Source organism: Lepus europaeus, chromosome 20 (assembly GCF_033115175.1).
Source record: "Lepus europaeus isolate LE1 chromosome 20, mLepTim1.pri, whole genome shotgun sequence".
NCBI lineage: Eukaryota > Metazoa > Chordata > Mammalia > Lagomorpha > Leporidae > Lepus > Lepus europaeus.
Window position 1 is genome coordinate 40,478,752 of NC_084846.1, and position 1,026,478 is coordinate 41,505,229.

At 41.6% G+C, this 1,026,478-nt stretch overlaps 5 protein-coding genes and 3 pseudogenes across 8 annotated transcripts in view; 3 read left to right on the forward strand and 5 right to left on the reverse strand.

Annotated features, from left to right (window-relative positions):
• The window catches only part of AMPH (amphiphysin), a 219,687-nt gene extending 125,694 nt beyond the window's left edge, over positions 1-93,993 (reverse strand). For all 4 annotated transcript variants that reach the window (XM_062178101.1, XM_062178099.1, XM_062178100.1 and 1 more), the window contains exon 1: positions 93,873-93,993. In XM_062178101.1, the coding sequence (XP_062034085.1) occupies positions 93,873-93,941 (69 nt within the window). In that variant the 5' untranslated portion in view covers positions 93,942-93,993. The remainder of the gene's footprint in view (positions 1-93,872) is intronic.
• Positions 93,994-152,456: 58,463 nt separating this feature from the next.
• VPS41 (VPS41 subunit of HOPS complex) lies at positions 152,457-343,584 on the reverse strand. Its single transcript, XM_062178061.1, is given in 30 exon segments — positions 152,457-154,253; positions 154,848-154,927; positions 157,187-157,231; positions 157,340-157,439; positions 171,808-171,944; positions 173,125-173,265; positions 175,059-175,113; positions 182,496-182,633; positions 185,136-185,186; positions 185,587-185,628; positions 187,779-187,923; positions 189,266-189,393; positions 189,960-190,052; positions 191,842-191,923; positions 194,025-194,086; positions 197,026-197,082; positions 198,352-198,467; positions 199,899-199,977; positions 199,979-200,029; positions 203,350-203,447; positions 211,078-211,144; positions 216,671-216,817; positions 218,451-218,570; positions 238,950-239,015; positions 243,106-243,168; positions 253,907-253,981; positions 294,266-294,343; positions 302,055-302,162; positions 331,891-331,929; positions 343,540-343,584. Coding segments are annotated over 30 exon segments (2,562 nt in total). The 5' UTR covers positions 343,561-343,584; the 3' UTR covers positions 152,457-154,175.
• An 11,806-nt stretch (positions 343,585-355,390) lies between these two features.
• Positions 355,391-355,954, reverse strand: LOC133749527 (cytochrome b-c1 complex subunit 6, mitochondrial-like). The gene has a single exon (XM_062178709.1). The coding sequence runs from the start codon at positions 355,854-355,856 to the stop codon at positions 355,581-355,583; it is 276 nt and encodes a 91-aa protein (XP_062034693.1). The 5' UTR covers positions 355,857-355,954; the 3' UTR covers positions 355,391-355,580.
• Positions 355,955-396,828: 40,874 nt separating this feature from the next.
• On the forward strand, positions 396,829-882,768 carry POU6F2 (POU class 6 homeobox 2). Its single transcript, XM_062179142.1, has 10 exons — positions 396,829-396,933; positions 486,896-487,067; positions 605,770-605,861; positions 610,098-610,326; positions 752,538-752,929; positions 822,429-822,569; positions 854,620-854,826; positions 868,395-868,563; positions 878,721-878,889; positions 882,264-882,768. The coding sequence occupies exons 1-10, from the start codon at positions 396,829-396,831 to the stop codon at positions 882,766-882,768; spliced, it is 2,181 nt and encodes a 726-aa protein (XP_062035126.1).
• On the forward strand, positions 425,142-425,301 carry LOC133750140 (U2 spliceosomal RNA; annotated as a pseudogene).
• LOC133749907 (mitochondrial import inner membrane translocase subunit Tim23-like) lies at positions 664,644-665,244 on the reverse strand (annotated as a pseudogene).
• Positions 882,769-980,350: 97,582 nt separating the features above from the next.
• LOC133749394 (tripartite motif-containing protein 59-like) lies at positions 980,351-1,014,375 on the reverse strand (annotated as a pseudogene).
• A 982-nt stretch (positions 1,014,376-1,015,357) lies between these two features.
• Positions 1,015,358-1,023,871, forward strand: YAE1 (YAE1 maturation factor of ABCE1). Its single transcript, XM_062178786.1, has 3 exons — positions 1,015,358-1,015,526; positions 1,017,560-1,017,681; positions 1,020,691-1,023,871. Exons 1-3 carry the CDS (start codon positions 1,015,398-1,015,400, stop codon positions 1,021,118-1,021,120), a joined length of 681 nt encoding a protein of 226 aa, XP_062034770.1. The 5' UTR covers positions 1,015,358-1,015,397; the 3' UTR covers positions 1,021,121-1,023,871.
• The last annotated feature ends 2,607 nt before the right edge of the window (positions 1,023,872-1,026,478 follow it).

Here is a 1,026,478-nt window from a genome sequence, read left to right on the forward strand (position 1 = left end):
AGACATTTAAAGAAGAACTAACTCCAATCCTTCTCAAACTATTCAGAACAACTGAAAGAGAGGGAATCCTCCCAAATTCTTTCTACGAAGCCAGCATCACCTTAATACCTAAACCTGAAGAAGATGCAGCAAAGAGAATTACAGACCAATTTCCCTGATGAACATAGATGCAAAAATCCTCAATAAAATTTTGGCCAATAGAATGCAACTACACATCAGAAAGATCATCTACCTAGATTGAAAGTGAAAGGTTGGAAAAAGATATTCCATGCCAACATAATCCCAAAAAGGGCTCGCATAGCCATCCTAATATCAGACAAAATCAACTTTAACACAAAAACTGATAAGATAGACAAAGAGGGGCACCATATGATGATTAAGGAATTTATCCCTTGTATGCAGGGATGGTTCAACATTCGCAAATCAATCAATGTGATACACCATATTAACAAACTGCAGAAGAAAAACCATATGATTATCTCAATAGATGCAGAGGAAGCATTTGATAAAATACAACACCCTTTCATGATGAAAACTCTAAGCAAACTGGGTATAGAAGGAACACTCCTCAATATAATCCAAGCAATTTATGAAAAACCCACTGCCAGCATCCTATTGAATGGGGAAAAGTTGGAAGCATTTCTACTGAGATCTGGAACCAGACAGGGTTGCCCACTCTCACCACTACTATTCAATATAGTACTGGAAGTTTTAGCCAGAGCCATTAGCAAGAAAAAGAAATTAAAGGGATACAAATCGGGAAGGAAGAACTCAAACTATCCCTCTTTGCAGATGATATGATTCTTTATTTGGGGATCCAAAGAACTCTACTAAGAGACTATTGGAACTCAGAGTTTGGCAAAGTAGCAGGATATAAAATCAATGCACAAAAATCAACAGCCTTTGTATACACAGGAAATGCCATGGCTGAGAAAGAACTTCTAAGATCAATCCCATTCACAATAGCTATAAAAACAATCAAATACCTTCGTCATTTGCAACAAAATGGAGGAATCCGGAAAACATCATGCTGACTGAAATAAGCCAGTCCCAAACGGGCAAATATCATATGTTCTCCCTGATCGGTGACAACTAACTGAGCACCTAAAAGGAAACCTGTTAAAGTGAAATGAACACTATGAGAAACAATGACTTGATAAGCCCTTGTCCTGACTGTCGAGGATCAACTTACTATTTTATTCTTTTTAGTATTTTTTTGTTCTACTTAATACTATTGGTTGAACTCTTTAATTAACATACAATTATTTTTAGGCATTTAAAATTAACTGAAAAGCGATCCCTGTTAAATAAAAGAGTGGGAATAAGAGAGGGAGGAGATGTACAGTTTGGCACATGCTCACTCGGACTTACCCGTAATGGTAGAGTTAGAAATGTGCCAGGGCATTCCAAATCAATCCCATCAAGGTGGCATGTACCAATGCCATCTTACTAGTCAAAGTGATCACGTTTAAGTTCATAATTGATCATAATGATAGGATTAAGTGTCAAAGGGATCACACAAACAAGACTAGTGTCTGCTAATCATAACTGATAGAATTAAAAAGGAGAGAACAATTCAACATGGGAAGTGGGATACACAGCAGACTCATAGAATAGCACATGTCCTAAACAGCACTCTGGCCTCAGAATCAGCCCTTAAAGCATTCAGATCTGGCTAAAAAGCCCATGAGAGTTTCACAGGCATGGAAAGCCAAGACGCTGTGGCAAAAAAAAAAAAAAAAAAAAAAAAACAACCCTAAATGAAAGATCTCTGTGAGTGAGATCCCAGTGCAAAGAATGGGCCATCAAAGAAGGATGTACTTTTCTCTGAAGGGAGGAGAGAACTTCCACTTTGATTATGGCCTTGTCTAATTAAGGTCAGAGTTTGTGAATTCAAGAGGCATCCATAGCCTTGGCAGCTCAGGACAGAAGCCTCAGGTAATTACTGACATCATAAATAAGAGTGTCAGTTGTTAAATCAACAACAGGAGTCACTGTGCACTTACTCCCCATGTAGGACCTCTGTCCTTAACGTGTTGTACCATACAAATTAACGGTAAAACTACTACTCAAACAGTACTCTATACTTTGTGTGTCTGTGTGGGTGCTAAATGTTGAAATCTTTACTTAGTATATACTAAGTTGATCTTCTGGATATAAAGATAATTAAAAATGAACCTTGATGGAGAATGGAATGGGAGACGGAGTGGGAGATGGGAAGGTTGTGGGTGGGAGGGAGGTTATGGAAAAAGCTGCTATAATCCAAAAATTGTACTTTGGAAATTTATAATTATTAAATGAAAGTTGAAAAAAAAAGACCTCTCTCTTTGCCTCTCCTCTCTCTGTGTAACTCTAACTTTTGAATATATCTTTTAAAATGTTAAAAATATAAATGTACAATAATTAGACTTATGTATTTGACTTTCAACCAAAATGCAACAGCATGGAAGTCAGGGGTGTGTGGTTTCTACCCTTAACTAGAAATAAGGAATGACTTTAGCAGAGAGTATGTGTTACTAAAGCAATACTGACAAATCAACAAAGCATCTAATGTAATCTCAGGTTGCACCAATAGAGCTTAATAACAACCAAGAAAGCAGTCTTTGATGCTTTCAGATATGGGAAAGTTGGGAAATACAACAACCTGGAGCCAACTCAAGGTACTCCCGAGTTGGTACTCCCAAAGGCACAGAGAGTTGATACCACATGGTAAGAAGAAGATTTGAGGTAAGTTGGAATATTGCCAGGGAGAAGGCAAGACACAGGGAAGAGAGTTCAGCTGTCTGAAAAGTAAATATTAAAGAACAACCAGACTTGTTCTGTCAGAAACCACGATCAAGAACCAGCTTCAGGGGGCAGCACTGTGACATAGTGGGTAAAGCCACCGCCTGCAGTGCCGTAACCCATATGGGCACCAGCTGCTCCACTTCCCATCCAGCTCTCTGCTATGGCCTGGGAAAGCAATAGAAGGTGGCCCAAGTCCTTGGACCCTTGCACCTACATGGGAGACCTGGAAGAAGCTCCTGGCTCCTGGGTTCAGATCAGCACAGCTCTGGCCATTGCGGCCAATTGCGGAGTAAACCAGTGGATGGAAGACATTTCTCTCTCTCTCTCTCTCTCTCTCTCTGCCTTTCCTCTCTCTGTATAACTCTGACTTTCAAATAAATACATAAATCCTAAAGGAAAAAAAGAAAAGAAAAGAACTAGCTTCAGGGATGCACGTTTGCGCCAGGGCTTAAAACACAAGTTGGGACATCCACACCCAACATCACAGTGCCTGGGTTCGAGTCCCAGCTCTGCTTCAATTCTAAATTCCTGCTAATGCAGACCATGGAAGGCAGTGGATGATGCATTGGGTTCCTGCCAACCACATGGGTGACCTGGATTGAGTTCTTAGCTTCTGGATTCAGCCTGGCCTACCCCTGGTTGCTGTAGGCATTTGAGGAGTGAATAAGCAGACGGGAGCCATGTCTGTCTCGGTCTCTGTCTCTGAAATAGAAATAAATATCTTAAAAATAAGAACTAGCATATGCCTGTAAAACCTATACAAAGAAAAACTTTTGCACAAAAGAAATTGCCATCATGGTTTTCTGGAAGTAAGTTTGTTGGTAGAAGGAATGAGCTCACTGTCCTAGAAGTTATTTGATCTAAACCAATAGTGAGAGTGCGGAAGAAGAGATTTACTCATCAAACAGATGAGTGGAATAAATTTTATCTCAAGTACTTTCAAATTCTGGGGCTCTATAATAAATTTATCATATTAGACATTTTCCCTGGAGAGGAATGCAAATCACAGTGGATAGTAAGCTAAGAAGGTCTCTTTATATTTACTAAAATAAAAACTTCATTCTACTCTGTGAAGAGACTAGAGGAAAAGCATGCTACATTCTAGGGTCTGTGAGCAAGGTTCTGAGAGAATATCCTTAGCCCCAGATACTCATGGGAACTTACCAGAAGACAGCAGCAGTGAAGCTACTGCAGTGGATGAGAAAGATCAGAGAAAACAGGGTGGGAAGAAAGATGTGAATCAAAGACAAAAATCCAGGAAAATCATTCTTTGAAGAATAGGCCTAAGAGGATCCTTGACAGGAAACAGGGGACCAAGCGCTATGATCAAACCAGGAGTAAATTCATAAAATCCAAAGAAGATTGCTTCTAATGCCACAGAGAATTCAAGGAAGATAAAGACTAAAAGACACAAAGTGTCCACTGGATTCAGTAACCCTTTGGACTTGCCAAGGGCTACTTAGTGGGGTGGGCAGAATCAGAAAAGTGATCCTAGGACGCTGAGAAAATATCGAGGTGGAGTCAGAGGGAAGGAGCAGGTACTCTTGCCAGAACCTGAGGCAAGGAAAGCCAAAGGAGGACTTTCTAAAACGGGTACAGCTTGACCCTGTTTCTATACCAGGAGGAACAGGCCACAGAAAGTGAGAGTCAGAGCTCTGAGAAAGAGGATCGCACAGTAGGACAAACAGGGGTGGGGTGTGAATCAGGAATGGAAGGGTTCACCTTGCTCAGGAAGAGGCTCAACTGGTTCCCAGAAACACGAGGAAGGGTGACTTGGAAGGCTGAGAAGTCTGCCTGTGCAGAGGCCAGGTCTGAAGGGACACACATGGCGGATCCATCTTTCCAACAAGGTGAGAGACCAAGAGGCAGGGACGAGTTGGTCAGGGTAAAGACTCCAGGGAGGGGCCAGCGCTGTGGCTCAGTGGGTTAAAGCCCTGGTCTGAAGTGCCTGCATCCCATATGGGCACCAGTTCAAGTCCCGGCTGCTCCACTTCCCATCCAGCTCTCTCCTATGGCCTGGGATAGCAGTAGAAGATGGCCCAAGTCCTTGGGACCCTGCCTCCATGTGGGAGACCCAGAAGAAGCTCCTGCCTCCTGGCTTCAGATCGGTGCAGAGCTGGATCGGAAGTAGAGCAGCCGGGTCTCGAACCGGTGCCCATATGGGATGCCGGCGCTTTAAGCCAGGGCATTAACCCACTAAGCCACAGCACCGGCCCCAATATTCAGATTTTTGACAACAATGTGACACATTTTCCACCCACAGGCAAAATGAAAAAAGCTTTATGCTTATGATGTTTGGTTCAGTACTAAGATCTTTATTTCAAAGATAACTGCATCTTTATTGAAACACTACTACTGTGAAAAAATAGGATTTTTGTTGTTGCTTTTGTTGCTGCTGTTTTCAAATGGGAAATAATACAAGAGTACTTCAAAACAGTCATGAAAAAATAGAACTAAAACATAAGTACTTTGATAAGAAGAAGTTTGGAGGGGAGGCTGTTGTGTCACACTGGGTTAAGCCTCTGAATGAGATGCTGCATCCCATACTGCAGTGCTGATTTGAGTCCCAGCTACCCTGCTTCCGGTCCAGGTCCCTGTTAACTTGTCTGGGGAGGCAGTGGATGATGGCTGACATACTGAGCTCCTGCCACCCACATAGGAGATTCTGATGTAGGCTCCTGGCTTTGGCCTGGTCTGGCCCAGCCTTGACTGTTGGGAGCATTTAGGAAGTAATCCAGCAGATGGAACATTCTCTCTCTCCTTCTACTCCTCTCAATATCTCTCTGTGTATTTCACTTTGCCTTTCAAATAAATAAATAAATAAATACATCTTTTTTTAAAATTTGAAACATATGCACAATTTTTTAATATTCATATTCATCTCATTCATTTTGCATGAATATTTAGAAGACCCCATGTATACTAAGTTCAATACTCTTTTCAAATTGCACTTCCTTTAGATAATGAGATTCTGAAGTATACTCTCAGCGTGGTGTGCTTATGCTTTCACCTTCACCCCAAGCTTAGTAGTTCTGATCTAATCCCAAAAGATATCATGCGACAGGCACACAGAAAAAGTTAGGAGGAAGGAAAATCACAATACAGGAACCGGAACTATTCCATCTTAAATTCTGTTAGTATCTCCTAAACAAGTCAGTTCCTCAGCCAGACTGGTTGAGGACCACCCTAATGATAGGGGTCTCATATACTATTCTACAGCAATTGCCTAGATGATGACTCTAATAATGTACATCTCTGACTTTGGCAGCTTCCTCACGCTGTAAAGCCAATTCTGATGGATTTTCAAATTTGCAAAGTTAGTGTAAACTACATACTGACTATTGCAGTAGTAAGAGAACAATTGCCCACTCTATGTTTTAAGTTAAGAATGGAATACTATGCAGCTTTCAAAGAAAAACGGAAGTTGGCACTTTATTTTTATGTATTTGAAAGGCAGAAAGAGAAAGGGTGGGAAATAGAGGAAGAGGAAGCCTCTCATCCACTGGTTTACCTCTCAAAAGCCCACTGTGTCAGGCAGGAGACGGAAACTCACCCCAGGTCTCCCACACGGGAGACAGGAGCACAGCTATTTGAGTTACATTCTGCTGCCTCCCGAGGTGTGCATTAGCAGTGAATCCAAGTCTGGAAGCAGAGCTGGAACTCAAACTCAGGGACTTTGATACGGAATGTGGGCATCCCAATCAATGTATTAACCTCTGTGCTAAACACCCATCCCAGTAGTTGGTATTCTGAGTCAAGTTTTAAAAATTACATGCTTCCGTTTCACAGAGAAATGACTTTTGTTAATTAGGGAGAAGATGAAAGCAAGGTCAAGCCATGTCGAGGTGTGACATCAAGAATGAAAGTAGTTCTATGATTAGAAGCAGGGAAGTCAGTGAGAAGAGAAGACACGGACTACAAAGTGGTTCAAGATCAAGGAATACCGGGGTGTAGGAAGGAGGCTTTTATGCTCAGCTTCCTACTGCAGCAAAAGTAATGGCTAAAGGAATATCGGCAGGATTGGCTCCTAGGATGCCTTGGAGAGAATTCCCGCAATGGACAAGGACTTCCAACTCTGTATGACTCATGCTTCCTCGTGCCAGGCTGACAGTCAAGGAGAGAATCACAGAATTTAATTAGTCTTCTGTGAATAAGGACACTCTCTTCTCTTCATACTTTATGTGGTTTCCAAAATAAGGCACATAGAATTATGCACACGTTTCTCACCAACTCCATGAGTAATCTGCACAGGATGGCCATGGCCTCTTCTGGACAGAACACAGAGGTGTGACCATCCACCCTCATTCATTCCTCCGTCCATAAACACACCAGCCTTTCTGTTCATTCAGAGAGAATGGATCCAGGGCTAACTCTGACACACAAAGTCCCAGAATCTCAGACTGGAAGGAGGTCATCAGAAGAGGGCCAGCGCAGTGTCACTACTTGTCCTGAAGCATCCTACTGGGCATGTACTGAACTGTTTCCCAAACTTCAGGTTCCAAGTCCTTGGACCTCCTTCTGGATGTATCTCAGGGTTTAAAGAAGCTTTGGCCGGCGCTGCGGCTCACTAGGCTAATCCCCCACCTGTGGCGCTGGCACCCCGGGTTCTAGTACCGGTTGGGGCGCCGGATTCTGTCCCGGTTGCTCCTCTTCCAGTCCAGCTCTCTGCTGTGGCCTGGGAGTGCAGTGGAGGATGGCCCAAGTGCTTGGGCCCTGCACCCCATGGGAGACCAGGAGGAAGCGCCTGGCTCCTGGCTTCGGATCAGCTCAGCATGCCGGCTGTAGCGGCCACTCGGGGGGTGAACCAACAGAAAAGGAAGACCTTTCTCTCTGTCTCTCTCTCTCTCTCACACTGTCTTACTCTGCCCGTAAAAAAAAACAAAAACAAAAAACAAACAAAAAAAGGCGGCTTTAATTTAGCCAAATTTGAGAGGAATGAGATGAGTCACTAGAATATCATCTTTCAGTGTGGTTCATATGCCCTTCAGGGTCCTCCATTGTCCTCGGGCTTGTCTTCTGAGGGATTTACTTCTGTGCCATTATGGCATCCTCTCCTTGTACTGGCAGATGTCAACAGCACATTGGCCATCATGTCATCAAAGCCTCTCTTGCTGGCATTAGCCTTCCTGCTGATTCTGGGAACCATTTTGGAGAGGATAAGGAAGAACAGATAAGAGAACTTCCTACTCTCCAGCCCCGTGTGAGCATCCTATTGACTTTATATTTTTTTTTATTCTATTTTATTTTTTTTGACAGGCAGAGTTAGACAGTGAGAGAGAGAGAGAGAGATAGAGAGAAAGGTCTTCCTTTTGCCGTTGGTTCACCCTCTGAGTGGCCGCTACGGCCTGTGCATTGCGGCCGGCATGCTGCACTAATCCGAAGCCAGGAGCCAAGTGCTTCCTCCTGCTCTCCCATGCGTGTGCAGGGCCCAAGCACTTGGGCCATCCTCCACTGCATTCCTGGGCCACAGCAGAGAGTTGGACTGGAAAAGGAGCAACCAGGACAGAGTCTGGCACCCCGACTGGGACTAGAACCTGGGGTGCCGGCGCCGCAGGCGGAGGATTAGCCTAGTGAGCCATGGCGCCGGCCGCATCCTATAGACTTTAAAAGTCTGAGAATAGCATAGGATAGGGAGTGTACATGTTTAAACAATGAATAGATTTATCTTAAGTATGATGGAGGCAACTAGGAGCTAGAAAGCTATGGAACAAAGACAATTCAGGGGTGTAGAAAGGGAACGGAGGTGAGAAACACCCCTAAAATCCAGTGAGAGTAGCACCAGCCAATCATGCAGAGACCTGGCAAGGTATCATGTCCCAGAATTCTGCTGTCTTCTCTCCTAGCAGTCTTTGAACAATAAGGACATCTAGTCTTCTGAGGGGAGGGAAGGGAAGTGAAGCGAAGGTGAAGGGAGGGGAGGGGAGGGGAGGGGTGGGGAGGGGAAGGAGGGGAGGGAAAGAGAAAAAAGATCACCTTGGTGGGAAAACTTCACCTGACACTGATTTAGAAAAAGATCAGTGATCTTGAACTCTAGCACTTGGGGCCTTCCTCTTCTCCAGGAGCCAGACTGCTGCTCTCCTGTTGGGTAGGTAGGGTAGGTCACCTTGTCTCAGAACCACTCTTCCATGAGACCTCCTACTTCTAGTATCCAACCTAGAGTACCACGTGCAGATCAAAATTTAGTGGAAGCCTGAGAAATCCAGGGATAGTCCCCTGAGGCTTTGAGAGGGATCAGAGTTTCCTTCTCCATCAGCTTTCTTTAAGGAGGACAAACCGATTGCCTTACAGTGATAGTACAAGAGTAATCCCATGACCTCCAAACTCACTGGCTCGCTCAAACTAATCTTCCTGCTCTTTGGCTAGCAAAAGAGATTCCTCCGTCTACTGGTCTACTGTGGGCCAAATGCTTGAGAGAAAATGCACATCTGCCAGACGGGTTGCCATCTCCTCCCCACGGAGGAGCTGTTACACACACAGAAGCCAGGAAGGTTCTATCTAGCAACCCCCACAGAACAGCTCCACTCCTGGCTGCCACACACAGATTCTCTGGGTGGGCTTTATGCACCAAGAGAAGATGGACCAGCCGCCTGAAAACACTGACCTACAGCAGAACGTTTTAGATGCTGACTCAGCACAAAAGCCCACAAAACCCCACCCAGGACTTCAACTGAGCCATGCTTGTTGCCTAAGGTTAGAGAGGGATGTTTGTGCTGATGAGAAGGAAGCAGATGAAAAGGGGGTACGCCAGGGAAGAGAGAATGTGTTCTTGCTTGTCTTCTTGTTAAAATACCCACTTTAATGATGCTATAATTTTCTCATTTATTAGCTCTCATCCATGGAAATTTAAAATATATCAAGCACAGTTCCAAATGCTTTATAAAGAAAGTCTGCAGAGTGGTGAGCATTGGGCCCAGTGATTTAGACACCAGTTGGGATGCCCTCAATCCCATAACAGAGTACTTGGGGTTTGAGGCCCAGCTCTGCTCCAGATCCAAGCTTCCTGCCAGTGTGCACCAGGGCAGGCAGCAGGTGATGCCTTGTCCTTGGGTCCTTACCACTCGGGGGGGGGAGACTTGGACTGAGATCTGTCTCCTGGCTGCAGCCTGGACCAACCCCAACATCTGAGTAGTGAGCTAGTAGATAAAGGCTCGCTCTCTCTCTCTCTCTCTCTCTCTCTCTGAAAAGCAAGAGTTTATGAAAAGGAATTAAAAGATGAGCTTATTTTGGTGCAAAAGTGTTGAAATCCACATATAAGAGAGATATTCAAAAATTTCATGGAAAATGCCTACTATGAAAAAAAAAAAAAAAAAAAACTTTGCACCAAAATAAGCTTAGCTTTTAATTTTGTTTTCCACAAACTTTTCAGGGTGTCCTCCAATAATTTTCTGAGTTAGGTTATTATGATTATTTTCACTTCACCTGAAAATGCAGAGCACTAGAGAAGGGACGTAACTGGCCACTGTCACACAGCTGGTGTGCAATGTAACTGGGCCCAGATTTAAAGCACATGGTCTGATGTTGGTTAGTTTCTAACCACTGGGCTATAATGTCCTAAAGATAGCAACACAGAAAAGAACAGTCTATTGACGGTTCACAGTTAAGTCCTTTGCTACCATTTTATAGTGTATTCCACTCTGATTGACTATCTCATATAGTCAGGAATGCTGACATGGTAACTGCTTGATCCATGCTATTGATAACTGTAAGCCCTTGGAGATCATCTCTATGCCAAACAAGTTACTGCATTAATCCAAACATCCTGGGAGTGGGGGAGCAAGTTACAGGAAATATGTGTTTCCCTCAACTCTACCCTCACTTCAGAGAAACCTCCTAACAAGTAGGTGAACTGCAAACAGCTCAAGACTTGGACACCGTGCATAGAGGGTTAAGCAGCTGCCTACAACCCTGGCTTCCCATATGGGCACCAGTTCGAGACCCAGCTGCTTCACTTCCAATCCAGCTCCCTGGTAATGTTCCTGGGAAAACAGCAAAAGATGGCTCAAGTGCTTGGTACCCTGCACCCAGGTGGGAGACCTGGAAGAAGCTCCTGGCTCCTGGCTTCAGATTGGCCCAGTCCCAGCTGTTGAAGTCATCTGGGGAGTAAACCAGCAACTGAAAGATCTCTCTGTTTGTCTCTCCCTCTCTCTAACTCTTTCAAAATAGATAAAATAAATCTTTTTTTAAAAATCGGGGTCAGTACATTTGAAAAATAGCAAATACTCTGTCATTTTATATTATAAATTTTCAAATATTGCTAAAGAATAAAAAAGTAAAGCCACAATGCTCATAAAACATAAAGCAAGCATGTATCAATTTTTTTTAACACATTAGTTACTAAAGGAACTGGTGAGATGTTAGAACAGGTTACAAGAAGAATTCAAGGAATCCACAAAGACAGATGTATTTATTATATGCAAAGTTTTTGAGGGCCTGGGATAGTTGTTTTACAATATGTATTGTCCCTGTGGCAAAAAAAATGACCTAAATGAAAGATCTCTGTGAGTGAGATCCCAATGGAAAGAACAGGCCAGCAAAGAAGGAGGTACCTTTCTCTGAAGGGAGGAGAGACCTTCCACTTTGATTATGGCCTTGTCTAAATAAGGTCAGAGTTTGTTAACTCAAGAGGCTTCCATAGCCTTGGCAGCTCATGACAAGAGCCTCCGGTGATTACTGACGTCATAAATGAGAGTGTCAATTGTTAAATCAACAACAGGAGTCACTGTGTACTTACTCCCCATGTAAGACCTCTGTCCTTAATGCGTTGTACTATGAGAATTAATGGTAAAAATAGTCTTCAAAAAGTACTTTATACTTTGCGTGTCTGTGTGGGTGCAAACTGTTGAAATCTTTACTTAGTATATACTAAGTTGACAATCTGTATATAAAGATAATTAAAAATGAATCCTAATGAAGAATGGGATGGGAGAGGAAGTAGGAGATGGGATGGTTTGCAGGTGGGAGGGTGGTTATGTGGGGAAGAACATCTATAATCCAAAAGTTGTACTTTTGAAATTTATATTTATTAAATAAAAGTTTTCTAAAAAATATAAAACAATGTGTATTGTCCATGAACTTCTGAAGACTACATGCAATTAAAAATGCTGAAGCGAATTCACAGAGATAGAAAGTATACGAAACAATAGTTAACTGCACCCTACCTTACACAGCTCAGAAGCATACATGATTCTGTCAGCATAAACATAGTAAAAGCTCCAGAGAGTCCTACATCAAAGAAGCAAGTGAAACATGAATTGATTCTCCCACACATCCTTACTCAGGTGAAATTCATAAATAATAATAAAATAATAAAAATTCAAGGATGAGAAGAATTCAGATGGAAGCAGATACATAATTCTTGATGATCAGCTCAGATACACATGTAAGTACCACAGGCATGTGAGTTCTAATTTCAGATAAGTTTTTAAAGAAAATGAGTTTTTAGAGAGAACTGAAATGGTGACTGCTCACCACTCAGGAAGGAAGTGACAAGCAACAGCCTATGAGAGTGACAAAGAGGGCATGGTTTCCAGCTCCACAGACACATCCTAGATGTGATCCTTACAGTCTGACCTGAACAAGTATGAATCTGTAAACTAAGGATGGTACTAGTATCTGCCTCTTGTGCAGTCTGATGGTTACATGATAAAATGCATGGAAAATTTTTATCTCCATGCCTGGTAATACATGTTCAAAATATCAGTAATTAGAATTGTTGATGTCCTAACGATCTATCACTTGATATATCTTTAAGCACTTGAAGATAGTGGTTTGTAGATGATTCCTAAGGTATACACCTATCCTCAGATTCAGTGATTCTATAGCTACTCCCTAGAGGTTTGATGAAGCTAGACTTATAGGAAGCATCACACCAATGCAGTGCCTCTCTAGTTGAATACTAAAGAATGAAAAGCATGCAGGCTGACTGGCTGTCTTCTTTGAGAAAAACAAAAATGCCCATGGCCTATCTCTAGACAAGGGGCTCTACATCTGCAGGCCATGGAAAGATCCCAAAGTATCCAGGAATGATCTGAAATTACATAGCTAATAATATGGTTTATTTGGAATGAGTTCTTGGCTTCCATAAGATGAAGAACCAGGGCTATGGGACTGTGAATGATAACAGCCATTATTAGTACTGAAGAAAAATAAATAAATGGTGAAGAAAAGCAAAATTGGGCTCTGTGCCATCACTTTTGAGAACTGTATAACCTTTACAAAACCTTTTACTTAGTTAAGACCTCGTTTCCACATCTGTGAAGATTACACAAGACCACAGCATCCAGCTTGAACCAAAAAGAGTTTAGTTCATTCTCTTCTCCTTGGCTCAACTGCAATATGAAAGGGCTGACAAGAAGCTTAGATTTTATACAGTCCTGCTCATCAATCCAATGGAAACATAAGTGCATTGTCAAGGTCACGTCTGTAACATTCTTGAAACAGACAGATCTTTTAGGACCAGTGGGACATTGTAAAGATTACAAATTCACCTTTATTTTGGCATGACATGCTGGCAATCATCTTCCTGCAGCTTTATAAATATCTCATGAGCAAGACCTCTCTTATTCCAAGAATCATACATATGCCAGCAACATGATGAACACAACCAAGAAAGCCCAGAGTGGTTATCTACGTTCCTAGAAACCATCAATACTAGGGAATACTTCACATTACCCGAAGCATCTAGGGAGAGTTTTGCAGCAACAAGAAATGGAATCCTTTTGCATGATCCTTCCTCAAACAGGAAGAACAAATTCTGCCATCAGATCTACTAATACATGTCCTCCTGAATCAAGAAAAGTTGGGCCTGGGGACTGAGAATAGAATTTGGCTTCACATTAAGAATAGCCTGCTTTTTTCCTGCTGAAGTTTTATTTTCCAGATTAAAAGTGTACTGGGGGCCGTTGCCATGGCTCAATAGGCTAATCCTCCACCTGTGGCGCCAGCACACCGGGTTCTAGTCCCGGTTGGGGCACCAGATTCTGTCCTGGTTGCCCCTCTTCCAGGCCAGCTCTCTGCTATGGCCCGGGAAGGCAGTGGAGGATGGCCCAAGTGCTTGGGCCCTGCACCCCATGGGAGACCAGGAGAAGCACCTGGCTCCTGGCTTCAGATAAGTGCAATGCGCCAGCTGCAGGGCACTGGCCGCAGCGGCCATTGGAGGGTGAACCCACGGCAAAAAGGAAGACCTTTCTCTCTGTCTCTCTCTCACTATCCACTCTGCCTGTCAAAAAAAAAAAAAAAGTGTACTGGAAGCCAAACATTTGAAATATCAGTTAAGACACAGCATAAGATGCCTGCCAGATCAGAATGCCTGGATTCAAGTTTCAACCTACTTTTGATTCCAGTTTCTTGCTAATGCACATCCTGGAAAGTAGTGGTGATGGCTCCAGCACTTGGACACCTGTCATCCATGTGGGAGATTACTGGATAGCTGCCTTTCCCCTCCCCTCCCCTCCCCTCCTCTCTCCTCCTCTCCATGAACCAACGGAAGAAAGACCTTTCTCTCTGTCTCTCTCTTTCTCACTGTCTAACTCTGCCTTAAAGGGACAACTTAACTAAAAAAAAAAAAAAAAAAAAAAAAAAAAAAAAAAAAAAAAAAAAAAAGAAAGAAAGAAAGAAAAAGAAATTGGAGGGGCTGGTGGTGTGGCACAGCAGGTTAATGCCCTGGCCTTTAGCTCCAGCATCCTAATGGGCACCAGTTCGAGACCCAACTGCCCCACTTCCAATCCAGCTCTCTGCTATGGCCTAGGAAAGCAGTAAAGGATATCCCAAGTCCTTGGGCCCCTGCACCCACGTAGGAGACCTGGACAAAGCTCCTGGCTCCTGGCTTCGGATCACCACAGCTCCAGCCGTTGCAGGCAATTGAGGAGTGAATCATTGGATGGAAGACCTCTCTCTCTCTCTCTCTGCCTCTCCTCTCTCTCTCTCTCTCTCTCTCTGTGTGTGTAACTCTTTCAAGTAAAATAAATAAATCTTTAAAAAAAATTGGAAAGGCACAAAATAAATAAGCTATCATTGCATTTCAAGGATCTAGAAAAACAATAACAAACCAAACCCAAAACTAGTAGGAGAAAAGAAATAATTAAAATCAGCGAAGAAATCAATAAAATAAAAACCAATAAAACAATACAAAAGATCAACAAAATGAAGAGCTGGATTTTTGAAAAAATAAAATTAACACACCATTGGCCCAACAAACCAAAAAAAAGGGAGAGAAACCCAAATTAACAAAATTAGAGATGAAACAGGAAATATAACAACAGACACCACAGAAATAAAAAGAATCATCAGAAATTATTAGAGCCGCACCGCGCTGATCTGAAGGCAGGAGCCAGGTGCTTATCCTGGTCTCCCATGGGGTGCAAGGCCCAAGCACTTGAGCCATCCTCCACTGCACTCCCGGGCCACAGCAGAGGGCTAGACCGGAAGAGGAGCAACCAGGACTAGAACCCAGAGTCCCGGCGCTGCAGGCAGAGGATTAGCCAAGTGAGCCACGGCACCGGCCTGCTTCTAAAACATTTACATATATCTACACAAACTGCAAGTTGGAGAAGAGTTTAAGAAAAAAGTCAAAGATTGCTAATAGACTGAAAAGCTAAAGCACACTTTCTCCTGAAACAACTCCTAATTCAGGGCTGTACACGGTATTTCCTGTTCAGTTTGTTCATGTGCCTGTATTCATAAAATAATAATAATAAAAAAATAAACAAAAGATCTGGGCTCAGGAAGGAGCCCTGAGTGCCTTCACAACCTTCTCAGGCCCTTGAACACAGGAGCTACAGAAGGCCCCAGAGAGATGTTGCTCCTCTGGCTGAGGGCCCTGAGTCCCCACCCATCCTCCTTCCCCAGTGGACTCAGAGCTGGAAATTCACTGCTCAGCCGTGGGCTACTGGCACAAATCAGTGAATGGATGGATGAATGATCTGATTCATGAACAGGGAAATCAAGAAGCACTGATTATTTTTTGACACATTTCTGTACTTTGATTTATGCCTTGATTTTCAGTTGTCTTCAGCTATTTTACATCTGATCAGCATGAAGTGAATTACTGAAGAACAGATCTATTAAATCCAGTTTTGTAGGGGACCCACTCTTCGGACTACATCATCATACTGTATCATTTGCTATTTGCAAATACTTTAGGGAGATGTTTTAGCATTTTGCCTAGTGGTTAAGCCACAGGTTAGGATGCCCGGGTTCCACATTGGATAACTGAGTTAGATTCCTGGCTCCACTTGTGACTCCAGTAGTCTACTAATGCAGACCCTGGGAGGCAGTGGTGATGATTCGAGTGGCCGGATTTGATATCGGAAATGATCCCCTAAAATATATACGAAAATGTGGCCCCTTAAAGTTCCCCAGAAGTGCTATCTGGGTGCCACATATGTTATGAAATTTGGGGTGACATATGATATCACCATATGCTTATTAATAAATCCCAAATATTAATAAGCCTGAGAGGGTTCTTGCCTAATATTTAGAGAAGAATTCTAAATACCAGCATAAATAAACAAGGCAGCATGGTACATTTTAAGTTTTTATTCAGCGAAAGAAATCATAGGAGAGTGAGAGCTTTACTTATAGGAGAGAGGTAAATCTGAGTTCATACCGAGTACCAGAAACCAGCCATGTGGAAGAGCATCTAGGCTAGGAAGCCTAGGGTGGGTAGCCAGAAGGCCACGCACCCTGGGGGCACAGGGCTGCAGCCAGCCCCCTATTGGCTAGTGGCCAGGGAAAAGAAAGAGGAGGACACACCATGTCCCAGGCTTTTAACTTACTTCCAAAGGGGAGTGGTTAATTAACCTGATTGGCCAGAGAGCACTCAGGTGTGGCCAGGTAGGGGCATGAGGTCACACAGGGGCGTGGTGAAGGTATTAGGTAGGGCGTGAGGTCACACAGAGGCGTGGCAAAGGCGTGGTCTTCCAGCTCACAAACCTAATCGATTTTAACCTGTATGCCTGCCTACTTAGATTCATGTCACTCACACGGGAAACCTGCTTGAGTTCCCAGCTCCTGGCTTCAGTCTGGCCTAACCCGAGTCATTGTGGTCACTGGAGGAATGATGAGGGTTCTGTTTCTCTCTTTCTCTGTGTCTGTCTCAAAAAAAAAAAAAAAAGAAAAGAAAAATTTTAGAAACAGAACTGCCACAAGATAGAAGGGTAGGAAGAAGGTAACTATTCTGCAGATGCTGAGTGATACTCCTATAGTGCACATGCGCAAGTAGACAGAGCTTCCAGAAGAGCATTTCACTAGTTTTCACTAGTTACTCACACCATCTGTAAACACAGGCAGACACTTCTTGGTGCGATCTCCCCATTTGCCCATCCAGATCCATGCCCTACTCCGCTAAGTGCTACAGGAAGCTGATCCCTACAGACTGCACCTGCCATGGTCCTGTAGCACCAGCAGGAGATGACGGGGAAGAGGAGCCAGAGGGAGGGGGCATGGTCCCCTGGCTCTTTCTCAGTCAACACCACGAGTAGCAGCCTCATTCCCAGCACTGTTAGGTGGCCTAACAATAGTTATGCCTCCTCTTTCTGATGCTTTGAGACCAGCTCCTTCCCTTCCTCTTCAGACCTGGGGGTAAAACATCCCCATTCTTCCTCACTGTTGCCAGCTTCACCATCCCTCCCTAGTCTCCTACTCACAGGGCATCCTGGAATAGAATCTGGGTCTCAAAATTCCCAGCTCAAACACCACTACTGTGTTTTACGTCTAAACTATGAGAAATAATGAATGAAAGCCTTTCCACTTCTAAGAGTGCTACAGCTGTGGCCCAGGGTAGACATGGTCTAAAACCAAAGCTGTACAATCCAGCTTGCTGGAAACAATTTGTGTGATCAGCAAGTCTGGGTATACTAATCCCCCAACAATGGGTTTTTTTTTGCCAACTAAGACACTCTGCAGAAGCCTAAGCCCTGCAACTGTCAAAGGATAATTATCATTCAAAAGTGGTTAATAGTTTGCTTGGGGCCTCCCATTGAATGCATTTGAAAGAGCAGAAGTTGTTTTTCCTTTTTAATGATTGCAAGAATTTTATCCCAAGAGTTCATGCACAACAGCTTCATCACTATGGTTAAGATGCTGAATCTCCACCTTTGAGATTTCAAGGCAATCACAACCAAACTTCCAGTAGGCTCCCTTGAAGAAACTGACATGCTAATTCTAAAATTTATATGGAAATGTAAAATATGTCAAAAAAACCACAATTTTTGGAAAAGAATACATAAAAGCTACTACACTACATTCCAGAGCTGTATTTATAAATAAGAAGTCAAATTTTTTATAAAACTAAGAATGTGTAGAGTTACCTCTAACATTTTGAGATTTAATGATTGCTTACAGCCTTTGTCTCTACTGTTCAGGAACAGTGTTTTTCCTTCCCCTTCATACTATTTGTTGAACTCTTTACTTACTACAGGGTTAATCTTATGAGTATAAAGTAAACTGAAAATAGATCTTTGTAAAAGTTATGAGTAGGAACAGGAGAGAGAGAAAGAAGGGTGGGAGCAGATTTAGGAACATAGGGAGGGGAGGGCAGGAAGAATCACTATGTTCCTAAATCTGTATATATGAAATTAATGAAATTTGTATACCCTAAATAAAATTTAAAAAAAGGAAAACCTTGACCTTAACACCTAGTAAATCCCGAGTTTAGTAAAAGGAAACAAGAAACAACTAACTCAGCCTCACCCTATGTCCATGAGGAAACCTAGTCCCCTGTGGGGTCTTGGTGTTAAGCATGGAGGCTGTAAGACAGAAACCAGGGAGAAAACACCATGTACTGACCATATTTTAGGACAAAAACTATCTCCACAGACTGCATTCTCCTGAAGTAATGACTTCAGGTTCACTAGACACCAGCTGCTTACCTGCTGATATGAAATAACATGTAAGTATTCCTCTGTCTTCTATTTAAAAGACTCAAACCTGCTTGCTTTATAAAATGTTGGTTCTTTCCATTCTACTGTTAGTCATGTTTGATGGTATCAAATATTTGATTAGCCAAAATGATAAAAGAGCACAGGGTAGTCAAACCAATAAAATGTCCAGGTTACCTGAACAAAGAAAACATTTTCAAATTTTGTTCCTGTATATATCCAAGAATGAATTGGTCATCTTGATGAACATATTATTGTATAAGTACATATAACTATAATTGATCCGTTATTTGATGAAGGTCTATGATCCTCTTTACAATCCCCCCTCTAATCCCTGTCACTCAAAGTGGGTCTTCACAATGGCGGCAGCATCAGCCTCACCAGGGGCTTGCAAGAAATGCAGAATCCTGAGGCCTATCCCACAGCAGAACCTGCACTTTAACAAGATTCCAGGCAATTCACAGTGTGTTAAAGTTTAGGAATCTTGTGCTGAATTACAAACTCAGTGTTGAGTTCCACAGGGAAATGAAAGAACAGAAGCCATGATCCTGGACATGTGATGTAGACAAAGCCCGGGATGATCAGTTTGAAGCTGTTCTGATCACAGGATATACTCTGAATGCTGGTTATGAAAAATGAATGTGTGACTTGGTATAGTGTTGCTCTCATTCCCTTAAAGCAGGGGATGAAAATTTTCCAAATGGTTACGTGTTCTGGATGATGGACTGGGTTCTAGTTACGTGTAGTTTAATTTACATTTTAATGAAGCTATCATTAAAAAATCATTACAAAAAAGACAATGCTGCAGACTACTCCACAGGAAGTGGAATCATTGTGATTAGTCACATTATTTTTGTCCAAAATATGTGAATTAAGCTCAAATTTTTAGTTCAATGGCATTCTACAATTTCAAATAAATGACGCAGTAGCACCCATGAAATGTTCCTGTCCATGACCCAAAAAGATAAATATCCTGAAGAACTATCCTGCCCTTTCACGTGGAACAACTGAAACCAGATAAGCTGCATCAGGTTTTGAATTTCAGAACCAATGTTTCAATTGCACGCCACTCAGATTGCAAGCAAGAGGTTCCAACATGGAGTAATCATACTTGTAAATAAGAGCAAATCTCTATGTCAAATGTACTGTGATGAACATTTACATAAAATCTGAAAAAAGGCTTTAACCCCAAAGTCTGCATGTCATAGCACAGTATCATTAACATGAACCCATCCTTGCTTCTTCTGCCAAAACCTAATGAGCAATCAGCAAGCAAGGTCCACTCAGCACTTGGCCAGGAGCAAGGCACCACATCTGCTCCATGCTGAGCATCTGCAAATACAAAAAGCTATTGCTTTCTTTCAACTTGTGATCGTGAAAACTGAAGGTTTGCTCTCCTAGTCATCTTCTTTCCCTTTGCCTTTCCGTCCTCACCATTTATTCCAAATTCCAAATTCCACCACTGACTTTGATAGCATAAAATACACTTAAATTATGCTGTAAAAAATGTGCAATATTAGCAGGAGAAAGTTTCATTTTGTAGAAGTCTCTGAAGAATCAGAAAGGGTGAGGAGGTTCTTTGGCACAGGGGTTAAGATGCCAGCCCCCCACATGGGAGTGCCTGGGTTTGAGTCCTGCCTGTACGTTAAAGTCCTGCTTCCTGCCAATGTACACTCTGAGAGTCAGCACGTGATGATTTAAGTAGTTTAGACCCTGCTACCACCTGGGAGACCCAAATTGAGTTTCTGGCTCCTGGCTTTGGCTTGGCCAGCCCCAGCTGTTGTCAGCACTTAGGGAGTAAACCATCAGAGAAGTGATAAATGCTGTGTGTGTGTGTGAGTGTGTGTGTGTGTTTCAAATATAATTAACTAATTAATTGATTTTAAAGAAAAGAACCTGAACAGCTGAAGCATCAAGGGATGTCCAGCATCTCAAAAGCTCAAATCTCTCCCTGCACTGTCCACAGATCTGACCCTGGGGAAAAAACTAAGGAAGGTAAGATCATGTGGGAGGCATGGATGTGTGTGTGTGTGTGTGTGAGAGAGAGAGAGAGAGGAAGGGAGAGGGATGGCTACACATCCCAGAGAGACTGCTTGTGAAGTGTTAAGGACCAACCATTAGGCAATGAAGAGAGTGCTGCCTGCATTGTGCCTGAAGATCCCCACGTGTGCATGCGCAACAGAAAGAAAGCCCTTTCTCTCTGAACGTGGCCTGGACATGCATTCTATTGGGTGTTAAGGGTAAAACCAAAGGGTTACATCACTAGTTGGCAAGATAAAAGATAAATGCAAATTTAAGTAATTCACTCTAAAAACAAAAATTATCCAGGAAAACCAGATGATTTCATTCAGCCATAACACGCCAAGTACATTTCTCCACAGGGGAGAATACAGAATACATTGTTTTCTAATTTATTTTTGGCCATGGAACCCTTTTGTCAAAGGAGTATCTTGTAAGAGTGATCTGTATCAAATGCACTTTGGGGAGCAGTACGGAGCTCTGGACCTAGGGAGCCCTTGCACTTCTGACCCAGAGCTCCTCAGCTGGCTGGCAAGGGGTCACACAGTAAGCCCCTGAGGCATCAGGTTTGCACAGATCATTCTGACAGCAGCAGAACTGGCTCAGATGCAGGCAAATCCTTAGGTTTCTTCCCAAGAAGTCATTATCTTCATTTGATACCCATCTTCCCAACACTCATAAGTGAGCCATGTCTTAGCAACATAAAGTGACAATCAGATGTTTTGGTCTGGCCAAGCACAAGCGGTGCCACTGGAACAAATCCCCAGGGCTCTGTGAGTCTCCTTTCCTTATCTGGTTAGGGACCCATGGCTCACATGGGGTCCTGGAGACCACCTCTTCCCAAAGAGAATCCCTCCATCGTAACTCCTGTCGGGTGAGTGGGATACACATATCAGCATCACTGATTTCCCCATGTGAACAATTCAATAGAAACCTGACTCCAATAAGAGGAAGAAGGGCTTCAGAGAAGGTTCTGGAACCAGCTCTGACTTGGGTAAGCTAAAGCTTTCCTCCCTGTCTTCTCCTCCATCACTCTCTGATCACGTGGCAACTATTTAAATGAAACCACCTGTGTAGCACACTGACACCGAGAGCATCTAGAACGAACACTGAACGTTCTGCCACCCTAACACCTCTGCTCTTCCCTGTGCCTGGCAGGACTCACCCCTTGTCCTGCTTCCCCAGGCTCCCTGAGCTCCTAACTTCCAGGGGACCTGTGGAGGCACCAGCAGGAGAGGAAAGCCAGGCCCTGCTCCATCCCTGATTTAATCTGTTTCTGAGTGCCCAGGTCCCGTAACTCTGCTTGGGGAACCCTCCTTTATGACTCCAGCTCTCACGGGTCCAGCTGTACCATCTTCTCCCCTTGCCTTCTCAGGCCCCGGAGTACTTTCAGCTTCTTGCGTTGTTGCTGGCCTCAACATACTGCTGATTCTCCCTTCTGCCAACAGTCCAACCACTAAAAGTCCGACCACTAAAAAGTTCAACCACTGAAGCCTCTGAGACATCTGCTTCCTGATAGGTCCTGGCTCATGTGTAGGGCACCAGGCCCTGGTGGCCACTGTTCCAATGTGCCCATCCTGAAGCTAAGGTGGTGCAGGTAACCTATCTGCAGTTGTAAAGCACATATGAAAACATACATAAGTCACAGAACAAAATCTGTATCTTAAAGCAGGTTGCTGAGGGTCCACACATGTCATCTTATTGGACTCCAACAGGTGTGGATTGAAATATATAAACTGTGAGGCTGGCATCTATATAAAACAATCAATTTAAAAATTAGCCTGCTATCGATTTATTGAATTTTGAATCCCACCTGCAATTGCCTGGGCAGGGCCAGACCAAATGATTTTGCAGGCCTTATATAGCCCACAGGCCAGATGTTCCCCACCCCTAGTTTAATAGGTTTCAGTTGAGTTGTTAAAAGAGTATTGAGGCCGGCACCGCGGCTCACTAGGCTAATCCTCCGCCTTGTGGCGCCGGCACACCGGGTTCTAGTCCCGGTCGGGGCTCCGGATTCTGTCCCGGTTGCCCCTCTTCCAGGCCAGCTCTCTGCTGTGGCCAGGGAGTGCAGTGGAGGATGGTCCAAGTGCTTGGGCCCTGCACCCCATGGGAGACCAGGATAAGTACCTGGCTCCTGCCATCGGATCAGCGTGGTGCGCTGGACGCAGCGCGCTACCGCGGCGGCCATTGGAGGGGGAACCAACGGCAAAAGGAAGACCTTTCTCTCTGTCTCTCTCTCTCTCACTGGCCACTCTGCCTGTCAAAAAAAAAAAAAAAAAAGAGTATTGAGCTCATCAGTAAAGTTACAACCAGAGTCAGGTTCTCCAAGCAGCACTAGGTTCTCCTCCCAAAGCAGCACTTCTCATAAGGCACTGGAGCTGGTGGTAACCAGTGGGCCAGGCTGGGTCCTTTCTGCTGCATCGCAATCCACTGCCCACGCACCTGCCTGGGACTGGCTTCCGACACAAGGAAGACGCACGGATCCTCATTCTGGGAACTGTCATCAGGGCCATCCAAGCCTTTTTCCCTTTGAAGCCAAGAGGGAGCTTGGATTTGTGTCATTGATGATGGCTGGTGGACTCCAGGGTTTGGCAGATAACTAAATACATCTGATACCTAAATAATTCCACGGGCAACCCCACAAGTCTCAGAAGAATTCACAGTCAAGTTCTCTAGAGGCCTCAAATGAATAAATGAGCATCATAGGGGGAGGTAATCTGATTCAGTCTGTCTAGAGTATAGTTTGGCAGCCTCTATCAAAATCCTTTAAAATGTCTATACTCATTGACCCAGAAATTCTCCTCCTATGAATACTCTAAGGAACTCATCAGAGAGATGGCCCAAGGATGTCTCTCCAAGGATGCCCATGAGGACTTTACTCATGATAGAAAATAGTAGAGATACATAGTCAGGAAGAGGAAATTAGCTAAATACATACTGGCAAATTTTCATATTTCACACCAAAATATAAACCATTCCTCCCACTCCAGTTTTCTAGACAAAATAAAACAAGCATTGCTTTCAATGTATTGATACACTGGCAAAAAGGTAAGGGGCTCCAAAGGGTCAGAAAGAATGGTCTGGGATGCGTTAGCCTGAGGGCCTCTGCCTGTGTTCTGACAGCTGCATTAGTTACACCCACCAAACATGAAGCCTCAGCAAGGCTAATTCAGGGTGGGGAGCTTGCCCAGAGACCCATGCCCCTCATCTTCCCTGCACAAGGCTGGGATCCCAAAGGGGTACATTACTAGCGTCAGTGAATTAGAACTCTACCTGTCGCCAGCAGGTGTTCGTAAGAAAAATGACCTGTGTTGACCTTGTAAATGGAAGGAAACACATTCCTTGCAGTGGTGAGCACAGTACAGCCCACAGTCCTAGTATTTTGGTGTCATCAAATGAAACTTCAAGTGGACATTTAATGTAAAGGAGTGTCAAGTTGACAGATCAATAGTTCCCCTGGCTGATGGTGTCTCCAAGGGCCTGGCCTTGACAAACACGAATCCCTTCTGGAGGAACTTAACTGCAGCCCTATGCTCAAAGAATTCCCATGAATTAAGTTTTCAAGAACATTCTAATAAAGGATGCCACACCTCATAGTAATAAATTCACATCCAGAATCTTCAAAAACAGAAGAAAATGTTCACATTATTTGATTTATGGGAAAAATATATAAGACAACAAGAAAATTATCATGGCAAATAGATGATTGACAGAGATCAGACAGAGGGATACATGATAGAAATAGATTTAGATACAGATGTCAGAGACATTGATAGATACAGAGATATGGCCTGGTAAGTAGATGATGCAGTCAGATTTAGACGGATATAGACGGACAACCAGATAAACAGAGATGGCAGAGACCGATAGGTCAGACAAAAAGATGGGGGCTGTGCAACCACAGCCAACAGGGATAGAACTGTGGTGCTAGCACTTTTTTGGTCACAATGTTAGCATTTTCCAAATCTTGTACAAGGCACATATACTTTGGAAATTAGGGACAAAAGTTGTTGAATGAAACTTAAATTTGAAACGGACCTCTCAATATTTAAGAAAACATTTGATCTAATTCCTCCTATCTTTTGGTCCACACAATGGTGGGGAATGTCCAGCCCATGGACAACATAAGACCTGCGAAATCATTTGATCTGGCTCTGCCAAGGAAGCTGGAGGCGGGACTTGAAATTCAATACATCTATAACAGGATAATTTTTAAGCTGATAATTTATATGGTCAGTGAATGTTACAAATATCCAAATGGTTCTAGGTAGAAAAAAGGTTCCCCACCCCTTAGCACTAACAGAAGCACTGACGTGCACATTATATACCTTTCACTGCCATTAGACAACCTGCTTTGTGCCACATTCTGATAGGGGTAAGAGAATGAAACACAAATGAGACCCAGTTCTAGCCTTCAGAGCTCATGGCTTTGACTGGGATTCAGAAATGTAACAGGTGTATACCCACATGTGTCTCACGGGCTCCCATACCAGGTATCAGGAGGGTGCCTCACTCAACCTGAGCCAGGAGTCAGGGAAGATGTTCTGCTGTGAATCAGCCCTGCCCTTCATCTGCAGGATGACCTGGAGAGAGTCGCAGGTGGAAGGGGAAGGAGAGGGGGATGGGTAAAGGAGAAAGCGTGTTGTCCTCACCTCCCTCCCTCCCTTCACTCTGTTCCCTTGCTCCACTTTATTTTTCTTCATGGCAAATATCACTTGTCACCACTATATTACATATTTAGTTGTTTCCTCGTTAAGTCCCACCACTCCCTTGGAAGTTCCTCAAAGGTGAAAGCTTTGTCATGTGAATTGCTGTATCATTAGAACCTAGAACAGAAACATAATCTCCATAGAAATTAACAGAAGTTCAAACTGCACATATTAAGTGTCACACTTCGTAAAAAAGTTTTCTTTATTATTTGAAAGGCAGAACTACAAAGAGAGGTAGAAACAGAGAGATCTTCTGCCAGCTGGTTCACTCCCCAAATAACTGCAATGACCAGGACTGGGCCAGGCCGGAGCCAGGAGCTTCATGTGGGTCTCCCATTACCAGGGAACTAGATCAGAAGTGGAACAGCAGAGACATGAACCAGCACCCATAGGGGATACCAGCATTGCAGGCCACGGCTTAACTCACTACACCACAACACTGACTGCAAGTGTGAACTATTTATTGACTAGGCCATCTCTTACGTGCTCCTGTTTGCACTGCCTTTCTCTTGAATCCTTGCTGAGGACATTTCAAGAAGATACAACTTTTTTATTTTATTTTATTTTACTTTTTAAAAAAGATTTATTTATTTTTTTGAAAGGCAGAGTTACAGAGAGGCAGAGGCAGAGGCAGAGAGAGAGAGAGAGAGAGAGAGAGTCTTCCACCTGCCAGTTCACTCCCTACATGGCTGCAATGGTGAGAGCTGAACTGATCCGAACCCAGGAGCCAGAAGTCAGGAGCTTCCTCTGGACCTCCCATGTGGGTGCAGGGGCCCAAGGACTTGGGTCATCCTCCACTGTTTTCCCAGGCCATAGTAGAGAGCTGGATAGGAACAGCTGGGACGCGAACCAGCTGACAGCTGTGTGCACGGGTGGTTTGAGGCTACCTGGGATGTGAGGACCTTTGCATTACTCACATCTGATAAACACAGGTAGGGTACACCTGGCCAAAAACTGCTGCCTGGGATCTCCAGGACAGAGACTGGTTTTCAGCAGTTTAGTTCTGCAGTGAGGAGCCTAGCTTGAAGCTGCACGTTGGCTTCCTCACAGAGCTGAAACCTATCTGGACAGGAGTTACCCCCAATGCCACTTTCCTGCCACTGAATCTGAAGAAACATTTTAAACTCTTTGGTTAATGCTATTTTTAGTTGGTGGGGCGGTGGGAAGAGAGGAATGATGGGAAGGAGGCAGGAGGTTGTTAGTAAGCATCTGGTTGAGAAAGACATGAGTGGGTTCTTTTAAAGGAACGGTTGTAGATTAAGAGATGCAAAACAACATGTTATGTAACAATTTTCACATCTTCAATAAAGTTGCCTTAAAAAGGCCCTGGTGCGTGTCGGCGTCAGTGCTGTGACACACCCTGCAGGCACACTGGAGTCCAGCGAGTCCAGCCAGTCCACCTGGGGAAAAGGTATCTCGTGTAATGAAAGAAAATAACAGTGCTGTGTTCAGAATTGGCACCCGTGTGTGATACAGACCAGCTTATTTCACATGTTTCCCTCTGTAGTCATTCTCCTTAATTTATCCTGCCAGCCGCACTCCAAGCAGGAAACAGGGAGATGTAAAGAAATTACACAGATCCTGAATCCACCCACACTTTGTTTAATGGAAAACGAATGCTGCACAGGACATGCCCTTTCTATGTTCACGTTGGCAAAATGCACGCTGCATGTGTTTCCCAGCCTCCTTGGGTTCCTAGTGGGCATAAGGTATGCGGCTTGCCAGCTGCCAGCGTTTTGTCATGTGGCCCGTGGGCAAACCCAGCAGGCATCCTACTAAAATCATGATCAGGTGCCCAGCCAAACGTATTTCTCCAGCTCAGCTCTCGATTATGACACAGTAAACGACAGATAGTCAAGGGCCTGCCCAATGTACGGCTCACTCATGCAAGGTGAATACAGACAAAGACAAGGAGGTACAAGTATCATTTTTAGGGTGGGGAATTTGCTTCTACCAAATGTTCTGGAAGAAAAGCCAGACTTGTGGTTTCGGCTGCACTGGATTTGCTCATGGAATGGGAGGCCCTGGATCCCAGCAACACGCTAAGTTGGCCAACACGGACAATAGGATCAGATGCTCTGCAGAGTCCTTGAGTCGTATTAAATAAAAGAAATGGAAGTTCCACCTCCTGTGACTGACAAATGGGAACATCTCATTTAACTGTACCAAGAACATATTACATGCTTTATTTCACTTCAACCTCACCAATATCCTATAGAGTAGGGATCGTTATTAGTCCATTTTACAGAAAAGAAAATTGAGGCATATAGATATGAGTAAATGGCCCAATGTCACACTTGAATGTGACAGAGCGGGGATAAGAAATGCAGGCCTGTGCTCTTAATAATCTTGGTTCCCATGCTGAGTTTCTTGATTATCTCTAGTCCAGAGACTGCATGGATGGCTTCTTGTACAGGGCTGTTGCTGGCTGGGATCATTTAGCAAGGACTTGCTTAGGTTATCACAAGCCCATTCAAAATACAAAAGCAATTTGATAACATATATGTCCACACACTTCTGTTTCATTTGGAATTTTATTAATTAGAATATTCTGACTACAAAAATGCCCACAAAAATCTTTCCTCTCCTATATGCACTCTGCTTAGCAATGTGACTGTGTGCTTTCTCCCATGAAGAGGTGAAAACTATTTCTCCATCCTGAACTTGAACTTGTGATTTGCTGTAGTCAATGAGAATTTAGTGAGCTATATATAAGTTGAGCCTTGAAACGTCCCTGCTCAATCCCATCATACTTCTTTTCCTTGAGAACTGTGGACCCACCTTCCCATGGACAAACCGAGGCTAGTTCACTCGGTGATGGAACACACTGTCGAGTCATCCCCACTGCCCCAGCCAATAACAAATCAGCCACAAATCAACTGAGCGAGGCCATTCTAGAATACCAGTGCCAGGGTACCCTCAGCAGCAAGACAGCCCAGACCACCAGAACTCCCCATATGACCCATGGATTGTTGAAGAATAATAAAGGATTTGTTATTTTCAGCCACTAAGTTTTGGAGTGGTGTGTTACACAGTCCAAGTATTCAGAAAGTAAAGCTCTGACTTCATAGTGTATGTGACAGTCCAGGAAGGAGCAAAACATAAGTTTATCATGAGTTAGTCATTGACTCTGTCATGCTATAGTAAGGAGTAAGATATAGTAAGAAATGTAGGGAATAGTAATTCTGGCAAGCATTCTGCTAGCAAGAGAAACAGAGTGAGAGCAAGAGAGAGAAAGGGAGAAGGAAAAACACAGGTATCACTGAGCTAATTACATGTATAGGGAAACGCAGCAGATAAATCCACAGAACTGTGTGATAGCATATGAGCAGGCCTTAAAGGAGGAAATAAGGGTTACTACTTTTGGCTCAGACAAAGCGAAGTGCAAAAGCTGATATTTGTGTCTCCTTAATCACTAGTGTTCATAGTTGGAGCCTTGCAAAATTGGGTTTTGATGAGTTCATAAGGGTGCAGGCCTATGATGGGATTAGCACCCTTCTAAGAAGAGGAAAAGATAGGGAGCTTGCTCTGCCATGAGAGGACACAGCAAGAAGGCAACTGTCTACAACCAGGTACAGGGCTCGCATCAGACTCAGAATTTACAGACATCTTGATCTTGGATTTGTGATAAATAAATCTCAGTTGCTATGGTATTTTATGATAGCAGCCCAAGTTACCAAGGCAAAAGCCTTTGCTAGACAGGAAATACTTTGGCTGAGAAACTTGAGTAGAAAATAAGGTCGGCAAGAGAAATGGGTGGAAACTAAGTTGAGAAAGGAAAAGAAAGTCATTCCATGGATGGAAAACTAATGCTAAAAGAGCAAGATGAAAGAAGTCAGCCAGATGGGGGCCGGCGCCGTGGCTCACTTGGTTAATCCTCCACCTGCAGCACCGGTACCCCATATGGGCACTGGGTTCTAGTCCCAGTTGCTCCTCTTTCATCCCAGCTCTCTGCTGTGGCCCAGGAAGGCAGTGGAGGATGGCCCAAGTGCTTGGGCCCCTGTGCTCACATGGGAGACCAGGAGGAAGCCCCTGGCTCCTGGCTTTGAATTGGCGCAGCACGCAGGCCATGGCAGCCATTTGGGGGATGAACCAACGGAAGGAAGACCTTTCTCTTTGTCTCTCTCTCACTGTCTAACTCTGTCAAATAAAAAAATAAAAATAAAAAAAAAGAAGTCAGCAAGATAAGCACAGAACAACCTCTCTAAATAGAAGGGAAAATATCTTCCTGTCTAATCCTAAGCAAAAGTCTTTCAATTTCTTTCCAATACACCTTGACATTCAAGCAAAAAAGCCATCACTGAGAGTCTGGCAATGTTAGAAAGTTGTCTGATACAGTGAGACCAAGCTGACTGCTCTGCGGTTTCCTTTCCTAACTAAATCAATTAATTTTCATGCATATGGCTGATGTCATATAATACTATGACAGCATCAAACTGGAACTGCTAATTCATAAATATGTATTGTCTCTTACTGGCAAAGTAGAGAAGGGGAAATGCAAAGGAAGACCTGAAGGTCTCACACTCCATTTAAGTGGCAGATCCATGGCAAATAAAAAGGCTTCTTAAGTAATGAAGAGGTGTCAAGACTCACGATGGACTTCAGGGGTAATACTGTGCTTGGAAAAAATACTCAAAGTAATCATGATTTGATTATGAAAAGGAGAAAAAGATAGGAAGGGGTTGTGGAGATGAACAGGAATTGAGGGTAAGAGAGAAAGAAGAGGAAACAAAGCAGCATAGATTTGTTTTGTGCCATTGTAAGAATCCTGCAGCAAAGGGAATAAACAAACAAAACAATGCAAGAAAAATAAGCAAAGAACAGCTACTCTTCTCCTTTCTTTTAAGGGTAAAACCTTCACTCTTGAAACAGAATTTAAAGCCATAATTAATCTCAGATTCAGACAACTTGAATGTCTAAATTCTTACTAAGTATAATCAATATCTGGATTTAGTGGCAGCACCCTGGAGTCAACTACGGTGGCATCCAATTGAGGAACCAATTGTTAAGCATGCTATGTCCTCCTATTTGAATTAAAATATACTTTCTGTTTCAAGGGGATTAGAAAGAGATTTTGCCAGGACTATCACCATACATATTAGATACCTGTTAAGTACTGAATTATGAATGAAAGAGTGAGAGCATGGATGGCTTACCCAGTGCAGCTGGTTAACATCACATATCAATGCCCCAAAGAACACCCAATCTCTACTCTAGGGCGTAAGACCTTTTCAATCAACTCCTTTTCATTTGTTTATTATCAAATACTAATTGAGAACTTTCTAGACCAGACACCAATGATTTTGACCAAAGTATTTCATTTCATGGCACTGGTAAGTGCTCATACCATACTTTTCCCAGGAAGCTATGAACTCCACAAAATCTGAGGTAAGTAACTTCCCCAAAGTCATGCAACCAGGGTGTGCATTTGGCACGGTGGTAAAGACGCCACTTAGGATACCCTCATTCCATAACAGTGTCCTTGGACTCGAGCCCTGGCTTCTCTTCTGAGTTCAGCTTCCTGCTGATGCACACCCTAGGAGGCAGCAGAAGATGGCTCAAGTACTTGAGTCCCTGCCACTCACATGGGAGACCTGGACTGAGTCCTCGGCTCCCAGACTCAGCTCGGCCAACTCTGGCTTTTGTAGGCCTTTGGGGAATAAACCAATGGATAAGAGGTATGTGGTGTGTGTGTGTGTTAAATAAATGAAAATAAATACATAAATTTTTTTCAAAAAGGAGGACATATAATGGAAAAAACTATACAGTTGGGATTTGAATCTAGGGGCCTGAAATTATAAAACAATGAGCACCATGTTCTTTTTCTTAGAGGGGTTTGGTCAATAATTTGAGTGAAAGATTTATAGAACAGCTATGACTTTAAAACATCTTGGAAGGAGAAATAATATAGATATTTTTAATATATCATTATTTAAAAATAATAAAACAATCTCAAATTATTAGGAACAATTCTGGTTTGGATGTAAAAATCTCAATTACAGAAAACAAAGTCTACAGAAAACAAAAGCCTCTTTTAAGGTCAACAACCAGCAACAAAACCACTACTAGCATTTTTCCCTGTTTTCTTAAATGCAATCACTGATTTGTTGATCAGTTTACATTACAGAATCATATCTTCCTTAAGATTAGATCATACAAATTCTATACTCAGCACACGGTTGAGCATCTAAGTTTTAATCATTACATAATATTTGCTACATGAATAGACCCCAATTGATAGGATCATACCTCTATTGACAAACACTGAGGTTGCTTCCAACCTCCTACAGTATTAAGACAATGTTTTAGCAATTTTCTTAATAGTTCTTTGGCAGTTCCTCTAGCATATTAAAATAAATCCCAATCACAACAGGGTAGGTAACAATAACATACATATATATGCATGTGTACATATTTACATAGAATCTTAAATTTTCTAATAGCTACATAAAAACTGAAAAGCTAAGATTACTTTTAGTAATATATTTTATTTAACATATTTACAAAATAATATCACTTTAATGTGTCAGCAATATAGAAATCATTATGAGATGTTTATATCATTTTTTGGCACTCAGTTTTCTGAGTCAACTACAAATTAGCACTGAACAGCACATCTCAATTTGACTAGTCATACGTCTTTTTAATATATTATATATTTATTTATTTGAGAAGCAATTACAGAGAGACAAAGACAAAATATTCCATCTACTTGTTAGCTCCCCGACTGGCCACAATGGTCAGGGCTGGCCAAACTGAAGTCAGGAGCCTAGAGCTCCATCTGGGTCTCCCACATGGGTGGCAGGGGCCCAAGCCTGTAGGCAATCTTTCACTGCCTTCCCAAACGCATAGGGAGCTGGATCAGAAGTGGAGTAGCCAGGACACAAACCAGCACTCCAATAGGGATTCCAGCATCCTAGGCAGCAGCTCAACCCACTGTTACCACAATGCCAGCCCCACAGCCATACCTTAAGTGATCACACGTAGCTAGTAGGTATCATACTGGACAGCACAGCTCTAAACAAAGGGTAAAACAGATATTATTAGTGAACTATGCAGAAACTAATGCTTAGAAAGAACCAAGGTTGGGGCCAGCGCTGTGGTGCAGTGGGTTAACGTCCTGGCCTGAAATGCTGCCATCCCATATGGGCACTGGTTCTAGTCCCGGCTGCTCCACTTTCGATCCAGCTCTCTGCTATGGCCTGGGAAAACAGTAGAGGATGGCCCAAGTCCTTGGGCCCCTGCACTCTCATGGGAGACAGGAGGAAGCTTCTGGCTCCTTGCTTCAGATCGGCGCAACTCCAGCCGTTGTGGCCAACTGGGGAGTGAACCAGAGGATGGAAGACCTCTCTCTCTCTCTCTTTCTCTCTCTCTCCCTCTCTCCCTCTCTCCCTCTTCTCTCTCTGTGTAACTCTGACTTTCAAATAAAATAAATAAATCTAAAAAAAGAAAGAAAGAAAGAAAGAAAGAACCAAGGTTACACACCTGGCTTGAGATGAAATTCAAATTCAGGCCTGACAACAACAAAGTCCCTGCTCTTAGCTGGTAACTATATTGATACTGGGAGTTCTTTGTTACACTTTAAAATGGTAATACACTTAATAATACGATCTTCATTTATATTTGATAGTAAATATAATCTGCATAGTACAAACACTGAGAAATCATCTATGTTCCTAAGGCAACAGTCTAAAACTCAGCAATGACTATACGTATAAAAACTCTCATGACAATGTTTTATACAAAAAAAAAATGCTCTGAATTGGTAAACAAATAAATATGATGTTTCATTATGCATTTAATAATCATAAAAGTAATTTTTAAAAATTACCATAAATTAAGCAATTTCTAGTGTGAACTAATATTTTAATATATGTAGCTTAAGTTTTTACATTCGTTTGTATCTATTGATATGAGTATTTTATGTGTGTCATGTATTTGTAACTAAAGAAAATAAATAGTTTTCATTATATGAGCAACAGAACTGCCTGAATGAAGTACTTGTCATCAGCATAAAGCATTATACAACCAGAACAGATTTTTTTAAAAAAGTATTTAAAAGAATAATAATGGCCATGATAGGGCTGCTTCCATATTCTAATGAATTGGTAGAACCCACATATAAAAATATGTAAGTGATTTTTAAAGACATTTGCAGGGAGGCTAGCATTCATAAGTCTTGAGACAAAAAGCAAAGCCTGGCTCAGGGGCTTGGCAGGTGGGGAAATAGGAGCAGAATACTTATTGCAAGAGGTTGCTTATGAAAACTGTTCTGAGCAGGCTGGCCACAGCATGAAAGGGGTTCGCAAAGTGACATTTATATGTCTTTTGAGGTATTATTTATATGCTTATTTTTATTAATATAGAGATGGAAGCAATTTTTATAAAACAGAGAACCAAAATGTTCCAATTATGTTACATCTCTCAGGTCATAAGTTTCTCAAAAATAAATTACTGAAACAAATGAATTACATTTCTTCAATCTAAATGGTAATTCTCCATGACAGGGAAGTTTTACATAACTGTGCTCAGTGCAAATGGATGTTCCAGAGATTCTAACTCTGCAGTCTCCCTGGAAATTGCTTTGATGAGTTCTGGAATGTAGAGGCCCAGGACCACAGGTTTGTTGGCAAGGCTCAGTCTCACAAAGGCAGCCTTTTGGAGAAGATGCAACAAGTCACAAGAGAGAACAACTTTAAAATGAATAATGTGGCCAGCACCGTGATTCACTTGGCTAATCCTCCACCTGCGGCGCTGGCACCCCGGGTTCTAGTCCCGGATGGGGTGCCGGGTACTAGTCCTGGTTGCTCCTCTTCCAGTCCAGCTCTCTGCTGTGGCCTGGGAAGGCAGAGGAGGATGGCCCAAGTGCTTGGGTCCCTGCACCCGCATGGGAGACTGGGAGGAAGCACCCGGCTCCTGGCTTCGGATCAGCACAGCGCTGGCCGTAGCAGCCGTTAGGAGAGTGAACCAACGGAAGGAAGACCTTTCTTTCTGTCTCTCTCTCACTGTCTATAAGTCTACCTGTCAAATAAAAATAAATAAAAAATAAAAAATAAAATGAATAATGCACCTTCCATGAGCAAAGACTTGACGGTGAAGCCAGTCTTCAAGCTTCTCATTCGTTTTTTTTTTTCTCACAGATGAGTAAGTGAGACGCTGTACTAGCACCCAGAATCCAGCAAGATCAGCTGAACTCAGATGTGTCAACCACAAAGACATAAAGCACTTCAAGTAATGACAACATGGGGGACAGAGGAGTGGAGAAGCCCAAAGGGAACACTGAGGCATCCAAAGATTAGACAACGTTGGGGAGTTGCTCCCATACCTGAGCTGCAAAGGAAGGAGGTGATCAATTTAATAATCAATTTATTAATTATTAATACATGAGTCCAGGAGCCAAGGTCACCTGGCAGAAGCTGGCCCTCCAGTAGACCCGATCATGGGAAGTGGCCGTTAAAGCAGTGCCCCAAGGTGAGGTGGTTTATTTCTTGCATTCACCCTCCAGCCTCCCATTGGTTGGTCCCAGCTGGATGCCAACTGGCACAGGGCCTGGGATCTGTGACCTAGAGAGCCACCACATAGAGGGCACCGGAAGGCTGGGGAAGCATCCAAGGACAAGAGGCCCGTGCCCCACATGCCTGTGAGTGGTGTCACAGGGTCAGCGTCCTCAGCTCTGAGGCAGCACCTTACTGCCCCCTGCCTAGACCAAGACTTCGAAATGCACCATCATCATCGGCAAAATACTGTCAAGATTGCTATTCACGACACAGTACCCCTTCTCCAGACTCCGAGGAGAAAGGTGTTTTTTTCTGTTCTCAGTACCAAAGATGCTTGTACTTCCCTTAAGTAATTATCATCACTGGGGCTGACGACACTAGGTTATGTAACTGCACTGGCTTTCCAAGTCACACCTTCAAACACAGCTGGGTCAGGACTCAGCCAGTCCTCTCAGTACTGTTCCCAGGTTTCCTTATTTTTTCTTGGTTTTAACATTTTCTATTTTGTATTTTTTGCAATACTGTAAGCTTACTTAAATAGTTCATGGCATAATCCAGGAAAAATACCCATAAATACACATACTTCCATAATTATGCAGATGCATCATTTTGAACATGAACTAATGACAACTGTAATAATTCCAAAGCAAGTCTTCGATATCACACCAATCTGAGTTTCAAGCATACTAACTTTTCATCTGTCAGACATGTGACAGCTATTTATTGTGACTTTTATTTTTAACAGTGTAACTATTGATGCTTTGCTTTGTTAACCTACATAACATAGGTTTTAGTGTGTAGATAACCAAATATGTCAATCCCTCAAAGAGGGATTAATGGCATGCTTACAGAGCCCTGCCCAATCTTAAGATCACCTGAATATTAGCTTACAATCCCTCCTGGTTGTTTTATGGTCTCTTTAAATAAAAATGTTGAATGTATTTAATCTTTTCTTCCTTTAAAGATTTATTTATTTATTTATTTAAATGCAAAGTTATAGAGAGGCAGAGGCAGAGAGACAGAGAGAGAGAGAGGTCCTCCAACCACTGGTTCACTCCCCAGATGGCTTCCAAGGCCATTTTCCAGGTCTCCCACATGGGTTAGGGGCCTAAGGACTTGGACCATCTTCTACTGCTTTCACAGACCATAGCAGAGAGCTGGATCAGAAGTGGAGCAGCTGGGACTCAAACTGGCTCCCATATGGGATGCTGGCACTACAGGCAGCAGCTTTACCCCCTATGCCATAGTACCGGCTCCTAATGTTTTTAATATTTTAAAGCATAATGATAATTTAAACAAGCATAAGGAACTTGGTTTGTGCCAGGTAAAATCATTTTTTTAAGTTATTTTTCTGGGCCTGGCACCGTGGCACAATAGGTTAATCCTCTGCCTGCAGTGCCTGCATCCCATATGGGCACTGGTTCTAGTGCCGGCTGCTCCTCTTCCAATCTAGCTCTCTGCTGTGGCCCAAAAGATGGCCTTAGTGCTTGGGACCCTGCACCAGCGTGGGAGACCCAGAAGAAGCTCCTGGCTCCTGGCATAGCTGCGGTTGTTGAGAGAGGAAGATTCTCTCTCTCCCTCTCTCTCTCTCTCTCTCTATCTCTCCCTCTCACTGTCTGTAACGCTACCTCTCAAATAAATAAAATGTGTTTTTTTTTAAAGAAAGATTTATTTATCTGAAAGGCAGAGTTACAGAGAGAGATAGGGAGATAGAGACAGATCTTCCATCTGCTGGTTCACTCCTCAAATGGACACAATGGCCAGAGTTGGCCCAGTCCAAAACCAGGAGCCAAGAGCTTCCTCTAGGTCTCCCTTGCGGAAGCAGGGGCCCAAGGACTTGGGCGATCCTCTGCTGCTTTCCCAGGCACACCAGCAGGGAGCTGGATTGGAAGCAGAGCAGCCGAGACTCGAACCGGCGCCCAAATGAGATGCCAGGGTCGGAGGCAGTAGCCCAACCCACTACACCACATTGCTGGCCCCCAGATAAAATTATAAACAGAAACTAATACAGTAGCACACTTAAATTTTACAACTACACTGTGACAGTAGCTACTGTTCACTCCCTTTTTACAGATGAGAAAACAGAGGCATATAAAAGTGAAGTGATTTGACTAAAGTCCCACAGTAGGATATGGCGGAGCCAGGATCTGAATGCAGGTTCCAACACAATGCCCTGGCCTCTGGACTGGATCTTGATGCTAAGTATAAGATGAACACCTTAAGCTCTGTATTTTTCTTTCCTAAGTAGTCAGCTAGCAACTCTGTCAAGACTAAAATATATCCTGCCCCATCTTTATTTCCCTCAATGAGTGAAGTCAAGCTTATCAGATACATTCTTATTTTCCTTGATAGCACTTTTGTGCCAGATGGCAGACACAGTGCAATGCCTCGCTATTCCCACCACACGCTTACAGATTCAGCACCTCAGAGCTCTGAGAAGGTGATTTGTCAAACACCCACACTTGGCACCCTCTGCTCCCCATGGCATCTGGCTGCCAGTCCATCAGGGTCCCTGGTGGCCCCACTCCAAAGACAGGCTCCTCAAGACACAAACGAGTGCTCCTAACAACACTGAAAATTAGAATCTCAGCCAAACGATGGCTTTCTCATTAGGAGTTCCTCTAATTACAAGACTTAGAGAACTGAAATGGGGTTCGCAGCTGCAGCTGGTGCTCACACAGCCTTTGCCACTTAGAATGGAGAGCAAATGGCTGCTCTGACAAGAGGGACAAACAAACACTTTTGATAAGAATATTTATGGGACAAATAAAAGAATAACAGGAGTGGTAACCAACGTTATGCTCCTGCAGTAGGATGATGGATGAGAGTTTTACCCTATTTTCTTCTAGGCTTTCCCAATCATTATTATTACCTGAATGAAGCATTCTGAAGACACTGCATAATGACTGAACAATGTAAGCAAACCCAGGTCCCATGTTTCCAGCTGCATCGTGCATCTGTGAACAAACTTGCTTCTCTGTGCAGACCTTGCCCTGGGCAACACAGACCCAAACAGAACAGGCTTAGCCTCATCTATAAAAGTTGCATGATTTTAAACCCATGAATGTGGTTATGAATATTTGTGTAATTAAATATTAATTTTAAAATTTTATTTAAGTTATACAAGTTTCATGTATTTCATATATATAGATTTAGGAACATAGTGACACTGCTCCCCCTACCCTCCCTCCCACCCAAGCTCCAACCTTTCCTCCTCCTCCCTCTCATTACCACTTTTAATTTTCACAAAGACCTATTTTCTGCTTACTTAATGATCATATAATTAACCCTACACTAAAAGAGTTCAACAAATAGTATGAAGAAAAAAACACTACTTCTCAATGGAAGAGTCAAAGAGCTGTAAACAATTATTAAATCTCAAAATGTGTATTTCACTCCATTACATCTCAGGTTTATGGATGTACAAAATGGAGTGAACACGAACGTCAAAGCCAGGACTCTAATGGAAGTCTCCAAAGCCTGCTTCAGTGCTTCTCCACCTTGCCTGCCCCACCTCTCCCCCACTTCCCAGGCTCTGCTACCTTCCTTCTGTTTCCATAGCACATCAGAGCCAGAGGATGTGACTGCCCACCTGTCCTTTCCTAACTCGGTAGGGAGCTACCGTCGAAGGCACCTGCTCTTGGTTGCCTACTCATCGCTGTGGCTCTTATGCCCCTTGCCCGATTAGCTCTCTTCAAAGGAACCTTGCAAACTGGCAAACGTTTTGGAAGTCTGTGTGCTAGGCTGCCACCACAGTATCCAGACAGCTGTGGAGATGCAGCACTGCTGTCAGATACACATCCTGAAGGGCACAACCAACCAAAACACCTGCAAGCATGCCTTTGAGTGACCATCAACGCTGGGGAAACCACATCTCCTGAAGATCCCCTTTAACCTTGGAAGAGTCTAACTGAGAGATGGGGGTAGGGGACAAAATAAAACAACGCGGTTTCCTAACTGAGTTCCACGGCTCATGCTTGTAACTTCTCTTTATTGGTTCTTCTCTTAGTTCATCTCCCCAGGACAGAACTAATCCCTTCCCCACATGACAGCCCTTCAAATGTTTGATTTAATATCCTCAGAGATTAGATCATGGCAATTTTCCTTATAATGTGTTGCTGTTCTGTCTTTGTTATTTTTTTTTTCTTACTTTCATGCTTATCCACCTGAGAACACCCAGAATGAACCATCTGGGGCCTTTCAGGAAATCATTTGGAGTGTGAATTAGATGCCCACACAATCACGACCTTTGTTTTATTTTTCAATTTAAGGTATATACGACAAAAGTAAGAAGGCATGAAGCCTTGCCTGTTGTTCTTTTCCATTTTTACTTTTAAAGAGCTAGCTAAAGAAATAGGACAGAATCCCCAGATGCATACCTGAGAGACCTCCACACATCCCTTCATGGTGTCTATCAGAAAGAAAATGGGCTGAGCATTTGGCTGTAAATCTGGACTCCACCCTGCATGGTTGTGTGACCTTGGGGAACTCACTTAGCCTTTCCAGAATTAGTTTTCTCCTGGACAAAGTGGGAAGGATGGCATCCACCTGTCAGGGTTGTCTTGGGAAACCAAGTGGAATAATACATATAAAGTTCATGATATGCTCTCAGTAATTGGTAATAATTATTATTTCTTAAAGGAGATCTGTTTGGGGTTCTGGAGATCTACCTTCTTCTAGTCCACATACAACTTAGCTTTATCAGAGTGTGAAGAAATTCAGGAAGAATAGGCACAGGTGGATGAACATGCCACCCAGGTATAACACATTTTCAGACCGCATGAAGTGGAGGGAAACTGCCTCCTAGGTCTTTCCTCTTTTATCAGCCTTGGCCCTGTCAGTTCTTGGTATTCATGTGTCTTTTCTTTGCCATATGCAGATTCTGGAATCCACTGGAAAGACTCACCCTCCACCGTAAACTAAGACATTTACATTCGGGTCTATAGGCACCGTTCATTTCCTTGTGAGTTTGATCAGCACATGTGGATTGCTACTGACCAAGCTTCCTGAGGGTAACAGTATCACTCTTTGCTTTTCTCCCAACATGGCAGGGGGTTACAGAGTGAAAGAGAGAAAGGAACAAGGGAAGAAGGAAGAAGGTGACAGGAAAAAAGAGAAAGAGGCAAGAAAGAGAGGAAGGGAGAAAAAAGAGGGGATGGAGAACTGGATGAATGAGTCAAGGTAACGCCTGGAGCCTCCTGGGAGTCAGCCCAACAGCCCTCTCTTGGAAAATACCAAGGGCTTAACATTGGGAAAAAACATAATAACTACAGAACCTGTGCTGGCCCTATGAGTGGTCACAGACACAATCACGCTGTATTTAGTAATAAACGACAGAGATTAGGCTGGGATCAGCTGCTGACACTGCTGTGCAGAACCAAGAAGTCTCGCACCATGTATCACTTATAGGTGATGACTTCAAGTGACCCTTAGCTCTTTCCAGGAGAAAATCCCAGCTGCCACTGCAAAGCTGGACAGACACCAAGAATAACCCAATGTGCCCTGACTCATGAAACCTGGTTCCACTGGCTACTGAGTTGGTAGTGAATAAGCAGGCAAGAAGAGCTTTGGTTTCTCCACCGTCGCCCCAAAGACGAGGTACTAAAGCAAGTCCTTCCTGCAGATGTAACGGACAAGCAGGTAAGACTGCCACAATTAGCAAATCAAGATATATACAGTATCTGGGGAAAACTTAGATCAAAAAAGAAAAAAAAATCCCAAAGAAATATTCTATCAAAATTTACCATATTAAACTTTAATAATTTAAATATGCAGTCATTTAAAATAGCAATAGCTTTTGTTATTTTAAATACAGTTTTGTAAAGCTTTGTTTTATAACTTTGTCAAACCAATGGTTAAGAATGAATTTACAAGGCCTAAAGCCCACCAGATTATTATCAAGCCCCTTCTATCAGGTTCTATTTGCCTCTCAATCAGAAAAATTACTTGTAGCTTAGACAGCACCTTTCTTAGCTCCTCTAATAATGACTCTGTCCTTTGTTCTAGGCCCTGTCTAGTGCACTTGGGCCTCATTCCTTTGTAATCATAACCTCTACTCTACCACCAATGGCTCTACTCCCAACCTGTGTGTACTGATGGTCCTCTTCCCAACTTCTTGCTGTATAATTGTTCAAACCCGGTAAATGCCACTCTTAGGATCATTGGTTACTATCCTCACTCTGTCTTTTATGACCTTGTCTAAATATGATCAGAGTCGGTAAACTTGGAAGGCTTCCATAGCCTTGGCAACTCATGACGACAGCCTAGGATGGTTACTGGCGCCATAAACTAGAGTGTCAATTTGTTGGGTCAACAACAGGAGCCACTGTGCAGTTGCTCCTCATGTGGGATCTCTGTCCTTAATGTGCTGTACATTGTGATTTAATGCTATAACTAGTACTCAAACAGTATGTTTCACTTTGTGTTTCTATGTGGGTGCAAACTGTTGAAATCTTTATACTAAATTGATCTTCTGTATATAAAGAGAATTGAAAATGAATCTTGATGCAAATGGAAGGGGAGAGGGAGCGGGAGAGGGGAGGGTTGCGGGTGGGAGGGAAGTTATGGGAGGGGGAAGCCATTGTAATCCATAAGCTGTACACTGGAAATTTATATTCATTAAATAAAAGTTAAAAAAAATAACATTTTGAATTATAAGAAATATGAAAAAAAAGAATATTATCTTATGATAGTTTTAATGATCTGTAATTACTTTAAAATTTACTATGAAATGGTCATTTTTTCCATTCAATTATAGTTTATGGTCATTGTCTACACATTGTCTACACTTTTTACTAGTTAAACTTCTAATCTGGTGAAGTATTAAGCCTTTTTGCTGAAATGTAAATTTAAAACATGTTATCTCAAAAACTATAAAAAGGAAAGGGAGAAGGATGGGGAATCAGAGGGAGAAAGGGGAAAGAGGAAGAGAGGAAGGGAATATCATTATTAGAATTGTGTCTACAAATCACATTGAATTTGTTAAAAACTAATTTAAAATTAAAATTAAAGAAAGAATAAAAATAACAATGGGGCAGGTGTTTGGGATACACATGTCTTGTATAAGGGAGTGGCTGCATTCAATGCCTAGCACCACTCCTGACTCCAGCTTCCTGCTAACCAAGACTCTGGGAGGCAGAGTGATAGCTCAAGTAACTCAGCTCCTGCCCTCCATACTGAATACCGGGATTGGATTCCTGGGTCTTAGCTCTGGACCCAGCCCAGGTCTGTGTTGAATCTGGGGAGTGAGCTGGCAGATGGGAGCTCTCTCTCAAAAAAAAATAAAAATAAAAATAAAAATTTTAAATATATATTGAAATAACAATGAACCAGTACCTATCAATAAGAAATAAGATTTTATGTTTTTGTCTCATTTTTTTACATTTTTTAAATCTCTTTACTATCTGGCAGATGGGTCCTCATATCTACTTCTGTGTTCAAGCTGCTGAGACAGCACATGTCATGTACCCTCTGGAAGACTCCATGGGACAACTTGCAAGAGAATGAGAGTGATAAAAGCAAACAACATCTTAGCATTAATAGGGAAGTAATACTGGCCTCACAATGCCTCTGTAGGAGCCTTGGGCTCCCCCAGGAGTCCCAGGACCCAATTCTGAGAATTATCACTCAAAACCAACTAGGGGTAACAGAAAGACCATGAAGCACCCAGCTGAGGTTTCCAGACCTGCTTTGCTGACTTCCAGTTGTTCTAGAGAGTGCAGTGCCTATAACTGTGGGAGAGACAGAAAGTTCCATTCCTGGCCCCAACTCAGGGCTTTCTCCAATGGTCATTCTCCACTGGAACACTGGAGACTCCATTTGAGTCTCCCTACCATCTGTTGGCTTTGTTTCTCTGCCAATAATATCATCCAAAGAGTGATATTCTTAAGCCTCAACATAGGTATGAAATTAATTTGGCTTCACTTCTAAATCAACAACTTTTGAGTTATTTCATAATAGAAAACACATCAAGCATAGGCTACCTTCTGAGTTATGGCTACAACTGATGCGGTACATTATCCTGACTCACGTTTAGTGATCAGTTTTTGTGCACCAAGATATTAGAGATAATTTACTGTGCAAAGGCTTAAGAAATGCCTTGCCCAGGACTCTTCTCACAAAAGAGCATTAATTGTGTCATAAGTGCAAGGACATTAATGTTAATGACTGTGCCCCAAGAATAATTCCTTAGGGGAGAAAGGAATAGTCACAACTGACAATGGGAAGACATCTTTTATAGCTGTAGCCAAATCTGAATTACTGACATTAATCTCTATGCCTAAATTTAATACTGAGCTCCTCTCTTATGAAAACTTTTATGTAACTTATAGAGAGGGAAAAAAGCACAAAGGAGCAATAAAGTGCACACAACCTAACACAGGTCCCTGAGTTACAAAGAAACATTTATGCAAAAAAGCTCACTTTGAGTGAATCTCCAAAATGTCCAGTCAACTCTGATGCTCGTACTCATCCAGAGAGTCTCATCAGAGCCCTGCTCAGCTCTGTGTAAATAAAACACCCTCCCAGGTTTTGATCCCATTCTGGAAAATACATTGAAATACATGACCCTTCTTTGGTTGTTTATGGTACTCTCTTATTAGTGTTAGAGGCCAGAGAAAAGATGACAATATTTAGCATTTATAAATAAGAAAGGCTCATTACTGCATTCCTGACTTCCCCCAGTGAGATGCTCCAAGAACAAAAAATTATATATTCCAATAAGTATGTGAAACCCTCTACCTCCTCCTTAGGGGTTTACAACATACAACAGGAAAATAAAAGCCCTGAGAAAGAAGGGCTTTAGCTGATTATTTCCCACATCATTTTTTTCTTGAACCTCATCTGTTTTTTGCATAACACTTGTCAATATTGCAAAATGCCACAGCTCATGTCTTGGATTGTATATCCTCCAGTATCAAACCTGGGTTACCAAACCCCAGAGGCATGAGACGTGAGGCCTGTACATATGAACTGGATCTATAGTTGGGTCTATTTACTCTCAATGTCCTAAGGAGCCTAGGATAATCACCCTCCAAATCAGGGGTTTCACCTGAGTAAGAGAAGTGACAAGACATGAGATGATGAAGATGATGTGATGGTAATGATAATTATGGCTAGGCTCTGAGAAGCCCAGAATAGATGCACTTATTCTCAGAGGCCTACTCTGAAGCTCCTCTACTACAAAATCAATTTATATTCAAGGCACCTAACCATGTAGATATGAAACCATACTTAGACTTCAACATAAAATTAGAGCCTTGCTCAAGTCATATATTATTCTAAAAGACATTTTTCTAATTTGTTTATTTGAAAGATACAGAGTAGAAATATTTTTTAAATCATGCGTCAAATACTCTGCAAAATTTGGAGTTTAGAATTGGCTAATCTTTCTTTAGCATGTTCAATAAATTCTTTCTCAACATGAAGAGATTAAATAGTTTACTTTCCATTCATTCATACATTTAACAAATATTTACTAAGAGTCTAGGACATGTCAGGCACACTCTGAGCACTTAACTGCAGTAGAAGGAACAGACAAAATGAACCACCGCCTTATTAGATTTTTCACCTGTGGTTAAAGACCATCATGTTCTTTAAATAACAAGGACAGAATCTAGTATATTTAGAGGTTAAAAAAAATACCATGGGGCAATACTGAGCAGGAAGGGAGCAGAGAGTAATGAGGGAATTGTCACAGTAAAGGGAATTGCAAGTGAGGGACTGCCTCACTTAAGAAAGTGATATTTGAATAATAGTCTAAGGCTGATAACAGAGTGAATCTACAGGTGAATGGGACAAGCAAAATAGGAGAACGACATGGTGAGGGCAAAAGCCCAGAGGTACCTCAAGGATGTCAGTGTGGATGGACAGGAAATACCCAGAGGAAGAATTATAAAAACTAATGGAAGTGGGGGACGGTCGGATAGGATTTCGTGAGTCTTTTTAAGGGCTTGCCTTCTAAAGGACATGAAAGCTGATGGAGCTTCAGACCACGGGGAGATTGGCGCTCAACGGGAACAACCTGCTGTGTGAAGGAGAGGTTTATGCTGGGGCAAGAGAGGGACAGGGGGAGGTGAAGTCTCTGCAGTAACTCAGCCATAATGCTGTGGTGGAAGTAGCAGTTGAATGGTGGAAAGCAGTGAGATTCTAGATCTATTCTGGAATTTGAGCCAGACAATCCTGGCTGATCGACAGCATGAGAAGTGTGAAGGAGGAGTCTAGAATGACTCCAAGTTTTTGGACTGAGCACTGGAAAAAATGGGTACTTGCTGAGGTGAAGACGACTCTGAGAGAAGTCTTGCAGAAGAGGGAGATGGGGAGCTCAGCTGTTAGGCATTAAGTCTGAGACGCTATCAGACATTCAAGGAGCGATGTCAAGTAGGCAGCTGCATATACAGATACAGAATTCAGGACAGACGTCAAGGCTAGAAATTCATGCTTGTTAGTCCTGCTACAGATGGTATTTAGAAAGCTGGATGGTGTCCACAACAAATGAATAACATAGAAAAAAAATAAAAGAGGCCCAAGGACGGAGTCATGGGGAACTGCAACATTAAGAGGTCAAGGAGATAAGGAGAAACCAGCCAAAAAGGGGGGTCGGGAGGAGAAGGAGAGGGAGGAAGAGGAGGAGGAGGAGGAAGAGAAGGAGAAGAATAAAGAGAAGGAGTAGAAGTGGGTGGTGGTGGTGAGCGTGGGGCACTCTGGAAGCCAAATGAAGAAAATCTGTCAAGGATGATTGATATAGTGTGTCAAGTGGTTCTGAGATTAAGGTATAGAATAAGAACTGATCTCTGAATTAAATAATGTGTAGGTCACTAATAACCTTGACAAAAGCATTTTACATGGAATATTAGAAAGCCTGATGAAAGTGGGCTCAAGAGAAAAGAGGCGAAATAAAACCATATACATCAACAATTTAATCAAAGTATGGTCTAGACATCCTCGGTGGCCCCGAGAGTTCTCACAATGTTCACAGCATCAAAGCTATTTTTTTAAAGATTTATTTATTTATTTGAAAGTCTGAGTTACACACAGAAAGGAGAGGCAGAAAGAGAGAGAGGGAGAGAGAAAGAGGGAGAGAGAGGCCTTCCATTTGCTAGTTCACTCCCCATTGGCTTCAATGGCTGGAGCTGCACCGATCCAAAGCCAGGAGCCAGGAGCTTCCTCCAGGTCTCCCACATGGGTGCAGGGGCCCAAGAACTTGGGCCATCTTCTACTGCTTTCCCAGTAGAATTAGCAGGGAGCTAGATTGGAAGTGGAGCAGCCAGGACTTGAACTGGTACCCATATGGGATGCTGGCACCACAGGCAGCAGCTTTACCCACTATGCCATGGTGCCAGCCCCATTCATATGCATTTCTTAAACTACTAACCAACCATGAGCTTGAGATAGCACAGCGGCCCCATGAATTGGCATCCTGCAAAGCTTTAGAACACACGGGGCCCTAGCCAAAAGCAGATTCTATTCAGTGTGTAATCTATCTGACAGGATCTACCCTGCAAGAATGTATATGAACACCCCGCATTCAAGAACAATTTGGTTCATAGATTCAAATTCTCTGTTGTCCTTAGATTTTTGTCTAAAGGGAAATTTAGCTTAGAACGCCTCACCAGGCTTTATAGTAGAACAACTTCCTGACAATCTTGTGCTTATTACTTATGGGAATAGAGAATTCTCTTAATAAAAATGCCAAAGATTGTTTTTTTAAAAAAGTTGACACTTCTCTGTTAATTAATTCCCAGAGATTTTCATCAGAGCCCCCTTTCACCCAAAACACCTGAAGAGTTAAAGGTTACATTTCTGTATACCAGTGTAGAATGAAGAATATAGATCTAGGGGCCAGCACTGTGGTGCAGTGGGTTAAAGCCCTGGCCTGAAGTGCCGGCATCCCATATGGGCACCGGTTCTAATCCTGGCTGCTCCTCTTCCCATCCAGCTCTCTGCTATGGCCTGGAAAAGCAGTAGAAGATGGCCCAAGTCCTTGGGCCCCTACACCCATGTAGGAGATGCGGAAGAAGCTCCTGGCTTCTGGCTTCGGATCGGCTCAGCTCCAGCCATTGTGGCCATCTGGGGAGTGAACCAGCAGATGGAAGACCTCTCTCTGTGTCTCTACTCTCTGTAACTCTTTCAAATAAAATAAATCTTTAAAAAGAAAAAAAAAAGAATACATACTTGGAGCTCTACAGACCTGGACTTGACCATTCCTTAGCTGAAAGACTTTGGTATGTTACTTAACATCTCCAATACCTAATTCCCAAATCTGTAAAGTAGGGATTTCATAGATTCATGAGGATCAAATGAAGAAAACCATATAAACAACCATAAACATGAAATAATATTGAAACAAACTCATAATAAGCAAAGAAACATATGATAAACGATCTATGAGGACAGTACTTACATGTAGATATTCATAGTGAAATTCCTGCCTTCAGCTTGAGGATTAATCCGTCTTAAAGAATAGACACATTCTCTCAATCAGGTTCTTACTCGTTCATTACACAGTTGCTGAGTGCCACCGTGTGCCAGTCACTGTGGCTGGTGAGCCCCCACCTCCCAGCAAGTTCACAGTCTAATAGAGAAGCAGATCCTAAACCATGCACTACTATACAGATGGATGAAGCTTGGAGGGCGATGCACTGGGAGATGTAGAAGAAGAGCGAGGGAGTCCAGGAGCCACTGCATAGCTTGCTACCCATGAAGGCAGCTTCTTCTAAATGAGCAACAACTCTTAAAAGTTGTCCCCAAAGAACCCTTTCCTACCACCAAGGCTGACATATCTTCAGCTCTCTGAGGTTTGCTCTATAATGACAGAATTAGAGGGAAGTGGGACTCTGCGTTTTCAGAGTTTAGGACTTGATCCCTATCTACATAATTCCACAAAAAGATTTGGTTGCAGAAAGTTTATTTTTATATGTACAACTTTTTTTTATTTTAAAAATCATTTGGAGTCCACGGGTTTTTGTATGTTTGATGTGCCTCAATCCATTTTAGTCACTGCACTTGTTTATTTGAAAGTCAGAGTTACACAGAGAAAGAAGGAGAGGCAGAGAGAGAGAGGTCTTCTATCCTCTGGTTCACTCCCCAGTTGGCCACAATGGCTGGAGCTGCACTGATCTGAAGCCAGGAGCCAGGAGCTTCCTCCAGGTCTTCCAACATGAGTGCAGGGGCCCAAGGACTTGGACCATCTTCCACTGCCTTTCCCAGGCCATCGCAGAGAGCTGGATCAGAAGTGGAGCAGCCGGGACTAGAACAGGCACCCATATGGGATGCCGGCACTGGAGGCGACAGCTTTCCCCACTATGCCACAGCATAACCCCATAGTCATTGTACTTTTGATGCTCTTATTGTGACATCTTAGTTCCCTAGGGACTCCTTCAAGTTGGCATTTGTATCTTTTTTAAGTGACCCCAGGTAGTCTTTGATACCTTCCCTGCTTTAGAAGATAACAAGATATTCCCAATTCATCTTATATACTACCTGCATGTATGGCTATCTCTCCAAGAAGTACTGGTGGTAGAAAATTTGAGGAGGAAATGGTTCCTTTTAGTAGGAAGTGGGGTGCAATTGCATGGCTATCACTGTTTCTGGTCCTCTTCAAAACCAACCAGGTCATTCCAGATACAGCGATACCCATGGAGTGTCTCTGCAGGCAGTTCAGTCATCTATTACTACCTAGTCCCCTTCTTTTCCAACAATGTCATCCACAAGAGAACATTCCTGAAGAAAGTCATTTTGCCAACAATTAAAGTCCACATAGGAATATGCCGGTCCCTTCCTGTGGGTAATTCTTGCATTGAATCATGAATCACGCCACGAAAAGGGTAGGGACCTTCTAGAGATTTAGAAGGCTGGCTTCCGATGAGAGAACTGGGAAATCAGTATCCACAGGCAGCACGCTTCCTGGAAATTTTCCCTCTGTACTGCTGTCAGTTCGCGACCTGATTCCGTCACTGCCTTAGCAGAGACATGAGCAGACGGAGCTGCATCCTCACGACTTCTACCGAAATAAAAAGGCCATTATGTAAAGATCTGGGCTTGAATCCAATGGACAAGGGCATACTTTTATTTTGGCCAAACAGCCACGAGGTATGGATTTTCCCTACCAGCTTCGAGTTTTAGGCTGACTCCCTGTCCCCTCTAAGTAAGAATTACAAAAGACGGGTCTCTGAATTTCCCATAGCAACCAAGAAAGATGTCGATTTCCAACTTTGGAAAGCAGAAAACAACATATTGAAACACTCAGACTTCTGAGTCAGTGATTCATACTCACAATCATAACAACAATAATTCACACAATTATGTATTGGGTGTCAATGAAGTGAAGAACACAATCTCATGTCCCCTCACAAAAACTCCATGGAGTAAATGCCACCGTTCTTTCCATTTTATGATGAGGATTCTGAATTTGTGATGTTGTTTGTCACACAGCTATTAAGAGGTAGTGCCAGACTCAGGTGTGTCTGTCTCGAAGGCTTGTGCACTAACTGATTACACTTCCAAAAGGAAGTGAACAAACATCCTGTATCCAGTTGGCATTACAGAAGTCAGGAGATAGAACTTGGCTTCCAGCTTCCCTCCAGGGAGTGTGGAGGCAGGGGTGCACAAAGCCTGTTAATTTAAGAAAGCATTCACTAGCACTCTTGTAAAGTAAGAAGTTGTTCTTGATGGTGACCGCAAGCTCTGACCTCATCTGTGGCACATCCACCTGCCTTAAGAAAATCACATTCTCTTTACACATGGATCTTTGAGGAAACAATGCAGCAAAAGTGTTTTATGCTAGCGTCTGCTGTTACTTTACACATCGCAGACCCAAATTTAGCCTAAGCTTTTAATTCATGGATCTATTATAATAGCCTCACAGTCCACTGTGCCAGTGGAATTTTCCTGTCTACTCTAATAGGCTATTTAAATGCAGCAAGGGCTATTTTTGAAACATCTTTCATCATTTAAGTGCAGTATACGGTAGAATTTCTAAATCTCAATAATGCTCAGCAGTGATTACTTCTCCTGATGGGAACATCAAATATAAATGTATGCATAGCCATAGATACTTACAGGATTTTCATTTACATAATCCTGAAACCAGAGGACACTGGGGCTGTAGCTATACCAATTTTTTTTCTAGGCTTCATCTTTTTACACTGAGAATTTTCTTATATTTCTTTCAAATTTAGTTTTCATCTTTTTTATTCTTTTAAATAATCTCATCCTGCAAAGGCATGTTACATTAAATTATGCCTAAAGATGTTGCATTAAGTCCAGACATGGAACTAAAACATGCTTATTACACTCAATATTTCAACAGGAAAGTAAATGCCCCAGAATTTCTTTGATACAGAAATTTGTTATGTTGGAAATTGCTCTATTTACACATGACTAACCAGTACAGCACAATGATCGCCATACACCCATCACTCCATTTCCATAATGATCAATATTTTGTCATTCTTGTGTGAGGCATCTCCCACTTTCAGCAGAACTTTTTAAAAGGGCATTTTTCTGAGCACAACAAATTTTACTTTAGAATTCCAGTGGTGTCTGACATTTCGTTTTGTGTAACAGCATGATGTGAAGTGGCAGTAATGCCTTCAGATTCTTCTATCTCGTGGTGCCAATCACAGAATATCTCAAATCAAGAGCATCTGCTCAATTCTGAAACTACTCTAAATAGTAACTCATGCTTGTAACAAATCAAGATATGAAAGTGCTAACTGCTAGTGAGTCAGCGCTAAGCAACATGGAGTGTTCTTTCCTCACATGAAAATACAAGGTTAGAGACAACAGGAGTGGCTGGAGCTAAAGCAGTAGACAAGATGGAAGCGGGTACCTCCAGCAGGAACACAAAGGTCCATGCAGCCTATGTTCTGCCACGTCAGGGAGTCGCCATCCCAGGTCCAAGTTCTGCTTCTCATCATCACTCTCCCCATCATTACCACTCTCTGATGGCCTTCCCTATCCTGCACCCTGTGCTAAGTATTTCACACATCTCTTTAATCTCCAACAAGATAGACTTTTATCCTCAATTTCAGGATGGAGACATGGAGGCTTAGGGAGATTAGGTGGCTTCTGAGCAGAGTCTAGATTAGAAACCAGGCCCCCTGACTTCAAAGTCAGCTTCCTTTTCCTTATCACACTCTTTGGTGCCAGGTAGTAACACGGATCCTAATGTGAGGAACTGTATAAATATCCACTCACATGAATAAAGCCCATACCTAGTCTGAATCGCTAGAGTGCTAACGAATGGAATAACCAAGTACCTGCTGGTGAAAATCTGAGACTCTGGGGTCCCTTACTAACTTGATAATTTTACTGATTCCTTAAAAAGAAATGCAAATCAAGGAGCAGAGAGCCTGCCAGTCTATGTGAAAGCATCACTCAGTTTACTGCACGTGAGAACGCCTCTGATACCAGGGAGCAGCTCTGCCGTGAATGCTTCCTAGGGCAGCTGGGACAGGACGTTTGGCAACCGTGAACATCTGGTGCCATCAATGGACAACCTTGAGACATCCTTCGCCCAGTGGCCACGGTTTCCTGCCTCAGTAGCGTCTGGACGGGAACCAGCACTGAGCGCCAGTTCTGACAGAGCTCAGAGCCAGCCCTTTGCCTTGTCACTTCCTCACAGCATCTCAGACTGCCCCAGGGTCCTGGCGCTGTGCAGCAGGTGCCTCTACCTGGCCGCCCACCCACCGTGACGGCCACGCCCCCTCACTTGTACACTGGAAGTAGCCCCACAGGGCAGCCCTCCACTACCACTACGTTGATATTCTGCGGCAGTTCTGGAGAACTCTGCCACCTATTTCCTTCACCAGTCTGGTGAGGAGAGGGAAGGAGCTCAGAAACTAAGAGGCGAAGCTTCCTTTGGGATCTGAGTCAGCACGTGAGGTCTGGGATACCAGGCAGAATGCCCCAGCGTGGGCTGCATGCCTTCCACTTGGGGAAAGAGCGTGAATCGGTCACCGTGAACTTCACAAATGCCCACTGGCCTCCATGATGCCTGCGTGGCTGACTGCACACTGCCTATTGAGCAGGGAAAATCCATCAAACCAGGTATCCTTGTAACCAACTGGGCGCCAGGCACCCCCATCTGTGGCGGCAGGGAGTTATCCGTGTCTTTTCTGTAAGTTGTACAAGTCTGCTCCATTCCTGCAAATAAAGAAATGCACTAGCCCCAAATTAAAAATAAATAAATAAATACAAACAAACAAACTAGGGGGCTGCGGGTTGGCTAGCAGTTAAGAAACCCACCTCCCACATCAGAGTGCCTGGGCCGAATCCTGGCTTCCACCCCGACTCCATCTTCCTGCTCATACCGGTTCTGGGCGGCAGCAGTGATGGCTCAAGTACTGGGTTCCTGCAACCCATGTGGGAGACCTGGATGGCTTTCTTGCCTTCTGGCTTTGGCCTCAGCTGTTGTGGGCATTTGGAGAGTGAACTAGCTGTCGCTCTCTGTCTCTCTAATCAATGCACTCTGCATATTGTAAAAAATAAAGAAAATAAAACCAAAGACCAATGATGACATCTAAGTGAAAGTGATTTGGAAGACGTGCTTCCAAGGAAAATTGTCAGCTTAAATTCCCTGAGGTATAATGGTGTTCAAGTCCAGGTAATAAGACCTAAATACTGATATTTAAATAACATTTCCTATTGAAATCAGCTGAAAGGGGATATGGAGAGATTCTGACAGCTAGCTAATAAAAGCTTGCAAAGGAGAAAGCACTGGGTTAAAACCTGAGATTATTCACTGGGGACTGTGAAATGTATATAAAAATCCTCTGAACTTAATTCTTTGAAGAAAACATTTAATTAGCCAATTTCTTAATTAAAGGAAGAAACCTTCAAATAACATAAAAAGGTAGTGCAGGAATGACCCTGTTTTGATATACTAAAACATCACACCATATATTTTCCAATTCCTTTGACCCATTGCAAAAGTAAACCTTCAAAATTATCAAGACAGCCAACTGAACTCATTCTGTAAGCCCTGAATTATAAAATGTACTATAATATAATAATATTAAGCCCCTCTATAGTCTTGCGTAATCAGCTAGCCTTCTCAGCTTCAAAATTCTAAACTTCGAAACAGTTTATTAATTATTGTTAATTATCTTTTTCTAAAATATCTTCCATCTTATCCCAAATAGTTTCTTTCTTCCTACTTCGGTTCAGAATCAATGTGTCAATCACCCATACACGGTGGGGTTTTCTATTATCCTGAATCTTTTCCATTGAGTTTAGGTTTCCTAGATATTAAAAAAAAAGAAGAAGAAGAAGAAGAAGAAGAAGAAGGCAAAGGAACAGAAGGTACTCTAGGCCTATGAATAATCATTAGTCTGCTTTTCCTGTTGATGGACTGACCTGGGTTAGCAAAGGGTACCATGATTTCTCAATGTCTTCTATATGTGCCAGACGTGTTAACAGAACCACATCAAAATGAACCTGTTAAGCTTAACACTTTTTTTTTAACAATATCCCTTACTCATATCCCTGACTCTATTCTATGCCCAACCAATTCTCCAATTATTGGGGGAGGGGGATATATTATATTAATTCATGGATGTTTATCAGGGAGGAAAATAACATTTTCAACAGACCTTTTAGAACTGGTTTCAATTCTAAAGGCTACTTTTTAACTACAAAGTCTTCATTATAAAGGACTCTTATGATAGTTACTTTACTGAAATTGTTAAAATTGAAGATATGTTAGATACATGGAATTCAAACACCCTTCTTCATACTCCCTCCTGTCCCCCAAACTACTAATCACTACATAAATAAGACAATCAAAAAGATAAATAATAACTTATAATAAATTATAATAAAGTCTACCAAAATAGGTGGTTCCATTCTTTGGAAACTATAATCATATTATTAACCAAATCTCAATTTCAATTTATTGATACCAAAGTCTATCAATGACTATCAAGCATTATGGTAGAAATTGGATCATCTGACAGTCACAGTTATTCAAGTGTGGGCAGATGTTTCTCAAAGAATGATTGGAGTCCCTACTGGAATAAATAAGTATGATCACAGCACAATTTTTTGTTTGGTGTAGTCCAATGCCAGCTCTTATCTAATTCTCACATCATCACTGACCCAGTATCTCGATCTCACTGAATTCTCCTTACCATCTCGCATTTTCACTTTTCCCCTAATTCTCATCTCAGTGTTGACAGGAATAGAAAGATTTGCACAGGATGAGGATGACTTTTTAAATATCAGAATGTTTAATGGCTTGGTTTCTAGATTGCATCAAAGTAACCCAGCACTAAAACAGCTGCACAGAGACCAAAACAGTCACGTTTTCTCACCATTACTGGAGTTATTTCATTTCAACAATCTCGTAGAATATTGTGTCTGTTGAAACTGAAGCTCAAGATTGATGAAACAAAATTATCCTTTGAAGAATACAGGCCTTGTGTTTGATCACTTACACAGTCTTTCATATTACACAGCTCTCAATTTATTGAAAATGACAATCTTCAATATGGGAAAGACACACCAACCTGACAACCTGAGTCAATGCCAGCATTGTATGCCCAAAGAAGACCCTTGTGAACATCCACTTTTAAATGTGGGATCCTGTCATAGGCAAGATTTTAATGACCACTTAAAACAATTCATTGGGTGGAAATCACAGTCAAGATGAGAAAAATTAAAAAACTATCCTCATGGATTCTTGTTTCTTGGGGATAAAATTTCCAAGAACAGCATCATACAGGACTTCAAAGAGCACTTTATCTCAAGCAACACAGGGCATTGAAGTGTTCTGGGAAACTGAGCTGGATAACTCAAAAGGTGCTTCTACTGAGAACAAAGACACTCAGATCAAACATGCATGGGAATGGCTAAAAAAGTTTCATAAAATGGCACACTAGAAAAGCTGTATCTGTAAAGTAAGATCTGTTTTCATATGGGATTTTAAAACATGTCACTAAATTAGTATATTAATATTATAATGTGCCATTGAACTCAACTATAGCCTTAAAAGTTCATAATAGGGTGGGCATTGTAGTACAGTAGGATAACCCACTGCTAGGAGCACATAAATCTGCTATTGGAGTGCCTGGGATAGTTCTGCCTCTGCTTCTGATCCAGTTTCTTACTAATGCACACCCTGGGAGGCAGCAGCTGATGGCTTCAGTACTTGTGTCCCTGCCACCACGTGGCCAGATTCTGGCTTTGGCCTGGCTTAGCTCTAGATATTACAGGCATTTGGAGAATAAACAGTGGATAGAAGATCATTCTCTCTATATCACTATCTCTCTCTCTCTCTGTATCTCTCTCTCTCCCTCCCTCTCCCTTCCTCCCTCCCTCCCTCCTCCATCACTCTGCCTTTCAAAATAAACAGCTATACACACACACATACATATAGTCCAGGGAGAAAATTTTAGAGTAAATTTTATTTACTTATATTCAGGAGAAGGAGGCAATTACAACTATCTCCTTACATAAAATATATCACATAGCTACTTAAAGAAGGAATCAGAATCCAGGTTTACATATGTCCAAAGCCACTTCTTCCAAGTTGAAGTCAAATATACTCACTCCTGCTCCAAACTCTCCAATTCCTGAAGCTAAGGCAATTTCCAAGTAGAAATTATTCCAAGCAGAACTTATCCTTCTGAACCAAGGGAGGATAAACAACAAATTTTATGATCCCAAGTCCTCCTTTCTCTAAGTCCTGCTTCAAAGGGTTTCAAAGGTTTCTAAGGGTCTCCAAGCTAGGAAGATTCTGCAAAGTTTCCCACATCTTCATAATTCCCCAGCACTACCAACAGTAAACTTGTAACCAAACTGCTAACACACCCACAGTTGTACTCAGCATGACCCTTTACCACCTCTGCTCTTCTGTCTGCTACCCTGATATTTGTTCCTTGAGACCAGCTATTGAGATCCTTCAAAAGCCAGTCTCTCTGCTTTCTTTGAGGTCTCCTACCACAGATATGATCTTTCACTCCACATACCATGACACTCCTCTGCAACGTTTGAGAGGAAAGAAAATTGATCTTGGATTCTAAAGAGATTGAGTTCTGATGATGGGGGGAGGGGACAAATGGCCTTGGGATCTAATGACATTGAGGGCCAAATGATCTCAATCAAAATTCAGTTTCTCACACTCTGGGACCCTACCTGTGTGATCCTGAACTCATTGCTCAGGATCTCTGCATCTATCTTCACTAATTCATAGAGTGGAAGTAGCAATATCTGCCTCATACTGAATATATAAGGGCACTGCTTTCATTAGCTGAGAGAGCAGTGTCTGGCATATTCTAATCCCCCAATGACTATTAATGCTGGATATCTTTTATTACACTAACACACTGTCTCTCACGGTTCTCTCTCCTACTAAAGTGAAACTTATTCAACTACAAGCCTTATTTTATCACTTCTATTTCTTACAAAGCACTTAGCACACAGTAGGAGCATGATAAATATGTTGTCTAAATGATACAAATAAAAGGCTTTCTAAAGGAAAGAAACTATAAAGTATTTTTTTTTTTGACAGGCAGAGTGGACAGTGAGAGAGAGACAGAGAGAAAGGTCTTCCTTTTGCCGTTGGTTCACCCTCCAATGGCCGCCGCGGTAGGCGCGCTGTGGCCGGCGCACCGCGTTGATCCGATGGCAGGAGCCAGGTGCTTCTCCTGGTCTCCCATGGGGTGCAGGGCCCAAGCACTTGGGCCATCCTCCACTGCACTCCCTGGCCACAGCAGAGAGCTGGCCTGGAAGAGGGGCAACCGGGACAGGATCGGTGCCCCGACCGGGACTAGAACCTGGTGTGCCGGCGCCGCAAGGCGGAGGATTAGCCTAGTGAGCCGCGGCGCCGGCTAGAAACTATAAAGTATTTTAACAATGGGTCAAACTTTTTTTTAATCTATAAAAGCCTCTACTTCATTCTAGTGTAACAAACTATTCTTTCAGTGTAGGAACATTTACACTAATTTGCTTTGATATTCTAAAAGAAAGGAAGGAAGGAAGGAAGGAAGGAAGGAAGGAAGGAAGGAAGGAAGGAAGGAAGGAAGGAAAAAGGAATGAAGGAAAGTAAAGGAAAAGAAAAAACAAAAGCTCCAGGGGCCCCCAGTGCACCCTGACAAATGTGTGTTGTAAGGGAGCAGGCACTGCTCAATTAACCAAGCTTATATCCACACACCAAAGGATAACAAGCTGTGTTCTTAGGTGACTTCACATTTAATCAAATAAAAATATTAAAGGACCTATAATTTTCTCTCTATTCATCTCAGTTCAGCACAGAATCTAACTGCCTCTGTAAAAATAGCAAGTATCAATTTGTGGCATTTGATAGCTTCGCTTTGGAAAGAAGAATGTCACCTTAGGTCCCGCTTGGTAACAAGCTTTGATTAACATTCACTCCTTCATCAACAAACATCTACGGGGCACCCACTGAAGTGACACAGATTGTTCTGGGCTCTGGTAATATGGTAGTGAACACACAGTAACAAATCCCTGCCCAGAGCCTGCATACAACAAGGGAGAGACATAATAGTAATATGAGTAAATATGTAATGTGTTCGACAGCAGTAATACTCAAGATGGACTGAGGGACCTGGAAGGGAAAGACATGGAGCAGAGAGTTGGGGTAAGGGTGGCAGGAAATGGAGTAGGAGAAGGGGTAAGGGCCAGATGATGAGGACCAACAGGACATGAAGAGAATGGTGGCTCTGGCAGCAATGGAGGGATGTGAGAAGAGACTTGACATGCTCTGGCTTGAGCCCCCCGGTAGCTATGTGGATAGCAGACTGTGAGGGGTCAAGGGCACAAGCAGGAAGCCAAGTTGGGAAACTAGCTCCATAAGCAGCTGAGAGATGTTGATCTGCATCAGAGAGGTGGGAAGCAGTCAAATTCCAGGGGTGCTCTGAAAGTAGAGCTTCCATGATTTATTGATGGACTGGATGTGGAGCAAGAAGAAAGGGGTATAGGGTGACCAGGTTTCTGCTATGTCTGTAGAAAGGACACACATGGGATTCAGGTGACTCCCAAATTTCTTCCAAGTATGTCTTCTGATGTTCCAGAACACATGCTCCCTCTGAACCCTGAACACTAGCTTTTGGGGACACAGCAACACACATTTACTCCTTGTGTGTCCATATCACATCATGCTAGGTATTCTAACTGCACATGTTGCACACTAAAAACTTGTGATGCTGTGATTATTGTTCTATTTTATAGTTAAAAGGTTTGAGACTAAGTAAATGCATGTGATGAGCCAAGAGGAGAAGCCAAACCAGTATTGCTACATCTTCAGATTTCTCGAAAAAATTAGAAATCTAGATTATTATGTGGATTTTCATGGTATTTCATATGCAGTTTTTAAAAATTATACCACGTGGGCCAAACATAAAAACCTATCTTACCAGTTTTACAAAAGGACAGCCCATCGGTGACAACTAACTGAGCACCAAAGGGGAAACTTGTGAAATGGACACTATAAGAAACAATGACCTGATCAGCTCTTGTCCTGACTCTAGATGTACAATGTAATACTTTATCATTTTAGTATTTGTTGTTGTTGTTGTTCTAGTACTAGTGGTTGAACTCTGTAATTAACACACAATTATTCTTAGGTGTTTAAATTTTAACTGAAAAGTGATCCCTGTTAAATATAAGAGTGGGAAAAAGAGAGGGAGGAGATGTACAATTTGGGACATGCTCAATCGGACTTGCCCCAAATGGTAGAGTTAGAAATGTGCCAGGGGATTACAATACAATCCCATCAAGGTGGCATGTACCAATGCCATCTCACTAGTCCAAGTGATCAATCTCAGTTCACAATTGATGACTCTGATAGGTCTAAGAGTCAAAGGGATCACACAAAGAAGACTAGTGTCTGCTAATACTAACTGATAGAATCAAAAAGGGAGAGAACGATCCAACATGGAAAGTGGGAGACACAGCAGACTCATAGAATGGCAGATGTCCTAAATAGCACTCTGGCCTCAGAATCAGCCCTTAAGGCATTCGGATCTGGCTGAAGAGCCCATGAGAGTATTGTAGGCATGGAAAGCCAAGACACCCTGGAAAAAAAAAAAGAAGAAGAAGAAGAAGAAGACCTAAATGAAAGATCTCTGCGAGTGAGATCCCAGTGGAAAGAATGGGGCCAGCAAAGAAGGAGGTACCTTTCTCTGAAGGGAGGAGAGAACTTCCACTTTGACTATGACCCTATCTGAATAAGATCAAAGTCGGCGAACCCTAAAGGCTTCCATAGCCTTGGCAACTCATGACTAGAGCCTAGGGGAGATTACTGACGCCATAAACAAGAGTGTCAAATTGTTAAGCCAACAACAGGAGTCACTGTGTACTTACATCTCACGTGGGATCTGTCCTTAATGTGTTGTCTAATGTGAGGTGATGCTATAACTAGTACTAAAACAGTATTTTTACACTTTGTGTTTCTGTGTGGGTGCAAACTGATGAAATATTTACTTAGTATATACTGAATTGATCTTCTGTATATAAAGATAATTGAAAATGAAAAAAAAAACCTGGTGTTAAATTGGAAATTGCATAGAAAATTAATTAGTTTTTTAAAAATATCATGTAGGATCTCTGTCTTTAATGTGCTGTACACTGTTATTTAATGCTATAACTAGTACTCCAACAGTATTTTTCACTTTGTGTTGCTGTGTGGGGGCAAACTGTTGAAATCTTTGCTTAATATATACTGAACTGATCTTCTGTATATAAAGAGAATTGAAAATGAATCTTGATGTGAATGGAAGGGGAGAAGGAGCGGGAAAGGGGAGGGTTGTGGGTGGGAGGGAAGTTATGGGAGGGGGGAAGCCATTGTAATCCATAAGCTGTACTTTGGAAATTTATATTCATTAAATAAAAGTTGATAAAATAATAATAATAACATGCAAAAAAAAAAAGGACAGCCCATTCCAACAAGATAGAGACATCAATACTGCTAACACTAAATTATTTCTAATTTTTAAAAAGCAGTGTTTTTTCAAATGACAATCTTGGTGATACAGAAGCAGGCAAAGAATTTACAAAATCCTAAAGAAAGATAACCCAGGATCAGAACTAATTCTCAAAAGACTAAGAATTTTTTTTCTTTTTTCTTTTTTTTTTTTTTTTTTTGACAGGCAGAGTGGACAGTGAGAGAGAGAGAGACAGAGAGAAAGGTCTTCCTTTGCCGTTGGTTCACTCTCCAATGGCCGCCGCGGTTGGCGCGCTGCGGCCGGCGCACCGCGCTGATCCGATGGCAGGAGCCAGGTGCTTCTCCTGGTCTCCCATGGGGTGCAGGACCCAAGGACTTGGGCCATCCTCCACTGCACTCCCTGGCCACAGCAGAGAGCTGGCCTGGAAGAGGGGCAACCGAAAAGACTAAGAATTTTAGGACTGACATCCGTGCCACTGTAGCACAGAGTATGTGTTACATACTAAATGTACCAGGAAGAAGACACACAAATAGCCTTTGCCCTCTAGGAGAGAAACTTGCCATGGAAGCCAGGGCAGGAAGGACTCTGACTGGGGAAGGACAGGGAGAGCAACGCTCCAGTCATCCTCTGGAACACTGGTTCTGCCTCAGACACCCTTGTTGTCCCCTGGGCTCCATCCTGCATCGTTCCTCTCCCCAGTGGGCAGAGTAGCGCATACAGGCACACCGTCTGGGAGGTACTGGAAAAGACAACGTTCATGCTAACAAAAGGAATATATGAAAAGGTAGTGTTCAGAACCTGGGCTGGGGGACTCCACAGCCAATAGGAAAGTTCCAGACGTGGTCCTCATGCAAACGGGAAGGAAAGCAGAATGGCCAGTGAAGCCCAAAGGTAGGCTACAGACAGGAACAAGAGTCCTCCCACAGAAATTCAGATCATAAATCAGGGTGTCCAGAAACGTCCAACTTTAGCTCAGACATGAACAGCTATGAGAGAGAAGCTGCTGATGTGTGAGATTTGGAAGTGTCTAGGAAACAGGAAGGGCTAAGGCTATAGATGGGCAGAGCTGTTCACAAGTGCCCTGTGCCCAGGAGCCATCAGTGGGGGCCTCCTTGGCCTCTTGCTCAGCTTTAGCTTTAGAAGGAAACAAACAGAACTTGTTCTTTAGACAGAAGTCAGGAGACCAGGGAATTCTTAAATCTCTCAGAAGAAAATGTTCCAGGAAGAAATATGGGCAACAAGAGGTAAAAGCTCTATACACTGGAGCTGGCACTGTGGCACAGTGAGCGAAGCACCCACCTGAAACACTGGCATCCCATACTGGAGCACTGGTTTGAATACTAGTTGCTTTGCTTCCAATCAAGCTTCCTGCTAATGTGCCTGGGAAGGCAGTAGATGATGTTCCAAGTACTTGGGCCCCTGCTACCCATGCAGAAGAACCAGACAGAGTTCCTAGCTCCTGGTTTTGGCCTGGCCCAGCCCTGGTTGTTGTAGTCATTTGGGGAGTGAAATAGCAGATGGAGGGTCTCTCTCTCCTTCTGTTCTATCACTCTGACTCTCAAACACATAATAAAATCTTTAAAAACTTTTCTGCATTATGACACTATGGAGAGGTGAGGGGGATCCGATAACGGGAGTAAGAATGCATGATTTATACCCCAAGTCTTAAATGCGTACCCTACATCATAAACGTGCTCCAAGTTGTGCTTTTATGTTCTAGTTCTGGAGTATCATGTTTCCATGACGTGGTTGAGCATGGCCAAGTGAAACAAACTTATAACGCGAAGGTCAAGACTAGGAAGGATAAATCTCTAACCTTCTTCCTTTGGTATTTACTTTTCTCAAATCCAAATCTAAATCTGTCTTTACAATCATTCTCATTCACTTCCACATACCAAATCCTGTCAATAATGCCTCCCAAAGACCCTTGGATTCCGTTCACTTCCCATCAGCCTACTTCCAGTAGCCCTGAGCAGATGGCCTCCATCCTCTCTATCTTTACCCATGCAGTCATCTCTTGGCTTCAAGTCCTAGTTATCCCTCCCACCATTGTCTACACCACAGTCCAAATGACCCTTCAAACCCTCAGGTCTGATCACACCTCTTTTCTGTTTCCCTAGCTTCTCATTAACACTGGGACAGGGGCCCGGCGCCATGGCTCACTTGGTTAATCTTCCGCCTGTGGCGCCTGCATCCCATATAGGCACTGGGTTCTAGTCCCAGCTGCTCCTCTTCCAGTCCAGCTCTCTGCTGTGGCCCGGGAGTGCAGTGGAGGATGGCCCAAGTCCTTGGGCCCTGCACCCGCATGGGAGACCAGGAGGAGGCACCTGGCTTCAAGTCGGCGCAGCGCTGGCCGTGGCGGCCATTTGGAGGGTGAACCAACAGAAGGAAGACCTTTCTCTCTGTCTCTCTATCTGTAACTCTACCTGTCAAATAAATAAATCTTAAAAAAAAAAAAAAATTGGAACAAAGTCCAAGGCTGCCTGGCCCTCAGTAAGAATGCAACAAATGCTCACTAAATAGATGAAAATGTCTACTTAGATAATTTCTGTGTGTGCTACTCCACTTAAAGCCTTATCATATACCTCTGAAGTATCAAAAAACATACATAGTTCCTATCAGTGAATAAAGTAAACTGGAAAGGCAGAAAAAATAACATCCATCCATTTCAGCCTGCAGCTTTGATACAGTAGATATTAATAAATATTCCATTTCATGGTCATCCATTTTGCTTGGCTTTGAGGCTGTACATGACAATGATACATACAGTCACAGGAATTCATGCAGATTTGTATATGTGAGGACATTTTCATTCAATAGGAGCTCATCATCAGGAAAGCTATTTTATGTTCAGTAATGGCTCTTTGGTGAGTATCCCTCCCAGAAGGGGTTTACGAAACAGTGAATCACTAACTTCAGCAGACCTAGACAGCTCTGAATCAGCTCTATAACTACAAGTTCAAGGAAATACATCCAAAGGTACTCAAAAGTTCATGGAAAGTGGAATGAATAAAGTTTATTTTTGGTGCAAATATTTTTTGAAATTCATGCATAGTTTTCCAGTGTATGCATTTTCCATGAACTTTTTGAAGACTCCTGGTTTTAATTCAAGAGAATATGCTCTTAAGTAATTCGTCACCTGGGATTTCCTAAGCACAATTAAATTCACGTTTCCTAAACTGAGGTGAATTATCTTCTATTTCTTGCCACAATTAAAGTCGATTTTTATCCTGTCTCACAAGCTGAGAATACTGTAAAGACTCCCAGACAGTTGAACTAGTCTTAAAGACACCCACTCACCAAGTCAACAGAACATAATGATACCATATGCTGCAAGTTGTCTCACGCCTTGAAAATATCTTCGTCTTTTTAATCTTGTTTATGGTAAATTTTATTCTTGTTTTTATGAAGTGTGATCTGTCAGTCTTTTCAAATATAGTGTTTACTTCGGTACCTGGCTCAGAAATATTTCCCTACCCACAGTTCTCATCAGAAGACTGTTCAAAATGCTTGTGGAAAATGTGTGTCATGAAAAAAACTATGCATGGACTTCCAAATCTTTTTGCACAGAATAAACTTTTTCTTTAAATGTTGTCTATATATCTAGTTAGAGAGGGGGGCAGACAGAAAGACCATTTGCTGGTTCAGTCTCTAAACCTGTACAATGGTCAGGGTTAAGCCAAGGCTGAAGCCAGGAGCTGGGAACTCATCTAGCTTTCCCAAGTGTACGGCTAAGAACACAATTACTCGCGCCGTCACCACTGTCCGCTGGAGTCTGCACTGGCAGGAAGCAGGAGGCAGCAGCTAGAGCTGAGCCGAACCCAGGCATTCTGATGTGGGAGGCAAGCACTTTATACGCTAGGCAGACATCCACTTCCAGAATAAACTTTTAATTTCATTGGCCATGAAATTTTTGAAGTACTCGCATATGCACTGAACTTTATTCTCCTAGAATACTTGTCATCCATCCTATTGTCCATGTATTAATCCTCATTCTGTTGTGAATTTATTTTTGCAGACAGTATCCAGAATAAAGCTGATATAATTTTTTCCTAAATTATGATTTGTTGGCCTAAATAGATTTTCTAAATAATCACTATATATTATTGACTTTAAATTTCAACTTTGTATATGTTCCCAGATTTTCAATTTATGCTTATAATAATGTAATACCTGAGATGACAGGGCTACTTCCTTTCACTAAAATTGTCAGTGCAGGTTATCCTCTGGGTCTGCAATGTTTTAATATCTGATAAGACAAGGCTTACTTCCTTTCACTTAAGTTTTCCAATTTACAGAGTGTATTTTGCATTTTAGCAGCCCTTTTTATTAATTATCCTGAATCTTTATTCCTGATTTTGTTCTGAGCTCATAATTATGCCTCTTTGAAAAACTGCCCTACAATATCAATTTTATATCTTATATCATCCTATTCCTTGACTCCTGCTTTTAACCTCATGATTTCTCCTTCTACCCTCAGACTGTACTTTTCTAGCATCTTCATTAGAAATCCTCTTCATTAATTTCATCTGTTCCTGTATAATATAAAAGCATTTATATTGACTTTTTCTTCTGTCAGTGTGCTATTAAATGAATCTCATGGCTTCTAGTGTGTAATCTCCTCACTCTCAGGACTTCTAAATGGAGTTTTCGTTTCCTCCCTTTGAGCTAAGTTACTTAACAGAACTCTGCAGTATTTCAAATAGTTAAATTCAACAAATTTTGAGTTCTTTTCAATTCTTTGAGTTGTGGAAAGAATGTGGAAAGAGATGATCTTTATATGAAGCATAATATATTATTGCTTCTGCAAATATTCTTGAAGCACTGAGAAATGACATGCATTCTGAGTTTATGGGACATAATAAATCGCCCATGTCCTCCAGTTTATAAGGATATATTACATTCTTGGTTTAGAAGGCACATGGTCCCATTTTACATGAATATGTAGCTGGATATACATATATATAGTAGTTGATATGCTTATATACAAAAAGTTACATATTCAGTCTATATCAAAGACTTGTATGTTATATTTCATTTATGTGCTTGTACATATATTATATGTTATATATTAAGGCTGTACCATGCACATGTATATTTTATCACTAATATTAAATAATTAAATAAAGTCCTTTAAAAGTATTTGACTTAAAATTCAACGAAAATATTTGTATTTTAGCAGGAAATTAGAACAATGATTGGTCTAGATAGTTTTTAAAACAGGCAATTAAAAATAATTTAGAGGGGCCGGCGCCGCGGCTCACTAGGCTAATCCTCCGCCTTGCGGCGCCAGCACACCGGGTTCTAGTCCCGGTCGGGGCACCAATCCTGTCCCGGTTGCCCCTCTTCCAGGCCAGCTCTCTGCTGTGGCCAGGGAGTGCAGTGGAGGATGGCCCAAGGTGCTTGGGCCCTGCACCCCATGGGAGACCAGGATAAGCACCTGGCTCCTGCCATTGGATCAGCGCAGTGTGCCGGCCGCAGCGTGCCAGCTGCGGCAGCCATTGGAGGGTGAACCAACGGCAAAGGAAGACCTTTCTCTCTGTCTCTCTCTCACTGTCCACAAAAACAAAAACAAAAAAAAAATAATAAAAATAAATAAATAAATAAATAAATAATTTAAAGGGGTTGCTGCTCTGGTGTAGCGGGTAAAGCTGCAGCCTGCAGAACGGGCATCCCATATTGGGGTACTTATTGTCATTTAAAGTGACAGGGGAGGAGAGGACAGGACAGGACAGGACAGGAGAGGAGAGACCTTCCATCTGCTGGTTCATTTCCCAAATGGCCACAACAGCCAGGGCTGGGCCAGGCTGAAGCAGGAACTAGGGGCTTCATCTGGGTCTCCAACATTGGGTAGCAGGGGTCTAAGTACTTGGGCCGTCTTTCACTGATTTCCCAGGTGCGATAGCAAGGAGCTGGGTTGGAACTGGAGCAGCTGGGACATGAGCCGGCACCCTTATGGGATGCCAGGTGTTGCAAGAAGCTGTTCTACCTGCTGTACCACAACACTGGCTCCACCCTATGACCAGGTAGTGATGAGTATTCCTCCCATATTTTCCTGGATGGCTTCCCTCTGTCATTCTGATGCTTTCATTGTGCTTCTGCCTCTTTCTGGGGTTTATATGCTACTCTAACCTGTCTGTGGATTCCTGAACATGAAATCCATTGTTTTAATTATTTTACCTGTATAATATAATATACAGAGTTCCTCAGGTAGCACAAAGGAATCTAAACTATTATTCTGTATTTTCATCTAATTATCTTCTGCTAGGATTTTTTAAAATTTAGATTAATCAGGAAGTACTTTAAAATATTCATCCTTTCTGGAATAATACAGTACTTCTCTCTGTGCATTCAGATATCTTTATAACATCAGCTGACTTATAGTTAGAGCTCTCAGTATATAATTTTCTTTATATAACTCATATGCATGGAGTAATAGGGTTACAGAGAGTCTATATTACAATTATTCTAGATAGCATCTGTTTTAAAGATTTACTTATTTTATTTGAAAGGTGGAGTCAAAGAAGGAGAGACAGAGAGAGAGAGATTGTTTATCTGCTAGTTCTCTCCCCAAATGGCCACAATGGCCAGGGCTGGGTCAGATCAAAGCCAGGAGCCGGGAGCTTTATCTGTGTTTCCCATGTGAGTGTAGGAACCCAAGCATTTGGGCCATCTTCTGCTGCTTTCCCAGGTACATTATCAGGAAGCTGGATTGGAAGTGAAGCAGTTGGGACTTGAACTGGCATCCATATGGGATATGGTGTCACAGGCAGCAGCTGTACCCACTACGCCACAACACTGGCCCCACGACAGAAAATGGTAAAAAATCATTGTAAGTACTGATGATGTTTAAGAAAATAATTTTGTTTATTTGTATTATACATACTAATGCATTAAATGTTTTATTAAAGTATTTAATCAAGTGAGCTTTAGCTGAACATTTACATTTTTCTCTATATCTGTTTAACAAGCTACATGCCCTATTATTTTCATTTCATGCCTCTTGGAGTTAGGCAGAAATTCTGGATGAACATTAAATAATAGTGTTCATCGTAGGGATCCTTTTCACACTGCTACTTTTTATGTAAAATGACAAGTGCCATTATTTTCTGATATTCATCATAAGGTTAATATTATTATCATGGAAAAGAAGGTTTTAACTTTAAATCTGGAATGGAATCATATACTCAATATGTCTATTGAAATTATTACCTACTGGTGAATTTTTTAGTTTAAACTATATGAAATGCTCATTTTTGACCATTTTTTACTTAGGAAATATGGCAATTTTCCATTGCTCAATCCAACATATTAAACCATTCCTACAATGATGAAACAAATCCTACCTAGTCATGGAGATGTCCTCTAACACCCTTCTCACTTCTGTCCGTCAATGTTTCTGTATGGGTCTTCTACACCTGCAGATATTAGTGTGGGCTCAGTGCTCCTTGTTCAATCCTTGTAATAAGGCAGTTCCCATAAACCCTTCAGACACTGTTACAAAGTGACAGGTACCACTATGAACAAACACTGCCCCTGCTGGCTCTAAGCCCAGGATTGTCTTCCCTCAAACGGCACCAGGTTCAAAGCCCATTACAAACGACTGCTCATTACAGTGATTCTCCACTTCTCCTTGAAGTTCGTTAGTGCTGAGGCTCCAGACTCCCTTGAGGCTTCCTGTCGTTCAGTGGTGTTCCTTCCTCCAAGACTCCAAAGCAGACTGCCCCACTGTCAGCACAGGGTGTTGATGGCCTCTCATGCCCAGCCAACAGATGCCCACTGTCAGCACAGGGTGTTGATGGCCTCTCATGCCCAGCCAACAGACGCCCCACTGTCAGCACAGGGTGTTGATGGCCTCTCATGCCCAGCCAACAGACGCCCTGCTGTGAGGGAAATCGAGAATGTCCAGGCATCCAAACTGCAAGGCATCATCCACAGCTCCACCACCGGCCCTTCTCCCTCACTACGGCAACAGCTGTCCCCACAGTTTACCTGACACTAATTGGAAGCACTCTTCCCCAAGAAGCAGGTGTGTGACTGCACTTCTTTCTCCATATCAGTTAAAATAACCACATTAAATGCAACTTCCAGTGGGAGATGAGGTCAAAGACCTCTGCCTTAGCTGGCAATTAAATGCATCCTTTTCCTTCTCAACCCTACTTAGGAGCCTTTTAAAAATCTGAGTGTGGTTTTCCATGGCTCAGAAAACTATATGGTAAGTTCTAAGCATAAAATTTGTAAGATACTTGAAAATTCAAGTTGGGCCACATTCATTCTTTTTTTTTTTTTTTTTTCGACAGGCAGAGTTAGACAGTGAGAGAGAGAGAAACAGAGAGAAAGGTCTTCCTTTTTCGATTGGTTCACCCCCCAAGTGGCCGCTATGGCTGGTGCGTTGCAGCTGGCACGCTGTGCAGATCTGAAGCCAGGAGCTAGGTGCTTCCTCCTGGTCTCCCAGGCCCATGCAGGGCCCAAGGACCTGGGCCATCCTCCACTGAACTCCCGGGCCACAACAGAGAGCTGGCCTGGAAGAGGAGCAACTGGGACAGAATCCAGCGGAACCCGGGGTGTTGGCGCCGCAGGCAGAGGATTAGCCTAATGAGCCGCGGCACCAGCCCATGGCCACATTCATTCTTATTCTTTCAAATCTTACAGTGCCTTTGGCCAGCTGTGTTTATTAAATGCTTGCTATATTAAAAAGATTAGCATATTCTTCCCTAGAGGTAAGATAAGATAATACAAAGATCAGGACCTCAGAATCCTACAGACCTGCCTGGAAATCTCGGCTCCATCGTGACTCTGTGTAAGTGACTCAAGTTTTCTGAATCTCTGCTTCTACTTCTGCAATATTGGCTAGTTACAGCTACCTCTTCAGATTGCTGACAGCTCTCAAAAAGAAAGCAACATAATGGGGTGGGCATTGGGTGCAGTGGTTAAGATGCTACTTGGGATCCCATACAGGAGTGCCTGGGTTCCAGTCCCAGCTCCATTCCCAATTCCAGTCTCTTGCTAATGTGGGTCTGGAAGTAGCAGGTGATGGATCAAGATCTTTGGTCTGTGCTACCCATGTTGGAAACTCCTAAATCAAGTTCCTGGCTCCTGAGTTCAGCCTGGCCCAGTCCCAGCTATTGCAGGCATCTGGAAAATGAACCAGTGATGATCCAAACATCTCTACACATCCATCCATCCATGTCAGCCTTTCAGTAAATAAAACAAACCAAGTATTTGAAAACAAGAAAGCAAACACAAAAATTATATTTCCTAACTAAAAGCAAGAATTCTCCCCATCATCTTAACTCCTCATCTAGCCTGACATTTGACAAAGAGCCCCAGAAAACTATATAGAACATACGTAAAGGCAAAGCATCCTGTTCCCAATACTGTTGGGAAAATTAACTTAGATAAACAAGCAACCGCTTGGAAAACACACCTTTCCTCTCCTGCGCTGTTCCTGTCTTCTCTTCACTGAGTAGCTTCCCGCCTTCCTAACATAAGGGATCCTCAGAAAGTTTGTGGAAAATGAGTATTATGAAAAAGAAAAAAACTATACATGGATGGCAAAATTATTTTGCATTGAAATAAACTTACCTTTTAGTTTCATTTTCCATGGAATTTTTGAAATATCCTGTATATCACTTTGACCACTGCCTAGATATTTTGGGTTCTGTAGCACACATATTACCCTGATCTATCCCTGTAGACAATCCCAAGCTTGATACAAAAAAGGCTGAGAGTTTGCCTTCCCCCCCTCAAGAGTAACTGTCACATATGTCACTACCAACACCAATTATGAATAATGACACCAAACAGGAGAGACAGCCTAGAGTCTCATACAGAGATAATTGGAGGAGGATGGGCTGCTAGATGATGTCATCTGAGAGATGCAAATATGCTGAAAAAAAAAATCTTCTGCCTGCCTCTCTCATATGCACAATGAAAATATCACAGCATCTCATCCACAGGTCCAGCTTCCATCAGGCATCACAATCACACAATAATCATTTTCCTTCAACCTATCCATTCCTCCTTGGTAAGCCTACATCAAGGATGTTCCTACAGAAGAGGTGATGAAAAAGATAGATGCTTTCTGAGCAACATAATAGGCAGTTTCAATGTATTTTCATCTTCCTGTTATTGCATTAAGTGAGCTTTATGTAGTTGGTGATAAATCAGCACAAAGAAGAGATATTTCAAGCCAAAGCAGAGCTTTGGTGAAAGATCAGTAGGCTCTTGGACCAGATCCCTTTCATTAGAAAGGCAAGATGATGGGTGAGAAGAGGCTGATCATCAAATTACAAGGCTGAGTGGGAGACAAGTGGCTGACATCAGCTCTCAGTTTTCAGGCTCCATTCAGATCAATAGGAACTATTTTCAGTCCCAGTAACAGTATCAAAGTCATTGTAAGCAGAAATATGTTGCAGGGCACAGGAGCACCAAAGCATAGCTCTTTTTGGATGAACAGGGCGCTGGTCTTCAATGGAGGTTTCCTTTTATTTCTATTTGACTAGGGTGCCAGTAAAGCCCTTCAAAGTTAAATTAAGAGAAAGTTATAATCAAAACAGCCTGGTACTGGTAAAAAAAACAGATGGAAAGATCAATGGAACAGAACAGAAATGCCAGAAATCAATCCAAGCATCTTCAACCAACTTATATTTGACAAAGGAGCTAAAACCAATCCTTGGATCAAGGACAATCTCTTCAATAAATGGTGCTAGAAAAACTGGATTTCCACCTGCAAGACATTGCACTGGCAAGGAGTTCTTGGAAAAGACGCCTGAGGCACGGGCAGTCAGAGCCAAAATTGACAACTGGGACTACATCAAATTGAGAAGCTTCTGTACTGCAAAAGAAACAGTCAGGAAAGTAAAGAGGCAACCGACAGAATGGGAGAAATTTGCAAACAATGCAACTGATAAAGGATTAATAACCAGAATATTTAGAAAGATCAAGAGCCGGCACCACGGCTCAACAGGCTAATCCTCCGCCTTGCGGCGCCGGCACACTGGGTTCTTGTCCCGGTTGGGGCGCCGGATTCTATCCCGGTTGCCCCTCTTCCAGGCCAGCTCTCTGCTATGGCCCGGGAATGCAGTGGAGGATGGCCCAAGTCCTCGGGCCCTACACCTTCATGGGAGACCAGGAGAAGCACCTGGCTCTTGGCTTCAGATCAGCGCAATGCGCTGGCCACAGCGGCCATTGGAGGGTGAACCAACGGCAAAAAGGAAGACCTTTCTCTCTCTCTCTCTCTCTCACTATCCACTCTGACTGTCAAAAAAAAAAAAAAAAAAAAAGACTGACTTTGCCCACACCCAATCTCTCTGCTTCCTGCTGTGCCGTGTGATCCTTCTTATCCATTCTCCTGCACCATCTGCCATGAGCCCCTCACTGATGCCAAGCTTTACACAGGGATGTTTGAACTTTGAATCTCCAAAACTAGGAGCTAAATAAGCCTTTTCTCTATAAGCTGGCTGCCTTGAGTATTTTTATTATAGTAACAAAAATCTGACTAGTACATAGTACCCAATGCTTTTCTTTAACAGGAGTTGGCTTCCCAACTCACGAAGCTGTTGAAGTCCTGAAGTCATAGAATGATGGCACCTATAGGGTGGAGGCTGGATCCAGTGATGGACGGTGTCTGAAGTGGGGTCTTTGGAATGTGATTAGCTTGGATTAGGCTGCTAGGTGAAGCCCCTGTGATCCAATCATGGTGCCTTTTAAGGAGGCAGCTTCTCCCTGTCTCTCTCTGTACTTCCTGGCTCACCATGTGATCCTTCTTCCACACGTGCTCTGCCACCTGCCACCTTCTCTAATAGGTCTGCCTGATCTGGGACTATGAATCCCCAAAACCATGGGCAAAGTAATACCTTCTTCCTTCCTAAGTGGCTCCTCTCAGGTATTTCAGCTGCTATTACAAAAATCTGACTGATACACCTGCCATGGATGGAGAATTTAGTATAGCCAAGGCACTGTGTTAGACATGTGATTTGTATTACCTACTAATCTCTTCAATACCCTAAGTTGAATATTTTACAAATGAAAAAAGTCACTGAGGGAGGCCAAATGATTTCTCCATAGCCTAACAACAAATAATTTGAAAGACATTTGTAACATGAATCTGTAAATCTTTAGCTGTCTGACAAATAAACAAAAAGGAATAAAAACTATTCAGTAACATTACAAGTAAAACATATTTAATTTCAAGGTATGAACTTATATAGAAAAAAGTCAAAGGAATATGACAGAACAGCAGAATGAGAGAACAGAAGGAAGAAAGAAGTGAGGTGGGGAGTATCTAACACTAGGTCCATTGTCAGGTTTAAGGATCCCTCTTCTGGATGTGTGTCCAAAAGAATTGAAAACCTGTGGGCATTCCCATGTCCACTGCACCACTAGTCACAGTAGCCCAGATGAAGAAATAAGGAAACGTGGTACTTACTGTATGTATATGTATGCATATCCCATTGTATATGGGATGTGATTCACCCTTTAAAAAGAAGGAAATTCAGCAAAATGCAGGAACATGGATGACCTTCATGGATGTTTATGCTCAGTGAAATAAGTGAGTCAGAGAAGGACCAACAAACACAGCATGAGTCCACTCACAAGAGGCATGGAAAATAATCAAGTTCATAGACTCAAGAGTACAACAGTAGTTACTGGGAGCTGAGGGAAGGGGAACTGAGAACTGCTAATCTCTGGGCATAAAGTATTAGTTGAAAGTTCTAGAGAGCGGCTACACACATTATACTTATAGATAACAATACTGTATCATATACTTAAAAATCAAAGAGAATGGATTTCATGTAAAGTATTTGTAACACAATAAAATATTTTTTAAAAGATAAAATGTTCTTATCTGGGTGGTAGGATCCTTTTTGTTCTACAAAATTACAATTATCTTACCAGTCCCTGTGGACAGCTCCAATTTCCAATCTTTTAGTTTCCGTGGGAGGCGCGGCCACAGTAGGAAACACCCTTTCGACTTCTGTACCCTGGGTGGAACATCTGTTACTTGCCACATCTGTTACTTGCAGCAGCCCACAAGAAGTTAAACCAAGAGCTGCATCCTCCCCACTGGCCACAGGTGGCCTCACCCAAGTTTGCCTGCCTAGACTAGCTGATCTTGTCTCAAAGATTTTCCCTGTGCATTAGGAAATGCCCTACTTCCAAATAATAAATAATAGTACTAACAGTAGTTGGTTATCAAAACTTTGATTTTACTGAAAAGAGAGCAAAATCACAGGAAGATGAGCCTCTGTGCCATAAACAGAAGAGATCACAGAGTCTGTCCACACAACATCATAACGTGGGTTAAGTAAATGACCTGGGACTGAAGATTCCTTTCTGATTTCTCACCTTCCTCCCAGCTCTAAAATTCTAACTTCAATAAACACTCTAGCAAGACTGATTTTCTTTTTTATGAGTATCATGGAGAAAACGCTACTAGACTTTTAAAGAGGGCTTTGGAGCTGGGATAGAGGCAAACCTGGAGCCTTTCAAATCTTACCCACATGATCAAGGCCTTTTCAACAGCCTGAACAGTTTTCTCAAAGAGCCTCAGAAGCACTGATATATCGAGAACTTTGAGAGAAGAGAGAAAAGATATCTTTCTGTCTTAGCCCTACCTAATGCTGATTCTCAAGATTCCATGGGTCAGTTTCCCCAGGGCTGAGGATGAGGCTAACACCCACTGCCTGGGAGGCACCTGACAGCAGGCAGATGATGTCAAATGGCCTACCTGCACCTAGGGTTCTGGGGCACCTCATTAGCACACTGCAGTGTGACCACAGGAAGAAAGTGTGATGTACCAAGTTCCTCAGCTTGAACAAGGTGCTTCCCCATTTGGCCCAAATAGATGCGTTGAATATATACTTAGAGCCTCTTTTTTGCCAGATATTTTAAAAGAAGATTTAAAACATATAAATATAGCACCTTGAGAAAGACGCTGAAATCCAAAGCAAATAAAAATACCTATGTATATACGGTGCCAACAGAAATATTAGCACTTTTTCTAACTGGAGACTGAAAAAAACAATCCACAGTATTTTCTGTATCCTACTAAAGTGGAAGCACAGGATCAGAGAGATGCACTCGAGACCACACAAGTGGGAGGTGAACCAGTTAAGACTGAAATTCATGACTCATTCCAAAGCTCTTCCTACCATCCTGAATGAAGTCCAAACTGCAGCAGAACCTTCCTGCCACCCCTGCACCACAGTTTATCTTTTATCAAAGACACCCTCTCTAAAGCGACATGGCCAGCTCCTAACAGTCCCCTGATAGAAGCATCAGCAGCTAACACTGGCACACTACCTGATAAGTGGACCATTCACCTCACAATCTAAGTGGAAATGCCACCCAGGATCAAATCTCAAGGCTACCCACTGATACACCCTCCTGAGGAAGTGGCGGCCTTCCAACTGATTTGAACAAAAATACCTTGCAATGCTTCCAAAGAGGTCTTGGCTGCAGAGATCAATCTTTTCAACAGATAATCTGGGCAGCATCTAAGTAACCAAGCACCTGCTCATTATTCCCTACTCCGTACTGAGAGTTTTTCCCCATATCTGGGTCATCTTTGTACCTTCCACAAAATGCCATCTACTTCTAGTCTACATCCCCAGACAGTAGGTTCAAAATTCAATGAAAAAAAATGAAGCAATGAAAAAAAAGACAAAGAAATCAAAGAGGATTCTTAAGTTGAACTGTATGAAATTTATACATTTGCTCATTGTGTTACATAAAAAAAATGTAAATTCCAACTCGTTAATTCTTTTTTATTTGAGAGAGAGGGATGGAGAGGGAGAGAGAGAGAGAGAGAGCGAGCGAGCTCCCATCTGCTGGTCACTCCCCAAATGATTACAACACCAAGGGCTGGGCCAGGCTGAAGTCAGGAGCTGGGAACTCGATCCAGGTTTTCCATGTGGATGACAGGAACCCAACTACTGGAGCCATCACTACTGCCTCTGCCTTAGCAGGAAGCTGGAGTCAAGAGCTGGAGGCATGACTTAAACTCAGGCACCTAAATATGGAATGTCAAAGTCTTAACTGTTAGACAAAGTGCCTCCCCTTAGGACCTTAGGACACAGGTTGAGCTGCAGGAATAAAGGCAATAAATAAATAAATAAATACAAACAAACAAACAGAAAACAATAGCTTCTACAGAGATGGAAATCTCTTGCTCTCTCATGCATCCATCTTAGTCAAGTAGCTCAGGATGCCACAGGGCATGAAGACCCAGATTTCCCCATCTCATTTTCCTGCTGTATTTAACACATGAACTGGGATGAAGCTATCTCAAGGAATGATGTGGCAGCTCCCTTTGCCACCACAGAATCCACATTCAGATAGCGGGGAAAGGAGAAGACTGAGACAGAGACGTTTTACCCCTGCTCATCTCCCACATCTAGCTACACATGAAGCTCAAAAATGCTTCCTTTAGCTACATAGCCACATCCCAGCAAAGATGTGAGTTCTGTTACTAAATAAAATGGAAAGAACTGATATTAGGGGGCAACCTACACTCAGCCACATAACAGGGTCAAGAATTGCAATTGTTTTACAGTGCTACAGAGCTTCTATATAGATCACATGAAATTGCTTGGATTGGAAAGCTCTGGAAGAGCACCTAGAAAGATAAAAATTGAATTACTGAAATGAGCACATGCATGTTACTAAGAAGCAGATCTAGAACAGACTCAAGTTTAATGATGGCTTAGGAAACAGCTACCCTTCGTAGAAATTGACACTTTGCCAATCTCACAGAGCTCTCTTCCCCAGTCTGCAGTCATATTGGGTACTGCATCTTTCTCTTATTTTTCCCAGTGCTCAATTTAGGATGAGCTGTAACAATTGTATAAGATATTCATCTTGCAAGAAATGAAAGAACTCATATACTCAAGCAGTCTTAGAATTTTTCCAAAGTATCATCAGAGACTCCAAGACCCCAGGGCACCATTACCTCCTTTCTAGCTTCCACAAGACTTGAAGCACTGTATTTAGCACAGTAGTTTAAGCTGCTGGGATAACACTTAGCAAACAAAACCAAATGACTGTTACATCTGTTTTGCCCCACTTTTAGAAAATATATTTTACAAAAACTACCCTCTTAAGACAGGATAACTGAGAGGTCCCAGGAACATAAACGAGATGACACATAAAGTAGCTAACTGCCTAATCTTTTCCTTTCTATGCATCAGTCTCCTTGCCTGTAAAATGGGTATAATAATAGCACCCACTTCATAAGTTTACTCTGAGGGTGAAATGAGTTAACACACATAAAATGCTTATAACAGTGCCTAGCATTTTAAAAATGCACTTCATAATGCAAACTAGACTGAGCAAAAGAATTAAGTTGCCTCGACTTGAACACAAATTTTCTATAATCATTCATTTATTTTGTTGGTATGGAAGGCTCTTGAAAGAAAGCCCTTACTCACAGAATCTCTTCTCCCTCCCATAGTGTAATGAAGTTGATCCTTTTATCCTTGACAGCCTGGTCAGTTCTGTGGCAAGAGGACAGAACAGAGATCAAAGCCCTCCCCTCTACAGCAAACACAAAGAGGTGGAGAAAAACGTATTTCAGTTATTCCCATCCAAGTCAGAGGGGAGCTGCGGCCCCTATGCTCCACTGAACCTTCTGAAAAGATCATTTCTTGGGCTGCTCCACTCACCGACTCAAGGCACAGCACACTGCTGTGTAACCAGGAAGAGAAGACCTGAAGTTCAGATTCCCCTGCTCTCCTGGATAGTCACGCAGTGAACACACAGGTACATGGAGTCAGGCTGGGAAACCTGCCAGACTGAAGGGGGGGTCAGCAGCTGTCACAATGGCCATGCAGCTCTGCAGCAAGGGCTGGGGATCAGAATCCAACGTCAGTCCCGCCAGATGGCAGGGAAATACACAGCCCAGGAGACACTGAGGTGAGGCTGAGCCAGCCAGAGCACGCCATGTCACTGGGCCTGGCCCAAGCTCAGAAATGCAAATGAACCTCATATCCCTACAGGGGAAATCATCCACAGGACTGCTCCCGGAGCAGCAACCAAGAGTCCCTGCCACCATGTGACTACTGTACCCAACCCCCCACCCCTGCTTTCTCATTTAGATGTCCGGCAGCCACACATTTCCTCTGTACTTGTAAGATCAAGTCTAAGCCTTTGGTGAACACTCCCTCACCATGTAAGCTAAACACAAAATGTTGACAGGTTCTTGAGAGAGAAGTGTTCCTATGATTACGTGTAAAATATATGACAAAATCATTCATTCACCAAAAATGAGTCCTATCACGTTACAGTAGTCAATAAATACAAGTCAGTTCACAACACCAAACATAACTTGGAGATGCAGGCTTCCTGATCTCTCACAATTGCAGACAGGAGCGTAAATCAGGTGCAGCACCCTGGAAAACTGTTTGACACTACCAAGGCAACACCCATTTTAACGAATCCCTTATATTCCCAGGTATTAACCCAAGAGAAATGAGTGCTTTTGTCCACCAAAAGATGTGTATAAAAATGTAGACAGAAACTTTATTCTAGCTAAACACTGGAAACAAACTAAATGCCTATTAACTGGAGAATAGAGCAATAAACGTAGCTCAGTGTACACTGTAACTCTATTGATCACCAGAAAAAAATGAACTGTGCCCACATGCAGCTCCATGGATGAATCTCACATACATTATACAGGGTGAAGAAAACTCTAGGTGTACAAACTGGGGGATTCCATGCCAAAGTTCAAGAACAAGTGAAAGCAACCTATGGAGTTACAATCAGAATAGTGACCACCTGGTAGTAGGAAATGAGCAGATGAAAGGAAATAGAAGCATTCTTCTTTTAAATTTCATGAAAAAATGGAAGTAAAAGATCAGTTTAAGTCTGGTTGCCTGCTACGGTCAGTTTATGCTGTGTTATGTGCATATACCACTTAAACAAGCAAGGAGAGCATGTTAATGCAAAGTTTAAAATATATTTTTGAAAATATAAGTTCTATTTTGGTTCAAAAAAATTTTTTTATTTGACAGGTAGAGTTACAGACACTGAGAGAAAGAGAGACAGAGAGAAAGGTCTTCCTTTTACCGTTGGTTCACTCCCCAAATGGCTGCTACGGCCGGCACTGCGCTGATCTGAAGCCAGGAGCCAGGTTCTTCTTCCTGGTCTCCCAGCCCTCTGCTATGGCCTGGGAAAGCAGTAGAAGATGGCCCAAGTCCTTGGGCCCCTCCCCCAACATGGGAGACCTAGAAGAAGCTCCTGGCTCGTGGCTTCAGATTGGCAAAGCTCCGGCTATTGCAGCCAACTGGGGAGTGAACCAGCAATGGAAGACCTCTGTCTCTCTCTCTGCCTCTCCTTCTCTCTCTGTGTAACTGTGACTTTCAAATAAATAAATAAACATTTAAAAAATGATTCAAAAAGAAATAGAAAATCTAAATTGATTTAAAATTAGGAAATATATTTTATTAGCAATCAAAAATTTTTCCACAAAATAATAAATCAGGCCTGCACACCAGGGTAACTACAGATAATGACAATGTACCAAATAATAAAAAAAAATCTAGAAGAAAGGATTTTGAACACTTTTACCCCAAGGAGATGATATTGAAGGAGATAGATGTTTACTCTGATTTGAACATTACACAATGTACACACGTATATCAGATCACAGGTGATGGTACAAATAGACACTACTTTTGCATGTCAATTTTGAAAACCACGCCTATATTGCTTCATTGATGAATTCTACCAACAGTTAGAGAAGAATTAACACCAATCCTTCACAACTTTTAAAAAATGGAAGAGGGATCACTTCTCTATTTGTTCTGTGAGTTCATTATTACCAGATACCACACAAAGACATCACAAGAAAGCTATAAGGCAGTCTCCATTGCACATATACACATATAAATCCTCAGGAAATACTAAATAAAAAGAAATAAAAATCACACTTGGAACCTAACAGTCCTGTTCCTAGACAACGAGGTCTCTTCCATCCACAGTAGGCCAAAATCCTCCTGCATCCTGACCACTGTCCCAGTGGCACTTATGCAATCTGATAACTATTCACTCCATAATAAAACAGACAGGATCAATGCAGTTATAAATAAACCCATCAACGTCATCCCATCTTCTGTCACCTACCAGGAATACACAGCAGTGTTTTAAGGCAAGTGTTTCCTCTTACTGCACTTCTTGTGCCTGCTGCATGGGCCAGCCCAACTTTAAACTCATAATGGCTTATGCAGAATCAGATTACACAAATCCAACCTCCCATGCTATACAATGTTTCTAATAAGGAAGCCATTTGGCCCCTGATGAAACATTTCCCATTTGGCTAGCAGAAAACTGATTGATTTCTTTGAAATTTATGTTAGCTTTTTAAGCACAAGGGTATTTTAAGCATCCCATAAGACACCGTTTTTCACCGTTTTGTCTCTATTACGTAGGGGGTAAATCTACAGTCACTGGATGGTAAACAAACTCACTGTCCATACTATAACCGTGAAGTAGACGCATTTCATAACCATCACAAAAACTCAACAAAGCAGTGTGCATCCCAAATGTCATTATGACTCAGAATTACCAAAGAAACTTACTGAAAATGTAGATTCTCAAGTCTTATTTAAGATATTATGATTTGATAAGTGGGTAACCAGGCCCAGGAATCTGCATCTTTAATTTGCCCTCCTACCCAAGTGTCCTCAAGTATCCCTGACCACAATGCCCTGAAAGTAGTTGATTCATTCTTTATGGCCAACAGGAGTGCTCACAGGCCAATGTGAATCCCCAGGAGAAACCCACATTTCCCAACCCAGAGTTCTGCAATGTTAAAGGACCCCATGGTCAGAAGCATTTTCTAAAAAGATGGGAAGAGAAATCTAGACATCATTTTCATAGAGAGTCTAAGAGAGGAACCGATGGAACAGGCAGGAAGCAGACACCATGCTACATAAATCTGTAGGCAGTGTGGGAAGTATCATTATGCTCTTAAATCCGTATATATTAAATACGTGATATTTGCCCATCTTACATAAATAAAAAAATTAAAAAGAAAAAAGAAATCTGTAGGTCCTAGAGTCAGGATGTTTTACATAGAGTTCTCAAATACTGAAGAACCATAAAGTACATGAAAGGTATTACACTGCTCTTCAACCTCCCATGAACTGGGATAGCCTTCCAAGGTAGGACCATCTGTGTTGTGTTAGGGCTTGTAGCCATTCTCAGGTAGAGAATAAGACTGTTACGAAAGGTTCTCTTCCCAACTCTAAGAGTCTGTACAAGCTGTAAATTACCTGAAGCTGATTAATCCCAATTCAAGATGTTGCCTGCAAAATAATCAAACCAATGCCCATAATTAAGTTGATGTCAGTTTCTCCCTTTTTCTCTCACTCTGTGTGTCTCCTTATATAATTAATTACATACAATTATATGATTATATACAAACCAATTAATTGTTAAGAATCCAAACGTGGGGCCAGTGTTGTGGCATGGTGGGTTAAGCAACCATCTGCAGTGCCAGCATCCCACATGGGTGCCAGTTCAAGTCCAGGTTGCTTTAATTCTGATCCTGCTCCCTGCTCATGTGCTTGGGAAAAAAGTGGGAAATGGCCCAGGTGCTTGAGCCCCTGCACCCTTATGGGAGATTTTGAGGAAGCTCCTGGCTCCTGGCTTCGACTTGGCCCAACCCTGGCCATTTTAGCCATCTGGGGTGTTAACTAGCAGATGGAAAATCTCTCTCTCCCTCTCTTTCTCTCTTTCTCTCTCTTTTTCTCTCTCTGTCCCTCCTCTCTCTCCCCGTGTGTGTGTGTATGTCCCTTTCTCTGTAATTCTTTCAAATAAATAAATCTTTTAAAAAATTAAAAAAAAAAAACCCAATGTAATCAAGTCTTTAACCTTTCTAGATACGTGCCCTGTAACAGAGGCAAGCGTGTGGTGCAGCCATCAAGACATTGCTCAGGATGCCACATTCCCTCTCAGAGTGCCTGTGTTCAAGTTCTGGCTTGCAGTGCTGAGGTCCCTGCCGCTGACTTGGGAAACCCAGGTTGAGTTCTCAGCTCCTGGCTCTCCCTGGCCCAGCCTTGGCTACTGTGGGCATTTGGAGAATGAACTGGCAGACGGGAGGTTCATCTTTCTTTCTCTCTCAAATAAATAAAATAAGCAAATAAATAAAAAGAATCATATAAAAGCTTTCATTTTTATTTTGAACTTCTCTTGGCTTAAGATAAGGGACTCCGCTCTTAACAAACCCATGCAAACAGGCTGGGCTGGAGATTTCTGCTGAAGAACAAGGGTCAGCTCTGCACCAGGGTCCTGGCTCCTGGCCCTGTGTGAGTGACAACAGCCCCAGAAGGACCCGTTCACCTATGAAGGTAAACACAGGATCACAGAGATCACACAATCCCTCTTCTTGTGAAAATGTTTAAATTCAAAGGTGGAAACCATAAGAAAGATTTTGTAGAATTTCTGTTGAAAGTCAGCCACGGATGCGTTTTCAGGAAATCGTGGCTACTTGAACTCCATGACCACAGCATTTTCCTTACACAAAAGCCGACGGCCACTGAGAACGCCTAGGAAACACATCTGCAACAGGAGGAAGCTTCACATGTCCATTTCTGTCACAGAAGCCAGCCACCCACGTCTTTCCCCAGGAGTCTACTCGGATGGCCCCGAGTGCAAACGCCTAGAAAATTCCAGGAATTGTGTTCGAACAGTAAGGTGGAAATTTCCAGGGTTTAAAATGTCAGAACCATGTATCTCTCTTTAAAAAAGTCTTTCCTTTCTCTACTTAGTGCTTCACAATATCCCCTTGTTTTAAACATGATCAAGATCACATTTAGATATGCATATGTATATGTAAATAATATCTATATGGACAGAAGTGGCCCAAAGCTAAATCAATCTACAGCAAAGGGTATCAAAGGTCTCTAGCATAGTCTTTTTCAAATTGCAGGCTTGAAAGCAATTTAGTATTTCCCAAGAAGAATATTGTCAAAAGTGAAGGAACATGGGCCAGCGCTGTGGCTCACTAGGCTAATCCTCCACCTTGCAGTGCCAGCACACCGGGTTCTAGTCCCGGTCAGGGCTCCGGATTCTGTCCTGGTTGTTCCTCTTCCAGGCCAGCTCTCTGCTGTGGCCCGGGAGTGCAGTGGAGGATGGCCCAAGTGCTTGGGCCCTGCACCCGCATGGGAGACCAGGATAAGCACCTGGCTCCCGGCTTCAGATCAGCGCAGTGTGCCGGCTGCAGCGCGCCAGCCGCAGCGGCCATTGGAGGGTGAACCAATGGCAAAGGAAGACCTTTCTCTCTGTCTCTCTCTCTCACTGTCCACTCTGCCTGTCCAAAAAAAAAAAAAAAAAGTGAAGGAACAGAGTGGAATGGAATGGGTAACTTCAGGCACAGTGTGTGTTGATGCTACATCTTCATGAACTTAGCAACCCCCGGGTCAAAGGCAAATCGTGGGTGAAGGGGAAGCTTTGTGTACATGTACAAGGCAATATGAAACTGCCAGGACCATTTGGCCGGCGCCGCAGCTCACTAGGCTAATCCTCCGCCTGTGGCGCTGGTACCCCGAGTTCTAGTCCCAGTTGCTCCTATTCCAGTCCAGCTCTCTGCTGTGGCCCAGGAGTGCAGTGGAGGATGGCCCAAGTGATTGGGCCCTGCACCCGCATGGGAGACCAGGAGGAAGCACCTGGCTCCTGGCTTCAGATTGGCGCAGTGTGCCAGCCATTGCGGCCATTTGGGGGGTGAATCAATGGAAAAGGAAGACCTTTCTCTGTCTCTCTCTCTTTTTTTTTTTTTTTTTTTTTTTTTTTTTTTGACAGGCAGAGTTAGACAAAGAAAGAAAGAAAGAAACTGCCAGGACCATTTATCAATAAAGCATTCACAATGGGAGCTCAGGCATACTGAACTGAGTACAACCTCCAGTGAGTGACCTCTGGCCCCGACTCTCACCCTGAGACCTTCATTTTGTGATCCCTCTTCATTGCAGGGCTCAGCCAGGGACAAGGGTGACATCTGAACGCCAGACACCCTTTGGGGACCCTTTTCCATGAGGCCACAGCAGAAACCACTGATTCCTATAAAGAGGGGAAAATCTCCACGGGCTTCTGAGTTCCTCACAAGAGATAGGGAAGACAAGAACTCACGAGGCAGGCAATGTAGCACAGTGAGTTAAGCCACCACCACCTGACAGACATCCCATGTGAGCGCTGGAGAGTTCCAGCTGCTCTATTTCCAATTTAGCTTCCAGCTATGTGCCTGGGAAGGCAGCAAAAGATGATCCAAGTGCTTGGCCCTTTGCCACCTACATGGAAAACCTGGAGGGAGTTCCTGACTTTGTCCTGACCCCACCCCAGCCACTGCAGGCATTTGGAGGGTGAACCAGTGGATGAGTGATCTTTCTGTCTCTTACTTTCTAACTCTGCCTTTCAAATAAATAAATAAATATTTTTTAAAAAGTTCTCTTGAGTCCGCGCTGTGGCATAGTGGGCTGGGCCTGCGCCCATGGCAATAGCATCCAATAGGGGCGCCAGTTCTAGTCCCAGCTGCTTCTCTTTGATCCAACTCTCTGTTTATAGCCTGGGAAAGCAGTGGAAGATGGTCCAAGTGCCTGGGCCCCTGCACCCACAAGGCAGACCTGGAAGAAGCTCCTAGCTTCGGATTGGCTCAGCTACAGCCATTGAAGCCTTTTGGTGAGTGAACCAGTGAATGAAGGACCTTTCTCTCTGTCTCTCCCTGTCTCATTCTGTAACTTTGCCTCTCAAATAAATAAATAAATCTTCAAAAAAATGTTCTCATGATAATTGATAAGGTAGAGAAACCATTTAATTTGAATATTCAAAAAAGTGGAATCAAATTCATATCCCAAAGTAGATATATTGTTTATACAAGTATTTCGGTTATTACAAAGTATATTGGTCCAACAGTAAAGCTAATTTATTTATTTTTTTAAAGACAGTGACAGAAACAGAGATATATCATCCAGTGGTTTACTCCTCAAATGCCTACAATAGCCAGGGCTAAACAGATCAAAGCCAGGCGCCAGGACATCCATCTAGGTCTCATATGTGCATGGCAGTTCCTTGGGCTAACACCTGCTGCGTCCCTGAGTGTGCACTAGCAGTAAGCTGGATCAGAAGCAGAGGCGGTGGCCAGCGCCGCGGCTCACTAGGCTAATCCTCCGCCTTGCAGCGCCGGCATACCGGGTTCTAGTCCCGGTCGGGGCTCCGGATTCTGTCCCGGTTGCCCCTCTTCCAGGCCAGCTCTCTGCTGTGGCCAGGGAGTGCAGTGGAGGATGGCCCAAGTGCTTGGGCCCTGCACCCCATGGGAGACCAGGAGAAGCACCTGGCTCCTGCCATCGGATCAGCACGGTGCGCTGGCCGCAGCGCGCCAACCGCGGCGGCCATTGGAGGGTGAACCAACGGCAAAAAGGAAGACCTTTCTCTCTGTCTCTCTCTCTCTCACTGTCCACTCTGCCTGTCCAAAAAAAAAAAAAAAAAAAAAAAAAAAGAAGAAGAAGCAGAGGCGGAACCTGATGCCAAGTATTCCAATACACTATCCTGGCATGCCAAGCTGTGGCTTAACCTACTGCATCACAATGCCCACCCGGAAAGGCTGGCTTTTAAAATGCACATACACACCACATACATTATCTTGCAAAGGAGAAAGGTAACTTTTACTAATGCTAAAATCTGAGTTATTACAGTTTTGATTCCCTATCGTACACAAGGGTACTTCAAGAGTCATGGAAAATGAATTCAGAGATAAGTTTAGTTTGGTGCAAAACCTTCAAAAATCTATGCATATGAAGCATCATCAAAAAGTTCATGAAAAATACATATTCTGAAAAAACTATGCAAAGATTTCTTTTAAACTGCACCAAAATAAACTTGTCTTTTAAATCCATTTTTCACAAACTGTAAAGTAACCTCATATGTCTGTGTGAGGGGAAAAAAATGAAGATGAAACCCTTACTCGGTGATGAATGTACTTATAATTATTATTTTAATTTCGGCAGTTTCTAACATAGCCAGATAAAAAAGATGTTAGTGGAAGAGAAGGTATCCCAGTTCAATTTGTGCTGCTGTACCAGAATAACTGAAACTGGATAATTTATTTTTAAAAAAGGTTTATTTCTTAACATTCTAAAGATCCGGAAGTCTAAAACCAGGGGAGCCACATTTGATGCGGGTCTTCGTGTTGCATCTTCCCATGGCAGAAGGTAGAAGAGCAAGAGAGCCACAGATCAAACTTGCAGCTTCAAGCACTTCTGTGATCCTCTTCAATCCATTCAAGACAGCGGAGTCCTCAAGACCTAACACTTCTCCATACTGTCACACTGCGATTACATTTCCAGCACTTCTTTTGGGGAGAACTTCAAGCCACAGCAGAAGGCAAAAGCTTTGTAAAATATAGAAGCAGGTAACAAAGAAAACTGAGGAGCAGGCATTGTGTGTCAGTGGGTTAGGCAGCCACTAAGGGTGCCCACATCCCATACTGAAGTATGTGATTTGAGGTCCAGCTATTCCACACTTCCAATCCAGCTGCCTGCTGGTGCACCTGGGAGGCAGCAGATGATGACCCAGGCACCTGGGTTCCTGCCACCCACACGGGAGACCTGGATGGAGTTCCTGGCTCCAAGCTTTGGCCCGCCTACCTCTGGTTGTTGTGGTTTTTTGCAAAGTGAACCAGAGATGGAAGATCTCTCTTTCTCATTTTCTGTGTCTCTGTCTCCCTCTGTGTGTGTGTTTCATTGCCTTTCAAATAAATAATCTTTATAATAAAAATATTTTTTAAAGCTCTCTGATAGTCTCAAATGGGGAAACCCTGATGTGTCTCAGAGACCCTCAGACAGAAACATCGTCACACTAGCTTCTCTTACACAAGCAGAACTCCTGGGAATCCCTGGGACAGTAAAGGGTCTTCCGTTTTCCCATTCTATTTACACACACAAATACGTACCATCCATTGGTTTCTCTTTGAGAACAAACCTAAATGCCAGCATCCGCAAGGCAATAATTCAAAAAAAAAAAAAAAAAAAAAAGCCAAGAATCACGTAGCTAGGCATGCAGAAGGGCATGACATTGCTTTTCTTAGTGAATCACTCAACCAGTACTTTGGGTTGAACCACATGACTCAGCCAATATTTATTTGACTTACAAAAAAGGACAATTCTACACAGTTCAATTTAATATTCACAAAGTTCCCACCATGTACAGAATCTATAAAAATAAGTGTATTTGATGTGCTACCTTCACAAAATAACATAGCAAATGATAGTTAAAGTCTTATGATAAATCCACAGAAGTCAGAGAAAGAATAATGTTGGAGTCTTAAGACAATCTTTTCGTAGGTGTGGAGAATTACCAAGCAATAACATAGGAAGTCAAACCAATTCATGACCTCTGACTACATATGAGGGCCCTTCAGTAAGTCTGTGGAAAAACAGAATTAAAAGATAAATTTATTTTGATATAAAAATATTCTGGAAGTACATGTATGGTTTTTTCACAACATGTGCTTTCCATGAACATCTTGAAGATACAGCATACAATTAACAAGACATTGGTCCCTGTCCTCAAGTACCTACAATTTAGTCAGAAAGACATAACATAGAAAAAAAAAAAATGGACCTAAGATTATTACATAATTACCTGTTGAGACACATAAACTGGACAGATCCTTGGAGTACAGTCTAACATTTTATGTCAAAGGAAGCGCAGTGCTTACAGAAGTTAGAATTATAACATAGCAAAGGTTACCCTGCTCACTTGAGTCATGTTAAAAAATGATTAACAACAACACTTTACTGATGTAAATATTGCATCAAGATCAAGGCGTGCTGAGACCAAATAAATGTCACTGGATTTCACACATGGATGGTCGGGAGGAAAACCCCAGAGGTGTCAAATATTTAAAAGAAAGGCTTCTGGGTAAATATGAGAGACTGACTGTGTGTGCTTATTTCCATCTCTTCTCAATGACCCGAAAAGGAACAGAAAGCAATGAACAGGCCAGGAGCAGAGCAGGAAACCAGCAGCAGTGGATGAGAGTCTAACGCATTTTATAGAAGCTGAAAAGAGGACAGAAAAATGAAAACAAATGAGCAGCAGAGAGGAATCTACAAAAACAACGTGCCTGTACTGGAGCAACCAACGAAAGACAGCCAATTCCCACGGCACAGCCTCCCATACACAGGTGCACTCCAGCTGCGGACCTGACCCCTGGCCCAGGGGCTACAGGAGGCGAGGAGGAAGCACAGCATTGACACAACAAGCTGTCTGCAGGCCCAGGATTATGGGGGAGTTGAGAAAGTAGGTCCCTTCCAGTACCCTGACACTGGCAAGAGAACACGCAGCCTGTGAGGGTGCTCCAAGAAAGGTCAAGGAGCTAAAACATAAGCTTATTTTGGTGCAAAAAATGTTGAAATACACACATGGTTTTAAAATAAACACATTTTCCATGAGCTTTTTAAAGACCTTCCCATAGAAAAAAAATCACCCCAGATTACAGCAAATGGCAGAAACTCCAAAAAGGACGTCTCCAAGGTCAGAAAACAGAACAATCGCATTATGCGACATATTGAACCTTGGGCAGGCGTTCAGGACCTAGTATTTAAGATGCCAGTTAGGCTGTCCACGTTCCACACCAGAGTACATGGATTTGATGCACGGCTCCAGCTCCTGATTCCAGCTTCCTGCTAACATAGACCCTGGACGACAGCAGTGATGGCTCAACTGGTTGGATCTCTGCCACCCACGAGCCAAATCTGGATTGGATCTCTGCCCTTGGCTTTGACCCTCCCACTGTGAACATTTGGGGAATGCGTTTATGGATGGTAGTTTGCTCACTTGGTCACTTTCCCTCACTATCTCTGCTACTACTTCTCAAATATATATTATATATATATACATATATAATTTTGATATATATGTAATATTGATAAGCATTTCACAGCTCTGATAAATTGAAAAGAAACAATTCCATAATTGTTTTTTATAGAAAAGCAAGTCCAAAATACATGGCAATTACTATTTATAGTGAAAATGTGCATGCAAAACTTAATCCTTGGATATAATTTCATAAATTTAAAACTGCTACTCATCAAAGGGCATCAATAAGAAAGTAAAAAGCAAGCTTCTGTTTGGGAGAAAATACAAACTGTGAGAAAGGACTCATATCCTAACTATACACAGAGCTTCTACAAATCAACAAGAAAAAGATAAGTGCTACCATTTGGATATGATTTGAGTGTGTCCCTTCATGCACTGGAGGCTTGGTCATCAGTGTGGTAATGTTGGGAAAATAATGTGGAACCCTAGCAGGTGGGGCTTAGTAGGGAGTCCTTAGGACTCTGAAGGGTATTCTCCCAGCAAGAGTTTGTGGGATCCCAGTCTAAGATGTCCTGCTTGGTAACGTGACCTCTTGCTCTCACATGTGCTGCTGCTGTTCTAACACCATTCACTAGAGGCAAACCACTGGGGCCCACCCAGTCTTGGACATTGAATCTCCAGAGCTGTGAGCTAAATAAACCTCTTTTCATTGGAAAGTTAGTCAGCTAGCCTCAGTAATAGAAAATAGATTAATGCAACTGGAAACCCAAATAGAAAACAGAGGCTAAAGACTTTGGCGTCAATGCCGTGGCTCACTAGGTTAATCCTCCGCCTGCAGCGCCAGCATCCCATATGGGCACCGGGTTCTAGTCCCAGTTGCTCCTCTTCCACTCCAGCTCTCTGCTGTGGCCTGGGAAGGCAGTGGAGGATGGCCCAGGTGCTTGGGCCCCTGCACCCGCATGGGAGACCAGGAGGAAACACCTGGCTCCCAGCTTCGGATCAGTGTAGTTCTGGCCGTAGCGGCCACTTGGGGGGTGAACCAACTGAAGGAAGATCCTTCTCTCTGTCTCTCTCTCTCACTGTCTAACTCTATCTGTCAAAATAAATTAAAAAAAAAAAAAGACTAACAGACATTTCACTAAATAAGACGTGAAAATTATCAAAAAGTACATGAAAAGAAGATTATCAGAGAATTGACAGTAATGGAATTTTAAAAGGCATGAATGTAAAGAGACAAAGAGTAGGAGAAGCAAGGGGAATGAGAGCGATCTGGGATAACAGAAATGTTCTGCAACTTGATCTGGGTGGTAGCGATGCAGATGGCCAATACAAAGAAATTCATCACGCTTAAGATTTGCACCCTTACTCAAGAAAAACTGTGCTTCACTCTTTAGAATACAATCTTCAGCAATCAACCTATTAATAAGGTAGGAATGGGAGAAGAGGCGGTAGAGAGATGAATATAAGGAAGCTTACTCTTCACCCATCTTCACTAAACATGAGCGGATAGATGAACTAGCCCTACCCGCACATCCGTGGGCCGTCTTGACGCTGGCAGTCACCTGCAGGAGCAAGGCTGGAGGTGGTGGAGGGGGACACAGAGGACGGCTCTGTTTCATAAGAAGCCTTTTACTAACATTTGAGTTTGTAAACTGCACATACATCAATTTCATGAGACAGTTTTCATATTAAATTATTAAATTTGTCATTATTTATATAAAAATGGGATGGCCAAGATTTCAAGGGGTGTGGTGGTAACGACTTCTATTTTGTCATCTGGAGTCCACACCCCCTTCTGTTTGGTTTTCCTTCCCTTCTCCTAGGAGTCTCTTTTCATTCGGAGGAATCTCCCCATCGCGGGCTTTAGCAGTGACCTCCCAGGAACAAGTACACGGTCTGATTTGGGACGATGAGAGGTCTACCAAACAGTGTGAAAACGTTGTAGGAAGGACATGCACTTGCCTGGAGCTGCTGGCAGCCATCTTGCCACCAAATGAGAACAATGTGCCCAAGAGTGGGGTGCACAGGATGCACGGCACAGATGAGAGATAGAGAAAAGGCATCTGTGGCTGAGCCCCAACTCTAGGCAGGCCTGAAGCTTGTCCCGCCTTTTCATAATTATAAGAGGCAATATCATGTAACGGGAAAGCACAGGACTGTTTGGGTCCAAACTCTGGCTTTACTGCCCACTAACTGTGTGACCTGGAGCATGTCATTTAATCTCTTCCTCATCCAAAAAACAAGGGCAGTAACAGGACCTGTCCAATAGAACCCAATAAATTAAAACATTAAAAACATACATACATGCATACATTTATAAATATAACAAAACATGAGAATATAATTTAATATATATTCATGTTAGCTATTTTTGCTAACAGCAAATAAATTCCTTTTCCTTTAAGCTCATTTGAGTCAAGTTTTCTACCCAAAAGAGAAATCACACAAAACTAACCAATACATTTAAGCAGCTATACATAATAAAACATAAATATTCTCGGGGCTGGCACCATGGCTCACTAGGTTAATCCTCTGCCTGCAGCGCTGGCATCCCATATGCACGCCGGGTTCTAGTCCCGGTTGCTCCTCTTCCACTCCAGCTCTCTGCTGTGGCCCGGGAAGGCAGTGGAGGATGGCCCAAGTGCTAGGGCCCTGCACTCGCATGGGAGACCAGGAGGAAGCACTTGGTTCTGGCTTCAGATCGGCGTAGCTCCGGCCGTAGCAGCCATTTGGCGGGGGGGGGGGGGGGGGGGGGACCAATGGAAGGAAGAACTTTCTCTCTGTCTCTCTCTCTTACTGTCTAACTCTATCTGTCAAATAAATTTTAAAAAATTAAAAATAGGTTGGCACCGCGGCTCAAAAGGCTAATCTTCCACCTGTGGCACCGGCACCCCAGGTTCTAATCCCGGTTGGGGCGCCGGATTCTGTCCCGGTTTCTCCTTTTCCAGTCCAGCTCTCTGCTGTGGCCCGGGAAGGCAGTGGAGGATGGCCCAAGTGCTTGGGCCCTGCACCCGCATGGGAGACCAGGAGAAGCACCTGGCTCCTGGCTTCGGATCAACGCGGTGCGCCGGCCACAGTGGCCATTTGGGGGAGTGAACCAATGGAAAAAGGAAGACCTTTCTCTCTGTCTCTCTCTCTCTCGCTGTCCACTCTGCCTGTCAAAAAAATAAATAAATTTTAAAATATTAAAAATAAATATTCTCTATATGAAAAAATCATCAAAGAATTAAAAACCCAATAAAAAAGAGTGTCTGTAATAGTTACAATTGATTTTTACCACTACAAATTAACAAGATGTATGTTACAGAAAATCAGCAAAAACATAAATGCAAAATCCATGATTTAAAAAATAGAAGTTCAGTCTTTAAAACTCAAATGAAATAATCAAGAATTTTTTCCAATAATATAGATAAAACTATTCTAAATTTTATTATCCAGACTTGGCAAGTATGTACATGGACTGTCGGTGAGAACATAAATCAGTGTAACCTTTCTGGAAGGCCATCTAGCTGTAGTAAAAAAATAAGCATACCTCTGACATAATAATTCTTCTAGGAATTGATCTAAGGAGATAATACAGAGTATTTGTAAACAGGCTCCTTACAACTCTGCTTACTGACTTCTGCTTATATATAGAAATAGTGAGAAATGAAAATCCAAAACCAAGATTCATTAAAATTCACACATTTCAATAGTGTTCAGTCATTTAAAATGTTGATGCAAAATATATACATGAATAGAATGAAATGAAATAAACAGGTTACCAAACGATGTAATATCAGCCATTGAACTGTAAAAATATTTGCATATGCATATAGAAAATGATCTACTAGGGAACATATCAAATGAAATGAAATATCCACAAGGCTGAACTAGGACTTGCCTAATTGATGGGATTTATTTCCTGCGTATGTATATATGTATATATTTCTTTCTTCAATGAACCTTGACTGGTTTTCAATAAGAAAAAAATGTATTTTAAATTCAGAAAAGCAGTCAGTCCCCTCCAGGAGTCACTTTAGCCTGCATTTGGAGCAAAAGGCATACAAGCTGTGATGGAGCAGACGATAAGAATTTCAAGGGAAGGGACTCTGTAAGAAAATGTGGTTGTGAAACCAAACACACAGTCTCGGGAAGGTAAGTGTGGCATGGACTTACGGGGACGAGGTCGGTAGGGGAGCAGAGGTGACGGCCGAGGGTGCAGAAAGAGGGGACGGCTGGGGAAGGCGGCTAAGGAACCCTGACAGCCCCGGGTTCACCTCCCATTCTCCAGCAGTGTTTGCTCAGGCTTGGCTGAGCTGCTTCGCCTGGATCCCTGCCCCAACTTTTCCCTCCGTGCCAAGCATACCCCAATGGCCGCCAGAGCCAGACACCCTGCTCTCAGCCTCCCGGTGTCACTCCCGGCACTAGGTGCAGGAGGCACTCCTCACCAGCGACTCTGCCCAGGGAAGGAGAAATGGAGACCCCGCAGGACCGAGCAGGCTCTCACAGCCCACCCGTGGCTCCGGAGAGCGGATACCAGCCACACCTGCCGTCATAATACACACTTGACCTTAATCAGGGAAAAATTGAGTTTCTGACAATTCACACAGGCTTGACTGCTCTGTCAGAGAGATTACGCTTTCTTTTAGTTTATTTTGGGCATGTTAACAGCTGGTGACCTAGATTAAAAAATCATTTCATATGTGAAAAGGCAGACCGTTACCATTAAATGCCTTCACAGATGGGAAGGGGATTCGGTGAAAAGCTTTAGGCAAAGATACGACTTGAGGAGTGGAAGTTACCTAACAAGTGGGCAAAACGAAGGGTGGAAAAATGATGACAAAATCCAGCCCAAACCCCAGTGCCAGCCCCGCTCTGACTACTTTCTGGACAAGTACCCAGGGCAGGAAGGGGGTGGGTGGAAGCCTTGCTAATTCACGGCTGAGGGAGCTGCAGCACGAGGCTCCTGTGAGTGCAGGATGAGCTTGGGCAGATATTAAAAGAAATACAATCCTCTTACTACATGGAGAGCTTGCCTGTGTGCAAGGAGGGACCACAGGCAGCCACTGAGCTCTGGGCCTGGAACTGGCCAAGGGACGGCGCCTCCTTCTGCCCAGCGCCTCATTCCAGAGCCCCCAGGGCAGGGGTGAGGGGCGCTTGGGTGCAGCCGGAGCAGGGGTCTCCACAGGGAAATTTGCTGTCACAGTGAGAACGCGGCAAATCTGACTTCCAGTAAAACAAGAATACACAGCCACATGAAACAGAACACAGTTCAGCTGATACCCGTCATGGGCTCACTGGCTGGGGTTCATTTTCAAGCACAATGCTCAAACTGCATTATAAACGCCCTCTGCTCTGGACACAACTGAAGACCTTAGAGCTGTCAGGGACAGCAGCCACCAGGAAAGCCAGCAAGCCCAGTGCCTGGTACAAAGCCCCTGCGACTCTTCCCAGCTGTGCTAGCGATGAACCTGGCCTTGATCTGTGTACATCTCTGCAGAAGAGAAACAATTTACTGAGAGGCTGACAAAACAACAGGGAGCCCAACAATTCGGAGTTGTTTTTTTGTTTTTTGTGTTTTTTTTATTTTTCCCCCAATGCCATAGAGCATCCTCCTTGGTGCAGAAACGCGTGGAGAACTGCTGGGTCAGGTCACACTTTGTTGACCTTCCAAAAAAGGACACTGGCATCAAAAGGGCCATAAACACCAACAGGAAAAAAAGAGAAAAAAAAAAAATTGTGCATGGAGATCTCTGTTTTCAACTCCAAGACGCACTCCCCGGCACGGTGTGAAATCGTTCGCTCTACACGATGCCGCCTCATTGGTCCAGATTTTTCTGGGTGACTTTTCTGCGAAATCAGTCATTTCTACCGCACGAAATCCGCCCCCCACCCCCCTCCCCGGGGAAGGTCGGCTGCCGCAATCCCCGGGCCGGGTCTGCGAGCGGGCGGGCGCCGGGAGACTCGCTCCGCGCGGGGCGCCGCGGGCGAGCCGCCGCACCTGTCACCGCAGCGCCCGCCGCCGGGCCCGGGGACTCTCGGGCAGCGGACAGCGGCCGCCCCTGGCGCGCTCCGGGCGCCGCGTCCACCGGTCCAGGCGCGCTCGCCGCCGGGCCCGGGTCCCCGCTCGCCGCAGTCGCCGCACGTTGGGCAGGGCGTCCCCGCAGCCCCGGCTCCAGCCAGGCTCCGCAGCGCGCCGCACTCCGAGGCTCGGGCCCCGCACCGCGGGCGCCGGCGGCCGGCGGACAGCGTGGCCGCCTCCCGCCGCCCTCTGCTGACCTTTTCCTGCGCGCGGTTGAGTCGCTTCTGGACGTTCTTGGCGAAGATGCCCGTCTTGATGTCGGCCATGGCTGCGGGTCCGGGAGCTGCTGCGAGCGGAGCGCGCCGCGGGCCCGGCTGAGGGGAGCCAGGAGGAGGAGGAGGAGAAGAGGAGGAGCGGGAGGGCGGCGGGGAGGGAGGGCGCGGCGGCGCGCCCGGCTTAAAGCGACCGCGCGGCGGCGGGAAGCGCGAGGCGGGCGGTGCAGGCGGGGCGGGGCCCGGGAGAGAGGGAGGGAGGGAGCCAGAAGCCCAGGTATGCAGGTAGCCTCCACCGTGGAGGGAGGGGAGGTCGGAGGAGAAGGCGTGGAAGCGGAGCTCGGAGGATCTGTGGGGTCTTTGGACTGGCATCGCATAGTTGTAGTTATATACGGGGCGTGGAATTATAATCCCATGCTTCAGGAAGTTCATGGAAAATGGTATGAAAAGGTAAACTCACTTTGGTGGAAAAAATTTTGAAATCCATGCAGAGCTTTTCATAAGCATCCCCTCCCCCCACCCCGCACCCCTCCCCCCCCCCAATCCCGGAACTTTTTAAAGATCTCGCATAAGCATGGATTTCAAGATTTGTTGGCACCGAATAAACACCCCTTAATTCCATTTTCCAGGATTTTTTGGAAGTCTGGAGACTCCTATACAGTGTGCAGTAATCAAATCAAATTTCTGTCTCCTCAGATATCATCAAACGTTTAAACTCCCCTCTGGTGGTTTTGTTCTTTTTCCAGGGAGTTTACACTGGAGTAATGTGAGGGGCCCGGATGTTTCAGGCGGGAGGCAGAAGCAAGGGGAACACCATGATGTGCAAGCCGAAGGGATGGCTGCTGCTCCTCACCTCGGGCTCCCAGGAATCCCTGGGAGCTGGCCACCCTGGAAGAGGTCACTTCCTGACCTCCGGAGCAGGAGCCAGGCTTCTGTGGCCCTCAGGAGCTCCACCCCTGGGACGAGGCCTTGCTGGGAAGCACCAAGAGGCGGGGTAGGGGGTGGGGCCATGAAGGAGCAGCTCCCACAGGACAGATGCTGTGCCTTTGTCCTCAGCACTCCAGAGACACCTGGCAGGTACAGGGCATGTGCAGCAGTCAGTCCCCATGGGCTCAAGTCCACAGGAAAGGACTTCGGAACTTCCTGCCTTCCTGCAAATCTTCTGGAAACCTTAGAAATTCACAATCCCTTCCACTTGACAGAAGTAGTAGGAATAACAGAGTTGTCCAACGCTTACCTGGAGCTCAGGACAGCTCCAAACAATGGGCAAACTATTTGCTGTCTGTTCTCACCGTAAGCGTGAGAGGAAGGTGGGTAGCACCCAGTAAATGGAGGTGACAAGTGGATTAGACACCAGTTTCCTGTGAGTCCCAGTGAGCACCCCACTGTCCCTCTGGGGGACACTGTTGCATTGGTAGTCTCAGGGAACTGTCCCCCAGTGTTTGTTCCTGTGTAGTCCTGCAGCCCCATGACCTTGATTCTAGAATGAGTGCTGTGACTGTCTTTAATCAATAAGATGGGGTGGATGGGACAATGTGCAAGTTAAAAACCTGGAGAAGCCAAGCAGGTTTGCATGAAGGAAATTCAGCTACCCTGATATTTAAATAAGGCCCTGAGGTTACTTGGAGAGGGCAGGCAGCCCATATGTTCCAGCCTCTACACCACTCACTGGCTGAATACAGCTGCACAAACATACCAGCAAGACCAGCAGAAGAACTGCCCTGCTGACCTCAGCCCTAAGTACAGAATGGTGAGTAAACCAGCTAGTAGTTGTGGTTAAGTCTGTAACGGTTTGTTATAAAACAGTAGGTAACTTGAACAACCAGCCTGTTTGCTTGGCCCTTATTTCCTTAGGACGGTTGCTTGGTCCTTATTTCCTTAGGACGGCTGTCTGTCCTAATTTTCCCAGGGCACAGGACTTTTGGTACTAAAATTGGGAAAGTCCTGAGGCATGCTGAGTGGGTCACCTTCCTTCCAAGTCCCCAAGTAAGCAGAAGTTTACTTCACAGAGAAGTCCTGAAAAACTTGATTCCTTACCTTAACCAACATTCAGCGGAAAAGGTGCTGTTGGGAAATCAGAAAATTGAGTCAACTACCTTCCAACGAGGGGCTTCAAAACTTTAGCTATGCCTTGGGATTTTGACCATGAGGATATAAGCCTCAGTGTGTTCTGAAACTTATCAGTCCATTGGCCCCCTAATATTGTGTTTCAGCACTGGCCTGGCTTCACAGGTCTTTCCACAGGCATTATGGCCCCTTCTCCAGCAAACAAGTGACGGAAGTTCCAAGTAGCAGATTTACTTTTCCTCTGCTTCCATTGAGTCTAAGCTGTCACTCCCCACAGTCTCAGGCTATGTTCTCCCACAGTTATCCACCCCACCATATTTTTGGAAACTTAGCAAGTCTCTCTTGACAAACAATTGCAAATGGCTAACTTTTCTTGTTATTCAGATGCCAAAACCAATTTCTATAATCAGGTGGGAGAGGGAGGCTTGTCATTTCTTGATAATTCTCTTTGCAGTACACGCTGAGCATAATAAATAAGTTGTTATGTACAAAGTGTTAGCAAATCATTGCATTGCACATGAGCAGTAAGACAGTGTTCATTTTCAGGTAGCCATGTGGCTCATGCTAGCCACCATGGAACAGGGACTTTCCCCTTTAGCTGGCATTTTGTGGGTGGCTTGTGAATATTTGGTGAGAAATGCATGCACATATGATACTAGCTCATGAATATCCATCACATCTGTTGTGGTGCTAGGAGTCAGAGACACCCAATCCTTAAAGAAGTCTGAGCAGGGATTCATGAATTCTTGCCCAGTACCTCTTTAAAACCCTGAACCTTACATGTTGGAGCTGCTCTGCATAGATGCTAATAGAATGGATGAATCTAGCTTGCCAAACATGAAAATACAGGTAAAGGCACATTTGAAGTAGCATGTACCAAAGTGTAGCTTGGCAGATCTTTATTGCTTCTCCTAATTCTGCAACATTCTGGAACATTCTGGAACCGGGGTAGGGAGTAGGGGATCCCAAACACAATGACTTAAATGTTCTTTACCCATACAGGGGGGTGTTTTTCCACACAAAATCTTGTATAGGAACCAAATATTCATATAGTAATTAGCTGGGTGACTCTGATTTCAAAAAGTGCCAGGTGATTACAGCCATTCATTGGATGATTCCTTACTCCCCTGGTTGTCTCTAAGGAACTCTTTGGAACCACAGTGCCCCTGTTACCAGGTGGAGGCCCTCAGGACAAAAGACCTGGGCAGCATTGCCCGGCTCCAAAGTGGCAGAATCCTTCATTCCCAGCATCACTGGCCACAGCCACCACCATTTCTTAATGGCTTCTACCTCTTCTTCACATTGGCTACCCATTTTACCCTCACTCAAGCAAAAATGTGACCCATTCAGCCCACATAGACTTTATTATTGATGAAGAGTAACCACAATCCTCTCCAACTTCTGTGACAGGCTTAGAAATCAGATTATATTTAGCATTTATTCAAGTAGAGTTCACAAAATGCATCAGAATTCCAACCAAGATCTTCTTCCATGCAAGGCAGAATTCCGGAATCAATTTTCACTTCTGAGTCGCCTTTCTTCCTCCCAAATTACATTTCAAACTGATAGATAAATCAAAATGTGAGTTATGACAAGTTTTGATAATGACTGTAAGAAGTCCAGAATAACTACCATGTTATCACAGAACTCAACTCCACATGCTGTAATAGCACAGGATTTATCCTTTTCTATCTCTGTACCTCGTCAGTCCAATTTAGACTTAGGAAAGAAGATGTTTAGATTCATTTTTTAATGTATCTAGTTCTTTGCTAGCATTCATAAGGGTTATAACACCAAATATAATGAGACTGCATTCTAATTAGCTACAACTTCTTCCTAATTATTGGGTCCTCTGTGCCATTGTATAGATAACCAAAAAAGCATTCCATTTAAACATTCAAGTGAACCTAAATGGAATTTTGATCCCAACCAAAATTTGACTCAATGTTGTACTGATCTCTTTATTTGAAGACTCAAATGTTAAATGAAAATGGTAGCACAAGCAGGATACTGGGTAAAAAGATATTTTAGGGGCCGAAACTGTGGTGCAGCAATTAAAGCCCCAGCCTACAGCACCAGCATGCCATATGGACTATAGTTTGAGTCCCGGCTGCTCCATTTCCGACTAGCTCCCTGTTAATGCACCTTGGAAAGCAGACAGGTTAGACCAAGTGCTTGAGCACCGGAAACAACATGGGAGACCTGGAAGAAGCTCCTGGCTCCTGGCTTCAGATTGGCCTAGCTCCAGCTGTTGCGGCCATTTGGGGAATGAACTAGTGGATAGAATACTTCTCTTTCTGGCTCTACCTCGCTCTGTAACTTTGCCTTTCAAATAAATAAAATAAAGCATTAAAAAAAAAGATGTTTTGGGGGCTGGCTCCATGGCATACTAGGTTAATCCTCCACCTGCAGCGCCGGCATCCTATATGGGCACTGGTTCTAGTCCCGGCTGCTCCACTTCCAATCCAGCTCTCTGCTGTGGCCTGGGAGGGCAGTGGAGGATGGCCCAAGTGCTTGGGCCCCTGCACCCGCATGAGAGACTGACTGGGAGGAAACACCTGGCTCCTGGCTTCGGATCAGCATAGCTCTGGCCTTTACAGCCATTTGGGGAGTGAGCCAGCAGAGGGAAGACCTTTTTCTCTGTCTCTCTCTCTCTCACTGTCTGTAAATCTACCTGTCAAATAAATAAATAAAATCTTAAAAAAAAAAAAATGTTTTGACCAGGTATCTTGTACACCTCAGGTGAAAATAATCAAGTATAGATTTGCAGTTAATTGTTCAAATTAGCCAGCTCTCCACATATTCGTTCCACAAACATTATGACTAAATTTTGCCTACATGACTACACTTTTCCTTTCCTGGTTTAACCAAGTCTAAAAATAACAACTACCTAAATACATTAATAATGCATCACTAATATACCTCAAAATGCTGAATAGGAGGCAAGGGCTTTGTTTTACACAGATAGAGCCATTGGCCACTAAAGAAAACAATGACAGTATTACATTGCCCAATAATAATAATGTATTTCAATATCATGTTTGATGCTTTTATGCAAAAGAGATGCAAAACAACTCCTCTACCCCAAACAACTGGCTTGAATATAATTTAATAGCTTACAAACCCATTGAGAGGTCACAGAGCCAAACAAAATGAAATTCTAATTAGCCACAGCTCTTTTTGAAAAAAGAAACAAGTTCCTGTTAATTTTTATGCTACTTTCAATCCACAAATAAGCCATAAAAATTCCATGTGCAGTGCAGGAATCAGCACGTTTGTGCTACCGTGTGCAACTTCTTAATTGCTTTTATAACTTCACTATTTTATCAGAACTTCCCAGCTTGGACAAACCCCAGCTTTGCCACAGTGTTCTATTTCAAAACCTCTTACCAAATTCTTAATTTTATCATGTGCAGATGCCCTTGACTTATGATGGTTTCGTCCAGATAAACCCATGTTAAGTTGGAAGTGAATTTAATATTCACCTAACCTCCTGAACACAGTAGCTTAGCCACCCAGCACACTGCAGACTGTCTGTGGTTCCCCCTGAGGACAACCGGGCTAATTGAGAGCTGTGCTTGTTGCTACCTCCCAACATTGGAGGGAGAATCCAACCACACAGTGCTAGAAGGAAAAGATCCAAATTAAAAATTCTAAATACATTAAAGAGCAATGTACAGCACATTAAAGACAGAGATCCTACATAATTTTTTTTTCAAAATAATTAATTTTCTATGCCATTTCCATTTTAACACCAGGTTGTTTTTTTTTTTTTTCATTTCCAATTCTCTTTATATACAGAAGATCACTTCAGTATATAATTAGCAAAGACCTCATCAGTCTGCGCCCACACAGAAACGCAAAGTATAAAAATACTGTTTCAGTACCAGTCATAGCATCACTTGGCTTTAGATGACACATTAGGGACAGATCCCGCATGGGGAGTAAGTACACAGTGACTCCTGTTGCTGACTTAACAATTTGACACTCCTGTTCATGGCGTCAGTAATCTCCCTGGGCTCTAGTCATGAGTTGCCAGGGCTATGGAAGCCTTTAGAGTTCGCTGACTTTGATCTTATTCCGACAGGGTCATAGTCAAAGTGGAAGTTCTCTCCTCCCTTCGGAGAAGGGTACCTCCTTCTTTGATGGCCCCGTTCTTTCCACTGGGATCTCTCTCACAGAGATCTTTACCTAATATATACTAAACTGATCTTCTGTATACAAAGAGAATTGAAAATGAATCTTTACATGAATGGAAGGGGAAAGGGAGCGGGAGGGGGGAGGGTTGCGGGCGGGAGGGAAGTTATGGGAGGGGGGAAGCCATTGTAACCCATAAGCTATACTTTGGAAATTTATATTCATTAAATAAAAGTTTAATAAAAAAAAAAAAAGAAAACATGCTGCTAGCATACAAGTATATTTTAGAAAGTTCATGGAAAACTGAATTAAATGTTATTTGTTTATATATACATATGTATACATATATATAGACAATAAAGTATGGTAATGGCAAAAAAAAATTCTAAATACAGTTTTCATAAATGCTTATCACTTTTATAGCATGATAAAGTAAAAAAAAAAGGGATTAGTTGAATCTTCAGTCTGGGTCCATTTTTATTGGCAAAGACCTCTCTGGCTCAGTGAAATTTTTTTGGTTAAATCTGTCCACATTTGTAATTTTGTATGAATGTAGTTGTCCAGATGTGTCTACCTTTGCACAAATTTGAATACTGCACCTGCTCCCCAAGCCACTGTCTTCTGCTTCCTAGCCTCCTCTAACATGAGGACTCTTCCAAAGGGCTTCTGGAGTGTGGCCGTTGCCATAGTCGAGAGATTGCCTTGCACCTTGGGACCCCACTGCATGTCCTCCGCACAGAGCCCTCACTTCAGCCCTGGCTAACAAGATCAACTCCTCTGCCCTCCACAGGGGTATATGGTATGATTCTACAGTCAGGAAGTCTAGGCCCGCGCCGCGGCTCACTAGGCTAATCCTCCACCTGTGGCACCGGCACCCCGGGTTCTAGTTCTGGTTGGGGTGCCAGATTCTGTCCCGGTTGCTCCTCTTCCAGTCCAGCTCTCTGCTATGGCCCGGGAAGGCAGTGGAGGATGGCCCAGGTCCTTGGGCCCTGCACCCGCATGGAAGACCAGGAGGAGGCACGCCTCCAGGCTTCGGATCGGCATAGCGCGCTGGCCGCAAAGCACCGGCCATAGCCGCCACTTGGGGGTGAACCAACGGAAAAGGAAGACCTTTCTCTCTGTCTCTCTCTCTCTCTCTCTCACTGTCTAATTCTGCCTGTCAAAAAAAAAAAAAAAAAAAAAAAGGAAGTCTAAACTATCATGCTGCATACATAGGCCCACAGTAGAGCCACACCCTTTCGTTCTCATGTCTAAACTCCTTTCACTTCCCTACCTTCTCTTCTTTTTAGGCCTCCAACATAGTTCTGCTTGGAGTCAACTCCAAAGGAGTTGGCTTTAGAGTTCAAGCTCCAAGAGGTGTCAGTGGGCTCGTTTAGTATGGAATCTGAGGTGGACTTGTTCGTGTATCCTGAAAAGATAGATTGAAGTCCCAACTCCTGCTACTTGGGAATGTGACTTCATTTGGAAGTAGGCTCTGATACAAGCTATGACAAGATCAAACTGGAGTAGAGCAGGGACTTCATCCAAAATGATTGATGCCTTTATGCATACAAAAAGAAGAGAAGGAATGTTGAGACAGATACACACAGAGGAGCAAGCCATGTGAAGACAGACACAGGGAAGATGGCAACATGATAGCAGCAGTAGACACTGGAGTTATGAAATTGCTTGCCGAGGAACACCAATAACTGCCTGAAAAGCTGAGAGCCTGAGCGTAACCCTAGGGACACCTTGATCTTGCCTCTAGAACTGTGGGAGAATTAGTTTCTGTTGGTTTAAGTCATCCAGTTTGAGGTCCTTGGTGATAGCAGGCCTAGGAAACCAATAAAAGATCCAATCTGTGTCTTCTCAAACCAGTTCATCTTGGAAAATTTGTCCCCCAATCCAAATAACTGACAGATTTCCAAACACAAGACCTTCATTAGCTGAACAGCTTGTGTTCATCTGTTGCTTTCTTTTGAAACCATGTATTTTTGTAAGTGTTAGATGTGTCCTTATTTTCCTTCTTAACTGAGGGAGGCTATCAGGAGCTTCCCAGTGAGTTGGTTGTGTTGGTTTCTGTGGCGGCAGCGGCTGAGAGGAAATTTGGGAACAAGTTGTTTAAAGACCAATGAGCCTGTGAGGAAAAGGGGAGGAGCAGGTTGGGCAGAAGAAATTCAACTGCAAGGCAAGTCTTACAAAAGCTTAGCCCGTCTGGCAGGACTCTGTCCTGAGCAGTGCCTGTAGAGTGACACCAGCCAGCTGACATGGCTGGACCAAGCACCAGAGAATATGGTCTAAGGAATGGTGTGAACTCGGCCAGGAAGCTCCCTGGTGCCGTGGGTCTGTCCCCTGTTCTCTGTAGTTCTGACGTGGAGCTCCTAGGCTGTGATAGCCATGTGTTCCTGAGTCCTTCTCCCCAAACCATCATCATACCCCTTGTTTGGGTATGATACGGCTCCGGAACTCAAGTTGGAACTTAAATCCCAAAGTCATAAATTAATCCAATTATGGTGTTTAGGAGGTGGGCCTGGTTGGGGGTCTTAAGGTCACTGGGGACATGCCTTCAGAAGGTAGTTCTCATGAGAGCATTGTTACGCAAACATGAGTTGCAAACTTTACTTCCTGGCTCACTACAGATCTCTCCTCTGCATAGGCTCTGCCATCCACCATGAGGCCTTTGCCAGAGCCTACATCAAACCATTCGCACTTTCAGTCAAACAAACTGTCAGCTAAACAAACTTCTCTTTCCTAGGTAGTTAGTTTCAAGTGCTTTGTTTTGACAATGAAAAGCTGCTAACGAACTGTCCCATATTTCCATGCCTCCTACCCACACTGAGACATTTCTGAAGGTATCTTAATGTTGATTTAACCATACCCCCAATAGCAGACTTTTTTTTATTTTTGACAGGCAGAGTGGACAGTGAGAGAGAGAGACAGAGAGAAAGGTCTTCCTTTTGCCCTTGGTTCACCCTCCAATGGCCGTTGCGCTGCGGCCGCCGCACCGTGCTGATCTGAAGGCAGGAGCCAGGTGCTTCTCCTAGTCTCCCATGGGGTGTAGGGCCCAAGCACTTGGGCCATCCTCCACTACACTCCCTGGCCACAGCAGAGAGCTGGCCTGGAAGAGGGGCAACTGAGACAGAACCCGGTGTGCTGGCGCCGCAAGGCAGAGTATTAGCCTATTGAGCCACGGCGCTGGCCAGACTTTTCTATTTGAGTTTGGTCCATTTGCTTTCACCTGATGAAATTGTTTATAGTCACCTGTCTTGTCAGGTTTCTCCACTGTATGGCTACCATTTTCCCACAGTTATAATGAATTTTAAAAACTTCGATCCTTTTTTCTATCATTTTATTTTTTATTCATAGAGAGACACTTTGTAACTATGTAAATACTCTGTGTCTGTCAAACTCTCCCTCTCCCAGTTAAGCATTCATAATGATTCTTGCCTAAATCTATTTTTACTCTATGGTTTTTAAGTTCTCAATTCTTCAGTGCTGCTTATTGGTTAGTCAGCATTCTGCTACAAGGAAGAGCCCTTTCTCTCATTTGTTTACTGGTTTATTATCTAATTTATTTATTTATTTATTTATTTTTTGACAGGCAGAGTGGACAGTGAGAGAGAGAGACAGAGAGAAAGGTCTTCCTTTGCCATTGGTTCACCCTCCAATGGCTGCCGCGGCCGGTGCACTGCAGCGGGCGCACCGCGCTGACCCGAAGGCAGGAGCCAGGTACTTCTCCTGGTCTCCCATGGGGTGCAGGGCCCAAGGACTTGGGCCATCCTCCACTGCACTCCCTGGCCACAGCAGAGAGCTGGCCTGGAAGAGGAGCAACCGGGACAGAATCCGGCGCCCCAACCGGGACTAGAACCCGGTGTGCCGGCACCGCAAGGCGGAGGATTAGCCTATTGAGCCACGGCGCCGGCCAGTTTATTATCTATTATCACTATGAATTCACAGATTCCTATTATTTATTTATTTATTTGTTTTTTACTTATTTGACAGGTAGAATTAGACAGTGAGAGAGAGACAGAGAGAAAGGTCTTCCTTCCATTGGTTCACCTCCCAAATGATCACTACGGCCAGCACACTGCACCGATCTGAAGCCAGGAGCCAGGTGCTTCCTCCTGGTCTTCCACGAAGGTGCAGGTGCCCAATCACCTGGGTCTTCCTCCATTGCCTTCCCTGGACACAGCAGAGAGCTGGACTGGAAGAGGAGCAGCCGGGACTGGAACCTGGTGCCCCTATGGGATGCCGGCACTGCAGGTAGAGGATTAGCCAAGTGAGCCACGGTGCCAGCCCCTCAGATTCTTATTTTATCTATTATTTACCTTGAAGATCAAATTATCCCACATTTGGCCAGTAGAATTCCTTCAACTTTTTATATATCCTTATCGTTCTTTCAACACTTCCATATTTCCCAGCACTTAAGAGTTTACAGGTTTATCTTTTATTTTCCTGTCCCATCCCTTGAACAAGCCATTTCTCCATGGACACTTACTTGGCTTGTTTTAGTGGAGCATTTAGAAACCAAGATCTGGGCTCTAGATTTTCCATTGCTACTGAATGCTCTCTAAATCCCTGGGTTAGGCAGCCATGGAGTCAACCAACTATGTATTGAAAATATTTGAAAAAAAAATGTACCTACATTAAACATACAGACTTTTTTCTTCTCATTATTCCCTAAGCAATATATTATAACAAACGTTTACACATTATTTATATTGCATTAATTATTCTGAGTTGAGATGATTTAAAGTGTAAGGGACGGCTGGCGCCGCGGCTCACTAGGCTAATCCTCCGCCTTGCAGCGCCAGCACACCAGGTTCTAGTCCCGGTCGGGGCACCGATCCTGTCCCAGTTGCCCCTCTTCCAGGCCAGCTCTCTGCTGTGGCCAGGGAGTGCAGTGGAGGATGGCCCAAGTGCTTGGGCCCTGCACCCCATGGGAGACCAGGATAAGCACCTGGCTCCTGCCATCGGATCAGCGTGGTGCACCAGCCGCAGCGCGCCTACTGCGGCAGCCATTGGAGGGTGAACCAACAGCAAAAAGGAAGACCTTTCTCTCTGTCTCTCTCTCACTGTCCGCTCTGCCTGTCAAAAATAAAAATAAATAAATAAATAAATAAAGTGTAAGGGACAATGATCATAGATTATATGAAAATACTGTGCCATTTTATAGAAGGGATTTAAGCATCTGCAGATTTTGGTATCCAAGGTGAGAAGGATATCTCTGGAAAAAATCCCTGCAGATACCAAGAGCTTACTGTATGGTAAATAATAAATTTATACTGGTACCCTACTTGGAATCTATCTAGGTGTTTACTTGACTTCCTATTCCATATTTGTATCTCCAATCTTCCATTTTTAATCTGATTCTCAACAACCTCACTATATTCAATCATCTGTTCAGTTTTATAACACTTACAACATAGTTTTTTTTTTTTTTTTATGTTTTTGACAGGCAGAGTGGACAGTGAGAGAGAGACAGAGAGAAAGGTCTTCCTTTTGCCGTTGGTTCACCCTCCAATGGCCGCCGCGGTAACGCGCTGCGGCCGGCGCACCGCGCTGATCCGATGGCAGGAGCCAGGTGCTTACAACATAGTTTTAAGATCTGCATACCACTACCACAAACAAACCTATTAAGATTTGTTTACAGGGATTTTTTATTTTTGCTATAGACTGTTGTCAAACTACTATGTTCAAAACTTCTTTAGAATACTGGCACAAATATATACAAATAAGCCAGTAGAATAGAATAAAAAGCATAGAAATAAACTCTCACATATGTGCTCAGTTGATTGTAAGAAAGAATACCAAATTCATTCAATGGAGAAAAGAAGTCTTTTCAACAAATGGTCTAGGGAAAACTGGATAACCATCTGCAAATAAATGAAGTTGGATTCGTACTTTACAACACATACAAAAGTCAAGCCAAAATGTATCAAATACTTAAACATAAAACCTAAAATTATAAAACTCTTAGAAAGAAATCATAGCATTGTATTTGGCAATGATTTCTTGAATGACACTAAAAGCACAGACAAAAAAACAGAAAAATTGTAAAACATTAAATTTAAGTGATTTAATGGAAAAGGATACTATCATATCAACAGGATGAAAAGGCAAACTGTGGAATCAGAGAAAATATTTACTTATCATACATCTGGCAAAGAATAAATGCCCATAATCTATGCATTAATTGAACATGTATTTTGTATATATTTTGTATATATTATCTTACAACTCAACAACAATAAGGCAAACAAGATAATTTAAAAATAGGGAAAGCACTTGAATAAACATTGCTCCATCAAAGACATATAAACGACCATTTGTGTTTTCAAATCAATGAAGTAGTCCCAAGGAAAAGTTGCTCTTTTTATTATGATAAAAAATAGATATAACATGTACTTTACCATTTTTACATTCATTTACCATTCATTAAAAAGTACATGAAAAGAAAGTCAATATCATAATTTCTAGGGCAATCAGATCAAAAGTACAATGAGACTCTGCCTCACATCCGTTAGGTTGGGTACTTTAAAAAAAAAAGACAACAAAGGCTAAGACATGTTGGTAAAGGTAATTGGAACCCTTGAACATGGCTGGTGAGAATGTTAAGTGGTGCAGTTGATGTAGAGAATGAGAGGCAGGTCCTCAAATATTAAAAACAGAATTACAATATGATTCAGTACGTAATCTGAGTACATACCCCCTAAATTTACAGCATGTTCTCAAATCATCATCTGTACATCCATGTCCATTGCAGTATTATTTCCAAGAGCCAGAAAGTGGAAGCCATTCTAGTGTCTACCATCTGATGAACAGATAAAGAATACGTCACTTGTATATACAATGGATTGTTACTCAGCTTTAAAGTGGAAAAAAATGCTGATACATGCTATAACCTGGAGAACCTTGAAGACATTAGACTAAGTGAAATAAACCAACTATAAAAGCGCAGATGTTATATGATTCCACTCACATGGGATTTCTAGAGTGGTCAAATTCATTAAAACAGAAAGTAAAACAGGGGTTGCCTGAGACTGGGAACAGTAGGAGGTGTTTCATGGGTACAGAGTTTCAGTTTTGCAAAATGGGAAGAGTTCTGGAGATGCATGGTAGTGATGGCTTGGCAACGCAAATGGACTTACTGCCACTGAACTAGAAAATAGTGAAAATGGTAAATTACACATTATGTCTATTTTACCACAATAAGAAGAGCAACTCTTCCTTGGGAAAACTACTTCCCTCACTTGAAAAAGTTTCATTTGTTACCATATGCAGTTAGTTTGGGGTTTTATAATTTTATTTTATTTTACTGGCTATACAGAGCATTAACATGAATCTAAAAGTCACGTTACCCAGTAAAATATCCTCAGAGAAGTGTTGTTCTCTCCTTTGCCCTTTCAACTTTACCCTCTCACTTTCATCCCTGCGGGTAATCCATTTCATTAGTTGCTGTACTATCATTCCATTTTCCCTTTTGCAAACACACAGATCCGAACATGTTTTCTTATTTTCTCTTCCTTCACAAATGACAGTGAATTTACATATATTATTTTTCACTGAAAATTAAATTCTGGAAATCTCTCCCTGTCAGTTAATACAGATTTTTTAACACTAGCTTACCATTCTCTATAATGTGTGCGTACCATAGTTTATCCAAAAAACTATTATTTTTCTTATTTACCTCGATTCTTAAATTAGCCTCAACTTGAACTGTAAATGCAGTCTTTTATTTGAGCACTTAAGTGGGTTACAATATTTTAGTTACAAATAGTGCAGCAGGGGGCGGGCGCTGTGGCACAGCTGTGGCACATCCTGGCCTGAAGCATCCCATATGGGCGCCAGTTCTAGTCCCAGCTGCTCCACTTCCGATCCAGCTCTCTGCTGTGGCCTGGGAAAGCAGTAGAAGATAGCCCAAGTCCTTGGGCCCCTGCACCTGTGTAGGAGACCTGGAAGAAGCTCCTGGCTCCTGGCTTTAGATCAGCTCAGCTCCGGCCACTGCGGCCAACTGGGGAGTGAACCATCAGATGGAAAACTGCTCTCTCTCTCTGTAACTCTGACTTTCAAATAAATAAATAAATCTTTAAAAAAAAGTGCAGCAATAAATAAACTTTCATATATGCATTTTCATGTTGCAAAAGTTGTATTCTTGATGAAAATTCTCAGAAGAGAAATTCATAAAGATGATATGCATTGTCCTCCCTGAGAAAATAGCATTCTATATGCCAACCAGCAAAGTATGAAAGTGCCTGTTTCCTGCAGTATTGTCACCTACATGCCAATCTTGTCAAGATTTTGGACTTGTGTCAGTCTAATAGACGAGAGAAAAGCTGAAGAAATCATAAACTTCAAATAAATTAGACATTATTTCCTAAATATCTCTAATTTTTAAAAAAGATTTATTTATTTATTTGAAAGAGTTACAGAGAGAGAAGGATAGGCAGAGAGAGAGAGAGTTCTTCCATCCACTGGTTCACTTCCCAGTTGGCCGCAATGGCCAGAGCTGCACCGACACAAAACCAAGAGCCAGGAGCTTGTTCCGCGTTTCCCATGTGGGTGCAAGGGCCCAAGCACTTGGGCCATGTTCTACTGCTTTTCCAGGCCATAGCAGAGGGCTGGATCAAACATGGAGCAGCCGGGACTTGAACCGGTGCCCATATGGGATGCCGGCGCTGCCGGTGGCAGCTTGGCAGCTTTACTTGCTACGCCATAGCGCCGTCCCCAGTCTCTCTCTAATCTTAAGAGATTATCAAAGTCATTTCTCTAATTCCAAAATTTGAGTCCTCAGCGTCTACAGATCTGCTTCTATGGATTTTGTTTTATTTGAAAGGCAGAGAAAGAGCGCGCTAGAGAAACAGAGATCTCTCAGAGGCTGGCTCATTTACCAAATGCCCACACTATCTGGGGCTGGGACCATGTGAGGGTCTCCCATGTGAGTGACCGGAACTCAACTACCAGACTCATTATACACTGCATCCAGGGTATGTATTAGAAGGAAGCTGGAATCAGAAGTGGATCCGTGACTTGAATCCAGGCACTTAAATGCAGATGATCCAAGCAATGTCTTAGCCATTAGACCAAGTATTCATTCCGTGAATGTCTTAAAACCAGATTACAGAAAATATTTTCTTGCAGATTATAGATAACATTTTCTTGCTTCTTTATGGTCTTACAGTGTTTTAAGTTTTGTGACAGAAGTGTATAAAAAAAGTAGAGACTAAATAAAATAATACTTTTCCTCAAAATGGAACACACTTTTCCACCAGGCAGCTTAGATGCAGGGATGATCTCCTTGATTTTACTAGGTCCCTTTGGCTGCCTTCCGTTTACATCCTGTCCTCTGGCTAGTGAGGTCAGGCCCCTATGGCCAGCGGGACTGCTGGGGACGCACCAGCCTATTACAAGGCCGTGACTCCGCTCTCTCCTTCCCAGCCTCTCAGATCACTGAGGAGCGGATCTCTGATCTTGTCAGGAGTCGAGCTGAGTGGCAGCTGGGCCTGAGTTAGTCAAATAATTGATCATCTAGTTTCAAGCGCCTGGGAGGGGATATCAGGCCCCTCGGGGCAGTGCTAATGACACAAACAGAGCATGAGCAAGAGACAAAAGTGTCTCCGACCACCACTAATTCAGAAAAAGCAGCTGACAATAGTTGAATCTTGAGGGGTTGGCTTAGTATTTGGGGCTTGTGTTACCTTTCCTGGGCTGCTATAACACATGGTGGCTTAACCCCACGCACATTTATTACCTTACATTTCTGTTATCAGAAGGGTCACACAGACGTCAGGGAGCTAACATCAGGGGTTCAGCAGGCCGCACTCCTTTCAGGAGGTTCTGAAGGAGCATTGGGGTCCTTGCCTTGTTTCAGCTTCTAGGCCAATACTCCTCGGTGATGGCCCCCTTGCTCCACCCTGAGAGCCAGCAACGTCCACCTCCATTCTCACAATGCCGACTTCTCTCTTCATTTCCCTCTTCTGCTTTTAAGGACCACTGTGATTACCCAGAACCAACCAGAATAATAGCCCCATCTTCAGGCCGGCCGAGCAGCCCTCTCCCTTCCATCAGTAGCCTCAATTTCCCTTAGCCGCACCCTGACATCTTCATAGGTCTCATGGACTCGGGCACTGAGGGCCGCATTGTTCTGCCCACCTCAGGTCCTTTCCAGTCTCTTCTTATCTCCCATCTGGGTGATGAGGACTCAAGCGATATGGTGTAACCAGACAGTTGAAGTTGAGGCAACCTGGATCTCTGCATTCCTGGAAAGTGATGCTATTTAACTGTCGCCATGATACGCCCACCTTCCCAGGATGCACTGCTGCCACGCAAGATCAGAGCATGCGCAGATCCTAACTCTGCTACGTAGCACTTTGCCGGCACCGCCCGTTTCTTATAAACAGAGGTGGAAGGCTGGGAAGGGAACGCGTTCCACGACGGAGTGCGCTGAGGGGCATACGGCTCTCTTATTTTCTCTTTCCGTTGCTGACCCATGTGGAATGGCCCTCTCCAGTCCTCGCGTGGAGGTACCATTTTCTGTTTTTCTTTCTCTCATGTAAGGGTAACTCTTTGGTCCACTCAAGTTGGGAATTTCTCAGCCCGGGGAGGCACACACGGAGCGCGAGTGTGTGCCGAGTCCCTCACTATTAAACAGCCCCTGTCCTTAGCCCCTCTCTGTTAAATAACTTGTGTTTGCACAGAAGGAGGCACGCCTTTGGGCATGCTGGCTCTCCGCAGCTGAAGCGATCCCTGAAGGGGTTAACAGCCAACACCTGACTCCGGAAAGATCCCCAGCCTCTGAGCCAGCGGGTCCCCCCAGACAGGGCAGCTGCTCCCACCTCTGAAACGGCTGCGGGTCAGCCCTGCCCAGGCCGCAGGTCATTTAGACCTCACTCTGTGTCCGCAGCCCCTCAATGTAATCAAAGAAAAGGCATTTCTTTTTAGTTTGTCCCTTTTGTGTTGTTTGGACAGGAAACGAGGATGTTTCGCAACTTGAAAAGCCTAATCAGTACTGAAACCTCACCAGCCTTGGAGTTCTTAATTTCAGTTCTGGAATTTCCATTGGATTCTCCTTTAGAGCTTCCAGCCTGTGCTGGAATTCATCACCGTGTCACTTAGTGTCCCGAGTGAATTAATCACAGCTATTTTAACTCTCATCTGAGAAATCTAGATTTCCTAGCCGAATATTTCTTGTCTTTTTTTAAATCATTTTTTCTTCTTTTCTCTTCCCTTTGACTTTCCTCCCTTGCTTTCTTCACATTTTTTTGCATGATGGATTAGTTCTGATTCAGTATCAGATACTGGATGTGACATACTGTCAAGGTCAATTGAAACTTTCTTTTTTTTTTTTTTATTAAACTTTTATTTAATGAATATAAATTTCCAAAGTATAGCTTATGGGTTACAATGGTTTCCCCCTCCCAAAACTTTCCTCCCACCCACAACCCTCCCCCCTCCCGCTCCCTCTCCCCTTCCTATCACATCATGATTCATTTTCAATTCTCTTTGTATACAAAAGATCAGTTTAGTATATATTAGGTAACGGTTTCAACAGTTTGCCCCCCATATAGTAACACAAAGTGAAAAGAAAAGAAAAAAAATACTGTTGGAGTACTAGTTATAGCATTAAATAAGGGTGTACAGCACATTAAAGACAGAGATCCTACATAATATATATTTTTTTAAAATTAATTAATTTTCTATGCCATTTCCAATTTAACACCAGGTTTGTTTTTTTTTTTTTTTCATTTCCAATTATCTTTATATACAGAAGATCGATTCAGTATGTAATTAGTAAAGATCTCATCAGTTTGTACCCACGCAGAAACACAAAGTGTAAAGATACTGTTTCAGTACTAGTTATAGCATCACTGCACATTAGACAATACATTAAGGACAGATCCCACAGGGGATGTAAGTACACAGTGACTCCTGTTGCTGACTTAACAATTTGACACTCCTGTTCATGGCGTCAGTAATCTCCCTAGGCTCTAGTCATGAGTTGCCAGGGCTATGGAAGCCTTTAGAGTTCGCTGACTTTGATATTGTTCCGATAGGGTCACAGTCAAAGTGGAAGTTCTCTCCTCCCTTCAGAGAAAGGTACCTCCTTCTTTGATGGCCCCGTTCTTTCCACTGGGATCTCACTCACAGAGATCTTTCATTTAGGTCTTCTTCTTTTTTTCTTTTCCATGGTATCTTGGCTTTCCATGCCTACAATACTTTCATGGGCTCTTCAGCCAGATCCGAATGCCTTAAGGGCTGATTCTGAGGCCGGAGTGTTGTTTAGGACATCTGAATGAGTCTGCTGTGTATCCCACTTCCCATGTTGGATCTTTCTCTCCTTTTTTGATTCTATCAGTTAGTATTAGCAGACACTTGTCTTGTTTGTGTGATCTCTTTGATTTTTAGACCTGTCTAAGCCATCGAATGTGAACTGAAATTGATCAGTTGGACTAGCGAGGTGGCATTGGTACATGCCACCTTGATGGGATTGTATTGGAATCCCCTGGCACATTTCTAACTCCTTCATTTGGGGCAAGACTGATTGTGCATGTCCCAAACTGTGCATCTCCTCCCTCTCTTTTTCCACTCTTAAATTTAGCAGGGATCACTTTTCAGTTAAAATTTAAACACCTAAGAATAATTGTGTGTTATTTACAGAGTTTAACCACTAGTACTAGAACAACTACTACAACAACAAATACTAAAAAGGATAAAGTATTACATTGTACATCTAGAGTCAGGACAAAAGCTGATCAGGTCATTGTTTCTTATAGTGTCCATTTCACTTCAGCAGGTTTCCCCTTTGGTGCTCAGTTAGTTGTCGCCGATCAGGGAAAACAAATGATATTTGTCTCTTTGGGACTGGCTTAATTCACTCAGCATGATGTTTTCCAGATTCCTCCATCTTGTTGCAAATGACTGGGTTTCATTGTTCCTTACTGCTGTATAGTATTCTATGGAGTACATGTCCCATAATTTCTTTATCCAGTCTGCTGTTGATGGGCATTTGGGTTGGTTCCAGGTCTTAGCTATTGTGAATTGAGCTGCAATACACATTAATGTGCAGATGGCTTTTTTGTTTGCCAATTTAATTTCCTTTGGGTAAATTCCAAGGAGTGGGATGGCTGGGTTGTATGGTAGGGTTATGTTCAAGTTTCTGAGGAATCTCCAGACTGACTTCCATAGTGGCTTAACCAGTTTGCATTCCCACCAACAGTGGGTTAGTGTCCCTTTTTCCCCACATCCTCTCCAGCATCTATTGTTGGTAGATTTCTGGATGTGAGCCATTCTCACCGGGGTGAGGTGAAACCTCATTGTGGTTTTGATTTGCATTTCCCTGATTGCTAGTGATCTTGAACATTTTTTCATGTGTCTGTTGGCCATTTGGATTTCCTCTTTTGTAAAATGTCTATTGAGGTCCTTGGCCCATCTCTTCAGTGGGTTGTTTGTTCTGTTGTTGTGGATTTTCTTGATTTCTTTGTAGATTCTGGTTATCAACCCTTTATCTGTAGTATAGTTTGCAAATATTTTCTCCCATTCTGTCGGTTGCCTCTTCACTTTCCTGACTGTTTCTTTCGAAGTACAGAAACTTCTCAATTTGATGCAATCCCAAATGTTAATTTTGGTTTTGACTGCCTGTGCTCCTGGGGTCTTTTCCAAGAAGTCTTTGCCTGTACCTATATCTTGCAGGGTTTCTCCAATGTTCTCTAATAATTTGATGGTTTCGGGCCGTAGATTTAAGTCTTTAATCCACGTTGAGTGAATTTTTGTGTAAGGTGAAAGGTATGGGTCTTGCTTCAAGCTTCTGCACATGGAAATCCAATTTTCCCAGCACCATTTATTGAAACTTTCAATGATGATATTTTCCTGAATATAGGATTTATTTTTGCTTTTGGAGAACAGAGTAATGAAAACCACCTTAATTCCAAGAGATGGAGCACAGTCGAACCATTTTGTGGATGAAGGGTAGCAGTGGATGGTTATCCCATATTTGGGGTGTCTATTGTTTTAGTGACCCCAACTGAATGCTCAGGTCCTCCTCCTCCTCTGGCTCTTTACTCCTATTGATATCTCCTAGCATACGAGGTTCCTAGAAGTTCTGCTCAGCTTCGTTCTCACTAAGCTTCAATTTTATCCGTAACTTTATAGCTTTGCCCGCCTGCCCTTCCTCCCTCCCTCCCTCCCTCCCTTCCTCCCTTCCTTCCTTCCTTATTTATTTATTTGAAAGAGATCTTCCCTCTGCTCTCCAAATGGCCACAGCAGCCGATGCTGGGCCATTCCGAAGCCAGAAGCTTCCTCCAGGTCTCCTACATGAGTGCAGGGGCCCAAACCCTTGGGCTACCTTCCACTGCTTTCCCAGGCACACTAGCAGGGAAGTAGGTTCAAAGAGGAGCAGCTGGGGCTCGAATCAATGTCCCTGTGTGATGCCGGCTTCATAGGTGGCAGCTTTACCCACTATACCACAATGCCAGCCCCTTGCCATTGTTTTTTAATCAGTAAAAGCCTGGAGGGAAAGTAATGGTGCCAAATAACAGTGTGTACTACCTCTCTATAAAATGTTGCTCCTCAAGTACTCATTGCCTTGATAGCTCTCTAATCCATTCAGATATTGTGTGTGTATGCACACACACATATGTATGCATGTTAAAAATCTCAGTTTTTCTACATGTTCTCAGGAATGTTGATCCAATACAAAATAGTCTGTCATTGGCAGAAACTCAATTCTAAACTCTTATTCATGTTTTTCAGTATCTTGTTTTACAGCACAAGGAAGGTCTGAGAAATTCCTTCTGTTCTTTGAATTAAAATTTTATCTATGTTGCGCTTTGTCTGTCTTTTGCATGGAAGATTTTCCTGTAGTTCCCAGGTTACTGTTCTCTTTCATTTCATCTTTTTTTTTTTTTTTTTTTTTTTAATATCTAACGTGGGAGGCTGGCATTCTCAGAATCCCAGCTGCTCCACTTTCTTTTTTTTTTTTTTTATTAAACTTTTATTTAATGAATATAAATTTCCAAAGTATAGCTTATGGGTTACAATGGCTTCCCCCCTCCCATAACTTCCCTCCCGCCCGCAACCCTCCCCCCTCCCGCTCCCTTTCCCCTTCCATTCGTGTAAAGATTCACTGCTTCTCTGGCCCTTCTCTGACATTGTCTTTACTCTGACATAATGTGAGTAATTTCTTCTTGTTACATCTGGCTCACCTTGCTTTCTTTCCTCAGAATCCAATATAAGTGTTGAGGCTGCAACTTGGGAAATACCTTGTGATTCCCAGGCAGAATGTAGAGCACAGTGGGGTTTAATTGGCGCAATCCAGGGGGAGAATAGAAGGAGAGGAAAGAAAAATGGAACAAGGAACAGATCAAATAGGGCTTGTAGGCCATGGTGAGAACTGTGACTTAGAATGCATGAAATGGAAAACCAGCCTGCCTTTTATTTTGCTTGCTTGCGTTATATACTGAGGAATAGCATCCATAAAGTCCATAGATCTTCAGTGCGAAGTTCAGTGGATTTGTGCCTACCACACAAAGTTACAAATACCTGTCATATCCCAGAATCACCCCCCCCCCCCCCCGCATTGTGCCCTCCTGGTCAGTGTCATCCCAATGGAAACTATCCTTCTGACTCTTATGTTTTTTGTCCTGATTTTGAACTTAACAAATGAAGCCATTTGTTAAAAATGCTTTGGGCTTGGCTTCTGCCCAGCGTTTTGTCTGAGAAATGTATCCATGTTGTATGCATCAATGGTTCATTCATTTTCATTGCTATATGAATATTGTATGAATATATGATCATTTCTCAGATTGGTGAACTTAACAAGGTTGTTTTCAAATGGGGCTATTCTGAATGAAAGCTACCCTTAACACTTTCTTTTCATTATTAAAGACAATCTTATAATTCCATTTTCAACAAACTAAGGGTTTATTTAATTATTTGAAAGGCAGAGTTACAGAGAGAGAAGTAGACACACAAATCTTTCATCTACTGGTTCACTCTGCAAAGGGCCACAATGGCCAGGGATGAGTCAGACTGAAGCCAGACGCCTCTTCTGGGTCTTCCATGGGAGTAGCAGGGGCCCAAGATTTGGGCTATTTTCAGCTCCTTTCCCTGGCTGCATTAGTAGAGAGCTGGATTGGAAGTGGAGCAGCTGGGACACAAACTAGCACCTACGTTAGGTTACTAGCATCACAAGTGACAGCTTAACCGACTACACCACAATGCTGGTCCTACTTAACACTCTTGAAGACTTTCTGGCACGATGCGAAATCACTTATGCTGGTTATCTACCGAGGAGCAGATCAGAGTTCTCTCTGAGCAGAGTAGGGCTATTATATGATTTAATTTTAGAACTATCTTTCAGGACTTTTGTTGAGTGCAGACACTAGGTATCTAGATTGTATTCCTAAAGTCATTGTGGTGTTCTGGAAATTGTTGAGGGCAGCTTGGGCCAAGAGAGGTCTTGGGGCTGGCGCTGTGCTGCAGCGGGTAAAGCCGTCACCTTCAGTGCCGGCATCCCATATGGTCACTGGTTCGAGTCCTGGCTGCTCCACTTCCGATCCAGCTCTCTGCTATGGCCTGGGAAAGCAGTGGAGGATTATCCAAGTGCTTGGACCCCTGCACTTATGTGGGAGACCCGGAGGAGGCTCCTGGCTTCTGGCTTCAGATCGGCATCGGCGCAACTCTGGCTGTTGCAGCCATCTGGGGAGTGAACAAGTGAATGGAAGACCTCTCTCCCTCCCTCTGCCTCTGCCTCTGCCTCTCTGTAACTCTGCCTTTCAAATAAACAAATCTTTAAAAAAAAAAAAAAAAAAGAGAGAGAGAGAGAGAGAGAGGTCTTCAAAGAGTGAAGAGAAAGAAAAAGCAAGGGTATGTCCAATCCGGTGGCTCCTTTCCAGGGTAGAGAACATTCATTAAACGTCACAGGGTATTGTTGAATTTCCAGTATGAATTCTGTGGGAGTCCAGCATAAAGTACTACAAAATTTTTCTTTATTTCTTTGGGCACTGGTTTTTGAAGTTCATTTAGTTTATGATCCATTCCTTGTCTAATTAAAGTAGACCTTATTTTCTGATTTTAACTATGTTTGCTCATTCTGCTATATATTGGAAGGGGATAAAATAGCATGTTTTTTAAATTTTTTTATTCATATAAAGAGAACAGATTTCATGTATTTCATAGATACAGTTGTAAGAACATAACCATATTCACTTCCATCCTTCTTTCCCTCCCTCAATCCCCCTTTTTCCTTCCTTCCTTTTTTCTTTAATTTTTGCAAAAGCATACTTTCAGTCTACTCTGTAATCACAGGGTTATTGCACCACTAACTGTAATATTCAACAAGTAAAAAGTAGGAAGGCCACAGTTCCATAAGAGTATAAACAAAGGCTAAAGACAACAATCAAATCACAGGATGTCTCTTTCACTCCTATACTTTTTTTATATTCTGTATTAACTACTATATATCTGAGAAAACATATTGGTTTTTTGGAGACTGGCTTATTTCGCTAAGCATATGGCTTCCAGTTGTATCCATTTTGTTGCAAAAGAAAGGGTTTCATTATTTTTATGTCTGAGTAGTATTTCACAGTGTATATATACCACATTTTCTTTTTTTCTTAATTTTAATTAATTTTTAATAAATTCAATATGATTTTTAAATACAGGTCTAAGAATATAATGATATTTCCTCCTCTCCAGCTCACTCTTGTTCCTGTTCTTCTACAGTTTTTTTTAGTTTTTGAGATACCATTTTTAAAATATACATTTCAGTAAAAGACTTAATAATTCACCAAATAAAAAAATTTAACAAGTAAAAAAGTAAAAAGAACCCAGTTGAGTGGGACTATAGTAAACAACAGCTATAAAATACAATTGAATGGAAAAATGATCATTTTACCCAGTTTTTTTTTTTTTACAATTAGTCATTAATAATTTCTTTCAATGAAATAGAACCAATGGCAATGTAACATCCAAATATTTTCTGTGTGGTTACAATAATTAAGTTCATTTAGACTCTAAGCCATTTCCTCTCAACAGTTTATGGATAGGAATAATTTTATGTAGATTGCAATACAGATAATTACAAATTACATTGTATTCTTACTACAGATCAGGGAAAATATGATATTTGTCTTTTTTGGGGTTGACTTATTTCAGTAAGTATAATGGTTTTCAGTTGCATCTGTTTTGTTGTGAAAAATGGGATTTCATCTTTTTTTATGGCTGAGTAATATTCCATAGTGTATTTATACCACATTGTCTTTATCCAGTCATCAACTGATGGACATCTGTTGATTCCATATCTTAGTTATTGTGAATTGAGCTGCAGTAAACATGGGGGTACAGGTCACACTTTCATAAGCTGATTTCATTTTGTTTGGGTAAATTCACAGGAGTGTGATGGCTGGGTCATATGGTAGATCTATTTTCTGCTTTGTGAGCAGTCTCCATACTATCCTCTATAATGGGTGTACTAGTTTGCTTTCCCACCAGCAGTGTTTTAGGGGACCTTTTTCACCAGGTTCTCCACAGCATTTATTGCTTGTTGATTTCTGTATGAGAACCATTCTGACTAGGGTGAGGTGAAATCTCATTGTGGTATTTATTTATTTATTTATTTTACATTTCTCTGATGGCTAATGATCCTGAGCATTTTTTCATTTGTCTCTTAGCCATTTGAATTTCATGTTTTTGAAAAATACCTGTTGAAATTGTTTGCCCAATTCTTGACTGGATTATTTTGTTATTGTTGAGTTTCTTCAGCTCTTTATAGATCCTGTATATTAATCTTTTATCAGTTTCATATTTTGCAAATGTTTTCTCCCCTCTGTCAGTTGCTTGTTCACTTTAAATGTTTCCTTTGCAGTGCAAAAGCTTCTTAGCTTGGTGTAATCCCATTTGTCTATTTCTGCTTTGGTTTCCTGTGCACCTGAGGTCTTTTCTAATAAGTCTTTGCCAATGTCTTGCAGAGTTCTCCCAATGTTCTACTTTAGTAATTCAATGTATCAGGTTATAGATTTAGAACCTTGATCCATTTTGAGTTGATTTTTGCATAAAGTATAAGTTCCGGGTCTTGTTTCATATTTCTGCATGCAGAGATCCTATTCTCTTAACACCATTTGTTGAAGAGACTGTTCTTTATCTAGGAACTGATTTTAGTGCCTTTGTCAAAGTTGGTTGTAGATGTTTTAATTGAGTTCTGGGGATTTTATTCTGTTCCATTGGTCTACATTTTTTTGCCAGTACCAGGTTGTTTTGATTTTAACTGCCATGTTTTTGTTAGATTAAGATTGCTTTAGCTATCTGGGGTCTCTTGTGTTTCCAAATGAATTTTAGCATAATTTTTTTCTAGATCTGAGAAGAATGTCACTAGGTATTTTGATTGGGATCACATTGAATCTGTAAATTATTTTGAAAGTATGGACTCTGATATTTTTTCAATCCAAAACATGGAGATTTTTCCATATATTTGTGTCTTCTGTTTCTTTCTTTAATGGTTTATAATTTTTATCACACAGATTTTTCACCTGCTTGGTTATTGTGAATGGGACTGATCTTGCAAATTCTCTCAATCATAGCATTGTCTGTGCATACAAAGGTTATTGATTTTTGTGTGTTAATTTTATATCCTACAACTTTACCAAACTTGTAGGCATCATGATATAGCACAAAGCATTACTCGTGTGTTTGAGTGATTCTAGCATAAACAAATCTACTCTGCTGCTATTCATGTGAAAGTGTAGCACAGTTATACACAGTACATAATGTTTGATAATGATAAATGATTCTTGTTTATGTATTCAGTATGCTCTGTTTTATTGTGAGAGTGTACTTTTTTTTTTTTAACTTTTATTTAATGAATGTAAATTTCCAGTATACAGCTTATGGATTACAATGGCTTCCCCTTCCCATAACTTCCCTCCTACCCGCAACCCTCCCCTCTCCCGCTCCCTCTCCCCTTCCATTCACATCAAGATTCATTTTCAATTCTATTTATATACAGAAGATCAATTTAGTATAAAATACTTCAACAGTTTGCACCCACATAGAAACACAAAGTGAAACATACTGTTTGAGTACTAGTTATAGCATTAAATCAAAATGTACAGTACATCAAGGACAGAGATCCCACATCAGGAGCAAGCGCACAGTGGCTCCTGTTGTTGACCCAACAAATTGACACTCTAGTTTATGGCGCCAGTAACCACCCTAGGCTGTCGTCATGAGTTGCCAAGGCTATGGAACAGTTGCCCTGTTATGCCAGCAGCAGCCCGATACATTCTGTATTTACTGGATCTTGTAATTGCTTCATTTTCTCTTGTGCTTGATTTCATCCCATGTTGTATTGGTCATCATAGCCTGAGGATCAATAGGCTATATTTTAACATACATATATATGTGTGTGTGTGTGTGTGTATGTGTATCAGAGCATAAGTATGTAGTAGGGAATCCTGTTTAGATTTGTGTTAAGTATGCTCTATGATGTTCACACAGTAATTAAATTGCCCAACTATGCATCTTCTTGAACATATCCCGTCATTAAGTGATGTATAACTGTATAAGTAAAAATAGGCAGATACACAACACACATACACATGTATAAAATCAAGGTGATTTTTGGTCATTGATTTTTAACAAAAATGAAATATAGATAATTTCTCTGCATTTGAATTTCTAGTTTAACAGCATCACAGGATTCCTCCAGGTTAATAAGTGTAGCTCTAGCTGATTCTTTGAAACTACAAGAGGGACTGGCAATAGGTTAAGCTGCTGCTTGCAGTGCCAGCGTCTCATATTGGAGTACTGGTTCAAGTCTTGATGCTCTGTTTTCAACCCAACTTCCTGCTAACGTGACTGGGAAGGCAGGAGAAAATGGCCCAATTGCCTGGGCCTCTGCCACCCATGTAGTAGAGTAGGATGGAGATCCTGTCTTCTGCCTGGCCCAGACATGGCTGTTGCTCTGCCTTTGGAATACAATAATATGTAAATTTTTAACAAAATAAAAATACAAGATAGTCCTTGGCCAGCTATACTTTAGTCTGACTGTTTCCTTGCCAAAGTGTATTCACCTTGTTTCTAGGTTTTTTGAAACATCGTAGTACACAATTCTTTTTTGCACTGGTACATTTATGTCTAGGGATTAGATTCCCAAGTGTTAGTTTGCCCTTTTTTGTTCTCATAACAGAATTTGCCAGTTGTTTTCACAAAAGAACAAATCATGTGTTCTTTGGCAATAAATGAGTCTCCCGTTTTCTGGACAGCCTCACCAGCAGTGGATGAAATTTCTCTTTAATTTTGCCAATATCGTTGTTACTTTCATTTGTTTTTCCCTGACTACAAGGAAGATTAATGATGTTTTGTTATTCTCCTAGACCATTTGAACTTGCTCTGCTGTGATTTTCCTGTTTTTATAACTCTACTAATTTTTCCATTGGTAGTCTTTATTATAATTTATTATAGTTCTGTTAGCTGTTATATCCATTATTAGCTGTTATGTCCATTGTGGATTTTTCCCTTATCTATACTTGATATTATATTTTATCTTTTAAAATATTGTAACTATAAAATCACATGTAACAAATCTTGAAATTTGCTTATAGCCTCCCTGCCTCACCAACCTCCAAGTCCTATATATGGGCTCTTTTATCCTACAATTTTATACTTTTATTCTTACCTTTAAGATTTTAATCCATCTGGAATTTGTGTATGAGAAGCAGGAACGGAATTTATGCTCTCCCTGTGCATAGTCAATTTTGCCAGTATTATTTATTAAATAAACCAGTCTTCTCTTCTGAAGTAAAATGTATTTCTCATATATTAAATTTCCACAGGCAGCAGAATCTTTTTAGGGTACCACCTGTTCCACTCATCTTTTTGTCTATTCCTATGATAATATTATGCTGCTCTTGTTATACTTTCTCTATTTTAATATCTTATAAGGTCCTCTTCTCACAAGTTTATCATTATTTCATAGGAGCTTTAAATCATTTAATGCGATTTAAGCATACCCACCAGGGTTCTAATTTGGGTTGCACTTAATTTCTATATGAGTGGGAAAAGTCATGTATTTTCATGATATTACATTTTTCATTCAAGAATGTGAGACATCTTCCTGTTTGTCCATGTCTGGTTTTATGCCTTCCTATATAACTGCCGTATGCTGTCATGTGGAGCTGTTGAGGGAACTCATTCACCTAAGTGGACCCTGCAGTAGGAAGAAATCTCACAGTGCTTATTCCATCTGCCACATGATGTCCCCAGCGGTGACTTTAGCTGATTTTGTTAAATACACCTTTATCCATTCTCATCTTCTGTCTCCTGCAGCGTGTTTCCTTCTCTGGTACCTGCTCCTATTCCTTAGACCTCAGATCTCCGCTGTTCCTGACTGGAGGATCACCACCCTCTTCTGCTCCACAGCTCCACCTAGTGTGTACTCTGGGACTTGCAGTTGCTTGCACATGCAGCTCTCCTTGGAAAGAGAACTCACAGCCTAAGTAACCATCTCAGTGAGCTGCTTGGGCTGTGGTGACTCTGACCCTGCAGACTTCCAAAGGAACCCTTTCCCTTCCACTATCCCTGCTCTGTCCCCCAGTACTCTCAAAGGACGTTCTTATCTGGGTTCTGAACCACCACAGGAGCCTTACAGCTGCCGTTCACTGATTCCAGTGACTTGAACATCTGTCCTCCCACTTCCCTGACACTAATGCACATTACCAGTGTGTTTATGTTGTCATGAGTGTTCACAAGTTTGCCTCTTGTTAGACAGCTCTAAGTTGGGTGTGTCATCATTTGAGAAGTGAATAAGCTAAGAGTGCCCACACTTTTTCATGGTGCTCTTTCTCTCATTGCCAAGAGGAAAATGGTCTTGCACAGCAGCATGGTTTCTGATAACCTAAATAGTCCTGGTATCCAAGAAAGATGGTAAGGATCGTGTGTGGATGGGGCAAAGACCTATTCTCATAGTCTCTCCCTTGTCCCAGATTCCTCCCTAACTCTGTGTTTGAAAATAAAATTTCAGTCCCAGAAGATCTCTTAAGCTCATTCTATAGAACAGCAAAGATTTTCTTTAGAGTAACATGTTGAAGAGTCTGCAGAATTTTTTTTAAAGGTTTATTTACTTGAAAGAGAGAGGGAGAGACAGATATTCCATCTGCTGCTGGTTCTATGCCCAATGGTCACACCGGCCAGGGCTGGGCCAAGCCGAAGCCAGGAACTTCTTCTGGGTCTCCTACATGGTTGCAGGGACCCAAGCACCTGGGCTATCTTCCACACTTTCCCAAGTGCATTAGCAGGGAGGTGAATCAGAAGTGGAGCAGCTGGGACTCAAACTGGCAACCATATGGGATACCAGTTTCACAGGCAATGGCTTTACCAGCTACACTACAATGCCAGCCCCTGCAAAATTTTAAGCCGTAGATAGATTTGTATATTCACCCACAAAATAAGCAAATCTTCAGAGGAGGCAAATTTGCAAAGAAATAACTGTGGCCCTGCCAGTTTGAATTCAACAACCACCCCATTAAAAGTCTTTCTTAAGTCTGGAACTGTTAGCAGTTCCTTCCCACCTGCTACCATATGTTCATCTTATGGAGTACAGTAACCACTCTGCCAGCCACAGATTGAAGATATTATTAAAAATAATTTCATAATCCTTGCAAACTATGTATTTCTGGTGGGGAAGGAAGTAAATTTGGAACTGGGACTTTTTGTAGCCAATAACATCTGCAGAAACTAAAACTTTGCATTCTTTGGGTTTCTATGAAGAGTGAGGCTACGACTTCACTAGCGATGTGCCAAGTGTGGTTAGGTTTGCTCACAGGTGGAGACCTAATGGGCTTCTTTGTCTCCTGCCCCCAAAGCAGCCCCTCTTCATCAGGCTGGCTGCTACCGCGGATTCCAGCATTGGAAGCACTTTCTTTTGGTGTTTAGTCTTTGTTTATTGTGAAAATTCAAATTGAAGGAGGCCGACAAGGCCTCATGGGAACATGTATCTTGTGTGCGTGCATCTGCTAACCCCTGTCTAGTGAGGACAGAGTCTCCAATTTGCCAAAGGAACAATAATCCATCCCTTAGCCACGGAGTGATGATAGGGTCTGGGATTCCTCATACCAAAATCGCTTCTGTGTCCCCAGACAGACCTCGGTTCTGTTCATGGTGGAAATTGCTTTGGAGAAGAATCGCTTTTTCTTGAAATCCACTATGGTTAATGGTAATGCACAAAACATTTTGGGCTCCTGCGTTTCATAATTTAGTTTCTGAAAAAAGGTCATTATTTTTAGTTGTTAGCTTAGGAGAGTATTTGTGTTTTATTTTTTTTGTTTCATTTATTTTTTGACAGGCAGAGTGGACGGTGAGAGAGAGAGACAGAGACAAAGGTCTTCCTTTGCCGTTGGTTCACCCTCCATTGGCTGCCGCGGCCGGCGCACCGCGCTGATCCGAAGGCAGGAGACAGCAGGTGCTTCTCCTGGTCTCCCATGGGGTGCAGGGACCAAGCACCTGGGCCATCCTCCACTGCACTCCCAGGCCACAGCAGAGAGCTGGCCTGGAAGAGGGGCAACCGGAACAGAATCTGGCACCCCGACCGGAACTAGAACCTGGTGTGCCAGCGCCACAAGGCAGAGGATTAGCCTAGTGAGCCGCGGCACAGACCGAGAGTATTTGTTTTTAAAAAGTCTTTCTAAAAGCCTCTGAAGGATAGAAACATTTTCTCTGATTCTTTCCCAGGCATGCCACTATACACTGAGGATTATTCTGTATACAGAATGAATTAAAACATAAAAGGAAAAATTTATCTGTACAGAAAATGTTTTCTTTAAATTCATGTTCTTTGGAAAAAGTCATTGTGATAGAATGTTAATCTTGGGCTAGTTACTTAGCTCCTTTCTGCCTCTGTTTCCTTATCTCAAAAATAATGATTACAAATAGTACTACTTTTGTAAGATTGAATTGGAGATTTAAATAGTTAAACTATGTCAAACCCTTGGGATGGTGCCTGGGTCATTGTCAAAGCTTTATAAATGTTTGTTATCATCCTGCTTTTCACCGAGTTCTGCCCCTATTCTTTCTTCTCCATGTAGAATCTGTTACTTGGTCAGAACACTCAGGCTGATTTCAATTACCCTCTGTTGTTGCCCAGATTCCTCTGTGTGTGTGTGTACGTGTACGTGTGTGTTTAACCCCATGGGGATGTACAGAAAAGAAGGATCCTCTACTTTGAGATCCTGAGCACATTCTCATGGTCCTTATGAGGCTCTTCCATTCAGAAGAGCAGACACAGCCACACTGAAAACCCATCTTGAAGGTAGAGACTTTCATGCAGAGTTTACATGGACTAAGCCCCTGTCCATGTATAACGTCTTCCTCTCGGTCATCTTCCTGTCTTCATGTTCCCACAATAATCTACATCTCCTAATAAACTTTAGCGTTTAGTAAGATATGCTTTTAAGCAGGAAAGGAAGACACTAAGATGTTTTTGATGTTCTTCTTTAGGAGTAGTTTTCTTAATCTTCCTGTGGGCTCCTGACCTTCATTCTACAGCCTTGCCTTTATGTGTTACGACAATACCAGGTGCACTAGAGTGTCCAATTTGCCACTGAAATCTATATTTCCCTTGATTTTAGCCAGACACCAAAATCAAGAAGCTCAAAAAGAAAAAAAGAAATTTATACTCCAAAATAGAAAAGGCATCCAAACTACATTGAGCTCTCTAGATCTGAAGTTTTCTCATCTGTGGATTCAACCAACCACAGATCAAAATACTGGGAAAAAAAGTTAGATCTGCATAGAACGTGTGCATACCTCTTTTCTTGTCATTATTCGCTAAACAATAAGGTTTAACAGATATTTACATAGTATTGACAATGTCTTAGGTATTATAAGTCACGTAGAGATGATTTAGCGTTTATGGGATAATGTACATAAGCTATATGCAAAATCTGAGCTATTTTGTATAAGGGACTGGAGCATATGGGGATTTAGTATCCTCGGAGGTCTAGGAACCAATCCCCTGGGTATTGAGAGATGACAATATTTAAATAGTATATAGATAATTTGTGTCACACTGTGTGCTAATCACGAATTCATGTATGACCACATATGCATGATTTAAACAGATACTGAGTGCCTGTTGCATGTGTCTTAGACATTACACAGGGCACTGGCAGCATCAGGAGCAGCAGCAGGGGTGGTCTTGTGGGATAGGCAGTGAAGACAGACTAGGCACTGGCAGTCAGAGTTGTTGAATAATCATGCTTATTAATAAATACAAATATTCAAATTCAAGATAAGTGATCCAGGGACATGGATCGTAATATGGAAAGCTGATCTGAGCTTGCAGGACAGGGACAATTTCTCTGAGGAAGAGGTACTTGACATGTAATGTCTGGAGTAACCTAAGAGACGAGAACAGGCCAGAACATGCAGCCTGAAATATGAGGAAAGACTCAGAATTAAGAAAGCAGAACAGAAAGTAGAGATCTCTCTTTTAAGAAGCTTGGTTTGCGGCTCTTGTGTTGTGATGTAGCAGGTAAAGCTGCTGCCTATGATGCTGGCATTCCAGATGGGCGCCAGTTCATGTCCCAGCTGCTCTACTTCTGATTCAGCTCTCTAATGGATGGAAAAGCAGCAGGTGATAGCCCAAGTGTTTGGAACCCTGCTTTCCATATGGGAGACCTGGATGAAGCACCTGGCTTAGCTCCAGCCATTGCAGCCATCTGGTAAGTGAACCAGCAGATAAAAGATCTCTCTCTCTCTCTCTCTCTCTCTCTCTCTGATTTTCAAATAAATAAAAAAAAAAAAACAAAAAAACATAGTTTGGTTGTGAAGGAAAGGAGCGATACATTGTAGAAGAATAAAAAGTGAATTGAGGGCTGGATGTTTGGCTGAGAGTTAAGCCACCACTTGGAATTCCTATAACCCCTTTCACAGTGCCAGGGTTTGAGATTTGGCTCTGCTCCCTATTCCAGATTCCTGCTAATGAATACCCTAGGAGACTTCAGGGGATGGCTCAAGTGATTGGGTTCATGCAACCCATCTTGGAGATCTCGATAAAGTTTTGGGCTCCTGGCTTTGGCCTGGCCTTTTCCTGACTATTGCAGGCATTTGGGGGAGTAAACCAGTAGGTGAGAGCCTCCCTCCATTTTTCTGTGTCTGTCTCAAATAAATTAAAAATTTAAATGACTTGTCATATTTCCTGTTTACTTTCACTAATCACCTGGGAGATGTGCACTATTTACCTATAAACATGGGTCGAGAAACACCCCACTAGTATGTCAGGAGGCCAGTAGGGGTGGCATCAAATACATCCCTAGCATGCTAGAGAGAAGAAGGTGTGAGCTTTGTCTGTCTGCTTTTAGCTAGAGACATTTTGTTTTATGGGTGAAAGCCGTACTTGTTGTCATTACAAAGGAGATGTAGATGATGCTGTGTCTATATACATATTAGGAGAGAGTGATAGATTATCTCTTTTGACTTTAACTTATCAACATGTAAAATATGCTTGTTGCATAAGAAAATCACCCATTACTAGATGAGATCATGGCAGCAACTGAAAGTACCATATGTCTACCAAATCTATCCCAGTTTTTTTTAAAGATGTATTTATTTATTTTGAAAGAGTTAGAGAGGGGGAGAGACAGAGAGAGGTCTTAAATTTCCTAGTTCACTCTCCATATGGCCAGCACAGGGCCAGTCTGAGGCCAAGAGCTTCTTCCAGGTCTCCCCTGTGGGTAGCAGGGGACCAAACTCTTGGATCATCTGCTGCTGCTTTTCCCAGGACATTATCAGGGAGCTGGATCAGAAGTAGAGCAACTGGGACTCAAACTGGCACCCATATGGGATACCAGTGTCACAGGCAGTGGCTTTATCCATTAGGCTACAATACCTCTCAGTTTCTGTTAATGTTGGCCTTTCACATCCATGGGTTCTCCATCTGTGGATTCAACCAACTGCAAATGGAAAACGATATTTTAAAAGTAGCACTTTTTCTGAATGTAGGTGACTTCCTGTCCTTATTCCCTAAACAATGCAGTATAACAGCTATTTGCACAGTGTTTACATTGTGTTAGGTATTGTAACATTGTGTTAGGTCAATAATCTAGAGATGATTTGAAGTATATGGGAGGTTGTATGTAGTTTATATGCAAATATTATACCATTTTTTTTAGGGACCTGAGAATATGTAGAGTTTGGCATCTGAAGAGTCCTGGAACCAATTTCCCACAGATAGAGGGACAACTGTATTTAGGACAATGGATAAGTTGTTATCAGCAGGATTTTATCATACTAACATGATTAGTTATCCTGATTCTATGCTTCCAATGCTATAAAACTGAATTAGAGTCCATGGCTTGACCAGGATAACCAAGCAGGACCTCTTCCACAGATATAGAAGGAGATTTCCCATCTGCTGGCTCAGTCCCCACATTAGCACAACAGCCAGGACTAGGCCAGTGAAATCCAGTGGCCAGGAAATCAATCTGGGTCTTTCATGTGGGCAGAGACCCAGTTTCTTGAGCCATCATCTACTATCTCTCAGGGTAGGCAGGCAGCCGCCATGGAGAGAAACTGAGACTTGACCCCAGGCACTCCCAAGTGGGATGTACCCCTGGAGTAGTCTTTAAAAAAGAGTGATCTCAGGCATGCTGAATCCTTGGGAGTGGGATTCAGGAATCTGCATAGTGCTGTTCACACAAGGCCCTAATGCCACTTTGCCTTCCTGCCACTCCCTCTACCCTGCTGGCACATAGACTATTTTATGTTTTCTACCATGACACAACTTTCATGCAGAGTGACTTTTTATATTTTTTCTAGAGTAGCCTTACCTTCCCCCTTTGCCTTAATTCTTCCCAGTACTTTAACATATAACCCCAATAACGTCTGCTCTGTGAGATCCACACGTATCCACTGTGAAGAGGTGGTCTCTCCTCATCACTGGTCCTGTTTATCTTGGAAATCTAAGGGATACAGTAAGTACTAGGTCTTTGCTAGTTTTACACAGAAAGTATCAGATGAAAATAGCAACTCTATTCCTGAGTGGCTGCACCTTGGATGGTGAGTGTGGTCACATGGGCTGCTTACCATACTTGTTTGGTTAAACAACCTCCATATGGGCAATATCTACCTTATGTCACTTCCTGTAAGTAGGTGGCAGAGAGCTCAAGTGCACGAGGCGAGAGGGAGAGGCCAAGAAGCATGTCTAGTTTCTCTTCCCAACTCTTCATCAGGTAACCCACTCAGCCTGGTTACCCAGAAGGACAGAGAGGAATTGGGGAGAAGAGCTTGGGGTTGACTGATAGAAGTTCCATATGGGCAGGCGCCGCAGCTCAATAGGCTAATCCTCTGCCTGCAGCTCCGGCACCCTGGGTTCTAGTCCCGGTCAGGGTGCCAGAGTCTGTCCTTGTTGCTCCTCTTCCAGTCCAGCTCTCTGCTGTGGCCTGGGAGTGCAGTGGAGGATGGCCCAAGTGCTTGGGCCCTGCACCCGCATGGGAGACCAGGAGAAGCACCTGGCTCTTGGCTTCAGGTCAGCGCGGTGTGCTGGCCACAGCGGCCATTGAGGGGGTGAACCAACGGCAAAGGAAGACCTTTGTCTCTGTCTGTCTCTCTCACTGTCCACTCTGCCTGTCAAAAAAAAAAAATTTAAAAAAAAGTTCCATATGGACACATTGGGATTTTGGGGGAAAATGTTCCTAACAGTGCTACGATTATTCTATCATCTCTCCTGCTCTCTGGGCTCTTAGAATCCTATGGGTGCTTCTGTTTATTTTTGCATTTCCTCTGCCTCATTAAATATTTAAGTAAATATTTAATATTGAAGCATTACTTCACAATATGAATTGTAAAGATAGTTATAGCTCAAATTTCTAAACCAAAGAGTTCTTGGTAGCTTCTACTTCACAACAGTCTGATATAATTCCGTGCTTTATTATGTGAATAAATTGTCTACAAGTGTTATTTGTCAAACATTTTTGTCCCCTAAATAGCCAAGGTTTCCATCTATTTTTAGCTGCTTTCTTAACTTAAAGTCAAATAGGACGAAAGCCAGCATCCAGTTTCATGCTGCTGTGTACACGGTTTAAGAACAATTTCTAAATATTTGCTGGCTCCTGTGAGGAAAAAAAGGCCTTGTGGAGTTTCACGTATCTCGGTTGATTAGAACCAAACGAGCAGCATATGATCCTTATCTCAGTAACCCTTCTTCACATGGAAAAGGAGATGACAGGTGACAGCTGAAAACTGTCCTCAATGAGATGATAGAGGGAAACTGTCTGCCGAGCCATGTTGTAAACTGATTTGGAAATCGGTAAACATGAGGAGAGATGTAAACAGTCCTCAGGCATTGGAGATTGAATTGGAAAGATTAAAGACTTTCAAGCCAGAGACCCTTGTCTTGGAATCTGGGCTAGTCTTGCCTTAGAACCAGTTTATTCATCTCTTTTTTTTTTTTGAAAGGCAGAGTGGACAGTGAGAGAGAGACACAGAGAGAAAGGTCTTCCTTTGCTGTTGGTTCACTCTCCAATGGCCGCCGCGGCCGGTGCGCTGTGCTGATCCGAAGGCAGGAGCCAGGTGCTTATCCTGGTCTCCCATGCGGGTGCAGGGCCCAAGCACTTGGGCCATCCTCCACTGCACTCCCGGGCCACAGCAGAGAGCTGGCCTGGAAGAGGGGCAACCGGGACAGAATCCAGCGCCCCGACTGGGACTAGAACCCGGTGTGCCAGCACCGCAAGGCGGAGGATTAGCCTATTGAGCCACGGCGCCGGCCTCTTCATCTCTGAAGAGGAGTTAATATCATTTCAGCAGAGCTGTTTCCAATTCCTGAGTAAGGCTAGGCATAGCACCTGGGGGAGCAGGTACCAGTCAGTGTCATCAGTACCTCAAGTTCACCGCATACCAGTGGTGCGGAGTGCAAGAGCTGTTCTGTCAGATCTTGGAGAGAGATGGCTGAAAGTTTTTTTTTTTTTTCTAAGCAAATTTATTTTTCAAAACCTCCTTATGAGGCATTGCTCATATGTTCCAAGGTTTATATAGTTTTTTTGGTGAAAATGTAAACACACGATTGGGCACTTTCGCCACATTACCAGTGCTGTACTGTTTACCTTTTTTACTTGAGCACAAGCTGTGAGTTTCAGTTCTCATCTGGTCTACTTGGCTGAGAGGGTGACATTTATGCCACTTAGGAGTGGCTGACATTTAAATCTTAGCAGTAACTATTGGAATATTTCCAGGATAATCTTGAAAAATTGACTTAAATCCAATTATTTTTTTTTTCTCCGAAATGGAGTTGTGAGAAACTATTGTCAGTTACTTTTGGGTTAGAGTGGCACCAGGCAGAGAGGTATGGCAGGGGACTCTTCTGTGACTCACTTTTATTGACTTGCCAATAGAATTAAGCCAAAATGACTATGTCACTTTCAAGATTAGGCTATAGAAACACTGGCTGCAATCCTGGATGGTTTCTCTTGCTTTGTCATCTGCTCACTTGGAAGGAAGCTGGTGGCCATATTGTAAGCTGTACTATGCACAAGCCCATGTGACAAGGGGCTGAGGAAGACCTACAGGCAACAGTCTGTGAGGAAATCGGGTCCTCTTCCCATTGCCTCTGAGGGACTAAATCGTGCCAACAACCAAGGATGACCATCCCCATGTTAGTGTACAGAGACTGAAATCCTAGCCCACAGCTTGGCTGCAACCTCATGGCCGATCTGTATCCAGAGACCACAAGCTGAGTAGTGCCTAGAGTTCAAATCACAGACACTGTGACATAAATCATAGTTTGTTACGCTAAGCTGCTAAGTTTTGGGGGTGACTTATTCCATAGCAGTAGAAAACTAATACAGGAAGAGTGGATGAAAAGGGGTTATAAGAAGCAGCTTTTACCATTTATTCCTTCTAAATTGTGTGAATTTCTAATTTTATTTTTATATTATGTTTACGCGCTAAAATACTGCTAACAGGTGTTATTTAGGCTGATAAATTATGGCAAGCACTGCACATTGGCTCAGTCAATACAACAAGAGCGTCTATTGCCTTCTTTACCATAGTAGCTAGAAAGCATTTAAAAAAAAACAAAACAAAACTACATTTCCCAGACTCATATAGCTGGGAACTCATATATGACCTAGTTTTTGCCATGTAGATACACTGCTGGGGTAAAATGTCGAAGAAGGATATTAGCAATTTAGAATGGTGGCATGTTCTGGAAAATCTGCTAAGAGATGTCTGCTGGACATATTTACTGACAATCCCCACCTTCTTGGTTCTTTTGGCCATGTTGCTGCCACCTAGGTCTGAGTCTAGAGAGCTAAACACCTTTGCTTATTTTTATTTGTTAATTGGTGAAAGTGATAAATCCAGTTAAAATAATTTAAACAACCATATTCAATCTTTGTTATTCATTCTTTTTAAAGATTTATTTTATTTATATTATTTATTTGAACATTTGAGTTAGAGCGAAAAGGAGGGGCAGAGAAAGAAAGGTCTTCCACCAGCTGGTTCACTTCCCAGTGGGCCGCAATGGCCGGAGCTACAGTGATCTGAAGCCAGGAGCTTCTTCCGGGTCTCCCGTATGGGTGCAGGGGCCCAACGACTTGGGCCATCTTCTGCTTTCCCAAGCCATAGCAGAGAGCTGGATTGGAAGTGAAGCAGCCAGGACTCGAACTGGTGCCCATATGGGATGCTGGCATTGCAGGTGGTGGCTTTATCCAATATACCACAGCACTGGCTCCTGTTCATTCTTTTTTCTTTTTTAAAAATATTTTATTTATTTGAAAGGCAGAGTTACACAGAGAGAGGAGAGTCAGAGAAAGAGAGGTCTTCCATCTGCTGGTTTACTTCCCAATTGGCTGAAACAGCCAGAGCTGCGCCAGGAGCCTCCTCTGGGTCTCCCACATGGGTGCAGGGGACCAAGGACTTGTACCATCTTCCACTCTTTCCCAGGCCATAGCAGAGAGCTGGATCGTAAGTGGAGCAGCTGGGTCTTGAACCAGTGTCCATATTTTAAGTGTCCATTGTTTAAGATGCAAAGGTATCTTAAAGTTGGGCATTAGGGAAGTTTATGCTTCACATGAATCTATTCTATTCTATTCTATTCTATTCTATTCTATTCTATTCTATTCTATTCTATTCACTTATTTATTTGAGAGGTAGAGTTAAAGACAGTGAGAGGGAGAGACAGAGAGGTCTACCGGCCGCTGGTTCAGTCCCCAGATGGCCGCTACAGCCAGAGTTGCACTGATCTGAAGCCAGGAGCTAGGAGCTTCTTCTGGGTCTCCCATGTGGGAGCAGGGACCCAAGGACTTGGGCCATTCTCCACTGCCTTTCTGGGCCACAGCAGAGAGCTGGATTGGAAGAGGAGCAGCTGGGACCAGAACCAGTGCCCATATGGGATGCAGGCGCCGCAGGCAGAGGATTAACCTACTGCGCCACAGTGCCAGCCCCGAATTTATTCTTCTTTAGTAATGAAAATATTTTGTCTACTTGCCTTGATTTTTGCCTTGTCCTTTAAATTCTTTTGCTAATTCATATTTTTGATTATTTCTAATTTCCCTTTGTAATATTCTAATACAACATTCATATCTTTGTTGCATTTTTTTGTTAAAATGTTTATGAAGAATATGGCCTATAGCATATATTCAAACACTGTCCAGATAACATTTAGATTTCTTGGCAAGGTTGACACTGTTATATAGAATCGAGTTTTTCAAAATTTAAAGACTATTCTGCATAAAAAATGTTATTTTTCAGTATCCTACTCAAAGAATTTATAAGAAGCACACTAGTGTATAAGTTAGTATTTAGTAGCTTTGCCAGAATGGCCCATTGGCCACAGCAGACTAGACCACAAGCTCACCTTTATAAAATGGAAAACACAGCCAGCAAGTCTGCCTGATAATATGATGACTTCTCCCTCCACTTTCTCCCTGTCCTCACTCCAGAAAATGTTGATACTAACCTTTTATTTGACTCCACACAGAGATTGGAGGTGCTGATGGTTGCACACAGTATTAATGTAATTAGGGTGACAGCACTGAATACTTAAAAAGAGTTAAAGTGGTAAATTTTATGTCATGTATTTTTTTAACCACGCTCTCACAAAAGAATCAGAGCAAACTGTTTCCTTGACCAGGGTCATGACCCATTGGCAAGGCACACACTATGGCTACGTTGATGCTGAGTGATGAACAGGAATTTAATAACTCTGCTTCTGTGCCCAGTCCAACGATTTCTTAGAGTGTCAGAGGGAAAGTGAAGCATCAGGAGCAGGATCTTGTCCAGGTCTGTCATGTGGCTAGGAAGGTTTGTCAAGTGCCCTTCCTACACTGACCTCATCATTCTCTTCTTATGGTATTCTTTGGTTCCCCCAGGGCTCACCTTGTACCCCTCCCTGGGTTGCTATCAGGAGGGGAGAAGGTCTGGCCCAAGATTCATCTGGATTTGAACCCCAGTCCCTGGGAATCACTTACATATTTGATGGTGGATGTTGGTATTTTCTGAACCAGTATCCAGAGCCTTTTGGAACACATGGCCTGGGCTTCCTCAGATCGTGGTGTGTGGCTCCTAGAAGTGAAGATCTTGGTAGAACAAGATGGAAACCCAGGGGACTTTTATGACCAAGCCTCCATACGTTTGCCACTCTTGTGGTTGAGGCACTTAGATTGTAAGAAACTGTATGAGATATGCTATGATGCACATTTAATCATAAATCTTTTCTCCTTTCTATTGTGTTTAAGTTCTGTTACTTGTGAAGTATTTGAAGAAATGCCCCAATCTTACACTGGAGATCACTGCTACTTTGGCTATATTTCAGTGTGTCTGTTTTTTTTTTAAGTAGCTATCAGTGGTAGTGATAAATATATAAGTGTTACAGACAGCAAAAAGGGCAAAGAAACTGAGAATTTCCATAGTTGTAACAGACAGAAGACCTTTGGTACATCCATGTCTTTCCATGTACAGAGAGCAAAGAACTCCATTTTCCTAAAGACTGATGCAAAATGCTCTGTCCACCAACACTCATGCCTGTGATCAGCATTCTAGAATGGATATTCTCTCTTGTTATCAGGTTATCATTCTGTTCTTCAGTAGACTTCTTTTTTTAAAAAAAGATTAATTGTATTTATTTGAAAGGCAGAGTTAGAGAGATATATGTATCTTTGATCTGCTGGTTCACTTTCCATATGACTGCAACAACTGAAGCTAGGCATAGCTGGAGCCAGGAGCTTCATCTAGGTCTCCAGTGTAGGTGTAGGAGCCCAAGGACTTGGGCCATCCTCCGCTGCTTTCCCAGGTGCACTAGCAGGGAGCTGGTTTGGAAGTAAAGCAGTCAGGACTTGAACCAGCACCCATAAGGGATGCCAGTGCTGCAGACAGCAGCTTAACCCACTACACCACAACACCAACCCCTTCAGTAGATTCTTTCAGGAAAATTTGACCACTGTATCATGATCTTGCCTGGCAGGTGAAATTTTTAGATTATATTTTTAAAAGAATATAGAAACACAATTTTCCTTCTCTTTTCTCTTAAAATAGTTGATTTTTTAAAGAACCATTGATCCTAGCTACTTCCCCCAACATCCCAACACCAATCATAAGATGCACATATTGAGAAAATGAAATCACGTCTTTCAAGAGAAACCAAGCCAAGTTTTTGCCGCCTTCTGTAAAAAAGTACATCACCCACGAGCCTGATGATATGGCACACGCACAGCTTGAGCTGGCTCTGAGAAAATGCCTTGGAAGATTCGTCCTGAAAGTGTATGTTCATCTTAATAAGCAAGACTACAAAGACAGAGTGGTACCCAAAAACAGCCAGAAAGAAGCTACGAATATTTTACTTTGGTGTCATTAAGAAATACACCAACCAGTGCCACTCAACACAGAGTTCTTTCCAGGTCAGGATGAACTTGGAATTGAACTGCTACTGGAAGAACTGGCAAGACAGTCCCATTTCTTAGTCATAAATTGTGGGAACAACTGTAAATTATAACACATAAAACCATAATGAATATTTTCTTTCACAGGGGTGAGAATCGAGGGCTAAAACTTCCTTACTCATAGAAGGAAATTGATAGCTATAATTCTGCTGGTGATCTTTTAACATTTTTGTTAGTTATTCCAGTAATATGTATATGTATCTTATAAAACAATATACTGAAACAGTATAGACAAAGCCATAAAAACTTCCCCTCTTTCCCAGTTCTTTCCCTAATGCGTTTCCCCACCTAATAGGTAAATTTCTCCTGGTTTTATTCATACCTATGCCTTTCTATAGGTTGTATCAATCTGATTGCTTTGTTATAGTGTGTGTAAGTGGCATCATTTTGTATGTGTTATTTTGTAACATCACTATTTACATGTCTTGATCACTTGAGTACTTGGGTTCTCTAGAATTTCTGTAGCATAACCATGTAAGCTTTCACTGATTGACATTCACAGTGACTACCATCGGCCATGGTATGTGTGCACACAGGTGAGAACTTCTTTAGGATAGAATCTACAAGTTGAATTACAGGAATGAGGCCATGTGTATTTTTAATTTTAATTATGTTGCCAAATTACCATCTAAGAAACTGTGAACAATTTGCACCTCCAACCTACAGTATAGAAATGTATCTGTTGTCTGTCTCCCTGCCAACAGCCTTGGCATATTTTATTGCAGTTCCCTAACTGTTAGTGATGGTGAGCTTTTTCTTTGTGTTGTTTTGCCATTTGTGTTTGGTTTTCAGTGAATTTATTTTCCTTTTTCCCTGTTTCTTGCTTGGATTGTCTCTTCCTTGCCCTCTTCCTGACCCTCTCTCCCTCCTTTCCATCCCTCTATCACCCTCTCTCTTCCCCTTTCTCCCTCCCTCCTTCTCTTCTTTAAAATTGCTCTTAGTGGTTTGTATGCTCTAGATATTTGGAGGAATTTCTAAACATCTGGAAGGCAGGAATCATGCCTTAATCTCTTTTTGTATTCCTTTGAACTTAACATTGTGCTAGCTTGTTCTTGTGGCATTTACAAATTTAAAGACTACTTTGGTTAAGTGACACATACACAAAATAGACATAATTACTAGACTAAAAGTTGATATCCTGGAAAGGATTAAGAATGTGTCAAAATATCTGGTTAGGATATTAAAAAAAAGACTTAGAGACATTATGAAATCGGTGAATCCTTTTTAAATTATTATTTATTAGAAATCCAGGAAAGAAGAAGGAAAAAAAGAAAGCAGTGTTCAAGGACAGACTTGCAGATTGATTTACACCATCAGGAAGGCTCCTGGATGGATGGACTCGAGCTCCTGGAGGGGCATTAATTCTTGGTTGTCAAGACAACTCTGTTCCGAGGGACTGTGTCAGCAGAATTCTTCAGTAATCCTTACCCTCCCGCTGCTGGACTGTTCATATCTCCGTATTCAACTGAGCAGGCTTTCACATTGCTGTCTGATTCAGATGCTAGTTTAAGACTCCACCCCCGAGGTGGCACACCCCTCTTGTTGACCACATGAAGTATTATGCTAAATATTACTGAGATGGAGATAGAGCTTTTGTGATGTTACATAGGTAACGATGAGTCTTACGTACTTTTGGAAATGCTTGAAAACAGTATTTTCATAGGGCCAAAGGAATTACTTTAATCTAATATGAACATTTGGTTATTTTTTGTAAAGTAATTCAGTCTGTTTTCTCCTTGCATTAAATATTAGAAATGAGCTGTAAAAATTCTTCCTTGGAAGAGGCTTTCTATCTGGCCTCCCTGCCTATACATTTTCATTCCAGACTCTCCTAGAATCATCTTCCTGCTCTCCTGGAGGTACCTGTCACACTTTGCCTACCTTTTGGCCCATGTGTCCCAGTGCTGCGGTCCTTCCTCTCTCGCTGGGATCTCTACCTTCCAGAAGACTACTGTGACCTTTCCAACCCCATCAATTTTCTATTTCAGCCCCACCAATCATGGAAGATCAAGTTCATGCTCTCAGTCCCTGCTGATGGGAGTACAAACGGGTAGAGTACTTCTGGAGGTTACTCCCTCTTTGGGAGGTAATTGGGCAATAAGTTTCAGAAATCTTAAAAGTCGGCATATCGGGGTGAGCATTGTGGCATAGGAGGCAGAGCCATCGTCTGTGACACGGGCATCCCATATTAGTGCTGTTTGTGTCTCAGGTGCTCCAGTTCCATCCAGCTCCCTGCTAATGGCCTACGGAAAGCAGTGCAAGATAGCCCAAGAGTTTGGGCCCTTGTCACCCACGTGAGAGATCTTTACAAAGCTCCTGGCTTCAACCTGCCCAGCCCTGGCTGTGGCAGTCATTTGAGAATGAACCAATGAGTGAATGGAAGATCTCTCTTTCCTTCTCCTCTCTCTCTAACACTGACAATAACTAAATAATAAAATATTTTTAAAAACCTAAATAGGTTTGTCATTTGAGCCCTAACGTTATTTTAAGGACATGAAACAACAAAGATACATAGAAAAGAAAGAGTGTGGGAAAAGGAGATAGGGCAGGATGGCAACGACTCCACATGAGGGTATTCTTAATTTATCTTTTTGAGTAGTTTTTCACTTAGTAGGAATGAAATGATTTGGATATTGGGATCTGGCGTGATTTACAAAGCATTTGTACTGTGCATTTTAGCATTTTCTAAATTTTCTTCAATGAAAACAAAATAAATTATTAAAAATGATCAACAAATACTTTGTAGGGAGAAAAAGGGGGAGGGAGGGAGAGGGAAGGAGAAATCTTATGGATTTCTTATTATGGATTAAAAGAGTTAAAAATACTGACAAAATCATTATGTCAGTATGACTCAAATTTGCCTTTTGATATGAACATGAGCAAGGGGCCAGTGCCGTGGTGCAGTGGGTTAAAGCCCCAGCCTGCAGTGCCGGCATTCCATATGGATGCCAGTTCTAGTCCCGGCTGCTCCACTTCTGATTCAGCTCTCTACTAATGCACCTAGGAAAGCAGTGGCCTGGATGAAGCTCCTAGCTCCTGCCTTCAGATTGGCTCAGCTCCAGCCATTGTGGCCATTTGGGGAGTGAACCAGAGGATGGAAGATTTCTCGCTCTCTTCCTCCTCACCCCTCCCCCCCCTTCTCCTCCTCTTCCTCTCTCTCTCTCTCTCTCTCTCTCTCTCTCTCTGTAGCCCTGCCTTTCAAATAAATAAATAAATCTTTAAAAAAAAGATTAAGATTTTGGGGGAGATCATTGTCATGGCTCAGGGGGTTAAGCTGCCACCTGCAACCTTAGCATCCAGTATGACCCCTGATTTAAGTCCCAGCTGCTCTACTTCTGATCAGCTCCCTGTTAATGCCTCTGGGAAGCCAGTGGAAGATGGCCCAAGTGCTTGGATCCCTGTCACCCACATGGGAGACCTAGATGAAGGTTCAGGCTTCTGGTTTTGATCTGGCCTAGCCTTGACTATTTCAGCTATGATATATATTATGTTATATTTATATTATATTATAGTTTTTAAACAAATTCTTTGAATGATATATACTTAAATACAGATGAGATAATATGTGTAACATTTGCTTTAAAATTATCTGATGGTATTGGGGAGGAATGTGAAGGTATAGAAGAAACAAGATTGACTATTGGAGTTGAGTGAAAAGTATATGAAGGTTTATTATATATATTCTAATTTAATTTGTGTTTGAACGATTCCATGATAAAAAGCTGTTAAAAGAATGAATAGCCTATTTAAAGCCCTGTGAAATATAGGAGGAATACATATCATTGAGGCGGGGGGGGGGGGCTGCACTTTGGAATTACACCTCCCCCCAACCCCAATCCAGTCGTCCTCCATCTCTCTCCTAGTCTCTGGACTCTAGCTGTCACAGTTCATCCTTTGTACCACTCTGTTATGGAACAAGATGGTAATTGTACCATCCCTGTCACTATCATGCCTTGTGCCTCAAATCTGAAGCAATCTAATCTGAAAATCTCACCCTTCTTGCTTCTGGACTTAAGAATGATTTCTCTGTCTTGGCAAGGAGTCCACTGACAAAATAACTTGTAGAAATATTCCTCTGACAGGATGTTGGGGTCCCTCCTCATCTGCTTCCCTAACCTCCGGGACAATCCTATCCAGGCACAAACCAGGCCCATGGGGCTGTTCTCCTATCTCTGAAAGATTGAAATCAACACCTCTCATCCAGGAATTCTAGTAATAGATGGTTTGCATTAGTTGTTTCTCAGTCTTCTTGCTCTGTTGGTGTTATTGTTAATGTATGTTTGTGTTACCATCCAAAGGATAATGCCACTCTTTGAAAGGTAAACATTAGTTTTTTGAATATAAGTATTGTTTCTTAGAGTTATTGGGCTTGCCCAAGGGTCTTAGTACAAGTATGGTCATATGTTGTCCCATCATCTGTCCTGAAAGATTCCAGGAATTCTCACATTAACTTGGCAATAGATGTAAGAAATTCATGTTTTCCTTATACATTTTTTGGTATTTTAATCCTTCATTGCAAATCGGAGTAGTTGTGGAGCTATAGGGATGGGAGTGTTGTTTATATCTCATTTCCTAGGCTTTGAGAAATATGGTATGTCCCCAGCAATGCCAGTCTTGAAGACTTTCAGATGTTCATAAGGACTCTTGTTTCTTGCTAAATATATAGAATTGTCTATTTATAAGTATCCTGAAGTATAACACCCTGAAGATACATGCACTGTTAAATTGAGTTGGACTGTAGTTTCTCCAAGTAGAGCCAACCTCATGTAGGGTGGGTACCCTCCTACTACTATAGGTGCTCTGGTGAAGGCCCATGTCTTGCCTGTATGGTTACCAGGTAGTGATCCCTCCTGGTCTAATCTTTCTCCAAATCCTTTCTCCCCAAGTAGCCAAAGTGATCTCTCCAGAACATGGCTTAGTCTGGTCATGTCACTCCTGTGTCTTCTTCGAGTAACCCTTCTCTCCCACTCTGCTTTTCTAATGACTGAAGACCAACCTGTTAGGTCCTTCACAGCTCAATGACCCATTCTATTCTTACACTTCCCTAATATGACATCTTTCACACTTACATAAGCTACTCCCTCTATTTGGTCTTTTCCTTCTGTCTGGTATATAATAGGCAGTTGAACACTTGCTGACTGAAGGAATGGCTAGATGGCTGGCTTATATGTATCTTTTCAGAAGTGGCTCAGGAAGTTTCCCTCAGCCCCTGTCTGGTTCAGTGATTAACTTATGTGCACCTATGGAATTTGATGCATTGCCTGTTTTGGAATGATCTGATGCACTATGCTGCTAACTTTTTACCTATTTTTCTCTCAGTCCACAGTTGCTCTCCTGTACTCCATTCTGTGGGGGCTTCCAGTCTGCAAACTCATTTCCTAGCTTCCCTTATCAGCCATATTCTTATTAACCCTGCCAATTAAGAACCACTCCTGGGGCTAGCGTTGTGGCTTAGTAGATTTGAGTCCTAATTTTTCGACTTTCTACCTTGCTCCCTGCTAATGTGCCTGGGAAAGCCCCAGAAGATTGCCCTAGTATTTAGACCCCTGCATCCATGTGGGAGACCAGATGGCGTTCCAGGATACTGGTTTCAGCCTGTCCCAGCCCTAGCCATTGTTGCAATCTGGGGAATGAATCAGCTGATGGAAGATTGATCTTTCTCATGCTGCCTTTCAGATAAAATAATTAAAAAAAAAAAAAAAACTCTTAGGAGATCAGAAGAAAGGCAGACAGAATCTTCCCCTGTTGGCTCCAGCAGTTGCTAGCAGCTGCTTCAGTAATAGCAGTTGGGGGTGACTGCAAACCCCAGCAGCTCTGTTGTTGGCAGGACAGATCACATCACAACAAGAAGAGGAGTGCAGACAGCTTACAGTACAAAGGCAGATCCTGCCTATTTCATGGGCGCAGTGCAGAGCAGCATTGGCAATTTCTCATCTTTGTATATCAGCTCATCTTTGGATTTCCCTCCCCAATCTCCTTCATTCTTCTGCTTTTTTTCTTAGCATTTGCAACTTCGTTGTCACTACTTCCATGTGTGAAATTTCCTGTTTAAAGTCCATTATGGGAGTATTCTCTTAACCTGACCAGTTCCTTTTTGAAACTCTAATTAGCTCCCTTGGAATAGAAGCTATTTTATTTTTCTTCTAACCCTACTGTCCACCACAGTATGAGTACATGGAACACATATATGATTATATAGAGATTATATAATAATTCTTGGGATTTTTTGGTAAATAGGCCTTTATGGGTTAAGTGTATTAAAAAATATATTTACCTTAACTCTCCCTCTAATCCCCAGCCTCTTCCTCAGTCTTCATCTGTGCTATCTCGGTGACACTGACTGCCATAGAGTGGCTCAGATTGTGTGCATGTGAACCAAGCTGGCCAATCACGGTTAATATAGGACATTTTCTGGAACCACTGGGAAAGGGACTCCTTTTCCTCAGAGTGGTGCCTCAGATGGATTGCAAATGCATTTCTGGGGGAAAAAAAAAAACTTAGCTCAACTCTCTTGAGGCCAACATGTCTTTTCTACTCAGAAACTTCACGATTTGTTACCAAAAAGTGAAGTTTCCATTATTTTTTGTGGCCACAAAGAAAAATTATATTCATAAAATTGTAGCCGTGGATACTGCCAGTGACCAGACTGCCAAAGTTATTAAAGTCATTTTTCTGCATTAAATGGATACAAGAAATTGTAGGCACTTTGGGAGGAAAACTACAATCTAATATGTTTCCAATGATTTTGAAGGACTTTCCTAACTATGTATTAGGGTGCAGCCTTGAATATAGGGTCACCCAAAGGTTATGTGGCAGGAAATCACAGATATTTCAGACAGGACTAAGGCTGTTGTGAGGTATATGGAAAAAAGCAAGCTGAAAACCAAGTAATAATTTAGTTCCTCTGTGGGTCTTCGATGCTGTGCACTCACCAAAATGGCAGCCCTCAGAAAACTGCCAATTTCATGAACACATTTTGAATGACCACATGCTCAAATCATTCCTCCACTGTCTGACTCTGCTTCTGGATTTATTTAGCAAAATGGGAGGATTAGAAAGGGCCAGTCCTTAGCACATTTGTGTCCGCTCCCTTTGGGAGTGTGTAAATCAAGAAATACATACTGAGAACATATTGTGTGCAGAGTGTGTGAGTGGGTGTAGCACAGAACACTCCAAGTTTCTGTTCTTCTGTTTTGGTCCTATAGAATGGCCATTATAAAAATGTATAGTATGTAGTACTTGGAAGAGTAGAAGTTTGCACAGATCTGCTTTGCAACTCTTGATTTTTACCATTTCTAACTTGGGCAAATCATTTTATCTAGTTGGGTCTTAGTCTCCATCTTTGTAAAATGAGGGTAGTATTTCTTATCTCATGGGATTATTGTAATGATTACATGAGGAGATACAAGGTGACTTCAAAATGTTCATGGCAAATGGAAATAAAAGGATAAACATTTTAAAGTTGATACCTATGAGAAATCCTCAGAAAGGTAATTAAAATACATACTATGGACAAATTATACATGGATTTCAAAATATTTTGCATCCAAATAAACATGTTTAATTTCTTCTTTCTCACATATTTTTTGATGTACTTTCATATATGCACCCTGAAGATAGAAACGTCTGTGAAGGAGTGTCCTAAGTATGTGTTGCAAGTACAGCCTTGTATTAATCATGTAACGGAAGACAGAATATAACCCACTATCTTTGGTACCATCATCATCTTCACAGTTGTTCTCATGCTTCCATAATGTACCAATTAAACACTTAGCCTTGAGATGTGGCGAATGCTTACAATGGGCTCTGAAGGATAAATATCTGGAACTGTGGTGAGGTCAGGATTCTCCCTATCTGAAAAGGAGACCCTCACATAGCCGTAACTGTCAAGATAGACACCTCGGAGATGTCAGCACAGTTGACTTCACATGTACAATCTAGAGACACAACTGTTGTGCCTAAGAGAACCCATGGCTGTTCTGTGGGTAACAGAGCCTTCATTATGAGCCTAACAGAGCAGATAAACATCTTGTGAGAAACTACATCAGAGAAACATACAAGATGATAGGGGAGCCCAAGCAGGGGAGAGGCAGATTCTGAATTCTTATGGGCCTAAGAGAGCCTGAAAAACAGCTGTCACAAGGAAAGTGATCATCTTAATAGAACCGCCCAGTCACCCAAGGGTCACAACTCACCAGAAAGTGCTGTTTTCATGTGCATGTGAAATTCCTTGACCTCCTGATTCTAATACCAAAGTCAATTTCTTCCATTGTTTTCCTTTTTCATCCTTATTACTTTTCTTCCTAGTTCTCCATGTCTTTTATCTTTTTAATCATCCCCTTAGCACAGAAAGGATCATGCCTGGTTCCTCAGACTACCTCAAAACACAACAGTGAATAATGCTATGCCAGGCATTTATAGAGTAAAGGGAGCCTGAACCAAGGTGGTCCCAGGATTAGTTTCCTACAGGGAACAGCATCTACTTCTCTGTTTTGCCTTCAGCTACTTGATTTGTCAGGGCTCACTGGACTGATACACATTTAACTCCACTGTTATCCTAATGGTCAGTGAACACATATTTGGGCGTCTTTTACATACATCTCCAGGTAATTAGTTAGGTACTAGGGCTACACACAGAATAAATAAGATACTCTCTGCTTTCTGGGAATCAATTCTACTTGGAATTAAATAAATAATTAGTCTATGGGTTCAGAAGTCTTTGGAAAAGTCTAGTTTGCTTTGAAGGCTCTTAACAAGGCAGTACCTTACCTGGGAAGCCATGTCTAAGTGAAAGGATATGTAGGAATTAGCTAGAAGGCATCACAGGACATATCTCCCCTTTTCTACTTGTCATCACTTCTTCCACCAGTATGAATAGGTTCAGCCTAGACCCTGCCCCTACTCAATGGAGGAGAATTCAGTCAGCCTCCACCTCCCACCCCTGTCCCACTTCAGCCTATACTACTCATATAAGTGAGATGCATATAAGAGCACAACTTAAAGTCCTAGATCAAATACTGGTGAACTGCCTGTCTTTATGGCAGGACTCTCCCTGGAGGCCACACACTCTTGCACTCTCTGGTTTGTTTCTCTGGATTGTTCGTGGAAGTCAGCTGTAAGAGACAATTCTTGCATGATGTCAATCTTGTCTTCGAGGATGCACGAGGGTCTCCTTTCCATATAGACTGAGTCCTGGCCTCAGCAGAGTTCCGGAGACTGAGGCACAACTCCATTATTCATGGGAATTGTATTATGACCAAGCTTAGTGTGAGTTGTATCTCTGCCACTTGCAACTAAGAATCCTGATTGATAGTCATGTAACTTGATGTTGGCATGGGCACGTGTTTTTGTATAGTACGTATTTTGAACCTAAGTAGTAACATTGTGTTTTCAAAATTGGAGTGAAAGAGTCTTGAAGATATCTATGTTAAAATGAACTTCAAGTTAGGGTAACATTGTCTATTTAAGTATTTTACTAAGCTTCTAGGAATACTTTGTTTTTGGATGTTTGGAATTAAAAATTTATGTCCTTAAGCCCTTTAGCATTGTTTAGACAATTCCTGCTATACTTTCAAATATACTTTTTGGTGATACAAAATCAGAACACGTTATTATACCTGAAGGAACAACAAAGACAGTGCATTTTGGAAAGAGATATAACATGTGAAGGGCTCAGGAGGCACCCTGGTTGTTGTCACAAGCTCAGAAAGTTGTCTTCGAGACAAGAAACGATGGCTCATTCCTGTTGGATAGACAGCATCCATTGACAGAATAAGTAATGACCACCTTGTCGTAGCTTGTGGGGGCTGCCATAACAGAACTGGGTAGTCAGCAGACATGTAGATTCTCCTGGTTCTGGAGGCTGAAAGGCACGATGAAGGTGTTGATGGATTTGGTTTCTTCTACGGCCTTCCTGGGTTTGCAGATGGCTACCTCTTTGTGTCCTCACATGGTCCTCCCACTGTGTACATGCATGCCTGTATCCACATTTCCTCTTCCTTAAAAAAAATCTTTAAGAGGCAGAGAGCCATCCCCCTAGCCCCAAACACACATCAGAAGAGAGGAACAGATGTATAGTAGATAGATCCCATTTGCTGGTTCACTCCCAGGACCTACAAGAGCTGGGGCTGGAAGCGGGAACTGGGAACTTGATCCAGGTCTCTCATGTGTGTGGCAAGGACCCAATTACTTGAGCTACCACCTGCTGTCTCCCAGGGTCTGTATTGGTAGGAAGCTGGAATTGGGTGTCAGAAGAGCTGGATATCAAACCCAGGTACTACAGTATGGGACGTGGGCATCTTAACCACTAGGCAAAATGTCCACCCTAAATTTCATCTTATTAGAATACCAGTTATATTGAGTTAGGACCCACACATTTTACTTCATTTTTATCTTAACTACCTCTTTAAAGACTTTATCTCTACATTTAGTAACATTCCTAGGTACCAGAGTTAAGACTTCAATAAATTAATTTTGGGGAACAAAATTCACTCAGCCAATACCATGCATGCACACATATTCACACTTATTTTCCTTTCAGAAAAGCAACATCTAATTTTTCTTTTAGAAACTAATGGACTGGCATTGTGATACAGCGGGTTAAGTCACTGCCTGCAGTGCCCAGCATCCCACAGGGGCACCAGTTTGAGTCCCAGCTGCTTCACTTGTGATCCAGCTCCCTGAAAATGGCCTGGAAAAGCAGCACAGATGACCCAAGTGCTTGTGCCTCTGCCCACCCATGTTGGAGACCGGGATGGAGTTCCAGGCTCCTGGCCTAGCCATGGCCATCAGGGGATGAAAAATTGATCTCTCTCTCTCTCTCTCCCCCTCTTTTCCTGTCTCTGTAACTGCCTTTCATAAAAATAAATAACTTTTTATAAAAATAACAGAAAGGTTGGCAACTCTATAGGAAGTAGCATTATCATAAGTGTGAGGACATATGTTATTTTATTTTGACAGGCAGAGTGGACAGTGAGAGAGAGAGACAGAGAGAAAGGTCTTCCTTTTTGCCGTTGGTTCACCCTCCAATGGCTGCTGCGGCCGGCGTGCTGCGGCCAGCGCACTGCGCTGATCCGATGGCAGGAGCCAGGTGCTGGTCTCCCATGGGGTGCAAAGCCCAAGCACTTGGGCCATCCTCGGCTGCACTCCTGGGCCACAGCAGAGAGCTGGCCTGGAAGAGGGACAACCGGGACAGAATCCGGTGCCCCGACCGGGACTAGAACCCGGTGTGCTGGCGCCGCAGGCGGAGGATTAGCCTATTGAGCCGCAGCGCAGGCCAGGACATATGTTAATCTAACAACATAGAGAAGGAAGCTGCAAAATAGTCAGCTGTGAAAGACAAGATGCTCTTGCCTGGGGGAGGATGGGCAGAAGGACCCTGTAGTGACGCTGAATTACAAAGCTGGCCAAAGATGTGGGTATTTAGAAACATGGCCGCTGGGCATAGGATCTGAGCATAAAAATAACAGTGTGAGAGTAACTGAATCATTTTGCTGTTCCTGATGAAATATGCTGTTTGTAGTAGCATTTACATATGAAAAGAGTAGAAGGGGGCCTTAGGAGACCACCCAGCATTAGTCACCAACCTCGACTGCAACAAGCCCCTTTCTCTCCAGGGCTCACACCCTACAAGGACACCCTTAATTCTAGCTGGACATCTCCGGATGTTAGAAAGTTCTCTGTTGAGCTCCCACCTTGCTGTAACTGATTGATTAACTAGATTTCTGAAGCAACATGAAAAGAAAGCTATCTTCCTACTTCGTGTGTGCTGTAACTGATGTCTTTGAAATCATGTATTATCCAGTTCCTCCACTTGTTTCTTAAATAGTATAATTTAAAATTCTATCACTCTCTTAGCTATTCCTCTTTATTTGGTCAAAATTCCTGTTGCAAAAATGTCCCAAAGTGCTTTTACCCAATGAAAAATCCTACTTTATGTGACTAGGGCAGTCTATTAAGATGCTGCAATTTTTTTTTTTAAGCAATTACTGATGGTTCACATTTGTGGTCAAGTAACAGTAAACCAGGCTTCTGATTGCAAAGCACTTGCTGTGTAGTTTTCTACTGATGCATAACAAATTACCCCCAAAATTTAGCAGCTTAAAACATTTATTACTTCACAGATTCTGAGGCGTGGCTTTGATGGATGGTTCCAGCTCAGTCTTTCATAAGTTTGCAGACAAGTCGTTGGCTGGATTGCGAACCTGAAGAATTGACTGGAAATGGAGGATCACTTCCAAGCTCGCGCACACAGCTGTTGGCAGGGAATTTTGCTCCTTACCAAGTGGTCCTCTCCACACAGGACGTTACCTCCTACAGGGTGAGTGATATCCAGCTCCTGTTTTCTATTACCTAAGCTTGGAAGTTATACACCATCAATTCTGCCATGTCCTATTGGCAGATCAACCCCTGTAGGGTGGGGATCGGGGGGTGACCATCGCAGACACAGACATTTATTAAGCATCTGCTATGTGGTAGTTACTCTTCCTGTGCCAGTGCTGGGTAAGCATTTTCCATGCATCATCTCACTTCATGCTGTCAACAACCTCCCAAGTAGGAGCTATCATCATCACTCCACTCTACATGTGAAGCAAGTTACCCTTAGAAATGTTACCAGAATTGTTGCTTAGTAAGTGATATAGCAGAGATTAAAACTTAGTTCTAACTTCAGAGCAGAATGCTCCTGTTTTCTTGTCCGGGACCTCTCTTTTCATGTGCGGTATTAAGCAAGTCTCCTTTAACCCATACCCATACAAATGTTTTTTGGGAACATAATTGCAGAATTTTGTATTTTGTCCCAGTTACATTGTGCCAAACTCATTAAACATTACAAGGTAATTTCATCTTTTGATTGTATCATTTGTGATATCCTTTCACCCATATTTGTGCCATTTACAGATCCTACTTCTTTTTTTTTTGGCAGGCAGAGTGGACAGTGAGAGAGAGAGAGAGAGAAAGGTCTTCCTTTGCCATTGGTTCACCCTCCAATGGCCGCTGCGGTCAGCGCACTGCAGCTGGTGTACCACGCTGACCCGAAGGCAGGAGCCAGGTTCTTCTCCTGGTCTCCCATGTGGGTGCAGGGCCCAAGCACTTGGGCCATCTTCCACTGCACTCCTTGGCCACATCAGAGAGCTGGACTGGAAGAGGAGCAACCGGGATAGAATCCGGCGCCTCGACCGGGACTAGAACTCGGTGTGCCAGCGCCGCAGGCAGAGGATTAGCCTATTGAGCCGCGGCACCGGCCACAGATCCTACTTGCACACAGAACATGATAAAACTAGTCTTGAAGAAACGAGGGGATGCACACGTGTCTATAAAGTAGGATGTGCAATATGCTTTTAAGAACATGTACTCCATGGCCACATGGTGTCAGTATGGATATGAGTGTGTAATTTGATGAAGCCGAGGTCGCCCACCCCTTTGATGTTCACATAAAATTGGCCAAGATCTTTATCCATTGTTCTTTGGGAAGCCCAGCTGCTGAACATTTCTGAAAATTCCAGGGTTCCTGTATCCTAGCTGTGGCCAGTGCTCTGAGCTCCTGTCCTATTCAACTCCAGCTCTGGCCTGCTGCTGCTGTTCACTTCTTTCTGCTCTTCAGGGCATCCATGTTGAACACAGCGCCCCGGTTTTCCATCAGAACTCCTTACAGATATTATTTTTACACCTACTTTACTGAACATTGGTGGGGGAAAGCATTTGGGAGTGAACCGGAGTACAGGAGCTCTCTCTTCCTCTCTACCTCTTAAGAAAAATAAATAGATAAAACATTAAAAAAAATTAGTCAATAGCTTGCTAGAGCCTCCGCTTTTGAGTGCCCCGAAGCAAAGTTTACACCAACTAACAAATGTAAGAGCCAGTTTCACTGGGCTCTTTCAACGGGATTCGGCATAGTGAGGAAGTAATTAAGACTAACTTGGATGACAAAACTCTAAATATTTCAGCACCAGAATCATGGGGTACTTCTTCCAAAAATTTCACACAGGCAGAGGCGTGGCAGGTGCTTGGCAGTCAGAAGCAGCAGGGTTAGTGCAAGGAATTAGGACCCAAGACAGAGTTGCAGACGTCTAAGATGTAGATGCTGGCAGGCTGGCGGAGATGTCACTACAGCCCATGCTGGCACAGACATAAGTCAGTTGACGATCACACACTATACCCGTTGACCCTGGGGCTCATACCACAACCTCACATCCAAGAGGAGGTGAGTGGGTGGATGGGGCCTAAACCCACCCAGAAAAGCTGGATTTATCCAAGTTTACTGTGAACTTTATGCCCTTAGGTAGAATTTGGAATCTTTTGTAGTCCTGGGTTGATGGATCAAGATTATACTTGCTGCACGCATACCTGCCATGCAGTGTGATAAGGGGAGGTGGATCTCTGGGTGATACGAGGACAAGTGAGAGGTCTCATAGCCAGTCTGAGACGGTCAAGGTCAGTGAGGAGTCACATCTGAGCAGAGTCGTGATGGATAAAGAACAGCAGTGGTTCAAAGGTAAAAGGAACCACAAGTAAACTCCCTGTGTTGTTCAGGGAGGGATGACTGAGGCTTTGAAGTCAAATGCAATAGGCTGCACAGGTCAAGCCAGAGAGCAGGGCTCTTCACACACGGGGCCTGGGGATTCCTGAAAGGACCAGTGCGATGACCCGAATAGGCTCATTTCAGAATCACCATTCTGGGTGGATGTGAAGGAAAGCTAGGGGAGTGCTCCTCCCGGAGACCCACTTCTTCTTACTGAGAATATCACATTGGTCATAACCATCCTGAAACCTGCGCTGCATGAAAAAAGTGGAAGGCTATTTTTTTCTTTGAAATTATATATTAGCATAGCAAAAATTCCAGGAAGGGGAAGTTGAAGTTAATTAGCAAAACTGTCAGATTATTAGCCTGAGTCACAATAGCAAAAACTACAAGTGATAGAATTTTTAGCATAGAGATGTCTCCCACACATATGTGTACAGAGTATGTCTTACATGATGTTCCTGAGAACGTGCTTTAAAAGAAATAAATTACATTTTAATGCACACAGCATTCATTAATATGAGGATCAGCAGAGCTTTGTGGTATAGGTTAAGCCACTGTATCCTTAATCAAAGTGCCAGTTTCAGTCCTGGCTGTTCCGCTTCTGAGCCAGCTCCCTGCTAATGAAACCTGGGAGGCAGCAGATGGTGGCACAAGTACTTGGGCCCCTGACACTCATGTGGGAAGCTCAGATGTAGCTCTGGGCTCCTGGCTTCAGCCTGGCTCACTCCATAGCTATTGCAGGCATTTGTGGAGTGAGCCAACAGAGGCAAGATCATCTTTCTCTCGCTCTACCTTTCACACAGTTGAAAATGATAAACAGAAAAATTAAAACAAACAAGGACTGGCAAGGCGAGGTGGGTGCAGCTGAGGCTGTGATGGGAGTGTCCTGTGGGGCGGCTTTGTAGGTGTTCTCGGAGGCTCTCCCTTTGCTTCTTCAGCCTCATCAATGGGCCTGTGAGCCATTTACTCCTTTAAAATACATCCCTTTCTCTTCAAAGAATGGATTTTGCTTTCTAGATATTACTCGAAAAAGGTCGTGTAAGTACTTAATACAAAAAAGGACCAAGTATGCAGTGGGTAAGACCTGATAGCGTGCAGGCCGTCTGCCTGGGCGAGTTCTGGCTCTAGCACTGACCAAGTGTCAGCCTTGGGCTTAACTTCACATGCAGCAGTGACCTCTCAGTGGAAATGGTGGCATTCACCATATGCAAGAGAGGATATATGCAAGGTGCTCCTCCCAGTGCCTGAGGCACAGGAACTGCTCAAGAGATTTTTTATGATGTTAAAATGTGTGCTTTAACAGTAGCACAACCAAATTAAACAGTCATTGAGAACATCTTAAAAATCCTCAAGGATGAATATTTAGCAGTATATTTTTGGCTGAAAACAAAAGCAAAAGAACTACTATGACAAAATAACTTTGAAATGGGTTGTTTCACAGAGAACAGCTTTCTTTAAAAACAGTGCAAAACATACACCTTGCAACTATGTTTCCTCTTTTCCAACACAAGTGAACTAGGTTGGTTTTTTAACCAGTGTTTTGAAATTAGTCAAACATGAAAAAAGTTAACTAAATTTGCCATATTTAAACAAAGAGCAAGAAAAAAATTTAAAAGGATTGTTCTTTAATAGAATTGTCTGATATGGTTAATTAAAAAAAATTCCAAGGAGAGCAAGCCAGTGTTCATAAACAATGAAATCTGTATTGTTCAGGAATTTTCCAGTGTGTTATTTCTGAAACAGTGAAAGAATATATTTTATTAAGTTTTTTAAATGAAGAAATGGTGATTATCATCTCTGTTTCTGTACTCAGAATTTTCTTCATGCCTGGAGATAATAATTAGGGTAATTTACCTTTGAATCAAAATGACTTATGGAAATTAGTAAATCCTATTAGTGGCTTTATAATCATTTTGGAAATAAACTTGCTCAAATCATATGAAGTAATGATATAAGTTTTATAATTTAAGCTGAATAATTACATTAAATTGGTAATGTTGAAAACAAAATAGGCTTACTTGTAACATATTTTTGTGAGGCAAGGGTTTCATGTTTTTCAAAACATGTAAATTAGCAATGTAGCAGAAAGAATACCAGACTTGGAAAAAGAAAATGTAAGAAGGTGGAGGAGTACATTCAGTAACAGCAAAGATTCTTCCAATGCTAAATATTTATGACTAACAAACCTGTTGCTTGCTAGAGAATTTTAACCCCAAGCTGAAGAGATGTATCTGTTGTATGTTTGCTTTGAACTTAGTCCAATGATTTTTTTTTAAGATCTTACTTTTATTTATCTGAAGCTTAGAGTTATGGAGAGGGAGAGCCAGGACTTGAACTCGAGCCTTTATGGGATGCTGGCATCACAGGCAGCAGCTTTACCCTCTGTGCCACAGTGCCTGCTTCAGTCCTGTGATTTCTGAAAGGGAGAGGGAGCCCTAATCTGAAACAGGCAGTCATCTCTGTGCCATGACAACATTTCTACATATTGGGTTCTTCACCTGTGAACCAAGGATGTAGTATCTTCTTCCTGGGGAGGTCAGGATCAAATGGATGTTAATGGGAGTGGCTGGTGGTCTACAGGTGCTCAGTAATCAGGAGCATCCTGTCCTCCCTAAAAAGAAGGCACAGAAAGTTGCACTCCCTCCTGCTGACGGGAGTAGGAGGACAGGAATAAGTGTATGTGTTTTTTCATACTTTTATGCAGGGATATCCCAAGACAGATGAGGCCAGTGACTGTTACAGTCACAAGTCTGAGTTCTCTCTGCAGTACCTTTTGTTCTATGGAGAGGCCCCATAGAGGGCAAAAGGAACCAGGATCAGACCCAGGTGTTAGTATCAGACAGTTTCATTTTTTCCTGAGAATCCCCCTCAGTTTGGATGGGGTTGATTCTTTCCTTCCTACCAGAAAACCCAACTATAACCACTCCGCCACCAAAGGGTTGAAGCCCTGTTCTATTCCATGTAAGGTGTTAGGCTTCTTGATTGCAGTTGTTCAACCCAGTAGAAGTGAGTCCTTCACAATGAGAAGAGCCTACATTTATCCCATCAACAGACACTGAGTGCCTGCCCGGGCCAGTTACTCTGCCAGCTGTCAGGACACACAACACGTGGCTGGTAAACAGAAAGCCACAGGACACCAGCCTGTTAATGCTACTCCCAGATGTCACCGAATGAATGACAGTGTCATGGTGATGCTTCATTAGATGCTTCTTAAGATGTGAACCACAGCTGATGACAAAGAAAGTCAAACTTGAAAGAGAGAATGCGGCCAGCAGAGTACATGGAGGCGAGGTCCGAGCTGTGGGAAGGAGCTTGCGGGAGAACTGCAGCTGGAGATGTTTTCACATGGCCAGGACAGTGATCTGTAGACCACTTGGTGGTTGAACAGCTTTATTTAGGTCGAAAAAATCTGCTTCTGACTCCTAGGCTTATGTATTGATTACTCAGTAATAAGCCAAACAGATAAATGACCACAGATCCAAGTGCTTCAGGGTGTGGAAAAAGCCCTAACTTCTACAAGACAGGCAAAGATGAGGAAACCGTATTTGAGCATAACATAAACATGAACAAAGCTCTCCACTACTGGTATCAACAAATAATTCTGTTTTTGCAAAAACAGTCTTAAAGAGAGTCATGAGGAGGGGACTGACAAGCAGAATTGGGCTACTTTTTCATCTCTAAAATTGCACTTCCTGGTCCACGGTTCTTAGCGCTGCAGATGTTGCAGTACTGTGCAGAATTCTAAAAATGAAATTAAAAAAAGAACAGGTTAAGAAAAAATCTCTTCTCTCGAATAGAAATATTATTGCAGTGTTAGTAGGGGAAGGTGATACAATGACATGTCACTCCTTTTTCTGGAGACTACTTCTGGTTCATGTAGGAACAGTCTAGACCAGATGTTATTCTGTGAGTCAAAGCACACCTTGGTATATGTGGGGGATTTGTTCTAGAACCTTCTAACAAAATCCTAGGCTACTCAAGTCTCCTATATAAAATGGTGGTGTATTTCCATATAACCTACCCACAGCTTCCTATATACTTTAAATCATTATTAATAGAATACTTAGTCCATAATGTAATTTTCATGTAAACAGTTGTTAATACAGTATTGTTTAGGCAATAACAACAAAAAAGTCTGCACATGTTCAGTACAGATGTAATTTTCTTCCGAATTGTTTTGAGTGGTGGTTGAATCCATGGACACAGATAGATGGTTGTCTGTGTACTAGTTTTAAAAACCTGTGGAGCCGTAAGGATGACGGTTATAGTTTTGAGTATACTCCTCTGATTGTTTCAGTTTTTCTTGAGTTGTCATTTGCCAAGCTGTCAACTCACCATGCTAGGCACAGGCAGGCACTCCTTGTGGAACATGTGCCGGCAATGGAAGACTACCACGCTGAAGGGCTTCGCTGCATCTGGGGGCAGGGACGGGGGAGGAGGAGAAAGGAGAACTCAGTGCCATCGGCAGGTCAGGTATAATCATGACACTGTGTGACTCACAGCTTTCTTACTTGGTATCTCCTATCTGAGCAATGATTTGAGTCCTGACTGCTCAGCTTCCAGTCTAGCTTCCTGCTAGTGCACTTGGGAAAGCAGCGGAGAGTGAGTGATTCAAGTGCTTAGGCCCCTGCCACCCATGTGAGAGACTTGTCTAGATTTCCAGGCTCCTGGCTTCAGTCTGGCCCAGCCCTTGCTGTTGTGGGCATTTGGGGAGTGAATCAGCAGATCGGAGATCACCTTCTTTGTCTCCTCTTCTCTGCAATAAGTAAAACAAATCTTTAAAAAAAAAAAAAAAAAGAAAAAAAAAAAAAGCCTTTCTACATTTGCCAAGACCATGCATTGAAAAAAAATGTATACACACACATTTTTTTCATTTAAGAGACACAGCTGGAGTTTCCATCTTCTGGTTCACACCCCAAATGCCCACAACAGCCAGGGCTGGGCCAGGCCAAAACCAGGAACCAGGAACTCAATCGCAGTCTCCAGTGTGGGTGAGAGGACCCAAGCACTTGAGCCATTACCTGCTGCCACCTGGGGTGTGTTTGTAGGGAACTAGAATTGGGCACAGACCCTATTAATGGCCTGGGAAAAGCAGTGGAAGATGGCCCAAGTGTTTGGGCCCCTGCTACCATGTGGGAGACCTAGAAGAAGCTCCTAGCTTCTGGTTTTGTCCTGGCTCACTGCTGGCCATTGTGGGCATCTGGAGAGTGAACCAAAAGATGGAAGGTCTGTTTCTATCTCTCTTTGTAACTCTTTCAAATAAATAAGTACATTTTAAAGAATTGGGAGCAGTCAGGGCTTAAACCCAGGCAGTTTGATGTGGGATATGGTATCCCAACTGGTTTCCTTAGCACTAGCCAAATGTTTACCCCATGACCTTGTATTTAATTCATTCCTGCTTGGGCATGTCCCACCATTGGTTTCTGCTGTATGTGGGCAGCTTATTTCTGGGAAGAGCCAGTGCCCTTAGCAGATGAAATTGGTCATTTGATTTAACTGTGCAGTGGGGTACATGTGGTCACTTTCTATTAAAACACTGTGAAAGCTCACTTGCTGGGTGAACATTGTGACACAGTGGTTAAGACGCTGCTTTGGATGCCTGCATCCCATACTGGAGTGCCTGAATGCCTGAGATCAAGTGCCATGTCCACTTCCAGTCCAACTTCCTGCTTATGCATACCCCGAGAGGCAGCAGGGAATAATTCAATAACCTGGTTCCCTGCCACACATGTGTGACACCTGGAGAGAGCTCCTGGCTCCTGGCTTTGGTCTGGCCCAGCCCTGCCTGTCATGGGCATTTGGGGTATGAACCTCTCTGTCTCTTTGTCTTTCAAATAAATAAAAAAGGGAAACTCACTTCTTTCCCTGAACCACTGCAGTTTTTAACAGAAAGTCTTAAAAATCCAAACCCATTTCCTGTAGACAAAAGCCTAAGTGGAAGCACTTCCCCTGCTCTACCATACAACCTGTTCATATGATGCATATGCACGCCACCATTTTGGGACGTCTCTATGCTGAACGTATGTGAATTTCCTTTTCTCATGTCATAATGATCCCTAAGTAAAAGGACACATGTATCTACTAAGAATCATAAGTAAACAAATGCTCACGTCTTGTAAAAGGTTACGGAGTTTCAATTTAGATGGCAACTGTTAGGCTTTTGGTGAGATGTGAGATGATTTGGATGTCCAGAACCATGCCGCAGAGGAGAAGGTTAAAGCACCTACACAGTGCTTCCCAACATACATGTGTGCTTACCCACTGTGCAGTTTAAACGTGCTGCGGCTAAGTTTTTGTTTGGTTTTCTTTTATGTGAGAACTGTAGTTTCCAAAGAATGACCCCTAAACCAGGAGCGTCACCATCCCCTGGGAAATGGTTAGAAATGCAGGTCAGCAGGCCCCATCCTGGATCTTTGCCATCAGAAACCCAGGGTGAGGCCTGTAATCTGGGTCTTAAGGAGCTTGCCAGGTGATGCTGACTTGCCCTAGGCCTTGAAAACCACAGATCTCAAGAATGGCAGCACCAGCATTTACCGAGGAAGGGACGTAGGACTACGCTAGATGATTCTGAAAGCTGTAGCAGTCCACAAATAGTAATTAGCTACTCCAAAATCCCAATTCCATCCATCAGTGATGTATGTCTGAGACTATTTTTCCCTTCCCGGCCGTCTTACCTGATGGCAGAATAGGGGAAAGGCACGATTCGCAGATATTCTCCTCTGTAAGACAAACGCACACATTTCCCATTATGCACTGCTTCCATCTGCTCTGCCCGTTCTGAAAGCAGGGCATACCAGAGTTCGTGTGATTATTTCAGCTTTACCCACCATCAACCAGAACACCTTTCATTTGAGTCCGGTGCATTTTCTTCAGCAAGGACAAAGAGTCAGCTACGAGAATCTTCTTGCAGCCTTCTCGAAGCAGAATCTAGTGCACACATTTAAAAAGAAAGGCCATCTTAAGTAGACTCAGATGCTGGGCATGGACCATGGGGTGCGTTAAATTGGAGATTCAGAAAAGTGGTGTGAAATACTGCACCTACTGGTTCTCCTGCCCGCACTACCCTCTTCCCCCCAACCACTGCCAGACTGACCTTTGCAGTCATGATGCAGTCATCATGCCCTGTGGTTTTTTTCTTGCAACCCCCACAGTGCCTCCTGTAGCACTGTAAAATCAACCACAAGTTCCAGAGTCTGACAAAGAAGCCCCTCCATTAACTAACCCTGTTGCTGCTATCTAGGGAGGATTTCCTCATGTAGACTCTCTCGCAGGTTGGTCACATCACATCCTCTTCATTCCAATCTTCAGATCTTTGCTGAGGATGCAAAACCTGCTATTCAAATCATTCATTTGTTCCATAAACCCACTGACTTCACAAATGCATCCTGGGTCGCTGTGATGTATAAGGTAAAACCAAGCAGATGTGATGTCCATTCGATGTCTCCTCTCGGCTGCAACTTGCTTTGCATTCTCTTCTAAACCCAACCCAAACCACTTAGCGTAGTGCTGTGAATGTGGTATGTGCATGTGTGCAGTGGTAAATAACCACCTTAGCCCTCCAGTATGGGGACCTGGGTAGCTGACAAGTGAAAAATGACCATAAACAGCAACATTCTGTCACAAGGTTCATGCTCCCATTCCTTATCCCAGTAATGCACCCTTTGTTGCTTTATGCATTTTTCTTGTTGCTCTGTGGGCTTTCTATTATTTGCTCCTCCCTGCCTGGAGGATGCTGAGAGGAGCACAGCACTTCAGCAGCCCGGGAACATGCGGCCAAGGATGAGGCCATTTCGGGTGGTACCAGACTCATGTTTATTTCAGCACCAGGGCTACGACAATCCAAACTGCCCACCTGCTTTTATGCAGGAGGCACAGAAGGGAGAGGCGATATCTTCACCTGATAGACACTCTGGGCCACAGAATGAGCTTCTACCCTTTGTTGGGTTTTCTTAGGTAGTACTGGTGTAGTGGTTGAGTATGCCTTACCTCTTCAGGCTTTGAAACATCTGCATGTACACAATGAGTTATCTCAAGTCTAAAGCAGAATGTGTGTCCACTTTACCTACATCACACACACGTGGCCTGAAGATCTGTAGTGCACCTCCATTCTGACTGTGCCTCATCGCAGGAGGTCAGGTGTGGAATTTTCTATTTGTCGTGTCATCTTAGTGCTCAAAAGATTTTGGATTTCAGATTTTGAGATTAGGGATGTTCCATCCATATAGGAAACTGGGAGGGAGGACATGCGAGGTGTGCTTAAGTCAGAACTCATGGAACTCAAGGCCTAAAGGACTGAGACACCTTGGAGCTGTGCCAGTGGCTTTCCTCTTCAGGAGCAGTGTGTCACATCACATGTAGCAATGTGCAATTTTATGTCCCTCACATGGTCCCGGCTGCCTCACCACGGTGCAGCCCTGTGGTTGTGCAGCACATGTCTTCCAGTGGCTCTGGGGCATGGCAGGTGATTCTATTGGGGTGCACCTTGACTACTCTCAACTCTAAAGCGACAGGGGCACTTTGGTCTCACAGGTTCCCAATTCCTATCATCAGGGAAGGGGAGTAGGGAGCAGCCAACAATGGTGTCTCATGCCCAGTCTCCTACAGCAGCACCCGTTCCTCTCAGATCCCAGGCAGCACGGGCTCTGAGTCAGCCAGCTGCCTTTCCCTGGTAATGGTACACAGGCAGACGTGTAGGAAAACAGCTCTGATGTCCAGTATATACCTATCACTTCTACTAATGAATGGAAAATCAAATGATTTTAGTGTCCCTACGCAGAGAAACTGCCAGTGAAGTTTTTTATCCTTTAAACATGGAGTTTTAAATTCATTTTAAAAAGACATTAAACTTGGCTGGCACCGTGGCTCAACAGGCTAAATCCTCCGCCTTGCGGCGCCGGCACACCGGGTTCTAGTCCCGGTCGGGGCACCGGATTCTATCCCGGTTGCCCCTCTTCCAGGCCAGCTCTCTGCTATGGCCCGGGAAGGCAGTGGAGGATGGCCCAAGTGCTTGGGCCCTGCACCCGCATGGGAGACCAGGAGAAGCACCTGGCTCCTGGCTTCGGATCAGCGCGATGCGCTGGCCGCAGCGGCCATTGGAGGGTGAACCAATGGCAAAAAGGATGACCTTTCTCTCTGTCTCTCTCTCTCACTATCCACTCTGCCTGTCAAAAAAAAAAAAAAAAAAAAAGACATTAAACTTGTAGCAGGCACCATTAAGGCATACAAGAAGAGGTGAAAAATAACAAGGAAGACATCTAAGAAATACTGATGTCAGAAAACTAAGAAAATGTATAAGCAAACATATAAAGCTGCTTAGCCTGCAAAACAAGGGAACAAAGAAACCTTAAGAAAAATGGAGTCAGTCACACCACCACAGGTAAAACATTTCAAAAAGGACTGGCTCTGACCCTTAGTGGGTGTTTGATGCCCACTGCATGAATAATCCAGGAGGGAGGGCAGAGCCAGCAGTCTAGACAGAGGCCGCTATGTCTGCAAACTAAAAAGGATAAAAGCAAACCCTGCAAACCAAGATGGAACTATCTCCACTGTAGGGTTGCGTTTTTCTAAATAGGTGCCATCCATCTGCCTGCGCAAAGTATGTTCTAGGAAAATTGTGAGCAAGCAGAGGCAGCCGGCCAGGCGGAGAGAAAGCATACGCTGCTCACTATGTCACTTTCTACTTTAGCTGACCAAAATCCAAGCTCCAAATCAGAAAAACAGGAAAACGGCGTGAGTTGCCTTTGCATGATGCAAGGCAGGTCTTTCGAAAAGTGAGACTGCTATCTGTAGAAAGCAGTTGTTTATCCTGTAGCATCTCTAATAATCTGAAGACAAGGTGTGAAACAAGCGTGTGCAAGATTATCCTGTGATGTCACAGAGGCACTGTTTTCAGTAGCAGACATGACAAGGTATCAGGTAACTATGATTTCCCAGGAGCAACATCAGTGACCCATGAGAAACGTGCTGTTGATGACACTAATTTCACCCTCAGAAGTTCATATTCGGTACTTCCCACAGACGCCTTTATTAGACACAGATGGTTCAAAGTCAGACACTGTAGGATATGGCGTAAGTAGGTCATCTTCACACTCATGATTTCTGTCTACTTTCGTCTTCCAAGGTGAGCTTCCCAGCTGGGGACTGTCACCTTCCGCCCGTCTCCTCTCCATAATTGCAGATTTGATGTTCTTTTACCCTCAAGGCACACACACACTATTCTCGTAGCCAGGTTTTCAAAGACCAGAATGGTATCAAATCCACTGCTGCTCTCATTCAGTACTCTAATTACTTTATGCCATATTTGCTTTCTAAAATATGAATTTTTAAAAAATGAAAGAATAAAATAAATTTCTAAGTCCCTATCTAGATACAACAAATCTATTAATACTTAGCCATGTGAATCAGCTCTTATTCCAGAACATGAAAGTATTTCACAGGTGACGCTTGCACACCCCACTTCCTCCTACGTCCTTACAAGTACAACCCCAACCCTGTTTAGTGTGTGCCCACCTCAGATCTACCGTTGGCTGCTGTAACATGGATCCTGGGAAACTGTCCCTTCCAAATCAAAAAGAAAACTTCATTAGGAAAAGTCCCTTTGCTCTCCCACATCTTCCTGCTTGAAATGTAGATGTGAAGCCTAGACAGAGAGCATCTACTCTGTGACCAAGAGGTAGCAACTTGGGTACATTCTCCTGTTGATGGACATTTATGGCTGTTTCCAGGTTAAGCTATTAAGGATGTAGTTAAGGGTCGGCTCACTTGGCTAATCCTTCGCCTGCAGCGCCGGCACCCCTGGTTCTAGTCCCGGTTGTTCCTCTTCCAGTCTAGCTCTCTGCTTTGGTCTGGGAGGGCAGTGGAGGATGGCCCAAATACTTGCGCCCCTGCACCCGCATGAGAGACCGGGAGGAAGTACCCAGCTCCTGGCTTTGGATCGGCGCAGTGCCGGCCGTAGCAGCCATTAGGGGAGTGAACCAACGGAAGGAAGACTTTTCTTTCTCTCTCACTGTCTAACTCTGCCTGGCAAAAAAAAAAAAAAAAAAAAAAGGATGTAGTTAAAAATGACATTCTTGAACAGATCTTTGGATGGACCTGCTTTTCATCTCTTACATAAACATACCTGGAGGTGAAAATTCCAGGTCAGGGAGTAAGTATATGGTTCATTTCCTAAGTAACTGTCAAAGAGTTCTCTAAACTGGTTTATTCCATTTTAATCTATCCTTATTCTGCTTCGACAAGTCTTAGTCTTTCATATTTTATATAGACCCTGGGACCAATTTATGAATTTCCATGACAGACTGGGCATTTTGATTAGAATTTTATTCAACATATAGCTTATTTTAGAGAGAAGAGAAAACATATGATATTAATGTACTTTTGACAAATAAATGGCCAAATTCAATTTATTGATTTTCTGCTAAAAAATAAAGGTGCAATCATACTTTCCTCATCCTGCTTTTTGCATAATGCTGGTGTTACGGTTGTCCCAGCACCCAAGGAGGAGTTCAGGATTGTTTCCATTCTTTTTTCTGGCAAACCCATGTAACACAGAGATGTGTACTTCTTAAAGACTTGATAAACTTGTCTTGAAATGTGTCTATGGAATAGTGCTTCTGTTGTGGTAATATGCTCTGACTACTGAGTGAGCTTCTTTGAGTGAATGTTGGTAATTTGTATTTTCCTAAACAACTTTGAGTTTTCAAAAATTGATATAAACTCATATCCTTTACTTATTTTAGGTGCTGAAAACTTAAATCTGTCTGCACGGTCTGTCTTTTCTGTGTTTATTCTGGTTGTGTTTCCGTATCTTTTTCTCAGAATTGATGGAATTTGCAAACACATTCTGTGATATTTTCAGAGTATTTGTCGACTACAGAAGCTTATATGTACGCAGTTTTAAGAAACGCATCTTTCTCCCCTACAAAACTGTTTCTTGTTGAGCAAAGTATGCCTACTGACCTTTCTCAGGTGAACTCATTTTTTTTTTACCCAGCAAAAAAAGAAATCTCTTGTCGGTTTCCTCCTCTTTCACTATTCTTTATGGTGGACAGCCTTGGATACCACTTTCAGAAATTAAAATCAGTTCGAAGCATCTTGTTATCCATGAAATGTCTCCACATAATACATAAGAAAGTACTACTATTCTTTGCTTTGTAATCTATATTTCTTATTAGAATTTCATGGGGATAAGCCACAATCATTTCCTCAGTTTCATAACATTAATTTTCATCTGAAAAATATCTGTAGGCATTGCTTAGACAGCACAATATTATCTTTCAGAGATTCATTTTTATTATGGGACTCTCCTGGTTTTTTTTTTTTTTTTTCAAAATTACACAAATCTGTGGGGCTAACTTCTTCCCACATCCTCTTCAACCATTCTTCTTTTCTTAAAATTACATTGCTTCCTTCTGTAGTTCTGTTTGTCTGAATTTTACAATTTATTAGTATGATTTTATTCTTTCCTCTTCATTTTTAAGACAACCAGTTACAGCTTCTATAATCAATTTGTTACATGCACAGTTTGTGCTATTGTAAATTTAAATAGGGACATGCTGGAAACCAACTTGACTTTAGATCTACACTGTAGTTTCCCTCTTATTTCTCTGCAGTTCGTCACCATTGATAATAAAACCTCAACCACAAGCAAAACGCCAGACTCAGAGACATTTTATAAAGCAGTAAAAGAACTGTACGTCAGCAAAGTTATTACGGTTCATTAGAAACAGCTGCCGTGGGAAAAATATCATCAAAAATTGCCGAGTTTCTGGAATTTTTATTTTAAGATTCCTTGAACATTGAACTTTTTGCTGACATCATCTTGTTCATGCTTAAGTGCTTAGCATTAGAATTGCAAATGACAAACGGCTACCTGGTTTTATAAGCCCCACTAGGATACAAGGCTAGACCAAGAAATGTTCCCCTCGTGTAATCCTTCCTTCAAGCCACGGTGCTATGGGACTTGATTCTATTTAAAAAAGCTTTGCTTTTGATGGAGTTACTGTCAAAGATGATGCGCTGCAGAGAAATAAGAAGGAAAAGACAGGAAGATTCCCGGGTCTTGTGCTGAGTTCAAACAGTCTTACAAACACAATGGTATGTAATGTTATAAAGTTTCTATATACCAATTAAAAAGAAGCTACAGCTGTCTGTCATAGGCACCTGTCATCTAAAGGCTGTCATGAGACTACTCTGAAAGAATCTGAAAGGAAAAAAAAAATCTAATGTGGTCTTAAAAGTTTATTTCATGGATTTATAAATTTAAAAGTCATCTCTTACAAGAAAATTAAGAGCTTATATATCATGAGTCAAAAAGAAACTCATGTGGGCTCAAAAAAGGCAAATGAGAAAGAAGTCACTATCTTGTCTTAATTCATTTGTTCCTAGATATCAAAGTACAGAAATACAGCAAACAACGAAGTGCAGATGCAAATAATGCGGAAATGACTTTGGAAGGCAAGCAGTTGTCTGGAGTCAGTTTGTGTGTGTGGAGATTAACGAGGACAGTGTTACAGCTGTTTCTTTACCCCAGAAACACTCATTCAGGTCAGGAGCTGCTTGGGAAGGGGCTGCACGCGTGTTGTTCATCTGCAGCTCCGTGAGACCAGATGTGAGGGCCTGTTACACTGAACACGCTGTCTGATACCCGAGACACTCAGGCAAATAAACGTGTTTGTAAGCCGTCAAACACGTGGTATTTTAAAGACAACTGCACCTGGAGAGATCAAGACCGTCTACAGAAGCTCCATCGAGGAGGTGGCCGTCAGGGTCTGAGTGGGGTGGTCCTGGTGCCCAGCCCCAGCCAGGGTTAAATCTCAGAAGCTGCGGAGGAAGAGGACTAGAAGCAGAAGGGAGCCAAAGGATGAACTTCTTGTCACTTTACTCGTCTCTGTGTGCAGATCATTTTTTTTTTTTTTTTTTTTTTAAATTTAAGAGGCAGAAGGCAGAGCAAGCCATTCGAGAGAGAAATGAGAGAAATGTCTGCGGCCGCCAGGGCTGGGCCAGGCCAAAGCCAGGGGCTGCGAACTCAATCCAGGCCTCCCATGTAAGTAGCAAGAAGCCAGTTCCTTGAGCCATTACCCCTGGAGTCCGGAGCTGGAGCTGGGAATCAATCCCAGTCCTTCAATATGAAATGTAGCTATAAATGTCATTTAGAAGAAAAAATTTTGTTTAAAAGGCAGAGAAGACAGAGTGAGATCGTCCATCCACTGGTTCACTCCCCAAATGGCTGCAACAGCTAGGGCTGGGTTAGACTGAAGCCAGAAGCCTAGAGCTCCATCCAGGTCCCCTACCTGGGTGGCAGAGGCCTGAGTACTTGGGCCAACTTCTGCTTTCCCAGGCATATTAGCAGGGAGCTAGATGGGAAGTATAGCCAGCTGGGACTTGAACTGGCGCTATGCTATGGGATGCTGGCACTGTAAGGGGTGGTTTAACTTACCCCTAAATGTCACTTTTTCAGGCAAAAGAAGGAACTACGCGAAAAAAAAATCTTAACAACTTATCCCCAGAAATCTAGGCAACTTTTTTATAAATTCTAGAATCAGTATTGTGGTTTACATTAAAATATTAACAGTAAATATGTAGCTATATTAAACATATAAAAATGACTCTAATAGGAACTCTGAGACAAGATACCTTAGAACTGACATTCCTGGATGTCAGTTCATAGGCTAATGCCAGACAGATGTGTAAGATGTATCAGGTGATTTAAGGACCTGTTCCTCCCCAAGAGGTCCTCATCCAGCACATCTGGGCTGGTCCCTGAAACTGTCATTTAAAAAGGAATTCAGATAATTCTTGTGTGTCACTAGGCTTGGCAAACAGCAACTGAATTTAATGGAAGAACTGAGATCCAGAAAGTGGAATTACCTTCCCAGAGACCTCATGGGCTTGTTAAAAACAGAGCCAGGGCTGGAGTCCAGGCTGCAGCATCGTGTCTGCTGCTCCTTAAAGCACAACAGGCTGATTGTTTGGCGTGCGAGCCCTGCAGGTTTCCCTGGTGGAAACAGTGAAGGCATCCGCAGACACCAGTGGGACATCTGGAGCAGCACTATACACACAGTTCATTTTCCCCGGAAAACATAACATAAAAGAAGCACCGCAAAGCACACACAAAGCACTAAACCGGCCTGACTAGACTTAGAAAGGGGGATGAGTACCATGACCATGACCCTGGAAGCATGAGCACCAAAGTCTTATAAAGAGAGGTTTAAAAATAAAAACACAGTCAAACTGCTATATTTAACTACAAAGAATGGCAAATCTCTTCCAGCCAAGCTTCCATCCCAAGAAAAAGGAGAGAACAGAGCGAATGCTCCTTTCCTTGTTAGGTGGTGGCGACTTTTTTTCCCCCTGAGCAGGGATTCCACATTTGCACCATTTTTGAAGGCTGGAGGAAAAGAGAATGTTGGGCAATACCTCTCTCAGGCTGGCAGCTGGGTAGAGAATTATCTATCCATGAAAAAGTTTCACAACCCTCTTCTTGGTTATACATGCAGGCAGAATAAAACATAAAACAGTAATGAAAAGCATAAACTATGAAAGAAAAAATAAAACCTCCAAATCATGGAGACAGAGCAGCACAGTCGGAGCGGCAGGATCTGCATTCCTGGCTCCACTGCACTGACTTGGGCTGATGGTTTAGGATCTCAGTGTCAGCTTTCTCATCTGCAGTGCGGGCTTGTGGTGAGGACACACTAGAACACATGGAACGACTGTCAGGTATAAATGGAGGCACCCATTTGGCCTGGTGGCTAGGACTGGTTGGGATGCCAAGCACCCCGTGTCAGAGTGCCTGGATTTGGTATCTGAGGCTTTTCCTGATTCCAGGTGCCTTCTAATGCAGACCCTGGGAGGTGGCAGTGACAGCTCAGATACCTGGGTGACTGCCACTTACAGGGGACACCCAGCTGGAGTTCTCAGCTCCAGGTTTCCGTCTCAGCAGGGGGCCATTGTGGCCATTTCAAGCGTGGACCAGAGGATGGAAGTATGTGCTTTCTGTCTGCCTCGCAAATAAATAAATAAAAATGTAAAAGGATAAGTAGATCCAAATGCAATGGTCAATCTCCAAAACAGAACAAGTCTGGAGGAGCTGCCATCTTATCTGCAGGAGCTCAACGCTGTGTCCATCTGTTAAGGGTCAAGCCTCAGTTTCCACAGTGATTCCTGAAATCCTGTAAGCAGGAGACCCAAAGCAAGGCACCAGAGCCCTGTTTGTCTTCCAAATCTTGCACTAGACAGAAATGCAGAGAATCCTAGTAAGGCAGGTGCTGGCCTAAAGGCAGTTCAGCTTGGCATCACTGCTTCACCTGCAGCTAACCTTATGAATTTCTGTAGCTCCTGCAGCACCTAAACTGACGGTTTACTCTAGCTGCAGCCTTTCCTTGTCATTCTTCTGGGGGAAAACAGAGGTTCAAAGATCTGCAATGACTTGTTCAGGATCATATGCTCATTTACAGGGGGCTCAGGCTCACCTCAGGGACCTGGGGGCTTAGCCTGTGCTGCCTCTTCAGGAGCGAGTGAAACATGCTTATTTTCTCCAGAGTTATTACCAACAATGAAAAAGTGAGAATCTCTCTTAATTAGCATCCTTCTAGGGTGTACTGTGGTTGTAAGAGCTAATGTAGCGGTGGGTGTGAGGAAGAGTGGTTGAAGATGGTGCTTGGGATGCCTGCATCTCCTATCCGAGTACCCAGATTCCAGTCTCAGCTTCCCTTGCAATTCCAGTAAAGCACAGCCTGGGAGGTAGCAGCGAGGGCTCACGTAGTTGGGTCCCTGCCACCCATGTGGGAGATCTGAATTGCGTTCCAGGCTTCTGGTTTGGGCATGGCCCAGCCCCAGCTGTCACAGCACTTGGGATGTGAACCAGTGGATGGAAGGTTGCTGTCTGCATTTCAAATAAATAAAAATCCCTTAAAGTATATATTTATGGAGAGGGAAACAGATACACACACACTGAGACTGCAAGTGTACGAAAGTAGCTGTGGGTGAAAAGGTAGATTTAGTCAAGAGAACCTGGCTGGGTTCAAACCCAAGTCACCACCTGCCCAAACTGGCAAAAATCATTTGATCTATTTGAGAATCAGACTTCTCATCTATAAAATGGGGATGACAGTTCCTACTGAACTGCTGTAAAGATGCATTATTTATGAAGTGAGACAATCAAAAGAAAAGTGTTTTAAGAGCAAAGATGCTAAAATTCTTAAGGAAAAAATAACAATGAAAATGGTAAATGATGCTAAGTGCAACAATAAAATGTTTAACAAATAGAATGTGTAAGTATTAAAAATATAAATAAATTATAGCATTACATAATTTGGAAATTGGTCAGTTTATACTAAGGACTGAAAAATTAACACTATCTTATTTTGGAAGCAATTTATGTCAAAACAAATGGTATCTGTCCTTGAAATCGGGCCTAGAGACACTTTACGTTTCTAAAGATACAGGATACTTTTATCTTATTGATTCCAAGAACCTTTAAACTTTGTTGAGTAATTAAGCTATGGTTTGAATATTTGGGGCCCATGTGTTACTGTTCTGCCCCCTAAAGTCTTAGGTTAATGATACCAAGAGAGTGGGAACCTAATCCAATTATGTGCTTGGAGATAGGGCCTTTGAGAGATGATTAGTTTGACAGGGTCAAGCCCCCATGATTAAATTCTGGAGGCTTTACAGGACACCACATGACACAGGTAGAAACATGCATGCTCCTGCCATGCGATGCCCTGTGCTGTCAGCACAGGCTGGATCCATGGGCCCCCCTGATCTTGGGCCTGTGGTTCTCCAGAACCAGCAGCCAAATTAAACTTCTTTCCTTTATAAAGTTAGTCACCACATGTATTCTGTTGCAATGAAAAGTTGACAAATTTTAACAAGCTCTAAAACCATTAATAAAACAAACATTGATAGTATAGTTCATACATCAATTTTTTAACTTCAGTTATGTCATAGGCATCATGCCAAATAATGCTAAACTTCAGTGAGAGGTTACATTTTAGAAAACATAACTATAAAGCTGAGTTCATGTTTTTTCCCACAGCCTTACTCTCTCTCTTTCCAGTTAACAATTGGCTAATAAATGACCTTCCAAAACATTTTCAGCGCCCAAAGAAGTTTTAAAACTGTATTATAAATAGACTGCTCTATTGTAAACTCCCCTTAGAGATTTCTAATGTACACTAGTAAAAAGTATAGGTGCCCAGAAGCCCTGGGACAACATTTCTCTAACATCTGACCATGGATTTTTTTGTTTAACAAATGGTTCTTAAAATCCACTGGACTCAATATGCCACCCCACACAGGGTAGGCTTCAAATTCTTGGATATTCATGGACTCGCAAAATTTCTCCCAAATTTTGAGGATTACTGGAGTTGTAAATCTTTTATTTCACTAAATAAGACCATATGAAAATCAACTACAGTTTTACGATCCAAGTAAAACTAAAAATAATCAAAACCATGGATGCGAATCTCTTCCAGAAACTGCAAAGGGCTCTATAGATAGGTTTATTTTCATAGCAATCCCTAATAGGTTGCCTAGAGAAACAAAATAAATGGCTATTAATGAAAAAGAACTGTCTTTCCCACAGAACAGAAATCTAAACTCTCCATCGGTTAGGTAGGAAGTACCCCAGAGACTCTCTGAGTAACCTGTCCCAGTAGGCTGTCTTCTCTTGGACTCTTCCAACAAGAGAACTGTGCTTCAGCGAGGCCTACAGGTGTGGCAGCTTCCATGCTGCTGCACTGCCCTCTGGGCACCACCCTCTCCTGGGAGAAGCCAGTCCTTGGCAACCACAGCTCTCAGGGCTCACTGACAAACAATTCTGAGCCTCCTTAACATATCACCCAGCTGCACACTTCCATGTTGTAAGGAAAAGCTCTCCGTGTATCTTAAAATACAATTAAGATGATAAAAATATTGATTTAGCAGCTGTTTTGGTGGGTGGTTTCTATGTTAGGCATTCATTTTGCATCTAATAATAATTATTTTTATTTCCAGTTGACTCAGAACTATGCAAATGTATTCATTAAAAATGAATGGGCAGTGAGACCACAGTGGTGCCCATAAGCCTGGTTCTCTGGAATAAGAGCCTAGTACGGGGATTCATTAGGTGATTCTGGAAGCATGTGGAGCCTGGGAGAAAAGGCAGGCAGTTTTCATCCCAGAGGCCGAACCTCTGCACTGGGGCTGAAGGACAGAGGGATACGTATTTCATTGCTTCTCTTGAGGAAGAGTTGTTCAGAGACAGCTAAATGACTTATTTGCAAATTTGGATCTGAAGCTTCAAGCACATCCTGGCTTACCCAAGGGTAGTCAGGGCCAATGAAGTATAGGTCATTATCAAGCTCATTTGGAGGTTTACAAAAGAGACTATTTTCTCCCAAGCCCAAATGTAAGTATGGGAGTTGTCAATTTTCCTACCTGAATTACCTTTCTGCGTTTCTAGGGCACTGCACAAAATGCAAGCTCCTAACATCAGTGTTCCTCATCTATCAACCCATTCCCATATTTTTACTTCCTTCTGGCCTTTCTCATTCTCACTCCTGTAACCATTCCGCTGAGTCACCTACAATCTTCCAAGCCCAAGTGGAAGTGAAGACCTGCAATATCGTTAGGATTTTAGCAGAATAGGGCCTCTACTTCTGTGGCTTAACTGAATACCAGTTTCTCTCCTAGGAAGCCAATTACCCACATGCTCTCCTAAGTGAAGGCTCTTTGAACTCTCATATATGCACCTGTAGGAAAAATCGCTTTCTTTAAAGTTGTGTTACCCACTCACGCCATAGTCTCAGAGGACTGCAAAGTTAACAGTCTGCTCAGTGACAATGGTGGAGCCTGGCTTGTGGGGCCCCCATCTTCCTCCCATTCCTCAAAGTCTATTTGGATGAATCAGCAAAGGCTGTGGCCTCAGCTCCTTAGCTAATTTGACTCCAGTGACCTTTACCTTCATCCTGCTTTTTGAAAATGGTCACACTGCTGCACTTGTGAAATGTTCATGGCACTGTAACCCATTCCTGGCCAAACCTTCCTCTGCATCTCCTGCATCAGTTCTGGATGCCAGGGAGCATCTCTCGACTTCTCTGTCTCACTCTGCCTCTGACGGAAAGCTGTCACCCTGACAGCCAGCAGCCCTCTCCTTTGTCCATTCACAGTGTCCTGTGCATTCTTATCACACTGCTCCTTTTCTTACAACCTGACCTTTTGCCTTTACTTATAAAACCTTTATAGGAAAGCAATTTCACTCATTGTAACAAAACTCATTTTCATGTGCATTAAAGACAAAGTTAAGAGTCTGAATTTTTAAAGAAGTATGTTTTCAAAATTTTCAAGTTCTAAAGAAGCTGCTAGCAGCAAAAATAATTGTTAGTCTTTTTAAGGAGAATATAGGATGTTTTAGTGTTTTCATATTAATTATTTACATGAAAATAATGGGTTCTATATTTCTATTAACAGATTCCATATTAACAGAGATAATGAGGTTATAACATTTTAGAAAACAAAGACCAAATAGAATACTATATTTTAACATGTTTCAGGCCATGGATTACCAACTGACTTCAAGGAAAATTATTAAACTGTTTAAAAACCTTTCTTTTTAATTTTCCCAAATGAACACAATATTTTTTCACCCTAAAACTATCAGAGCAGCTGATTTAGCAGCCAGCTCTACTCTTTTTTTTTTTTTTTTTTCTTTTTTGACAGGCAGAGTGGATAGTGAGAGACAGAGAGAAAGGTCTTCCTTTTTGCTGTTGGTTCACCCTCCAATGGCCGCTGCGGCCGGCACACTGCGCTGATCCGAAGCCAGGAGCCAGGTGCTTCTCCTGGTCTCCCATGGGGTGCAGGGCCCAAGGACTTGGGCCATCCTCCACTGCACTCCCTGGCCATAGCAGAGAGCTGGCCTGGAAGAGGGGCAACCAGGATAGAATCCGGCGCCCCAACCGGGACTAGAACCCTGTGTGCCGGCGCCGCAAGGCATAGGATTAGCCTGTTGAGCCACGGCACTGGCCGCCAGCTCTACTTACACCCTCCAGGATGCCATGCTGCTACCTTTCCCACACACACGTCACAATGCCTCCTCACCTCCAGGGGACAATCCAGGGATGGTAGGGCTTTCTTCACGGCTGAGGTTGCTAGTCTCTCTTACCTGAACAGTGTCCCAAATATCTGGGCCTAAATAAAATGTAACTATCACATTCAAAGGCTTTGATTGACTTCCAACACAATCCCTAGAGATGTTCATTCAGCAGTCGGTCAACTAGCTGAGCATGCTGCTCTGTCCAGAAAGGATACCTACTTGCAAATTGTAGTCCTGGAGAATTTTAACCAAGGAATCTCTCAAATTGGGAATCTCCATTCCTTCTTTAATACGGTGAATCAGCAAAATTGGGTCAACGTGCGTGCCAATGTTGTTTAACAAGCCGGTAATAAATGCTACAAGACACCACATAAAACAGCATGTAAAGCAAATGCACTTGATTTGTACATAAAGTAATTTTAGATAAAAAATAACAAACTCTTTCCTTCATAGTGTTAATATAACTATTTGTATTTCTAAACTCTTCAGAACTAATCTTCCTTTAAGCTCACTCTGCTAAATTCTAAAGAACTAACTTCCTTTGAAATATTAAGGAGAAACTAAATGAGTTTTAAAAGCAGCTGAACAAATGACCTGGACTTAGTTTTCAAAATGGAGTTTGTAATGCTGAAGGGGGGAAGCAACTATATTTACTGAGGACTTAAATGGATCCACTGTTACCCACTTTTCTCCAAAACTCTGCAAGGTAGTAAGGTCATGTATCCCCATTCTACAGACAAGAGAAATGAGGCCTCATGTATCACAGGGCCTGCAAGTGAGGAGACAGGACTCAACTTCAGGATGTGTTCTCTGTAGTCTCCCTTATCTATGCAGATCCTCAAACCACCACTTAGTTATGCTAAATTTGATTCTTTACATTTTCAAGAGAACACAGAGTAAATTTCAGAGTAATGTAGTTCCATAAATAAAAAAGCCTTTCTACCTGTTAAACACAAAAAAGGAAGAAGGGAGATTATAAATCACTATTGCTAGTTTCTGAGTCATTTGTATCTTCAAAGGAAGACTTGGGTAACTGTTTGGTGACTGCTTTTATTTGTTTCTTTCCAAAATGGGAGACACAACACAAACGGTCAAGCTGAGAGTCAACGAATGTGAACTCCTAGTGCTACATTGATAAAATGGGGTAGGAAAGGAAAAGACTAAATACTACAATGCAGGCATCCAACTATGGTCAAAGCCCAGAAGCAACATGTTTCCATAAAGAGAGATTGGTAAGGGCAGAACATCTCTCAATAAAGGTCTCATAGAAGCAAAAACAAAACTAAGCCAGAGCAACTCGGGCCATGGTTGAGAAGCTGTGTGGCCACTTGTTGATCACACTCAGGTAGTGCAGAGTGACGAGGCTCCAGGTTTCCCTGCACAGGAGTATCAGCTATCAATACAACATACCTGGACTTCTTTTACTGTAGATATTTTGCCATATTTTTAAATGAATGTATCGAGATAATTCTTACTCTAGACATAACTGGCTGTAGAAGAGAAAAAGTGACAATCGCAGGTAGTTTTTCTGCTTACGTGGTTTGTCAATGGAATATAATATCAAATCTTCCCAGAGTTCTCCATCATCTTGCTCCTTGGCAAATTCGATTGCTTTATCAACATCATGTAACTCCTCCATAATCATCTTCAGGGCGCTTCGGCTATTTCCCATTCGGCCTAGGAGGTGTGAGAAAGTGAAAAAGACTTCATTATTTTTAAAAAAATATTTATTTATTTATTTGAAAGGTAAAGTTATGGGGGTGTGGGGGGTGAGATATTGATCTTTTGTACACTGGCCCACTCTCAAATGGCTGCAGGGGCCCAAGGACTTGGGCCATCTTCTGCTTTCCCCAGGCCATTAAGCAGGGACCTGGATTGGAAGTGGAGCAACTGGGGCAGGAATCAGTGCCCATTGTGGTGGTGTCGGAACCTACTATGCCACAATGCCAGCCCTAGGTTATTTTAAAAATAAGAAATAGAGTATATCTTAACACAGTTTGAAAGCCAAAAGTATATTTTCTTATGTGAAATTAGATTACTGTCCATAACACAGTGAAATAAATAGTTCCTATTTTTGGTGCTAAGTACTCATTTAAGTGCTTTATATGGCTGTAATCATTTAAATCATCAGTAAAATCCTATGAGGTATGTTCTACAATATTCTTATTTTACAGAGAGGAAACAGAAATGGTCAAGATCACACAGCTACTAAATGATTGAGCTGGAATTTGAACCTTGGTCTGATTCTGACTTCCTTTCAGTAGGGGTGTATTTCTTTGGAATGCTGATACCTTCACACTCAGATTCATTATCAACTGACAACAGGGGGCTTCTGAATAAAATGATATCTCATTTGATATCCCCTCTATTGCTTTTCCTGCAAATATTCTTTCCAGTTTATGTCTCTAAAAAGTTAACATTTTAAAATGTGTAAGATTTTACAATTTTTATGAAATGAGCCTAAGTCTGCCTTTAAAAGTTTTCTACTGCTTCTAAGACAATATGATATTGTGACAAAATTTTATTCCAGCAGATTATTTTGGAAGTGCACATGGTTTGGAAGAACAGTTCTAGGTCTGTGCTGAGTACCCATGAATCTACAAATGCCGAAACAGTAAGAGGAGATTTGGATAAATTTTTCAACAGAGGCTAAAGAAGCCAATGAAGGTGAGTGCTGTATGAGGGAAGGGAAAGAGGAAAAACCCTACTGGGGTGGGCCGCATCCCACGGGGCTCCATGTTGTATGCCAGTGACACCTGCACAGAGATTCCTTTTGAAATCTGTGATAAAACCACATTGCTCTTACATGTGTGGCTCCTGTGGAGACGTGTGAACAGGTAAGCGTTCTGGGCTTTGGGATGCATGGTACAGGGCTATGACACATGCAGGACTGAGAAGCAAAGATCAGTGACAAATACAGCTACAGAGCATTAAAAAGTTTTCCTCTTTCAAGAGCTCCATCGTCAACTGCATTTCCTTATTTAGGGTGTGAATTCTGAAAATGAATTTTATTTGTATTCTACTAATGTGATGATAACCTAAGCTGTCAACCCATCTACAGTTTATTTCCATATATGTGGTGAGGTATATAGGACAGTTTTACTGTTCCTTTTGTTTATCACACATCACTAATACATTATTTCAACAGTATTTATTCAACAACTTTTCCTGCTGTACTGTGAAGTCTCCCTTTTCATGTGTTCAGTTCTCATGCAAAATAGATTTGAACTTCTGTGATCCTCTGCACTAAACTCTAGGTTCATTATTAAGTGAGGAAGTCTTCAAAGAGCTTGTGGGAAATTGTATTATGGAAAAAAAAAATGCATAGATTTCAGAATTTTTCCCCACCCTCCAAAATAAATTTATCCTTTGATTCCATTTTTTTCCACAACTTTTTGAAATTTCCACAACTTTGACAATTCATGGCATACTCTTACCCTTTTTGAGCAAAATGAATAAAAGTTACTTACTCAGAAGATAAACTGTCTCTTCTACAAAGTTCCTCTGTTGACAGATCTCAAGAGCCTACAATTAAAGCAGGGTAAAAATGTTACCATGGCATATGAACCAAGAATAAATGTCAGTAGAATCAGAAAAACTTCAAAGTTTGAAAACATTTTGCCATTGCCTTTCTTTAAAAGTTCACAAACAAAAATGAAAATCCCTGCGTCTTCCTGGAGGCTGTACTCATGCACCTCTCCGAGAGGTCCTGGGGTCTGTCTATACAGACAACATTTTTGAAGCAACTCTGAACACTCTATGAGCATTTTCCCAGTATTTAACACATGCTATACTCAATGGTATAAATGAACGAATGAATGAATTTACTGGGAATATTTCTATTGCTAGCTCACAGGGTTTAAAAAACTCTGCACAAGGATCTGCCAAAAATGAAGGAAAAAACATATATGCTGGGAAAGAAGAATCAAACAGGTGGAAATCAAGTGAAATTCGGGGCCAAACAGGTGACAGCATTTCCAAGGGTATAAAAACAGACATACTGTATATGGGGAAATAATTTTACATGAACTGGCCACATTTACCATATGCTCTGTCTTGGGCACTAAGAGGTCAGATTTGCTAGAGATGCACAAGTGACCGTGATAAAGATGGCAATGATAATGATGCCTAGGAGGTGAAAAAGAGCAGCAGGAGGAGAAGTTAGTAGAGGCAGAACCACCATGAGTTCACTCAAGGGAGCTCAGGGTCCAGGAGGGGTGAAAGAGTTGGGACCTCACTCCCCTGCTATACTGTGAAGTCTCCCTTTTCATGTATAAGCAAGGGAGGGCCATGTGCACAGGCAGGGTTGTGTGCATAGGAAGGGACACTAAACTCATGAGGTTCTTTTCTGAAAGGTTCCACAGGAGAGGTGGGATCTAAACCAGGTACAGTTCAGAGGGAAACCTGTGTAACCCTCTTTCCTAACCTTTCTCAGTGCTTGGACTTAAAGCCAATATCTTCACCATGCTCTGCAGATATGCAGGCCATCCAGAGTCAGACTGTGCCTTCTGAGTGTTGTTCCTCTCTCCACTGTATCCCTCCACCGGAAGAGCTGCCCTCACTCCCTGTACCCTCCACCTGGCAAGGACTTCAGACAAGCATTCCCAAGGACCCCACTGCAGAGCAGGTTCCAGGCGCCCCATCCTGTTGCACCCTGTACACGGCCCCACAGCACTTCACCGCTGGAGCGACCAACTACTTGCCTGATCAGTCGTTTCGTTTGCCTCCGCTGGGACCATGCACATGTTGAGTCCTGTGGGTTGCACAATGCCTGGCCCACTCAAGGTACATAGCACATAATTTTAAAATAAATGACCAGGAAGAAAAAGGTTCAGGAGGAAGCTACTGGCTTGCAGTTAACAGTTAAGGTTGTTTTAAAAACAAGAATCAGATAAAAAGAACAGCTCAAGTTAATTAGCTCTTTTGGCTCAATAATCTATCTTGGGAAGTAACAGCAGGAGCTGGTTTTGATATTTTGAGTTTTGACTGAAAATGTTTCTGTAGGCTATATGTTTTAAATCAGTAAAGGGCGGAAAAAAGGGCTGATTACAGAGAACAATGCAGCAAAAAAGGAAAAATAAAAGCCACATATGTCAGTTATATAATGGAAAGTCACAATGAGGAAGAAACAATTGTATGACACAAGATTTAAAAATTAAGTAGCAGAGCAACTAGCTGTCCCCAATATCCTCTTCCCATTCCTGTCATAGTAGTAAGACACTGAGTGGATATGTGGCCAAAATTAAAGAGCAACAAAATCTCCCAGTCTTCCCGGGGTGGGGGAGCCACTTGTCTAATGCCTGCCTCCAACTGAGCAGCAGAATAAAGGTGGGAGGGCAGCTTCCAGAATCTTCCTTTAAAGCATTGTGTGTGAACCCTAGGGCTTCCTTCCTTGTAGTCATTTCATCCAGTCTGCTTCGGGAAACTTGGATGTAAAAGATGTGCAAGATACAGGGTCAGGAGCAAAGAGCCCTGGTCTCTGACTTGTGGCAGGGTCACTCTACCAAGACACCCATCGACAGAGAATTAATCTGCTACTCTCTTCAAGCCCCCATTATTTGGGGATTTTCATCATTCCTGGTTCAACCTAACCCTAGCCAATGCCTAGAAAATACTTATTTGGTTTTTTAAAATATGGTTTACGGATTCCTGTACTGCTTCACCTGTCAATCACCATTATACACAATGGCACATGTCATAGTTTCTAGCAGTAGCCTCAATTATCCTCTTCTCACAAATGAGGAAGTAGAGACTCTAGAGATCTCCAGAAATTCTGAATAAAGTATAAAGTATTTCTAGTACATCTAATTTTTCTACTATTGACAGTGTTTGAAAAACCATGTTTCCTCATTTTAGATTTTTGAATGTTTCTGGACCATGGTGCTCCCTCTAGAGGGAAAAGTAGGGAACCTTAAGATTTTAATAGACACTGTCTCCTCTCGTCTGTCTCTCTCTCACAGACATACACAGTCAAAACTAAAAAAAGATAGACTCATGAAATATTGAGTATAGCACTATGCAAAAATGATTTTTAATGCTTCTTTTCTTGATTTACTACAAAGGTCAGAAATAAAGCTAGGTATCTGGGGTAAAAGGCCAGTGTTTCCAGGCCAGTGTTGTGGCACAGTGATTAAGCTGCCACTTATGATACCTGCACCCCACGTGTGAGTCCCATAGACTTTATAAAACAAAGAGTAAATTTGGGGTAACCATCAGGAACTTCAACTGTAGATTAAATGATGATTTCTACCAAGTCTTATTCCTATCATTTTTTTTACAGTCTTCTCTTTAAATTTCTTTAATGAAAATCTATGAACTCTGTATCTTTCAATTTTATTCCTCTGAATTCATTAATACTGCCACCTTGTGAATGCTGGTAGATATGAGAGATCATTAATTCAAGTATAAATTAGCTATTTAAAAAAAAAGCTAAAAAGTGGACACTCCGCTTTTAACCACTCTAGGCATAATCAAATCAGATGTATAAAATGAGCACTAGTGTCTGATGACTGCATTTGAAAATCATAGGACAGATTAGCAGATTAAATATCTCTTTCATGATACTAGCAATATTTTAAAAAAACTTAGTTATTAATCATCTTTTTAACCTAAAAAATGATTACTCATAATAATAGAATATTGGGGCCTGATATTAAAGAGATCCACGGTCCAAGTGTTCCTCAACTTCTTAGCTCTAGACTGTTTTAACTCCCAAAGATTTTGCTTATCATGTATAAAATCACACTATCCACCAAACTGCAATACTTTAGAGACTGAATGAAAGAATGTGAAAGCACAGCACATATTCTAAAGCAAAATAGCAACATAAAGGATTTTTTATTCTTTTAAAATTACTGTAGATATTAGAAATTTCTATGAATTCTGTTTCTCCTATAGAGTGAACAACTTCATAAAAACCTGAATTTAAGGGTTGTTGTGATTTTGAATCCTGAAACTCTGGCCTTTATTTTTTCTAAGATTGATTTATTGGAAAGTAAAATTAGAGAGAAGACGAGAGGTGGCAGTGGGGGGAGAGGAATCTCTTCAGTTTACTGGTTCACTCCCTAAATGGCCACAATGACTGTGGCTGGTCCAAGCTGAAGCCAGAAGCCTGGAACTCCATCCGGGCCTCCCACAAGGATAGTAGGAGCCTACATACTTGGACCATTATCTGCTGCCATCCCAGGAACAGCAGCAGGAAACTGGAACAGAAGCAGAGCAGCTGGAACTTGTATATGGGACACAGGTGTCATAAGCGGCAGCTTACACTGTGCTACAACATTGGCCTGGAAACTGTGGCCTTAAATAATGAGGTCCCTAAATGGCTTCTGATGTGATGTCAGGGTCTCTACAAAGTTTCTGGACAAATACTAATGACCCTGGGAATTTCAGTTCATTAAAGTTGGGAGCCAGTGTTGTGGCATGGTGGGTTAAGTCACCACTTGCAGTGCTGGCCTCCCATATCAGATTGCTGCTTTAAGTCCTGGCTACTCTGCTTGAATTTCAGCTCCCTGACAGTGTACCTGGGAAAGTAGCAGATAATGGCTCAAGTACTGGGCCCCTGCTGCCCATGTTTGAGACCCAGATGGAGTTCCAGGATCCTGGCTCCGACCTGGCTCAGCCCTAGCTGTGTGGCCATGTGGGGAGTGAATCAGAACCAGTGCATGGAAGAGTCTCTACTTGTCTTTCTCTCTCATTCTCTCCCCTCTCCCCTATCACTCTGACTTTCCAATAACAAAATAAATGGTAAAAACAAAACAAAAAAAAATCTAGAACCTTAAAAATTTCAACCAGTTTCCAGTTTGAAACCACCACTCCTTTCAACAGTTACCAACCCCAGAAAAGGCAGACAATCAGAAACAAAGATGCAACTATTCTGCCACAGTGAATTATAAACAATAGTGGATCAACACACTCTGAATAAAAGCCTTTTAAACTTAAAACACTTCTCATTTAAAATAAAAACACAAAAACCCATTAAGTACCTATAGGGCTAACTCATCTATAAACTCTTCTAAGTAGAGATTTCTTTGGGAAGAGGAGGCATTAGAATTTTAAGTTCTTAATTTTTTTAAAAAAGATTTTTATTTGAAAAGCAGAGTTCAAAGGGGAGGGGGAGAGGGAGTGTCTAGACATTGGTTCACTCCCCAGATGGCCCCAAAGGTTAGGGCTGAGCCAGGCAGAAGCCAGGAGCTTTTCCTAGGTCTCCCACGTGGTTGCAGGGGCCAAGCACTTGCGCCACCTTCCATTGCTTTCCCAGACACATTAGGAGGGAGCTGGACTGGAAGTGGAACCCGTGACTTGAATCAGTGCCCATATGGTATGCCAGTATTCCAGGCAGTGGCTTTACAGGCTACGCCACAATGCTGGCCCCAAGTTCTTAAGTTTTTTAAAAAGAAATTTTATTTATATGAAAGCCAGGAGCCTAGAACGCCACCCAAGTCTCCCATATGGGTGGTAGGAATCCAACTACTTGAGTCAGGATGTCCCCCTTTCCCCAGGAGTGTATCAGAAGGAAGCTGGCATCAGCAGAGCAGGGACTCAAATCCAGACACCGCAGTGTGAGATGCGGGTATCCCTACTGGTGTCCTAACTGCCGCACCAAACACCTGTCTCTAATTCTACATCGAAGATTCAAGAGAAAAGGAGACCATGTATCCTATGAATCTTTCTTGAGACAAGGAAAGTCAAGCTGTAGCCCATGACCTTCACTTCACAACTAGCATGCTTGGGATACATTAACTGGGCAATCTACCTTGTCATTCATGGTTTGGTATATACGGTAGCCTTTTCACCTTACAAATAAATATAAAAGGATTTCATTTTTAGAATGATTAAGTGCATATAGAATTTTAATTTCTAAGGAAAAAAGTAAGATAAGAATGCAACAGCTTTGGGTACCTAAACAAAGGTAGAATAACATGTTTTTTGCAGATACACAGGTTTCCCACAGTGGGTCCTGACAAAGAATACTCTCTGATGAAGAAATCCCAGTAAAAGCCAATTTAGGGAGCTCTAAAAGTGTGGATTAGTAACTTGATTATTTTACAATGGCCCATTTTGTTCTTTAATTTTAATTTAATTTTTTTTATTTTTAAACTTTTATTTAATAAATATAAATTTCCAAAGTACAACTTTTGGATTATAGAAGCTTTTTCCACCCCATAACCTCTCTCCCACCTGCAACCATCCCATCTCCTACTCCTTCTTCCATCCCATTCTTCATCAAGATTCGTTTTCAATTATCTTTATATACAGAAGATCGACTTAGTATTTACTAAGTAAAGATTTCAACAGGTTGCACCCACACAGACACATAAAGTATAGAGTACTGTTTTAGTAGAAGACTTACCATTAATTCACATAGTACTACACATTAAGGACAGAGATCTTACATGGGGAGTAAGTGCACAGTGACTCCTGTTGTTAACAACTGAGACTCTCCTATTTAATTATTTTAATTTTATTTTATTATTATTTTTTTTGACAGGCAGAGTTAGACAGTGAGAGAGAGAGACAGAGAGAAAGGTCTTCCTTTTTGCCGTTGGTTCACCCTCCAATGGCCGCCGCGGCCAGTGTGCTGCAGCCGGCGCACCGCGTTGATCCAAAGCCAGGAGCCAGGTGCTTCTCCTGGTCTCCCATGGGGTGCAGGGCCCAAGCACTTGGGCCATCCTCCACTGCACTCCTGGGCCACAGCAGAGAGCTGGTCTGGAAGAGGGGCAACCGGGACAGAATCCGGCGCCCCTACCGGGACTAGAACCCGGTGTGCCGGCGCCACAAGGTGGAGGATTAGCCTATTGAGCTGTGGCGCTGGCCGTCCACATGTATTCTTAGAAAATGTTTTAGGGCCCTAAGTATAAAATGGTAAAGCTTTTCATAGTTTTAGCATATTGGCCAGGCATCTTTTCCCCACTGACTACAGAATTTAAAAATCCACTGAGTTGAATTTGGTTCAAAGTAAATCTAATACATTTAATCATCATAGGCTAAATATACAACTGTAAGCATTCTAGCATAAACTGCAGGTTAGCTACCTACTTCATTCTACTTATCTCTCACGGGTCACATATGTTCTCATTTTGTTCATACAAAGAGCCCACTAAAAAGCATTTGTTGTCTGGCTAGCTAAATGCAGTAAGATATTTGTAGATGTCCAACAGCACTGGATGGGATCAAGAACCATGGCAAACAATACTTTCAGCCTTAAGATTGCCCAGTTACTAATACATACAATAAAGTATTATAGCTTATTTTGAAACAACAGCCTCATAATACTAGCTCTTAATTAGTCTAAATAAAACTTGTATGTATTTAATTCACTCATTCATCTACTCACTCATGAAGCCACAGACCATTTAGTAAATGTGTTTGTAACATATACTGTGTACTAGGTTTACCAGAATGACTAAGATAAACCCTTTGTCACTGAGGAGTTTATAGGCAGTGGAAAAGGGAGACAAATAACACGATGAGTTGAATGGAATGGAGTGCGGGAGACACAGAAAGACAGGAGGAGGGCATTTAAAGTAGACAGGCCCATCACCCTTGACTTAGAAAAACTTGGTTCCTGACTGAAGCAGCTGCTTCTGTCTTGCACCATCTGAGCTTCTCCCGGCTCTGAAGTGCTACTCTAATCCTGGAAACAGACTTAGGATCCTGGTATTGTTTTTTGCTTGGTGGCTAACAGTCTTGGGCTCCTCCTGTCTCAGAAATGCCTGACTGCCTCAGCAACATCAAATCCCACAGGGCCTCTTCTCATCGGAATGACCCAGCCAAACCTAGTGCTTCAAGAGAGAGGAGCAGTTTACAACAGGTGGACAGAGGAAGGCAGATGAGGGTGCCACCCAGCCCAGGAACAGGGATAGCTTCCTCACCTGAAGCATCCAGACGGGGAGCCTGGGCCTTACCTTTTCCAGTGGGCAGTGGGTACTGTCTCGGAGGAAGGGCAGTAAGTTTGGTCGATCATATTCAGCATAAAGGCTGATCTGTTTCTCGTGGTAACGCTGCCCCTTATGATGGTCCCTCTTGAAAAGCTTATGCAAATACTAAAAGGAACAAAGGATAAGCCATGAATATTACAATAAGAAAGCAATACCTGGTCAACAGTGCCATTTTTATGTCAGTTCCCATGGAGAGGCTGGAGAGAGAGTTTTCAGGAAAAATCCTAAATGATGAAGTAGAAAGAATCCCTCTTGGAGAGCAAGGGAATTCTGACATCTTCCAGAAGGGCCCTGAATGGCTTGTCTGTGTCCCTTACCAACGATGTGGCCTTGGACGAGTCATGATCCTCTCTGTGACTCAGTGACTTCACCTATGAAAAAATCTCATTGGGTTGTTGTGAGGTTTAAATGAATTACTATTTGTAACACATTCAGAACCAGACACACTTGACATGTACTAAATACACCTGAAATGTTAAAGTGGTTAATATCCTCATCCTCATCATCTCCACCTCAGAAATAAAATGCTTGAGCTTGACTAATGTGTTTCTTAGATCATAAAAATTCTTTTACGTGAAAGGGGGCAAAGTCACAGGACAGGTGTATATTCTTGAACACTCAAGTGGCAGGCACTAAATTAGCTCTCATATTTTGCAGCTTTTCTTTATTAAAGTATTATTGAGAACTGTGTTTACAATGAAATGCTGCTTGTGTTGGTGACATTTGCAACAAAAATGAAAAGTGAAAAGCTAGTGTTCAAAACGGATTCCTTGCCCTAGCTGACAAAGCTGATGAACTTGGTCAAAGGAAGTGGGTAATTCACTCGGTTTTACTCTCAGGTAAGGTGGAGGCTATTAACAGAGACTCAGAAGTTGGAAATCTATGTCCAAGGTTTAAACTTGCCTGTAAACAAAACCCTCACAGTCCACTGGAGCTGGAAGACTTAATCACACAAAGGACAGTCATGACATGAGGGGGAGTTTCCAGTGGACAAACCACTGACCATTCACACAACCAACCACAGAGCATCAACTTGCCCCCTGAAGCTGCAATGGTAGATAAGCTGATGTTGACGTTTGTGGCTGTACAGTCACATACAAGCCTAACCATGACACATGTAATCACCTTAAGAATCACTGCTTGGGCTTACTGCTCCTCCCTATGGCAAGATGGAGAGCTAGTAGCATTGAGACCAAACCCATCAACTGGGCCAAGGTCTGACAAGGAGCACTGCTGGTAGACTGGCACTGGGATCAGTGCTGGAGCTGGGATGTATGGTGCCATCTCTCAGAAGTGCCAACAGGATGGGAGACTCTATCACACTGGCTAAGCCAAATTTATAGAGATGTGTCTGGCAGGGGAGAAGAGCCATTCCAATGTGGGCTTTCCAACTGTTGTTCCACTGCACTAATTGATTACATTGTCACACAGAGCTGCTACCCCTAATCCTGTCTATGGCTTAAATAAGCAAGAAACCACTACTTATAAACAAATCCCTACAGTGGTCAGCAGCATGGTGACTTGCTTGGGTAAGCAGTAACGTTGAGATTTCCGATCATGAATGATATAGCCAGAGCAACTACACAACCCCTCAGTGCAAAACAAAACAAAAATCACAACAAAAAATACCAGAGACCAGGAATCATCTCACATGCCTACCTGCAGTCTTCAAGGGTTTCATATATAAAGCTGACTTACAAATAAAATGCTCCCAGGTCCTGCTCCTGGGATGCAAGGAGATGGGCAGAGATGTAAGTGTGTTCTTTGTATCTGATGCCCTCAGTTCAACTCCATAATCGCTATCACTTCTGAAGCCTTTTCTTACACTTCTTTTCTTTGAAATTCAATTATATTTATTTTTGTTATATAGAATCAGAGAAGCAAAAACCAGTACCAAACTCTAATAAAACTGATCAATTTGGCTGAATACTTTTGCATGCATTAACATTCTAAATTAAAAATAAACACACATGTCATGAAATATAGAAGTCAGTTTTTTTAAAATGTTAAAGTACTAGCACATAAATGATACAGTGGTTTCCTCATACAGTTTTTAAAGGACATCACTCTTGCTCTACTCTCATGATGATGCAGTACACAGAATCCAAGTAGCACTCCCCCAGGAAATCTAGAACAACAGGTCTTAACAGCACAACCGCCCAGACCACACGAGAGAAGGGGGATTAGCTATTATCAAAGTGAAAGAAAGCTGAGGCTGTGCTCTGTGATTGCTCTGTGGTCCTGGACACAGCGAGGCTGCGTGCTATTTCCCCGGCAGAAGAAGGCAGCACGTGCAGTACTCCTCAGAGTGTGCAGTCGTTTCTGCCATGACTCCAGTCAATGGCGACTAGAGTGGGAAGGTGCTTACTCCTAGGCATAGTAACAGAGTGACACAAAAATGAATTGACGTCTACATCACAATTCAACTCTAAGTCAAAGGTCAAGTGTCTCATCTGCATTTAACCTTTAGCCTTGGATTCAGAGCATATGCCCCATTTTAGGAATTAAAAAACCTCCATAAAGAGTTCACTCCAGCATGTTTGCTCCAGTATTGAAAGGTGATCGGCCCACCACTAAGTTAAGAAGGCAAGAGACTGTCATGCTTACCACATGCTGCAGTTCTGGTCGGTCTTCCAGTTCTTCTACTACCTTTTTAATCTATAGAGAAAAGAACATTTTGAACAGAGTTATGAGGACATAAGCACAACTGATAAATTATCTGATAAACATCTCTCCTCTTTATAGCTAAAGTGGTTCCGGACAGTCAACTGGTAACCGGTAACACATTGCTATGGTTTGATAGTTACAGAAGTGCAACTCCTGCTCCCCTGCTTCCTCTCTTGGGATGTCACTTCTTTCTTCTGCATGCATGTTGCTTGCCTCTCACACAAGCTTCCTGTCACCATGTAATGCCCTGTGTTGCTTTGGGATTCTGCCTGCAAGAAGGCCGTCATCAGATGCAGCCCCCAACCTCAAGAACTATCAGCCAAAATAAACTTCTCTTCTTTATAACTCTCCCAGTTTATGGTATTATTAGCAGCAAAAACTAGACACTTACTGAAATTTTGTCTTCATTGTCCAAAAGCATGTCAACAGCTTTCTGAAACAGAAATAGTCATGGTCATTGAAATCTGCTGTACAACATGGGAATACTAAACTGAATATAAGGCATATGCCATCTCAGTTAAAGGTTAGATATTATTTTCTGTATTTCAGGAGGCCCTTAGCTTTTCAATGGCCCTTATTTAAAATGACATTTGTAAAAAAATGCATTTTCAAGAAGTCTCAATCTGACGCCTGTGTGCTTTGCCTACTATTGGGAAGGTGTCTTGCTATAACTCACCAAATATAAAAAATCTCAGCTACACATATTTTAGCCCTCTTCATGTCACAGTCATCACTATAAGTTCTTATGCAGCTCTTGGTAGTTATGGAAAACATCTCATTCCAGAACCACAAAGATGAGCGTTACTTGTGACTACTGGAACCTTGACCAAGTCTCCCTGTGAGTGCCTACAGACATAATAAGGAACTGGTCTTAGGCAGAAAATATTTGAAAGAGCCAGAAAAACAATAATACATCTTTAGTGTCACAAAGATACAAGGTTATTGACTTTTAGAATTTATGTTGGCCACCCTTAACATTAATGAAACGCAAATTAGAAAGCTTACGACAAGAAGTAGCAGGAAGATAGCCCACCAGCTTGAGGCTTATACAGAGTTGCTGAATCCTATTCTTTTTTCTAAATTTATTTCACTTGTGTGAGAGGCAGACACAGACAAAGCCTCCATCCGCTGGTAATGTCCATAAGAACTGCGACAAGGGCACGCTAATGCCAGGGGCGAGGAACTCAATTCAGGTCTCCCCTGTGGGTCAAGGATCAAAGTACTTGAGCCATCACTGCTGCTTCCCAGGGTGTACATTAGCAGGAAGCTGGAATTGGAAGTAGAGCTGGGACTTGAATCTATTGGCTTCTCAATTGTTAAGCCAAATAGCCATCTTGGGTACTGTCCTTGACTTTGCTACTACTTAGCTGGCTTCTCCAAACCTTATTTTCATTCTCTGAAATATAAGGATGCTGGGATAGATCATCGCTAAGTTCTCTTCCAATTAGAAATCTCTATGATTCCTTAGTGTTTGGTCAATTCATTGTTTTTCTACAGCTACGTGTGCAAAACTAGGCTCTCAAGACACATGAGGGAAAGGGAATGGGCATGAGGACAACCTGGATGTGGGGAAAATGCAATTAATTTTTATTTAGGCATCTCATTTTCTTAATTATTCTCTGTCAGAGAAGCAGAGCCTTTCTACCTGAGCTTCCTTGGAACCCCATGCTGCTTGGTGGATCTGAGCCTCTACGGACTTGACTCATTAGAAAAAAGGAGGCTACCGCATCTTTTAGAGAAAGGTAGATCTGGCTCCTATCTAAAAAGTTTGTAGAGATTAATATAACACATAATATCTCTAATGCAGTAAAACATAATTAAAAATGCATGCAGCCCTAAGGGCTCTACTTTTTGATTTACCTAAAATTTTCAATTTTCTGAATAAAGAACTCTGGGTTTTCTTTTTTTTGAGTCTTGTTATTTCTGTCACGAATACTTATAATTAGATTCCTTTTTATAAACTGGTGAGTGTGCACGTGTGCATACACAGTGTGTGTCGTTTACAAAGCCACTATGAGCTGTGGAGGCTGAATCCCCTCATTAGTCAAGTGACTCACTACTTAAATCTGCCCAACAATAAAATAACACATTCTGCACGTCCTAGACCTGAGTCTCAGCTGAAACCAGTGGAAGCTGCTCCTGTGAGATCCGGGAGAGCTAAAGAATCAAACAGCAATAAGTGGATCAAAATAGAAGTGCATTTACAATTTTAATTTCTGAACCTAGATTAAGAAGGTTAAATGAGCCAGAGCATATGCCTGGTTTCTTTGTTTCTATGAATTACATGAGTTGTTTTACCAAAAAAAAAAAAAACAAAACAAAACAAAACAAAACAAAACACTCACCCCTTTCAGTTTCTTATCAAATTACATTTTCTTTTGTAGAATAACCACATCAAGGAAAGGATTTATGAATGCCAGCTATTAAAATAACATCTACACCTGGTAGAGTGCTTCCAGCATGATCAGCAGATGGCAAGGCTACCTGACTCTTTTACCAATCCAGCATTTGGACAGATATCTGACTATTACAAATTTACAATAATACAGCTAGTTTATCCAGCACAAATAAGAAACATATTACCTCTGAATCAAAATCCATTAATAAAACAATTTTATCCTTGATAGAACTGAAAAGATTATGCTTGTGGATCAACTGGAAGACATCTTTATGCCTTAATGTAAGGTATATTTCCAGAGCATTGCCATAGTTTTTGTCATAGGTGTACCTGGTAATGCAAAAGTTTCAAAATTAATAGTCTTCAATAGCTCTAATTAAAACATACATATGCAGATCATGCTGCATAATATTAAAAATTAAAACACTTATTCAGAGAGGAAAAGTTTATTGCAAAAAAAAATTCCTTGGGAATTAACTACACATGATCAATAAGTATTCCATTCTCAGAATCTTGTCTTTCATTTCACCACAATCTCAGAAAATTTGTAATATTCAAGTAATAAATTTTTTTATGGGGGGGGGTGCTCAATCTCAAAAGTTTTATAGAAATCTGTATACCAGAGAAATAAATTATGAACCAGTATGAAAAATTCTCAATTAAGTAAGAGAAAAATCAACAAAATTCCTAAGTGTTGGGCTGAAAAATGGGTTATCTTCCAAAAGCCTATGTGTAAGTGGGTTCTACAGAATTGAAATGCGTTCTTTCCCTTTAGACTTTTTCATGTTAAGTTCCTAAGTCAGCTTCCAAATGCCAGCTAAACAGGAACTGTATTGCTAGTTCTTTATTAACAGTAGTGCCAAATCTAAGGGACATCTAGAACAAGCTTTCCAAAGGAAGATGATGGGTGTTCTGAGTGAGAATGCGGGAAACACACCCCCTCTGCTGAAAACCTGAGGCAGTCCTGAATTCTAGGCCATTCTGGTCAACATGTCTTAGTTTTGGGCTAAAGCAGTAAGAAGATGGGGCCCCTGAGAGGGGTGGGGTGCTGGGGAAGAGCCAACAGGACTTCTTCTGGGATGGACTCGCAGTGTCCCTCTTCCTGCCCCAGCCTGAGGCTCCCTGAGGGCATGAGTGTGTGTCATCTATCTCTGTCTCCCAGGCATCTGGCACCAGAAGTGCACAACAGATATGGAAAATACCAACCAAGCTTCCATTCTGAGGCCAGAAAGTCAGGTACCACACTTGGTGCTCTAGTACAACATTTCATTTAATGCTTAAAACGATCTCATGAAAAAACCTGTAATGTACAGATACGAGCTGATGCTCGAGAGGCTAACTGACTAAGTTCTAAGGATAACAGAATCCAGAGCCTTGCTCACTGGTAGATGGTTTTCTTGCCTGATCTAAAACCCAGCAGCCCTTCTGTTGCCCAGTATTGCCTCTTCCCAGTGCTGCGGGCTGGGGTACTCATTCCTCTGACAACACAACTGCAGAGTTGCACACACTGTCCTTGCCTTCTAACTGTTATTTGAGATTTATGAAAAGTTCTTAGTAAAGGTAGAAAAATAATATAAGTGGCATCTTCCTCATTCAGAGTTTGCCCAATCTCCTGAATACAAAAGTTTTCAATGAAGACCGATTTAGAGAAAGAAGTCTAAAATATACTCACAGTTCGGCCAGGGTTTTAAGTAAAGTCTTGTTCTGACTATCTTTCTTCAGGTGGTCCCGGACTGCTTGAACTATTACCGAATTGTTATACAGATCTCCAGGCCATTCTCGGATCAATGTGGCAAAACCCTATGCAAAGGGAGAAAGCAGAGAAAGAAAGACGCTCTTCATATAAGACTTTATGAAATAAACATTGGCTCCTCCCTGCACACACAACTTTTATAATCCCTGGAGTTTCCACAGTGACTTGTGCAGGCAGTTGGCTGGATGGGGGCTGGGGTTCTGGAAGATCAAAGCAGGATTAGGTGGGTAGGATTTTTCACCCCTCAACCTCTGGGGAAGGGACAGGGGCTAAAGGCTGAACAGATCCCCCAGTGGCTAATAGTTCAATCATGCCTAAGTAATCAAGCTAACATACAAATCAAAGGACAGGTTTTGTAGCAAGAACATGGAAGCCCTGAGCCCCTTCCCATATGTCTTGCCCTACACATCTCTCCATCTGTATCACCTGTAACATTCTTTACCAAACAACCAGCAATGAAAGCGTTTCCCAGAGTTCTGTCAACGCTGAGGCCGGGGTTGTGGGCGGCCTAACTGGCATTTTAACCGTGAGGCGAACTGCCTGCCTCTGCTCTCTACATGTCCTAAACTTCCCATTGAGAACAAGTCAATGTGCCCACAGCAGAATGCCACACCTCATAATCACTTTCCAGGAATTCGTGTAAGATCATTTCGTAAATGAGTGGCTTCAGAACTGGATCCCCTCTTGGCAAATAAGGACTGATAGCCTAAGGGAAAGGGAGAAAAAAGAAAAAAACCCTCAAAAAGCAGTGAAATGAACCTGTACCATAATTATGCAGAAGATATAAATGTACATTTCTAATTTAAAAATTATCAAAGTGAACCTTTATTTCTCTGGTCTTACTGATGAATTAATGAAAATCTAAATAATAACAGAGAGAATGTCACAGAGATTATAAAAGTCAACTTCTTAGGTAATCAAGGAGTATAGGTCATCTGGTCACCTTTCTTCAGAAACTGAAATATATTCACCTTTAAAACTCACAGTCATCTTTTGAATTTAGGAAAAATATCTCTTGTATTCCTAGTACAGTATTTTTCCATGTTGTGTTAGAAGTTAAATATTTCAGTACTAATCAGTTACCCTAGAGTGCCCCTACACACCATGGTCATGCTTTGGGCTTGGGTCATGAGCGAGGGTCGTTATCGCCCACAAGCTCAGAACTCCACAGGCAGACATCTGCACAGGTAACTGTGCCATTCTGTGCTGAGTGCTGCATGAGAGGCGGTAACAGGACTGTGGCAGCAGGGGGGAACCGTGCCCACTGAGGCTGGGGTCTGTGAGGCAAAGCAAGAGAAGGACATCTGGCAGGGCAAAAAACAGTAGCAAAGGAGTGCAGCCAAGGATGTGCATCTGTGCTATGGAGGCCCGACAGATGTGAGACGGGGGTCACTGAAGGGAGATGAGGCTGGACAGGAAAGAGATGCGGGGCCATGCAAGCAATCCCAATTTTATTCTATGGGAAGAGGGAAGCCATAGGTACTAGGGAAGTCACAGATCTTTCTGAAGGCCCTTCCAACAGCTCAGGCTGATACTGGAGTGGAAGGGAAGAGACCCAATGGGGCTGACATGGCAACAAGGTGGAATATGAAATAGAACCAAGAGGTAAGATGTTCTCAAGAACAGTGGCTTTGAGCTGTTGAGCATGGGGGAATGGGTTTATTGTGTGTGATAAACAGAATGAAAGGAGGGCAAATTTTGGAAGCAAGTAGAGTTAACATTCATTTGGCTGTCATTATCAGCACTATAAACAAAGAGAAGTACCCATCACACACAATTCCAAAGAGAGATCTGGGTTATGTAGTCATCAGGGTAAAGAGGGCCATAGGACCGAGAAAATCCTTGGGGAACAGCCCAGTAAACGCCGTTAAGAAGTTTGTTGAGGGCCTCTTGGAGAAGAATAAATTTATGGGACTAGCACAGCACAAGTCAGAGGGTTGAGGAACTAAATAACCATGATTTTAAAAAATTATACCATAATTCCAAGAGAGCATTCAGAAGGCCCACAAATACTGAAAAAAATTAAAAACATTTTAAACACAGGAATAACTGATGATTGATCTGGATGTTGCATATTGCTGAAAGATTTAAAAACAAATATAAAAATTTTATTAGTGCTACATTGTCAAATTTTTCCATTTGATTTCCAACAGGTAAAATGTTAATTAAAAATATATTACTTCTGCAGTAAATTCAAAAAAGTCTTATGTTTTACAATGTACTGAGATTATACCTATTTTCCAAAATCATTAAAAAGAACATGAAAATTCCATCTAAACACAAAGAAAACTGCAAATAAAGTAAACCTATCATATGCATAATATGTTTTATACACATAAAATATTATTTTTATATTTTAAAGTTTCTACAAGTTTGATTTTTCTTTCTTTCCAGCTGGGATAATACTTCTCAACAAAGAACTATTATTTTCAGCTTATTTCCATCTCAATATTAATAAGCTGTGTGTAAAAATAAGGAGTTAAAGGTTTGCTTACCTTAAGCTGTCCAATTTCTTTAAATTTATAAACTTCATATTCCCAAAGTGTTGCATTTTTTCCAAGAATCTTCTGGCATTTGCTGGTAATAAAAACATCCCAGAGAGGAAGAAAGTATAAATAAAACAATAAACAGAGATGAAATAAGTGGACATTTTCCTCTGTGGTTTAGATAAATCTTTCTTCCCAGAGTTTAGACAGATTTCTATCTCAAGTGCCAATGGACATAAGGGAATTACTGTTACTCACTTGGTTGCATAACAAATTGACAAGTACTGTAAATACTTGCAAGTAAAGACGAACATCTTTTAGAAGATGACTGGGGGCTTCCCCCTAGCCTGAGTTTCCTATTTACCCAGGTAAGCACTGCTGGTTTTGAGATTTTTCTTGCTCTGAAGAAACTAACAGACCCAAAAGTGCTGGATCCTTCCTGTGTGGTTTTAAACAAGGACTTAAAATCAGCCTTCAGAAAATTACAATGCTCTCACAGTGCAGAATCTGGATGTGTTACTTTATACACCAAAGGCACGCATTTTCTTCAATGATCTTAAGATAGTGAAAGCAGACCTGCGGTGATCTTCCAGGGCTGCCACATGCTCATGCAGGTGGGTACCAGCCAGAGCCCTCACTCACCCACAGGCCCACTACAGAACACTTATGCTTTCACTTGGGACCCTGGGGTCTGACCACTTCCATTTGGTCTGACCCTCTTGTTTGGAAACAATTCTGCTTGAACTGTGAGCAGAGGCACAGAATCATGGACTACCTCCCAAGGATGCTTATAAAGCAAACAGCCCTCAAAATGAGAGGATCCAGGTAGGGCCTCCCTCGGGAGCAAAGGGCAGGTTTGACTACTGGCTAGCACAAGAAAAGAGATGTCTGCTTCTCAGGCAGCCCTCCAGAGCAGACACCCTAAACTCGGGATTTCTCTCCTGTAACACAACCCACAGCACAGGCAGAGTCATCTACGTTACTGTGTTGTGTTACGGGAATTAGGGAAAATACCAATATTACAGTTAACACAACTGGTATAATAGTACTTTGGCCACTACTACTGGTGTACTTGCACTCTGGTTAAGATTACTGTTGAGAGAATCCTTTAGCTCCAATCCAGGCAACTCCTGTCTTCTGCTGGCACCCATGAAACGGGCAGGTTAACTTGTTAGTTTATAAGTAAGGTAAATCTCACATACTTCATGGTTCTTCTCACTTCTCATTAACTAGTGAGAAAAATAATTTTCCTTTGCTGAAAATATGATAGTAATTGGAGGGATAATACATGTTAATCCATTCTGTGGTTGAAACCATTAATATTCAAAAATTACCCTTGCTAGAAATACATGAAAAAAAATGTTTGCTAATTAGAATTGTCGACATTGGCCAATTCCATGTATCTTTTATTTTTTCCCCCAAAGATTTAGTTATTTATTTGAAAGGCAGAGTTAGAGAGAGAGAGAGAGAGACAGTGACAGAGAGAGAGAGAGAGAGAGAGAGAGGCAGGCATAGAGAGAGATCTTCCATTCATTGGTTCATTCCCCAAATGGTTGCCGATCTGATGCCAGAAGCTAGAAGCTTTCTCTGGGTCTCCCATGTTGGGTGCTAGGCCCAAGGACTTGGGCCATCCTCTGCTGCTTTCCCAGGTGCCTTAGCAGGGAGCTGGATCAGAAGTGAAGCAGTCAGGACTTGAACCTGTGCCCATATGGGATGCTGGCACTGTACGTTGTGGCTTTACCTGCTATGCCACAGCGCTGGACCCAATTCCATGTATTTTGTTTTTTTAAAGATAAGTTTATTTATGTGCTATATATATATACATATATTTTTTTTTTTGACAGGCAGAGTGGACAGTGAGAGAGAGAGACAAAGAGAAAGGTCTTCCTTTTCTGTTGGTTTACCCTCCAATGGCCGCTGTGCTGCGCTGATCTGAAGCCAGGAGCCAGGTGCTTCCTCCTGGTCTCCCATATGGGTGCAGGGCCCAAGCACTTGGGCCATCCTCCACTGCATTCCCTGGCCACAGCAGAGAGCTGGCCTGGAAGAGGGGCAACCTGGACAGAATCCAGTGCCCCGACCGGGACTAGAACCCAGGGTGCTGGCGCTGCAGGCGGAGGATTAGCCTATTGAGCTGCGGCGCAGGCCGTAATTCCGTGTATCTTAACAAATAATTGGGAACATGTCACTACTACCGTGCTGCTGTGTCATATTCTCCTTTCTCCACCAGGTGATTTATATAGGCCAAGCCAATATCCTAGGGAAAAATGAAATGAAGGAATTTTTAAAATTCAGCTGGAACAACTGAAAGTAAGTCCCAATTTCTGAGCAGAACATGACATTAGGGTTCTGTGAGCACTGTTTATTGCCACCTGTTTACATGTCATGTAAATTTGCTTTATGTAATTATGGTTGCTTCTTTCTTATGCATATTATAAAATTCTTAAGTTTTCAAAAATAAATGTGACTATTTCAAAGGTTCCTAATCTACTCCCCTCTAAGAGATCTGCTACACAGGAAATCTCTGATACTAGAAACTTGACCCAATAATCCCATGTTGTCCTTGAATATAAAATTCTGGTTCTTAGGCTTTTATCAGGAAAGTGTGAACCACCTAACTCCATCCCAAGGCTAAAGCAGTGCTGTAAGAAATGATACAATAAAATGCTGTAATAAAATGATAGACTTGTAAAATTTCTTCTCAGAAGGCAGAAACAGCAGTAATTCATTTCTTCTTTGGATGTCTGGTATAAAATCATATCATGCTTAGAGAAAAAATTCTGTGCACAGTTAATAAACAGGGCACAACCATTTCAAGAGTGACAGGAAACTCCCATAGTTTTTATTAGCTTACGGATTCTTTAATGAGTACTAAGTGGAAGATGCTATTTTTTTTTTTTTTTGACAGGCAGAGTGGACAGTGAAAGAGAGAGAGAAAGGTCTTCCTTTTTCCGTTGGTTCACCCTCCAATGGCCGCTGCGGCCGGTGTGCTGCGGCTGGCGCACTGCGCTGATCCGAAGCCAGGAGCCAGGTGCTTCTCCTGGTCTCCCATGTGGGTGCAGGGCCCAAGCACTTGGGCCATCCTCCACGGCACTCCCGGGCCACAGCAGAGAGCTGGACTGGAAGAGGGGCAACCGGGACAGAATCTGGTGCCCCAACCGGGACTAGAACCCGGTGTGCCGGTGCCGCAAGGCGGAGGATTAGCCTACTGAGCCACAGCGCAAGCCAGATGCTATTTCAAATGTACACGAGCTCAAACAAAGAAAGGGTGCCTACTTTATTTCTCTGAAAGCAGCTCACAGCTCCCAGTGTTTTCTGAGGGTCTGTCCTGTGTCAGAGAAGACAGTGTCTCCCTGCAGAGCCAGTCCCTGCAGCCCTTCCCCTCACATCCACGCCTCCTCACCGCGGCGTGCTCAGCACCCCTCTCTCAGTATGTTCTTAATGCCAACGCTATTTGAGCTTTTTTCATTTGGCGTCAGCATGTTTAAATGTCTCTCTTACAGAAAATACCAAACCCCAACAGTCACCACCACCATGCCATGATGTCACAGCCTTGCTAACACTTCACAGCTAACCTGAAAATCTAGCTTCTACTCTACTTGATTGTCTCCTATTCACTTCTCACTCTCTGTAACGTGGAAAATAAGTAATGTACTAGTTACTTTAAGGTTAACCAAAGCAGTTAACAACTGACCAGCTGAGCTTGTCTTATCTTTTTGACCCAGTAACCTCAACTACTTAAGCATGGAACCCTCTTTAACCCCAAAGCTCCCATGACCCAGTCTTCTGGCCAATCCAAATCTGTTTTGTATGTATTATCCCCTGAATGATGGTTCCATTTACAGCTCGCTCTGTTCCCTGATGCCATACACCAGGGCTGTGTGGGCTGATCCAAAATCACACATCCCACAGACACTTGTTGCTGGTAATTCTCTCGTCTATTTTTGAATCCAGATAGGATGTCCTGTCGATGCGTAAAACTCAATGTGGTGAAAAGAGAATTCGGTTCCACCAGTCCTCCCACAAAGCCCAACTCTGTTAGTGAATGGCAGCACAGTCCAGGCAGAAGCCTGAGATCCACCCTGGCTTCCACTCACTCTCTCGTTCACAGTGTCTGACACCCCATGCCAAAGACTCGGAGTCACTGGATCTCCCATGAGCCTTCATTTTGCCATTTCACTCCCCATTTAGATAACCAACTAGCCTCCCTCTGGGCCACGGTCTCCATCAGAGAATCTTTCTAACAGGGAAATCTGAGGTAGGACTGAAGGCTCAAACTGCAATCTGCAGCTCCAAGATAGACCCCCGTTCTTCAGGGCCTACCTTTGGTCCCTCAGCTACGCCACGTAACCAAGCAGACCAAACCCCATCTCGTTTCTTTGCCCCTTCACCTGTACTAAGGGCTGGAATGCTTGTCCTTTCGTTTTTACAGAATCCTTGCTTATTCTCCACAATTTTGACTGAAAAATAAAGATGCTATGATATTCTTTGCTCCTACTATTCCCAAATCACCTTGCCTACAGCCAGTAGAATGAAGGCTTTTATGTGGAATTTTACAGAAGAGCTTCAGGTGAGGAAAGTGCAGGAGAAGGGATTTGTCCTGAAACCCACGCAGCCATAAAAGACTGACTTTCCCGTTTTCATCCTTAAAGCCAGGGCGCTGGGCTGGATGCTGTCTAAGGACCCTTCACACCCAAAGGACATGATTCTGCTCTCCCGGCGCGCGTTCACTGTCACTGTTAGCAAAGAAATAGGCTTTCAGACACTCGATTTTTCTGGAGCCCGAAATGTAATAAAATATATTTGATGTCCTAGATTAGTCTCCATAACACAATCAACTGAGTCTGTTATTATGGAGACATTGAAGCAATCTAGTTTTAAGAAACCATTCTTTTGATAAATTTTGTGGTAATGTGATTTTTACCTACGATTTAAAGAAACTTCCACAAATATAACTGGAAAGCTATGGATTTAAAGTGTATTTCACAAATATGGTTTCCAGATTATCTACAACGACCTCCTAGCAGGTGTTAAGTCTCTTGTTTACAAGCAGAAGCTGATTCATGACCTCACAGGCTAGAGAATTAGTTTGAAGTAAATTCTCCAAAGGACCTGTTCTTTTCAAATTATTTTCAGTCTTGTTATGACTTACGGAAACATAAACTTATATTTCAAATAATAAGATTGCGCACTTACCAGAATCTTATGTCTTTTAATGTTCTTTTGGCTAATTTCAGCTGCCATCAAGGCTTCCTTTGTTTACAGAAGCCCGATAAAAGCAGCAGAAAAGGAGAGAGGGAAAAAGAGAGAGACTGAGGTTATAAACACTACATTTATTATGTTTTAACATTCTGGACTACATAAATAAAGCCCCATTTTCCCTATGGCTTTTGCTTGAAGCACTGGAATTTTTCAATGCTATGGTTGAATGAGCCTCACTAAATTCAACCTCAAACACAAAGGCAGTCAACCAAAATGAAGACTTCTCTCATTTCCATTTGAATTCCACATTATGATATTGGAAACACATTTTAGACACAAATAAAAAAAAACACAACAAAGCTTCCAAGGCTCCAAACAAAAAAAAAAGGTGCCTATCATTCTAAATATGTATGAAATACACAGACAAAGAGACACTTCTCATGTGTGTTTCATATAAAAAAATAAACTATATGCTTGTGTTTATGTCCATCTACAATGAAGCTTTTGAAAATCTGATTTTACTTTGGAGGTTTTCCTAGTAATTCTCCAACATAAATGTTTGATTCATATAATTATGTCTTTAAGAAACTATTGCATCTAAAGCAATATGGTTGAAATGACTGAGTTAGGGAACTGGATAGTAATCTAAAGAGTTCATGAATTGAAAAAAATTGTTTTCCCAAGTCTTTCCAGGTAGTTACAAACTGAGAGCAGCAAATAGTGGACATTTCATTGTTGTTTTTAATTGATTAGTATATAGGCCTACTTATAGAGCTTCTCTAACTAAACCAACATCATAATGCCTTTGCAGCTACTGAACTAGAAAAAGGTTTTCTTTTTGAGAAAACACCATGCATTATTTACTCAAGTCCATTTAAACCAAGACCTAGTGAAGTTGAAGACATCATTCTATGCAAACCACCCTGAGTATTAGCAGTTCGATAGCTTTACTTTTACATAAGAACTAAGCATAGAGTGATGGATTTCACTAAACTATAACGGGGACCACTCTGAAATACTAGCTCCATTTAATTTCCTTGGGGAGGAAAAAGTCACAAAATATAAACTCCAAGAGGCTGGGTCTAATCTACTCCCTCCATCCTTCTGCATCCCCCCCCCCCCCCCATTTATTAGTAAAGCAAGTGAATCTTGCTACAGTCTGCTTGTCCCCCAATTTCTGCAGAGGGTATTGGAAACCTACTAGCCTTGCACAGATTTTTGGCTTGGGCAAATTAATTGAAAGATTTACTACAAAAATCTTTTATTCTTTCTATGTTTCAGTGCAGGTCAATACTTTGAAGAAAATAAAACCCAAACTACTTCATATTTCTTCTTTTCAAGGAGCCAGTCGATGTGGTCATCTTGGTCTCGTTCCTTGGCCACAACGACATCTCTCGGACTCACGATGTAAAAGAGTGATTCCCCTTCCGAGGATTCTACAGGTAAAAGCACAGGGAAGACTCAGGTAATTCAACAGCAGCAAACGTGGCCAGGGCTGCAGGAACCTGGCTACTCAATTTAAGACTGAATAGAAGCTTGTCTATTCCTGTAGCAAGTGTGTCAGCTCTGCTGAAAGGGAAGAGAAGTGAAGCCAGGATAGAGGATGACAGAATATATACCAGTGTTTGCAAAGAATGTGGTACTATTGAAAGGGAAGAGATGCAGGCTGGGGAAGAGGAAGGGAGGGAGAGGCAGAAGAGGAGAGAGGGGAAGAAAGGAGTGAGGAAAGGAAGGAGGAAGGAGGCAAAAAGGAAATATCAAAATTTTTTTTTAAAAGGTGAGTTTAAGATTCTGCATTTAATACATTAACATTCTGACTTCAGCTGAAAACAGGGTTCAAAATTCTCCATGTCTACTGCATGTTAGAATCCATCTACTGTATATAAACTTTCTTTACGGCCATTTATAGCACAGTTCTATTTTTACAGAACAATTACACCCTACAGTCGGCAATAAATGTTTCCTCCTCATCAAGGTCAAGGCCATCTAAAGCATAAATGACGGACGCCCAAGCCCTGGGGACATAATCTATCATTTCAGCATGCTGTGCACAATGCCGATCGCAAGGGTTTCCTGCAGAATTCAATTATAAGAACCTGTTCTGAGGGGTTTCCAAGTGTGCGGCAGAGTTGGCTCTGAGCGAAATGCCCAGACTGGATGCTTGCGCTCTGGAGTCACAGCTGCTTTAGCCACGTCCAGAATCCACGTTTGCAGCTGCTCAGGAATCACAGGAGAAAGTTCAAACGTGCGTGGACTAGTTCTTCATTTCCTTTGACCAAAATGACAACTGCAAACGTTCTCAAAAGCTGTCCATTGTTTTTAAAGCAGAAAAGGATTTCTAAAAAGTTTCACTCTTCTGTTCTCATTAACGTATTTTACAGGGGTATGATGCAGTGATTCCCCTTTGTTTCTCAGCAGTGATTGGTATATTCATTTATTCACACAACAAATGTTCACCAAATGCCCAATGTGGGCTCTGAGCACTTGGTCACAGAGAACTTTTCCACCGTCCCTGTGCAAACCTCCCAGGGACACAAAGCTGGGAGTGATACGACAACCAGAGTCACACTGTATGACATCAGGTTGAATGGCGCTGAAGCTGTTAGCACAGTAACTGAAAAAGTAAAGCATCAACTCCTCACTTCAGTCCTGGCCCGTGTCTAGTCTTCCCTTGTTGCTGTAACTCAGGCAGGTTCCGTGGTCCAGATACTCTGGGCCCAGATACCGTCATTTTCAACATAAGAGGCCCGCCAGATACTAAGATGTTTTCTACACCTGGATTGGAATTCCCTTTTGTATGAGTAAAGTAGAAGGGAGGTAAGCAAAAGTACAGAAACCAAGTGAGCCAGATCTTTACCAAGTCTCACCTAAATGATAATCTCTGCACTCATTCTCTTGAAAGCCTCGGACCGTCAGCGCATCCGAAGAGATCTCCTCGCACGTCTCGGGAAAGTGGCTGGATGATGTCCAGTCTAGGCCGGGCACAGTATTCTCTTTCCTGGAGACAAAGCAGAAGGGAGAGGCTTATTTAACTACATTTTTGTAAGTTACACAAATTCATACTCGCCGGAGTTTAAACATCTCGGGACACAGATGGCCCTGTAACAGCCCGCCACGGACACCCTCCAATCACTCTTACTTCCTGCCCTTTTGCATGAGATAAACAGGACAAGTATCACTGTGTCAACTCCCAGGGTACAGGTAGCACAAAGACAGTGGCCTTGTACTTAGCCAACTTTATTACCACTCTTCCACATGAATGGGAGAAAAGACAGTATCACAAACTGTGGCATTAGCCAAATCACTGCCAGTACCGTAAATTCCCTCATCAGGGTGAAAAGCCAAAGATTCAGGCTGCAGTCTAAATTGGAACTTCCTGGAATGCTGGGAGTGTTCTGACCTGCACTGCCTAACATGGCAGACAGTAGTCACAGGTGTCCCATGAACACATGAAACATGGCTGATGTAACGGAGAGGGGTGAATTTTACATTTTGTTTCATTCTACTTAAATGGCCACATTTAGCTAGTGACTATAGCTTTGGACAACATGGCTCTAGAGCAATATGGAAGGGGCAGTGGGGGGCTGGCATTCACTGAGAACCTGTGACCAGTCAGCTCGCCTAGTAGATGATCGCACACAGATTCCTCTGACAGATTTCCCAAGCTAACCCCACCAAGTATTATTGTTCCTAATTTAACAGATGAAGGAGCTGAGGATCAAAAAGTAAGCTAAGATTAAAGTTATGTAAGCAAAGGGAAAGATCAGGATATATGGCAAAACTGAAACTTAGGGTGAGTCTTGGATTTTAAATCAATTTTACTATAAAGTGCATGCTTCTTGGGTATTCTGCATACAGACATAAAATGCACACTTGAATCATTTTCTAAAACAGTATGATGCTGGTATGGAGAAGAAACAGATGAGTAAAACCAAATGCAAAAAATCTAGAATTACACTCAGATCTCGAGGTTTCCTAAATAAAACAGTACATCTAGATTTTCCTGACCAATTTCGTTAGGTTAACTGAGTAGCTTTGTATCTCATATTGGAAATATTCCAAAAGTAAAATAGCAATTATTATTATCAGAAGAATGAAAAACTTCTCAGTTTTTAGACAACAGAAACAAAATGGAGAGGGAAATTCAGTGATTTGACATTTTAACAAGTGACTGCTTTTAATTATAACAAACATACATAAAAATCAGAACAGTAATGTAGGAAAAAATTAAACAAAATAAAGTTGAAACTGCCTCACCATATCACATAAAAAGCTGCTTTATAAGAAAAGCATCAGTCATGCAATTCACCTTTTGTTCCCTGACCAAACAGCTCCACTTATCTGTTAACTTCCTAAGAGCAGGGACTTCCTTTTGTTGATCTTTGATCCCCAGTGCTTACTGCAATTTTTCACACTCCTGCGCTTTATTAACGAGTAAAAGAAAAGTAAACATGGGGAGAACAGCTTAATAAATTAGAGTATGTCAATCAGAAGGAATAGTACACAACTACTAAGCGTGATAATGATGGAGACTGCACATAAATATGGAAAAACAATGGAATAATATTCATAAAAATAGGGCAATACAGAATAGCATGTGGCTAGGACTACAAGATGTGACAACATACATGAATGGAAAAAGCATCACATGAAGACTATCGGGGGGATAATAACGCATGATATAAAAATGGATTTTATTTAATGGAGTTAAACCAGCTTTTGGATATCAGAAAACAAAAGGGGGCAGGATGCTACAAAGCTTCTGTCTCTATTCCTTTTATCTTAATAGTTTATTCTGTATTTATGGATTTAAGATGCACTTACTTGGTGTTCTATAAAATGAATATCTAGACTTGGCACACTTTTTTTTCTTTTCCTGATTTAAAAAAATTTTCAACTTAATATTTATTAACTTATTTTTTAATTTGCATTATAGTGAAATGCTTAATGTCACTTCCAAGACCTTCATTTTCTTCTCTGAAAAAATTCCATTTTCTAACTTGCTTTTGTGATTGGCCTTTGCTTTTTATTCCTTTTCAGTACTGTCTTTTATTAACAAAGGTTTTCTCTTTCTTCCTTTCTTTCTTTGGTCAATTGTTTATTAGGCTTTCCTTTTTCATTTTACTGCTTCTGTCTTTACTTCTTTTCAATCACATTCTCAAGTCTCCCCACATTCCTCATCAAAAAGCATTGTATTTACTCCCTCAGGAGCCACTGCTTTTCTTTATTTTCAAAAAATAAATAAAATAATAATAAACTGATGTCCTGCAATAGGCCTAGAAGCCAACCCTATTGATTTTAGTGGGTTTGAGTGTTCACTTAAGTCTACAGCGTTGCATTGCCTAGCAACATGGGCACCCAGAGCTTCAGGTTACTATAGTGATGGCTTCCTAATGCAAGTGTTCTCTCAGAGAAACACTCAGGAGCAAACTACCACTTCAAAAAAGGGCTCCCAGGTTTTTCTCCCCATTTTATTCCTTACCATTTGAAGAGCGGGGTGGGGTGGAGGAAGAGGAGACAAACAAGAGAACCCACTTACTTACTTACTGCAAATCCAAAAGAAAATCCTCTACAGTGAGCTCTCCTGGTTTATGTATTGAAACCTCCCCTAACGCCTTCCTAGCTGGACCCCTGGACTCTAACAATAGGGACAAGCTGGGAATGGGGCCTGCCCTGAGTTTTCAAGGGAGACCAGTACATGCCCCATGCACAGGCCAAAGACAGAGGCTTCATTCCAAAGTCACACACAGTGAAATTTAGATCATCTGTTACTTGCCATCAGCCACACATTTCCAGGTACTGTCATCTGCATTAATACCTGGGAGACAGCAACAATCCTTTTCGAAGCAGGAATCGAGCTGCTCAGAAGCACTAGGCCACTGGGAAGTAAACAAATATGTCTGGACCAGAGGAAATAATGAAGCGCCCTTTCTGTAATTCCCTCTGACCACAGGACCCCGCTGTACAGCCGATCAACTCCACTGCTGTCATTTCGCTAATGCACACTGTCAGCTCACATTCCTCGCCTTTCAGCAAGAGGAATCCTTCATTCCGTTTGGCGCAAGTACCAAGAGAGATGGAAAAAAGGGGAAAAATGATTCTTCTTGCGCAGCAGAAGGAACAAAGGCAGGCGAGGGAGTGCAAGCTTTTGAGAGGCAAATACGTTAGGTCTACAGGGCAATCTCTGCTGACCTGATTTTATAGGTCACAAAGTCGCGCTTGGCATAGAGCTGATGCTCTGACTTCATCTGGGTATAATGCTGACAATGAGCACCCCCTCCCCCACCACCCCCTTTGTACAGGGGAGAAAACAGTTACCGATTTTTCTGAAACCTCCTTTACGTAGGAAAGTACGACAAGCTGATCACAGAGAGGTGCCAGTCCGCTGATGTAGAACTCTGTTTCAAACTGAGACACTGCAGACAAAAGGGAAATAGGAGCCACCATTAACAGGAGCCAAAGGCAGCGACAATCAGAGGGACACGTTGAATTTGAATGCTAGATGGACTCACTTTAATCAAAGCTAACATAAAGGGGGAGTGGATGAACATATTTTCCCCACTCAGCACTAAAGGTGTTTCACAATCACCAGTACTGGAGGAGCAGGAAGGAACCCAGCCCTAAAAATTCCCATCCCAAACAAGACTGGACCCAGCAGTGACAGCAACACGAATGGTAACCCGGTGCTCAGGTAGCTTAACAATGACACGGGTAAACCACGTGAACCTACTCTGTTAATAACACGCATGGCTGCGTTCAGGTTTTTCTCGGTTGGAGCATTACTGTGGTACATATGTCAACAGAGATGCTATTTGCATGAGGGGTCTTCACAAGGTTCATGTCAAATGTGTCTTAGGAAAAAACTACCCTTGGATTTCAAAATTTCCTCTAAGTAAACTTACCTTCTAATTCCATTTTCCATGAACTTTCTGAAGTATCCTCATTGTTATGAAATGCTGGTTTTGTATTAAATATTCTATTTAAAGATCTTGAGTTAGAAAAAATTCATGTAAATACAGATATTATGATGAGATACCAGGATTTCTTAAGTAAAATAAATGTCAGAAAAAAATAATAAACTTTTCTTTATAAAAATAGCTGATTTAAAATTTAGAGGATGGGCAGGCTTTTGGCACAGTGGTTAAGATGCTGCTCATGATACCACTATCTCATATGGATTCAGTATCTGGCCCTGACTGCTGCCTCCAACTTCCTGATAATGCACACCCTGCAAGGCAGCAGGGGATGGCTCAAAAACTTGGGTCCCTATCACCCATATGGGAAACCAGACTGGGTCCCTGGCTCCTGGCTTCAGCTTGGCCAACCCCTGGCCAAGTGGCATTTGGGGAGTGAACCAGAAAATGGGATATCTGTCTCAATGCATTATTTTTAAAAATTTATAAGAAATATTGTATGAAGAATACAATACAGATACAATTGTACTAGACCCAAAAGATCTAGTAGAGAACTCTTGTGGGGAAGTACAAATATTACTATGTATGACTGTAATGATTACCTGCTGTGAAAGAGAAATGATTGCTACCTTCAGATTAACAGACTGAATTCTGAGTGGCCTGTTACCTGTTACACAGCAAAATCCACCTGATACAGCAGAGGTACAGGCTGACATTCTTCCAGGAATCACATGCTGTACTTCATGGATTCATCTGGAAGTAAACTTTTATTTGGACTTGCAACATTTTCTAAGAGTTTCTTGATTCAGATCTTCTCCACAGTTCTGGGTATTAGCTACAGATTTAGTTAGTTTCTATGATGAAATTACTTTTCTTTTCCCATGTAGGGGAACTCACTGTATCATGTTGGAAACAATATTGAACGTCAGGTCAAGAAATTTGGGTTATAACTTCCACTAAATTGATCTTGGACAAGTCACTTTAACTTCTATGGGTATAACTTTTCCCATCCACAAGATAAAGGAATGGGAGCAGAACTAAATCCATAATATAGATGAAATGAGGGGCTAATGAAATTTTTCTTCTTTCTCCACTCTCTTTCCTTTGCAGATCACTTAGTGTTTTTTGTTTTGCCAGTCTTCAATGCTTGTCCATAGACAACTGTTTACATAATTTTCACACCAAAATAAGACTGAAGATGACCAAAAAACTTGTGAAATAGCAGTATAAACTTCTAAAGGGTCATATTTTTTCACACTTTGGCCTTAGTTAGACTGCATAGGTGGTTATCTTGGGAAGAACCAGAGATGAGTTCAAGGACAGGTGCTCTTGTCAAAGTTTTGCCACTTAACACGTTTTTTCTTTTCCTCTGTGGGCCTGAATTGAATATTTTTATCTATGCACCAAAAAATCATTCTGGTAAAGCAGTAATGTCATAAATGTTCACCATGGAGACCCAGCTCCAACGCAGTCCAACTCTAACACAGCTGTACGTGCAGAGACAAGTACCCCCAGCAGAGCTGGGCTGAGGAAGGTTCTAGAGAAGCTCAAGGTGCTGGGGCAAGGGTTGGGGGACGCCCATGAATGGGAACACCTGGAAGTATGAGATGCTACTGAACACTATGAGGCCACACAGCATCTAGCGATGGAAGAAGTAGCATTTTCACCTTCTAAAAGACATATGGGCACATTAACGAGAGCTTTCAGCTACTCCTGAGGTTGTTAATTCTGATTGGTAGAAGTGAACTTGAGTTCTGTTCTACAACAGCATACTGCATTGTTGAAATGCTACACATACTAGTCCCTCACCAGCAACCTGGGTGAAGAATAGAGAATCAGAGATACCTCAGACACTGTCCTTGTGGGACCCAGAAGGAGGCTTTGCTGGGCTTGCCTTCCATAGACACCCATGAGAAAACACCACCTAATGGCAAAGCAGCAGTGGGTGCCAAGGGACTCTTCCCACTGGGGGAGCCAAGTGGGCCACCTGAACTCACTGACAGGCAGCAGCACACAGCTCTCCTGCAGGTGGTAACTGTGCCTGAAGGCTGCTGCAAGACATAGAACAGAGAAGCCAGAAGGAATCCTATCCAGATCTTTCCTCCTCAGTATCCTGATGCTTCGCTCCAAAGCAGCTTGACGAGGAACACAGCAAATTTCCTGTTTTCTAATTAAGGACATGACAGAATTTCTAATATGCTTAAACGAAAGATTAAAGAAGTACATATCTATTTCACCTCTCAGTTCCACATACTATAATGAATATTTATTAAACAATAAATCTTACAGGTCTTTAGTCACTGATAATTAGTAATAATTTAGAAAAAGACTATATGCAGTGGATAAATTATAAAGTGACCCCAAAAATTTATGAAGAAAAATTTTTGCAGTATACAAAAATAATACTGTCAAAATTTTCAGAGGCTCGGTTAATCAAATTACTAATGTGTATAAAATTGGAACGAAATCATTCTTTTATTTTTGTTAGAGTAATTTCTCAATAAAAATTTTCTTACAGAAAACAAAATTATAATAACACCCAGTATGATCCACACATAAAGAGTTCCAAATTAATAGCTTTATCACTCAGCAATTCATCTCCATTATGACCACTAGAAAGCATACCATGTGAGATAGAACTCACTTCTGTATCTGAGTTGCTGATTTAGGAAAATGTCTGTAGCTGTTCTTAAAATAAGACATTTGAGAATGAACACTGGCATCTTATTTTTCCATAACTCTACTAATGTAACAAAACATGACTGCTTTTAGATGTAATATGATTCAATGTATTCTTTATATTAATGCTGAATCCAGGAAGGGTTAGCCAGAACCAGTGTTGTCAGAATAAACAAGATGGTATAAAGAATACTACTATGATTTAGAGAAAGAAATGTTGAATGGCAACATTTTTCTTCCAAAGAGCATACATAAAATATGCAAAAGTTTATGGGCTTTGTGAAGTATCTCCAAGTAATTACTAGCTTTATACTTCAAACTCAGAGTGGACCAATAGACAGTTCACTTTGTTTTTCCAGAAATTACATACCAATGACAAATCATTTTGATAAAAATCTTTCTCTTTTGTCCTAAAGGTAACCCAGTTTGAATATAGGTGGCTTAGTGGTCAGGAAGCATAAAAACTCATCTTTAAGGCAATCATTTGGAAAAGATAAATCACAAAGAAAACAAACACAAATTCTATTATATTTACAGAATATAAGAAACAGAAAGCAAAAGCTGCTGGGTGGGGACTCCGTTTCCAGAGGGACCCACAAGACCACAGCTGTACTTCAGACCCAGGAATGTTCCAGAGCCTTGCAGCGCATGTGCTGTGTTCGCACACACAGTGTTCTGATGAAGACCAGCATAGGGGGCGCTACAACTGCCATGCAGCCTTCCGCATCCCGATGCGCGTGGCAGCACTCTGCACTCTGGCATTCCTAGACACACTACAGAAGCCAACTGGTGCTCGAGACCAGCAAAACGGCTGCACCTGCTCAGTCTTCATCCCTTCACAAAAACATCAAAGAGTTTCTGCACCAAAATAAACACAATTCCATTTTCCCCTGACCTTTTAAAGGGCTCTTATACCTTGAGTCTGAAAGCTCGGAGGGTTACCAGCAACTCAGTTCAGTAAAGAGCGTCTGGGCACCCAATTATGCACGAGGTTCTCTTCCAGAAGCATCAGGATGCCGAAGATCTTGGCCCTGATGTATGGAAGAGTTTAAGCCTGTGTATTTACAGAAATATGAAAAACACCTCATGCGATCTGCAAAAATGGGAATAGGTATAAAGTAATAAAGGGTGCAAGGCAGGAAAAGGTAATTCCTGGAGAGGTGTGGACAAGGGTGGAATTGGTGTCAATACTCACAACTATCAGCCTGTTAGCGGCACTGACAACATGAGACAAAACCACTTCTGTATTTCACTTAAAAGAAACTGTAATGTGTATTAGATTGCAAATGCTAAAAATCAAGGTTTTATTTAAATAAAAAGATCATCCCCAAATAACTTGCAAATAAGATTATCTCACTTAATACTGTATGTTCAGACTTGTATGAGATGACACTTAAGTCAATATCCTTATTACTTATAACTCAGTCATATTTAGGCTTGTAGATATACTTTATTGAGAAACAAAGTTGTGAAATGTATTAATCACTTCAGAATATTTTAGTAAACTCTTGTTTATATCTTCCCCAGATTCTTTTTCAATTACTTTTATTAAACACAATAGTTTAAATAAAAAACCACTTTTTTTATTAATAAACGTCATGATATACAGAACAATGCTGTGTTGAGAGGCAGTGTGTTGAGTATTTTACATAAAATATTTCCTTTCACCATGACAACCTCGTCCTTACATTAGAGGGCCAGAGAGAGAAGTTAAGTGACGTCACTAATGTCACTTAAGGAGAATTTAGCAGACATAGGACTCTGAAGCCTTTTTCCCAGACACAAGTCACTCTAGAAAATGGTGTACGGCGGGGTGCCGAAGTGCTCTGATGAAAAGTGTGCAAGTGCTGGCCAGAGCAGAGTTTAAGAACTTGACCTCTCTGCGGATCGCATTGCATGTGGCCAGGGTGCCCCAGCCCTCTCTGCACTTGAATTTGCAAAAGCACAGCAGAACACAGAACTTGTACTTCCGCTTTTTACTTATTTTAACCCTTCTGATTTCACTACGGGTCCCCAAATGCCCATCAGGTAAACGCGAGCCCCATCACCTCACTCCCCACCATGTTCAGTGAATCTCTCCATAGGTTATAACGGTTCAATAAGCTTAACCGTTATCATTACTACTTTTTACTTACAAGAACAAATTGATAGCTTCTTGACAAGATTAACTTCTGTGTTGTTTCTGAGATTTTGACTTCTAAGAAGAGTTGCAAACGTTTTGGCTTCTAAGAAATGTATGGTCATAGATATTTTTCTTTTTTTTTTGACAGGCAGAGTGGACAGTGAGAGAGAGACAGAGAGAAAGGTCTTCCTTTGCCATTGGTTCACCCTCCAATGGCTGCCGCAGCTGGTGTGCTGCAGCCGGCGCACCGTGCCGATCCGAAGCCAGAAGCCAGGTGCTTCTCCTGGTCTCCCATGGGGTGCAGGGCCCAAGCACCTGGGCCATCCTCCACTGCACTCCCTGGCCACAGCAGAGAGCTGGCCTGGAAGAGGGGCAACCGGGACAGAATCCGGTGCCCCGACCGGGACTAGAACCCAGTGTGCCGGCGCCGCAGGCGGAGGATTAGCCTATTGAGCTGCGGCGCCAGCCCCATAGATATTTCTTTAAAACCAATGCCATTTTTACCTCGTTTCCGAAAGAACAGAGGATCACACTGTTCAGGATTAAAGCAAGTTGTAATCCAGACCTCCCAATATTTCCCCTTTCCTTTACCCTACTCAAGGACTCTTATACAAACCGCTTTGCCTCCTGCTGTGGAAATGGTTTATATTTTTTAAAGGTTTGCTCTCAAGAAGGGAAAAAAAATGGTCCACCACCACGGACTCTAGTAGTAAAATGTCAATAATGCAGTGCTGTTAGGAACCATGCACAGTCTTTGTCATGCAAATTATATTATAAATAACTGCACTTTAATAATGTGAGGCCAGGGCTCTAGGCTATTGCAGCCACTATCTACACTTGGGGCAGTTGTTAGCAGTCTTAGCGTTGAGACAGAAGTGTGCATGGTGATGATACCCACCATGATTTAGTGAGCACCTACTGTGTGCCAAGTGCTTTGTTAGGCATGTTATCCACGTCCTGTCTAATTCTCACAACCGCCCTAAAAGGGAGGTATTAGCGCCCTCTCTTGACAGGTGAGAAAAGTCTGGGTGAGGAACATTAAGCAACCTTATCAAGATCTTACATGGGCAAATGATTTATTTCAGCTTCCCCTTATTATAAAGATGCATCAAATTTATATTCCTCATCCACCACAGAAATAGGCAAATGAGCTTGTTACCTGGCATACAAAATGCAAAACTGCCTTTTTCTCAGAACAGTTTTTCTAAAGTTAGTTACAAAACTAAGTAATAAAATTCAGTCTGCCATCCGTGGCTCATTTCTCCTGAATGGTCATTTCTGAGTTACTGATTAATTCAACACAGGATTACCTAGTGCCTACGGGCCATGCACTGCACCAGATGGTTAGGATCCACACAGCAACAGAAACCACACTGGGCGTGTGCTCTCAGGTATGTGATGGCCTGGTGGGAGAGGAAAGCAGCAAGGACACACACGGCCACTGCAACTGAGCCCAATGCTGGAGAGGGGAATTACAGAGTTATCCATGCCCACACAGGAGGCCTTGACCTGGTTAGGAAGCTGTGGGCTCTCCCAGGAGAGCCACACTGAGTGAAGGATGAGTAGAGAGGATGCAGTCAAGGAAGCTGAAGCGGGGAGAACATTCTACACAGGACAAGGAGGAACGAGGCTGGCTGGCAGGAGGCCTGTGTGCTAAGAGCACAAGAACCCAAGGACGGACGAGCTGCCGCTGGAGAGGCAGTGAGAGCTGTGATCCACGCCGGCGAGTTTCCCCTGTATCCTGAAACCAGGAAGGACCTGAAGGAAGACGGCCTGAGCGGCTCTGTATTTTGACTGCACTAAGACTGGCTTAGACGCGGTCACAGTGGAAGGAGATAAAGCGCTAAGGAGGCTGCTGCAGCTATCCAAATAAAAGAGCCACAGCAGTTGGGGACAGACTTGTGAGGAGGAGAATGAGTATTTAGGAAGTGTGCATGGACAGGACCAGGTGTCAGTGTGCTAGTCGCACGTGTGCATTAACTTAAAATTCTCACAGCCAACCTGTGGAACACGTGCTCCTTCCCGCACTTTACAGGTGAGCATGTGGGAGCTTGCAGAAAACTGTCCGAAGTCCAGGTCATAAGTAACAAAACCAGAACCAGACCCATGGTTATTTGACATTAGAGACACCTACAAAATCACTGTGTGGAAATTAGACTATATAAAGGGTCTCCAGAGCCAAGCTTCAAAACTCAAAGGTTTCTTGAACAATATATTTCATTAAGGTTTCAAGGAAGGAGCCTTGACAAATGTGGCCTTAGATTTCCCCTTAATCAAATGGGAGCTCTTTTGAAGTTTGACACTCATGGAAGGCAAGCAGTGGAGCCATACCTATTTCAACATAGCGGCTTGGCAAATCCCTCATTTCACTGGCATGTCGTTCCTTCACTGAGCATATCTGGAAAATAAATTCACAGGTTACTTTATTCACCCGATAGAATATTCTTCATACTGTTTTATTCAATGTGCTATTTTTGTTAAATTAACCATGTAGCACTGAAGATGGAGTGCACACGAATTGAGCCTATGACTTAAATGATAGAAACTAATTTGACTGACATACAGCAGCCACTGCTTATATCCTCCACCATTGTTCTTCAGTAGTCTTAGTCAAAGGAAAAAAAGAAAAAAGAGGAGGGAACTATGATATCCTTTGAACATATTTCTAATGATCCATTCTCTAGAACTCTACTACAAATGTTACAATCAATATCATATATGATGATGGTCCCATGAGACTCTACTGCCTAGTGACATTGTGGCCAGGTTAGTTTGTGCATATATATTTTATGATGTTTACATGATGATAAAAATCACCTAACTCTGCACTTCTCCGAACATATTCCTGTTGTTAAATGACACATGGCTGTATTTCCATCACTATCCTTATAAAGCTATGGTGGGAGCCATAGCCAACAGCGCCCCATGGTTAGTGTGACTAGTGTTCCCATTAGGCCTTGGGTTTCTGATTACATATTAATAAATATGTTGGTAAATATACTTTGCAAAAGTAGCACATACTTTCTCATCTCAGTCTAATATGATCAGTATGTAACATGATTTACATCATAGCCTGGCCCTTAGCCTGATTTTGTTATTGCCTAAAAGAATAATTTTCACATTTTTAAAGGGTTCTAACAACCAAAGAAAGAAGGAAAGGAATGACAGGGGGCAGGAAGAAAAAAGGAAAGAAAGGAAAACAACAAGAAACAGTAGAGATAGTGTGTGGCCTGCAACGCCAAGAACATGTACCAGAGCTGTTTTTAGGAAAAGTTCGTCAATCCTTATTTTAAATAATGTACACAGTTTGGGTTGAAACATATCTATGAGGGGACTTCAAAAAGCTCATGGCAAATGGAATTAAGTTTATTTTGGTGCAAAACATTTTGAAGTCCATGCATACAAGTGTCTTCACAGTTTATGGAAAATACTTATTACAAAAACTAACCATAGATTTCAAAAAAATATTTGCATCAAAATAAACTTGTCTTTTAGGCTGATTTTTCCAAAAATTTTTTGAAATGCCATTGTGTGACCACACTCATCTGTCGAGTATATCTCAATCTATCTGTATCTGTCTAGCCCTCTCACACACACACCAGGCAACAAGCGTGTATGTTGATCTTGTTTCCGTGGGGGAGGGAGGTGATATTCTGGCAGTAGTTTCTGTTTTCTTTGTTGTGTTTTCTGAAGTAAATATATTCTCCTCTGTAATAAGAAATGAAAAACGAACATAGATTCAGCTATCCAGATAAGACCAAACCTAAAGTCAGGCTCTAACCCTACATGTTTCTTAGTGGTCAGGTTGTTTTCCTTTCTCTTCAGACGGTGTTCCTGTAGAGCTGCTCTCCTCAACACAGCTACACACGGAGATTGTAGGAATACTCCAAGGGGAAAATCAACGCTACTTCTTGCTCCAGCACGAAGAGAGCATCATTAACAATCATCACTTCTATAGAAGTTCCTTTTACTAACCTAACAATTTACTACAAATCATTTATTATTTAAATATTCTGCCATAACACAATTCTTAGTTGTCTTTATACTATTTTAAGAATGCATTATAACTCATTTAATCAATCCCCCTATCATTAGTTATTTGTTTGTTTCTATCTCTAGTGTAAACAATAGTGCAACTGACATATTTGTATAGAAAAAGGCTAAGATTTTTGTTTCCTTAGGATAAATTTCTAGAAGTGCAATTGACAAATCAATGAGTATGTTCACTCTTAGAAGGCTTTTTGTTTGTTTAATACACGTGACCACATTGCTGTCCTGCAACACCTCAGCAGGCCTGAGACTGCACAAAATGACTCTGGTTCCTTACACAGGACTTGAACCCACGGCTGTGGGAGCAGAAGCTTCTACTTAGACGTGCCCAGTTATCTTTTTCCTTGATTCTTTTTTGTCATTTCTCTCCTGTCCATCTCATACAATTTTCTGTCCATTCTCCCAATCTTCCTCAATTTCCTTCTCCTTTTGAACTTACAAGGTATCTCCTCTCCTCCCCTCTCCACACTTACCAGGAAAACCACAAAATCATCAAACAGTCCATAGTGCCAAATGGACAACTGTTTTAACTTGATGATAAAAATGAAGAGGAATATTTCAAATGTTTTGAACTATAATAAAAATGCAAATATAAGAGCAAAATTAAGTAGCCCTTTTTGAGCAACTACTTGGCAACAGTCCCAAGGATTTTGTGAATCACAGTTATTAAGATTACAGTGCAGTCAGAAAGACACACAAATAAGGCACTTTACTAAAGTGTGATGGGGAGGCAAGGGTACCACGAGCAGGGCAGGGAGGCTCCTTGGAAGAAGCTGCATGTAAGTTGAAGCAGGAGAGACGGATCAGGTGCACAAGACAGCATGATGATCAGACAAAGTGGACAGCACAAGCGAAGCAGAGTTGAGGAGGTCAGGTCACACAGAACCCTGCACGTCATTGTTAGAAATCAGTCTTCAATGGGCAGTGAAAATCCTCTGAGGGCTTGGAATAGGGCACTTTCATCATCTGATTTGCAGGCTAGAAAGACCATTCTAGGCTTCCACAGCCTGGGAGGTACACATCAAGAGCCTCTGTTGATCACTGAGATCATACATAAGAGTGTTAATGGTTAAATTAACAACACGAGTCACTGTGCACTTACTCCCTATGCAGGACCTCTGTCCTCACTGAGTTGTACTAGGAGAATTAACTGTAAAACTTGTTCTCAGTTTTTTATATTTTTTGTGTGTTTTGTGTGTGCAAACTGTTGAAATCTTTACTTAGTACAGAATTGGTCTTCTGTGTATAAAGTTAATTGAAAATGAATCTTAATGGAGAATGGGATTGGGAATGGGAGAGGGGAGAGGAGGTGGAGTGGGGGTGGGAGGGTGGGTGTGGTGGGAAGAATCACTATATTCCTAAAGTTGTACTTATGAAATCTGTACTCTAAATAAAACATTTCTTTGGGGAAAAGAAAAAAAGAAAGGCTATTCTAGCTGCTCTGTTTAGGGCAAAATTAAGGGGCAGTGTGGAGTGGGGAGGCCTGGCAGGAAGACTGACAGCAGAAACTTGAGAGATGTTGACAGAAACTGAGAACTGACTGGGTTTCCTCCAGGCCTCAGACATCCTGGAGGGGGACATTATCAAGTCTAACCTAGAGATGAGAACATGGAGGTTCCAAGACTTCCCCGAGACCACATGGCCATGGTTAGGACTCACACCAAGGCCACATCGCCATCTCTCTGCACTACCAGCAAAGTAGTCATTAATTTGCCCGTATATGTATCTGGAATGCTAGAACACATGGTAGGTTCTTGGTGAATGTTTGCTGGGCAAATGGCCGAATTAATTAAATGGCTAGCTCCACTGGCACACTTTATCATCCTGGTTCTTGTTGTTCCTTCCCAGTGTGACTGCCTTCTGAGAGAAGCCGACATCCTTACGTTCTCTTTGCTCCATGGAACTAAGATTCTGAACTAAGAGGTGCTCAGCATACTCATAAAGCAGAAGAGAACGAAGCGCCAATAAAATGAACCGTGCGACATGAACATCTTCTCGGAACTGGATCCTAATTTGGGTATGGTGAAAGCACATTCATTTCTCTGGCTGCTGTAACAGATTACCATGAACCTAGAAGGTTCAAACACCAGAAACTTATCCTCCCACAGTTCTGCAGGCCAGGAGTCTAAGGTCAGTTTCACTGGGCTGAAACCAGGCTCTGCAGGGCTGCACTTCCTCCACAGGCCTAGCAGAGTCTGTTCTTCACTTTTCCATCTGCTGGTGGCTGCCATGTGTCCAGCTGCACCACTTCCATCTCTGCCCCCATGGGGGAGTGGCTTCTCTTGTGCAGGAACACTGACCTTGACCCCCCTCCCAGAAGTACACATGAGCCTGTATTTAGAGCCCACCCAGATAAGGTAGCATACCTCCCCATCTCACAACCCTTAAATTAATCACATCTTCTGTCCTGTGCAGTAATATTCACTTTTCTTCCCATACATAGGCTCCAGGAAACAAGACCTGCTGTCTTTGTGGCCATTATCCATCCCACTAGAGACAGCACACTGGTAGCAATCAGCAAACCTCTACACGTCCCTACAGGCTCATTTTCCTTGTCTTCTATCCTAAGAAAGTGAGAGTTGAAAAAAAAGAAAAGAAAAGCAGGGAAAAGTCACCTGGTCCATTTCAAAATTTTTTTAAATATCCAGAGTGTAAGATTATTGGCCGAGTAACTAGACATATGGGCTAGGGAGATGAGGGGACCACTTGTTTTACCTTAGACTACTCTTAGCAGCACTTTTCTTCCAGTTACTCTAAATATGAATCTGGCTGTCTTCATCTAATACATGAAAAAGATTACCCATGTTCAATTCAAAGGAAAGGAAAGAGAACAGAAAGGCATTATGGTAAGGGCCTGGAGCACAATGCAAGTTTTTAATAACAATCATAGCATTAGTAATTGGTATGCTTTCCTCTTCTCCAAGGAAGAGTTCACTCTAAATGGCCATGTGTTTTCCCGACTGTTCTAGAATTCTAGGACACAATGCTGACAGCGAATGTGTACTGAGTAATTGCTGTGTGTTGGCATTTATGCTCAGCTCTTTATAAGAACCACAGTTTTGCAGGTGAAGACGGTGCAGCTTGGCGAGGGCACAAGAAGTAACTGAAGATGTTGGAGCTCATCCCAGGTCTGTCTGATTCCAAAGCTTTGAGTTTTGCTGGGATACCTCCTCATACCATTTTTACCAAAGCTAATTTTGTTTCAATTCAGCTATTGCTTTTTAAAGGGAAGCAACCCAACTTCTGGCTCTGAATGATCTAACCTAACGGAAGCACTGGGAGGCAGAAATGAACGTGAAGGAGCTCAGGGGCCCTTCCGTAGATCAGCTGAGTTTCACCCAGGTCCATAAAGGTCAGGTATCACATGCCAGGAAATACTCCCCAATGTTATTACTGATAATAAGTCTGGGTCGCTACCCTGTGAAATTTACCCTGCAAGCGCGATGATTTAGTTTTAACCTTCTTTCCTCACCATCAGTAACCCTAATAAAGAAGCCAAAGGCCAAAGCCTAGGGAAACGGAAAGAAGAATAAAGAGAAGAAGACCTAATCAGCCAGTGAAACTAACCACAAATTCTATAAATAGCCAAGGCTGCCAGGGTTGTGGGAAATTAAAAAAAGTCAAGAAAAGAAAAAAAAAGGCAGCACCAAGCTGGACATGGAGAAGTTCCAGAGCGACTTGCAGAGCATGGAGAGGCACCTCCTCCCACTCAATGTGCGCGACAGCATTCGAGCATGAAGTGGTTACCCCACACAACATCACTCAAGTGCAAAACACTTGGGTTCTAGAGGCCATGCAAGAGCTCACAGTCGTCTGGACCACTCCCAGGGGACCTTTAACCACAGGGACTCAGGATAAGACCAAGCGACAGCACCTTGACGGAAGTGCCCCAGCCGATAATCAGGGTCACGCTGTCCTTCCAGCACAGGCTGCAGGGGTACATGTCTGGCCGGAGACTTATGTCATCCCGGGGCACGTTGGTGATTCTTTGCTTTGAGCTGATGTCAAAAATCTTCACACCCTGGAAGATAAAACAGCATAAAGGGAACTTTACTCGGAGCCCCAGCCGCACAACACTGATAATCCCCACCGTAAACTTTCGTTTACTGAGCACAAAGCCATGTGAAGGCAAGATGGCCCTGCTCCACGCAAACCTTATTGGAATGAAAAATACAGGAAAACCTGCCCCCTTCTATCTGGACAAAGAGATGTTAATACCGGCTGCACAGGTGACTCCAATCCAACCCAAGTGTGAAACGTGTACGTATCAACAGCCGCATTTCCAGAGTGACAGACGAATAACATTTCTAATTGCATTGTTCCACCGCAAAAAAAATGAGGGTTGTTTTCCAAGAAGGCTTTGAATCTGAAAAGGCACCTATACAAAGAAAACTGCACCTGACATTTTAAAGTTCTCAAATCGAAACAGCAAGCAAGCTGCAAACTAAAAAGGAACCTAGAGGCCACAGGTTTGTTTTCTTTCACTGTGACCTAGGAGAAGTAAGAAAAGTTATGAATAGCAATGTAGATTCTGGGGAGATTTCTACCATTTGAAGCTGGACTGAACTGATTTATTAAACTATACTTTGAAATAACAAAAGATAGGCCACATGCCAGAAAGGTCACTTTCAAAATTGTCTACTAGCTCCAGTTCATACCAAGTAAACTTTAAGTATTGCACTTAAAATTACTATTCACTTTCCTAAAGGCAGATCTAGGGACCAGTGCTGTGGCATAGAATGTAAGCCTCTGCCTGCAGTGCCAGCATCCCATTTGGGCATTGGTTCAGGTTCCGGCTGTTCCACTTGTGATCCAGCTCTTTGCTAATGTGCCTGGGAGAGCAGTGGAGGATGGCCAAGTCCTTAGGCCCCTGTACCCACGTTGGGAGACTTGGAGGAAGCTCCTGGCTCTTGGCATTGGCATGGCCCACCCCCAGCCATCGTGACCATTTAGGGAGTGAACTAGCAAATGGAAGATCTATCTGTCTCTATCTTTCTCTCCATTTCTACCCCATTTCTGCCTTTTAAATAAATAAATATATTTTTAAAAGGCAGGTTTATGTTTTTGCTTGTAATTATAAAGGACATAAAAGGGAAACAGCAATAATACTTGTTTCATATCAACTGTTACTTGCCCTTGGCAAATAGGCAAATAGTATTTTCAAGACCACATGTCTAATGCAGCCCCTTATCTATTATGCTGGCTTTTCATTTTCTTGGCTACTCTCCACACTGCAGGTTCAGACTCTACCCAGAATATGCTGGGAATTATGCTATTATAAAAGCCAAGAGCAATCTGATTACTTCAACCTTGGAGGTATATCAATTGCCATGTCATCTTTTATAAATGACTCCACAGTGAGTGTTGTCTCTACCCTGTGTTACAGTCCTATCATTCCAGCCCACTGGTACCACTGAACAAGAGGGAGCAGCTGGCACTGTGGTGCACTGGGTTAAGCCAACGCACTGGAGACACCTGAATGGAGTTTCAGGCTCCTGGTTTCGGCCTGGCCCAACTCCGACTGTTACAGCCATGTGCAGAGTAAACCAGTGGACACAAGATATCTCTCGCTGTCTCTCTGTAACTCTGACTTTCAAATAGATAAAATAAATGATGAGAGACAGCGAGGGACTTAGAAGGAAATGTGGTTTTACCATGTTATTGGCCCAAGCAATGAGATGGCCTCTCCACTTCACGTTCCTTATGTTCCCTTCCCCTTCGTGCAGAACGGAAGACTTCCATCTGTTCATCCATGACCGTTCAAATAGCAGCAGCTAGGGACAACGAGCATAAACACAGATTTTAGAAACTGACAGCCATACAAGTGCACTCGAATCCTTACTATTTTGGCCTGCCTATGGGGCTAAGTAACAAACAAGTCATTCCTGACGTTCTCTAATGTAGACTTATAGTAGTAGATGGTTCACATTTTGGGAAAAATTCCCAGCATATCTTATCCTCCCCGAGACAGTTTTTAAAATAGATTTGTGTAATGAAGTCACTGCAGAGACAAGCCACAAGATGGCACCAAAATACCAAGATTCATGGAAAGCAGCACACTGCAGTTAATTCCAGCGACTTGTATCACAGAAGTTTCTTCAAATGTCACCAATAGACTACTTTACTTTGTAAATTGGAAAATACAAACCATCTATGATTTTCACTGCAAATAAGGTATCAGTCACGTATGAAAATGCAATAGTTAGAAACAAAAGCTCACATTTTTCATTCAACCCAGGAAAAGTAGTAATTTCTGAGCAGTAACTCTTACCACAAAATAGGAAAAGCTGCTTCAGAATTAAGCTTATTTTAAAAGTTTATACTAACTATGGTCTTTTATTTTTAAGGGAAGAATCTATAGTTTAAAACATTTGCTGAATAAGTTTTAATGCAAAACATAACTGGCCAAAGACATAGACTTTGATGAAGACATAGTTCTGGTAATTCATGCATCATTGGAGTAAAACAAAAATATTTTTCTTGATATCAAATTTAAATCCTTTAAGGAAAGACACTAATACAATGCATAACTGAAAGCATACAATCCTGAAACACATTGACCCTTTAAGAGCAAACGCTGCTAATGGATTCCTTAACAGTGTTTTCAAAATTCCTATCACTAGAGGTAATTTCAGTTCACCTTAGTATATTTTGTGTCCTCTCCCAACCCGCAGAGATGGAAAAAAAATCACATTAACAGCAGAAAGAGAATACATTCACATCTGACTTGTGTTTCCTATGTATCTTTCTCAACAGGTCCTATCACCAGAAGGAATATAAAACAAAAAAGCCTAAAATAAAGTAAGTAGCATCTGCATGAGGAAGCTAAGTATAGTCACTTTAAAATGCTATCAAAATTTGAAATTCTCATTACCCATGGAAAAGCAACACAGTCCCACAATTTCCACAGTGGAGACTGGAAGCAGGGATTTTTATGGAACACATTTGGCTCAGTCTTTCCGCTGAGCTAGGTCCTATACACTCATGACCTTTAACACATCGTGCCCTCTCCTATCTCAGGTTCAAATGTAAAAATCACTATTTGTGGAGCTGGTGCTCTGGCGTAGCGGGCTAAGCCTCCGCTTGCAGTGCCGGCATCCCATGTGGGTGCTGGTTCATGTCCCAGCTGCTCCTCTTTTGATCCAGCTTCCTGCTTATGGTCTCGGAAAGCAGAAGATGGTCCAAGTGCTTGGGCCCCTGCACCGATGTGGGAGACCCGGAAGAACTCTGGCAGTTGCAGCCATCTGGGGAGTGAGCCAGCAGATGAAGACCTCTCTCTCTGTCTACAACATTACCTCTCAAATAAAAGAAGAACAAAATCTTAAAAAAAAAATCACCAGTTGATAGGCAGTGTTGTGGTGCCGTGGGTTAAGCTGCTGCTCGCGAGGAAGACAGCCCATATTGTTGTACAGGTTCGAGTTCTGGCTTCTCCACTTCCAAACCAGCTTCCTGCTAATGCATCTGGGAAGGAATCAGATGATGTCCCAAGTACTTGTGTTCCTGCCACCCATATGGGAGAATAGGATGGATTTCCTGGCTCCCGGCTTGGGTGTTGTGGCCAAATGGGAGTGAACAGGCAACTGGCAGATTTTCTTTCTCTCTCTGGCTTTTTAAAATAAATACATAAATAAAAATCTTTTTAAAAAAATCACCACCACCTTGTTTCCCTGCTCCCTTAGTGAGAGAGCTCAGCATGTGTTCTCTGTCTGTGATTCATTTTCCCTATGCCATCTCACAGAGAACACAGCCCAGGTGTTGGGCCAGTATTTTGTCAGAGGACAGATTTGAAATTTAGGAAAGGAGCAGAGAGAATTTGGATATACATTCCAGTTAGAGAGAAGAACACTATGAAAACTACACAGCTGGAACTAGTGTTGTGGTGTAGCGAGAAAAGCTGGCGTCTGTGATGCCAGCATACCATATGGTGGCTGGTTCATGCCCAGGCTGCCTCACTTCTGACCCAACTTCCTGCTAATGGCCTAGGAGAAGCAACAGAAGGCGGCGCAAGCATCTGACCCCCTGCCATCCACATGGGAGACCTGGATGAAGCTCCTGGCTTCAGTCTGGCCCAACCGTGGATACTGTATCCATTTGGGAAGTGAACCAGCAGATGGAAGAGTGCTCTCTGTCTCTCCTTCTCTCTATATATATAACTGTTTCAAAATAAACAAACAAACAGATTAAAAAAAAAAAAATAAGGGTCCGGTGCTGTGGTGTAGTAGGCTAAACCTTCGCCTGTGGTGCTAGCATCCCAAATGGGCACCAGTTCTTCTCCCAGCTGCTCTTCTTCCGAGCCAGCTCTCTGCAAATGGCCTGGGAAAGCAGTGGAGGATAGCCCATCTTCTCCATCCTCATGGGGAACCAGGAAGAAGCTCCTGGCTCCTGACTTTGGATTGGCCTAGCTCTGGCTGTTGTGGTCATTTGAAGAATGAACCAGCGGATGGAAGACCTTACTCTGTCTCTCTTCCTCTCTCTGTAACTCTACTTCACAAATAAATAAATAAAAATTTTAAAAATAAAATAAGTAAACACCCACAGCTAATAACAATTCTTTTAAACATGAGAAATGCACGAGACCCAAGTGCTGATCCTAAACTGCAGCCTGGGTCTGCTGGAGAGGCTGCTGAGCAGGGGCCGGGCACAGTGAGCACAGTACCACCTGCTGGAAAGAATGCTTGGCTGGACGGCCAGGAGAGAAGTGTGGTGGAACGCTGCATCCAGTCTCCCCTCCCTCACCGATCCCCACCTCAAAACGACCAATGCAGAATTAAGAGAAGAAAAGTGTGTGTGTTAGAAAAATTAAATACACTTGAAGTTAAAAATACTGCAGAAGATGCAAAAAATAAGATCTCAGGGAAGGCTGCTGATTTCACTCATTTCCAGAAAAAGCCTGCCTGGGAAGGAGTTGGTGGAGTGGGTACCAGAACGGGCAGCATGATGTGGGCTGGAAGTGAGAGGAGTGACGGGGCAAATTTCATCCCTGTACACAAAGGCTTGGGTCAACTCAGGTAGTTACTAGTGTACCAGTGTGGCCTGGCAAGCACGGCTGGGGAAAAATGCAATTTATGACAAGAACAGGAATTCCCTGGAAGAGAAATCTTCAGCTCCTGGCTCACATGCAAATAAGACATTTAAAAACCCAGAACTTAAAAAAATGTAATTCTTCTTACCATTCTAAGGTAACAATAAAATTCAGGAAGAAATTAGTACTGGAAGACAAGAAAAATAAAACAGGTCTTAAAGAAATACTCTCAGTCCTCAGGCAAAAGGAGAAATTGTATTACAAGCAGAATACTTGGAAAATGAGAATATAAACACGACAAACTTAAACTTTAGGGATGCAATCAAAGTTGTACACAGGGAAACATCTAGAGATCTGAAAGTGAGTAGGGAACAAAAACAGCTGTGCCCACACTCACTACACGAGGAAAACACTTGAGGGATATAAAACCGGATCTGAATCCATGGAAAGCTACATTGTGTTCATGGAAAAGGCCCCAAATCCTAACTGAAGAGCTAAAGTCACTAAATTACCTGTGATTTTAATGCAAGCCCCCAGAAAATCTCCAAGTATTATGTCTAGAACTCTTAAAACGGTAAACATTCATTTGGGGCAAGGGGGAGGGGAGGAAATGTTTTTTAAAAAACTAAGCAATTTGGGGGGAATAGGACGGGTTTGCCCGGTGAGATAGCAAATCATTTTATAAATTTAATGAGCAAAACAGCAGAGCAATGGTCCTAGAATTGGTAGATGAAAGAAAAAGAAAAGACGTGACAAAGATGGATCAGAGTGATATTGTCAGGCCTGGAGGTGGGGAGGGGAGCTGTGCGGGAAAGAGCTGCCCGCAAACTACTGAGCAGGAGGATCTGTGAGCATTGTGGACTCGCAGCTTTAAAAACGATCCTGTGGGTCCACACCTGCGTGTTTATGCTAAGAACAGATCTGTGCTAAGACAAGTAAAGATGTATGCAAAGCTATTTATGGCAGTGAGGAACAGACTAACAACCAAGGCGTGATCAAGCTAAGCATGGTAAGGCAAGGCAACTATAGAGCATGTGTCTATTTTTAATCAACTTTCTCCGTGTAGATGCATGAACATAAGTAGGTGCTCAGGGCATATGCAATTAAAAAACAGATTACTAACAGTACAAAATATAATATCCTTTAAACAAAATATGAATGTATATCCACATATAAATATTATGGGAAAATATGAACATTGTATCACAAAGATATCATAACTACCGAAACGGATTCCAGGAGATTTAATATTGATTATTTATATTGTATAGGTATTCTACACTGAATATTGTGAATTACAGTATAATGCTAACACATTAATGGAGATGAAAATCCATCCTCTTCTTTTCATAATCGGGATAATTTAGGGTTATACTTGAAACAATAAACAGTAACAAAAAATTCCCTGTTACTTGAGGAAGGAATGTTTGAAGAATATTGAAAATGCGTTGGAACTAATTTATGTAAACCATACCTACTTTTTAAATAAAATATTAACTTCTTTAGAAATTTTTAATAAAATCTTGTTGCAATTCTGACCACAATTCAAACTCGCAGCTGTAAGTCTGCTTGCAGTCGTGCAGGGAGCTGCAGCTGGCTGGACTCCAGCCTCCCTTTGTCTCCTGTTCTGGCTCCTAGGACATTTTCCAGCAGAGGGCAGGAAGACAAGGAAGAATTCTGCATTCAGTTCATCTCAAGGCTGACTCCAATAAACCTTGTGGATCCCACTCTGACACGGAATCGGAATAGCAAAAAAGCTTCTCTATGTTATTTTTATAGTACAGACAGGTCCATGCCATTCTATGCAACTGCTCAAACAAACAAAAAGGGAATATACTAACTTCTGTGAATGAAACCAATCTTAACTAATTAACATTATAATTGGAGACAGGATTCCTGTTATTTTTGGATGCTTCTCAAACAGCAGGATAGCTTGAGTATATGAAATGTTTGAAACCACAAGAGTTTCAGATTTCAGAGTTTTTGTGGATTTTGGAATAATAATTGCATATATTGTACCAGCTGAGCATCCTTAATCTGAAAATCCAAAATCTGAAATGCTCCACATGGTTCTTTTCAAAGTTCTGGATTTTGGATTTCAGATTTTTGGATTAGGGATGCTAATCTTATAATTCCTAATCACTTTACCTTTAGGCCTTATGTTTGAAAAATAAGAAATTATCTGCCAAGGAAGAGTCTTAAATATTTTAAGGAAAATCACCATTTAAGGGAATTCTTTTGTAAGTCAAACAACTTCCTCTGAATTCTTTGGTTCAATATGCCTTTTATGATCATGCTGGTTTCAGCACAGCACAATGAGTATGGTGCTTTATCTTGGTGTTAAATCATGAAGATTTGTGTGTCACTTGTGTTAACTTGTACTCCCTTTCCAACAGACTGTCCACGCACGGCAGAAAGGGACCATATCTTGCGCTCATATTTTCCCAGACACATCAGGCATAATAAATATTAGACAGTAAGCAGTCTTTCCTAGGCCTACTAATCCTAATTGCTAACTTCTCTGCCCACACACAGGAGGAGCTGTGGAATTGCCTAGCACTCCAGTAAGCTACTCAGTCCACCATTAGTTAGTAATGCCTCTGAACTCTTTTGAACAACTGGAGTCTGCCCTAATCTCAAATATTTAAGGAAAGAATCCTGTGATCAATTTATACAATTAATACATTTTCACTTTTACAAAGGACTCACTCACTTACACTGATCCTATGTCCAATTCCCATCGTGTTGGTTTATTTTCCTTTGCTCAAGGCCAGGGGATATAACTTGTCAAAACTTTCAACATTATTTTTAAGGTCAGTCTTCCTCTACTCACTTTCAGCAACTGCGGTTCCTTTACTTCAGGGACAAATTACTGACCATGAATTTGGCCCGAACAGTGATTTCTTCATGTGCCCTTCGGAAGGCTGTCTTCACTGACCTGGTATCCACTTCTTCCAGCTCTTGCACCTGCCCTCATGATACAGGCCTAGCCCCTTGGAGCATTTGTTTCCGTCTTTCCTCTCCATCCCTTTTTTATTCTTTGCTCATGAGCTTAACTTTCCAATCCACGTGAAACCCTAAGTTTCAGCTAGTAATCTTGAAGTCATTCTCATTTTTGTTCTCTGCAACTCTTGTGTGGAAATTTATTTATAATATTTACTCCATAGGATACAGAGTATCCTACAAGAGGGAGAAGAAATGATCCACTCTCCATTTGCTTTTAAAAAAAAAAAAAATCCCAATCTATGGGAATTTCAAGCAGAAACACATTTTCTGGCAGCAGTGCCAAGGAAAGTTCTGCTTTAGTGATTTAAGAAAAGATAAACTACTTTTCTTAAAAACATTCTACACTAATTTAACTACCACAATGCTATCTGCCTGTATTTCACTGACATTTAATAAAATCCATTCCTTTTTTCTAGTCATAAAACTGCCTAGAGACCTACTGAGCACGAATGTTCTACAAAGCATTTTAGGGAGTGAGCCATTGAGCGAGCTACCCTTAAAAGCAGCTGGTTAATTTATTTGGTTCATCTTCCGCATCCTGTAATATTGAATTGTCATTATCACAATACTGAGAGCAATTTAAGCTCAATGGGAGCTAAGTACAGAGAGAGGAAAAGCTGTTTCCAAGAGGTATATTTTTTTGTTGTTGTTGGAGAAAGTATTTTAGGGCTTTATTTCCCATAAATCCACATTCTGGCAGTCAGCACTCTCAGTACTTATATTTCAATAGGAGTGCTCACATCCTCAGCAATATACTTTATTCTCCTATGTTTTGTGCTGATAAATCTATCTAATGCTTCGCTACACTATAGAGTGGCGTAAGGATGCACAGCTCACAATCTCCCACACGTGTATGGCGAGATTCCTATCACGATGTAATAAAGCCACAGCCTAATGCCCGTCATTACCCATCACTCACTCCTCCCTGATGGAGGAAAGGGGCATGATTGGCCTTGTTTTAATCACCCTGTGATCTTTCACGTTTATGAATCGCTTGGCTCCTTCAGGCTTCTCCAGCGCCAGTAACACTGCCTGCTTCGGAGGCAAGCGGGAAAGTGAGGCGTTGGTAGGGAAAGTCAGACGCTGAGAGTCTGAGAAGAGTCTTCCAGACCATGGGGAAGTCTTGGGTACCAACTGGGTTCCTACTGGAAGGCTCAAGGGGCTTAAAGGGAACAAGGATTTCAAAAAGATCACTTCTCTTAGGTCAGAGAAGGTGCTGGGATGCTCGAGGTAGAGAAAGAACCCAGGAGAAATTACAGCACACCAAGCACGACAGGTTCAGTAAGAGCAGACACCGGGCACAATGCGGGGTGGGGGTGGGGGTTTGTCACAGGAGGATTTGAAAAGCTGAGATTAAGAAAGATCGTGAAGGAAACTTAAAAAGTCAAGAAGGCGAGTGAGAAAAAACATAGGGAGGGAAAACATTAGTAAGTGTGGAGAAGGCCTGGGGCCATGACTGGCTACTGACAGCAGGCAGGAGACTTGAATCTTAATGGAGGCAGAAAGACAGACAGAAAACCAGAGAGCACAAGTGCCTCCATTTTGCCTCCTGCTTTAGCTCAGGACCAACATTTAAAACACACAGCTTTTCTAAACACCAGCAACAGGTTCACAGTCTGCATCAAGAGAGAACTCAACACATGGAAAAACAAAGATGGAAATTCTCCAATAGAATATTGTTTTAAATGTGGTGGCTATTTTCTGGACGAGCAATGATCCTCCAATCTCCTTTCCCTACAGGTAGTCTAACATGTCTAAAGAAGTTAACACAGACCAAATAGTGCTACCACAGAAAGTCTCCACACTCAGGGATGCCCAGAGCCCATTCCGACAGGCAGCACTGGAGTAAACACCATGCCCCTGCAACACAGACTTGGGGCAAGTCTCTGAAGTTAACTGATCTTGTGAAAACTACGAAAACAGAACAATGCTTTGAAACTTAAAAAATACCATATCAGGATGAGGTCACAATCAATTTACCAACCAAGAAATCTAAGCTTCAGGTTCCATGGGAACAAGGGAAGCTAAACATTAGAGGCGCCATTAGGAGCAGTTTCCTTTTTATTAAAAAACTAGGGATGACACATAAAGATCTATGTATCCACCTACTCACTCATACTGCTTAGCAATCAAGCCAGTGCATGAAGGGTCCTATTTAAACTAGCAATTGCAGTGTCTGCACATGCAAATTTATAACTGTGAATATCCTTTCAGAAATGATTAGGGACACTTACTAAAAATTTTACCACTAAAATAAAATCTTGTACATGAATCCTGTGAACTTAATAGAGCTGGTTAATGCCAAATACACTGTGTTTCTTTTCTAGTTTGCTGCTATGTGAGGATCCATTTCTGAGGCTGGGCTCAAAGTTGGACCCCTGCATCAGCAGGGCAGAATCAACACAAAAGTCATTCAGTGGGTGATTAAACTTAAATTAACGTTGTGTACAATGAACAAATATTCCTAATTTTAACTAAACATCTCAACGATAGATGAATGCAGAGACAGATTCCCTCATGTAAGTACATGAAAGAGAAAGACACAAGTGGCAAGTCTTGAGTAAGACAAAAAGTTACCTGAATGTACAGGTCTATGATTTGAATAAGCCCTGAAACCAATTCAAAGTGAAAAGGAAAAAAAAAAAAGAGAGAGAGAGAGAGATCAGGACACCACCCACAAAAGAAACCAAATGACATGAACCTGCCTTCATGCTTTATAATCTACCTTCTTACCACCTTCATGAAAACCTAGGGTTAATGGGGCACATGGGCCAGTCACTGATAGTGTCCACCGAAGTGGCAGAACTGATGGCTGTTGGGTAGACTCACATCCACCTGGCAACAGATATTCATCCTCTCTGTACGTACTTCAGTGTCTACTCCAAAGTCTCACTTAGCCTCCTACATAATGTCTCTCTGGGCACACGAATAATTATTCCAGATTTAGCCAAAATTGGAGAAAAGGCTGCAGGCTATTCAGTAAGCTGCAATAATTTGTGCTGAAACTGACAATAAATATCAAGTAGACAGTCTTCACTGTCCTACCTTCTACAGTAAATATTAAAAACTGCCTTGAGCAAAAATATAATCAAACAAATCACAAAGGAAGATCTAAAAGTGCCTAACATAGATGCTCAAAATCTCTTAATAATTCAAACATATTACAAAACAGAACAATTGAATACTTTATATATCAGATTGGCAAAGATGTGGTGAAAAAAGGTACTCACACATGTCTGGTATAAATTGATGTAAGTTTTCTGGAATGTACTTGCACTTGATAAGTATTATCAAATGCCTAAAAAATAATCATGGGCCAGCGTCGCAGCTCACTAGGCTAATCCTCCGCCTTGCGGCGCAGGCACACCGGGCTCTAGTCCCGGTCGGGGCACTGGATTCTGTCCCGGTTGCCCCTCTTCCGGGCCAGCTCTCTGCTGTGGCCAGGGAGTGCAGTGGAGGATGGCCCAAGTGCTTGGGCCCTGCACCCCATGGGAGACCAGGAGAAGCACCTGGCTCCTGCCATCGGATCAGTGCGGTGCGCCGGCCGCAGCGCGCCAACCGCGGCGGCCATTGGAGGCTGAACCAACGGCAAAGGAAGACCTTTCTCTCTGTCTCTCTTTCTCACTGTCCACTCTGCCTGTCAAAAATTAAAAAATAATAAAATAAAAAAAAATCATGAATTTGACTCAATCTTCCAATACTAGGAAAACAGTCAGAAGAACAGATCAACGTTCATACCCAAATGTTTTGAGAGTCATTGCAGCATGCTTTATGACAAACAATAGGTACAACCTAAAGGCTCAATGGAGAATAGTCAGGAAAATTATATAGACCTGCAAGATGGAATATTACTCCACTATTAAACAGCTAGAAGAATAGACTTCAATAATGTAGGGAGTTTCATATGATGGGGCATTAAGTTAAAACAAGATCTGAAATAGCTGAGGAGAGGGTGTTCAGCCTAGTGGTTACAATGCCCACATTTCACATCAGAGTGCCAACGTTTGATTCCCAACTCCGGCTCCTGATTCCAGCTTCCTGCCAATGCAGACTCTGGGAGGGAGTGGTGAAGTCTCAAGTAATTGGGTTCCTGCCGCCCATGTGGGAGACCTGGACTCTATTCCTGGCTCTCAGGTTCAGCCTCAGTCCAGCCTCAACTGCTGCAGGCAGTGAACCAGTGAAGTGGAGCATTCCATCTACCTTCCTGCCCCCAAATAAATAAATAATCTAAAACAATAAATAAAACTTTAAAATAGTCAAGACTACTTTATACATTCTCATTAATTTTTATTATACTAAAAGTAATGTATGCTTACAACAAAAAAGAAAAAGAAATACTAATGAAGGACAAAGAGAATATTTACAATCCTGTCATAAACTAACACTGGGGCCGGCACTGTGGTGTAGTGGGTGGGGCCACCACCTGCAGTACTGGCATCTCATGTGGGTGCCAGTCCTGGCTGCTCCACTTCCCATCCAGTTCTCTGCTATGGCCTGGGAAAGCAGTAGAAGATGGCCCAGGTCCTTGGGTCCCTGCATCCCCGTGGGAGAACCAGAAGAAGCTCCTGGCTCCTGGCTTCAGCTCAGCACAGCTCTGGCTGTTGCGGCCAATTGGGGAGTGAACCAACAGATGGAAGACCTCTCTTTCTGTAACTTTGACTTTCAAATAAATAAATAAATAAACAAATCTTTAAAAAAATAAACTAATACAAATACTATTAATTAATGATTTGTTGTACAGCCCTCTATGAATATCTCTATATAATTATATTTCTATAAAAATTACACACAGATAGCATACATTTTGGTAAAATACCTTAAGCAGAGCCATCTACCAAAAGATAGACATTTTTACTTCTTCTTCCAACTGAGAAAAGAAAAGCTGACATCCTGAAGCTGGCCTGGCACTCACAGCCAGGCCTTGGTGCTCTCTGGGTGAATATCAACAACTGCACAGGATACCGAGAGCAGACAAGGCCACTTCATGACCATGAAGGAGCAGGACAAAAACAAGATCACTCCATAATCACGTCTGAATGCAGTAAGTTTATACGACACAGAAATGAGCAAACATTCTGTCCTGGATAAAATGAGAGGCTGCTGCTTCTTAAGCAGTCATGACTTCAGCCCCGGTTTAGTCTTTCCTCCTTTTAGATAAGATTTCTTAAAATATCCACCTGTGGAATTGCCCTGACAGCATCCAATGTGGAGCCATGCCCTGCTTGGTTGAACTTCCCTCCAGTCACCTCACACCAGCCCCAGTCCTACGGTATCTCCTCCCAACACCTCTTCCCAACCTCCTGGTTGACCTTGGCAGCAGGGCAGGACAACTAGTTCACTAGTGTTACACATTTAACTCATTCCATTCTTCACTGTTGGGAACATCTAAGAATACTGGCTGAAAAGAAAAAGGCAAATGAGGGCAAGGGAAATCCGAAATGCTTAGAAAAAAACACAGGGTTGTGGCCGGCACCACGGCTCACTAGGCTAATCCTCCGCCTGCGGCGCTGGCACCCCGGGTTCTAGACCCAGTTGGGGTGCTGGATTCTGTCCTGGTTGCTCCCTTCCAGTCCAGCTCTCTGCTGTGGCCCAGGAGTGCAGTGGAGGATGGCCCAGGTCCTTGGGCCCTGCACCCGAATGGGAGACCAGGAAGAAGCACCTGGCTCCTGGCTTTGGATCGGCGCAGCGCGCCAGCTGCAACACACCAGCCATAGTGGCCATTTGAGGGTGAACCAACGGAAAAAGGAAGACCTTTCTCTCTGTCTCTCTCTAATTCTGGCTGTCAAAAAAAAAAAAAAAAAAAAAAGAAAAAAAAGAAAAAGAAAAAGAAAAAGAAACAAATGCAGGGTTGTAAAATTACCCCAGGGTGACATGTACCTAAGCACATTTATGTATACAAATACACATGTGTGCATTTTCCCTTCTCATAAGGCCTGGAATATTCATTTTCTTACCAAGTCACCACTCAGATTAACAGCTTTTTAAACTGCATTTCACCAACACTGTGCCACTCATGTGTTTCTGAAAACCTGCTGTCGTCCTGAAACCAGGACACTACATTTGCACAGCACCTACCATGAACCCTGACGCAAAGCCCTGTTCAAGAAGCAGATTCAAGGCAAATACACCTGTGGGAGGACTGGTTTTAGTTTGTACTGATGCTGCTAGTTAACAATGACTGCAATCAAAACCTCTGGCTTTAGACAGCCAAAGAACAAAAAATTTTCGAAGCAATGAAGATTTCTTTTTGGGAATAAAAAGGATTTCTATCTTAAGAATTAGGTTTCTATTTTTAGCCTCTACCACTCCAGCATAAACAGAAAAACCCATCCAAATAAACTTCAACAATAACGCTATTTTACAACTTGGTTGCCTAAAAAAGAAATGTCTACAAAGGTAACACTGATGTTTTACTTCCTATAAGTTGATTTTTTTTTTTTGTTAATTCTGGTATTTGACAGCATGAAATGAAGTTCCAGGAGTAGAACCACAATTTATTACATAGTACCCAGAAGAAATAAAGGTATTTATTCATTGTAGTTTACATGTAATTATTAGAACAAAAATTAGCACTTGCTGATGGTTGAACACTGGATTGACTAAGAAGTCTTAAGCATCTACAAGCATGTATGATTTAAGAAAATTTTGGGGGGCCGGCGCTGTGGCACAGTGGGTTAAAGCCCCAGCCTGCAGCACCAGCATACCATGTGGGCACCGGTTTGAGTCCCGGCTGCTCCTCTTCCAGTCCAGCTCTCTGCCGTGGCCTGGGAAAGCAGTAGAAGATAGCCCAAGTCCTTGAGCCCCTGCATCCACATGGGAGACCCGGAGGAAGCTCCTGGCTCCTGGCTTCAGATCAGCTCAGCTCTGGCCATTGTGGTCATTTGGGGAGAGAACCAGCAGAATGGAAGACCTCTGTCTGTCTCTCTGTTTCTACCTCTCTCTGTAACTGTCTTTCAAATCAAATCAAATAAATCTTTAAAAAAAAAAAAAAGGAAATTTTTGAACCAAAACAAACTTATTTCAATTCCATTTTTCACTAGCCTTCTGAAGTACCCTCCTATTTTTAATTCTGAATATGTTCAGAGGAGGCATGAAAGCTACAATGGAAAGTAGCGCATGAGAAAAGTTCCCACCTAGAAGGCTGCTCATGATCATTCAGCTCCCAGCCACTGCACAGCAGACAGAGAGGGGTAACCCACAGCAAGCCCCTTCCAGCCCTAGAACTCCGGCTGCCGTCTGACCCGAAGATACACAAATCCATCAGGAAGATCACTCAGCATTTCACATCCAGTGATCAGAGAGAGAGAAAGGCCCCCTGGACGGCAGTCAGGAGTGGAGGGAACAGAGATCCTGCAAAGGCGTTCGGTGTGAAGATGAGTGACGTCTGGCAATCTCTGTACAGCATGGTGACGGCAGTCACTGATATATATCTGAGACGTGAAATTCGCTAAGAAAATGCGTCTTTAGTGTTATCACACAACACACACACACTATAACTGCACTAGGCAATGGATACCATAATTAGTTTGATTGTGGCAACCATTTCACAATGTACACATGTATCAAATCGACACCTTGAACAGCTTAAGCATACACAATCTTTATTTGTCAGTTATGGCTCGGTAAAGCAGGAAACAATAATCTTGGAAAAATGTGAAGATTTTCATTTTTATACAAAACTGCTCTATCGAATCCTCTTTCCAAAAGGACTCAAGATGCAGTCTGCTTTTTTGCAGATCCACAGCAGAAGCTGACTGCAGCTGGTTGATGCTACCTGCTCTGTCCTTCCAGAAAAATCTGCCACATGCCTTCAGCCCGGCGCAGCGAAGCGCTTTTCTTCATTTCATTCACGAAGTCCTCTATGTGTGCTGACTGACACTTTCCAGCTTACAAAGTAACCTGTCCCTGCGGTGAGGTCTCCTCCTTCCATCCCAGAACAATGCCAAACAGCTGACGATCTCATTTCTAAAAATGAACTCCACTGCAAATAGCACTGCGACAATTTAATAATTTGTCAAAGGAGGAGCACCAGTCATTATGAAGTATATTTCCAAGTTCAAAGGTCAAGGTCATATGAAGCTAAGGTTTATCTTGCTGACAGAGCGGGCTGGACAATAAAAAAGAAAAAACCACTCAGACCAGATCCACTTGGCAGATTCACTTCTAAGTAAGAAACTTCATTTGCTATGCTCATACATTAGAAGTCTTGCTACACTAAAAGGTTACACTTAAAAAGCATTTTACTGGTTCATGTGTTTGGAAGCTCTCTCCAATGGTACTTTTAAGAGATTTGCTTTTCTGTTCCATCTTTCTTTTTTCAACACAGAAACAAAACAGAATTTAGAATAAGCTTTTTATGCTCATGTGTCAAGCAGAGCAGTCCATAAATCCAGCTATGGCATTCAACTACTAAAGAAGCTGCCTTGGAAATCTAAAATAAAAGTTTATGCCAGACAGAACTATAGGCTCCTCTTCCTGGTCCCCGGTGGGCAAGGAGCTATCTCTAAAGACTGAAGAAGCCAGAACTTTAAAAAGGAAAGACTAACAAATGTGTCAAACTACAGTTGCAGGATTTCGCCTGCTGCACTGCTACGCTTTGTAGCACTGCTTTGAGATGTAGGTTGCAATTAAAGATTTCTTAAAGGAACCGAAAATGCCAACTACATTAAAAAAATTCAAATACCGACTTAGACATCTCTCAACTTTTCAGATGAGCATCATCAACATCTTAGCGCAGGACAGCAGTTGCCCTGTTCTTTGTGCCACTTTAACTTCTTGCTCATGGGAGTTGGCCCATCGTTCTGAGGATTTCACAGCTGTCAGTCTGCAGATCATTGTTCATAAGGGTTAAGAATCGTTATTCCACATTACACTGTCATTTGGCAGTCTTAGCCCTAATTTTCTTGCTGAAGTTAATTTTAAAGGCAGAAGGTCACAACCTCTCAGGTGACATCTGTCTTTACTCTCTTTCCCTTCATATGATCTGCAATCTGCTTTAAACAGACAGGTTTTGATACCCACAACAGATGACGGTTGCAAGGTTATCACCATTTGCTAAATGTTGGGCTCTTCAAAGTTGTTCTATTTATTTCTGTTACTAGTTTCAAATTGCAGTTGAAATGATTAGAGTTGTGATTGGGCCAATACAGTCTTTGTTTTCCTCACTTTTCAAAGGTATAAATTTCCAGGACTCAGTTACAAAAAGAGCAGCCCCTCCTAGAAATTAGCTTACAGGTTCAAAATGAAAGTAATCAGTTCACAATCATCCTCCTTTCTTAATGCCGCCTTATAAAAGCTTTTGTCTTAGTTTTTGAAATAAAAGATTAGAAAATTAAATTAGAAAAACACTTCTGAAATATCCTCAACAAAATAAATCTGCTTCAAAACAAAATACACTGATGGGAAAGTCGTGTAGCTTAAGTGCACATCTTACACATACAGAAGGAAGAGACTCTCGGGAGATTTCTGCCAGCCAAGACAAGCTGGTGCACATTTTTATAATCTCTACTTAACCAGATCATTATAGTCTATCAAATAAATGCTACTTTTTACTATTTACTAAATACTCATGCATATTTATACAATAAACCTTAATGGATCCAAAGAAATCAGCTAATAGATTGTATGACAGAAGTCTTTAAACAGAGGACACACTGAATGTTTCTAAAGCTTCTAATTTAAGTAGGAGAAATCAGAATGGCTTTTTAAAGGGAAAGAACCCCAAATGAAATATATAGTAGCTATTTTATTATCTCTTATGTAATAATAGAAAAATAAATGACTCAAAAGACCAAAAGAGGTACTGGCACAAATAGATACATAGATCTAATAGAATAAAGTGCAACATTATAGTTAACTGATTTTCAACAAATAAGCCAAGACAATGGGGAAGGAATAATTATTTCGAACACATGGTGCTGGGACAACTGAATATCAACATGTAAAACAATGAATTTGGACACCCCCAGTCCTGCCACCTAACAGTATATACAAAACTGAACCCAAAGTAGTTCCTAGATCTAATTTAAGAATTAAAACTACAAAAGTCTTAATAGAAAACATAAGTATTGCCGGCGCCGTGGCTCACCAGGCTAATCCTCCACCTGCGGCGCCGGCACCCCGGGTTCTAGTCCCAGTTGGGCCGCCAGATTCTGTCCCAGTTGCTCCTCTTCCAGTCCAGCTCTCTGCTGTGGCCCAGGAAGGCAGTGGAGGATGGCCCAAGTGCTTGGGCCCTGCACCTGGAAGGAAGCACCTGGCTCCTGGCTTCGGATCGGTGCAGCGTGCCTGCTGTAACAGCCACTTGGGGGGTGAACCAACGAAAGGAAGACCTTTCTCTCTCTCTCTCTCTCTCTCTCTCTCTCTCTCTAACTCTGCCTGTCAAAAACAAAAATAAAATAAAACATAGGTATTAATAATCAGGACCCTGGATTACATAATGATTTCTTAGAAACAATTCCATTGCCACTGCACAAGTATCGAAAAAAAAAAAGAAAGATAAATAGGACCCTATCAAAGCTAAAAAAAAAAAAAAAAAAAAAAAATTCTGTGCTTCAAAGAATACATTTTATAAAAATAAAAAGAGAAAAGACAATTGATAGGCTGGGGAGAATATCTGTAAATCCTGCATCTGATAAGGAATGTGTACCCAAAATAAAGTGTACAACTGTAGAATAAAAATGGGCAAAGAATCTGAATAGATACTTTACCAAAGAAGAGTTATTCCTTTTTGGTCATGAAGTGCTGAGATACATTACACATGGATGTACCTAGAAAACTAATGAAAAACGCCAGATACAAAGGCTACCTATTGTTCAATTTACATGAAATGCCGACAATTTATAAAGAAACAAAGTAGATTAGCAGTTGTCCAGGGATAGGGGGAGAGAAGAAAGTAAGATGGGTGTGACTGCTGATGGGCACAAGATTTCTCTCTGGAGTGATGAAAATGCTCTAAAATATGATTATACTGATGGTTGCGCAGTACTATATACTAAAAACCATTGAGCAGTACATTTCAATAAACTGAACTCTATACAGTGCAAACTATATAACAATAAAGCTATTAAAAATTCCATTGAAATAATCACATGACTCTTCAAAATATCACACATATAATTTTATCAAGCCCAGCATAAAGCTTTGTATATAATATACTAAGTCCTTTAGTCTGTATGGTTTTTATTTAAAGATTTATTTTATTTATTTGACAGAGTTACACAGAGAGGTAGAGACAGAGAGAGGGGTCTTCCATCTGCTGGTTCTCTCCCCAACTGGCCGCAATGGCTGCAGCTGCGCCGATCTGAAGCCAGGAGCCAGGAGGTTCTTCTGGGTCTCCCACATGGGTGCAAGGGCCCAAGGACTTGGGCCATCTTCTACTGCTATCCCAGCCCATAGCAGAGAGCTGGATCGGAAGAGGAGCAGCTGGGACTAGAACTGGCACCCATATGGGATGCCGGTTCTTCAGGCCAGGGTGTTAACTCGCTGTGCCACAGCGCCGGCCCCTAGTCTGTATATTTTTTTAAAATAATTTTAATCTAGAAACTCTAACTTAATAATAGCATCACTTTTCTATTCAATTTTTTCACCAGATGATCTGAAATGTTTATATTTTACTCTTATTTCATATGTATGTAAGTATCTTTTTGTGTTGGAAAGAAATGTGTTCAAAAGTATTTCTAAATGGGAAAAATGAGAAACTGGAATTCTTTTTCTTAGAAGACAAACTGCCAAGTAGTCAGTAATAACTAAAGAGAAGTACCAAACCCTGATTTCTCAATTGTCCAGCATTTGGTGAACCTGACTTATTTTATTGCTTATCACAATGTCCATCTTTCTACAAGTTCTACCCACATTGCCTCACCAACACAAGAGTGACAGATTTCTCTGATGTTCCTACAATGTTCATGTGTCTACTCAACAAACTCTGATCTGAACTGCTCCATTCACATTGTCCTTCCTACACACGTTTGCAAATGGTGTCCAGGGCTAAGAAGAAGGGCAAAGATATTATGGCAGTTAGCCAAGGCACCCTGCAGATAGACAAGACATTGATATAGTAACATTGATGTAGCAAACTTGATGAGACTACAAGTATCTCTCCCAGTAAAAACAAGTAATAAATTTCACTTATCATTAAGAACAGAAAGCAACACAGGAAAATCTCACCTTCCGAATTTGAGACATCAAATTCATAATATCTGGGACATCAACATTCTTACTATCTTTGGTATCTTCCTTTATTCTAATACTTTCAAGGAACAGGGGACAACTGTGAAGTCCCCAATTCCTGAAATTGGAAGCTATAACTCACAACTACATCACACACTTGTGATTTATCAGTTGAGTACATGGCGGATTATTATTAAGAAGGGAGAAGACGACTTAAAAGCAGACTGCCAGCCCTAGTCAAGCCTTCAATGACCACAGCCATAGTCCATTTCTTTACTGTAGCCCTTATGAAAGATCCTGAAGCCAGAACCTAACAGCTGAGATACACTCTAATTTTCAAATCAGGACATAATAACTATTTGCTTTATTATTTTTTTTAAAAAAGCAGTGACTTACCATCCTTCATCCTTGCTGAATTAAAAAAAAAAAAAAACACACACACAGCTGAGAGTTAAATCACAGCTTTGTCAATTTATACTACAGTACATGCTGTTTCCTAACCAAAAAAGTCTTTACTAAAGAAATACAAGAGGGATTTTAGTTACTCCTTCCTGGGGCTGACAGAGATAAGCAAGGTAGTCACTTCTACGGGAGCGGAGCAGCTGCAGCTCTAAGCTAGAGGCTGTGAGGCAGTCAGTAATTCCCACTGAATAGCCCCACGGATGTTGGACACGAGGTGGACAGAGCGAGAGTCTGTGGTCAACAAAGGGCTGAGAGGTGGGAGGGCGGGCCTAGCTCTTAAACAGAAATCTGAGCTGGTGGTGCAGCACTGGCTTCATGCTGGGGAGCGCAATGAGGATCCCCGGACCAACCAAGACAGCCACAACAAGGAGCGAGGGATGACCAGGACACTTTCCCACACCATCATTCCGTGAACTTCCAGACCAAGGGAGAAGAACCCATACCTATTATAAGACATTAGAGACCCTTTGGTATCTGGGGCTCAAAGTAGTCATCCCATGGCTTTGCGCTCCTGCAGAAATAGCCTCCTTGTCACTGGCTCCAAACAGTATGAATCAGACTGTTTCACCATGGTGATGATGTTTTGATGTAAAAATGGTTTTAAAATACCTCCAGTTAGTAAAAATAGAAAAAGACTGACTTTTATATATATATAAAAAATCCATTAATTTGAGAATTTATCATACCTATAAACAGAAATATATTAATATAAAGAGTTTCACTCTTTTATTTTTAAAATAGCACCGAGACAGTAACATGTGCCAGGAAGATGTCAATAATAAGTAAAGATAATTGTACTATGAGTTTATCAAGGCCTATAAGAGATCTTCCACAATGGGGAAAATGTCACTAATTATTTTTGGTATTACTATTATTATTGAGAGGGAGAACAGGTGAGGGAGAGAGCGAGGGAGAGGGAGGTAGGAGAGAGAGATGGAGAGGGAAAGGGGAGAGAGGGAGATACTGCTACCAGACACTGGGTCACTTCCCAAATGTCTGCAATGGCCAGGACTGTTCCAAGCCAAAAGCAGGAGCCAGTGTTTCAATCTGGGTCCCCCACACAGGTGGCAGGCAGCCAACTACTCAGCCATCACTCACTGCCTCCCAGGGTCTGCACTAGTGGGAAGCTGGAATCAGGAGTCAGAATTGAGAATCGAACCCAAGTACTCTGACATGAGTGCTGGCATCCCAACCACCAGGCTAAGTGCCCACTCTACTCTTTTGGTATTCTAAATGTAGCCTCTTTCCTGTAGAATGAAGAATGTTTCAAATTTCTAGATGGTAGTTCAATTACCCTATATCTACTTCACAGGAATACTGTAAGAAACATTGAGGCCAAAACTTTCCCAAGACATGATGGTCTAATGATTTCATTACATTTTTCTTTCTCAAAATTTCTTCTATAGTCAGATGTTAATAATATTAAGGATAAATTATAGGTCAGACAGAATACCTACAAAAGGTACATGTCACGATAGACACACACAGAATTTACCTTTTTCCCTCCGGTTACAAACTGCTTGCAACTGGATCGCACAAAATGTGGGTGCACAGCAATGATCTATAAGAGAAAGTTAGGAGTGATGGTTAAAGCACGGAATGAAAACCCTTTATGCATTCCAAACAGTGTGACCTAGGCACTATCCTTATGTCTTGGTAGGAAGTATTATATTCAGATAATATTCTACAGCGACTGATGACATCTGAGTCTTGCTTTTATGAGAAAAGATTTCAAATCTTCTAAGAAGCCAGGCCAAAACTCAAAAACTAGAATGAACTTGTTCTAGTGACTGGGGGCCTCTCTGAGTGAATGTCCCCTCTATAGAGGTAGCAAGAAACCGCAACTGTATGTAACTGAATACAAAGCATAGAAGAAAACTCAAGAAAGGACCTGATGACCTCTTTATCCAAGGTGCTGCCCAATGGATGGCGCCAAGCAGAACAGCACAGCAACACCAAACCCCACTGGTGAGAGACACAACAGAACCACTGGACCCAAGAGCTGCAGAGCAAACCATTCAGGAGTTTCCCTTCTACTACATCCCAACCTCCTACCCCTGTGGTTGCTATGTGCTTTCCACTGTCAATCCCTTCCCTACCCATTTTTTGCACAGCTTTCCCCCAAGGCTGCCCCAACACCAGGTTACTATTTCTGTCACTTGCCAGTGGTTTCATGATTACATGACATTATTAACTTGGAGGAGGGCTGCACAGTGAAGGCAACAGTGAAGTTCTAGTGGCTTTACTCAGAGCAACTTGCATCTGGGCTCATGTGTTACGGCTGTAGTTCTGCATACACCCTGCTTCCTCATTGCTTCATCCTCCCACCACCCATGAAATCAACAACTTAACAAATTTTATTTCTAAACCCACTCAAGGAATATTCTTAGGAATAAAAAAAATGCACAGGATTATACTTTTATAAGCCTTCAATTAAATATGCTTTTTAGAACAGCAACATAGCACAGTGGGTTATACTGCCATCTGTGATGCCAGCATCCCAAATGAGCACCTGTTGGAGTCCTGGCTGCTCCACTTCCAATCAAGCTGCCTGCTAATGTGCCTGGGAAAGCAGAGAAAGGCGGCTCAACGGCTTGGATCCCTGCACCCATGTGGGAGACCTGGAAGGAGTTCCATGATCTTTTTTTTTTTTTTTTTTTTGGACAGGCAGAGTTAGACAATGAGAGAGAGAGACAGAGAGAAAGGTCTTCCTTCCGTTGGTTCACCCCCCAAGTGGCTGTTACAGCAGGCACGCTGCACCGATCTGAAGCCAGGAGCCAGGTGCTTCCTTCCAGGTGCAAGGCCCAAGCACTTGGGCCATCCTCCACTGCCTTCCTGGGCCACAGCAGAGAGCTGGACTGGAAGAGGAGCAACTGGGACAGAATCTGGCGGCCCAACTGGGACTAGAATCCGGGGTGCCGGCGCCACAAGCGGAGGATTAACCAAGTGAGCCACGGCGCTGGCTGGAGTTCCATGCTCTTGATTTCCACCTGGCCTGGCCATGGCCATTATGGCTATTTGGGGAGTAAACCAATGGATAGAAGATATCCCTTTCTTTCTCCTCTCTCCTTCCCTTCCCACACCGTAACTCTGCCATTCAAATAAATAAATCTTTAAAATTATATTTTACATTCTTATTAATGAACTAATACATTTCCCTGCTCCACTGGAATGGACTAATAGATTCTTCTTCCTATGCTGTCTTACCACCCTTCATTTCTCTAACCATTCCTTCCCCTCAGGTTAGCCTTTCTTCCCCTCAACACTTGCCTAATCCATCCTAAATACCAATATTGAAACACTTATATATGCTGTTGTTCTACATTCTTAAACATCTCCCAGTCTTTTTAGCTCTCTCATAATGGGTAACTCCAGATAGGTGACAGTTATTCAGCCATCTCTTCTGTTCCTTAATTACCCTACAAGTAGCCAGTGGAACAAAATGTAATGAAAATATGGGGTAGGTATTTTCCATAGCTTTTAAGACACTGTCTGGGACATGGGCATTCCAATGTCACATGCCTGGGTTCACCTTCTGGCTCTACTCCCAATTCCAGCTTCCTATTAATGTTCACCCTAGAAGGCAGCATATGATGGCTAAGTAGATGGGTCCCCACCACCCATGCTGGAGACTGGGATTGAGTTCCAGCTCCCAGCTTCAGCCTAGCTCAGCCCAGGTCACTACAGGGATCTGGGGAGTGAATCAGCAGATGAGAATTTCTTTCTCTATTTCTGGTATAAAGAAAAATTTTTAAAAAGTGTTTTTTAAAATAAACGCTTGTTTTCTGTAAACTTTATGAAGACCTTACCCCCTCCCCCCTTCCTTTCCTGTCCTTCAGGCTTAAGGAAATAAAGCCATCGATGCTGCTGATCTTCACTGCCTGATTCTGCAGCCGCTGGGCTCAGCCTGACCGCCTTCACGCCTAGCTTGCAGGCAGAGGGTCTTGTTCTCTTTTCCCAGATTCTACACTCTGCCTAAGCTCTGGTCTCATTGCTTAGCACTGCTCCATTAAGTACCCCCTGTCTTCTCTACTTTACCTTTCCCCCTCTGTTGATTTTTACCATGGACCAGAACTGAGCTGTACAAATTTTCCCTGGATCCTGCCCCTCAACCTCTCAGATGACCTTTTTCTTTACCACCAAATGTCTTGAAAGTAGAGCCTTTACTGGTGGTTCCAGCTTCCTTGCCTCCAGCTTCCTTCTGGATACATGTGAGTCTCCTGCGCTTGAAACTACCCCCATCACAGAGGCTGCCAGACAATCATAATTACAAAATAAAATGCCCTTGTTCCAGCCCTCCCCCCACCCATTCTCCACACTGCCTGCAACACCACCACACACCTCTTTCTCATGGAAACCCACTCTCCTAGGGCTCCCCCAACACACCGCTGCTCTGCTGCCTTTCCTCCAGCCCCTCTAAGTGCTGCTCCTTTTCCTTACGCCCCTGAGTCTTTGGAGTGCTCCAGGAATCCACCGTCAGTCGTCTCCTCTTCTCCCTCTACAGCTTTAAACTGGATGATGTAGTTTTTAAAAAGGCTTCATCTCACTCAACTGTGGGTAGTAACTTTGTGTTTAAGAAACAATCCCTGGGCCAGCGCTGTGGCTCACTTGATTAGTCCTCCGCCTGTGGCGCCGGCATCCCATATGGGTGCTGGGTTCTAGTCTCCGTTGCTCCTCTGCTGTGGCCCGGGAGGGCAGTGGAGGATGGCCCAAGTGCTTGGGCCCCTGCAACTGCATGGGAGACCAGGAGGAAGCACCTGGCTCCTGGCTTCGGATTGGCGCAGTGACGGCTATAGTGGCCATTTAGGGGGTGAACCAGCAGAAGAAGACCTTTCTCTCTGTCTCTCTCTCCCTCTCTAACTCTATCTGTTTAAATAAGTTTATCTCCTAAAAGCTATCCAAATTCATGTCCTCCATTCTGTTTTGAATACTTGCAATCATTTTTTTTTAATTGAGATCCTGTAATAACTTGCCTGGAGTGTCAAATTAGCCTTTTTTTTTTTTAAAAGATCTATTTATTTATTCAAAAGGCAGAGTTACAGAGAGGCAGAGGCGGAGAGAGAGGGAGAGAGAGGGAGGGGGGAGAGAGAGAGAGAGGGAGAGAGGGGGAGAGAAGGGCAGAGAAGGGGAGAGAGAGGGAGGGGGAGAGAGAGAGAAGGAGAGAGGAGGGGAGAGGGAGGGAGAGAGGGGAGAGGGAGGGAGGGGAGTAGAGAGGGAGAGGGGGGAGAGAGGGGGGGGAGAGGAGGGGAGAGGGAGGGAGACAGGGGGAGAGGAGAGGAGGGGGGGAGAGGGGGGGAGAGGAGGGGAGAGGGAGGGAGAGAGGGAGGGAGAGGGGGAGGGGGGGCAGGGGAGAGGGAAAGGGAGGGAGGGGGGAGAAGGGGGAGGGGGGAGAGGGAGGGAGAGAGAGGGAGGATGTGTGTGTATGAGAAATCTCACCCACCATACCAAAAGCTCCCTGAGGACTGAGGTCACAGTCACTCAATATACATCCTGGACTCCCTCATAGTACCCCAATGGTATCTAGCACATGGTTAATTTTTGAATTCTTATTGAAAATATTAGCATAGAACTAGTACTGCTCACATTATTATCATCTTTATTGCTTTAATTGAGAAAATCCTTAGGAAAACTAAAACTTGCAGAATACTTACTTTAATGGGACAGTCAAAAGTCTCATGAAATTCTTCTCCCGAATACAGCCCAAATACCTGCACCTGCAAAGTAAATGGATTGTGTCAGTTCCCCACGAAAGCAATGGAGAAGGCTGCTAAGTCAATAAGAACATGTGTAATCAATAACAATCATAAGGCATTCAAATAATTCTAAGGTCCTCTGACCTCTGTTTAATATCCAATGGAGGGGCTGGGCCTGTGGCACAGCGGGTGGGGCTGTCACTGGCAATGCCAGCATCCCATGTGGGAACTGGTTTGAGTCCCAGCTGCTCCACTTCTGATCCAGCTCTCTGCTGTGGCCTAGGAAAGCAGTGGAGGATGGCCCAATGCTTGGGCCCCTACACTCGTATGAGGACCCAGAGGAGTCTCCTGGCTCCTGGCTTTAGATCAGAGCAGCTCCATCCACTGCAGCCAGCAGGGGAGTGAGCCAGCGGATGGAAGATCTATTTTTCTCTCTCTGCCTCTGCCTCTCTGTGGCTCTGCCTTCCAAATAAATGGATAGATCTTTAAAAAAAAAAAAAATCCAATGGACACAACTCCATTGTACTTCATAGCAACCAAGCTGTGAGAAGCATCTTGTGAATACAGTTCCCACTAGTCACCACACTTCTATTTCATTAATGGACGCCAATTTATTTTTTAAGATTTATTTATTTATTTGAAAGACAAAGTTACAGAGAGGCAGAGGCAGAAAGAGATATTCACCCACTGGTTCACTCCTCAAATGGCTGCAACGGCTGGAGCTGGGCTAGTCTGAAGCCAGGAGCTTCTTCTGGGTCTCCCGTGCAGGTGCAGGGGCCCAAACACTTGAGCCATCTTCCACAGCTTTCCCAGGCCATAGCAGAGAGCTGGGTTGGAAGTGGAGCAGCCAGGTCTCAAATCAGCACCCATATGGGATGCAGGCACTGAAGGAGGCAGATACACCACAAAATCCATGAAGAAACTATCTTTCATTCCTGAAAGGAAAAGGAAGCTTCTTTTTAGATCTCTCTCTCTCTCTCTCTCTCTCTCTCTCTCACACACACACACACACACACACACACACACTCACGTAGCTATCAACCACACAAACCAATGTGGGGAAGATTAGGAGATCTGTACTTCATTCATATATGCTGAATCTGCGCAGAGTGTAAAACTGAAATATTTCAGTTCCTTCTTACCACTGCTCCCCATTTAAAGTTCTTTAAAGCTATTTTACTAATTTTTTTTCTGAGTACTTAACAACAACAGAACCAAAAGAGAGCTGGAAGGATATACTCAGATGCACACACATATAAATAAAACGTGAAGGACATAGATCATCCATTTACAGATTGACAAATTCTTTTACATGAACATACCCCATATGCCTATGCAGCCAACACTATCAAGAATAGAACCCCAGATGGTCCTTCCTCCTTTTCCAGTCAGTAACAGCCTCAAATCAACCACTACACTGAAATCTACCACCATGAATAACTTTTGGTATCTAGATTTTATACAAATGTGTAAGATCTGTCTTCTTCTATCAATATTCAATATATTCTTCATGTGATTTATTCATACCGTTGTATAAAGCAATACTTAGTTCTTTGTCATTGGCATGTAGTTTTTTAAAAATTTTTTATTTATTTAAAAAGCAGAGAGACAGTGAGAGAGTTGGAGCACAAGAAGTCAAGAAAACAAGTGTGAGCAAACAAGACTGCTAATACTAACTGATAGAATCAAAAAGGGAGAGAACGATCCAACATGGGAAGCGGGATACACAGCAGACTCATAGATTGGCAGATGTCCTTAATAGCACTCTGGCCTCAGAATCAGCCCTTAAGGCATTCGGATATGGCTGAAGAGCCCATGAGAGTATTGTAGGCATGGAAAGCCAAGACACTCTGGAAAAAAAAAAAAAAAGAAGAAGAAGAAGACCTAAATGAAAGATCTCTGCGAGTGATATCCCAGTGGAAAGAACGGGGCCATCAAAGAAGGAGGTACCTTTCTCTGAAGGGAGGAGAGAACTTCCACTTTGACTATGACCCTATCAGAATAAGATCAAAGTCGGCGAACCCTAAAGGCTTCCATAGTCTTGGCAATTCATGACTAGAGCCTAGGGAGATTACTGATGCCATAAACAAGAGTGTCAACTTGTTAAGTCAACAACAGTACACAGTCACTGTGTACTTACATCTCATGTGGGATCTGTCCTTAATGTGTTGTCTAATGTGAAGTGATGCTATAACTAGTACTAAAACAGTATTTTACACTTTGTGTTTCTGTGTGGGTGCAAACTGATGAAATCTTTACTTAGTATATACTGAATCGATCTTCTGTATATAAAGATAATTGGAAATGAAAAAAAAAAAAAAACCTGGTGTTAAATTGGAAATTGCATAGAAAATTAATTAATTAAAAAAAATCACGTAGGATCTCTGTCTTTAATGTGCTGTACACTGTTATTTAATGCTGTAACTAGTACTCCAACAGTATTTTTTCACTTTGTGTTGCTATGTGAGGGCAAACTATTGAAATCTTTACTTAATATATACTAAACAAATCTTCTGTATATAAAGAGAATTGAAAATGAATCTTGATGTGAATGGAAGGGGAGAGGGAGCGGGAAAGGGGAGGGTTGCGGGTGGGAGGGAAGTTATGGGGGTGGGAAGCCATTGTAATCCATAAGCTGTACTTTGGAAATTTATATTCATTAAATAAAAGTTAAAAAAAAAAAAAGAAAAAGAAAACAAGTGTGAGAGCAACACACACACAGAAACAAACAGGCAGACAAGCCAGACAGAGACCTTCCATTTGCTTGTTCACTTCCCAAATTCTGCAATGTCCCCTGGCCAGAGCCAAGGCCAGGAGCCAGGAACTCAATCCAAGTACTTGAGGCATCACTGCTGCTCTGGGAGGTCTGTACCGGCAGGAAGCTGGAATCAGCAGCTAGAACCGGGTATCAAACGTAAGCATGTAACGTGCAACACAGGCATCTTAATGGGCACCTTAACTGCTGGCCAAATGCCCACCTTGGTGTAGCAGTTCAGTGGGTGCATCTACCACAACGGATGCATTCCTTCCACTTGTGCTGTTTCCAGATTGGGGCAATTATAAATAATGCTGCTGCAAACACTGTTTATAAATAATTGGTGCACTTACATACACATTTATAAAGACTATATAAGCAGGAGCAGTACTGCTGAATTGCAGGTTATGCATATGTTCACATTTAGTAGACAGCCAAACCATCTCACAAAGGGGTTTAAACTAATTTGCACTCTCACCAGCAGCACATGGAAATTCCAGGGGCTCTCAAAGACGTGGAGCTAGCGAGCAATTTGAGGCCAATGGGAATCATGTCCCAAGACTTCAGATGTGTTCCTTTCCTAGTCTCTTGGGCAGTGCTATGATTTCTTCTTTCAATTCTTAAAGAAATTCACTTAGTGAAGCCATCTGGGTCTAATGTCTGCTATAATCTGGATGTACGTGCTTGTCCCAAATTCAAATGTTGAAACTTAATTCTCAATGTAATGGTATTAGGAGGTTATTAAGTGATGAGAATAGAGCCTTACTGAATGGGATTAGTGCAGTAAAAAGAGGGCTCAAGGGAATGAGGCAGAACATGTAAGAACACAGTATTTGTCCCCTCCATCAGGTGAGGACACGGTGACCAGGCACTATCCTGGAAGCAGAGAGGGCAGCCCGCTCCAGCCAGCCAATGCAAGCACTGTGATATGACAGCGGCCTTCCTAGGCTGTAGGACAGGGAAAAATAAATTTTTGTTGTTGACAAATTATCTGGTACAGGGTAGCAATACAAATGGACTAGGATGGGTTTCATTGTAAGCAGGTTTTTATTTACAAATTCAGATTTTTAAATAAAGAACTATCTAAACTTGCAATTTCTTATTGTTGTAATCGTGGCAAGTTAATGAGTGGTTCATTCCTTCTGCAGAACATTGACTTGTGTTATAATTTTCGGAGACAGATTTGTCCACTACAAGAGAAAATCTTTAAGATATTCTACTCACTTTCTGACTACTCAGTCATTTGTGCCAGGTATATTATCTGGGTTCCAAGAACAGCACATGATAGAACACAGAAGGAATCTGATTTACCCTGAGGTTGTCACTTCCTACATATTCTTGACAAGGCACATACATGTGTGCCCCATCACCTCCTTGCTTCTCCTCGTTCAAAGGGTACAAAGCCAGTACTTTTACAAAAATGTATAAGCATAGGATGTTCTTCTAATACAATGGAGGTTAAAATGAAGCATCCATAGGGGAGAGCTGGTTGAAGCTGCTGGCTTTGACCTGGCCCTGTCCTGGCTATTGTGCCCATTTAGGGAGTGAACAAGTAAGTGGAAGATCTCTTTCTATATATCTCTTCTCTAACTCTGCCTTTCAAATAAACAAATAAATCTTTTATTTAAAAAAAAAAACCCACATAATTAAAAGTTACAATAGAGGGCTCCTTTTGAAATTGGTATCCCCTGCAGACCTAACAACTTCCTTGAATTTGCCACAACAACACTTAATGAGCAAAAGAATTCAAAATCGTGGGCCTCACAGTTTATCTGCTGCCATGCCTCAGAGGTGTTCTCCGTGAAAAATAAACCCAGAGTCATGTGAGCACCATAGACAGTACGTGATGTATTTTAGAACCTGAAATACAGAGACACTTTCCCCATGAGAAAGTGAGGAAAGTGTGTAATCCTGCTCCCTTTGGCATGGAGTCTACAAATTCATCACTCAGAACACGGGGCAACGGCCCCCGTGATGCAGAGGAATCAGGACTGAGGTGGCCAGAACGTGATCCAAGCCCCCAGTTAGTGTTTTCCTTATAACAGCCCCTCTCAAACATCCGATCAAAAAATAACAAGTCAAGAATTAGGATGGGGACAGACACATGAATTGTCATTACATGTCAAGTGGCAGTAAAAAGGACCCAAGGGGTTGGTGTTGTGGTGTAGAATGGTAAGCCAATTTGCAATGCCAACAATCCCATAACAGAGAGCTGGTTTGAGTCCTGACTGCTCTGCTTCCAATCCAGCTTCCTACTAATGCACCTGGGAAGGCAGGAGAAGATCACCTAAAATCTTGGGCCCCTGCCATCCATGTGAGAGATCCAGATGGAGTTCCTGACTCCTGGCTTCAGCCTGGCCCATCCTGAGCTGCTGCCAATTAAGGAGTAAGCCAGCAGATGGAAGATCTCTTTCTTTCTCTGGCTCTCTACAGTATCAGCAAAAAGGGGTGATGACAAGAGAGTCTTCTACTTCCCCCAATTTTTCTCATTCTAAGGTCTTGAAGAGGATGATTTTGCCATACCCAACATTATAATAACTAGGGCCACACTGCATCTGTGTGATTACTCAGGTTCAAAAAGAACTCCTCACCCTGTTCTGGAGTGAATAAAAAAATTTTAAAAATTAAAATTAAAATTTTTTTAAAAAGCAAGCAAAATTATATACAAGGACTGTTTAAAATACTGGAGTTGGCCAGCGCCATGGCTCACTAGGCTAATCCTCCACCTGCGGCGCCAGCACCCCGGGTTCTAGTCCCGGTTGGGGCACCGGATTCTGTCCTGGTTGCTCCTCTTCCAGGCCAGCTCTCTGCTGTGGCCCGTGAATGCAGTGGAGGATGGCCCAAGTGCTTGGGTCCCGCACCCGCATGGGAGACCAGGAGAAGCACCTGGCTCCTGGCTTTGGTTCGGCACAGCACGCCAGCCGTAGCAGCCATTTGGGGGGTGAACCAATAGAAGGAAGACCTTTCTCTCTGTCTCTCTCTCTCTCTCATTGTCTAGTTCTGCATGTCAAAAAAGGAAAAAAGAAAAAAAGAAAATACTGGAGTGGACACTGTGGTGCAGTGACTTGTGACTGCCACACCTCATTTCACCACAGGTTGGAGTTCCAGGTCTGCTTCCAACAGAGTTTCTTGCTAACATGCACCCTGAGAGGCAGCAGGTGATGGCTCAAGCACTTGTGTCCCTGCCACCTATGTGGGAGACTTCAGTGGAGTTCCAGCCTCCTGGCCTCATCCTGGCCCAGCATCCGCTCCTGCAGGCACTTGAGGGGTGGACCAGAAGATGGATGATCTTTCTTTCTCTGTTGCTCTGCCTTTCAAATAAATAAATAAACTTTAAAAATTACTGCACACCACCATTCCAAACATTCAGAGCAGGGAGGAAAAACAAGCATGCTTTTAAAACTGTGTTAATAATAACCAAAGAAAAACTATAAAAATATTTGGCAACCTCCTAAGAAGACAAAGACTTCTAGAAACCTGGAACAGAAAAATAGGATGAGGGTGATAATGATTACAGAAATAACAACTAGTAAGTGTTTTTCTCTTCTAGGTACTATTCCAAACAATTTACATGTACTAACTCATTTAATCCCCTTCATAATCAATGAAGCTGCTGCTGGTTTCGATCCCCATGTTACAGAGAAGGAAACAGACTGAGGCACAGAGAGGCACACAGGAAAGGGTGGCAGGGTAACTTCACTCCTCATCACCAGGCCATACTGCCTGAGACTTCAGAGGCATGGCATGAGGTTATACATTTTTTAAAAATTAAGTATTTATCAGGCTGATATGAAAATAGAGAGGAAAGAAAGATTGCAGGAAAATCAGAAACGCCAAACGGAATAAAAATCTACCCCCAAACTAAAAAGGGATGATATGGGTGTTGGAAGAAAAGCACATTGGCAAAGCAAATAAATAAGTACAGAAACTGCCCCTGACTGCAGAGAAGGGAGAAGACAGACAGAACGAGAAAGCAAAGAATGCATGTGGAGCAACACGCAACGTGACCACTTGTCTACAGAAGGAGAAAGCAGATACTGTTTGTCCACTCTCCCTCTTACCTTGAACAATAATGGAGGAGGGGAAGAGCCAAATTGCAAAGGATTAGAAATGAATGGTTTCAACAGAAACAGTCAATATGTAACACAACATCTCCATACAGGCGTCCCACTGTGCCCACCACCCAGCTGAGCCACTGGGAGGCCAGGCAACAAGCCACCTCCACAAAGCTGAATGCCAGCCCCAGCAGCTAGAATGCACAGCTATGCTCACGGCTTCTAAAGCAATACTGCCTCCAGCCTTAAACTACTGCTGGAATTCTTTGAAGAAATGAAAAATGGAGCTGAAGCAATAATCAAAATTATAAGTGCAGTCAACTTTCCTGAAATAAAAATAATATTTCAGCATACAGATCAAAAGGACCTACTACACTCTAGACAAGACTAATGAGAAGAGGCCAACTCTTTGCTATGGCCCGGGAGTGCAGTGGAGGATGGCCCAAGTGCTTGGGCCCTGCACCCCATGGGAGACCAGCAGAAGCACCTGGCTCCTGCCTTCAGATCAGTAAGGTGCGCTGGCCGCAATGCGCCAGCTGCGGCGGCCATTGGAAGGTGAACCAACGGCAAAGGAAGACCTTTCTCTCTGTTTCTCTCTCTCTCACTGTCCACTCTGCCTCTCTGCCTGTCAACAACAACAACAAAAAAAAGACTAATGAGAAGAGATCAGAACCAGACACAACCTAACACACAAAATTATAAGAATATCATTATTATTTTCATGTTCTAATTATTCTAAGTCCAAACTTCAGTGCAGGATGAAAAAAATATATAATGTTTTATAAAAGAACAGAATTAGGCTGTCCTTGGACATGTCTTAAAAGGTAAGAAACAAGAAAATGACATTTCCAAAATTTTGGACATAAAAATATTTTAACCCAAGAATTTATACTAAATTGGAGTCCAGTTTATATACAAAGGCAACATATGCAAGAGGTCAGAAAATAAACTTGGTATGTATTTATTCTGAAAGTTAAGTGAAAATACAAGCTAACAAAATGAAACTGCATGCACAAATGATATTCTTGTGTATTTCTCAAAAATTTAGAACTCAAGCCTAGAGAGGTCATAGGGAAAAAGAGTGGCATTGAGTTACAGAATTATGACTTGAAAAGTGAGTGCAGGGGCCAGCAATGTGGCATGGGAGGTAAAGCTGCCACCTGCAGTGCCACATCCCATACGGCTGCTGGTTTGAGACCCAGCTGCTCCACTTCTGATCCAGCTCTCTGCTGTGTCCTGGGAAAGCAGTGGAGGATGGCCCAAGTGTTTGGGCCCCTGCACCCACGTGGAGGACCCAGAGGAGGTTCCTGGATCCTGGCTTCAGATCAGTGCAGCTCTGGACATTGTAGCCATCTGGGGAGTGAATCAGTGCATGGAAGACCTCGCTCTCTGTCTCTGCCTCTCTGTAGCTTTGTCTTTCAAATAAATAAACAAATCTTAAAAAAAAAAAAAGTGAATGCAGGAGCTAGTGTTGTGGCACAATGGGTTGAGCTGCTACCTACAATGCCAGCATCCCATTTGGGCACAATTTGGAGTCCTGGCTGTCTCACTTCCGACCCAACTTCCTGTTGATGTGTCTGGAAAAGCAGCAGAGCATGGCCCAAATACTTGGACTCCTGCACCCATGTGAGAGAAGGAGAAGGAGCTCCCGGCTCCCAGCTTTGGCCTGGCCCAGTCCTGGCTGTTGTGGCCACCTGGGGAGTGAAACAGTGGATGGAAGCTCTCTTTCTAACTCTGCCTTTCAAATAAATAAATCTGTAAAAAATAAAAATAAAAAAACCCAACTGAATGCAAATACCAAAAATATCCTTTTCTTTAATACCTTAAAGAAAGAAAAATAAATCACAATCGCCATTTAAAGATTCATTAATCTGGATATCTGGAGTTTATCCTTGTAGACAACTTTATGTTTTTATCTTCACTAACCACTATACCACATCATTCTAGACTAGCATCTCAATGTTCACAAATGGTAAGGTGTACTGCAAGATTTATTTTCAAATCTATTATTGCTAATAGAATATATGAGAAAGCCATTTTTCAAAATATATAATGATTCTGCACCAAAATAGAGCATTTATAAATTTTACCAAAATAGGAAAACAGATGTGTCTGCCAAGAAGTATACCATGAGATATTTCAGGGTCTTCTCATGACCCGCCAGAGCTAGCAGTTAAAATATTTTGCCCCGATACATTAAATAATAATTCTTCAACACTGAAAGCTTTAAAAATTTCTAGACAAATTCTTAGTAAAAATTCATTCCCAATTCAATAAATGAGTATTCTCTGTGGCCAAATGGTTTAATTAACTTGATATCAGCCCAAAAAGAATCCTTTGCTTTTAAAAAAATGAAATCATCTTTTTTTTATAAATACAGGAACACAAAAATGTTTCAATAGTGAGGCTAATTCTTCTCAATTTCTGCACAAACCAACTCCTCCCTCATCTCTCACAACTGCTCATCTCAGAATTTTAGAAAGCACTGCAAAATTTGATGGTGCTTTCTGGAAAGCATGAGCGTTCCAATTACTGTTTTAAAAGACTCTTTGGACAACATTAGCCTTAGATGTATGAAATGCATTCTTGTATGTCAAGAGGACTCCATATTGCTTTTGTTAACAGATTACTGGGTCTAACATTGTTAGCAGAAATAAACGGGCATATCTCTTTCACACTTAGTATTGTTTTTAATTTACTCATCCTAACGATCCATTGAATTTAGAGCACATTAAAATACAAAATTGGTTGGGGCCGGCACTGTGGCGTAGCAGGTAAAGCCATCACCTGCAGTACTGGCATCTCATATCAGCGCCAGTTTGAGACCCGGCTGCTCCACTTCCTATCCAGCTCTCTGCTATGGCCTGGGAAAGCAGCAGAAGATGGTCCATGTCCCTGCACCCACGTGGGAGACCTGAAAGAAGCTCCTGGCTCCTGGCTTCAGACCAGTGCAGCTCCGGCTGTTGCAGACATCTAGGGAGTGAACCAGCGGATGGAAGACCTCTCTCTCTCTCTCTGCCTCTCCTCTCTCTGTGTAACTCTGACTTTAAAAAAAAAAAAAAAAAAACCTTTAAAAAAAATACAAAATTAGATTAGGAAATTGCTATTCAGTAAGGAATATGTAGGTTTTAACAATTCTTAATACACTCTCTTCTTAAAACTGCTACCTTAGAAAAGAGGCTTAAATACACTGAGTGTTAGAATTTTATCATCACAAACCAACAGTTAGAAAAAGACTTCCATCGACTTAAAAACAAAAAAGACATTCTTATAAGTGGAAAATCAATCACCACAACCACTAAATGTCGCAGCTCAACATCAGCAAGAAGCACTGATAATTGTTAGTTATACACTGCACAAGTGATGTATGTCCTCGGTCGAGGAAGTAGGTGCCAGATTTTTAGAAAACTGTACATATATTGATTTTACATTTATTTAATGTGGCCATTGTAAGACACTTTATTTTTCTGATAAACTATGATTGCTTATCAAAAGATTCTATAATTCAAGAGAAACATTCATAACTTGTGTGTGAAAATGAAAACCACCAGCCCACAGAAATCATGCCCACAAAATCCAATTTTGTGGATTTATGGCACGGAGGCCTTAAACTACTGTCTTGCAAGAACTGCAGACTAGTCAGCGCAGTAGAAGTGGCACAGCAGTAATGACTGAGCTGACACATCACCAGACCACAGCTGTTAGTCAGCTTCATACCAGTTTCATTATTGACATTCTTGTAATTACTTTTCCTAAGGCACATTTGTGCAAAAATATATTTTACTTTAATTATGAGCAATCGGAAGTCCAATACTCAAAAAGAATAATCAAGGTCTCCCTAATGCAGGTATGTCATAAGCAGAGTGCTTTTCCAATCACCTGAGGTCAGGTCAAACTGTAGCCCTCAAACTCAGAGTGCCACCTTCATGTGACCACGCTGTCGCCTTACCTTGCCATCCTCTGAACACACACCCATGTGTTCTCCACTTTCATCCAGGCTAATCTGATTTATCTTCACAGGACTCTATAAAACACAAAAAGAGGACACAGAACTTCAGAAAAATGTCTACCAATAAACAAATGTCTGCTCATGTGAAACTGACGTGGTAAGGCCAGAAACCCAGAATCTCCGCCCCTCAGCCACCTCTGCCCTTGGAAATCTATTTCATCTACCTGATGTCCCCGCTGAAATATTAGCTGTTATGTTTATATGCCTTTTTAATCTGTTCTGTTGCATTTACTCCACATTTCTAAATTTCTTTCCCAACCAAAATTCCTTAAAAGAATAAGACAAATAAAAGCCAAAATAACAACCAAAATGTAAATAAATAAAAGTTTTAGTTTGGCACATCAACCAACATATTTTCTTCTAGTTATTTTTTATTTATGCTCAGTATTTTCTGGGGGGAACCTAAGGAAGGGCTACCTGACATTAACTTTGTCGGCCCCATTCTTTTGGGTAATCTCAAATTTAAAAATCTGCAAGGATAGGAATCAGGCTTCCTACTTTGCATGTGTTTTCCAAAGAGTAATCACACAACTGTATTTTAAATATTTTTACACTTGTTATGTATACTTACTAAAATATTCATACAGATGAATTTTCTAACAGAAGAAAAAAATCAGTGAATACTAACATTAAAAAATAGCAAGCTTCTTAAATAATGACAGTTCTCAACTACTTTATACAAAGCACTACAGGAACAAACTAACCATGAAAAAAAAAACATACACCAGGCCGGCGCCGCGGCTCACTAGGCTAATCCTCCGCCTTGCGGCGCCAGCACACAGGGTTCTAGTCCCGGTTGGGGCGCCGGATTCTGTCCCGGTTGCCCCTCTTCCAGGCCAGCTCTCTGCTGTGGCCAGGGAGTACAGTGGAGGATGGCCCAAGTGCTTGGGCCCTGCACCCCATGGGAGACCAGGAGAAGCACCTGGCTCCTGCCATCAGATCAGCGCGGTGCGCCGGTCGCAGTGTGCCAGCCGCGGCGGCCATTGGAGGGTGAACCAACGGCAAAAGGAAGACCTTTCTCTCTGTCTCTCTCTCTCACTGTCCACTCTGCCTGTCAAAAAAAAAAAAAAAAAAAAAAAAAAAAAAAAAAAAAAAAACCAAAAAAAACCAGGGAACAGCGCTGTGGCACAGCAGGCAAAGCTGCCACCTGGGGCACCAGCATCCCATATGGGTGCTGATTTGAGTCCCGGCTGCTCCACTTCCAATCCAGCTCCCTGATAACACGCCTGGGAAAGCAGCAGAAGATGGCCCAAGCTCTTGGCTCCCTGCATCTACATGGGAGACCTGGAAGAAGCTCCTGACTCCTGGCTTTCAATAGGCCCAGGCCCAGCATTGTGGCCATTTGGTGAGTGAATCAGCAGATGGAAAATTCTCTCCCTCCCTCCCTCATTCCCTCCGTCCCTCCTTCTCTCCTTCCCTCCCTCTCCCTCTCCTTCTCTAACTCTGCCGTTCAAGTAAATAAATAAATCTCAAAAAAACAAACAAACAAACAAAAAACAACGAAGTGGAACTGGGAAGGTACAAAGCAGATTACAGCTGACTGCTGGCTAAAGTCTGTGTGTCCACCTTCTAAAATCTTTTTCAGATAAAAGCTATCCTCAAATTGAACATCTCCTGTTAACAGTTTCCTTATTATTCTTTTGTTTAAACAAAATTTCAATATCCATTTTAGTAGGAACAAAAAGAAGTCTTCAAGCACATAATGAAAAAATGATGCTTGGATTCCAAAATTTTTATACCAAAATAGACTTACCTTTTAATTGCATTTTCCGTGAACTTTTTGAAGTTCCCTCATATAAACCACATATACCTCTAATTATAACTTAATTGGAACCTGGTTATAATCAGCCTCAAATTAAAGTTTAATGGATGCATGCAGCCTAAGTTTCCTATCCTGTCCAACACTGTACAATCCACACGTGACAATTTAAAAAAATTAAAAGGAAATAAAATTAAAAATATAGTTCGTCAGGTACACTAACACAAGGCAGGTACTCAACATCTGCCATGTTGAGAGGCTATTGTACTGGGAAGCAGACAGGTCACAGGACATTTTCATTGGTGAGGAATATTCGAGTGGACAGCACTGTTCCTACACACACAGAACCGAGACCCAATGTTGAGTGCAATCAGGAAGCTAAGCCTTCTATTAAGGCCCTTCTTGACCACAATTTACATTTAGAAGTATATTTCCTTTCATATATATGTCAAAATTTGTCTGACTAGCTCTTGGACTTTGGTACTGTCCTAACAGTCAATCACCCTGTACCATTTCTGATGGCCTCCTGCACACACATGATCTGGAAATCTACCACAGTATAAAGCAGTCTGCTAATAGTGGTTACCTCCACCTCAGAAAGAGGAAAAGAACTCAAGAGTTTATGTGAGTCAACTAAAGCCAGGGTACCACTTAGGGGCTAGGCTGCACAATGTATCCCAAGCACAGATAAACCAAACTTTTGATTTCAATGTGTTTCTCCCTGAACAGAAATTGTGTGTATCATCACATTAGTAACATCACAGGGGGGAAAATCAGACCTAAAAATTATGAGAATCCTCTTTCTTTCATAACTCTGCTAACAATAAAAGTGTTTTTTTGGTTTCTATCTGCCAATAATCAATATTCATTGACTCACTTCCCTAATAAACTTAAACATTTTTCTTAAATCTCTTAGCAAGCTAACTTGCATTTCTGTAAACTGCTTGTTCACATCTCTGACTCATTTTCTCTACTAAAATGTCTACTGCCTTGGTAACTTATAAGAGCTTTTTTATTACATTTAGGGGATGAGGCATAATATTCACTCAGACATTGCATAAGTGGCATATTTCTTTTAAAGGATAGTCATTGCTTTAGTTCTTTAGTTAAGTCTTTATTTTTTTCAGGATTCATTTTATTTCTTCCAAATGAATACCCAATTGGGCTACCACTATTAAGTAATTCATATTCTGCTCTTAAAGGAACTATGCTTATTGCTAATGAATATTTATATACACTGTGCTGACCTTCTGAGTTTTCAGTTATGGCCTCCTTCATTCCTGTATCAAGTCAACTTTGATTTAATTATGAGGAGTGTACAGAACACTCTAACTGCCATGACAGGTCCCAGTTACAGGTGTTCATATTTCCCTTGGCTTTTCTCAAATATTTGTTCTTCCCTGTGAGTTTTAAGACAAAATGACTTGGGGCCAGTGCTGTGGCATAGAGGGTCAATGCTATGGCCTGCAGCACAGGCATCCCATATGGGCACAGCTTTGAGTTTCAGCTGTTCCACTTCCAATCCAGCTCCCTGTGAATGTGCTTAGGAAAGCAGGGGAGGCTGGCCCAAGTGCTTGGAGCCCTGCACACACATGGGAGACCAAGAGGAAGCTCCTAGCTCCTGGCTTCGGCCTGGCCCAGCCCAGTCATTGCAGCCATTTTGGAGGTGAACCAGCAGATGGAGGATCTCTTTCTCTGTAACACTGCCTTTCAAATAAATTAATCTTAAACAAAAAGACATAAAATGACTCTCCTGTTGCCAACCCTAATGGTCCTAATTTACCCAGAGACTGCAACACTGCTAATAACCCCTTCTCTTTGCTCCTGGCACATCACACTTCTCGGGTCTTTCTTTTAGACTTCTGGCAGCTCCTTCTCAGTCTCTGCTGTGCCGACACATCATCCCCTGTCTCCAGACACCAGAGTTCGGTCCTCATACCTCCTCTCTTTTACATTTATGCTCTCAATATTGGTATTCTTTCCCAGGTCATGGAATGACTCCCAAATTCTATAACCCTACTCTGGACAGTTCCCTATTCCCAAACAACATAAATACTATTTTATATAGACTCACACGCCTGGTAGCATCTCAATAAAAACGGATCCAAAGCCAAGGTCCTGACTTTCCCTTCTGAAGGGCCTCCTCCTTTTCAACTACTGATGCCTACATTCTTCCAGCTGCACAAGGAAAAACCTTGCACCCACACTGGCTCCTGCCTTTCTCAGTCTACAGGGGACCGGTCAGCAATTCCCATCACCTGGTAAGACAGAATCTATTTGTACTTGGACCACATGTCACCACACCTACAGCTGGCATAATGACCCAAGCCATCACCATTTTTATGTTGTTTTTCTTAATAGACTCTTAACTACTTATTCCCCTACTGCCCTAACTCTCAGAAATCTGTTCTCAGCAAGTCAACAGAGTGATGCTGTTGGCAGATTTTTAAGATGTTGCTCCTTTGTTTAAAACCTTCCAATGGCCTCTCTTCTCAGGATAAAAGCCAAGTTTCTATTATGGCCTCAATCCAGCTCCAGCCCTTCGTCTAACATATGAGCTCATCTCTTCTCCCCCTGGTTCTCTCTACTCTATTCCTGATGACCTCTTGAAGGTTCTTGAGCCATTTAGCCTTTTTTCTTTTGTTCGCCTGGTACCAGGAATGCTTGTCCACCTGCTCTTCCCTGGAAATCATGACTCACTGGCCCACCTATCTAAAATTTTAACATTCTACCAAAACATTTATAACTCCTCACTGTTTTTCTTCTTTCCTCAGCCCTGATCACTATCTACCTTACTGTGTATTCTATTTATAATCAAGCTCAGTCACTAGAATATTAACTTCATGAGAAAAAATTCAAAGAATAACAAATTCCAATCATACACTAATTCTTCCAGGGAACAGAATTAAAATGAAATGCTTCAAACTCATTTTACCAAGTCAGTACACTCTTATAACAAAATTCAGTAAGGATGAAAAAGAAGATATAAGCAAACTGCATTTATTAACATAAATGCATAAATCCTAAAGAAGCTATTAACAAAGTCAACATATAGAGAAAAGCCAAAAGTTGATTACAAAAACACAAGGCTGGCTTAACACAGAGGAATTAATCAATATAATTTTCTATATTAATGAAATTGATAGGATCATCTCAAAGATGCAGAAAGTTTTGTTGCTGTTGTTGTTTTATGAAACTCAACACTCATTCTTAGCAAAAACTCTCAGCATGCTAGGAGATAAATTCCTCAATATCATAAAAGGTATCTGGTTAACAAATGTAATGGGTAGCAAATGCACCTGCCTGCACTTAATGGCAAAATGTTGACAACTTTCCTTTTGTTATCTTGACAATATTGATACCTCTAATACATAAACATGGATCATTCTTCCATTTATTTGGGTCTTCTTCAATGTCTCCAAACAAAGTGCTATACTTTTCCCCTTAGGGGTCTTATCCTTGTTTGACAGTTTTACTCTAGGAGTAAATGACTTGGAGTTGCAATGACAGTAAGCATGTTTGCCTCATTCCTGACATATAATTTGAAAAGTTCATGGAAAATGGCATTAAAAAGTGTTTCTTTTTGGTGTAAAAAACTTTGAAGTCCATAATTTTCTCATAGTATGTATTTTCCACAAACTTTTAAGAATATATACACATATATATTAATGATTATTAATATATATTAATATGATTTTAAAACTCTTGAAGATTTATTTTGAAAGTCAGTTACAGAGAGAGGGGAGGAAACAGCGATCTTCCACCCGCTGGTTCACCTCCTCAATGGCCACAACAGCAAGCACTGGGTCAGGCCAAAGCTAGGAGCCAGGGGCTTCTTTCAGGTCTCCCATGTGGATGGCAGATATCCAAACACTTGGGCCATGAGCAGGGAGCCGGACTGGAAATAGAGCAGATGAGACATGAACTGGCACCCATATGGGATGCTAGTGTCACAGGCGGCAGCTCTACCCACAAAGCCATAATGCTGGCCTTGGGTTTCAACACTTCTAGCATGAAAATAAACATGTTTTAATCCCATTTTTTAAATGGGATTTAAAATGAATTTGAAAAAATGTATGTATTTATTTATTTGAAAAGCCAAGAGAAAGAAAGAGTCCTTGCATTCACTGGATCACTCTCCAAATACCTTCAACAGCCAGGACTGGACCAGGATGTAACAAGGAGCTGGAAGCTCAATCCAGGTCTCCAACAGGGTTCCAGGAACCAAATTAGTTGGGCCATAACCACTGCCTCACAGGCTGGGTATTGGCAGGAAGATAGAATCAAGGGCCAAAGCTAAGGACCAAACTCAGGCACCCCAGTGTGGGGTAGAGGTATCTTAACAGACTAAATGCCTGCAGCTCCCTGAACTTTTGGAATTATATACAACATGATCTCACACAACAGACAAACATAGGCTAAACTATATCACAAATACAAGCAGTTTTGTTCTTTTCTTCTTGAATTTAAAATGAATTTTTGACTTGGATATTAGATCCCATATAATTTGACATTTCAAAGGGTATAACTGCTATTTTTTCCTGTTAGCTTGTAAATGTAAATACAGCATTATATGTTCTCTGCTGATTAATGTTCTTATTGCCTTAATCTTCATCACATATCAATCACCATCACACTGTTTTCATTTATAATGTATTTTTTTCTCGCCTCTTATTTTTTGCTTCTATCATTTTGTGGAATGTATGTCCTTCAAAGCTAGACATCTTTTAAGTAACAGTATCTGAAACATCAAGCCTTCCCTTAGTTGCTACATTATAGTTTTTCAAATTATATTTCCTCATTTCATATATATATATATTTTTTTTTGCAACACTGCTCAAATTCTTTTCTCTTTTCTATCCAGGATTAGATGCTGTTCAATCTACTCTTATTTTATTAGTGATTATCTTTAAATTATTATAAATTATACTTGAATTATATCTTCCCCCAAGTCAATGCAATCGCAGAGACTGACTCATTTAGAAAATGAAGTAGGCAGTACATGATTATTTACTACCTCCTTTCCTTCTTTGTCTTAAAGTGAGAGTACAAATATTTTCTATCTCTTGGATCAAATTAAATACAACTGAAGAGCAAAGCTAGTTAGTACATCAGTATAAACCCTAATCTTAAAACTGTAAGTTCTATGCATGAATCCTGAGATAGAGAGTTTCACTGCTGGGAGACACATAATTTTTAAATTGATTCAGAAGAAGTCATTAAAAATGAAGGATATTTACTCTTTGTTATGTAAAACACCAATGGCTTTGGAGCTTATTGCACTTCTTAGTTTTCTTTTCTTTCTTTCTTTTTTTTTTTTTTTTTTTTTTTTGACAGGCAGAGTGGACAGTGAGAGAGAGAGACAGAGAGAAAGGTCTTCCTTTGCCGTTGGTTCACCCTCCAATGGCCGCTGCGGTAGGCGCGCTGCAGCCAGTGCACCGCGCTGATCCGATGGCAGGAGCCAGGTGCTTCTCCTGGTCTCCCATGGGGTGCAGGGCCCAAGGACTTGGGCCATCCTCCACTGCACTCCCTGGCCACAGCAGAGAGCTGGCCTGGAAGAGGGGCAACCGGGACAGGATCGGCGCCCCAACCGGGACTAGAACCCGGTGTGCCGGCGCCACAAGGTGGAGGATTAGCCTAGTGAGCCGCGGCGCCGGCTCATGCACATCTTAGTTTTCTTAAGAGTAGTTTATGGCCGGCGCCGCGGCTCACTAGGCTAATCCTTCACCTTGCGGCGCCGGCACACTGGGTTCTAGTCCCGGTCGGGGCGCCGGATTCTGTCCCAGTTACCCCTCTTCCAGGCCAGCTCTCTGCTGTGGCCCGGGAGTGCAGTGGAGGATGGCCCAAGTGCTTGGGCCCTGCACCCGCATGGGAGACCAGGAGAAGCACCTGGCTCCTGGCTTCGGATCAGCGCGATGCGCTGGCTGCAGCAGCCATTGGACGGGAACCAATGGCAAAAGGGAAGACCTTTCTCTCTCTCACTGTCCACTCTCACTGTCAAAAAAAAAAAAAAAAAGTAGTTTATGAAGAAATTTGAATTTTTTACTCACCAAAATCAAACCAACAGTCAACTCACAAAAGAAAGAGTAAAAATTAGAGGTAAACAAGAACAAGAGTCTGGGGTAGGCATTTGGCCCAACAGCTAAATCTCTGCTTGGAACATCTGCATCTCCTATCAGAATTTCTAGCTCAGATCCAGCTTCCCACTAATGCACATCCTGGGAGGCAGCTGGTGATGACGCGAACACTTGGGTAGCTGTCACCTACACAGGAGACACAGATGAAGTTCCTGGCTCCTGGCTTCAGCCTCGCCCACTCCTGGCTGTTGTTGGCATTTGGAGAGTGAACCAATAGATTATCTATGTTTTTCTGTCCTTCTGCCTATCTCTCTATCAAATAAAATGGAAATAAATATATTTTTCAAAACAAAAGAACGAGAGTCAATCTCACTGACAACAAATACATGTAAACTAAAGCACTGAGGTATTTGGTCTATGGAATCAGTGAAGGTTTTTTTAGCACCTAGTTTTAGCCAGGATGCACAAAAATGGACATTGTTCTTATACTGCTGCAAATTTGAAAAATGTTTCTGAAGGGTTTCTTTATTTTCAGTGATAATATCACTATGCATATTCTGATTCTATAACAGCTCTCCACAATGTTTAACAGAAAACAAAAATGTAAGAGGTTTTCTATTACAAGTATTGATGGTGCATGCAACTGGCCTGGCATCCACAGTTCCCCTGCTCATAAATATGAAGTGGCTACATATACCTACCATTTCTTTTTTCCTACCCTTCTATTTCATTCTTTAGAAAAATTTGACACATAGTAATTACAGATATTTATGGATTACAGTGTAATAATCTGATTTATGTATACAACATGTAATGATCCGATCAAATTAACATTTCCATCTCCTTAAACATTTATCATTTCTTGGGGCTGAAACCTTCGATCTCTCTTCCAGTTCTTTACAGAATACATAGTGAATTCTCATGCACTATAGTGACTGCACTGTGCTATAGGACATGAGAACTCACTCCTGCTATCTAACTGTATTTTTTAAAGGTTTCTTTATTTATTTGAAAGTCAGAGTTACACAGAGAGAAAAGGAGAGGCAGAGAGAGAGGCAGAGAGAGAGAGAGATACCTTCCATCCGCCGGTTCACTCCCCAAATGGTCGCAACAGTCAGAGCTGGGCTGATCCGAAGCCAGGAGCCAGGAGCTTCCTCCCAGTCTCCCACGTGGGTGCAGGGGTCCAAGGACTTGGACCATCTTCCACTGCTTTCCCAGGCCATGGCAGAGAGCTGGATCAGAAGAGGAGCAGCCGGGACTTGAACCGGCGCCCATATGGGATGCCAGCACTGCGGGCCGGGGCTTTAATCCACTGTGCCACAGCATGGGCCCCTCTAACTGTATTTTGTTTCCTATCTATTACCCACTTCCCTTTACACCTGCTTCCCCTGCCCCTACTTTCTTGTGACCACTCTTAGTCTTTACTTCCATGTGATCAGCGTCTCTGCTTTCTGCAGATGAGTGTGAACATGTGGCAACTGTCTTTCTGGGCCTTTTCTACTCCATTTCTATATACTAGAAACCAAGATACAAAAACAGCAAAATAAATAGGAAAAAGAGAAGGGGGTGGTAAGATGTCCTCAAACTTGGGAAGGAAATGAGGAAGTAGGACTCTGGATTTCCCACTGACTGATTTTTCTTTACCTTTTCCCAGAACAGGTGACGAGTAGAAGATGCCCCATCTAAAGACCTGCTGGCAAGTGTGCCTGCAGAGACACTGGATACTGGAGTAAACGTGGGAAAGAGAAGGGCACAGGGAAAAGAAGACCAGAGGAAAATGGTCTCAGATGCATTTTCCATTAGCTACAATTTTATTCCTAATGGAGGCATGTTTGGAATTCTGGACAATATAAGTGAATTTGTTCAAAAATCAATAATGTCAAGCTGACACTATAGAACATACAAAAATGTTTCCTTAATGGAAAAAAAAAAAAAGTCTGAGTACACAGCAGGGGGCAAGGACCAGCACACACCTTCTAAATCCAAGTTCACTACAGGAAGCCTCATGTTCTTAAATTTAAAGAAAAAGCAAAATTAACCAACACGTACACCTCATGTGATAATCAATGACCTAATGTAAGATGCTTGAAATAAATACACTTAGTATGGATTATGTCAGCACTTCAATTAGGAATAAATTCATGGTCATTTGGAAAGCCGCTTTTAATGGTGTTCTTTTGTGGCAACTTCTTTTCCCCTGACACTCCTCGTCATCCCACCTTAAGCTATCGGTCCCCCAACAGTGAATCTAAGAAATCAATCTGCTAATGTAGAATTTGTAAGGCTCCTCTGACTAACAAATGGATAATTGATTCCTTCACAAATGCTGCATCCCCATGGACACGGAGTGAAGTGAATAAGAAACACAAGACGGGATTTTCCTTTCGGTCTCTCGGAGAGCCACTGGTTAGCAATCCCAGCCTCGGCTCGGCTGCCGACGTGGCTTTATGCTCTTTAGTCACACTTAGCGAGCAAGCCACACTTACAGTCCATGTGTGAAAAGCAAAGGTCTGTTCTTGCCTCCGTGGGGAAAGCTCATCTTGTTGCTATTTTTTACTCTCCACTGATACCACACTCTGGAGGTAAGCAAGAGCCCCATCTGGATTTAAGCACACACCCCTAAATGGCAGGTGTTCTACTAATTTCAAAAACCAGCATAGAACAAACCCAGAACCAAACATTTATGTTCTCACTGACTTACTTCAAAGTCAAAAATGGCCTAACCTTGATCCATAAACTCTCAAATCTTATCAGCTGTTTAAGATTTCATCCTTAGTATTAAATCCTTTGGTTCAAGACAGAGAATACAACTATCAACAATCTTGAAGTTGGAGAAATTCTGCGAAGCTTTCTTCCAAGTCCCAAAATATAGGTTCCAGAAGAACAGAAGAGAAGATAGAAGGGTTCCAGCCAAGTCCTCAGGAGAGCCACCCAGTCAACGCTCCCTGGCCTCATCTCTCTGCCACTGCCGACTGTCAGAGGAATTGGATGCAGCCCACTCTCTGACCCCTGCTGCCGGCTGCTCTGCCCAACATTACCAAGAACTTCCTGAGGCTGAAGCAAGGTCTTCCAGCCTAATATTACTTGACTGCTTTGGGACAACTGACCCTGTAGACCACGGCTTCCCTCCAACTCTCTTCCCTCTGCAGTGACAAGGGTACTTTCTATAACTGAACTTAGCACAGTGAGCTAAACAAACACTGCTGGGGGCCAGCATTGTGGCACAGGGAGTAAAGCCACCACCTGCGACGCCAGCATCCCATGTGGGCACTGGTTCAAGTCCCGGCTGCTCCACTTCCAATCCGGTTCCCTGCTAACGCACCCAGGAAAAGAAGCGGGAGATGGCCCAAGTGTTTGAGTCCCTGTAACCTATATGGGAGACCCACAAGAAGCTCCTGGCTTCAATCTGGCCCAACCCCAGCCATTGTTGCCATTTGGGGAATGAACCTGAAGATGGAAGATCTCTCTGTGTGTGTGTGTGTGTGTGTATGTAATGCTGCCTTTCAAATAAATAAATAATTGTTGTTAAAAAAAAAATACTGCTGGGGCTGGTGCTGTGACACAGTGGGCTGACTGCAGCACTACCATCCCATATGGGCACCGGTTCGTGTTCTGGCTGCTCCTCTTCCATTCCACCTCTCTGCTTATGGCCTGGGTAAGCAGTGGAAGATGGCTAAAGTCCTTGGATTCTGCACCCACATGGGAGACCCGGAAGAAGCTCCTGGTTCCTGGCTTCGGATCTGCTCAGCTCCAGCTGTTGCATCCATTTGGGGAGTGAACCATTGATGGAAGACCTTTCTATCTGTCTGTGTCTGTGTCTTTGTCTCTCTCTTTCTCTCTCTGTAACTCTGCCTCTCAAATAAGTAAATAAAATCTTAAAAATAAAATACTGATGGGCCGGCGCCACGGCTCATTAGGCTAATCCTCTGCCTGCGGCGCCGGCACCCCAGGTTCTAGTCCTGGTCAGGGGGCCGGATTCTGTCCCAGTTGCTCCTCTTCCAGTCCAGCTCTCTGCTGTGGCCCGGGAGTGTAGTGTAGGATGGCCCAGGTGCTTGGGCCCTGCACCCACATGGGAGACCAGGAGGAAGCACCTGGCTCCTGGCTTTGGATCGGCACAGCACGCCGGCCGTAGCAGCCATTTGGGGGGTGAACCAACAGAAGGAAGACCTTTCTCTCTGTCTCTCTCTCTCACTGTCCACTCTGCCTGTCAAAAAAATAAATAAATACAAATAAAATACTGATGAATAAGATAATAAATAAAGATTTGCTCTTGATGGCCCCAACAGCATTCCTCCCTAGCACATTAGGTCCCCTCCATTCCCAAACAGACTACAGAAACAGGGACCTACTGCATATTGTCATGGGTGACATTACAGAGTGACAGTTACTACAATACGCTTCCCTTAAGCCAAATGAGAGGAAACTTTAAGTCTCAAAAGAGCAAGGATGACAAACAGCTGGAGAGGGAGATTTGAAAAATTTCTCTAAGAAAATGAGAGATACCCTCCTCATCTGGCTTCAAGCAGCATTAAATTCTAAATATTATACATTCGAAATACAGCAAGATAAAAAAATCTTTAACAACACAAGGCCCCAGTCATGCAAGGCAGCCAAAGGACAGGCTCTCCAGCTCCTTTCATTCCTTGGGTCCATTCACGAACACAAGCCGTCTCTGCCTGACACCACCAACGCTGCCCAGGGGAAGGTCACCAATCCCTCCCCCACTTCACGCCCTTCGGTCCTCAAACCGTCCCGGTATCTGAATTCTCCTCCACTGCTTCCAGCATAGCCACTTCTCATTTCCTGTCTTCCCCGTTGCAGTCAGCGCCACGTCCCTCCAGCTCCGGCCTCACTACAGAGCTGAACACTCACATTCAACTGCTACATCGCAGCTGCGCGTCCACCAGGCCTTTCCAGAAACAGTGTCTTCCCCGGATTCTGATTCACCGAATGACCCTCCGTCTGCTTAGACGTCACTAAGCCACAGCGATGAGAGGCATCCAGGACCATTTTTCTCCTGCACTATTTCCCTCACACCCTCCACAAGCAACCAAAGGTCACGCAAGTTCCATCCCATTCATTAGCTCTCAGATCTACCCCATTCCCACTGCCAGAGCGGACACCACTTTCCCAAACTAGCCCCGCATTCGTGGGTCCTGCCACACTATAACTAGTGCCCTATTCACCACACTATCGCAAGGTCATCCTTCCAGAAGCAAAGTGTACACATTGCTATCCTATTTAAAGCACAAATCCCTGAACATGGCTTTCAACTAGAGTGATCAGAATCCCAGTTCACCCTCATCAGTGTGTCATGATTGCTGTCCAGGGTTAACTGCTCGTAGTTCTCCTTTCACTTCCAAGTCCTGGTTTGGATAAGAAAATATGTAAGGCCAGTGTTGTGGCAAAGCAGGTAAAACAGGTGCCTGCAATGCTGGCATCCTATATGCACGCTGGTCCTTGTCCTAGCTGCTCCAGCTCCCTGTCAATGGCCTGGGAAAGCAGAAGATGGTCCGAGTTCTTGGGCACCTGTACCCTGAAGGAGACCGGGCAGGAGCTCCTGGCTTCCATCTGGCCCGGCCTTGGCCATTGCAGCCATCTGGGGAGTAAACCAGTGAGTGGAAGCTCTCTCTTTCTCTCCTTCTCACTCTTTCAAACAAATAAATAAATCTCAAGAAAGAGGAAAGGAGGAAGGGAGGGAGGGAGGCAATCCTACTGAAAAGGCTGTTCTTTATTACCTTGTTCCACTTACCGTTCTAGGGTCATTTCCAGCCAGACTCAAAACTTCCAGAAGATTCTAGTCATCTGATTTTAAATGTTCTGTTTAACTGTTTCTTTATCCCAGAATAGGCCATACACAATTCCCCTCCCTGACTTTCCCTCTCAAGCCAATTCCTGCTGTTTCTTTAAGAGTCAATGCAAATACCTACTCCTCTGTGGTGCACAGAACAACCCTTTGCTGTGCCCCCACATCTCTCGCTCTCTGAGCTACTTCAATACAATAACTCATTTTGTGGCTGTCTCTGGTGCTTCACTGTGAGCTCCAGGAGAGCAGACACTGACTTTAAAGTCAGCAGCTGGCTCAGAAAAGCTCAAGGAAGCTGCTGAAAGGACGAGAGCCACAGTCGTTCATAGTCTGAGGCACATCTCACCGAACCAGGGTACAGGTAAATACAGAGAGAAGCAAAAGCTCTACAAAAGACAACAAAAATGCAGAATGGGCAAATACGGAAACACAATCTTGTTAATGTCATTTCCTTTAAAATAAGAAAGGGTAAGGTGGACAAATCCTTGCTCTTTGCGGACCTAGCATTTTTTCTTTTTTAAATAAAATATGCTTTTAATTCTTTTGTTGTCAAATTCATCTTTTTTCAAAATTCTGTTTAAGTTATAAAACTTTCACATATTTCATTTATACAGAACATAGTGCTACTTCCCACCCTACACTGCCTCCCACCCATGCTCCAACTCTTCTTCCTTCTCCCTCTAGGATCTTCAATGAGGAGACACAGGCTGGTAGCACACGCCATATCAAACCTGTCTCCATGATGCTAACTGTAGTTCACAGTTAAAACGAACATGCAAGAAATGTGTCTTCTTAGGAGGTTTTAAAAGCTATTCTGTCTCTCTGAGATTAAGTAGCTACATTGATTTGAGGCTCCTGAAGGCATGAACCAACTTTGAACACAAGCTGCTATTTCTACAGATGGGGATAAAATGTTTTTTCAGTAACAATCCATTCTTCCTTGGGAAATAATTAGGAAATTTCAAGAGCTACAAAGTCATTTCTTTTCTACTTTGAACAAACAGGAGGAGTTAGTGGTGGAATGTACCATAGCTAACTATATGACATATGAAAAATTCTGCACTGGGACCAGTGTTGTGTACAGCAGGTTAAACTGTATGTTGTAACATCAGCATCCTATACTGGAGCATGGGTTCCAGCCCCCAATGCTCCACTTCCAATCCAGTTCTCTGCTAATGAGTCTGGAAAAGCAGCTGAAAATGAGCCAAGTACTTAGGGCCCTTCTACTCACGTGGGAGACCTGGATGGAGTTCCGGGTTCCTGGCTTCGACCTGTCTCAGCCTTAGCTATTGCAGCCTTCTGGCCAGTGAACCAGCAGATAACAGGTGAAACACCTCTTTTTCATTGTGCCTCTCCCTCCCTCTCGGTCACTCTATTTTCCAAATAAATAAAATAAATCTTAGCAAAATTTTTTTGCATGATAAGGTAACTGAAAAGTCCTTTTATTCCACAATTAGCTATTGGATCTCCACTATAAATGTATGCTTTCAAAAGGTTACTGTTTACAGAAGCAAAGCTTATTTCTATATATAAATTACTTTTTAACATTTTATTTCAGAAAACTTTAAGTTACCAAACAGAAACAGGAAAGTGGTAATTTAAAGAGTTCCCAAATGCCCCTCACTTCATTTTCCCTATTAATATCTCATATTAGTGTCTTTGTCACAATTAATGAACCACATCCAGCTTCCCCTAATTTTTTTACACATAAACCTTGTATCCTACCCACACCTGCCTAAGTGAAAAGAATTTAAGTTATATTATAGTTAAAATCTTGAGCATATCAATACTGCATTTCAATAATATGAAAGAATGGCATGTCTATTACTTAAGGCTATGACTTTTGCTCTCCTAACACAGAAGCTCCAAAATGCTCCCCAAATATCACAATCCACTGAGCTGCAGGTGACTTTGACCCAGGGACTACAAACTGCTGTGGTACTTCATGGAGCTTTGTGGTTCATCAGAGCTGGCCCCTGATGCTACAATACTGATGTGAATAATATGGCTATTTTGAGGAACATAAAGTGCACTCTTCATATGTATCTCCAGGTGGTCCCAATAAATATTCTCTAGCTTCCTCAAGAAGACTTCTTGCCTTTGATAGGAAAAAATAAATGGGTTAGCTATTTTTAAGTAGCCACTTGAGCTTATCTTCTATTCCAATGATCTAAATATCAAAGTAATCTATCAGCAAATAAATGCCCTTGATTTAAACTCTAGTATCCTGAAAACAACCTAAAAACAAAACCAACAAAACAAAACACATATGAGAGGAAATGAAAAAAGGTTTTGCAGAAGAGTCATCTTATTTGAAGAGTAATTTTGCCTATTCATTGAGTCATCACTGTTTTTAAGTTAACAATGGAACCTTCTTCGGCATTATGAGAAAGCTATGAATCCGTTTTTGCTGGTCATTAAAACATTCCTAAGTACCCTTTTTTTTTTTTTAACCTAGCTTTTAAAGTACCCTCTAATCAAGGATTTTTAATCACCCCCCACAAGAGCAGATGCAACTTGGATGCTGCCAACTCACAGGACCACAGGCAATGACCATGAGCAAGCTCTTCTGACCCCTTAAATCCTAGGCTGCTGTCCCTACCCAGGGCTTGAGACCAACTGCCCTGCGTGCATGGCTGCCTGCTAAAAGGCCCAGACTTCACCCACTGCCGTGCCCAGCCAGGGCGGCACAACCTCAGCAGAGGCAGGGGCACGGAATGGCCTTTCTGCCGACAGAAGACTTATTAGACAGATGCTCGTTTTTTAAATCCTAACAACCTTTAAAAGCACAGGGAGGATTTGGAAGGGATTGCCTTCTAAGAAGCTGGCATACTGCTGATTCCTAGAGCTGTTTTCCTTTTGTTAAACTTCATCTTCTGCCAGTGCCTGCCTCCTCCCCATGAACAATGGCAGGAGACTGGCTTGCACACAACACCAGACAGCAGCCGTGTACTCCAGGCAGTTATTCACAGCCGAGGCCCTGATTAAAAGCATTGCTCAATAGGAGGGAAAAGAACGGGCTTTTGGTGCACATTCCCCCTTTCACTTGCACGTCAGAGACTGGGCTGGACACCAGGTATACAGTGGTGAACCAAGTAAATGTGGCCCTTACCCTTGTTAAGCTTGCAAATTACTGAATACTGCTCAAGTTTAAGAGGGTCACCTTGTGGGCTGCAACACACCCTGCAGTTGTCCTCTGCAGTGAGACAGATCAATAGTAAATCTAGACTCATGGCTCATTTGCCACAGAACTTACAGTGCCTACATTCTATTGCTATTATAAGAAAGTCAAATTTCCTTAATAGTTTAGATGAACATCTTGGATAAGTTGCATTGTGGCCTTCCCACAGTCTTGAATGGTTGTCTATCCTGCAAAATTTGGCACAAAAGACAGGAAAACTAACAGGGCCTCATACTTAACTCAGAATCAGTGTGAGGGCTGCTGCTGTGAAACCAGCGGTTAGCCACTGCTGACTCGTGATGCAGGCATCCCTTTTGGGAGCACTGCTTTGAGTCCCAGATGATCAGCTTCCTGTTGGGATTCCTGGCCCGAGTGCTTGGGCCCCTGTCACTCAGGTGGCAGATTCAGATGGAGTCCTAGGCTCCTGGTTCAGCCTGGCCCAGCACCAGATCTGTTAGTCATTTGGGTAGTGAATCAACAGATGGAAGATTTTTCTTTCTCTTCCTCTGTCTCTGTCACTCTTTCAAATAAGTAAAAATAAATCTTAAAATAATGTGTGGACCAGTGCTGTTTCGTAGCAGATAAAAAAAAGTTTCCACCTGCAATGCCAGCATTATATATACATGCTGGTTTGTGTCCCAGCTGCTCCACTTCTGATCCAGCTCCCTGCTAATGGACTGGTAAAAGCAGCAGAAGATGGCCCCAGTATTTGGGCTTCTGCCACCCACATGGGAGACACAGATGAAGCTCCTGGCTCTTGGCTCTCAGCCTGGCTCAGCCCTGACCATTGTGGCCATCTGGGGAGTGAACTAATGGATGAAAGATCCCTCTATTTCTGCCTCTCCCTCTGCAACTCTGACTTTGAAATAAATAAATCTTAAAAAAATCAGTGTGAACACCAGCATGAGGAGACAACCAATTTTCTCTTTCTAGTTACATACTTTCAATGAAACATTACTAAGTACCTGCTGTAGAGCAACCAATGCACTTGATTCTGAAGCCATTAGTGAAACAATCCATTTCACTGAACACCACTGTCAAAAGCATAAAAATTTGTTTCCATATATAAATAACCTGAAATAAAATATAAGTAATGTTTTCAAGATGGTGACATATATTTGATATTATATTTAATGTGCATTTAATAATGTATTATTAAAATTATTTGTTAAGGGGCCATAGTTAGGATCACTTGTAACACTGGCATCCTACAGAAAAGTGCTGGTTTTGAGTCTCAGCTGCTCCATTTATAATCCAGCTTCCCTTTAAAGTGCCTGGGAAGTCAGTGGCAGATGGCCCAAGTTCTTGTGTCCCTGACACCCATGTAGGAAAGTAGCATGATGGAGTTCCTGGATCCTGGCTCTGGCCTGGCCCAGCCCTGGCTCTTGCGACCTTTTGGGGAGTGAACCTACAGAAGGAAGAACTCTCTCTCCCCCTTTCAAATAAATGAGCATTTTTAAAAAAGCTTGCTCTTAGACTGAGTAAATGTTTTTACTTGTGTGATTGCTTACACATGTATCCACCAGACACCAAAGAGAGAGTAAGAGAAAGCACAGTTATCACATTACCACAGGGAATACTGAAGGAGAACAATTCACTACTAATTGCACTTAACAAAGAACAGCTAATATTACCAAATACCCCAGGTGATACAAAGAGAATTTAACAAAAAAAGTGCACAACCAAGGCCTGCCTTCAAGTCTGAGATCCTGGCACCCTGAATACCCCTCTACTTTATAATTCAGCACAGAACCTTCCAGATCATGGTTTAAATGCCGAACTCCATGACCAATTCAACCTGAGAACAGAGGCTCTGTTTTATTAATCTTTTATCCCTTCCATATCCTTTGAGAGCATTTGTTGAAGGAATGACAAGTAATTACTGAGAGCATCAAACAAGCACTCTTGTGCGTGTGTCAGCCAGGACAGGGTCACAAAGATGGAACGCTAGAGTATTTCCATTGGCAAACACAGTAAAGCGAATTCCATGCAGGGCCAAATGACAAAGTCTGAACACAGTGTGTGCCAAGACATGGAGACACCGTCAAGGGTGAGCAGTGCACGTGCCAGGTGCAGCGCTGAAGAGCCGTTCCATTCACCCAGTGTCAAGAGTCACTTGAGTGTTTTCAGGGAGGGGAGTAACAAAATCCCAGCAATACTTTGGGAAGATTACTGGGGCAGCTTTGTGAAGGATGGATTAGGAGAGACACGAGGCAGGGAGATCAGTTGGGCTTTACTGCAATAACCCAGGCGAGATTCAATAAAGACTTGAACAAGGGTGGTGGCAATATAAAGAACGAGTGAAGGGAAGCCTGAGCTAAAAGCAGCATCAAGAGGATATACAGGGAATAAGAGGCCGAGGAGGGAGGATAAAGCGTCTTGGAGATGGAGGTAAACACGGAGGAGCAGAGGAGAGGAGGGCCTCCTGGAGCGGCGATAATCACCAGTGGCCTGGAAAAGCCTGGTCTTTGCAGCCAGGCACAGTAACGTTTTCTTGGCTGCAGTATTTAGATCTAGAAACGGTGGGAGAGTTTACCTTGTCTGGCCCACTAAACCTCACCAAACAAGAAACCAGGACTTTAAGAAGATACGCTGTCTGCTTAGGAGGCCTGACCCCTGGCAGGGGAGCAGTTTAGTGCAGTCAGCCAGAACTCAGCAAGTGAGGTACGGTGTTGTCCCTTTGGCCCCAGCAGTAATTCGTACAAGATGCAACCCAAGTAATCTCAACTACTGAAAATACTCATTGTGCACAGAAACAAACTCTCATGTTTTAACATGCAAACAGGTTTGGTGACAGGTGGATATGGCAATTACAGTGCCCTCTGCAGCTGGTCAGGCCCCCAGTCCCAGTCTGCAGGGAGTCTATCACCATAGCTCCACCAAACAAAATTCTCATATTTCCAGCAAACAGTCCAAGAGAGTACAGTAAGCTTTTTTAGAAGAGTAATGCAAGAGAAATAAGGTTGGCACTCTGAGACCGTAGAATTGGAAAAATAAAAATAAGCATATTACTATTCTGTAAAATTAAGTCTTACAGAGTGATCCCTTAGGCTGTCCAAACCCTACAGATCTGCTATGACACATCTCTGAGGACAGACCTCATTAACAAATGCAACTCAGGAAAGCTAAATGCAAATCCATGATGATTGCAAAGGTATTTGAAAATCCCACTAGGGCCCACAGATATCTAATTTCTCAATTACAAGTTAGCAATACTATCAGTGATACAAGAAAATGGTAAGGAATAAAATGTTCTTATTTATTTTCTTATTTTTATTATTGCCTTAAGGAGCAGCAGCAGTAATATTCATGTACTGTTATTTATCTAAAAATCAACATTTGAAAAATAAAGTTCTGGTTTTTCACAGATTAGTAAAAATTTACTATCTAAAAAATGGCAGGAAGTACAAATAGTGTAAGTAATTGAAATCAAGTTGCTAACCAAAAAGGAAATGCCTAATTCACTTTCCCTTACATAAGATAAAGACAGACAGCTTTAACACTTCACAAATTCACCTGTACTTTCATCACAGGAATTATTGTTATAATGTTCTCCAGTGTACAAACACCTCTTGATCCATTTCCCATTAAGTTCTCTCCCAAGTAGACTGTCTTCTCCCAAGGCTATCAAAAGCAGCACCTTGTAAACCAAGTTGCAATGTCTCTTTACATTAAAAAGAAATTTCTGGGGCCAGTGCCATGGCTCACTTGGTTAATCCTCTGCCTACAGCGCCGGCATCCCATATGGACGCCGGGTTCTAGTCCCGGTTGCTCCTCTTCCAGTCCAGCTCTCTGCTGTGGCCCAGGAGTGCAGTGGAGGAAGGCATGGGAGACCAGGAAGAAGCACCTGGCTCCTGGCTTCCAGCCATAGCGGCCATTTGGGGGGTGAACGAACAGAAGAAAGACCTTTCTCTCTGTCTCTCCCACTGTCTAGCTCTGCCTGTCAAAAACGGAAAAAAAAAAAAAAAAAAAAGAAAAAGAGATTTCTGAAGTCACCTCACCAAGTTTAACACTGGGACCCATAGGGGTTGGCACTGCAACATAGTGGGTTAAGCTGTCACCTACAATGCCAGCATCCCTTTTGGGTACCAGTTCAAGTCCCAGCTGCTTCACTTCAGATCCAGCTCCTTGTTAATGTACCTGGGAAAGCAGTGGAAAAAGGCCCAAGTACTTGGACCCCTGAACCTATGTGGGAGAACTGGTAAAGATTCCTAGCTCCTGGCTTCGTCCTGGCCCAGCTCCAGCCATGTGGCCACTTGGAGAGTGAACTAGCAGATGGAAAACCTCTCTGTCTCTCCCTCTTCTTCTCCCTTTCTTTCTCTCTCTCTCTAGCTCTGCCTTTCAAATACACACATAAATCTTAAAAAAAAAAAAAAAAAAGATAAAAAACACTATCTGTGCCAAGGGATAAAAGATACACATCTCTCCTACAAGAACATAGGATGTGATAGAACAAGCAGAAAAAATGGGTATAAGGATGGGTGTGTCATGGAAGCTGTTTTTCTCTTTTGTCCTTCATTCTCCCTTGAAGTTTGCCTGTCCTATATACAATGAATATTCTTTTTTTCTTTTTTTTAATTTATTTGACAGATAGAGTTAGTGAGAGAGAGAGACAGAGAGAAATGTCTTTCCTCCGCTGGTTCACCCCCCAAATGGCCGCTACGGCCGGAGCTACGCCGATCTGAAGCCAGAAGCCAGGTGCTTCTTCCTGGTCTCCCACGAGGGTACAGGGCCCAAGCACTTGGGCCATCCTCCAATGCCCTCCCAGGCCACAGCAGAGAGCTGGACTGGAAGAAGAGAAACCAGGACTAGAACCCGGCGCCCATATGGGATGCCGGTGCTGCAGTCGGAGGATTAACCAAGTGAACCACGGTGCCAGCCCCTACAATGAATATTCTAAGGCTGATCATATGAAAGAAATAAAAATAATAGTCCTCCTTTGGGAAGTGTGAGAGCTCCTGCAATCAGATGAATTGGCTTGATTCACCTTCTAATAAAAGTTAACATTTACTGAGACTTGCACTAGCTATTTTACATGTATTAGTTCATGTAACCTCAAAATCAGGTGTGATTATGACCCACATTTTACAGAGGAGGACACTGAAATAGAAATGACCAAGCTAAGGACCGTGGGTCAAAGACAGGAAGCAGGAGTCTGACCCACAGCCTGACCTGTGCCCAGTGTGAGACTAATTCAGTCCTGTCTCAGTACCACACTCGCCACCTACCAAACCTGCCAAGCATCCTCCCACCCTAACAGTACTCCCTCTCTAATCACTCCATCAACAGTTCTCTCTACATCCATTCTGCTCACTAAAAGTTACAGTAAGCTATCTTGTTTTGGACTAAGCTCCTGTACTACCCCTAGAGATCAGACTAAAAATCAAACTGGAGTCACTCATGATAAAGTTCACAGTTACCAAACTGAAACCTTCCAAGAAATCCTGAGAGATAAAACAAGGAAATTTGCCAAACAAGCTAGTTTTAACTGGCATAATAACATAGTTCCCTCTGACTTAATCCTTAGCAAAAAAAGTAATGGCAGTAATAAATATTACCCAATCAGAATCCCATATAAAGCCAATTAAGATCTTTAAACTGAATTCACTATAATTTTATCTTTTAACATACGATATTGGATTTCCAGTAATGCGACAAAGTCGGGGGCTGAACTGGGGCTAAGAAAAGCAAACAGGAAAACAGCAGATTCAGGAGGTTCCAAAATTCTGAGTATTTTTTTTTTCCATCAAGGCAAGAACTTATGTCTCTACCATAATATCAAGGAACAATTCCTTTTCCTCAAGGCAGAGCGAGAATTTTGTCTTGAGGAAGTTTAATGTAAAAGACAATAATTTAAAACTTTTAGAAGAAATTACAATGTATCTCTCCAACATTATAGGAGCTAAAAACAATTTCCTGGGGCCGGTGTCTGGTGCAGAGTTAAGCCACTGCTTGAGATCTCTGCATCCCATATCAGAGCACCTGGGTTCAGTCTTGGCTCCACTGTTTTCCAGCTTCCTGCTAATGGGCACCTTGTGGGGCAGCAGGTGATGGCTCAGGCATTCCAGTCCTTCCTACCCATCTGGGAGCCTGAACACTGTTCCTGGCTCCTGGCTTCAGCCCGCTCCAGCCCCAGCTGTCACCAGAGTCTGGAGAGTGAGTCAGCAGATGGAAGCTCGCTCACTCGCTCGCTCTCCACTTTTCAAATAAATCCAATAAATTAAAGTTAAAGATTTTTCCTACAGAAGACACACACACAAAAACACACCAGTTTATAAATGAGAACACTGATATTTACTGAGTTAAAATCAATCATTTCTGAGCTGAAAAGACCATAAACGGGGAACTATAAACCAGAGGTGGGAAGACATTTGCCATTCTGGAAACAATGAGCTGCGTTCTGACTGTGAGTGTCCCTGGCCTGGAGGAGGGCTCCTAGCTCCCAGGCCCCGCACTGGAGGAGGGCTCCTAACTCCCAGGCCTGGCACTAGAATCTGGTACTGAGGAGATGTTCTGCTGTACCGACGGCTTAGACAGGCACCTTGTCCTGTTTTACTTCACGCCTCCCTGACGCAATTCCTGCAGCAAAGGAGCACCCTTTCACGTGGCTCCTGGGCATCCTTGCTCCTTTTTGGAGAACTACCTGCTGATAGTGTTTGCCCAATTCATTCTCGGTTGTGTGGGTTTTCCTTAGAGATCTCTAAGAGTACATTACATAATAACATCTTAACAAAAATACAGAAATCCCAAAAGCTTAGGACAATTACCTTATGACTGCAGTTTTTACAACACTTAGAAAGAATGCAAGTGCACAAGAATTCAATTGCACATGGAAGCAACTATACAGTTCAGGTTTTAAATATTAATTTACGTAAAACTGGGTGTTTACCTAGAAGTGAATCATTAGTGTTGTATTTAATAGTAGAAAAACCAACAAATATAAAATTTGATTTGCTGGTGACTTAATTCTTCTGATTTTTGCTCCAACATGAGCTACCCTGAATAATGTTACTATTGCAGGGTCATTTCTATGTGTAAACAATAAACTTTTAAGTTAAAAATCAATTCAGAGCCGGCGCCGTGGCTCAACAGGCTAATCCTCCGCCTTGCGGCGCCGGCACACCGGGTTCTAGTCCCGGTCAGGGCACCGATCCTGTCCCGGTTGCCCCTCTTCCTGGCCAGCTCTCTGCTGTGGCCAGGGAGTGCAGTGGAGGACAGTCCAAGTGTTTGGGCTCTGCACCCCATGGGAGACCAGGAGAAGCACCTGGCTCCTGCCATCGGAACAGCGCGGTGCGCCGGCCGCAACGCGCTACCGCGGCGGCCATTGGAGGGTAAACCAACGGCAAAAAAGGAAGACCTTTCTCTCTGTCTCTCTCTCACTGTCCACTCTGCCTGTCAAAAAAAAAAAAAAAAAATCAATTCAGAACTTTTTACACATAGGTCGACAAAACGTATAAACAGCTCTCTAGAGTAAACAGCCTCATTAATAACAAAAAAATATTACAAGCTAAATAAACTCCCATTTTCTAGAAATCTAAGTGGCAATGGATTTTTCAATGATAGCATCCATGGCTGATGATGTGCTGGTGATACACTCTCAAACAGTGCTGGTGGGAACGTAATTCAGTATAACCTAACTACAAGGACACGTGGCTATCTGCAGTAGAATCTGGACAGTGTATACAGCATCCGATCTAGTGATTCCCTCACAGAATTTATTTAAAGGAAAAAATAAGTGAGTCACAAGATTCCTCACTCTAACCAAAGATAGCCATCCCAGTGTCATTCTTGCATTTGGCATGAATCATTTGTGTTCGGGCATTGCAAAGTTGGCATGGACAACTCCAAGCAGTACAGATGCAATTTTTTCTCAGGGAAACTTCTACACGATCAGTGTGGAACTCACACATATTTCTGTCATTGAGCAATCGAAAGCACACAGATAAATATATTTTTTTCCATTACAGTAAAATGGAATATGATTGTTGGACTACTTCACAGAGCATTTAATTCTCTTCCTCTGGAATGAAACTCTAGGCAACTACTAATATTTGTGTCACTACAGATTTCTTCATATTTTCCTAGAATTTAATATAAGTGCAATCTACAATGCATAACCTTTTGGGTCTGGGCTTCTTTCACTTGACATGATAGCACTGAGATGCATCCATGTTGTATCATTTTTAAACTCCGAGTATATCAACATTTTGTTTATCTACTCACCTGCAGATGCATATGTAAATTGCTTCCAGTCTGTGACAATAACCAACAAAATCAACCTGACCATTCATATACAAGTCTTTGTATGAACATATGTTTTCATTTCCTATTGTTGGAAAGGCTGTAGCATATGGTAGGTGTACATTTAACATTTTATAAATGTGCCAAACTGCTTTCCAAAGTGGTTACACTATTTTACAATTCTACCAGCAGTGCAGGAGATTTCCAGTTCCTCTATATCTTTACCAACATTTAGTATGGTCAGCCTGTAACTTCAGCTCATTCGAATAGGAATATTGAGTGACATGTGTTATGATATTTTATTTACTTTTAATATGATATCCCCCCTTGCTGTCAATTAAAATTTAAAAAGCTAGTGTGTTAGGATAGTTGCCCCTGAAAGTTCTGAGTTTCTTCTTACAGGAAGTATAAAACAGGGCAATCAAATGAAAAAAATGTTATGCAAGAATTTCTTCTTGATTGAAGTGATGAAAAGTACTCTTTAAGGGGCTGACCCTGTGCCACAGCAGGTTAAGCCCCAACTTGGGATACCAGCATCCTGTATCAGAGTGCCAGTTCAAGTCCTGATTGTTCCACTTCCTATCTAGCTCCCCGATAATTCACCTGTGAAAGCAGTGGATGATGGTCCAAGTTCTTGGGCGCCTTCTACCCCCATGGGCGACCTGGATGGAGTTCCTGGCTCCTGACTTCAGCCTGGCCCTACCCTAGTCATTGCAGACATTTGGGAGTAAACCAACAGATAGAAGCTTTCTCCCTTCTTCTCTTTCTCTCTCTCTCCCTCCCTGTAACTCCGCCTTTCAAATAAATAAATCTTTTTTTAAAAAAACATTTTAAGTATTCATATATCCTAATATATCATGATTCTATTAAACAAAGAATAATTGATATAATTATAGCCAAAGAAAGAATTTACAGGGATAGCTAATAAAACAAAGCTATTCAAACAGAAAAACAGTTTGCTTAAGAAAGAAGTATACACTATGGGAAAAGTCTGACACACTCTAACAAGGTTCTCAGAGACTAAATAGTTTGTTATTAACAAAACCAAGGTATAAGTTACCTGCTATTGAAATACACACAAGACACTCGTACTTTATCCTTCCTTAAAGCCCCTTGCCTCCATGGCATCTGACTTACCTTCTGGTTTCACTTAGTTCCCTAAACACTTTGAACTCCAAAGACAGTCATCACAAAGACAATTCCCTGAAAACATTCCACTGTTTTCCCTCTGGTCCTGTGGCCAAGCTTACCAAATAGGTCTCTGCATTGCACCATCCATTCTTCCCTCTCCACCCCCTAGTCACAAGCTCCCGGAGAATAAACATAGCGTCTATGCAGGTTCAAAGTCTGCGATAAATGCTCCTCACTCTTCGGTAACTCCCCATTTCAAAGAATAATGGATCACCCTGTGTCATGCCCAATCTTAAAAACAAACAAGTAAATAAATAAATAAATAAAATTTGCTTTATTTGAAAGGCACAGTAACAGAGAGAAAGAGATCTTCCATTGGCTGGCTCACTTCCCAAATGGCAGCAGCAGCCAGAGCGGAGGCTGAGCCAGAGCCAGCCAGGAGCCTGGAACTCCATCTGGGTCTGCAAGTAGATGGCAGGAACTCAACTTACTTGAGCCATCATCCTTGGCTTCCCAGGCACATAAGCAAGGAGCTGGAACAGAAGTTAAGTAACTGGAACTGGAACTGGCACTCCCATTCGGGATGTGGGTGTCCCAAGCAGGGCCCAACCTGCTGCACCACAATACCAGCCCTTAGCCCCACTTTTAACAACCTAAAACAATGCATTCTTTCTTTCAGGATTCATCTTGAAATTCACTTTCTATGGGTTCCCCATCTCCATTTGTAAAGGTAAACCCTCCTCCTGAGTCTTCACCTCATGTATAATCCTTTTAATGCACTTACTTTGAGATAATTGTCTCAGTCCCAAAGAGAGAACCGTGCACACTGAAGGTACGCTCCACTAACAAAATGAAACCCACAGGCTTCAGGCAACTAAACCCAGTCTACTACCCAGTTCACATGTTCCAAAAAGTTACAATAATTCAACCCTGACTTTGAAGTATGTTCAATGCCAGTATAATTTCCTTCAGTGAATAAATATTTTAAATTTTAGCCATTTAAAGATACTTCCCCAAATGCAGTTAGCACTAACAGGTCAGATATCGCAACATTCTGTAAAATATGACATTAAAGTGAGAAAGGCATCCTTAAGTCTGAATATATTTTCTTAGCCACTTTGGTACCTAGATGCCACCAAAGTTATCAAGCTACCTATAAATACTTAATCCACAAACTTGAGATTATTTCTTAATGCAGAAAATTGGAAATATGACTTTCCTTGGCATCATTTATCAGAAGTTAGAATGATTTCCATTTAAGTAATTCTCAACTCATTTGACACATCTCTTATCACTCAAAATACTAAGTCCAAAAATAGAAAATGGGTTCTTTAAACATACAAGAATCTGAGACCTGTCAATCAGTCTTAGACAAGAATTACAGGCACTGGCACATTTGAGCCAACAATGTACCACTCTGATCATATCAAAAGATACATGCCCTGCTTCCCAATTAACGGCGCTGCATCTGGAATAGCACACTACAGATGGCATTTGCTTCAAGCCGATAAGCAAGGACCGTTAGACCAAGAATAAAGTAGGGTTTCTCTGCTCAAGAAAAGATTGCTTAAGTTTTTAGATCTGCTCCAAAGATTCTTTCACTAAAATCACCCCAATATCATACCTCAAAATAGCTGGGCTATTCAGGAGGATCATGAAGGTATGGTATCTGTATTAGCACTCAGATAGACAGCCATGTCCATATGATTTCCCTTAATTTACAACATAATAATCCTAATATGGGAAAGGAAAGTAAAAAACTTTGATTATCTGGAGAGCAGTCCAGACATAGGGAACTTTTCTGATTTGGAACTCTTAGTTCAGCCGACCTCCACTAATGTCTCCCTTCTATCAGTTCACCAGCTTTTCTGCCAAGCACTGAGCATGCAGAGATAAACTTTCCTCAGATGCACTCCATGGGGAAAAGGACCCCAAGGCACAGAACCTCAACGGCTGTAAACCAGATGCTTAACAAGCAAAGAGAAGGAGATGATTAAGCCACTTAAGATAAAAGAGGTGCTATTGAATATTAAAAATGCAATTGAAAAAGCTAAAGGAACTCTAAATTGTCAGGATTATATTGGGAAAGAGAGAGAAGAGAGGGAAGCTAGGCATCTCTTTTACTGAAACATGAAAGGAGAGATGGGCAATCCCCAAACAACATTTATATGTCAATACAAAGGGAAGAGAAAAGAGGAGCTGATTTATTTTAGTGATAAATTCTTCTAAGCCAAAGAAAGCAACAAAAGGTCAGGGGTACCGTCTAAAAGATGGCCAAGTCCTGAAATTCAGGGAGAGAAATGAAACTATCATTCACAGACAGGAGCCAGTCACAAAAACATCCTTTTTAAACCTGGGTTAGGGAAGCGACCTAAGAAGAACGGCCTCATATGTGAAGAAGGTCTTGAATGTATCAGGAAAGAAGTGTAGAAGAGTAAGCAGGCATGGAACCCATTTCCCGGAACATTTCAAGCCAAATGTCCTTTACACTTCCCTAAGTGGCACCTTTTACATTTGGCACGATTGTGTCGTCTCCTCAGCTTCTAAGCTGGATGACTTCCGGAATTCCCTGGAGCAGCTAGGAGAAGTCTGAGTATTTATTGAAAACATGGCAGTTTGCTGAATAAAAGGGTTACTTCCTACAAGCAGCATTTAAGGTTCAGATTTTTTTTATTAATCAGCTTGCGATGCCATACAAAATCCCATAGACTGAGTGGCTTAAGTGACAGCATTTTTTGTTTGCTGATAGTCTTGGAGGCTGGCAGTTCTGCTGGATGTTCAGGTTCTGGTGAGAACTCTTCCTGGCTTGCAAACTGCAGCCCCCCTCACTGTGTCTTCACATGACTCGGGTTGGGAATGTGTGGGGGGACAAACTCCACAGTATCCCTTCTTATAAGGGCACTAAATCTACAAGGAATTCCCTATCCTCATGACCTCACAAAAACAGAATTAATTTTCAAAGGCCCTCTCTCCAAACACCAGAACAGAGAATACCTATGATTGGGGAAGGAGAGAAGATACAAATCACCCTACAGCAGATCTCAAGATAAAAATTCCCAATTAAAATCCAACAGGGGGGTGAGGGGACTGACGCTGTGGCACAGTGGGTTAATCCTCTGCCGGCAGCACCGGCATCCCATACGGGCGCTGGTTCTAGTCCCAGCTGCTCCTCTTCCAGTCCAGCTCTCTGTTGTGGCCTGGGAAAGCAATGGAAGATGGCCCAAGTGCTTGGGTTCTGCACCCGCATGGGAGACCAGGAGGAAGCACCTGGCTCCTGGATTCGGATCAGCGCAGCTCCAGCCATTGTGGCCATTCGGGGAGTGAAACAACAGAAGACCTTTCTCTCTGTCTCTCTCTCTCTCACTGTCTGTAACTCTACCTCTCAAATAAATAAATCTTTAAAAATAAAAGTCCAATGGGGAGGCACTGGCACTGTAGTTACCTGAAGCACCAGCTCCCCATATGGGCGCAAATTCGAGACCCAGTTGTTCCACTTCCGATCCAGCTCTCTGCTAATGGCCTGGGAAAGCAATGGAAGATGGCTCAAGTGCTTGGGCCCCTAGACCCACAGGGGAGACCCAGAAGATGCTCATAACTCCTGGCTTCAGACTGGCCGAGCTCCAGCTGTTGCGACCATTTAGGAGTGAGCCTTTGGATGGAAGACCTCTCCCTCTGCTCTCCCTCTTTTTGTCTATCACTCTGCTTCTCAAATAAATAAAGTCTTAAAAAAAAAAAAATCCAATGGGGAACTGAGGGATGAATAATAAACAGGAGAGCAGAAATCTGGTTCCCAAAGAACCTCCTACAAGGGGAAGTAATGACAGAAAAATAAGCAGCTTCATGAATAGGTCTCAAATATATGCTTACTAGCAACCAAATGGCCAACAAAAAAAGACAGAGGGGGACTCAGAGGGGAGGGGTACAGTAGGAAACCTGGCTCCTGTCCTCCAAAACCTAAAATCTGAAAATGAAGCTGCAACTGACACCACAAGGAGCCACATTACAAGTCAAATGATTCTGATGATGAGTTCAGAGAAAGCAAATAACCATCAGAACAACAATCCAGGGGAAGAATATCTCAGAAAGAATGGAACTCAGTGGAAGAAGAGCACTACAGAGAGAAAAGACATGATGGCAAGTTTAATAGACATGAACGCCCTATGCAATTTAAGATAGTGAGTGGACCGAAAGGATTAGATGTGGAGCTAACAAACTGATTTGGAAAGGTTTTTGGAAATACGGCTACAGCCTGGAATGTTTATCTAAAGAGTTGTATATGGGGCTGGCATTGTGACTCACTTGGTTAATCCTCTGCCTTCAGCACCAGCATCCCATATGGGCACCAGATTCTAATCCTAGTTGCTCCTCTTCCACTCCAGCTCTCTGCTGTGGCCCGGGAGGGCAGTGGAGGATGGCCCAGGTGCTTGGGCCCCTGCACACGCATGGGAGACCAGGAGGAAGCACCTGGTTTCTGGCTTCTGATAGGCATAGCTCCGGCCGTAGCAGCCATTTAGGGAGTGAACCAGTGGAGGGAAGACCTTTCTCTCTGTCTCTCTCACTGTCTAACTCTATCTGTCAAATAAATTTAAAAAAAAAAAAAAAAAAAAGAGTTAGGGCTTTATCTGGAATATAATGATTAGACTGAAGGGTGAGGAGGGTGACCAGAAATAAGAGTATATTTGGAGTGTGTTAAAATACTACAGTATAAGCAAGTTAAGTCTAATAGTGATCTGGGTTTTTCATAGGACATGAACATAAGAAGTGAAGATCAGCAATTTAGTAAAAAAATCTATGAGTTTAATCCCAAATCAAAAGCAAGAACAGAAATACTAGACTCTGGTACCTGCAGTTCAAGAAAAATCCTCAACACATCTCTTTCTCAAGAGATTAATTCCAAAACTTTTCTTTTATCTTAACATAAAACGCCCAGTAAATCCTTATTTTGTCTTATTTTGTTTTCTTATCCCTTTTTATAAGCATCCATTTTATTTCCCTAATGTCTTTTGCCATTTACTATTCTAACAAAGAAAGAAAAACATATAAAAGTAAACAGCAGCAATTTGAGTTTGATCAGTGGCATTTTTTGGTCTTCCACTCACACACTTAAAAGAGTGCTTAAAACATATGGCATATTGCTTCAAACTAGTCAGCAAAAGAAATGGTCCAATAATTTGCCTGCTGCTTCAAAGTAAGTACTGTTAATTAGTAAGTTTTATTAAATTTTGTTTAAGGAATACAACTTCATGCATATAATATATACATATTTGAGAACGTGATGATTCCCCCCGCCCCAACTTCCCTCCCGCCCATACTCCTGCCTCTCTTCCTCCTCCCTCTTCCTTTCCCATCCTTATTTTTTACAGAGATCAATTTTAAGTTTTAAATTCATCTGCTAAAAGCACAAGCTCCTGAAGAGAAAGTAGTGATTTATAGGCATAAAAATCATGTGGGAATTTACAGGGAATTTAAGATCGTCTATGAATTTTGAAGTCATATATTACACCCTATATAAGCAATTAAGACAGTCATTATTCAGAGGTGTATGGCCCTGATCTGTATTAAAGAAGGAAATTTTCTTAGCAACTTGGATCATTTTATATGACAAGCTAGGCATATTTTAATTTTAATTTTACTCTGTTAAGTAAACTTTATAAACGAAGTGGGAGTTAACATAAAATCTAAAATTTATCTAAAAATCTCAAAAAAGACAATTTGTAGCTGAAGCATTTTAATTCACAAGTACACTGAGTATTCACATATACTAAAATCTACATATCAACATGCACAAGGAAAGCATCATTCTAGCAGCTGTCATTCTTGATCAACAGAATAACAGTCACAGACAGCTATAGAACATACAATTCTATCAACCACAATTCAGTTTCGCCTATATGGACATCATATAGAGGTCTTCAGTATCTTGATTGGTATTGCACTGAATCTTTAAATTGCTTTTGAGAGAATGGACATTTTGATGATATTGATTCTTCCAATCCATGACCATAGAAGATTTTTCCATTTTTTGGTATCCTTTTCTATTTCTTTCTTTAAGGTTTTGTAATTTTCATCGTAGAGATCTTTAATGTCCTTGATTAAGTTTATTCCAAGGTATTTCATTGTTTTTGTAGCTATTGTGAATGGGATTGATCTTAGAAGTTCTTCCTCAGCCGTGGCATTTCCTGTGTATACAAAGGCTGTTGATTTTTGTGCATTGATTTTATATCCTGCTACTTTGCCAAACTCTTCTATGAGTTCCAACAGTCTCTTAGTAGAGTTCTTTGGATCCCCTAAATAAAGAATTATATCATCTGCAAAGAGGCGTAGTTTGAGTTCTTCCTTCCCAATTTGTATCCCTTTAATTTCTTTTTCTTGCCTAATAGCTCTGGCTAAAACTTCCAGTACTATATTGAATAGCAGTGGTGAGAGTGGGCATCCCTACCTGGTACCAGATCTCAGTGGAAATGCTTCCAACTTTTCCCCATTCAATAGGATGCTGGCCGTGGGTTTTTCATAATTTGCTTTGACTGTATTGAGGAATGTTCCTTCCATACCCAGTTTGCTTAGAGTTTTCATCATGAAAGGGTGTTGTATTTTATCAAATGCTTTCTCTGCGTCTATTGAGATGATCATATGGTTTTTCTTCTGCAGTCTGTTAATGTGGTGTATCACGTTGATTGTTTTGCAAACATTGAACCATCCCTGCATACCAGGGATAAATCCCACTTGGTCTGGGTGGATGATCTGATATGTTGCTGCATTCTATTGGCCAGAATTTTATTGAGGATTTTTGCATCTATGTTCATCAGGGATATTGGTTTGTAATTCTCTTTCAATGCTGCATCTTTTTCCGGCTTAGGAATTAAGGTGATGCTGGCTTCATAGAAAGAATTTGGGAGGATTCCCTCTTTTTTGATTGTTCTGAATAGTTTGAGAAGAATTGGAGTTAGTTCTTCTTTAAATATCTGGTAGAATTCAGCAGTGAATCCATCTGGTCCTGGGCTGATTTTTTGTAATTTTTTTTTTTATTCAATCCTGTTGATTTCTTCTCTGATTTTAATTATTTCTCTTCTCCTACTAGATCTGGGTCTGGTTTGCTGCAGATTTTCTAGATCCTTGAGATGAATTGAAAGCTCATTTATTTGGTGCCTTTCCAATTTCTTGATGTAGGCACCTATTGATATAAACTTTCCTCTTAACACTGCTTTTGCTGTATCCCATAAGTTTTGGTTTCTTGTACTGTTATCTTCATTTACTTCCAGAAAGTTTTTGATTTCTCTTTTGATTTCTTCTATGACCCATTGTTCATTCAGGAGCATGTTGTTCAACTCCATGTGTTTCCATATGCTCCAGGGATTCCTGAGTTGCTAATTTCCAACTTCATTCCTTCACGGTCTGAGAAGCTGCATCGTATGATTCTAATTCTTCTGAATTTGCTGAGACTTGCTTTATGGCCTAGTATGTAGTCAATCCTAAGAAGGTTCCATGTACTGCTGAGAAGAATGTAAATGCTTTATGTGTAGGATGAAAAGTTCTGTAAATATCTGTTAGATCCATTTGGGCTATAGTGTCGTTTAAATCTACTGTCTCCTTGTTGATCTTCTATCCTGTTTATCTATTTCTGAGAGTGGAGTATTGAAGTCCCCCAGTACTACTGTATTGGAGTCTAAATCTCCCTTTAAGTCCCTTAACAAATCTTTTAAATAAACTGGTGCCCTGTAATTAGGTACATATACATTGATAATCGTTATATATTCCTGTTGAATGGATCCCTTAATCATTATATAGTGCCCCTCTTTGTCTCTCTCAACAGTTTATGTTGTCCGATATTAAGATGGCTACGCACGCTCTTTTTTTTTCATTTCAGTTGGCATGGTATATCTTTTTCCAGCCTTTCACTTTCAGTCTGTATGCATCTTTCTTGGAAAGATGTGTTTCTTGTAAGCAGCAAATAGATGGGTTTTGTTCCTTAACCCAATCAGCCAATCTATGTCTTTTTTTTTGGACAGGCAGAGTGGACAGTAGAGGGAGACAGAGAGAAAGGTCTTCCTTTTTGCCGTTGGTTCACCCTCCAATGGCCGCCGCGGTAGGCGCGCTGCGGCTGGCACACCGCGCTGTTCCGATGGCAGGAGCCAGGTGCTTATCCTGGTCTCCCATGGGGTGCAGGGCCCAAGAACTTGGGCCATCCTCCACTGCACTCCCTGGCCACAGCAGAGAGCTGGCCTGGAAGAGGGGCAACCGGGACAAGATCGGTGCCCTGACCGGGACTAGAACCCGGTGTGCCGGCGCCGCAAGGCGGAGGATTAGCCTGTTAAGCCACGGCGCCGGCCCAATCTATGTCTTTTAACTGGACAGTTCAGGCCATTAACGATCAATGTGACTACTGATAAGTAGTAAATTTGCCCTGCCATTTGCCAAAGATATTTTCTAATATATGCTTTGAATTCCCTGTGATCTTTTGCTGTGAGGTTTCCTTCCTTTACCTTCTTTCATATTGGTGACCATGTTTCTGTGTTTCTGTGTGTAACACATCTTTAAGCATCTTTTGCAGGGCTGGACGAGTAGCGACAAATTCTTTCAATTTCTGTTTGCTATGAGAGGTCTTTATTTCACCTTCATTCACAAGTGAGAGCTTTGCAGGATATAGTATTCTGGGCTGGCAGTTTTTGTCTCTTAGTACCTGGGCTATGTCTCGCCATTCCCTTCTAGCTTGTAGAGTTTCTGATGAGAAGTCTGCTGTGAGTCTAATTGGAGATCCTCTGAGAGTAATCTGACGTTTCTCTCTTGCACATTTTAGAATCTTTTCTTTCTGTTTCACTGTGGTGAGTTTGATTACTACGTGTCGTGGTGAGGCTCTCTTTTGGTCATGTTTACTAGGGGTTCTATGAGCTTCCTGTACTAGGATGTCTCTGTCCTTCTCCGGACCCGGGAAGTTCTCTGCAAGTATCTCTCTAAAAAGGCCTTCTAATCCTTTCTCTCTCTCCATGCCTTCAGGATCTCCTAGAACCCTAATGTTCAGTTTTTTAATAGTATCCTGTAGATTCCCAACAATATTTTTTAGATTTCTAATTTCTTCTTCTTTTCTTTGGTTTGACTGTACTTTCCTGTGCTCTGTCTTCTAAGCCCGATATTCTCTCTTCTGTTCCACTGACTCTGTTTTTAAGGCTCTCTAATGTGTTTGTCATTTGATCTATTGAGTTCTTCATTTCATTTTGATTTCTCTTCACTATCACACTTTCCTGTTCTACTAGTTTCTGCATTTCATTTTGATTCCTCCTTAAGATTTCATTTTCTCGAAGGAGATTTACTATCCTGTCCAGTAAGGAATTCCGTAGCTCAAGCATTTGTTTTTGAAAACTTCTAATTGTTCTTATCATAAATTTTTGAAATCCGTATTTTGCATTTCTTCCATCTCATCATCTTCATAATCTTGGCTTGGGGTGTCTTGTTCATTTGGGGGTGTCATAATGTCATCCTTGTTCTTGTTTTCTTGGTTTTTGCGTTTGTTGCTTGGCATTGTAGAGAGATTTGGATTCTCCTTCCCTCGCTGTGGTGTTTTTTCTTGTTATACTATGACTGTATTAAGTGGACTGTCTGCTTTTGATGGAGACTTAGAGGCTTGAGATGGGTGTGGCCTAAGAGTTCTGTTTGGTTAGTCAGGGTTAAGGGTGTGCCAAAGGTGACACTCCCAGGTTAGGCGTGGTAAATCTCTCTCTCTTTCTTTCTTTTTTTTGATTCAGAAGGGAAGTAATTCCGCACAGCTCACGTTCCAGCACTGGTGTGTTGATTCTGCCCCTGGTGTCCCGAACTGTGGGCTCCCATGCTCTCCACACAGGTCCAGTGTGAATCACTAGTTCTGGAAGAGTTTCCTCTGCTATTTCTTCCCCTACTCTTCCTTGAACCTGCAGTATCTCTACTTTTATTAAACTGTCTCTTCCTGGACTATCAGTGTGCTTCCTTCCTATTCCACCATCTTTGTCTAAATTATTTTCATCTAGATATAAAACTAAAGTCAGGACTATTTGTTGATTAATTTTTGTAATGCTTGTTTCTCTGTTATTATGTTTCTAATGAAGAGAAAAATTCTTGTTTAACATGGCAACCAACCATTACATTCAAAGATAAGTAACAAATTTTGATTGTAATGGTATTTTTAGAATTGAAAGAATTTGGAGCTTGCACTGTAGCATACAGCGTAAAATCGCCGCCTGTGACACTGGCATCCCATATGAGTGCCGGTTCTGGTCCCAGCTGCTCCATTTCCCATCCAGCCCCGTTAATGAGCATGGGAAAGCAATAGAGGATGGCCGCAGTGCTTGGATCCCTGAATCCACATGGGAGACCCTGAGGAAACTTCTGGCTCCTGGCTTTGCACTTGATCTTAGCCAAAAGGCCAAGAAGCGATGGCTCCTGGCTTTGGATCAGCTCAGCTCCAGGTGTTGTAGACAATTGGGGAGTGAATCAGGGCATGGAAGATCTCTCTCGATCTCTATCGATCTCTCTTTCTCTCTCTCTATATATAGAAGCAATATGCCATATGATATATATATATATATATATCAATATATCAACGCATTTATTGCATGTATAGTTTTCCTTCTGATAATAAAAGTCATGTAGCAGTAGCTCCTAACCTTGACTGATCAATAGGGTTTTTGTTGGGCAGAGAGTGGGACCATATATATATATAGAGAGAGATATAGATATAGATATATAGATATATATATGAATATATATATAGATATATCCATCCTCTCCTTCTCTCTGTAACTTTGCCTTTCAAATAAATAAATAGATAAATCTTTTTAAAATAAAAAATTGAAAAATTCCTTTTTAGAGGAATGATGTAGAGCCAGCATTGTGGCATAGCAGCTAAGGTAACCACGTGAGATGCCAGCACGCTATATGGGTGCAGATTCGAGACCCAGTTGTTCCACTTCTGATCTAGCTCCCTGTTAATGTGCCTGGAAAAACAGTGGAAGATGGCCAAAGTGCTTGGGTTTCTGCACCCACATGTGGGACTCAGAAGAAACTGCTGGCTTCAGCCTGACCCAGCCCCAGCCACTGCAGCCATTTGGGGAGTGAATCAGCAGATGGAAGATCTCCCCTGCCCCCAGCATGCCTCTTCCTCTGTTTAACTCTTTCAAATAAATAAATAAATCTAAAAAAAAAAAAAAAACAAGGCAAATGATACTAAGTCCCACAAAGTAACTACATCATCAGAAACAGGAAAGTAATACAATAAAGGAAAAAAAAAACATCTCCCCAGAGATGAGGACCTGAGGCAAGGATCCTTTCAGAAGGCAGTAACAACCTGAAAGTTGTCACTTGAAAATCATTTACCGGGCCGGCACTGTGGCACAGTGGGTTAACGCCCTGGCCTGAAGCGCCAGCATCCCATATGGGCGCCAGTTCTAGTCCCAGCTGCTCCTCTTCCGATCCAGCTCTCTGCTATGGCCTGGGAAAGCAGTAGAAGATGGCCCAAGTCCTTGGGCCCCTGCACCCACGTGGGAGACCCGGAGGAGGCTCCTGGCTCCTGGCTTCAGATCGGCGCAGTTCCAGCCGTTCCGGCCAATTGGGGAGTGAACCATTGGATGGAAGACCTCTCTCTCTGCCTCTCAATGTTCAACTCTGCCTTTCAAATAATAAATAAATCTTTAAAAAAGAAAGAAAAGAAAATCATTTACCTAACACACTAATGATCATGAAGAGGTCATGGCCTTATACCACAGCAGACTATCAACTTCTTGGAGAAGGTAAATAAACCAATAAAAAGTGGCACCAAGAAATCTTCCTCCCCTGACAAAGAAAGGTGCAAAGCTACATATAGAGTTTAACGTTCAAAGATATCATACAGGCAAGGACTGAAAGAAAAAATGAGTAAAAGTTTGGGCAAATGTATGGATGAAGTTATAAATTACCTCAAGGAGGAAGGATGTAGTATCTATCTGACATAAAAACAACATCAGAGGGGCCAACGTTGTGGCATAGCAGGTAAAGTGGCCTCTTGCAATGCCCACATGGGTACCAGTTCCTGTACTGGCTGATCCACCTCCAACCCAGTTCCCTGCCAATGGCCTGGGAAAACAGTGGAAGATGGCCCAAGTGCTCAGGCCCCTGCTGCCCACATGGGAGACCTGGAAGACTCCTGGCTTCGGCCTGGCCCAGCCCTGGCCATTGCAGCTATCTGGGGAGGGAATCAGTACACAGAAGATCTCTCTCTCTCGATATATCTCTCTCTCTCCCCCTCAATCTCTCTCTCTCCTCCTTTCTCTCTGTAACTCTTTCAAATAAAAAATAAATCTTTAAAAAAAAAAAGAGAGAGAGGACACAGCTGAAGGCTTATACTGAGTAGAAACAGAGACTGCTTTTGGCAATGGAACAAACAGCATATGCCCATAAATCTTACACAGCAAGCAAACACTGAAATTGTTATATAATATTAAACAGACTGCCTTAGAACTAGAGTGTCAGAGAATCATTAAACTAGAGCAAGAGTTGTCAGAGGCCACGCAGGCAAGCTCTTTCTTGAAGGTGAGGAGGTATACATAAAGAGGGCAACAGCCCAGCATCAGCTACCCATTGCAATGGAAAGCAATTCAAAGACCAAACACATGGGTCATCAAGATGCATATCCCAGGCTGGCTGTATAGCCTAGCAGTTAAGACACAGTTATACATGCATGTCCCACCCACATTGATATGCCCGCTTTCAACTCTCAACATAGGTTTCTGACTCCAGCTTCCTGCAAGTACAGACCCTGGGAGGCAGTGGTGATGACTCAAGTAGTTGGGTTCCTACTAACTACATGGGAGGCTTGGATGGAGTTCCTGGCTCCCAGCTTTACCCTGTAAACCATTTGGGGCATTTGGCGAGTGAAATAGGAGTTGAGAGCTCTCTGTCTTGTTAAAAAGATTCATGGTCAGTGGCCAGGAGGGTGAAGAATGGTCAACAGTACATTCTTCTTGCCTGGAGAGGATGCTAAAGCAAAACAAGAGCCTGTAATTCGCCTGAACTATCAGTGTGATAAGAGCTCATACTTCCCATTTCCAGCTTCTCCAGAGCTCATTCTGTAGTCCCATTTCTTATAAGCAAATCAAAGCATCACTTCTCCTTTCACACCCAATGTGTCAGTTTTAGAAACTGCAGCCTCCTTCATAAACAACATCATTATTTTATGGGATGGAAGTGCTGATGCCTTCTTCAAACTGTAGTATCTGCCTCCCAAAATCATCTTTCCAACCTTATGTGTTCATCTTCACACAAATACACAAGTTCTCAATACTTTCAAGGTACACTGAAAACACCAAAATCAAATTTCAAATTTAATATTTCCTTCATTCTCAATGATTCCAAATAGCAATTAAAACCATTAAAAGCCTGGTTCTTTGCTTTCAATCAATATAATCTGACAAGAGCCTAAGTATCAAAACAGTCACATAAAATATGTTAGCTGTATATTTAGAAGAGATAAACGGATCCAGCAAGGCTATCAATCAATTTTCAATTACATTTGGCATCTCAATAAAGATGACAGGGCACATACTTACAACTCACATTAGTTACCAAATGAGGGTTTCATAGTTTAAGGATTAACACAAACTCCCAGAGTACACAGCACTTGCAACATTAATCACTAATAAAAGCAGTATTTTTCCTCTAATAACAATTCATCCAAATATCCTATACTGTTACAATTTAAAAAAAACACACAAAGGAGTATTCTAGATCTTCCATTTAAGGTCAAATGGATAACTACAATTAACTAAAGAATTGCAAGTACACAAATTTATTAAAAAGATTTTTACATGGTGTTTGGGTACCAAAGATACCTAGTCCAAAATGGATAATTTTTATATATATTCATATATACACACACACACATATATATATACACACATACATACATATACATATAGATCTTTTTCCTAAAATTTAAAATTGTACCATATACTATTAAACCAAGATCTATATTCTTAGCACTCTGATTTAGTTTATAAAGATCCCTTCTTTACATTATTCAAGCAAATTGCTAAAACGAACATTCTAAAGTACAAATTCTTAGCATGGAGTTCAGCTCATGCATTATTTTATACCATATACTTACTACATCAAACTTCTGAGTGATGTTTCCTTGGACGTCAAGTAAGTAAACCTTGCCATAATGTGTGCCCAGTGCCAGAAACTGTAAGAACAACAGAGGGGCAGTTAATTAATGTACTATTAATACATCACTAACAGAGCCACTTTCAAAGTCAAGTTGCTTAATGCATAAATGATCTGCAATGTCTGAGAAGATGTGCACTCCTCGGAGAAGCCTTGTTTCCAGCTTCAGGGAAATAAAGAACAGGGCCTATTTTATTGTGATAGTGCAAGCGAGCTGTCAAAATGACTCATGAGGTCCCTCATCTACTGACAACTAATGGTGTGTGTGCAGTCTGTACACAATGCCTGATGGACTGAGGCCGTAAATTAAAAATGCAGCTGGGAGAGCACAACCAACCTATAGCTGAACTCAAAGTCAGAAGGGAATGATTAAGAAACTCCTCCTAATTTATGGCAAATGTGTAAATCTGTGCTGATATTTAACTTCAATGCACACAAGCAACAAAATACTGTATTTTAAAACAGAGAATATATGCCATATTGAGGGATGAAAAAAAAAAAAACCTCAGATGAACATAACCATCAGTTAGCTCTGGGATGTATCTATAACAGTTAATGTATAACACTGAACGTAAGTATTTATATTCAAAGGCAAAAATGTCCTTTTCTGTCACCAAAGAACCATTGAACTACATATTCATTTTATGACATAGAACTAGTTCATAACTCTGTTTCTTGACTTCTTTGAACTAACTCTAAACAACCAGAAGAAACTTTAAGACTACCTAAATCTCACATGAGATTCTTCTTCCTTTTTATTTCTTTAAGCATTACTCAAACAGTCCAGGACTCTCTGCATCTCATTCCAGGTGATCATGCTTCATTGCAACCTGTAATGAAATGCTCAAATTTACAGGCGCTACTAAGCATTTCAGTCAAGCAGCACAATCTTTAAAAAATAACCTTACAGAAAGTCAAGATTCAAAAGGATTTATCAAAATGGAATTGCTTAAGATGAAATTTCAGCTCAGGCACTTAAAATATGAAGCTACATTAAAGAGGAGTCACAAAGAGGGAAAGAAGGGGTTCGTTAGAAATTCATCCCCTGCAATGCCTTTCACTCCTGCAAGGTTGCCTTTTTTCAGGAAGAAAAAAGTCCCCCGGGTAAAAAAATCAATACTGGTTAATAAAACATCAGGTGTGCAGACATAACTAGGTATGACGACTCCGCTGCACAGGCCTGCCTGGATGCACCAGGTGCCATGCCGATTAGTCACCCAGGGCAGACAGCAAGCCCGCTGCAAACAGGATGCTTGGGTGCTGCCTGGGTAAGGGGGAAGAGGTAATTCTGGGGGGAAATTAGCCTGAATATTTAAACCCAACAGGAATGTTTCCTCCCAAGTTAAAGAACATTCCAACAGAAATACAGGGCTCAAGTGGTTGTAATTTTATCTCTACAGTGACACTTCGACAATATTTGAAAAGAAAAACACCACTTAAAATACTCACTAAAACAAACGATACTCCATTCTGAGGCCATCTGTGGTGAAGGAATGGCTCTTAAAAGCTCACTGCAACCCAAGTATCTCACAGTATTGATTCCCCTCATAAATAGTGTATTTTGTTTGTTAGGAAACTAAGGGAGCCAGGATCCTTAAAATGCTTTAGTACTGTGTCATTCTCTGACACCTAGTCAGGGCCATTTTTGAACTTCTAATTATATTCTATCTCATGGAAGTTTTAGAGGTTCTAGGCAGGACACTTCAACCAAACATTAATTCCTCCTCTGCCTTTGTTTTCTAAAACTAGTATTATTTGTTCAATACTTAGGGGGAAAGAAATCATAAAATAATTAATTTTTTTTTTATTTTACAGATTCAGCTTATAACTACAATTGCATTAGAACATTTTTGGAAAAAATGTTATTTTTGTGACAAGGCAACTTGTTTAGGAAAATATTTCATCATTTAGATTAAATTACTGCTACTACAGTTTAGAAATAACTATGCATTCTTCAAAAACAGTGTAATAAACCGATCATATGTGTTTAACTATGAAAATTACAGATAAGTCACATTTTCATTTGTGAATGCTTTCAACTATTTCAATACAACAAAAAAAATGTAAAATTAGCCACAAATATGACAGAACATAAATGTAAATCCTTCACATTTTACTCTCCTTCCATTCAATGTCTTGAGTTTTTATAACCACTGAATTTTGGGGGGTTTTTTTTTGCCTGAAAGTACTTGAAATCTATAAGAAAAGAAAAAAATACATTTTTGCTAGCCCTTTCAAGTTTAATTATAAACTTAATTTTTTTTTTTTTTGACAGGCAGAGTTAGACAGTGAGAGAGAGAGAGAAAGAGAGAAAGGTCTTTCTTTTTCCATTGGCTCACCCTCCAAGTGGCCACCATGGCCAGCGTGTTGCAGCCGGCACGCAGCGCCGATCCGAAGTCAGGAGCCAGGTGCTTCCTCCTGGTCTCCCATGCGGGTGCAGGGCCCAAGGACCTGGGCCATCCTCCACTGCACTCCTGGGCCACAGCAGAGAGCTGGCCTGGAAGAGGAGCAACCAGGACAGAAACAGCACCCCAACCAGGACTAGAACGTGGGGGGCTGGCACCACAGGCGGAGGATTAGCCTAGTGAGCTGTGGCGCCGGCCCAAACTTAATTCATTTTAAAAGATATCAGATTAGGGATCTCAGTCTTTGACTCCACTAAGCATATTTGCCTTTACTTTGAGTAGACTGGACTTCCTGTAAGTAAGCAAACAGAAGAGGTAGTGATCAGTCCTTAAAAATCAAAAAAAGAGAGACCAGCGCTGCAGCATAGTAGGTTAGGCCTCCACCTGAAGCACCAGCATCCCATATGGGCACCGGTTTGAGTCCTGGCTGCTTGGCCTCTGATCCAGCTCCCTGCTAATGGCCTGGGAAAGCAGCAGAGGATGGCCCAAGTGTTTGGGCCCCTGTACCTATGTGGAAAACCTGGAAGAAGCTCCTGGCTTAGGATCAGCCCAGCTCCGGCCCTTGCAACCATTTGGGATTAAATCAGCAGATGTCTGAAAATCTGACCTGCTCTCTGTAACTCTACCTCTCAAATAAAAAAAAATAAAAAAATAAAATAAAATAAAATAAAAGGGTTGGTGTTGTGGCGTAGTGGGTAAAACCATTGCCTGCAGTGCCGGTATCCCATATGGACGCCGGTTCAAATCCCAGCTGCTCCATTTCCAATCTAGCACTCTGCTATGGCCTGGGAAAGCAGTGGAAGATGGCCCAACCGCTTGGGCCCCTGCACCCACATGGGAGACCTAGATGAAACTCCTGGCTCCTGGCTCTGGATATGGCCAGCTCCAGCCATGACACGCATTTGAGGAGTGAACCAACAGATGGAAAATCTCTCTCTGCCTCTGCCTCTCTGAAACTTTGCCTTCCAAATAAATAAATAAATCTTTTTAAAAAAAATCACAAAAGAAACAAGACAGAGGATATTTAAAATTTGGTCAGCTGTGCAGTAGAATCTACCTTTCACATAGTGCTTCACAGTATCCAAAGCATTAGAGCAGGAAGTGCATTCAATTTACATGACAAAGTAAGTTCCAGAAGGTGATGAGACCTCTCTGGAAACAGTCAATGACTGGCAGAGCTAGGACCAGAATTAAGAACTAACGTACTTTCTACTTGTCAGAATCCTTTTACTAGAAACAGGAGCCCCAAAAGTTGGCACTGATTACTATTCTCAACTATTAGGTTCTTTGGCCAAGTGAGTTTATCATGGTATTAATACAGTTTGAGCTCTGGGCAAGCAAACTCTTCTCCAGTTCATTAATTTACTGGTTCATCAACAAATAAACATAAAGCACTACAATACACTTAGATAATAAGTGTGATTTAAAAGGGTTATGGTATAATGACAGAAGTAGATTATAAAAAGTTACCCACAATTAAACAAAAAGAGCATGCTGAAAATGGAAGTTTCTCTAAGATCCTATGTAACACAGGAAGTAGCACCATAAACTTTGAAGGAGAAACTAAAAAAATAAAAATAAAAAAGGCAGATTGAGTAGGCTTGTGGTAAAGACCACTTTAGGCAGAATGGATACAACTTGCTCAAAGGCACAAAGTCAAGAAATTAAAAGCAGCTTTATTTTAGAAGGATGAAGCATCTAATTCATGCCCACGGGAAGAGACAGGTGATGAGGTTGGAAAGGTTGGCTAATAAGAAGTGTTCAAATATTTATGGAGAGATGAAAGGTAGAAAAGCAGAGGAAAGAGGAGTGGGTAGGTCCAAATCATTAAGGCATCAGGAAGCCAATTAAGGAACCTAAAGAGGAGGATTATGATCAGATTGGAATTTCCACAAGAGTACTTTAGCAGAGGTGACATGAACAGGCTGAAGTGAAAGCAAATCTGAAGGAAAATACACAATACGAGAAACAGTTCATACTGTGTGTATTAACTACACACAGAAATGATGAATGCCTGAACTAGCAGATGAAAAGGGCTCAGGATGGGAGTGGATTCAAGCAGAGGAGATGGGGCTAACATTCAGATAGAAGGCAAGTGTCTCTGCCAAAGCACCATTTTTGGCAGAAAGTGGTAACAAGGCTAATTATTCATAGGAGACAAGACCTCTGAGGGCCTTACATACCACATTGGACATCTGAGAGTTTACTGATAAGCTGATGAAAATTACATAAGGGTTATAAAATTTGTACATTTCATCGATCAATCTGGCAACCAAGTGGTAGATGGATTTAAAGTGGAGATATTAAGGGACACAAGAGATTCCTCTATTTACAACTATAGGCAAAAGAAGATGAGGCCTACATTAGAACAAGTGTAGTAAGAAAATCACCAGCACATACAAGGAGTTGCCTTTGGCTTAGGTAATAAAGATGATGATGATGATGTCATTAAATGGGATAAGAATGAAAAACAGAAGCAAGTTTCCAGGAAAAAGATGAACTCATTATGGACATGCTGAAGTTCAGGTAAAACAGAACAAAATAGAGATTTTTAGGAGGTACCTACACAAATAAGCATACTATTCTAGTGAGGGTTAGTGCGTAGATGGTTACAGAAATCATGGTATCTAAAGCTAAGCAGTACAAATGAACAAACATGGATGATGGACCAAATTCTGGGGAAACCAACACAAAATAGAAACATGTAATTAAAGCAAAATGAAAGAAACAGAAAGGAATATCAGAAATGATAACAAGGCCGGTGCCATGGCTCAACAGGCTAATCCTTCACCTAGCGGCGCCGGCACACAGGGTTCTAGTCCCGGTCGGGGCGCCGGATTCTATCCCGGTTGCCCCTCTTCCAGGCCAGCTCTCTGCTATGGCCCAGGAGTGCAGTGGAGGATGGCCCAAGTGCTTGGGCCCTGCACCCGCATGGAAGACCAGGAGAAGCACCTGGCTCCTGCCTTCGGATTAGCATGGTGCACCGGCCACAGCACACCGGCTGCGGCAGCCATTGGAGGGTGAACCAACGGTAAAGGAAGACCTTTCTCTCTGTCTCTCTCACTGTCCACTCTGCCTGTCAAATAAATAAATAAATTAATTAATTAATTAAAAAAAAGAAGTTTATATTAAAAAAAAAAAGAAAAGAAATGATAACAAAATTAGTAAGAAAGCTTTGAGAAGCAAGGTGAAACCCACAATTTAAATCAGTGAAGGATCTACCAGCTGGTGAATGCAGACAAAATGCAGTGTGGTCATGCAATAAATATGATTCAGCAGTAGAAAAGAATGAAGGCCTGATTCCTGCCATGTCAGGGGAGCTCAACAACATCACATTAAGTCAAAGAGTCCACATACAAGTGATGAAATTATGCATGATTGCACTTACCCGAAACATCCACAATGGGCAAACCTACAGGCTGGAGGGCTGATTAGTGGTTACCTGTGTTCCATGATGGAACACGTATCTCTTGGGGAGAGGGAGGAAACACGATGAAGAGCACAAGTGGACAACCAAAGTCCTGAACTGGTGGAAGGAAATGCCCTTTGGGTAAGGATGGGTATGAACTCAGACGAACTGGGAAAGAAGTCAGGAACTGAGTCTAATCATGCCTCATGGCTTCAATTTTCTTTAAAAAAATATTTTATTTATTTATTTGAGAGGTAGAGTTACAGTGAGAGGCAGAACCATCCACTGGTTCACTCCCCAGATGGCCACAACAGCCAGAGCTGGGCCTATCCGAAGCCAGGAGCTTCTTCCATGTCTCCCATGTGGGTGCAGGAGCCCAAGAACTTGGGCCACCTTCTACTGCTTCCCCAGGCCATAGCAGAGAGCTAGATGGGAAGAGGAGCAGCTAGGCCTAGAATCGGCATCCATATGGGATGCCAGTGCTGCAGGTAGAGGATGAACCTACTGTGCCACAGCACCAGCCCCTTGGTTTAAGTTTTCTTTAACAATATAACATCATCCTCTGAGAGTGAGGGGACAGGAGTGAGGAAGGGATATTCAGGACTAAGAAACTGATGAAGGACAAACAAATAATAGCAACTGTTCATGGTATATTTACTGAGGCACACGAGTGTGTACGAAAAGGTGGCTGCCTGGGTCATTAGAGCGCTGAATCAGGGTGGAGAGTATGGCTGAGGAGCACAACGCAAAGACAGGAACAGAAGATAGCTGAAGATCCCAGGAGAGTTAGGATAATTACCCATTTCATAGACACAAAAAGTAAAAGAGAAGAAAGGACAGATTACAATCTGGGACTCCATCAAGTCATAGAATAAGGTCTGCGGGAAAATGACATGAAAGTTTACAGAAAAAAGAGGTCAACAAAGTGGTGGAGGCTAAAGATCTTCAAGTCCCAGGTGCTGACACCACCCACAGTGCAGCCTGAATACAGCGATGAGATGAGACAGGGAAAGGGTGGAAGCCCTTGGAATTGAATTAGGTTGAAGATCTGCAAGCCCAGTCTTCAGTAAGTGCAGGAAATGACAGACAGTTGGGCGATGACAGCAGTGGGGATAGGTCAGTGGTGTTGCAGCCAAATGGAAGAAAATCCAAACAGGAGGCTTTCTGGTAAAAATGGGAGAGCATGCATTCCATTAGTGCTGAGTGAGTACAGAAACGTGTTTACAATAGAATGAAATGTGAAATAAAAAGGTGTACAGGTGGGAGGCAAGGGATGGATGAGAAGTAGGGAGTTTGTCTTTTGTGAAAGGACTAAGACTCATAGTCTCCTGGGGAAAAAGAGAGCAATGATTCAAATTCCCCCTACTCCAGTATGCCAGAGAGAACACCTGCTCTTGTGGTCCAAGAAAAGGTTAAGGGCGTTATCCAGTACTTAGTCTGAGCTCAAAAAGTTGGTGGGGGCTTTGTCATAACAATGAACTGATGTTGAATATAGTCAATCATCCATATAATATATACATAATCATTTGGGGTACTTCTATCTATTCCTAACATTTCCAATGTCATTTCTTCTACCCTTAGAAAAGCACTGAGCTCCACACTGTTCTAATCAAACAGGTTTCTAATCTCATCAATATGGCCTGAGGAACTAAGTGATAAGGTTTCCAAAATTGCTTCACAGACAACTTTCACTTTGACCATTGGGCAAGTTCTATTTGATATACCCTTGGTGGGTGTTGCACGTGTGAGTGGGAGAATGTGTGACTATATACATAAAATATTTTGGGTCATCAGTTTTGTTTGCTTGTTTTTCTGGTGAGGAATAATGGCAGGGAGACACAATCTCTATTAAAAAAAAAAAAAGCCACCACTGAGAGCAGCAGGACGCTGACATTAGAAATTATGTAACCCCTTACCTTGTCATGGACTGTCATGCAGCTCGCTGCACCCTTCTGAAGAATTTCAGTGACTCCATTGGAAAGCCTTTCATACTTCAGTTTGGGCTCCTCTTCACTCTCTTCTTCCTGCATGAAAACAGAGAAAAATGACAGCCATCACAGATTTGATTTGGAAAACACAAAACACACCTCTTAAGAGGGAACCATAGACAATTTATTCAAGGATTGTCAACAACTATAACCATAGATAAAGGTTGTTTTTATATAAAAAATTTATTTTATTTATTTGAAAGAGTTACAGAGAGAGGTGGAGACAGAGAGAGGGGTCTTCCATCTGTTGGTTCACTGCTCAAATGGTTGCAACAAAAGAGCTGAGCTGATCTGAAGTCAGGAGCTAGGAGCTTCTTCCAGGTCTCCCACACAGGTGCAGGGGACCAAGGACTTAGGTCATCTTCTACAGCATTCCCAGGCACATCAGCAGGGAGCTGGATCAGAAGAGGAACGGCTGGGACTCAAACCAAAACTCATATGGGATATTGGCACTGCAGGCCGGGGCTTTAACCACGGCACCTGAAGTACTTGCCCAATAGCTAAAGGTTTAGATCTGAAGTGACACCCTGACAGTAGGAACTCCATTTTAAAGCACCAAGACTCCATCTTGAAAAAGCACCCCCGCTATAAGACCATAATCAAAACTAAGACAATAACCATACACATTCTGCTTGACAGAACCCACAAATCCAATAGCATGATCGCTCAAGCTTAAAACAGGTTGACACCTGGACTAACTGGTATTGTCAAGATTGTAACTGATATTAGTTTCCTATATGCTTTAGGTCAGCTTGACCTTAGTAACCATGTATTGCACCTCCCCTCCCTGTGGTTTTTACCTTTATAAAATCTGTTGCTTTGAGCTTTGGGGTCAAGAGTTCTTTAGGGCATGAGCCAACTGGCTAAAATAAAGGACTCATTCCAAATTCTCATTGTGTGGCGTTTCTCTGACTTGCTTCCAGTACAACAGATCTTCACATTTCATTTTGCCAATTGGGAGTACCAAAGGCTATACCTCCACCAGAACAGGCTGAGAAGTTGAAAACAGGAGTACTCTACTTGTGCTGTATCATCACTAACTTTATTATGCTCAACCTAACATTGTAGCCCAGCATCATAAGACATTCTTAATCCTCTCTGATAAGGAATAAAGTGTGAAAAACAAAACTATTGGGACTGCTACAATTTTCTCTACTTATATCACTGGGGATTCAATAAAAAATCACCAGGTGCCACAAGACAGGACCAGATGATGAAAAATCAAGGGAGAAGATCATAAAAAAAAAAAAAAAAAAAAACCAGATTTTGAAGTTACCAGAAAATGACTTTAAAAAACTATGTTGAAAATGAATGAAAAAAGAAATTCTCAACAAAGAATTGTAATCTGTAAAAAAGAATCAAATGAACACTTTAGGACTCAATAATCATTGAAATTAAGAAGTCAATACATAATTTAATCGAAGAGTAGTAAAGCAAAATACAAGATTAGTGAAATTTTACCAAAAGATTTTTTTAAAAAAAATCTAAAGGTAAGTCCAAAGGAGAAAATACAAATACAGAAAGCAATGTACGACACATGTGAAACAAACTGAAAAAGTCTAACCTAATGTTAGTTTTCCTTTTTTATTAAGTTTAAATTTATAAATAAAAATTGTGAGGCAGAACAATGAGTTCCCATGTACTCCTAACTCCATTTCCTCTAGTAACATCTCATGTTAGCATATTTATCACAATAAATGAACCACACCCAGCATCCCCTATGTTTTTAAATCCAAACTCTTGGGGGCCCTGGTGCTGTGGCACAGCAGGCTAAAGCCCTGGCCTGAAGCGCCGGCATCCCATATGGGCATGGGTTCTAATCCCGGCTGCTCCTCTTCCGATCCAGCTCTCTGTTATAGCCTGGGATAGCAGTAGAAGATGGCCCAAGTCCTTGGGGCCCTTCACCCATGTGGGAGATCTGGAAGAAGCTCCTGGCTCCTGATCAGCGCAGCTCTGGCCATTGTGGCCACCTGGGGAATGAACCAGCAGATGGAAGACCTCCCTCTCTGTCTCTGCCTCTCTCTGTGACCCTTTCAAATAAATAAAATAAATCTTAAAAAAAAAAAAATCCAAACTCTTTTTATCCCTTCCACCTACCCCTAGCCTCTAGTAATCAACATTCTGTGTTCAAATTGAGCTTTTTGTTTGTTTGTTTGTTTAATTTTAGTTCCCACATACATGGGAGAACATGTATTATTTATGTGTCTGGCTTATTTCACTCAACAAGATGTCCTCCAATGCCAACCATTTTACTGCAAATGATAGGATTTCATTCTTTCTTATAGCTGAACAATATTCCTCTGTGTGTGTGCATGTATGTGTATGTGTGTGTCTGTGTATCACATCAGGCATTCATCTGATGACACCTTTATTAATTCCATGTTTTGGCTATTGTAAACAGTGCCGCTCTGAACATGGTGATGCAGATATCTCTTTCATGTAATGTCTTTGGGGTAGATATCGAGTAGTAGGACCACTGGATCATATGACAAGTCTAATTTTAGTCTTTTTTTGTTTTTAAGAAATCCCCATACTATTTTCCACAGTGGCTGCACTAACATACATTCCCTCCAACAGTGTGTAAGAGTTTCCCTTTTTGTGTATCCCCTCCATCAACTGTTATTGTCTTTTGGATAACAGCCATTGTGATGGGGTAAGGTGATAGCTCATTGTGGTTTGGATTTGCACTTCCCTGATGTTGAGCACTTTTTCATACATTTATTGACCATTTGTTCTTTGGAGAACAGTCTATTGAGATCCTTTGTCCATTTCTTCACTGGATTTTTTTTATTGTGGATTTTTTTTTTTGAGTTGCTGATATAGTCTGGATATTAATCCTTTGTGGATTAAGTAGCTTGCGAATATTTTTCCCATTCTGTCAGCCATTTCATCACTCTATTGAGTGTTCCCTTTGATGTGCAGAAGCTTCTGAATCTGATATAATCCCATTTCTGTTGCTTTTACTGCCTGTGCTTTGGGTATCTTACCCAAGCAATTACTACCTACACAAATGTCTTGAAGTGTTTCCCCTATAATTTTTTAAAAATATTTATTTATTTGAAAGGCATAGTTACATGAGAGAGAGGAAGAGACAGAGAGAGAGAGACCTTCCATTTCCTGGTTCACCCCCCAAAATGGCTGCAACAGTTGGAGTTTTAAAATCCAAACTCTTGGGGGCCCCGGCGCTAAGGTAGGAGCTCCTAAGGTAGGAGCCAGAAGCTTTTCCCTGATCTCCCACATGGTACAGAGCCTGAAGCACTTAGGCCATCTTCCACTGCTTTCCCAGGTGCTTCAGCAGGGAGCTGGATTGGAAGTAGAGCAATCAGCACCTGAACCAGTGCCCATATGGGATGCCGGCACCATATGTGACAGCTTTATCCGCTACACCACAGTGCCGGCCCCATTCCCCTACAATTTCTTCCAGCAACTTCATATTCTCAAGTCTTATATTTAGGTCTTTGATCTGAGTTGGCTTTTTTACATGGTGAGAGGTAAAGAATTAACTTCATTCTTGTACATATATACACGTCAGCACCATTTATTGAAGAGATTATATTTTCTCCAATGTATTATCTGGGAACTTTTGTCAAAAATCAGTTGGCTATATGTGCTTGGATTAATTTCTGGGCTCTCTATTCTGCTCCACTGTTGTATCTATCAGTTTTTTATGCCCATGCCATGCTATTTTAATTACTATAGTTTTGCAGTATGCTTTTAAGTTAAGTATTGTGATGCCTCCAGCTTGCTTGTTTGCTTACTTGTTTGATTTTTTACTCAGGATCACTTCAGCTATTCAGATCCTTTTGTGATTCCACATGAACTTTGGGATAAGGAAAGATAGAAAGGAACAGGAACAACATCCAGAGAGATAAAAACTGGGAATTTTACAAAACTGATACAGACATCAACTCACAGATTCAAGAAGCCCTGCAATCACAGCAGGATTAAATATGAAGAAAATCACACTAAGGAAACTCACAGTAAAAAGTAAGTTAGTGGAAGAAAACTGTCTCTTGCAGAGCAGTAAGTGCTCACCTCCTAGAGATTATGAGAGAGCCAGGATAGACTAGGCAGAGACTACCAGTTCAAATGCCTATAAAAGTCTTACCTCTGGGACAAAGACCTACATCTTCACATGCAAAGAGGCTAATCTGTGGATAAATGGAGACAACGGGATATATCTAGGATCATACTAGTCACTGAACTCTACAAACCACAGAGGCCTCTGCAATTTCTATGCCTACAAGTAACTACAAACTATGCGATAAATGGAAAAAGTTTTGAAATATGTTTACTTAGGGGTGTTAGTTATCTTTTGCTGAATAATTAATTATGCTAGAATTTACTGCAATACATTTGCAGCAATATATCTGTGTTACTTCACACAGTTTCTGTGGGTAAGCAATGGTTTGGTGGGTGGTTCCCTCAGGACCTCTCAAGGGTTACAGGCAGGATGTCAACTGGTTCTGCAACCTCGGAAAGCCTTCACTGCAGTTAAAGCAGCTGCTTCCAAGATGGCTCACTCAAGTGACGGGCAAGTTGGAGCTGGCTGCTGGCTGTTGGCAGGAGGCTGCAGTTGCTCGCTCATGGATTGCTTGACTGTCCTTCCGAATATGGCAGATGGCTTCTTTCAGACTTAGTGATCCATGACATCGGAAGGGAGATGGCCCAGGTTTTATCTGACCTAGTCTCAAAGGCTGTATACTGGCTTTTCTACAATAGTCTGCTGATTAGACAGGTCAGCCTGACTTGGTGTGGGAAAGAGGGACACAGGGAATGGGTGACAGGAGGTGACGATCATTGGAGGCCACCCTGTTGGCTAGCTGCAAGGACAGTAATCAGTCTTTAAGAGCAACAAACCCAGTTTTAAAAGATGAGTATTCCATACCAACTGATAAGCAGCTTAAATTTAATCCCTCTACCATAATTAACTGTTCATTTAGAAAGAGACTATTAATATCAAAGGTGGTGTACCTACTATTAACTTTCCAAGAATAACTTTAAGAAAAGCAACAAAAGGTAGTACAAGAAGCAGAGTAATCCTAAAGACCTACACATTTCTATAAAAAGGTATCTAATGATAATCAGCTCAATCCAAGGAGCTGTTACACTCCAAACTGATCTATTTTCAATATAAAATATGAAAGAGCTAATTAACGAAGTCTAAATAAACTTGAAAGAGGAAAACTACAGAAAGCAATAATCCTTCTTATGTATCTACAAGCAAGAAACAGAAATCATTACAAAATTAACATTTAAGTGTAGCACAGATGATGTGTGAATTTTGAAGTAAATGTGTTAAATAAAAATTGAATCCTGAGTGTTGGTCTTTATAATAAGATGCCACATGTTGCTCAAGTCTGGACATCAAATGTGCATCCAATGTGAAAAGTTAATTCTAGCCTCTCAACTGTTTTGCATAAAAGCACTCATCCACGGACCATTAGATAAAGTTACTGTAAATAAGGTTTGCCAGTCTTATTTAAGTGAAAACCAAATAATTTCTCTTACATAAATATACAAAAATAAATACTTTCACAACACAGTTCACTGAAGCATTCGTGCTAGGTTTCAAAAACCATAAATAAAATGAAAACTCCAATATTAGGCACTTGATGTACCATTTCACGCTTTTCTGACAGGTATCTTTTATGTTAAGTTAAAAGCAGACTAAAGGTGAATTTTTAAGTTTTTTTTTTTCCTTCTGTCATAAACAAAGAAAACAGAATGTGATTCAAAACTATAATTCACAGAGATTATACTGCTGTTGCAGATTCCATGATATATTTTAAATAAAAAAAATTTTAAAAAATCAAGGAGATTTAATATAGAGCTGCACTTTAATTTTTTAAAAATTTAAACAGAAAAAAAGGCTTCCAAGTGCTGGAACTACCATGGTAAACAATCCAGTGTTAATAAAAGGCAAATCAATAATTTTTGTTAAATTTTAATAATCCTACAAACCTACAAATAAAACCATCAACAGTGTGAGGTGAGATGACAGTTAACTGCGTTTCTATGACAACCTAGTGGAATAGTACAAGTCCTGACTTGCAGCTAAGCGAAGATATGAACAGTGACATTTACCCATACACGACAAATTTGCAGCTTTCCTTTAAGAAGAATCAATTCTTCAACTAACATGGCTTTTTACTAACTGTATAGTACTTTTAATTAAAACTAGTCCTTTAAGCCACCTATAGAACTCTAGAACACTATCTGAAAATAAAGATCCTATCATGCTCATTTTCACAGAGTTTTGTTAAAAGGGGAAAAAAATTACTTTGAGGGGACAACAAATTACAGCCAAGATTTTTGACTGAAACACTGTTGAGTCATTTATTCCTGTATTTTTCCTGTGTTTCCCATCTGTATTATTTCTTAGCACCACACATGAACCTACAATTATCTCTAAGTAAAATGTTTTTTAAATGTGTTAGGTGGTCATTTGGCCTAGTGGTTAGGATTCTGGCTAAGATAACTGCATCCCATATGAAAATGTTAGGGTTGAATTCCCGGCTCCTGCTTCGGAGTCTACCTTCCCAACAGTGTGCATCCCAGGAGGCAACAAGTGATAACTCAGGTAGCAGGCTATGTACCACTGATATGGATGACATGGGCTGTCTTCCTATCTCTGACTATGGCCTGGCCAGGCCCAGGCCATCTGGGCATCTAAGGAATGGACCAGCAGATGGGAGTGCTCTCTCCCTGTCTCTCTGCCTCTCAAATAAATACATAAAATTTAAAAGGAAAACTAATGTGTCACATGAATTCTAGGGGTTAATAAAAAGATCACTACATTTTTTATTTTTAGTATTTATATGAAACTTAAAATTTTATTTTTGGATACTAATTGTTTATTAAAACCCAGTTCCATTTTGTTTCCACAAAATAAAATGATACTAGAAAACCACAGAGGAGAGGGAAAATATTTTATAAAGTCCAAATTAAGAGAGTGGAAAATACCACCAGTTGAGCACCCTTAGACCATTCTGCACCTCACTCTGTGGAGATGGGCTTTATCCCAGCCAGCTCCAGCTTTGAGAACGACCTCAGCTGAACTGCCAGGAATTTTAATCAGATGAATGCTTTACTCAGTTTCATCTCATCAACTACATCTGACTAGGGGCAAAGCCTTTTAATAAATATCCAATGTTTTCAAGCCAGATACAATAGAGAAACACTAACATCCTCAAAAGAAATCTTCACAGTTTAAAAAAAAAAAAAGAAAAAGAAAAAGCAGCTTTTATACAGTTTGAACTTCCACAGTAAAGACCAGGTGTTAATAAAAGCAAATCAATAATCAACAGTGGGTATGAAGGTATGAAATAAAGCTTTCTTCTTCTAGAACACTCTGTCTAGAACTCTCAATTACCTTTAGGAGAATGGAAATGTCCAAAATTGGCAGTCAACATTTCAAGCTTAATATATAAAAATAGCTATTAAAATCCAACATTATAACATTTGAAGTTCAGAAAATATACATTTAAAAATTACCTCTTTCATAGAAGCCCTGCAATGTATTAAAATATTTCTTTTCTATTACTATTGATACAGGAAGAACAGGGAAAAAAAGGTTCCACACACAAATAAAAGTTTAAAAGAAAAACTGAAATACTATAAATCAATCAAAACATATCTTAAGTCTCAAAAACATAATATTTTAAGGTAAAAAGCAAGTCATTACCACATGGTACTATCAAAAATGCAACATACATAGATAAGAGCTGTATGTTACCACACATCTTTATTTGAAACTATAATGGTATCACTAAATGTACAAGCAAAATATAGGACATCTCCAAAAGCATCCATGGCTCTTTAATTTTTTCCAGAGAAGGTAGGAGAGATACATGATGGGGTGGGGTGGGGTAGTGGAGAATATTAAAAACCTCTGAAGACCAAAATCAATCCATGACTAATGACATTAATTAGTTTGCATTGCCAAACTAGCCCCAATCACACACAAAACAATGAATACTACTTCGTTAAAAGGGCAACTGCTACCACTAGTTATTGTATGCTACAGCTCTATTACAGAATGATCATTGTATTTATACAAAAAGATGACTGTGTGGTAGGAAAAAAGGCTTTCAAGTGTCAAAACATATCAAGAAAACTACATAAACAGGCAGAAAGAGTAACTTTTGGTTTCCATTAATAACACAAGGTATTATAGCTGCCTCAATGACCAAACTTTTTAAGAAAGTGACATGGAGATAATGGAATTCACCTACAATAAAACAACAGTGGTCAAAACGCCTGGGATGCTTTTCATCACACACCTCTGACAGATAAGCAATTACATTCTTATATCTATGCAAACAATGTTGTTGAATTTTCAACTTTCAAGCAATATTGCTATTATGAAAAAATACATTAATAAAAACATAACTAAAATTAGGAGTTAGTAAGTGTAATCCGGATGGCATCAAATAGAAAATTAAATTCTAGGCATATGCATAAATCATTTTTTAAAGCATGAAATACATACGGTTAAATAAATGGTTTGCAATTGGAGATTATGTTTGGCAATGTGTGGAGTCATTTCTGCAGTCACAGTTGGATGGGGTGGGGGGAGGTACTATCTGCACCAAGCTGGTAGAGTCCGGAATGATGCTAAAGAAACTGCAATGCACAAAACACTTCCATAGGAAAGATCATCTGGCCCCAAACGCCAACAGGGCCAAAGCTGAGAAATTTCAGGCAAAATCGATCTCACAAGACAAACTAATACACAGTGAACTGTTTCCAAAGATACCTGAATAATAAAAGGACATGTCACAGTGTCTTGCTAGGTGAGAAAGTCAATCACAAAACTGATAATCCAGGTTTGATTTAAGAAACTGATATGCACAAGTAGGGGGAAATTAGAAGCAGCAGCAGCAGCAACAGAGTAACACCTCTTCAGCCTTAATGTCTTCATCTGTAGAACGGGAGGAAGGGCTAGCAAGAGCCACATCCCAGTGTTGCTGTGACTGCTAAAGATTACAAACAAAAGTCACTATTGTGGGACACACACATACACACACACTGTATTTTCCTAAATTTTCTAAAAACAAGCCTGTGTTATGCTTACTGTAAAAATCAATGCTATTTTTAAAGCCAGCGTTCAACATCTTCTTCACAAATTTCTAACTACTGAACTAGATTCGTATCTCTTAAAGCTGTTTTCCTTACCGTAACACTCTGACCAGGAAAGTGAGAAAAAGTTGAGCCTCTAATAATTGAAGAGCTCTACTTAAGATTCACAAGATATGCAGTCTTCATAAACCCTGGTCTCTCCTTTGCCCTGTAGTATCAGAATTTCATGTCCAATTCAAGGAAGAAAAAAATAAGGTGAAGGTTCCCATGCCCTAAGCCACATCCCATAAACAGGATCAACTCTCATCATTTATTTTATATTGGGAAAGCGATAAGAATATATAGAGGAGGGGAAAAAATGAGAAAAGCAAATAAGCTTTTCATTTCCTTCCAGCCATATGGAATAACCTCACCAATCTCCAAGATATGCCATTCAGGTGGACAATTTCCGCCACTAAAGCCAACATAACCCTCTTTTCCTTTCTTCCCAATATCCTTAGGTGATCACAAGATCCTTCGAAGCAGGGTTTATGCCTTTTCATTGTTCTGAACTTCACCTAACAAAACTGTAGGGGCCTAATAAAGACCAGGGAAAACGAACATCCCTAGGAACAAGGGACCGAGTTTAGTAAGCAGCTTTCCTAAGACATTCTCATTTAGATTTCTACACAGGAAAATCCAAATCATAGCCTATCAATCAAAAGGACCCTCAGAGATCTTCTAAACCACATGTTATTGTATTGACACAGAGGGGGAACACCAGGGAGGCAGAGAGGTGACCATACAGAAGGAAGGAGATGGCTATTTGAACACATGTAAATTGCAATTACAGACGAATCTACAGAAACGAAGCTCTATCATCTTCTAGCTGCAAAAGCAAACAGAAGCCATGCAAACTTAATTTTCAGAAAACCTTACATTTACTTCTAGTACATACATCGTTACATAAAAAAAGAAAACGTTCAAGGTTTGAAATGATTTTGTTTGAGTTCAAAGTACCTCCCAAGCATTTGTAATTGCACATTCCATAGTTCAAGTACACAGGAGTACCTTGCTAGACACCTTTACCAAAGCCTCTTCTAACCTCTCGATAATTCCAATAATTTCCATAAAGGAATGGTAAAAGCAAAGATGAATTAATAAGCCAGAAAACAAAACCAAAATGAGTCCAGGCATTAGTACTTCTTAAACACAGATAGAATTAAGACAACCACAGAATAAACTGAGAAAACAAAAGTCATCCAAGTAATACCTGGTCCTGCAGAAAGGCACCCAGTTCAGGCCATTTTAGCAGCAAGTTCTGTTAGAAACCTCCGAAGAACCGAAGAACAGAAAATCCTTTATTTAGACTGTCCTATTGTAGGAAAACATAAAAACCTCTTGATTTTTTTTTTAAAGATTTATTTATTGATTTGAAAGGCAGAGTTAGAGAGACAGGCAGAGGCAGGGAGAGAGAGAGAGAGAGGGAGCAGGAAAAGCAGAGAGAGAAGGAAGGTTAGAGATCTATCTTCCATCTGCTGATTCACTCCCCAAATGGCCGCAACATCTGGGACTGGGCCAGACCAAAACCAGGAGCCAGGAGATCCATCAGTGTCTCCCATGTAGGTACAGGGGCCCCAGGACTTGGTTCATCTTCCTCTGCTTTCAGGCACATTATCAGGGAGGTGGATTAGAAGTGCAACAACCAGGACACAAAATGGTGTCTGTATGGGATGCTTGCACTGCAGATGGCAGCTTTACCTGCTATGCCACAATGCTGGCTGCCTCCACACCCCCAACTCATTTTAAAAGGTAGCATTATCAGCAGCCGGCATTGTGGCATGGCAGGTAAAGCCGCTGTTTGCAGTGCCGGCATCCTATATGGGTGCCAGCTGCAGTCCTGGCTGCTCCACTTCCAATCTAGCTCTCTGATATGGCCTGGGAAAGCAGTAGAAGATGGCCCGAATCCTTGGGCCCCTGTGCCCGCATGGGAGACTCGGAGGAGGCTCCAAAGGATGACTTTGGATCGGCACAGCTCCAGCGGTTGCAGCCAACTGAGAAGTGAGACAGTGGATGGAAAACCTCTCTCTCCCTCTGCGTCTGGTTCTCTGTGTACTCTTTCAAATAAATAAATAAATAAATCTTTTTTTTAAAAAAGTAGCATTATGATATCTAAACACCTTCAAAGTCTGTCATTCTGTCTTTCAAATAAAATAAATCTTAAAAAAAAAAAAAACACCCAAAGAGTACAGCAAAGGAAAGCATCTCTACATGGTTCAGTCACCTCATATAAAAACTGCAAATGCAATGTCAGAAGTCAAACTCTGCATACATAAACAGAAAACATTTCAGATCAAGTATTGCAGAAATGCAGACTGGACATTAAGAAATCTGACTTCATCACTTGATAGAGAAAAACCATAGGACCATCCTGACAGACACTGAGACAGCATTTATAAAGCTCAACACCCCTTTCTGATTAAAAAGAAAAAACTCATGTAAATGAGATTTCTCTCCAGGACAGCTGAGAATCAATAGCCAGAGATGAGTACTAGAAGTCAGAAGCCAACATGATACTGACCAACCAAATATGAGAAGCATCCCCATCATCAATGGGAAGCAACCTTACAGGTGCCAACTATCACTTCTGTTTTCTTAGAAAGCAATTCACAAGTTTTAGCCAAGGCAAAAGACAAGAAAACGGACAAGGTCACAAATACATCATTGCTGGGATGGTAAACACAGCTTCTGGCGAGACAGAGCTTACCTGGGCTGCTGATGCTCTACCCCCAAATCAGCCTGAGAGATGTGGTAAAAATGAGAGGAGAGAAGGATTCCAGAAGTTAACATTCCCAAGTAAGAAACACTGGAGGTGACTGGAACCACCCAGAAGGTGGGGAGAGACCCTTGCAGCTGGGCAGAAGCAGCAAGAGGAAAGCTGTTTCTATCTCGCACAGTGGCTTCAGGAGGCTTTGTTGCCCATTCACTACAGAAGCGGTGGCAGCAGGCCAGCCCTGGCCAGGGGTGAGGACTGACCAGCTGCGCTCACTCCTTCCATCTTGTACCTTCCCTGCCAAGTGGAGATGGCCTCATCCCAAGGATGCTGTCCTCCATGGACTTACCTAGAGGGTACTTCACAAAACTCACAAGAGTCATCCCCAAATGCCCACACTGAAACACAGCTTTCAAGAAAGTATCTAAAATAATACAAGAAAAAAGTAGGAGATGCTGTAAAAAAATATGAGAATCTAGAAGCCAGTGCTGTGGCATAGTGGGTTAAGCTGCCACTTGAAGTGCTGACATCCCAGATGGCCCACTTCCAATCCAGCTCTCTGCTAATGTGCCTAGGAAAGCAGCAGCAGATGCCCCAAGTGCTCAGGGCCCAGCAATCACGCAGGAGACCGAAGAAGCTCCTGGCTTCAGCCTGGCCAAGCCCTGGCTTTTGCAGCCATGAGGGAAGTGAACAAGTGGATAGAAGATCTCTCTCAGCCTCTGCCTCTCCTTCTCTGTAACTCCGCCTTTCAAATAAACAAACAAATCTGAAAAACAGAAGAAAAGAAATATGAGGATCTTAAAGATCATCAAATATCTTGAAAAGGTTCACTAATGTTATTCATTTGAACAAGGATAAGAGGACAGAGAAGGGAAGGGAGAATTATCTAAAATCCTCCTGGGATTCAAGCTGCCAATCACAAAATGAAGTTTTTTTATACCAGCTCTACCATTCACAGCCTTTATACACTGGGCAAGTTACTTAAAACCTCAGTTATCTTGTCTTTTGCAAAAAGGGGATGGTAATACATAGCTCAGAGGACTTCTATAAGAAGTCTGTAACAGATGCAGCAAAAGCACAAAGCCCAGTATCTGGTAATATCCACAGGACCCCAGTGACTAAAAATATTACCGTTACGTGTATTACCGCCTCAAGTTTAAACTGCAGGATGCATATCCTCCCCTGTGAATTTACTTCCTCTCACATTCCCAGAGTATAAAACCCAGCAATCACTAACATTTCTAATCTAATTACCTCTTTACATTCCTTTTGGAAAAGAAAAAAAAAAGACATTACTTTGCTTTACCATCATTTAAAAATGTTTTCCCATATCTAAGTGTGAATCTTGTTATTAGGGAAAATACTACCATCTCCTACTTATTAAGCCAGCAGTCTCTTCCAGATGTGTTTCACGAGCAAAGACAGCCCAAGACAGGCTCACTGCCTGAAAACTGCCCAATCACTGGCAATGAAAATGATGACAACCCACTAAAACCTTGGGTTTTATCAGGGGGTTCCTCATTCCCATCCCTCGGTTATTCTATTCTGAGAGATTTATTTAATCCATAAAAATCTCTGGAGAAAACAGGCTTATTCTAAAGAAAAGAACCAGGATGACATGGTTGCCTGTGAATCTCAATATTTACAATCAGGTGCACTAAAAGTAAAATAGTCCATGGGTAAAAAGAAACCTACCCACCATTTATATTTACTAGAGTATTTCTTGAGCCTACAGAGAAAGGAATGCCTTAAAGTCTTGACAGTGGAAAATCAGGCCCTCAAGTCCCAGTCATCTAACTAAATTATTGACTGCATTAGTGTCCTGTTGCTGCTGTAAAACACACCGCAAACAGAGCGGCTTGAAACAACAACACAAACTCGTTTTCTCATGATTCTGTAGTTTAGAAGATCAACCCAGATTGCTGGGCTAAAATCAAGACACTGGCAGTGTCGCCTCCCTCTGGAGGCATTCAGGGGTACTCCCTCTCCTTGACCCCTTCTTCCACCTTCAAAGCCAGTGAAGCAGACTGAGCCCTCCCCACCTCACATCCCTGACCTTTTCTCCCTACTCCTGTTCCTCTTATGATTACACCAGCTCTGCCCAGATAACCAGGACAACCTCCCCATCTTCAAGCCAATGGATTAGCAATCTTCATTCTCCCTTGCCCTGTGACATGACATATATTCTCAAATTCTGGGGGTTAGCAGGCAGCCATCTTTGGGGACCATTTTTCTGCCTGCTACTAAGAATTGCACAAGGATCACAGGGGAAGAAAATTATGGTGGACTATGGAGTGGGAGGCCCCCAGCACACCCAATGCTAAAGGACAGCTCCTTGGTGCTTGTCCCTTAATTAAATCATGATTCCTCCGAGGACACAGCTTGAGATAAAACAGTTTGAGTCAGGAGGCCAGGGGGGGTCCTTGATCCTGTGTACTAACGGGCCCTCTCAAAGCCCTTTCCCACCAATTCAAAACAAGGACACAATGGTAGCCTCACATAATCGTGACAATTAGTTAAATCAATCAAATTCACTCACTCATTCATAAGCAGCTCTACTAGGTACTGCGGACAGAGTCTGTGCCTTCATGAGCATGCCTGGCACAGACATGAACAACAACAAAATAATACAACAGCAGCAGTGGCAGCACACTTCCTAAATTCCTTTTAATGGCACACAAAGGGCAAGACACAGGTTCTTTACCAGTCACTTGATAAATGCACTCCTCATCTCATCCCATATTGCATATTTTGTAATACACAGGTACAACAACTTCTGAGGACATCAAAGAGCTTTTGTCAACTCAAACTCTCTTAAGTGCATTCCACCCAGGTCCCACCAGGAATTGCCATAAGAGTTGTCAGATCCAAGGGTGAACCCCTAGACCGCACATATTCCTCCTCCCGCAGTGACGTAGCCACCATGCCCTTCCAGTCCACCACACTCCACTGGCTTTCCTCTTACCTCACTGCTACTCGTGCTCAGTCTCCTCTGGTGATCCACCCGCACCCACCTGACCTCTAAAATGTTGTCACAGCCCTGGGGGCCCAGGCATCAGGCATCATCTCCATTCCTCTTCAGGCCCTGAACAATCTCACTCAAGTTCATGATTTTAACCACCACCTGAATGCTGCCTCACAAAGTTTTACCTCCAGCCCAGACCTGAAGTAGAGTTTTTTTTTGTTTTGTTTTTGACAGGCAGAGTGGACAGTGAGAGAGAGACAGAAAGGTCTTCCTTTACCGTTGGTTCACCCTCCAATGGCCGCTTGCGGCTGGCGCACCGCGCTGAACCAAAGCCAGGAGCCAGGTGCTTCTCCTGGTCTCCCATGCGGGTGCAGGGCCCAAGCACTTGGGCAATCCTCCACTGCACTCCCGGGCCACAGCAGAGAGCTGGCCTGGAAGAGGGGCAACTGGGACAGAATCCAGCGCCCTAGGGTTTTTTTTTCTTTCTTTCTTTCTTTTTTTTTTTTTTTTTTTTGACAGGCAGAGTTAATGAGAGAGAGAGAGAGAGAGAAAGGTCTTCCTTCCGTTGGTTCACTCCCCTAATGACCGCCACGGCCAGCGCTGCACCGATCCAAAGCCAGGAGCAGGGTGCTTCCTCCTGGTCTCCCATGCGGGTACAGGGACCCAAGCACTCCCAGGCCACAGCAGAGAGCTGGACTGGAAGAGGAGCAACTGGGGCAGAACCCGGCACCCCAACCAGGACTAGAACCGGGGATGCCGGTGCCACAGGCGGAGGACTAGCCAAGTAAGCCATGGCGCCGGCCTGAAGTAGATTTCTTTATCCAGCTACCTACTAGACAATTCCACTGGGGTGTCTAAGTGACATTTGTAACTTAAAATATTCAAAATGGAATTTCTGATCTACCACCCAGCACCGCCACCTCACCCTCAGCTCCATACTCAGCTCTTGCCAGTGTCTTTCCCTCTCTTGGTTAACAGCAACTACTTCTTCCTAACCAGTCAGCCCACATTCCTTTTTTTCACTGACACCTCTACATCCCAGTCAGGAAATTTGTTGGCTGAAAAATAAAAAAGCATCTTAAATCCTTCACCACCTGACCTGTGGCCAGGGTTCAACCAAAGCCTCCTAATCCATCCCAGCCTCCTGTTTATCCCTTTCAGACTTCTTTCAAAACAGCATCCCTTGTAAGCTTACCAGAACAAAGCTCCTCCAATAGGTTTCCATCTTACATTAAAATCAAAGTCCACACACTGCCTACAGTCTCCTCTTCCTTAGCTTCCCATGATTTCTCCGACATCAGTTTCTGTCATTCTGCTCCAACCATGCTCTCTTCCTCAAAGCCATCAAGGATGATCCCACTCCAAGCACTAGATTTGCTCTTCCTTTTACCTTGGAGACATTCTCCTCAGATGCTGGCTCACATGTCATCAGGAAAGACGTGCGTTCTCTACCATCCAGGATACAATAGCAACTCCTTGGCCCACTCCAGTTTTCTCTTTACCCAATGTTATTTTTTCATTCCACAATACTTATTATCAGCTGAAATATTATATATTAAAGTGTGTTTGTTTACTGCCTACCTTTCTTCGTAAATACTGGTATACCCTAGCATCTGGCTCACAATAGTATTCAATAAATATGTGTTGAATGGATGGAATGATCAACAATCTTGGACTGCATAAAGCAATTTTTCTCCTTGGTAGTGAAATTATAAATGCTGGTCAAAAATATATCAGGAGTCATGTTCATGTTTTCAATTTCTAGCAAATGGCAGAAATATACCTCTAAAAATATTGTATCCAGCAAGTTTTATTGTTTCTAAACATATAATTTTTATAATATATGCTTCAAAGGAATGTTTATCCATTCCTGGATGATGCAATAATCAGCAGAACTTCTTAATATTAATAGCTTATTAAATGAAAGAGCAAGTTTTTAATCCAAGGACTGTCTGGAAGGATATAACATTATAACCTCATGCTCCTTTTTTTTATAGCCATCAATCTTAAAAAGGGCTACATTACCATTTTAGTTACTAGTTGCTTTAAATTTGTTTATTAAAATTAATATATTTAAATAATTAATTTAAAGTTCAATAAAAGATTCATTATGCTCTATCTACTAGGTAAAATAGATAAATTATTTTTGTGGGATACACTTCTGATTTAAAAAGCCACCTCCTGATTTCTCTCAATGACAGCTTTCATTTTAAGAAGAATGAAAAAGAACTTGCCTTGTTGCTGGGGCACCCAGAAGTTGCATTTTATTTTACAAAAATGTCTCATTCAAGTAGCATACAGGTTTATTTTAAGTAGCTTCAGCTATTTGTCCATTTGTTTTATTAAAATTTACATATCTAGCATATTCAAGGCCTCCTAATTGTGGTACTTGGAGCAACTAAACCAGATCTAAAAGCACTTCTATTTAGGAAGCATGTTTATTAGTAATGGTAACAAATACAAAGTCAAAAAGGTAACACTAACTGCTCTGTTGTTACACGCCTTGGCCTAGATGCTGAGTAATGCAATGTGCCTGCAACCCTTGCCTCAGTGGAACACACTGAAGGCAGTGGAACACATCTCACTTTAGTTGTTCAGTTGCATTTACAAATCGCCAAGGGTCACTGGAACCCTTATCCAATACAAAGCAGACACCAATACATTTCAGTTTCCATTTGGTGCTCTTCTCTTACCTTGCCAACCCTCTTTAGTCTGATGCTTTTCCCCTTCTTACTCATCTCTTTGCTTTTCAAGAGTAGTTTTTAAAATGTTGGAGAGACAATTTGATGCTTCTACTGTAAAATTCTTTGTACAACCCACTAAGCTCTTTTGAGAAAGTAAGATATACTTCTAGGTACATAATGCACCAAGAACCCATTCAAAGTAAACTGGATTTGAGAAAAAGAAAAACCTATCTCTGTCAAGCAGAGCTTCTTTTGTTTCCAACATGCTGTTCATATTCCAGAAACACAAAAGAACCCAAGGAAAATGAAGTCATTTCTCTAGTGTTGATGCATTTGTTTCCTCTCCCTGCATCACTGCTTCTACCCACATCTGTGACATGTTAAAGCAACACAATTTTGAAACTTGTTACATCAGCATAACTAGCCCTTCTGCCTAATACATACTTCCTGGTAGGATTGTGGGTGCAGAGTAAATGAGATAATCCACGTAAAGCACTCAGTACAACATATAGCACATAGTAAATGGTCCTCAATACTTCAGTTTATACATAGGCAGGACTTCCAAGGAAGATTTTTTTTTTTTTTTTTACTATTTATTTATTTGACAGGTAGAGTTATAGACAGAGAGAGAGAGAGAGAGACAGAGAGAAAGGTCTTTCTTCCGTTGGTTCACTCCCCAAATGGCTGCCACGGCCAGCGCTGCACTGATCTGAAGCCAGGAGCCAGGTGCCTCTTCCTGGTCTCCCATGCGGGTGCAGGGCCCAAGCACTTGGGCCATCCTCCACTGCCCTCCCGGGCCACAGCAGGGAACTGGACTGGAAGAGGGGCAATCGGGACTAGAACCTGGCACCCATATGGGATGCCGGCACTGCAGGTGGAAGACTAACCAAGTGAGCCACAGCGCCGGCTCAAGATTTTCTTTTTTTAATCCTTTCCAGTTCTGCAAAGGTACACAGGAAGAGTCTGACATAACTAGCTAATCATGGTGAAGCTAGAGTCGGTGTAATCACAGGTTAGGAGCTGGCTACTGGATTCAAATCCATGACAGTCAGGCAACCTTGTGCAAGTGAACACTCGGAGTCCTGTGTCTTAGTCCATTCTGTGATACCACAGCAGAATAGCATGGACTAGGTAATCTGTAAACAACAGAAGCTTATTTGGCTCACAGTTCTGGAGGCTGGGAAGTCCATTATAGAGGGGCTGCATCTGCTCAGTGCCTTCCTGCCGCACCATAACATGGCAGAAGGCATTTCATGGCGACAGAGCACATGTGAGAGGGGGCTGAACTTGATTTTTAACAAATATACTCTCTCATTAACAGCATGAATCCACTTGTGCTGACAGAGCCCTCATGACCCAGTTACCTTTCAACACTGTTGCACTGGGGATTCAGTTGCCAATAGGTGAACTCTGGGGGACATGTTCAAACCATAAAAATTTGAAAACTGGAAGCAATCATTACAACCAAGTCAGAGGGGCAATGGATATACCAAGAGAGCTTAGCAAGTACAGAGCTCTTTCTACACTTAGAATAATCATCATCATCAGAATAAACCTCAACATAGTGCTTGTCCCACTACACCATCTCTGCCAAAGGGGGCTCACAACTCACCTCAAGAGCAGTGACTTGTAGGATTTTTAACAGTAAAATAAAATCCTAGAAATTAGTTTTCTCACCTGCTTTTGTTTGGAAATGTATTTCATATGGAAACATATTATTTGTTTCAATCTATTGAAAAACTATTATATAAAAACTATTATAAAACTATTAAAAAGGGACTTTATAGGAAAAGAATGACAGACTATAGGGAAATCAATCTTTAGGTTTAGAATTTAGGCTTAGAACATTATTTTAAGTCCTGATACTGGACTGTTTCCCACAACACAGCTGAGCTAATTGCTCTGGAAACATCTTGCTTCCCCCACATAGCTCATCTCTCACACTTGATCCTACACTTCCTCCTGAACGAACTGCGAAATGATCACCTTGATAGTGGGATCCTCTTTACCTTCTGCTATTGTCTGGCTGACACTCCTGCATGAGGACATACAAAATAACCACTCAAATGCTCTTCCAGGGTCTCCTTCTAGTTCATTTGTCATCAAACCTCACAATCAAGCCTTTGGTAGTTCTCTCACAGCCACAAAATCAAGTCCATGATGCCTGCTTTGCTATATCAGATGTTTTACAATCTCATCCAAATTTCCTTCACCAGCCTCACTTCCCACCTCCCTCCTACATCCAGCCTCACTGAATGTCTCAAGGCTAGCTGAGTTTAAGTGCACTTGCACGGCCCAATCCGTGCATGTACACTGCCTTCCTCCCAAGAATGCTCAGCTTCTCTGCTCGGTCTGACCTTCTAAGGCTCTAGACATACTCACTTTTAAAGATTCCAAATGAAGCCCTTCCTGACTCCTCATCCACCACACTGTGCTCCCACCTAACTCAGCTACCACTTATATCCCAACAATCAGTCCTTAATATTGAAAAAATCTTAGTGCTTTAAAGGTGGAAATGAAATCTTTTTCTATGATAATGGACTTCTTTGTCACACCTTTCATAAGTAAAATACCATCTAAGAAATTGTCCGGTTCATCATCTCAAGCTGAGATGAACAGTATACTGCATATTTAAAAAAAACTCCGATTTTTGCAGCAAGATGGCGGAATAGGCAGGAAGCACACTTAGTCCGGGGGGAGAGAAAGTTTAATATAAGTGGAGATACTGCAGGGTCAAGGAAGAGTAGGGGAAGAAACAGCAGAGGAAACTCTTCCGGAACTAGTGATTCACAGTGGACCTGCGTGGAGAGCGTGGGAGCCCAAGTTCGGGACACCAGCGGCAGACTCAACGCACCAGCGCTGGAACGCGAGGTGAGCCGAACCTCCATAGCCCGAGATACCAGCAGGCAAGCGGAAAGAGGAGGCTAGAGGGAACGAGGCTTGAAACTCCGTGGGGAAAAGTTCACCAGGCTAACTAGAAGAGAGAGAAAAAAATAAAAAAAGTGACTGATACGGACACAAGTTTCTCTCTCTCCGCTCACCTCTCAAAGGCGAGCAAGACAGAGCAGGCGCCATTTTGGACATACGTCATAAGCAGGGCGACCTCAGGTCTGCACCAGCCCTGAGCCTAGCAGAAAAACCTGACTCTGGGGGGAGGGGTGAAATAACAGGAGATTAGCATCTAACTTGGCAACCCAGTGGGAGACTGCAGGAGAATTGGAGCTCACACTGAGGGCAGCAGAGATTCCCTGTGTGGTCCTTGGGAAAGAGCTTCCGATCTCTGGCTCCTGTGGGTATATCATTTGCCTGCTAACTACCTCCAATTACGTTCAGCTATGCGGAATTACTTCCCTTTTAAATCAAAAAAAGAAAGAGAGATTTACCACACCTAACCTGGGAGTGTCATCCTTGACACACCCTCAACCCTGAGGAACCAAACACAGCTCTCAGTCCACACTCATCTCAAGCCTCTAAGGCTCCACTGAAAGCAGACAGTCCACTTAATATAGAGCCATAGTGTAACAAGAAAAAACACCACAGTGAAGAAACCAAATATCTCCAACATGCCAAACAACAAACGCAAAAACCAAGCTAACAAGAACAAGGAAGACACTATGACACCCCCAAATGAAAAAGACACCCCAATTCAAGACTATGAAGATGATGAGATCGAAGAAATGCAAGAAGCGGATCTCAAAAAATTGATAAGAACATTAAGAAGTTCTCAAAAACAAATTCTTGAACTACAGAAATCCTTCATGGACAAGATAGAAAATCTCTCTCGTGAAAGTGAAATATTAAGGAGGAATCAAAATGAAATGAAACAACTAGTGGAACAAGAAACTCTGATAGTGACTAGAAATCATAATGAAATGAAGAGTTCAATAGATCAAATGACAAACACATTAGAGAGCCTTAAAAACAGAATGGGCGAAGCAGAAGAGAGAATATCAGACTTAGAAGACAGAGAACAGGAAAGGAAACAGGCAAACCAAAGAAAAGAAGAAGTAATTAGAAATCTAAAAAATATTGTCGGGAATCTACAGGATACTATTAAAAAACCCAACATTCGGGTTCTAGGAGTTCCTGAAGGCATGGAGAGGGAGAAAGGATTAGAAGGCATTTTCAGTGAGATACTAGCAGAAAATTTCCCAGGTTTGGAGAAGGACAGAGGCATCTTAGTACAGGAAGCTTATAGAACCCCTAATAAACATGACCAAAAGAGATCCTCACCACGACATGTTGTAATCAAACTCACCACAGTGAAACAGAAAGAAAAGATCCTAAAAGGTGCAAGAGAGAAACGTCAGATCACTCTTAGAGGATCTCCAATTAGACTCACAGCAGACTTCTCATCAGAAACCCTACAAGCTAGAAGGGAATGGCGAGACATAGCCCAGGTACTAAGAGAGAAAAACTGCCAGCCCAGAATACTATATCCTGCAAAGCTCTCATTTGTGAATGAAGGTGAAATTAAGACTTTTCATAGCAAACAGAAACTGAAAGAATTTGTTGGCACTCATCCTGCCCTGCAAAAGATGCTTAAAGATGTCTTACACACAGAAACATGGTCACCAGTATGAAAGAAGGTAAAGGAAGGAAACCTCACAGCAAAAGATCACAGGAAGCTCAATTTCTCTTTGACATAGAATTAAACTCTGATGCTCTGTTAAAGCAATGTGTTAAAGTAATCTATTATGTTCTCTTGATGTCTGTTAAATTCTAATTGTTCAAAAACAGCTGAATTTTTATTAAGAGCTATGGGTTATTTAAATATGTGCTTTTTTCAAAAATTTGAATAATCACCTTGTAACAATGATCAAATTTGGTCTATGTTATGTCATGATTTTAAGAAATCTTATTTCAACCAGATATTTTGGAGACATGATAGTTATCTTAATGAGAAAGCCCCAGAGGCTTAAAGGGTTAAATACTTGTAAAATCCTACAGGTGCTTTCAAAAATACTGTGAAGTAAGCAAGTGCCTCTTGTTGGTTGATGAGTTTATAATTTTAAATTGTCAGCAAGCGATCTAGGACTTGCTCCCTCATTTCTCTATTCTAAGCCCAACTTGTTCTTTCATTTCTCTATTCTCTTCAAGGTAGGAAACTAACTCTATTATGAAGGAATCTGTAGGATGCACAATTTAATCTTTAGACCTTATAAAAGAGATGGCTAACATTTTTCTGCAATAGCATAGCCAAAATAAGAACTCAAATAATAATCTCATAGCTAGATTCACTTTGCCATCAGCGAAGTATACAGTAAGTAGAAAAAAACCTCCCTTTCAGACCAAAGGGAAAGAAAGTTTTAAAGTGAGAATATAATTTTCCTCATGGGCATTGTCTACCTTAGAAAAACTACTACAGAACATGCCTGTGACTATAGACTTGTAGTTCAGGCCACCGAAGATTAGAGATGGGAAACGGGCACTCCCTTGACTTGCATCCTCTGGTCTGCTTTAACACAAACCAGGAGGAAAAGAAAGCTCGGCATCAGAAGCAATGGGTGGCAGGCCTATTAATGGCTGATCTGTACAGTGATCTGCCCTCAAGGAGACCCAACAGGCCAGTCCACTGCAGTGGCTTTCAAAGTGGTAAGCCTGGGCTTCAGCAGAAGTCAGCTTGTGAAGAGCCCTGGCAGCTCTGCCAAGAGTTGGATCACTGGAAATGGACCTGCCCTGGAGTCGAAGGATGCCCAGGTCAGAGCCACAGATCTTATTGGCTCTAAGCTGAAAAGCCCTTCACTCAGCCCAACTTCCAAAGTGACCACTGCAGCTGAGGGGATGGTCAAGTAGGGTCAGCAACATTGCAGGCAGAACTGTAAATTTCTTGTTAGAGATGCCACCTGCCTTTACCTGGCCAGCTCTCCTCCCAGGCCAGCCAAGTAATGAAAGTCAACAGAGTGCCTTCCCCTAGGAGGTTCACACCTCCCTTAGGATATACCCCATGTGAAGAGATAGATAGGTCTTGGCCTCTGAATTTACAAGGCCTGAAGCCCACCAGATTATTATCAAGCCCCTTCTATCAGGTTCTATTTGCCTCTCAATCAGAAAACGTAATTGTAGCTTAGACAGCACCTTTCTTAGCTCCTCTAATAATGACTCTGTCCTTTGTTCTAGGCCCTGTCTAGTGCACTTGGGCCTCATTCCTTTGTAATCATAACCTCTACCACCAATGGCTCTACTCCCAACCTGTGTGTACTGATGGTCCTCTTCCCCACTTAATGCTGTATAATTGTTCAAACCTGGTAAATGCCACTCTTAGGATCATTGATTACTATCCTCACTCTGTCTTTTATGACCTTGTCTAAATATGATCAGAGTCGGCAAACTTGGAAGGCTTCCATAGCCTTGGCAACTCATGACGACAGCCTAGGATGGTTACTGGCGCCATAAACTAGAGTGTCAATTTGTTGGGTCAACAACAGGAGCCACTGTGCACTTGCTCCTCATGTGGGATCTCTGTCCTTAATGTGCTGTACATTGTGATTTAATGCTATAACTAGTACTCAAACAGTATGTTTCACTTTGTGTTTCTATGTGGGTGCAAACTGTTGAAATCTTTATACTAAATTGATCTTCTGTATATAAAGAGAATTGAAAATGAATCTTGATGCAAATGGAAGGGGAGAGGGAGCGGGAGAGGGGAGGGTTGCGGGTGGGAGGGAAGTTATGGGGGGGGGGAAGCCATTGTAATCCATAAGCTGTACACTGGAAATTTATATTCATTAAATAAAAGTTAAAAAAAAAAAAGAAAAAAAACTCCTAGACAGGAGGACCAGATTAGTTAACTTACAAAATTTGCCAAAACAAATTAAGTATTAACATAAGTGCTAGTTCCTTAACTATGTAAATGACACACTTACTTATCTTGGTTACACTATGGTTTTGGATTTCTACTTTAACTGCAAAGTACGAGTTATAATTGTGGAAGTTTTTCATAATGACATATACATCCTTTCAATTACACTACACTCAACAATTTCATTTCAGTTGCAGTTGTCAAGATCAGGGAAAATAAGTGGGCAAGTTTTTGGCAGGCAATATCCTTTTGTCAAACATAAATAAAAACTTCAGATAAACCACAATGGAATACAATTTGGAGATACCTCAGAAATCTGAATATAGTCCTACCATACAATCCAGCCATCCCATTCCTGGGAATTTACCCAAGGGAAATGAAATTAACAAATAAAAGAGTTATCTGCACCCCCATGTTTATTGCAGCTCAATTCCATGGAATCAACCTAAATGCCCGTCAATTAAAGACTGGATAAAGAAATTATGGGATATATGTACTCTGTGGAATACTACACAGTGGTTAAAAAAAATGAAATCTGTTCATTTGCAACAAAATGGATGAGTCTGGAAAACATCATACTTAGTGAAATAAGCCAGTCCCAAAGGGGCAAATACCATATGTTCTCCCTGATTTGTGATAACTAATACAGCACCTAAAAGAAAATCTATAGAAGTGAAATTGACACGTTGAGAAGCAATGACTTGAATAGCCCTTGTCTTGACTGTCAAGGAATAGTTTTTTCTTCTTTCTTCTCAATACCATTGGTTGAACTCTTTACTTAGCATGGAATTAATTATATGTGTATAAAGTCAGTTGAAAATAGATCCCATTAAGAAATAAGAGTGGGAATAACAGAGCGAAGAGGAAGTTCTTAACTGTAAAGCTGTATAGTTCTGCATACATTTCTCCAGACTTACTTCTAAGGGTACAGCTAAAAACTTCCCATAGGATTGCAAATCCCATTAGTTGGGTGGTAATAATGATATCTTAAGTGTTAACGTGATCATATTAAGTGTTAAATTGATCATATAGATAGGAATAAGTATTAAAAAGATCATATAAATCAGATCAAGTACCTGGTAATAACAATAGATAGAATTAAAAAGGGGTTCGAACATGAGAAACAGTCCACACAGCAGACTCATAGAATGAATGACAATCGCTCTAAATAGCATTCTGACCCCAGAATCAGCCCTTAAGACATTCTGGTCTGGAGAGCATTTCAGGCATGTAAAGCCAAGACACTGTAGCAAAAAAAAAAAAAAAAAAAAAGTCCTACATGCAGGATATCTGTGAGTAAGACCCCAGTGGAAAGAAGGAGTCATCAAAGGATACACTTCTCTAAAGGAGGAAGGAACTTCCACTTTGCTTATGGCCTTATCTAAATACTGACAGAGTTTGTGGACTCAAAAGGCTTCCATAGCCTTGGCAGCTCATGTCAAGAGCCTCGGGTGATCACTGACATCATACATAAGAGTATTAATTGTTAAACCAACAACAGGAGTCACTGTGCACTTACTCCCCATGCAAGACACCTCTGTCCTTAATGAGCTGTATTATGAGAATTAACTGTAAAACTTTTCTCAAACAGTATTTTATATTTTGTGTGTGCAGTGTGTGTGTGCAAATTGTTGAAATCTTTACTTAGTATAGAATTGGTCTTCTGTGTATAAAGCTAATTGAAAATGAATGTTAATGGAAAATGGGACTGGAAATGGGAGAGGGAGGAGGAGGTGGGGTGAGAGTGGTGGTGGAAGAGTGGGTATGGTGGGAAGAATGACTATATTCCTAAAGTTGTACTTATGAAATTTGTACTCATTAAATAAAAGGTTTCTTTGGGGGAAAAAAAAATAAGAACTTCAGATAAACCTAACACAATGCTTCTCCTGGGATAATGCAAAAGCCCACTTTATTTGAAATGCATCAATTCATAAAATGATAAATGGTTATGATACATGTTTGAAAACACTCCACATTATTGTTTATTGAAATGAAATTGAGTAGCTGAATAAAGAGGTATAACGTATATATGAAACATGGTTATATAATAACTTGACAGGAATAAACATAATGGAATGAAGGAACAGAAGAAGAAGGGGAAAGGATAAAGAAGAATTCTTTGGCCAATTGAGTGGTGTCTCAAACCAGGAGGGGGCTTCAAAAAGTACAAGGAAAATTCTCATTTTCAATTCATTCTATTTTTCCACGTACCTTTTGAAACCCTTGTATATCACTTCTGGAAGGAAAAAGCTATTCCAAATGAGTAAAGGAACTCAGAGAAAACTCCTCCAACGGCTGGAGTGTAAACAGACTTAGTCTATTTACCAAGTATTACAAAGTCTGAACTTATCAGCAGTCTGCCTACATGGTCCATATACTCAATAGAATCAAAAGTATCTGGAAGAATAACTCATTCACAGAGCTACTGGGGAGTTTCTCCAAGCACAAAGGTTGAAGCACCAAGCTAGACAATGAAGTGCCACCCCCACCCCCAGTTAAATACCAGCTGAAGAGCACCAATATTTACAGAGGGATTTCTATGTGCTAGGGACTGCAGCACTTACTTGACAAACATTAATCTTTTCCAGTCCTCACAGTAATCATATAAGGCAAACAACAGTACCCATTTTCCACATAAGGACACTAAGGAACAGAACTGTATGAGGGAGAGCAGATGCATGGACCCCAGGGTCCAACGCCAGTCCTTCAGCTCTATCCCAAGCAGAAGGCACCTAAGCTAGATGGTGAAAATGATGGAAACAGCTGGTGGCTATCATTTCAGGCTGGGACATTAGATGGCCTACCTTGTGGGTCTGTTTCCTCAGCTTGAAAATACCTACCTTCTATATACTGAATTGATCTTCTGTATATAAAGATAATTGGAAATGAAAAAAAACAACCTGGTGTTAAATTGGAAATGGCATAGAAAATTAATATTAAAAAAATATTATGTAGGATCTCTGTCGTTAATGTGCTGTACACTGTTATTTAATGCTATAACTAGTACTCCAATGGTAGTTTTTTCACTTTGTGTTGCTATATGGGGCAAACTGTTGAAATCTTTACCTAATATATACTAAACTGATCTTCTGTATATAAAGAGAATTGAAAATGAATCTTGATGTGAATGGAAGGGGAGAGGGAGCGGGAAAGGGGAGGGTTGCAGGCGGGAGGGAAGTTATGGGAGGGGGGAAGCCATTGTAACCCATAAGCTGTACTTTGGAAATTTATATTCATTAAAAGTTTAATAAATGAAAAAAAAAAAAAGAAAAGAAAAGAAAATACCTACCTTCGGCCGGCGCAGTGGCTCAATAGGCTAATCCTCCGTCTGTGGCACTGGCACCCCGGGTTCTAGTCCCGGTTGGGGCACTGGATTCTGTCCTGGTTGCTCCTCTTCCTGTCCAGCTCTCTGCTATGGCCCAGGAGTACAGTGGAGGATGGCCCAAGTCCTTGGGCCCTGTACCCGCATGGGAGACCAGGAGAAGCACCTGGCTCCTGGCTTCAGATCAGTGTGGTGTGCCAGCCGCAGCGGCTATTGGGGGGTGAACCAATGGAAAAGGAAGACCTTTCTCTCTGTCTCTCTCTCACTGCCCACTCTGCCTGTCCAAAAAAAAAAAAAAAGAAAATACCTACCTTCTTCCATTTCTTTTCTTAATTTGATTGACTCTCATTTCCTAACTTCCTAGGCTTTTTTGTTTATTGAGTTTTTGAATTTCCAAAGTAAGGTCATTTGTCATATCAGCAAATATTTGTTTAAAGATTTTCAACTCATGATTAGTACAAATTTCTACTGCTGAAAAATTTTTCGCTTTTTTTAAAATTTGAGAGGCAGAGAGAGACAGGGAGAGACAGACAGCTCTCCCAGAAGCAGTCCCATCCAACACCATCACCTCTGGTCCCAGGTACATTCAAACACCTCCCTTAAATTCCCCAAATCCACCAGGTCTCACATCTGCTCTCACACTTCTGTACTCTGTGGAGCCATCCTCTAAGAATGATTTTTCTTAATGTATTATTTTTATTTATTTGAAAAGCAGAGAAACAGATACAGAGATTTTTCTATTCACTGATTCACTCCCCAAATACCCCCAATAGCAGGGCTGTACCAGGCCAAAGCCAAGAGCTAAGAACTCAACCCAGTGTTTCCATGCGGGTGGCTTGGACTCAACTATATGAGCCATCACCTGCTGCCTCTTCCAATGCATATTAGCAGGAAGCTGGATGGGAAGCAGAGACAGGTCTCGAACCCAAGCACTCTGATATTGGACTGATATGGAGCCTCCCTGGGGCTCAGCCACATTCTCTTCACTTCTCCCCAGCCTCCATCTGACGCTCAACTCCAGAGTCAACTCTGCTGGCTTCAGATGTTTATTTCGCTACTCATACTGAAGTCGTAGTTCTCCCTGCCTCCTAATTATACTGGAGGCCTGGATTATGTATGCTTTCACTTGTTCTCCTTGTTGATCTGTTTAATATCGGCACGATATGTAGAAAGATTGAGATTTAGGTAGCTGCCAAAATCCCCCTTCACTATGAAATGAAATTCCTGGACAGACGTCGAATACCCTAACTTGACTAACATGACCTCTACCACCCAGCATGGCTCTGCACCAGTGATTCCATGAACATGGGGATCTCAGTGAACTTAAGATCTCCAAAAATAAGAATGGTGATCTTAAATGGTTTGCAATACTTTATGAGAAATTTAACATATATTACACTAACTATAAGTATCTCAGAAATGCCTCACCAGTAATGGAGATGCTGAGTAGTGAAAATGTTAAGAAGCAACTGCGAAACAGAAAATGCTTTCTAGCAGAATATGAATAAGCCCATTTTTTCCCTGAAAAAAGCAAACAAAATCAAACCATACAAATTTAATAGGCTATCGTGACTACAGTCATAAAAATAAAGCGTGATACAGTTTATCAATTTTATTCACAGATTAAGAAGAAACACAGTTTTTGTTCATTTTCCTATGTTTATTTTGAAAGTCAAAGTTACAGAAAGCATGGGAGAGACAGAGAAAACAGGATCTTTCATCAACTGGTTCACTCCCCAGATGGCCACAACAGCCAGGAGCCACGAGCTTCATCAGGACTTCATCAGAACTCCCACAAGGTTGGTAGGAAACCAAACACTTGAGCCACCTTCCAACACTTTTTCCAGGACATTAGCAGGGGCTGGATCAAAAATGGAGCATCTGGGACACTCACCAGCACCCATATGGGATGCCAGTGGTGCAAGTAGGGGCTTTAACAGCTATATCACACACAGGCTCCTGTGTTTATTTTGTAAGCTAATCCATTTACTATTGTTAAAGGCAACTGCCATGGCTCAATCACGTATGGCCCTACTTTATCACCCCGTCACCTCCCGCCACTAGGGATAATGCTGCACTGAACAAAGCAGAGCAAGTCCAAGACAAACTAACATGGTTACCTACAAATTCCAAGGCTCCCAAATCACCACCTTACCTCAGACTCATCTGTAGATTCCTCAAGAGACCCAGATTCCTACAAAGCACAGAGAGGGAAAAGGTCAGAAGAGATGACAAAACAAAAAACATTTGCGAGAGGAAATGGTCCTCGAGTCCCCACCACCAACACCCACGTGCCACTTGTTGGAAGGACTGCACAGGCCCTGACTCCCACATGCTCTAAGCGATCCAATATGAGGACTCTTACGTCATGGGATCCACGCTTCGGTTGACCTCCCACAAGCAGTCGGCCAGTGAACAAATTACCACAGCAACTAGTCAGCTGATCACCTGGAAGAGTCTCCCTGGCTAATAAGGAAACCCATCTGGCAATGCGGCCTCCTTGAGGCCTTTGTTTTTCATCCTTGAGGAAACTTCCACTCGAGGTATCGGCAAGCCAATTTTTATACTGAAAAGCTCTTGTGCTGTTAACTGTGATGCTATTAATCTCACTGAGTCAAAACGATTGTCTTCCAAAAAAAAAGAATCCTCCAGAAGCGGTCCCCAGCCCACCCTGTGCAAACAAGTTGTGTGATTTACATGCAGTCTTTAAACCATTAACCCTATGACAAATTCTGCCGTTTAACATGGTTTCCCGCTTGCTAGACAATGAATCTCACTGCCCTGGGTGAAGCCAGGCAAAAAGAGAAAAATACACTAGATCCTGCTAATCTCTCATCTGTCCACGGACAGACAGAATCTGCTGATGCCATGCATCCTCAAGGAGGTCAGCAAAATGAAGATTTACTTAACGTACTTATAGATATCAATAGCAATAAAAGCTTACCACTAATATGCTGACACTGAATGTAAGCATTTCACAGCAATCCACGAGGTAAACAAAGAAAGAACAACAACAAATGGGGCAAGGACAGTTTAGATATGATAGTTTTCCATGAGAAAATGAACATGTTAAAGACAGTCAGATGCATATACTTGTATTACTCAAGCCAAGTTGACTACCAGGAAGAATGGAAATTTGGTGTTTAGAAACACTTTTACTTCAGGCACTGAAAATCAGTAAGAGCCTGTTAAATGACAGGCCACTCCTGGACAAAAGCCATCTTTAAACGGAATAAATGTTACCTATAATTGAGAATTTTACTGTAGTTACCTAATTAACCATGATAAATATTACAATCCGCTCTACATCCCAATACAGCTGGCTGAATTCAACATTAATCTTTAGTGTCAGAAAGCTCTCATTAGTTTGCAGCTACAATCCTCTACAGTAACTTTCTGTTCTTTGTACCATTAAGACACTTAAAAAATCCAAATCTACTACTTGACAGTTTTTCTAGGTAGTTAATGACATGGAGCATACTAACGTTCTAAACCATTTCTGCTCTGCACTAACCATCCCAGTTCCTGGTTTTATTCTTGTGACCATCTCAATCCTTCTCTTATGGGCATGTTCCACTTCTAATATTAATATTCACTAGCTCAATGAAACAGAGGATCCAAACACAAATCCAAACTTATATGGTCAACTGATTTTTGACAAGGGTATGGAGAAGACACAGTGGGAAAAGCATAGTCTCTTCAATAAATGGTACTAGGAAACTGATCTCCACACATGCAAGAATGAAGCCTGGCCGGCGCTGCGGCTCACTAGGCTAATCCTCCACCTTGCGGCGCCAGCACACCAGCTTCTAGTCCCGGTCGGGGCACCGGATTCTGTCCCGGTTGCCCCTCTTCCAGGCCAGCTCTCTGCTGTGGCCCGGGAGTGCAGTGGAGGATGGCCCAAGTGCTTGGGCCCTGCACCTGCATGGGAGACCAGGAGAAGCACCTGGCTCCTGCCTTCGGATCAGCACGGTGCACTGGCTGCAGCGTGCCAGCCACGGTGGCCATTGGGGGGTGAACCAATGGTAAAAGGAAGATCTTTCTCTCTCTCTCTCTCTCTCTCTCTCTCTCTCTCTCTCTCTCACTGTCCACTCTGCCTGTCACTAAAAAAAAAAAAGAATGAAGCTGGATCCTTATCATACGTCACATATAAAAAGTGACTCAAAATGGAAAAAAGACCTAAACAAAAGACCTGAAACTGTAGCACTCATAGAAGGAAAAATCAAGGGAAAAGTTCCCTGATACCATCTGTGATAGTGATTTCCTGGAGATCAGACCAAAAGCTCAGGCTACAAAAGCAAACATAAATAAATGGAACTATATCAAACTAAAAGGCTTCTGCACAGCAAAGAAAACAATCAGCAAAATGAAAAGGCCACCTATAGACTGGGAAAAAATATTTGCAAACCACCTATCCATTATGAGGTTAGTATCAAAAATTTATAAAGAATACAATTCAATAACAAGAACACACACAACCCAACTTCTTGACTTTTCTCCAAAAGAGACATAAAAACAGCCAATAGGTACATGAAAAGTGCCCAACACTGTTAATCAATCAAGAAAATACAAATCAAAACCACTATAAGATACCACTTCATACCCACTAGGATAACTATGATCAAAATGACAAAGGAATGGGCAGGTGCTATGGTAAAGTGGGTTAGGCTACCACTTGGTACACCCATGTCCCATGTGTGAGTGTCTCAGATCAAGTCCTGCCTCTACTTCTAATACAGCTTTCTGTTAATGAAACTTGTAGACAGCAAATGATGGCCCAAGTGTTTGGGTTCAAGTCACCCATGTGGAAGACAAGACTGAGTTCCTGGACCCGTGCTTTGGCCTAGCCCAGCCCCATCTCTGCTGCATGCATTCTCCCTCCCCATCTCTTTCTGCCCCTCCCTCTCCCTCTCCCTGTCACTTTTCCTTTCAAATAAATAAATAAAACTTTAAAAAATGCAGATGTAAGTATTAGCTTGGTGAGAGTGTGGAGCAAAGCGAACTCTTGTTCAGTATTGGTAGGAATAGACATATACAGTCATCACAGAAAACATTCAAAGATTCCAGGGGCTAGCGCTACGGCATAGCAGGTAAAGCTGCGGCCTGCAATGCCAGCATCCCATTGTGGGCACCGGTTCGAGTCCTAGCTGCTCCACTTCTGATCTAGCTCCCTGTTAGTGCACCTGGAAAAGCAGCAGAAGATGACAAGTGCTTCAGTCCCTACCTGGCCCAACCCTGGACATTGCAGCCATTTGGAGAGTGAGACAACTGATGGAAGATCTCGAGCTCGAGCTCGATCTCAATCTCTCTCTCTCTCTCTGTAACTCTGCCTTTCAAATAAATAAATTTTTAAAAGAAAAAAAAGTCCTACAAAAATTAAAACTATTGACCTAAACTCTATCTTCTAGGGATATAACCAAGGAAATAAAAACAAATCACTACCATGTTAAAATATCTGCACTCCCATGTTCAATGAAGCATCACTCACAATCGCAAGATGCAAAAACTACCTCAGTGTCCATCCACGAGTAAAGAAACTGTGAGAAATACTTGCATGTATGAATTTCAAATGTTTTTGCACCAAAGTAGACTTGTCTTTTAATTTTTTTCCACGAAATTCCTGAAGTACTCGTGTGTGTGTAAACATATATACATATACATGTACACATATACCTGAAAGCACATTTAAAATCTAGTTTTCTTAAAATATGCATCTTCCATGAACTTGTAGAAGACCATTTACTTGTACAATTTCAAAATTGTTGGCAGCAAAATAAATTAATCTTTTAATTCTATTTTCCACAAATTTTGTAGCCATCTCATACAATGGGATATCATTCAACCTCAAAAAGGAGGAGTGTCTGCCATTTGCTACAACATGGATGGCCTGTGGGACATTATGCTAAGTGAAATAAGCTGAACACAGAAATAAAAGTATTGCACAATCTCACTTATTTGTGAAAAACTTAAAAAAAGTCAAACAAATACAGAGAAAATAAAACACGGTTACTAGTGGCAAGGCTTGAAGAAGAAATGGGGAGATACAGGTTAAAGGATGCAAAGTAGCAGAGATGTGGAATGAATGGATCTAAAGAATTAATGACCACCCTAAGTACTATAGTTAATAAAAGGGTACCTTAATGCAGGATTTTTGCTGAATGAGTAGATTATAACTTGTTGGTTTCAATCTGGAGCTTTAAAATCCACGGTTATTTCTAAATCCAAGTCCTCTTTCAGAGCCCATGCTAGATCTCACTTGCTTCATAGAATTGTCTCCAGTGAGCCCAGGTCAAAAGGTCCATATCTGGCCTCCTGAGGCCTTTGTTTTTCCCATATCCTCAGCTACCCCTACAGAAACTGCCTTGTTCTAACAGCTACCATTTTAAATACATTGTGGATAAACCCAAAGGCTGTGGCCTTTTTGTCTCCAGTATTCTATCCAAAGTAACAGCTCAAAAACAGATTTGCTGGTGAAAATAAGAAATCAGCAGTTGATTTGACACAGGAGAATCCTGCCCCCTCCACACTTCCCCGGTCCATTCCCTTTCCATTCAGGAGCAATACCAACTGCATTTTCTCCAGGCAGGCGCTTCAACTACCTGCTCATGCTACAGGACAGTTACAGAACAGGCTCTGGGACAAGGTAGCTGCACATGATGACACAGCAATTCAAAGAGGACATCAGCAAACTAGCAGATCTCTCAGGAGACCTCTCTAGCACAGGCTTGCAAGCAACCCCAGCCATAATCCTACCATCAGCATGGGCCCCATGACAGTGGTCTGGGAGAAGACAGCATAGCTGGCCTCAGAGGCCACAGAAGGGTTAGCTAAGGAGATAGAGAAGCCAGGACCATCCTCAAGTTCTCAGAATTTTCCAAAGGGCACACATTGTTTGCTGGGAAAGAAAAACAGGATTTAAGGGAGAAATGGGAGGCTGCAGTATTACGACTGCACCCTAAGCTTCGCAGGAGTGCTGATCTGGGTCCATGCTTTAAGAAGGCTGGCATTGTAGCACAGCGATTTGAGCCGCCACTTGTGACACTGGCATCCCATATCAGAATGCCTGTTTGAATCTCGGCTGCTCTGCTTCCAATCCAGCTCCCTGTTAATGTGCCTGGGAAAGCAACAGATGATAGCCCAAATACTTGGGTCCCTGTCACCCATGTGGGAGACCTGGGTGGAGTTCTGGCCCTGGCTTCAAGCATGCCCAGCCCCAGCTGTTGTGGCCATTTGGAGAGTGAAACAGTGGATAAAAGATGTCTCTCTTCCTCCCTCCTTCTCTCTCTGCCTTTCAAATATATGTCTTTTAAAACAGAAGCAGCAGACCCAGGCCCTGAGAAATCAATCTGCACCTGCAGAAGAAGGTGAAGCACTCATCACCGTCGTGCAACGTTCTCTCCCTTCCCAACACACCACGAGCCAGCAGACTCAATGGGAAGGAGGGTTGGGCAGGGCCCACAGTGTGGTGTGGGCATGGGAAGACATATTTCACGATATGTATTTGATATCTCTGTGTCACAGGGCCACCATTTCATTACTGTTATTGTATTTACTTGAGAGAGAGATGGAAGACAAAGAGAACTCCCATCCACTGGTTCACTCACCACATGCCCACAACGGGCAGAGAAGAGCTACAGCCAAATGCCAGAAGCTGGGACCTCAATTCAGGTATTGCATATGCATGGCAGAAACTCAATTACAAGAGCTATCACTGCTGTCACCCAGGGTCTGCATTATCAAGAAGCTAGAATCAGGAGTGGAGCTGTGATCTGAATCCAGGTACTCTGACATGGAATGTGGGTACCCCACCTAGCATCTATTTTGTTTGCTTTAAACTTTATCTTCATTTATATTTCAAAGGCAGAGAGACAGAGAGAGAGAGAGGGACCATCCATGTTCAGGGCCACTCCCCAAATGCTTTTAAGAGTCAAGACTGGAACAGGCTGAGGTCGTAAGCCCAGAATCAATCCAGAGCTCCCAAATGGGTCGCAAGGGACCCAAGTACTTGAGCCATCACCTGCTGCCTCCTGGAGTCTCATCAGCAAAAAGCTAGATGTGAAAAGGCATAGCCAGTACTTGAATCAGGATGCTGGCATCCCAAGTGGCAACTTAACTGCATCATACACCTGTCCCTTAACTGATATCTTAACTTCTAAGCTAAATGTCTGTCCCCAGACCTTCAGTAGCAAAAAGCTTAAAAGAGCTCTGGCCAGTTTCATGCGTCCAGGGACTGAGATGGTTGGTAGGAAAGGATACCCGAGGATCTGGCAGGGGCATGGGGACTCAGCTTACCAAGCCCATTCAATCCACTGGGCTCAGCTACTACCCTCATGCTGCAAATGAGACAAAGTTTGATGTCTGCCCCAGAGTGGGAAAAAGGGACAAGCTCAGTGACCCAGTCCGCAGTCCGACTATGCACGGGAATCACCCATTCTCAGTCCAGGGGACTGACTAATAATCACTATTATACTCCATCCTCACAGACGTTGATTCAACATCTAAAACAAGAGCCTGGAATCACAACGTTGTTAACAAATTCCAGCGGGGAGGGTAGGTATCAAGAAGCAACAAAAGCATCTGTGATTCAGCAGTCAGGAACGGGGAGCTGCGTGAGGCACAGGCCCTGGTATATGCCCCTCTCCAAGGTGGTCATGTGGCACTAGAGAGACTTCTAGTAGGGCACAGCAGTGAAGACACTGTTTAGGATGCCCACATTCCATCCTGGAGTGCCTGAGCTCACATCCCCGCTACGTTTCTGATCCAGTTTCCTACTGTCCTGCACCCTGGGGGGCAGCAGATGACAGCTGAAGTACTAGGGTCCCTGACACCTGCATGGGACAAACAGATGGAGTTCTGGGCTCCTGGCTTTGGCCTGACCCAGCCCCTGCTGTTGCAGGCATTTGGGGAATAAACCAGCAGATGGAATACATTTCTCAATCTCTCTCCCTCTGGGTCAATCTGCTTTTTAGATAAATATAAAATTTAAAAGATTAAAATGAAAATAGCAAGATTGCTAATAATCGGCTAGTGACATCAGCCTCCAAGCCAGACAAACCCTAGTGGAAACAACAATGACAAAGCAATAAGCGACTGTCACTAAGTTAATTTGTGAGTGCACTTTACTTACATGATAATAAAGAATGAGCCCTCTAAAAATTCATATAATGCTATGCTTTTGTGACTTCTTGCTTGGGCTTTGTTTTTCTTTTAGTTATTGGTAACACTGTTTTTAAAAATCTTAGCCACACTGTAAGAAAAGAGGATGGGGAACACCAAACCCAAGACCAGGTTTAGATGATTAACGTTTGTCCTATTAACAAGACAATCATTTCGACCTACCCACTTAACCATACTTTATTTCACTGCATGCTCACAGGGATCTCAGGAAGTAAAGTTCCCAATTTACAGGGAAGAAAATGGAGGCATTCAAATATGTTAACTCAACTTTTATTTTATGCGTAACACACGGGGTAAACACAATGCATATACGATCCATAATAAAAACAGAATTTTCCTGATATCTAAAATGTACAAGGGAATTCAAAGCAGAAACCTTTCTACCAGTTCAAGGGATAATTTGATTGCTCAAACATTTTCTCACTTTATTTATTTATTTAGATAGATAGAGTTAGACAGTGAGAGAGAGAGACAGAAAGGTCTTCCTTCCGCTGGTTCACCCCCCAAATGGCTGCTACAGCCGCACTGATCCGAAGCCAGGAACCAGGCGCTTCCTCCTGGTCTGTGCGGGTGCAGCGGCCCAAGCACTTGGGCCATCCTCCACTGCCCTCCCAGGCCACAGCAGAGAGTTGGACTGGAAGAGGAGCAAACCGGGACTAGAACCCGGCGTCCATATGGGATGCCAGAGCCACAAGTGTAGGATTAACCAAGTGAGCCAGGGCGCTGGCCCCTGATTGCTCAAACATTTTAATGGACCAGGCCTGGGGCTGTCGAGTGGGAGAGATGAAAGGGTACCAGGAGAGCAGACAGGACTAAAAAATGTAGTTTTACATTTGAATTGCTAACTTTTAAAAATTTCAAGAAGGTCAAATAATTGAAGTTCTACTGAACCTAAGGATAATCTGACAATCCAGAAGACTGTGCCTCCCTAGTAAGTGCATTTAAGTCTTTTATTACTAAACACCTGCTACCTGTGAAGCAGCAGCCCTGTGGGAGATACAGACAAGAGGAAGCTCTTGTCCTTACTCTTGAAGACTCAACAATCTGTACAAGAGATAAGACAAATACACCAACAAGCAGACTTCAGCAGAATGCTATTGCTAAGACAGGCATGGACAAATACTGTTGGGCATCTGTGATTATGAAGGGCAACTCTTTATTATTTTGAAGCTAAATAAAACTGCTGGTTAGAAGATTTCTGGAAAGAATGGAGTTTTAGTTCCTTTGGTGAACTGTAAAATATATACAGAGTAGTTTTACAAAATTTACCATATTCAGCCAAAGTAAGTCTTTCTAAGTCCCAATAACTTAAGATTTCTTTTTTGTTAGATCCAAAAAGTGATTTTTAGCTTTATTCAGTAAACTGTTTCACATTAACTTACTCACTGCAAAGGTCACCAGTTTGGTTCTCACCCCAAATTGAGGAGGAACAAGCAATCAAAAAGATATACGAAGCTTAGGAAAGTTTTAGTTTTGTGTTGGCCATCTTGGAGGGCTGTTTTCATTTACAGTACATGGTAACCTGTGATTTCTCATGGTGCTGTATTTAATACACATCTCAATGGCTAACACATTCAGGAGGAAAAGATTATATCATGATTGTCTAAAAAGCTCAAGGTAGCAGAATAATACAATTAGTAAATTTATTTACTTTTGTGTACTTTTAACCTTCAAGAAATTGTACCATAAAGGCCTTATACTTCATCCAATTTTAACAGCTTCCTACAATGAAACACAAATGCACCAGTCAAGCAGAGTGAGAAAAGTCTAACACTTTTCATCAACAAAGGACATTATTAGTGCAATTATTAAAAAAAAAAAAAAAAAAAAAGGCCTGTTATCAGTGTTTGCTTCCTTCTGCCACTGACCATAGACAACCAGTCTTTTTAGGGAAGACACTGACACCACTGGGAAGGCAAACGCCCACTCCAATTGTACAGTGGCTGTTAAAACATCAGAGGGGGAATAAAGGGTGGAAGGAAAATCCTCAAGGTGATAAGGGCTAACTCTGCTTCATGGAGTAAAAAATGACTCAGATTTGCATTCTTACATATATTTTAAAGGGTAAAGTGTTTTAGTGAAAGATCGGGAATTCAGAGACCTAAAACTAAAGATTTATTACAGATACAAGCTTCAAATTATTCAAGTTGTCTGAATTTCAATTTGATTATGTGTACAATTCATTTAATGTTTATTTATTAAGTACCAATTATTATTCTGGGTGCTGGACATATATACAGCAGTGAACAAATCCTTGTTATGATGGAGCTAAACATACTTAGGGTGACAGTATACAGAAATACACACAAAAAACTAAACAGAAATATTAAAATATAGCATATCCTATGGTAATGAGCAGCATTATATAGAAAAATAGTGCAGGAGGAGGTTTCACAGAATGGTCAGTGGGGCCAGAGCTGTGGCACAGCAGGTAAAGCTGCTGCCTGTGGCACCAGCATCCCAAATTTTGGGATGGGCAGCGGTTTGAGTCCCACTTGCTTCACTTCCGATCCAGCTCCCTGTCAATCCACCTTGAAAAGCACTGGAGGATGGCCCCTGTACCCACACAGGAGATCTGGAGGAAACTCTTGGCTCTGTTTCAGCCCAGCTCTGGCCACTGTGGTTATTTGGGTAGTGAAGCAGAAGCTGGAAGCTTGCTCTCTCTTGCTCGCTTGCTCTCTGCAACTCTACCTTTCAAATAAATACATACATCTTGGAGAAAATAAAATTAAATAAAAAAGAATGGTCAGAGGAAGTCTCACTCAAAAAGAACACCTGGCCAGAGACCTAAAAGAAGTGCAGGGAAAGACCACAAAGAAGAGAGATCATAAAAGGGAGCAGCACGAGTAAAGGCCCTGAGGTAGGAACAATAAGAAAACCAGGGTAGTTGATGCAGACTGCCAGAAAGGGAGGTTGACGGTAGGGGAAAATGAGGTCAGAGGAAGGTAGCGAGGGTTGGCTGGGACACGGTCCTGCAGGGAAACAAAGTTATTGGAAAGGCTTTGACTTTTCCTCAGAGTGGGATGGGAAGCCAAGGGAAGATCTGGAAAGTGGGTGGTATTTGACCTGACTTCTATGACGAGTCTATAGGAAGTGAAATTAAAAGATGTTTACATGGGTGCAAAAATGTTAGAAATCCGTGCACACATGAACTTCACAGAATGCTTTCGCAAGGACCAAATGCAATGGGAAAAGGTGCTTTACACTGAAATGTGTGGCACAAATGTGATGCATTCTAATTACATCCCTAACTTTCTATGCTTCTTCCTACACCAGACAGCTTTGCCCAACACTTCCTCAGCATAAAACAGCAAGTACTAACAGCAATTCCTTGCACTGTATTACAGTATATCTAACAAGATGAGGAATTTGGATATTTGCTTTAAAACCAAACCACAAAACAATATTTCAACCTGAAATGAAAATAAACAACGCAAAAAACATTCTCACTGCTAATCAAATGACACGTCCTTAATGAGCATCTTCTTTGAACTGCCCAGAAAGGAAAAGAGAAGCCCTCATGTTCAACAGGAGATTCTCTTGTTATCACAATAACCAAGGAAACTCAATTTCCACCTGGTCAAATGTCTTAATTATTGGCCTAGCTACAATATATTCAAGGCAGATTTCCATTACGAAGTGAAAAATAAAGTATCTTACAAATGGTTAAAACAAAAATAGCGAACCAGGTAAATGTCTCTTAGGACAGTCAATAGCTCATCATCAACCCACTTTTAATAGGACACATGGCAACCGAAGGCCCAGCTACTGTGTGAAGAAAAGCTGGGTCAGAAAAAAACAGAAAGGACACTGGAAACAGAAACTTCAGTGATCCGTCCCCAAGTTCTAGCCCTGATCTGCTTCCTTCCCTTGTGGTGGTTGTGTCGACTCTGTCATTTCACCTCCTGGGTGGCTTGCACTCTTGCCATGTGAAAATAATTCAGATTCCCACCATTAATTTCCACCCCACCGCCAGTAGCCAGCCACAGATAATCTCACTTAACTTTTACTGAGCCCAACAGTTCTAAACACCAATTTTGTGCCTTAACTCACTGCATCTTAGCAACGCGTTTGAAAGTTAAAGGAGTAGCCCAAAGTCACACATCTAGTGGAAAGGGGAACCACACTGGAGCGAAAGCATTCTGGCTCCGGAACCAGAGCCTTGAATCTCCGCAGCGCAGCAAGTGTTCGCCTCACCCAAGTTCCCCATCTGCTACCCCTCCCCTCTCGCACAGCACTTCCCACTGTCCATCCAGCGGAAAACAACTTGAACTCCAAGCACCTGAACTCAAAACTCGGGTCACCTCTTTCGGCCCTCACAGGCAGTTCTGGCGGCAGCTCCATCAGTCCCCACGCCAACAGCTCACCACGGAGCACAGGCCACAGCACCCGACCCACGAAAAGGCCGACTCCAGTACGGCGGTGTGTCGGGCGCTCGGCCCCAGGCACTCCCAGCAGCAGGCAGCCATCCCACCCCAGCCCTCTGCGGCCCGACAGCAGCGTTCACCGCCACGCCCCGCGGCGGATCTGCCTGAGCCTCCAACAGCTCCGCACCTCCACGTACCTCCCACCACGCCCCGATCGTCTTCCCTTCCCTTAAGCCCTGCACCAGCGTCGCAGCACTCACCTGCTCCTCTGCTTCCGCCATGGTGCGGCCGTCGAGTCACATGACATACCCGGAAGTGAGGAAACCCAGGGCTGTGTCCGGGCCATGCTGGGAATTGTAGTTTCAGCTGCATCTGGGCCTGGCCATCTCGAATAGATGGTGAACTTAATGGGACTCATTTGGGCTGTCAGCAACCCAAATGCAAGGGAGTTCTACTTTGGAGAATCTGAACATAACCACTGTTAATGCTGTAATTTTCTGAGATTATTGCAGTGTCTATTAAATGCTTACTGTATTCCAGAATCTGGGTCTATATTGTGCATGCATTATCTCGTCTAATCCTCCCAGCAACAGCCACTATAACTCCCAACAGTGAAGAACATTGTAACTCAGAAGTGACCCACCTAGTAGGAGACACAACTAGGGTTAGAATTTAGCCCTGTCTGCTGTGATTATCGAATGCTGCTTAGCCTACACACTTCTTGCTATGTTTTTAAGTATATTAAGTGAATATAAAACATATTAGCAGTGGAGAACCAGAGAACAATTTATACTCCAACAAATATTATCTAGCTCCTACTACTTACTACTTTATTTTGACATCTGGCATGTAAACATTGACTTTTTAAAAAAAAATTGTCATTTAATTAACTCACTGGTTAAGATTTTATTGAGTGTGTTCTACAGGTAAATATTTATGGCTGAGTATACATCTGTCAGATCCAGCCTTGTGGCTCAATGGTTAAGCCACTGCCTGCAATGCTGGCATCCCATATGAGCTTTTGTGCAAGTCCCAGCTGCCCCACCTCTAATCCAACCCCCTGCTACTATACCCTGGGAAGCAGCAGCAGATAGCCCAAGTACTTGGGAATCCAGGCTCCAGGCTTCAGTCTGGCTCAGCTGAAATGAATAAATAAATCAGGAAGGGAGGAAGGAAGAATATACATGTGTGGTTAGTAAAATCTGTGAAACTACTAAATTCCTCCCAGCTTTAGAGTGAGTGACTAACCCCCTTGCCATATTTCTGAGCCATGATGAACTGACCTCCCTAATCTCTAGGACTCTGTCTTTTCCAAAGACAGGCATCTTCTTCCTTCTATCCACGTGGGTAGCTGGTAACGGGCCAAGGGCAGTGTGTGCTGGATGCCAGGTGCTCCTCTTGGCTCGCTCTGCTGCACTGACTCACACCTACCAGGAGGTCGTGGGCTCAGCTCTCTGTGCATCCCCCAAACTCCAACTGGAACTTACTTAGCCTCTGGGTGGTGGCATCTCTGAGACCCTTGTGTTCTCCCCAATGCCTAAGTCTCCAACATTTGCTGGGGGCCCTCTTCCACTATATTAGTCACTCGGCCACAAAATAAAAATAGATCAAACTCAAAACATTTTGGGGTCCTTAGACAAGCCCCCAGGGCTCTAAGTATCAACCTGTCCGATTCAGTTGTTTCTAAGATCTCTTGCAAAGCAGTCCAGGACCAGACCTGTTTGTGATGGATTCCGTGTCCCAGAAAGACCTTGGACCAGAGAGGCTGTTGAAGCCCTGAGTTAAGCTTCCGCAGCAGACAGAAATAAACCTAACCTTCTAGTTTTCTGACTTTCCTCACACACTGTAATTTTCCCTTTTTCTATTATGAGCCAGACCCACAGCCTCTCCAAATTGGCAATCTCTTCTGCTTTGGCGAAACACAGATGTGATTGGGATGAGGAAGGAAAATGGAGGATTATTACCACTGTCTTCTCCCCCAGGGTGTTTTTGTTTTATTGTTCAATTTTATTCTGGTGAGAAGGCAGACAGCACCTCCAGAGAAACAGTGATTAAAAACTGGGAAAATCACAGCTGAAATCTGGAACAAAATCTTGTTCTTGTTCTATCCAAATTCTGTTTTACTTTCCCAATAGTGTGTAGGCCTTATTTATTTATTTATTTATTTACGTGAAAGGCAGAGTGATGAGCCCTTGACTCTCTGAGACCTTTACAACCCAGGGAGGTCACAGCTTCTCTGTTTCTTCCGGGCTGGCAGTCTTTCTCTTAACGCCTCCCAGCATGGAGGCCAGTTGTGCAGTGTCCTTTTCCATGCCACAGTAACTTGGCCCTGTATTGATGTTAGAATCATATGTGGAGGCTGGTGGAAAGCCTTTATTCAAGGGACCCTCTGAGAATCCCAATAAGCCCCTTACCATGGTTGCTCCCTAGTTTCATTGCTGATTTTACTACTTTCTCAATTCTTGGCAGCTGGGACTCCCTAGGTTTATATGCTGCTTAAGTTCTTCACAAATTCTCCAAGGGCCACGACCATTTCACCTAACACATTGATTCTTCTCTGGGAGACCTCTTGGTAGGAAACACACAATGGCAGACCAGCCATCCACTCTGGCCCTTCCAGGTCCCTCTAGTTTCTAGGATGAAGAATATTCAGCCTCTCCTCTTTCCCCTTTTCAAAAAGCATGTTTTCAACTATCACCATTTTAGTCATAATAATAACTTTAGGCCATTGATAAATGACACAGTTGCCTTCAATATTTTCCATTGTAAAATAGCATTTATAGATTTAGGAAACTTGAAAAAATCAACGATGTGGAAAGATGAAGTTAAAATATATTCTGGGGTGGGCATTTGGCTCAGCAGTGAAGACACTCCTTGGGATGCCCACATCGTATATTGGAGTGCCAGGATTCGACTGTGCCTACTTTGAGTCCCGGCTGCTCTTCAGATTTCAGCTTCCTGCTAATGAATACCCTGGGAGGCAGCAAGTGATGGCACAAGCACTTCGATCCCTGCCACCAACATGGACGGAGTTCCAGGCTCCTGGCTTCAGCCTCATCTGTTGCAGGCATTTGTGTATATGTGTGTGTGTCTGTCTCTCCAAATAAAAATAGAAAAATTTAAAAAATTCATCCTCACAGCCCTTCTAGTTAGGTATAGCTTTATAGACTCCTTTCCCAATCTGTAGCTCTCATTCCTCCTTAGATTTCTACTTTTTTCAGTCTAAAGGTCTTTGTTGACAGCCAATGACAAGCAAAATTAAACCACATTATACTACAGACTCCAAACCCTAATCTTAGCCTTGCTTTAATTAACTTTATCTCCAAATAGGTAAAATAATATTGATATTACCTTTAGCATTGCTGTCAAGGTGCAACTTACTTCGCAGGTTAGTTTTTCAAAAACTGTACCTGGTGAAACCTGTTACCATCTAATATTAAAAATGTCATAAGAGATGGCTTATTGGAGAGTTACCTGAGCAACTACACTAGACTTTTTAAAGACTGTTCTCCTGATCACAAAAATAATGCAAGTACATGATAATTGGAAAAATACAAAAATTACCAAATAAAATCCAAAAGTCACTCAAAATTCCTCCATCTAGATCATCAATGTTGCTTGCATCAGGCAGAGACCAAGGGAGGCAGAGTGGGAAAAAGGAATGACTTCAGGTGTATCCTGATTGGAAGGTGTTGTTTAGGGCTATATATTTAGGTTTCTCTGGTATGTTCGAAGTTGGGAGAAGGTACAACAGCTAGAGAACTTGTTCATCAGTTATTAGTGAAGTCCTAGTCATCTGGGGCAAATTATTACAGAAGTTAAACTTCCTGCATCACTACTAGAAATAGAGTCTGACTTCTCGCAATTTATTTAGAGCAGATTGGCCTCCTGGGCAGTGTATTGTAGATAAAGGGATGGTTTCCTGGGCAGGGGATTGCAGGTTGTGGGCAGGGCAACCAGGGCTGGGCTGAGTCTGAAGCTAGAAATCAGGAAGTTGTTGGCCTGGGCTGCATTATGGGTGACAGGGACCCTATTATTTGGGCTGGCATCACTGTCTCTCAGAGTCTGCATTAGCAGGAAGCTGGAGCCAGAATTGGGAGCCAGGAATCAAACCAATTTAGGACATGGGCATCTTACCCAGCAACTTACCCACTAGGCTAACTACCTGCCCCTATCTTTTTTTTTTATTTTAATTTTTTTAGTTTCATCAATTCAGTTGGAGAAAATACTATTTTGCTTCTAGTTTTAATTTACATTTCTCTGATATCTGATGAGTCAATACATTTCATAAATTTACTAACCATTTTCAGTTCTTGTCTATGTTGCTGCTCTTTACCCATTTTTGGCTGGGAAATTGATTTTCTTCCTTATGAACTTAAATAAGAAATATCCAGCAGCTAGCAGGTTATTTGGTTTTGAAGCTAAACTGAATCTGGTGCTGGAGACAAATAGTCTGATATTTTCAGAAAGTAACAGATATTTGAAGTATAGTATAGTCATATGCATAATTTTATAATCTACAGAAAATCTTTGGGAATATATAAATTTCAGGGCATATTGAAGGGCTAGAGTTTAGATTTACTCTGATGGTTCTCTTGCTATGTTCCTGTGAAATCAGTGTGTCTTGACTTGCACAACACAGTTATTGATAAAATGGAACAGTCATTGCCTTTTTTTAATTCACAGAAATTAATTAAAGGGGAAAATATTCTATTTAGGGTTTTTTTCCATATGTGTTTTCTTGGAATCTTTTATTTTCCCTCTTGCTTAACCACAAACAAGCACTGATACATAAAAACCCCTGTTAGTAATTAATTATTGTATTGAATTAATATACTTATTATTTACATTTACTATAAAATAAAGTAATAAGTTTTATTAGATATTAATTGTCCAATGTTATTAAATAACAATAATTTAGCCAAACACAAATTCAGAAAGGATCTCTCATACTTGCTATGAGAGCCTCTTAATTTTAAATGAACATGGGTCAGATCCACCTATAACAGTGCCTGAAGTACATTAGGAGCTTAATAGCATATTTTTAAAAATTTATGAGAATAGAATTAAAAGATAAATTTAGTGCCCAATTTTTGAAATCCATGCAGTTTTTTATAATGTACATTTCCCATGAGCTCTTTGAAAATTCCTCATATGCATAGATTTCAAAAATTTTTATACCAAAATAAATTTATCTTTTAATTCAGTTTCCACAAGTTTTTTAAATAGCCTCACTTTTGTTGACTGAATCAGCCAACTAATTTAATATAGTTAACATATCTCCATTCCATCATGTTTGCCCAAGAACTATCCTATTTGGTGCCCTACCACCTAAATAAGTTTCCTTTCTGTTCTATGAGAAAATAAGACATGGAAGATTTAGAGCAGTGGAATGACTTGACCAAGGTGACATTTGAGAAGTTTAAGCCAGTAGTCACGTGAAGGCTCAGAAGTGGAAGTGATCAAATCAGATGGAAAGATCAGAAATGACTTCATGGAAGAAGGCATGTGAGGGTGAGCAAAAAGCTGATGGCAAGCCGAAGAAAAAGGAAAATACAAGTAGTCCATGTAGAGGCAACAGTATGAGAAGAGACATAAAGATGCAAATAGCTTCCAAAAAGTCAGATGTTAAGAGATGATGTAGGATGATGCTAGAAATAAATTTGTGATAATTTCACGGGCAGTTTTAGCAGAGATTGATAAGTGCCTGCCTTGTATCCATAAACCACTACTTCATTAGTAAAAAAAACACTCCTATAACATTGGGGCAGCAAGTTGTTTAAATAAAAGACTGCTTTCCTGGGCTCCATGACAGATGAGACTATGTGGTTTAGTTCTAGTAAATAATATATGAACGAAGTGTTATGTGGCTTTCCAGAATTTTTAAGGAGGACAGACAAGCTGAAGGTATCTCTTTTACTCTCCCTATTATGATAAACCTGATGAAGGAAACCCAATTCCAAGGGATGAAGCAGAAAGATAAAAGGCGCCTGTGTTCTGATGATATTTTGGAGCTACCAGGCCCCTCTTCACTTCCTACCTCCAAGCTCTTTTTGAATGAAAGAATAGGGGCCAACACTGTGGCATAGTGGGTTAACGCCCTGGCCTGAAGCTCCGGCATCCCACATGGGCACTGATTTGAGACCCGGCTGCTCCACTTCTGACCCAGCTCTCTGCTGTGGCCTGAGAAAGCAGTGGAAGATGGCCCAAGTCCTTGGGCCCCTGCACCCACGTGGGAGTCACGGGAGAAGCTCCTGGCTCCTGGCTTCGGATCATTGCAGCTCCTGCCATTGCGGCCAATTGAGGAGTGAACCATCAGATGGAAGATCAACCTCTCACTCTCTCTCTCTCTCTGCCTCTCCTCTCTCTGTGTAACTGACTTTCAAATAAATAAATACATCTTAAAAAAAAAAAAAAGAATGAAAGAGTAAACCCTGGTGTTACTGTGGTTTGCCTAACAGCAGTTGACAGACTGAATCCTAACTGATACCCTGGTGGGAAACCATTTGAGAATAGGAATGACATGATCAGGAAGCCATTATGAACTGCCCATGAGTGGAGGGATCACTTTTCTACTTGAACACTTGAAAGCCAAAGAAGCAATCCCCTGCTCATGTGTGCAAGAACAAGCTTTTCCATTTGGGGAGCAAATTTGCCTTTGTCCCTTTTGTTTTCATTAAGAGCTTGGGGATCTGATCAGGATTCAAATCCATTCTGGATTCCATATGAATATAGAGCTTTATATGTTAATAAAATTTTCCATTGAATTGATTACCATAATTTATGTTACCATTCACTTACTTTTGAATATTTAAGTGATTTTAATTTTTCACTAATATAAACCATATTGTGATGATCATTGTATCTTGTGCACTTGTCCAATTTATAATTATTTCTTTAGAAAAATGTGTAAAAGTGGAATAGCTGGGTCATTGAATCAGCCTTAGAGGTCTTTGGAAATAGGAAATGCAACAAAATGAACAAAAATAAAACCCCTTCAATACTCTATTTTGAATAATTTCAAAAAATCTTTTATTCATTCTTTGGGTTCCTATTATATGTCTTCCTAACGAATAGTTCAGAGACCATCTGTTCAAGTTTTCCCCAGGCATGGACTACTCATGTGTGATCCACTTACTGAGCTTCTTTCAGATTCTTGACAGAAAAAGCACAAAACTAATTTTTTCAAACTTAAAGCATGAATTCAATCTGTTCAGAATCCAGGTGTTTAGCTGTGTCAAGAAAATGTATTATTTCATACAGGCTCTTTCATTTTCAATCAAAATTTTGAAACAAAATTCTTAAACACATCCTACCATTGGATCCAAATATCATCTGTGAAACATCCATTTTTCAGCAAGAGTCCAATTTCAAGGTGTGTTTGGAGAGGAAGAGCCTTTTCTTTCCATAGATCTTGAGTTCATAAAGACATGAAACATTGAAAACAAAGCGGGAGGAGAGACTAGAAAAGAGGAGGAAGAGGAAGGGTTTGCTGTATAAGTGTAGTCAATGGCAGTTCCCGTCATGTTCCAAAATACAGCATAACTAGTATGTTAATTGGTTGAACCTTATTATTTACTTTTTTACACAAAAGGTAATATAAATGTCTTTTTAGGGAGCAATCTCTTTTGTCTATGATACAAGTAAGTACATACATGGTATTACTTCTGCAGTTATCGGTCATTAAATTAAATAAGAAACACCATGATGTTGGCTTCATAATTTTTTAAATTTTATTTAGTTATTTTCATCTAATTGAAAGATAGAGAGAGAATATCAGTCTTCCATTCACTGCTCACTCCTCCAAACGCCTGCAACAGCCTAGGCTAGGTCAGACCAAAGCCGATATTCGAGAACTTCCTCTGGGTGTTCAGTGAGACTGACAGGGAGCCAAACACTTGAGCCATTATCTGCTGCCTCCTGGGCGACATTAGCAGGAAACCAGATCAGAAGCTGAGAATCTGCATTTTGCTATGAGACACAGGTATCCCAAGTGGCAGCTTAACCTGCTGCACCACAAGGGCTGCCCTGGTTTATAGTTTTGTACTTACCTCAAACATTAGTTCACAAACAAAACCAAACCTCATCAGCACAGGGTTTTGCTTCTCAGTGTATTGTGTTTCTGCTGTACTTCAGTCTTTTATTAGAGTAACTAGGATGAAGTGTGATAGCTGGGACCTTATCCATTGTTTATGGCACTGTTATCATAGGAAAACACAACCTTTGTTGCAAGCCTTTGTTTCAGAAATGAGATTCAGGGTTTCTTGATGGTTGCTTTAAGGAATAATTCTAACCACTACTAGCCCTGTCCCCTCAAAAGGGAACATACAAGTACACCGCAAGAATGGAGACAGTACACAAATTGAACTAGGGAAGTTAACATTGTACATGAAAATAAAGTCAGGCACAGGTTTTCAGATAATCTTTTTTTTTTTTTTTTAAATTTTTGACAGGCAGAGTGGATAGTGAGAGAGAGACAGAGAGAAAGGTCTTCCTTTTGCCGTTGGTTCACCCTCCAATGGCCGCCGCGGTAGCGCGCTGCGGCCGGCGCACCGCGCTGATCCGATGGCAGGAGCCAGGTGCTTATCCTGGTCTCCCGTGGGGTGCAGGGCCCAAGCACCTGGGCCATCCTCCACTGCACTCCTCTTTGTTACATAGTCGTAGTTTGACAACTATTGAGAGAGAGAAAAAAAAAAAAAACATATTCTCATGGAAACCAGAACCCAAAACCTCACATCTCCAGCTGAAATAGCATGAACTTTTCTCTGACATTTAAATGGCCAGAAAGTACTGGAGAAATTCCTCCTTCCTCCATAATCTCCCAAGCCCACCAGAAACACTTTTCCTTTCAAGCCTTTCCCCCATTCTGGTTCCTGCAGATTCTGCTTCCAACTGGAAAGTTCTGGCCTTGCTGTGCCCACAAGCCAGCTCCTACTTCTTGTCCCTTACTCTGTTCTAGAAACATTGCCCTTATTTTCATTGTACTTCAAGGCCTGTCATTGGTGGAGATGAGTGGAAAGAGGGAGGAGGAAAGGCCTGGCCACGGAGAAGGAAACCTACCTGTTGATGCAGATGGCTTCTCTCTGAGAAGGCTGCCCCTGGCATTCTCCAGCTCACATCTATTTGTTGCACCCAAGAAGGCCTCCTGGTATAGCCTATTTGTGATAGATTGTGCTAGGCACTGATTGCATTATCATTTCAGCACCCTTTTCCTGTCTCTCCACCATTCCATGTCTCCAGTCCACCACCCACATGCAATCTACAAAGTCCTTTCATTTACTGGATATGGTTTACTGATCTTCCTTTCCCTGGGATTTATGGAATGAAAACTTTTTCCTGATCCTATGGATTCTGTTAGATATCATTTTTGTTAAAACAAGTTCAAATTACTTTTCTGATGGTTACAGTCAGAATCCTAATTGATGTGTTTACCACCCCACGGCCAAACACATACACACTGACTTTCTCCTCTAAGCAATCTTTGTATCATATTCTTGCCTTTTGCTCCAGTAAGTGGGCTTTGGTAAGCAGAGAAACAGTCTTGGTTCCCAGAACTAAGGGAGTAAGAAAAAAGGATTGTAGAATAAGTAGAAACAGGGCCAAACTCCTTGCTCTCTGGATGTCACATGCAATCATCACTCCCACCGTTAGCTTATAAGGGCCATCCTCCACTGCCTTCCTGGGCCACAGCAGAGAGCTGGACTAGAAGAGGAGCAACTGGGACTAGAACCCAGAGTACCGGCACCGTAGGCGGAGGATTAGCCTAGTGAGCCGTGGCACCGGCCAAGCCCCCATGTGATGCTAGTTGAATCTCAGCCAGTAACTGATTTTACCATGGCTTCTTTGCTAGATTTCAGATGACCGATTACAGATCAGTCAGATTCTGGACCAGGAGTCACCTGGAAGCCAGTTTCAAATTCTGGAAAAACTCATAGTGAACGCCTCAAAGATATGGGCCTGATTGTCTTATTCTGGAACTAGGTCAGTAGAGTCTGAGCATTGGGTTTCCATTTCTGGCTGATCTGGATACGGGATGACTGTGAAGGATAGAAAGTTCAGGAAAATTCTGAGGCCAAGTAAGCAGTCAGCCAAAACCTGCCCATAATGCCATGGTACTAATCCTACTGTAATAACTAATCTGTGTTAAAAATGATATATCCCTTCTTGCTGATCAGGAGGAAAGATTCCTGCTTTTTAACAAAAGGACTAAAGTACTAAGCAATAAAACTTAGACATGATTTTTGCAATTAACCATACTTCCTAAATAAGGTACTGTCTATTCTCAGAGTATTTCTTTGAGTTCCCATATGACAATGATTAAAAATCTCACCTCTTTCATAAACAAACTGAAAGAAATTACAAGTTTGTCTCAGTTGGCACTCCAGTCCACAATTTGCAAATACTATGTAAGACTTTTATGTTAAACTACAGAATGGAAGAAAATCTTCACACTTTACCGGTGATAGCATTTGAAGACCTGGCATAATTTCAATATAATTTCATACATGGCAAAGTGTTCACTGGTGACAGAAATAACCTGTGCGCTAACAGCTGCATTGCTGCAGACTGGAGTTCAGTGCTTTCTGTGTGTCTCCAAACCCAATGCTTTTGCCTTATAATGGTGGCCTTTCGATGTTTGCCTGTGCTTCAGTCTATAAATTAAGCTAGCCTCAGTGAAACTCTGAGAAACCATGCCACAGTCACTCCCAAGTCTACTGTCCCTGCAAGACCTATGTTAGAGTGTGCTAACCATGTTTTTTGGCCAGAAATCTCCTCTAACTTTAAACAGGATGTATATTCTTGCAAAGTATAGGACATTTGGCTCCTTGCTTGACACCATCCCAACTTAGGTTTCAGGAATTTGAGTCATTAGCATTCATGTACACGATGACTGGTGATACGTAGTTAGTACCGCCATAGTAAAGTGTGCTCATAGGCCTTTTCTCATTACTTATTGTAGGAACATTTCTGGGAAGATTTTTGTTTAGCCTATGCAAAGGGTTATATAAGGCAGCATGTCAGGAACTTTCATTAATTAATTCTTAGGCCTTTCACTGGATTCTTTCATCCATGAAATGTATCGAAGATCCTGGTTTCCCTTTCAGACATATTAATAATATACTATTACTATGTAATTCATTTTTTTCAAAAGACATGTTGATTTCTGCTCATTTATAGGACAGTATTTATTCATTTAACAATTAGCATGTAGACAATTCTGCTAAACACAGTGTAATATTCAACGAAATTCAGAGAAACAAATTGATTGTGGTCATTGCTGGCTGGAAGTTGTTCTCCTTTCCTTTCCCCTTTTTGAGGATATGTCCCAAACCAGATCCATTCTCTTCTCCAAAACTTCCTCCTCTTGAGTTTCCTTTCTCCATGATTGGTACAATCTCCATGCCTAGCAGTCCATTTCATGTTGCTGTAGCAGAACATCTAACACCGGGTAGCTCAGGACGTCAAGAGATTTGTTTTGCCTCACAATTCTGGTGGCTGGCTAATCCTGACATGTGGTGCTGGTGTCTGATGAGGGCTCTCTGGTGATATCACAACATGACAGAGAAGTAGCAAGACAACTCACAGTGTGTCACAGGCACCAAGCAAGCGAGGTGGACTTGCCTTACAGCAACACAATCTCTTGAGAACTAATCCAGTCACGTGAGACCACTCCTGAGACCAAGGTAACCCCTGTGATAGTAGTGCCTTTGTGATTGAGTCAGTTTCCACTAGGTCTCGCCTCTTTTTTTTTCTCTTTTTTTTTTTTTTTTTTTTTGACAGGCAGAGTGGATAGTGAGAGAGAGAGAGAGACAGAGAGAAAGGTCTTCCTTTTTGCCATTGGTTCACCCTCCAATGGCGGCTGTGGCCGGCGCATCGCGCTGATCCGAAGCCAGGAGCCAGGTGCTTGTCCTGGTCTCCCATGCGGGTGCAGGGCCCAAGGACTTGGGCCATCCTCCGCTGCCTTCCCGGGCCATAGCAGAGAGCTGGCCTGGAAGAGGGGCAACCGGGATAGAATCTGGCGCCCGACCGGGACTAGAACCTGGTGTGCCGGCCCCACAAGGCCGAGGATTAGCCTGTTGAGCCACGGCACCAGTCATTTTTTTTTTTTTTTCACAGACCACAGGACTTTATTAAGATGGAATCACTACTAATTACATGGAAGCTACTTCCTAATCCAAAATCCGTGAGGTTGACATGCATTTACAGTTATACAAATGAGAAACAAATGGTATGTTCAAAACCATATGATAGATATCCTGATGCCCAAGCGATGAAGGCCGGAGTAACTGAGTCTGCACATTCATTTCAAGCTGTTAAAGAGTTTGTGGGCCACACAGTGGTCCCTTGCATGCAAAAAGTCAAAGAGCTCTTCCGTGCAGTCCTCTTCTGTGTGTGATCTGGAGGACACACGCTCATCACAGAGCTCCAGTCGCTCCCGGGCCTTGACACATTTCTCCAGCTGCTCGCACTGCTCTCGCACAGTGGTTAGGGGACCCACTAATTCCTCCTCTTCTTCTTCTTCCTCCTTGGGATCTCTGGCCCCGGTCAGCATCTTTTGCTCATCCTCCAGCCCCATGTCCGTCTACGGTTCTGGATTCAACAGTAGCAGCCACACGGTACCCACTCCACTTGGGGATCAAGAAGGACTTGTAAAGGTCACTCGATGGATATCCGGCAATCTGGCCAGAAGTCTCACCTCTTTATTATTACGTTAGGAACTGAGCTTCAAGCACATGATCTTTTGGGGGTACAACTTCCATACAAACTGTAGCAGTGCACAAGTCTAAAACCTGGGAGGCATCCTTGATGCAATTGCTTCCTACATATACTCAGATTTCAACAAGTCACAAAGTTTTTGTTGAGTCAGCCTGTGAACCTCCATCCTTGTGTGTGTGTGTGTGTGTGTGTGTGAACACCTTGCTCTCCATCCCCATCGTCTCTCCTACTTCAGTTCACCATCAACCTTCACCAAGAACAATATCCTGACTGGTCTCTCTGCCTCCATTTCCCTCCCTTATTCTCGGTGAGCTAGAACAATATTTTAGAAAGAATGTGTGATTGTAAAACTCCTTTACCTAAAGCCTTCATTGGCTCTCTATTGATCATGGGATAAAAATCCCATTTGGAGTGCCCTAAGTGCTCCAGTCTTTCAAGTTCCTGAATTCCTGGGCCTTTGTTTTATCTAAGAGAAGCTACTTGCCCCCTGTCCCTGTATACCACCATTATATTTGATTATTAAAACCTCAGGCTTGGCCGGCACCGCGGCTCACTACAGTGCCAGCATCCTGGGTTCTAGTCCCGGTCGGGGCGCCGGATTCTGTCCCGGTTGCCCCTCTTCCAGGCCAGATCTTTGCTGTGGCCCGGGAGTGCAGTGGAGAATGGCCCAAGTCCTTGGGCCCTGCACCCCATGGGAGACCAGGAGAAGCACCTGGCTCCTGGCTTCGGATCAGCGCGGTGCGCGGGCCGCAGTGGCCATTGGAGGGTGAAACAATGGTAAAGGAAGACCTTTCTCTCTGTCTCTCTCACTGTCCACTCTGCCTGTAACAAACAAACAAACAAACAAACAAAAAAAACAAAAAAAAAAACCAAACCTCAGGCTTCAGAATTGTCATTCATTATTGTCTTAACAACAGCAATAAGACTTGTCTATTAATCTCTTCCAAACAAAATATACTTTCTATTTCTGGTTTGTATTTGTAGCAAATACTCCAGAATTTTAAGCATCTCAAGTTTCTGGATTTTTTAAATTTTCTGGATCTCCCATGTAAGTGCAGGGGCCCAAGCACTTAGACCATCCTCCACTGCTTTCTCAGGCCACAGCAGAGAGCTGGATGAGAAGTAGAGTGGCCAGGACTCAAACCAGCACCCATATGGGGTGCCAGCACTGCAGGCAGCAGCTTCACCTGCTACACGGCAGGGCCAGCCCCAAGCATACTCTTAATTCTTTGGGAGATGAAATTAATTCTACTCAGCACTTAGAAGAATTAGCTACTCCTACTAAGAAATCAAATATACCCTCTAAATGTAATGGTTTTATCTCAAAAGAATCCTATGCTCTTTGGCCATGAAAATACTTTTTTAAAAAGTTTTGTGGACATACTGATACATTCCAATGGTTTCAATGTTCTAGACTTGATATTGTAAACTTAGGAAACAGAATTTCAGAGGAAGTCCACAGAGCTGGTTCTGGAACAATTGTAAAGAGCAGGTAGCACTCTGCTTTTTCTAATGACCGCAGGAGCTGGAGGAAAAGCATCTTCAAGTTAGATCTCCTTCAGTGAACAAAGATTCAACAAATTAGTTCAAAGAATCAGACTTGTCTTAAGACCTAAGTTATTTTACAAGTTTCAGTAGGATATATATTGATATATTAACTTGTTTTCATCATCAAGTGACATCCTGGAAGGGAAGAAAAGTTATTACCGACAACATTAGACACCGAAAGAAACTTGCTCAACTCGGAGTTGAAGTAAGTGATTTTCTGTTTATGGAATGATACCGTAGTGCTTTAAAAGGGCTCCATGTCCCCAGGATTCCTAATTCCTTCCCAAGGACAGAAGGACCATCTCATGTTTGCAGAAGTTATAGTTCCAACATAACCAGGTGTAGATAAATTGCAAACTTGAGGGACAAGTGCTATGGCATAATAGGTTAAGCAACTGCCTGTGGTGCAGGCATCCCATATGGGCACCAGTTCAAGTCCCCGACTGCTCCACTTCCAATCCAGCTCCCTGCTGATGGCCTAGGAAAGCAGTGAAGGATGGCCCAAGTGCTTGGGCCTTGGCACCTGCCTGGGAGACCCAGAAGAAGCCCTGGCTCCTGGCTTCAGATCATTGCAGCTCCAGCCATTGAGGCCCTCTGGGGAATGAACTAGTGGATGGAAAACCTCTCTCTCTCTCTTTCTCTCTCTCTCTCTCTCACTCTCCTCTCTCTCTCCCTCTCTGCCTCTGCCTCTCTATAACTCTGCCTTTCAAATAAATAAAAAGATCTTTAAAAAGAGTATACTTGCATGTCTTGTATCTAGATGGATAGACTCTGTATTTTACATTTCTTTTGTTTTGTTTTTTACCTTCTGCAATATACAGTAAGAAACTCATTCTACAGCATGATCTTTGTATTGATATCCACATATATTAAAGGAGCACACACACCTGAAACCATATTTACATAAAATAATACTTACCTTTAGCATGATCAATACCTACTGACATCACTGAAATTCTTTATTCTTTTCTATTCTATATTATCCTACAATACTCTGGTCACTATTTATGAAGTTGATTTCATTATCATCAGTTAGAGTATAACCTGCAATTGGAAAAGTATTTGCTTAAAATTTTTTGAAAGATTTATTTATTTGAAAGGCAGAGTTAGAGACAGAGGGAGAGAAAGAAAGAGAGAAAGGGAGAGACAAAGAGAGAGAGAAAAGAAGAGAGAGAGAGAGAAAGAGAGAAGGGACAGAGATCTTCCATCTGCTGGTTCATTCGCCAAATGGCCACAATGGCCAGAGTTGGGCTGGTCAAAAGTCAGGAGCCGGGAGCTTCTTCCAAGCCTCCTACATGGGTGGAGGAGTCCAAGTGCTTTGGCCATCCAAGCACTTTCCCAGGCATGTTATCGGGGAATTGGATCAGAGGTGGAGCAGCCGGGACTCAAATCAGAATGCGTATGGGATGCCTGTATCACAGGCAGCAGCTTTTCTTGCTACATCACAATGCAGGCCTCACTTAGAATTTTTGACAATAAGAAAATCACAAAGAAAGTGAAATAGACTGGGATAACTCCAGATTTTTTACTTTCTTGTATATTTTTCCCAACTTTTTCCCCTTTGATCTTTAGGTGTTGTCGGTGGTGCTCAATAACAGCAACCTCCATGTCATCTTCACCTTCAGCATGCGAGCAAGTTGGGCCGGATCTGAAGTGTAGCAGCTTAGATTCGAACCAGCCCTCCCATATGGGATGCCAGGGTTGTAAGCAGCAGCTCACTCCTCTGTGCCACAACATGCGCCCCTGAGGATATTTCAAGTATTAATCCATGCATCCTTTCCCCCTTTCACCTGTTGCCTTTTCCCTATTCCTTCAGATTGGCATTTGTGACTCATTCCTTCGGTAGGAGTAGCCTGGTGCCAACGCAAAGTCCTTTAGTTTTCAGTGAACATGGCTTCAGGAGAATGTGAAGGAGGTGTCAAAGACCAGAGAAAAGCTTTGCAATCCTAAAGGCAGACAGAAGTCTGTGGGTTGAGGGATCTGAAGGATGCAGGGGACAGGATGAGGGAGAGAGTTGTAGGAAGCTCTAGGCAAAGCCGCCCCACCCTGTTCCAGCATTAGGTCTCATGAGCAGAGTCCGGCACCAATGCCTGGGGGACGTCCTGGTTCCATGCAGGTGAGAGCCATGTGTGGACCCTGTGCTGAGAGTTTTGTTTGCCACTCATGCATTGAGACTCAGTGAGACACTCCTTTCCGCCCGAGTTATCACATCACCTGCTGAGTGTCTTGTGGGAAGGTCCTCTTCTTTGTCCTGATATTTCCTACCCACTCTTGGTGAACAGTAGCCACCAGGGTGCACAACAGTTCCTTAAGATCCAACATGAACCCCTCAACACACAGAGAGACAGCAATGTCTGCTGCATATGGACTTGGATGAAGTAAATACTGTCAGCCTTAAGTAAAAAAAAAATCTGAACTCCAAGAACCTCCCTTTCCATTCTCAACATACACCACATCACTTCATTGTTATATACTGGATTATACAGGGATGTGTTCACTCAGTAGTAAATGAAAAAGTTTTGTCTCAGGGCTTTGGAACAAATGTTAACCAATGTGGAATGAAACCCAATGAGAAGTATGGATAAAATAAAAATGACAACCCGAGATGCCCTACCCTCATATTTCTCATGCAGTGGTGTTAGGGTGTGGAAGTGAATGCATTCCGACTACATGAGGGGTAAGTGCTGTCAGCTTCAAAGGGCTGATGGAAAAGGCTCAATCTAGGTAACCTCCCGAGGTCTCATCTATTCCACCATTTCATCAATTTTTGAGAGGTCAAAAACTACCCTGCATTATCACAATTTTCCTTCTGGTATAGCCATTAACATTCACCCTGTATAGCTCAATAAAGTTTTCCTCTCATACTCCCCTGAGGGAGTATGAGAGGAATAAATGATGCACACAAGAGCCCCGAGTAGATCACCCCACCCCACCCCCATGCACAACTTATCAATAGATTCAGGCAGAGGTACATGGGACCCATTCTGTTGGCTGCAAGTGTCTTCCACAGGGTCTGACTCCTCTAATCACAGCCTTGCCAATCAGATGGCCACTTCCTTCATCACAATTTCCACTCCAATGCTGGTATCAATTCTCTCCTTTTCATCGAGATAGCCTGCCCTTCCTATTGCCTCTTTCTCCCCAAACTCCTTCAATAATTGACGCTAACCCAGAGCCCTGAGGCCCAGATGCTCACCCTCGGGCAGCCCTTGATTACTGAGCTACAGAGTGGCTACGTCAGCCTTCAAGTCCTGATCTCTTCGCTTCAGCTCAATGCCATTAAGTGGTGCTTGAGAGAGACTGCTTAAGCCCATGGCTTTGTGGCGGGTTGTTTTTTTCTTTCCCTTACTTCTTCCTAGTGACTCTTTCTAAAGAAATACATTTTGAGCTAAGAGCCTCTTCCAGGGTGGAGAGTCTATTTGTAGGTTTCAAGGAATTAAAAACCAGGCCACCACCTGCCAGGAGAGTTAAAATGGACCCAAACAGCTCTCTGGGAGGAGGGGTCTGCCCTTATTAGGGAAGTGACTAAGCTTCGTAATCCACCAAGCAAATGAATTTCTCAGTAAGGGAAGAGACCATCTAGAAAAGATTAGGTGGCATGCCAAAGGTGTACACTTTAAAGCTGAGAATTCTAGTTGGGTGAATGCATTACCGAGTAAGTTAATAACTGAACTGACCATGTCCTAGTAATGGGCAAAGTATTTCCCTGAAAAATAATTTTCCTGTGTTCTTTTCATTTTGTAGACTCCATCATAAGCTTTTGTGAACCCGTGACCCGCACTGAGAAAAGCCCTCATCACTCATGCTGACCTTTCCTAGTGAGGAAGACTACTTCCTCCTCAACCCCCCATCCCAAATGAACTCCAAGGAATAAGATGGAGACACCAGGAGCTGCATGCACTGGGAATTATAACTAAAGGCTGATATAACCTTGTCACATTTGTGGCAATAAATTAACTAGTTGGATGTCATATTAAGTGGAATATATTCCTGTTGATTGTCAAGGACTAGATACTGAACTTATTTGAGTGCCATTGTTGATTTATATTTGCTTTGTAGCAACACAGTATGGGTGCCTCTCCTTTAAGACAACAAAATTAACCATGTAATTCTCTTCACATATCTGGCAGCAACTTTATCACGTTGATAGGTTCCAAGGTTGGTACTGGAAAGAGAATTTTCAGCTAGGGAGGACTGGCTGCCCAGCCCTGGCTGCCTTCCTTGGCAGAGGCCATTTTTCCATATCAGTGTAGACAGTTCTCAAGCTTTTCTTAGAATCCAAGACAAAGGAAGACATGACTGGAAACAAGGAAGGTTTACCCATGGCCACTGATGAAGGCTGTTTCTTATTTTGTCCCAATAGGACCTCACATTTGAATACAATTTTCCAGTATCAGAATAAGAGATACAATGTGTGAGACTTTTCCTTAGATGCTCACCTATGATAAATATAACCATAATAATTTTATGCATGCATCACATTCATAAATGGCTACTCCTTAAATTCTCTTAATATTCTTTTGAGCAAATAATGACCATGCCCTGTCCTTGTTTAAAATATTCTAACTCCTTGTTGTGGATTGAACTGGATTTGGTGCCCTAAACTCATGTAGGTGCTTAAACTCTGATGTATTATGTTAATGGTTAAGTGGATTCATGCTAATGTTTGATGGAGCAGGTCAGAGGTATGATCTAATTATGGGGGGAGGGGGCTTGGGAAGAGACTGGATTGGATTAGCTTGCTAGGATGGATCCTATGATTGCATCCTGATGGCATTATAAGAAAACACCACATAGAATAGAGGGTAGAAAAGGAACGTGCTCCCTGTCTCTCCTTCCTGGCTCACCATGGGATTGTTGCTCCACACACGTTCTTCCACTGCCAACCTCCATCAGATGCCAGTCTAATGGGGCCGCCCAATCTTCAACTGTGAACCTCCAAACCATGAACTGAAATAAACCTTCTTTCCTAAGAAGTTCCTCTCAGGTGTTTGGTCACAAAATCTGTCTAACAACTGCTGTTTGATCTATGAGATGAAGTCTAAACTCTTTAGCATGGCACTCAGCTCCCTTCAAGGAGTGGAATAAAAAACAAAGGCTCAAAGTTGAACAGCAGTATAATTTTTCATCTTTGTCCATTTCCCTTCCACATATGTGATCTTCAAATGCATTATGGACCAGTTTTTTCTCTGCCATTTTCCCATTTGTGTGACTTGAGGGAAAAAAACTCAATGGAAACTGAGTTTCAGGAACACTAACTAGTTTCTTAATGGTTACACAGATAAAAAAAAAAATGGCAGAGATGAGATAGGCACCCAGTCTGTGTGACACCAGGGCCCATCTCTTACTGTTATTGCCTGTTAGGCCACTGTGTCCTAAACCCCTAAACCCAGTAAACCGGGACACAGATAATCCAAAAACTAGTGAAATATTTATTGCTGGGGAAAGCCCTTCACTAGGGCCACTCCAAACTGCTGAAACCATACACTGTAGACTTTACCAATGAGCCTTCTGCATGTCTCCCACCTATCTTATCAGGACCCACGTGGATTTCCGCACCTCCCCCTATAAAGCAACCTAAAAAGGGATTTTGCCTGTTGCTCCAGTGGAATAAAGCCTGGTTTCAACCCCCTGCCTTCTTTCCAGGCAGGCTCCAACCCCACTCTTTACCCCTTAATCGGTCCCTCCTGAAATAAAGTATTTTCTACATTAACTGGCTGCCTCCTCACCTTCTTTGAACCCTAAAATCCAACACCTATATGTTTCCATGAGTTAAGTCATTGATGTTCATAGCAATTGAGACATAGCGTACGTTCCATCCTAGCTTACTGTTATTATTATCAGTTCCTTTCCCAGAGCACCTAGTAGTGCATTTGTTATATGATTAGCATCCCATGGATCAGGTTAATGGCTTTCATTTCTCAGAGGAGGAATGTGAAACTCAAGGTGGTTAAATAATGACCTGCACAGTCACAGGGGAAGGAGGTGGCAGAGTCAGGACTAGAATTCAGATTATTTGATTCTTAGCTCTGTGTTCTTGCCATGTCACCCACTCATGCACTAATGATCTATTTAAAATGTATAGATGGAGAAGATATAACTGAGAATAAAATCATAAATACTTAAAAATTTTCTGAGACGAGATTTCGTGGAGAATAATCTACCTCACTCGTCTATTGGAAGGTTTGAAAAAGTATTATTTCCTTAAAAAAAAATTGTAGTATCTATTTATTTATTTTAAAAATATTTATTTATTTATTTATTTGAAAGTCAGAGTTACACAGAGAGAGGAGAGGCAGAAAGAAGAGAGAGGTCTTCCATCCTCTGGTTCACTCCCCAGATGACCGCAACAGCCAGAGCTGCGCCGATCTCAAGCCAGGAGCCAGGAACTTCTTCCCGGTCTCCCAAACGGGTACAGGGGCCCAAGCACTTTGGCCATCTTCTACTGCTTTCCCAGGCCATAGCAGAGAGCTGGATAGGAAGTGGAGCAGCCAGGCCTCAAACCGGCGCCCGTGTGGGAGGCCGGCACTGCAGGCCAGGGCGTTAACCCAGTGCACCACAGTGCCGGCCCCACCATTATACTTTTTAAACAGATTTTTTTTAGAAGATGCATTTATTTATTTGAAAGTCAGAGTTACATAGAGAGAGGAGAGGCAGAGAGAAAGAGAGAGAGGTCTTCCATCTGATGGTTCACTCCCTAGATGGCCGCAATGGCCGGAGCTGCACCAATCCAAAGCCAGGAGCCAGGAGCTTTTTTCTGGGTCTCCCACATGGGTGCAGGGGTCCAAGGACTTGGGCCATCCTCTACTGTTTTCCCAGGCCATAGCAGAGAGCTGGATTGGAAGTGGAGCAGCCGGTGCACATATGGGGTGCCGGCACTTCAGGCCAGGGTGTTAACCCACTGTGCACAGCGCTGGCCCTAAAGAGAATTTTAAAATAAAGCCTATGCTTCCCTATAGATGAGTTAAACCAGATTTTAGTAGGTAAGCTAGAAGGATTTAGAAGCATAACACACTTAGGGTAAACATAAGGGAATTTTTTATGCAATCCTTAGCATATCAGAAAGTCTATATGTGTACTTAGTTCTAACTATTTCTGTCCAGGTCACCCTTTTTGAAAATACAGGGACAAGTCCAGAATCTAGAATAGATATTTAGCACTTGATAGAGGAAAGCCACAACTAAAAAGCCAAGTATAGCCTTAGCAAAAGCAAAAGTGTTAGGTTTTTCTGCCTGCCATTCTTTTCAAAAACTGTTAACTCATCCAACTCTGAAAATGAATACAGCTTTAAGCTTAAAAAAAACAAAAAACAAAAAAAACAAAAAAAAAAACAGGAAAAGGAGAAAATTTCTTCCTCCCCAGAGTTTGTAATACCCTATTAAAAGCTTGCGAATAAAACTTCCTTCCCTATCAGTGTTGTTTTTTCCCATTAAGCAAATATTGATTTCCCCTCCCCCTTTTGATACAGAAGTCCAAATTACCGTGACTCTTAGGTTTGCTTCCTTCTTTGTGTACTAACAACAAAGCTGCATGTTTTGTGAGTTGCCTGCTGCTAGGCAGCCAACAGGGGGTGCTCACTGCATATTTTGATGAGGGAAAAAAAAAAGATTGATTCAAAATAATCTTCAGTTTTCTTTTGCTTTTACTTTCAATAAAAAGTAGACTATAGTTCTTTTCACACACAAAGGTTTCTCAAATGTGTTCAAAAGCTCAGCAAGGGAAATGCATAGATCAGGGAAGAAGGAGGCCTTAGGGAGAAGCACTGTTTACACAGGAAATGGGCATTTGAGGTTCCTAGGGACTTGAGTCCCTGAATGATTGGGCCATTGATCAGTTATACCTAAATTTTCTGTGCTATAATGACTGCATGTATTGGACAATTTATCAATTTCTTACTTTGTGTACAAGGACACAGAGTGAATTGTGAGAAAATATATTCTAATTTTGCTTTTTCCATGCTATGATTAGAATATCTCTCCTCTTTTTTATTATACACTTTTTTGGGATACAATGTAATGCTTCACTTCACATACACAGTGTGTGGTGATTTAAGTCAGTGTTGGCAGAGTTAGGACTGGGCAAGTGCCAACTCCTTAAACAAAATTTTTAAAAGTTTGGATAAACACATAATAATAGTACATATTTCTGGGGTACAGTGTGACATTTCCATACGTGTATACAGTGTCTACTGATCAGATCAAGGCTGCTAACATTTCTTCCTCTTTATCCTTATTTTACGTTTGGAGTCATCAAGTTACTCAATCCTAGTTACGCTTTAATTACATAATAGGTTATTGTGAACTATAGCACACTCTTAGCACTCCATTTCTGCTTCTCCATGGATGGATTGCAGAATGGGTGTCATGTATTTCTGCTGACAGTTTCCCTATGAATAAACTTCTTGGTGTCCAAATGGCAAATGAAAATAATAATAATGACACTTTGGTATATAAACTTTTAAGAACAGCCATCCATTATAAGATTAACAAAAAACTGGGAGGTGTTAGGATTTGAAATGACTTCCTTAGAATGCAGTTCCGTTTGAACTGATAATCCTTCAAAACAAAAGAATATGTAGCATGTTCAAATATTTTCTCATTGTAATGTTTCAAAGGTCAAGCTTAAACTTGGAAGGAGATTAAAGAGAAGTTGCTTGGACATCAGACAAACGCAGGCAGAAACAAGTTATTTTGAATCATTTGCCTCTGAAGACAGATGAAAAATATCAGAGGTAACAAGCTCTCATTAGAAGAAAATATAGTATGCGGCAAGCCTTATAAAATTTATTAGGATATCATCAAGAAATACTGAAAGTTAAAGGTCTATATGGGAATATTTAAAAATATTGAATATTACTTTCTATTTATCAGACTAATAAATACGATTTCCTATATAATTTTTAAAGGGTCTCCTTTGATTTACACTGCAAAGTCTTCAGAAAGAGTGATGGGCTTGCTCATTATTCAACAAAAACCACAAGGAAAAATGTACATCTTAGAAACATACTTTGTTTTCTCTTTCTGGAGTCCAAACAACTTCCAGCTAAAAGACATATTTTGATTAAGATAATATTTTTCCCTAATCAATACTTTTTACCTCTGGGTTATTACTTCCTTGAAGGCTTCTCTGCCTTTTTTTTTTTTTTTCCTTTTCTAAATTAGTCCATGTAGTTTATGAGAAATCATCAGTACTGCCATACACTGCCGTTTACATTAAATCTTTCCCTTAATATTTACTGCTGGGTGGCAGGGCTTGTCTCCAGCCTTTATGGTTTGGCATCGAATCTTGAAATGTGTATTTTATACTTAATTGGAGTGGGGATAGGAGCACAGGAGCAGAATTAACCATTAATGAAATAAGATTCCGGCCGACCAACCTTCACGTGTGAAAGCAGCCCAGGGTGCTGGGCTGGCTTTGCATCTGTGCCTAGGAGCCTGTGCTCTTCGGGCTGTGGCAGATTGCTGCGAAAAGGCCCAGTCTGGATTTCTGTATTTGTCTCATTGCACACAGTCGGCTCTGGTCTGTGGACCACACTTTGAGGAGTTTTGGTCTGGGTGTTGAGGAGTGAAGGGGAAAGTGACCCCTCTTCCATTTTGTGAATTCCTCATACCCTCCCGTGTCTTCTGTTTCTCTGAACACTTAGTGGCTGCACATCTACATACCTCCCAACCTCACCCCAGTGTATGTGCAACCACACACACACATACACACACACACATCGTATGTAAGGACGAAAATTGAGGTTCATTGTTATGTGCTATGCTAACATATGGTAAAATTAGGAGAGCCTTCAATGGCATAATCCAAAGCTCCTCTCCTCATTCTTCCCACTGATAAGATCCCCTCCCAAATAACCATCTTTATCCAAGGACCTGGTGCAGTTCCTGCACAACAGGTTTCAATTTCTTACCCAAACTACAGAATGATCCAAACAAGCCAATCACATCTTCCCATGGGAACCAGGGGGCACCTCTCCTGCTTGATGCTACAAAGTCTGCTTCTCAGAATCCCTGGTTGGTCACTTTGTTCTCACGCACAACCCCTGTGTGGTATTTTGCTCTCCACGTTGTATTTGTGTATCTTAATATCAACTGTCCAGTATTGAGTGCAGTGTGGTTGGCCATCCTCATAACTCCATAGCAGGGGTTTCATCAGTCACCAATGGGGTGAATGTAAATGGATGCATTTACAACACACACACACACACAGAGGGAGTTTCACCTAAGCCTGAATTCCTAGAACAATGCCTTAAATCATGGTCCTGTTCCTGGATTTTGCTGTAAGTCATGGAGTTTGCACTCGAAATGGGGGGTGGGAGGGTAGGGCTTGGAAGTGGGAGTGATTGAAATGAGGGTAAAGAGGGTGTGGATCATGGGAAATGGGATACACAAGCAGACTCATAGAATGGCAGATGTCCTAAACAGCACTCTGGTCTCAGAATCAGCCCTTAAGGCATTCAGATCTGGCTAAAAAGCCCATGAGAGTTTCACAGGCATGGAAAGCCAAGATATTGTGGGAAAAAAAAATGACCTAAATGAAAGATCTCTGTGAGTGAGATCCCAGCAGAAAGAATGGGCCATCAAAGAAGGAGGTACCTTTCTCTGAAGCGAGGAGAGAACTTCCACTTCGACTATGCACTTGTCTAAGTAAGATAGGAGTTTGTGAACTCAAGAGGCTTCCATAGCCTTGGCTGCTCATGACAAGAGCCTCAGGTGATTACTGACGTCATAAATAATTGTGTCAATTGTTAAATCAACAACGGGGGTCACTGTACACTTGCTCCCCATGTAGGATCTCTGTCCTTAATGTGTTGTACTATGCGAATTAATGGTAAAACTACTACCCAAACAGTACTCTATACTTTGTGTATCTGTGTGGGTGCAAACTGTTGAAATTTTTACTTAGTATATACCAAGTTGATCTTCTGTATATAAAGATAATTGAAAATGAATCTTGATGAAGAATGGGATGGGAGAGGGAGTGGGAGATGGGATGGTTGTGGGTGGGAGGGAGGTTATGGGAGGAAAAGCTGCTATAATCCAAAAGTTATACTTTTGAAATTTATATTTATTAAATAAAAGTTTAAAAAAAAGAGGGTATGTATGGATCTTCAGGTTTAGAATCACAAGGTCTAAGATGAAAGGAATAGAATCAAGAATGCCTGGGCATATTGTTAGCACAATGTGCACTTTCCTTCATTCTTTCCACGGATCATCGTGTGGTTCTGGAAGTATTTTTATAACGTGTTATATTTATAAAAGGAAGTAGGTGGTTCTTAAAATGATGGTTAGCTAATAGCTACTAATTCACTTCCCTCTGTTCTCCCACTAAAGTTCCATGAAATTAAGCAGAAGAATGAAGCACTGCACCTGCACTGGGCCCAGGGAAATATTAGTGTCCTAACAGAAGCAGAAGCTATGGGGCTTCTGGGGAAAGCAGTCAGGGAAATCTCCCCTGCCCCTTCTATTCTCTCCAGCTTCATTTATCTTCCCTATAAACAAATTTTAAAAATTACCTATGAAGTTTACCATCTTAACCGTTTTTAAGAGCACAATTCAGGGGCTGGCACTGTGATGCAGCGGGTACTGCAGTGCTGGCATCCTATATGGGCACTGGTTTGAGTCCTGGCTACTCCACTTCTGATCCAACTCTCTGTTATGGCCTGGAAAAGCAACAGAAGATGGCCCAAGTGCTTGGGCCCCTGCACCCATTTGGAAGACTGGGAAGAAGCTCCTGGCTCCTGGCTTTGGATTGGCAGAGCTCCAGCCATTGCAGCCAATTGGGGAGTGAACCAGAAGATGGAAGACCTCTCCCTCTGCCTCTCCTTCTCTCTCTGTGTAACTCTGACTTTCAAAACAATAAATAAAATCTAAAAAAAAAAAAACAGATTTAGAATGATCTTCCTATACCCTTTCCTCACCCATTCTAAATATGTTATAAAATCCAACTTGCCTCTGTCTGCAAGAAAGCATGATTTATTCTACCCCTCATTGGTCTCTGTAATCTCATTTCATTATTTTTCATTTTGGAATTGCAGTTGTGGGCACAAAGTATCACTTACAAAATTTTCATTCAATGAACGAAACTTTAAGTCTAAAACTAGACTATTCACCAACTGAGTATCTCCAAGTAACTCTTCCATAATTATATATGTGAACCAAGTTTTCCCCACTAAATTTAAGGCTTCTGATGAGTAGGGATACAATTTTGATGCTTGTTTTGAGTAGACCATAAATAAAGAGTAATGTAATGCTTTCATGATAAAATTAACAGTGAAAAAATGTGATGAACAGAATACATTCTTAGCTGATGAAAAAAGATCACTTAGAACAGACAGAAATGCTTTCCAGCTTTATGGTTCAGACATTGTGTTTATCAAAAGTGTGTACCAAAGCAAGCAGGTTGTTCGTGAAGGATCTGGAAATGAGTGTTGTGCTACCTTGACAATTAAAGGTGGTTACATGCTGTTGGTACCAAGGCTAAGCCAAGGGGATGCCATATTGACTACAGTTAGCATATCCTTAGAGTCTACATAAAAGCTATAGCAAAAGTTACCTGAATTCACATAATGGACCCAGGTCTGCTAGATTCCATGGTAAAAAGATTCAATGTGCACCTTTCCTAGAGACAGACATAGTTGCAAGACTATCAGAACTTGCCAAGAGAGATAGGGATCCTGGCCATCAATTGTTTGCTCTTGTTAACCTCATCCCTAGTGTAGAGGTAGATAAGCTCAAACAGCATAACCTCTTTATTTAATGCTTGATTTACTGGTTCATTTGCTAAACACCCATACTTCCCAGGCAGTTTTCTTATTTTGACATGTTTCTTTATTAGGGTCTTTTTTTATAGAGATTTCCTATATTTTGGCTCTCATGATTTTTATTTCTTATTGTAAAGCAACAAGCTGGCAACTCTAGTGTCTAACTTAGTCTTCAATACTTCAGTTTTGCCAAAACCATTTGTTGAACCTGATCTGTGTGCTGACAAGAGTGTCTAACTCAGGTGTCTCTCTGAGAGGTCCTCCTCTGGTCTTGTTAGCATGGCTGATTTCACTTCTGTCCTGTCCATACCCAAATTTCTTCATGACACATGAGCCAACGTTATCCATTTTCCTTTTCATTCTTATATCCCACACGTCTAACTAGATTTAAAGAATATCCAGTTATTCATTCACTCAACATTTATTATGCATGTACTACATGTACAACCCTTTGCAATGTGCTATGGGAACGGGTGTTGATCATGCCACAGTTGAATTTTGGCTACCAGAAGATTTTGAATCCATTTGAATCAATTTACACATATGCAACTATTAGGTTCTTTTTGGTAGACACTGGTAGTCACTAAAAATCAAAGCTCCTGTGGTTAGCTAGTCCTCCATGATCTGTTTTAAAGAAGCAAAGTCTCAGAACAAATTCTGTTTCATATACAATCATTGGATAAACGGTTTTAGCAAGCAGGCACATAAACCATCATACAACTCATTCTGTGAGTTCCAGGAAGGTTTCAGTTCTTCCATGAGGTCTGCAAACACCTGGAATTGAAGGTTTACTTGACGCAACTATAGTAACAGTCCAACAAAGAACATAGTTTACCTGCTAGCTGGCAGCAGACAACCATTGTGTCTTTAAAACTGAGCCTGGAATCGCGCTCTTGATGCTAACTTGAAGGCTTGCAGATGCGCACAACAGGGTATCTAAAGTAAGCTCCTCAATCCATATGTGGTATCTCTAATGCCACTTGTTTAACTAATTCAACCATTCCTAAAATTTTTTCACACTTATCATCAGTCCAATAATTTCACGAATAGAAATCCATTTCAAAACTCAATATATAAATTAGTAGTTTCCTATGCACCTATGGCTTCTTTGCTATTTAACTGAGAAAATGCATTGTTTTTACACATTGGAAATTTTCTTTTGTTTTTAGAGGGGGAAACATTTTATATTTTCAAGTATATTCTACAAATATTTTCTGATATGAGGATAGCTTGATGTTTAAAGCAGTTTATAACCCAAATCCTAGCTGCTGTGTGTCTACACCCCACCCAGTACCATGGTTCTGGCACTGCAGTAAGTGCTGGAAATACACAGAGAGACACTGCTGCTGTGGTCAGACTCCCGCCAGCAGAGAGGTAAACGCTATGGAACTGAGTGCAATGTGCTTACCCTTTATCCAGCCCAAGCATCCTTCCAAAATGGAATGACTTAGAGGTCATAAACTTACATCCCTCCAAAATGTGTCCCCCAAAGCTTGTTTCTGCTATGGATAGTCTGTAAGGACCAACCTTAGATTCGGATGCTGAGGAGGCCATATTTGCCTTCAGGACTAAAGTTTATTCACAAATCATTTCTGGGCCTCCCCCCAGTCCCCAAGTGTTGTCATTGTTTTATAGATCACTGATCTTCTTGAGTTTTTCCATTGATCTTCGTTGAGTTTTAACATGCCTAAAACATGAGGCCGACAGTGTCTGCTTGCTCTTTTATTTGTAATACTTGATGGTTTTGAATTTTCATGCACATTCAAGATGCATTCCTATACCTTCAGTGCACAGATAACGTTAAAAAGAAAGGAATTACAAGTGTTTCTGGGTTTCTGACATGTGAATGATGTAATACCAATGATGCTAGAGTAAGCTTTATTTGCGGAGTCGGGGTGCATTGAATGCGAGGGTGTTAATTAAAACATGGAGGACAATTTTAGCAAACATAGTGTCAGTCTTTAGAATTGTGGTCTTTAAAACAGAAACAGACAGCAGCCTGAGAATGTTTGAGGAAGAAACACGCTACTTGTGAATTTATATGTGAGTGGCTGTGTTGGAGCAGGGCATGCAGGTGAAGACAATGCCAAGGTTCTCAGACAAAAATGTGAAGTACTAGGAATGATTTTGTTCTATCCACTCACCAAAAGTTTATAATCTAGGCCATTCTTTGATGCCTTATTTTCTGTCTACACCATCTGATCATTGTGGATGAAAAATCATTGTGGTGAATTTTGGATTCAAGAGTAAGATTTCAAATTCAAAATCTGTTACTACCAACTAATCTCTCTGAAAACATGGTACCTCTTTTGGCATGAGTTCCTCCATCAGTAAAATTAGCTTTATAATTGTGTCAAATGGAAGATCTTGGTCAGAATTACTGTGTTTCATGCAACATGTGATTGACTGTAAGACACACAATTATTTTATGTACAGCTATGGAAAGAAAAAAAATCCAATCAAATTATAATATCATTGACTGGAAGATTCATTCTGAGTCTGGAGATGCTAAACTACGAAATCTTGACATCAATGAGATATAACAAATAAATATTTACTTTTATAGAGTCTTGTAAACCTTGAAGTACTATATAATTGTTACTTATTTATGTATTGAAATGTAAAATAACATGAACTTTATGGATTCTGGTAAATTACAGACTTTTATCAAAGTCTGGCACATGAGAATCAATAGCTATCCTTTTTTTAAGTATTTTTTTTGAAAGACAGAGTTACAGAGAGAGGTAGAGCCACAGAGAGAGAGAAAGGTCTTCCATTCTGTTGGTTCACTCCCCAAATGATGGCAGTGGCCAGAGCTGAGCTGTTCCAAAGCCAGGAGCCAGGAGCTTCTTCCAGGTCTCCCATGTGGGTGCAGGGGCCCAAGGAATTGGACCATCTTCCACTGCTTTCCTAGGCCATAGCAGAGAGCTAGATCAGAAGCAGAGCAGCCAGGCCTTGAACCAGTGCCCATATGGGATGCCGGCGCTGCAGGCTGGGGCTTGAACCCACTGCGCCACAGTAGCTATCCTTTGAATCTTAAGAGGGTAGTAACTTTATGAAACATCACTTTGAAGTTTACTTAATGAAAGTGACAATAGTTCAAAAAATAAATGTATTCTTACAGAGTCATTATATACAATGAAAATCACATATGCTTTATTTATTTATTTTTTTGGACAGGCAGAGTGGACAGTGAGAGAGAGAGAAAGGTCTTCCTTTGCCGTTGGTTCACACTCCAATGGCCGCCACGGCTGGCGTGCTGTGGCCGGCGCATCACGCTGATCCGAAGCCAGGAGCCAGGTGCTTCTCCTGGTCTCCCATGCGGGTGCAGGGCCCAAGGACTTGGGCCATCCTCCACTGCACTCCCAGGCCACAGCAGAGAGCTGGCCTGGAAGAGGGGCAACCAGGATAGAATCCGGAACCCCGACCGGGACTAGGACCCGGTGTGCCGGCGCCACAAGGCGGAGTATTAACCTATTGAGCCGCAGTGCCGGCCTACATATGCTTTAGAATACAAATGCCTGAGGTTTATTACACAGAAGATCATTCCAGTCCTTTATAGCTCTCCTTTGGAAGAAATGAAGCGGTTGGCTTCTGAGCACAGATAGTGTTACCTTTGAAAGTTCATTCTGAAATGGATGATGAGATCAGTAAAACTAGCACTTGATCTTGGGGAATTCTAGGTCAAATTCCATGTTACCTTTCACAGCTTGGATTGTTGGTACAGCTTCCCGTGGAAAATATTCTGCATCTTTTGTTTTGCTAAGTGAAAGGGCAAGCAAATTTTAGCAATGACACCAGAGGGTAGAAGTGGTAGGTGACTTGAGGGCCACCTAACTGCCCTAATTTCACTGGTGGTTAACTATCATGTAAGAACTTCTCCTGGTCAAAATGTGGAAAAGAAAAAGGGGGATTCTCCAAAAATTCATGTAAATTGTGTATTATGCAAACTGCATAACTTCATACATTTTTCCAAAGTAATCTTTTCATTCCATTTTTGACAAACTTTTTGAAGTATGCTTGTAACACAATGTTTATAAAGAAGTATTTAGGGAACGGAAAACTTACTGAACAGTCTGATAATTTAAATTTGTGTTTGCACTTCTTCTCCTTGAGCATTGGAGTGATACTGATTCCACTGAGAGACTATCCAATTCTAGGTTAGGTTAACTCATAGAGTATAATGGATGTAGGATACAAAATGGTTTCTAATATTTAAAAGATCCCTTATATATATTTGCCTTTCACTTGTATCAGCCAGGATGCTTCGCTATGCCTGCACATCACCAATAGCTAAAGTGCGTTCAGACAACTGTTCATAAGACTGAAGGGTTCTCTGGTTTCTTCACTCTGATCCTAACTATTACAAAGCTCCCTTTTATAGGCAGATTTATGGCAGGAGGTATACAAAATGATCACTTTCAGCATCAGACTAAGACACGTAGCTTAGTCTCAAATATCCTCTAGGTCAAAAGTATGGCTTGAAGATGAAAGACTTAGTATTTTTCAAAGTCTGGACCTTTTTTAATGGACATCAACTCAGGACGTTTAGCATATCCATCACCTAAAATATTTATTATTTCTCTTTTTTGAGAACATTCAAAAGTCTTCTGTTATAGAGCTATCTGAGATATACAATGCATTGTTATTAGCTCAAGTCGCACTACTGTGCAATAGAACACTAGCACTTAGCCTCCTGTTACATTGTACCTGTTGCCCAATATTTTCCCATCTCCCCTTTCCCTATTCTTTTCAGATTCTAGTAACCTCCATGCTACTCAACTTCCATGAGATCAATATTTTTACATTCCATATAAGAGTGAGATTATGTGATATGTACTTTGCGGTGCCAGGGCTCATTTCACTTTTTTACCAACATGTTGACAGGGTCATAGCTGAGCAGGCTAAGGGGGGGAGGGCCAGGGAGTTGAAGGTGGCAGAGCTCTGACATTGTACTCTGCATTTTAAAGCAGTCAGTATCTTCAGAAACTACTGTTTATATACTTTCTTTAAAACTTATTCTTTCCCTGATAGACAGGTATGGAGCAAAGCTAGAGAAAATTATTTGTTGATATAACAATCTTAAGTGTGTAAGCGCTTAGTGGAACTTCAAAGTATGTAGACTAAAAACTGATGGAACTGAGAAATCCACAATTACAAATGGTGGTTTTGGCAGTCATCTCTTGAAATCCTAAGCACAAAAATTAAGATGAGGCCGGTGCCGTGGCTCAACAGGCTAATCCTCCGCCTTGCGGCGCCGGCACACTGGGTTCTAGTCCCGGTTGGGGCTCCGGATTCTGTCCCGGTTGCCCCTCTTCCAGGCCAGCTCTCTGCTATGGCCCGGGAGTGCAGTGGAGGATGGCCCAAGTGCTTGGGCTCTGCACCCGCATGGGAGACCAGGAGAAGCACCTGGCTCCCGGCTTTGGATCAGCGCGGTGTGCTGGCCGCGGCAGCCATTGGAGGGTGAACCAATGGCAAAAAGGAAGACCTTTCTCTCTGTCTCTCTCTCTCTCTCTCACTATCCACTCTGCCTGTCAATAATAATAATAATAATAATAATAAAAATTAAGATGAATAAAAAAGATTTGAACAACATCATAAATGAATCTAACCTAATTGAGATTTAAAGTACACTCCACAATGACAAAACACATAATTTTCTTTTTTTTTTTTTTTTAATTTGACAGGTAGAGTTAGACAGTGAGAGAGAGAAACAGAGAGAAAGGTCTTCCTTCCGTTGGCTCACCCCCCAAATGGCCGCTATGGCCGGAACTACGCCAATCTGAAGTCAGGAGCTTCCTCCCGATCCCCCATGTGGGCGCAGGGGCCTAAGCACTTGGGCCATCCTCCACTGCCCTCCCAGGCCACGGCAGAGAGCTGGACTGGATGAGGAGCAGCCGGGACTAGAACCTGGCTCCCGTATGGGATGCTGGTGCCGCAGGCAGAGGATTAACCAAATGTGCCACGGTGCAGGCCCCTAAAACACATAATTTTTCAAGGATACACATAATGCTCTTCAAAAGAGATGCTGGGCTATAAAACAGCTCTGAACACATTAAAGGATTGAACTCATATAAGGTTTATCCATTACTCATTATATGATTGGAATCAAATTAGAAGTGGAAAAAAGATATCTAGAAAAATCTTTAAGCAATATACTCCACATAGCTCATAGGTCAACAAGGAAGTATAAAGGAAATTAGAAAACACGTTGCATGAAATTAAAAACACAATGTAACACATTTTGTGAGACTGACGTAAAGCAATCACAGGCAGAAAACTTATACTGGCTAATTAATTGAAAAAGTAGTAGAGAATCAAATCAAAATGAAAAGTTGGCTCCTTGAAAACTTAATAAACTTCTAAATATACTGATAAATTAAAAAACACATGAATTATCAGTATCATGACTCAAAGAGTGCTATGAATACAGATCCTATAGATAATAAAAGGATAACTTATGATTGGATTAACATGCAATGAAGTGGCTATCTTAGAGGAAATGGAAAAACGCTACTTTAAAGACATAAAATACCAAAACTGATACAATATAAAATGAATGCCAATCCATTTGATCACTCTAAAGACATACTTTGTTTAATTCAACATCTTTACTTAATTTTCATAACTCAGCTTAATTATTCCCACAAGAGGGTTCTGTTTATTTCCATAATTTTAGTGAAAATATTGAACACACATGACATTTATAAACATGTTGATAAGCACATTAGTCAGCTCAGGCTGCCATAACAAAATACTACAGACTGGGTGACTTAACCAAGAGACTCTTACTTTCTCAGACCTGTAGACAAGAAGTTCATGGTGAAGGTGCTAGCGAACTAGGTTTGTTGTGAGGACTTTCTCCCTGTCTTGTAGATTTCTGCTTTCTTGTTGTGCCTGTAGCTGCCTTGGCCTGAATCCTTACACAGAGAGCAAGCTCCAGTGCTCCTTCCTTCCTTTTATAAGGACCCCTGTTCTGTCAGATTAGAGCCCGAAGCCTTAGGACTTCATGTAACCTCAGTCGCCTCCCCAAAGACCCCATCCTCAAATACAATGACATTAGAAGTTGGGCTTCAGCATATGAATTCTGTTGGGATGGTGGGGTGAGGGGAGAGGGAACACTGTTCTGTCCATAACAATACAATACAAAGAACACCTGGTTATCACTCACCATGCTTAAGAAAGACAGTGTTACCTGCCTTGACTCTGAACACCTGCATTTGCCCTTGCATACTACAATCCTTTATTCCCCATTCTCTAGTGGGCTATTTGCCTCATTGTCACCAATCTGAAGGGGCTATTTCATATTAAAAATTTTAACACTTTCTGATTCAGTTTCTTGCCAATGTGCACTGGGAAGCGTAAATGACAGCTCAAGCGTTTGAGCTTCTCCCACCCATGTGGGAGACCTGGGTGGAGTTCCTGGCTTCTGGCTTCCCTCTGACCCAGCCTCAGCTGTTGCTGGTATTTGGAGAGTGAATCAGAAGATACCAGGTCTCTCTTGTCTCTGCCCTTTAAATAAGTTTAATAAATGAGTAAACAATTTTCAAAAATTTTCCAGTAAAGAAATAGGAAAATGCAACTCATAACTGAGGCAAGTATACTAAATAGAAACATTCGCAGAAAGAGCCTGTGCGATAGATCCAGTAGACCCTAGCAGTAAGGCAATCATTATAAATACACACCATATGTTCAGGAGGATAGAGAAAAGCTAAGTGAAAGCTACCAAAACAAAATTTTAAATTTAATAAGGTGTAATACCTAAAATTTAAAAGCTTAACTTGGATAAGCTTAACAACAGATAAGACACCATAGAACAAAGGACTAGTGAGCTCATAGACAACCATAGAAACAATCCAAAATAAAGCACATGAATTAAAATGACTGGGGAAAATTGCACAGCACATTGAAGAGCTGTGTGATGATGTCAAGCGCTCTAACATGTATGTATCTGAAGTCCCAGACAGTGAGGAGAGAGAAGATGAAACATAAAGAAAAACTTTGAAGACGTAATCTTCAAGCAGAAGAAAATTGAAGAAAACAACACCGACACATCACAAGCAATCGACTGAAAACTAGCAATATAGAGAAAATCTTAAAAGCAGCCAAAGAAATAGGACATTTTGGGTACAGAAGAACAAAGGGGAGAATGAGTAAACTTCTTGGAAACACAATGGAAAAAAGGGAGAGGGGAATAAAACAACTTTGGAGTACTGGGGGAGAAAAACTGTAACCTGGGAGTCTACATCCTGCAAAGTGTTTTTGAAAAAGTAAGACTTTTTCAAGAATACAAAACACATCAGCACTATAAGAAGTGCTAAACAAAATGTCCTTTAGGCAAAAGAAAAATAGAAACACATGGAAATTTAAACACATCTAGAAGAATGAAGAGCATGAGATATGGTACTTAAGTGGTAAATATAAAAATCTAAAAATTAAAAAATTCTGTTATTTCATATCTATAATCTTAATTAAAACATATCTTTTGATTATTATATGTGGCACCTATTAAAGCACTTTATAAATATTATGAAATGCCTTTAATGCTCATGTAAATAGGTATATCTTTGAGAAGTATGGTTTGTACTATGAAATAAAAGTACAGAATATTATGAAATAAGAAAGAGCCTAATTTGATTCCCTGCTCTTTATAAAAAAGACATGGCAGCTGAGACGTCAAGGATGCTAAGAGGTTAGTCAGGCACAGCTGGGGAGACAGAGCAGGCCCTGAAGAGGGCCAGGTGGGACAAGTTCTTGGCAGAAAAGGTGTCAGCACTTGAGAGGCCCACGTGACTGCAGACCAGCCAGCAGGGAGGCAGAGTTGTGAGACAGGACATTTTAAAAGCCGACAGAGAGTTTTTTGGGTAGGGAAAAGTTTTCAGTTGGGAATTATTATGAAATGGATATGTCCCTCTCAATATTCACTTTGAAGCCCAAATAGCTAGTACTCATATCTTCAAAAAGAGCCCGTGTTTGGAAATAGAGCCTTTATAGAGTTACGTAAAATGAGATCACGTGGCTGGGCCCTAATCCAATAAGGCTGGTGTTTTTTTATAAAAAGCAGGCGATTGGGCGGCCAACAGACACAGAGGTGAGGCGCACGTGAGGACACAGAGCAGAGTCGCCTACAGGTCGAGAAGAGGCCCTGAGAAGAAACCAAGGAGGCCCACGCTCTCCACTTCCAAACTCCAGAACTGTAAGTACACGATTTCTGTTCTTTATGCCTTCCAGCCTGCGGGCCTTTGCAATGGCAACCTTAGGAGACGAATGCAGAGGCTTGACATACTGTGATTAACCTCAAAACATTTCATGTTCATTATCTTCGGGTAATGATGTCAATATTCAAGTATGTGTGAAACAGACTTCCCAGGGATTATATATGGAAGGTAGTTCAAAGTGGCTTTTCAGTCCTCAATATTGAGAAACACCAAATGAGAATATTTCCTTGTGCCCCCCCCCCCTTTTTTTTTTCTTTGACAGGCAGAGTTAGAGAGACAGGTCTTCCTTCCGTTGGTTCACTCCCCAAATGGCTGCTATGGCCAGCGTGCTGCGCCGATCTGAAGCCAGGAGCCAGGTGCTTCCTCCTGGTCTCCCATGCAGGTGCAGGGCCAATGACCTGGGCCATCCTCCTCTGGCCTGGAAGAGGGGCAACCGGGATAGAATCTGGCGCCCGACCGGGACTAGAACCCTAGTGAGCCGTGGCGACGACCCCCTGTGCCCTTAATCATGGATGAGCTTGATAACAAAAATACACCATCGTGGCATTTAATTTTCTCTGCTCTGCATTATCTGTTTAAACTGTAGCTTACGAAGCAACAGTAGTTGGTAAAGTTATGGGGTCAGGTGTGACTGACACTGGGTAGCAAGTTCTAGTTGATATCCATGGGTGATTTCAGGGTGTGGTATTCTTCTGCTCTCGTATTTAAAAAGGCATCCTCGGGTAACATCAACCCAACCTGTTTTGGAGATGTTGGTTTGAGTTATCTCAACGGTTTTCTTCAAACTTAATTTTAGGGAATTCTGCTTCTTAATCTACCCTGTTTATCAAGTGCAACATTAGGGGTACTTGAAATAGCAAATATTTTCTTGTGTTGGAGATACTAACTTTCAGGTACTCATGATTATAGACAACTACTATTGTCCCTGTTTAGCTGTTGCAAAATTAAAGTTTCCTAGCATCTCATTCGCTGCATTGCTCTGTTAGAATAGTACTTTGATGCACTCCAAGCCTGCTGTCAGTGAGACATAATTGTGCCCATAGAGGAAGATATGCTACAAATACTCATAGCAGGATAGACTTAAAAGTAACTCAAGCTGAATGCAATTACATTATTCAAACTGAAAACCCTGCGAAAAATTTGTTTCAGTGCTCCTTAACAAGGCAGATGTCTCATTTGGAGGCATGTAATAATGACTTGCTGTTTATCTAAAAGTATGCCTCTCATATCAATAATTGAGTAAAATAGATAAGAGATGTCTTAGAGCAGAGTTTTTCAGAATAGCATCAGCATCTTCAAATGCAATGTTACACTTACTTGCTCTGGCTGGGCCACAAGAAATATCAAAATATCAAAGGTTCTATTTTGATCTTGTGGTTTCCAGCAAGGCACTGAACAAGCAGTGGATATTCAGAGTTCAGGAGTAGAGAATCAAAGACGAAGCTAAGAACAAGCAAACAGCTTGAGTTTTGGAAGGTTCTGAGCAGTGGATTTAGGAGAGTGCAATATAGTCTAAAGGTCAAGATTAAGCATCTCAAGAATATTCTAGTCACAATAAGAACCAAAAACAAAAGCTGCCCAGCAATAACTTGGGGGAGAGCTGTGGAGAAGTTATAACAAGGAAATTATAACATTTCATTGAAACCTAAAGTGAACATTTGAGAATCACTTTTTTTAAGATTTATTTATTTGAAAGGCAGAGTTACAGAGAGGCAGAGTGAGAGACCAAGAAATGTCTTCCACCATCTGGTTCACCCTCAGCAATGGCAGGAGCTGGGCTGGTCTGAAGCCTGGAGCCTTGAGCTCCTGGCTTCAGATCGGTCCTCTCTCCCCACTTCTCCTCCCCCTCCCCCTCCCTCCTCTCCCTCTCTCTCCCCCCCAGTTTCTTGCTGGCTATTGGTAGGAGGCTGCCCTCATACCTTAACACATGGACCTCTCCAATCGCCACAAGGACACTTGAACATAGTAAGCAAGCAAAAAGAACCTGGAAGAGTGACCACGAGACACAAGTCAACGTCTTTTATACTTTGGCCCCCTATGATACACTACTGGGTCTACCATATCCTATTAATTAGTAATTAATTAATTAGTAAGTCATTAGGTTCTTCTCATACACTCCAGTGGATGTGGATTGTACAAGGGTCCAACTACTCAGGGAAACACTTCACAAGTTGCCTACCACAGAATTCAAGGATATATGCTTTGACCTCCAAGGAATCTGCATGAAGATACTTAAAAATAGTCACAGAAAATGGAATTAACAGATAAGATTATTTTGGTGCCAAAAAAAATGTAAACCTATACATATAGGGGATCTTCAAAAGGCTCATGAAAAATGCAAATTATGGAAAAGCAATGCCTGGATTTCTAACTTTTCACCAGAATAAACTAATTCCATTTTTGATGAACTCTTTGAAGTAGCTTTGTATTAGTTATTAAAGATTAAAATCTCATTGTTAATTCCAAACATTTTAGTTTCCAAAATAATTTTCTTTGACTCATAACTTATTCAGTGTATTTTATACTTCCTGATATATATTTCCCATGTAAATTATTTTGCTTATATTTACAATGTATTCCTTTCATATTTTTTACTTTCTTGCCTCCTATGAAATGCACTCTACTTAAAAAAATTTCTTTTCATCTGTTAACTGGCTGAGAAGTTGTATTACTATTTATCAGTGATTACTCATAAAAATTTAACATGAATACTTGATTTCCAGAGATTATCAATATTTATACTCTTCTTCTGAATAATAAAAGACCTTTAAATATTTTAACCACAATCTCCAACCTTCCCATTTTACAAATTATTGTTAGTTAGTAATTTAATTCTACCTTATTTTTATCCCTCATCTCTCATTAATGATATTTTACCTTTTTGCCTCCCAGACTCTGCTTTAGATACATCCACATGGTTTACCAGATTTTTCCTATTGTAATTTAAGCTTTTTACAAATTATTTCATTTTTATCATTGTTTTTGAATATTTCTAAAGTTTTCTAAGAAATTTGAGAGAACTACAGAGAGGTAGACAGCTTCCATTCACTAGCGCTAGTTGACTCCCCCAAGTGCCTACAAGTACCAGGGCTGATGCCAGGAGCCAGGAACTCGGTCAAGGTCTCCCACATGGGTGGCAGGGACCCAGCTACTTGAATCACCACACCTCCCAGGATCTGCTGTACTAGGAAGCTGCAGTCAAAGGCTGGAGCTGAGTGTTGAACCCTGGCATTCCAGTATAGTTCTTGAGCACCTTAACCCGTGTCTTAAACCCAGGGAAAACGTCTGCCCTGGTTCTTGATTTCTAACTTTATTTAAGGTATACAAGTTTCATGTATTTTCTATATGGAGATTCAGGAACGTAGTGATACTTTGCACCCTACCCTCCCTCCTGCCCATGCTGCCACGCTTCTTTCTCCTCCCTCTCCTATTCCCATTACTTTCTATAAGGATCTATTTTCAGTTAACATTGTACTCATACGATTAAGCCCACACTAGATAGAGTTCAACAAATAGTATGAAGAGAAATACTGTTCCTCAGCAGTCGAGACAAGGGCAGTTAAAAATCCTCACATCTCAAAGTGTCAATTTCATTCCTATAGATTACATTTTAGGTACTCTGTTAGTAACCACATCGGGGCATTTCTTTTTGGGACTGGCTCACTTCACTAAGTATGATGATTTCCAGTTACATCCATTTTGTTGCAAACGACTAGATTTCATTTTTTTCACTGCTGTGTATTCCATGGTGTACATATCCCATAATTTCTTTATCGAATCTTCAGCTGACTAGCACTTGGGTTGATTCCATATTTTAACTATTGTGACTTGAGCTGCAATAAATGTGGGGATACAGGTAACTCTCTGATATGCTGATTTCATTTCCCTTGGGTAAATTCCCATGCGTGCGATGTCTGGGTCATATGGTAGGTCTAGATTCAGATTTCTGAGGTATCTCCATATTGTCTTCCACAGTGGCTGTACCAGTTTACATTCTCGCCAAGAGTGGATTCGGGTACCTTTCCCCCTACATCCTTCCCAGCATTTGTTGTTGATTTCTGTATGAGAGCTGTTCTAACGGGGGTGAAGTGAAACCTCGTTGTGGTTTTGATTTGCATTTCCCCAATGGCTAGGGATCCTGAGCACTTTTTCAAGTTTCTCTTGGCATTTGAATTTTCTTGAAAAAATGCAGTTCAAGTCCTTCAATCTGAGGTCATTTTCTTCTTAGTGACATATACCTTTTAGTACCTCTTTTGTAAGTTCTCATATGTCGAGCTCATGTTGGGCCTTTTTTGCTGGGCTCCACATTTCTTAAACCCTTCATGTAGCTTCTATTCTTCTAATTCTTCGAACTGCATTCTTGTTAAAGTTCCTTGGACCCATACTTCAGTTCACCCACTCTATCTTCATGTGACTTTCTTCACTTAAACTTCTCTGTCTAGCCAACCATCGAGTTTTGATGTCAATTTTACTTTTTACTACTAGAGGATGTATTTGATTTTTTGACTTTTCTTATTCATTGCTTTTTTTCCTTAATGTTTAGTACTTTTTGCATTTGGTTATTTATTAAAATCATACTCATCTTACAGTTTTTAAATTTAGAGTATGTGAGATTTATCCCCTATTTTGTTTCTGATGACTATTCCTGCTGGTAGACTGTACTTCTAGTTTTTTTATTATAACCTCATAATTTACCTATGGGAATTCCGTAAGTGAAAAATTGTTAGTCTTGCATTTATTTCTGTTAGATAATCCTAAATCACAAGTGTTGGACCAATGTTCATTATAAGTGCAATGTAAGCAAACAAAAAAGGGCAAATGAACACTGAAAATATATGTAAGGACTAGGTTTGCATCTAAACCAATGGGGTTAGGCTCATCACTAGTTCATATCTACTACTGCCTGAAGGCCTCCGTTCTTTTCCTCACTGGGTATTAAAGTAAGGCTTTCTTCATAAACGGACCTAAAAGCCCATCTCCCATGTTTTCATATCAACCCGAGAACTTACTGTGTTGGTTTTCCACTTTGTTTCCCAGACATTCCCCTCTGTTGCTGATCAGTCCAGGTTTACCTTTAAAAACGTCCTGTTCAATAATGTTCTGTTCCCTGTGATTGCTGCTTCCTATTTAGTCTGAAGTGGGGTCTAGCTGTTAGAATTATTTGTTCAGTAAAAGGCCTGCAAGTTTATTGGGAGTGATACTTCTCAAACTCTCACCTGCATGAGAACACTTAAGTTTTGCAGGTACTGATAGCTAAACTTAGACTGTGTGGCGCCAAAACGGTTTGTTTATCCTCAAATCCTGCAAGATCACTGTGCTTACATAAATAGTAACTGGAACAGTGGGAAGGGGTGCTTTGTTGAAATACAGCCCCATAAATTGTCCAGCTGGGCTAGCCAAAACATGCATAAAATCAGAGAGGAAAAGGGTAACAGATTTAAAAATATAATAGATATTAAATATGGTAACAGTTTCAAATACATCATTTTTAATAAATGGAAAAAAATTCTCAAAGCTGGAAAACCTAAACTACCCAGAAATGAAAGAAAGTCATCAAAATCACTTAAGTTTCTATGATCAGTCAATAAGTAGATACATTATAATCAAAAGTGATATTTAATTTTATGAAAAATTTAATATGCATTCCAGAACAAAGCATGCATGTAGTTATATAGTCTTCATCAGAAGAGAAAATAGATGTGAGTTACAAGTGTAAAATGAAAAAGTCAAGGAAAATCTTTAATTTTAAATTTTGAATTGAAAATAAAAGTGTGAAGAGTTTTTTTTCTCCCATGCGAAAGTTTCTATTTTTCCTTGCTTTGACCACTGAAATGATGTATGACCAGTGATTCTAAATACCATTGTTTTCTAAAGAAAACCTGGGACTGGCAGAGGAAATGAACAAAAAGATCCTGGAACATGATGTTGGCACAGAGAGCAAGGAAGCTATCAGAGGCTAATGGGATCATGTCAGAGTACACACAGCCAGCTTGATGGGCTCCCCTGGCACGGGATGTGACGAGCTGAGCATCCATGAGAATAATGATTGCAATTGGTTAAAACTCGCTGAAAATATCAAAATCTATGAGTTATTAGTGATAATAAAAAAGAATTAGAAAGAAATAAAACATAACTCATCACCCAATACCGGAGGTAGCTAGGGCACAAACACATTGCTCTAAAGATGGATAATGAAACAAAAAGAACTGAGTGTTCATCCTGCCTTTGCAGCATGCACCGTGTTTAGGAGGAACCAACTATACACAGCAAAGGAGTTGCTCTGAACAAAAATTGCTAATAAATGCAGAAGGAGTTGCAAAAAAGACCATTTTGTACCTTAAAGATAAGTAACAACTTTAGTAATTTTTAATGGACTGTTAAACTATTAGATGAAATCAGTAGAAATCTATACAAAGTTACAGGTTTTTAGCATATAACTGTGGAAGTTTCTTTGCTCTAAAAGTAAAACATGGAGTTAGCCTTGTTGGTGCAGCCAGTTAAGCCACTGTCCATGATGCCAACATCTCTTATTGGCGCACTGGTTCAAGTTCCAGCTGCTCTGGTTCTCATCCAGATCCCTGCCAATGAAGCTTGTAAGATGGTGGAAGATGGCCCAAGTACAGGGATCCCTGCCACCCATGTGGGTGACCTGGATGGAGTCCTAGGCTCTTGGCTTCTGCCTGGCCCCAGGCCTTGACGTGGTGGCCATTTGGGAAGTGAACCAGCAGATGGAAACTGTGTCTGTGTCTCTGTCTCTGCTTTTTCTGTCTATAAAAAATTGCAGCTCAATTAAAATTAATAAAAACCAAATGCCCACTAACGGGAAGTTTGTTATGGAAAAACTGATGAAGAACTTGAGTCCATTTAACTACAGAATAATTCTAAATAGTTGTGCTAATAATTGTTGTACAACATAATGTGTTTTTTATTTAATCAATGATTTGGGAGGCCAATATTCTGTTCCAACTACTTGCTTTCCTTTAGAGTATTTATCATAGTTAGATTTAGACATTCATTGGCAGAGTGAATTGTTTAACATTTGACTCTACCATGAGTCTGGAAACTGGTTGAGCAGGGATCAAGATTTTTTTATGTGTTTTGTCTTCAGTACAGTGTGTACTTCAAATCTAACAGTTTATACCCTATAAAACATATACAAATAATTAGTAACCCTATAAAACATATACAAAAAATTAGTAATTTTCAATTCAGTTAAAAATCCTCAAAGGTGAACATATGGTTGAGGAGCTTTTGTTCTTTGACAGTTTTATTGAGGTATAATTGAAATATAACACTGTCATATTTATAGTACATAATCTGAAATGATTTGACACAGGTACTCCATGAAACAATCATCATAATCAACATGTCACCCCTAACAGCTTTATTTTGACTCTTTCCTGACCCTTAGCTATTCATGCTGTATTATGTAACATCAAAAATTATCATAGTACATTTTAAGTATGAGAGTACTTCAAAAAGTTCATGGAAATAGAATTAAAATGAAATTTATTTTGGTATAAAAATTTCAAAGTTTATCAATAGTTTTTGCATCATGGAGTTTGTTCATGCTGTGCAATTTCTATAAATTTTTTGAAGACCCTTTTACTTGCATAAATTTCAAATTTTCTGTAACAAAATAAACTTTTAACACTTTCCATGAAATTTTTGAAGCATTTTCAAAAGGCAATTTGCTGTATGTCAGTTATGTTCTGATATGCTTTCTTTTGCTATATACTGTACATTAGTCTTCATATTCTAGAATGTTTTTGTAAATGGAATTATACCCCAAGTTCTCTTGTCTGGTTTCTTTTACTTGGGGCAATTGTTTTGCAACTCATTCATGTTGTGGTGCCTAACAACAATTCAGTTCTTATTACTAAAATTCTTCCCATTTTATTTGGAAGGCATAGAGACATAAACAGAAAGAGAGGCAAAGAGAGGGGGAGGGATCTATCCTTTGTTCTACTCCCCAAAAGGCTGCAGCACTCAGGGCAGGGCTAGGCCAAAGTAAGGAAACCCAAACTCCATTCAAGTGGGTGACAAGGACCCAAGTCCTTGAGCCATCAATTGCTGCCTTCAAGAATACACATTGAAGAAAGCTGGATTGGAAGCAGAGTAGCTCGTACCTGAGCCCCGCAGTATGGAAAGCAGCTGTCCCAAGAGGCACCTTGGGTCACTGCCCCAAATGCCCACTCCCAGTTTTTTTTAATTGGTGAGTAATATTTCATTATTCAAATATATACAACTTTTCTACTTCCCTATTGAAGAGCATTTGGGTTGTTTATAATTTGGGGCTAATACACATAAAGGAGCTATGAACATCTGTGTGCAAGTCTGTATGGACATACTTTGATTTTTCATGGGGAAATACCTAGGAATGGAATGGTTACATCAGACAGGAGATACACAGTTATATTTTCAAGATGTCCAAACTCATAAGAACCTCAGGTGATCGCTGACATCATGAATAAGAGTGTCAGTTGTTAACAGGAGTCACTGTGCATTTTCTTCCCATAAAGGACCTCTGTCCTTAATGAGTTGTACTATGACAATTAATGGTGAAACTGGTCTTCAAACAGTACTTTATACTTTGTGTGTCTGTGTGGGTGCAAACTGTTGAAATCTTTATTCAGTATAGTTGATCTTCTGTATATAAAGATAATTACAAATTAATCTTAATGAAGAATGGGATGAGAGAGGGAGCAGGAAGTGGGGTGGGAGTGGGAGGGTGGGTATGGGGGGGAAGAACTGCTATATTCCAAAAGTTACACCTGTGAAATTTATATTAAATAAAGCTTTCTATAAAAAATGTCCAAACCATTAAAAAGTGGATCTAAGATCTTCCTCTCCCACAAGCAAGGTAGGAGAGTTCCAGTCCCTCCACATCTCTGCTAATACTTGGTGTGGGCAGACTTCTTAGTTTTTGCTTTTGAGAAGAGGTGTACATAGTGCTTTCCAAGTTAGGATAGGATCATGTCTCAAATGAACCCAATTTAGAAATCACGAGTCAAATGCTCTTAACCTGCTGGATATCCTATCTGAACAACACAATACACAGTGCAGCAGGGACAGAGGAAAGAGGTTCGGATGGCAACACTTTGAAAGATCTGGTATGTTCTTCATGCTGATGAGACTATTCCACTTGGAGATGGAAACTTTGCCCACGTGAAAGAGAAAGAGGGTAAGAACACAGCTGTGGCATAACTGAGGGGGGATGGGATCTTGTGCACAGTGGCAGCGTCCTTCTTACCCAGGAGCAAGGACATTTCATCCACTCCAGACTGGAGAGGCAGAGCCTTGGGTACAAATGCGTGCAGACTGCAGGACGTGGTTGTAGGAGTGAGTGGGATCTCTCTGCTTCAGTGCTTTTGGGGAGAGCAGAAACAAGGTCATCACTGAGTAGGACTGCTCAGGTTTTGGGAGGGAGTGGAAAGTGTAGAATTGTGTACTGGGCAAGTAGGAAGTGATTTGACCAGGGAAATGGACTGATGGCCAGGCACCATGAAGGACCCCTTTGTTTTTGAAAAGAAAATTAATCTCAGAGTTACAGGGTGGGAGGAGGAGAGAAGTCTTCCACCCATTGAATTCACTCCCAACGTGGCCACAGCAAATAGGGCTGAGCCAGGCTGAAGCTAGGAGCCGGGAGCTTCATCTATGTCTCCCACATGGGTCATCTTCCCCTGTTTTTTCTAGGCCATTTGCAGGGAGCTGGATCAGAAGTTGGGCAGCCAGGACTTGAACCGGCGCCCATATGGGATGCCAGTGCTGCAGACAAGCGTCTTAACCCACTGCACCATAGTGCTGGCCTGTGAAATACCTTTTATTGCCCAGCAAAGTCCAAGTTTGGTTTTCTATTTCTTGTACGATAACAGACACTACTTTAGATTCTGTGTCACTTCTTCAGGTTCCGCCAAATATTTGAACTCATTCCATCTCACTTTGCTTAGTTCTTCTCTTTTACTGCGGCTGTTGACTTAGATGTAGAATTCACGTGCATTTCCCTGAAAAATGTCCTTCACACAAGAATTTGAGTTAAGATTTTGCTTAAGGTTTGGGAAAGAAAGTACACGTAAAAAGCAGAGAAAAATAAAGAATAAGGGCCAGAGTTGTGGAGTACTGGGTTAAGTCCCTTCTTACAGTGATGGACTCCCATATAGGACTGCTGGTTCGTGTCCCACCAGTTGCTCTTTTTCCCATCCAGCTCCCTGCTAATGTGCCTGGGAAAACAGCGGATCACAGCCAAAGTACTTGGACGCCTCCTATTCCTGTTGCAGATGCCAGAAGAGTTTCGGGCTCCTGGCTGCAGCCTGACTGAGACCTAGCCATTGTGGCTGTTTGGGGAGAGAATCAGTAGATGGAGGATTGTACCACACAAGCTCGCTTGCTCGCTGTCTTTCTCTCCCTTTCTGTCTTTTAAAAACAAAAGAGGCAATATTAACAACAGAATACTTAGTTAGCATTGGCTATTGGCTATTTCTTCATGTAAGAATCTCATTACCTCCTGGGATGTGATAGGGAATGTCTCACCACCTCCTACATTCCGGGATGCCTGTTCCTGACCTGTGTGGTCTTGTCTTCCTCTTCCCTCCTCTCTGTTCTCCCTGGCCTCTACTTCTATTTTATTTAGCTATATCTTTATTACTTTGTTTTTTCCATCTTGCATTTGGCGCTTCCTGGTTTGACGGTATATCAAAGATTTTCTAGAAGAAATAAAATCCTCTCCCTAAGAGGATAATGCTGAATGTCATGGCTAGATAACTGTGCAATTATATACATCCTGTTCTATTTCGTGAACGTCATTTGTTTTTTGTCCAATGCTTCAACTATCGTTAGACAATGAAATGCTTAAGAACTGTAGATCTCAGTCTTCAATGTTCTATGTAGATCTGGCAGACTGACATGAGGGTTTGTCAGTTACAAGATGTTTTCACAGGAGAGGGCATTAACAGGCCAACACCTGCCTTCTCTGCCAGTGCCACAAAGGAGTTCCCAGGGGCGCTGGGAGTAGCACCAGAGCGTCCTTGGTCCTTTGGACTCTACTTGGAGGCCCGTGACAGTCACTAGAATACCCTTGAATCCCTGGGACACAGATCTTATGATCTCTGCAGATGAGTATTCTGTAAAAAACCTTTAACTTGATGATTTTTTTTACAATATTACCATCTAGGAAACAATGCTTATGTTGCTTTACTCTTCTATATAAAGTTATTGTTTTAGGTGCATTTTTCTTGAAGAATCTGTAATATTCAATACAATACTGCCTTTGGTACGCTTATCTGTAAAATTAAGATTTAAAAACTACCTTTCGGGGGCCAGTGTGAAGATTAAATGTGTTACTGTAAGTAAAATGCTTAGACGAGTGGCTGGCAGACAGTAAATGCCCTACCGTGTCCACAGTTCTCAGAGTTTTCGGTGTTGGGACCTCTGTGTACTCTTACAGACTTAAGATCTCAACGTTTTTGTTTTTACGGGCCATATTTATCAATGTACTATTTTAGAAGTTAAAACCAAGAATACAAAAATTACTAATTCATTTAATATAGCATAAATAATAGGTTTGACAAAAACTAACTTGAATTTCTCCAAACAACATCTTTAGAAGAGTGGCACTGTTTTAATTTTTTTTTTTTTTGCAAACTTCATTGGTGTCTGGGTTACTGGAAGACACTTGGAGCTCTATGCCCACTCCTGCATTTAGCCTCTTTTGAAACCACACATCATGCACTGGATATATGCTCTTCCAAAAGTGAGAGTAAAAAAAGAAAAATCTCCTTTTAGTGCTGTTAAAGTTTTGCCCTCACAGACCCCCGGAAAGGACCTCAGAAGCCCTGGGAGTCTTCAGAGTACCCTGAGAACTACTCCGTTATTTGCTATTCTTAGTGATTCTGTTACTGATGGTGATTACAGAGAAATCCGGACTAGTGATGGGTTTTCTAAAGCCAGAGCTGTGAGTGGTGAGGTTCCGCGAATGAATCTGGTTTTGTGCAAGAATCCATGAAAAACTGTTTGTCTTTAGAACCGCGCAAGTAGGTCTAAGTGCCATCAACCTATCCACAAGAGAAATGGAAGGACCGTGGAATTCGGCTTTCTCAGCCAGGTGGAGCTGTGACTAGGAAATAAAGAAGAGTAACAGTCCCCCCAGTGTACTGTGGCTGTGAGGAAACAGTACGGGCCTGCCCGGTGCTGGAGAATTTTCATGAGAAGTTATGTTACCATTTGGGCTTAGACACCAACACTGCCCAAACACAGGGAAATTCGGGAGCATTTCATGTGCCTTCCCCAAGCATATGTAGGCAGAAGAAATATTCTAGAATATCAAAATACATCGCTGTAAAGAAAACGTTTCGGCTGGCGCCGCGGCTCACTAGGCTAATCCTCCACCTTGTGGCGCCGGCACACCGGGTTCTAGTTCCAGTCGGGGCACCGATCCTGTCCCGGTTGCCCCTCTTCCAGGCCAGCTCTCTGCTGTGGCCAGGGAGTGCAGTGGAGGATGGCCCAAGTGCTTGGGCCCTGCACCCCATGGGAGACCAGGAGAAGCACCTGGCTCCTGCCTTCGGATCAGCGCGGTGCGCCGGCCGCAGCGCGCCTACCGCGGCGGCCATTGGAGGGTGAACCAACGGCAAAAGGAAGACCTTTCTCTCTGTCTCTCTCTCTCTCACTGTCCACTCTGCCTGTCAAAAAAGAAAAAAAGAAAAGAAAATAAAAGAAAAGAAAAACGTTTCATGGTAGGGAGACACTTGGCTCCTTATGCTGGCTTTTTCTGTTTTTCCCCTGGTAGAAAAGATGACAAAGTTGGGGCGGGGGAACCAGGTAATGCATTGGTATATTCACGGGTCTGCCTTGTCCAGAGCCAACAGGCTCTCAAACTTCTCAGCTGTTCATTGAAACGGCAATATCTTGCCCCTGTTTCTCAGGGGAAAACCAGTGCTCCCAAACCCTGCTGTAGCAGAAAACTGTAAATCATGGATCCTCGGGAATCGCAGCGCCGTGGCTCCACATTCACAAGCTGCTCTCTGCTCTGCAGTCCCTGGGTCTTAGAGTGGCCACGTTTCTCTTCTCTCCTCCATTCTCTTTTAAAAACAATCACTTTGCTTTTGGTACTTTCCCTGTCGTCACCTTCACTAGAAATATGAAAATAACAACAGCAAAAGATCCCAGGGTACAGATTAGTAGTACTCATCAATGTCCTGTGGAAGTAAAAGCTGTCTAATGCCACCAACCAAAAACTGATGGCGGTAGAAAAGACCATTCCAGAGCGATGCGCTGCAAAACCGGAGCGTCTAGGCACCAGTGTAGTGAAAACAGAGAAAGCCATGGATCATTCCAGAGGCTTGTGGTGCCAAATGAAATTTGGGAAAAAAGTGACCTTGAAAAAAGATGGGAGCAAAGTCAAGACTTCTGCCTGAAAGGTGGGTCAACACTGGCTACCTTGCATCTTGTCCACCTGCTGTCTGGTCCCCACATCAGCCTTGAAAGCTGTGCAATGCCAGTCGGCTCCAGGATGAGCCACACTGTACACAGTGCCTTACCGTGATGCGTCCTCTACGTAAAGGCTGAAGTCAGCTGGCAGGGGGAGGATATGGGGAAAACATGAGTTGGAGGAATGGTCATGTTAACCTTCTAGAAACCAGGAAGGTGATAAATAAGAAAAGCGTGAAAACAAGGAGTAGTTGAAAAAAAGGCAAACAGTAAAACTGAAAAACAAAAGGAAAAAAAGCAACTATAAGAGAGAATGGGTCTCGGAGAGGAAGGCAGGTCATATAGAATTGAAGTCAACCTATGTGTTTGGATGACACAAATGGAAATACAATAAATCCAGTAAAAGTGCATCTTTTTAGCATCTATCCATTTTTCCTGCTTTTGATCTTCTGCCACAAGAGGCATCTAGCTATATTATCTTTCCTTACCACTGGACATTGTATGATATTTACTGAATACAAGCAAAGACAGAGGTGACAGCATTTCTACTTTATCTTGGTTTCCAGTGCAGCATTTACCGCTCAGTGTCCTGTGGCTTAGTGTTCAAAACCCAAGTTCAAACACTCCTATCCCAAGAACTTGGGGTCTGGAGTTAGGGCCAATGCTGGGGCCTCTTTGGTCTGATTCATGCCTTACATTCAAGGTGTTCTGTGTTGGGAAAAGAGCATGCCTAAGTGCTTTGTGTTGCAAGGAGGGGGTCTTGCACGGTCGTAAGAATGCATGATTTTGCAGCAATTTCACGGGAAGATGAGAAAGCAGAAGAGATGGATATTTGACTTAAGGAATTCCCTTTCCTAGCTCCTATTACGGGAGTGAGAGTAAACATTAGTTGACATACCCCCTGATCTCTCCCATTTGTTTTCCATTGCCCAAATCGTGAAAGTCCCTGCCAATCACTCTGATGGAGAACAGATGGCTTTGCTCGTGCTGTTCCCCTTGCCTTGAATAAAAGCTGCCCTCAGTTTCCATCACAACCAAAATTCTTCCACCATCTGTCTGGAGTCTTCCTCAATCCCCCAGCAAAATTCCTCTTTCCTGCCTGTCTGCCTGTAGTCCTCCCATATGGGAAAATAACCAACATTTGCTTGGTACCTACAGAGCTTGTAAGTGAATAAACTCTCACAAAACATCTCCCCAAATCCTTCCACTACCCACGAGGGCATATTACCTCTGGGATAAGAGAAAAAATAATCTGACTCCAAAGTTGCTGCTTTTCCCAAGGCCACGGCCTGTCCCAGAGAAGGGATCAAGTCCACCAGGCCCCAAGCCTGTACCATCATAGTGCCTAAAATAAACACCTCCCATCTGCAGGAATCAAACAACAGTCCCCTAAAGAGAAATCTATGGAACATTTGCTTTATTCTTGTTTTAAAACAATCTGGGCTGTTTTGCTGTATTTCCAGCAGTTAATTGGGTACTTGGTAACTCGGACAGGCTCCACACACACTTGTTCATGCATGGTATGAAGATGGCCGTTATTTTGAATGTTACTCCGTTCTCTGGTTTTATGTGAACGTGAATTGCCTTGGATTCAGCAGAAGGTTCAAATTGCGATCCTGGTCATCTTGAACAGTTATTTTTTTGAGCCTGATCTGTAAAATGGGAATAATCCTAGCAGCCTTGCTGAGTTGTGAGGACTGAGTGAAGGCACTTATAAGAAGTGTCTACACAGGGCCTGGCCCAGGGCCTCGTGGGTGCTGGCGAGTAATAATTTATGGCTGATGCTGGCTGGGTAGTCTCGGAAGCCGCCGCAGTATGAGCAAACAACTCATCGTCCCTCTGCGCTTCTGACCGCCATCATTTGGGGAGCGGGGCTCTAAGGGGGTCTTCAGTCGCATTCTGCAGCCTGGCTCCCTCTCTCACCCGGACCTGCATCCCTGGGGAGTTGTCCAGAACGCTTGGGGCTCAGGGCAAGTGGGGTGTCCAAGGAGGCTGCAGTGGCCCGCAGCGACCCCACCTCGGAGCGCCCCTCCCACGCCGAGACCACATTCCCAGAGTCGGAGTGGGCAGAGGCAGGGGGGATGCTGGACGCGGGGGTCCCCCGGGGGGCGCCGCAGTCCAGTCACCGTTCCAGGCTTGGCGGCCAGGCTGCTGCTGTGCTGGGCGGAGGGCCCGGGGTCCTGCGCACCCCTCCTCCGCGACTTTGCCTCGGCCGGGTCTCGGGGAGCAGCTGCAGGGCGCCTGCAGGGGCCGGGTTCCCCAAGGATGACGCACGGAGCAGGGACGCCCCACCTGCTCTCTGTGAGCCCGCAGGTTCGGGCAAGTTTGGCTCCGTCTCCGGGGGTTCTCACGGCGGCCCGATCTTCCTAGCTCCTCTGTCCCTGCGCTCCGCTCCCTGGCTAGGGAGGCGATGACGCGGGTCAGGGGTCTGGGGCGACAGAGCGGTTGGGGATGGAGGATCTGACCGAGGCCCTGTCCAGTGCCGGGTTCCCCGGGGGCGGGGTGGGGGGGTGGTGCCCAGTCAGCGTGCGTATGCTTTTTATTTGCGGGATGCTGCTCTGCCTGTATCTATTTTGTGAGGTCACTGCTAATGAGAAGACTATGAGACTTGAAGCTTTCCTTTTTCCTAAAACTTAATTAACATTTTAAAAATAGCTTTTTTTCTTTACCCGAAGTTCCTTTTGATTTTCAAGACATTATCTGACACTACATATAATGTATGCAATAGTATATATTCTGTATTAAATATTTCTCCTCACTTTGCAAACTCTCCAGCTTACCATCAGCTTTGAACCTTGAAAAACATCTCCGTTCTAATGACAGTTTTCCGGAAACAATTTTTGTAAAGTGAGGGAGAGTTCATTTGTGAATGGGCTTCATTTTGGGAAGTGGATGTATGCAAATGTTAATGAACTGAGCGTTAACTGCACAAAGCCATTTCATTCAGGGCTTCTGCAGGTGGCTTTGGGTGTCCAGAGAGCAAGTTTGCGGTATCTGTAGGATTGTCCTGGAAGCCAGGTTTGAATGTTCAACCTGAAAGGGTTAAAAAGCCCCTGGATTACATGCAGGTCTTAGAATAACTGGCCCATGACGCATGCATCAGCAAGCTCTTAGAGCATGTGGGATCAAATAGCTTAAATTACATGTGAAAAGTTAAAATACTTGACATCACGTTACATCAGTTTGAATGAGCTGCAGGTAAATCATTTTGTAACCTTTTAGAAAAATGAAAAGTTTAGTGACTACTATTTACACACTTTGAATATTTTATGTTGAGTGGTCATCACAGTTCACACAAATGGTTGTATATCCACTTCCAATCAACACACACCAGGGTATCTGTTATGTGACAGTTAACATTTCAAGCTCTTCTATAAAGGTGACTTCATATAAAACAGCAGAGATTACTGTGTATTGTCAAAAGGTCACTTAGAGATTTTGAAAATAAAATCATTAGCTACAGCTTAAAAGAAGTATGGCAATGAATTATAATTTGAAACATGCATATGGTGGCATAACAATCAAAGCTTCAATTACCACTCCCATGAAATAGTTAATTTTGTTTTTGTTTTTCTCCTATACATAGATTTCTAGAACATTTAAAAAATCCTCATAGGTTTGTTAAGCCCTTAGCGGAAGATTACAGCCAACGTTTTGTCTTTGGTGAATAGCTGTTTGTCTCACTTTATTTACTTGGTATTGGATATTTGTCAATGTCATTTCATATCTACAGAAAATTCTTACGCTCCATGGAGGTAGTGAATGTGTGTGTGCGTGTCTGCCGGAGGTCACATGACGGTTTCATCCTATTTGGTGGAGCAGCCTGACTTTTTTCCCCCTTGCTTTTGGTGATGGTTGTGAGTGCAGAAGTTGATTGACAGATGCATGCCAGAAACCCCCATTCTCCTTTTCAAAGACAACATATGATGGATTGCGATCTCTCAGCGCAGCAGGACACGGGGACCATGCCAGCTGTAATTGGTCAGGTATGGAGTCAGCCATTTCTCAACTCTCTTTTTTTCCACAAGGGTCTCACCATATGATTCACATAATTCATATTTACTGTACCATCTTTCTATCTGTATCTTCAGCTACCTGCCAGTGTAGTGCTGAAAGTGCGGAAGGCAAAAGGCACCCATTAAATCTGGCCAGGAAACCTCCGCTTAAAACTTCAACGTGCTGCCGGGAAACAAAACCTAAAACCACCACCCTCCCCCAAATTTTTTTTTGAAGAACAAGTCTAATGTATGATTTGCTGTGGATGTTTAAGAAATTATTTGGGGGATTTATTTTCTGTTGACGAAGTGTGAGAAGAGAATAAAGTGCATGTTTCCTAGGTAGGAGTGAACAGTGTTTCTAATGCTGTCCACTGTTTTTATTTTGGCTGTGTTCGTCCCTCTGTGCCCCTCTCTCTTCCTAAGGAAAATATAAATGTATGAATGTATGTGCCTTTACTTCTACCCCCAGACAGCGTGTGACTGAGCTGGGAGAATGCAGTGGGAGTATTGGCTGCTGTGGAGGGGCAGGCTGCAAATTAAACACGGCCACAATCGGAAAGGTCCAGGTGGTCTGCTGGCGCGTCCTAATGCAATCTAGCACAACAGCTTTAATAAACAGCTCTATTTAGTTCCTCCTCCTGGTATCCAGGGAGGTGAGCCGGTCCGGGGCTGCGGTGATGAAATGCCAGAAGAATCTCTCTCAGAGGCCTCACCAGCTGGTTCTTAGAGCTTTTCTGTACTGTCGTCTTTGTCTTCCAAATGGGTCAGTGAGTCTTGCTCTTTCTGTTGGGTGCTGTCTGGGAAGTCGGTAGTGGATGCTTGTGCTCAGAGCTTTGCCTGGTAAGCGAAACCAGAAGAGGAAAGGATCCTTGTCTTTTCATTTGCCTTCAGATAACTGAAGTGGCGAGAGCGGGAGAGTTGGCTGCCGCAGAAGGTGCTTTCTCTGACTGTGATGGGGGTGGGGGAAGGAGACAGGGAGGACACAGAAATACATGGCTCCTTGTAATTATGTTTGGGACTGGATTTTTGACTAAAATTTGAGTTATCTGTGCTTACTTGCAAATTATTAACTCATCAAGCAGAATGTGGTGACGCATATTTATGAACTCTTAAAAGTTTTCTTTTTTTTTCCTACACTTCCCAAACGGAGACAAGCTGGCAAGGTGATGACATAAAATTTGTTGGCTGTATGTTAATAGCACGGTGGAAAATATACCATCTTACTCTGTTTTCAACAAAATTACAGCGAAGCACTTCAGGGTTCTGAAAGCACATGGTTTATTAATACCAGCGTGCTTCATAATGTATTTTTAGATGGAAAATGTCAGACACATAATGCCATGTTTCCATGGGCTCATACTATTTTAAAAGAAGTAGATATTTGCTTCCATAGAAAAAATATTTTTTAAAAACTTTCATGTTGGTTTTTGTCCTACCGACAGGTATAGAGTGAAATCTCTGGGCATGTATTTATCAGAAGAAAATATGTAAAATGATTTTATGTTCTGTTAATGCCTGTTTCAGTGTACATATTTGCTGATAAGCAAGTGTGTATTAAATAGAGCTAAAAGAATCCTAGTATAGGCAATTAAATAAATACCTGTTAAAATAGATGGCCTTTGGTATGTAAATAAAACTTGAGCCCTTGATGACTATCTTGTCCTGTTTAATGAAACTTGCCTGAGAGTGCCCCTTCCATGTTTCCAATGGCATGGGTATAGGACTTAACACTGTGAAAATTATTCTGCTTCAGTCCCAGATAAGAAATAAAATTTCCTTTTGGATATATTTCTGGTGATGAATCAGGAGAGATCCTTCTAGCTTGTCATTCAATAGCACTTATTGGAAATCAATTGTAAAGGTAAATACTTTTAAAAGGTTCAGATGTATTCATTAAAAAAAAATCTGTGTACATTTTACAGATCCAAGATTCAGTTTGTAATTTATCAGGGCTTAAAATTAGTTCTATTACTTACTCTGTATTTTGTGTGTACTCTCTAATTTTTAAAGGCTCCCTAGTCCAGGAACTCTGGGTGTTAATGATTTGTTATGATACTTAGTACATAGTTGCCTCAGAGCAACCACATGTTTTCTGAAAATGTTCTTTCTCATAAATTATTTGTTTAAAAAACTCATTGTCAAGTTAGCAAATTCTAAAAGCAGTGGTTCTGAAGATAAAATTTTTCTAGGCTAAACATGTACAAACTAGAATGTTTTTTTATTTGACATTGAAACTATTAAGTATTCAAAGGGAAAGAAAAATAACATGTTATGCTATACACATGGCATAAATGTCAGAAAATCTAAAATGCATCTTTAAATATAAATAGGCGGCATATACATTTGAAATTAATTCACTTTGTACAGCATGGCTAAGAATCCGTACTCAAATGATTGCTTCTTACAATCAGGAAAAGAACATGAAAATAATTTTTACTATTCTGTAATCACTCCTAACCAAAAAAGGAATGTTTTATTCTTTAGCTCTTAGCATTTAACAGATATGAATAGTCTCACTTGAGAATGCAAATGTTTGTGTGTATTCTTTCTAAACTGTGTATTGGAATCATAGTTGGTTTTGCCCATTTCCTTTCTTCCTGTTCCTAAATGGCTTTGGGTTGAGGCGCAAATACCTGGTTTTAGTGATCTTTTCTGTTCAGGACACGAAAGATTCCCATGAAATATGATCCAGAGGTTTTTTTCATTCACCTCTGGGATGAGTATCCACAGTGGCTTCCACTGGAGGAAAGAGAAGACTTTTCTGTGTTGCCGGCCATGAGCCAGCCTGTGGCTTCACAGAGTAGATATTGCTCATATATGCCTTTCCCCAAGGATTTTCCCTCCCCCCAAGCAAGCAATTAAGCAGTCTACGACTTGGAAGAGCAAACTCCCTGCCAGCTATATCAAGCTCAGGAAACTCTGTTCATTCATACAGGTTTTGGAAATCAAACCAGATTTTTGTTAGCAGTTTCTGTAGGAAGCTTTCTAACCCCTGGAATCACAGGATGGATTCGTATCTTTCAGATGACTTTCAAATCAATTCAAACTGAAAAGTTAGGCAGCTCCTGGGTGGTGAGTTTTGAATATCATTTAAAAATGAAGACTTGTGTTTCCACCCGTCGTGTTCATTAAATGTTTACTGCATTTTTCTTTCTGGGAGACCTGAGCTTGTGAGTGACAGATTCGTTTGTCAGTATTACAGACCTCCTGTTCTTTTTTTTTTTTTTTTTCTTTCATCTTCTGTAGAGGGGTAACCATGTCCAATATCCCCGGAAGATCTGGCCATCCTATTATCCTGATGGGCAGGCTTGAAGGTCCAGGCTGGCTACACAGTCTATAGATTCTCTCTTGCAAATATTACAAAGCAAAGAATATTAAATTGCTTGCTAATAAAAACAGAGGAGGCACAGTGGATAGAGATATTTAGCAAGCACATAGGAGTTTACTGGGATTGGGGGTGACAACCAGATAAAGTGCTCATGAGTGCACTGCCATTTCACATTGCTAAGGAACCAGAAGTGAATAGACCATGCATTCCACAAGGGGTCTCATAAAGTTCATGGGCAATGTGTATTATGAAAAAATATGTATAACTTTCAAAATTTTTTTGCATTAAAATAAACTTCTCTTTTAACTCTTTCCACAAACTTCTTCCTTGACATGCCCTCGCCTATTCCAATGGTGTTAAAAGTGCAATTGAAAGCTTTTTTCAATTTTCCTTTCCAGAAGAATGGGTCTGTGTTTCAAGGAGGATTTATACAGTCTGAAGTGCTTTGTGGTTGTACATTAGAAAGCCAACATAGGCGTGTGAGACCGGGCTCAGTATGTGTGCTAATGAGGGGACTGACTGCAGGCAACTTGAGTGCTTTTGGCTTAACCGGATCTCGGTGCATGTTTTCTTATATGGATATTTTGAAACAAAAAATGATTTCATTGCCTTAGTATCAAAACGATTAATATTATATTTTGTGCTTATTTACACCCTCTTGTTCCCAAAGGTATTCAATGCAGTTTTAGCATAATTTGCTTACCTAGAACCTAGAACATGCAGAACTGATGTGAGATGCAGGTTGCCTGGGGAGAAGGAGCCCCTGCAGGGCGTAAAGGGCACCCTGTGGATTGTGCGCAGTCCTCTTAGACTCATTTTCACGCCCTCCAGAAAAAATGAAAATCGGGGACTTGACCCTGTTTTGCATAGGCCAAACATAAATTTACTCCAAAAAAAGTTGCTTTCTGGATATGAATGCTCGTGTCTTGAAACTAAGGTATTGCTTCAATGAGTTTATCTTTCCAGGGAGGGAATTATTGCTGCTTAAATTTAATTGAGAATGCTCTTCCCTCAAGTTATTACAGAGGATAGGTACTGGGTAAAACAGATTAATTAAGGGGTATTCTTTCTGAGTGTACAATGGTGATTTGGTAAGTGCCAGACTCACTAGGGTTGAGTTTGTACTATGTACTTCTGATTGACCTTAAACTCTTCACTTAATCCTCTACTTAGAGGAAAATTTCATGTTAGGTTTTCAAATACTTTATTAGATGTAGTCAGTTTGTTACCTTTAGAATATTTTAAAGTTGAAGTAGGTATTTAAATTGCACTCACATCCTCCATCAGAGAACCTGCCTGAGTTTGATTCCTGGCTCTGGTTCTGACTCCAACTTCCTGCCATTGCAGACCCTGGGAGACAGTAGTGAGAACTCAAGTCATTGGTTGCCTGCCACAGAGGGGGAGACTTGGATGAGTTTCTGGATCCCACTTTGGCCCTGGCCAAGGTCATTGCACTTATTTGAGGAGTCAACCAGCAGCAGGGAGCTCTCTCTCCTTCAGATAAATAAAAAATATAAAGTAAGCTTTTTTTCACTAAAATAAAATTCAACAACATGATAATACTACACAATAATGTTAAGAATATCAAACAACCAATACATAAAAATAGCTTTTTTATTTTTTTTATTTTTTTATTTTTGACAGGCAGAGTGGATAGTGAGAGAGAGACAGAGAGAAAGGTCTTCCTTTTGCCGTTGGTTCACCCTCCAATGGCCGCTGCGGCCGGCGCGCTGTGGCCAGCGCACCGCGCTGATCCGAAGCCAGGAGCTAGGTGCTTCTCCTGGTCTCCCATGGGGTGCAGGGCCCAAGCACTTGGGCCATCCTCCACTGCATTCCCTGGCCACAGCAGAGAGCTGGCCTGGAAGAGGGGCAACCGGGACAGGATCGGTGCCCCGACTGGGACTAGAACCTGGTGTGCCGGCGCCGCAAGGCGGAGGATTAGCCTAGTGAGCCGCGGTGCCGGCCTAGCTTTTTTATTTTTAAGATCAATTTATGGAACTATATAGTCAAGTATCATTGTTAATATTTAAGAATTGAAAGCTTTTGGGTTCCCACACCTACATATGCATTGAGGTTGCTGTGACTCTTAACGTGGGAATGCTTGTGAGAAAATTTGCATGTAGTAATTTTCATGTGTTTAAAATCTATAGTCTTCTTCTGAAGTTTAGTAAAATAAGGCATTTCTTTACTGAATTTTTTGTGCTATATAAAACTACATTACTGAATATAGTACCTTTCTCATCTTTGTTTACCAAAATTGGAATTTAATATACCTCAAATATTGAAAAACTCTACTTTTCAGTTGTTCTAACGCTTGATCATGTAGAAAGTTGTGAAATAAAATGCAAATATAAAAGGATTAGAGTTGAAGAAATAATATGCAAAAAGATAATTTGATTACTAAAAATCCAAATTACACAACTTTTAAATTGTGTCTTATAATCAATTGCTTCTTGAGAAATAGTAGCTGCTCTAAATATGATCTCAAATATTCATTTACATTTTCCCCCTCTTCCCTCCCTTTCTCCTTTCTCTCTTCCTCCCTCCCTTTTTACTTTTTATAGGTGAAATGCATGTCCAATGAAGTAAATTACTAAGTGAAGTCTCATTTTGTGAGCAGATTGCTCTGTTGAACTAACTTGTCTTAAGCTGGTCCAAAATTGTAACCACAATCTGTGCCAGTTATTTTTTTTTTTTTATACATTTCTTCTGAGTCTTAATTTGAAGATAGGATTTGAGTTATACAACATTCCAGTAGGAATTTACTTTTCTATTTTCTTGTTCATCCTAGTTCTACAGGATGAGCCAATTATGGTGAAAATTGCTTAATTTTTATTTGAGAAGTTTCTTCCTAGTTTGCCTTATGCGTATAATACTATTTTTATACCCATCTATAAATGATCATTACTCCAGGCTAACACTACTTGTGAATCTAAAACCATTGTATATAAGTAGCAACAGAATAACTGAAAACATCTTTGATTATTTATAAAGGGAAACTAGGTTTTAGGACACTTTATTTTTCAAGTTGGCTGACTTTAGGAAAGAGCGTTTTGTTTGATCACTAGCTTTACCACCCCCATGATATGAAGGACTTTTTCCTCCAAAGACAGAGATTAGCCGCTGATACCTGTACAATTCCAGGTGAACTACAACCCCATCTCCTTCAGTGCTTTTCTAATCATAAGATCAAGGAAAAAAATTGAGGATCAACAGAATATTCTAAATTTCACCTATTTTCAGTTTTATTCCCTAGGGGGTGGATTATTCCAGTAGGAAAAGGTAGCCACTCAATTTCCAGCTATCCTAGGGTCAGAGATGCAAATAAATATGTTGACACCTGTAATAAAAAGGATGTAGCCCCTCAAATGCACCTCTTCCTTCACTGTCATTTGTCCATCAGCTTTTCTTCTCTTTTCCACTGAAATCCAGAGGCAGTTCGATGAGTAATAACTGCAAAGTGCATCTTTGTGGGCTGCCCAGGCAGCAAACGGCAGCAGAAGGAGACAAGACCTCAAGCAAAACAGTAGCAGAAAACTCACCAATATACTTGCTTGTTAGTTTGTATTTCTGCTAAGTTATTTTGTAAGCTTACTTCATTTCACCTAGCAATTTAGATCACACAAACAGAAAAAAAAAATCTCAGAAAAAATTAATCAAATCCGAAGGCAAGGGGAAGGAACCCTTCACGGTGCTTGTGCTATTCAAGGATTTTAAAATTAAGGAATGCTTTTCTTTTACTTGTTGAACTGTCTTACAAGAGTTCAGTGCTATGATGCTGTGAAATAACATTTCTGTTATAATAGATATTTTAGGGGCTTCATATAATGTTGACAGTGTATTTTATGAAGAAAATATTTCTGACACCTAAAAACTTAGAGAAACAAGTATACTTGAAAAAGATTACCTGTGAAATGGTGATTTTGGCATTGATCAGAACTTGAGCAAACTTTTTTCTAAACATTTATTCAAAAGGCAGAGTTAGAGGGAGGCACACACACACACACACAGAGACACAGAGTTCTCCCACTGGTTTGTTCCCCAAATGGCCATAACAGTTTGGGCTGGGCCAGGCTGAAGCTCCACCCAGGTATACCATGTGGTTTCAGGGATCCAGGCACTTGGGCCATCTTCTGCTGTGTTCTCAGGTGTGTTAGCAGGGAGCTATATTGGAAGTAGAGCAGCCAGGACTGGAACAGGCACTCCTGGGTTTCTAGCATTGGAGGCAGCAGCTTAACCTGCTATGCCACAGTGCTGCCCTAAAGAACCTCTTCTTAAATAGAAGAAAGTGCAAGTTTATAGGAGCTTAGTTTTCCATGTAGAACTTATATACAGTTTTAAGAATTATTCAGTAGTTTGAAAGGTAGAATGACAGGTGAAAGAATGATCTTTCATCCACCGGGTTCACTCCCCAAATGGCCATAATGTCCTAGACTGGGTCAGGCTGAAGCCAGGAACTGCAAATGGCCATCATCTGCTTTTGCAGGCATATTAGCAGGGAGCTGTATTGGAAGCGGAGCAGGTGGGACTCAGGCCAGAATTCTGATATGGGATACTAGCATGCAATGCACTGGCTTAACTTGTTGCTCTACCATGCTGGCCCCCATATACACTTTTTTAAAAAATTATTTTCTTTGAGAGGTAGAGTTAAACACAGAGGGAGAGATAGAGAGAAAGGTCTTCCATCCACTGGTTCACTCCCCAAGTAGCAGCAACAGCTAAAGCTGGGCCTATCTAAAGCCAGGAGCCAGGAGCTTCTTTCTGATCTCCCACATGGGTGCAGGGGCCCAAGCCCTTGGGTCATCTTCTACTTTTTTCCCAGGCCATAAGCAGAGAGCTTGATCAGAAGAGAAGCCAGGATATGAACTGGTGCCCATATGGGATGGTGGTGCCACAGGGAGAGGCTTAGCCTACTATGCTACAGCACTGAGTGTAAGAGGCAAATATTGTTCCAACATGAGATCAGAAACATTGTCTTCCTTAAGTGATACTGAATGATAATATTTCTCCATCTTCAGTTCTATTTGTCCAAAAAGGAAGCCCAGCCAGGGCAAAAATGGAGCCAGACACACAGCACTATACTATGGCAGGCCAAACTTGCTTCAGACAGCCTTACTTAATTTTGTAAACCTGAAATAATGCTTTAAAAAAAAAAAACAACCGAAAAGGCTCTTTCAACCTTTTTTCCAAAAGGTTGAGAGTTGGGACAAATGTAAGATACTGCTTAATGCGCACGAATACAGCCAAGAACATCCAACGCGTCTCACTTAGTGTCAGTCCTGATGATTCCTCGCTAACGTCTGGGCAAACTATGGTCTCTGGGCTGAAACAATTTTATCCAGTTCTTTATAAAAAACAGAATGTTCCAGCTTGGATCTTATATCCTTAGGGTTACAATATTGAATTCTGAATTGGGAAACTTAATCTTGCAGCCCGATTTGACAAGATGCTGCTTGAACAGTAAGCAGAAATGATTGTGGGATGGAACGCCTTAGGTCAGAATTTGGGAAGAAAGAGATTTTGTGGAAATTTGGCTGTGACATAAGAACCCCAAGTTTGAATTTTTTTTTTTAATTTTAGCAGGTGGGGTTCTATTTAAAAGTAAATCTTTTCTGTATTTTCTTTTTCTTTCTTTCTTTTTTTTTTTTTTTTTGGACAGGCAGAGTGGACAGTGAGAGAGAGACAGAGAGAAAGGTCTTCCTTTGCCGTTGGTTCACCCTCCAATGGCCGCCACGGCCGGCACGCTGCGGCCTGCGCACCGCGCTGATCCAATAGCAGGAGCCAGGTGCTTCTCCTGGTCTCCCATGGGGTGCAGGGCCCAAGCACTTGGGCCATCCTCCACTGCACTCCCTGGCCACAGCAGAGAGCTGGCCTGGAAGAGGGGCAACCGGGACAGAATCCGGTGCCCCGACCGGGACTAGAACCTGGTGTGCCGGCGACGCTAGGTGGAGGATTAGCCTATTGAGCTGCGGCGCCGGCTTGTATTTGTTTTCTTTTAATTCTTTCCTTAACAAAGAATATACATTCTCAGGTATATTTCTAATAAATTCTGATGTAAAAGATGTGTGTTGTAATATTCAAAATATTTCTGGGACCAAAGGACAGCATTATTGCTCAAATCCAAAGCAATTATACTTTATTCCTTGATAAAATGTTAATATTAAACACAAGGATGAGAGTTGTAGTTTCTCATTTGAAAACTTCTTCCATTTGTAAACAAATCTGTATCTTGTTTTTAGGGGATTAAAGAATCCAGAGTAAGAATGAAAAAGCCGCAAGCTAGTCATTTGTGAGCACACAAACACACTTTGAACATTTTAGAAATACTTCATTATTTAACTTACAAAAATCTAAAAATAGTTTGTCTGTTTTCAGGCTTAGTACATGAAAAAGTTTTGGTAGATATTTACTTGACTCCTCTTAAGTTGTTCGAGAGCATGGGAGAAGACTTTAATTTTTAAACATCAAAACTGTAGAAATTTGTGTACACAGCTGGTAACTATATTGCAAAAGGATGAATATTACAGTCACCTGCTTCCGGAATCGTGAGTTGTGTGTTCTGCAGTGTGCTTCCAGTTTTTGGCTGCTTTGTACAAATGCTGTGACATTCATTGGGATCAGTTTCTCTCTTCCTACCATTGCCCATCAAATCGAATTTCAACAGAAAGTTCAGGCAGAGAGAGGAACATCTGAGCAAAACTGACAGAACGCGAACACAAATCTTACATGCACGTGACTGAAGCAAGTTGCATGGCAGATTCCTGTGAAGCTTTGAATTTTTTATTAAAAATTATAAAAGTCGTGTGTGCCTGTAGCAAACAATTTCAACAACACAGAAGAGCACAACGTGAAAAGGGAAGAACCCTTCATTCCATTCCCTATGAATAACTGTTCATTTCTGGAAGGCTGTATGAGAAATTGTTATCTTTCTATGTTTAAGCATAGAAAATAATTATCAAGTAGCTAAGTACTATATATAGAGTTCTGCAGCTTCCTTTCACATTTTCAAAACATATCTAAGCATGTCGTGTTCTAAGGCACAGATCTGTATCTTTCTATGTAGTATTCCCTGTTACAGATGTATAATGACTTATTTAACCAGTTCTGCCTTGTAGAACATCTAGATTTGTAAAACAAATTACTCTCTGCAATTAGTCTGAAAAACAGATACTTCATTTCTCTCTCATGCAAGGTTCCAGCACTCCATATGGAGTTTGCTGTCCTCAAGGAACTTATAATGTTAAATGCTAAAACTCAAAATGTTTAATGTTAAAAGTGAAGGGTAGCTTTACATGCAGAGAAAAAGTGTTTAGGTGCATTATGACTTTAAAACCTGTCTGTTCCAAGCTGAACAGACAAATGCACAAAACGTGTAACTTATTTTCTTTCGTGGGCCTGGATGTTATTTGTTAAGGTAATTGACATAGATGCGTGTTTCCAATGCCTGATTCAGTTAGTATCCCTAGATTAGTGAAAAGGAGCCCAGAAGAAATTCATGGTAATTAATGTCACTTAAATTCCTGTTTTCTGTATTTCATGTTGTCAGACCAATCCTTCAACCCTGATTCGTAGGTTAAATAATGCGGTCAGGAGAAGAGCTGAATCGAAGCTTTGGCTTTTGAATTGTACTAATTTAGGGTTTTGATAAGGCATGCAAAGTGTGTGCTACTTAAATATTTAAGAGAATGTGAGAAGTTATGTTTTCCATTTCTTCTGGGACATGTCTCTGCTCATTCATCTTGATCATATTATCTCATATACACTAAGAAGAAAGTGAAGGGGAGCAGTAATTGAAATCTTGTATTTGAAGACAACATGAAAGTTTGAGCTGACTGTGGCATTTTCCCCCGCACAGATGTTCAGAATTGTTTCAATGGGTGGGTAATGCTTTTTTCCTTCTCTGACCTTTCTTCCAGATGTTAGGATAAGTGTCCTAGGAAGCTACCATGCTTCGTGCCTGGGTTTAAAAGTCGTAGGCTCCATCACTTGGTTCTCAAGGACAGGTTGCAGAGGCTGCCTTTGACAGTAGTGATCTCATTTCAGAGCCACATCTGCAGAAGTGGGTACCAATCCATCGGTCTCCCTTTATGGATGTGGAAGCTCAAAGTGGTCTTATTTATAGGGGTCTTATTTATAGCCTTATTGTTCATGAGTGGAAAAAAACGAGATTTGAACCCAGATATTCTTTATACAGATTCACTGTTTCCCTCTACCTTTTTTTTTTTTAAAGATTTATCTATTTTATTTGAAAGACATCTATATGTATCTATATTGGGCCATCTTCTGCCTTCCTAGCACATTAGCAGGGCATTGGACAGGAAGTTGAGCCGCTGGGACAAGAACCAGCACCCATAGGGGATGCTGGCACTGCAGGCAGCAGCTTGACCTTCTGCGTTACATTGAAGACCCCTTTCTTCTACCTTGTAACTGGCTGCCTTTCAGAATTTCCAGGGGCAACCTTTAACAGTCTACTTACGTGAAGGACTCATCCCCAGACATTCTGTTTCACTTGATCTGTGTAGCTTCAGAGGTCATTGCGAGCTATCATAGCACCTCCTAAACTGGATGATTGTTGTTTTAAATAATAACAAATGAGGCAATGATGACTGAACACTCTGCCCCCACAAATCGTAAATCAACAGAAGAGGAATGGAGGGAATGTAGTCAGGTGTTCATTGTGTGTGTGTGTATGTGTGTGTTTCTCTGGGAATCTTGTAAACTTTGAATATATGCAGTAATGTTTAATAACACTTTTTAATCCGGAAAGTGCCTAAATATGTAGTCAGCCCCCAAACAGCCACACTACTAATAAGCTACCAATTAGTGAGCACTTACTAAGTGTCAGGCACTTCACAAGCATAATTTAATCCTCACCACAGGTCTATGAAACAGGTTCTGTTATCTCCAATTTACTGAGAAGTTGAGGCTAAGGCAACGAGGCAAGTCATGCAGACAGCTAGGTGGCAAAGCTGGCATTTGACCTGAGAATGTTAGAGGGCAGGAATAACTCCCTAATCACACGGAAGACCACAGAATTGAAACGTGGCCCTGCGTGTTACCTGTGGAAAGTGTGACTCCTAGTTTCCTCTGTTGGTGGAACGGACTTTACAATAGAAATGTCTCTAGTTTACTCTTCTTTCTCCTCCCCTTTCTGCATCTCTTCCTCCCAAGAATCTGGCTTATTCATTTCATGCACTGTATATGAGAAATTTATTGTCATCAGAGCAAGGAGTCTTCAAAAAGTTTGTGGAAGATGCATAAATGGAAAAAAATGTGCATTTCAAATGATTTTTGCACCATAATCGGCTTTTCATTCTATTTTCCATGAACTTTTTGAGGTACCCTCATATCTGTTATCTTCCAGGCTACCACAGGGAGCCCAATCATGATTCTTTTATTAAGTATGAAACAATAGAATGGAGAGCAGAAGGTGGATGCGGTCTGTGTTCTTTGTTAGCTTCCATCCAAAGAGCTGCTCCCAGCTGAGCAAGGAGTCACCCTGGCCTGAAGGAGTCGATTTCCTAACACCGCATGAGCCATGCAGCCCTTCAGTGAAGTGACCAGTGAGCACTGTTCTGTGTATGGGGAACGCATTTCCCACACACGGTGGTAGGGAAGGGCTGAAGACAGTTTTTGCTGATGGAGTCCAAAGGATTTGTGAAATTTATAACCTCAAAAACTTGTTTTCCTTTTTTTTTTCTTTTTAGTCTTTTAACTGATTAACATTCTGTCTTCTATCTCTGTCCTTTAACTGATTAACATTTTTGCCCGAATCTGAAGGCAGAGAGTTAAATCTGCAAGATCCATCTTTCAATCCATCTTTTTTTTTTTTTTTTTTTAAGATTTACTTATTTGAAAGGCAGAATTACACAGAAGGAGAGGCAGAGAGAGAGAAGTCTTCCATCTGATGGTTCACTCCCCCAAATGGCTGCAACAGCTGGAGCTGCCCTGATCCAAAGCCAGGAGCCAGGAACTTCTGGGTCTCCCATGCGGGTGCAGAAATCCAAGGTCTTGGTCCATCTTCTACTGCTTTCTCAGGGCATAGCAGAGATTGCATTGGAAGTGGAGCAGCCAGGACTCAAACTGGCTCCCATATGGGATGCCAGCACTGCAGGCAGCTTCACCCACTTATGCCACAGTCCCAGCCCCTCAATCCATCTTTCACAAAACCTTAACTAGATTGTAATCACTTGTAGATTCATCAACCTTTCTAAGTGCATTTTTATGAACTAATTATTTTATCATTAAGCATTATAGTGATGGGAAGTTAAGGATTCTACTAAAGAATTTCTTAACTCAAATTTTGGAGAAACTTCTTATAACATTGATACTTCTATTTTGATTTCCATGATTTTTGAAATTGAATAAATGGTATCTTTTATTTTGCTTTACTATTTTCTAGTAAATTTCCCATAAAATGGCATTTTAAACATTGGTGGTCTGGGGGTAGAAGTGAGGTTGATAAAAAGTCTCTTCTCTACCTAGTAGTTGGAAATTCTCACCTCTAAAATACTTCAGATTTGATCCTTCAATGTGGATGTCCATTGAAGAGTGACATGTCAGATGTTCTGAGTGTTTTGGAGCACACTCTTGGTAAACAAGAAAAGTAACATGTTCTCACAGGTTGGAACTCTCCCTAGTCTAGAGGCAAAATTTAGCTCCAGTCCCTCCTTAGTACCTTCCATTGCTCTAGGTAATATCCATTTTATCATTTCTCTTAGAAATAATTTTTCCACTAGATTGAACAAACCTTTCGTCCAGCTAGACTTCAGAGCCTCTAAAGCTAACAAAAGGGTGAAACTTAGAATTTTGTTACTGATACCTTTTTTCTGTTATTTCCAATTTACCTATATTAATCAAGGTTTGGATAAATGCCATACCATCCCTTCCTAAAAGAATGGGAACTCTAAGCTGTGGGAGTGTTGCATGGATGGGCCAGAGTGAAGTAACAACCCAGAAATAAGAAATGGGTGCCAGAGTGGGATGGGGAGCCACACAGTTGGTTGGAAAAGCCAAGTGGGTGAGGCAGGGATTCCTTAAAAGAGTGTTGTGCGCTGGGGGTATAAGGACTAGTACCTGGCAGGCCTCAGAGGAGACAGGAAAATAAGGGCGAGGGAGAAGTATCAGAGGGCTTGATTCTACAGGTGCTAGAGAAAGAAGGAAAGGATAATCCTGCACGGGACAGCAAGGAAAATCTGGTTAACTGGACAAGGTTGCAAAGTGAATTCAGAAACAAGGTCGTTGCCTATCGATCCCAGGGTACAAGTACAGAGCAGGACTAGAAGGCTGACATGTGAGGATATGTAAAAAACATGGAGAATGGAATTAAAAGATAAGTTTATACAAACATTTTTGAAATATGAGACAGATCTTTAAGTTTACAGGAATGTGTATTATGAAAAACTATGGATTTCAAAATTCTTGTGCCAAAAATAAACATCTTTTACTTCCATTTTTATTTCATGAACCTTTTGAAGTCCCCTTGTGCGTGAATGCCCTTTAGAGCACCCATAGTGGTGGTGTTGAGCAGAGCTTGAGACAGGCTTGGGTACAGATATACTGAGCAGTGGCCTTCTGAATAAAGAATGGTTGCACTTACTCCCCATGTAGGATCTCTGTCCTTAATGTGTTGTACAATGTGAATTAATGCTATAACTAGTACTCAAACAGTACTTTATACTTTGTGTTTCTGTGTGGGTGCAAACTGTAAAAATCTTTACTTAATATTTATTAAATTGATCTCCTGTATATAAATATAATTGAAAATGAATCTTGATGTGAATGGAATGGGAGAGGGAGCAGGAGATGGGAGGGTTGAGGGTGGGAGGGAAGTTATGGGGGGGGGAAAGCCACTGTAATCCATATGCTATACTTTGGAAATTTATATTTATTAAGTAAAAGTTAAAAAATAAGAATGGTTGTATACTTGGAGCATCCAGCTGACTCCATCTTGTTTCCCACATTTCCCATTTTCTCCACCACTTCCATTCCCCTTCCTGGTTCATCCCCTCTTTACTTCACGCCTGTATTCTATCTGTTCTTTCAGTTTCCATCCAATTCTGATGCCCTCCATCTGCACATTAACGCTCATAACCTGTCGTTTTGATCGTATCATTCGTTTGCTCACACTCCACCTGTGTTGATATAGTTCACTCTTATGACCTAGGATCTAGACCCAGTGAGCAGAAACATTTTGTAGTAATGAAAAAAAAAATTCATTCAACAATCAATCATTGAATAAACTTGTGAGTCAAACTTTGAGGCCTTGGGAATAGAAGGTCCCAGCCGTTTTGGAGCTGAGAGCAGGTATAGACTTATGTAAGCAAATATGATCAGCTCCTTCTCAGAAGAAACATGAGTTTTATCTAATTATGGAAATTGTGCAAGAAAGAGGTCATCAAGTCCAGCTGACCCAAACCAAAATTTAGCGCCAATCCCTCCTTAGTACCTTTCATTGCTCTAGGTAATACCCATTTTACCATTTCTCCTAGAGATGAACTGATTGGATCAAGGGTGATGAGAAACCTGGCTGAGTGCCTGTTCTCTGGGCACTTACTTCTTAGCTATCAGGCCACCCATGAGTGGATACTAAGTATGAGCTCTTTTTTTTTTTTTAAAGATTTTATTTATTTGAGAGGTAGAATTAAAGATAGCAAGAGGTAGAGACACAGATAAAGGTCTTCCCTCTGCTGGTTCACTCCCCAAATGGCTGCACCAGCCGGAGCTATGCCGATCCAAAGCCAGGAGCTTCTTCTGGGTCTCCCATGTGGGTGCATGGGCCCAAGGACCTGGGCCATCCTCCACTGCCTTCCCAGGCCATAGCAGAGAGCTGGACTGGAAGTAAAGCAGCCAGGACTCGAACTGATGTCCATATGTGATGCTGGCGCCGCAGGTGGAGGATTAACCTACTGTGCTAAGGCACTGGCCCCAAGCTCTTATTGATTTAGATTGAAAAAACATAGATTTATTCTTTGCAAAGTTGTCTTTACATGCGTATCTATTTTCTCTGGCCATTTTTGTAATGATTAAATCTTTTCTCTTTCCATTCTTCCCTTTTCATCCCTTCCAGAGCCCCTATCAACAATCATGTGTATAATGTGTGAGTTATATATTACTCTCCTATTCATTCTAGTCATAAATTACTTGTGACAATTCTTAGACCGTGAAACTTCCAGAGATTAAGGATGGTGGAGGAAATCTTCTTCCATGTTCTTCATCAGGTACAGTGTAGCTTGAGCTGTCCTACATGATTATGATGTACTAGAGTGAATTTTGACCACTCATGAAGATGATGCTACAGTACCCAGCTCAGTGAGAGAATTTACACTGGATATAATTTGATCTCATCATAAAAAAGTATACCTATAGGTAGATGTGTATATATTTTGATATTTATGGGATACATGTACACTAAAAATAAGTATATATATTCTAAAACACATAAATAAGTATAGACATCTCTAAAATTTATTTAATAGGCAGATATTTAGATAGATAATAAGCTTGCATAAGCTGGTGCATTTCTCAAATGACCACAATGTCTAAAGCAAGGCAGGGCTGAAGTCAGGAGCTGGGAATGCAATCCAAGTCTCCCAAGCGGGGAACAGGAACTGAATCAGTTGAGCCATCACTGCTACTACCCAGGGTCTATATTGGAGAGAAGTTGGAATCAGGAAATAGAACCAGAAATCCAACCCCAGGTGCTCTGATGTGGGACATGGGTGTCTTAACTACTAGGCTAAATACCTTGTAACATATTTTAGTGGGAGGCAGTTTTAGGAAAATTTAAGCTCTAAAGATTTTCTTAATGCTGATTGTGTTTCTTGTTAAAATGGTGTGTTGGGAGAGGGCACAGGGAGAAAGAACAGGCCACCACATTACACTTTAAAGCCCCACAGCAGAAAATAGCACAGTACATTAGAAAGTTAGCTTTAAGGGACAGACACTGGAGTTGAAGTAGTGGGCATTCAGGGGTAGATTCTAGTAGCATTTCCATTTTATAGGTTTCCTCCATGTATCATTTGAAAAATGTGAAATCTATTGTTGGCCACAGAAGGCAGAATTTCCTCAGTGTTTTGTAGAACTATAATGTCCCAGTGGATGTATTTCTTCATAAACTACATGAGGCAAAGGCCATATTTTCCCACTGTTTCTAGCACAATGCTTGACACGTAGTAGGCACTCAGTAAAGATTTGTCAAGTGTATGAATGCTCAGGGTTTCCATAAAGGCAGGATCCAAGACTGTGCAAGTGGTTCATACTCCATTTTTATCGCCATTTAGAACTTACAGCTCCCATAGCAACAATAGCTTGTACCCCTCAAGCGTGTGTAGTATTTAGTACTTTGGTATGTGGTGTCAACTTCCATGTCGTCATAAACTGTATATGGAACTGATTAAGTTACAGTCATTGTGGGAACCACTGGCTTTTCCCCATCTCAAATAAGCCTTTGCCAGCCATGCCATCCTTGTCTAGGCTATGGCAACCTCGTACAACCGTTTCATGCCAACTCTCTCCCCTGATCCTGGCCCCCTCTTTTATTGACAACATCCAATTCTAAGCTTATGTACTGATTATATGGCAATTATGTTCTTAATAGTATTTTTACCATAACACTGCAGTATTAATATTTCTAAAGCCCACTTTTATAGTCACTATTGCTTTGTTGGAAATATGTGCATTTGGAAAAGGGGGGATCAATTCAAGAAGGTCTGGTTATGTGAGATGTTTTCAGTTCAATGCAAGAAAACAAATATGTTTGCTACCAAGGATGGAATATAATTGCTTTGTTTCCTTAAAGTAGACATGGTAACTTTTCCTTTTCTGTTCATAATCATAGATTTTTTGAAAGTCTCTTGAAACTTGGAAAGATAATTAAACCATATTTTAGTTCTACTTGTAATTCAGTTTTGTGAATGGGAAGACAAGAGAAGGGAGCAGTGTATGGATGAGGAGTGGGGGAAGTCAAATCGAGTGAAATGCTTTTCTTTTCAAGGTTTCAGCATATTTGGGGGTAGCTGAATCACACTGCTTAAGCAGGCTGGCCTTTGGCCAGCAGATATTTCTGCTTGTGTTAGGTGAAGTTTGGAGATATATTCCCTAAGGGAAATCCTCAGAATATCTATGACTTAATAAATAGGGAGACCCTAATTGTTTAACAACGATTTACTTATAAGTCTTTATTTCTAGTGATCACTTGTACGGTCTACTGAAAGGAGCTCAATATTTTACAAATGCTTATTATACATCAGTGCCAGTATCAGACTCCTCTCCACTGTATTTCTTCTGCTAAACGTGCACTTTGTCTATTCTCTCTTCTGCTCTCCTTTCCTTCAACACACACCCATGAACACCCCAACCTGTAACTAGATGTTAATTTTACTTTGATGCATTTGTAACCCTGTCAAGACTGAGCACTTTGGATCTTCATTTCTCCCCATAAGTTATAAATTGCTTAACTAAAATATAGGTGTTGAAGTGGAATAAAAATATTGTCAAATTTTGTTCATAGACTGTCTGGGAAAGATCCAGGCTGAAGGAGATATGTTTTCCCACTCAAGCCTTGGTGTCTTTTCTCCTCCCGGTATGGGGTCTCCTGTACAATGTCTTGTCCATTCTTAACAATGATATGACCTTTATTTTTCCTCCTATCTTCCAACACCTCAGTTGTTGGCAAGCCAAAATGACCTGCCAGGTGTTCTACAAATATCTGTAACTGTGTTCATATACTCATGTGTAAATTATCATGAGGTATTCAGATTTTACATTTTTCATACCATTATAGAATCTTAACCTGAGAGATTGAGTGGTAGAGATCTCACACTGAGCAGGTGAGAGATGCTTCCTAGTGAATAATTCTTTATTTCCTCTCAACTCACCCTACCTATCAGGCCACTTTTTCTGTTCTTATGCAATGCCTGTTCTTGATAGTGACCACATATATGGTATGCACACCGTTTGAAAACAACCTCTTATGGGCATAGCAGCAGTAAATTTCCATACTGAAACAAAATATACAAGGAAGATCATTCTTTGTCACAATTTTTTTCTCTTGCATTAGTTTAGAATTTATAACCAAAGAATTCATTGCAGGTGACAGATTAATTCATGTTATTTTTATTTATTGAGTACCTGCTTTATTCAGGGAATGTATAAGGTACTAGAGACAGAATGATAACTATGATAGGTATGATCCCTGTACCCACCTACATTGCACTGTAGGCAAAGAAACAGATGTGAAACAAGTAAAGAAAACAAAGAAAAATCCCACCTGGTGATAAGTATTAGGAAATAAACATTACTAAGAGGATAAATTGTGGCTGAGGATGTGCCATAGTTTAAATACAGCTTGAGTGTGTTCCCCAAGGGTTCGTGTGTTGGCAGCCTGGTCCTCCGTGCAGTGATGTAAGAAGGTGGAGGAACCTCTAAGAGGTGGAGCCTTGTGGGAGATGGTCAGGCCGCTGGGGGTGCTGCTCTAGTGAGAGATCCATGTATTTTTCTCCTGGGGCAGCACTTGGATCCCATGAGAGTGGGGTGTTATTAAAGAACAAGAATGGCTCCTCCCCACTCTCTTGCCTTGTGATCTCTTCTGCAGACACATCTATTGTGATGCCACCCATCAAGAAGCCCTCACCAAAGTCTGAGCCTCTGGGCTTTCTGACTCTTGGAATTCAGCCCCTAAGACTATGAGCTAAATAAACTGCTTTTCTTTTCCAATGGCCCACCCTGAGGGAGTTTGTTACTGCTCAGGGGGAGATTGGGAGATGTGGGAAGGCCATGATTCAGCTAAGCCCTGAAGAATGAATGATCAATTTGGGGAGAATGGGGAAACCGGATGGTGATGATGGTAATAGTAGTGATGGTGTGGTGATGATGGCATGGTGAAGGTAATGGTGTAATGATAATGGTAGTGATTATGGTGGTGGTTGGGATGGTGGTGGTGGTGATGTGTTCATAAATCACATGAGGTTTAAAATAACAGGGCTATATCAAATGTTACTCTTTGACACTTTAACCCAAGAAGACTTAGAAATAATAACAAATAGGATATTAAATAAGTTATCTTATGTTTGCCTTTTGTACACCTTTCTTGAAGTACATACTTAGTAGCAAAGGAGCAAGCAATGCTTCCAGAGCTATGCATTTTCTCTGGATAAGGAGTTCTAGAAAAACTAAGTGACTTTTTGTTCTTTAGGCAAAGTCTAGGGATTTTGAAACTGATTTCTTAACATAATACTGGTTTTGTTTTGAGATCAGTAATTTAAAAGTATTAAGGTAGAAAAAGGATTGCTGACTTGCTACTTTGGTCAGTTTCTTAGCAATACAGTTTTTTTTTTTTTTTTTTTTTTTTAAAGGGGGCATTTCTGGATATCTCCTGATGCTCATCTCCTCCTTCCCTGCTGTGTTCTTCCTGTCTTTCCTTCTGTCCCCTCTCCTGCCCAGTGTATCCTTGGCATATACATGGGAAGGCTTCCTGAAGGATCAGATATTAGTGTTAGGCAAAGAAGAAGACGCTCTTTTAAAGTTTGCTGAACTGCTAGTAATCGTATTCCTCTTCATCCATAATCAATGGGAGAAGACTTGTGGAAAACCAACCCTAATTACTTCTCATTTTTGAATTTGGGAGACTTCATGACATGGAAAGACTCTCCGTTATTTAGTTAACTGGAAAAAGCAGGTTATAACACATTATGTACTACATGCTTGGATTTTATAAATAATACAAACATGTAAGAGGCATATCTAAATATTTATGTATGTGTACAGAAACCCATCAAGGTTACACTAAAATATTAATCTCTTACTTGTGGCATAGTTTGAGAAAGTTTTTTTTTTTATTTTCTAAATTCTAGAATTTCAGCAATAAAAATATCTTTAAAATAACCCACAAACATGATAATTTGTTTTGATCTTTGAGCTACTTGTAATTCTTCTCTTTTTAAAAAGATTCTTTTTTTTTAATTTGAAAGGAAAAGTGACAGCAAGCATGAGAGGGAGAAGGAGGGGAGAAAGAAGAGAAAGAGAGAGACGGAGAGACAAAGATCTTTCATTTGCTGGTTCAACCTCCAAATGGTCAGAATGGCTGGGGCTGAGCCAGACTGAATCCAATAGCCTGCAACTCTATCCAGGTCTCCCACACAGGTTGTAAGAGCCCAGATACTTGGGCCATCTACTGCTGCATCTGCTGGATCTGAAGTGAAACAGCTGGGACTCAAGCCTGACATGGGATATGGATTGCAAGTGGCCACAATGCCAGTCCCAGTAATTCTACTTCTAGGAAACACTCTGAGATCTGCATGAAGAAATTCTACTAGAATTCATACAGAAAAGAAGCTCTAATGTTTTAAAATAGGGGAATGACTCAGTATTTTAAAGTAAATCCATAGATCATATGATATTAAAATTGTTTTCTAAGAAGTTGAATGACCTGGGTATGTGCTTATAATATGTAATATCAGGTGAAAAAATGGTTTATATGGTAAGGTACCAATTATTTAACAAAAGGTATGTGTAGAAATTAAAAAAGATCATAAATAGTAACCGAACTTTTGGTTGTGATAATTTCTAGGTTTGAGGAATCACATTTCTTTACTTATCAATGAACAGATGTTCCCTTTAAAATGAGATATATAAATGTTTAATATTTTTAAAGGAATCAGAATAAAATATGTAATGATTCACTCAAATGTTTTGATAATAATTAAGCAGGCCTAGAACACATTACTTTTCTACATGTTCTTCTAGTGGCTTAAGGAAACAAATAGCCTTGAATTTCTAGGATATTTATTACAAATTGTGTAAACTTTAGTAAATACAAAGAAACCTAAAGTTTCAGGATTGTACTAATGGATTGTACAAGGGGTCTTCCAAAAGTTCATGGGAAGTGCATAGAATCACAAAGCTATGCATGAATATAAAAATGTTTTGCACCTGAGTAAACTTTTACCTCCGTTTTTTCCTGAGCTTTCTGAAAGTTCTCTCATCTGTGCAGATGTAGGTTGGAAATATTCTGTCAATGTGATTAATAGAAAGATTGTCAACTCTGCTTAGTTCGCCTGGACTGTTCAGATTAATAGTCAAGAGATGAGTTTTCTTGCATACTGGCCATTTGGAATGAGAATTCATTCTACTAAATTGGTACCCCTGTTAAGCTCCAGGATAAGCCCACTATGAATGGACTGACCCAACTGCTTAAGCATCTCTGGATTTCTGAAGAAGGGGAAGAAAATTGTGCACTAGTAGCACTGCCTGTGCTGAGAAGCCCTCAATAAATAAAGGAAGAGCACCTGTGGTCTTTCCAGATGCCATTTGAAATTTTAACTGGAAAGGCAGTACTTTGTGAATATTTATTTACATGACTGATACCTGTCTGGGATTAAAAACTGAAACACGAGGATTAGTTGTATTAATAGTAATAAAAATATACCCCACATCACGGCTGCCAATTATTGTGCACCTGCTGCTGTCCCGGGCCTGTGAGAGGCGCTGGCATTTGTCTCCTCATTAATCAGGATGCTGCCCCTGATTTACTGCAGAACATGCTCTTTCCCGAGGATGGTGGGATGGAAAAAGACACAGTGGCCAGCTCTCAGCACGTGTGGTCTCTCAGGCCCAGTTCCCACCTCCCAGTTTTTGGTCTGGGCCCTGATGATTTTCCATCTCTGTCTGAGGAAGATGAGCTTCAAGGTGAGAGAAAGAACAAATCCCGTAAGGTAATTCTGTCACTCACCTCATCTTCATAATCTTCCCTGAGCTTCCTGTGCAGCTCACCCTGGTATTGATCGTGTCACAGGCTATAGCAGACCAAGGCAGGGGGCTGAAAACCTTTCCTGGCAACCCTGGCTGGTGCGCCTGTTTCGGCTCCGAGAAGAAAAACCTGCTGTGAAAACAATCAGTGCATTTGCTTTAGATCTAAGTGATTCCAACTAGGTCGATGCTTCATGCTGATGTGTTGAAAACATTTAAAAAATTCCTCCGAGTTTGATTTCCACGGGAACGTTGTGGCATGTGTCTCAGTGTCTGCGGTTGTTATTTTTCATGATCGCAGCCAGCAACTGCTTCCTGCCACAGCACACAAAGCAGTAGGGGAAGGGAGGCTTTTGTGTCGATGGATATTTACTAGCGGTGCTTTTGGGGAATGGAGGGGAGAAACGTGTGTGCAGGTTTCATTGATGAGCGCATGCTAGCTTGAGCCTGCAGTGGTAGGGGTCTCTGCTTTTGGTCTTTTGTTTTACTCTTCTCTGGTCTGGTTTTGAGTTTTGACATTTTTCCCAAGGCAAATCACTTGTAACTGTGCCAAGAGGTGCTTAATCTAGGATCTATTTGATCTCTGAAGGTTTATGTTTATATTCAGAAACACCTTCAGCTCTTCATCCCATCTTGGCACCAAGTAGTATGATAGGCATTACAAAAAGGAGCGCTCTTCACCCAAGTTAATATTTATGTAATATCTGACAGCGACTCAGGACAATATTTAACTGTAGAATCTAATATTATGAGTTTTCCACCAAAAAGTAATCTCCTAAAGGAAGGGAATGCTATGCCAGCATTTATTTTTAATTTTTAATTTGAAAGGCAGACGGGGAGACAGACAGAGAGAGAGAGAGAGAGAGAGGGAGAAAGAGAGAGAGAGTGTTCCATCTGTTGGTTCACTTCCCTCTCCAAATGGCTGCAAAGCCTGAAGCTGGCTCAGGCTGAAGCCAGGAGCTTTGTCAGGGTCTCCCATGATGAGTGTAGGTGCCCAAACACTTGGACCATCTTCTGCTACTTTCCCAGGTATATTAGCAGGGAGCTGGATTGGAAATGGAGCAGCTGGACTCCAATTGACACTCATATGTAATGTAGGCATCACAAGCAGTGGCTTAACCTGTACCACAATGCTGTCCCCAGTGCCAGCATTTATATTGTTCATTGTTTTTTGAGAGGTCATGATTGGGAGTATGGGATTCAGTCTAAAATTCTGAGCATGAGGGGCTTGCATTAGCCTATTATATCTGATTGCACATCTCTCACTTTTTTTTAAAAAAAAGTTGTTTATTTGAAAGTTATGAAGAAAGAAAAAGATCTTCCATCTGCTGCTTTACTTCCCAAATGCTGGCTACAGTTGGAGCTGGGCCAGGCTGAAGCCAGGAGCCAGGAATTCCATCAGGGTCTCTCATGTGGGTGGCAAGGATCCAAGTATTAGAGCCACCAGCTGCTGCCTCCCAGGTTGTGCGTTGGCAAGAAGGCTCATTAGAAGCGGATCTGGAGGTGGGACTCCATCCTGGGCACTCGCATATGAGCTGCCAACGTCCCAAGTAGCAGCTAAGCCTGCTGCATCACAACAGGTGTCTCACCTGATCACGATTTCAAGTCCTCCATCGTGGCTATTAAGAGTAAAGTCCAGGATTTGTTTTACAACAACAGAAAGCTAATCTATAAGCCATACCTTCAAAATCACATTTCCTTTCTTTAAAAATGAAGTCAGTAGACTGACCTTAGGGTTTTCTCTTTTCATGGCAGCTCCATGCCAGATCTATGACAATATCAGAGATAGGACTTGGTTGTTTGGCTTCTCGTCTGCCGAGTACTGCAAAAAGTAGGTGTGTCAGTTCAGCTGAGTTGCTTTGTGATGTTGTCATATCAGTAAAACGTTAGGGTTTTCTGCTAGGCATGAACTCTCTTGGGTTGTGTTACCCTGTTTGCTGCTTACTGTCGAGTTGCTGAAAGAATGTTCTTAGAATGATCCGAGAGGGAGTGGCAAATGAGTGCTCTTCCTCAGGTATTCTGCTGATTTTTCAGAATGCCTACTCATAGGGAATTTCCACAAAACTGTAATATGTGAGAGTGTTCTATAAAATCTATAAATGCTCTATAATGTTTTATAAAACATTTCTGTTCCCTTTAGTTTGATGTGGGAGAGCCCCTTTTGCATAGATTTGCTGCTCCTCCAAGTTAGGTTTAGTTTCTGTCTGAATTGTTCCCTAATTTGTCAACAGTTCTCCCCTCTGGTGAATTCCTTACCCTTGGGTGACACCGTGGTTTATATTTCTGAACACTTCCATTGAGTTCATCTCTCTCCTTGCTGTTTAGGATTTGTTTTCTAAACACAAACTGCGTATCAGTGATGTTTTATGGGACTTTTATGTTATTAAAAATAAGACAGATATGATATGGCTTTTAGAGATGCTCTACATCTTTGAATGCTACCTGACACTTATCTTTTCATCTATTTGTATTGAGAAGCTCTAAATTAGAGGATGTTAGCTCAGTAATACTTATGACTTCCTTATGAAGAAGAAATTCCATTGAACATGCTTTGTCTTGAAGGTGGATCTAGGTTAATGATGAATACAGGAATGGAATTCATCCCCAACTTTCTGACCTCTTCCCTTTCTATTAGATATATGCCTTTTAAAAACAGAGCACCGTTTTGAATGCCTTGGTCTATGGAGCCCTGGGGACAATGTAATCAATTGATTTTCCATGACAATGGTATTTCACAATGTTGTACAGCATGAAGATGGCGGCATTTATGTAAAGCGGGTCCCTTTCTTTCCAATACCAGCATTTGTCTGAGCACACTCAGGGAGTGGAGCTACTGTAAGTCGACGAGTGAGGAAAAATAATTCTAAAATGTCATCTCTCTGGCATCATTTCATTCATTTTAAAAATGAACTCCTTGGGTGTGCTGTAGAAGTAGTATTTGTGCTTTAAGTGTACTATCAAGAGCCCTATTTGTAAAGAATTTATTCACTTAATTTATGTACTCAGCTTGTCAAGTTACTTTGTTTCTGGATTATGTTTTTTCCTCCTGGAGCACAGGGAGAGTCCAGAAGGGTTGCAAAAAGACAAACCGTAGGCTTATAATAAGCTTATACTGGCTCACGTGTGAAGCTTAGGCTACTATAGATTTTCCAGAAAATCAAATATGGATGTGACGGAAATATCTTTTCTAGCTAGGAGAAGCGACTCATTATGGGACTGTTAACTGTACAGCCCCTGCGAGTGTCTTTAAGCACTTAACTTAAAAGCTGATGCTTAGTGGCAGAAGCTTCAGAGGAGCAGAACCTGACGCTGCAGTCCCAGGGAACGGCTTTACAGTGAGTGCTTTCCCATGGGAAATGGCTTCGCATGGGCCCCGGAAGATGGCGTGTGGACAATGTTCTCGTCCAGCTAACTGGAAAAGCACATTTCCAGAGAGTAGAGACTTTTACTAAGAAATCGAATGTGGGCTGGTGCTGTGATGTAGTGGGTAAAGCCACCGACTGCGGTGCTGGCATCCCACATGGGCGCTGGTTCTAGTCCCGGCTGCTCCACTTCCTATCCAGCAGCTCTCTGCTATGGCCTGGGGAGGCAGTAGAAGATGGCTCAAGCCCTTGGGCCCCTGCACCCACGTGGGAGACCTGGAAGAAGCTCCTGGCTCCTGGCTTTGGATCGGCGCAGCTCCAGCTCCAGCTGTTGTGGCCAATTGGGGACTGAACTAGCAGATGGAAGACCCCCCCCCCCCCTTTTTCTGCCTTGCCGTCTCTCTGTAACTGTGACTTTCAAGTAAAATAAATCTTTTAAAAAAATCGAAGGTGAACATGCTGAAAAATATGAGGATGCAATAAATTTTATAGAAATGAAATGAGGTCAGACATTGTTTAGCAGCTTTTAGTGTTAAAAAGTCTGTCTCCTATACCTTGGTAATATGAAGACAACATAACTGAGGAGTTGTAGGAGATGTCGGTGTGCGGGACAAGGCTGAGTTCACTGACTAATCCCAGTAAAATACTGGACTCTGCTAGAGGTGTTAGACTTCCTCAATCTGTTCTTTGGTCACTCTCTTTGTGTTGCCATTGCTTAAGGGGAACTCTGCAGGGTTTCTTTGTCCTGTTTTTGTCCTGATTTCTTCCTGACTTCAAGAGTTGTGTGGAAACGTCTCTCTCCCACGTGGGAGAGCTTTTTCACAGTGAGCAATAAAAGTACTTCCCTGGTTTAGTGCATGAAGGACCCTCCCTACTTCTCAGTTTTCTTTGGCAAAGGCTGAACTGCTGCCATAAAGCCTTGGCCGCTGCTTCCTGCTGGTGGTGGCCTTTTTTTCCTGCTAGTCGGCTTCGGGGGCCTTTGGGCTAAAGGACGGTGTTTGGGCACAGATTGTCTTCTTTCTTGTGGTCTCCACTGGGATGACCACTGGGAATATTTAGCATTTTACTTAAGGATTTTTTAAAAAACTACTTTTTAAAGAAAAGTTTCTAGTTTATATAAATGAAATAAATTCCATGTATTTCTTTCATATCAGTTTACAGTATAAGGATACTTGCCACCGAACCCTCCCTCTTTCCATCACTCCCACTCTCCCTCCTTTCCTTATTTTTCTTTTTATAATAATACACTTTTAATTTTTTTATAATCCCAAGTTTATACTCCAAAATTAACCCTCCACTGAATAAAGAATTCAACAAGCAATGAATAGAAAAACCACTGTTCCTCAAGAATATAGACAAGGGCTGTAAATAATAAATAATAATTTCAAAATGTTAATTGCCTTTTTGTACTCTGTATATTACCACAAATTAGGGAAAACATGATATTTGTCTTGTTGGGACTAGCTTATTTCACTAAGCATTTTGGTCTCCAGGTGAAAGATCAGCTTAGTAACTGTATCAAAACATTGTGTTATTCACAAGCCCAAACTTTAAAGTATTTGGATACCTAATAATTTCTTGCTTTTGGAATTCATTTCCTCTTCCTGTTTTAAAAACATAATGACAATCATACCTATAGGTTTGATGTTATGTGAGTGTGTGTATGTTTATTCCACTTCTCAGAAGAATTAACAAGTGGAAATTGGTTTTAGGGAGATATTAATTTGTATAAGCATTTGCTCATTCATTTACCTCTCAACATTGCTTCTCGGCCTTTTGGCTAAGATCAAGTGTAGTATCTGTTCTTATCATTCACCTGTCAACGGATAGCTGTTCAGCCTTTTTTCTACGGCAGAAATTTTTTTGCATGCTGAGGGTGAAAGTAAAAGCATACATGGTTTTTGCCCACAAGGAGCTTATGCTGAATGTAAAAAAATGTCGGGGGCCGGCTATGTGATGCAGTGGGTTAAAGCCACAGGCACCAGTTCAAATCAATGCTGCTGTGCTTCTGATCCAGCTCCCTGCTAATGTGCCTGGGAAAGTGGCGGAGGGTGGCTCAAGTGCTTGGGCCCCCATACCCATGTGGGAGGCCCAGAGAAAGCTCCTGGCTTAAGGCTGACCAATCCCTGGTTGTCAAGGTCATTTGGGGAGTTAACCAGCAAAGGGAAGATCTCTTTCTCTGTCTCTCCTTCTCTCTCTCTGTAACTCTGCCTTTCAAATATATAGATTTTTTTTTTAAAGTCAGTAAATACTCCAATGTAATGACAATGGGTTTCATTCATCCAGCTAACACATTTTTATCAGGTCTCTGCTGTGAGACAAGCATCTAGGAGTTGGAAATATGATGTGAGCTAAAAACAGTGCAATCCTAGTCTCTCACAGTGTAGTGGAAGAAACATGAGTTAACCAAATAGTCACATAAGGAAATATAAACTAAACTAGCATGATGCGTTACCAAGGGGAGGTGAGTGGGGGGGTTTCATGTAGTCAGCGAGCTGGGGCAGTTGTTCCTGAGTAAACGAGGGTCCCCAGGGAGGCAGGTGAAGAGGGAGGGGAGAGTGCTGCTGGCAGGTTGGACAGCATTTGCAGTCTGACTGAAGGGGACAGTGTATGCCAGGGTCCGAGGACCCAGGGAAGTCTGAGGGCCACTGTGGCAGAAGCACCATACTGGCCTTGTTGAAGACCTCAGCTCATCCTAACAGCATTGGGGAGCCATTGCGTGTCTGGCACACCATGGGGGCAGGAAGGGCCAGAGAAGGTGCCCAGGCACGCTCCTGTGCTTTCATGGTTCTGTTGTTCATGTTGTCGCTCCTGTGACCCTGAGCTCCTTGGTGTGGAAACTGTGTCTTTCCTCTTCTCTCATAGCTGAGCTTGTGTCTAACCCTCAGCTGCTGTGCTCAACTCATGCTTATTGAATCAATGAGTGGGGATCATTTTATAACTCTCAAATCTTCTTTACATGTTAACGAGGACAGTTTTTCAAAACAACAGGTAAGAAGTGTTCGTTTAAGTGACATGTGGACATGTGCATTTGTATATTTGTTAATCATTTACAGTCTGTCTCGGATCTGAAAACCGTGTACCAACTCCATGGCTCTTACCTTGGCCTGAGTCGTCATCTTGAGGTGTGGTGGTGTTATGTGGAGAATCACAATGGTTTCCCAACTGTTCTTTGCTATGTGACAATCAACAGTGAGAAGACAAATAGGAAAATTCAATGATAATTGAACACAAATTATTGTAGTCCTAGCTTGAACTCCTCTTGTGAGTCTCCATGATACCCAGAGTAAGAATCCCAAGCCCTTATACCTGCTCCCAAGACCCTGTCAGGTATCATCATCTCTGATCTCATCTCCTGCCACGTGTCCCCTTGTCCACTGTGTGCATCTACACTGGGCTTCTGGCAGTGCCTCAAATGTCCCACATATGCTGTGGCCTCAGAATGTGTACTTTGTGTTCCTTCTGCCTGGATAACTCCCCTCCCCCCAATATTTGCATGACTTCTAATTAGGACATCCAACTTTTTCATTAGGCTTATTCCTAGATTTGTGTATGTGTGCGTGTGTGTGTAAGATCCAAATGTTTTCTTTTTCAGAATTCTTACATTCTTTTAGTTGAGATTCTCTTCATGTTAGCCACAAATTTATTTCTATTATTTTTCCTAATAGTTATACTTCTATTTTTCCTCCCCTATTGTATTGGCTAACATTCTCACTTCAATTTATTAAACTCATGGTGACAGCAGGCATCTTTGCTTTCTCTCCAGGCTATTGAAATGTGCTTGTGATTTGTCTTAAATGTAGAATTAGACTGGACTCTCAGTTACAAATGTTAAAAACTCAAACAATGATATGCTAAGCAAGAGAGGGCAACTAGTTTACCTAGCTGATAATTCCAGGGATAGGATGGTTTCCAGGCAGAGAAGGATGTCGAGGTTTACATAATTCTATCATGGCTATGCCTCTATGTCTTCTTCTCTCACCATTATTTTCCATTGTCATGGCTTATTTTCAGAAATGTTCTAAGCTGGGCTGATCCAGAGCCAGGAGCTTCTTTTGGATCTCCCACAGGCATGCAGGGACCCAAGGACTTGAGCAATCTTCCACTGCTTTCCCAGTCCATTAGCAGGGAGCTGGATCAGAAGTGGAGCAGCTGGAGCTCAAACCAGTGCCCATACGGGATGTCAGCACTGCAGGTGGTATCTTTACTCACCATGCCACAGTGCTGGCCCCTTGCTCTTGTTGAGGTCACAAGTCTGTCCTTTAGTTCAGTTACTATGTCTGGTGCCATGACTGGCTATGCTTGAGGCAATGACCTGAACTAATATGGTCACAAAATCTGAACTGAACTCCAGTGTACTCACATAAGCAGTTGTAGTCCTGTATAATTTGTTTTCCCTATTTATAAGGTGGATGTAAAAAATGCCAATATTTGAAATATTGACTGTAAAATAAGATAGAACAATTCATAGCTTGACATAGATGGATTTTTTGAAATTTATTTGAAAAGGAGAGAGAGAGAGAGAGGGAGAGAGAGAGAAAGAGAGAATCTTCCATCTGCAGGTTCACTCCCCAAATGGCTACAACAGCGGGGTCTGGGCCAAGCTAAAGCCAGGAGCTAGGAACTCCATCTGAGTCTACCATGTGGGTGGTGAGAACCCAAGTGCTTGAGCCGTCAGCTGCTGCCTCCCAGGCACAATAGCAGGAAGCTGGATTGGAAGCAGAGGCAGGCCATGAACCCAGGAACTCCAACATGGGATGCAGGTGGTCCACACAGTGGCTTAACCTGCTGTGCTAGAACACTCTCCTGGACATAACACTCTTATGTCATTGAACCAGTGCCATTTAAGTAGAAACACAATTAATAAAAGTTTAGAGGTAGGGAGAGATAGGGAACAGAGCATTTTTTTACTTTTAAGTATTCTGATATGCCTTTACCTTTCATCAGGATGATTCAGTTTTCCTCCAAGAAATTTATTACTAAGAATTCATTGGTTTCTTGGAAACACTTCTTAAAGGGCATTAGGACTCTGTTCTGTTGCAGACCTGAGTATCCCAGACAACTGCACGGTCATCTTCCTGGAATTTCGTTTAATTTTGCTTCTTTGGTCTAATGTCTCCTAAATCACATTTCTTCATTTGTGGATTCCATTTTTTTTGTTGTTGTTTGTATACATTTTGAAATATTTCTTTAAGAATAAATCCATACATGGAAAGTTTTATCTCTGAAAAGGACTTTTTGTTTTGACTCTTGATTGAGAGCTAGAATTCCAGGTTCAAAATAATTTTCACTCAGAACTTTTGAAGGCATTGCCATGATGTTTCCTGGCATCTAGGATTGCTTATGAAATGTCTGAAACCAATTTGGTCCTTCTGCTTTTGAAGATAAACATTATAATCTCTTTAAGAGCTTTTAGGATATTCTTTAGAATCCCAGTGTTCTGAAATCTTATAAGAATGTGTTTAGATTTTTCCCTAGCACCAGATGGACTCTTCAAAATGAAGTCTCGCATTCCTTTCATTGGTTTGTTTTAGCTTTGGATAATTACATTTTATTATTTCTTTGATAAACTGCTTGCATCCCTTTCCTTACTGACTTCCTTCTGGAACCACCAGAGGACGGATGCTGATGCTCCTGGACTGATTGTGCTGACATTTTCTGTATATTTATTATTTTTTTCTGGAGTCTGGAAAGTTTCCTTGACTTTCCATCTAGTATTCTCTCAAGCTTTCAGATGTCAGGAATGACATGACTCATTTTTGCTAACTCTTATTCCCCTTGTTATTGCAACTGTTTTTGTTTTATGGATAAAATAACTAGTTGAATCTCACCATAGAACCCATTACAATTATTTTAAGCTTCCTTTCTTTCCCCTGAATTAGTTCTGTGTCCTCCAGCTTAGTGAATTAACTAGTTCTTTTTGACTGTTCTGATTTTTTGGTACAATTTTTCTCAAGCATCTTGTTGTACGTCTACTTACAGTGCTCAACAAAGCCATAGGATAATTATTGAATGTTTCTGTCCTAGGTTTCCATCCCAACTTTCATCAGGTTTTTGTTAGATTTCATCTGACTTTGGGAACTGGAAACAGGTGGACAGATAGGGTGTCCGCTGTCAGACCCCAAAAGAAATGTGGCCTCTAGTCTAGAAACCAGTGATTCCATGTTGAAAAGCTATTGAGGAGGTTCTTTCATTTAGGTCTTCTTCTTTTTTTTCTTTTCCATGGTATCTTGGCTTTCCATGCCTACAATACTCTCATGGGCTCTTCAGCCAGATCCGAATGCCTTAAGGGCTGATTCTGAGGCCAGAGTGTTGTTTAGGACATCTGCCATTCTATGAGTCTGCTGTGTATCCCGCTTCCCATGTTGGATCCTTCTCTCCCTTTTTGATTCTATCAGTTAGTATTAGCAGACACTTGTCTTGTTTTAAACTCCCTCATTTGGGCCTTGATTGAACAATGAAGTCTTCATTAGACTGAAATGGAGTTGAGTGGAAATTTCCAATAAAACTGAAAAAAATATTTATCCAAGCAAGATACTCAAAATCTACTTCAAGGTGTTGTGCAAGCATCATAAAACCCACATTGCTTTCTCATTCCTCTATTCATATGATTTCTTCCATTTTCAAAGCCCATGCAGAAGTATTCTATTTCCTGAACTACAGCATTGATGACAAAGTCTAGCTAATTGGCATTCTTTAGAGGAGCTGGTTAAGCTGGTCTTTGCAGTCTTAGCCATGCCTCCTTTTCATTACTGTTCCATGAAAATTTGAAAAGAATACACATCCTACATCTGTAACATACAAAGTTTTTCCCTCACTCCTTCTCTTCCATAAATCAAACTCCTTAATTGTGTTATTCAAGTACTCTCTTTTTCAAATACTTGATCTGTCACATCCTGAAAGAGGTTTGTTATCTCCCTTAAGACTGCAGTTTGCCAATTTCTTACTGTATTTCTAAAAGTTCTTTTCCTAATGTGTTTTGAGGTTAGTTTTTTTTTTTCAATTTACAAAGTTTTTGACATATCTGTTTGGCAGAATGTAACTTTTATAAATATGAACTATCCCATTTAATGCATTTTGCTCAAGCTATACTTTGCTTGTAATATTGCCACCTGCCTTCCTATTGTTTCCATTTACTTAGGTTTTCAACTCTATTTTCAACCTTTTCTTATGTTATTTAAAACCCTCTTTTAAACAACAGCCTTTGGCTGGGTCTTGCTTTTCTTCTCTAACCTCAATTTTAGACCCTTTGCCATTTAATAGAGATATTTAATTCATTCTATCAATAATGTTAATTGATATGTTTGGTCTTTGGCGTCATCTGTTTTACAACTTTAATTGACAACAATTGTATGTAATATCAATTTCTGGGGTATAATGGGATGTTTTGATCCCTGTTTATTCACATCACATTGTGATTAAATTCTTGTTTTAGGCCGGCGCCAAGGCTCACTAGGCTAATCCTCCGCCTGCGGCACCGGCACCCCGGGTTCTAGTCCCAGTTGGGGCACCGGATTCTGTCCTGGTTGCTCCTCTTCCAGTCCAGCTCTCTGCTGTGGCCTGGGAAGGCAGTGGAGGATGGCCCAAGTCCTTGGGCCCTGCACCCGCATGGGAGACCAGGAGGAAGCACCTGGCTCCTGGCTTCGGATTGGTGCAGCGCGTCAGCTGTAGCAGCCATTTGGGAGGTGAACCAGCAGAAGGAAGACCTTTCTCTCTGTCTCTCTCTCTCACTGTCTAACTCTGCCTGTCAAAAAAAAAATTCTTGTTTTAGTTTATGCTTTTTGATTATTTCCTTTTGATTGTAATGATTTTTTTTTCTTACCAGTTTGAAAGTTGTACGTGTGTCTGTCTTCTAGTTGCAGGTTACAATAATTTTTGTAGCGAGCATGCTTGACTAAATTTTTTTTAAAGCAAGATATATAGACTGTAGCCTCTCTGCATAACCCGCAGGTGAGATAAGAATCTTAGCCTTGGTTTACTCCACTCTAATTGGCCATGTTTTATTTAAAATGACCATTTTTTATCTAAAGCATCTGAAATTTTAGTTCTAGAATTTGTTTTAAAATGACTTTAATAAGAATTATGATTTTAAGAATCTTTCCTTCATAACTGATATGTTTCAAAATCATTAATAATTGCTTAGGCTTAATATTTTACAGATTTTATTTCAAAAATATTTCTTATATATTACAAACTTTTTTATTCTACATATCTTCATATCTATCTTAAATAATTTTAACAAAGGGTATGTCCATGTCATATTATTCAATCCTTGCTTTAAAAATTAAAAGTGATGATTTATGTGGGAAGGAAATTGTATGAAAATTGTTTTTGCTCAATGTTTCTTAAAATAATCTGTTCTTTGGTGTATATTAGAGTTCTTGCAGTATATGAAAAAGCTTTGACTTCTCTGCAGAGAAGTGAGGAAATAAGAACAGTGTGTATATTTGTATATGTGGGGGTACTTCTAAAAACTTCGTGAAAAATGGAATTACAACATGTTTATTTTGGTGAAAAAATATTGAAATCATGCATAGTTTTTTCATAATGCAATTCTCTGTGAACTTTATGAAGACCCCTCATATTTCTGTGTAGTGTTATTTTTGAATGATGCCTGGGTTTGATTTTGACATTGTCTTTCCTCCTTTTTGATGGTAACAGATAATGAAGGAAGTGAATGATGATATCTTATTTTTTCCTTGTATAAATAAAATATGACTGCTACTCCTAAAAATTTTGAATAGGTTCCTAAGATCCAATTCTAGGAACCTATGATTTGAGCATTTTTCTTTGAAAATGATCTTTTTCTTTCCTTTTTGTGTACATATTCAGGATTTTATCTTTATCCTTAGATTCAGAAATGTGAAGATATGTCAGGGAATAGAATATGGAAAAAAAACTTTCTACTTCCTAAAAAAGACCTTTAGATACAAAAACTTGGGACTTTCTTTAGCTCAGGAAAAAATTATTTTATGAGCTCACTCTCTGATTTCTTTCATTCATTCATTCATTTGGAAGAGTGACAGAGAAGGTGTCACAACAGCTAGGGCTAGATCAGACAGAAGCCAGGAGCCCAGACTTCGATGTGAGCCTCCCATGTGAGTGGCAGGGACCCAAGTACTTGAGCCATCATCTGCTGCCTCCCAGGTGCATTGTCAAGAAGCTGGACCTGAAATAGAAGTGGGACTCCATCACTGGCACTCCACTACAGTATTTGGGCAACCCAAGCAGTTAAGCAGTGGGCTTAACCTATTGTGCCACAACACCTGTCTCTTTCTTGTATGTTTATTTTCCTTCCATTTTCCCTCTTACCTCTTTGTTATTTTTTGCCACCATCTCCTTGGCCTTCCAGTTTACAATTGGTTTTCTTTCTCTTTTTTCCGGTTGCTCTATTTTGATGCTTATTTACTAATTTTTATATTTTTTATTCAGAATAAAATATCTTCTTGGGACAGGCATTTGGTATAGCAGTCAAGATGTCACTTGTGATGTCAGCATCCTATATTGCAGTGCTTGGGTTGACACTTGGCTCTTCTTCCTATTCCAACTTCCTGCTAATGGACACCCCTGGAGGCAGGCTGAAGCATCTGTGTTCCTGCCACTCACGTGGGAGACTTGGGTTGGCTCCTGGCTTTAACCTGGCCTAATCTTGTTAACATTTGGAGACTGAACCAACAGATGGAAAATCCCTCTGAAACTGCCTTCTTTCTCCTTTTTAAATAAATAAAGCATTTAAAATAATCTGAAAAGTCTTTCTTGAAATTTACTGAAATGACTTGAATATGAGGGATCTTCGAAAAGTCCCTAGAACATGTGTATTATGGAGGGAAAAAAAACTATGCATAGATTTCAAAAGTTTTTGCACAAAAACAAATTTTTAATTCCATTGTCCATAAAATGTTAAATTACTTTGTACATAAAACATAGTTTATATGTTTGATTTTCTACAATTTCCTTCATTCTCTGTGCCATCAACATTAATTCAAGATTGCACGCTGATTATCTCCTCTACATAAAGTTTTTTCAGTTAAACATGCAGGTGGACACTTCGTTCAGTACTGAGGCATGTGCACAGCCTTGGGGACACCACCCCAGCCCAGGGCACACTTTTGCACCCTTTATACCTCATAGGTAAAATATTTTTTATTTTTGTTATAATTTATATTTGCTTTTCTAGAGCCTCCTATAATTAGAATCCTACATTGTGGACTCTCTTATATCTTCATTCTATAAACCAAGAAAGTAACTTGAGACACACAGAATATGAGAATAAGAATTTATTCCAGCCAAAGCGAGGATTGCCACCTTGAAGACTTGTGTTTCGGTTGCCCAAAATAAGTGCTCTGGAGTGGTGCTTGGGTAAACATTTACCTTATAGACAAAAGGGAGGAACGGAGAGGAACTTGGAACTGGGTGGTTGTTATAATTACGTTGGTTAATGAGAACAAGACAGACTGTTGGTGGCTACTACTCACTGCATGCTCTGTTTCCAGGAAAAAAAAAATTGAGATACATGAGAACAAGCTTTACCAGAGTGTTTTACTACTCCTACGGTGTCAGTTTGTTGAATGGTTGAAATTACACAAATCTGGGGTTCTGACATGTGTGACTAGGGCCTCATAACTCATGTCTCACCAGTCTAATGGTTTTAGTAAGCCTTAATCTTGCCTGATTTCAAATCCTATTTCAGTTCTTTCACTCTGTATACTGTCTATGAAACTCATCACACTTTGCACGTGTCAGTACTTTTTCCCCTCTCCCCCCACGCCTGCCTTATTCTATCATTTCTTTCTTCTTCCGTCCCTCTCTTCCTTCTTTTCTTTCTTTCTTTTCTCTTCCTCTTTTCTCACAGGGATATACCACCATGTTCATCCACTCATCTCTTGGACATTGGAGTTGCTTCCAGTTATGAGCTCCTATGAATGGTTGCTATGAACATCATGTACATATATGGACATATGCTTTTATTTCTTTTGGATAAATAACACAAATAAAATGGGCTGTAACACAATAGGGTGCTGCTAGCTTTCCAAGTGTATGTAATGTGTCACACTCACAGCTACAGTGTAGGTGAGACCAGCTACCCTATATCCTCACCAGCACTTGGAGCTAGTAATTTTTGTCTTTTTATTTTAAGATATTTTAAATAATGCAGAAAAATATAAATAAGAAATCAATGAGCATACTTAGATTTAACCATATTGAATATTTTGCCACATTAACTTTGTATGTAAACGTTATACTACCTCTAGCCATGCTAACAATTGTAGTCATATCTTATTGTGGTTTATGATGCATTTATTTTATGACAAATGAGGTTGAGAACCTTTATATCTGCTCATTGACTGTATATCTGCTTTATCAAAGTATTAGTTCAAGTCTTTAGCTTAGTTTTCAAAATTAGGTTTTTTTTTTTTTTCTTGACAGGCAGAGTTAGACAGTGAGAGAGAGAGAGACAGAAAGGTCTTCCTACTGTTGGTTCACTCCCCAAATGGCTGCTACGGCTGGCATGCTGCACCGATCCGAAGCCAGGAGCCAGGTGCTTCCTCCTGGTCTCTCTTGAGGGTGCAGGGCCCAAGGACTTGGGCCATCCTCCACTGCACTCCCGGGCCACAGCAGAGAGCTGGACTGGAAGAGGAGAACTGGGACAGAATCCGGCACCCCAACTGGGACTAGAACTTGAGGTGCCAGCGCCGCAGGCAGAGGATTAGCCTAGTGAGCCGTGGCACTGGCCCCTTCCTTATTTTAAGGGTACTTCTCATTGTTCATCATCGAGAATAATGTTTCCAATGCTTGTTTTAGAATTTCTTTTTTATAAGGAATTTTATATATTAACAGTTTTTATGTAATCTTATTTAACTCTCAAAACACAAGCAGTATGCTGGTATTTGTGAGGAAATGGGAGAACTGCTTCTAGAATTTGTGGGTATTAGCATTGTGATGAAGTGGGTTAATTGGCTGCTTGGGGTACCTGCATCCCACATCTGGACACCTGGTTCAAGCCCCGGATATACCTTTTTATTTTTATTTATTGTTTTAAAACTTTTATTTAGTAAATATAAATTTCCAAAGTACAGTTTATGACTACAATGGCTTTTTCCCCACCATAACTTCCCTCCCACCCTCACCCCTCCCATCTCCCGCTCCCTCTCCCATTCCATTCACATCAAGATTCATTTTCAATTATCTTTATACACAGAAGATCGCTTTAGTATATATTAAGTAAAGATTTCATCAGTTTGCACCCACACAGAACATAAAGTGTAAAATACTGTTTGAGTACTAATTATAGCATTAATTCACATTGGACAACACATTAAGGACAGAGATCCCACATAAGGAGTGAGTACACAGTGACTCCTGTTGTTGACTTAACAATTTGACTTTTTATTTTTAATTAAATTTTTTTCAATTTTATTTAAGGAATACAAATTTCATATATTTCATATATTCAGATGTAGGAACATAGTGATAATTTCTACACTACCTTCCCTCTCACCCACACTCCCACCCTTCCTCCTCCTTCCTCTTATTCCCTTTTAATTTTTACGAAGATCTACTTTCAGTTTACTTTGTACTGGTAAAATTAACCCTACAATAAGTAAGAGTTCAACAAATAGTAGAATTTCTTTCTAAAGATTTATTTATTTGAAAGAGTAACAAAGATGCTGATACTACAGGCAGTAGCTCCACCTGCTAAGCCAGAGATCCAGCCCTTAGAATTTCCTTAAAACGGTAAAGACATCTTCTTTTATTCTTAGTTTGTTAAACATTTTATCTTCTATTTTAGATAGTGGAATTTTAATAAAATGCTTTTTCTGAGTATATTAAATGAAATAAAAATTATTCACCTTCAATCAATCATTCAATACATTGAATAGGATTTACAGATTTTAAAACATGAAATTATCCTAGCATTTCTGGGACATATGTGACTGGATCACCAGGTATTATCATTTTTATGCACTACTGGATTCTGTTGGCCGTTGTTTATAAGATTTTTCTGTCCTTGCTCAGGAATGAAATTAGCCTATTTGTCCTAGTCCCTAATCTTGTTTGGTATTAAGGTGTTGCTCATTTCGGAGACTGTAAGAGTGTGCCCCCTTTATTTACTCTTTAAGAGAACTTCTAGGTACCCGTGTTGTGGCTCAGCAGGTTAAGCCTCCGCCTGCGATGAGGGAACACAGGGTCAAGTCCCAGCTGCTCTGCTTTCGCTGAAGCTCCCCGCTGCTGCTGTGCCTGGGGAAGTAGCAGAGCATGGCCCCTGCTACCCTCATAGGAGACCAGGATGGAGTTCCAGCCTTGACCCAGCCCAGGCCACTGTGGCCCTTCAGGGAGTAGATCAGTGGGTGGAAGATTTCTGTCTGTCTCTCCCTCTCTCTCTGCCACTCTGCCTTTTTTCTTTAAAACAGTAAAAGAGTTTCATTTGTACACTCATCTGGGCCAATATTTTTGTGGAGATTTAAATTATGTATTCAATTTTTTAATAATGATGAATAATGCATTTTCTATTCACTTCTCACTTATTTGGAAAAATTTTATTTCCTAGGAAATTATCTATTTTAAGATTTTACATTTTTGGCATACATTTTTCATTGAATTCTTATTTTTTTCAATGTATGTTTTCTTTGAAGCTATAGTCTCATTTTTACTCCTAGTATGCTTTATTTGCACATTCTTTTTGTCTAAATCATGCTTGCCTGAGATCTAAGTGCTTACTAGCTTTTTCAAAGGAGAAATTTTTGCTAATCTTCTATATTAAATGTTTTTATATTTACCTAAACTTTCCTGTTTTTACTAATGCTTTTCCCTCACTTTCTTTGAGTTCATTCTGTTGTCTTTTGCACTAATTATTTAGATAAATGTTCACCTCACTAATATTTTCTTTTCTACTATTTGTATTTAGCCTTGTAATTTCTCCAGAAAAACTGCTTTTTTCTGTGTCTCAAAGTTTTAGTTTATAGTGCGGTATATACATTATAATTCAGATAAGTATTTTAAATTTCTGTTATGAATTCTTTGCATGAGTTATTTACTGGATTTTGTAAATATCAGCAAATACAAAGATGTCAGAGAATGTTTGATATTGATTTTTACATTAATCGTATTTTGGTCAGACAATGTGATATGTTTAAAGTTGTTTCTTTGAAATTTTTTCAAATTTATTTTAGAACTTTGCATAACTGTTGCATGTTTTTGAGAATATTTATTTTCTTAGTACTAGGCAAAAGTCCTATATGGGTTAATCAGCTCAACTTTGTTAATTATATAGCTCACATTTTCTATATTTCAGCCAATTTTTATACATTTGCTTTCACAAAAATACAGAGATATGTGAAAATCTCTGAGGATTTTGAAAAGATCTCCCAATGCCTGGCTTATTTCACTTTCCACAATGCCTTTCAGTTACAGGATTGCACCCTTTTCTGATCATTACACAATTACTGATTTTTTTAGATTTTAATACTATTTCCCTTGACTTTATTTTTTAAAGATTTTCATTTATACATTTGATTCTCAGGGTCACAGAAAATGCATAAGAAGCACTACAATACAACTCTCCCTTTCTCATGTTAATGTGATAGTAATACAAAGAGAACAGATTCAGTGTAGTTTGTAAATACATATGATTTCTCCTCCCTCTGTTCTCTCCCTCCCTCTTTCATTCTTGTTTTTGAAATAACAAATTTTTAATTTACATTATAGTTGAGCATGTATGCTCCATTAAATAAATGGTTCAGCAAGTAAAAAATAAAGGGCTATAAATAGTAATCAAACGAAAAGATGACCATTTCACTTATATACAGCAAATTTTAAGATAATCAAATAATTATATAAATAAACTAGAAATTAAAAAATCTCTACAATTCTATTTCTAATATTTTTGGCCTCTTTTGATTAGGTATGTGTAAATTTAATATTGCTTTAGCTTCCAGATGAATTAAATTATTTGTCATTATGTGGCAATTATCTGTATCCCGAATAATAAATTTTGTCTTAAAGATTATTTGTGTGAATTAATATAATCTGCCTTGACTTCTTTTGATTAAAATGTGTCTGGTACATATTTTTCCATACTTTTTTGTTGCCCTTCTTATATTCATATTTTACGTCCTATGACTTATATATGTCCCTTGTAAACAACATGTAGCTGATGTTTTGGAACATGCCTAACCATCTACTTATCCCTTGATGAGTAAACCTGCTTATGTTTGTGAAATATAACCTTTTTTAAAACTTTGTTTTTGAGAATTCTTTGTTTATTTCTTGTCTCTTCTTTACTGTCCCTCTTTTGAGTTTGGATTTTTACATTCTTTTTCTGTTCTTAACTGGCTGCATTTTAATATTTTTACCATGAATTTTTAACTTTAAAAAAACTGAAGTAAACATTTTATCTTTTTTAATAAGTAACAAAATAATATCTAAAAAATCTCTGTTCACTTCCACTGCTAATTCATATACTACTGATATTCTATATTTTAAATTCATTTTTAATACTCTAAGTTCATCATCATTGTTTGCTATAGATGATATTTGCCTGGATTTATTAGCACGTGTAACATTTTATCTGATTACCATATGTTTTTTATTTCATTTTTCTTTCAAGATTCCAACAGTAAATATGTTAGTGATATTTGTAATTAATCTTAAATGGCTTTTTCACCATTGTTCTTAGAATATAATTTTTAGATACAAAATTATTTGTTCTGCAGTTTTACAACTTTCCATTTTGCATTTCTTTTTGTTTCAGAAAATGTTGTATTTCCTGAATCTGTAGATTCATGTCTTTTATCATTTCCGGAAAGTTTTCATTTGCGATTTCTTCCAATATTCCCTTCCTTGCATTCTTGCTATCCTCTTCTTTTGGGACTCACAGTATGTTGAAGCTTATTATGGCCACTGTGCTGCTTTATCGTCATGTTTTCCTTTGACTTGTCACTCCATATTGAATCCTGGAACACTTCTTTGGACTGGATCATGTATAGCTTTTAGGCCATTGTAAAGACATTGGCTTGAGAAATTTACCAAAATTAAAACAATTGACAATACTCAGAGTTGTTAAAGGAAGATGGTATTGAAATGTAAGGTGCTTAGGTCTTTTTGGGAAACAATTTGATAACTTTTGTTTTAGTGAACACAATTTGACTAAAATTCTTGAAATTATAATTTTAGGTGTAATAATTTTTTAAAGATTTATTTATTTTATTTGAAAGAGTTATACAGAGAGGAGAGGCAGAGAGAGAGAGATCGTCCATCTGCTGGTTCACTTCCCAATTAGCAGCAACAGCTGGAACTGAGCCGATCCGAAGCCAGGAGTCTCTCCTGGGTCTCCCATGCAGGTGCAGGGGCCCAAGAACTTTGGCCATCTTCTGCAGCTCTCCCAGGCCACAGCAGAAAGCTGGATCGGAAGTGCAGCAGCTGGGTCTCAAACCAGCACCCATGTGGGATGCCATTGCTTCAGGCCAGAGCATTAACCTGCTTCACCACAGTGCCAGCCTCAAGGTGTAATAATTTTTTAAGTTTTCACTTTAGAAGCTATTTTATGAAAAAGGAGATCCAGAGAAAATGTTTAAAATTAAGTTCATAGTCACTTTAAATGTTAAAATGTTAAAAATAGCTTGATATCCAGCCATAAGACGGCAGGTTTTTTTTTTTTTTTTAAAGATTTATTTATGTATTTGAAAGAGTTAAACAGAGAGAGGAGAGGCAGAGAGAGAGAGAGAGAGAGAGGTCTTCCATCTGCTGGTTCACTCCCCAATTGGCCACAAAAGCTGGAGCTGCACCAATCCAGAGCCAGGAGCTTCTTTCAGGTCTCCCATGCGGGTGCAGGGGCCCAAGGACTTGGGCCATCTTCTACTGTTTTCCCAGGCCATAGTAGAGAGCTGGATCGTAAGTGGAGCAGCCGGGACTAGAACCGGAACCCATGTGGGATGCCAGCACTGCAGGCAGTGGCTTTACCTGCTATGCCACAGCACCGGCCCCGAGACAACAATTTTTAAAGCCAGTTTAGTGGTATTGTTGAGTAATAATTAAATGACTTTGCAAAATGCAAACAATATAATCTTGAGTGAATGAAGTAGGATAGTAAATATACCACCACCTGATACTAAATTTAAGTGTGTATGGTAAAGAACTATCAATAGGATGACTATGGGTTGCACATTTTCTAATGCATAATTTTATAATTCAATAAGCAAGTGCAGCTGTCCAGCAGTAATATTTCATGCAAAGAGTTCAAGAGAACAAAGTGAAAACAAAACAAAAGGAGTGATACTCTCAAGACCTTTCCAGTCAGCTGATCTAGGAGTCCTTAGGGGTTACAGGGACATTTTCTAAAACAGGCACTTTGACCATTCTTCTCAACTATCCCCTGAGTGCAGGAGTCAATTCTCTTTAAACCTTAAGGAAGTCATCTTCAGAGATACCCATAGAATGATTTTTCAGTGCCTAAGAAAATCATTTGGATCATAAATTATTTCCTTGTACCAAGAATGTGATTCATAGTATAAATGAATGTGCAGAAGAAATACCAGATTCATCCAAACCTTGATACAATGGCTACACATAAGAGTGCACAGCTCTTGATACTGTTCAAGAAGTGATGCCTTTGGCCCAAACCTACTGTCAGTTGATTTTAGAAAGTATTTTATTAGACCTTATTAAAGTATAATGATTAGGATCAGCAAAATGCATATTTGATACTAATTTAATACTTTTGATGAAAGCATTTATTACTTTGCAGATTTGGAATTCAGTTCTAAATATTATTAGAGAAAACATTCCAATTTAAGATTACATGTAGGGGGCCAGCACCATGGCATAGTAGGCTAAGCCTCCATTTGTGGCGCCAGCATCCCATATGGGCGCTGGTTCGTGTCCCAGATGATCCTCTTCCCATCCAGTACTCTGCTTGTGACTTGGGAAAGCCATGAAAGATGGTCCGAGTGTTTGGGCCCCTGCACCTGTGTGGGAGACAGAGAAGAAGCTCCTGGCTCCCGGCTTTGTATTGGCCCAGCGTCGCCGGTTGTGGCCATTTGGGGAGTGCAGCAAAGGATGGAAGACCTTTCTTTTCTAGCTAATGCCACCAGTTTATATTTGTATTTGGAGAATAGCTAAAATTGGTCTGGGAAGTATGTGTGTTGAGGATTGGGAGCCATAGGGCTGAAGAGAATCAAGGAGCAGAAGTGTTAAGGAATCCAAAGAATTAGATCTCAAGAAGGGTGTGGTCAACAGAGCCAAGTATTGCTGGGGAGAAAAAGAAACTAAGGTTTGAAAATCGTCCATTGGAGCTGGCTCTGTGGCTTAACAGGCTAATCCTCCGCCTTGCGGTGCCGGCACACCGGGTTCTAGTCCCGGTTGGGGTGCCGGATTCTGTCCCGGTTGCTCATCTTTCAGTCCAGCTCTCTGCTATGGCCCGGGAAGGCAGTGGAGGATGGCCCAAGTCCTTGGGCCCTGCACCCACATGGGAGACCAGGAGAAGCATCTGGCTCCTGCCTTCGGTTCAGTGTGGTGCGCCAGCCGCGGCGGCCATTGGAGGGTGAACCAATGGTAAAGGAGGACCTCTCTCTCTCTCTCTCTCTCACTATCCACTCTGTCAAAAAAAAAAAAAAAAAAAAAAAAAAAATGACAGTCACATGGCCGGTGCTGCAGCTCAATAGGCTAATCCTCTGCCTGCGGCGCCAGCACAACGGGTCCCAGTCAAGGTGCTGGATTCTGTCCTGGTTGCCCCTCTTCCAGGCCAGCTCTCCGCTGTGGTCTCCCATGTGGGTGCTTGGGCCCTGCACCCACATGGGAGACCAGAAGGAAGCACCTGGCTCCTGGCTTCAGATCGGCGCAGCGCACAGGCCATAGCGGCCACTTGAGGGGTGAACCAACGGAAAAAGGAAGATCTTTATCTGTCTCTCTCACTGTCTAGCTCTGCCTTTCAAAAAAAAAAAAAAAAAAAAAAGACAGTCACTGTTTTGTCCCTGAGTGTGTATCACTGTAGCATTGTTCAGTTAAAAATGGGGAAAAGCTCTGACATGCAGCCCCCATCCCTGGACCAATACTTGTGAATATACTCTCTAGAACACGTCTTAGAGGAATTCAGGTGAACAAGGATTGCATACCTTAATCACACCTGCTACAGTTGAACACACCAATCCGTCTTCTCCCTTTCTTTGTCTGAGAATGGTAGGCATTACAGTACTGCATCCCATGGAAGAGGTCTTCTTTCCAAAGGAACTCTCTTAAAGTCAGTTCTGGCATAAGCTTGCAGAAATGCCAAGACATTCAGATTTAAGCTTGCCAACTTGAGTGTTCGCTTTGTCTTTTTTTTTTTCTCCACAAACATCACAGCACACATGATCTTCAGCATGCTCTGAGGCCCTCAAAATGCCTTGCTACCACACAGGCCATATTTTTTAATAACCACTTTAACACAGAGCAGGGGAAATCGCAGCCACACACAGCTCAGAATGCTATAACCCAGGGCCTCCCGGGAGCAGTCGGGCCACTCCCAGGCTTGTTTCCTCGTGACACACATCTTCTGTCTAAATTCTTTAGCGAGGATTCTCGGGCCTCCGAGAGAAGAGCATGAACTCGCCAGTTGTGAAACAAACGGCGAATGTGTTTGTGGGAAGAGCTGGGAGTTGCAGTAGTTCAGTGTCATGCAGCGTATGTGATAAAAACCCTGAGAGTCGCCTCGTCTTTGCCTAAGGGGAGAAAGAAGTATTCCTAGAAGGGCTATTAACATCTCATGATTCTAAGCATATCACACCCTAGCTGTTTTTAGGCATCAGGAGAATACACACATGTCGAGATGAGCAGTTACCTGAAAACAACACAGGCGTATTGGCTGAGGGATACCACAGTCACATCACGGGGCTGCCCAGTGAGCCGATACAGTTACAAACACATATGTGTGTATGTCTATAATGACATTTCCTCGCACTACATCTATCAGGTTACAAGCAGCTAATAATTTTCTTTTCCTAGTCACAGCCAAACATTATAATGGCACAAACCATAAATCAACATCAACATGGAGCATTGCTTAGCAAATATAAATGTATGTGCATTGCAGAAAGATCTGAGATTACAAAAACACATCAGAAGTCAAAAGTGGCTGGTGGAGAAATGCTATGTCCTTAGTTTATTGAGATTGTTTGGCGCATCCTAACGCACTGTCACTGAAAGTATAATTTTTCCTTTACAATCTACTTAGCAAAGATTTATCGATCCTCTCCCCCTTCGTCGAGAATTACTGATCCATTTTAGAAAATCAGATTTTCACACCTTTCATGAGAATGTGCCCAGCACAGTTCTCAGGGGACTGCCGGGAAAGTTGACTTTGACACGCAGTCCCTTGGAACTTGCACATCACAGCCTGGCGGCTCGTTGCTGATTTGTTGCACCAGGCAGTAAAATACTTTCATACATTTATAGAGAAATGATTGTACTGCAAGGACTTATTTTTCCATGCTAGTGGATGTATTCAGGGTCCTGTTATTTGTGTAAACAGCATTTTTCAGATGTGGCCCTTTTTCTTATTCTCTTCTCCTCTGTCTTCTCAGCTGTGATGTTCTGAGCAGTAAGGTAAGATAGAAGTTGTTGAAATTCATGCTGCAAAGCACCAGATGCTGTGGAATGTTTCCACGTGTGTGTAAATAACTTTCTTTGAGGCATACATGTCTGCTCTACTCTCATTATGGAAGTAACCGAGGCAGCTAAGCCACCGACGTGCTATATTGAAATATGCATCATAATGAAGGTGATTTATTATAATTAAAACAGTGTGGAGAGGAGCTTTGTATTAGACACATTGTTCTACAGAAGAGCTTAATAAAGAATGTTATTATTAGTTATGGATTTGGGTGAAGGATGTTGTTTACTGGGAGATAGGTGAATATTAGTCAAAGTCTGGAGTTGCTTTTTGAGTTCTTCTGTATCGGGAGGGAGGAAACATTCAGTGAAGGAAGAATTGTTACTGCGGGAGGCTAGTGTGAATGCTTGCAGACAAGAAGAAAATGAGGTGCACCTGAGGTGCTCTCTGCAGGAGCAGTTCTAGAATACTTTATTACATATCTGTGGAGACAATGACATGGACTGTAAGTAGCTCCTGTCTCTTGATATAATAATGCACATAAAGTCGGGGTCAGATGGGGTTCGCTCTGGGCTTTGATGCCGAGGGAGGTCACGAGGGGGAATCGATGGACCAGAATGAGCCTTGAGTTTCATACAATCAATGCGATTTGTCTATTTAAAGTGGACAATGTGGGGTGTGAGTCTCAAGATTCCAATGTGGCTCAGCTTTTCAGATCAAGAGTAGATTGCAATGCAAATAAGGTGTTGATTACCATAATTGAGATGACATGGGGAATGCAGAATTGAAGAGGCAGTCTGAAAACTCTGCCTTCAAGTTGAATGTTACTTGGGCAACTGGATTTGGAACTACTGGTTTGCTTGGGGATACTTTGTTTCCTGTTTATTTTCCCAGTTTTAATGAGAAATAAACCCTTTTGAACTGAAAACACTTAAACCATAATATTTTAAAATCTTCTGTATATTTAACCTGCTTGCTTCTCTATCCCATTTATCCATCATCAGGTGTTGTGCATTGGAAGGTAGATGGAAGAATTCTCTAATGTGTATGTTTTCAATAATAGTACTTATAAAGTATATATTTTTAAGTTTTCTCTGGCTGGGAGGTAAATAGAAGATTTTTTTGACTACACACAAAACAGAGTTCTGACTTTGCGTTGGCGCTTCAAGCTCTTAACTCTGTGTGCAAGTAGATCCTTATTTCAAAGGACAGCTTAGAGATGTGGTTTCCCCACCCAAGAAAAGTTCTGGAGCTGCTAACGGATCTTTTACGGGTTTCAGTTTGTCAAGTCCTGCTGCCCCTGAGATCCGCTGTATGTCATTTAGGGAAACGGATGCCAGAGGGAAGGCGCTGCCACTTTCTGTTTGGGGGAGAGGCAAGTGAGAACAGACTGGGGTTTATAGAAATATTCGGAAGCCCTCCTCTTTCGCTGTGCCCCACTGTCAAAGACAAAAGTACCAGGCAGATCCTGCATTTTACTCGGGGTAACGTCACTGCTTCCTGCAAGCGGGCTTCTACTATACTGAAGAAAACAGGTGAAGGAGATTCCCAGACACAGAGGGCCAGGGAGCTGGGGGAGTTAAGGAATCCTAACCTCCATTAAGCCCACACACATTTGCCCCTCAGTAACTACTTGATGGGTTCTTTGCACTCTGAAAGATAACATTGCTGCCGAAGTTTTAATCTAAACTTAATTTAATTGGAACTTCCGAGATTTTAATTTAGTAAAAGGAGACAAGAGGAAATAAGTTGACCTATGGCTGACACCCAAGTTCATGCTCCTGCACACAGGCCCTGGCAGCCTTGTGCATTCAAATCAGCCTTGTTTTACAAAGAACGAGTTGAGTGTATTTGTAATAGTGTGTCACAAATATGGGTCCAAAGAGGTCTAAATTTATTTGCTGCAGCTGGAACCTCCACCCCCAGAGGGTAAGTGTGCGAGAGAGGAGAGGTGTGCCGAGAAAGCGTGAGTCCTTTTGCCTATGGGGAACCTTTTTCTGCCTAGGGCCATTTGGATTTTTATAACATCGTTCACAGTCCACACAAAATTACCAACTTAAAAATTAGCCTGCTATGGACCTACTGAATTTCGAGTTCCTCCAGTGGGTGCTGTGGCAGGGCCAGGTCTGATGATTTGGTGGGCCTTATACAGCCTGTAGGCTGGTCGTTCCCCTCCCTGGCCCTACAGGATGTTGTTGGCGGACATTTGCAGGTGGGATTGGCTGTCTCTTGCCTGGATGGCTGGGTCTTTGTGAAACCCAGTTGCTGTGTCTGGGTTTGTGTTATCCTCACCCCTCAAGAGTCTCTTTTTAATCATCTCCAGGCTTTTGTGCAGTAGAAACGATTGGAATTTAGAATTTGTTTGATTACAATATTCTCAGAAACAAGCTACCGAAATAGCATTGTCAGTATGTTCCCGTCGGGTAAAAACCTTACATTTCAGGAAGCTGAAGTACTTTGCAAACACCTGCAAGGTATGGGAAGAATGGCATGATTATAATGAATGACACTGTACACATTGCTTCTACATAATGCTAATTACACAACTTGTCTTTAAGGGTAGGATGATTATTTTCTTTGCTTTACCAATGACTCCATAAGACACTGCAAGACGTGTGCCACTTGGAAATGAGAGGAAAGACCTTTCACGTTTGCAGTTGTGATTTTTAATTCCCAGAATAACTTTAATTGTGAAAGTAATAGGATACTTAAGCTTTCTCTGACACAGACTTTTTTTTTTCTAAATCATGTTTTATTTTCTACCGAAGAATACCTGGTAAATGGAAAAAAATACATATTTGCCAAAACGAATTTACAACAATGCATCATTTTATATTTTGCAATCTCTCATGTGACATTTGAGACTTATACGTACTATTGCCCTTATATTTATCATTATTATTTAACTGACATTAATGTCCTAATATTTTATTTAATATTAGTGTCCTAATATTTTAACTTGTAGGTCCCTGGAAAAGTGAAAAAGTAGCCCTCATTGATTATGATTTAGAAGTTTTTCTTATGTAATCCTCATTTGAGAAAGGAAATTGAGACTCAGTTGCTGTTTGAAGACCCTGCGGCCTTATGGGGAGGGTGAATGAAGACTGCTGGGAGATTCTTCTTCCTCTGGAATCACTTTTCCCTCCGATGAGGATCCTGAGCTAATGGAAAAACCCTTAATCTCAAGAGCATCCCTGAACGTGCCACCCTGAAAATTAACCTCATTCATCCCTTTCCCCCACCTTCAATTTTTTTTCTTTTTTGAGATCTCAGAAAAATTGAGCACATAAATTAAAGTGTCCCCTCATCTGCCCTAACTTACGCAAACGGCATTTGCTCAACTGCACCCCGTGTCTCGGGGACCTTGGCAACATCACACGCTCATATTTCCACCCAGACGGACGGCTCAAGAGCGATTTTTTTCAACAGATCTCAGAGATGAAGGCTGCCGCCTTTCCTTTCTTAATTTTTTGAGACAATGATTGTGGCTATTTCTGGGAAAATCCCACTTCCCGGCTGTGTTTGCTTTCTCCTTTGTGCCTCTGGAATCTCATGGAGCAAGTGAGGAGTCCGGCGTTTCATGCCTGCCTTCGTGGCGGGAAGCACCCCTTCCGTGTTTCCTGTACCACAGCCCTCTCAGTCATGTTGCCTGGTCTTTCTCAGCAACTGGTATCGTTTTGGGGACAGGTTCTATTGATGATACTCTGTAGAGGGATCTTGGGCCCCATCACCCTGATTGCTTAGAAATACCAGGGTTTGAGATTGTTACATCCTTTTATTTTCTGAAGTAGAGGAGTCAGCAACACACTTCTATCATTTATCACCCCAAAGTAGTAGAGGCAAACAAGAAACATGCAATAAGCTATTTCCCATGAATTTCCTGTAATTCAGACATGCCCTAGGTTTATGTTGATGGTCTTGGACAGGGGAGCCCTTGTTGGAACATTTTGCTCTCCAAGGCAGTCTGCTGAAGGGGCCAGCTGAATGAATGTGTGTGGTCCACAGAGCTGTAGAAGCTGCAGTGAGCTGAGCATCCAACATTTAAGGAAGAAAGCGCGTTAGCAGCTTGGGAGGCCCTCTAAGCATAGGGTGATCCTGCTACGTTTACGAACTATCTGGGGAACTTACTCTGTGCCACCAAGAGGTGGGTATTGTTCACATTTTCTGACATATCCTTTTCTTTGCAGTCATTCCTATATGTCCATGGATATTGGTTGCAAGTCCATTATTTGAAATGGCATAGTGTTTACATATACTGTTAATATTCACACATCTTTCTGCACACTTTAAAACACCTCTAAATTACTTAAAAGCCTAATGCAATATAAATGCTATGTAAATAATTGCTATAAGGTATTGTTTACAGAACAGAGACAAGAAAAAGGTCTGTATATATTCAGTACAGTTGCATTTGTTTTCTGAATATTTTGGATTCATGGTTGCTTACATACATGAATGCAAAATCCATAGATGTGGGTTGGCTGCACCATACTTTTCTATAATTTAGGTCATCCAGTTCCTTAGGAACACTAAATTTTGCCTTTTTTCAGGGAAAAACTGAGACGGCTATTTCTAAGGAATTTGAACTTCTATGAACAGTTTAAGCCTCTATTTTTTCTTTTCACCAAAATGGTAGCTTTATTTTAACAAGAATAAATATATTTGAATCCCAGAGGTTTCAGTTACTTTTAAAGACGATAACAGCAGAGATTCCCCCTCAAAACAAAAGCAACATCCCTAAAAATACAGCCTTAAGGCAATTTGAATCTTACAGAAATAGCTTCCCACTTTTCAATATGCCTTCACTTTATTATAACTTTGGAATTCAGAGAAGTGTTTATTTTGTTCTATGTCTCTTTAAAAACTTTAGTAATCTTACTAAACTCCAAAAAGCTTTGCCTTATTCTCTGTGTGCTCTTCAGCTTTTCCTGTTATTCTTTAACTCTTTGTCCTCTGATTAAATCTTGAAGCATTTAAACCACACTGCCAATACCACTACTTAGGCTGACCTCAGCTGTGTTTTTGTGATTTGTCTTGGGCCCCTTTGTCCCCTGTCTCTGTTTCTGCTGGTGGACAGTATTATGTCACCACAGAGACTCAAGAAGGGGGAATTGAAGGTGCTTAATAAGGGTAGAAGACAAAACTGCTTATAAAATTCTTGCAGTTCCCTGGAAAGAAGTGATATAAATACATGGACTAAGGGCATGGGTTCAAGCCAGTTTGAATTCACATAAGTTTTGCTGGACAATTGCATCACAATATTGACTGAAGTCCAGATCAGGGCCTCTGGGGTGTCTCTTTCTCCACTGATTTGCAGTTTATTGGCTCCACGATTCCATTATTCTCTATCTGATTTTCTCAACATTTCTCTTGCTTTTTATCATGGTCAAAGTTCTGTTTGGGTATGGCAGATACAAGAGATTCCAGGATGCTGGCATCACATTTAATTTCCCTGATTGTTGGAAACTTTGTTCTCCACAGTTTATTAAAGGAAGAAAATCAATAGTTGAGAAAATTCATTAGTTAATTCCCACTGAGATAGGACTTTTGGGGGGCCATCAATGTCCTCTGAAGCCTAAGTCTGTAATTTTATAAAACATAGATGAGACCCTTTATGGATGCATCAACTAATTGCATTCACTGAAATAAAGAAACTATTTTTTTTCTTTCTTCATTCACTAAAGACATTCTCCATAATTGCAAAAAAGAAAAGAATGGTACAATAGTGATCCCATGTGATCCTAATTAGTTCAGTGGACATTTGAGCTCTATCAATTACTTCAATCACTTTGGAGTGGGGATGCATTGGGTACAGAAACCTCAGAATGAGTTGAGAAGCCAAAGTGAACGCATGAGACACAGATAACATCCCAGACTCTGATCTAATACTCCTCTGTACGTAACACCATGAAAAAGACATGTCTGAAAATTTACATTTGTAGTTGGCAAATGATGGAGAATGCATTTGAAAATTAAACTGAAACCAGAAGTATGTTTGAGACTCAGTTTGTTGTTGGATTAAGAGCAGAGCTGGTTGCAATGACTTCAGATCCCTGGTGAGTGCAGGTGTCTGGAATCCTGGGCTTACGCAAGTTGCACTGAATTCGCTCACCTGCTTTTTATCAGTGGTTGCATTGAAATATTTTCATTTTCTAAATGTCTGAGCTGGCTCACTTTTTCTTATTAAGGTGTGATATTTATATACACGTATAGGTATAAGCCATTGATGGTTCTATCATTTAGTCACCACCCATTTCATCATGCTTTTGTTTTATTCTTGCTCCTGCTTTCTCTCTAATCCCTCCTTTCTTCCTGACATGTGTGAACCCCTTCTTATTCCTTCCAAATTCCTTCATTTGGAATGAGCTCGGTCAACTTCTAGTGTTTTTATCCTGCAACTTTTAAGGAGTCAATGCTTTTCTTGTATGTAAAATAATATATATGTAATAAAACATGCAAAAATATATTAACAGCATTTCTTTATCTCTACTGCTATACAAACATATCTATGTGTTTCTTTTTTTAAAAAATTTATTTGACAGGTAGAGATATAGATAGAAAGGTCTTCCTTCTGTTGGTTCACCCCCCAAATGGCCGCCAAGGCCAGCATTGCGCCGATCCAAAGCCAGGAGCCAGGTGCTTCTCCTGGTCTCCCATGGGGGTGCAGGGCCCAAGGACCTGGGCCATCCTCCACTGCACTCCCAGGCCACAGCAGAGAGCTGGACTGGAAGAGGAGCAACCAGAACTAGAACCTGGCACCCATATGGGATGCCGGCGCCACAGGTGGAGGATTAACCAAGTGAGCCACGGCACCGGCCCTATGTGTTTCTAATCTGAGACAAGATTGTGTTTAATAAAGTTCAGGCATTTTCTCTTCAAGATCCATTTTTCAATCTTACCTTTAATGACTAATGTCTCTTTTAAGATAATAAACAACATTACTTCTTAGGGAAATAGACAGGGAGTCAAAACATAACATAAAATGTAAACTTGATATCAGAAAAACCCAAAGCTATGTTTTCCTAGGGAAAATATGTCCAAATGACTAGCAAGAGTGTTGTTGGAATGAGAAGTTCTATAAATTTTTAATTTTCTCCTTTATCCTCTTACATTTGCAAGGAAGCTCCTGCTGCCCTTCCCCTTGCGGAAGAACAGCCTATGCCCTGGGGTAGTCTCTGGGATAGGCCTCTCACTCCCACCCCAGGGTAAACTTCTTAAGGAGAAACTGGTGTGTGTGGGGGTGCAGTGTAACCCTAAGACAGCTGTGCTGGGAAACACGCCAAGATGTTTTGACTACAAACAAATTGTGCTTGTTTACTCAGGTAGCATTTAACTCTGGGGACCGTGGGAAGGCAGGGTGGGATACTGACCAACCAACCGGCCACCTTCAGTCCCTCCTCTAAGTAAAGTTCATGGCTTTCCCAACTGGACTTCCGGTGGTTTCTTTGGAATGAATGAACATATGTGTTAGCCCTCTTGGACTTGCCGTAGTGTGACAGTAATAAGCGATTTTTGTATAGTAATCATGAATTACTTTTGTAATAATATTTCAATTTTACCTTAAGAAAGCTATTAAATAATACTGGTAATGGAATGAATTCAAACAACGCTGAGGTAGGAAAAGGGTGATGTGGGAGTGGGTATTTGGCCTAACAGTTAAGACTTGCTGTCCCACATCAAAGCCGGTGCATTTGAGGCCCAGCTCCATCTCCTGACTCCAGCTTCCTGCTAATGCAGACTCTGGTCGGCAACAGTGATGGTTCAAGTACGTGGGTTCCTGCCACCCATGTGGGAGACCTGGTTTGAGTTCCTGGTTTCTGGCTTTGGCCTGACCAGTGGCCAATGAGGGCATTTGGGTTGTGAACCAGCACATGGGAGCTCTTGCTCTCTCTCTGGCTATTTGCCTCTCAAATAAATAAATAGTAGCAGATGCCTGAGAGACTACTTCAAATTTAAAAAAAAAAAAAAGAAAAGAAAAAAACTTACAAAACGATGAGGTGGTGCTTGGCCACTTGTCCACTGTGGTTCTGCTGGGGTTTCAGTGACTTTCTGACCTCTACACTCCCACACAGACACATGCTATACACCTACTTACATCCTCACACATCCAACCCCACTTTATTATCCAAATAGGCCCTCACAGAAGCCAATAGACTGTTCCAGGCTGGTTAGAAAGGGTGGTAGCCTGAATGCAGTGGTAAGAATGTGTACCCCATGGAAATCAACAAACACTAATCAAGGCTTCCTTGTTTGATTGGGGCCTGTTTCCCAGCACAACCACTGGACCTAATATTTTATTCTGTAACTTGCTGTTTACTTAGCAGTTTATCACAGACCTCGTTCCAAGTCAGCCCTTAAAGCTGATTAAATGGTTCTTCTTATGATTTCCTCATCTTCTATTGTAAAGATGTAGTTATCTCTCTGTTGATGAACTTCTGTTTTTTTCTAAGTTTTGATACCACAAACAATACTCTGGGTGTATCAGCCTTATGTCCTTTGATATATTTGTGTGAGTCTTCCTGAAAGATTCCTGTAAGTAGGAGTTCTTGGCCATAAGACATACACATTTAGAATTTAACTAATGCTTGCAAATAGTTGTAGTTTATACAACAACCAATTCCCCATTTTGTGGTCACACACCTTGACATTATCTTTTAAGTTCTAATTTTATAAGCAAAACAATTAGTATATAATTTATCAGTAAAAGTAATCATTCTTTAGTGATCATTTTAATACTTGCTTAAATTGATTTATAGATATGTTAGATACTACATTTTTGATAGGTTCTATAAATATTTTCTTCCAATTATATTTTAATCTTTAAGGCTTATTTTGTCTTAAAATAATTAAAAATTTGCTTGATGACATTTAGGTTTCATGTCAAACTTGCAAAGGCTTTTCCTAAGACTATAAAATGATTAGATGATATCCTTAATCTTCTTCAACATGTTTTTATGGGAAATGAAACTTCTTTTCCTATCTAAAGACCCAGAGAGTTTTGAAATGATCATTTTTTTCTTCTGTGTCTTCATTTTTCTCCATGGGAAGAATTATTGGTAAGGATCATGAATATTTATTGGATCAGACTTAGAAATGTGTGGCCAGATTATCAAAAGTTGTAGTTTCCTATTGTATGGTCTTTTGTTCTCTTGGACTACGAAGTACAGAGAAAGGGTGAGCAGGAGAGGGTTTGGAATAAGCAGAGGTTGTTCATCCTCCCTGCATACATCTGTGAAGGGCTGCCTGTATAACACTTTGAAATAAGATATCAGGAGCAGCAGAAAATAGGCAATGAAATCATCAGGCTGCAAAGTATGCACAAAGGTAAATGAATGGTGATTTCTATGAAGTTGCTTCAAGAAGTTCATTGAAAATGGGATAAAAATATGTTTACTTTGGTACAAAAGATTTTAAAGTCCATACACGTGCATGGTCTTCAAAAAGATTTTTGGAAATGTATATTATTCAAAATTACTAGATGACTTCAATTTTTTTTTGTATGAAAATAACTTGAACTGCATTTTCCATGAACTTTTTGAAGTCCTTTTGTATCATGCTACTCCCTGTTGTGGCATACGTTCCTAGTGTTTAGTTTCCTACATGACATTCTCTGTGCTTTTGGAGTTAGGGAGAGCCATCTGATGAGTTCTGACCAGTATCCTGTAGGGAGAAGCCATGCGGGTTTCTCAGCCAGAACGTCCTGATGGGGCTTTGAGACCTGCATCTCCAGTGATCATGGAAGCATGTGTGCAGCAAAAGCCTTGGTTAGCAGAGTATCCGACTATGATGAACAGAGCCCCTGCCAACCTATGTGTGACATGTAGCAAGAGCAAGAAAACAATGTTGTTGCACCTCCCTGAGATTGTGAAGTTGTTTGTTGCCTATTCGTCACATTCGTCAACAAGTAGGGGGAGGTCTCACCCCATACTCATCCTCTTTAAAGTCCGCCTCTTTGGAGGGGCTTGCCTTGCACTGTCAATCTTCACGCGGTAAATGGATTTTAGCAGTTTGCTGGAGATCAGGAGCCAGCTTTTCAGTTCCGTGTGGATGGTGAAGTCATGCCTTTAGTGTCCATTCTGACCTGTTTTTAATTGGGGCAGAGGGAATAGGAATCTCTTAGTCTGTCTTTGATGCTGCATCTTCCAATCAGAGGTCTTACCTTGGGGGATTTGAAGATAGCTAACTGGACTTGGATAAAATTGGCAGTTTGATCCTCACTGGGCGAGTGGTTCTTGAGAGCAGGTATGTGGTCACTACGCTGGAACCCAGAGGGGATAATTGGAGTTAGTATTGCTAATGCCTCACAAAAGACATCCTCTATTTTTATAGGAATTTAATATTTATTTCATAAGAACAAAGTTCTAGCAAGTTGTATTTTTCACATTATTGTGTTTAACATGATGCATTTAATTCAAGAATGCTGTTCTGAACTCTACCACCTTCTCATGAAAAATGGCAAGAAAACACATTGGGGAAAAAATGGAACTCTTGGAAATTTCACTGTCTGGCCTGGGAATGGGCAGCAATACTGCAAATAGCAAGGACTATTTGTGAGAGCAATTTGTGTGGCATTATTCTGCTGTCTATAAATATGTCCCTGATGCAAGAAGACCAAGGAGGGGGGAATTCTCCTTTAATACTCAGAGAAGTGAAGGACTGCTTTCCAAGCCAAGGCAGTGCTGCTGCAGTAATGGGGCATCAAACAGGCAAAATTGTATGTGTTGTCAATGGCTACAATGTAATTTTATTGATTTACAATGTTTAAAGTGAAGACATGATTTCTAGCTTATATAAGGTGTCACATTGGAGTAATTGCACACCAACTGGATTTTATGAGCAGAAAAGAACATGGTAATGCCCACATAGATTCTACCAGCGCCCAGCATTTACAGTTGCTCAGTAATCAGGGAGTTATTATTAGTAGTTGTCCTGCTTGAATACTCATAGGAGGCAAAGATGTTACCTGGCTTGAATTTGATGTCAATATACTTACACGTGGCCCCCAGCTTAACAGTCATTCAATTTATAGATTTTTTGATTTTATGATGATGCCCAGGTGATCCTCATTCTGGGGAAACCATGTGTGGAATTTTCAACTTGGATGTTTTCCTAGCTTTCAGTGTGCAGTCCCATCCTCTCGGTTGATGCCAGGCTGTGGCAGCCCCGTCTCCCTATCGGTTCTGCCTTCACCAGGGTTACAGATGACCTTGTGATGTTCTGTGTTGCCAGCATCTTTGGATACAGGTACTCAATAAATTAGATGAGATATTCAACACTTGAATATGGAATACTTTGTGTTAAATTATTTTGCCCAACTGAAAGTGTCTTCAGGCCATTTAAGGTAGGCCAGACAAATGTATCATGTCTAGAAGGTCAGATATAGTAATGCATTTTCCAGTTACAATGTTTTCATATTGTAAGATGAGAAGAAACTGTATTTGAATCATCTGAAAGAAAGCATCTTTCAGCTACTTTCTTGGCTTAGTCTAAATCTCTTCTGTCCTTGATTCTTGACTGTCCAGGATTCCAAAACTCCACATACACTGCTCTCTCTGGCATGTGCTTTAAATATCCCAGTCTTAAGCACAAAGACTTTGGGAAATAACAACTCTCTTTAAGCAGCTCACTACAGTCTGGAGCAGTGATTCCTCTATCACCTACATCAGAATCATCAGGCCCTGTCTCAGACATATTGAAGCAGAATCTCCAGGAATGAGGAGCTAGAAAAGTGCATATCATACAAGCATCCTAGTGGGTCTGTATGCACAGCATAATCTGGGAGGCTGGAACTGAAGAAAGGATGTGCTTGATCTATGACCCATATGATGCTCAAAGAGAATGCATGGAGCTTATTTTAATAATTTTGGATTACACTTATGAAGTGCTTTTATTCAGAAGTTTACATCAACTTTCCAACTGATTTTCGTGTAGCTTTAAGGCATATCACATTCAAAATTTATTGTGTAGAAGAATGTATGCCCATACACACTTCTGCAGAGATTATAGATATCTTATGTAAATACCCTATCTGGGATATATCTATTCCTCTTTAGATAATGAAATATTGCTTTGAGATATTTTGAGAAAATTCTGTTTCATACAGGAACAGATTGTAGTATTTTTGATTTTTAAATGAAAAGATGTTAAGTTTTCTGGAACTGATACAAATTTATAAAGCAATTATCAAAATATTGCCATTTGTGTCATAAAATAATGTTGTCCAAGATTGACCACTTTTGTGATGTGATTAAATTAGAAATCCATTTCTGTTCTTACTAGCTGTGGTGGGTTGACATGAGTTGTTATTTTGCACAGGCTAAAAATTGCTGACTGACTCAATGAGTAAGTTGATAAATATTCTCCCTAGAAAGAAATATGCTCCAGTTAGCATTCAGAAAGAAAAGATGCTTTCCTGTTTGTTTCAGAAGATGACTGTGGTGTCTTTTGTAATCTTGATTAGTTTAGCTGGGAAGCCTATTAACTGGAAGTCACTTTGAGTACTCTTGGAAGGCACAAAAGGTGAATTCCTATCTGTGATCATTCCAGGGACAGTGTTTGGCCCCTTTCTGAATTCTTGCCAGATGTTAATCTTGCCTGACCTATTCTGCTTTGTGAAAAACACAGTGGCACAAGGAATATTTGGCCTAGTAGTTAGTGACTTCTCTGGACACTCACGTATATCCCTTATTGCAATGACATTCCTTGAGGCTCTTTGAGATTGTCAGCTATGTAGTTGTGACCTGGTCCACACGTCTGTCAGTTTCATTCCTCACAGCAACAAGCATCATGAAATCATATCTTGTACCATCCTGAGTGGAGAAATTGTCAGCACCTCGGACAGCTCCAGGACCGATGGGTGTGAGCCAGAGAAAAGATCACCGATTCCAACTCTCACCTTAAAGTGTCCTCGAAACTTTTGGGCATGAAACGAATCTATGCAACCTTAACTCTTATTCATCATAGGGAGATTGAAGGAGGAGTTTCCAAGCCAGGTGTCTTTTCCGAGAAGTTTTTGCCTAGGCCAATGTCTTTCCCAATATTCTCCCCCAATAATTGTTGGTATCAGGTCATAAATTTCGATCTTTGTTCCATTTTGAGCTGTTTTTTGTATAAGGTGTGAGGTACAGGTATTGTTCCGTATTTCAGTATGTGAAGATCCAATTTTCCAGCACCATTTGTTGAAGAGACTGTCCTCTCTCCAGGAACTGATTTTAGCTCCTTTGCTAAAGACAAGTTGATTGCAGTTGCATGGGTTGATTTCTGGGGATTTCTATTCTGTTCCACTGGTCTACATGTCTAATTTTGTATCAGTACCAGACTCTTGATTATAACTGCCCTGTAGTAGTATATCTTGAGTTCTTGTATTATGATGCCTCTGGCTTTGTTTTTGTTGTTTAAATTGCTTTAGCTATTTGGGGTCTCTTGTGTTTCCATATCAATTTTAGCATTATTTCTTCTAGATCTGAGAAGAATGTCATTGGTATTTTGATTAGGGTCACATTGAATCTGTACATTGCTTTTGGTAGTATGGACTTTTGATGATACTCTTCCAATCTACATACATGGAAGATTTTTCCATTTTTTTTTTTGGTGTTCTAATTCTTCAAAATTTTGTATTTTTCATTGTACAAATCTTTCATCTCCTTGGCTAAATTTATTCCAAGGTTTTTCAATTTTTTTTGGTAGCTATTGTGAATGTGACTGATCTGAGAAGTTCTTTCTCAACCATGGCATTGTCTGTGTATACAAAGGCTATTGATTTTTGTGTTAAATTTATATCCTGCAACTTTACCAAGCTCTCTTATGAGTTCCAACAATCTCCTTGTGGTCTTTTTGTTCATTTATGTACATACATACATATATATACACACACACACACATACATATATATATGTATATAATTAGATGATTTGCAAACAGGGATAATTTGACTTCCTCCTTTCTGATTTGTATCCCCTTGATTTATTTTTCTTGCCTAATGCCTCTGACTAAAACTTCCAGAACTATATTGAATAACAATTGTGAAAGTGGGTATCCTTATCTGTTTGCAGATCTTAGTGGAAATGCTTCCAACTTTTCCCCATTTAATATGATGCTGGCTGTGATATCATAGCTTTATATTAATTTTTTAAGCCAAATAGTTAATGTACATTCCTCCAACTTTGTTCTTCTTGAAAGTTATTTTGGTTATTCTAAATTCTTTGTATTTACATATAAATTTTAAATATTGATCAACATGTCAATTTTTCTAAAAAAAGTTCCTGTTGGAATATTGATAGGAATTTCTATCTATAAATTTTGAGGAGAATTATTTTAACAATATTAGGGGGCAGGTGGAGCAAGATTGTGACAGTATGATCCCACATCCTTCACTGTGCATACCCTCACAGGGTCACCAATTTGAACAGCTATTAACAAATCAAGCTTACTTTATAGGAGCTGAGGAAGTAAACTGAGAGACCACAGTGCCTGATTTTCATATCATTTAAAAGAATAGGTATACTAATGAGGGCAGGAAGGGGGGAAGAGTTGCCTGCATCACTTCTCTGACTCCAACTCATTTATTAGAAGTGAGTAGTGATACCTTTCGTAACTAAAATGTGGAAGTATAAAATTACAACTGTGGAGCAGATGCACAAAAAGAGAAGAAAATGCTTGTGATTTGTTATATATTTAATTAGGGTGGTTTTTTTCTAGCTGTATTTAGAACTATAGTTCTTTAAACTTTATTTCTTATACTCATTGGGCTTTGATATCAAGCTTGTGTTGGTCTCCTAAAATGAACTGGAAACTGTTTGAGCCTTCTATATTTCTGGAAAGAACATAAAATTGTGCTATTATTTCTTGGGTAAGTATTTAGTTAGGGTGGGCATTTGATCTAGTGGCTAAAATGGTAGCCAGGATGCTCATGTCTGACATCAAAATGCCTGGGTTCAATATTCAGCTCTGTCTCCTGATTTGTTTCTTGCTCACGTGACCCTGGGAGCAGCAGTGATGGTTCAAGTAATTGAGTTCCCACCACCTATGTGATGACCTTGATTGAGTTCCCAGTTCCTCGTTTCAGCCTCCCAGCCCCTGCAGGCTTTTAGGAGTGAACCTGTGGATGGGAAATCTCTCTGTGCCCACTTTCATTTCTGTTTCTACATAAGCTGTAATACTTAGAAACTATAATTTCCCTTGCCTATTTAAGTGATAGGGCACCTCATGTAGCCCAACCTAGCACTCTATGATAGACTTCAGACTTTTAGGAGGAAAAAATTATTTTTCTTTTTTGTATTTTATGCAAATGATCTGATAGTTACTTGGAGTGGGTTTATGATAGGCCCAAGTTCTACAGGCAAATGAAGACACCAGTGAGGAAATGGTACCAACCTACAACAGTGAGCACAAACAACTCATTCCCCATTTTTACCTAAGATCAAACCATAGAGCTGGCATGCTGCCTTGGACTTTATTGCATATGCTTGAAAGGAATTGGGGAGACAATTTTGGTGAAGGCCAATGTTCTATAGACTACTTGTTATTTTATATGCACATAATATAAGGGCCCTGAGGTATCTGATGGGAAAGCATAAAAACATTTGAGGAATGATCACTTTTCTGTACTTGTGCTTTTCAGAGATACCCTACAGAAATATTAATCTTGAAAATAAAAAGCCAAAGCTCTTGGTGTATGCATTGAACAATGTTTGAATAAGGCATTTAATAATATTCTTTCAGACTTTTATATAAGAAGATTTTTTTTATCAAGTTGTAAGATAGTCCTTTCATTTTCATGACCATCTACTCCAGGAAAAGGAAGACTGTTCTGTTCAAGCAGCTGCTAGGGCATGTTCTCAGAAGAAATATGGATCTGGTAGGGGAAGGAGTAGCCAGGAAATTCATCAGAAAGGGTTTGACCCAAGCTCGTTATTCAAACTTAGTGTATCCAACACCGTTTTTGTTTCACTGTGGTTCAATTATTTTCTTCTTGAAACTTGGGACATCCTTGTGGTAAACAGTAATGTGATGTTGGGAGATGTGTTAATTCATATACTTAACCTTTGGTGGCTACTCACCTGTCATATACTCATGACTGAACTGGCTAGGTTGTCTTCTACCAAAAACTACGGCAGGTGATGGGTGGACGACTTGGTTATTCATGTGTTAGGTGATGCAACCCTGAAGCACATTGCTTACCAGGTGGCATATGCAACTTTAGAAAGTCTTGAACCATAGCAGAAAATAAGCATTACATATTGTTTCTGCAGTGTAACAAGTACTGATCTAGGCTGGTTTAAAGGTCGTTATTCTTATTCAGAGTAGCAGCATAAGATAGATACTGTGACTACAGTAATTAGGCCCATAGAAATTAAATGATGATACAACACCTCTTGAGCAATAAGTAGGAAGGCAAGATTTGAAACTTGATATATATCTGATTGCAATGCCTGTGTTCCTGGGTGCTACGCTATACTGCTTTTTGATCACAGAAACTTAGAAAATTTAGACCATAGGATATTTAGCCAAAAACAATGTCACTCCTTTATTTGTTTATCTAATACTTATGAGGTTCCTACTGTGTGCCAAAATTGTGCTAGATCTTGGTTTTGTCCACTTTTGTATATCTTTTTAAAAATGTATTTATTTATTTGAAAGGCTAAAAAAATGATCAAAGAAAAACTGGAGTGTATATCTCAACAATGAAGATATATTACTTTTGTCAGAATGGCAAAATTCAAAACAGCAAATGGTCATGAAGTTGTGGTGTGACAGAAACCCACATTCATGCTGGTGGGAGTGAAAAATGGTACAGCCACTATGGAATATAATTTGGTAGATTCTTGTAAAGCTAAACATAGTTTTATCATATAATCCAGCAAACACACTCCTTGGTATCTACTGAAATGACCTGAAAATGTATGTCCATACAAAAACTTGTAAATAAATGTCTGGAGCAGCTTTCTTAGGAATTGTCAAAATTCAAAATCAATCAAAATTCTTCAGTGAGTAAATGCATATATACGGATCTTGAGTGTTCTCACTATAAATAAATCTCATATGTGTTAATTAGCATTTTTTAGTTTTTGAAATAATATATTTACATTTACATTATAGTAAAGACACTTAATACTTCATTGAATAAGAAGTTTTACAAGGAAAAAGCAAAGAAACCGTAGATTAGTGGGAATATAGACAACAGCTATAAACAAAAATTAACCAGAAAAATGACCATTTCACCTACATATAGTAAATTATAAGTAATCACAGATCATTAAAACTATGGTAGTTTTTAGCTTCCACATATAAGAGAGAGAACATGCAATATTTGTCTTTCTGGGTCTGTCTTTCACTCAACATGATGTCAAAAAAGAAAAAAGTGTGTCAGTATTGCTGCAAATACAGTTTGTAAAAGTTTTATACCTTTGTCAAACCAATGTTTAGGAATGTTATACTGGGGTCCAGAGCTATGGTATAGAATGTCTAGCCTCCGTGGTGTATAGTGCCAGCATCCCCTATGGACCCCAGTTTGCACCTGGGAAAACAATGGAAGATGGCACAAGTGTTTAGGCTCCTGCTCTGATGTGGGAAACCCAGAGGAAACTCCTGGATCCTGGCTTCAGTCTTGCCCAGCACTGGCCATTGTGAGTATTTGGGGGAGTGAACCAGTGGATGGAAAATCTCTCTCTATTTCTGACTCTCAAATAAATAAATCTTTTAAAAAATGTTACAATGCAATAGTTTTAATGATCTGTGATCACTTTAAAATTTACTGTATTTGGGTGAAATGGTCATTTTTCCATTCAATTATTACTTATAGCCATTATCTGTGTTCCCAATAAACTAGAATCTTTTCACTTTTGACTTGTTAAACATCTTACTCAGTGAAGTATTAGGCCTTTTTACTGTAATGTAATTTTAAAATATGATTTCTCAAAAGCTAAATAAGAGAAGGAAAGACAGTAGGGGAAGAGAGGGGGAGGGGAAGGGCTATATGTTCTTGGAAATGTTTCTACAAATCACATTGACTCTGTTAAAAACTAAAAGAATATAAAAGAGAAGAAGAAACTATCATAACATTCATAACCATTGGCTTGAAAGAGGTATAAAAGTTTTACAAAACTATATTTGCAGCAGTATTGATACATACAGTCATTGCTCTTTTATTTCCTTTTTTGGTGTGAGGGGGTGTTAAATTTTAGCTCCCACTTTTAAGGGAGGCTGTGTGGCAGTTGTCTTCCTGGGTCCAGCTTATTCCACTCTACGTGACGTCCTCCAGTGGCATGTGACTATCTCGGTGTTGACCATGCTGGGTCAATTCTTCCTGGAGTGGAGTGGGCTTTCACAACTCCATAACCAAATCCTCCTTTATTTCTATAAAGTGTCACTATTAAAGTATATTTTATTTAATCTCCATATTTTAGTTTTCTTTTTCTGGCACTCTTTGACTCTTTTTTCTTCCTAGATTGCTCACTTAACATTTCTCTAATCCTTTCATTTTATTTATTTGCATTTAATTTTGTTTGATATTCCTCAATCTAATCCAGCATATTTTTAACAATGTCTCTTTTGCCAGGTGCTATTTCACTTTTGTCCTCATTTTTGTGATATCTGCTTTTCTTTTTTCCTGAGTGCTGTAAATTCTTACTTTCTCTGTGATCATCCTGCCTTGTGTGAGATATTGACTGATTTGTATCCTTGTTTTATAGAGTTTATTGTCACATTCAGTTTAAAACTGTGTAACAATATATTTGGACATGTTCTTTAGGCTGCCTTGTGGCAAAAGCTTATCAGTGACTGTTACTTTCCTGATGATTTCATTTTGAAGTCGCATCTTCATCCCATTTTTCTTATTATACTATATTAATAAGAATAAAATGATTAAAATTATTACTCTAAGAACTCAGAATTTCTTAGAACTCAGCACTAGAATGCAACAGAAACTACATATGTTGTGTGTGTATGTGTATATCTCTGTGTACATGAGTGTAGCTGGTACAATACTGTTTCCATGCAGTAGAATTTTTTTAATTACAGTAATATGCAAATTAGGCTGTAAATGTAGACTTTAATTTTCCTAAGTCAACTGAGAATAGCATTGCTGGTTAACTCCCAAGCTGATTGAACAGCATTTTTTTCAACCATATGTTGCCTATCGAATGAGTTGTCTCTGTCATTCCTCTCATTGGAATCAAACAAGATCCAGAGAAGATTGATATTTCTATCAGTTCCTGTCCCCTACTTCTATCGTTGAAAAGTGATGATTGTTAGCCGTGAGCTCAGAGCATGCCGGTTGTCTTAGAGAAGGTGCATTAACAGGATTTTCTGAACTCTGTAGTTGTGTCTTCCCCTCTCAAGCTTTGGCTTACCACTTGCATCATTACTGGTTTCCGGTTTAAGATTTCCGGTGTCTACTAGTTTTTTTAAAGGCAGTGTTTGTGTTTCAATTTCTTATCCTCCTTAATAGTTTTGTATGCTTTTAAAAGGTGTAACTGGGGAATATTTGATGCACATTATCATTCTAAAATGAAGATGATACATTTAAAAGTATATAGGCCGGCGCTGCGGCTCAATAGGCTAAATCTCTGCCTGTGGCGCCGGCACCCCGGATTCTAGTCCTGGTTAGGGCACCAGATTCTGTCCTGGTTGCTCTTCTTCCAGTCCAGCTCTCTGCTGTAGCCTGGGAGTGCAGTGGAGGATGGCCCAAGTCCTTGGGTCCTGCACCCGTATGGGAGACCAGGAAGAAGCACTTGGCTCCTGGCTTCAGATCAGCGCGATGCGCTGGCCACAGTGGCCATTGGGGGGTGAACCAATGGTAAAGGAAGACCTTTCTCTCTGTCTCTCTCTCTCTCACTGTCCACTCTGCCTGTCCAAAAAAAAAAAAAAGTATATATTTTTAATATGAAAAGAAAAAGTACATCATAGTTTTAGCCTGTTTTATTTCCTTTAATACCAAGTTCTTATTTTAAGTTTGTCTATTTCCTTTTGCTTTGCTTTTTTTTCTCAACACTGTTTAATATCATGTTTTGTCAATTTGCAAAAGAACATTAACCCGTTGAATGTCTAGTTTTGTTGCTCTTAGCTTCTCATGTGCCTTCTAATTGTTCAGTGTTTTCACAATTAGAAGTTCAATAGTTGGTATAAATCGGTGTATTTTCCTTTGTGCTTTCTCCCAATGTTCACTTCTTAGAAACAGTTCCCTGTCCCCAGGCTATTTAATTCTCACATTTTAACCCCTCCTCCCCCCCTTATTTTGTAGCTTCACTTTCTGCATTTAGCTCTGTTCCAGGTGAGGCGAGGTGTTTTAGTTGACACGCCTCCGCGTAGTTGCACTTGTCAAGCTCCTTGACTGGGACATCTTTTGCTTTCCCAGTGGTGGGTGAGTCTTCTGTAGTAAGCATTCTGTAACACAGTCTATTCCTCACACGATGAGGGTCCATACTAGGCACTGGTTTCTTCCTCCAGATGGACATGAATATTGTCTCCAGTTTTCCTCTGACACACCTGGCTCCTGGCTGACCAGTGAGGGTAATGAGGAGAACCTGTCCAGCTCCGGTGCCCACAGGGACTCTGGATGCTCTGAGAGATTCAAGTTAGTTTCTTTCCTATTCCTACTCATAGATTTTTATCCACTCGGTGAAGCCAGAGCAGTATCTATTCCCCCTCCCCAACCCTTCCATTTACGTGCATCGGGAAGGCAATGCGCCTCCCTGTGTCTTCTCGTCCAGACTAGCTGTCGTTTCTTCATGTGGCTTAGCCTCCCAGCTTCCTGGTGACATCTCAACCAGGTGATGGCTAGGTGAATTGGGAGAGAAAAAGAGACTCCCGATTCCGGTGGGTTGGAGGCTTAGGGAAGAGAAAGGGTCTTAGTGTTGAATGCCTGTGGATCAGGAGTAAGGCCAAAAGGAGGCATGGACCCACCCATCCCCCATGCAGTGCGGAGGGTCCATGCTTAGAGGACGCATTGCTGCTGTGTTTCTCATTCATGACCAGTTACTGCTCATGTTGCTGAACATTTCTCGTGGAATGTAAGGGTCTTCTTTCAGCAGTCTGCATTGTTGTTTCTAGCTCTGATGGTCTTCATGTTAACGGTTTTCATAACCAGAAGTTGGAAATGAATGAGATGATTCTACTATTTACAAAGCATCAGGAGAATAAAATCTTTATAGGATTAGACGTATAAGTAGGGTTTACTCATCAATTTTGTTTATGTAGTTCAAACGATGAAGGGAATGTCTGCAAAATCTGAATCATTTGTCACTTGTATTTTGGTAAGTTTTATTCATTTGAATATTCACATCTGCTGATTCTAGATCAACAGCCAGAATCTTCATCCTATGTTTTAAATTTATTTTTGTTAATCTAGATTTTATGAAAACTTTTAGTTGCTTGACAAAGTAAATACTTTCAAAGACTACAGAAATATAAATTCATACCTATTAGATGCTGTCACAGCAAATAGACTCTTGAAGCTTTTTTACGGTGTCTTTTTGGTATGCTAACACAACAGTATGGAAATCGTGAAAGTGCACGATCATTTTCATAATGATGTATGTATCAGATATATTATCAGATAAATCAGGGCTCAGACAATACCCATACAATCTTCTTTTAAAAACCACCAAAATCAAATGATGAGCTCAATAAAATAAATGGGCACTTGTCACCGTTGTGGGAGAGCATTTCCCTCCAAGGACCATTGTTGTGCTAAAGGTTATGCATCTATTAGTTACAATTAAAATGAAGAACTGAAGAAAAGGAACTTAGGGGGGCCTAGCGCTGTGGCGCAGTGGGTTAAGACCCCAGTCTGCAGTGCCGACATACCATAAGGGCACCTGTTCAAGTCCCTGCTGCTCCACTTCCTATCCAGCTCTCTGCTATGGCCTGGGAAAGCATTAGAAGATGGCCCAAGCCCTTGGGCCCCCACACCCACGTGGGAGACCCAGAAGAAGCTCCTGGCTTTGGATTGGCTCAGCTGTGGCTGTTGCAGCCATTTTGGGATTGAAACAGCAATGGAAGACCTTTCTCTGTGTCTCTCCCTCTCACTGTCTATAACTCTTTCAAATAAATAAAATCTAAAAAAAAAAAACCAAAAACTTGTGAGGTAGATGGGTTGTTGGAGCCAATTAAAACAAAATGGCCTGAATAGTGTAAATCTAGTTAATTGAATCAAATACAAAATATTGAAAGAAAAAATTTCAGTGTAAAATGTTTTTATAATACTAAATTCAGTGTAAAATTCCAAATTAAAGATCTAGGATGTGGTATGTATTGGTGATTGTACAAGATATGTAAACTCATTACTTTTTTTTTTTTTTTTTGGACAGGCAGAGTGGATAGTGAGAGAGAGAGAGACAGAGATAAAGGTTTTCCTTTTTGCCCTTGGTTCACCCTCCAATGGCTGCTGCGGCCGGCGCATCTCGCTGATCCGAAGCCAGGAGCTAGGTGCTTCTCCTGGTCTCCCATGGGGTGCAGGGCCCAAGCACTTGGGCCATCCTCCACTGCCTTCCTGGGCCATAGCAGAGAGCTGGCCTGGAAGAGGGGCAACTGGGATAGAATCCGGCGCCCCAACCGGGACTAGAACCTGGTGTGCCGGTGCCGCAAGGCGGAGGATTAGCCTGTTGAGCCACAGCGCCGGCCAACTCATTACTTTTTTAAAAATACTTTAGAGAGTATTTAAATGATATCATTAAATTCTCAATTATGATAGACAAAAATCAAAAATCAATGTATATATTTTAAATGGTAGTAATCAGTTGAGGATCTAAAGCAGGTTATAGAAATTCACAATTTCTGTCAATAGTTAGCACACACAAATGAAACAAAAAAAACCCTACAAATAAACAAAAAATTCTAATATAAATGAAACATAATTACTCAGAAGGAAAATTGAACTAAAATTGAAAATAGTAATACAACTAAAAAAATTAAGGTAATCACATTAAGATAAAATATATTATGAAAATGAAATGATATAAAATTTCTCTATATAATATAAACTGTAATTTTGTATTTTTTGGAACTTTCCAGCTATCTTTGTGATTTTAGGAACATACCTAAAATCAAGTCTTATAAAAATGGTGAATCAAAGAAGCAAATAGTTATTGGTAAAATTCCATGAAACAAAAAGTCCAGAGTAAATTCAAGACAAGAAACAGTAAATGATAAGAGTTCTCTATTTTTTCATGGCAATAGAATAAATAACTAATTGAAATATTATAATTTAAAGCAGAAATTCTTAGACAATGCAGAATGAGTCAAATAAGCATTTGAGAAATAATAACATATTTATCAACTTCAGGTAGACTGAGACATAAATAATGAACATAATAAACAATTGACACAATTTTAAATGCTTAATTTATATTTCCAGTTCTCTGATATCTAAAACTTAGAATATATGTTGTTATTACACATTTGCACATTCATAGAACATTTATAAAAGCTTGATCATAAGATAAGGTATGACACAAAGTTTCCCTCAAAGAACTCAATCACATTATCTGCCATAATACATTAACACTAAAAATTAATAAAATATTTCAGAAAATGTTCATTAAAGCTAAAACATCTCTAAAGTTACTAAGTAAAAGAATAAATAAAAAATCATAAGATGAACTGTTAACAGAAATTTAAATGATGAAATGAGAATTCAGAGAGTGTAACAAATATATAACCTTTTATTATCTCATTTTTTAAAGTATCACAGTGTGAAAATCAAAGGCATTGGGTACAAAGATATTATCAAGATAAAAGAAGAAAATAATTTTTTAAAATTTGCTACATTTATTCCTTGGGAAAAATAAAAATAAACATTTGATAAATTTAAATGGCAATGGAAAAATATAGCAGCACCAGTGAGATGAAACAGGGATATGAGAGATTAAAATTATAAAAGAAAATTATATACAATTCCATTTAGATAAACATGAGAATCTTGACAAAATGGGTGAATTTACAAGGACATATGAATTATTCAAATTAACTATAGAATTTATGGGTACTACAACAATAAAATAAATTATTTTTAATTTCCTCCAAAAGGAAAAAGAAGAAAAGTGACTACTTAGCACAGATAATTTTACTAGTAAATTATTTCAAATTTTAAGGTACAGATATACCCCCCTGTTACTTCAGATATTGAGAAGCATGAAAAGCAACCAGAAGCATTTTATAAACTGTCATCTTGGTACTCAAATAGGCTAGAGCAATTGGTTTATTTAAACAAATTATTTGTAATAGATACCCAGGGAAAATATCCAATATAGGGCTCTACTGCAACAGTTGATTTAAGAATTCAATATCTCTGGATCCAAAGAAACTTTACCATGAGAGATTTACCTGCATGAGGCTTCACACCCTTCATTTTTGAAAGAGAAAAAATTGATAAAACACAACTATTGTCAATTTTTTTTAAAAAATACTTAAAATTTGTTAGTATAAAGCTAACTTCTCTTAAACCAACCCTAAAGATCCTATAATATCTTAAGCGATGCAGTAGAAACATCCCAAATAAAATCAGTATCATTCATGTTATTTCCAGTTTTCTTAGTGATACAAAATTCAACCATAAATAAAAAGGGGACATTCTGTGATAGATAGGAAAATATATTCACAGTCTTAATAGAATACACTGAAAACTCAGTAGATCTTCTTTAGAAGTAAAATAACCGTATACAAATTGATTATAGAAGGGGAAGTTGATTTTTTTGTTTACAATAGGAGCAAAATATTGGAAAATGTTAGATAAAATATATTATTGATATGAAGAAACTTGGAGCATACCTCACTGATAATAATAAAAGAAAATGTAAATGAATGGAAAGAACAAGCAAATTTCTTGCTAGTGATACTTTATATCATAAAAAAGATATCTTTTTCTCCTCCCGCTTTTAGAATTTGTCAATGATTTTGAAGTACATCTGAGAAATAGTTTATTGCATTTTTTGACAGAGGAAGATTGTGCCCTATTATATACGTGTATTTACGTTTACATATTTTATGTAATGAGTTGCATCTTATATATTACATATAAATTGTGCATATATTTAATAAAAATATTCAAATGTTTTATGTATATAGCATGTTTATATGCATATATATGCATACACGGAACACATGTATATGATAATACATATCATCAGACAACAATGGTCTCAAACCAGATGAGATTCCATTACTACTTAATATTTTTATTAAAAACAAGAAAGCATGTCAATGGATTATTTAATTATGTTCTAAAATTTGTTTGGAAAATGTAAGATTTTAAAATTAATGTCAGATACATGCATACATTCCAGATAGGATATAGAATTACTTTAAAAATTTAGAAAACTTAAAAATTGGTAAATATAACTTCCCATGGATAGGGAAGGGATTTCTCCTAATAAAACAGTAGAAGAAAGGATAAATATGACAGAATAAAATATTTTAAGATCCTTTTAAAACCAACATTAATAAAAATAAAAGGAAAATAATAAATCATAAATCATAAAAAATGGGGATGCAAACAGTTTAGAATCAGGAAGACTGCCAAATTATTTAGCTTCATTTATTTCATTGTCATCATAAATGAAAGGAAGAAAATAGCTCTCCTGGCTGTTGGGAGTTTTAGAAATAAAGTGTATATTTATAGCACAGCAAATTCTCAACACAATGTGTCATCCATTATTTTTTCTAAGTTTTACCTATTTTATGTGTATACAAAGTTTCAATAAGAAAAATATTTAGATCCCCAATAGGAAGACAAAGGAAGTGATTAACTTATAAAAGAAACGTAATTAGGTAATAAAGTTGATAAATTTAACCTTGTTAATGAAATGCAAATTAAAATATTAATAAAATGCCACTTTCCATCTAATAAAGTAAAAAATTAAAAATATGAAAGAGGTTTCTCAAATGCTGTGAGCATAAATTTTCTGCCATCTGATCTTGAAGACAATTTGGCAGTGGTCCATATTCTTTTAACCTGTAATTTCACTCTTGAGAATGTATTTAAACCTGTCAAAATTTTATTTTCATGTGAGTAAGTGGACATATCTTAAATCAAGGGACTCCATGATTTTTTGATAATCCAGCTTTATCAATGAAATTTTTTTACATGTAGTTTAAGGTTCTTTTTATGATACTTATTTTTACCACCAAAAAAATACATGACATAGAATTGAAAAAATTGGGGTAGAAAAATTCCATTACTTTGTCCCTGCACCTCAATGCATTGTCTTGTAACATCCCCTACTGTGCACATATCTCATTTTAAAGACCACTGTCCAGAATGCTCAGCAGTTAGATAAGAGTTAAATAAATCATGGCACATCCATCAGGTCAAATATTATGCAGCTGTTTGAAACCACAATTTCAGATGTTTAATTTTGAGAACATGGTTATGATGTCATATAATAATGTCTGTGAAGGCCTGTCTTGCCATTCTAAGCCAGAACTACCTAGGGGCACACGTTGGGTCCTTGAGCAAATATATATATGTTATATATAAGTTAAGTGAAAAATAAATTAAGAAAGCAGAATACTATCTTGCATGTACAATGTGATTCCAAAATATTAAGATATATATACTATAAATATATGTAGGTATGTATACATATATCAAAAAATTTTCTGAGTTCTATATTACTAAATTAAAATTCAAGGCAGATATGGCTGAAAAATAGTGCTTAAATGTAATATGACTCTCAAATTGAATGGTAAATCTTGAAAGGATAAAAGGTAATGTCAGAAATAAAGGGAATATGAAATAAATATCTCAGAATCCCAAATTTTATAACTCAGAGGACAGAATAGGAAGAAGTTGTAAAAGGGCTTCTCTTATTGAAAAGCTATTATAAATCTGTGTATTGCTATGATATGCTTCCTTCTGAAATACCAGGAAATCTTGATAACTCTTTTTTTATTCCTCAGCATTTACCTTTATGATAGATGTTCTCATACTTTAGTGTTCATAGGAATTTTCTGGAAACTTGTTAGAGGTATATTTCTGAGCCTCATCCTCTGAGATTCTGCTTGGACAGGTTTGAGGACGGGTCCAGGAATCTGTATGGAGAACCTTCCCCCAGGTGGTTCTCATTGTCTGTAAGGATCACGGGTAGAAGCTGTAGAGGACGGGACCAAGTTTGGGCCCAGGATAAGATAGAATGTGGAATGTGCGTGACCTGGCCCACTGTGGGTTTGACCGTCTCAGAATAGGTGACAAAGAGGTGTGGTAGGATTGAAGTTGAGGCTTAAAAATTGTACGCTCTGTGCCAGGGTGACCACAGAGCCAAAATGCTGCATTAAAAGAGGGCTCTTCAAAGCTGTGGTCCCTAAGCTGAAGGTAGTAGGAGCCCACACCAGTTGAAAACATGTGACCCTAGGTTGGAAAGCCCAGGAAGCAAGTGGCCAAGAGAGGAGCTGTGCTTGGAGAAGTCGAGCAAAGCCCTTTCCAGAACAAAGCCCAGGAGGTGGGGGCGGGGGCGTGGTGCCTGCAGGGGCCTGCAGCTGCCATGCAGTTCAGAAGCCACACTGGGAAGTGACCGATACAATGTTAGTTCAAGAAAATACTCAGAGAAGTTCCAGTGACTTTTCTAAGACTTTGTAGTGGTGAAGCATCAAGAAGAATGGGCCTTGGTGGTCGCAGGGACTAGCTCCTCTCCTCCCCTGGCTGCTCATGCGCAGGGTGCACTCTGCCACTAATCCAATCAAGCCTAACGGGTCGACAGATCATGGACATTTCTCTTTGTCTTCATTCCCTAGACAGTACAGTAGAGCACCGGTTTAGGTTGTAGTAGATACCATAAGTGATCTGGAGATGATCTGGAACACACTGGAGGCTGTAGCTAAGTTATATACAAATAGACACCATTTGATACCAGGAGCGTATCTGCAGATTTGGGGTGTGGGGTCCTGGAACCAGTCCCTTGCAGATATGAAGGGATGGTTGTACACATGACACACTCATCCCCTACCCTGCATGATCCATATGTCTATTCACAGCATGCATGGTTACCCAATAGCATGGTGTTTATTTGGCTTTCACCATAATTTCAGCTGCAAGAAGGCCCTGGTCTTGCTCTGTCTTGTTCAGACGTGTCCTCTTCAGATGGAAGAGCAGGTAGCATACAGTATTAACCTGATACATAGTTGTTGAGTAAATGTCATTAAAAACACTTCCCATATCAAAGGTAAATGAGAAGAAAAGGATTTCCAATACTCCCTATGCAACAACACATCAAACTATTTTCCACTGGACTTCAAAAATGTATTCCATGTTTAAAAATCTATTGTCATTGGTTATCGACTTTATAAATCAAAAACATGGGAATTTATTTCTCAGTTTGTCTAGATGCTAACTTAAATTTACTTTCATGTTTACCTTTAATTTAAAAAAAATTCATAATTTCTCTGATTTTTGGAAATATTCTGCAGGTTGTATCATAGTTTTGTTTGGCATTCTAAGGAAATGAGTGCCCACAGGTGGTACCCTCAAGATCAGAAAGCCAAGGGCAAGCCTTGAAAGCACAGGTCAAGTCCCACAGGGCGTCCCAGCAGGTGCATCTGTTAGTAGGAATGAAGGAAGGCAGACACATGGACCTTGTAGTCAAAGTATGTGAGAAAGTGAAAGCCAGCAGTATTTCTTTTTTTGACAGGCAGAGTTAGACAGTGAGAAAGAGACAGAGAGAAAGGTCTTCCTTCAGTTGGTTCACCCCCCAAGTGGCCACTACAGCCGGCGTGCTGTGCTGATCCGAAGCCAGGAGCCAGGTACTTCTCCTGGTCTCCCATGGGGTGCAGGGCCTAAGGACTTGGGCCATCCTCCACTGCCTTCCCGGGCCATAGCAGAGAGCTGGACTGGAAGAGGAGCAACTGAGACAGAACTTGTGCCCCGACCGGGACTAGAACTTGGGGTGCCAGCGCTGTAGGCGGAGGATTAGCCTAGTGAGCTGCGGCGCCGGCCAGCCAGCAGTATTTCATTTCTCATTTGTTTTGTGCAGATAAAATACACGTATGCATGGTGATTCAATTGAGGCTACTTAGGGCCCTAGTATATTACTGTCATGGGAGTAGATCCCACTTACGGTATTTGGATTTGGGATGATTCAGCCAAGTTGTCTTTATTCAGTCTATGAAGCATGTGTCTAAGCAAATTTATGGTAGAAGGTTGGGAATGGGATAAATGGAGCCTTGTAAACTCACTGGAAAAAAAGCCACTTGTTTACAAAGACTTTAGCAATCTGCTTTTATGTGCTTTTGTGGATGCGCCTCACTAATCTGTTAAAAATAAGTTTGTTCTCCTATTTATAACAGATCAGCTATTCTAATTAAGGCATGTACTTGTAGATATTAAGCTAGAAATTTGATAGAAATAGTCACTGACAAACAGCAGTGACCTGGACTTTTGTCTACTCCATGTGACAATGCAGGTCTTCAATCCCAAGGACCCTCTAGGTGGCTCTGTACACATCTTGTTTCCATGTGTGGCTTTCAGAGTTGGAGCCAGCGGGTCACCAGCTGCAGATTGTCTCCCTGAAATCAGACTGAAGCCTAGAAAACCACAGTTAAAACTCTCTGGGTGGAACAACCTATTTATTCCTTAGCAGACTTCATGGTGTCAAAACCGGGCTTCAAAGACAGGGTGTTGTTTGCGTGTGTGTTCCTATTTCTCATCCTTTGGGACAGTGTCAGCATTCAGATTGGGAATGCCAAGAAAACATGGCTGAAATTCATGCATGCTTTTTTCATAATATGCATTTTCCATGAACATTTTGAAGACCCTCATGTATGTGGATTTCAGAGTTTTTTGCACCAAAAAAATTCTTTTAATTCCATTTTTCCATGAATGTTTTGCAGTACCCTTGTACGGAAGCACACTAAAGATGTGGAATACCTTTCCTCTCTTTCCTTTATTGGTGTCTACTTAACGGTGAAATTTTTGATGGTAGCAAATGTTTCTTAATCTTTGCATTCTCCATTGTCCCTGGCCTAATATCTCGTACATGATGAACTGTCAGTATGTATTTCTTGACGTAGACCCTCATTCAGAGCCATCATCAATCCCTGCAAACTAAAGAGAACATAAACATGAATCAAGGCTGGCCAGGTTTTAAAATGGCCTCCAATTTTAAAGGCTGGGATGTAAAGAAATATTTAGGGGCTGGTGCTGTTGCATAGTACACTAAGCCTCCAACAGCAGCACCAGCATTCCATAAGGGCGCTGGTTCGCGTCCCAGCTGCTCCTCTTCAAATCTAGCTCTCCGCCTATGACCTGGGAAAGAAGTGGGAGATGGCCCATGTGCTTGGGGCCCTGCACCCACATGGGAAACTCAGAGGAAGCTCCTGGCTGCTGGCTTTAGATCAGCCCAGCTCCGGCCATTGAGGCCATTTGGGGAGTGAACCAGCGGATGTAGCTTTCTGTAGCTCTACCTCTCAAGTAAATAAATATTTAGATGAGCCCCTGTTTATGATTTGGGTTAGACACAAAATTGCAAAAATATTTAAGTGTTAATAAAGATAGTCGATAGGGTGAGGAAAAACCGTGGGAAATAAACCTCCAAGTACACTTATTCATGAGAGCCCAAGTCCCCAGGAAGGAGAGATTCAGCTGATTATTCCAATCACATTCTCCCTTCCTCCCCACCTCTATCTCCTTGGAATTATTATCTGTGCTCCTCTTAAAAGCTCAGAAGCCTTTTGCATTGGAGCAGCATTCAAAGGACCCTCAAGGGTCGCTCTTGGAATATTAAAGGAGAGTGGATTACAGGTGAAGGCGGGCAGGGAACACCCGAGGTAGAGAAGGAAAGGAAAAGGTCCCTGGAGCGGGAAGGCTACCTGGACTGCTGGGAGGGACAGGAAGCCAAAGCAGAGCCACCCACAGGAAGCACTTCATAGCGTGGAGCCTCCCACAGGAAGCACTTCCATAGCGCCTAGCTGCAGTTTGCAAGTGGAGGGCAGGAAATGGCACATTAGAGAAATCAACTAAGCCTTTTGAACAGAAGTAGAATGACTCCTTTAGAGAATGTGCAGTTGTGAACCTTGTGGCATTAGAAGCCCAATGCTGTTTTAATTCCACGGAATTTACAGCTCGCTGACAGTTACTTATTTCTTAAAATAATAAAGCTTGAGGATTTATAGAGCAAATTCTTTCTCGAAAGACTTCTGAGTTATTTAGTTCTTAAACATCTAACAGTTTTTTGACCTTTCTTCCATCTTTTATAGATATCGATTCTTGTTTTTGTTTTTCAAACGAAATCAATGGATATTTAGCGAGGGTTTATTGTATGCCAGGCATTGCCTTCTTATTTGGAGGAGGATACAAAGACAGGTGGGGCTCCGTGTGTGCACAGAGGGAAGAGGGTGGATAGGGAAGTGGCTCTTGAATCCCTTTGGAAATCTGAGGATGGCTGAGGAGCTTCTCAACAATAAAACACACAAAGGTTCACACTTGTGGGAGGGTCACAGAAAGAGCATGGAGCAAGCAGATAGAAATCTCTTCTAGCTGTTTTGCCGCCAACCTGTGCCTAGCACCATTTGTGAATTATTTAATCTGCAAATCTATCTCATGAGACACTATGCTATCATTATTAGTCCCATTTTCCTCTTAGGGGAGTGGAGGCTCAGAGATGCAGTAAGACTCTTGCCCCAGGCCTCTCTGTGAGGGCAAGGGGATCCCAAGAGCCTAAGCCAGGCTCTCTGGCCCCAGTGCACAATCCTCACCGCTGGCACCGTGGGACTAAGACGTGGCAGGTCACAGGTGAGGGATGGGTGTGCGGGGTCCCGGGTCCCAGATGAGGCTGGCTGCAGTCAGCCCCCTACGGGCTAAAGTGCTTCAGTGAGTACCTTAGGCCAGGCAGCTTTGCACTACTTTATTGCTGTGCGTCAGAAAATCCTCTGAGCAAGTTACCATCATTGGACTGTGAAGAGCACATTCTGTGGTTGTGCGTTGCCCAGCCAGACATCGTGGTGGAACAGAGGGAGACTTGGATGGGGCTGAGTGTGTGGCCCTGGTTTGTCCTAAGCAGTAGTTTGGATCCAGTTCAGGAGATACTGTGGACACATTCAGGTTTGGAACTGTCAGCAGGGGGCAGAATGGATGTTTCTCTTTATTTATGGAAATCGGAAACTGTAAGGAACTGGATTTTTTTTTTTTTTCTTAAGGAAAAAGCTTTTCTCTTTAACTGTGCATCCTTTGTTATATAGAAAGGAAAGATGGAGTTACTGTGTACACATATTTAAGTATTCATTTAACTATTTTCCTTTAAGAATAAGTGATAGAATAACATCTTATTTCCACTATGCTGTGTGTGTTTGAAGATACAGCTCCTGAATGCTTCTGCTAGAATTTTAAGGTACTAGAAAATAAGCTTTTCCCAAGACAGAAATTCGATGTTCTCTTTTTGGAACTCTTAAGCAAGCATACAAACTGTCAAATATAAATTCACTTTACCATGAGTTGTATTCTGATTAAATTCTGATACCTACTTGAAGGTATCAGATCACAAAGAATGTATGAATATAGGGTATGTGTATGCTTTGTCAATTCTGCTGTATAACCCCATTACCAAAAGACCAGATCTAGATGAGCCTGGATTGAACTCTTATTGATGCTTTTTCACAAAGGCAGCAGAAATTGAATTGATGGTGTTATTAGGTTGTCAATACCAGTGTCTCCCTTTCTTCCCAGATAAGTATGTGTGAAGCATCATCCCCACAGTCATTTTAACCTCCTGAGGGCAAAGAAGCTATGGAGGTTCAAGGTGATGTCCTGGATAGGTGTCCAGCTGTATACAAGATGCTTTGTAGAAAGTCCAGAATGGGCAGACTGTCTGTTAATCTACAGGTTTGTGTTGATGTTGATGAGTTGTTGTCCTTATTTGCTTGTTTGTATTTAAATACAGTTGCATCAAATGTTTTCATTTTCTCTGGAGTTGTCTTCAGAGTATAAGCAGAGTGAAGAGGATGTGGGAATCATGGCTGAGACCTGGAGAGGGATAGAGGCCCTAGGGGAGAGGGAAATTATGCACTTATCTGAGGTTCACCAAAAAGACAAGACACTCTCCACCTGGGCTCATGTGTTCCCTTTTATTGTTGGTAAATGTCAAATCAAACATTTTACTATCATTGCTTTCTTCCAAGATGATTCCAAACATTTGTCTTCACCAACGTTTCCCTAGATAAAGTATGGCAGAACTGGGGTGGAGGTGGGCAGCAAATAGTGTAATTTTCCCAGGGTACCTTCTAAGCAGAGGCTCTTGATCCTATTTCATTCTGTAATGACTTTTTCTGCCTCTAAGACAGTGTTTATCTAACTGCAGGTCATCACCCAGAAGAGTTGGTATGCAAAACCATTAGGTTCTTGTTGGTAGATAATGATATAAGTGGTTAGAGATAGTACGGGTTTGCACATTCTTAGAGCTTCAAAGTCTGGTTATGATGAAAATAGACTTTCAGATCAAGAGCTGTCATATATTTAGATACTTATTAAACAGACTCTTACTACCAACCATTCCAATACAACTTGTTTAAGCTGTCTTAATGAAGTCGTAGAACTTTGTCATTTTAGGTGAATCTTTAACCTTTTGCCTGGAAGACCGATTAAGGAAGATAAGGCAAAGTTCTAGAAGCAAGATCGGTTTCTCTAACAGTTCACACCAGGCAACTAATATTCTCAGACCCAAAGGCTGGGCGTGAAACAGTTTACAAATCAAATTAGTCCCCATGGGTATACACAACAAGACTTGCCAGATCCTCAGTACTCTTTAATTTTAAGCAAGGGTAGAGAATATCTCTAAAATATCTTAACCAGTACAAATTATATTGAACATGACTAACCAATAGGAACTCATTTCTAACCTCCATTAATGCTGATCAACATAGCTTTAAGTCTACCCAAATTCATATAAGCTGTAACAAATAGCAAAATGCAGAGTGAATGAGTGGTGAATAGTGAATAGAGGCGAGATAGCCGCACAGTTTGTGATAGCTAAACTTGGAGTATGATCTTTTTTATTAAATTTTTGATCATAAATGTTGATTAAGGCAATTGAACCAAGAATGGAACTTGGGTGTGGACAATTAAGATAGTAAATATTTTAGGCTTTCCCCAGCAAAGTTTTAAAAGGATCTGTTCCTGAACATGTGGCTCTTTCTCTCCATCTCCTGATCTCTCTGTCTCTTGATCTTTCTCTCTCACTCTCTCTCTGTCTTATGCTCTTCCTCTCCCTCTCTTCCTTCTTTGCCCCTTCCCTCCAGTCTACTGCGTTTCCTCCAATAAACCCGTTCCCTTAAAAAATTTTTTAGGCTCTGCAGGCCATAAGGCAAAACCTAGCCTACCTATTTAGAAGGGACATAATCTTGAGGAAGGCAGCTCTATTCAGCTCAGGGCAATTCGGGGAGAGAATTCAGTTGTGAGCAGTTGGGGACTGACATTCTTGGCTTGGGGAAAGAGAGTGACTGGGTCTTAAAAGTATCTGGGTAGAGCACCCTAGCATGCACTGTGGTATACATATGTGAGAATTCTGCAACTTAATGGTTTAGTGACTCCTGCTTCAACCTGAAGGGATGGAGAAAAAAGTAACCCACAGTCAGTTGGATATCTTAATGAGGAAGCAGTATTATAGAAAGTCGTCAATCTGTGTAATACTCTATGTCTTTCAAAATATATTCATATGTGTTATCTATACATTATCTGACTGAGCCTCACAATTTTCCCCAGGAGATAGAAAAAGCCATGTTGAGGTGGGAACCAAGATGGAAGAGGTGATAATTCATGTTTAGTCCTGTATAGCATTAGTGCTGAATAAGGGACTGTGAAGTCCTTTGTGGTCTCTTCAATCTTCTCACTTTATAAACCCAGCATTTATTTAAAATTTTTTTTATAGATTTATTTATTTACTTGAGTGGCACAATTAGAGAGGGAGACACAGAGAGAGGTCTTCCACCAACTGGTTCACTCCTGAAATGGCCACAACTCCTAGAGCTGGGCCGATCAGAAGCCAGGAGCTTCTTCTGGGTCTCCCATGCAGGTGCAGGGGCCTGAGCCCTTGGGCCATTCTCTACTGCTTTCCCAGGCCATTAGCAGGGAGCTGGATCAAAAGTGAAGCAACCAGGACTTGAACTGGTACCCATATGAGAAGCCCGGTACCACATGCAGATGCTTAACCTACCACACCATAGTGCCAGCTCCTTGTTTCAAATTTTGAATGCTGGGTTTGGGCATTTGGCAAAGTCATGAATTTGCCACTTTGGACACCTGTCCCCATATTGGAGTGCCTGTGTTGGATTCCTAGCTCTTCTACCCATTCCAGTTTCCTGGTGGTGAGCACTCTGGGAGGCAGCAAGTGATGGCTCAAGTAATTGGGTCCTTGTCAACCATATGGGAGAGTTGGATCAAGTTCAGGCTCCTAGCTTCAGCCTGTCCCTGTTCTGGCTGTTGTGGGCATTTGGAAAGTGAACCATCAAATAGGAGATCTCTCTTGATTTGTCTGTCTCTGTTTGTCAAATAAATAAAACAAATTTTGAATGCCCTGCTTGATTATCACAGAATACAAATTTACTTATTTCGGGATACGGTGCAGCTCTGGCCATTGCAGCCAACTGGGGAGTGATCCAGCGGATGGAAGACCTCTCTCTCTCTCTCTCTCTCTCTCTCTCTCTCTCTCTCTCTGTGTGTGTGTGTGTGCGCCTCTCTTCTCTCAATGTAACTCTGACTTTGAAATAAATAAATAAATATTTAAATAGAATTTCTACTACACTACGTTTAAGTGATATGGGGGAAGAGACAGCTGCTGGGAATATGGGATTGAGGAAGAAAGTACAGGTTGGGATCAACACTTTGCTGTGAAAATCTACTTTGGGACAACCAAGGATATATATTAAAGGTCTTTAAAAAGTTGATAGAAAATACATAGTCTGAAAATTATGCATGGATTTGAAATTTTTTTTTTTACCAAAGCATCTTTTCCATGAACTTTTTGAAGTATGTTTATACAACTCTGTAAGTTCATTACAATGCAAACTTCTATTTGTTGAATATTTGCTAGAAATGTAAGACTTTCTGCTTTTTCCAAAACAAATCTTGTTTTTGGTCCAAAAAGTAACATTAAAGATAAACTAATTGGGTGAATTTATGGTATTTTAGTGTCCTTTGATCTTCCTAGTTAAGCACTAACTGTGGGGAAAATTTAAAAAGTTGAATTGAAATTAAAATGAAATTAAAATTAAAATTAAATAAAAATAAAAAATTAAAATTAAATTTAAAAAATTGAAATTAAAAGCCAAGTTTATTTTGATACAAAACATTTTGAAATGTATGCATATGAACAATCTTCAAAATTGCATTAAAAATATGTAGTATGAAAGAACTGTGTGAAATTAAAATCTTTTCAGCAAAATAAACTTGTTTTAGTTCCATTTTCCATAGACTTTTTGAAGTATCTTTATATACTTACATTAATAGACAAAAAGTACAAAATTAATATAGTTTTGTTTTAAAATATTAAATAAGATGTCTTTCTAGAAGCTTTTCAAAAGCTATTTATAGAAACAATAAATATTGAATGATGAAACAGTATACAAAGTTTTTATAACTTTTTGGAAAATATTCTGTGAATTAAATATATTGAACTAAATATTCAATATTTGGTACTCGGTAAAAGAAAGAACTGTGCCTTTCTTCATGGCTAAGACCATACACTTCACACTTAAAATTATCTTTTCTCCAAACCCACTGAGGTCTACTTTCTTGTAAATTATTTGTTATTTTGATTTTTACCACTTCTCAGTTTGAGAAACTAGACACAAAATATGATGCTGGGTGTACATGTTAAATGAGTGGTAGATCATTTGCTTCTACCTTTCAATAAAATTAAAATGTGGCATTATAAGAGGGGGACGGTTCAAAACATTCTTTAAAATACAATTTTTCTATGGAGTTCTAGAAATAGATTCGTTGTGGATAACTTGACCATTCTCTGAGATTTCACAACCAAATGAGCTATTGCCTTGGATTTTTGGAGCCTGCCTATCTTGTTTACATTTTCCTCAAGTCATTCTGCTGGTGTATTCCGTTGTTGGTTTGTGTGTACATGAAAATATGCTGGACCTAGTTCAAGCTCAGTTTCAAGGCTGTTGGGTATTTTCATCGCGTGGCTGCCACTAGACACGGATGCTTTGCTGAGTTAATGATCTTGCTATCTTTAGTTTTTCTGATTATAAAATGAGAATGATTATGCTTATAAAAACTCTATTAGTTAAATTATTGTAGGCTGTGAGCTGAATTATATCTTTGTTTTAAATCTGGTAATAATTTTAGCACCCTAATAAAAGCCCAAGTAGAATGCTCCTTTTTAATACACTGCCCTATATCTACTCTTCAAATAAGGGTTACACAACAGAAATAACTTGGGACATCTCTATTTAAAATTATTTTAAAGGATATCAGAAATAAATGTTTGAGAGTATACATGGTTAGTGCACACTAAGCCCTATACCGTTGGATACTATCTGCACATAAATGAACTTCAAGGAATGTTAATTAAGTAAAAGTTTGAATGTGACAAGTACTAGGCAGACACATACTTAAAGGAGTCTTTTAGTCCAACATTATAGAATCAAACTTTAATTTTGTATTCAAATCATACTTTAATCATACTTTGTACTTTAATTTACTGGTAATATAAGCTGACATACTCTAGATCTATTAGATAATACTATAATAAGGGATATAAGGAAAAGCCCTCCTACGATTAGATTATTTGGGGAGATTAATTAGATTGTTTTTTAATGGTTTTCCTTGCTGCATTTTCACGTGGGTATGACTGCAGAACTCTTTCATTGAACCGCTTCTGGGACAAGTGTTTTGTGGAGTGCACATTGGAAAATACTATTTTAGTCTAACATTTTCATTTTCTAGATGAGAAAACTGAGGTGGCTAGCTACTTTTATCTAAAGGGTGAGACTGAACTCGAGATACAGGTGTTGGACACTACTTGATACTAATTTTTTTTTTTTTAAGATTTTATTTATTTAAGAGTTAGAGTTGCAGACAGCGGGAAAGACAGAGAGAAAGGTGTTCCATCCTCTGGTTCACTCCCCAAATGACTGCAAAAGCCGGAGATGAGCTGATCCAGAGCCAGGAGCTTTTTCTGGATCTCTAGCAGAGAGCTGGACTGGAAGATGAGTAGCCAGGACACGATCAGGTGCCCATTTGGGATACCGGCGCTACAGGTGGAGGCTCAGCCTACTATGCTAGAGCACCAGCCCCAATCTTCTTCTGTTGATATCATACTGCCCCATAGATTGCAGCCCAGTAGTGCAAGCTAGAGCAGTGTTTTGTAGCTTGATTCTGTGGAGAAGATACTGCACACGTCATGCTCTGGAAATCAGTTATTCAGGTGCTAACACTCTTCATTAGCACACTGGCTCTGTTGCCCTTAACTTGAGATTTTTGGATACCTCCTTAATGACTAAGTCTCTGAGTCTTTTTTTTTTTTTGTTTTTGTTTTTTTGTTTTTTTGTTTTTTTTTTTTTTTGACAGGCAGAGTGGACAGTGAGAGAGAGAGACAGAGAGAAAGGTCTTCCTTTTGCCGTTGGTTCACCCTCCAATGGCCGCCGCGGTAGCGCGCTGCGGCCGGCGCACCACGCTGTTCCGATGGCAGGAGCCAGGTGCTTCTCCTGGTCTCCCATGGGGTGCAGAGCCCAAACACTTGGGCTATCCTCCACTGCACTCCCTGGCCACAGCAGAGAGCTGGCCTGGAAGAGGGGCAACCGGGACAGGATCGGTGCCCCGACCGGGACTAGAACCTGGTGTGCCGGCGCCGCAAGGCGGAGGATTAGCCTGTTGAGCCACGGCGCCGGCCAGTCTCTGAGTCTTGGCTTTTTCATTGAGCACCTGCTGTGCAGTCTAACAATTTAGCAATCTTTGGAGATGAATGGATTAAGGTTGAAAGTGCAGCTTTACCACTTAGGTGTGTGTCTTTGGGGTAAGTCACTTTGCTTCTCTGTCTCAGTCCCTTATCCATAAGATGAAGTTAACATCCTGTATGGTTTGGGTAACGTTAGATATCTGAAGAGTCTGTCTAGAAAATTCACCCAATAAATGGGGCCTATTTTTATTTTGTAACAGTCCCTGTAATAGATAAATAATTACATTGTAGTTCAGATCTTTGTCATAATCTGTTCCTTATGGGACACGCTGAACACTTTGGTCGAGATTTTGCTAGGAGAAGCAAAAGGATGAGAAATGTCAGCATTATGAAAGCCCGGCTCTGCTCTTGATATGATAAAACCCTGGTTCTCCCTTTTTCACTCTTTGTTGGATTTCTCTCGGCCTTTGTGAATGTCCTGCACTGGCATGTGCCATGTTCTGATATTGGACACATTGGACACTGCTCTACATTACTTCCTTTCTTCTATTAGGGTTGAGAAGCCAGGTGCAAAGACCGTTCAACTTCTCCAGCCGTGGTACTAACAACTTTAGGTTTTCAAGCACAAAGTCTTCAGCAGCTCACTTTTTCCACCTGCACCAGCTGTTTGTGTTCCTGGTTGCTGCTGTTGAGATCCTTATACAGAGTGAAGTCGCAACTCTTACATTTCTACAAGCACCTAGGCAGGCTCACGTTGGAAAGGATTTCACAAGCTGCCGTAGCACTTGGCAGTGAGAGAGCCACTTGGAAGCCGAGTGCTACTAGAGAGAGGCAGTCCCCCACCACTTAGAGACTGTACTCAGTGGTGACTGCTTGTGACACATTTTCAAATGGATCCCCCAGTGGCCGCAGCTGTGATTAAAAGCTGTCTGCTCTCTGCCTCACTGGGGGTTTGCTGTTTAACCATGTCATGCACATATATACGTGCACTACAGCTACAGCGTGGAAAACGTAAACTCTTTTGTAGGATGAAAGATCAGATGAGTACCCGAACGACAAACTCTCGCGTTTTCTAAGCGAGAGTCACTGAAAGGCACTAGTTGGGAACCTAGCCAGGCAGGAGGTACATAAAAGTAACTGAAGGAAGAAGAGCTAATGGTCAGTGAATATATGCCATCTGCCAGTACATGCTTTGCACACAGCAGCAACACTGAACATCTTAAAGATTTAAGTGCACTTGAACTTAGCAGCTGCATTTCAGCTCCTCGGTGTGATTCGGCATTCAGTTTGACCCCTCACAAATAAGGCAAGAGCATGGTATTCTGTAAGTCTACCCACATAAGAGTGCCATTCTCATACGGGTTGACTGTTAACATTACCTTGAAAATGCTCAAGTGAGCAGCTCAGCCACAGACACAGGGTGCTCCAAAGGCACAAGTCATACCCCTTCCTTTAGATGAGAGAGACTGAGTGAGTATTCAACCTATTGTAAAGAGAGCATACTAGAATTTAAACCTGGGCCTTTTACACCATGTGACAGGTGTATGGGGGGTACTTCAAAAAGTTTGTGGACAAATGGAATTTAAAGGGAAGTTTATTTTGGTGCACTTTTTTTGAGACCCATGCATAGTTTTTTAATATGCATTGCCCATGAACTTTTTAAGAGCCCTTCCACTTAAGAACTCCATGAGGTAAAGCAGTGTTTTTCCCTTCCTACCCACTCCCACACAACTGGATTGGGGGAATTCAAGCACGCATTTTTTCTGGATATACAGGACGGAAATTTGTGTGCGTTTAGAGAATTGTGTGTGTCCTTTCTCCCCTGCCTGCCTTTCCCCCTACCCTCAAGTTTCAAGCACTCTAAAACCGGGTGATCAAACCCAGGAAATGAAATGCTCATCTGTCACCAGCAAATTGAGGCTGCCAATACGGTGAATCGACCACATTGATGACATTGATTGTATTTCAAATATTTACAATATGGTGAGACAAGCCCAATTTATTTTCTAAAGAGTTCAAGGTAGGTATCACCATTTCAGAAGGGGGAAACAATGGAGAAATGTTTGTGGTTGCTATCTGCAATAATCTGATGTTGACAGAGAGTAGTATTTTATTTAGTAATTAACAGTGTAAAGGGGAGAGGAGCTGTCATGTTGGTTCTTAAGCTGGGGAATGTGATGAAAGATGATATCTACGATCTCATCCTTTCCACTTGTTTAGGATTGTCAGGATGAGAAATGTCAGCATTATGAAAGCCCGGCTCTGCTCTTGATATGATAAAACCCTTCAAAAGCCAGTCTTTCTCTCTCCCTCGTCCCCCTCCTTTTCTGGATCTCTCTCTGCTCTTGCTTTTTTATTTATCCTGTTTTGTTAGATGGCAGAAATATAATTCTTTTCTTTCTTCCTATTATAAGCCACCATTTTTGTTTTATTATATGTTTCACAACCCCTAATGCCCCACTGAAAATTACCTTGTTAAATGACAGTGTTTCAAAGCCATGAATCCTTTCCACCATTCCCTCAGAGGTTTGAAACAGTCAACAGACTGTAAAGAATAAATAATAAAAAAGTATTGATTATTTTGATGACTGTGAGATTCAATTAAGTATTAATTTTGCCCTCCAGTGGACCTATCAAGGTATTCAAAAGGGAGGATTCGGCTCAGCTAAATGCGTGCTGAGTGCTTCAGCCTTAAATAGGGAGAAAATGTGTTTACCTACAGTATTTGAAGAAAAGTGCATTGATGCACAGAGTCCAATATTTAAGTGCTGTGCAAATTAAGGCCTGGCGACAGTGACATTGTTTTCAGTGGTATGAGTATTGACTAAAGAAGTGCATTTGATGACAGCTTAAACTATTTGTATTGATTAACATTTTCATAGATTATCATGTGTCATATCAAATTCACTTTTCAGGCATGAATACATTAAAAAAAAAAAAAAACCACAGCAGACCGCAACCAATGTAATGATGGGATGGGGCATGTCGCCCCACCTGCTCCTGTGCTGGTCACCTGTTTCCTGCTCAGGAACCATTTAGGCATGAACATGGCAATAAATACCTCCCAGATCACGCAAAAGGGGCACTTCTTGCTTTTTTCCTCCTGCCTGATACTTGAACCAAAACAATATTATGCATCTTAGTTTGCAAATGGAATAAAAAGGCTATACTTGGAAAAACAATTCTGATCCTAACATGCCCTCCTAAATGAGCTGAAGATAAAGCAGATCTAAATTATTGGGGGAAAAGTTTGCTTTTTTTTTTTTTTCTGGAGGTGGTTTTTGTTTTTCCTTTAATGCTCGGGGCATATGATGCTCTAGGTATCTGAATTATTGAACACAGTTTGTAAGTATTTTCCTGATTCCTTTCTATAAAGATTTAAAGCCAATTTTTGTCTGTTTTGTTGTGTACTATTTTCTTTAAAATGTTCGTTTGATTTGGGGTTAGCCTGGGTCCTGGTCCCCATTGTGGGACCAGAGAAGTCAGTTTCTAAGGGAGCTGAGAGAATTTACATAAGAAATATCTGTTCTTCCACGGAAAGCGTCTCGAGGTCTCTTTTCTCTGCTCTTGGGATCAGGTTTAATTGCTTCTCCCCCAGGGAGATGGCTTCTTAAATTAGCCGGCGGTTCCTCCATGGGGTGCGCCTGTCTTTTCAGTAGGTTGCTCAAGTACAAGCCTAGCACTTTCTTTTTTCTTCCCGCACGAAAGACAGAACAAGGTGTAAAAACACTCGCACAAAAGCACACCCCACAATTAAAGCTGTGTTGCTTAGGTGGCTTTCAAAGAAGTTTTTTTTTTTTTTTTTCTTCCGCCCTCGGAAGCCTCCTGCATCTCTCACATGCTAGTTGCGCTTTAATAGGGTGGGGAGTAATGGAGAAGTCATCGGATCTGTAATAGCTCTTCACTTGACTGCAGCCAGCAATAACAGCGGGAGCAGCCAGAGATAAGAGAGGGAGAGAGGGAGAGAGAGAGAGAGAGAGAGGGAAAAAGAGAGAGAGTGTGTGTGTGTAAGAGAGGGAGAAGAGAGAGGGCGAGGGAGAGAGAGGACACGCACCCTAAAGCTGCCACTTTGCTTTCCTCCCCTTCACTTTCCCCATCCTAGGATCCAATGATAGCTGGACAAGTCAGTAAGCCCTCGCTGTCAGTGCACAGTGAAATGAATGCGGAGTTGAGAGGTGAGGACAAGGCTGCTACTTCAGACAGCGAGCTGAATGAGCCCCTGCTTGCGCCTGTGGAATCAAATGACGGCGAGGACACTCCCAGCAAGCTCTTGGGTAAGTCTGTCTAGGTATTTCATTTCAGTCCTCCCATGTTGTCCGGAAGAGCGATCCAAGCCGCCCCCCCACCCCCTCCCTGCTTCCCCCACCCCGCGCCGTTGTTCATTCCGTTTTCTTGTGCGGACTAAAGAGGAGCTTCAGTCCTGCAGGTGCTAAGCTGCAAAAGCCGCTTCCGGCTGGCTGGGAGGGTGTCCTCCAAACTTTGAGCAACAAGGAACTTCCTCGCTGCCCATTTTAACTTGTCAAAGCTTGTGGGCGTCCCCGGGGGCTGGGGGATTGTTTCCCAAAAGAAAATGGGAATAATAATCAGGAAATCAGTTCCATTGTGAGAATTGGTTAACATTTATTGAATACATATCGACTCAGTTTCGGGTTGCTTCGCAGCCTTTTGTGAAGGGGAAGGAGAGTGAGAAGTTATTATCTGTAGTCAAAGGACAGGAGAGGAGAGCTGAAAAATATCAATACAAGTCGCGCCGCGCCAGGTAAACAAAGGTGCCGGCGAGAATTGCTCACAGAAATAACGTTTTGTCATCACGATCAGGATGAATCTGTTTTTCTCTTAAAAGGGTGATGAGGACGCAAGCTAGGTCCTGGGCAGCCCTCACCTAGACCCTGATCCGTTAGATGTTGTGTTTAGAGCCTCATGCTAAAGGTGGAGGCAGCCCAGGACCTTTCAGGACTCCTTGTTTCATACACAAACAAGAACAAGCGACGTGCCACTCTAGCAGAGACATCTGTCATTCAAACAGATGACACTCTGTAAGCCAACTCAAACAACTGTGATCTCTAATCAGAAAGGGGAGAGGGTGTTGAGGCGCGAGCCTGAGTGATAGATGTTGATGGATGTCTCTGCTGGAGAGCACTTTATGGTTCAGAGTGACATTAGGCTTCTAGAACAATCGCTCCTGAAACACTTGCTTTTAATTATTTTCAAGTGTGTGTGTGTGTACACACACTTACATATACTAACCTGATCTGTGTGTATATCAAGCAGAGAACTCTTTAGTCCCAGGAGGATAAAAACAGTCATGTTCATGAACTCTAAAACATCCCTTGCGTAGACCACTTTGTTAAAGTCTTTAATTCAGTTTGAAAAATAGGCTGTTGGTTTGTTTTCTTAACCTGCGGAGAAAAAGCTGCCTTGGCAGTTTGGCAGCTCTGGGCCATCTTCAGAAGAGAGACTTTTCTCTAATTTTAATGGCAACTTTGGTCAAATATTGGAGGGTGGTGCAGAGAAACTTGGCTTTGCTGATCTTCTGTTGGTAAAGTACTGTAACAGACTTAAGGGTATAATAGCTTCCAGTTTCAAGAAATCCTGATGTTACCCTTTATTCACTGAAAAGTAATTTCTCCCCTTACATAAGATTTTCAAACCTAGGCTTTATGGCTTAAGAATTTGTACGGTAAAGAAGTATTTTTTTGTAGCCTAAGTTTTTATCCATATAGGGAGAGTTAGGTCCAAACACAATGATTTCATTTTAGGGAGTTAGTGAGAGAAGTTGGATGAAATTATGAATTATAGGAAGGCTAAAGCCATGTTCTACTCTGATATTGAGTACACTAAGGAAGCCCTTTGACTTTTAAAAAGTAATCAACTGTGAGTTCAGAATTATTTGTTCCTAAACTTTGTATTTTTTTAATAAGTGAATGTCATATAGACTTTGACCATAGAGCTCCAACTTGTTGGCTTTCAACTGACAAAAACTGATTAATTTAGCTTCTTATCACAAATTTAGATTTCTCAGTGTTGGAAATTGTGATGGATTTGTTATGTTACTTCTTAGTGATTTACATGTGTAGAGAAATAAGCTCCAAATGATTCTGAGAGTCAGAGATTTGAATTAGTTCATTGAAAATAGATTTTGGGCAGAATCTTTATAGGTTATCATTTATTAAGGAATAACACTTTAATTTGGAAATCATAGTGGGGTTTAGAAGGTACTAGCTTTCATTTTGATTTTTCTCAACTTCTGAATTTTTGAGGGGAGAACCCAGGAAAATATACATTCTTATTTTATATCCCTTTTGTATATCCTACTTTTTGCCTTTGATCTCTAAAATATTCAAAGCAGTGATCTTTCCCAGTTTCCAATTAGGTAAAGAGGAAATCAATACATGAACCATTTTTAAAAACTTGATGAAAAAATTAGAAGTGGTGTGAAGCACCCCAAGATTTTTGTATGATTTCCTCAGCCATTGGCTCTGTTACGCTTTCACTTTTTAATATGAGAACTCAGCCTTAGAAATTTTTGTTTATGTAACTTGACTAAAACTTTCTGGAATAATTGTCTCCCAGAATGTTTAGCAACTCTGGGGACACAATATAAGAGACCATTATTTTCTTTGACATGTATACGTTCAAGTCTTGGTTTCTCATCTTTAAATGTAGAACAGATTAGACTCCACTTGATAATGAAGAATTGCATTCTTCCTGAATCATTGAGAGCATCCATGTTTTCCTTTAAACAGTGATTTTCTAAGGTTCTCTACCTCTTTCTGGCACAATCATTCTTATAGCTTCTAAATTGTATTATTGAAAACTGTGCTTCTGTAACGACATGGGAGGATGAAGACAGATCATGTGCAGCTTGATCAGTTTAGATTCATGGAGAGACAGTACCCAACAAAAGACGACGAACTCTCTTTTATTGTACTTGGAATTTCAGTATAAATGGATTTCTTTGATGCCTAGTCCCCCATCTGTGTCTTGTTCAAATTAGCAGTCTGGAGGACAAGTCTGTTTCTCTCACAGTATGGCACCTTCAGCCCAAAACTGCAGGAGAAAGGCTAATACTGATGCCCTCTATGGATAAACAAAGGGAATTCCAGGGACCACTGGGCTTTTTATGCCCCTCCTTAAACTGCACCTCTGCACTTAACAGCATCCAAAGGGAAACATACTGTGCAGAATGTGTCAGTGCTTGGAGCAGCTCGAGCACCCGAAAGAGAACAGCGAAGCCTTATGCCAGGCTAAGTAGAAAGTTCAGAAAAGGGCCCTTGTGTTTCATAAAGTAATTACACCAGAGGTAACGTTTTGCTTAACTTGAGCCATGGAAACGAAAGTACACTTAGGAGAGATGAACCCACGTTTCACTGAGAGACATGCGGTTCGGTAGTTCTCTGTGATGTCATTAAGTTGTACATATTTATCCATGGACAGCCTGTAGAGTAAGTATCTCCTCTTCCAGTTCATGCCTTAGTATTATTCTAAGTCTGAGCCCTAAGAAACCTTGTAGGGGGAGAACAGCCTGTGTGTCCAGGGCATTCCTAGGGGAGATGGGTACTGCGACTCATGGAACTTTGGTGGCGTGACTCAGTGAGTGATGCCACACAGAATCACTCCTCTAGCATGTGACAAGGGGTGTGCGTATTGGAAGTCATTCTCAGAACTGGTCTGTGGCAAACAGTGTCAAAGGGAAGAGGTTGCTGTGTTTTCTCTGGAGACATTTATAGCTCTGGTGTCAATGTGGTACTTCACTTTTAGCTACACCCATCAAGAATTCAGTGCTCCACATTCAGTCAAGTTGGATGCTAAAATTCAAATGATAGCATCAACAACTCGGGCAGGAAAATGGTCGCAGAAAGGATAAAAGTAATATATATCCCTGGAAAAATATCTGCACTACAGTTTTCCCCTGTATTCTCAGTCCGAGAAGTGAGACCTCATAAAACATGCCCTAAATATTTCCTCCCATATATATTTGAGGCTTGAAAGATGATTTATTAACAGTGTTTCTCCTGGGAAAATTTTTATTGTTTCAAGTCAAACCTCATGACTGCTTTAAGTCCCAACTACCTTGGGTGGCTGTCTCAGTCTGAGGGTGTTGCCTCTCAGAGAGCCCTATTGCACTGTAGCTCAGAGCTTTGAGAAGACGTGGAAGCACAACACCATGTATCAACATTGTACCTGAAATTAAAAAAAAAAAAAAAAACTTGTGGTTGTTTTTTCTCTCATAATGGTGTGTGTTTTTAGGTTGAAAAATCACATGCGGTGGTGCTTGTAGGAGTGTGTATTTTCACTGTCCTTCATCTGTGAACTATTAGAAAAGAGTTGAAAGTTGAGTCGGTGTATTCTCCATGATAGAAAAGATACCGTCTATTGCGGGTTTCTTTTCCATTCTGGAATCTTTCTCACAGAAACATGCATTAGGAAATTTTTTTCTTTTCAAATTGCCATCCAGTTTGACTTGATTAGAATTTATGACACTGGAGTCGTTTTCAATGACACAAGGATAAAGGACTGAATTGTCTGTCACCCCTTGAGACAGTGGTCTCTGCGGGTCAGTGTGGAGGTCATGGCAGGGCATTGCAGGGCCTGCACTTGGGGGTGATGCTGCCTCTTGCCTGTGCATGAGTGGAGGCCTTGATTCAAACGTCTCTCTCAAGTCTTCAATACCTTGGGTATTTATAATAGTCTGATATAATATGCTGGAGCCGGTAATCAGTGCATAAGACTTAAGCCCAAGAGAGATTTAGCTGGGAGATGATGAGAAAAATTCTCCAGAGAAATGCATTTATTTAAGCATATGAATCAGGTTTCTACATTTTTAAAAGTTTCTATAATATATCCATTGGAAATCCATTCTATTTCGCTGAAGAAAGTGTTTTGCTGGGGAAATATTTAAAGCAGCATTTTAAAAATCAACTAAATGATTTAAGTAATAGGTTCTATGTGGAAACAGTTATTCAAAAGAAAGCAGTAGAAACCTGTATTTGTGTAAATAAGTGGAATGTGCTATAGGGTATTTGTCAAAAATCATTTATGGTTTAATAGTCAAACAAGCCCTTGTGCTGCTATCTGCCGACTTGAGGATGAAGGTGCACGTTTAGATACGTTTCATACATTTCAGAAACCCTAATGCACTAAGATATTTTAGAAATCAGTGAGAGGCTGTGTATCTCTAGACACATTTAGTTTTGTGGCTCCCCCACCCCAACCTGGAAAACCATTGTAAAGCTGTGTTGATAAATAAATCCACTTTCAGTACCATTAATGTGTAAGCTTTGCAATGAAATTAAATCCACAGAGAGAGGCACCATGATCAAACTTTTCGCCTATTCCTTCCCATAAGCTGTACTCATTTCCAGGTTCCCCTCGGGGGAGGACAACGTACAGTGAGAGACAGACGATGCGGTGGGGACTTTCCTAGTGCCTCGTTTTCTGTCTCTCTGCCATGCCTGTGCGGCTCAGGTCAGGCCTCTGTTTGCAGTAGAAAGTTCAGTATTGCAGCATCCAAGGATGCTATGTGATGGTGCATTAGTAAATCAAAATGCTGGTAGAGGTGCACTTTTTTTTCCCCTTACATGTTGGCCCCTATAATTCTTCTATTTTCTGATTGTTGTTAAATTTTCCTACAAACAATTGGAAATAAGACAAAGTGTTAGAAATCAGATTGCTCTCTACACTGTTACTCCTTTAAATGATCCCATTTTAGTCTTTTCAACACATTGAATGTTTTTGACTTAAAGGTTTGTGTGGCATTAGGTGTTTTTGTAGTTCACCCAGTCCAGTTAATGTCATAATTAATAAATAGAGGTGCATTCCAGATTCAAACTCCCAAGGTTCAGCCCTGAAATATTTTGCCTTCTTCCCTAATTACCTGGCTTAATTATATAGTTAGCATGATTCTTTTCAAGAATTGTCCAAATATACTTTTTCTCCTCATTTGAAAATGAGGTTTAAGTGGGTGGTTTCAAGCAGACTTTGAGTTATTAGATAGTAAACAGATAATTTGTGAGAGAACTGGTACTTTCTTTGATTGACGACCTTGCTGGTTTATGTTTGGGGATTAATAATACATCAGACATTCGCACATTAAAAAGAAAGTAGATGTGAAGAGGAAGGGAGGCGAGGTGAGGCCTGTTATTGGGCTGCTCCTGATTAACCAGGCCTCCCCTTGGAATGCAGAGGCAATCAGACAAGCGGGTACATTGGCCCAAATGTGCACCTGGCTCCACTTAACATGTGCCTTGATTTTTTTTAATGCAAAAGAAAAGATAGTAAAGTGTTTATACCAAACTGGCACCCTGTCAGGGTGCAATCTGTATAAAGTTTCCTGCTGTCAGGTTAATAAATTTTTAAAAAATATCCAAAGGCAGAGGTAGAGAGAGAAAGCTCATAGTAACAGTTGCCCTTCTCCGGCAGGTGGGTTTCTCTTTAATATCCAATGTGACTCTGAATTTTCTTGGTTGTTGTCTTCCTCGATTTTGTATTTTGCTGGTGTGTCTGCTCAGCTTGCCTTTCACCTTTATATATTTATCATTTCAAATTTCAAATATCTTCAGAGAGAAATGGGGGAATGTAATTTGTTTTTAATTGTATATAATATTTTACAATTGAACTTAGACTTTTCATGCTATGACTCTGAATGAGGTTCTAAGTCTATCAACACTGGATTTTTCTCTGAGAATACCTTCAAGTACTAATTATATTTAAAAAAATCATTCATCAAGGAGTAATTGGGGTCTGACAATACGGGGGCTTTGATGATCTCTGATTATTAAATAAGTTGACCTGACTCTTAATCTTTTAAATTGAAATATCCAACCGTGTAACTGTCAGAGTCAGATTTCCTAAAAATTTGAAATAAGCATGGACTTGTTGGGTGACATTGCTTACTCTATGTTGTGACACTGCTGGGAGTGCTCAGCCATGGACCAAGCTTCTTAGTGTGAATGGAGAGGTCAGAACAAATTGCATTGAATCCCTTCTGGTGAAAGAAAGTTTATCATTCTTAGAAAAAGGGAATTTAACTTTGTTTTGTAAGATGATTTTTTTCAAACCACCTAACTAAGATAAATAAATCATGAGGTCTTTTTAATACTTACCTGCTATTTTATAAATTCCCAGTGTGACATAGGAATTTTATTTGAGATTATAAATATATAAATAAAAATAATTTGAGAATATGATGGAAAAGCCATGCTCAAGTGTTTCTTACAGGCTTTTCTCTTTAGGTACATTTAAGGACTTAGATGAGATGAGAACATACCATGATTTTTTTCCCATGATTTTTATAAATTAAAAAATTAGCCACATGAGCAACATTATGAATATAGTTTAAGTCACTTTTACTGGAGAACTGTACTGCCATTGAAACTGTTTTTAATTATGAGGAAAATGATTGGGTTATAGTTAGAGAAACTAGGTAATAAAGTAAGTGCTTCAGAGGTTTGCTATACTGACGACTATCGGAAATAGGATTATATAATGAAACTTGCATTTATTACATTAAAAATCATCTTAGTAAATAACCAAGAAAAAAAAAACACCCATTGGTTTAGTATGAGAATGAGGGAGAAAATGAAAGTACACAATATTAGAACACTTATTATGTAGCAGTGAGAGCCAATATGAACTGATTTAACAATTTAAGGAGTATGTCTTTCCTGCTGTATATTACTTGGCATTTACAGTTTTCCTAATGTTTCATCTTTTGTTGTGAAAGAATTGGTATTTTTCTGAATGGATATACTTTCCAAATACCTGTATGACTTTAATTTCATCCTACTAATTATGGGGGAAAAAGCTATGTTTATGTGACTGAAGATTTTGCATGCCAGGAAATCCATACTTAAAGATGAACAAAGTGTTTTAAAATTACATTTTCTACTTATCACTCATCCTTTATTTTTGTTTTCCCTATGTTTTCTTTCTCAGGTGGTATAAATGCACAGTGCATATATGTGAAACATTTGTGCATTCTTACGTAAAGTTTTCCTCCCACTTTTCCCCAATATTCATACGAGGCTTCAAACTGTCACACTAAATTCATGGTGTTTATGTATTTTCTCTATCATAGGATTAATAATGGCTAATTTACATTAGCAAGCTTTTGTTTAGTTCATGCCATCCACACATTATTTAAATGTACTTGTCCCATACTGAGAAAAATGGTTCTGACATAAATTTATCAAAATTGAGTTTACCAATAAAGAGCAATTAATCATATTATAGCATTCTAATATAGTTAAGTAGTACCCAAGTATTATTATAGTATCATTATGTTTCCCAGTGTCATCTTGAGTGCTGCTGTTTGCTGAGCAGGGGAGATAACAGGATTCTGCAGAATTTGTGCAGTTTAACTCAGTAAAAAACAAACTGGGGAGTACCTGCCGTTTGACTTATATACGTATGGATGTAAGACATATATGTATGTATATACTTATACATGTATCTTTAATGCATGCACAAGTTACCCAAGCTAGGGAAGACTGTTGGTATGTACATATTAGAAATTAAATGTCCATCTGTTTGTGGGATATGCATGTATTGCAATATAAATTCTGTTCCTTTTTAAGTAAAGGGCATTTGTTAAATACTATAATTTTTGTAAGTTAGTGCAATTTTCCCTTAAGAATTCTGTGTGCCTAGATATATATTTATGCATGTAAGTATATATCAAAGTAGAGTGGTACACAATCAAGAAATCACATTATAAACATTTACTATTCAAATAGCAAAGAATAATTAATCTCTGTTTTGCCATTCCTGATGGTCACATGTGTGGTGATTTGTTTGTTAACACTGATGTGGCAAGATTTGTTTTCACAAACTGACGGTTTGGGGTTACTTATTGCAGGAGAGAATCATCGCTGTTGAAGTAGGAGAGAGGCTAAGGGATTAATTTGATTTAAAAATGCAAACATTTGAAGCTGTTTAAAAAGCATGAAAACTTATTATTGCAGAGTGACTTTTTGCCAAAATCAACCAAGGGTAGAACAGAATAGAAAATCAAATGGAAAAACACATTTTCCTGCATTAAAAAATGTATAGATGTGATGGTGGTGGGGAGTGAATTACACTTTATTCAGAATGGGCATATTTTCTTTTATATATCTATTTCCTTTATAAAATTTTACAAAATACATATCAAAAAGAAAACATAGAATTTGCAAGAGGTGCATGAGAGAAATATCACATATAGCAGAGATTTTCATGGCTTGACTTGCTTAATCCATATTTTGCTCTGTGTTCAATGAGTGGATAAATACCCAGGGCAGGGATCATCCACATTATGTAGAAAACTTGCACAAGCTTTTGCGCAGAAACATCCCTCAGTGTAATACAAAGGTAGATTTTAGTCTTAAGACTAACTTAGGAAATTGTTGGAATTTTCGGGCAGGCTGGTCCATTTCCTGGCTCTAGTTTACAATCTTTACTTCTGCCGTTGCATTCTGTTTGCATCACCCTTTCCTAACACACCCATTGGAACCTGCAGGCCATCAGAAGTGTGTTAAAAATCATGCATCTTGCTTTAAAAGGGAATAATATCGCCAACTGCCTCTTTAAAAAAAAAAAAAGGCAGATTGGAGATTGCTGCTGGCATTGACATGGTTGTGCTAGCCTAGAATGGTAGCTACATGTCTTGTCATCGGTAGTGTATCCATATGTTTTTATAATGATACAATAACCTGAACCCTGCAACGGTTTATGGTCCTTTTGAGAATTCATATGGATTCTTAGAGTGACGGAGGTCTGAGAAAAGATCTTGAAAGCTCTCACAAAATCTGGCTGGGTGACAGAAAACTGGCATGACTCTGATTGAGCTGTTAAGGAATCCTATTGACTGGGAACATCGTTAAACTTTTAAGTTAAAACAAACCACAAAGCAAATGGCAGACGTGAAGGCTAAGGGGTACCCAGAGGGATGGCAGAAATTAAAAAGTACTGAAGAGTGTAGAGTAAGAGGGAAAACACAGCAACCTGGCTGGGATCTTCATCTCCTACTTAGAAATAGGATTTTGTTTTTTATGTACTGTGCTCAACATTGCAGTGTGCGTGGAAAAGCTGTATTCGGGCATCTCCTTCATGGAATCTGTCAGAACTGATTGTTGCTCTTTCATTTTCCTTGGCTATTTTTAGTTGATGGTAAATAAATAACTTGAATTTTGAATCTGGCACTGGTGAGATATAAAACCAGAAACAGCAGGAAATAGCCATGATGAGTGCCTTGACATCAGGATCCTCTTAACATTTGTAATACTGCTAATTTCTATGGGCTTTTTAAAATACACTTCCACATGAGCTCTCAAAACCCATAAAAATGTGGCATGTAAAGTAAATTGTTTGTCACTTGCTGACGACCTGCCATATTTATTGTCAGGAGAAATGGACATTAGTGGGAAAAGCAGTTGTTAAAGGCCAAACAATTTTTAAAGATGGCAAAGATGTGCGAGGGTTTTCCTTTTTCTAACAATGAGCCACCCCTTCAGACATCAAAAGACAAGATAATAAGACACTTCAAGCACAATTCAAGATTATATTCAACATCTAAAGGCTCATCTCTTGTCAGTTTGCATTTACTCTCCCAGGGATGTGATGCTTCTATCATCTTGCTGTCAAGAGGAGCCTGGCAGAAGAAGCGAGGGCTCTTATTTCACACACTTAGGGTTTTCTTTTTTTTTTTTTTTTTTATCAAATAGCCCACACTCGTTCTGATTCAGCCAAAATGGGGGGATAATTTGAAGAAGGTCATGCACAAGTACAAAAATCTCATATTGATTTGTGTGATTAGAAGGCATTAAAATTGCACGTTTATGTTAGTTGCTGAGATGTTTCATCAGTTTATTTGGTAATATGTTTTTGCAGCCTAGAGAAAAAATGACTTAAATTTTTTTTTAAGAAATAGATGGCTGGAAGCTGAAAGTGTTTTAATGTGGCCCTGTTTGAACATTTAACAAGTGAACGTAAAAATAATTGAATGCTTTTAGTTGAACGATATTTGAAATGACTTATTTCATGAAATACTTCATGCAGTGGAAAAGCAAAATAGCACAACTGTGCCTCTTAGGTGAAATAAATATATAAGTGGAATTATTTTTTAAAATACTTTAAAAATTGATTTCATGTATTTAATATATATATAAAAGGCAATGACATTTTTCAATATAAATTTAATTATGAGGCTATTTTACAATGGTTATCAAAGTTTTTTTTAACATTTTGTACTCTTTGAAATTACATTGTCATTATATTGTTCATATAATGCCATTCTTAGTATATATGCCCTTTTCCTGAGAGGGTACTAAAGAATAAATAAGAGTTATTATTATTCTCTGTCAAAATTCATCCGATTTTCCCTTTCTCTCTCTGATAGTCGCAAAGCCACACAAAGAAACATTGTTTTCTGTTTTTTTTTTTTTTTTGGGGGGGGCACATTTATAGAAGTGAAAAGAACTATGTTTTTTTTTTTTTCCTCAAAATAAAACAATTGATGAAAATAAACCCATGATATCCTGGGATCGTTTCTATATTGAATCTTTGAAATTACTTTTCCTAGGAATTTTCATCATCTCTGTGAGTCTCCACTACTTACATTTCTCTGCTTTGCTGGGAAATATTGTGAAGCTGGCTTTCCCACTCTTGTGCCACTTTCATGTATCAAAACAAAGGAGCTGTGCACTCACACAGTGTGGGGACAGAGTGTGGAAACCCGTAGCTTATCCTCCTTGCTGTATGGTTCTACTCCGCACTGTTTAGTGTATGCATTCACCATGGAAAGCTGAATTCACCCACTGCGACTCTGTTGAGGACTTTGTAACAGGGACTGTCTAGGGACCTGGTGGAGACTACATACCAGTCTTCATAGTCTTCATCACCTAGCTGACCCACTAAGATGGCTACTGATGATGTCAAAATGAACAAGACACAATCACCCCACGCTAAAATGCCCCACAGCTGGCATGATATATTGATGCTCTTTCTGGTACCTCTTCAGGAAATTATAATCTTCAAGGTCACGCATTTCAGAAGTTGTTAGTTGACTAGAATCCTCATGTCAACATTTTAGAAAAAAACACTATTATCCCTCAAAAATGGGGAAGAGGAAGGAATTATTACATGATTTGTGACAAATCACATTTATAACATTCTTATCAGAGGGCTTGGTGTATATAATGTGAGGCACACTTTCTATTCTTTTAGTCATGTCCAAAGGGAGAACAAACTAGATTTATCTTTTCTTCTCTGTCTCCCTTGCTTTCATTCTTCATGTCGATTTTTTTCCCTTACAATGTAGAGTGCCTCAGGGCTCTGGAGTGGGGTTGTTGAAAATGTTGGTCTGGCTCTGCCACTTATTAGCTGCCTGGGCAAAGGACACGGCATGTTGGATCCTCAGTTTGCCCGACTCTAAGTGGTGGGATGGATGGTACTTGGCATGGCAGGCTTGAAACACAAGTTGAGCCCTATAGATTACCTGGGTTCTAACCAGTCCTTAAGAAATACCACACTTTATTATTAAGAGTTGACAACATACTTACCATTTTTAGAGACTATTTGAAATCCAACAATAGAAATCTGTAACCTTTGGAATTAGCCATGCTTCTCTGTAAAGAGGCAACAATCTCTAGGGCCCTCCTGATCAAAGAAAAGTTCTGGGGATCTTTCTTCCTAATGACAACATCCCTTCCTCCTCCAGGGACATCTGCCACTGTGTTCTCTCCAAGTCCATTCAGGAGAGTCTTATAAATGGATAACCGAGATTCCAGAGGGAACAGTGACTCACTTTCTTGATCCTGGATAGGTGGGTGGGTGGGTGGGTGGGAGGGATAAAGGTGCAGGAGGGGCAGTTACTTATCATACGCTTTAAAGTGGTGGGGTCTGTGCTTCTGTCCAATAATAGAGATTTTAAAAATAATGTTGGCATTGAGAAGTGAGATTAAACCAGATGTCTGTGGGTGGCAGCAAGCATGCCTCTAACTTGTGGTTGGGTTTGACATCCTGGTAGCAACTTGCCTTTGGGTGAAGTTCTTCCACGGCATGTTAGCTGTCTCTCCCAGGGAGTTTTCCAGCTTCCAGGCCTGCACCTGCTTTTCTCTGTCTTAACCACATTGCTGCCAAAATTAAGAATATAGTATTTGCCTCCAGTTAAATGCCTTGAGATCTTTCAGAAAATGTTTTTGTGATCATGTCAAAATGAACTATAGGAAATTTCAGAGAGAGAAGCCTCACATTGAAGTTGTGTGAAGATTTGAGAAGAGTGAAGAGTACAGTGGAAGGATTGTAACCCAGGTTCAGATTATGTCTCTTGATCTAGGCAGAGGAGTATGAGCTCTTCTAGAGTCCTATTTTCTATTTCTGTGATGTGCAAGTTAGAATATGCTTCTGATGGGGGTGTTGAAGACTATGTAAAACAAGTAAAGTGTCTTCACATGGGGGTGTTTAATTCACGTGAGTTCCTTCCCTCCTATCATTCTCAGCCTGAGAACTGAAGATTACTCTGTTGGGGGCACTGTATGTGGATTAGATATTAACTGTTGGGTAGGTAAGGGTTTTTATGATAAGGTTGGTTTTCCAAGTCAATCCTTCTCCATAAAAGCAAAAAACTCAAGCTAGATATGAGAAGAAGGATCTCTGCTCCTGAAGAGGGCTTGATTAGGTTGTAGCCTTCTCTGTCCTGGGGGAGTTCTTTCCTGCCCCTAAAATGAAGCCCTTCTTAAAGCGTTAGTTATGTGTCAGGGCTTTGAAGACTGCTCTAACTAGGAATCATGATGTTCCCCCACTTTAGGGAGTTTTAATAGCCATAGAATTATCTGATCTTCAAGGATGAGCCTTTCATATTTTTCCCCCAAAGGAACAAACCAAAAGTAACATTGCAACCTCAATCTATCATTGCAACAATTCTTAGAGTTGAACATTCTTTGAATATTTAGTATCTGAAATTGACCTTGGAATCCATATTTCAGGGGAAACATGTCCTTAGCATTTCAGGGATACAGATTTTGGTTAAGACTAATAAGACCTCATTCCTCTCTTATATTCCAGAATAGGATCACTAATGGAGCATCTTTCTTTGTTGTCTTCATTTCCATGACAACCACACACATTTTAAATTACATATTCATGCCCCACGCACATTTCTCAGAAATTATTGACACTTTTAAAACAACTTATTTAACACATGTCAATTCTGATTAATATATGATTATAATGAAGCATATTTGATCATGCTTTCAGATTGAATGTACATGTTCATATAATATTAAGAAGAAGAGACATGCTCTCCTTTGAGCCCGTGCCAGTGACTATCACCTTCATTTGATGTGTCTGCTGCACAGTTTTGCCTTTATTCCCTAAAAATACAGGACATGTTACCCCTTGGACTCCCAGATGTTTTTGCTTTCCCCTTTTGGTCTTGTCTTTGGGTAATCAAACTTAAATCTGGCTCCACATGGCTGCACCACTGGGTAGTGTTGGTGCAGAAAGATAATGTTGGGAGAAGACAAGTACGGGTTATATTAAGGTGTATATTTTGTACTGAGGACAAAACCACAGCTTTCTTCTGTAGGATGGAGTGGATCCAATTTGTATATAGAATTTGTATATAGTATGTACTGATCAAATGACAGTAGTTCACATATCTTTTTTTTTTATTGCTTTATGTTTGGAGAAAGTCAGGCTCCTTTCTCTTAGTTCTTCGTAAAATACATGACAGTTTATTGAGAATTAGTGACCCACTGTGCTCAAGAACATTAGAATGTATGCCTTCTATCTGACTTAGGTTTGATACTTGATATTTAACCTCCTTCAAGAACCGATTCCTCCCTTTCCAATGTCTAGAAACCACTTTTTGTACTCAGATCAGCATTGTTTTAGCTTCTGTATATGAGACAATATGTACTCTTTGTCCTTTTCATCTGGTTTATTTCACTTAACATAATGTCCTCCAGTTCCATCCATGTTGCTGCAAATGACAGAGTTTTTCTTTTTGGTTGAATAATATTCTATATTTTGTATGTATTCCATATTTTCTCATCCATTCACCCATCACTAGGCTTGATTCCGTATCTTGGCTGTTGTGAATAGTGCCACAATAAACATGGGAATGCAGGTATTTCTTTGAAATGCTGATTTTGTTTCCTATAGATCTATACGTAGAAGTCAGATAGCTGGATTATATCATGGATCTATTTCTGTTTTTCTCTTTTTTGAGGAACTTCCACATTGTTTTCCATAATGACAACACTGATTTATGTTCCACAAACATGTGTAACACTGCCTTTTTCTTTTCCTTTTGTCTCATTTGTTATTTTTTGTCTTTTTTATAATAGTCATTCTAACTGGAGTGATATGGTATCTCTGTGGTTTTGATTTGTTTTCATATACTTGATGGCCATTTATATTTCTTCTTTTGAAAAAATTTGTATTTGAATCAATTGTCCATTTTGAAATTGGATTATTTGGAATTTTGGGGGTTAAGATTTTGAATTCCTTATATATTCTAGATATCAGCCATTTGTTAAATGAATAGTTTGCAAATAAGCATTTCCTCCCATTTGTTAGTTATCACTTTGATTATTTCCTTTGCTCTGCTGAAGCTTCTCAGTTTGGTTTAATTCCATTTCTCCATTTTTGCTTTGGTTTCCCTGTGCTTTTGGTATCTTTCTTATAAAAAAAAAAAAAACATTGCCTATAATAATGTCCTGAGGTAGTTTCCTCCTATGTTTTCTAGAAGATTCCTGTCTTATATCTGGGTCTTTGATCCATTTTGAGTTGATTTTTTATATATGGCGTTGAATTCCAGTCTTCTGCATTTGGATGTCCAATTTTTCCAGCACCATTTATTGAAATGCTGTCCTTGTTGCAATTTATGCTTTTGGCACGTTTGTCAAGAATAAGTTGGGTATAAATGGGTGGGTTATTCATTCAAAATATTAAAATAGGCTTTCTCATTCTAAGACTTTCTTTAAGGTGATTTTCCCAGGAAAATGGCAGTATTTTTATACTACCTTTTAGAAGAACACCTTGGTCTTATCTATCAGAGATGCATTTCCCCCTCAGCTATCAGCCTTTTAGAGAAAAATCTATAGAATCTATACAGCAGCACATTGTTAGCCAATATTACTTCATTTCAATTAGGTGAAAGGGGCCAGGTGCAAATAACCATTTAATATCTTGAGGTGCTCTCTAAGTTGCTTATAATGAGCTTACTGAGAGATTAATTTATTCAAATATTAACACTTCTCAGTGTGCCCCAGCTTCCTTTGCCCCTTTGCTGTGTTGAAAATATTTTGACCAAGCTTCTTTATTCCCCACATTACAATGACTCTTGCCTTCCCTTGCTTTCCAACTATTCCCTCATTTTTTACCCTCTTTTGCAGTCATTTCCAGCGTTTGCCCGGTATTATAATGACTTGTGCATTTGTCTGCCTCCCTTGCTGGGTAGCAAGCCCCTAGAGGACAGATAATAGATCTTGCATATATTAAGTGCCAGATAAATGTTTTTTGAATTGAACTGCTTCTGAATTGAATGTTTCTGGACATCATCCACACTTGGTAAATACTTACTGAATATTAAGAGAAAATAGACTCTCTCCACAGGCGATAGTCTTACCTAGGGACAGAAATAAGGGTGTGTGTGTGTGTGTGTGTACATCAAATTAGTTAAAAGGTAAAGAAATGATTGTTCACCTGTTTTTTCATTGAGTACTTTTGTGTTAAGTATGTATTAGTTGCTGAGAATACAATGATAAATCAGAATTAGTCTCTATTCCCACAAACTTTATAGATAGTAAGGGACTCAAATACTAAGAATCAGCATCCAGAAATTCAGTCATTTACCATTGTGAGATATGTTCTGAAAGAAAAGTGCCAGAGCCACGGGAGTGAACCGTGGGGCAGGAGGGTGGCTCGGCCAGGAGGACCACTGTTGTAGTCAACAATGAACAGACATTATGTGAATATTACTCTGGCAAGTTACCCTTCTCCAATTGGATGCAATGTTGGTGAGATTTTCAAACACAATGTTCTATTTTTTTCCTTGCACAAAGAAATGTTATATGCTTCAAAGTAGACCATCAGGTGCTTTCTTCTGAGAAGGTAATTCTTAAACAGAATGACTCAAAGACTTACAAAACACGCAGAGTGTTTCTAGATCATGGTGCCCCTGGATAACATCCACTAATTTTTACCACCTTGATTCTTGGAAGAGTCTTTGTTACTGTCTTTTCTAAGAACTAGATCTTTAGCATCTTCCTTGGACTCTGTGGACCACCCTAAATAGTTACAACAAATTTATTTTTTTGCTTAAGTAAGAATTGTTTCATACTACTTGCAATTGAATATTCCTGTACTTGGATATTCATGATCCTTGGGTTGCATTTAGATGAACCGTTTTTCTAAAATTTAAATCTCAAAATTAGAACAAAGTAGGCATTTCAGGTTGGGTGAATAGCATTGGCAGAGAAACAAAGTGCAAAGAGCTGCTCACCAATAAATTTCTCTAACAGGAAGTAAGAATTAGGTCTTTGTAGTATGACAGATGCTAAAGTCTGAGTTCTGGCCATGCAAACCTGGAAAAACTCAATTGAAACCACAAAGGTTCAAAATTCTGGAGCTGCCATTCATTCTTGTTGCCTAGTCTGGGACAGGCAGAGCACTTACCACCTGCTTGGAATGTCCTGTATTAAAGTGTCACTCGAAGTATAGCTCATTCTTAAAATACAAATACTCTCATCGTGGTTATGTGGTTGTTGCCACTATGCCATTATTATATAGTTAATGCCAGTATTGTTGCAATAAAACACCCTTGTAAAACTCATAGGCTTACACAATGCCAGCACTTATTTTGCTCACAAAAATATTTTGCTCTGTTTGGGCAGACTTGGTAGAGATGGTGCCTTTCTTATTTTTTCTTTATTTTCTTCTTTTTAAACTTTTATTTAATATAAATTTTCAAAGTACAACTTTTGGATTATAGTGGCTTTTCCCCTCATAACCTCCCTCCCACCCACAACCATCCCATCTCCTACTCCCTCTCCCATCCCATTCTTCATCAAGATTCATTTTCAATTATCTTTATATACAGTAGATCAACTTGGTATATTCTAAGATTTCAACAGTTTGCATCCACGCAGATACACAAAGTACAATGTACTGTTTGAGTAGTAGTTTTACCATTAATTCTCATAGTACAACACATTAAGGACAGAGATCCTACATGGGGAGCAAGTATACAGTGACTCCTGTTGTTGATTTAACAATTGATACTCTTATTTGTGACCTCAGTAATTGAGATGGTGCCTTTCTATTCCACTTGATGTCAGCTGTGGTTATTAAAAGATTGGGAGCTGGAATTATCTGGAGACTGGTTTTCTCATTTGGGGTGACATGTACTGACTATTGACAGGAGACTTAGCTGGGTTGGTGACCAGAGTATCTACATATGTTATATATGCTTCTCTGTGTGATGTGTGACTTGGGCTTCCTCACCACGTGGTGGCTGAGTTCCAAGAATTTGGAGAGTGGAAGTGAGAGAACATACACATCAGGTGGGAGTGTCTGGCTTTAATAAGCTAAACTTTTCTGCTCTGGTCTTGGAAATCAACAGCATCTCTTTCACCACTTTCAATTTATTAGAATTAAATTATTAGGGGTGGGCGCCATGGCGCAGTAGGTTAATCTTCCGCCTGCAGCGACGGCACCTCATATGGGTGCTGGTTCTAGTCCCCACTGCTACTCTTCTGATCCGCTCTCTGCTGTGGCCTGGGAAAGCAGTGGAAGATGGTCCAGGTGCATCCATGTCGGAGACCAGGCAGGGGCACCTGGCTCCTGGCTTCGGATTGGCATAGTTCCTGCCGTTGCAGCCATTTGGGGGAGTGGGCCAATAGAGGGAAGTCCTTTCTCTCTGTCTTTGCTTCTCACTGTCTATAACCCTACCTGTCAAATAAATAAAATCTTTAAAAAAAGAATTAAATTATTAACCTTTCCATATCCAAAGAGAACAATTAAACTCTATTTGATGAGAAAAATGTCAACAAATTTATGGACGTTTTAAAATTACCTTAAAGGTAATTTGAATATTACATGTACATATCTGTTCCTTTTCTCTCTCATAAGTGAAAATAAGCAAATTCATTTTGGAGGCAATGTCCTTTGATTAGTGAGCAGATATTCTAATGGATCGAGTTTCTTGCCTCAAACAAGGTTTGAGGCAAGGTTAAATGAGGGATAATGTTTGTAACGTTTAATGAGCAAAGTTCAGCATCTTCTAGATACTTGTGTATTTGGTTCTACTGAAAGTTACCTTTCTTTTAACCCTTTTATTTTCTTTATAGAGATTACCGGATTTAGTTTAATTTTTGGAAACTGAGCTTTTACTCAATAAACATGAAAACATAAAGGAAGTTGTTTCTCAGGGTGTCAGGGGTGGGTAGAAGATAGAATCTGGAAGTGGAAGTCTCCTCCATCCACACTTATGACAGACCATTGCTTACAGCAAATGAAAATAGATTTCCCAAACCCAACATATTAAGTTCCGTACATTTCTCTTTGGTAATAAAAGACAGAAATTTCAGTTATAATAAACCATTTCTGAGCCTTTATGTCTACTACTCGACATTCTGAAGAAAGATGAGCTGGTAAAGGAAAGTTGGTATGTTTGGATGTATTTCATGCCTTTACGGGTTTTAAGAATATCATCTGTACCATACTTCCTGAAAGTATTTAAAATTAATTAAGCCTACATTTGAGGTTTTATTTCAATTTTTTTTCTACTTATATGTAGGAGACTCCCTCTTCAAGCATTTTGAGTTCCCATAAAACTTTATTCTGCATTTTCTTTTTTTTTTATTTTACAGGTAGAGTTAGACAGTGAGAGAGAGACAGAGAGAAAGGTCTTCTTTCTGTTGGTTCACCTCCCCCACCCCCATGGCCGCCACGGCCAGAGCTACACCGATCCGAAGCCAGGAGCCACGTGCTTCTTCCTGGTCTCCCATGCAGGTGCAGGGGCCCAAGCACTTGAGCCATTCTCCACTGCCTTCCTGGGCCACAGCAGAGAGCTGGATTGGAAGAGGAGCAACCGGAACTAGAACCCGGTGCCCATATGGGATGCTGGTGCTGCAGGCGGAGGATTAACCAAGTGAGCCACGGTGCCAGCCCCATTATTCTGCATTTTCTAACTCATGATATTTCTATAAAGAAGGATCATTACAGGCAAGGATGGCTATTGTTGGAGTTTTAGACCAAGGAGTACATAAATACAAATCTGTAAGGATCTTATGCCTCTGTTGAGGAAAGTAGGGGAGAAGAAGATCTCATTAGAACTCAGAATTAGCTGTAGTTTTTTTTCTTTATCTCTTCCTCTCTAAATGCTTGCTGATTTATTTTCATCTACATGAAATAATGACAGAGTGAGAATAGTGATAGACTCTCCATTGACTAGTTCACTCTTCAGATGCCTTCAACAGGAAGGCCAAAGCCAGGAGCCTGGAACTGTATCTGAGTCTCCCATGTGGGTGACAGGGAGCCATGCACTGTTCCCTGGGGAATGCCCAGAAGGTAGGATGGTCCTTGTTGGGTGCCAGCCTTCACACACAATCTGTCAGGAACTGCGCTTGTGTAGGAAGAGGTATAAGTAGTGCTCTGAACATGTTGAGCTTGTTGCTTGTAACCATTTGCTGTAGGTCAGGGTTGTGTCACAGATATGTAAAACAAAATACCAGTCTGCTGAACTCTTCCCCAAAGCTCTTCTAAATCCAGTTAGAAGAGCTTCCTTGTCCTACTTAATACCATTGGTTGAACTCTGTATTTAACATACAATTATTCTTAGGTGTTTAAATTTAACAGAAAAGTGATCTCTGTTAAATATAAGAGTGGGAATAAGAGAGGGAAGAGATGTACAATTTGGGACATGCTCAATCTGACTTGCCCCAAATGGTAGAGTTAGAAATGTGCTAGGGGATTCCAATACAATCCCATCAAGGTGGCATGTACCAATGCCATCTCACTAGTCCAAGTGATCAATTTCTGTTCACAGTTGATCATAATGATAGGTCTAAGAGTCCAAGGGATCACATAAACAAGACTAGTGTCTGCTAACACTATCTGATAGAATTAAGAAGAAGAGAACGATCCAACATGGGAAGCGGGAGATACAGCAGACTCAGAATGGCAGATGCCCTAAACATCACTCTGGCCTCAGAATCAGCCCTTAAGGCATTCGGATCTGGCTGAAGAGCCCATGAGATTATTGTAGGCATGGAAAGCCAAGACACTCTGGCAAAAGGAAAAGAAAACCTAAATGAAAGATTTCTGCAAGTGAGATCCCAGTGGAAAGAATGGGGCCATCAAAGAAGGAGGTACCTTTCTCTGAAGAGAGGAGAGAACTTCCACTCTGACTATGACTTCGTTTAGATAAGATCGGAGTTGGCGAACTCAAAAGGCTTCCATAGCCTTGGCAACTCATGACAAGAGCCTAGGGTAATTACTGACGCCATAAACAAGAGTGTCATTTGCTAAGTCAACAACAGGAGTCACTGTGCACTTACTCCTAATGTAGGATCTCTGTCCTTAATGTGTTGTATAATGAATTAACACTATAACTAGTACTGAAACAAGATTTTACACTTTGTGTTTCTGTGTGGGTACAAACTGTTGAAATCTTTACTTAATATATGATAAATTAATCTTCTGTATATAAAGATAATTGAAAATGAATCTTGATGTAAATGGAATGGGAGATGGGAGATTTGCAGATGGGAGGGAAGTTATGGGGGGAAAAAGCCATTGTAATCCATAAACTGTACTTTGGAAATTTATATTTATTAAAAGTTAAAAAAAAGAAGAGCTTCCTGATATAACATCTATCCATGTATATCTTAAAAGCTGAACTTTTACTGTTCACAGGCACTCTTTAATGATGATGATTACATAGACTAGTATTTTCAAAATGTTGTCACAGAAACAGATATTTGCCAGCATGTAGTTGCTGGAACTCAGTAAAGAGTTTATACTGTTGTTAAGCATTGTTTTTCTCCACTACTTAGAGCTTTGTGGTGGCTTCCTATAACTCTCAGGATAAAGTTCCAACTCCCATAACATAGTTTTTATGCATCAGATATTGCTTAACAATCTATAACCTAATGCTACAATCATTCTGTGTTAAAATGGTTTTATAGTTTTTCCATGTTTAGCTTGTTTATATGGAAATGATAATGATAAACATTTTTTTCTACCTATGCAAATTTTTATAACAATGGTTTGAATGTCTGAGAAATATTTTATCATATAGATATGCCATAATTGCTTTAATTAATGCTCTTTGAATAGTTTGATTTCTTCTGGTTTTTTAAATTGAACAATTTGTAGAGCAAATTTAGTTCATATTGTTAATCATTTCCTTAGGATTATTGGATCAATAGAAATGAACGTTTTAAGGCACTACAGAAAGGATATGCAAATTTATACATCTGCAGTGTTTTGAGTCTGGGTTCTGATCCCTTCACTAATTTCAATTTTTATCATTTTTAGTCTTACAAAATTTCTAATTTTCATATCTTTGATTACTAATTAAACTTGAGGGATCTTTTTGTGATTTTTGACTATTGAGCAATTCTGTGAATGCTTCTGTGATGTGTGATTTGACCTCATTTATTAGGGAATCTTTTTCTCTTGCTATTTTACATGAATTGTTAATATACAAAAGATACCAGTGCTGGGGCAAGGGTTGTGGTGCAGTGGGTTAAGCTGGTGCTTGGGTTGCCCACATCCTGTATCAGAGCGCCTGGGTTTGAGAACCACATCCCATCCAGCTTCCCGGTAGTGCACACCCATCAGGTGGCAGATGATGGCTCAGGTCCTTGAGTTCCTGCCGTTCCTGAGGGAGATCCAGAACACCTTGGCTGTTGTGGACATTTGGGAAGTGAACTAGAAGATGGAAAGTCTCAGTCTTTCTCTTCTCGCTGTCACTCTGACTTTCAAATAAGCAGGAAGTGAACGTGTTTTTACACTGATCAGTGTTAATTGTCCAATGTTACAAACATTCATAACTGTTAGGTAAGAGCAAATAAAACCATTAACAAAAGTATAGTGGGAAGACATTTTATTTTGAATTGGCTAATTTTGGAAAGACCACCAATTTGTTTATACATGGCAGAATGACCCTAGCTAATTCAAACTAGGTAACTTGAAGAAAGTTTAATAGTACAATTTATTTTTTATAAGTATATTTTTTAAAGATTTATTTATTTGAAAGAGTTACACACAGAGAGAGGTAGAGTTAGAGAGAGAGGTCTTCCATCCGCTGACTCACTCCCCAGATGGCTGCAACAGCTAGAGCAGCTCCCATCCGAAGCCAGGAGCCAGGAGCTTAATCCAGGTCTCCCACGTGGGTGCAGGAGCCCAAGGACCTGGTCCATCTTCTGCTTTCCCAGGCCATAGCAGAGAGCTGGATAAGAAGAGGAGCAGCCAGGACTAGCACGGGCACTCATATGGGATGCTGGCACTTCAGGCCAGGGCTTTAACCCACTGTACCACAGCGCTGGCCCCTAATAATAGTGCAGTTTAGCAAGAGTTTGTATAGAGTACAGGGAAACACAAGAGATAATGGGCCCCTCCCCGCCAAAATTAGTAACACAGTGACCTTATGGTCCTTGAGATCTTGCCCTTTTCCCTGTAAGAAGAGGCTCCTGTGGCAAGGACCACCTCTGATGGGGGATGCAGCCATCCCAAGAAGACCTCATAGGAAGTGAGACAAAGGAATGGATGTTCTAATGTCATTTTCTTTATCCATTGACAAAATCCAATTGGAAATGGGAGAGCAAGAAAAGGCTTTGAATTAGTCTATATAGGTGAGAATATACTCGTCCACAGAGGGCAAAATATAAAGGGACAAGTGGTTTTAGCATGATGGAGTATGACTATGGCCCTGAAATCAGTCTTGGTGCTCTTTCTGTCCTCATTTCTCCAGTTTCGTAGACATCAGCTGTTGTCTGATGTCTGTGAATCTCATCTGTAATATGAGGTTTACCACCTTACTCACCTCCTATGGGCATGGCGATAACTGAAGGAGTTACAGCACTTGGTACAGCCTTGGAGTGCAGTGGATATGTAGTTGTGAGAGGGAAGAAAGAGCCCAAGGAGCTGGGATGTTTTCTTTCCCGTTCCCCTCTCTTTTAATAATCCTCACTGTTCCATGGTTCCTAGCTGAGATTCGATTGGGTACCTGCAGTGTATAGGGACCGATCCTATTCATTTCCTCAAACCTCAGCTGGAGAGTTCATTGCCATGGCTCCCCCTCAGTGCCCAGTCCAACCTACATCTGCTGCCTCTGCCCGGTGGCCTTGAGAACACTCAGGAATCCTGTGCCCTACTACAGACCCTTGACCATATCTCACCAGCTGAGGCACTTTCCAGTCAGGGCACACCCAGCCGTGGAGTCTCTCCCAAAGGTATTTTCATTTTTCAGAGAAATTATAAAATGAATACATCTCTCTCTCCCTGCCAAACTTGTTCTTTTTCTCACAATAACCACGTGAGATGGGTCTTCAGTATCTATCCGCAGACATTAAATGTTTTCTTTCTAGACTAGAGAAGGATAAAATGGAATCATTAACCCAACAAAATAGATATGTGGAGCGGCTTGTGTATGCCATAACACATAGATTTATGTGGATGAAAGATATTAAAAAATTCATGGAGATGCATGTTATGAAAGAAACTATGCATAGATTTAAATTATTTTGGCATCAAAATAGCCTTTTAATTCCATTTTCCATGAACTTTTTGAAGTACACTCTTGAGTTTTGTTTTGCTTTAGGTAATAATTTACAACAAAAAGTATTCTGGTGGGGGTTTGGGGCAATGTTTAAGCCACTGCTGGTTATACCCACATCCCACATTGGAGTTCCTGGGCTTCAATCCTGGCTCCACTTCCAGTTCCAGCCTTCTGCTAATGTGCACCTTGGGTGGCAGTGGTGATGTGCTATGTGGGAGACCAACACTGGGTCCTGGGCTCCTGGCTTTGACCTCACCCAGCCCAACTGTTGCTGACTTTTAGGGGAATGAATCAGCAGGTGGAAGATCTCTCTGCCTCTCTCATTCTGTGTCATCCTCTCGCCTTTGCTTTCAAATAAGCAAAAATGAATGTTAAAATATATCTTCTCTTGGAGGATTAGTAAAAGAGTCTCTCAGTAAGAACTAGAGAAGAACTTCAAGCATAGAATAGCAAGGAAAATTACTTCCTGGTTGTCTCTACCTTGGGGTTTCTAATCCTGCTGTTAATAATTACTTTCTGAATTAATTAGGAATAATTCCATATTATTACCATTTTACAACTAATAGACATAAAATTGTCACATTTTTGTTGGTATTGATCCAAGGCACAATTATGTAGGCTGAGATGATATCTTAAAGGAATAAACTTTGCCTGATGATATTAGCATAACATAACCATGCATACAATGAAGCAGTCCTTCCGTCGCTTGATGGAAATATATGTGAAATATATATGAATATATATGAAATAATTTATAGAATTTTCATATTCCAAGAAGTTCCTGTATATGAATTTACAGTATTTTTATAAGACTGGTAAAAAATTAGTTTGGTAGAGTAATTTATATTGTTTTTTCTTCTTTTTTTAATTTTTTGACAGGCAGAGTGGACAGTGAGAGAGAGACAGAGAGAAAGGTCTTCCTTTTCTGTTGGTTCATCCCCTCAAGGGCCGCTCCAGCAGCACGCTGTGGCCGGCGCACCGCGCTGATCTGAAGCCAGGAGCCAGGTGCTTCTCCTGGTCTCCCATGCGGGTGCGGCCCAAGCACTTGGGCCATCCTCTACTGCACTCTGGGGCCACAGCAGAGAGCTGGACTGGAAGAGGAGCGACCAGGACAGAATCCGGTGCCCCGACCGGGACTAGAACCCGGTGTGCTGGTGCTGCAGGCAGAGGATTAGCCTAGTGAGCTGCGGCGCTGGCCTGTAATTTATATTGTTAAATTTATTTTATTTATTTGAAAGGTAGAGCGATAGAGACAGAGATCTCCCATCCATTCCTCAAATGCCAGCAATAACCAGGGGTGGGCCAAGCTGAAGCCAGAAGCCAGGAACTCAATCTGGGTCTCCCACATGAGTGACAGGGACTCAATGACTTGATCCAGCACCTGCAGCCTTCAAAGATGTGCTTTGGCAGAAGTTAGGATCAAGAAAAGAGGTGAGACTCAAACCCAATTATCTGGATAAGGGATGCAGGTGTCCCAAGGGGCATCTTCACCAATGTACCACAGCTTTGTCCCTATATTATATTTTAATGACTTGAAATAAATATTAGAAATCTAGATATGATACATCAATTATGTAGTAAGAAATATCAATCACATACATGGCATTTGATGAAGTTATTTTGACAACATTTTGAGTGAAGTTTTTCATTTGAATCAATGATTCCAGAGCTCAGAGAGGAATCTTGTAGGTCAAGTTAGCTATTAAAAATTTAAATACCAGGTCGGCGCCGTGGCTTAACAGGCTAATCCTCCACCTTGCGGCGCCGGCACACCGGGTTCTGTCCCAGTTGGGGTGCCGGATTCTGTCCCGGTTGCCCCTCTTCCAGGCCAGCTCTCTGCTATGGCCCGGGAAGGCAGTGGAGGATGGCCCAAGTGCTTGGGCCCTGCACCCACATGGGAGACCAGGAGAAGCACCTGGCTCCTGGCTTCGGATCAGCACGATGCGCCGGCCGCAGCGGCCATTGGAGGGTGAACCAGCGGCAAAAAGGAAGACCTTTCTCTCTGTCTCTCTCTCTCTCTCTCATTATCCACTCTGCCTGTCAAAAAAAAATAAAAATTTGAATACCTATCTAGATCTATCACCGGTGATGTGCTAGAGCCAGCTTATGGTGGCTTGTCAGAGACAATTGCTATATTTTCAGGAATTTTGTGAGCTGATTGTTAAACACAGATATTATTAAGAACTAAATTATAAAATTTTATAATTATATAAATTATACTAAAACAGGCAACAGATACTCAAAACTTGCTATTTTCCAGACATTTTACTCTTATTATCAGCTATGCTCTTGAGGTTATTCACATTGATTCTATTGGCGAGAGGTAAACACTGCATAATGATGTACTATTGTGCTGCTTTTTCCAAATCTGCCTTTACTGATAGCTTGTTGAGACCTTGAAATTGTCCATGGAAGAGAGTATTTACACCATGGAAATTGGCAAATGCTTCATTTGTTGTTTTATTGATTGCCTGAACTTAAGAAAGAGATGGAGAAAATTCTGGCAATGTAGATTAATCTTTAAAATATATATTACCTCTATAGATATTATTAGTAGCATGACAAAATGGGGAAATCATTTCCTGGTATTCAAAAATTATTGTAAGATTCTGCAAAAGGAAATCACTTATGTCATTGAGAGTGAGTGAATTTCCAAATACTTCTTTATTATTTCATAAATTATTTCATAAATTCATTATTTCATAAATGAAAACATCAGTTAACGTTCAATCATAATGTTTGTCAGTGGCATGAGTGACATTTTGCTGAGTTGGATAGTAATCAAACATTTGTAAGTTGATTCTGTGACACTATTGTTAGAGAATTATAAAAGCAGATGTAGATTTCTTAAATAAGTTAGAGGATAGGCAGACAGAATATAAACAGTATTGTATATTTTTGTTACTACTTGTGACATTCTTTGTATCAGTTATGATGAATGATGCACCCATGTATATACTTTTCCCCCACCAGGAGGTTAGCTGTTAAACAAGTGCCACCACCCAATTCATGGGATGCTGTTAGTCCTAGAACCATGTCTGAAAAAGTTTGCTATCTTTGTCTCAACACACTTGATTTCTTTTTAATTCTACCTGCTGTGTTTTGATCCATGACTGTATTGTGCAACTAGCATACCAGTTTGGGGTTTGTAAGGACCCACAAAGACATTCCTATAGGATTATTGTGGTAGCATTTTTGGTTCCAACTGAATTTTTTTTTCTTAAATGGTTGGCGAATGATTAGTAGTATTTAGATTTCAGTTAAAGTTAAAAGTTTGATCTTTACTCAGATTAAAACAAATATAGCCTTTTTAATCATTTAGACTTTGATTAACTTTGCATACAGAATTCAAGAAACACTCAAAAAATAAGTGCTACCTACCACATCTTGCAGCTGTGTCATTATCATATATACTTAAATGCATTAGATATAGGTACTGATGTAAATATAGATGTAGATATTTATGCAGAATGACCGGAACGGTATGATAGCTTCACGAAATTGAAGAGCATTCTGTTGAGACAGAGGAGAACTGCAGCCCAGTCCAATGAATGCTCTGGAAGACAGAGGAATTTCCAACCACGTCACACAAGGACTGAATAATGAAACAAAACCGTCAACCTGCAGAAATGAAAACTGAGAAGGCCGTAGGAGATGTCTGCAAATAGTGGGGAGTTTTCAAAAATATTCTAGGAAGACTAGGCTTACTCTGAGTGGTTTCAAAAGGCTTGAAAAGCCTTAGTGGATGGAAGTCACAAGGAGCTGGGTTCCGCATAATGCAAGAAGCATCTGATGGCTAGAACTGACCACAATCAACCTAGGCTCTTAGGCAGTGATTTCTTCATCATTAGAGGCCTTCAGGAGTGCTGGGGGTTGTGTAGATGAGATGCAGGTGACCTGTGTAGTCACCCTGCTGGTTCAACAATTCTGTGAGCATCTTGTATATTAAAAGCAAAGTAGGACCAGTCATTGTGAAAGTGCCCATTTGAAAGCTGGCTGAACTTGTTTCTTGAGAAAGTTAAGAGCTGAAATTAGTCTTTCAAATGTGGGTAATTAAAAAATTCACATAGTCATTTGCTATTTTTAAATGAATTCAGGTAAAATCCCAAGGGAACAAATACTCTTAAAAAGAAGTGTTTTCTATTAAAAAAAAAGTTTCTGTGTGTGGGGGTGGAACTTAGCACAAACACTTCATGATCAGTTAATAGTAGGTAATACATTATTACATGCTTATACTGTTGGTACTGTGCCTGACTTCAGACCCTACTTGTCCACTCTTTTTTTCAGTATAGCTTTGTAGCCAAAATAAGGGGCAAGGCAGAGGGGATGCATTCAAAAATGCTGATTAAAATGAGTTGCCACTGGCAAGCTCTTTCAGGAAGTATCCACATGAAATTGCCTAGAGTGTAAGAATTGAGTGATTTTTCCCTTTCTACTTTTAAAAATGTTATCCTCTAGAGGCCAATTATATTCCTCCCAAATCAGTGTTTCACTTAAAAAATTCATAGATCAAATGAGCAAAAATGAAACTTGACTGGCACTCTGGAATATTAATTAAACTTGGCTACATATGTAGCTATATAATAGCTATATGCTGAAAAGATTTGTGTTGATTAGCAATGCTAATTAGATTTCTAAAGTTTCTGTTACCCTGAGAAAAGAAACTGCCATCTTAAGCTATTATAGATTAGATGTTTATATTTTTAACCCCCAATTAACTATTCTTGATTTTCATAAGCTTGTTGAGTATTTTTAATTTTAATTTTATTCTTTCCAAAAATATTATTCACAAAAATCAGAAAAATTACATAGTCTGGTTTTATTCTTGAGTCAACTTGGAATATAAATTAAGAAGAAATACAAGTTATAAAAGGAAATAGGTGGAAAAGTTTTGAAATACATAATTTCCTGCATTTAAAATCAGACACTATGCTTAGAAAAGAACCTCTTTGTACTCATTTTATAAAAACATCTCAAATAATATTGTTTGCAAAAGTCTAGGGAGAAAGTATCCTGGTTTTCTTTAGTTTTATTTATTTTGTAAGCATAAAAAAATAGAAAAAACAGTTTAAGTGAAATGAATGGATTAAATCTGCTAGAATTTTTGAAATGATACTATATTTAAAAACAATACAATAAGCAATCTTGTACTTGGGTAAGGTGAACTGGCTCAGAGATTCGTGGCAGCATTAGATGAGGTTAATATGTGGAGCAGCCCATCAAGAGAAATAAGGATCATCTTCTCTCCTCAAATCAGTATGAAAAGGGTGGGGGATACACAAGGAGAAAAGTAGTTAAGGAAATAGAAAATTATCTCAACGTTCTGTAGAGGAAATCACAGCTGATATAGGCAGAGACAGATGCAGGGCTCCTAAAGATCTAACCCCCAATCCAGAAGATCTAGACATACGAAGAAGTGAGGTTGGTAGGATGGCATCTCTCAGCCTACATTTGTTTCTAATGATTGCAAATGAGCTCTTCAGGAACTGGGCTGTAGCAATAGTTCATCTAGGCTGTAATCAAAATCCAAATCCTTCAAAATCTTCAAAATCCATCCAAAATAACATGTGGATCACATGGAGTTGCTTATAGTGGAGGAGATTCCCTTGAACACATTTGCTTCCAACATGGTGCATTGCTGCTGGTCACAAGGGGTGAGTGAAGGGAAGAAGAGTAGAGAAAAAAGGAATATAAATGCTTGCCATTACTGGTGAGAAAATTCAAGGAAAACACTCTTCTGGCTAGATCTATAGCGTGTTTTTTCAGGTAGAGCTAAGTAAGGTATGAATCCTAGGAATGGTTTGATTGAACACTAATTTGGGTAACATCAGGATTCTAAGGAATAAGGTTTACAAAAAAATTCATTAATCCCTTAATGTATAGAGAGATAAATATGATTGAATGTGGGTATGAAATGGCATAGAAAAGTGCCTACATTACACACATACAATGAATGGATCCAAATTTCTATACCATTTTTGTCATTGATAACAGCCATATGATGGTGATGGTGACAGTGGACATGATTATCACCTTCCAACTGATAGTAAAGATCATATCTGCCTTCCAGTAATTTAAATAAGAGTCATTTCTCTTTGGCAGGGCTAGAATGAATATTTGACTGTAGGAATTTAGCATTTACCCTTCATGGGTCAATGGGTAGGTGAGTCTTAAAACCTCTTTAGGTGGAGATTATTCTAATGGAAACTTCTCCCAGCCCCCTGCTTTTCAAAGGCCCAAAGCAATATTCCATATTTCTTAGAAGAAATAAGGTCAAATGTGGGGGGAGTACAGATAAACAGTATCATTCACATGGAAATAATCACCTCACTTTAATGAAAAGGTGGTTTTTCTAGAAAAAAATGGAACTGATTTTTCATGGTATTAAAGGCAGGAAATTTTATTTTATAAAGGTCATTGGTAAGATGCTGAGTTACAGTTTTTAGACCATAAAAATGAAATTGTTAAATCTTACAAAAATAAAATTGTTAAACTCAAAAGGGGATTGTTGTGTTTCAATGTTTTAAAAATTTTAAGAACTGTGAGCATCAAGCTATTAGTTCCATAAATTACTAAATGGATCTTCTCTGCAAAGGAAATTTAAGTTTTATAAAACATGCATAACAAATTACATCCAAATGTGAGTTCATGTACTGATAGGTGGTAGATACACAGAAATGTGTGTCTTTTGTGTTTGCATTCATTGCCTATATTCCCTTGATTTATACAGGTATAAATCACAGGGGTTTAGGTAGCCAGACTACATACATATTAGCAGTTAGAATATAATTAGCAGTTTGTTTTCAGCAATGAAAAGACAAGAGGTACCTCACAATCATGGCAGCCATGGTAAGCAAACCTTTAGACAAGAAATACCAGACTAGGCTGGTGCCCATGATGACACATCCACTGAGGGGGGAGCCAGACCAGCCAAGGTTTCAGATGACTCTGTGCAATATTTCTCAGTTCTATTATGCAGTGTGATGTCAGCAAGTGTGAAATGCAATCATATCTTTCTTCTTAACCCGCTTCAATTTCTTTTCACTCTTATAATAGAGCTCAACCTTCCTTAAATCCTTCAAAGTTTGGTTTTTGTAGGTACCTTCAATTGAAATTTCACTTGATTCTCTTCTGCGCCCTCTTTTCTGGGAAATTGATCTCCAAACAAGCTCATTTCAATTACAAGTGTCTCCTGGCAACCCTGTCACTGTTCCCTGTGCCCTGTAGAGTCTGCCACTCTGCTTTGTGTGGACAACTTTATGACTTGAAAAGCCAGACTAGGACATGCCTACTCCTCAAAGCCTTGCTGGACTCCATGGAAAGCTTAGAAGTGAGAGCAGATGCTTTTCTCTTTCCTGAGACAGAAACCAGGGGAACCCTTGACATGGGCTGGTGTTTTATTTTAGGGGGAAAAGTGGGACTTCATCAGGGCAAAGCTCCTGGAGAAAAGGCACGAGGCCTGCTGTGTTAGCTTTCTGGGTGCCACCATTTTTAACAGGCAGTAGAAGTATAGTGTTTGGCAAAATGAAATATGATTTTTTCTTCTTTATAGGAATTCTATCTTTAATGTGGGTGTGTGACTCTTACAGTGGCTGCTCTTAGCTGCATTGTGGAAAGATTTGATTACAGACCAAATTCAAGTTGGAATGCCTGTTTTCATGTGCAGTTGAGAAAGACTCAGTCTTTCAGAGATTAGGTAACTCATTCACTGTCTTCCAGTGGATCTGGGCAAACCTACCTAGCAGGCTTGTATCTCCATCTGGGCATTTTCTTTTTAGACTAACACACTCAGGGCCAGCTCTAAGTGAAACCATGAAGCAAGTTATCATCACTATCAATGTCATTACCGGCTGCTATGACTCATCATTTATGAGCTCTTTTCATATGGGACCCCATTTTATCCTTACCACCCTTTGAAATAGATCTTATCATGCTTGTTTTGCGGATGAGAAAAATGAAGGGGGAGGCTGTTTAATATTATAGACAGTAACTAAGGAAAGTTAGATTTGAACTCGGAGCTCTCTCACCCAAAAGTCCTCCATTGTACGACTAAATTGCTGATCTTTGGAACTACTCTGTGAGGGTGTTTTATGTGTTCTACTCTCTCTAACCTCTTTCCTCTTCCTTGAGACACCTTTCTGTCATCCCTCCAGTGTCATGTACTTGGTAATCTCCCTCTAAATACAAATCATCAAATTGAAAATGTACACTACCATTTTCATGTGTTAACACCTCCTAAGTGAACTTGCACACCAACTATTTATTAAAGAAAGGAAAACTTAAAAGTAGAAGTAGAGTTTTAGGCAATAAGTCTGACAGATACTGAGATTCTGTGAGTGTGTAGTAACAGCCTGTTCCAATTTCTCTGGAATGACATTATGTAATAGCCACCTTCTTGTCAGTATGCTGAGCCTGAGAGAGCCCTCCTCTTTTGAAGTGAGTTACAGCCAGGAAGCCCACACTGTTACATATCCATTTTGTATATTTTGAAAGATTGGAGTTTAATTCAGCACTGTAAACCCAGAAAATTACTTAATAGCAAATGAATTATTGCATCCCTTGTTATGTAGTAAATCATTATGATAACAAATCTCCTATGTGGTCATTGTGCTCTTGGACTTAAGTGTGTAGAGCAAGGGAGAAGTTAGCATAAATGACTCACAAAGAAGTACAATTGAACCACAGAATTATTCTCCCTGGGAACTAGCTCCCATATTGATACCACCAAGAGTTGGATGAACTAATAAACTAAAGCTAACAATATTAGAGAGGACTTTGAAATAAGAAAAGAGATTGAATGCGTGTACTTCTTTCCACTTCCTACTGTAACCCAATAAATAGAACCATAAAGGAATCTATAAAGGTATAAACCTACAAGAACAAGGAGGATTAGGAGCAAGACATGGCAACAGACTTTTCAAGGAGGGAAAACAGGTGAGTAATCTCTGACTTGGCTTGAAGAGGAAGGTGGGCCCTTACTGTCTGGATGAGGAGAAGCTGATAGGTGGGGAGTTAACCCACAGGATCTGGGGCACCTACCTCGTACAGGGAGTGCTGGCATGAGCTGAGAGCTAGAGGATTGGGAGGAAGACCTATAAATGGCAATGAGGACCCCAAAACAACATCTGCTCCCTCCTTCGAAGATATCTCCCCCATCCAGGAGAGACATGAACCTTACTCACTGGGAAAACTGGATCAGAAAGGTGGTGATCAGAAACTGTCAGGGGCACACAGCCATGAAAGGGATTGTCTACAAGACTGACCTCAAGATGGTCCAAGTCCTTGGGCCCTGCACCCGCATGGGAGACCAGGAGAAGCACCTGGCTCCTGGCTTCGGATCAGCACGATGCGCCGGCCGCAGCGGCCATTGGAGGGTGAACCAATGGCAAAAAGGAAGACCTTTCTGTCTCTCTCTCTCTCACTATCCACTCTGCCTGTCAAAAAAAAAAAAAAAGTGACCTCAAAGCCACCACATGAGAATTGAATACACAGATATTATACCTTTAATTCCCTTTTGCCGCTCAGTGTCTAAATGCTGATGGCCATTTTTGTACTCATATAGCAGCACCTCTACCCGCAGGACCCCCCATAACAGAAGATGAAAGAATTCTTCTCTGGAGAAATAGAGAGGGCCAAGAGGAGACCCCCAGGCTTTGATATTGAGCATTCTCCAGCAAAATGATGCATTCTCAGCTCTTAAATCCCAAGGAAACAAACCCAACCTATGCATATCATGCGTGAAGTCTTTTTTTATTGTCCTTTTAAATAACAGCTGATAGTGAAGGATTATTAGATGTTTGAGAAAAGTCTTCAGTATGAAAGATACATAATAAAGAAAGGTTGGGAGGAGGAACTCTGAAAAATAGAAGCAATGAATACACCTAACTAAAACTGGGGAAAAAAATTTCTCAGCAATCCAAGATACTAAAATTATGAAAAAAAAATGCTACAGAAAAGGCAGATCAAAAAATAGTTCTTAGAAATTAAAAATGTGATGGCAGAAATAAAAATTTCAATGGAAAGTCTAGAAAAGATAGTTGAAGTCCATCAGTTGTTTTCATGCAATACCCAGAGAGTAAACATAGGATGGAAAAGATCAAAAAAAAAAATTATAGATAGAACCAGGAAGCTCAATATCTGGTTAATAGGAGTAACAGAAGATGAATAGATAAAAGGGAAAAGAATAAATTATCAACACGAAAAATAATTTATCATCAATGAAGAACTTGAATTTCTGAATCGAGGGCCCACTGAGTACCTCCAATGCATTAAATGAGAAAAGATCACAACAAGATAAGTCATTGTGAAATTTTAGAAGAGTCTGAACAGAGAAACAGCCAAAGGAATTGGAGTGGGATCTGTTTTCTCAGTAGTGATGTGTGAAGATAGAAGACAGTGGACCAATGCTTGGAATTCTAAGACAGCCTACACAATAAATGATAGTTTTCATTCAGTTGTGTTCATTTTTCAAAAATTGCATTTCCCATACACTGCTTCTTGGGAAGCTGCTAAGGATGTGCCCCACCCAAATGAGAGAATAATCCAGTAAAGAAGACCTCAGAGCCGTAAAAGGGGTTGTGACCCAGGAGAGAGGGAGAGAGAGTCCCAGGAGTGTGCAAGGCCTGGGGAGCAGCTAGGCCTGCCTGGGACAGACTCCAGGGATGGCCTTGGTGAGTCTAAGGCTACAGAGGGCACTGTTCATTGTCTGATGCACTCAACCATGTTGAGGGCATTTTGCAAAGAGTTTGGGAGAAGAAGTAATGATTTATGGATGGAAAATGGCAAATTTGATGAGGTGATTATGAATTACCAAAGAAGTGTTAAGAAATGAACTTAATCACTGCACCCCATCTCAAGTGTGAACAATAAATAATCAAATATCTTAGATTGATGTACTTAAACATAATGTAGTTATTATGGAAGAGAGTCAAAGAAGGATGGAGGGAAGTACCTTTCCATCTTCCAGAAGAGAAGCTGATAAAGAATGGCTAATCTAGAGAATCAAAAAAGAGCATGAGGAGCCTATTATCCAGAAATATAGGTGTGGGGTTAAAATACAGTGAGGAAGGATGGGGTCAGATGAATAATTTTCCCTGTGAGATTTGTACCATTTGATTTTTATTTTTCATAGATTTATTCATTTGAGAGACAGAGAGAGGAGAGACAGATCTTCTATTCTGTGGTTCATTCCCTCAAGGGCTGCAATGACCAGGGTTGAGCCAACCTGAAGCTAGGAGCTTCATCTGGGTCTCCCACATAGGTGGTAAGGGTCCAAGCACTTGGGTCATCTCCTGCTGTTTCCCCAGGCATGTTAACAGAGAACTGGGTCAGAAGTAGAGCAGCCCGGACATAAGGAAGCAGCTTAACCTGGAACACCTGCCCCCCATTTGATTTTTAAAATGTGCTGTCCTGGAACCGGCGCCGAGGCACAGTGGGTTAACACCCTGGTCTGAAGTGCTGGCATCTCCTATGGGCGCTGGTTCCTGCTCCACTTCCAATCCAGCTCTCTGCTGTGGCCTGGGAAAGCAGTAGAAGATGGTCCAAGTCCTTGGGCCCCTGTACCTGCGTGGAGACCTGGAAGAAGCTCCTGGCTTCAGATCGGCACAGCTCCGGCCATTGTGGCCCATTGGGGCATGAATCATCAGGTGGAGGACCTCTCTCTGTCTTGCCTCTCTGTATGTAACTCTGATTTTCAAGTAAATAAATCTTAAATAAAATGCTTTATTTATAAAAATTAAAAATGAATTTAAAACCTGAAGACTAGACCTAAAGAAAAACTATTCCTATGTAATACACAAAATAAATTAATATTGGTTTTGGTTTCTTGTGCCATAATTTCTCTAGATTAATAAGAATATATGTTATAAATGGCTAAATACAAGGCAATATGTCAAAACCTAGCACTAGGAATTCACAAGAGGAAGAAACCTGTGAAAAACCAAAATTCTTAGGGTAAGGAACTTCCAGGTCCCTTATTTGATGCTGTGCAAAATGGCATGAAATAAAATCCAAGCCAAGTTAAGGTGCAACGTGGTAGGAAAAATTATAAATACTACTCTGTAGAAGTTTGATAAATATCACACAGTACACTTACTGACTAGATGCTCATTAACTCCACGCCAATGAAAATATTTTTTCAGGCCAATTCAGACATATTAAACTTTAAATATATAGTTATAATGCCCTGTATATGTAAATAACTATAACACAGGAATAAGACATCAGCCAATGCAATATATGAGTATAATTGCCTCTATATTTCATAAAAAGTCAGAGCTTGAACAAAAAGCAACATGATACTATAATCTATTTCTGGGTAGTATTTCACCACATTTAGCAGTGAAATAAATGCATTTTCATAGCTACCTCTTGATAGAAATCTAGGGAGAAGGCTACAATTTTCTAATTTATTGACAACTCAACAGGTGGCCTTTCTATTAAATATATTTTTATTCCACTTTTTTCTATTTCATTTTTAAAATGCCAATTTCTATCCAGTGTCATGAAATCAGTGCAGTAGGTAATAATAGCATCTATTTTTAAAAATAGAGGATTTCAGAATATTATAGAATGGAATATAATATTTATGGCTCATAATTTGAAAAATACTGTACTATCCCATAATACTTTCTTAATTGAATCCCTTTCCTTTTACTATACCTTTTAAAGTCCTTTGCCCCCATTGGAATCTGGTACAGGAGGGTCAGGACTAGCGAGAATCACTGAAACTGGAGAAAATTCGTGAAATAGCAGGTTTGGTGTCTGCAGCTTTTCGAACTGATGCATAGTATTCTACTGGGCCACTTGGCTCATTTTTCAATCCTTAAAAATGTTTTGTTTTACCATGACCTGCAGTGAAAATATGTCAGTAAGCATAGAAATTGAGGATAGGTATTGTTCTGTAAAATTATGAAAGGGAGGTTGGGGGGAGGGGAGAGACAGACATTGCTATTGGGAAGGTGAAAAAGTCACAAGAAGTTAAGACCATGACCTTTGATATTTGCTAGCCCTAGGTTTGAAGCCTGGCTGTACCAGTTATAAACTGTGTAGCTCATGGAAGTTGCTTATTCTTTTTGAATCTCGGTTTCCTCATCTGTTAAATGGGATTGCTGTATCTGCCTTGTGATTCTAGGATTGAGTGTGACCACCCGTGTTACCATACTTTTCCCTGTTCTTGCCAGGGAGCAAGCCCTCCGTTGATGCTGACTTTCCTTATCAAATGTTTCCAATGCAGACTGGTCTCTCTTAAAAGTGGTATAGTTCAACCTGACAGTTCATATGTGATTTTCCCAGCTGGACTGAAATACCATCTGTCAAAACTGGTGCTCCTTGTTATTCTTCCTCCTTTGCTGCCTGACAATAGAAATGTAATAATGGGTTTGCTGTCTGCTTATTTAATTTACACATTTAGTCAGAATATCTTTGTTCAGAAGTCTATATATCCACCCAGGAGGAAAAGATTAATGTGCATTAACTTAGCACATATGATAGTATCGACAGATAAGTATTTAATAACCAGGTTTAGGTAGTGATGGTGATCATTGATTACATATCCAGGGTGAGAGATCTGATTCCATTTCCATTTTCATACCTAATTTTGATGTAACTTTGAGTCTATCATTTGAGTGCTTTTGTAAGTGGCTGTTTTATGAAATGTTCACATATATTTTCTAGAAGGATTTTGAACTTCTGCAAAGTTCTAGTGCAACTTACCTTTAAAAAAGTCATGAACTTCCCTGGTGCGTTTAAACAGTGGCTAATTTATATAATTCATGTGATCCACATGCACTGGAATTTGGGCCCAGCAAGAGGAGTAGCATGACAGAGCAGAAACAGCATGTGCTGTGGTCCAGGCAGACTACCTATCAAAAGCTCTCTTCACCCCCTCCCTTGAGAACCTGGGAAGACTCCCTCATCTACGTGGATTTCAAAATCTTTTTTGCCCCCAAATAAACTTATTTTTAAATTCTGTTTTCCATGAACGTTTTGAAGATCCCTCCTACCTGTAATTTGTCCTGCTGTCTGAGTCATTGCCCCACCCCCGGAGATAACACAGAGGTTTCTCTTCTTCAGAGAAGTAGGAAAATCCAAAACACTGACCTCGATTAGAAACCGAGGAAGCAGGTGTTCAGGAAACTGGTAAGAAATAAAATGTTTGGTTAGATGCTTATAAAAATATCATCTTCAATATTTTTTGGTTTGGGCCTGAATTAAAACATCCACTTCTAAAATGTAGTTCATGTAGTTGGAGGTAATTTTCTCAGGTATTAGAGAGTCAATTGCTTGCTAGTTTAGGGCGTTTTTAAAAGTATTATGGAGCTTCTTCTATTGTCCTTTCTGGTTTGGCAAGGATTCAAAATCCAGTAACACCACTCCTATTACCTCTTGCTCATTTCCAGACTGTCCTGGGTGTTTTTAGGGCATCTGTTAGGATTGTACTCCCTCATAGCAATGACTCCTCAGCTTCCTGGAGAGGGAGATTCAGCTTTTCTTGGTCTAACCTCTGCTCTATTTTTTCTTCTTTATTTATAGTTATACATACTGACATTTCAGTGACGTTACAGAAGTCAAGAAAAGTATCTGGTTTTGAAATTTGTAAACTAATAATGATATGAGTATCTATGCATATATAAGCACATTGTATATATGCATACTCAGTTCTTGCTTTACCTTAATTTCCTTTTCTGAAGGCCAGTGCCACAGCTCACTAGGCTAATCCTCTGCCTGAGGCGCCAGTACACCAGGTTCTGGTCCCGGTTGGGGCACTAGTTCTGTCCCGGTTGCTCCTCTTCCAGTCCAACTCTCTGCTGTGGCCTGGGAGTGCAGTGGAGGATGGCCCAAGTGCTTGGGCCCTGCACCTGCATGGGAGACCAGGAGGAAGCACCTGGCTCCTGGTTTCGGATGGGCACAGCGCACTGGCCGTAGCAGCCATTTTGGGGGTGGACCAATGGAAGGAAGACTTTTCTCTCTCTCTAACTAACTCTGCCTGTCCAAAAAAAAAAAAAAAAAAATTCCTTCTCTGTAGAATGGGCTGTCCATGACTTACATGAATCTGGTGCAGATTAATGAGTTAACATATATGGTATGTTTTACCCTGAACACTTTGGGAAACAAGCAGCAGAAATAAAGAACACTTTAATTCTTGATTAGTTTGCTATGAAGTTCAGTCTACTATTAAATTTCAACCAGTGTAGAAATTCCATTATCTTTGTGCATTTCAGAAATGAAATTGCACCATGCAAAAGCAGTATTTTGTGATCAATGACAGTATTTCTTATGAAATAGCCAGTTGTATTTTGAAATGAATAAAAACAACTTTCCAGATAGTGTAGAGACTCTTACTATTGTCATTATAGTACTCAGGTGACAATAGTGACTTCCAGAAACATTGGAGAGTTTAATTCTCTGATTAGTCTCTTCCTACTGGGGGCTACTGAATTCCTGGGGACTCGGGGTGAGCCTTCATTCCCTAGAAGCAGATTAAAAATAAATAACAGCAGCAACCACCACCAAAACCCTTTGTTGAAGGCTGTCTTGTAGCAAAACAACCGCAAACATTGGGTGGATAGACATTGTGTGACTTGCAGAAGAATGCTTACGGGTGGAAGTGCATCACAGCTTCCCTTATCTCTGTAAGCCTTACATGTTTTCAGAAGTTGAGTTTGCCTACATTTTGTCATGGTGATTAGCTGAGGCAAAATAAATCCTCAAGTTTCTGGTCACACATCTTTTCATTTCCTTATTTTTTCCCTATATGAGTGTTTGTGTACGGTTAAAGACAAAGCTTGTATTGCCTACAGAAATGCTGATAAATTTGCCAAAATAATGGAAGTGTGTATGAGGCTCAATGTTAGATGTCTATTAAAATGTCTATGTGGTATGTAATTTATATAATACATAAAATTACAGATCCTGTGTCCTTCTATAAAAGTCTGTCACAATTCCTTTTTTTTTTTTTTGCTTTATTTTTAATTGTACTATGGCTTCCAAAGAAAATACTTTTATTCCCTCTGCAAGTGAAAAAATACCACACTGGTAGGCCTGAAATGAGGCACTAGCCCAGCACTTATCTTGAAACTTTGAACTATGTGTATGTGAAGTAGACACTTACGTATCTGTGGCACTGTGTTAAGAGAGAGATTCCTATACAGTTGGAATTCAATGTTAGATGGTATTTTTTAAAGCTGAAATTAGATTCTCTGCTTTGATTATTCCATTGTGGGTCTCGGTTATATTTTAGTGTCCTTCACCCTTTCTCCTTTATTATTTATAACTCCTACTCTTTGAGCAATGACCAGTACTAATCTGTAACCTTCTGTCCTTCTGCCTGATTCGCTGCCTTTTTTGAAACTCCGAGATTGAAGCATATATTCTGAGACTTTCTGTTAAAAAATATATTACATTTTTTCATATTTCCGAGCCTGAAATAAGAATTGGTCCTGGGTTTGCTCGTCATTCATTTTCAGCAGGGCAGCCTGAAAAAGAGAGAAACTATAAAGAAATCACATTTTTTGTATTCATTACGCTATAATATCTCTCACATGAACACACAAATACACTTTTGTTTAAAATGTTTTGTGTTGCTATCCTGATTGCTATATGGATGCATTGGGTCTTTCTATCTCCCCATCTTCTCTACCTCCTGTCCACAGTAGTGGAGCCTAAATAATAATAAAAACAAAGAATAGTGATTCACTTGTTATTCCTGTGCTTTAAAAAGAAGTGGGGCATGAAGCGGCATTAGCTGCAAATTCCCTGAGGACCAAAGACTCCCACCGGTTCCAGTCTCCTGAATGGTGCTTGACCCTCCCTTCAGCTAATGACTGAAATGGGATCCATTGCCACTGGGAGCTTTTAATTTCTTTACATTGTTCAGGTTGCTCTGATGCAATTCAAAGTGACAGCTTTCATTCCAGGCTGGCTCATTATCAGTTCTTCCACCAGAGAGCAAGGACACACATCTTTATGTGCCCATTGGATCTGACCTTCATCACCAAGTCAACTGAATTTAGCTTGGCTAAGGTGAAGGAATACAGTAAAATGGGCAAATCATCACGTACCCAACGGGATCATGGAAAAGAAACAAAACACGAAGGCAAGGCATGGTTTCTGTAGATTTCATAAACTGGAGAACTGTTTGATTAAGAGCCTCCCCTTGAGGGCAGGGACACTTCCAAAGTAGTTCCAACTGTGAGAAGGTACAGAAAATTTAAGATGTGCATCTGGAAACGGATGTGCAATGTCTTGGTTCACTTTTTTTTTTTTTTTGACAGGCAGAGTGGACAGTGAGAGAGAGAGACAGAGAGAAAGGTCTTCCTTTGCCGTTGGTTCACCCTCCAATGGCCGCTGCGGCCGGCGCACCGCGCTGATCCAAAGCCAGGAGCCAGGTGCTTCTCCTGGTCTCCCATGGGGTGCAGGGCCCAAGCACTTGGGCCATCCTCCACTGCACTCCCTGGCCACAGCAGAGAGCTGGCCTGGAAGAGGGGCAACCGGGACAGGATCGGTGCCCCGACCGGGACTAGAACCCGGTGTGCCGGCGCCGCAAGGCAGAGGATTAGCCTAGTGAGCCGCGACGCCGGCCATTGGTTCACTCTTGTATCTACTGTTTACCATCCTATTTGGCTATGAGCACTTCTCATTGGGTAGGCTGTTGAGTGATTCCATGCTACTTAAGTAAGTGTGAGTTTTCTTTTCTTTTGCTAATAATAACTGCATGAACTACAGGAAAAGTTCATGGATTTCTGCCATGCTTAGTCTACATTCAGAAAGAAAAAGATGAAGTTTACTCAAAGATTTTCCTAGGCAGACCTAGCAACAGTTCAAAGATGGTACAAATTCTCAGTATACTGGTAATTCAAACCCCTTCACCTGAATGCTAGCATTCTCTAGTGTTGTGTATTAGAAAGCAGGAACCAATTGTGTGTATAATTTCTCTTGAATGTATACAGATATATTTACAGTTTATAGCAACATATGCTTATCTGTAAGGTGTTTATTAGAAACAAGTTGTTAGACTAGTGGGCTAACTAAAGTCTTTAAGAGCAGTGAAATATGCTTTTAAAGACCATCACTGTACCAATGGAATTAAAGTGCAAATGACATATTTTAAAATTTTTAGTGGACACATAAAGAAGACATTAATTTTAATATATTTAACTTCATATGTGAAAGACTGTCATTCCTATATACAAATTAATTTGTGAGATAAAAATTTTTAAAAACTCTTTTTTTTATCCTTTGTATTTAGCTCATACTTAGTGCATGCCTCCATTGGACTTGGCATATTTTACATGCTCAGTGATCACATGTGACTTGTGGCTGCTGTAAGAGATAGCACAGCTGTAGGCAGACATAGGGACTCATAAGAAGCTCTCGTTCCGCCAAGAATGTGTCAATTTTAGGCATAGTAATCCTGAATCTTGGTAATATCTTGCATTAGGCAAACAGTATTCATTCACTTATTCATTCAGCTAACATTTGGGGCATATCATGTACCTTAATAAAGAATAGGCACAATGTATAGAAGTGGAAAAGACAAGGCCTCTTTTATCATGGAGCTGACGTTCCAGTGGGGAAGGCAGGAAGAGAGAAATAAACGTGTAATCCATCACATGGAGACAGGACTACCAAAAACTAAAGCAGGAGCGTCACGGGGGTGCCATGCTGCATTGGATGGCTCATAAGCTACCGTGGCTGCTGACCCCTGAAGGAGGGGAGACACTGAGTCTTGTGGATATCTGGGCAAAGTTTGTCTCAGGAAGCACTTGCAAAGGCCCTGAAGCAGGAAGGCACATTTCATTTGGTCCCGTAGGCCACCATAAGGACTTTACTCTAAATAAGATGGAAAACCAATACATGACAGATCTCTCTGTATGTTCCCCAGAGAACAGCAGTTTAGGCACTATCACATATATGCATAAGCATTTATATTTTTCTTTTGGTTGATTCATTCCCCTGTTAACCATATCATCTCTCCAAGATTAAATTCAATATGGGACAAAATGAGATTTCTAAACTCTGCTCAAATGATACTATTACTAACCAAGCAACTAACGATGAGATCTGTTCCCCAAATATAGAGGGACTGAGTCCGAGGCATGAAGTACATGTTAGGGGAGATGCAGAAAGTAGGCAGCTAACCTAAACATTAGCAAGAATTGGAATATGTGGATTGTTACATGTAACTGGATTGCAGTAGCTAAGTATATCTGATTACCAAGGGGTAGTGTTTCTGCATAGATCGTATGTTTGGACAGTTTGGTGAATAAATGCAAAATTCTAGTCTTCTGTCAGTTTGCACAGAAAATTCTCATTATCACCAGTGAGGGAATGGAGTTGATGGTATTTTATTCTTATTCAATGTTTGTATTACTAGGAAACAAGAAAGAAAACCAAAGATATCCAGTTGCTTGGATCTATGATCGCCATGTGTTCTCAGGCAGCCTGGTAGGCAGATATAAGCCATTTCTTATCTCTTATTCGAATCACAAGTTATTCCTGCTCTCTGATTTAAGTTTTCTGCAGAGTGAAGAAAGTACATTTGCCTCTGAAAAGGAATTCAACTGAAATTCTGTGGGAGTATATTAGGCTCTAAGAACAAATCTCCTGCCAGCATCCTTATTTAGTAAAAGACTCTCTAAATGCAGTTAGGATGAAATCCAGGATCAGGATAAGAGTGGATATTGCTTTTGGAATATCATGGTGAAAATAAACATATCTGAAAAGACAAGAATGCCCCTCAGGGGTTCAGGCTGAATAAAAGGCCGGCGAAGGATTCAAAGGGGAGCCTCTTTATCTAGGTAATTGGTCATTTCTTAGTGTGGCCAGAAAAATTGTCTTTGAGTTGTGTCTGCCTATCATCTCCCTGCTTTCCTAGGAGAATGGCTTTCTCCTTGGGAATTTCAAGGTTTAGTAACACAGAGGAAGTTAGACTCCCACACTCTGTGGGAACAGAATTGTGTCTGTTTTGTTCACAATGGCATCTGTATTGTCTAGAGAGGTGCTAGGTATGTAATAGAAACCCTATTAATGTAAGTTAATGGAAAATCAACCTGAACTGACTTAAATATAAATTATTCTTTAGGAAAACCTTTAGAAGTGCAACTGATGCCCCCCTCCCCCGACTCTGGCCCTCAGTGAATCATCAGTGGACTCATGTAATTTGATTTTGAGCTGAAGGACACTCTTGACATTTAACCCTAGTGGCTGTTGGCAATGGCTCCACCATACTCAAACTAGTAGAACATTTTGTGTGTGAATCCAGATGGCTGCTAAATAGATGATAGCTCTGTAGGCAAACACACATCTGATTATTATCACTGTACTATAGATTTTATTGAAAGTATATTTTGTTTTTAATTGACACACAGTGTACACATTGATGGGACGCAGTGTGACATTTCAGTATACGTATATAATATGGAATGATCAGATCAGAGTAATTGGCATATATCTCATCATGGACATCTATCATTTCACTGTGTTAGAACATTCAAAATCCTCTATTTTGAAATATTCAATTAACTGTTGTCGACCATAGTTATGCTACTATACTATAGAATAATAGACATTATTCCTGCGATCTGTCTCTGTACCCATTTACCAACCTCTCTATTCCTCTTTACACATTATTCTTTAACACAATTTGAAGAATTCATTTAAATTTCTTTGCAGCATATACATAAGTAAAATATCATTTTTAAAAAGTAAAGAAATCTTTACGTATTTGTATGAGTGTATAGGTGAGTGTGTTTTAAACTTTTTACTTTCTATAGGGGATTCTTTATTAACGGTGGGAGGAAGTATATTTCATATTAGATGAGTGAGAGTAATTAAATTCAATTAACTCCCCACTGCCTGGAAGGCAGGGACACACAGTACCTATAGAGTTGAATACCTGCAATTTTTCTTAAGGATTTTATGCTTTAAAAATAGGATGCTTGATTTAAACACCCATGGAGCACTTTTTTTTTTTATTTTGTTGACAATGCCTAGAACTGCATCATAGCTGTAAAACTTCACTTGAGAGAAGTCATGTAGATACAACCAACATGCTGAGCTAAGTGCACCACTCTGGGGATTTTCTGATTTAAAATGTTTCCTTATCTCCCTGTACAAAGGTAAAATGAAACTACATACAGCAAATTAGGGAATACTTCATAGACTATTGTTTAAAGCAATTTCATGTGCACATAAAAGCTCTTCAAAAAGTTCATGGAAAAATGAAATTAAAAATAAGTTCATTTTGGTGTAAAAGACATTGGAAATCCATGCACAGTTTTTTTTTTCATAATATACATTTTCCATGGACGTTTGGAAGACCCCTCATAAATGCAGAAGTCACTTAATGATGGGAAATATATTATTCAAAACAACTCCAGAAGACTGCTTTCTGTTTCTCAAAGAGTAAGAAAATAATTTCAAAAACTGTGATCTCTTCTGGGCTGTGCCTTCAACGGCTTCTGAAATGTTTAGATGCCACGCAGAGCCTGGGTGGGACTGTCAGTCACCCCCAGTGAACAAGTGGTATCCGAAAAGGCGCTGTTTAATGAAAAGGGCACACTTGGGATTTGGCGTCCGCCTTGAGGAGGAATCTGCTGCTTCCTTCCGCGTTCCCACCTGCTGCCCAGCGCGGCAAGCCAGCAAGCTCGTTCCCCGTCTCTCGGCTGCAGGTGAACCCGGCGCTGAACCACTTTCACAGTCCAGAAAGCATGACATTCCTTGTTACCAGTGGGAGGAAAGGCTAATTGAGAAGTGTGTATAAAGGCTGTAATGAGTAGCATTTACATGTATTGATTAGAAGTAGGGCCACCGTTTCTCATTTATCACCACCAGCAGCTGTGAAATTTTCCCCACGTCGATTGGCACGGCTCATATTCCCGCTCCCCTAGGCCTTTATTGCTTTCCCCCTCCTCCCCTCCTGAACCGGAGTGCTGATCCACCAGCTGGAATGGCCTGGTAATTACTCCAGCTCCTCCACCAGCTGCCACAATTGCCAAACCGCTGGAGTGAAAAATTCCATCCCGCGTTTCCGATTTTTTACATTACCATTGCATAATCATATTTGACGAATAATTAACCTGGGTTAATACTTCAGGGAGCCATTTGCAAGTAAATTGATAAGCTGAGTGCTGCCACGCTCTCGAGGGCCGAGGCCTTGGCGGTGGCGTGCTGCTGCCCGGCCTCCCTGCCTTCTGGGGAGGGCTCTTTCAGGCTCCCGGTGCCGATCAAGGCTGCCCATTTTTAAGAAGAGCCCTTGGACCCTAACTCAGCTGGGTCAGAGGAGCAGCGACCTTAAATCTGAGGTCACCATGAATGGTCAGGGTCCCTTTTTTCTTAAAGGGACAGCCTTACTGTCCACATCCTGGGAGTGGGATGGCTATTGAGAAATTTACTTCCATGATTGTGGCTTGGGATTTAGGAAATGATCGGCTTTTTTTTTTTTTTTTTTTTTTTTTTAAATCTCCAGATCTTCCACATGGACAATGGTGAGGCTCCTTTCTCTGGAGGGAGAGGGATTTTGCTTCCCTTTCCCGGAAGGGCAGCCATATTGGAAGCGACTGGGACAGAAAGAATTGGGGGAGATAGTACATAACGATTGTATTTCCAGGTCATAAAAAATTTTAGCCTGCCATTCTGGAAAACCGTAAGACTGAAGCAATAGAGGATTACCACAGTCTAACCATCTGGATTCAAGGTTGTTCACAATCCCATGTTATGTGCCTACTAGGAGAGCAGCTTTTTCAGTTGCTTATTTTCAGCACTTCCTGATTTCTTATCTCCTCACCTGTTCCTTTTAGGCCATGTTCTCTTTCAAGGCCAATCAAAGGGATAAATTTTGAGCCTGTGATTTCAGAAATAATATTTGTACCGCGTGGTGGGCCTTGGTATGGTGAACCAACTGTGCTTAAAGTGGAATCTGGATGTAGGGGCCCAACAGAAAGTCAGCCCTTGGTATTTGTCACTGTGTGAGGTGTAGGCAAGGAAAAAGCTGTTCCTTTCAGACTCAACTGTAGCACTAAGTGAAATCAATGGCCAAACAATCTAACACAATTGGTCACATATTGATAGAATTAAACACCGCTGTTAACGTGACTTGTCATTGATCTGACAAAAAACAGAGTTCAGGGTCGGAGTAGTCTGACACCTACAGATTCTGTTTACAGAAAAGAGGTTTGGGATGGGGAATGGGAAATGGAAAGGGAAATGAAAATTATTTTGCTCCATCTCCTTGAAGTCTGCATTTTTGTTTTCTCCACTTCACTCTGGAACATATTTTTAGGATGGCGACTTATTTTTTCCCATCAGTGACATGGAAGAAGGAAGTAGAGGTAACTCATTGGAAATTAACAGATGATGTTATACTAATATTTATGTTGCAAACATCTTCCTGATGGTGTGTGAGGTTACTTCTTTGAAAGAAATCCTATCAATTCTTGTGGATGATGAGACAAATCAGTCTAGCTCATAAAACATCTCATTCAGGGAGGTGTTGTGGTGCAGTGGGTTATGCTGCCATTTCAGTGCTGGCATTCCATGTTGCGGAGCCTGTCCAAAGTCCTGGCTGTCTCACTCCTGATCCAGCTTCCTGCTAAAGTGCCACGGAAGGCAGTGGAAGATGGCCCAAGTATTCAGTCCCCTGCCACCCATGTGGGAGACCAGGATGGAGTTCCTATCTCCTAGCTTGGGCCTGGCCCACACCTGGCTTTTGAAGCCATCTGGGGAGTGAGCCAGCAGATGGTAGACTTTGTCTCTCTCTCTCTCTTTCTTTCTCTCATTCTCTCTCTCTTATTTGTATGTGTGTGTTTCTGTCTCTCTGCCTTCCAAATAACAGAAAAATCACATTCTATTGTGTCCCATAGCTTGCCTACAAGCAGGGATCTGCTCATCAAATAGAAGTTCTGAAATCCTTTCCCTTCATTTGCATTCAATCAAATACCACTGCAAACTCTGAGGGCCAGGAGAGCCTGGCTGTGTCATTCCTTGTGACACCTTTGAGTATTGTAGGCAGCTGTTGCTGGGGCTGCCATAAGCATTGCATATGACTAATAAAAGAATGTCCCCGTCAGAGAAAGTCAGCTGTGGAGAGTCGCCTGTGTGTTTCGCTTTGAGTCAAGAGCACCCACATCAATTGCTTGATTTCTGAAGTGCTGTGTAAGAGGGAGCAGGGCTGTGTCGGTGCCTTGTCTCTGCTGTGAATAATCAAGAGAAGGGATGCATTTGAAAGGCTGAGTCCCTTTCCTTCCTGAATATACTCAAGAATGTGAAATGAAGTATTTTTCTGTATGGTATAGCCTGTTTAGTTTCTTCTCAGCGTTCTCCTTATTTTATACATTGCTTCTAGCTTAATATAGGTTTTCTGTCTCAGAAGGTATTCTCCCTAAATATGATATTATCCTATTCTGCAGAGAACCAACCTAGTGCTTACCCAGCCTGTGGCTTGGTAGATTATGCATAACTCCAAAGAATGATATGATGGTGAGATTGGTGCTGATAGACGATGCAGATAACATTATCTCTCTCCTCTTCCTCATTCCATCTTTAATAATGGAGCTCCAGAGTTATTGTCCTTAAGGTTGGATGTAAACTTTAACCCTGCTACAAACAACTGAGTGCTCCTTGTATCTATGGCACCAAGTCCAACTCCTTTGATGTAATGCTGAAAGCCATCTGCCAACACTGGGAGTCACCTGTCATTCCTCTCTACCCCACCCAAGATGGTGTGCAGTCACAGCATCTTGGGCCTCAACTCTGGCTGTGTGTCAGGGGCACCCCTGGAGCATTCAGTGGGGGCTTAGGCCTAGTTCTAGAGATTCTAATTTGATGGCACCTGTGTGAGCCTGCCCTTTTTTTTTTTTTTAAGCTTCAAAATCACACTAAACTACCAGTGGATGGAATGTGAGCAAGATGATAGCCAAAGATCAGTTCATAATTCCACAATCTCATAAGTGAAGAATGAACAAAAATAACCTTAAAATTATAAAGAGAATAATAGCATATATAGACTGAACTAAAAATGAAGAGTGAAATTTAGTGAGTCAGACAACTAAAAGACAAATTTAGGAAACAGATTGTGAGGAAACAGACAGAAGCATCTGATAGTTTTATTAACAAATAAATGCCAAAAAATATGAAAACCTTGATCAAATCAATAATTTATAAGAAAGTAATTATGAGCATTGCTTTAAAAACTTAACAATATCAGCTATGTTCTATTAACTCAAGAAATGTTGATCAGTTGTTTGCTATGTTCCAGATACTGTCCTAGCCAGAGTCTAGCAGTGAGCAAAATAGACAGAACCCAACCCCTGTGAAGTTTATTTTTTATAAACCTGAGCATCTCACATAACAACCCACGTAAAGAAGACAGTAAACCAACTTTGTATATAAATAGAGATGGAAAAATGTTAAGTATAGGCCAGGAAACTATATTCAGTAGTACATGAAAATAATTATTCATTGATATTCAACCCAGGATTGTATAAAGCTAGCAAATATACTAATATAATACATTAAAACAATATCTGCTAATTTTAAGAATATACATTCTATTCTCATAGACACTGAACTGGTACTCAATAAAATTAAATACTCATTGCTGATTAAAACAATCTCTTGGCAAACTAAGAATAGGAAGATATTTCCTTAATCTGATAACGGATATCTGAAACCCAAAGCGATTGTTGTACTTCATTGCAAGACAATAGATTCATTCCCATTAATCCAAAGATGCGAGATGGATTCTCGCTGTCAGCACTGTTATTTAGCATTATCTCAAGTTTCAGGCAAATATAATAAACCATGAAAATAAGAATATATATAGAAAGGAGGCAAAATTACAGTCCTGTGATGACGGTATGATTAGACATACGTCAGAATCCAGGGCAACAACTAAATAATGTTTTGAATTAATAAGTTCATCAAAAGTGAATGGCTGCAGGATAAATATACATGAATCAATGACATTTGTCTATAACAGCCAGAATAAATATAAAAGAATCAATGATGTTTCTCTATAATAGAAAACATGTTAGAAGATAGAATGGCAACTAAAACTATGAATTATCAAGAAATACGTGATGTCTATGTTGAGAAAATCACAATTTTGTGAGTACTTTTAAAAGATTTAAATAAAGTTTTGGATAGGAATATTGCAACATAAAATATTACTAGTCCTCAAATTAAGCATTTCCCTATCATTTCAATCAAAATCAATATAGCGCTACCTGGTTAGCTGGACATACTACATCTAAATAAAAAGCTAAAAATATGAAAATTTGGAAAAATAATTTGCAGATAGAATTTGCCATGCTAGATACTAAAATATTTGAAAAATTTTGTGGAAGATGGAATTAAAAGATGTTTAGGTGCAAAAAATTTCTAAAATCTGTGCCTGGCATTGTGCAGCAGGTTAAGCTGTTGTTTGTGAGCGCCATCCCATAGCAGAGTGCCAGTTTGAGTTCTGGCTGTTCTGCTTTCAATCCAGCTTCCTTCTAATGCCCCTGGGAAGGCAGCAGATGATCCTTGGTGCCCTGCCGCCCATGTGGGAAACCTCATCTCCCTCTCTCTGTAACTCTGCCTTTCAAATTAAAACAGAATTTTAAATTCTGAAACCCATGCCTAGGAGGAATCATCCGTAACTCCCTTTTCCCATATGTTTTTTAAAAAATGTCCTAGTATTATAATGATACGAAACCTGAAACAATAAAATCCTGCTTCAAGACTTCAAGTTCAAATCAAATTAAAGATACTTCTGAGCCAAATCCTAACATACGGGATTGATCTAGAAAGTGGATTGGAATAGCATGTACCTATGTCCTGGAGTAGAAACGTATGGATACGTTGAAGAACTGAACTCCAGTGTGTCTGGGTGTTAATAAATTTAGCATATATTACTATACACTTTAAAGAGAGCAGTTTTAAAATGCTTATAAAATATGCAATTTAAAATATATGAACAAAGAACCTTTTTTGACCCAAATATACTTCCTTAAAGAATTTAAAAAGGGGTGTAAAAGGGGCATGGTAGTTATTATCAGTGTAAGTGGGTAACTACAACATTGTTAGTAGTAGCATTGAAACTCAAAACAACTTAAATGAAAAGCATCAAACAGCATGCCAAATAAAGCATGGCACTTCCACCAATTGGAGTATTTTGAAATGTATGATTTGAGTAGTCCAAATATATTGTTAAAAAGCAAGATTCAAAACTATATTCAGTATATAATTCCATCATTAATGATTACACATGCATGCAAAATATGAGTCAAACTGTTACCAATGATTACTTCTGAGAGGGTGAACTTGTGGATTTTTTAAGTTAAAATTTTTTTAGTTTTTCAAATTTTCTAGTTAATTGTAACAGAAATGAACTTTACTAAATACAACAATAAAATAAACATGAAAGATTTCTGTATTATATCCTGCTATTCACTTCTGTGAATTCTTAGGGAATTCACTAATCAACAGTAATCTTACAAATTCTATGTGTCTCTTTAAAACCCTGTATGACGTTCCTAGCTACGTTATGATTAAATGTATGCAAAATGACCTCCATGGTTGAATTCTAAGCTTCTAGGGGGTGTAGGCATTGACTAAGAAGTCTCTGTGAGAAACATCACAGATCCCTGGAGAGAGCTGTCTCTAAGCATTCAGGGATGTGAAGAGGCTGCAACTAAGCTGGAGACCGAGGAACCTGAGTGCAAAGCAGGCGCTCTCAGGAAGTAGATGACGTGTACATTACAGGAATTTGGGAGCTGCAGTTTTTTGCCATCAGTTTCAGTAATGATGCTTATCTGCGAATTTTTGAATGTAAGGAAACAGTTTAATTAGTAATTAGAAGCAAGGCATTTAGACATCAGGCCTTTGAGGAGAGTACTGTTACTTACTAGGAGGTGGTTGTGAGAACTAAATGAGATGATGCAAGTTTACCAACAATGTCTGGCCCAAAATGTTAGTCTATTATTTAACATAGATATTATTAGCAGAATTTTGTATTTACTGTAGTCTCACTTGCACAACCCATCTTGCTCTTTCACATCATGGAGACTTGAGAGTCTCTCTTCTTCCTCCTCCTCTTGCTTCAATGCCTAAACCGTCAATCACAACTGATAGGAGAGGGAGCTTTCCATCTCATCGTGCGGTCAGCTTCCATGGACATGAGACATGAGCAGTCACACAGACCCATGCACAGAAGGACTTACACTCAGTCTGATGCTTTGCTATTACCATCTTGAACTTTAATGTTTTTAGACAAAGGGCTCTGTGTTTGTATTTTGCAGTGGACCCTGCTGTATTTAGTAAGTGGTTCCATCGTATTGATCCCAGAGAAAATGCTGAAATTTATGCTCATCAATGGGACTATAATAGTTCCTCAATTATGGAGGTGTTAGGTATATATGACTGGTCTTCCTCCACTCGACTCATTTATATTGCAAGAATCATCCTTTACCTAGAGAGACAGCACCTTTGGAGACTGGGTTTAGGGGGCCACTCTGGTGCAGTTGATTTTATGAGTCTCAACTTGGATCTCCTGTGCTCTGCTTCCGCCATCTGCCAACCGAGTTATTTATAAGAGCAGCCACCACTCTTTTCTACAAAACCTAATTACTACGTATTTTATCCTAGTTTTCATAAATTACTAAGAGTCGCATGGCTCCTGCTTTGGTTGGCCTTGGTTGGTTTCCAATCCTGCTTTTTGGGCAATGTTCCCCAAGCATGGAACCAGCTTCTGCAGTCATCCGAGCTAGGCTTCTCCTTCTCAGGTGGTGTCTAGTTCAGGAGCTAGACTGGGAAGGCATTTTGAGGGAGCACTTTGGATATGCAAACAGAAGCAGATTTCTTTAGATCGGGGCTGATTTCCAAGTGATTCCATGTTGCTTGAGAACCTAGGGAAGATGGACAGGAAGTATGTAACACATGGTTGTGGCTTGGTCTGTGACTTGTCACGTCTTGGTTTGCAGGCTGGTTCTCTTGCAAAGACATTTGGGGCTGCCTTGTACTTAACACCTGCTCTGTATCTAGAAAACACTTAAACAACCAGTGGGTAGCTGATTTGTATTATGGGTGAAAATCAGATGCCTATATTGTTTTATATGACCCTGGAGAAGGCAGAAATTCATAATAGAAAAAGCAATAGAGACAGAGTCAGAGAACTAATATTGTCACTAACCAGTAGCCATCAGATGTACTCTTGGAGGGTCATAAAGGTTGTATTATTACTTACCCTTCATTACGTCATCAGGTTGCCATAAGGATCAACTGGGATGAGGTGAAGTCCTTTGTAAGCTGCAGAGCGCTATAAATGTACCCAAGCTTGCTTTGGATGCAAACTTTATTGGAGACTGAATCTCCCAAGTTGTATGTTAATGCTATTGGGAGGTGAGACCTTTGGGAGGTGACCAGGATTAGATGAGGTCATGGGAGTGGAGTCTCTGTAATCATATTAATGTCCTCATCAAATGAGGAAGTGTGCCAATTCTTCATTACTATAATGAAATACCTGAGATGGTAACTGTATGAACAGCAACAGTTTATTTAGCTCACAGTTTGTAAGGTTAAAGTTCTGAGGTCACTGGTGCCAATGGTTTGTCCTCCACTGAGGGCAGAGGATGGCAATGGGATAGCATCACACAGCAAGCCAGGAATCAGAGAGAGTGGCTACCCCCATTGCAGGCTTTCATAACAACCTTTTTGTGAGATTTCAAGAGGTCACCTGAGAACTACCTTCCAGCGGTAGTTCCACCACCTCCAGAGAGCATCACCCTTGGGACTCAGCCTTTAACTCAGGGTGCTTTGGGAGATGCCCGATGATTATCTGAACCATGGTAGGAAGGGAAACCAGAGCAAGCGCACATGGTCTTTCTCACCATGTGCTGCCCTCCATCATGTAACTGATCCAGAAAAGCTCCTATCTAGATGCTAGAACAGTGCATTTGGACTTTCAGAACAATGAAGTAGATAGACCTCTTTTCTTTATAGGTTTCCTGATCTGTGGTATTCACTTATAGCAACAGACAATGGACTGAGATGAAGCTATAGCCTGTGACTTCTATTTTACCAATCTAAGCACAGAATCAATGTTTATTTCCTTTCATAGGAGTCTCCTGGGAGAGGGAATAGCATGTGGTAGAGGCTAAATGCTCCCACTTTTGGGGCAACTACAAATTCCAGAATGGCTGCAGCATGGAGGAAGTTGGAAGAGTGTGTTCATTTCCTTTAAGAAACTACCACAAACCAGAGGTCTGAAACAGCAGAATTTATTCCCTCACAGTTTAAAGGCCAGAAATCTGAAATCAGGTGTGGGCGGGGTTGCATTCCCTCTAGGGACCCTGGGGGACAATGTGCTCCTTGACTCTTTTGGCTTCTGGTGGCTGTTGGCATTCCATGGTTTGTGGCCGGATCGCCAGAATCTCTTCTTCTGTGACCTATTACTTTCTCCTCTGTGTGCTAAAATCTTCCTACACCTCCTTCTTTGTAAAGCTCATGTGGCTAATCCAAAATATCCTCCCCATCTCAAGATCCTTAGCTTTATCCCATCTACAAGGACCTTTTTTTTCTGTAGCATTCACTCTTTGTGGGAGAGAGTGAAATTATTCTATCATGGGGAGGGGCATGAAGAGATCTCCAACAGCCACTTAAGTCTCATGCAGGTGTCTGTGATACATCTCAGTTGCTGGGCGGGGGGTCACTAGGAGTCTGTGGAGATGGGCTGGAAGGGTAGGAGCAGAGGCAGGGAGCCCAGTAAGAGAACTGCCTAAGTACCTTGCACGCAGGGTGCATGCCTGGGTGCTGGAGGGGTCCTGTGCCAGCTCCTTGGATTGTGCAGGGTCTGTAGCCCATGGGTAATCTTAAAGTCAGAAGTTACTCTGAGAGCTCCCTGGGCACCTGGGTGCCCTGAACTGCTTCACACCAAGCCCAGTGTTCAACCTACCTGTTCTTATTTCTTCCTTTTCTTTGGAAATGCTTGAAAACATGTGCAAGCTGAATTGATCTTGAATGCAAAATCTTTTCTCAGGAATGTTTCTAATTTGAGAAAAAAAGGCTTACTGAAGTATCTTGGTTGGGATTTCAGACTCAAGCAGTTGGAGAAGATGAAATTTCTCGTCCACAATGGCAAACTTGATCATATTCTTAGGGTTTTTTGAAATTCCAGTTCAATGCAGACTTTTATGCCATCTCACAGTTTAAGATACAGGATAAGGAAAACAGGGAGGCCAAAGCCTAAAACTCTGTGATTTCTTTATTCTGCAAGATGCCAATGGACTCATTGACTCAAGTCTTAACCATGCTTTTTATAAGTATTTAACACAGAAATGCAGAAATCATTGGTATTTTCAAGTTCTATCCCTAATGTTTATCCCACGTTCCTGAAAGCATGTATTTTAATACTGCAAATAGAAATGAAATATTATGGTCTTAAGTTTCTTTTTTCAATCCCACAATAATTATCAAAATATAATGTTATTCCAAAATGTTCTTGGAATAATATAATTAAAATATAAGTTTAAGTGGTTTTTGTTAAATGGTGAGAATTCGAATTGGTCCTCCTTATTATAGTATTGAAATTAAATCTTCCTAATTTATCAAGACATGTTTATGCCCTGATTTTATGTACTAGTATCTATCAATATACATTGTGATACTTGAAAAAATGAATAAAAGATAAATTTACTTTGCAAAATTTTTTGAAAACTGCATAGTATCTTATTGATATATATATCTCAACTATTTGAAGATTCCTCATATGCATGGGTTTCAAAGCTTCTTTGCATAAAAATAGACTATCTTTTTAAAAAGACTTATTTATTTGGAAGGCAGAGTGACAGAAAGGGAGAGACACAGAGAGATCTTCCATCCACTGATTCACTCCCCACATTACTGCAATGGCTGGGGTTGGGCCAGGCCAAACTTAGGAGCCTAGAACTTCATCCAGATCTCCCATGTGGTTGGCAGAGACCCAGGCATTTGGGCCATCATCTGCTTTCCCAGGTGCACTATCAGGGAGCTGGATTAGAAGTGGAGCAGCTGGGACTTGAATTGGTGCTCTGATAGGGGATACCAGAGTCATAGGCAATACTTAACCTGCTGGGCCACAACTTTTGCCTAAGACTTATCTTTTAATTCCATTTTTCTACAAACTGTTAAAAGTACCCACATCATCATAATGTTTGTATTGAAAAAAATGTTTTAAAATGAAACTTTGAAAACAGTGTTAAAAAATATTGTCACACCAAGCTATAACTTGTACTCCTAACAAAACACCAAAGTGTCTTCCAGTGTATGGGTCAGTTCTTAAATCTCTTTGAAAAGCAAATGGTATAAGCCAGAGTGTTGAGGGCTGGTCTAGTGACTGGCAGCTTGTATCCTGCCCTTGCAGAGAGCTATGGTCTCCTCTCCATTCTCAGAACACAGTATGATGAGCAAGTAGAAAACAACATTCCTGTCATTTTGTATTGTTGAGTTTGTTCCTTCTGTGGGCAGAAGTGGGTTAGGAACTGCTGAAAGCTGTTTGCAGGCTGTAAGTGCCCCTGTGTAATTAGCAGCAAGTCTGTACCAAACGAGGAGAAACATGCGCACTGGAACTGATGGGAAAAAACTGCTTCTTGGAAACAAAAATATTACTTTACAAACTGTTGCATACAATGAAATAGGTTCTCCATGAAACTTCATAGACCCTTGATTTTGTTTCTTATTGATGTTTTTTGTTGTTGTTCTTGAATCATAAAACTCTGAGCTATCAGAAATACATGGATTCTTGGCCTAGAAGGACTTTGCATTTCCAGTTGAAGACTTCTTTATTGGATTATCTCTTTTGCTTTGTAGAGAAAAACAATTATAGCACCCTATCGCCTTTCCTCTAACTCATCTCCCTGAGCCAATGAATATTAACAAGTTTGTATGAAATCTTTTATGTTACATGCCTTGGAAAACATTTAAAAATATAGAAATGTACTTGTGAGAGTCACAAACATAAGAGCATATAAATGAATGGGCTTCCAAATGGAAGAATGGAATTAGAAGATAAGCACATTTTGGTACCAAAAAAAATTGAGTCCTTGTGGCATGTTTCCATGATACACATTTTCCATGAACTTTCTTTTATTCTGTGTGGAAGGATTATTGAACAACTATTCAATTATTGTAGCCTGCCTTAAGATTCTCAGACAGAAGGAAAAATAGTTTCTGGGAAGTCTTTAAAAGATTTCAGAAATTGAATCAAGGGGTGGTGGGGGCAAGTGGGTAAAAGGGGCCGGCTTATGGAGGGGATCCCTGACTGAGGGTGACACTACGGGTCCAACAGCTGAAACCTCAGGATAGTCCGTCCTTCCTCCTCTCTTTCCTCCTTTTCCTCCATCATTCTCCAAATACTTCAGAAGCACCTAGCACATACCAGGCATTGAGAACCTGAAATTGAATGCAACTTGGATTCTTCCTTTAAATAATTTCCCTTTAAAAAAGATTACTTCTTTTCCTTGTTTTTGAATAAAATCATAGGATACATACATGAACTAACTCATTTCCAATACAGTATTTAGACCCTACTGCCATATATTTGAAATAAAACCATGGATCAAAAGAGTCTTCTTTTTAAAAAATATTTATCATGTTGTATAACTGGTTAATTCTGAAAAACTGTAGGCAGATCTAACAACTTCAAGATAAGGTCATATTTCTGTTGATTTGCCTTTGTAATTTTTCAGAGCTCTATCCTTTTTGTTTGTTTGTTTGGTTTTTAAAGATTGATTTATTTGAAGGGCAGAGTTACAGAGATGCAGAGGCAGAGAGAGAGAGAAGTCTTCTATCCGCTGGTTCACTCCCCAAATGGCCACAATGGTCGGAGCTGAGCCAATCCGGATCCAGGAGCTTCATCCAAGTCTCCCACATGGGTGGAGGGGCCCAAGGACCTGGACCATCCTCTGCTGCTTTTCCAGGCTATGGCAGAGAGCTGGATTAGAAATAGAGCAGCCGGGATATATTTATGATATAGCTGTTAGGACAAACCCTTTAGAGTTTCCCAAGGCTCTGTTATTCTTCTCGGATGCTGGACACATTGCAGGGGCACAATTTGGAAGGTTGGCAGGGTTCTCCCTACTTCTCCTGGGGTCCTTTGCCTGTTCCAGCCTCTTTTCTCCGGTGGAGCTAAATGGTCTGGGCCACTATTCACTGAAGGCCAAGAGTCTGATGGCTTTGTCATGAAGGCTTTAACTGTCTCACATAGCAACATGTTTAGTCACTTAAAATGGGCATTCCAGGCCAGCTGTTCAGTGCATCTTGTTCCAAATTCTCTCTCCATCTAAATGCAGTATTTATGGGGGAAGAAAACAATTTTTTTTGCTTCCCTGTAATGTTTTTTAAAAAATTATAAAATATCAAAATAAAGAATTTATTCTCTCCATAAGTTGACAACCAATATATTCATTATAAAAACTGTGGTGAAACAAAATATTAAACACATAGAAATCTATTTGTTCATTTTCTCATTCTTTATATATATAATATTTCATATTTTAAAAATATACATAATAGGGGGCAGTGCTGTAGCTTAGTAGGCTAAGCCTCTGCCTGCAGCACCAGTATCCCATATGGGCACTGATTCACTGTCGGCTGCTCCACTTCAATATAGCTCCCTGCTCATGGCCTGGAAAAGCAGAGGAAGATGCCTCAAGTGCTTGGGCCACTGCACCTGCATGGGAGACCTGGCAGAAACTCCTGGCTCCTGGCTTCAGACTGATCCCGCTCCAGCCATTTTAGCCATTTGGGGAGTGAACCAGCAGCTGGAAGACCTTTCTCTCTGTAACTCTGCCTTTCAAATAAATAAATAAAATCATTATGTGTGTATATATATGATCAACAAAAGTATAGTTGTACTAAAAGAAAATTAAGCATTTTTTTATAATCTTGAGATAGAAAAGACTATGTACATGTAATATTAAATGGTCATAACAACAACTAAGCAAGAAAGGTTATAAAGGTAAAAGAGAAATGAGAAGTTGAGTAAATACTTACAACATTACCAAAGATTAACATCCTCAATATATACATAATCCTGATTAGATAATAAATAATCATATATATGTATAAAAAAGAAAAAAGTATTATCTTGGGGAGAGCGGTTGCAGAAAACAATTACGTTGCCATCTTAGATCAGACTTGAAATTAGTGGGGATATTACATATGAGAGAGAGCGAACCATATCACACCTTTTTAAACATTTATTCAATTTATTTAACAGAGGGATGGAGGAGACAGCCTTTCTGCTGGTTCACTTCCCAAAAACCTGAACAGCCAGGGCTGGACCAGGAGTTGGAAGTTCAATCCACACCTTGCCCTTAAGCCGTGACTGCTGCCTCCTACGGTGTGCATTGGTGGAAATCTGGAACAGGACACAGGAGCTGCAATAAGGGCACTCCAATAAGGGATGTGACTGACACAAGTGTTGTCATAACCGGTGCACCAGATGCCCACCCCTAAACCACAGTTTTTACCAATATATGTCTATTATAAATAGTGCCGAATCCATACCTAAGCAGAGAGAAATAACTCCTTGGTATATGTATTGAGCCTATTTGCAATCATGTAGACTAGAGAGATCTAAATCACAACCTTTCTGCTTCAACATGGCAAGGTTGTAACATATCCTAATCAAAGTACAATGGCTTTAAAAAGGTTTTGCAAGTGTTTTATTAGCCCCCAAAGATTCTTAGGCATTGACTGCAGAGAGATGATTGGGTTACAGCATTTTTATTTCATTCGTCAGTTGTTAGGGAGAGGACCAAACCAGTTGAAAAATTAATGCTCAGACTCAGAAGCTGCTTTGTATATTAAGGAGGTGACATTGTGAATGATTTTTTAAAAAATTATTTATTTGAAAGAGTTACAGAGAAGGAGAGGCCAAGGTAAATGGAGGGAGAGAGGGAGGGAGGGAGGGGGAGAGAGAGAGAGAGAGAGAAATCTTCCATCTATTGGTTCACTCCCCAAATGGCTACCAGGGCTGGGCCAGGCCAAAGCCAGGAGCTTCATCAAGGTCTCCTACATGGGTTCAGAGGCCCAAATACTTGGGCCATCTTCCACTGCTTTCCCAGGCACATTAGCAGGAAGCTGGGTCAGAAGCAGAGCAGCTGGGACCCACCCATATGGGATGCCTGCACTGTTTGGGATGGGAAAACAGAAAAAACATGATCTAATTTATTTCAAGGTGGGGAGGATGCATGTGATTATCTTTTGCTGAGGGTTAAATAGGGATGGGCTCCTTCTGGAGAAGGGGGAGTGGGTGTGGGAGAGTGGTTCAGGTGACTAGCAGGCTGGTGCAGCAGGTATGCCAAGAACCAGGGCTTACAGAACGTGCTGGTGTTGAGGAAGCTGTCAGGGTGCAGTGGCGCAGAGGGAGTCAGGGTGAGAATGAGACTGGGGAAGAGGGGGACTGCAGCTCAGCACCTCTTTGGAATCTGGCATGGGGCCACGGAGGGGCAGTATCAGAATGATGTGATTAGATTTGACTTTACAATGAAAGCAGGAAGATAAAATGTGGTTGAAGGTAAGGTGGGTACATGAAATCCAGACTGTATGAGTGCATGCATTTGATAGTGAGGAAACCAAGAAAGTACCAGGCAGTGAACACAAGAGAAGTAGCTCAACCTAGCATAAGAGGCTTCAAGAGCCCAGGAGAGCTCTGTGCCAAGTCATGAGTTCCTTCCAAGGAAGGGCAATGGTGTCTTGGTAGAAGTTATTTTATCAACTACTCATTTTGATTATTTATCTATTATTTGCATCACTTCTAGATCAAGGCACAAGCAAATGAGATCCAGAGAGGTAGAGTTGTCCAAAGCCACACAGTATATCAGTGACAGTGGACTCTACCCCCAAACAATGTATCAGTGACAGTGGACTCCATCCCTGCACAGTGTATCAGTGATGTAGTGGACTCCACCCCAACATAAGGATCTTCCCACCAGGCATTTCTTCTGAGCCCTAAGTGATCACTTCATGCCATTTAAAGCAATTTTATAAAGAAATTATTTGCCTTAGTATTTTAAAAATATATATTATTTGGGAAAAGGTACATTAAAAAATGTTGAGTACAAAAGAAAAAAGAGTTTATGTGGATTCATTTCCAAATACAGTCAGGTCTCCATGCACACAGGTACCTTACCCACAGATTCAACTGACTGCCAATCAAAAATATTCAGAAAAAGTACTGCATCTGTACTTGGCATATGCAGGCTTCATAACACCTACTTACATAGCATTTACATTGTGTTAGGTAGTATAAGTAATGGAGACAATTTAAAGTATGCAGGAGGATTGGGTAAGTTAAAGGCGAATAGTAGGCCACTTTGTATAAAGGATTTGAGCATCAGTGTTTTCTATTTGGTGGGGGGGGGGGGGGAGGTAATCCTAGAACCAATTCCCCAGAGATGCTGAGGAATCATTGCATTTCTGACTGTGTTTGTGCATACACATAGAAACATGGATGCCTGTACATTGAAGCGTTGTTTTGTCTGATTAGTTCTATAAACTTTCCTATGCTTCAAAATTTCTACAATGAAAATTACTTTTGAGATTATTAAAATTCCTTTAAGTTGTCAATACTCTCATTTCTAGTGAATTTGACAGTAAAATGAAAAATAGCATAATCAAGTAGCTCGTACTGTAAGTTCAGCCCCCAAATGTGAGTATTTCATAGTAAGAGACTGTGTGTGCTACTGGGACCTGAGCATACAGAGTCCAAACATTGTAGGAAAATGCAAACTTAGCCTGCATCGGAAATGAGGTTGCTTGTAAGCTAACAGACGATGAACAAGGAGACAGATTTTCATTTGTAAACAACATACTTTGAAATGAATCAGAGTTTCAGGCTCTAGTCTGCTCTCTTCATTCTCATTTTCTCTCCTTTATTGAAAAATACTCCAGTGTTTCTGCATCTTAATTTTTTTTTTCTTTAAGCCCTCAACTTAGAGAGGTGGGAAGGACTGAGTTATTGGGGAACCTGGGATGCTCTGGAAATTTCAGAGAAAAATAAGCTGTTCTCAAGCAAGAGAACAAATGGGTAACCCTGGGTGGGGGAAAGGGGACATTTGACGCTGCAAATAAGTCTCCAGTTGGGAAGCCCACATCCCATGTCAGAGAGCCTGGTTCAAGCCCCAGTCCTCTGCTTCCAATCTGATTTCCTGCTAATTGGCACCCTGGGAGACAGCAAATACTTGGGTCCCTGCCACACATATAGGAGATCCAGATTGAGTTCCAGGCTCCTGACTTAGGCCTGGCCCAGCCCTGGCTGCTGTGAGTAATTGGGAAGTGAACCAGCAAACACAAGATCTCTTTGTCTGTCTCTGGAACTGAAAAAAAAAAAAATCACCTTTTTGTTCTGTACCACCATTTCTGTGCCTCCCAGGATGTACATTAGCAAGAAACTGGAATCAGGACAGAGCGAGGTCTTGAACCCAGTTATTCTGTTATGGGATGCCAAGAAGTGTCTTAGCCACCATGCCAAATGCCTGCCCAAGAGAGGGATTTTTATCCTGCCTGGAGTCTGGCTGTCCTTTGTGTCAGTGGGCACTTCCACATACAGTGGTAGACAGTGACTTTACAAGTTTTCCCTGAAAATCAAGTGGATGGAACCTGAGCTCAGCTGGCGAATTCAATTCAGAAGCAAATTCACCTCTTGATTATATTCCGATCTCTGGTAGCCCCTTATTCCATACCCACTTCCTGGGTCCAAGGCCCTACACTTTTCTTTCTGATTTCAATGTGATGATTCCTAGCTATCTCTGGCACAACTGTTTGCTTGGTCATTGTCTTTTCCTTGGTCTCGGAACCCTCCCCAGGAATAGTACTAACCATGATGATGATAATTTTCACTTATTGCATGCTTTCTATGGAGACATCATGAATTCATCTGGTCTTCACGAGAACTCTTTGGGGAATACTCTTATCATTCCATTTATAGCAGAGAAACAGTCTGAAGTTAAATAACTTGCCTAAATTAACAGAGCTCGAGAAAAAGCAGGTCTGACATTACACATATGAGTCTGACTGCAAGATCCTTCTTCATCCAAACTGTTATGGGAAATCTTGGCGGGGCGGGGGGTGGAGCAGTGATTGGGAGACATTGTGGATGCTAACACTGAAGAATTTTTTCGGTAAAGAGTGGAGGGAATAGGAAGGAGCTTGTTGAAAGTAGAGAGGGCTTGTTGCTTGATAGTAGAGCCTTGGGTGTATTTATTTGCTGAGGGGAGAGCACTAAGAGAGAAGTTGAAGATCTAAGGGAGGAGGGGAGCATCAATGAGGAAGGATGCTGCCGAAGTAGCAAAATGGGAACTGGAAGGAATCAGTCTTCCTGGGGGCACTCTGGTTGGCTCCGTCTGATGCAACCCATTTGCTTCTCTCAGGACAAAGTGTGGGCCCTGCTATGGACCATCCTGCTCTAGGATTTCCACTCATTCACCAAGGGAAACTCGAGTCTGTGTCCAACCATAGGCGTACTTGCAGGGGATTTTATGGCAAAACTCTCATCAGGATACATTTTCTAAAATACTATATGAAATAATTTCTAGCATTTGGGGCAAGTTCCTCATTTGGAAGAATAACACTTTTCCTGTTAGGTAATAGTTTGTTTGGAGGAATATGGAATAGGCTCTTCTCAGCCTTCATAGAAATCTTCCATGAGAAGAAGCATTCCCACCATGATCCCAAAGACATGCTGAAATGGCATTGTTTTCCTTGCTATTAAACATGGATTTTCTGTTCTTCTGGAAGGATCTTTTCTTTATGGAGGTCACCAAGCTGCAAGGTTCAGCAATGATTGATCCCAGACTTGTATGGCATTTTACAAAGCTGAAGTAGCAACAGCCTGAGCTATCACCCAGTAAAAGTGGTTTTATGTTTCCTATGCATGTCCTGAAGTAGCTTTAGAGGTCAACTTTAATCAATAAATCATTCTGATCACATGTATTCTCTCGGGGGGCCCATTAGCTGGTGGTGATAACTTAGTCATCTCACCACCAGCTTCCTTGGATCAAGAGTCCTTGGGATTGCAAGCTCAAAGCTCTTGGTTCTCCTGTAGTAGATAAATTGAGCTTCACAGAGTTTGTTATACAGAGATTTCTATGACACATCATCTGCTAGCCAGTGGCAGTACTGTTTTTTAAGAAGATGATTAAAGATCCTATCCTTGTAACTTTTCATCTGACTCTCAAATAAGGCAGATGGATGGGTTCTGAAATGTCTGGGTTCATTTAATTCCTTAACATACAAGTCATGAAAGTGTTGCCTTTTGTCAACAATCCAACATATAGATTGTGTTCAGAGGCTGGGAGGGCTTGAAGATTGAGGGTCTCTAATGCAGTGTTTCCTAAATGACAGCAGCAGATTTGAGTCATGAATAAATGAAGAATGGCACTGTTGACTGTCTTGTGAAACACAGTCCTGTTTCTTTCCTCCTTGGGCCTTGTGGCTGGTAAGATGAGCAGGGTGAGAGGAACGTACCAAAGCCTCCTCTTCCTCCTGGAGCAAGGAGGGCACATGGTGGAGAGCAAGGTGACCTGCAGGCCTCAGGACAGTGTGTGTTGACATCTTCACAGGGTGTCTTGACATGTGTACTGATGCAAGTTGGAAAAGGCAGCTAAGCATGTGTTTTAGTTGAGTATGTTATGTCTGAGTTACGTTATGTTCCTACCCTTGAGAAAAACAAGGATTATTCCTGAGAAATTAGCACTACAAATTTATTTGACCTACTGAAATAGAAAAAGATCAGTTTAATCACCGTACCTATTTCTTTCTTTCAGTTAATCCTTATTGTCAAGTATAGTAGTGGCATGAGGACACATCAATTTCATTTCACAGATCTACCCTGCGACAGAAACGCCTCAGAACTCTCTTGTTGATATCCAGAATCTCTTGATATAAATGTAGATAGTTTTAAATGATTCCCTACTGTTTTTCATGAGCCAAAAAGTGTCAGAAGTATTCCTTTCATTGAGAGGGCTGGAGTCTTTTTTTTTTTTTTAACGTGCTCAACTGATTTATTTTCCTCAAAAACTTCCTACCTAAGTAGTTAAGCAAGGGATGATATTTGCTGGACTTGTTTGTGGGTGACCTACCAGTGAACCACAGCTGGTTGCAAGGGATTGACCTTGGCAGTAGCTTGTTTCACTGGGCATGAGCAACTTCCTGTCACCAGAGGTTCCAACCTGATAGCTGGAGATATGTCAGGCTGGTGTGGTGTTCCTGTTCCTATATCAAGGTGTTTTCCTTCCCTGTTGACAAAGCCCGCTAGGAGGTGGCAGGTGGGCAAGGAAGTGAGGGCTGCCAGCCCAGGAGATCTGGTCTTCTCCTTGGGGCTGGGCCTTCTGAGATGGCCAAGGTCACTCAGTGATTTGCAGGCAGAGTGGAAATCACTTCTGTGGTCTCCCGACTCTGCATCCTGCTTCCCATCTGTTAGACCAAGCAGCCTCTCACTGCCAGCCAGACACACTCAGGACACTTTAATTTCAGAGTTTGATTCTATGTCTATTTTTCAGCTATTTGCTGCAACATTCTGGGAAAGTAAGGTTTAAATTTCCTACAATCCAAATCATTTTCTAGTTTACTTATAAGTGATTCTGAAACAGTTGGCCCTGGAAAGCTGACAACTTGATAAAATGTATCTTTCAAATCAACCTAGTGCTGCCTTTATATATAGTTAAATCATCCAAATCCAGGGTGCACAGTTAAGAAATGGAGATCTTCTGTTCCCAGGCTGCCTGTCACTTTGGGTAAGAAAACACACAGAGTTATGCTCACTTCTGCTTACTCAAGTGTGGTCTCTTGGGAGAGAAATAAGCCCTCACTTTTGGCAGGTTTACCTGCTTTTAGCCAATAAGAAATGGTTTCTGCAGTGATATGCATTGGACAAAGGTGGTTTGGAGAGACTTAGTGTCAAAAGCAGCAGCCAATATAAGGTTGATGGAGAAAAGAATTTATACATATTATGAAGGTTAGAGGGTTGAAGAGCAATCCTGAGCATTCAACACCAATGATGGCAGTTTCTATTGCCTCCAAAAATTGATCTGTATTTGAAGTGAAGTGGCATTTATTCATGACAACCAGCTGGGAATGATGTGACACCCCTAGCCCCTTCCCTGCCCCGGACATGGTGGCTACTCTGATTTCACTGCAATATGGTTACATCCCACCCTTGGGGAGAAAAGAAGGTCCGGAGCATGAAAAACAGTAGGGAATCATTTGAAACTATCTATGTTTATATCAAGAGATTCTGGATATCAACAAGAGAGTTCTGAGGCATTTCTGTCGCAGGGTAGATCTGTGAAATGAAATTGATGTGTCCTCATGCCACTACTATACTTGAAAATAAGGATTAACTGAAAGAAAGAAATAGGTACAGTGATTAAACTGATCTTTTTCTATTTCAATAGGTCAAATAAATTTGTAGTGCTAATTTCTCAGGAATAATCCTTGTTTTTCTTGAGGATAGGAACATAAAAATCAGTAGTTCTGTCCCTTAACCTCCTGTCAAGAGAGTTAAATACTACCCTCAGCCTTTGTGGTGTCCAACCAGGTCACTGGGAGGGTAAGAGATGAGATAATTATCCTTGCCACCAGTAGTAATGATGAACTAATAAATAAAAGCTTATTTAATATACTCTGCCACCAGAAAGTTAAAACTACACTTAAGTGCGAATACTATCTGATAGAAATTGGGATGTTCCACCCGGCGCCGTGGCTCACTAGGCTAATCCTCCGCCTTGCGGCGCTGGCACATCAGGTTCTAGTCCCGGTCGGGGCACCGATCCTGTCCCTGTTGCCCCTCTTCCAGGCCAGCTCTCTGCTGTGGCCAGGGAGTGCAGTGGAGGATGGCCCAGGTCCTTGGGCCCTGCACCCCATGGGAGACCAGGAGAAGCACCTGGCTCCTGCCATTGGATCAGCGCGGTGCACTGGCCGCAGTGCGCCTACCGCGGCAGCCATTGGAGGGTGAACCAATGGCAAAAGGAAGACCTTTCTCTCTGTCTCTCTCTCACTGTCCACTCTGCCTGTCAAAAAAAAAAAAAGAAATTGGGATGTTCCACAGTGATGATCAATTTTAAGAAATGGAAGAATATTCAGATGTTGGAAAGCATTTGTTAGAGAACACAATGAATATCACACAGGATTTGTGGACACTCTAGCCCAGGATGTCAAAGTATAAACATTAATCTGGTGAGTCATCTAAAATCAAATTCAAAAGCCTGTATGCCTTACTGTCCTTAACTGCCCAGCACTTTAGACTCTGCTTGGCCCAGTAGCTATGCAGGTGTATGAGACGTTGGTCAGGGCATGGGTCTCAGATGATGGTAGGCTTGCATTTGCAACCTGCTTTAATTTGCTTTATGATGTTGTTATATAGGTTTCTTGGCCCCAAAATGATTTTTATAGAGTTAAATGAGTAGAAATACATATAGTTATTACTGGACAGGAAGTGCTCACTTAACAGCAAACACCATGATTGTTATATGCTCTTTAGAAATCAGCACCATGTCCTAGTTCATTAACATGGAAGATTCTTAAGGGTAAGGGTTATGCCTTTCTCTTCTCTAAAGTGCTTTGCATATTGGAAATAGTTAATATGTTTAATGGGAATTAATTGAATTAGAGATTGCAGTCATTGGTAGAGTTTTTTCGAGTGTTAGTGACCCTGAGTAAAATATGCATTCTTGCTCTTCTTTAGTACGAAGGTTCTATATGTACAGGTATGGTCTCTTGGTCAAGGTGAATGAAGATGATGACTGTAGAACAGAATAATTCTACTGCAGTGGACGGACAGATGGCTGTTTTGGCTCCTGGCATGGTGATCATGCCAATTTGTTTGCTGTGTTTCTATAGTGATCTCAGAGCACAGAAACAGGAAATAGTTCAACACATGCTGTCAAACTGATGCTATGTGCTGATTCATGCTTTCTGGTTGAAGAGCAGCTGAAAGTGGCACAAGAGAGTTGGCACTGTGGGATAAAATGACTCTAGTATGCAGGTTCACCTCTTTCCTTTCCAAAAGAACCACACCTGAAGGTAAAAGTTGAGCAGAGATTCCCCCAAACCTCAAATGTGATGCAATGGGTGATAGATTAAGTGATGGCACACCCAAGTAGGTGAAGCAAGATCAGATTGAAGATAAAGTGTCTGGGGGTTTCAAAGGAATTCAGCAACTTTTGAAAAGAAACTGTAATTCAACATTTCTCTATTAATTTTTTTGAGGTATCAAGTACTGAAGATTTTGTTTTTTTAAGTAGTGAGAGTGAGTGACTTTTTGTACAAAGAAGGAGATGAAGAGAGTGGTAGAAAATTTTTTTCATTATAGCCAGATGACTTGCTTTCCACAGTTCCATGAAAATGGTATAAAGTGGTTTTCATTTTTGGAAAAGAGGTTGAGTTTTTGAAGACCATTCAGGAAGGGTATAATTTTCATTTAGAAAATGTCAGTTCACAAATTTCAAGGTCTGAAGTTGAAAAAAATCCTTTAAAAAACTTTGTTAGCAAATTTACATCAAATGCATTCTGTAGAATGGATCTTAAACTAGTCCTATGTTTACTGTAAAGTTTTATACTTGTGACAACTCTAAGGTGTATCAGAGAATGCATTAAATAAGATACTCAATTTTATAATTCTCATTATTAATGATCTTAATTTTTAGTTTTTAAAGAAAAAAGACAGGCTTGCAAGAAGAAAATATATTTTACACCTTAACCTATTATTTAATGTAAAATTAAATATAAAAATTAGTTTATACATTTTACATAAAACATGCAAATAAAAATGGCAAACACTGTTCTACCAACCACCACCCGTATTAAATAATATGACGTGATCTACAGTGGAAGCCCCTGAGAAACCCTCCTTGAATAAATACCCTTCCTCTTCAAAAAATAACACTTGAATTTGATGGGTCACATTATTTTTTCGCAGTAAAGAACTATTAGACAGTTTCCCAAAAATGCATGCCAAATACACATTTAAGCTGAAACAGGGACACAACAACTTAAGAATGTACCCAGGCCGTGCTCTAAATCACCAAGGGAAATCCAGGTTGTGAGTTGCTTGCCCAGCTTGTAGCACAAATAATGAAGGGACGCGTAAATGGGCCTCAAAAACTTTATGAACAATTTGCATTATTCTTTTATTTCTATTCTTCCGTGACCTTTTTTGAAGCCTCCTCACATATGCTGTAGATAGGATTAGTAGATTATATCCTGATAGATAAATATGCATTTTGGAAAAGGCCATCTTAACCACAGACACCATTAGGTCATTTGGCGAGCAGAATGATTCTGGAGGAATTGAAGGAGTATTCAATGGCTACTGACACTATTCTTTTTTTTTTTTTTTTACTTGTTTCAGATGATTTTTTCTCTTTTAATCCTGTTACTTCATTAAATCTTGGTGGTTTATGTCTAATACAGTGCTTTCTGTTCATTGAGATAATAGCTAAAAAGAACTTAAGAAACTATACCATGAAACAAACACTACTATAATTGCTATTTTTCTTAGAAAGCAGCCATAAGTTTAAGAACTGGAAACTATTATACTAAGTAAAATAAGCCAGTCCCAAAAGGACAAATAGCATATATTTTCCCTGATCTGTGCTAACAGAGTACCAAAAATGTAATGTATAGGAGTGAATTAACATTTTGAGATTCATTGATTGTTTACAGCTGCTGTCTCTACTGTTGAGAAACAGTGTTTTGTTCTTAGGATTTGTTGAACTCTTTATTTAGTGTAGGGTTAATCTTATCAGTATAAAATAAACTGAAAGCAGATCAATGTAAAAATTAAAAGAGAATAAGAGAGGAAGGAGGAAAAAGGATGGGAGTGAGGGTGGGTAGGAAGGTAGGGTGGGAAGTATCACTAAATTTGTATATATGAAATTTTAAATAAAAAAGAACTGCTAGTTAAAGGATAGTGGGAAAAAGATATCCAAGTGGGCATTGCAAACTCATGTTACACATGAAGGATTTATTCTTAGGCTTTTGGATTTTCATAGCTGGAAGAAATCTTCAAGACAGTCTAATAATTAATCTTGTTTATTAAAAGATGGAAAATTTAAGGCATACAGAAGTTCAAATTCATGCAAGATCATTCAGGAAGATTCAGCACTAAAATCAGTGTTCCCTGTTGTTTGTCCAGTGTGTTTTGCTTTTCCTTGCTTACCTTAGCAGGAAAGGGAGAGGGGATGTCTCCAGATTTTGACCAAGGACTATATAGGTGCAAACCCACCTTTACCTTAAGTCAAAGTAATGCTTTTGTGTCGCTTGGCCAGGCAGCACAAAACAGAACAGCTTTTTCAAGCATCAACATTTTAAGGATCTTAACATTTGCCAAATAATCTTCCTTTGTTTCTATTTCAGACAAAAGAGTCTGTTATCCTAGTACCACCAGATATATCCTTAAAACTTTGTATTTATTGTTATCTGTGAATATTGTTTTACAACTTGTAAATTAGATATAGAATTGAATACTGTGGCAGAGCACAGAGTGTTAAAAGTGTTCAATTCCAGTGGGGGAACCAGTGAGCGGTTAAGGCCTGGTGCATATAATGTTAATATTACATTAAGTACTATGTTATTGCATGAGATGCTTATTGTTAATGTCTGTGGGGAGGATCCATTCCAAAGATTTCAATTTCAATAAACAGATTATACAGTTCTACCATATACAATTAGGGAGGTGGTAATGAAATGGTTATAAAGTCCCTTGTGGGTCTGTCATCTTTTTTTTAATTTTGTAAATAACATCAGAAGGATTCTAGAGGGAAGTGCTTATGCATTTATTTATTATTGATTTTTTTAAAAATACATTTAACATTACTAGTTATTGCAAATCCAGTCTCAGAGAGTTAAAGAAGATAAGCTGTTTCTAGATTATTAAATGCTGAATGTATAGGGAATTGTGAAGTGATATCCTTCATATAAATATATTAAAAATTAAAGCATGGTGATTGCAAGAAATTAATTTACAGTGAGACTGACAAATAAAACCCTTTCAAGGTTTTGCCCTTTCGTTGTACACAATGTATGTTTTAAGTACAATCCTTTGGTGAATGAGTTGGATGACTACTGGTGATTCTGGCCTACAGCTGGAATCATGTACAACCATGGAGTATCAAGTTCGATTAAACACACACTCTTCCAATAGGCAACTAATTATTGGAGGGATGACCTCAATGAACTGCCAAGCTTTTTGAAGGATCTCTAAATTGTTAACTGTTCTTCCATTGAGGACTAAGCAAAGCAATGAAATGAATGCTGGATGGTTGGCAACCGATCTATCTCCTTGAAGCAAGTCACTTAATACAGTGGATAAAAATTCAGGATCCCAGCTTAACTTTTCTGAGCCTCAATTTCTTCAGCTGTCAAATGGGAGTAATAATAATATATCTTCCTAGGGTGTATAAAGAGTGCGTGTTTAGCATAAAAGTGTATTGGTTTTAGTACTTCATTATTGTTACCAATTTTTAAAACGCATCCTTTGCACATACATTCAGTAAGTGATTATTAAAAATTCTGTTTGGCAGAACTCTGGACATAGTGGTGAATCATAGTTCTCAAGGTTCGTGGATTTTGCCAAAATTTTTTAAGTTAATTTTTTGTTTATTTGAAAGGCAGAGAAAATGAGAATGAATACCTTTCATCTGTTGCTATGCTCCTTGAGTGCTTACAACAGCCAGGGCTGGGTCAGGCCGAAATCAGGAGCCAGGAACTCCATCCTGGTCTCCCGTGTGGGTGGCAGGAACCCAAGCACCACGGCCATCATCTGCTTCCTCCATGTTGTACATTAGCAGGAAGCTGGCTCAGACGCAAAAGCAAGGCTCAACCCCACACACTCTGCCATGGAATGCAGGCATTTCAAGTGGTGGCTCAACCAGCTGGGCCCCAGATGTTTCCAAAGTTGTGGATACAACTGGAGACCCTCAAGGAGTTTAGACACTGTATTAATCAGGATTTTTTTTTTTTTTTTGAGACAAAATCAATAGGATATATTGAGGTGCACATGAGAGCAGATCTGCCAGGTGAGTCTCGTGGCTGGCCAGTCTCACAACAGGCTGTCTGCAAGCTGGAGAACCTGAAAAGCCGGTAACATGGCTTTGTCCATGTCCAGGGGCCTCATTATCAGGAAGCTGAGGGTGTAAACCTCACTCTTTGGCTTGTGGCCTGAGTCTCTTGGGGGCCTAAGTCCCTGAGTCCTAAGGCCAGGGAACCTACTGCAGAGCAGTAGATGGGTGTCCCAGCTCCAGAAGAGAGAGAGCAAATTTGTCTTTTTGTTTGGCCAGGGTGCTCAGCAGTTTGGGTGATGCCTACACACAATGGGTGAGGCTTGCTCTTTCTTGGTCAGTCTATTGAATCAGACAACAATCTCTTCTGTAAAGAAACCCTCCAAGGCATACTCAGAAATAATATTTTCCCAGCCTTCTGGGGTTCCCTTAATTTAATCGAGTTGATACTTAAAATGAACCATTACAGTACCCTCGTCCAGCCAAAAAAAAAAAAAAAAAAAAACCTCTTAAAAATAATATAAAAACTTTCAATGATTCTTCTGTTACCACTAAGCTATGACAAACTTCAGCTACCTGCTAAAGAGTGCCATGGTGTGTGCGTGTTGTTCCAGGGGACACCACTTCTTCATTTGTTACTAAGATTCATCGAAAACCAGGCCTCCTGGCTTCCTGATTTTGCCCTATTACTGTAGCCTGTTTCCATCCCCCTTAGACAAAACCTTGCCTATCCCCTTAGCCCTATTTAAAGATCAGCCCATTTCATGACGTTCTTTGCTGATTGAGTCTTCAGAATTGGGTTTTTCTAACTTGCCTCAATGTTCTTAAAGTTTTTATAATTTTCTAATTGATACAGATTCATGAACCCATAAAGTGCTCTTTGCTAGTTTTTTAAAAATATTTATTTATGGCCGGCGCCGTGGCTCACTAGGCTAATCCTCCGCCTTGCGGCACTGGCACACCAGGTTCTAGTCCCGGTCGGGGCACCGATCCTGTCCTGGTTGCCCCTCTTCCAGGCCAGCTCTCTGCTATGGCCCGGGAGTGCAGTGGAGGATGGCCCAAGTGCTTGGGCCCTGCACCCCATGGGAGACCAGGAGAAGCACCTGGCTCCTGCCACCAGATCAGCGTGGTGCGCCGGCCACAGCGTGCTACCGTGGCGGCCATTGGAGGGTGAACCAACGGCAAAAGGAAGACCTTTCTCTCTGTCTCTCTCTCACTGTCCACTCTGCCTGTCAAAAAAAAAAAAATTTATTTATTTGAAAGGCAGAGTTACAGAGATGGAGAGACAGAGGCAGAGAAGGAAATCTTTTTTTTTTTTTTCTTTAAGTCTTCCTTTTGCCTTTGGTTCACCCTCCAATGGCCGCCGCAGCTGGCGCACTGCGGCCGGCGTGCTGCGCTGATCCAAAGGCAGGAGCCAGGTGCCTCTCCTGGTCTCCTATGGGGTGCAGGGCCCAAGCACTTGGGCCATCCTCCACTGCACTCCCTGGCCATAGCAAAGAGCTGGCCTGGAAGAGGGGCAACCAGGACAGAATCCGGCACCCCAACCGGGACTAGAACCCGGTGTGCCGGTGCCACAGGCAGAGGATTAGCCTATTGAGCCACAGCGCTGGCTAGAAGGAAATCTTTAATCTGCTGGTTCACTCCCCAAATGGCTGCAGTGACCAGGGCTGGGCCAGACAGAATCCAGGAACTTCTTCCAGGTCTCCCATGTGAGTTCAGGGGCCATCTTCTGCTGCTTTCTCAGGTATGTTAGCAGGTAGCTGGATCAGAAGTGGAGCAGCTGGGACTTGAACCAGTGCCCAAATGGGTGGCCAGTGCTGTAGGTGGTGGCTTAGCTCGTTTATACCACAGTGCAGGGCCCCTTTGCTAGATTTAACATGGAGCTCACTGAGTGTTGATTTAACATTAAAACACTAAAAAATTGTCAGTACCAGAAGATAATTTTTTGTCAGAGAATTGGACAGTAAGAGCATTACATTTTGCTGTGACTTTTTTGGTGCCCAGACAGGGTCTTGCACATAATAATTATGTAAAGAGATGTTGAATTGAATTCAAGGCAGTCATTTAGCTTTCATTAGTTCTTTACTCTTCAAACTTTCTGCAAAATAATAATAATAAATTCTGATGAAAATTCTAGGTCAGGCTATCAGAACCGTGAGCTTTGGAGAAGCAAATGCAAAGGGCTACATAGCAAAGAGAATATTTATTATATCTTAGTTGTCTATTCTAGTCTGTCACCTAGTCTGGACGTCATCTATTCCTAACTACATTCCCTTAAACTCTTTCTTTTCTCTTATTTTTTCCCTTTGTTATCTGCTGAAATGTATTATGAATCTTTTCATATGGAGATAGTGTAACACCTTATACTTAATATAGTCAAAAGTACTTTAAAAAAGCTCATGGAAAATGAAATTAAAATATGTAAGTTAATTTTGGCACCAAAAGTTTTCAAATCCATGCATTTTTTCACAATACACATTTCTGTGAACTGTTTGAAGGCTCCTTGTGCTCTACATTTTCAAAGGAACATTCACATGCATGTCGTTGAAATTGATATGCTACTTGAGTCATCTTAGTCTGCCTTGAGTCTATTTCTTTGTTCTAACTTGGTCTCATTTCTGCAAAGGTCAGTAGAATTGTAGTGCTGAAATTTAGTATTTCCTTGGTTTTCAATCTGCCAAAGACAGCTATATGAAAAATATGGTGGTTTAGGTATTAACCTTTCCAGGCGGATCCTTATTGGTGTCTCTGTTTCATTGCCGAGAAAGCAGGGGCCCAGAGAGATCTAGCAGTTCACTCAATGTCGCTGACCTCAGAATGGCCAGTGTGGACTGATGAAGGGAACTTTTAAGTCCTCAGCAGAAAGCCGTAAGAGTAGTGCTCTCTCATGGACCTATTGGTCAGTGACAGGTGCCTTGTTTCCCACAATTTCATTATATAAAAGCAGTACTATGTAATTCAGGGAGCAAGGGGGAATGATGAATAGAAAGAGAAAAGATAAACAGATTATGCAAGATGGGAGATAGGCTGGCCTGTACCTGCTCTTTCATGCCTTTAAGGACCAAAATTTGGGTGTCTTCTTATATGTGCTCATCCAGTGTGGTGAATTGATCCTTGTCTTGAATGTTTAACCCGCACAGTGTAGCAGTGCTGTCCTTCAATCAGAAAATAATGTTTCTGACCTACCATTCATCACATCACATGCTCTGGGTGGGTTTTTCTTTTTGTGGGCATGTCATTCTGCTGATCTATCTCTCATGGAGTTTCCATGGTGACCAGGAGGCATTTTTATAAAACACATGGTCAGGACCTGTGTGTACAGTCTGTGGCTGCAAACACAGAGAAGCTAAGTTCATGTAGCAAGACAGAAAGTTGGTAAGTGAATCCATATAATCTTATGAAGAGGGCTCAAAGAAGGGAAACAAGGGAAACAAAGTGCATCATAAGACTTAGTGAGGGACATTTAAAGTAGTTAGGACTTTAAAACGTATTTTAATTTCTAATACTTATATGCAGGCCTGATTGCAAGCCAACTTGAAAAGGTTTATTACTGGTAGTCCTTATTACTCTGTGTCAATAAACACAATAAAGTCCTACTTCCTCCAATGTAGTTCATTTTTCAAAGGAATAGGTATGAACTTATAGTTCATTCACAAAATGGTATTTTATTGTATCTGAATTTTGTTTACTCCAAGGTCAGATAGTTCCCATTCAATGAGTCAGATAATCTTCATAACACAAACTTGATATCGCTCCTATGGAGCCATATTTCCCAAAGTGTGTTTTATGAAGCACCACGCCTAAAGGCTCTCCACAGGGAACTCAGGACTATTGTTCCATGGTCAAAGAAGTTGAAGCAGTGTGGCTTTCTCAGGGTCATCGGGTCATGCTGCCCCTAAACTTGCACTGAATGGGTACATTTCTAAGGGGACTAGCATTCATTGTTTCCTAGACTTTTTAATAAATAAAACATTTTCCCTAAAGCAAACCTTAATGACTCAAAAAGCTAAGGTGTTGGCTAAATGCTGTTACAGAACCTGTGTTTTTTAGGCATTTGTGACATCTTTTGCCACATCAGTAGAGGGACGAGTGAGGCAAAACAAACTGGAACTAGTCTACTACTTCCCTCACACTCTGCAGGACCTTGCTTGGCTTTGAGATGTCTGACTTGAACCCTGGACTGGAATGAGTTCAGCCCTGTTTCTTAATCAGAGACTATCGTAAATGCGATGTGTCAGAGAAGTGTGATTGACTAGAGGCTGACGGAAGTGAAGTGAATACCAAGCTCACATCTACCTTTGAAAGTTGACTGCACAATTAATTGAATCGTTTCTGAAAAGCTCCTAAGAATTGTGTCAAACCCATTAGTATTGACATACCTGAGCTACTTTAATTCCCGCCGTTGAATCTCTGGAGCCCACTGGGGTTGAATAAAGTTGTGAAATCGTTTCTAGGAATACGTAGAAGTGATAGCATGGAGAACGAGGCTTTCTGAGCTGCAATCTGTTAGGGAGAAGTGTGTGGGGTGAAATTCAGACGTGGGTGTCTAGTTTCTGCTTTGACACTTTGGCGATGACTTTTACTAAGTTTCTTAAAACCTCTCTTGGTCTCAATTTTACCTTTACAACACAATGGCTAAACTCCTAGGTCTGGATATATATCCAAAGGGAAATAAGCATGTTGATGAGATAGCTACACTCCCATGTTTGTTGCAGCATTGTTTACAATAGCCAAGATTTGGAAGCAATCTCAGTTTCCATCAACTTATAAATAGAAAAAATGTGGTACATATACATGATGGACTACTATTTGACCATAAAAAATCAGGAACTCATGTCATTTGTGATAACACAGATGAACCTGGGGGATATTAGTTCATTGAAATTAGCCAAGTGCATTTTACCAGAGGCTGCGGTGGGAGCTGTAGTGGACTGGGGGTGGGGAAAGGGGAAATGTTGGTCAAGGAATGCCAAATTTCAGTTAGGAGAAAGAAGTTTAAGAGATCTGTGGTACAACATGGTGACCATAGTTAATAGAAATGTTGTGTATACTTGAAAATTGCCAAGAGATTCATATTCTTATCACACACAATGAATAATTATGTGAGGTTAAGCATTTATTAATTGGCTTGATTTTGCCATTTCACAATGAAAGTATCTTTTAAAACACTATAAGCATATGAAATTTTTAAAAAATATTATTTTGTTTTAGTTGGAGAGGCAGAGCAACAGAGAAAAAAAAAAGAAAAACAGACAGGGGCCTTCCATACATTGGTTCAAATGCCTATAACAGCCTGGGCTGTGCCAAACTGAACCCAAACAGGTCTCCTACATGGGTGACAGGGACTCAACTACTTGAGCCTTGACCTGCTGCTTCCCAGGATGTACATTAGCAGGAAGCTGGCATCAGCAGCAGAGCTGGGACTTGAACCGGGCACTCTGATATGGGATGCAAGCCTACCGTGCAGCATCAAAACTGTGCCAAAAGTCCACTGCAAATATATGCAATTGAGTTTGTCAGTTTAATATAAATTAATAATAATTTTAATGTGCTATCACTAAACTATTGATTATTTTCTCCTCTTTTCCTTCCTATACCCATTCTTTTTCAAATGAAATAATTCCTATAGTCAATAAAAGCATATTTGCCAGGATTGAAGTGGGGCTTAAAGTATTACCCCATCACTCCTTGGAACCCCCAAGCAGGCTTATGTGGAGCAAGGTGTGAACCCCATTGCTCCCCATGATCCTTATAGCCTAGGGCTCTGCTTGCCAAGTCACAGGCTGGGTGCAGTCAAACCTGAAGGGAGACCGAGGGTGTATTCATGCTGTGCAGAGCTGCAGGTACTCAGCAGTGTTTGCACTGATGCAAGCCTGATGTTCACAATAGGGCGATGGATTCACATGGCCCGATGTAGTCCAATGTGTGCAACAAGGAACAGGGCACATCAGCCTTAGGTGAGTAAACAAAGGAATAAAGATGAGAAGGAGAAACTGGAGGCTCCCACTCCTGAAGCTGAAGGTGGGTGTGTCCCAAGGCCAAGGACAGTGTCTGGACCTGATTCTTTATGGTAGTTTTCCAAAGGCTGGTCGGTCCCCCGGTGACCAGGAAGTTTCTCATCCTAGTTAATGGTTAACTCAATTCCCAACTCCACATCAGTACAGAAGGTACTGTCCTGCTTTTCTTTCTCATTAATATTAACCACCGAGCGGCCCATTCTTTCTTTCTTTGAAGTCATTCTTGGCCTATTTATTTAAATTATGCAAAGGGTTTTGTGTTTCCTCAGATTACAACTTCACTAGGATCAGTGATGGTGTCGCACTTCCCGGGGGGATTACGCCTGCCCTGACTGGCAGGCACACTCAGTGTTTTCATAAAGCTTTTCCATCCTGACTATAATCTAATGTACTTTATTAAAAGGCAGCCACCCTCCTCTCCAGCCCCTTGTAAAGTGGTGCCCCAGATGGGAGGATTTCTTCCTTCGTTTGTTAACCCTTTCAAGGCAGCCTGTGGCTGTGCGTTTGGCAAGTTAGGAGGAATGAAAACTCATTGAACTTGAGGGCCTGCAGACAATTTAGAAATTATATAATCTATCCCATTGCATCTTATTTTGTATGAGAGAATGGAAATCAGAACTCATCGAAGCAGAGGTGAGAAAAGTGACAATGATAACCAGGGAACTTCAAAAAGTTTGTGGAAAAGAGACTTAAAAGACGGATTTATTTTGGTGCAAAAGTTTCTTTTAAATCTATGCATACCTTTTTCATGATATGCATTTTCCATAAGCTTTTCAAATGTCGCTCATAAACCTTTGTAGTACACAGTGGGCATATGCAGTAGTGCTTTGTATATTATCCTGTTAGATCTCATAACAACATTGCCAAAAGGAATTGGTGGCCTTATTTTGCAAATGAGATCTTTGAGGGCTACAATACTTGGATGACTTGTCTAATTTTTACATTTACACACTAGTTATGAAAAGTGGCTGCATTTGACTAAATGCCCTCTGATGCATATTCCTTCCCCAATGCCTGATACTCATTTCATTGCCTATAGCTCTGGTACTTAGCCTGTTTCTGGGTTCTTGGCACATTTTTGTATGTTGCACTTCTTGTTGGCTCACAGTTTTAAAAACATGGTTGCCAGTGAAACATCAACACACAAACTTCCTATAGCAACTGTATTCTTGTGGCAAATTGTGTTGTTGTCCCAATAGAACCCTATGCCCAGAGGATAGTCTGTCATGGATTCATGTATTTCTTGTACATTCAATTAAGTAGGAATTCTGAGTTTAGGTTTTATATGCTACCTTGTACTCACAGCTATCCCATCATATTCTAAACCTTTAAACTTCTTTTCACTTGTAAAATAAGTAAATGGTATCTTAATCAAAATTTGGCAGCTGAGCCTATGAAGGTTTTGATACATTGGTAGGTCACAGTACCTATTAGAATTGTTAAGATTGAACCTTTAGTCCCTAATTCTGGTTGAGCAGTCTCTCCATTATATGTTTACTAGAATACATATGACTTGCAGATTATATTTCTTTTCAGTAACAGGCAGACTAGTCCTTTTCTTTGCTTCTCATACCTCTAGCACTAAGATCATGCTTCTCCATTATTTATTGATTTTAAGATGATTTTATGAATAATAGTATTTTTGCGCCAGACACCAGTAAAACAATAATAGATTGCTTTTTGGGTTTTTAAAAAATGTATGTCATTTTGATAAGTATTTTTCAATACCTGAAATGCATCCAGGGCTATTTTTAGAATTATAGAAGAGGGCAGAGGGCTATAATGCATACACAGCCCTCAAGTAGCTTATACTTTTCATGAAAAAATAAGAACTATTCCCACAAAACCACTTAGCAAACTAAAGGCACAAATAATCATGGAGAGTAAATGCTTGGAGTTGTTCAGAGACAAAAAGATCTGTGAGTTACCGGGGCGTGAATTGGCCCTCCAATGCTGTGTTAGACTTTGACAAATGGAAAGAGGGCATTCAAGGTCTACAAGTGTGTAGGCAGCCCAGCCAGGAATGACTGAACAGGTGGCTGCTGGATGTTTACTCTACAACCGGAGCAGTCTGACAGGTAGCAGTCACCTTGAAAAAAGCAGTCCAGAAGCTGGGTTTGGGGAACCAACAATTACTTTCAACCTTTATGCCTTTTCCTGGGGGTAGTGAGGAGCATGGGAGAGTTGTGAACCCAGGAAAAGCTTGATGGTGGTAATGCTTGCTAGACATCATCAAGAGGCAATGGGTGGGGGACACACGAGCAAGGGGGCACTCAAACCAGCAGAGAGAGCAGTTCTGTGCTTATTACAGTAATTCAGGCATAATATAGAGAAAACCTGGAGTAGTTTTTGACAGTGTGAATAGAATGGGAAGGCTATGAGATAGTTTGTGAAAAGAAGTTAAAAGTAAATGATTAATTTGATATTAAATGAAGGGAATGAATTAAAACTGGCTCCAAGTTTTCAAACCTTGGTGCTGATACAAATCCTGATTTTGAGGGAGAAACCCAACATTTATTGCCAATCCATTTTATGCCACACACTATAATAGAAGTTTTATATGTATTAGTTCATTCACCTTACAGATTGCCTTGAAAGTCAGGTGCAGGGAAGCTGTGCAGGGAAGTTATGCACACAGGTCAGGTTCATACAGCTAACTGAGCTGAGAACTCCGAAGTCCACATCCACCAATCTTTACTATGCTCACATACTACATGGGATTACTATGAGTTGACACGCTTGTGGCAAAAGCTAATGGACCCTTCTCAGTTTCCCTCTTGGCTCTCTGCCTTGGTTGGTGTTTTGGACCATTTCTATCTCTCCTCTTCTTGGTTTTGTAGCACCATTGTGTTCTAGTTCTTTGAATTGTCTTATGGTTTCTTCTGTTTCCACTATATTTTCTTCCTTTCCCTGGCGCTTAATCACAGGCATTGCCCAGGATTCTGTCCCCACACTCCCTATGCTGTCTCCATTAGTTCTAAGGTTTCATTACTAAATATACTGATGAATCCAGGAGTGATTTTTCTTTCTTGAACCTCTTTCTGGAGTGCAGGGCTCCTATGTATCTAAGCTGTCTCCAGACTCTCTGAAGCTGTGTATTTCAGAGATATCACAAACTCAGAAATGGACACATTGGCTTCTCTCTCGGACCTCTTGTTCTACCTGTTGATATTGTTCTTGTGTCACTGAGCAGCACTGCCATCTACCTAGTATCCCAAACTAAAATGTAATTGGTTTGACCCATCATTTCATAAAAGAGAAATATCTCACCCCTACCTTTGTAAGTCTTGCTTTTCTTCCTTTATTATAAAATCCAGAATTAGAAGAAATAAAACCTACTTCCCAGCCCCAACTCAACCACAGGCAGAAGCTTTTTTAAATTAGAAACTCCTAATTTAATTTAATTTAATTTATATTTTATATATTAAGAAGAGCTGAAGCAAGCTAGATGATAAAAATCAAAGCAAGAGATGTGAAAGCTTTAAAGCAGTGATGTTGGTGTTTCCCAACCTGGAATGAGAAAGTGATGGAAAGGACTGAACATAAATGTGCCTCAAGTGGCCCCACGTGTAGTGTATGTGTATTCTGCAACCTTGTGTGCGATGGAGTTTAATCACTTAGAAATTCTTCATGTGCACTGCAAAAGTGCTAATTCAGAAAATGATAGCCGTTCTGAAAAACCAACATAGCATGAAAACCTATAGCTTGCCTCATCATGTAGAAAATTCTTGATAATATTAGTAATTATGGAATATAAAGTGTTTATTCAAGATCAATTTAAAAAAAAAAAAAAGCTCAGAGTACCCACCTCCAGGTACATACTGAGTAAAGAAAATCCTGGAAAATAAATTACTTAAGCCTAGAAAATAACTTACTTAAGGGTAGCCTTGTCATACAAATATATTCAGCTACCCAAAGTTGCTTTTTTACCCTCAGTCCCAAGTGAAGACTACACAGGAGAATTTACTTCCATTAAAATATACAAGGTTAAAGTGAGACCAGTTCCAGAATTAATTGCCTAAGACAGTGATGCTTGACATGAGTCCCTGGACCTCTAGGGATTCTGAAGGCAATAATGGCAGTTCATTAACCACTTTTACTGTTTCAAAAGCCAGAAAGGAAGTTACTCATAATAAGCAGCTGAGAGGGGGATGCTTTGCCTAGCGGTTGGGATGCCTGTGGCTCACATCAGAATACAGATTTCAATACCTGGTTCCGATCCTGACTCCAGCTTCTTACTAAGGCAGACTCAGGTAGCAGTGACGGCTCCATTGATTGGATTCCTGCCACCCACGAGGAGTCCTACATCGAGCTCCTGACTCTTGCTTCAGCCCTGGCCTTTGTGTGCATTTTTGGATTGCACCAGATGGGAATGCTTGCCCTTTCCCTCTCCTTCTCCCTCCCAGGCCCCTTTCCCTTCTTCTTTCTCTGCCTTTCAAACAAGGAGTTGAAGTATCAATTTTTGCTGTTAGTCTGAGACTATATTACTTTTATGATCTAATATACTGACCTGTAACTCTGAAGGATAGTCATATGAGGGTATTTCAAAAAGTTTGTGGAAAATTGGAGGTAAATGATAAGTTTATTTTGGTACAAAATTTTTCTTTGAAATCCATGCATAGTTTTTTTACAATACATATTTTCTGCAAACTTTTGAAGACCACTTGTGTATATATTTTTTAAAGATTTTATTTATTTGAGAGGCAAAGTTAGAGAGGCAAATCTTCCATCTACTGGGGTACTACAACAGCTGGGGCTGGACCAGGCCAAAGCCAGCAACCAAGAGCTTCATCTAAGTCTCACACATGGGTGACAGCAGTCCAAGCACTTGGAACATCTGTTGATTTCCCAGGTGCATAGCAAGGATCTGGATTGGAAGTGGAGTACCCATAATGGATGCTGGATTCATGGGCATTGGCTTAACCTGCTATGCCACAATGCCGGCCCCTGTACATGTTTTTATAAATAAATATGAATTGAAAATATTATGGTTAAATAAGTACACTTTATTTTGTATAGACTTGGGCTTGCCTCATTTCCACTACCTATTTTATCACTTTAGGTCCCATTTTCCAAACTAGTATTCTGCATACGGAGTAGAAAATTTAGGGTTACTGTAGTTAACAACATTTCACTGAATATTTTGAAAGATCTAGAAGAGAGAGGGTTTTACATTTTCTCATGAAAAACAAAAGATAAATGTATGAGGAGATAGGTACACTAGATATTCTGATCATTAACGGTGCATGTGTGTATAGAAACATCACACTGTGTCTCAAAGTTCTACAGTTACCCTAAGTCAATTAAAAACAAAATTGTTTATAAACTTGGTTCCACAATTAAAAATAACTTTGGGGAAATGCTGTATACTGTAACTCCTTTTAGATATTCATAGTGACATTTGCATAGTAAAGACAGCTAGGTTTCTCTCCAGGCTAAACTTTGCTTGACCTAGTACCTCCCAGTCTTATTTGATATTGAAGACTTTATCCTCCCAGTAAATGATTGTTTTGCAGGACAATGGGAAATGGTTCTTTGGAGAAGGAGAGAAGTATGTGCTTAGGAAGAGGTATACTGGGTGTCATTTTTGACAAAGCCTGTGTCAGCCTGACCTAACTATTACTTGAGAAAGCTGGAGCGCATCACTGTCTGTTGGAAAAATCGCACAGAACACACACTGTCAGGTCCCTTGCTAGCATTTTCCTTATCCCATGATCCTTGTTTGCATTAATGAATCCTTGTTTATGATGTTCAACCACTAACCTTGCCTATGGAATGAAGCGCTGGAACATTCGCCCCGTCCTAGTGAGGCAGAAGCCTCCAGGAAGGGTCACTTCCTGGGAGGTAGAAAAGGCATTTCATGACCAACAGTGGCCCAATCTCGAGCGAGGTTTCCCTACTGACTAATGTGTAGTTCAGGTTTCAGTAGAAAGAGAAATTAAAATCTTGGGAGATTTTTGTGGGTTTCACTGTTAACTTGTTAAGAAATGATATATGTTCTTTGTAACATAGTCAAATAATTTAGACATTTTTCATCATGTCTCACACTCCACTGCCTCATAAATATTTTGAGTAGTCTGATTGAAATTCTGTAAGACTTTGTGCATATTCAAAACATATTTGATATCTATAGATACATGATATGTAGTATGTAAATATCTGTAGTGAATATCTATATAGGTGTATATATAATCCATATAATCTATAAATATACAATTTTTTTTTACAAATCAGGCTCAACCCATGCATGTTATTTAAATTTCCTCTTTTCCTCCACAAAGTATCATTAACATCTGCTCATGGCTCTGTTCACTTTTTAATAGCTGTATGATGATTCATTATTTACTTGAATAATGTTCTATTGATTTGCTTGTCATTAGGCCATCTGTAAAATTTTTACCTGTATACACAATGTCGCCATAAATATTTTTCAATGCACGTCTTTGTACTAGGTGGTTGTTAATGTAGGAGGCACAGCTAGAAGTGGGATTTCCAGGTGCCGTGCATGGACATCTTCACGTCAGCAGGTACTGCAAACTCGCCCTTCGTGAAGGCATTTTACGCAGTTCTGCAGTTACTAGTGCTGCCTAAGTATTTATCCTTGGTTTATTCACTGTATTTTCCTCATGGGTTGTGTATTCATATCTTTTGCTATAAGATTACCTTTTATTATTGGGAAATAGAGCTAATGTTATATTTCATGAATGTTAATGTTTTGAATATTATATATTTGAATATCGTATACAAATTCTTGGTGAATTGAAGCATCATTTGTTCCTCAGAGGAGGTATGCACTTTTATGGTCACACACGCTCCACTTTCCTCTCTTTGGCTTTCAGATTTTGAGTCATGCAGAGTGAAGCCTTTTTGAGCTCAGGCCTAGAAGACCATTTCCATCTTTTGATAGTTCCTCAAATTTAATATGTTTATTTACCAATAGATGTTTAATCTGTAATTTATTGTGTGAATGGCATATCAGGAATTTTTAGATTGAGAATACCATAAAAATATACAATTCATCTTATGAAATATTTTTAAGTCTTAGAAAAAAAATAAAATCATAATCTAGGCCAAGCATCACTCAGAATCTGTGTTTATTTTCCCATGGGTCATGACAGTGCACCTATAATTGTCCAGATGATTTCACACTGGGTTCTGTTTTTCAGTGTCATCAATACCTTGTAAGGTAGGTGGAGCAGGCAGTATTAGCTGTTTTAAATGACTTATCTAAGGTCTCTAAGATGAGCAATATCTGGATTGATTCAAGAAACCAGTCCAGTTTACATTCCAGGATTCTTTCTGCTATTATTAGAACAATCATAACATTTACACCAGGCATTATTCTGCACACAGAAAAATCCCAAGGCAGGAAGTCTTGACTATGATAAAAGTGAGAGACTTAAGTAAGTTAAGCAATAAAGATTTGTTAAAGCCACTGGTCCCAAGGCTTTCCTCCCATTTCCGGCCTGACATAAAATGACCGTGACTGAGTTGCAAACCTGCTGGAAATGGGTCTGGGGCGGGTGCCCACACGGCACAGGCTGGACTGGGGAGCTGCAGGTTGTGCCAGTGTAATTCCTAATACGAGACAGTGGAAAATTGCTAGCCCAATTGAGAGCTGTTAACACAATAGAAAGGACGCTGAAGGAAAACCTGATGTGTGTCTCCTGCATCTTTTTTGTCCCCACTGCCATTTTCTGAGAGGATAAAATGAGATGACATGGGGAAGAAAACTACCACACCAAAGCCCGCCGTGATTGCTGCTTTGAATGCTGGGCAGCTGCGCCAGTGCGGCCAGATTGATCCATTTCAAAGCAATGGTCATTATATTGCGTTTTACTCCGAAAATGCAGTGCGTTTCTGTTTCCCAGTTGTCTGTTGTGATGGATGGCGAGAGGCCTTACCTCAGTACATTATTTTATGTTTAACAATCCTGCATTGTGGAATTAACTGAGTTGCACATTTCAGTAGAATTTTGAAACAGTCTGGACTAGGAAAAGCATGCAAATGATGGGAGAGGAAGGGTGAACAGGAGGTAAGGATTCTGTTTTGCTCCAACAAATGTGGCTTAGGTCCGCTGAAGTTCCTCAGATTTTTATACTACTATTTTAATGACTGCTGACTTTATTTAGAGAAAATCGCTATTTGTAAAAGAGCTAATTTGAAACCCCCTCAGTTTCTTTTTTCTTAAAGATTTACTTCTTTATTTGAGAGGGAGGGAGGGAGGGAGAGAGAGAGAGAAAGGGAGAGGGGGAGGGGGAGAGAGAGGGGAGAGAACGAGGGAGAAGAGGAGATCTTCCATCCGCTGGTCCATTCCCTGAATGGCTGCAGAGGCCAGAGCTGGGCCCATCTGAAGCCGGGAGCTTCTTCCGGGTCTCCCATGCGGGTGCAGGGGCCCAAATACTCGCACCATCCTCCACTGCTTTCCCAGGTGAATTAGCAGGGAGCTGGATCAGAAATGGAGCAGCCAGGACTCAATCCATCACCTATATGAAGTGCTGGCACCACAGGCAAAGAGTTAACCCACTATGCCCCAGCCCCAGCCCCAGCCCCTCAGTTTCTTACCATTTTTTATTTTAATATGTTAAATGCATAATGTATTTAAGAATGAAAGTCTTTGAGAGGAACATCATTATTTTCTAAGCATTTGCATGAACTGAGTCATAGTCATAAATTGTCAAAGCCCCCTGGAATCAGGAAGAATCCAACAGCAAAACAACAAAAACCTGTTGAAGTTTACATATATCTTAGATACATTTATAATATGTTTGTATCCTATAAAATTTGTATTCTATAAAATTACTAGAAATTATACAATTTTCCTTAGTCAATATATTTTTAGTGTTTACACTTAAAGGCAGAATACTATTTCTTAAGGCACATTTTAATTTGGGAAATAAATCTGTAAATTGTAAGGCTTGTCTCATTTAGATTGAGCTTTGCCTTAGACAACTTTAGCAAGCATCTCTCAGTGTTGTATTTGTCCTCTTTCCCCTCTCCCAATTTAGTCAAAAAGGGAGAAAAGATACTGGATTTAAAAAAGATACTCAGTTATAAAACAAAAATACCCCTTCAGTTGGTTCATGGTCATCCTTAATAGGCTGCAACAAGATATCCAAATTCAGGGTCCTCAGCCCTGGAACACCCATCTTCGCTTCTTCCCTGAGAGTCTGTGCAGACAGGGACGTCACCCTGTCCCTTGTCCTGGCTCATGCTGCAGCACCATCAACTCAGTCTGGCATTTGAAAAATCACTGAAGTCTTTGACACATTCAAATGTTAAAATATTTTACAGTCAGAAGCAAAGTCCCTCCAACTTTCCTCCTTCATGAACAGTTTCAGGACTGTTGAAAGGTAGGGCCATTTGGCAATTTTGCTTTGCTTTTTTGTTTGCTGGTTTATTGGAAACAGAGAGGGAGAACAAAGAGCATCTGGAAAAGAAAAGGTGATTGACTTGGCTAAAGCATCACTTTTATAAAAGCAGCAGCCATTCCTTTTAGAGAAATCAGAAAAGTGTAAGGAAATTAACTTAAAAACAATCATCCCAACTTCATCTTCCCCAAGACGTAGTTGTTCACATTTTAGTTACTGCCTTCCAGAGTTTCTTTGTATATAGGAAAGTACTTCAAAAAGTTCATGGAATAATGGAATTAAAGATAGGTTTATTTTGTTGCAAGTTTTTTTTTCAAATACATATATTTTTTCATAATATGCATTTCACATGAACTTGCACAAGGTCCTTTATATAATAACAGTAACATTATACATTTAATATTTGATTACAAACATTTCCCAGTACTGATTATCATAAAGCATCACTTTAAAAATTAACATTACATCTTATATATTTTCTAATTTAAGTAACCATTTTCTACTATTGGATACTTAAGCTGTTACAGTTTTGTGGATAATGAAAATTAGACCCGGCCGGCGCCGCGGCTCAATAGGCTAATCCTCCGCCTTGCGGCGCCGGCACACCGGGTTCTAGTCCCAGTCAGGGCACCGATCCTGTCCCGGTTGCCCTTCTTCCAGGCCAGCTCTCTGCTGTGACCAGGGAGTGCAGACGAGGATGGCCCAAGTCCTTGGGCCCTGCACCCCATGGGAGACCAGGAGAAGCACCTGACTCCTGCCATCGGATCAGCGTGGTGCGCCGGCCGCAGCGCGCCTACCGCGGCGGCCATTGGAGGGTGAACCAACAGCAAAAAGGAAGACCTTTCTCTCTGTCTCTCTCTCTCACTGTCCACTCTGCCTGTCAAAAAAAAAAAAAAAATTAGACCTGAACTTCAACATCAGTTTAATTCCTTGGGCACACAGGGGAAAAAAAACGGCTTGCTTCATAGAATTTATTGGATTGCTTTATAGAAATTAAAATAGCAAAGTTGGTTCTTAAGTAGGATATAGTTGTGTTCAGGTATTTGTGACCCAGGTAGCATGGGCTAGTTATCCTTGAGGGTGAATTTCTATCTACTGCCTCCCCTACTCTTTTGTTTCAGAAGATATTGAAGATAGGAATTACCAGAGTCCTTTCCCTTTAAGTTCTTTTCAGTACAAAACAGAAGGGATGTCCAATAGAAATATTATATGAACCACAAATATAAGCCACAGATATCTTTCAATTTTCTGGTAGCCACATTTTAAAAGTAAAAATAAACAGGAAATTAATTTTGATAATCTACCTGATCCAATGTACACAAAACACCATTTCAGATCTGCAGTCAATATAAATATTACCAGTAAGATATTTTATCAACAGATTTTCATAATAATAATTCTTAGAAAATCCTGTTATGTATTTTATATTTAAAGAACATCTCTATTCAGTGTAGCTACATTTCAAGGGCTTAATCAATCCCCGTAGCTATGTGCCACCATATTTAATAGCTCAACTGTAGAGAGAGAGTAGAGGAGAAGACAGGAAGATGTGTTCACCTGAAGTTTGAGCAGGCTGTCACTCAGCTAACCTCAACCAAGTTACTTTAATTCTCTGTGCATCTGTAAAATAGGCATGCTACCACTACTGTGTAGAGTTATGATATAATCTATGAAGTACTTCATAAATGTCCTATGTAGGAATCTTGAGAAAGTGTAGCTAGTGACCCTATTCCAATTGTTTTCCGTACTCTATGATCATCTCCATTAATCTTGCCACTATTTTCCTAAGAACGAATTGTTTAGAATATTACTACTGTTCTCAAGCTCTAGCCTGGACAACCAAAGCAACACAGAATCATGTACTTCGTGGTTATGTTTAATCTGTCCAGATAATGTTCCTTTTCCACGACTGCTGCTCTTTCTCCAGCTAGGTTCGGAAGCACTAGTTCCTCATGGCCTGGTCGGATGAGGTGTTCTCACCTCCTCCAAGTGGTGCGTGGAAATGTAGAGTGTCGTTACTGTAGCTACATGCTCTGCATGGCAGCCTTCCTGGTGATTCAGGGGCTTGCTTAGTAGAGATTCAGGCTTCTTCTGCCATTCTTCTCAGCTTCTAATATTCCAATTAAAACAAGCAAACTGAAAAGAGTTTGCAGAGATTGCTGAGCCGGAGAGCTTGCGTATGATGCTCGTTCAAGTGTATGTGCATCAGTACTTCCGCCAGGTAGAGAGAAACCTCCTGGCACAGATCAGCTGGGAAATGGAGGTGGAGAAGTCTCCCTCCGGCTGACTCTGGAGGTGGATTGGATTTCTACATGTGAAAGAGCCCTGGCTGTAATCACAAACTCTGCACTCAGAAAATGTGGCAGAGGCAGATAGAAAATGTTTTCCGTAAAGACAATCACTTGCTGACCAACAGGAAAGCCCTCTCCAGGCAGATTACAATGGGCAAACTTAACCCCTTGTTGAATTCAAACAACATACTAAAGTAGGAACTTGTAAGTTGCCACTTCTCTAGATCAGCTCTTGAGTATTCAAAATTGGGATTTAGCCCGTGGTTTTTTATATTGTGAGTGTAATCAAGCCTGTTTTAAAAGTGACTACGTAGATGCTCCTCAACACAAGTGAAGGAGTCCTAACTGAAACTTGCATTTACTACATCTAAGCTACTGAACACCCTGGCTTAGCCACACAGCACACTGTAGGCGTCAATTATCTCTGCTCAGGATCACGGGGCTGACACAGCTGTGTTCGCTGCTGCAGCCCAGCATGGAGCAGGGGATCAGACTGCAAAGCACTAGCCCAGAAACAGATCAAAAGTCAAGGACTATTACTAATGAATATCACCTTTGCGTGGTATAGAAAGTATAAGCGGGCTGAAGAGTGAATCATGAGGCTATGGATGAATTTTGTGGCTTTCTGTGGTCTTTTGTCTCTGAATAAGGTCTATTCCTTCCAGTGCTGATGAAATTAGTATTTGAATTATGCTCATTGACTTTTACTCTTGTGGGCAACAATGTGTTCCTGGGTTTTAGCAAACTAAGACCCCATTTATTTATTTCTTTGGCTCAATATTATGGGCTCATCTATTATGTTTTCAATGGTTATCTGGAAAAATTTTACTGTTTTAGAATATGAAATGTGTTTTATATTGTTAACAAAAGGTTTGTGATGTGGATTTTCTTTCTTTCTTTTTTTTTTTTTTTTTTTGACAGGCAGAGTGGACAGTGAGAGAGAGACAGAGAGAAAGGTCTTCCTTTTGCCGTTGGTTCACCCTCCAATGGCCGCCGCGGTAGCGCGCTGCGGCCGGCGCACCGCGCTGTTCCGATGGCAGGAGCCAGGTGCTTATCCTGGTCTCCCATGGGGTGCAGAGCCCAAACACTTGGGCCATCCTCCACTGCACTCCCTGGCCACAGCAGAGAGCTGGCCTGGAAGAGGGGCAACCGGGACAGGATCGGTGCCCCAACCGGGACTAGAACCCGGTGTGCCGGCGCCGCAAGGCGGAGGATTAGCCTGTTGAGCCACGGCGCCGGCTTTTTTTTTTTTTTTTGACCATTCCAAAACCAGGATATCAAAGTTGAGATAAGTTACATTTGTGGAGCAGCATGACTAAAGATGCACATTTTGGGAAGGTTGGGAAGGGATGGGCTTTCTCTGGCTTCCGGCCTCATTGACCCAGTCTATGGAGCAGACGACAGTTTGTCAGATAACATGACAACAGCATAGACTTGGTGAGGCTGTTGAGCAACTATCCACACAGGCAAGGTCTGGGCACTGCATGGAATCCCATTCTCATTATTTATGACATTAAAGATAAAACTAACATTCCTTAGGGCTGCGGTTTATCTCAAAATCCAATGTTAGAATAATCTAGAACAATGTAGGGCTGCTTTGGCAGTTGAGACAGGCTCATTGTCCCTCTGAATACAAAAATCTTACCATCTTCCCTTTTATATGCCCCAATCGCCCACTCATATCCCACAAAAATCTCTCCTTTATATATCTGTCAAATAAGAAGTAGTTACTGAGTTTTACATTTTATAGTTTGATTGTAAATGTCTTTATTTTCCAAGGACCATGTAAGTATAATAAAAAGTATATTAAAATATGTTAATTATACTTCTAAACCACCCATGCAGAAATTCTCTCAGATGAGAAGTATATCCTACTCAGAAAGAATGTTTTATTTTAAAATTTAGTTAGTTGTCATTTTGGTGCCTGCAAACTTTATGATCTTGATAAATATAGAAGCCAGTCCATGAAAAAAAGTGGTACCTTGTAAACCAACAGGACCATAGTAATCAAATTCAGTACTTAGAAATCAAGTTCAGCAATAGCAAAGCCAGAGAAGACACCCCATAACTGTGGTGGCCTCACCCACGACAGGGCTCTCCATGATGGTGGTTTGCAGGTGCCTATTCTGACTTCTTTCTAGCAACGTGCCCTCTATGGTGGCCCTTGGAGACAGTGCACCCATGTGTGTATTCTGTGTACTGCTAGTTGCCCTTCTACTTGCTGGCTGTCATGTAAGAAGGCCAACCCTGTCTTAGATATTTCCATCAGATTGAAGTATTTCTTTCTGTACCCTACACAAGCAGATCAAGTGTGTGTCCATGGATAAGGCATTCTCAGTTGAGTTTTATTAGCTGAATCAAAACTGCTCTTTGATTTAAAGAGCTTCAGGGTCTGCTCTGAGCTCTTTTGGAAGCCTGTGTTTCCAGGGTGCTGGCCTCCTTGTAGCTGAAGTCATGATTTCATTGCAATAACTGTGATTGTATTCCACTTTATTATAGCATTTCTGGTCAATGAAGGAACGTAAAATCACTGCTACTGTGTCAAGACTATTGTCTTAGTGCCATGGAACGATCCAAAAAGACAAGAGAAGATTTTTTTAATTTTATCACAGAGGTGGAATAACACAATGCTTGAGCACACCTGTGTTGGTGCCACACTCCCTGTGTTCAGATCCCAATTCTTCCCACTTTTATGCGTTTGGGCAGTTACTTAATCTCCAATGGCCTTGCTGTTGTCACTTGTAAAGTGCAGATTGTAGAGATATTCTCCTCCCCACAAGCTAGGACTGCCATGAGGATCCCTGAAATTAGTGTTTGTCGCTTGTTTAGAAGAGTCTGGCACTGATAAGCCCAAGGGAGTCTTTGCTGTTGTGCTTATGATCCATGGGACTAAGCAGGACGGCACATATGCACACATGCACGCACAGACACACGTGTGCACAGACACACACTACAGGCTCTGATGCACAGGTCTGGAGTGCTCTGAGATTCTGCAGTCACTGCTGGCCTACCGACCGCACTGGGAGTAGGAAGGAATCAAGAGAGGATGAAGAACAGTGCTTACAGAAAATATTATCAAGAGTAGAAAATTAGCAAGGCCCCATTAAAATCACTTCTTGTCAGCTTGAAGGTTCCTAGAGATGGTGTGGAGCTGATGGGATTCAGTTCTGGCTCCGACCAGCTGTGTATCATATCACTTAAGGCCTCCCACTTAAGCGTGGTGTATTTCATTTCTCCATCTTCCAAATGGGGATAATAATACTTGCTCTACCTACTTCACAGGATTGTTGTAAGGGTCAAATGAGAAAATGTATGTGAAAGCTCTTTGAAAAATTAAAAGTGCTACCCAATTGTAAAGGGATCAATAGTAGCAGAAGGAGGGTGAGCTGGGGGATGTTTGGCTGGTAATGGAGAGCTCCCCAGAAGAGTACATTGCGAGCTGAGGTTTGAAGGAGGCTGGAGAGACAGATTGGCTTTTAATCCAATGGAGAAGTAACTGTTAATGGAGGAAACAGCACAAAGGCAAAAGCAAATAAGCCCAGGTGTGTGTGCCCATGCATGCAGAGAACCAAACCAAATAACGTACTTTCTCAATGGAGGGCCCATCCAGAAGAATTAAGGAGATATTAGATGATTAAAAAGTAGCTGGGGAAAAAGAGCATGGAGTATATGTAAACCACTTCACCTGCAATCCCAATGGAGGCATTCTGAGTTGATGCAAAGACAAGAGAGGAAGTATTGTACAAAGCACTTTCAGGGTCACTCATCTAGCAGATACATCCGTTCCCTGTGTCAGGCACACAATACAAATGAAATCTCCTTACACTTGGCCACTGATTACCGTCTTCAGGGTGTGTGATCAGTGTACAGTCACCAGGCCCTGTGTTCGGAAGGGCCTCATGTTTACTTAAATTTCTGCTGTCACTATCGGGAAATGCTTAATGATTTTTGAATAAGGGACCCTGGCTTCTCATTTTGCACTGGGTCCCAGAACTGGCTTTGGTTTCTGTTCTTTATCAGCTACCCACTGCTAATCCTTCTGCAAACCTTTCTCTTTTGCCTTCCAGAACTCCTTTTCATTACAGTCTTTCCCCTACGTGGTTCTCAGTTGACTATGGGTCCATATCACCTGAGGTGCTTCAAATAATTCTATTATCTCTGTCTCAAACCAGACAATTAGAGCAGAATTACTTGGGTTGCACATTCATGGACGGTATACATGCAATTCTAGTGTGCACCCATTTCAGGGTCTAGAACAACTGCCCTGTTTGCAGAAGGCACCTCCTTCCTCCTGGCCCAAACTTGACTGATACCTGTGAACTTGGTTTTCTTTGCAGTCCTTTCAAGCAGAGACTGCTCCTTCTTATCCACCCGGCACCATGCCATCAGTAGGAGGTCAGCAGTGTCACATCCCAAATGTGTCTTCCTTTGAGAACACAACTCTTGTGCAATATGCCACATCTCTTGCGCCTTGCTGAAGGCAATTGACTGCCTCGGCTCCAGTGGTCTTCAGTTTCATCCTCTGAACATGCACTCTCTGGCCTAACTCTGTTGTTACTCAGAACTCTTCCCCTTTGAAAATGATATGGTTGGCCCTACCTATCTCTATACCACCTCACACTCCTATCTTTGCTCCTACTATCCCTATTTTCTGAGTCTAAATAGGGGAACATTCACTTGTTATAGAGATGAGAATGTAAATATATCTTTTGGCTTGCCATCTTTAAACTCACTGCACAAACTCACACAACTTTGCAGATTGGAGCTGCAGAAAATCCATGGTCTCCCACCTCTTCAACTAGTCCTGTTACCTGTTCACAAAGAGCTCCTGTTCCCCCTCCACTCAATGGCTGGCTGAAACATCATCAATCACTTCCCTCAAACTTGAACCATTCTTACTTCTTAGAGCAATTAACTAGCTTCCATCTCTTAGAAAATTGAAGTCATTAGATTTCTTCTCCGTTGGCTTTCTCCATATACACTTACTCCCTTTTCTAACTCCCAAAGATAATTTTTCCTTCCACTGCAAAACCATCTCCTCAGATGAGCTCTGAGTCCATCTCTCTCACTTCTTTTAGGGATCTTATTCTATTAGACGTACCAATTTTTTTTTTTTTTTACCAATATCCCTTTTAACTATCTCCTCAAATTATACAAGACTCTAGTGTCTACCTCCTTAAAAATAAACAAAATCAACAACAAAGAACTTGGTCCTATACTATCTTTTTCTACTTTGTAATCCAAAGGATTTCATTTTTTTAACTTAAACTCATGATATAAAACACATTTCACATTAAAACACCATACCCAAAATTTCTTGAAATAGTATTTATCCTTAATATGTATTAAGTACTCTTGTCTCCATCTTATTTTATTCCATTCTTCTATTTACCAGCCTATTTTTTAGAGTGCTGATTGCCACTGACAAACCTTATTTCAAAACCCATTAATAGACGACAACTTTCAGTTGGAAAGTCATTCCAATCTATCCTTGTTTAAACATATAGTGTATACTTCTTCCCTTCCTACACAGCTCACCTCTCACTGCAAAGCAATCTCAATCACCATTATTCCAATGAAACTCCTCACACTAGGGTTTATTCATCCAAATACCCATTTAAAGGCTAGTTTATGTTAACACATTAACACTTTTAGTGAGCGTCTTTCTCTGCTCCTGTGACTTGATCCCACTAATGTGTTTGGGAGAGCCAGTTCTACTCTCCTGAAAAAGCTCTCCTTCCATGGCTGTGGGACAATGGCGAACTCTCTGGGTTCTTGTCTGATTTCCTTGGTTTAATTCTTGGGCTCCTCTTTTCTGCTGCAATCTTAAATTGTTGGTATCCCTCAGAACTGTATCCTGAAGTCACTGTTCTGTCTTTCTGGGAATTCACTCGCTCTTTGGTTTTAAACGTCATCTCCTTTTTATTGATTGTTCCGGAGCCTGTGACTCCACTAGTCCCCTCTTCCTTGAGCATCTGGTGTTCTATCAACACCTCACATAGAATCCCATTGATACTTCATGCTTATTCTGTCCAAACATGAGCTTTTTATTCCAGCAAAAATATCATGAGGATAGTCACGATTTCTGGAAACTGGGTTGACAACAATTGACATAGCCTCTAGACCAATAATTTTCATATTCCCTTAGCCCTGTTGATGTCAAGAATTCTTACAGATGATCTTGTCCTATATGTGTACATTTGCAAAAGGGGAAATTTTAAACCAACTGTGTTCACGATCCACAGTAATGAATATATTTCCTTATTTTAACAGAGAACGCACTATGAAATTTGAATTACTATATCATGCCCCAATCAAAGTACAAACATTCTCATTCTCAACATAAGCCACTGAGAATCTATTATTGCAACTACCTGATGAAGGCCACGTAAGTCTAGGCTGACAGCTGCATTTCCCGTCAAGCCTTGCAAGTGCTCTTTCACCAAGAGGCCTATTTCTGTGTTGTTGTTGTTGTTTTGTAATTTTTTATTCTCATTTTATATGAAATGCAGAGAGACAGAGTCTGAGTGATCCCCCATCCACTGATTCTCTCCCCAAATGCCTGCCACAGCCATGGGTGGGTCAGCATGAAACCAGGAGCCAGAATGCAGTCCAGGTTCTGTTTCGATAGCTGATGAAGAGGGACAAATCCATGTATCTGCTCCGTGGGAGAGAACTAGCTAGTGCTTGCAAATGGGGCGCTAAAGCATGCACTTATTTGCACAGCAACAGAATCATCATGAAGATTAGGGTGACCCAATCTGTTAATTTTTCTTTTTCTCTATTTTAGTTATCTCTCCCCCCTCAGGTGCAGAGAAATTTGGATTAAAGCCAACTTGTTTAATTGGATTTTTAAAAAATAAGCACAAAAAATATCAAGTAGTCCTTTTAAGCCTTTTGAGTGAGCTCGACAAGGGCCAAATCAATTAAGCAAATTGCTTTTAAAAAAAAAAAATAACCTACCCACTCCAAATAAGCCTCTTCCCCACTTGAGGGACAGTAGATGCCAAGGTTTGTGCATAGCACATTTTCCAGCTGAATTGCCCACCTCTCAGTACTGGGGATTTACAAAGGAAGTGCTGATCCAGTCAGCCATGGTAGCAAAATGCTGCAGCCCTGCTCCGGCCAGGCCATTTTGACAGCAGTTATGGGACAATGTAATAGTGACCTGAAGGTACTCTCTAAGCATGCGGCTCTCGTGTGATTTGCTTATGCCTTCGATAGGGGGGTTCATATGCAAAATATCTCCACTCTGACTTATAAAACCAGACTCTTTCCTGTCTGCTTTAGTTTCCTTAAATAAATATATGTAAAATCTGAAATACCAAGTGGTGAGGCTGTAGGAGTTTTCTTTGTCCCTTTGTTTGCCAGCTTCCCCCCTTACCTACCATTTAATAAACAGTAGCACCAGAGCTGTATTTTCTTTTGAGCAGTAATATGTAACCAGAACAAACAGAGGACATAGGAAAGGTGGAGAAAAGTTAGATATATAAGCAAGAAAAAGTGAGTTATTGATTTTATTGACTGGTCTGTTAACTTCTGACATTGCAATAAAGTCTTATTTATTTGTATACAGAAGACTCAATTACATAGATACATATCATTTTAACAACTGGGTTATTTACAGGAGAATTGCAGCTTCATAAATAATATAGACCTGGAATTTCTCAAGCTGATGTTTATCCATTGTTACCAAAGGAAGTTGTGATGGCGTTCAGTGCGAAGTCATTAAGACAGCCTTGCAATAAGGCGGGGGGGGGGGGGGGGGGGGCGCGGCGGGGAGGAAAGGCCAGACAGCAGCAGCGTACTAATAACAGGACTGCTCAGCCCAGCTACGATATACAGTGGATAACCCTGGCGTGCTCAGATCTGGGGCAGAGTGGCTAAATTACTTTACCTTAGGAGGTAGCAAAGTTGGGTTTAAAGGATCCAAGTTTTTTTTTTTTTTTAAGATTTTTATTTATTTGGCCGGCACCGCGGCTCAGCAGGCTAATCCTCCGCCTAGAGGCGTTGGCACACCGGGTTCTAGTCCCAGTCGGGGTGCCGGATTCTGTCCCGGTTGCCCCTCTTCCAGGCCAGCTCTCTGCTGTGGCCCAGGAAGGCAGTGGAGGATGGCCCAAGTGCTTGGGTCCTGCACCCGCATGGGAGACCAGGAGAAGCACCTGGCTCCTGGCTTTGGATCAGCGCGGTGCACCGGCCGCAGCGACCATTGGAGGGTGAACCAACGGCAAAGGAAGACCTTTCTCTCTGTCTCTCTCTCTCTCTCACTGTCCACTCTGCCTGTCAAAAAAAAAAAAAGATTTTTATTTATTTATTTGACAGAGTTACAGAAAGAGAGAGAGACAGAGAGAAAGGTCTTCCTTCTGTTGGTTCACTCCCCAAATGGTCGCTGCGGCCGGAGCTATGCCGATCTGAAGCCAGGAGCCAGGAGCTTCTTCCTGGTCTCCCATGCGGGTGCAGGGCCCAAGCACTTGGGCTATCCTCCACTGCACTCCTGGGCCACAGCAGAGAGCTGGCCTGGAAGAGGAGCAGCCGGGACTAGAACCCGGTGCCCGTATGGGATGCCGGTTTTGCAGGCGGAGGATTAACCTAGTGTACCACCACGCCGGCCCCAGGATCCAAGTTTGTTTTTTGTTTTTTTGTTTTTTTGTTTTTTTTGACAGGCAGATTTAGGCAGTGAGAGAGAGAGAGAGAGACAGACAGACAGAAAGGTCTTCCTTCTGTTGGTTCAACCCCTAAATGACTGTTACAGCCGGCGTGCTGCGCCGATCTGAAGCCAGGGGCCAGATGCCTCCTCCTGGTCTCCTATGGGGTGCAGGGCCCAAGGGCTTGGGCCATTCTCCACTGCCTTCCCAGGCCACAGCAGAGAGCTGGACTAGAAGAGGAGCAACTGGGACAGAATCTGGCACCCCAACCGGGACTAGAACCTGGGGTGCTGGTGCCGCAGGCAGAGGATTAGCCTATTGAGCCGTGGCACTGGCCAAGGATCCAAGTTTTTAAACTTCTACTTCAATGGCATATGCCATTAGGATTTTATTTCAAGGTTTTTTAATTTTAATCTGATGGATGAGTCTTAAAGGAAATTTTATAAGAATAGGATCAATTATTCCCAATTATCTTCTCTTGATGGGACAATTGGTGGAAGTAGAGAGGGACATTTTAATGTTACCCCTTGTTCTTTGACTTGATCTTAGCCAAAAGGCCAAAAAGCGATTACCCTTTGTTCTTTCAAGGTCTCCATAGTCTTGTACAAGCTATCCCCTGAAATAATTCTTTGTTTACCTATTAATTTTTTAAAGATTTGTTTATTTTTTGTTTGAAAAGCAGAGTTTCAGAGAGAAAGAGAGAGAGGAGAGAGGGAGAGACATAGAGAGATCTTCCATCCGCTGGTTCACTCCCCAAATGGCCACAATGGCCAGAGCTATGCCGGTCCAAAGCCAGGAGCCAGGAGCTTCTTCCCGCATGGGTGCAGAGGCCCAAGAACTTGGGCCATCTTCTGCTACCTTCCCAGGTGCATTAGCAGGGATCTGGATTGGAAGTGGAACAGACAGGAGTCAAACTGGTGCCCATATGGGATGCTTTACCCGCTATGCCACAATGCCATCCCCTTAACTATTAATCTATTAATCTAGCTTCTTTGCTAGACTATAAGTCTCAGAGACCCACTGAGTATACACATGATCATCTTTCAGTAAACATTTCTTGAGAATGAGTGAATTAATTAATAAGAAAAATGTTTGTGTCCTTAGTGTCTCGCAAAATCCCCTCTGTCTAGCAAGAATTCAGTAAATTTCATGTGAAACAAATGAACAAGCGAATGAATGGCCATCAGATGAGGAGACTACAGATCAGTCAGTCCTGGACTTGGAACTCAGACTCAGGTGTTGGGGGCTCAGAATCCCCAAGGACCACTCCCCCCACCCCAGGGTAGGAACCAGAGAGCTGCTGGGAAGCAAGTGTAGATGATCAGTAGCTGCAAGAACCTACAGACTGCAGGCTAGGCTCTAAGCAATCTTTTACTACCTACGTGCCTGTGAGTGCTGTCACCACCCTGCTTATCGCTCTTGTATACCTAGTCCTTATTTATTTGTTTAGTCTTTGTTTTCAGAGCCCACCTACGAGTACACATCTGTGCTTAGGCTGCACTAAGGACCTGCGTTCTTTTTGAATCCACATTCAGACACCACTTCAGCCCATGGATTGATTCGTAGGCACCGACGGAGTCATTTTTTGGTCAAAGTTATCACCGTCAGAGACTGCCCTAAAAATTATGCCTCTCATGCCAGAACTATAATTCCTTTTATTCTTTACCCACTGGAGCTTGCACATGGCTGCATGTATTTCCTGTCTCCCCTGTGTCTGAATGAGCAGGGCCTGTCATCCCTGCTCCTCCCGGCCAGAGTCTTTACAAACCACTTGGGAAGATGCTGTCAGGCACTGCCTTGGCCTCAGCTTTGGGTCCCTCTCTGACACACCTGTGAGCTCTTCCTGCCCTGAGACATTGGCAATGTTTGAGGCCACTGCTCAGAATCTCTGCTTCTTGTCAGATCAGGCCTCTGTGAGCAGGTTCCCAGGTCGGCTGGGTAACACACCTGCTAATGTAGAAGCTAGAGTGGGCTCTGTCTCCCTCCCCACGTAAAGGAACGATAAGAAAGCTCACATTTGCTGAGTGTTTACTATGTGCCAGAAATGGTGATTATGTAATTTATTTATGTGGATTTGTGAACTTAATCCTCACTTGATGAAGGAGCTGCCATTTTTGTTTCAATTTTACAGATGACAAAACTGAGCGGAGAAAGATGAAGCAATTGGCTTGAGTATTTCCCCTCTCCCAATGCCTGTAGGTGGTGGGGCCAGGCAATCTGATGGCTGGGTGGGGCTCTTCATCCTGGGGCTCTGATGTGCTGGCGTCTGCCGTGGACCATGTCCCACCGCAGGCTGTGTCCTTGCCTGCCCAGTCTGCTCCAGATCCTTACCGTCCCCTTCTCCTGATTCGGTTTTCTGTCTGTGGATATGTGCAAGGCTCACTCAGGAGCAGTAGTGGCAGGTCTTTTCTGCGAGCGTGGTGTAGGATGGACGGTGAGCAGGACAGATGAGCAGAGCAACCATGCTGTGGTCTGAGTCTCAGAGAGGGCCCTGAAGTAGCCCAGGGGAGCAGTTGTCAGCCACGCGGGGATGTAGGATTGGGATTGGATGGCTGCTGCCTCGGGGAGTGAAGCTGAGACACTGGATAAAGGGAATCTAGAGATTTTTCTTTTGGAACACATGATTAGAAGGACAAAGGCAAACTATTGAAATAAAGTAGTTAAGAACAGGAGCTTTGACAGGGAAAATGCTGAATTTTTTGGACATGTAGCACAAGTGCCATTCAGAAACACTGGGCAAGATCTCAGAGGAGTTTTAAGGTATCTGGATGAGATTTAGAAATCATCCTCATTCGTCAGTCTTCCTGAATTTGTCCCAGAGCTGAATTCACCCTCAGCTATAGCCCACCTGAATCCTTGATTTTCCCAGTTTGTCCCAAGTGCTGCCTTCTTAGAGAGCCTCCTCTGTGATGGCTGTGTTTTCTTTAATACTTTCCTCCTCCCTTCTTTATCAGAACAGTGTGTTATCAGCTGACTGTACATTAATATTTGTGACAATATTCTAGTAATAGTTGGCAATGACAGTCAAGGCTTGTTGAGCACTGATTGCAGAGCAGGCAGAGTGCTGGGCTCTTTTTCTTCAGTAATCTGCTTGAACCTCACAGCCGTAATGTGGATGCTAATCTCCCCTCCGTTCTACAGTTGAAGGAACTTAAGATAGGACAAGCAACTTAGCCAGAGTCACACGGTGGTACACGTAGAAGCAAAGACGAAAACACAAGTCAGTCTGACTCCACACTGTGTTGTCAGGTGAGTTTTAAAGGCTTGGGCGCTTCTCTTTTTATGGATTCTGTAGGATCACGTGGGTACAATGTGATTTTCTGAGGGCTGGACACATCTGACTCTGCCTCACATTCACTTTCTTAATAAATCAACCACCTAGGGATATATGGTCACGTTTTCCCAAAGATCCTCTTACAACAATACAGCCCTATTGATCAGAATTAAGTCTACACTCAGAGTACCACTCTCTGCATCCTAAACCTGACAAATGAAACTGTCAGACAGGCTGACCAGAAATTGATCAGATGTTCTCCTTTTAGCTGACACTTCCAAGAGAAGCTCTTCCTGACCAAATATATTTTCCTGCACAAAGATTTTATAATTAGCATCAGATAGCATAGCCTTATCTCCCATCTGATTCAGGGTCCAGCTTATGCTCTCAAGATAAAACTTGCATGGAGGGGCCAGTGCTATGGTGTAGCAGGTAAAGTTGCCACCTGCAGTGTTGGCATCCCATAAGGGTGCCAGTTCTAGTCCCAGCTGCTTCACTTCCGATCCGGCTCTTTGCAATGGCCTGGGAAAGCAGAAGATGGCCCAAGTGTTTGGGTTCCTGTACCCACCTTGGAGACCTGGAAGAAGCTCCTGGCTTTGGATCGGCACAGCTCTGGCCATTGCAGCCATATGGGGAGTGAACCAGCAGATGGAAGACTTCCCTCTCCCTCTCTGCCTCTACCTCTCTGTAACTCTGCATTTCAAATAAATAAATAAATCTTTTAAAAAAAAGCTTGCATGCAAGTATTTATAAAAGTTTATAGAAAAAGTGAAATTAAAACATGTTATTTTAGTGCAAAAAATTTTGAAATCCAAGCATAGTTTGTTCATAATCCTCATTTTCCACAAACTTTTTGAAGATCCTGGTGCACATGGATTTCAAAAACTTTTGCATCAAAATAAAGATCTGTTAATTCAATTTTCCATAAACTTTTTGAAGTACTCTCATATTTTTTTTTTTTTTTTGGACAGGCAGAGTGGATAGTGAGAGAGAGAGACAGAGAGAAAGGTCTTCCTTTTTGCCGTTGGTTCACCCTCCAATGGCCGCTGCGGCCGTCGCATCTCGCTGATCCGAAGCCAGGAGCCAGGTGCTTCTCCTGGTCTCCCATGGGGTGCAGGGCCAAACACTTGGGCCATCCTCCACTGCTTTCCCGGGCCATAGCAGAGAGCTGGCCTGGAAGAGGGGCAAGCGGGATAGAATCCGGCGCCCCGACCGGGACTAGAACCCGGTGTGCCGGCGCCGCAAGGCAGAGGATTAGCCTGTTAAGCCACGGCGCCGGCCGTACTCTCATATTCTTGAACTGAGAAAGACAATAGCAGTACTTGGCCCCTCATGAGTTGGCCAGATGATCACAACTGGCCTGGGGTCTTGGTGTCCTGCTGAGCTCAAACAATCCATAGAACATCAACTTCAGACAAGGCCTTTCTGGCTGTGATGTGTCAAGAGAAACTCAGGATTACTCCGCAATCCTGCCTAGAGACCTACAAAAACAAGAGCATTAACATAGCCACAAAGTGATCAAATCGTCACCCATCCTTGCCTGCTATGAGTGGATACTGTTTTTTTTTTTTAATTTTTTTTAACCAATTATAGCTTTAGCGGGGCTTTGTTTTTCCTATTTTCTCCAGAAAAGAATATTAAAATGTTCAATCACAGGGCAGGTGTTTGGCATAGCTATTAAGAAGTTGCTTGGGATGCCTGGATTTGAATCCTGGGTCTACTCCTGACTCCAGCTTCCTGCTAATGCACACCCTTGGAGGCAGAAGGTGATGAGTCAAGTAGTTAGAGCCCTGTCACCACCTGGGAGACCTAGACTGAGTTCCTGTCTCCTGGCTTCTGCTTGACCCACTCTTGGTTATTAAACTGTTTGAAAAAAATGAAACAGTATAGATGAGAGACCTCTGTCTCTCTCTGACTTTCAGACAAGAGAAATAAATACAATTTAAAAATAAATTGTTCAAGTGTGAAGTTGTCCCTACTTTGAGATAACACCCAATCCAGTCAGCCCTCACACTTTAGGATCCTCTCCCAAACCTCCTAGTGCAAACCCAAAGGCTATGAACCATGCCTTCCAGCACCTCTGACTGAGCACCCAAGCTCCATGTGGCATGTGGACTCCTTCCTTTCAAGAACTCTCTAAATCAAAATTTGTTCTACATAAACTGTAGGATGCTATGTAGCTGACATTGGCAAAACTAAATAATCCTCATCATAAACACTCATAGATTTATATGCAATCCATCTATTTGTATCCAGTGCAATTTGGGATCGAAAGAAGAATTTGATCAGACTCAGGTTTGAATCCCAGCTCCTTCTCTTCTTCCCCCTCTGCCCCATTGCCCGTTTTGTTAAAAAAAAAAAAAAAAAGCAGTAGCAACTATGGATTTCAGTCAGTTATTTAAATTTTCTGAATATTAATTCTAATATCACAGTATTAGTATAAAGCTTAAATGAGATCACAGATGTAGAATCTTCCAGAATGTTGACAGACTCTCCCCTGATGCCCTGTGACAGCATCTTTCCCCAAACCTTTCTTGATTTGGTTTATTTCTTCTACATAAGTAATCTTATCCAGCTTCTATATCCAAGTCATAAATTCTCACCTACCAAGTTGTAAGGATATTCAGAGAGTGTTTGTAAAGTTCCCAGTGTATCCTATTCCTTATTCTTTGTGCTATAAGGTATTGATATATAAAGGTCAACAAGTATTAAGTGCTAATGTATTTGATTCATTCTGAGATACCCAGCTTAACCTCCCCCCAACACACACTTTATTGTATTATCATGAAGGGAAGATTTGGAGATGAAAATTGTGATATGTGTTATAATCAGTGATGTGTCCTGGTTTAATTGGCAGTGGTTTTTTTCCTTAATGAACCATAAAATGTACCTGAGTTTTATGTCTTATTTTGATGGAATATGTTATGTATTTTTAAATCACTGTACATCTCCTCTTTTCATTATTGTATTTAGGAGTTTGCTTTATTTCTTAATTCAATTCTGACCTTAAAGTTCTAAAGTCAAATATAAACTCAAGAAGCAGATTTGAAAAATATTTAGACTTAAAACCACTGCATTTTAATCAGAGTTCAGGTCATGTGCAGTAGATATATTTATATAAGAAGGGATCTGACACAGACCCCCAAATACATTAATATAACAAACAGAAAATACATTTGATACTATCATGTAACAGATAAAATAATGATAAAAAATAACCTGAACAAGTTCTGCGAAGCTTTTGTTCTATTTGACTTTAAGCGGAACAAAGCCTCCAGAACAAGACGACAACAAAATAATGTTCTGATAAAAGGATAAAAGAATCTGACCTAAGTCTATTAGTGATATAACACTCCATGAATGCACTCAAGTTAATAGCATCTTTTAGCAATAGATACTTTTTCAATTACAGTAATGCTAAGAAATAAATAGACTAAGTGAGAGAAAAATGGTCAGAGACACTTGAATTGGACCAGTTGTTTGGCTGTTTGGTTTTTTTAACCATCTCTCGGAAAAGAAAAAAATCTTATTAACAGTCTATAGATGCAATATTATTGTGAATTTTCATATCGTAGGTCTAGTTATTAGAGATGCCATGGTTTGTCACTCCATTTCTGAAGGAGGTTTGGTAGCCCTTGGTGGTTTTTTCGCAGTGAGTCTTGTGATGTCTGTCTCTTGCTGAACAATTTTGCCTTGCCGTGCTGTTATAGAGGCTCCATTACTGTAAAGGTTGCTAACTAGGTGTGATGCTACAATTTCATGCAATGTAATTCCTCTGGGGGTATTTCCTTCCTGTCCTTTGCTGGGTTCTTCTAAATGACCCTACTTTCGCCAATCTTGAGTTGCACGCAAGAGTGATTGCAAATGCTACCCTTTTGGAGTGTCTGTAGAAATGCAGTTTTATTTCTGCTTTAAGGGATTTAAAATTTTTATTCCCCTCTTTTAAAGTTGTTCTCTGCCTACTTTTGCAAAGAATGTAGTGTTCTGATAGCAAATAACTGAAATGGATAGGCCAGACTCTTAGCTTCACAGCGCCTCACAAATGGAAAGGTACCAATATGGGTATGGAAGGAGAAAGTGGCCAGGCAAATTGCCATAAATCACAGAGCAACGATATTGCACTTGATTTCGTGTCTGTTTTGTTGTTTTAAAATGGATAAATATGTTGCCCTTTAAGAACGTGGGACCAGCTCTTCCTGCTGTGAACCCCCCACCAGGTTCCGTGGGGGAGAGAAGTGGTCCTGGATTGTCCCAGGGATCCAGCATGTTCCCCTTGAATATATCCTTTCTCGGCACACTCACTCTCCCCCTGCCCCTGACTTTTGTAGGATAGGATTTAAGAGTCTATTGCAAATGTCTGATAAAAGTTAGGAATTTAGGTGCATGTATGCATGAAAACTACCCAAGTTAGTAAGAGGGAAGGAGGGAGCCGGAGAAGAAAGCAGGGAGTGAGAAGCTAGGGCTTCTCACTCTTGGCGAAGGGCATGAATCACAGTGGGAGGACTGCGACCTGGGTGGGCTGGAATCTAGGAGTCTGCCTAGACCAGGTCCCAGGTGATGCCCCTGCTGTGGACCCAGGATCACGCCTTGATTACAGGGACCCTAAACTAAGAATGCCACTGTTGGTTAGCCCATTGTTAACATTATCTTAAAGATCTGGGGATGCGAGCTCTTAGGAATTTGGCCAAGTCTCCCTGAGAAGGAAAACCTGAAGCACAGGAAACACGTGTGACTGGTAGGGCCTAGCACACCCTGGGCCTTCCTCCCGTTACGCCTTCCTCCCGTTATCGGCCATTTCTCCTTCCTGGTCATTCACTTTACAAGACTGGGGACTTGGAGTGCTCTGGAGCCAGGTTCGGTGGGTGCAGAAGAGATCCTATAAACAAAATTTCAGTCATGATGTTGTTGATGATTGCAGTCTCTCTCCCTGAGCTACTTGCATTGGGCGCTTGCCTAATATAGTGTAGTTTTGGAGTCAAATGGAACTGGGTTCATGACTCACTAAGTTCATAGATGAGTTATTTAACCCATCTAAATCTTTGTCTCCACCTCTGGAAAATGGGAATGGTCATTCTGTTAACACAGGGCTTCTGTGAAGATTAATTGAAAAAATTACATTTAAAATCCTGAGCTTAGTGGTCAGCACATAGTAACTACTAATAAATGATGGTGATTCTAAAATATTTCAGCAATAAAGTAGCTTAGTGGTAAAGATGCAGGCCTTCCAACAATCAGAAAGCCCAGATTACAGTCAGCTTTCTTTCACTGTCTCACTGTGCATAATCAACAATGCCTGAATCTCTATAGAATTTAGTTTCCTATAGAAATGGATATAATAATCATAAGTACCAAATATGGTTATTAGAGTTGATTAAATAATATATACAAAGTAACATGACTTAGCACATGGAAATTTATGTCCATAAATGAAATCATGTTATCTCTAAAAAAATGATTTAGGGAAAAGAGGAATTATTTATTCAAAAGAAGAACCATTTTGGAAATATTTGGTCAGACATTTCCTGTGCCTAGAGGAATAACAGGAATGAGCATGCTGGGATTCCTGTGTTGACGAGAAACTACCAAATGCTCTGTGGCACACCGGTGTCCACCTGCAACAAACCAGTCTCTGGTCAAAGGGAAAGTGGAAACAGAATGGTACAGTGCGATGAGATCTTCATCAGACTGAATTTCTTCCTTGGCATTGGGGGAAAGTAGGCAAATGCATGCAGTTTTTAAAAATAGTTTTACTTGGCAAAATTAAATGCTGATACCCTTATTCTAGTCACCTAGCGATGAACGTTCTCCTTTAACTTGGCTGCTCTGTGAAATCTCAAGGTCTGGGGAAGTCACTGCTCTGTGATCACACAATGGCTTGCCCTTTGCATCACAAATGCAGCCCCTGCAAGTGGAGACCCCCACATTTTCCGTGCTGGAGGTCTCTGAGATCTTGTGCTCTGTGCACCATCAGAAGCAGCTGAACCCACAGGCCATCATTTTCAATTGAAGTGGTGATTTATTCTGCGGTAGCTCATGGTTAAATCATATTCTGAATGTCACATTCGTAGCCTCTTTGCCCCTGAAGGGCTGTGCAGAGCTCAGACCTCTGGAAGGCATCTAGGGTCTTGGAGGAGGAGAGGACAATGATAGATCACTGTGGTTTCCATGGTCTGAGAGCTTCTCTCTGAGCCAGGAGTTCGGGCTCCTGTCACCATGATGTAGCTGACTCTGTCTGACCCTGGCCTGGATCTTCATGTGGGGCTACCCAGCAGAGAGTCTCAACGGACTGAAAACTGTTAAAAATCTCAGGGGCAGATGTTCGGCCTAGCAGTTAAGACATGGGTTGCAAGCCCGCGTCCCATATCAAAGCACCTGAGTTTTCATCCTGTCTCCAGGCTCCATCCTGATCCCAGCTTCCTGCTAATGTGCACCCTAGGAAGTACCAGCTGATGGCTCGAGTACTTGGGTCTGTGCCGCCCATGTGGGAGATGTGGGTTTGCTCCTGGCTTTGACCCTGAGCCCAGCATCTGGGGAGTGGACCAGTGGATGAGGGCGCACTCTTGTGTTCTTTCTCTCTCTTCTTCCCTCCCTCTCTCCCCCACCTTACATAAAATTAAAAATAATAAAAGAAATAAAAGCCATGAGAAGACTTAAGATAGGGTAGCCCTTGGGTAGTAGGGCTTCCAATAGAGCCTGGTCGGTATTAGAAAATTACCCAGAATGTGGTTGGAAGTGGGCTTGAGGATGGGATGTTGCAAAGAACTACAGCATCCTGTCCATGGCAGTTGAACTGCAGTGCTGTAACACAGGTGTTAGGGAAGTAAAAGTGGCCAAGTTTCCCTCCCTTCAGCTTCACCTCCCCACCCCCAAAACTCTCTTTTCACCTAAACGCCAAGAGTTTCCAAGATGACTTAAAAGCTCTGACCGCTCTCCAGACACATTTGAAGTTAGTTCTCTGTAATTCTTGCCAGTTTATGACGGGGAGGTAACCTGGCAATCATGGGGAAGTTGCAGTCCTTTGGGTTCACCCATCTGCAGTGGATTGGGATGGTGACCCCGAGGAAAAGGCGATTCCTTCCCAGCCCCAGCGCAGGGGTCCGCATTGTGTTTGCACTCAGACCTACTAATTATAGGGCTGGTCCTGGCACAGGGCTGAGCAAGGATGAGAGGTGAAACATGAGAGGTGGCTTCATAATTGGACATAAAATCACCGGAACCATGACATCCATGGGGCACCAGAGTCCCACTGGTCGGTAGAGGGGACAAGCTTGATTCAGGGATAGGGTGTGATGTTGAGGGTGTGCCCAGCAATGACCTTGTCAGAGGAGGTGTTCATTTGCAGGGAGAAGTATGTTCAAAGGGGCAAGACTTAGATTAAAAAGCACGTGAAAAGTCAGGCAAACCCAGTTACAGGTAGCCTGGCAAATGATCACCAGTTAAGACCCTGCATCCCATATCAGTGCCTGGGATAAATACCTGGCCCCTGGCTCCTGACTCCACCTTCTGCTAATACAGATCCTGCAGGCAATGGTGTGAGCTCGAGTAACTGGATTCCCGTCACCCACCTGGAAGGCCTGAATTGAGTTCCTGGCTCCCAGATTCAGGCCAGGCCAGACATCTGGGGTTACTGCAGACATTTAGGGGGTGAACCAGCAAATGGGAGCATTCCCTCTGTGTCTCTGTCTCTCAAATAAATAAATTTTTTAGTTGAAGAAAAATCAGACAAACTGTTTTCAGGTGGCTTAAAGTCTGTGTCTAGGGGCATCCACGTTGCCCATCAGAGTGCCTGGGTTCGAGTCTCAGCTCCATTTCCAAAGCTAGCTTCCTGCTGGTGCACACTCTTGGGGGCACTAGTTGATGGATAAGGTAGTTAGTCTCTGCCACCCACACGAGAGACCTGGACTGGCTTCTGGCTGAGCCCAGCTCCAGCTGTTGCAGGTATTTGGGAGAATGAAGCAATAGATGGGTGATCACTCTCAGTCTGCCTGTCTGTCTCTCCTCTCTGCCTTTCAAATAAAAATAAAATTAAAAATCTGTGTCAAAGTGATTACAGCTCACTTTGAGACATAGCTTCGTCCTGTTAAGAATGCCAGCTCGCTACATGATAGACACATACTCACATGCATGTGGACATACATACGTCCGAATGCACAGAGCTGGCCTGCAGGAGGTATGAAGGTAGGCCGGAAAGAGCACCCTGAAAGGACTTACCCTCCTGAAGAGACTGCAGGATTTCAGGTGCAACCTCTACAGCTCTCTCTCTCTGCCAACAGTTTGGCATGGATTTTGTCACAATGTGTTTGACAGCTCTCTTTTTTTCACCAGTCTCTGAGAGGAAGCACTTAGAGAAATCAGGACCTTTATTGGCCTGGATGTCCCAGGAGTTCAGCTCTGTTTTATTACATGGATGTGAAAACATGTGACCAAAAAATGGTTGGAGGAAGAAGGGATGGCGATTTAGTAAATTTTGAGAAAAATGCTTTAAAGCCTTCTGTGGCACACGTAGACCTACTCTGCCTGTGGAACTGAAGCGCTCGTTGAAGGATTTTGTTAGATATTACAAAATCATCTTCAGATGTTCAAATAAGGAATTTGTAGGATTTCTTTCTGTGTGTCAGCTGGATGGTCCAAATCCTCCTGTGACTACTTGTGTATGTATGCACCCTTAAAATAAAGGTCAGCATTCAGAACCACTGGGAACTTAGATCTCTCACTCAGAAGAAGCGGACGTGCCCGGCTAGGAGAACCAAGGTGTCCGTCTTTGCTTTTTTGTCATCAGCATCCTCTGTTCTGCAGGTCTCAGTGGGTGAAATTACAAGTACCTGATGCCATCATTTATAGAAACACATAAACCCTCATGTGAGTGAATGAATGTGTAATTTTCAAGTGCGGCTTCTAGAATCAGCCTTATTACTTTAGAGTCTTGAATTCCACCGGAGGTCTGTAGAGTGTGCTGTATATAAATGCATGTGTGGCCAGTATCATAAAGAAATCCTGACTGGTAATAAAAAGTGGCAAACAGTGGCAGTGGCTCTGAATAGATTTTTATAGACACCTACATTCCCTCCTTGGCATTTAGTAATCTTGAAGAAATTGAAAGAAAGGGAACTTTAATTTAGAGGGGACTTCTGCCCTGCTTAGCTGGGGTTCACACGCCCAACATGAAATAATAATGCATTCAGCTGTCCATCTTCTAATAAGTAACCTTTGCATCACCTCACTCGCTGGCGCAAACTGCAAACAGTGGGTAAGAAAAGCATGAAGACCAGAAAAAGCTGAGGGGTCTCTGTGACCTTCACGTGATTATGTTTGTGTTAATGCACAGAGGACAGAATTCCAAACTCCCATGTCCTGAGGAGCCCAGCCATTAAAAATGCATTGGTTGTTGCCAAGGGAATCTTAGGCACTGTGTTTTGGAGGGATGGTCTGCCCATGGGAGAAAGTGGAATTGGTTTGTCTGGGCTAAACAATTTCTATTTGCAATTCCGCTTCCTTCTCTGTCTGCCATGGCCATCATACCTCTGCAAAGATAGTGGGTAAGTCCCCAGCAAGGACTACACCCTCCCAAGATTAAAAATATTTTGTTTCTTAAAATGACTTAGTTGAAAGAATAAACTCCAAAAAGGAAGCAAAATTCAAAATTCTCTACTAGAGTTTATATCTGTCGAGTAGCTAAGGGATGCTAAGCCTGGTCTACCTTAATGAAAATTCATTATATCAAAAATTTTCAAAAAGGATGGAACTGAAGGGCATCATGTTAAGTGAAATGAACCAGACAAAGAAGGCACATATCACATGTTCTCTCTGATATGTGGAAGCTAAAAATAAATATATAAATCTGTCAATCTGAACACAGAATGGTGATTCCTAGAGGCTAAGAAAGAAGTGTGGTCATAGAACATAAAGGGGGTTTGGATAATGGGTACCCAATCAGAATTAGATCAAAGAAATAAGCTTCGAGCATTACACATCTTAGTGGGGAGACTGCAGTTCATGATAACCTAGCATTGTATGAGCAAACAGAAGGAGTGCCAAGCCTGCAACCGTAAAGCAATATGATAGCAGGAGGACCACTGGTTACCCTGTGCTGATCACTACCCCTCGTATACATGTATTGTATACCACACGTAGCCCACAAATATGTGCAATTATTATTAGCAAAATTTAAGAAGGATTTGCAAAGCAAAAACAAATTTACTGTGAGGAACATGATGACAGGAATTACTAACGGTTATTCAGGAAGTCAGCTTGAGCTGGGTGGGGAAGTGGCATTTGGGAGACTTCGCTGTTACCTTTAACTCTGAAGATCACTCCTTCCCTCCAGAGTGCAGAGATCCACTCTCTGTGGGCTTCGGGTGTTAGATCACCCCTGGAAAGACGGTGTTGATGGAACCAATGACCTATGGTCACAGAGGCATTTTGATGATCAAAATAAGTTTTGATCAAGTGTGCCATTCAAACTCCTGATTAGTTTGAATGCCTTTTGCCACTTAGGACCCATCTTGTTTCTAACAAGTTGAAATTAGGCTTCCTTGTATTTGCAGAGAATTAGCTGGTATCATATAGCTTTTAAATTCTATATTATGATTGCTTTAAAATCAGCTTTTACATTCCTTGAACTTCCTAGGAACAAATCTTGGTTATGAAATAGGTATATCTGAGAAGGTTCTTCCCTTTGGTAAAAGGGACGTGAATTACAATGGAAGAATGTTCCAGGTGAGGAGACCTGGAGGGCCAAGGAGGTGATACTGACGGATGGCCCGTGTGCTTTGACCTCTTCAGCAGAGAAGAGTCCTGTCTGCCTGGGCAGCATCGAAGCCTCTGGTCTTCAAATATGGGGGTGTCATGCAGCACCTAACCATGCTTTGCTGTCAGTACCCACACAAGGGATGTGAACCTCTGTTCAAGCTCCACAAACGTTGGCCAGGCCTGGGGAAGACCACTGGACTAAGCCAGGGTCTGCGTGAGACTCGGAAGCTTCTTGACACTACTGGTTTTCTGTATTTCCTGATTAGGCTACCATGGACTAAAGCAAGCACCATACAGTTGGGTTCAACCAACTGTGAATAGATAATACTTAGAAAAACAAAATCTGTCCTGAACACGTACAGTTGTTATCCTGGCATTATTCCTTAACCACTAAGTTGTAACAACCATTTACCTGGCATTTTCATTATGTTAAGCACTGTAAATTATCTAGAGATTTACTTAAAGTAAATGGGGATATGTGAATTGATTGTATGTAAATACCATATCATTTTACAAAAGGGACATGAGCATCTGGGGATTTTGGTATCTGTCGTACATCTTGGAACCAATTTCCCATTGATACTGAGAGAAGATACCCTAAAACATTGTTGGTAGGAATGTAAACTAGTACAGCCACTTTGGAAGACAGTGTAGAGATTCCTCAAAATTCTGAAATTAGAGATACCACATGACCCAGCCATTCCACTCCTGGGAATTTACCCAAAGGAAATGAAATCAGCATATGAAAGAGTTACCTGTACCTCCATGTTTATAGCAGCCCAACTCACAATAGCAAACATGTGGAATCAACCCAGATGTCCACCAACTGATGACTAGGTAAAGAAATGGTATATATACATGATGGACTACTACACAGCCATAAAAAGGAATGAATAAGCCAGTCCCCAAAAGACAAATATCATGTTTTCCCTGACTTGTGATAACTAATATATAGGGTACAAAAATATAATGCATGTGAGCAAAATTGACCTCTTGAGATTTGATTATTATTTATAGCCTTTGTCCATACTCGAGGAACAGTGGTTATTCTGCTTACTCCTTGAATTCTTTATTTTGTGGAGGGTTAAACTTGTAATTATAAATAAAATTCAAAGTATGTCATTGTAAAAATCACAAGAAAAATAAGAAGAGGAGGGGGGATGTTGAAGGAGAGCAAAGTGGGTGGTATCTTAGAACAGTATGTATGTTGCAAAGGGGCAAATATCTGGGGAGAACACCTGTAGGTTTAGGTATCTTGTACTTTGGCTTAATCATAAGGATAGCTAGGGGCTAGTGTTGTGATGCAGCAGGTTAAGCTGTGCCTGTTACACCAGCATCCCACGAGTGCTGGTTCAGGTCCTGACTGTTCCGCTTCTTATCTAGCGCCCTGCTATTGTGCTTGGGAAGACAGTGGAAGATGGCTCAAGTGCCTGGGCCCTGCTATCCATGTGGAAGCCTAGGAAGGAGCTGCAGGCTCCTGGCTTTGGCCGGGGCCAGCTCGGGCTATTGCAGTCATTTGTGGAGTGAACCAGTGGATGGAAGATTCCTTTCTCTGTCTCTCCCTCTCTGTGTCATTCTGCCTTTCAGATAAATGGATAAATGAATCTTTAAAAAAAAAAAAACGGATAGAGCTGACTAATGATGTCAGGATCAATGCACAATTGAAGGTGATTGTGCTCAGTCCATTGTCACGTCTGCCTGACTCCTGTCGTCATGGAATGTGAACTAAACATCCATCTGTGGCCACAAATACCCCAGTGCTGAGCCTGGGTGGAGGGCAGTCCTGGAGCAGATGTGGGGGGCTCTGTGACACCTGCCCTGGGTTGATTTGTTGGTCTCCTCAGAGGGTTTCAGTGGTAGCTTCTTCTGTGGTCAGGTCACTGGGAGGCTGGGTCCAATCTGTCCTGTCATCACTTTCACTCTGATTAGCTTCATTCTGAAGAACTTGCCACAGCCTTTCACAGACATGGGTCAGCGTGGGAAGACCAGTTCCTCTGTGTGACACTGATTGAACCTGGTAGTATGGGCGCTGATCTTGGAAGAAAAATCGCTCTCCTTCTCATAGAGGGCATGGGAACCCACAGCCACTCCCACCTGACACATATTGGGTTTTTTCAGTTGGGGGCCCATTGGCATCACTGGGGTAGCCAGCTAAGAGGAGTCTGATCTGTAGCTTAGTGGAATATCCTGCCTGCTCTGGGTGACTCAGAGCTCCTGGGCAGCTGGTTGAAGTTTTGTTTATAGTGGTGCTGCCTACTCATCCGACACCCCCCAGCCCTGTAAAGCACTCCACCAGGAGGCCTGACTTTTGGTGCAAATAAAAGTTTGTCAACAGCTTAAAAAAAAAACCTTTATGAAATTTGTTTCCTTTTTATAAATAAATTTTTAAATGTAAACCAAACAACAAACTTTATAAAGAAAATATAAAAACCAAATACAGGACATAAATAAAGAAGCAACTGAATTAGTAAAAGGTCAAAGATTTATAAGATCTGGAGAGAAATCAGTATGAGACAACTGAATTAGTAATCATCTCTTCTAGACTCTCAAAGAGCCACCTATTTAGTTCGGTTCCAAACACTCATCTGGTGGTGCACAGCACATGTTTAGGGTGAGTGTACAGTGGCCACCATAACTGGGGTACAAGCGACTGAGGACTGCACCCCAAGGGCCAGGGATATGAATTGATTTGGTTTGAGGCAGGCGAATATTATGGACAAATTAAATATTAATAGATTAAACACAAATTAAATCTTATTAAGTAATAGTAAAGAAATAGCACTTACAGGGCAAGAACATACTGTTTCAAGAGGTGCCTGTGATATATTCGCTCATTGAATCCCCACAGCAGCAGCCCTGTGAGGGAGGTACTATTCCTGTCCCTGACTTTTACAAGAGGAAGCCAATGTGTAAAGAAGTTGAAAAACAAGCCTAGGTCCGTGCATTTAGTTAAGTGGCAGAAATTAACACGGAAGCATCCCTGCTGCTTACCTTCATAGCAAAATGCTTTTAATATCTAAATTGCAATTGAGGGGGAATTTGCCAAGAAGCTAATCACTCTAAGACATTTTCAGTGTTTATGTTAAATAACAGGGGAGTCAAGTGGATGCCTAGATCGCTCTTAAAGGAATTATCCCACTGCCGAACTATAAGGCCATCCACTGTTTTATTGAGTGCATATTCGAAAACTGAATGAAATGCCTGCACAGCCCCTGACCCATGGGCTCATGGCTTCTCTCTATTAAACTCAGGCCACTGGCTTCCCAATAGGACACAGGGTGTTCCTAGAATCCCTTTGTCTGCAGGAATGGTGTGCGTTTCCCAGGCTCCTGGTCAGAAGGAACCCACCCAACATATTCAAGTTTGTGTTTCGATGTCTGTAGCCGTGGAAATACAATCTACCCTCAAATTCTCTGCTAGCGCAGGCTAAGTGTTGCCTCAAATCTCTCTGCAGCCTTTAGCCGATGTCATTTATTCATTCTGACTGCTGGATTCCCCTTCTGGCTCTGAGAAGCCCCCTGATACGGGAGCCGCCTTCCGACCAGACAGATTAGTTTATGGTCCTACAAGGTTAAGCGTGATACATGTGTTTGGGGGAGATGGAGATGCGCATTAAGAAGAAACATTACTTTCTGATCCAGGCAGGAGAGCATACATAATCTCCTCTAGAGCCTGTGAAAGACTTCATTTTACACATGAAATTGCGTGGAATTGCCCCAGACTGCCTGGAACACGGCTTTTCAGAATAACTAGCCTCAGAACAAGCTGCTGAGCACCAGTTAGGGCCTCGAAGCAACAGAGAATAAACGTAAGCAAATGTAATCTGGGTACAGTTACGGGGAACACACACACTATCTTGTTGACACAGGGCCTGCGTGGGACCAGACCTAAGCCTGCAGTGACATGCGTGAGGAACAGCGGCAAAACATGGGCCTGGCACACGCCAAAGAACCAGGAGACGGAGGGGCCTTGGGTGGATGGAAATCTTTTAAGAGTCAGCTTTTTACATCGATGCCAAGGGCTTTTCTGCCTTTCTCTGTGTTGTAAAATTCTCTTTTCACCATTGACAGGAAAGTACCATGTCTGGTAACCAAATTATTGCAGAATTTGGTTAATCTGAATATTTGACCAAAATCATCATTTTGGGGATCTAGTGAGTGTTGCAAATCCATAAAGCTCGGGTGAGAATTTTAAGACAAAATAGGAACCGGATACGTATGCTCAGAGACTGTAAGATGTGAGCTGCAGAAGGTACCTCCCGGTTTAAAATGCCCTGCTTTTCAAGCATAATAAGTAAATCACATATAAAAAATTTAGAAGAAAGGTCTTCTGCACATTACAGGGAAATTGTTGGCATCTTCTGTAGGGTCATCTTAGCCTTGTTATTAAATGACAGCAATCATTAAAATGCCAAACATATTTTGACAGAATTCACTTTATAAAATGTCAGCAAGTCTGTGTTTTTATTAGTTTGTTCCAAATCAATTTAGAAATTTCAATAGAATGCTTGTAAGTATTCCCCAAGCAATGTCCATTCCTGACTTTGTGTGCAAAAAAATATTACAAATTAATCAGATTTTCAGATTTCTGCATAATGGCTTTGCACGTTTATTGCTTAATCCTATTATAAAATGCTGTTATGATTGACACATTGCTGCGGAGATAGAAGTCAATTGAATAATATGTAGCAGTCAATTTTATTTGTAGCTTAATGTGCTGAAGTGTTTTTTCCACATTTCCATTATTTATAAGTCTGTCCCTTTGGAGAATAAATAGAAGAATTTGTTTTAAATGAGCCAATAATACCTTCTTTAAAATTTATAAGTGTGACAGAATCATATCTTTTTTTTTTCTTGGTCGTTCATTGCGTGCCAGTAAACGGGATTTGAATTGTCTTCCACTTACTATTCATAGGACAAACATCAGGCAAGAGGATCTTGCTAAGGTTCACTTGGAATTGGATTTCAACCACCCCATTAGAAAACTCCAAGAAAACAAAAGCTACCAAGTAGAAACCCTCAAAAATCACTGCTCCCTTAGTATATTGGTTTGTTTATTTGTGTGTTTATTGTTTCTGCCACTATTTTTCTGGTATGGCTTGTCCTGAGACAAAGTACATAAGCATGCATAGACTCAAGTGTTAGAAGGGTTTGCAAGAGGCACTGTGATGGTGGAATCTCTGTTTTCAAGCTTTATCCAATGGGCAAGGTAGTAACTTGGGTTCTGTGCTTAGCGTAGTGGGGCTCCCTGGAGTTAGGGTGGGATTCTTACTGCTTCAGTCAGCATCCAGGAAACTTGCTAAAGGAGATCCATATTCTTTTTGGGCTGGTGCAAGGTTATGTTAAAACTGGTTTTGTTTTTAGGAATGCACATTCCTAAGATCCGGTTTCTGCAGCATGAACGGAGAAGGGCAGGAAGTGTGAAAGGGTTGGGGAGACAGTATTGGGCGATCATATGGACGGACTTGGTCATATCTAAAATCACGTGCTGTTTGGCTTTGGGTAATTAGATTAGCTGTTGCTTCCCAGGCATAAAGAATGTGGTTTCCTGCACATTGGCTATGCCAGTGAATGCCACGCACATGGCTGTGTAAAGCAAGCCTATTGGCACAATGGATGATAGTGTTACTTTATTTGCTGTGCTAGGCTTCTACCTCCTAATGACTTTGGCCATCCTGAATGTCCCTTAGCGTCATTGATGCAGGTGCTAAATGATTTGAGCTCTGAAACAGTTGATAAGTCACTCTCGTCAGATCATCTGTGCCTCATTATTCTGTGACGTCACGTGAGCAATCCCCAGGCAGATCTTCCATGAACGGAGTCTTTCTCTTTTGAATTTCAGGGGCCAGAGGAAGCGCGGCTCTCTCAGAGCCAGGCACGCCCGACCAACACCAGGCCAGTCAGACCCATCCCCCATTTCCAGTTGGGCCACAGGTCAGTACGTCTCAACTGCTTTCCGTTAGGCAATGCTGAGGGTGATTTAACCAGATAAATAACCAGATAAATAATAATGAGTTAAATCCAATTAACTCCAACAGAGCAAAGATAGTGATAAATTTTTGTATGGGAAACTGTATGAGTACATTATTTATTAAACATCATCAAGAAAATATGTATCTGCAAATTCCTCTCTCTTCCTAAAGGAAACACTGGTTTTAATCATTTGGAAAAATATGTATATTGGTAAAGTACCACAACTGTGCTGTTGGTTACCATGCAGTTTTCTAGAAAGTAAAACTTTAATGACTGGAGTGTGAAGAAAATTAAGTTATTTCAACCTTACTATAGCCATTTTTGAAATACAAGATGTGATTTAATATAAAAAAGTTAATGCAATTTTAATGCAAGTTCAGCTTATTGGGTTTGACAATACTGTACATCACACATAGCTCTTGCATTAATAAAGAAATACATTCATTATTTTTTAAAGTCCAATATTTGTTTTTTGCAGCCTGGTGTGGGTTATATGGAGATGTAGAACACAATTATAAAAGCCTGGGCTTTTTTGTGTGTTTTTAACCTCTATTGTTTACAGTGAAATTTTTGGGCTTCATCCTGCTTTTATGGAAGAGAAACTGATGCTTGGGTCTTTCTTTCCCTTCTGGTACCATTGTTCTCGGAAGTCAATCGCTTTCAGCACAAGTTGAGAGCGTGGGATGCTCTTGATGCTCTTGGTCCAGTTGCCACCAAGTGTCCCTGTGGAGTTAGATTCCATCATCTCTCTGGGAGCACAGATAACTCCATGCTGTGCACACAAAACCTGTGAGGCCATCTGAGGAATTACAGAAGCCTCGACAGAGGCTTCCTACGCATCTCAGGAGCAGGCTTCTATGTGTCGTCCCCCTTCTAGGTTGACTCTTGTCACATCCTGCCTGTGTGTGTACACACCTGTGCCTGTGAACAGACCAAGGGCAGCACACTCAAATGCCTCCAGGTGAGGTAAGTGGTGTCACAGAGCAGGGTAGTGAGGGACGGTGGCACTGTGACAAACTGGAGGGGGCATGCCCTGCTCTGAGCCTGCAAATCCAATTTGTGAAATGCTACAGGCCAAAACTCCCCGTCTGTGACCTTTTATATGGTCTGAGGAGCACCCATGTGCCTTCCAACTTACCGTGCTGTTACCATGGGCAGTGGTAGCACACCAGGACACCACTGGGAACTGAGGGCATGCTTATAATTTTGTACTTAGTCCCAGAGTATGTTTACTTTGATCTTCAGAGTAACTTTGTATTTTTTTTTAAAGGGAAGCCTTGCTATTCCATGTGAAATGTGCAAGTACATTAGGAGCTAGAGTAAGTGGTCCAAAATTAGGCTGCGCAGAGCCTTTGAGTCTTTTAACGGCCTCCCAGACAAGGCCTAGAGGGGACTTTGTAGGGGTGGCCAAAGAGTGGGCTCAGCCCTCTCCATCCCTCCCCCTTTCTGCAGAGGAAGCATTCTCCTCTCTCATCTGTTCTTTGTATGGAGAAGGGCTAACACATGGATTCCGGGGCAGCCTGCCTGCACTTAAACTTGAACACCATGCCCACCTCCACACATTCTCTACTTGGGACTTTGAACAGCTCACTAACCTCTCTGCACCTCATTGGTAGGCTAACTGCGGCATTAGAATCATGCCTGCCTGTTAGATGCTGGATTTTGTACTATGCCTATACTTGATTACCTTTTCCTTTAGAGAATAATGAAAACTTTTTGGCTCTTTTTTAATATGGGCCGGCGCCGTGGTTCAACAGGCTAATAATCCACCTGTGGTGCCGGCACACCGGGTTCTAGTCCCGGTTAGAGCGCCGGATTCTGTCCTGGTTGCCCCTCTTCCAGGCCAGCTCTCTGCTATGGCCCCAGTCCTTGGGTCCTGCACCCGCATGGGAGATCAGGATAAGCACCTGGCTCCTGGCTTCGGATCAGCGCAGTGCGCCGGCCACAGCAGCCATTGAGGGTGAACCAACAGAAAAGGAAGACCTTTCTCTCTGTCTCTCTCTCTCTCTGTCCACTCTGCCTGTCAAAAAAATAAATAAATAAAATATTAGTAATATGAAGAGATTTCATGTATTTCATAGGTGTAGTTCTAAGAAGATAACCATACTTCCTTCCCTCCATCCCCCTCCTTCCTCCCTTTCTTTTTTTCTCTGATTTTTGTAAAGACATAATTTCAATCCACTCTATCTACAGGCTTAATTCACCACTAACCATAACATTCAATTATGTTGTAAATATTCAACCATAATATTCAACAAATAATAAGTAGGAAAAAAGTCAAAATCTCCCAAATAAGAGCTTTGTATTGGTTCCTGTAGAAGAAAACTTGATGTGGGGTTTTGCTCCACACTGCTCCTGGAAGGGTGGGGCGAGCAGTGGGGTGCAGGGCAAGCCCTGGATAGAGCAGTCTAGGATCAAATGTGTCTCATGACCATCTTGACTCTTCCAGGGCAGGAATCCGCCTACATCATCCTGCCAAGGAGGACACACCATGCCCTCAGACAAGTCTACTGCTGCTGCTCAATGTCTAATAATGGCTTTTGGATCAGCTGAGGACACAATCAATTGGGCAAAGAATGTTATAATAATAAAAGAATTTTCAAAAAGAATTTAAACTAGAACTAAATATTTTTATCTGTAAAATTCCATTTCTTTAAATATTTATCTATTTGAAATGGAGAAAAAGGGGAGAGAGAGAGAGAGAGAGAATCTTCCATCTTCTTCAAATGGTTACAATGGCCAGGCCTAAGCCTGAAACTCCATCCAGGTCTCTCACTTGATTGGCAAGGGCCCAAGCACTCAGGCCATCTTCCACTGCTTTCCCAGGCACAATAGCAGGGAGCTGGCTGAGAAGTGCAGCAGCCAAGACTTGAAACTGGTGCTCACACAGGATGCTGGCATCACAGGCAGTGACTTACCCACTGTGCCATAACTGCAGCTCCTACAATCCATTTTAGATCTTGTTTTTACACATTTATAATTTTACTATCTTAATAATAACCATTCATATTTCATTAGCGATCACCCATTTTTAAAATGTACTTTCTATTTTTATAAAGAGGTGTCATAATAATCCACTTTAATGCCAAGGCAATAGCTCATCAAGTTTAATATTGTAACAAACCATTTTTCAACACTGATGTATTTTTAACTGCAACACATTTTCATGCATTTATCACTTTTCCTTTTGGATTATATCTTCACACTATATCCTAGAAGCATGTTCTGAGTCAATAAGGAATGACTATTTTTGCAGCTCATGATATGTATTTCCAAGCTGCTTTCTGAAAGGATTATGCCAGTGTGCTTGTCCCCTAGCCATAAAGCTGCGTAATGTCACACTGTAGACTTTTTCTAGCATTGAGTTGATCTTTTACATTTTTTTTAATTTTATAACTGAAAATATTATTTCATCACTTTTTTAAAAACCAAAATTTCACTGATCCCAATGAATTCTTTCTGGAAAAACACAGAATACATTAGATGAGAGTCTTAAATACAGCAGGGTAGGATCAAGTGAAAGTTTGTTGAAAAAATAATATACAAGTGCAAGTTGTTACTTCTAAAGGTATTTAATGGACCAGTATTGTGGTTAAGCCACCTGTTTTGATGCCTGCATCCCATATTGCAGAGCCAGTTTGAGTCTCGCTGCTCTGCTCCCAATCCAGCTCCTTGGGAATAATATGGGTAGGAAGACAGTAGAGAGTGGCCCAAGTTCTCAGGCCCCTGCCACCCACGTGGGAGACCTGGCTTCAGCTCATCTCAGCCCTGGCCATTGCAGCCATTTGGGGAGTGAAACAGCAAGAAGGAATATATTTTTTTTTCTCTCTCTCATATATATATATATATATACATATATATATACACACATATATATGTGTATATTTATTTATATACATATATATAAATAAAATCTCTCTCTCTCTCTCTCTATCTCATCTCTATCTGTCACTCTACCTTTCAAATAAATAAATAAATCTTAATAAAGATATTTAACTCCTCAAGGAATGACTATACCAAACTTTTCCAAAGAAACAAAACATGGTTTCAAAAACATTCCTTTTCTCCAGTCTTTTTTTCAGGGAGAGAGCACGATGCTTTGCTACTTCTTCTGGAGCATTCAGGCCCTGCTTAAGTGGCAGGAAAGCATTTAAAAGTCCACTGGAAAGTGAGCTCCGTGTATCTGTTTCGTTGCAGCCACTTCTGACCGCGCAGCAGTTAGCCTCTGCGGTCGCGGGCGTGATGCCGGGAGGACCCCCCGCCCTCAACCAGCCTATCCTCATCCCCTTCAACATGGCGGGACAGCTAGGCGGTCAGCAGGGACTGGTCCTCACGCTGCCCACAGCGAATCTCACCAACATCCAAGGGCTGGTAGCCGCGGCCGCAGCTGGAGGCATCATGACTCTGCCATTGCAGAACCTACAAGGTAAGCAGGTGTCCATGTGCTCTGGCCACTGCTCCTCGCAGTAGACCAGAAAAGTGCCCTGAGTGCTTCCACTGCAGAAGACAGGGCTGGGTTTTGTGTAGGAAGCAAAGCTTCTCATTGTCGGTGAATCCTGAGCTTCCTCAAGCCATCGACGTCCTCAATTTTCGTTTCCTAACGTCGATATCAAAACCTTTCAGGCTGTCTGGTAACAGTCATGAGCAAACGCTGCACAACACTGAAAACCTTGAGTGTTACGTCACTGGGGTCTCATTTGAAGGTCTGAGTTACAGTCTCACAAGTTCTGCAGTTGAGCCTTGCAAAGAAAGGTTAGGACCGACTTGGTACTCGGACAAAAACTGCTGCTAGTTTGTGTGTGAAGGGGCTGGAATATCTCAAATGCAAGACATTATTTGGAATAATCAATTTAATGTAATCATTTCGCTTACTAAGGATATTTGGTTATAATTATTAATCATTGTATATTTGATCTTCTCTTTTGTCATGAAAAAGAGATTTGCATGTCAAAACTTTATTCCAGGGGCCTAAACCAGAACTGGCTGTAGTTTTACTCAAGAAGGGGAGTTCTGTTGAGGTTCTGGGGGCTTTGGCTTTTCTTTAAAAGATTTGGTAACCCTGACTGATAGTTGATTTTCAAAAGTCTCAGGGGCAGAATTATTGAGAAAAATTGCGTGAATATGCATAGGGTGCCTGTTAAATAGAAAACAGACTGACTTTGAACTACGTCAAAGGATGTTTGTTTTCACTATTTAGAAAAATGTTAACAATTTTTTTTTCCAGAGTGAGAGTTTCACTGGGTAAGTTATCAGACAAATTAAATACTTTATTTGTTGATCAAATGTCAGGACTCTAGGTAACTTATTAAATTCATTAGCACATCAGTCCAAAGAGTAAGAAACAGAACAATAGTGGTTAATCCTTGACCTGAACTTTTTATGGGCTATGTTCTATCTCACCCATTGTTGCCACTTCTTGACTTTCATTTTAATGTTTAAAACAAAGTCTCTCTTTTATACCATTAAATTGTGCCAAGAAACCTGCTGTTCATAAATCATGCATGCCCAGGATACGCTAATGCACAAACTTTGCTTGTTTCAAATTTGAAACTGCCTGGAAAGCCAGGAACTCAAGATTAAGCAAATAAAACAGGAATACACAAGGTGAAAGCAGAAGCAACAAAGTGTAGGGAGAAGCTTTTTAATGTAGGTAGATGATGAAATCTTAATGAAGAAATGGGCATTATCAAAATGCAGCCTTCCATTTGCAACATTTGTGCTTATGGGAATATTGAATATTATAAATAAACATAAGCTCACTGAGCTCCTAGGCCATGCATTAATCCTGCTTGTTTAAAGTGGGTGCCAAAGTCAGAGTCATAGCAACTGGCCCGTTATATTTTGATTAGCATTTGGTATTTTTAGAATCACAGAAGCTGTTCTTCTAAAGAGTTCAAAGTGAATGACTGGTCAAATACAGACTTGGTCCATCACCATTGTAGGTGTTGCTGTTGCTGTTTTTAAGTATCAAAGTTAAGTCTAGTTTATAGTTTGGAATTTGTTTCTTTTGGCATTTTGTTTCAGAAAATCCATCCCAAGTTTTGTGACCTGGTTCAGTGGGGACAACAAAAGTGCTAGCACTCTACCTCTTGGTGTGTCTGACATAATTTCTGTATCATTGTAATCTTCAGAAGTGTTTTGGTGTAGACATTCAAGCTTCTGTCTACTGTATAAGCACAAGCAGTATTTCCCCCTTTGTCTTCATCTTTGAGATGTCAGTGAGGTTTGCAGGGAGATGACAAAATTATTAAAATAAAACACATCCCAATTGCAAATCAACTAATTTCAGGGAGAGTTTCCTAATTCATCCGAGCATGAAGCCCCTCCCTCAACACCTTCTTCTTTAAATATCTTTATAAGTCAATCCTAGTTCCTAGGTCACTGTCAGGATTCAGGATCCTGGCCTTTCATATCTTCCCACCTGATTCCTTCATCACCCAGACCTCACTAGTCTGAGAAAAGAGACTGACCATCTGGGTTTTCTGGAGACCGGTAAATTCCCTGAGAACTTAGAACTGTCAGTGTTAAAGCAGGAAAGTCCCAGATACACTAGAATGAGTTGGTTGCTCTATGAGAAGTCCACAGGAAATGATGATGGGAATCAGAAGTCCCCAATCTCTAAAAGCATCCAAGGCCAATCACCCCCAGCTGAAGGACAACACCACCTTGTGATCAGTGCACCCCAGCCAACCCAAGGCTGATTGAACCACTTTTTGGCAATCTACAGCCACCTCAACAATTGCTATTCACATCTATGACTTGCATAGCTCCTCAAGCTATATCATAGAGTTATACGGGGACTCAGGATGGAGTGTGGATGACTGGGAAGCTAAAAAGTCATCTAGAGGATCCTAGCTTTCAAAATGAGCCAGTCCTAGCTGTGCTCCTTTCTCGTCCCCTCTCAAGGGCAGCGGTTTTGTAAATGGGCTATGTATTCCTCAGGAGGAATCACTACATGCATTCATATATCGAACATTCCTGCGGAAGGCTGTTTGTTCTTCACCGTTCTCCAGCCATTGCTGTATGGAAACACAGCTCAGTCCAAGGCTTTTCAAAATCTTAAAATGACTAGTAATGCTCATTTACAATAGACACTCCACCTCTCAGTGACTTTAAAAACCAAATGTGATTGGTCAGAGAGAGGGGGGAGGGATTTAGGTGTCACACACCTTGTCCAATGTAGGGCCTGATTGGTCAGTATAAAGGGGGAGCATTTACACACCTAGTCCAATATAAAACCCATTCCCGTGATGCCTGGAGTTCTAGAAAGTTTCCTTTTTCCTCAGAGTGAACCCTTAAATTTTTATTCATGAAACAACTCAGCCAACTGAAACTGCCTCTGTGTTCCAGTCTTCCTACCCAGCCCACCAGCTTGTCCGTTCTTGTAGCTCTAAAGCTGCAAATGTTCTAAAAGGCGAAAGAAAGTTGCTGATATCAGTTCCTTAATGGTTTGGAATTCTGGGAGTTTTCAAATATTTCCATTTTACTAAAATGACTGAGAGGTTCATCATTTACATGCTCTACCAAGTCACATGGAAGAGTTCTCAGGGCCTTGGAGGCCATGGTGCACACGTATGTTTTAATGAGCATTCATTCATGGCACTAAGCTACACTGAGAGCGGCAGTGGGGGTCATGGCACAGTCTCGTCCTCAGAATATGGTTCTCAGACCTGCAGCAGCAGCATTCTGTGGGGGCCTACCGCAAGTCTCAGTCCCAGCCCAGGCCCACGCAAGAGAATGTGCATTTTTAAAAGAGCTCTGGTGACACTTCTGCACATTAACATTGAAGACATGCTGGTCTAGGGTGCCTTTCCAAATTTCATTTGCCAACTCCACCTGCCTCAGTATGTTTGGGCTTCTATAACAAAAACGCCATAAACCAGGTGATTTATGAACAACTGACTTGCCTTCTTACCGTTCTGATGCCTGCAAAGTTCAAAATCAAGGTGCTGGGAGATTCAGTCATGAATATTTTTCATGTGTATTCAGTCAAGCATATTTTTTCATAATATGTGTTTCCATGAACTTTTTGAATATCCCCTTATACATATGGATTTAGGAATTTTTTGAGCCAAAGAAAGCTTATCTTTTAATTCTGATTTTCTGTGAATTTTTTGAAGTACCATGTATTGTAAGATTCTAGGAACAGCTGTATTCATTCCAATCTGTGAGGTTTGGGCCTCAACGCACCCAGCAAACCTCAGGCTGCAGGCAGGTGTCTAACCTCCTCCCCCAATGACTAGTGATCAGTATCTCTTGTATTTTTCTGCTGTCTTCAGGATGTTTCTCTGCCGCATTGGTTGGCTTCTGGCTAACCCATAGTTTTGGTTTCCTCAGGCTCCACTTTGTCTCCTGTGAGTACATGCTTCTTTCTAACCAGCCACCTCTCAGGAACTCTCCAGTGCCATAATCATCTCCATCATGTTAATATTCCTCCTTAGCTCTGTCTCTATCTGAAATTCAGATTATCCAGGAGACAACGTGCTTACTGGGTTGAGACTTTTTACCCTCTTAGAGCACTGTCAGGCTGGGGGTTGACTGCTCCACACAGCAGTGTCCCTTCCTGTCCAATGCACTGTAATGTGGCAGGAGGAGTGGCATCCAGAATTATGTGGAACATGGCCAACACGCTATGAAACCCACCAGAGCTCCTCTGCAGCTGATGGGGTGGCGAGGAGGGAAGCCTGGATCGCAGCCTGTACGCTGGGAACCATTTATCAGGAGTGCATCCTATGGGCAGGGGCTGAGAATGAGACAAACTTTGAGGATGACAATGGTGGGGCTTAGGTTCTGACTATTGTAAGGGAAGTACTTGGAGTTTCTGGATGGGACACAAGTCCAGCAACACTCCATCCAGGGCTTTCACATAAGACCTAGAACTGAGCTGCTGCTCAACATCCTGTGTCTCTATGTAAACCAGGAGAGGTTCTGTGCCTTCTCTTACCTTGCCTCTGCCCTTCCAGTTACTTTCTATGATCTCCTCCTCCTAGCCCATCCATTCCTGTGTCCTCTGTGCCAGGCTCACAGGGCTATGGGTCCAGGTGTCCATAAGCAAGGTCCCACCTGGAAAATAAGTCTAACAGTGACTACAAACACCAAAGAAAACAATTACCAAGGTTGCTCTGTCCCATACTTCATAAACTCCTTGAAAAGTCAGTCTTCCATTTAATTTCTTGTGGACCAGAGAGAGCTGTACTAAAGATATAATATGCTATGGTTCTAGGGTGGTGACAGAGATGATGACAGGATGTGGCAAAGTGAAGCTTCTCTGTAGAACTCATGTAAATGTGTAAGAGCCTTTGCCTTTTTTAAAAGGAGCAGAAAAAGTAAACACACACAGCCTTGGATGTGAGTGACAACAAGCAACAAAGGGTTAATGAGGCAGCAGAGATGAGTGTACTTCCAGGACAGATAAGTCAGGTTAGTGGCTGGGTCTCCTAGCACAGGCCAGAATGACCTACTAATCCGTCTAGGCAACATAAATGGAGAATATAAATGTGCTACACAAGAGATTTATATCGAAGTGTGAACATTCCAGTTAAGTCAAGCATAACATTTAAATTAATGACCAAAAATACATTAGAGAGTGCCGCTTAACCTGAACACGGAAAAGCAATTAGGTTCAAGACAAGTTAAAAAAATCAAGGCCAAGGATGGTTTTCTTGCTCTTAGCTCTGGCTGGAAACCTGCCCCTTTTTTCTACTACTCCCAAAATTACAGTCTATATATGATAAAATATGTGAAAAGAGTTTTGGGGTTAGCAATTTCATGTGCAAATTATATTAATTTCCTTCCTGTTTGTGGTGTTATTTTCCCTGAAATGTCATCTATATACAAGAAAATGCATGGACCTTGAGTTCTCAGCTCGATGAGTTTTGATGGTTGTACACTGCGATGCAGCCTCCGTCCATGGCAATCAATACATAAAATATTTACTTGTCCCCCAAAGGTTCCCTTATGTCCTTTTGCAGTCAATCCCTGTCTCTAACCAAGCAAACTCATTTCTGCTTCCTGCTGGCATCAATTAGTTTTGTCTATTCTAGAACTTCATATAGGTGAATTTACATAGTATATATTCCTCTGTGTCTTGCATTTCTCACTTGACCTAATGGTTTTGGGATTCATCCCTGTTGTTGAAGGTATCAGCATTTCCTTTCTTTTAATCACCAAGGAATGTTCCATCATGAAACTACACCACAGCTTGTTTATCCATTGCCCACCTGTGTCCCGGTAGGTAGTCATCATGGAGGTGTTCTCCACTGGGGCTATGAGAATTTCCTCAACGGTCTGGCTAAGAAGCTACCTTTGGCCCCTGTTCTCCTTGGCCCTTTGCTATGCCCTTGGGAGACTTTTCCTTGGCACAGTTGGTGAAGAAGCTAAGGAATAAACCTTTCTTTGAGGAGTCTCTCAGTCCAGGTATGGCTTATAGAAGCTTGAAGGCAAAAGGTTGTTTCAAGTTTCCCACAGTTACAGATGTTAGCTTCTTTGTGAAGATAGTTCTTTCAGAAAATAGAATGCTTCTGATCTTTTTGCTTCCAGTGAGTTCCACGAGCCAGAGGTGTTTTCTGAGACGTACACCTTGAGTCTAATTAATTTTGGTTTCTCACCATTCCCTTCATTCCTGTTTTTCAATTAGTCTTGGTGCAAAGCACTCAGGCCTCCTTGGTGCTTTGTGAATGTTTTCCTACCTCAGGGCCCTTGCACAGACTGTGCCCTCTACCTGAAGCACTCTGACCCTAGAAAACATCAGTTTCCTGTCCTATTCTCCCATGTTCAGAAGACCAGTCCCCCTTCTCTGCTTTTTTTATTTCCTTTTCTTAAAACTTATTACCCTCTATAACATCTTTTTTCTTTGAGTCTTTTTCTTTCTTCTTTTTTGATAGTGTCAAGCCCTGCCTAATGTAGCCGTCTAAGGCAGTGGCAGCAGCATAGTGATGCCGGCCCCTGGTGCTATTAGAAGAGAATCTCTGTGTGTAATAGACTTACAGTGTGTGTTACTGCTGTCTAACTCTGCCTTAGGGTGGAAGCTCCGTAACAGTTTGGTTCAATGATTTTGCCCCAGAACCAAGGACAGTGCCTGGTTTGCTTGAGATCAGTGTGTGAGGAAAGGATAGAAGGGAGAGAGGGAAGGAGAGAGGGAGGGCGGACTTTCATAGAAGTTAGTCAAATGAAAAGAAATAGAGAATGTTCCATGTAGGGAAGACATGAGGATAATGGAATTTGCCAGGCTCTATGAACAGTTCTGAGAGATGTTAAAGTCCAAATTGGAGTGATGACATGATAGCAAGAAATAAGACTGTGAGTTCAGGAAGGAGGGAATGTTGGAGGATGGTGTATGCCTCTCTCAGTACATGAAAGAGTGGCCACCACACAGCCTGATATATTAGAGATAAGCATACTTAAAAATAATGCAATGGCACTATGATATTTTCATGGAAACATGTTTGCATTTACTTAGTTATGCCGGGATAATTTCGAGGATTTGAAGTAGCTTGCAATATAAGAAGCATGACAGACCAAGAGCTTTTTATTAGTCAAAGAAGAAAACCAGGGTAAGATTTGGAACCAGAAAACAAGTCAAAACTATATGTCAAGTTAAATAGTTTTAATTATCAGATTACAAAAAGAACCATACACGGTTTGAGAAGGAACAGATTTCTTTTTGTTTTTTGCTATCTTGAAGTTTATTCATTTATCAACTACTTATTAAAGTCTCATAGCATACTAGGCTGGAATCTAGATTTGAGATACAATAAACAACCCAGACAATGCCTTCAGACACACATCTGCTAGTAGAGGCTAAGGCAAGTGGAGGTGTTGAAGGGGGAGGGGGAGGGGACATGACGTGTTCTCCCCAGAGCCATCCATCATGATATCTGCACTACACAGAAACCCAAAGGATGCAAGGGACTAAGCCGTACCATGTCTGGGGAATAATGTCTCGGGGAGCAGTCCTAAGTGCTAAAATTGGCTAAGCACGCAGATTCTGAATGCGGGGATCCTCAACAACCTGATGGTCCGATGATTGTATCATTTTGCTTTCCCCGGGTTATGCTACCACAGCTAACCAGCACAAATTTCCGGTATCCTCCAACCACAGAGGCGTGGTTGCTTATTCCGTGCTACATGTTAGCTGCAGCTGGCCAGTGACCCTGCTGCACATCTGTGGGATTCTAGGCTCCAGGATGAAGAAGCAACCCCTGACTGGAGCACAGCTCTCTCATTGCAAAGGGAACAGGGAAAGGCAGAATCATAAGGGGCTCAGAATATTACACATCATTTCCATGGCCTCCATGTGGCAAGTCACCTGGCCCTGCTGCCAGTGGCTGAGGGATGAAGATGAGAAATTCTAAAGAGAAGGCAGGAGGACCACATGCTTTCTTCTCATTAAAGCCAAAGGTCATATCCAAACCTCGTCACTAGCACTGCCAAAGTTACAAATGTGTGTCTGTGGACCTCCTTCCCACCTTGTATTAAGAAGTACATGTCAGTGCAAAGTGTATTAATTCCCAAATTAAAAACAATGCAACTCCAAAGCAGTTCTATGCATTCACTGTGTATGAGCAATATTTAATATTGATTAAATCACCTTTAACTCGTCTTTGTATTGATTGAGGGCTCTATTGTTGATGGGGCATGAGTGAGTGAGGGCAGAAATAGGTTCCAAACACTCCGGCAACACTCTTGAAGAAGCAAACAGCTAGGTGGCCACATGTTCAATGTTTCCTTGTGATTTATGTTTGTGCTATTCTAGTGATGACCACACTCAGAAAGTCGCATCCCCAGGCACCTTATGAACATGCGAGTGGAGACCTAATACCCTAATACCACACACAGGAAAGGGCAAAGCAGTGCCTGCCACAGGAGTGAGAAGAAAGGACTCTGGTTTTTGGCATGCAGTGATACATGACTTGCTGTCACCACGTCCAATACTAAAAATACGTAGTGCATAAATTCATATTGGCAGGGTGATTTGAAGAGCCCAACATGTCACAACATACAATAATCCCAAGTCCACCAGAAAGAACTTATGAAAAGTAGTTGCAATGTGTCTTATTTTGGCAGTTTTCAAACCTCTGCATCTCCGAGGCTTCAGACTTTTTATTTAAAATACCTGGAGAGCTTGTTCTGCAGTACATTATCCTTGAAGCAGGTGTCACTGAGGCACTGGGGCAGGGATTAAACTGGAAGCACATGAATGAGGAGGATGACTAGTATACTGCGTGTTTAAGAGATACTGTCAACGGAATAAAGCATTGTCAACGGATAATGGTTTCCAGCTGCCACATAAATGTCAAAGCAAAGCCAGAGCATTTATTTTCAAAGCAAAAGGCAGGAAGGTAATGTGATCCCCAGTTTGCACATAATAAGGCTGTAAATCAATCAGGGCTTTGGATTGCATCTAGTAATGTGTCTACACCAGGATGTGCAAAGTAGATGAGATTCTAAGGTAGACATCAGAGTTGGCAAAAGAGAGTTGTTCTTTTCCAAGATGGCAGCCACTAGACTGGCACTGATGCCTGCACAGACAAGGGGAAGAGTGCATTGGAAGTGCTTCTCAGTCCCACCCTGTCACCAAGGATGAAAAGGGAACTGGGATTGTTTTCTCATCTTTCCTCTGGAGCCCAAAGAAAGAGATTGTCTGTATTTGAGAGAGTTGCTGGTCCCTAATTCCTGTATGCCCACTGTGTAGAGAAAGGAGGCCTAATGTTCTCAGGAAAATCTTTTATGTGTGTAATTCTTGCAGGACAGATTCCCAACAAGAAGTCACAGCTATTATTTTTTGCCTCGCTCTAGAGAGAAACTAAACTAACTTTCATCTTCTCCCAGAAACTGGGCCCAAAGATTGGCTGATCCATGTCACAAACACTAAGCATCTGCTAGTTGCCAGGCACAGTGGTAGTCATCACAGTCCAGTTAGAAAGTGACTGCAGTAATCCAGGGAGAAAAGGTCCTGATGGCAGGAAGGAAGAGCTGAGGACTGATTTAAGTGGGTTTGATAAGGCTTGCTGATGGTTTAAATATGAAGATAAGAGCAAAGGAAGGGCAGATCATTCATTCATTTCCACATGATTTGTATCCAGTGGATTAAATGGACATACCAGTCATCAGCTGGAAATGCTTACATCTGGAACAAAGAATGGGATTTGTGCTGGAGCTCCTGCACATATAGCACCATGGCTGAAGTCAGAGAGGGAAGAGTTCTGAAGGAGAAGAGGTTAGAGAAGGAATTGGACAATTAGCGCCTTGGGAGAGGAAGAGGCAGGCAGAGCAGACACTAGGGAATCATTGCAACATGTCTGATCACTTTGCACCTGGTTTTGCTGAAATGCCTCTAATTCTCTGTTTGGATTCTTTTGCATGGACACAGTTTACCATTCAGATTGGAGCTTTTGATTATTTCTTCCCCTTATATAGCGAGAGTACAACAGAGGAACAAAAAAAATTATATATATATATATATATATATATATATATATCTGTCAGTTCGCTTTTTAATCTTCTAAGGACATGCCAAGTTTCCATGTATAAAGCTATTTTAAGAGCTTGTACATAAAAGCTTCAACAGTGTTTGCTCTTTTGCTGAAAAGTAACTCAATTGATTTAAATCCATTATTTAAAAAATGTAGTTGTAGCCTTTGAATCTAAAAATGAAAATATTTGAGTCCTTTTTCTCCTTGTTTTTTTTTTCTTTTTTAAGACCCTTTGGGTCATGCCTGCCATAGTCAGTAGGGCAATGGAAGTAATGCCATTCTATTTGGCAATGGTGCTGTAGAGAAAGCTATCTGTGCTTTGTAAAAGCTTTAGCTTAAATAATATCCTAATAATACAGCTTTACTTTTTTTTTGAAATTATTTACCTTGGGAAATTTTTTTTCTCAAAAGTCAAAGCTACAGAGAGAAAGGGGGAGAGACAGAGAGAGGGAGAGGTCTTCCATATGATGGTTCACTCTCAGATGGCTACAATGGCGGGGGCTGAGCCAGGACAAAGCCAGGAGCTTCCTCCAGGTCTCCCATGCTGGTGTAGAGGCCCAAGCACTTAGGCCATCATCTGCTGCTTTTTTGAAGCCATTAGCCAGGAGCTGGATCAGAAACTGGGACACAAATTGCCATCTATAAGGGATGCCAGAGTCTTAGGTGCAGGCTTTACCCATTATGCCACAACGCCGGACCTGGGAAATGATGTTTATTATAAGAAAAATTCACCTCCAGAAATCTTTTGGTTCCATGTTAATGTTTTCCATTGGATTAGTATCGTTTTCTCCAAAATTGTGTTAATCAACCATGCATCAAGGTTATAGCCAAAATTAAAAAATTACTGTTCTCCATTTGTCATTCGGTAAGGATTAGCACAAACATACAGGTCTATTAGCACATTTTTATGCATCTCAGTTCCCTTGTGTGCCATTATTTTAGGAATTCTTAGCAGAACATATATATATTCAACATTTGACATAAGATAATTTGAGTTTGCTGTGTTTGGAAAATAACTCACATGGGAGAAAGTTGCATTAAATAAATAATAGAGATAAAATTTATACTTCCATATATTTCAAAGCTAATGCTGCTAACTTACACTGGAATGGTAACATGAAGACACAGTGCTATAATTTGATTGATTTGTTTTGACAGCAGCCAAATAATTGAGAGTGAAAGGTGTCAGCACAGATGAAATATTGTATAAGCCACATTCAGAAGGCAGCCCCAGCAGCAACAGCAATTGCAGTTTTATTTCCTTTGATTTTGTATTGTTACTCACTTCTAGTTTATTAGGAAACCCTGAAAGGTGCACACCTTCCTCAACCAGGGACGCTTTTACAGAAAGGATGGAAATAGAAGTTTGTCAAATAGTTGAATAATGGATATAGACAAACGTATCCAAGACGGCAATAACTGGATTATACCAGTCTTTTCCTTTCTTTTTGCAAGTTGCTGCTCTCATGCATGCATTTTGTCTAATTTTGAAGTGATTCTGAGTCAGAGCAAATATTAGACACTACTTCCCAGCCCTTTGACAAGAGATAGACAAAGGAGAGGTATGCTTGGACCATCACTGGGTGCAGATAAGGCCTTTATCCAACTGAAAACCCAGCTACCTAGTGAAAGAAAGATTTGAGGGACTCTATTTATATAAAGGAAGCTACAAGGTCAGGAGAGGATCAACTAGGACAAAGCCCCTGTCCTTAGACAAACATTGAGCATGGTGGCTGATGGAGTAGGCTGTGGATCATACTCACCAAGTTTAGTTCCAGCCCTACTGGCTGTGGAACCTGGGCAAAGTAATTTGATGTCTCAGATTCACTTTCCCCAGCTATTTTCTTCAACTTTATTTTTCATTTTATTTGAAAGGCAGAGAGACACAGACAGATCTTCCATCTAATGTTCATTCTCCAAATGTTGCCAACAGCTAGGGCTTGGCCTGGCTCAAGCCAGGAGCCAAAATTCCATTCAGGTCTCCCATATGGGTGAAAGGGACTCAAGTAATTGAGCCATCTTCTTCCTCCCAGGATGCACCTGAGCAGGAACCGGAGTGGGAAGCAGCGTAACTGGAACCCCAAACAGGCAGTCAGATACGGCATATGGGCATCCCAAGTGACCATTGAAACTGCCATACCAAGCCCCCACATTGCCTCAGCTATTTTTTAAGGATGTTGTCAGGACTCTCAGTGACACTCTGTGGAACACATATAACCTTTTGTAGCTTCTCTTTTGTTGTTTAGGGACTTCTTGGGATTTTTATTTATACAGAGAAAATAAGATGCAATTTTATAAGTAGTTTTCATTTATCATAATCTAAAATCTTTCCTCTTTAAAACTTGAGCATTTTACTTTGAAATATGTTAAACACAGAGGGAATGCATACATACATTATACATACATAAATATGAAGGGACTTCAAGAAGTTCTTGGAAAATGGAATTAAAAGAATGCAAATTTTCCATGAACTTTTAATTTTTAATTGTTTTATTTTTGAGAAAATGTAGATTTAATTTATGTTATAGTCAAAGGCTTAATGCTGCACTAAATAGTCCATGAACTTTTAAAAACTCTCGTGTGTGTGTGTGTGTGTTTATAATAATCTGATCTAGAATTAACAAATGTTAACATTTTGTCAAATGTGCTTCAGCTCTTTTACCTTAAAAAAATGAAACCATAAGTAACACTAAAATCTTCCTTTCTCTTACCCTCTTGTGCAAATATTTATAATTTTACTACATATAGATGAAACATATAGCATTATTTTTGGTGTACTACGGTTTTATCTAATAGCACAGTTTGGATGTACTTTTATAGTTTTCATTTTCCTCTTGTAATTTTGCTTTTGAGATTTATACATGTCAGTACCCATAGATAATGATATATTTGAACTTATTTCAATCATTTTATTTTGTTTTTTAATCATGCTTTTTTTCCAGCCGTTTTTCTCCTTTCATACATCCAAATGGATTTATCAAGTTTTTCCCATACACTGGATTAGAAGTTAAACATCTATTTTTCTTCTCTTAGCCATTATTCTTTTATTTTGAACATGTGTTTGCCTCCAGGAGTCTAATCACTACTTTCATTTTTCTTCCCAAATAATGACAGCAATTTATCAATTATCTCCTCTCATGTTCTATATGATTATTGCCCAGCTTCAATTATTCTTAGCATGGCTGTATTTTCAAGTTCACTTCGCTTTAATTACATTTGTGAAATCCTGTACTTATCATTGTGTCATGAATCTCAGGCCCTCCATCCAGAACTTTCTGATTCCTTAAGTAAGGTCTCTGAATGTTTACCTTAAATGTGTCATTTTAAAGATCATATTTTTGTGCCGGCATCCCATATGGGCTTCGGGTTCTAGTCCCTCTTGCTCCTCTTCCAGTCCAGCTCTCTGTTGTGGCCCGGGAAGGCAGTGGAGGACGGCCCAAGTGCTTGGGCCTCTGCACCCGCATGGGAGACCAGAAGGAAGCACCTGGCTCCTGGCTTTGGATCTGCACAGCGCCAGCAATGGCGGCCATTTAGGGGGTGAACCAATGGAAGGAAGACTTCTCTATCTCTGTCTCTACCTCTCACTGTCTAACTCTGTCAAGTTAAAAAAAAAAAAAAAGACCATATTCTTCATTTTTAGAAGTTCTGTTGAGTTCTTCTTTCTTAATAATTTCATTTGTTCTTCATTCTCTTTAAGCGTTTTGAATGTGCTTTCTTTAAAATCTCCTTCAGGCTGCTTTTTGGCTTAAGGACTTGCAGAGCTAATTAATTATTGCTGCTTGTCTCTTCCTCATGGTGAATTAGTTCCTTGTGTGGTGAGTAACGTTTTATTTTGAACTCACTTTAAGTGGAGATTGTTTATCTATGAAATCTTTTAACCTTTTTGCCTGCATAAATATTGCTAATAAGAAGCTTTTCATTTGCTTCTGCCACATTCCCTGAGGATTTCACTGAATGATCTCTGTGCTTAGCGCTGTCTGCACTAGGCAGAGGATAAATGTAGACCCTGCTCTACAAAACATTCAGACCTGAGTTACAAATTCTCACAGCCACCTTGCCCTTGCAAGAACACTGATAAAGACAAGCATCTCTGTTAATGCCCCAGGCTAAGAAATGGGGTTTGCCCATCTCCTTTCACCGTTGAGCCAGCTCTCTCAGGGTCCTGGGACTAACCATTGCCTGTGCCCAGGGCCCCAGACCCCGTCTCAATGTGGATGTCCAGATAGCATATGCGAGCCAAGCCAACACTCATATCTGCTGTCAGGACAAGGCAGTCACTCAGTGGGCTTCCTGTTCTTGATTTCTCTTGCCTAGGGATTTCCCTGTCTCTATGTTTAATTTTGATAGATTTGAATATAATTTCTACATATTGGAAGTAGAAAAGATGTGCAGGTTAGGTCAATGTATTAGTTAGGATTCTCCAGAGAGACAAAACTAAAAACATGTGAAAATGAGTGATTGAGAGAGAGAGGTAAGAGAATTGGTTCATGAGATTGTGGAAGTCCTGTGACAGGCTGTCCCCAAACTCACACACCAGGAAAGCAAGGACCGTGACTCAAGGAGCCAAGGGCTCACATCCAAGGATGCTAGTGATGCAGTTCTCAATACGAGATCAAAAGCCCAAGAGCTTTTGGGGCTGCTGGTGCCAAGCCCAAAGGCCAGAGAACCTGGAGTTCTGGTGTCTCAGAGCCTAAAAAGGGTGCCCTGGCTTCAGAAGCCAGAAGAGAAAGAATTCTCTCTGCCTTTTGTTCTCTCTGGGCCTTCAGCTAATTGGGTGGTGCCCAATCATAGTGGAGGATGACTCAGCCCACTGTATAAAATGCCATTCTTCCAGATACAGCCTCACAGACATATCTAGATATAATGCTTTACTAGTGATTTGGGTATCCTTAATCCAGTCACACTGGATCCATATTGTACTTTAAAACCATTTTACAATTATAACATTTTTGTTACACTCCCAGCTTTCATTTCTCGTCCTCACTTTTTCCTTCTTTTTAATTGTGATAAGCTAGACATAACATAAAATTTATTTTAACCATATTTGGATGTTTATTCCTTCTTGTGCAACCACTGCCACCATCCATTTCTGGAACATTCTCATCTTCCCCAACTGAGACTATGTACCCATTGAATAGTGACTGTCCATTCCCCTACCCCAAGCCCCTGTCAGTCAACTGCCATTCTGCTTTCTGTGTGTGTGGAGTTGACCACCCTAGGTGCACAGATAAGTGATTTGTACAGTCTGTGTCCTTTGGTGACTGGCTTGTTTCTCCTAGCATAATGATTCAAGGTACATCCACAGAGGCGCTTATGTCAGAATTTCTTTCCTTTTTAAGAGCAAATAATATTCTGTAGATATACACCACATTTTAGTCATGTATATGTTAATAGACACTTGTGTTGCTTCTACTTTGGACTCCTGTGAATACTGCTTTCATTTCTACTGGGCATATAATCAGAATTGTAATGCTGGTTATATGGTGATTCTGTTTAATTGTTTGAGGAGTTGCCTCACTGCTTTCCAGGGCAGCTACAGCTTATGTACCACCAATTGTACAGAAGGATTCCAGTTTCTCCACATCCTTACTAACACTTGGTATTTCTTTGGTTTTCATTTTTTAGGCTTGTTGCTGTTGTTGTTGTTATTTGATAATAGCTTTCCTAATGGGTGTGAAGTGACATCTCATTGCGGTTGTAGGAAATTTGTTTTTATCTAGAAGCCTTTTATTTAAGGTATACAAACTTCATGCATTTCATAAATATAAATTTAGGAGCATAGTGATTCTTCTCACCTTACCCACCCTCCCGCACACACTCCCACCCTTCTTCCTCCTCCCTATCCAATACCCATTCTTATTTTTTACAAATATGTATTTTCATTAACTTTATATATGTAACATTAGCCCTACACTAAGCGTTCAACAAATAGTATGAAAAAAAAGGAAAAAAAGAAAAAAAACACTGTTCCTTAACAGTTGAGACAAGGGCTGTTCAAAATCATCACATCTCAAGTTGTCAATTTCACTTCCTTAGATTACCTTTTAGGTGCCCTATTAGTTACCACAGACAGGGAGAACATAGGGTATTTGTCTTTTTGTAGGAAAATTTTTGAGACAACAATTACCTAGTGACTTATCTAATATTGCTTAATCACATGTAGGAACGGGACCGAATTTTTCAAGAACCTAACAAGGATGTGCACGTTGTGAGTCACCCAAGTTCTGCTTCATGTCCTTCAAATGGCAAAGATCGCCATCGTACTTATATAATCGTTGTTGGATTTATGTCTTCAGATTTACATAAATGTACTACATATGCAAACACTAGTAAATTTTGCTGGAAAAGAAATGTTGCAATGCAAATCTTTTAATCTTATTGATTTCCAGTACAATTAAAGATTCCACTAAATAAAAAAAAAATCTGTGGGTAAGAAGAAAAATTTTCTTGAAGATTTTCATTTTTTAAGAAAAAAATACGTATTTTGAAACAGCTACAGAGAGAGATGGAGAGAGAAAGTGAGAGAGAGTGCACTTCCATTCGCTGGTTCCCTCCCCAGAAGGCTGCAATGGCCATCGCTGGGCCAGATCGAAGCGAGGAGCCTCTCCATTCTCCTCCAAGGGTAGTACGGCCCCAAGTACTTGTGCCAGCCTTCACAGCTTTTTCAGTAGTCTGCTCAGTGGAATGCTGACTGTAAAATTTGCCAGAAAACCTAAACAATAGTTGTCTTTTCCTTTGCAGCAGTTTTTCCAACCTTGAAACCTTATCTACCTTGGAGAGCTCTCTAAACCCCTACCTGAGTCATAAGCATTCCTTCTATGCCAGAGTAGCCCCTTATTTCCTGCTTCGAATGCCAAAAATATTTCTACCACATTCATACATCATCTAGGGGAGATGATTCTCTAGACAATCCCAAGCAGAACATTTACTTTTCTAGTAAATTCCATATTCTAGTTCTTGTTTTACTCTAGCCTAAAATGTGCCACTAAAGACTTCAAGATATATAAATCAAAGCAATTTGGTTCTCTGCTTTAGCTTTTCTAACTGCTCTGATCTGTTTTAGACTTTTCTGATGCATTTTTTTAAAGTTTACATTTGCAATAAGTGATATGGTTGAAGTCAGGTGCGACCTGCAGTTGGTGGAGATACACATCACTGGCAAGTGTTTTACATTTTCATAATCTATACAAGCTGGGTTCTGTTCCATGCTTTGGTTGAGAAAAGAATGCCAACAGGATAAGGTAGCCGGGTAATCTCAAAAGAAAAGAGTTGGTTCACAAAAGCCCCTCAAAATCATAAAGTCATTGGTGCTCACAAAATATTGCACACGTTTTCAGGAGAGTAATGAGTGGGTCATAAAATAGCATTAATTTTTGGCCAACTTCCAGTGAGAAAGGTGTTTCCTAGGCAGAACTGTTCTCCTGCCAAGGACTTTCTATGATGATATTTACAGTTAAAACACAAATGTCATATTTTTTCACAAAAACATAAATAGGGGTGGGTGTTTGGCATAATGATTAAGATACCACCTGGGTGCCTTCGCCCCTGTTTGAGTGTGAGTTGGAATTCTAGCTTCTCTGCTTCACTTCCAGCCTCTTACTACTGTGCACCCTGGGAAGCAGCAGGTAATGGCAGGAAAGGGATATCCCTAACACCCACCGTGGGAGCCTTGGATTGAATTCCAGGCTCTTCACTTTGGCCTGGCCAAGCCCTGGCTGTCACCAGCTTTTGGGGAGTAAAGCAGTAAATGGAAGATCTCTGTCTCTCTTTCTCTCTGCCTTTCAAAGAAAATGAAAATAAATGAATGAATTAAAAGAGGAAACGTAGCTTCTTCAGCAGTCCGGTATCTCTGCCCTGGCTTGTGCCTGGTCATGCTTTTCATCTAAACATCCCTAGGGAGTGAAGAAGAGGCAGTTGGTTCAGAAAGCTGATGAGGGCACTGGATTCCCATAACATTCACATCTGAGAAACACACATGGTGGCCTTAACTTATCCAATTAGCAAGCTTGAAAACATACTCTATTAATCTCAAGAGTGATAGTATTGTGAAATACCAACCAACAAACCAGTCACTGCTACTAGGGGAACAAAAACCCCCACACCAGTTTGTCAGCCCCTAGCATCCCTGTAACGATGGGAAGCACATTCACTTGCACAGGGGACACAAAACAAGAAGTGTCCAGTCACCACCACAGCTTTCCAGAAAGCTGGGGATGTTCAACATATGTGACTCAGTTGGCCAGTGCGGTTTTCTCTAGGTACCCTGGGACAGCACGCCATGCCAATGCTTGCCTCCCAAATGTCCCAGAATTCATGTAGTCATGTGATTTGATGACTTGAAAACACCTGCCAATTCTATTTTAAAATTCAAGGCACTTCTTACCTCAAATATTTCAGTACAGTATCATGTTCACATAGGAATACCATTTGTGAATTTAGAAAAAACAAAACTTTAAACCACTCTAAGTTTCATAGACTCTTGGGAGAAATCAGGAATAGGGCCAATTATAAAATCAATTCAGAATAACATTAAAATAATGAACTCTTATATAAGGAGAGACCTGTTTAATGATTTTTCGGTCCATAATTGCCTAATCCTTTCCCAGTGTGAAGTTACTTGAATCAGGCTACTTTATATTTCTTCCCATTACAATAGCATGAGGTTTCCTTTGGTGTCTGAACTATTCTGAGAGGAGCTGGGTGTACTGAAGTTGAACTCCTTCATCTGTCATGAGCAGAAACCTGGACTCCACTCTTGTGTTCCCATCAAGGCAACATATCCACACCCACAACATTTGTAGATTTAATGGGTGGACAAGAATACTTCAAAAAGCTCATAGCAAATGGAAATGATAGAATGAGTTTATTTTTGTGCAAAAGAATGATTTTGAAATCCATGTACATTTTTTTCATAACATGTTTTGAGTGTATTATAAAAACAACTTTTTGCATTCAAAAAAATTTTGCCCCAAAATAAATTCATAATTTTAATTCTATTTTCTATGAACTTTTTAAAGGTCCTTTGTAAAAGATTTTCTCTAAAATCTTGTATTTAATTTTATTTAAAAAACAAAAGCTGTAAATATAATAAATGTACATATTACATATGTTTATCCTATGTAATAGTTTTATGCATGTGTGTTTTTTAGTAAATGTGCTATACTATGCTGTTATAAAATGCTGTCATACTTGCTAATGTCATTGTTTGACCACATATGATTTTGTGCCTTAGGAATACAGCTGTATTTTAGGGAGAAAATAGGATGGCTCAGGTCTCATGGCAGATTTTAATGTAGAATTAATTCCTTTAAAAGTAGGGTTTTTTTGGAAAAAACAACATTTTTCTAATGTACATTAAAGACGTTGGAGAGTTCACTGAAGCATACGCTCTGAGCTTTCAGGAGCAATCTGTAGTCAGGCATTTTAAATGAAAATTGATTTGTGATTTACATGGTCAGTGGAAAGAAAATTAACTTATGGAAGGTTGTAATGAAATATTAGACAAGTAAAAAAGTAGATGGTGATCTAGTGGAACTAAAAGTCCCATCTGGAAGAATTCTGTGACATTTTTACATTTATCTGTGTTCTGCATGAGTTGTAATGTTAGTGGTAATTTTATGGGACTGAACTGAAATGAAAAGGGTGTTATCACAGATTGCCTACAATATAGGATTGTGCTCAGTGGAGAGGCCTGTATCCTTTTCTCCATTTTCCTATAATATGACTCATTGCACTATTTTCAGCGACTGTTGTTGAATGCATTCAGCCTTTTACTTGAGGTTATTAAAGAAGAACATCAAACGCTCACAAATACAATCCAACTGCACATTTAAAAGCAACACCGTGGCTTCTCCTTAGTTCTGCATTGTTTAGGTAATATCCAAGAAAGAACCTTCCAAACACACACGCAAGAAGCAATTGCATTGAATATAAAGCTTTTACTTTAAATCATTTTTTTTTTTTGGTCTCAAAAGTGTGATTAACACTTCACCAAAACCTATAACATGCTGATGGAATGGTAAATTTATATCTTCCCACGTAAGAGTCATTCAGAAGTTTTCTGCTTTTTTCCCTTTTAGTTCTAATTTTGTAACAGCAATCACAATTGTTCCTGTGATCACAAAAGTATATTTTAGGCAAAATAAGCTAAGTCTTTTCTGTTTGGTAAAAAGGAATGTCTATCATCTTTCCATAGTAATGAGCTCTTGTGAATTTTGAAAGGGAGAATGAGTAGGAGGTCTAATTCCACGTGCTGTTCTTTCCCCCTTTCCATTTCTCATATTTGACCGATAGGCATGACTTTCTGAATTCTACAATTTCTGAATTACTATACCTTAAATATTTGATTTAATGTAAATACTTTGACCTTGTATTAAAGCATACAACATGAAATAATTTGCCTTAAAATTTTAAAAATCTGTGCTTTCTCTTTTCTCTCCTCTTCCATGAACCACAGATTAAATATAGGTACAGCTTCCAAAAAATTCTAAAGATTGATATCAATGGCTAAAGTTATACTTGTGCTATATTTAAATACATTTCTTACATTAAATGTGAGAAATGTTACTTTTAGGGTTGTTTATGTGTGTGTATGTCTTTGAATTTCCTCTTGTATTTTCTTTTTATTTTATTTTATTTATTTGAGACATAGAGTTACAGACAGTGAGAGGGAGACAGAGAGAAAGGTCTTCCAATCCTCTGGTTCACTCCCCAAATGACTGCAATGGCCAGAGCTGACCCAATCCAGAGCCAGGAGCTTCTTCCAGGTCTCCCAAGTGGGTGTAGGGGCCCAAGCACTTGGACCATCTTCTACTGCTTTCCCAGGCCATAGCAGAGAGCTGGATGGGAAGAGGAGCAGCTGAGACTTGAACAGGAGCCCATATGGGATGCTGACGCCACAGTGGAGTGGAGGATTAACCCACTGTGCCATAGTGCCAGCCCCTCCTCTTATATTTTCAATTACTTTCATCAATATTTGTTAAATTTTCCATTTTTATTTTTTTCATGCTTTGCTCTAATAAAAATGCTAGTTGTTTCAGTAACTTAAAATTGCATCCTATTCATTTCAGCCAACAGGGTGCTTTACATGTGTGGGAGTGCTGTTCTTCAAGTGAGGCTACCCATCAGCATCACCTGGGAGCTTTGGAAAGTATATCAGTAACTGAGTCTCATTGTATGGTTCTGAGTTAATGGGTCTAGAGAATCTCCTGACATAGGTACCTTTTTAAAAACTCACTGGATGTGTCGACTATGTAGCCAGGGTTCAGGGAGTCTTTGTGAAGATGTCCTCATTCAGATATGGGAGGGAAAGAGGGAGAGTTAGAGAGATGCACTTACATTCACTTACATGACACACCAGTATCAAAGATCTGCTTTTCCTGTGTGCAGCATTTATGTTCCAAGAATAATTATTTGATTCTCAGTGTTTGAAGTTGTGTTTTTATTTAACATTTATTTGGTATTTATTTGTTTGAGAGGCAATACTAGAAAGAAAGAAATTTGCCATCTTCTGGTTCATTCATCAAATATTTGCAATATCCAGGCTGGGCCCAGCCCAACTCAAGAGCCAGGAATTCCATCCAGGTCTCCCACATGGGTGGCAAGGGCCCAAGTACTTGGGCTATTATCCACTGCATCCCCAGGTACATTAGCAGGGTGCGTAGTCAGAAGCAGAGCAGCTCCGGCACTTGGACCAGCTCTTCCTCCAGTGTGGGATATTGGCATTGAGCAGAGACCTAACCCAATGCACCATGATGTCAACCATGGGTTGTGTGTTTGACCTATATATACAAGAATACTTCAAAAGGTTTGTGGGAAATGTAATTAAAAGATATTTTTCTTTTTATGAAAAAATCTTCTAAAATCCATGAATATAAGAGTTTTTTTAAAGCTTATGAAAAATCCATATTATATTAAAACTGTGCATGGATTTCAACATTTTTGCACTAAAGTAAACTTATCTTTTCATTTCCCATGAACTTTTTGAAATACCTTCATACACAGTCAGGTAATAGATTAATTATTCTTGTTTTCAAGTCACAAGCCCAAAATATACATTGCATTCACTGCTTTTTATGTTTGATGATTTACCTTGGTATTTTTATCCCACTTTAAAAAGATATGTTTCAAAACTTGCTTCTGAAGGCTGGCTGGAGGCATCAGGCTTTGTAGGCAGAGACTGGCCGATTATGCCATTTTAGCTGGGTTTTTCCTTGTTTTGCTCAAATAGAGAGCAAACACCAAAATGTCCTCTAACGTCAGAACCCGAGACTGTCACTGCGGGTGCTGACGTAGCATTTGAACAACAGTTTGACATCCATCCCTCCTGTCATTTCTGCCGTGCACTCGGTTCATAACATTTCTAGGGAAAAGGTCATGGATCTGTCACCGGCAGTGCTTGTGGCACTCAGAAAATAAAACGGGGTGGTTGATGATAGCTGGGGCAGCCCGCGTAATCACAGGATGCCGCCGAGGTCAATATTCTGTATTGGCTTTCCGTCCTGTCCATCTGAAACAATATACTGGAGTAAATATAATCAGTAAGTGGCCACAAATGAATCTTTTAGAGACATCAGCATTACAGAAACCAGAGATTCAAGAAGAGATGCTAAGTGGGATCTTTAGGGTTGTAATTGCAGCCCAGGGAATAATTACCTTAATTAATCGCTGCTAAGCCCAGGACCCTTGCTCCCAAGCTCATGGATGAGTTCACAATTACTGTTCTGGGAATGTCTTCTGGGCTCTGCAGAAAGGAACTGTTGGGTAAACAGACCCCGGGGACCAGGCTCAGGCTTTGCAAGTGGTCTGACCCCATCTTTCCCTAACCACAAGTACATCCATGGTGACGAGATAGCCATCTCATAGACCACAGAAGTGGTGAGCTGTGGTTCTAGGGTAGGGTGGGGAGATCTATTTCAGCACTGAGTTCCTGTGTAGTAAAGAGAGCCCTCGCTGTAGCTGCTTCCAGTGGATTAATAGCTCTGGTTAGAATACAGAGCCCTCTTGACATTTGCCTGTGAATATATCAAGAGCCCCAGAGGAGGAAATACTAGGAGCAGCTTCTGTCTGTGCATCCGCCAGCTCTGCTTAAGCAGGCTACCTGGAAAGGCTGCAGAAGTGTCTGAAGGGTCAGTCAGAGGCCGAGCTGGGAGCAAGTGTGATTCTCAGCCCTCTCTGTTGCCCTCTCTTCACCTCTTTTCCAGCATCCACTGTCCATGTCCCTCTGCCCTCTCATCTCCATCCAAACCTCCTCTCCAGCAAGATCCCCAGTACACCTGCTCATGATAAGGCACCATCTCCCACCAATGCTTCCCGAAACATTAATAGAAAAGCAAAGACTTGACCCAGGCAACAAGGACCTAGATTTGGGAATTTATTTGGAAGGAAGAAAAACCATCTCTACTTCGCATCCCCATCAGGTAGTCTGGTTGAGATCACTGAAATGATACTAGTGTCTGAGGCCCCAATAATGTCACTGATTCATTCATCAGTGTACTCGCTGTATATATAAGCTGATGTATGAAGAACCAACCACTGCTGACCAAAGATTTTTCAGCAGTGATCCAGATACTCACACAAAGATGCCATTCAAAAAGACAGGTGCTTCACAATAGCAACAAAAGTCTCTCTGTGGATCTTGCAGCCTTTGCCCTAAACAACCAGAAGGGGAAGTCCTCACTCAAATGTTTTGAGGGTCTTCTTGCCAGTGCAAATCCATTTCTTGTTTATTGAGAACATAGTAAGTGGTGAGCACGTGTAAAACTTCTAGTTCTCACAAACAGACTGAAATGGGCATTATCTGCCTCACTGTTCATAGCAGTCAACCGAGGCACAAATGTGCTTATGGTATTTTCCCCAAATAACACAACTCGAAAGCAGCAGAGTCCAACTCTGAACTCTCTGGCTGTGACACCCTGTCCCTTCCATTACTATAGTAACTTTGGAGTCACCCCTGCCAGTGATGGTGAAGATTTAAAATGGCGCCCCAAACCTTCAAGGTGGTGTGGTTGGATTACATCATTCTGGTGTGCTAAGATAGTAATAGATGCTCAATGAAATTTGATGAATTGATTTTCTGGAAAAAATCTCACACTTCTGAGTATAGTATTTCTCCTTAACACAGCAAGAGAAGAATTTACAAATAAATCCAGAAGAAGGGATAATCATAAGAGAAAAACAAATTATAGAGATGATTGAAATAGTTTCTGACATTCTTAAGCAAAGGGACAATGCCAGCCAGTACTGTCAGTATACTCCATGTAGCTTTTGTATATATCTCTTGAATATTATTGTTAAAATTTTAATTACAATACAACCCCACTGAAAATAGATCTGTAGGTCAGTGGGGAAAGAAGATGTTGGACAAAGGATTAGCACAGCAGTTTTTATCTGGGGCTGATCCTTCCTTCCACTTTCAGGGAGCATTGGCAATGTCTGGAAACACTTTTAGGTGGCATAGTTGGAGGTGCTGGTGCGAATGGCATCTAGAAGGGAGAGATCAGGGACCTGCTAAGCACCACTTGAGGAATAGAACAGCCCCATGCCAAAAAATTTGTGTTTTTGCTAGGTACTGTGATTAGAAAAGTGTCTTAACATTGTTAACTTGATGGAAAAATTATTTCAGTGTCTTTCACAATTTAATGGGATTAGCCTTATAATAAATTTCAGAGATGTTGTTAAATTCTGGGAAAACAGCAGCGGTAATAGGTAGCATTTTTTTACCACCTATTGTATACCAGACATTTACTTTATGCTTTATTAACATTATATTTAATCACTGCAATTCTATGGAGTATGAATTTTATACTCTTAAAATATGATGGATTTTTTATTGTAAAAATTTGAGTAGTTGTGTCATGGATAGTTCTGTGATCCCAAATGCCATTCCCTTTTCCTCTTAGTCATACAAACTTTAGTTTTCATCCTTTCTTATAGTTAAGTAGGTCTCTTTGATCCTGGTCAGTGGAATATAGATACAGTAGGATATACTCTTCCAAGATTGCCTCCTAAAAACATTCCCCCTGCAGTCCCTGCATATTCTATCTTCTCTAAGATGCAGATGATCCAGTGAACTTCAGGAATGTTCTGGATACCTGAGTGACTATGTGGAGCAGATTTCAACTAATCTCATTGGACATTTAAGTAAAGGAAAAAAATTACTCTCTTTAGCTGCTAAGAAATTGGGATTAGTTCTTGTAGCAGTTGGTTTGCACTAATTAATACAAGGTGGACTTTCAATCCATGTTTTTTGTTTTATCCCAAAACCTCTGTTTATGTCTACTACATTCTGTTACAAATAAATAATTACTAATCTTTTCAAAAGAAGGGCAAATTATTTTTAAGAACCAGATATAAAAAGATACCTATAATTTTCTCTGTGTTTCTTCTGGATGGAAAAGTCAAAGTATATAATTATCTTTGAATTTTTCTCATTATGAAGACAAAATTGAGATAAATATGTCCCTGAAGTATATAAATGTTCAACAGCTTTAGAAACAGATTTAAAATGTGTATTTTTATGATTAACATATATAGACACTATTCTTGCATGTTCTTTAGATGTTAACTGGGTGCTTATTAGTTATTCTTGCCAAGCATGAAGCCTAAGTAAATAGGAGAGGTCCTCAAAAAGCCCATGGAAAATGTGTAATGAAAAATCCATGCATTGATTTTAAAATTGTTTCATACAAAAATAAGCTTATATTTTAAATTCTACCATGAAAATTGTTTTCAGTATCCTCATAGACTACGAAGATTTCAAGGGAGAAGAATGTCAAAAAGATAAACCAAGTGTGGCTTCCCTGTCCCTATTCCTAGTCAAAATAAAGCAATGACTCTTAATGAATGGTCAAGGTCATCTACTAGAAAGACAATCACTGCATTTCCCAGCTGGAGAACAAAGGGAAGTACCTCTAACAAGACTATGACTCATGGTCGCTAGATTGAAAATTCACCAATAGTAAACATCCAATCTGATAACAATGTGGATTGCTCCTTCCAGCACACTATAGACATTAAAATACTGATTGGATGAATCTGTATAGTACTCTATTATAATCACAAAATCTAAGCAGAATGAACACATACCAAAATTGGTTGTAGGTTTCCTTTAACTTCTTGCCGGCAATGATTGCACTGAACTCAACATCTTGAGCAAATATGAGTATTACTGCAGTCACGATCACTTGCTGTTGCGACATGCTAAGATCAGAAGTAGTTATGGCCCATGTCATTTGCTTGAAATAATGCACATCCTAAAGGCAAGAAATCTTCTGGTGTGGGATCAATTTTCATGGCATTAAACTAAGGACTTGCCCATGAAATGAAGTTTCGTGCTCTCTCAAGGACATATACAAAATCTCTAGATTTCTGGGTGTGATATTTCCATTCTTTCTGGAATTATCTTGTGAGTTTTAAACTTATTGGAAATAATATTTTAGCTTATTATAGATTTATATTCTTGAGATGTTTTCACACAATTATGTGCAGCTTATTTCATTTATTTGTTTTATTAACTACTTATCCTTTGCTGTGTTCAGGGATACCAGCTCTCTGGCATCTTGACCAATGTTCTTAATATTATAAATTGCTTATGTAAATAACACAAAAGTCATAATTTAGTGGGAAATGTATATCTGAAAACAGATAATTTGCTAAATAATTTCATAGAATATGGACATGAAATAGGAACTAAAGAAACTATATTTTCTCTCTTACCAAAAAATTCATTTCTATTCAGTAGTATTTTCTGAATTCACTATTTTGTTTTTCCTCAAAAATACCATTACCTACCTTCTTATGTAATTAAGATGTCAGTACTATCAATAGTTTAGTGATAACTTGCTTGGGAATATGTCACTGCCAAGCTTCTTGCACTACTGTCTTCCCATTTGCTAGGACTGATAGGAAAGTCCCATGCCAAAGATGCTCTCAACCACCCCTTGCTGTATAGGAGGGAATCCTGTCCAGAGGGCTGGGAGCTGATCTGGGTTGTGGCCATCCTGAATCAGAGCTTCATCTTCTAGGGCTCCCTCCACATGGCCATACCACCAGTGCCAACGGCCAGTGTTGTGTGAGCAGTGGCCATCTGCCAGAAGAAAGAGAGTGTGTGTCACCCCATGCAATATGTTACATTACCAAACTTCCTAGTGACTCATTTTCTTCCGCACAGTAGAATCTTTAAAAAAAAAATAAAACTTGACGGCTTTAATTATATCCATCCATCTGCTCAGATGTCCCCCACTTGTGTTTCCATGCTCCCAGTTGTGAAACCAGAGCATGTGACTATTTCCTCGGAGACTTTTCATTAAATAGTATTCACAAAGAAAGGCATTGTGAATCTTTAATGTTCTGCAACCAGTAGATGTGTGGGCCCCCTGTTTTGTTTGTTTTAGCATAAATTTTCCAGAAACTGCATCTTGAAGTACATGTAAATTGTGCAGTACCATAAGAGCCCCATTCTTTAGACAACAAGCCTGGGGTATTGTAATTTCTCTGTTAGACAAAATGCATGTCTCCATTTTAATGATAAATTGGCCCATTCAAATATTGAATAGCATGGTACTCTAAAGATTCCTTATGATTAAGATTAGATTAGTAAGGGGGAAATCAAAGAATCTGAGTGGCAAGATGTCCTGGCTTCTGATTAGCACAGGGGATCTGGGTACCGCCCTGGGAGCACTGTTCTCAGGCAGTCTAAGTGAATGCCCTCTTTCCTCCGCCCTAGAGAAACAGTATGGGCAGTGCCATTGATACTGGGCAGTGCAGCGGCTCGAGTGCTCTTAGTCTTGGTCTCTGTGGTTTCTGATGCGCAGAGGATTCATTTCTATTGTTATTGGGTCTAGGGCTGTGTGTTCCTCTCCTGAAAGGAGACTGAGAGTAAAGGACTGTGATCACCACGTGAAGCTTTGGAAACGCGCATTTCCTCCTGTTATTGCTGGTCTAATGAGACAATACTTCCAAAAGTTTGTGGGAAATGGAATTAAAATATATGCCCATTTTAGAATCATAATTTTTGGAAGTCTGCTCATAGGTTTTTTATTTTATTTTTTTTTTAACTTTTATTTAATGAATATAAATTTCCAGTGTACAGCTTATGGATTACAATGGCTTCCCCCCCCAATAACTTCCCTCCCACCCGCAACCCTCCCCCCTCCCGCACCCTCTCCCCTTCCATTTGCATCAAGATTCATTTTCAATTCTCTTTATATACAGAAGATCAATTTAGTATAAAGATTTCAACAGTTTGCACCCACATAGAAACACAAAGTGAAACATACTGTTTGAGTACTAGTTATAGCATTAAATCACAATGTACAGCACATTAAGGACAGAGATCCCACATGAGGAGCAAGTGCACAGTGGCTCCTGTTGTTGACCCAACAAATTGACACTCTAGTTTATGGCGCCAGTAACCATCCTAGGCTGTCGTCATGAGTTGCCAAGGCTATGGAAGCCTTCCAAGTTCACCGACTCTGATCATATTTAGACAAGGTCATAAAAGACAGGGTGAGGATAGTAACCAATGATCCTAAGAGTGGCATTTACCAGGTTTGAACAATTATACAGCATTAAGTGGGGAAGAGGACCATCAGTACACACATGTTGGGAGTAGAGCAATTGGTGGTAGAGTAGAGGTTATGATTACAAAGGAATGAGGCCCAAGTGCACTAGACAGGGCCTAGAACAAAGGACAGAGTCATTAGAGGAGCTAAGAAAGGTGCTGTCTAAGCTACAATTAAGTTTTCTGATTGAGAGGCAAATAGAACCTGATAGAAGGGGCTTGATAATAATCTGTTGGGCTTTAGGCCTTGTAAATTCAGAGGCCCAGACCTATCTATCTCTTCACATGGGGTATATCCTAAGGGAGGTGTGAACCTCCTAGGGGAAGGCACTCTGTTGACTTTCATTACTTGGCTGGCCTGGGAGGAGAGCTGGCCAGGTAAAGGCAGGTGGCATCTCTAACAAGAAATTTACAGTTCTGCCTGCAATGTTGCTGACCCTACTTGACCATCCCCTCAGCTGCAGTGGTCACTTTGGAAGTTGGGCTGAGTGAAGGGCTTTTCAGCTTAGAGCCAATAAGATCTGTGGCTCTGACCTGGGCATCCTTCGACTCCAGGGCAGGTCCATTTCCAGTGATCCAACTCTTGGCAGAGCTGCCAGGGCTCTTCACAAGCTGACTTCTGCTGAAGCCCAGGCTTACCACATTGAAAGCCACTGCAGTGGACTGGCCTGTTGGGTCTCCTTGAGGGCAGATCACTGTACAGATCAGCCATTAATAGGCCTGCCACCCATTGCTTCTGATGCCGAGCTTTCTTTTCCTCCTGGTTTGTGTTCAAGCAGACCAGAGGATGCAAGTCAAGGGAGTGCCCGTTTCCCATCTCTAATCTTCGGTGGCCTGAACTACAAGTCTATAGTCACAGGCATGTTCTGTAGTAGTTTTTCTAAGGTAGACAATGCCCATGAGGAAAATTATATTCTCACTTTAAAACTTTCTTTCCCTTTGGTCTGAAAGGGAGGTTTTTTCTACTTACTGTATACTTCGCTGATGGCGAAGTGAATCTAGCTATGAGATTATTATTTGAGTTCTTATTTTGGCTATGCTATTGCAGAAAAATGTTAGCCATCTCTTTTATAAGGTCTAAAGATTAAATTGTGCATCCTCCAGATTCCTTCATAATAGAATTAGTTTCCTACCTTGAAGAGAATAGAGAAATGAAAGAACAAGTTGGGCTTAGAATAGAGAAATGAGGGAGCAAGTCCTAGATCGCTTGCTGACAATAGCAATATCACATGAATACTTAGCAAACCGTTTCAACCATTAGATAACAACTTAAGAAAACATTTACCAGAAGGTCCAATGCCTTCTATAAATTTTAAGAATCATGTATTTGAAAACACCTCTTAAATATCTAACATGGTGTAGTTTGTTTAGCCAGTAAACTTAAGCACAACCATCTAAAATGTTTTTAGTTTCTTTCTACCAACAAGTCTAAAACATATGATACACAGATTCAGGTCCCACAAATTAAAATGTATCTTTGATTGATTTTAGCAGCTTAAATTTATGGACAATCTTATCTATAAGCCATTTAAAATAAAACTCTTAATAAAATTTCCCCATGTGGACATACAATATGTACACACATATAATATAGCATAATAGACCAATATATCAATTTTAATAATAGCTTTTAAAATCTTTAACTCTTTTTGTAGATTGCCAATTGATTTGAATTGCTTTTTCTTCTTAGTAACCTCAGTTAACCATACTTTCTCTCAGTTGGTACTGTTAATACATTATTGGCTTCATCTGTTTACAGAGCCATCCCAAAGTACTGAATACAATAAAAGTGGCTGGAAAAAGTCCATAGGAACCTATAGGAGGACAGCTAAACACAGAACCAACAACGCTTTAGTTTTATGAGCAGCAGATATTCAAATTTTTGAAAAAAGCACATATTTAAATAACCCATAGCTCTTAATAAAAATTCAGCTGTTTTTGAACAATTAGAATTTAACAGACATCAAGAGAACATAATAGATTACTTTAACACATTGCTTTAACAGAGCATCAGAGTTTAATTCTATGTCAAAGAGAAATTGAGCTTCCTGTGATCTTTTGCTGTGAGGTTTCCTTCCTTTACCTTCTTTCATATTGGTGACCATGTTTCTGTGTTTCTGTGTGTAACACATCTTTAAGCATCTTTTGCAGGGCAGGATGAGTGGCAACAAATTCTTTCAGTTTCTGTTTGCTATGAAAAGTCTTAATTTCACCTTCATTCACAAATGAGAGCTTTGCAGGATATAGTATTCTGGGCTGGCAGTTTTTCTCTCTTAGTACCTGGGCTATGTCTCGCCATTCCCTTCTAGCTTGTAGGGTTTCTGATGAGAAGTCTGCTGTGAGTCTAATTGGAGATCCTCTAAGAGTGATCCGACGTTTCTCTCTTGCACCTTTTAGGATCTTTTCTTTCTGTTTCACTGTGGTGAGTTTGATTACAACATGTCGTGGTGAGGATCTCTTTTGGTCATGTTTATTAGGGGTTCTATAAGCTTCCTGTACTAAGATGCCTCTGTCCTTCTCCAAACCTGGGAAATTTTCTGCTAGTATCTCACTGAAAATGCCTTCTAATCCTTTCTCCCTCTCCATGCCTTCAGGAACTCCTAGAACCCGAATGTTGTGTTTTTTAATAGTATCCTGTAAATTCCTGACAATATTTTTTAGATTTCTAATTTCTTCTTCTTTTCTTTGGTTTGCCTGTTTCCTTTCCTGTTCTCTGTCTTCTAAGTCTGATATTCTCTCTTCTGCTTCGCCCATTCTGTTTTTAAGGCTCTCTAATGTGTTTGTCATTTGATCTATTGAACTCTTCATTTCATTATGATTTCTAGTCACTATCAGAGTTTCTTGTTCCACTAGTTGTTTCATTTCATTTTGATTCCTCCTTAATATTTCACTTTCACGAGAGAGATTTTCTATCTTGTCCATGAAGGATTTCTGTAGTTCAAGAATTTGTTTTTGAGAACTTCTTAATGTTCTTATCAATTTTTTGAGATCCGCTTCTTGCATTTCTTCGATCTCATCATCTTCATAATCTTGAATTGGGGTGTCTTTTTCATTTGGGGGCGTCATAGTTTCTTCCTTGTTCTTGTTAGCTTGGTTTTTGCGTTTGTTGTTTGGCATGTTGGAGATATTTGGTTTCTTCACTGTGGTGTTTTTTCTTGTTACACTATGGCTCTATATTAAGTGGACTGTCTGCTTTCAGTGGAGCCTTAGAGGCTTGAGATGAGTGTGGCCTGAGAGCTGTGTTTGGTTCCTCAGGGTTGAGGGTGTGTCAAGGATGACACTCCCAGGTTAGGTGTGGTAAATCTCTCTTTCTTTTTTTGATTTAAAAGGGAAGTAATTCCGCACAGCTGAACGTAATTGGAGGTAGTTAGCAGGCAAATGATATACCCACAGGAGCCAGAGATCGGAAGCTCTTTCCCAAGGACCACACAGGGAATCTCTGCTGCCCTCAGTGTGGGCTCCAATTCTCCTGCAGTCTCCCACTGGGTTGCCAAGTTAGATGCTAATCTCCTGTTATTTCACCCCTCCCCACAGAGTCAGGTTTTTCTGCTAGGCTCAGGGCTGGTGCAGACCTGAGGTCGCCCTGCTTATGACGTATGTCCAAAATGGCGCCTGCTCTGTCTTGCTCGCCTGTGAGAGGTGAGCGGAGAGAGAGAAACTTGTGTCCGTATCAGTCACTTTTTTTATTTTTATTTTTTCTCTCTCTTCTAGTTAGCCTGGTGAACTTTTCCCCACGGAGTTTCAAGCCTCGTTCCCTCTAGCCTCCTCTTTCCGCTTGCCTGCTGGTATCTCGGGCTATGGAGGTTCGGCTCACCTCGCGTTCCAGCGCTGGTGCGTTGAGTCTGCCGCTGGTGTCCCGAACTTGGGCTCCCACGCTCTCCACGCAGGTCCACTGTGAATCACTAGTTCCGGAAGAGTTTCCTCTGCTGTTTCATCCCCTACTCTTCCTTGACACTGCAGTATCTCCACTTATATTAAACTTTCTCTCCCCCCGGACTAAGTGTGCTTCCTGCCTATTCCGCCATCTTGCCGCCTCTCCCCATAGGTTTTTTAAATGAATTATTTATTATGAACTTTTTCAGTATCCTTCTTATGCAATGATATCAAAAAAGTTTGCACCAATATAAACTTATCTTTTCACACCATTTCCCACAAACTTTTGGAAGTGCCCTCCTAAATTTTCACCAACTAATTGAACATACACTGTTTTCTGCATCACTCCCTGTGCTTGGTTTTCTTACTGTGTGCGGAGGCAATTCTTCCAGCTTAGCCCAACAGAGCCTCGGCCTGCCCACTTTCAACTCGTGCGTCTCTAACACTTTGTAGATTCCCAACTCTGCTGTCCTTGGGGGGCCAGGTTCTGCACCACCAAGGTGGTGACTCTGGGTCAGCCCCTCGCCCTCTAGGATTTGCCACTTTGGCCTTCCTGTCTTTTCCTTTCCTCGCCATATAGCTGCCTGCTGGTCACACAGTCACCGCTCTCAGCAGTTTTCCTTTAGCTGACGCAGGTCCTATAGCCCGTCGTGTTCAGAAAGGGAGGAAGCAACGATAGCAGTGTCAGAGCAGAGTCTGGGAAGAACCTAATAAAAGTGGCTCCCGAGTACCCTGTGCTCAGGGCTTTCTTGTATTATCTCCTTTACGTGCACGACGACTTTGTGAGGTGGTTATCTCCATCTCGCTTGTTCAAGGTCACGGAGCTGGCAAGCTGCGGTGCTGAGGCATTAGCCAAGATCCTTGGTACCTTCACCCTCAGAGCACACCCTTCCTTTTCCTTACAGTGCAGAGGGCTGTCTCCCCTGAGAGTTAAAGTTTCAGCTGCTTCCCCTCTGAGGTCCTTGGGTTTGACAAGGCCTCAGTCTAGATCAGATTGTGTTTTTCTCCTTTATTCTCTGGGCATTGTTTGCACTGAGCTTTTTAACATACAAGCAGTTCTTCCTTAGAATAGCTGTCACCTAGGCCTATTGTAATTTACACCTATTGACACTTTGCTGCAGGTAATTCACCCTTGCAAACTGTCACTTTCCACTGTCACCAGAAGTAGCTACCAAAGGGAAATCGTATGCATGGTGCCCATCAACAGAGGACCTCAGTGACACCAGATGCAAACATGCAGCAGGGAAGGGAGCCTGTGTCTCTTGGATTGCACGTCTATCTTCTTTCCGAGCAAGAAATTGGTTGGATGACTTTGAGGGGGTCAGAAGAAGGAAAGGAGGAATAACTACTAAAATGTGATCATTGTTGAAATAAAATACTGAACAGGCACATCTGCATTGTCTGGAACTTCTCTCAAGTAGATCTTTTATTCTTGGGTTAAGTAGCAAAATGCCATTGCAGCGTTCTCTCCAGGCACTATTAACGTAAGATGTGATGGAAACCAAACTGCCCTAACTGGTTCCCTTTGAGAGCACAAAGATAAGGATCGAGGACCACAGAATTTCCTTCAAGTGAAAGACATTTTAGAAATTATTTGTCCTCACTCTATTTAGCAACCAAAGAAATTGAGATACAGAAATACTAAGGGACTTGCTCAAGGTTGAACGTGATAAAGACTTATCAAGGAATATAACTGAAGAGCCTTTCTCAAATTAATATCAGGGCACTTACACATATTTCCATACCCCGTACTTTTCTCTGCTTCCAAGGTGTTGGTATTAATGGAAACTTATTCCTGCCTTCAGATGATATTTGCATCTTTTCCCTCTTCCTTGTGGTTTGAAACAGTTAAAACATCAGCCCAACCAATATGCACTTGAATTTGAAATTTGCTGTATGATGTGGCTGCTTTTCATTTTTTACCATTTCACACCTTGTCCGCATCTTGAGCAAGCTTGTAAGTTTCCAGCGCATACATTTCTTGTGATGATATATTGTCCTGGTGGAAAATTTCATTTACTGGCTGTGCCCTTTGCTGAACCTGTTGCTAGTCAGGGAACATGATAAGCGTATAAGTAGCATGCGACTTCATTTATCATACATCGTTCCAGACACTCAAATATCTCATATACAATTCTGCATTTTACATGGAGGGGGACTACCCAACTCAAAAAAAAAAGATCTTTGAATAAATTGTCAGCTTATGATATATAAGTATATCCTCTTAATAAAAATTAATCATAGTTTATACTAAGTCTGTAAGTATCCTTTATTTTTCTTTTATAACCCTGCTAACCACATGCTATCAAACACTAATAGAAAGCATCTGGCTTTTGTGATTTGGTGTATAAGAGGATGGGAAGATATAAAAACGCTGTCTATTTTCAATAATTGAATTACATTGTGAAATAAATCAGAGCATTGGGAAAATCTGCAGTGTCTCAAGGGCTGTCTGGTGCCTGCTCCTCACACAGAGGAGCACTTCAGCGTTTTCTTCCTCTTGCCTTAAGTGAAAAGTACTGTCAGTCACAGCCAACATTTGGATAAGTTAGAATTGAGCTGGAGAGAAAAGGTGCACACCAGCAAGGAGAAAGCAAGGAAAACAAAGCACTAAGCATCTACCTTAGAAAACCTTTTCTTTAAGGGTTATTTTCTGAGGCCACTCCAGGAGGTCAGTCCTACCTAATTTCAGTAACTTTTCACGTATTGATTTCTGCTCTCCCCCTGCCTGTCATTACAATGTTTTACTAGCACCTGTGTTTTATGTGGAGCATAAAAAATCTACACTCTGTCAGAATGGGGCCCTTGAAATTTTGAAAGTGAAACTTGATTTACATTAAACACTGCTTAGACTAATTAGGCCCTTTCTGGAGGGAATTGTGAACATGAAATACAGCTAACAATTATATGTTCACTGTCCCTGTGTTCTTTACAGTCTAGAAGGTACTTGAGCTGAAAGAACCCATGCAGAGAGGTGAGGGCAATAGGTACTTTACGGAAAGACATAAATACAGGCAGAGGCCCAGGCATTCTTTTCTATATAGGACTGTTGTCCTTCAAAACCAACAGTGGAGCCAGGCCCACTTATCTACACATAAATACTCCAAAAATCAGTGGAGAATGGAATTAAAAGGTAAGCTTGTTTTAGTGCAAAAAAGTGTTGAAATCTATGCACATGAAAGATCTTCAGAAAGTTCGTGGAAATGTGTAGCATAAAAGATATGAATTTCTTTTTTTGTTGTTTTTATGGATGCAAGGATATTTCTTTTCTTAATTAAGTTTAGTTTTAAAATTTAACAATTTGTAACAGTTTTCCACATTCACCTTATATGTAAACATTATATACATATATTTAGTATTTTTTCTTGAAAACAGATACTAATATCAAAAAGAGGGATTCATGACGATGATCATAATGTGAAAGAAAGAACAGTATTTTCTCATGTACGTGGTACCATTCAGTGAAGCAATATTTATAGCTGTGTACCAAAGGATATGACATCCACATCACTTCTATACTCTGTCTACATATTAACTTCCACAGGTAACACATGTGGTATTTGTTTTTCTGGATCTAGTTTATTTTACTTAGCATGAATTTCAAAAATTTTTGCACCAAAATAGACACCTTTTAATTCCATCTTCCCACAAGCTTTCTGAGGTTGCCTCTTCTAACTAGGCTGGCCCCTGCCTTGCAGGGGGTGCCCACACAAAAGGGAAGATGCCTCTCAGATGATGATTCATTTCTTGTTTTATGAAGGATGCCTCTCTCTGCAATATAGGAATAGGATGCAGAATTTAAATGCAACATCACTTCTGGCCACTGAGAAACGCCTTGACTAGATAATAGGCACAAATGATTTGATTTTCTCCATTTCTCATGTTGATAAAACTCTCTGTAGGCCTTGGTTCTTTCTGCTCTCTGGATCACAATGTCTTTGAGATGCTAATGAAAGCTATAGATCTTCGCTGCAGAAAATCGCAGGAGCCAGCAACCTGTGGATGTCGCTTAGAATTTTCGGTTATCTGCATAAGAATTTTTCTTAGGGTCACTCATGGATCCCCAAATGCAGTGAACACAGAGCTGGATTCAAATCACTGGCCCCAAACTAGGGCAGGCTGTGAAGCCTCTCTGAACTCATGTTGGGTGTCTGGGAAAGGAAGCATCCCTGTGCCAACTGAAGGTAGTGAGCACGGTACAGGGAGCAAACGGGTACCTGAAGCTGCTTAGAATGTCTGCTTCCTTTCCTTTCGTAGACTCACTTACCAGGTAGCTAAGCAGACACTGGCAAGCACAGCCTGCTGACCAAAGCCCATCCCCATTCTGTTTTTCCAAATGTGGGGGAATTCAGAAACTTAGTGGAAAGGGAATAATTATGAAAAAACTATGTATAAAGTTCAATTATTTTCTTTTGTGCTAAATTAAACGTATCTTTTAAATCCATTTTCCCACTGACTTTCTAATTTTTTTTCTGTGAACTACATTGACTCTGTTCTCTTTGCATTAGTATTATATTAACCTGAAGAAAGTATCAGAGAGAAAAAAAATTTAAAAAAGAATTCATCTGAAGCTATTAGTTGGTAGAAGCAAATATGTTCTACAGCATTATATTTAAGGTAAATTATGATCCTAGTTATCCAAGCACATGGCTTTGTAATAAAGTGGACACAAAATATTAACATTGGGTCCACTTTTTAGAATTCTATGAAAAATAGAATTAGAGGTTCAATGAACACATTCCAAGATGAAATAACTGTACCAAAAAAGAGGAAAAGATACAGATATTCAACTACAAAGGAGAACTTGGGAAGATTTTTTAATACAAAAAACTCTAGCAACTTATGTGGAAATAGTCATTAAACACACAAGTATAAAACACCAACTTTTTAACTGACCCTTGTCGAGTTTTAGGGAAACCCAGTCACACCCATTCGCTTATTGTTTGTGGCTGCTCTTGTGCCACAATGGCAGAATTGAGTAATTACAATAAATAGGGCATGTAAAACCAAAAATGCCTGCAATCTGACCCCATAGAGAAAAAGCCTGCTGACCCCAGATCTAGAGCTATTACCACAAGCCAGGATCATTTTCAGGCACACCCCGTTGATCCTACTTGGAGAAATCTTTTCAAACCATTCAAGTTACCCCAGTGGAACTTGAATCTGGGGTAGAAACTGACAGTTGGTGGCAGGAAGATCTGATAATAAAGACTCTAGCTTCAAACAGGAATCAACTCAACTATCCACCAGGAGGAAAACAGACAAGTACATTATGATGTAATTGTACAGTGAAATTAGAGCATAATAATAAAAATAAAAAACTATTGCTACACACATTAGTAAGGATCCAGGGAAGGAAGCTGGAAGTGGGAAGGCGTGTGCTGCATGGTCGCATGTATTTAAAGTTCTAAAACATGCAAAACAAATTCATTGTGATACAAGTCAGAATAGTTGAGTTGGTGCCTGGGAGGGTGCACGTGGGAAACCTGAGTGGATACATGTTCTGTGCCTCCATCACTTAGCTCATGATGGAGTTCCTTATATAAAAATTCATTGAGCAGCGTGTTTATGATCAGTACGCTTGATATATTATATCTGAATTGAAATACTGAGACAGGAGAATGCTCTGAGTTGAGGCCATCAACAGACTTAGGGGAGATGTTTGCATGGCACCTCAGTTTCCTCAACTGTAACATGGCCAAATGGTTGTGTAAGTCTAAATTTCCTTTTCTAGAATCCTGAGAAACAAAACTGCTTTTATAATACATTTGGTGGCAAAACTTACTTTAGTATTGGGACTTTTGCAATTTTGAGTCCAATAGATTTTGTAGAGAAATATTAATGTGTTTGTGGAATGCTGCCACCCACCATAGTAGAAATATGCCATGTTCTGTTTCCCATATTTTCTAAAACATACAAAATTCTGAATTGTAAGACATCTGGACCAAGGGCTTCAGGTAAAGGGGTGTGGACTTACACCTGCTTTATGGAGTTTATGAAGATGAAAGTATACCTGAAGAGCAATTAGAACAATGCTTTTGCCATGCAAAGCACTCAGCAAAAATTAATAACTGTGGTCTCTGCCCCCCCCTCCAAGGAAACCTGGGACTTTTTTTAGGGACTTTGTAAGCTGTTTTTGTTTTGTAAGCTGTATGTGCCAAATTTCTAAGAACTATGGTCTATAAACTTTCCTTTGAGCAAACTTTATGGGAAAGAGATGGGAAAATGTAGTCTCTTACAGGTGGTGAAGCCATGAGTTATTATCACAAAGGAAAACTTCACAAATGGAAGCCTCTTAAGAGAGGCTGTTTTCCACCACATCTCCAAGTGGCTACTTCTTCCACTTAGACCAGAAATTGCTAAGCGTTCTTGAACAAGGTGTGAGGGTTTCTCTGAAGGACCAGGAGAGATTTTATCTAGCGCTGAATTTGAGTTTAAAAAAAAAAAATACAGTTTCCAGCATTCCTGCTGGGCTGTACCTACAGTTAACCCTTCATTTAGGTGAGCTCTGGAGCTGTGAATTCAACCAACAGCAGACTGAAAATGTTCAGAAAAAAACTGCATCTGTACTAAACATGTACAGATTTTTTTATCTTCTCGTTATTCCCTAAACAATGTAGACAACAATTCCATAGCATTTACATTGTATTAGTATTATAAGTGAGTGATCTAGAGATGATTTAAAGTATCCAGGAGGATGGACAGGTTACATGCAAATGCTATGCCACCTAATACAAGGAACTGGAGGAGCTGTGGATTTTGGTTTCCACAGGGGAATCCCAGAACCAATCCCTTTTAGATAACAAAGCGCTCCACAAAAATAATGCTGACATCTCCATGCTAGGATTAAGGTGGCAGCGAACAGGGAAACTCCACCAGGTTAGAACAGAAGGAAACATTAATGAGAGAAGTAAATCACCTAACTGATCCTTCCAAAAGGTCCTTAGTATCTGCACGTAAGCAAAAGAAACGGTCTCTGCTTTAGTAGCAAGGGACTGTCTATGGGTACCAAATTCTGGTTCTTATTCTGCCATTGCTCACTGGACAACACTGGACAAAGCACTTAAAACGCCTTCAGGGCCAGGGCAGACATTTAGCTTAGAGATTAAGAGTCCAGTTAAGTGACCTGCACCCAGATTGGAGTGCGCTCGTGCTTGCTCTTTCTCTCTCTCTCAAGTACATAATATTTTAAGAAGCTCTCTGTGTCTGTTTCCTCATCTGTAAATTAAAGGGATCTTGTAAAGTAAAAAGTGATTTTTAATATTCTTCCCAATTCCATTATTCTGATTGTCCTGATTTTGGAAGGCTGGAAATGAGTTCTTACAAATCACTTTAAAATCATACACTTGACATGACCTGAGGATCTACAGGATGAAGAATATTACAAAAATAGGATTGGTTTAAAACAACCCTAGTCTGTTCACAGAAGCATGGCCACTATCTAAAATAATACCCGGCACAGAGTCGGTACTCAAGAAGTATGCTTTGGGTGGACATTTGGTGCAGCAGTTATGTCACAGTTGGGACTCTCACATCCCATGTCACAGTGCCCAATTTTGTCCCCACTACTCATCTTCCAATCCAAATTCCTGCTGATGCATACCCTGAGAATCAGCAAATGAGTGTTTGGATCCCCGCCACCCATGTGGGAGACCCAGATGTAGTTCCAGGTTCTTGGCTCTGATATGCCCCTTCCCTGGCTGCTATGGCCGTTTGGGGAGAGGATCAGCAGGTAGAAGACTTCTATCTCTGTGTGTATGTGTGTGTGTGTCTGCCTTTCAAGTAGAATGAAAATAAATACAGAAATAATTTTTAAGAAGTATTAGTGAATGAATGATCATTTTAATGATCTATTTAGGAAGAAATAGACTCCTTGATAACTACCTACTTTATGTTATTTAAGTACTCTGGAATTTTCAATCATACAGGAAACTGCAACTCAAAGTTATTTACAAATCTTATGAGAATTCAGGAGACAGAGAGCATCTTTAATAGCTTGTTCAGGGCTCGACAGTGTCACAAAAAAAAGACTTATTCCATGTTCTGCCATGTTACCTTGGGTACATTAGCTTACTTGCAGCTGGCTCACCTTGTGCTTACTAAAATTCTGCTACATGTCCAAGTGTTGTGGCACTTGTTTCAGAAGAACTCAGCAGATTCCCTCTCATTTCTTACTGTACAGAGCTAAGTCTTGTGCTACCTTTAACTTATTACTGGCAAGACGTCTGGGATTCTTAATTGTTTTAGGTAATTTTGGAAAGATGGTCACCCTTCCTGACAAAAATAAGCGTTCTCATAGAATCTAAGAAGCAGGTAAATAGATTTGTGCAGCCAATAATGATTGTTCCAGTATTAAATAATTTTTAATAAACATCTGTTCAATGAATGAATGAGTGAATAAGGAGATAATGATACCAAGGTAAAAAGCCAAATACTAAAATACTGAATAAGTGAGATGAGAATAAGTGCTGAAAACATTTTTGGAGAGATCACTGTGAACTGGTGTGAGTAGGAAGGAGGTAACGGCCTATGGTCTGCACTTTAATCGCTGGGACATGCGTCAAGACTTGTTGAAGGTATTTAACTTGTGGGGACAGTGTGACCCAATGTAGGGAAGAAGAAACACAATTTCACTTATTGCTGATAAGTACAGTGAATGAAGTGAGGACATCAGTTAAGAATAAATTTGGAAAAAGAGATTTAATTAATTGACTAATCGAATAGATTGTATTCTGTTGGTAATGGGAAAATTTTATTCTTAGAATATTGAGCTACGCTTCATGTGAAGTAAAATCTGCTCTTTCAGATGAGAGTTCTGTGCATTTTGACAAACACGTACAGTTGATGTAACTGGTCCCATATCAAGATAGAGAAAATGAAGAGGCTATGAATGTTTATGGAAATTTCGTATCTTAATTTCATTATCCAAAACATATACTCATACCCTCTTTTAATTAACTCCTTTTGACTCCCTGTCCATGGCAACCACTTATGTATTTTATGTCTCTAGTTTTGCCTTTTCTTGAATGTGTTGTAAATATAGTTAAACTTTTGAAACTGGTTCCTTTCATTTAGCATACACATTTGAGACTAATCTGTGGTGTGTATAGAAGCAGTTAGTTCCTTTACCTTTGAGCAGAGTTTCATTGTATGGATGTGCCAGTTTGTTTATCCTCTAGGTGAAGGGTATATGGATGGTTTCTTAATTTTTTTTTTGCAATTATGAATAAAAGCATCAAGTATTTGCATACGGGTTTTGTTGTGGACATAAGTTTTCATTTCTATTGCATAAATACCTAGGATAGGATAATTTGTGCAATAAGTATAAAACAATAGTCAAACAGTTTTCTAAAGTGGTTGTGCCTTCCATAATCGCAACAGCAACATATGAGCACTCCAGTTACTCCACATCCTTATCAACACTTTGTGTTGTTGGTTTAGAGCTGATTTCTTTCTCTCTCTCTTTTTTTTTTTTTTTTTTTTTTTTTTTAGTTTAGCCATTCTAATAAGTATGTGGTGGCATCTCATTGTGGCTTTAATTTTCATTTCTCTAATGACTTAAAATATTAGGATATTTCACATACTTATTTTCCTTCTATATTTCTTCTTTCATAAAGTATCTAAAGAAAAATGTATTATGCTTTTATTTCTGTTTGACTCATAGTCTAGTAAAAATCATAGCTTTAGAGAGACAAATCTGGGTCTGGAATGAGAGATTTTGGTGATTTGGCAAGGAAAAATGGGGTTACTATATAAGCTAAGTATCTGGTGTTAAGAGGCATAGTATATCTATAACCAAGCAGTATATTTGCTTGAACAAACAGATAATGAACATAGAAAGCATCTTGCATTCTGTCAGTATACCAAAAACTATTACTAGCATTTATCATACACAAACAAGCAAGCATAAGTGTTTACATCTCCTGCACCTGTACCCCCAACCTGGCCAGTGCATATTGGAGCCATTCACTGAGCTGCATGCAAGGTATTTCCTCTGCATATTTCACTGCTTAGGAACACTTACGCCCCTCATGGCCATGGCCTGGCAGCACCCACCTTTGAAACCATTTCTGCAGAGCCAGAAAGATGGGGAAAGAAACCAAAAATGCAACAAAAAGAACTTTATCCTTTTTCATTTCTTTCCTTGGCTCTAGGAGAATTACTTCTCTGAGTTCCCCAAGAACAGATAATAGGTGCTGATTGTAATATCAATAATTTAGTCTAGGAGTCAAGGAAGTCTGTGCTACTAGAGCGAAATGGACACATTCTTAGCGATTTTATGTTGTGGGAGTGTGAAAAGCCCGGCTTTGTCAGGACTGTGCACTAATCCCCAGAAAGAAAGTCCCAGGAATCCATCTGATTTGTCTCTGTCTCTCAGGAAACCCAGAATTTGCTTTTTTTTTTTTTTTATGACCTAAGTGACTTATTGAAAAAAAGTGTTTGATACTCTGCTCTGGCAAAGATTTCTATGTGCTCTTCCTCTCTCTGCCTCTTCTTCTCTTTCTGTATAATTCTGACTTTCAAATAAATAAATCTTCCAAAAAAAAAAAAAAAAAAGGCCAGCGCTGTGGTGTAGCGAGTAAAGCCACTGCTTTCAGTGCCAGCATCCCATATGGGTGCCAGTTCGAGTCCTGGCTGCTCAACTTTCGATCCAACTCTCTGCTATGGCCTGGGAAAGCAGCAGACAATGACCCAAATCCTTGGGCCCCTGCACCCACATGGGAGACCCAGAAGAAGCTCCTGGCTCCTGCCTTTAGGTCAGCGTGGCTCTGGCCATTGTAGCCAATTGGAGAGTGAACCAGCGAATGGAAGACCTCTTTCTCTCTATGCCTCTCCTTCTCTCTCTATGTAACTCTGATTTTCAAATAAATAATTAAATCTTTAAAAATATTTCTATGTGCACAAGAAAGAAGGGAGAGATTACACAGGTCAGGCCTATCTTGGTGCTAGAAAACTGACAGTCAAGACCCACAACATCAGCCTTCAACTTCTTGAAACAAGATGCTTGTTGAGAGACGAAGGAGATTTGGAGAAAGCTTTTGGTCAAAAAGGTAACGGAATTTGATAAATTTCCATTAATTTCTGTAATCTTTCCCTAAGAGTATCCATTGATAAGTTTAGAGATAAGGAAAGGTTTTGGCTCACCATATGTACAGATGGAGTAGGACTACGAAGTAGAAAGAAATCCAATTAAAACTGCATATGAAAGATAATTTGTAGCTGTGACATTATAAGAAATCTCAACTAATGTCATTAAATCTAGATTGTGATGTGTCTTCTCCAGGCTTAGGCCTAGTTTACATTGCTTCCAAAAAGTAGAAAACAATTTACTCCCTAACATGTACCCATACTATACAGAAAACCTCATACCGACACCTTCTGGTTAAGCATGAGAAGCAATCTGTTTCTGTGGCAAGAGCTGAACTTGGGACCACTCACTGCCTATGACCATGAAGAGTTTCCTTCTCTGAGATTGCATTTCCTCACCTATAAAGTGGGCAAAGAATCTCTGTGGTGAGGTCTGTTATTGAAAAGATTAATGTGTGAGAAGTACCTGGGACATGGTAGCCACAAACTTAACAGTAGTACTTTTCTCTAAAATTGTAATATGAAATCACAGGGAATCCATGTAAACTAGTAACTCATTCCTGTGTGCACATCGTGTGTGTGCGCACACACCCACATTTCATAAAAGCTGTAGGACATTCATATAGAAACAATCATAGCATAGTCTAAGGTTATCTACCCAAATTCCAAGTCAGGAGTTAAAATTATGCTTCCCATTTATACTTCTTATGAACAAAATCACCATTCCCACCACAGAGGATCAAACTTTGCCATCTCTTCCTCAGTTTTACTTTTCAGTTCCCCCATGCCCAGAAATAATTCTTCTATGTAAAAGAATTAGATTCTATGTTTTAATGAACAAGAGAAGTAGAAGCCACAAATACACCAAATAGCCTTTAATATTTCAAAAAAAAAATTTAAACTCTCTGAACTGCACAGCAGCTAATGAAAAAAAAGAAGCTCTGAGAATGTCCAAATTCTATGACCTTGTAGTATTTCATAGAAGTAGTGTGGGTCTTAGAACATGAATTACCAAAGTTAAGAATTTGATGAGTGAGTTACCATCAAGCAAGGCTAAAGTCAGCTTTAGTTCTGTAAATCACAGAAATAAATACCTTTAAAGATTAAACCTGCTTGAGGAAAACATGTTTCCATGCTTTACGATATTTAGTTGATGATAATGTCAAAATGAATTCAAAAATGAGCAGTTTAAGGAAATTTGACCCAAGTAGAGTTTTCATAAAGACTGATAAATTCTCCTCTAGTTCTGAATTCTGAAAAGTGCAAATGGTGTGTGATTATCTATACCTCCATTTTCCCACCAAGTCATCAGGTCTCTGTTTATGATTTACACTTGATGGGAAAATATAAGCCAAGCTATTAGCCCAAGAATTTGTCTCAGTGTAATAGCTACCACCTTTAAAGGAGAATCTTTCCTTATGATTTGTTTTTAATTAATTGTTCACCTTCCTCTTAAACCTAATAGCAAGAAACTGCTGTACCTGACGTATCCTTTCATTTAGTGGGCAGTCTCTTAGTCCTACATGCTTGATTAGAGTTGAACACTAATGCAGATCTCTTTTCACCTAAGAGGATCTTGGTTTGTGGCAGGAAATCACATCATCCCCAGTAAAAACCATGGTTGTTTCCCATAGGACACACCACACTATGCAAAATTCCAGCTAAGTGTTCAATAGAAGGAAACCATGGAGAAGAAAACAGCCCTTAGAAAGTTGAAACAGAACCAAATAATTTGACCAACCAGATCATGGCTCTGCTGCCTTTTGTTGCTGTCTTCACCACTCTTTCCAATTTTTTCCTACAAACATGTTTCAAGCACAAAATTCAGATAGCATTTTGAGATAAGAAATAGGTATATTAGGTTGTGTGTGCATGGGTGCAAACTGTTGGAGTCTATGCTTAGCATGGCGTTGGTCCTCTGTATATAAAGTCAAACTAAAAATGAACCATAATGAAGAAGGAGATGGGAGAGGGAGAGGGAGGTGGGATGGGAGTTGGGGACGGGGCAGGTGGGTATGGAGGAAAGAACCACTGTGTTCCTAAAGTTGTATCTATGAAAAAATGCATTCAATAAATAAGAACTTTTAAAAAAAGAAAAAAACGAAATAGGTATATTGGAGAAACAGAAATATTATTAAAGATTTAGTTTCTTTCATCCCCCACCCCGACTATTTCAGAGATCTGCATTTAAGTGAGTTTTATGAAAACTGCTAAGAGAGAGAAAGAAAGAAACAATACTTTAATCTGATGAAAACAAGACCCAAGGCTGTTCTGTCCCCTATTGACACCCTTTAAAATTATCCCATGGGATTAATGTTGGTCACCTTCCAGAAATAGGATCAACGAAATCATGCTTGTGTTCCATCAGCAAATATGACTGGAGCCCCTCCTGTGTTCCAGGCATGGTGATAGGAACTGAGACCAGAGTATGAGACCAAAAAGGGCCTGATTTCTGAGGGGACATTCTACTTGGAGGGCAGTCATTTGGTCAAAAACACACAGAGTGATATGGTGTGGATATAGTTTGTCTTCCCCAAAAGTTTCTATTTTGGGGTCTTGGTCCCCAGTGTGGGAGCCAGTGGAACCATTAAGAGGTGGGGCCTCCTAGGAGGTCCTTAGGTCAATTTGGGGGTGTTGCCCTCAGAAAAGATTAAGGTATTTTTCGTGGAACTCTGGTTAGTTCTTGTGACAGTTTTGTTACAAAACTACGCCTGGCCCCACCCAGCTGTCTGGCTTCCTGTATCTATATGTTATCCCTTCTTCCCCCATGCACCTTTGCCATTTGCCATGAGGCCCTTACAAGAGCCTGTGCCATGTGGTATGGCCTCCTAGCCTCCATAGTTGCACATTAAATAAGCCTTGCTTCTTTATAAAGTTAGCCTGTCTCAGGTATTTCCTTATAGCAGTGAAAAATGGACAAATACACACAGATGGCACATAATTGAAAATTGTAATAAGTACTACAAAGGGGGAAAATCCCATGTCAGGATAGAAAAAATAAATGGGACACAATGTAGATTGAGATGGTTTAGGTTGACCCTGTCCTGAAAGTCACATTGCAGGAACATTAATGGAAGGTGGCATGATGGAGTGGTTCAGCCAGGCTGCCTGGTATTGGATGTCGACTCCAGCCCCACTCATTCGACCTTGGGAAAGTTACTTAACCTGTCTGAGCTTTGGTTCTCTCATGTAAAATTGGGATGACAAAATAGCCTATCTCACAAGATTGATGAGATGACTGAGAATGAGCTAATTCCTATAAGTGATCTAAAATAAATATCAGGTACCATCAACATCTCCTTCACTGATGTGGTTATTACCCGTAGTAATAGAAGTAGTAAGCTGAGACCCTAAGAATCTCATGAATCAGGACCATATTTTTCACTCTGTATTTCCTTAGCCAATTGTGACGTGGACATTTCTAGCCAAGAACACAGAGATTGGAAGTCATCTCTGCTTAGCCTTGGGACACATTCCAACTCATCCCAAATCCACAATAACATTTTTAGCCTGTAATCACTTTAATTAAGGAACAAGCATGTCTATAGTGCTTTCTGTAGTCCAAGCTCTGTGATAAGTGCTGGCTTAAAGCATGTTATCATTTAATTCATAATCAATGTTGGCTAGAGATGATTTCCACTCCACAGATGAAAAGACAGTGGCTCAAGTTTTGTGGGTGTCACACTGTTAATAAATGACAAGGAAGGATTCAGATCGAAGACTCCAACCTCAAACCCAATGCTATTTCCACTTTAATATAGTCATAGAGGCATTTGCCTGTTCATTTTTGCACCAGTTATACATAAACACCTATTTAATGAGCAACCTTGCTTTTATAAGAGACTATGAAGGAATTCCAGAAACCACCCACTTCCGCAGGCTGGCATTTGTTTTTAACCAAAATCAAGTGGTCACAAACTTCAAGTTAATGATCACCTGTAACAAAAGGCTCCAGAGAAGCTAGTAGGTGGGGTCACTGTAAGAACCTGGAAGGTTCTGCTGTTTTCTGAGCACCTTTACAATCTTATTTTCCACTGCAAAAATTTCTGGGTAAGGATTAAGACTTTCTTGACCATCTGGGATGGATCCTTTTCCTAAGAAATTATAAGGCTCATTTAAGTCTTTAGTATATATCCCATGTAGAAGCCTCAAAATATTTTTAGAGATTTATTTATTTTAAAGAATTACAGGAGGGGAGAGAGAGAGAGATCTTTCATCTGCTAGTTCATTTCCCAAATGGCCAGGGCTGGGCCAGGCTGAAGCCAGGAGATGGGGACTCCATCCAGGTGTCCCACATGGGAGGCAGGGACCCAGATACTTGGGCCATCTTCTGCTTCCGCAGACACATTAGCAGGGGGTTGCATTCAAAGTGGAGCACATGGGACTTGAACTGGTGCCCATACGGGATACCAGCATGGCAGGTGGAGGCTTAACCTGCTGCACTACAATGCCAGCCCCCAGAATACACTCAATATTAAAGATTTAGTGCTTGATTTTGATAGGGATCACACTAACTGTTTCCTTTTCTAGGAGAAATGAACAACACAGCGGCATTACCACTCTGGGATACATGGACATATTGGCCTAGTAAGAGATATTGTTGACATTTCAAGTGCCAGAAAGAAGCTTAACAGGATATGAGGTTCATATAGTATTTCTGGCCAATGACCTCACTTTCAGACTAAGCCTCAACAACAGCAAAGTCGCTAAAATAGCACAAGCATATTTCAAAGTGTTTTTGGAAAATGGATATATGGATAAAATTCTTTGGTGGATAATCGCTGTGGAATTCAGCCACAGTACATGCTATGTCCTCATTTCAGCCCTTAGCAGAATAATCATTGAGTACTCCCAGCTGTTTGGGGTTGCTCTGTTGTTTACTTTTGGAACACAGAACAACCTTCGAATCATTAGTTTAAAGCCTGAACTCACTTGCCTTGGTTGTGTCAGTGTAGTTAAGTGTCACATGGGTGGTGGGGACAGATGAAGCACTGTTAGTTGGCATACAGGAGGTCTCCCATCCCCACGGAGCTGGATGAATGGTTTTCAGAGCTGAAAACAATAGAAATCTCCTTGGGGCCGAGGCTGTGGCAAAATAGGTTAATCCTCTGCCTGCGGCACCAGCAACCCGTATGAGTACCAGTTCTAGTCCTGGCTGCTCCTCTTCTGATCCAACTCTCTGCTATGGCCTAACAGATGATGGCCCAAATGCTTGGGCCCCTGCACCCTCATGGGAGACCCAGAAGAAGCTCCTGGCTCCTGGCATCAAATTGGCACAGTTCTGGCCATTGCGGCCATTTGGGGAGTGAACCAGCAGATAGAAGACCTTTCTCTTTGTCTCTCCCTCTGTCTGTGACTCCACTTCTCAAATAAATAAATAAAATCTTTAAAAAAAAAAAATAGAACCCCCATCTTCCCCAGGGATGACGCAGAAGTACCCTTTTCAGTGTCTCTCACCAAGGAGCTATCTCATGCCATGTTTTAACCTCAAGTTCCCTCTTAGGATGACCTATTATAGCCCATGAATTTTCTTTTCTACCTAGTGTGTATTTGTTCTCCATGCTGGTCTCGGTATTCCACCCAGCCACCTACTACTCTGACATCTGGGCCCCAAGAGAGCTCACAAAACCTTCACTGCAGCAGGGTTTGAAGAATAAGAAGAAATTTCATCTCTGTTGTTGCTGACTATTTAATGTGCTGTCACAACATGTCTTTGAATTCCTTTCTCACTGAATTAATTTCAAGGATTGTTTTTTTTTTTCTTCATCATTAAATGCCAACTTGTAAGCCTCCCTAAACTTCCATTTAACAGATGCTGTTAACATTTTAAACCCGACTCCAGAGCCCGACCTCTCTCCCGTCTTCTGCAGCACCCCTGGAATGTGAGCTCTTCCCACACAACCACAAATGCTGTAACGCGTCTCTTGCAAAACGTATGGAACCGACTGTATGTCTGCTCTTTCGAAAGCCAGGTCTGGGGAAACTGAGAAGCTCCTTTTGAAGGATTACATTATGGCTTTGATTTTTATTTATAAAACATAAAGGACTAATATATATCAGTTAGGACATTTTGCTTCTAAAGTGCATTGTAGCAAAATAATTGGAAGGCAGTTGCGGTGTGAAATATATGACAGCTTTACAGGAGCTTTTTCTTTGTAATAGTGTAATTGCCTTAAACCCCACAATCATAATTGTTATCAAAAAATAATCCCAAGGAAAGGCTAATATAAGGTGAGCAGACTATTACAAGAGCTCTAATACACTCGATTCCTTGAACAGCAAATGCAGCTCTCAATCTCTGGGTGCTTTTAGTGTCAGTCAGAGAGTACTCAGTCATTTCTGTGCATCAAGCCTGCAGTATTGATTTTTCCACTGACTGAAACAGCCATATAAGCATAAATTTTGCATGAGCCTTTCACTTTGTAGACTCTCCTTTGGTCAGATGACACATGATGTGAACATGAAGACTGTATAATAACAATGCATGGTCAACCTGCAGGCATTAAAGCGTGGGCTCTCGCAGCTCTGAAGGACAAAAGCTGGATCGAGAGAATGCCGCCTCGCCAGGGCCAGGGAAAACAAATATCATCTCCATCTTGGCAGCCTGTGTGCAATTTTATTTTCTACTTCTCTTCTGTGTTTTCACACTCGGTTTGCAGAAAACCCCCACCATACACACACACACACACACACATGCATGCACACACACGTCTTATTTCTACCTACTCCAGGTAAAACTCAGCTTTATGGAAAATAATCACCGTGATGGTAACTGCAGCCCACCCAAGCCTCTCTCTACACTGCCCTCGCTTCTGGCCTTCTCCATGTTGTTTTGCTTGTGTCCGCTTGTTGATGTCATTTCTTTTGTGGCAGCCCTGGAGACTGAACTGTGTAACAACATTTGATAAGATCTGGGATCCTGCTGAGAAAGCTTTATCTAAAGATGTGGCTCATTGATACACAGGTACAAGAAAAACCAACCTGCCTTAATAGCCACACTCCATTTAACCTACTTTGGCCCTGTTTGAGATCTCTTTATTCATTAATAGTTCTTTATCACATCTCTTTATTATAGAAAATGTTCTGCTTGAAGTGCAATCATTCTGTTATGAGATTTTTCCAGTGGAAATGAAAGGGGGGGTATAATCCTACCCTACGGGTCTGATCCCACCTTAATCCCAGGTGGCATAATTGCTCAGTCACAGCATCTCTGTTCAGTCACATTAACTTTGGCTATTTCATGTAATTAATTTATATCATGATATGAGGAATTTTCAAGATTAAGTTGAATTGGCCTAGGGGGAAAATTATCTACTTAAAAAAACTGTCCCTCTTGGCCGCATGGAGTTGACCAGAGGGAGAATCTGATTACGATTTTCTTTTAAATAAAAATCTTGGTGCCAAGCAGTGGCTTGCTTTAATGAATAATTGCAAATCCATTCACTTTTTCCATTTGTTTAACCATTCGGAATAACAATAATAACATTCACCTTGAAACTTGCTAACCTGGAAGAAGAGAGGTGTTAAAACCCAGAATAAAGCACTTCCAACTTTTGCAGCATCTAATGAAAGATCTAAACTTCACACATAGACATTAGTTTGTGTACATCTAAGCGTGATTTCTGTTTAAAGAGAGGAGGCACTGCTCTCACCTGGAATCTCTCTGTGGCTCAGAAAGGAGAAAGGGACTCTATCATTTTTTAAAGATTTATTTTATTTATTTGAAAGATAGAGCTACAGAGAGAGGTAGAGACAGAGAGATGTCTTCCATCCACTGGTTCACTCCCCCAGATGGCCGCAACGGCTGGGGATGAGCTGATCCAAAGCCAGGAGCCAGGAACTTCTTCTGGGTCTCCCATGTGGGTACAGGAGCCCAAGCACTTGGGCCATCGTCTGCTGCTTTCCCAGGCCATAGCAGAGAGCTGGATTGGAAGAGGAGCAGCCAGGACTAGAACTGGCGCCCATATGGGATGGTGGTGCTTCAGGCCAGGGCTTTAACCTGCTGCGCCACAGCACTGGCCCCAACTCTATCACTTTTAATTTCTTTAGTGTTTCCCCTGTCCGGAGGAGGCTATCTGCTTTCTGTGACCAGCTTCTTTAGTGCTGCTCATTGTTTGAAAAGAGTTTCGGAAATTATTCTTTTTATTTCCAGTTGATGGCATCAAAGGAGATATTTCTACTTAAAACCAAAGTTATTATAGCGAGCAGTGTTCTCTGAAATGAGTTTTGGCCAAGGAGAATGAGCAAAATGGCACTTGTGTGGCTAGCTCAGAGGAGAGCTAAGGCTCCAGGCTGGAGAGGGAAGGAGGATGGCCGCATTTGTTTGTTCTTTGTAGGAAACTAAAAAGCTGCAGAGAAAATGCAATGAACTTTCTTGTGGATGCTTTATTTGCTGGCCTACTACCATTAAAAGAAGCTTAAATACCAGTTGGGCAGAATGGGGCTGTAGGAGTGTTTAGTGTTAAGTAAGAAGATATAAAAGTAGGAAGTGGACTCCCTAGCCCAGCCGAGCTTATGCTTTTTTTTAAAGATTTATTTATTTATTTGAAAGGCAAAGTCACACACAGAGAGAAGGAGAAGCAGAGAGAGAGAGAAGGAGAGGCGAGGCGGGGGGGAGGGGGTCTTCCATCTGCTGGTTCACTCCCCAATTGGCCGCAACAGTTGAAGCTGTGCCAATCTGAAGCCAGGAGCCAGAAGCTTCTTGCAGGTCTCCCACGCGGGTGCAGGGGCCCAAAGACTTGGGCCATCCTCCACTTCTTTCCCAGGGCATAACAGAGAGCTGGATCGGAAGTGGAGCAGCTGGGACTCGAACCGGTACCCATATGGGATGCCGGCACTGCAGGCAGCGGCTTTACCTGCTCTGCCACAGCGCCGGCCCCGAGTTTATGTTTTTAAGATTCATCTGCTCATGCAGTAAATGCAGTCTCTACTCTGGGTTTCTGGGGACTGTTGCCCAGAGACAAGGGTCCTCTCATACACTAAGAAACCAGACTCTTCTGGCCAGGCAACCAGCACGGGGTGAGGGGTGTTGGGGGAAGACTGCCTCTTCGTTTTCGCTCCTATTTTTAGTTCTTTCCCTCCATTCGTCACTGCCCCCTCCCCTACTGCCACGCGGAAGTTTAATTATAACCAGGGGACAAAAATAAGGAGACACTAAGACATAAAAATGCTGGTAGCAGATTCTGCAGCATTCACCTCAGTGCCTGGTGCTTCTAATCCATCTTTGTGTCTAAAAATTGCTCCTGTCCCCTCAATGGCTTATCTGCAGTGTGACGGCCAGCTCTACATCCTTCTGAGTGTGTTCTTGTCATTTCTCTCATTCTCCTCAAGTCTCCGTGGAAAGATCAGCTCATAACGGGGAAGGACAGTAAAGGACCTGACAGCCAGAGTGTGTCTCTCAAGCTCCTGAGCAGTTTCTTGTGGCTGGGACAAATACTTCTTCCTCATTCTGAATGTGGGTACAGTTCTGACTGAGCCAAAGAGGACCCTGAGGAGGTTGGGATAATCCTATAGATCCACAGCGAAGTTTAGATCCCTAAGCTTTATAGTCTCCCCAGGCATCATCATCATCATCATCATCATCATCATCATCATCATCTCTCTCTCTCTCTCTCTCTCTCTCTCTCTCTCTCTCTCTCTCTCTCTCTCACTCACACACACACACACACACACACACCAGGAATTCTGAGCAGCCCTGGAACTTTGCTAGCTCATGTGTGTATTTAGGAATTGACATCATTGTTAGGTGCAGCCAAGGCAGCCTCCCAGAGCTGCTTCTGATCCCAGACATGATGTGTGTGTGTGTGCACATGCATATGCTATGGTCTGAATAAGATTTGGCTCCGAACCTCATACAGATGTTTTATCTCCAAAATTAATGGCTCTAGGAAGGTAGAGACTTGATCCAATGATGGTGGTTAGGAGGTGCCCATGGGGAAGTCACTGGGGGTAGTTCACTTGAAGGTAGTTCTCCTAAGAGGTCTGGTTATAAAATTCTACTTGGGCCATGCGCCCCTCTCTGCTTGCTGGCTCACCGTGTGGTTTCCCCTCTGCATAGGCCTCACCAGACAGCTGAACCAGTGGGGCCCGCCCCATTGTGAACTTTCAAACCCATGAGCCAAAATAAATCACCTTTCTCCCTGAGTAGCTTATGTCAAGTATTTTGTTGTAGGAAAAAAAGTTAACTGATAATGTGTGTATGTGTGTGTGTGTGTGTGTAAGAGAGAGAAGGAGGGAATGAGGAAGGAGGAGGCAGAGGTGGAGAAGAGGGAAGACTTGTTTATGTACAAGGCAGAGAACTAGGTATTTACAAGTGCTATGTGTTTTGATCTTTTTGTTATGTTTCCACACTTGTTATTTGGAATACAGGGCATCATTAGAGTTTCAGATCGTTAAGTGAACAAACTTGGTGATAGAGTGCTATAGCAAGCAGGACCTAAATTGTGGGAATAAGTGGCTTTCCACTTGAGGGAGTAGAAGAGAGAGTTGGTGCAAGATCTTCCCCATAGGAGAAGAGAACCACATTACTTAGAGCCCCACCAAAAGGTTTTGGCTTCAACTCACTAAGGGCAAGAAGGAGCATCAGTCGTAGTCAACCATCCATGATCGTAATCGCACTAAATCGGAATTCCCAATTTTTCAAAAATAATTGTAGGTATAAGACAGAACAACTCTAGACTGACCCAAAAACTGATCTGGATGACTGGGGAGGTGTCTTCCTTTCATGAGATGGCAACATCTTCAGACCTACTGCTGGAGCAAGGAGTTTTTCCTGTGCTCCCAGTTATTATACAGTGCACAGAGCCCGGGAAGAGTTAGTCCTGCCGGACCACCTTGTGCTGCCCCTCGAAGATCACCTGTGCATTAAAACAAATGCCTGTCATGCTTCTGGCTGTTACTGTGTTCAGTCATCTTCTGCCCTTCATGTTTTCTCAGTGGTGACACCAAATGCACTATGGAGCATCCTAGAGTATTAGCCCAAAGGGCCCCTTGCCTAATCACCATATTCAAAATCTCTATGTTTCTTGGTCTGGACCAGGCCATGTTCTGGGTTTCCTTCAATCGTAGCTGAAGATTGCTCACTCCCCGAAATGTGGACCTTGCCATGCAACACCCCCAATGGTAAAGGCCAGTTCAAACCTGCCCTGGGTTTTATTAGTTCCAGTTGGTAAAATAAACTCATCCATATCCTGCTAGAGATACTATGGATCCACATTTAGATAAGGAGAGGGCTCATAGCAGTTAGTAGGATGCGGGCCAAGTCCATGTGCAAGTAACCTCCAGCAGCTCTGAAAAAGCTGGCCGAGGGCCCTGTGGTTTTGTTGCTGCTTCCTCTGCCACCTTCCATGTTTTCACAGCAACCTGCTCGTCTGCTTCCCACGGCTCCCATGGACTGGAGGCTTCTGGGTCACCGCGGGAAGACCGCGATACCATTGTGTTTTGCTCTTTAGAGTTGTCTTTCTGACATTCTCTTTACTTTATAGATGAAAATCTGAGGTTTGGGGGAGCCTTGTCCCTGCAGGCTGAGCTGGGTGGCAAAACTGACCCTGGCTTGAGGGTAAATACTGAAAAAAATCCACATGGCTGCCAGCTTTGAAATAGAGGGGTCTTTGCCAGTTTGCAATGAAAAGCATTAACCCAAACCATGTTCCATGGTCCACACAGTTTTGTTACCCCATGGAAATGATCCCTGTATCATTACAAATGAGCTCCCTGTTTGCAGAGGCTGTACACTTGTTTTTGGAGCTGCAGACAGCCTCTGCCTTTATCCATGCACGTGCAGAGTCTTTGTGCTTGATCTTCCTTCACAATGGCTGCTGTTCCCTCAGATGGCCACAGGGCTCTGCTCTCCCCTCCAGGGCTCTGCTGAGGGCACTTTTCAGGCACAGCGTCTTGAGCCACTGTGCAGAAAGTTGCACCCCTAGATTCTCAAGACTCCCCGGCACACCTTTTCCTTTTCCCTGCTTTATTTTTAGCCACTGTCCTTAACACCATGTGATGGGCCATACATGAGGGTACTTTAGAAAGTTTGCAGAAAATGGAATTAAAAGATAGGTGTACAAACAGCCAAATATCATGTTTTCTCTGATATGTGGTAGTTACAACAGAATGCAAAAAAAGTATATGAATGAAACTGACATCTTACAATTTGATTATTGTTTTTGGCTCTTGTCTATAGGAACAGTGGTCTACTTTTAGTTGTTGAACATTATGGTTAGTGGTGCATGAAGCTTGTAATTATAAAGTAAATTAAATTATGTTATTGCAAAAATTAAAGGGGAAAAAGAAAGGAAGAAAGGAGGAGGATTAAGGGGAGAGAGAGGGAAGGAAATATAGTTATATTCTTAGAATTCTGTCTATGAAATACATGAAATCTGTTCTCTTTATATTAATACAAATTATTTTAAAAAGTGTTATACAACATTTCTTGAAATCCATGCATAGTTTTCTGTGTAATCTGAATTTCCATGAACTTCTGGAAGACCCATCATATTTGCCTGAGCATTTATTCATGTTCTGCCTCCCCTGTGGGAGGTTAGGTCCAGGAGGGCAGTGCCTGGGGTGGTCCCAGCAGGTATCCCAGCTCCTGAGACACTGTGCAGAATTGGCATTCTGTGAGCATCCCATCCAACATACAGGACCACGTAGATCCCTGAGATGATGCTCCAGGATGTCGGAGCCCAGCAGAAGGGCTCCAGGGAGCTATTTGGAAGGGTGTTTTGGAGGCTGGAGAATTCACTAGCAGACACAAGATGTATCTGTTGCTGCCTTTGCTGCATGCAACTGCCCCAGGTAAAGAGGATCTGTGTACTGACAGAGGCAGGAAGCAGGTACAAAGTTTTCTAATGGAGTTACTGGGGAGCACCTGGTTAATAGAGCCTCTATCCTATAAATGTACACAGTGGCTTGTGATAGACAAGCTCTATAAAATAACAGCAATAATAGCCTTTATTTAATTTTGGTATTTCTATTTTTTGTACATTGCCTTTGGGCAGTGTGCAGCTTTAATAAATAAGCACACAGCATCTAATGAGGGAATGAAATTACAGAATTGCTACCAATCCCAGAACAACAGCTGATCACCACCACCCATCACCTGAATGAGAAGCTTGAAATGTAGGTCACGGTATTGAGAAGCCGGGGACCCCAGGACCACACCAAGTGGCGGAACAGGGAGAGGGAGGCACAGAGGAGGACGGGACGAGGCCCAGAGATGCCTAGAGCAAGCACGGAAAAGGGAGCATGGCAGAGACTTCTATTTCCTTTCTCTTCTACACTTATGCTGAAGTTATTTAACTGTTTGTTATCTAGTATGCTTCTCCCTTACAATGACGGAATCATTATTTTTTTCTCTTAGAGCTTACTCATTATCTACATTCTGCCTCTTTTTATCCAGACCCATCTCCATGTATGTGATAAACTACAGAGAAGGGCTCTGAACCCGTCTGAAAGGACGTGCTTCTGAGCCAATAGAAAATCATCCAGGAAAGTGTCTGTCGGCCTCGACTCCCCTCTGTCACTGCACTACTTTGAGTAGTAGTTCCTCGCTCCGTGCAATCTCCCAGCCAACACCCCAGGATGGACAGCACCAGGCAGGCAGTGGCTTACTCTTTTCCAGTCTGGTAACCCCAGCACAGCCCCTTGCATCTAGTACACCTCTGCAAAGAGATGGAAGACTAAATAATTTGGAAGCCAATGACAATAAGACTTGCTTCTTTCTGTTTATAAAATGAATCAGCTTGAATGAGCCCATCTTCCAGTTAGTGTGAGAAGCAGAGACCCATTCATGTTGCTTTAGGTAAGGGGGTGTCCATCATAAATACTAAAAAGGACACCCCAAGTCTCGAAGGACACTACAAGACAGTGGGTCTCAGGGAACCAACAGGAAGAAACCATCTGAACTCATGCAGACCCCAATGTGCCCTGCGCAGTCTCTATTACAGCGTCCCAGCCTCTGCCCCTTCCCCTCCCTTATCAAAGGGTAGGGGTCTGATTCATCAGGAGAGCTCCAGCCCCTGGGCTTCCGCGGCTGTGGTGTCCCCTTCAGTCTGGCCTCTTACTGCCGCTGCAGCCTCAGCGCCCATTGCTGATGGTTGCTCAGCTCCTGATTTCCAATTGCAGACAGAAATGCTCAGTCGGTAGAGGCACAACACGTATGCGCATTCTGCAAAAGGTTAATGAGAAGGAATTAAAAGACAAGATTATCGCAGTGCAAAACCTTTGAAATGTGTGCATAGTTTTTCCACAACATGCATTTTCCGTGATGTTTTGAAGATCTCTTGTATCTCTTCTAAGAGAGAATTAATTGGGAAGGGAATACCTGGGAGACTTCTGGGAAAAAGTGGGTCTGATTCAGGGCCCCAGCAGCTGCATGAATTCTCGACACAAATTGTCTTAACATCTTGAAATTCTACCCAATCCATCAGGTCATTTTGCAGCCCAATGCTAATCTACAGAGAATGCAAATAGTATTGTTTATTTACAATGAGTCTACATTACTTTAACAGTATAACTATGCCCTTTGAGGTATAATTAAGTATATGAAGAGCTAGTGTGAAACACTCTTAAAATGAAATTTTGGTTTAAAGCAAACGATCACAACTTTTAAAAATTGTTTCTCACGAGTGACCTTCTCACTTAATGATAAGCATTTACTTTTATTATTTTCACTGAGTGCCATATACTGGGACTCAGAAAGCAACAGCTATTAAAGTTCTGAGAGATCCAAACTGGGAAAGCTAAATCACTGAAGTTTCCCTTCACGGGCTAGCTGAGAATATGCTCTCCTAAATGCCTGCACATGCCGCATGGAAAGAGAACACTTTATGCTCATCCTGTGATGCAGGACAAAGCAGCATCCCTTTCCATCATTGTGTGTCTGGTACTGAGTGAAGAATCGGGCACTTACTTGATGGGTCACTAAATGTCTGGGGAATTAATACTAAATGACTCCAGTTTTAATATTTTTGGGAAATGGAGAAGAATGTGAACTGCTTGGGGAAGTGTAAATGTTTTAAGTTTTTTAAAAAAATTAAATCTGCTAAATGCCTGGTTGGGATTAAGCAACTGGCAAATAAATCATCATTAGTTGGTTACCTATCTAACTGCAGAAGTGACTGTAGCAGACCAAGGCAAGCAGAGACTCGGGCCTGGCTGTCCAAGCTGAAGGGAGATCCTGGATGACTTCATTTAAGGAAGTTTCTGTTCGCAGCTCTGTCTCTTCCAGCCCCTTGAGCAACAGCATCTCTTTCTCCAACTTCAGGCTGTGAGCTCCTTCAGGAGAGCAATGACATCTTTCTGCCTTTCAGCCAATAGCTCATGTTTGCTGAATGAATAGATTACTCCATACAAGAACAAAATTAAAAGTCCTTGGAAGGGTGGGCATTTGGCATGAGAGTCTAGTGTAGTTGAGACCCTGACTTCCCATGGCAGAGTGCCTGGGTTCAAGCCCCAGCTCCCAATCTCAGCTTCTAGCTAATGTGCCCTTGCTATCAGGATGTGATGGCTCAAATAGTTGGGTCCCTGCCACTAGTGTGGGAGACCTGGAGTGACTCTGTATATGGAATGCTCAATGTGCTTAGCTACTTCTTCATACAATACCCGGCCTTGCACACAGTAGGTCTTCAATATACACAGTAATGTACCGCATAATAATGTTTTGGCCAATGATGGACCATTTATGTGACAGTGGCCCCACAAGATTAAGTTATTCAATGCTGTCATGGCCATTTTAGCTTGCGTATGTATACTTTGGTATGTTTGCACAATGATGAAATTGCTTAAGAATGCATTTCTCAGAATGGATGCAAGTAGGTAAGGAATGCATGACTATACTTGGTATAAGAGGCCTGGAATCTGATGGAAGCTAAAGAACAACATGCTCTAAGGCCACTGAGTGAGAGAGAGAAAACCTGGATATTGGTATCACATGTCATAAGCTAAAGGAAAAGAGAGAAGTTACTAATCTTTAAGAGCAAGGGAATGCATTAGGAAGATCAGAGTAGAACATATTTCATGTCCAGCTCTTTGCTCCAAAGAGGTCCATATCCTATGAATACATTGTTATAGGAAAAGGCACATTATGGTTTCAAGTGGAATGAAGATGCTAATCTGCTAACTTTAAAATAGGGAGATTTTCCAGGATTATTTGGATCCAATGCGATCACTATGGTCCTTAAAAGCAGAAGAGAGAGGAAGAAGTCCAAGTTAAAGAAAGGCAAGTGATGGTGGAAGCAATTCCAAGTGATGCAGTGAGAAAGCCTTAAGCAGCCATGGCTGGTATTGAGGAAGGAGGCAGGAGGCCATGAGCTAAGGAATGTGGGCAGCTAGCAGCAGGAAAAGATACAGAAATGGGTTTGTGCTTGGAGCATCCAAGAAGACTGGAAGTTTGACTTGCAGGAAGTAGGAGAAGGAATGTGTGTATATGTTGCAAAGTGTGTGGTAATTTGTTACAGAGCAAATAGCCAATGAGTTCACTGCATGAGAGTCTATTATTGTGGCCAATAAACATCTGATAGTTTCCCTGCTCTCCTATGAGAAGCTCCCATCAAGTGAAGGAGAAGCCAAGCTGGGCCCACCGGCCACATGTATTTGTATTTTGGGAAATTTAGCATGGATAACAAGGGAACCATGGGTACCCAAGCGAGAGTAAGGGCAGAGACCTTGAGACTGTCTCCCTTCTACATTGTGACTAACAAACATCTGACCACTTTGGGAGCTAACCTGTGTTTCAGGAGACAGGAATAACTGAAGTTCTGAGAAACCTAGAGAGTATTTAGCCATTGTAAAGCCTGGTTGGAATATCAAATAATTTACTATGCTAGAAACCATGAAATTCTAAGTTGCTATAGTTTTCATTTTTAAAAAAAAAAGTTTTATTTTACTTTATTTTCATCTATTTGAAAGGTAGACTTAGAGAAAGAAAAAGAATTCTTCCACCTGCTGGTTTACTTTCCAAGTGCCCACAAGAGCAGTTAGGCTAGACCAAGCTGAAGCCAGGAACTAGGAACTCTATCCAGTTCTCCCACATGAGTAGCAGTGGCTCAAACACTTGAGCCATCATCTTCTGCCTCCCAGGCACATAAACAGGAAGTTGGACTGGAAGTAGAAGGGTCAGGATTCAACCAGGCATTCAATAAGGGATGAAGGTATCTCAAGCAGTGACAATCTACTGCACTACTGAGCCCAAATCCTGTTGTTTTCTGTTGCTCGTCTGAAAATCATTATGTACTATCCAGTAACAAAAACTGAACCCAACCTCCTTTAACCTACCTACATGATCTCTTCCCAAGATTATGTGCCCACAAGCCAGCCCCAAATGGATATGAAAGGCATGAGCTCATGTTCCATGCGACCTTGCTAGCTTTGGGAGGATGACTACTTAGAGCAAAACTACGATGGGGAGAGAAATGGGCTTAGACTAGGGCACTCAGCTGCAACCCCAAGTCAAAAACACCAACAATAAAAAGGCAATATTTATGCATTTGAATAAAAATCACATACAGCATCATGATTTCCTCTGGGAGAATCCACGCTCCTGAAGCTCTTGAGCCTATGAGGCAGGGTGCCCATGAGAAATTTATATGTGCGCTGCACCCCCACGCCTGTTCTATTTTAATTCTTTCCCATAGATATGTTTTCATGCATATCAAAGCTTTCAGACCTCTATAACTTTTATGGAAAGGCAACAAAGAATTCTTCAAAGAAAGCATCAGTGCTTAATACTATTTATATCCACAAATTTGAAACTAAATTATTAGGTCCACTACTGTTTCCACCCATTTCATACCGATGCCAGATTTGCTGGAGAGAAAAAATGCAGTATAAATTGAACTAAGAATATGTAAGAACTTCACAAATTCTCGGCTCTCATATCCCTGGGTGGTGGAATTAACTTCCAGATGATACCACATAGATGATTTGCTTATGATTGTAACGCACGATGGAAACAATAATTACATACCTTTATTTTTCTATTTGTTTTCTCAAAATAGGAAAAAATCACTCAGAGGCAGTTTTACTGCACTGTACTCTGAGAGATTTGCAAGTGACAGATCTCTTATTTTTTTTTAGCACAGTTACTGGGTGTAGATGAAAACAATTAGCAATTTCACAATATCTTTATTCTCTAACTTATCCAGCAATTTTCGCATATCAGCTTTTCCTTATACTTCCCATCGTTCTATTCTCTTGATAGCAGGCAGGAGCCTCAGTTTCACCTTTTAAGAATCTAATGCCTAGACCCTGTAGATAATAAATCAGTTGGCTTACAGTTTTCCTGTGTTTTCTTTCCATGAAGATCATTTTAGGATAGCCTGTAGTGTGCTAACACAATTGTGAATTGCTCTCTTCTTGCTGGCCTCAAATTATGTTTAGCAGCTTTTTTGACATCCCTGGTGTACAAGTCATCAATCGGCACAAACTATTTTCTGGTTGCTTTGTGTATCCTTAGATGGTTCGCGAAAGACCAGGGGGCTGCTATGCAGTGGGGTGGGATGGGGGTGGTAGGATTTGTGATTTTTTAAAGTGGTCCAGGTGGACAGGAAGTCACCATCTTTTCTCATTTCACCTGGTGAAGAATGCGAAAGGTAAACAGGAGGCAGGAAGCTGAAGAGAAAGCAAGCTAATTGCAGGCCATTTGTAACTGTTAGGAATGAGTAAACATATCACCCTTCTCCCAGTATAACATACCGTTCTGGTGAATTGCATCTAATTTTTTTCTTATTATGTCATTTGAAGGACAAACTCATTCTTCACAGAAATTGCTTCAGGGCCTGAGGGCTCATGTAACTTGTTTAATCATGATTGTTATTTGATAGCATTACCTGGTAATCACTCTATCAAAAGTTGGATGATTATCTAGAAGCTGCATTAAGCAAAGACATTTAAAGACTATAGATTGATAGAAACCCGGCTGTGCCTTGCAACAATACAGTCCGTGAACTTCAGCTGCAGCTGATTTTTGCTTTCCAGTCTCAATGTTGTCCTCTATTGAGAAAAAATATATAAAACAGTGGACAGCTGTTTTCAGCCAATCTTTATTCAGAAATAATACTGGTGAGAAGTTTCCCAACTCTCGGCAAGAGACTATCCTGAAATGTATACCGTCACAACTTGCCCTAGAGAAGGGGAGAAAATACAATGCCTGTGGGGCCATGGCTGGGAGTGATGGGGCAGCTGAGACAGGTGTCAGCAGGCAGAGGCAGACCTGGAACACAGGGCGGCCCTACTGGGTGCGAGGACAGCCAAGTGCCCCGCCTGAAATCTCAGGGGCAAATGTCCCCACTAGGACTGTGCAAGAGCAGCACAGATCTTCTGGGGTCGTTCAATGTTTGCAGGCCGTGGGGACACACAGTCTGTGTGTACTACACGTGTCCACCTCTCCTCTGGTTCCTCAACAACCTCCTCTGCTCCTGAGGATATTTGTGCACTGCTCCCTCAGCCTGCTACCCTGCCGCAACTCCCAGCTCGGCTGTAGACCATGTGGAGCGTAGAAATCCAGCTGCCCCACTCGGGAGCACCACTGCCGCCCTCAGGCAGGTGTGTGTACTCACATACCATACCACATGCATGCCATGTGCATAGCACACACACCACGCACATGCCACACACACCACGCACATGCCACATATACCACACGCATGCCACATATACCACACGCATGCCACACACAGCACATTCGCCACACTCACACTTGCACACATGCTGCAAAGGCACATACACACCACATGCCACATTCATCACATAAACCCATATATTTGTTGCAGCCATCACATGCATACTACATACACCCAGCACACACATAGCAAACATACCACACTATACACAAATACACATACACACAGATAACCACACATGCCAGAAATACATGGCAAATGAGCTTGTGCACACATACACACACACACAATGCACACACCACACATGGAACAAATCTGTCTCCTGCCAACAACAGACTAACTCAGACAAAGGCTGTGTGACCACTTACTGCATATGACCAGGTGCATATGACCAGGAGCCAGAGAAGCCACCCTGGGATTCTCTACCACTTCTATAGCTCTTGTCCCAGCCCAAGCCATCTCCAGAAATGCTAGTTCTTTCCTCCCACTTTCTCTGCTAACGCCTTACGTCACTTACCTTCTAGTGGCTAAGCTATCATGTGCGTGCTTCGAGTTGCTTGGAACGAGCTTCCCACCTGTGTATCCTGAAGAGCCAGATCTTCTGGTCCTCACTTCTCGGTGGCATTGTTCTCATCAGCTCCCCTAAAGCATCTCACTGACATCCTCACTGTCCTTGGCCAGGGCTGCTATTAACCCCATTTTAGAGCTGATGAAATTGAGGCCCAGACTGCTTGGGTAAACTGTTCCAGACCTCAAGCCAGTAAGTAACAGATGCTGGATTTGAACTTGAACATGACCATGCTACTCCACCCCATCATTCCTCCTCTAACAAAAGGCAGAATGGAGCTCGCACTCCCCCAGGCCCTTTCCATCACAATCGTTCTGTGATTTGTTTCTTACTGTGTTGTTCAGTCAAATGAGTTTGTGTTTTTATCATATTTATGCAGATCGGCCTAGCCAGAAAATTCACTAGTACTTATGTCTTTGAGAAGTCAGGGTGAATGTAAGGGAAATGAGCCAGTAAATCTAAAACACATCCAATATTTTCTGTCATCTTGACTTTAGGCCTCGTGGGAATCAGGATGCGAGGAGAGCTTGAAATGTGGGGTTTTTTTTAAGATTTATTTACTTATTTGAAAGGCAGAGTGCTGGAGAGAGTGGGTGAGAGACAGAGACAGAGAGATCTTTCATCTGCTGGTTCCCTCCCCAAATGCCCACACCAGCCAGAGATAGACACACAAAAGCCAGTAGCCAGGAACTCCATCCAGGCCTCCTACATGGGTGGCAGAACCAAAGTACGTGGACCATCACCTGCTGCATCCCAGAGGCACATTAGCAGAGAGCTGTATTGGAAGCACAGAGTAGCACAGACTCAACCCAGGCCCTCCATATTGATACTGTCAACCCAAGTGGCAGCTTAACCCATTGTGTCCCCAACACTTGCCTGCGATGTGTTGTCCGGTGGGCTGCTGTGGAAAGCAATGCAAAAGGGTGGAGGAACGCTGGGAAATGGGTCTGAGATGAAAAAAGGAAAAGTCATTCAATGGTGCCAGTTTGGGGAGACCTGTAAAGGCTCAAAATCTTGATCTTCAATGAGATTATAGCCATATGTAAGCTGTGTGCCTTGCATAATTAAGCTGAAAACACTGGCTCTGGTGATTTCTGTTTGCCACATGAAAACAGGGTTGCTCTGAGGTCTCTGTGGGCAGTCACAAGAAGACTCAACTGCCAGTGGCCAAGTCTAGGTTCGGTATGGCCCCTGAACTTCTTTAGTGAACCGTACCCACAGTTGAAGCAACTGGAGGTTCTCAAGTTCACGTCCCAGCAGAGACTTGTTAGGGTCCAAGTTTAGATTTGTTTTCTTTTCCCCAATTGTGCCTTGAGACCAGTAAAACTTCACGGATGGAATGTGCACTGCATTGCTGTTCAACTCTCATTCCACAAACACTAACACACACAGTTACCATCCAGCTGTGCAGAGCAATTAGGCGCCCCTTCCTTTGATAAATGACTAAGTGTGTTTGTTATATGTTTAAGGAAAGCATAATAATATTCTGATCAACACCACACTGGGAAAACTTGTAAGTTATCAGCCTAGAAATGTACAGAATTCTCATATCAGAAAAAAAACTTTCCTTTCAAATCTTGTGGTATATATTTTACTTATAGCATAGTTGCATTTTCTTCAGCCTACATGAATCATGGAGTCAGACTTTTTTATATAAGTATGAAATGCATTGGAAACTACAACATATACTTAACAAAATTACCCGGTGCAGTTTCTGTGAATAGGACCCCACTCCCTTTCTCTTCTTTTCTGACAGCAAGAGTGCTATTGCTCTGAAAATCACCATTTCCCGTCACTTTTATGTGACTGAAAACAGACAAGTTGTTTCTATGGGTTTCCTAAGGTACAGTGTTTGGCTCATCTGATATGAGATCACGTTGGAGATGATTGTGGCAATTTGTTTCTCTTGTTGTGAAACCACATGCTGTCCCCAGAAATTCAGGCCACATTTGAGAGACCTCCTTTGTATGCTTTTTATTATTATAAACACATGTATACACAATTTTAAGTGCAAAAAATTCAGAAGAGTATTAAACAGAAAAGTAGTATCCCTTCCAATATATCACGACATTAAGGCAAATGTTTTCTGGTATCTTTTCAATTTAAAAAAAAATGTATTTTGGAGTTGGCATTGAGGTGCAGTGGGTTAGGTGCTTGGATCCCTGCCACCCATTTAGGAGACCTCAATGGAGTTCCAGGCTCCTGGCTTTGACCTGGATCAGCCCAGGCTATTGTGGCCATTTGTAGAGTGAACCAATGGAGAAAGATTCCCATGCCCAACCCCCTACTCTTTCTCTGTCTCTCCCTCTCTGTTGCTCTGCCTTTCATGTAATATTTTAAAAAATGAAATTCAATTCCTAGGTTATAGTAAAGATTTGAGAAAACCTCTTTGACCCCAAGAAATGGGCTTGTAGCCTGCAAGATTACCACCTAACTGTATGGTTTTACATGGGGTGAGGAGCCCAGGTTGTGTGGAAACTATGTTCACCTCTGATTCTGTCATGCTGCCTGGCCACAGCTGAGGGACCTACCAGTGAGGCTCTGTGTTATTTATACATTGGTCCCCGTCTTGTGGTATAAGCTCACAGCTCGGTGCCTACCACCTGTTTGTGTTGAGTAAATGTTGAATGAATGAGTAAACAAATCAATATTAGGCTCAACAGTTAATCTGGGTGCTCAGACTGTGTATGTATAGGTGTATCTACAACACATGTGTGTACATGCATATACATATGTAACTATACATCCATTCATCCCTACGTATCAAGGTGGGGTGGTGGTTCCAGGACTCCCCTCCAATCTATGGATGCTCAATCTATGGATGCAAATCTATGGATGCTCAAGTCCTCTATGCAAAATAGCACAGCATTTGCATATAATTTGCACACATCCTTCCATATACTTTAAACCATCTCTAAATTACTTATTACAATAAATACTGTATAGGTAATTATTACACTGTACTTTTTAGGGAGTTTTGACAAGAAAAGTCTGTATGTGATCAGACAGGCACAATTTTTAAAAATACTTTTGACCCACAGTTAGTTAAATCTGGGAGCCCTCAGACACAGGGGGTCAACTCATGTGTATGTATACCTGTGCCCAAAGATGAGTGCCAGTGTGTGTGTGTGTAGGTGACTAATATACATACTCTCTGCAGACCTTAAATAATCATTTTAAAGAATAAGTCCCAGAAGATATCCAGAGTTAAATGGACAACCTGTGACTATCTCTGCAACAAAAAGGAAGTGCGGTTACTGTCAGGTGTGGTCAGAGAGGGTGGCTAGGCCCTCAGCTGAACTCTGAAGGAAAGGGAGAGAGTGGCCAGGTGGAAAAATGTCAGCCTGGACAAATGCACACGAAGGTCAGTTTGTGGACCGCAGGCGATTTTTGATTTACCCTCCCCTGCCGCTCCAGCCTAGTGCAAATTCTGGGGCCCTCTGGTTCTGAGTGTGCAGGATAATACAGGCAGGCCTGTGGGGTCAGCTCCAGACCTGGGGTCGGGCATTTAAACTGCTGGCCTTGCCACCCACCTACCCAGAAGCAGCCCCACCTGTCCAGAGTTTGGGGAGCCGGGCCAGCACTGCTGAGGTCTCCAGGGGTATTACTGACCTCCAGCCTTCCTTCCTTCAGGAACAAAGCCAGTGCTTCAAGAACCTCAAGTCCAAGGGTTTTCTCCATAAACTCTAACTCAGACTATTATTACTTACATTTAGTTCACTTGAAAGTCAAGTACATATTTTCACACTTGTTCACATGTATGTTTCAAGAAGAACATACAGTTTCCAATAAATTATTTGTATTGTTAGAATAATCCATGCTTAGAACCCAAACTCAAGATTGAAGTGATAATGTCTTTTAATAATAATTTATTTTAATAGGTAGTGTTTTTTAATTCAGCACTGCACTTCCAGATTTAGAGCCTTATGTTGGAAGCCAGCGTCTCAGGCCAGCTAGCGAGACTTCCATCTTGCGTTGACTCCATTAAAGTAAGCTTCTATAAACAGACATCAATTACAACCAGTTTTAAGGGTTTTAAAATGTAATCCAACAGTGCTGCTTAACTAAATGAATCCCAGGAAGTGATCTCGCGTGAATTAATAGAGCAGTGTGCAGACGACTCACTATGCGTCTGAGTTAATGACTGAAGAAGATCAAATTAATTACATGTGTCTCCAAGGAGTTTCCAGGAAGAATTCTCCCTTATCAGTTAAAGTCCATTTAACCCTTCACAGTCAAAGCCTGTGCCTTCTCTAATTGCTAACAGAGAAAGGAATAATGGGAAGAGAGGCTGGTGTGCCTTCTCCTAGGAAGTGCAGGTTTTCTCACTTCGCTGGAAAGGGAGGTTCCCTCGAAGCACTGGATTCATCAGACCCTTTTCAGAGACTGAAACCAGCTGGGTTTGCCTTTGACTCTTCAGCTGAGTTCCCTTTCCCAAATCTACGGGAGAGTTTACTGAAGTCTTTATGTTTAAAAGTGTCCAAGAAAGACATTCTTACTTGAAGTTGGAAGATATTCCTGGCAACAGAGATCTGACGAGAAAGCACGATTCAAGGTCATGATCAACATCATTTTGCACCATAAGGGTGGAGTACAAGTTGAGCATCCCTCATAAAAAAATATGAAAGCCTAAATTGCTCCAAAATCCCAAGTTTTCTGAGCACTGGCATGACACCACAAGCAGAGAATTCCACATCTAAACTCATGTGACAGTTCAAAGTCAAAACAGATACTTGCTCTCCTCATCTCAGACTTTTTCAATATGTAATTTATCTCTAGTGGAAAGGTTTCCTGTGCCCAAGTCCTTTGTCTGGAAAGGGTTACTGAGGTTGATCCATTCCTTTTTTAATTTATGGATAACAGAAATGTATTTCTCACAGCTCTGAGGTCTGGGATATCCAAGAGTAAGATGCTGACAGATTCAGCACCTGGCAAAGATGGAGTCCCCAGCAGATTCAGTGCCTGGTTTGCCTGTGACTTCCTTCTCAGCTTCAGGGTCCATGCCTGTGGCTGTGTGCTTGCCCATGGGAGGGAGGGTAGGGCTGGAGAGACTGGGCACTTCCTTCAGTCTCTTCCAGGTCCCTACTCCACCCCCAGACCTGCATCACCCCTTAAAGGACTTGCTTCTTCATACTCTCAAATGAAGTAAGTTTTGACAGTTGAATTTGCAAGAAGCACATAACTCTACCGCTGTATCTCCATTTACAAATGACAAAACCAAGTCACTTCTGAGAAAAAGTGAGTTGTCAAATGAAATGCAACTTATGGGTCAGGGAGTTCATATTTAGGCACTTGGAAGCCAGAGTTTGGGAGTTTAACCAATATCCTACACCACTTCCTTAGACTTTTCTTTGGGGAGACTCTGTATGCTTAAAAGTAGCCTATTATCTGCATTTACTGTGCTAAAATATTAAGAAGCCAAATTAACTGCGGGGAAAAATTCCTCTACATGTAAAATCAAGAACTTTTTTTTTAAAAAAAATCACTGTTGGACATTTTGTATTTTTTAATTTACTCTTTCAGGGACTTTAACAGTTCTTTTTCAAAAAATATTAATACACAGAGAACAGATTTCAATTTCATGTGTTTCATAGATACAGTTCTAAGAAGATAATCATAAGGGATGCCCTGCAGCAATGTTGAGCTTTTCTTTAAAATTTACTAATGCCAGGGAAGCATTAGCTCTTGGTGACGTTCTCAATTCCAGCTTCTGAGATAATGTGCCGTGCTTTTATGTGTTGTCTGCATACCGGCATGTGGCTATAGAGTGTGAAAGTCACGGAGTCACGTGCCCGGTGCGACTGTGATTTTGTTACTGCTGTAAAGTCCATCAAAGATAATGGAAAGTAGATAAAATGAAATCACATTGCCCATTCCGCACCCACCCGAGCTAGAGTTTCAGTACCGGGACACTAATTGGTGCCCGTTTAGATCTGCCTGATGTTATCTTTATGAGTGTTCATACTTGCGGGCCAATCATACAAAGCCTGTCAGGGTGATGGCTTACACTGGGAAGAGAATGGAAGCACATCAAGTACGGAGGCGAAAGGTGCTGATGATTTTCAGTGGGTTGTTAAAGTGTAGATGGAACTGTTGGAAAGTTGCTGAAGCACAGGCGTCCAGGGGCACTCTTAGCAGTGGTGTTATAAAAGCTCCTTTGTCATCTTGCATTCCATAGAATAATGGGTGAGGGCCCGAGGAGCTGACTCATGGGCCAGCCTTGCACAGTGAAGCATCACCCTGATGCAGCGCAACTTTCACATGTGAGACCAGACATGGAAACATCTTTTGGATGATTAGAGCTGAGAACCTTGGAACTATTTTACATGTAAATCCAAATATCTTTTTGTATGGAGATGACACACATTGAGTTTTGCAGGAATGCCGCCACAATTGACAAGGGTGGGCTGAACTTCGTTGTGCTCAAGTTTGCCACCAGATTGCTTCAAGAAAGTCTGAAATTCTAACATTGCTCATGGTGTTTAAATTGTGAATCCCATGTCCCTGAAGCATTCTAATAACTATAATCCTCATGAAATTCTACCAAAAAGTACAAATATCCAATGACTTCACTGTGTCTTTGAGTATGGGCATGCCCTCGCATTTACAGGTGGAAATATTATTTTATCATAAGTTATCTTGATTTCTCCTTTATGTTATAGTTGAGGACTATTTTGATTTTTTTAGAAAGTATGTGTATGGGTAGGGTATACTGTTTCAATTCAGGCTAGTAAGGGAATGTTATTGAATATTGTAGGAAACCCATAGGCCTGGGTGTGATGGAGTTGAGAAGTACTAGCCCAGGGCAGGAGAAGGAGAATTTCAAGCTCATGGGTCTGGAGTGTCCACGTGGTGTCAGGCACCGTTCTGGTTGCTCTGAGCATATGGATCATCTCATTTCTATGTGATGTTGTCTTTTCCTAGACAAGTGCTCCCCATATGGGAGTATATTTGTTTCAGGAAGCAGAAAGAAGGCCTTGATTCTCTCAAGGTGACAGAGGCCCCTGGCAGACACAGATAGTCCAGCTTGGCCTTGACACAGTGGACAGTCACATGCAAGCATTTCCTTTTAATTGATCGTGTATCCTCTTGTTCTCTTAAAAATTTATTTCATTGCATTCAAAAGGCAGAGAGACAAAAATAGAGACAGAGACGGAGAGAGAGATCTTCCATCCATTGCTTCACTCCCCAAAAGCCCCCAACAGCTGGGGATGGGCCAGGCTGAAGCCTAGGACTCAGCCCAGGTCTTCTACTTGGGCAAAAGGGACCCAAGTATTTGAGCCATCATGCGATGCCTCCTAGGATACGCACTAGCAGAAAGCCAGATTGGAAGCAGAGGAGCTGAGACTCAAACCTGGCACTCTGCTATGGGATGCAGGTGTCCCAAATGGCATCTTAATTGATGCCCCAAATGCTTACTCCCCTCCCTTCTCCTTTCTTCATCAGCTCCTTGTAACCCAGGAAATCTACCCCCCCAACACACACACACACACACACATACACCCACACACAATGGCTCCTCTTTTGTACTTTGAGGCAACCCTTGGTTGCCTTGGTGGCAGGACTTGGTTGTCTGGTATGTCTTCTGCTTGGGAACCCCTACCGCCTGAGTCTATTGGAACATAGCCTGCTCAGGCTTTGTGTTGAGTTCCTGGTGCAAAGCAGGAGCTTGTGTTGTGCTCTTCCATGTATTGCTTGCATGGTAAACTAGAGCAACACATGGTGAAAGTCATATACTCACAGGCCCTAAGGATTTATTTTTGCTACTATGGTAAACCCCATCAAAGAGAAAACAAAATTTCACCATCCCATTCCAGACTCACCAAAGCTGGAATTCAGTGTCAGAATCAAGTCAAGATAAGATCTCAGTATTTTTCAAAAATGGAAGTTATAAAACTGTCATAGTTAAAACAATAATTTTTCAGAAAGGTTCCATAACCATGTACTGCAGAGCGCTTTGGGGTGTCCCACTGTAGACCTGGTTATTTATCCCTGTCTTTCCCCTCCAGGGCAACAGGGAAGCATCACAGGTCAGAGGTCAGCAGACCTGGCTTCAAACTCCCATGAGAGGACCATGGACAAATCACATGCCCAAACCTCGGGGTCTTTCTGCAAGATGCATGATCAGTATGACTTGTCTTTGTGAGCCATTCTGAGAATGATAGGAGGAAACAAACACATGCGACACACCAAACATTATGTTTTACACTCTAGGTACAGGCATACTGCATCCCCAAACCACTCTGATCTTACAGAAGAGGAAACCAAGGCACAGAAAGTCAAGAACTTTCCAAAGCGCCTTGGGAAGCATGTAGTAGGATGAGATTGAAAGTCCAGTGCAGGACTTCAGAGATAGGCTTTTTTTATTATTATTTTTATTTTTTGACAGGCAGAGAGGACAGTGAGAGAGAGAGAGAGAGAGAGAGAAAGGTCTTCCTTTACCGTTGGTTCACCCTCTAATGGCCGCTGTGGCCGGCGCACTGCTGCCGGCGCATCGCGCTGATCCGAAGCCAGGAGCCAGGTGCTTCTCCTGGTCTCCCATGCGGGTGCAGGACCCAAGCACTTGGGCCATCCTTCACTGCCTTCCTGGGCCATAGCAGAGAGCTGGACTGGAAGAGGGGCAACCGGGACAGAATCCGGTGCCCTGACCGGGACTAGAACCCGGTGTGCCGGCGCCGCAAGGCGGAGGATTAGCCTATTGAGCCATGGTGCTGGCCCAGAGATAGGCTTTTAACATACTCGCTGTGTCACCTTGAGGAAATGGTTAGTAAATGATCGCCACTACCATTGTGATTGCTCTTTTCATTTTCTTTACTCTCCACTCTGTAGCATAAGGGAAGGTGCACAGACTCAGCAGATGACAAAGTACAAGTGGGTCCTTCACAGCATACACGGCCCGGACGTGACTCTGTCAAGGTAGTCGGGCTTTGAGGTGACATGCATCCTTGTTGGTCACTGAGACCGGGAGGGTTGCAGAATTCCCCATTGCCTCTCAATCTTGATTTTCCCATCAGTTATCTCACATGTCTCTGCAATGTGGAAGAACAGAAACACTCCAAGACTAGAGAGTCCGAATGCCCGCATTCTGGTTTCAGTGGTTCACATTTATTTTAGGTCAGCTAGGTAACTTCTCCGGGACCCACTCACTTCCCCAGGCTTTACGAGGCTGTTTCGTTTCAGTGTTTTCCAAGAGCCCTTCCCCTTTGAGGATGTCAAGATTCTCTTCTAGACTCTGTGTTCAGTTACTCTCCCATGATACCCCCCAGGAAGCAGAGCAACTTCTTCCCAACTGAGGGCCAGCACCGCCCCAAAGCTGATTGGGTACTGTGTCCTTTGTCCCTTGTCCCTAGTATTAATCCATACCAAGGGTTGCCCAACTGTAATGATGGGCTTCATCCAGTCTACCACCTACTTTTGTATACAGGAAACCTTAGGATGATTTTTACTTTCTTAAATGGTTGGGGAAAAAATCTAAAGGAGAATAGTCTTTCATGACACATGCAAATTATATGGAATTAAAATTTCAGTGCCCATAAATAAAATTGTATTGGAAGCCAGCCTTGCTCACTCATTTATGTCTCTGGCTGCTTCTGTGGTATAGACTATTCAACAGCAGAGCTCAGTAGTTGCTACAGAGACTATACAGCCTTAAGGCCTCAAATCTTTACTATATGGTACTTTACCGGAAAAAAGTGTGCTGACCCTAAACCTACATGAACAGCAAGAGGAAAGTCTTCTAAATCGGTTTCTTTTGTTTTTGGAGGAAATCCAGGTAGTGTCCTGTGTTAAGTCAGTGGAGCAAATAACCCCTGTGAGCAGAGAGCTGTCCCTATGGTCAGGAAATTTTAGAACACCCAAGCGCTGGCCCTGGGCCTGCAGAAGTGGCTTCAGCAGATGTGAGCCACGGGGAGTGGCAGATTATCGCAGCAGCGTGAGCTTTGCAAAATTCCCTCCTTGTGGCCGAGGAGATTTGCTGGATGCGCCACACTTTCTATCAGTCGCTTGCCTAAATGCTCATTTTCAGACATCATCTCTGCCAGGGGGCATAATTGGCTGTAACGTGGGGGTGAGACATCGAGGAACAGTTCAACCAGTCATTCAGTTTATTTTGTCCTCTGTTTTAACTAAAATGTTCTGGAAATAGAAATGTTTTCAGCAAAACCAATTGGCTTGAAAGCATAAAAATGGGAGATTTGGTTATTTCTGATCAGGTGGGAGGCTGGGTTAAACAAGATTCTCTACATTATGAATAGGCTAAGGAACTGGTCTCTGTGTGTGTGTGTGTGTATTGGATGATAAAAGAGCTAAGGCTTTTGAAAAAACATTTAGGCAACGGATTTAGGGATAAATTTAAATATTACAATAGTTACATAGTTATTTCAAGGTGGACAGAAGAACGTGTTCTGTATTTTCTTAATACAACACAGCCCTTGGTAGTTGCTCAGATAAAGATGAATCATGAATAACTAGGAATTTATTAATGACTAATCAATTTTTGATGCATTACAGTTTAGCTGCTGGAGCCCCCCAGCTGGCTCCATCTAGCCTCGTCCTCTTCAGCCAGGGCTCTCCTGCCTTCTCTACCAGTCTTGAAGCCCCCCCCCGCAAATGTGTTTGGGGTTTTTAAAAAAGATTTATTTTATTTGAAAGAGTTAATGGGGGGGGGGATATCTTTCATGTGCTAGTTCACTCCCCAAGTAGCCACAATGGCTGGAGCTCGGCCAAGTTGAAGCCAGGAGCTTCATCTGGATCTCCCATGTGGGTGCAAAAGCCCAAGCACTTGGGCCATCCTCTGCTGCTCTCCCAGGTGCATTAGCAGGAAGTTAGATCAGAAGTGGAACAGGTGAGATTCAAAGCAGTGCCAGTATGGGATGCCAGTATTGCAGGCATATGCTTTACCCACTATACCACAGCACTGGCCCCAAGGGGCATGTTTTATTCCGCAGTGAATACAAGGACAACTTTCGGGACCATAGCCATAATAGAAACTCAATCAATTTTTGCTGAACAAAACCAAATACCTTGTTAGCTCCATTCTGAGGACAGAGAGGAACTTCTTGTTGAGTTTGGAGCTCTCTAAAAATAAATTTGCTAAACATTAAAGCACCAACCATTATTTTAAAATGATTTTTTATTTATTTGAGAAAGATGAGACAGAGACAGATCATCCATCCACTGGTTCACTCCTCAACTGCTAGCAACATCCAGGGCTGGGGCAGGCTAAAACCAGGAGCCTGGAACTCAAGCCAAGTCTCTCACAGTGGGGGTAGGGACCCAAGTACCTGAGTGATCACCTGCCAGGTGTACCAGGGTATGCTTTAGCAGGAAGCTGGAATCAGGCACTTTAATGTGGGGTGCAAATATCTCAAGAGGTTGTTTATGCCAAATTCCCACCTCCATACCTTCTGTAAACTTATATTTCAAGACCAATAACTCGTTAAATTCTTATCAATAAAAATTTAGTAAGTTGCTATGCTGTATTTTGGGATCCCTACTTATGGATTTTAGAAAGATCAGTTTTTTTGAGAGGAAAGGACAATCCATGTATAAAGGTGGTTTATTTAGTGACAATACACACCTCCCTGTCCAAATTCATTCCAAGTAGGAGAGGACGTGGCACTTAGATTATATTTACTGAATAAGCAGTAACTCACCTCTAAACAACGAGAACATTAGAGCCACTGATCTCCTTCCAGAATTCCTTGATAATGACAAAAGGCAACATTAATCAAACTATAAACATTTTAGGGAAGAAAGAAGGAGAAATGACATGGGGGAAGGGTGAGAATATGGCATTTTACAGAACATGAACCAAGAAACACTAAGATACTGACTGAGGCAAGTCAGAGATAGGGAGAAAATAAAAAGGAGTCTCAACTTCCTTGAAGAGTTCCACATAGCACGTATAAGAATTCTCCACCCTCTAGAAGGTGGAGCTTTTCATTCTCCCCATCCCCACCTCCCAGGATGGGCCAGACTTTGTAACTTGTGTCTGAAGAACCGGGTATGGAAAGGAAATTTACTTTAAGGTAAAGAACCCAGCAGACAGCACCTTAGCCAAGTGATGAAGGTCAGCACCACCCATAATGTCGTGGGAGTCACGTACCCTCTGATCAAATGTGATGAGAAGGGCACTTTGCCTTAACTCTGCAGAAGCTGGATTAAAAACACCAGGTGGAGCTGGCATTGGGGCACAGTGGGTTAAGCCGCTGCCTGCAATGCCAGCATCTCATATCAGAGGGCCTGTTCCAGTCTCAGCTACTCCACTTTGAACCGACCTCCCTGCTAACACACCTGGGAAAGCACTGGAAGATGGCCCTCATACTTTAGTCCCTGCCACCCATGTGGGAGATCTATATGGTGTTCCAGGCACTTGGCTTTGGCCTGACCCAGCCCACAACTGTTGCAGCCTTCTGGGAAGTGAACTAGCAGATGGCAGATCTTTCTCTGCCTCTCCCTTTCTCTCTGTCACTCTGCCTTTCAAATATATAAAATAAAATCTTAAAAATAACACCAGATAACCCTAATCTGGGGGACCTTCTATAGGATACCTGTCCAGTACTCCTCAGAACTAGAAGGCCATGAGAAATATAGAAAGCCTAAGAAACTGTCATAGACCACAGAGCCTGGGGAGGTATAACAATTACATGTATCATTGTACTCTGGCTTATAAGAGAGCATCAGTGGGAAACTGATAAAAAGTCTAGAGCTTATTTATAAACAAAGAGGTCTTCATGGGGAGAGGAAGTAGTAACTAGTTATCTCCTTCCTTTGTCCCAGTGGATCGCAACTTGTCAACTGTGTTCTCAATGGAACACCTATGTTGTTCAGCTGTTCAAATGTTCTCAGTGGAACACCTCAGTTGTTTTAGAGAAGAGAAAGGAGCAATAAAATGATAGTGAAAAAGCAATAAAAATGCAAATGAATAAAAAGTTATATAGTTAAGACACTTTTTGCAAGAAATTATAACCGATAAAGAGAAAACTCCTGAAAACTATAAGTAATAACCATTTGAATGTGACTTTGTGCACTTACTGCCAACAAATTTAATTTACTTAATGTAAACTAACAGCCCCCTTACTTTAACTTCAAACTACTCACCAAAATATTTATTGTTGCCCACCAGCATTTAATTTGAAGCAGCCATATATAAGATTCTCTTTCAAAACATAGCTAGCAGCACTGTGCTTCTGGAGAGACTGATCTTTGAATTGGAAAAGCAATAACTAGGATTTAAGAAATGGTACAGATTCAAGGAAACAAAGGCAGGTGGGAAGTCCTCTGGTTTTCAAAGCCCCTCGATAATAGAAAAATATAGCCAGAAAAACACATATTATTGGGTCTTGACACACCAGAGCATTGATTTCAGCCCTGGGGGAGTGTGAAGTGTCTGGGATCTCAGAATCTTAGTCATCAACTGCTTAAGAATAGACCCTAGGGAAGAGAAAAGATTGATGCTCTGGCCAACTCCCCCTTCACACAGGGTCAGGAGAGTGTGGTTGGGGATAGAGTCTCTTGGGACAAGCATTGAGGCTAAGCTGCTTTACAAAGAGGAGACAATTTTGGAAGAGGGACTGCTCTGGAACTCTGCAGAAAACCAGAGAAGGGTATTTCATTAAAGCTCCTGAGATACGAAGTGTAGGAGACTCCAGCATGGCAGCTGTGACAAAGTCTCACAGCTGGGTGGCTTCATACAACATTCATCGTCTTTGGAATACAAAATATAAGTGTGGGCGGGACCAGGATCGCTCGGAATGCTGCAGAGGAATCCTGCCTAGTAGTGGTTTGCCAGCCACGGGTGGCATTTCTTGGTTTGGAGATGTGTCACTGACTCTCTGACTTCACAGAGCTATCTCCCCTGTGTGTCCACATTCGTGTCCCAAGTCCTCCTTTCATTAGTACCCTAATTGCTTCTTGGCCTTTTGGCTACGATCAAGTGTATTAGTACTCTAGTTTATTTTGGGACCTCATTTTAACTTGATAGCCATGTAAAGACACTCATTTTAAGTAAGGTCACATTATGTGATGTTAAAGATGAGCCCTTCAACGTATCTTCTTGGAAGCACCTAATTCATTCCATAGCAACTAACAAATACAAAGCTTTAGTATGTACTAAACCTATGCTCCCCAGTGTGGACAGGCGGCATACTCGCTCTACTTTCAAGCATAAACTTTTGGTCTAACAAGAGATCAAAGATGTCTGTTAAATCAAAGACAGACAATGACAATTGGTACTTCTCTTTTTTTCTTTCTCTCCTCCAAACATTCTCATCTGACCCCATACGACACCTAGAACCTGAAACTATGCCAAGTAATAGAATACAAGCCCAAGAACGGAGATTCAAACTGTGCTTCTGGAACTTACTCTCCTTTCAACTATTTCTGAAAATTGTTGATGAGGTGATTATAGTCGGTAATATAAATAATTATGACTACTCTGAGAATATGTATGTGATATATTCCTCATAGGTAATTTAAAGGGGCAGTGAAGTAGGGTAGATGGATTCTTTACCTGGAAGCTCACACTAGGTAATTGACCAGCATAGTGGAGGAAAAAAACTAAACCAGGATAATGTGTAAGACAATGCAGCCAAGAGAACACGAGTTAACATACTGATTGTTTTTGGATTTTGCTAGACTGTCCCAACTGAAGCACTGGGAAAGATCCATGAATTAACACATCTTCTGCTTACAAATTAACTAATAGATGGCATTTTTCATGTCTATAAAGTGTGATCCTCACAAGTGGACAGACATGAGTGAGCATCCCAACATTCATGAAATCGTGGTAATCTAGAGCACCTGGTGTGGACTCTTGGCATGGCACTGAACAGCACTTTGCAAGAAGAGCACATCTTTTAAAGTTTTAGTATGTGTGAAAGGAAGGTACCATGAAGATAAAGTTCACTTCCAAGTCGTGTTTTTTTTATTTTTAGGTTCTTTTTTTCAAATTATAAAATAATTATTTTTAAAGATTTATTTATTATTTCAAAAGCAGAATTAGAGAGAGGGGGGCGAGGAGAGAGAGTATGATCTTCCATCTGCTGATTCACTCCCCAAGTAGCTGCAACAGTGGGGTGGTGCCAGGCCGAAGAGGGTACCAGGAGCTTCTTCTAGGTCTCCCATGTGGGTACAGGAGCCCAAATACTTGGGCCATCTTCTGCTTTCCCAGGTGCATTAGCAGGGAGCTGTATCAGAAGTGGAACGTCCAGGTCTCAAACCAGCACCCATATGGCATACTGGCATTTCAAGCAGTGGCTTAACCACTATGCCACAATGTCAGCTCCATTTTAACCATTTTTAATTATACTGAACCTCTGTAGTCATTAAACAAAATCCCATTCCTCCCCTCCACCTACCCAGCACCTGGCAACCTCCATTCTACTTCTCTCTGAATTTGATTATCCCTGGCACCTCATAAATGAAACCATGCAGTGTTTGTCCTTCTGTGACACTTCTATTTCATTTATTATAATGTCTTTAAGTTTTATCTATGTTGTAGTGTGGGTCACAATTTCCTTTTTAAGGCTAAATAATATTCCATTGTACTTATACTTTGCATGTTGCTTATCCAATATTATAGTGGACACTTGGGTTCTTTTCACCTTTTGGTTATTGAGCAAATCTGGCCTTTTTATGAGAGGTCAAAACAGGGATAGATGGATGCATCAGCAGGAAGCTGGAATCAGAAGCCGGGTATTGAACTGAGGCACTCTGATGTAGGACACAGACATCTTGATCAGCATCCTTACCAATCCAAGTCATAACTTTTTAACTTTACTTTGATTTAACTCATTGCTAAGACTCACAGATTTTGTCCACTGAGCATGGTTAAAGAAACAATTTCTGGATAACTCAGCCAAAAGACAATTCATTTTCCTTCCTAACTTCTTAAACACCAGCACCTAAGCTCTATCAAAATGTGAGATGTGCATTACTGTTGCAATTATTGCACGTGAGGACGCAGACGCTCAGCCTTTTAGGTGACATGCTCAAGCACACATCGAGTAAGTGATAAAACCAGAGTGTAAATCCCACCTGTCTACCTCAGATTTTTGAGCCCTTGCCCTATATCCAAGCCCTAGGTGTATTATCAAGTTGCAGCAGTCTTGAGAAGTGGGAAATTCCTTTGCAAAATAGTCTTAGTAGTAAGATAAATTTTCCCAATGTGCATGTGATTTGAGATAGATCCTTAGCGTAAGTATAGAAGATCTAGTTGTGCCATTCAACAGATCCCAGGCTAGGCTGGCACAATTCTACATCTACACACAGATATTTGTAGCCCAGAGTCTTCGCAGCAGGGAGTAAATGTACAAGGAGTGGATACAATAAACTCCTGTGAGCTCTGGACTTTCTGTGAGTTTAGTTACTGAGGTGGCGGCTGCCGACAAGATAAAGGAATCTGGTGGGGTTGGAAAAGGCTGCCACGTTTACCTGTATTTTCTCCAATGAATGTGCTGTAGGAAATACTCCTGACAAGTTATTATGCCTGCTTTTACGTCCATATGACCAGCTGTCTGGAAAATAGTTCAAATTATGAACTGCTCATAAATATCCTGACATTCTTGGCAACAGCACATTGTAGTGCTGAACATTTAATTTGATCTTTGTTCTTTAAAATAGGGATATTTTCTTCTGAGTGGGAGAAAGGTATTATATCCTTTGGAAAAATATATATCTCCTTTCTGGGTGCTGGCTTCCAAATACTTTCTGCTGGGGAGTTGAATGTGCTTGACATTAAAATCATAGCAGGTGTAGGTTTCTCCATGCCACTCAAGTAATAAGAAATGGCTTTTTCCTCCTAAAATTCAGTTCAGTTTTGGTAATAACAAGGTATTAGTCATTTCAGGGGCTGTCTCCTTCTTCCTTGATCATAGACGACTCCCTGGACATATGTAGCCCCCAGCACCAGGGATTGTCTAGATTGGTCTAGGCATCCACTTTCTCTCTCAAAGTCCAGGCCCAGAGTATATCCACTAGAAATCTGGAAACTTCATTTCTTCTGTGCCACGTTCAGCCATGGTGGTCTCCAAACAGTTCTTGAGCCTACAAAGTGCAGGTCTCACAGTGGGTAACCTGCATCTTAGAAAAGAAACTGCAGTTGTTCTAGTGGCTTAGCTTTGGCCATACAGAAAGTGACAAAGCCTGGATTTCACCCCAGGACTTCAGATCTCAAATTAACATTTTTTCTCCAATTTCTCACAGTCATATTTGTTGGATTTTTCTACCCATACATATTATAACTCACCCTCCTGTAATGTACCCCTACTCTGAAGATATATTTCCAACTATAAATTCTGATGCAATGGTGGTTTATGTGCACAATGCACAGATTGACAAAGAGAATATTTTTCAAGACTGCTCCAGAAACCTAGAATGTATAGCCACCATATCCATTATGTCTGGTGTATTAGTCACCTGTAGTTTCCTGACCAACTGATCCACTAGCAAAAAGACAATCTGAATGTGTGGTTGGTTTTCATAGCCAGTAGCAAAGGGTTATGAATTCTACTTGGGAATATAGGCAGAGTTGTCACCTTATTTGGAAAAATAGCATTTGTGCAGAACTCATTTGCTACCCAGTATTTCTAAATCCTGAACGTCAAATGCATGGATCTTAATATTTTAGAAAACCAAAGGACTTCCTTGTTAAGAAATAGAAACTTTAAAAACACATTTAAATCATGTTAGATTTTTTTTAAAAAGTATCTAAACCACCCACAGAGAAAAGGAATCTGAAGTTGCAGGAGTTGCCCTAATAGGACTGACCCTTGGCTCCTAAGGTAGATGCTGTCTCAATGCCCTTCGCAGCAACTCCACATTCTTCTCCCTGGGTAGGTCCTCTGCATACCTCCCCCTCTCAATGTCTTCTTCCCCATCCCCTGACCTAAACCTGTTTCAGGAATGTTCCTGAGCTCAACATATTTCCTGAGGGGAGGAAGCATATAGTTCTATGATAAATTTTCAGCATGGAGCACACTGTGATGCTCAATACATGTTGACTGGTGGAGTGAATCAGTGAATGAATGATAGGAGTCCATAAGTTCCTCCTCCTGCCAGCATCTATACTTGAAACCTCATCTCCACTTGCTATCTGGGCAGCTTTTCTCTTAAGAGACTTAGCCCCGGCCGGCACCGTGACTTGACAGGCTAATCCTCCGCCTTGCGGCGCAGGCACACCATGTTCTAGTCCCGATTGAGGCGCTGGATTCTATCCCAGTTGCCCCTCTTCCAGGCCAGCTCTCTGCTATGGCCCGGGAAGGCAATGGAGGATGGCCCAAGTCCTTGGGCCCTGCACCCGCATGGGAGACCAGGAGAAGCACCTGGCTCCTGGCTTCGGATCAGCGAGATGCGGCGGCCACGGCGGCCATTGGAGGGTGAACCAACAGCAAAAAGGAATACCTTTCTCTCTGTCTCTCTCTCTCACTATCCACTCTGTCAAAAAAAAAAAAAAGAGAGAGAGAGAGAGAGAGAGAGAGAGAGAGAGAGAGAGAGAGACTTAGCCCCCAGAGAGCGGATGAATTACCTGGGGAATGGGAAGTGGAAAGGGAACTTGAAATTATAGTTTCTCTGGGCACATATTCATCTTGCTTACCTTAGCCCTGGGTCTGGGGGCCACAGTTACAGAGATTCAAAGGCCCTAGAGCTGCTACCCAGGCCGAGGATTGAAGCAGGATGGCTGGGATACATGTGGTTTATAAGGAGAGGACATACTGGCTCAGCAGTGAATCTGAAAGAATTTATTTACTTACAGTCTTTCTATAACATGATATCCCAATGTCACTGTTTTATTGCTGTAGTATGGTTTAAACTTACTGTAAAATTAAGAAGCCAAATCAACAAGACCACATTTTATTCTAATACCAGCCACAAGTTCTGCAAGATGGTGTGCCTTTCCAGATGTGCTCAACTTTCTGAAACTTTACTGTCCCTGATTCATCTGTTTTCAAAAGTGTGTATTTTTCCAAAATACCCAGTTCTACAGGGTATTAAGATGTATTATTTGTTTAATGGAGACAGAGATTCTGTGGTCATATAGGAATGAAATTCTCCATTTAAAGGATGCCAAGCCAGCCTGCTGGCCAAGGACTTCCCAGAACCTTGCATAGCCTAATGGATACTGTGAATCTCTGTGAGGAATGAGCACAAAGCACTCTCGTGCTCATAGCAACACATTTCCCCCACAGAGCATCTCTGAAGACATCTTAATAGCCCTACAATGTTTGTAAATAGTCATCTGAATAATCATAAAATAAATCCACCTTGCCTCCTACATAACAGTTCTTCAATATCTAAATGAAATTATAAGGAAGATAAGTTCTAACTCCAGGCTGAATGTCCCAGTTCCCTAAAGGAGTGTGCCTATGATTAGGAGTGTATGAGTTCCTCCTCCCATAAGAATCTCAACTTGAAGCTTTACTCGTTGACTTACAGTTTTTCTCTTGTTGAAGGGACCTCACCCCATAGAAGGCTGTTGATAAAATTAACTCAGTGCTTCTGGTCCTTTTCTCCTAGATTCTTCTCTCCATATGGGAACCTTCAAAAGGTTCATAAAAATGTATCTTATGAAAAACTATAGCTAGATCTCAACTATACATGCATCTTTCCAAAATGAACTGTAATTCCATTTTTCCATGAACATTTTGAAATTACCCCTTGTGTTATTTCTCCTCTAGCAACATGTTAAAGCCAAATTCAAAACTGATAGTTGCTACTGTGTTACTCATTCTCTCTGCGCCTCAGTTTCCTCACCCAAAATTTGGAAAGTTACAGTCTACCAACTCGGAGTCATTTTGGAAACTGGTTTTGTAAATATGTGTAAAGTACCATGTCAGTTTAGCTAGGTGCTATTTTTCTGTATTTAGGGTCTATTTCTTTTTATATAGGTTTGGTCTTGCCTTTCACATTCAAGTTACAGAAAATGCATCCAGAGAAAAACATCAGTATTATGGGTTGATCTGGATCTTACCTGCCCATGATCATTTTCTGGTTTCCAAGAGCTCCTCCAAGAGCACCTGAAGGTTGGTTAGAAATGGAAAATCTCAGACTCCAGCACAGATCTACACCTGGGTTTTCTCAAGGTTTCTCAATGGGCTCATGAATTGACAAATGGTGGTCTAAAGGGAGCATATATCACCTAGACTTAGCATCAGTGTTTATTAATTGAACCTGCATAAAACCGGTTAAGTAGGGTGGATTGCTGACTGGAACATTCAGGAGTCAAAAGAATCCCAAGAGTTAGATGGGAAGGGCTTGCCTCAGAGCAATTACCACAATTAAGATTAAAGAGCAGATACATTTTAAATGAAAAGCAATTAAAGACTCAGCTTTCAAATTATTTTTAATTGTTTTTAAATTATTTAATCTTCTTTCAATTATAATCAAAGACTATAAGAGATAATGTTAACAATTCAATGATCTATTTACCCTCAGAGGCTGGAAGGTGCAGCATCAAGACCCTCATCTTTGCATTGAGACAGAATGAGTTGCAGGCTCAGCTCTGCCTCTTACTAGTTACATGACATAAGGCAAATCACCTCACTTGTGCCGGGGCATAATGATGCTTATATCAGAAACCAAAGAAGGGTAAACTAAAATAGAGCTTCTAGCATGCTGACCCACAAGTAGCAGGCACACAACAAATGTTGGTTTGATCCTTCCTTATTGTGTATCAGCTTTGTTTTGTGTGTGAAAACCTAGATGAAGGGAAAAACTGAAATGTTCTTCCGCAATATAACCACCTGGTTGGCTGGATTGCAAGCCCATTATTGTAGCATGAGTCATGAGTCATCTGTCTTATAGCATCCCACCACTGTAATGAGCAAAGAGCCAAGTTTGTAATATATTCTCCAGTTACTGTCATCAGAGGCCACGTGATAAAAAGATGGCTGAATCAGCATATCATGTGATGCCGGCAACCCTGGCTACTTCATCACATCATGGTGTTACCACATGGGTGATACCCACTGTATATTTGTCAATAAGCCTCACGGTTACTCATACAGCCTCAGAGGACATAAGAGGGTGCTTCAAAAAGTTAATGCAAAATAGAATTAAAAGATAAATTTACTTTGGAGTATACAATTTTTGAAATTCTAGAGCCCAGCATTGTGGCATAGCAGATTAAGCTACCACTTGCACTATCAACATCCAAAATGTAAGCACCCATTCCAGTCCTGGCTGCTCTGCTTCAGATGCAGCTCCCTGTTAATGCACCTGGGAGGCAGCAGATTATGTCCCAAGTACATGGACCCCTTCCACCCATGTGGGAGACCAGGATGGAGTTCCAGGCTCCTGGCTTTGATCTGGCCCAGACAATGCCATGTGACCATTTGAGGAGTGAACCAAGAGATAGAAGATCTTATTATTCTCTGTCTCTCCTTGTGTCCTCTGCTTTTCAGAAAAATAAATATTTAAAAAATTTTAAAAGATTTATTTATTTATTTGAAAGTCAGAGTTACACAGAGGAGAAGGAGAGGCAGAAAGAGACAGAGAGAGAGAGATGTCTTCCATCTGCTGGTTCACTCCCCAATTGGCTACAACAGCCAGAGTTGCGCTGATCCAAAGCCAGGAGCCAGGAGCTTTTTCCAGGTCTCCCACATGGGTGCAGGGGCCCAAAGACATGGGCCATCTTCTGCTTTCCCAGGCCATAGCAGAGAATTGGATTGGAAGTGGAGGAGCTGGGACTCGAACCAGTGCCCATATGGGATGCCAGCACTGCAGGCAGCAGCTTTACCCACTACACCACAGCACCAGTCCCAATATTTTAAAATTTAAAAATATTTGAAATCCATGTATGTGAGGGACCTTCAAAAAGTTGATGGAAAATGAGTATGATTAAAAAAAATCAATGAGTGCATCTTAATTTTTTGTACCAAAATAAACTTTTGATTCCATTTTCTCACAAACTTTTTGAGTATGCTTGTACAATTGTATTTTGGTATCCTTCTATAGAGTGCTGGCCTCATCTCTGCCTATACAACCCGAGCAGTAAGTGCTCAGTATTCTCAAAGTAGCACATTTCATCCTTCCCCTCAGATGAGTAAGCCTCTTCATTTTGAGCCCAAAGCCTACCTTCATGTAGCTGCCACACACTGCTCCTGATCTTGCCAAAAACGAAAGCTACACTACCTAATCAGAATCCTATTCCTTCAGGAGAACATCTTGAAATAAGTTAGATCAGCACTGGCACGTCTCTTTTCTGTCCATTCTATACATCGCATGATCCTTTCTATCTTGGCTGCTTCTCCCTGCTGCTGATATCAGACCCCTGACAGCTCTGCCTTGGCCACAGGCTGTCATACTCCAGCATTAGCCAGCATTGCACAGGCCTCACCTGTAAGCAGCTATAGGAGCTCCAGCACTGGAAACCCCATAGAAAGACCCAGAAGGCCTGGTGTATCCGAAATGTGGGCTCCATTGTAGCCATCTACCGGATGCATGACCATCTTACAGTGATGTCAACTTCTTGGGTTGTAATCAACTAAAATCTTTTGTTTGTGACATATGCAATTCTTATTAATCCAGATTTTCAAACTTAAGTTGTTCAGCTTTTGTTTTCCTTAAAAACAAGACTTCACATTTTTTCCATGAATGCCCACTTTAAAAACTGTCCAAGTCCTTAGCATTTTGATCTAATTGTGAAAAATATTAACTATCATCTTTCACAGATATATCTGACAGTGATTTCATTCTTGGCTGTTTGCAATTCTAGTGTGATTGTTAATCATTAAGCAACATCAAAATGACCTTTTAAAATAAAATGTGTACCGTCAACTTTTAACAGTTTTCTCCAATAATCTGAGGTTATGCTTCAATATTGTTGGCCCTGGTTTCAATAGTCCCAGAGACCAAATTCATAGCCATGCAGCATAGAATTTAGATTATTTACAGTCAGAAATCTTACATTTCCATTACTATTTGTAGTTTGGGGTGATCCTCATGGGGCTTATTATGTCATCTCTCGACCGTGTTCCTCCCTGCATTTGCTGTCAGTAGCATGAGCAGTGTTGCAACCGAGCCAGCTGGACTCAGGCTTCAGTTCCCACCACCAGGAAGTCCCAGGAACATAGAGAAGAGGCATGAGATAATTTCTAACAAAAGGAAATGATTTTACACTTTTAAGAGTACCAAAACATGGTTAGATGGAAGGAATAAGTTACACTGTTCTACAGCACAGCGACTGTCATTCACAATAACCTATTATGTATTTTATGAATAGAAAAGAGGAACCCAAAGGTGTCAAATAGAAAATAATGGTAAGGCAAAGGAAACATTAATCACCCTGATTTGATCAGTACACATGGTATACACATATTAAAGCAGCATACTGTATCCCATAAGTATGTACATTTACTAATCAAAAATGTCTTAAAGAATGTTGGAGAGAACAGAAACTAAGTTGACCATCACCCATTTGAATACACATATCCAATTATTACATGGTACCCCACAAATATATACAATTAAAATAACAATTTTAAAGTTTACAAAAGAAATTATAAATCACCATCCTAAGTTAGAAAAAGACTTTAAGAACACATATTTTTAATGTTAACACTTAGCAATTTTATTTCAGCTCCTTTCTTGTGTACCCAGGTTGTGAGATTTTTAAAACCATTTCATATTTTGGGTTTCCAACTTCTTCTTTGATGTGAATCTGTCTCCTCATTGAATAACTGCCTGAACTGCTCCTCACAACTCTTGTTCCGAGGACCACCCATCCTCACCTGTCCCCTTTTACAATCCAAATCTCACCCTCTCAGCTTTCACCTTGAGAAGCTCCCTGGAGCAGTGTTCGAAGCTTCAGGCTCCCTGGGCGAGTTTCCCCACCAAGCCACCCCCTATAGTGAGTTTGTTCTCTGATCTTCCTGCTCTTAGACTCCAGATTCCAACCATGGCTAGGCCATGTTCTTTTTTTTTTTTTTTTTTTTAGAAAATTAATTTTTTATTTATTATTTGATTGGCAAAGTGGAAGACAGTGAGAGACAGAGAGAGAGAAGGAGAAAGGAGTCAGGACCTTAACATTGGTCTCTCACTTGGATAGCAGGGACCCAAATACATGACTCATCTTGTGTTGCCTCACAGAGTGCATATTAGCAAGAAGCTGGATCAGAAGAGCTTGTGAGATTTTATCACAGGCGCTGCAGTGCAGGATGTGAGCATCCCAAGCAGTAACTTAATCAACTATGCCACCATGCTCACCCTAACATAATTTCTAAAATGTTCTAACACATCATTTTAGTCTCTAAAGTTGAGTTTTCAGAGGCACTATACCTGTTCAGTTGCAAACTGATGGAATATATAGCCCTGTTTTCAATCTAGCCAGAAGCTTCTGCTCTATCAAATTAAAAATATCTTAATCTATTTTCTTTTTTAGAGACACTAAGAAAGAGAGGGAGAGAGAGATGTATGAGAGAGAGAAAAAAAGAGAGAGAGGGAGATAGTTAGAGATCTATCTACTGGTTCATTTCCCAAGGGGTCCAGCAGCTGGAATGAACCCAGGCATAAGGCAGGGACCAGGGACTCAATCCAGGTCTACCACATGGGTGGCAGGAACCTGAGTACTTGAACCATCATATGCTGCCTCCCAGAGTGTGTGTTATTAGGAACCTGCATTTTGGAGTTTAGCAAGGACTCAAACTCAGGCTCTCTGATAAGAGATGTGGACATGCTAAGTGGTGTCCTAACTGTTATGCCATATGCCTGTGCATCCTTTAATAAATTTACAAAAAAAAAATCAGCTTAATTCTTCAAGTGGGAAAATAAAAAAATCCAATCTTTGGAACTTTTTTTTTTTCATTTTCAGACAATTTTATTAATTGAAAGGGCACGCAGGCTGGTGCCATGGCTCACTAGGCTAATCCTCCGCCTGTGGCACCGGCACCCCGGGTTCTAGTCCTGGTTGGGGCGCTGGATTCTGTAGGCCATGTTCTTTTTAATCAAGTTCTTCAAGCTGAACCTGGTTGCAAGTGCCATTTTTTTCGAGGGCCACACATATTGTGCTACAAAATCAATACATGCTCTATGCAAAGTTGATTATCGTTTCTGAACACACTGAAATTAGCCTGGAATTTCACTGAAGGCTTTTTTGCTTGGTGCCATCATTATCTTTCCTCCTTAAGGAGAGCATGTGTTCAACTTACACATCCCCACCATGCCCTCTCTTTGAAAGCTCCTGAGCTGCTCCTCGGGACTTTTCCCTGGTTAGTGCCCTCCTCCAGGGACCGCCGGCCTGTGATCATGAAATAGAAATAAAGCAGAACTCACTGACCCATATAAGACTTCAGTCACACCATACAGTGGCCAACCAATAGGAATGAGATGGGCTAATGAAAATTATAAATACTTGTAGAGAAGATCAGACAATTGGTCCAAAGAATGTCATGGCTATAAGGAAAATTCTAATCTAGATTTATCAATCTGCTTTCATCCAATTTAGAAGCAGAGAGAACACAGAAAAAACCAGCACAGTTTACAAAATAAAAAACTCATCATCATTGCTTAAACTTTTAACTTCCAACTGCTATCTAGCTGTGGATATAAATTTATATATCTTGAGTTACCACTTTTAGCTGCTAACTTACAGTATTTGGCCAGTCTGTGATTAACAATTCACAAGTTAATTCCCATCTAACTAATCATCTTTCTCTTTAGCATAATTAAACATAAGCTTATTAGATGAATCTTATTGGAGGTGGAATTAGTTGATAATGTTAACCTCCATTTGACCCACTGTGGATGGCACATTAGATTCTAAGCATAATCGATGCATTAGTTTAGGTTTTTGCATTATGCTTTTGTGGCCCACTGTAATTATAAGGGGAGATTTGTTTTCTTTATTTACAACACATGATTTTAGATGGCTTCCAGATATTGCCCCTCATTTTTGCTTTCCTCTTTATGAGATGCAAAGATATTGCCACCATCCAATTACATCGCATCACAGGCATCCCAGCTGCTAGGATTTAATTACATCGTTGTTCAGCCAAACGTTTCTACTTGGTGTGTGTTTTCAAATCACTCTCACTGGTGGCAGTTTCCCCTTTGGCTAGGGGAGAAAATGGCCTTTGAAATGGTGCCTTCACGGTAGTGCTAAAGCAAAGGAGGCAGCTCAAGAAGAAGAACCGGAGAAGAGGAGGGCCAGGCTGGAAGCACGGTTTCATTAATACTGGATGGCAGAAAAGGAGCCAAGTCCCAGATAATGAGGAAGGAGTTGCAATTTTTTTAAAGCTATCTGGTGACAGGGAAAACAAAAATGACATTCAGCTGACGAATGAGCGGAGTTTGACCTAGCCTTTTGACCCTTGACAATCAATCTTACCTGCTACTTCATAAAGAATTATAGCTCTGCCACTCACATTTGACTCTGTATTTTTACTATTCCCTTTACCTTTTTTTTTTTTTTTGAATACATGGTCCAAGAAGATAAATGTTTATGTTGGATAGAGCAGAGAGGAGGAAATATGGGATACTCAGAAAGGGAAAAAAAGCTGAGAAAAAGAGGAAAGAGCAGCAACAAGACCAGCAGCCATCAAATGGTTTATACATGCAATTCAGAATTGTCAGGGATATTTTTTATGTAGCTGACCAAAATAGCAACTGGAAATAACTGACCCTGCTACCCACCTTCCACCTGACACTGGGCTGGATGTGAAACCGGGAAGAGTAGGAGTGAGATCGGAACATCTTCCCAGCTGCCTCTCTGCTCCCCACCTCCATCCACCCCAAAATGCATGCAATGAATTTTGATAAATGCATTTCCTGCCCATGATAACCACATGCACCATGAAGGGTTTTGGTGTCATTACAGGAAAAGGACAGGGAGACAAAATGTCATAGGAAAATGAGGTGGGGTCCTCCTTGTCAGTCAGGATGCTTTGTTTTTATATGTAATTTGATGATGCGGTTTGCCTTGAGACGCTAAAACCCAGGGTAGTCAGCAAGAGCAACTTTATGGCACTCACTCGACACAAAGCTGACCATGTGGAGTTTTTCTTGCCGTTATATAGAGTTGGGGTGCATCTTTAAGACTGTACTGGAGACCTCAGCAAAAAGTCTGTCTTCTAGAAGCACAATGCAATTTTTGACCATCTAATCCACCCTGGATCATCTCACCTGAAATAAGAGAATCAGGTTGAGGGCCAGAGGAATGGATGGTGTCTTGCAGTAGTTCGCAAAATAGGAGTGGGCTGAACACAAATTTGCTCTTTCTGTAGCACATTTCTAAACCTGAAGCAGACATCACAGCTGCCTCCCTCTTATTGGAGAGAGAAGGCATCCAGGCAAATCCAAAGAGCCCTGGTGATTGCATGCAAAGCCACAAATCTACCTTTACCACCTTTCTCAAGAAGCAGGGATTAAACTCTGCTCTTGGCTGCTTCACACACCTCGCCTTTGCCATCGCCCCTGCCCGCTTGCTACTGTGCCAGGTGCCTCTCTCTGGACTGCTGCAGCTGGTCAGGGGGCTTCCCAGGCACCACCTTCTCTCTTTGGAGTACATGACTTCCAGAATTACGAGGCTGACAAGTTGTTTATGTTTCTGGGCTATGTGTGCCTCAAGAATCTCCCTTCAAAATAGGGCAAGCTCGTTAATGGAGGAAGTGAGGTCAGTGTGCTTCTGACAATCCTAACGAGATGACAGAATTTATGACGTGCTGGGTAGAAAGATGTAGTTATCTACAGTCTATTCATATAATAAGGCCACTTGGGGCCTGTTGTTACTCTCCTTGTATTTGTTTACCTTTCTTCATCCTTTTTTGTTATGTGTATCATCTTTTGGCTTTCCTTTCTGATCCACATAGAACCATTATCACTTTGGACCCCATCTTAGCCAGGGTCATGGGTCCCCTTCCTCAAATGACTGATGGGCCTGCTCTCTGGCCCCTATGCCAACCACAGTGACAAGGGAGAGTTCTGCGAGCCATTTCTTTGGGTCAGCTTTGTGTAAAATCTAAAGGTAATAGCAATAGGTGGCTTCTTAACATCAAGTTAAAATTTCCAACTCAAAAAATTTGTTAGTTTCTTACTATAGACCAATAAATGATGACATCTCACGCACCACCTCTCTTTAAGGCAGGGTGAATTGTATTGTACCTTCAGAAAAGAGGTGGGGACCCTCCTGACCTAAGCAATCAGGGAAGACTTCCTAGGAATGGGCAACCTGGTCTGGACCAAAGCATTTGAAAGAAGAAATGATAACCTAAAGTACTGTTAAAATTAGGAGACAATTTGCTAATAGCCTAACTTGGTTGTAAAAACAAGGATGAGCTAAGTAGATGAGTAATAAGAAAACAAATAGTGCCTCATTTAAACTGTGGGAACCAGGGCAAATGAGATAATTTCACTATGAAAGCAAAAATGTCCAGAACCCCCACAGCTGTGATGGCGGCAGCTGCCTCGGTTTTTACACTGCCTCAGGAGCCCTTGTCAACCACAAGTGTTACGAGTGGTTTTCCCAGCCAAATTGTACACAAGATATGTCGTATGTTACCATCCCTAAGAACAGAATTTCATAATTACTGGGGAAAAGGGAAAGTAATAAGAGTTGCCCCAGATAAGCAAAATGGAAACAAAAGTGTGATTCTTTCTTCTGTCTATCTGGACCCAATGAGCTATGAAAAAGCAAGTAGACCAAAATTATGTCTGACATTGAGCAAAGTTTGGCTTTCTATGTTTAAAAGAATCCACCTTTGCTCTGAGTCTTATGGGCGAAAAATGGTGTTTGACCAGTTGCTGTGCCATTGGTATCCACCAATTAAATTGATTGTTTCCAGAGCTCAACAGAGAGACAGTTCTTGTATCATCCAGAGACCTCAAGGCTTGCACCATCCTGCATCACAGGTGGCAATATTTATCCAGCATGATCAGGATGCGATGGATGTGATCTCCTGACTTGCATTTGACTCCAGGAAAGACCCGTTTGGGGGTTCTTGTTGGAGAGGGCCCCTTACATAAGAATATTTCAGTTTCGTGGGATTTTTGTCCAAGGATGCTCCTGAGTAGGATCAGAGATTGTTTTCAATTTGGCAGGTGATGCACAGCATTCCACGGTACTTCATGAATTCTGAGATAAGGATTATAAAGGACTTTCATTTGTGGTCATACTGCAGACTACTCTAAGATCAAAAGACTTGATTTAATACTCCATTAATGAGTTGTCATTCTTGTAGTCCTAAGCAAGATTGTTTTAACTGCTTTCTTTTCTTCCCAAAATATTTATTTTGAATTGTCTTTTGCACACTTCCAGTACAGTTTATACTGACAATATTCCTGAGTTAAACACCTAGGTTGCATGCATGGTTGAGTTCTATACGCATCACATAAAATCAGACACACTGTGTTCTTGGAATTAATGGTAGAACTGTGCGTTGACGATAAGAAGTTGGATACAAAGAAGAAAATGACAGCATAAACAATATTTAGAGAGAACAGCCCTGTGTGTTGTTGGGTACTTGTAGTATAAGGAAGTCTATACCACTTAAAATGATCTCTACAAGCTTTATGCCAAGCATCTAAAACTCATTCCTTAGAAATATGTTATTAAACATGTTCTTTAAAGCACCAAGAAATTAGGTATAATTAACCCAATTTCATTCCATATCAAAAATATGTACCAAATACTACACTGGGCATGAGGATGTAAGGAGAGATCTTGGCTCCTACCTTCATAGAGCTGCAACTCACTGCTGTCAGCCCTTTACAAGTTATGGAAATTAATTAGGAACTGGTAGTGCTATTATCAGCCCTTCACTCCTGAATGAGTTAATTTATCACATATAAGTCTTCTGTGATAGTTTAATGAGAACAAAATCCATCATAGATTTACAGAAATTGAAAACTAAAGATATTAAGCTAGAATATTCTATTTAATAATGTCATAGTGGAGTTAAATTTTCCCCACAAATTCCAGCTTTGTATTTTCTGAATTTTTTAAAATTTTATTTAAGGTATACAAATTACATGTATTTCATATCAACAGATTTAGGAATATAAAGATACTTCCCACTCTACCCTTCCTCCCACCCCATGTTTCCTCTTTTTTTCTCTTATTCCTTCTCTTAATTTTTACAATGATTAATTTCAGTTTATTTTATCCTTATAAGATTAACCCTAGGGCCTGCGCCGTGGCTTAACAGGCTAATCCTCTGCCTTGTGGCGCCAGCACACTGGGTTCTAGTCCCAGTTGGGGCGCCGGATTCTGTCCCGGTTGCCCCTCTTCCAGGCCAGCTCTCTGCTATGGCCTGGGAAAGCAGTGGAGGATGGCCCAAGTCCTTGGGCTCCTGAACCCATGTGTGAAACCTGGAAGAAGCTCCTGTCTCCTGGCTTCGGATTGTTGCAGCTCCAGCCGTTGCGGCCATTTGGGGAGTGAACCAGCAGAGACCTCTCTCTCTCTGTCTCTACCTCTCTCTGTAACTCTGTCTTTCAAATAAATAAAATAAATCTTTTAAAAAAAAGATTAACCCTACACCAAGTGAAGAGTTCAACAAATAGTATGAAGAAAAAAACACTCAACAGTAGAGATAATGGCTGTAAATAATTATGGAATCTCAAAATGTCAATTTCACACCAATACATTATACTTTAGATACTCAGTTACCACAGATTAGGGAAAACATACGGCATCTTCTTTTGGAGACTGGCTTATTTAAGTATAATGGTTTCCAGTTTCGTCCATCTTGTTGCAAAAGACAGGATTTCATTTTTTTTATATAGCTGAGTAGTACTCCCTAGTGTATATATACCATAATTTCTTTATCCAGTCAACAATTGATGGACATCTGGGTTGATTCCCTATCTTAGCTATTGTGATTTAAGCTGCAATGAAAATGAGGATACAGATAATGTTTTCATATGATTATTTCATCTTGTTTGGGTAAATTCCCAGGAGTGAGGTTGCTGGATCATGTGGTAGATATATTTTCAGATTTCTGAGGTACCTCCATATAGTCTTATTGTAAAATGGCTGCACCAGTTTACATTCCCACTAACTGTGGATTAGGTTACCCTTTTCCCCACATCCTTGCCAGCATTCATAATTTGTTGATATCTGTCCGAGAGCCATTCTAACAGGGGTAAGGTGAAACCTCATTGTGGTTTTGATTTGCATTTTCCTGATGGCTAGTGATTCTGAACATTTCTTCATTTGTCTGCTTGCCATTTGAATTTTCTCTTTTGAAAATTTAAGTACTTTGCTTATTTCTTACCTGGATTGTTTGTTTTGTTGTTATTAAGTTTCTTGAGCTATTTATAGATTCTGGGTATTAATCATTTATCAGTTTCATAATTTTCAAATATTTTCTCCCATTCTGCTGGTTGTCTCTTCACTTTGTTGAGTGTTTCTTTTGCAGTGAAGAAGCTTCTCAGCTTGATGTAATCCAATTTGTCAATTTGAGTTTTGATTGCCTGTGCTTCTGGGGTCTTTTCCAAGAAGTCTTTGCTTATGCCAATGTCTTGCAGAGTTTCCCCAATGTTCTCTAGTAATTTCATGGTATCCAGTCATAGATTAGGTCCTTGATCCACTTTGAGTGGATTTTTGTGTAAAGTGTAATGTAGGGGTCTTGTTTCATACTTCTGCATGTGGAGATCCAGTTTTCCCAGCACCATTTGGTGAAGAGACTGTCCTTGCTGCAGGGAATGAGTTTAGCTCCTCTGTCAAAGATAAGTCATTTGTAGATGCAGGGATTGATTTCTGAATTTTCTGTTCTGTTCCATTTGTCTATAAGTCTGTTTTTTTCTGCATGTACCAGGCTGTTTTGATTATAACTGCCCTGTAGTATGTCTTGAAATCTGGTGGTATGTCTCAAGCTTTTTGTTATGTAATATTGTGTTAGCTATTCAGAGTCTCCTGTGATTCCATATGAATTTTAGCTTAAGTTTTTCTAGATCTGAGAAGAATGTTTTTGATATTTATTAATTGGAATCTCATTGAAACTATAAGTTGCTTTCTTAATGTGGAAATTTTTTGATATTCTTTCTTTTTTGTGAAATAAGAGTTTTATAGATTTATTATAATGTTATTAATTGACTCTAAGATGACATTTAAATAAGCATCTAAATTTTTTTACCTTATAAAAGGACTCCATTAAAAAAAGATCAAAATTGAATCCACATTCAGTAGCCATATGATATTCTTTCAATCCACGAACACAGAAGACTTTTCCATTTTTTGTGTATTCTACTTTGTTCTGTAATGTTTTGTAATTTTCATCAGAGATCATTAACATCCTGGGTTAAATTTATTCCAAGGTAATTAATTTTTGTAGCTATTATAAATGGGACTGATCTGAGACAATCCCATGGCAAAGAAAGAACTTCTGTGTATATAAAGGCTATTGATTTTTGTGTGTTGACTTTATATCCTTCCACTTTACCAAACTCTTTTATGAGTTCCAATAGTCTTTTAGTGAAGACTTTTGATTCCCCTATATATAGAATCATGTCCTCTTCAAACAGGGATAGTTTCAGTTCCTCCTATCCAATTTATATCCCTTTTAATTCTTTTTCTTGTCTAATGGCTCTGGCTAAAACTTCCAGGACTATATTGAATAGTAATGGTAAGGGTGAGCACCCTTGTCTAGTTCTGGATCTTAGTGGCAATGCTTCCAACTTTTCCCCATTCAATAGGATGCTAGCCGTGGGTTTTTCATAAATTGCTTTTATTGTATTGAGGAATGTTCCTTCTATACCCAATTTGCTTAGAGTTTTCATCATGAAAGGGTGTTGTATTTTATCAAATGCTTTCTCTGCATCTATTGAGATAATCATATGGTTTTTCTTCTGCAGTTTGTTAATGTGGTGTATCACATTGATTGATTTGTGAACATTGAACCATCCTTGCATACCAGAGATAAATCCCACTTGGTCTGGGTGGATGATCTTTCTGATGTGTTGTTGGATTCCTTAAGCTAGTATTTTGTTGAGGATTTTTGCATGTGTGGTCATCAGGGATACTGGTCTATAGTACTTTCTCTGTTGTTTCTTCTTCTAGTTTAGAAATTACGGTGATGCTGGCTTCATAGAAGGAGCTTGGGAGGATTCCTTCCCTTTCAATTGTTTCAAATTGCTTGAGAAGAATTGGAATTAGTTTGTTAAATTTCTGGTAGAATTCAGCAGTGAAGCCATCTTGGGGTTTTATTTGTTGGAAGGGTCTTTATTACTGATTCAATTTCCATCTTGGTTATTGGTCTATTTCAATTTTCTATGTGTTCTTGACTCAGTTTTGGTAGTCTATGTGTCTAGGAATCTGTCCGTTTCTTCTGTGTTTTCTGATTTGTTGGCACATAGCTCTTTATAGGAATTTCTGATGATTATTTTTATTTCCGTGATGTCTGTAGTTACATATCCTTTTCATCTCTAATTTTATTGATTTGGGTCTTCCCCCTCTTTTTGGTTACTTGGGCTAGTGGTATGTCAATTTTGTTTATTTTTTCAAAAAACTAGCTCTTCTTTTCACTGATTCTTTGCAATACTTTGCTTCAATTTTGTTTCTTTCCTAATTTTTTCTTTCCTCCTACTAATTTTGGGTTTGGTCTGTTGCTGGTTTTTAGATCCTTGAGATGCTCACTTAGTTGGTGCCTTTCCAATTTCTTGGTGTAGGCAACAATTTTATAAACTTCCTTCTTAACATGGTCTTTGCTGTTTTGATATGTTTTATTGTCTTCATTTATTTCCAGAAATTTTTATTTCTCTTTTGATTTCTTCTATGACCCACTCACTGTTCATTTAGGAGCATGTTGTTCAGTCTCCATGTGTTTGCATATGTTCTTGAGATTCTTGAGTTGTTAATTTCCAGCTTCAATCTATTGTGGTCAGAGAAGATGCATGCCATGATTTCAATTTCTTTTAATGTGCTAGACTTGCTTTATAGCCTAGCATATGGTCTTTCCTAGAGAAAGTTCCAAGGACTGATGGAAAGAATGTGTATTCTCCAACTGTGGGATGAAAGGTTCTGTAGATATCAGGTCCATTTGGTCCATACTGTCAATTAGCTCCATTGTTTCTTTGTTGATTTTCTTTCTAGGTGATCTGTGCATTGATTAAAGTGGAGTGTTGATGTTCCCAATTCCTATTGTATTGGAGTCTATGTCTCCTTTTAGATCCATTAACATTTCTTTTAAATAGCCAGGCCCCTGGCATTGGGTACATATACATTTATTATAATCACATATTCCTATTGAATTGATCCCTTAATTTTTACATAGTACCCTTCTTCATCTCTTTCAACAGTTTTTGTGATAAAAATCTATTTTGTCTGATATTAGGATGGCTATACTTCCTTGTTTTTGCTTTCCATTAGCATGGAATATCTTTTTCCATCGTTTCACATTTCACTTTAAGTCTGCATATATTTTTATAAGTGAGGTGTATCTCTTGCAGGTAGTAAATAATTGGTATTATTTTTAATCTATTCAGCCATCCTGTATCTTTTAGGGTATTTATATTCAAAGTTACTATTGATAAGTAATGATTTGGCCTTGCCATTATATATATATATATATATATATATGTATATATATGCACATATATATATTCATGTATATATATATACACACACACACACACACACATATATATATATATATATTCCTATTGTTTGCTTTGGACTTACTTTCTACTTTCACTGGGAGATTTTCTGCCTACACATTCTTTCATAATGATGACTGTCTTTCTGTTTTTTGTGTGTTTAGCACATCCTTAAGTATCTTTTGTAAGGCTGAATGACTAGTGACTAATTCTTCAAATTTCTGTTTGTTCTGGAAGGTCTTTATTTCACCTTCATTCATAAACAAGAGCTTTGTGGGATATTCTGGGGTGAGAGTTTTTTTTAATCTTAAGACTTGGACTATATCTCTCCATTCTCTCCTATCCTGTAGGGTTTCTGATAGGACTTAGCTTTGAGTCCAGTTGAAGATCCTCTGAAAATAACTTGGCATTTCTCTCATGCACATTTTAGAATCTTTATGTTTTACTGTTGAAAGTTTGACTACAATGTGTCATGGTGAAGGTCTTTTCTGTTCATGTCTATTAAGAGTTCTATATGCCTCATGTACCTATACATCCCCTTCTTTCTCCAAATTAGGGAAGTTTTCTGTAATTATTTCACTGAACAGGCCTTCTAATCCAGTCTCTTTCCACACCTTCAGGAACTTCTAAGACCCATATGTTGGGTCATTTGATAATATCCCATAAATCTCCAATACTGTTTTTAACTTTCCTCATTTCTATTTTTTTTAGTCTGAAAAATTTCCAAAGATTTGTCTTCTAGTTCAGATATTCTTTCTTCTGCCTAACTAAGTCTGTTGTTAAGGCTTTCTACTGTATTTTTTATTTGACTTATTGACTTTTTTATTTCTAATATTTTGATTTCTCTTCAAAATTTAAATTTCATGGAAAAATTTTTCATTGATGTCATATGTGGATTTCTTCAATTTGTGGATTTGCTACTCATTATTTGTGAGTAATCCTATGATTAATCTTTTGAATTCCATTTCAGGCATTTCATCAATCTCTTCATCTCTACATTCTAATATTGAAGTATTGTTGTATTCCTTTAGGTGAGTGGGTCGTGTTGTCGTCCTTATTCTTGTTTCTTGAATTTCTGTGTTCATTTAGGCATTTGTGGAAATGCTTGCTGTTTTTTTTTTCTCTGATGGCTTTTATCTTGAATTATACCTCTGTGGCTTAGTGGAGTATCTGCTCTTTTAGTGAATACCCAGAGGTGTGTGCTCGGTGGGGCCAGGAAGCTCTGGTCAGTGCTCCAGGGTGAGAACAGTGACATGGGCTGCTGCAGTCTGATCTCACCTCACTCTCCAAAGCTGTGTATTATATCAAAGCTTGTGTTGCACTTCCACACTTTCCACATAGATCAATGGCATCCCTCCTGCCTCCATACAATTTCCACTGAGGTTTTCTCTCTAGCCTCTCCCCTGAAAATGTACTTCCTCCACATGTTTTTTTGTTTGTTTGGTTTTTGTTCTTTAACTTTAGCCTAGAACAGTATGCCCTTTCCCTATTCAACCATCTTGGAATCATATTCTCTGAATTTTTATCTTTTGTGGGAACTCAAGAAAATAGAAGAGCTATTCAATACTCATTAATTATGAAAAATCTAAAATTAATCATTTCCCTACCAAATTTTTCATATTGCTGGCAGTAATTAAAAGTTAATGATAAGAGTAAAATCTCTAATAAAAATCCCATTTAGTATTTTAATTATTTTAGTAGGGACTTTTACACACACATACATGCATACACACATACATCCTTACTTATGTAACCACCGTTGTGTGTGCACACATACACACACACACAAACACACACACATTCTTTTCCCACAGTCTGAATTTGGTTCCAGAAATCTAGAATTATGCACCATGAGATGATAACTATCACTAGTCTCCTGTTTTATTTTGTTAGCAACATAAGGCAAAAATCACTTGAAATTTAAAAGTGAAATCATGGGCCATGTAATTATAGAAAAAGAAAATGGTCAAGTTCCGTCTCCAACTTTGGACAGTTCAATGTACAATTTTTCAGCTTGACAGTGGTACAAAATGGGTACACAATCATTGGAAATGTGTCTAAGGTGTGATGTGTGGCAGGTTAGGGCGTTGACTGCGTTTTTGTTTCATATTTCTAGCTTCTAAAGGGTTGTAGGACAGAACTCCATCTTAAGTCAAGGAGCATCTGTTTTGCTCTAGACCACTCTCTAAGCTAACCATTGCTAGAACCGGAAAGATGGAGGAGCAGAATCCTGTTGCTTTAACATATAGAAGCATGGCCTGAATTCATTTACAAGAACATTGTGACACGTGCTTCCCCCTTTCCAAGTCCAGACCTAAATAAAAATATGTGTCCTGACAGGTATGTGTGCAAATTAAGCTATTCTCATCTGTGTTCACAGCCAGGTCTGTCAGATACATGCAGGTTTATTTTCCACTGCTTACTTCGTACATTTTTTTCCTCTTTGTGAATAACCAGACAATCTTATCTGTTGACCCCTTGGCTACTGCTGTGTGTTTCATCTATCTTGTAAAGATCTGTTTGGGTCCACTTAGAGAGGGAGTCCAAATAATTAACAAACTCAATTCCATGAAGTGTGCCCACAGCACTTGTTACTGCGGAAAGACACTGAAATAAGCAAAACAAAAACAGCTAGAAATGTGTCGATCTCACAGTGGGCTCTGAAAACTACCCTCCCTGCCCAGCAGAAAACAACTACTAACCAGGCAATGAAGGGCTTGAATTATTTCTACTTTGACAAAGTTCTCATTCATCATCAAATGTTGACATCTAAAAATCATGACAATTAAATGCACTGGATTTGAGGAGGACTTGCTTAAAAGTTCAACATTCAGATGTCCCCCGTCTCCCTGGCATTTGTGCTGTTTCTGCACATGGGTCCTCACTCAACTCCAAAAGGGCCTCTGTTGATGTCAAGTTCCCTCGGGCAGAAAAGGCTCAGGAGAATTCTGGGGCTGGGAAAGAGTGATGAGCCCCAACTTGACGAACGTAGTACTCGGGAACTTGCCCTAGGCAGCTTCCTATAGGCTATGCTTTTTGCTGCCAGCCAGGCAGAGTTCTTTCATCCCACCTGCCAGGAGATAGGGCCTCCTTCCCAGAATGCTGGCTGCCTTTTGAGTGGTCCCAGAGCAGCCTTGCTGACTTCCAGCTGCAGAACCAAAGGCAAGCCAGGCTTAGACAGGACCTGCAGCCTGCTGTGTTTCCCAGTACGCTTCACCTGCAGTCACTAGTGCAATCCTCAAACCCAAGTGTCAAAAACGGTGACTGGGTGGGTGTTTGGCGTAGCGGTTAAATCTCTGCCCCACGTGGGCGAGTTTGGCTTCTGGCTCCACCCATGACTCCAGCTTCTTGCCAATGTACACCCTGAAAATTGGTGGCTTGATGCTGGTCATTGCTTGCTGCCTCCCTCTTCATATTGAAGCTGAATTGAGTTCTCATCTCTGGGCTTGGGCCTCAGCACACTTTCAATTATTGTGGTCATTTGAGAGTGAGCTATCAGATGGGACCTATCTATGTGTCTATCTCTTAAATAATTTATGAAACCTGTGTCTTGGGGCCAGAGTTGTGGCATGACCCACAGCACCAGCATCCAATATGGGTGCTGGTTCAAGTCCCAGTTGCTCCACTTCCAATCCAGTTCCCTGTTAATGTTCCTAGGAAAGCAGCAGAGGATAGCCCAAGTGCTTGGGCCCCTGCACCCACATGGGAGACCTGGAAGAAACTCCTAGCTCCTGGCTTTGGCCCGACCCAGATTGGGTCATTGCAGTCATTTGGAGAGTGAACCAGGAGATGGGATATCTGTGTCTCTTCCTCTTTCTCTAACTATACCTTTCAAATAACTAAATAAAGGAGACCAGTGTTCAGCTTAGTGTGTGTGGAATGGGGACATTCCAAAACATAGGATCCGTGAAGACTAGGGTGGAGGGAATGGGGGTCTTGGGAGGTGCTTTGAAGTACTGAGTGCCTCACAGGAAATATAATGTCTTGAAGGAGAGGCCAGGCCCAGAGCACAGGACAAATGCCAGGGCTGGGAGACAGCCACTGTCTTCAGCCCTCGCCCCTCTATGAGTTTGCTAGAGTTACTGTAACAAAGGCCACAGACTGGGTGGCTAAGACCCTAGAAATGTGCTCTCACAGTGCTGGACATTAGGAGTCTGAGGTTGAGGTAACAGCAGGGTTGGATCCTTCTGAGGGCCACGGAAGGAAGGCTCTGCCCCAAGCCTCTCTCCTTGTATTACAGGTGTCATCTCCCCACGTCATCGTATCATCTTCCATCTGTCCCTTGGCTGCCTCCAGATTGCCTCTCTGATGAGGACGCCAGTCATGTTGCATTAGGCCCCTAACCTGATGACGACATTCCAACTTCATGTCCTAGCACCCTGTCTCCAAGTACAGCCACTATGGGTCAGTACTTCAGCATGCAAATCTGGGGTTGGGAGGACAAGTTAGCCCATAACAACGTGACTGGAAAGCTTCCCAGCACTTTTGAAAGTAATCTTCCCTGGAATGCTAGTTTTATAGGGAAAACTGTACCCGATCTGTATGTTGATGAAGTGCTGTAGAGTCATTGTGCCTTTGTTATCTGCAGGCTTTTAATATTTCAGTCCTCGGTGGTGATGGCTGTCCAGGAGGCCAGCTGAACGCTCAAGGTGCTTTTCAGTGTCTATTTAAAGAGCTTGTCTACCACTTTTGCATGCCATTGGTGAAATCAGAATTGAAACATTTCTAGAGGTTTGTTTGGTTTATCTCAGGGTCTTCCAGTGTCACGAAGAAACAGTGAAATTCTACTCAATGCCCCCTATAAGCCACAGCATCCTGAACTGAACACACTATCCCCCTCTTGTCGGATCCCCACATGCAGGGGATTTTACAGCCTTTGTTCCAGGCTGTTCTTTTACTGATCACATTGGCTTGGGCCAACTCCACCGTTCTGACTCTACTGTCATTCATTGTTAGTGTGTGCTATTGTTACTCACAGATGCTAGCAAGTCTGCAAAGGTACCTGCATGCTTTAAACGACCACAAAGATTGCTAACTTTCTTCATTAGATTGTATTTTGTCAGGCTTGTTTCCAGCCTGTCATGAATTTTTGGGGACCCTCATTCTGTCAGTCATTGCCTTCGCAGTCATTCTGTCTATGCCTTTATTCCAGCCACTAATGAAAACGCTAAGTAGGAAAGAGCCAAAGACAGCTCTCGGGGGCAGAACATCAGAGAACTCTACCCTGGCTGCCACTGCCCCATTAAAAGGGCTGTGGATTTGCTTGCTCAGTGATTTAGGAACTTTATGAAGCTACCAGGAGCCTACATTTTTCCAACTTATTCATGTGGACATTTGAGAGACTTGTTGACTGTTCTGCCTAACTAAGAACAGTTTATAGTTTTCCCCAAATCTGCGAAGCTTATGAATTTCTTGGGGAAAATGGTGAAGAATTCTTCATCATAATTTGCTTATAGTTAAGGTGTGCCATCTCTCTCATCAATATTGTCCCTTTTAAGCAGTTGCAAACTATTTCCTTAATACAGGAACTGTAAGTTTTCCATGTGAATTGTCTACTTCCACACTCCACAATTTTGGAAAACCATTTTCTCCCTTTTGAAAATGTTCACATTTCCTCAATTCCACATCCCATTCTCCTAGGCAAATTCGAAATTTATGAAGCACATTTTGTTCAAATAAGCTTTGAACTGGAGTAACCTTAGGACACTCAAGAGAGGGTAGTAGCCACAGGGGATATCTGTCCCACCTCAGAAACAAATATCAGGGGCCGACGCTGTGGCATTGTTGGTAAAGCCTCTTCCTGTAGCCATCCTCTTCTGCTTTCCCAGGTGCACTAGCAGGGAGCTGGATCAGAAATGGGGCAGCTGGAACTCAAACCAGCTCCCATATGGGATGCCTGAGATGCAGTCAGGGATTTAACCCGCTGCACCACAGTGCCGACCCCTCCTGCACATTTCTGATTCTGTGGATTTTGTTCCAAAGTCTAAATGCTTGCATAAAACAGGCATTTGAAGATCAATTGAGTAGAGGAGGAGAAACTCTAGGTGTTCTATGTGTGTGCCACAGAACTTAGTACAGAGATTCCCAGCTTCCTATGGTCCACCTTGTGACTTTTTGGCTTTACACTGGTGCAGATATGAGTTGCATTCAGCAGAAATAATACTCAAATTTCAAGTTTTGATCTTTTCCTAGGCTAGTAATAATTGGGATATACGGACAAAGTACGGACAATAGCAACAAGTGCAGCTCCTCATCAGCTGGGTGAACACAGAGAAACAACTGACGCTCTACAACACACTGTGTTGCTAAGCTAGGATGTCCACTAGGTTAGGTGTGGTGGGTGGTACTACCTCTTTATCATAGATTTATGGGGATATAACCCATGATTTTTGTAAAAAATCATGTATACATAACTATATCCTTCCTTGGAGCTGCTTCGTCCCCACAAGGTTGATTGGTCTCGGTGAGACTGTAAGATTCTAGAGGGCAGAGCAGGGGCTTATCTTTCCCTTAGAGCTCCACAGTAATTAGCACAGCAGTGGACACAGGAAATGTCAATAAGTACCAGGCATCTTGACTTGAAAGAAACAATGAGAGCCAAGAAATGAGCAAAATTGCAGTGATGTATTGGTTAAGTGACATACACACCTGCACCCCCTACAGCTTGAGCATTTATCACAGAGCTGGTCACAGGCTGAGGCAAGAAGGGCTAGTAGAACTGAATTCATTGCAGGTATGTAACAATTATTAAATGATGACTGAGGAAGGATTATGTGAGATGCAGAAGTGAGGTCTGATTAGTGCACTGGTACCTCAAACTTGCATGTGTAGCAGAAATGCTTGGAGGACTTGTTCCTACCCAGAGTTTTCCATCAACATTTGGCAGGTCTCTTGGGCATCTGAGCAGTCCACTAACCTCAGCCCTCGCACCATGCGGATGCCTACTGAACCTCTTCGCATGAGCATGTATATTGGAAGTATGTGTATTCCAGGATCTCTCCAAAATTCTAACCCCAAATCAGAGCCAGAAAATTGTGTACAACATGACCAATTAAAAATAGACAAGACTGTGAAGGAGTGTGGGATGTTCTTGACTGTATCATGTTTGCAAGCTACAATCCCTTCTGTTTTGGTAGGTATGTAAGCCACTAATAAATGCTGTTTTAATTCCCTTTTAAAAATAAATAAGAAATCAAGAAATGACTTTAAACCCAGCTCTGATGAAAGTAATCAATAAACAGGCATAGGAAAAAAAAATCAACTCTGGTGCAGACAGAACTCCCCCCAGCCAAAGATACACATAAAAAGGAGCCTGCATGTTGGCTGAAAACACACACAAATGGTAGGCAATGGTATGTGCACAGGAAGTCTATGGGCTTTTTGGTATCCTGCAGAAAATTCTAAATTCTTGGATAATTGTTGCTGAATTCAGTAAGATACTTAGGTTATTAGGTAATAACCACAAAATCAGGTTTAGGACTAATAGTTCCTGAGAAAATGCATGCCAGAGTTTGGCAATAAATTCTAGAAAGTGGAATCACACAGAGCATCCCCTAGTTCAAAGTCCCAGTTAAGAAAGTTTTGTTAAAAGAGGCATGATTTAGACCTTCAGGCTAATCCTTGCCTAGCCACATTCATAGCCTATCTTTTTTAAACTATTTTTTATTTAATAAATGTAAATTATAAAGTGCAACTTTTGTATTATTGTGGCTTTTTCCCTCATAACCTCCCTCCCACCGCAGCCATCCCATCTCCCATTCCCTCTCCCATCCCATTCTTCATCAAGATTCATTTTCAATTATCTTTATATACAGAAGATCAACTTAGTATATACTAAGCAAAAATTTCAACAGACGGCACCCACACAACCGCACAAGATATAGAGTACTGTTGGACTAGTAGTTTCACCGTTAATTCTCATAGTAAAACACATTAAGGACAGAGATCCTATGTGGGGAGCAGGTGCACAGTGACTCCCGTTGTTGATTTAACAATTGACACTCTTATTTATGATGTCAGTAATCACCCAAGGCTCTTGCCATGAGCTGTCAAGGCTATGGAAGCCTCTTGAGTTCACCAACTCTGAACTTATTTAGTCAAGGCCATATCACAGTGGCGGTTCCTCCCTCCCTTCAGAGAAAGGTGCCTCCTTCTTTGATGGCTCGTTCTTTCTGCTGGGATCTGGTTCACCGAGATCTTCCATTCAGGTTGTTTTTGCCACAGTGTCTTGGCTTTCCATGCCTGGGAGACTCTCATGGGCCTTTTAGCCAGATCCGAATGCCCCAAGCATAGCCTATCTCTTAAAACTACAACAAACCAACCAAAAAAATATTTTCTTCAACTATAATATACAAATTTACAGGTTAACATTTTTACGTTAAAGTCTAATATGGATCTTCTGGGCTAAAATAATAATTACTACTGTTGAACATCTAGTACTGAGATATGCTCCTTCGACACATTATTTAATTTAATCCTAACAGTAACTTTATAAATGTTTTATTTCTCCACTTTACTCCTGAAGAAGCTAAGCTTTAATGAAATCAAGTAACTTGCTCAAGGGCATACAATCAGCAATAATAATGTTCCTAATTCTGTACTTCTTCCTCTATGATCTATGCCAAATACTATCTTGATATTTTCCAAAATGTGTTTACCTCCCAAGTGCCTTTCTTGTAACTTTTAAAGGGCAAAAAATTATCAGAACAGAGCAGCACTCTCACTTTGTATGGATTTATTCACATGCAACCAAGATAAATCAGATTCTCACAAGTCTTCATGCTGCAAGCAGGATGTTTATACAGATGTGCGGCCAATATCGACATCCCCCAGATGTTTTTGGTTTCTATTAGTAGTTGTCATCCTCAACGCCAAAGTTTTGAGGTTTATTAGCACTTTTAGGAATTGTCTTTCGGGTGTGGACCCATGTAGAAGCTTTTCTTTTGCTGGGCATTTCTAGCAAAAACATACAACTCCAACCTGAAGGGAAACAGTTGGCTCAAACTGGAGATATCTTAACTCTGAAAATGTGAGATGGAAAACCTTTGCTAATGTTCTTCAATATGCTTAGAACATCTCGAAGCCTGGTACCTTGACTTGTCATGTATGAGATTTCCTCTGAATATTTGTAAAAGAAAAGAGCAGTGCACTGAATCTACTCTTAGCTTCAATAAATCATTTTCTTTGTTGGAATACTATTGTAAATTCTTTACTCTGGACTATCCCTCAATTTCCATTCATTTGAGAATAACCCTTATTACTATTTCTTTTTCTTTTCTTTCATCTGTAGTTACTTAACTGTAGGGAGAACTAGATTTGCAACTTCTGTCTATGGAGTTCTAGATACATGAACAGTATGTAAGATTTCTAGACTTCCAACAAATAAAAACCAGGATTGCAAATCAAGAGAACCCAATATATTAAATCAACCAGAACAGCCAGACATCGGTAGCCAGTAAATCAGCATTGTTGAAAATAAAGTCACACTTGCTTATCAAAGCAGGGATTCTCAATGAGTGTAAGACTGAAATTCAAACATCAGTGGTGGCATAAACCCAAAAAGGGAATAGTGGCTATCATTTGTTGAGTATTTACTGGTATCCACACATAGTACCCACAGCATTGAGTTTATGCTTTCTAACTTCCTTGCAGGTGGGTGTCTCTAAGCTTGCTTCATCGATGAGTCAACCAAAGCAATGAGAGGTTAAGTAAGACAGCCAAGTCCATGAAGTATTAGAGATTTAAACTCAAGTTTCCATACCCATGCTCTGCCAGACTACACCATCCCACCCCTGTTACTACATTACCAAGGTGCCAACTGAAACTCTTCTGATTCTGCTTTCCAGAATTCATCATCACACTCTGGCACTTATTGTAATCATTGCCTTGGGGTTTTTAGCTCAAGCCTGTTTCTGTGGTCACTACCTAACCTGAATGCCTAACTAAATTCAGAACTGACCAGGAATTGAGATTTTTCTGCAGAAAATCAAAAGCCTAAGGACTTCCTTTCCAAATAGAAAAGGATGCTCTTTGTGCATGTTCTCAGCACTTGGAGCATCCGTTTCATCAGTCCATGCACTGAGAACTGGATTCAGTGGTTTCCATTTCCTGTGCTAGAAGGCAGTGCTTATTGGCTGTTTCCATCTTGGTTGGATTACTGTCCCTTGATTTTCTTTGCTTTTGTTTTCAGTTGGCTTTGCCATTGCACACTTTCAGCTCTGATTTGTTTCAGGATTTTGCAGGGAGTTGTTAAAGAGATTCTGTGGGAGTCAGTCATTGATGAGACGCTCGAGGATATCAAACGCTCAGATGGCCAAGGAACCCATGAGGTGATTGCTCAAGAGTTGTTGATTTGAATTCCTGAGTACCCTCAGAAGACTGTTTCTGCAGTTAATAACATATGAGGGACTTCAAGAAGTTTGTGGAAAACAGGATTAAAAGATAGGTTTATTTTGATGAAAAACATTTTTAAATAATCCATGCACGATTTTTTCATAATATACATTTTCAATGAACTGTTTGAATAACCTTTGTGTATGCATGGATTTTAAATTTTTTGCACTGAAATATTCTTTTAATTCTTCTGTTACTTGAACTTCTTGAAATAGACTCATACCTTTAAAATAATGGACAGCCAGTTGTCACCTTAAACTTTTTGCTAGGTAAATATTTAATATATCAGAATATTCTTTCTACATGAGCAGGTCTGGAACTGCAGAGACTAACATATTAAATGGAAAAATGTCTTTAAGAAAAAACAAAACTAAGTATAAAATTATATACTAAAGTTAATTTTTTAGAATGAGAAAACATTACATACAAAAGTTGGAAAATTTATTAACATCATGAAATCCACAAATATATGATATACTCTCTACTGTTTCCTAAATTTTTGGTTAATATCTTTCAATCTCCTCTTCATTTGACAATCATTGTATAATATCAATTTCTATAGAGATTACTACAGGGTAATTTGCTGTTTCCTCTGTCATGGTTAACCTTTAGTTAAAGTTATTGATATTTTCAAACTTCTTAGAGCTTCATTTGTTATTGGTATTATGGAATTTATCACTGTAAGAATTGTAAGATTTGAAAGAAATTTTTCCCAGACTAGCTCTGACTTTGCATATTTTAACTATTGTCTTTACTACCTACACTTTCAGGGCTGGGTACACTGAATAAGGTCCCACAGAGGTGCTATCCCTGTCATAAAGATGGATGGCAGGAATATTTCTAGAAGTCCTTCCTACACCAAGATATCCAGTATTAACTACTCATAGAAGGAACTGAAAACCACTTAAAGACATCACACTAAACCAATATATTCTCACCTCAATTTCCTCACAAATGCCCACAACCACTCCAAGCATCACTAGATAAAGGGCATGTTGGAGGTGGAGACAGGAATGGAGCTCAGAATGGGAAGGGATAACAGACACAGCCAATTGCAAAGTGTCTCAGTAAAACACATGGTCAGGTGCACGCAGTGCTAGGGCTTCTTCAAGTAGTTTTGAAAGTGTGCCTACACATGTGCTGTTTTCACAGAGTTTTCTAAGGGTAATTTATTGCTTGCAGCCAGCCCTTAAAATGTACCTTCCATGTCACCTACCCACCTGTTCATGTTTTTCCCTTTATAAATAAGATACTCATGGTTGGAAATAAGAATAAAGGGAAGGGAGTAGGGCACAGGCTGTGGGCAAAACTGAAAAAGGTACAACTGCCTTTGAGAAAAATCAGGACTCAGAGAGGTTCGAGGAATTTTTTTTAAGGAGCAAAACATGAGTTATCTTCTTCACTAGTGAAAAGATGCACCAAGGGGTCCTGCCCTACGGTGTCCCACTAGGAAGGACCAAGCTTCTCTACCTGTCCTCTCTCCTCCCCTCTAATGACCCAGGAGCAGACTAGGCAGCACAGGATGGGGCAGAAAGTTCCTGGAACTAATGAGGGAGTACAGAGGCAGAAGAAGAGCCCGGCAGTGGCCATGGCCACTGGCTGGGGCAGCTGCTTCCCATGGCTAGCCATACAGAAGACACAGGCTAGAAGGAGAGGCCTTGCTGTAGAGATACTACAGTTAGAAAAAAATCCTCAGGTTTGCAAACTGAAGGACATTTAAAGAAAACTGAAGGGCTAGTATGTCAAGGTTAACATTTTAATTGCATAAAATACGGAGAAAGCCTACGCTTGTCATTTTTACAAGGTTACCTTTCCTGTACAATGGAGGCTTTTATCCAACAACTATATATGAGTTGGTGACATGACATAGAATGTGACTTACATAAATGGAAGTGTTCACATTCTTTTTTTCTATAGAGCTCCTCCAGAAGGCACAATCAAGTAGCTAAATTGTGGCCTTTTAAACCTTTATCACAGATGAGAAATGCACATATATGTGTCATTTAGTAGTTTTGAATGCACAGGGCCTAATTCTCCTGTAGTATGTCTGGCCCCTTGGTGCCCAGAGCCCCATCAGCTTCAAAGAGGGTTCTGCAGGTGGAATGGCAGATAAGCGGTGGAGAATTTAGTTCTTTTGGGCGATGTGATCACACAACAAAAGGCTGCTGTAACCCTGCAAGAAGGCAAAGGTAAGGTTACTCCTGGAGCATTAACTCTGAATTCCTTGAATGTAGGGCAGTCCAGAGTCTATAGCCCTACAGCGCAATGCTTCACAGTGTTTTACAATGAGCAGAAAAAGAGAAAGGGGAACAATCTTGCAAAGGAAGGGGAAGCCTTTCAGATCTGTGCATTGGATCTGACGTTAAAAAAAATAACTTTCCAAAGCTGAAAAGTAGCTGAAGTAGGTTTCACCCCATTACACACACTTAGGGAAATAACGGCACTGTGTTTAAAGGCAAAACGGATCAGATCCCTTGTTGGTTCACACACAGATGTCTGCTTAAGTTTTCATTTCATGAGATTCTGGAACACAAAGGAGTTGTTATACACAATCAGACTAATTAAGAAAAGATCTGCATGCTCACAATCAATTTTGGGATAAAAATCCAAATCCTTGGGTGCTGGTAGGAAACATTGGTCACTGCCTCAAATATCAAAATGAAGATAGAGTCCCCTTAAACAGGTCTTACTCTTTTTAAAAGTAACCTACCACCTCTGCATATCCATTCATGCTTTGTGATACTAAAGGGTAAATTACATATGAGCTACTCACTGGTCTTGTGTTATCAGCCTGGAGAAGGGAGAGACCACTGTAAACACCCAGAGTTTTTTTTTTTTTTTCTTTAAAGATTTATCTGTTTATTAGAAAGTCAGAGTTAAACAGAGAGAGGAGAGGCAGAGAGAGAGAGATTTTCCATCTGATGGTTCACTCCCCAGATGGCCGCAATGGCTGGAACTGCGCTAATCTGAAGCCAGGAGCCAGGAGCTTCCTCCACGTCTCCCAAGAGGGTGCAGGGGCTCAAGGACTTGGCTCATCTTCTACTGCTTTCCCAGGCCACAGCAGAGAGCTGGATGGGAAGTGGAGCAGCCAGGACTTGAACCAGCGTCCATATTATAGCAGGGAGCTGGAGCAGAAGCAGAACAGCTGGTATTAGTGTTCTGATATGGAATGCCAGCATCACAGGTGGTGACTTGACTTCTTGTGCCATAACAGCCCCACATATAGGACTCTGTCTATTTTGATTTTTTCTTTCAGTATAAATTCCTTAGTTTTTTCATGGTTTGTTCTCTGAATGTAAGTACGACTTTATCTATAATGATAGCCACTGAGATCTTTAAACCTACACTTGCTTAACTATATCATTATATTATTGCTGTCTTATCAAATGTGGTCACATAACTTATCCATGTATTAATTAACTAGTTAATTCCACAGTTATTTACTGGCCATTTAGTAAATGACAGGTACCACTCTGGGTACTAAAGATAATCAGGGATAAAAACAGACAAAATCTCTGCTCCCGTGGAGCTTGCATTCCAGTGGAGGGAGACAGAAAGGAAACAGTAATAATAGGTAGGTTCATTAGATAGCATGTTAGGCAACATGCTAAGTATTTTAGCAGGCTGGGGGGCCTAGGAGTGCTTTGAGCAGAGGAGTAATATGACCTGGTGTTTTGTTTTGTTTTGTCTTCTTTATGTATTTGCTTTCTTATCTACCTCCCTCGACTGAAATATAAGTTCCCCAAGGACATGAGTTGTTAGCTCCTTTGTGTGTTTCTTTATACCTAGAACAATGTCTAGAACAAGTAAGCTTTCAACTATTTGCTGAGTGAATGAACAAATCCTCTGGAAATACAAACCCATCCATGCCATTTATCCCCTGAAAATTTTAAGCCAAAGTGAGCACAGCCCAGGATGAGCAGTAGGCTAGGTAACTTAAAAGCCAAATACTGCTAAAACAATTTGATGATTTCTTAGCCTTTGTGTTAACTGACCTTAATGTACTGCAAGGAAGGTCAAGAAAGTCTTTTCAAGTATTGCTACAAAAATAGGATGTAGACATTTACAGAGAGGCCGAGTTCCTGTTTTCCAGGACGCTCATCTGACAGAGCTCACGATGGAGTCAGTCTTCTCATGAGCATCGAACTGCTCTGCCAGCGGAGACTGAAACAGACGCCGGGTGTTTTCTCCCAGAAACCTTGGAGAGAAATTCTCCCCCATGAAGGCAAATCTGGAGAGCTGCCAGATCTCGCCACGCTCTGAGAGTCTGTGATGCTGTGCACAGCTGGCAGCTGCAGTTTCCAGTGGCCTATCACGTGGGACGATGTTTTGCAAACATATCTATTTGGGAACCGGACTATTATGACTACAGATCCCTGATGGCCTAGCCAAGTCCCTGCTGGCTGCACTTGGCACTGCAGCACACCCAGTGGGCAGAAGCCCAGCATGGTTGGTTGACAGGCCTTTCTTAAAAAAGATTCACAGTTTAGCAGCAATTCCTACAGGAAAAGCCTATTTACTGTCTATAATTGAGTAAGCAGGTCATCTGCTGTATCTCTTGAAAGTTGTCATCATTAATATGATCTCCAGGCAATGTCTCCTACCCATGGGTAGGAGACATTTGTGGAAGCAAGATTCTGTGTTTCCCTTTGATAAAGATAAAACGCCTAACGGTAAGAAGCTAAACATTCTGAAGAGACTTAAGTTTGTTTTGGTCGTTGCGGTGAGAGGGTACCTTCTTGCTGGGGACTTGAGAGGAAGCACATGAAATGCATGTTTCCATGCCCAATGGACAAGGAATGAAACTCAGGGAAATATTCAGCCCAACAATAAAAATTGAAAACTCCTATTAATGAATGTGTATAAAACTTATTTGGCCTGGAAAGTTGGAACCTAAATTAATCATTTTTTCATGATTACAAATAACAGAGAGATTTGAAGCTTTGAGAAAATAAAGGAATTATTCCATATTATTCTTCAGAAATGTACCTTCTTAACCCCAAATGATGGCAGACAGTCTCCTGGATTGTACGATAGAAAACTGTTGAAAAATTCTTTCACCTTAGAACCCTAACAATGATGACCTTGCTAAAGATAGCCTGGATAAAGCTATAGGTGATCAAAATTAACAAAACAACAAACATCTGTGGTCTTAAGTGTCATATTTCTCTATTTCATAGCACTTTTAAGACAAATTTATGGCACTGTCCACTTTAATGTCTGTTTTAAAGTCTTAGATTTTATTTGCCATTCCTTCTTGAATGAGAAAAAGCTACATATAGTTTTGGACTTTGGGGAGAGACCTGCTGCTCTAGTTCTGTGTAATGCAGGTTTTCCAGGAAGTATACAGACTCTAGGATCACTCCAGAAAGGACTCTGGTGGCCACCATATACACAAATGAACCAGCAGGGATTATTTGTACAGGTAGTGGGAAGTTAAGTGTGATCCATGAAAGAACTCAATGAACAATCCATAAGGATTTTGATTGTGTTATTGTGTTAGTTTGCGTTTGCAGGCCGGTGACTCTGCCTTATTAGAAAAATCAATGCCTGCTAATTTATAGACAGCTACTGCTCTCTTCCACCCTCTGGTCAGGCAGCTTGCCTGTCTCAGTGACCTCTCATCGTATCTAGGGAAGCAATGCAGACCTGTGATCCAGGGGACTAAGCTTCCCTGCATTTCTTTCTATTCCAGTACCTCCACCTTCCAGTACCTCCACTTGTCTTACACACCTCTCTTCAGAGCCTGTTGGGATCTCCAGTAGTGGGGACAGTGGTGGGCTAGCGAGACAGGAAAGGAATGGAAACTTTCAAGGCTCCTCTTTCATGACCTGGACCAGGGAACTTTACAGATGCTAGTTCACTTTAGGACTATAAATGCATGTTATAAAGCTAAAGACCTAAGACTTGGTAAAATAACTTGCCCAGAATTGTTTCATAATTTTGATATACTTACCCTGTGAGAAACTCTTACTAATTAAAGAGAAAGAAGTTGGTTGAGCAGTTGGTTGAGGTCCTCTTTGAATTCAAGTTCTAGTTAGCACAGTATTCTAATAATAATATCAACAACAAGAGAAGTAGCAGCAATGAACATAGTAATAGTAGCAATAACAGGAAGCTGGAATCAGGAGCCAGAGCCAGGAATCAAACCCGTCTACTCTGATATGGGAGGTGGGTGTTGTAACCATCAAGCTAAACCCTTGCTCCCAGTAGTCAAAACCTTAGAAATGGTAAGATTCTTCAAAAATTTTGTGAAAAAAAAATGGAATTGGAACATAAGTTTATTTTGGTGCAAAAAGAATTCAAAATCTATGCATAATTTTTTCTTTTTTTATTTATTTTTTTATTTTTTGACAGGCAGAGTGGACAGTGAGAGAGAGAGACAGAGAGAAAGGTCTTCCTTTTTGCTGTTGGTTCACCCTCCAATGGCCGCCGCGGTTGGCGCGCTGCGGCCAGTGCACCGCGCTGATCCGATGACAGGAGCCAGGTGCTTCTCCTGGTCTCCCATGGGGTGCAGGGCCCAAGCACTTGGACCATCCTCCACTGCACTCCCTGGCCACAGCAGAGAGCTGGCCTGGAAGAGGGGCAACCGGGACAGAATCCGGTGCCCCGACCGGGACTAGAACCCAGTGTGCCGGCACCGCAAGGCGGAGGATTAGCCTGTTGAGCCACGGCGCCGGCCACATAATTTTTTCTTAATACACATTTTCCATGAACTTTTTGGAGGATCCGTGTATGTCTTATTCCCCCGGTAGGGTTCAGTATTCACCTTGCTATCTTTTCGTTACTCCTGTTTTAAATGCTCAAGCAATCACTGAGTCTATAGGTTGGAATGTAGCTTGTTGCCTATCCTGTGTGTTTTGATTTACTTGTGAATTCTAACAGAGTGTAATTGTGATTCTTACTCAGAGCTACATCTAATACTCTTGCCCAATGGATTCAGACACTCAAATGACAAGATCTGACAACAAAATGTTAGGGACCCAGAAATATAACCAGGAACTAAGTTTGGTCCTGAGAACTCTTGAACACAACCAGAATCTCCTGGTTGCCATAGGAGTCAGGGCTGGCAAGCAAAGCAGTTCTCAACCTCGTAAAGTTCTCTGTGCTATTTTTCACATAGGACTTTGACTTGGAAACCCCTAGGTTGTCCTGGCGCTCAGTCATCTGTGAATAGTCTCATCTAACAGACTGTAGGTGTCTTAATTATCTTCCTAAGTTTGGCTCTGCAGATATTCCCAGTATATATTTCTAAGATAAAGCCATAGATCCCTCCACTGGGCCATGCCTGGAGGAAAATGAAATGTTGCTGTAGTTACGCACTTCAGAATAGAACTTCATTTTGTTAACTGCTAACACAAGACAAGACACTTACTACTGATATGGATGTGGGTTATTTTGAATATCCTTTCTCTTTTAATGCTTTCACCTGAAAGATGAGGGGGTAAAACCAGAAGGCAAGCATGCAGGCAGGGCCTGAGATTACAAAAGCTTCCCAGAAATGTGGGATTGTCTGGCTGAGAGCGAGGACTCTCAAAGGAAGAAGCAGGAGCTCACCTTCTTGGAACAAATAGATACTTTATTCCAGAGAAGTAACATCCTTCTTGAACCCCACCTCCTTTACAGTAAGTCATCCTTTATGCCAGACAGAAGCAGATGTCACTGAGCTGCTGATCGTGCATGTATTAGAGGAGCAACACTTCCCAAAGGATTCCCTAACTCAGAAACTTGTACAAGTGACTCCCTGTGGGCTGCGCCCAGGAATATCTCTTTAATATTCCACATGTGCTTGGAAGCCGTCATGGGGCTTGGATTTTTTTTTATAGTAGGCACTCAATCAATGTGTTGCCTGAACACATTGAAGGTAAAAACACAATGCAGTTTTTATGTGCATGATGTATTTCAGGTTTAATAAATTTTTTGTTTGAATATGTATTTAGGTTTACAAGTAAAAGATTTCTTTAGGCTTACTAATATATAGTCAAAAGCTAAAATATAGTTAATTATCATGGGGATTTGTTTTTCACCTTCTTGTATTATCTCAAGTATTTCAAAAGAAACTTTGGAGGTCTTTCCGATTATTTCACTCATGTAATCACGTATTTCCATGGATTTAGATAGAGAACCACCTCTCGAAGTCTAAGGCAATCAAAGACCCCCATTGGAGCAGGTGGCCATTGATTCAAGAGATAGCCAAATACAAACACACAATCTTCCATTGCCTCTGAGCGCACTTGAGCTCATCATTTACTATCTGTGGGTCTCATTTCCTTATTTCTCTAGAGTGCGCTTGGGTTTGGTGAGCTCCAGGGACCCTGCCAGCTCTGATTCTTACACATTTGACCAAGTGCTGCCAAAGGAAACCTCAACTTACAAGTCACTTTCAGGGAGCTCCACCTCAATGATCCCTTTCTCCCCAGCCTGACTCTCCCACCAATAGAATAAACTTTCTTTCTTGGCACCTAACCATGCCTACGTTTTCTCTCTCTCCTCCTGCACTAACCCTGTAGCTATCTCATGGTTGAAAATACCTCTAAGGAAATACATGCACAAATATGTCAACACTTTGCAGATGATCCTCAAGTGGCACCAAAACTGTTAGGTCACTGAGGGTAAGAGGCACACCTGGTTCCTCATGGCAACCTAGGCACCCAGCACAGAGCTATAGGAGTATGAACCAAGCTATAGGAGTATGAACTCCTTGCGTCAGAAGCTTGTTTAAAGGGTGCCAATTCTTCAGCCCACTAGAGAGCTGCATAGAGAAGTCCTAGAACCAGCAGTTTTATAAGCACCTAAGGTGCTCCCTCTGTACCCTGAGGTCTGACAGCCTCTGCAGTAAATAGTGAATAAATAAGTATCAAATGCTGAAGGAATAATTCCAAACAAAGGGAAACTTATCCTTCCCTTCAATATGAGTCTTAGATACACAGGGCAACACCAGGGAGAAAAAAGGACAAGACACAGAAGAAAACACCGTGTACACTAATGATCCAATCTGATCTGTGATGAAAAAGACAAATTAAGCCTTGGGCCTCTAAGGTTAATTAAACCATATAAACCAAACATAACTTAGGGCTGGCACTGTGGTGTAGCAGGTAAACCCACTGCCTATAGTGCTGGCATCTCACATTGGTGCTGGTTCTAGTCCCAGCTGCTCCACTTCCAATCCAGTGCTCTGCCATGGCCTGGAAAAGCAGTGGAAGATGGCCCAAGTCCTTGGGCCCCTCTACCCTCATGGGAGACCTGAAAGAAGCTCCTGGGTTCAAATCGGCATAGCTCCGGCCATTGCGGTCACTTGGGGAGAGAACCAGTGGATAGAAGACCTCTGACTCTCTCTCTGCCTCTCTGTAACTCTGCTTTTCTAGTAAATAAATAAACCTTTAAAAAATTGACTTGCTCAACTCTCTTTCAACCCTCACTGTCAGTTTATTAGTTTAAACTCCTTCAGTGGGGCTGGTTCTTCCCTTGTCCCCTAATGACAACTCAAGGAAGCCCCACATCCTCTCCAGTCACTCCTGGGTGACACACACACTCCCTCACTTTAAGAAGCACAATGAGGACTGGTAGGTGCTTGCGCAGCATATGGTTGCCTCCTAGCATACCACATTCCATATTGGAATACCTGGTTTGAGTCAGCTACTCTGCTTATGATTCGCTTCCTGCTAATGCACACCTTGGGAAGCAACAGATAATGGCTCAGGTACTTGGGCCCCTGCCACCCACATGGAGACCCAGATGGAGTTCTGAGTTCCTGGATGTTGCAGGCATTTGGGAGGTGAATCAGCAGACAGAAGATCTTGATCTCTCTTCCCTTTTCATCCTTTCAAATAAAATAAATTTTAAATTAGTACAATGTAAAACTCCAACTTGATTTGAAGCTACAGTTCCTTTTGCCTTCCACAACTTGCAGCTCAAGTTGAAAACAGAAAGCCTGCCACTGGGGAAAGAGGTCAGTCAACCCCCTCCCAGCTCCTCCTCCCCATCTTTAGTATCTGGCTGTTTCAGAGAAAAGGAAAACACAGTGTTCCTGCTTGCTTGGCACCACTGTCAGCTGGCTTTATGCTCACTGGATTTGGAGATATTTACATCTTTTTCTGAAAGGTGAATTTCATGGTTTATTGGAAACCTCCCAATAGAGACACCTTGAGGTGAGCGATGCACTGCCTGTAGGTTCTCCATGCTATATTTGCTCCTTCTGGGGACCCCTCAGACAGGATTTAAGATGATCCACAACAGCTGTCAAGCACATAGCCCATACCTGGCCTTAAGGAAATTCTCATGCAAACCACAAATGCCAGCCATTTGAGCTCCCATCTCTCCATAGCATCTCCATTAGAGCAGCTATCTAGTCTGTTTTTTGCCTTTGACATTTTCCAACAAAAGGCCAAACTAGGTCCCCTGGGCCACCCTAATGCAAGGGCACAAACACACTCCCTGTGTCATTCCATGGAAACCTCCTCCCCACTTTCCTGGCATGTAGTGAAGAGGAGGAGCCCCTGTTCCTGATGGGAGTGAGACTTGTACAACACCAACAGCTCTTAACAAAAATACTTCTGAAAATCCTATACCTTATGAAGCCTTATAAACATAGACAAAGATTTAGGAGATGTCTGCCTAGTTCTCAGGCAGCCTCTATAAAAACCTGCATGGTGTTGTCTGATATTTGCCACCCTAGGGTCACCTTAAGCCCCCGTAACAGAATGAGACTAGAATATGTAACCACAACATTAGTAAAAGCTCAGAGAGTGACCTCCCATTGGATAGTCTGGCTTATATTTGGAGCTCACTTAAAATCAATCTGTAGGTGGCAGAGCGCATCCTTGACTCTTCCCACCTGGGAAGTCTACAACATAGCAAAGAATCCTGAAGACCTAAACTATAGGGATAAACCATCAGGGGGCCAGAGTTCCCTCCACCACTGTGGCCTACCTTCCAAGCTCTGCATCGGTCAGAATAACTACCTCTTGCCATCAATGGACACCAGTAACGGCCACTCATTTTAGAGAAAGCCAGATGCCTTTCACCTGACCTATAGCCTGATTTCCCAGGACAAGCGCTCATCTGGGGCTAAGTGTCTCTGGGTTTCAGTGGAGTCTGACATCCCCTGAAAATTTATGTTAAATATGCAAGTATATACAGGAACAGTTTTTTATTTCTATCATATTCTCAAAGGACCTCATGATCAAAAAAGGCTTCTCTTGGCCCTAGAGTATCAGCATAGCCTGAACAAGGACAATAGTGTCATTCATGAAACAACAATCAATGTGCATAACAACTGCAAGATATATGTACACCATAACTAGGGTGCCACTGCATTGCACTTCCTCTGTGCTAAATAGGAGAAGAGGCTGCTTAGAAAGGTAGCATAGTTATTAGGTGCTACGTTACCATACAACTCAACTTGTCATCTTCTGAACAGTTTTTCTGTAACCTATTCCAGATTGGAATTGAATGTTCCAATTCAAGGTGAGTAGAAAGGAACTGCACGTGTTTCACCAGTGCTGTTAGTGAACATGCATTCCTCTGTGCTGTACATTTGCCCGGTTTCCTTTATGAGCAGAGCATGCATTTGCTGGTGTTGAGGAGTGGACGGTGACCATGGAAAGAGGAGATGGGAACTGACCCGTGGGGCCCCCACATTCGCATTGTGTCTCTGCCCTTCCACCACCCACTCTCTCAACAGGGCAATGCGTTAGTTATGCCTGGCTGACTTTCACATCCTGCCAGCCCAGACATACTAAAAACCTGACCTTCAACTCAAACCCTCTTAATCCATGTGCTCTGTTATGTTTCTCCCCAGATTGACTGGAATTTGGGTCAGCCTGGGCTGCGATGACATTTTTCACTCTTCTAAGATTATGATTTAATCTGTCCATCTCAGACCCACCTAAAGCACTTTTCTGTTTATCCAGATAACCTTTCAAGGCTAAGACTATCCTTTCCCCTTTGACCACATCTTATATACATATTTCATGTTGCATTCTCATAGCACACCCCCAAATCTTGAATCCTTAGATGTTGGTTCAATTCCTTTAACAACTTGCTAGTATAAATAAAATTACCCTACAGAAATTTTAGGATATTGCTCCAGATATATCAGGGTAGATGCCTTTGCCTATATAGTTGTCAAAAATGAACACAGGTATTCAACATTTTAAATCAAGTCTGCAGTATCCCCCAATATTGGTTGCAGCTCTTGCATGCTCAGAGGTCACATGAATTTTATAGTCTCCTAGAAACCTGAGTAGGGGGTCTCACTCACAATTGTTCTCCTTTTGTGAACCAAACCAGAGCAAGCATGATGCATGCTAGGTAAGAAAAATAAGCTAAACTTAACACCAATCAAGTTACAATCCCATGAGCAGGCCTTTAGCCTAGCTGTTAAGTCGCTCACACACCATGTCAGAGTACCTGGGCTCAAGTTCCTGCTCTGACTACTGACTCCAGCTTCCTACTAATGCAGACATTGGGAGGCAGCAGAAGACGTAATTGGATTTTTGCCACTCATGTGGGAGACCCAGATTGCATTCTTAGTTCCTGCTTTGGCCTCCAGGAAGCCCCAGCCATTGTGCTCATTTGTGGTGTTAGCCACATGAGAGTGAGTGTGCACTTTGTCTATCTCGTTTGCTTTCTCAGTATGTGTGCACATCCCCCCAATATAAATATTTTAACAATCAAAATTCCTTACAATTATCATTTTTAACTACTTTCTCAGCAACCTCCATGTAGTAGATGCTCAGTAAGGAAGAACAAAAAGACCTGAATAAAAAATGGTTACCTTGGGGCCGGAACTTTGATGTAGTAGGCAAAGCCACTGCCTACAGTACCGGCTACTCCGCTTCTGATCCAGCTCTCTGCTATTGCACCCGGGAAAGCAGCAGAAGATGGCCCAAGTGTTTGGGCCCCTGAACCCATGCGGGAGACCCGGAAGGGGCTCCTGGCTTTGGTTTGGCCCAGCTCCATCCATTGCAGCCATTTGGAGAGTGAACCAACTGATGAAAGATCTCTGTTTCCCTCTCTCTGCCTCTGCCTCTCTTCTTACTATGCCTTTCAAATAAATCTTTTTTAAAAATGGTTACCTTCCTTAAGAAGCTATTTGGTAAAAGAGGCAATCAGGATACATCATTAATTGTAGTACAAGGCACAACATGATGCCTGCATCACATGGGAGTGCAAAAGAGAGCATTCATTCCTCCTACTATGGGTACTAGTCCTATCCATGGGCCAGCTACTACTCAGTTCTGGTTCCTATAGAATTAACTTGCTATAGCTTCTGGATTTTTAAGATTATTTATTTGAAAAGGGGGGAGGGGAGAGTGAGAGATGGGAAGAGATCGTCCGTCCACTGGTTCATTCCCCAAACGACCTCAGTGGCTCCATTCGGGGCTGGGCCAAAGCCAGGAGCCTGGAACACCATCCAGTTCTCCCATGTGGTTGACAGGAATCCAAGTACTTTGGCCATTACATGCTTTCCCAAGCATGTTAGCTGAGAGCTGGATCAGAAGTGGACCAGCTGGGTGCTCGCTTCGGCAGCACATATACTAGAAGTGGACCTGCTGGGACTCAACCAGCATTCATATAGGATGCCACAATTGCAGGCAGGGATCTATGTGTGTGTGTGGCACAACAGTAGCCTTTGGATTTCTGTTTCAAAGCAAAATAGGCAATGTATAGTTTATAGAAGCTCTTCTGATTTTTTAAAATACTGATTTATTTACTTGAAAAGGCATAACAACAGAGTGAGAGGGGAAGAGAGAGAGAGAGAAATATCTTCCATCTACTGGTTCACTCTCCAAACAGTTGCAAGGAACCAGGAACTCCATCCAAGTCTCCCATGTGGGTGGCAGAGTCCCATGTACTTGAGCCATCTTCCTCTGCTTTCCCAGGGTGAACGGTTTTTTAGTGAGAAGCTATATTGGAAGTGGAGAGGCCAGGACTAAAACAGACACTCTAACTTGGGATGCTGGCCTTACAAGTAATGGCTTAACCCACTGTACCACAATACCTGTCCCATGTCCTGACTTTTTATTCTTGTCAACCAAGTTCAACTTGTTATATCCAACTGATTCCATAAGAGTGAGAGTGGGGCATCTTTGCTGGTGGTGTGCAGCTCTATCCCAGCTCCCACTTCTGAACTGGAAATGAGGTTTCTCAGAAGAGATTAGGATGTGTCTGGAAAGGCAGATAGAGCCAGAGGACCCTTCTTCAAGATCAAGGCTCAATGCTAGACTATGGAGACTATCATAATTCCTTTTTTATATAATTAGTAGGATAAACACTCATTTGTTTTAGAAAAAATTCTGGTGGCAGATGGGCACTTGGCATGTGATTTGATAATAGTTGATTAAATGAATGAGAGAATACAAATGAATGAACATGGAGAAGGTAAAAGAGTAGAACTCAGTAGGCTGTTTCAATGACCCAGGCAAGGCATAATGAAGTTAAACTGAGGGAAAGAAAATAGAAAATGATTACAGAAACCATCAGAGAGCCAAGTGAAGTCTTTGCAGAGGTCATTAATGCTGTTCACCAAATGTTTCTCAAACTCCCCTCTCTGGGAGTCGATAGTATAGTATTTCCCAGTCTCCTCATGTTTGGTGGTGCCATGTGATCAGTGCTGGCCAATGAATGGTGAAAGCCAGTGATGGGGTCAGTTCAGAACCAGAGCATGTAATTCCCACTCTCCAAAGCTGTCCTTCTAGGGGCTGGCACTGTGGCATAGCAGGTATACTGCCAGCTGCAGTGCCGGCATCCCATATGGGCACCAGTTCGAGTCCCAGCTACTCTGCTTCCAATCCAGCTCCCTGCTAATATGCCTGGGAAAGCAGCAGAGGATGGCCCAAGCCCTTGGGACCCTGCACCCACATGGGAGACCCAAAAGAAGCTCTAGGATCCTGGCTTCAGATCAGCCCAGCTCCAGAGGTTGCAGCCATTTGGGGAGTGAACCATCAGATGGAAGACCTGTCTCTGCCTCTCTGTAACTCTGCCTTTCAAATAAATAATAAATCTAGCATCACCTTAGGAATGTTCCAGATAATGGAGCTCCATCAGCTCAGGTACCTAAGGGACTACAGTGAGCTCAATTCCCCTGCCAACTTATGACATATGAAGAAATAAAGTTTACTGGGTTAAAACATGGAGGTTCTAGCGTCGCTTGTTACCACCGCATAATCTAACCTAATTTGTGTTTGCCTCTCTTGTCCATACTTCATTACACAAAGTGAAATTAATACTGTTTTCTTTCCCATAAGCAATATCAAGCAGCCTGGCCAAATACATGAGACACTTGCAAAAACACTTGCAGGTGATGTGTAAAGCCTGTTAACATCCCTGTTTTTCATGAATTATCCCAGGATTCTTTTTCTGATGACCATTTTCTCCCAATATAATTTATCATTAATGAAGTTATTTCATTAAAGCTATTAGTTACCCTTTTTTAAACTCTGTACATATGAAAGTTTTACAATAAATTTCATAAATTGAGTGACTAATTCGCCCATTAATATAAAATAACCAAATTACATATATTATTCATCATCCTATTAAAGAATTCTATAGATGTAAAAACAGAAAATGAGAACTGGAATAGTAATATCTATGAATAACTTTTAACATTCATTAAAGGTATCATTTTGCTGTACAACTAAAGTCATTTTGTGATAGATTTTTTTTCTCAAAACATCTGAAATGGAATTGCAAATCTGGCATGCATATATTTTTTATTCCTCTTCTTAAGATATCAAAATAAATATAGCTTAAGAGAAGTATAATTTATTGTGCAAGCCACATGGTCTTAGAATCATGCCTTAGATTTCTTCATCTGTAAACTAGAGGGAATATATACCATCTCCCCGTCTCGAGAAGCAAGCAAGAACCAATGAAGTAAGATCTATAAGGCTTTCTGGTGACCCTTAATTTGTTGTATAGAAATTAAATTGAATTCCCAGTTTCAGGAGTTTACGGTTCAGCCTAGATCAGGAAGGTCTGTGGTGATACGGGAGAAATTAAAGAGAGAAGAACATCATCAGATTCTTAAAGAAATCTCTTGCTATACACTCCAGCTTCCACAGCCTTCCAAAGGAATCAGCCACTGCATCTTTGTCACTTAACTTTTTTAATCTGAACTGACAGATCACTGGAGAATAACTGTAGGGAATAATCCCCACACTGGCAGAAGGGATGGATTAAATCAACCATGAAAATAAGCACTGGCCCATGTGTCTATAGCCTAAAAGAAATTTGAGTGAACATAGTGCTGTGTTTAAACCAGGCATGGTAGCCACTGAATTGCCTGTAATGTTTTCTCCAGTGAATCTCCATTTGAAGGAAAAGGCAAATGCTGATTCTTTGAAAGCCAAGGTGCATCCTGCTTTGTCTGCTAAGCATAAGGAACTGTCTTACAATTTTATTAGCATAGAAATATATAATGAACACATTTCCTCCTTTTCCATATAACTGTAGTCTCACTGTTAGTGAATGTGGTTTCTCTTCTGCCTTATTTAAAAAGAATTTCCCTTAAAAAATCATGCTCAGTAAATACTAGCTGTAATTTTAAACCTTTTAAGTTCCAGTAGAAGGTGAATTGGCTTCCTAAATGAGGTCACCTAGCATGTAAATAAATGTTTTTCACATCCATGGATGAAAAATAATGGGATTGGATGTTACATGAGCATTTCCTCAAGCTGCTTTTATTTTTCCCAAATGTGTTTTCTGTCCTTAAACTCATACAGTATCAAGAGGAGAATGAGGCAGAAATAGTGATATGCTGTGAGCCTCTGGCTTCTCAAACAGCACTCCTGCATCTACCGAATGGAGACGGGCAGAGCACAGAGCAGAGACTGCCAAGGCAAGCTCTATCATCTCTACCTCATTCTTCCACCAAACTTCATAAGAAAAGGAATCCAGTTATTGTGCAAGGGCTAGGATTTTCTGATGGATAAATTTGATTTTATCTGTTGAGCAAAGGGATTTCAGGTCAAGCATCAACAGATTCCCTGACAATTATGTAAACATCAATCAAGTGGAATCAAGGAACACAGACTCTGTCCACCAGAATCCAATGCAAATACAAATTCAAATCCAGGAACTCTAACTTCATATTGTATTAACACCTGAAGAAGATTGGATTATTGGGTGGAAAAAGGCAGGAGGGGGTTATTTAAATACTTTGCTTGAGGAAAATATTATTTAAGAGCTTAGTATTGATAGAATTGCATTTTCTTCCTTTAGTCATGCTACTAGATAACTTATTTGAGGAGTTGGCCACCCATACTAGGTTCCTTACAGCTAAAAAGCCACAGCAGTGATGCTTTCCCAAGCCTGGCAAGAGTTCAGCAAGGTGCAGGTTGTCTGAGCTGGTCATAGAAACTTCCTGATCCAGATTCCTGCCCTGGAACCCTCTATAGTTCTTTATTTTATTTTCTTCCCCTATCTTGACCCACTATCTGAAATATTTTGCCTTCAAGAAAATTGTCTTTACTAAAAAATGTATATGTACATACCTCTTAACACATTTATGTATTTTATAAATTAAAGATGCTGATTATACTCAAAGATTCTCTTCATTGTGAATTAGCTGGTTTCACCATACTGGACACATTTTATGATCATATTAATTCATGCAAGCCTTATTCTTAGGGATAAACTTAAGAATTTCATGAGCCTATTTTATATTCAAAAGAGCTCATCACTTCCTCAAGAGACCCTGACATAAAAACTATAAATTACATATTTAATAATAAATATATATCTACATATAAGTATACAATTTCTTCATTTATAAAATTCTGTTGACTACAACAGCAGAAACATCTTCAGGTTATTTTAAGTGGGCTCCTCACAAAATTAGTTTCATACATATACATGAGTTTGTGTCAAAAAATGCCAAGTGAATTTGCTCATGTATGAAAAGTGTTATTTAGGTTTCTTTAATGCTGAAATTCTAATGATTAGCATTCTAATCTTCATTATGAATTTCCAAACAGAGGATATGGTATGTAATATCTCCCCAATTTTTTGGCCATGGAACACTTTTTCATGGAATATATGTGGGTACTAGCATACTATGTAATTGTCTTTGGGTACATTTCTTGGACTATCAAGAATGTCTATTGTTAACTTTTCAAAAGAAAGTTCATGCTACAGTTAGTGTCATCAATAGAGCTAAAGATGAATTTGATCCTAAATCCAGGGTCTAGGCCTCAGTCCAGGGAGCTAAAGAAATTCAATCTAATTAGTGTCCTAGAAGATATCAGAATTTCAAAATGCTGACACAAACCAAAGATGACAGATTGTAAAGCCAGAATGTCTGTTTTAATTTGCAAAGAGAAATGTAGTTGTCAAGGGGACCAAATCAGATTGTCCTTTGGCCAACATCTTCTCTACTTGTGAAAGACAATTTCATGGAAATCCTTATCTTGTCAGAAGGGTTAGAGATGAGTACAAATAAATAAATATGCATGTCAATTATTCAAAAACACAATGGTCCCATGTATCTCCACAACAGGATGTATGTACTTGCCACCACCCCCGACACACAGTAGCCACCAACTACCATTCAAGCCCAGAATTGGTCTCTGTGGTGCTTGTACTTCCAATAATGTCTAACCTCCATCTGATAGACTCTTCGATGCAGCTCAGTATACTATATGATACAACATGCTTCCAAAAGTTCATGGAAAGTAGAATAAAAAATTTATTTTGTTGCAAAAAGACTTTTGGAACAGATGGGCAGTTTCTTTGTAACATACATTTTCATGATCTTTTTGAAGACTCCATATGGATAGATTATAAATATGTATATTATAAATATATAAGAAATACCTGTTTATATGTATATACAAATAAAATCTCCTTGTACATGTATATACAGAGAGAAAGTTGTCGAGGGGATGTGATATATGACTGTGCTTTGATTAGCCCATTATAGGTTAGCTCTGTGGAAATTCCTGTCTTGTATCACTGAAGGCAAGTTCCATTTTTTTATGAGTATTTTAATGTGACCTGTTACATAGTATAATCACATCTGATAGTTTTAGTTTCAAAACATTGTACTTTGGTTCTTGGGAAATTATTTGGCTCTTGAGCTTGGAACATACTTTCAAATCAGTATATCTGTTTCCTCAAATATTTATCATTTCATTTTTAAGATTTATTTATTTGAAAAGTAGAGTTAGAGATGCGGGGTGGGTGAGGGTTCACACCCTAAATGGCCACAATGACCAGGGATGAGCCAGGCTAAAACTAGGAGCCAGGAGCCTCATCTGGGTTTCCCACATGGATTGCAGGGGCCTAGAGACTTGGGCCATCTGCTGCTGCTTTCCCAGATGTATTAGCAGGGAGTTGGATTGGAAGTGAAGCAGCCAGGTCTCAAACGGGCACCCATATGGGATACCAGCACTGCAGACAGCAGCTTAATTCATTGTACCACAGCAACAGTCCCAAATATTTATCAACTTTGTGATAAAAACATTCAATATCCTTTTGGCCAGTTTTTTTAAATTATAAATAATGAAATTTACATTATTATCTATAGTCACCCTTCTATGCAATAGAGCACCAGGCCTTCTTACGTCTAACTACAACTTAGTACCTGCTAAATAACCATTCCCCATCCCTCCATTCATCCTACTGTCTCCAGCCTCTGGTAACTACTATTCTGCTCTCAACTTTCTATGGATCAATGTCTTTAGGTTCCACATATGAATGAGATCATATGGTATTTATTTTTCTGTGCCTGATCTGTTTCACTTAACATAATACCTCCAATCCCACTGATGTCACTGAAGAAATCATTTCATCCTTAGTATGGCTGGATAGTATTCTTTTGTTTACCTACCCTACATTTTCTTTATCCATTTATCAGCTGATGGAAATTGGGTTGATTCTATTTGGCCACTGACTCTTGTGTACACGTGTGATCCAGTGATTCTAGCGGAGGGAACAATCCAAACAATCCAGTCCCCACTGACTTTGAGCCTGGCTGGGAAGTGGCCAGGCAACCAAGTAGGATGATGAGGCACCTGCAGCCTCCCAAGAGCAAGACACGTAGGCAGAGATGTCTCAGGGGAACATCTGCCTCTCTATTGACTGGACAGCCTGGTAGGGCAGAGAGAAACCTATGCACCCAGAGCCTGTGGGAACCTTGTATGCTGAGACCATGGGGACACAGTAGTTACATGAGAGGGTGCAGGGTATAGCAGGGTCTATGGTGAAATCATTGGGTGCAGCTCCATACTCTTGGAGCTCCTTTGTTACCTGCAGCAAGTCACCGCAGCAGGAACAGTGAAGACTGTGCAAATCATTTGTGTGATTCATATGGTGGCACAGAACACAGTGGGGGCTAACAACCAACTTGGGTGTTACCCTGGATACTCACCCACCCATCCCCAAACACTGACCAGAACTCCCTGGCCACACCCACCACACACCTCTTGGTATTCACTCAAAGTAAAGATATTCCCTTAAGCCACAGAGGCATAGCTCAAAGATAAATGCAATCAGAGAGGGGGAAAACCAAAAAACTCCAAAAATGCTTAAAAACAAATGCAAAAGTTCTAGAAATAATACTAAAGAAGACACCATGACCCCCACCAAAGGAACACAACATTTCAATATTAGAATGTAAAGATGAAGAGATTGAGGAAATGACAGAAATTGAATTCAAAAATTAATTATGGGATTACTCAAAAGCAATCAGAAGCAAATCCACAAACTAAAGAAAACCATACCTGACAAGAATGATTATTTTTCCCATGAAATTGGGATTTTAAAGAGAAACCAAAATGAAATATTTAAAATGAAGAATTCAATATATCAAATACAAAATGTGGTATAAAGCCTTAACATCAGACCTGGAAAGAGAGAAGAAAGAATATCTGAACTAGAAGACAAATCTTTGGAAATCTTACAGTCAGAACTACCCCCTCCAAAAAAACAAGAAGAAAATAGAAAACTCAAAAACAATGTTGGAGATTTATGAGATACTATCAAATGATCCAACATATAGGTAGTAGATGTTCCTGAAGATGTGGAAAGAGAGAATGGGCCAAAAGGCCTATTTAGTGAAATACTTATCAAAAAATCCCAAATTTGGAAAAAGAAAGGAATGCCCAAGTAGAGGAAGCACATGGAACTCCTAACAGACATAACCAGAAAAAATCTTCACCATGACACATTGTAGTCAAGCTTTCCACAGTAAAACATGAAGATTCTAAAATGAGCTTGAAAGAACTCCAGATTACTTTCAGAGGATCTCCAATGAGACTCATAGCTGACTTCTCATAAGAAACCTTATAGGCTAGGACAGAATGGTGAGCTATATTCCAAGTCTTAAAGAAAAAACTGTCAACCCAGAATACTGTACCCTGCAAAACTCTTATTTTTGAATGCAAGTGAAATAATGACCTTTTATAACAAACAAAAATTGAAAGAATTTGTCACCACTTGTTCAGCTTTACAAAAGATGCTTAAGGATGTGCTACACACATACACACAGAAAGAGAACCATCATTATGTAAGAATATGAATGCAGAGAATCCTGCAGTAAAAGTACAAAAAAATTAAAACAAAAATAGGAATATTGATGGAAAAATGACAGGGCAAAGTTGTCACTTATAGTTGTCTTGAATGTAAATATCCTCAACTCCCTAGTTAAAAGATACAGACTGGCAGAATGGATTAAAAAACAACATCCATCTAAGTGCTGCCTATAATAAACACATCTCACCAACAAAGATACATGCAGACTCAAAGTGAAAGGATGGAAAAAGATATCTCATGCTAATGAAAAGCAAAAATGGGCAGGTGTCATCATCCTAATATCAGACAAAATAGACTTTAACATAAAAACTGTTAAAAGAGACAAAGGCACTATGTAATGATAAAGGGATCAATTCCACAGGAAGATATGACTATAATAAATGTATACATAATTACAGATGCCTTGCTATTTGAAAGAAATGTTAATGGATATAAAGAGAGACATAGATTCTAATACAGTAGTAACAAGGGACTTCAACACCCTACTTTCATTAATGGAGACATCAACTAGAAAGAAAATCAACAAACAACAGAGCTAATCAACAATATAGACCAAATGGGCCTAACTGATATCTACAGAACTTTTCACCCCACAGCTGCAGAATACACATTCTTTTCATCAGTGCATGGAACTTTCTCTAGGATAGACAACGTGCTAGGCCATAAAGCAAGTCTCAGCAAATTCAAAACAATTGAAATCATGCCATACATCTTCTCAGACCACAAAGGAATGAAGCTGGAAGTCAACAACTCAAGCATCTCTAGATCATTTGCAAACACACAGAGACTGAACAACATGTTCCTGAATGAACAGTGGATCATAGGAAAAAGAGAAATCAAAACATTTCTGGAAACAAATGAAGATGATAATATGTAATATCAAAACTTATGGGATACAGCAAAAGCAGAGTTAAGAGAGAAGTTTATAGAAATCAGCGCCTACATGAAGAGATTGGAAAGGTACCAAATAATTAGCTGTCAATGCATCTCAAGGACCTAGAAAAACAATAACAACAAAAACAAAGTTAGTTGGAAGAAAGAAATCATTAAACAAAATTGAAACAAAAAAAATTACAAAACATCAGTGAAATAAAGAGCTGGTTTTTCAAAAATAAATAAATAAATAAAATTGATACACCATTGGCCCAACTAACAAAACAAAAAAAGAGGAAAAAGACCCAAATCAATAAAATCAGAGATGAAAAAGAAAGTGTAACAAGTAGCACAGAAATAAAAAGAATCATCACGAATTACTACAAAGAGATGTAGGCCAACAAATTGGGAAACCTAGAAGAAATGGAGAGATTCCTAGACAAAACAATCTACTAAAATTGAATCATGAAGATGTGGAAAACCTAAACAGACCCACACCTTACACAAAAATCCACTCAAAATGGATCAAAGTCATAAATCTATGACCTAATACCCTCAAAGTACTAGAAAACATTGGGCAAACTCTGCAAGACATTGGCAAAGACTTCTTGGAAAAGACCACAGAAGCACAGGCAATCAAAGCCAAAATCGACAAATGGGATTACATCAAGCTGAGAAGCTTCTGTGTTGCAAAAGAAACACTCAGCAAAGAGAAGAGGCAACTGACAGAATGAGAGAAAATATTTGCAAACTATGCAACTGATAAAGGATTGATGCCCAGGATCTATAAAGATCAAGAAATTCAACAAGAACAGAACAAGCAATGCAGTTAAGAAATGGGCAAAGACTTGAACAGGGACTTTTCAAGAGAAGGCATTCAAATGGTCAACAGACACTTGAGAAAATGTTCATGATCACTAGCCATCAGGGAAATGCAAATCAAAACCACAGTGAGGTTTTACCTCACACCATTTAGAATGGCTCTCATATAGAAATCAACAAACAACCAATGCTGGCTAGGATGTGGGGGGGAAGGTACCCTGGTCCACTGTTAGTGAGAACATAAACTGGTGCAGCCACTGTGGAAGACAGTATGGAAATATCTCAGAAATCTGAATATAGACCTACTAAATGATCCAGTCATCCAACTCCTGGGAATTTACTCAAACCAAAAGAAATCAGCATATGAAAGAGTTATCTGTAACCCCACGTTTATTGCAGCTCAATTCACAATAGCTTAGATATGGAATCAACTCAGATGTCCATCAACTGTTGATTGGATTAAAAATTATGGTGTACATATACACTATAGAATAATACTCAGCTATAAAAAAATGAAATCCTGTATTTTGCAAATTGATAGATGCAACTAGAAACCATCATACTTAGGGAAATAAACTAGTCCCAAAAAGACAGATATCATATTTTCCCTCATCTGAGGTAACTAATAGAGTACCTGAAATGTAATGTATTGGAGTGAAATAGACATTTGGAGATTGGATGGTTTTTTTTTATAGCCCTTGTCTCTTCCATTGATGAACAGTGTTGGTTGTTGTTGTTTTTTCTTCATACTACTTGTTGAACTCTTTTACTAAGTGTAAGGTTGACTATACGATTGCTAAGTAAACTGATAAGAATGGGAATTTGAGAGGAAGGAAGAGGAAGGTTTGGAGCATGGGTGGGAGGAGGGTAGGGGGATAAGTGTCACTGTGTTCCTAAATCTGTATATATGAAATACATAAAAGTTGTATAACTTAAATAAAATTTTTTAAAAATTGGAAAGGAAGTTGTCACTGTTTTCAGATGACATGATATTATATAAAGAAAACCTCAAAAAAGCCTCCACCCCAAAACAATTAGAATAAACAAATTCCACAAAATTTCAGGATACAAAAATTAAGACATAAATCAATAGGGTTTCTATAACATTAATAGCAAATTATCTGATGAGAAATCAAGAGAGCAGTCCCAGTTTCAATAGCTCCCCCCCAAAAGTACACGTAGGAATAAATCTAACCAAAGAGGTAGAAGATCCCTACATGAAAACTATAAAGCCTTTCTTAATAAATCATTTGTACCCAAATCCTTGGCTCAGGGAATCCAATTTAGAAGACATACTTTTTAAGGTTGAAAGAAGCTAAGGAAAAAATTAATCTCAAGTGTGTAGAATAGTGCCTGGCATAGAAGAATAAGCTGTTGCCATACAAGATGTAGCCAAGATTTTGAAGCAGGTTTTTCTTTAAATTTTTATCAAAGTAATACATGTATGTGGTTAAAAATCAATTCAATACAGATAACTTATGAAGACACTCTGAGTTCTCAGCTACACTCCTCTCTATTATCAACATTACTGCCCCAGGATAATCACATTTAACCATTTCTGACTTTGGGAACTTACAGATTTACCTTCATATTTCTAAATACTTCTGATTTATCTCTACTCTTGATGCACTAACTTTATATATCATCTTTTCGTTTCCTGCTGTGATGCATGAGGGTTTATCTCACTTGTAGCACCTTCTACTTTCTCTTCCTAGTGGAAATATGGCACTATTTAGTCAACTTCATAACTTTCAATGGCAAATTTAAGTCCCTTTAAGTCAGCTATAGAGGCATCTTTGAGTTCTCCATTTAGCGCACTTTCCTCAGTTCTTCCCACCAGACTTCTACTTCTCCATGGTCAAGGACGATAGCTTTTGTGTTCTCATTTCATACTTTGTTTCTAGGTTTTTCTAAGCATTGAAGGCCTACAAACACTCTTAACTTTCATAAAACTACCTTATTACATCCTGCATAGCCAAGAAACAGGCCTTGATCAGAAATGTTCTTATCCCGGATCTAGCACCACTCAAAGAAAATTTCCGATGGAATTTTGGAACTTCACCAAGTGCTCAAAACCATACCAAATTTTATTACATAATTGGGTCACATTGTTTCTTTTATTTTATCTTATAAAGCCATATATTTTTTCTTGCATCTATTTTGCCTGAAATTTCTTGTTACTCATACTTTATTAGAAGAATAAATGTACATATTCTTTAGGAAGTGCTTACCATCTTTTAATTTCTTTTCCTGTTGCATTGCATTAATCCAATTTTTCTTCTTGATGTTCCTTTGCTTCTTGTTCTAATTTGGAACATCTACTTTATATCTGGATTGTGATTTTCCCAATTTATATTTCTAGTAGTTTCTAGCTTCTTTATTCATATTCTCAACTTCTTCCAATATTTCAAGTATTTTATCATTTTTATGGAAATTTCCTTTTGCAGATATTTTACCTAGAGTCATCTGCCTTTATACTCCAATCTGTACTTGCTACCTAGAACTGCCTGACAGCTGTCATATTGGGATTCCCTAGTATTGATATCTTGGGTCACACCCACTGTTTCCTAGATTTTAAGGTGTCTTCCTTTTTAATTTACAACTATGTTTTTTGCTAAAAAAAAAGAAAAAAGAAAAAAAAACTTTATAGGACAAAGTATATAAGATAAGGAGTCTAACTCTTTGTAAGTTCCAGGTGGACCTTCCTCTGCCCTTGCTATTGCCAGATAAGTTGAACTAGGAATAAAATTTTTGGTAGGACATCGTATTCCACTGGAACTTTGGAGGCACAGCTCCTCTAATCTGGGTATATCATTTTGCTAATAAGAAGCATGATACCCATTTGATTTGTTTCTTTCTAGATGCCTTTTAATGTTCTCTCAAATATTTTAGTATTTGAGAAGATGTTTGTTTTGGGTGTACTACAATACTGTAAGAGGGTTGTGGAGTCTTTTTCTTCTCTTCTCAGTTGGCACTCAGTGGAAATGTGGAAGGACTCCCTAGGGACTTGGAAAAAGTGAAGCATAGCTCAGCACTTGGGGAAAGACCATGGCCAGGCTTTTCTCTTTAGAGTATGTGAGTGGAGAAGCACTTTGGGGCACTTTATCCACATGATCCTAATCTACCCCTGACCATTTTTTTTCATTTTCTTTGAAGAACATTTTCATTATGTTTCTGGGATTATAGGGCTAGGATGGGACATTCTGCAGGTAGAGATGTTGAGGCTTCTCCATGAGAAGAGTTCAGCAAACCCTCCTGGGAATCCAAGGGGGCCTTGCCACGTTAAATGCCAGCTTCTCTGATACAGATGGGCAAGTATGGCTCCCCTTGGGATAGCCCTGCCACGACTCCTTCCCTCTGCATTTTGGAGAACTCATTTTTTCTTTATTATCTTCCCTATTTAATGAGACCTCTAAAAGCTATTGTATGTCTCAGAGTGAACCCTTGTGAAAATACCACCAGAGTGCTCTCTAAAATGCCAACAAAGGTAACGGTGGTGGGTGAATTGCCCTACTTTCCAAAAGTGGATGCTGCAGAATACTGAGAGGTTCTAGTTATCTGTTTTTTTTTTTTTCCTAAAACTAGTGATTTTCTTCTATATAGGCACCCTTGGAGTAATTCTTTAGAATGCAGATTTAGCACTACTCTTTGAAATTCACTTCCTCCCTAGCTCACCAGCTAATTCCCATCCACAGTTGCAGGTAGACTGCTGGAGTTGGTGAAAACAGTGAACAGAGAAGGAAAGCAGGTGGCTCTTTGGGAAGTCCATGGACGTTTGTAGAGATGTTTTCATTGGAAGATTTTACTCTGTTTTCCCCTGACATCTTAAGAGATACTTAGGTCTCTGTCTTAAATGGAAAAGAAGCAAAAAAGACCGATTAAGTACATGTGTGGCAGTATATCTGGCGCTGATAACACCAGATGCCAGATAGTTACACATCATAATCTTTGAGGCAGTTAATTTTGCTTGTTTCTGACATTGTTGCCAAGAATAAAGGCAGATTTTCCAGTCAGTTTCACCTTCCATACTTTTTCAAAATCCCCAGTCCCTATTTACTTATTGTCCACATATTTTGCAAAACTTTTTGTCCATTGGGGCAGGATAAGGATGTCCTTAATGACAGTACCAGAAAGGGTTCCTGGTTTGCATCTTTGATCAGCTACCTTAGAAACTGTTACTTAGGGGACATGTGTGGATGTCTGGTTTGCTAACTCAAATTCCTTCTGTTGGATTGTCCCAGGTGCCATCTTTTTTTCTCCTACAAATTTTACTGCACAACGAAAGTGAGTTAGGAAGGCAAAGGCTGTCTCAGAAAACAAAGCTTTCCTTTCTGGTGGCACATGGGCCCACTGATATTTAAGATCCTGGTTGATCTGGGAGGTGCTGCCTGCAATAGAGGACAAATCCCGCTGGAGAACTCTTAGCTGCGCCCCTGACAATCCTGCAGAGATAGTGTATCACAGATGCCCATGGCTGACATAAGGGCCTCATCACTTTCTATAAAATGGCACCAAGTGAGCACAGTGCTACTGCACCCTACGGCTAAGGCTGCAGGAAACCTTGTGGTTTGAATAAAGTACACCCTGGCCCTTCCACAGCTAAGCTCTCCTCATAGCTCTCAATACGCCTCCCTGCGCCCCTCAAGTCTCTGTTCCTCACAGGGACTCAAGGTTCATACTCAAGTTAACATCTTCATGCCCATAATGCAAATGTACATTTTGTATCAGCAAGCCTTTAAAAAAGGAACTTGCCTATAGCAGGGCAGATACAGCTGCACAGACTTTCCCCTGAGCTGAGCAGCGCATCACTGAGCAGACGCCCTGAGTGTAGGCTCTGCGAGTGGGTACTTGAGTTGTTCTCAAGAGCGCAGCCATCGAGGGCATCTCTCCCAGAAAGCAGGTGTCTTCACATAAACACTTAGGGGATTATAGTCTGCCCTTAGGAGGGAAGCTGGAGAGTCACCCTGATCTCTCACTGGCTGTGTGGACTTGGGAAGATCACTTAATCTTTGGAAGCCCAAGCTCTGTGCATGGACCCTGGCAGTGATATCATCGTCTTGAACAGCTAATTCTCCATATTCAATGAGGGTCCTTTTCAAATGACGAGGCCCTGTCTTTTCCCCTAAATAGCCAGGACTGTTCTGTGCCTGTGCACAGTGCTCAGTTTCCAAGTCTTCCCAGCATTCACCCCGAAGCCCCCAGAGTGTCTTGTGTGCAGTAGGAGCAAGTCCACTGTCTACCTGAGGATAAACCTGCTGCTCTTCCCTGCTAAACTTGTGCCTTCCAGTGGGCACTGCATGTTCCTCCCTGTTCCACGATTCTTCCCAAAGATCACCACGGCTTCACCAGCACAGCCCTTGCTGTGGGCCACCCTGACCGCTCAGGAACACAAAGCCATGCAGAGTAGATCAGGATTTCATTCTTTGCTCCAGGCTTCTGAAGATAGTGTAGTTTAGTCCACAGCGTATGAATGTAGAGGAAGATACACACACATACGTGCACATGTATATATGCATATATACATACACACACAAAGCTATGTATAAGACACACATAATGTAAGAATTTCTTCGTTAACCTTTTTAAAGTGCACAAGCCAGTGGCATTAAGTACATTCCCGGTGTCGTCCAACAAGACCACTGTGTAGTAGAACTGTCTAGTGTCATCAGCCCACATGGAAACCGTGTGTCCCTCAGCAATTGCTCCTCATTTGCCCCTTCCCTTCAGACCCCTGCTTTCTGTCCCTGTCATATACTCATCCTGGATATTACAAACAAATGGAATCATACACTCTGTGGCCTTCGGTGCCTTGTGTTTGGCATCAGAGTTGCAAGGCTTTTCTTTCTGTTTTCACTTGGTGCTCTTTCTCTCCCCAGAACCAGGCTTGTACCAGGGGACTGGGCTAAGGGTGGGATTGAATAACAATTACCACCATGCTTTTGACACAATTCCTGGTCACTCGCAGTGATGAACCCCTCCTACTTTCTTCCTCCTTGGCTTGAGTCCTCTCCCTTCATATCTCTATGAGGTCTCTCTAGTTCCCAGGCATGCCCAGATATGTGGAAACATCAGCAGTGAATAATAGCTTTACTCCTCCCCAGCGGACTGTCAAACCCAGCCCACCACTTTGTCACCCATGCCCACATTCATCTGAATCCAAAAAGCCCAATAAAATGCAGAAGTGGGGATCTCAACTAGTAATGATCGTAGTAAGACATTATGTTTGGCATAAAGTAGGCAAGGGTATAGCTAACCATCACACCTCTTTCAGCACTGAAGGACCACTATTCTTTATGTAACTTGCTAAGTACAGAACACATTGGTATTTCTCCAGCATCTTCCATAGACCTGCTTTTCAAATGCAGATACACACACACACACACACACGATGCTTCTGACTATCCACTCCCTGCCTTGGGATTTAATCTTATGTAAACGCCATTGATAGACTTGTGATTCTTCCGAAGGTGTGATGTTATATGGGTCAAAATGAGAAACTGTTTCTAATTCATAGTTGATATGTAAAAAATGAACAAAGAAATGGAGAAAGAATGCAGGATTCTTTGTGGCTTTGTTATGTGAAATTAGTTATTGGGAAGTTTGCCACAAATTCCAAATTTGATGGAATTTTGTTTTGTGTTTTTCAAAGCTGTATGATTTTAACTCTTTGAAATCATTTCCATGCATCCCTTCCTGTTTCATAGCTGCTGTCATTGGAGTTAGATTTTACATTTGACATTGGCCTGTGTAGTATACAGTAATGTAGAGGAAACAGTCATAAAAGGACATAAATATCAGAGAAGGAAGTAAAATCTTTAATCTTCCAAGCCTAAGGTCAGAGTTTTACCCCAACAAGCATCATTTTATCCACAAACATTCTTTGTAGTTCAAAGATGTCCTTGAACCTTCCTAACTTTATCTCATTTCCTTTATTCTTCTGAGTCTGTGCTTCTCTCTCCTTTATACAATGAGCCACTTAAAGCCACCATATTTTCACATTTAAAAATTTTTCGTTTTCATATTGTTGTGTAGGTAGCTTTGGCTGTGTTTAGATCCAAGTCAGGTTCCTGTACACACCCTCATGCGCGTCTTTTCATCCCATCCATACTTGGACATACTTTGTTTTCCATCATTCTTTGCTTGCAGATCCCAAATTAGTTTATTTACCTGATGTGGTTTTGCTTAGGTTTATGCCTTTTCTGTCAAGCTGCTATTATGGGAAAGAAACATCCAAGCAATGTGAACTCACCAATGTAAAAAAACGAAGACACACTTGGGGCCGTGTCTCATTAGTAGGTTAGGGTCCACTGCACCTACCCGTCTGCCAATATCTACCTGCCAATATTCCCCAGTCTTTCCTGTTTCTGAGTGGTGATTTAGATAAATGCTTTTCTAACCAAAACGAAACAGTATGGTATTTAAGTCAACCATGAAAATAAGCACTGGCATATGTGTCCCCACCCAAAAGAAATCAGAACAGCCTTGATTTGAATCAGGCAGGAGGCCAGAAGCAATCAGGTTCCCAAAGTCTGTGACTCCACCAAAAGGAGAGTTCAGGCCTCACCTTCCCCAACCTCCAGATTACAGAAGATCCTAGGGACTCAGAATTAACATGGGCTCCCAGGTCGCCAATAAAACATGATTTTGAACAAAAGGAGGGAGGGAGGAGAAAATGGCAATCTAGGCCTTTCTCTTAAAGCTCTGATACAGGGGATGATGACTGGGTCCTCATTTGCCCCCACTCACACACACCACATCTACCTGTAGAGTCATGTTACACACCAGAGCACCATGCAATTTGTGCAGGACACACACTAGACAGTTTGAACTGACCTAGAGGAATCCGATGGCCTTGTGAAGATTTGCTATCCTAAATGGCCTATCATGGAAGCCCAGTATGGTACCTGAAATCACAGAATTGGCACTGGTGGCCTTGGGAATGGGCCCACTAATACATGGGATCTTCAAAAAGTTCATGAAAAATGCATTTATAAAAAAAAATTATGCATGGATTTCAAAATTTTTTGTTCCTAAATATAAATGTACTTTAATACCATTTTTCCTTTTTTTAAGATTTATTTTATTTATTTGAAAGACAGATTTAGAGAGAGAGGTAGAGAGAGAGAGAGAGAGAGAGCAACAGGTCTTCCATCCACTGGTTCACTCTCCAAATGGCCTCAACAGCCAGAGCCAAGCTGAGACAATCCAAAGCCAGAAGCCAGAAGCTTTGTCCAGCATTCCTACGTGGGTATAGGGGTCCAAGGATTTGGGACTTTGACCATCCTCACTGCTTCCCCAGGAGCATTAATAGGGAGCTGGATCAGAAGTGAAGCAGCCAAGACTAAAATTGGCACCTATATGGGATGCTGAGGCTGCAGGCTAGGGCTTTAACCCTCAGTACCATTGCATCAGCCCCATTTAAAAAAAAAAAATTATTTGAAAGGCAGAATTATAGATAGGCAGAGATAGAGAAAGAGCTCTTCCATTCACTGGTTCACTCACCATCGTGAATGCTGCCTGCGCCTCTCTAACCCACAGAGGATCCCCTCCCAATTCTCCTCGCCCTCTGGGTCAGTTTTACAGTGTTGGCCACTTAGTCAACTGACAAATGTGTCAAGCACCCACTGTTAACATGATTCTGAAACAGAAACCTACAAACCTAATTGTTTCTCATGAGTTCATCTTATTTCCCCAAATAGACTGTAAGCTCCTTTTAAGACAGGACAGTATCTCATTTTTAAATCCTACATATTACCTGGCATATAACTTTTACAAAGTGATTCTCAAATTGATTTTTAAAATAACAGTCACTAGCTGATTTTCTTACAAAGAAAATTCTTCCCTCAATGGTCAAGAACCATGTATTTTTTCCAAAAATGCATTTGTTGTGTGATGGCAGGTGTATCATGAGTCACATTACAGAACTAATAGATATTTTTAAATGAATATTTTCAAAGGCAGAATTTAATGTTGCTAACAAGAGTTATAACCTTTGGAAATCTTGACTAATTCTAGATAGGAGAAGAGCAAAAAAATACCGTAGCCAATGCATAGTGGTTCAACGCTGAACTTTACATTTGTTTATGGATTTCTTAGAAAACTTCTGGACTGAGATTCAGGCAAAGGAAGTGAGTGTGGTTTTTAGCAGTACTTCTCTCTGGACTGTGCTTTGGCCAAAATACCTGCCTTCCTGCTGCAGGGATTGTGAGGGCTGGGCTTAGGAGGACAAATTCTGCATGCTCAGTGCTAAGACAGCTTCTCCCACCAATGCTTACCTTTCTGAGAACAAGAAAGTCATGGAAGATGATTTCATTGTCTCAGTTCCTTGCCCGCCCTTGAGTTTCTTGTGTATCTAATCACCATGTCCTACAGTTCACAGTCACCCACTACATAATCCCTCTCTGTTGGGTCCTGTCCCCTTGATCAGCAGGCCAAAAATGCAGACTCAGGCTTTTACACTACAAAACCAAGAAGTACTATCTTTAAATTAGAATAAAACCACGGCAGAAACATGAAACGGAGACGTGTAAGCACATTGGTGGAGATCCGAAGTGGCAAGTGAAAATGATACCATGAGTGGTCATGGCAGTAGATGGAAAGGAAATTACACACAATTTTGTTTTCTGTTTGTAGCCCCAGTCAAGCATTTACCAAAAGAATTCAACTGATTGGCCTTCCAAAGTCCAAGTCAAATCTTGAAAACATGAGTGTATTTCCCAAGCAGTAGGAAAGAGGACGTAATGAACAATAATCCACATTATTCTCATAGTTTCTACAGCACATTACCTTCAAAAGTCATGTCCAGTCTGTTACATCCTGGTCCTCGCTAAATTGTAAAATTTCTCCACCGTCTCACACTCTTTTTTTTCCTTCTTTCAAACAATTTATTCATTTGAAATGCAGAGAGACAGGGGTTGGGAATGAGGGGGAAACAGATCTTCCATCCACTGGTTCACTCCCCAAGTGGCCATAAGAGCCACGTCTGGGCCCAGCCAAAGCCAGGAGCTCCTTCCTGGTCTCCCACATGGATGGCAGGGGCCCAAGTATTTGAACTATCTTCCACTGCCTTCCCAGGTACGTTAGCAGGAAGCTGGATTAGAAGTGCAGTATCCAGGACTGGAGCCAACACTTCAATATGGGACACCTGTTTCCTAACAATTCTTAAAAACCAAAGAGCTTTAGGAGCAGAGGGCAAACTTGTCTAAAAGAGACATGTCTCAGCTTGCACAGGACAAGCTGTCAAGACAGAGTGAGACAGATGTTTTGTCAAGTTTGTCTGACTTCACGTTCACTCTTTCCTTGTAGCTACCTCATCCTTGAACTCCCAACTCCAGCAGCTTCAGCAGCTCCAGCAGCTCCAGCAGCAGCAACAGCAGCAACAGCAGCAACAGCAGCAGCCGCCTCTACCACCACCCAGCCAGCACCCACAGCCCGCCCCACAGGCGACCTCACAGTCACAGCAGTCACAGCCCCAGGCCACCCCACCCCAGCAGCCACCACCAGCCTCCCAGCAGCTGCCAGTTCCTGCATCTCAGCTACAACAGGCGCCTCAAGCCCAGCAGCATCAAGCCCTCTCCCACTCCCAGAACCAGAACCAACCATCTCCAACCCAGCAGAGTTCAAGCCCCGCTCAGAAACCCAGTCAATCTCCAGGACATGGCCTTCCGTCTCCGCTCACGCCGCCCAATCCTCTGCAGGTATGCTCCCCCTCTAGGCCAGGGGCACAGAAGACCCACAGAAGACCCTCTGTGGGCTTGTGCCCTCCCCAGAGGCAGAGGGCCAGCAAAACTTAGCATCCAGTTCTGCAGCATCTAATTCAAATTGATCTCTTAGAGGTAGGGAAGAGGAAGCAAATGGCTAGCAGCTGGGGATACATGTAAACGAAACAAATAGAAGCCCATTGATGTTGCCTCCAAAGGATAAATGTTATCTGTTTCCCTCTGTGAGAGGCCAGCACTCTAAGTGCACTTGTAGCCTGTAATAATTCCATTTTATGATACTTTTTGAAGGCAGCAAAGATAGCATCCAATTAAAATTATTACTAGCACAGTTTTGTAGCCCCGTAGAGAATGGCATCTACTGTCCATGAGGCATGGTGGTTATTTCTCTATATTATGAATACAACAGTGTCTTACCTTAAGTACTTTGTGCTCTTTTGTTTTTATTTTTCTAAAGACTCTCTGGGGTTAGAAGCACAAAGAAATTTAGCCCCAGTCTTATGTCCCAGATTCCAACCATTACTCCATAGACTAACAAGTACTCTAAATTCATGCCGAACGCCTCAGAAAATATGCATCTTTATAAAATAATAAAGCTTCTATATATTTACTTTATGACCGTGAGGCTGAACACATCAAAAACGGGTCCTTCAGGTTAGTGGTGAAAACCCATCTTTAACCTACTATCGTTGAGGAGGGATGGATAGGAGCATTCAGGAATAGATAACTTTGAACTTCAGAAATCTGTTCTTGACTTAGAGGCCTTTAAAATAAATTAGCTTCCACACACGATGACTGTGATGGAAACACATTAAATCAGAAATTAATAGCTTAGCTAGGCCATCCGTTCTTTGACTTGTGTAAGTGTTTTCCCCTCTGAGATTTCAGGCGACTTAGTTTATTTGTAATACGGTACAAAGTCGGATGGAGCAAGCAGCCTGTGCCCTCATTTCAAATTCCAGCTCATGCCCTCCTTAGTGTTAACTGCCCCTCAGTCAAGCCAGCCCTCCCTTGTCTGAGGATGACATGAGCAATGGCATCCTTGGCCCTTAAACAGCAAAGCACACAAAATCAGTGGTAGGTTGGTACCCAGAGAGTAAGGCAGTTGGACTTGGGACTTAATAGTTTAGAACAGATTTAGTTTATTGTCCTACAGATAGATGCCTCTCGTTGAAGTTGGATTCTCAGCATGACCCCAAAGCCTTCCTGGAAATAAAAACATTTGGGGAGATGAATAATTGTATTTCCCCCAGCACTTGGGCCAGGGCTACTTGTATTCTGAACGTTCTCCTGAATTGGGTTTGGTGATGTCTTTTTTATAACTCTTAAAAGGGTGAGACAAGTTAGTATGTTTGAGATGGGATGGAAATGAATGGAGGCAAAAAAAAAAAAAATCTTCATTGTACTGTTGACATCTAGGTAGAAGGTAGGTATTAACAAATTTACGAAGTGCCATGAGCACAGCAATCCTAGTGTTTTCAGCATTTGGAACTCAACTCTTATCATCCCCAAGAATGAGTTCATTGCTTTTTCAGCACCATTAAATTAGATGTTGCCATACATTAAACATTTCCTCTGTCTCAGGCACCATAACAGGTTAAATTACCAAAGAAAAAATTTTCCCGACCTGAAGAATGAAATTACTTTACCCTGCTCTGGTTGGTGTAGAGAATTCTTTCTCGCTAAGTGAAAGCTTGGAGGGAGCTCTGTGGACATCAGCCTTCCTTGAATACCGTCAGCATCTTATAAATCTCTACTGGCCAGTGAAATCACAGTGTAGACAAACCCCATTGACTGATGGCTGGCAGGACTATGGATGGATGAGGTGAACAGTTCGTCTCATGGAAATAAATTCTCTTAAGGGAATTTCTAAAAGTTGTCCTAACAGACTCCCAGGGAAATCCGAAGACTGTTTTGTTTTCACAATAAATGAAGGCTCAGAGCCACCAATCTTGCTTTATAACCCCAAGAGATTATTTTTTGCTGTTGAGGTTTGAACTTACAAATTTAATATATTGAGTGTGGTTATGGATATAGAGTAGATACTATTCTAGCTTCTTCTAGTGGACCTAATGGACGACCACAAAAGGAGTGAATTGGTGCAAATTGTTAAAACATTACTGGGTACATAAAGAAATAATTTTGAAAAAAAAATCTATGTCAGTAAGGATAAAAGAACTATTTTCCTTTACAATAGGAATGTGTAAAGGAAATGGGGACTCTTGTGGAATAAAACTTTTCTGTGCTAGCCACAGCATTTTTGAGTTTGTGGGACATGGGATATTTGAGCCTTATAAAAAGATGATTATTTAAAGAACTGCAAAGATATTTAACTCTCTAAGGTAATGATCTTTATGAACTAGAATAAAATGTTTTTGTTTGAAGATTATTAAGGGAATAAAGATCAACTAAATTCTTATTTGACAGCCCAAATTTCATTTTACAGTTATTTTTATGTGGGCTTTCACATTTTACATTATTTAAAATTTGTCTGAGAGATATTAGTTTAGAACTATGCAATGTAGATTATCCAGAAAAGCCAATAAATCACAAGATTTTTTGGAAAAAGAGAAAACTTCATTGACAATTATTTCTAAACTGTACAGGTACTGTCATGTCTACAGAGAAAAAATAATAAATGAAAGTAGTTTCTATAGGTATATTTGGATGAGGTCATTTCTCTAGTTGGAAAAAAATTAATAGTGCTGGCAGGTAGTAACACTCAAGACAAAAATTCTCCAAATAACTCCTGTTGGGTTCCTCTGTAATATTGCAGTGTAATTTTATTTAACTCTTGCACTCAATTCCATGGAATGGATTGCATTTACAAAGCTAGGTTGTTGCTTCAAGACAGATAGGAGTCGAAAACATTATCAGAGAAGCTCAGATAGAGGAATGACTTTGCTCATTCTTTTTGATCACACCGGGTTATGGGAGGTCCGGTAGCCTAGAGTAGATGCCAGGAATGGCCTCGGCATGGCTGTTTTTACATTCCGCATTGAAGCAAGACAAGTCCCATGCCCTACACACACACACACAGCTTCATTCTTTCCCTGGAGGTGTGAAGAGAGCAGTTCTAAACAGAGTGTGAATCCAAAAGTGTTCAGGGGCCAGGCAAATAGAAAGGCTTGGGCACACAACCTCAAAACCAAACTTTGGAAACAGTGTGTGGGATGAGTAAAATGCACCTGTGAGCTGCATGCAGCCCCTGGGTTCCAGGGTGAATATGGGTCTGGACTCCTGTGTTCTGCTCTAACCCTCTGGCCACAAGCTGTGCCAGAGTGTAAAGTTAGAAATATAGCATGTGCTGATAAGGAGATCAGAGGCATACATGGAAGCAAGCTTTCTGGGAACAACACAAGATCTAAGCATCCTGGGTAGGAGAAAAGCAATGCAGAATTTTAATTTCAGAATATGTAAAGGCCCCGTAAGTATAAAAATGGTGAATAAATAAATGCTGCCTTTCTGTGATTTAGAGATGGCTTTTCTTGAAAGCTCTCGAGTGGTGTGGAGGTGGACTGGGCATGGCTGGTGCCTGGGCATGGTGTATGGGAGGAGGGCAACTTGAGGGTTTCAAGCCTTGCTCTTGATCTCATACTGTCTCCAACTAACTCATAACTGTAAACAAGTGAGTTTAGTTCTCTGGACTTCACTTTAGTAATCTGGTAAGTGTATGGCCTGAATGATTGCTAAGGGGTTTTTCAGGCCCTGGAATCTATGATCTAAATGTTATTCAGCCTCTGGAATTTTATTGGTTGTTGAAACACTGATGGTTTTGGAGATTCTCTGAGTATTCTTCAAGGTCAGGTTAATTTCATCCCACTCAGCTGGGTGGCAGAGTGGAAAGAAAGTGGGGGACAAACATAAGTGGGATAATGATAGCAGAAGCAGATTTTATCCTAGCCAGAGAGTCCAAATTAAAGTCAAGTTTTCATCCTCAGAGAGTCACCGCCATAAGCTCTGATCCCAGATTGCTTTTCCACACCTATACATTAGAGGAGCTTAAGAAACCAAATGCTGCATTTAACCTTGGCCTTCTGCTTACCATTGTGCGTGGCAGGAAGCAGGATAATCTTCTCCTTTTCTTGTTGTATTGCACATTTTAATACAAAACAGAGGGGGAGAGAGATCCATGAAAATAGAACAGTATCTGTGCTTATGTGAGGAATGTGGGGCACAGTCACCTCCTTGGAGGTGAAGTTGCTTGACAGAGTGTGAGCTCTAGTCTCTGCCTTGTGCATTTGCTGATGTAGAGGTCTAATTACCACTAATGGACAATGGAGTAAAACCACATTGCAATTTCACCTCCATTATGTGGGGGGCACAGCCTTCCCATCTGATTTGGGGTATTTTTCCACTGGCAAACTTAGCACGAATTTCCCAGGTGTGTCTATGATGGGACAAGGTGGTACATTTACATTTGTTAAAACAAAGAGTCCAAACCCTTGAGGATTACTTAGACCTAAATGACTTTTATCCTGTTTAAATCTGATGGTCTCCAATCATGGATTGCCCGCTATAGAAAAGGGCTGGGGTCCGGGGCCAAACCTCCTCCCCTCCCAGCAAAGAGTTTTAATCAATTTAACGAGATATTAATCAAGGCCCCCGTGAGTCTGAGTCTTTCCATCTGTAAAGGAAGAGTAAAACTAAATTCTCCGGAGAACTCCTTCAGTTCTATTTGCAGTTTTATGTTACAAACCCCTAAAAGAAATAGTGACAGGTGATCTAGGCAGGCACACTTGTAATTCCTCCATGTGGCCATGTGAGTTTTAACAGCACTCAGCTATCTGTACATAACCAGGGCTGAGCCACCGTGTGGAGTTCTCCTGGCCACAACTGGGACTCCAGTGGGCTGAGCCCGTCCTCTCAGATGCAGAAGTTAAGGGTACGTGCAGGCAAAGCATGCAGCGATCAAGATAGATAATATTGTAATGCAGCATTGCCGCATTTTTAAAACTCAAAATGAATACCAAAAATCTATCCTCGACACCATTTCAGTAACAGTGTTGAGTCTGACCTATCATAGTCCAAGACAAAAAGAAAAAAATTAATAATTTTGTGAATCATGAATTTTTGGCATTCATTTTTCCTTTTCAATATTGCATTAACTTGTTGCTTATTCTGATGATGGTGCTTGGGGGCATACTTTTAAACTGGTGCCTGGCAGGAGTGCCTCGTTTGCCTCACCCTTGTCCCTCCCAATCTTGCTGCCAGCTTTGTAAACTATTTAAACAGCAAACATTTTCCAAAGACAATGGTATTACATTCACTATAAATTTTACCCAGGTTCTTGAATCCCACTTTCTGAATGAATTTGAAAATTGCACCAAATTTCACCTAGTGGAAAAATAAATCCATGCAAGATAACACATTGAGGCAAGGAAGTGGTGAAAGGGAAAGTGGAAATCCATCTATGGTTTTATGGTTAAATTTGGTGCAAATTATGGAGTATTGCTATGTAGGCAACAGTTAACCCATGAGGAAACTGAAAGAGTCCACACAGGGTGAGGTAAGGCTTCCTCTTGAGCTATAGAACCAAAGAAAACTTCATTAATATGGATGAGAAATTTATCCTGACTCAGAGTGATCATGAAGATTAAATATAACATATTGATGAAATGCATTGTATGCTATAAATTTGTTAAGCAAATGTTGATTAGCCTAAAGAAATGGAAGAATGTGAATTTATTTCTGTTTATATCACCATCCAGAAAATTGAGGGCTTCATTCATGGTTCACTCAGCAAGAGATCAGGAGGGAAGTGGGAATCCCTTTACCCAACCATATTAAGCACTGAATAAAATAAACAAAACACATTTATCTGTATACTCTACAAGGGACAATTTTTCCTTTTATGAAGGAAAGAAAATCTTCTTAAAAACACCCCTCAGTTCAACATTACTGACATTTCAAAGAATTTATTACAAGCATTTGAGATCCAGGAGGAGCTACAAAGTTTATATTGCTTTGAGAGTGGCAGGGGGAAAAATTAGTTTACCAAGAATACACTTATATAATACAGTGCTTCCCTGCCATTGTCTAGATTTACCAATCCTGGATAAAGCTCTGCAGATTAGTGAAATTGTGCAGAAAGGGGTTGAACAAAGCAGGCAACCTGTTCACACAGCTAACTATGGACGCTCCAGTCAAGTAGTAGTAGTAGTAGCAGATGGAAGGGATGTGAAGTTCGTGGGGGTGGGAGAGAGGTGGAGGGAAGGAGCAGAGGGACTTTCACAACATTTGAACATGGCAAGTTAAAACTTCTCAAAGAAGACAGACAGGATAGGTGTTGGAGTTGACACCTACTGGGGAGCCAGCATCCTGTATCAATGCCTAGGCTAGAATTTCAGCTCTGCTCCCAGTTCCAACTTCTTGCGAATGTGCACCCTGGGAGGCATCAACCCTGGAGGGATTCAACTATTTGAATCCCTGCCAACCACATGGAAGAACTGCACTAAGCTTGTTTTGCCTTAGTCTAGTTCTGGTTGTGCAGGGCATTTGGCAAGTGAGCCTGCAAATGGGAGCTCTCTGTCTGCCTCTGTCTTTACCTTTCAAATGAAGAAACAAAACCACTCAAATCATGACAGTGGGGCAGATCCATGGTCTGTCTTGAGCTCAGCCAAGACTTGGAACAGTTGACACCATCCAGTTTCATCACTGTCTGTTGGAGGGCGGCTGATAAACCAATCCCAAAGTCTAGTTAAGAAGGCAGCTTGAGCAAGTGTGCGTTTCTGTGCACAGGTGAAGCTTGTAGTGGCAATTTGAGATGCCCAGAACGTGCTGGCTGGCACTTTGCTCTGAATGAGCCAAGCCTAGCCAGCATTTATGTGAACTTCATAGCAGTATGCTGGAGAGTTCATGACCACATGTTAGTCCTCACCTTTTTTAGCCTCAATTCACTTCCCACAAGTTTGAGGTCAATTTTTCACAGGCATTTAAACTGACTTCTAAAGCACAGACTTGCAAGCACTCTCTAGCTGATAAAGAAAGTGTTTGAATCATTAAGTACAAACATTTATTGAGCACCTATGGTGTGCATTGTGATCTTAGGGAAGGTTTGCTAAGCAGACAAAAGGAGAGAGCATGACTTTTAGAAGCAGACAGACCTGGGTTTGAATCCTGACTGCTAGACATGGGTCAACCCAGCATACCCTTCTGATCTTTGGCTTCCTTGGTGGTTAGAGTTTCATGTGGGAATCAAATTAAATGATTTATGTGAGAGCACTTCATCTGGTTCACGATACAGAGCTAGCATTCAGTATTTTTCCTTCCTTTACTACAGATATAAAATATAATCTAAGAAGATGGGCCGGTGCCACGGCTCACTAGCCTAATCCTCCGCCTGTGGCACCGGCACCCTGGGTTCTAGTCCCAGTTGGGGCGCCAGTTCTGTCCCAGTTGCTCCTCTTCCAGTCCAGCTCTCTGCTGTGGCCCGGGAGTGCCGTGGAGGATGGCCCAAGTGCTTGGACCCTGCACCCCCATGGGAGACCAGGTGGAAGCACCTGGCTCCTGGCTTCTGATCAGCATAGCGTGCCAACCGTAGTGGCCATTTGTGGGGTGAACCAACGGAAGGAAGACCTTTCTCTCTGTCTCTAACTCTGTCTGTCCAAAAAAAAAAAAAAAAAGACACAAACATAAAGTCAAAAAGAAAGCAAATGGTCATGAGGATATAAAAGTACTATGTACACAATAAAAATAATCGCTGCAAACTGTATTTGCCAGGGTAAGGCTAATAATTGCACATGAACTTCTGATGCTCTAAAGAAAAGTGAGGAGGATTCCTGAAGAGAGAGTCTGAGCAGGGCACACACTACAGGAACAAGTCTGCTTAAAAGAAAAGTGTGGCAGCCCTTCCCCCAAGACGAGCTCCCCAGGAGAACCCTCGCTCCTCAGCACCACGTGGGTTACAGGCCTGGTAACACTGAGCAATAATACCTTTAAATCCTTCCTCCAAGGCAGGCCCCCTAGGAGAGGCTCCCCAGTCTGACAGCACTCAGCAGTGAGACCTTGGGAGGAACTTTCCCTAATTCACATTCAGCAAACCCTTTGTTCTGGAGGAGGGGAAGGAACCGAAGCAGAAATGGTGGGAAGAACTGGACCCCTTTCCCTTATAAGCCCCAACCTGAATACAGACTGTGCGCTCAGCTCAGCTCTCAGCTCCCTGGCCTGCCAGGTGTGTTCTCTCCATTTAACCATGTGGCCCTGCTTTCCCCAGCTGGAGTGACTGGGCTCGCTCTCTCAGATTCTGACCCATCCGTTCTGATGGATGCCCAACCCCAAAAAGCCTTGCTACCTTGCTTACCAAAAGAAAAAAGAAAGAAAGGAAGGTGTGGCACCTCCAGGGGAAGGAAGAGAACCTTAGCGCTGTACTTGGAAAATCCAAAAATTGCCTAAACATGAACTCTTAAAGACTTCTCACTTAAACCCATAGAATCTGTTTTGCCACCAGTGTTAAAGAAAACAATTATTTTCCCAAATCCTCAAAATTGTGGATTTTCGTATATGGGTAAGGAAGAAGAATCTTGATTATCTCCATACTGGCACCAGCTTCAGGAGCTTAGGCAAGTAAACTAATCTCGTTGGAACTCACTTTTATCACTTATTACTGAAAAGCTTATAATAGATTATCTTTAACTCCTTCCAAGCTCCACACGCTTATGAAATAACACCAATAATGGTTTGAAGCCTATGGAAAGAATTAACTACTTATGTACAACACCATAACCCACAGGCCATACACAATACTGAAGAAATACTCCTGATAATGCTTGGCTAATGTTTGAAGTGTGTTTTGGAATTTTAAAAAGCTAATTTTATGTACTTTATTTCATGCACTGGCCTCGTGGATTTGCAGTTCTAATTAGAATAATCACAATTATTTTCAACCTCTCATTTTTATCCTCATGACAACTCAGAAGAGGCAAAGATTATTTTCATTCAGACCCAAAGAAACTGAGTCTTGGGAAGCTGAAGCAACTTCCTCAATACCACTAATAAAAAATGACTAAAATGAGATTCCAGATCAGGTTAAACTTCAGTGTGTCGCCACTTATAATTTACCACCTCTGCAATGTACACACATTTTGTTGCTGATACAATATATTTCCTTATGTCCTTATCTGGCTTCCAGCATTTTCCAAGACAACAGTTCCCAAAGTACTGTCTGCAAAAAAAATTAAAAAATTAATCCAACAAAATTATATTAGAAGCCAATTCCAGAGGTGGAAGTAGATGCTGCTTCCTGATTGTATGCTGCTCCTAGAAGCATCTTAATGAATATTAGAAGCATGAAAGCTAGAAGGCATCCTGCAGTACAGATACCTAGTTAATCAATAAATAACCAAGTCACTGGACCCTTTGTTTCATATAATGCTAATTAATAACCCAGGAAAATCCTCCAGGAACCATGCCTGAAGGCTCCCTTCTGTAACAGTCATAGGGCTGGCACAATAAAAATAACCTTCCATCTCCTTACCCAGAGGAGTAGGTAGAAATCTACAGACTGGATCTAATAGATGGGACAGTGGAGAAAAATACAGAAGAACAGAGAGGAAGGGAGAACTCAAAGCCAAACAAGAGCAGGAAAAGCCAAAACCAAGGATGGTCCTTAGAGTTGGCAATAAGCAAATCACTGGATAAAAGAACCTAACTAGGTTGCTGCTCGAAACAGCTGCAGTCTTAGAAGCCTCTTTCAGTCTTTCTTTCTTCCTCTACTTCATTGACAGTTGTTTCTCATGCTCGCACACCTGGGTCATGCCTCCTCTCACCAAAATGTAAAAAACCGTGGGCATGGGGCCACGGGACCACACACCCTAGGTCAACCACAGGACTGGCAGTGGGCACGCTCTCCTCACCTACACCCTCCCCATCTTTTGACTAAAGAACTCCCAGTTCTCAGGAGCCACCTGCCCCTTGACCACCTCGCTCTCTACCTCTGTGTCTTACCAGTGTTTAGAGTCAAGACAATAGGCCAAGTCCTTCTGAAAATCTGCCTGGCGAGCTAGACATAAATCATGTCAGGTGCCAGGCTGCCAAACCCCATGCCTGTGGGGCATTAGGCTCCCCATTCTGCTCTTTTTCCATTTCCTGTTTCTAAAAAAAGTGGACTCCCATAGGCACTGGTTTTTCCTTCTCTTCCACTCCCCACTGTTAAGAACTAAATTGGACATTATAGCTTAAAATGCCAATACTGGAACCCCGTGAGCACAGGGACCAAGCAGAGAAAGGAGAATACCAGCTCACTGTCTCTTCTGTCATGTAAAAGAGGAGCCCACAGGGCCCGAGGTGCAGGTGCTCTGCTGAGGGGCTGTCTACTGGAAAGGGCTTTTCTGTGTCTGTCCTTGGTCACTCAGTGGGGAGGCTGCTGAGACCACAGAAGTGAAGGGAGAGCCCAGAGTTTGTTTGCTCACAGCTCTGTTCTCAAAACAGGAAGCTGTACCGGAAAACCCAGCTAGGCTCCGATCAATGGAACCTTCACAACCCCACACACTCTGCACTGTCATCTGACAGGGATCATCCCAGCACTAGCACTTAGTCTTCTAAACCAGAAGACATTTAACTGTCATAAAAAAAGAATTAAATGTAGGTACTGCCTCCTTTTTCTCAGCTGGATTCCACAGCTTCCCAGAGACTGGCTGCTCTTTGCAGAGTGGAATTCTCTGTTGTCGTATTGTGAGGTTGCCAATGTGGCATTTGAGGGGAAAAAAAGCAATGTTTAGGGGTTTGGAGAGGAGAAACCCTCTCACTTCTCCCTCCAAAGTCTGCTCTAAAGAGTCCGGGATGCTTAGAAACTTCTATTTTTTTTTTTAATCAGAAGAGAAATGATCTTGTACTGCTGTCTAAGGATCTAAAAAGTGACATGCCTTAGGAGAGTCACCGCCTCCATCGTTCTGCACTGCATGGAAGGACACTACCTAATTTAGGGCAAAAACCAAATGGTTCTTGGGATCAACCTGGACAAAGCAAAAAGTTATCAAAAGTAGAAAACAAAATAGGATCTTTACCAGGCTCCTTGTCTCTACCCATCACAGTGAATCAATTTTAAGCACCTTTAAGACAACATACGTATGATTTCATTGCCAGTGGGCTGCTTTCAGTAATAAGATGGGTATCTGATACCAGAAAGTAGGGCCTGCATCTCATCAAATGTTATCAGAGCCACTGTGGCCTTGTGTCCACCATCTCTTCTTGTCTCACCCAAGCAACATCACCTGCAAGGAGCTAAAGCCACACCCACCCTCTTACACTGTGCTTTGTCCAGTTCCTTTCTTTTCTTTTAGTAAGGTGAAAAACCACCATTCCTCAAAAGAACAGACAAGGGCTATAAACAATAATCAAATCTCAAAATGTCCATCTCACTCATATGAATTATATTTTTTGTACCCTGTATATTTTCAGAAATCAGGGAAAACATGCGATATTTGTCTTTTGGGTACTGGCTTATTTCACTTCATAACTGTCTCCAGTTGCATCTGTAACAAAAGACAAGATTTCACTATTTTTTGTGGCTGAGTAGTATTCCATCGTGTATATATACCACAACTTCTTTATCCAGTCATCAGTTGACGGACACCTGTGTTGATTCCATAACTTAGCTATTGTGAGTTGAGCTACTAAATCCCATTTTCTTCAAGAGAACAGTTCCAAAGTCTGTGGCAAGGGTTGTCAGTGTTGGCTATGTACTGGGGTCACCTGAGGATTTTTCCCCCAATACCAATGCCTAGGAATCACGCAAAGACTCTCATTAAAACTGTGAGATGAAGTGTGAGCATGAGGATCTTTTTTTTAGATATATTTATTTGAAAGTCAGAGTTACACACAGAAAGGAGAGGTGGGGTGGGGGGCTCTTCCATCTGCTGGTTCACTCCCCAATTGGCTGCAACAGCTGGAGCTGCGCTGATCTGAAGCCAGGAACCAGGAGCCTCTTCTGAGTCTCCCATGTGGGTGCAGGGGTCCAAGGACTTGGGCCATCCTCCACTGCTTTCCCAGGCCATAGAAGAGAGCTGGATCAGAAGTGGAGCAGCCGGGACTAGAACCAGCACCCATTTGGGATGCTGGCACTGCAGGCAGCAGCCTTACCCGCTAAGCCACAGCACCAGCCCCGAGCATGAGGATCTTTACACTTCCCAGGAGATTCCAATGTGTACCCAGGGTTGAAGCTAACTATTTATGGGCTTGTAAATAGTCTGCAAATTATTCATCTCTGAAAGAGCAGATTCCTGGACTTTATTCCTACAAAATACGTTTACCTCTAGTGTGGCTGCATTAAGTTAGTGCTCACTTTACTTTTATGACATAATAGGAATATGTCTTCATTTCCAAAAAGAAACTGGGCATCCTAAGCCCTAGTGTCTCAGAATATGGATGTATTTGGAGATGGGTTCTCTAAAGATGAAATCAAGTCTTCATTTCTAAAAAGAATGACCTGACTTCTGCCCTACCCTTTTCTGCTTTCACATCCCATTAGGGAATAAAAACTATATCTGGCCTTATTGTCAACCCAGAGCCTCTCCCAAACTCTGAAGTTAGGCTAGCAGCCCAATGTCTGCAGAAAAATCTCAAACCTAGTGATTCATATCTAATGCTCAGAATATAATTGGGGAAATAAATACTCCTTTCACAAGTTTTGGCATCTTCTCAAAACAAGAGCAACTGTACTGAGAGCTTATCGATGCCCTGCTGGCCACTAGATGTTATTTCATCTTGTCTTTGAAAGGGCCTCTCAAACTTTTACTTGCTTGTTAATCCCTTGGAACCTTGGTAACTGTAGATTCTGATTTGGCTGTTCTGGAGCACGGCCCACTCCAGATTCAGTGTTTTAACCAACTCCCAGGAGATGGTGATGCTGCCAGTCCTTGGCCCATGCTCTGAGTAGCAAAACTCTACTCAGGGAACCTTCCAGTGCCTCTGGCCTCATTTCACAGAAGGAGGAGTTAGTTGTAAGGACCTCTGAGAGACCAGAGTCAAAGTGGGGCTTATCTGACATCAAAACCTTGTGCTATTCTACCTCTTTTTTCATTGCAGGATTTTCATCTTTATAAAGAAAACTCATTCAAATCAGATGATTCCCCAACCCCCCCGCACATTAAGGTAGAGGTGGACAGCACGGTTCTACACTGCTTTCCCACCTGCTGCTCTTTCTTGTAGCTTAAGTCTTTCTCCTGATCTAAATCTTGATCTTGTCTTTGCTCAAGGATCAGTTACCTCTAAGGTTGGGAATTAGTACAGGGCCACAGATCCTTTTCTTTCTTGAGTAGATAGACTAGTTTTGTTTCCAAGAAATTAGAACCCAAGTACAGAGATTACAGCAGTATATGACCTCCAACTACATTCGAGCTGAGATAGAGAACAGCATCTCTGTGAAAAGTAAGGTCTCCTACTAATCTTCGGGCCCCAAATCACCTTGCTGCATGATTGTGAAGATCACAGCAGCTGGGTCCCCACCATCATCCAAGCACTGATGACAGTGTCCTGGTGGCAGTCAGCCTCAGTAAGGGGAGGAGACGGCTTCTCTGACGCCATCATTCCTACACTGCTTTGAAGGAGCAAAAGTCAGTACACAAAACAGTGGCAAAATCATCCTCAATACATAGAGGCCATGCACAGAGTCAGAATGTGATTCTTTCTGCCCGATTTCAGGTCCTATAACGGTACTTTGTAAAATTCAGGGGGTGGGAATACTGCATACTGAATAACATTCAACTTAAACACTTCAGCATCTTAACACCAGTTCCATGTCTGTTTTCAGAAATAGGCATTTCTGTTAGAATGGGGAATTTATTTTATAATCATGGGATATGGTGCCACAACTGTAAAACAATATTTTGTTGATAAAATTAAAGGACGTTCTTCCAAGACACCTGCCCTTTTGAAGTTCTTGGCCTTTTTGTATTTCCTGCGAGGAGGCATGTGGACCCAGGAAGCCTGGCAGATCTTGGACACTCACCCAGATGTGACTGCACAGGCAGGTCCTAGCAATTGGATGGCTTTGGGGAGAAATCCCAGCACATTTTTATTTTCAATAGAAATGCAACAGGACTTATAAAAGTATCAGTGTCGGGATGCATAAATGAGTACCTAGGTTGACCAAAAAGGAAACAAACTGGAAAAATAAATTCTTAAGCCCTTGAAGCCCAAATCCAACATGTGTGTGTCTGTGTATCTGCATTAAAGGGTTGGACTATATGTGTACAAGGGCTCTTCAAACACTTCATGGAAAATGAAATTAAAGTATCTTTATTTTGGTGCAAAAAACCTTGAAATTCATGTATTGAGAGGCCTTCAAAGAGTTCATGGAAAAATGCATTTTATGAAAAAAACGCTGCGTGGATTTCAACATTGATATACACCAAAATAAACTTATCTTTAATTATCTTTTCCATGTACCTATTCCATTCCCTCATATACGAGCTGGTAGGCTGTCGATCTTCATACTTACGTGTCTATGTATGCAATATCTGTGTGAACCTATTTGTGTTTGACGTGCATATGCACGTATATTTAAAATCTGTGTTAGAAACACCAACTCAGGGATTCTGAAGAGTGTCCACTTATGGGGTTATCCATGTAGTTTGGGCAAATCGGTGAAGTGTAAGCACAGGAGGAAAATGACATTGTCTGGGGCTTTTCTTTCCTTCCTTTTCTGCCTGGGACGTTTTGAGAGAATGACTAAGCAGCGCTGGAGATTATGAATTTGCTTAAGTGTGAATGGTTGATTGCGAGTGCGAGGGCCCGGCCCTCCCGGAAGGTGATTGACTGGGGCTGCAGGTCTTCACACTTGATGCCTGGATTTGACTCGGAAAGTCTGCCAAGTCTTTTACTCGGAAATTTATCTTAATTAGATCTGAAAGACCTGCCACAGCAGAATAGTCACACCGATTAAAATGAAAAACAGGAGAAATTACTGATCAAATTAATCATAATGTCGGGTTACAGCTGTAGGTCTGATGTAATTTGCCACTCCAGTGAGTTACATCGGCCCAGGCCCGGGAAAGGAAGCTGGCTTGACGCTGATCCGTAACACCCGCCCGCTCCAGGCAGCCCGGCAGGAGGCTGATTCCATTCATTTTCCTGGCTTGCTCTGACCTCTCTGCTGCAACTAGAGAGGAATCAGGCACCAAACAAATGCAGGAGGGGCTGCATGGAGGGTAAACAAGAAATACTCTGGTACCCCAGCCACTGCGCTATTGTATGGCCTCCAAGAGGTGCACTCTCCACACTTGGCCCCACGGGCTCCGGGCCTGCGGCTTGTTGGGCATAGTGCTTTGGGTTTCTCCATTTAACCTCCTTTAGTTTTACTCGGGGTGACCTGACATTGATTAGATGCAGGATGGGAATCAAAAGGTCAGAGAACAAAACCTTTGGCTCTGAGCGATGAGGGAAATCCTTTAGAAAAATCTCCTTGCCAGCATGGATGTACAGCCAGGGCATGGATTGAAATCATGTAAAGTGTCACAGCGGAGGAGGAAGAAACCGAGGCTCTGATGTTCCAGAATGGGTGTGGCCTTTGATGGTCTTACTATTAAATGAACAGTAAGAGCTCTTGTCTGGCTGTTGAAGAACAGTTTTCTTCATACAATTAGTGGAACTCTACTTAGTATAGAGTTAATCCTATGTGTATCAGGTTAATTGAAAATAGATCATGGTAAAAAACAAGAGTGAGAATAGGAGAGGGAAGAGGAAGAGGGGTGGGAGGGCAGGTGTGCTGGGAAGAATCACTATATTGCTGAAGTTGTATTTATGAAAAAAATTGTTATACATTCATTTTTAAAAATGAACATCACGCCAATGTATTGTGTGAGTTCCATGTGTTCAGGGGAGTTGGGTGAAGATTAAAAATAAACTAATCAGAGCCTACATCCTTCTCACTGGATAGCTCTGACTCTGATTATGGTACATTTAGTGTTTACCAAACTTAACCACTGTTAGAGTTACAAAGAAGGGGACCCTAAGGCTAGCTACCCCAGTGTACACATTCAGTTGGGAATTCTCAGAAGTTGGAATTTAGGAGCAATGTAATTACTCTCTAACCATTTCTGCTTGGTTGAGGAAGTAGATAAATAATACAAAGTCTTTCCTGGAGGAAATCATTTTAAAACAGAGGTTAGTAGGAAGAACAGAGGAAGGCGATGTCTTTCCCATCTCAAGAATTACCAGCTGGCTCTGCAGAAGTACAACCACCCTTTTTGAGCAGACAATAGGTTGCCCAACTCCCATTTATTCATCAGTGGACCAGGTGTTTATATGCTCTGCCCTGGGCTTCAAATCAATAAATGAATGATCTTTTAAAAAAAAAAAGTGCGCCGCCTGCAGTGCCGGAACACCTGGTTCTAGTCCCGGTCAGGGCGCCGGATTCTGTCCCGATTGCCCCTCTTCCAGGCCAGCTCTCTGCTGTGGCCCAGGTAGGCAGTGGAGGGTGGCCCAAGTCCTTGGGCCCTGCACCTGCAAGGGAGACCAGGAGAAGCACCTGGCTCTTGGCTTCGGATCAGCGCGGTGCGCCGGCCGCAGCGGCCATTGGAGGGTGAACCAATGGTAAAGGAAGACCTTTCTCCCTGTCTCTCTCTCTCTCACTGTCCACTCTGCCTGTCCAAAAAAAAAAAAAAAAAAAGTGTGACCTTTGGGGCCTTATGAGTTTTGGAATTTCAAATTAGATACACTCAGCTGGCAAAGTCTATGCAAATATTGCAAAACTACAAACACTGGAATGCTTCTGTTTCCAAGTATTTCAGATAAGGGATGTTCAAACTTTTGGTTTTTGTTTTTGTTGTTGTTTTTTTGAGCATAGCTTTTGATGAATACTGAAATACTAACAAATGAAATATCATGTCTGGGGCTGTTCCTAAAATGATATGGAGAAAACAATGATATGGGTAGAAGTGGTTAAGCAGACAATAGATGAAAGAATATTAGCCATGAGTTGATAATTACTGAAACTGAGTGAGGGATCCATGGGTGTTAATTACATTATTGTGTCTTCTTTTATATGTTTCAAATTTTCTATAAGTTTTTTTTTGTTTTGTTTTGTTTTTGTTTGTTTTTTTTTTTTTTTTTTTTTTGACAGGCAGAGTGGACAGTGAGAGAGGGAGACAGAGAGAAAGGTCTTCCTTTTTGCCGTTGGTTCACCCTCCAATGGCCGCCGCGGTAGCGCACTGCGGCCGGCGCACCGCACTGTTCCGATGGCAGGAGCCAGATGCTTCTCCTGGTCTCCCATGGGGTGCAGGACCCAAGGACTTGGGCCATCCTCCATTGCACTCCCTAGCCACAGCAGAGAGCTGGCCTGGAAGAGGGGCAACCGGGACAGGATCGGTGCCCCAACCGGGACTAGAACCCGGTGTGCCGGCGCCGAAAGGCGGAGGATTAGCCTGTTGAGCCACAAAAGTTTTAATCATCTGGGGATTCTTTAATAATGTAAGTTCCCCTTCCCCAACTGAAGAACTACAAAATCAGAATCCCTGGGGTGGAGCTAATGATTTGGTATCCACAGGATTTCAGAAATAATGCCCTACAGAATTGTAAGTAATTTATTCGATCAAGATAGGTTAGTTAAGGTGCAGGGGCAATACAAAAATATAATTAATAGGTTGAGATACAGTATCTTAAGAAACTGGGGTTTTAAATTGAAAGATTAAAAAAACTAAAGATGACTTACTGAGGGATTCTAAAGGATGGAAAAGGAACTAGACAACTTAAAAGAATAAAAATCCTTCCAATTCTCAAAAAATATGGAGGACTTACTATTAATGGGATACACTGCACGTGTGCACTTACCTCAACCCCTCATGAAGTCCTACTCGAATGATACTAGAGGAAAAATTGTTTTAATACAGTACAAACCTAAAAGGGTAAATTAAAGTGACGAGAAAAAAACAGCAGACAGGCAGTGGCAATGTTGGGAAGGCAGATGGAGGAGTTAGCAGAGCTGAGAAAGGTCATTGACAATGGCAGTGACACCATGAGAACCTGGAACTTGCAGGCGTTTCCAGGGTTGGAGGCACCAGCTGTGGGGAAATGGGGAGAGGGGAGTGGTGGTTGATATTGCTGGAAACGGGGGAATTTGTTACATGACTGTACCATGAGCAGGTAGCTGCTCGGCACCCACCCAGGCAGTCAGGCAACGCTCACCAGTGTGCTTATTCCCGGGAAATGGAATGAAGTGCTCTAGGCCTGGAGACAGAAGGTACGAGTGGATTTTGAGAGAGCTCTGTATTGATGACAGGAGAATCTAGGCAAAGTCTACATCTTGAATGATGAGAACTGGCCTTGTTGGGCCACTCAGATCTGTCACAGGCGTTCAAGTATGCAGCCATCCCACTGCTTTCCAACCAGCCCTCCACCCTACCTCCTAGATCAGAAACTGCCAGACTCTTCTCAGGAGAAACTCCCATGCTGACGATAGAGATTCAACAACATATGCAGGCCCCTGTCTCATATAAGAGAAGACAACAAAGAATGACTATTTGAGACAGGCCTTTGTATGATATCAGAACTAAAACAAACTGGATGTGGGGAGGAATTTATAAGAAGTCCACACAACACAAGAAAGAGAAAACCTTTATAAAAGCTTACAAATTAGCATGCTTCCAGAGACAAAAGAGGCCTAGACATCCACAAAACATGCAACAGGTGCTGTGTACAAAGAATATTTAGGAAACAATTCAGAGGACAGTTAGGTAACATTTCAAGTAGTAGAGCAGAAAAACAATTCAATAGATGGTTTAGAAAATAAAGAAACCTAAGAAAGGAATGCCAAAGGAAATAGAATAAAGAAAGGAGAAATAAGTTTAACAAAGAATGGCACACCAACCTGGGAGGTCCAACTTCTGTCTTGAAGAACAGAAACAAATGGAGATGAGTTTACCAGAGAAAGATTCGAGAAAATTTCCCAAGTTGGAAGAATGTCACCTCATTGAAAGGCTCACTGAATATACAACCTAATGAATAAAAAAGACCCAACTCAGATACACCATTTCCAGAGAGGAAAAAGAATTAAATAAAATACAAGGAATGCTGGGGCTGGCTTTGTGGCACAATGGGTAAAGCCCCCGCCTGCAACACAGGCATCTGATACAAGAGGCAGTTCGAGTCCCAGCTGCTCCAATTCCAATCCAGTTGCCTGCTAATGGCCTGAGAAGGGCAGCAGAAGATGATTATAGTGCTGGGGCCCCTCACCCACATGGAAGACCCAGAAACAGCTCTGGGCTCCAGTCTTCGGCCTGGCCCCACCCTGGCCATTGCAGCCACCTGTGGAATGAATTAGTGAATGGAAGCGCTCTCTCTCTTTCAAATAAATAAATATATTTTTAAAAATACAAAGAATTTAGAATTTGCAACTTAAAAACTGGGAGACAAGGGAGAGTGCCTTCAAGTTTCTAAGGGAAAATTATTTTCAATTTGTATTTTTATACTACCAACCTATCTATCAAATGTGAGGGTGTAATAAAGATTAGTATGTAGGCCGGCGCTGTGGCTCACTAGGCTAATCCTCTGCCTTGCGGCGCCAGCACACCGGGTTCTAGTCCTGGTCGGGGCGCCGGATTCTGTCCCGGTTGCCCCTCTTCCAGGCCAGCTCTCTGCTGTGGCCCGGGAGTGCAGTGGAGGATGGCCCAAGTGCTTGGGCCCTATACCCCATGGGAGACCAGGAGAAACACCTGACTCCTGGCTTCGGATCAGCGCAGTGCGCCGGCCGCGGCGGCCATTGGAGGGTGAACCAACGCAAAGGAAGATCTTTCTCTCTGTCTCTCTCTCACTGTCCACTCTGTCTGTCAAAAAAAAAGATTAGTATGTACAATCTCCATGGGGCTGGTGCTGTGGCATAGTGAGTAAAAATGCTGCCTGCAGTGCCAGCATCCCATATGGGCACTGGTTCAAGTCCTGGCTGTTCCACTGCCAATCCAGCTCTCTACTCTGACCTGGGAAAACAGTAGAAGATGGCGCAAGTCCTTGGGCCCCTGAACCCACATGGGAGACCTGGAAGAAGCTCCAGTATCCTGGCTTTGAACTGGGCCAGCTCCGGCCATTGTGGCCATTTGGGGAGTGAACCAGTGCACGGAAGAACTCTTTCTCTCTCTCTCTGTCTCTCTGCACCTCTGTAACTCTGCCTTTCAAATACATACAAAAATCTTTTTTAAAAAATTAGGATGTACAATCTCCAGAAAAGTTATTTCAAATGTAGCTGTTATATACCTTTCATCAAACCTACTAGAGGAAGTATGCCACCAGAAAAGAGAATAAACCTTAAAACAAGAAAGCTTGGGGCCAGTGCTGTGGCACAGTGGGTTAAAGCCCTGGCCTGAAGCGCCTGTATCCCATATGGGCACCAGTTCTAGTCCAGCCGTTGTGGCCATCTGGGGAGTGAACCAGTGGAAGGAAGACCTCTCTGTGTGTCTCTACCTCTCTCTGTAACTCTTTCAAATAAATAAAATAAATCTTTAAAAAAAAAAAAAAAACAAGGAAGCTTGCAGCTTTACCACTGAACAAGGCCAAAGGAATCTTGGGATGACAGTTACACAGCAGGTACAGAAAACAATCAGTCTGTCTTAGAGTCGGTATGTGGAGGGTGACAACAGGTATGTCCCTGGGGGAGAGGTGGGAGAGGGAAAGGGCAGAGGGAAAACTAAGATGCCACTGGTGAGGCTGACCAGGAAAATGGGATCCAAGAGGTTTGATCACTCTCATGATGAGTCTGGGGAACTCTAGGTATAGGAACAAAGAAAACTGAGCACGCCAACAGAAAAGGTGGTGATCAATTGTGTGAAGAACAAACCCTTCCAAGAAAGGAAGTGAAGTAGGGTATAGTGTACGAGGTGCTGCTGTAAACAGTCCTTTCACAGTCACAAAAAAAACCCTAAATTATATCACAAATTATCTTAGTGAGGTAAGCATTGGGTGCAGCCATTAAGGCACCACTTGAAATACCGGCATCTCCATAGTGGAGTGCCTGAGTCTGAGTCCCAGCTCCAGCTTTAAATTCTAGCTTCACACTCTGGAAGGCAGCAGGTGATGGCCTGGGTCCCTGCCATTCATGTGGGAAACTAGGCTGAATTCCAGGCTCCTGGCTTTGGCCTGGCCCAGCACCAGCTGTTGTGGACATGTGAGGAATGAACTATCAAATAGGAGATCTCAGTATGTCTCTCTTTCTGCATTTCAAATGTAAACAAATACATAAATAAAATTTTGGAAGAAACTATGTTGGAAAGATGAAAGGAAGTAGAAAGAGTCGATGGCAGTGTTTAATCCTCATCTCTCCAACTGGAAGTCAGTAGATAATGTCCAAAATGGGCAAATCTAGGAAAGCAAATTAAGCACAGTATTTAGAGATGTGGAGGTAAATACCTAAGGAAAACATAAACAGAACTTAGAGGGGAGCTTCAAAGGCAAAAATGTGGGGGAGAGGGTTATATTTATAACCTTGTATAAGGGTACTTTAAGGAGTTTGTGGGAAAATGGAAACAAAAGCTAAGTTTATTTTGGTGCAAACTAGTTTTGAAATCTATGCAGTTTTTGATCATATACGTTTTTCATGAACTTTCAGAAGCTTCTTAAGCATGGTTTTCACAGATTGTATAAGTTTATAATTTTTCAACATTTGATTCTCTGCACTACACCCTTTGCACTTTCTGTTCCCTCTGAGCACTTTTCCTTTAGATATTTAGCTTGCTCCCTCACTTTATTCAAGTCTTGGTTTAAATTTTTGCCTTGAAAAAGAAGAAAAACACCCTCAGGATCTTAGGTTAAAAATACACATGTACTATCTGTCTTCATCTTTCTTCAGAGACCTTATCACCACCTGACACATATTTGTATAATATTTGCTTATTTACTTTCTTTTTACAACTAGGATGTAAATTTATAGTCATAGAGACTTCATCTTATTCCTTGCTTTGTTCCAGCGAGTGCCCCCAGTGTTGTAACTGGAAACAGTGGATACAAGCTCTGTAAAACAGAGTTTCCTGGGTGATCCGTGTCAGGGGAGCCAGCAAGGGACCTTTAGGGGATAATCAGTGGTCACTCTTGTAGAGGGGAAGTATTGGACCAGATGAGTTTCACAGTCCTGTCCAACTCAGAGACACTGTGGCTAACTCTGTGAATGAACAAAAGGACACGGGGCCGTACTTCTACATAGAAAAACTGGGTATGGCAGGGAGATGCTTTGCTCATCAGGTGAATTCAACTTTGGAACAAAACAATGGAGGAAAGTGGAAATGTCTTGTTGGCAGAACTTTAAACTCAGGCTAAAGTGTTGTTGCATAGATTGGTTTCGTGCACCTGTGAGTCTTACTCATTTCTGTGCCCCTCATGCCTAATATGGAACCTGGACTATGGCACGAATTTAATGTGGCTGACTGAATGCCAGGAAGTTCTCAGATTAGTTTCCTTCTGGAGATGATTCTCATAAGGAAATGATTTTTTTTTCTGGGTTTAATGTGAAAGGAGAAAGAAGAAAACTATTGCAGAATAAGAATCCAACAACGTGGCAGGCAGAATATGTGTGTGTGTGTGTGTATAAAATGTGTGTGTCTATATGTGTGTATATATATATATGTGTGTCTATATATATGTATACATATGTGTGTCTATATATGTATGTATATATAATGTGTGTGTCTATATTTATGTATGTATGTATATATAATGTGTGTGTCTATATATATGTGTGTGTGTGTGTGTGTATAAAGGATTTGGCCCATCTAAACTTAGTTTGATTTGGGGAAAGGAGGTGCCACTTATAAGTTTTAGTGTTGCTTTGGCCTTCTCATTGCTCCAAGTATTGGGCCAGCATATAAACACCAGTTCACCCAAAAAGGTACTACTACAGGCTTAAACATTCTCTGTGTTTATTACAGAAAAATATTTCATTATAAAAATTTAGTTTGTGGATTTCTTTACCAGAACTATAACTAGCCTTTGTATAAAATATTTTGTGTAAAACATGTCCTCATCCCTAATTTGTGAAAATAGGTCTCTTGTAGGCATTATTGATTAAATTATCACATTCCTAGACAAAAGAGATAGGGAGAAACAGGAAAAGCTGGAGAGGAGTGAATCCTGGTTTTATCTTCAGGTACCCAGTCCCTTCTGTGAGAGTTGATCAGGGAGCTGTCAAACACACTGATGAGAGGTTTCCCAAAGTTAATTTTTTCTCATAATACAATAACCAAATTTGCTTTAACACTTGAAAAGGCCCATCCATACTAAAAAGAATCGGTTGCTTAATCCTAAAATTAAAGGTTATTGCATGCAAGAGAAAATAATTACATGCTCAAAGTATGGAAAAAAGAAAACTTTTTTAATATGTAGGTATTTGTATAATTAAAGACTAATCAAGCATGAAGGGCTGCTGACTAAACCAGAAAATGAGGTTGTTGGCAAGCAATATTGTAATGTAAATGCCATTTTTGTTTAACTACTAAGAAGCTGCAGAAATGATATCTTGAACAGATTAAAAGCAAACAGCATTGATAATAAATATTTATCAGATTTCAAATGCAACACAAAGAATTTTTATATTTTATGTGCAAGATTTGTTTGCAGTGAAGTATTTGGGCAGTTTCCAGAGGAGTAGTTAACATCCCTGTTCAGAATTACATTTTCAGATAGCATCTTCCTGCTGTTTAAGTACATGTGAAATATTTACAAAAGAAAATGCCCCTTTCGAGTTGTGCTGCTCAAAATGCAGTTATCTATCAATTAGGATTTTCTTAATTTGTATTAGTGACTTAGCATCAGGCAGACTTTTCAGTGAATATACTGAACATGTTGAGAGAGAGAGAGAGAGAGAGAAGAGGTATACGCCATACACACTTAGGAAAACAAAGCAAATAGCAGATGACAAACGCAAAAATAGACAAGATTATATCATACTAAAAATCCTCAGCACAGCAGAGGAAACAATTAACAGTGTGAAGAGACAACTTACGGACTGGGAGAAAATATTTGAAATCTTTACATCCAGTGAGGGATTAACATCCCAAATATTTAAGGAAATTAAACAATTCAATAGCAAGAAAACAATAACCCAATTACAAATGAACAAGGAACGTGAGCAGACATTTCTGAAGATAACAAATGGCGGCAGAGACCTGAAGAATGCTCCACATTGCGAATCATTAGGGAAATGATAGAGATTAAAACCACGAGACAGGAACTCATACATGTCAGCATGACTATTATCAAAAAGACAAAAAGGAAGGGATGGTAAGGATTTGAAGGTTAAACCCTCGTGCACTATGGGTGGGAATGTACACTAGTACAGCCATTAGGGATGAACTGTGTGAAGGTTCTTGAAAAGCTAAAGAGGCCGGCGCCACGGCTCACTAGGCTAATCCTCCGCCTTGCGGCGCCGGCACACCGGGTTCTAGTCCCGGTAGGGGCACCGATCCTGTCCCGGTTGCCCCTCTTCCAGGCCAGCTCTCTGCTGTGGCTAGGGAGTGCAGTGGAGGATGGCCCAAGTCCTTGGGTCCTGCACCCCATGGGAGACCAGGAGAAGCACCTGGCTCCTGCCATCGGAACAGTGCGGTGCGCCAGCCGCAGCGCGCTACCGCGGCGGCCATTGGAGGGTGAACCAACGGCAAAAGGAAGACCTTTCTCTCTGTCTCTCTCTCACTGTCCTCTCTGCCTGTCAAAAAAAAAAAAAAGAAAAGCTAAAGATATAACTAGGATAAGACCCAGCAATCTCACGCCTATGTATTAGCCTAAACATTTGAAGAGATGTTTGCATTCATATTTTCATCACAGCACTATTCACCAACAGCAAAGTTATGGAATCAACCTAATGTTCATCAACAGATAAGCGGATTTAAAAAGTGGTATATTTACACAATAGAGTTTGATTCAACCTTTGGGGAGAAAGACATTCTGTCATTAGTGACAACATAGATGGAATTGGAAAACACCTGTTAAGTGAAATAAGCCAGCCACAGAAAGACAAGTACTGCATGTTTTCATTCATATGTGGAATTTAAAAATTGACCTCAAAGAAGCAGAGAATGAAGGTTACAGAGGGTCAGTAGCTGGAGAAGATTGGGGAGATGATGTCACAGGGCACAAAATCTCAAACAGGTAGAACAGTTTGTGAGATTTCTTAGATGTATGGCAAGGCATGGTAAATACAGCTAATAACAGAGTATCATTCATTACCAATATACTAAGAAAATAAATTTCAAGCGTTCTCACTACAAAAAAAGTATCTGACATTGATAGTTGTTACCTAGCTTGATTTAATTATTCTATGTTGTATTAATAAATCATAACATCACTTTGTACCCCATAAATTTGAATTATTATAAATTGTCAACTTATAGTAAAAAATATTAAAAACAAAGGACCAAAGAAAATACACTTTTTTAAAAAGTCTGTAAATTTCAACAATGTAACTAAAGGTAGACAGAGTGCAAACTTTGAAGTTCTAAACAAACATTCTGAGACTTTCTACATCTATAAAATAGTCCCCAGCACGCTGGCTTGATGTGAGCATTAATGCAGAGAAAGTTCCTTTCAGCACCTAGGATGTAGTTGTCACTCAGTGAATCTTAGCTTTGCTCCCTTTCACCCCTCTCCTCTGTGGGCTGCATCCAAGCTCTGTCTTTCCCCGTGTAGACTGTACTGCCCCTAAAGATTCTGCAGTGTAGATGTGAACAGAGATCCTGGCTGGATCTGACCCCAAGATGCAAGAATGGTCTAAGGCTACAGAGCCTGGGTTTTTTCACTTACTCCGAGCAAACTCAGAAATCCCACAGGAAAGAAAGAGCATACCACAAAGAGGCAATAGATTTTACTCCAACGAATTCCTCACTGTAACATTTACTTTCTATTTGTATGTGGGGATTCCTCTGCATTCAACTATGCTCAACTCTGGTTTGTCTTTTAAATCAAGATTTGCTGCATAAATGCCGGTCTGAGTTCTGAAAAGCAGACTTCTTGATCCGCTGATAGAAGTGTGAATGAATGACTCCAAAGCAGATTTTTTTTAGAAAGAACCTGTTTTTTTTTAAAAGATTTATTTATTTGTTTCTAAATCAGAATACATAGAGACAGAAGGGGAGGCGGGGTGGGGGTTGGCGAGAGAAGGGGAGAGAAAAGCAGAGAGAGGTTCACTCTCCAATTGGCTGTGATGGCCAAAGCTTCTTCTTGGTCTCCCACATGGGTTCAGGGGCCCAAGCACTTGGGCCATCTTCCACTGCTTTCCCAGGTCATAGCAGAGAGCTGGATTGGAAGTGGAGCAGCTAGGACCTGAACCAGCACCCATATGGGATGCCGGTACTGCAGGCGGTAGCTTTACCTGTTACGCCACAGCACCAGCCCCCCAAAGCAGCTTTTAAAACTCAAGTGTTGTACTCAGCAAGGATGCTGTTTTCCTCCCATTCAACACATAATTATGGATAAGTTTTCAGGAGAAGAGGCAAGACTGTCATTTTTTTAACCTTCAAAAACAATAGATGATTCCCTTTTCAGTTTCCAAATTGGAATCCATCACTTTGCTGCCTCTGTTTCTTTTGGGTGTAATGTGTATGGGCTATAAGCCAGAAGCCTGAGAGCTTGCAGACCTACTAAAATGCATTTGGGGATTTCCAGAGCCGATTATTGAGTGACAATATGATAGCCTTCAGGCTTGCTGCTGGAAATTTTTATTTAACTTATTTTCTCCCTAATGTGGTAGTAACACGTACCTATGTTCTGAAGATTGCTGAACACATCAGCAAATGACAGTTCAAAAAACATTTTAAAGTTTATTCTTTTCCTTTTATGCAACTTCCTCTGCGAGCCAGGAAACAGCACTAAAAGGTGTGCTTCTCTCACTGCTTCTCCCCACTCATGCTGTTTGAAGAGGTCATGGCGAAATTGCAAGTTCCTGAGTCTGAATAAAGAACACCTACAAATGTTTGAGCTCCAGTTCTAGAGAGAATGTGAGGTCATTTGCAGAAGTGAGGAGGTCGCACAGAGGGAGGAGCCTGCAGAAAGTGCCTGTCACAAAGAGATAGTGTGTCCTTCCCCACCCGCCAGCTGACAAAGTGCCAGCCACGCTGGACAGCGCCAGGTTCCCTTCCCTGGTGGCAGTGTCTGAGAGTGAGGAGCGTTACCTGGTTCCTCTGCCAACACTGCTATGGCAGACCTTGCTGTCCCCTTGTCTGGAAATATGCAGCTACTGTCTCATGACCCTAAGCAAAATTATAAGCTAGTCTTAAATTGCTTGAGAAACACCTTCTACTAAAATACATCTTCAAGTTTCTAGTCCTGGTGAAAATTCAGAGAGTGTGCATTTAGGCAATGCCTTATTATTTTTCAGTGAATGGTATCAATGACCAGAAAAAGCAGGAGGAAATAAGGGAGTACAACCATTTTTTCTAACACATATAAAGGTTGAGTAGTAGCCTGAAAGAAGACCTGCCAGGTCCCTGTAATAGGTCCCAGAATTCATGGGATCCCAATAATCATAGAAGATTCTGTAGCAAAATGACACAGACCTCCTCACCTAGAGACATGGTTATATATTATTTCTTTTGCTCTCATGGTCATGTTACCATTTTAGATTAGATTTTTGGTAACATTTTAATTTTTGAGTCATTCATTCATTCATCAACTTGGTATTGAACATCTATAGATATTAAACACTATTCTGGCCAGCGCCCCGACTCACTAGGCTAATCCTCCAACTGCGGCGCCAGTACTTCGGGTTCTAGTCCTGGTCGGGGCACCGGATTCTGTCCCAGTTGCTCCTTTTCCAGTCCAGCTCTCTGCTGTGGCCCGGGAGGGCAGTGGAGGATGGCCCAAGTGCTTTTTCTCTGCTCTTACATGGGAGACCAGGAGAAGCACCTGGCTCCTGGCTTCAGATCGGTGCAGCGCGCTGGCCATAGTGGCCACTTGAGGGGTGAACCAATGGAAGAAGGAAGACCTTTCTCTCTCTAACTCTGCCTGTCAAAAAAAAAAAAAAAAACACACACTGTTCTATGAGCTAGGGCATAAAGCAGGGGTGCATGCAAATAAACACTTAAACATATTGCATGTATTCATATCAAATATGAAGAACATCTATGGGGAGTTATGAAATAGGGTGAAAGCAAAAAACACTGCTAGAGCAGAAGGTTGCTTTAAGATTTATATATTTTATTTGAAAGGTAGATCTACAGAGAGAGGGAGAGACAGAGACCTTCCATCCACTGGCTTACTCCACAAATGGCCGCAACAGCTGGAGCTGGGCCAGATGGAAACCAGGAGCCAATAGCTTCCTCCAGGTCTCCCACATGGATTCAGGGACCCAAGCACTTGGACCATTTTCTACTGTGTTCCCAGGTGCATTAGCAGGAAGCTGAATCAGAAGTGGAGCAGCCAAGAATCAAATCAGCACTGTAGGCATCAGCTTAACCAGCTACATTACAACACCAGCCTCAAAGGTTGCTATTTGACACAGGTTAATCCGAGAGCATCTTTTTTGGGACAGATACATGCTAACAAATTCAGAGAGCACATTTAAGGAGAAGGAACCAATGCAAAAGCCATGAGGTAGGAAAATGCTTGTCAGGGTCAAGAAAGAGAATAGGTGAGGGAAAGAATGGCAGGACATAGGGCCATAGAAACAGCAGAAGCCAGATCAGTTATGGGTCACTTAAGGACCTTGGATAGTTCTCAGAAGGAAATGGGAAGCACATGGAGATTATGAAGCCAAGGGACTGCCAAGAGTCAGAAGCATAAGCAGAAATTCTATTAGGAGAGAACTGCCACCATCCAGCCAGAGAAACAATGGCTTGTACCTGATCGGATGTGGTGGAAATGGTGAGAAGTAATCACACTCTGCAAGGATTTTGAATGAAAAGCTGGCATGATTTACCAATGGATTGGATTTGGGGCCCAGTAAAAACAGAGGGTTGAAGAATATCTCCCAAGTATTTTGATGTAAGCAACTAGAAGTATGAAGTTCCCCATTTACTGAAATTGGAAGACTGTGGAAAGAGTAGGTTGGTAGACATGTTTTGGCTTTAGCATGGCAGTTTCAGAAAGGCCACGTTTGAGAGGATTTGTGGAAAAAAACAGTTGGGTAATCAAGTTCTGGAGGAGGCCCATACTGGAGGTACAAAGTTGGGGTTCCTCCATGCACCACGGGTATCTAAAACCAGAAGAAGACAAATACTGAGCCTGAGGATACAAAGAGTTCCTGAGGAGGAAGGGGAGCTGGCCAAGGAGATGAGAGAGACCATGGAGGTAGGAAGAGGGTGTACAGAAACCAAAGTGAGTCACATGTTTCAAGGAAGGAATAATGGTCCACTGCTTTGGATAGGTCCAGCAAAAGGAGATTGGAGAGTGAACTTTTTGAACTATCACTTGGAAATAAGGAGTCGCTTTGACAAGAGTTTCAATGGGGTGGTGAACTGGAGACAATACAGTAGATTCAAAAGGAATGGAATAAGAAGAGTTAGAGACCTCAAAAATAAGTGATGCTGTCCAGTCATTTTGCTCTGGAAGAAAGTGTATGAATGGTAGAGTACCCAGAAGGGATGAGGTGTCAAGAGAAGTTTTTTCAGGTGGAAACTGAAACTTCAATTACAGGTGATGGTAGTGACCCCACAGAAAGGGGACATTTGATGAAACAAATTAGAGGTATTCTTGATTAGGCAAGATGCATGGAAACCATTGTACTAGAGAGGGTTTATTTTTTAGCAAGGAATTCAGTGTAGGTGCTGTAGGTGGGTATTTGCAGCAATGAAAGGAAGTAGATCTGATGGGTGTGGAGCAAGCTAAGTGGCCGAGAGTGCGAATAGAAAAGGAGGTACTGGAAGTCTAAAGAGAAATAAGTCATAAAACCCTCCTTCCTGGGGTATGGGAGAATGTTGTAGGGTTGGTGGGTGGTGCTGAGGATCTGTCTACTTGAGTCTAATCTTCATGTACTTACAAAGCGGCCATCAGCATACCCATGAGGATTTATCCAGGGGCGTTAAGGTGTGTAGGTATAGGCACAGTGCTGAATCATAAAATCTAAGCTGGATAAGGAAGAAGGACTCAAGGGGAGGAACAGTAGAGGTGATGGGATTCAAAGATTCTAAACTCCACTGGGGTTAAAGGCTTGTAGTTTGCAGTAGCCAATGGAATGAACTAGAAACATAATGGGGAAAGGCTAGAGAGTAGGATGCTTATAACTAAGTGGATGGAAGGTGTGTGGTTATTGACAACGCTAAGCATGATCTTAGGAGGGATGACTGAGGTAGGGCAAAGGACGTGCTCAAAGGACAGAAAGTTAAATAGTAGAGAGACTGGGTACCAGAAGGATCTAAAAAAAATCATATAAACTTACACATACACACATACCATAGTAGGCTTAATTCCAAAGAGAGTGACAGAGAGCCAAGAGCAAAAGCATCAATGAATACAGTGGGGTGACTTGAGATTACTGCAATAAGGGTACAAGTGGTGCAGTTCAAAGGCATAGACATCAAACTTGGGGTTTTCAAAGAGATGGGAGGCTGCTTGGAATTTACCCAAAGGAAATTAAATTGGCAAATAAAAGATCTGTCTGTACCTCAATGTTTATTGCAGCTCAATTCACAATAGCTAAAACATGGAATCGACCTAAATGCCCATCAACAGAAGACTGGATAAAGAAATTATGGGATATGTACTCCATAGAATACTATACAGCAGTAAAAAAAAAATGAAATCTGGTCATTTGCAACAAAATGGAGGAATCTGGAAAACATCATGCTGAATGAAATAAGCCAGTCCCAAAGGGACAAATATCATATGTTCTCCCTGATTGGTGACAACTAACTGTGCATCTAAAAGGAAACCTGTTGAAGTGAAATGGACACTATAAGAAACAATGACTTGGTCAGCCCTAGTCCTGACTGTCGAGGGACAACTTACTACATTATTTCTTTTAGTATTTTTTTGTTCTACTTAATACCATTGGTTGAACTCTTTAATTAACACACAATTATTCTTAGGTGTTTAAATTTAACTGAAAAGTGATCCCTGTTAAATATAAGAGTGGGAATAGGAGAGGGAGGAGATGTACAGTTCGGAATATGCTCAATCAGACTTACCCCTAATGGTAAAGTTAGAAACATGCCAGGGGATTCCAATACAATCCCATCAAGGTGGCATGTACCAATGCCATCTCACTAGTCAAAGTGATCAGTTTCAGTTCATAATTGATCATAATGATAGAATTAAGTGTCAAAAGGATCACATAAACAAGACTAGTGTCTGGGCTAGCGCCGCGGCTCACTTGGCTAATCCTCCAACTGCGGCGTCAACACTCCGGGTTCTAGTCCCGGTCGGGGCACCGGATTCTGTCCTGGTTGCCCTTCTTCCAGTCCAGCTCTCTGCTGTGGCCCAGGAGTGCAGTGGAGGATGGCCCAAGTCCTTGGGCCCTGCTCCTGCATGGGAGACCAGGAGAAGCACCTGGCTCCTGGCTTTGGATCAGCGCAGAACGCCAGCCGCAGTGGCCATTGGGGGGTGAACCAATGGAAAAGGACGATCTTTCTCTCTGTCTCTCTCTCTCACTGCCCACTCTGCCTGTCAAAAAACAAAAAGAAAAAAAAAGACTAGTGTCTGCTAATAGTAACTGATAGAATTAAAAAGGAGAGAATGATCCAACATGGGAAGACAGATACACAGCAGACTCATAGAATGGCAGATGTCCTAAACAGCACTCTGGCCTCAGAATCAGCCCTTAAGGCATTTGGATCTGGCTAAAAAGCCCATGAGAGTATTTTAGGCATGGAAAGCCAAGACACTGTGGCAAAAAAAAATAAAAGACCTAAATGAAAGATCTCTGTGAGTGAGATCCCAGCAGATAGAATGGGCCATCAAAGAAGGAGGTACCTTTCTCTGAAGGGAGGAGAGAACTTCCACTTTGACTATGGCCTTGTCTAAATAAGATCAGAGTTGGCGAACTCAAGAGGCTTCCATAGCCTTGGCAGCTCATGACAAGAGCCTCCAGTGATTACTGACATCATAAATAAGAGTTTCAATTGTTAAATCAACAACAGAAGTCACTGTGCACTTAACTCCCCATGTAGGATCTCTGTCCTTAATGTGTTGTACTATGTGAATTAAAGGTATAACTAGTACTCAAACAGTACTTTATACTTTGTGTTTCTGTGTGGGCGCAAACTGTTGAAATCTTTACTTAATATATATTAAATTGATCTTCTGTATATAAAAATAATTGAAAATGATTCTTGATTTGAATGAGATGGGAGAGGGAGCAGGAGATGGGATGATCGCGGGTGGGAGGGTGGTAAGGGGAGGGGGGAGCCACTATAATCCAAAAGTTGTACTTTGGAAATTTATATTTATTAAATAAAAGTTAAAAAAAAAAACAAAAAACAAAGAGATGGGAGGGAGAATGTCCTGAGAGCAACAATGATAGGTGAGTAGGAGCCACACTCCACCTCCAGGCCAAGACTTTAGGGATGAGTAGAGTAGTCATCAGCCTGTGGGTCTTCAGGGAAGCAGTATCCTTGGGGAAGAGCCAAATTTCTGCTGGGGCAAAAGGTACAGAGAATATTCTGAGAAGATGTTGAAGAGATAGGGAATTTGGCTGAGGAAGGACCTTAAATTCCAGAGGACAGAGTGGAAGGCTCTCAGAGATTGGGAAGGTGAGGGAGCTGAAGGATACAGATGTCCGAAGAGGGTTCACCTCAGATTTCTGGGCTGCATGATAGAACACACCAAGGCTTACTCCCAGTGGCCCCCAGGACTACGGTGGGAACCTTGAGAATCCAGAGGAGAGAGGAGTGGAGATTTTCCCAGAACACAAACAGTTTGGGGGTTCATCTTTCCTCTCAAAGAGAGAGGAAAAAACTAGTCGAAGGGCAATAGTTTGAGAATCACAAGGAGACCATCTGGCAAGCACTACTCACTAGAAGCCATTCATCACAATCACCAATGATAGTTTGGGAATTATTTGCTTTTTGTCTCCATCAATTGTGTTCAGGTACATTTAAGCTTTATTATTTAAAATTTAAATGTTAAAATCTAAAATGAACCCAGAAAGCCATTTGTCTTATAATCTGAGAATAGATAAACTATCAGGAAAGCACAGGAAAAACCTGGTTATCCATCACCCCAAAAATAAATAATTGCCTCCTGGTAGCTGAGGCTTCCCAGAAGAGCTTAAGGGTTAAACCTTTCATTGCTAACATGTAAACGTTGTAAAATGTAAATCTTTTAAAAGCATTTTACTCCCAACCCCTGCCTAATAAAAATCTTCTGTTTGTATCATGTCTCAGAGTTTGCAAAGTACTTTCACAAACATTATCTCATATTGTCCTCCAACATCCGGATAAGGCAGGCATTTCATGGGTTTGACAGATTGATACAATGGACGGTCACAGGACTGTAAATGACCCAATGTAGATGAAAAGGGACCTAACTGCAACTTCCTAATGACTTCAGGTCATTATTATTGACATAGATTATAAAGATGTTCCCGGAAGGCAAGACTAATGTGCAATATTAGAGAACGTAATGAAGAAACAGTGTATAGACAGGCAGCAGGTATACTCAGAGACCCAGAGGGGAGCCAGCTGAGGACTAGGAGCATCCAAGAGGACTTCCAGGAGGTGGTAGAACTTGAGCAGGGCTTTGTAGTTCTAACAGAATGCATCAGGTCAGAAAGCACCAAAAGAAGACGTGGTATGTTCCTGGATGTGTGAATAAGTAGTAATCATTCACTTATCTTTTACTACAAATAGGTACCACTACCCTGGCCAATTGTGCCCCTTCCCTAGTCTCGCTGTCCCACCTAAATTGGTCCTTGCTATACTCAAGATGCCAATATATCAAAATATCAAGATATAAATACATCAAAATATCAAGTACACAGATATTTGGTCAAGCATTTTCAGGGTGTTTGTGTGTTTTTAATAAGATTAACATCTAAATTAGTAAATTGTGAGTAAAGCAGATCACCTTCTGTGGCGGGGGTAGAGGTGTTCATCCACTCAGCTGAAGGTCTCAGTAGAACCTAAGAATGACCCTCCTCTGAGCCTGAGAGAATTCTGTAACAGACGGTCTTCAGACTTTAAAGCCAGCATAAGCTATGTCCTGGGTCTCCAGGTTGCTAGTCTACTGAACAGGTTTTGGATTTGCCTCCATAATCATGCGATCCAATTACTTAAAATAAATCCCCCACATAAGTATATGCATGGTATATGCATGTATAAAGTATGTGTTCTCAAAAAGAATATATGTATGTATGTGTATATATAATTCTATAAATAATATATATATGTATGTATGTGTGTGTATATATATATATCCTGTTGGTTCTGTTTCTCTGGCTCACCCTATGAATTTCCAGAATGACAAAAGGGCCACAAGTCTCCTCTGCCAAGGATGGACCTGTGAGGGATGAATGCTTACCCATACAATTGATAGAATCAAAGGTGTCCCAGGGTTTATCAGAGGACAAGAAGCTGGACTCCAGGAATTAGTTCTCCAAGTCTGGGATGTATCCAGACCTAGGGAATTAAAGGGCAGTCCTCCAGTCATCCTTTTTCCTCTTGCACTCCTGACTGCTCTTCTGGGAGCCAGTTCTGAGGTTATCAAGTCATTTCCCCTCAAGCCAGCTCTGCAGCTTTCCCCAGTATCACCCAAGAGGAGAATTATGCGGGACATGCTGTGGTTGCTCTGTCATTTGACTCCACTGATAATTCTGCCAAATACCCACACTCAAGACAGACAATCGATCACACTAGCTAGCTAGTTTAGATGTAACCAAAGGCGTGTTGCTAATAGTGCAGGGGTCAGCATTTTATGTGAAGGGGCAAACAGCACATATTTAGGCTGTGCAGGGTAAGAGGCAAAATCAAGGGTATTCCTTATGTACTTGCATAAAAAGTAGAAATAATTCTTACTGATGAAATTCAGATATAGTGATAGTAATTGCATAAAATTCTTATAATACAGATACACCAATGAGAAAAATAGAATTTTTGAAGGTTCATACTTCTTTTTTTTTTTATTTGACAGGCAGAGTTATAGACAGTGAGAGAGAGACAGAGAGAAAGGTCTTCCTTCCGTTGGTTCACTCCCCTAATGGCCGCTACGGCTGGTGCTGTGCAGATCCAAAGCCAGGAGTCAGGTGCTTCTTCCTGGACTCCCATGCAAGAGCAGGGCAAAAGCACTTGGGCCATCCTCCACTGCCTTCCCAGGCCACAGCAGAGAGCTGGACTGGAAGAGGAGCAACCGGGACAGAATCCGGCACCCTGACCAGGACTAGAACTCAGGGTGCCAGCGCCGCAGGCTGAGGATTAGCCAAGTGAGCCATAGCGCCAGCCAGGTTCATACCTCTTTAGATAAACAAAGCCAATAGATCTATCAAGTCATGTATTAGAAGGAATTGACTCATGCAATTAAGAAAGCTGTCAAGTCCAGAATCTTCAGAACTGAAGTCCCAGTTAAGGTCCAGATCCTGGCAGGCAAATTCCCTCTTACTGGAGAATGCACCCACCCTTTGTCCAAGCCTTCTACTGATAGGACAAAGCCTATTCACATAAAGGAGGTTCACCTGCTTTACTCAGTCTGCTGATTTAAATGGTGATATCCCCCAAACCAACCCTCACCAAGACAGAGAATAATATCTGACCAAATATCCAGGTTCAGTCAACTTGACATACAAAATTAACCACGGCCAGAGGCTAATGTTTCAATTAGAGTTCAGATTTCGTCTCCTCAATATGTCAATTGCGAGTGTTCATCTGTAAAGAGCAATCTTTGCTTGTGGCCCACATAAAAACAGGCTGTGGGCCAAGAACAGTTTGCCTACCCTGGTTCTAGAATGATATTAATGACAGTTCTAACAGTAATGCCCTCAAAAAAAAAAAAAAAAAAAAAACAGAAAGAACCAGTACTGTGTGTGGTTAGGAGAAGAGAATAAAGTCTGACAGCTTGGGTTTGAATTCTGACTCTCTCACTGAGCAACTGCATGACCATAGGCAAATGGTTCAGGCCTTCTCTGCCTCTGATTCCTTCTTTTAAAAAGCTCAAATAAAGACTCAACATCACAAGTTTCCTCTGAGGATTAAACCAGCTAGTATTTGTAAAGTTCTTAGAATGGTGCCTGGTACAGAGTGAGAAGCTACGTAACTACTAGATATGATGAGGATGGTAGTATATGCTAAAAGGAAGGGAGAGGGTAGGAGCCCCAAGAGGATGGCAAATAAGTCCTCACGAGGCCAGGACATCAGTGGTTTCCACGGTTGTAAGCACTTTAGGAAATGGATTTATTGACTTCTGAGCTGACCAATCCTACTAACAACTCAAATGTGAAACTGCCTCTTTTACTCCAAGAACCAAGCATCGTGATCTGGTATTATAGCCCAACAATCAAAGTGATTAATGTTCATTTTGCACTGAAGACCCTACAGCCTAGGAGAAAAGTGAGCTAAGGGAGAACAGAGGGTGGGGGTAGAAAAATTTTACGCTTACCTTCAGAAATGATTTAGAACCTAGCACACAAGAAACAGAACTGCCTACCTAGTCTGAACTAATGTGTGAGTTTACTGAAGAAGCAGTAATTTTACAAAAAGTCTGGGATTGGTATCCTTGTTGAATAAAGAATAAGCTTCTAGATTTACATTCATTGATTTTTCTATCCTGTTTCTATGTTCATCACGTTGAATTTCTTCTTAGGATCCCAAAATCAAGCTATTCAGAAAGCAAATGTGTCTCTCAGTACCTACCATAATGTACATACTCTTTGTAAATATGGTCAGCTTTTTTATAGATTTGAACTCTTAATTAGACTCATGCCAAATAGGAGAGTTTTAAAAAGAAATGATGGATTCTGAAAAATAAAAGATCTGGCCTTATTGCTTTGATGAAGATTAGCCACCCATGACCCTTTAAATATTGAACTTGGACTATAAAAATATCACTTCTTATTGATCACATGGTTATTAAAGTCAGTCAAATGCTGAATTTATATGTCAAACACTTGTAATAGTTCCGTAAATATTAGGGCAAAGGGAAAAGATGATAATGCCACTGTGAAGAGTCACATTAGATTTGTTCAGCTTGACGTAACTGAGAAATAATAAAACTGTCATCAGGAATTTCATTATATATGCCAAACACTTGTCAGAAACTGCCATATATCTATTACACATGTGTATATGTCTGTGTGTGAGCCCAGAAAGCATCCAAAGAACATGTGGCATGGAGAACAGAATAAAAAGCAATCTATGTACCTGTCCACCTACACCATACTTAGGCAGCACAGCATCTGACAGCAGCTGGGGTTGCACAGGCAGCCCCTGTACACAAACATATTTGCATTCAGTTTTTCTTGCATTTCAGTCTACTGTCAGGTGTGGACCAATGATGTGGTCTGGAGGAGAGCCTGGGATCTCCATGACTCAACACACAGTAATCAAGGGTCAAAGGTGGATTCCTCATGTCCTTCAGACTCTTAAAGTCTTCATCTGCTGATAGTCAAGAGGGCTTTGGGGGAGAGGTTGGCACACAGATCATTCGATCTCCTGCTTTCCCCCCCAAGACACCTTTCCGTGTAAGCAAATGCTTTCAAATGAGTAGCAGAAAGGAACCATTTGTCAACCACAGAGGAGTCTCCACTGGCAGACTTGGATGGGCGGCCCAGGGCGGGCCTGGGAAGGGAGGCGTGGGGAGGCATCTGTAATGGCATTTTGATGTACATGCACAAAATTGATGTCGGAAGGATCATTGTAAAGTCCCAAACAGTGGAATATTGGGGACATTTTCAGGTGGCAGTCAGATTCTGGCTGGGTGAGCCCAGTATATTTTCTCATGTCACAGTTGATTAGGTTCACAGGGAAGTGGAAAGAGTAAAAAATTCTCTTATTACTGCAGCAATGCCGTCTCAGCCTCTTTTCCCTTTGAATGCAACATTAGTTTTTGTCCAGAAGTCTAACTGCTTTCTACAGTTTGGGGAATTGTAAAGCAGAAACAATTTTCCCAGCCAGGCTGACCTTCACAGTAATGAGAAATGACTGGAATTTCTCTCTATTTCGCTAACATTTGGGGAGGTTTTGGAAGGGGGGCGGGAGACAGAGGAATATGCTTGTTTTACCTGATATCATGTTGTGGGTGTCCATTTGGCACTTTGAGCCTAATTTTTTTCCATTCAGGGGATTACATGGACTGCTGCTCCATGTGACCCGGGAGCCAGCCCAAAGTGTGTTGAGAAACGGCAATAATGCACTTTAAACCTTTTGTTATCACAGCAGAGATGGCATTTGGTTTCAGCCATTAAATGAATAAATATTTTTCTCCCGGGGATGGCTATTTTCATTTATTCACCAGCCTCACCCAGGTGATGAGCAGTGGGGCTGAGACAGTCCCCTCTTCATCCCAACTAGCATTGAACTTGGAGTCCTCTGGACCTCCCAGGAGGGCCTCGCCAGGAGCCAGTCATGTAGTGCTCTTTGCTGCTCACTTCTGCCCAGTTCTTGCTCAACACTTGCCTTGCCCTTCGCCCAGACGGTAGCACCAACGGGCTCACTGCTCCGGGCTGATGCTTTCACCTAGGTTTGTGCAAGGTTTCGGTCCCACCTAGGTTTTGGTGCCTGCTTACCTGGGGAATACAGAAGACAAAATTTTACATAATCATCCCCTCTCTCCACCCTGGGAGTTTAGTTCCTAGAACACACCCTGAGCTGTCCTGTGACTACATGTTCTGGTTGGCGCTCAACTGTAGGAGAGGAATGGGCATTGAGGGCAGCACTTTGTGCCACCACTTAGGAGGCCTGCGCCCCGTGTCGGAGTTCCTGGTCTAAGTCCTCGTTCCTCTGCTTCCAATCCAGCTTCTTTCTAATGTGTACTCCAGAAGGCAGCAGATGAAGGGGCAAGGGCTTGGGCTCCGCCATCTACTTGAGAAACCTGGACAGAGTTCTAGGCTTCTGGTTTCAGCCTGGCCCAGCCCTGGCTATTGCAGGCATTTGGGAGTAAACCCCCAGATGGAAGCTCTCTGTCTGCCTTTCAAGTAAAATGAAAATAAGTTGAAAATCACTTTAAAATGTTAAAAATGAACTGCAGAAGATGCTTCAGGAAAGAGTAATCTATGCAGGGAGGAGGTGGTTGCTCACTGTGTCTTTGGCCCCTTCCAAGGAAACAATAGAGAATCAGGACTGCACTCAGCAGTGGGAACTTCAGACTCCTTAAACACTCTGAACCTCAGTTTCTCTACCTACAAAATGGGTCTATAATCCCTACGTCACAATACTTTTTTCATTTGAAGGGGAAAAGAATCCACTTGGCATGATGCCTGCACCTACCTCCAATAAATAGCCTCCATAAACTGTACCTTGTATGAATAACTCCATTCTTTCCATTTTAAGTGTGTTACAAAGGGGCATTAACTTTGCCTATGGTATTCTACAAACCTTCACAGCTAGTCCATTTGCTAGAACATATGGCAGGAAGTGCTAATGGCTGCTCACCCTAGGACAACAAATGAAGAGATACCTGTATAGTTTGCGCCTGAATTTTTTTTGCCTGGACTGCTAAAACTAAGTATGAAAATAAGTCATTTTTTTTAAATAAGTCTTTTTTTTTTGACAGGCAGAGTGGACAGTGAGAGAGAGAGAGACAGAGAGAGACAGAGAGAAAGGTCTGCCTTTTGCCATTGGTTCACCCTCCAATGGCTGCTGTGGCCGGTGCACCGCGCTGATCCAAAGGCAGGAGCCAGGTGCTTCTCCTGGTCTCCCATGGGGTGCAGGGCCCAAGCACTAGGGCCATCCTCCACTGCACTCCCAGGCCATAGCAGAGAGCTGGCCTGGAAGAGGGGCAACTGGGACAGAATCCGGCGCCCCGACAGGGACTAGAACCTGGTGTGCCGGCGCCGCAAGGCAGAGGATTAGCCCATTGAGCCACGGTGCTGGCTAAAACTAAGTATGAAAATAAACAGTGTTTGAGCAGTGAGAGTCAAGAAGGGAATTCACAGAGGATCAGCAACAGAAGGGAGCCCCTGGGCCGCAAGGAGGTGCCTTCTCCTGGAGTCTCCAGAAAGGACTGAGTGCAGCTCTGTCACCAGCTCAGGGTTGCCCCCTCTGCTGCTCGGACATAGTCTAGTCCAGAACCCACACCCAGGCACCATTCTCCCATGCTCTCCTTCCATGGCATGGGAAGGTAAAACCCACACCTAAGGGCACAAGCCCAGGGAGTGGGCGATCCCTGAGGATGCTTCTGACTGCAGGGATGACGCGCTAAGTGTCATTTGTTATTTACAGCTGTCACCATCATAGTATAAGAAGCCTCCAGTTCCTAGACGACATAACTCAAAACGACACTTTAAATACATGATTATCTAATGGTGGGCATAACTTTATATTTAGCATTCTTATTTAATTTTATTATTTTAGTACATTTTAATATTAGTGTAGTATAATATTTATTTAGCACATTTACTTTTTATATACTTATATACTTTTTATATACTTATATAATGTATTTAATATTTGTCACATTTATACATAGTTATGTGCTCATATATTTAATATTTATTAGCATATTTGTTTTTGTAATAAAGTTTGTAGTAAATTTAATTATTTATTTCAGAGACAGAGCATGAGAGAGTGTAGTCCCATCCACTGTTTGAAAGCCAGGAGCTAAGAACTCTAGGCAGTTCTGCTATATGGGTGGGCAAAGTCCAGCTCCTTGTGCCATTACCACAGCCTACCAAGGTGCACGTTAGCAGGAAGCTAGAATCAAAGCCGCAGCCAGGAATCAAACACAGGCCCTCCAGAGTGTGGTGGGGTATCCTGGTAGCTTAACTGCTAGACCAAGCACTTGTCCCTAGTTAAAGCATATTTACGTATACTTACAGATTCAATGAAATCATATTTATACATATGTATTATACACTTATTTATGTATCAAATATATCATAATACATATGGAGTATCAGTGTAATTAAATTTCATTTATATACTAGAATTATATTCAAGTTGTACATTATATAATTTAAATGAAATAGCAAACACGTTTGTACTTGTGTTATAGTTACGTACAATGTATATCGTTTTATTAGTAAATAATTCTCTTCCTGGGCCCACAACTTCAAGATGCCTTAAAGCACACAGATATTGGCAGCTTTATGAGAAAGGCGTGCAGAGCTTCACTTGGCGTTCAAGTATCAGGTACCAGCCTGTTGCCTCAGCCTCGAGATGGAAGAATTCAAACACATTCGTTTTGCCATGTGTGTTCAAAGACAGCTTTTGATCTGAGACACGTGGGTGTGATCTTAACAGGTCCCTGGTGGGGAGAGGCCTCTGTACAAAAGTGGAGACTTGTAGAAAGTAAGCCAAGACACAAAGTCCTTACTTACAAAACTACTTAATTTTCAACAACCTACACAAAGCAGAAACCTCTAAGAAAAACTGATATAGAAGAGGAAATTCTTTTCCTTCTCTCTCTTGGTTGGAGACCAGTCTCTTGGCCAAGTTTCTGCCATAGACTCTGGATTCCTCAGAAAATGTTTCCCACTACTTGGCCCAAGGATCTACGTAAGTGTCCATAACCCAGCTGTTAATTCAAGTTCCCTGAATGAGGAACTGGCACACCACCTTGGAAGACAATCCATCTCTTACAATAATAAAAATTCTTCAAAGGACAATCTCTGTCCCCAGAACATCTTTGAATACTAACAGCTGATTGTAGATGGAGACACGCTCTTCTGTCACTACTATGCCACCATGCTAGGTTACACCTGGGACGTTACATTAGGAGCTCTTAAGTAAGCTTCTGTGCCTTCCACACTAACCTTCTTCCCAGCCTTTCATGCTTTCCCAAATTCCCTCCCAATCTAAGTCAACACCTTCTTGATGAAATATGTTGGTGGTATGCTATCGCATGGAAGAGCAGGAACCCAAAGCATCGGAGGGTAGAGTTTTCAACAAAGTCCTGACTCCTCTCCTCGGCCCTGTCGCCATCACCCAACCTGAGTGTCCCTCCATCTATAGATCTCCTAAAACACCCTTTATTTCTCCAACATTGCAAAGTTTATTTAAGGCTACCTAGGTTCACTCTTTTTTAAAAAAGATTTTATTTATTTGTTTGACAGGTAGAGTTATAGACAGTGAGAGAGAAACAGAGAGAAAGGTCTTCCCTCCATTGATTCACTCCCCAGATGGCTGCAACAGCCGGAGCTGCGCCAATCCGAAGCCAGGAGCCAGGAGCTTCCTCTGGCCCAAGCATTTAAGCCATCTTCTACTGCTTTCCCAGGCCACAGCAGAGAGCTGAATTGGAAGAGGAGCATCCGGGACTAGAACCAGCATCCACATGGGATGCCGGCGCCACAGGTGAAGGATTAACCTAGTGCACCATGACACCGGCCCCACTACCTAGGTTCTCATCCTTGTAACTGGAGTCATTCAAGCAGTGGGAGAAACTCTTCAGGTTTTCAGGGGACCAATGTGAGGTCTGTACAAAGCTGTTTCTGTTTGCCGAAACACTAAATTAGCCATGCTTGGCAATTGCTATGAGCATGAAAGTATCCGAGGCTCATGCGGGGACATTCTCCCCTGTAGGGAAAATACGATGGACTACACTAGAGGTGGACCAAGGAGGATAATCGTGCAATAGTCCAAATGCGAAGATAGGAGGACCTTTGCTCGGCCAGCAGCAATGGAATGGAGGAGAAGTGGATGCCTCCTCAAAGTCAAAGTGATGAGACTGAGCCACTGATGGAGAGAGAGGAGCCAGGCATGAATGACACAGGCAGTGAGGAGGAGGGGCCTTGGATAAGAAATTGAGGCCTGTTTTGAACAGGCTGAATTGTAGGTGCTGGGTATGATCACCATGGAAATACACACCAGGGCCTTGGGATTTATCTGGAGGTAGGGCAAAGTCAGTGCTGGAACCATGGGCTTTGATATGGAATATTTGCGTTAAAAATCTCTCCCGGGCTAGTAGTGCTTTTGTGACTGTGCTCTTTCTCCAGTGGTTGGTCCTCTTCTTTTACACCCTTGGTTTTGTGGTCACAAATATATTTTGAAACTGCATATGCTTAGCTGCCTCTCCCCCAAACCATCTGCCTCTTCATCCTGTACCCACTTCCTCGCGGTCTCACTTCCCTTCCCTTCCTTAAGTTCCAAGCCCTCTCATCTGGACGTTAAGGAACGTGCATGAACTGTTTCTGTTCGTCTGTGGCATGACTCGTCTGGAAACGCGGCTTAGCTGGAATCCCAGCCCGTTTCTGTGGTCTTACAGAGGAGCCTGACATATACAGTCCCTCTCTTTCACTCCAGCATTTGCTTTTGTTCTCTTCTTTCCTTTCCAAAAACATTTTTTTAAAGATTTATTTATTTACTTGAAAGAGTTACACAGAGTGAAAGAGAGGCAGAGAGAGAGAGAAAGAGAGAGAGAGAAAGGTGTTCCATCTGCTGACTCACTCCCCAATTGGCCACAACAGCTGGAGCTGTGCAACCCAAAGCCAGGAGTTTCTTCTGGTTCTCCCATGTGGGTGCAGGGGCCCAAGGACTTGGGCCATTTTCCACTGCTTTCCCAGGCCATAGCAGAGAGCAGGATTGGAAGTGGAGCAACCGGGACTTGAACCGGTACCCATATAGGATGCCAGCACTGGAGGTGGCAGCCTTACCTGCTATGCCACAGCGCCGGCCCCACAAAACCATTCTTAAACACGACAAAATCCAGGGCCAGCTTCTCCTCCTGAGTCTCTTGTCCTGCCTCCCTCCGTGTCACCAGCACTGACTCCCCTGGGTTGCAGGGAGAGCTGTTCACTTGGATCAGGGTGTGAGAAGAGATTCTTTCTCAAAATGAAAGCCCTCATCTTGTGGAGGTAAAATGCCCTTCTGCACAGGGCTATGCGACTCCTTGAAAGAGGGCATTTATAGAACCTCAGATAGATGAATCGTTTTCTTTCAAGCAAGGAAATGTGTTTTACTCTTCTTGCTTCAACTGGGATTGGGCCCATTCATTTCATTTCTTTATGCTCTCCTGTTTTATTTAGAAATGATCTATTCATCCCAACCCAATTGAAGAAATATAGATAACTCAGGGAAAAATTGCTGTATTATTCACATGAGAAGTATAGATGCTCCCACTGAATATTTTCATAGCTCCATTTAATTTGAGCTGTATAAACATGGCCTACAAAATTCTCTTTTATTTCTTATGTTCTACAAAGGCAGTCCGAGAATAATCCCTAGAGTGAGTGACGCCCAGGTCCTAATAACAGCTGCTCTCACACCCCTTGGCTCTCATGCCTCAGTTCCTTAACCAGAAAATGGGAATAGAATCTATTCTTCAAGGTGTATGCAATTAGATGAAGCTCCTGGCACAAACTATGTCCTACAGTAAATGCTATTACATGTATAAAAATCCTATTTTGCAGGACTCTTTTCTTATGTCTAATATTATTGATATATGCCACATGGCTAGCCTAATGGAAGGATGATTTGTTTCACCTTATTTTCAGCTCAACACTGCTTATATTGCAAATTACAAGACATTTTTAAACTAGAATAAAATGAGGACATTGTAAGTGTGAGAATGCCAGATAGTGGTAAAAAAAATACTCATTATATATTAGACCCTCTTTTACCTATTTTAAATAAACATTAGTTTACTTTCATTTTATTTGAAAGCAGACAGAAATCTCCCATAGTCTAGTTCACACCCTAAATGCCCACAATAGCTGGGGCTGGGACTGGGTCGAGCTAAAGCCAGGAGCCTGGAACTCAATCCAGGTCTCCCACACGGGTGGCAGGGACCCAAGTACTTCATCCATCACCTGCTGCCTCCCAGGATGCACATTAGCAGGAAGCTGGGTCAGAGGAGCCAGGACTCAAACCCAGCACACTGAAACATGACGCAGGCATCCCAAGCCATGACTTAACCACTTCCTCAAGCATCGGCCCTTCTCTGACCTAATTTTTGTTACTGTATGTGCATGTATCTCTGCCTCTGTGATACACATCTACACAGAATCAGTGTAGTTCAAAGTCACTGAGTTGTTGCTACCTACCCTTTAGCTGGGGTCCCTTTGCTGTGAAACTTGTCTGCCCAGACAGGTTCCCCTTTCACAATAAGTCCCCAGAACCCCGTCACGGTGCCATGTCCACCAGACATTCTACTTATGCTCAGCCCAATGTCCCCTGGTTGAAGCCCTGTGAGATATTCTGGAAAATAATGGGTTTCAAACCTTTGGGCCACCTCCTTCCCCAGATGGTGTGACCACTGTGTGATGTGACAAAGGGAAAATGTGATCACTGATTCCACCTCCCTACCTCTTCCCTTTTTTACCAAACTATTGCAAGCTCTTTCTTCTCCCCTGGACAAGGCATCCCACCTTGCAGCACTTTTCACCAGCCCATGCAAAGCTATTTTAAGAGAACCAGAACACAGGCTTTGGCTCTCTGTTGCACAAGACTGATTGGCACGTAGAGGTCTTTCGGCTTCTCAGGCAATTTGCAGGATTGCAGGGAGATGACACTCCGTTCCAGTTTCAACAGAGAACGACCTAATTATAAAATAGATTCTCTTAATCAGTTGATTAGATTCCTGATTTTCATGTATTAACCCAATTTGTATCATTAGTAAAGTTATTCAAACTCTCTTAGAAACTTTTTATAGCTTTAAGAAATCTCTTGAGCTAACAGCTACATAATTTCAACACAGAGCATAAGAAAATCTGTTTCATTCACTACCAGGATGACAACTCCCCTGTTGAAAACTCCTAGGTCCAGCTGGCCTGACTCAGGCCTCTAGGTACCCCAGTCACCTGCGATTTTCCTGTATCTGTGAAATAAGAACCTTCTCTAAACTCTAACAGAAACTCTGTCTCCCTCAGTAGTTCAGCCTATTCTTATAGGGAGACCATTAAATTTCCTTTGACGAAGCGATCAAAGAGTCCTAGTTAGATTCACCAGTTCTAAGAGCTATGCCTTTGACCTCTGTGTCCTCATGAATAGAAGAACAGAATCAGGACTGAGTTCCAAGAAGCCACCCAGAAATGCTTATCCATTGACCAAAAGCCAGAAAGATTACATGAAGATGTCCACAGCCCCTATGCAAGCCAGCTCCTAGGGTGCTGGAACCCAGGCCTCTGCAAACTGATCACCATCCACACCTACAGAAGTCACACCATTATCAGGCCTGCTGGAAAGCGGCACGTGTTGTAGCAGTCAGAGCGTTCAGCACCAGGAGGACCTGGCCAGCTCCTCTGAACTTCATTTCTTCACGACTCAATGCCCATCTCTCACACCCCTGTTACCTGAGATAGCATAGAAATGCTTCACTTTTGGTGGGCCCCTTGCATATATTTTTGGAAGGACAAAAGGATTTAATTCAGTCATCTTCCCACAGTGCTTAATTAATATGAAACTAAGACCCCAGCTGGGCATCTTTAGTATGTGGTAAATTAAAAACCACTCAAATATGAGGAACTCAAAGATCTTTGCTCCAAAGGTTGAGTCAATAATCCAAACCACTGCCCAGTTAGAGGCCAGGGAGTTGGGGATAAATCCAAACTAGCCCCAGTAGTTCTTATTTGCTCTACTAAAGTCTGTAGAAAGGAATTTTATTGGCTGTGACTCATAAAATAGTAGATACTCCATCCTTAGAAGTATTTGCAATTGGTTTTGGATCAAATGCTCCAGGGCTTGGACCAGACACCATGGCTGGCCTGTTTCCTTTTTTGCAATAGCAATGACAGATTGCCACATTTAAACCCTTATAAAGTTCTTTAAAGTTTTAACAAAATACACTGCAACTCAAAGCTTACCCAGATTAGTGAATATGTCTGAAGACTATAGAAATGTAAGGTTACAAATGAGTTGAAAACTAAAGAGTCAACTGGAATCTGCAGTTGTTTCATGATTCTTTACCAAAGTAAACAAATCTACTTGGTGTTTGGGTATATATTAAAATAGCCAGTATCCAGACAATATCAAGAACAATTATTCTTCCAACCTAGGGCATGTAAACAGCCTTGCTTATTTCTGCCTCAGGGCCTTTGTACTTGCCATCTCCATCTGCACAGTTCTACATCCAGATATTTACAAACCTTGCTTTCTCTTTCCCCAAATATCATCTTCTCAGAGAGATCTCTCCTGGCTGCATAATTTAAAATATCTATTCTGTCTGCCCCAGCAGTGTCTCTCACATGCTCTCTCACACTTCTGCGTCTCAGGGAGGAACACTCAAGTCATTGAATCAGAGGTGTGAGAGAGTATGTTGAGTTCAAGGCGCACAGTTATTCAGAGTTGTAGAAGTATTAATAGCTCAGTAAAAATTCCCTAACAAGCCTTGTGTGAGCATTATTGTGTGATGACCTTCATACTAAAGTCCCACGGTCAATGCTTTTATTACTACTGGGGAAACTGAAGCTTGGAGGGGCCCTGTGTGGGGGACACTGTGATGCCTTTCAGATCCCCATTCACTAAAGAACCTGTTGCTCCAGCTGCCTGGGAGTGCTCTTGGCACACAGGCAGCAGCTGTCAGCAGCACATCCCAGTCTAAGCTCCAGAGATTCCTCCCAGCCAAAGCCATGTCCAAGACTATGTCCCTTTCCTGGATTTGCCACATTGAATGACCTACTTGCCTGGGGTTCTAAAGGCCCCACTGGGGCACTCTTTTTAGACCAAATATCCAAAGCTCCCTGGTTGGGTTGGGAGGGACATCAGGCCTGCATGGAACCTCAACTTCTCCTCTGCTCACCTGTTCCTTCATCCTTCCTTAGGATTCAATCTCAAAAGCTCTCCATCATTTACATCCTGCACGCTACACTTTCAGAACCTGCTTCCATGCAAGTCCACCTGGAATTTATCAAAATGACAGGATGGTGGGGCCTCACTTAGAATCTGGGCAATCTGACTCTACCACATGGCTATCTTAATCTCACTGCCTGACATCTGATGCAGAGTGAAGATGAGGCTAGAATTATAAACCTGGGTGAGGCTATGGATGAACTCTTGTGCTTCTCCAGGTTACGACCTTTCAAGGAAGAAATAGTCTGTGTTTTCTGATCTTTATATAAAATCCAAGGGAGGGATATATGGGCATAAGCAGGATTAATGTGTATCTGTTGTAAATCAAATGTTCTACTAGTTTGCATCAGTACTCCTGTGGAAGACTTAACCAGCACAGGTACAGAGAAGGGAGCTTCTGTAGGTGTCATCAGAGATCAGATCAATAAGTCACCTTCTTCTAACAAAAGTTTATCCATTTATTTGCAAGTCAGAGTTAGAGAGAAAGAGAGAGAGAGAGAGAGAGAGAGAGAGAGATCTTCCATCCACTGGTTCATTCCCCAGATGGCTACAAGGGCCGAACCCAGGCTGAAGCCAGGAGCTTCATCCAGATCTCTCATGTGGGTTGCAGGAGCTAAGGGACTTGAGCCATCTTCTGCTGCTTTCCCCAGACACATTAGCAGGGAGCTGGATTGGAAGAGGAGCAGCCAGGACATGAACCGGTGCCCACATGGGATGCTGGGGTCTCAGGAGATTGCTTTACCTGCTGTGCCACAACACCCGACCCCTCAGTCACCTGGTTCCCATTGCTTGACCTTCCTGTTGGTATCCTTCTTTCATTACCAACATGATTTAGCAGATGTGGTGGATTGAGGCATATTTTTAATTACTTTACATTTTGCAGTTTTAGTCCATAGTACAATTCACCAGAACGTAGAGATTTCCCATGTGTCCTATACGTGCTCAGCCTCCCCCACTGTGAAGTTCCCACGCCATAGTGGTACATTATTAGCACATGCTGAATCGACCTTGACAAATCATCACTCAGAGATCATCATTTACATTGAGGTTCATATTTATAGGTCTGGACAAATGTATTACACCATGGATCCACAGTACAGTGCTGTGCACAATACGTTCACTGAAAGTCCTGATCTGCCTATCATCCTTCCTGATGGCTGAAGCCCTGGCAGCTACTGATCTTTTTACTGTCTCCATAATTTTGCTTTCTCCAGAAGGGCATATAGTTGGAATCAGAGTCTATAACCTCTTCAGATTGGCTTCTTTCCCTTAGTGATTGGATACCACAATATAGCTAATTAGAATGGCCAAAATCCAGAACACTGACAACACCAAATGCTGACAAGAATGTGGAACAACAGGAATTCACTGCTGTTAGGAATGCAAAATGTACAACCACTTTGGAAGACAATGTGGCTGTTTCTAGAAACCACACACTCTTACTATACAACCTGGTAGTTTCATTCTTTGGTATTTACCCAAAAGTAGTTAAAAACAAAAAACCTGCACATGGATGTTTATAGCAACTTTAAATATAACTGCTTAAACAAGATGTCATTCAGTAAGTGAATGGATAAATAAAATGTGGCACATTGGAAATATTCAAATGGAACATTTACACTAAAAAGAAATGCACTATAAAACCATGAAAAGAAATAAAGGAAACTTAAATGTGTATTACTAAATGAAAGAATCCAATCCAAAGGATTTCTAAACAAGGAAAAATTGGCTGTAGAATGACTTTTTAATGGTAAATTGAATTCTCCTGTCTTCATCTTCTAAGAAAAACAAAAGTCACAATGCAGGAAAAGTACTTATTTTATTGCCAAGTTCGTCTTCTGTCTATTCTGTTAAACCAATGGCTAGTACATGAACCCCATTTTATATTTAAAGCCATTTCTACTTAAAATAATCTGTTTTATAATGTTGCATGATTACTATTTGAATACTAGGTGACAAAGTTCATAAGAGAAATGCATTAAAAATGTTTAGAAAATTATAGGATTGTTTCAAAAATTTCCAAAAATGGAATGTAATTTTCACCGTATTTCCTGGATTTATTTACCATAAGTTTATTGTTTTGCTTTGGTCAATTTGTGGACCTCTATATTCATCAGTTTATTGACTTCTCCCTCCTCCTGCCTTTTGGAGAAGATATTTGTCACAAAGAAATATATCTAAGTGGGTGTAGTGTTACTAACAAAGGCTATAAGAAACACAAATAGTGCCATTCACTTAGAATACATGCTACTCCACATATTACTTTTCTGCACACATAAGTAAAAAATTAAGGGAAAAAAAACAGTAGCACATGATTCTATCAGGTTTTGAATACATTCACTTCTCAGAACAGTAAAATTCTACAATTTTATTCCAACGTGTTTCAAAACAGTTTTGTCTATGGCAATTTCTGAAGTATAAAACTGGTATATATTAAAGCTGGGGCTGTAATTTAAGACTTCAGATAATTTTCAATGGCTATATTTTGTATGAAAGAAACATTTCTTCCAGAACTTTGAATCTAACCAAAATAACATCATTGAGTAACTTGCCTTTCTTGCAGTTATGAAGCCAAGCAGCTGATCTACATGAGCACATTTATCCCCTTTATTTCTAAAGTTAAAAGAAAATCTATAGTTACAGAAACTAAGAGAACTAGAGGACTAATTTGCTGCTTAATACAAAAAGGTGTTTTTTTGTTTTTGTTTTTGTTTTTGTTTTTTTGACAGGCAGAGTGGACAGTGAGAGAGAGACAGAGAAAGGTCTTCCTTTTGCCGTTGGTTCACCCTCCAATGGCCGCCGCAGTAGGCGCGCTGCGGCCGGCGCACCGCGCTGATCCGATGGCAGGAGCCAGGTGCTTCTCCTGGTCTCCCATGGGGTGCAGGGCCCAAGAACTTGGGCCATCCTCCACTGCACTCCCTGGCCACAGCAGAGAGCTGGCCTGGAAGAGGGGCAACCGGGACAGGATCGGTGCCCCGACAGGGACTAGAACCCGGTGTGCCGCAAGGCAGAGGATTAGCCTAGTGAGCCGCGGCGCCGGCCTCAAAAAGGTGTTTTTCATAACTATATACCCTGTATTTGAAGGGACTTCAAAAAGTTCATGGAAATAGAATTCAAGCGTAAATTGAGTTTGGTTCCAAAAAAATTGAAATCCATGCGTAGTTTCTCCATAACATGCATTTTCCACAAACTTTCTGAAACCCACCCATACATATGGATCTGTTTTTTTCACACCAAAAAAACTTATTTTTTCATTCCATTTTCCATGAGCTTTTTGTAAATGAAAAAGAATTGTTTCTGGGCTTTGTTAACAAGCAGCACTTTTAAAGTTGAGGTTTTTTTAAAACAAAATGAAAATCTTCATGGCCATGTTTCCCCTCATGTGTAGCAGTTATCTGCCAGGATACATATTAATAATTAAAAGTATTACTCTCGATCCAAAATTAAGTCACCCAAGAGATAGAATTTAAATCTGTAGCCTTTAAAATAGGTACACAAGGAAATTCATGACACAAATGGCCCACTCCAACAAACTGGTAAAAGGCCATCTCAGTTTTCCCCCTAATAGTAGCTTCTTCTCTAACAACTGTGCACGCTTTCCATGGCATTCCATTCCATTTCTGGGATGTAAAAGGTTTTTGTTTGTTTGTTTTTAAAGATTTATTTATTTGAAAGTCAGAGTTACAGAGAGGAGAGACAGAGAGAGAGAGTTCTTCCATCCGATGGTTCAATCCCCAATTGGCTGCAACAGCTGGAGCTGTGCCAGTCCGAAGCCAGGAGCCAGGAGCTTCTTCCAGGTCTCCCATATGGGTGCAGGGGCCAAGGACTTGGGCCATCCTCTACTGCTTTCCCAGGCTGCAGCAGAGAGCTGGATCAGAAGAGGAGCAGCCGGGACTAGAACCAGTGCCCATTTGGGATGCCTGTGCTTCAGGCCAGGGCATTAACCTGCTGCACCACAGCACTGGCCCCAATAAAAGATGTTACATCAGGTAGTGAGAATGAAGATTCATCAGACATTATCATGCTCACTTAGTGGTAATATTTTATTTACAGTAATGCAGAAATACTTCCATCATGGTCACTTAATAGTAACAAAGATGTGTTTGTGAATTCTCAAAGCTCACACGTTTCCACAATACTTTTTAGATCAATAAATTGTATCATAACCAATTTGCATGAACATTAACTAAAGCACCAAAGGGAATGATTCCCAGACAGTTTATGGAGCATCTGGGTTTGGAAGATATAGTCCCTTCCTTTAGCTACAGCTGATGAGAATAGCCAAGGTAGATTACAAGCTTATTGCATTAGCTCATAGGTTAAAACTGTGTATAACAAAGTAATGTGTCATCCAGCTTGTCCCTGAGTCCTTAACACAGGAAACAGTTCTAAGGGACTTTACATGTGGTACTAAATGAAAATTGGGGTACCATGATAAAATGTGCTTGAAGATGTAGAGTTAAACAAGCTGTGCAGGTTTATCCATCTGTAGACAAGTTCCTTAAACATGCTGAAAGGCATTATGAATCATCAAGAGGTAGAAGCTGCAGGCAGTGTTTCCCAAACCCTCTAATCCCAAACCCTCTATTCTAAGGCACATGTTTTATTCCCAAACCCTCTATTCCAAGGCACATGCTTGGTACAGGGTTCCACAGAAGAGACTTTGGAAATTGCTGCAATTGCCAGATGTTCTACCAAAGTACCACTGGTACAAGCTAAATATACAGTGTTCTAAAGATACCATGAACTTCCATTCTAGTTTGAGAAATTCTTGACAATCACTTTTTTTTCCTGTTCCTTGATGGCTTTTTTTTTTCCCCTTAAAAGTCATGTAACTATCTTGATCAGCTTGTCCAAATTCTGGAAACCAATTTTTTTTTCTTTTTCTACTTCTCTATTTTAATGATGTTTCCTATAAATAATTCTATGATCACCTCTAAGTCAATTGCTTTATTTTGCCTCCATATAGTGCAATTCAGAAACATAAAGAACAAAAGGTGATCCTTTTCTAAAAGTGATACAAAACAAGAACAAAGCAGCGGATGTGCTAATCTGAACAATCAAAGAAAATATGAGTAAAGCTATTGTACAGGCTCAGGAATGTCCTCTGCAAAACCCAAATTATTCTGAGTTTCACACTTACGTTATCCTAATACTACTTCCCAGTAGCTGTACCTTGTCTAAATTTTGTAATAATGACTACATTTTCCACTGCCTTCTGTGGTGGTATTTTTCAGTATACAGCAAAAGATATGCCAGTTCTGTCTTCGGTATAGTTTTTGAAAGCCTTTGCATGGCTAACTTAACAATTATTTCTCTTTCAACATCAAGTAATTGCCTTTTTATTAAGTCTCCTATAGATTTAAAATGGGCGCTAGTTCTGGTCCTGGTTGTTCCTCTTCCAGTCCAGCTCTCTGCTGTGACCCGGGAGTGCAGTGGAGGATGGCCCAAGTCCTTGGGCCCTGTACCCCATGGGAGACCAGGAGAAGCACCTGGCTCCTGGCTTCAGATCGACACAGCGCTGGCCATAGCAGCCATCTGGGGGGAGAACCAACAGAGGGAGGACCTTTTTCTCCGCATTTCTCTCTCTGTCTGTAATTTTACCTGTCAAATAAATAAATAAAAAATAAAATGCTGGTGTTGTTCCCCATGGTAGAACATTCTGCTGGCTCTGATCAGGTTGGAAGACCTCAAGCCCCAGTGACGCCTCAGGGTATTCACTTACCTACTGCTGCTGACCAACTCCAAAGTCAGCACACAGCACAATTGTGTTAGAAATCTCCTCTAAGTCCTGACTCACTAAGCGCTTATTTCCAGCCATATGTTCCCAATTGCTAAAACAGATTTAGAAAACTATATTTGGTTGCTATATTTATTTTGTAATTCTTATAGGAGAACTCAAAAAAAAAAAATCACAGCCCTGTGCCAAATTTTATTGCATTTAAGCATCATCATAGACTTCTATCCTTTGAAGAAACCTTAGAGACATCCCAGTTCAGAGGGTCTCAGACTTCAGCATAAATCAGTACCACCTGAAGAACTGTTAGCACCCGCATTGCAGCCCCATGCCCAGCACTTCTGAGTGTGCAGATCTGAGGGTGGAAACAGGGCATTCATATTTTTTACAGTCCCCTGGTTATGCTGATGGTGCTGGTCCCAGGAGCACACCCCAAGAGCCACTGTGGTGGAGAGCTCTTTCTCCCAGGTCTGCTCCAGAGAAGCTGACCATTCTCAGAACTGACTTCAACACAACCCTGCAGGGCTCTAGAAGGAAGAAGGAAATATTTTCTTCTCCTGTCCTTGGAGCTCACAAGGGGCAATTGATTTGTGGACCTTGGTGCATCTCAGCGATTTTCATCAGGGACCTCAAAATTGCTGCAGCTTCTCTGCCCATTGAGGATCGCTGATCTAGTTCAAACGTCTCGACTGTTGAATTATTTACTTATTTTAGAAAGGGAGCGTGATGGCGATGGGGGGGAGGAGGGAGGGAAAAGAGGAAAGGATATCAACATCTTCCACTAGTTCACTCACTCCCCCAAATGCCTGCAATAGCCAAGTGTGGGCCAAGCTGAAGCTGGGAGCCTGGCACTCAATCCAAGCAGAAAGTTGTATCAGAAGTGGAGTTGGGTACTTGAACCCACAAGCCCCAGCATAGGCTGGGGGCAACCCAGATGATGTCCTAACCGCTGCATCTGCTTGGCCCAACCTGCTCATTTTGCATGCAAGGACTTAGAGGCTCAGGCATGGCGAGATGGGCTGCTGAGTCAGGAAGAAAGCCCCGGTGCCCCACATCCAGTGATGCCGCATTCCCTCCTGCATCACTAGCTACCTCACTCCTGCCTATAAATGCACACCCGTTCCTTGCTCAATGTTACCAATATTGGCCAAAAAAAATTATAATCATTTTTCTCTCTGCTAATTGGAGAGGTTGCTTTTTGTCAGTCCGTGACTCCCTGCTCTCTTCTCCCTAAATGTGGAGCATTCTGACACAGCCTTGCTTTTGCTCCAGGTGAGATTAAGCTTTCTGTTTTTTAAACTATGTTCGCTTTTATTAATGGGAACTTCCCAAACAATCTATACAACAACTTTTTATATTTTCTTGGCTTACGGCTCCTACAGGTAGTGGTTCTTCCTGCTAGCTTCATGTTTTCAGAACAACCTCTAACCAATATATTTTGTGAACGCAGAAGGATTTTATTTACCTCTGAGCGTACTGATCATGTTTTTTTGCTGTTTCTGTTTTTGCTTTCTCTTTTATGTACTTATCTTCCCACTTCTACAGAGTCGTATTTTCTCTAATAATTTCAACTGTTTGTTTTTCTTAATGACACAGTGCTGTTTAGGGCACTCTCACTGCAGCACATCTAACACTGCTCCAGCTATTCCTGTGGTATACAGAGTCACTCTGTCAACCATTTGCCCAAAGTACCCCCAGTACTCGTAGCAACCATGGGTTTTCACCCAGGGCTGTATACAGACCTCCACATACCAGAAGTGTGACATGACCAAAATTGTTATTTTCTTCTCCCTGGAGTGTTCATTGTATATCTGATTCTTACCATATGTTCAAGAAAGTAGATACTATGTTAAATAGATGTTATATGTCAGTGTGGTTCAATGCAGGTCAACAACCAATGGGTTGATTTTTGTTGGTCCTTGGGAGAAAAATAGAACATCTGACTGAAATGTAGTGTTGTTTTGTGGGAAGACAGCATGCCATCTGACTAGCTTTCTTCTATAACAGATGTTCAGTGAATAAGCTTTATGAGGCAAGCCACTATGCATAATAAAATTCAGCAACAGCTTAAACACGATTCTTTATTTGCCTGTAGGCTGATAAAGCTGAGATATTGTACATAACATGTGTTATAAGCACATTTGAATAATCAATGTGACTATTGGGATGGAAGGAAGAAGATGCATATGCTTTGCTTTTTAAAGTGATGAATTGGTTGAATTTACAGAAATTTTTTGGGTTTGAACAATAAAATAGAAACTATAGAAAAAGACTTATATTCAGGAGCAAAATATCCCCAAAGAAAATAAGACTTCCATCTATTCTGGCCAGATCCTCACAGTCCTAAGCTCTTGTAAAGTTAGTATAGCCCTTCTAATTTAAAAAATAATTTATAAAGTCACAGCTCAATCTTAACACATTCATGGATATGATAATCTATACTTTTATGAAACAGAAGACATCCTGTATTTTAAAAGTTGATGGCTTTGTTTTTATTATTCAAAGCTTAAGTGTTAATTTTTAGCCAGTCAGATTAGATTTCCCTTTGTATAAAGTATATGAAAGCGTTTTATGATTTGATGACTGGTGCTGTCTCCCAGGCTCTAGAGCTGTTAAAGTCTCCTCCACAACACTGCAAAAGGATCCCGATACCCTTTCAGGTGTTTTCACAGCAGCAGCTCAAGGGCACTCGCCCAGGAGGCTCTCTGTACCATGTGAGCAAGTGCACCCCAGTCACACATATGCATCCTAATTTGATTCCCACTTTCTTTCTCTGCCTCCAAAACCCAGCTCACAAGTTTCCAAGCTCCACCTTCTGCCCTAAATGTGCTCTGAACAGTCAGAATACAACAGGCTTCCTGTTGTCCCCAGAATCCTACGCTCTTTCTTATCCTCTAGCTTGTTGTCTTTGCCAATTTGCATAGCTGATCTGCAGTTTATTGAGGGTTGAGCTTCTATCAGATCCTGAGGAAGCTTCCCTGACACCCCTCCACTTTCCCACAATGAGCCAGGCAGTCCCCAACACACCCCTGCCCTGCCTTATACCCACTGGCTTTTAGTTATCTGTCTACTTATCCCCCACACCCTGGAAGCGCTTTGGCAGAGAGACCACCCCACCATAGCTGACATATACTCGATGCTCAGTGTTTCCTGAATCAGTGAATGAATGGTGAACAAGATGTTGTTTCTCTGTGCACAAAGTTACCCACAGCTGCACACTCCTCCTAGTTATGGGCAACCCCCTCTTTTGTCATCCCACTGCTGCCTCCTGTTCTCATCGGCCTAAAGCCTTACCCACACCACCCAGACCAACTGCCATCACCTAATTGATCACTCTCAGATTCTGATCTCATCTCCCATAAGCTGCTATACCAAGTCCTTCCTCCAGAAACGCATGCCTTACCTCATCATCTGCTGCTTTCCTGCTTCATTCACATTCCCAAACGTAATCGCAAGGGCCAATATAGAGGCTCTACGTATACACAAAACCCTGTTTCTTAGACTACATCCTTGACCGTGCTGTTCCCAGTGGTTGGAAGCCTTTTCTTCTCCCTATGTCACTTCCCCCTAAATCAACTCCTAGCCAACCTTTAACACTCGGTTCCAAAGCTGTCCTCCCCAGGAAATCTCCCATGCTCTGTATGGCTGCTGCTGGTCTCCTGCCTGGGCTCCCTGCACCATTTTCTTCCAGTTCTCCCAGAGGGTGACTAGACTGGAGGTGTCTCTAGACAAGAGGCTCTTGCTCTGTTCCCCTCTCGATCCCTGGCACACGAGCCATGGTTATCAGGAAACACTCATGGCTGATGAACAACATTGGCCCAAAGCTCCACAAAGGCAGAAACCGTGCCTCAGCTTCCTTTAAGTCCTCATCCTTCCTTGTTTTTCTTCTGTCCACAAGCCCCACCCCCACCCACCCCCCACTGCCAAACAGCCCGTTTTCCTTTGAAGGGACTCAACAGGTATTGGGAACTAACGGAAGTGAATTAGACATGGGCAGGTAAGGAGTACTGTGCTTGTCTATAGCTAGAAACCAGAATAATACCAACTACCTTACCACAACCACAATTTACTTCAAAATAAAATGTGTTGCCTTTTTGCTTTCCTCACAGGAGTGCTCCCAATCACTTGTTTAAACTGGATGAAAGAGTAATTTTGAAATATCAAGAAATTCACTGAACTAATGTGCCATGACAATAGGCAATTGCTAAGAGTAGCACTATTGTATGTAAGTAAGAAAATAGCATGAAACTCAATAAAAAGATATATTTTTCAGGTTATTAAATGGAGGACTAGACAGAAAAGGAAATGGGATGTGTAGACTTGTAGTAACAGAGTACTTATCTACATAAAACTTGGATAAAATCTGATTTAGACTTGGTGTTTTCCCATAATGCTGACCTCTTTACTTCAAAATCAAAGAAATCTATTGGGTGAAATAAAAAGCTAGTTTTTTTCCCTCAACTTTGGGCTTGACTATTTTATCAGTGTTTAAAAATTAAAATAAAAACATCCATTTGGAGAGCTTTCTAATAATTTGCCACAAAATCATAGTGTGTTGAACACACTTGTTTATTTCCTTCCTCTGCCTCAAGTGCTCCCAAGCTCCCAAGGGCAGAGCTCATTGATTACCCTGCACTAACTTGGGCCCAGGCCCCTGCAGGACCAATGCCTCTCTACAGCATATTTCTGGAACACTACCAAGGGGGCCCATGTGTGCCCAGGGAATGTCTCCTCTGTTCACCTGTAGTGATGTCCAAGCATTGTGAAGCCAACCAAGTGGAGCCTCATTTAACCCTGTATCAATGACCTTGATCTTTAGGAACCACAAACCCCTAAATGTCCTAGTGTCCTGACACCCCCAGAATTAGGCTACCCAAATGGAGAGAATGCCCCCTCCTCAACTGATACCCCATTCTATCACCTGGCCTGGAAGCAGCATCACTGTGCCCAGTGACTCACAGAGTCTGTCCTTATCTGGGCAAAGCAGCCCCTTCAGCTTCAACCACCCACTGTTTATGAGGGGCTTTAGTCGAATCTATGAGGAGGATATAGGCTCCATAGCCCAATCCCCAATTCCACCATCACACTCCAATAAAAACAATTAAAAGGCCTGTTCACTACTACCTTATCCCTCTGCTCCCAAATACAGCTGTGAACCACTTAATGAGGGGATACATTCTAAGAAATGTTTGTTAGATGGTTCTTTCATTGTGCAAATATAGAATGTCCAGGCAGAAACCTAGATGGCACAGCCCACTGCACAACGAGCCTCTATGGGGTGTGTGAGTGTGTGTAGGCATACATATGGTATAATCTATTCTCCTGGGGCACTGATGAACAAAACATGAGACTAAATCACACACAAGAGAATGACTGCATATTGTCTTACAATAAATTTTTCTTCAAATAAAGAGAATACTCTAACAAGACATACAGTATGAAAGGCCTTCAAAAATTTTATGAAAATGCATATGATCCTTTTAATGCTATTTTTCCATGAACTTTTTGAAGTCCCTCATATAGTTAAAACATAAACCAGCAACATAGTTTTTATTATCATCAAGCTTTGTAAACTGTACATAATTTTACGTGCTCTACTTTTATATGGCTAGCAGTGCAGGTTTGTTTCGACCAGCATCACCACACATATAGGTGCTGTGTTGCACGACATCACAAGAACTATGATGGCACGAGGATTACAAAGTCACTAGGTGACAGGACCTTTTCAGTTCCATCATAATCTTAGGAGATGATTGTTATGCATACCTTCCATTGTTGACCAAAATGTCATTATCTAGAAAATTCCTATAACTTCCCCACCAGAACCATTCTAGCAATTTCTAGGAATGTCCAAAATCTTTTGCTCCCAGAGGTCCACAGAAGAGCTAGGACATCATCTTTAAATGCTGCCATTGTAGAATTTCGTACATATTCCCAACCTATCAGAAAGACCATTTGGTGCCCGTTTTGACCTTGCAGGAATCTACCTGCACTGCTCAAAGACTGTATTTGTTGGCCTAATTCACACAATGAATTGACCTCTTAGAGACTACACAGGAGCTGTCAGGACAGAGTCTTCCCAAGTTTGAGGCCCTGGCCAATGAGCCCAGTGTGGTGTGAGAGATTGTCAAGTGTGCATTTTTACAAAGAGAAATTTAGACAAATTTGCTTTTATGACTTTTACTCTTATCTACAAATATTCAAAGATGAAACTCCCACCAAGTTCTCAGTTAGGCCTAGATATTTTCAACTCACTCTTTCATATATTCATTCCATATACATTTATGAAGTATCTACTGGGTATCTAGCACTGTTGAAGGAACTGAAAATATAGCAGGGAACCAAAATTTATATTGCAGAGAGAAAGAGAATAAACAAAGAGATGAATGACATAAAATCAGAGTAAAAGGAAATGTTTGAAAATGTCTCATTATGGGAAAGCTGGGAAACCAGTCTGATGACTTAGGAAGATCCACCACTCAGCTTCTACAAAGATCAACCCAGGACCTGTCTTCACACCCCTACCCGCCCTCCCACCAGCGTCTATTTTGAAAAACGTCCCAGACATCATATCATTTCTTACAAATGTTCTGACACCAATCTCTAAAAGAAAGAGACCACTATTTATGGTAGGTAAGCAGGAAGGTATCTCTAAGGAGGTGATCTAAGAGAATGAGATATGTTGGAGTAGAGAGAGCAAACGCAAACACTCTGCAGTGGCTTGGGGTGTGCAGAAAAGCTGGCAGGACTACCCTGAGTGAGTGGGGAGGGGACTCAATCCCAAAGTCACTGTGGCCAGAAGTTCCTGGAAGGAATAAAGCTATACAACCAGACTTCCTGGGGATCACCAACTACCAGAAACTCTTCTAGTTTTTTGTACATGCTAACTTTATAGTTTCACAAGATCCCTGTGAAGTCACTCCCACTATCTTACTCCCATTTCAGTAAACTGGGAGGGGTGGGATACTGAAAGTACAGCTTGCTCCTGGCAGCCTTGCAATCTGAACTGAGCCAATGTACAGTAAGGAACATGTCTCCTCTTCTGTGTATGTACAATGTAGTCAAGCTCCTGATCTCTACACTGTGTGGCTCACCAGCTACAACTCACGTTTCTGGGTAACTCTGAGCAAGTCCGGGTACACAGGCTCAGAAGTGCCCCTTCCGGGTCTAACCCCACACTCCCACCTGCTTCCAGGTCTGGACACTGCTTCCTGGCCAGCTTCCCTTGTCCTGCTTCCATTCCTTCCACTAAAATTCTCTTTCTCCATTTGACAATGAGCCTCATGAGAGTGTGGAACGTGTCAGTCTGTCACTCATAGTCTGCCCTCACACAGTGCCCAAAGTAGAGTGGGTACTGAATAAATGCCTGCTGGACAAAGAAATTAATGAATGAATGGGAAGTGATGATGGTACTACAGCAAACAATGTTAGTGTTTAAAGGGATAGTTGTTCCTCTACTCAAAACACTTCTGATAGAGTATGTGTGTGGACTTTTTCCACAGCAAGAAATTCTCCAATTCTCTTCAGATACTGAGTGTTCTACTTAATGCAAAAATCTGACACGAACTAGAGTTGTGCAGCCCCCACAAGAGCTCAGTCCCATAAGATTGCTGCCAACTCGGATGCTAATTGCTGGTGGTAGGTCACCAGGTGACCCATACTTCAGTCCAAATTGGCTACAAAATGGAATTGCTCACTGTTCCCTTCTCATATGTAATAATTTGCTATGGTGACTTATAAAACACAGGGAAATACATCCACCAGTTTATAGTAAAGGATATAAAAAATACCAATGAACACCAGATGAAGAGATACATAACACAATTGCAGGAGGCTTCTGAGTACCCAAACTTCCATCTCCTTGGAGTTTAGAGTCTGCTACCCTTTCATCTATGAGTACATGCACCAACCAGGAAGCTCCTGGAATCCACTGTAGAAAGTTCTAGTACATAGGTATGACTGATTCAACCACCGGCCATTGGTAAGTAAATTAATCCTCAACCTCTCTCCTATTCCCATAGGGCAGGTGTGAGGCTGAGAGTGAGAGTCCCAGCCCTGTGACATCTGGCTGGGACCCTGGCATCAGACCCTGTCCTCTAAGAGCCACCAGGGTGGCATAAACTCATGGATGGTCAGAAGGGGACTTACATGAATAACAAAAGATCCCTGCTCCTCTTACCTCTATCACCCAGAAGTCCCAAGGGTTTGGGAGCTCTGTGGCAGAAGAGGATACCTATTCCTAATCTGTCACAAATCATAATGTTCCCTCCAGGTCCCATGGAATTCCTCTTTTCCATGTGTTGCCTCATCTCTTTGTATGGCTTTCAACAAGCAGCAGCTGCAGCTCCACTTCCAAGGGCTGCCCCAGGTCCCAGGATCCATTTCACTCCACCAGCAAAGGGCCAACCATACCAAGGAGTTAACATACTTCATCTTCATCCCATGGGCTGTTAACCAATGACTACAGGTGTGGCGTGGGGGCCAGCCCCTTTGCCTTAGGGTGGGACAACTGAGGTCCAGTTTAGATACCGGAGCCCCTTGCAGGATCAGGCTTCCTCCTTTCCCTGTCCTGTTTCTGGGATCCCAACACAAATATTGGATATTTTTAAAAATTTTTTCTCCCAGTTCAGCTGCATATTGGTCCATTAATAGTAATTATGCTTAACAGTTTTGCCATAAAATAAAAATATAATTCATTTTCTTTTTTAAGACTTATTTATTTATTTGAAAGTCAGAGTTACACAGAGGAGGAGAGGCAGAGAGAGTGAGATCTTCCATCCAATGGTTCACTCCTCAGATGGCCACAATGGCTGAAGCTGCGCTGATTCGAAGCCAGGAGTCAGGAGCTTCTTCCAGGTCTCCCAGGCAGGTGCAGGGGCCCAAGGACTTGGGCCATCTTCTACTGCTTTCCCAGGCCATAGCAGAGAGTGGATTGGGAGAGGAGCAGCCGGGACTTGAACCAGAGCCCACATGGGATGCCGGCTCTTCAGGCCAGGGCATTAACCCACTGCGCCACAGCGCCAGCCCCTAATATAATTCATTTTCAAACTATTTCAAAATTAATGTGATTTTACACTAACAAAGATATCGGAGGGATGTTACAGCACCTCAGAGTCACCACTGAAAATCTCCAGGACTCCTGTTCCAGAGGATTCTCAGCAGTGGTCAACAGAGGCTCGTGGTTGGTTAGCAGGAGGACGGATGATTGGCAGGAAGTTGGATGTTTGCCATCTATGGCATTGCCATCCCTTTAGGAAGTGAGGAGAAATCAAGCATCAGACCTGGACTTGGCATTAAAACTCACAGAACTGGTTTCTGTTGCGTGACTGTTATCACACAATCATCATCATGAGGGGCAGCGGGAAGCCTCGTAGGATAAAACCTCAAGTAGTCTGCTGAGATGAACAGTCGTCTACTGGTATTTCCCTTGCCTTCCTAGGAGATGAGTTGAAGGTAAGAGTAGAAGTAATAGGCCGACACCGTGGCTCACTTGGCTAGTCTTCCGCCTGCAGCACCGGCACACCGGGTTCTAGTCCCGGTCGGGGTGCTGGATTCTGTCCCGGTTGCTCCTCTTCCAGTCCAGCTCTCTGCTGTGGCCCAGGAGGGCAGTGGAGGATGGCCCAAGTGCTTGGGTCCCTGCACCCGAATGGGAGACCGGGAGCAAGCGCCTGGCTCCTGGCTTCGGATCGGCGCAGCGCCGGCCGTAGTGGCAATTGGGGGAGTGAACCAGAACCAACGAAAGAAGACCTTTCTCTCTGTCTCTGTCTACAACTCTCTCTCTCTCTCTTTCTCTCACACTATCTAACTCTGCCTGGCAAAAAAAAAAAAAAAAAAAAAAAAGAGTAGAAGTAATGGCTTGTTTAGGAAACAAGAGACGTTTTTCACACATTCAGGCAGAGTAAACATCAAGGTTCAACTGAATTTAAATGAACTCAAAAGCCACATTTGCCCTGCTGTCTCTAGGCGGCCACTGCAGGTCATTTTGGACTTTAAATGAGAAGTGAATTGTGATAAATGCATTTATGAATATGCTCATTTAAAAACAAATGGCACCATAGTCCCAGAGTTCTAAATTGAAAAGTTAGTAGCAAAAAGAACCACTCCAAAATCCATACTCTATAAAACCCACATAGCTCACAAGGAGAATGATAGAACTATAGATCATTGGCAATTATGCTCTAGAGAAAGGTTTGAGCCTGCTACATTCATAAAGCACTCTGAGTGAAGGCATAAACACTGCAATGTAAAACCATAGCTAAAATGCCTCATCATGCTGCCTTATCTTTGTACATGAGATTTATAATAATAGAATAATATAATCAGCACATTTTCTTGAAAAATATTGTGACTATTAAACTTCAGATTCAGGAAACCTGAATTCTTTACCCGAATGCAGAATGTTAGCTTTGCTGAGGAAAAGGATATGGAACAAGGCTCAGAGAAGAACTCTCCCCATCATGTAGTGACATCTCCTACAGTGACATCATATGTCAGACATGACATCATCTCAAGATGCTCTTTGGGGAGAGTTTGTCAGAGTTTCACTTCTCGTCACCATTTAGCGTCCACAGAAGTAAGGAGACTAAACACGGAAATATGGATTTATTCTCATTATGAGCTAAGCACCCAGTATCCATATTGATATGTGAATGTAGAGATAAACTGTTACAAATTTCCTAGGAAATTGTTTTGAAAATCTTTTTTCCTAAAAGCCTAACCATCAAGTGAGTAGCTATGAGATAGACTCATTCACACTATTTTTGACGTAAGGCAACAATTAAACCTGAAATGCGTATCCATTTGGGACCCTAATAAATGTAAACTAAGTAAGAGGATGATGTACTGTAAATAAGGTAACATCTTCTCTTGCTGTCTGCCACCTACAACCCTAGCTTCAGAATCAAAACGCTGCTTTCTCTACAAAGGAACTTGTCCCATCAAATACCAGAGGCCCAAGGTAAGCAGGTGAAGCCATGTGTTAGATACTTTTCTCTGGTATTTTCCACTCAAATACTTTTAAACAGCATATTTGCCTTTTTAAATTTTTCACTTATCTTTATTTATTTTAAAGGAAGAGGGAGAGAGAGACAGAAACAGAAGACACAGATCTTTCATTTGCTAGTTCCCTTCCCAAATGCCCCTTGTAGCAGGCCAGGCCAAAGCTTGGAGCCAAGAACTCAGTCCAAGTCTCCCACGCGGTGTCAGGGACGTAAACACTTGAGCCATCATCACCTGCTGCTTCCCAGGACCTACATTAGCAGGAAGCTGGAATTAGGAGCAGAGCTATAGACAAAAATGACCTAAATGAAAGATCTCTGTGAGTGAGATCCAAGTGGAAAGAACGGGCCATCAAAGAAGGAGGTACCTTTCTCTGAAGGGAGGAGAGAACTTCTTTGATTATGGCCTTGTCTAAATAAAGTCAGAGTCTGTGAACACATGAGGCTTCCATAGCCTTGGCAGCTCATGACAAGAGCCTCCGGTGGTTACTGACATCATAAATAAGAGTGTTAATTGTTAACAATGGGAGTCATTGTGCACTTACTCTCCATATAGGATCTCTGTCCTTAAGGTGTTGTATTATGTGAATTAACAGTAAAACTAGCATTCAAACAGTACTTTATACTTTGTATGTCTGTGTGGGTGTAATCTGTTGAAATATTTACTTAGTAAATACTAAGTTGATCTTCTGAATATAAAGATAATTAAAAATGAATTTTAATGAAGAATGGGACGGGAAAGGGAATAGGAGATGGGATGGTTTGCAGGTGGGAGGTGGTTATGCGGGAAAAACTGCTATAATCCCAAAGTTGTACTTTTTAAATTTATATTTATTAAATAAAAGTTTTCTTAAAAAAAAAAAAAAAAGCAGAGCCAGGACTCAAACCCAGGCACTAGCATATGGGTTGCAGGTATCCAAAGTAGTGTCTTAACTGTTGTGTCCCATATTCGTCTTTTAAGTCATGAAATTACTTTATAAAATAATCATGTTATTAGCTAATACCTTCCCTCAAGTTGCTTTTAAAAAATGAAATAAAATTCTATAAAGACAGAGAAATTTGGGGCTGGCACTGTGGCAGTGTGGGTTAAGCTGCACGGGTGCTAGTTTAAGTCTCAGTTACTCTACTTCCTATCCAGCACCCTGCTAATGTGCCTGAGAAATCAATGGAAGATGGCCCAAGTATTTGGGTCCCCATTACCCATGTGGGAGATCTGGATAAAGATCCTGGCTCCTGGCTTCAGCCTGGCCATTGCAACCATTAGGAGAGTGCACCAGCAGATGGAAGATCTCTCTCTCTCTCTCTCTCCCCTTCTCTGTAACTTTGCCTTTCAAACAAATAAAATTTAAAAGAAACAGAGAATCACTATCGTTGTTCCTGTTATTTCCAAATTAAGAGGGTATTAATGGAGATGAGTTCCAATCCTGATGAACTAATTCATTCAAAACTCCATATGCACAGTATGAGCAGTGAGAGTATTAGCATTTATTAAGAATGTGAGATATGCTAGGTACTGTTCTGAAATTTTTGCATATGTTATCTCATTCCCCTCTCATCATATACTTGAGAGTGCTATTATTTCACACACACTTGACCCATGAGAATTTGAGGTATGGTTGACTAAAAGGCACAAACTTAGGCAGAAGAAATGCCACTCTCAACTGCATTAACAGACGCACGGTCAGGTGATCAGGTGTGGAGCCCTGCCTCTCTAATACAAAACAATTTTTAAAAATTATTTTGTTATTTAATTCCCTAACATTCTCAGGGTGAGAGAGTTATACTGAGAAAGTAGTGCTATGAGTGGATTTTTAGACTCTGCACATTCTGGAAGTCTGGCTTGATGCACTCAGGTGCAGAATCCATTTGGATGTAACACAAGACCTCTAGCCTCCTACACATCCTTGCTTTGAGGGCTTCCCCATTTATAAACAAGCATGCACCAGAATTCAGTGTGTCTTTCAAATTGGTCTGTTGTTGGAAACATGACCATGTAATACGGTCAGACTTCATTTGGGCCACCCTTGGCCGCTTAGGTACATCAGCAGTGAAAGATCTGAAGGCATAAACTCAGCAGCAGCTTCAAAACCCCCAGCTGGTCCTGGAACGTTAACATGCTCATTATGTGCATTTATTGTGCCCGGGCTCCCTGCTGTCCAAACCTACCCTAGGTCTCCAATCAAGAGGAAGTCCGGTTAGGAACACTGCTAATATGACATGACTGGGGACAATAGAGAGTGACATGACCCGAGGTGATGAGGAGAACACGTATGGTTTCCTGACCACCCCCTCCCCCTCCCTGCCAGTTATCTTAATGCGTATTACATCACCGCCTTGGCAGTCACAGACAGAAAAGCCAAAAGATATTTACAAGGCTGCATCTATCAACAGCGCCAAGGTCCACTGAAAAGCTGTCAGCTTGCACACCGACTCGTCCCCACCGTACGCACCACTCTCCCGGCCAGGAGTCTAACCCCAGCGAGGCATCTGCCCAGAGCCCAAGTGCCTTTCTCAGAGACCCACTGGGATGCCTGACAGGGAACAAGAGACTCATCGAAGTTGGCATTTGCTCCATGAAGAGGGAAAGACAGCAAAAAAGAAACAAATCAGATTTCAACCTAGGACCAGGCTGTAGAGAAAATAAACATTGCAAAGAAACAAAACCTGCACATTGGTGCCTGTGGAAATACTTCTCCAAAGCTGCTGAAGTGTACCCAATGTCTGGTCCCCAAATACCAAGATTCAGAAAAAGGTCACTTTAAGTAGATACTTTGTTTTATATTCAGGATGATTGTTAATCCTTCATGCAATGTCCGAATTTGCAGCAAGTATACGGGACTATGGCTGAACAATATGCCAGTGTTCTACATGTAGGAAACTCTGTCTATACCACTGTATTGTGTCCAGAGAGTAATTCCATAATTTCATCCATGAGTGTCTGATTGACCTAGATACTAGGGAAATGTCTTACAAGTACTAAAAATGCTTTCCCTTCATTAAATAGGAGTAACTGCCTGTCTTCTTCAGAGAGCATATTCTATGTAAATGAATTTTTTCACCCAAAATTCACACACAAAATTGCATGTGCAACACTAAAAACAGCACAGTCAATTCTTTTTTGAGGTTTAAGGAGCTTATTCGTCCCAAAACTCAGGGATATCATTATCATTTCAACCTGTATTGTATAAAAGAAATGTAGAGACAGCGGTCCAGAGTGACGAACCAGTGGGCATTGTCTGGGCCGCAGTCTGGGAAGGATGTCCCTCAAACAGTGAAAAAGAACATCATATGAACTTCTCTCACTTTAGGGAGCCAAGTTGAAAACAAGGTGGGTTTTCTCTTGACAGGTACTATTACTCACCTCAAATACACCATGAAACATACTCAGAAGCCACGAGCAAGGCCACCCTGAATTTTAAATCCCATGGTGGTGATCTGGGATAAAGCAGGGTTCCTCTTTAGGCTGATGAATGAGAATTTTTTCTCCAAAATCATTGTTGTCTTTTAGGAGAAAGATAAAGGCAAAAGACATAACGTGATGAGCTCAAAAATGGATTTTCATTTCTAAAAGCAAAAATGTGCTGGGTCAACAGAATTGCTGTAGAATTGGTTATGTGAAATGTGGTTATAAATGAATAAAGAAACCAATAAGATAAGGCTATCCCCATTAATGATTAAATTCTTGTCCTTTTTGATCTTGACTTTGACAATTAGTATTTCCTTCCCCATCAGATAATGGAGACTCTAGGCAAATTTCCAAAGAATTAAGCAACGAGGTATGTTTCAAGGAAAAGAAACAGAGAAGAAGAAAAGGAAAGTGAGAGACAGGAGAAAGACTGAGGCAGAGAATGAACAAAGTAAAGTAGAAAGTTTAAAAAAAAAGGCATTTTTTAGAAGAGTTTCCAGGACTTGAATTAAGTATGGCATTAACTTTTTCCCACCAAGTCTTAGTCTTGGCAGGTTTCTGCTAAAATGCAGGAATTTCATGGATGTGGGAACTGGTGATGGGAAAATGCATTATTATACACAACAATTGTTGTACTTGAGAGAAACTATATGGGAAAAAATAACACCCTAGAATAAATACAAATGAAATTCATGTATCAAAACCAATAGTGTGAAAATAGTTTAAATGTTTCTTGAATTTATATCTAGTCATTAACCTAAATGCAGATTTTAGTTCAAGCCACACTTCTGCCTCATGGTCCAAAGGTCTGAAAACCTGTGGCGTGGAAAATTGGCAGGATAAAGAATATTGAATTGGTCTCCATGGAAAAGCAGATTTTGGCAGCCATAACCTCCTAGCTGAGCAGGTCTCTCCCCCTCCCTCCTTCTTCCTGCCCGTTCCAGCCTTGTCCCAGGAAAGAGGTTGCAGGAAGGCCACGTACTGACTAAAAGAGCAAGCAGAGGCCGACCTGACCTCTTACCAAGGGACCTTTGGCATTGGCCTTGAGCCTCCCGGTCAGGGTGAGCCTCCGAAGCATCCCCAACCCAGACTAGTCCTCTGAGAGCACGGAGCCAGGGGCTTTCCATCTCTACTGACTTCCTCCTGCCCCACCCAGTGACACCACAACAACCTACAATTCCCAAACGGAAACGACAGAATCCTTCCCCCCAATCCTGAAATCTCGATGCCTCTCTTCCCCCACCCCATCCTGTTTTGCCCCCATATTCTGTCTGTGTGCCTCAAGGAAAGTAAACATTTTCTCCGAGTTTTATTTAGCATAGAGGACACAATCCAAGGACTTCTCCAAAAATCATTTCTACACCTGGGAAGAGTCTAACAGTCTCGTCTCAGGCTCGTTCCCTCCCGGGCTAGCCCGAAACCCAAGCTCACCTAAGCACCTCCTTCCAGCCTTGCTTCCGTCTTCCCCCAACCCCCAGAGAATCAGAGGGAGGATGCACCAGCCCCCTCCAGTGGGTCCCAGGCCCTTTGCATGAGCCGAGGGGGCAAGAACGACCTCTCCCAAGTGAATGTTGCGTCCGTGTGCTGTGCCTGTGCCTCTCAGTGGTTTTTACCCTGATCTTTTCTTTCTTTGCAGCTGGTTAATAATCCACTAGCAAGTCAGGCTGCAGCGGCTGCAGCAGCAATGGGCTCCATAGCCAGCTCACAGGCCTTTGGCAATGCCCTCTCCAGTCTTCAGGGGGTCACAGGTCAACTAGTTACTAATGCACAAGGACAGGTGAGTGGGAGATGGGAACAAGAGTGAATTTTTATGGCAGATTGAACTCGGAAAGGAAATGAATTTCTTTTGCATGACAGTGATATGTAACCGCATCTATTCCAGGCAAATAAATAATGTTTACTAGCAATGTCAAGAATAGGAGAAGGGTTGGGAGGTATTTCTATATTTTAGAAGCAAGACTTTCCTTTCCTTCCCCCAGACTGTCAAAGTTTTATTTTGTTTTTATTTCTATACAGTGACTCGTGTTGTGAACTTAATTGAAAGAGCTACCTTTCATTACCTGGGCATTGTTTGTTGGTTTTTTTTTTTAATAGAGTCAAATTTTTCAAGTGAAATTGTAATTTTGCTTCTGTACTTTTCATTCTTTTTCAAAATTTGGATAATGGGGAAAACTGGTAAGTTTCCATCCCTAATTGCCATACAATGTCTAAAGCAGCCTCTATACAGCCAGTTTCTGAGTGCATGGGAAAGTGATGAAGTCCAGTAGAGCAACAGAGGAACAGGAGGAGTTAGAATGAAACCGAGTGCAAGTCAGCCCCCTGGCCAGGCCTCCTGCTGATTGTCACAGAAGCTAGGGGTCTCTTGCATGCTTGTAGATTTCCTGGAGTCTGTCAGAGCCAGTAAACCTTCCTCATGTCAGGTTCCCTTCCGCCACTCATGTGCCCACGACGCGGTCACTAACATAATGACAGCGCTTCTGATGACCCCACAAACCTAAAACCTGCATAAAAAGCACACAAGAGTTGGAGCTGTTGAAGTCCAAGCAGCCTGACTCAGAGCCCAGCCTTGGTGAGTGGGGCACTTGGTTCTCCAATGCAGCTGTTAATGGCCACGAAGCACAGGGGGAAAAGAGCTTGCACCCTGGGAAAGATTTTCTCTCCTAGAGTTATTTCCTCAGCAGTGTGTTTACGCACTCCCTGCTCGGACTGCTCTGTGGAGGGCAGGAATTGCGATGTCCTGGACCCTGTTTTTATTTTACATAAAGAGTAAACAAAGATGCATTATAAGCTAAACCGTCTCCATCTACGTCCCAGGGAAAAAAAGCTGACCTTGTTATATTTCCTGGGCGGGCGCAGGATTGTCCCGTCAGAACCCCAAGGGCTGAACGATGGAGCTTGTCAAAGAGAGGCCCCATGTAATGAATCATCTGATCACAGGTGCACACCACACATATTAAAGGAGGGTTCTGTGAACACTGTGCCCTCTACAGTAACCTTTCAATGTCTGCTTTAACCCTTGTTCCAATCCCTTTTCATCAAAGGATCATTTTATGCAGCGGGCTCTAAATGGAGGCTCTCAAAAGCCTATTAAGATTTCTGGAGGGATGGGTATTGGTGTGCAGGAAAAGTTGGTTTTAATATCTATAACTCATTCTCCCTTCAGGTCAGTCCTAGAAACTGCTCCCTACAGCTGTGCTCCCAAATAGAACATCCTGCTTCATTCTTGCCAGGTAGTTGGTCCCTGAGATGTAAATTTTAATGGTCCAAGGTAAAAACACCACCCATGAACCGGTATTTCCTCCCTCTGATTTTGCTGTTCCAACACCCAAATAAATTGCACTGTTATGCCCTACCCTTTGAGTTCCTGTGATGGAGAAAATGCTTTGTTAAAGGTATTATTAGGAGTATGTCTGATGATTTCATAACTGATCACTTTGCTAGTTACGAATTCTTAGGTACTGGAGTTGCAACCTTTGTTTCATGTGGTCTTCGCTAGCCTCTGATCTCGTAGATAGCTCTCCCAGTCCAGAGGTATCCATAAGAAAATGGTCTTTGATGTAGATTGGTTATTACTGTACATACAGTGAATAAGAGATGCTTTTACTTTAAAATTTTGATCTTAGATATTGTGTTATGATTGTTTGATGGATAGACAAGCCTAACATGGAAAACAATGACACTGACAAATGTATCAGTAATACCAACCCATGAAGTCTTGTCTGAGTTTCAACACATGCATCCAATTGGGAGGGGGTGTCACATCTTCCTTATGCACAAAGATCCCAAAATTTGCTCACACTTGTGTAGCACGATGACTTGAAAAGGGGTGCGTCCTGCATCTGTTGGCATGGAGATGTCTGTGGAGCTTTTTTCAAGTAGAGGTGAGCACCTATATTGTCAAGTTAAAGAGGAAAGACAGAAGTGTGTCTGTGTGTGTGTGGGTGTGTGGGTTAGTGGGTGGGTGTGCGCGCCCGCTCTTTTGGCTTGTGTTAACCTGGCCAAAAGGTAAAGCGACACTGGACTCAGATTCGTACAATTAGCCCTGCTCAAAATACTACGTCAATTTCAATCGATACATTCAGTCCATTTCCAATTCCTTAAAGATCTCCACTGAGTTTTCCCCCAAAAGGGTAAGAGATTCGTTCATTGCAATTCTTTTTTTTTTTTTTTTTTTTTTTTTTTTTTTTTTTACAGGCAGAGTGGATAGTGAGAGAGAGAGAGAGAGAGAGAGACAGAGAAAGGTCTTCTTTTGCCGTTGGTTCACCCTCCAATGGCCGCTGTGGCCGGCGCACCGCGCTGATCCGAAGCCAGGAGCCAGGTGCTTCTCCTGGTCTCCCATGCGGGTGCAGGGCCCAAGCACTTGGGCCATCCTCCACTGCCTTCCCGGGCCATAGCAGAGAGCTGGCCTGGAAGGGGGGCAACCAGGATAGAATCCGGCACCCCAATCGGGACTAGAACCCGGTGTGCCGGCGCCGCAAGGCGGAGGATTAGCCTGTTAAGCCACGGTGGCGGCGCCAGCTGTTCATTGGAATTCTTGACATCAACTATCTTTTTACATTTGAAAGTTCGCCCAAGGGTAGAAACAATAAAATCTAAGCCAAAGTTAGGAGAGCACATTTTTCTGCTAGCTTGGGGAGTTTAGGTCTGAGGAGCATTCATTGTTAGGAAGACCCTGAGCTTTGCTTCCCATCTGCTGGTTTCTCTGGAAAGTCAAAGCCTAGTAACTAAGAGCCTTGGCTTTGACTTCAGACCCAGCTGGCATTAGGTTTAGGCTTTGCCTCTTTCTAGTTTTAGAACCTTGGGACAATGACTTAACCCACCCAAACCACAGCCTACTCTTTTTTTTTTTTTTTTTTTTTTTTTGGACAGGCAGAGTGGACGGTAAGAGAGAGACAGAGAGAAAGGTCTTCCTTTTTGCCGTTGGTTCACCCTCCAATGGCCGCTGCAGCCGGCACACCGCGCTGATCCGAAGGCAGGAGCCAGGCACTTCTCCTGGTCTCCCATGGGGTGCAGGGCCCAAGCACTTGGGCCATCCTCCACTGCCTTCCCAGGCCACAGCAGAGAGCTGGTCTGGAAGAGGGGCAACCGGGACAGAATCCGGTGCCCCGACCGGGACTAGAACCCAGTGTGCTGGTGCCACTAGGTGGAGGATTAGCCTGTTGAGCCACAGCACCAGCAACAGCCTAGTCTTTAAAGCTTACATGGAACCTTTGAGCAGTAGATGGCTGTGGCAGCAACTAGCACTAGAAAAGTAGGAGCCCGAGGTCTGCCTTCGCAGCCAGGCAGTCCCCACCCCACATAGGGAGACGTGCCAGAATCTTCCTTCAGGCTCTTTGCCTCCAGCTCTCAATGGGAACAAGTCCCACCTGGGACTTGTAGTTTTGCATCCCTGTCTTGGCATTTGACTTTTCTTCCATTAACTGGATCTCAGTAAATTTAAAGAGCTAGAAATTGATCTATTAAAGGATTTTTTTCCCTTGTTTCTGTTTTCCCAACCAGAAGTTAGGAGCAAATATGGCAGGAAAATGTCAGTCATTTTTAAATTTTCTAACCCTGCTCACTCATGTGCTGTTAATTCAAAGGACAGATACTCTTCAATAGAATAATTTTAACAGAAATATTACTTCCTAAATTCACAAAGCACATATCTCACCCAAGGATATTAAAGCATTTCAAAATTATATCAAACCCATTGTGTCTACAAAGCACATTGAACCTGTTAAAAACTAATTAAAAATTAAAGGAAAAACAAAATTATATCAAACCCAACTTTAGTCTGAGGTGGAAAGGGAGCAAGTACCCTTCAGGTAATTAGGGGCCATGACAATGGCTATGCATGACATTACTGAAGAGAGCATCCTAGGCCTCTTCACTTACTGGATCAGGAACTCCTGCAAACGTGGGAGTCAAGCAGAATAAGACCTCGGTGTGGACTTGTTTGAACCCCTGGTTGGCCTTACGACCTTGAGCAAATTAAGTTCTCTGAGCCTCAGTTTGGCTAACAATATAACAAGAGTATTAAAATCTAATCTCTGCCACTGCCGCGGCTCAATAGGCTAATCCTCCACCTTGCGGCGCCGGCACACCAGGTTCTAGTCCCGGTCTGGGCGCCGGATTCTGTCCTGGTTGCCCCTCTTCCAGGCCAGCTCTCTGCTGTGGCCCCGGAGTGCAGTGGAGGATGGCCCAAGTGCTTGGGCCCTGCACCCCATGGGAGACCAGGAGAAGCACCTGGCTCCTGGCTTCGGATCAGCGCGGTGCGCCGGCCGCAGCGCGCTGGCTGTGGCGGCCATTGGAGGGTGAACCAACGGCAAAAGGAAGACCTTTCTCTCTGTCTCTCTCTCTCTCACTGTCCAATCTGCCTGTCAAAAAAAAAAAAATCTAATCCCTAGGTTGTGAAGATTAAATAAATAATATGTTGAGGGGTTTCTACCATGTCATCTGGGTACACAATTAAAGGCTCAATAAGTAGTTGCCATAATTATCATCACCATCATCTTTATTTCAAGCTTTGTCTGAGATTTTCTGGAAACCTGTATTTGGTAGGGATACACAGCAGGAAGTAGTACATACATAGGCAAAGAGAAAGGGTGCTGGAGACAAGATTGCCATTCTCCAGCTGTGAGACTTTGGGCAATTTCCTCTCCTCTCCTCTCCTCTCCATGCCTCAATTTCCTCATTGTATTAATGGGAATAATAATGGCACCAGCTCCTAGGATTACAGTTCTTAGGATGGGGTCAGGCACATTGTGACAAAAAACCAAAAACGCTAAAGCTCAATAAATGCTGTTTACCAAGATAATACAGGTTGCACATCCCTAAATCCAAAATTCCACAATCCAGAGTCCTTCAAAATCTGAAACTTTCTGAGGACCAATGTGACATCCCAAGTGGAAAATTCCACAGCTGATATGTGACGGTTCAATATACACTAACTTTGCTTCATGCAGAAAAATATTTAAAATATTGTATAAAGTTACCTTTCCATGTGTAGTTCATGTGTATATGAAATAGAAGTGAATTTCATGATTATACATGAGTCCCACCCCAAGATAGTTCATAATACACATGCGAATATTACAACCCCCCAAAAAAATAAACAGTCCAAAACACATCTAGTCCCAAGCATATCAGATAAGGAGGGTGCATAAGTGTTGTGTGTATATCACCGTGCACACAACCCCGCCTATGCCAGAGTTTGCATATTGAGTTATTTTAGGAAAACATCATCCTTATGTCGGACTGGGGTGTGTGTGTGTGTGTGTGTGTGTGTGTGCGCGCACATGCACATATTCTTCACACTCATTGAGTGACTATGTTCAGGATCTGCCAAGTAGATTTACCATCGATTTGTCCAGCTTTGGGGTTGCCTTTCTTGGGCCCCTGGCAATCTCTCCTTATTGCAGAAAAGTAAAAGCAAATGAAATTTTGTTTTGTCCTAGAGCAGAAGAAAGCATTTTACATTTTAACTGAACCTCAGAATGTTTCCCAAAGAAATCAAGTCCTTGACCATATGAAATTTTCTTAAGTGACTGCTAGTAAAGTCAAAGACCTCCCTTTTGTCTTTTATGGCTCAGTCATGTAAAAAAAAAAATCACCTAAACAATATTACTTTTTTAATGTATTAAAAAAAACAAAAAATAGACTTACCCATGCAGGTTATTCAAAAAATACACATACCTGAGGCAGGGATTTAGTCTAGTGGTTAAGATGCCAGTGAAGTCTCTGCATCCCACAGGTTGTCTGTTTATAATCCCTGTGGAGAAGAAATAAACAGTATACAGTGACTCAAAGTAAATGAGGTTCATTACATATATTTAGCCAAAGCCAGGTGATCGGGAATTTAGAAATCTTCATGTAAATTATTTTATTTCACTTGTAATAATGAAACACTAAATGTATAAAAAATTTAAAATACAAGACACCTTGTTTAACCAAAGACTAACCAATGTTAACAGAGATATAATAAGTTTCAATGATAAAACCAGAGAATTCTTTTCATGCAAGTTTTTCACTTTTACTATAAAATATTAATTTTTAAAAAATCAAGATTCAAAATATGTAAAGAGTGATGCTGCCTTTTAAAATAGAAAAAAGCAATACAATCTATTATGTAAATATTTTGGATAAATAAGAATCAAACATGGGTTATTGAAAATTAAGAGTTGGTATCTGTATGATCACAAATATTATGAACAATCGATCTATGTAATATGCTTAGCTAGTAGTCTGAATCATGTTTCTAAACTGAAAATCAAAACAATCTGAAAAAGATTTTCTCATTTGCAAATGTCATGATAGGAAGCTTTTCTAAAAGGTATAAGATGTAAATCACATTCAATGAACTGTTATTTCAAGTGGCTTTTTTTGGGGGGGAATGGAAGAACATTTTAAAATCAGTTCTTTCTGGAGACTGGGAAATGTGTGTTCATGGGGTTAGGAACATTCCAGGAATTTTACCCTGGCTTCCTAGGAGTGATAAAGATAAAGCACTGGCAACAATGAATCACCGTGATCTTTCTTTCTTTTTTTTTATTTTATTTTATTTTTTTTTACAGGCAGAGTGGATAGTGAGAGAGAGAGACAGAGAGAAAGGTCTTCCTTTTTGCCGTTGGTTCACCCTCCAATGGCCGCTGCGGCTGGCGCATCGCGCTGATCCAAAGCCAGGAGCCAGGTGCTTCTCCTGGTCTCCCATGGGGTGCAGGGCCCAAGGACTTGGGCCATCCTCCACTGCACTCCCTGGCCACAGCAGAGAGCTGGCCTGGAAGAGGGGCAACCGGGATAGAATCCGGCGCCCCAACCGGGACTAGAACCCGGTGTGCCAGCACCGCAAGGCGGAGGATTAACCTGATTAAGCCACGGCGCCGGCCAGCCGTGATCTTTCTACTAACATATCTCCCCCTTAAAGCCCAGCTCAGCGCTTTCTTTCCTCATTTCAGGAAACATAATTGCATTAATGCAGTGTTTCCCTAAGTGTGCTCCTGGGGAAAACATGGAGTCCCTCCTGAAGCTCCACACGCGAGGGTGCCCGGGTCACAGGAGACTTGCGTCCTGCAGGCCGGGACCCTGCGCGGTTCAGCATCACCAAAGGGGCCAGCAGGCAAACCCGCTAACTTTGTCAGTTCATAGTGCAGCAAGTCCTGCACACTGTTTCTGTCCACGGGTTTCAATGCCAAATGCTTATTTTTCAATTAGAAAAGAGATTTGCTTTTTGCAACAGGGGGCTCTGCAGAGCTGTTTTGAGGGCACACAGCTGCTTAGCCCCTTTGTAGAAATACAGTTTCAACCATTCCAAGAGCTCCCAAGGATAGGGATAGGAAAACGGAGGGCAACCCGGGAGCGCTGCAGACCCGAGGCCCTGGTGGAGGTGGCACTCTTTGGGACTGGGTAATCTGCAATGATTGCTCAGAGGTGGCGTCCTGAGCCAGAAGGAGGGAGCAGGGGTCTGGCCCAGGGTCCTCGCCTCTTTGGTTGTGGGGTACTCTGAAGGTCAGTGGTGCCATGCAGCCCCGAGGCACGGCCACTCTCCGGGCCCGGGCAGAGCAGGTGGGCACTGGCAGACTCGGGACACCATCCCTCACTGTGACTACAAATTGTTGCACACACCACACTTTCACTGCTGTTCCACCCTTCCACCCTTCCACCCCTCCACCCCAACCCCCATGTCTGAAATGAAAGGGTTCATCGCATCACTGGCCCAAGGAGCTGAAAATAATGCCCCCTTCCAAAATCTTTGTCTTTCCTCCTTCCCCAGCAAAACAGCCTTGCAACCTATCATGTGCAACAGAAGGGGCGGGCAGGGATATCTCCAGTGGGAAGCACCAAGCAGGGGACCTTCCTATGAATACCAGTCTGAGAGGATCAGGATCTCTCCCCCAAAGCACAGCCCTTGTGCCCTCCCACTGTTTCCTTGGCTACCATGGCCTTTGTTTTTATTCTTTGTTTTCCTAAGAACAGGGAAGTGTTTTCTTAAGCTCTTGGATCAAGACTGTTGTCACCTTCTCCTATCTAACTGATAGGAGAGGGGCCTGATTACCTAATAAGCTGCCTAATCACCAGCTATCTTCCTAAGCAGGTAATAAGCTGCTATTTACCCACTGCTCCTCAGAGCCAGTCGGGCTTCTTCCATCTCTATGTCATTGCCATAGTCTGTGTTCCAAGTACCGAGCCTCATTGTGGCTTTATGGTAAAATGCTATGCTTAACTGACATTCACATGGCTCATTTCAGCAAGAAAAGCCCTTTAACCATTTTAATTTTTATAGCAGTGCTAGGGTTTAGCTGAGTGTTCCTTTAAGCCAAGTGATTTCTGGGAACTATAATGTCCCATGGACTGGGTCTTCACTGTGGAGCTGGCTCCACCTGTAATTCCCCCTACTTGAGCTGATTATCTGAGAGCATTTACAGAGTTCAGTGACTTCTTATAAGTGACAGTCCACCCCGTCGTCCTCTCCCACCCCAATTCTCTCCAGGTCAAACCCCTCCTCGTTTGTCTCCTGGCTGCTCCATAGACAGGAGGTCCACACACTCCAGCACCTGCATTTTTTCTCCATCTGCAGATGAACACTGTAATTCTTGCCCTACCAACCTCAGAGAGCTCACTTCAAGATGAGATCCACACACTGGAGAACTGTGAAGGGATGCAAACCTGATCACATGAACACAGGATGCTTTCACTGACATTCTCACCATTATCATTCTCACTGACCCAAGGAACCCAGAGCAGTAGTCTCAGGCACCGAGACACTCTTTAAAAGTCAATCTCAGAACTCCACTTCCTCTTGCCGGAGAAAATTGGCCTCAAGGTGTCATGGCCTGGGGGATCATCTGTCTCCTGCCTTGGGGCAAGTCACTGGAACTTTGCGGAAGGAAGTGCGTAGTGTGCATTTCCACAGGCGCACTCGCTAAAATCCTGCTGCATCTGCTGTCACGCTTCGCAGCAGCAGCACCCAGAAAAGTGACGTTAGGATTAACTAAGCCCCTGATGTGGCGAGGCCCATATATTTCTAGATCTTTCACAGTTGCCACTCTAAGGAGGAAAGCACTTCTGAAGAAAAAGAGAAACATCTAGCACTGTATTTGGAGCCTAAGAAACTACAGATTTTAAGTTATGCTTAAGTTTACACCAGTGATTTTGGGGAGAGGGGAGAAAAACACTAGCATGTTAAATACATCAAATGTTGAGGTAGCCTAATTTCACAAACATCAATAATGTAAAAAAGTACTAAAATGTTGTGATTAAAGGAAGAGTTCCAATTGCAGAAGTATGTTATCTGTTTGACAAATAAGCTTAAACAAACCAATATCAGACAAACTAGTGTGTGTTTAGTAAACAGACGGGAGTAGATGCTAGGTTTTACAGCTACAGAATGCATTAAATTTGTTTTGCATTCATGGGGCAAGAAAAGAGAGAAAGTACCAAATTTGGGGCTAGCATCCCTAGGAAAACATGAGCTCTTTCTATAAACCAGTTTTACAGTTCAACAGAGCATTATCAGACAAGGGAAAACATCCCACCTCCAAAGACAAGTTCAGTGCATCATTTACCACCTCATATGCCGAATAACACACCCAACTTCCTTGCTGATCCACATGATGCACACCCTTAAAGATGTCATCAGCTCATGGGGCCAGCAAGACACAAGTGAGAAATAGATCAAGACCAGAAAGTATGGAAAAGTCACAATTCAGAACAGCAAGAAGAGTGAGGTTCAAGGTCAGATGTACAGAGGCAAGCTTTTGTGTGACCCAGTCAAGTCTAATAGCCACAGGATGCTGCTCCAAAATGCCACTTATCTCATCCACTAACCTTTTCCAGTTGTGTAAACAACAATATAAGTAGATCCTGAGGAGATGCCATGAGGTGGAGAGCTCAGAAAGCAGTGAAGGCGCCTTTATACATTTCAGTAAATGATTCACCACGCAAAGCAAAGTGGGGGTGTGGGAACTGACACACTCCCTAGATCAGATATTTGCCAATAGAGATTCACAGTAATCCAGTCTTGTTGGAGTAACAGAAGTGGGCATTGCACACATTCATGTATTCACAAAGTACAAAGGACACAGGCTTTCAAATCAGGCAGAGAGAAAGATCTGAATCCTGACCCTATCCCGACGAAGCCATCCAATCTTCCTCTGCTACCGTTTTCGGTTTTTTTTTTATTATTATTTTTATTTAATGAATATAAATTTCCAAAGTACAGCTTATGGATTACAATGGCTCCCCCCCCCATAACTTCCCTCCCACCCGCAACTCTCCCCTTTCCCGCTCCCTCTCCCCTTCCATTCACATCAAGATTCATTTTCAATTCTCTTTATATACAGGAGATCAATTTAGTATATATTAAGTAAAAATTTCAACACTTTGCACCCACACAGAAACACAAAGTGAAACATACTGTTTGAGTACTAGTTATAGCATTAAATCACAATGTATAGCACATTAAGGACAGAGATCCCACATGAGGAGCAAGTGCACAGTGACTCCTGTTGTTGACCCCACAAATTGACACTCTAGTTTATGGTGCCAGTAACCACCCTAGGCTCCCGTCATGAGTTGCCAAGGCTACGGAAGCCTTCCGAGTTCGCCGACTCTGATCATATTTAGACAAGGTCATAGTCAAAGTGGAAGTTCTCTCCTCCCTTCAGAGAAAAGCACCTCCCTCTTCATTTTTTTTTTTAAGGGAAAGGGTTTATTGGGGAACACCCAACAGACCAGAAAGCTGATTCCAGCCAAGACTGGGAGAAAAGTCACTCATCTTTTGTAGGTAGAGGAGTTTGTAGAGAAATTTTTGAACAATTATACAGCATTAAGTGGGGAAGAGGACCATCAGTACACACAGGTTGGGAGTAGAGCCATTGGTGGTAGAGTAGAGGTTATGATTACAAAGAAATGAGGCCCAAGTGAGCTAGACAGGGTCTAGAACAAAGGACAGAGTCATTATTAGAGGAGCTAAGAAAGGTGCTGTCTAAGCTACAATTAAGTTTTCTGATTGAGAGGCAAATAGAACCTGACAGAAGGGGCTACAACTGTGGATGACAAAAGACTTTAAGCTGCCATGTTTAAAATTATAAACTCATCAACCAACAAGAGGCACTTGCTTACTTCACAGTATTTTTGAAAGCACCTGTAGGATTTTACAAGTATTTAACCCTTTAGGCCTCTGGAGCTTTCTCATTAAGATAACTATCATGTCTAGTAACACAATTAGGATAACATTTTAAATAAGGTAACACAAATTTTAGCCTGAGCTTTTTTCATTTCTGTTAGCATGGTATATCTTTTTCCAGCCTTTCACTTTCAGTCTGTATGCATCTTTGTTGGAAAGATGTGTTTCTTGTAAACAGCAAATAGATGGGTTTTGTTCCTTAACCCAATCAGCCAATCTATGTCTTTTAACTGGACAGTTCAGGCCATTAACGATCAATGTGACTATTGATAAGTAGTAACTTTGCCCTGCCATTTGCCAAAGATATTTTCTAATATATACTTTGAGCTTCCTGTGATATTTTGCTGTAAAGTTTCCTTCCTTTACTTTCTTTCATATTGATGACCGTGTTTCTGTGTTTCTGTGTGTAATACATCTTTAAGCATCTTTTGCAGGGCTGGACAAGTGGCGACAAATTCTTTCAGTTTCTGTTTGCTATGAAATATCTTTATTTCACCTTCATTCACAAATGAGAGCTTTGCAGGATATAGTATTCTGGGCTGGCAGTTTTTCTCTCTTAGTACCTGGGCTATGTCTCGCCATTCCCTTCTAGCTTGTAGGGTTTCTGATGAGAAGTCTGCTGTGAGTCTAATTGGAGATCCTCTGAGAGCAATCTTGCGTTTCTCTCTTGCACATTTTAGAATCTTTTCTTTCTGTTTCACTGTGGTGAGTTTGATTACTATGTGTCGTGGTGAGGATCTCTTTTGGTCATGTTTACTAGGGATTCTATGAGCCTGTACTAGGATGTCTCTGTCCTTCTCCAGACTCGGGAAGTTCTCTGCAAGTATCTCACTAAAAAGGCCTTCTAATCCTTTCTCTCTCTCCATGCCTTCAGGAACTCCTAGAATCCTAATGTTCAGTTTTTTAATAGTATCCTGTAGATTCCCAACAATATTTTTTAGATTTCTAATTTCTTCTTCTTTTCTTTGGTTTGACTGTATGCTTTCCTGTGCTCTGTCTTCTAAGCCCAATATTCTCTCTTCTGTTCCACTGACTCTGTTTTTAAGGCTCTCTAATGTGTTTGTCATCTATTGAGTTCTTCATTTCATTTTGATTTCTATTCACTATCACACTTTCCTGTTCTACTAGTTTCTGCGTTTCATTTTGATTCCTCCTTAAGATTTCATTTTCTCGAAGGAGATTTCCTATCCTGTCCAGTAAGGAATTTTGTAGCTCAAGCATTTGTTTTTGAAAACTTCTAATTGTTCTTATAAATTTTTTGAAATCCGTATCTTGCATTTCTTCCATCTCATCATCTTCATAATCTTGGCTTGGGGTGTCTTGTTCATTTGGGGGTGTCATAATGTCATCCTTGTTCTTGTTTTCTCGGTTTTTGCGTTTGTTACTTGGCATTGTAGGGATATTTGGATTCTCCTTCCCTCGCTGTGGTGTTTTTTCTTGTTATACTATGACTGTATTAAGTGGACTGTCTGCTTTTGATGGAGCCTTAGAGGCTTGAGATGGGTGTGGCCTGAGAGTCCTGTTTGGTTCCTCAGGGTTAAGGGTGTGCCAAAAGTGACACTCCCATGTTAGGCGTGGTAAATCTCTTTCTTTCTTTCTTTCTTTTGATTCAAAAGGGAAGTAATTCCACACAGCTGAATGGAATTGGAGGTAGTTAGCAGGGGAATGATATGCCCACAGGAGCCAGTGATCAGAAGCTCCTTCCCAAAGACCACACAGGGAATCTGTGCTGCCCTCAGTGTGGGCTCCAATTCTTCTGCAATCTCCCACTGGGTTGCCAAGGTTACCAAATTGTAGCATCTCTGGAGAGTACTCACGTGAATTCCGTGAGTTCTCTCCCCCACTGTCTCTTTTTTCACAGTCTCAGTTCATTAGCACCACACATTCACTAGGTCCTAATCTCCTGTTATTTCACACACCCCCCCCCAAGTCAGGTTTTTCTGCTTGGCTGAGGGCCGGTGCAGTCCTGACTGAGGTCACCCTGCTTATGACGTATGACCAAAATGGCGCCTGCTCTTTGTCTTGCTCGCCTTTGAGAGGTGAGCGGAGAGAGAGAAACTCGTGTCTGTATCAGTTACTTTTTTTTTTTCCTCTCTCTTCTAGTTAGCCAGGTGAACTTTTCCCCACGGAGTTTCAAGCCTCGTTCCCTCTAGTCTCCTCTTTCCGCTTGCCCGCTGGTGTCTCGGGCTATTGAGGTTCAGCTCACCTTGTGTTCCAGCGCTGGTGTGTTGATTCCGCCACTGGTGTCCCAAATCATGGGCTCCCACGCTCTCCACGCAGGTCCATTGTGAATCACTAGTTCCAGAAGAGTTTCCTCTGCTGTTTCTTCCCCTAATCTTCCTTGAGCCTGCAGTATCTCCACTTTTATTAAACTGTCTCTTCCAGAACTATCAGTGTGCTCCCTACCTATTCTGCCATCTTGCTGCTCTCTACCGTTTTTTTTTTTTTCCATGAAATAATGATAATATCTTTCTCTTCAGGTTGTTAGGAGGCTTACTATTATCAGCAAACATCAAAATTATTATGATTTACTGAACACTCTGTGTGCCAAGCAATGCTTAGCACTTGATGGGTTGCACCACCACCATACAAATTGGCTTATTATCCCCACTGTAAAGTTTAAGGAAGTTCCAAGCTCACCCAGCAAGCAATGGCAGGATTCAATATAATAATACTTTTTGTTTTCTTTACTGATGTTGATGTAGTTCAAGAGGCTAGACTAGCTCCTAGCATGTAGTAAGCACAAATATTGTAATAAAATCTGTGATCTGAATGAATGGGGTATTTCATATAGTCTAATATGCCATTCAATATGCATTTTGCATAAATTCATCGTTCATTTCATTCTCACAGTGACCTGGCACTGTTATATCTAATTTACAGCTGATGGATGAACTGGAAGCTCAGAAGAGTTAGCCAGCTCTCCAGAGCTACAGAGTTAATAAATGACAGAGCCTGGATTTAAGCCCAGATCTGGCCACTTCAAAGCCCAGCTTTCCTCTGAGTGAAGTTGGTTTCGATACAATATGTATAAGTGCCTAATATGGTGCTGGCCAGATAGTAGTTATTCCATAAATATAATGCTTTCTGCACCCACATATATATTTTAATCCATTTTGACTGCTCTAAAGTAGGGCCTATGTAACATATTAAATTTTTATGTGAAAATGCTTTTAAATATGCCATCTTGCATTACTGTGTCTGATGAAAATAATAATCATCTATTTACTTACTTTTCTTCAATGCTTTAAATATTTCAAGATTTTTCTAAAGAATGAAAGTAATAATGGATATTAACTACTTGGTACACACATGCTCACGAGTAACAAGCCTACCCTTCCTCTCCCCCCTTGTTCCTTTTCTATATCTGACTTGAAACCCATGGTCCCTCCCATTTGATGGTTTTGAGTCTCTGCCCACACCGTGAGTAACTAAAGTAAGCTGGATGACCTTGACTCTCTCAGCAGCTGCAGGCGAGGTGATCCCCAGCTTACCTCCATAACATGACCCTATGGCTGCAGGATACAATAGCATCTACTTTTCTCCATAGCAAAATACTATATTTAATCCAAAGGCAGGGCCACAGGGAAATTACCTGCCAGGTTCATGAAACCATTATTGGATTCCTTTACCACCCTAGAATAGAAACATTCATATTTGCCTTCAGTAAATCTGCAAATTCCATTAGCATGCTATCCTAAATAACCAGTAGGAAAGGAGAAGTGATACATGCAGTTAAACAAACATGTTTTACATTCACATGGAATTTGAGGATTTGGTTGCAAGTCAAAAATGGAAGACTTTTTAATATGAGGCTCTTTTCAGTATCATTGAGTTATGAAAGAAAGAAATATTTCAGTTTTTTAATACAAAGGGTGGCATCTTCCAGAGAAAGACTATGTTAAGGTGACTGTATTAGTCAGTTTTTTATTAACTACAGTGAAATACCATAAAGAAAAAAATGTTAATTTAGCTCACAGTTTTGGGGATTCAAATCCAAGATTAGGCAGCCCCACTGGGTTGGTATCCAGTGAAAGTGACAGATGGCAATAGAACATAAGTGGACAAAGGACCACAGGCAAGCCAGAGAGCAGAGATCAGCTGGACTGACTCGGCCTTCTGTAACAACCCTTTAATGAAAACCACATTCCAAGGGTATGCCCCCATTAAGCTAACCTCCTCCCATGCCCGACTTCTAAACACCCTACTCGAATTAAGTTTCCACCCCTACGTACCATTAATTTACTAGTTTTTAAAATCCTACATGAGAACAACTAACAGAGCACATTAAAGGAAACCTGTAGAAGTGAAATTGACACTATGAGAAGCAATGATTTGATCAGCTCTTGTCTTGACTGTCCAGGAAAAGTTTATTTTTTTTTACTATTTTCTTTTTCTACTTAATACCTTGATTGCACTCTTTACTTAACACAGAATTATTCTTAGGTATTTAAACCCAATTGAAAATAGGTCCCAGTAAAAAAATAAGTGTGAGAAGAAGAGAGAGAGGAGATGTTCATTTTGGCTCATGTTCCCATGGACTTACCCCTAAGGGTAAAGCTAAAAACTTGCCTTGGGACTCCAAATCTCATTAAGCTGGGCGGTACTAATGCCATCTTACAGGTTAAAGTGATAACTTTTCAGTGTGTAACTGATCATATATATAGGAATAAGTGTCAAAGGGATCACATAAATAAGACCTATTGTCTGGTAATAACAGAATTAAAAATGAGAGAATGATCCAACATGGGAAGCAGTCCACACAGCAGACTCATAGAGTGACAAATGCCCTAAACAGCATTCTGACTTCAGAATCAGCCTTTAAGGCATTTGGATCTGGCCAAAAAGACCATGAGAGCATGGAAAGCCAAAGCACGGTGGCAAAAAATGATCTATATGAAGGATCTCTGTGAGTGAGATCCCAGTGAAAGAAGGGACCATCAAAGAAGGAGGTACTTTTCTCTGAAGGGAAGAGAGAACTTCCACTTTGATCATGGCCTTGTCTAAATAATGTCAGAGTCTGTGGACTCAAAAGGCATCCATAGCCTTGGCAGTTCATGACAAGAGCCTCAGGTGATCACTGATGTCATAAATAAGAGTGTCAATTGTTAAATCATTAACAGGAGTCACTGTGCACTTGTTCCCCATGTAGGATCTCTGTTCTTAATGAGTTGTGCTATAAGAATTAATGGTACAACTTGTCTTCAAACAGTACTTTATACTTTGTGTGTCTTTGGGTGCAAACTGCTGACATCTTTACTCAGTATAGAGTTGGTCTTCTGTATATAAAGATAATTAAAAATGAATCTAATGAAGAATGGGATGGGAGAGGGAGCAGCAGGTGGGATGGGAGTGGGGGTGGAAGGGCAGGTATGGGGAGAAGAATCGCTATATTCCTAAAGCTGCACCTATGAAATTTGTATTTATTAAATAAAAGCTTTCTAAATAAATAAATAAAATCCTACATGAGGTTGGGAGCCAAGCCATGTTCAAACAATAGCAATGATAATACAAACTACTTCCATGAACACAGAAGGGAGTGACACAGTATCTCAGGAACCTGATACCTGAATTTTTGGAACACAATATCATATATCTTTTTTTTTAAGATTTTATTTAATGAATGAAAATTTCTTAGGTGCAACTTTAGGAATATAGTGGTTCTTCCCCTGATGCCCACCCTCCCACCCCACCTCCTACTCCCTCTCCCATCCTATTCTTCATGAAGATTAGTTTTCTTGTTTGTTTGTTTGTTTTGACAGGCAGAGTGGACAGTAAGAGAGAGAGACAGAGAGAAAGGTCTTCCTTTGCCATTGGTTCACTCTCCAATGGCCGCCACGGCCGGCGCACCATGCTGATCCGAAGCCAGAAGCCAGGTGCTTCTCCTGGTCTCCCATGGGGTGCAGGGCCCAAGCACTTGGGCCATCCTCCACTGCACTCCGGGGCCACAGCAGAGAGCTGGCCTGGAAGAGGGGCAACCGGGACAGAATCCGGCACCCCAATCGGGACTAGAACCCGGTGTGCCAGCGCCGCAAGGCGGAGGATTAGCCTGTTGAGCCGCGGCGCTGGCGAAGATTAGATTTTAATTAACTTTAATATACATCTTAAGTTATTTAAGAAGTAGAGTATCTGCCCTTTCTCAGCTCACATGGAACAAACCACTAGAAATGAGGATAATATATATGGTATTGCATATCTAGACTTGTTCCTACAATCCAAAACCTAGAGGAATCAGAAAGAACTAAGAACTTACCCTTCTCAGAAGCCAAATCTGATACTGTAAACATCACTAGAAATAGTCCAAATTTTCAGAGAAGCAGATTAGTTTTAATTTTGAGTTATGGATTAAACTAATGGTTTTACAACCAAATCTCTCTTGTTCTTCAATAAGTATGACTATATGAGCTTAACACCATATGTCCAGTTTGTGAATGATCCCATCTGACAATACTGTGATATGTGTTTCTGATATGGTTGAACCTCAAAATAACTTTCAAAAATTTAAATTCCAAAATTCATGTTATTGGCATTAATTATAAATTATTGTGCTTAAACAGGACACTCAGAACATCATTATGTTAATGACTTATTAGCAATGATAAATCACATTTCTCTAGGGCCGAATTTGAAGGACCTGAGCATTTAAGATTTTTTTTGAAGGACAGATGTTTAAGGTAAGAAACAAAAGACAGGCCGGCGCCGTGGCTTAACAGGCTAATCCTCTGCCTTGCGGCGCCGGCACACCAGGTTCTAGTCCCGATTGGGGCGCCGGATTCTATCCCGGTTGCCCCTCTTCCAGGCCAGCTCTCTGCTATGGCCCGGGAAGGCAGTGGAGGATGGCCCAAGTCCTTGGGCCCTGCACCCGCATGGGAGACCAGGAGAAGTGCCTGGCTCCTGGCTTCAGATCAGCGAGATGCGCCAGCCGCAGTGGCCATTGGAGGGTCAACCAACGGCAAAAAGGAAGACCTTTCTCTCTGTCTCTCTTCTCTCTCTCTCACTATCCACTCTGCCTGTCAAAAAAAAAAAAAAAAAAAAGAAAAGAAAGAAACAAAAGACAGTGAGAAATCACAGCTGGAAGAGTACATCAGATGCTCTGCTTACATCATTCACAAACCGTCTGAGCACTAAGGTCTGGGAGCAGATCACTCACCTATGAAAATGGAGAAGCAATAATATGAAGAAAACTCATCATCATAATTTACAACACTTGATCTTAGTCAAAAGGCCAAGAAGCAATTCATTATCATAATTTTAAGGAGTTAGAATCTTTGTTGTGAGAAATGAGAAATTCTGTAGTCTCATCCTAATCATTAAAAAATCAGTCTAACAGGAAATTGAAAAAGCAATATTTGTTAGAGTGATGAGGACAACTTTTTCTGATTGAACAAATAGATAAACACTGCATGCGAGTATCAAAATACTTTTAATTTTGCCACAACAATGGAAATTCTCTTCACAAAAAGCACATGCATCATCGTGGACTCATGAAACTCGTTGGTGATAAACAGATGCATTTTTAATGACACTTGGCGTGGCTTAACTCCCTATCCATTTTTTTTCTTAGAGGCTTGTTTTGTTGTTTATCCTAATTTAAATTCCACTTTACAGCCTGAATGCACTGAGTATAAATATAGCACCAAGAGATACTATATATGTATAGAAGTTTCTCGAACAATTGCCATTCTCTTCACCAACTCCTAAAAGAATTTGGTTTATTAGAGAGCACCAGTCCCTGATTTAGTTTCTTTGCTATCATTGCTGTAACTCTTTTTCTCTCTCGTTTGAGAAGAAATACAAAATAAACAGTTCCTAACTCCAGAGCTTCACCTAGGAATATTTAATAAACCTTCTAAGGACCAAGGTTTGAGTCAAGGTGTTCTCCCAAGCAATAAATAACTTTAATCTGATTTACTCACTTAATCTGGCATCAACAGGCTGAAGCAGAAATACTTTCCCAAATTCTAGACATTTCTGCTGGCATTAAAACAAAGTCTTAGGCAAAGCCACACGAAGTCTCACAACATTGGTCTTTCTACAAAATGGTGGCTTTACCACAGTTGTGATTCTTTTTTGAAGGAAAAACAAAATATTTCAGCAATTTCACAGTGTTGGTAGCTGCAGAGAAAATGAGAAGGACTCATAGTTTAATATGTTTAAATTGGTGAAACAGAGGACTGAGGATAAAAATGTCTGCAGTGCATCCTTTAAAATTTATCTTTGTTTTCTGGTACATGAACTATTCTTAAACTTTCTAGTGGACAAATGTAATGAAAATGTAAAACCACTGAAGAGACTTGGAAACTGAAACATTAGATCATCTTTACAAATATTTTCATTTTCTCCCACTGAATAAGTAATATTCAAATAAATAAATAAAGCGAGAAAAAGAATAAAGAATGGGAGAAACTACAAATTGAAACCAAGACCACAATGGCTTGAAGAATTTGCTTTTGTGAGACATTGCACTTGCCCTTATTATAAATAGCCATGAACTGAGATATCCATGTTTTTATTCTGATTAGGATTCTATACACAGGAAAATTTAATGTATTCATAGTTGGCAGAAGACATGAGAGCATGGTGGAACTCAGCCACTGTTTAGCAAATGAGAAATTCACCAGACCCTTGCAGAGGAATTAAGATGTATGGAGGTTATGACTGTGGTGAGGTCCTAAGCAGCAACAGTGTCCTGTGCAAAGTTAGGGGCATCCCCCACCATATGGCTGTCATTGCTACCCTCCAGTGAGAATCAGCAGTTCCAGGGGGAAGACAGTCATGGCAAGTTCTCCATCCATTCCCCAGGATCCCTCCAAAGTCATCTTTCTTAAGTGAATGCAGTACCGAGAGCCTCGCTTATTTGGTCTTTGTTGGAAGGATTATTTTGTATCACTAAGTACTTCTCCCTGGTCACAACTGAAGCCATTCAACATTGATCCCAAAGTCATTCCTGGCTTAGTCCATCCAGGCTGCTACAACAGAAGACCAGAGACCGGACCACTTGTAAACAGCAATAATCAACAGAATTTCTCATATTTCTGGAAACTGGGAAATCCAAGATCAAGCTGCCTACCGACTCCATGCCTAGTGAGAGCCTGCTTCTTCGTTCATAAGTGTGCTGCTCTTCTCACTGTGCCCTTACATAGCGGAAGGGGTGAGGAACTCTCTGGGGTCTCAAAGAACACCAATCCCATTCATGAGAGCTCCACCCTCCTGACCTAACCTCTTCCCAAATGCCTCACTTTCAAATGCCATCACGTTGGGGATTAGGTTTCAACATATGAACTTGAAGGGATAAAACCGTCTACAGCAATATGCAACTGAACCTTGACTACAGAGGAAAATAACATTTTGCAAAATTAACTCTCCCATTTTCATTGTCCCACTTTCTCTTGAGTAAAAAGTATGCAGAGAGGAGAAGGCAAACAGCACCACAGAGAAATCAAGAACCCCTAAGTAATCTAGAACTTGCCAACAGGGTTTGCAGTACAGATCTACGGTTCAGATATAATTTTAAAACATGTGTGATGGCAGGCACCTATGCTGTGTTCAAGAAAATGATATATTTCCTGAATATTGATCACTGCTCACCCGGCTAGCCCTCCAGGAATGGACCACAAAGGCAGTTATAATGACTGCTCCGTTAATTCTCATGTCCATTTAGTATCTTCTCATATACATTGAATTAAATCTTTTCATTATATACTGGATCAAAACTTTTTTCCATCAAGGATTCCTAACAGATGAATAGGTACCCAAACAAAAGAAGAAATAGCCAATCTCAGAATTACAAAGAGTATGATGCACTTTAACATTTAAGGAAAACCAAAACAAAACACCTGCCTCGTAGTGTAGTGTATGCCAAGTTCAGTTGTAGTTTTACTGCGATGGGAACTGTCAACTGCTCCGAACAGGGCCAAGGCTGCTAACTTCATTTTGTGAAAGGACTTGAGAAAGATTCAGGTCCAATAAGAATGATCACTGTATCAACTGAGTTGGCTCTTACCTGCGAGGCCTGTCACTTTCCTGAGATGTGGAATTCCTTCTGCAGGGTGTGCTGCTAATGGGCTGCATAACTAAGGTTCACCTGTGCTCGATAAGCAGACAGTTCCTGCAAAGTACCTTTGCAATTGACATTATTCATCCTGTCTTACATCATTTAGATCTAGTAGGATCCCTTCACCTGCCTCATCATTTGTATTGGAAAACACAAGCAGACACATTAAATTTTTTTTTCTTTCCCTGACTGAGGACTGTTCAGGAGTGCATCTGGGAGTTTGGGGTAGTCTTGTGTTTAATTAAAGTGAAGAGAAAATAGAGACCCACAAAAGCACGTCTCTGCTAGACTTTATAAATACTGCTGGTTACTAATGTAAATAATCTTATCAATAGAAGAGTACTATAGAAATAAGTCGATTTGGATGCAAAAAACCTGGAAAGTATCTATATGAGAAGTCTTCAAAAAGTTCATGGAAAAGGTTTAGTACAAAAACACAACTTTCAAAAGATTTTTTACATGAAAATAACTTATCTTTCTGGTCTAGTTTTCCTGAACTTTTTGAAGTCCCCTTGTATGACTGTCAAATGGCCAAGTCATAATTGCTCCTGATTCTCCTGACATTTTCTTGGATAGCATCACTATCATCTGCTTCTGCGGCTACTGACTTTCCCTGTTAGCATTTTCAGGTTTTCAAAAGCTTCAGAAGAACTTCAGCAACTGGCACATTTGAATAGTATCCATTTTTAAGTCCGCTGAAACTTTAACAGTGTTATAAATAGCAGCCACAAGCTCTCAGAAATGAACCGAATTCATAGTTTATATGTATGTTCTGCTCATGATTTTAAATTTTCTACTTCTGGAATCTTGTTAAAATCTCTCTTCTCTCTCCTTCTATATCTCCTTCTTGCCTTCCTTTTTCCTCTTCCTCAAATATTCCAACTGAGCAATTCCTAACATTGTGCCCTACGAGACCACTTCAGTTCCTGCAACTGACCTTAAGATTTGGGGAGAGAGCAGCCCCTCTCAACCTTCTCCCCTTGTCCCTGGACAAAAGCACAGGTTCTTACTTCTGGACACGCCTGGTCAACTTTTGGGCAATATACTCTTCTATGGTCACTCTAAATCACATTTTAAATCTCTCCCCCTCCTTTTCCCTTCTCTATTCCTCTTCCTCTTCTTCTTCCCTTCTCTCACTCAGTTCATCTTTCTCTCTCCTACCCCCATTACTCAAAACCACAGCCTCTGATGTTGGGTTTTTAGAGTGTAGGTCCCACAGCTTTGAAGCTACTACGTTTACTTAGCCACTTTCATCAACCTTAAGGTAAAGAAAAAGTTTCCATGCCCCACCCCTGGGAATTAAAAAAAAAAAAAAAAGCCCAGAATTTTAAAAAGTCTGTCTCCCCTCAGTGTGGGATCTGAATCCTAGACCAGTCTAGGTGGTCTTCAGAAATCCTTATCAATTTGTGGTCTTGTCCCTATTTGGAATGTTCTGCCTGTTAAATTTTGGTGCCTACATGTACACTTCCCATGTAGCATTCTATTGTAAGACAAGAAAGGATGAATCATTTTTCTTGGTAAGGTACTGCTTTTCTAATTCTTCATCGATACATTTTTCTCATGGTGAAATTACAACATTCAAAATAACTTTAAAAAATTGCAACTTGGTGCTAATGTCCAAAATTTAACACACAAGAATGTAAACAAAATTGTGTTATGAATGAACATTTACTAACCACCTCTTTAGTTGGTAAGGCGCAATATTGACAGCATTGCATACAGTAAGTTATTTAGTACTCACAATACACTTGAGAGCTATGCATTTATTCCATTTCACAGATGAGAAGACTGAGATTTTTGAAGGATTTGGTGTTTTACCAATAACCTCCCACTAGTTAGTGACAAAACCTCAGCTTAAACACAATCAGGACATTGTTTTCTCTATCTACATCTTAAATTCTATGAAGGAGAAGTACCTTTAATGTCTTTAAGAAGGGTTTTCATAGATTTATTTACTTATTTGAAAAGCAGTTACAGGAAAAAAAAAAGGGGGGAAGGTGGGGGGGCAGGGGGAGGAAAGAGAAAGAGAGATGGCTACAACAGCCAGGGCTGGGGTGGGACAAAGTCAACGCCAGGAGCCTGGAACCCCATCAGGATCTCCAATGTGGGTGCAGGGTCTCAAGTACTTGGGCCACCTTCCACTGCCTTCCCAGGCCCATTAGGAGGGAGCTGGATTGGAAATGGGGGCAGCCAGGACTCCAATTTGTTCTCAAATAGGATGCCAGCACTGTAGACAGCAGCTTAACCCACTGCACCACAACACCAATCCCTTTACAAAGCTTTTTCAGGAAGAGGATTGCTTTTATGGTTGCTTTGCTGTTATTATGGCATATGTTTTCATGCAAAATATTCTTCTCATAACAGGACAGAAAGTGCCATTTGGAAGCTCCTGACACCTCCAATTCTTTACTCCTAAGAGTCTGTTTTTAAAGTTGAAATCAAATAGAACACCCAGTGGGGATCCTAATTCTGACAATAAAAAACATCAAATAAGTGGGTATCAACAGGGGTATGGTACCTTTAGGTACCCATAGTGAACACATTAAAATGCATACTTCAAAAAGTGTTATTAACAGTTGTTCATTTAGAAAATCTGTGCTGTCCATTTCATGTAAATTGGTCTAAGGTGAAATTCTGAGCTTTAGTGAGGCCACCATTAGGCATACTACTATCCCCTATCCCCAGGTTCATGCCAGACATAGTTAATCAATCATAGCACAATTTCTTCCTGAACCTTGAAACTTCCAGAGTTCCAGGAATTCAGAGCCAACTGTTGTTTGCAAGGTTAAACCTGTTTGTCCTTGGCTTAATGTCTTCCTCTAATTGGATGTCTTCACCTGCTTATCTTCATGCATTTCCAAGCTCTCAGATTCTCTTTGAACCCCATCTTCCCTCAACATTCATACTTCTCTTTTTCCTCATCTTGGACACAGCCCACTATAAGAAGGCACTAGATTGCATCTTGGAATATGGTATTTCCCTACCCTTGCCAGAATCAATGTTCTCACTAGAACTGCCAAAATAATTCTAACTGAATTTAACCTTACACCTGGGACACGATGAGCCCAGATTGAATGCAAAATATAAAGAAGGCAAAAACCATTACTGAGAGAAGAGAAGGGAAGGAAGGAGGAGGTGACTGGCTGCTTCCACTCAGTGACTGCTCACCACCAGTCCCCCGGCTCTCAAATGCTCTGCGCTCTTTGTTCAAGAATAAACAAAGGGATGTTAGTGTTAACAAAAGCCTCTTGACCAAAAAGTGCTGAGGTTACCAGAACATTTAGGAAAGAATCATCTCTGCTGATGGATTGAAAGACCTGAGGAAGCCACCGATTTACAGCATTGATGGGTTTCCTTTTCTTAAAGATATGGGCAACAGAACTGCATGTCAATTTGACATCTGCAATCACGTTGTCCGAAGCAGTTTAACAGCATATCCCAGAATGTAACAACATGTGGCCCATCAGAGGACTTGTCTGGGTGCCTGGGCTTCTGTCATACCTGCCTCAGACTGCTGCCGCTGACACCTGTGTGTCGGCAGTCAATACACTCAGGGCACTCACCCTCCATCAGTCATAACTTATCCCTATTGAATCCTTCAACCAGACCGAGGTGCGTATGTGTATTATCAGTGATAACCTGACAACCCATCAGAGGCACATGGCCCTGAATTGCTGGGGTTTGCTACAGTAACAAAATAACCTTTATGATGGCTTCAATTATAAATGCTGCTGAACTAATGATGGTCGCATTTGGGTATAAGCCAAATTCTTACGGGAACAAGGATCTGTTAAATATGTGTTCTAGTAGCTAGTAGTCACTTGGATGATTTCTTTAGTTGTTGCTGCCACATGAACTTTACTCCTCAATTGTGATTTATGCTATTAACTCATTTAAGAAAAAAACATGTGGACACGAACAGCAACAATCAAAGAAGGCTTCTGTCAGGAAATCCAGAACTCTTCCAGGTTACAAACTGTCATTCCAATATCCTGCATGGGCCTCCACCTGGTTAAAGATGACTCCTTACTGATAGAGAGCTTACAGCAATGATATAGAGAATCATTGCCAATGAAGCCTAAGCTACTTGTAATGGAATAGATGGGCTAATAACTTCATCCAAAAATATCTGATGTTGCAACCAAGGCTAGAGTAGGCCATGATTTTTGAGTTGAAGTGGGAGTTAATGAACCCAGCAACTCTTGTGCTAAGGATTCATTGGGATTCATTTTGTTTCACACTTGGATGAATGCAGCAACATCCTAGGAACTCACCTCCTGGTCTGTAGTCTCTCACTACGTGGGTCCATTCTATCTGCAAGGCCCCAGTCATACCTGAAATAGCTCTGACTCCACACTCCTCCTCACTTCACCCTACCCCATCAAAACCCCTGTATGATAATGTGTTGAATGCATGCAATCTGACCCTTCTTGGATGAGCTGTCACTGATCACTGCCCATGCTCTCACCTTGGGACTACTCTCCTGATCTGAATTATTTCTCTGCTTTTCCCAATCCCACCCAACCTCTGTGACCCTGCATGGCCCTTATTTCATCTGTAAAGTCCCTCTGGACCATCCTCCTCTTTCTTCTTTAGAAGTATCTTATCTACTCCCAATACCCCTTTGAGAACCCACAGTGTGGGTATAGAGATTTTCACAGGTAGTCCTTTGCCCCTCATTTGGTGCTAATCCTTCCTTCCTGTGGATTGTTGGAATCTTTCACTCAACATGGCCGTCTTGTCACCCCCTGCCCTGCTCCAACAACATCTTCTTGGCATCTCCCATGACACCCAGCACAGAAGAGGATCTACAGTTATTAGGTTGCTTTTCCAGAATCTTCAGCAGAGTGCGAAATAGCCTTGTATATTGAACAGGAGTCATAGCCTAGTTGCTGTGTTGGCTCAATGACATGGGAGCGAGGAAATCAAACTGCAAAAGCTAGTTTTAAACTACAACTGTTTCAAAAACATCCTATTTTTTTTTTTTTTTTTTTTTTTTTTTTTTTTTTTTTTTACAGGCAGAGTGGATAGTGAGAGAGAGAAACAGAGAGAAAGGTCTTCCTTTTTGCCGTTGGTTCACCCTCCAATGGCCGCTGCGGCCAGCGCATCTCGCTGATCCGAAGCCAGGAGCCAAGTGCTTCTCCTGGTCTCCCATGCGGGTGCAGGGCCATCCTCCATTGCCTTCCCGGGCCATAGCAGAGAGCTGGCCTGGAAGAGGGGCAACCGGGATAGAATCCAGCGCCCCAACCAGGACTAGAACCCGGTGTGCCGGCACCGCAAGGCGGAGGATTAGCCTGTTAAGCCACGGCGCCAGCCAAAAACATCCTATTTCTACCTTTGCTCTAAAACCAAGCCTCCCCTAAGTGATTTTCAAACCTCAGTTTAATTTACTGATTTATTTGAAATATAAATGAACTTTTAAAAAGTTGATGGAAAGTGGCATTAAAAGATAACTATTTTGGTACAAAAAGTTTCAAACTCCAAGCATAGTTTCCTCAAAATGTGCATTTTCCATGAACTTTTGGAAGACTTCCCATGTGTGTATTTTACTTTTTTACACCAAAATAGGTTTATCTTTTAATTCTATTTTCCATTAACTTTTTGAAGTCTCCTCTGTGTGTGATGCAAATACTTCCCTTGATTTTCAAAATGCCTTTAATTTAAAATACAGTTTCCACTGGTAACGCTGACAACTTTTCCTCAAGTGTGGAAAATCCCAGACCTTTGCCTTCTCTGCTTCTTCATTTCCTTACAGCACTCTCTGTGAAGGTCAAATCTGCAGGGGAGTTTTATTAGATAAGTGAGCATGCTAAGAGGAAACAAGGGCAACCTAGGCCAACAAAACAAAAAGGCATCAGGGAATTTTAGACAACCTAGTGTGTGAGTCTCTTTACCCTTTAATGAATGGGAACAAATTAATGCCAGCATATGGCGACCCATTGGAGAAGATGACAAAATGCCCCACAATGTGCTGCCAAGTTTTTGACATACTGGACTGCCGATCCCAACATCCCCGAAAGAGGAACAAAAATGAGAAACACAGAACTTCACAGAAGGCGTCCCGGCTGGAACCGCTCCTGCCCCTGCCTCTCACTTTGTACACAAACTCTCTTAATGGAAGGGCTCCCTCAGCGGAGCCGTCACGGACTCCTCTGGCTTTGACACTCCTGTTGTCCTATCCTCGGGGAGCGATGCTCAGGCTTCAGGAAGAAGAGAGAGGTAGGGAGAGACATAAGTGGCCCATGTTTTAGTAACGTCAGGCTCAGTGCGAGGAAGGGAGGCTGTGCTAAGGTAGAAGTTGGTGAGCCTTTTGCATTTTCCTCTTTCTATGCAGGAAGCTGGCAATGGCTCTCATTACCATGGAAGCAGCACAGACTCATGTCAATCTTTTGGGGCAAAACGCCTCCCTCTTCATCACAGTGTGTTCTGGAACTGTCACGGGCTACACCTCACTCTGAAGCATTCTCTCAGGCTGCGAACTCCACCAGCTCCTAAGTACACCAATATCCTGCCACAAAATGCACCTGCTTCCACAGGCCTTCAGCTCGGGCCAATCAGATGCCGCAGGGCAGTGGAGGTCTGAGTCCCAGGGGGAAGCCAGAGTGGTGGGTGGGTTGCCAAGTTTCCACTGTGCGTGTGTGGAAAGGTAAATAATCTGACGAACTCTGGGATTGGAGGCCGGCTCCCCAGGCCTCTTTTACGTTGCCTGTGGGGGTCACAGGAACGAGCCTTTGAGTCCTGGGCTGTTTAATGCAAGCCCACTCATCAATTAAGTACTTAGGCACTCTGATCTATTGATGTGGACTCCTCCTGACCTTGCTTGCACTAAGGGGACATGTTCATTGCTGATACAGTGCAGCCTTGCTCAGGGAGACTGTAGGCCTGCAAGCTCCCCGAGGGACAGCTGACCACTCTGGCAGTGATTACTTGACCTTAATCAGCATCCATTGACAATTGCCACTGATACTTGATATTCGTACAAGCCCTCCATTAGTGCCATCCCACAGGGGCGCCTGTGGTGGAAGCAATGGCCAGGTGGGGAGGGGTGGAGGTGAGGACTTTCTCCTGCAGGGTCTGGCCCTGAAGGGCATGGTCTTACAGCAGTCCCAGGTGCACCGGCACTCCCAGTAATAGCTGAGTCCAGAATTCATTTACTGAAAAAATACAACAGTTACTGAGAAACTACCTGCAAGGCCTCATTTGGGGTGCTGTGGGGGTAGGAAATGGGATTATTTATGAACCTCATTCACAAGCAGCTTATCGCCTGGTGGGAAACTACAAGCAGGATGCTGGATGCTATGCATTTTGTAAGAGCTGGCACCATCCCTCTCGTATCTTTCAGGCAGTGAGAGTCAGGGGACAATAGGGGAAAGCAAGCACTTGGGGGCCAGCTCTGTCACCCACAATCCCCTCCATCGAGTGACCCCACTCATTACTTTACCTCCCTGGCTCATCTCTCAGGGGTCTTGAGAAAGCTCATGGGAATGAATATTATTAAAAACTATTCATGGATTTCAAAAGGAATTTTGTAATACAATAAACTAATTTTAAATACTTTTTAAAACTCTGTACTCAAAAGGCAAGAAGAGAGAGAGCGAGCACGAGCACGTGCTCCCATCCACTGGTTTACTCCCCAAAATGCCACTGACTGCCACAATTGGGCCAGGACCAAAGCCAGGAGCTCAACCCAGGTCCCCCACATGGGTGGCAGGGACCCAATTACTTAAGCCACCACTGATACCTCCCAGGATCTGCATTAGCAGGAAGCTGACATAAGGAGCTAGGGGCAGGTACCAAGTCCAGGCACTCTGATAGAGGACACAGGCATCCTAACCACTAGACCAAATCTAAACGTATCTTCTACTTTTCTACACACTTTTTGCAGTACCCTGGTTTCTGGTGGAGACATGGCTAAACCCAGTTCATGGAGTTGAATGGAATGAAATCATATGCATGAAAACACCTCCAGAGATTATTGCTGTGTCTTGTGGCCCCCATGCCAGGTCACTGTGGTTCACAGCTAGAATGCAGCCCTGGAAGACAACTAGTAAGTGGAGTTGCATCACCACGCCTATGACACGTGGAGGAGAAAGAGCATCCACACAGCAGGCTCCGTGACTCCCCTGAGAAGAGCCCACAGCATGGAACACGTCTTAGTTCTGATTTTTACAGATAAAGTCTGTCCCTATCAGTGAATGAGTATGGTCTGTATCTCCAGGTTCCGCACACATCCTGCAAATTTGCTGCTCCTGTCCATGGCTCCTTCCTCCCCAGCCAGGGCCCTCCTGGGGGCAGTCCCCATGAGCCATTCACTGAAGCCAGTGGCCACCAGGTGTGAAGAGAGCCTTTCTTGTCACCTGCTACAGATACCCCGAAACCCTAACCTTCAGGCATCAGTTTAAAAGACATCATTGAAAATATACAGTTTTGGAGCAGGTACTTAGCTTAGCACTGAGGATGACCACACCCCACATGTGAGTGCTGGGTGTGGTCTCCAGCTCGAGCTCCTGATTCCAGCATTCCTGCCAAGGTAGACCATGGGAGGAAGCGGTGGTGGATCAAGTAATTGAGTCTCTGCCACCCACATGGGAGGCCTAGATTGAGCTTCCAGCTCAATGTTGAGGGCATTTGGGGAGTGAACCAGCTGATGGGGGAAGCTTGCATTGTGCTCTCTCTCAAAATAAAGAAATAAATGAATTGCACATTTTTCCCCTGACTTCAATCCTTTGTATTCATTGCACCCCTATTTTAAGAGTCTCAAACACAAATCTTTGGAAAGCTTAGGTCTCTTGACAACCATGACACAGCCAGCAGGTGGCAGAGCTAGGAATAACACCTGCTCTCTTGTCTCCAGAGCTGGGATCTCAACCACCAGGACTACCAATGGCTTAGTGCATTTTCTGTTGCTATAACTGAATACCATGCCTGAGTCCTCTATAAAAAATAAAGGCTTGCTTGCCTCATGGTACAGAAGACTTCTAGGTTCAAGACTGGAAGGCTGCATGTGTTGAAATCCTTCCAGCTGGCAGGACCTCCCTGTGGAGTCCCAAGGTAGCACAGGGTACTGTGTGGCAAGGCAGAGCATCCTGACTCAGGTCTGTCCTCTTCTTATAAAGCCACAGGCCCCCTGGATGAGGGCCCCAACCTTACGGCCTCAGTTAACCTGAATTGTCTCCCAAAGGCCCCACCTCTTAAAACCTCATCGTGGGGATTAAGTCCCAGCATCATCTTGGTGGGAGAAGCAATCAGAGTGCTTGAGGCACCCAATCCTGCTGGGGGTGTCAGGGAGTCACCCCTGACCTCGGGAGAAGAGCAGGATGCCAGCGAAGGGAAGGAGGTGCAGGAATGGGTGGAAGCGCAGGTGGCGGCGGAGAAGCCCAGGAGCTCAGGGTGTGTGGAGCCCCACGGGGGAGGATGCAGGTTCCCATGCAGGCCAGGACCTTGAGTGTCCTGGGAAGTGCATCCTCTCTGGGTCTTTTTTTTTTTTTTTCAATTTTTTTTAGAATTTCTATAAGAGGAACAAATCTCATGTATTTTATATATATGATTTTAAGAGCATAGTGCTTCCTACCCTAATTTTTACAATGACATACTTTCTTTTTTTGCTTTTTTCTCTAAAAATTTATTTAGTTAGTTGAATGGCAGAGCTACAGAGAGGCAGAGGCAGAAAGAAGTCTTCCATTCGCTGGTCCACTCCCCAGATGGCCGCAACGGCCAGAGCTGGGCCAATCCGAAGCCGAGATTTTTTTGGGTCTGCCACACGGGCGCAGGGGTCCAAGGACTTGGGCCATCTTCTACTGCTTTCCCAGGCCATAGCAGAGAGCTGGACTGGAAGTGGAGCAGCCAGGACTAGAACCAGCACCCAAAAGTGGGCCTGCACTGCAAGCGGAGGTTTTACCCACTATGCCACAGCATTGGCCCAATGACAAATTTTAGTTTTCTTTGTAAACACAAGCTTATTCCTCTACTAAATAAAGAATTCAACAAACAGTAAGTAGAAAAATCACTGTTCCTCATGAGTATAGACAAGGCTATAAAAAATGAAATCTCAATGTCAACTTTGCTCATTTACGTTACATTTAACGTGTATTTGAAAGGCAGAGCTACACAGAGGAGGAGAGAGAAGCAAAGACAGAGATAGCGAGATCCTGCATCTGGTGGTTCACTCCCCAAATGGCTACAACAGCCAGGTCTGCATCAGGCTAAATCCTAAAGCCAGAAACTCCATCTGGGTCACCCATACGAGTGGCAGGGGCCACCTTCCACTGCCTTCCCAGTCACATTAACAGGAAGCTGCATCAGAAGCAGAGTCGCCAGGGCTCTAACACATCTGCACTACCCTGGCAGAAATTGCGTGTTTATGCATTTACCGATGCTTGATTTTTTGTTTTAAATCAGAAGCTATTGCTTGCTTTCAATGAACTACGTCATGTATACTTCTCTCTTCCTTCCATGTTTACTCCCTGCCCTTTCTCCTGCTCCTACCTGACCTCATGGACCATGCATCAGCTCAGGGTTGCATCCTGTGGCCAGGGTACTGTGTGGTTGCAGGTGCATGTGCAAACCCTGAGGAGCCCAGATGCTCACCTCTGGGCTTGTGTCTTGCAGATTATTGGGACCATTCCACTGATGCCTAATCCGGGGCCATCAAGCCAAGCAGCGAGTGGCACTCAGGGCCTTCAAGTGCAGCCAATCACCCCCCAGCTCCTGACAAATGCCCAGGGCCAGATCATCGCCACAGTCATCGGCAACCAGATCCTGCCCGTGATCAACACCCAGGGCATCACGCTCTCCCCCATCAAGCCAGGCCAGCAGGTAAGGGTCCCCGGCCAAGGCAGCCTCATTCACCAGGAGGCGTCCCCTTACCTCCCCTCTCCTCTTTGCTCTCAATCAATGATAAGAAATCTTTTCCTTACACTAATCCTAATATATCAATACTTGTAAAATAGCATGTAGCCTTATTTTTCAATCTTAGTGAACATAGGTAATAACTCAATATCTCTTCAAACTAAAAATAGGGATATATTAAATTATAAACAGTGACACAAAATCCAATTGAGATATGTTCTTAGTCATTTATGCTCTAAATATAATTTTCAGATTTTTTTGAGTCACAAACCAAGACCACTTATCCCTTAACTGTAAGTGAATAAAAAAATTATTAAACACCAAGAAATGCCAAGTTGATGCTGCTGAGACGGCTGCCTACCAATGAGCAGTGAAATACAGGAAGTTCTGCTTGGCTGAATTGTACTGAAACCACAGTGATTCAGTTCAGTTTTCATCCGAATATCAGCAGAGCATTTCCTATGTGTTTATGCCAGAGGCTGGGTACACTGCTTCAAACGAGAAAAACATGGTCACTGACCTGACAGAGCTGCTGGTTAATTGGGTCCTTCAACAAACTTTTTTTGGTAATTGAGTATAAGGCAGTATAAGTCTGCTGAAAGCTAAGAAACAGAGACGAAGAAGGGGTACTTTATTGGTTTTGTAGAGGACACAGGTATAAGAAACACCCATGGTGCAATAAAGCCGGAATGTCCTGTGACAGGGCAGGGGTCACAGAGACAGGAGTGGCCAACTCCGCCCAGAAGGTTTTGGTTCCCCCAGAGAAAATGGCTTGGGCACAGGGTCCTGATGGATGAGTGCGAGTTGACCAGGGAAGTGAAGGGTTAACAACATCACAGGCAGGGCAGCAGGAAAGAGGAGGGAGCACCGAGAAACAGGACAGTGCTCCAGTGATTGGAGCACAGAGGAGGCTGTGAACATCATGGAGGGCTCTGGAGCCCAGCGGAGAAGGATGGACTTTGTGTGACCCTGAACACATGGCACATTCGTTGGGCACCAGTTTCCCCACCTGGAAACCAGAGACCCATCAGTACCTACTTCACAGAGTGCTTGTGAGGGATGAAGGAATGAACACAGGAAGCGGCTAGAACGGTACCCAGCACACAGCGAGCACTAATGTATAGTCGTGCTGATGTATATACTAATGTATAGTGGTGCTTTACCCTGGCCATCTGTACATAGTATTTAAAAGAGGACGTGATATGCTCAGTTGTATTCATCAGGCCAACAACTCTGGTAGCAATATGGACGCTGAACTGAAGTGATGAAACATCTGCTATAAACACAACATTTGGGAGACTATAGAAAAAAACAGAAACAAGAATTACTGAGAACCCGTACTTGACAGTTGACAAGTAAGGGTCTGGAATCGTAGAAGAGCTCAGGGTAGGAGAGCTAGACCTGGGAGTCAGGAATACATGTGCTGCAGCTGAGAAACAAATGGCTGCCCAGAGAAAGCAGCGGGGCCAAGAGACAGCAGGAAGATGAGAGAAAGTATGAGAAAAGCAACGGAACGGTCCAGAGGAAAGGGAGAGGGACCGGGGGGGGGGGGGGGGGGGGCGGAGAGGAACTCCGAGTGGGATCTGCCATCCGAGGATCTCAAACATGTCCGAGGCAGACAAGTGTCAGATGCTGCCGAGGAAAGCCAGGTGGAGGAAGGGAGACGCACCGAGGCCTCCCTTTCTTTGCTGTAACATTTCGGAGTGTGGGGCGGCCCCGTGCGAGACACTTTGGCCCAGGTAGTGTGTTAACTGAGTGAGGCGGGCGAGGCTAAGACTTTGTGAGAGGGAGGAGTTTGCACTAACAAAGGAGAGGTGGGAGAGGGCACTGATGGAGGTGGACGGTGAGTGCCTGAGTACATGTGGATGTGGCCCTAGGATCCTGGAGAAGCATGACAGTGAGCAGGCAAATGAGTACAAAGGAAGGGGAGGCAGGAAGCGAGACTCAGCACCATCATTCATCCACAGCAGTGCAGAAACTTCATTCCAGAGGCCTCGCCACTGCCTCCTTTGGATTTTGATCCAACCAGGAAACCGTTCTGTTCTTTCGGGCACTCAGAAGCTATGCTTAGAAAATCCATTTGCTTGTTCAATGAATATAAAAATCTAACTGAAATATGTTTCACCCACAACTGTGTGTCAGGCACTATAGCAGGAAGCCAGGCCGATTTGGTTGGAAGAGAGATACCACACGCCCTACCCTCCATGGAGTTTATGGGCTAGAGAGGGAGAAGCATAGTCATCAAGGACCTGAACAAATACATAGCTCAGACCTGAAGTGCCACATGGGAAGGGAGTAGGGGTCACGAGAGCATTCAGCAAAGGAGAGTCATCCAGTAAAGGAATCAACATCAGGAAAAACCAAGCCAGACCGGAATACACTTCCTGGACACAGAGCTGTCTTTCTGCTCTAAGTCTAAGTCTCTGATGGGGAGCAGGGGGGTTCCCAGCCACATTCTTTCTCAGTTTCCTGCCAAGCTGTGGGCAGTCCCTACTAAACCCATCACCAAGGGCTTGCCCTTCCCCTTTCAGCTCTATACAATGCTCTGCTTGATTCTCTATCTCCTAAATGGCTCCCCAAGTAAGACAAGATTCTCTGTTTCACTGGCTCCTTAAATCCTAGTGCTGTCTATTCCAATGATGTTCAGAATTTTCTCGGGGTGGGGGGCAAGGGGGAGGGAATCACAGGATCAGTCTCTTTGTGTACAATCTGCTGAAAACTAACTCTGTCAGCAAGGCCAAGTTGTAAATTGTGAAAAAGGTAATAAATTAACATTTAATATAAAGTAGCTCTCTCACTCTCACCCCATTTCATAAGCAGGTGTAAATGATAGACTATGTCCATTGCATAAAATTTCAGTGCTAGATTTGAGGAAGCGTATGTTTGATCCAGAAGGGTCTAACCAAGAAATAGCAAGAAAGAGGCAGGAATGATGCCACCCCTCAACTCTTTGCCCACAATAGACATCAGCAATCCATGTTCAGTGTCTCTCATGAGCCCAACCACACCTCAAGCGCTTTCTCACGCCGGGTCCGGCGGGCCCCTGGAACGAACGTGGTTAGGACTACAGGAACATATGGAGAAACATGTGGACCTCTGCTGGTCTAATCACCACCACAGTTCTCTTTACTGCAGAACTGGAGACCCAGCCAGCTTCTTGGGTTTTGCAAATCCAATTCTTTGGATTTGCAAATCCAAATCAGAGCAGATACAACCAGCATCCCAAAGAGCAGGACTCCCTTTGTCAATACATGTGCATATACCTCCCAAATATGCGTGCATGCCTGTCATGCATATGCATGAGCCCGTCATACATGCACAGCTGAAAAGAGTGATGGGGGAAATATCCCAAATCCCCAAGTCACAGCAGGCACCAATGGGCGTGGTTCTTTTTTGCCCCAAGGCATGAGCCAGGAGTCCATCCTAGCCCCAGAAAAGTTCAAGAGAACCAACTGGGAACTTGTTCATGAAACAGCAGAGAAAACCTGGAAATAAATGAATGATTTTATTTTCCCACATAAGCTCTAGTGGAACATGCAGTAAAGTTAACAAGTTGGGCAAATCGACAGGAGATGCACAAGTCTGCATCCCAGATATAAAAGTTGTGCCTCAGAGAAGAGCAGATCATAAAATTCCCAGTCAAAAAGTAAAAACCTCAGAACCAGAGGTATAAGGATAGTGGTTTTCAATTTTTTCTTTAAATATTACCCTTTACATGGAAGAAATATAATACGGACAACCACTAAAAAATAAAGGATTTCTATCATACAGTAGAGAAGTTTCTCAATTTATTTTTTGTGTGATTTATGACAAGTGTTTGATCTCACAAGAGCATAGTCCTAACAATAAAATATGTCATAAATTACAGGAACAGAATTCCCTAACTCACACTCAGAAGCAAGTTCTCTTTTGTGAAGCAAAGTATAGGGCTGTCAGATCGGATGATCTGGAGTGAAAATGTTTTCATAAAATAATTGTATCTTTAATTCAATGTTTACATTTGCCTACCATGAATTAAAAGAGTCTGAATAAAATCTAAGAACAGAGCATCCACTGCTCTTGCTGATGATGCTGCCCAGTGATGAAAGATTGAGATGAACCTGCAAAGTCATCATCTGAAATAACACCAGCATTTGAAAAACAAAAAGATACACCGAGACCCGATGGCCTTAGATAGAACCTCCACACTAATCAGCATCCTTGCTGAGCAAAGCAAGAAAATAAGTCAGAAAAAGGCTAGAGGACAGAAAAGAGACTTAATCCTGGTACATATGAAAAACATTAAATACAAAAATATTTAGTGGAGTTCAAAAATAACCTTTTGCTCCTACCATGGATAGGGACTCCTCCTAAAGTCAGAGTGGCCCCTAATCCCTCAGTTTATTGTCCCATAACTGGGAATTAGTGGTTTCTTCATAAGCCACACAGATATCATTTTTGTATATGTTGATTCTTATTTTGACCAAAATCTAAAGAAAGTTATAGAAGTGTTTGGTATCATTAAGGGAGTAGACATTTGAAAGGGAAACTGCTGCAAATTATAAAATCAAGACATTGAACTTTTTCAAAAATTAAACAGCTGTAATACTTAGAGACTGCCATCCATGAAGGCTCTGTTTTTCTTCAAAAAGTCCTCATGATGCTGACAGGAGGTGGCACACTTAAGTTAGCTTTTGTGAAATGCCATGTGACTATCCAAATCCATTCTTTTTTTCAAGTACGAAAATGTACTCACCAATTCTTTTAAAAGACTTATTTATGTATTTGAAAGGCAGAGTTACATAGAAAGAAGGAGAGACAGAGGGACCTTCCATCTGCTGCTTCACTCCCCAGATGGTTACAATGGCTGGGGCTTGGCCAGGCCAAGGCAGGAGCTTCTTCCAGGTCTCTTGTGTGTTTGCAGCATATCCTCCACTGCTTTCCCAGGCACATTAGCAGGGAGCTGGATCAGAAGCAGAGCAGCCAGGACACAATCACAGGTGGCAATTTAATCCACCATGCCAACAATGCCAGCCCTGTACTCACCAACTTTTAAAAATTAACTTCCTGGGGCCAGTGCTGTAGTGTGGTAGGCTAAGACTCTACCTGCTGTGGGGCATCCCATATGGGCACCGGTTCGTGTCCACTGCTCCTCTTCTGATCCAGCTCTCTGCTTATGGCCTGGAAAAGCAGTAGAGGATGACCCAAGTCCTTGGGCCCCTGTACCAACACAGGAAACCCGAAAAAAGCTCCTAGCATCAGATCAGCCCAGCTCCAGTCGTTGCAGACATTTGGGGGAATGAATCAGCCAATGGAATACAATTTCTCTCTGTCTCTCCCTCTCTCTGTCTGTAATTCTCCCTCTCAAATGAATGAAATTTTTTAAAAAATTAACTTCCCTTCCTAACCATAACCTGAATCACTCATTCCCAATTTTTTCTTGGCGCTACCCAAAATGAGACATAAATGATGCATTTCACCCACACAGGATATAAAACAGGATGGAATTTCTCCATGTGGATGAAAGGGATACAGGAATCCCAATATGAAAGTAGCCCTTTGCCTTCCAGCCATGCACTTGGACATCCCACCTCTGGTCTCCCCTTGTAACACTACCAAGTTCAGCTGGTGTGACTCATGGTCTCTGCACTCTGTGCCCTGGTTGGAGATGCCTTTTCCACCTTCCCTGACTAGTCAGCTCCCGCTCCTCCACCCTTTGGGATCCAGATCCACCCTCCCTCCTCCACCCCAAATCCCTCAGCTGTGAAGCCCCCCAGGATTTTTCTCTCCTCTCTGTTTCCCCGTGCTCCATTCATTTTGTTACACTGTGCTGTCACTAGGAGCCTACCACGAAAGAAAGGCACAGACAAGGCTGATTCAGCCTTGTCCACACAGTTCAGAAAGGACCCAGCCCATGGGTGGATGCTAAGTCAATTCATTTAATTTGATTGCTGCCAAATCTCAGTATTTTTTTTTAAGATTTATGTTATTTGAAAGAGAGAGGTAGAGACAGAGAGAGATAGAGAGAGACAGAGAGAAAGAGAGAGAGGTCTTCCATCCCCAGATGGCTGCAATGGCCAAAGCTGAGCCAATCCGAAGCCAGGAGCCAGGAGCTTCCTCCAGGTCTCCCACATGGGCGCAGGGGCCCAAGAACTTGGGCCATCTTCCACTGCCTTCCCAGGCCATAGCAGAGAGCGGGATCGGAAGAGGAGCAGCTGGGACTAGAACCAGCGCCCATATGGGATGCCTGTGCTTCAGGCCAGGGCTTTAACCTGCTGCGCTTCAGCACCAGCCCCCGAATCATAGTATTTCATTGTCTAAGGCACCAGCATCCCAGATCCACACTTCCAAAGCAGCCCAGCTCAAGCTCTTCTGTGTCTTTTCATTTCTGTGTCTTCTGTCATTTGCCAGTGTACTCCAAATTCACACCTGCCAGGGGCTTGGGAAGTGCGGTTTCTGTTCTGAATGTCCCTCTCTGCTCACTGTCCCTCTCCCCTCATTATCTCAACACTCTTGAATCTCATGTTCCGCTCTAAGTCCATCACTTGTTTCTGCTGAAGTCTTACATGTTCCGAGCTTGTCTGATGCCTTGGTCTCCCTCCTGTGTTCGGACATCTCCACTGAAGCCCTCTCATTCCAGCTGTTCATTTCCTCGTGGTGCCTGGCACAGCGCATGCTGCTTTCCTGTTTCTTGAGGTCACTGGCATTTCTGCCATACTTTCTCCCCTGTAAATAGGAGGTGTCTATAATAGAACTTTGCACACAGGGCTCTTCTCCCTCCTTAAAGAGTCTTGGACTAGAGCTAGAAAGAAAACCCAGTCAGTCTCTGAAAACCCTACCAAGAAGATAACTTCCTCCTTGCTTTTTCAAGCTCTCCTCAAAGATGGCTAATATCATGTTCCAGATCCGCAAAGTTTTTCAAGGTAGATGATCATGATGCAAACCCTAAATCTTTCAGTAAATTTAATTTGTGCACTCTTGACCTGTCCACAGTAGAATGAACTTTCCAATAAGATTCAGGAATACATTATATCCTTCTCATTGGTGAAGATCGTATACTGGGTCTCTGGTTTCTCCTGTGTAGACCTAACAAATCCATTACCTTTATCCTTTTTCTGAAAGAAGCTCCTTCCAAAAATCTATGTGGTCCTCCAACTGCCAGCTGCAGCATCACCTGAGAACTTGTTGGAAATCAAATCCATTTTTTAATTCGTTTTATTTATTTGAGAGGCAGAGATACTCCGAGGCAGAGGCAGATCTCCCTGCTCCTGGTTCACTCCCAAAATGCCCACAACAGCCATGGCTGGGCCAGACCAAAGCCAGGAGGCCAGAACTCAATCCAGGCCTCCCAGGTTGGTGGCGGGGCTCCAAGTACTTGAGCCATCACCTGCTGCTCCCCAGAGTACACATTAACGGAAGCTGGAATCAGGAACAGAGCTGGAACTGCAACCCAAGCACTCTGATATGAGATGCCGGCGTCCTAAAAAATCAAATTCTACAGCCCCATTTATACATGAATTCCAAACTAAATCAGAAACTGTGAGGGTGGGGCCAGGGATTTGTGTTTTAACAGCCCTCTAGGTGGTTCTCATAGCTCTGAATCCTAAAAACCACCAATTCTAGCTACTCTAGGTACTCAGTTCTCAGAAAAAAGTGCCAACCACTGTAGGGGACGGGGAGCAAGAACCCCAGGTTTCCTCCCTCCAAATGGTCTGGCTGCTGCTGGGCCATTCAGCTTGAGTTCACTGTACCCACTGCTCCACAGAGGGGATTCAGCCTTCTGTTCACCATAAGTCCCTGATGGACACATTAACAACCAGACCCCTTCCATTTTGCTTTGGGTTCTTCCCTCTCTAAACAAATTCCTCTATATTGAATGCCATTTGAATGTTACTGGTTTAGGTATTTGCTTTTCCACTTTAGCTAGCACATGCTGCATTTTATTCCATTTTCCAAGACATTCACCACCCCTCCTTGTTTTAAGTCTTAATAAGGATATATTGCAGTACACATGGAAGATATATGGGGAGCAGTGGCACCAAAAATCAAGAAAGCCTTTCCAGTGTGCTGTTATTTCAGTCTCTTTCTGTTGAATATATTAAACTCCCTGGGCAGTGCCAACCAACACAAACCAACTAAACCAGCCTGTGAGAGCCAGCAGGACGCAAAAAGCTTTACCCACCCTGAATCCTCTCCTGTTCGCCATTCCCTGTGCAGGAGGGAAGCTTCCCCTCCTTCTCCAGCTAAATGAACTGTCCCTTACATGTCCTTGCTTATTTACACCTGACTCAGCGCAAAAAATGGCGAGAAAGTGATACTGCAAACATAGACAAACTCAAACTCTTTGAAGTGGTCTATCTGGGAGAGTGAATAAATATAAAATATGGTCATCTAAAAAGAAACAAAATCAGGGGCCGCCTGCAGTGTCGGCATCCCATATGGGTGCCAGTTTGAGTCCTGGCTGCTCTACTTCAGATCCAGATCTCTGTTATAGCCTGGAAAAGCAGTGGAAGATGGACCAAGTCCTTGGGCCCCTGCATTCACATGGGAGACCTGGAAGAAGCTCTGGCTTATGGCTTCAGATGGGTGCAGCTCTAGCCATTGTGGCCAACTGGGGAGTGAACCAGCAGATGGAAGACCTCTCTCTCTCTCTTCTCTCTCTACCTCTCCATCTCTCTGTGTACTCTGACTTTCAAATAAATCTTTTAAAAAAAAAAGATACAAAATCAAGAAAATTAAGTTTTGGGTACTATAGATAAGCACAATTAATTATACCAAGCAAAGAACAATCTGTAGGTAACTTCATCTGAGCTGTGTCCCCCCTTCCCCAAGTGACACTGACATCGTGTGTTTGGATAATGCTCTAGCCACTTGAGAGAACTGTGTGTGTTGTTTAAAATGTGAAACTTAAACTACTTTTGAGTCTGCAGAGAACTCCTGAACTAGAAGAATATTTAAAATTTCGTATTAGAAACAAACACATAGATGTATGTGCTGCATTCAGATTGGTAGATCTTGATGACCTACACTGGATCTGATGAGCTCTAAAGTGTCTTCTCCATGATCCTTCAGTTTGGACATGTCATTCGTTCCCTCACTTCCCAACTAGAGCTCCCTGCTGCTTCCTTGACTTGTAACTGCTCATATCTAGTGATAGCCTGGAGTTGCAGCCTAGCGGAACCAGCACTAGCTCTTTGAGTCAGACTTTCTTGGATCGTTACTTATACTTGCTGTTTGATCCCAAGTAAATCATTTCATTTTTTGAAGTTCTGTCTCCTCTGTAATGACATCACAACTTCCTAACGAAGAGGGTTATTGCCAGGATTAAGAATATATGTAGGGGCCGGTGCCATGGCTCACTTCCTTAATCCTCCGCCTGCAGCTCTGCCATCCCATATGGGCACCAGGTTCTAGTCCCGGTTGCTCCTCTTCCAATCCAGCTCTCTGCTGTGGCCCAGGAGGGAGTGGAGGATGGCCCAAGTCCTTGGGCCCCTGCACCTGCATCGGAGACCAGGAGGAAGCACCTGGCTCCTGGCTTTGGATCAGCGCAGTGCAGGCCATGGTGGCCATTTGGGGGGTGAATCAACTGAAGGAAGACCTTTCTCTCTGTCTCTCTCTAACTCTACCTGTACAAAAAGAAAAAAAAAAAGAAAAATATATGTAAAAGCACATGGGCAGCACTCAACAAAGGGTATCCTTGTATTTGGCTTTTCAAAATTAAGTCAGTATAATAAAGCACCTGCCTTTATAGACACTTCTAAGTTATCCCTTTTCCTTCCTGGAGACAGGGAAGGTGTTTCCTTCATGCTTCTAGATACTCCCTAACTCCCTGCAATCTTTCAATGAGCTATTCTAATATTGTGGCCAGTTTTATGATTTATACATCTAGGACTTTTACCAGTGATTGTATAATGCAAGTTCAAATTATTTGGGCAGTTAAGTTATTGTCTAGAAAACCATGTAATTAAATTTTCCTAATGCAGCTTATTTAAAGTATATTAAATTTTTAATCTTGAATCATGGAGTTATTTTGTGAAATACCTTAGATCTCTGGTTGGTCTTTTCTTATCATATATTCTTATATGTATATTTATACATAAGGATAAAATTTCTCAAGATTAACATACCAAACTCATTAGACTAAGAATATTATAGCGATAATGTTGTTTCGTGCTGTTTATCTGAAAGAATTAAAGGTGTAGAGATGGAAGGTAGCGCAGGTAGTACTTCTAACAATTTTTCTGGTCAAAGAAGTTAGGAAGAAGTAGGTCCTCAGGCTGATTTTGGCACGCATACAGTAGGCTGTTCTCTCTGAATATAGAGGGGAGTCTTCAAAAGGTACATGGAAAATGTGTCATCTTTTGATTCCATTTTTCCATAAACTTTTTGAAGGACCCCATACAAGTGATTCCAGAATCAGCAAACATATGTTTCCACTGGCTACTGGAGGGAGACACATAAGCTCCAATAAGATGCTCCTGCTCATGTACTCTTCTCGATTCTTGATTACTTGACAATTCCTTAAGTAATAACCTTTAAGAATTTTTATTGGTTTTTTTCCTATCTGTTTGAACTCTGGAGGGCAAGCTAGATCCCAAAGTCATTAAAAAAATGATTACTAACTTTGGAAGACAAATATCTTTCTTAGATTCTTAGTGATATTAGATTCTCTCTTCCTTAGATTTGGAACAAGTGCTTAAAAGAGCTATTTGAGTTTCTTCTTGGATTTCTTCTCCTGCATAGCTTAATGCTTAAGCCCCAGCCTTGCTTTGGTGACTTTTAAACAAGACAGCAGCCTGATGTTTTCTTTACTAAGTTGTGTCTGAGGAAGAAATGTGTAAAGTGATTATTTTCTTACCCAGTTCCTTGATAGTATGTACTTTTACCACACCCAGGTCCAATAAAATATTGATGGACTGGTTGCTCATGATTCAGTAACTCAAAGTGTAAAAAGCTTTTACAAAGTAACTGTATTTAGAAAGACAACTCAATAGGTTAGAGGGGGCAGACTGCCATGCAAATATCCAATCGCATTTTATTAAGTAAATTAAAAATAGATTTAATCTTTAATACGTGTCCCTACAGTATAAAATTTACTGGATTCAATTGTTGATTACGTGCTCAGCAGATTGGCTAATTACCTTAGGCAGATGCATCATGCACATTAATTTGGGTTCCTGTGTCAATTGTAACTCTCTGGCTCATAATCTAGCCTCTACTTACTGCAGCTAAGTGAAAATATGGATATTCACTTGAAATTAATTGCAGGAAATTCTGTAGGAAGGACAGTGTGGCATTCTGGAGAAATCCCTGATCCAGGGGGTAGGAGTCTGGATTCTAAGGTTCAGCAACCCCATGGACTTGAACTTGTCATTCACTTCTCATATCTGTGTGAAATACCATGTGAATCAGGGGAGCAGTTATTAGTTATTACCATGTTGGGACATAAAGGGAAACAGCTCCTAAAGCACATTTTCAAAGGAACCTCTTACAAACAATTGCTTAATAAAATGTTAACTGGACGGCTGAAAACATCTTAGGGAATTAGAACAACTGACAGTACCAAGTGTTGATAGAATGTGGAGCAACTGGCATTCTCACAACGACAATGCTGGTAAAATGAAATGGTACACTGCTTTGAGAATAATTTAACTACTTTCTCAGAAATTCAAATCTGCATTCATAGTATGATCCAGCAATTTCACTCCTAGGTATTTATATAAAAGAAACAAAAACACTACTAGACACACAAAGCTGTATGTAGATGTCTGTAACAGCTTTACTCATCGTGGCCCAAACTGGAAACAATTAAATGCCCACCAGCCAATTAACAACATATATGACATATGCACCTACTGTATAAAATTGGAATACAATTCAGTAACGAAATGGCTAAATCTCAAAACACGATGCCAAGTGAAGGAAGTCAGACACAAAGAGATCACATAATTTTGTGGCATCGTGCAAAGTGAGTCCCAGCGACAGAAAGCAGGGCCGTGGTCGTCTGCTGCAGAGAACGTGGGCGCTGGAAGTGGGGCAGGGACTCACTGCAAAAAGGACGGGAATTCTGTGCAATTATAAGAACAAGAATGTTCTGTATCTCAAGCATGGTGGTGGTGGTTTCACAGGGGCATATATCTGACAAAACTCTCCAAGCTGTATAATTGAAATGGGTATATTTTATCTTGTCTAAATTGTATCTCAATGAAGTCAAATAAGAAAATGAACACACACGCATGTGCACACACACCCACACACATATTAGGAATGCAGTGTCAACTGTGAAGCTAAACCATGCCATGCTGTAGCTCTTAGATACTGACAACGTGCCTCTCAACGATCAGTGCCTGTTTTGTGGGCGACTCTCCCACTGAAGTTCAGGTCACTCTCCCTCATAAAATCCCCTGTGTGTGGTGGTGGATACGAAGTCACTCTGTAAACCCAAAAGTGCCACATGTGGTCAGCAAGGGTGGCTGCCTCTGACACCCAGCAGAGGGTCCCGTGGCAGCTCCACGGGAGGGCAACAGTCAAAGGAGGGAGATCTCGCCCAGGCCTCCCAGTGGACCTGGAACTATATGCAGGCTCCCTTTCTTCTCCCTCACCTGGGCAACTAAGCTCCTCTCACTCAGCAGCCCAACAGTCCTCTGTAATGAACAATGGGACAGAAAGACAGCCGTTCTCGACACACACAAAACTTCCAAAATTAAATGAATTCCTTGTGAAAATGCAACTAAAAACTCGGGCCCCAGCATCAGACCTCTACGTCCAGAGCCCAGCCCTCCACACCAGCTGGATGAATCTATAAAACCTCTTCACCTCTCTGTGCCTCAGCTTCCTTGTTTGTAAAGCAGGGGGCAAAATAGTACACAGGTCACAGACTGATGTGAGAATGAAATGAGACAGGACAAGAATGTCCTCGACACGGGGCTGGCACTGAGCAAGGAGCAACTGAGCCTACAAACACGACTGCATGTTTTTTATTCTGACTCCCCAACTTCTGCCTTCATTTTCTCCAGGAAATCAGAGCATTTTGTCAACTCCATGGTGATCCACTCAGACTGTTGGGTCTGGGAGAGCAGAAAGTTCTCATACACTCTCAGCCTACACTGGAGCGTTCCCAAAAATACCAGTTACATATGAGAAAGTGGTACGGCGAAGGCCACACCTTGAAGCTTCATATTCAATTCGATTGTGTTGTATTTCATCTATACATAAAGCCTGTCAAGCATGCTCTAATGGTATGAACAGGTGGAAAGAGTCCAGCCACATGCCACGGCTGAGAAATGTAGAAAATTGGGTGCTGTAGCAAGCCAAGTAAGGAATTAATAATATATTTAGAAAGACTAATAAAACGCCTGTCAAAGCCAAGTGGCAACATGTTAAATATTTTTAAAAAATCCTGCTTGTATTTGTAGGTCATGGACTCTTCCTGAAGAGTATATATTCTTAGAAATAAAATGATTCAGCTGCAGATAAAACTTCGGTTCCCTGGCATGGTCTCCCACTTTTACATTCATTTGTGTATGTTTTCCATTCCCCTCCCCCATCCCATGTAGCTCCACCAGCCCTCCCAGACGCCAGTGGGTCAAGCAGCCTCCCAAGGCAACCTTCTGCACCTGGCTCACAGCCAAGCATCCATGTCTCAAAGTCCCGTGCGGCAGGCTTCCTCTTCTTCCTCCTCATCCTCCTCTTCCTCAGCTTTGAGCGTGGGCCAGTTAGTCAGCAGTAAGTATCCTTTCTGGCTCGGTTTAAGTCGTGATGGCCTTCTTATTGCCTATTTGCAATGTGTCTGTCTGTCTGTCTCTCTCTCTCTCTCTCTCTCTTCCCCCTACACAGCAATTTTCTGGCACCACTAGGCCAGATGTATTGTGATGAAGTCCGTGCCCTGGGCCAGAGGGCTCCTCAGGGCAGCAGCCCCCTAAGCACACCCTGGCTTAATGCATGTTGGGGGCCAGCTTCCATCCATTGCAAAGTGGTTCCTGGTTTGGCTGAGTCAGTCTGGCCACTTGAGAAGGTAGAAACTGATCAGCTTGCAGGGCATGAGCCACATAGCTCAGAACTGAAATAACCAACAACAGGCACTCAGCCAGCGGGTCAAGCTGATTTTCTGTGTGTTTGAAGTCCCCTGCCGTTCTATTTGTAGGTGTCAGAGGAAATAAAAGAGAGCGTGCCGGTGGGCGGGAGGGGATGTGTGCACAATGAGCCGCCTCCAGTGGCATGTGGGGGGAGCTGCAGGGACTCGAAGCAGATGGGAAATCTCTGAACAACCATTCATAAAATAAAATAAGCCTACAAGTTGCCTCCCGGAGCAGACCATCTATATAATTTTTAGAAATGGTGTTTGGCCCTAGATGAAGACAGTATATTCATCATATGCAAATTGAAGCATGTTAAGATGAATGGGACTTATTCACCTCAAATGCAACTTTTACTTATATGTTAAACCACAGAACATTTACATAGACTGTCATTGATCCAGAACCCAAAATCTGGTAGTTATGGGTATAAAGGGCTAAAGCACCACACAGGCATCTGTGCCACAAAATGAGGATGTGTATTTGGACCAGCATCACGAATGACCTGTTAACAACAGAAACCGTGGGGTCCTCAGATGGTGGTGCAGATCTGGTAGCACAAAGCAAACTGGAGAGTTGCCATGTCCTCCCCCAAGAAGCAATCCCCCTAAACAGGGGGGAAAAATTACACACACAGATACTTCAAAAGTTCATAGAAAATAGAAGTTCATTTTGTTACATAAACAAATTTTGAAATCCATGCTTAATTGTTGCACAATATGCATTTTCCACAAATTTCCTGAAGACCCCTGGTATAGGTACAAGTATACAGATATTCAATTATATGAATAATTCAGACAAGAAAGATGCCTGTGAGTATGGAAAAAGAATGGTATCAGACATATGAAAAGATGTCAAAATGCCAAGGTACTTCAGTGGACCAGCCAGGATGCTCTTGATCTTGAAGATGGGTCAACACCATAGTTTCAGAATACATACGAATTTCCCACCAACCCAATATTTTAGGTTGTTTAGATTTACAGTCCCTCTCCATTTCAGCCAGAAACTTAAGTCTTACTCAAATAAAATCATGGATAAAATTAATTTGATTATAATCTGATTCTCTCAAATAAAGAAACCTCTTATAGGGAAGTTGCGGGAAAAGATTCAAACTTTACTCTTGCTCTGTATTCTGTATAAGTTCCTAGAAAATATTCTTCTCCTAAATGGCAGCAAGGTTATAAATTTGGGATAGGCTATTAAGATTTGGTCCTTAAAGACACCAAAGTCAAGCATCTTAAAGAGGAGAATTAAGTTAAATATGAAATAAAAATAAAAAACACTCTACTAATACATTATTTTACACCAGGTAAACAATTAGATGGATAGAGAGAAGGATGAATGAAAGGATAGAGAGCAGACGGATGGATGGACGAATTGGATTTTCTCTGGTTGTTACCAACTGGGTAGGGAAAGATTCACCTATCTCAGAAATCAGTAACAGAGCTACTTCATGGGCCACAAGGAATTTCAACTGCACAAACATACAACTTCTCAGCATATGATAAGCAAACCATATTACATATAATTGGTATAAAATATAAAGACCTTGAAGAGAGAAACTCGTTTTCCACATATACTTGAAGCAAGAAACGCCAAAGACATATGTAAGACCTAAAGGAGGACCCCATGCCAGCTCCATGGTCTTCCCAGGCAGGCATGAGAGAGTCTAGCAGTAGCACCAGGGGTCAGACTTTGCACAAATCCATTTCTGGCCTTGAATTGCTACAGATCTTGAGTATATTAGTTTATCCCTTCTGCCTCAAAACCCAGCTATAGACTGAAAGTGTGATTCATGGATCATATTCCCCTGGTTTGATAATTGTTATAATAGGCCACAGAACTCAGGGACACACAGTGACCAGTTCATTATAAAGGATGTGATAAAGGATGCAAATGAACAGCCAGATGAAGTACACAAAGTGAGGTCTGGAAGGGTTTTGAATGCAGGTACTCTGCTCCCATGGAGCTGGGGTGTACCATTCCCTCGGTTTGTGATGTGTTCACCAAGCTTCATCATGTAGGCATGATCAATTATTAACTCAATATCCAGCCTCTTCCTCTCCTGGAGGATGCAGGGTGGGGGGTAGGGAGCTAAAAGTTCCAATCTTCTACTGATTGCTTAGTCTTTCCAATGACAAACCCTCATTTTGAAAGTATCTGGGAGCCCACCAAGAGTCACCTCATTGGAACAAAAGATGTACACATCACTCAGGAGATTCCAAGGGATTTAGTAGCTGTATGTTACAAACCAGTACCAATGACCAAATATTAAAACAAAGGATTTTCCTAACTTGCACATTACTTGGTAAAGTACAGGAGTTTTAGGAGCTCCATGCCAAAGATTCAGTGGCAAAAACCACAAACGTATTTCTTATCATCTCATAGACACTTTGGTCAAAACCATGGTGAGTCCTCCAAGTCACTGTCAAAGATGAACACCCTAGCGCTAGCCAACTTACCATACGTCAGATTAACCAGAGTATGCAGGTCAGACAAACATGTTGCCAGCTCCAGGCAAAGAAATGTCAGGTTAATGCCTTAGAATGGTGAAACAGGATTTTCACATGTAAAGAACACCACACGCAGGCTCAGCATCACCAAATACACACCTTGCTCTGGATTGTCTTGCTCCCACAGTTTTTATGGGCAAACCCCATAGAAAGTCTGGAAGAAAAGCCAAACAAATGACTTGACAAATATTCTAATTATGTTTAAGATTTACAGGGTACTGTTTAAAAATAGATTTGGGGTTTTGATTGTTTGCTGGTTTTGTTCCACTATGCTCCTTTTAAACCCCTGACTTGTAAGTTTGATCCTGAGACAGCAAAGGACTTATTTCTAGTCCCCCCCCCACACACACACACAAAAACTATTACCTAAAGACACATGGCAAAGGGGAAAGTGTTTGGCACAGCAAAGTCCCTATTTGGGACACTCACATCCCATGTTGAGTGTCTGGGTTAGAGTTCTAGCTCTGCTTTCAATCTCTGCTTCCTGCTAATATGTACCCCAGGAGGCAGCAGATAATGGTTCATGTAGTTAGATCCTTGTCACCATGTGGAAGACCCATACTGAGCTCTGGGTCCCTGGCTGCAGCCTGACTCAGCCCTAGCTCTAGTGGTTGCAGGTATTTGGTGAGTGAACCAGCAATAGATCTTTCCCTCTCTCCCTCTTTCCCTCTTTCCCTCTCTCCCTTCCTCTCCTCCTCCTCCCCCTTTCCTTTCTCCTTCTGTCTCTTTGCCTTTCAACAAAATGAAAACATTTTTAAAAGATTTACAGCAGTAAATTATAGCACAGTGAAACCTCGATTCATAGTTCACACCATTTTCCACAACCTAATGAAGTCACCATATTCCAAGTCTGCCATTCTCTCAAATCACATTGAACAGTCCCGAAGGGTTTATTCCTCAGAAGGATTTGGTAAATACATCCATTATTTGCTGTGAGAATAGCACTAAAAAGCAGACTGATGTCAACATAAGACGATTAATTCATACTTTTGTCAGCCTTCTGTAAAGATGCATATTACTCCTAACAGAATCCCCCAGGCAGGAATTATAGCATGATGACTGTTCAACCTACTTAGCAACCCTTCATCTGATACCCAGGTTAGCAGTGGGAAGCGACCACATTTGGAAAACAAAGCAGAAAACCATCTTTCCTGAGCATTCAATCTGGTATGGGTCCAGTGACCATGGACCAGATTCTACAAAACAGGTTTCTTCTCACAGTTTGCATTTAGCTCTCATAAAAATCTTTTTTATTTTTCATCGCATGTATTGCAGACTTAAGATGGGAAATATCATCATTATACTTATGAGTCACTGCCAATTTTCAACATTGGCTCACCCTAAATCCCTGGGCCAGTTAATCCTCTTATAGCAAGGGTCAAATTCAGGGTGGAGCCCGGATGTCACTGCTATTGCCTTCTGGCCTCTTATTTAATATACTGCACTGACTTAGTCTGGAGCAAACTTTTATAAAAGGTGCCATTTCCTACTCAGTGCAGAGAAACCCCAGATTGGATTGCCCTGGAGCTGGTTACAGGTGCTGGATCCCCCTTGGGGGCAATCTGAAGATTTTCCCTGAGGTCCCCATCAAGGGGGCCTCAAATTCATCCTGAAAATGAACTCAACCTCCCGAGAGCCAGGAGGATGGATGACAGAAAGCCACGTTGACCTGTCCCAGGGTAGAACATCAAACTCTGACCTAGGCTGAGAGCTGAAGTAAAGTTCTAGGAAGCCCGCCTTCATCTCGTTTTCCCTCTCCAAGTAGACAAGTGTGTTTCCCCTAAGGAAGGAGAACCATTCCAACAGTGAGGCAACTTCAAAAGTTGATGACAGAAACTGAGGGATAAATAATAGCATTAGTCTATTTGATTTGTTCAAAATGTTTTATAGGCACCATGGATTCTTCCACTATGTGAAGACAAGCCCCTGGTGGTATAATCAGGGTTAAGCTAAGTATTTGTCCAGGGCGGCCACTTCTTTGGATGAGGAGACTTCTATAGTCTTTTAAAAGATCTATTTATTTACTTGAAAGGCAGAATTACAGAGAGCCAGAGAGAGAGAAAGAGAGGTCTTCCATCCACTGGTTCACTTTCCAGATGGCTGCCAATGGCCAGAGCTGGGCCAATCTGAAGCCAGGAGCTTCTTCCTAGTCTCCCACACAGGTGCAGGGGCCCAAGCACTTGGGCCATCTTCCACTGCTTTCTCAGGCCATTGCAGAGAGCTGAATCAGAAGTGAAGCAGCGGGACGCGAACCAGCACCCATATGGAATGCCGGCACCAAAGGCGGTGGCTTTACCCTTTATGCCACAGTGCTGGCCCCACTTCTGTAGTCTTGAGACCAATGAAATAAAGCCATTATAATACATTATGGCCCTCTGAATTTTACAGAGAAGAATCCCAACATAAAGCTGAGCAGCTCACCTCCAACAATGAATGAATTGCACAAACAGATGCTAATTCAACTCCTGCCCTTTTATCCAGTAGAGCATTACGGTGTTTGAATCTCTTAAGAATTTCTATCTTAATACCACTGTAAGTAGAACCAGGAGAAAAGACAAGAGTGGGCAAAGTGTCAGAGGGAGAAGAAGGACTCTAGCTTCCAGTGTAACTGTCTGTGGGGACCCCAGAGAAAACCTTGGGTTCTGCAGGCACCCATCACTCCCAGCACTAGAAAATGCTGAGAAACACACAGCACTGCTCCACACATGCGCAGTCAACCTCCACAGCTTTCTTTTCAACTCTGGTTTTTGACAGTGGTCTGGCGAGAAGCCACCTGCATGATCACATACAGATTCAGCTCCTCGTCTCAAAGAACAGGTGTGAAGCCTTAACCAATAAAGGCCTCAGGAGCAGGATAGAAAGACAAAGACACCTTTACCTAAAATTGCACCCTAATGTAAAAATCTGCCTAGGACTATGCTAAGTCTCATGGCAGCACAAGCCCCTGAACTGGAACAGACCATGGCAATCCTTTCAGAATAAAGATCAGTCCCTTGCACACCCCTTAACTCAGTTGAGTCTTAGAGATCTAGAGATGGGCTATGCAAAAAATTTACTTCCCACCAAGGCTACTCAGTTTTGTCCAGAGAAAAATTCTTTCCCCTACCACAGACCACACTGGTACCCTAACCTGCTGACTCTCAGGCCTTTTGTAGTATGCTGGGAGGTGAGGAAGGGGTGGACATATGGTGCCTATGAGGAGCCCTCCACCCCAGGCCTGTCTGGCCCATCAGTCCTACAGCGGTGACAGAGCAGGTGTTCCATGTAGTGATAATGGTAAGGGGGGGCCAGCACCATGGCTCAGTAGGATAATCCTCCACCTGCAGCGCTGGCATCCCATATGGGTGCCAGTTCTAGTCCCGGCAGCTCCACTTCCAGTCCAGCTCTCTGCTGTGGCCCAGGAAGGCAGTGGAGGATGACCCAAGCACTTGGGCCTTGCACCCACATGGGAGACCAGGAGGAAGCACCTGGCTTCTGGCTTTGAATCACAGTAGTTCTAGCCGTAGCGGCCATTTGGGGAGTGAACCAGACAGAAGACCTTTCTCTCTTTTTCTCCCTCTGTCTGTAACTCTACCTCTCAAATAAATAAAATCTTAAAAAAAAAAATAATGGTAATAGGTCAAGAGAGACAAAGAACCCAGACTTCTCAGGCCAGAGCCATAGAGAAAGATTTCTGCAAATAGCATCAGCAGATGCCCCGGCATCCACACCTGCAGTGCTTGTTGAAAGTGCGCATCCCAGCTGGCTCACTAGGCTAATCTTCCACCTGCAGCACCAGCACACCGGGTTCTAGTCCCAGTTGGGGCACCGATCCTGTCCCAGTTGCCCCTCTTCCAGGACAGCTCTCTGCTGTGGCCCGGGAGTGCAGTGGAGGATGGCCCCAGTGCTTGGGCCCTGCACCCGCATGGGAGACCAGGAGGAAGCACCTGGCTCCTGGCTTCGGATCAATGCAGCGCGCCGGCCTTAGACCTGCCAAACTAAGAAAAACACAAGCCTAAAAGCCATATTGTTGCAAGAAAACTCTTTGGCTTCCATTTGTCCACTTTTGAACCTCCACTGCCCATCGTGGCAAAGCTGCCAAAGCCTCTATTCCCTCTCAGCGTCCCAGTCTGTTCCAAGCATCCTCTCTGCTCTCCAAGGCTCCTCTCTTACACCTCATTGCCCCCTGCAAGGAGCCATTTTAGATTTGGTAAAGATCCTAATTGCCCTCCTTTGCCTGTGAAATTGTAGTACCACAGCCACACCGCATACCTGCTGTGTCTATGGACTGTGGCCTTTTGGCAAGCCACAACCATTGTGCCATCCCAGACTACCTCTGCTTCTCTAGAAGCAGGCTCAGCCCCACCCGAGTGCATGCTTTAAACACAGGGTCACAACTCAGGCAGGCAGGCTGCAGGCCCCAGAGGGACTGGAGATGAGGATGAGGAAGAGGAAGAGGATCCCAAGGGGCAGCAGAAGCAGTTCCAGCTGACAGAGAGTTACCAAGGACAAATGTAGAATCCCACGCGGCCAAATCATCCAGCATTTCAAAAGAATGTGGGAGATCTAGATTTTTCTTCAGAAATCAATGTTTAAATGTTGACAAGTCATTTGAAAAACTTTGAAAGCACCAGAAAAGCTGAGTTTTCTTTGTTAGCTATTCGGTTGCAACTTTTGCTCTAGGGATGTTTTAATGGAGAAATGAGAGAAGGGGCTCAAGGCTGCTATGTGCATGGATACAACCTCCCACAATCCTTAGCAAAGTCTGCAAGCCGCCCCAGGCGGCGTTGCTAGTGGGATTTAGATCCAAAGGGCAGACTCCACCAGGGATGACCCAAACAAGTATTTCATTAACCAAGTATTACCAGCCTTCCAAGGGGAGTTTGGGGGAAAAAAAATTCAGGATGTTAATTGATCCTAACAACCAAACCGATTCTCCAGGCACCCCTGCCCATGCACATAGATCTTCGGTGTGGAACACTGAGATATTCCCCCTCCTAGCTTGAGCTTCTACCCTGTGAAGGCCCCCCCACAGTACTTGTGCTCCTCCCCACAACTGCACCTGTTTGCATGCAGTCCCTACTGAAAACAGTGTGGCCCCTGCGTTCTCTGAAAGCCACGCATTGGCTAAGACCCAAGCGATTCTCCCTGCTGTCCCTGATCCCTCCTCTGCATACCTAGGGTGGGTACCGCACAACTAGTTTTTTTTAAGATTTATTGATTGATTGATTGATTTGAAAGTCAGAGTTGCATAAAGAGAGAAGAGAGGCAGAGGCAGAGAGAGAGATCTTCCACCTGCTGGTTCACTCCCCAGTTGGCTGCAACAGCCGGAGCTGTGCCCATCCAAAGCCAGAAGCTTCCTCTGGGTCTCCCATGCAGGTACAGGGGCCCAAGGACTTGGGCCATCTTCTACTGCTTTCCCAGGTCATAGCAGAGAGCTGGATTAGAAGTGGAGCAGCTGGGTCTCAAACCAGTGCCCATATGGGATGCCAGCACTGCAGGCGGCGGCCTAACCCATTACACCACAGTGCCAGCCCCACAACTAGTTCTTGATTACACTCTGATATTGTTCTCTCTCATTTTTCAAAATTTATTTATTTATTTATTCAAAAGGCAAAATTGCAGATAGAGAAGGACAGAGAGATACTCCATCCAATAGTTCACTCCCCAAATGACCACAATGGCCAAGGCTAGGTCAGGCTGAAGCTAGGAGCTTCATCTGGGTCTCCCATGGGGGTGCAGGGGCTCAACAACTTGGACCATCCTACCCTGTTTTCCCAGGCACATTAACAGGGAGCTGGATTAAAAGTGGAGCAGCAGCCAGGACTCAGAGCAGCACCCATACAAGGATGCCACAATGTCAGTTGCTCTAATTGGTTCTTATGTGCTAGTGTTATACCCAATCCCCTCTGGACTATTATCAATGCCACAGAAGCTGGAACTGTCTCTGTCTCTCTGTCTCTCTCTTCCCTCCTCCTTCTACTCAAGATTCTTAGGAGTCACTTTTGGGGGAAAAAAAAACTCACAGGCTGTTGATTGCAGGTTATAGCACTTTCTAGTCTCCCTACAACAAAATCACGAGTGGTGACATGCAAAAATGCTACAGGACATTTTCTTAAATGTGAAGGCAAAGGTACAACGTATACCTGTATTGCTGATTTGTTTCCTCAGGCTGGGAAGAATCCTTGTGCAGTAATGGGAATCTATGCAGGAAGCTCCCAAGCTCTCCCCCACCCCCAGATATTAATATTGTTCAAAAGTCCCTGAAAAATTGGCACTTCGGGGAGGCGAATGTTTGCTTCTTTTCATAACAATCAGAGTTTCGACAGCCCAGAACCCAGAAGAGTAATACAGTCCTTGGACAAGTCCACAAACTCCCTGAAATGGATGGGCTGTTGTGCGGAAAGAGGGAAGAGAAAAACTTTCCGGCTCAGTGGGAGGAATGAGGGGAAGAACAATAGCGGCCGCTGGCAGGGGAATGGCTTCGCGACGGGCAGGATCGAGCCGCACTTTGAAATCTTCTGCCATCCCCAACCCATGCTGTCTCCAGCTTGGTGTGCATTTTCATTTATCCAGGGATCAGTAGCCAGGGGGGGGAAGAGTTTTATTCTCCAGCTGTTGTGTCATTTCCCTCGCTAAGTCCTAAATTGACCGCGCTACCCAGCACCAAAGGAGCCTTCCTGGGTAGACATTGCTTATTACGTGCCCTTTCAGGGGACAAAGGCGTCCGTGTCAGTGAGCTGCTATGGGGAGAAAAACGACTATACTATTCTCGCAGCATCATAAGCACGCTCTTCTGAGACGCTAATGTGAACATGAGAAATTAGACAACACTACCGTCTCTTAGCCCGGATGCCTTGGGATCAGGTGAAGGAAAACACAAACGGCTACTCGCTTCAAGGGCAATTTTTACCAGTAAAGATCCCAATTAAGACACTCCAAGCACAAGTTTTCCAATTTTCACATCTGAACCTATTCATAGGCAAGATGGAGTTGTAGTCGTCACAGACAGCCTGCCAGTGCTGGCTGGTATTTGTTAAGCCCACAGGAGCACGCCCTTGCACTGGGGAGTGGCAGCGGGCTGTGGTCTTACCTGGGACAGAAGCATCTGGAAGCATGACTTGTGTGGGTGTAATGAATGGGGTCGGGGGTGGGGGTGGGGGTGCCTCACCTGGGAGACAAAGAGAAGACTCTGCGACATTGGCTTTCCTCACCGCTCTGTTCGAGAGAGCCACTCTCGTATAAATCGTAATAAGCAGCTATCACTCGGTTGTGTGTTGACATATTGATCCTATTTTTAAAAACATCTCCACAGATCCTCAAACGGCAGCGGGTGAGGTGGATGGGGTTAATCTGGAGGAGATCCGAGAATTTGCCAAAGCTTTTAAAATCCGGCGCCTGTCCCTTGGCCTGACCCAGACTCAGGTGGGACAGGCTCTCAGTGCTACCGAGGGCCCTGCGTACAGCCAGTCGGCCATCTGCAGGTAACCGCGCCGCATGCCGTCACCTCTGCTGGCCACCCGGGACCTCGCTGGTCCTCGCGGCTCAGCTGTTTTCCTTCCGGGCGGGCAAAGCTGGAGGAGCAGAGTGTGGGAACAAGTTTGGGGGTAGCCATGTTGGGGTGGGTGATATTGCTGAAGCAGATTTCGGGGGGCGGGGTCTGGCTTGCTAACTCCTGTCAACTCACTATGAACTTCCAAGGCGGTCTCACTGGAAACACACTACCCCGGCCAGCAGCCTCCCTTCTGGGCCACCAACTCTGTCTGCACACAGGAGTCGACTCTGAGCAAATGTCATGCTGCCAGGCCTAATGTGTGTCACTACTCCCACTATGGCTGCTCAGAGACAGCTATCAGAATTTTCCAAGAAAATACACGTTGAAAAAAATACACTAACCATCTTGCGACTTTAAAGAATTTTTTAACTTGTCTTCCTAGACACAGATTTAAAAAGCACATTTAAAAAAAATTTTTTTAAAACAGCAGCAGTTGCTTTGAATGGATCAGAAAGGGGTAGTGACGATCTGGTCTAACTGTGCCCAGCCTTGCAAAATTAAATAAATAAATAACAGAATCCAGCCTTGGCTGTGTTCAAGTTGATCCGGGTTAAGTCGTCAGAAGCAGACCCCGCGCATGCATGTGTGTGTTGCACTAATCCCATGTTTATGCATGAGGTAACAGAGGCACTTCGGTAAGAGCTTTTTCCTCTTGGGCACTGCCTTATGAGTCCTCCTCCATCAGGAAAAGCCAAGAAACCAACTCTAAACTCATTTAAGTGGATTTTGTTCTTGGTGATCCATGAAATGCTGTCTTTTTATCTGCTCTTTATACTTTTAATGTATTCCCCAAAGGACGGAAGTGTACTTTTCCTGCAGTTTAAGACTAAGGTTATAAATAACATCAGTATGGGGTAGTAGCTTGCAGCTCACATTTTGCTCAATGATTTTCCATAAAACCCATTGATTGTTGTTAAATACAAAAAGCACCATAGGATCCTCTCACTTGTATGGTCTCCCCTACTGTTTTTTCTTATAAGATACCTCCCTGTAGAAAATAACCTTTATTCAGTCTATACAAGGATACCACTGCTGAGAAATTTGTTTCAAGGCTTGTATATGTTATTCCAAACAACACATACAGAAGCATCAACACTAACAAGCAGCATCAATGATATGAATACTTCGTTCCCTGTTGGGAAACATTAATTTCGTTTCATCTTGACAGGCTTGTGATAAAGGCAGACACAGGTTTTTAAGTTGTTGCCAATTTGCTATTGTTGCTAAATTCCTCTTTTGGCTTATGTTTAGTCTTAAAATGTGATTTCCTTTTATTGATTGAAGTGCTACCTAGTGCTTTAACTCATACACCTAGCGTTCCTTGGGCATTCCCAATCAAGTATGTTGATTTCTAAAGTCTTCCCCAGGGAAGTGCCAAAAAGGCTGTTGTCTGAAATGAAGAGAGACCTGGGGAATTCCTGGTATCATAGAACAGATCAGATGCCTTGACTTTGAGTCCTTTCTCCAGCTCCCAGAGTTTCAGGAGCTATTTATTAAGGAGGGTAGGGGGGGAAGAAATCTTGAAAGAGACCAAGATCTTACACTGGAAGAATTTCAGCGAATTCAAAGGGTAGGAAGGGATCTGCATTGGAGCAGGTGGCAGCTCTTTTCCCTAATTAGCCGCAACAATGCATAGATGCTACTTTGGATTGTTCCCTATCAAAGGCCCAGAAAGAAAGATGCCACCAATACAGTGGACATTGCCACCACAAGCTCTGCCATTTTGTGCCATGGCTCTCAAGAGAAGATTATCATGCTATCAAGAATTTAAACTTTGGGACTTTATATTATGATAAAGGACAGTAAAATGTTGGACGTGGAGAACTGGAATAACAATAAGAGCTTTTGGGGGAGCTTGTCACAAGTGAGAAGTTCATTAAATAACAATAATTATCAGTTCATTTATAGTGGAAGCAAGTGTAGTGTTTGCCTCCTTGACCAATACTAGAAATTGGGTTTAATAAACTCCTTGAACTCTGCATGGAAGGGGATGCTATGGAAATCACATTAAAATTTGATAATGTTTGTGCTGCTTATCACAACATTCAAGATCTAAAATGTGCTGCCAAAAATAAGATTGAGGCACATAAAGGAAGCCTATCCTTCCCATCCTTTTGTAAGCATCCTTGTAAAATGTATTCTGACCAACGCAAGTTCATTTCAACACTATGAGCACAGGCTGTTGTCATCAGATGCAATCTGTTTTTCAACAGCATGGAACACTGTAAAAGGAGAGAGGAATTCTGTGTATCCAGAGTTATACTGGAGAGGGCTGTGCATTTGGATTTAAAGCAAACAAACGCATAAAAGAAACTGGTGCTTTTTTATATTTCATTGAGAGTGGGTGTGAATTGAGTACCAGGATGACCTCTTAAAACACTGTATATAATTTTGTCCAAGATGCTTCATATTTTCTAAAGTCAATGTAGCAAAGAATTGCTGATGGCAATTGATATATAGAAGACCTCATTTACAGAAAATGATATCATTCAAGTACAGTTTGCAGATATCGCACATTAAACACAGCTTGATGCCCTGGTGCAAAAGTACACCATTACGCTGGCCAGCGTTTGGAAGGCATGGGGTGGCCTTAGCACATGGGGTGGGGGTTTCCATAGTAATTACAATGAGTCCAGCTGTTTGAGCGAAACAGTGAAGCAGCAATGGGCTGTGTTTTACCTGGAAAGGGGGCATGTTGTTAACTTCCATAGGGTGAAAATTGCTTGTTACCAGAGAGAGAGAGAAGTTAAAATGAGATACAAAAGAGAGATGAAAGAAAGAAGAGAGCTGTAAAAGAAAACTTGTCCCAGCTGCCGTCCCTGACTATGATAATAGCTGCAACATTTTCATACCCAAGTCAATGGGAAGAATTTAAAGCAAACTAAATGTAAAACATACAAAGTATCACTTTTAAATGAAAGAACATGACAACTGTTGTCTTTGATGTCACTTGCCTTAAGGATTCTGAGGGTTGGCGCAATAGAGTTGGTACAATTAAAGTAAAAGCTTAGATCTCAGGGTGTACAGGGAAAAAGAATGAGAGTTGCTTGGGTTTCCAATTGTGCTATTGTTCTGGTCCCTTGTGTGCATGTGTGTGTGTGTGTGTGTGTGGTTTGCACGCACTGCATGCAGCATGCTGGGAAGGTGGGTGCTGGCGTGGGTGGGGCTGGCTACCTTGCAGCTGGCTGCTAATCTGGAGTGGATCTGGCCTGCTGGGCAGGCAGGCAGGCAGACAGGCAGGCAGGAGCCCCACCCTGGCCGAGAACTCAGTGTAAGACTGTTCTTTCTCAATTCTCCCCCCAGACACACCATCCTGAGAAGCCACTTTTTCCTACCACAGGAAGCCCAAGAGAACACTATAGCTAGCAGTCTGACAGCCAAACTGAACCCTGGCCTTTTGTATCCTGCCAGGTTTGAAAAGCTGGACATCACCCCTAAAAGTGCCCAGAAGATCAAGCCGGTGCTTGAGCGGTGGATGGCTGAGGCTGAGGCCCGCCATCGAGCAGGTATGCAGAACCTGACCGAGTTTATCGGGAGTGAACCGTCCAAAAAGCGCAAGCGGCGCACCTCCTTCACACCCCAGGCCCTTGAGATCCTCAATGCCCACTTTGAGAAGAACACACACCCCTCGGGGCAGGAAATGACAGAGATTGCCGAGAAGCTGAGCTATGACCGGGAAGTAGTTAGAGTTTGGTTCTGCAATAAGAGGCAAGCCCTGAAGAACACAATTAAACGCTTAAAACAGCACGAGCCGGCCACGGCGGTGCCCCTGGAGCCTTTGACAGACTCTCTGGAAGACAACTCCTAAAGACACACATGCCCACCCGCGACCAGAAGCAAAATCCACCGCGACACGATTCCACCCTGGGACTCCACCAAGAAAAAAAGTACAGTTAAATTTAAGAACAGCCCCAGTCACGTCACCCTTGTAAGTAAGAGACTAAGAAAACTACCAAGTGGACAGAATGGTTTGTACATGTCCGTTGGTTTTCCAAAAAGGAAAAAAAAAAATGTTTTTTTGAAAATTTTTAAACAAGGTGCACACCGCACTCGAGGTGTGTGTACTTAGGATAGTTCCCACCACCTGTCTCCCCAAAGCCAGTTTTTTAAAGCAAACCAAATAACCACATACTTTTTGCTGTAAACTATGAAAATGTGAACACGTTTTAAGGAAAAAGAAAAAAAACCAGAACTAAACCAAAAAAACAACAACAACAAACAGAAACTTGTATCTGTTTCAAAGCGAATACAAGCCTGCCACCTGGAGGGAGAGCTACATCCTCTCAGGTACTAAGTGCTCATTCACTGAACTGTTTTAACCAAAGTCGGAAACGCGGCATTGCCAAGGCGATCCTCGCCTCCTCTTCTCGGCGTGTAAAGTTGTGTTACCGGTTTTTACATTTGTACTAACGGGACAATAGGAAGCCTGATTCCTCCCATCTTCCCCATCTGTCGTCTCCCCCTCCGGGGCGGGTGCCATTGTCAAAGCCATTCTCTGAGGCTCACTACTGGGTTTGGCAGGGGCAGGAGGCTTTGTTTCTCTTTCTGTTTCGTTTGGGAGGCAGGGGGCATCCTGGATCGTGTGCCAAAGCATCCGCTGCACTCTTCTCCCCCATGACTCGCGCGGGTGTGAGAAAAGAAAATGGAGCTTTGGAGTCTCCTCTTCCCCACCCCCCTCCCCGTGTCTCCAGGGGCCTGCTGCAAGGCCAGTCTTTTCCACTCAGATTCTAGTGAAATGCAGGAGAGACTCCGAAACAGCCAGGGCTTTGCTCGATGAACTGTCAACACTGGCATAAGCTGTAATTGTGCTCACTGTCCACACCACAGCTTGGGATTTTGCTCAGTCTGTTGGCCACGTACATGGAGAGCTGACCAAAACTAATTTTGTAATATAAACATAAGCTGCACATTTGGTTCAATACTTACATCTATGTTCTGCTTCTGTGCAAAGCAATTTCTCTCAGAAGTCTGATAGCCAAAGAAATGTCTCAAGGTTTCAGTCGAAGTACACACATGGCGCACACACACCCATATGCACACACACAAAGAAAGAGGCCAGGAAGGAAGAGTGACTGGATCATTCAAGGTCATCATGTATACCCTGTTAGTCTCATCTTTCATCCCCATAGCGATGGCAGAACTTTTTCCGGGGGGGTGGGGAGGAGGGAGCCAATTGTCCTCAGGATGTGTGAACGGAGCATAAAGGTGGCAGGCAAATCCTAACCACTGCAAGTAGGGGCAGGGTTCTTGAGGGGAAAGGAAGCGGTAACAGTCCAGTGTCTTTACTGAGAAAACAGACGTTGTTTATCTAGCACATCAGAATCACCTTCACAACTAGAAGTAGAGGATGATTTCATCATTAAACATAAGCAGCCTCGAAAGGTCCACGGGCCACAATAACCCAAGAAACCAGCAGAAGGTGCCGAGATGGGAGGATGGCAGTGCACGTGAGCACGGAGCACCTGCAGCTGCTGTCGTCACCCAGGTGTAGGCGGAAGGTGTTCTGTCAAACCAGCAGGCAAAAGAGAACCGAGAGTTTGCTTGTTGGTGCAGTGTAAATATTTATGAATAATTAATAATCATGCTGATATACTATCTTGAAGTAAATTATGAAAAGAAAAAGAGAAATTCCACCTGAAATTGCCCAATGGATAAGAAATGCCACCTCCTTCCCCTAACACAATCCCTTCTCCCCTGGGGATTTGATTTTCTTCTTCTGTCGTCTCCTTTGCTGGTTGTGTGACCATGACAGTATAATTGTACCCTCAGATGATTCATGCTGCGATCAGGAGACTACCAGCGAGGAAACTCTAGAAGAAATCCTGGAATCAGAACTAGTTGCTCACAAAGATTTCTCATTTCGCCATTCTGACGCTAATTGGACCACACTACCCTGATCCTCAGTGCCGGCAACATCATGGTATCCGTTTCACCACCTCCAAATCTGCACAAATGCCAACAACCCAGAAACCCAAAACTTTATTGATTAAAACAGATTTTGTATTCTCCTAGGACCTGTTCCAAATCCCATCAAGACAAGCTCCCCAAGAAGAGAAGTTAACAAGATAACGGATGACGGATGCTAAATGTTTAAATATATGCTGACAGCAGTTACATAAGGCCTGCTCAGTTCTGAGATCTATAATTGGAAGGGTGTAACTAGGACAGTGAAAATATAAAAGTAATCGTCCAGAGTGGAACAAAAAAGAAATATATTCATCCCACAGTCATAAAACCATTCATGTGTGGTGATTTTTTTTACAGTTTTATAATTTTGTATTGTTTTATAAATTATTTATAAAGTATTGTAATGCTTCTTATATTAATTTTTTACAGATAAATTTTTTGCTACAAGGCATAAAAAGATGCCTGAACAGATTCTTAGGAATATAAATTATACTGTGTAACTCATTAAGTCTTTGGGAACGCACCTATTGCTTAATTTTATTATGACATTTCTTGTTTCTACTTGTAAACAACTTCATACCAAGAGCATTTAAGTGTCTTTTATGTTTCCATGAACTGAAGGTTAAGGTTTCCACCACCAACAACAACAAAAAAAAATAAAAGCCACTTTGGGCATATGTGATTGTATTTCAAGCTTCAATATTTTTTTCATAGATTGTTAAGTTAGTGTCATCTTCATTTACTTCATTCCTCAATGAAAAAAATGACAGTGGATGTTATAGTTTACATTTGTTTGTGAGTTTCCTTTTCAACCAAAAAATTTTTGAATAGTTAGAAGTTTTAATTATTAAATTTTGGTTTCTTTACTTTATAACCGCAGATACACACACACACACACACCATGAAAGAGAGAACAAAAAAGCAAAAGGAGTTAGGAAAATAATAAAACAAGTAGAGGCGTATCAAAGAACTCAAGCTATAACCAAAAAGAAATCGTAAAATGCCTTTGCTCATCTTCTCTACGCTGGACCAAAGCTCAATATTTGTAGGTATATGCACATTGTATAGATATGGCTAAATGTTGCTGACAATCTCGCAATACTAAACTGTTCCTATTTTAAGATAAAAAAAAAAAAGACATACAAACTGTTCATCAATGTTTTACCTCAGCACTCTACTTGTACCCAGTTAATGACCAAGCTTAAAAAAATGGAGAAAAAGGAAATTGATTTTCATTTCCATGTTTGACTGTAAAATCTGTTTGGATAACATTTTGTAATGAGCTTTTTGTCATGTGATTTGCTTGTCTTCAACTTGCAATTATGTGAGGCACACTTGTTTATTTGTTGTTAAGAAAGTGATTTATTTTTCGTCCTCTGTGCTGTGATCTAGACTGGTCACCAGGGTCACTTATGAGGCACCACACAGAGATCTGCTTCTCCACGCCTGGAGCAGCAGCAGGAGGGAGGGCAGGAAAAATCAGACCGGGTTGTTTTGGGAAAATCAGGATGACAAGAAGTTGACGTGATATACTTGTGACCAAGAAGCCAAACTGGATATTTAAAAGCTCCTTACTTGCTCTGACATTGAAACCAAAGCTGATTTATCTGCACAGGTTGCTTAATGTTTAAAAAAAAAAAAAAAACTGTACTTAATCTAGAGCAATATCTGTATGGTTGGTAAAGCTGCACTTTGTGTATTTCTTAACAGCTTCAGATCTGTCACTTTTAATTTGTACCATAAGAAAATAAAGAATTGTTTGACATGAGCTTCTAGGCTAAGCGTGTCTTGCACTCAAATACATCATCTAAATTGTAAGCATCTAAATATATTTGCAATCTCAAGTGTTAAGGAAGGGAAGGGGCTTGAAACACACTGGTTAGTATGATTATTTTAACTTTTCAAATGAAATACTATTTATTGGGACTCCTTTGATTCCAAGTTCTAGAAATCCAACTCCAACTTGCCTAAACAAAAAGACACTACATTGTTTGACTTTCCTGGGAAGTCCCACTGTGGCCCTCAAGCACAGCTGGACACAGAGTAGCCTCACGGAAGTTATCAGCCTGTCCTGCATGGCTTCCTCCACAGATGGACTCTGTACCTGTGGACATCAGGGCTTTGAGCGCGGTGCTTGTCTTTAAGCACTGGTGCAGGGGGGATGGTGCTCTTACATCATCCATTTCCAGTCATAGGCTCATCCCTGTGGAGCCATGGGGCCTCCTGGTGGCAAACTCATGGGACCACAAGCAATAAAAGAGAAGTCTCCATGAAAACCAGAAGACAAAGATGGGACATGATAGTGGGCAGACAAAGCCAGAGTCGCCACTGTCCACTGCTCACACCCAGGTGCGCAGGTGCACCAAGAGTTCTGCTGGGAGGGAGTGCTGTGCTGCTCTTCAGGAATGTCTGCTGTGATGCAGAAAGGGTACACATTAGGATGTGTGGGAGCTGAGAGTGAGTGAGGACGGAGTTCATGTTACACAGTTTACTAATTCAAAAGGAAAATAGAAGCATCTTGCTAAAAAAAATTACAGCGGAAAACATACTATTTAGAATCACAATTTCAATATTTTCAGTGACCTTTAACAAACATTTCTCATGCTAGATGGAGATCCATATATTAACTTCTTGTTGTGACTGATAAAAAGTGCTTTGAGGGAAGCAGGAGAACCAAAAATCTGAGCACCCATGAATTATAAATGGGCAAAGAAAGGCCAGGAAACTCCAAGATTGAGTTTAAGAGGAACAAATATATATATATTGATGCCTTCTGACCTCATGGATGGGAAAAGGACAAGAAAAAGTAATTGTAAAGCTTTTTTCCATATAGACATACTCAAAGTATTCTGGGGAAAAGTTCTGCCTATGATTACACCTGTTTAAAACAACAATCAGAGTGGGCCTCTGGTGCAACAGTTAATGATGCCATACATCCCACACCAGAGTGCCTTGGTTTGAGCACCAGCTTCACTCTTGATTCCAGCTTCCTGCTAATGCACACCCTGGGAGGCAGAAGATGATCGCTCAAGTACTTAGATCCCTGCCACCCAAGTGAGAGACCTAGATTGAATTCTAGCCAGTGCAGGTCTTTGGAAAGTGAATCAGCAGGTAGATATTCCCATTCACTCACTCACTCACTCTCTCTCTCTCTCTCTCTCTCTCTCACACACACATAAAATTAAAATCAACAAATTTTTTAAAATTTAATAAACACAACTATAACAATCATTCTATGTTCCACAAATATCTTCTAAGCACTTCATATGTTCAGAAAATTCTGTGTGTTACAGACTCAGAAAAAAACAAAATCTTTGCCTTCAAGTAGCTCACATTCATTGTACCAACACCAGCAACATTTCTCTAAAAATTAAAATCATCCCATATTTCTTATATAGCGAAATATCACACATAAAACAAATTTCAAAATTAAACTGATAAAAACAGGTCTGAGGCAAACTTCAAAACAGAAAACAAATGGGTAAGAATAACCTAGGCTTAGACACTAGTATTTGTCTTAACTGAATCCAAAACTGTTCCAATAATTTTCTACTAAACCAACCATATACATACAATATAGATAGTGGCAGGTGTAGCAGGACAGTGGTTGATGAGTGTAATCAAAAATCTATGGTTGGAAAGTACTCAGAAGCAGTCGGTCACAACAGATGGATAAAACCGACTCCTCACTCACAACTGAGTCTGGACTTCTCGTTCATTGTTGTACCCTTTGAAAGATGTCCAACCTGGCCGTACCCACTTAACTCATCTTTTGGACATGTAGGAAGCTGTGGTCATTGGAAGACGTGCAAGAAGGTTTTCAGTGTGTTGGATAAAGTCACTCTAAAACATGAAATATTTCTGTGTTTTGTTAAAACAGACCATAAACATAATTTACTTTCTTCTTGATGGCCTTTCTCCTTCTGTTTGCTTTATCCTTGTTAATGACTCCACCCATCAGCCATCTAAAACAAGTCTAGTCGTCAACTGTATACACACAAGCACATACACACATCACAGAAAGTCCTGGCATTCTGCCTTGTGAATTCCTTTTGAATCCATCTCCTGATTTCCAACCCCCTGCAGACCCACTGGCCTCTCACCTGAGTTACTAGGATATGCTCCTCCTTGTCTCCCCAACCATCATGTCTGCCACCACAGGAGTCTCTGTAAAGGACCAGTATGAGCGTATTTCTCTTTTGTTTAAAACCTTTCCAGTGTTTACCATGGCCTTCAGAGTGAAATGTTTATTCTAGCACAGCACACGGTGCTTGTTATGCCTTGGTCCATGTTCACTACTTCATCCTGGTTTCTCATTAATTCCCACTTCCTACGATTGTGACATGGCCCTGCCAAACTCCCCCAAATTTCTCCAATGACCAAAGCACTTTCAGTTCTGTACCCTCTGCTTAGAGCACCCACCCACTGCACTACTGATCTAACTTAGTCTGACTGCTTCTTTAAGACTCAATTCTGTTCAATTCCATAAATATTTGTTGGACTCTTGTGTTCAGGTATTGTGCTCTCATCACAGCATTTATCAAGTGTGCGAATTTATTAGCCACCACTTTACATGTTACAAAACTACTACATCTCTGAATGACCTGTGGACTTGGCTTACAGATAAGGGTAATGTATTTGTGATATATTCTGTTAACTAGCTATCCTCTGTATGTGACAGACGAACTTCCTCACCTAATATGAGTAACAATAATCCCATGTTTGTAGAGTTCTCAAAGCTCCGTCTGTATATTACTTTGTTCACTCCTGACAGAATCCCATGGAAGTGTGTGCTTCCCATTTGACAGAGGAAAACTAAAAATTATAAAAGGTAATAGGCTTGACCAAGATCCCAGGCAGAGCTGGCACTCGATGACATTAACTAGGGTTAATGAACCACTGGAGCACTGAGAAATGGTGTCTACTACCATGATGGCCTTAAATCACCAAGGAAAAGTACAGTATCCAGGGGTAGACTTGCCATAGCAGTTAACATGCCAGTGAGGACACGCTAATTCCACTTCAAAGTATCAGCGTTCAATCCCCAAGAGCTCTGGCTCTTGATTCCAGTTTCCTGCTAACTGCAGATCCTGGGAGACGTATATCCTTGTTTTTCCTTGTGCAATTAGATTCCTGCCACCCACATTGGAGACCTGGCTTTAGTTCCTGGATTCCAGTTCTAGCTTCCTGTCCAGCCCTGGTCATGACAGGCTTCTGGGGAGTGAACTAGCAGATAGGACCTCCTTCTGTGTCTATGTATCTCTCTGCCACATAAAGTCGGAACTGTATTTATGGCACAGCTGGGCAAGCCACTGCCTGCTGATATCGCATATGAGCTCTGATTTGAGTCCTTGTTACTCCACTTCTGATCCAGCTCCTTAATAATGTGCCTGGGGAAGCAGCAGAACATGGTCCAAAGTTCTTGGGCCCCTCCCACCCACATAGGAGACCCTGATGGAATTCCAGGCTCCTGACTTAGGGCCAGGTCCAGCCCCTGCTATTGGCAGCCATTTGGAGAATGAACCAGCAGATAGAAGATTTCTCTCTTCCCCCTACCTCCATAACTATACCTTTGAAGCCAATAAATTTTTTCAAAGAAAAAGAAAACTATTATATAGTACAATATCCAGTCTACAAATATAGCAGGAATTCAGGAAAGGCTTACTTATTGTTGATAGTAAATTCGAATCATCTAATAACCAAGTCCACAATGATTTAGGTAAGCTTAGCCTAAATGATTAGTACTTAGCAGAGATAGTAAAAGACACATAAATTTAAAAATGACTCTATATGTTTTCATTTCATTATCACTTAGACTTAAGGACTCCAGATAAAAATATGGAGAGTTCCCACCATTACAAAGGTAAATGAGGTAAAAACCAATTGAAAAGTGAAAGTTAGTACATCCTAGAAGTTCCCTAATGCATTATCAAGTGAAAAACACGCGATGTGTATGAAAACAGGAAGCTGTCCTGAAACTCAGCTGAAAGATCCCCTCTAAAACTTTCCTTGAAGCTCTCCTATCACTCTGAAGAGCTTTATGTGTGCTACTGACCATTAAGAACTTCCAACGTTTCCAGACCAGAGAGACATTGTCTGTACCACTGAAGTTTGTGGTCTGTGTAAGAGGGACCATGTCAGCGGCTTTGTCACTGAGGTCACTGTGACATCATCCCCGAGAGAGGAGATGCTTCCAGGGTGTTTGGCTGCTGGCATACACACAATGGTAGGAGAATCAATATAAGCAAACCTCCAACACTGGAGTATTTCCTAAAACTGAACTCAGGTCAAAAGCAGGAAGCCCAGACGCAATAACATTCATGGTGAACCATTCTACTGAAGCCTTCTGTCGACGTTCTTATTAAGATGCTAGATAGAAGATGAAAACACTGTGACTTCTTGGATACTTGTCATAGGTTTTACTGCCCTCATTTCCAGATTTTGCACTGTTATCTAAGATTTGAGACCTACTTGGACATACTTTTGATAGGAACTAATTTTCATAGAGGAAGATTCACTAAGACTTACATTGAAGCCAAACTCTGTGGTTAATGTCACATTAAAGTGGATCACAGGGCATCAGATAAGTCCACCCTGGATCCATGAACCTTGTCAACATTTGGGCCACGTTTATGAACATAAATAAAGGAAAATATATCAACTGGGAAACATATATCCTTGTTTTTCCCTCCAGTCTTGGTTGTTGATATCTCTTATTATACAAGTTATCTGTGTTTGTTGTGGGAAAATTAGAATATACAAAGAAAAAAAGTATTTCCATATTAAGTTTATTAGTATTCAACTGTTTTTCTTTATGTATCTCTATTTTAACATTTATGGACTGTTTTAAATGATTGCCTTGGGCACCAAAAACAAAATATAAATTAGTAAAAATGAAAGTCACATATCTTGAATCTTATCTCTGTGAAATGTCATAGCTATTAGAGTTGCCAAAATTCAATGTCTATTAACCTAGAATCCTAACTAGACCCACCAGCAGCTCATCTTCGAGGAGAACAGCCCTTGGTTGTTTGGGGAGGCATGTGATGCCCAAGACTATTTCAACATAGGCCTTGCTAACTAATCAAGAGGCACTCGAGGGTGAAAAGTAGGTGTCAGAGATGAAGCTGTGCATTCCTGGGTATTGGTAGGCCGTAGTGCTTTGCTAAGGTGAGATTCCCCACCTTGCAGTCAAAGAAAAATTTTATCTCCAGGTAAGTCCAAACCATATTAATGCTTTTAAAGACCATGTCTTATAGACACTACACATGGAGAGCCAGTCTAAGGTACAATGGCATGGGGAAATGACTTAAGCCCATCCAAACCATTCTCTGCTAATTTGATAAACACACACACACACACACATGCACACACACACATCAAACATTTGTGTTGCTTCTTCTCAAGAACACGAGCTTCACTCTTACTTTTTGACATATTCCCACGGTGCCACCAATATTCAAAAATTCTTACTTTGGTTTTTTTTTTAATTGACTGGAATAAAAGGGAACAATGTACACAGGCCCCTGGTTCTGCTTCTGGGAAGTCACAATACAAGTGATCTTATGAAAAATAATGCATGCGCTAGCATTTCCATCTATATACTCTTTATTTCTGCTTCCCGAAATATCAGACTCCTCCAGAGAAACAGAGGAAACATAAATGTATCTGGAAGTTGCAAAGAGTGGAAGAACGGAAATTTTTCCATTATTCCCCTTTGGAGGAAGCAGTCCTCTCTGAAGGGGTCTATCTATACTTACCGAAAAGAGCAAAACACGGGGAGACCCCAATGCCACCTGCCCTTCCCTTAACGGAGCAACCAGCCTACCCCTGCTTCTCCTTGCTCAAGTCTTTGTTTTCTGTTTCTCTCCATGAAACTCAACTTTGTTCTCATTGTACCCAAAACCGGAAAGGTGAGAAACATCGCTGGTTTATCCAGACAAGTCACTTCAGTTTCTTGGACACACTCCCTCCACTTCCTCAGCCAGGGGACTCTGCTTACATTCTGTGCTCTCTTGGCCTAATATTCCTTCCCTATGCTCAGATCCAAACCCTGATGAGAATCCAAGGTCCAAATGAAAGGTCTCAGACTTGAATATACAAAAATGGTGAAACTGACTGTTTGGAGCTGAGGTCAAGATGAGAATCTATCACAGTGACTGGCAAATGCTTTCTGTGACACACAGAGATAGTCCATAGTTTAGGATTTAGAGGCCATATTCTGCTGTGCTCCCAAAACAGCCAAGAGCAGTAGATATCCAAACTGCAGTGGTTGTGTTCCAATGAAACTTCATCCACAAAAGCAGGCAGCCGTCCAGGATAAGTCCAAACTCTATAATTTACCTATCCCTGATCTAAGAAGCCAAATTGAATTTGGAGCTACATACTCTCCCTAAGCTCTCCATGGGCTGATGTGGACCACCTTCTGGCCATCTGAAGGAATCTTGTCAAAGCTCCTCCCACAACCCCTAGGACTCGCAACCATTTTCTGTGCACCCTTCCACCTGCTTTAAAAATATTTGTCCCCGGGCTGGTGCTGCCACTCACTTGGCTAATCCTCCGCCTGCGGCGCCAGCACTCCGGGTTCTAGTCCCGGTTGGGGCGCTGGATTCTGTCCCGCTTGCTCCTCTTCCAGTCCAGCTCTCTGCTGTGGCCCGGGAAGGCAGTGGAGGATGGCCCCAGTGCTTGGGCCCTGCACCCGCATGGGAGACCAGGAGGAAGCACCTGGCTCCTGGCTTTGGATTAACACAGCGCGCCAGCCATAGTGGCCACTTGCGGGGTGAACCAACAGAAGGAAGATCTTTTTCTCTGTCTCTCTCTCTCACTGTCTAACTCTGCCTGTCAAAAATGAATAAATAAAAAATTTGTCCCCAAAGTTGTCTACTTGTGACTTTTAAGGGAGCTTCCTCAGGCTACTGGAGTCACTTTTATCACAAGATCACAGATCTCCCAACTCCCACCCACAGAGCAGGAAGATGATGCCACCCCACCCCTACACCAACCCAGACTCTGCCCTGGGCACTGCAGAGGCTATGCACAATTCAGATGTATCCAGACGGAGGGATCAGGCTGCAGCCACCCTCCCAGGCATCTGTCTGAAACTGCTCACTTGCTACCCTGTTTTTCTACTCGCTTACCCGTTTTTCCAGAACCCCTTCTTTAAGAAATCACACTTGAGGTGGAGTTAAATATCACTTCGCACCCCTAGAAGCATAGCCAGGCTAAGATGCAGCAAGCAAGGCCCCAAAGATACAAGAGAAGGGACTGGAGCACACTTGACATCTAAACCGGTGCCCTAAAAACTCCCGCGCCTCACCCTTGTCCCTCTCCAGGTGCTGGTCCAAGGGTGCAGCTGGGGGCAGTCTCCGGTCAGCTGCCAGGCAGAAATTGGCAGCAGTAAAGTAACAGTGAGGACTGGGGTGTCAGGGAAATGCTGCTTATCCAGCCAACGGGGTGTCAGAGCCTTGAGCGTGTGATCACACTGCACAGAGGGATGAGAGCGGCTCAGCTTCCTTGCTCTTCCCAACATAAGCCAGGCCCCAACCCACTGCAGCAGCTCTCCATGACATCTCCATAGAGCTCCAACTCCCTCTCCTTCCAGTCTTTCCTCCAATCTTATCTTTTAGGTGGCCCACAGAGCCACCCTAATCAACACTGCTACCTGAATTGCCACCTCCCAGCACCCCCTAACCTTTGACCAACTCAACATTGTCTTTCTTCCATAACACTTGTAATCAACTCACATATGAGGGTATTTGAAGTTTAGGGTGGGGTGGGCATCAGGTACAGTGGTCAAGATTCCACTTGGGACACCTGTGTCCCATATCAAAGTGCCTGGGGTCAAATCCTGGCTCTGCCTTCATTTCCAAGCTTCCTGCTAATGAGTACCCTGGGAGATAGCACTTAATGGCTTAAGTATTTGGGTCTCTGCCACCCATAGGGAGGATCTGGATTGAGTTCCTGTTTCCTAGTTTTACTCTGGTCCCTATGCCCAACTGTTGCTGGCATTTGGGGCATGAAGTAGAGGAAGGAAGATCTCTCTCAATCTCTCTCTCTCTGATAAAATGAAAATAAGTTTACAGAAAATGTAATTAAAAGATATGTTCACTCTGGCATGATAACGTGAAATCTAGACATTTTTTTCAAAATATTAATTTTCCATGAACCTTTGGAAGGCCCCTCATTATGTGCGTTTCAATTATGTAATATATATTTGCTGTTTGTTATTTGTCACTGCCTACTAGAGTGTAACCTCCTCAAAGTCGGAAATCCTTGTTTGATTTACTTTTTGTAAGCCCTCAGAACAGTGTCTGGCATATAATAGCTGCTGCTGTAATAAATGCCTGTTGCCTGAATAACAAATGAATGAGATTTGGGAGAATATTGGCTTAGGGCTAAAAAAGTTAGCAAATAAAAACACAAGGCACCCACTTCCATTGGAATTTCAGATAAACAAGAACAACAGCAAAAACTATAATATAATACATCCCAAATATTACGTGGTGGGGCCAGCGCTGTGGCGCAGGTTAATCCCCTGCCTATGGCACTCGCATCCCATGTGGGCACCAGTTCTAATCCCAGCTGCTCCTCTTCCAATTCAGCTCTCTGCTATGGCCTGGGAAAACAGTAGAAGATGGCCCAAGTGCTTGGGCCCCTGTACCCATGTGGAAGACCAAAAGAGGCTCCTGGCTTCAGATCGGTGTAGCTCCAGCTGTTGCGGCCTTTTGGGGAGTGAACCAGTGGATGAAGATCTTCCTTTCACTGTCTTCAACTCTACCTCTCAAATAAATAAAATCTTCTAAAAAATATATGGAACATACACACTAAAATAAAAATTGTTGTTTATCTGAAATTCAAATTGAACTAGGCATTCTATACTTTATCTGATAAGCATGTACTGATTACAGCCACAGCAATAATAACGCCATTTCTTTTTTAAAAAAAGATTTATCTTATTTATTTGAAAGACAGAGTTACAGAGAAAGGTAGAGATAGAGAGAAAGGGCTTCCATCTGCTAGTTCACTCCCTAGTTGGCCACAACTGCCAGAGTTGTGCCGATCTGAGGGTAGGAGCCAGGAGCTTCCTCCAGGTCTCCCATGCGGGTGCAGGGGCCCAAGGACTTGGGCCATCCTCCACTGCTATCCCAGGCCATAGCAGAGAGCTGGATCAGAAGAGGAGCAGCCAGGACTAGAACTGGCACCCATATGGGATGCCGGCACTGCAGGCCAGGGCTTTAACCTGCTGCGCCACAGCGCCGGCCCCATAATGCTATTTCATGACTGAACAATTGCAGCCTGCAAGTTCCTGTGTTAAGGATTACTCACATTTAATCTATGCAATGCTAGAAGATACTTAGTTTTTGCTACTGAAGAAGAAGAAATTGAAGCAGAGGGAGAAGTTCTTGGCCCCAAGTCTCACTGCTAGTAAGTAAGGGAAGGACCTGGAAAACAACAGGTGTGTATGGAGTAGACTGCAAGGCCTGAAAGGAAGTTCTCCCTAAGCTATAAGCCCACACATGGCCTGAGCACCCACTCATAGCACTCCCCCATTTTTCTGCCCACCATGACTGTGTCCCTCCCACCATCTGCCACAACAGCTGTTTACCCTTCCAGTATATCCCTAATGGAGCAGAGCATGGTTGGCCAAATTACAAATAGAAACCTGGGAGCTGCCTGATGCTTCTCTCAGCATTAAATGCTCACCCCATCAATCACCAGCTCAGAGGTCTGAAAGAAGAGAGGCATCTGGCCAGCTCGGGAGATGGTGAATGTCCAGAATCCAAATATTTGCAACTTTTTCAGGAAAATTATGATAAATCATACAAAAATGCCTGGCCTTCCTTTCCAGACTAGTGAGAGATGGAAAAGTTGACCCCTCGTATGTGGGTTGGAGGCCCTGTGTCTGAGGTTCAAGATCCACTTTGGTTCTCTATCACCAGGACACTATGGGGAATATTGCTAAGAACAGCAATCGCAAACTGAGATTTCCTTTAAATATTATTGGTCATGGGACAAAATGCTACTCATTTGACTCTTAATTATTGCTTTCTGTGAGAAGCACATTTGTAATACATGACACAAATTAAAATGCTAACAAGACTGGCAGATGGTGTCTATGAATAAAACAGACCCATGAGAGCAATGAAAATACTTGACCTCAACACCAGGGATGATAGGGAATGATGGGAAGTGTGCTGAGTTGCACAGTGCATGCCTCCTCCAAAGAGCCTAAGTCTGACTCCACCAGGACTACCATCACTTTGTGGAAAGGCAGAGCCAACGTTGCCAAATCTCCTAGTTTTTCCAGAAATGCTAGACATCCTTATTTTTATGTGAATTTTCATATTTAATAAATAGTTGTAGCAGGATTTTTTTTAAACACGCAGAGATCAAAGAAAACCTAACCAAATACTGTTGGTTTTTGAAGTCTAAGTATAAAAGCTAAATAATACATAAGTCATAACATCCAACAACTTGCTTATCCTTTAATTTGTTTACAATTACTTATAAATTATAATTGCATAGCTCTGTAATTGCAACAACTGTTATTTCCTTCATTTTTGAATGTTCAGAACTTACACTGCATATATGATAACACTTCTGAAAGTCAATGGAAAATGTAATTAAAAGATAAGTGTAGGTGTAAACAAATTTTTGAAATGCATCATATAAAGGGTTGTCAAAAAGTTCATGAAAATACATAATGAAAAAACAATGTGAGGATCCACACCAGCACTGGAGAGCAAGGTGAGACCAGACTGCAGCAGCCCAAGCCACTGGCTAAAAAGCTGCAGGAAGAGCCTAGAGGGAATCCAGCTTGGAGCCCCGTGGGGGATAGTGTATCCACCAAACTAGAGGAGAAAAAACAAAGTGGGGGGCGGGGCATGTTTTCTCTCTCTCTGATCATCCTGCAAAGGCATCCTGTGACAAGCTGACAGAGAGCAGTTGCCATTTTGGACATATGTAACAGCTGCACCAGCTTGTGTGAGCACCAAGCAACCAGCCAAGCAGAGACTCCTGCATCTGGTGAGGAGAAGACAGGGGGCTGGGTGCTCGTGACTGTGAAAGGCTTGTGTGCCAGGACTGGGAAAACACTGAGGCTGTGTGGGAGGACTCAGGGTATGGCTAGAACATTGGGCAATCACTGTGGGAGGCTCCACACAATCCCTGGTTACCTGGTGAGAAACACTGCTGGGGAATCTAAGCTTATATGAGAACTGCGTGCTCCTTGTGGCAGAGCAGATGAATAATGTACTCACTGGAGCAAGCACCCAGGCACTGGTATCCAGGCCCTGGAGCTCAGCTGAATCTATGCCAACAGACAAGAAACCTCCCGCTGATTTAAAAAAAAAAAAATTATCACGTCAAAGCTGGGTGTGTCACCTCAGACACACACTTCACCCTGGAACACTGAAATGAGCTCCCTGGCCACTCCCACCACACTCCCTAAAAGCAGAGACTCCACTAATCCAATCAGACATAGCCCAAAGATAAAAGCCACCACAGCAAAAAATCAAAGAAACCAACGAGTATGTCCACAAATGCCAAATAACAAATGCACCAATCCAAGAAATAAGAACAAGGAAGACAACATGACACCCCCAAAAGAACACAATATCTCAATACTAAATTGTGAAGATGATAAGACTGAAGAAATGCTAGAAATGGAATTTGAAAGTTCATCATAGGATTACTTAGAAGTAATCAGAAGCTAATATACGAACTAATGAAATCCATACATGATGTGAAAGAAAATTTCTCCCATGAAATTGAGATCTTAAAGAGAAATCAAAATGAAATCTTAGAAATGAAGAACTCAAAAAAACAACAACAACAAAAAATACAGTAGAGAGCCTTAACAACAGAATCGGTGAAGCAGAAGAAAGAATATTCAACTTAGAAGACAAAGCACAGGAAATAATACAGACTAAACACAAGAAGAAAAATTAGAAAACCAAAACACACTGTTGGGAATCTCCAGGATACTAACAAAAGACCCAACATACAAGTTCTAGGAGTTCCTGAAGACATGGAAAGAAAGAAAGAATAATAGGGCCTTTTTAGTGAAATAACAGAAAATTTCTCCAATTTGGAGAAAGAAAGGGGCAGCCAAGTACAGGAAGCACATAGAACCCCTAATAGACATGACAAGAAAAGATCTTCACTGCAACACATTGTGAACTCTCTACAGGAAAACAAAGAAAAAAATTCTAAAATGTGCATGAGAGAAACGTCTGATTACTTTCAGAGGATCTCCAATGAGACTCACAGGTGAATTCTCATCAGAAACCCTACAGGCTAGGAGAGAAATGCAAGATACAGTCCAAAGTCTTAATAGAAAAAAACCTGTCCACCCAGAATACTATACACTACAAAGCTCTCATTTATGAATGAAGGTGAAATAAAGATCTTCCATGACAAAGAATTTGTCACCACCCATCCAGCCCTGCAGAAGATGCTTAAGGATGGACTGCACACAGAAACACAGTCATCACTACAGAAGAAAGTAAAGGAAGGGAAGCTCCCAGTAAAAGTACAAAGTAAATCCAAAGTAAAAAATAAGGACATTTATGGAAAAATGACAGGGCAAAGTCATTACTTATCAATAGTCACCTTGAATGTAAATGGCCTTAACTCTCCAGTTAAAAGACACAGACTAGCTGAATGGATTAAAAAACAAAACCCGGGGGCGGAGCCAAGATGGCGGATAGTGAGGACGTGTGCCTTAGTTTGGGAAAATAAACTCTCATAAAAGTGGAATTACTGTAGCCTCAGGAAAAGACTCAAAAAAAAAAAAAACTGCAGAGGAGACGCTCCCGGACCTTGTGGATGAGACACGGAGGACTTACAGGGAACCCACCGCGTGGAAAACCAACCGAGACGAGCCGAGCGGGAGAGGAGCCAGAGCCACAGAATCTCGCCAGCGCGGGAACGGAGGTCGGTAAGACAAAGACCTGAGAAGTCCGAGACACTGGGGGGAGGGGGAACAGAGGCCTCTCCCTTCACTCACCAAGCAAAACAAAGAGCACCGCGATTTTACATATGTAAAGCTCAGCCAAACTCAGTATCATTAGCGAAACTGGAGAACACATTGAGGGCTGCATAAACCCTGTGTATGTTCCCAGGCATAAATCAAACGAATACCCACAGAGGCTAGATTTCAACTACCCTCAACTCCACTTCCAACTGAGTCAAAAGAAAAAAAAAAAAAAAAAGAGAGAGAGAGAGAGAGAGAGAGAGAGAGAGCGTCCCAGCAAGAAGCAAGTAATCCGGGAGAGTCGCTCTTTACACAGCCTTAAACCTCAAGAAACAAGCATAGCTCTCTAGCCACACCCATCACAGCCCCTAAGGCTCCAACAAAACAGACAGCTCACTCAGAGGCACAGTATAACGAGAGAAAAAAACAAAAACAAAAACAAAAACAAAAACACCACAAACTATCTCTAACATGCCAAGCAAGAAACATAGAAGCGGAGGTACCAAAGATAAGGATAGCACTATGACGCCCCCAAGTGAACAAGACACGCCAATGCAAGATTATGAAGAGGAACAGTTAGAGCAAATGCACGAAGCAGATGGCAAAAATTTCATAAGAACATTAAGAAGTTCTCAAAAACAAATTCTTGAACTACAGAAATCCTTAATGGACAAGATAGAAAATCTCTCCCGTGAAAATGAAATATTAAGGAGGAATCAAAATGAAATGAAAAAATTAGTGGAACAGGAAACTGCAGTACTGGCAAAAAATCTCAATGAAATGAAGAACTCAATAGATCAAATGGCAAACACATTAGAGAGCCTTAAAAACAGAATGGATGAAGCAGAAGAGAGAATATCGGAATTAGAAGACAGAGAACAGGAAAGGAAACAGTCAAATCAAAAAAAAGAAGAAGAAATCAGTAATCTAAAAAATACTGTTAGGAATCTACAGGATACTATTAAAAAACCCAACATTCGGGTTCTAGGAGTTCCTGAAGGCATGGAAAGGGAGAAAGGATTAGAAGGCCTTTTTAGTGAGATACTAGCAGAAAATTTCCCAGGTTTGGAGAAGGACAGAGACATCCTAGTACAGGAAGCTCAGAGAACCCCTAATAAACATGATCAAAAGAGATCCTCACCAAGACACGTCGTAATCAAACTCACCACAGTGAAACACAAAGAAAAGATCCTAAAATGTGCAAGAGAGAAACGCCAGATTACTCTCAGAGGATCTCCAATTAGACTTACAGCTGATTTCTCATCAGAAACCCTACAAGCCAGGAGAGAATGGCGAGATATAGCCCAGGTACTAAGAGAGAAAAACTGCCAGCCCAGAATATTATATCCTGCAAAGCTCTCATTTGTGAATGAAGGTGAAATTAAGACCTTTCACAGCAAACAGAAATTGAAAGAATTTGTCGCCACTCGTCCAGCCCTGCAAAAGATGCTTAAAGATGTGTTACATACAGAAACACAGAAACACGGTCACCAATATGAAAGAAGGTAAAGGAAGGAAACCTCAGAGCAAAAGATCACAAGAAGCTCAAACCAGATATTAGAAAATATCTTTGGCAAATGGCAGGGCAAAGTTACTCCTTCTCAATAGTCACATTGAATGTTAATGGCTTGAACTGTCCAGTTAAAAGACACCGATTGGCCGATTGGGTTAAGGACCAAAACCCATCCTTTTGCTGCTTACAAGAAACCCATCTATCCAACAATGATCCATACAAGCTGAGAGTGAAAGGCTGGAAAAAGATATACCACGCCAACAGAAATGAAAAGAGAGCGGGCGTAGCCATCTTAATATCGGACAACATAAACTTTACCACAAAAACTGTTAGGAGAGACAAAGAGGGGCACTATATAATGATTAAGGGATCCATTCAACAGGAAGATATAACGATTATCAACGTATATGCACCTAATTACAGGGCACCAGCCTATTTAAAAGACTTGTTAAGGGACTTAAAGGGAGACTTAGACCCTAATACAATAGTACTGGGGGACTTCAATACTCCACTCTCAGAGATAGACAGATCAACAGGACAGAAGATCAACAAGGAGACAGTAGATTTAAATGACACTATAGCCCAAATGGATCTAACAGACATCTACAGAACATTTCATCCTACATCTAAGGACTTTACATTCTTCTCAGCAGTACATGGAACCCTCTCTAGGATTGACCACATACTAGGCCATAAAGCAAGTCTCAGCAAATTCAAAAGAATTAGAATCATACCATGCAGCTTCTCAGACCACAAAGGAATGAAATTGGAAATTGGCAACTCAGGAATCCCTAGAGCACGTGCAAACACATGGAGATTGAACAACATGCTCCTGAATGAACAATGGGTCATAGAAGAAATTAAAAGAGAAATCAAAAATTTTCTGGAAGTAAATGAGGATAACAGCACAACATACCAAAACCTATGGGATACAACAAAAGCAGTGTTAAGAGGAAAGTTTATATCAATAGGTGCCTACATCAAGAAATTGGAAAGGCACCAAATAGATGAGCTTTCAAGTCACCTCAAGGATCTAGAAAATCTGCAGCAAACCAAACCCAAACCCAGTAGGAGAAGAGAAATAATTAAAATCCGAGAAGAAATCAACAAGATTGAATCCAAAAAAACATTACAAAAAATCAGCCAAACGAGGAGCTGGTTTTTTGAAAAAATAAACAAAATTGACACCCCATTGGCCCAACTAACTAAAAAAAGAAGAGAAAAGACCCAAATCAATAGGATCAGAGATGAAATGGGAAACGTAACAACAGACGCCACAGAAATAAAAAGAATCATCAGAAATTACTACAAGGACTTGTATGCCAGCAAACAAGAAAATCTATCAGAAATGGACAGATTCTTGGACACATAAACCTCCCTAAATTGAGCCAGGAAGACATAGAAAACCTAAACAGACCAATAACTGAGACAGAAATTGAAACAGTAATAAAGGCCCTCCCAACAAAGAAAAGCCCAGGGCCAGATGGATTCACTGCTGAGTTCTACCAGACATTTAGAGAAGAACTAACTCCAATTCTTCTCAAACTATTCAGAGCAATCGAAAAAGAGGGAATCCTCCCAAATTCCTTCTATGAAGCCACCATCACCTTAATTCCTAAGCCAGAAAGAGACGCAACACTGAAAGAGAATTACAGACCAATATCCCTGATGAACATAGATGCAAAAATTCTCAATAAAATTCTGGCCAATAGAATGCAACAACACATCAGAAAGATCATCCACCCAGACCAAGTGGGATTCATCCCCGGTATGCAGGGATGGTTCAACATTCGCAAAACAATCAACGTAATACACTACATTAACAGACTGCAGAAGAAAAACCATATGATTCTCTCAATAGACGCAGAGAAAGCATTTGATAAAATACAACACCCTTTCATGATGAAAACTCTAAGCAAACTGGGTATGGAAGGAACATTCCTTAATACAATCAAAGCAATATATGAAAAACCCACGGCCAACATCCTATTGAATGGGGAAAGGTTGGAAGCATTTCCACTGAAATCTGGTACCAGACAGGGATGCCCTCTCTCACCACTGCTATTCAATATAGTTCTGGAAGTTTTGGCCAGAGCTATTAGGCAAGAAAAAGAAATTAAAGGGATACAAATCGGGAAGGACGAACTCAAACTATCCCTCTTTGCAGATGATATGATTCTTTATTTAGGGGACCCAAAGAACTCTACTAAGAGACTGCTGGAACTCATCGAAGAGTTTGGCAAAGTAGCAGGATATAAAATCAATGCACAAAAATCAACAGCCTTTGTATACACAGGCAATGCCACGGCTGAGGAAGAACTTCTAAAATCAATCCCATTCACAATAGCTACAAAAACAATCAAATACCTTGGAATAAACTTAACCAAAGACGTTAAAGATCTCTACGATGAAAACTACAAAACCTTACAGAAAGAAATAGAAGAGGATACCAAAAAATGGAGAAATCTTCCATGCTCATGGATTGGAAGAATCAACATCATCAAAATGTCTATCCTCCCAAAAGCAATTTATACATTCAATGCAATACCCATCAAGATCCCGAAGACCTTCTTCACAGATCTAGAAAAAATGATGCTGAAATTCATATGGAGACACAGAAGACCTCGAATAGCCAAAGCAATCCTGTACAACAAAAACAAAGCCGGAGGCATCACAATACCTGATTTTAGGACATACTACAGGGCAGTTGTTATCAAAACAGCATGGTACTGGTACAGAAACAGATGGATAGACCAATGGAACAGAATAGAAACACCAGAAATCAATCCAAACATCTACAGCCAACTTATATTTGACCAAAGATCCAAATCTAATCCCTGGAATAAGGACAGTCTATTCAATAAATGGTGCTGGGAAAATTGGATTTCCACGTGCAGAAGCTTGAAGCAAGACCCATACCTATCACCTTACACAAAAATTCACTCAACATGGATTAAAGACTTAAATCTACGACCCGAAACCATCAAATTATTAGAGAGCATTGGAGAAACCCTGCAAGATATAGGCACAGGCAAAGACTTCCTGGAAAATACTCCAAAAGCACAGGCAGTCAAAACCAAAATTAACATTTGGGATTGCATCAAATTGAGAAGCTTCTGTACCTCGAAAGAAACAGTCAGGAAAGTGAAGAGGCAACCGACAGAATGGGAAAAAATATTCGCAAATTATACTACAGATAAAGGATTGATAACCAGAATCTACAAAGAAATCAAGAAAAACCACAACAACAAAACAAACAACCCACTTAAGAGATGGGCCAAGGACCTCAATAGACATTTTTCGAAAGAGGAAATCCAAATGGCCAACAGACACATGAAAAAATGTTCAAGATCACTAGCAATCAGAGAAATGCAAATCAAAACCACAATGAGGTTCCATCTCACCCCGGTGAGAATAGCTCACATTCAGAAATCTACCAACAACAGATGCTGGAGAGGATGTGGGGAAAAAGGGACACTAACCCACTGTTGGTGGGAATGCAAACTGGTTAAGCCACTATGGAAGTCTGTCTGGAGATTCCTCAGAAACCTGAATATAACCCTACCATACAACCCAGCCATTCCACTCCTTGGAATTTACCCAAAGGAATTTAATTTGGCAAATAAAAAAGCCATCTGCACATTAATGTTTATTGCAGCTCAATTCACAATAGCTAAGACCTGGAACCAACCCAAATGCCCATCAACAGTAGACTGGATAAAGAAATTATGGGACATGTACTCCATAGAATACTATACAGCAGTAAGAAACAATGAAACCCAGTCATTTGCAACAAGATGGAGCAATCTGGAAAACATCATGCTGAGTGAATTAAGCCAGTCCCAAAGAGACAAATTTCATTTGTTTTCCCTGATCGGTGACAACTGAGCGCCAAAGAGAAAACCTGTTAAGTGAAATGGACACTATAAGCAACAATGAACTGATCAGCTCCTGTCCTGACTTTAGATGTACAATGTAATACTCTATCCTTTTTAGTATTCGTTGTTGTTGTTGTTGTTCTAGTACTATTGGTTGAACTCAGTAATTAACACACAATTATTCTCAGGTGTTTAAATTTTAACTGAAAAGTGATCCCTGTAAAATCTAAGAGTGGAAAAAGAGAGGGAGGAGGTAAACAATTAGGAACATGCTCAATCGGACTGGCTGCAAATGGGGGAGTTAGAAATGTGCAGGGGATTCCAACACAATTCCATCAAGATGGCATGTACCAATGCCATCGCACTAGTCCAAGTGATCAATTTCAGCTCACAATTGATAGCTCTGATAGGTCTAAGAGTCAAAGAGATCACACAAACAAGATAAGTATCTGCTAATACTGATAGAATCAAAAAGGGAGAGAAAGATCCAACATGGGAAGTGGGATACACAGCAGACTCATAGGATGGCAGATGTCCTAAACAACACTCCGGCCTCAGAATCAGCCCTCAAGGCATTCAGATCTGGCTGAAGAGCCCATGAGAGTATAGCAGGCATGGAAAGCCAAGATACCATGGGGAAAAAAAAAAAAGACCTAAGTGAATGATCTCTGTGAGTGAGATCCCAGTGGAAAGAACGGGGCCATCAAAGAAGGAGGTACCCTTCTCCGAAGGGAGGAGAGAACATCCACTTTGACTATGACCCTATCGGAATAAGATCAAAGTCAGCGAACCCTAAAGGCTTCCATAGCCCTTGCAACTCATGACTAGAGCCCAGGGAGATTACTGACGCCATGAACAGGAGTGTCAAATTGTTAAGTCAGCAACAGGAGTCACTGTGTACTTACACCCCATGCGGGATCTGTCCCCAATGTGTCGTCTAAAGCCAAGTGATGCTACGACTGGTACTGAAACAGTATTTTTATACTTTGCGTTTCTGTGTGGGCGCAGACTGATGAGGTCTTTGCTAATTATATACTGAAGTGATCTTCTGTATATAAAGAGAATTGGAAATGAAAAAAAAAAAAAAACAACCTGGTGTTAAAATGGAAATGGCATAGAAAATTAATTATTTTGAAAAAAAATTATGTAGGATCTCTGTCTTTAATGTGCTGTACATTGCTATTTTATGCTATAATTAGTAATCCAATGGTAGTTTTTTCACTTGATGTTGCTATATGGGCAAAATGTTGAAATCTTTACCTAATATATACTAAACTGATCTTCTGTATACAAAAAGAATTGAAAATGAATCTTTACACGAATGGAGGGGGAAAGGGAGCGGGAGGGGGGAGGGTTGCGGGCGGGAGGGAGGTTATGGGAGGGGGGAAGCCATTGTAACCCACAAGCTATACTTTGGAAATTTATATTCATTAAATAAAAGTTTAATTAAAAAAAAAAAAAAAAAAAACCCATTTATTTACTGCTTACAAGAAACACACCTCACCAATAAAAATGCATGCAGACAGAAAATGAAAGGATGGAAAAAGATATTCCATTCCAACAGAAACCAAAAAAGAGCTGTGTAGTTGTCTTAATATAAGACAAAATAGATTAACACAAAAACTATTAAAAACAGAGAGAGACAAAGAAGGCCTTGTTGCCCTTGCCTAAGGGGGTGCCCTTTTGGCTGCCCCACTCTCTGCCTTTGCTTCACTACTTGTGCTAAGCATTGTATCTCAAAATATCAATTTCACTTCTGCAGATTACCTTCTAGGTACTCAATTACCACAGATCAGGAAGAACATGTGGTATTTGTCTTTGGGGACTGACTTATTTCACTAAGTATCATGTTTTACAGTTTTATCCATTTTGTTGCAAATGACAGGATTTTTTTTACCACTGTGTAATATTCCATTGTGTGCATATGTCATAATTTCTTCATCCAGTCTTCAATCAATCCATGGACACGTGGGTTGATTCCAAATATCAGCTATTGTGAATTGAGATGCAATAAACTTGGGGATACAGATAACTCTTTCATATGCTGATTTCATTTCCCTTGGGTAAACTCCCAGGATTGGGATGGCTGGATCATATGGTAGGTCTTTATTCAGATTTCTGAGGTATCTCCAACTTTCTTCCACAGTGGCTGCACCCGTTTACATACACACCAACAGTGGATCAGGGTACCTTTTTTCTCACATCTTCACCAGCATTTGTTGTTTCTTGATTTCTGTATGAAAGTCTTTCTAAGGGCAGGAGGGGGTTGAGATGAAACCTCACTGTGGTTTTGATTTTCATTTCCCTGACAGCTAATGATCATGAGCATTTTTTCACGTGTCTGTAGGCCATTTGGATTTCCTCTTCTGAAAAATGTTTAAGTCCTTTGCCCAAGTCTTAACTGGATGTTTGCTTTGTTGTTGTTGTTGAGCTTCTTAAGCTCTTTATATATTCTGGTCATTAACCCTATGTCAGTTGCATAGTTTGCAGATATTTTCTCCCATTCCATTGGTTGCCTCTTCACTTTCCTGAGTGTTTCTTTTGCAGTACAGAATTTTCTCAATTTGATGTAATACCATTTGTTATTTTTGGCTTTGATTGCATGTGCCTCTGGGCCTTTTTCCAAAAACTCTTTGCCTATGCCAATGTCTTGCAGGGTTTCCCTCAATGTTCTCTAATAAGTTGATGGTATTGGATCATAGATTTAGGTCTTTAATCCATTTGAGTGGATTTTTGTGTAAGGTGTAAGGTAAGGGTCTTGCTTCTACTTCTGCATGTGGAGATCCAGTTTACCCAGCACTATTTGTTGAAAAAGACTGCCTTGCACCAGAGATTGATTTTAGTTCCTTTGTCAAGGATAAGTTGGTTATAGATGCTTGCACTGATTTCTGGCATTGGTCTATCCATCTGTTTTTGTAACAAAACTAGGCTATTTTGATTATTACTGCCATGTAGTATGTCTTAAAATCTAGTATTGTGATGCCTTTGGCTTTGTTTTTGTTGTATAAGTTTCCTTTAGGTCTCCTATAAACATTTCCATATGAATTTCAGCATTATTTTTTATATATCTGAGAAAAATGTCTAGGTTTTCTTTTTAGATTTACTTATTTGGAAGTCAGAGTTACATAGAGAGAGGATGAGCAGAGAGAGAGAGGTCTTCCATCCAATGGCTAAATCCCCAATTGACTGCAATGGCTGGAGCTGCACAATCTGAAGCCAGGAGCCAGGAGTTTCTTCCAGGTCTCCCGTGTGGGTGCAGGGGCCCAAGGACTTGGGCCATCCTCTACTGCTTTCCCAGGCCATAGCAGAGAGCTGAATGGGAAATAAAGAAGTAGGGTCTCAAATCAGTACCCATATGAGATGGTGGCGCTTCAGGCCAGGGCGTTAACCCACTATGCCACAGTGCTGGCCCCAAATGTCTATATTTTTTATTGGTATTGCACTGAATCTGCAAGTTGCTTTTGATAGTAGGGACATTTTGATGATGTTGATTCTCTTAATCCATGAACATGGAAGATTTTTCCAGTTTTTTACCTCTTCTATTTCTTTAATGTTTTGTAATTCTCATTGTAGAGATCTTTGACATCCTGGGTTAAATTTATTCCAAGGTATTTGATTTTTTTGTAGTTATTGTGAACGGACTGATCTTAAAAGTTCTTTCTCGCCATGGCATAGTCTGTGTATACAAAGGCTATTGATTTTTGTGTGATTTTATATCCTGCCACATTACAAAACTCTTCCATGAGTTCCAATAATCTCTTGGTGGAGTCTTTTGGATCCCCTATATATAGAATCATGTCATCTACAAATAGAGATAGTTTGACTTCCTCCTTTCCAGTTTGAATCCCTTTGATTTCTTTTTCTTGCCTAATAACTCTGGCTAAAACATTCAGGACTATACTGAATAGCAATGGTGAGAGTGGTCATCCTTGTCTGCTTCCAGTCTTAGTGGGAATACTTCCAACTTTTCCCCATTAAATAAGATGCTGGTCATGGGTTTGTCATAGATTGATTTGATTGTGTTGAGGAATGTTCCTTCTACCCAATTTGCTCAAAGTTTTCATCAAAAAGGATTTTGAATTGTATCAAATGTTTTCTCTGCCTCTATTGAGATCATCATATGGTTTTTGTTCTTCAGTTTGTTAAAGTGATGTATCACATTGACTGATTTGCAAATGTTTAACCATCCCTACATACCAGAAGATAAATCTCACTTTATCCAGGGGAACGACTTTTTGTCATGTTGTTGGATTTGATTGGCTAGTATTTTGCTGAAGATTTTTGCATCTATGTTCATCAGAGAAATTCTTTATTATTATCTTTTTCAGGTTTAGGAATTAAGGTGCTGCTGGCTTTATAGAAGGAGTCTGGGAGAATTCCATCTTTTTCAATTGTTTTGAATAGCTTGAGAAGAATTAGAGTTAGTTCTTCTTTAAGTGTCTGGTAGAATTCAGCAGTGAAGCCATCCAATCCTGGGTTCTTTGTTGGGAGGGTCTTTATTACTGACTCAATTTTTTTCTTTTTTCTTTTCTTTTTTTTTTTAGGCAAAATTAGACAGTGAGAGAGAGGAGAGAGAGACAGAGACAAAGATCTTCCCTTTCATCGGTTCACCCCCCAATGGCTGCCACGGCCAGTGCACTGCACTGATCCGAAGCCAGGAGCCAGGTCCTTCCTCCTGGTCTCCCATGCAGGTGCAGGGCCCAAGCACCTGGGCCATTCTCCACTGCCTTCCCGGGCCACAGCAGAGAGCTGGACTGGAAGAAGAGCAACCGGGACAGAATTCAGTGCCCCAACCAGGACTAGCACCTGGGGTGCCAGCGCCGCAGGCGGAGGATTAGCCAAGTGAGCCACAGCAGTAACTCAATTTCAATCTCAGTTATTGGTCTGTTTAGGTTTTTTTACTTCATGGCTCAATTTAGGTAGGTTGTATGTGTCCAGGAATCCATTTCTTCTAGGATTCCTGATTTGTTTGCATACAGCTATTTGTAGTGATTTCTGATGATTATTTTTATTTCTGTGGTGTCTCTTGTTACATTTCCTTTTTCATGTCTAACTTTACTGATTTGGGTCTTCTCCTTTCTTTGGTTAATTGGGCCAGTGGTGTGTCAATTTTGTTTATTCCTTAAAAAAAACCAGCTCTTCATTTTGATGATCTTTTATAATTTTTTTGGTTTCAATTTTATTTCTTCTCCAATTTTAATTATTTATTTTCTCTCACTAGTTTTGGGTTTGGTTTGCTATTTTTTTTCCTAGGTCTAGTTCCTTAAGATACATTGATAGGCCAGCGCCGTGGCTTAACAGGCTAATCCTCCGCCTTGCGGTGCCGGCTCACCAGGTTCTAGTCCCGGTTGGGGCACCGGATTCTATCCCCATTGCCCCTCTTCCAGGCCAGCTCTCTGCTATGGCCCGGGAAGGCAGTGGAGGATGGCCCAAGTCCTTGGGCCCTGCACCCGCATGGGAGACAAGGAGAAGCACCTGGCTCCTGGCTTCGGATCAGCAAGATGCACCGGCCGTGGTGGCCATTGGAGGGTGAACCAACGGCAAAAAGGAAGACCTTTCTCTCTGTCTCTCTCTCTCTCTCTCTCTCACTATCCACTCTGCCTGTCAAAAAAAAAAAAAAGATACGACCCCCTTAAGAAGAGACTCAGAGGAAAAAACTGCAGAGGAAACTCTTCCGGATTGAGTGGATGTGACACGGAGGACCTACGGGGGGAGTAAGGTGACCCACTGCCGCGCCGCACCCAGCCCTGCCAAGCCGCACGGAGCCGCGTGCTGAGCCGCACCTAGCAGCACCCAGCCGCGCCGCGCCGTCCCAACCCGACCCGCACTGAGCCGCACCACGGACATGGGGGCCACTAGAGTTGGGAAAACAACGAGCCCAGCTACAGAAGCCCACCCACAGAACTTGAGCCCCGGCGCTGGAAGCACAGGTAACCAGAGAATTGGCTGCAAAGGTTAGATCGTGGTCTGAGCTCACGCGGGGGGGAGGGGGAACTACACCAGGCTGACTGGAAGAAAAAAAAAGAGGGGGAGGAACCAGCTGGGACACTAGCCTCTCTCTGCACCCTCCAAGATGCCAAACAAACGTAGAAACCAAAGCAACAAGAGCAAGGAAGTCACTCTCATGCCCCCAAATGAAAAAGGCACCCCAATCCAAGATTATGAAGATGATGAGATAGAAGAAATGCAAGAAGCGGATCTCAAAAAATTGGTAAGATCATTAAGAAGCTCTCAAAAACAAATTCTTGAACTACAGAAATCCTTAATGGACAAGATAGAAAATCTCTCTCATGAAAATGAAATATTAAGGAGGAATCAAAATGAAATGAAACAATTAGTAGAACAAGAAATAGTGATAGTGACGAGAAACCATAATGAAATGAAGAATTCAATAGATCAAATGACAAACACATTAGAAAGCCTTAAAAACAGAATGGGTGAAGCAGAAGAGAGAATATCGGAATTAGAAGACAGAGAACAGGAAAGGAAACAGGCAAACCAAAAAAAAGAAGAGGAAATTAGAAACCTAAAAAATATTGTCGGGAATCTACAGGATACTATTAAAAAACCGAACATTCGAGCTCTGATAGGTCTAAGAGTCAAAGAGATCACACAAACAAGACAAGTATCTGCTAATACTAACTGATAGAATCAAAAAGGGAGAGAAAGATCCAACATGGGAAGTGGGATACACAGCAGACTCATAGGATGGCAGATGTCCTAAACAACACTCCGGCCTCAGAATCAACCCTCAAGGCATTCAGATCTGGCTGAAGAGCCCATGAGAGTATAGCAGGCATGGAAAGCCAAGATATCATGGAAAAAAAAAAAGACCTAAATGAAGGATCTCTGTGAGTGAGATCCCAGTGGAAAGAACGGGGCCATCAAGGAAGGAGGTACCCTTCTCCGAAGGGAGGAGAGAACCTCCACTTTGACTATGACCCTATTGGAATAAGACCAAAGTCAGCGAACTCTAAAGGCTTCCATAGCCCTGGCAACTCATGACTAGAGCCTAGGGAGATTACTGACGCCATGAACAGGAGTGTCAAATTGTTAAGTCAGCAACAGGAGTCACTGTGTACTTACACCCCATGCGGGATCTGTCCCTAATGTGTCGTCTAAAGCCAAGTGATGCTATGACTGGTACTGAAACAGTATTTTTATACTTTGCGTTTCTGTGTGGGCGCAGACTGATGAGGTCTTTGCTAATTATATACTGAAGTGATCTTCTGTATATAAAGAGAATTGGAAATGAAAAAAAAAAAAACAACAACCCGGTGTTAAAATGGAAATGGCATAGAAAATTAATTATTTTGAAAAAAAAAATTATGTAGGATCTCTGTCTTTAATGTGCTGTACATTGCTATTTAATGCTATAATTACTAATCCAATGGTAGTTTTTTCACTTTATGTTGCTATATGGGCAAAATGTTGAAATCTTTACCTAATATATACTAAATTGATCTTCTGTATACAAAGAGAATTGAAAATGAATCTTTACATGAATGGAAGGGGAAAGGGAGCGGGAGGGGGGAGGGTTGCGGGCGGGAGGGAGGTTGTGGGAGGGGAGAAGCCATTGTAACCCATAAGCTATACTTTGGAAATTTATATTCATTAAATAAAAGTTTAATAAAAAAAAAAAAACCGAACATTCGGGTCCTAGGAGTTCCTGAAGGCATGGAGAGGGAGAAAGGATTAGAAGGCCTTTTTAGTGAGATACTAGCAGAAAATTCCCCAGGTTTGGAGAAGGACAGAGACATCCTAGTACAGGAAGCTTATAGAACCCCTAATAAACATGACCAAAAGAGATCCTCACCACGACACATTGTAATTAAACTCACCACAGTGAAACATAAAGAAAAGATCTTAAAATGCGCAAGAGAGAAACATCAGACCACTCTCAGAGGATCCTCAATTAGACTCACAGCTGACTTCTCATCAGAAACCTTACAAGCGAGGAGGGAATGGTGAGATATAGCCCAGGTACTAAGAGAGAAAAACTGCCAGCCCAGAATATTATATCCTGCAAAGCTTTCATTTGTGAATGAAGGTGAAAGAAAGACCTTTCACAGCAAACAGAAACTGAAAGAATTCGTCGCCACTCGTCCAGCCCTGCAAAAGATGCTTAAAGATGTGATACACGCAGAAACACAGAAACGCGGTCACCAATATGAAAGAAGGTAAGGGAAGGAACCCTCACAGCAAAAGATCACAGGAAACCCAAAAATGATAGGGCAAAGTTACTACTTATCGATAGTCACATTAAACGTTAAAGGCTTGAACAATCCAGTTAAAAGACACCGATTGGCTGATTGGGTAAAAGAACAAAACCCATCTATCTGCTGCTTACAAGAAACACATCTTTCTAACAAAGATGCACACAGACTGAAAGTGAAAGGCTGGAAAAAGATATACCATGCCAACATCTTAATAGCCATCTTAATATCAGATAACATAAATTTTACCACAAAAACTATTAGGAGAGACAAAGAGGGGCACTATATAATGATTAAGGGATCCATTCAACAGGAAGATATAACGATTATCAATGTATATGCACCTAATTACAGGGCACTGGTTTATTTAAAAGACTTGTTAAGGGACTTAAAGGGAGACTTAGACCCCAATACAATAGTACTGGGGGACTTCAATACCCCACTCTCAGAGATAGACAGATCATCAGGACAGAAGACCAACAAGGAGACAGTAGATTTAAATGACACTATAGCTCAAATGGACCTAACAGATATCTACAGAACTTTTTATCCTACACAGAAAGATTTTACATTCTTCTCAGCAGTACATGCAACCTTCTCTAGGATTGACCACATACTAGGCCATAAAGCAAGTCTCAGCAAATTCAAAAGAATTAGAATCATACCATGCAGCTTCTCAGACCATAAAGGAATGAAGTTGGAAATTAGCAACTCGGGAATCCCTAGAGCATGTACAAACACATGGAGACTGAACAACATGCTCCTGAATGAACAATGGGTCATAGAAGAAATTAAAAGAGAAATCAAAAATTTTCTGGAAGTAAATGAGGATAACAGCACATCATACCAAAACCTATGGGATACAGCAAAAGCAGTGTTAAGAGGAAAATTTTTATCAATAGGTGCCTACACCAAGAAATTGGAAAGGCACCAAATAGACGAGCTTTCAAGTCATCTCAAGGATCTAGAAAATCAGCAGCAAACCAGACCCAAAGCTAGTAGGAGAAAAGAAATAATTAAAATCAAAGAAGAAATCAACAGGATTGAATCAAAAAAAAAACATTACAAAAAATCAGCCAAACAAGGAGCTGTTTTTTTGAAAAAATAAACAAAATTGACACCCCATTGGCCCAACTAACTAAAAAAAGAAGAGGAAAGACCCAAATCAATATAATTAGAGATGAAAAGGAAACATAACAACAGACACCACAGAAATAAAAAGAATCATCAGAAATTACTACAAGGACTTGTATGCCAGCAAACAGGGAAATCTATCAGAAATGGATAGATTCCTGGACACATACAACCTACCTAAATTGAACCAGGAAGACATAGAAAACCTAAACAGACCCATAACTGAGACAGAAATTGAAACAGTGATAAAGGCCCTCCCAACAAAGAAAAGCCCAGGACCAGATGGATTCACTGCTGAATTCTACCAGACATTTAAAGAAGAATTAACCCCAATTCTCCTCAAACTATTCAGGGCAATCGAAAAAGAGGGAATCTTCCCAAACTCTTTCTATGAAGCCAGCATCACCTTAATTCCTAAACCAGAAAAAGATGCAGCATTGAAAGAGAATTACAGACCAATATCCCTGATGAACATAGATGCAAAAATCCTCAATAAAATTCTGGCCAATAGAATGCAACATCACATTAGAAAGATCATCCACCCAGACCAAGTGGGATTTATCCCTGGTATGCAGGGATGGTTCAATGTTCGCAAAACAATCAACGTGATATACCACATTAACAGACTGCAGAAGAAAAACCATATGATTCTCTCAATAGACCCAGAGAAAGCATTTGATAAAATACAACACACTTTCATGATGAAAACCCTAAGCAAACTGGGTATAAAAGGAACATTCCTCAATACAATCAAAGCAATTTATGAAAAACCTACGGCCAGTATCCTATTGAACGGGGAAAAGTTGGAAGCATTTCCACTGAGATCTGGTACCAGACAGGGATGCCCACTCTCACCACTGCTCTTCAATATAGTTCTGGAAGTCTTAGCCAGAGCTATTAGGCAAGAAAAAGAAGTTAAAGGGATACCAATTGGGAAGGAAGAACTCAAACTATCCCTCTTTGCAGACGATATGATTCTTTATTTAGGGGACCCAAAGACCTCTACTAAGAGACTATTGGAACTCATAGAAGAGTTTGGCAAAGTAGCAGGATATAAAATCAATGCACAAAAATCAACAGCCTTTGTATACACAGACAATGCCACGGCTGAGAAAGAACTTCTAAGTTCAATCCCATTCTCAATAGCTACAAAAACAATCAAATACCTTGGAATAAACTTAACCAAGGACATTAAAGATCTCTACGATGAAAATTACAAAACCTTAAAGAAAGAAATAGAAGAGGATACCAAAAAATGGAGGAATCTTCCATGCTCATGGATTGGAAGAATCAACATCATCAAAATGTCCATTCTCCCAAAAGCAATTTATACATTCAATGCAATACCAATCAAAATACCAAAGACATTCTTCTCAGATCTGGAAAAAATGATGCTGAAATTCATATGGAGACACAGGAGACCTCGAATAGCTAAAGCAATTTTGTACAACAAAAACAAAGCCGGAGGCATCACAATACCAGATTTCAGGACATACTACAGGGCAGTAGTTATCAAAACAGCATGGTACTGGTACAGAAACAGATGGATAGACCAATGGAACAGAATAGAAATACCAGAAATCAACCCAAACATCTACAGCCAACTCATATTTGATCAAGGATCCAAAACCAATACCTGGAGTAAGGACAGTCTATTCAATAAATGGTGCTGGGAAAACTGGATTTCCACGTGCAGAATCATGAAGCAAGATCCCTACCTTTCACCTTACACAAAAATCCACTCAACATGGATCGAAAACTTAAATCTACGACCAGACACCATCAAATTATTAGAGAGCATTGGAGAAACCCTGCAAGATATAGGCACAGAAAAGACTTCTTGGAAAATACCCCAGGAGCACAGGCAGTCAAAGCCAAAATTAACTATTGGGATTGCATCAAACTGAGAAGTTTCTGTACTGCAAAAGAAACAGTCAGGAAAGCGAATAGGAAACCGACAGAATGGGAAAAAATATTTGCAAACTATGCAACAGATAAAGGGTTGATAACCAGAATCTACAAAGAAATCAAGAAACTCCACAACATCAAAACAAACAATCCACTTAAGAGATGGGCCAAAGACCTCAACAGACATCTTTCCAAAGAGGAAATCCAAATGGCCAACAGACACATGAAAAAATGTTCAAGATCACTAGCAATCAGGGAAATGCAAATCAAAACCACAATGAGGTTTCACCTCACCCCGGTTAGAATGGCCCACATTCAGAAATCAACCAACAATAGATGCTGGAGAGGATGTGGGGAAAAAAGGGACACTAACCCACTGTTGGTGGGAATGTAAACTGGTTAAGCCACTATGGAAGTCAGTCTGGAGATTCCTCAGAAACCTGAACATAACCCTACCATTCAACCCAGCCATCCCACTCCTTGGAATTTACCCAAAAGAAATTAAATTGGCAAACAAAAAAGCCATCTGCACATTAATGTTTATTGCAGCTCAATTCACAATAGCTAAGACCTGGAACCAACCCAAATGCCCATCAACAGTAGACTGGATAAAGAAACTATGGGACATGTACTCTATGGAATACTATACAGCAGTCAAAAACAATGAAACCCAGTCATTTGCAACAAGATGGAGCAATCTGGAAAGCATCATGCTAAGTGAATTAAGCCAGTCCCAAAGAAACAAATATCATTTGTTTCCCCTGATCGGCGACAACTAACTGAGCACCAAAGGGTAACCTGTGGAAGTGTAATGGACACTATGAGAAATAGTGACTTGATCAGCTATGGTGCTGACTGTCGATGTACAATGTAACATTTTATCCATTTTAGTTTTTTTTTTGTAAACTCTGTAATTAACACACAATTATTCTGAGGTGTCTAAATCTTAACTGAAAAGCAATCCCGGTTAAATATAAGAATGAGAAAAGGAGAGGGAGGAGATGTATAATAGGGGACATGCTCAATTGGACTTGCCCCAAATGATGGAGTTAGAAGAGTGCCAGGGGATTCCAATACAATCCCATCAAGGTGGCATGTACCAATGCCATCTCAGCAGCCCAGGTGATCAATTTCAGTTCACAACTGATCACACTGATAGGCCTAAGAGTCAAAGGGATCACACAAGCAAGATTAATGTCTGCTAATACTAACTGATTTAAAAAAAAAAGGGGGGGAGAGAAGGATCCAACATGGGAAGGGGGAGACACAGCAGACTCATAGAATGACAGATGTCCTAAATAGCACTCTGGCCTCAGAATCAGCCCTTAAGGCAATTGGATCTGGCTGAAGAACCTATGAGAGTATTTTAGGCATGGAAAGCCAAGACACGCTGGGGAAAAAAAAAATATGAAGAAGAAGAAGATCTAAATGAAGGATCTCAGCGAGTGTGATCCCAGTGGTAAGAATGGGGCCATCAAAGTAGGAGGTGCCTTTCTCTGAAGGGAGGAGAGAACTTCCACTTTGACTATGGCCTTGTCAGAATGGGATCGAAGACGGCGAACCCTAAAGGCTTCCATAGCCTTGGCAACTCATGGCTAGAGCCTAGGGAGATTACTGACGCCATAAACAAGAGTGTTAAATTGTTAAAACAACATCAGGAGTCACTGTGTACTTACGTCCCATGTGGGATCTGTCCTTAGTAGGTTGTCCAAGGTGAAGTAATGATATATCTAGTACTGAAACAATATTCTTATACTTTGTGGTTATGTGTGGGTGCAAACTGATGAAATCTTTACTTAGTATATACTGAAGCGATCTCCTATATATAAAGATAATTGAAAATGAAAAAAAAAACAAAACCTTGGTTTTTTAAATTGGAAATTACATAGAAAATAATCAATCTTTTTTTTTAAATTATTTTGCAGAATCTCGGTCATTAATGTGATGTACACTGTTATTTAATGCTATAACTACTACTCCAACAGTATTTTTTTCACTTTGTGTTGCTATGGGAGGGCAAACTGTTGAAATCTATATATATACTAAACTGATTTTCTATATATAAAGAGAATTGAAAATGAATCTTGATGGGAATGGAGGGGGAGAACGAGTGGGAAGGGGGAGGGTTGCAGGGGGGGATTGTGGGGGGGGAAGCCTTTGCAATCCATAAGCTGTACTTTGGAAATTTATATTCACTAAATAAAAAAAAAAGAAAACACAAGCTGTAAAAAAAAAAAAGATACATTGATAGCTCATTTATTTTGTACCTTTCCAATTTCTTGATGTAAGCACCAATTGCTGTAAACTGTCCTCTTAATACTACTTTTGCTGCATCCCATTAGTTGACAAGTTGCATTGTCATCTCATTTGTTTCCAGAAGTTTGATTTCTCTTATAATTTTTTCTTGACCTCCCGTTCACTCAGGAGCATGTTGTTCAGTCTCCATGTGTTCGCATATGGTCTAGAGATTCTTGAGTTGCTGATTTCAGTTTCATTCTATTGTGATCAGAGATGATACATGATATGATTTTTTATTTTCTTGAATTTGCTGAGACTTGCTTTATGGTCTAGCATGTGGTCTACTCTAGACAAAATCCCATGCATTGGTGAGAAGAATGTATATTCTGTGGCTATAGGATGGAAAGTTCTGTAGATACCTGTTAGGTCCACTTGGTCTATATTATCGATTAACTCTGCTGTTTCCTTGCTGATTTTCTTTCTGGTTGATCTGTCCAAGGCCAAAATTTGGGTATTGAAGTCCCCCCATTACTACTGCAGGACTGATTTTTTAACTCACATTTGTTTACACTGGGGTTTCAGCAATAATAATTCTCCATGACAGTGTATGGTGTTCCTATTAATGCTGGTTGCAGCTGTAAGCTTCTGCTTTGATAAGTTGTAATTCTCTGTATCTGCCTGTCTCTACAGCTTTCAGGGCAACAAATTGCCCTGTGACCTCAACTTTCAGATGGATGCAAAACGAGTTGTTGATTTTCAGTTTTTTCAGTCTTTTCCTTAAAGTGAAGACAAGAGTAACAACTTCCAAGTTCTTCATATGTCTAACCAGAAAGCAGAAGACAATGCATTCATTATTATTTAAAGTGTATAAGAGTTTCTGACAAACCCAGGGCTCTATTTTGACATCAACTCACACCAATTCAACTATCTGCATTTCCTGGACAACTACCAAGATTAAACAGCAATTCCAAAGTTCAATAAATCCCACACAGATGACATATATGCCTTAATTTCCAAACATGAGATGACATGAGAGAGAATGAGATTTGAAATCAAAATGATTAAGTTCAAATCCTAGCTGTGGAATATATAAGTTGTGTTATATCTATGCAATCTACTTCTCTGAGGTGATTTCCCAGTCTTTGAAGTACAGCTATTCAAAAACTTTATGGAAATGCATATTATGAGAAAATTATACATACAGTTTAATTTTTACATAAAGGCAAACTTATCTTTTAATTCTATTTTTCCATTAACTTTTTGAAGTCCATGTGTATACATTTGAAGGATAAAATTCATGCAAAATTGATTTGCAAATGAAATACCATCATATGTACATCTAATTATTATGAATAGGAGTTTTCTTCCCTAATAGTTTTTGGAATTTTCTTTGTAATGTATCTTTAATTTACAAAGAAAAGTTACAAAATTTTAAGTACTCTTAAGGAATTTAAGCCTAGGTACTTTTTCAAAAAAATAAATTTTCTCAGAACAATAGAGCTAGAAAAGCCATAACTGAAGGTAAAATAGTTGAATGAACTTGTTTAAGCCAAATTTACGTTCACAAGGAAAAAATATATAGAACCAAATACATGACTCCTTCTTCTCCCCAAGTATGGCAATCACTTTGCTTGCAAGTACCCCCACATTGAGCTTTGAGTCGGGAACAGAGCACTATCAATTGAACCACTGTTAAGTCAGATTGAACCTCCATGAAGTTGATTTGTGTTTTAATCCAAATGCAGAATTTTGTTGGTTTGGGTCCACCCCTCAGCCTGCCATTTCTCAGTAATGGTTCCATTATTTAACAAAAACATCTGCTTGCTCTAAAAGTCAGAGGCCAAGTTTTGGGAGATCCTAAATAAATGTCTTCAGCCGCAAGTTACCAAAAGCATCACTGACTTTCTTAAACAAGGGTGGGGGGGGGTGGTATCAAGAGGGAATTAGAACATCAGAGAATCGAAGTGTACCTGAGTGATCAGGGTAAGAAAATGGACAGGAGCCATCTTGTGAGGTCTGAGAAGCAGGAACCATAGTTACCATTTTATGGGAAGAGTCTCTTAAAGATACTTCCTCCACTACCCTCTGATGCCCGTGCTGTGCCCCAGAACACCAACACTGTCTCCCTATCAAATGAACACTAAAATCCCTTTGTCTTGTTGGGATTTGCTCAAAAAGATATCTGATGGCCAGAAAATGTGGAAAGGAAACTCTCCCCTCATGGCCACTTACCACCAGAAGGGAGAGGCTAGCCTCTACCAACCCTGTCATGATGACCAACACAATAGAAGTTCCGCCAACAGAGTAGCTAGTATTGAGCACTGTGAAGCCAAAACATATCAAAGTTTATGTGTGTCATTTTTTAAAATGTTTTAGAAGAGCATGAAGCAGAATTGATATTCAGAGGACATATATTGCTACAGGTAGACCTGTTGGTCATAGCCAGTATCTGTCCTGGTTTGCCAGTGTTGATGAACACTTTGACCCTCATCCTCTATAGAAAGCTATTTGAAGAAGGTTTAATTAAATAAAATGGATGAAAATGCTAAAAGTGAGTGATTGGGTGAATTTGGGGCCAGTGCTGTGCGGTAACAGATTACGCCACCATCTACAGTGCCAGCATCCTAATATGGGCGCTGGCTCTAGCCCTGGCTGCTCCACTTCCAATCCAGCCCCCTGCTAATGTGCCTGGGAAAGCAGTGGATGCCGGCCCAAGTACTTGCACCCTGCACCCACATGGGAGACCTGGAAGAAATTCCTGGTTTTGGCCAGGCCCAGCCCCAGGCATTACAGCCATTTGGGGAGTGAACCAGAGAATCAAAGACCTCTCTCTCTGTCTCTCCCTTTAACTCTACCATTCAAATAAATAAAAAATAAATCTTTTTTTAAAAAGTGGGAGAATTTCCAAAGGTTGTAGAGAAATGGAATTGAGATAAATTTATTTTGGTGAAAAAAGCTTCCCTCTACCCACCCACACATAATTTCTCTCATAATATGCATTTCCATGAACTTCTTGAAGACCCGTGTATAATGTTAGATTAAAAAGATGTAATTATTAAACAGTGAAACCAATTTTCTAATGTGATTTACAAGCAATCTAAAAGTATTTCCAAATTTTTTATCTTTGACAGTAGCACTGGAATAAAGAGGCCATGATGAGAGATAAACTGTGTTGCTCTCATTGCTACTGTTGTATGCTGATGCGTGTGTTCAGGAATCTTTTTTGTGTCCACATTTAATAAACCATGGTTTATGTAGAAAAAAAAAAAACCATTGTGACAGACTAGATATTGTTAAGGTAGAAAAGTGAGTGAAAGAAAGGTCTCTCTTAAAGGGTAGTTGGTACGCTTGATAACGGCATCCAAACCAGCAAGAGGGAGTTGGAAGGAAAACAATAGAATGAAACACAAGAGCTTGAATTCAATGGACCAAAAGGATCAGCACAAAGAGGAAAACAAACCAGACTCACAAGCTAAACATTTTTAAAAAGGGACAACCACTGGGCCCGGAAGGGAGGAGAGGAAAGAAATGGAAGAATTAAAATGAGTTGATCCAAAATATACCAAGAAAAACAGAATTACAGATCTTAGGGACAGAAAAAAAAAAAACCTGACCCTCTAGGGCCATGTAAAGCCCCTGAGAAGGCAGTCATGCTTGCTACACTAACCCCTTTTTCACCCGCTTGGTTCTGAACGCCCAGGAAGGGGCCTCTGTTGATAACTTCTCCACACCTCCCATTGCTAGCAAGCTGGACCCTAGGATCTGAAAAGTTTCCCTCATCCTGATGAGGTCCATTATTCTTGCCATACTTTTAGCTGCAGTCAATAATGTGTCCCTTTTCCTTCCATTATTACTGCTCAGTATTTATAGATGCATCAGTGGTTTCTTCCTTCAAAATGTACATATTCAATTCCCTGGATCCCAGCTGCCTTCAAAATAAATGATTTTGAAAAGAGTGCGAAGGAGAAAGATACAAGGGTTATCTTTATGTGGTTTTTTTTTTTTTTTTTGCATAGTCCCAGTTTATCAATGCCTCCTCCCTATGAGAAAGGCCAAGCTGGACAAGGCATTTAGTCCCCTAAGTGGGCATATCCACCAGCCCTCCCTACCTATTGATTTGTTCATTGATTTTTAAGATTTATAGAAATGTACTCAGTGCCAAGGTCTCTGGACACCACTATGACAGTAACATTAAGCAACATAAAGGAGTGGATGTTCCCAGTCCCAGAGGCTTCCTCTGGCCAGCCAAGGGTTTTCTTTTTAATGCACTTTTAAAAGAAGTCTCGATGTCATGCACTAAAGGTTATCCAAACAAAGTTTGCTCAAGAGTCAAAAGGGACAAGTTTGCAATTCCACAAGTCCATATAAAAACCCCACTCTCCTGCCTTCAGCAATTTTTTTTATAGAGTCCAGGGCAGGTATCTAGCTGCAGCAGATTAAGCCAACATTGAGATACCTGCAACCCATATTAGAATGCCAGTTCAAGTTCCAGCTACTCCACTTCTAGTCCAGCTTACTGCTAACACGCCTGGGAAGACAGCAGATGATGGCCTCATACTTAGGTCCATGCCACCTACTTGGGAGACCCAGATGGAGTTGCTGGGTCCTGACTTTAGCCTGGCCTAGGCATACTGCTGGCATCTAAGAAGCAAACCAGCCAATGAAAGATATCTCTTTCTCTCACTCTGCCTTTCAAGTAAATAATTCTTTAAAAAAAAAAAAAACAAATTCACAGGGGCCAATGCTGTGGTATAGCATGTAAAGCTGCTGCCTGTAGCACTAGCATCCCATATGGACACTGGTTCAAGTCCCTGCTGCTCCAGTTTCCTACTAATGGCCTAGGAAAGCAGTGAAGGATTTCCCAAGAGTTTGGGCCCCTGCACCCATGTGGGAGGCCCAAAGGAAGCTCTGGGCTCCTGGCTTCAGCCTGGCCCAGCCCTAGCAATTGCAGCCATTTGAGGAGTTAACCAGAGGATAGAAGATCTCTCTCTGCTTCTCTGTAGCTCTTTAAAATAAATAAATAAACCTTTTAAAAAAATAAAAAGGAATTCACAGAATTCTATTCTTGGGAAAGATCTTAAAAACCACTGCTGATAGTTCACAAATATTGATCCAGGGAATAGGGTCAGTCTTTTGCTGGGAGACACACACACACACACACATACACACACAAGAGGGAAAAGCTAACATAGTAATTTTCCAAAAAGATAACTCAATATAAATAATTAATAATATATATTCTGAGATGTTATTCTTTCTAACTTTGGGTATTAAAATAAACTGCATTGGGGCCAGCACCGTGGCATAGCAGGTAAAGCCACCGCCTACAATGCTGGCATCTTGGCTGCTCCACTTCTGATTAAGCTCTCTGCTATGGCCTGGGAAAGCAACAGAAGATGGCGCAAGCCCTTGGACCCGTTTATCCATGTGGGAGACCTAGAAGCAGCTCTGGCTTCAGATCGGCATAGCTCCGGCCATTACTGTCATTTGGAGAGTGAACCAGCAGACAGAAGACCTCCCTCCCTCTCTCTCTCTCCTATGCCGCTTCCTTTCAAATAAATAAATAAATCTTTTTAAAAAAGACTTCATTTTATGATAGTGACAGTAGCTGGTAGTTCTGGTAGTATCTTTATCTGACAAGGCAAAAAATTGGCAAAATACTTATGTGGATCCCCAGAATTCCCTTTGAAACTTCACTGGGCAATAAAATACAATTAGAAACAACTTGTTTTATAGATAAGAAAACTGAGACTCAGAAAAGCTGAGAGACCCCTAAGGCCCAAGCCAGTCAGTAGCACAGCTCCATGCCACCTGTCCCAAGCATCCTGGGTTCTGACAAGCCCACTTCAGCCCTGGGCAGTAGGTATTTTTCACTTCTGGATATTTCAGTTCAAAACTTTTTCTCTCTGGGGCAATCTTCCCACTGCTTAGGTCTTGGTGGAAGACAGAGGCCAGCTCCTAGAGACACAAAGTAGGCCAGTTTCCTCCTCCCCACTCCCTAGCAGCTACAGAGTATGGATACTTGGCCCAGGGGGTGTGACATACGTGTTCCCATGTAGGACTCTGTGGCATGGCCTAGGTAATCAGCTGTTACTGAATATTGAGTGCCCAATTTCTAGAACAGAATTATGGATAGAGCCACATGGAACTGAGAGGAATCAATTAGACAATGGGACAGCCAACTTTTTCTACAGAGAGACAGATATGTAGTAAATAGTTGAGGTTTTGCCCACCATATAGTTTCTGTCACAACTGCTACTCAGTTCAGATGTAGGCCAAAGCAACCATAAGTGACATGCAAAGGAATGGACATGTCAGTGCAGCAGTAAGATGCTTACAGAAGTAAGTGTTGGGCTAATTTTGGCCTACAGGCTATAGTTTGTTGATCTCTGAAATTGGAAAGAAAAGAGAGAAACCTAGCAAGCTTTGAGGACAGCGTACTGGGAAAACCACAGCCCGAACTAGAGAAGTCTGGGACTGACAATTTGAGACGTAAAGTAACTCTGTATTCTTGCTGCTCCATAGAGTTCTGTGCTAGGGCCCTCTCCTCTGATTGTGCATTCTTTTCCTGGTGAGCTTCATCACAATCCTTCGGTTGCAAGAAACAGAATCACTTGAGCTAGACTGAGTGCAAAAAGAGGGAATGAATTATAAAGACAGGGGAGGAAGGATCAAAGGCGGTAGGATAGGGTAGAGCCATACTAATTTAAGCTGCTCTGGAATATGAAAAGAACAAAGGAGGGACTGGTGTTGTGGTGTAGCTGGTAAAGCCACCGTCTGTGATGCTGGCATCCCACAAGGGTGCCAGTTCAAGTCCTGGCTACTCCACTTCTGATCAGGTCCCTGCCAATGTGCCTGGAAAGGCAGCAGAATTTGGCCCATGTACTTGGGCCCCTGCACCCACATGGGACCTGGAGGCTCCTGGCTTCAGTCTGGCCCAGTCCTGGCCATTGTGGCCATTTGAGGATTAAACCAGTGGATGGAAGATCTCTCTCATGCATGCACATGCGCTCTCTCTCTCTCTCTCTCTCTCTCTGTGCATGTAACTCTACCTTTCAAATAAATTAAATAGATCTTTGGGAAGAACAAAGGAAGGTCTACTTTGCCAGGCATCTAATGGAAATTTTCAACAAAGTAGTAGGAAAAAACAATGAGGACTCTTGGACAAGAGAAGGAAAGACAGAGACACTGCTGCCACCAAGTGCACAGTGCAGCTGGCTGCCAGCTGTGAGCCACCACCTTACCATGGCAAGGTAGGAAGAAATTGCTGCACGCCCGCCACTCAGTTTTAGCTGAGAGGGAATTCCACACTCACCCGCTGACTTTGACTGGGGCCTGAGCAACTGCTGGGCTTGGAGCAGGGAAGCTGCCTTGCTTCCTTCTCTTCCTCCACTTCCCCATTGCCACAGAGCGCCATACTTAGCAGCATAAAGTCACGTCACATAGCATACCTCTGTTCTGCTCCTACCAGCATTATAGTCAGTCAGGGCAACATGAGGGGCAAAGGTCAGATCCCCTGCACCCTGCATCTGTGGGAGTTTTAGGGCATTAGTCCCAGAGCTATGCTCACGTACTCTACTTGGGCCAGGGGGATTCGCCTTAGCTTCTGGGGGCTAACACTAGCAGCAGCCCATAAAAAAAATCCACTCCCACTCTAGGGTATCTGGGTAATGATCTCACTATACCCTGCAACACCAGGACTGTAACAATTCATTCTAAATTTCTCAGTGCCACTAGAATCTACCCAGTGAACATAGGAAGTAACTAGCTGCTGTCAACCTCTCTGGACTCATATCCTCCAGAACAAAACTGCCTATATACTTTGTAGTCACCCTGTAGGACTGGAACAGAGTTCAGCTCATATCCCCTAGTCCTAGCACCAGGGCTGTTGGTATTATAAGCCACAGCACCAATTGGACTCTCCTAGCAGGACCTGAGGAAGGGTCCACCTCTATCATACAGTCCTAGGGCCACAGCAACAGGTGCCAAAGGCCAGCAGCACTCAGACTTGCCAGTAGGCAAAGGGGGCAGCTGTCTTTGTCTCCTTCAGTACCAAGAAAAAAGCCCTATCACATTCACCAGGGACAGTGACAATGAATTCTCTGTGGACCAAAAATACACACCCAAGGAAACCTTTATTCAACCCAAAGCAACACTCCTATCCTACAAACTGTAGCAGACTAGACTACTGTGTCATTTACAGACACAGCTGACATTGATTAAGACAGAAGTCACTCAGAGACTACAATCCTGGACTCAAGGAAGCCAAAGCCAAAGCAACAAGCCACGTGATGCTCTGAATTTTAGCAAAACCATAAACTCTTCCAAGAAAACCTACTCCATAAAAATGGGACAAGTACACCAGATGAGATGTCACATGGGAACAGATATGAAGAAGTAGCATGGCACCTTCAAAAGAGCACAATAATCCTCCAGAATTGGGTTCTGAAGTGAAGGAAATCTATGAAATAGACATTGGATTCAAAATAATGACCAGGAGCCAGGTGCTTCCTCCTGGTCTCCCATGGGGTGCAGGGCCCAAGCACCTGGGCCATCCTCCACTGCACTCTCGGGCCACAGCAGAGAGCTGGACTGGAAGAGGAGCAACCAGGACAGAATCCAGTGCCCTGACCGGGACTAGAACCTGGGGTGTTGGTGCTGCAGGCGGAGGATTAGCCTAGTAAGCTGTGGTGTCAGCCCGAGAAAGCATTTGATAAAACACAATACCCGTTCATGATGAAAACTCTAAGCAAATTGGGTATAGAAGGAACATTCCTCAACATAATTGAGGCAACCTATGCAAGCCCATGACCAGCATTCTATTAAATGTGGAAAATTTGGGAACATTCCCACTGAGATCTAGAACCAGATAAGGATGCCCATTCTCACCATTGCTATTTAATATAGTTCTGGAAGTTTTAGCTAAAGCCATTAGAAAAGGACAAGAAATCACAGGGATACAAATTGGGAATAAGGAAAGTCATATTATCTCTATTTTCAGGTGACACGATTTTATATATAGGGGATCCTAAAGATTCCACTAAGAGACTTGGAACTCACAGAAGAGTTCGGTAAAGGAGCAGAATATAAAATCAACACACAAAAATCAATAGCCTTTGTATACACAAACAATGCCATTGCTTAGAAAGAACTTTTAAGAACAATCTCATTCAAAATAGCTACAAAAAAACAAATACCTTATAATAAATTTAACCAAGGAAATCAAAGATCTCTACAATGAGAATTACATAACATTAAAGAAATACATAGAAGACAGAAAAAATAGAAAAATCTTCCATGTTCATAGACTGGAAGAGTCAATATCATCAAACTGTCCAAACTTCTGAAATCAATTCAATGTGATTCCAATCAAAATACCAAGGACATTCTTCTCAGATATAGAAAAAAACAATGCTGAAGTTCATATGGAAACATGGGAGACCCTGAATAACTAAAGCAATTTTATACAACAAAAAACAAGGCAAAAAGCATCACAATACCGGATTTCAAGACATACTACCTGGCAGTTATAATCAAAACAGCCTGGTACTGGTACAAAAACAGATGGATAGACCAATGGAACAAACAGGAACTCCAGAAATCAATCCAAGCACCTATAATCAACTTATATTTGACCAAGAAGCTAAAACCAATCCCTGGATCAAGGACAGTCTCTTCAACAAACAGTGCTGGGAAAACTGGATTTACACATGCAGAAGTATGAAGCAAGACCCCTACCCTACACCTTACACCAAAAAATCCACTCAAAATGGATTAAAGACTTAAATCTACAACCCAAAACCATTAAATTATTAGATAACATTGGGAAAACCCTGCAAGATATTGGCACAGAGTTTTCGGAAATGACCCCAGAGGCACAAGCAATCAAAACCAAAATTAACAATTGGGATTACATCAAATTGATAAGATTCTGTACTGCAAAACACCCAGGAATGTGAAGAGGCAACCAACAGAACTATGCAACTGAGAAAGGATTGTATATGTAATATATAAAGAGATCAACAATCTCAACAACAGAACAAACAATTCAGTTAAGAAATGGGCAAAAGACTTAAATGACATTTTTCAAAAGAGAAAATCCAAATGGCCTACAGACATGAAAAATAGCTCAGGATCACTAGTCATCAGAGAAATGAAAATAAAAACCACAATGAGGTTTCACCTCATCCCAGTTAGAATGGCTTTCATGCAGAAATCAACAAACAACAAATGCTGGTGAGGAAAAAGGTAATCTGTTGCTGTGGATTCATTCTGAGAGAAGTGCAGTGGGGGCAAGAGGCGTGGATTCATGACACAGACACTGGGAGTCAGGTGAAAGCGGGCTAGAGGCGAGCGGTTTGCAGACTTGTTTATTTCAGTTGGTACAGCAGCTTATATAGCCAAGGCAGCCAATCTGGTCAAGGGGTGCTTTATACTGTAACCGATCACTGCCTGTTGCTAGGCAGGCTCCTTTGCCAGGTGGGTTCCGAAACCATCTCCTGAGTAACTGATGCTCGCTCACCAGCACCATCTTGGCACTGCCTTCTCATTCCACCACAGTAATCCACTGTTGGTGGCAATGTAAACTTGTAAAGCCACTATGGAAGACAATCGGAGATACCTCAGAAATCTAAATATAGACCAATCACATGATCCAGCCATCCCACTCCTGGGAATTTACTCATGGAAAATGAAATCAGCATGTGAAAGGGTTAGCTGCACCCTCATGTTTATTGCAGCACAATTCACAATAGCTAAGACATGATATCAACTAAATGCCTATCAACTGAAGAATGGATAGAGAGATTCTGGGATATGTACACCATGGAACACTACTCAGCAGTAAAAAAAAAAAAAATGAAATCCAGTCATTTGCAACAAAATGGATGAATCTGGAAAATATCATATTTAGTGAAATAAGCCAGTCCCAAAGGGACAAATACCATATGTCCTCCCTGACTTGTGACAATAGAGCACCTAAAAGGCAATCTGTACAAGTGAAATTTACACTTCAAAAAGCAATGACTTGAACAGCCCTTGTCTTGACAGTTGAGGAACACTATTTTCATACTATTTTTTTAACTCTTTACTTAAAACAGAGGTAAATGTATGTGTAAAGTGGTCGGTGCTGTGGCATAGTAGGTAAAGCTGCCACCTGAAGTGCTGGCATCTGATATGGGCTCCAGTTCTAGTCCTGGCTGCTTCTCTTCCAATCCGGCTCTCTGCTATGGCCTGGAAAAGCATTGGAAGATGGACCAAGTCCTTTGTACCTGCACCTACATGGGAGATCCAGAAGAAGCTCCTGGCTGGCTTCAGAGCAGCACAGCTCCGGCCGTTGCGGCCAATTGGGGAGTGAACCAGCGGATGGAAGACCTCTCTCTCTCTCTCTCTCTCTGCCTCTCCTTCTCTCTCTGTGTAACTCTTTCAAATAAATAAAATAAATCTTAAAAAAATATGTGTATAAAGTCCATTGAAAATAGAGCTCAGTAAAAAAATAAGAGTGGGAATGAGAGAGGAAAAAGGAAGAGGAGTTGGAGGGTAGGCACAGTGGGAAGAATCACCATGTTCCTAAAGTTGTAATTATGAAGTGTATGAAGTTTATAACTGTAAATCATATAGTTCTGCATACATTCCTACACTTACTTTTTTATGGTTTGTGACATTATTTTTTATAAAGATTTTTTATTTATTTGATAAATATAAATTTCATAAGTACAACTTTTGGATTATAGTGGTTCTTCCCTCCATACCCATACCAAACCATCCCATCTCCTACTCCCTTCTCCTATCCCATTCTTCATTAAGATTCATTTTAATTATCTTTATATACAGAAGATCAACTTTATACTAAGTAAAAATTTCAACAGTTTGCACCCACACAGAAACACAAAGTATAAAGTACTGTTTGAAGACTAGTTTTACCATTAATTCCCATAGTACAACACATTCCTTAATGTTTACAGAGATCCTACATGGGGAGCAAGTGCACAGTGACTCTTGTTATTGATTTAACAATTGACACTCTTATTTATGACGTCAGTGATCACCCGAGTCTCTTGTCATGAGCTGCCAAGACTATGGAAACTACAAACTTTGACATTATTTAGACAGAGCTGTAATCAAAGTAGAAGTTCTCTCCTCCCTACAGAGAAAGGTACCTCCTTCTTTCATGGCCCGCTCTTTCCGCTGGGATCTCACTCACAGAGATATTTCATTTAGGTCATTTGTTGCCAGAGTGTCTTGGCTTTCCATGCCTGAGATACTATCATAGGCTTTTTGGCCAGATTCAAATGCCTTAAGGGCTGATTCTGAGGCCAGAATGCTGTTTAGGGCATTTGTCATTCTGTGAGTCTGCTGTGTATCCCACTTCCCATGTTGATCATTCTTTCCTTTTTAATTCTATCAAGTATTATAGGCATACATTGGTCTTATTTATGTGATCCCTTTGATGCTTATTCTTATTATTATGATCAGTTATGAACTTAAACTGATCACTTTAACTAGTAAGATGGCATTGGTACCTGCCAATGGTATTAAGTAGAAAGAGTAAATACTAAAAAGAATAAAATAGTAAGCTATTCCTCAATAGTTAGGACAAGGGCTGATCAAGTCCTTGCTTCTCATAATGTCAGTTTCACTTCTACACGTTTCCTTTTAGGTGCTCAATTAGTTGTCACAGATCATGGAGAACATGAAATATTTGTCCCTTTGGGACTGGCTTATTTCACTCAGCATGATGTTTTCCAGATTCCTTCATTTTGTTGCAAATGATTGGATTTCTTTTTTTTCTTTTTCTTTTTTTGACAGATAGAGTTAGACAGTGAGAGAGAAAGAGACAGAGAGAAAGGTCTTCCTTCCATTGGTTCACCCCCCCAAATGGCCACTATGGCTGGCGTTACACTGATCTGAAGCCAGGAGCCAGGTGCTTCCTCCTGGTCTCCCATGCGGGCGCAGGTGCCAAGGACTTGGTCCATCTTCTACTTCTTTCCCAGGCCACAGCAGAGAGCTGGATTGGAAGAGGAGCAGCCAGGACTCAAACCAGCACCCATATGGAAGAAAACAGACAACCTAACAAGCAGTGAGATTGAAGCAGTAATCAAAAGTCTTCTATCAAAGAAAAGTCTGGGATCTGGTGGCTTTATTACTAAATTCTATAAAACATTCAAAGAGGAAGTAACTCCAATACTCTTCAAACTATTCCAAAATATTTACCAGGATGGGACTCTGCCAAACTTTTTATGAGGCCAGCATTGCTTTGATACCAAAACCAAAGAAACAACACAAAAAGAAAACTACAAACCTATATTCTTAATGACCACAGATGTAAAGATTCTTTAAAAAATACTAGCGAATTGAATCCAAAACTGCATCAAAAAGATCACACATCACAATCAAGTGGGATTTATTCCAAAAATGCAGGGGTGGATCAACATTCATGAATCAGTAAATGCCAAAATCACATCAATAGAATGAAGAACAAAAACCATATGGTTATCTTAATAGATGCAGAGAAAGCATTTGATAAGATTCAACATCCCCTCATGATAAAAAAAAAAAAACTCCACAAATTAGGTATAGAAGAAACAGTCCTCAAAATTATAAAGACTGTATCACGAACAGCCAATATCATACTGAATGGGGAAAAGCTGAAAGCATTTCCTCTCAGATCTGGAACAAGACATGTCCACTTCTGCCACTCTTATTCAATATAGTACTGGAAGTTTTTTCAAGAGCAATTAGGGGAGAAAAAGAAATAAAGGGCATTAAAATTGGAAAAAAGGAAGTCAAATTATCCAGGCTTGTAGAAGACATAATGTTGTACATGGAAAACCCAAACACTCTACCAAAAACTGCTAGAATTGATAAGCCAACTCAGTAAAGCTGCAGGATACACACACACACACACAAAAAGCAGCTGTTTTGTATACTAATAATGAACTCACAAAAATAGAAATCAAGAAAGAAAGCTCATTCACAAAAGGCACCCCAAAAAATATTTAGGGATAAATTTAACCAAAGAAGTGAAAGATCTCTACAATGAAAATTATCAAACATTGATGAAAGAAATCACCAAGGACACAAAAAATGAAAAATTATTCCTTACTTATGGATCAGAAAAATCAATACCATTAAAATTTCTATAACCTAAAGCAATCTACAGATTCAATGCAATCTCTATCAAAATACCAATGACATTCTTTACATAATTAGAAAAAGCAGTCCTAAAATTCATATGGAACCACAAAAAGACTCAGAATAGCCAAATCTATCCCATCAAGATAAACCAAGCTGAAGGCGTCACAACATATAACTTCAAAGCATAGTATAAAGCTATAGAAATTAGACAGCATGGTACTGGCATAAAAATCGATACATAGACCAATGGAACAGAATAAAGAGCCCAGATATTAATCTGCACACATACAGCCACCTGATTTTTGACAAAAGTGCTCAGACCATACAGTGGAGTAAGGATAATCTCTTCAACAAATGGTGCTGGCAAAACTGGAGGTATATATGTAAAAGAATTAAATTAGATCCATCCCTCTCATCATATACAGAGATCAACTCAAGACCTAAATTTAATCAAAGACCTAAATTTAAGACCTGAGACTATGAAGTTGCTTGAAGAAAACACAGGGGAACACTCCAAGACACTGGTACAGGGAACAACTTCTTGGGCAAGACCCCCAAAGCACAAGCAATGAAAGCAAAACTAAACAAATAGGACTCTATCAAACTCAGAAGCTTTTGCACAACAAAGCAATGATTGATAGTGAAGATACATCCAACAACATGGGAAAAAATATTGACAAACAACCTGACAAAGGAGTAATATCCTGAATACATCAACAACTTTAAAAATTCTACAACAAAACAGCCAATGCAGTTGAGAAATGGACAAAGGACTTCAATAGACAGTTCACAAAAGATGAAATACAAATGGACAACAAATATATGAGAAAATGCTCAACATCACTAGCCATCAGGGAAATGCAAATCAAAACAACAATGAGATATCACCTCACCCCTGTCAGAATGGCTAAAATCCAAACACAAAGAGTAACAAATGATGGTAAGGATGTGGAGAAAGGGGAACACATATACACTGTTGGTGGGAATGTACATTATTGTATCCACTGTTGAAAACTGTGTGTAGGTTTCTTAAAAAACCAGAAGTACACTTGCTGTATGATCCAGCAATGCCACTACTGGGTATATACCCAAAAGACTTGAACACAGTGTATGCACCACCATCTTTATAGCAGCACTGTTCACAATAGCCAAAATGTGGAATCAACCACAACGTCCATCATCAGATGAATGTATAAAGAAAATGTGTATATACATATTGGAATATTATTCAGCTATTTAAAAATGAAATTCTACCATTTGCAGCAAAATGGACACAACTGGAAGACATCAGACAAATACCGTTTGTTCTCCTTTATATGTGGGAGCTAAATTTTAAAAAAAAAAAAAAGAGAGAGAAGTCTGTGTGTATCAGTATTGCTTCAAATATAGCTTTTAAAACTTTGTTGTAGGGCTGGTGCTGTGGCTCACCTGGTTAATCCTCTGCCTGTGGTGCCGGCATCCCATATGGGTGCCAGGTTCTAGTCCCAGTTGCTCCTCTTCCAGTCCAGTTCTCTGCTCTGGCCCAGGAGGGCAGTGGAGGGTGGCCCAAGTGCTTGGGCCCCAGCACCCACATGGGAGACCAGGAGGAAGCACCTGGTTCCTGGCTTCAAATCGGTGCAGTGCCAGCCATGGTGGCCATTTGGGGAGTGAACCAACGGAAGGAAGACTTTTCTCTCTGTCTCTGTCTATAACGCTACCTGTCAAATAAAAAAAAAAAAAGATAAAAAGCTTTGTTGTATACCTTTGTGAAGCCAATGGTTGGGAATGATATAGTACTATAGTTTTAATGATCTGTGATTACTTTAAAATTTACTGTATATGGGTGAAATGGTCATTTTTCCATTCAATTATTCTTTATAGTCATTGTCTATATTCCCACTAAACTAGGGTCTTTTTGATTTTTACTTGTTAAACTTCTTATTCAATGAAGTTTGAACTTTTTATTGTTATGTAAATTTAACATGCTATCTCAAAGACAAAATAAAAACAAAGGGGAAAAGAAGGAGGGTGGGAGGGAGAGAAGGAGGACGCGAATATTATTATTTTCTTAAAATTGCATCTACAAATCACATTGAACCTGTTAAAAGTTAAATTTTATTTTTTTAAGCAGACAGGGAATATTCCAGAACCCAAGAGCTAAAGGAAGTTAGGACCAGTAACTAGAGAGCCATTCTAAACTAGACAGCTGCCGTAAGTCAATCTTTTTCTTTCTCTCGTGTGCATGTCTGTGTCTCTCCTTCCCCTCCTCCCTCTCTTCGTCTTCTCTTTGCACTTATCTGATCCAGTTCTATCTTTCTGCAAACCAGCATCCTATGCTCTTCTGTGAATATGCTGGACTGTGATCTTCAGGTGTGTTCAGTTATGACCAGTGGAACACAATCAACACAACAAAAACTCAGATCCTGGGTTCTACTCTTAACCATGGGGTAATTTAATAACAGTCAGGGGCCGGGCCATGAAAGCGCCCTACATTACACCATGGCTGTTGCTGATGTGGCACCCACCCGCCCAGCCAGTGCCCCTCCTCTGTCCCCTCACCCCAGCCACCTGCACTGACCTTGCTGTCCTCTTTCACCCCCAAGCCTTCATGCAAACTCTCCCTTAGGCCAAGGAGTATACTTTCTTTTCCCTTCTCCTGGATGACTCCTCCTTGCCTTCCAGGTCCTCAAGGAGGTTTAGTGTCCTCCCTCCAACACATCTTCCAAGACAAAGTTAGATGCTGCTCCTCCATACTTCTACAGCTCCCTGGATAACCACAGAAGTGAGCAGGATCGAATCTGTACTTGTCTGCCTCTCCAGCTCACCTGTAAACTTCTCAAGAGCAGTTTTCCCAGAACCTATTTCTGTGCCTGCCCAGCACATTTTCAGTGATCAATAAAAACTTGCCAAATAAATGATTCTCTCAACTCACCAGACTCTATGTCCTCCTCTGCTCTACCCAGCTGAGCTTTAACATCAATCATTCCAACAACAGCTTCACAAACTTGCTCAATCCGCTCACACTCTGTGTTATTATTCTCTACCAGAACTGGTCATTCTCCATCTCAAATCAGCTCAAACCTCTTTCTTCCTAAGCTGCCCAACACTGCTGGCCAAATTGTGTACAGAGACGCTGGATAATACCATTTCAATCAAAGGTATCCAGTCTCTGGGGAGCAATGAGTGCAGTTTGGCAATTCTGTAACTTTCTCTAGTCTGGTACATTTTCCATCCATTAGGCAGTTGTTCTGAACATTTTCCTGGCGTGGAGTTTAACTTAAGTCTCATTTGCTGCCAACATTCTCTAATCTGTCTGGATATGTTGAGAGTTATCAAGACAGGGTCCTCTGCAATTTGCTGATAAGGGGTCATGTCCATAGCTGGGGCTTAGCCTATATAGTAGGTTTGGGGGAATGATGGAATCTGAAGATCCCTTCAAGACAGAATTTTTGAAAAGTTGCACTAGAAACAGCCTTAGTCATTAGAACATAAGTATGGATTCTGAGAACAGCAAAGTGGTTCTTATTCAAATGTATGCCTATGCCAGTCCTCAAGGGCTTGTCTGTACAGTCATGTGCCACTTAATGAGCTCTCCGTCAGTTATGGACTACATACATGATAGTGGGTCCATAAGATAATATGGCTTAGTGACACTGTGGCCCTCTTATTTTGTGAGAACACTATGTTGTTCACACGATGATGAAATCAATGATGCATTTCTCAGAACATAGTCCTATTGTAAATTAATGCATGACTGTATACAAGGGAAAGAGAAAGTTGTGAGTAAAAACAGAGAACTTTTTCTCTTCATATTGAAGCCCATCAAGGTCCAGGTGACACAGTTTAACAGCACTGACAGAGAGCACTCTGCATAGCCAGCAGCAGGAAGCTGCCAGGTTAGAAGGAGTAATAGACAGGACCACAGCCCAGAGCAAGCACACAGCGTCAAAAGAGTGGCCTGTAAGCTTGGTCAGAGCAGTAGCCACCCACAGGGGCCACCTGCCAGAACCCACAGTGGCACATGGGATGGCAGAGGCTGAGAGTTTAAGATGTGTCCCTGAGCATGTTAAAGACACTCTGGTAACTTTTTAACCTAGAAACCTTTTATTTAAGGTACACAAACCTAACTCATTTCATATATACATATTTAGAAACACAATGATTCTTCCCACCCTACTCTCCCACCCTTCTTCCTCCTCCCTCTCCTATTCCTATTCTTATTTTATACTAAGATCAATTTTCAATTAGCTTTATACTCCTAAGTAAAGAGTTTAACAAATAGAATGAAAAAAGTTTCTCAACAGTCGAGACAAGGCTGTTCAAAATCATCGCATATGGAAGAGTCAATACCTCTTCTACAGATCACCTTTTAGGCACTCTATTAGGGTAATTCCTTTTTGAGGGGATGATGGATCTAGTGAAAAAGGGGCTGCAGAGGTAGAGTGACCTGGCTTACACTTTCCTACTTAACTTCATCTGGCCCTCCCCCTAGGCATTGAATTTGCCTCCCACTAAACAGAGAAAATAAAGAGCTTGAGATAAAGTCTTCCACAATTTCTTACCTCACCTCCAAATACCTCAGCCTCAATTTTTGACCTGCATCATTATGACAAGAATGACAAGGATCGGACAAAGAGCACACACTGGAGTTCTTGCCACGGGAGATGCTGGTGGGAAGAAGCACAAGTGGAACACGCATTTCTCAGGCTAAGCTGGATGATCAGTGGGGAAAATTGAGAGAAAAATCTAAGCATCACTCTACGCACCATTATCTCCCTTTTTTTTAAGGATTTGGTTGTATTTTTTTTAAGATGTATTTTATTTATTTGAAAGACAGAATTACATAAAGAGGTATAAAGACAGAGAGAGAGGTCTTCCATCCGCTGGTTCACTCCCCAGATGGCTGCAACGGCCAAAGCTGCACTGATCCGAAGCCAGGAGCTTCTTTCGGGTCTCCTATGTGGGTGCAGGGGCCCAAGGCTGCAGCAGAGAGCTGGATCGGAAGAGGAGCAGCCGGGACTAGAACCGGCACCCATATGGGATGCCGGCGCTTCAGGCCAGGGCATTAACCCACTGTGCCACAGCGCTGGCCCCCATTATTTCCCTTTAATAATAGCTCCTTCTTGAGGACAGTGACCATATCTTGGTAATATTTGTGTTCCCATTAACAAGTGCCTGGCCCCTTATAAAAACAAGGTAAATAAATGAATGGGTAGATGATTTAATCCATCACCTAACTCTGATGACTTGATGTTTTCTAAAAAGAAATGTAAAACAGACAGACTTATAGTTACTATAGTCTGAATGCCATTCAAAATCGTTATGTTGAAACTCAGTCATCACTGGGATAGTGTTAAGAGACGGGTCCTTAGGCCGGCGCCGTGGCTCAACAGGCTAATCCTCTGCCTAGCGGCGCCGGCACACCAGGTTCTAGTCCCAGTCAGGGCGCCGGATTCTGTCCCGGTTGCCCCTCTTCCAGGCCAGCTCTCTGCTATGGCCTGGGAGTGCAGTGGAGGATGGCCCAAGTGCTTGGGCCCTGCACCCCATGGGAAACCAGGAGAAGCACCTGGCTCCTGGCTTCGGATCAGCACGGTGAGCCGGCCACGGTGGCCATTGGAGGGTGAACCAACGGCAAAGGAAAACCTTTCTGTCTCTCTCTCTCACTGTCCACTCCGCCTGTCAAAAATTAAAAGAAAAAAAAAAAAGAGACAGATCCTTTAGAAGTGGGACTAGTATTGTGACAAAACAGGTGTCAAGGGAGTGTTTGCCTCTCTCCACCCCCTGCCTTCTACTAGGTGAGGATGCAACAAGGTGCGTGGATAGAGTTGCAGCCTGCCTTCAGCATAGAGCCTCAGACTCCAAAGGGGGAGGAGAAGCTCACTCAGATCCGAGCTGTGTCTACATCAATGCCTCACCATATGTTTTCATCACATGGCCCCTCTGGAAAAGCCTTATTGCCACAAGTCCTCAGAGCATGAAGGGTGAGGGTTTGGAGGGAGTGGTTTGCCAGTTGAGCGAGCCGAGTTTTCAATGAAAAGACACAGAGCAAAGCTAGTAAAGTAAGAAGCAACAGGAAAATAGAAGAAACAGCAGGTTTCACAAACACAAAGCCAGCCGGTGGCAGCCACGGATGAGGGGGAGGGCCTGACAGCTTACTTGAGCTGAGGTTCAACTCAGGGAGAGAGAAGTGTCACCTGGTATCATCTAGTAGGAATTCCCTTTTCAAGCAAACTATTTGATCAAAATGTCCTCCCAGAAATTAATCTTCCCGAGCTTGCAAGTAAGATGAACTAGGGTTCCTGTTAAGTCATGGCTAGAAAAGTTGGATTCGTATGGCAAAGCAATAACATTAAAAGCAGTAGGTCCATTATTTCTTCTCTCCGGATTGACATTTATCAATAAATATCTATTTCTACCTGGTCTAGACATGTGATATTTAGTCATACATGTCACATTTATAGTGAAAAGTTCACTGACCAAAAAAGATAAAATAAAATATAATGTAAATCATTTAAATTAAATATTTTCTTTATTAGATTTCATTTTCCAGCTGTTTTAACTTAATAGAATTTTTTCCCTTAATTTTAAACTATGTAATCCTTTGACTGAACCATGATTATTTTTCCAGCCCAATGGCCTTTTTCTGTCAATGGCAATTAAATCCACAAAGATGATTTCTTTCTAACATTTTAGATTCTTGTTTTCCCAACTGCATATCAGATATTTTGTTCAAGTTGACCAAATTTTGTTAGAAAAATCTTATTTGATAATATAGGATCTAAAGTACCCAAATTAAAATGCAAACATCTTAAGGGTGTACCAATTGCAAATGTTTTATTATGTCATTTCTAAAGAGCTTTGCACACATTGATAAAGAAAAGCAGACTTGTTGGTCTTGACTTTGATGTTTCATTTTCTTTAAGTACATTTTTGTGATTCACATTTTCCCTTGCTATAATGTAGATCTCCATAAAATTTATTATATGTGTACATTTTTCTACAGTATTTTAAATTTCATTATTTCAAATGATCATTCCCCATCACTTAGTGAAACTAGGTGAAACTTTCAGGGAACAGTGAACCCGTCTACACAAATAAGAACAAGTCCTACATTTTCTTTTTTTCTTTTTTTCTTTTTTTTTTTTTTTTTTGACAGGCAGAGTGGACAGTGAGAGAGAGAGAGACAGAGAGAAAGGTCTTGCTTTGCCGTTGGTTCACCCTCCAATGGCCGCCGCGGCCGGCTCACCGTGCTGATCTGGAGCCAGGAGCCAGGTGCTTCTCCTGGTCTCCCATGAAGTGCAGGGCCCAAGCACTTGGACCATCCTCCACTGCACTCCCGGGCCACAGCAGAGAGCTGGCCTGGAAGAGGGACAACTGGGACAGAATCCGGTGCCCCGACCGGGACTAGAACCCGGAGGCGGAAGATTAGCCTATTGAACCACGGCGCCGGCCCACAAGTCCTACATTTTAAAGTTCTTTTCAAATCATAAAATAGCCCTGTGAGAATAAAATACCAAGGTTTGATTCATCCTTCCATCCCTTCTTTAAACTATGCAAACCAACCTGTAGTATTAAGTAGCTTCAAATGGTTTTCACTGTGTCACAACCTGAACTATAATCTTTCTTTCCTCTACAATAGGATCGAATTCATTGAAACACAGTCCAAGTTGTGCTACACTTTCACCTAAAATTTCATCCTTTTCTCCCTGGTGTTTTTACTTAGCAATCTAAAACAATTAGATTCTACCAATAAACAATAAGGAGTACTTGAAGCAAATACCGAGAATGAAAATATTAATAAAACTCTCTGTTCTAGAGTAAGATCTCTGTTCTAAACACCCAGATAGAAAAGACAAAGCAGCTCATGCTCTACTGGGCCCACTTCAGGGACTTGGTCAAGAGGCACTGAAGCACCGTTTTCCATCTCGCTTTAACTGAAGACTGGATCTGAAACAATCATACTTTTCTTTTGTTTGAACTTTTTCCTTTATCTGAGTAGTCATCCCTGAGTATCCATGGGAGGCTGGTGCCAGGACACTCCCAAAGAAATCAAAATCCACAGATGCTCAAGTCCACTGTACAAAAATGGCCTTTTAGAAAACACATAGTTGGCCAGCGCTGCGGCTCATTAGGCTAATCCTCTGCTGCGGCGCTGGCACCCCGGGTTCTAGTCCCGGACGGGTGCCAGATTCTGTCCCGGTTGCCCCTCTTCCAGGCCAGCTCTCTGCTGTGGCCTGGGAAGGCAGTGGAGGATGGCCCAAGTGCTTGGGCCCTGCACCCGCATGGGAGACCAGGAGAAGCACCTGGCTCCTGGCTTCGGATCAGCACGGTGCGCAGGCTGTAGCGGCCATTGGGGGTGAACCAATGGAAAAAATGAAGACCTTTCTCTCTGTCTCTCTCTCTCACTGTCCACTCTGCCTGTCAAAAAAAAGTAATAAAGAAAGCACGTAGTTGTTCCTTTGGCCACATAATGTACACCCACAACACAGGTGATCCTGTAGATATCAAGTATTGTTCAGAAGGGAATGCCACACTTAGGGCAATCTTCCCCACCCTGCGCCAGGGAACTAATATGTACAACAACACGGTGCTGATTAAGTCCTGGGAGGAATTTAATGATTTCCACTCCCATAAAGCTCTCCATCCACCAATATCCCAGAAGAGGAAAGGCGAGAGGAAAAACAGTGGGCCACACGCTTATCTATCAAAACTCCTCAGTTCTTTGCTGAGATGCCTGCCTTGTCTATCAGATGTATTCTCTTCATTAATTTTTTCCAGCTCACTTACTTTAAAAAAAAAAAAAAAGGAAGAAGAAGAAATGCCCAGGAATGTGACCATGGCAAAAGTAGAAGAGTCCACAATGTTACCCAGTATACCATTGGCATTGTAAACAAACAAGTTACCAGCACGTGTTGAGCGCATTAATCTCAGAGCTGAAAAAACTTACTGGAATCTCTGAAGGGAAAGGATCAGAACATAAATGAAGCCAAAGAAAAAGGTACGTAGATTCAACCAAGGTGCTAGCCTGCTCCACCCAGAGCAGCACATTTTGTCAGAACCAATGGAAAGCAGCCTGAGATGCTGGAACCCATTCTCTAGGAATTCATGGCATAGTAAGTATAAACAAAAATAATAAGACTTCTGGACTATAATTTTTTTAAATGAGTGTAGTCTTTGCATATCATCCATGCACATCCTCCCATACGATCTAAATCCTTTCTAAGTTACTGATGATACCTAATGTAAACTAAACGCCAAGTAAATAGTTGTTATACTGTGTTGTTTGGGAGATAACAACAAGGAAAAAAGTCTGTACATGTTTGGTACAGATGCAATCTTTTTTGTATTTTCATTCATCAGTTGGTCAAATCCATAGATGTGGACCCCACGGATACAGAGCTGACTGTATAAGCCCTTCTTTCTCAAGGCTAACACACAAGTTTGGGCAAAGCTATTTAGCTTTAATAAGATTAGCAGCTTCCATTTATTAAATTTGCTGCCAGGAAATGAACTAAGAACTTTAGCAAACAATTATGTTTTTGTATTTGTGTGTGTTTAATTTGTACAATAGTCACATAAAGGAGGTCTTACTACCTACCTTATAAAAATGATAGAAGCAAACTTTAGAAAATTTAACTCAAGAAAATGTCACAGGGAGACATTAAACCCACGCCTATGTGATCAGGAGCTCATGCCTTGAATCTTTCCACTCAAGATTCATATTGTATTTATTATGCATGCTTCATTCCTACAATGTTTATAAAACAAGAACATGGACCTCCAGTCCCAGAATCACCAGTGTAAGGTCTCCCCATTCAAATCGATATCCAGAACAAAATTTATCCAAGTTTTGAGCTGTTAGAGACTTCCAGAATTTTCCAAAGTGGAAGTGGGCAATAAAGACAATATGTCATGCATGATCTGTGACAACCATTTATTCCCGGGAGTTGGGAGAAAGAAATAACAACAACAACATTTGCCTCTTTGCATACTTCTCCCACCCTGGAGGCTCAGAGGAGCATTAGTGGCTGTATTTTGAAGACTGGTTCCAAAATGCAACTCAACCCACACATATAACAAAATGTTACTATCTTTTGAGAATCAAAGTGGCTTCACTCAAATCTAAATATCTTTCTGCGCAGTAAAATCACTGATATGTTTTTAAAAGCAAGAAAGTTGGACATTTACAGCTGTAAAAAGTTCTATTTACTTCCACAGCACTTGCATGTAATAGAGCACTTTGTAGTAGTACACTGTGAAGGTTGTTAAAGAGCTTCGCTAATACACAGACACACTTTGATAGATCGAAAAAAGGAAGAAAAAAGGTAGCACTCTTTCAACTGAACAGAAGTTTTCTTTAATTTGTAAGAAAGAAAAAAATAAGAGTTCCTCCTAAAACAACATCTGTGTAAAGCTATGGAATTGTGCTATTTCAATCACTGTTTCAAACACCAGGGATTTTACATGACCATTTGTTACAACTTATGATTTAACCTCCTCAAATCTCATTCTCTGCTGTTCACTTGTTCCAAAGACATTTGATCTACTTTTCTTAACTGAACATTTTTCTATTAAACTGAAATAAAAAAGACAAAAGAATCAGGCATAATTGCAACTTTCCCGAAGGGGTGAAAGAACTACACAGCTTCCCACCCATAAAGCATTAAGCCATAAAGATGGAAATTTCCAAGAATTTCCAAAGCAGTAATTGATATATTTTGCCCATTTATGAAATCTGTCATTTCCAAAAAATTATTAAACATGAATTGATATATTTATTGTTCATTTGTAGAACACATGGAAACAGCTCCTTTGAGATTAGAAGAAAAAAACATAGAAAGTGAATTGTTAATAACTAAGTATTAACAATGTCTTTGTCCTCAACAGTTTGAAATTTTGAATTTTCAACAGGGCAAATAAACATTACCTGAAATAGTTTAAGATAAAATCAATTTCCATTTTTTTTATCATTAGCTGAAAATTTTCTCTGTGGTCACAAATTTATTCTGATTTAAAGGCACAAACAACAGATTGGTGTAACAGGCATCATTGCGCAGAGGATTAAGCTGTCACCCGTGATGCCAGCATCCTATATTAGCACCAATGCCAGTCCTGGCTGCTCCATTACTAACCCAGCTCCCTGTAAATGTCCCCCTGGGAAAGCACCTGAACATGATCCAAGTACTTCAGCTACTGCCACCCACATGGGATATCCAGGTGGAATTCCTGGATTCTGGCTTCACCTCGACAAAGCCTTGGCTATTGAGCAACTAGGGAAGTGAACCAGTAGATGGAAGATATCTTTCTCTTTCTCTCCCTCCCCCATCTTTCCTCTTTCTGTAATTCTGCCTTTACAAATAAGTAAAAATTTTTAAAAATAGATTGGCCAACATGGTATCAGTGATTGAGAATCTACCAAAGGTCTACACTGTACTAATTATATTTCATGTATTATCTCATTTATTGTGATTTTCTTTTGAAATATGACAATACCAATGCCCATGAGGATGACAGTGGCAGGCAGCAACAGAATGTATTGGTAAAACCCATCTTTTTGGTTTGGTTAAAGTAGGTAGTTGACCCAATAGAATAGTTTTTTTTAAGATTTATTTATTTATTTGAGAGGCAGAGTTACAGACAGAGGAAGAGACAGAGAGAGAGGTCTTCCACCTACTGGTTCACTCCCAAATGGCTGCAACGGCCAGAGCTGCACCAATCTAAAGCCAGGAGCTTCTTCTGGGTCTCCCACATGGGTGCAGAAGCCCAAGCACTTAGGCCATTTCCCATTGCTTTCCCAGGCCATAAGCAGGGAGCTGGATGGAAAATAGAGCTCCTGGGACTCGAACAGGCACCCATATGAGATGCCAGTGCTGCAGGTGGAGGCTTAACCTACTATGCCACAGCACCAGCCCCAAACAGAATAATTTGGTGACTGTCACAAGCAATAACACTCTGATGAATAACCATCTGGTCACAGGGGAAGGTGAAGGAGACTCAAATATTATAGGCAAGGTCACTCTTCAGAATGTAGCAGGATCAGGCCGGCGCCGCGGCTCAATAGGCCTCCACCTGAGGCGCTGGCACACCAGGTTCTAGTCCTGGTCGGGGTGCCAGATTCTATCCCAGTTGCCCCTCTTCCAGGCCAGCTCTCTGCTATGGCCCCGGAAGGCAGTGGAGGATGGCCCAAGTCCTTGAGCTCTGCACCCACATGGGAGACCAGGAGAAGCACCTGGCTCCTGGCTTCGGATCAGCACGATGTGCCAGCCACAGCGTGCCGGCTGTGACAGCCATTGGAGGGTGAACCAACGGCAAAAAGGAAGACCTTTCTCTCCATCTCTCTCTCACTATCCACTCTGTCACACACACACACAAAAAAAAGAATGTAGCAGGATCCTAAACCCATGTCACATTTCATATGATCTTAAGGTCAACAACAAACAACTAATACTGGAAAAACATTGTGATAAACTTTCCCGCTCCTTCCACTTTGATGAGGACATCCACAAACTCTCCTTGAGGTCTATCCATCAGCAACTCAGGCCTTTCCATCCTTACTCGCTGGACTGTCCACCTCCTGCTCAATCTGTGAACTCTCACTTCCGCCAGGACCCAGCTCTCAGCCTCCCCTCACCTGCTACTCCCACGCTGCTCACTGTGCACTTGCCTTCTTTCCTCTTTTTTCCCTTCAGTTACTGCTTAGAATCTTGCTTCCCATCCAGACCTATGAATTCTTCAAGGACCAGAATTATACTCATCTCTCCAGACGCCTGTTAAATTAATGCAGTAACGATAATATTATTCTTATTTAGGTTGAAGGCGCTGAACTCAGCTATGATTTCCAGACCACATTAATCTATTAGGGTCCCTGTGATTCAGGAACTCACTAAGGTTGCTTAATGCATTACTCAGCCAGTTTATTGATTCCAGTTTTCATCTGTAATACATGGCCTTGCCTTCTTCCCAAACAATATCTCAGTAAATGTAAGGTAACTCAGCCTCACTTAAAACCTACCATTGGTTTCTGTGAGCTATTTAAGCACTTACTTTTTATGAGCTCATTGCTTTGGGATCCATTGAAACTCTTGCTGTGTATGAAACTTGTAACATCATCACTCTGGGTTTTGGTGCCATTCCTAGCTAAGTAACCCTACCCATCTGTATCATCTATGCTGTGACATCAAATGAACCCAGATTTCTTGGAGGTGCTGTACATAAAAGTTTATGTTTTGCTCACATAAAGTTCAGTTTAGTCTTTAGAGAGCAAGGTTGTCCTCTATCCAGTAACCGCAGCAGGGAAAGAGAGTAGAAGAGATATGGAAAACTGTCATCACCCACAAGGGACTTCTGTTGCTTCCACTCAGCCCACTGGCCAGAAATGGCCACACCGTCCTAACCCATTCGCACAGGAAGCTGGAAAATGTACAGAAGCACACATTCATCAGCATTTATGATTGACCCATCATCCCGTAAGTTCCAACTCAAACATTTCCTCAAGTTCCAGAGTTTTCTCCCAACTTCCCCCGGATTGATGTGGTCTTATCTTTGCAACAACTTCTCAGCAGCTAATGACCTATGTCCATGCCTTTCTGTAGTTTATATCCTCTGCTATGGATGAAATGTGCTTGTTTTAGCCACACTTGCCCAACCCTGGCCTCCCGGTGGAAGGGAGCTATGTTATACTCAGCTTTAAGACTCCTTTTCAAAGCCTAGTACAGCTCAAGAATGTTTGCTGAGTTCACAAGAATCAGATGGGGACCAAGGAATATGGGAATCCAAAAAGTGCCTTTGAGAAAATAGAAAAATATTCAAATAAAAACCAACAAAGTTTATTGAAATTCAGAGGCAAAAGCCTCTCTTTAGAAAACGCATCCCCATTTTCTCATGCTTGGTGGACATAGCAAGATGGCATCATTTGAAAACATTGGCCATGACTGAACTATATATTACAGATTTGTTTAATATTGGCAGTTTTAAAAATATATTCCTTTGAACAGTCTCTTCAAGGCATAGCTCTTCCTCCCAGCTCTGCTTTAAAAGTTAGAAGGCAGCTTTCTGTCCATTCCAAATCACTAGAAGTAAAGTATCAAGTCATAAATGCCCCCCAGTGACTGACTGTGCTAGCTGGTGTGTTTTCCCCCCTTCTACTTTGCAGAAAGAAAAGACAGTAAAAGTTCCTTCAGTGAGCTGCCAAGGTGCTCCCAGGCCATTGTGCAGAATCATGTCAGGTTAAATTAGGCAGTACAGACTCCATGAGTGTAAAAAAATCAATACTTGATGGAAGATTGCTCCCCGGAAAATCTGTTTTGATTCCAGGATTAATTCGCGACCAAAGGCTTGTGCAAAATGACATGCCATTAGTCAGAAAATGAACACATTCTATCCTTGAAATTGGATGGAAATATGTCAGCTGATTGACCCATTCATTCTCCTCACTCTCTGGGCAGAAAGAGTGGGTGTGGTAGCCATGTGAATTAGTGCCCCAAACCTGGCCTATTTTCGAAACAGGATAAAAAAAAATATTTTTAAGTCCAATGTGAATTGGGAGTAGTCTCTAGGCCATTGTTGGAGAGCTACTGCAAATGTGTTTCGTCAAGGCAAATGCATTTGTCTGGAAGACCTGACTCTCTTGAGTTTTCTAAACCTCAGAATAAACCCTACTAAAAATCTTAAAATAAAACAAAGATTTCCCCCTCAAAGCAGTGACCTGCAATATTAATGACAACGTAATTTCTTTGTCATATGTAAAGTAACACTCCTTGCACTCCTGTCTGTCAGATTTCAACTGAAACTTTTGCAAGAGGCACGTCCCAGTGTCCCAACTGTGCCAACACTATGGGTCTTCAAGACCTTCCCCGACTTGGCAGTTAGATCAACAGCGGGAATGGATTCCAACTTATTGACTTTATTACATGTAAAAGTCACTCTCTCTTTACCTCCTTCAAGCCAAATTAAATGTGAATCAGATGATATCAGTCATCAGGAGGTCTGCTTCTCCAGCCCACAGTGCTGTAAAGGCCCTAGGAGCTTAGAGCAAATAGCCAGACCACCCCTCTGTTTGTCCAGCCGTGCTGGTCACCACCAATAGCTTCATAGCCACACGGTCCCTCAAATGCAGGGGCCTACCATTTCACTCAGGTGCAGAAAAACTCCTTAACCTTTGAGTTCCAGTGCCAAGGATCAGCCTTCTTACGCCTCTGCTTTCCACACGTCCATCATCATCTTTCTCCAGCACACACCTCTACCTCCTCAATCATCTCATCATTGCAAAAAACCAACACAAGGGAAAGGAGTTTTCAAACATAAATCTTTCTAATCTTTTTGGCAAGAGCAAAATTCCTGCTTAGCTATTTCGAAAGGAAGAGGGAAATCAAGGGAGGACAAACCTATGAACGTACTGCTGATCCACACATCCACAGACAGGCCTCAAAGGCTGCTTCTGTGATGTCTCCACCAAAGCTTCTTGTCCCTTTCACTTCCTCTCCCACCAAGGCACGTGCCTCATCTCCCTGGGCAGGACACTTTGATCTACTTCCTGATGAAATCTGGGCCCACATCAGGGCTACTAACAGTGTCAAACACGCTGAATGTGTGGAACCAGATGGGGGTCGCAACATTAGATATTTGTATTCACTTTGTCAGGGAAGAACTCACCAAGGTGAAGCTCACCTCATTCTTCTTCTTTAGATCCAGCAAAGACAGCAGTCACAGAGCTAACAACCAGGTGGTAGGAACAGTCCCAGCAGGACAGAACTGCAGGGCTGAGTCTCATCACCCTTGGCGACTTCATTAGAATCCTTTTACTCAGGTGTAAATTGAGATGGCAGGAGATCATTTTGAAACCTGCATTTAAAAAAAGAAAAGCTTCAAAATTGCTGTGTGGGCATGGATACTCCTGATGCAGAGAACTCCTTGTCATCCCAGCCTAACTGCTCACCCTCCAAACTGTAGCATGTGTCGACAATATTCCACATTCAGGTAAGAAAGGACCTTGGAGAAGAACACAAATGCTGGCACCCAAAGAATGGCACTGCAGCCCAGGGCCCACCACAGGCATCTAACTCCAACAATCAGTTTACTAGAGCAGCCTGAGAATCTTAGGCACCTAAATTAGTGACCCAGAGGCAACTCTACTCAACTGCTGTATCACTACTTTAAATTACTATTAGAAAATTATTTTATGAGCATTCAGTCTTTTAAAAATGTGGATTATTCCTCTAAATAAACTGAAAGACTAAAGAGTTACATGAGAAATGTTCTTCATCCTTGCTTATAAATGAAAAAAATATCAGTCATACTAAATACTAATATATTCTAGTAAAACATAGTAATCATGTATATTCTTGTGTCTGGTTATAGAAAATGCCAAGTTTATCATAAAAAGATTTCTGAACAAATAGAAAGACTTCTATCAGCATCCAGTTACCTCTAAACATGACAGGACACTTTCAACTGGAATTAAAACCACAATCTCTATGAACTTTTCCTGAGTAAATGAAGACTGAAGAACCTGGCATTAAAACTGATTACACAAAAAAAAATTTCTGCATTCATAGAAAAAGCTTAAAGTTCTGTTACCAAACATCTCTCTCTGTTCCTACTTTAGAACATTATACTACCATACACCAACAACATACCTAGCCAGTAGACTACAGGAAGTGGAACACTTGATAGGGAATACAGAAACCTATATCCTTTGGCCAAGTCTTCCACTAGCCCCAGAATTCTAGAGTATTCTACAAAGCATGAGATTTTCCCAGCCATAGATAATTGCAAAGATCACGTTCTCAGAACTCTTGGTATTCTCTTTTGCTTACATCGAAGAAGAGGTATTCATATACATATATATATATATATATATATATATATATATGTGTGTGTGTGTGTGTGTGTTGAAAATGTACGATATGGAAGAAGAGCTAGTTAAACCCTGTCATGTGTCCAAATGTGACCCACCTTGAATGGCAAATGACTACTCCAAACAATGATTAGGTCCCCTCCACCCTTTTCATCTCTAAGGCAATTTGATGCCAGAATTTTTAACTAATAACATTTGCTCATGGAGCTTAATTAACAGTGCCTGAGCATACCCTTTGTGCATACTCTGATAACCTAGGCCAACCAGGTTGGCTGTGTTGACAGTGAAAGAGATAGTCAAGATGATGTCTGCTTGAATCCACAAGTCTCTTTCCATATTCTAGAACAGAATCCTCATTATATAATTTGGGAGGAGTAATTGAGAAGTAGAAGTTGTAGTGCAAGATTAAAAGGTGGTTTATGGGCCAGTGCCGTGGCTCACTAGGCTAATCCTCTGCCTTGCAGCGCCGGCACACCGGGTTCTAGTCCCGGTTGCCCCTCTTCCAGGCCAGCTCTCTGCTGTAGCCAGGGAGTGCAGTGGAGGATGGCCCAAGTGCTTGGGCCCTGCACCCCATGGGAGACCAGGAGAAGCACCTGGCTCCTGCCATCAGATCAGCGCGATGCGCCGGCCGCAGCGCGCCAACTGGGGCGGCCATTGGAGGGTGAACCAACGGCAAAGGAAGACCTTTCTCTCTGTCTCTCTCACTGTCCACTCTGCCTGTCAAAAAAAATAAAAATAAAAAATAAAATAAAAAAATAAAAGGTGGTTTATGGAGAAAGCGCATGCTAACTCTGAAGCAATGTCTGTATGTGCCCTCTGAGTTATCAGCTTATTTGAATCATTTCCATTGAATCTTCTGAATGATTGGCCAACTTCCACCCAGCCAACTGAATCCAAATGGAGGCAGCAAAACTAAGTAAGGCAACCATAGCCACCATACAAGTCATTTTCTGGTCTGGAGTGTTCCATTTCTGGCACTGCTTTGTGAAGAACTACAGAGATGTAATTCTACAGGTAAAATACAGGCAGCATGACAGACAACCTAGACCTCCATGAGAACACATCAACATGCTCAGCTTTTCATTGTCCTCTGGATTTTGGCCACACCCAGAGGGTTGGGGCCATGGAAACCATCAGCAAGTTGTGAGGGGTACTGCCGCAGAGCTTGCTCTAGGTGCCCTGATCACCCCTACACACACACACACACACACACACATAGCCAAGGCTCATGCTTTCCCCGCAGTGGAAAGCACAGTCATTACCACTGGCATCAGAGCTGAAAATCCTACCCCTCCCTATCCACCTGTCCACCTCTATTTTGGATCACAGAGCTGAACTTTGATAATTAATTCAGCTCTTAAGTGGCCTTTCCCTTCCTCCCATCTCAATCATATTCACCTGGCTCACTAACAGTACATCCATTGAAAATGTTTTTTGGAAATCTTTGCTGTAAGTTGAAGCTCGAAATGGTTAGGGAGGAATAATATTTGCAATCAGACTGAACTAGGATCAAGATCTGATTGGGAGAGATGGGCATTTGGCACAGTAGTTAAGATGCCACTTGATACTCTGGCATCCCATATCAGAGTTCCTGGTTTGTGTCCAGGCTCCTATGCTCCAAATATAGCTTCTTGCTAATGCAGACCATGCGAGACAGCAGATGACAACTCAAGTACTTGGGTTCATGCCACCCATAGGGGAGATCCAGATTGAGTTCTAAGCTCCTGGCTTCAGCTTGCCTCAGCCCTGGTTGTTGCAGGAGTTTAGGGAGTGAACAAGTGGGTGGAAGATCTATCACTGCCTCTCTTTCAAATTAAATGAAAACAAATGAAATAATTGTAAGACAAGATTGGGAAACCCTTGGGAAAATACTTAAAATTTGCTAAGCCTGACTTCCTTGTCTATTAGCCATCTGAAAAAGAGAGGTCTGACTCAAAGGATGGACCTTAGCACTGATTCATAGTAGATGTTAAATGCAATGCATCTTAACCCCTCCCTTGCACCTTGGTCACTTTTCCATGTACTTACCCCATGTCTTTCCAAATATAGCGTGAGCTCCTCGAAAGAAATGACCACTTCCTCTCACTATGCAGTTCTAAGATAACATGGTGTGTTCTCAAGTTAAAGATAATTGGGTTCTGGGGCTGGTGTTGTGATGCAGTGGGTTACATCAGCATCCCATATGAGTGCCAATGCAAGTCCCAGCTGCTCACTACCAGTCCAGCTCCCTGTTAATGTGTCTGATAAGGCAATAGAATATGGTCCAAATGCTTAGGCCCTTGCAACCCAAGTGGGAGTTTTAGTTAGAATTCCTGGCTCCTGCCTTCAGCCTTACCCAGCCTCAGCCACTGCAGCCACCTGGGGAGTGAACCAGCAGATAGAAGATCGCTCTCCCTCTCCGTCACTCTCTCCATCCTACCCTCCACCCCCCCCACCAGAATTCTTCCTTTCAAATAAATAAATCCTTTCAGAAAATAAAGACAATTATGTTCGAATTCCAGTACCTCCCATTTGCCATTCCTGTCCTTTCCTGTGAAAGTTTGAATGACTTGTTGGATGTCTTGGGTCACAACCTCCTCTTCAGTTGGAGCTATAATAATAATCCCACAGGGTTGACCTGAGAGTCAATGACATGAGTACCTAACACATTATAGGCACTTGGTAGGTGTTCCATGCACAAACCATTCCTTTCCTAATAAATGTTCTTCCATTTTGATACACTATAAATAATGCTCTGGCTGGCCCTTAATATCACAAGAGGTGGAATTTATTCTTCAAGTGTTTGTCAAAATTTTCCCAAACTATCACGTCCTCTCATTCAGTGAACTCTGTAGGTTCCTGACTCAGAGGCCAACAACGTAGTGACTCAGACTGCTGCCAAAAATCAAAACACTGGAGTCATCCATCGAGTAAAAAAAGTAGTTTTCAGGATTTATCTTTAATCCCAATTTCTATCTATCTTTTCTCCCCCAAAGTCATCCTCCATAAAGGAGGAAGCAAGAAAGACAACTTTAAGAAAAAAATCATTCATTTATTCATTGGTCTATCTGTTGAAAGGGATACAGAATGAATTTACAAAGGCAAAAAAGATTGGCTGCTGTATGAAATCCCATATAAAGGAAAACTTGATGAAGATCTTGCCCCAAACTAAATTTCCCTGCAGAAGCCAGAACAATGCAACTTTGAACATAATCAAATTTCAGTTTCATTTAGGCATTTCTTAAAAGAATTAGTTTGTGGGCCTTCCTACTTCAGTCTTATAAAGGACAGTGAGCATTACGTGTGACTTTCCATCAGAGTTTGCAGATATAGTTCACAGGAGTTAATGACTTTTTTCTCTTCAATTTCACCTAGCAAGATAAAACAGAGCTGCACAGAGTTTTCCTATAGCAAGCTGACTGCTCAATACCTTGCTACTTGCTCTGTCAATGCCATCAAAATATTGTTTAATAATTTAGGAACAACCATGTAATTTTCTTCCCTAGCAAGAGCAAATTAGGCACTTACTAAATAATTGAGGAAAATACTTAATTCTAGGGATGTCTTGAGAATGTGCTATTATTCAGAAAGAATTTAAAATAAAATTTTCCTTCAACTATACAACATTTTTTTTCATGATATTTTCTTGCCTGGTTCTATCTTAAAAACTATCTCAGAGTTTGTCCCTCCACTCCAATTGCCTTATTCAAAAGTGGTCTACAAAAAAAAATAAATAAATAATGGTCTACAAGTGTCTCTGCAGAGTGTGTGTGTGTGCTCTCCTTGGTCAACATAATTTGGAAAAGTAGATGGGGGTCCTGGGGTTAGCCAAAATACTCTTCATGAGATCTGTTCCAACCTGGAACACAAATGGGAGCGTCAAGCAGTTCTAATTTCAAATACTGAGATGCTCTCATCACGGACACTCAGACTTGGAACCCTTTCTCCTGGTCACCTGCGGAAGAGGTGCTCACTCACCCTCAGGCTGTGATCTCCCCATTCAGTCAGGTCCCCCTTAAATATCCTATTTGCAGCTGTCCAGGACATTTTACTACTAAATGTTCTGAATAGATTTAAGACCCATAGGTCGGGCCCTACACTGTGGCAGAGTGGGCTGGGCCTCTGCCAGTGGCACAAGCATCCCCTATGGGTACAGGTTCATGTCACAGCTGCTGCTCTTGTTCTGATCCAGCTCTCTGCTATGGCCTGGGAAAGTAGTAGATGATGGTCCAGGTGCTTGGGCCCCTGCACCCACGTTGAAGATCAAAAAGCAGCTCCTGGCTCCTGGCTTTGGATCGGCCCAGCTCCAGCCATTGCAGCCATTTGGGGAATGAAACAGCAAATGGAAGGCCTTTCTGTCTCTTCTCTAACTCTTCCTCTCAAGTAAATAAAATCTTAAAAAAGACTCATGGGTCAACATATTAACCTCTGACTTTACAAGGATAGGGAAAGAGTGAAAGAGTAGTACCAGGACTTGTTGCTATTTCAACAGTTACTTTTAGAATGCTATTGTCTCACTGTACTCTCCCCAAAACGTTAACTACAAGAATAAGACTTTAAATTATTCACATAAGAGCATCCTCTCCGTCCAACTCCCCAGAATTTCCCCATTGACCTAACATCAAGAGAGTGGAGAAAGCATCAACCACCTCCGTGTTCTCCTCCTCTCCCGATCTGGGCTCATGACCAAGGGCCTCCCTAGGACCTAACATCTTTTCAGTGCACATTTTGTGCCAAGTATTTACTGTCTGTCCAGAGTGACGGGTTTCTCCAGAATCCTCAAACTCTACCCCAGTTATTGGGATCCAAGAGTCATTCTATGTTATTCGGAATGATGTTCTAACTATGCCTACCTCTTGGGTTGTGATTCCAGGCAGCATCTTATACAAGCTGTTATGATCAGATACATACATTATAGCAATCAAAATACTGTAATTAAGGATTATGTTAAACCTCATGAGAAATTTCTCAAGGAATATTAGCACGCTCAGTAACACTTCTGTAAAAGTGATGCCTTTCCTTTCTCATTTTCAGATATCCTGTGGCTCTTCAGAAAACTCACTATAAACCTCCTTCTCCAGGCTCTGGGTCCCAGGTGCTCTTGGCACCTGTCCCGTCCATGCAATTGTTGGCTTTTTTCCCCTTCCCTTCTCCCTTTATCATTCTAGTTTACTCCCTTTCTAGTGTATCATAAAATCCTGTGACCTGATTGACAAAATAAAAAATAAAAACAGAGTAATAAATATGAAGTTTATATTCTCACGAGGGAACACAAACAATAAAGCAAAAAGCTGGAAACCAAAATTATCAGATGGAGTAGGCTTTTTGATAGATTTAAGTGCCACAAAGAAAACAGAAGATGGTGAAGCAAAAAGGGAAATAGTGAGGAAGAGCAGGGTCCCTGCAGCAGAGGCCGTCAGGGGCCAGCATGGTGGCACAGTGGGTTAAGCCAACATCACACATGGGCACCAGTTCGACTCCTGGCTGCTCCACTTCCAGTCCAGATCCCTGATAATGCACAGGAAATCAACAGAAAATGGCTCAAGTGCTTGGGCCCCTGCCACCCACATAGGAGATCTGGACTGAGTTCCAGGCAAATGGCTTCAGCCCAGCTCAGTCCCAGGATGTTGCTAAAAGTTCTGTTTTTCTCTGTTTCTAACTCTGCCTTTCAAATAAACAAACTAACCTTTTAAAAGAAGAGGAGAAGGCACTAAGGAAAGAGGCTTCTGAGGAGGAAACTTTAAAACTGATATCTACATGACATGAATAAGATAGTCTTGCAAACAACTGGAAGAAAACATCCCTAGAAAGAGGAAGATGTCTAGAATTCATTGTAGAGCTATCTCATCTTTCTTTAACTTTCTTCTACCAATGCCCTGAAACCTGAGCATGGCTGAGATGGAATCTCTGAAGGAGGGACTCTCCTAGGACTTCCAACCTTGACCAATATTCTCTGCCTCGCCTACAGGGGGCGGTATACTACCCAACCCACATACCTCAACTGCAGTCACCTGACTGGCTTGGGCTGATAATGTGTGATATACATCACTTCCAGGCAACAGTGTTTACTGCCAAATGGTGCCTTATGCTGTCCTGTGTCTCCTCCCTCTGCTAGCTCTCCAGAAGTGTTCCAGAAAATCACTGCTCTGTGCAACTGGACCCTGAAATGAAGAAGGCTGTGACATGGAACAAAGCCTTCAGGCAGCCCATTAGGAAGCAATATGAGTAAGAAATCAACCTTTGTTTGATTTTTTTAATGTTTATTTTTATCTACTTGAAAGGCAGAGTGACAGAGATAGAGATCATCCATCCACTTGTTCACTTCCCAAATGCCCACAATAGCCAGGGCTGTGCCAGGAGCCCACAGCCCCATCCAGGAGTTCTACATGAATGTCAGGAACCCAAGCACTTGAGCCATCACCTGCTACCTCTCAACAATGCCTGGTTGAAGCAGATGTGCAGAGACTCAAACTGACACCCCAATATGGTGTGTCAGGGACTCCCAAGCTGTAATTTAACTGGCTGAGGCACAGCACCTGCTCCAACATTGTTTTAACCACTCTTTTTGGGGGTTGTTAGTGCAGCATAGCTGCCCAACTTAACAGATACAGAATCCTTGGACAGTACCCTAAAATATTCTGATGCCTCATCGCAGCCATAATTACTCTAAATTCCCAGAAAATACCACATGTGGCTTCTCAATGAGTCCTATGTGTTAGTTCCCCCTGCCTCCTCCTCTCACAGGCCCCCTACGCCGGTCTGACAGTGCCCCCTGCCCCTCTGAGGGTTGTCACCCTGTAGGCAGAGCTGCAGCTTCTGCTGGACATTGCCACTTCCCTCCAGGCTGCTGTTCAAAATTCTGAAACACAGGTGGAAAGAATTCCCTTTTCTCGTTTTTTGCACAAAACTATTAGAACATTAAGATAATGCTGCTCTTTAAGAAAATTTAGATTGATCAGCTTGTTGGGTTGTTGCTGCAGCTTTCCATTCTCCTTTCCCCTCATTGGGGCAAATTTGTGCTCCTAGTGAAAACTGAGCCAGAAGATAGCTGAGAGCTAGGCTGTCTGTTCAGAACTGCTCATCACCCCAACTCACTTGGCCTGATCTTTTTTTTTTTTTAATTTGCTATTTTAACAGGGAGAGATGGATTTTTTAATGTTTTATTTGTTCAAAATCATAGATACTGAGATCCCCCGCCTACTTGTTCATTCTACAAATGCCTACAACAGCCAGGGCTGGGCCAGGCCAAAGCCAGGAACCCAGAATTCTATCTGGGTCTCCAATGTAGCTGGCAGGGAAAGAAACACTCAAGCCACCATCTACTGTGCTGACTCCCAGGGTACACATCAACAGGAAGCTGTACTAAAAGTGGAAGTGAGTCCCACAGACTCACCCCTAAGGCTGAAGCTAAAAACTTGCCATGGGACTCCAAATCCCAGTTAGCTGGATGGCACTAATCCCATCTTATGTGATACAGTGATCATATTAAGTATGGAATTGATCATATACATAAGACCATCAGTCAAAGGGATCACATAAATAAGACCAAGTGTCTGATAATAACAAGAGAATTACAAAGGAGAGAAAGTTCCAACATGGGAAGCAGTCCACACAGCAGGCTCATAGAATGACAAATGCCCTAAACAGCACTTTGACTTCAGAATCAGCCCCCTAAGACCTGACTGAAAACACCATGAGAGCATTTCAGGCATGGAAAGCCAAGACAAAGTGGCAAAAATAGTTCTGCATGAAGGATCTCTGTGAGTGAGACCCACTGGAAATAAGGGGCCATCAAAGAAGGATGTACTTTCCTCTGAAGTGAGGAGAGAACTTCCACTTTGCATATGGCCCTGTCTAAAATCCAACAAAGTTTCTGAACTCAAAAGGCTTCCATAGCCTTGGCAACTCATCTCAAGAACCTCAGATGATCACTGACGTCATAAATAAGAGTGTCAATTGTTAAATCAACAACAGGAGTCACTGTGTACTTGCTCCCCATGCTGGACCTCTGTCCTCAAAGAGTTGTGCTATGAGAATTAATGATAAAACTGGTCTTCAAACTGTACTTTATACTTTGTGTGTCTGTGTCAGTGCAAATAGTTGAAATTTGTCCCTAGTAAAGAGTTGGTCTTTTGTATATAAAGTCAATTAAAAACTAATCTTAATGGAAAATGGAACGGGAGAGGAAGTGGGAGGTGGGATGGGAGTTTAGGTGGGAAGGCAGGAATGGGGGGAAGAAACATTATATCCCTAAAGCTGTACATATGAAAATTTGTATTCATTAAAAACCTACAAAAAAAAAATAGTAGAGGTGGGACTTGACCCCAGGCACTCCCATAAGGGATGTGGGTATTCCAAAGGTTATCTTAATCAGTGTGCCAAATTCCCAACCCATGACCATGAAGAATGTGAATTATTCTTCAAGAATTTTAGTCCCTTTTACAAATAATATTCTTGGCCCACGCTGCAGCTCACTAGGCTAATCCTCCGCCTGCGGCACCAGCACTCCAGGTTCTAGTTCCGATTGGGGTGCTGGATTCTGTCCCGGTTACTCCTCTTCTAGCCCAGCTCTCTGCTGTGGACTGGGAAGGCAGTGGAGGATGGCCCAAGTGCTTGGGCCCTGCACCCACATGGGAGACCAGGAGGAAGCGCCTGGCTCCTGGCTTCAGATCGGCACAGCACCAGCCAAGGTGGCCATTTAGGGGGGTGAACCAACGGAAGAAAGACCTTTCTATCTCTAACTCTGCTTGTCAAATAAAAAAAATAAAATAATATTCTAGCACACCTGCTCCACTAGAATAGAACTCTCACTGGTTAAGAAAACCTGGGCTAAAGTTGAGAGGTTTCTCACTCAATATGGGAAACATGCTTAACCAAGAACTCCTGCCATGCTCTGAAATCCATCATGCTGCCTGACAAAACCATATTCCCCGAGAGTTGCTCCCAGCTAACACAAAACAGCAGAAATACTATGGCAGGCCTGCTGCTGGGAGACGTGACCCTCCTTGGACTGCATGGCAGTCTAGGACATTTCCACTCAACCCTCCTTTCTTCACACAGGATCACACTTGCTTTACGGTCTGATGGTTCTCCCAGCTTAAACCAGGGCCTCTCCTGCTGCCTCCCCGTTTTATCCAGGTCATTCCATATGTTTTCCCCTAAGTCATGAAACTTCTAGTCCTGTACTATAGTTCTTAGACTATAACATACCCTGTAACACTACTAATTATTTGGTGACAAAAGTAGAACATCTAGGGGCCAGCGCTGTGGCGCCAACTTAGGCTGCCACCTGCAGTGCCAACATCCCAAAGAGGCACCAGCTCCATTCCCAGCTGCCCCACTTCTCATCCAGCTCCTTGCTCAGGCACCTTGGAAAGCAGCACAATATGGCCTAAGTCCTTGGGCCCCTGAACCCCTGTGTGAAACCCAAATGAAGCTACTGGCTTCAGCCCAACCCTGGCTGTTGTAACCATTTAGGGAGTGAACAAGTGGATGGAAGATTTCTGTCTCTCCCTCTGGGTAACTCTGTCTTCCAAATAAATAAATCTTAAAAAAAAAAAAGTAACATATCTCAGTGAAGGGAAATATCACATCATAAATTTGAAATTTTCAAACTAATGAAAAAGATAAACCAACAATCATTATTTTGGAGAAACAGATATGGCAAATAGGCTCATTGCAATTTGTGTTAGTCTGACTTTTGTTCCTTTAATTAAAATGCTCAAGAAGAGCTTTTTGGAAAAGGTTTATTTCATCATACAGCTTAGAGGCTACAGTTCTGTATCAGGTGGTCCCATAGTCTGGCATCTGTGGAGCTGGGTCATGGAGGACCTGGAGAAACAATTACATGGTGAGTCAGGAAGGAATGAGAGCAGCTAGGCAGAACTTGAACTATGACAATCAACCCTCTCACAAGAACCACCCTCTGAGGGCACGCCTCCAGTGACCTAAAGATCTCCCAGCAGACACACCTCTTAAATGGCAAAATTAGATCAAATCTTCATCCTTAATCCACCAACCGTCAGAATCTAAACATCCATGAGTTTTGGAGAGACAAATTCTAAAACAACTGTAACACTGATGAAATAGGCCTATCTGGGGCCAACATTGTGACAGAGCAGGTTAAGCCACCTCCTGCGATGCTGGCCTTCCATATGGGCACCCACTCACGTTCTGGCTGCTCCACTTCTCACCCAGCTCCCTGTTAATGTGCCTGGGAAAGCAACAGAAGATGGCTCAAGTCCTTGGACCCCTGGCACCCACATGGGAGACCCAGATGAAATTCTAGGCATTTGACTGGATCAGTCTTGGCCCTGTGGTCATTTGGGAAATGAACCAAAAAATAGATCTCTGTGTAACTCTTTCATATAAATAAATACATAAATCAGAAAAATAAAGAGAAAGAGGAGGAAAGGAAAGAGGCCTGCCTACAGGGCACAACTTCTGTGTAGCTGTGGTTCCCTGTGGCCATGCAGAAATGTGACTCGACAGAAGCAGGATCTGAACATGCAAGTTTTTGATGAAATGTAAAATTTTTCAGGTGCTAGAAACTAATTTTAGTAAGAAAGGATGTTAAACTGTACTCACAAATAAAATAGGCCATCTCTTTGAACCTTGAAGGGCAATACTGTCATTTTTACAGACACCCTGATACAAAGTGGTAGCACCGCACACAGACTCTTGGATCTCCTGTTACAAGGAGCGTAACTGGCTGGTGGCCCCAGCTACTGTCCTTTCAGATCCATCCCCAAGTTGGCAGAGGGGCCACAACTCCCCATGACTGAGCACACGGCTCCCTCAACAGTGACTTTGGTTCAAGGACTTATTAGGCTGAGCAGAACTTTCTTAGGTCTATGCTGCAACCTAAGACCCTTCCAATCCAAGTATGCGAATCGTGTGCCATCTTACATAACGGACTTGTAAATCTAGATTTCGGTATTTGCAGGAAATCCTGGAACCAACCCCTGAGGATCCTGAGGGCCCCCAGAAGTCATCTCGGGCACAGAGCTATTTGCTCGTGAAGTTCTACTACTGAGGGAAGACAATAAATGTCAGAACGGAAGGAAGTTACATAACTAATATTTCTTTCTTCCCTACCTCCTATCTCACTCCGAAAAAAATGCATTACTTAACTACTCATCTCACACACTGACTAAAATGCGTGGCTCTTAAAAGACAGTTGGTTCAAGTAAAATCTCATTTCTTAGCAAAACAGCATCTAGCTCAGGTACCACAGTGGGACAGACTCACTTCTGGCTGGCATCTGAGCTGTAGAAAAACATCTCTAGCACTCCAAAAAGAAAAACAGTTATAAAGTCACCATTACAAAAAGGCTGAACAAGTAGCCTGAAGAGGCAGCCTACCTTTGGCTCTGAGTAAAAGGATGTGACATACACACTCCAAGTGTAAACAACTCCTCTGTACTGCTCAGGCCCCTCTCCCGCAGAAAGAGTTCCTGTTACCCTCCCCTTTCTTGCTGCCCCCCACTCTGCCCACCCTCACATTGCTACTCCTATTCCAACATTCTGAGCATGCCAGTCATTGGACCCAACAACATTCAAAAGAATATCAAGGGGTGGGTGCTGTGGCACAGCGGGTTAAAGCCCCAGCCTGCAGTGCTGGCATCCCATGGGGGCACCAGTTCAAGTCCCAGATGCTCCACTTCTGTCTCAGCTCCTGCTAATGCACCTGGGAAAGCAGCACAGGATGGCCCAAGTCCTTGGACCCCTGCACCCATGTGGGAGACCCAGAAGAAGCTCCTGGCACTCAGCTTCAGATCAGCGCTGGCCATTGTGGCCATTTGGGGAGTGAACCAGCAGATGGAAGATCTCTGTCTCTACCTCTCTCTGTAAATGTCTTCCAAATAAAAATAAATCTTAAAAAAAAAAAAACCATCAAAATCAAGTTCAGTAATTTTTTTTGGAGCCTCTTGGCATGGCTGTATAAAATCTCTTATATAGATGCAGAAATGCCTGAAGATATCAGAACTTCCCTATTTTGGTGATAGGTACAGTATTAAATAAAAAAAAACAATCCAGATGGTTCAGCTAATAGACTCACAGCAGTGCGCCCCTATTATACCGGGGGCATGGAGATTACCAAGAGAAGGAAAATGCCTCAGGATTAAGTAAGGCTGTGTCTGCTTTGTTCTACGAGGAAAACCTCACTGGAGCCCAATGTTCAACATTAAAAATTACAAAAACAAGGGAGCAAGAGACACAGAGAGAGAACTGGGTCACCACAAGGGCTGGAGAGAGTTGAACATTGTTGCACCGAGTGAGGCACACAGAGTCCATTTTTCTACCTTGGAAGCCACACACACTGCCAGAGAACTCACCGCTATTGTGAGGAATTACAAAAGGGTGCTCCATCCTTCGTAATCTCTATCACAGAGGAATGGGGAAGTTTTTGTGATGTTCTTATGGGTACAGCAGGATGTGTCTCTTCAAAACTCATGCAGATGTTTAAACTCTGATGTGTTAATGGCTGATGGATTAAGGGTGGAGATTTTATCTAACTGTGCCAGCTAGAAGGTGGGCTAGTGGGAGGTCTCTGGGTCACTGGGGGCTAGCCTTTGGAGTTTGAAATTCAAGTTCAGCCCAGCTGTTCTCTCCCTTTCCTGACTCACCCTGTGATGGTGCCTCCACACCCACCATAACCCAGCCCCACAGACATTGCTCACTCCTGAACTGTAATCTCAGAACTATGAATTAAAATAAACCTTTCCTTTCCTAAAGAGGCTCCTCTAGGGTATTTTAGTTAAAGTAACAAAAAAACAGACTAATAGAAATGTCACAAATTCTCAATTTTTTTTCCCCAAAGATCTGTGTTTATTTTGAAAGCCAAAGTCAGAGAGAGGGAGGGAGAGACAGAGATCTTCCATCCGCGGGCTCACTCCCCAGATGCCCTACTTCTAACCCCTCCTGCCTGGCCTTTGTCATAAGCAGCATGCAGCAGCTGCCACTCCTGGCATCACATAGAAAATTGGCTGCCAAGGAAGAACGACTATGGTAGTTCTCAAAGTGTGCTCCCAGGCAAACAGCCTGCAATCACCCCAAGACTCAGCACATATGCAAATTCTCAGGTCCAAATCCAGACTGCTGCTTTACTTTGCTATCTCTGTACAGCAAAGGACCACATACTTAGCAGCTTAAAACATCACACAAATGATCTCATTGTTTGCATAGATCAGGAGTCAGGGCACAGATTGCTGGATCCTCTGCACAGGATCCAACCAGAATGAAATTAAGCGGTGGTCTGGGGCTGTGATCTCCCCTGATGTTTGGAGTCCTCTTCCAAGTTCATTGGTTCGAGGAAAAAGAACAATTCCTAATGGCTGTAGGACTGAGATCCTCACTGTTTTGCTGGCTGCACCAGGGGCCACTCTCAGATACTAAAAGTTCCCCACCATTCCCTGATATGTGGCTATCTCATTGCCTCAGCAATTTGGTTCTTCAAGGTCATCAGGAGATTTCTTCTGCTTTTAGTCTCTCCAATCTGCTAAAATGAAACCTTAGATAATGTACCATAATTTTTTTGTAAAAAATGTAACATGATGGTTATCTCACCACCACTGTTACATTACATAACCTAGTCAAGAAAGTGATGTTTTGGGGTTACTAGGTCAGAGTAATGAACAGCTGGACCTAGGTTCGTGACTCAATGGAAGAAGGAATTCAAGAACAAAATATAAGGAAAGGTCAGTAAAGAAACAAGTAAATATGCAAGTATAGTCCCCCAGAAACCTTTTATTTAAAGTATACAAATTTGCAAAGCTTAAAGAAAAAATTACACACTTGAGGGAATGTGGGTATGGGTGAGAGTGAGTTGCACTCAACGAAGTTCAGGGCCATCCCTTTACCCCATCTGCAGGTATAAGGGGGTAGCTTCTGGAGTGGGGTTTAATTGAATAGTCAATAAGGGAGAGGTTGAGGGTGGAGTTTAAGTGCCATTCATTTCCTTGCCCCTTTTTGGAAATCTCAGAAATGTCATAATATTAGATACATGTGGAAGTAAGAGTGTCACTAATAAAATAAGTGATTTTATGACTAGCTAAAGATCACAGTGCGGATACAGTCAGCAACCGTGTTGGTTATTTTTGGCTCGCACCAGTTCTAAGCGGCAGCTTGCATGTAAAAGGCAGGCGTGGGTTGGACAGAGAAGGTGGACTTGCAGTGAGGAGCTGGACCCCTCAGCTACTCCTTGCTAAAGATTCCCCTGCTGGTATCAGTGACCTCTCACCCTAGTCCCATGCCCTACCCACACTTGAGGGGAGAGGAGGGGATAACACAGTGTAATTCCCATGGGTGGGGGATCTTGGGAGCCAATCTCAGAAGTCTATTGAATTAAGTAACAAATCTGAGAACCCAATACCTCTCAACTCTTCATGGATTGGGAAATTCCAAGAGATAGAATAAATGAAGGATTCTGTGAAATGACTGCTTAGTTACTTAGTGCTTTCAAAGACACACACACACACACACACACACCAAGGCTGGTGCTGTGGCATAGTGGGTAAAGCCACCATCTGCAAATGCCAGCATCCCATATGATCTCTGGTTCATGTCCTGGCTGCTCCACTTCTGATCCAGCTCCCTGCTAATGACCTGGAAAAACCAATGGAAGATGGCACAAGTGTTTGGGACCTGCCACCCACTTGGAAGACCCCAATGAAACCCTTGACTCCCAACTTCAGCCTGGCTCAGCCCTGGCCATTGCAGCTATCTGGGGAGTGAACTAGCAGATGGAAGGTCTCCCTCTGTCTCTTCCTTTTTCTCTGTAGCTCTTTCAAATAAATAAATAAATTTTTAAAAGTAAATAAGTAGGGGCTGGCAGTGTGGCACAGGAGGTAGAACCTTAGCCTATGGGGCTGGGATACCATATGGGCACTGATTCAAGTCCTGGCTGCTCCACTTCCAATCCAGCTCTCTGCTATGGCCTGGGAAAGCAGTAGAAGATGGCCCAAGTCCTTGGGTCCCTATACCCATGTGGGAGACCTGGAAGAATCTCCTGGCTCCTGCTGTGAGTCAGTCCAGCTCCAGCTATTATGGCCATTTTTGGGAGTGGGACAGCGGTTGGAAGATCTCTGTCTCTCCCTCTCTCTCTGTAACTCTGCCTTTGAAATGAATAAATTTAAAAAGAAAATAAATTAAATAAAAAAGAAACTTCTCCAAACACACACACACACAAATCCAGCTACATCAATCTCCACATGAATATCCTGCTCTATGTGGGAAATCAGACTTTCCACCTGTCAGCTGAAAGACCAGATCAATCAAGGGGTTAATTATACAGATCATGTTCCTGACTCCCATGGGCATAAAGGTTCTAAATGGCCAGATATTTATGCAGCTGTTGTTAAAAATTCAACTGCAGCATTTATTTCAATGAACTCCTTTGACTACATGTTCAACAGATGCACTGAGGGACTACATAAAACATTATCTCTATTAGTTCAAATTTTCTGACTCCTTAAAAGCTTCCAGGGAATGAAGGGAAAATGCATCTGTAATATGCCCCCTGCCATTACAAATACATTCATTAAAATACAAACAGCTTGACAATAAGTAGCCATTAAGCACAGGCATGCCCATACACACACACACACACACACGGAGCAGCTTGAACATGGAGATTTTTAAATAATGCAATGTGTTTAAAAATCACTCATTAACAGACACATAGAATATACACAAGTTACCCAAGCACCATGCCACTAAGTTATGATACCTGTAATATCTCACATGTTTTCTCAGTGCCATTTAATTCTTTTTTTTAGGGTAAGAAATTTTATTTATTTTTCATATAGTTCATTTTTCTTTTTGGTTTATTTTGTTTTTTTAACGTTTTATTTAATAAATATAAATTTTGAAAGTACAACTTTGGGATTATAGTTCTTCCCCTCATAAACACCCTCCTACCTGCAAACCATCCCATCTCCTACTCCCTCTCCCATCCCATTCTTAAGATTCATTTTTTATTATCTTTATATTAAGTTGATCTTCTGTATATATACTAAGTAAAGATTTCAACAGTTTGCACCCACACAGACACACAAAGTACAGAGTACTGTTTGGGTAGTAGTTTTACCGTTAATTCACATAGTACAACACATTAAGGACAGAGATCCTACATGGGGAGTAAGTGCACAGTGACTCCTGTTGTTGATTTAACAATTGACACTCTTGTTTGTGGCATCAGTAATCACCCGAGGCTCTTGTCATGAGTTGCCAAGGCTATGGAAGCCTCTTGAGTTCACCAACTCCAACCTTATTTAGACAAGGCCATAGTCAAAGTGGAAGTTCTCTCCTCCCTTTAGAGAAAGGTACCTCCTTCTTTGCTGGCCTGTTCTTTCCACTGGGATCTCAGAGATCTTTCATTTGGGTCATTTTTTTGCCACAGTGTCTTGGTTTTCCAGCCTGAGAAACTCTCCTGAGTGCCCTTTAATTCTAAAGGCAGCCTGCAGCCTGCAGCCTGCTGTACGCTGAGAATGGCAGCTGCTTCCACTCTCTGATCTTGAGTAGACAGAAGGGAGGCCCTGGTTCCTGGGAGTCTGTGGCATGACCCTGCCAAATTTCAAACCCCAAACCTCCTCTGTTATAGGAGACTTTGTTGTTCAATGTTAATTCAAATGAGCAGGTGCCATATCTTTACCAAAACCTTCTCAGGCAGAAGTCCTCAAAAGGGTCAAGGCCTTTGCCAGCGGGCAGAGGAGGTTACTAACCTTTGAAAGGACAGACAATAACAGACGTTCCTCTCAACACAGTCTGCAGTGGCTTCGCCCAGACACACGCAAGGCCTGGGCCACTTACCTGTTCTGGAATGCCTATGCCCACATGCTGGTTATTTCATCAATAGACTAAGAGGAGATGACAAGTCATAATCACCTCAAGATAACACACAAAGGGCACTTCCTGCCTAGCTGCCCTGCTCTAAGAGTGTCTCTTTGTAAGCACCAAATATAAAGTTGCCATGGCAAAAACCACTGTGCCAAAGTATGAAGGGTGGGGTGAACATTGGCACAGTAGTTAAAACACCACTTGGGATTGCCATATCCCTTACCAAATACTGGCTCCCCTCTCAATCCCAGCTTCCTGCCAATGTGTACCCTGGAAGCAACAGGTAATGATTCAAGTGGTTGGGTTCCACCCATGTGGAAGACACAGATAAAGTTCTTGGCTCCCAGCTTCATCCTGGCCCAACCCCAGGTTTTGTGGGAATTCAGGGAGTAAGCCAGAAGATGGGATCCCTTGCTCATGCTCTCTGTCTCCCTTTCTCTCTGTCCCCTTCCCTTTCAAATAAATAATTTTAAAAATAAAATGAAAGGGGGCCAGCATTGTGGCATAGCAGGTAAAGTCTCTGCTGTGATGCTGGCATCATATATGGGCAACTGTTCAAGTCCTGGCTACTCCACTTCTGATCCAGCTCCCTACTAGTGCTCCTGGGAAAGCAGAAGATGGCTCATGTGCTTGGGCTCCTGCACCCACATGAGAGACCCAGAAGATGCTCCAAACTCCAGGTGCTGCAGCCATTTAGGGAGTGAACCAGCAGGTGGAAGCTCACTCACTCACTCGCTGTCACTCTCTCTCTCTTCCCTCCACTCCCCTCCCCAGGTCTCTCCTCCTCTCTCTGTAACTCTGCCTTTCAAATAAAAATAAATCTTAAAAAAATAATAAAAGTTACAACCAGAGATACCAAGGCCACCAATAGCAATGGCAGTTAGGAAAGGGTTTCTCTGTAATTTGAGGTCCTTCTAGCTTTGATAATTACTGTTTGTTCTTGAAAATTCACCCTGAAGATCCCTGTGGGGACTGGAAAGATGCATGTATTCCTTGCTGGAGAAGCAGGGAATCTACTGGGGGAGAACAGAATGATTGGCCAACACTGGCCTCCACTGAGCTGGGTGACACATACCAAGTGTTCCATGGAAAGTGTCTCTATCACATTAGAAAGGCTACATTTGAGGGCAGGAAAGTAGCAGGTTGTCAAAAAGAGGAGAGTTGACCCAACTCCAATGCCAACTAGGCCAAGTAAGACATCTCCTTTGCATCACAGTCTTTTACCAATGAGAAACCAATACTTTAAAAGTTTGTACCAACAGCAAACTAGTGGTGATGCCAAGACATATTTTGATCTCCTAACACTATGTTAATTTTTCTATGATTTTCCTATCTTAACTTCAGTTTCTACAAGCAATGTTTAAAGAGTCCATTTGAGGCCTTGAATGAAAGATAAACCAGCACCTGCCTCACTCTTTGGGAGCTCCAATTCTACCATGAAAATAACAAGGGAGTGGCAATTCCATCCTTCTGAGCTCACAGTTTACTATAAAAACAAGTTACCTATCCCATCCTTGAGCAAATAAAACTACAGATTAAGTCTGATGGTTTTTGTCCTTGTTTTGTAACTGAATGTCAAGCTGATAAGTTTTATTCTTCCCACACCCACACACACACACACACACACACTATTCAGGCATAAAAAAAAAAACAATAAAATCCCATCTTTTGCAACAAAATGGATGAAAACCATTATGCTTAACAAAATTAGTCCTAAAAGACAAATATCATAGGTTTTCTGATATGCAGTAGTTAATATAAAATACAAAGAAAAATGTATAGGAACAAAATGTACACCTTGTGATTTCATTGTTTTTAGCCCTCATTTACATTCCTGTGGAACTGTGGTCTTTATACTTTTTACTTGTTGAATATTATGTTTAGTAGTGGATTAAGCCTGTGAATATAGAATAGACTGAAATTATGTTGTAAAATTTTTAAAAAAGGAGGAAGGAAAGGGATTGAGGGAAGGACAAAGGAAGACAGTGAAGTATAGTTATCTTCTTAGAATTGTACCTATGAAATACATGAAATCTGTTATCAACTGAAAAAAGAAAGGTTCATGCTCAGCTTCCCTTTAACAGCAGGCAGCAACAACACACTTTGTGTAGCTGCTTGGGTTAGATCTAAATCAGCAAGATGGTGTTATGTTGATATAGGGTACATTACTTTGATCAAAAGTTCTATGAAGATAGCCCCTGGTATTATAGTGTAGTGGGTTAACTTGCTGCTTATGACAGCAGCATCCCACATTACAGTGTTGCTTCAAGTCCCAGTTGTTCTGCTTCTGATCCAGCTCCCTGCTAATGTGCCTGGGAAAGCAGTAGATGATGGCCCAAACACTTGGGTCCCTGCCACCCACGCAGGAGACCCAGGTAGAGCTCCTGGCTTCAGTCCTTCCCAGCCCCAGCAGTGTGGCCATTTGTGGAGTTAACCAGCATATAGGGATTATCTTCCCTTCTATCTCTGTCTCCCCTCTATCACTCCATCTTTCAAGTAAATATTTTTTAAAAAATAACCTTTAGTGATGTATGCTATTTCTCTAAGAAAGTGTCCATAACCACTTTGCAAGCGATCTATGTACATCAAGCAGCAAGCAAGACGTTCAACTATTGGCCTGTTTGGGTTTTTGCCTTTTTTTGGGTTTTTTTTTTTTTTTTTTTTTTTTTGGTAGACTTGATTTTCAGGAAGGTAAAGCTAATGGCAGAAATCTTAGATTTTTTTTTAAAGATTTGTTTATTTGAAAGGCAGAGTTACAGAGTACACAGAGATAAGGACAAAGAATCTTCTGCTGGGTCACTCCACAAATGGAAACAGGAGCCAGGGCTGGAGCCTAGAACTCCATCTAGGTCTCCTACATGGGTAGCAGGGGTCCAAGTACTTGGGCCACCTTCTGCTGCTTTCCCAAGCATATTAACAGGGAGCTGGATCAGAAGTGGAGCAGCCCAAGCTAAGTGGGTTTTATGATCTACATAAGGGTAGCCAATCACCAGCCACCATCTGGGAGTCTGTAAGATACATTCTTTCCAACTTAAGGGGTACTCCACTTACAACTGGTCTTGTTCCAGTTTTGCTTATGCTAATTAACAAACTTATGTTCAGAACTCAACAACTTCTGAAAATAACTGACCATGCAGGGGACACAGACATTGGTGGTGACTGAGACTGCTCCAGCTCACAAAGCTAATTTGTTAGATGAGATAGAGACTTCCACACCTGGGACAGGCAGGGCCTACACTACGCCCTCATAAACTGGAAGCAGCTATAGAAAATATGATAATTCTGGACCCTTCAAAATCCCTTAGGATTAAGGGAATGGAGTCTTTGAGGAGGGAATGTCATAGGCAGGCATACAGAATAAAATTAAGTTTGTGAGCTGGAAGACCATGCCTTCACCACAACCCTGTGTGACCTCATGCCCCTACCTGGCCACACCTGTGTGCCCACTGGCCAATCAGATTAATTAACCACTCCCCTTTGGAAGTGGATTAAAGGCCTGAAACACAGTGGGCCCAGCCCTTTTGCCCTGGACCTGCTTACTGCCCCCGCACCTTCGGGGTGCGTGGCCTTCGGGCCACCCAGACTTCCAACCACCCACTCCATGCTTTCTAGCCTGCACACTCCTCCATATGGCTGGCTCCTGGTACTTGGTATGAATCCAGATTTCTCTTTCTTAGATAGAGCCCTCACTCTCCTATGTATTTCTCTCACTGAATGAAAAGCTTAAATGTGGAGCAGCCAAGACATCAACTGACACCCACATGGGATGCTGGTGTCACCGGCAGCAGTTTAAGCCACTAGGCCACAACACTGACCCCTCGGACACTTGTGGAAACACCCTTCCTTTCCCAAACCTCCCCAAAAGCCACTTCCCATGGAATGCCCCCATCACAGTTCCAGTTGCTCTGCCCAAGCAATCAGCTGCCCGAGTACCTGACTCCTTCCGGGAACGCTTAGTTGTCTCTAATTTTGTTGCCTCTGGTTTTCCGGTTCCCAGGTTTACATTTTCCTGCAAAAGGACTCTTTGCTCCACCTCTCACTCATTTCCTTCTGTCCCCTTAGAAGTCCAGTGCAAGGGTTTAATTTTCTTTGTTAAATCTGTGGTCTCCAGTTTGAGATTTTAGAACAGCTCTAGAGCAAAACACTAATGAGCACAAATGGAGACTTCTAGGAATGTAGAATTGCTTTAAATAATAAAATCTGAGCTGGTGGGGATGATTTTACACTGTATTCTCTAGAGAGAAAGCAAAAGAAAACATCCTGGGGTTGGCGCTGTAGTGTAGCAAGTAAAAGACGTCGCCTGCAGTTCTGGCTCTGGTTCGAGTCCCAAATGCTCCACTTCCAATCCAGTTCTCTCATATGGCCTGGGAAAGCAGTGGAAGACGGCCTAAGTCCTTGGGCCCCTGCACCTGCATGAGAGACCTGGAAGAAGCTCCTGGCTTCGGATCCACACAGCTCTGGCCTGCTGAAGGCAAGACTGGACCCATTCCATAAGTGATTTCATATGAGCTTTGTTTTCATTTTCTTTCAGAAAAACTACTTGGGGTGGTGTTGTTGGGAGGGGTCACTTGAGATCCCAGTAAATTACAGCATGATCTGTATCTCTAGGAGCTCAACTCCCCAGGAAAAGTATCCACACAATTCGATAGGGACAGTCCTTAGTGTTCGCTGCATGGTAGGCAATGCTTGCTTGCCCTTCCTTCAAAACAGCCTTTAGAGAACATTGTTCATCGGGCCCTCAAAGGAGGTACCTTTCTCTGCAGGGAGGAGAGAACTTGCACTTTGACTATGGCCTTGTCTAAATAAGGTCGGAGTTTGTGAACTCAAGAGGCTCCCATAGCCTTGGCAGCTCATGACGAGAGCCTCGGGTGATCACTGACATCATAAATAAGAATGTCAATTGTTCAATCAACAAGAGTCACTGTGCACTTGCTCCCCATGTAGGATCTCTGTCCTTAATGTGTTGTACTATGTGAATTAACGGTAAAACTACTACCCAAACAGTACTCTGTACTTTGTGTGTCTGTGCGGGTACAATCTGTTGAAATCTTTACTTAGTATATACTAAGTTGATCTTCTGTATATAAAGATAATTAAAAATGAGTGTTAATGAAGAATGGGATGGGAGAGGGAGTAGGAGATGGGATAGTTTGAGGGTGGGAGGGTGGTTATGGGGGGAAAAAAACCGCTACAATCCAATAGTTGTACTTTTGAAATTTATATTAAATAAAAGTTTTCTTAAAAAATGACCAAATTCATGTGCAACTCCCTAGGGACTATATCTGGTATGCTCTCCGTTGCATTGTAATAAATGTACACTTTAATATATGTGAGCAATCAGCACATGCAAGGTCATACAAACGCAAGCACAAAATATAGTATGTGTGATTTGTGTCGACAAAATAATCAATGTACTTTCATGAGTATCTTAATACTATCCTTGATTTGTGAATTTCAGGTGAATTTTTTTAATTAAATATTTCCAGAGTAAAAAAAAAAAAAAAAAACAAAATTCATTCCCCCTACCACAGCTAAGTGGCCCAATTGCCAACTTCAGTCCTTTAGCGCCACCTGGTGGTAACTTCTCTAATCACTCTTAGCCAATAAAATAAAAATATATAAATTTCTTTAAGTTTTATAGTTCCACAAAAGTCTGATTACACAGTGCCAAGTTCACATACGTAAGCAAGGTTCAAATTAAACACTTTTAGTGTTCCCATGAACTCAGCGAATAACAGGACTTTGACATATAAACACTACAGCAATCTTAATTCTTTTTTTTTAATTTTTTTTTTTTTTTTTGACAGGCAGAGTGGACAGTGAGAGAGAGATAGAGACAGAGAGAAAGGTCTTCCTTTGCCGTTGGTTCACCCTCTAATGGCCGCCGCGGTAGCGCGCTGCGGCCGGCGCACCGCACTGTTCCGATGGCAGGAGCCAGGTGCTTATCCTGGTCTCCCATGGGGTGCAGAGCCCAAACACTTGGGCCATCCTCCACTGCACTCCCTGGCCACAGCAGAGAGCTGGCCTGGAAGAGGGGCAACCGGGATAGGATCGGTGCCCCGACCGGGACTAGAACCCGGTGTGCCGGCGCCGCAAGGCGGAGGATTAGCCTGTTGAGCCACGGCGCCGGCAGCAATCTTAATTCTTATTGCCAAATTTTTATTATCAAAAGAATTCAAAAGATGCGAATTTAGTAAATTTTATAATATCCACATTAGCTTTTTCAAAATATCAATGAATTGCCTTTTATAAGGCACAAATAGTTACTTGAAAATCCAGTAAATACTGTCACAATGTTTATTCTTAGCTAGATACCACCTCCAAGTCACTAAAATGTTTAAGGCAAGCTACTTGAACGTATCCATAAGTCAAGGCTAAGGGAAAGGGTTTTTAATATATTTTAGAATATTCCTGCAAAACGAACCAGTGCCCATCTCTCCCTAAAAAATATGAGAAATAATAGATGTTTGATGGTTTCAGAATTATCAAGGGGCAGGAGTTGTGATGCAGTGGGTTAAGCCACTGCTTAGGACACCCACATCCCTGGTTAAGTCCTGACTCCTCTACTTCTGATCCAGCTTCCTACTAACGTATCCTGGAAGACAGCAAATGATAGCTCAAGTGCTTGTTACTCACATGGGAAACCCAGATGGAATGCTGGACTCCCAATCTCAGTCTGTTCCAGCCCTAGTCCCTATGGACATCTGAGGAGTAAACCACTGGATGGAGAGATGAATAGATGAAGGGAGGGAGGGAGGGAGGGGGCTGGACTCTACTTTAAGTAGAAAATAAATAGGGCCCAGCATTAAAGCATAGAGGGTTAAGCCACTACCTAAGAAGCCAGCAACCCATATGGCCTTCACACCATCGGTAAGTAGGGGAGTGATGCTTGTAATACACATATTGACTCAAACTTGTTTTTTTTCTCAGTGTGTGATATTTGTAGGCGATATTGGACACGTTTCTCATGATGTAGGAGACATCACAGTAACAATTTCAAGAAAGGAGGAGGAGAAAATGAGTCAAGCTACCTTTCTTTAGTGCAAATGAAGGCTGGTACAGAAGCTCCAAGAACCATGGGGACTTTCCCCCTTAATCCATCTGACAGACCTAAAGGCGCCGATGACAAAGTGAGAGCAGGTCTTCCTTATGGTAAGAGGATTAGAACCAATGCCCTCCAGCACCTGCTTGAGGGAGAAGCACAACCCCATTGTAAAAGGCTGCCTAGTACTCACTGTGTGATCCTGGGTGTTATGTGGTCAGTGCAACCCTCTTTCTCCCATTAGCCCTGATATTTGTGTTTTTTTGTTTTTGTTTGTTTGTTTGTTGACAGGCAGAGTGGACAGAGAGAGAGAGACAGAGACAGAGAGAAAGGTCTTCCTTTGCCATTGGTTCACCCTCCAATGGCTGCCGCGGCTGGCACACTGCTGCCTGCACACCGCGCTGATCCGAAGGCAGGAGCCAGGTGCTTCTCCTGGTCTCCCATAGGTGCAGGGCCCAAGGACTTGGGCCATCCTCCACTGCACTCCCGGGCCACAGCAGAGAGCTGGCCTGGAAGAGGGGCAACCAGGACAGAATCCGGCACCCCAACCGGGACTAGAACCCAGTGTGCTAGCACCGCAGGCGGAGGATTAGCCTATTGAGCCGTGGCGCCGGCCCTAGCCCTGATATTTTTAGTGCACTATTTTGCAAAAATAATTTGTTTCAGGAATGCATAGATGACATGTGATGCTATAACAGAAACATTTATCATCATCCTTGTTTTACAGCTTACAAAAATGAAGCACCAAGAGTCAGGTAGTATTTCCAACATCTCACAGCAATTACATGATGTAGCCAAAATTTACAACCACATCATCTTCCGTCTGTCTTCTGATATAGTACTTTATTGCCACTAGATATATTTTAAATACATATTAACATATTTGGTGGTTTTTAAATATGCCCACAAATTGTGTGATTCTCTCCTTTAAAGATTTGTATTTATTTGAAAGGCAGAGTTAGAGAAATAGATCTTCCATCTGTTGGTTCACTGCCCAAAAGGCCACAACAGCCAGGGCTGGGTCAGGCTGAAGCCAAGAGGCGGGGGCTTCTTCCAGGCATCCCATATGGGTTCAGAGGCCCAGGTACTTGGGTCATCCTCCGCTGCTTTCCCAGACACATTAGCAGGGAGCTGGATTAGAAGCAGAGCAGTTGGAACTCAAACTGGCACCCATCCAGGATGCTGGCATAACAGGAAGTGACTTAACCTGCTATGCCACCATGCCAAATTCTCTTCTCTTTTAGACAGTTTGAGGCCGGCGCCGTGGCTTAACAGGCTAATCCTCCACCTTGCGGCGCCGGCACACCGGGTTCTAGTCCTGGTTGGGGCGCCGGATTCTATCCCAGTTGCCCCTCTTCCAGTCCAGCTCTCTGCTATGGCCCGGGAAGGCAGTGTAGGATGGCCCAAGTCCTTGGGCCCTGCACCTCATGGGAGACCAGGAGAAGCACCTGGCTCCGGATCAGCGAGATGTGCCGGCCGCAGCGGCCATTGGAGGGTGAACCAACGGCAAAGGAAGACCTTTCTCTCTGTCTCTCTCACTATCCACTCTGCCTGTCAAAAAAAAAAAAAGACAGTGGCACCCACGTGCAGCGCTGGCATCCCATATAGGTACTAGTTTGAGTCCTGGCTGCTCCACTTTCAATCCAGCTCCCTGCTAACATTCATGGGAAAGCAGTGGAAGGATGGCCCAAGTCCTTGGCTCCTGAACCCACATAGGAGACCTGGAAGGCGCTCCAGGCTCCCGACTTTGGACCAGCTCAGCTCTGGCCACTACAGCCATTTGGGGAGTGAACCAACAAGTGGAAGATCTTTCTGTCTCTCCCTTTCTAACTTTACCTTTCAAATAAATAAAATCTTCAAAAAAGTAAATAAAAGAGTTTGATCAATTCTATAACACTGGTCTTGGTGATAATTTCCTGGCTATGACCCCCAAAAGCAAAAATAAAACAAGTGAAACTGCATCAAATCAAAAAGCTGCTGTGCAAAGGAAACAATCAACATGAGAAAGCAACCTACAGTATGGGACAAAATATGCACAAACCATGCATCTAACGTGGTGTTATTCTTAAAAATATTTAAAGTACTTCTAAAACTATACAACAAAAATAGTAACAGCTTTATAGCAAAAATTGGCAAAGGGCAAAGCTGCAGTAATTAAAATAGCATGGCATTGGCCTAAAAACAGATCAATAGGCCGATGGAACAGATTAGAAACCCTGGAAGTAAATCCACACATCTACAGCCAGTTGATCTCTGACAAAGGTGCTAAGAACATACTCGTCGGGGCCAGGGTTGTAGTATAACAGGTTAAGCTGCTGGTTCGAGCCCCAGCTGCACAACCTCAGTTCCAGCTCCCTGCTAAAGTGCCTGGCAAGGCAGCAGAAGAGGGCCCAAGTCCTTGGGCCCCTGCACTCACATGGAAGACTGGATGAAGCTCCTGGCTACGGCCTAGCCATTGTGGCCATCTGGGGAGTGAACCAGCAGATCGAATCTCTCTCTCTCTCTCTCTCTCTCTCTCTCTCTCTCCTTTTTCTCTAACTCTTTCAAATAAATAGAACTGAAAAGAAACATGCATTGTGAAGAATATGGTCTTTCTAATAAATGTAGCGGGACAAATGCAGAATCCATATACAGAAAAAAAAAACTAGACCCCTGTATCACCAAGTACAAAAATCAATTCAAAATAGATTAAAAGCCTGAATGTGTAAGACCTGAAACTTTGAAGTTATTAGAAGGAAACAGGGAAAACACTTCAGGATGCTGGAATGGGAAAGAATTTTCTAGATCCGACCCTAAAAGCACAGGAAATAAAAGTAAAAATAGACAAGTGGGATTCATCAAACTGAGAAGCTTTGCATGGCCAAAGAAACTGTCAAAGTGCAGCGACATCTTACATAATTGGAGAAAATATTTTCAAGCTCTATATCTGACAAGGGGTTAATACACAAACTATATAAGGAACTCAAGTTAATAGCAAGAAACAATCATCCAGTTAAAAATGGCAGTGGAGGGGTCAACACTGTGGCACAGCAGATTAAGCCACCTCCTGTGGCACAGCATCCCCTATCCGACTCCCAGCTGCTCTGCTTCCTTTCCCTGCAATGTGCCTGGGAAAGCAGCATAATATGGCCCAAGTGCTTGGTCCCCTGTCTCCCTTGTGGAAGATGCTGATAGAGTTCCAGGCTCCTGGCTTATGTCTGGCCTGGCCCCTGCCATTGCAACCATCTGGGGAGTGAATTAGTCCTTGAGAAAAAAAAAATGTCTCACTCTCTCCCTCACTCTCCTTTTGAAATATATTTTTTTTAATGAGCAGAGGTGGATCTAAACAGACATTCCTCAAAAGACGACATACAAATGGCCAACAAGTACATGAAAAAGTGTTTACCATCATTAATCATCAGGAAAATGCAAGTTAAAACCACAGTGAGCTATCACTTCACTCCAGTAAAACTGACTGATCAAAAAGATAAATAATAGCAAGTGTTGGCAAGGATGTAGAGAAGAGGAAACCCTTGCACACTGTTGTTAGGAATGTAAATTAGTACAATTTGTGTGTGTTAAATGGTATGGCAATTCCTCAGAAAACTAAAGATAGAACTACCATATGACCCAGCAATCCCAATCCCGGGTATATAACCAAGAGAAATGAAATCTAGCTGAAGAGACATCTGCACCCCCATGTTTATTGCAATAATAATACCCAGGAAATGAAAAACCTAAGTGTCCATCAACTGACTAATGGATGAAGAAAATAGAGTACCTATATACACAGTGAAATATCAGAAAGTTGAAAACAGAACTACAATATGATCTAGCAATTCTACTTTTAGATATTCAGAATTAAAACAGGATCTAGATGAGATATTTCTTCTCCCATGTTCATTGCAGCAAGTGAAAAAATAATACACTGAGTGATGAATGGGCAAGCAAAATGTGGCAAATACATACAATGGAATATTATATATCATATTCCTTTTAAAAGAAGGAGATTAAGAGGCTAGCATTTGGCACAGCCGTTAGGACACCACTTGGGATGTCCACATCCCATACCAGAGTGCTTGGTTAGGTCCCACCTTTGCTTCCAATTCTAGCTTTCTGTTACTATGCAACCTGGGCAGAAGCAGGATATGGCTCAAGTTCTTGGGTCCCTGCCAACCCTGTGGGAGACCCAGCTGTTGCAGGCATTTGGGGAGTGAAACAGGATTTGGAAGATCCGTCTGCCTGTGTGCTTCTTTCTGCTTTGTCACATAATAAAAAAATTTTTTTAATTTCACATAATAAAGAGAAGGAAATTGTAATATGCTACAACATGGATGAATCTTGGTAAAAATAAGCCAGACACTACACATATAATGCATGACTTCACTTATATACATATCTAGAGCAGTCAAACTCACAGAAACAAAGTGAGATGGTGATGGCCAAGGGTCTGGGAGTAGGGGAAATAGGGAGTTGGTGTGCAATCAATAGTTTTGTTCCCACAGATGAAGGAGTCCAGAAATCAGAAATTTGCTGTACCATATGCAGATAGTTAACAATATTATACATTACAAGTGTGGTTCCCCACACCTAAGGGAGTGGGGAAGATCAAGCTCTTTATTTTATATATATATATATTTTTTTTTTTGACAGGCGGAGTGGACAGTAGAGGGAGACAGAGAGAAAGGTCTTCCTTTTTTTGCTGTTGGTTCACCCTCCAATGGCCACCGCGCTGTTCCGATGGCAGGAGCTAGGTGCTTATCCTGGTCTCCCATGGGGTCAGGGCCCAAGAACTTGGGCCATCCTCCACTGCACTCCCGGGCCACAGCAGAGAGCTGGCCTGGAAGAGGGGCAACCGGGACAGGATCGGTGCCCCGACCGGGACTAGAACCTGGTGTGCCAGTGCCGCAAGGTGGAGGATTAGCCTAGTGATCCGCGGCGCCGGCTCAAGCTCTTTATTTTTAAAAGAGTTGTGGTGAAAGAGAGATAATATGGCTGGCACAGTGGCTCACTTGGCTAATCTTCTTCCTGCAGCGCCAACACCCTGGGTTCTAGTCCCGGTTGGGGCGTTAGTTCTGTCCAGGTTGCTCCTCTTCCAGTCCAGCTCTCTGCTGTAGCCCGGGAAGGCAGTGGAGGATGGCCCAGGTGCTTGGGCCCTGCACCCACATGGGAGACCAGGAGGAAGCACCTGGCTCCTGGCTTAGGATTGATGCAGCTTGCCAGCCATAGAGGCCATTTGGGGGGTGAACCAATGAAAGGAAGATCTTTCTCTCTAACTCTGCCTGTCAAAAAAAAAAAAAAAAAAAGTTCACAGAATTATTCCTAGTATCCCAAAAGTAGAAACAACCCAAATGTCCATCAACTGATGAGTGGATAAACAAAATCTATTACCCATAAAATGGAATGCTATTCACCTAGAATAAGTTTTCAAAAACAGCTACAACATGGATAACCTTTGAAGACATTACACTAAGTGAAAGAAGTTAGAAATAATGGTATGATTGGACATTCATATGTCCGGAACAGGAACATTTAGAGACAAAGTAGGTGATTGGACATTCATATGTCCGGAACAGGAACATTTAGAGACAAAGTAAGTTAGTGGTGGCTGTCAGGGGGTAGAAGAGAGATGAAATGGACGATGACTCCTTATTCAATAATATACAGCATGGACCCATCTCTTCTGGATCGCTTGTTCAGGAGGAAACCAACTGTCATGTAGGAGGAAGTCCACATGGCAAGGAACTGAGGCTTCCTTCAACAACCACACGAGGGGGCCACCCTGACAGTAGTTCCTTCCATCTTGGCTGACATCGAGACCATGCCCCTGTGTGAGACTCTCACCCAGAATCACCCACTAAGCCACACCTGGGTGCTCCCGACCCTCGGACCAGGTGAAATGATTAATGTTGATTGCTCTAAACTGCTGAGATTTGGGGTAACTTGCCATACCACAAGAGACATTCTCAAGTAAAAAAGTATGGGCAAAACATTATGTAAGCACAGTATGATTTTTTTGTTGTTTAAAATGTAACTGCAGAGCCGGCGCTGTGGCACACTAGGTTAATCCTCCATTTGCAGCGCCGGCATCCCATATGGGTGCCGGTTCTAGTCCTGGCTGCTCCTCTTCCAATCCAGCTCTCTGCTGTGGCCTGGGAAAGCAGTGGAGGATGGCCCAAGTGCTTGAGCCCCTGAATCTGCATGGGAGACCCAGAAGAGGATTCTGGCTCCTGCCTTCGGATCGGCTCAGCTCCAACCATTGCAGCCATTTGAGGAGTGAACCAGCGGATGGAAGACCTTTCTCTCTGTCTCTCCCTCTCACCACCTGTAACTCTCCCTTGCAAATAAATATTTAAAAATATATATATAACAGTGCATGCAGTGAGCTAATAAGTGTGCATACGCAAAAAAAATTGCTATCTTAGGTAGAAGGATCATTTGCATTTTTCCTTTTCACTTCTCTTTGTACTCAATTTTCTACAACAAATCTCATTTCTGTAATAAAAAGCAATTGAAGTTACTTTTAATTTTCTATACAGTAAACATAGGGAAAAGTAGGAAAAGCCTTTAACAGTAACTCAGGTGTGAGATGAGGGCTTGGGCACAACACGTGAAAAAACTGGAGCACAAGCAAAGCTGTGATAGAAGAGAGGCAGACGAGACAGATGACCCATGGAGTGAAGAGACAGGGGAAAGCCAGCTGCACGGGGACCTCAGTGACTGCATTCAGTCACCTGTTCCGCAGGTTCAAGTCTGAATGCACGGCACCTTGTACTCCAGCACAATTGCTCACTCTCCACTGCCGAAATGTTTATCCAACCCACTTCAGGGCCACCGAGAGCCCCTTCAGCCAATAGACGTAAACCTCGCGGAAAACACCCTAGTTTCTCAAGACAGACGGAAAGAGCGCACTCTTAGGAACATTTGCCTTAACTCCTAGGACCCTCGCCAGAGCCAGGTGCAGGCTGTGGCTCCAAATAGACCCCACACCTATTGCACAGCTACTATTTCACACCTCCCCGTGCCCGCACTGCGTTCCACCCTTACGTACCAGTATAATAAGCTGCAACTTTGTGCGGGAGTCGTGTTTTTGTCGTTTCAAGAAAAGATAATTGGTGATTGAGGAGACTAAGTTTAATGGCCAAATGTCTCAACTGGTTAACAGCAAAGCTTGGCCCTAAACCCACGGAAGCTCCTGCTGTCCCAAGAATCAGAATAAACCCTCCAGCAGCTGCTGTCTGAGCACTCCTCCCAGGCAAGACCAGGTGACACTGCTCCTGTGCCAACTAAGCTTGGGAGGCTGGCCCAGCCCATGAGTGCTTCCGGGAGAGGCTCTGTCACCTGCGGTAGCTATCAAAGCATCAAGAATTCCAAACCAAAGGCACTGGCAGGCTGTAAATAATTTTCAAAGTCTAATCCTGTCCACTCTTATAACAGGAAACCAGCGAGACCCCAATTCCTCATACGTATTACAGTGGAGACCTTTGTTTATATAAAGGCTATGACTAACAAGAATAACAAAAAGAGCTCAGATTAAGGATTTGATTTTTAAAACCACTACGGCTTGTGCCCATCAAGGTACAAGCCCGGGGCAGGGGGTGGGGGTCTCTCGCCGAGTCAAATTCTTTCCCCATTTTTCACTAACGCGAAGTTGGCAGGCAACTGTTTTGTCACCGAGGAAAACTACAGCACCGCTGTGAACAGGTTCCCAAGTTGGCTGAGGGGGACATTCACAGAATAGGAGCCTCTGCAGGCCGTGGAAAGACGTTCCATAAATAGCGGTGTCCAGAGAAGGAACCGTGCGTTCCTCGGGGCTGGCGGCGGGTGAAGAAGCCCGGAGCCGCACGGTGCACCCCAGCTTGGAATACAAAGCGCGAGCAGCGACGGGAAAAACAAGGCGGGGAGGGACTCCCGAGAGCCCCTCACATGGAGCAAAGAGGGCCTTTCCCAAAGCAACTTTCACACTTCCTCCCCGACAGCCTCATGTCCCACCAGCGATTTCCACGAGGGAGAAAAAGCTTCCAACTTGCGAGAAGTTTGAGGGCCCTCTTCGTTCGTTTCTTAACGTGCGGAGTGAGCGGGGGTCTTGCACCATGGGCGGCTCTCCCGGTGTGCCCCTTCAAGCCCCCGTGCGCACAGGCACACACCGCACACACACATACACACACACTGATACACATATTCATGCCTCCCCTTGGGTGTCCCAGCTGACCCTTCTTTAAGCTTCCGTGCACCTCCCCCTCCACTTTGCCCTACCGTGGCCCACTCGGGTCCTCGTCTTCCTGGGGAAAGATTCAACGGATGAAAACACTTAGGGGCTGGCGCTGCGGCTCACTTGGCTAATCCGGCGCCAGCACCCCAGGTACTAGTCCCGGTTGCCCCTCTTCCAATCCAGCTCTCTGCTGTGGCCCGGGAAGGCAGTGGAGGATGGCCCAAGTGCTTGGGCCCTGCACCTGCATAGGAGACCAGGAGGAAGCACCTGGCTCCTGGCTTCAGCTCGGCGCAGCGCCAGCAGTAAGCGGCCATTAGGGGAGGGACCAACGGAGGGACGACCTCTCTGTCTCTGTCTAACTCTGCCTGGCAAAATGAAAACACTTGGGAAGACACGGGAGAAAAGTTAGCCGTGTGGTGAGACAGAAGACAGGGAGGCGAGCCGCCCACGCGGAGGTGGACAGGTGCCGAGCTCTGCTCCCCGGTGGCCAAGCACAAGCCGGGGTCTCTTCTCATCCTCTCTTGAAAATAAGGAAACTGAGGCCCGGAAAAGCTTGCTAACTTGCCCAAAAGGACACATTTGAACCAGACCCGCCTGCCCCTGAATATGGAGTTAAAAATAAGTGGGATAGGAGAGGAGGTCCCTAGGCCCTGCTAAGTGTAGAAGTTGTGGCTGAACGCGGTGCTCCCGGGGAGCAGCTCCTGGGGCTGGGGCCTCCCCCGTCCTCACCTGTGGGCCACAGGCTCCCAGGTTCCTCTGCGTTTGAGTTTGCCACCTCATGGCCTCCACTGGGTTGCCACTCCTGTTTTGCTTCTTCCTCCGGTTCCTGTGCTATCCGGCCATTCCTCCACTACTCTCAAAGGCCTCCACAAATCTCTGTTTAAAAAAGAGAGAGAGAGAGAACTCCGAAGAGAGCCTTTGTTGAAGGGGTTAAGACGCCACTTGATGGGAGTGCTACCGCTTTGCATCCGGCTCCTGCTCCTGACCCCAGCTTTCCATTAAAGCACTCTGGGAGGCAACAGGTGCTGCCCTAAGTACTCCGATTCTTGCCACCCAGGTGGGAGTCCCACACAGAGCTCCAGGCTTCACCCAGCCCCAGCTGTTGCAGGCATTTGGGGAATGAACCAGCCGATGGAAGATCTCTGTGTGTCTCTGTCTCTCTGCCTTTCAAATAAAATGAAAATAAGTAATTTTTAAAAATTTTAAAACACCCCTTTTAAGAGAAACAAGATATAAACAAATGCAATCAAAAGAAATGTGCCAACACCTGCGGACAGGGTGGGGGCAGAGCAGCTCTGATGGCCTTAACTATGGGCTGGTTTGGATCTGACCCCAGAGAAGGGTCCCAAGCCCAGCTCCAAAATTCATTTCTCTGAATCAAACTTGATGTGCCATTGGTTTCCTGAATGACAATGGGCAGTCTTTACCCTGCGAAGTGTGATAACGGGATCTCCATGAGGTGTTTTAGAAAGGGTTTGAAGTGCTTGGGTGAAAAGAACCACAATACTATCTTTTCTTTCTGGAATGTCAATATCTCACACCCACTTTTCAGCTACCTTTTAAGAGCAACTGAGTGTGTTGAGCTCCAAAGCTGCTGACTTGGAATAAGAAATCACTCACTGCAAGTACTTCAAGGCTTTTAAAACACAGCTAAAGGAGTCCTTTCAAGGGTTCTCTCCTGAGCCCTATTGAGGTCCTTGAGAGCCTGGATTTTCTCTTGCGGGATAGATTTTCCTCACCCCATAAGAGAACGTCAGCCCGCAGGTCACAGGTCCTGAGCATTGGATAGACCTGTGTCAAACCCTGCCTTCAGGGGCTAGCATTGTGGCATAGCAGGTAAAGCCACCACCCCCACTAGCAGCATCCCAGCTGTTCCACTTCCCATCCAGCTCCCTGCTATGGCCTGGGAAGGCAGTAGAAGATGGCCCAAGTCCTTGGGCCCCTGCACCTGCATAGGAGACCTGGAAGAAGCTCCTGGCTCCTGGTTTGGCCTAGCACAGTGCTGGCCATTATGGCCATCTGGGGGAATGAACTATAGATGGAAGATATCTCTCTATCTCTCTCTCTCTCTCTCTCCCCTCTCAACCTCTCAGCCTTTCAACCTCTCTGTAACTCTTTGAAAATAAGTAAATAAATCCTTTTTTAAAAAAATCCTGCCTTCAGCACTGACCATCATGAACAAATTACTTCACCACACTGCCTCTATTCCCTTGCCTATGAAATGGAAATAATAGAAGCAGGTCTTTTGCCTAAACACCTGCATCCCATATCAGAGTGCCTGGCTTTGATTCCTGACTATTCCTGATTCCAGCTTCCAACTAATGTGTATCCTGGGAGGCAGCAGCCGGTGGCTCAAGTCCTTGGGTCCCTGCCATCCATATGGAAGACCCACATGGAGTTCTCAGCTCCTGGCTTTAGCTGGGCCCAGCCCAAAACATTGCAGCCATTTGGGGGTGGGCTAGTCGATGGGAGCCTGCTCTCTTTCCCTCTCCTCACATCCCACCTCTCCACTTTTCAAAAACATATTTATGGAAATAATACTACTACCCAACCTCAAACTTTGTCATTAGGATGAAGCCAGATAATGGGTGCAATGTCCCTGGTAAATGTGGATTGTGACTCCACGTCACTAGCAGCCACCATGGCATCACCCTCGGGCGTGTGTTCATGGTCCTCACACACCCTTCCCTGGAGCAGACACAAGAAGCCTTTTGTTAGTGAGAGGGCTCATTCTGGGAACTGGGTTTTATTGACAGAATCCCTTTTCCAGGCTTTCCCCTGGCTTCTGCAGGGATAGGATTGTCTTCCTTAAAGCCAATTACCCTCCAGGAGTGCCGAGGCCACCTCCATGTTCCTGTCTGTGGCTCCACCTGGCCACAGCTGCATGTGACAAGAGATAAAACTCCACATGGCTGGGAAGCTGGGCACCATGGCATTTGTGTCAAAGAAAAAAGAGGAAGGAAACACCAAAAACTGCCCCCTCAACCTCTTGGTTTCTGCTCTTTGCAAAATGTAAGTCCTTATGGGGTTTGGGAGAGAGCAGGTTTAGAAGGAACAGTGTAGGAAAAGACTTACATTGCACAAACACTTGACCAGGACCACTCCTAGGGTGTGTAGGATCCAGAGGAAAAAAATATTTGCATGACTTCTATATAGACGGTCATATTAGCGCCCAATTTTCCATAATCCACATAACAAATACTAACCAGCCAGCAGATGCCATCTGCTTGGTAAATCTCCAGACAGCACTCCTAGAACTGGGGTCCAGGCCCTGGTCCCGAGATGACAGGATGGGCGTGAGACTCAGAGCTTCTGGTGCATCTAGTTGACTCCATGTGAGTGGTAGAGGAAAGAAAAATGCCATAAAGGAGAGAAATGAGCACCTGGTTTCCAATACAGGGCCATGGTATTGGAAACACCTGCCCCTGGATGGCTCTGCTGACTCCTCCCTACCCTAGGCATTAGAAGGGAAATTTAAAAAGTTTAGGGAAGCAAAGAGTGGAGCCCTTTGAGATGTGGGGCTAGTCCAGGATCCAATTAGCCTAGGTCTCAGGAAAAGGCTCATTTCATTCCAAAACCTCCAAGAAAGTTTCTGACTCAGACTCCGAATGAACACCACTCCTTCCTCCCATGGGATGTGGACGTCATGAGATTCTCCTAAATTCCAGGCCATACAGTCTCTGTTTTGTTAACCCAGTATTCTTAAGGACCAGAGCTATGGACCAGGAGTACAAATATTATTCCTACAAACTGTTTCCTATTAGTGACATGGCAGACAGAAGCAAAAACAACGAGGATTGAATCTAGCTTAAGAACGAGCCAACTCAATTCTGTGAGGAACTATTAACAAATTCAGGGTTTTTGCTTGAAGAGTTACTAGTCTGGACACACAGGACTACCCCTAACATTTACAGGCTTAGGAAAATAATAAGTAACAGAGGTCCCTGGCCCACAGATTACCCCTTTCTCTCTTGCCTCTCCTGGATCCGATCAAATAATGAAAGATCTTTTCTACATGTGTATTCCAGTCAGCCCTGCTCACCCAGCCATTGTCTATCTCTGGCTTACCCAGGGTCCCTATCAAGTGGCCACCACTCCTTGACTTACCCTTTGGGCCCACAGAACAGGTCTGGGGAAGAAATGCATGCAGAGCTTGTGTGGGGCAGAGAATGCCAAAGTTGCTATTACCTGGAACATGTTAGAGAGAGCATGGGCCCCAGGTGGGTGTCCCCCTTGGTCTCCTGAATTTCTCATCCCATGGGAAGGCACAACTGAAGAAGAGTTGGAACCAGACTTTTGAAAACGTGGGACCAGAGCACAGGCCCCATTTGTGTGGGTCCAAACGTGATACCGCACATCCTATGATTTATGATTCTAGTCTGTGATTCTTTTTCAGTTTCAACTTCTTCAGTCTTCAGCCCACTCCCCAAAGGCTTCTCTGCTCTCATGGATAAGAATTCCTAGTTCCTACTTTTTGAATCCTATTGAATATGACCTTGAAGCCAGTGTTTTAAAAGAAAGGAAATACTATATCTTATTTTAAAGTCTATAGAACTTGAATATTTATGATGGGCCACATCAAGATGTCCTGGTAAAGAAATGTAATTCTTGTCACCTATGGCTACTGAAAAATGACTTTCTGGAGACACTGGTGGCACTTTTTATCTTTCATAGGCTGACAGATAATAGGATTGCAAGTTTCAAGCAGTAATCTCATCTTGCCATGATTTCTGGAAACAACAACAAAAAATGGCAATGTAGTTAAGCCCTATAGAGGACTGCACAGAGAAGCAAACAAAATAACTCTACATCAAGGAGCCTCTGTGCTGTCAGAGATCTGAGACACTGTGCATCCTTCCAGGAGATTGGCACCATTCCATTCCATGCATTGAGGATACCAATAAAGAAACAGAAAGGTGGCTATGAGATTTGCCCCAGAAGTCAAACGCAGGGCTGGCAGAGTCCAGGTCCTTTTCCATAACATGATATTTCAATATGTGGTTTTAAGAAAGAGAATGTGATCTTTGTCTCCTTGAAGTCAGATAAGGCTTTCCTTGTAATTTCCTTATGGCTGTTGTGATATAATAAAAATGAATCTTTATCCCTAGGTCCTGGTACACAGGTTCTAAAACCTTGGAATTTGCAGAGTGACAAAAATGTCTTGTGTATGCTTATGAGGAGACTGGGGCAGGGACCCCTGGATTGCTTCAGGAGGGAGCCTGGTTGCCAGAAAGACCAAGCCTTGATTAGAAGTTTGGAACTTTCAAACCTGCCCTCCAACCTCAAGAGAAGGGAGAGGAACTGGAGATATAGTTCACTCCCAATGTCCAGGGATTTAATCCTTCATTGCTATGTAGTAGAACCTCTAAAAAACCCCTAAATAATGGGGTTCAGAAAGCGTCTGAATTGTGAATGCTTTCACATGCGAGGAGAGTGGAACATTCCTGCCCCACAAGATAGAATTGAATTGAATTGTTGAAAACCCAGTTGGTGTTCATAGAATCAGAAAATTGGCTGTTGGTGTTGGAAAATACCCCAGAGTAGTCATTGGACATTGCTCCAAAATACAGTCATTTGAGTTCTTGGTTTTCTCTCCTGCTGGTGGTACTTTCTTTGAGGGCCATATATACATACATACATATTTGTATTTCTTGTGCCACCTAGAATAGGGCCAGACCCCTAATAAAAGATAAACAAATAATGTGTGAGAGGGGGCCGGCACTGAGGTATAGTGGGTAAAACCGCTGCCTGCAGTGCCAGCATCCCATATGGGCACCAGTTTGAGCCCCAGCTGCTCCAATTCCAATCCAGCTCCCTGATAATGTGCCTGGAAAAGCAGCAGAGGATGGCCCGAGTACTTGGGGCCCCTGCACCCACATGGGAGACCTGGAAGAAGCTCCAGGCTCCTGGCTTCAGATCAGCCCAGCTCTGGCTATTGCAACTATTTGGGGAGTGAACCAGCAGATAGAAGACCTCTCTCTCTCTCTCTCTCTCTGCCTCTGCCTCTGCCTCTCTGTAACTCTAACTTTCAAATAAATAAATATTTTTAAAGATAAATTTTTAAAATAAAAAATAATGTGTGACAGATTCTGTTCTGTTCTGGGTGCTCCGTGGGCCTTCTTTTTGATCTTGCATGTTTAGGAAGCCCGGACTGGGCTAGGGTTGTGGTCATGAGGCAATTCAGGATCATGGCATTTATCAAGTAAACATCTCAAACCTTCTCACCTGGAACAAGAAGAAAGAATGAAAAGGACTCTGTGAGAGGAAGAGGCTGGGCAGCAAGCTGAGCCTGGTCACTAGGTAACTGATCTCAGGTGCAGTTGCCTGCAGTACAGGTCGATTTGAATTCATGCCCCCCAACAAAACCAGGCATTTTACCTTATAAAATGGGCTTCCAGTTCACACTCAGGTAGGTCACCTAGACTGTAAATGTTACAATCATAGATGGCCAGAATCCATTATGTGGGAAAATTGCTATGCATCCCAAACAACTGAGAAAGTATGGAATAAAATGAATAAACAGAGAATTCTCAAAAAAACTGACCTGAGTCCTTCTTGGCCTCCTGACTTGCCTAGGTCCCTGGGCCGCTGGGCCCCTGTGCTTGCCTCAGGTCAGCTCTGTGACCATATCAGCAACTTGTCCAAAGACTTTCCCAAATACATTTTTAGTCAAATGCAGTTAATCAGGGGGTGAAAGAAGAAATAGCAATAAGCCTTCTAGGTGTTCGCTCCAGAGCCTCTTAGAGCTGTTCTGGAATGATAGGTTGGGCCTGTCGTTACAGAATTAAAAACCTTGGGGCCGGCACTATGGCATAGTGGGTAAAGCTGCTGCCTGGAGTGCCAGCATTCCATATGGGCACCAGTTCGAGTCCTGGCTGCTCCTCTTCCGATCTAGCTCTCTGCTGTGGCCTGGGAAGGCAGTGGAAGATGGGCCTTCCTTGGGCCCCTGCACCCACATGGGAGACCTGGAAGAAGCTCCTGGTTCCTGGCTTTGGATTGGCTCAACTCCAGCCATTGTGACCATTTGTTTTTTGTTGTTGTTGTTGTTTCATTAGAAAACTTTTATTTAATAAATATAAATTTCAAAACAACTTTGGGATTATAGTAGTTCTTCCCCCACAACCACCCTCCCACCCACAAACCATCCCATCTTCTACTCCCTCTTTCATCCCATTCTTCATTAAGACTCATTTTCAATTCTCTTTATATACAGAAGATCAACTCTATACTGAGTAAAGATTTCAACAGTTTGCACCCACACAGACACCCAAAAATAAAGTACTGTTTGAAGACTAGTTTTACCATTAATTCTCATAGTACAACATGTTAAGGACAGAGGTCCTACACAGGAAGCAAGTGCACAGTGACTCCTGTTGCTGATTTAACAATTGACACTCTTATTTATGATGTCAGTAATCACCCAAGGCTCTTTTCACGAGCTGCCAAGGCTATGGAAGCCTCTTGAGTTCACAAACTCTGATCTTATTTAGACAAGGCCATAATCAAAGTGGAAGTTCTCTCCTCCCTTCAGAGAAAGGTGCTTCCTTCTTTGATGGCCGGTTCTTTCCACTGGGTTCTCACTCACAGAGATATTTCATTTAGGTCATTTTTGCCACAGCATCTTGGCTTCCCATGTGTTGTGGCCATTTGGAGAGTGAACCAGTAGATGGAAGACCTCTCTCTCTCTCTCTCTCTCTCTCTGTGCCTCTCCTTCTCTCTCTGTGTAACTCTGACTTTCAAATAAGTAAATCTTAAAAAAAAAAAAAAAAAAAAAAAGCGTCAGCCAGCATCAAATCACTAACAGGTGGGAAACAGAGGCGACCCAGAACCCTCAGCACATCTCTGGGTACTTTGGGGCAGGGTTCCAGAAGAATTTTCATGACAATTCTCCAGAGTTGGCAGGGCTTGTCTGCTTGTGGAATGGCTGGCAGGCATCAGTATTTTCCACATCTCTTGTTGACTCTAGTGGGTTTAGACATATATTCACCTTTAAATACGAAACCACAGTACAGTGAGCAGCAGAGAGCAGGCACTCCAACAGACACACCAGGATGACTCCTTATCTTGAGCATAGGGAAGAAGGGAGGATAGAGAAAGAAAGAGATCAAACCAATTTTGTAAGACATGCCACATGGACAGCCTCTTAGTGACCCAGCCCATGTGCAGGTGGGGCCATCAGGACTCATGTGCTAAGGTGAAGTTCTCCTATTCAGCTTGGGAAAATTCATATGTTCATAGCTAAGAATTCAATAAAGCAAGACTTGACTGGACTCTGCGAATCATAACCGCAAAAGACCATTTTGTGGGTTTTGTAGCTATTTTAGTTCACTCCATAGACCAGAGTGCATTTGACTCCCTGCCGGATAATCTCCAGTACATCATCCAATCTATTCTCAAATGCCTCAAGTAGTAGGATTTTCACAGTTTCCCTTGGGAAGTTATTCTTAAAGTTGAATGGCCAGGGTACTTTTTCTGAGAGCGAGCATCCGTCTTTCCTTTCCTTAGCTTCATCCCTGTTATCTTGCAGAATAAGACTGTGCCCTTGGCACTGTCTTTTTCTCTTAGTGTTTACTGATGCATTTCCCGTGCACACTTACTGCACTGCTTCAGCATCAGGGATCAAGATGCAGCTAAGAAATACAATGACAAGTAAAGGCTCTGCCATCTGACAGGCATAAACATAAATGAGATGTGAGCCCAAAATCTCAATAAAGAAGGATCATCATCAATCCGCCCTGTAAGCAGAGCCCCACGACAACAGCAGAATTACTCTCTGGTGAGTGATGCTCTGCCAATGAGACCCTGTTCTCGCTGTGATACATTTTCACAATCTATTGAGTTCTCTCTCCCCCGAAATGATCTTATGAAACACCAAATTCATTTCATCATATGTATCTTTAATTTCATTTATGTTCATTTGTTATATTAAGAATCTTATTGTGCTACAGCACAGAAACAGTTGCCTACTATACAAACTCTCACTGAACAAAATTTTTGAGAGTTAAGGACATACCAGCTTCTTGCTTTAGGTAAAGAAGTCAAAGTTGACTCAGAGTGGTACTACCAAAGAGGACATTTGCTTTGTTCTTACACTGACACGTGTAGGGAGATTTGGCTGCCTTTTTTTTTTTTTTTTTTTACTTTTTGACAGGCAGAGTGGATAGTGAGAGAGAGAGACAGAGAGAAAGGTCTTCCTTTTGCGTTGGTTCACCCTCCAATGGCCACCACGGCTGGCGCGCTGCGGCCGGCGCACCACACTGTTCCGAAGGGAGGAGCCAGTTGCTTATCCTGGTCTCCCATGGGGTGCAGGGCCCAAGCACTTGGGCCATCCTCCACTGCACTCCCTGGCCACAGCAGAGAGCTGGCCTGGAAGAGAGGCAACCGGCACAGAATCTGGCGCCCCGACCGGGACTAGAACCTGGTGTGCCAGCACCGCTAGGCGGAGGATTAGCCTGTTGAGCCATGGCGCCGGCCTTGGCTGCCTTTTGTACTATATTGAGAACCTAGTTCAATGACTCAGAAAAATAACAGCAATTAGAAATTGCTATTGAGTCAACTCTCTCCAGTCAAGCAAGCCTCCCTTTCTCTCTTATCCACATTCTACCTCTACGACAAACATAACCTACTCATCTCCTTTTCAGATTTCTTACTAGGATGCCTCATCTAGAATAGCCTTTCTCCACCTCAAAACATGTCTTACAGAATCTTATAGCTGAAGACTTCCTTAATGGAGATATTTTTTCAGATGATAAAATGAGAGGAAAAAAACTGGATCTCTACTCAGTTTGCTACAGTTTTTTTCCATTTCTCAAAAAATATACTATTGCGCTTTAGGAAGATCACTTTGGAAAAATATGACACCAGGAACAGAGAAGATATTGCACACACCAGTTGGTAGATGACAAAAATTTGGAAAGGATGACTCAAGGAATATTTAGAAAATCAGACAGGATTTAGTGATCAATGAGATGTACAGAGCAGATGAGAAAAGAAAAAGAATCCAAGATAACACCTAGATAGATTTTTGGCTGAGCCTATAGGTGAGAGTTATCATGAATCAAAATCATGATCAAAGAAATAACTGGGTTCTATTATATTTCTTTCAAGGTCAAAACAAAGATTCACATGTTTTATCTGATAGAGATTTTCTTCTGCTCTGAACTCTACCAACATTTCTTTTTATAAACTACACAGCACTCCCAAATAGGATAGAGATCACTGATATCCTTCAGATCCCTGCAAAACAGATGGCACCTCAGAAGGGACAATTGAGAAGAGTTTATTGAACTGTTCTACGAAGGTATGAGCAGGGTTCAGGGGAATCGACAGGAACCACAGTGCTAACTCTGGCAGGGAATCCTCATTTGGTTACTATCCTTATCGAGCCTCCAACATACCTAGCAAACTCACACCAAAGCAACTGCATTTGCTATTTTCTCTGATTGACGTGTTCTTTCCAGAAATATCTATAAGGTCTGCTCTTTACCTCCTTAATTCTCTCATCATTTTAAAAGTGTTTAAGAGCAGAATGAAACAAAACTTCTGTTCTCCTTCCCTCCTTTGTCTCTTTAGCACTTAGCACTGCCCAACAAACTGTGAAATTTACATATTTACCTTATTTATTGCTTGCATTCTTTTCTGGAATGTAAGTTTCATGAGATTAGGGATTTTTCTGTTTCGTACACTCCAACTTCTTAGCACCTAATACAATGCTTCACACCTAGTGAGGTGATCTTAAAGAATTGTTGAATGAATGTTAGCAGTTCCATAGTTGCTATCTCAAAACTAAACATAAAATAGAGTATATCAATTTAACCTGATTTATAAGACTATAACACAAGCTGGAGGAGAACATATAGCTGGGTCTGCTGCGTATAGCCTCAAAGTTCCTGTCTACCTCCTCCAGTTTTCCATTAACTAGACTACATAAGCCTTGTGTATTATCCAAAGTTCTTGGTTCTTCAAGACGATCCTAAGACCAGCAGAGGAGCTGGATAATTCTTCAGGCTACCATATTTAAATAGAAATACCATGCAAATTCCCTGATGCCTTTACTGTGCTTCTGTACCCACTAAGCAACATTACAACCCATAATATCACTCCATGCATTCATTTAAGAGATGTCAATGAAGCATCTCCCACATGCCAAACAATCTAATGGCCAGAGATAAGACATCATTAAATCAAAAAATCAGAGTTTCTACTCTCCATTCAAAAAACAATAATAGGGGCAGTCATTGTGGCATAGCAGGTTAAGCTGTGGATGCCAGTTCAAAATGCAGCTGCTCCGCTTCTGATCCAGCTTCCTGATAATGTGCCTAGGAAATCAGTGGAAGATGGCCCAAATGCTTGGGCCCCTGCACCCACATGGGAGAGCTGGAGGACCCCCCAGGCTCCTGGCTTCAGCCCAGCCCAGCACTGGCCATTGCAGCCATCTGGGGAGTAAATCAGCAGATGGAATTTCTCTCTCTTTCTCTCTCCCTGCTACCCTCCCTCCCTCTCTCTCATAACTCTGACTTTCAAATAAATAAATACACCCCCAAAAAAAAAGGACATTCAAAAGAGTTCCCAGGGAAATCACCTAACATGTGATGTACATCATTTTGAGTAATCCATCCACAACAGGAGAAAGTGTTCCTATCACAATCTGAAAATAGGCAAACCGAGGCAGGAAAAAATTAAATAATTAGTGAAAGGCAAAAATCAGAATTTAAGCCAAGCCTGTCTGACTCAAATCTCCGTGTCTGTGTTTTAAATCTTGGTTTAAGTATAAAATGTAGTTTCTGTATTATTTTGCTGAACTTTAAAGCTATTCTCATTGTCTCTAAAACCTACTACTTGCCAATAAGAACTCCTCCTGAATCTTTGTTATTCTTTATAGGTATCTGGTTCTTCTCTCTAGTGACCTTCAGGATTTTCTCTTTGTCTTTGATTTTCTGCCACATCACTGTATAGCTTCACTGTAATATACCCTGCAGACTTTTTAATCAGACTTGTCATGAGCCCATGACCCTTTTTTTTTTTTTTTTTTACTTTATTTGAACGCTAGAGGGATGGAGAGACAGAAATCTTCCATCTGCTGATTCCCTCCACAAATTCCCACAGCTAGTGTTGGGTCAAGCCAAAGCCAAGAGCCAGGAACCCAATTCAGATCTCCCACATGGCTGGCAGGGACCCCAACTACTTGAACCATCACTTGCTGCCTTCTGGGATACAAGAAGCTGGAATCAGAGCAGAGCAAAGATTCAAACCCAGGCACTCCAACATGGGATGCTAGTATCCTAAGCAGCATCTTAGCCACCATACCAAAAGTTGCCCCCAGATGGGTCATTTTTAAAAAAATTAGTCTTGTTTTTCTTTCATCCTGGAGAATTCTGAACTATACCCTTTGCATACTTTTACCACTCTCCCAATCATCCCATTCTGGAATTCTTATTAGACACATGTTGGAACCTCTTATTCTGTAAGTTTACCTGTGAATTTGTGTCCCATTGAAATATTGATCTGTGGAAGCTTTTACTTGAGTCCCGCAGATTGTAAAAAGCCAAGACCTAAGCTGGAGGACTCTGAAGTGCCTCTATGTGGGCTCACATCCCATATTGGAGTGTCTGGAATTGAGTCGTGATCCAGCTCCCTGCTAATGTACATGTTGGGAGGCAGTAGATGATGGCCCAAGAACTTGGGTTTCTGCCACCCACATAGGCAACCTGGATAGAGTTCCTGGCTCCTGGCTTCAGTCTTAGTCTTGCCTTGACTGATGAAGGAATTTGGAGAGTGAACCAGATTCCTAAGTTTACCTGCAAGAATAGAAGGATGAGACAGGGGAGCAGGTAGAATCAGAGAATCAGTCTCAACTCCCCTCCCCTTTGGTCTCTGCCTTAGGAGTAGCTGGGCTCCCCTAGACTGAAAGTAAAGCCAAAACTGGGTGACTACCTGTAAAGAGGTGGGAGTGAGTAATCACTAAAAACAATTAACTCTATTCTCCTTCAATACTAATTGTCTACCCAAGGTTCTTCCTAATTCTAAAATCAGTCTCTGATCCACTATTACCCTCATCTATTTTGTTACGCCTAGAAAGGGCATAGGCTGTGAGCAAATGAACTAACACATTGGCCTATTAGTCAAAGGACCTCAGCAGAGTTATTTTACTTCTATGAACCTCACCTTCTTTATTTGTAAAATGGAGGTGACCAATACAACCTTACAGGGAAGCTGGGAGAATTAAAGTAATACAGGTAAAGCACCTATCATGGTGTTTGGCACAGCAGTTAAGATGCCAGTGAGCCCACATCCTACAGCCCACAGTGCCAAGCTCCACTTTTTTCTTTTTTCTTTTTCTTTTTCTTTTTCTTTTTTTTTTTTTTTTTTTTTTTTTTTTTTTTTTTTTTGACAGGCAGAGTAGACAGTAAGAGAGAGAGAGAGAGAGAGGAGAGAAAGGTCTTCCTTTGCCGTTGGTTCACCCTCCAATGGCCACTGCGGCCAGCGCGCTGCGACCGGCGCACGGTGCTGATCCGAAGCCAGGAGCCAGGTGCTTCTCCTGGTCTCCCACAGGGGTACAGGGCCCAAGGACTTGGGCCATCCTCCACTGCACTCCTGGGCCACAGCAGAGAGCTGGCCTGGAAGAGGGGCAACCAGCACAGAATCTGGCGCCCCGACCGGGACTAGAACCTGGTGTGCTGGAGCCGCTAGGCGGAGGATTAGCCTGTTGAGCCACGGCGCCAGCCACCAAACTCCACTTTTAATTCCAGATTCCTGCTAAGGTCCACCCTAGGAGGAAGCAGCTGATGGCTTAACTATTTAGGTCCTGCCACCTACATGGGAGACCATATTGAGTTCCAAGCTCCTGGCTTCAGCCTGGACATTTGGGAAATGAGCCAGCAGATGGAAAATCTCTATCTCTTTTCCCTTCAAATAAATAAATTTTTAAAAAGCGACCTTCATAAGTGCCAGCACGTGGCTGATATTCTTTAAACATCAGTTCTCTTCTCTCTTATCATGCTTGCTATGCTACTTCTGAGCAAGCACCTTTCCCCTCTTTCAGGCAGCTGTTAGACCCAAATCGTTTCTTTGAAGGCTTTATATATCTTTGCAAGACAGATACCAAGGTTGATTCCTCAGGGCTTCACGGATGTCACAATGACTGACCTCTTAGCTATTTATCAGAGGCAAGGAAAAGGTTAACCTTCCATTTTCTGGAGTCTGAGTCAGCTTCTTTATATGACTGTTGGGACCATTCAGCTAATTTCTTGCCTTCAAAGTATCCTCAGCCAGCAGCAAAGAGAAAAATGTGAACATTTTAAGTGATTCAGGCCAGCTTGTCAGCATGTTCTTCAAACCCCTCTGTATTTATGTCTATGCTTTGACTGCTAACAAGGTGGAGAGCATCCTTGGCCAGGGAGAGAAAGTCATTTCTTGGGATGATTATCTCAGAACTGACAATGGCTGGGCCCTTGTTTCCTTTGTTTGTGAGACCATCTCTCCAACAATAGAAGTGATCTGTTAAAACAGATAAGAGAAAAACATATAGCCAAGTCATTTTCTCTTCTAACTTGCCTTAAGTTATAGCACAGAAACCTCTAAGCAGAGCCAACCTTGAGAAACAGTCTTCAATAAAGTGCATCAACCATGGCCAACCTCACTCAGCATTGGCTGAAAGCCTCTTCCTGCTTCAGAACAGCCCCCAATCTGCAACCTTGATCCAAACAGTGTTATCTATTGTTACCTAGTTCTGTGCTGCTTCCACCCCCGACTTCCCATCCAAGCCTACTCTCACCATTACCCTCCTCTTTGGCAAGATTGTAAAGTAAATGATTTCTGCCCCTGTGGTATAATAAAAACTAGGTTCAATGGCCAATGGCTTAATCAATCATGCCTGTGCAATGAGATGTCCACAGAAACCCCTAAACAACAGGTTTCAGTGAGGTGCCAGGCTGTGGATGTGCGGGGAGAGTGATACACCTGGAGATAACACAGAAGCACGCCCCATGCCTTGCCTTATACAGCTCTTCTGTCTGGCTGTTCCTGACCTGTGCCCTTTGTAATAATAAACTATAATCAGAAATAGAGCATTTTCCTGAGCTCTATGAGTCAGCCTGGTGAATTATCAAATATCTTTGGCCCAATCCAAGGCAGGGGTGGAGGTCATAGGAATCCCCAAAAGTATAGTCAGCTGGTCAGAAATGCAAGTCATCTGGGGTCCCCACTGATGGAGACAGTGTCAGTAAAAAACATACTTTTGGTATCAGAACTGGTATCAGAAACAGCAAAACATCCCAGACTCCTGACCCTAGCCTCCTACTCACCAAGTTTCACCTCCTCTTGAGTCACCAGAGGTGGCCCATAAACCCCCAAGTTTTTCTTCCAACACAAGCTCTAGGCTACAGACACATTCCTTTCTCCTTCTCTCACCTCCCCTTCCTACAACCACAAGAGATGTATACATTCTGTTCTGGTCTTTTCCGTGGTGTTCTCCCTGACCACCTGGAGTGTTTTTGTTCATCACCAATAAATTTGAAGTTCAGTTCTAATGCCTTCTCAAAGTTTTCCCTCATCCCTCCACAAAACATCATGTTTCCCTACTCAGAACAATTCATCTCTGCTTCTCTTCATCAATATACTTGGATGACATTTTATTTTCTGTCTTTTTTGTGATTTTTGAGAAGCAAAGGGAGAGAGAGAGAGAGAGAGAGACAGAGAGAGAGACAGAGAAAGAGAGAGAGGCAGCTGGCAGAGAGCTCCCATTTGCTAGTTCACTCCCCAAATGTGGGGAGCTAGGAAATCAATCCAGGACTCCCACAGGAATGGCAGGGATGCAAACACTAGAGCCATCACCTGTGACCTCCCAGGTTATACATTAGCAGGAAGCTGGAATCAGGAGCCAGGGCGTGACCCCAGCACTCTGATACAGGATACAGGCACCAGAGTTGCATCTTACCACTACACCAATATCTTGCCCCAAAACTTATATTTTTGTCCAGAGTTCTGGTTTATAGAAACTCAGTAATTTAAATCTGAACCAACCGATAAAGAATAAACTGCTGGAATCTTTCCTCCTAATGACTATTATACAGTATTTCTTTCCTGTCATTTGCTCCCAAACCTCAAATTCTGCAAGCAATTATGAAGTGCTTTTTGAACCTGCAGTCCACAAACCAACTTGTAAAGCTTGACAACCTTTATTATCCATTATCTGATGGTTTGGGAAGAAGCAAAAACTTCACCTTGCCAATATTTTGTGATTTACTCTTTCCAAAAGAAGTTGAAAATGGAAAAAAAATGTAGATGCTTTCAAACAATAACTCTTAGCAAGTTCCACTCACACCATGACCCTTGCCTTTCCATATAGAGAGCTGTCACAGTCGAGGGACATGCCTTCCCCTAAAATCAACAGCTAATGAGAAGCTCTAGAGACCAGAAATAAGAAAGGAACCCACGGAAGAATTGAGCACTGATCTCCATTAAGCTGACTCGACTAAATAAATGGCAAAGCTCAACTGCTACACTTCCCTTCGCTATGCAGAGGGACGCCTGCATTTTATTGCCCTAGTAAATTCAGACCAGAAAGCGGCAGAATATTGGCATTTCAATCAAGGCAGCTTCAGATAGGCACAGAGGCACACAAGCACACACACGCTCACACATGCTTTCTCTGCCCAGCCCACTCATTTCTGTGTGTTGAAAGCTTTATGAAAGAAAGCCTGGAGGATATCCAGAGATCGCAGGCAAGATTCAAAGGGATGGAATCTTACAAATCCTTGTAAAAGAACTGGGAGCCCCTCCTTGCCAATGGGAACTTGAAATATGTCCCTCTGCTCCTCTGGCTGCACAGAGGGGAAAAAATCACAAACAACTTGCTGAGAACATACATCCCCACAGAATGCCTCAGCCTTAAGCTAAATGCTCACTGTCCCTTCTTCTTTAAGAACTAGGAATCACTGACATTACTGGGGTATAGTGATCTGCCTGGCACCTTCAATCATTTGACAAATTATGCAACAAGACTATGTCACTTCAGCAACTGAATTAAGAAGGCAGACCAACATCACCAAATGAGCACATACAGCACAGGGGTATAGAAATGGAGCAATATCTCAAGGGCTCAGAAAGGGACAAATTTTATGTTGAGGCACATCTACTGCATGGCTCCATGTGATATTTCTTCAGGTACAGACACTGCACATTTTCAAAGTATTTATATTCCATCAGTTTTCTTGCTGAAAAAAAAAATAATACTGGTTCTTTGTATATATGCAGGATGAGTTTTCTGTGTAAAATGTAAATTATTACATCACCAGCTCTTAAATGAAATGCCACTGTCTGCCAATCTTCCAGATAAAAGATGTTCTTTTGTAGAAAAGGACTGTCCCAGAATAGGCGGATTAAGTGGTGCTTCAGAACATGGTGGAAAGGGAAAGGAATGAGCATTCCTTGAGCAAAGTACTAAACACTGAGTAGGCACTTGCTACACTATTTCACTAAATCCTGGTAACAACCCTATAAGACAAGGACAATTATTCCCACATTACAAATGAGAGCATTCAAAGTGGATAGATCACTTATAGGTCAATGTAATACCAGGAAATGATGGAAATAAGATTTGAAAATTTAAGTCTTAATAAAACCTAAGCTCACTCAAATATGATATGCTAACCTCAGACTGGACAAAGTTGGCCTAGATGATCTTCTCCTGGCTTTTTAAGTCAAAATTAAATTGTTCCTCATAAACAAATTGGCCATCACTTGGCCTATGTGTGTAATGTCCATAAATATTGAATAACTGTGTTACTCTCTTATATTTCAAACATATTGGCCACATGTTCTAATATAATTGCCATTAGCAAAAAAAAGAACTCACTAAGCACAAGCATGTTCAGAACAAATTTTTTAACAGAGCTGAGGGGAAACTAAAACTCATCTGATCCACTCATTTACTCATTCAACAAATATTTATGGACCGCCTATGAACCACACACTGTTTCTGGCACGGAGGACACAGCATCCCTATTCTCATTGATTTCATAGTTAATGGCAAAGACAGCTAATAAATAAGCCCCATGAGGAATAATAAGGCAGGATGGAAAGGGAAAGAGACTGATTGGGGGTTCTTCTAATTCATCCTTAGAGAGTTAGGTGAAGGCCTCTCTGATAACGTGACACTTGAATAGAGAGCTGAAGGAAGAGAAGAAATAGACCATGACAGAGGTGCAGAGAATTTCTTCAGGAATGGTAAGTACAAAAGCCATGGGGAAGGATGCACTCACTGTGTTCAAAGTCAGCACAGAGGCAAACGCAGCTGGAGAGAAAGAGAAAAGACAGAGCAACAGATACCAAAAAGACGTGTCAACAATGCATGATGTGTGGAGCATTCGTTTTCTGATTCAAACAGAAGGGAAATGTTAAAGGACTACAATAGTGCAATATTTGTTTAAAAAAAAAAAAACTGAAAACCTCAGCAACAAACTAGACCGAGTAAAACAAAGAATCTGACCTCAAAGATAGGTCTTTTGAAATGTCCCAGTCAGACAAAAATAAAGGAAAAACACATTTAAAAGAATGAAGGCCACTATCAAGACTTTTGGGTCACCATTAAATGAAGAAATGTTTGAATCTGGAGAATCCTTGCAGGAGAAGAGAGGAGTAATTGCATAGCAAGTCTACTCAATGAAGTTGTAGCTTAAAAATTCCTTAATCGGGAGAAAGTTAAGACATCCAAGTACAACAGGGGTGGGGAACCTTTTTCTTCTCAGGCCATTTGGATATTTATGACATTATTCACAGGCCATACAAAATTATCCACTTAAAAACCAGCCTGCTCCAATATGACAAAAATTAATCAGTTCAGCTTAGTTCAGTCTCTGCAACTGACCATCTGGCACAAAATCAACCAAATGTATCACTGCATATTCATCTTCATTTTCATAAATACTCAAGAGAATATTATTCTAGGGCAAAATAAAATTAAATCACCATAATTTAAAAAAAATTTTTTTTGACAGGCAGAGTTAGACAGTGAGAAAGGTCTTCCTTTTTCCGTTGGTTCACCATAATTTTAAGACATCTTTCCTTCCATGCCCTCTTGAGAAAACTGTTTATAGGAGAATACTTATTGCTATAGAATTGCTGTATAATTATTACTTGAATATATATATTATTTCTTTTTTAAAAATAAAAATAAAATATTTAATTATAAAATAAAAAATTATTTTAAAAATTAGCCTGCTATAGATTTATTGAATTTCAAGTCCTACCTGTGGTTCCCATGGCAGGGCCAGATCAAATGATTTTGCAGGACTTACACAGTCCTCAGGCAGGATGTTCCTCACCCCTGAAGTACAGGAAGTATATAGGACCCTAGACAAACTTGACCAGAAAATATCATTACTATGACACATTACAGTCAAACTCAATGAAAGAATTCTAAAATCTGCAAGAAGTGTCAAAGTGCTTTTAAACTAATGCCTATTAGACTAACAGCATATTTTTCAACAGAAACTGAACAGGTCAGGAAGTAATAGAATTACATAGTCCAAATTCTGAAAGAAAAAAAAAAATGCCGACCAACAATACTTCACGCTGAGGTGGGCATTGTGGCACAGTGGGTTAAGCCTCCACTTGCATCCCACATCAGAGTGCCAGTTCAAGTCCCAGTCGCTCCACTTCCAATCCAGATCTCTACTAATAATGTATCTAGGAAAGCAGCAGATGATGGCCCCAGTACCCAGGTTCCTGTCATTCATGGGGGACACCCAATGGGGTTCCACCAACTTTCAAATAAGTAAATAAATCTTTAAAAAAAAAAAAAAAGAAAACATTGGATCTAAAGAGAGAAATAAAAGCCACACAGATTTACCATTTTTTATCTTTCAATGTTCTTCCCATCCTGCATTCTCCAGCTTTTTTTAAAAAAAAAAAATCATAATTTTTTTCTCCGCTTCACTTTATTTCTTTTAAAGATTTATTTCGTTATTTGAAAGTCAGAGTTACACACAGAGAGAAGGAGAGGCAGAGAGAGAGAGGGAGAGGTCTTCCATCCGCTGGTTCATTCCCCAGTTGGCCACAACGGCCAGAGTTGAACTGATCTGAAGCCAGGATCCAAGAGCCTCTTCCGGGTCTCCCACGTGGGTGCAGGGGCCCAAGCACTTGGGCCATCTTCCACTGCTTTCCCAGGCCACAGCAGAGAGCTGTATCAGAAGAGGAGCAGCCGGGACTAGAATCGGCGCCCACATGGGATGCTGGCGCTTCAGGCCAGGGCGTTAACGAGCTGTGCCACAGTGCCGGCCCCTCCAGCTTCTTGCTACTCAAACTGTAGTACCAACACATGTAACATCAGCTTGCTGGGGGAAACCAGGAGTCAGCATTGCAGCTTGGGCACTAAGCTGCTGGTCGTGCGATTCAATGAACTGCAATGTTTCTCAAACTTGACTGTGAATAATAACCAGCTGAGGGTGCAGATTCTGATTCAGTACCTCTGGGATGGAACCAGGAGCTCTGCATTTCTAACAGGCCCCCAGTGAGTTGATATTTCAGGTGTTGGTACCATGATTTGAGTAGCAAGAAGCTGGAGAACACAGGAGAACATTGAAAGGTGAAAAGGTAAAATGAGATGCGATGCATTAGAATCTGTGTGGTAAACCTGTGTGGGGACACTCTGCAGGCAGTTCAACACATGAGTCTGCTGCCTCCTGGAGAGCTGTGCTGGAGGGAGAGATTTTATATTCATTGGCCAAAATATTATGGAAATTGTCTGAATCCCTTCAACCGCATTTTAAATAGTATACAAGGCTGGAAGTTGGATTACCGCGAGCTGAAAAGCAAGAGAGGAAGTGACTCTTTTTAAGAAGTTTTGCTGTAAAGGAAAAGAAAAACACAGCATGTTAAAACAGCAAGAAGAGAGTGTGGAGTTGCAGAAGGATTTTTTTAAATATTGGACAGACCTGAACAAGCTTAAATGCTATTAGACATAACTGTCCACCCACAGGCCATTAGAAGGTTCAATCAGGCTTCCTGGATTTCTACTTCACCTTTGTAATATGCAATAAACATTCTACACTGGGCCAGTAATTTTACTCTTAGCTTTGATTTTAATTGGGGTTTCTACAGACACAATACCTTAAAACAAATTTAACTCTTTTAAATAGACTTCAGGAAACTCTGCCCCAAAGCTACTATGCTTATCCTAATACTTCTTTTTTAAAAAGGTTTTAATTTATTTATTTGAAAAGCAGAAAAACAGAAAGTGCTTCTATGTGCTGGTTCACTCCCCAAATATCTGCATTGGGTGAGAATGGACCATTGTTTTTGTTATTTGTTTTGAAACGAATTTATTTATACATTTTGAATGCTCCCCATCCATTTTTACCTCCAGAAACTAATTTATATTTTCTAACATATATTACATATTCTTAGCAAACCTGACATAAGAAATTAAAAGATACTCTGACCCTGTCGGAATAAGATCGAAGTCGGTGAATTCAAAAGGCTTCCATAGCCTTGGCAACTCACGACTAGAGCCTAAGGAGATTACTGACCCCATAAACAAGAGTGTCAAATTGTTAAGTCAACAACAGGAGTCACTGTGTACTTACTTCTCATGTGGGATCTGTCCTTAATGTGTTGTCCAATGTGAAGTGATGCTATAACTAATACTCAAACAGTATTTTACACTTTGTGTTTCTGTGTGGGTGCAAACTGATGAAATCTTTACTTAATATATACTAAATCAATCTTCTGTATATAAAGAGAATTGAAAATGAATCTTGATGTGAATGGAATGGGAGAGGGAGCGAGAGATGGGAAGGGTGCAAGTAGGAGGGAAATTATGGGGGGGGAGCCATTGTAATCCATAAACTATACTTTGGAAATTTATATTTACTAAATAAAAAAAAGAAATTAAAAGATAGCATCAAAAGATTTGATCACTGAATAGTATTAAGGATTGAAAGTTTAGAAGGGACAAGGAAAAGTGGAAAATCTGCCTCCTTTGACATATGGAAGTCAGTTCTGTTTCAAGCTGATTGCCAAACACTGGATGATTAAACCCTGTATGCTAGAAGCTTTGAAGAGGATTCCAGAAGAGGTCTTTGCTCTCTTAGAGTTTATTATGTCAAATACAAAAAAGCAGTTTGCAAAAGGCACAGATAAAGTGTGGAAGACCTAGATAAACAATGAAACAGCAGGAGATTGGAAATAGGAAGACATAAAAAAGAGTTGTTGAAGGCTTTGAAAGAAAAGACAAGGATGAGGGATAAACAGAAGAATGGGAACAAAATACAATGAATCCTAAAGGTTGATTTCATCAGAGTATTGATATAACAGATACTGAGCTGCAAGAGGAGTTTAATAAATGCTCTGGAGTAAGTTCAGATTGTGACATCAAAATCTATGCAGGGGATGTCACTGTTATTTACAGTTCACTTTAAAAAAAAAGAAGAAGAAAATGTGTGCTGCTTTGGAAGCGATAGAATCACACACTCGAAAGGACCTTGAAAGATCACCTGGTCCATGAAGGCATGGTTAACTGTCAGCCTCCAACTGTTGGCGCCTACAGGATCTGCTTCAGGTTTCCAGCCAGGGCCATACTCTTCCAGATCACCCCCCAGCCAATACATGAGCTTGGCAACAGTGGTAAGGTCTGGCCATTTGTGCCAGATGCAAAAACTCTCTTGCTCTTTGCTCCAGAGCTCCTTAAAACCTTGGCCAAGACATCATCAGATGTATATAGCAATTTGATGTCTCTGGACCCAGTCCTGCTTCCTCCTCCTTCTTTCCTACAAGAATCAAACCAGCATCCCTTTCTGAATGCTTTCCCTGCCTAATCTTGCTTCCTCTTCTCATGTCTCACAGGCATTGTTCCCCACTCCCTAATAAGCCTCAGATACTCCAAACTCTGTCTCTACATCTGTCTCCTGGTAGATATAAATAATGTAAAGGATATTTTCACATTACATATATCTGGCAAAGGATTTATATGCAGAATATATAAAGAATCTTTAAGCCAGTGCCATGGCTTAACAGGCTAATCCTCCACCTTGCGGCGCCGGCACACCGGGTTCTAGTCCCGGTTGGGGCACCGGATTCTGTCCCGGTTGCTCCTCTTCCAGGCCAGCTCTCTGCTGTGGCCTGGGAAGGCAGTGGAGGATGGCCCAAGTGCTTGGGCCCTGCACCCCATGGGAGACCAGGAGAAGCACCTGGCTCCTGGCTTCGGATCAGCGAGATGCGCTGGCCGCAGCAGCCATTGGAGGGTGAACCAATGGCAAAAAGGAAGACCTTTCTCTCTGTCTCTCTCTCTCACCATCCACTCTGCCTGTCCAAAAAAAAAAATTTTCTTAAAAAAAAAAAAGAATATTTAAAACACAGAAAGAACCATCTGCACCTTTTGCAAATAACTGATAGTCCATTCTGGATTCTCCAAGACTTTGATGTGGTGAACCCATCAAACCTAGGAACCCTTCCATCCTCTCATGACTATGGCCCGTGCTCCTCAGCCCCTTGGTATATGAACTTAGCACGCTTTCAGTTATTTAAGCGTTCAGCACTTGTTGAGTATGTACTGCTGAGAACATCGAAGCCCACAGCTGATTCAGTAACCAGTCTCATGGTCTGTCATCACACTTACTACTTATACTGCCACAGTGAATATGTGGAGGAAAAAAATATCTGTGTGTCTGGGAAGCACTTGTACTTTTTTTATACTCTGATTCTGTAACATTTCTAAATTTTTGTTTTTGTATTGCAGGAAAAAAAAAACAACAACAACAGCAGTGATAAAGCAATCAGAAGACCAAAAGGTTTACCGTTGATGCTTGGGGTCATCTGACCTTTCCAAGCCAAGAGACCTATATGGTCAAATTAATTTACAGGAGTAATAATTTTTCAAAAGCCAATTTTTTCTGTCTGAAACTGCAAATGTCATGAATACAAATGGAACACCATAAAGGATAATAAACGTGACGTTCATTTGTGTTTGTGTTAACCTAAAGCAGCAGTGCAGAGACAGACACCATCAGCTGAACCCTAGGGACTTGGTGGCGTTGCTTTGGAGACATCCATACTTGCATCTCGCATTCTTCACGTGTAATCATATTGCCAAAGACAAACTACTTCATCATTTATTGTAAATAACACTTTTCCCCAGACTTACCATAAAGTTTCTGTGATGTATTGTCTTCCAGTTGCAATAAAAATTACTGAGTTGCATCAACTGAAAAAAATAAACACAGTAAGAAGACTACCCAAATTTTCAAATGGGCAAAGACTACATTTAAAAAGAAATACAAACAGCTAATTATTGTAATATAATAAAAATAGCTATGGTAGAAAAAGAGATACACATTTAGCAAACAAGCACACAAAAATCTAGAAGCATAAGTCATTTGGAAAATGCAAATTAAAATCACAGTAAGATACCACTACACACCCATCAGAATAACCAATTTTCTTAAAAGATTTATTTATTTTACTTGAATGTCAGAATTACACAGAGAGAGAAGAAGAGGCAGGGAGAGAGAGGTCTTCCATCCACTGGTTCACTCCCCGGATGGCTGCAACAGTTGGAGTCACACCGATCCAAAGCCAGGAGCTAGGAGCCAGGAGCTTCTTCCAGGCCTCCTACATGGGTGCAGGGGCCCAAGGACTTAGGCCATCTTCTACTGCTTTCCCAGGCCACAGTAGAGAGCTGGGTAGGAAGTGGAGCAGCTGGGACTTGAATCGGCACCCATATGGGATGCCGGCACTGCAGGCGGTGGCTTTATCTACTAGGCCAAAGTATCAGCCCTTCTATGACACAGTGCTGGCTCCCAGAATAACCAATATTAAATATTTGCTATTGACAATTCCAAGTGAGGTAGAGGATGTAAAGCAACTAACATTCTCATACATAGCTGGCGAGGGTGAAAAATGGTACAATCACTTTGAAAAATATTTTGGCATTTTCTTATGATGTTAAATTTATACTTACCATATGACCCAGCAATTCCACTTCTAGACACTTACCCAGGAGAAATGAAAATATATACACAAAATGACAGGTACAAAAATGTTATTAACAAAATGTCAAAAACTGGAAATAATCCAAATGTCCAACAAGCAACTGGACAAATTATTCATGCAACAAAAACAGTATTTACAGTCAACCATATAACAAATCTCAAAATATGCTAAGGCAAAGAAGACACTACTTAAAAGGAAATACAGTCAGCTCTCACTGCTGGTCCCAGGGCTTCTGAAGATAGCAAAATTCTTTGCTCAAGTGCCTTACATTAATTGCTGTATTACTTGCATACAACCCATATACAGCCTCTCAAATATTCTAAATCATCTCCAGATTACCTACAATACCAATACAATGCAAATGCCCTGTAAGTACTTGGTATTCTGTATATTTAGAGGCCAATAACAAGAAAAAAGCCTGTACATATTGAGAACAACATTTCTTCAAATATTTTCAGTCTGCAGTTTGTTTGTTACATGGATGTAGGACCTGCAAATGTGGAATCCATGACTGTGTGGGATTCCATTCTTATGAAGTTCTAAAACGGGCAAAACAGATCTATAGTAAATGGATTGCCAGGAGTGAGGAACTTACTGCAAAGGATTATAAGGAAATTTTCTGGGGTAATGGAAATTTTCTATACCCTGATTAATAGTTACCCAGGTAAATATATTTATCAAAACTCATCATACTATACACTCAAAATGACTGCCTTTTACTGCATGACTTTAAAAATAGGGGCTGGCACTGTGGCGTAGTGGGCAAAGCCACTGCCTGCAGTGCTGGAATCTTATATGGGCACTGGTTCGAGTCCCGGCTGCTCCACTTCTAATCCAACTCTCTGCTGTGGCCTGGAAAACCAGTAGAAGATGCCCCAAGTCCTTGGTCCCCTGCACCCATGTGAGAGACCCAGAAGAAACTCCTGGTGGCTCCTAGCTTTGGATCGGCACAGCTCTGGCCGTTGTGGCCATCTGAGGAGTGAACCAGCAGCTAGAAGATTCTCTCACTCTCTCTCTCTCTCTCTCTCTCTCTCTCTGCCTCTCTGTAACTCTGCCTTTCAAATACATAAATAAATCTTTAAAAAAAAAAGTGTTCCTGATATTTATAAATACTCTACTAATTATATAAAGTAATACTATATTTTAAAATATCAGTTGGTATTATCAGTGGAATATTTACTCATTTTCATTTGTAGATGATTATTAGTAGAAAAAAAGAGGCTGTTGGTCTGTTTGTTTTTCTTGTACCCAGAGACCACTTCACTCTCCTTTATTAGTTTATTTATTATAAGGTATTTAAGCAAAGCTTTTTGGGTTTTCTAGGCATACAATCACATTTCCAGCAAAAAGAAATAACTTCATCTCTTATTATCCAACATTTATACAGATAATGTTCTAATCTCTTATCATGTCATGTCTCCAAAAGAACATTAAATATAATGGTCATTGCCAGGTGCCCTCTTTTCTACAATTTAAAGGAAATATCTTAAAACCTGAGTGCTGGAGAACTTAAACAGGCATTTTTCAAAAGAGGAAATCGAAATGGCCAATAGACACATGAGAAAATGCTCAGGATCACTAGTCAGGGAAATGCAAATTAAAACCACAGTGAGGTTTCACCGCACCCCTGTTAGAATGGCTTTCATATAGAAAGTAACAAACAAATGCTGGTGAGGATGTAGAGAAGAAGGTACCCTAATCCGCTGTTGGTGGGACTGTAAACTGGTGAAGCTGCTATGGAAGACAGTGTAGAGATACTTCAGAAATCTGAGTATCAACCTGCCATATGACCCAGCCACCCTCCCCTGGGAATTTACCCAAGGGAAATGAAATCAGCCTGTGAAAGAATTATCTGTACCCCCATGCTTATTGCAGCTCAATTCACAATACCTGCGCTGTGGAATCAACCCAAACGCCCTTCAACTGAAGACTGGACAAATAAATGACGGGCTATGTACACCATGGAATACTACACAATGGTAAAAACAAAAAAAATGAAATCCAGTCTTTCCCAACAAAATGGATGCAACTGGAAACCATCATACTTAGTGAAATGAGCCAGTCCCAAAACGACAAATACCAAAAGTTCTCCCTGACCTGTGGTAACTGATAGAGCACCTAAAAGGTAATCTCTAGAAGTGAGATTGACACTTTAAGAAGCAATGACTAGGGCTGGCACCACAGCTCACTAGGCTAATCCTCTGCCTGCAGCGCCAGCACCCTGGGTTCTAATCCTGGTCGGGGGACCGGATTCTGTCCCGGTTGCTCCTCTTCCAGTCCAGCTCTCTGCTGTGGCCCAGGAGTGCAGTGGAGGATGGCCCAAGTCCTTGGGCCCTGCACCCGCATGGGAGACCAGATTGGCACAGCTCCTGCTATTGCGGCCATTTGTGGAGAGAGCCAGCGGGTAGAAGAACTCTGTCTCTCTCTCTCTCTCTCTCTCTCTGCTCTCCTTCTATGTAACTCTCTCAAATAAATAATTAAATCTTAAAAAAAAAAAGAAAGAAATGTATGAGTTTCTATTCCTTAAATAAAAGGTTTCTGGGGAAAAAAAAACTTAGTGCTGAAACTACTACTTGCTTTCAGATTTTGGTAAGGCCTTTTATCAATTTATAGTTATTTCTAGTTCTATTTCATTTTGTTTTATCATAACTGGTTTTTACATTTTTTCAAATAATTTTCAGCATTTATTAATATATTTTCCCTTTAAATTGTTGATGCAATGAAATATGTTGAGATATCCTAACATGGAAAAAAAGTTTGCTTTCATGGAATGAAACTTCTTGAAATATCTTTTTTTTCACTTTTATTTAATAAATATAAACTTCCAAAGTACATATTATGGATTGCAATGGCTTTTCCCCCCATAACTTCCCTCCCACCTGCAACCCTCCCCTCTCCCACTCCCTCTCCCATTCCATTCACATCAAGATTCATTTTCAATTCTCTTTATATATATATATATATATATACACATATATATATGAGATCAATTTAGTATATATTAAGTAAAGATTTCAACAGTTTGCACCCACACAGAAACATAAAGTGTAAAATACTATTTGAGTACTAGTTATAGCATTAATTCACATTGAACAACACATTAAGGACAGAGATCCTACATTAGGAGTAAGTGCACAGTGACTCCTGTTGTTGACTTAACAAATTGACACTCTTGTTTATGGCATCAGTAATCTCCCTAGGCTCTTGTCATGAGTTGCCAAGGCTATGGAAGCCTTTTGAGTTCGAAGACTCCAATCTTATTTAGGCAAGGTCAAAGTCAAAGTGGAAGTTCTCTCCTCTCTTCAGAGAAAGATACTTCCTTCTTTGATGGCCCATTCTTTGAAATATCTTTTGATGAAGTATTGGAGTCTCTTTTGAATATCCATAAACTAACTTGAACTTTGGGATTTGTTTTGTTTTTAAGATTAATTTATTGGGGCCGGCGCTGTGGTGCAGCAGGTTAAAGCCCTGGTCTGAAGCGCCAGCATCCCATATGGGCGCAGGTTCAAGTCCCCGCTGCTCCTCTTCCTATCCGGCTCTCTGCTATGGCCTGGGATAGCATTAGAAGATGGCCCAAGACTTGGATCCCTGCACTCACATGGGAGAATCAGAAGAAGCTCCTGGCTTTGGATCAGCGCAGCTCCAGGTGTTGGAGCCCTCTGGGGAGTGAACCAGCGGATAGAAGACCTCTCTCTCTGTCTCTACCTCTCTCTGTAACTCTTTCAAATAAATAAAATAAATCTTTTAAAAAAGATTAATTTATTTACTTGAAAGGCAGAGTTACAGTGAGAGAAGGAGAGACAGAAAAAGAGGTCTACTATCCGCTGGTTCGCTCCCCAAATAGCTGCAATGGCCATGGCTGGGCCAGGCTAAAGCCAGGAGCTTCATCCGGGTCTCTCATGTGGGTGCAGGGGCCCACATACTTGGGCCATCTTCTACTGCTTTCCTAGGCTCTTTAGCAGGGAGCTAGATCAGAAGTGGAACAGCTGGGACTCAAAGAGGATGCTGGTACGGAAGGTAGTAGCTTAATCCACAATGCCACAATGCTGGTCCCTGGTTTTTTGGTTCTTTTGCTTGCTTTTTCTTTTTTTTAGCCATCTTTGTCAGGTTACAGTAAGCCTGGTGTCATGAAATGATTCAGGAAGTTACTGTCATTTTCTCTGCTCTAAAACAGAAAAATATTAAATTACCTATCATTTTTAAATATTAAAAAAGACTCAGCTGTGAAACTGTTAAGTTTCCATCCTGTTCTTTATAGTAGAGACTGAATCCCAGTTTTTGTATAGTAATTTGTTTCTTCATGTTTTCTACTTCCTGGGTCAACTGTGTTAAGAAGTTACTCATTTATTTCAGTTTTTCAAATGTATTTCTCCTGAGTTTCAGTGAGTAGTTTATAATACTTTTTTTTCTACATCAGTGGTTGCCTCTTTTTTTACTCCTATCTTATACTTTTTCTCCTTTAAAATCAAAACCATATCAAGATTATCTTTTATTTTTTCCAAGAATCAATTTTTAGATTTATTTTTTCAAGTTTTTAAGATTTTCTATTTTTGGGGGGAAGCGCTGTGGCGCAGTGGGTTAACGCCCTGGCCTGAAGCGCCGGGATCCCATATGGGTGCTGGTTTAAGACCCGGCTGCTCCACTTCCCATCCAGCTCTCTGCTGTGGCCTGCGAAATCAGTAGAGGATGGCCCAAGTGCTTGGGCCCCTGCTCCTGCATGGGAGACCCGGAAGAAGCTCCTGGCTCCTGGCTTCAGATCAGCGCAGCTCCGGCTGTTACAGCCAATTGAGGAGTGAACCAGCGGATGGAAGACTCTCTCTCTCTCTCTCTCTCCCTCTCTCTGTCTCTGTCTCTGTCTCTGCCTCTCCTCCCTCTGTGTAACTGACTTTCAAATAAATAAATCTTTTCAAAAAAAGATTTTCTATTTTTTAATTTTATTTGAGAGATAGACAAAGAGGGGGAGCTCCTAGGCACTGCTTCACTTCCCAAAATACCAGTGATAATCTAGGCTGGAGATGGGCAAAGTTGGGAGCTGGGAAGGCAATCAAAGTCTCCCATGTGAGCGGCAGGAACCACTTGCGCTATCACCACTGCTTCCCAGGGTCTGCATTAGCAGGAAGCTGGAGTCAGGCGTCAGAGCTGCACATCAAACTCAGGCACTCCAAACAAAGTGAGAGGCTGGCTTCTAATGAAGGCACTCCAGTGCAGGAGGCTAGCATCTCACGCACTAGGCTAAATGCGCTCAGATTAGTCAACATTATTCAATTGTTATCTTTATCGATTCCTTTATTGCCATTTCGTTTCTAACTAATAAATACATTTTTTCAAGTCATTATTACATTTTATTATAGTTTTCCTTTTTAAAAAAGATTTCTTTGAAAGGCAGAATTACGGGGGGATGGGAGGAATGGATTTTCCATCCACTGGTTCACTTCACTCTCCAGATGGCTGCAACAGCCAGGGCTGTGCTAGGCAGAAGTCAGGAGCCAGAAGATGCTTCTGGGTCTCCCACGTGGTGGCAGGGGCCCAAGGACTCAAGCCATCTTCTGCTTTCCCAAGTGCCATTAGCAGGGAGCTAGATTGGAAGTGGAGCAGCTGGGATTTGAACAGGCACCCATATGGGATACCAGCACTGCAGGTGGTGACAACCCAATATGCCACCAACGCCAGCCCCTTATTCTAGTTTTCTAATACTGACTTGATCTGAATCATGTTCCAGGTTCTGTGTCATTTCTAATATTGACATATCATTCTATCCAACAGAAGCATAAAAGGTTTAACATTTCTATATATTGGTATTTGTTGTAACTAGTTTGGTTTGCTGTTTGTGCTACCCATTTCTCCATTTAGCAATGCTTAGTTGCTGCTGTACAGAATAAGCCCATTTAAACAATTTTAAGTTTTCAATGAGAAACTAATTTCCAGATAAATTCCTTCAACAAGTATAAAGTGTGAGACAGTACAGTCTCTAAATCATGAAAATTCTTACATAAACTTTGTTAAACTGATAGAGAGACTTCAGAAAAACATACTCAAGAGACTTCACTTAAAAAAGTTATTATGTGTTGCTTGAAAAAGAGTATGACTATCAATATAGAAATTAGCACAACTATAGCAATGTTTAAAAGTTTTATAAGTTCAACTTCTTTTTCATCCTTTTCAGGCCAAGAACATAACATCTTTTTTGAAGAAATCTTCATTTCAGGAATTAGAACTTTATTAATTTTGGCTGGCGCCGTGGCTTAACAGGCTAATCCTCCGCCTTGCGGCGCCGGCACACCAGGTTCTAGTCCCGGTTGGGGCGCCGGATTCTATCCCGGTTGCCCTTCTTCCAGGCCAGCTCTCTGCTATGGCCCGGGAAGGCAGTGGAGGATGGCCCAACTCCTTGGGCCCTGCACCCGCATGGGAGACCAGGAGAAGCACCTGGCTCCTGGCTTCGGATCAGCACAATATGCTGGCCGCAGTGGCCATTGGAGGGTGAACCAACGGCGAAAAGGAAGACCTTTCTCTCTGTCTCTCTCTCTCTCTCACTATCCACTCTGCCTGTCAAAAAAAAAAAAAAGAACTTTATTAATTTGTCCAATTTCTGTCCTGTTCCAATCTTCCTTCAGTATTTGGCTTACTCGAGGATAGACCTCAACAGGTTGGACGTCAGGGAGTGGTCTTTGTTTTAAGAGCTGAACACGTTGGTGGATATCATCAACTTGCTCAAGAAATTTGAGACTCTTCTTGTAAAGATGTTGTCAGTGCCACCAGTTCAAGCTGTTGCTCTCATTTCTTTCATTCTTTCAATTTGTGGAGTATATTCTTGATTAATCAGATTGCCAACATCACAGAGAGCAGTTAGGAAAGTTTTTTTTTTTTTTCTGTTCTATTGTATCACTAAGTTCATTAAAATACTGGAGAACAACTTCCTTATCACCTTGGACCATTTTCTCAGAAAGAGATTTTTGTTCTTCCAGCTTTTCAATAACATGAGTGAGCTCTGTGCAGTATGTGTCAGTTAACTGTTTAAGCAGTTTCTGAGGTATGTCCTTTTCTTTCAGATAGGCACTTTGAAGGTCATCAATGGGATGACCATGATGTTGACCTATAGTAAGGCAATGACCACAAACTAATTTTTTATCTAGTAGACAATAAACATTTAATGGTTGCCTATAACGTTCAGGGCAGGTGACAATATCTGGATGGTCTTCTTGCTGGTACTTTTCAATAATGGCCATTAATGCAAAATTAACAGGTAAAGATTCAATACCAGTAGGAGCAATTTCAATAATACTTCTGCAATTAGGACACTTGAGTGGAATTCATAAAGGTCTCCATATATAAAAGTTACCAGATGCCTGAAGAACATTTTCCAAACGATTTTTACAAAATGTGTGAGAGCATGGTAGTACTCGAGGATCTTCAAAAATACTGTAACAAATGGGACATGTTAACTCGTCCTCAAAATTGTGCATTTCCTACTTTCTGGATATCCTGGTCAGCAACTTAATTGAATATACTTTATCTTCCCCAAGTTGTCCAGATGCTTTTATTCTTATTCGCAGGGAGACGGAGATCTTGCAACACCGCCGCGGGGAACAGCTCTCCACAGCCTCACAGCGGACGCCGAGAGCAGCTCCAATAAATACATTTTTAAGAGTGTACTTAATATATGCCTTCTGCAGCTTATGTATTTGTGAGATGCAAAATTCTAAAATTTAAATTCGTAACCTGCACCATCCACTCGCTCCCACACACACTCAGGATTCCCTTTACTTTACTTGTTTTAAATTTGTTTCATAACATTTATTATTTATAATCTTCAAACTACCTAAGTTACTCATATTTGTTTGCTGTGTGTGCTCTGCAGATTCTACAGGAATAACGTCCAAAGGGCTAGGAACTTTTATCTGTATTATTCACTAAGGTATCCAGACACAGGCAGGTATTCAAGAAAATGTAAGACAAACCAACCACGACTGTCACAGGACTCATTTACCCACACAAACAAAGGCAAAGCAGGATGCCACTGGGGTGCTTTCACCTGCTGTGTCAGAACCTGCTGGTGCTGGGGCAGACAAGTTCCCGCTCTCGCCAAGACCACAGTCTGCATTTAGCGCATCTGAGCAAGAGTGGAAGGCAGCAAAGGCTTCTGAGAATCAAGGAAGATGTGTCGATGACAAAGGCAACCTTTCTATTTCCTATTGATCTCAAATGGGCCGCAGTAGTTAACTCTCTGACTCTTTCGCTCTTTGCTTCAAGCTCCTAACAGGTTGTCGCGTCCCCTGCACACGCTGAGATTCTGAGACCGTCTTTGAGCAGTATTGGCTCAACCGCCTTGAGTGATTTTACCAAAGGAGCCTCTCCCACACCCGGAACACTGCAGTCTACGACAGGAATGCAAAGTGTTTCCCGCGGGGTCTGACCAAGGTCACGCCCCAGCCGAGGAAGGAATCAAGGTGCACACCGACGCACCGCGTTCACTGACTTAGTCCCAAAGTCCGCGAGTCCAAAAGCTCTGGACCTCAGGCGGGACAGCCCGCAACCCCGACAGATCGCCTCCGCGCACGCGCACCCGCCCTGAGCGCCGGGAGCGCAGCCTTCGCCCCGCCCCTCACACCGGAAGCAGCCGCGGGTGTTTCCTGTTGCCTGCGGCTCCGTAGCTGTCTCGGTGATGGCGTGGGTTCGGGCTGCTGCTTCGGTCCAGAGCCCGGCCGAGGAGGGGGACGTGTTTGATGAGGAAGCTGACGAGTCGCTCGTGGTCCAGCGGGAATGGCGGAATCACATGCAGAAACGAGTGAAAGTAAAGCCGGAGGGAGGGTGCGGGGGCCCCGGGGGGCGCCGGGCTGTGGGGGAGCGGAGCCCGGAGTTGTGAAGAAGCCGGGCTCACGGTGGTCCCAGTCTGGCTGGCGTCGCCGTCCTTACCCTTTGCCACGCGATCTGTCCCGCGTCCCGCCAGGATTTCCCAGTGGGTTGCGTGGAAGCAGGTGAACCCCAGAGACGCGTTGTTTGAGCGCTTGCGGGAGGGCGTTGGAGAAGCGGGACGCCCTCCGAAATAAATGATGTCCACACTTGGAAGCGATTGCTGTGTGATGATGATCACAGGGAAGTGGGTGGGGGAGAGACATACCGATACAGTGACTACATGACTGCTGATTACGCCTGTCAAAGGACACGCATTCAGGCTTCCACGGGTAGCTAGAGTGGGTCGGGAGCCCAGAGTTAGGAGTGGCTTTAACCAAGATACACGAAAAAAGTGAACTTTACAATGTTAAAGGCAGTAGGAGAGGGGTCGGGGCTGTGGCATAGCCAGCCGGTAAAGCCACCGCCTGCAGTGCCCGCATCCCATATGGGAGCTGGTTTGAGTCCCGGCTGCTCCACTTCTGAGCCAGCTCTCTGCCGTGGCCTGGGAAAGCAGTAGAAGATGGCCCAAGTCCTTGGGTCCCTGCACCCATGTGGGAGACCCAGAAGAAGCTCCTGGCTTCGGATCAGCTCAGCTCCAGTAGTTGCAGCCATCTGGGGAGTGAACCAGCTGATGGAAGACCTCTGTCTCTCTCTGCCTCTGCCTCTCTGTAACTTTGCCTTTCAAATAAATAAGTAAATCTTAAAAAAAAAAAAAAAAGCAGTAGAAGAAAGCTAAGATGGAATATTGATGACCAAGTAAGGGAATATTAAAGCCGATTTTCTTCTTATTTGTTGGATGTGAATTGTTCATGTTTAATTTTATTTATTGAGTCTAAGCTTAATTTCCAGATGGAGTACTCAGAGCTTAGTTCTGGGTGAAGACTAAATGGTGGGGGTTGTTGCTTCCACTTATTATATTTGCCAGCCATTAAATTGCTCCTAAAGCTGCAGTTGGGGATCTGCCCTAAATTAATGTTTCAGCCAAATAATATTTGCTTAGTCCAGCAACCATGTTATCAGTTATAAAAAGTGTTATGTGACACTAAAGCTGGACCAGTCAATACTGGCACCTCTCTCTCTCTCTCTCTCTCTCTCTCTCTCTCTCTCTCTCTCTTTATTAAGATTTATTTGAAAGGCAGGGTTACAGAAGCAAAGTTACAGTTACAGAGCAGAGAGAGAGAGAGGTCTCCCATCTGCTGGGTCACTCCCCAAAAGGCCCCATCAGCAGAGCTGGGCAATCTGAAGCCAGGATCCAGGAGCTTCCTCCGGGTCTCCCACATGTGTGCAGGGGCCCAGGGATTTGGACTGTCTTCTACTGCTTTCCCAGGCCATAGAACTGGATCAGAAGTGGAGCAGCAGAGATTCGAACCAGAGCCTGTATGGAATGCCAGCATTGCAGGCAGCCACTTTACCCCCTTTTCCACAGTGCTGGCCCCAATAATAAGCATCTCTTGAGTGCTGTGCCATACTTGGAACATGCAGAAAAAGTTTCTGTCCACAGAGAATTTACTTGGATTTAAGGATCAAGCAAAATTTCTAAAAACAGGCTTCTCACTTTCCTTCTAAAACAGTGTTGCCTTTCCTTACTTTGTTCTGTCTCCTCACCCACCCACACCTTTCCATTCAGTTGCCAGAGGGCCAGACATATAAGTTTCCATGTTTCCTTTCTGTGAAGACATTGTTAAAACAGAGGTGTTAAAAACTGGGTGAGAACACACTTCAAAAGTGGGATAAGAAACGATAAACCAGTAATAAACTTTTATGAGGAGCATAACCTACATTGCTGGTGGGGCTATACCATATTATTTTCAAGAATGCAGTAAAAGCCAGTTTCATCAGTTTTCCAAATTGGGTCTGTGCCTTTCTAGAAAGGCCTACATATGGTTCACTTGGTGTTAGTTACAACTGTAGTTGTTCATTGCTTATTTTTAGGAAGGCTATAGAGAAGGAATCGATGCTGGCAAAGCAGTTGCTCTTCAACAGGGCTTCAATGAAGGCTATAAAGAAGGTGCAGCAATCATTGTAAACTATGGAGAACTCAGAGGAACACTGAGGTAATTCAAAAATTTAAATGCTGAATCTTTAATACTACTGGATGATTTTTATGAATATTAAAAAATAAACATTTAAAGTGCTTCTTTCTGCTGTTGAATACACAAGAGCGCAGAAAAGCATAGACTGTTGCCTTCAAAGAGTAAAAATCATTATCAGCTCATCCATTTTAATATGTGAGCCAGATGTTGTCCCTTTTTTGGGCAAGGAAACAGTAAGAAGGTGTCTACTCTTTGCTACCAAAATTACTGCCAATCTCTAATTAAAAGATCTTCAGGCTTTAAATAAAACTTTTAGTACTTGCACATTTGGCAGAACCCAATATGACAGACCTCTAAACTAGAAGTAGATGGAAATTGTAGTTAGTAATAAAGGTAAAATGATTCCATTTATTTTAGTCCTTAACATTGAATACCTGTCGGGAAGGCAGGGCAGTAACGGCATATGACAGAACCAAGTGATCAGATAGCATATGGAGCTCAGACCTGACAGGTCTGTCCTTGATGCTTTATACTGTTGTTCTTAACTTATTTATTTACTTAAAAGGCAGAGTTAGAGAAAGAGAGAGAGAGAGACAGGTGGAGAGGTCTTCATCCTCTGGTTCATCCCCGCAGAAGACCGCAACAGCCAGCACCTAGCCGGGCCGAGGCCAGAAGCTTCTTCCAGTCTCCCACATGTGTAGCAGGGGCCAAAGCACGTGGACCATCCTCCACTGCTTTTCCCGGGCCATTAGCCAGGAGCAGGATCAGAAATTGAGCAGCCAGGACTTGACTGCACCCATGCCCCTATGGAATGCAGGCATTGCAGATGGCTGCCTTACCTGCTATACCACAATGCTAGCTCCTGCTTTATACCTTCAAGCTATCCTCTGGAGAAAAACATAAGCTGCTTTAAAGAATCACTAATAATTTTAGAAGCTAAAAATTAGTAAAACAAAGCAAAAAGTTGTGTTTGGTATTTTAGAAAAGTCAGCTAGAACTAGAATTAATTCATTAATTAAGTCACAAACTAGAATTAGTATACTACAGTAGCGTATTGATCAAGTGTTCATCTTCAGATCAAATTAAATTAATCTTTTATAAGCTTAGTTTACTGATGAATTTTTAAATATTTATTCATTTATATATTTTAAAGGCAGTGTGAAAGAGACAGAGAAGTACCTACCATCTGCTGGCTCACTCCCCAAATAACTGCAACAAGCCTGGAGCCAGAAACTACATCCATGTCTCTCACATAGGTTTCAGGAGCTTAAGCTCCTGAGCCATCATCTACCACCTCCCAGGGGAGGTTTACAGGGAACTGAATTGGAAGCAGAGTAGCCAGGACTGAAAATGGCACTACAACATGGGGTGTGGGCATCGTAGGCATTGGCCTAATCTGCTGTACCACAGTGCCAGCCCCACTGCTGAGTTTTTATATATCAATTCCATTTGTAAAACATTACTTTTCATAATAACCGCTATTTTATGACATGATTATCTGAACAATCTGAAATACTTAAAAAAAATTTGACCATACTACAAAAGGAAAATATTAAATCTATTAGAATTTTTACCTTTTTCAAGAAAATAGTTTATAATCCATCAAACAATAACCTACTCTGTAACAAACCTGAAAAAATGAAATCTCTTTAAAATTATTTTTCACTAGCCTTCAGTGTTAATGATAAGCAACTATATGCTTAGAAAACTGTTTTTTATTCTTGGCTGCCCCTTGAAATTTGCTGGGAGGGTTTACAAAAAAATATTACCCTCCCACCTCAGTGCCACTCTTTGACTCTAATAAATTTTGTTTTTAAATCTAAAAAAAAAAAAGATATCCCCCAGATATTCTGATATAATTGGTCTAGGGTGCAACCTGGGCCTCCATAGGTTTAAAAGTTGCTTAAGGGGCCAGTGCTGTGGCCTAGCAGGTAAAGCCGCCGCCTACAGTGCCAGCATCCCATATAGGCAGCAGTTTAAGACTCGGCTGCTCCACTTCAATCCAGCTCTCTGCTATGGCCTGGGAAAGCAGTAGAAAATGGCCCAAGTCCTTGAACCCCTGTACCTGAATGAGAGACCCAGAAGAAGCTCCTGGCTCCTGGCTTCAGATCGGTGCAGCTCTAGCCATTGCTGCCACTTGTGGAGTGAACCAGCAGATAGAAGACTCTCGGCTCTGTCTCTACCTCTCTCTAACTCTGCCTTTCAAATAAATTAATCTTTTTTTAAAAAAAAAAAAAAAAAAAAAAGCTCAAGTGATTCCAATGTGACCCAAGATTGAGAATCTCTAGTAGCTGTTTGTCCTTAAAAAGCAAACTAGTTTTTCTCATCTGTCTCCAAGTTGCAGCCTTTTTCTTTTCTTTTTTTTTTTTTTTTGTTAAAGATTTAGTTATTTATTTGAAAGTCAGAGTTACACAGAGAGAAAAGGGGACGTAGGTAGAGAGAGAGGGGGGGGTCTTCCATCTGGTTCACTCCCCAGATGGCCACAATGGCTGGAGCTGCGCTGATCCGAAGGCAGGAGCCAGGAGCTTCTTCGAGGTTTCCCATGTGGGTGCAGGGGCCCAAGGACTTGGGCCGTCTTCCACTGCTTTCCTAGGCCATAGCAGAGAGCTGGATTGGAAGTGGAGCACTCAAACCAGTGCCCATATGGGATGCCAGCACTGCATGCGGCAGCTTTACCTGTTACGCCACAGTGCCAGCATGTAGCCCTTTTCAACAGAAGTTAGGTAATGATAAGAAGAAAATCTAAAATCAAGAAAGAGGATGAAGGGCTGTGAAGGAGGCGTTATGAATTATAAACAGCTTATGATATTAAGTCCAATTGTTGAATTTCTATTGAAAAATAGTATCCCTATATATTTTTAAGTCCTATTTTACCATCATTACATAACTGATTTTGACTTGTATTATCATCAATTCATTTTTACATGGTGTTATCTGGAAGAGAAACATGTAGGGCTAGCATCAAGCATTCTAAAAGCCTGTGTTTGATTTTTTTTGTCCTATTTAACTCTTGTTTGTGTTTTCATTCAGTGCTTTGCTCTCCTGGTGTCACCTTCATAATAATAGTTCAACTTTAATCAGTAAGATAAATAATCTTCTGGATGCAGTTGGACAGTGTGAAGAGTATATGCTCAGACATCTGAAATCAATCACTCAGCAGCCCCACGTTGTAGACTTACTGGACTCCGTTGAGGACATGAACCTTTGTCATGTAGTTCCAGCTGAAAATAAGATTGATGAAGCTGAAGACAAAAGACTTCATGAAGATAGTGCTGAGTTTAACAAAAACTGTAGCGAGAGTTCTAGTGGGATAAATTGTGCATATTTAGAATGTCATAGAACCCAGGAGCATGCACATTCTGAAAACCCAAGCCTCTCTTGGATTTTAGAACAGACAGCCAGTTTAGTTAAACAGCTCGGAGTATCAGTAGAAGTATTACAGCACCTCGGGCAACTATAACAATTATCTTCATTTTCCTAATGAAAATAATGTTCACCGCATTTTTTAGAGCATTGTGTCCTAACAAGGTAACCAAAATGTGAAGTGGTTTCTGCACTGAACACTTCACCTGTTGGATTATCCTTCATAGAAGCTTGAAATGTCTTCAAAACTGACACTATTAAATATAACATACTCCTTTTTCTTTGTCACTGGTAGTTTTTATTTAGTTCAAGATATATTGGGGCCAGTATTATAGCATAGTGGGTTAAACCACCACCTGCAACACCAGCATTCCATATGAGCACCAATTGGAGTCTCAGTTGCTGCTCTTCTGATCTAGCTCCCTGCTAATTTGTCTGGGAAAGCAGCAGAAGATGGCCCAAGTGTTTGAGCCTCTGCACCCATATGGCAGACCTGGATGGAGTTCCAGGCTCCTGGCTTCAGCCTGGCCCAACCCCAGCTGTTGCAGCAATTTGGGGAGTGAACCAGCAGATGAAGATCTCTCTCTATAATTCTGACTTTAAAAAAAACTAAATGAATTTTTTAAAAGTGCTCAGAATTCTAGATAGCATTGTCATTTTCAAATTTCTGATCAAAATCAAGCATTTTCAGACTCACTTAGTTAAAATGAACAAGAATCAGACATTTTATAAAAACCTAACCCTATCTGTTCTGGTCACTATCAAGGGTCAGGACCTTATCACCAGCTAGTCAGCATAAACTTAAAAATGACTGAATGAATAATATAAATACAAATACATACATATATATATATATATATACATGTGTGTATGTGTATATATATATATATATATACACACAGTGTGTTTATATATTGAAATTAAGAGTGCATGAGAAACTGAGGCACTTTATACTGTTGAAAAATGATTAAATCAAAATGCTAGGACTCAAGTTTCATGTTTAAGGACATCCAATTTCATGAAAAATACAGAAAATACATTTCATATTCAAGTCTAAAGAAATGTCACTTAGTTTTTCCAAGTAGTAAGGAGTTAGAAGTGTTGTCTAACATGTCAGGTTATTTCTAAACTGCAGTTTTGCTTCAGGTTTGTATAAGCATAAAACACTGAAACCGTGGCTTTCTGTATTTCTTTGAATCAGTATTAGTAATGCAGACAAAACTTGGTCAAAATTTTTTTTACTCTACAACGTAAACCCATCAAAACTAGGAAAGATGGGACCTGTGCTGTGGCGTATTGGGTAAAGTAGCCACCTGCAGTGCCAGCATCCCATTTCAACACCGGTTCAAGTCCCGGCTGCTCCACTTCCAATGCAGCTCTCTGCTATGGCCTGAAAATCAGTGGAAGATGGCCCAAGTCCTTGCACCGCTGCACCTACACAGGAGACTAGGAGGAAGCTCCTGACTCCTGCCTTCGGATCAGCACAGTTCCGGCCATTGCAGCCAGTTGAGGGGAATGAACCAGCGGATGGAAGACCCCTCTCTCTCTCTCTCAGTCTCTCTCTCTCTCTCTGTCTTCTTTCTCTGTGTAACTCTTTCAAATAAATAAATAAGTTTTTTTAAAAAAATTGGGAAAGAATTTTTCATCACTCTTCACCTGCAACACAAATTTGTGAGGGGCCTGACTTCAGAAGCAGCCGGAGTTCCTTTTTGATAGCTCGAATTGCTGCTTCACCAGCATTGGTATCTTCCATCTGTGCTCCAAGACAGACGTACTGAAAGAAAATCTGACAAAATAAGTCTTTTCAAGAAGTTGAGAAAATTTACTAATATTTTACAACCTTCCTCAGAGTTCACAGGACATTAAGAAATTGAAGCAACAGATTTGAAATCTTAGTGCCATGTGATGTTTCAGGGTTTGCCAAAATATGCTGAAGATATTAAAGTGACGGTTGAGGAGTAGACGTTTGACATCAGAGGGTCTGGTCCTAGTCCTGGCTCTGCTTCTGACCAGCTTCCTGCTAATGTGAATCCTAGGTGGCATCAAATGATGGCTCAAGTGCTTGGGTCCCTGCAACTCATGTGGGAGACCCAGTCTCCTGACTTCAGCCCAGCCCAGCCCTGGCTGTTGCAGCATTCTGGGGAGTAAATCAGCAGATCTGTTTTTAAAAAGTGACATTTGGCAGCTGGTTAAAAAGTTCTTACAGCTCTCCAGATGTAAACACTTTCCAAGATTTACTAATTCATTTCGTATGTGCCTATGTTTATGGACGCAGCCAAAATCTCAAATCCACTTGGTAGCTTACTGGCAGCCCCTAAAGTCTTGAGGTTGCCCTGCCCTGCATTATTAGATATGAAAAACCCGTTCCTACTAAAGCATCTCAAGATCATGCCAACTAGCGATTGAGTGGGTGCATCTTGAACTGCTATCTGGCCTGCCCTAATAAGATTCTTTATCAGCAATTAATTACGAATTAATAAGATAACACCCTTATGGGGCCAGTGCTGTGGCATGGCAGGTTAGGCCACTGCCTGCAGTGGTGGCATCCCATGTGAGCGCTGCTTTGTGGCTCAGCTGCTCCACTTTGCATCCAGCTCTCTGCTATGGCCTGGGAAAGTAATAGAAGATGGCCCAAGCCCTTGGGCTCCTGCACCCATGTGGGAGACCTGGAAGAAGCTCCTGGCTCCTGCCTTTGGAACAGTGCAGCTCCAGCTGTTGGCAGCCAATTGGGGAGCAAACCAGTGGATAAAAGACCTCTCTCTCTCACTCTGCCTCTCCTTCTCTCTGTGTAACTCTTTCAAATAAATAAATATCTTTAAAAAACTTTGCCATAGCCGGCGCCGTGGCTCAACAGGCTAATCCTCCGCCTTGCGGCGCCGGCACACCGGGTTCTAGTCCCGGTCGGGGCACCGATCCTGTCCCGGTTGCCCCTCTTCCAGGCCAGCTCTCTGCTATGGCCAGGGAGTGCAGTGGAGGATAGCCCAAGTGTTTGGGCTCTGCACCCCATGGGAGACCAGGATAAGCACCTGGCTCCTGCCATCGGAACAGTGCGGTGCGCCGGCCTCAGCGCGCTACCGCGGCGGCCATTGGAGGGTGAACCAACGGCAAAAGGAAGACCTTTCTCTCTGTCTCTCTCTCACTGTCCACTCTGCCTGTCAAAAATTAAAAATAAAAAAAAAAAAAAAAAAAAAAAAAAACTTTGCCACCATTGGTTACATTGGAGTGTTTGTACAGATGTTCAAAGAAAATGAAGTTAAAAAGACAGCTGAGTTCATAAGGCCATTGGGATGAAAACATCTCTAAAAATACAGGTTCCTAGACTACAGAGGAATGTTAATGTGTGCTCTTTACATCTGTGTTCCCGGAACATGAGTCTCTGTACCAGAATAAACGAGTGAACGAGATCTTCCTTGCTGTGTGTCTTTTGCCTTGCTTCATAGTGTAAGCCTGCCAGATCTTCCCATGGTGGTGGTGTGGAGGGGGACCCTAAAGGAATGTAAATGGAGCTGGCACAGCCAAAATTTCAAAATGTAAGACTCAGACATTAGGCTGAATAATGTAGCTTCCTTAGAAATTTCACCTAAAGGTTTATAGATGATGACATCTGAGGTTTAAAAAAGGGGAAAGCCCACAATACCCTACTTTTCTGACATCTCAGCTTCTAAGACTGAGAGCATCGTTTCATTTATTTATTTATAATACACAAATAGCAAATGGGCAGCTGAATTCTGCTTTATCTCATTTATAGTCATGCATTACTCAATAGCAGGAATATATTCCAGGAGTCACATCATCAGGTGACTTCATCTTTTTGTGAACATAACAGGGTGTACTTAACATGAATATGATGTCACCAGGCAGTGCAGTCTTAAGGGGCCCCCATTGCATATTCAGTCCACAGATGACCAAAAGAGCATTATGTGGCACATGACTGATGATTACACTATTCAATGACTGCTTTAGTGGTAAACCAAAATAAAAGCCATGACCTGAGTCCAAGTTGTAATTCTCACTCTCCAAACTAAGGTTAAAGCTGAGTCTTTAACTTATTTTTAAATTACTCTTAACTTAAGACTAGTAGATGAAGTAAATATATGCTGTGTTAGTAAATCACCAATCAGACTTCATGTGGTACCGAAATTCTCTAATCTCCATCATGAAGATACTTTCCCATAGTTAACTTTCTTCCCTCTGCCCTTGCTTAATGCCTTTTCCCACAGACATACTGGAAGAGAAGCCTGCTATTGGTGTCTCAGATTGCTTAACCCACCCCCCCACCCACTTCAGCTTCAAACTGCCAAGGTCACTGATAACAAAAGGCACACAGATGCCCATCACTGGCTTGTTTCAGTGCCACCACTTGTCTTATCTCCAGCACTGGACATGACCATCCCCTTCTCTGACAATCCCTTCTACCTCTCTGCAGCAGCATGATTTCTTGTCCTTTACTACCATTTTACTGACTTTTCTCTCTGTTGACCCCTTAAATGTGAGTTCCCCAGAGTTTCACTCTTGGACCTCTTTTTATTTTTATACTCTAGCCAAGTGATCTCACCTAGTTCCATGGTTTCAACTCAACCGACAATCCCAAAGCTAATATTTCAACCCCCAACCCTCTCCCAAGCTGCAGACCTAAACTTCCAGCTGTTGATTTCTCATGCTTATCTCAGAGGCTTATCACACACAGCCTCTCTAAACCTGACCTCATTCCCTCCCATTCCTTTCCAATTCTTTTGTATTCTCAATCAGTTAATGTCATCCCTACCCACCCAAACCTTTCCCATCTCCTCTGTTTTCCATTGCCATTATTCCCTATTTCCAACTGAGCATTTGCACATCTTCAAAACCTAGTCTGAATCAGGTATCTTATTAATCATCAGATTTTAATTAAACTTTTGTGCCAGACTCATCACCAATATCAGTACCTCTGATCAAGCCTTCTTCCCATTCGTTCTCTCTCAACACCATTATCTTCCTTAAAAACAATTTACAGTCTTCTGATTTAAGCCTGGGTGTATTCAAGTTTTTCTACTGGATAAATTATAAACTTGCATTTCAGTTCTGGCCTAAGCAGCATCATGAGTCTTGTTTCCCATCCTGCCCCTCCCCACCACGCACACTACACTACACTTCTTTATTGATACTATTACAATGTTTTACGGGCAGACTAGATACACCCAACTGCTAATTTTTACTCATTGCTGATTCCTCTGCCCATAATAATGCATTCTAGGTCCTTTTCCAATTCCTACTTATCCTTTAATATCAGCTTAAATTTCACCTTCCTTGGGCAGACCTGGTTGCTCTTTGCAATGTTCTCTTTGCCTCATTTTGAGTGTCTCATCAAGTTTCTCCAGGAAGGTACCCTATTCAGTGCTACATCTCCAACCTCTAGCCTCATGCCTTCCACCTAGTTGCATAAGTAGTGTTTGATTGGGTGTGTGTGTGTGTGTGT

Bases quoted from the DNA above. Each gene is read 5' to 3' on its own strand.
- LOC133749527 (XM_062178709.1), bottom strand. From the start codon at position 355,856: ATGGGGCTGGAGGATGAGCAAAAGATGCTGACCGGGGCCAGAGATCCC.
- POU6F2 (XM_062179142.1), top strand. From the start codon at position 396,829: ATGCATGCCAGAAACCCCCATTCTCCTTTTCAAAGACAACATATGATG. The intron at 868,564-878,720 runs GTAAGTATCCTT...ACATCTCCACAG, and splicing joins CGTGGGCCAGTTAGTCAGCA to ATCCTCAAACGGCAGCGGGT. The intron at 878,890-882,263 runs GTAACCGCGCCG...TTCTCCCCCCAG, and splicing joins AGCCAGTCGGCCATCTGCAG to ACACACCATCCTGAGAAGCC.
- YAE1 (XM_062178786.1), top strand. From the start codon at position 1,015,398: ATGGCGTGGGTTCGGGCTGCTGCTTCGGTCCAGAGCCCGGCCGAGGAG. The intron at 1,015,527-1,017,559 runs GTAAAGCCGGAG...GCTTATTTTTAG, and splicing joins ACATGCAGAAACGAGTGAAA to GAAGGCTATAGAGAAGGAAT. The intron at 1,017,682-1,020,690 runs GTAATTCAAAAA...GTTTTCATTCAG, and splicing joins GAACTCAGAGGAACACTGAG to TGCTTTGCTCTCCTGGTGTC.